The following is a 1,153,433-nucleotide window of genomic DNA, read 5'->3' as shown; positions in this document are numbered from 1 at the left end:
TCCATTGTAGCTCTGGCTCTATGTTTAAGGTCAATGTCCTGCTGGATATCTCAAGTCTTTTGCAGACTTTCTTCGAAGATTGTCCTGTATTTGGCTTCATCCATCTTCCCATCAACTCTGACCAGCTTCCCTGTCCCTGCTAAAGAAAAGCACCCCCACAACATGATACTGCCACCATCAAGTTTCATGGTGGGGATGGTGTGTTCAGGGTAATGTGCAGTAATCGTTTTTCATGCCACATATAGCGTTTTGCTTTTAGGCCAAAAAGTTCAATTTTGGTCTCATCTGACCAATAAAGGCTAGATTTGTGGACATCATGACTAATAGTTGTCATGTGGACAGATTCTCCAACCTGAGCTGTGGATCTCTGCAGCTCCTCCAGAGTTGCCATGGCCCTTTTGGCTGCTTTTCTGATTAATGCTCTCCATGCCTGACCTGTCAGTTTAGGTGGATGGTCATGTCTTGGTAGGTTTGCACCGGGGGTGAGTAGCAGGCGCGCGTGAGCGCCCCTAGTGGCCACAAGGCGAAGCAACGTTGCATAATGTTTCGCCCAGTCATGCCATTCTGCCACAGTAAAACTGCCAAGGCTGGTCGGCAAGTGGTTAATCGCTACTGAGTTTTTAATTTTTTGGTAAATAAGACCAAAATTAAAAAAAAACAAGTTTTTCAGTTTCTCTCATAAAATGTTGCAAAAAAATAATTTCTTCATAAATTTAGGTCAAAATGTATTCTGCTACATTTCTTTGGTGAAAATAACCCAAATCTGCATTTATTATTTAGTCTGTAGAAAAGTTACAGAGTCCACAAACTACAGTATATTTATATGAAAATTGATCAATCCCGATGTACTGATACCCTATCTCACACTTGAGGCCCGAAAATGCTAGGACAGTACAAATACCGCAAAATAACCAATTTTTGGAAAGTAAACAGTTCAAGGTATTAGTAAGAGGCATGGTGAGTTTTTTGAAGTTGTAATTTTTAGTCACAATTATTTGGAAAATGAAGAAATAAAAAAAAAACAAGAAATCCACATTATCATGTATCATGATGTGGTGGTGAATGGGCACACTGACTGGTAACAGTAAGGTAAAAAAAAACAAAAAAACATTTTTTTTTCAATTTAAAAACAAAAAAAGTGTTTTTTTTTTTTTTTTTTTACAATTTTTTATTTATAACACATTGTGACCAGAGCAATACAGTGTTACCATAGTAACACTGTACTACTCTGGGGATGTGATCAGGATTTTTTTTACATTATGATTGCTTATACCAATTAAATTCATTGGTAAAAGCAATCATTTTTACCGAATGAAACTGTTTCATTCAGTGTCTTTTTTGTGATTAGCTGTGATTGGTCCAAGCTAATCACATGGTACAGATGGACTGTGATTGTAATCACTGTGGCCAATCACAGCTAGCAACACAATTGTATACAATGGATGGCATGAAAAGAAGCCATCCATTGTTTACAATTGTGAATGTGATCTGCTGTGATTGGTCACAGTAATCACATGGTGTTGGTAGTGGGCCGATACAGTGATAATTCATTGGTTGTATCCAGTGGACACAGCCGGTGACAGATCAAGCTGCTGCATGGCCCATTCTGGGAGAACACCATACGCCTTCCTCCCAGAACAACAGTGCTCCTGTGGGTGTTACAGTTTCCATTCCTATAACAGTATAAAATCCTGGTGGGGGCAACCCCATATCACACAAAACTAGTGCTTCTGCTCTAAAGCTTGGTTATGGACTTGCACAATCAGGTTTGCATACATTTAATTCTAGATGTTTACACAGACCGGGTTAAGCTTATAACCTTCCTATAGAGAATTTGTATCAGTTGGGCAGGTCTATGTTTAAAGTATATTTGCAGTCAAATTTGAGAAAAACCCACCATATGGTTGTTATGTGTTCCCATTCACACAGCTTCCTAGAAAAGGAAAAGCCCTCATAAGTGACTTCAAGATTTTTTGAACAATGTGAAAGTGAGGATTTCCTAGGGACAAGCTTATTCTCCTCTGATTGACATACAATGTCAAGAGCATAGCTTCCAAACCTTTAACCCTTTGTTAGAAGAGGCAGTATTAAAATTTAGTTTTTCAATTGATAGTTAAGATCTGTCTGCACAGTTTAGACAGCGTTAATAATGACAAAACACAGCTGTCCAGCCCCTCATATAAAAAGAGAACTAGTAGGTTTTTACAATGATGGAATTTCCAGAACAGGACATCTGATAAAGGTAAACTGTATTTTTTTGCAATATGCTATGTGAATGAGAACATGTAACTCATATAAAATAGATGTTTGGGATTTGGTTGCAAAAGTGGAAAGACACTTTATGGTTTTGGGTACCCAACACAAAAAGTGAAATTGATGACTTACTATAGGGAAAATTAATTGACTATATATTTCTTTTGTTCCCACCCTGTGGTACCAGATCCTGACATGCTAAATAACCAATTAGAGAAGAGATTACAAGTATATGCAGTGCATGTCTGAATGCAATTCAGCTACAGGGCAGAAATAATGTTATAAAAAGTGGAATTAAGCAATTGGAACCTCCAATTAAACATTAAAGCTAGAGTCCTTACCTATATGCATATGAAAAGTGGATATATTAAAAAGGTTCCTATATGATGGCCCCAAGCAGAAAATATGAGAAAATAATATTAACATTATCATATTTATTACTATATGTGATAAATAAAGTTTAGGTAAAAGCGATAACAATAAATTTAGCAGGGCCCGCTGTATATACATGAATCATTATAAACATAACATATATTAAATTTTGTAGGTGATATTAATGGCAAAGCTACTAAATACACTGCTAATTAAACAACAAATTGTAGTCATTCGGTGCAAATATATTGCAAATCAACAGCAAAGTATAGAAAGCTCTCCACAATGGCCTTTCAAAAAGACATCAGTATGATAGGAAAGGCATTATTAGAATACTAGTGCAAGATCTCGTAGAACACCAATTAAAGTAATTGTAGCAATACTTGTTTGATGGACACCACTAGAAACCGCATCAGCCATATTATTGCACATAAAAGTTCAAGAGAGATGTTCCATAAAGCAGCATAAATTTAATCCAGCAAGAATGGAGATATAATTCAACTATCTTGCTCCATGGTACAGGGGCCATCATTCATTATTAACTGTGTATTGATGAGCTGCAATGGTTTTTAAAGTGTTGCCTATGAACAATTTTTGGTACCCTAGTTTTTTTCCATTTTGAGGGCAAGTGAAATTTTGCAGTTTGGCATAATTAGTTTTTGTTTTTCAATGCAATCACATCTTTTATTTTTTTTTTTAAGTATTATATATTGTATTTCTTTGCACTACAAATAATTTGAGTGCATTTTTTATACTCAAAATATAGATTTGATAAACAGTAGAACAATTATCATGTGGCATGAAAAGTTGTAACTGCCCCCATTGTAGCAATGGAAATAGTTCTCCGCCACTTTTTACCAGCCATTTTACAACTGTGTTCTACACTGTCTGTAATCTCTGCAGCTATTTTGAATACTCCTCTAGTCAAGAGTCAAACACCTACAGTTTCAAATCAAATGGCTCTGTATAAAGTTTCAACAAAAGCCATACAGAAAGTAAGCTGCCGCTGCCGGACCTCTTTAATAAAAAACCCTGTAAAAAATATTATGGCTGTAATGATTTATCTTTTTATATGTCTGCTTGTAAAATAAAGAGTTTATGCAAAAAAATGAGAAAAACATATAAAAGCATTTGATAAACTTTCAACAAATCATGAAAAAAAAAATCACTAAAACAATTAATTTTACCTTTTAATTGATCGTCAATAAATATTATAATTTTGTAAATAAAAAAATAAATTAGTGAGTTAAATAATTAATTGGCTTTATCTTTATTATTATTAATATTATTTTTGTTGATATACTGTATTGCTTAATCTCCCCATTATATTGTGTAATTATGTTACTGCTTTTTAAATAAAGAACTTCTGAATAATGTTGTAAAACTAAAAGTAAATAGAATAAAAATGCTGCATGAATCAGCCACAATTCATATCACATGGAATGCAATCTAAGATGTGCTATTAACCACTTGTCGCTTCACGACGATATACGTCGGCAGAATGGCACGGGCAGGCAGAGTAACGTATGGGTACGTTACTCCCCTCCCGCGGGCAGGGGGCACGATCGCTGCTGATGCCGACCCCCCGGTGCCCGAGGCGGCCGGCATCGTTCCAGGAGTGATCCGTCTTGAGAGGAAGGCCACTGATACATGGCCTCTCCCTCAAGATCGCTTCTGGCGAATGAGAAGCTTCCTCTGCTTCTGAACTGTGAACAGAAGCAGAGGAAGTGATGTCATCTCTCCTCATGAAGGATTTTTGTTCCTGCTTCCGAGGAGAGAAGACAGTCTACATCTACAGTGAGTCTGCACCAGCACTACACTAACACTAGCACACATGGGCACATAAACCCCCCCCGATCACCCCCCTGTCACAGTGACACCAATAGCAGTTTTTTTTTTCTTACCGATTACTGCATTGGTGTCATTTGTGACTGTTATAAGTGTTAAGGCAGTTAGTGATAGGCCCTTTTAGGTCTAGGGTACCCCCCTAACCCCCCCTAATAAAGGTTTAACTCCTTGATCACCCCCAGTTAACCCTTTCATCCCCTGTTGCCAGTGTAACTAAGTGATCTTTTTTCTGATCGCCGTATTAGTGTCACAGGTGACGCTAGTTAGCCAGGTAGGTATTTAGGTTCACCACCCGCTTTTTATAGTGTCAGGTACCCCCATATACTACCTAATAAAGGTTTTTACCCCCTGATTGCCCCCTAGTTAACCCTTTCACCAGTGATCACTGTATAAGTGTTACGGGTGACGCTGGTTAGTTAGTTTGTTTTTTATACCTGCCGTTTATTACCCAATAAAGGTTTAACCCCCTGATCACCCGGCGGGTGATATCAGTTAGGTTTTAGGTTCAGTTAGGGTCTGTGTCGCCCCAGGCAGTGTCAGATTAGTGCCAATAGCGCCAACATCCACGCACGCAGCATACACCTCCCTTAGTGGTATAGTATCTGAACGGATCACTATCTGATCAGATCTATACTAGCATCCCCAGCCCAGCATCGATCAATCACTGTCCATTACAAAACACTAAACACATAACTGCAGTGTTCGCAGAGTCAGGCCTGATCCCTGCAAACGCTAACAGTTTTTCTTGGTAGCGTTTGAATCAATCGCTGACAGTCAGGTGCTTTTTACCTGTGAGTCTCACTACTGTACCAGTAAATTTAGAACCCAAAATGGCAAATCGAAGGTACAGTAGTGAAGAAGCCTACACGTTTCTGAGCATGACAGATAGTGAAGAGGAAGTCACTCATTTGTTAGATTTAGGCTCAGAATACGATCCTCTAGACGACAGCGACACCATGACAGATAGCTCTGACAACGGAGTTGTGGTCCCTGCCAAGGTCAGGCATACCAGACCTTGATCTTCTTCTGCTGTTGAGGTGCAAGAACCGCAACGCTATAGTATTGAGCAGAGAAGTACTAGTGCTGCTCATCCTTCTGGGTGAACTGGCAAGCACCAGCGGCCTAGTACACCCTGGTCCTAGTCAAACCAGTACTGCAGTAACACATGGTGACGTGGCGAGTACCACAAGTTCAGTTCAAGCTGGCAAGGGGGCAAGCACAAGTAGTGTCCCGCTGCCACCAAGAAGACAAAGACAGGCCCGTCGAGCCCATAGTGCCCTTCCTGCTGCAGTCACCAATCCTAATTGGGAACCCACCACTTCTGCAGCACCCATGCTTCCCCCATTCACTGGCCAAGCCGGCATTCAGGTGGAAACAGTTGACTATAAATCACTTGATTTTTATTCGCTGTTTTTCACCAAAGATCTATATAGATCTATTGTGGACCAAAGTAATTTGTATGGTCAATACATCTCCGCTAATCTCCAGTCCTCCCTTGCTAGAGATTGGAAGCCAATTACGGTTTCCTAATTTAAGACCTTTCTGGGCCCATCCCTCGACATGGGCATAGTTAAAATGAGTACGTTGTGGTCATATTGGTCCACTGATCCAATTTACCATATGCCCGTGTTCTCTGCCTCCATGACCAGGGCACGATACGAGCAGATCTTGCGGTTCATGCATTTCAACAACGATGAACTCTGTCGTCCTCGTGGAGACCCTGGATATGATCGGCTCTACAAAATTCGCTCCCTCGTAAACCACTTCAACCAACATTTTGCAGACTTGTTTACTCCCCATCAAGTTGTATGCGTTGATGAGTCCCTGATTAAGTTTTCTGGCCGCTTGTCTTTCAAACAGTATCTTCCCAGCAAGCGTGGCAGATACGGGGTCAAGATGTATAAGCTCTGTGACAGGGCCACAGGCTATACATTTAGTTCTATGGTTTACAAGGGAAAAGATAGCCATGAACTGCCCAGTTGATCCCTGATATGAGCATGACAACTCACAAAACCATCAGGGCTTTTATGCACATATCCTTTGATTCTGGTTATTAGACATTGTGCATTCCCTGTTGTACGCTACAGTGGTTCAACATTTTTCAACACAGAAACCAGCTGAGGTCTGATATGTGACAGTCCATAACCTAGGACCCCCTGCACAGGAGACACCACCAGCTCTGTCTGTTCTATGCTGTAACCTCAGTATAGTGAGGTAAGGGGCCATTATCTACCACTAGAGGATTGTTGCATGGAGAAGATCCTGTTATACACTTCACATCCACCACTCTTCTGAACAAATGTTATCTAAGCCCAGCTGCCATCTGCACGATTTAATTGTCTGTCATCACTAAAGAAGAATTTAAGCTGTTTTGTTGTTGCACTAAGTCACCTTGATTGAACTGGATTATTACTTTTTCAAGTTTGAGCACCCCCTGTTGGCGCTGGACACTATACTGCATGTCGCACAGTTTTGAAGATCACTTTGGACATTCAATGTAACATTGTATTATTTGGCATTTTTTGCTTTTATGTTATTTAGTTTTTAGTTATTCATTTATTTATATAAATCACGGTTGATTGAACTATAATAATTCCAGGATATTAATTCACAGCACTTTGTACTAACACTTAATGTCTCAGTGGTAATCACCATCCTATTGAAAAAAATTGTTTTTATTTTATATTGTAGACTTCACTATGGTTTTATTTCTTCACTTATGTACATATGTATAGCCTTTTTAGGTGGGCTCCACGTTTTATCTATTATTTTTTTATGCACATATGTCTTGCAGGTCCACATAGTGCAATACCCCTCATTGTGGTTTAGATCATCACCTTATGCCTCAGTGAAGACAAGAGTGTAGCCCCCTACCCTAGTACACCTATATATTGTAGTCTATTGCAGGATTAGCGCAGCACCATCCCCATCTCACAGTTATGATTGGATGATAGAAATCAGCAGAGCTTCTGCTCATTTACCAAGCTCTGGAGCAACTGCTCTTGAAGAGGGCAGCTGCACTTTGCAAAGTGCACAGTCTTTTTTCCCTTTAGTAAATCAACCCCAGTGTGTTTTAGTGCATTAAAATTTAAAGTGTGTTTTTTCCAAAAAAAATGGGTTTGAAAAATCACTGCGCAAATACTGCGTGAAGAAAAAAATAAAACACCTACCATTTAATCTGTAGGGCCTTTACTTTAAAAAAAATATGTAATGTTTGGGGGTTTAAAGTAATTTTCTTGCAAAAAAAATATTTTTTCATGTAAACAAAAAGTGTCAGAAAGGGCTTTGTCTTCAAGTGGTTAGAAGAGTGGGTGATGTGTGACATAAGCTTCTAAATGTTGTGCATAAAATGCCAGGACCGTTTAAACCCCCCTCAAATTACCCAATTTTGGAAAGTAGACACCCCAAGCTATTTGCTGAGAGGCATGTCGAGTCCATGAAATATTTTATATTTTAATACAAGTTGTGGGAAAAAGACAATTTTTTTTTGCACAAAGTTGTCACTAAATGATATATTGGTCAAACATGCCATGAGCATATGTGAAATTGCATCCCAAAATACATTCTGTTGCTTCTCCTGAGTACGGGGATATAACATGTGTGAGACACTCTTTGGGGGCCTAGCCGCATACAAGAGCCCGAAAACCAAGCAGGATTTCTAAGGGTATAAATTTTTGATTTCAATCCTCACTGCCTATCACAGTTTTGGAGGCCATGGAATGCCCAGATGGCACAACCCCCCCCCAAATGACCCCATTTTGGAAAGTAGACACCCCAAGCTATTCGCTGAAGGGTATGGTGAGTATTTTGCAGACCTTGCTTTTTGCCACAAAGTTTTGAAAATCCGGGCAAGGGTTGTGGGGATGAGGCCCTTGTCCCCATCAACATGGGGACACGGTGCTTTGGGGAGCTACCCCAAAGCACCTATGCCATGAACATATGTGAAATTACATCCCAAAATACATTCTGTTGCTTCTCCTGAGTACGGGGATACCACATGTGTGAGACACTCTTTGGGGGCCTAGCCGCATACAGGAGCCCGAAAACCAAGCAGGATTTCTAAGGGTATAAATTTTTGATTTCAATCCTCACTGCCTATCACAGTTTTGGAGGCCATGGAATGCCCAGATGGCACAACCCCCCCCCAAATGACCCCATTTTGGAAAGTAGACACCCCAAGCTATTCGCTGAAGGGTATGGTGAGTATTTTGCAGACCTTGCTTTTTGTCACAAAGTTTTGAAAATCCGGGCAAGGGTTGTGGGGATGAGGCCCTTGTCCCCATCAACATGGGGACACGGTGCTTTGGGGAGCTACCCCAAAGCACCCTCCCCATGTTGAGGGCATGTGGCCTGGTACGGTTCAGGAGGGGGGGCGCTCTCTCATCCTCCCCTCTTTTCCTGCGGCCTGCCAGGTTGCGTGCTCAGATAAGGGTTTGGTATGGATTTTTGGGGGACCCCATGCCATTTTTTTTATTTTGGTGCGGGGTTCCCCTTAAAATCCATACCAGACCTGAAGGACCTGGTATGGAATTTGGGGGGACCCCCACGTAATTTTTTAAAAAATTTTGGTTCAGGGCCCCCCTTAATATTCATACCAGACCCAAAGGGCATGGTAATGGACTGTGGGGGAATCCCATGCCATTTTTTCAATGACTTTTATGTGTATTGCCGGGACCGACAAATCATTATAGCCGTGAGTACTTTTTAATGACTTTTTTCCTTTAGAAATGTCATTTTGCTCTCGAACTGTTCTAAACAAGGGAAACATGTGCCACTTTACAGGCATACTATAGACACCCCCTAGGTAAGAAATTTAAAGGAATATTTCACTTTTATTGTTTCACTTTAAGCATTATTAAAATCACTGCTCCCGAAAAAAACGGACGTTTTTAAAACTTTTTTTGCATTGATACATGTCCCCTGGGGCAGGACCTAGGTCCCCAAACACTTTTTATGACAATAACTTGGATATTAACCTTTAAAATTAGCACTTTTGATTTCTCCCATAGACTTTTAAAGGGTGTTCCACGGCTTTATAATTTGCCGTGAACACTCCATATTGTTCACTATTCAGCAAACAGGCGAACAGTCAGTATTCGAGTTAAACTCATGTTCGACCCGAACATAAAGCTCATCCCTACTCAGGAGAAATTGAATGTATTTTAGGGTGTAATTCCACATATGCACATGACATGTTTGAGCAATATATCATTAAGTGACAACTTTGTGCAAAAAAAAAAAAGTTGTTGCAACTTGTGGCAAAATATAAAATATTCCATGGACTCAAGATGCCTCTCAGCAAATAGCTTGGGGTGTCTACTTTCCAAAATGGGGTCATTTGGGGGGGGGTGCCATCTTGGCATTTTATGGCCTTCAAAACTGTGATAGGTAGTGAGGAGTAAAATCAAAAATTTACGCCCTTAGAAATCCTGAAGGCGGTGCTTGGATTTCAGGGCCCCGTACGCGGCTAGGCTCACAAAAAGTCTCACACATGTGGTATCCCCGTACTCAGGAGAAGCAGCAGAATGTATTTTGGAGTGTAATTCCACATATCCCCATGGCATGTGTGAGCAATATATCATTTAGTGACAACTTTTTGTAAATTTTTTTTTTTTTTGTCATTATTCATTCACTTGGGACAAAAAAAATTAAATATTCAATGGGCTCAGCATGCCTCTCAGCAATTTTCTTGGGGTGTCTACTTTCCAAAATGGGGTCATTTGGGGGGGTTGTACTGCCCTGCCATTTTAGCACCTCAAGAAATTAGATATTCAGTCATAAACTAAAAGCTATGTAAATTCCAGAAAATATACGCTAGTTTGTAGACGCTATAACTTTTGCGCAAACCAATACATATACGCTTATTGACATTTCTTTAAGACTATGTGGCTGAATACATTTTGACCTAAATGTATGACTAAAATTGAGTTTATTGGATTTTTCGTATAACAAAAAGTAGAAAATATCATTTTTTTTTCAAAATTTTCGGTATTTTTCCGTTTAAATCGCAAAAAAATAAAAATTGCAGAGGCAATCAAATACCATCAAAAGAAAGCTCTGTTTGTGTGAACAAAAGGACGCAAATTTCGTTTGGGTACAGCATTGCATGACCGCGCAATTAGCAGCACCGTATCAAATTGTAAAAAGTCCTCTGGTCTTTAGGCAGCCAAATGGTCCGGGGCTTAAGTGGTTAAAAATTGTATTATGCTGTGTATTTGAATGAAACATTTCATTTTGTTTATTTTCTAGCTGGGGAAAACCTGTCATAGAAAAAGCATTTTCATACGCAAATACTGAAGGAACGGGGCTCACATCAGCATTCTTGTAAACATTTGGGACAGTTTGTTTTCTGTATCTCTAGAACACTCAGTCAGCTTTTAGCACATCAGCAATTCAGATGGTGTGTTTCATTTGCTTCCTTAGAATTTTCTTTGTGAAATTCTTATTTAAAAAAAAAAAAACACATATTTTAGTACAGCTTCTGTGTTCATACATAATACATAAGCTCAAGTTAGCAAATGTTGATATGATAATTTGTAAACGCTGTTTATAAATGTGTTCTGAATGACAGATTTGAGCATGCACACTACTAAACATCATGGTTGTCAGTATTGTCATTGGCCTTAGCACCCTCTGCCTATTAAAGTTATAAACAATTGAATTTAAAAATCAAAATTAGCAGCAATTAAAGACAAAATAGTTAAGCAATATCACTGTAATGTGAAATAAAAAAAAAAAAGTTGTAATTATACTGAATTTAAATTTGAACTAATATATTGACTTCTCTTTCTACTTTCAATCTTTTTTATTGAGAAAATACAATTTACAAACATATTCAGGATGGTACACATTCCATTTATCCTCGTTTATGCAATGTTTGCATCATAACAATCTCCAGTCGTATGGGCTGTTAACCCTTATAGTATAAGGGATATAAATCCTTACTCTAATGCCTAGAGTTATCAGCATGTTTGGTCTTACGCGATCTCTAATTTTGGTCGCATTGACCGGTCCTGCTCTATGATCATATGTCCCTTCTGTTTTTGTTTTCAGGTCAATTCTAAATAGGGGTTCAATGGTCGTGTAAGTGATTTAAGGTAACTTTTAATAACATAACAACATATTAAAGTAAAGTAAAGTAAAGTAAGGCAGGAATAGAAATCAGTCAAAGTACTCTAAATTGTAAATACTCCCAGAGTGATTGGGTTATGATAAATTTGTTTATTTTGAATACCAGCCGTACCATGGAGTCCATTGTTTGGACGCTTTTTCATACTTCCCTATTGCTGAGGAGTGTAGAACCTCATATGTGCCGTGAGTGTGAGTGGTGGCTATTACCTCCGAAATTGTTGGGACCTCTGTATCTTTCCAGTGTCTGAGAATTGATAATCGGGTGGCTAACATAATATGAGTTATTACAGTTCTGTGGGAGGGTGGTATGGAATCTAGTTCCAGTGAAAGTATTGCCATTTTCGGTTTTAATGGTTGGTTTAGTTGTCTAATGTTGTGCATGATGCTTTCAGTCTGGGACCATAGCATTTTAAGTTTAGGGCAGCTCCATAGAACATGGATGAAAATACCAGATCCACCGCACATCCTCCAACAACCTGGGGAGGCATTGCGGTATATCTTTGAGATGCGACTTGGAGTCAAGTACCTGAGGTATTTCTAAGGAAAATTTTTTGTTGCATTTCCCATAAGTTTGTGCTCTTGGTAGAGGCATAGATAAGTCTTAATGTTTTTTTTCCCACTGTTCAGGTGGGTAATCAAATCCCAATTCCTTTTCCCATGCTATCATAGACTTGGATTTTATAAAAGTGTTCTTCTCTTGAAGACCCGAGTACAAAATCGATATGTCTTTAGGTAAGCTTGGAGTTTTACGGGTAGTGTGGTGAGTAAATGAGGGGTTTTTTTTTGTTTTTAAGAAGAGTTGTGTTATTTGTATGTGTTTGTTTTGTTCTATTGCTGGGAGTTGGCATTCAGATTGTAGGATATGAAAAGGCTTTAAGAGGGGCCTTCGAGTATGTCTTCTAGACAGTGGATTCTTTTTTCCTTCCCTGTATTTAAGTTGATATCAGGAATCAATTGACTGATTGCTGTGATAGGATTTTGCCGCAATTTTTTACCGTGACTTGAAGAAATGCCTGTGTATTCTTGAGGTCTATAGACCTCAAGTCGCATCAAAGTGGGACCACAGTAGTGCGGGGACTACTTTGAAATCGCAGCGACTTGAAGTTGCACACATATGAACAGTACTCATTGGAAATCATGGGGTACGACTTGTCATGCGACTTTTTAGTCCCAAATCGCATGAAAAGTTGCACTAGTGGAAACCTAGCCTTAAGGGTATTAATGTGCTGGACCATTTCTGATAGTTTCTAAGATGGACCCATACCCTTATTGATGCTAGTATGGGTGGTGCTAGTTTTTCCTTGTCAAAAGAAGTTTATTGAGTATACAATGTTATAAAGATACATAAAGTAAGTTTACAAGGATCTATAAAGTAAGCTCATTGTTTTACAGTAGGGTTTATATAGGTAAATATCATTAAATTTCAAATATTAAACATTGGGTTCACGTAAACCTAAATTAAAGATACTTTAATTTAGGATTTGTAGGATTACTTTTGTAGGTATTTAAATGATTTATACCTACTATACATATTGTTTACAAGTAGAGTGTATATAGGTCAAATACATTCTGATAATGAGCTTTAATCGTAAGGTGGAGAAAAGGAAAGAGAAAGAAGAAAAAGGGTTGAAAGGTAGAGGTATGGTCCACAAGGTTGTCCCGCTCGTCAGTTTATTATTCTTTTTAGTTCTCTTTGAAGCCTTAGAATGGGTGTCTCTGTAAGTCATTTAATCTGTTACCATGGCAACAGGACAGAGTCATTGAAGTTTGACAGGAACTGTTGTTTTATCCAAGGATGCCAAAGTTTTTCAAATTTTGGAATTTGATTTTGATCGATGGCTACCATCTTAGCATGGGACATTGTATTATTCATTCTGTGAATTGTTTCTGCTAGTACCAATGTAGGAGATTTCCATGCCTTGGCCACTGTTTGTTTTGCAGCCGTTATTAGTTCGATCATAAGTTTGAATTGAGAGAGTGTTAACCATTCCGGTTTTAGATTAAGTAAAGTTAAATATGGATCTGGTTGTATTATTTTTTTAAATATTTTAGATGCAATCACGAAGACTTCCTTCCAGAAGGTTTGGATTACTGGGCATGTCCACCATATGTGTAAATATGTGCCTATTTCTGGGGAGCTGAGGTATTAGGTGAATATTTTGCCACTCTAGCGGGTACAAGGTACCAGTGAGTTAGGACATTATAATTTGTCTCCAGTGCTAAGATGTTGGGTGAAGATGACTTAGATGTGAGCCATATGTTAGACCAGTCCGTGTCTTCTAAAGTTCGTCCCAGGTCCTCCTCCCACCTCTGAACGTAAGAGGGTCTATTAAGATTTGCTACTCCATATAATTGATTATAAAGTGATGAAATTGTACCTTTAGCAAATGGATCTTTTGTACAGATTGATTCAAAAATGGATAATTGGGATAATGGTGTATCCCCCTTTAGGAATGGTGTATAGAAATTTTTGATTTGGAGATATCTAAATATCTCAGAGTTTGGTAGATCATATTTTTCTCTAAGCGATGGGAATGAAAGGAATGATTTAGATGCTATGAAGTCATTTAGTGTCTGAATGCCTGATGTTGTCCAAGCTTTAAAAGAATTTGGGTAGATCCATGCCGGATAAAAGGCCGGATTTCTGATAAAAGAAAGGAGAGGATTGTGTGGAGATTGTAACTGATATTTGGTTTTTAGTTTATCCCAGAGAGATAAGAAGTGTTTAGTTATGGGATTATGAATTTTAAAGCGGTCTTTAGGATCAAGCCATAATAAGTTTGATATTAATAGAGGGTCATTTTCTGAAGCCTCTATAAATACCCATAATGGGATTTCCTGTTTTGCATGGTATTTGGACAGACTGGCCAAATGTGCTGCTCTGTAGTAGTTAGTAAAATTAGGGTATCCCAGGCCTCCTTTATTTTTGGGAAGATGTAGTGTGTGTATAGGTATACGTGGTTTAGAAGAGCCCCATATAAACGAAGTTGCTCTTTTTTGTACTATTCTCAAAAAATAGGAAGGAATTGGAATAGGGAGGACTCTGAATAGATAAAGCAATTTGGGTAGAATAGTCATTTTGATTGCATTAATCTTCCCTATCCAGGATAAAGGAAGTTGCGACCATTGTTTTATTAGATTTGTGATCTGTCTTAATACAGGAGGATAATTGGTTGAGAATAAGTCAGAATGAGATGCTGTTAAATGAATTCCAAGATATGGGATTGATTTTTCTGCCCATGTGAATGGGAGTGCAGCCCTAGCCGGGATCAATTCCATGTTTGTGAGTGAAATATTAAGCACTAGGCATTTCTTAGGATTAATCATAAGGCCGGATAGGGCTGCAAATCCATCAAGAGCTGGTATTAAGTTAGGACCAGAGACCTGTGGTGATGATAGAAAAAGTAATATATCGTCTGCAAATATACATAATTTGTGTGTAATACCTTCTACTTCAATGCCAGTTATAGTTTGGTTTGTTCTGATGTATTGGGCCATGGGTTCGAGTATAAGGGCAAATAATAAGGGAGATAATGGGCAACCCTGTCGGGTACCTCTTTCGATATTAAAGGCTTCAGATTTGTATCCAGCATATTTTATATAGGCTTTGGGTTTATTATATAATGCTTTGATCCATGTTAAAAAGTGGGGTCCAAAACCCCATTTTTGTAATGAATATTGCATATATTGCCAGGATACTGTGTCAAATGCCCTCTTAATATCGAGAGATAGAAAACATAAAGGGATTTTCCGTTTTTTAGCAATATGTGCCAATAACACTGCCCTGCGTATATTATCGCCTGCCTGTCTATTTGGCATGAAGCCTACTTGATCTCTATGTATTAATTTTCCTATAATGCTATTGAGGCGTTTTGCTATTATTTTTGCTAATAATTTAATATCGAGGTTTAACAGAGAGATAGGCCGATAATTCACACAGGAAGTATCATCAGAAAGGGGTTTTGGGATCATACAAACAATTGCCATTAGTGTTTCTTGCCGAAAAGAATGTCCATCTAGAAGTTTGTTAAAAGTTTCAGTGAGAATGGGAGAGAGTATTTCTGAGAATGTTTTATAGTATAAAGCCGAGTAGCCGTCTGGGCCTGGTCTTTTGTTAAGTTTTAGGTCTTTTATGGCGTTAGCAACTTCATCTATAGTTATAGGCTCATCCAAACTGCTTTTTTGATTCTGAGATAACTCAGGTAAGGTTATTTTTGAGAAGAAGGATTCAGCCTCTGTAGGATTAAATTCATTGTTTGTCTTGTATAAAGTTGCTAGATGTGAGTGAAATTTATGGACTATTTTAACTGGATTACAAGTGTAAACATTTTTTGATAATTTCAAACGTATTGGTTTGAAAGATTTGTTAGTTGAATTTAATGCCCGAGCCAAATATGTACCTGGTTTGTTTGTATTCATGTAGAAATTGTGTTTGGAGCGTTTGAGGGATTTATCAACTGACTCAGTGAGAAATAGATCGTATTCCAATCTAGATTTTTCCAGATGAGATTTTGTACTCTGAGATGGATTATCTTGAAATGATATGTAGGCTGCATTAAAATTGAGTTCTAATTTTTTTGCTAGATTTTTGCGTTCCCGTTTAAATAGTGCCATTTGTCTTTGTATTGTACCACGCAAGACAGGCTTATGAGCTTCCCAAAGTGTTATTGGGGAGATGTCTGTTGTATTATTAATTGATATGTATTCCTTTAAAGCTTGTTCAATGGCCATCTGATGTAGTGGGTGTTTGAGCATTATGTCCGGTAAGTACCACGTTGGGTCATGCGCTTTTGGTATGGCTGAGGCTATAGTAGTGTATACTGCATTATGGTCAGACCACGGAATCGGAATTATATCTGATGCAATAATTTCTGGTATCATTCCTATTGTTAGAAAAATATGATCTATTCTGGTGAAGGTTTGATGAGGGTGCGAGAAATAAGTGAATTTCTTTTTCATTGGGTTACTTTCTCTCCACGAATCTACCAGATTGTATTTGGAAAGAAGTTGAGAAAAAGGTAATCTAGAGGTTATTTTGGATGGTGTAAAAGGTGATTTATCTAGAAATGGGAGGAGGACCTGGTTCGAATCCCCACACATTATCACTGTTCCTATTTTGTGTGTATTAATCACTTGTAATATATGTGAGAGGAATGGTGTAGGTTGTTTGTTAGGAGCGTAGTAGGAAATCACCGTGATTGCTGTATCCATTATATAACCCATGAGTATCAGGTATCTACCTTCTGGGTCTTTAATTTCTGATGATAAGGTGAATGGTGTGGATCGGTGAAATGCAATTAGAGTTCCCCTTTGCTTGGTACAGGCAGAAGCCGTGTAAATTTGTTGATAAAAAGGAGAAATATATTTTGGAGTAGAATCTTTGGTGAAGTGTGTTTCTTGGAGGCATACTATGTGAGCCTTCTTGTTATGGAAAGTACGGAAGGCTTTGGTCCTTTTTTGAGGGACATTTATTCCCTGAACATTCAGGGAAAGTATATTCAGTGGTGCCATGGCAATAGATCAAATAGTTTTGACTTACTTTTTGTTATGCAGAGCTGACTGCGCAGATCAACCTGTGTGGACTGAAGAGATGAATAGATAGAAAAGAAACCAGTGAATTCTGGAGTAAAGAGTAAACAAAAAACATATGAGATTAGATGATACATTGTATAAATTATTTTTTGCAAGTAATCACAATTTACCCGTGAAAGAGAATAAATATCTCTCTCAGGGGAATAAGTGCCTTCGTCACACTCCCACATAATATGGTTGGGTGAATGAGGAGGGCTAATGGGGGTACACGGATCTTCCGCTTACAGGAGAGAAGTGCTATGTCAAAAGACATCAAAATGATGTTTCATTAATGGAGTGCAGAATATAGTTTTTGTTGAAATTATTTATTCCAGGGTGGTTGTATATGGTTAGTCTTGCCCTAGGCTAAATAATTCAGTTAGAAAGGTACTGTTAATAACTTTAGTATTGATGAAGATAGTTTGAATTATTTTGGGATTTTAACCCTTTTAGAGTAAACAATTACATATTTTATTCATATGTAACTGTTTAGATATGTTAACTCATAAAATTGAGGTTGTATTGCTTCAGATTAGAATAAACAAAAACATAATTCTAGGAACTAGTTAGGTAATAATATATTTGTTTTAAGAAAAGAAAGAAAAAGCTTCCATTACTTCTGGATTATTGAACATATTTGTCCTAAAAAGTAATAAATCTATTGTTATTACCTGATAATATATAACTGAACAAGAATTTCCTTATTTCACTTATATATTCTAAGGCTATATGAATCAGAAGCAATAAGAAATATAACTGGAATGTAACATGATCCCACACAGTGTGTGACTATCAGAATGCAGTTACATTCAGTTATAAATATAGGTTTTTTATAGAGAACCATCTCTTAGTATAATAAATGAAGAGATATCAGGAATTAGGATGTCAGTCCATTGAATCTTCTTGGTCCATGGATGATGTGGCATAACGGCCTCTTTTGTGAGAATGATGATTCCCATTTTGTTCTGAAATTTTCTGGGTGCTGCCTGAAGGTGAAGATGATGCCATTCTTCTGCGTGTGGGAGTGTTGCTGCTTGTGGGTTCTGTCAGATTTAATTTTAAAAGGGTTTGTTGTAGTTCATCTGCTGATCTGCTTCTGTAAATTGTACCTTGGTAGTTAAATCTGACTGAAAAGGGGAAGCCCCATTGATACATAATGTTGTGGCGTTGCAGTTCCATTAGTTGGGGTTTCATGGATCATCTTTTAGTAATAGTAAGTTGGGATAGGTCAGCAAAAATTTGATAATTGTGTCCTTGAAAATTAAGTTCCTTTCTTTCTCTTGCAGCAATTAGTATTTGTTCTTTCGTTCTGTAATAATGAAATTTTGTGATTATATCACGTGGGGGTCCATCTTTCTTTTTGGCTGTGAGGGCTCTGTGTACTCTGTCCAGTTCTAAACGTTCAATAGGGATATCTGGCTTTAGTTCTTGTAATAGAGCAGTAATAGTAGATTGCAGGTCTGTCACAGTTTCAGGTATTCCCCTTATGCGCAAGTTTGAACGTCTGGCTCTATTTTCGTAATCTTCGAGCTTAGTTTGAAGTATTAAATTCTCTTTTTTTAATTGTTCCAATTCTGTTATATTTTCTTGGGTTGTAATTTCAATTTCATCCATTTTTATTTCTAAGGCTGCGGTGCGGTTTCCCAGCTCTCTTATTTCTTTGGTTAGGCTTTTTGTTATTTGGTCTGAGGTTTGTTTTAAAGCCTTATGAAGCATCTTTTCAAATTGTAATAATATTACTGGGGATACTGAGGAGGCTTGTGGAGAAGTTTGTGAGAGGATTTGTTCTGTATGTGACTCAAATGGAGAGTCTTGCTGTGACATTTTCTGTCTGTGAGAGCGCCCTGATGCTGTATCTTGTGAGGTGACTGGAGCTGCTTCAGCTGCAGTGAGTGCCTGTGAGCTCTTTGTGAGGTGATTTTTATTTCTGCCACGGTTTCCTCCCAGTATCATATTTCCTGCCCAAACTTTCACAGTTTGTTCTTTGGGGCAAAAAGGTTCAAATGGATACCTTTTGAGCCTGCAGGCTCCGCTTTGTCCTTCTCTTCTCTCCTCAGCGGTGTGGAGCTCTAACAATGCATGTCTGCTCCTCTAGGCTCCGCCTCCTGCCCCCCCGGGTGGTGCTAGTTTTTTACCTAGAGAGGAATTAAGATGGGCTGTCATTAGAAAGTCTCTGAAACCCCTTCATTATTTGTGTTTTGTTCTATTTCTTTTAATAGTGTGTTGGAGTCTTGTAAGTAGTAGTCTTGTAAATGTATGTGGCCCACCCCTCCTGCTCTTCTGTGTTTGATTAGTCTACTGAAAGCACACCTGGCCTTCTTCCCTTGCCATATGTACCTGTTCAGTATTGGTTGCAGGGAGTTAAAGTATGAATTCGGCAATGGGATTGGAAGGGTTCTAAAGGGATATAATATTTGTGGCAATACTTGCATCTTAAAAGCTGCAAGTCTACCCAAACAACGATAATTCATTCCGGGCAAGTATCTTTAATTTAATATCTTGGGATTTCAGAAAGGGGATATAATTGGCCGATATTAGGTCCTCTGTTTTAGGGGTCAGTGTAATACCTAGGTATTTGATCCCTTCTTTTTTCCATATATAGGGGAATTTTTGTTCTAGGTTTTGTTTAATCTGTTCCAGGACTCCTAGATTTAGGAGATATGACTTGGACTCATTCACCTTGTAATTTAACACTCCATTAAATGTTTGTAATGCTTTGTGGACCGTGTTCAAAGAGATGTCCGCCTTCATGAGGATCAGTATTATAGCGTCCACAAATAGACTTATTGTGTGTTGTCCCATATTGTGTGTATTGTGTGTTGTCCCTATTTGTATGCCAGAAATGTGCTCATGTGTTCTCAAATGAGGGGCTAGTGGTCCCATTAGTAGATTGAAAATTAAAGGGGATAGGGGGCACCCCTGTCTTGTCCCATTAGTAATAGTGAATGGGGTAGAAAGTGCACCTGAGATGTATACTTGAGCGGACGGATGAGTATATAGGGCCATAATGGCCGAGTAGATAGGGCCTCTAAAGCGAAATCTACTCAGCACTTGGGAGAGAAACTGCCAATTTATCCTATCAAATGCCTTCTCTGCATCCAACGCAAGGAGCAGAGAAGGCGTTTTGTGTGTTAACTATGTGTATTACATTGACCAGGCGTCTGGTGGCATCCGATGTCTGTCTCCCTTTAGTAAATCCTGACTGGTCAACATCTATAATTGTAGGTAGGATGTCCATCATTCTAGTAGCCAACAGTTTTGCATAAATTTTAACATCATCATTAAGTAAGGCTATAGGATAGTCTGGTTCCTTACCTGGCTTAGGTAGCACAATTATAATGGCCTTAAAGTGGTTGTAAAGCTACATTTTTTTAGCTATATTTGATCTATATGCTGCATAGATCAGTAATATAGCTGTTATTCCTGCCGAAATTTTCGATTTACCTGTTATATACATAGCCTTTTTCTGCACTTCCTCCTTTCTTCTAGGTATGTTTTTTAGAGTGTGATCCCTGCAGCAACGTCACGTCTTCAAAGGAACTACAATTCCCTTGAAGCTTAGCAGCATTGCGCATGCACGGTGCAGCTTTTTCGCTGTGTGAGAGAACGGGAACGAGCCTTGTTCTCATTTCTATTACAGCCTTTGGTGCACAGACACCGCCCAGCAGCAAAGCCCATTCCCGCCTCCCCAGCACGCCCATAGACTGAAACAACACTTACTAGTTACTATGCAAGGGGGCGGAGTAAAAGAGGGGCTGTGCTCCTGAGATGGTCACTCAGATTACAATAACATGGCATGGGAGGCGGAGCTACAGCATCTTAGACATGCCCGCAGCTCCCTTGCCTTTTGTGCCTGTGAACGCTGACAGCATCTCTCCGCACGGATGTAATCCCAAGGGAGGGGGCGAGCATGCTGACTAACCACCAGCCAGAACGGCTCAGATGATGGGGCAAGCTTTTAGAGGAGGAACAGGAAGTTGAAAATTCACACACAGAATAAAAGCATTTACAAAGGAAAAGGTAAGTGAAGCAACAGTACACTACCTTAAAGGAACATATTTAGAAAATAAAAAATGAACCTTTACAACCCCTTTAGACATCTCTGGAGGGAATGACGAAGATGCAACAGCAAAGCCCAATATTTCCACCAAACGTGGGGTCAGAACTTCTTGAAGGATTTATAGTATTCCCCTGTGAAGCCGTCCGAGCCTGGGGATTTGAGTGGTAATGAGTGTATAATTTGACTTCTGTTTCTGTAATAGGGGAGTTTATTATGTGGAGATGTTCTGTAGTCAGATTAGGTATATTATAATGAGCTGTAGTAATGGCTGAAGGTATCAGCTATGGCTTCAGGGTGTTGGTGTTTTATCTGTGTATTCAGGTGTATAATGTGTTGAATTTGTGTCTTATATCTGTGACCTCTTATCTGGTTAGCTAGCAGCTTCCCTGCTCTGTTGCCGCTTGTGTAGTATGTCAGTTTGAGTCTTCTGGAGGCTTTTTCAAAGTCCTCCAGGAATAGTAGTCTGAACTCTGTTTAGAGTTGTGTGAGTTGGTCTATCAATGATTGGGATGTCTTGGACATGTTTGTTTTTCCAACATTGCAATTTGGGTTATGATTTTTGTAGTATGCTGTTGCCTTAGCCTCTTAACCCTCGCCCCTTGTTGTCAGAATACCTATTACAAACGCCTTATGGGCATTCCATACAGTGAATGGGTCTGAGACCGATTCTTGGTTGACTAGAAAAAACTCTTTAAGCTGCCGTTCAATGTAGAGCTTGGTCGGCTCATGCGGGGATTAGATCTCCAAATATAGGTATTCTTATGGGTAGACGAGCCCCCCACTGATAACTCCACTGAGGCATGATCCGACCAAGTAATGTTGTGGATTTTTGCGGACTTATAGGGCGTACACACGGTCGGAATTTGTTCGGACATTCCGACAACAAAATCCTAGGATTTTTTCCGACGGATGTTGGCTCAAACTTGTTTTGTCTACACACGGCCGCCCAAAGTTGTCGGAATTTCCGATCGCCAACCACGCGGTCACGTACACCATGTACGACGAGACTAGAAAAGGCCGGTTCAGAACCAAGCGCGGCACCCTTTGGGCTCCTTTTGCTAATCTCGTGTTAGTAAAAGTTTGGTGAGAGACGATTCGCGCTTTTTCAGACTCATGGTTATCAGATTGTTTTCTGCCGTTCAGTTTGTGCTTGTAGGTTTGTATCTGCTCTTCAGTGCGTGCAAGCAAGTTCCGCGTGACTTTAGTCATTGTATTCTTGTTCGTTCGTTACTGTTTTTCAGGTCGCTCTTCACAGGCCTTGCTGTTCTTCAGTGCGTTCTGTTACTTCGTTCTGAGCAGCCGACCGTTTTCTAGCCATGTTGCGTATGCGTACTCCTCGTAGAGTTCGTGCTGTGCGGGGGCTTGGTGTTGGGGTCCTGACCTTGACACAAGTCCAGTCCATGAACAGGGTGGGGAGGAGTTCATAGACCAAGAATTGGTTGCTTCAGCGTGACCAGTTCTCTCATATGCCTTTGCTCCGTGAGATCCGTGAGAATAATCCTGATGATTTCAGGAACTTTCTCAGGATGACGGACCCCGTGTTTCACCGTCTGTTGGCTTCGCTGACCCCCTATATCAGCAGGCAGGATATCTGCATGAGGCAAGCCATCACTCCGGAGCAGAGGTTGGTCGCTACCCTGCGGTATTTGACGACAGGGAGAAGTCTGCAGGACTTAAAGTTCTCGACAGGCATCTCCCCCCAGGCCCTGGGGATCATTATCCCAGAGACCTGTTCTGCCATCATTCAGGTCCTGCAGAAGGAGTATATGAAGGTAAGATTTTTATCCTTTAATATCACATTTTATTGTATTGAATGTTTGCTAATATATTGTATTTCTTTCCTCATTCCCTAATTACCATGATTGTAATATGCTGTGAATGTCCCCTTTGTTCTCATGCATGCTGGATTTTTATGTAATATTATTTTAGGTCCTTCATACATATTTGCCCTTCAATAACCTCCCCAGCATGGTGTCTCCTGGCCCTATATTCACCTCATGTAGTCACTTAACAATGTATTTTTTCTGCTCCATAGTAGTGCTTTACCCCAAACACCCCCTAAAATGTTTTAAAATGTTATTTTTGCTTTAACTTCAGGCAGAGTGGCAGAGGCTTTTTTTTGGTGGTGTCCCCAAATAATTTTTAGTTACTCTCCCTCCCCCAACTGCTAAGTCAGCTGATCCCAATTCATTATCCTCAATCATCTATCTGCTGACTTTGCCAAACCCATACACACTATACCCATCTCTTTTGTGCTCAGATTTATGGATGAATTCCCCAAAGCATGTAGTGCAAGGTGCCTGTATACTTTCAAATGGTACTGTTTAAAGTTTTTTTATTCTATTATTATCTTGATAGGTAATAGCAGAATGTCCAAATGTCCTCAAATGTGTACAGTGTGTATTTATATCTTTGTATTATGACACTTCTTACCTGTCCAGTGGGCTGCCAATAGTGTAACTAAGGAGGAGCTGTTCCAAGTAATACCCTGTATTTAGGCATTCATCTCTCAATGAAGTGAAGAGGGTTACCTGTCCAAGATTTCCACACACCCCTATAATGTTAGAAATGGCCCATGAGAGGGGGGGAGGGGGAATATGATAGGTTTACCTTATACTTTGGCGTTGTTAAATTCCCCTTAATAAATTCTATCTGGAGGTTGCCCCATAATGTTTGTGCCTAATCTGCTTGCCATGTTTCTGATCAAAAATAGTAATGTTTATTGTTTTTTCCTCAACAGTTTCCTTCCACGCCACAGGAATGACAGACTGTGGCCTCCCACTTTGCCCAGCGGTGGGACTTTCCTAACTGCGGAGGGGCAATTGATGGGAAACACGTCCACATCATCCCACCACCCAACTCGGGGTCATACTATTTCAACTATAAGGGGTTCAATAGTATAGTGATGTCAGCTAATAACGACTTCCTGTATGTGGACGTGGGGAAGAATGGCCGGATGTCCGATGGTGGAGTCATCGCCCAGACGGAGTTTTACAGGCATCTCCAGAATGGCAGCTTGGACTTGCCAGCTCCAGAGGACAATGTTGAAGGACTCCCATTTGTGTTCGTTGCTGATGAAGCGTTTGCGCTGGGGGACCACCTGATGGGGCCATTCATGAGGACCCTCACCCCGGAACAGAGGGTTTTTAATTACCGGCTGGCCAGAGCCCGAAGAGTGGTGGAGAACACATTTGGAATCCTGGCCAGCTGGTTCCGCCTATTTCTGACACCCATCCATATGGCGGAGTATAAACTGAACCATATTATACTTGCGTGCTGTGTTCTCCATAACTTTCTAAGGAAACATTCGGCCAACTATGCTGGCTCTGTTGGGCCTGAGGCCAGAATGATACATCAAACCACACTGACGGCGCTTGAAAGCGGCCATCCTGGCTTGCCCTCCCTGAGTGCCTGTGATGTCCGGTTACGCTACCTGGAGTTCTTTGCGGGTAGTGGGGCTATCAATATGCCAGAAAATCTGTGAAGCCTTTTTATAATAAAACAAAAAAAGAAATTCTTTGTGGACATTTACTGCTTGTGTTTGTTTTAGCTGACCCTGACAGCAATGTGTGGAGTCGTGAAAATGGCGTGATTGTGTAACCTTATACAAAGCACTGTTGGCTGTTATTTACTAAATGCAAAAACACATTTCACTACAAGTGCACTTGCAACTGCACTGAACCTGCACTTGTAGTGCAAAGAGGATTTGCCCTTAGGAAATAACCCCCATTTTTGCTGAAAACAGCAATTACATCACCCCAAAAGTGTTGTAGTGTTGAGACAATAAACCACACATTCTTGATTAACCAACTTTTTTATACCTGCACAATCACATGTGCATTTACCAAAGGTTTTTAAAACAAACCAACATATTTGTTGTATAACAATTTTTGGGGTGGCATTATAAAAAATAGAAATGTCCATTTACGATAAAACAGGCCTGTGTAAAACCAACAAGAAAGACAAAAAACTAGAACTTACAAAGTTCACATTTGGTAAAACCTGAAGGCAATATCAGACATGAGTATTTAGGAACTGTGTTTGATATTGCGTTCAGATGGGGGAAAATCACCCCTGGAAAAGCCAAATTTGGAAGATGCACAACAATTTACGAATGGCAACATGTGCTATCTGCCATCAAGGGGGATCAAAGGACGTGTTTTGGGGGAGCAAGACCTTCCTCACCACTACTTTATAATTGAGGAAGGGGTTGCACCCCCAAAACGTGTCCATTGATCTCCCGTGATGGCAGATAGCACATGTTGGCACACTGTGTGCATCCTCCAAATTTGGCTTTTCAAAACATTGCAAAAATATTTAAAAGATTGGACCACAATAAAAAAAGTGATTTTGTGGGGTTTTAAATTCACCCCAAAACATCAATGATGTTATTACTTTTTTGAATCACATCATTTATTTTTTTCTGGATGTTTTGCAATTCGACATTACACCCCATGATCTCCCCGATCAGGATCTGGGCACTTTCTGATGTGAAAGGATCTGGATCACGATCACCTAAAAAGAGAGAAATCAAACAAAAACAGGTATCAAAAATCTGCCGGCATCCATCTCTTACCTGAGTCTGTGGTCGCAGACACTCACCTGTTGTGGTGCCAATTTCCACCACATCTTCTTCTTCCTCCTGCTCAGCTTGTGTAGGTGGTATTTCACCTTCTTCCACAGGTGGGGGGTCTGTGGTCTCCTCGGATGGGGGGTGTCCTCCGAGTCTTTTCTCCCCTATGTAAAACAAAAATGGTATAATTAGCACACAGATATTTGATGGCAGAACTATAAATAGGAAACATTGCTTGGAAGTGGTGTACAATTGTCAATTTTAGCCGAGTTCCAAGATGTAGTTTTTTTATTGGCCTTTGTCAAGCTGCAATACTTTACCTGTTTAGTACAAGCTTCACAGATGGAGACCCCCCTATAGTATACACTGTGGCCCCCTAATAAAAATGGTGTTCTTGTGTCCCACACTAGTGCTCCAGTGTCCAGATGTGAAAACAGCTGCTCAGTGTCCTCTCCTTACACAGAATCTAGTTTGCATTTCATTCTAATAACAAACCCATCTACACAAACAAATATTTGGCATCCAAGTAGGCCCTTAAAAATGTGGGAAAATGCATATGGCCTAAACAATGGTGTTTTAGAGGCCGAAAGAAAAATGTTTGATACGAACGAATAATGGGCCCATGAACATTAAAGTTGCCCTTTTTAACTGTACAATTAAGAAAAGCACATGGAGCAGCACGAACGTAATAAAGTCAAAAAGAATAGTAACACAGCACAACTACTTACTTTTTTGCAGCACTCTCCGGATCTTTCTGTACTGCTCGGGCTCTCTTAATTTCAGGTCCGACCACCGCTTCCTGAGCTGATCTTTCGATCTTCGTACCCCGAAATTCTTGTGAAGACTTTTGACCACTTTCGCCATGATCTTTGCCTTTCTGATATTGGGGTTGAGGTAAGGCCCTTACTTTCCGTCATAGTCGGCCTTCTTCATGATGTTTTTGTCGACCGTCTCCAACATCTCCCCAAAGGACATATTTGTGGCCTTAAAACGTCTCCTTCTGGATCGGGATGTGTCCGGATCCAGGCTTTCATCCTCCTCCTCCTCGTTCCTGTAATTATCACGCACCTGCTGTGACTCCGCCATGTGCTCTTCCCCCACTGCGCCGAACGAAAAGGGGCGGGGAATAGACTAGAAAGAACGTCAGGGGCAGGCGGAGTTACACGCATGCGCAGTGTGTATAAAGCGTAACACGCGTGCGTAGTACGTACGATCTGTGAGCGGAGGAAGGAGCATTGGACGCGCCGATCGTAACAACGAAGGTAAGAGACAAACTTGTGCCTATACTGCTTCTAGATTGAGGCCTATATTGTAACAAGATTAGGAGAGTTTTGTCTGACATTAGGCTTTGTCTTGTGTTGTGTCTTGCAGTGAACATGGATATGCTAATGAAAGATAATGACTTCATGTCAGTATTCCTAGATATGTTAAGGGAGCTGCCATGTCTGTGGGAGATTAAACACCCCCATTTCAAGAACCAAGCAAAGAGGAAGGCAGCACTGGAGCAATTGTGTGAAATTGTGAAGCAGGTGATCCCCACGGCAGACATCACCTATTTAAAGATCTTAATTGGTGGCCTGAGGAGCACATATCTAAGGGAGCGCAAGAAGGTCCAGGATTCGCAGAGATCTGGAGCAGCAGATGACATCTATGTCCCCAGGATGTTGTACTATGACAGGCTGCATTTTCTGGCAGTCCAGACTGAACCCAGGTCATCCCTCTCCAGTCTTCCTTCCACGCTTCCTTCCCCCCTGGCTGAGGCTTCTGACGCCCAACCTGGGCCTTCCAAGCCACATGTGGAGGAGCCCAGATTGAGCCAGGTATAGCATTCCTCTAAATATTTCTGCTTGTCCAATCAATGATGTTACCTAGATGTTAGTTGGGAGTACTAATTTAGGATTGTGATTGATGAAGCAAAAACTAAAACCATGTCCCTTTTTCATACACAGGGAAGTCTCAGCCAGGAGGTGGCTGGGCCGAGCCGGCTGGCTGATCTGCAGGTCCCTCCACCCCCCCCTGAAAAGAGAAAGTGGCAGGAGGAGGAGTGCCCTAGAGGAGGCTGCCAGAGGACTCTTTTGGAGGGCTACAGAGGTCCTGGGAGCATCACACACAGTGGAGGAGGACATTCCTGCCGTCATTGCATATAAAATGCAGAGGATGGACGAGGGACAACAAGTCACGTGTGAGTCGCTCATATTGGAGGCTCTTAATAAAGGTATGAGGGGCCAAATTACAGCTCAGACACACCTTTGCGATGGTCCTCCTCCCCCTCTTGCAGGTCCTCCACCTCCTCCTCCTTCTCCTCCAGGTCCTCACAGTCCTCCTCCAGGTCCTACTCCTCCTCCTGCCACATCTCCAACAGCACAGCCACAGCCGGGAAGGAAGCGTGGAAGGAAGACCAGAAAGTGAGGACCCTGGATCCAGTCTGGTCGGCCAAAAAATGCAGCCTCTTGTGGTACCACAGCCTGAGGACACAGATGCCATCTGCTGCTTTCCAGATCTCTGGGACGTCTGGACCAGACTGCCCTCCCTTACATATGGACTCCTCAGGCCACCAATTTTGATGTTCAAGAATTGATGTCTGCCATGGGGGTCCCAGGCTTCGCTAATTTCTCATGTTGATCCAGTGTTGCCTTCCTCTTTGTTTGGTTCAGAGTCCTTAATAAAGGATTTTTGTTTTGAATTATACTCTCCTATGTGTTTTACTTCAAAAATGACATTTTTTTTGCGAGGATTCAGGTACATTTCAAATATACAATGTGAAATGAACAAGGGACACCAACAACAAACAATCTCCTTGAGATTAAATAATAAAAGATATCAATGGTGTTGGGGTAACTTGACACACAAAACACACACAAAAATATTCTGGAGTAAAAATAAAAATAACATTGAACAAAGATCAGCCTTGTAAAAAATACAAACATTAAATAAAAAAAAAAAGGCTTAAAATCCCCCAAAAAATTAAATAAAAAAAAAAAAATTCTGTCAGATGTGACAACTAATAACAATATATTCAGGGAATCCCAATAAAAAAAAAAAAATAAAACTTTGTGAGAAGTGTGTGTGAATATGAGCAGCAAAACTACTTAATTCTTGTCACATTATAAAGAAGAAGAGAGTGCACTGTATTAAACCATTTTTTACAGTGCAGCGTGACGAAAGTGCAGTATCCATTGCGAACGCTAAGTTTACCAGAATGAGCTGTTCCGTGCCGGAATTTCTTCTGAGCATGCGTGGCACTTTCTGCGTCGGAACAGGCCACACACGGTCAGAATTGACGCGATCGGATTTTGTTGTCGGAAAATTTTATCTCCTGCTCTCCAACTTTGTGTGTCGGAAAATCCGAGGGAAAATGTCCGATGGAGCCCACACACGGTCGGAATTTCCGACAACACGCTCCGATCGGACATTTTCCATCGGAAAATCCGACCATGTGTACGGGGCATTACACTTGAACAACAGCTGTTTATTCACCAAGAAGAGGTCTATTCTGCTATAGGATGTATGGCTGTGAGAAAAAAAGAGTAGTCTCTCTCGTTAGCATTGAGGCATCTCCAGGCATCAAACAATTCGTACCTATGGAGTAACGGTGTTAAGGATGGTGGAGAGTGTTTTGGATTGGAGGTAGAGTCCAGGGTTGGGTCAGGTGTGATATTAAAGTCCCCACATATCACCAATGTACCTTGTTGGATCAAGTGTATCTTCTTCATAATTTTATGGAGGAATTTGGTCTGTTCAGCATTGGGGGCATATATGTTTGAGACAGTGAAAGTGGTAGAGTTGATGTCACACACCAATATTATGAAGCGACCTTGGGGATCTATGATGTTCTTATGTAGTTGGAAGGCTATTGTGTCTCTGACCACTATCATCACTCCTTTTGACTTTGTTTCCGCATTGGCATAGTAAATGAAGAGGAATTTTGGGTGAGTGCACTTTGGGGGTGCTTTGTTGTGAAAATTAGTCTCTTGGGTGCATGTCATCCTCCCTGCCCTCATTAGCGCCTACCAGATCATTAATCATGGTGGCATACTCTCCCATCTTGTGTTCTATGTGGGACACGTTGCCTGACACAGACTGGAGCTCAGTGTTAAACTTGTGGATACATGAAATCATATCCGAGTGAAGAGAGCCCCTCAGAGACACTAACATCTCTTTCAGCATTGTGTCTAGTACTGGCTGGCCATTAGTAGGGAATGAGTCTATGGATTCTGATAACTCCCTGGTGTCATCCCCTGAATCTGGGAGTGAGCTCACATCATTGCCTTCTCCGGGCTCCCCAAGGATGGTGTAGCTGGTGGGGATTGTGAGCCCTTAGGTGGGCTGCTCCTTTTCTGCGTTCTCCCCTGCTGTGTGCTACGAGGCTGGGCCGTAGATGCCGGCGTGGATGAGGAGCCGGTGCAATTTTGCCTGGGCCCAAGGGAGAAGAACTCTGTCAGACACTTGGGCCGGTTCCCTTCCTTCATCCATCTCGGCATTTCTACACTCCGTTCCCTGAGTATTAGGGAGCTGGAACGCTGCTGTTTGGTCTGGTTTGGTGGCCCAGATGGGCCGCGTTGATCCCGCTGGCACCGGAGCTCCACTATTGCTCGTCCATCTTGGTCTCTGGCTAGCTCCGCCCCCTCTTGACTTCTCTTTCTAAATGCCTTTAAGTACTTATATGCTAAGATGTCACAGGCAATTGCATATGGGTGAAGATGAGCAGAAAAGGAAAGGTTACTCAGTATGATAATTTTAGAGAAAGCTAAGCCATCTACAAGTTAGTCCATTGTAAATTCGTATAAAAGTTTGGGTTTTGTGCAATACTTTCTGTACGAGGTGTGTTTAACCACTTGCCGACCACTGCCCGCTAAAATACTTTGGCACAATGGCAGCAGTGGGCAAATGGGCGTACCTGTACGTCCCCTTTATTTAGCGGGGATAGCGGGTGCGCATGTGCCAGGCGCGTACAGCGTGACCATGCCCACTAAATCAATGTTCACTGGTCTCCCAGCGATTGTATCACGGAGCCACAGAACGGGAAAGTGCCTATGTAAACAAGGCATTTCCCATTCTGCCTTGTGACATGACAGAGATCACTGCTCCCTGTCATGTGAGTTGAAGCCCATCCCCCCACAGTTAAAATCACTCCCTGGGACACACTTAACCCCTTAATCGCCCCCTAGTGGTTAACCCCTTCCCTGCCAATGTCATTTACATAGTAATCAGTTCATTTTTATAGCACTGATCGCTCTATACATGACAATGGTCCCAAAATAGTGTCAAAAGTGTCCAATGTGTCTGCCATAACGTCGCAATCACAATAAAAATTGCAGATCGCCACCATTAATAGTAAAAAAAAAAAAATAATAATAAAAATGCCATAAAACTATCCCCTATTTTGTAGTCAGTTAAAGCGACAGTGCCGAATCGCAAAAAGTGCTCTGGTCAGGAAGGGGGTAAAATCTTCTGGGGCTGAAGCGGTTAAAATGTTTGGTGAATGGTATCAGAAAATAAAGAAAACAGAAAATACAAACAAATTACCTTTTTTGGCCTTCAAAATAATTGCCATCCCTCACAACTCACTTTTGGAAACTGTCAAGCCTCTTTAGGAATTGATCGCAGAACCACTGTCACATTCTTGGATTGTCACCACGTCCACAAATCGTGCACCTTGCATGATGCTCTTCAAGCAGGGAAACAGAAAGAATAGCGGAAGACAGTGAAAAACATTCCATTGATTGCCGCTTGAATTCCGGATCGAACTGGTAGCACCAGGTCTTATCCCCCTGTGATGATGGTTAGCAGAAAGGATGGATCCTGGTCACACATGGTAATGAAATCTCCAGAGGTTTCCATCCGTTTTGCTTTCTGTCCATCAGCTTGTGCCGCAAAAACCAGAAACAAATCTTCCTCTTGCCCAAATCTTTGCGGACCATAGTGCTCAACATGTTCTTGCTCATGCCCAATTCCCCCGCCATCAATCGTAAAGTCAGTCACCGATCTTATGCCAGCATATGTCTCACTTGCACGATCATGTCTGGGCTACTGCTTGTCGATGGCCGACCCGAACGTGGCTCATCCTCAGTCATTTCTGTCTCATCGCAAAATCGTTTGAACCGGTCATAAACACATTTTCTGCTCACGGCTTCCGTGTGTCTACATTGGCTTTTTCCCTAAATGTAGCAGCACTTGATGTTCACTCATTGCTCTTTGCACTGTGAACCTACCTCTAACACTGACTACATTTGACAGCCTGCAGCACGTTTACCCTGACAGTCATGTGTACTCCATGCTAGGTGTCGCTTCTCGACATGTCTTTTTAAAGCCATGTGCATGTGCGTGCATCTGGCCCATCTTGCCGTTGAGATATCGGACCATTCACTAAACTTTAGACACATCTTGTATATGAAAACTCTAAATCAAGAATAAAACCTCATCCAAAAAATTATCTTTTATTATGATATAATCAATTATTTTGAAATCAACTAAATGTAATATACATATTTCAGCACTATGAATAATGTATCAAATAGTCTTCAAATGTATCCATTCTCTTTAATCTTTTGTATTGTATAAATACGTGTAGGAGCATATTAACATGATATCATATTTATAATATGTATAATAGTAATAGTAATATAATAGTGCATTCATCTAGCAATTTTGAAATATATTCCAATTACTTCTAAGACTGTGTATCAAATGCTAAAAAGTAGAGATGAGGTTCAGGTTTGATAATCAGGTTCACAGTGAATCTTGCATGTTCATCAATCCACTTAGTTGCATTCATAACCATTATGCACTGTCTGGTCTTTTATGACTATTTTTTTGTGTGTATCAGCAACAACATGTGCAGATGCTACACCAGCCTGGCCAATGAGTTTCTGTGCATTTGCAGTAAGCAGTAAAGCATATGGGGAGCTGCAGTTCTTTTTACAACATCAATGACTCATCATTTAAGATGCATGCAGCATTCTGGCACCTTTTGAAGAGGCAACCAGAATGGTGAGCCATAACGAGTCAGGAATAAGTGATTAAATCTCTCATATGTTCCTCCTGGAACACACATTTTTTGCCTGATATATCAGTCACTGGAAGCAGAGCAGCAAGAAGGAGAGGAGAACTTCAGGGCCAGCAGGATGCCATGCTTACTGCCTCCAATCTTAATAAACAGAGCCAGAAGGCAAATAAAGAATACAAGAAGGATGGTTAGGGCACTGGTGGTGAACAGGAGGCTTGCAGGGATAAATTTCACCCCTCCCAAACCTTGGAAGCTGCACAAGGGTGGGGTGATATTGTTAAGTACAGTATTGTCCTAAGCAACACTGAGGACCCGAGATTCCTCTGTTGTAGGTATTTATGGAGAATGGGGTATTTTATGCTCAATTCCCTGCACAAGAACTAGAAAATGTGGGTCATTTATGAGAGGGACTACTATTTGGTGCCCACGCTATTGGATCCCCATTGTAAGGGTAAAATGGCAAATTTATTGCCACCATCCTAAAGGTAGCCTAAAATGGGGCACTTTGAGGAGCTGCTGCATAAGAACCTCTGAATTTCCTGATGGTGGCAGGATGTCCTTTCATGCATTTTGATGACCAAATATTTAAACAAATCAGGCAACCATCTAGTTTTATTTAGAGTATACCAATGTGCCAACTTACCCTACCGAGCCAGGCTTGCAGCTAATAGGGACAGTTGGGGTAGCTAATACTTCCATTAAAATCAATGTATAGGACCAATCATTACATCCAACAGCCAATCAACCTTCTCTTGCCATTCAGAATACTAGGGGGCTTTTTCAACGCCTTGTACCAAAATTTCTAGGTGCATAATTGTAACAGTCACATGTAGCTACTCTTTTACAATAGTATAGTACCTTTTGTGGCGTCCATTGATATGCATTCAATTCATCAAATCATCAAAAGAGGTTATATCTCTATTGAAGCAGTTAATAGGCCTCTAATTATTAGCAATTAATAGGCCATTTAATGTTAACTATATACAAATACACACAGTTCAGGATGATCACCATGATAGTTTAGGATATAGGTGATCCTCAGTCCAACTAAGAAACACATACATTTCATCTTATATCATAATAAATAATAGTTATCAGTACAGTGAGGTGTATCGCGATCCAAAACATTCATTTATATTATTCATTCTATAAAGAGGTTTTATTTTAGGGTTAATGGTGTTTACATAATCATGTATTTTTTTTTATGTTTTTTTAATTACTTTGTGTGAGTGATTTGATGATCTTATGGATTACCCCATAAGTCCTAAAAGGTTTGTATGGACAAATGTTTTTATGTATTATACTGCTAACATAGATTCATTTTTTTTTCTTGTATTATATTAAACCCTTTCATGACTAAGCCTATTTTTGAAAGTTAAAATCCGTATTTTTTGCTAGAAAATTACTTAGAGCCCTTGCACACTGGGGCGGTTTGCAGGCGCTATTGCGCTAATAATAGCGCCTGCAAACCGCCCCTAAAGTGCCGCTGCTTTCATTCCAGTGTGCAAGCCCCGAGGGCTTGCACACTGGAGCGATGCGCTGGCAGGACGGTAAAAAAAGTCCTGCCAGCAGCATCTTCGGAGCGGTGAAGGAGCGGTGTGTATACCGCTCCCTTACCGCTCCTGCCCATTGAAATCAATGGGACGGCGCGGTTATACCGCCGGCAAAGCGCCTCTGCAGAGGCGCTTTGCGGTGGTATTTAACCCTTTCTCGGCCGCTAGCGGGGGGTAAAACCGCCCCGCTAGCGGCCGCATACCGACGGTAAAACGCCACTAATAATAGCGGCGTTTTACCGCCGACGCTGCCCCCCACCCCAGTGTGCAAGGGCTCTTAGAGTTCCCAAACATTATATATATTTTTTTAGCAGAGAATCTAGTGAATAAAATGGAGATTGTTGCAATAGTTTATATCACACGGTATTTGTGCAGCGGTGTTTTAAATGCAAATTTTTGGAAAAGGGACACTTTCATGAATTTTAAAAAATCCAAACAGTAAAGTTACCCCAATTTTTTTGTATAGTGTGAAAGATGATGTTACGCCGAGTAAATAGATACCAAACATGTCACCCTTTATAATTGCACGCACTCATGGAATGGCGACAAACTATGGTACCTAGAATTATTGCTCTTGCTCTGACGATCGCGGCGATACCTCACATGTGTGATTTGAACACCGTTTACATATGCGGGCATGACTTCCGTATGCGCTTTCTTCGCTGTGTGAGCTTGCGGGGATTTTATTTATTTTTTTACTTTATAAATTGTGTTTACATTTTTTTTTTTTTTTTTTACTTTTATTGCTGTCACAAGGAATGTAAACATCCCTTGTGACAGTAATAGGTGGTGACAGGTACTCTTTATGGAGGGATCGGGGGTCTATGCTCGCTGACTGAGCATAATACGAGAGCTGCTCACATTGCCATGGCTGCCCGATCTGCTCCCTCCCACTGCATCCTCATTGGCAAGGAGGAGAACGACTGGACCAGCGGGGGGCGGACAAGCCTCCCATTATCTCAGTAACTGTGAAAAAACAGACAGGAGAATCAGTCTGTAAATTCTGAGACTGGTGGCTGCAGCTCTGTAAGAGTGTCTCTGACACAGCCCAGCGAACAAATCACCTCCCCCCTCACTGGGAGGAATACAGCTCTCCTCCCACCTCTGCTCCTCCAGTGACTTCCCGCCCACACTATCCCCGGCGTGCAGATGTATCTGAAAAGAGGGGATGTGTGGGCGCAGGGCCGATCCTGGACGGGGTGCACGGGGTGCAGTGCACCCGGGCACCACAGAGGTGGGGGCGCTGCAGCGCCACAGTGCTGCCCTCCCTCCTCCTCTCCTTGTCCGTAGGCGGCTCTCTCTGCTGGTCACTGAAGCCGCCGCCGCTTTGTTTTTTGCCGAAGCGAAGCCCATCCCCCCTACCTCCTCCTGTCAGAGGAGGAGAACGGAGATAGCTGGAGATCGGAGCAGCTGTGTCTCTGTGTGCAGAGAGACCAGCCACACAGTGACATCATGGGGGGGGTCCATGCCCGTGTTGCAGACAGTTCTCCTCCTTCTGTGTCTCACTCCTGCCTGCTGCCCAAGCCTGACGCGCTCTGTTCTCCACCCGGGTGGCGCGGCTGCACACTGTCCTCTCCTCTCCAGCTGCCGCCCGGGTGTTTTTTAATTAGCTCAATGGAGGGGGTGGTTTGTCGGGGTCTATACTAATGGAGGAGGGGGGGTTGTTCTGGGGGGTCTATACTAATGGAGGGGGGTTGTCGTGGGGGGTCTATACTAATGGAGGGGGGGTGGTTTGTTCTGGGGGGGTCTGTACTAATGTTGGGTGGGTGGTTTGTCCAGGGGGTCTATACTAATGGAGGGGGGTGGTTTGTCCTGGGGGGTCTGTGCTAATGGAGGGGGGTGGTTTGTCCTGGGGGGTCTGTACTAATGGAGGGGGGGTGGTTTGTTCTGGGGGGTCTGTACTAATGGAGGGGGGTGGTTAGCCCTTGGGGGGGTCAGTACTAATGAAGGGGTGGGTGGTTTGTCCAGGGGGGTCTGTACTAATGGAGGGGGGGTGGTTTGTCCTGGGGGATCTGTACTAATGGAGGGGGGTGGTTTGTCCTGGGGGGTCTGTACTAATGGAGGGGGTGGTTTGTCCTGGGGGGTCTGTACTAATTAGGGAATGGTTTGTTCTGGGGGTCTGTACTAATGGAGGGGGGTGGTTTGTTTTGGGTGGGTCTGTACTAATGGAGGGGGGTGGTTTGTCCTGGGGGGTCTGTACTAATGGAGGAGGGTGGTTTGTCCAGGGGGTCTGTACTAATGGAGGGGGGGTGGTTTGTTCTGGGGGGTCTGTACTAATGTAGGGGGGTGGTTTGTCCGGGGGGTCTGTACTAATAGGGGGTAGTTTGTTCTGGGGGGTCTGTACTAATGGAGGGGGGTGGTTTGTTCTGGGGGGTCTGTACTAATGGAGGGGGGTGGTTAGTCCTGGGGGGTTTGTGCTAATGGAGAGGGGGTGGTTTGTCCTGGGGTCTGTACTAATGGGGGGTGGTTTGTTCTGGGGGGTCTGTATTAATGGAGAGGGGGTGGTTTGTTTTGGGTGGGTCTGTACTAATGGAGGGGGGGTGGTTTGTCCTGGGGGATCTGTACTAATGGAGGGGGTGGTTTGTCCTGGGGGGTCTGTACTAATGGAGGGGGTGGTTTGTTCTGGGGGGTCTGTACTAATGGAGGGGGGTGGTTTGTTTTGGGTGGGTCTGTACTAATGGAGGGGGGGTGGTTTCTACTGGGGGGTCTGTACTAATGGAGGAGGGTGGTTTGTCCAGGGGGTCTGTACTAATGGAGGGGGGGTGATTTGTTCTGGGGGGTCTGTACTAATGGAGGGGGTGGTTTCTACTGGGGGGTCTGTATTAATGTAGGGGGGTGGTTTGTCCGGGGGTCTGTACTAATAAGGCGTGGTTTGTTCTGGGGGGTCTGTACTAATGGAGGGGGTGGTTTGTTCTGGGGGGTCTGTACTAATGGAGGGGGGTGGTTTGTCCTGGGGGTCTGTACTAATGTGGGGTGGTTTGTTCTGGGGGTCTGTACTAATGGAGGGGGGGCGGTTTGTTTTGGGTGGGTCTGTACTAATGGAGGGGGGGTGGTTTGTCCTGGGGGGTCTGTACTAATGGAGGAGGGTGGTTTGTCCAGGGGGTCTGTACTAATGGAGGGGGGTGGTTTGTTCTGGGGGGTCTGTACTAATGGAGGGGGTGGTTTGTCCTGGGGGGTCTGTACTAATGGGGGGGTGGTTTGTCCCAGGGGGATATGTACTAATGGAGAGGGGGTGGTTTATCCCGGGGGTCTGTACTAATGGGGGATGGTTTGTTCTGGGGGTCTGTACTAATGGAGAGGGGGTGGTTTGTCCTTGGGGTCTGTACTAATGGGGGGTGGTTTGTTCTGGGGGGTCTGTACTAATGGAGGGGGTGGTTTGTCCTGGGGGGTCTGTACTAATGGGGGATGGTTTGTTCTGGGGGGTCTGTACTAATGGAGGGGGGTGGTTTGTTTTGGGTGGGTCTGTACTAATGGAGGGGGGTGGTTTGTCCTGGGGGGTCTGTACTAATGGAGGAGGGTGGTTTGTCCAGGGGGTCTGTACTAATGGAGGGGGGATGATTTGTTCTGGGGGGTCTGTACTAATGTAGGGGGGGTGGTTTGTCCGGGGGGTCTGTACTAATAGGGGGTAGTTTGTTCTGGGGGTCTGTACTAATGGAGGGGGGTGGTTTGTTCTGGGGGGTCTGTACTAATGGAGGGGGGTGGTTAGTCCTGGGGGTCTGTACTAATGGAGGGGGGGTGGTTTGTTCTGGGGGGTCTGTACTAATGTAGGGGGGTGGTTTGTCCGGGGGGGTCTGTACTAATAGGGGGTAGTTTGTTCTGGGGGGTCTGTACTAATGGAGGGGGGTGGTTTGTTCTGGGGGGTCTGTACTAATGGAGGGGGGTGGTTAGTCCTGGGGGGTTTGTGCTAATGGAGAGGGGGTGGTTTGTCCTGGGGTCTGTACTAATGGGGGGTGGTTTGTTCTGGGGGGTCTGTATTAATGGAGAGGGGGTGGTTTGTTTTAGGTGAGTCTGTACTAATGGAGGGGGGGTGGTTTGTCCTGGGGGATCTGTACTAATGGAGGGGGTGGTTTGTCCTGGGGGGTCTGTACTAATGGAGGGGGTGGTTTGTTCTGGGGGGTCTGTACTAATGGAGGGGGGTGGTTTGTTTTGGGTGGGTCTGTACTAATGGAGGGGGGGTGGTTTCTACTGGGGGGTCTGTACTAATGGAGGAGGGTGGTTTGTCCAGGGGGTCTGTACTAATGGAGGGGGGGTGATTTGTTCTGGGGGGTCTGTACTAATGGAGGGGGTGGTTTCTACTGGGGGGTCTGTATTAATGTAGGGGGGTGGTTTGTCCGGGGGTCTGTACTAATAAGGCGTGGTTTGTTCTGGGGGGTCTGTACTAATGGAGGGGGTGGTTTGTTCTGGGGGGTCTGTACTAATGGAGGGGGGTGGTTTGTCCTGGGGGTCTGTACTAATGTGGGGTGGTTTGTTCTGGGGGTCTGTACTAATGGAGGGGGGGCGGTTTGTTTTGGGTGGGTCTGTACTAATGGAGGGGGGGTGGTTTGTCCTGGGGGGTCTGTACTAATGGAGGAGGGTGGTTTGTCCAGGGGGTCTGTACTAATGGAGGGGGGTGGTTTGTTCTGGGGGGTCTGTACTAATGGAGGGGGTGGTTTGTCCTGGGGGGTCTGTACTAATGGGGGGGTGGTTTGTCCCAGGGGGATATGTACTAATGGAGAGGGGGTGGTTTATCCCGGGGGTCTGTACTAATGGGGGATGGTTTGTTCTGGGGGTCTGTACTAATGGAGAGGGGGTGGTTTGTCCTTGGGGTCTGTACTAATGGGGGGTGGTTTGTTCTGGGGGGTCTGTACTAATGGAGGGGGTGGTTTGTCCTGGGGGGTCTGTACTAATGGGGGATGGTTTGTTCTGGGGGGTCTGTACTAATGGAGGGGGGTGGTTTGTTTTGGGTGGGTCTGTACTAATGGAGGGGGGTGGTTTGTCCTGGGGGGTCTGTACTAATGGAGGAGGGTGGTTTGTCCAGGGGGTCTGTACTAATGGAGGGGGGATGATTTGTTCTGGGGGGTCTGTACTAATGTAGGGGGGGTGGTTTGTCCGGGGGGTCTGTACTAATAGGGGGTAGTTTGTTCTGGGGGTCTGTACTAATGGAGGGGGGTGGTTTGTTCTGGGGGGTCTGTACTAATGGAGGGGGGTGGTTAGTCCTGGGGGTCTGTACTAATGGGGAGGGGGTGGTTTGTCCTGGGGGTCTGTACTAATGGGGGGTGGTTTGTTCTGGGGGTCTGTACTAATGGAGGGGGTGGTTTGTCCTGGGGGATCTGTACTAATGGAGGGGTGTGGTTTGTCCTGGGGTCTGTACTAATGGAGGGGGTGGTTTGTCCTGGGGGTCTGTACTAATGGAGGGGGGGTGGTTTGTTCTGGGGGGTCTGTACTAATGTAGGGGGGTGGTTTGTCCGGGGGGTCTGTACTAATAGGGGGTAGTTTGTTCTGGGGGGTCTGTACTAATGGAGGGGGGTGGTTTGTTCTGGGGGGTCTGTACTAATGGAGGGGGGTGGTTAGTCCTGGGGGGTTTGTGCTAATGGAGAGGGGGTGGTTTGTCCTGGGGTCTGTACTAATGGGGGGTGGTTTGTTCTGGGGGGTCTGTATTAATGGAGAGGGGGTGGTTTGTTTTGGGTGGGTCTGTACTAATGGAGGGGGGGTGGTTTGTCCTGGGGGATCTGTACTAATGGAGGGGGGTGGTTTGTCCTGGGGGGTCTGTACTAATGGAGGGGGTGGTTTGTTCTGGGGGGTCTGTACTAATGGAGGGGGGTGGTTTGTTTTGGGTGGGTCTGTACTAATGGAGGGGGGGTGGTTTCTACTGGGGGGTCTGTACTAATGGAGGAGGGTGGTTTGTCCAGGGGGTCTGTACTAATGGAGGGGGGGTGATTTGTTCTGGGGGGTCTGTACTAATGGAGGGGGTGGTTTCTACTGGGGGGTCTGTATTAATGTAGGGGGGTGGTTTGTCCGGGGGTCTGTACTAATAAGGCTTGGTTTGTTCTGGGGGGTCTGTACTAATGGAGGGGGTGGTTTGTTCTGGGGGGTCTGTACTAATGGAGGGGGGTGGTTAGTCCTGGGGGGTCTGTACTAATGGAGAGGGGGTGGTTTGTCCTGGGGGTCTGTACTAATGTGGGGTGGTTTGTTCTGGGGGTTTGTACTAATGGAGGGGGGGCGGTTTGTTTTGGGTGGGTCTGTACTAATGGAGGGGGGGTGGTTTGTCCTGGGGGGTCTGTACTAATGGAGGAGGGTGGTTTGTCCAGGGGGTCTGTACTAATGGAGGGGGGTGGTTTGTTCTGGGGGGTCTGTACTAATGGAGGGGGTGGTTTGTCCTGGGGGGTCTGTACTAATGGGGGGGTGGTTTGTCCCAGGGGGATCTGTACTAATGGAGAGGGGGTGGTTTATCCCGGGGGTCTGTACTAATGGGGGGTGGTTTGTTCTGGGGGTCTGTACTAATGGAGAGGGGGTGGTTTGTCCTTGGGGTCTGTACTAATGGGGGGTGGTTTGTTCTGGGGGGTCTGTACTAATGGAGGGGGTGGTTTGTCCTGGGGGGTCTGTACTAATGGGGGATGGTTTGTTCTGGGGGGTCTGTACTAATGGAGGGGGGTGGTTTGTTTTGGGTGGGTCTGTACTAATGGAGGGGGGTGGTTTGTCCTGGGGGGTCTGTACTAATGGAGGAGGGTGGTTTGTCCAGGTGGTCTGTACTAATGGAGGGGGGATGATTTGTTCTGGGGGGTCTGTACTAATGTAGGGGGGGTGGTTTGTCCGGGGGGTCTGTAAAATAGGGGGTAGTTTGTTCTGGGGGTCTGTACTAATGGAGGGGGGTGGTTTGTTCTGGGGGGTCTGTACTAATGGAGGGGGGTGGTTAGTCCTGGGGGTCTGTACTAATGGGGAGGGGGTGGTTGGCCCTGGGGGTCTGTACTAATGGGGGGTGGTTTGTTCTGGGGGGTCTGTACTAATGGAGGGGGTGGTTTGTCCTGGGGGATCTGTACTAATGGAGGGGTGTGGTTTGTCCTGGGGTCTGTACTAATGGAGGGGGTGGTTTGTCCTGGGGGTCTGTACTAATGGAGGGGGTGGTTTGTCCTGGGGGGTCTGAACTAATGAGTGATGGTTTGTTCTGGGGGGTCTGTACTAATGGAGGGGGGTAGTTTGTTTTGGGTGGGTCTGTACTAATGGAGGGGGGGTGGTTTGTCCTGGGGGGTCTGTACTAATGGAGGAGGGTGGTTTGTCCAGGGGGTCTGTACTAATGGAGGGGGGTGGTTTGTTCTGGGGGGTCTGTACTAATGTAGGGGGGTGGTTTGTCCGTGGGGTCTGTACTAATAGGGGGTGGTTTGTTCTGGGGGGTCTGTACTAATGGAGGGGCGTGGTTTGTTCTGGGGGGTCTGTACTAATGGAGGGGGGTGGTTAGTCCTGGGGGGTCTGTACTAATGGAGAGGGGGTGGTTTGTCCTGGGGGTCTGTACTAATGGGGGGTGGTTTGTTCTGGGGGGTCTGTACTAATGGAGGGGGGTGGTTTGTTTTGGGTGGGTCTGTACTAATGGGGGGGGTGGTTTGTCCTGGGGGTCTGTACTAATGGAGGAGGGTGGTTTGTCCAGGGGGTCTGTACTAATGGAGGGGGGGTGATTTGTTCTGGGGGGTCTGTACTAATGTAGGGGGGTGGTTTGTCCGGGGGTCTGTACTAATAAGGGGTGGTTTGTTCTGGGGGGTCTGTACTAATGGAGGGGGTGGTTTGTTCTGGGGGGTCTGTACTAATAGAGGGGGGTGGTTAGTCCTGGGGGGTCTGTACTAATGGAGAGGGGGTGGTTTGTCCTGGGGTCTGTACTAATGGGGGGTGGTTTGTTCTGGGGGGTCTGTACTAATGTAGGGGGGTGGTTTGTTTTGGGTGGGTCTGTACTAATGGAGGGGGGGTGGTTTGTCCTGGGGGGTCTGTACTAATGGAGGAGGGTGGTTTGTCCAGGGGGTCTGTACTAATGGAGGGGGGTGGTTTGTTCTGGGGGGTCCGTACTAATGGAGGGGATGGTTTGTCCTGGGGGTCTGTACTAATGGAGGGGTGGTTTGTCCTGGGGGGATCTGTACTAATGGAGAGAGGGTGGTTTATCCCGGGGGTCTGTACTAATGGGGGTGGTTTGTTCTGGGGGTCTGTACTAATGGAGAGGGGGTGGTTTGTCCTTGTGGTCTGTACTAATGGGGGGAGGTTTGTTCTGGGGGGTCTGTACTAATGGAGGGGGTGGTTTGTCCTGGGGGGTCTGTACTAATGGGGGATGGTTTGTTCTGGGGGGTCTGTACTAATGGAGGGGGGTGGTTTGTTTTGGGTGGGTCTGTACTAATGGAGGAGGGTGGTTTGTCCTGGGGGGTCTGTACTAATGGAGGAGGGTGGTTTGTCCAGGGGGTCTGTACTAATGGAGGGGGGGTGATTTGTTCTGGGGGGTCTGTACTAATGTAGGGGGGTGGTTTGTCCAGGGGGTCTGTACTAATAGGGGGTAGTTTGTTCTGGGGGGTCTGTACTAATGGAGGGGGGTGGTTTGTTCTGGGGGGTCTGTACTAATGGAAGGGTGTGGTTAGTCCTGGGGGGTCTGTACTAATGGAGAGGGGGTGGTTTGTCCTGGGGGTCTGTACTAATGGGGGGTGGTTTGTTCTGGGGGGTCTGTACTAATGGAGGGGGGGTGGTTTGTCCTGGGGGATCTGTACTAATGGAGGGGGGTGGTTTGTCCTGGGGGTCTGTACTAATGGAGGGGGTGGTTTGTCCTGTCGGTCTGTACTAATGGAGGGGGTGGTTTGTCCTGGAAGGTCTGAACTAATGAGGGATGGTTTGTTCTGGGGGGTCTGTACTAATGGAGGGGGGTGGTTTGTTTTGGGTGGGTCTGTACTAATGGAGGGGGTTGGTTTGTCCTGGGGGGTCTGTACTAATGGAGGAGGGTGGTTTGTCCAGGGGGTCTGTACTAATGGAGGGGGGTGGTTTGTTCTGGGGGGTCTGTACTAATGTAGGGGGGTGGTTTGTCCGTGGGGTCTGTACTAATGGATGGGGGTGGTTTGTTCTGGGGGGTCTGTACTAATGGAGGGGGGTGGTTAGTCCTGGGGGGTCTGTACTAATGGAGAGGGGGTGGTTTGTCCTGGGGGTCTGTACTAATGGGGGGTGGTTTGTTCTGGGGGTCTGTACTAATGGAGGGGGGTGGTTTGTTTTGGGTGGGTCTGTACTAATGGAGGAGGGTGGTTTGTCCAGGGGTCTGTACTAATGGAGGGGGGTGGTTTGTTCTGCAGGTCTGTACTAATGGAGGGGGTGGTTTGTCCTGGGGGGTCTGTACTAATGGGGGGGGTGGTTTGTCCCAGGGGGATCTGTACTAATGGAGAGGGGGTGGTTTATCCCGGGGGTCTGTACTAATGGGGGTTGGTTTGTTCTGGGGGTCTGTACTAATGGAGAGGGGGTGGTTTGTCCTTGGGGTCTGTACTAATGGGGGGTGGTTTGTTCTGGGGGGTCTGTACTAATGGAGGGGGTGGTTTGTCCTGGGGGGTCTGTACTAATGAAGGGGGTGGTTTGTTCTGAGGGGGTCTGTACTAATGGTGGGTGGTTTGTTCTGGGGGGTCTGTACTAATGAGGGGGGGTGGTTTGTCCAGGGGGGGTCTGTACTAATGGAGAGTGAGTGGTTTGTCCCGGGGGTCTGTACTAATGGGGGGGTGGTTTATTCTGGGAGGTCTGTACTAATGGAGGGGGGTGGTTTGTCCTGGGGGGTCTGTACTAATAGGGGAGGGTCGTTTGTCCAGGGGGGCTGTACTAATGGAGGGGGGTGGTTTGTTCTGGGGGGTCTGTACTAATGTAGGGGGGTGGTTTGTCCGGGGGGTCTGTACTAATAGGGGGGTGGTTTGTTCTGGGGGGTCTGTACTAATGGAGGGGGGGTGGTTTGTTCTGGGGGGTCTGTACTAATGGAGGGGGTGGTTAGTCCTGGGGGGTCTGTACTAATGTAGAGGGGGTTGTTTGTCCTGGGGGTCTGTAGTTTGTTTTGGGGGGGTTTGTACTAATGGAGGGGGTGGTTCTGTACTAATGGAAGGGGGTGGTTTTTCTTGAGGGGGTCTGTACTAATGGAGGGGTGGTGGTTTGTCCTGAGGGGGGTCTGTACTAATGGAGGGGGGTGGTTTATTCGGGGGGGTCTGTACTAATGTAGGAGGGGTGGTTCTGTACTAATGGAGGGGGGTGGTTTTTCCTGAGGGGGGTCTGTACTAATGGAGGGGTGGTTGGTTTGTCCTGAGGGGGGTCTATACTGATAGAGGGAGGTGTTTTGTCCTGGGGGTCTGTACTGAGGGAGGGGTTTATACTTAGCGGGGGGTCTGCACTGATGGAGGGGGGTCTATACTTAGTGGAGGGGGGGTCTGTACTGAGGGGGCGACTATAGTTGGTGGAGGGGGGATGATACTATGTTTTACCGCACCGGGTGACACCCCTCTCCCTCCTCTTCACACGCGCTGCTGTACTAGTGAGAGGCGCACTATGGTTCTTCCCCCACCTTCATATCGGCCAGGGAAGAAAAAAAATGGAGCAAAGAAGAGGATTGTGGGATATATAGTCCCGAGGACTGGCAGCCCCACTGTAACATGGAAACTGCAGCCCACACAGCATGCTCAGCTGAATGGGAGAGAGAGAGAGAGAGCCAGGAGCCTGGGAAAGCTTTCAGGGAAGTACACCCAGGACTCCAGAGGGAGAGGATATTGCTGAGGGAACACCATCAGAGAGAGAACCCCGCTGCCCTGCGCCACCAGAGGGAAAGCCACACAGCCTAGCACCATCCCAGGCGGAGAAAGGAATGGAGTCATTGCCAAAATATAGATCTGGGTGCTACCCAGCGGAGTCGCCACAGGCAATTCAGAGTGAGCTGACTCCTGATCAGAGGAACCGTTGTTGCTCTATCGCTGGGTCAGGTGAGAGGGCCGATCGGCCATTATTTACTAATGTACATAGGAACTGCAGTCTCTGACCATCTCTTGTAACATGTCTGCAATCTCTGACCATCTCTTGTAACATGTCTGCAGTCTCTGACCATCTCTTGTAACATGTCTGCAGTCTCTGACAATCTCTTGTATCATGTCTGCAGTCTCTGACCATCTCTTGTATCATGTCTGCAGTCTCTGACCATCTCTTGTAACATGTCTGCAGTCTCTGACCATCTCTTGTATCATTTCTGCAGTCTCTGACCATCTCTTGTATCATGTCTGCAGTCTCTGACCATCTCTTGTATTATGTCTGCAGTCTCTGACCATCTCTTGTATTATGTCTGCAGTCTCTGACCATCTCCTGTACTATGTCTGGGGGCTCTTTCTAACAGACTCTCTAACAGAAGCCATCTCTGTGTGCATAAGAGAGACTCCCCTCCAGGTCTCATTAGTGTACGCTCTTCCTGTATTTTCTTTATTGTTAAAAGATCATGGGAGGATCCTAGGGTAACAAAGACTTCTTAGGGGAGCATCTCTGTGTTTGAGTCGTTGCCATAGTAACATTTGTAAAGGGGAGGAGTTGGTAAAGATGACCTCGCCCACGCGGGGGCACCAGAAATATTTTGCACCCAGGCGTCTGTGACCCTAGGATCGGCCCTGTGTGGGCGGTAAATATGAAAACAGCAGCTGCAGATTCCTCTGTGTGCCAAAGATGCCTGATCTTCCAGCCTGGACCTGTGGGTGAGTGAGCAACTGTGCACACTGCAGTACACTGTAATCACTGAATTGTCCTTATCTCCATCCCCCATCTGTCTCCCCCCTCATGTTCTTTCAAGACATTCACTTTCACTTTCAGTTAGGCAGGTAATAGATGGTACAAATTTCTTTCCAGCAACCACAGATTGCAGGAAAGAAATTTGAATGATTCCCCTGTCAGCACAGTCACTGAGCAATTGTATTCTCCCGACAAACAGTGATTATCACTAGCAGATATAGCAACCGCTAGTGATAATCATAAGAAAATCCGGCAGGCTGATTGTACCCAATTTGATCGATAAACTTGGTACATTCAGCTTGCCCATTAATGGTTCAAATCTCAGCCAGTTCCTGCTGAACCAGCTGAGATTTATACTATCTATGGCTGGTCTTAGCTCTTAAGCAGCCCATACATTGATCACTTTTTTCAGTCAACTATTAGATTGAATGAAAAAAAAGAATGTTCCAATTCCCCCGTCTACACATTCCAGGTGGAAGGGGGAATCCTCCCACTGTGGACCAGTGGTGGAATCCATTGTGGTATTGTATAGCGCCAAAAAGATTAGAATTGTGTCGATGTCCCAATATTTATGGACCTGACTGTACATATAATTAAAATGTGTGAGTAAACTCTGTTTCTATTGCATTAAACCTAATTGAATTTGTATTGTTTTAAGTATATTCTTGTTTTGAAACGACATTGATTCTTTCTTAAAAATGGGGTGGGGGGCCTGGCCCGGATCGGCATGGTGTAGGACGCACTGAATGGGAGCTTCGCTTGCCTGATATCCGAATCCTAATATCCTGGGGCTAATCACTTGAACTACCTATCCTTCATCGGATACCTGGACTCCCCTGCCCTCGGAGGTCATGTCACCACTGAAAAAAAACGCTGATTCGGCCGAAAAGCTGACCAAATACAAGCATGTGGATAAAGAAGCTGGGGTGGAAAATGGCGCCGTCACCTCTCCCCCTTCAGACGCAGCTGCAGAGGATACAGCGCCAGTCCTAGAGGCTATATCTGACTGCAAAAGCACCCTGACCAGCAAGATAGAGGAGGTGAAAATAGATGTCTCCTTGATCCGCCAAGACCTGCAGGAACTCAGGGACCGGGTCACAGAAACAGAGGCCCGCATCAGCAATGTGGAGGATGAGATACCGCCATTGCAGGTTCATACGGAAAACTTACAACACCAACTAAATATGGTGCTGGCTAAGCAAGACGACATGGAAAATCGTCTGAGATGATGTAACCTGCGATTTGTGGGTCTACCTGAGGGCTCGCAGGGCCCAGATCCCCCTTCATTTCTGGAGAATTTATTAATCAGCACATTTGGAAGAAACAAATTTTCTGCATCCTTTGTGATTGAGCAACACACAGGCTGGCAGCTAAACACCCGCCTCCAGGTGCACCGCCACGCACGTTCATCGCTAAACTGCTGAACTTCCGAGACAGAGACACTGTTTGCGCCTCACTGTTTGCACCTCACCAGGCTGAAGGGTAATATTCCCTTTAAGAATAGCGAGATTAAAGTGTTCCTGGACTTCTCGGCGGAGGTGCAGAAAAAGAGGGCCCAGTTCACGGAAGCTAAGCGCCAGCTGAGGAGTCGCCATTACTCATATGCTATGCTTTTTCCGGCCAGACTACGTGTTGTTGGAGAGGATAGAGCGCATTTCCTTGACACACCAGAGGCTGTCCTAACCTGGTTGGAAAATAAAGCAGCACCTGGTGGAGGGCATGCCTGATGCCCATGCTTACCTGGCTAACTTTGGGGGACATATGGTACTGTAACTATGCAATTTGAAGGAAATCTATATTCTCTACATCTGAATATGCTGCAATTTTCCCCTATCCTCTTCCCCTTTATTGTGCTCCTCTCCCGGTGCCTCATACCCTCGGCGCAAAATTTGTTTGCTGATTATACGGCCCCCTTTCCTTATTACCCCCCCGGCATGCATATGATCTCTATGAGCAGATGTGAGTTCCTGCCCCACACTTCAAATATTTTGTGGCAAGCTAATGCCCAACATGACACCTGGTTCATGGACTCAGACATTTATATCCTATATCTCCCCCAGCCTATACTATCCTGGAGATCCCAGACCAGGAGTCTCACTCCTACTGCTGCTGACCGCTCTGCAGCGAATAATCGCCCCTCTAGGGGCGGGAATCCCCACGGATCCCGTCTTTTCACCTTTTGAATGTAACGTTTGCCATGTGGCACAAGTATGGTTTCCCTGGCCTGGTCGGCTTCAGCAATCTGCACTTGTTTTATATTTGGTGCATTGCCTACCCGAACAGGCTAGCATTTTAGATTTTTTTTTCTTTTTTCTTTATTACGGTTCAATTTTTGGTTTATTGTTCAGTTTACATTTTATATGCATGAGAATGATAGCCACTGGTGTTTCAATGAGTATATAATGCTATACATTGCAAAGGAATCATAACTACTATTGGACAGTCAGAATCATTCTGGCCTGTACAGCACTGTCCTTCTGGGCTCACCCTGTGTCCTGGTGTCGCTGGTATGATCCCCTCTGATTTTGGGATGATCCAGGGTACAGGGATCAGAGCCCTAGCTGTTGGACAAATTATGATTCAGTATCTGTCACTATGGTTGATTTGAAATGTATTACATGGACTGTGCGAGGTCTTAGAGCAAAGTCTAAACGCAATGCAGTCTTAACGTACCTTAAAACACAACGGCAGACCTCATGGTGCTAGTGGAGACTCACCTTATGGGCCATCTCCAAATGGCACTTAAAAAAACAAGGTTGGGTTGGATATACCAGGCCCCCTATTCTGCGCACTCCAGAGGTATTGCACTATTGGTGGCTAAAACAGTGCGATTCGTGCTATTAACTCTTAGATCTGACTCCCAAGGTAGATTTCTATTTTTACACGCCAAACTAAATGGCCTAGAAATATTAATCCTGGCGATATATATACCACCCCCTTTCCAATTTCATGTTATCACTGAAGGTATAACCTTCATGTCCCAATTCCCCTCTGTCCCTGCAGTTTGGCTAGGGGACTTCAACAATGTCGTTAATGGCAATTTGGACAGACTCTCAACAACATCTCCTGACCATTCCCCCCACTCATATACTAGATTTGGAAGACTTCTTGCTGACCTGAACTTAGTAGACACCTGGAGACATTGACACCCCCAAGACAGGGCATTTTCATGTTTTTCAACTACACATAATTTAATGTCACGCATAGATCTTATCCTAATATCCCATACCCTTCTTCCTTTACTGGGGGAGGTGGGATTTAATCCACGTGTTCTCTCTGATCATTGAGTAATGGGTCGGGTAAACCTCATTAAAATGGTTCTCCTTCCCAAGTTTTTGTATGTCTTCTGGCATGCCCCGGCCTACTTGCCCCTTAAGATTTTCAAATCCATTGAAGCTCTCTTTAATTCTTTTGTATGGGGAACGAGTTGACATAAACTGTCCTGGCAAACACTAAAAAACCCTACTGACCGGGGGGGGCTGCATTACCAGACTTTAACCTTTATTACCTGGCGGCAAAGTTGTCCCTTTGTTTCATATTGATAAACATGATAACAAAAAGATACTTGTCCCTGATATGCTCTCCCCAGAACCACGAGGTGACTCATCCATTTCAAATTCTCCTTAAAGGCATTGCAAAGGGTTACTATATCATCACTGTAAAATCTGGGAGATAGCGGGATGAAAATTACAGATACCACTTACTCACTTCCATACACCCCTATGGGATAACCCTGTTCTGAATGAACTGACGACCATACCAGAACATACCCTTTGGCTTAAACAAGGGATCAGATATCTATCAGATGTCTATTGTGACACTCCCTTGAAGTCGTTTCAACAACTTAAGGAAGAGTTTGACCTTCCCAACCACATGCACTTCCGATACCTCCAGTTCCGCCATGCTCTTCAGGCCCAGTTTGGTAACATTATCCCCAATATAGAACGTCTAGACATCTCTTATATCATGCTGGGTCTGGACTCCCGTAAACTTATCTCAGGATTCTACAACTCATTACTTCTCCCCGTAGCGACTACTCTCACTTATAAATTAAAGACCGCTGGGCTGGGGAGGATGACGAATGGGAGGATGCATTGGACACCTGCAAAAAGGTCTCCACGAAACTATCAGACCGTCTTACACAACTCTACATTATCCATAGAGTACAACCCCTGGCAAAAATTATGGAATCACCAGTCCCTGAGGATGTTCCTTCAGTTGTTTATTGTTGTAGAAAAAAAGCAAATCACAGACATGGTCAAAAGCTAAAGGCATTTCAAATGGCAACTTTCTGGCATTAAGAAACACTAAGCCCGGGTTCACACTACAACGGGCTGCGGATCGCACAGGAGCGCTGTGCGTCCCTGTTCCCCGTTTCAGGGATGAATCAGGGCCGATTCTATGCCTGAATTCGTCCCTGAAACGGAGCCAAAGACGCACAGCGTTTTTGTGCAGTGCGCTCCGCAGCCGCCCCGGAGATATGTGAACCGGCTCCATAGGGAGCCAGTCACATTCTCCTGCTATGCGAATTAGATGTGCGGAAATGCACATCTAATTCGCATAGGTGTGAATCCGGGCTAAAAGAAATCAAGAAAAATAATTGTGGTGGTCAGTAACAGTTAGATTTATAGAACAAGCACAGGGAATAAATTATGGAATCACTCAATTCTGAGGAAAAAATTATGGAATCACCCTGTAAATTTTCATTACAAACACTAACACCTGCATTAGATTAAATCTGCTTGTTAGTATGTAGGTAAAGAGGATAAATCATCACGCAGTGTTGCACAAGATGTTGGTTGTTCACAGTCAGCTGTGTCTAAAACATGGACCAAATACAAACAACATGGGAAGGTGGTTAAAGGCAAGCATACTGGTAGACAAAGGAAGACATCAAAGCGTCAAGACAGAAAACTTAAAGCAATATGCCTTGAATACAGAAAATGTACAACAAAACAAATGAGGAACAAATGGGAGGAAACTGGAGTCAACATCTGTGACCGAACTGTAAGAAACCGCCTAAAGGAAATGGGATTTACATACAGAAAAGCTAAAAGAAAGCCATCTCTAACACCTAAACACAAAAAAACAAGGTTACAATGGGCTAAGGAAAGGCAATCGTGGACTGTGGATGATTGGATGAAAGTCATATTCAGTGATGAATCTCGAGTCTGCATTGGGCAAGGTGATGATGCTGGAACTTTTGTTTGGTGTCGTTCCAATGAGATTTATGCAGACGACTGTCTGAAGAAAACATGCAAATTTCCACAGTCAATTATGATATGGGGCTGCATGTCAGGTAAAGGCACGGGGGAGATGGCTGTCATTAAATCTTCGATAAATACACAGGTTTACATTGAAATTTTGGACACTTTTCTTATCCCATCTATTGAAAGGATGTTTGAGGATGATGAAATCATTTATCAAGATGATAATTCATCTTGCCATAGAGCAAAAACTGTGAAAAAATTCCTTAAAAACAGACACATAAGGTCAATGTCATGGCCTGCAAACAGTCCGGATCTCAATCCAATTGAAAATCTGTGGTGGAAGTTAAAGAAAATGGTCCATGACAAGGCTCCAACCTGCAAAGATGATTTGGCAACAGCAATCAGAGAAGGCTGGAGCCAGATTGATGAAGAGTACTGTTTATCACTCATTACGTCAATGCCTCAGAGACTGCAAGCAGTTATAAAAGCCAGAGGTGGTGCAACAAAGTACTAGTGATGTGTTGGAGTGATATTTTGTTTGTTTGTTTTTCATGATTCCATAATTTTTTCCTCAGAGTTGAGTGATTCCATAATTTATTCCCTGTGCTTGTTCTATAAATCTAACTGTTACTGGCCACCACAATTATTTTTCTTGATTTCTTTTAGTGTTTCTTAACCACCTGACATCCGGCCGTAGCCGAATGACGGCTTCAGCGCGGATGTCAATTCCCGGGAGGCCGTCATATGACGGCCTCCCCTTTCCTCGCTCCCCGTGCGCACTCACGAGCGCGCAACGGGGAAATTCTGTGTTGGCCGTGTCCCTTGGACACAGCCAATCACAGATCGCTGTAAACAACCAATCACAGCGGCCATTTACAGCGCGATCGCTGCCTCCAATGAGAGATGATCTAAAATGTAAACAATTGAGATCATCTCTCATTGCCGGCTCTCTCTCCTCACACAGAGACAGCGTGTGAGGAGAGAGAGATCTGTCAGCCTTCTGTGAGTTTGTGATTAACATTTACTGTGCCTACAGTGCCCATCAATACAGTGCCCCATCGATACAGTGTCCCATCAATACAGTGCCCCATCAATACAGTGCAGCATCAGTACAGTGCAAATCGGTGCCCACCTGTGCCAAATCGGTGCCCACCTGTGCCAATCGGTGCCCACCTGTGCCAATCGGTGCCCACCTGTGCCAATCGGTGTCCACCTGTCTGCCCAGCGGTGATTAGTGTCCAGCTGCACATCTGCACAATCAGTGACCACCTGTGTCACCTCATCAGTGCCCACCTGTGCCACCTCATCAGTGCCCACCTGTGCCACCTCATCAGTGCCCACTTGTGCCAATCAGTGCACATCTGTGCTGCCTCAGTGCACATCTGTGCCGCCTCATCAGTGCCCATCTGTGCCGCTCCATCTGTGCCGCCCCATCTGTGCCGCTCCATCTGTGCCACCCCATCTGTGCCGCCCCATCTGTGCCGTCCCATCAGTGCCCAGCTGTGCCACCTCATAAGTGCACATCTGTGCAATCTCAGTGCACATCTGTTCCACCTCATCAGTGCCCACCTGTGCCGCCTCATCAGTGCCCACCTGTGCCGCCTCATCAGTGCCCACCTGTGCCGCCTCATTAGTGCACATCTGCACATCTGTTCCACCTCATTAGTGCACATCTGTTCCACCTCATCAGTGCACATCTGTTCCACCTCATCAGTGCCCCTCTGTGCCACCTCAGTGCCCATCTGTGCTCATCAGTGCCGCCTCATCAGTGCAGGCTTAGCAACCATGGCCAAAAGAAGCTTTTCCGCCGAGGAGGCGTACCAAATACTGTCCCAGGCCGACGAGAGCAACGGGGAGCTCTCTTTTTCAGATTCCCTTTCCGATTCCGAGTCGGACATAAACTATGAGCCAGTCCTCAGTAGTGAAACACTGAGTGACTCAGAGGAGGAAGAGATTCGGCCCGCCAAACGAAGGCGTTCTGGTGGGGAGGCAGTCCCGTCCACCAGCACGGCAGTCCCGTCCACCAGCACGGCAGTCCCGTCCACCAGCACGGCAGTCCCGTCCATCAGCACCGCAGTGCCTCGGCAAGAAAGGCCAAGGACCCAAGCCAGCCTTCCCTATGCCCTGCAGAACCCCTTGTGGCTTCCTCCTAATTCAGGAGAAGCCAACATTCCCCCTTTCACTGCCCAGCCAGGAGTCCAGGTGAACACGGAGAATTTTTCCCCAATAGATTTTTTTAATTTATTTTTTACCGAGGACATGCTGTCAAGTATTGTGGCCCAGTGCAACCTTTATGCACATCAATTCATTGTGAATAATCCAACGTCCTACTATGCCCGTCCCTACGAATGGAGAGACCTAACGGTGGTGGAGTTGAAGGTTTTTTTAGGGCTCACATTTAACATGGGACTCACGAAAAAAAACACTTTGCTGTCCTATTGGTCAACCCACCCCCTCCAACACCTGCCAATATACTCCAAGGTGATGCCCAGAAACAGATACCTCATGATATTGAGGTTTCTTCATTTCAACGACAATACCCAGTGCCCTCCCCGAAATGACCCAAACTATGATAGACTTTTCAAAATTCGGCCACTTTTAAATTATTTTTCTGCACTATTCCCCCTGCTGTTTACCCCAGACAAAAACATATGTGTGGATGAGTCCCTTCTTAAGTTTAGTGGCAGGCTTAAGATGAAGCAATATATTCCCAGTAAAAGGGCACGCTATGGGGTGAAGGTATACAAATTATGTGACCGAGTCACAGGTTACTTGTATGCCTTCAAAGTGTACAAATGGAAGGACACCCAGCTGCAACCCCCTAATTGCCCAGACTACTTGGGATCAAGCGGGAAAATTGTTTGGGATCTCACATACCCCCTACTGGAGAAAGGCTACCACCTGTACGTAGATAACTTCTACACATCTCTGCCCCTGTTCCACAACCTGCATCGGATGAAGACGCCTGCATGTGGTACCATCAAAAAGAACCGGAAGGGCTTTCCTCAAAGTCTGGTCAATAAAAAATTGAGAAAAGGAGAAACGGCGAGTCTACGAAACAACGAGATTTTGGCAGTGAAGTGGAGAGACAAAAGAGATGTATACATGTTGTCTTCAATCCACGATGATACCTTCATGGAAATCCCCAGAAGAAATGGCCCCATACAGAAACCTAAATGCATCTTTGACTATAATTTGTTTATGGGGGGAGTCGACTTGAATGACCAGATGCTAGAACCGTACCTTGCCACAAGACGGACATACCATTGGTATAAGAAAGTCGCAATTTATTTTTTTCATTTGGCCATCTACAATTTTTATGTCATTTATCGTAACTCCACCCAAAACCCCAAACGCTTCCTTGGCTACCAGAAGGACGTTTTCACTGCCCTTACATTCCCGAACGGCCCCCCAGAAAATATCCGATCTGATGTTCTAAGTCGACTCTCCGAACGCCACTTTCCAGATAAGATCCCTCCCAAACCAACAGGCCAACGACGACAAAAAAAAATGTAAGGTGTGTACCAGAGCTGGATTCAGAAGAGACACATCTTATTATTGTGCACAATGTCCTTCTGAACCAGGCCTCTGCGTAGGTGAATGTTTTCGTCGTTACCATACTTCAGTAAATTATTAGTGAAGTATGGTAAACGTAAGCCTCCGTTCCTGCAATTTACCCTCACACCCCTTATGCCACTGCCTCCTCTGTAACTGACCCTGGCTTGTTATTTGACCACGCTTCTGCCTAACGATTCTGCACATACCTCTGCCTGATCTGGAACTGACCCTGGACTGTTATTCGACCATGCTTCTGCCCAACGATTCTGTACATACCTCTGCCTGATCTGGAACTGACCTTGGACTGTTTGACCATGATATTTGCCTGCCTCTTGGACTGATCTTGTACCCTGCAACTGGACTAGTGGGATTCAACACAGGGGTCTCACATATGTGAGGGGCTCCAGAATTGTTTTTCATGATGAAGAAAACAATTTATTTTGTTTTCTCAATCCTAGATTAGGGTCTGGAGACTCGGAGGCTTCAAAGAGATTTGGGTGGGAGAAGCCTCTACCCCTGTCCCCATTCTGTCCTAAATGAGGCCCTACCACATGGACCTGCCTACTACCAGGACCAATATTTTTGGCACTGCGGACAATATCTCTGCCTGCACTGACCCTGGACTTTATATGGACAGTAACCCTGCCTGCTGCCTGGACAATTGTGTTCGCCGCTGCTGACCAAGTCCCTGCCTGCTGCCTGGACCAGTGCTATCCTCCTGTGTACAACTGCGCTACTACAACCACAGGTAATCTTTTTTGTTTACGCTTTGCTCAGCATAATGTATTTTGGGGTGTAATTCTTGGTATGTGCATGCTATGTGTCCCTGGAACACCTGACGGTGTTCCTTGCATGTTTGGCCTCTGTATGTGGCCAGGCAGTGAAAAAGTCCCACACATGTGGTATTGTAATACTCAGGAAGAGTAGCAGAATGTATTTTGGGGTGTCATTTTTGCTATCTAAATGCCATGTGTTGGAAATATCTTATAAACGGACAACTTTGTGTAAAAAAAAATGCGGTTTCATTTTTTTTCCACATTTTCCAAAAACTTCTGGAAAAAAATAAAAAATTCAAAAGACTCATTATGCCTCATAGATTATACGTTGGGGTGTTAGCTTTCCAAAATGGGGTCATTTTGTGGGTGTTTCCATTGTCCTGGTGCTCCAGGGCCTTCAAAAGTGTAATAGGTGGTTGAGAAATGTGATGTGTAATTTATGCTCCTAGAACACCTGATGGTGCTCAATGCATGTTGGGCCTCTGTATGTGGCCAGGCAGTGAAAAAGTCCCACACATGTGGTATCGTAATACTCAGGAGGAGTAGCAGAATGTATTTTGGGGTGTCATTTTTGCTATCTAAATGCTATGTGTTGGAAATATCTTATAAACGGACAACTTTGTGTAAAAAAAAATGCGTTTTCATTTTTTTCCACATTTTCCAAAAACTTCTGGAAAAAAATAAACCATTCAAAAGACTCATTATGCCTCATAGATTATACATTGGGGTGTTAGCTTTCCAAAATGGGGTCATTTTGTGGGTGTTTCCATTGTCCTGGTGCTCCAGGGCCTTCAAAGGTGTAACAGGTGGTTGAGAAATGTGATGTGTAATTTATGCTCCTAGAACACCTGATGGTGCTCCATGCATGTTGGGCCTCTGTATGTGGCCAGGCAGTGAAAAAGTCCCACACATGTGGTATCGTAATACTCAGGCGGAGTAGCAGAATGTATTTTGGGGTGTCATTTGTGGTATACACATGCCATGTGAGAGAAATAAGCTATTACAATGACAATTTTGTGGGGAAAAAAAAAAAAAAAAATCTCAATTTTGCAAAGAATTGTGGGAAAAAAATACAACTTCAAATAACTCACCATGCCTCTAACTAAATACATTGAAATGTCTACTTTCCAAAAAGGGGTTATTTGGGGGGCATTTGTACTTTCCTGGCTTGTTAGGGTCTCAGGAAATGAGATAGGTCTCAGTACATCAGATGTGATAATTTTTTTATGATTTGCACCATAGCTTGTAGACTCTAAAACTTTCACACAGACCAAATAATTTCCACAAATTTTTGGTTATTTTTACCAAAGATATGTAGCAGTATAAATTGTGGCCAAAATTTATGAAGAAAAATTACGAATTTGCAAAATTTTATCACAGAAATTAGAAAAAAAAATGTGTTTTTTTTCAAAATTTTCGGTCTTTTTTCATTTATAGCGCAAAAAATAAAAAACCCAGACGTGATCAAATACCACCAAAATAAAGCTCTATTTGTATGAAAAAAAGGACAAAAAAATCATTTGGGTACAGTGTTGCATGACTGAGTAATTGTCATTCAAAGTGTGAGAGCACTGAAAGCTGAAAATTGGTCTGGATAGGAGGGGGGTTTAAGTGCCTAGTAAGCAAGTGGTTAAAGCCAGAAAGTTGCCATTTGAAATGCCTTTAGTTTTTGGCCATGTCTGTGATCTGCTTTTTTTCTACAACAATAAACAACTGAAGGAACATCCTCAGGGACTGGTGATTCCATAATTTTTGCCAGGGGTTGTATATTTAACCCCTATTCGACTGGCTGAATACAAACCTGACCAAAATCCACTGTGCCCCCGATGCGCAAGTCCATCCAGTAACTTTTTTCATCTTCTCTGGTCCTGTCCGGCAATACACGATTATTGGTCCCACATAGTGAAATTTATCCATGATGAGATGGGATCCCCTCTGAAATTGTGCCCTAAGCAGTGTCTACTGGGAATATTCCCCGATCCAGATTCGGACAAATCCAACAAAACAGGAGACACTATTTATTGCTAGACTACTCATAGCGAGAAAGTGGCTTCAGGCCACACCACCAACACTACAGGAGTGGATCTCAGCTGTGAACGGTGTCCTCCCATACAAGAAAGAGATCTATAGTCATATAGGTTGCCCTGCCAAATATGGCAAAATATGGGACACATGGCTAGGAAATGCTGCCATCTGTAATACATTGTCTGACTGACCTTTACACGTCATTATTGTCCTCTCCTCTATGTAACCCTGATGTTTGAACCCTTGACATTCCATGGATAGCAACTATTTGAGTGAGGCCTTTGTTATAATAGATATGCAGGAATTGTGATACTTGTTAAATACCTCCAGATCATTGTAGTTATTGGATATGACCTATTTATTCTGTCAATGTATACAATTTTTTTTTCTCTTTTTTGTATGTCCTTACTCTTGAATAAAACACCTCAACATTTGTAAAAAAAAAATGGGGTGGGGGCACAGTTTGCCATCTTCGCCCTGGGCATCAAATGGCCTTGTCCCAGCACTGCCAGACAATGCGGTGCCCACCTTCCCAATGCAAATGCAGTAAGCCGGCTGCATGAGAGGCATTTTCAGTATGTCCTCCCTGGTACCCTTACCCAACGACCCCCCCCAAAGAAAATGTTGTGTCTGTAGAAAGCTCCTGTTTGTCTGTCCTGCTCTGCTGTTTGGATTCCCCTGTTGATGACCTCAGATAGGAACTTGAACTTATCTCAGATTCCCCCCCCGTTGACTAAGGATTTGACCACGATTATTCTGAACCTTGCCTGCCTTGTACCTGGACTGTCATTGACCACTCTGCCTGTCTGCCAACTGCAATTACCTGTTTGCTGTGCTCAGCTCGCACCTGGCCTGGGATGGTAGCCAGGCACTATAGCATTGTGAATTTTGTTGCAACCGAGTGCGGGTAGGCCTGCTTGCCTTATAGCAAAAGGGGCTGCTATAGCAGAAGAACACAGAAGCTATCTATAGCACCTGACCACTTATGCTAGAGGCTATGCATGATATTATTACAATCCTTTAACAAGAACATTTTTCTGTGAAGATGGACTCTACACAGGCTCTTTATTTTTGGAGGAGCTTTGCAAACTGACACACTAAGTCCAGGAATTGTCTGTGCACATGAATGCACCTCCATCAGTAATGCAGGAACCATAGTCCAAGGTTAACACACCTGACTTTAAAAATATTTGTCTGCTATACTTTAAGTTTAGGCCTTGCTCTTCTGGTTCTGAAGCACAGTGGATAAACCTGATTATTACATGGTTTCACCCCCAGTCTTGGGCTTTTAGTCTCCCCACAGATGATCCAGCCCAATGGTCAGTCAAAGCATTTTTCAAGGCCCTGGGTTTACACTGTGATGATCCTGACCATGCCAACTCAACAGAAACTAACCTTGTGGGTGAGGTTTGCTTCTCTAGACTATATGGTGTCCGGTTCCTTCCGAGACAACTATTTGTTCCTGTTCAACCTAGTTCTGCCACATTTTCGCATCACCTCTCCACGTTCATAGATTATGGTGTTGCAAGCAATTTCATTGATAGTGACCTAGCACACAAATATTTACAGATTCCCTTGACTAATGTGCACAAACCCTTTTCAGTCTTAGCTGTTAATAACTCTCCTTTGTCCATGGGCCCGATGACCTCCTGCACTGTAACAATTACTCTGGTCACTAGGGAATTTCATAGGGAGACAATCAGCTTCTACTTGATAACCTGTCTATCCCCTTATTTTAAGTTATGCTTGGCTTAAACTTCATAACCCACACATAAATTGGGCTAAATGGAAGATTAGGTCCTGGTCCCAGACTTGCTTCCAAAATTGCATTAAATCCACCTAATCACAGCCCGCTTCACAGTCCCAAATCTCATTGCCTGTTGTGCTAAATTTGCTAACATGTTCTCTGAAAAGGCCCCTTCTGTTTTCCCTCCTTATCGGCCATATGATTATCAGATAGACTTCCTGCTTAACTCTTCCCCTCCTAGAGGCTAAACTTACCCTCTGTCACTACCTGAGACCTAGGTCATAAAAACCTATGTTCAGAGAAATTTGGGTCCAGGTTCTAAGAATGCCAAGGCAAATGCCTTGTTGTGCGGCTTTGAGCCCAGTTTGGAAACTTCCTTCAAGTTTCACAATATCTTACCTCCAGCACAAGTGATGAGGGCCTTTTCCCCTGACCTTTTGACTCCATTTTAAAGGCCCAGTCTATTGCTTTGCTCAGTCTACCCCCTGGACAGTTGTTCCCCTCCACCTTAGGCCTAAAGTGCTTTCAGAAGCACATGACACTAAGACAGCCAGGCACTCAGGAATTACTAAAACTTTTTCTTTGGTTTCTCATGGGCTTTGGTAGCCCTCTCTCCATAAGGACTTTTGATCTTTTATGAAAGCTTGCAAAACCCGTGCTCGCTCTAAGTCCTCAAAAGTCAAGCCCTATAGATTACCCCCACCTTTGCCTGTCCCTAAATGCCCTTGGACGCATATCCAGGCTATTTTGTCCTCAAGTCCTGCTGCCTTCACCTGCCGACGTGTTCCAGTTTGCCTCTACTCCAGTTACGCTTTTTCATATTTAGGACTTTCAGAAACCTGGCCTCAACCTACTGCAACTTCTGCTCAAACCTGTTTAAGAACTTCCATCCATAGTTTGATTAGACTGCCTCATTTGGCAAGGTAGGGCCCTTGACCTCTTCTTTAACTACTTCCAGATCGCCCACCACACATACTGTGACAGGGCGGCCCTTGACCTCTTCTTTAACTACTTCCAGATCGCCCACCACACATACTGTGACAGGTGAGTGCAACAACGTACCTCTATGTTATTGGCGACTTCCGGGTATAGGGTGCATGCGTGCCAACGGTGACCCGCTCCCGCTGTGATAGACTATCGTTCTGTCAGACAGGGAGAGATAGATCTTGTGTTCCTGCTAATCAGGAACACATATGTCTCTCTTCCTGCAGTCAGTCCATCCCCACACAGTAAGAAAGCACACCCAGATGTTAACACCCTGATGTTAACCCCTTCCCTGCCAGTGTCATTTATACAGTGACAGAGCATTTTTTTTTAGCACCGATCACTGTATTGGTGTCACTGGTCCCCAAAAACTGTTGCTTAGTGTCAGATTTGTCTGCCGCAATGTCGCAGTCCCGCTAAAATAGTAATTAATAGTAAAAATAAAAATGCCATAAAAGTATCCCATATTTTTTAGACATGATAACTTTTGGGCAAACTAATCAATATACCCTTATTGGGATTTTTACCACAAATATGTAGCAAAATACATATTAACCTAAATTGATGAAGACATTTTGTTTTTTACATATTTTTTAAGGCTGGATTCACACCTATGCATTTTTAGTGCTTTTTGCATTTTGCAGATTTGCACTACAGTCCATTTAACATGGTTTCCTATGGAACACGTTTTGTAGTGCAAATCTGCAAAATGCAAAAAGCACTAAAAATGCATAGGTGTGAATCCAGCCTAACTCTTGAACATTTAGAACTTATCCTCAAGGAGACAAGGAACCAGGCAAACTTTGCTTTCAGAGCACCAAGCTCCTGATCTTCCCAGACTACTCTGAATATGCAGTGGCTTAGGAGATCCTTCAGTTGGGTTAATGCTAAACTCCATTCTAAGTGCATTAACCACTTAAGGACTGGAAGATTTTCCCCCTTAATGACCAGTCCATTTTTTGTGATATGGCACTGCGTCCCTTTAACTGACATTTGCGCAGTCCTGCAACGTTGTACCCAAACAAAATTGACGTCCTTTTTTTCCCACAAATCGAGCTTTCTGTTGGTGGTATTTGATCACCTCTGCGGTTTTTATTTTTTTGTGCTTTAAACATAAAAAGAATATAATAACAAATGTATTCATCAGTTCAGGCCTATATATTCTTCTACATATTTTGGTTAAAAAAAATTGCATTAGGCATATATTGATTGGTTTGCGAAAAAGTTATCATGTCTACAAACTATGGGATAGAGTTAGGGACTTTTTTTTTTTATTGTTTGTTTTTACTGGTAATGGCAGTGATCTACAATTCTTTAGCAGGACTGCGACATTGCGGCGGACAAAATTGACCCCAAATAAAACTTTTTGAGTAACAGTGACATTATTACATTGATCAGTGCTAAAAAAATGCACTGATCAATGTACAAATGACACTGGCAGGGAAGGGGTTAACACTAGAGGGCAATCAAGGGGCTGTGTTCCCCCAGCGTGTTCTAACTGTAGGGCAGGATGGACTACCAGGGACATAACAGAGATTGCTGTTCCCAATCACTAGGAACAGAAGATCTCTGACATGTCTTCGGTCAGAATGGGGATCTGCCTTGTTTACACAGGCAGATCCCCATTTTGCCTCTGTGTACAGCTATCGCGGGTCGCCAGTAGACATTGAGTCCGCTGGACCCACAGATGAGCTACCGCGGCAAGCAGCAGACGTGCCCGCTAGATCACATGCACGGACCAATATACAATGATGGCAATTCGCACTATTCTGCCACCTTGCCGCAGTGCAACTGCGGCGGTGGTCGGGAAGTAGTTAAGCATGGTATATTGTTCCTGGCTCAGTCCATACACCAAGAGGGAAAAGTACTAAACTACCCTGACGAAAGGGCTGAGATTTGTGGGTAAGTTAAAAAACATAACTTTCACATAACCCTACTCCAAGAAACACACTTTAAATCCTCAAAGATTCCAAAACTGTAAAAAACCTACTATCAAGAAGCTTACCGTGCATCCTTCCCTTCCAAGAACAAGGGTGTAAGGGATTGTAGATGTATGCTCACACTTGCAAATACACACAGCCCATGGTAACAAGGTAAAAGGCTACCTGGGCTGTGAATCTGTGCACGGGGGCTTGACAGGGAATTTACCAAAGGATTGTAGAGGTGAAGCCGTAGGCAGGGTTTCCAGAAGTCAGAGTTAATGATGAACAGAGCCAGGGTAAGAAGCCAGGCTCAGTCTTGGAACACTGCAACTTGAAAATAAGAACACAGGAACATAAGAACACAGGAAACCAGGAACCTTTGGCAATACAAGAGACAATGAACTGACACAGCCCTCAGAGTGAGGCAATGTTTTATACCCAATTAATTAGATAAACTGCCTCAGCTGAATCAGGAGTGACAGGTGCTAATTGCAAAGCAAGTAGAATCCATGCAGTTGGGCTTCACATGTCTCTCTGCGGATGAGAGGGCCTTTAGGAGGAGGGAGAGATTGTGCCTTCATTGTGGCCAGGCAGGTCACTTCTTGAAGTCTTGTCCTACCCATCTGAGAAATGCTTGCACCTGAGGTCCTGTAGGGGACAGACCTTAGCTGGAATTGTTACATCCCCCGTTACCTTGAAAGCTAAGCCTCTAGTTTTGGTTACCCTTTTGTGGTCTGCATCGTCCATCGATACACAGGCTCTAATTGACTCAGGGGCTGCAGGCCTGTTCATAGACAGTGCCTTTGTGTCTAAGTACTAGATTTCACTACAGCTTCGTGCCACTCCACTTGCCATTGAGGCTATTCATGGGAGACCTCTACAGCCTGCCCATGTGACTCATGAGACTGCTCCATTGACCATGGCCATAGGGGCTCTTCACCATGAGATAATCCAATTTCAAGTAATTTCCTCTCTGTATTATCTGGTGGTTATCGTTATCCTTGTTTACAGAGGCACAACCCTTCTTTTGATTGGCTTCATGCTGAGGTTCTTTCCTGGTCGCCACAATGCAGTAAGATATGTTTTCGGAAAGTGGCTAAGGTCTTTTGCACCTCTTCCCTCTCCTCCTTGCCAGAGGAGTACCGCAAGTTTAGTGATGTCTTTGACAAGGGTCAAGCCAGTAGTTTTCCTCCTCACCAGTCGTATGATTGCACAATTGACCTTCAACCTGGTGCTATGCCTCCCCATGGCCTAGTTTATCCTTTGTCTGTCTCTGAGAGCGCTATGCATCCTTGTGACTACTTTTCTAAGAAATTGTCTCCTGCAGAATGCAATTAAAGGATTGGGGACAGAGAATTGTTAGCTATCATTTTAGCTCTTAAAGAATGAAGGCATCTCCTCGAAGGTACCACTGTGCCGGTCCTCATTTTGACTGACCAGAAGAATCTCACATTCTTGTCTGAAGCCAAACGCTTATCTCCCAGAAGAGCATGGTGGGCTCTTTTTCTGTCAAGCTTCAATTACATAGACTCATTCTTACTAAGAATGTAAGGGCTGACGCATTGTCACAACAGTTTTCCTCCGCTTCCAAGACTGAGTCGGTGCCTGTTCCTGTAATACCTCCTGATCGCATTCTGGCTACTGTATGCACCAGTCTCACCTCACCTTTGGGTGACAGAATTTGTGCCTCTCAGATCCAGTCTCCTCCTGAGAAACCTGGTGACTGCTGCTTTGTCCCTGAGAATCTCCACACTGCTTTGCTCTAGACTTACTATTCTCCCAAGGCTGCTGGCCACCCGGGGAAGAATCAACTTATTTGGGCTATTTCTCAACAATTCTAGTGGCCTAGTCTCCACACTGATGTAACCACCTTTGTAGCTGCTCATTTCGTGTGTGCACATAGTAAGACACCACAATACCTTCCAGTGGGCCTCCTACAACCCATACCCAATGGAGAGAGGCCTTGGACCTACCTGTCTATGGATTTTATGGTAGAGTTACCCAACTCCCAGGGCAACACCATTATTCATATGGTGGTTGACAAATCTCTCCTCTGTGTATCACCCGCAGTCCAATGGGGCTGCAGGATGAGCCAACCAAGCCTTGGAGCAGTTTCTACACTGCTATATTTCTGACAACCATAACAACTGGTCAGACCTCCTACCTTGGGCGGAGTTTGCTCAAAATAGTACCGTCAATACCACTTCCCAATTGTCTCAGTTTATGTTGAATTATGGTTTCCAACCATCCATGTTGCATGACTAATTTGTTCCTCAAAGAATTTCTGCATTAGAGGAGCATCTCCACGATCTTCATTCCACTTGGGTGCAGGTCCAGGAGTACTTGCGATGTGCCAGTGAGAGGTACAGACTCCATGCTGACTGTAGACACCTACCTGCGCTTTCCTACCAGGTTGGGGAGAGGGTCTGGCTGTCATCTTGTAACCTGAGACTCCATGTTCCCTCACTGAAACTGGCACCACGATTTATTGGGTCTTTACGTATTCTACATAGGATCAACCCAGTGGCTTATGCATTAGACCTTCCTTCTAACATATTTCAAATGTTTTTCATGTCTCCTTATTAAAACCTTTGGTGTGCAACCGCTTCACCACCTTGATAACATGTCCTTGCTTGGTGCAGGTCGAGAACCATGAGGAGTATGAGATACAATCTATCATTGACTCCCATAGGTTCCATGGGCGCATACAGTACCTGGTTCATTGGAAAGGGTATGGTCCAGAGGAACATTCTTGCATCTCATCCTCGGATGTAAATGCTTCTGTCCTTCTCCATGCTTTCCATAGATGTTTTCGCTTCAAGCCTGGTGGTCCTCCAAGGGGGTCGTTGAAGAGGGGGAACTGCCAGGGCTGGGCTTTCAGCTCTTTTTTCTCTGTGCTCAGGTTGCTTAGCTGTCGGCTAATTGCCATTACTCATCGTTCCATAGTGGCTCACCTGTTGATCACCTCCTGCTTGTCAGTCAAGCCCACAGTGAGCCCCTTCTGGCTATTTAAACTGCTTGGTTCATTTCATCAATTGCCTTTGACTTCTTCAACATATCTAGAGACTATCTGCTGTGTTCCTGTTGAAGACTTGCCTATATATATATATATATATATATATATATATATATATATATATACTGATACTGCAGCTAGCAAAATCAGCTGCCTGCCTGTAGTATGAGAACACCACCAATCTTCTACAGATAGCTTTACACTGTGCAGAGGACGCACTACACTAACGTTAAAATAATGTAGCTGCCTGCGGTAGTGATAGGATCAGGAAAACACCACCAACCTTCTACAGGTAGCTTTAGCTGAACACTGTGCAGAGGACGCACTACACTAACGTGTAAATAATGTAGCTGCCTGCGGTAGTGATAGGATCAGGAAAACACCACCAACCTTCTACAGATAGCTTTAGCTGAACACTGTGCAGAGGATGCACTACACTAACGTTAAAATAATGTAGCTGCCTGCGGTAGTGATAGGATCAGGAAAACACTACCAACCTTCTACAGGTAGCTTTAGCTGAACACTGTGCAGAGGTCACACTACACTAATGTGTAAATAATGTAGCTGCCTGCTGTAGTGATAAGATCAGGAAAACACCACCAACCTTCTACAGGTAGCTTTAGCTGAACACTGTGCAGAGGTCGCACTACACTAACGTGTAAATAATGTAGCTGCCTGCGGTAGTGATAGGATCAGGAAAACACCACCAACCTTCTACAGGTAGCTTTAGCTAAACACTGTGCAGAGGTCCCACTACACTAATGTGTAAATAATGTAGCTGCCTGCGGTAGTGATAGGATCAGGAAAACACCACCAACTTTCTACAGGTAGCTTTAACTGAACACTGTGAAGAGGACGCACTACACTAACGTTAAAATAATTTAGCTTCCTGCGGTAGTGATAGGATCTGGAAAACACCCCCAACCTTCTACAGGTAACTTTAGCTGAACACTGTGAAGAGGACGCACTACACTAACATGTAAATAATGTAGCTGCCTGCAGTAGTGATAGGATCAGGAAAACACTACCAACCTTCTACAGGTAGCTTTAGCTGAACACTGTGCAGAGTTTGCACTACACTAACTTGTAGCTTTAGCTGAACACTGTGCAGAGGTTGCACTACACTAACTTGTAGCTTTAGCTGAACACTGTGCAGAGGTCACACTAAACTAACTTGTAGCTTTAGCTGAACACCGTGAGGAGGACACACTACACTAACTTGTAGCTTTAGCTGAACACTGTGCACTATACTAACTTGTAGCTTTAGCTGAACACTGTTCAGAGGACGCACTACAATAACTTGTAGCTTTAGCTGAACACTGTTCAGAGGTCACACTACACTAACTTGTAGCTTTAGCTGAACACTGAGAGGAGGACGCACTACACTAACTTGTAGCTTTAGCTGAACACTGTGAGGAGGACGCACTACACTAACTTGTAGCTTTAGCTGAACACTGTGCACTACACTAACTTGTAGCTTTAGCTGAACACTGTTCAGAGGATGCACTACACTAACTTGTAGCTTTAGCTGAACACTGTGCAGAGGTCACACTAAACTAACTTGTAGCTTTAGCTGAACACTGTTCAGAGGACGCACTACACTAACTTGTAGCTTTAGCTGAACACTGTTCAGAGGATGCACTACACTAACTTGTAGCTTTAGCTGAACACTGTTCAGAGGACGCACTACACTAACTGTAAATAGTCTAGCTGACTGACTGTGGTTCTAATAGGATCAGAAGAACACCAGCAATTTTCTTCAGGTAGCTGTAAATACTGTAACAACACAAGCCTGCCTGTCAGTAGGGATGAGCTTCGTGTTCGAGTCGAACCCATGTTCGACTCGAACATCGGCTGTTCGATCGTTCGCCGAATTGCGAACGATATGGGCCGTTCGCGCCAAATTCGTGTGGCGCGTCACGGCCCATAATTCACTGCGGCATTGCAGTGCATTGCTTGCTGATGACTGGCCAAGCATGCATTATGACCCGAATGCTTGGCCAATCACAGCGCCGCCTTAACAGAGAGCCATAATTGGCCAAAGCCAAGGAGGCTTTGGCCAATTATGGCTCAGGGGATTTAGTACACGCCCCACACTATATAAGGCCGCCTGCACGGCGGCCCTGTGCAGTGTGTTCCGGTGTGCTTAGAGAGAGAGAGAGACAGTGTCATTTCATTTGAGTTAGCTAGATTAGGCAGGACAGTCAGTCAGTTAGCTGCACTTAAAGTGTATTGTGTATATATATGCATCCCAGGTGTTGCATATATATATATATATATATATATATATATATATATATATATACACTGTATTCAGTTTAGCTAGATTCGTTCCTGTTATCTTCTAGACTATTTACATTTAGTGCAGTGCGTCCTGCTCACAGTGTTCAGCTAGATCCGTTCCTGTTATATTCCTACTGACAGGCAGGCTTGTCTTGTTACAGTATTTTGAAGAAAATTACTGGTGTTCTTTTGATCCTATTAGTACCACAGTCAGGCAGCTAGACTATTTACATTTAGTGCAGTGCGTCCTGCTCACAGTGTTCAGCTAGATCCGTTCCTGTTATCTTCTTACTGACAGGCAGGCTTGTCTTGTTACAGTATTTTAAAGAAAATTACTGGTGTTCTTTTGATCCTATTAGTACCACAGTCAGGCAGCTAGACTATTTACAGTTAGTGCAGTGCGTCCTGCCCACAGTGTTCTGCTAAACCTACAAGTAAGTGGGGTGCGTCCTGCTCACAGTGTTCAGCTAAACCTACAAGTTAGTGGGGTGCGTCCACCTCACAGTGTTCAGCTAAACCTACAAGCTAGTGGGGTGCGTCCTGCTCACAGTGTTCAGCTAGATCCGTTTCTGTTATCTTCTTACTAACAGGCAGGCTTGTCTTGTTACAGTAAATACAGCTACCTGAAGAAAATTGCTGGTGTTCTTTTGATCCTATTAGTACCACAGTCAGGCAGCTAGACTATTTACAGTTAGTGCAGTGCGTCCTGCTCACAGTGTTCTGCTAAACCTACAAGTTAGTGGGGTGCGTCCACCTCACAGTGTTCAGCTAAACCTACAAGCTAGTGGGGTGCGTCCTGCTCACAGTGTTCAGCTAGATCCGTTTCTGTTATCTTCTTACTGACAGGCAGGCTTGTCTTGTTACAGTAAATACAGCTACCTGAAGAAAATTGCTGGTGTTCTTTTGATCCTATTAGTACCACAGTCAGGCAGCTAGACTATTTACAGTTAGTGCAGTGCGTCCTGCTCACAGTGTTCTGCTAAACCTACAAGTTAGTGGGGTGCGTCCTGCTCACAGTGTTCAGCTAAACCTACAAGTTAGTGGGGTGCGTCCACCTCACAGTGTTCAGCTAAACCTACAAGCTAGTGGGGTGCGTCCTGCTCACAGTGTTCAGCTAGATCCGTTTCTGTTATCTTCTTACTGACAGGCAGGCTTGTCTTGTTACAGTAAATACAGCTACCTGAAGAAAATTGCTGGTGTTCTTTTGATCCTATTAGTACCACAGTCAGGCAGCTAGACTATTTACAGTTAGTGCAGAGTGTTCTGCTAAACCTACAAGTTAGTGGGGTGCGTCCTGCTCACAGTGTTCAGCTAAACCTACAAGTTAGTGGGGTGCGTCCACCTCACAGTGTTCAGCTAAACCTACAAGCTAGTGGGGTGCGTCCTGCTCACAGTGTTCAGCTAGATCCGTTCCTGTTATCTTCTTACTGACAGGCAGGCTTGTCTTGTTACAGTAAATACAGCTACCTGAAGAAAATTGCTGGTGTTCTTTTGATCCTATTAGTACCACAGTCAGGCAGCTAGACTATTTACAGTTAGTGCAGTGCGTCCTGCTCACAGTGTTCTGCTAAACCTACAAGTTAGTGGGGTGCATCCTACTCACAGTGTTCAGCTAAACCTACAAGTTAGTGGGGTGCGTCCACCTCACAGTGTTCAGCTAAACCTACAAGCTAGTGGGGTGCGTCCTGCTCACAGTGTTCAGCTAGATCCATTCCTGTTATCTTCGTACTGACAGGCAGGCTTGTCTTGTTACAGTAAATACAGCTACCTGAAGAAAATTGCTGGTGTTCTTTTGATCCTATTAGTACCACAGTCAGGCAGCTAGACTATTTACAGTTAGTGCAGTGCGTCCTGCTCACAGTGTTCTGCTAAACCTACAAGTTAGTGGGGTGCGTCCTGCTCACAGTGTTCAGCTAAACCTACAAGTTAGTGGGGTGCGTCCACCTCACAGTATTCAGCTAAACCTACAAGCTAGTGGGGTGCGTCCTGCTCACAGTGTTCAGCTAGATCCGTTCCTGTTATCTTCTTACTGACAGGCAGGCTTGTCTTGTTACAGTATTTTAAAGAAAATTGCTGGTGTTCTTTTGATCCTATTAGTACCACAGTCAGGCAGCTAGACTATTTACAGTTAGTGCAGTGCGTCCTGCTCACAGTGTTCTGCTAAACCTACAAGTTAGTGGGGTGCGCCCTGCTCACAGTGTTCAGCTAAACCTACAAGTTAGTGGGGTGCGTCCACCTCACAGTGTTCAGCTAAAGCTACCTGTAGAAGGTTGGTGGTGTTCTCATACTACAGGCAGGCAGTTGATTTTGCTAGCTGCAGTATCAGTACATATATATATATATATATATATATATATATATCCCAGCTTAGTGCAGCTACAGGCCATTAGTATGTCTGGAAGGCCAAGAAGGAGAGGCAGACAGTCACAAGCCAATAAGAGAGGGCAAGCAGGCTCTATGTATAGTGCTGGTCGTGGAGACGGTGCATCCTCATCAGCACGTGGCCATGGGACACGCTTGGCCTTTTTTTCGGCAGCTGGCCATGTTGAGCCGCAACATGCGGAAGACTTGGTCGAGTGGATGACCAAGCCGTCCTCATCCTCCTCATCCTCTCTCACCCATCCCCAGGGTACTTTGCCTGGCAAAGCAGCGGCCTCTTCCCTTGGCTCAATGTCATCAGTGACTCCTTCCCTAGCCCCACCATGTCCTCCTGAGGAGTCCCTCGAACTGTTTGACCACAGTGTTGGGTACATGCTCCAGGAGGATGCCCAGCGTTTGGAAGGCTCTGATGATGATACTGAGCTCGATGAAGGCAGTAACACGAGCACGGACAGAGGGGGTGCCCAAGAAGGACAGCAATCTGGCAGTCATGCTCCCCCTGCTGCAGCATACTGCCAGGTTTGCTCCAGTGATGAGGAGGGAGGGGATGATGAGGTCACTGACTCAACGTGGGTGCCTGATAGGAGAGAGGAGGAGGAGGAGGAGGAGGAGGTTGCGGCACATCACCAACGAGGCAGGATGCCCTCCAGGGGCCAGCCTAAGGGCAGCACATTGACTGCATCACACCCCAAAGCTCCACATGTGCAGGGCGCTGCAGTCTCTGCGCGTTATTCAAAAAGTTCTTTGGTGTGGGCCTTTTTGAGACGAGTGCATCAGATCGCACCGCTGCTATTTGCAACATATGTCTCAAGCGTATCTCGCGTGGCCAAAACATCTCCCACTTGGGTACCACATGCTTGACCAGACATATGTTGACCTGCCATGCAGTTCGTTGGCAAGCGTATCTAAAAGACCCACACCAAAGAACAAAGAGGACCTCTGCTTGCTCCTCATCAGCTGAGATTTCCAACCCCACTAGACCTTCAGTCCTCTCTGAGACCTGCACTGAGAGGAATGAAGGTGTAGAATTAGGTGTGTCACAGCCACGTACTTGTGGGCAATCTGATTTTGGTACACCGACGTCAGATTGTACCAGGCAAATTTCCCTGCCCCAGCTGCTGCACCGCCGAAAGAAGTTTGCTCCCAGCCATCCACATGCCCGACGGTTGAATGCTAGCTTGGCAAAATTGCTAGCACTTCAACTGCTGCCTTTTCAGTTGGTAGACTCTGCCCCCTTCCGTGAGTTTGTGGAATGTGCGGTTCCTCAGTGGCAGGTACCCAAACGCCACTTTTTCTCACGGAAGGCAATTCCGGCTCTCTACCAGCATGTGGAAGGCAATGTCCATGCCTCGCTGGACAGGGCGGTCAGCGGTAAGGTGCATATTACCGCTGACTCATGGTCCAGCAGGCATGGACAGGGACGTTACCTAAGTTTCACGGCGCATTGGGTGACTCTGCTGGCAGCTGGGAAGGATGCAGGACAAGGTGCAGTAGTGTTGGAGGTTGTTCCGCCACCACGCCTCCAAAATGCTAATGATTGTGACACACCTCTCTCCTCCACCCCCTCCTCTTCTTCTTCCTCCATGGCCTCTTCCTCGGAACCAGCGGTGCTCCGTAGTCGTTCAAGGGGCTACGCAAGTACGCAGGCCAAAAGATGCCATGCGGTGCTTGAGCTGGTGTGCTTGGGGGACAGGAGCCACACTGGGGCAGAGGTTCTGTCAGCTCTGCAGGGGCAGGTTCAGAGGTGGTTGACGCCACGCCAACTTAAGGCAGGAATGGTGGTTTGCGACAATGGCACCAACCTCCTCTCTGCCCTCCGACAGGGACAAATGACCCATGTGCCCTGTTTGGCTCACGTCCTTAACTTGGTGGTGCAGCGGTTCTTGGGCAGGTACCCGGGCTTACATCATGTCCTGAGGCAGGCCAGGAAAGTCTGTGTGCATTTCCGCCGGTCATATAATGCCAGTGCTCGGCTGACGGACCTCCAAAAGGAGTTTAACCTGCCCAAGAACCGCCTAATCTGTGACATGCCCACCAGGTGGAACTCAACGTTGGCCATGCTGCAGCGGCTGCACACGCAGCAGAGGGCCATCAATGAGTACCTGTGCGACTATGGCACCAGGACAGGGTCAGGGGAGCTTGGTTTTTTTTCCCCACGCCAGTGGGCCATGATCAGGGATGCATGCACTGTCCTGTCACCATTTGAGGAGGCCACGAGGATGGTGAGCAGTGACAGTGCATGCATCAGTGACACTGTCCCCCTTGTCCACCTGTTGGAGCACACGCTGCGTGGAATAATGGACAGGGCACTTGAGGCAGAACAGAGGCAGGAAGAGGAGGACTTCCTTAGCTCTCAAGGCCCCCTTTATCCAGACAGTGTTCCTGCGTGCCCGCCGATCACACAGGAAGAGGACGAGGAGGAAGAGGAGGAGGAGGAGGAGGAAGATTGTGTCAGTATGGAGGTGGAGCCTGGCACTCAGCATCAGCAGCAGTCTTTAAGGGATCAGTCCCAAGAAACACATGGACTTGTACGTGGCTGGGAGGAGGTGGCTGCGGACCATGTCGTCCTTAGTGACCCAGAGGACTCCGGACCGAATGCCTCAGCAAACCTACGCTGCATGACCTCCCTGATCCTGCAAAGCCTGCGTAAGGATCCTTGTATTCGTGGTATCAAGGAGAAGGACCAATACTGGCTGGCAACCCTCCTTGATCCATGTTACAAGGGTAAGGTTGCGGACCTTATCTTGCCATTGCAGAGGGAGCAGAGGATGAAACATCTTCGGGAGGCCTTGCAGAAAGGTCTGTGCAACGCGTTCCCAGAGACTGGGAGGTTACAAACTCCTGTTTCTGGACAACGTGTTGCTGAGGCTTCGGTCAGTCAAAGAAGGAGCGGTGGAGAAGGTGGCCGTCTGACCGATGCGTTCAGACAATTTTTTGGTCCGCAGCCCCAAGGTATGATCGGTTCCAGCAACCATCGCCAGCGTCTGTTTTACATGGTGCAGGAATACCTAGGGGCAAGATCAGACTTGGACACCTTTCCCACCGAAAATCCTCTGGGTTACTGGGTCTTGAGGATGGATCACTGGCCAGAGCTTGCATAGTATGCAATTGAGCTACTGGCCTGTCCTGCATCCAGCGTTCTTTTGGAACGCACATTCAGTGCTGCTGGAGGCGTGGTAACCGATCACAGGGTGCGTCTGTCCACTGACTCGGTCGATCGACTGACCTTCATAAAAATGAATGAGTCTTGGATCACCACCAGCTACCAAGCACCTGATGCTGATGTAACTGAATAATTTTTTTTGAAATCTCAGATCCCTTCAAAGACTGCCTATGCTGATGCTGAGTGACTATCCCTGAGTAATTATCCTCTTCCTCCTCAATCATCACGCTGATAGCTTGTAAGAACATTTTTGGTTCTGGGTGCCACCACCAGTGCCTAAGGCACAATTTTTCAGCCCCTGTTTAACAGGGGCGTGTAATTACGATTTTTGATGTAATACTTTGCAGCAGGGCTCGTTCCTGCATTCCAACTAGAGTGTCTGTGAGGGGTTGCAGTGTTGTGGCACCAGCACCAGTGCCTAAGGCCCAATTTTTCAGCCCTTGTTTAACAGGGGCGTGTAATTACAATTTTTGATGCAATACTTTGCAGCAGGGCTCGTTCCTGCATTCCAACTAGAGTGTCTGTGAGGGGTTGCAGTGTTGTGGCACCAGCACCAGTGCCTAAGGCCTAATTTTTCAGCTCCTGTTCAACAGGGGCATGTAATTACAATTCTTGATCTAATATTTCACAGCAGAGCCCTGTGAGGGCTTACAGTGTTGTGGCCACAGCAACACCTAAGGCCCAAATTTCTGCTGAGTATATAGGGCAGGACCCTACTTTCAAACAACTAACTTACAAACGACTCCTACTTGCAAACGGAAGGAGACAACAGGAAGTGAAATCTACCCCTAGGAAGGGAAATTCTCTCCTGTAAGAGTTAATATGGGAAAAACATTTCTCCTTTCCACTGATGCTTTCCAATCCATTGGAACAAAAAGTGAGGTGAAATCTTCTGAAGAGGAGGAAAGACAGCAAAACAAATGTCACAGGGGTGATAACCCTTCCCTATGTTTTCCAAAAAGCTTAAAAAAGATTTTTTGGCTGGAGCTAAACACGTTAAAAATGTACCCGTTCAAAATTACAAAGAGATTCTACTTAACAACAAACCTACAGCCTGTATACTGCTGTTCAGAGTATATAGGGCCTGGTGGCCCCACACCTTTCCTTATTTTAATTTGGGTGCGGGGTTCCCCTTAATATCCATACAAGACCCAAAGGGCCTGGTAATGAACTGGGGGGTACCCATGCCGTTTGTCTCACTGATTTTCATCCATATTGCCAGGACCCGACATTACATTAAACCCGCAAGCAGTTTTAAATGAGATTTTTTCCTTTAAAAATGACATTTGGTGCAGGGACTGTTCTAAACATGGGAAACACGCGTCACTTTACAGGCATACTATAGACACCCCTCAGGTACGATATTTAAAGGAATATTTCACTTTTTTTTTTTTTACTTTAAGCATCATTAAAATCACTGCTCCCGAAAAAACGGATGTTTTTAAAAGTTTTTTTTGCATTGATACATGTCCCCTGGGGTAGGACCCGGGTCCCCAAACCCTTTTTAGGACAATACCATGCAAATTAGCCTTTAAAATGAGCACTTTTGATTTCGAACGTTCGAGTCCCATAGACGTCAATGGGGTTCTAACGTTCGTGCGAACTTTCGGTCCGTTCGCAGGTTCTGGTGCGAACCGAACCGGGGGGTGTTCGGCTCATCCCTACCTGTCAGTAGTAAGATAATAACAGGAATGGATCTAGCTAAACTGAGTACAGTGTATATATATATATATATATATATATATATATATATATACAACACCTGGGATGCATATATATACTGACTGACTGACTGTCCTGCCTAATCTATCTAACTTAAATCAAATGACACTGTCTCTCTGTCTCTCAACGCTGGAACACACTACACAGGGCCGCCGTGCAGGCGGCCTTATATAGTGTGGGGTGTGTACTAAACCCCCTGAGCCATAATTGGCCAAAGCCACACTGGCTTTGGCCAATTACAGCTCTCTCTACAGACGGCGCTGTGATTGGCCAAGCATGCGGGTCATAGTGCATGCTTGGCCAATCATCAGCCAGCAATGCACTGAGATGCCGCAGTGAATTATGAGCCATGACGTGCCACATGAATTTGGCGCAAACGTCCCATATCGTTCGCAATTCGGTGAACGGGCGAACAGACGATGTTCGAGTCGAACATGGGTTCGACTCGAACACGAAGCTCATCCTTAGTAAAGACCTTCCGCTACATAAAACACTGGATCCTGATGGCCTTCCTGTTGCCTACTATAATAGATTTCTCCACATCTTAGCATTCTCCCTGTTATCTCTTTATCACTCCTTGCCTAAACGGGAAACCCCACACTTGTAATTTCTTCACTCATATATTACAGTAATTTTGAAACCTAGAAATATTCTGCATCCCTAGCTACTATAGGCCATAGCTTTGCTTAATTCAGACAAAAAATCTTTACAAAAATCCCTCATCTTATAAACAGAGACTAGGTGGGCTTAGTTCTTAACCAACAAGCAGGAGATAATACAGTAAAAGGCGAACAAAGCTTTTAAAGATAATATATATACTGTATGTGGCAATTACTCAATATAAACAATATAAAGTGCAACAGCTTCCAAAGTGACAATGCAATTATATTGAATAATAAATGTGCAGAGTATATAAATGCTGGTAGATCCAAAAAATATGATTGATCCCAAAATAAAGTGCTAATAAAAAACGCGATCAGTCCAAAAATAAGAATTTCCTTGGAGCATCCAGCCAGATCACATCGAATATAAAGAGATCTCCATAGTGCAGTATTTCAATAAAATAATTTATTATAGCAGCAGCAAACTTACATTTAAAAACGGTCTCATTTTTAGATGCAAGTTTTCTGTTGTTATAATACATTTAGATTTTGTTGTCTCCAAGGAAAAGAGCCTGGATATTCAAGATATTCAACAACAGAAGTGCTACTAGACCTGTAGGGGTCTTTATGGCAGCTGGGAGGCTGGGGCTCATCATTGGTGCACGAATGGTGGAAGCTGATCACTATATGAACTGAATTTTTGCACTGATGTCACATTTGAATATATATATATATATATATATATATATATATATATATATATATATATATATATATATATATGCACAAGCACTTTCATATTCATTCTTGTTATTTTTGGATTGATCACATTTTTTATTAGCACTTTATTTTGGGATCAATCATATTTTTTTGATCTACCAGCATTTATATACTCTGCACATTTATTATTCAATATAATTGCATTGTCACTTTGGAAGCTATTGCACTTTATATTGTTTATATTGAGTAAGCGTCACATATAATATATATATAGATATATATATATAGATATATATATCTATAGATATATATCTATAGATATATATATCTATAGATATATATCTATATATAATCTTTATTTGTTATTGTGTGGGAACACCATTTCATTTCAGCGGCCACTCAGTAACCTATACAATTTCAATAGATTAAACTGGCCATATATGTTCTCAACACTACAGAATTTTGGATTCAATTCACTTTCTCCTAATGTCCTCTACACACGGTCGGATTTTCCGGCGGAAAATGTGTGATAGGACCTTGTTGTCGGAAATTCTGACCATGTGTGGGCTTCATGACACATTTTCCATCGGAATTTCCGACACACAAAGTTTGAGAGCTTGCTATAAAATTTTCCAACAACAAAATCCGTTGTTGGAAATTCCGATCGTGTGTACACAAATCCGATGGTACAAAGTGCCACACATGCTCAGAATAAATTAAGAGACTAAAGCTATTGGCTACTGCCCTGTTTATAGTCCTGACGTACGTGTTTTACGTCACAGCGTTCAGAACAATCAGATTTTCCGACAACTTTGTGTGACCGTGTGTATGCAAGACAAGTTTGAGCTAACATCTGTCAGAAAAAATCCATGGATTTTGTGGTCGGAATGTCTGATTAATGTCCGACTGTGTGTACGGGCATAACAGTGCTATACTGTAACAAAGGCACCACAGGAATGTCCCCTCTCTCTTCTATTATTTATACTATGTCTAGAATCCTTAACTGCAGCAATTCATTCCCATGAGGCTATACACAGTATCCCAATACAACATACAGAATGTGAATGATCCCTGTTTGCTGATAATATTCTCCTCACTCTTACTGGACCACATATTTTTTTTTTCCACAAAAAAAATTTATTTTGAAAAGATTCATAGGAAATACAGAAAGTACGTTTCAGAAAAAAAGTTAGTGCATTTAACATTAACAAGGCTTTTATAAATCAAACAGTTACAAACCAATTAACTAACATTCAGTGCCCTTATTGTGCTTTCCTTTTTCGGTCTGGTAGGGAACTAGCCCTATGACTTCTAGTGATTATGGCAGGGTTTTTAATATATCCCTTTCCCATGTAGAGTGGTGGCGCCTCAAAGTTCTGTGGCTTATTGGTGGTAGTACTATGCGGCGAGAGCCAGTAAGGGAGCATAGGGCAGCGTTTGGTCATACCATTACTCTTTAGTTGGGGATGGACAGCGTCCGATTCAAGATCGTCTCGCCATCCCAGCTCTCTCTGAGAAGAGGATTAATGTAGAAAGGGTGGTAGGGGAAGAAAGAACAGAAGGAAGGACAGAGCAGAAGAGTGGGTAAGGAAGGGGGGGAATCGAGGGGAGGTGCAGACTGCATGGGGGTTATGTGGAGAGGGAGTGGGAACAACCACCAGCTACCCTCTCCAGGTGTCCCCGTGCATAGCATATAATGTACAGGGTTTAATGCCCTCTGGGTTCACATCACCCCAGGGGCCTGAGCCCCGGGGGGGGTCAAAAAAAGTCAAGTGTTTTCCTGTGCCAGTATTTGGTACCTTTGTGAGTTTCGATACTCAAGCCAAGGAGCCCAAGCAGCAGAAAATTCTATCTTGTGAGGCATCGATCAGCTCCTCTATCGCTGCAATCTGATTGATTCGGCGTATCCACTCCTTCATGGAAGGGGGCGATGTAGACTTCCAATGGACCGTCAGGCATAGCCTAGCGGCGTTGGTCATATGCATGGCCACTGATTTATAATATCTTTTATGAGGGATTTTGGAGAGGTGTAAGAGGTATTGTGCTGGTGTGAACTCCAGGGGGAGTGAGGTTATCTCAGTTATGACAGTGTGGACCTTTCTCCAGTACGGCTGGATCATCGGGCATGTCCACCATATATGGAGAAGAGTCCCTGGGCCACGTTCACATCTCCAGCATCGGTCAGAGACTGTAGGGATAAACTTGAGAAGTATTTCTGGCATTCTATACCATTTCATCTTAATATTATACCCGTTTTCTTGTGTGTGTACATTGAGGGAGCCCTTGTGAATATATAGATGTATTCGGTCCCAGCTGGTTTCCTCTATCTCCCTATCCAGTACGGTTTCCCAATAGGTGTGTTCTGAGTTCAGAGAAACGTAGGGTTCCCCGAACATTGCAGCATAGAGCACTGAGATCAAGTGACTCTGTGGGGCGGGGCCAGTACACAGTGATTCTAAGACTGTTGGGTTCTTCCCAAAGTTGTTTCTGTTCACGGGGTTGTCAAGAAAATGTTTTATTTGGAGATAGGCCCAGAAGGGAAACGACTTAGTGTTTGAGATTGCTGCTAGCTCTTGCTGTTCTAGCAATACCCAGCCCTTGTGTCGCCTGTGGAGCCTCCAGTCAACTACTCGGGTCAGATGTATTGACCAGTAGTATCTCTGCAGGTCCGGGAGGCCAATCCCGCCTCTTGTTTTTGGGAGAATTAATTTTGCCCATCCAATATGTGCCATCTTGGTTCCCCAGAGAAAAGCCCTACACATTCTCTTGTATGTAGCAAAAAAAGAGGGTGGTAAGTGGATCAGGACTGTTTGGAGTTTACACAATAAGCAAGGGAGTACTGTCATCTTTAGAATCGCAGCCCGACCAAACCACGATATGGTGGGGGGCCTCCCACTTTTTGAGATCTTGCTGTATAGATTTTAATTCTGCTAGGAAGTTTTTTTTCGTATAGATCTTTAAGGTTACTAGGGAGTTGTATGCCTAGATAGGTGAGGGCATCTGCTTTCCATCAAAACAGGAAGTTAGTCTGACAAAGTTGAACTACAGTAGGGGGTAGTGATATGTTTAGCGCAAAGGACTTGGAGTAATTCATCTTTAGGTTTGAGATAGTCTTGAATTTGTCTAGAATTGGCATTAGATTGGGAAGGGCCATTAACGGGGACGAGAGGAAGAGCAGGATATCATCTGCAAAGGCGGCAATCTTGTATTCCCGCTGGTGAACTTCTATTCCTTTGATGTTTGGGTTTGCTCGAATGCAGCGGAGGAGAGGTTCTAAGGTGAGGATATACAGTATAGGGGAGAGAGGGCACCCCTGTCTGGTCCCATTCTCGATGGGGAAGGCGTCCGACAAGTGGCTATTAACCCAGACTCTAGCCCTGGGGTTCATGTATAGTGCCCTGATAAAGGCCCGCATGTAGAGATCCAGCCCCAGGTTTTCCAGGACTGCGTCCATGTAGTCCCATGTCGAACGCCTTCTCCGCATCCATGGCCAGAAAGCAGTCCTCCCGTTGAGTAGTGGTGAGCCAGTGGTGCAAATTGAGGGCTTTAATGGTCTTGTCCCTGGCTTCTCTTCCAGGGATAAAACCAACCTGGTCCAGACCCACTCATGCAGGTATATGATAGGTCAGTCGGGTGGCCATAATCTTGGCAAACAATTTGACATCTGCATTTAAAAGGGAAATGGTTCGGTAATTGGCTACATCAGTGGGATCTTTGTTTTCTTTCGGGATTACGGAAATATAAGCCTCCAGGAAGCTTCCCGATTTGCAGGGTGAGCGGGAAAGGGCATTGAAGACCTTAAGAAATCCCGGTGCTAGGAGATCTGTGAAGCCCTTATAGTATTGTGCGGAGAAGCCGTCCGATCCCAGACTTTTGCCAGGCTCCATGGCCTTCAATGCCTCCCCCACTCTTCCGCCGAGAGAGGGGCCTCCAGTGCTTCTCTGTCTTCAATTGAAAGTGCCTGTGGGCTATAAGTGGTTAAAAACTCCTGCCTAATATTAACGCGAACGTTCTCATCTACCAATCTGCGTTCGTGTGTTTGGAGATCGTAAAGTTTGCTGTAAAATAATTTAAATTGATTAGCGATCTCTTCATTTTTGGAAAGACTAGCCCCATCTCTACCTTTGATATGGTGTACTGTAGTTGTAAGGGTTCGTTTTTATGTGACTCTCGCTAGAAGCCTCCCTGGTTTATTGCCCTGTTCATAGAATAACTTCAGTGACAGGAATTGCCGTTTACGTGCTCTTTTAAAGAGCTCCTCACAAAGGAGCGCTCTAGTGTCAGCTAAGTCTTTCGCCACCCTCCTTGCCAGTGAGCATTTATGTTGCGCTTCTAGTAGGGTTATTTTGTCAGACAAGTTTTTAATAGTAGCTTGGTGTTCTCTTTTCTTCCTGGCCGCGATGGAAAGCAGGTGCCCCCGCACCATGCATTTGTACACCTCCCATTGGGTCATGGGAGACACATCTGGTGTATTATGTTGAAAGTAGTCCTCAATAGTCTGTGTTATGTCAGCGAGGTCTCCAGGTTCAGACAATAGGGTGGCATCTAACCTCCATATATTGGTAGAGTTTTCCCTCTGTGGGAATTGCAAGCTCAGTGTGATCGGGTGATGGTCAGAGAGTAACATCTTCTCTATAGTCGCTTCATGGAGGTATGTCAAGTCAGCTTGGTGGATGAAGAGATAATCCAGCCTCGAGTATCGATTGTGTGGGGGCGAGAAAAATGTGTAGTCTTTCTCCCGTGAGTTTATGGTACGCCATCGCATGGAGTGTAAGAGAGGCTAAGTGCAGCTTTACTTGGCGTAAGGCCGAGAACGGGAGTGAGGATGCGCCGTTCGAGGTATCAAAAAGTGGATCCAGGGGTATGTTGAAGTCCCCCCCAGTATAAGAAGGCCCGTCTGAAAAAGTGTTAATTGTAAGAGGACCTCTTTCAGGAATGTCACTTGGCCAAAGTTGAGGCAGTATATGTTAGCCAGGGTTATTGTTCTATTTTTCCAGGTCCTATTCAGAAAAAGAAATCTACCCTCTGGGTCAAGGACTTGGTCCGTGAAGTGGAATACAAACGAGCAATATTGAGACCCCCTTTGTTTTGGAGTCCACACAAGTTGCATGGAATACCTCAGGAAATCTATTATTGGATAGGCGGGGTATGGATCCCGATTTAAAGTGTGTTTCTTGCAGAAATACCACTTGAGCTCTGTGGCGGTGTATCTCTGCAAGAACGCTACTGCGTTTTTCGGGTACATTGAGACCCTTTGTGTTTGGAGAGTAGACCTTGAGTGATAAAGGAGCTGATGTCTGCACTGTAGGAGGCATGTTTAAAGAAGGGGGGTTGTTTGCTAATAACACCTCCTAGGTTTGGATGGGGTAGATTTAGGGGGGTGGGGTGGAGGGTAGGAGGTAGGGGGTAAGAAGGAGAAAGTAGGAAAACAGAAGAGATAAGGAAAGGGAACGATCCTGATTCAGAGGGCAGCTCAGATAGCTATCGTAGCCTAAGGGGGGCTCACAGCAGATGTGGTACACCTAGCACCTTAATAGGGGGTGGGTCAAATTTACCAGAGGTAATGACAGTCCTGCTGAGTTACCTAAGAGGAGAGGATATAGGGTGGGGGTAGGAAAAGAGTATTCCGGATTAATTCAAGTGGTGAGCCTGCCCCCTTGTGGTGGGTTGAAAACTTAGTACCAAAAACAGAGGTATGCACCTCGTCATCCAGAGACTCCAAAGGGCAAACATAGACTTTGATGGGTGGACACCCGTCCCAGCAGATGGGAGGAGTGTTGGGCAGGACCAGGTAAGCCCGGAGGAGTAGTCCCTTCCAGCTTCCCGGGCTCCAGCTAGTAAGGGATTCCCCTCGAGCCAGGGCCACCCATAACAACCTATTCGTACATCCTATGAACATGTATAGCAGTCTGTAACAAAATTATAAAGTGCTAAGTAAATCGCGCTAAGAAATTTGAATTAACTGGACTAACCCAGTTGCTACGTGAGCTACCATGGTGGTGGTGTATTGAGGCCCCCAGCCCCGGGAGCACCCAAATCCGGGACACTTCTGAAGCGGGGGATCCCACCCACCAGCAGATTTCCAAGATGAGATCTTTAGAAGAACTCGCCCATAATTGAACAAGTGCCCTTGCATATTTCTGTCCAACTTAACCAATAAAACCGGGGATCTGGCAATGTCAGTGTTTTTCCCAGTTTATCCACTGTAGTGATGAAATACACAATGTCATCTTTTCCGGGTCTGCAAATGACCACTTCATCAGCATGAATGTGCCGACCATAGTTCCAGTGCATAAAACATCCACTGTAGCGTTCATCCATAGCAACAGAACATCCAGTTTTCCGGAAGGGCTTAGGCACAGACAAATAGTCCCAAACAGCTTCACTGTGCCAAAGCTCCCGGTTAGCTTCAATCACTTGCATTATGTCCTGAGGGACATAAGGGAACACCAAACCATATTCCGTGGCCACACACTTGTTCAACATTCTCTGCAAACGTGCAAGTTTTGGTAAGGATTAGGGATGAGCCGAACACCCCCCTGTTCGGTTCGCACCAGAACATGCGAACAGGAAAAAAGTTCGTTCGAACACGCGAACACCGTTAAAGTCTATGGGACACGAACATGAATAATCAAAAGTGCTAATTTTAAAGGCTAATATGCAAGTTATTGTCATAAAAAGTGTTTGGGGACCTGGGTCCTGCCCCAGGGGACATGGATCAATGCAAAAAAAAGTTTTAAAAACGGCCGTTTTTTCAGGAGCAGTGATTTTAATAATGCTTAAAGTCAAACAATAAAAGTGTAATATCCCTTTAAATTTCGTACCTGGGGGGTGTCTATAGTATGCCTGTAAAGGGGCGCATGTTTCCTGTGTTTAGAACAGTCTGACAGCAAAATGACATTTTGAAGGAAAAAACTCATTTAAAACTACCCGCGGCTATTGCATTGCAGACAATACACATAGAAGTTCATTGATAAAAACGGCATGGGAATTCCCCAAAGGGGAACCCCGAACCAAAATTAAAAAAAAAAAATGACGTGGGAGTCCCTCTAAATTCCATACCAGGCCCTTCAGGTCTCTCTCGTCCCCCCTCTTTACCTGCGGCCTAACAGGTTGAGTGCTCGGATAAGGGTCTGGTAACAGACTGTGGGGGAATCCCATGCCATTTTTTTCAATGACGTTTATATGTATTGCCAGGACCGACAATTCATTATAGGCGCAAGTACTTTTAAATGACTTTTTTTTCCTTTAGAAATGTAATTTTGCTCTCGGACTGTTCTAAACACTGGAAACATGCGCCACTTTACAGGCATACTATAGACACCCCAGGTATTAAATTTAAAGTAATATTTCACTTTTATTGTTTCACTTTAAGCATTATTAAAATCACTGCTCCTGAAAAAATGACCATTTTAGAACATGTATCAATGCCCCAAGGGGCATTGATACATGTCCCCTGGGGCAGGACCCAGGTCCCCAAACACTTTTTATGACAATAACTTGCATATAAGCCTTTAAAATTATCACTTTTGATTTTTCATGTTCATGTCCCATAGACTTTAACGGTGTTCGTGTGTTTGAACAAATTTTTTGCCTGTTCGCATGTTCTGCTGCAAACCGAACCGGGGGGTGTTCGGCTCATCCCTATCCGTAAGGTCCATGTGTGCTATGGATATAGTCAGCAGTAAAATGAGCTGCAAAAAATCTTTTATATCCTGGTCGTTGGTAAGGTTATGGGCCGAATATAAGGTGGTAAGTCTATGCTGAAACTCATCCAATATCTTGACTGGGTTGCTAGTAAGTATGTTGTGGCGGGTGCGTAAAGTAATAGCTCTGGGCCAGCATCGCAGTCAGTTTATTGGCCTTGACATACCAATGCTGGTGAGACCAGCGCAGGACGCATTCCGTCTGATCAGTGAGACACAAGTCCAAAAGTTTACGATTAGCGGGTGTGGGGGAGTTTGTTTAAAAGTAGTTGGGATGGATTCCAACCGAGGTTCAAGTGTTTTTTGTATCTGTTGGCGTTCCCATTTACGTTTCATGGCCAGCTGAATAATATGTCCCCTGAGTACAACTTTATATGCTCCCCACAGTCTTACGGGAGAGGAGACAGAAGCAGAATTAAGGCTAAAATATTCTGTAGAAGCTTTCAACAAATCTTCCTGAATGTCTTTAAGGGATAAAAGCGAGTCATTCATGACCCACGAAGAAAGTTGGGGTTTGCACATTAAGCATTGACAGATCACCAGAAGGGGATCATGATCGGTCCATGAGGCCACGAGAATAGACATAGAGTTTATTAAAGGGAGATTTTTTTGTAGCATTATTATATGATCAATTCTAGAGTGGGAGTGGTGAGGATGAGAATAGTATGTGTAATCCTTACTCCATGGGTGCAATTGTCTCCAGAGGTCTACCAGATCATGACAACGTAAGGAGTGGGAAAACGTTTTTGCTGCGGAATGACACAGCCACTCGTTCAGAGGGGTATTTATCCAGAACAGGATCCAGGGCTCCTGCCAGGAGCAGGGTGCCTTTTTGGTGAGATGTCAAAAGAGAGCAGACCTGGGTTAGAGTTGGGGGCATAGTAGGTCATTATGGTAACCTCTGAATCTTGAATGATGCCCTGAAGCAGGAGGTATCTGCCATCATGGTATGCTATCTGCCTAGTACAACTGAAGGGCACCGATTTGTGAAAAGCTATCAGAACCCCCTCTGCTTAGTCAGGCCATTAGCCATAAACACTTGAGGGTATTGGGAAGCAAAATACTTGGGACTGGAGGCCGAGGAAAAATTAGTCTCCTGTAAACACGCTATGTCTATATGTTGGTTCTTAAGGTACTTAAAAACGTTCACTCTTTTTTGTAGCAAGTTCATACCTTGAACGTTTAGTGACAGCCAATTTAGTGTCATGGTGGAAAAGCAGTTAAAGGATTACCAGTGTCTCCGTACGCAAACCCCACAGACTCCAGGAGGGATGAGAAAAGGCAAGATCTGAAAGAGTCAAGGGGAAAGCAGTGAAAAATAGGGAGAAAGAAAAGCACAATAAGGCTGAGAAAACCTTGGGGGGAGAAAATGCTGATGTACATGGGTCCAAAGACCCACCTAAAGGTCGGTAGTTGGTCAGGACCATGGTCCTGAGCAAGTGCCAACTTTGTGGGGGCGCAGTAATCCACCGGACCCATTCAGCTTACTTAATCATTTTAAACAGTAAGAATACAAAAAGTGAGCACTTAATTAAAAAAAAAACTAGTATATTAGACGCAAATGGTTAATGGTACAGAACTTTCCAGTGCAGACGAGAAATAGGTTTGAGCCAGCCCCTGGCCACCTGGGACAAGCCAGGGAAGACCAGGGAGGGGAAACCAGCATTTAGATGAACAATTCTGATGCCATTAGGTAACTGGTTATGGGATAAACCAAGCAATCCAATCCAAAATGTACATTATCGTGTGAGGATGATAACATCCCTGACCACAAGGGGCAAGGGTAGAGTCCATGGCCCAGTGTAGGCATGGGGCAGCCTCACTCCCTAATAAATGACAGTTGACAGGGAACAAAATGTGGATGTCAGCTAGTTTTTTTAATTGCGGGTAACCCTCCCCAAGGACCGCCATCCATCAAATTGGGCATCCCAGGGTGACCCACCTGCAACTAAATTTGCCATCCATATTGAAAAGAAAAACAACATTCACGTATTCAACTAAATTGTAACAATAATGAAAAATATATATAATACCAACAGTGTGGCTCTAGAGAGCCTTTCGTTTGCTGTGGGGAGACAGAACCAGCCTCAGCAAGCATAGCCCAAACAGGCTACCATGGGTAGAAAGCCTGAGATAAAACTTAGGTCCAGGTTGAAATGAAAGCCCAGGGTAGAGGGCAGATAATTTCCTCAGCCATTAGGGACATCCTGGAAACGCTGGGCTTGAAGAGAACAGAGAGAGCCTGGGAGCCTTGTTGAGATGCCTGGGAGGCTGAGACAACTTTAGGTGGGAGAACAAGGAGGATGGTCCCGCTTGAGATGACAGAAGATCTAAGTGTAATTCCTGGAAGTAAAAATCAAACAATAAATTCAAAATTAATCACTGCACTAACAATAATAAAGCAGCTGACATAACTTGTATGGTGACAATAAAAAGCATAAAGCAAAAATATATGCAGCGCTGAAAGCATCAAATGATAAAATAAGAGTCCATTGTGTTAAAACAGTCTTTGTTCAAGGGAAATACTGGAACCACCCACGGTGCAGACAGAGATACAATAAGGTGAACATGAGATTATCCTCCACAGAACATCAACACACCGGGCCTCTTACCAAAGAAAATGGACCACTGAATTACAGGTGGTCAAAAAAGCATGATATATCCACAGCACCACTGAACCACTTCAGTTGGATCATAGAAGGTTGGATCTTGTAGTCCCACTCGATGGTGATTCATAGGTACATGCATAGTATACAAGAAAGCAACTCCTCATGGTGTAGTATTTAAAACCAAGGTAAATTTATTTCTTATAAAAAGTTAGGGTACTCATATTTTTAGGAATAAAAACAGGCATATCAAAAATTGCAATTCGTCATAGATAGCAGATGTTTCCAACCACAAAGATGGCCACAGTCAGCACGTTACAGTGTCGTAATGTCAAAGCTCCACCCTCCATGCAGCGTTTCGTCCAATAGGAATGTCATCAGGGGTGTGGTTAGAGCTCTTCATATCCTCTTTATATAGGAGGGAGGGCGGGATCAGAATACCAATTCCCCCTGCACTCTAAGCCTCTCTCTCCTCCCCAGGAAGCAGAACCTCGTCATAATCGGATGTTTACACCACAGTTTAGACTTACATAGCTAAAACACAACCACAGCGGCCATGTTTTGGGAGACCAGATAAGAAATATAAAAAATTTACTAATCCAGTTTCTGAAGGGAGGGTAAGAGATAAAGAACTGGGCCAAGTGTCATAAACCAGATGTGGCCAGAACTGTGTGACTGCGACAGAGTGAACCAGACATAAATAGGTGAAAGCAAGTTTATTAAGGAAAATGTGTATGTGAACACACCACCAATACAGAGTGAACAACCAAACAATCAGTGATATAAAACCAACCAGCATATGTAGCAAGAGGGAGTACCAGAATCGTAGTCAAGCCAGGCTGGGGTCATAAACAGGGAATCAGTAGCTGGGAAGGGAGATAAGCAGGACAAGAGAGGATGGATGGATCACAGGAGGGACGGGTCAGGTACAAGGCTCAGAGTCCAGGGTCCAGGGTTCAGGTAACGGACAGGAAACAGGATAAACAGGTTCCAGGAATCAGGCTTCAGGTTCAGGCTACAGGTTCAGGAATCAGAGTAACAGGATACAGGTCAGGGCTCAAGGAACAATATCAGAGCAACATAAGTGTGCAATTGCCAGGTATTTATACTACAGTTCTGCTAATTAAAGTCAGGTGACACCTATCTGCAGAGGGGAATACCTGCTCCATACTGCCAGGATTCCTCCGCTGGTGGACACCAGTACTGCAGCCCAAAGGTGATAGAATACTTGCAGGAAAGAGCTCTTCTGACAGCTCCGAACTGCCAGGAGACACCTGCTGGTGGACCTCAGTACTGAATGCCAAATGTTTGATATCACCAGCGGAGGAGACCTTTCCTGACAGTACCCCCCCTCGAAGGAGCGACCTCCGGACGCTCCAACTAGCTGTTGCTGGGGAAAGTCCATGGTGTCCAGCCGGGCAGCGGGCACCTCAAGCTGGGCAGCAAGCAGTGGCACATCAGGCTGGGCAACAGACAGGGACACTCCAGGCTGGGCAGCGGACAGGCACACTCCAGGCTGGGCAGCGGGAAGGCACACTCCAGGCTGGGCAGCGGACAGGAACACTCCAGGCTGGGCAGCGGACAGGAACACTCCAGGCTGGGCAGCGGACAGGAACACTCCAGGCTGGGCAGCGGACAGGAACATTTCCAGCTGGGCAGCGGACAGGAACACTTCCAGCTGGGCAGCAGGCACAGGCACTTCAAGCTGGGCAGCAGACAGGAACACTTCTGGCTGGGCAGCAGGCACAGGCACTTCTGGCTGGGCAGCAGGCAGGAACACTTCAGGCTGGGCAGCAGGCAGGAACACTTCCGGCTGGGCAACAGGCAGGAACACTTCCAGCTGGGCAACAGGCAGGAACACTTCCGGCTGGGCAGCAGGCAGGAACACTTCCGGCTGGGCAGCAGGCATGGGCACTTCCGGCTGGGCAGCAGGCACGGGCACTTCTGGCTGGGCAGCAGGCACAAACACTTCCGGCTGGGCAGCAGGCACGGGCACTTCCGGCTGGGCGGCAGGCACGAACACTTCCGGCTGGGCAGCAGGCACGGGCACTTCTGGCTGGGCATAAGGCAGGAACACTTCTGGCTGGGCAGCAGGCAGGAACACTTCAAGCTGGGCAGCAGGCAGGAACACTTCCGGCTGGGCAGCAGGCACTTCCGGCTGGGCAGCAGGAACATGCACATCAAGCTGGGCAGCAGGCACATCAAGCTGGGCAACAAGCACAGGCACATTAAACAGAGCAGCAGGTACTTAAAGCTGGGCAGCAGGCACATCAGACTGGGCAGCAGGCACGGGCACTTCAGGCTGGAAAGCGGGCTCATCAGGCTGGAGAGCGGGCACTTCAAGCTGGGTAGCGGGCACTTCAAGCTGGGCAGCGGGCACTGGCACCTCCAGCTGGAACACTGGCACCTCCGGCTGGAACACTGGCACCGAGACTTTGGGCTGGAAGGCAGGCATCAAGACATCAGACTGGAAAGTGGGCACATTAGACTGGAAAGTGGAGACATCAAGCTGGAAGGCAGGCACCGATACATCAGGCTGGAAGGCAGGCACCAATACATCAGGCTGGAAGGCAGGCACCGATACATCAGGCTGGAAGGCAGGCACCTTTACATCAGGCTGGAAGGCAGGCACATCTGACTGGAAGGTAGGCACGTCAGGCTGGAAGGCAGGTACATCAGGCTGGAAGGCAGGCATCAAGACATCAGACTAGAAAGTGGAGACATCAAGCTGGAAGGCAGGCACCGAGACATCCGGCTGGAAGGCAGGCACCGAGACATCAGGCAGGAAGGCAGGCACTGAGACATCAGGCTGGAAGGCAGGCACGAGACATCAGGCTGGAAGGTAGGCACGTCAGGCTGGAAGGCAGGCACTGAGACATCAGACTGGAAAGTGGAGACATCAAGCTGGAAGGCAGGCACCGAGACATCCGGCTGGAAGGCAGGCACCGATACATCAGGCTAGAAGGCAGGCATGATACATCAGGCTGGAAGGCAGGCACCGATACATCAGGCTGGAAGGCAGGCACCGAGACTTCATGCTGGAAGGCAGGCACCGAGACTTCAGGCTGGAAGGCAGGCATCGAGATGTCAGACTGGGTTGGATTAGCTGGTGCGGAGGAAGGTTGGGTTACTGGCAGGATTGTCTTGGTTGGAAAAAACTTTCGTTTTTTCTTTGGCTTAGCCACTGAAGCTCTGTAGGTGAGGGGTGCAGCAGACTGGAAAGGAGGATTGGGATATGGTAAAGAAGAGGTAACAGTAGCTGGGGGAAGTTTCTGTGGGTTTGTAGGCAGCTGAGAAGAGGCAGGTGGGTTGAATGCAGGATAGGTACAGGGAGTAAAGACTGGATATGAGTATTTGGTTGGCAGCAGCGTATACTGAGCTGCAACTGCGGTTGACATGGGTGATGGGGAAACATACATTTGGGTAGGCTGGGGTTTGGTGGCAGAGGTGGTTTGTTTGGCTGGAGCTGATTGCACCATGTCAGACCATGCTGAAAGTATAGGTTGTACAAACTGTGCTTTTAAATCTCCCTGTCTAACAAAAGACTGAGCAGACACAATACACTCAGCAATCACCTGTGGGGAACAGGCTGAATAGTGCTCACAAAAATCGGCTGGATCATCTTCAAAAAGCAATACTAGGGATACAACCTGATTCATATCAAAAGGAGGATTGAAATCATCATGGCCCTCTGGAATACAGGGCAGGGCCAGCTCAGTACATAGCTTGATCAAAGGCTGCACCTCCCCAAACAATATATAACCCTGATCGACCAGGGAGTGAGCCAAATGTATAGTGGCAAACAACTGGTCACTAGACCATCCTTTCAAAGCCTGGCGGCAATAATCACTACTTTCAGATGCCAGCAGAGAAAAATAAATAACCTCATTGGCATTCATGTTTGCAACCAAACTGAATCAAAATGGTGCCCCTGTGCAGCCACTTCTGGTCAGGGATGGCCCTGGTATTTTGTCATAAACCAGATGTGACCAGAACTGTGTGACTGTGACAGAGTGAACCAAACATAAATAGGTGAAAGTAAGTTTATTAAGGAAAATGCATATGTGAACACACCACCAATACAGAGTGAACAACCAAACAATCAGTGATCTAAAACCAACCAGCATATGTAGCAAAAGGGAGTACCAGAATCGTAGTCAAGCCAGGCCAGGGTCATAAACAGGGAATCAGTAGCTGGGAAGGGAGATAAACAGGACAAGAGAGGATGGATGGATCACAGGATCCATCTATCTTCCTTCATCTTCTTCTGGTTCTTCTGGTTCTTCCTCCGGCGTTCTCGTCCAGCATCTCCTCCGCGGCGTCTTCTATCTTCTTCTCCTCGGGCCGCTCCGCACCCATGGCATGGGGGGAGGCTCCTGCTCTTCTGTTCATCTTCTTCTTCATCTTCTTCTCTTCTTCCTTCTTCTCTTCTTCTCTTCTTCATTTTCTTCTCCAGTCGCTCCGCATCCATGCTGGCATGGAGGGAGGCTCCCGCTGTGTGACGGCATCTCCTGGTCTGACAGTTCTTAAATAACAGGGGGCGGGGCCACCCGGTGACCCCACCCCCCTCTGACGCACGGGACATGACAGGACTTCCCTGTGGCATTCCCCGTGACGTCTCAGGGAAGTCCCGTCAAGTCACCGTGCGTCAGAGGGGGGCGGGGTCACGGGGGGCGGGGGCCTGCCCTCCGTTATTTAAGAACCGTCAGATGAGGAGACGCCAGCACACAGCGGGAGCCTCCCTCCATGCCAGCATGGGTGCGGAGCGGCCCGAAGAAGAAAATAAAGAAGAGAAGAAGAGAAGAAGATGAAGAAGATGAAGAGAAGAGCGGGAGCCTCCCCTCATGCCATGGGTGCGGAGCGGCCCGAGGAGAAGAAGATAGAAGACGCCGCGGAGGAGATGCTGGACGAGAACGCCGGAGGAAGAACCAGAAGAGCCAGAAGAACCAGAAGAAGAAGATGAAGGAAGATAGAAGAAAGAAGAAGCATTTAAATAAAGGAATTGTCAAAAACTGTCTCTTGTCATTTTTAACATTTTTGACAGTTTTTTTAGTGAAATGGTAGGGGTAAGTACCCCCTTATCATTTCACACAGGGGGGGCCGGGATCTGGGGGTCCCCTTGTTAAAGGGGGCTTCCAGATTCCGATAAGCCACCCGCCCGCAGACCCCCACAACCACCGGCCAGGGTTGTGGGGATGAGGCCCTTGTCCTCATCAACATGGGGACAAGGTGTTTTGGGGGGCTACCCCAAAGCACCCTCCCAATGTTGAGGGCATGTGGCCTGGTACGGTTCAGGAGGGGGGGCCGCACTCTCGTCCCCCCCTCTTTTCCTGCGGCCTGCCAGGTTGCGTGCTCGGATAAGGGTCTGGTATGGATCTTTGGGGGGACGCCACACCGTTTTTTTTTTTTTTTGGCGCGGGTTCCCCTTAAAATTTAGGGGGAACCCCACGTCATTTTTTTTTTTAAATTTTGGCCGGGGTTCCCCTTAATATCCATACCAGACCTGAAGGGCCTGGTATGGAATTTAGGGGGACCCCCACGTCATTTTTTTTTTTAATTTTGGTTCGGGGTTCCCCTGTGGGGAATTCCCATGCCGTTTTTATCAATGAACTTCTATGTGTATTGTCGGCAATGCAATAGCCGCGAGTAGGTTTAAATGGGTTTTTTCCTTCGAAATGTAATTTTGCTGTCAGACTGTTCTAAACACAGGAAACATGCGCCCCTTTACAGGCATACTATAGACACCCCCCAGCTACGAAATTTAAAGGGATATTACACTTTTAATGTTTGACTTTAAGCATTATTAAAATCACTGCTCCTGAAAAAACGGCCGTTTTTAAAACTTTTTTTTGCATTGATCCATGTCCCCTGGGGCAGGACCCAGGTCCCCAAACACTTTTTATGACAATAACTTGCATATAAGCCTTTAAAATTAGCACTTTTGATTATTCATGTTCGTGTCCCATAGACTTTAACGGTGTTTGCGTGTTCGAACGAACTTTTTTCCTGTTCGCATGTTCTGGTGCGAACCGAACAGGGGGGTGTTGGGCTCATCCCTAAACAGGATACAGGTCAGGGCTCAAGGAACAATACCAGGGCAACATAAGTGTGCAATTGCCAGGTATTTATACTACAGTTCTGCTAATTAAAGTCAGGTGACACCTGTCTGCAGAGGGGAATACCTGCTCCATTCTGCCAGGATTCCTCCGCTGGTGGACGCCAGTACTGCGGCCCAAAGGTGATAGAATACTTGCAGGTAAGAGCTCTTCTGACAGCTCCGAACTGCCAGGAGACACCTGCTGGAGGACCTCAGTACTGCATGCCAAATGATTGATATCACCAGCGGAGGAGACCTTTCCTGACACCAAGTTAAAAACAAAAGTAATAAATAGAAATGGAAGTACAAGTATCAAAACATCCACAAATTGAAAATTAGTTGCTAAAATTAGCAAACAGCTTATCAAAGGCTGGCTATGAGATAAAAGCAATGCTGCCATCTAGTGGTTGGAAACAGATAGTACAGAAAAATGCATGTATAAAAATTACATGAAGAAAACCTAACCAAAAAAAATCATTAACAATATTAAAAAAAGGAAGAATAATCTAGGGATTCAGCTATTGTTGATAAAGGCATTAACATCCCATTCTATGTTTAAGCCAAATGGTCTACAAGATTTTAAACAAAAAATCCACCAGGTCTCCATCTTTGAAATCTCTCGCCTAATATGGCTGCCCCTCCAATGAGGGTCAAATTTGTCTATAGCCATAAAGGATATACCCTTAAAGCTCTTATCATGGCCCAAAGAGTAATGTTTGGATAAACTATGGTTCAAAAAACCTTCGCGCATATTCGCCAAATGCTCCTTGAGGCCGCACGGGCACGTAATCAAATAAACCATGTTCTTAGTTGAACACGTAATAAAAGAGCCCACATCATATGTTCAACCAGTGACATTAGAACTAAAAGAGAGATACTTTCTCTTTCTAAGACAGTTATGTTGGCAAACCTCACAGTTTCTGCACGGATAATAGCCCTTAAAATCCCCAAAGAAACTTGGTCTTAATGGAGGTCAAAATACATTTGGGTCTCGGGGGGTGCACCTCTATAGGTGACCCTAGATTTTTCTGGGAGCAAAGGACCTAGTATTCCGTCATTTTTTAGGACACCCCAGTGTTTTCTAAAAATCTTTTTAATTGAAAAATGTTGGTTCGAATAAGTGGTATAAAATGAAAAACGAGAAGAGAGTTGTCCACCATGATCTCTTATTTTAGGTTTTAATAAATCATCTCTATCCCTTAAGGTGACATCAGTTATGATCTGGTCCAGTTCATTGACTGCATATCCCTTCTGTAGGAAGCGAGTTTTCAAGAACTCCGCTTCCCTGAGATAGTCTTCCTGCAAGGAACAGTTCCTCCTCAATCTGAGGAATTGGCTCATAGGGACAGACCTGAGCCAGGACTCATGATGGCAACTGTCTGTTCCTATGTAGCCATTCCTATCCGTGTCTTTAAAGTATGTAGATATAATGAGCCTATCGTCTTGTACTCTAATTTCCAGGTCCAAAAAATGTATAACAGAGGTGCTGGCCTCATGTTGGAGAACAATGCCTCAATCATTGGTGTTAAGCTCACCAATGAAAAGATCCAAAGAGGCACGATCTCCCTCCCATAGGAGGAGGAAGTCATCAATGTATCGCCCCCAGAAGATCAACTCAGTCCTCTGTCGACCATAGATGACGTCCTCCTCTCACTTGGCCATAAAAAGATTGGCCATACTAGGTGCAAACTTGGCAACCATCGCCAATCCTCGACCTTGCAGATAGTAGGTACCATTGAACCAAAAGAATGACAATACCACCCCCCTTGTCAGCCGGGTGGACGGTAATGTAATTCCTCTGTTTAAGAGAGTACAAACCTCTTTTAAAGACTGCATTCATCCTCTTTTTCTTTATTGTCAGTTTGTCAAGATCTTTAAATACTAGGTCCCTAAAAACTCCAACTGAAGGAGCTGAATGGCTCGGAGGGTTAAACAATGAAACATTAGATAAGGTGGTATGTTAAAACTCAGATGGAACCGTAGTCCTATTACGAATAGGGTTAGAGATAATATATCTCTGTACATTAAGTTTGCAAATGTACTTATGGATATCCATGTGAGTTTCAAACGTATTTAGGGGGCGGGGAGGAACAAATTTGAGAACGTGATTTAATACCACCTTTTCTTCTTGATAAAGGGTAGCTGTGCTCAGACTGAATGGTCCAGTATCTGTTAAACCTGCCTTCTTTTTTTGAAAATTCTTTTTATTGTAGTATACTATTTAAGTTACAAAATAGAGGCTATTGTGCATACCCAGGTGAAAACAACACCTATAGAACTGGAACACAACCACTAAAAACATGGTACGCTCAGACCACCTATGCAGTTTGAATCATATCTGCTTCACCAGTTAAACTTCAGAACCTAGCTTACTATGAGGATAGATTCTCTCTCAGACCTTAGTTACCCATAAGATTTCTGGCTAGTGTAAGAATTCAAAGTTCTGTTAACTAGGAATGGCTGAATTATTGTACGGATATTTTCTAGTCATCCACAGAGTCTACATTTGTAGATAGGGCTTCCACCCATATGTCCCACATTTTGTGAAATTTCTTAACACATCCTCTGGATAAGTAAGTTGCCTTATACAACGGAAGGGCAGAGTTAATCAGCCGTTTCCAGAGATTGACGGATGGTGCAGTAGAAGATTTCCACCGGAGTACAATGGCCTTGCGTGCATAATAAACTAATAATCCCAGGAGGGTTCTGACTGCTTGACTTTGAGCCAGAGGATCGACAAGACCCATCAGGCACACCTCCACCATTAGTGAGATTTGGATGGTTGTGACAGTGGAGATAACTGTAGCTACCTCCCTCCAAAAATGTTTAATTTGAGGACAGGTCCAAAATACATGAATAAAATCCGCTCTCGGAGCAACACATCGCCAACACGAAGCTGGAACATACGGGTATATTTTATGTAGACTTGAGGGTGTGTAATAAGCTCTATGCATGATCTTAAACTGTACTAGTCTGTCTCTTGCTGAGACCAACTGCATGAAGGAACATTCCCATTGCTCTTCCCAGTCCTCCGTGTCCTTATCAGGGAAGTCCTCCACCCATTTGGCCATAAGAGTTTCAAGTCCTGTGTGTATATTAAGTGACAATGTTTTGTATATGTTGGACAGAGGCTTGGTTATAGATCCGTCTCTGAGTAGGTCTTCAAGAGACGAAGTATAGAAAGCCACTTGAGAATTCTCAAATTGAGCACTAAAAGCATTCCTAGCTGAAAGAACCTAAACAAGTATCAGTTAGGTAGTTCGTATTTTTGTTTCAAACCATCAAAGGTCAGTAGTCGACCCCCGGTGCAAATCTGATCCGCATGTTTAATGCTCTTACTTGCCCAGATATTGGGATCCGGAATAAACCATGACAGTGATGGGTTAAACCAAAGGGGAGTATGTGGGGAGATATGTCCAGAAGAGATTGGGCACAAAGAAAGAGCCATCGCCCACGCCCTCAGGACAGTTCACAAAGCCACTGTCAGGTGAAAAGGTGCAGAGGGTCCACAGTAGATCAAGTTCTGCAATGCCTCGTAGGAGCCCAGACATGCTGCCTCCAGAACCACTGCTGCGTTGGACTCATCAGAGACTAACCAATTGTGTGTGTGTGACAACTGAGCTGCCAAAAAGTATTTATGTAGGTCAGGACAAGCCAAACCCCCCTCCTTCCAAGGTCTCTGCAACACCACCAACTTAAATCTCGGCTGGCCTGTGTCCCAGAGAAAAGCAAGGAGGGTAGCATTCATTGGACGGAACACCTTCTTGGGTATCCACACTGGGGAATGTCTAAGAACATAGAGAAAAGCAGGTAAGAGCTTCATCTTGAAAACATTAATTCACCCAATCAGGGAGAGGGGGAGCTGAGCCCCTTTCAGTTCAGCCTTCATATTTTGTATCAACGGAGCTACGTTTAATGTGTTATAGTCAACACAGTAGATGAGGAAATGTATATACCTAGATACTTAATTTTGTTGGTCCATATTAAGGGGAGATTAGGGTCTTGTAAAGATTGTGCCACAGTGTCAATCGGCAATATTTGGGATTTGTCCCAGTTAACTTTGAGTCCTGAGCAGTCAGTGAAGCCGGAGAGGATGATTAGAGCCGCTTGAAGGGAAGGACCCGGGTCATTTAGGAATAAAATGAGATCGTCCACATACATGGCTAATTTTTCATGTATGGAGCCGACCTGTATGCCCTTGACCATGTTTGCTAGTCTAAGGGCCAAGGCGAGTGGCTCCATCACCAGGGCAAAGAGTGCCGGTGATAAGGGGCAACCCTGCCTCGTACCTCTGCCTATTGTGAAGGGGGGTGAGAGTGCACCACCTAGCTTAACCCATGCTGTAGGGCACCTATATAGAATTTCAATCCATCTTCAGAATTCTACCCCAAATTCCATGACCTCCAGAACTGAGGACATATATGACCAAGTCACCGAGTCAAATGCCTTCTCTATATCCAATGTTACTAGTACCCTAGTGGAATTCTCAGACGGCGTTAATTGCAAGTGGGTGAAGACTCTGCGCAAGTTGATGTCTATTGATTTTCCTGGTATAAACCTGGTTTAAACTATGTTGACCAGAGATGAGAGAATCATCTGTAATTGAGTTGCCAACATTTCGGTTAATATCTTTAAAACATAATTCAGTAAAGAGATTAGCCTGTATGAGGCACACTGGGACTTGTCCTTACCTGGTTTAGAAATGAAAAAATATGAGCTTGGTACATAGAAGGGGGCAGGGACATCTGCTTTTTACACTCAGTGAATACCTGTAACAGTTTAGGTGCGATTAATGCTGCATATGTTTTGTACCAATCGCCAGGAAGGCCATCTGGGCCCGGGGTTCTGTTGCTTGGGAACGAGCGAATCGCTGCTTCTACTTCCTCGGCAGTGAACTCCCTATCCAGAGATGCACAGTCATCCTGCAACAGAGTGGGTAAATGTAAGGACTGTAGATAGTCCGTAAGCTGCTCGGGAGGCCAATTAGGGGGTGCTGTATATAGATTTTCATAAAAATCTTTAAATTCATTCAGGGTTTGATCAGAATCAGAGACGACTCTGTCATCTGGACAACAAATCTCGGACACCACTGTTTGCATTTTAGATTCTGCTACCAGATTTGCCAGAAGCTTACTATTCTTGTCTCTGGACTCAAAGATCCTTCCAGCCAAAGAACCTAGATCTAGGTACATGGCCGAAGTCAGATGAAGAGACAAGGCTCTTCTCGTCTCGGCCAATTGGCTGAAGTGTTCCAGAGTTGGGGAGTCTGAAAAAGCCCTGGCAACCTCAGTTTCTCTGGACTCCAGCTGTTGCAATTGAGAGGACATTTCAGATCTAACTGACTTGATAGCTGAGACGTACTCTCCCCTAGTGTTGGCCTTAAAAGCCTCCCAGATCACATGAGTTGAGGTGGAGCCCTCATTAAGGTCCCAGTATTGTCGTCGTTTAGGGGATACCATCTCCTCAACCTTAGGGTCCTGCAAAACCACTTAGCAGCCAGACTCCAGCATCTCTCTCTCCTGTTTTCCGATAACACCAGCTTAATTTCCAGAGGGGCATGGTCAGAGAGGCCCACAGGTAGGTATGAGACCGCCCCCACCGCTGCCAAAGCACAGGTGTTACCAAAGACTGGGTCAATCCTGGAACCCGATTTGTGAGAAGTGGAGTGAAAGGAGTAGGCCCTGTCATTTTGGTGTTTCCATCTCCAAATGTCAGTGTAGTTAAAGGCCTGTGCCCAGTGGAGTAAATCAGGTGTATAACCTCTATTAGGATTAGACGAGTCTAAAGATGGGTTTAAAGTGGAATTAAAGTCTCCTGCTATATAGAGCCTGGAAAATTGCAGTGTGGAAATTTTTCGTATACTTTGTACAAGGCTCGCTGGTTGAAAGGTGGAGGAACATATACATTGACCAGAGCATATACCATTGCCTTAATTTCCAGTAGGAGAATGATATACCTACTCTCCTGGTCAGTGATCGACTAAATGACCTTATATGCAAGGGACTTGGCCAGTAATATAGCCACTCCCCTCACATAGCTAGAGTATGTTGCATGAAGGACTGCTGCACCCAGAGCCTACGAAGGGCAATAATTTTGTTGCCCAGGAGATGCGTCTCCTGTAGAAACAATACAAAATATTTTACAGCGCACACATACAAGAATGAAATTTCCTGCAGGGCTAGTTAAAAACACCTGAACATATTCAAAAAATACGGGGGTTTGGTCACACTATATGGTCATATAGTGCTAAGCCCACTTACTGCGACAAAGTTCCCCGAATTAGTGTAGAAACAAAACATGTGGTCATGATTTAGGTATTTGAACATCAAAGCTCTTTTAATCTTATTTTTTAAACCCCGGACATCCCAAGATATCAGTTTTAGTTCCGTAGCCACCTTGGACATATTTCAAAATTACCGGATAACATGTATGTGAGGGGCTTCATCCCCTTTGAGGTCTGAGAGAGAAAGCAAAGCAGGGCAGATCTGAAGCAAATGAGTACCATTCTAGCATAGGGAAAGAACCAATTATGTAGTGGATGCAGAGCGTACAAAACTAAAAACAAAAAAGACTAATCTCCCCACTGACCATGGAGTACCCCAACTAAAAAAACTAGGTCAGTTTTACCCTTAAACTTATTCAGAACCCCCTACTGGCCGGAACCCCAACAAAAATATCCAGTCAGTTTTATACCCTGAATTCAACTTAAAATATGGCTATTATAAAGTCCCTCCAGGCGAGTGGAGAATAACTCCACGCCGGTCAATAACTCCTCAAAATTCCTGGGATGACCCCAGCTCATATTCAACTTATAACAGTAGGCAAGGGTGGGGGGGACATGAATCTCAGTCAGAAGGACTGGTGTTCTGCCCATATTGTTCATAATAATATGTGCTATGTGCTGTTACAGTTTATACTGTAATGTTAGTTTATGTTGAAGCCATCTAGTGGTCAGAGATGGTTATTACTTGCCAGAACTTGACAGGAAGTAGGATTCTCCTCATAGGAAAAGGCAGTAACCTTTAACCTGGAACTGTATTTCCTTCATTTCATTACTGCTCCTGACAGACTCCTAATAGACTGCATGTAGAAGAGCTCTTAAACCATTCCTGGACTAATGATGGAATTGTCTGTGAGTACTCTCACTGACAGAGTGAGGCTGCTGTATAATATTTAATGTACTGACACATATGTTTTGTTTATGCTTATGTTGTAGTTTTACAAAGTTATTCGGGATAAAGAATACATACAGATCTGATGTCTCACGTTTCTTGACTTCTGAAGTATTGTTAAGCTGTCTGACTAGTGTTATACAACAGTTCAATAACGCGAAGCAGAACAGTAAAAAGACAACCACTTGACAGTCTGGAATAAACTGACACGCCATTACTGCAGCATGAGTCTCAGATCAGGAACAAAGTACCAGGCTGATGACATGCTACCGCCGACACAGCAAGGCAGGGAGAACAGTCCCAGTGCCCAGCAAGACGATGCACAATCGCAGGTTTCCAGATCTTCACGGGCTAGCAAGATGTCCTCAGCAGTTAAAGCTCGTGCCAAGGCAGAAGCTGCCCAAATCCAGCTACAGTACGCAGAAAAAGAATCCATGATGATGCAGAAGTTAGCAGCAAAGAAAGCTGCCATCGCACGAGAAGAAGCGGAATTAGAATCAAAATTGCTCATCCTGCAGCGACAGATTGCTGCTGCAGCAGCTGAAGCAGAGGCCGCTGCCTACATGGGAACAAGTCGTTCTGGAAGTGAAAAATCATATAAAGACTCAGAGGTTCCAGCAAAACCTCTATTCTCTGCAGATCGTACAAGTGAGTACATCCAGAACCTTACTACTGCGCATGCAAAGGAACAGTCTCTTAAACCTGAAGCAAAGGAATTCAGGCCGAAATCAACAAGCACCCTGAGCAGGCCCAATCAACCACATGAGGTCAGCGGCTGCCAGCAAATCAAGAATGAAGCACCAGAAACCCCTAAGAACAAAAAACAAGTGTTCCCATCACCTCAACCTATAGATTACATGTGCAAACAACAATGTGCAGTGGATGTCACCAAATATCTCATCCGCAAAGAAATGGTAAGATCAGGCTTTCTCCAATTTGATGACTGTCCTGAAAACTATTGGGCATGGAAATCTTCCTTTCTGAATGCCACTGAAGGTCTGAACTTTTCACCAGCAGAAATTCTTAATTTAATGATAAAATGGCTTGGTACAGAGTCAGCAGAGCATGCTAAGAGGATGAGAAGAGCAAACCTGTTCAACCCTGCAGCAGGACTCAACATGACCTGGAAAAGACTAGAAGAAACGTATGGATCCCCAGAGGTAATAGAAGGAGTACTGTTGAAAAAGCTTGAAGTCTTTCCCAAGGTGGGCTACAGAGACAACGTGCGGTTACAAGAACTAAGTGATCTTCTACTAGAGATAGAATACGCCAAAGAGGATGGCTACTTGCCTGGACTTTCATACCTAGATACAGCTAGAGGCACTAATCCCATAGTAGAGAAACTACCCTCAAATCTGCAAGACAAGTGGATGTCTGTGGGAGGTAAATTCAAAGAAGATTATGGAGTCGCTTTTCCCCCTTTCTCTGTGTTTTCTAGGTTTGTCAGACAGCAAGCGAAAATCCAAAGTGATCCCAGTTTCGCCTTCACCACCAGTGGCAATAAATCACACAGACCTGAGAAACCTCACAGACCTCACGGTAAGACCTCTGTATCCACACACAAAATAGCTGTACCTTCAGAAGTCACAGACTATCAAAGCACCCACAAGGTACACACCATAGAAAACCCTGATAGACATTGCCCAATACACAAAAAAACACATCCAGTAAAGAAATGCAAAGGCTTTAGAAGCAAACCTATTGCAGAGCGGATGTCCTTCCTTAAACAGAATGGCATCTGTTTCAAGTGTTGCGGATCTACTTATCACGTTGCTAAAGACTGCAAAATACCAGTAGAATGTACAGAATGTGGCAGTGAGAGACATATTGCAGCTTTGCACCCAGGCCCTGCTCCTGCCCCACTAAAGACTTTAGAACCCAAGAAAGTTCAGGGCAGGGAGCAACAAGAGATCCCACTCTCCTCAGTAATGTCTAATTGCACTGAAGTATGTGGACAAGGCAAGAGTGCACGTCCATGCTCTAAAATCTGTTTAGTGACTGTGTATCCCACTGGCAAAAGAGAAAGGACAGTGAAAATGTATGCAGTGCTAGATGAACAGAGCAACAGATCCCTTGCAAAGTCAAACTTCTTTGATATCTTTAATCTTAAGGCAAGTGCAGTTCCATACACTCTAAGGACATGTGCAGGGACAATTGAAACCACAGGGAGAAGAGCTTCTGACTTTACCATTGAATCCTTCAATAAGAAAGTGCAGTTTCCACTTCCTACCCTAATAGAGTGTGGCATGATACCTGACGACAAAACTGAGATTCCCTCTCCAGAAGTAGCCCATCACCACCCTCACCTCCGCTCAATTACTCACCTTATCCCAGCTGTTGAGCCAGATGTTTCTATCCTTCTACTTTTTGGGAGAGACATCCTTCAGGTACACAAGGTGCACCAGCAAATCAATGGACCTTATAATGCCCCCTATGCACAGAGACTGGACCTGGGGTGGGTCATTGTAGGAGAAGTTTGCCTGGGGACAGTGCACCAGCCTGACAATATTACCACTTTGAAGACATCTGTGTTAACAAATGGATGCACATCCCTTCTCAGTCCCTGTCACAACAGCTTCATTATCAAGGAAAGCTTTGGCAGGTCGACACAACACTGTGACTCCTCTACTCTATATGGTAAAGAAGAAGTCAATTCCAACATTGAGACAGACAATCTAGGGATTACAGTGTTCCAGAAAACTAAAGATGATGATAAACAAGCCCTCTCTATAGAGGATCAGACCTTCTTGCAGATTATGGATAGAGAGGCTTACCAAGATGACAATCACAGTTGGGTGGCCCCTCTTCCCTTTCGCACACCCAGACGTGTTTTGCCTAGTAACAGGGAACAAGCCATGAAGCGTTTGCATTCACTCAGCAAAACTCTGCAGAGGAAGCCAGAAGTGAAAAGAGATTTCACTGAATTCATTAAAGGGATGCTAGACAATGATCACACTGAAGTTGCCGGACCACTTGAAACAGACAGGGAACACTGGTATCTACCAATGTTCGGAGTTTACCATCAACACAAACTTGACCAAATCAGAATAGTGTTTGATTCCAGTGCAGAGTATAAAGGAGTCTCTTTAAATGATGTACTGTTGAGTGGCCCTGACCTAAACAATACCTTGCTAGGTGTCCTCATGCGCTTCAGAAAAGAGCCCGTTGCTTTCACAGCAGATGTGCGCCAAATATTTTATTGCTTTCTCATCAGAGAAGACCACAGAGACTTTTTACGTTTTCTCTGGTACAAAGACAATGACATAGACAAAGAAATTGTCGAGTACAGAATGAAAGTGCACGTATTTGGTAATAGCCCCTCTCCTGCTGTCGCTATATACTGCATGCAAAAGGCTGCCCAGAAAAATGCAGAGTGCTATGGACAAGAAGCCAAACACTTCGTATTAAGGCATTTTTATGTAGATGATAGACTCGCTTCTGCTAGCACACCTGAAGAGGCAATTTCCATCCTCAGTAAAGCAAAGCAAATGCTGTCAGAATCCAACCTGCGTCTTCATAAAATTGCTTCCAACAGCCAAAAAGTAATGGAAGCCTTCCCTGTAGCAGACAGAGCTAAGAACCTTAAAGATCTTTGCCTAGGTACAGACACTCTTCCCCTGCAGAAAAGCCTAGGCCTAAGTTGGGATCTAGAAACAGATAGTTTTGTCTTCAGAGTTTCCTCAAGGGAAAAGCCTTTTACACGTAGAGGCATTCTATCTACCGTAAGTAGCCTCTATGACCCCCTAGGGTTTGTATCACCTGTGACAATAAAAGGCAAGGTCTTAGTTCGAGAACTGTCATCTGGGAAAAGTGAATGGGATGCATTGCTTCCACAGGAGAGACTAAGCGAGTGGGTTCAATGGACAGAATCCTTGCAAGCCTTAGAGCACCTAAAGATAGACAGATGCTATGTGCCCGTATCTCTATCATCAGTTTGCAGGAAAGAGCTGTGCATCTTCTCAGACGCATCCACCACAGCTATAGGTGCGGTAGCTTATTTGAAAGTAATTGATGAAGAAAATGTGTGTCTTTTGATTTGTCATGGGAAAGTCCAAATTAAGCCCTAAACCAGCCCACACGATTCCTCGTTTAGAGTTGTGTGCTGCTGTACTTGCAGTCGAAATGTATCAGCTAATCAGAGATGAACTAGACACTGACTTTGATGCTGTGAAATTCTTCACTGACAGCAAGACTGTCCTAGGGTACATTTGCAGCACCACTAGGAGGTTCCATCTGTATGTCTCCAACAGAGTGAATAGAATCAGCCTATCTTCACACCCAGATCAGTGGTTCTATGTATCTACAGAGCAAAACCCTGCAGATTATGCCACTAGACCTACTCAAGCAGCATGCACTAGAAACTGACTTTGATGCTGTGAAATTCTTCACTGACAGCAAGACTGTCCTAGGGTACATTTGCAGCACCACTAGGAGGTTCCATCTGTATGTCTCCAACAGAGTGAATAGAATTAGCCTATCTTCACACCCAGATCAGTGGTTCTATGTATCTACAGAGCAAAACCCTGCAGATTATGCCACTAGACCTACTCAAGCAGCATGCCTTCAGAACTTTATATGGTTCTCAGGCCCATTCTTTCTGTACCAACCACACTGTGAGCAGATAGACACTGCTAATGTTTATCCACTTTATCCCGAAGCTGACCCTGAAATCAGATCAGAAATTACGAGTTTCAGTACCAAAGCTTCTGAAGCCACACTTCACTCACATTGCTTTGATAGATTTTCTTGCTGGAAGATATTAGTTAAGACCCTAGCCAGACTCATCCATGTTGCTAAAACCTTCCGGAGAGAAACCAATAGTGATCAGGTCAGGAGGTGGGAAAGTTTCCATGAACAGGTCAATCTAGTAGAACTTGCTCAGGCAAAGTCTGTTATAATTTCTTCTGTTCAAAACAAACTTTTCCAGAAGGAAATTGACTGCATCAAAAAACAAAAGACATTCCCAAAACAAAGCCGTCTTAGGAGGCTTAGCCCCTTTTTAGACAAGAATGGGTTGTTGAGAATAGGAGGACATTTGTCTCTTGCTGAACTTTCAGAAGAAGAGAAACAGTCTGTCATTATACCTTATGATCACCACGTTGAGACACTGCTTGTTAGGTACTATCATAAACAATAGTTCACCAAGGGCGACACATCACAGAAGGTGCAATTAGATCTGCAGGTCTCTGGATTCTTGGTGGCAAACGCTTGGTATCAGCTCTTATACACAAATGTGTTATCTGTCGAAAACTGCGAGGAAAATTACAAAGTCAAAAGATGGCAGAGCTACCAAAGGACAGAGTAATTGCTCAACCACCTTTCACCAATGTGGGCCTAGATGTATTTGGTCCATGGTCTGTTTTAACCCGTCGCACTAGAGGAGGCAGCGTGGACAGTAAATGATGGGCAGTCCTTTTCACTTGTTTGTCCACCTGAGCTGTACACATAGAGCTACTTGAAGCCATGTCAACATCAAACTTTATTAATGCCTTGAGGAGATTCTTCTCAATTCGTGGCCCAGCAAAACTGCTCCGTTCTGACAGAGGGACAAACTTTGTGGGAGCCTGCAAAGAACTTAACATTTGTGACAGCGAATCACAATTGCATGACTTTCTCCAAGATAGAGGATGTACATGGGTCTTTAATCCTCCACACTCCTCACATATGGGTGGTGTCTGGGAGAGACTTATAGGTATTGCCAGGTGAATCTTGGACGCTATGTTGCTACAAACCAAACCTGCTCACTTGACCCATGAGAATTTAAGCACCTTTATGGCAGAGGTTATGGCTATTATGAATGCCAGGCCTATAGTTCCTGTGTCCTCAGACCCAGATACACCTATGGTCCTTACCCCAGCAATGTTATTGACTCAAAAGGTGAACTCTTTGTCTGCTCCATCTGGGACCATAAGAACAACACAAGTTCATGCGAAACAATGGAAGCAAGTACAATGCTTGGCAGACACCTTTTGGAAAAGATGGAAGAGAGAGTATCTGTCAAATCTGCAACGCCGTAGGAAATGGACTGAGGATCGCCCAAACGTAAAAGTGGGTGATGTTGTTCTGTTGAAGAACAGCCAAGAGGGCAGGAACGAGTGGCCCGTAGGACTTATTGTCAATACTCTACCAAGCAGGGATGGCAAGGTTAGAAAGGTGGAGGTCAAAACTGTAAAAAATGAGACCGCCAGAATTTATCTCAGACCTATAACTGACATTATAGTTTTGATCTTGGACTAGCTAGGATTCCATTTTCCTGTTTATATGTTTTTTCTGCATAGGTTAGGTAATGACATAATAAATTATGCCAGACAGGGAGTGTTCTGCCCATATTGTTCATAATAATATGTGCTATGTGCTGTTACAGTTTATACTGTAATGTTAGTTTATGTTGTTGCCATCTAGTGGTCAGAGATGGTTATTACTTGCCAGAACTTGACAGGAAGTAGAATTCTCCTCATAGTAAAAGGCAGTAACCTTTAACCTGGAACTGTATTTCCTTCATTTCATTACTGCTCCTGACAGACTCCTAACAGACTGCATGTAGAAGAGCTCTTAAACCATTCCTGGACTAATGGTGGAATTGTCTGTGAGTACTCTCACTGATAGAGTGAGGCTGCTGTATAATATTTAATGTACTGACACATATGTTTTGTTTATGCTTATGTTGTAGTTTTACAAAGTTATTCGGGATAAAGAATACATACAGATCTGATGTCTCACGTTTCTTGACTTCTGAATTATTGTTAAGCTGTCTGACTAGTGTTATACAACAGTTCAATAACGCGAAGCAGAACAACTGGGCTGTCTGGAACAGTGGTGCAGTTTCTCCAAATATTGGAGCACCTTACCGAAATATGGAGAGCACCAGGTCAGCCTCTTCTCAGAAACAAAAAACCGTGAGGGTCAAGTGTGAGTCACATGTAGAAGCACATTTGGTGTGGCTCTGATATTTGCCAAAAGTTAAGCAGGATGGAGCGAACAAGGATATGTATGATCCGTGCATCAGATTAATAAGAAGAATCTTTTATTGTAGGGTGATCAGCCAGTCGTCTGCATCCGCAGGGTTGTCAAAGAAACGGATAGCCCCGTCATGTTGTAGCCGCAGGCGGCTGAGGTAAAGCATGCTGTATTTAATGTTCTTATCTCTGAGTCGTCTGCGAACATCATTGAAGGTTTTCCTCTTTCTCTGCAAAGTCAGCGAAAAGAAGAACCGAGGTGTTGCCATTAGGGATGAGCTTCGAGTTTGAGTCAAAATTATGTTCGACTCGAACATCGGCTGTTTGCCGAACAGCGAACAATTTGGGGTGTTCACCCTTTAAAAGTCTATGGGAGAAATCAAAAGTGCTAATTTTAAAGGCTTATATGCATGGTGTTGTCATAAAAAGTGTTTGGGGACCTGGGTCCTGCCCCAGGGGACATGGATCAATGCAAAAAAAGTTTTAAAAATGGCCATTTTTACGGGAGCAGTGATTTTAATAATTGGTGCGGGGTTCCCCTTAAAATCCATACCAGACCTGAAGGGCCTGGTATGGAATTTAGGGGGACCCCCACGCCATTTATTAAAAAATTTTGGTTCTGGGTTTCCCTGTGGGGAATTCCCATGCCATTTTTATCAATGAACTTTTATGTGTATTGTCAGACTGGCAATTCATTAATAGCAGCGAGTAGTTTTAAATGACTTTTTTTCCTTTGAAATGTCATTTTGCTGTCAGACTGTTCTAAACACGGGATACATGCGCCCTTTACAGGCATACTATAGACACCCCCCAGGTACGAAATTTAAAGGAATATTACACTTTTATTGTTTCACTTTAAACATTATTAAAATCACTGCTCCCAAAAAAACGGCAGTTTTTAAAACTTTTTTTTGCATTGATTCATGTCCCCTGGGGCAGGACCCAGGTCCCCAAACACTTTTAACGGTGTTCTCGTGTTCGAACAAGTTTTTTGCCTGTTCGCATGTTCTGGTGAGAACCAAACAGGGGGGTGTTCGGCTCATCCCTAGTTGCCATATCTGAGATTGGGATGTTTTTGGGCTTCAGAGAGAATCCTGTCTCTGTCCCTGTAGTTGAGGAAGCGAACCAGAAAAGGGCGGGGAAGGTTCCCTGGGATGGCACAGCCCGTGGGCACTCGATGAGCCCTTTCAACCACATAAGTTGGGGGGACATCAGTAAGGCCCAGGAGAGTTTTAAAGAACTCCTCCGCAAACTCAGCAGGGCGATCCCCCTCTTCTCTCTCAGGTAGACCCTGGGACTCTGATATTATTGCGCCCCAGTCTGTGTTCAGCGTCATCAGATTTTGCAATAAGGGACTGTACAATGCGCTGCAACTCAGCGATGGAGGTGGCATAGGCTGTAAGATCTTTGGTGGCTGACACTCTGGTTTCAGTTTTGGTCATTCTCCCTCTTATTTTGTCAAGGTCGGTCCGTATTAAGTTGCACTCCTTAGCAAGATGGTCAATGCGCACCAGCAGCGAGGTCCTACTCTGCTCGATCGCCGCAAGGATCATGGCCATGCTGTCTTTACAGTGGGGTTGACTTTTGCACCATCAGAGTTTCTCTAGGTTCCATTTCCAGATTGGCCAGCAGGGCTGGAAGCTGACCGATCAGAACGGGATCTGTTTGTGGGGATGCGGGCGGTGGCGGCCGGACTGGAGTGTTGGTATTAGTGGTTTTAGAGTACCTCTTCCCCTTTTTGGAGGGGTATTTCACCAAGGGAGACCGCTATGAGGGACAATCGTCCGTGCCCAGATGGATATCTAGGAGGTGGCTAGATGCGACCCAAGCTAACCATAGACCAACAGTCCCTGGCTTTCACATGGTGGACAGGCAGTCAGTGCTAACCAGCAGCCTCCTCCCTCACAGCAGACACACAGGCAGGGGCAAGGTAGTGAGGATGTGGGGTTGGGAGTGCCAGGGTGTGGAAGGGACAGAGGCAGCAACAGACAGGACACACTAGGCCACAGGATACCCCAGCTCAGACAGGCAGTCTTTGGCAGCACACCAGGCCCTGGCACGGACTTGAAGGACTGACAGGGCGGATGAAGAGAGGAAGCCCGCACCACAGAGTTCAGGCCGGACCAGCCATGGTGCACCTTTGCGAGATATCAGCCGCAGGAAACGGCGGGGATCCTCAGGCCTAACTAGGCTGCACTAGGCCGGACCAGTCCACGGCTGTTACGGACATCCTGGCTAGGCCTCTGGACCTTGCCAGGTCAGTGGATGGGTGGTATGTGGGGACAGATGAGGGTCTCTTACCTCCAGATCTGCCAGTATCAAGTTTCCCCAGGAGGCCTCAGATTGGCAAGATGGCAGCGATCGCGGGAGTCTGGAGGCAATGTCTCGCGGATAATCACAGGCAGAGCCACTTAAATAATAAATAATGGTACAGGACACTGCGGGAGACCAAGATGAGCAGGCTGGCAGGGTTTTTGGCTCTTCACAGGTAAGCAGAAGCGGATTAAAATCAGGATTCCCAGAGCTCCTGGCAAAAATGTTCACCGCCGCTAACATCAAGACACACCCCCTGACTTCTTTTTCGACCTCGCCCTCCCCCTTCTGGTCCCTCGTTTGGCTCTATGTTTCTTTTTAGACTTGTTTCCTCCATGAGAAAAAAAATATCATTACTTAGTCGATGATTGGTGGATTGGGTAGGCATATGGTTGTAATCACCCCAATAATCACCCCCACCATTGTCCCTCTCATATGCATATGGGCCTCCTGGTTAAAAATTTCCACGGTGGCTCCAAGAATTATTATTCCTGCCACAAGGGGGTCCTTGTTGAGGATGTTGTACAATGTACCTGTCATTACCGCCATAGCGTTTGTCCTCTCTAAAATCAGGCGCAAACCTATTATGGGTGTCGACAGGTCCATGGTGCACAGGATGGCCATTTCCTCTGTTACCTCTCCTGGGGCCTCCTCTGCCCCAAAAGTTATTTTTAGGTGGCTGAGAATGGGATGTTAATGCCTTTATCAACAATAGCTGAATCCCTAGATTATTCTTTCTTTTTTTATATTTTTAACCACTTAAGCCCCGGACCATTTGGCTGCCTAAAGACCAGAGGACTTTTTACAATTTGGCACTGCGCTGCTTTAACTGGTAATTGCATATGCAATGCTGTACCCAAACGAAATTTGTGTCCTTTTGTTCACACAAATAGAACGTTCTTTTAATGGTATTTGATTGCCTCTGCAATTTTTATTTTTTGCGATATAAATGGAAAAAGACCGAAAATTTTGAAAAAAAATGATATTTTCTACTTTTTGTTATAAGAAAAATCCAATAAACTCAATTTTAGTCATACATTTAGGCAAAAATGTATTCAGCCAAATGTCTTTGGTAAAAAAATGTCAATAAGTGTATATTTATTGGTTTGCGCAAAAGTTATAGCGTCTACAAACTAGGGTACATTTTCTGGAATCTACATTGCTTTTAGTTTACGACTCCCTATCTCATTTCTTGAGGTGCTAAAATGGCAGGGCAGTACAAACCCCCGCAAATGACCCTATTTTGGAAAGTAGACACCCCAAGGAAATTGCTGAGAGGCATGTTGAGCCCATTAAATATTTAATTTTTTTGTCCCAAGTGACTGAATGACAAAAAAAAACCTAAATGATATATTGCTCACACATGCCATGGTTATATGTGGAACTGCACCCCAAAATACCTTCTGCTGCTTCTCCTGAGTATGGAGATACCACATGTGTGGGACTTTTTGGGAGCTTAGCCACGTATGGGGCCTCGAAAACCAATCTCCGCCTTCAGGATTTCTAAGGGCGTAAATTTTTGATTTCACTCCTCACTACCTATCACAGTTTTGAAGGCCATAAAATTCCAAGATAGCACAACCCCCCCCCTCAAATTACCCCAGTTTGGAAAGTAGACACCCCAAGATATTTGCTGAGAGGCATGGTGAGTATTTTGCAGCTCTCGTTTGTTTTTGAAAATGAAGAAAGAAAAGAAAAATATATATTTTTTTTCTTTTTTCAATTTTCAAAACTTTGTGACAAAAAGCAAGGTCTTCAAATGACTCATAATACCTCTCATCAAATAGCTTGGGGTGTCTACTTTCCAAAATGTGGTCATTTGGCGGGGGGTTGTGCCATCTGGGCATTCCTTGGCCTCTGAAACTGTGATAGGCAGTGAGGAGTGAAATCAAAAATTTACACCCTTATGCCGTGTACACACAAGTGGACTTTTCGACCGGACTGGTCCGACGGACCGAGTCCGACGGACCGAGTCCGGCGGACAATTCGACCGTGTGTGGGCTTCATCAGACCTGCAGCGGACTTTTTCGGTTGAAAATCTGACGGTCTTTAGATTTGGAACATGTTTCAAATCTTTCCGATGGACTTGAGTCCAGTCAAAAAGTCCGCTTGTCTCTATGCTAGTCCGATGGACGAAAGACGATGCTAGGGCAGCTATTGGCTACTGGCTATCAACTTCCTTATTTTAGTCTGGTCGTACGTCATCACGTACGAATCCATCGGACTTGTGATCATGTGTAGGAAAGTCTGTTTGTTCAGAAAGTCCGTCAGAAGTCCGCCGAAAAGTCCATTGGATAGACCGTCGGACCAGTCCGGTCGAAAAGTCCGCTTGTGTGTACGTGGCATTAGAAAGCCTGAAGGCGGTGTTTGGTTTTCAGGGTCTCGTACATGGCTAGGCTCCCAAAAAGTCTGACACATATGGTATCCCCGTACTCAGGAGAAGAAAAATAATGTATTTTGGGGTGTAATTTCCCATATGCCCATTGCATGTTTGAGCAATATATCATTTTGTGACAACTTTGTGCAAAAAAAAAAGAAAAAATTGTCTTTTTCCCGCAACTTGTGTCAAAATATAAAATATTCCATGGACTCAACATGCCTCTCGGCAAATAGCTTAGGTTGTCTACTTTCCAAAATGGGGTCATTTGGAGAGTTTTGTGCCATCTGGGCATTCCATGGCCTCCGAAACTGTGATAGGCAGTGAGGAGTGAAATAAAAAATTTACAGCTTTAGAAAGCCTGAAGGCGGTGCTTGGTTTTCGGGGTTCTGTACACGGCTAGGTTCCAAAAAGTCCCACACATGTGGTATCCCCGTACTCAGGAGAAGCAACAGAATGTATTTTGGGGTGTAATTTCACATATGCCCATGGCATGTTTGAGCAATATATCATTTAGTGACAACTTTGTGCAATAAAAAAAAAATTGTCTTTTTCCCGCAACTTGTGTCAAAATATAAAATATTCCATGGACTCGACATGCCTCTCAGCAAATAGCTTGGATTGTCTACTTTCCAAAATGGGGTCATTTGGGGGGGTTTGAACTATCTTGGTATTTAATGCACAACATTTAATAGCTTATGTCACACATCACCCACTCTTCTAACCACTTGAAGACAAAGCCCTTTTCGACACTTTTTGTTTACATGAAAAATTAATTATTTTTTGCAAGAAAATTACTTTGAACCCCCAAACATTATATATTTTTTAAAGCAAAGACCCTGTAGATTAAAATGGTGAAATTAGCGTTCGCAAGGGATACAGCACATTTGTCACGCTGCAATGTAAAAAATGGTTTAATACAGCGCACTCTCTTCTTCTTTATAATATGAGAAGAATGAAATAGTTTTGCTGCTTATATTCACACAGACCTCTCACAAACTTCTTTCTTTATTATTTATTGGGATTCCCTCAATATATTTTGATTTGTCACATCTGACCAATTTTTTTTTGTTTGTTTTTAATTGTAAAAATTTTTTTTTCAAGGCTGTTTTTTTGTAATTTTGTTTGCTTTTTAATCAAGAATATTTTTGGGTGTGTTTTGTGTGTCAAGTTACCACAACACCATTATTATCTTGTATTATTTAATCTCAATGAGATTGTTTGGTGTTGGTGTCTCTTGTTAATTTCACATTGCATTTTGAAATGTACCTGCCTCTTCACAAACAAACTGTTTTTTTTTTAAGGAAAACACACATAGGCGAGTATAATTGAACCAAAAATTCCTTTATTAAAGCGGGGTTCCACCCAAATTTTGAACAATATCTGTATGTATTCTCTTCCTTGCCTAGATGCTGACATGCCGTAAAAATGTAAATCGCCGTAATTACCTTTTATTTTTCTATTCTTCTTTGCACTTCCTGGTTCTCCTCCCGTGGGAGTAGGCGTGTTTCTAGCCTCTCCCAGACTCCTGGGAGCTAGTCTCAGGCTTCCCAGGATGCCACTGAGCATGTGCGGGAACGAGCAGTGAATGCTGGGAGCACAGCATTCACCACATCCAGGAAATAAATGCTTGTGGGCTTCAAATGCCCACAATGAAGATGGAAACCGCCTGCAGTGAATAATATAAGTTATTCTTTCCAACGAAATCTGACAGTTTGTGAATGAACTAAAATAAAAAAAAAAACGATAGATAGGTGGACCCCCGCTTTAAGGGCTCACAACCAAACAAAGAGGGAGGCAACAATGGAGAAACAGTTAAAATTGGCGAAGCCTTTGTCCCCCAGGGCAGATATCAATTATTTTACTGCAAAATTGGTGGCCTGAGGAGTCCATATCTAAGGGAGTGCAGTCTGGTCCAGAAGTCCCAGAGATCCTGAAAGCAGCAGATGACATCTGTGTCCCCAGGCTGTGGTCATACAAGAGGCTGCATCTTTTGTCAGACCAGACTGAACCCAGGTCATCACTCTCTGGTCTTCCTTCCACGCTTCCTTCCACGCTGTGGCTGTGGTGGTGGAGTTGTGGCAACAGGAGGAGGAGGAGGATGGTCCAACTCAATCACGTCGGTATTGGGTGTGATTTCGCCACTCACCCCCTTAGTTAGGACTTTATAAATAAGGTGGACCCCTCACGATCGCCGCTATTTGATATTTGAGCTCTGTTTCATTCTTCCGAAATGTGAGTCTGTTTTTTATTATTTTAATAAACTAGTGTTTTAAAACGTTATTACGCTATGTGAGTTTTGTTTGCTCCTTGCATGGCATATAAAACTACACGTTTGGCTTATGCTGGATTACCTATGGGAGAGGAAGCCGTGCGGACCCCCCTTTTGGAGATGGTCGACATACTGAAGAGAGCCGACTATGATGGAAAGTATGGACCTTACCCCAACCCCAATGTCCGAAAGGCCAAGATAATGGCGAAAGTTGTCAAAAGTCTGCACCGGAATTTCGGGGTACGTAGATCGAAAGATCAGCTCAGGAAGCGGTGGTTGGACCTGAAATTAAGAGAGCATGAGCAGTACTGAAAGATCTAGAGAGTGCTGCAAAAACGTAAGTAGTTGTGCTGTGTTCCTATTCTTTTTTTATTACGTTCGTGCTGCTTTTCTTAACTGTTGTACAGTTTAAAATGGCAACTTTCATGTTCATGGGCACATTATTCATTCGTATCAAACATTTTTCTTTCGGCCTATAAAACACCATTGTTTTGGCCATATGCATTTGACCACATTTTTTAGGGCCTACTTGTATGAAAATAATTTGGTTGTGTAGATGGGTTTGTTACTAGAATGAAATGCAAACTCGATTCTGTCTAAGGAGAGGACACTCAGCAGCAGTTTTCACATCTGGACACTGGAGCACTAGTGTGGGACACAAGAACACCCTTTTTTTAGGGGGCCCACACAGGTGCTCCAGTGTATACTATAGGGAGGTCTCCATCTGTGAAGCTTGTACAAAACAGGTAAAATATTGAAGCTTGACAAAGGACACTCAAAATTCTACATCTTGGAACTCTCCCAAAACAGACAATTGTACCCCACTTCCAAGCAATGTTTCATATTTATAGTTCTGCCATCAAATATCTGTGTGCTAAGTATACCATTTTTTTTTTTACATATGGGAGAAAAGTCTTGGAGGACACCACTCATCCGAGGAGACCAGAGACCCCCCACCTCTGGAAGAAGGGGAAATCCCTCAAAGACAAGAAGAGCAGGAGGAGGAAGACGTGGTGGAACTAGTCACCACAACAGGCGAGTGTCTGCGACCACAGGCTCAGGTAAGAGATGGATGCCGGCATATTTATAATACAAGGAAGAAATACTGAGAAAGGCAAGACAACGGGGACATATTGTGTTTAATGAAGCAGACATTAAACTTTTCTAAGATCTCTCGCAGATAACCCTGCAGAACAGACGCTCCCTGCACCCCCTACTGGATGTTCTACGCAACCGCAACATTCAATACAGGTGGAAATTTCCTTTCTGCTTATCCGCCACTCTCAGAGGACGCATGGCACTTCTCTGGACCCCCAAAGATCTATCCACTTTTTGCGAGCAATTAGACATCCCTATGGTGGACATACCGGAATGGTACTCATTCTATTTTCCCTCAGATCCGTGGAAACCTGTCTCCCACAGTTCTTCACCGAAAGCTCAACTTCCACGTTCCAGATGACGCAGATTCGATCACGCCTCACCTGGAAACCGCCAATCGAGAAGAGAAATGCTCCCTCACAGCGTGAAAGGCAACATCACCCCACGTAGAGGACATCAGGAAGCCTTAACTACCCCTGATTACTCCTAGTTTTTTCCTCAGTCTATTTCCATACCTACATTAGTAAGTTGGACTTCCTCCGCATCATCCTGGTCGTTACTTTTACCAGGACTGTTAAATTTGTTATACTTGTTTTTCCCTTTTTTTCTGTTTGTTTAATTTTGTTCAAAGCACTGCATCTACAGAGACCCCCAGCATCTTATGATTTACCTGGTCTCAAAACACCTGACCAAGATTTGGAATCCGCCCACTTTCCTACAAGGTACTGTTGCCGCTCCTGCACGCTCACCACAGAAGCAGACAATCTTCCGTGGGGGGGATCGTGTTGGGACTAGTCCTGATACTATCTCTCCTACCCATTATAGTGTATTGCAACTCGCACTTTTATTTTTCATATGTCTTGTAACTGTACAATGAAACGTGAAAACAGATCGCCTTTGGCAATATTCCCAGGCTCGGACTATGCTCCACTCAAACATATATAGCCTGAACATGAGTTCATGTAATCATTTCTGCCAAATCTTCTTTCCCACAGCCGAGAAGGGATTAATTCCCATACACCCTTGATCCCTAATTCTCTTTAGCTATGCATCCTAAGTAGCGAAACACACTATAGACCTGAAATCTCAAGCCAATGATGACCACATAGAACACGTACCCCGCTATACCCAGATTGGTGACCCTGGGTTATCTTAAGTCATTCATTGTGCAACCCAGCTAATACTGAAACTACTCATTAGATGTTTCCTGAGCCATGAAAGTATATAAATAATATCCCCCGAAACTACCAGATTCAACTACCTACCTACTAATCCAGCAAAACTCTGCTGTTGGGTGAGAGCTGGGAGTCTGAGGCTGGGAAGTTGTATGACGACCTAGCAAGCTCTGATCCTGCATAGCAATGTTAAATCATAAATCATTACTTAAATGTTCTCTTACAGTTTAATATCTCTTATTAAGAGTCTATTGTTGTTTCCCCTTTTAATTACTTGCTTTAATGCTTTTCATTTAATTCCACTATACCCACACCACTAACTGGTACCTGATACAAACTGGAAGACACCATTTAATACAAAACGATCCCTAAAACATTTCCCTACTCTTTACTCCTCGAATCCTCCTTCAAATTAAGTACCGTATTTATCGGCGTATAACACGCACTTTTTTCCCCATAAAATCAGGGGAAAGTCGTGGGTGCGTGTTATACGCCGATCCCCGCTATCGCCGCCGACATTCACATAGCGAGTAGTTTGAAATATGGCGCCGCGGAGTTCGGAAGGCCGAAATCACAGAGCCGAGATACACATAGTCGAGTGTATTCGGCTCTTTCCGGCGCCGCTCACAGTCACGCCCAGTCCCGCCATTGGACCTGTGTTATGTCCATCATAGGGCGGGACTGGGCGGGACTGTGAGCGGCGCCGGAAAGAGCCGAGAACCCTCGGCTATGTGTATCTCGACGGCGTTCGTTCACTTCCGCCGGCCCCAAGTCCCTCCGAACTCCGCGGCGCCATATTTAAAAGTACTAGTATGTGTATGGCGGCGGCGGCGGGGACAAGGCTGCAGGGACACTGGGGACAAGGCTGCTCTGTGGACAAGGCTGCTCTGTGGACAAGGCTGCACTGGGGACAAGGCTGCTCTGTGGACAAGGCTGCTCTGTGGACAAGGCTGCTCTGGGGACAAGGCTGCTCTGTGGACAAGGCTGCTCTGTGGACAAGGCTGCTCTGTGGACAAGGCTGCTCTGTGGACAAGGCTGCTCTGGGGACAAGGCTGCTCTGGGGACAAGGCTGCTCTGGGGACAAGGCTGCACTGGGGACAAGGCTGCACTGGGGACAAGGCTGCACTGGGGACAAGGCTGCACTGACAAGGCTGCACTGGGGACAAGGCTGCACTGACAAGGCTGCACTGACAAGGCTGCACTGACACTGAAAAGGCTGCAGTGACACTAACAAGGCTGCAGATGAACACTGATGAGGCTGCATTGATGGGCATTTTAATGTAAGTTTCTTTTCCTTAAACTTCCCTCCTAAAAGTTTTTTTCCTTAAAATTCTCTCCTAAACATGGGGTGCGTGTTATACGCCGGCGCGTGTTATACGCCGATAAATACGGTACTTACACAACATTCATAATTCCCTCTTTTATATCTGCCTATCCTCCTCGTCCTCTCTAGTGTCATAGAGCTTGATCCCCTCCTAGTTTACTGTCCCCACACAGCTGTCCACACGGACCAGAGCTGAGATTCCGGACTTCCTTCACCAGGTGGTTCAGCAAGCCTATAACCACCTCTGATACTCGGAACCCCCTTATTCCATTTCTTTCTCATAAACCCTTCTTTTCTAACCCTATCCTTTCTGACCTCTCTTCACTTTCCCTTTTTACCCCTTTCCTTTTCTGAGGCCGCTCCTCCCCCCCCCCCCCTATAGAAACGCAAAATCAATTTGCTTCCTTCACACAAAGATCACTAAGTTGTATCAGTGAAATTCTTTGGTCTTTACTTACCCCCCTACTTAAACATACATCATGCAACAAAGACAACCAACCAAACAACACTTGTCTTTGAAATGCCTCTCACTTAACGTGAAAGGCCTCAATATCCCGGAGAAGAGATCACAAGTCCTCTCTGCCTTAACAAAACACAAGGCACACTTCATAATGTTGCAGGAAACTCACTCCCGCACAGACACTGTACCCAAACTAGCAAATCATGTTTACACATGAGCTCTACATTCTACAAACCCAATCTCCAAAACTAAAGGAGCAACCATTCTCATTTCAAAACATGCTGATTTCAAAATAACTGACTCACTGATTGACCGTGACGGCAGAAACATTTTTGTCAAGGGCACGTTCTCTTCCAAACCAATCACACTTGCAAATATCTATTGCCCGAATACCCACCAAGTAACGTTCTTTAGGGAAATTTGTGACCTTCTTTCCACCTTTCAAGAAGGCATAGTGATCCTAGGCGGAGACTTCAATGTCCCACTAAACCCGACACTAGATTCAGCCACAGGAACATCCACACTCCCGTATCGGGCATTACGACAGATCAAACTTCAATTACAAACCCTAACCCTCCACCACACATGGCGTACCATGTTACCAACCGTTAAGGACTATACCTTTTTTTCCTCCCCACACCAGAAGTACTCTAGAATAGATGACCTATTCCTCTCCCAGACAGATCTATCGGTCCTGACACAGGCCACAATAGAACCAATGTTCCTGTCCGACCACCACCCTATCACGATGACTCTTACTTTCCCGGAAATTAAAAACACTTCCAAAACTTGGAGGTTGAATCCATCCCTCCTAAAAGACCCGGACATACAAAGACAAATCACTACACGACTCAAACTATATTTTCAAGAAAACTCTACCCCAGACATCTCACCCATCACAATTTGGGAAGCACACAAATGTGTTATAAGGGGGAAACTTATAACACTGGCTACCTCTGCAAAGAAAGCGCACCAAGAACAGATCATATCACTTATTAAAACGATCAACAAACTCGAAGCGTCACACAAACTTTCTACCTCACAGAACACACTACAAGACCTTTTACACGCCCGCTCTTCTCTGATGAATGAACTAGGAAAACGTACCAGGCGACAATACATTCTTAGACAGAGAGTGTTTTATGAACACGGTAATAAAAGCGGAAGACTTCTAGCCCGCACGATTCAAGCTGCTAAAACTACCTCGGATCATTCATCAGATCAGAGACAAACATGGAACACTTCTTTCTAGGAATGAAGACATAACCAAATGCTTTGAAAACTTTTACTCCAAACTTTACAACCTCCCTCGACCCCCTACCAAATCAACTGTCAGGACTGACCGAACGTCCCAAATAAAAGAGTTCCTAAAGGAACACTGCCCCAAACCTATCACCGCACAACAAGTGGAAAATCTTGAACTCCCACTCACCACTGAGGAGCTTCATCTAGCAATCAAACAAACGAAAATTGGTAAAAGCTCAGGCCCAGATGGTCTGCCCCTGACATACTACAAAAGCTTCTCGGATGCCCTCGCACACAGAATGGTAACAGCATTTAATTCCCTATCGAATCCACTCACTTCCCCAGGCAACATGCTAGAAGCCCATGTGGCTGTCATACCCAAGGAAGGAAAAGACCCATTAGAGGTATCTAATTACAGGCCCATATCGTTGCTCAATGTAGATATCAAACTCTATGTGAAAATGTTGGCAAACAGGCTTTTACCCCTTCTCCCTGACCTCATCTCAAATGACCAAGTAGGCTTTGTCCCCAGTAGAGAGGCCAAAGACAACACCATTCGCAATTTAAATATCCAACATTGGCTCACTACATCAAAAACTAAGGGATTTCTTCTATCACTAGATGCTGAGAAGGCGTTCGACAGGGTGGCCTGGGATTACATGCAAGAGGTACTAAAAGGTATTGGCCTGCCACTACGCATGTTTACACATATCAATGCTCTATACACTAATCCCTCAGCAAGGGTAAAAGCAAATGGCCTCCTGTCGAACGCCTTCCCTATCAGCAATGGCACTCGTCAGGGATGCCCATTATCCCCCCTGATATTTCTCCTGACATTAGAACCCCTCCTTAATAAAATTCGATCAAATCCAGACATTCAAGGCATATCTATTAATAACAAAGAATTTAAAGTAGCCGTGTTTGTGGATGACATTTTACTGTCCCTACAGGCGCCTCGGATGTCCTTACCCAACCTGCTAAAGATATCACACACTTCGGTACCCTATCAAACCTCAAAATCAATTATACCAAATGCCAAGCCTTAAATATATCTTTACCCCCACAAGAAGCATTACACTGCCAAGACTCCTTCCCTTTCCAATGGAAATAAGAAGCCATCACCTACCTCGGCATCCAAATCACTAGACAACCAACAAACCTATATGACTACAATTTTCTATGCATTCTTTCAAAAATACAGGCGGACATGAAAAACTGGGCCAACCTAAATATTTCATGGTTTGGCTGCTCAGCCTTGATAAAAATGATTGTCCTCCCCCATCTTCTTTATCTTATACAGACAATCCCTATTCACCTGCCTCCCTCCTTTTTCTCAATTTACAAAAAAGCATGTACAGCCTTCATATGGCAAAACAATGCCACACGCATCAAATACTCACGTCTGACAAGCACTAAAACCAAATGAGGAATAGCCTTACCAGACCTCCACAAATACTAAATAGCCTGTCACTTGACTAGAACAATTGACTGGAAGAATCAAAAATCGGGAAAGGTTTGGGTTCTGTTAGAGAACTCATTCCTCCACAACCCCATACACATTCTCCCATGGATCTCACCAAAACATTGGCCACATACCATCAAAACACACCCACTCATTTATCCCTCACTGCTGGCTTTTCGCAAGGCAATCTCCTCTCATCGCATATCCTCCCAACCAGGACCATTAACCTCCCTAAGGGGAAATCCTGACTTTCCCCCGGGTATGTCAGCTACATTCTTATCACAAGAATGGCCACATGATGAAATCCTGACTCATCACTTCTTCCACAAAAGCCAACTCCGTTCCTATGACGGTCTGATATCGATGTCTCGCACAAAAACATTCCCCTTCTGGTCATTCAGACAGCTAAGACATTTCTTTACTCCCAAAGACTCCTCTGATACATGGACGAGAAAGTTCACACCATTTGAAACTCTTTACTCCCTTACCACCCCACAAAGACAACTAGTATCCCTTATATACTCCTTTCTCCAAGATGACTCCCACCAACTACAGAAGGAACCTGCCCGATTATCTTGGGGCAGAGACGTGCAAAAAACTTTTACTGACGAAGAATGGGAAGCCATTAACACATATGCACATAAGGGATCATTAAATGTGGTGATTTAAGAAAATGGCTATAAAATAGTCATAAAATGGTATAGGACCCCTTCCTGCTTGCATAAATTCACACCTACAATTTCAAACATATGTTGGCGATGCAAGCGAGAAGTGGGATCCATAATCCACATTTGGTGGGAGTGCGCCAAACTCCAACCCTTCTGGGAAAAGATCCATTCCACAATAGCTCAAGTAACCACTTACACACTAGACTATACCCCGGCTCAATATCTCCTCCATCACACAACCCTGCCTAAAAGATCTTACTATAAGTCTCTGGCTATGCACATGGTCAACGTAGCCAGGCTTTGCATCCCAGTACATTGGCGATCAACTGAGATACCTACCATTAAAGAATGGCTCACCAGGATTGCAAAGATTGAGGAGATGGAAGAACTAATATACATATCACAAGACCGCATTCAAAAATTTAACGCCACATGGGCATGCTGGTCACACTTCAAAACTACTGAACAATTTCGATCCTACTTCCCTTCATGATACTTCATTTTCTATCCACACCCAATTCGACCCCCCTAAAGCCTGATAAAGACAATAGAACTTAGAGAGGGGGAGCGGCCTCTCCCATCTCTCCCACCCCCCTTCTCCATTTCATCCCTCCATACTATACCTCTTCACTCTTCCCTACTACTCCTCCTTTCCACCCTTCCTTCCCCTTCCTAAACTCCTTTCTTCCTCTCACTGTTTCCTCTTAAATCTCCTTACCCTCATCTTACCCAAACCAGTTTTGTACTATCATAACGAAATGACCAACAGAATAGATATAACTCGTCGGCTACTTGACGATCTTTCCTAAACACTAAAGAAAAGTTTCCCCTAAACATTTTGGGGAGATTGTCAATCACAGATACCTGTAGACAACAATCGATAACAACCATATATCCTGCACACACATAATATCTCTTACAATGTCTTTATGTTGGTCTCCCATATAATGCTTTTATTATGTTATGATCCGTTTATATAGTCTTATTCTAAAGATCTTTCTCTCCATGGCTTCAATTTTGGTAACTGTCTTTATTCTACCTTTCTGTAACAAAGTTATGGATGCTTTTTATTACAATACTGTTCAAAATACTGTATGTACACTTCTGTTATCCCTTTCAATAAACGTTTTTGTGGAACAAAAAAAAAAATAAAGTAGCTGAGAGGAAGGGGTTGCTCCCCCAAAACACGTCCCTTGATCCCCCGTGATGGCAGCTAGCACATGTTGACATTCGTAAATTGGTGTGCATCTTCAAAATTTGGCTTTTCCTGGGGTGACTTCACCCCATCTGAACGTAATATCAAACACAGTTCCTAAATACTCATGTCTGATATTGCCTTCAAGTTCTACCAAATGTGAACTTTGTAAGTTCAAGATTTGTGTGTTTCTTGTTGGTTTGAAACATGCCTGTTTTATCTTAAATGGACATTTCTACTTTTTCTAATGCCACCCCAAAAATTGTTATACAACAAACATGTTGATTTGTTTTAAAAACCTTGTCAAAATGCACATGTGATTGTGCAGGTATTAAAAAGATTGTTAATCAAGAATGTGTGGATAATTGTCTCAACGCTCCAACACTTTTGTGGTGCTCTAATGCTTTCTGTGACAATGGGAGGGTTATTTCCTAAGGGCAAATCCACTTTGCACTACAAGTGAAGTTTTAAGTTTACTTGTAGTGCAAAGTGTCTTTGCCTTTAGTAAATAAAACCCAACAGTGCTTTGTAAGGTTACACAATCACGCCATTTTCAGGACTCCACACATTTCTGTCAGGGTCAGCTAAAACAAACACAAGCAGTAAATGTCAACAAAGATTTGCTTAATGTTTTTTTATTTGATAAAGGTTTCACACATTGTCTGGCATATTGATAGCCCCCTACCCGCAAAGTATTCAAGGTATCTTAGCCGGACAACACGGGCACTCAGGGAGGGCAAGCCAGGACGGCCACTTTCAAGCGCCGTCAGGGTTGGTTCATTTTGAATTCCGGCTTCAGGCCCAACTGAGCCAGCATAGTTGGCAGAATGTTGCCGTAAAAAGTTGTGTAGAACACAGCACGCCAGGATAATGTGATTCAGTTTGTACTCCGCCATATGTATGGGTGTAAGAAACAGGCGGAATCGGCTGGCCATGATTCCAAACATGTTTTCCACCACTCTTCTGGCTCTGGCCAGCTGGTAATTAAAAACCCTCTGGTCCGGGGTGCTCATCGGGAATGGCCGCATACGATGGTCCCCCAGAGCAAAAGCTTCATCCGCAATGAAGACAAATGGGAGTCCTTCCACATTGTCTTCTGGAGGTGGCAAGTCCAAGCTGCCATTCTGGAGACGCCTGTAGAACTCCGTCTGGGTGATGACTCCACCATCGGACATCCAGCCATTCTTCCCCACATCCACATACAGAAACTCATAAGTAGCCGACACCACCGCCAACATCACAATACTATTGAACCCCTTATAATTATAATAGTACAACATCAATTGCCCCTCCACAGGGGGAGGCCACAGTCTGCCATTCCTGTGGCGTGGAAGGAAACTGTTGAGGAAAACAAAAAAAAATTAGGCTTTTTGCACATAAACATGGAAAGCAGATTAAACACAAACATTCTTGGCCAACATCAAGATAACATTGATTTATGGGAATTTTTAAAGACCAAAGTATAAGGTACACCTATCATATTCACCCCCCTCTCATGGGCCATTTCTAACATTATAGGGGGGGCTCTTGGACAGGTAACCCTCTCCACTTCATTGAGAGATGAATGCCTAAATAATGTGTATTACTTGGAACAGCCCCTCCTTAGTTACACTATTGGCAGCCCACTGGACGTGTAAGAAGTGTCATAATACAAAGATATAAATACACACTGTACATATTTGAGCACATTTGGACATTCTGCTATTACCTATCAAGATAATAATAGGATAAAAAAACTTGAAACAGTACCATTTGAAAGTATACAGGCAGGCCCTTGCACTACATGCTTTGGGGAATTCATCCATACATCTGAGCACAAAAGAGATGGGTATAGTGTGTATGGGTTTGGCAAAGTCAGCAGATAGATGATTGAGGATAGATAGAGAATTGGTATCAGCTGACTTATCAGTTGGGGGGAGGGAGGGTTCCAAATGATTTGGGGACCCCCAAAAAAAGCATCTGGCACTCTGCCTGAATTTAAAGCACTAGTCACATTTAAAAACATTTTAGGGGGTGTTTGGGGTAAAGCACTACTATGGAGCTGATAAAATACATTGTTAAGTGACTACATGAGGTGAATATAGGGCCATGAGAGCATGCTGGGGAAGTAAGTAAAGGCAAATAAGTATGAAGGACCAAAAAAAATGACATAAAAATCCAGCATGCATGAGAACAAAGGGGACATTCACAGCATATTCCAATCATGGTAATTAGGGAATGAGGAAAGAAATACAATATATCAGCAAACATTAAATACAATAAAATGTGATGTTAAAGGATACAAATCTTACCTTAATATACTCCTTCTGCAGGGCCTGGATGATGGCAGAACAGGTCTCTGGGATAATGATCCCCAGAGCCTGGGGGGAGATGCCTGTCGAGAACTTCAAGTCCTGCAGGCTTCTCCCCGTCGCCTAGTACCGCAGGGTGGCGACAAGCCTCTGCTCCGGAGTGATGGCTTGCCTCATGCAGGTATCCTGCCTGCTTATATAGGGGGTCAGCAAAGCCAACAAACAGTGAAATACGGGGTCCGTCATCTGGAGAAAGTTCCTGAAATCATCAGGATTATTCTCACGGATCTCACGGAGCAAAGGCATATGACAGAACTGGTCACGCTGGAGCAACCAATTCTTGGTCCATGAACTCCTCCCCACCCTGTTCATGGACTGGACTTGTGTCAAGGTCAGGACCCCAACACCAAGCCCCCGCACAGCACGAACTCTACGAGGAGTACGTATACGCAACATGGCTAGAAAACGGTCGGCTGCTCAGAACGAAGTAACAGAACGCACTGAAGAACAGCAAGGCCTGTGAAAAGCGACCTGAAAAACAGTAACGAACGAACAAGAACACAATGACAAAGTCACGCGGAGCTTGCTTGCACGTACTGAAGAGCAGATACAAACCCACAAGTACAAACTGAACAGCAGAAAACGATCTGAAAACCAGAGAGTCTGAAAAAGCACGAATCGTCTCTCACCAAACTTTTACTAACACGAGATTAGCAAAAGGAGCCCAAGGGGTGTCGGGCTTGGTTCTAAACTGGCCTTTTCTAGACTCGTTGTACGTGGTTTACGTCACCGCTTTCTTGGCGATCGGAAATTTTGACAACTTTGTGCGACCGTGTGTACACAAAACAAGTTTGAGCCAACATCCGTCGTAAAAAATCCTAGGATTTTGTTGTCGGAATGTCCGATCAATGTCTGATCGTGTGTACGGGGCATAACAGTTGTAACTGTAACGGTTCCAGGTTCGGGTCTCTCAAAATGCGATGGCATCTTGGGAGACCCTGTGAAAGTGTGTCCTAGTCTGTGCAGTGCTGTACCCTACACTAAAACTCCACTAGTGTATGGTAGCATTCAAAACATTCACCAATGCAAAGACCAGGATTGTCAGGACAGGAGGGACAATAATAGCGGGTGTCACGCCTATATCCGTGCTTGCTGCAGACACAACATCTTCTTTGGGGGGCTCGTTGGGTAGGGGTACTCGGGAGGACAAACGGAAAATGGCTCTCATGCAGCCGGCTTACTGCATTTGGATTGGGAAGGTGAGGTGAAGCACCGTCTGGAAACAGAAGGGCTCTGACGATCTCTTCCTGGAATTTAAGGAAGGATCCAGTCCGTCCTGAAGCTCTGTATAGCACATGAATGTTCAGCAAAGCCAATTGAAATAAAAAAACAGACACTTTTTTGTGCCAGCGTCTGGCCTTACGGGCAACTAGGTACGGCGCCAACAACTGGTCGTTGAGGTCCACCCTTCCCATATTTTGGTTATATTCGTGGACACAGAGGGGTTTCTCCACAACACCAGTCGCCGTAGGAATTTGTACCATCATGTCTGCATGAAGGGAGGAAAGAACAAAAGCATTCTTATTATTCCTCCACTTCACAGTGAGCAAGTTATTACACTTCAGGCAGGCTCTCTCCCCCAGCCTAAGACGGGAATCTACAAGCCGCTGGGAAAAAAACCCTGGCGATTAGATCGCACGGTGCCACATGCGCCAACCTGATGATCAAACAAGTGACTAGAAAGTGTCACACATGTAATAATTGTCCACATACAAATGGTACCCCTTTCCGAATAAGGGTGACACCAAGTCCCACACAATCTTGCCAGCACTCCCTATGTAATCTGGGCAGTTCGGTGGCTCTACGTGACTCTCTTGCCTCGTATACCATAAAACTACATGTATAGCCTATGGCCCTTTCACAGAGCTTATACATCTTGACCCTGTATCTGGCACACTTGCTGGGAGGATACTGTTTGAAAGACAAGCAGCCAGAAAACTTAATCAGGGACTCATCAATGCAGACAACTTGATGGGGAGTAAACCAGTCTGCAAAATGTTGGTTAAAGTGGTTTTCAAGGGGCCAAATTTCGTAGAGCCGATTGTATCCAGGGTCTCCACGAGGACGACAGAGTTCATTGCTGTTGGAATGCATGAACCGCAAGATCTGCTCGTATCGTGCCCTGGTCATGGAGGCAGAGAACACGGGCATATGGTAAATTGGGTCAGTGGACCATATGACTGCAACATACTCATTTTAACTATGCCCATGTCGAGGGATAGGCCCAGAAAGGTCTTAAATTCAGAAACCGTAATTGGTTTCCAATCTCTGGCAAGGGAGGACTGGGGATTAGTAGCGTGGAATTGACCAGCATACAAATTACGTTGGTCCACAATAGATCTATAGAGATCTTAGGTAAAAAACAGCGAATAAAAATCAAGTGATGTAAAATCAACTGCTTCCAACTAAATGCCAGGTTGGCCAGTGAATGTGGGAAGTATGGGTCCTGCAGAAGTGGTGGGCTCCCAATTAGGATTGGCAAATTCTGCAGGAAAGACACTATGGGCACAACAGGCCTATCTTTGTCTTCTTGGTGGCAGCGGGACACTACTTGTGCTTGCCACCTCGCCAGCTTGAACTGACTTTATGGGACACGTCACCACGTGTTACTGCAGTGCTGGTTTGACTACGACCAGGGTGTACTAGGCCACTGGTGCTTGCCAGTTCACCAGAAGGATGAGCGGCACTAGTACTTCTCTGCTCCATACGAGAGCCCTGCTGTTCTTGCACCTCAACAACAGCAGAAGATCATGGTCTGGTACGCCTGACCTTGGCAGGGAACACAGCTCCATCGTCAGAGCTATCTGTCATGGAGCCACTGTCATCTACAGGATCGTATTCTGAGCCTGAATCTGACAGATGAGTGATTTCCTCTTCACTAACTGTCATGCTCAGAAACGTGTAGGCCTCTTCACTAGTGCACCTTCAATTTGCCATTTTGGGCTCTAAATTTACTGGTACACTATTGAGACTCACAGGTAAAAAAGCTCCTAGGCTGTCAGCAACTGTATCAAATGCTACCAAAAAAACTGTTAGCGTTCGCAGGGATCAGGCCTGACTCTGTGAACGCTACAGTTATGTGTTTAGTGTTTTGTAAGTGACAGTGATCAATCGATACTGCACTTTGGTGGGCTGGGCTGGGCGGAGGGGAAAAACACAGGTGCTAGCAGGTATCTGGGCTGATCCCGCTAACACTGCGTTTTTGGGAACCCTAACCTGCTGGGGACACTAGTATAGATCTGATCAGATCAGATATCATTCAGACACTATACCACTAAGGGAGGTGTATGCTGCATGCATGGGTGTTAGCGGTACTGGCACTAATCTGACACTGCCTGGGGTGATGCAGACCCTATCTGACCCTAAAACCTAACTGATATCACCCGTCGGGCGATCAGGGGGTTAAACCTTTATTGGGTAATAAACGGTGGGTATAAAAAACAAACTAACTAACCAGCGTCACCCGTAACACTTATACGGTGATCACTGGTGAAAGGTTAAACTAGGGGGCAATCAGGGGATTAAAACCTTTATTAGGTAGTATATGGGGGTACCTGACACTATAAAAAGCTGATTTTGAACATAAATAACTAACAGGCTAACTAGCGTCAACTGTGACACTTATACGGCGATCAGAAAAATGATCGCTTAGTGACACTGGTGACAGGGGGTAAAAGGGTTAACTGGGGGTGATCAAGGGGTTAAGCCTTTATTAGGGGGGGTTAGGGGGGTACCCTAGACCTAAAGGGGCATACCATTAATAGCCCTTAACACTTATAACAGTCACAACATGACACCAATGCAGTGATCAGTAAAAAATAAAAACAACTATTGGTATCACTGTGACAGCGGGTGACAGGGGTTGATCGGGGGGTGTTTTATATGGCTATGTGTACTAGTGTTAGTATAGTGTTGGTGCAACTCACATTGATGTCTTCTCTCCTCGGGCGCCGGAACGAAAAGGCTGCACGAGGAGAGATGACATCACTTCCTCTGCTTCTGTTTACATTTCAGAAGCAGAGGAAGCTTCTCATTCATCAGGAGTGATCGTGGGGGAGAGGCCATGAATCAGTGGCCTCCCTCTCAGGAGGGATCGCTCCTGAAACTATGACGACCACCTCGGGCACCGGGGGGAGTAACGTACAGGTACGTTACTCTGCCTGCCCGTACCATTCTGCTGACATATATCGTTGTGAGGCGGTCGGCAAGTGGTTAATAATATTTTTTTGGCTAGGTTTTCTTCATGTCATTACATTACTAGATGGTAGCACTGATTTATTTCATAGCCAGCCTTTGATAGGCTGTTTGCTAATTTTAGCAACTAATTTTCAATTTGTGGATGTTTTGATTACTTCCATTTTTATCTATTACTTTTATGTCCAACTTGGCCCAGTTCCTTTTCTCTTACCCTCCCTTCAGAAACCGGATTAGTATATTTTATATATTTCTTATCTGGTCTCCCAAAACATGGCCACCATGGGTGTGTTTTAGCAATGTAAGCTTAAACTGTGGTGTAAACATCCGGTTATGATGAGGTTCCACTTCATGTGGATGAGAGAGAGGCTTGGAGTGCAGGGGGAAGGGATGTTCTTATCCCGCCCTCCTATATAAAGAGGCTATGAAGAGCTCTAACCACGCCCCTGACGATGTTCCTATTGGACGAAACGCCATATGGAGGGTGGAGTTCTGATGTCACGACACTGTAACGCGCCGACTGCGGTCATCTTTGTGGTTGGAAACATCTGCTATCCATGACGAATTGCAACTTTTGATATGCCTGTTTTTATTTCTCAAAATTTGAGTACCCTGGCATTTTATCAGAAATAAATTTACCTTAGTTTTAAATACTACACCATGAAGAGTTTCTTTCTTGTATCCTATGCATGTACATATGAATTACCATTGAGTGGGACTACAAGATCCAGCCTTCTATGATCCAATTGAAGTGGTTCTGTGGATATATCATGCTTGTTTGACCACCTGTAATTCAGTGGTCCATTTTTTTTGGTAAGAGTCCCGGTGTGTTGATGTTCGGTGGAGGATAATCTCATGTTCACCTTATTGTATCTCTGTCTTCACCATGGGTGGTTCCAGTATTTCCCCTAAACAAAGACTCTGTTTTAACACTATGGACTCTTATTTTTTAATTTGATGCTTCTAGCGCTGCATATATTTAACCTTTATAATTCCTGGAAGTGACCTCTCAGATCAGGCAAGGAAGATGCTTGAAATTGGCAACCTTGGTGGGAAAAAGAAAGCTTACAGAATCCCCATCTGTATTTGATGCCATGGGTTTGGAGGATTTGTAGATAGAGCTTCAGGTTTCTCCGTTTTGCAATCGTAACTGGGGACAGATCTGCAAACAATTGAAGAGAATGGTTTTGAAAGGAAAGGTCAGGACATTCCCTCGCCACTTGTAAAAGTCTCTCTTTAGTGTGGTAAAAGTGAAATTTGATTATGACATCCCTGGGAGGGCCATCTGTAGGTTTGAGTGCAAGGGATCTGTGAATGCTGTCAAATTCCATACATTCTAATGGAATTTCAGGTGCCAATTCCTGAAAGAAAGCAGTGGTAGTGCCTTGCAAGTCAGTTCTGACCTCTGCGATCCCACGGATCCTAAGATTATCCCTGCGGGCTCTGCTTTCAGAGTCTTCCAGTTTTTCACGCAAAATCTGAAGCTCAGCATTCAGTTTATCAACCTCATCCTCATGGCCCTCCAGCACTATGGTAGTTAAGTCCATCCGCTGCTCTAGCTGGTTTGTGCGGTGGCCTAGCTCTTTAAGGCCTCACATTAGATCAGAGGAGAGTTTGCGAGAGGCTGTGGAGATTTCATCCCTCACTATGGAGCAGAATTTAGATAACATTGCATCCGAATCAGACAAATCCAGGCTTACCAGGTCTGTGGGGAATTGCTGCAGGCTGCCTGTACAAGACACCGGACAGGGGGCTCAGGCACCATCTTCCCCTTTCCCACAGCAGGGGAAGCTTTATATTGTTTGGATTTTTTAAGCTTGTTCTTCTGCGAGCGGTACATACCCGCGGGTGCCCGGTAGTTTCTGCTATCCTGGGGGCCTGGAATGACATGTCTGTGAGGGGATAGTGCTCTGTTACCCGGGGTTTTAGTGTCCGGTGGCATGGAGCGCAGGTACTAGGCAGCCATAGCCCACGATCGCGCGAATGCGTCCTTTTTCTCTTCTAATTTTAGTGAATGGCAGTGTGTCTTTTTATATTCCCTTTTGCGGAAAAGTTTTTTTCCCTATTGTGGGGTCACCAGTACAGTATTTGTACATTGAAATCATATCCCCTCTCAAGCGTCTCTTCTCCAGAGAGAATAAGTTCATTGCTTGTAGTCCTTCCCCACAGCTGAGATCCTCCAGACCCTTTATTAGCTTTGTTGCCCTTCTCTGGACCCTCTCCAGTTCCAGCACATCCCTCCTAAGGACTGGTGGCCAGAATTGGTCGGCATACTTCAGTTGCGGCCGCATCAGAGTCTTGTAGAGTGGGAGAATTATTGTTTTATCTCTGGAGTTAATCCCCTTCTTAATGCATGCCAATATTCTGTTGTCTTAATCTGAACACATGGAGAGGAGCCAACCACAGAGATACATCAGATAACATCTATGGGAAGGCGCAATATCCCAGACTTTTGGACGATACTGGTGGAGCAACCGTGGTGGGCCTAATGATAAGCGCATTACCCCCGTGGGGGTGAGGGGATCTGGTGAGTGGGGATGCTTGAGGGGGAGCACAAAGTCACAAGTGGAATTTCTGAACAGTCACCGTTTTTATGTCAATTACTATGAATGAAGATTTAATTTACCTGATGGACTATTAGTTATACACAGGTGCACCAAGACCTGTTGGAACACTCACTTCACTAATTGGATTGCTAACCCCGTGTGGGGTCTCTACATATATTTTTGGACTATCACTAAGCATTTGTGCACTTATATATATATTCTTGTATTGTATTTTTTATATGGTTTCCAATTGAGGTTTATGTGCTTTAATAAGGATTGGTCATTTGGAGCTATAGTAACTTAGTATGCACCTAGAGATTTACACATTAGGGTATATTTACTAGTGGAAAACGCCTACTGAGTGAAGATGAGCCATGTTTTTGGCAGGATCGTCTCGCTTAAGTGAATAATAGCCTACTTACTAGTCACGCACTGACAGCTCACTGAGTATTATTTTTATATATATAAAAAAAATTTTTTTATCACCATTAAGGTTAGTTATATAATCTCTGGTACCCTTACCCAAACTAGGAAGCGCCATCACCCCCCCCTTTTTGGTATAATTCTGTTGGCTTTGCTTGCAGCAGCTTGGGATTGCATGTCATTGCTGAGCTTGTCATCTACTAGGACCCCAGGTCCTTTTCCATCCTAGATTCCCCCAGAGGTTCTCCTCTTAGCGAGTAAATTGCATTCATATTTTTGGCACCCAAATGCATTATTTTACATTTTTCAACATTAAACTTCATTTGCCATGTAGTTGCCCCCCCCCCCCCTCCCATTAATTTGTTTAGATCTTCTTGCAAGGTTTCCACATCATGCGTAGAAGTTATTACCCTGCTTAGTTTTGTATCGTCTGCAAATACTGAGATTGAGCTGTTTATCCCATCCTCCACATCGTTTATGAATAAATTAAATAGGGTTGGTCCCAGGACAGAACCCTGGGGGACCCCACTTTCCACCCCAGACCATTCTGAGTACTCACCATTTATCACCACCCTCTGGACTCGCCCCCATAGCCACTTTTCAATACATGTAGTTAGTTTAGTTTAGTTAGTTTGTACAGTAAACATTTATAGGGAACTGTATTGAATGCCTTTACAAAATTCAGATACACCACATCAACAGGTCTTCCTTTATCTAGTTGGCAGCTCACTTCCTCATAGAAGGTTAATAGATTTGTCTGGCAACTGCTAATTACTGCTAATGGTACAGTTTTAATTACTAAAATCTTGTATATAGTCCCTTATCATCCCCTCAATGAGTTTGCAGACTATTGATGTTAGGAAAACTGGCCTGTAGTGCCCAGGGATGTATCTTGGCCCTTTTTTTTAAATATTGGTGCTACATTGACTTTTCTCCAATCAGCTGGTACCATTCCAGTAAGTAGACTGTCCATAAAAATTAAGAACAATGGTCTGGCTATCACTTGACTGAGTTCCTTAACCACTTGCCGACCAGCTGCCATCATTATACGGCAGCGGGTCGGCTCTGCTGTGCAAATCGCCGTAGCTGTATGGCAGCTCATGCAGGTGCGATAGCAGGCGGGCGTGCCCCACCGGGGGACCGCACTCATGCCCGTGGCATGCTGCAGGAGCATGCCCGTGGGTCAAGCAGACTCGATGTCGACCAGTGACCCAGGATCACCTAGTACAGATTTAGAATGGGGATCTGCCTTTCTAAACAAGGCAGATCCCCATTCTGACAGGAGATATGACAGAGATCTACTGTTCCCAGTGATCGGGAACAGTGATCTCTGTCATGTACCTACCATCCCCCCTACAGTTAGAACACGCTGAGTGAACACAGTTAACCCCTTGATCGCTCCCTAGTGTTAACCCCCTCCCTGCCTGTGTCATTTTTACATTGATCAGTGCACTTTTTGTAGCACCGATCAATGTAATAATGTCACTGGTCCCCAAAAAGTGTCATTTGGGATCAGATTTGTCCGCTGCAGTGTTGCAGTCCCGCTAAAAATTGCAGATTGCTGCCATTACTAGTAAAAACAATAAAAATTTTAAAAAGTCCCTAAATCTATCCCATAGTTTGCAGACGCGATAAGTTTTGCACAAACCAATCAATATACGCCTATTGCTATTTTTTTTTACCAAAATTATGTATAAGTATATATTGGCCTAAACTGATGAATACATTTGTTTTTTTATTTTATTTTTTTTGGATATGTAATAAACCAAAAAGTAATGCATTTTTTTTTTCAAAATTGTCGCTCTTTATTTATAAAGCAAAAAATAAAAACGGCAGAGGTGATCAAATACCACGAAAAGAAAGCTCTATTTGTGGGAAAAAAGGACATCAATTTTGTTTGGGTACAGCATCACACGACCACGCAGTTGTCAGTTTAAGCGACGCAGTGCCGTATCGCAAAAAATGGCCTGGTCATTAAGGGGGAAATCTTTCCTGGGGCTGAAGTGGTTAAGGACCCACGGGTGCAAGCCATCTGGTCCCGGTGACTTATTAACCACTTGACGACTGCCGCGCGACGATGCACGGGCAGGCAAAAGGACTTACAGGTACGTCCTTGCCTGCCCGCGGGTGGGGGGTCCGACCGGACCCCCCCGGTGCCTGCGGCGGTCGTCAAATCCTCCCCGGCGATCGGTGGTGAGGGGGAGGCCATCCATTTGTGGCCCCCCCTCGCGATCGCTCCCAGCCAATGGGATCATTTCCCTGCCTCTGTATTGTACACAGAGGCAGAGGAAATGATGTCATCTCTCCTCGGCTCGGCATTTTCCGTTCCGGCGCCGAGGAGAGAAGACTGGAATGTGAGTGCACAACACACATACATACAGTAGAACATGCCAGGCATACAATACACCCCCGATCCCCCCCGATCACCCCCCAATCACCCCTCCCCCCCCCCGTCACACTGACACCAAGCAGTTTTTTTTTTTTTTCTGATTACTGCATGGTGTCAGTTTGTGACAGTTACTCTGGTGGGACAGTTACTGTTAGCCCCCTTTAGGTCTAGGGTACCCCCCTAACCCCCCCAATAAAGTTTTAACCCCTTGATCACCCCGTCACCAGTGTCGCTAAGCGGTAATTTTTCTGATCGCTGTATTAGTGTCACTGGTGACGCTAGTTAGGGATGTAAATATTTAGGTTCGCCGTCAGCGTTTTATAGCGACAGGGACCCCCATATACTATCTAATAAATGTTTTAACCCCTTGATTGCCCCCTAGTTAACCCTTTTACCACTGATCACCGTATAACTGTTACGGGTGACGCTGGTTAGTTTGTTTATTTTTTATAGTGTCAGGGCACCCGCCATTTATTACCGAATAAAGGTTTAGCCCCCTGATCACCCGGCGGTGATATGCGTCGCCCCAGGCAGCGTCAGATTAGCTCCAGTACCGCTAACACCCACGCACGCAGCACACACCTCCCTTAGTGGTATAGTATCTGAACGGATCAATATCTGATCTGATCAGATCTGTACTAGCGTCCCCAGCAGTTTAGGGTTCCCAAAAACGCAGTGTTAGCGGGATCAGCCCAGATACCTGTTAGCACCTGTGTTTTGCCCCTCCGCCCGGCCCAGCCCAGCCCACCCAAGTGCAGTATCGATCGATGACTGTCACTTACAAAACACTAAACGCATAACTGCAGCGTTCGCAGAGTCAGGCCTGATCCCTGCGATCGCTAACAGTTTTTTTGGTAGCGTTTTGGTGAACTGGCAAGCACCAGCGGCCTAGTACACCCTGGTCGTAGTCAAACCAGCACTGCAGTAACACTTGGTGACGTGGCAAGTCCCATAAGTGCAGTTCAAGCTGGTGAGGTGGCAAGCACATGTAGTGTCCCGCTGCCACCAAGAAGAAGACAAACACAGGCCCGTCGTGCCCATAATGCCCTTCCTGCTGCATTTGCCAATCCTAATTGGGAACCCACCACTTCTGCAGCGCCCGTACTTCCCCCATTCACATCCCCAACCAAATGCAATCAGCTGCATGAGAGGCATTTTCTTTATGTCCTCCCGAGTACCCCTACCCAGCGAACCCCCCCAAAAAAGATGTCGTGTCTGCAGCAAGCGTGGATATAGGCGTGACACCCGCTATTATTGTCCCTCCTGTCCTGACAATCCTGGTCTTTGCATTGGTGAATGTTTTGAACGCTACCATGCACTAGTTGAGTATTAGCGTAGGGTACAGCATTGCACAGACTAGGCACACAGGGTCTCCCAAGATGCCATCGCATTTTGAGAGACCCGAACCTGGAACCGGTTACAGTTATAAAAGTTAGTTACAAAAAAAGTGTAAAAAAAAAATATATATAAAATAAAAAAAAAAAAATAGTTGTCGTTTTATTGTTCTCTCTCTCTCCCTATTCTCTCTCTATTGTTCTGCTCTTTTTTACTGTATTCTATTCTGCAATGTTTTATTGTTATTATGTTTTATCATGTTTGCTTTTCAGGTATGCAATTTTTTATACTTTACCGTTTACTGTGTTTTATTGTTAACCATTTTTATGTCTTCAGGTACGCCATTCACGACTTTGAGTGGTTATACCAGAATGATGCCTGCAGGTTTAGGTATCATCTTGGTATCATTCTTTTCAGCCAGTGGTCGGCTTTCATGTAAAACCAATCCTAGCGGCTAATTAGCCTCTAGACTGCTTTTACAAGCAGTGGGAGGGAATGCCCCCCACCGTCTTCCGTGTTTTTCTCTGGCTCTCCTATCTCAACAGGGAACCTGAGAATGCAGCCGGTGATTCAGCCAGGTGACCATAGAGCTGATAAGAAACCAGAGTGGCTCCAAACATTTCTATGGCCTAAGAAACCGGAAGCTATGAGCATTTCATGACTTAGATTTAGCCGGATGTAAACAGCGCCATTGGGAAATTGGGAAAGCATTTTATCACACCGATCTTGGTGTGGTCAGATGCTTTGAGGGCAGAGGAGAGATCTAGGGTCTAATAGACCCCAATTTTTTCAAAAAAGAGTACCTGTCACTACCTATTGCTATCATAAGGGATATTTACATTCCCTGAGATAACAATAAATGATTAAAAAAAAAAATGAAAGGAACAGTTTAAAAATAAGATAAAAAAAGCAAAAAAATAATAAAGAAAAAAAAAAAAAAAAAAAAGCACCCCTGTCGCCCCCTGCTCTCGCGCTAAGGCGAACGCAAGCGGCGGTCTGTCGTCAAATGTAAAAAGCAATTGCACCATGCATGTGAGGTATCACCGCGAAGGTCAGATCGAGGGCAGTAATTTTAGCAGTAGATCTCCTCTGTAAATCTAAAGTAGTAACCTGTAAAGGCTTTTAAAGGCTTTTAAAAATGTATTAATTTTGTTGTCACTGCACGTTTGTGCGCAATTGTAAAGCATGTCATGTTTGGTATCCATGTACTCGGCCTGAGATCATCTTTTTTATTCCATCAAACATTTGGGCAATATAGTGTGTTTTAGTGCATTAAAATTTAAAAAAGTGTGTTTTTTCCCCAAAAAATGCGTTTGAAAAATCGCTGCGCAAATACTGTGTGAAAAAAAAAATGAAACACCCACCATTTTAATCTGTAGGGCATTTGCTTTAAAAAAAATATATAATGTTTGGGGGTTCAAAGTAATTTTCTTGCAAAAAAAATTATTTTTTCATGTGAACAAAAAGTGTCAGAAAGGGCTTTGTCTTCAAGTGGTTAGAAGAGTGGGTGATGTGTGACATAAGCTTCTAAATGTTGTGCATAAAATGCCAGGACAGTTCAAAACCCCCCCAAATGACCCCATTTTGGAAAGTAGACACCCCAAGCTATTTGCTGAGAGTCATGTCAAGTCCATGGAATATTTTATATTGTGACACAAGTTGCGGGAAAGAGACAAATTTTTTTTTTTTTGTTTTGCACAAAGTTGTCACTAAATTATATATTGCTCAAACATGCCATGGGAATATGTGAAATTATACCCCAAAATACATTCTGCTGCTTCTCCTGAGTACGGGGATACCACATGTGTGAGACTTTTTGGGAGCCTAGCCGCGTACGGGACCCCGAAAACCAAGCACTGCCTTCAGGATTTCTAAGGGCGTACATTTTTGATTTCACTCTTCACTGCCTATCACAGTTTCGGAGGCCATGGAATGCCCAGATGGCACAAACCCCCTCCAAATGACTCCATTTTGGAAAGTAGACACCCCAAGCTATTTGCTGAGAGGTATAGTGAGTATTTTGCAGACCTCGCTTTTTGTCACAAAGTTTTGAAAATTGAAAAAAGAAAAAAAAATGTTTTTTCTTGTCTTTCTTCATTTTCAAAAACAAATGAGAGCTGCAAAATACTCACCATGCCTCTCAGCAAATAGCTTGGGGTGTCTACTTTCCAAAATGGGGTCATTTTGGGGGGTTTTGTGCCACCTGGGCATTCCATGGCCTCCGAAACTGTGATAGGCAGTGAAGAGTGAAATCAAAAATTTACACCCTTAGAAATCCTGAAGGCAGTGATTGGTTTTCGGGGCCCCGTACGCGGCTAGGCTCCCAAAAAGTCTCACACATGTGGTATCCCCATATTTAGGAGAAGCAGCTAAATGTATTTTGGGGTGCAATTCCACATATGCCCATGGCCTGTGTGAGCAATATATCATTTAGTGACAACTTTGGGCAAAAAAAAAAAAGTGTCACTTTCCCGCAACTTGTGTCAAAATATAAAATATTCCATGGACTCAACATGCCTCTCAGCAAATAGCTTGGGGTGTCTACTTTCCAAAATGGGGTAATTTAGGGGGGTTTTGTGCCATCTGTCAGCAGATAGATGATTAAGGATAGATAGAGAATTGGTATCAGCTGACTTAGCAGTTGGGGGGAGGAAGGGTTCCAAATGATTTGGGGATCCCCAAAAAAAGCCTCTGGCACTCTGCCAGAATTTAAAGCACAAATCACATTTTAAAGCACTACTATGGAGCTGACAAAATACATTGTTAAGTGACTACATGAGGTGAATATAGGGGCAGGAGACCATGCTGGGGAGGTAAGTGAAGGCAAATATGTATGAAGGAAAAAAAAATAATTACATAAAAATCCAGCATGCATGAGAACAAAGGGGACATTCGCAGCATATTACAATCATGGTAGTTAGGGAATGAGTAAAGAAATACAATATATTATCAAACATTCAATACAATAAAGTGTGATATTAAAAGATAAAACTTACCTTAATATACTCCTTCTGCAGGACCTGTAGAACAGGTCTCAGGGATAATGATCCCCAGAGCCTGGGGGGAGATGCCTGTGGAGAACTTCAAGTCCTGCAGACTTCTCCCCTTCGCCAAGTACCGCAGGGTGGCGACGAGCCTCTGCTCCGGAGTGATGGCTTGCCTCATTCAGGTATCCTGCCTGCTAATATATGGGGTGAGCGAAGCCAACAAACGGTGAAAAATGGGGTCCGTCATCCGGAGAAAGTTCCTGAAATCATCAGGATTATTCTCACGGATCTCACGGAGCAAAGGCATATGACAGAACTTGTCACGCTGGAGCAACCAATTCTTGGTCCATGAACTCCTCCCCACCCTGTTCATGGACTGGACTTGTGTCAAAGTCAGGACCCCAACACCAAGCCCTCGCACAGCACGAACTCTACGAGGAGTACGTATACGCAACATGGCTAGAAAACGGTCGGCTGCTCCGAACGCAGTAACAGAACGCACTGAAGAACAGCAAGGCCTGTGAAGAGCGACCTGAAAAACAGTAACGAACGAACAAGAACACAATGACTAATCAAAGTCACGCATTGCTTGCTGCACGCACTGAAGAGCAGATACAAACCCACAAGCACAAACTGAACAGCAGAAAACGATCTAAAAACCACGAGTCTGAAAAAGCGCGAATCGTCTCTCACCAAACTTTTACTAACACGAGATTAGCAAAAGGAGCCCAAAGGGTGCCGCGCTTGGTTCTGAACTGGCCTTTTCTAGTCTCGTCGTACGTGGTTGACGTCACCGCGTTCTTGGCAATAGTAAATTTCGACAACTTTGTTCGACCGTGTGTACGCAAAACAAGTTTGAGCCAACATCCGTCGGAAAAAATCCTAGGATTTTGTTGTCGGAATGTCCGATCAATGTCCGACCGTGTGTACGGGGCATTACTCTTGGTGGGCGCAGGAACAGGCTCTGCTGTGAAATATTAGATCAGGAATTGTAATTACATGCCCCTGTTGAACAGGGTCTGAAAAACTGGGCCTTTGGTGGTGGTGGTGCTGGTGCCACAACACTGTAAGTCCTCACAGTTACTCTTAGTGGACGCAGAAACGGGCCCTGCTGTGAAATATTAGATCAAGAATTACATAGGGTTACGTAACGGGTGACCCCGCCCCCCTCTGACATCACGGGAAATGCCACAGGGAAGTCCCCGTCAAGTCCCCGTGCGTCAGAGGGGGCGGGGTCACTGGGTGGCCCTGCCCCCGTTATTTAAGAACCGTCAGAAGAGGAGAAGCGTCACACAGCAGGAGCCTCCCATCATGCCATCATGTATGCAGAGCGGGCCGAGGAGAGGAAGGGAAGAAGACGCCGGCGCCGCGGAGGAAGATGCCAGATGAGAACACCGGAGGAAGAACCAGAAGAAGAAGAAGATGGAGGAAGAAAACGAAGGAAGATAGAAAATAGGAGATAGAAGAAAGAAGATAGAAGAAAGTAGAAGCATTTAAATAAAGAAATTGTCAAAAACTGTCTCTTGTCATTTTTAACATTTTTGACACTTTTTTTGTGAAATGGTAGGGGTACTTTTGTACCCTCTTACCATTTCACACAGGAGGAGGGCCGGGATCTGGGGGTCCCCTTGTTAAAGGGGGCTTCCAGATTCCGATAAGCCCCCGCCCGCAGACCCCCACAACCACCGGGCAAGGGTTGTGGGGATGAGGCCCTTGTACCCATCAACATGGGGACAAGGTGTTTTGTGGGGCTACCCCAAAGCACCCTCCCAATGTTGAGGGCATGTGGCCTGATACGGTTCAGGAGGGGAGGGCGCTCTCTCGTCCCCCCTCTTTTCCTGCGGCCTGCCAGGTTGTGTGCTCGGATAAGGGTCTGGTATGGATTTTTTGGGGTGACCCCATGCCATTTTTTTTTTTTATTTTGGCGCGGGGTTCCCCTTAAAATCCATACCAGACCTGAAGGGTCTGGTATAGATTTTGAGGGGACCCCACACCATTTTTTTTTTTAATTTTGGCTGGGGTTCCCCTTAATATCCATACCAGACCTGAAGGGCCTGGTATGGAATTTAGGGGGACCCCCCCACGTCATTTTTTAAAAAATTTTGGTTCAGGGTTCCCCTGTGGGGAATTTCCATGCCGTTTTTATCAATGAACTTTTTTGTGTATTGTCGGACCGGCAATTCATTAATAGCCGCAAGTAGTTTAAAATGACTTTTTTTCCTTTGAAATGTCATTTTGCTGTCAGACTGTTCTAAACACGGGAAACATGCGCCCCTTTACAGGCATACTATAGACACCCCCAGGTATGAAATTTAAAGGAATATTACACTTTTATTGTTTCACTTTAAGCATTATTAAAATCACTGCTCCCGAAAAAACTGAAGTTTTTAAAACTTTTTTTGCATTGATTCATGTCCCCTGACAATACATTACATATAAACCTTTAAAATTAGCACTTTTGATTTCTCCCATAGACTTTTAAAGGGTGTTCTGCGGCTTTTGAATTTACCGCAAACACCCCAAATTGTTCGCTGTTCGGCGAACTGGCGAACAGCCGATGTTTGAGTCGAACATGAGTTCGACTCAAACTCGAAGCTCATCCCTAAACAGCAATTGTGTTCAGAAAGCTTTAGGTTTACACTGTGCAGAGGACACAGTACACTAACTGTAAATACTGTAGCTGCCTGCCTGTGGTATTAATAGGAGCAGAACAACATAAATTTTCTTCAGGTAGCTTTAGGTGCACACTGTGCAGAGGACGCAGTACACTAACTGTAAATACTGTAGCTGCCTGTCTGTGGTATTAATAGGATCAGAAGAACACCACCAATTTTATTCAGGTCGCTTTAGGTGCACACTGTGCAGAGGACACAGTACACTAACTGTAAATACTGTAGCTGCCTGCCTGTGATATTAATATAGGATCAGAAGAACACCACCAATTTTATTCAGGTAGCTTTAGGTGCACACTGTGCAAAGGATACAGTACACTAACTGTAAATACTGTAGCTGCCTGCCTGTGGTACTAATAGGAGCAGAACAACAGCAATTGTCTCCAGGTAGCTTTAGGTGCACACTGTGCAGAGGACACACTACACTAACTGTAAATACTGTAGCTGCCTGCCTGTGGTATTAATAGGATCAGAAGAATACCACTAATTTTCTTCAGGTAGCTTTAGGTGCACACTGTGCAGAGGACACAGTGCACTAACTGTAAATACTGTAGCTGCCTGCCTGTGGTATTAATAGGAGCAGAACAACAGCAATTGTCTCCAGGTAGCTTTCGATGCACACTGTGCAGAGGACGCACTACACTAACTGTAAATGCTGTAGCTGCCTGCCTGTGGTATTAATAGGATCAGAAGAACACCACTACTTTTCTTCAGGTAGCTTTAGGTGCACACTGTGCAGAGGACACAGTACACTAACTGTAAATACTGTAGCTGCCTGCCTGTGGTATTAATAGGAGCAGAAAAACAGCAATTGTCTCCAGGTAGATTTAGGTGCACACTGTGCAGAGGATGCACTACACTAACTGTAAATACTGTAGCTGCCTGCCTGTGGTATTAATTGGATCAGAAGAACACCACTAATTTTCTTCAGGTAGCTTTAGGTGCCCACTGTGCAGGGCATGCACTACACTAAATTGTAAATACTAAAGCTGCCTGCAGTACTGTACTAATAGGATCAGAAGAACACCACTAATTTTCTTCAGGTAGGTTTAGGTGCACACTGTGCAGAGGACGCACTACACTAATTTGTAAATACTGCAGCTGCCTGCGGTACTGTACTAATAGGATCAGAAGAACACCACTAATTTTCTTCAGGTAGCTTTAGGTGCACACTGTGCAGAGGACGCACTACACTAACTTGTAAATACTGCAGCTGCCTGCGGTACTATACTGATAGGATCAGAAGAACACCACTAATTTTGTTTAGGTAGCTTTAGGTGCACACTGTGCAGAGGATGCACTAAACTAACTTGTAAATACTGCAGCTGCCTGCGATACTGTACTAATAGAATCAGTAGAACATCACTAATTTTCTTCAGGTAGCTTTAGGTGCACACTGTGCAGAGGAGACACTACGCTAACTTGTAAATACTGCAGCTGCCTGCGGTACTGTACTAATAGGATCAGAAGAACACCACTAATTTTCTTCAGGTAGCTTTAGGTGCACACCTGCAGAGGATGCACTACACTAACTTGTAAATACTGCAGCTGCCTGCAGTACTGTACTAATAGGATCAGAAGAACACCACTAATTTTCTTCAGGTAGCTTTAGGTGCATACTGTGCAGAGGATGCACTATACTAACTTGTAAATACTGCAGCTGCCTGCGATACTGTACTAACAGGATCAGAAGAACACTAATTTTCTTCAGGTAGCTTTAGGTGCACACTGTGCAGAGGATGCACTATACTCACTTGTAAATACTACAGCTGCCTGCGGTACTGTACTAATAGGATCAGAAGAACACCACTAATTTTCTTCAGGTAGCTTTAGGTGCACACCTGCAGAGGATGCACTACACTAACTTGTAAATACTGCAGCTGCCTGCAGTACTGTACTAATAGGATCAGAAGAACACCACTAATTTTCTTCAGGTAGCTTTAGGTGCACACTGTGCAGAGGATGCACTATACTAACTTGTAAATACTACAGCTGCCTGTGGTACTGTACTAATAGGATCAGAAGAACACCACTAATTTTCTTCAGGTAGCTTTAGGTGCACACTGTGCAGAGGTTGCACTACACTAACTTGTAAATACTACAGCTGCCTGTGATACTGTACTAATAGGATCAGAAGAACACCACTAATTTTCTTCAGGTAGCTTTAGGTGCACACTGTGCAGAGGATGCACTACACTAACTTGTAAATACTGCAGCTGCCTGCGGTACTGTACTAATAGGATCAGAAGAACACCACTAATTTTGTTTAGGTAGCTTTAGGTGCACACTGTGCAGAGGATGCACTAAACTAACTTGTAAATACTGCAGCTGCCTGCGATACTGTACTAACAGGATCAGAAGAACACTAATTTTCTTCAGGTAGCTTTAGGTGCACACTGTGCAGAGGATGCACTATACTCACTTGTAAATACTACAGCTGCCTGCGGTACTGTACTAATAGGATCAGAAGAACACCACTAATTTTCTTCAGGTAGCTTTAGGTGCACACTGTGCAGAAGATGCACTACACTAACTTGTAAATACTGCAGCTGCCTGCGGTACTGTACTAATAGGATCAGAAGAACACCACTAATTTTGTTTAGGTAGCTTTAGGTGCACACTGTGCAGAGGATGCACTAAACTAACTTGTAAATACTGCAGCTGCCTGCGATACTGTACTAACAGGATCAGAAGAACACTAATTTTCTTCAGGTAGCTTTAGGTGCACACTGTGCAGAGGATGCACTATCCTAACTTGTAAATACTACAGCTGCCTGTGGTACTGTACTAAATGGATCAGAAGAACACCACTAATTTTCTTCAGGTAGCTTTAGGTGCACACTGTGCAGAGGATGCACTACACTAACTTGTAAATACTGCAGCTGCCTGCGGTACTGTACTAATAGGATCAGAAAAATACCACTAATTTTGTTTAGGTAGCTTTAGGTGCACACTGTGCAGAGGATGCACTAAACTAACTTGTAAATACTGCAGCTGCCTGCGATACTGTACTAATAGGATTAGAAGAACACCACTAATTTTCTTCAGGTAGCTTTAGGTGCACACTGTGCAGAGGACGCACTACACTAACTGTAAATACTGTAGCTAATAGGACTAATAGGATCAGAAGAACACCACTAATTTTCTTCACTTAGCTGTAAATACTGTAAAAACACCTGCCTGCCAGTCAGTAGTAGGAAGAGAATAACAGGAACAGATCTAGCTAAACTGCTAAACTGAATACAGTGTATATATATATATATATATATATATATATATATATATATATATATATATATATATATACAACACCTAGGATGTATGTATATATATATATATATATATATATATATATATACACAATACACTGTAAGTGCAGCTAACTGACTCGCCTGCCTACCTTATCTAACTTAAATCAAATGACACTATCTCTCTGTCTATCTATCTCTCTCTCAACGCCCGAACACACTACACAGGGCCGCCATGCAGGCGGCCTTATATAGTGTGGGGCGTGTACTAAACCCCCTGAGCCATAATTGGCCAAAGCCACCCTGGCTTTGGCCAATTAGGGCTCTCTGTACAGATGGCACTATGATTGGCCAAGCATGCAGGTCATAGTGCATGCTTGGCCAATCATCAGCCAGCAATGCACTGTGATGCCGCAGTGAATTATGGGCTGTGACGCACCACTCGAATTTGGCGTGAATGGCCCATATCGTTCGCAATTTGGCGAACGACCAAACAGGCAATGTTCGAGTCGAACATGCGTTCGATTTGAACACGAAGCTCATCCCTAATCAGTAATGAAAGAACGCCCTCAGAACCGCCTGCCAGAGGTGACTATCAGGAAAGACTTCAAGATTGATGGTCAGATAGGAGAGAGAGGACAGAAGGATAAGCTCTCTTACCAAAAACTCTTGCAGCAAATTGAACTGGGCTTACAGAGGGGATACTTGGAATCTGAGATTATAGAGGCTGTGATCAACGCCATTAGTCCAGGCCTAAGCATTAAGGACATGCTGGAGATGAAAAATAGGTTGACTTTAAATCAACTCAGGAGAATTCCGAAGAGTTATTATAAAGAGGAAGATGCTGCTGAACTGTTTCATCAACTGATAAATATGACACAGAGTGGACAGGAGACTCCTCAGAACTTTTTATTCAGACCCACTGAGCTGAAGGACTGTCTGTTGTCTGTCTCGATGGGAGAAGGCTCTGAGGAACACTTTGGAGTTGAACTGGTCCAGAAGAAGTTCCTGAGGTCTGTGACTACAGGGCTCAGGAGCGACTATATCAAGCTTCAGTTGAGGCAGCACCTAGAAGATCTATCTACACCAATGAGGTTCTCATTGGGGAGATAAATGAGGCAGCCAAAATGGAGGTAGAAAAAGACAAGAAACAAGGAAAGGCTCAACCTCCCAGTATAGCCGTGACAAAAGGACAGCAGTTAAATGTGTTACGAGGCATTAAGGAACCCAGTGTCCTGATGGTGAGCGCAGATCACACATCTTGGCCTTCATCCACTCAACATCTGTCGACATGTGAGTCTGGTCTGGAGAAACTGCTCCAAATGCAGAAAGAAACGTTGGAGATGATGACCCTACTGGCTGCTAAACTGGTTATGCCACGTGAGAATGAAGTTTTGACCTTTAAGACTCCGACTACTAACATTAATCAGACTGTGAAACCAATGAAGAAGAAGATCTGCTTTAAATGTGGAGGAGTGGGGCATTACCGTCAAGTATGTCCAAGTTCAGCCGAACCACAAAAGCTGGCGGAAAACTTCCAAGGGCCCCAGTGAAGGAGTCAACTGGGCGCCCTGTTACAAATGTCAACTTCAAACCCAATTGTACTCATCAGAGTAATTCGGCCACAGCTAAGTCGAAACAGAGAAAAGAAACTTCAAGTAAGCAAGGCATGAAGGTACAAATCACTCAACGGGGGAAACATACTAAACTAAATGGATTTCCTCCCAAGTTAGTGGGACCTTCCCCGATTGTCCAGATTCAGATAGAAGGAATATACACAAAAGCCCTACTGGATACTGGAGCTCAAGTAACTCTGCTATACAAAGACTTTTATGAGAAATATCTCAAACATATCCCTTTGAAAAAGCTGGAAGAGCTGGAGATATGGGGTTTAGGGACACAGAACTTCCCCTATGATGGATACATACCCATCAAGCTTACCTTTGATCCAATTGTGGTAGGGCAGGGTGAAACCTTTGACACCTTGGCAGTGGTGTGCCCTCGCCCTCCAGGGGCTGATAGAAGTTCTCTTATTATTGGGACCAACACTGACTTGGTAAGAAGACTTCTGCCTCCACTTGCACAGGAGGAGAACACTTCAAGCAAGGGAGTGCACCCCATGTTAACACAGGTGTACCAGGATCTTGTGCAGGAACAGAAGGCCCCACCAGAAGGAGTGGGAAAAGTCTGGCATCTAGACAAGAGTGAAAAGCTGGTACAACCGGGTGAAGTAGTCTGCTTAAAGGCCCCTATCAAGCTGAGTTGGAGACAGCCTGGTCCCTTCATCATTCTTGAGATGGACAGGCAGAAAGAAGACAAGGGCCTGGAAGTTATCCCTGAAGTGTTGTCAACTAAAGCGCTGAAGAGAAGTAAAGGACGTATCTCGGTCAGTATTCGCAACACAACAGCCTTGCCTGTGATGGTAGCTGCCAGAGTACTGCTGGGGCAGGTCAGTCCAGCAACCCCAGTCTCACCGTGTGGCATCATGGGAGAACAGGATGGAGAGATTCCCCTGGAAGAGTTGTACCCAAAGAACACACCTCTTACCCCTGCTTGGATGGAGAGAGAAAAGAATCAGCTCATGAGATGGAAGACTGCTTTTTCAAGAAGTGAGTTCGATGTGGGACTTGCAAAGAGTGCCGAACACAAAATCAGGTTAGAAGAAGATAAGGGAGAGGGTGAGGCTCATCCTGTTGGGGGATCTAGAAGACCTACGAGAGCAGCTGGCTGAGCTAAAAAAGACAGGGATTATCCAAGAGTCCCAGAGTCCATATGCCTCTCCGATAGTAGTTGTAAGGAAAAAGAATGGCTCTTTACGACTATGCATTGACTACCGGACAGTAAATCGGAGGACCATCCCAGATCAGTACACCACACTTCAGATAGAGGATGCCCTACAGAGTTTAACAGGAGCAAAGTGGTTCAGTGTGCTAGATCTTAAGAGTGGGTACTATCAGATCCCCATGTGCCCTGAAGATGGAGAGAAGACCGCTTTTATTACCCCCGTAGGATACTTCGAGTTTAATCGAGTGCCTCAAGGTCTGTCTGGAGCCCCAGCAACATTCCAGCGATTAATGGAGAAGACAGTGGGTGACATGAACCTGATCGAGTTGTTGGTCCATTTAGACGATGTAATAGTGTTTGGCAGAACACTGGAGGAACATGAAGAGCGCCTGGAGAAGGTCTTGAAGAGATTACATGACGAAGGCCTGAAGCTCTCCCTGGAGAAGTGTCACTTTAACCAACCCTCAGTGAATTACTTGGGCCACATCGTGTCCGCTGACGGAATGGCAACAGACCCGCAGAAATTGGAGGCCATTACCTCTTGGCCTAGACCGACTAATGTGACTAAACTTAGATCCTTTCTAGGGTTCTGTTCTTATTACAGGCGGTTTGTGGAAGGGTTTGCTAAGATAGCCCACCCACTCACCGAGCTGTTGAAGAATCAAGAAGGAGCTGGCTCAGACTCAGAAGACTTGGGGAAGTCAAAGGAAGGTCCCAGGAAGAAGAAAGAGTCCATCCAAGAAGAATGGACTCCACAGTGCGAAGAGGCTTTCAGACAGCTGAAGTGGAGTCTTACCACTGCTCCAATTCTAGCCTATGCAGACCCTACTAAGTCCTATGAGCTGCTTTCACATTCAGCTTGAAATATTGACCAGGAATTGGAAATAGAGATGCAGATGCATTATCAAGGCGACCTCACTGCTCCCAGGGTCAAGAAGAAGAATGGACCCAGCTCACCCCAGAAGGAGTGAGAGCCCTTTATGATGGAGCACAACAGCAAAATAAAGGTGGGGCTAGAGCAAAAGAAGTTGGAGTGTCTGCTCCCGGAGTGCCTAAGTGTTACTGTAATGTTACTCAAATTGTAGAGGAATGTCTACCAAAGCTGTGCAGTAGGGATCTTCGGTCAAGACCCACTTTGTAGCCTGGCACTGGAGGCTTTGGAGAGCAAGCATCCTGACTTATTTCTCAAAAGCACTGAAAAGGAAGCTCACATCTTACACAAAGAGTGGGATCGGCTACAGCTCAAACAAGGGGTGGTCTACCGAAGGAGCCCCTCTGATAATGGTGAAGAAAAGTGGCAACTGTTCTTACTGGAAAAGCACCGAGAGAAGGTACCCTGTTTCCCCGAAAATAAGACCTAGCGTGATTGTCGGTGATTGCTGCAATATAAGCCCTACCCCCCAAATAAGCCCTACCCTGTTTCCCTGAAAATAAGCCCTACCCTGAAAATAAGACCTACAAGGACTTTAACTAGGGCTTATTTGGGGGGTAGGGCTTATATTGCAGCCATCACCGACAATCATGCTAGGTCTTATTTTCGGGGAAACAGGGTACTGATCACTCTACATGATCATCACGGCCATCTGGGAGCAGAAAGGACTTTCCAACTGGTGAGGGACAGGTTTTACTGGCCCTATATGAGGACCGAATTAGAGGGCTATTGTCACTCATGTCTCTGATGTATACAGAGGAAGACCTTGCCTCAGAGAGCTGCCCTAATGGGCCATTTGGAGAGCCAAGGACCGGTGGAGCTGGTCAGTATAGATTTCCTGTGTGTGGAATCCGACTCAAGTGGAAAGGGGAACATTCTAATAGTTACTGATCACTTTACTTGTTATGCTCAAGCATTCCCTACTAAAGACCAACAGGCCTCTACAGTGGCGAAAGTTCTGGTAGAGAAGTTCTTTGTCCATTATGGTCTACCACAACAAATTCATTCCAATCAAGGGAGAGACTTTGAAAGTACCCTGATTCAAAAGCTGTTGGATCTCTTAGGTATTCGGGAATCTAGAACCACCCCATACCATCCACAAGATGACCCTCAGCTGGAGAGATTTAACCGGACTCTTTTAATTATGATGGGAACTCTGACATCTGAGAAAAAAACACATTGGAGCAGGCACATTACTGCATTAGTACATGCATATAATAGTACAAAGTGTGATGCAACAGGATATTCTCCCTACCGGCTAATGTTTGGAAGAGAAGCCAGATTACCGGTGGACTTGGCTTTTGGAACCAGCCTGGATCATACCTCAGCAACTTCTCACAGAGGATATGTGGATAGGTTGAGGAAGAGTCTGAAAACTGCTTACAATAAGGCTTAAGTCACATCAGACTGCAGAGGGTACAGAAACAAAAAGAACTTTGATCTCAAAGTACGGGTTCAAGATTTACAACCCGGTGACCGAGTCCTGTTGAGGAATTTGGGAATCCCAGGCAAGCACAAACTGGCTGATCGCTGGAAGTCACAACCATTTATTGTGTGCAAGAAACTTCTAGGACTTCCATTATATGAAATCTGGCCAGAAGGAAGCACTGGGCCAATAAAGACTTGGCACCGTAATCACCTCCTGCCTCTCACGGAAGCAGTCAGGATTACCGCGCAAGAGGAGCTGCCATCCACGTCCACTGTTGTACACAGACCAGTGACCAGACATAGGCCTGAACCTTCTGCTACTGAAGAAGAAGAAGAGCAGATGGAGATAAGCTGGCTGTGGCCATCTGAGGTATCAGAATCTGAAGTGGATCTTTCATTCCAAGCAGGGGGAGAGGATGGTGGAATTCTAAGGCCGGAGGCTCCTGATTTCATACCCAAAAGTAGATCAAGAGAAGATCCAGAAGAGTCTCAAGTTTTTCTACCAGAAATAAATTTGGGAGATCTAAGTGCTGATTCTAAGCCACAAGAAAAAGATGGAGTTGAGGAATATACCAGCTTACCTGAGACACCAAAAGCACAGAGGACCAAAAGAGCTATTCGTCCCCCAAAGAGACTAACTTATGAGACATTGGGTGAGTGTTCAGAAGGAACTAAATTTACTGCCAGGAGAAATCCTGAAAGGCTTGATACTCTTGCTTTTGACTCAGAAAATCAAAACCCTGTCTCACCCACTGACACACCTGTACATGACATTAAATTGTCAGCTGTGAATGTACAGGACAGCTCTCCATCATGTAAAAATTGGTGGGAAGCTCCCCTGTCGGTTTTGTGTAACCGTATAGAATCAAAAATGTGTAACAGAAACAAAATCTTACATCTCTTTGGGGACCAAAGAGTTCAAACAGGGGGATTGTGTAGCGGTCACATTTTTGGTATATAACTTAATGTATGTTATATCTTAGCATCTGGCGCCATCTAGAGGTTAAAGTATAAAAGGACTGGATCTTTGTTTTTCATCGTTCAAGAAGTTGACATGGAAGTGTTTGTTTACATTGAACATTACCTTGACCTACCCATAATGCCCATTAACTCCCATGAACATCAGGAAAACTTCATTGTGGGAAGATTATAATAGGGCTCGGCGTGGCCATCTTAGGTCTCTTGGACACGCATGGCCAGCCTGGGAGGATCTGTGTGAGGTCTCCAGTGCAGCGCGGCCTACCTCCACGGAAGAGCGATCCGAGCAGCAATACTGCGACACATCAGTGAGCTGGGCTGAAGGCGGGGCAAGACTGGGAAGGAGCCAGAGGAGGCTGTCGGAGCCATCTGAGGGCATCGGAGTGTCTCGTTGTGTTGAGTGGAGCAGTACAGAGGTGCCGGGGTACCAGAGACAGGACCCAGTATACCAGAGCAGAACTTCCTGACAACACTGACCTGGTTGGGTGAGAGGGCTGATGCCCAAAAGTTTCCTTGGTGCACTTTTACACGTCCACCTGTACAATACAGAGTTGCTGGGATCCATAGTCCCACAAGCAAAGTCAAAGGATTAGACTGAGCTCAAAATAGGCCTCGGGCCTGTAATTTAGTGAGGATCTGGTACTGTGTCATTGGCATCAGAGATAATTGCAGTGCTGCTGTACCATAACTTTGATTTAATATTCAGCTCGTTTGATCAAGAGCCATTAACCCTTGGATTACAAATTCACTTTATTCATAGCTGGCCGAAGAAAGAAGGACTGTCTAATAAAACACAAGGATTTGTGTTTCATTGTCATATGTAAATTACTGTGATACCAAGTAATGGGAGCTCCCTAAATATTGTATTATACTTTTATCAAATCAGCATTTGATTTCTTTATAGTTATAAAGCGTGAAAAGAATAGGACAGTGCTCATAGTGAAATCAAGTCACTCTGCCATTTGTCTTATTTTCTTTAGCTCATTACTAGCAAGTTACTTCAAACACTTTACATCTGTATAATATCTTTGTAAGCTGAAGTCAGTTGACTGTCAGACTACGTTGGTCTGACAGTACAACCATTGTGGTGTTCTACTTTAAAGCGAATACAGTAAACAAAGTTCTTGTTTAAGTAGAATTGTGTGAGTGTTGTTTTCCTTTGCATTATCGACCAAGTGGAGACCAAAGGTAAAGATAAAAAGGTATATTACATTGTATATTGTGAAATTGTCTTTAGAGTCTTTACTGCACACTATTACACCACAGCTGTGTCAGGGGAACTGGGAGAAATCAAAGGGGTGACAAAGCAGAGTACAGGCCCAATTAAAATATAGCAGCTCCTGCAGGGGTTTTTTCTACACATTTTTTTGTGAAACGGTAGGGGTACAACACACCCTTTACTCTTTCACAGGGGGGGTGTCTCTGGGGGTCTCCTTATTTTTAAAGTGCATTTCCAGATTCTCATAAAAAGCCCCCACCTGCAGACCCCCAAAAACCACTGGGACATTGTTGGGTTTTTTCTTTTTTTTGTATGTGGATTCCTCTTTAAAACAGAATTTGGGTGGGACTCCATGATTTTTTTTAAAACAAACCATCCACAGGCACCACCGTTTTGTTTATATTTTATATGTCAGCTAGAATTGGACAGGTAAGTGGCCCACTGGCCAGTGGGGATGATGAATTGTTAGGATGCCATCAGTGACAGGCTCTCTAACAACCAGCCTGAGCAGGAAGCTGTCACATTTAGAAGCTGTAGCAATACTGCTGACAAATGTTTCACTTCCTGCTGCCTGCAGCCAGAGGTTTGGTTCAGATGAATACTCAATTTAGTTCAGCCTTTTGCTGAACATAAAACACGTAAAATTTGGACTGAACATAGGTTCAGTCCAAACCAGAAACTCAGTCCTAGTTAGAATTACTTGATCAGTTCTGTTTTTAAAGTGTGATTCATGGCATGTACAGTATATATATTGCAAGCCAATCACAAGCAGTTCTGTACAACTAATATCAGAGAGCTTCTAATATTATAACTGTTAAGTCTGTGTTTTTCAGAGAAATGAGGTGAAAGTAATGGATTAGTTCTTTCTAGTCTTTCGTACTGCCCTTGAACATGAAAATGGCACACAGCACTTAATTAATACCATAATGGAAGTTCAGTAGCTATTTCAAGATAACTATTATATCATTAAAAAAAAACATAGTGAAGCTCTAGGAGGAGGCTGTGAGAAGCACTATTGAAATACAAGAGTGTGTGCATATATAACTAGGTACTCTAGCACTTAAAAATAATATAACAGTTAAAATGCAACACTCCCTGGTATCAAACCATACTTATTTTTCTTCCTCTTACAACACTTTAGATTACTTGAAAATTGTGAATGGGGTTGATAATTCTGTTAAGCCAGTATTTTAGCGTGGCTGATTTGGACTGGAAAATAACTTTCTGCCTATATCTATGCCGTGCATCTGCTTTTGGACTTAAAGAGACACTGGGGTTGATTTACTAAAGGCAAATCCACTTTGCAGTACAAGTGCATTGTAAATGCACTTGAAAGTGCACTGTAAGTGAACTTTGAGGTGCAGTCGCTGTAGATCTGAGGGGAAGATCTAAAATGAGGGGAAGCTCTGCTGATTTTATCATCCAATCATGTGCAAGCTAAAATGCTGTTTTTTTATTTTTCTTGCATGTCCTCCTCAGGTCTACAGCGACTGCACTTCCAAGCAATTATAAGTGCACTTTCAGTTCACTTGTAGTGCCAAGTGAATTTGCCTCTAGTAAATAACCCCCACTGTATTCAGATAATATTTACATGCATAATGTTTTAGAAAGCCACATTTATTCATGCTACCCTTGCTATAGCAATTCATTATGCCTTTTCGCTAACAGAATTTTGGCTTTCTTCACTTGACTTTTGTGAGTGGTAGCAGAAAAAAACAGTAGGCCATGTACTGACCCTGACTAGTTGTTGCATGTGATGCTTCCAACACCTGAAGTGGTCTGTGAAAGAGTGTGCCTGAAACTCTGTGTGGCAGTTTGCACACTATCATTGACAGTAATGAGTTCAGATGCTCGGCACAGGCCAAGAAAACTCTCCTTTTTCTTCATCATCACATAATGTCAGAGGCTTCACAGGCAGTAGTTGGACCTCCTGGTGGGCTAGAAGTGGAGAGAGAGAGAGAGAGAGAGAGAGAGACAGACGTGAGGCTTGTCCAGAAGCGTCAAAGGTTAAAGAAGACAACATCATTGTTAAGCCCCATACACAAGGGTCGAATGCCAGGTGAAACGACTAGTTCCATAAAAACTGCTCGACATTCGGCCCGTGTGTATGACAGCCAGTCCAACAGAAGCTGGCCATTTGGCTTGTTTCTGTCGGACAAGCATGCTGGAAAACCAACAGACGGCCGGCTCCCGATCAGCGCTCTCAGCCAATGGCTGAGAGTGATGAACAGAGTGTTCTATGGGGCCATCCCCCCTGTCAGAACACAACATCTCAGTGGGGGAGATTGCTGTACTAACATCGGATCATTAGTACAGACCAGAGCTGACAGATTTTTTTTGTGAAAAAAACCTTATAGTGTGCACCAGGCTTTACTGAAAAAAATCATAATATATTGCTATGCAAAGGCAACATTATAAAGTGCTAAATGTAAATGTACGAGATCATCCTGAAAAGTGTCTTTTTAGGAACCTATTTTCGCACTAACCCAGTGAACGTATGTTTGTTTACTACATTCCCTAAATCTAATCACTGAGAAGACACTATCACATTTTTATTCACCTAATATGAGATATAGTTTAGCAGTAGAGATGATTGAACTTGCCTGGGTTGGATTTGCAAATAGTTTAGGGAACCTTGCTCAAAATTTAAAGTATACAAACATTGTGGCAAGCCCAACTGAAGTCTAATTTTGGCCATTTGCAGTGCTAATAAGCAATCTGTTGTCAAACAAAAGGCTTGAAAGCCTGGCACTGCCATTAGGAATATGTACCAATGCTAAAATAAAAGCAAATAAGGTAGTACAGTGGGGAGAGGACCTTTTTATGGAGCTTTGGTGGTGACATTGGTACATTTTTAGACTGTTTTAAATGCAAGGTTGTGGACCATTGTATTCCCAGTTCTATTAATAGTGGATAGCTCTGGAGAGAACACACATGGATAGTCATTGTATCCATTACAGGCTTTGAACTGAGTCACCCAATAATGGTTTGGATTGCAGACTCACTGTACAGAGCTGATCCAAGCAGCTGTTGTACCATGATCACTGTGATGACAAATCAACACTGAACACACTACTGTTTACATGATTGATCAATCCCTTTGTTCTTACAACAAAGAAATAAGAGGAAGTAATAACTAATTAAGCAAATTAGCAAAATAACCACTTCATCTACATCCCTCATTGTATATGACCTGTACATTAACCCCTTCACTTCCTCCTCCCCTTTATATGTCTTATACACTAATTTATTTATGCCCAATTAACAAGTGCCATGTTTTAACCATTTTCCTTGTCAAAAGAAGTTTATTAAGTATACAATATTATAAAGATACATAAAGTAAGTTTACAAGGATCTATAAAGTAAGCTCATTGTTTTACAGTAGGGATTATATAGGTAAATATCATGAAATTTCAAATATTAAACATTGGGTTCACGTAAACCTAAATTAAAGATATATATCATTTCCTTAGTTACTTTTGTAGGTATTTAAATGATTTATACCTACTATATATATTGTTTACAGGTAGAGTGTATATAGGTCAAATAAATTCTGATAATGAGCTTTAATCGTAAGGTGGAGAAAAGGAAAGAGAAAGAAGAAAAAGGGTAGAAAGGCAGAGGTATGGTCCACAAGGTTGTCCCGCTCGTCAGTTTATTATTCTTTTTAGTTCTCTTTGAAGCCTTAGAATGGGTGTCTCTGTAAGTCATTTAATCTGTTACCATGGCAACAGGACAGAATCATTGAAATTTGACAGGAACTGTTGTTTTATCCAAGGATGCCAAAGTTTTTCAAATTTTGGAATTTGATTTTGATCGATGGCTACCATCTTAGCATGGGACATTGTATTATTCATTCTGTGAATTGTTTCTGCTAGTACCAACGTAGGAGATTTCCATGCTTTGGCCACTGTTTGTTTTGCAGCCGTTATTAGTTGGATCATAAGTTTGAATTGAGAGAGTGTTAACCATTCCGGTTTTAGATTAAGTAAAGTTATATATGGATCTGGTTGTATTATTTTTTTAAATATTTTAGATGCAATCACAAAGACTTCCTTCCAGAAGGTTTGGATTACTGGGCACGTCCACCATATGTGTAAATGTGTGCCTATTTCTGGGCATCCTCGAAAACAAAGAGCTGAGGTATTAGGTGAATATTTTGCCACTCTAGCGGGTACAAGGTACCAGCGAGTTAGGACTTTATAATTTGTCTCCAGTGCTAAGATGTTGGGTGAGGATGACTTAGATGTGAGCCATATGTTAGACCAGTCCGTGTCTTCTAAAGTTCGTCCCAGGTCCTCCTCCCACCTCTGAACGTAAGAGGGTCTAGTAAGATTTACTACTCCATATAATTGATTATAAAGTGATGAAATTGTACCTTTAGCAAATGGATCTTTTGTACAGATTGATTCAAAAATGGATAATTGGGATAATGGTGTATCCCCCTTTAGGAATGGTGTATAGAAATTTTTGATTTGGAGATATCTAAATATCTCAGAGTTTGGTAGATCATATTTTTCTCTAAGCGATGGGAATGAAAGGAATGATTTAGATCCTATGAAGTCATTTAGTGTCTGAATGCCTGATGTTGTCCAAGCTTTAAAAGAATTTGGGTAGATCCATGCCGGATAAAAGGCCGGATTTCTGATAAAAGAAAGGAGAGGATTGTGTGGAGATTGTAACTGATATTTGGTTTTTAGTTTATCCCAGAGAGATAAGAAGTGTTTAGTTATGGGATTATGAATTTTAAAGCGGTCTTTAGGATCAAGCCATAACAAGTTTGGTATTAATAGAGGGTCATTTTCTGAAGCCTCTATAAATATCCATAATGGGATTTCCTGTTTGCATGGTATTTGGACAGACTGGCCAAATGTGCTGCTCTGTAGTAGTTAGTAAAATTAGGGTATCCCAGGCCTCCTTTATTTTTGGGAAGATGTAGCGTGTGTATAGGTATACGTGGTTTAGAAGAGCCCCATATAAATGAAGTTGCTCTTTTTTGTACTATTCTCAAAAAATAGGAAGGAATTGGAATAGGGAGGACTCTGAATAAATAAAGCAATTTGGGTAGAATAGTCATTTTGATTGCATTAATCTTCCCTATCCAGGACAAAGGAAGTTGCGACCATTGTTTTATTAGATTTGTGATCTGTCTTAATACAGGAGGATAATTGGTTGAGAATAAGTCAGAATGAGATGCTGTTAAATGAATTCCAAGATATGGGATTGATTTTTCTGCCCATGTGAATGGGAGCGCAGCCCTAGCCGGGATCAATTCCATGTTTGTGAGCGAAATATTAAGCACTAGGCATTTCTTAGGATTAATCATAAGGCCGGATAGGGCTGCAAATCCATCAAGAGCTGGTATTAAGTTAGGACCAGAGACCTGTGGTGATGATAGAAAAAGTAATATATCGTCTGCAAATATACATAATTTGTGTGTAATACCTCCTACTTCAATGCCAGTTATAGTTTGGTTTGTTCTGATGTATTGGGCCATGGGTTCGAGTATAAGGGCAAATAATAAGGGAGATAATGGGCAACCCTGTTGGGTACCTCTTTCGATATTAAAGGCATCAGATTTGTATCCAGCGTATTTTATATAGGCTTTGGGTTTATTATATAATGCTTTGATCCATGTTAAAAAGTGGGGTCCAAAACCCCATTTTTGTAATGAATATTGCATATATTGCCAGGATACTGTGTCAAATGCCCTCTTAATATCGAGAGATAGAAAACATAAAGGGATTTTCCGTTTTTTAGCAATATGTGCCAATAACACTGCCCTGCGTATATTATCGCCTGCCTGTCTATTTGGCATGAAGCCTACTTGATCTCTATATATTAATTTTCCTATAATGCTATTGAGGCGTTTTGCTATTATTTTTGCTAATAATTTAATATCAAGGTTTAACAGAGAGATAGGCCGATAATTCACACAGGAAGTATCATCAGAAAGGGGTTTTGGGATCATACAAACAATTGCCATTAGTCAAACAAACAGGTGGGGTTCTTGCGAGCCACAAGTGGACCAATGCCTCTAAGGAGTAAAACAACTATATTTAAAGCAGCAAACACTTCACCACGTTTCATTCCGTGTATTTGAATATAAATAAAATCAATTGTGCTCGCGCTAAAAATGTGAATTGAAAAAAAAAAATATGAATATATATAAACTGAGTATAAAATATAAACTAATTGTGCAAAAATGTTAAACCATAATTAGTATGCTAATAAAAACATACATGTAAAAAAAAAAAATATATATATATATATAATGTGCAATCCTTATATATAAAATTCACAAAGTGCATCCACATAAAAGTGCAATCCTTATATAAAATGCTGAAAGTGCATCATGCATGAATATAGACCTAATTAATAAGTGCAAATCCTGTGACAATCAAGTGTCCAAACAAAATACGATCAGTAGATTCAAACTGAAACAAAAAAGTGCAAGAAAACAGTGTCCATGAATGAAGTGTTCATCAAGCTTCTCCTGAAAAGTGTCCAAATCACAACAAGCTGGATGTGCTCTCCTGTGATCCCCCCCTTGTGCTTGCGCTCACCTCTATTCGTGTGACACGGTAGTTAAACAGTGTCAAAACACGCATTGGGGCCACTCCTGGGCTCACTCAGGATGCAATGATGTATGTCCAATCCTCAAAGGTAAAACATGATTCATAAAAGAGAAAAAGAAAGCTCCATGGTGTAATATAGTAAGGGATTTATTTAAAGTAAAAGAAGTTCCTCCAGGAGGGTACTCACAGTATGCAGGTGCTACAGTGCAGCAAACTATACAGGTGTATTTCGTTTAGCAGCGGCTCGTATGGCGTGCGGTGTGGTGTTGGACGGACTCTCAATGTGAATTTTATAGGCTCTCCATTGCAATATTATACACAGCTGAAGCCTATTACAACATAGATGGTTGGTCCTAGGCAAAATGGCCACTGGCCGCTCATTTCACCTGCAGTTCCACACTAGTGCTGTCTGTGGTCCTCGGCAAAATGGCCGCCAGCAGCATATAAAATTCACATTGAGAGTCCGTCCAATGATATCCCCCAGAGGAAGGCACGTGATCCCTGTGCCGAATACGTGTCGGGGAGGGGTAGGACGGAGCTGTCAGCAGGGAAGGAGAGGAATATACACCACACCGCACGCCATACGAGCCGCTGCTAAACGAAATACACCTGTATAGTTTGGTGCACTGTAGCACCTGCATACTGTGAGTACCCTCCTGGAGGAACTTCTTTTACTTTAAATAAATCCCTTTCTATATTACACCATGGAGCTTTCTTTTTCTCTTTTATGAATCATGTTTTACCTGTGAGGATTGGACATACATCATTGCATCCTGAGTGAGCCCAGGAGTGGCCCCAATGCGTGTTTTGACACTGTTTAACTACCGTGTCACACGAATAGAGGTGAGCGCAAGCACAAGGGGGGGATCACAGGAGAGCACATCCAGCTTGTTGTGATTTGGACACTTTTCAGGAGAAGCTTGATGAACACTTCATTCATGGACACTGTTTTCTTGCACTTTTTTGTTTCAGTTTGAATCTACTGATCGTATTTTGTTTGGACACTTGATTGTCACAGGATTTGCACTTATTAATTAGGTCTATATTCATGCATGATGCACTTTCAGCATTTTATATAAGGATTGCACTTTTATGTGGATGCACTTTGTGAATTTTATATATAAGGAGTGCACATTATATATATATATATTTTTACATGTATGTTTTTATTAGCATACTAATTATGGTTTAACATTTTTGCACAATTAGTTTATATTTTATACTCAGTTTATATATATTCATATTTTTTTTTTCAATTCACATTTTTAGCGTGAGCACAATTGATTTTATTTAATTGCCATTAGTGTTTCTTGCCGAAAAGAATGTCCTTCTAGAAGTTTAGAAGTTTGTTAAAAGTTTCAGTGAGAATGGGAGAGAGTATTTCTGAGAATGTTTTATAGTATAAAGCCGAGTAGCCATCTGGGCCTGGTCTTTTGTTAAGTTTTAGGTCTTTTATGGCGTTAGCAACTTCATCTATAGTTATAGGCTCATCCAAACTGCTTTTTTGATTCTGAGACAACTCAGGTAAGGTTATTTTTGAGAAGAAGGATTCAGCCTCTGTAGGATTAAATTCATTGTTTGTCTTGTATAAAGTTGCGAGATGTGAGTGAAATTTATGGACTATTTTAACTGGATTACAAGTATAAACATTGTTTGATAATTTCAAACGTATTGGTTTGAAAGATTTGTTAGTTGAATTTAATGCCGGAGCCAAATATGTACCTGGTTTGTTTGTATTCATGTAGAAATTGTGTTTGGAGCGTTTGAGGGATTTATCAACTGACTCAGTGAGAAATAGATCGTATTCCAATCTAGATTTTTCCAGATGAGATTTTGTACTCTGAGATGGATTATCTTGGAATGATATGTAGGCTGCATTAAAACTGAGTTCTAGTTTTTTTGCTAGATTTTTGCGTTCCCGTTTAAATAGTGCCATTTGTCTTTGTATTGTACCACGCAAGACAGGCTTATGAGCTTCCCACAGTGTTATTGGGGAAATGTCTGTTGTATTATTCATTGATATGTATTCCTTTAAAGCTTGTTCAATGGCCATCTGATGTAGTGGGTGTTTGAGCATTATGTCCGGTAAGTACCACGTTGGGTCATGCGCTTTTGGTATGGCTGAGGCTATAGTAGTGTATACTGCATTATGGTCAGACCACGGAATCGGAATTATATCTGATGCAATAATTTCTGGTATCATTCCTATTGTTAGAAAAATATGATCTATTCTGGTGAAGGTTTGATGAGGGTGCGAGAAATAAGTGAATTTCTTTTTCATTGGGTTACTTTCTCTCCACGAATCTACCAGATTGTATTTGGAAAGAAGTTGAGAAAAAGGTAATCTAGAGGTTATTTTGGATGGTGTAAAAGGTGATTTATCTAGAAATGGGAGGAGGACCTGGTTCGAATCCCCGCACATTATCACTGTTCCTATTTTGTGTGTATTAATCACTTGTAATATATGTGAGAGGAATGGTGTAGGTTGTTTGTTAGGAGCGTAGTAGGAAATCACTGTGATTGCTGTATCCATTATATAACCCATGAGTATCAGGTATCTACCTTCTGGGTCTTTAATTTCTGATGATAAGGTGAATGGTGTGGATCGGTGAAATGCAATTAGAGTACCCCTTTGTTTGGTACAGGCAGAAGCCGTGTAAATTTGTTGATAAAAAGGAGAAATATATTTTGGAGTAGAATCTTTGGTGAAGTGTGTTTCTTGGAGGCATACTATGTGAGCCTTCTTGTTATGGAAAGTACGGAAGGCTTTGGTCCTTTTTTGAGGGACATTTATTCCCTGAACATTCAGGGAAAGTATATTCAGTGGTGCCATGGCAACAGATCAAATAGTTTTGACTTACTTTTTGTTATGCAGAGCTGATTGCGCAGATCAACCTGTGTGGACTGAAGAGATGAAAAGATAGAAAAGAAACCAGTGAATTCTGGAGTAAAGAGTAAACAAAAAACATATGAGATTAGATGATACATTGTATAAATTATTTTTTGCAAGTAATCACAATTTACCCGTGAAAGAGAATAAATATCTCTCTCAGGGGAATAAGTGCCTTCGTCACACTCCCACATAATATGGTTGGGAGAATGAGGAGGGCTAATGGGGGTACACGGATCTTCCGCTTACAGGAGAGAAGTGCTATGTCAAAAGACATCAAAATGATGATTCATTAATTGGAGTGCAGAATATAGTTTTTGTTGAAATTATTTATTCCAGGGTGGTTGTATATGGTTAGTCTTGCCCTAGGCTAAATAATTCAGTTAGAAAGGTACTGTTAATAACTTTGGTATTGATGAAGATAGTTTGAATTATTTTGGGATTTTAACCCTTTTAGAGTAAACAATTACATATTTTATTTATATGTAACTGTTTAGATATGTTAACTCATAAAATTGAGGTTGTATTGCTTCAGATTAGAATAAACAAAAACATAGTTCTAGGAACTAGTTAGGTACTAATATATTTGTTTTAAGAAAAGAAAGAAAAAAAAGAAAAAGCTTCCATTACTTCTGGATTATTGAACATATTTGTCCTAAAAAGTAATAAATCTATTGTTATTACCTGAAAATATATAACTGAACAAGAATTTCCTTATTTCACTTATATATTCTAAGGCTATATGAATCAGAAGTAATAAGAAATATAACTGGAATGTAACTTGATCCCATACAGTGTGTGACTATCAGAATGCAGTTACATTCAGTTATAAATACAGGTTTTTTATAGAGAACCATCTCTTAGTATAATAAATGAAGAGATATCAGGAATTAGGATGTCAGTCCATTGAATCTTCTTGGTCCATGGATGATGTGGCATAACGGCCTCTTTTGTGAGAATGATGATTCCCATTTTGTTCTGAAATTTTCTGGGTGCTGCCTGAAGGTGAAGATGATGCCATTCTTCTGCGTGTGGGGGTGTTGCTGCTTGTGGGTTCTGTCAGATTTAATTTTAAAAGGGTTTGTTGTAGTTCATCTGCTGATCTGCTTCTGTAAATTGTACCTTGGTAGTTAAATCTGACTGAAAAGGGGAAGCCCCATTGATACATAATGTTGTGGCGTTGCAGTTCCATTAGTTGGGGTTTCATGGATCGTCTTTTAGTAATAGTAAGTTGGGATAGGTCAGCAAAAATTTGATAATTGTGTCCTTGAAAATTAAGTTCCTTTTTTTTTCTCTTGCAGCAATTAGTATTTGTTCTTTCGTTCTGTAATAATGAAATTTTGTGATTATATCACGTGGGGGTCCATCTTTCTTTTTGGCTGTGAGGGCTCTGTGTACTCTGTCCAGTTCTAAACGTTCAATAGGGATATCTGGCTTTAGTTCTTGTAATAGAGCAGTAATAGTAGATTGCAGGTCTGTCACAGTTTCAGGTATTCCCCTTATGCGCAAGTTTGAACGTCTGGCTCTATTTTCGTAATCTTCGAGCTTAGTTTGAAGTATTAAATTCTCTTCTTTTAATTGTTCCAATTCTGTTATATTTTCTTGGGTTGTAATTTCAATTTCATCAATTTTTATTTCTAAGGCTGCGTTGCGGTTTCCCAGCTCTCTTATTTCTTTGGTTAGGCTGTTTGTTATTTGGTCTGAGGTTTGTTTTAAAGCCTTATGAAGCATCTTTTCAAATTGTAATAATATTACTGGGGATGCTGAGGAGGCTTGTGGAGAAGTTTGTGAGAGGATTTGTTCTGTATCTGACTCAAATGGAGAGTCTTGCTGTGACATTTTCTGTCTGTGAGAGCGCCCTGATGCTGTATATTGTGAGGTGACTGGAGCTGCTTTAGTTGCAGTGAGTGCCTGTGAGCTCTTTGTGAGGTGATTTTTATTTCTGCCACGGCTTCCTCCCAGTACCATATTTCCTGCCCAAACTTTCACAGTTTGTTCCCTGGGGCAAAAAGGTTCAAATGGATACCTTTTGAGCCTGCAGGCTCTGCTTTGTCCTTCTCTTCTCTCCTCAGCGGTGTGGAGCTCTAACAATGCATGTCTGCTCCTCTAGGCTCCGCCTCCTGTCCCCCCGTTTTAACCATTTTCATACGGCATTTTTTGTTCACTTGCAAAATATTGTGACAAAAAATTAGATTGTCTTGGGGTGTCTACTTATAAAAAGGGGTCCTCTGGGGGGTTTTTGTACTGTCCTACCTATTTTATTAGATACTTTTTAACAGCATGTAAAGGAAACTGTTTTTATTTTTGAGTGTTTGGTCTTTATTTATTTTTAGTAAAAAAATGAAAACCCAGTGGTTATTTAAGTGACACTAAGCTTTGGTTTTTAAAAAATCCATTCAAATATGTAGTCTCTTTTTTTTAATCAAATAAAACTTTATTGAGCAGTTACAGAGTTTCATAGCAGTCAGACCCCCATTGAATTCTATGGAACCCAGACTTTAGGAATTAAAAGTCCCCATTTTGAAGGCTTATATGCACGTTATTGGCCATAAAAGGGCATGGGGGCCCGGCTACTGACATGGGGGACATGTACCAATGCAAAAAAAAATGTTCTTGTTCAAATATTTTATTATTCAAGAAGAAAAATTCTACAAACAGTGGTCCATACACAAACTAAGAGTAGATACTGTATGTAGCACAACAGCAACAAAGAGCAATCCCTATGTGGGAATCTATATAGACAAATAATATACAGGCTTTGAGAAACCATACCAGGAATTTAGTAAGCTTGCTCAAGTGAAGAGTGCATAGGCTACACTGAAACACTTTATTGAGTAAGTAAAGTTTGCTATGTGTGACAATGAAGGGGCGCTTACGTATTATCACATTTAAACATGGTAGTGACTTCCGGGTAGTTGGCTACCAAAAAAAAAGAGACCATATGGAAAGGAGAGTAAAAGGAGATAAAAGAAGGGGAGATCTAGGGTGAACTGAATAGAACACATTGATAAGTAATTAGTAAGATGTTACCATTCATGAGAGTAATAGAGACTCGTCAAAGTTGGGTGGGAGGTAATGTGTCACCCATGGGGTCCAGAGGGCATTGTAATTTAGCTACTCTGTCAGTAATAATTGCTTCTATTTTAGCATGTATCATGGCTTGTGTGACCTTGTTTTTAATTGCAGGGACATATAGGGTAGGGGTCTTCTATGACTTTGCAATAATTTGTTTGGCCATTGTTGTGATCTGCAGGAGAAGTTTAAATTGACGCTGCGTTAATTCTGACTTTAAATTTGAAAGTGCAATAGCTGGATCTGTAGAAAGGGGCATATTAAAGAGAGTGGAGAGCATGCTAAACATTTTGGGTACAAAGCTTGGGCAATGAAAGGCCAAAATAGGCACCTCATCCCAATTGAATACAAATATAGGGACACAAAAGGAGAGACTTCAAAGGTGCCAGAATACATTTTTCACATATGATAAGAAGTATTCATATTTTATTTTGTAACAAATGTAAAAGATAATAAAAATTATAACATTAACATGTGATTCATACAACAATGCAGCCACTCTACATGTGTCGCCCAGAAGAGCTTCCTCAGGAGCCTTAAGAGTGCTGCATGAAGTTGATGCTATAGGTGAAGAAGACAAACATTTATGAGCATTTACAAATAATTGTGTTATATGAATTTCATTACAATTATCTTTGTATCATTATATATAACTTTGCATATAGGGATGAGCTTCGTATTCAAGTCGAACCCATGTTCGACTCGAACATCGTCTGTTCGCCCGTTCGCCGAATTGCGAACGATATGAGCCGCTCGCGCCAAATTCGTGTGGTGTGTCACGGCCCATAATGCACTGCGGCATCGCAGTGCATTGCTGGCTGATGATTGGCCAAGCATGCACTATGACCCGCATGCTTGGCCAATCACAGCGCCGCCTGAACAGAGAGCCGTAATTGGCCAAAGCCAAGGAGGCTTTGGCCAATTATGGCTCAGGGGATTTGGTACACGCCCCACACTATATAAGGCCACCTGCACGGCGGCCCTGTGTAGTGTGTGTTCCGGCGTTCATTGAGAGAGAGAGAGAGACAGACAGTGACATTTGATTTGAGTTAGATTAGGCAGAACAGTCAGTCAGTTAGCTGCACTTATAGTGTATTGTGTATATATATGCATCACAGGTGTTGCATATATATATATATATATATACACTGTATTCAGTTTAGCTAGATCCATTCTTGTTATCTTCCTACTGACAGGCAGGCTTGTCTTGTTACAGTATTTACAGCTACCTGAAGAAAATTACTGGTGTTCTTTTGATCCTATTAGTACCACAGTCAGGCAGCTAGACTATTTACAGTTAGTGCAGTGCGTCCTGCTCACAGTGTTCAACTAGATCCGTTGCTGTTATCTTCTTACTGACAGGCAGGCTTGTCTTGTTACAGTATTTACAGCTACCTGAAGAAAATTGCTGGTGTTCTTTTGATCCTATTAGTACCACAGTCAGGCAGCTAGACTATTTACAGTTAGTGCAGTGTGTCCTGCTCACAGTGTTCAGCTAAAACTACAAGTTAGTGGGGTGCGTCCTGCTCACAGTGTTCAGCTAAACCTACAAGTTAGTGGGGTGCGTCCTGCTCACAGTGTTCAGCTAAACCTAAAAGGTAGTGCGGTGCGTCCTGCTCACAGTGTTCAGCTAAACCTACAAGTTAGTGTGGTGCATCCACCTCACAGTGTTCAGCTAAACCTACAAGTTAGTGGGGTGCGTCCTGCTCAGAGTGTTCAGCTAAACCTACAAGTTAGTGCAGTGCGTCCTGCTCACAGTGTTCAGCTAGATCCGTTCCTGTTATCTTCTTACTGACAGGCAGGCTTGTCTTGTTACAGTATATACAGCTACCTGAAGAAAATTGCTGGTGTTCTTTTGATCCTATTAGTACCACAGTCAGGCAGCTAGACTATTTACAGTAAGTGCAGTGCGTCCTGCTCCCAGTGTTCAGCTAAACCTACAAGTTAGTGGGGTGCGTCCTGCTCACAGTGTTCAGCTAAACCTACAAGTTAGTGGGGTGCGTCCTGCTCACAGTGTTCAGCTAGATCCGTTCCTGTTATCTTCTTACTGACAGGCAGGCTTGTCTTGTTACAGTATATACAGCTACCTGAAGAAAATTACTGGTGTTTTTTTGATCCTATTAGTACCACAGTCAGGCAGCTAGACTATTTACAGTTAGTGCAGTGCGTCCTGCTCACAGTGTTCAGCTAAACCTACAAGTTAGTGGGATGCGTCCACCTCAGAGTGTTCAGCTAAACCTACAAGTTAGTGGGGTGCGTCCTGCTCACAGTGTTCAGCTAGATCCATTCCTGTTATCTTCTTACTGACAGGCAGGCTTGTCTTGTTACAGTATATACAGCTACCTGAAGAAAATTACTGGTGTTTTTTTGATCCTATTAGTACCACAGTCAGGCAGCTAAACTATTTACAGTTAGTGCAGTGCGTCCTGCTCACAGTGTTCAGCTAAACCTACAAGTTAGTGGGGTGCGTCCACCTCACAGTGTTCAGCTAAACCTACCAGTTAGTGCAGTGCGTCCTGCTCACGGTGTTCAGCTAGATCCATTCCTGTTATCTTCTTACTGACAGTCAGGCTTGTCTTGTTACAGTACATACAGCTACCTGATGAAAATTACTGGTGTTTTTTTGATCCTATTAGTACCACAGTCAGGCAGCTAGACTATTTACAGTTAGTGCAGTGCGTCCTGCTCACAGTGTTCAGCTAAACCTACAAGTTAGTGGGGTGCGTCCACCTCACAGTGTTCAGCTAAACCTACAAGTTAGTGGGGTGCGTCCTGCTCACAGTGTTCAGCTAAACCTACAAGTTAGTGGGGTGCGTCCTGCTCACAGTGTTCAGCTAGATCCGTTCCTGTTATCTTCTTACTGACAGGCAGGCTTGTCTTGTTACAGTATATACAGCTACCTGAAGAAAATTACTGTTTTTTTTTATCCTATTAGTACCACAGTCAGGCAGCTAGACTATTTACAGTTAGTGCAGTGCGTCCTGCTCACAGTGTTCAGCTAAACCTACAAGTTAGTGGGGTGCGTCCACCTCACAGTGTTCAGCTAAACCTACAAGTTAGTGCAGTGCGTCCTGCTCACAGTGTTCAGCTAGATCCGTTCCAGTTATCTTCTTACTGACAGGCAGGCTTGTCTTGTTACAGTATATACAGCTACCTGAAGAAAATTACTGGTGTTTTTTTGATCCTATTAGTACCACAGTCAGGCAGCTAGACTATTTACAGTAAGTGCAGTGCGTCCTGCTCACAAGGTTCAGCTAAACCTACAAGTTAGTGGGGTGCGTCCTGCTCACAGTGTTCAGCTAAACTTACAAGTTAGTGTGGTGCTTCCACCTCACAGTGTTCAGCTAAACCTACAAGTTAGTGGGGTGCATCCTGCTCACAGTGTTCAGCTAAACCTACAAGTTAGTGGGGTGCGTCCTGTTCACAGTGTTCAGCTAAATCTACAAGTTAGTGGGGTGCGTCCTGTTCACAGTGTTCAGTTAAACCTACAAGTTAGTGGGGTGCGTCCACCTCACAGTGTTCAGCTAAAGCTACCTGTAGAAGGTTGGTGGTGTTCTCATACTACAGGCAGGCAGTTGATTTTGCTAGCTGCAGTATCAGTACATATATATATATATATATATATATATATATATATATATATATATATATATCCCAGCTTAGTGCAGCTACAGGCCATTAGTATGTCTGGAAGGCCAAGAAGGAGAGGCAGACAGTCACAAGCCAATAACAGAGGGCAAGCAGGCTCTGTGTCTAGTGCTGGTCGTGGAGACGGTGCATCCTCATCAGCACGTGGCCGTGGGACACGCTTGGCCTTTTTTTCGGCAGCTGGCCGTGTTGAGCCGCAACATGTGGAAGACTTGGTCGAGTGGATGACCAAGCCGTCCTCATCCTCCTCATCCTCTCTCACCCATGCCCAGGGTACTTTGTCTGGCAAAGCAGCGGCCTCTTCCCTCGGCTCAATGTCATCAGTGACTCCTTCCCTAGCCCCACCATGTCCTCCTGAGGAGTCCCTCGGACTGTTTGACCACAGTGTTGGGTACATGCTCCAGGAGGATGCCCAGCGTTTGGAAGGCTCTGATGATGATACTGAGCTCAATGAAGGCAGTAACATGAGCACGGACAGAGGGGGTGCCCAAGAAGTACAGCAATCTGGCAGTCATGCTCCCTCTGCTGCAGCATACTGCCAGGTTTGCTCCAGTGATGAGGAGGGAGGGGATGATGAGGTTACTGACTCAACGTGGGTGCCTGATAGGAGAGAGGAGGAGGAGGAGGAAGTGGCACATCATAAGGGCAGCACATTGACTGCATCACACCTCAAAGCTCCACATGTGCAGTCTCTGCGCGTTATTCAAAAAGTTCTTTGGTGTGGGCCTTTTTTGAGACGAGTGCATCAGATCGCACCGCTGCTATTTGCAACATATGTCTCAAGCGTATCTCGCGTGGCCAAAACATCTCCCGCTTGGGTACCACATGCTTGACCAGACATATGTTGACCTGCCATGCAGTTCGTTGGCAAGCGTATCTAAAAGACCCACACCAAAGAACAAAGAGGACCTCTCCTTGCTCCTCATCAGCTGAGATTTCCAACCCCACTATACTTTCAGTCCTCTCTGAGACCTGCACTGAGAGGAATGAAGGTGTAGAATTAGGTGTGTCACAGCCAAGTACTTGTGGGCAATCTGCTTTTGGTACACCGACGTCAGATTGTACCAGGCAAATTTCCCTGCCCCAGCTGCTGCACTGCCGAAAGAAGTTTGCTCCCAGCCATCCACATGCCCAGCGGTTGAATGCTAGCTTGGCAAAATTGCTAGCACTTCAACTGCTGCCTTTTCAGTTGGTAGACTCTGCCCCCTTCCGTGAGTTTGTGGAATGTGCGGTTCCTCAGTGGCAGGTACCCAAACGCCACTTTTTCTCACGGAAGGCGATTCCGGCTCTCTACCGGCATGTGGAAGGCAATGTCCATGCCTCGCTGGACAGGGCGGTCAGCGGTAAGGTGTATATTACCGCTGACTCATGGTCCAGCAGGCATCAACAGGGACGTTACCTAAGTTTCACGGCGCATTGGGTGACTCTGCTGGCAGCTGGGAAGGATGCAGGACAAGGTGCAGTAGTGTTGGAGGTTGTTTGCCACCACGCCTCCAAAATGCTAATGATTGTGACACACCTCTCTCCTCCACCCCCTCCTCTTCTTCTTCCTCCATGGCCTCTTCCTGTGCTTTGTCCTCGGAACCAGCGGTGCTCCATAGCCATTCAAGGGGCTACGCAAGTATGCAGGCCAAAAGATGCCATGCGGTGCTTGAGCTGGTGTGTTTGGGGGACAGGAGCCACACTGGGGCAAAGGTTCTGTCAGCTCTGCAGGGGCAGGTTCAGAGGTGGTTGACGCCACGCCAACTTAAGGCAGGAATGGTGGTTTGCGACAATGGCACCAACCTCCTCTCTGCCCTCCAACAGGGACAAATGACCCATGTGCCCTGTTTGGCTCACGTCCTTAACTTGGTGGTGCAGTGGTTCTTGGGCAGGTACCTGGGCTTACAGGATGTCCTGAGGCAGGCCAGGAAAGTCTGTGTGCATTTCCGCCGGTCATATAATGCCAGTGCTCGGCTGACGGACCTCCAAAAGGAATTTAACCTGCCCAAGAACCGCCTAATCTGTGACGTGCCCACCAGGTGGAACTCAACGTTGGCCATGCTGCAGCAGCTGCACACGCAGCAGAGGGCCATCAATGAGTACCTGTGTGACTATGGCACCAGGACAGGGTCAGGGGAGCTTGTTTTTTTTCCCCACGCCAGTGGGCCATGATCAGGGATGCATGCACTGTCCTGTCACCATTTGAGGAGGCCACGAGGATGGTGAGCAGTGACAGTGCATGCATCAGTGACACTGTCCCCCTTGTCCACCTGTTGGAGCACACGCTGCGTGGAATAATGGACAGGGCACTTGAGGCAGAACAGAGGCAGGAAGAGGAGGACTTCCTTAGCTCCCAAGGCCCCCTTTATCCAGACAGTGTTCCTGCGTGCCCGCCGATCACACAGGAAGAGGACGAGGAGGAGGAGGAGGAGGAGGAAGATTGTGTCAGTATGGAGGTGGAGCCTGGCACTCAGCATCAGCAGCAGTCTTTAAGGGATCAGTCCCAAGAAACACATGGACTTGTACGTGGCTGGGAGGAGGTGGCTGCGGACCATGTCGTCCTTAGTGACCCAGAGGACCCTGGACCGAATGCCTCAGCAAACCTACGCTGCATGGCCTCCCTGATCCTGCAAAGCCTGCGTAAGGATCCTCTTTTCGTGGTATCAAGGAGAAGGACCAATACTGGCTGGCAACCCTCCTTGATCCACGTTACAAGGGTAAGGTTGCGGACCTTATCCTGCCATCGCAGAGGGAGCAGAGGATGAAACATCTTCGGGAGGCCTTGCAGAAAGGTCTGTGCAACACTTTACCAGAGACTGGGAGGTTACAAACTCCTGTTTCTGGACAACGTGTTGCTGAGGCTTCGGTCAGTCAAAGAAGGAGCGGTGGAGAAGGTGGCCGTCTGACCGATGCGTTCAGACAATTTTTGGTCCGCAGCCCCAAGGTATGATCGGTTCCAGCAACCATCGCCAGCGTCTGTTTTACATGGTGCAGGAATACCTAGAGGCAAGATCAGACTTGGACACCTTTCCCACCAAAAATCCTCTGGGTTACTGGGTCTTGAGGATGGATCACTGGCCAGAGCTTGCACAGTATGCAATTGAGCTACTGGCCTGTCCTGCATCCAGCGTTCTTTCAGAACGCACATTCAGTGCTGCTGGAGGCGTGGTAACCGATCACAGGGTGCGTCTGTCCACCGACTCGGTCGATCGACTGACCTTCATAAAAATGAATCAGTCTTGGATCACCACCAGCTACCAAGCACCTGATGCTGATGTAACCGAATAATTTTTTTTGAAATCTCAGATCCCTTCAAAGACTGCCTATGCTGATGCTGAGTGACTATCCCTGAGTAATTATCCTCTTCCTCCTCAATCATCACGCTGATAGCTTGTAAGAACTTTTTTGGTTCTGGGCGCCACCACCAGTGCCTAAGGCACAATTTTTCAGCCCCTGTTTAACAGGGGCGTGTAATTACAATTTTTGATGCAATACTTTGCAGCAGGGCTCGTTCCTGCGTTCCAACTAGAGTGTCTGTGAGGGGTTGCAGTGTTGTGGCACCAGCACCAGTGCCTAAGGCCCAATTTTTCTGCCCCTGTTTAACAGGGGCGTGTAATTACAATTTTTGATGCAATACTTTGCAGCAGGGCTCGTTCCTGCGTTCCAACTAGAGTGTCTGTGAGGGGTTGCAGTGTTGTGGCACCAGCACCAGTGCCTAAGGCCCAATTTTTCTGCCCCTGTTTAACAGGGGCATGTAATTACAATTTTTGATGCAATATTTTGCAGCAGGGCTCGTTCCTGCATTCCACCTAGAGTGTCTGTGAGGGGTTGCAGTGTTGTGGCACCAGCACCAGTGCCTAAGGCCCAATTTTTCTGCCCCTGTTTAACAGGGGCGTGTAATTACAATTTTTGATGCAATACTTTGCAGCAGGGCTCATTCCTGCGTTCCAACTAGAGTGTCTGTGAGGGGTTGCAGTGTTGTGGCACCAGCACCACCACCACCACCACCACCAAAGGCCCAATTTTTCTGCCCCTGTTCAACAGGGGCATGTAATTACAATTCTTGATCTAATATTTCACAGCAGGGCCCATTTCTGCACCCACCAAGAGCGAGTGAGGACTTACAGTGTTGTGGCACCAGCTCCACCACCACCACCACCAAAGGCCCAGTTTTTCTGCCCCTGTTCAACAGGGGCATGTAATTACAATTCTTGATCTAATATTTCACAGCAGGGCCCTGTGAGGGCTTACGTTGTTGTGGCCACAACAACACCTAAGGTCCAAATTTCTGCTGAGTATATAGGGCAGACCCCTACTTTCAAACATCCAACTTACAAAGGACTCCTACTTGCAAACGGAAGGAGACAACAGGAAGTGAGATGAAATCTACCCCTAGGAAGGGAAATTCTCTCCTGTAAGAGTTAATATGGGAAAAACATTTCTCCTTTCCACTGATGCTTTCCAATCCTTGTTCCACAAAAAACCCCAAATTCTCAAAAAACATTTGTCATTGGGACAAAAAGTGAGGTGAAATCTTCTAAAGATTAGGAAAGACAGCAAAACAAATGTCACAGGGGTGATAACCCTTCCCTATGTTTTCCAAAAAGCTTAAAAAAGATATTTTGGCTGGAGCTAAACACGTTAAAAATGTACCCGTTCAAAATGACAAACAGATTCTACTTAACAACAAACCTACAGTCCCTGTCTTGTTTGCACCGCCTGTATACTGCTGTTCAGAGTATATAGGGCCTGGTGGCCCCTCACCTTTCCTTATTTTAATTTGGGTGCGGGGTTCCCCTTAATATCCATACAAGACCCAAAGGGCCTGTTAATGGACTGGGGGGTACCGTTTGTCTCACTGATTTTCATCCATATTGCCAGGACCCGACATTACATTAAACCCGCAAGCAGTTTTAAATGAGATTTTTTTTCTTTAAAAATGACATTTGGTGCAGGGACTGTTCTAAACATGGGAAACACGCGCCACTTTACAGGCATACTAAAGACACCCCCCAGGTACGATATTTAAAGGAATATTTCACTTTTTTTTTTTTTTACTTTAAGCATCATTAAAATCACTGCTCCCGAAAAAACGGCCATTTTTAAAAAATTTTTTTGCATTGATACATGTCCCCTGGGGTAGGGCCCGGGACCCCAAACCCTTTTTAGGACAATACCATGCAAATTAGCCTTTAAAATGAGCACTTTTGATTTCGAACATTCGAGTCCCATAGACGTCAATGGGGTTCTAACGTTCGTGCGAACTTTCGGTCCGTTCGCAGGTTCTGGTGCGACCCGAACCGGGGGGTGTTTGGCTCATCCCTATTTGCATACGTATCCATATATTCAATATATTGAATCAAGAGAAAAGGCCTACCAGATGCCTAAAAATCACAACTTGAATCAATTGAGTACATGAGTTCCAATAAACGCCAGACTTGTGGAACGTAATGCAACCATAGTGAAAAGACAAGGGAAAAAAATCACCTAAAATATATAAAATAGGTGTTTAAATAACTTAAATCAACCGGACAGGGACCAATCTGTCTGTGTATAAGACATTTACCTTAATCGTGTTGGATTCGATTATAACCAATTGATTCCCCCTTTCCCACTGAAAAGGGTATTCAGCTACTGAGAATGGAGAAGGAAGGCGAGCATAGATGGTAATTGCTGAATAGACACCCCAAGATGAAAAAACAGCGAAGATTACTTCTACTGTGGGGGCTTAATTAGGTCAATGGCCTGTCTTAGATGGATAACACCCCACAAATGGCAACTAGCAGGTTCCAAATCTCTTCCCTCCACCATGGTCATAAAAAAGCATAAAATTGTTAGAAAAGGTTCTCACCTATCTTGGATAGAGTCCAAAATTAGTATAGAGAGGTAGAGGAGAGACACAAGCCCTCCCTCTCACAGCCTCTGGCAATGAACGGTTGCTGAACGCCACAACTTGTCTTTCCCCCCTCCTGATGGCATCTGACATCACCAGCGTGGCGCAGACATCCATTTGACACTAATGCGCATGCGCTGGTCCAATAGGGCCATTGCGAGAATGCGCGCAATGGCCACATTGCAAAATTGGAAACTCCCTGTCCATAGTACACACTGAGTGTACGAATCTTGTTGTACGAATCGCTTGTTAATGTGATAATTTTTATTTATTCTTAAATTAATTACAAAATAAAATATGAATCATTATTATCATATGTGAAAAATTTATTCTGGCACCTTTAAAGCCCCGCCTTTTGTGTCCCTGTATTAGCATGCTAAACATGCTGGACAAAAAGGCTTGTACTAGTGAGCATGTCCACCAGATGTGTAGGAAGGTTCCTTGAGCTGTAAAGCCTCTAAAGCAATTAGGGGTAATGGGGGGACATATTTGGTGATCCTGGCAGAGACCAAGTACCAGCACATTAAAACTTTGTAATTAGTTTCAAGCGCTACAATATTTTGAGAGAAGGATTTTTTAGCTTGCCAAATGCGGTTTCAGTCTACTGTATCTTGGGTCAGTTCTAGGTCTCTTTACCATTTAGAGGCATAGGAAGGTGTGGAGGGGGAGCCAGTGTTAAGAAGGTGGGAGTAAAGGGCTGAGATTAGGCCACGCCTGTGCGCAACACTTTTACATGTCTGTTCGAAGATAGACATAGAGGGAGCCAAGGAGTCTTTAGGAGTCAGGGATGTAAGCAAATGCTTAATCTGAAGGTAACGAGGGGATATCATGTGACTTGATAAGGATGGGAAATGGCTTATATCCAGATGGGGTCATGAGTTTATAAGCATGGATAAGTTTTGTTGAAGATCATATATAGAAAGAGGATGGTGAGGTCCAGGCTGGGTAGAAAGCAGGATTGTGGAAGAAGGAAAGCATGGGATTATGGGGTGACTGGAGAGTATGTCTGGACTTATGGCGATCCCAGAGAGAGCAGGAGTGAGGGGTCATCGGGTTTAGTGTGGTGTGGTGGATCAGAGGCCAGAGGAGGTTGGAAACCAAGAGGGGGTCACATTCAACGGATTCCAAAGCTCCCAAAAGGGGTATTTCAGTTGTAGCATGGTATCTGGGCAGTTGAGCTAATTGGGTAGCGTAGAAGTATCTCATAAAGTTGGGAGAGCCTGGACCACCTCCCAACTTAGGTAAGTAGAGAGTACGACATGGTATGTGGGGTTTGATAGAATTCCAGATGTAAGAAGATGTGCGTTGCTGCAAAAGGCGGAGGAAATAACTGGGATTGGCAGCACTCAGAAAGGTATAATATCTTAGAAAGAATGGTCCTCTTGACCACTGTTATCCTGCCCATCCAGTCTAACGGCAGGTTGGACCACTTAGTCATAAGATTGGTGAGATGAGTAATCATAGGAGGGTAGTTAGCTGAGTAGAGGTTGGATAGGTTAGCTGTCAATTTAATTTCAAGGTATAAATGGAGTGGGAGGACCAAGGGAAGGTTAAAGGTATTCTGAAATTGGTCCAGCTGGGCAGCGGCAATGGAGATGTTCAGGGCTGTATATTTAGGTGGGTTGACTTTTAGGCCCGAAATATGGCCAAAATCATCTTAAAGCTTAAGGAGATTGGGAGTAGAGGTTAATGGTGACCTCATGAAAAGAAGGACATCATCATCATCAAGCGAGCATAGTTTGTGATGATGGCTGCCAATTTCCAATCCCCAGATATATTGTTGCGGATCAGATATAGGGGCTCAATAGCCAAGGCAAACAGGAGCAGTGAGAGCGTAAAGCCCTGTCACGTTCCTCTTTTAATCAGGAAAGGCTCTGACTTATAGCCCATATATCACACACAGGCAGTAGTCTACGCGTATAGAGCCAAGATCCATGAAAGAAAATGTGTGCTGAACCCTCAGCATCTAATTATAAATTGGATATAAGGCCAAGAGACAGTGCCAAAGGCCTTTCTGATGTCCAAGGACAAAAGACATAGGGGGATTTTTTGGGTGTGGGCTATAAGGGCTATAAGGGCTAAGAGGACTGAGCTCCCGGATATTGTCTCCTGCTTGATGGGTAGGAATGAAGCCCACTTGGTCTTTATATATGAGGGAGCCTATACTGGGTTAAGTTGGGTTGCTAAGATTTTGGCTAGCAGTTTGATTTTGAGGTTGAAAAGCGATATGGGCTGACAATTTGACCAGGAAGAGTCGTCAGTTTGGGGTTTTGGAAGCATAGAGATGGTGACTGTCAGAATTTCAGATCAAAATGCATGGCCTGTGAGAATAGCTTTATAGGCTTTAACTAGCACAAGGCCAATAGGTCTGCAAACTTTTAAAAATATGTAGCTGAAAACCTGTCAGGCCCGGGATGTTTATGTGACTTTAAAGATTTAATGGCTAGCAATGCCTCCTCTACTTCAATTGATTTCTCAAGACTATCACTTTGCTGAGAGGAGAGAGAGGGTAGAGCAGTGTGCAAAAAAAGAGTGTCAGTGCGGGCTTGGTCTAGGGCAGGCATATGCAATTAGCAGACCTCCAGCTGTTGCAAAACTACAAGTCCCATCATGCCTCCTCCTCTGGGTGTCATGCTTGTGGCTGTCAGAGTCTTGCTATGCCTCATGGGACTTGTAGTTCTGCAAAAGCTGGAAGTCCGCTAATTGCATATCCCTGGTCTAGGGCATCAGCTTTTGAGTAGAGAGTGGCTAGGTATTTACGAAAAACTTGGAGAATCCTGGTTTGATTGCTAGTGTAAGTATCTTGGGATATCTTCAGTTGAATCAGTTTAGTTTTTTTTAGCCAAAGCACCCTTTAAAATTTTGCACAATCTTGAGGCACTCCATTCTAAAATGTAAAAAAAACTAAGCTAATAGTTTTACATAACGAAGTAACATCCACACACATAGGTCACCCAACACTGGAGATGATTTATTCTTCCAAAGCAAATGCACCTTTGCACACTGGCACTGTATGCAAAATATTCCAGTGTTTTTCTTCCCTCAGATTCTCTCCCACACTTAACTACTGTGACCACAGTGCTAACGGGGAGCAGTAGGGGAGGGGCAAATAAGGATGCTGTGCAGGCGCCTGATGTCCTCCTTGTCAACAATGATGTCATTAGTTGTTAGGATGCCAGTAGCTAGAAGGATGCAATAGTGCACAATGAAAACCTGTGGCTTTGTGTAACTAAGAGGCAGGCTTCTATCCGCTGACTTGTATACAATTTTTGGGCAACTTTTAGACATTTTGTCTAGGCACCCCTGAAGAATTCTGAAGGTACCCAGGGTGCCTGGAACTGTGGTTGAAAAAGGCTGATCTAGACATCTAAAGGAGAGATTCAGAAAAGTGTCCGGTTTGTTTGCCTCAGTATAATATTTATGATGCAGGCGCCATATAGTTTTTTCAGCCATCTCTGTTAGGAAGAAGTCAAGCTCTAGTCTGGCTTTTTCTAAGGCTTGTTGGTTCAGTACAGAAGGATTAGCCTGAAACGCCTAATGGGTAGTGTTGAATGTAGTCTCTAGGCATTGAGGAGTGAGGCATTTCTCTTTGTTAAGAAAAGATGCTTGACCAATACAGGCTCCTCTTATTACCGGTTGTGGGCTTCCCATAGAGTGAGAGGGGAGATGTCTGGGGTGGAGTTAATGGTTAGGTATTCCTTGAGCGCCATCTTGAGGCAGTGGGACAGGTGGGCTAGGAGGCTATAATTGATGGTCCAGGTGGGGTCTTTAGTGGTCAGAACAAAGGAAGTCAGAGTGGTAATGACAGCATTGTGGTCAGACCAAGAAATTGGAAGAACAGTTGAAGAGAGGAGCTGGGATATTGAACCCACTTTAAGCAAAAGGTGATCAATGAGCAAGAACGTGTTGTGGGGATATGAGTGAAACGTGTATTCACACTACAAATCGATTAGCGAGTGACATTGTAGAAGTTGTTGGAAGTTGAATTTTGTGCCGCTGGGAAAGGACGATTGTGGGGATTTGTCCAAGAAGGGGTATAGAGTTGAATCTCTGCAGAAGAGAAGTGTACCACAATTGTGAGTCGACTACTGCCAATAAATGGGAGCGGTGTGGAGTTGGGTGTATAATAGGATACTACGGTCTCTTCAGTGTCCAGCAGGAAAATAGAAAAGATTAGGTAATGACCTTCTGGATCCTTGATCTCCGCCAGGAGCTTGAAGGGGTTGGTGTAAAAGAACGCTATGAGAACTCCCCTACTTTTAGTGTTGGCTGATGCTGTGTATACTTGTAGGTATGCTGAATTGAAAAATTGAAGGGTGGAGCAAGGAGTGAAGTGGGTCTCTTGCAAACACACAACATGGGCCTTAGTAGTGGCAATGGCTTTAAAGGCCTTTGTCCTTTCGTTTGGGGAGTTGAGCCCCTGGTAATTGAGGGTTAATATATTTTGCAGTCTTGTTGAAGGGTTAGAAATGTTGTAGCAGGAAGGCAACTTTCATGAATAGGGTCTTCTAGAGGGCACCTGGGGGGGTGTAGAGAGAAAGGAAGAAAATACGCAGAAGGATGGGGAATAAGATGCCATATGGCACAAAAAAAATAGCAACATGTAGACAAAAGCATGTGGTAGAAAGTGTTTCCCTGAGATTTGTGAAGTATCATGAGTCTGGGGGACACAAAGAATGCCATGGAGTAACTTCAGTAAGCAATCAATGGAGTAGGTCGAGAGGTACAATGACCAACGCTGGGGTTAAAAAAGCCCAATTGAAGTTTACCTAATGGCAATCAAAAAAAAGAAATCGTAAAGTATAAAAATTGCTTCAACTAATGTAACATTGATGTCAGGGGCCCAATATTATAAAAATGGAAGTGAAGGGAGATAAGATAAAGGGTAGGGGGAAAGAGTCAAAGTAGGTGTGCTGCATTTTGTGGTGTTAACCATTACAACAAAATTAAAATAATATTAGAAGGAAAGAGTTTATAAGGCAATAGAAGTAACCTCAAATGATAAATATGCCAGGACCCAAGTATGAGGGTTATTTAAGGAAGATGGCTGTTAATCAGACAGAGGCATGGCTACTCTGTGTAGTTGGATTAGTAGGCCATATTTATGTTAACATACATAGTAGCAAAGGTGAGAAAAGACACAATAATCAGAGTCCTCAGAGCCAATGTGGAGGACTGAATGTAGGAGAGAAAGAAAATTTGAGGTATGTCAGAAAGTGTAGGAGTGTGGGATATTTAGAATTACCTAGGCTCCAAGGGATTTTAAAGTCCTCACAACCAAAAATAATGACTCGGGGGGTAAGGGGGGTGGGGAAGGGTGGGTAGGGGAAGGGCATTAGGGAGGGGAGATTGGAGTTGGAGGATAATATCCTATGAATTATTCAGAGTCCCAATACATAGACAATATGCTTTGAAATGTTGGAGAACCATAGATCCAGGGGATCAGTCCATAGGTAGAGGGTTGTAGGCAACTGGTGAGCAGAAGGTGGAGTACTGCTCAGTCTATTGCAGGGTGGTCGAGGCAAAAGGGTTGGACTTCCAACCAGAACATCACAAAGGCTGAAACAGGCAGAGAAAGAGGGACTTGTGGCCATTGAAAGTAGGATTCAGTACATCGATTCCAGGTGTTGCAGAGCAGGGACATGAAGCATCCACGTTTATGTGAGTTAGCTTCACCACAAGCTTTTGTATAGGTCTGTGACCCCTGAGGTGAGCAGGAGGCGGATCAGCGACAGGAGACCTCATGTGGTGTGCTGGGGGGTAGGAGCTTGTCATGAATCTGCAGTAATGTTTCATGCCATTACTGTCTGCTTACCTCTCTGATCTGTGTATCAGCTTTAGGGACCATCCTCTCACACCTGTGTGTTTAAGTAATCTTCTCCCACCATGGACCCGGCTGATGTGCCTCTACCAGCCAATGAACAGCTGCAGGGCATAGTCTGCAGACTTGAGTCCCAGGAATCTAATCAGACCCAGGTGATGTGATTCCTTCAGGATTTGGCCTCCCGCTTTGAACAGCTTCAGGCCTCCTTAGGACCCCTGGTTAAACAATCTCAATCGCAGTCTGATGGTCTGATGCATACCTATTCCAGTCACAGCCGCAGCCACAAATTTTTTGCATTTGCCAGCTCCGTCCTGTTACTCTGGGGACTCCAAGGCCTGCAGGGGGTTGCTTAGCCAGTGCACCATTCATTTTGAACTTCAGCCCCAAAACTTTCCATCTGATTGGGCAAAGGTAGCCTATAATATTTCCCTCCTGTCCGGCGAGGCTTTAGCCTGGGCTGCCCCTCTGTGGGAGAAGAATGATCCAGTGGTTTCTAGCCTAACTTCTTGAAACTCTTTCAGAATATCTTCGAGGAAATGGGTTGTGTCTCTTCAGCGGCCAGCGCCCTTTATGTCTCAGTCAAGAGTCTGCTTCAGTGGGACAGTATGCTCTTCATATTTGTATACTAACTGCTGAGCTGAGCTGGAATAATGAGGCCTTAGTTGCAACTTTTTTACAAGGCCTCTCTGACAGAGTGAAGGATGAATTAGCGGGAAGAACCATCCCCACTGATCTGGATGATGTCATCTCCTTATGTAACCAGATTGATATTCGTTTTCAGGAGAGGAACCTAGAAAAAAGACACCGGCACTCCTTGGTCCTTAGCCAGCCTGAGCTCTCCTTTCTTCCAACTGTGGAGCATCCCCTGCCAGCTGAGGAACGTATGCAGCTGGGCCGGACCAGGCTATCCAGACGTGGCTGCACTGAGAAACCATCCTGGTACGGTGGGCGCGCAAAACATGGACTTTAATGAAATTGTCCATTATTCTCTGCTGGTGGCAGAGGATAATGAATATTGCCGCCAGACTCTTAAAGATTGGACCAGTGACCAACTGCTGGAAATGATCTGATCAGACCATTTTCTAGTAGATTAGGGTCATATGTTATTTGAGGATGTTCAGCCTTTGATCCAATTATGTGCTAAGCCAGCCTTGTCATGCTTTCCCGAAGGAAGTGACGATTTCTCCCCTCCTTTCAGTTGTGACCAGATTGAATCCCTGGTATGGTTGTTAGAGGATAATCCGGCTTTTTTTGATGAACATTATTCCTCTTGTTCCCAGCAGGTGTTATCTGATTGCATTTGTTCAGTACAATCTCTGATTAGACAGGCTGTATGTGAACCAACTTTTGTTCAACCTGTGTTACAAGCATGGTCAGATCTCCTGCATTTAGCTAAGCCACAGCAACCCAGCCCCGCCATTAGTCACCTACCTTCCCAAGAATCTTTCTCCCAGTCACCCATGGCAACCTCAGCTATAGTCCAGTATACACAGCTTCCCACTAAGTACTATTACCCAGTCTCTACTCACTGCACCTATCCTGCTTTCAATCCACCTGCCTCTTCTCTTCCACCTATAACAATCCCACAAACCCCTCCTCCAGCCACTGTTCCCTGGTCTTCCTTTTGCTCAGTTACATCCCTTTCTTACAGCCCTGCAATTAGCTACAAGGCTGCGCTGGCTTATCCAAAAAACAAACAAAAGTTCTTTCCTACCCACACGATCCTGCCAGTAACCCAACTTGCTTCCACACCAACCAACCTGCTCCAGTCTGCTTGCATGCCAGCTAAACCTGATAACCCACCTGATTCTGCCAAACCTCTGCCTGCTATCCAGCCAGTGTCTCCGCCTGATGTTCCCGCTTTCCAGTCTGATGTGTCCATCTTCCAGCCGGATGTCTCGATGCTTGCTTTCCAGCCAGATGTCTCGGTTTTTGCCTTTCAGTCGGATGTCTCAGCACCTGCCTCCCAGCTTGATGTCTCTGCTTCCCAGTCTGATGTGCCCACTGTCCAGTCTGATGTGCCTGATTTCCAGTCTGTCCTGATGCCTACCTTCCAGCCCGAAGTCTCAGTGCCCGCTTTCTAGTCTAAAGTGCCTGCTATCCAGTCTGATGTGCTTGCCTCCCAGTATGATGTCCTGATGACTACCTTCCAGCTGGATGTCTCGGTGCCCGCCTTCCAGACGGATGTCTCGATGCTTGCCTTCCAGCCAGATGTCTCGATGCTTACCTTCCAGCCGGATGTCTCGATGCTTGCCTTCCAGCCGGATGTCTCGATGCTTGCGACTCCAGCTGGATGTCTCGGTGCTTGCCTTCCAGTCGGATGTCTCAGTGCCTGCCTTCTAGCTTGAAGTCTCTGCTTTCCAGTCTGATGTACCCGCTTTCCAGTCTGATGTCTTGATGCCCGCTTTCCAGTCTGATGCGCCCGCTTTCCAGTCTGATGTGCCCGCTTTCCAGCCTTTTGTCTCAGTACCTGCTTTCCAGCCTGTTGTCTCAGTGCCTGCCTTCCAGCCTGATGTCTCGAAGCTTGCCTTTCAGCCTGATGTCTCGGTGTCTGCCTTTCAGCCTGATGTCTCGGTGTCTGCCTTTCAGCCTGATGTCTCGATGCCTGCCTTCCAGCCTGATGTCTTGGTGCCTGCCTTCCAGTCTGATGTATCCGCTTTCCAGTCTGATGTGCCCACTTTCCAGTCTGATGTCTTGATGCCTGTCTTCCAGCCCGAAGTCTCGGTGCCTGCCTTCCAGCCTGATGTGCCCGCTTTGCAGCCTGATGTGCCCACTTTCCAGCCTGATGTGCCCGCTTTCCAGCCTGTTGTCTCAGTGCCCGCTTTCCAGCCTGTTGTCTCAGTGCCTGCCTTCCAGCCTGATGTCTCGAAGCTTGCCTTTCAGCCTGATGTCTCGGTGTCTGCCTTTCAACCTGATGTCTTGTGTCTGCCTTTCAGCCTGATGTCTCGATGCCTGCCTTCCAGCCTGATGTCTTGGTGCCTGCCTTCCAGTCTGATGTCTCCGCTTTCCAGCCTGATGTGCCAGCGTTCCAGCCTGATTTGCTAGTTTTCCAGCCTGTTGTCTTGGTGCCTGCCTTCCAACCTGTTGTATCCGCTTTCCAGTCTGATGTGCCCGCTTTCCAGTCTGATGTCTTGATGCCTGCCTTCCAGCCCGAAGTCTCGGTGCCTGCCTTCCAGCCTGATGTGCCCGCTTTGCAGCCTGATGTGCCCACTTTCCAGCCTGATGTGCCCGCTTTCCAGCCTGTTGTCTCAGTGCCCGCTTTCCAGCCTGTTGTCTCAGTGCCTGCCTTCCAGCCTGATGTCTCGAAGCTTGCCTTTCAGCCCGATGTCTCGGTGTCTGCCTTTCAGCCTGATGTCTTGTGTCTGCCTTTCAGCCTGATGTCTCGATGCCTGCCTTCCAGCCTGATGTTTTGGTGCCTGCCTTCCAGTCTGATGTCTCCGCTTTCCAGTCTGATGTATCCGCTTTCCAGTCTGATGTGCCCGCTTTCCAGTCTGATGTCTTGATGCCTGCCTTCCAGCCCGAAGTCTCGGTGCCTGCCTTCCAGCCTGATGTGCCCACTTTCCAGCCTGATGTGCCCGCTTTCCAGCCTGTTTTCTCAGTGCCCGCTTTCCAGCCTGTTGTCTCAGTGCCTGCCTTCCAGCCTGATGTCTCGAAGCTTGCCTTTCAGCCTGATGTCTCAGTGTCTGCCTTTCAGCCTGATGTCTTGTGTCTGCCTTTCAGCCTGATGTCTCGATGCCTGCCTTCCAGCCTGATGTCTTGGTGCCTGCCTTCCAGTCTGATGTCTCCGCTTTCCAGCCTGATGTGCCAGCGTTCCAGCCTGATGTGCCAGCGTTCCAGCCTGATTTGCCAGCTTTCCAGCCTGTTGTCTTGGTGCCTGCCTTCCAACCTGTTGTCTCGGTGCCTGCCTTCCATCCTGATGTCTCGATGTCTGCCTTCCAGCCTGATGTCTCAATGCCTGCCTTTCAGCCTGATGTCTCGATGCCTGCCTTCCAGCTTGATGTGCCCGCTTTCCAGCCTGATGTGCCCACTTTCCAGCCTGATGTGTCCGCTTCCCAGTCTGATTTGCCAGCTTTCCAGCCTCTTGTCTTGATATTGGTGCCCCAGTCTGTTAAATCAATGCCCGTTACTCTGCTTGCCGAGTCAGTGCCTGTTACACAGCTTGCCAGTAGGAAGCCTGCTGCCCAGCTCAATGACCCGGATGTGCCAGCTGTCTGCCTGGATGTGCCTGATGACCAGCCTGAAATACTCTCTTCCCCCGTTCTGCCCGATGCCATAGACTATGGACAATTAAGACTAGTTGGAGCGTCCAGAGGCCGCTCCTTTGGGGGGTACTGTCAGGAAAGGGTCCATCCGCTGGTAAGATATATCATTTGGCATGCAGTACTGGGGTCCACCAGCAGGTGTCTCCTGGCAGTTTGGAACTGTCAGGGGAATCTTTCCCTGCTGGTGTTATTTCATCTTTTAGATGCAGTACTGACATCCACCAGCGGATGGATCGTGGCAGTATGGAGCAGACAACACTCCCTGCGCTCAGATGTTACATGAAGACAATTATTGTCAGTCCCATAAATACCCGGCAAGCCCTCACATGCTTGCCTTGGTATCTCTCTCCTTGAGCCCTGACCTTGTTCGCCTGTTACCTAATCCTGAGCCTGCATCTGACCTTTTTCCGTGCTTATCCTGACCCGGTCCCTCCTGTGTTCCTGTACCCTATCCTTTACCCTTCAGCCCAATCCATCCCCTCCCTGTTCTGTTGGTTCCCAGTCCCTCATCTACTTATCTCCTATGTATGACCTTGGCCTGGCTAATGTTTATGTTTCTGAAACATCCCTTGTCTTTCTGCTGATCTGCTGTGTATGACCCTGGCCTGGCTGACATCTGTGATTCTGGTACTGCCCCTTGCTGTATATACTGTTGTTGTTGGTGGGTTTGTTGGGTTGGTTGTGCACTGTTTGTATTTTCTTATTTATCACCTATCTTAATAAATATCATTACTATTCGCTTTCCATGCGTTTTTGGTTATATCTGTGCAGTCCACACAGTCTGGTCTACTAACTCTTCTGACAGCCAGCCTCAAGGCGACACAACACTTTCTTGGGTTCATGAATTACTACAGGCAGTTTATTAGGAATGACTCTTCCATTGCTGCCCCTATTATCTCCTTGACCAAGAAGGGTGCGAACGCCATGGAGTGGCCTTCACAAGCTGTCTCTGCATTTCATGAGATAAAACAGGCCTTTTTTTTGGACCTCTCTTGAACAGACCTAATCCTGGAGATCCATTTTTTCTTGAAGTGGATGCTTCTTCGACTGGGGTAGCATCTCGTACCTTAAGAATGAGCCTGACGTGCAGAGAGAGACCTCTCGTACAACCCTGGTTCAGAGACCACTGGAGTTGAGACAGTGGTTGTAGGAGTATGGTGGGGTAAGAGTTCCTGCAGGGTTCTCTAGCTTGAAGTGGTGGTGTCAGATGAGAAGCCGGATCAGCTGGTGCAAGAGTGCTGCAGATGCATAGCAGCGGATACAGGACAGCGGGTATGCTGCGGATGCAGGGCAGCGGATGCAGGATAGCAGGTGCAGGTATGCTGCAGATGCAGGGCAGCGGATGCAGGACAGCAGGCTGGAGCAGGGTCAAGCAAGCCAGGTCATACACAGAAGAGTAATCAGCATAAACCGTAGGGAGAAAGTATAGAAAGGTGTTGCCACAAAGATTTAACAAGGGGTATCAAAATTTTGAGTACCATCATCCTATAGTGATATGCTAGAAGGGATGGGAGGAATATGTCAAGGGCTACTCCACCTACCTGGTGTTGATGACACATCAGCAGTATCAAACTATGTGCCTTAAGGTGCTACACAATGCTACCTGGTACTCTCCTATTAATTCTATTCTCATCCAAACGTTTATTGCCGAGTTTCAGAAATTAATTGTTGGGGCATTTTGGGAAGGCCTCATTGATGAGGATACCCTAAAACTTATTAACACCCAAATGCCACGAACGCCAACTTTTTATGCCCTGCCGAAGATTCACAAAAACCTAGAATCACCACCTAGCCGACCCATAGTCTCTGGCAAAGGATCCTTAACGGAAAATGCCAGCAAACTAGTTGATATGTTTCTTATGCCACATGTATCATGTTTGCCCTCTTTTATTAAGGATACTACAGATCTTCTGCGACACATCGAGGGTGCCCAGATCCCTCCAGATGCCCCCCTCGTGGCTATTGATGTTAAGGCTTTGTACTCGAGCATCCCCCATGAGCAGGGCATCCGGATGGCTGGCTCCTTCCTTATGGAACAAGACCGTAATACTTGGCCGCTAAACAACTTCATTTTGAGACTTCTTGAGTTAATTCTCACTAGGAACTACTTTGTTTTCATGGATCAACTATATTTACAAACCCAAGGAGTAGCCATGGGCATGTCCTGTGCCCCTTCCTACGCCAATTTATATCTAGGAGGGTGGGAAAGGACCATTTTTGGAGACAAATTGTTAGAACCATTCTTAAACCATGTGCTCTGTTGGCACAGGTTTATAGATGACCTGTTGGTCATTTGGACGGGCACTGAACAACTCCTTATTGATTTTGTTGAACGGTTAAATAGTAACCACTTTACCTCCACTTCACCTTCACCTATGACATTCATAGTATCTCATTCCTGGATTTGAAAATCATTAAGAATCCCTCCGGTAAATTGATTACAGATCTATATCGTAAGCCTACAGAAGGCAATACACTTCTTCATGCTTCTAGCTCCTATCCCCGTCCTCTGGTACGCAGCATTCCTTATACTCAGTACTTGAGACTGAGACGGAACTGCACAGAGGACAGGGATTTCCATCTACAAGCTGATGCCTTACGTACACGGCTGTTGGCCCGGAGATACAGTTGTACAAATTTAAGAAAGGCCTTCAATAGAACCTTTGCTCGTACTCGACAATCGCTTCTTTACCGCCCCCCATGTACTAAGCAATCTTCAACTGTTAAAATTATTACAACATTTCGGTCCATCATAACCTTTTGCATAACCTGTTGTCACAACACTGGCATTTACTTACTGAACATCATATTCTAAAAAAGTATTTAAGATCCACTCCGGAATTGGTCTTTAGAAGAGCAACTTCCCTTAGGGATAAATTTACCCGTAGCCATTACAGGACCCATTCACCTTTATCAGAGGGTCTGAGAGGCACCTTTAAATGTGGAGAATGTCCACACTGCCCGTGGATCCAGGAAGGACAAAAATGTATCCTCCCAAATGGAGAGACATTTGTACCTCGACACTATGCCAACTGTGGCACCAGAGGGGTTGTGTACCTGATCGTCTGTGCGTGCAAGGCCTTTTATGTAGGCAAGACCATCAGGGAACTACGGCAAAGGCTGGGTGATCATTTATATGCCTCTACTAATGGGAAGCTCACTACTGTGGGCCATCACATAGGGATCCATCATAGATTCAACTCTGACTGTGTAAAATTTCTTGTGTTGGATGTGATTCCATAAGACCCCAGAGGAGGTGACTGGGACCGTAAAATCCTAAGACGATAGTCTATTTGGATTGAACGGCTCAATGCCCTTACACCTCCAGGCCTCAATGAGGCACATACTTACAAACATTTTTTGTAACCTCTTTATAACCCTTTGATGATATCCTCTAATATCTCTCTTTCTCTTCTCTGGTTTCCGCTTCTTTCCATGTTTGTGGTCCTCTTTATGCTCTATGTTCAAATTAATTTCTATATCCTTGCATTCTCCTCCTGGTTTACTGTTATTATCATGCACCCCATAAATGTACTAGTGGTATTCAATGCCCCATTAATGTGTAATTGTTCTGTGTACATCACTTTTCATATGCATTCTTCTGCTGTTAGATTTAAGTTGGTGATAGTTATTTTACAAGAACAATGTTTTGTAAAAACAAAAACAAAAATTTTGTAACTGCTTTTTGTATCAATCGGATTCGGCATAGGTGTTCATGCTGGGGGATTGACTCCCTATTTTACTCTCCCCCAGCCTGAAACACTGTTCGCTGATGCTGTAATTTAGATTTATGTCCTTCTCCACCAGCATCACTCCTCAACAGCTGCCAACTGCTTGAGGAGTTTATTCTCCCCCTGGTGGTGGGCACGCGCCTTTCCAGCAGTGGCTGAGCTTCCCTAATGGGTGGCGTCTCCCCCTGCTTCCCTGTGGAGACGCACAACTAGCGTCTCCAAAGATAGGGCTGTGCACGTGCGCATTTTCTTTGCGCATGCGCAACAGTGGAGAGTCGGACCAGGTGACGTCGGCGCCTGATGTTGTGCGGCGCCGTACGTATGTCCGGGTTGGGGGGTATGTAAGGCGGCCTCACTGGCCGCTCTTACACAGACAGCAGACACCTGGGACCTTGTTCAAACCAGCCATGCAAAGTGAGTCTTGATAATTATTAAGAAATTGGAACATAAGCCATTCTTGCCTTATCCTCTTCTCTCCCCGGGCCAATGGTGTCTGGTTTACGAGCTGAGCTCCACTACCTGGTGAGCTCCGCTCTGGCCATGCACTTCGGGGAAGCTAAGGAGAGATTACAGGCATTATCTTTTGTGGCATATACTTTCTTTTATGATTTTTTTCCTCTCCACCCTCTTTTTTTTGGACCTTTTTACGTTGTTGCTGGGCAGTGCTGGTTACTCCTGGGTGCCATAATAGCGCTCTTCCTTTTTTCATCTGGTTGGGTGGGTTTTGTATTGTATTAACTGTCTGTTTGTGCACTGCTCCCTGGGTGTCCTGCAGGAGTTGCTGGTCTTTCTTTCCTTGCTCTCCTTCCCCAATCCATCCTTCCATTCTTTCTTTCCCCTCCCCCCCTTTTTCCTCCCTTTTCCTTCCCTACCCCTGCCCCCCTTCCCTTCTTCTCCTTTTCCCACCTCCCTTACCCACCTCCGCCTTCCTCCATCCCGAGCCCTCCTTTTTCCTCCCCTTCCCCCCCTTCCCTTTCCTTCCCACTTCTCCCCCCCCTCCCCCCTTCTTCCCCTCCTCTTCCTCTTCCCTTCCCTTCTTTCCTTCCCTTCTTTCCTATCCCTTCCTCCTAATTTATCCTTCCCCCTTACCCAACATTCCTCACTATCCTAGTTCCCCCCCCATTCTTTCTCTTCTCTTTCCTTTTCCTTCTTTCTTCCCCTGCCCTCCCTATTACCATACACTATGTTGTTGTATGTCTCAGCAACATATTTCAATTTCTGTGGTACCCAAACCAACATATGTTTTTTATATATTTTTTTTACCATTAGTCCATCTCATTAGCCCCCCCGTGTTTGCCCCCAGGGGGAACGCCCAATCTGGGTGTCTCAAAATTGCCGTTCCTTGCCTGTTGGGGCAGTTGTTGGTGAGTGTGCTTATACATTGTATAAATACTCCAATATTATCATGCATTATAATGTATTAATATTCTTCTGCACTTTATGAATGTAATCTTGATTATCTACCTTCCTAGATGCTATGATTGGACGCCTCCTGAGGAAGCGGCATTGGCCACGAAACTGTTGAGGTCAAACGTCCTTTATCACATCAGTGTGCCTCCACCTACACATGGGGGCTATATTCATTGCTACTTTAATGTATGTTTAATTGTTTACTGTGCAACAAACCTTAAGTTGTTCTCGTTGTAAATGGTATATTTTACTATTTGTAATTAAAATAATTGGAATTATATGTATGTTCTAAATTTCAATTGGGTACCGCAAGGGTCCAACAACCCTCTTATGGAGAGGTAGGGCTCGTTTGGAGTAGGGAGAGAGTAGTCAGAGTCGAGGCTGGGTTTGGCATTAGGTAATCAGGCTAGCAGACAGGAAGAAGCAGGATCAAACAAGCCAAAGGTCAGGACTGGAGACAGTAGCGTGGTCAGGAAGCCGGGTCAATACTGGAACAGGATACAGGCACAGGATCAGGGTTTTATGGGACAGCTGCAGATCAAACAGCAAGGACCTAGTGTCGCTGCAGCATCTTTATAGGCCACTAGGTGCCAAAGCCTGTCTAACATGCACTCATGCATACATCCATGTGCGATGTCCATGATTTGCACATGCGCATTGGCACGCGTCTCCTAATGCGGGCAGCATGTCCCTGACAGGTAGGAGCTGTGACATATATATCTTAGAGCATACACTGACATCAATGAGGGTTACCAACCCTTCAAATAGTTATTGACAAAACAGTATTGAATAAGTGAAGCTCATAGGTGTGCAAAAAAAGCCACAAATATAGGAACTGAAGTGCTCTATAAGTGTCCATTTCCCTCAGTGAAATTAATAAGGAAGAAGATGTTCCACAACATAAAAAAGGCTGAAAACCATAGTTCATATAAAAATTCATCAACCGACTGTTCCACGGTGACTTGTGATAAAAAACACCCAAGAAGTTGTGACAGTGTATGATAGACAGGGTCCTCCACCTTTAAAAACACTGCCGCTTACCAGATAGATAGATCTCTTATTTAAAGAGATCAAATTCGCCTATGGCTTGTACTCCAGCCCCAGGTTTCTGTGCTTATCAGCCAGGTGTCCCAGATCATCCACTCCTCTGTATTGTCACCAGTCAGTAATTCCCCATGTAAAGATAAAAAGGGCCGGCAAATCAGCAGCACCTCAGGTGGATACAGGGCGGTGGATGGTGCCCTGCATCAGGTGCTGCTGATTTGCCGGCCCTTTTTATCCTTACATGGGGAATTACTGACTGGTGACAATACCGAGGAGTGGATGATCTGGGACACCTGGCTGATAAGCACAGAGACCCGGGGCTGCGGTCTCTGTGCTCCTTCAAAAAGAGATCTATCTATCTGGTAAGCAGCAGTGTTTTTTTTAGGTGGAGGACCCTGTCTATCATACACGTCACATCTTCTTGGGTGTTTTTTATCACCGTGGAACAGTCGGTTGATGAATTTTTAAATGGACTATGGTTTTCAGCCTTTTTTATGTTGTGGAACATCTTCTTCCTTATTAATTTCACTTATAGGACACTTATAGAGCACTCCAGTTTCTATACTTGTGGCTCATTTGCACACCTATGAGCTTCACTTATTCAATACTGTTTTATCAATAGCTATTTGAAGGGTTGGTAGCCCTCAATGATGTTGGTGTATGCTCTAAGATATATATGTCGCTGTACAATATGTTTTCATCATATATATAGCGCAACTTAATTTTATTCCGATTGTTTATAGTGTGTATCTCACTTAAAGTTGCAGCTGTTCACTATTTATTTAACAATTTTTTATCACTTGGATAATAGTTTCAGATTGTTTACAGGCAGCGCAGTAATCCACTTTTGACAGGTAGGAGCTGTGCTTCTTCAATCCTTTTTGAGAAAAAACGTCAACCATGTGCATTTTTCTCCAAGAAATTTTCTCAGGCAGAGAAAAATAATGCTATTGGCGATTGGGAACTTCTTGCAAATAAATTGGCATTAGAGGAGTGGCGTCATCTCTTGGAAGGTTCCTCTCACTCCATAACAATTTTCACTGGTCATAAAAATCTACATTACTTACAGAAAGCCAAACAACTGAATCCCAGACAGGCCAGGTGGAGTCTTTTCTTTTCCTGTTTAAGGCTGGGTTCACACTGGTCCGACAAACGCTCCGACATTGGGAGCTCATGTCGCATGACGTGTGAAATTTAATGTTTCCCTATGGGAGCCGTCCTAACTGGTCCGACACAAGTCGTTCCGACTTTAGAAATGCTCCCTGTACTACTTTGGTCCGACTTTGATCCTACTTCAGCCTATTGACTAACATTGAAGTCGGATCAAAGTCGGATTGCCGTCTTGCATGATCCGACTTCGGCACGCGACTTGTGCTCAGATGTTCTTGAGGGGGAACTCCGCGCCAAATTTTAAATAAAAAACCGGCATGGGTTCCCCCTCCAAGAGCATACCAGGCCCTTGGGTCTGGTATGGATCTTGAGGGGAACCCCCTACGCCGAAAAAACGGCGTGGGGGGTCGCCCCCAATCCATACCAGACCCTTATCCGAGCACGCAGCCCGGCCGGACAGGAATGGGGGTGGGGACGAGCGAGCGCCCCCCCCCTCCTGAACCGTACCAGGCCGCATGCCCTCAACATGGGGGGTGGTGCCTTGGGGGAGGGGGCGCGCTGCGGCCCCCCCACCCCAAAGCACCTTGTCCCCATGTTGATGAGGACAAGGGCCTCTTCCCGACAACCCTGGCCGTTGGTTGTCGGGGTCTGCGGGCGGGGGCTTATCGGAATCCGGGAGCCCCCTTTAATAAGGGGGCCCCCAGATCCCGGTCCCCCACCCTATGTGAATGAGTATGGGGTACATCGTACCCCTACCCATTCACCTAGGGAAAAAGTGTCAATTAAAAAAAAACACTACACAGATTTTTAAAGTAATTTATTAGACAGCTCCGGGGGTCTTCTTCCGACTCTGCTCTCTTCTCCTGATGTTGACACGACGCTCTCTGGGGCTGGAATGCACTCTGAGCGCTCCGCTGTGACTTATATAGGTGGTGACCACGCCCCCTTATGCCGTCACAGTCCCTGGGCATGCTGGGACTATGACGGCATAAGGGGGCGTGGTCATCGGGTGATGACCACGCCCCCTAAAACGTCACAGTCCCAGCATGCCCAGGGACTGTGACGGCATAAGGGGGCGTGGTCACCACCTATATAAGTCAGAGCGGAGCGCTCAGAGTGCATTCCAGCCCCAGAGAGCATCGTGTCAACATCAGGAGAAGAGAGCAGAAGGCAGAAGGCAGAAGATTGAAGACCGGGCTCCTTCGCTATAGCAAAAGAGCGGCAAAAGAGCAGAAGAGAGCGGAGGAGCCCGGCAGAAGGTCCGGAGAGCGCGGAGAAGAACCGGAGAGACCCCCGAAGAGAAGAAGGCAGCAGACCGGGCTCCTCCGCTATAGCAAAAGAGCAGAAAATAGCGGAGGAGCCCGGCAGAAGACCCGGAGAGCGCGGAGAAGAACCGGAGAGACCCCCGAAGTCGGAAGAAGACCCCCGGAGCTGTCTAATAAATTACTTTAAAAATCTGTGTAGTGTTTTTTTTTTAATTGACACTTTTTCCCTAGGTGAATGGGTAGGGGTACGATGTACCCCATACTCATTCACATAGGGTGGGGGGCCGGGATCTGGGGGCCCCCTTATTAAAGGGGGCTCCCGGATTCCGATAAGCCCCCGCCCGCAGACCCCGACAACCAACGGCCAGGGTTGTCGGGAAGAGGCCCTTGTCCTCATCAACATGGGGACAAGGTGCTTTGGGGTGGGGGGGCCGCATCACGCCCCCTCCCCCAAGGCACCACCCCCCATGTTGAGGGCATGCGGACTGGTACGGTTCAGGAGGGGGGGGGCGCTCGCTCGTCCCCACCCCCATTCCTGTCCGGCCGGGCTGCGTGCTCGGATAAGGGTCTGGTATGGATTGGGGGCGACCCCCCATGCCTTTTTTTCGGCGTAGGGGGTTCCCCTCAAGGTCCACACCAGACCCAAGGGCCTGGTATGCCCTTGGAGGGGGAACCCATGCCGGTTTTTTATTTAAAATTTGGCGCGGAGTTCCCCCTAATACCAAACAATGCCGGGCATTGGCGGGGATCCAAGTCGGATCCCCGTTCATTGAAAGTCGGACACATGCCGGCTTTATGTCGCAGGGCAAAGTCGGATCCAAAGTAGGACGGCTGTCGTGTCGCACCAGTGTGAACCCAGCCTTAATTGCATTATTACGTACAACGCTGGTTCCTGCAACAGTTGGGATGATGCACTCTCTAGGTCATTTGACACTCTGGATGAGAAGACCACCTCTGAACCTGAGCTCATGCATTCTAGCCTATTCTACTACCCTGGAGTAAAAATTTCCTCCTGGCAAGACCTTCGCCCCCACTGAGCTAAGATCCTTCGTTGGGGACATGATTGGAAGGTGGCAGGTCATGCTGAGCTCCTTCGATCCTTCCTTCTCATCAGTAACTAGACATGTGCACACTGAAATATTTCGTTTCGGAATTTTGTTTTCGTCCGAAAAATAAATTTATTTAATTACTCCCGAAATTCGTTTTTATTTATTTCATTTTTCGTTAAAAATTGCATTAGTCCGAAAATCCAAATTAAGGTCAAATCTGTCATTGAAGGCTTATGGTGTCTGTCGAATGTTCAAAGAAGATTCGACGGAGCAGCTAAACTGTACGACGCCATATCGTTTACCTGCTCCGTCGAATCTTCTTAGAACTTTCAACAGACACCATAAGCCAAAGTACGTGTGTACTTAGTTCTAGCTATTTTACTGCTCCTCCTCTTTGGTTACAATCAGCCAATAACATTCATCATCATCATTATTTTTATTCATCTTTTCTCCCCTACGTCGAATCTTTTCTCCCCTACGTCGAATCTTTTCTCCCCTATGTTAAATCTTTCTCCCCTACGTCGAATCTTTTCTCTCTATGTCGAATCTTTTCTCTCTATGTAGCATAATCTTGGACTAATAGAGTTAAGGTTAGGCACATTCGACCACAGGTTTGATGGACACAGATTGTTATTGTCATCATCATGTCGAATCTCCTATCTATATCGAACTGTTGTAGCAACGAAAATGAAAATAAAGCATTTGTTTATGTCGGATCTTTCCTTTTTCGGATTCTACACTTTCGTTATCATTTGTTAAAACGATAACGAAAATACCTGAAATTCGGACGAAAATGCATTCGGACGAAAATGAATGCACATGTCTAGAATGTATTGTTTTTACATGGGGGACACTAATAGAGTTAAGGTTAGGCACATTCGACCACAGGTTTGATGGACACAGATTGTTATTGTCATCATCATGTCGAATCTCCTATCTATATCGAACTGTTGTAGCAACGAAAACGAAAATAAAGCATTTGTTTATGTCGGATCTTTCATTTTTCGGATTCTGCACTTTCGTTATCATTTGCTAAAACGATAACGAAAATACCTGAAATTCGGACGAAAATGCATTCAGACGAAAACGAATGCACATGTCTATCAGTAACCGCTACTGGTGGCTTACTCTCCTTTAAGACGTTAAAGACTACGTTAAGGCTTGTCGTGTCCCTGCCCAGTCTAAATACTCCAAGCAAGCTCCTGCTGGTCTTCTTGTGCCCTTGCCCTTACCTAAGGAGCCCTGGTCTCACATTGCCATGGACTTTATCACTGATCTTCCACCATCGGAGAATAATACAGTCATTTGGGTGGTAATCGATCAGTTCTCCAAGATGGCTCATTTTGTTCCTCTTCTGCCTCCATGGGGTTCCTTCCCATATTGTTTCTTTTTTTTTTTTTTTTTTAAGTATCTTCTCTTAGCGTGGCTCCACTCCAGCCTCTAACAGGCATCACTATTTAACCCCACGCACCACAAGCCAGCCTTGCCAAGCAACGATTGTGTGAAGGCTTTCCTGGGTTCTTGCTGTGTGCTTTACATTTGATTCCAGTGTACCGACTTTGGCTCATTCTCCTGACCATCCCTGTCTGCTTTGCCCTAACCTTCAGCTCATTCTCCTGACCATCCCTGTCTGTTTGTTGCCCCAACCTTTGGCTTGTCCTCCTGACTATTCCTTGTTGCCCTGGACTGCTGCTTCCTCTCCATTGACCTGAACCAGCTGTGAGCTGGGAGACCCTGGGGGTCACAACCTGGAGTCAGCTACAGACAACTCCTTCATCACCGTCAAATGCCCTGGTTCAAACCTGCTGGCTCTTAGACTCCACGCCCTGGGGAATATTATGCTCTAGCTCCCTGTCCAGGACCATGTCTGCAATCCTGTGTAGCTGCTTCTCAGCACCATCGACCCTCAGCAGTCAGCTGTTGGGCCCACAACCTCCAAGGTCGCTCCCAGTCACTTGATCCCACAGGTGACCTGACACTGCTGAAGTTGGTGAAGGGTTACTTGAAGCTCATCGGATGATCTACAGGTGTAATCACAGCTCTGGTAGGAAAAGCAAACAGAGAATGGGAAGCCCCACATATAAGTGTGGTGTTGCTGTAAGATTTGAAGATGGGGTTTCAGGGCCCTCCTTTTAGCAACTGTAAGTGGGGACACATCTTGGAAAAACTGGTAGGAGTGTCCCTGAAAAAACAGGAAATCTTTGTTGCGAGCAGCGGACAGGAGCTATTTTTGGTGGGAAAATAATCAAGTTTTGCTATGACATCTCGCAGTGGGCCATCTGCCTTATGAGGGGTCTAGAGTTACATAATAAAAAGTTCAGCACAACAATTAGGAGCTACAGAAGCCTGTTTATTACCGAGTCCAGGGAGCTAAAGCCTGAGGTGTCTACTCAGTTGGCCCACACATTCTCAAATTTGGCAGTCATACAGCAGGTAAATTTGTCATGTGTTGTCATACAGTAGGTAAAATAAGTATTGAACGCATCACAATTTTTCTAGGTAAATATATTAGTAAAAGGTTCTACTGACATGACATTTTCACCACATGTCTGTAACAACCTATACAATCAATACATACAAAGAAGCTAAAACAAATAAGTTCAGAAATTAAGTTATGTGTAATAAAATGGATTGACACAGGAAAAAAGTATTGAACACGCTAACTGAAATATATTTATTAGTTAGTTCGTATAAAATAATCTGTTGGTAATGACAGCTTCAAGACACCTCCTGCATGGAGAAACTAGTCGCATGATTGTTTTTAAAAAAAAAACAGTCTTCAAATCTTGAAGGTTCTGTGGGCCTCTTGTAACTCCGCAAGATTTATACTGCTACATATCTTTCGTAAATTAACCCAAATTAGTGTATATTATTTGGTCTTTGTGAAAGTTATAGAGTCTACAAACTATGGTGCCAATCTACTGAAAATTGATCACACCTGATCACACCTGATGTACTGAAATCCTATCTCATTTCTAAAGACGCTAATAAGTCAGGAAAGTACAAATCCCCCCCCCCAATGACCCCTTTTTAGAAAGTAGACATTCCAAGGTATTAAGTAAGTAGCATGGTGAGTTTTTTTAAGTTGTAATTTTTTCCCACAATTCTTTGCAAAATGAAGATTTTTTATTTACTTATTTATTTTTTTACAAAATTGTCATATTAACAGGTTATTTCTCTCATTGAGAATATGCATACAACAAATTACACCCCAAAATACATTTTGTTACTCTTCCTGAGTATGGCGTTACCACATGTGTGAGACTTTTACACAGCCTGGCCACATACAAAGGCCCAACATTGAAGTAGCACCTTCAGGTGTTCTACAAGCATAAATAACACATCTCATTTCTCAACCATCTATTACACTTTTGAAGGCCCTGGAGCACCAAGGCAATGGAATTGCCCATAAAATGATCCCATTTTGGAAAGCAAACACTCCAATGTATAATCTATGAGGCATAATGAGTCTTTTGAACGGTTCATTTTTTTCCAGAAGTTTTTGGAAAATGTGAAAAAAAAATGAAAACATATTTTTTTTTTACACAAAGTTGTCAATTTATAAGATATTTCCAACACATATCAAATACATAGCAAAAATTACACCCCAAAATACATTCTGCTACTCCTCCTGAGTATGGTGATACCACATTTGTGAGACTTTTACACAGTTTGGCCACATACAGAGGCCCAAAATCCCAAGTAGCACCATCAGGAGTTCTGGGAGCATAAATTACATATATAATTTCCAGGCAACCTATCATTTTTGAAGGCCCTTCATATTTTTAACACATAGCATGTACATACCAAGAATTACAATCCAAAATAAATTCTATTGCAGAAAGAGTGAAAAAAAGTATTATCTGTGCTTTTTGTAGTGTCCACAGAGGAGAGCACTGGTCCAGGCAACAGGCAGGGATGTGCTTAGCAGCAGCAATAGTAATTATCCAGGCAGCAAGCAGGAATATTGTCTATAGTCAGCACAAGGATATTGTCAGCACAGCCAAAGCATTTGTCCATAGAAATTGTCCAGGCAGAGACAGCCAGCACAGCCATAATATTGGTCCTGGTACACTGTTACCTGCAGACACTCATTATTGTACTGCTCCCCAGCCCTTCATAAACATACTGCCTCATGCTACAGCTAATTATTTGCATAGTCCAAGTAGCAGGCAGAGGTGTGGTTCGTTAATGCGGCAGTAAGCAGCAGGTTGAGGGCCACAATCAGGTAAGACCTGTGCACAGGGGCACAGGGGTAGAGGCTTCGCCCACCCAAATCGCTATGAAGCCTCCGGACTCCAGACCCTAATCCAGAAATGATGAAATCTGGAGAAAACAAAAAAAATAGTTTTCTCCATCTGGAAAAACAATTCTGGGGCCCCTCATATATGTGAGACCCCTGTGTACTACAGTAGCAGGGCAACAGATCAGTCCAAGCGGTAGGCAAAAGCATAGTCCATAAAAAGGCCAGGGTCAGTTCACATGCAAGCAGTCCAAACGGTAGGCAGAGGCATAGTCAAAAAACAGGCCAGGTTCAGTTCATGTGGAAGACAGTGGCATGGTTATTTGGGGAAGCATGGAAAATGGTCAGCACAGATGATGAAAATGGGGAAATGGTTAAAATATGGGCTAATATTTTAGGGATGTATTATAAAGTTGGAAGCATTCACCAATGCAAAGGCCAGGTTGGGAGGGACACTGGGGAGAATGATAGCTGGTATCTCTTCGAAATCCTCTTTTGCTCCACATGCAACATTTTTTTTACCATCTTCGGCCTGCTTCAGATGGTGGAATGTTGTATGGCAAGTGGCGCTCATGAAGTCGGCTAACAGCATCAGAGGGAAGGTCTTCTGGGGGGGTCTTTGTTGATAGATGAGGGACGTGACAACTTCTTCTATGAATTTTAGGAAGGGGGCGGGGCTTTCCGTGGATTTGGTGTAGACTACGTAGAAATTATAAATGGCCAAATGGATGAGATAAATTGCTACCTTCTTTACCAGAACCGGGACCTCCTTATTGACAAATAGGGCTGAAGCATTTGCTCATTGAAATCCACCCTCCATGTAGAGATTATAATCTTGGACACATTTTGGTTTTTCAATGGGACCTCGCCTTCTTTGAACCTCAATTGTAGTGTCGTCATGGATAGTGGACATCATGTGCACGTTTCTGTTATCCTTCCACCTCAAGGCCAGCAATTCATTGCATCTCAATGTTGCTCTTTCCCCCCTTCGCAGCTTTTTGTTCACTAGAGATTGTGGGAAGCCCTTCCTATTCTTTCTGGAGGTTCCGCAGGTCAGGGTTTTTGCGATGTATAATGCCCTGTACACACGGTCGGATTTTCCGATGGACAATGTCCGATCGGAGCGTGTTGTCGGAAATTCCGACCGTGTGTGGGCGCCATCGGACATTTTCCATCGGATTTTCCGACACACAAAGTTGGACAGCAGGAGATAAAATTTTCCGACAACAAAATCCGATCGCGTCAATTCCGACCGTGTGTGGCCTGTTCCGACGCACAAAGTACCACGCATGCTCAGAACAAATTCCGACACGGGACAGCTCGTTCTGGTAAACTTAGCATTCGCAATGGATACAGCACTTTCGTCACGCTGCAATGTAAAAAATGGTTTAATACAGCGCACTCTCTTCTTCTTTATAATGTGACAAGAATTAAGTAGTTTTGCTGCTCATATTCACACACACTTCTCACAAAGTTTGATTTGTGTTTTTTTTGTGGGATTCCCTAAATATATTGTTATTAGTTGTCACATCTGACAGTTTTATATTTTTTATGTTTTTTTTTTTTTTTTTGATTTTAAGCCTTTTTTTTTCTTTAATGTTTGGATTTTTTCCAAGGCTGATCTTTGTTCAATGTTATTTTTATTTTTACTCCAGAATATTTTTGTGTGTGTTTTGTGTGTCAAGTTACCCCAACACCATTGATATCTTTTATTATTTAATCTCAAGGAGATTGTTTGTTTGTTGTTGGTGACCCTTGTTCATTTCACATTGTATATTTGAAATGTACCTGAATCCTCACAAACCAACTGTCCTTTTTGAAGTAAAACACATAGGAGAGTATAATTCAAAACAAAAATCCTTTATTAAGGGATCAGAACCAAACAAAGAGGAAGGCAACACTGGATCAACAGCAGAAATTAGTGAAGCCTGGGACCCCCACGGCAGACATCAATTCTTCAACATCAAAATTGGTGGCCTGAGGAGTCCATATGTAAGGGAGGGCAGTCTGGTCCAGGATTCACAGAGACTCGGATAGCAGCAGATGACATCTGTGTCCGCAGGCTGTGGTACCACAAGAGGCTGCATCTTTTGGCCGACCAGACTGGATCCAGGGCAATCACTCTCTGGTCTTCCTTTCACACTTCCTTCCGGGCTGTGGCTGTGCAGTTGGAGATGTGGCAGGAGGAGGAGTAGGACCTGGAGGAGGAGGAGGACCTGCAGGAGGAGGACCATCCCAAAGCTGTGTGTGAGGTGTAATTTGGCCCCTCACACCTTTCGCCAGAGCCTCAGATATGAGGGCCTCACACATGGCTTTTTGGCCCTCCTCCATCCTCTGCATTTTATATGCTATGAATGCAGCAATGTTCTCCTGCCTGGTGTGTGGTGCTCCCAGGACCTCTGTAGCCCTACAAAAAAATCTGATAGCCGCCTCCTCTAGGGCACTCCTCCTACTGCCACTTTCTCTTTCCAGGGGGGGTGGAGGGACCTGCAGATCAGCCAGCCGGCTCGGCCCGGCCACCTCCTGGCTGAGACTTCCCTGTGTATGAAAAAGGGACATAGTTGTAATGTTTTGCATCATCAATCACAATCCTTAATTAGTACTCCCAACTAACATATAGTTCACATCATTGATTGGACAAGCAGAAATATTTAGAGGAATGCTATACCTGGCTCAATCTGGGCTCCTCTACATGTGGCCTGGAAGGCCCAGGTTGGGCGTCAGAAGCCTCAGCCGGGGGGGAAGGAAGCGTGGAAGGAAGACTGGAGAGGGATGGCCTGGGTTCAGTCTGGCCTGCCAGAAAGTGCAGCCTGTCGTAGTACAACATCCTGGGGACATAGATGTCACCTGCTGCTCCGGATCTCTGTGAATCTAGGACTTTATTGCGCTCCCTCAGATATGTGCTCCTCAGGCCACCAATGAAAATCTTTAAAAAAGTGATGTCTGCCGTGGGGATCACCTGCTTCACAATTTCACACAATTGCTCCAGTGCTGCCTTCCTCTTTGTTTGGTTCTTGTAATGGGGGTGTTTAATCTCCCACAGACAGGGCAGCTCCCTTAGCATCTCTATGAAGACTGAAATGAAGTCCTTATCTTTCAGGACCATATCCATGTTCACTGCAAGACACAACACAAGACAAAGCCTAATGTCACACCAAACTCTCCTAATCTTGTTACAATATAGGCCTCAATCTATAGAAGCAGTATAGGCCCAAGTTTGTCTCTTACCTTCGTTCTTACGATCGCCGCGTCCAATGCTCCTTCCTCCGCTCACAGATCAAACGTAATACGCACGCGTGTTACGCTTTATATACACTGCACATGCATGTAACTCCGCCCGCCCCTGACGTTCTTTCTAGTGTATTCCCCGCCCCTTTTCGTTCGGCGCAGTGGGGGAAGAGCATGATGGCGGACATACAGCAGGTGCGGGCTAATTGTAGCAACGAGGAGGAGGAAAGGGCGGATCCAGGCACGTCCCGATCCAGAAGGAGACGTTTTAAGGCCACAAATATGTTGTTTGGGGAGATGTTGGAGATGGTCGACATCATGAGGAAGTCCGACTATGACAGAAAATATGGGCCTTACCCCAACCCGAACATCCGAAAGGCCAAGATCATGGCGAAAGTGGTCAGGAGTCTTGAGCGGAATTTCGGGGTACGAAGGTCTAAAGATCAGCTCAGGAAGCGGTGGTCGGACCTGAAGTTGAGAGAGCCAGAGCAGTACCGAAAGATCCGGAGAGTGCTGCAAAAAAGTAAGTAGTTGTGCTGTGTTCCTATTCTTTCTGTCTTTATTACGTTCGTTCTGCTCCATATGCTTTTATTAGTTGTAACGTTTCAAAAGGTCAACTTTAATGTTCATGGGCACATTATTCGTTCGTATCAAACATTTTTCTTTCGGCCTCTAGAACATATTATAAATATTTGTTTGTGTAGATGGGTTTGTTACTAGAATGAAATGCAAACTAGATTGTGTGTAAGGAGAGGACACTGAGCAGCTGTTTTCACATCTGGACACTGGAGCACTAGTGTGGGACACAAGAACACCATTTTTATTAGGGGGGGGCCACACAGGTGCTCCAGTGTATACTATAGGGGGGTATCCATCTGTGAAGCTTGTACCAAACAGGTAAAGTATTGCAGCTTGACAAAGGGCAATAAAAAATATATATCTTGGAACTCTGCAAAAATAGACAATTGTACCCCACTTCCAAGCAATGTTTCCTATTTCTATAGTTCTGCCATCAAATATCTGTGTGCTAAGTATACCATTTTTGTTTTACATAGGGGATAAAAGACTCGGAGGACACCCCTCATCCCAGGAGACCAGAGACCCCCCCCCTCTGGAAGAAGGGGAAATACCCCCAACCCAAGAAGCTGAGCAGGAGGAAGAAGAAGACGTGGTGGAGATTGGCACCACAACAGGTGAGTGTCTGCGACCACAGACTCAGGTAAAAGAGATGGATGGTGGCAGATTTTTGAGACCTTTTTTTTTGTTCTTTATCTCTTTTTAGGTGATCGTGATCCAGAACGCTTTACATCTGAAAGTGCCCAGATACTGATCGGGGAGATCATGGGGTGTAATCTCCAATTGCAAAACATCCAGCAACAAATCAGTGATGTTATTAAAAAAAATAATAACATCATTGATGTTTTGGGGCAAATTTAAACCCCACAAAATCACCTGTTTTATTGTACCAAACTTTTTTAAATGTTTAGAAAAGCCAAATTTGGAGGATGCACACAGTGTGCCAACATGTGCTATCTGCCATCACGGGAGATCAATGGACGCGTTTTGGGGGTGCAACCCCTTCCTCAATTATAAAGTAGCATTGAGGAAGGGCTTGCTCCCTCCAAACACGTCCCTTGATCCCCCCTGATGGCAGATAGCACATGTTGACATTCGTAAATTGGTGTGCATCTTCCAAATTTGGCTTTTCCAGGGGTGATTTCCCCCCATCTGAACGCTATATCAAACCCAGTTCCTAAATACTGATGTCTGATATAGCCTTCAGGTTTTACCTAATGTGAACTTTGTAAGTTTTTTGGCTTTCTTGTTGGTTTTACACAGGCCTGTTTTATCTGAAATGGATATTTTGATTTTTCAGAATGCTACTGCAAACATTGTTATACAACAAACATGTTGGTTTGTTTTAAAAACCTTTGGGAAATGCACATGTGATTGTGCAGGTATAAAAAAGTGCCTTACTCAAGAATGTGTGGATTATTGTCTCAACACTACAACACTTTTGGGGTGATGTAATTGTTGTTTTATGCAAAAATGGGGGTTATTTCCTAAGGGCAAATCCTCTTTGCACTACAAGTGCAGGTTCAGTGCAGTTGCAAGTGCACTTGTAGTGAAATGTGTTTTTGCATTTAGGAAGTACCAGCCAACACTGTTTTCTATAAGGTTACCCAATCATGACATTTTCTGCACTCAACACATTTCTGTCAGGGTCAGCTAAAACAAACACAAGCAGTAAATGTCCACCAAGAATTTCTTTTGGTTGTTTTTTATTTGAAAAAGGTGTCACAGATTGTCTGGCATATTGATAGCCCCCCTACCCGCAAAGAACTCCAGGTAGCGTAACCGGACATCACGGGCATTCAGGGAGGGCAAGCCAGGACGGCCACTTTCAAGCGCCATCAGTGTTGATGGATTAGGGATTCCGGCCTCAGGCCCAACTGAGCCAGCATAGTTGGCTGAATGTTTTCTTAAAAAATTATGGAGAACACAGCAGGCAAGTATTATATGGTTCAGTTTATACTCCGCCATATGAATGGGTGTCATAAATAATCGGAACCGGCTGGCCAGGATTCCAAATGTGTTCTCCACCACTCTTCGGGCTCTGGCCAGCCGGTAATTAAAAACCCTCTGTTCCGGGGTGAGGGTCCTCATCGGGAATGGCCGCATCAGGTGGTCCCCCAGCGCAAATGCTTCATCAGCAACGAACACAAATGGGAGACCTTCAACATTGTCCTCTGGAGGTGGCAAGTCCAAGCTGCCATTCTGGAGACGCCTGTAGAACTCCGTCTGGGCGATCACTCCACCATCGGACATCCGGCCATTCTTCCCCACGTCCACATACAAGAACTCGTAATTAGCCGACACCACCGCCAACATCACTATACTATTAAACCCCTTGTAATTATAATAGTACGACCCCGAGTTGGGTGGTGGGACGATGTGGACGTGTTTCCCATCAATTGCCCCTCCGCAGTTAGGAAAGTCCCACCACTGGGCAAAGTGGGAGGCCACAGTCTGCCATTCCTGTGGCGTTGAAGGAAACTGTTGAGGAAAAAAAAAATAAACCTTACTATTTTTTCACAGAAACATGGCAAGCAGATTAGACACAAACATTATGGGGCAACCTCCAGATAGCATTTACTAAGGGGAATTTAACAAGGCCAAAGTATAAGGTACACCTATCATATTCCCCCTCCCCCCTTTCATGGGCCATTTCTAACATTATAGGGGGGGAACTCTTGGACAGGTATCCCTCTTCACTTCATTGAGAGATGAATGCCTAAATACAGGGTATTACTTGGAACAGCCCCTCCTTAGTTACACTATTGGCAGACCACTGGACAGGTAAGAAGTGTCATAATACAAAGATATAAATACACATTGTACACATTTGAGGACATTTGAACATTCTGCTATTACCTATCAAGATAATAATAGGATACAAAAACTTTAAACAGTACCATTGGAAAGTATACAGGCAGGCCCTTGCACTACATGCTTTGGGGAATTCATCCATAAATCTGACCAGTAATGAGATGGGTATAGTGTGTATGGGTTTGGCAAAGTCAGCAGATAGATGATTGAGGATAGATAGAGAATTGGGATCAGCTGACTTAGCAGTTGGGGGGGGGGGGGTTAAAAAAAATTGGGGGACACCACAAAAAAAAGCCTCTGGTACTTTGCCTGAATTTAAATCAAAAATAACATTTCCAAACATTTTAGGGGGTGTTTGGGGTAAAGCACTACTATGGAGCTGATAAAATACATTGTTAAGTGACTACATGAGGTGAATATAGGGCAGGAGACACCATGCTGGGGAGGTTATTGAAGGGCAAATATGTATGAAGGACATAAAATAATAATTACATAAAAATCCAGCATGCATGAGGACAAAGGGGACATTCACAGCATATTACAATCATGGTAATTAGGGAATGAGGGAAGAAATACAATATATTATCAAACATTAAATACAATAAAATGGGATATAAAAGGATAAAAATCTTACCTTCATATACTCCTTCTGCAGGACCTGGATGATGGCAGAACAGGTCTCTGGGATAATGATACCCAGAGCCTGGGGGGAGATGCCTGTCAAGAACTTCAAGTCCTGCAGACTTCTCCCTGTCGCCAAATACCGCAAGGTAGCGACCAACCTCTGCTCCGGAGTGATGGCTTGCCTCATGCAGGTATCCTGCCTGCTAATATAGGGGGTCAGCGAAGCCAACAAACGGTGAAATACGGGGTCCGTCATCCTGAGAAAGTTCCTGAAATCATCAGGATTATTCTCACGGATCTCACGGAGCAAAGGCATATGACAGAACTGGTGACGCTGAAGCAACCAATTCTTGGTCCATGAACTCCTCCCCACCCTGTTCATGGACTGGACTTGTGTCAAGGTCAGGACCCCAACACCAAGCCCCCGCACAGCACGAACTCTACGAGGAGTACGCATACGAAACATGGCTAGAAAACGGTCGGCTGCTCAGAACGAAGTAAAAGAACGCACTGAAGAACAGCAAGGCCTGTGAAGAGCGACCTGAAAAACAGCAACGAGCAGGCAAGATCACACAGAAAACTCTGATACGAACTGACTGCACGCACTGAAGAGCAGATACAAACCCACAAGCACAAACTGAACGTCAGAAAACGATCTGAAAGCCACGAGTCTGAAAAAGCGCGAATCGTCTCTCACCAAACTTTTACTAACACGAGATTAGCAAATGGAGCCCAAAGGGTGCCGCGCTTGGTTCTGAACCGGCTTTTTCTAGTCTCGTCGTACATGGTGTACGTCACCGCGTTGTTGGCGATCGGAAATTCCGACAACTTTGTGCGACCGTGTGTAGGCAAAACAAGTTTGAGCCAACATCCGTCGGAAAAAATCCTAGGATTTTGTTGTCGGAATGCCCGAACAAAGTCCGACCGTGTGTACGGGGCATAAGTGTTTGAAAAGTGGCAGGCTGGTGTAGAAGTTGTCAAGGTATATGTGATATCCTTTGTTCAGAAGTGGGTATGCCAGGTCCCATACAATCTTTCCAGTTGTGCCCATGTAGGCCGGGCATTCAGGGGGCTTGAGCTGGGAATCTCTTCCTTCATATATGCGGAATGCATACAGATATCCCGTGACTCTATCACAGAGCTTGTAAAATTTGACTCAGTATCTGGCCCTTTTGCTACGAATGTATTGCTTTATTCCTAGCCAGCCTGAAAAGGGTACCAGGGTCTCATCTACACATATATTCTGATCAGGGACATAGAGTTCTGCAAATCGTTGGGAAAATAAATTTATCAGTGGGCAAAATTTATATAACTTATCATATCATAATGAAGAAATCGCATAGTCATCTTGTATCGGGACATGGACATTACAGCAGAATAAATGGACATGTGGTGGATGGGGTTGGTGGGCCAATAGGCATGTCCTTCTTTTTTTTGTAAGTCCCATGTTTATGGCGAGGCCCATAAACAATTTGAACTCCTCCAAATTCAGATCTCTCCACTCAAATGGATGGGCATATGATGATTGGGGGTTGTTGGCAATATACTGCTGGACAATTAAATTGGTCTGGTCCACAATGAATTGCAACAAAGTGTCAGGCAAAAACAGATAAAAGCAATCGATCTCTGTGAAATTTTGGGTGTTGACCTGCACACCTGGCTGTGTTGTGAAAGGGGGAATAATTGGTGATCCCGAGTCGGAAGGCAGCCATGTTGGGTTGGCAAGACCATCTGGAATGTATGTAGAGACCCTGGCTCTTGGGGAACATGACACTCCAGTAGTTGGGGGATTTAAATTCCTGTGCTGGTACTCAGGCATGATGTGGCAGCACTGGTACTGGGCCTGGGCATTTGTTCCCAGGGCCTATCGCCGGCAGCAGCACTGGTACTGCGCATTTGTTCCCGGAGCCTATCGCTGGCGGCAGCGCTAGTACTGGGCCTAGGAATTTGTTCTTGGGGCCTATTGCTGGCGACAGCGCTGGTACTGGGCCTGGGAATATAATCCTGGTTGCTGGTGGCTGCCTGGTTTCCAGAGCGCTGTGCCCTTTTAGGAGGTACCCATTCTTCATCTGAATCATTTGCCGATCCACTATTCTCAATCGGTTCAAATGCCGAATTTGATTCTGTATCAGAATTGGAATCCGATTAGAACTCCCCACTGCTCTCATCAGTCATGGAGAGGATCTGGAATGCCTCCTCATTGGTACATAATCTTTTGGACATGACGCTAATGGCTGTGTGATGGGTGGCAGGTGACGGTCACTGATGGGCTGTGCGATGGGTGGCAGGTGACATTCACTGATAGGTGACAGGCTATGGACGGTGAAGGGTGATGGTCACTGACGGGTAATGGGTGATGGTCACAGAAGGGTGACAGGCCACGTTCACTGATGGGTGACGGGTGATGGATGACAGGCCATGGTCACTGATGGGTGACGGGTGCACCGCTGACGGTCACTGATGGGTGACAGGTGATGAGTGACAGGGCACGGTCACTGATGATTGACGGGTGCACTGCTGATGGTCACTGATGGGTGACAGGCCACAGTCACTGATGGCAGTCTCTTATGTGACAGGTGCACGTTATGGGGTGACTGTGGTGACTGTTGGGTGACAGATGACAACAGGGGGGCGATGGGACAAGTGTGATGTTGGTGCATACACTACCGACCACAGATCGGTAACACACTGTTCCTGGCTCTTCTCTCCTCACACTGGAAACGGTGTGTGAGGAGAGAAGAGCTGGTAACAGATAGTAACCGATCTGTGTTTACATTTTGCGATCGGCTGTGAATGGATCACAGCCAATCATGTGGTAAACAGCTGCCGGCCAATGGCTGTTTACCAGCATCGGTGATGAGCAGTGTTCCCAGGAACACGCTGCCACCGACATGCATGCGCAGTGCACTCGCGATCGCATGCACACGCCGTGTAAAGTGGGGAGGTACCATCTGTGATCGACCGTGACTTCATCACAGCCAGTAACGTGGTAAACAGCCATGCCCAATGGCTGTTCACCCCCATCGATGACGAGACACGCCTCCACGGACAGTACAGGGCTGTGTGCACACGATCGCGCACATGCCCTATTTAAATGGATGGGCGTCATATGACGCCCACCCAGAACGAGAGCCGCACTGCCCAGCCATCATATGACGGTGGGTAGACATGTGCATTCGTTTTCATCCGAATGCATTTTCATCCAAATTTCAGGTATTTTCATTATCATTTTAACAAATGATAACGAAAGTGCAGAATACGAAAACCGGAAGATTCGACATAAACAAATGCTTTATTTTAGTTTTCGTTGCGACAACAGTTCGATATAGATAGGAGATTTGACATGATGCTGACAATAACAATCGGTGTCCATCGAACCTGTGGTCGAATGTGCCTAACCTTAGCTCTATTAGTCCAAGATTATTCTACATAGAGAGAAAAGATTCGACATAGAGAGAAAAGATTTGACATAGAGAGAAAAGATTCGACATAGAGAGAAAAGATCGCTGCTGGAATTGAGTGGGGGAAGTAAAATAAAAATAATGATGATGATGAATGTTATTGGCTGATTGTAACCAAAGAGGAGGAGCAGTAAAATAGCTAGAACTAAGTACACACGTACAGCCAACTTACTTTCACTTACAATTTGCTAGCAGAGAGAGACACACGCTGAATCATTTCAGAAGACAGGCATTCTTAAGGTTCGTTTGTCAGAGAACCTGAATTATTTAGCAATTAAGCATAAGCACAGCAGCAGAACAATAGTGAAGCAAGCTACAGTTCAACTTAAGTTTTTCATAATAATCTGCTGCTATTGTGTTAGTGTTGTGAACTTGATAGTGATACTAGTGTTGCTAGTGTTGTGATAGCCTCAGAGGCTTCCCGTGTTGTAGGGGGTGGGGGTGGGGTTATTATTATAGATTCTATATTATAGATTGAGATTCTATATAGATTCTATATACCCTATCTTGTTACCTGTCTGATCAGTGATCACTATCACCAGTCCATTTCTTGTTTGAACTATATACATTCAACATGAACGATGAAGATTCGACAAAGCAGCAAAAAGCATACAAACGTCGAACCTTTGGCTTATGGTGTCTGTCGAAAGTTCTAAGAAGATTTGATGGAGCAGCTAAACTATACGGCATCCTACAGTTTCGCTGCTCCGTCGAATCTTCTTTGAACATTCAACAGACACCATAAGCCTTCAATGACAGATTCGACCTTAAAGTGGAGTTCCACCCACTTTTACAACTCTTCAGCATCCCTCACTAAACTGTGCACTGTAAACGAATTGGATATTTTTTTATTTCTTTTCTCAGCACCTACTGTATATCTGCTGTATTCATTTTTCATTTCCTCCTCCCTGGCCGTGGCCCTTTGCATCATTTCCTGTTTGCAATGCCTTCTGGGAAGGGGTGGCCACTTTCTCTGACACTACCGTTGCTATTGAAACCTAATCTGAAACCAATTACACTGCTTGTGCTGCACTGAGCATGTGCGAGATCTGCAAGGATGAGATCCAGGAAGAAATACAGTTTGGCTTCAGATGCTCACACTTAAGATGGCCACGGCCTGCTGTAAGTTAATAAAATAACAATCTACTGCTATAAACTAACAAAACAGACCTTAGTTTACAGACTAACTTTACTAGAATACATTAAGCGTGTGTATTATAGGGGTATTTTTATTTAAAAAGTATGATTTCGGCTGGAACACCTCTTTAATTAATTTGAATTTTTGGACAAATGCAATTTTTAACGAAAAACAAAATAAATAAAAACAAATTTCGGGAGTAACTAAATAAATGTATTTTTCGGACAAAAACGAAATTGCGAAAACGGTGGGCAGTCGGCAAGCGGTTAAGAAATACAGAAATACGATTTTTAAAATTTTTTATTGGGTATGTTTTATAGCAGAATTGTCGGTCTTTTTTTGTTTATAGCACAAAAAATCAAAAAAATCAACCAAATACTACTAAAAGAAAGCTCTATTTGTGGGAAAAAAAAGACAACAATTTTATTTGGGTACAGTATCGCATAGCTTCCAACTGTCCCTGATTTTGAGGGACTGTCCCTGATTTGCAGCAATGTCCCTCTGTCCCTCTTTCCTCCTCATTTGTCCCTAATTTTGGTCTTATCTATGTAGTTGTATATAAAATGCACTATTTACCTTTTAAAAAGTGTTTCCCAGAGCTAAACCTTTGATCCAAATGCAACATTTCTGCATTTGTAAATTTGATAAGCCAATATAAAGGAATAGTAGTGGTAAAAAAAGCACTTGTGGGTAAACTAATCATTTTTTGGGAGTTAATTCTCCTTTAGGGGGTCGTGGTGGGGGGCATGTCCTATGCCTACATACTTTTGCTAGTAGGTGTCCCTCATTCCCATCTCAAAAAGTTGGAAGGTATGGTATCGCACGACCAAGCAATTGTCAGTCAATGTAACACAGTTCCATATCGCAAAAAATGGCCAAGTCGTGAAGTGGGTAATTCTTTTGGAGGTCAAGTGGTTAACTACTTCAGCCCCGGAAGATTTGGCTGCTCAATGACCAGAGCACTTTTTACAATTTGGCATTGCGCTGCTTTAACTGGTAATTGCGTGGTCATGCAATGCTGTACCCAAATGGAATTTGCGTCCTTTTTTTCCCACTAATAGAGCTTTCTTTTGATGGTATTTCATTGCCTCTGCAATTTTTATTATTTGCTATATAAATGGAAAAACCCGAAAATTGGGAAAAAAAATGATATTTTCTGATTTTTGTTATAAAAAAAATCCAATAAACTCAATTTTAGCCATACATTTAGGCCAAAATGTATTCTGCCACACGACTTTAGTAAAAAAAATTCCAATAAGCCTATATTTATTGGTTTGTGCAAAAGTTATAGCGTCTACAAACTAGGGTACATTTTCTGGAATTTACGCAGCTTTAAGTTTAAGACTGCCTATCTCATTTCTTGGGGTGATAAAATGGCAGGGCAGTACAAACCTCCCCCAAATGACCCCTTTTTGGACAGTAGACACCCCAAGGAAATTGCTGAAAGGCATGTTGAGCCCATTGAATGTTTCATTTTTTTTGTCACAAGTGATTGAAAAATGACAAAAAAATAAATAAAAATTACACAAAGTTGTCACTAAATGATATATTACTCACACATGCCATGGTTATATGTGGAATTACACCCCAAAATACATTTTGTTACTTCTCCTGAGTATGCAGATACCACATGTGTAAGACTCTGCTGCAGATTTTCTACAGTGTACAACCACGTGGTTGTTTCTGCATGGCACTGTGATGGCACTGTGTGCATGGAGTGGCACTGTGATAGCACTGTGTGCATGGTGTGGCACTGTGATGGCACTGTGTGCATGGTGTGGCACTGTGATGGCACTGTGTGCATGGTGTGTCACAGGCCCATCTGAGGGAGCTACTTGTGAGTAATGAGTTTAAGGCTCTGTCTCCACTAGTGTGACTTGTCATGCGACTTTGGTCACATAAAGTCGCATGACAAGTCACAGCCCATTGATTTCAAAAGCAAATGTCCCCATCTATGCACCTTTGAAAGTCAGTAACTTTGAAAAGGTGCCTGCACTACTTTGATGCAACTTTTGATGCAACTTTGATCCAGAGTGTAAAGTTGGATCAAAACTGCACTCAAAGTCGCACTCTAAATCGCACAGCTTTGGAGTTGCACTAGTGGAAACGTAGCCTAAGGCTAGAGTGTGACTTTGGAGTGTGACTGTGATGCAACTTTGAGTGATCAGCTCCTCCCATCCTGTATACGCCCACTGGTTACACCTGGGACAGTGCCCCTCCCTGGAAGTGATGTCACTAGCTTTCAGGGACCACACCCACTGGCTGATTTTAGTCTCAGAAGGAAGTAGAATTGAAGTGACATGACAGCACTGGATACTGCAAAAAAAGGGTATAAAAACTGGGATTTTTTTAATTTTGAGAAATAAGGCTGAACTTGGCTCACATTAACCACTTGCCATCCGCCATATAGCAGAATGACGGCGGCAAAATGGTTTCAATATCCTGACTGGGCGTAATATGATGTCCTCAGGATATTAAGCCGCTGCGTGCACCTGGGGGCGCGCATCGTGGTGATCGTTGTTGCGGTGTGTCAGTCTGACACACCGCAACTCTGAACTAGGTAAAGAGTCTCTGACGGAGACTCTTTACCATGTGATCAGCCGTGTCCAATCATGGCTGATCACGATGTAAATAGGAAGAGCCAGTGGTCGGCTTTTTCTCACTCGCATCTGACAGACTCGGGTAGATCGGCTGCTCTTCTGGCAGGGGGGTCTGTGCTGATTGTTTATCAGCACAGCCCCCCCTCGGATCCCACCCAGGACCACCATCATGCCACCCAGGAGCACCAGGATGGCCATGCACACTAGACCACCAGGTATGCCCCCCCTAGACCCCCAGGGAAATACCAATCTGTGCCCAGGCAGCTGCCAATCAATGCCCAGGCAGCTGCCAATCAGTGCCCACTCACAAAGCCTACCAATGCCAGTGCCACCAGGGATGACTATCAGTGCCGCGTATCAGTGCCTATCAGTGCCACGTATCAATGCCCATCAGTGCTGCCTATCAGTGCCCATCAGTGCTCAGCAGTGCCGCCTATCAGTGTCCAGCAGTGCCGCCTATCAGTGCCCAGCAGTGCCCATCAGTGCCACCCATAAGAACCCATCTTTGCAGCCTTTCAGTGCCCATCAGTGTCACCTATCATTGCCCATCAGTGCCCACCAGTGCCACCCATGAGTGCCCATGAGTGCTGCCTATCAATGCCCATCATTGCCGCATATCAGTGCCCATCGTCAGTGCCCGCTCATTGGTGCCACCTCATCGGTGCCGCCTTATCAGTGCCTGTCAGTGTCTCCTTATCAGTGCCCATCAGTGAAAGAGAAAATGTACTTATTTACAAAATTTTATAACAGAAACAAAAGCAAAACTTTTATTTTTTTCAAAATTTTCAGTCTTTTTTATTTGTTTCGCAAAAAATAAAAACCGCAGAGGTGATCAAATACCACCAAAAGAAAGCTCTATTTGTGGGAACAAAATGTTAAAAATTTAGTTTGGGTACAGTGATGGATGACCACGTAATTGTCATTAAAACTGCGACAGCGCTGAAAGCTGAAAATTGGTCTGGGCAGGAAGGTGTATAAGTGCCCTGTATTGAAGTGGTTAATGATTACAGGGGAGAATTTAAGTGTTAGCGTGGACTTCCACTTTAATGGTCTAGTCAGTCAACCTTGAATAGATGGTCGGAAATTGAGACGTGTTCCCTTTAACCGGCACACCCTTGCTCTCTGATTTTGTCTCCCTCACTCTGAGGATCTAGCATTTGTGCTTTGTTAAGTTCTCTCTCTCTTCACCATGCCCTCCAATGTCCAATGTGCTTTCTAATCATCTCATCCCAGACAGTTTATCTTATACCCATGTGGTACCCTGGGCCCAGACATCCCTCTTTCAGCTACATCACTGTGCTAACCCGAATGTAATTTGATGATTTTCAGACTAATTATCACATCCCTAAGCATATGTTTTTCTCTTATCACCAAATTAAACATTATTTCTCCTCCCTATCCCCATCCTTTACCCTACCTAAACCCACTGCATTTGAATATGTATGTGTCCAGGGACCTTATAAACGTAATATCCTGCAACTAAAAATTACTACACAAATCTACTCCTCTTACTAAGGACTCTAATGCCGTGTACACACGATCGGACATGCAGACAAGGAAATCCTGGTATTTATTTCCGACGGATGTTGGCTCAAGTATGTCTTGCATACACACGGTTGCACAAATGTTGTCGGAAATTCAAATCGTCAAGAACATGCTGAAGTACAACACATACGACGGCACTATAAAGAGGAAGTTCAGTAGCCAGTGCACCACCCTTTGGGCTCCTTCTGCTAATCTCGTGTTAGTAGAAGTTTGGTGAGAGATGATTTGCGCTTTCCAGTCTCGTGCTTTTCAGATCGTTACTGCTCTTCAGTTTGTGCTTGTGGGTTCGTATCTGGTTTTCAGTGCGTGTAGTCAGTTTGTATCTGGTTTTCAGTGCATATTTTTATATTACGTATTTGATTTTCAGTGCGTTCTTGTCCACTCATTTCTGATTTTCAGCTAACTCTTCTCAGGCCTTTCTGATTTTCAGTGCATTCCATTCGTTCTGACCAGCCAACCGTTTTGAAGCCGTGTTGAGGTTACATATTCATTGTAGAGTTCATGTTGTGCAGGGGCTTGGTGTTGGGGTTCTTACTTTGACCCATGCCCAGTCCATGAACAGGGCAAGGAGGAGTTCATGGACGAAGAATTGGTTGCTCCAGCGTGACCAATTCTCGCACATGCCTTTGTTGCGGGAGATGTATGAGAATAATCCTGATGATTTCAGGAATTATCTCTGTTTTACACCATCTGTTGGCTTTGTTGTCCCGTTATATTACGAAGCAGGACACCTGCATGCGGCAAGCCATCACTCCGGAACAGAGGCTCATCGCCACTTTGCGGTACTTGGCAACAGGGAGAAGTCTGCAGAACATCAAGTTCTCGACAGGCATCTCCCCCCAGGCTCTGGGGATCATTATTCCAGAGACCTGTTCTGCCATCATTCAGGTCCTGCAGAAGGACTATATTAAGGTAAGATTTCTCCTTTAACATCACATTCTATGTATTTAATGTTTGCTAATGTATTGTATTTATTTCATCCTTCCCTAATTACCATGATTGTAATATGCTGTGAATGTCCTCTTTGTCCTCATGCATGCTGGAAGTTTTTAAAGTTCCTTTTTTGTCCTTCATGTATATTTGCCTTCACTAACCTCCCCAGCATGCTATCCTGGGCTCATACACACCTAGCCTAGTCACTTAACATCACTTAACAATGTATTTTGTCAGCTCCATAGTAGTGCTTTACCCTAAACACCCCCTAAAATGTGAACAAATGTTATTTGTGTGCTTAAATTCAGGCAGAGTGCAAGAGGCTTTTTTGGGGGGTCCCCAAATCATTTGGAACCCTCCCTCCCCCCCCCAACCGCTAAGTCAGCTGATACCAATCCTCTATCTATACACACTATACCTACCTCTTTTGTGGTCATATTTCTGGGTGAAGTCACCAAAGCATGTAGTGAAAGGGCCTGCCTGAATACTTTCAAATGGTACTGTTTAAAGTTTTGTTCTCCTATTATCTTGATAGGTAATTGCAGAATGTAAAAATGTGCTTCAATTTGGACAGTGTGTATTCATATTTTTGTATTATGACACTTCTTACCTGTCCAGTGGGCAGCCAATAATGTAAGTAAGGAGGGCCTGGCCAAAGTAACACACATTATTTAGGTATTCAGCTCTCAATGAAGTAGAGAAGGTTACCTGTCCAAAACATACCCCCTCTAAAATTTTGACAATGGGCCATCAGAGGGGGGTGTATAATCTGCTTGCAAAGTTATGTCCAAAAGTCCTAATTTTCTTTTTTCTTGTTTGACTTCACAGTTTCCTTCAACACCACAGGAATGGCAGACTGTGGCATCCCAGTGTGGCATCCCAGTTTGCCCAGCGGTGGGACTTTCCCAACTGTGGAGGGGTAATAGATGGGAAACACGTCCACATAGTCCCACCCCAACACAGGGTCATACTATTACAACTATAAGGGGTTTAATAGTATTGTGATGTTGGCAGTGGTGTCGGCGACATATGATTTTCTCTATGTGGACGTGGGGAAGAATGACCGGATGTCGGTGGGACTTTCCCAACTGTGGAGGGGCAATTGATGGGAAACACATCCACATAGTCCCACCCCCCAACTCAGGGTCATACTATTACAACTATAAGGGGTTTAATAGTATTGTGATGTTGGTGGTGGTGTCGGCGACATATGATTTTCTCTATGTGGACGTGGTGAAGAATTGCCACATGTCAGATGGTGGAGTCATCGCCCAGTCCGAGTTCTACGGACGGCTCCAGAGTGGTGGCTTGGGCTGCAGAAAACAATGTGTCTGGTCTTCCGTTCATCATTGTTGCTGATGAAGCGTTTGATGGTTCTTTCTTTTTAAGGATGTTCCAAACAGTTGATTTGGTCACATCTAATGTTTTTGCTATCTCTCTGATGGGTTTGTTTTGTTTTTTTAGCCTAATGATGGCTTGCTTACTGATAGTGACAGCTCTTTGGATCTCATCTTGAGAGTTGACAGCAACAGATTCCAAATGCAACTAGCACACTTGAAATTAACTCTCAACCTTTTATCTGCTCCTTGAAAATGGGATAATGAGGGAATAACACACACCTGGCCATGGAACAGCTGAGCAGCCAATTGTCCCATTACTTTTAGTCCCTTAAAAATTGGGAGGCACATATACAAACTGTTGTAATTCCTACACAGTTCACCTGATTTGGGTGTAAATACCCTCAAATTAAAGCTGAAAGTCTGCAGTTAAAGCACATCTTGTTTGTTTAGTTTCAAATCCATTGTGGTGGTGTATAGAGCCAAAAAGATTAGAATTATGTTAATGTCCCAATATTTATGGACCTGACTGTACTTAGCACACAGATATTTGAGGGAAGAAATAGGAATATGAAACATTACTTGGAAATGACGTCCAATTGTCTGTTTTGGCAGAGTTCCAAGATGAAGACATGATTTTTTTCCCCTTTCTTAAAGCTGGAATACTTACCTTTTTTGGTCAAGTTTCACAGATGGAGACACCCCTAGTATCCATTGGAGCACCTGTGTGGGACACCCTAAAAAGTTTGTTCAGGTGTCCCACACTAGTAATCCTACGTGTGTAGATGTGTAAACAGCTGCTGAGTGTCCTCTCCTTACTCTGAATCAAGTTTGCATTTCATTCTAGTTACAAACCCATCTAGAAAACAATGTACTAAACTTCTTTTAATACAAATAGGCCTGAACAAATGTAGTTAACCTGTATCTTCCAAAAACATTGTATTAGTGGGCTAATGAATGATGTTTGCTATGAACGATTACTGTGCCCATGAACCTGAAAGTTGCCATTTTAAACTATACAACAGTAAAGAAAAGCACATGGAGCAGCACAAACATAATAATAATAATAGGAACACATAACAACTACTTACTTTTTAGAAGCAGTTTCCTGATCCTTCTGTACTGATCCTGCTCCCTCAATTTGAGGTCTGACCAGCATTTCCTCAATTGCTCCTTGGATCGCCGTACCCAAAAATTCCTGTGCAGACTTCTCACAACTTTAGTCACAATCTTGGCCTTTCTCACATTAGGGTATCTGTACGGTCCATGCTTCCCATCATAGTCAGCCCTCTTCAAGATGTCCACCATCTCCACCATCTCTACAAAAGCACATATTTGAGGCCTTAAATCTCTTTTGGGATCGGGACGTTCGTGGCTCCAGGCTTTCGTCCTTGCTGCTGCTGTCTTCATGCACTTGTTCTTTCTCTCCCACTGTGCCGAAAGAGAAGGGGAAGGGGAATATACTAGATAGAAGGTCAGGGGTGGGTGTAGTTTCATGCATACGCAGTGTATACAAAGCGTAACACGCGTGCGTCATACGTATGATCTGTGAGCGGAGGAAGGAGTGCAGAAGTGCCGATCGTGATAACGAAGGTACAATTTTACCTTGGGCCTATACTGCTTATAGATTGAGGCCTATATTTGGAAAAGATTAGGAGAGTTTAGCCTGATATTAGGGTTTGTCTTGTGTTGTGTCTTGCAGAGAAAATGGATATATTGAATGAGCAGGACTTTATCCCCATATTCATTGATATGTACAGAGAGCTGCCCTGTCTGTGGCAGGTAAACCACCCTTTTTATACTACTAAAATAAAGAGGAAGGCAGAGCTGGATCAATTGTTGGAATTAGTTAAGCCACAGATCGCCATGGCAACCATAAACTAATTGAAGGGCACAATTGGTGGCATGAGGAGCACTTATAATAGGGAGCACAAGAAGGTCCAGGATTCCCAGAGATCAGGAGCTGCAGCAGATGACATTTATGTACGCAGGCTGTGGTATTATGACAGACTGCATTTTCTGGCAGACCAGAGGGAACCCAGGCCAGCACTCTCCAGTCTTCCTTCAATGCTTCCTTCCATCCCAGCTGAGGCTTCCAACATCCAACCTGGGTCTTCCAGCCAGGAAGATGTGGAGGAGCCCAGCTTGAGCCAGGTATAGTATTGTTCAACATATTTCTTGTCAAAAAATTCATTATGTTAACTTGATGTTATTATTGATCACTAATTTCTGATTTATCAAAGTGTTTTACATATCAATAGACAGTAGTGACCACAAATGATTGGGACAAGAATGAAAAATGCTGGAGTCAGAATGTCTTTTCTATTTATTAACATTCAATTTGCAACAGTCATGAGCTGAAAATTGTGTGTGATTAATGACCAAAAAACTAAAACTATGTCCCTTTTTCATACACAGGAAAGCCTCAGCCAGGAGGAGGCTCTGGAAAGTGGCAGCCAGGAGGTGGCGGGGGTAAGTGGCAGCCAGGAGGTGGCCGGGCCCAGTAGCCTGACCAAATCCCAGGTCCCTCCCCTCCACCTTCAAAATAAAAGGCCCAGGAAGGGGAAGAACCTGGAGGAGGCAGCACTTGGGCTATTTCGGCAGGCTACTGCGGCCCTCAGAACCCCCCAATCTGCAAGAGGACTATGCCTGCATGGCAGCCTGCAAAATGCAGGAAATGGAGGAGGGCCAATGCCTCTTCTGTGAGGAAGTTATCTTACAAGCCCTAAATAAGGGGTTGAGGGGCAAACTCACAAGCCAAAGCCAAGCTTGTGAGTTCGACCATCGTAATCCTCCTCCTCCACCTCCTGCCACAATTCCAACACCAGAGCCACAGCCTGAAAGTAAGCCTGGAAGGAAGTGTGAAAGGAAGACAAGAGAGTGATGGCCTGGGTTCAGTCTGGTCTGACAAAAGATGCAGGCTGTGGTAAGACCACAGCCTGGGGACATATATGTCATCTGCTGATGTTCCTGATCTCTTGGAGTCCTGGACCGGATTGTGCTCACTATTATATGAACTCCTCATGCTACCAATTTCGGCTGTAAATTGATGTGTGCCCTGGGGTACAAAGGGTTCGCCAATTTCACCAGTTTATCCAGCGCTGCCTTCCTCTTTATTTGGTTATAACCCATAATAAATGGCTATTTTTTTCACAAATACTTGCCTATGTGTTTTCTTCAAAAACGAAAGTTTGTTTGTGAGAAGGCAGGTATATTTCAAAAATACAATGTCAAATTAACAAGGGACACCAACACCAAACAACCTCCTTTAGGTTAAAAAATACAAGTTAATAATGGTGTTGTGGTAACTTGACACACAAAACGACAAAAAATATTATGGAGATCAGTAGAAAAAAAATATAGAAAAAAAAATGGAGATCTTCATAAAAAAATCATTAAAAAATGATCACTATAAAAATAAATTCAAAACATTATTATGGAGATCTGACGGAAAAAATAACAAATATTATTCATGAGATCACAAGAAATAATAAAGAAATCAGTTTGTGAGAACTCTGTGTGAATATCAGCAGCAAAACAACTTCATAATTCTAGCATTATAAAGAAGAAGAGAATGCACTGCATTAAAAGATTAAAAGCGTGACATGATGTGCTGTCTCCATTACGAACGCTAATTTTACCAGACCGAGCGCTTCCGTCTCATGCTTAATTCAGAGCATGCGTGGAATTTTGTGCGTCAGAATTGTGTACACACAATTGGAATTTACGACAACGGATTTTGTTGTCGGAAAATTTGAGAACCAGCTCTCAAATTTTTGTTGTCGGAAATTCCGACAAAAAATTTCCGATGGAGCCTACACACGGTCGGAATTTCTGACAACAAGCTCACATCGAACATTTCCCGTCAGAAATTCCGACCATGTGTACGTGGCATAACACTTATATGCATAAATGGTTTCATATTCTCCATGGCCCATTACCCTCTGTTGGGATACGATTTGGTCCTCCCCTATACCAATGTTTTGGTATAGGACGCCAGAAGTATTACATCACCATGATCCTTCACTTTCTCACTTTTGTTGGTTCTCCTTACTATATTTTTTGGCAATGTACAATAATTGCAACCCTTTGGCACTCTGTAATGTCTCTTCTTCAACAGTTATTTGATGTGTCCTTCCCACTAGACCCGATACATTTACTTTTAGGTCTTCCCTTCCCGGATTTTAAAAAACCTGTGAAAAAGTTAATCTCTTACATATTGTTAGCAGCAAAGGATTATCCTAACTTGAATTTGAGTTTGAATTGGTTGCCCCCTGTTCCCCCCTCTATTACGCAGCTCCTGAATATTGTAACTGATATTTGTAGAATGGAATACCTAACTGCTTTAGTAAATGATGCTCTGTCAACATTTAACAAAGTGTGGGATGCCTGGGATCAGTCTGAATATGGCTCACCCCTTGCACAATGATTGTGACCTTCCCTAGTAGTCTATTCCCACAATGGCACCTTTGTCCTTAAATCCTTATAGTAGTCTTGATGGCCCTCTGATGTATTTTTTAGAAATTGTGGTAATTCATTTATTCTACTAGTTCCTTACGTTTCTTTCAACTTACTTCTGTTTTATATGTACACACCAGTCTCTCTGAGGCTTGAATTTTTGCTTTACCAACGTATGCAATATTTTATTGTATTTGTTTGTGACAGTTGAGCCTCCTTTGTACTCTGGCCCTTTAATCATTTACCATTTATTAACTTAAGAAATTATTAAAGAAACATACATACTAATATTCCTGCTGCAGCATCAGCCTGATGCTGCAGCTGTCCCTCACCAACTCTAAAGGCCCGTACACACGATCTGCCTTTTTGACAACAAACATGCAAATTAGTTGTTTTGGAGCAACATCCGACCGTGTGTACGCTCCATCAGACAAACTTTTTCTGTTTCCATCGGACTTTTGTTGGCTGTGCGAACAGACAAACTTTCCGGCAACAAAAGTCCGATGGAGCAAAGTCCGATCTTGTGTACACAAAAGCATCAGACTCTTGTACAAAATACAGTACGCGGCCGCAAGAATGTTTCCAGCGCGAACCCATCGCACTGGTTCTCGGCGACAGGGTACTCTACATCTCGCCCTGGCTGTAATAGGAAAAACACATTTTCCTATTGCGGCGACCGCGAGAGGGAATTCCCCTCTGGGGCATACCAGGCCCTTACATCTGGTATGCATTTTAAGGAGAACCCCCTATGCCGAAAAAATGGTGTGGGGGTCCCCCCAAGATCCATACTAGACCCTTATCCAAGCACGCAGCCTGGCCGGTCAGGAAAGGGGGTGGGGACGAGCGAGCGCCACCCCCCTCCTGAGCCGTACCAGGCCGCATGCCCTCAACATGGGGGTTGGGTGCTTTGGGGGAGGGGGCGCCCTGTGGTCCCCCCACCCCAAAGCACCTTGTCCCCATGTTGATGAGGACAAGGGCCTCTTCCCGACAACCCTGGCCGTTGGTTGTTGGGGTCTGTGGGCAGGGGGCTTATCGGAATCCGGGAGCCCCCTTTAGTAAGGGGGCCCCCAGATTCTGGCCCCCCACCCTTTGTGAATGAGTATGGGGTACATCGTACCCCTACCCATTCACCAAGGGAAAAAAGTGTCAGTATAAAAACACAGTACACAGGTTTTTAAAGTAATTTATTAGGCAGCTCTGGGGGTCTTCTTCCGACTTCGGGGGTCTTCTGCCGACTTCAGGGGTCTCTCAGGTCTCTTCTCCCTCTCTCCGGTGTCGTCTCCGCGTTCTCTGGTTCTTCTCCGGTGCCTTCTGCTGGGCTCCTCCGCTATCTTCTGCTCTTTTGCCGCTCTTTTTCTAGCGGAGGAGCCAGTCTTCAGAGATGTCTTCTTCCCTCTTCTCTTCCAGAGATGTTGACACAACACTCTCTCCAGCTGGAATGCTCTCTGAGCGCGCTGCTGTGACTTATATAGGCGGTGACCCCACCCCCCTATGTCATCACAGTCCTGGGGCATGCTGGGACTGTGAGGTTATAAGGGGGCATAGTCATGTCATCCAATGACCACGCCCCATTATGAGATCACAGTCCCAGCATGCCCCAGGACTGTGGCCTCATAAGGGGGTGGGGTCACCACCTATAAAAGTCCATTGCGGAGGGCTCAGAGAGCATTTCAGCTGGAGAGAGCGTCGTGTCAACGTCTCTGGAAGAGAAGAGGGAAGAAGACGATCCAGAAGTCCGGGCCACCGCTAGCAAAAGAGCGGCAGAAGATAGCGGAGGAGCCGGCAGAAGATCTGGACACCGGGAGAAGACCCCCCGGAGTCAGAAGAAGACCCCCGGAGCTGCCTAATAAATTACTTTAAAAACCTGTGTACTATGTTTTTTTTTACACTTTTTTCCCTAGGTGAATGGGTAGGGGTACGATGTACCCCTTACTCATTCACAAAGGGTGGGGGGCTGGGATCTGGGGGCCCCCTTATTAAAGAAGAAGATGAAGAGAAGAAGATGAAGAGAAGAGCGGGAGCCTGCCCATCATGGATGTGGAGCGGCCCGAAGAGAAGAAGGGAAGAAGACGCCAACGCCGAGAAGGAGATGCCGGATGAGAACACCGGAGGAAGAACCAGAAGAACCAGAAAAAGAAGAAGATGGAGGAAGAAACCGAAGGAAGATAGAAGATAGAAGAAAGAAGAAGCATTTAAATAAAGGAATTGTCAAAAACTGTCTCTTGTCATTTTTAACATTTTTGACAGTTTTTTTGTGAAATGGTAGGGGTACTTTTGTACCCCCTTACCATTTCACACAGGGGGGAGGGCCGGGATCTGGGGGTCCCCTTGTTAAAGGGGGCTTCCAGATTCCGATAAGACCCCCACAACCACCGGCCAAGGTTGTGGGGATGGGGCCCTTGTCCTCATCAACATGGGGACAAGGTGTTTTGGGGGCTACCCCAAAGCACCCTCCCAATGTTAAGGGCATGTGGCCTGGTACGGTTCAGGAGGGGGGGCACTCTCTCTTCCCCCCCTCTTTTCCTGTGGCCTGCCAGGTTGCGTGCTCGGATAAGGGTCTGGCATGGATTTTTGGGGGGACCCCACGCCGTTTTTTTTTTATTTTGGCACAGGGTTCCCCTTAAAATCCATACCAGACCTGAAGGGTCTGGTATAGATTTTGAGGGGGACCCCACGTCATTTTTTTTATTTTGGCCGGGGTTCCCCTTAATATCCATACCAGACCTGAAGGGCCTGGTATGGAATTTAGGGGGACCCCCACGTCATTTTTTTTTTAAATTTTGGTTCGGGGTTCCCCTGTGGGGAATTCCCATGCCATTTTTTATCAATGAACTTCTATGTGTATTGTCGGACCGGCAATGCATTAATAGCCGCGAGTAGTTTTAAATGACTTTCTTTCCTTTGAAATGTCATTTTGCTGTCAGACTGTTCTAAACACGGGAAACATGCGCCCCTTTACAGGCATACTATAGACACCCCCCAGGTATGAAATTTAAAGGGACATTACACTTTTATTGTTTCACTTTAAGCATTATTAAAATCACTGCTCCCGAAAAAACGGCTGTTTTTAAAACTTTTTTTGCATTGATCCATGTCTCCTGGGGCAGGGCCCAGGTCCCCAAACACTTTTTATGACAATACCATGCACAGGGGCGTAACTAGAAATAGCAGGGCCCCATAGCAAAATGTTGTATGGGGTCCCCCTGAAAACAGCCCCCCCACAGCTGCCCTAGTGTCAATGCAGCATGACCTGTGCCACATATAGCGTGACCTGTGCCCAATGCAGCGTGACCTGTGCCCCATGCAGCGTGACCTGTGCCCCATGCAGCGTGAGCTGTGCCCAATGCAGCGTGACCTGTGCCCAATGCAGCGTGACCTGTGACCAATGCAGCGTGACCTGTGCCCAATACAGCATTGTCTGTGCCCAATACAGCCTGGTCTGCCTGTGCCCCATACAGCCTCACCTGTGCAGAGGAAGAGGCAAGCCACCCGGATCAGCAGAGAGCGGGATTGCCCGCTGTAATAGCTTTCATTTGAATTTCCCGTCTTCCCGGGGCTTATCGTCACATAGCCCCACCTCTTGGCCTGACGCCTTTGATGATGTCACACGTCCCGCATTGGATTGGTGTTGTGTCTATCAAAGGCGCCGGGCCAAGAGGTGGAGCTATGTGATGTGAGCCCCGGGAACACTGGAAGTTCTAATGAAAGCTATTACATCGGGCAATTCAGCTCTCTGCTGATCCGGGTGGCTTGCCTCTTCCTCTGCACAGGTGAGGCTGTATGGGGCACAGGCAGACCAGGCTATATTGGGCAAAGGCAATGCTGTATTGGGCACAGGTCACGCTGCATTGGGCACAGGTCACAGCTTGCCTCTTCCTCTCCTCTCTCTTCCCCTGGCTGGGAGACTGTGCCGGCGGTGCTCTCATCCTCACTGGGCCCCACTTGGCTGCGGGCCCCATAGCGCCCGCATGGGTCACTATGGTGGTAGTTACACCCCTGACCATGCATATAAGCCTTTAAAATTAGCACTTTTGATTTCTCCCATAGACTTTTAAAGGGTGTTCCGCGGCATTCGAATTTGCCGCGAACACCCTAAATTGTTCGCTGTTTGGCGAACTTGTGAACAGCCGATGTTTGAGTTGAACATGAGTTCGACTCAAACTCAAAGCTCATCCCTAATGACATATGTCCCCAGGCTGTGGCACTACACCAGCCTGTGTCTTCTGTCAGACCAGACTGAACCCAGGTCATCACTTTCTTCTCTTCGCTGCACCCTTCCATCCACGCTGCCCTGCAGCCTTCCCTGCACCCTTCCCTGCAGCCTTCCCTGGAGGCTGTGGCTCTGGTGGTGGACTTGTGGCAGGAGGAGGAGGAGGAGGAAGATGGGCTTGCTCATACATGTGGCTGCTCTCAGTTAGCTGGCCCCTCAGCTCCTTCTGAAGGGCCTCAGCAACAATTCCCTCACAGAGGAGTCATTGGCCCTTCTCCAATTCTAGCAACCTGGTGGCTATATAGCAGCCATAGGCCTCTTCAGCGTTGGGGGGGCTTGTGAGGACATTCGTAGCTTCCCTAATAGGGATGAGCTTATGTTCGACTCGAACACCGGCCATTTGACCGTTCGTCGAATTACGAACATTATGGGCCGTTCGCGCCAAATTCGAGTGGCGCGTCACGGCCCATAATTAACTGCGGCATTGCAGTGCATTGCTGGTTGATGATTGGCCAAGCATGCACTATGACCCACATGCTTTGGCCAATCACAGTGCGGTAAGAACGGAGAGCCATAATTGGCCAAAGGCAGGGTGGCTTTGGCCAATTATGCCTCAGGGGATTTAGTACAAGCCCCACACTATATAAGTAGCACACTTCGGCACACGTCGGCCCTGTGTAGTGTGTTCTGGCATTGAGAGAGAGATAGAGAGAGAGAGAGACAGTGTCATTTCATTTGAGTTAGATAGAGCAGGCAAGTGAGTCAGTTAGCTGCAGTCAGTGTATTGTGTATATATATATGCATCCCAGGTGTTGTATATGTATATATATTTATACACTGTATTCAGTTTAGCTAGATCCGTTCCTGTTATTCTCTTCCTAATATACTTACAGGCAGGCAGATGCAGTATTTTCAGTCAGTGTACTGTATCCTGTGCAGTGTGCAACTAAAGCTAACTGCAGACAATTGCTGGTGTTCTCTTTCTATTAATACCTCAGGCAGGCAGCTGCAGTATTTTCAGTCAGTGCACAGTATCCTGTGCAGTGTGCAACTAAAGCTAACTGCAGACAATTGCTGGTGTTCTCTTTCTAATAATACCCCAGACAGGCAGCTGCAGTATTTTCAGTCAGTGTACTGTATCCTGTGCACAGTGTGCAACTAAAGCTAACTGCAGACAATTGCTGGTGCTCTCTTTCTAATAATACCGAAGGCAGGCAGCTGCAGTATTTTCAGTCAGTGTACTGTATCCTGTGCACAGTGTGCAACTAAAGCTAACTGCAGACAATTGCTGGTGTTCTCTTTCTAATAATACCTCAGGCAGGCAGCTGCAGTATTTTCAGTCAGTGTACTGTATCCTGTGCAGTGTGCAACTAAAGCTAACTGCAGACAATTGCTGGTGTTCTCTTTCTAATAATACCTCAGGCAGGCAGCTGCAGTATTTTCAGTCAGTGTACTGTATCCTATGCAGTGTGCAACTAAAGCTAACTGCAGACAATTGCTGGTGTTCTCTTTCTAATAATACCTCAGGCAGGCAGCTGCAGTACTTTCAGTCAGTGTACTGTATCCTGTGTGCAGTGTGCAACTAAATCTAACTGCAGACAATTTCTGCTGTTCTCTTTCTAATAATACATCAGGCAGGAAGCTGCAGTACTTTCAGTCAGTGTACTGTATCCTGTGTGCAGTGTGCAACTAAATCTAAATGCAGACAATTGCTGCTGTTCTCTTTCTAATAATACATCAGGCAGGAAGCTGCAGTATTTTCAGTCAGTGTACTGTATCCTGTGCACAGTGTGCAACTAAAGCTAACTGCAGACATTTGCTGGTGTTCTCTTTCTAATAATACTACAGGCAGGCAGGCGATTCAGCTAGCTGCAGTAGAATTAGTAAATATATACATCCCAGCTTTGTGCAGCTACATCTCACCGCAGGCCATTCCTTGTGTACCTATTCCAATACATCAAAGACAGTAAGTCTGGAAGGCCAACAAGGAGAGGCAGACAGTCACAGGCCAATAAAAGAGGGCAAGTAGGCTCTGTGTCTAGAGGCAACAGTGTTGGTTGTGGACATGGTGCATCCTCATCAGTACATGGCCGTGGGGCATGCTTGTCCTTTTTCTCGGCAGCTGGCCGTGTTGAGCCACAACATGCCGAAGAGTTGGTAGAGTGGATGACCAAACCGTCCTCATCCTCCTCATTAGGGATGAGCTTCGAGTTCGAGTCGAACAGCGAACAATTTGGGGTGTTCGCGGCAAATTTGAATGCCACGGAACACCCTTTAAAAGTCTATGGGAGAAATCAAAAGTGCTCATTTTAAAGGCTTATATTCATGGTATTGTCATAAAAAGTGTTTGGGGACCTGGGTCCTGCCCCAGGGGACATGGATCAATGCAAAAAAAAGTTTTAAAAACGGCTGTTTTTTCGGGAGCAGTGATTTTAATAATGCTTAAAGTGAAACAATAAAAGTGTAATATCCCTTTAAATTTCGTACCTGGGGGGTGTCTATAGTATGTCTGTAAAGGGGCACATGTTTCCTGTGTTTAGAAAAGTCTGACAGCAAAATGACATTTCAAAGGAAAAAAGTCATTTAAAACTGCTTGCGGCTATTAATGCATTGCCGGTCCGACAATACACATAGAAGTTCATTGATAAAAACAGCATGGGAATTCCCCACAGGGGAACCCCGAACCAAAATTAAAAAAAAAAATGACGTGGGGGTCCCCCTAAATTCCATACCAGGCCCTTCAGGTCTGGTATGGATATTAAGGGGAACCCCGGCTAAAATAATAAAAAAAAAATGGCGCGGGGTCCCGCTCAAAATCTATACCAGACTCTTCAGGTCCGGTATGGATTTTAAGGGGAACCCGTGCCAAAATTAAAAAAAAAAAAACGGCGTGGGGTCCCCCCAAAAATCCATACCAGACCCTTATCCGAGCACGCAACCTGGCAGGCCACAGGAAAAGAGGGGGGGCGAGAGAGTGCCCCCCTCCTGAACCGTACCAGGCCACATGCCCTCAACATTGGGAGGGTGCTTTGGGGTAGCCCCCCAAAACACCTTGTCCCCATGTTGATGAGGACAAGGGCCTCATCCCCACAACCCTGGCCGTGGTTGTGGGGGTCTGCGGGCGGGGGGCTTATCGGAATCTGGAAGCCCCCTTTAACAAGGGGACACCCAGATCCCGGCCCTCCCCCCTGTGTGAAATGGTAAGGGGGTACAAAAGTACCCCCACCATTTCACTAAAAAACTGTCAAAAATGTTAAAAATGACAAGAGACAGTTTTTGACAATTCCTTTATTTAAATGCTTCTTCTTTCTTCTTTCTTCTTTCTTCTATCTTCTATCTTCCTTTGGTTTCTTCCTCCATCTTCTTTTTCTTCTGGTTCTTTTGGTTCTTCCTCCGGTGTTCTCGTCCGGCATCTCCTCCGCGGCGTCGGTGTCTTCTTCCCTTCTTCTCCTTGGGCCGCTCTGCATCCATGATGGCATGGAGGGAGGCTCCCGCTCTTCTCTTCATCTTGTTCTCTTCATCTTCTTGTCTTCATTTTCTTGTCTTCATCTTCTTTTCGGGCCGCTCTACATGCATGATGGCATGGAGGGAAGCTCCCGCTGTGTGATGCCACAGGGAAGTCCCGTCAAGTCACCATGTGACGTTATTTAAGAACCGTCAGAAGAGGAGAAGCGTCACACAGCGGGAGCCTCCCTCCATGCCATCATGGATGCAGAGCGGCCCGAAAAGAAGATGAAGAGATGAGGTTCCCTTGTTAAAGGGGGCTTCCAGATTGCGATAAGCCCCCCGCCCGCAGACCCCCACAACCACCGGCCAGGGTTGTGGGGATGAGGCCCTTGTCCTCATCAACATGGGGACAAGGTGTTTTGGGGGGCTACCCCAAAGCACCCTTCCAATGTTGAGGGCATGTGGCCTGGTACGGTTCAGGAGGGGGGTGCTCTCTCGTCCCCCCTTCTTTTCCTGCGGCCTGCCAGGTTGCGTGCTCGGATAAGGGTCTGGTATGGATTTTTTTTTTTAATGTTGGCGTGGGGTTCCCCTTAAAATCCATACCAGACCTGAAGGGTCTGGTATAGATTTTGAGGGGGACCCCATGCAATTTTTTTTTTTAAATTTTGGCCGGGGTTCCCCTTAATATCCATACCAGACCTGAAGGGCCTGGTATGGAATTTAGGGGGACCCCCCATGTCATTTTTTTTTTTTTAATTTTGGCCTGGGTTCCCCTTAATATCCATGCCAGACCTGAAGGACCTGGTATGGAATTTAGGGGGACCCCCACGTCATTTTTTTTAAATTTTGGTTCGGGGTTCCCCTGTGGGGAATTCTCATGCTGTTTTTATCAATGAACATCTATGTGTATTGTCGGACCGGCAATGCATTAATAGCTGCGAGTAGTTTTAAATGATTTTTTTTCCTTTGAAATGTCATTTTGCTGTCAGATTGTTCTAAACACGGGAAACATGCGCCCTTTACAGGCATACTATAGACACCCCCAGATACAACATTTAAAGGGATATTACACTTTGATTGTTTCACTTTAAGCATTATTAAAATCACTGCTCACGAAAAAACAGACGTTTTTAAAACTTTTTTTTGCATTGATCCATGTCCCCTGGGGCAGGACCCAGGTCCCAAACGCTTTTTATGACAATAACTTGCATATAAGCCTTTAAAATTAGCACTTTTGATTATTCATGTTCGTGTCCCATAGACTTTTGCGTGTTCGAACAAATTTTTTGCCTGTTCGCATGTTCTGGTGCGAACTAAACAGGGGGGTGTTCAGCTCATCCCTACTCCTCATCCTCTGTCACCCAGGCTACCTTGGCTGCCAATGCAGGTGCCAAAGTTGCCTATTCCTTGGACCCAAGGTCATCATCAGTTACTCCTTCCCTAGCCCCACCGCAAGAGTCCCTCGAACTGTGTCGGGTACATGCTGCAGGAGGATGAGCAGCGTTTTGAAGGCTCCAATGATGGTACCCAGCTTGAGGAAGGCAGTAACGTGAGCCCAGAGAGAGGGGCTGCCCAAGAAGGACAACAAACTGGCAGTCATGTTCCCCCAGCTGCAACATACTGCCAGGTTTGCTCCAGTTACGAGGAGGGAGGGGATGAAGAGCTCACTGACTCTACGTGGGTGCCTGATAGGAGAGAGGAGGAGGAGGAGAGAGGAGGAGGAGGAGGCACATCTCCAATGAGGGCAGCCAACCAACTGCATCACACCGCAGAGCTCTGCAAGTGCAGGGCGCTGGTGACTCCGCGTGTTATTCCAAAAGTTCTTCGGTGTGGGCCTTTTTTGAGATGTGTGCAGCAGATCACACCGTTGCTATTTGCAACATATGTCTGAAGCGTATCAAGCGTGGACTAGACAACAAGCGCTTAGGCACCACATGCTTAATCAGACATATGTCGAGCTCCCATGCAGCCCGTTGGCAGCACTACCTAAAAGACCCACACCAAAGAACAAGGTGGACCTCTCCTTGCTCCTCCTCATCAGCTAGGATCTCCAACCCCACTATACCTTCAGTCCTCTCAGAAACCTGCACTGAGAGGAATGAAGGTGTAGAATTAGGTGTGCCACTGCCAATACTTGCAGGCAATCTGCTATCGGTACACCAACGTCCGATTCTAGCAGGCAGATTTCCCTACCCCAGTTGCTCCACTGGCGAAAGAAGTTCGCTCCCAGCCATCCACATACCCAGCGGTTGAATGCTAGCTTGGCTAAATTGCTAGCACTTCAACTGCTGCCTTTTCAGTTGGTAGACTCTGCCCCCTTCCGTGAGTTTGTGGAATGTGCAGTACCTCAATGGCAGGTTCCCAAACGCCACTTTTTTTCATGGAAGGCGATTCCGGCTCTCTACCAGCATGTGGAAGGCAATGTCCATGCCTCGCTGGACAGGGCAGTCAGTGGTAAGGTGCATATTACCGCTGACTCATGGTCCAGCAGGCATGGACAGGGACATTACCTATCTTTCTCTGTGCACTGGGTGACTCTGCTGGCAGCTGGGAAGGATGCAGGACAGGGTGCAGTAGTGTTGGAGGTTGTTTCACCACCACGCCTCCAAAATTCTACTAGTGGTGATTCTGCCACACCTCTCTCCTCCACCCCCTCCTCTTCTTCTTCCACCATGGCCTCTTCCTGTGCTGATTTGTCCTCGGAACCAGCGGTGCTCCATAGGCGTTCAAAGGGCTACGCAAGCACGCAGGCATAAAGATGCCATGTGGTGCTTGAGCTGGTGTGCTCAAGGAGCCACACTGGGGCAGAGATTCTGTCAGCTCTGCAGGGGCAGGCTCAGAGGTGGTTGACACCATGCCAGCTTAAGGCAGGGATGGTGGTTTGCGACAATGGAACCAACCCCCTCTCCACCCTCCGACAGGTTCAACTGACCCATGTGCCCATTTGGCTCACATCCTTAACTTGGTGGTGCAGCGGTTCTTGGGCAGGTACCCGGGCTTACAGGATGTCCTGAGGCAGTCCAGGAAAGTTATGCATTTCCGCCGGTCATATAATGCTAGTGCTTGGCTGGCTGACCTCCAAAAGGGATTTAACCTGCCCAAGAACCGCCTCATCTGTGACATGCCCATGAGGTGGAACTCAACGTTGGCGATGTTGCAGCAGCTGCACATGTAGCAGAGGGCCATCAATGAGTACCTGTGTGACTATGGCACTAGGACAGGGTCAAGGGAGCTTGTTTTTTTTCCCCACGCCAGTGGGCCATGATCAGGGATGCATGCACTGTCCTGTCACCATTTGAGGAGGCCACGAGGATGGTGAGCAGTGACAGTGCATGCATCAGTGACACTGTCCCTCTTGTCCACCTGTTGGAGCACACGCTGCATGGAATAATGGACAGGGTACTTGAGGCAGAACAGAGGCAGGAAGAGGAGGACTTCCTTACCTCTCAAGGCCCCCTTTATCCAGACAGTGTTCCTGCATGCCCACCGATCACACAGGAAGAGGAGGAGGAGGAGGAGGAGGAGGATTGTGTCAGCATGGAGGTGGGGCCTAGCACTCAGCATCAGCAGCAGTCTTCAAGGGATGATTTATAGTCTGAAGAAACCCATGAACTTGTACGTGGCTGGGAGGAGGTGGCTGTGGATCATGTCATCCTTAGTGACCCAGAGGACTCTAAACCAAATGCCTTAGGAAACCTACAGTGCATGGCCTCCCTGATCCTGCAAAGCCTGTGGAAGGATCCCCGTATTTGTGGTATCAAGGAGAGGGATCATTACTGGCTAGCAACCCTCCTTGATCCATGTTACAAGGGTAAAGTTGCAGACCTTATCTTGCCATCGCAGAGGGAGCAGAGGATGAAACATCCTCGGGAGGCCTGGCAGAAAGGTTTGTGCAACACGTTTCCAGAGCCTGGGAGGTTACAATTTCCTGGTCCTCCTGGACAATGTTTTGCTGAGGTCAGTCACAGATAGAGCGGTGGAGAAGGTGGCCATCTGACCGATGCATTCAGACAATTTTTTAGTCCGCAGCCCCAAGGTCTGATCGGTTCCAGCAACCATCGCCAGCATCTGATTCACATGGTGCAGGAATACCTAGTGGCAAGATTAGACTTGGACACCTTTCCCACCGAAAATCCTCTTGGTTACTGGGTCTTGAGGATGGATCACTGGCCAGAGCTTGCACAGTATGCAATTGAGCTACTGGCCTGTCCTGCATCCAGCATTCTTTCGGAACGCACATTCAGTGCTGCTGGAAGCTTTGTAACTGATCACAGGGTGCGCCTGTCCACTGAATCAGTCGATCGGCTCACCTTCATAAAAATGAATCAGTCTTGGATCACCACCAGCTACCAAGCACCTGATGCTGATGTAACCGAATAATTTTTTTTTAAATGTGAGATCCCTTCAAGACTGCCTATGCTGATGCTGAGTGACTATCCTGTTATGCTGAGTGACAATCCTCTTCCTCCCAATATTCTGCCCCTGTTTAACAGGGGCGTGTAATTACAATTTTTGATGCAATACTTTGCAACAAGGCTCATTCCTGCACTCCAACTAGAGTATCTGTGAGGGGTTGCAGTGTTGTGGCACCAGCACCAGTGCCTAAGGCCCAATTTTCCAATATTCCTGCGCTATCAGATATGGAATTAGCTAAAAGTGGAACAGCTGCACGCACCTATTAGGTATCACTAGGCCTATATAAATGTTGTATAGATGGATGGTGCCGCGCTAATCCTATTTATGTGAGCTTCTAATTAGTAGATTAAGTAAAGAAACCGGCCTGGAGGGCCACTGATATGAAAACCAGTGCTATATCTCACTGTGCAAACTAAATAAAAATGCAAATAAGAATAAATATGTGGATGTGGGCAATAAATAAACAACCTAACTACTTAATAAATATCTACCGTGACTAACCATAAATATAACTGTTCTGATCAAAAAACAGTGAAATAAATAATAGAATTACATAATTGTCAATCACAAATCAGCAAAGTGCATGGTGCCAACACTGTGCAACCTAGATATCTGAATCATAAAGTGACCATATATTGTGAAACAACAAATTTTCCATAAAGTGCAGACGTGCAAACAAATGTAAAAGTAATGTGCAAATGATGACTCCAAAAATGAACGGTAATAAATTGAATGTCCTAATAAGTTAAAAGTAAAAATAAAAAACGAGGGAGAATCACACAGGAAAAACGTCCATAATCTTAGATACAATCTTGTGACATATGGTGCTGGCATGCGCATGTAGCAGTTAAAGTGCCTGGTGATTCAAAATTTCATGCAGCTTCTTGTGTGAATACTCCAGTGAGCAGTGGCCCCTTACCTCACAGGAATGGGGCAACAGCATATGGCCAAACTGGTTCTTTAATTTTTTCACCTAGCGGCTCCTACGTGTTCCTCACCGTCCTGGGATGGAATTCCATTTACAATGAATGGTAAGGTGTTTTTATCCGACGAGCGGCGAGCTCGTAGCTTTCTTTCAGTATATCCAGCCTATCCTGTCCCTACGCGTGACGTCACACCACACGTGACTTCTTCTGAAGAATGTAATTACAATTCTTGATCTAATATTTCACAGCTGGGCCTGTTACTGCACCCACTAAGAGTAGCTGTGAGGCCTTACAGTGTTGTGGCAACACCACCACACCGTCAACCATCAAAGGCCCAATTTTTCTGACCCTGTTCAACAGGGGCATGTAATTACTATTCTTGATCTAACATTTAACAGAAGGGCCCGTTCCTGCACCCACCAAGAGTAACTGTGAGGGCTTACAGTGTTGTGGCAACACCAACACCTAAGGCCCAAATTTCTGCAGAGTATATAGGGCAGGCCCATACTTTCAAACATCCACCTTACAAACAACTCCTACTTGCAAACGGAAGGAGACAACAGGAAGTGAGAGGAAATCTACCCCTAGGAAGGGATATTCTCTACTGTAAGAGTTCCTTGTTTCATTAAAAAAAACAAATTTTCAAAATCCAATTGTCATTGGGACAGAAAGTGAGGTGAAATCTTCTGAACAGGTACACAGACAGCAAAACAAATGTTACAGGGGTGATAATCCTTCCCTATGTTTTCCAAAAAGCTTAAAAATAGATTTTTTTGGCTTGAGCTACACGTCCCTGTCTTGTTTGCACCGCCTGTATACTGCTGTTCAGAGTATATAGGGCCTGGGGGCCCAACGCCTTTCCTTTTTTTTATTTGGGTGCGGGTTCCCCTTAATATCCATACAAGACCCAAAGGGGCTGGTAATGGGCTGGGGTGGGGAGGGGGGGTTTCTCAATGATTTTCATCCATATTGCTGGGATCAGACATGACATTAAAGCCGCAAGCAGTTTTAAATGACTTTTTTTCATTTAGAAATGTCATTTTGAGCAGGGACTGTTCTAAACACGGGAAACACGTGCCACTTTACAGGCATACTATAGACACCCCCCAGGCACGATATTTAAAGGAATATTTCACTTTTATTTTTTTCACTTTAAGCATCATTAAAATCACTGCTCCCAAAAAAACGGTAATTTTTAAAACATTTTTTAATTGATACATGCCCCCTGGGGCAGGACCCGGGTCCCCAAACCCTTTTTAGGACAATAACTTGCATATTGGCCTTTAAAATTTGTACTTTTAATTTCTCATGTTCAAGTCCCATAGACTTTAACGGGGTTCGAAAGTTCGCGCAAACTTCCAGTCCGTTTGAATTTTCTAATGCGAACCGAACCAGGGGGGTGTTTGGCTCATCCCTATTCCCTAATGAGGCGCAGTGATGCCTCCTCTGTCACCGTCCCCTTCCTGGGCCTTTTTGTGTGAAGGCAGAGGGGAGGCACCTGCGATTGGGTGAGGCTCCTGCTGGGCCCGGCCACCTCCTGGATGACACTAGGCCTGACCACCTCCTTGCTGTCACTGGGCCTGGCCTCCTCCTGCCTGCCACTTTCCAGAACTTCCTCCTGGCTGAGCTCATCCTGTGTATAAAAAGGGACATAGTTTTAGTTTTTGGTTCATCAATCACACACAATTTTCAGTTCATGACTTGCAAATTCAATGTTAATACATATAAAAGAGTATCATTCTGACCCCAGCATTTTTTCAAGCTGTTGACAAACATTTTTGGCCACTACTGTCAATTGATATGTATACATCATTTTTTGGATAAAATCTTTATTAGGTAATCAATTATAACATCTAGTTAACATCATTAATATTAGGACACTAAATATATATAAAAATAATATACCTGGCTAGCCACATCTGCTTCTTCCAGGATGGAAGGCCCAGGTTGTTCCTCATCAGCCTCTGCTGGGGTGGAGGGAAGGGTGGAGGGAAGGCTGCAGAGAAGGGTGGAGGGAAGGGTGGTGGGAAGGGTCGAAAGAGATTCCCTGGTTTCAGTCTGGTTGTCAAGAAAATGCAGTTTTTTGAAGTACCACAGCCTGGGTACATACACATCATCTGCTGATGCTCCTGATCTTCCTATGCTATCCCTCCTATATGCGATCCCTCCTATACATGTTCCTCAAGATTCCAATTTTACTTTCCAAAATCTCCATGGTTGCTTCTGGGATCAAAGTCTGCACAAATTCCAGAAGTGTCTCCAGCGTTGCCTTCCTTGCTTGTTTATTGTAATATATACTGTGTTTGACCTCCCACAGATTCCTCAGCTCCCTGTACTTGTCAATAAATTTGCACATAAATCCAGGCTCCTTAAACTTATTATTCATTTTTTCTGTAAGACAATACACAAGACAAAAACACTAATGTTAGCCTAAACTCTCATAATCTTATCCCAATATAGGCCTCAATCTTTAAGCAGTATAGGCCACTGATGTTCCAACATAGTAAAAAAAAATGACCTTCGTTTCGGACGCTCACAACTTCCATTCCTCTTTCCTCCGTCCACATACGGCACATGCGTGTTAGCTTTATATACACTGCTCATGTGTGAAACTCTGCCTGCGTCACCTGCCCCTGACGTTCTTTTTCACAAATATTCCCCGTCCCTTCTCTCTACGCACAGAACGTACGTACGTATGTATGGCACATGCGTGTTAGCTTTATATACACTGCGCCGTGCGTGAAACTCCGCCTGCGTCGCCCGCCCCTGACGTTCTTTTTCACAAATATTCCCCGCCCCTTCTCTCTATGGTGTGCAGTAGGAGCAACATGGCAGAGACACAGCAGGTGTTTGGAAATCATTCCAGTAATGAGGAAAGCCCGAAGCCCGAAACGTCCCGAAGAAGAGATTTAAGGCCTCCAATATGGCCTTTGAAGAGATGGTGGAGATGGTGGACATCTTGCGGAGGAATGATTATGATGGGAAAATGTCAAAAGTTGTGAAGACTCTGCAGCAGAATTTTGGGGTACGCCGCTCCAAAGACCAATTAAGGAAACGCTGGTCCAACATTAAACTGAGGGAGCCGGATCAGTACAGAAGAATAAAGAAAGTGCTTCAAAAAAGTAAGTACTTGTCATGTGTTCCTATTCTAAATATTAACTTGCATGCTGCTCCATGTGCTTTTCTTTACTGTTGTACAGTTTTAAATGGCTTCTTTCATGTTCGTGGAACAGTAATCGTTCATAGGAAACATCGTTCGTAGAAAACTGTTTGAAAATATATACGGTGTATTTAGTTGATACAGGATTTCAACAACATTTTGGTCTTGCTAATTTGTCTTATTAAAAGAAGTTTAGAACATTGTTGTCTAGATGTGTTTGAAACTAGAATGAATAGCAAACTTCATTCAGTGGAATGTAAGGAGAGGACACTCGGCAGCTGTTTACACATCTGGACTCAGGAGAACTAGTGTGGGACACCAGAATACATTTTTTAGGGTAACCCACACAGGTGCTCCAGTGAATACTTGGGGTGTCTCTATCTGTAAAAACTTGGCCAAAAAAGAGATGTGCACCCCACCAGGTGAGTGTCTGACACGCCAGCTTCAGGTAATCTATGTATGCCTGCATATTTCTAAATACATGTATTTTCATCAATTTTAGGTGATGTGCTGGTTGTGGAAGGGGAAGCGGCCGAACCATTTAAAAGCGACAGCACCCAAAGACTCATTGGCCAGATCATGGCCTGGAATGGGGAGATCGAAAGAATGCGCAATCGCCTGCACATCATGCAACAGGAAATTAAGAACGTGATCAATGTTTTGGGGATAATTTAATCCCTTTTTCCCTGAAACGAAATCAATCATGTTCTTCATTTCCTTTTTAGATGATCATAATCTGTGCTTTTAATTTTTTACAATTCTAAAAGCCAAATTTTGAAGATGCACGTGGTGTGTCAACATATGCTATCTGCCATCAGGGGATCTCAATGTACGCATTTTGTGGTGCAACCCCTTCCTCATAACTAGGGATGAGCTTCGAGTTTGAGTCGAACTCATGTTCGACTCGAACATCGGCTGTTCGCAAGTTTGCCGAACAGCGAACAATTTGGGGTGTTCGCGGCAAATTCGAATGCAGCGGAACACCCTTTAAAAGTCTATGGGAGAAATCAAAAGTGCTAATTTTAAAGGCTTATATGCATGGTATTGTCATAAAAAGTGTTTGGGGACCTGGGTCCTGCCCAGGGGGACATGTATCAATGCAAAAAAAAGTTTTAAAAACGGCCGTTTTTTCGGGAGCAGTGATTTTAATAATGCTTAAAGTGAAACAATAAAAGTGTAATATCTCTTTAAATTTCGTACCTGGGGGGTGTCTATAGTATGCCTGTAAAGGGGTGCATTTTTCTCGTGTTTAGAACAGTCTGACAGCAAAATGACATTTCAAAGGAAAAAAAGTCATTTAAAACTACTCGCGGCTATTAATGCATTGCCGGTCCGACAATACACATAGAAGTTCATTGATAAAAACGGCATGGAAATTCCCCACAGGGGAACCCCGAACCAAAATTAAAAAAAAAAAAATGACGTGGGGGTCCCCCTAAACTCCATACCAGGCCCTTCAGGTCTGGTGTGGATATTAAGGGGAACCCCGGCCAAAATTAAAAAAAAAATGATGTGGGGGTCCCCCTAAATTCCATACCAGGCCCTTCAGGTCTGGTATAGATATTGAGGGGAACCCCAGCCAAAATTTAAAAAAAAATGACGTGGGGGTCCCCCTAAATTCCATACCAGGCCCTTCAGGTCTGGTATGGATATTAAGGGGAACCCTGCGCCAAAATTTTTTAAAAAATGACGTGTGGGGTCCCCCCAAAAATCCATACCAGACCCTTATCCGAGCACGCAACCTGGCAGGCCGCAGGAAAAGAGGGGGGCCAAGAGAGCGGCCCCCCCTCCTGAACCGTACCAGGCCACATGCCCTCAACATTGGGAGGGTGCTTTGGGGTAGCCCCCAAAACACCTTGTCCCCATGTTGATGAGGACAAGGGCCTCATCCCCACAACCACCAGGGTTGTGGGGGTCTGCGGGCAGGGGGCTTATCGGAATCTGGAAGCCCCCTTTAACAAGGGCACCCCCAGATCCCGGCCCTCCCCCTGTGTGAAATGGTAAGTACCCCTACCATTTCACTAAAAAACTGTCAAAAATGTTAAAAATGACAAGAGACAGTTTTTGACAATTCCTTTATTTAAATGCTTCTTCTTTCTTCTTTCTTCTTTCTTCCTTCATCTTCTTCTTCTTCTGGTTCTTCTGGTTCTTCTGGTTCTTCCTCCGGTGTTCTCGTCCAGCATCTCCTCCGCGGCGTCTTCTTCCCTTCTTCTCCTGGGGCCGCTCCGCATCCATGGCATGGAGGGAGGCTCCTGCTCTTCTCTTCATCTTCTTCTCTTCTTCATCTTCTTCTCTTCTTCATCTTCTTCTCCGGGCCGCTCCGCATCCATGGTGGCATGGAGGGAGGTTCCCACTGTGTGACGCTTCTCCTCTTCTGACGGTTCTTAAATAACGGGGGGTGGGGCCACCCGTGACCCCGCCCCCCTCTGACGCACGGGGACATGATGGAACTTCCCTGTGGCATTCCCCGTGATGCCACAGGGAAGTCCCGTCATGTCACCGTGCATCAGAGGGGGGCGGGGTCACAGGCCCCCCATTATTTAAGAACCGTCAGAAGAGAAGCGTCACACAGCAGGAGCCTCCCTCCATGCCACCATGAATGCGGAGCGGTCCGGAGAAGAAGATGAAGAAGATGAAGAAAAGAAGAAGAGGAAGAAGAGAGGAAGATGAAGAGAAGAGCGGGAGCCTCCCTCCATGCCATGGATGCGGAGCGGCCCGAGGAGAAGGGAAGAAGACGCCGCAGAGGAGATGCTGAACGAGAACACCGGAGGAAGTACCAGAAGAGCCAGAAGAACCAGAAGAAGAAGAAGATGGAGGAAGAAACCGAAGGAAGATAGAAGCTAGAAGAAAGAAGAAGCATTTAAATAAAGGAATTGTCAAAAACTGTCTCTTGTCATTTTTAACATTTTTGACAGTTTTTTAGTGAAATGGTAGGGGTACTTTTATACCCCCTTACCATTTCACCATTTCACATGGGGGGAGGGCTGGGATCTGGGGGTCCCCTTATTAAAGGGGGCTTCCAGATTCTGATAAGCCCCCCACCCGCAGACCCCCACAACCACCGGCCAGGGTTGTGGGGATGAGGCCCTTGTCCTCATCAACATGGGGACAAGGTGTTTTGGGGGGCTACCCCAAAGCACTCTCCCAATGTTGAGGGCATGTGGCCTGGTACGGTTCAGGAGGGGGGCGTCCCCCCTCTTTTCCTGCGGCCTGCCAGGTTGCCTGCTCGGATAAGGGTCTGGTATGGATTTTTGGGGGGACCCCACACCGTTTTTTTTTATTTTGGCACGGGGTTCCCCTTAAAATCCATACCTTCAGGGTCTGGTATGGAATTTAGGGGGACCCCCACGTCATTTTTTTTTATTTTGGCCGGGGTTCCCCTTAATATCCATACCAGACCTGAAAGGCATGGTATGGAATTTAGGGGGACCCCCACGTCATTTTTTTTTTAAATTTTGGTTCGGGGTTCCCCTGTGGGGAATTCCCATGCCGTTTTTATCAATGAACTTCTATGTGTATTGTCGGACCGGCAATGCAATAATAGCCGCGAGTAGTTTTAAATGACTTTTTTCCTTTGAAATGTCATTTTGCTGTCAGACTTTTCTAAACACGGGAAACATGCGCCCCTTTACAGGCATACTATAGACACGAAAGGTACGAAATTTAAAGGGATATTACACTTTTATTGTTTCACTTTAAGCATTATTAAAATCACTGCTCCCGAATAGGGATGAGCTTCGAGTTCGAGACGAACTCATGTTCGACTCGAACATTGGCTGTTCGCAAGTTCGCCAAACAGCGAACAATTTGGGGTGTTCGCGGCATTCGATGCCGCGGAACACCCTTTAAAAGTCTATGGGAGAAATCAAAAGTGCTAATTTTAAAGGCTTATATGCAAGTTATTGTCATAAAAGGTGTTTGGGGACCCGGGTCCTGCCCCAGGGGACATGGATCAATGCAAAAAAAAGTTTTAAAAACTGACGTTTTTTCAGGAGCAGTGATTTTAATAATGCTTAAAGTCAAACAATAAAAGTGTAATATCCCTTTAAATTTTGTAGGTCTAGTATGGATTTTAAGGGGAACCCCGAGCCAAAAAAAAAAAAAAACGGCGTGGGGTCCCCCCAGAAATCCATACCAGACCCTTATCCGAGCATGCAACCTGGCAGGCCGCAGGAAAAGAGGGGGGATGAGAGTGAACCGTACCAGGCCACATGCCCTCAACATTGGGAGGGTGCTTTGGGGTAGCCCCCCAAAACACCTTGTCCCCGTGTTGATGAGGACAAGGGCCTCATCCCCACAACCCTGGCCGGTGGTTGTGGGGGTCTGCGGGTGGGGGGCTTATCAGAATCTGGAAGCCCCCTTTAACAAGAGGACCCCCAGATCCCGGCCCCCCCCTGTGTGAAATGGTAAGGGGGTACTTACCCCTACCATTTCACTAAAAAACTGTCAAAAATGTTAAAAACGACAAGAGACAGTTTTTGACAATTCCTTTATTTAAATGCTTCTTCTTTCTTCTATCTTCCTTCATCTTCTGGTTCTTCTGGTTCTTCCTCCGGCGTTCTCGTCCAGCATCTCCTCCGCGGCGTCTTCTATCTTCTTCTCCTCGGGCCGCTCCGCACCCATGGCATGGGGGGAGGCTCCCGCTCTTCTCTTCATCTTCTTCTTCATCTTCTTCTTATCTTCCTTCTTCTCTTTTTCTCTTCTTCTCTTCTTCATTTTCTTCTCCGGGCCGCTCCGCACCCATGCTGGCATGGAGGGAGGCTCCCGCTGTGTGACAGCGTCTCCTCGTCTGACGGTTCTTAAATAACGGGGGTCAGGGCCACCCAGTGACCCCGCCTCCCTCTGACGCATGCGACATGACGGGACTTCCCTGTGGCATTCCCTGTGACGTCACAGGGAAGTCCCGTCAAGTCACCGTGCATCAGAGGGGGCGGGGTCACCGGGTGGCCCCACCCCCCATTATTTAGGAACCATCAGACGAGGAGACGCCGTCACACAGCGGGAGCCTCCCTCCATGCCAGCATGGGTGCGGAGCGGCCCGGAGAAGAAAATGAATAAGAGAAGAAGAGAAGAAAAGAAGAAGAGAAGAGCGGGAGCCTCCCCCCATGCCATGGGTGCAGAGCGGCCCGAGGAGAAGAAGATAGAAGACGCCGCGGAGGAGATGCTGGACAAGAACGCCGGAGGAAGAACCAGAGGAGCCAGAAGAACCAGAAGAAGAAGATGAAGGAAGATAGAAGAAAGAAGAAGCATTTAAATAAGGGAATTGTCAAAAACTGTCTCTTGTCATTTTTAACATTTTTGACAGTTTTTTAGTGAAATGGTAGGGGTAAGTACCCCCTTACCATTTCACACAGGGGGGGCGTGATCTGGGGGTCCCCTTGTTAAAGGGGGCTTCCAGATTCCAATAAGCCCCCCGCCCGCAGACCCCCACAACCACCGGCCAGGGTTGCGGGGATGAGGCCCTGTCCTCATCAACATGGGGACAAGGTGTTTTGGGGGGCTACCCCAAAGCACCCTCTCAATATTGAGGGCATGTGGCCTGGTACGGTTCAGGAGGGGGGGGCGCACTCTCGTCCCCCCCCTCTTTTCCTGCGGCCTGCCAGGTTGCGTGCTCGGATAAGGGTCTGGTATGAATCTTTGGGGGGACCCCACGCCGTTTTTTTTTTTTTTTTGGCGCGGGGTTCCCTTTAAAATCCATACCAGACCTAAAGGGTCTGGTATGGAATTTTAGGGGAACCCCACGTCATTTTTTTTTTTAATTTTGGCCGGGGTTCCCCTTAATATCCATACCAGACCTGAAGGGCCTGGTATGGAATTTAGGGGGACTCCCACGTCATTTTTTTTTTAAATTTTGGTTCGGGGTTCCCCTGTGGGGAATTCCCATGCCGTTTTTATCAATGAACTTCTATGTGTATCGTCGGCAATGCAATAGCCGCGGGTAGTTTTAAATGGGTTTTTTCCTTCGAAATGTCATTTTGCTGTCAGACTGTTCTAAACACGGGAAACATGCGCCCCTTTACAGGCATACTATAGACACCCCCCAGGTACGAAATTTAAAGGGATATTACACTTTTATTGTTTGACTTTAAGCATTATTAAAATCACTGCTCCTGAAAAAACGGCAAAAAATTTTTTTGCATTGATCCATGTCCCCTGGGGCAGGACCCAGGTCCCCAAACACTTTTTATGACAATAACTTGCCTATAAGCCTTTAAAATTAGCACTTTTGATTATTCATGTTCGTGTCCCATAGACTTTAACGGTGTTCACGTGTTCGAACAAACTTTTTTCCTGTACGCATGTTCTGGTGCGAACCGAACAGGGGGCTGTTTGGCTCATCCCTACTCCCGAAAAAACGGCCGTTTTTAAAACTTTTTGTTTGCATTGATCCATGTACCCTGGGGCAGGACCCAGGTCCCCAAACACTTGACAATAACTTGCATATAAGCCTTTAAAATTAGCACTTTTGATTATTCATGTTCGTGTCCCATAGACTTTAATGGTGTTCGCGTGTTCAAACAAATTTTTTTCCTGTTCGCATGTTCTTGTGCAAACCGAACAGGGGGGTGTTCGGCTCATTCCTACTCATAACGCTAGTAGCCCACTAAACACGTCCATTGATCCCCCATGATGGGAGATAGCACATGTTGACATTACCCATTTGGAATTCCAATTTGTGTGCATCTTCAAAATTTGGCGTTTACAGGGGTGACATCACCCCATCTGCTTTTTGGCAATATCAATATTTTTGACACTATAATGTCTGATATTGCCTTCATTTTCTAGATGTTGAACTTTGAAAGTTCCAGAGTTGAGTGTATGTTATGTTTTAAAACATGCCTGTTTGTAAAAAAAAAAAAAAGTTAAAAAAAAAATACATTGTTAAAAAAAGAAATATATATTTTTAAAAAATTATAAACGCACATATGAATATGCACAGATTAAAAAGTTTCCTAATCAACAATGTGTGGCTTCTTCTTTCAATGCTCAATACCAGTTTTGTAAGTAATTTGGTGTTTACAGTGAAAATGGGGCTTATTTACTAAAGGAAAATACACTTGGCACTACAAGTGCACTAGGAGAACCTAGGAGACAGCCAAAAAGAAAAGCAAGCAATAAATACATTTCGAGATTTTATCTTATCATTTTTTTTATTAACAAAAATTAGACATTATCTGGCATTGCAATGGCCCCCCTACCCGTAAAAAAAATCAACATATTTATCCCTAACTTCACGGGCGCTTTGGAGGGCCAAGCCAGTACGGCCAGTATCCAAGCCTGTCAGAGGATTCTCTGGAATAAGTCCGGCCTCAGGCCCAACTGAGGTAATATAATTTGTAGAATTTTTTCTTAAAAAATTGTGCAGGATGCAGCATGCTAGGACGATATGATTAAGTTTGTAGTCTGCCATATGGATTTTTGTTAGAAACAGGCGGAACCGGCTGGCCATTATCCTGAAGGCATTCTCCACAACTTTTCTCGCTCTGTCCAGCCGGTAGTTAAAAACCCTCCTCTTCAGGGTGAGGGTCCTTTGGGGGAATGGCCTCATCAGGTGCTCGCCCAGACTGAAGGCTTCATCTGCAATGAAGACAAAGGGGAGTCCTTCCACGTTATCCGCATCAGGTGGCAATCCCAGGCCACCACTCTGGAGACGCTGGTAGAACTCTGTCTTGGCGAAGACTCCTCCATCCGACATCTGGCCATTCTTCCCCACGTCCACATACAGAAATTCAAATTGTGCCGACAACCACCGCCATTAACACAATACTATGAAACCTCTTATAATTAAAATAGTATTATCCCGAATGCGGTGGTGGCACGATGTGGACGTGCTTCCCATCTATAGCCCCTCCGCAGTTGAGAAAGTCCCAAAGGGTGGCAAAATGGAATGCCACAGTCTGCCATTCCTGTGACGTTGAAGGAAACTGGGGAGTCAAACAAGAAAAAAAATATAAGTACTTTTGCACATACAGTGGGGCAAGAAAGTATTTAGTCAGCCACCAATTGTGCAAGTTCTCCCACTTAAAAAGATGAGAGAGGCCTGTAATTGTCATCATAGGTATACCTCAACTATGAGAGACAAAATGGGGAAACAAATCCAGACAATCACATTGTCTGATTTTTGAATGAATTTATTAGCAAATTATGGTGGAAAATAAGTATTTGGTCATCTACAAACAAGCAAGATTTCTGTCTCTCACAGACCTGTATCTTCTTATTTAAGAGGCTCCTCTGTTCTCCACTCATTGCCTGTATTAATGGCACCTGTTTGAACTTGTTATCAGTATAAAAGACACCTGTCCACAACCTCAAACAGTCACACCCCAAACTCCACTATGGTGAAGACCAAAGAGCTGTCGAAGGACACCAGAAACAAAATTGTATACCTGCACCAGGCTGGGAAGACTGAATCTGCAAAAGGCAAGCAGCTTGGTGTGAGCAAGTCAACTGTGGGAGCAATAATTAGAAAATGGAAGACATACAAGACCACTGATAATCTCCCTCGATCTGGGGCTCCACGCAAGATCTCACCCCATGGGGTCAAAATTATCACAAGAACGGTGAGCAAAAATCCCAGCACCACACTGGGGGACCTAGCGAATGACCTACAGAGAGCTGGGACCAACATAACAAAGGCTACCATCAGTAAGACACTACGCCGCTAGGGACTCAGATCCTGCAGTGCTAGACGTGTCCCCCTGCTTAAGCCAGTACATGTCCGGGCCCGTCTGAGGTCTACTAGAGAGCATTTGGATGATCCAAAAGAGGATTGGGAGAATTTCATATGGTCAGATGAAACCAAAGTAGAACTGTTTGGCAGAAACACAACTCGTCGTGTTTGGAGGAGAGAGAATGCTGAGTTCCAACCAAAGAACACCATACCTACTGTGAAGCATGGGGGTGGCAACATCATGCTTTGGGGCTGTTTCTCTGCAAAGGGAACAGAATGACTGATCCGTGTACATGAAAGAATGAATGGGGCCATGTATCGTGAGATTTTGAGTGCAAACCTCCTCCCATCAGCAAGGGCATTGAAGATGAAACTTGGCTGGGTCTTTCAGCATGACAATGATCCCAAACACACCGCCCGGGCAACGAAGAAGTGGCTTCGTAAGAAGCATTTCAAGGTCCTGGAGTGGCCTAGCCAGTCTCCAGATCTCAACCCCATAGAAAACCTTTGGAGGGAGTTGAAAGTCTGTGTTTCCCAGCGACAGCCCCAAAACATCACTGCTCTAGAGGAGATCTGCATGGAGGAATGGGCCAACATGCCAGCAACAGTGTGTGACAACCATGTGAAGACTTACAGAAAACGTTTGACCTCTGTCATTGCCAACAAAGGATATATAAATTAATTTAAGGACACACAGACCATTTGGAAACATTTTAAGGGGGGCTTATAAATTAATTTAATGACACAAAGACCATTTGGAAACATTTTAAGGGGGGGTTACAAATTAGTTTAAGGACACACAGACCATTTGGAAACATTTTAAGGGAGGGTTATAAATTAATTTAAGGACACACAGACCATTTGGAAACATTTTAAAGGGGTGTTTAGGGTAAAGCACTACAATGGAGCTGACAAAATACATATTTAAGTGACTAGACTAGGCGGATATGGGCCCAGCATGGCATACTGGGGAGGTTAGTGAAGTCAAATATGCATTAAGGACAAAAAAGGAGCATTAAAAGATTACAGCATGCATGAGGACAAAGGGGACATTCACAGCATATTGCAATCATGGTAATTATGGATTGAGGAAATAAATACAATACATTAGCAAATATTAAATACAATAAAATGTGATGTTAAAGGATAAATCTTACCTTAAAATAGTCCTTCTGCAGGACCTGAATTATAGCAAAACAGGTCTCTGGGATAATGATCCCCAGAGCCTGGGGGGAGATGCCTGTCGATAACTTGAGGTCCTGCAGGCTTCTCCCAGTCACCAAGTACTGCAACGTGGTGACTAGCCTCAGCTCCGGAGTGATGGCTTGCCTCATGCAGGTATCCTGCCTGCTGATATAAGGGGTCAGCAAAGCCAACAGACGGTGAAAAACGGGGTCCGTCATCCTGAGAAAGTTCCTGAAATCATCAGAATTATTCTCCTGAATCTCACGAAACAAAGGCATGTGAGAGAATTGGTCACGCTGGAGTAACCAATTCTTGGTCCATGAACTCCTCCCCACCCTGTTCATGGACTGGGCCTGGGTCGAAGAATTAACTACAACACCAAGCCCAAGCAAAGCACGAACTCTACGATGAGTATGTACGCGCAACATGGCTTCAAAACGGTTGGCTGGTCAGAACAAACTTAACAGAACACACTGAAGAACAACAAGGCCTCTGAAGAGCGAGCTGAATATCAGCAACGAGCAGACAAGAACGCACTGAATTAACAAATGTGAACTCACTACACGCACTGAAAAGCAGATACAAACCCCACAAGCTCAAACTGAACAACAGTTAAACGATCTGAAAAAACACGAGTCTGAAAAGCGCAAATCATCTCTCACCAAACTTCTACTTACATGAAATAAGCACTAAATTAGCAGAAGGGGCCCAAAGGGAGGCACACTAGCTAATTGAACTTCTGTTTTATAGTCCCGTCGGACCTGGTGTATGTCACCGCATTCTAGACGGTCAGACTTTGGTGTGATCGTGTGTAGGCAAGTCAGTTTCGGCGGAACTCCGAAGAAAAGTCCTTCAGAGTTCAGTCCAACAGAAAGACTGGTCATGTGTAGGCAGCATCAGTCATCATGCTGCTCCTCTAGAGCTCACTGAAGTGCCAGACTGGAGAGGGTGCGGTAGTGGCTAACTCAGACTAAGCCAGCATCTGGGTGCATCTCAGCATTGTTGTTGAGATCCTTCCAGAGTCTGGAGAAGCTCTGTGATGTCAGCTGATAGCAAGCTTTAGCCCCCTATCTGCTGATTCTGAGTCACAGGAGATCACCTGTGACTCAGAAGCACTCCTGTGACCCACAAGAGAAATATGGCCAAAAAGCTTTGGCATACTGCTCTTTTAACTGAGACTGACCATAAATACTGCCATAAATACTGCTATTAAATGCTATGAAAGGCCTTAGTGGCATTCAGGGTCAGCAAGACCCTTTCCCTCATATTGCCTGCTGGAGTTGCACGTTCACAAACAATCTTGGGAGGTTAATAGCTGTGGAAGTTTGAGGCATAAACCCTGTCTGATCTGAAAGCACTTTGTAAAAGCGATATGGGCCTATGCGAGCTAGGGTTTATGGGTTCCTTACCTGGTTTTACTAAAAGAGTTATATTATCTTTTGTCATTGATGGTGGTAAACATTGTTTTTTTTAAATGAGGCAGGGGCATTACAATAAGAAATTTAACTGGTCACCAGCTGCAACTCCTCCAGTGGAACTGGTGACTCTAGCAGATTCCTATGAGGCATGGATAATGGGAGCTCTATATTTTGTTATTTTTTTCTATAATGGTTTAGAAATTCTATTGAGTGTGTCATTTTAGAAAAGTATAAATGAGAATGAAAGTTTACTAGTTCACCCAACACTAAGCCTATCCTTGAGGATTGTACAATTTTAGTGAGCAGGTGACCAGTCTTCTATTCCTCTTCATAATATGCCAATTTTTTAAATGAATAGGTGGTCGGCACATCTTAAGCAGATATCCGCACCTCTGGTGCCTAGTTACAAGGGTTACTAATATATTCTTGCTCAAGTTGCTCTACTTGTTGTTCCAAGTGATGCTCATGACTCCCTTTTTTAACAGCAGAAATGTTGGATATAAGTACAACTTGAAAAACACCTAAAATTCCTCTCAGCTCTGGAGAGGGTCATTATAATATTCATGTGCTTGGAAAAAAAAATATTTGCCATTCAGTCATATCATGGGAGGGAAAAATGTGCAGCCATGAGGCATTTCATTTTCAAGGAGGCTTAGCAGGAGCCTTCGTCGGGTGCAGAGCTTTTTTTTCTTCTGGTCGGCGGTAGCGGCAGGCATCATGATTGATGTTGGATCGACTTCGGGGGGCATTTATTTTTTTGGGATTCTTTTTGGGGGACTTGTCAAAACTATTGTGTTTTTATTTATTTTTTACTCTTTTTTGGTGAATGAGCTAGCAGGTGTTCACCAGGGCCCCTAGTGGTGGGGGTGGACTTTGCTGCAACTGGCTCCAAGTCATGGCTCCCAGGATCTCCCAGCTCACACTCATGGTAGGCTACTGGAGGATAGAGAGGAGCAGCAGTCCAGGACAACAAGGGATAGTCAGGAGATAAGCCAAAGTTCAGGGCAACTAGCAGACAAGGATTAGACAAAGAACACACCAAAGGTCAGGGTAACAAGTAGGCAGGGATAGTCAAAGAACAAGCCAAGATCAGTGAGCAGAAACAGACACAGAGCACACGGCAAGAAACACACAATATTGATCAACAAGGCTGGCTTGCAGTGCACAGGTTAATATAGTGTTCTTAGTTAGAGGCTGGGGTAGAGCCATGCTTGAGGGAAGATTACTTAAGCAGACAGGTGTGAGAGTGCAGGCCCTAAGGCTGATACACAACCAGAGGTAAGTAGACAGACAGGGCATGAAAGTGTTATGCCCTGTACACACGATCGGACATTGATCGGACATTCCGACCACAAAATCCATCAGATTTTTTCCGACGGATGTTGGCTCAAACTTGTCTTGCATACACACGGTCGCACAAAGTTGTCGGAATTTCCAAAAGTCAAGAATGCGGTGACGTACAACACGTAAGACGGGACTATAAAAGGGCAGTTCAATACCAAGCACGCCACCCTTTGGGCTCCTTTTGCTAATCTCATGTTAGTAAAAGTTTGGTGAGAGACGATGCTCGCTTTTCAGACTCGTGGTTTTCAGATCGTTTTTCTGCTGTTCAGTTCGTATTTGATTATTCAGTGCATTCTTTTCTGCTCATTGCTGATTTTCAGGTCGCTCTTCACAGGCCTTGCTGTTCTTCAGTGCATTCTGTTACTTCGTTCTGACCAGCTGACCGTTTTGAAGCCATGTTGCGTGTACATACTCATCATAGAGTTCGTGCTGTGCGGGGGCTTGGTGTTGGGGATCTTACTTTGACACAAGCCCATTCCACGAACAGGGCGAGGAGGAGTTCATGGACTAAGAATTGGTTGCTCCAGTGTGACCAATTCTGTCACATAAATAATGATATTTGAAGCGCTTCACAATGTGCATGAAAATGAATATATAAGAATAAATATAAATAGTCAAATAAATCCAGCGGTGAGTAAAAATTCCTATAAAATCCAGCAATCAAAATAGTGTAAAATTATTAAAAATTAGTGACACCAAATGTGTAAAAAATTCACATAAAAAATCCACATAAAAATAAATATATAGGGATGTATTCAGAAGGTTCAATTATACAGGTGTAGAATCCTGATTGGTATAGAGCTTTTGATCAATAGCAAAGCTGTTTAAAAACACTTGCTTAATTAAGGTGCTCATTGATAGTACCAATGTGTTTTTTGCTTCTATTCACAACCAATGTGGGAATCATAAACAGGCAGATAAGAGAAAAAAAACAATCATTGTGCAATAGTTAGGATACCAAGGTACACAGGCAAACTTCAATCCACTCACGTGTGCCTTATAATGATAAGGCATATGCAGGTTTTACTATAGCAGTCAGCCGCCTTAGACAGGAGCAGATTCAGTGCAGTACACTGTGTGAAACTGCTGATCTGCACAGAGCTTCCTTGGCTCCTCCCACGCGTTACATCACAGTCACGTGACTTTTTCACGTGACTTGAAAAAGTCACGTGACTGTGATGTAACGCGTGGGAGGAGCCAAGGACACTCTGTGCAGATCAGCAGTATCACACAGTGTACTGCACTGAATCTGCTCCTGTCTAAGGCGGCTGACTGCTATAGTAAAACCTGCATATGCCTTATCATCATAAGGCACACGTGAGTGGATTGAAGTTTGCCTGTGTACCTTGGTATCCTAACTATTGCACAATGATTGGTTTTTTTCTCTTATCTGCCTGTTTATGATTCCCACATTGGTTGTGAATAGAAGCAAAAAACACATTGGTACTATCAATGAGCACCTTAATTAAGCAAGTGTTTTTAAACAGCTTTGCTATTGATCAAAAGCTCTATACCAATCAGGATTCTACACCTGTATAATTGAACCTTCTGAATACATCCCTATATATTTATTTTTATGTGGATTTTTTATGTGAATTTTTTACACATTTGGTGTCACTAATTTTTAATAATTTTACACTATTTTGATTGCTGGATTTTAAAGGAATTTTTACTCACCGCTGGATTTATTTGACTATTTATATTTATTCTTATATATTCATTTTCATGCACATTGTGAAGCGCTTCAAATATCATTATTTATTCTTTTTAAGTGACTCTGAAAACACTCTCTTTTGATAGCAGCCTCACTTGGTTTCATGTGTAATTATCAGCTATTTAGCATCACAACGCTTTGTGTTTTATATATATTTTTTCCAATTCTGTCACATGCCTTTGATCCGTGAGATCTGTGAGAATAATCCTGATGATTTCAGGAACTTTCTCAGGATGACGGACCCCGTTTTTCACCATTTGTTGGCTTTGCTGACCCCTTATATCAGCAGGCAGGATACCTGCTTGCGGCAAGCCATCACTCCGGAGCAGAGGCTAGTCGCCACGTTTTGGTACTTGACGACAGGAAGAATGGTGCAGGACCTTAGGTTCTCGACAGGCATCTCCCCCCAGGCTCTGGGGATCATTATCCCAGAGACCTGTTCTGCCATCATTCAGGTCCTGCAGAAGGACTATATTAAGGTAAGTTTTCTCCTTGAAAATCTCATTATATGAATTTAATGTTAGCTAATGTATTGTATTTCTTTCATCATTCCCTAATTACAATGATTGTAAAAAGCTGTGAATGTCCCCTTTGTCCCCATGCATGCTGGAATTTTTTAAAGTTTGTTTTTTTGTCCTTCATGCATATTTGCCTTCACTTACCTCCCCAGCATGCTATGATGGGCCTATATCCACCTAGTCTAGTCACTTAACAATGTATTTTGTCAGCTCCATTGTAGTGCTTTACCCTAAACACCCCCTAAAATGTGTACAAATGTTATTTGTGTCCTTAACTTCATGCAGTGTGCCAGAGGTTTTTTTTGGGGTCCCAAAAACATTTGGAACCCCCCTCCCCCCAACCGCTAAGTCAACTGATACCAATCCTCTATCTCCTGACTTTGCCAAACCCATACACACTATACCTACCTCTTTTGTGGTCAGATTTCTGTATGAATTCACCAAAGCATGTAATGAAAGGGCCTGCCTGAATACTTTCAAATGGTACTATTTAAAGTTTTTTTCTCCTATTATTATCTTGATAGGTAATTGCAGAATGTAAAAATGTGCATCCATTTGTACAGTGTATTCATATTTTTGGATTATGACACTTCTTACCTGTCCAGTGGGCTGCCAATAGTGTAAGTAAGGAGGGGCTGGCCAAAGTAACACACATTATGTATGCATTCATCTCTTAATGAAGTGGAGAGGGTTACCTGTCCAAAACATCTCCCCCCCTAAAATTTTTACAATGGGCCATCAGAGGGGGTGAGGAATCTGATAGGTGGACAAGAATATTTGTGTCTAATCTGCTTTCAATGTTTATGTGCAAAATTATGAATTTTTTTTCTTGTTTCACTCAACAGTTTCCTTCCATGCCACAGGAATGGCAGACTGTGGCCTCCCACTTTGCCCAGCGGTGGGACTTTCCCAACTGCGGAGGGGCAATTGATGGGAAACACGTCCACATCGTCCCACCCCCCAACTCGGGGTGATACTATTACAACTACAAGGGGTTCAATAGTATTGTGATGTTGGCAGTGGTGTCAGCTACTTATGAGTAGGGATGAGCCGAACACCCCTCCTGTTTCGGTTTGCACCAGAACCTGTGAACGGACCAAAAGTTCATGCGAACTTTAGAACCCCATTAAAGTCTATGTAACTTGAATGTTCAAAATCAAAAGTGCTAATTTTAAAGGCAAATATGCAAGTTATTGTCCTAAAAAGGGTTTGGGGACCCGGGTCCTGCCCCAGGGGACATGTATCAATGCAAAAAAAAGTTTTAAAAATGGCCGTTTTTTCGGGAGCAGTGATTTTAATGATGCTTAAAGTGAAATATTCCTTTAAATATCGTACCTGGGGAGTGTCTATAGTATGCCTGTAAAGTGGCGTGTGTTTCCCGTGCTTAGAACAGTCCCTGCACAAAATGAAATTTTTAAAGGAATAAAAGTCATTTAAAACTGCTTGCGGCTTTAATGTAATGTCGGGTCCAGGCAATATGGATGAAAATCAGTGAGACAAACGGCATGGACACCCTCCCCAGTCCATTACCAGGCCCTTTGGGTCTTGTATGGATATTAAGAGGAACCCCACACCCAAATTAAAAAAAGGAAAGGTGTGGGGCCCCCAGGCCCTATATACTCTGAACAGCAGTATACAGGTGGTGCAAACAAGACAGGGACTGTAGGTTTGTTGTTAAGTAGAATCTGTTTGTAATTTTAAACTGGTACATTTTGGCTCCAGCCAAAAAATCTATTTTTAAGCTTTTTGGAAAACATAGGGAAGGGTTGTCACCCCTGTAACATTTGTTTTGCTGTCTGTGCACCTCTTCAGAAGATTTCACCTCACTTTCTGTCACAATGACAAATATTTTTTGAAAATTTGGGGTTTTTAGTGAAACAAGGATTGGTGATAAAGCATCAGTGAAGACGAGAAACGTTTTTCCCATATTAACACTTACAGGAGAGAATTTCCCTTCCTAGGGGTAGATTTCATCTCACTTCCTGTTGTCTCCTTTCGTTTGCAAGTAGGAGTCATTTGTAAGTTGGATGTTTGAAATTAGGGGCCTGCCCTATATACTCTGCAGAAATTGGGGCCTTAGGTGTTGGTGTTGCTACAACACTGTAAGCCCTCACAGTTTGACTCTTGGTGGGCGCAGGAACGGGCCCTGCTGTGAAATATTAGGTCAAGAATTGTAATTACATGCCATTGTTGAACAGTGGTAGAAAAATTGGGCCTTTGGTGGTGGTGGTGGTGGTGCTGGTGCCACAACACTGTAAGTCCTCACAGTTACTCTTGGTGGGCGCTGGAATGGGCCCTGCTGTGAAATGTTATATCAAGAATTGTAATTACATGCACCTGTTGAACAGGGGCAGAAAAATTGGGCCTTTGGTGGTGGTGGTGTTGCCACAGCACTGTAATCCCCCACAGTTAATCTTGGTGGGAGCAGGAATGGGCCCTGCTGTGAAATATTAGATCAAAAATTGTAATTACATGTCCCTGTTGAACAGGGGCAGAAAAATTGGGCCTTAGGCACTGGTGCCACAACACTGCAACCCCTCACAGATGCTATAGTTGGAGTGCAGGAATGAGCCCTGCTGCAAAGTATTGCATCAAAAATTGTAATAATACGCCCCTGTTAAACAGGGGCTGAAAATTTGGGCCTTGGGCACAGGTGCTGGTGCCACAACACTGCAACCCCTCACAGATACTCTAGTTGGAGTGCAGGAATGAGCCCTGTTGAAAAGTATTGCAGCAAAAATTGTAATTATATGCCCCTGTTAAACAGGGGCTGAAAAATTGGGCCTTGGGCACTGGTGCTGGTGCCACAACACTGCAACCCCTCACAGATACTAAAGTTGGAGCGCAGGAATGAGCCCTGCTGCAAAGTATTGCATCAAAAATTTAATTACACGCCCCTGTTAAACAGGGGCAGAAAAATTGGGCCTTAGCCACTGATGGCGGTGCCCAGAACCAAAAATGTTCTTGCAAGCTATCAGCATGAACATTGAGGAGGAAGAGGACTGTCACTCAGCATAACAGGATAGTCACTCAGCATAGGCATTCTTGAAGGGATCTCACATTTAAAAAAAATATTCGGTTACATCAGCATCAGGTGCTTGGTAGCTGGTGGTGATCCAAGACTGATTCATTTTTATGAAGGTCAACCAATTCGGTGGACAGGCGCACCCTGTGATCGGTTCCAAAGCCTCCAGCAGCACTGAATGTGCATTCCGAAAGAATGCTGGATGCAGGACAGGCCAGTAGCTCAATTGCATACTGTGCAAGCTCTGGCCAGTGATTCCTTATCCTCAAGACCCAGTAACCCAGAGGATTTTTGGTGGGAAAGGTGTCCAAGTCTGATCTTGCCCTTAGGTATTCCTGCACCATGTGAATCAGACGCTGGCGATGGTTGCTGGAACCGATCAGACCTTGGAGCTACGGACTAAAAAATTGTCTGAACGCATCGGTCAGATGGCCACCTTCTCCACTGCTCTATCTGTGACTGACCGAAGCCTCAGCAACACGTTGTCCAGGAGGACCAGGAAATTGTAACCTCCCAGGCTCTGGAAATGCATTGCACAAACCTTTCTGCAAGGCCTCCCAAAGATTTTTCATCCTCTGCTCCCTCTGCGACGGCAAGATAAGGTCTGCAATCTTACCCTTGTAACGTGGATCAAGGAGGGTTGCCAGACAGTGATCATCCCTTCCCTTGATACCACGTATACGAGGATTCTTCCACAGGCTTTGGAGGATCAGGGAGGCCATGCAGCGTAGGTTTGCTGAGGCATTCGGTCCAGAGTCCTCTGGGTCACTAAGGACGAGATGATCTGCAGCCACCTCCTCCCAGCCACGTACAAGTTCATGGGTTTCTTCGGACTGTAAATGATTCCTTGAAGACTGCCGCTGATGCTGAGTGCCAGGCCTGCACCTCCATGCTGGCACAATTTTCCTCCTCCTCCTCTTCCTGTGTGATCGGTGGACACGCAGGAACACTGTCTGGATAAAGGGGGCCTTGAGAGGTAAGGAAGTCCTCCTCTTCCTGCCTCTGTTCTGCCTCAAGTGCCCTGTTCATTATTCCACACAGTGTGTGCTCCAACAGGTGGACAAGAGGGACAGTGTCACTGATACATGCACTGTCACTGCTCACAATCCTCGTGGTCTCCTCAAATGGTGACAGGACAGTGCATGCATCCTTGATCATAGTCCACTGGCGTGGGTAAAAAAAAAACAAGCTCCCCTGACCCTGTCCTGGTGCTATAGTCACATGGATACTCATTGATGGCCCTCTGCTGCATGTGCAGCCGCTGCAGCATGGCCAACGTTGAGTTCCACCTGGTGGGCATGTCACAGATTAGGCGGTTCTTGGGCAGATTAAATTCCTTTTGGAGGTCAGCCAGCTGAGCACTGGCATTGTATGACCTGCGGAAATGCACACAGACCACAGACTTTCCCGGCCTGCCTCAGAACATCCTGTAAGCCTGGGAACCTGCCCAAGAACCGCTGCACCACCAAGTTAAGGACATGAGCCAAACAGGGTACATGGGTCAGTTGTCCCTGTCAGAGGGTGGAGAGGAGGTTGGTGCCATTGTCGCAAACCACCATACCTGGCTTAAGCTGGCGTGGCATCAACCACCTCTAAACCTGCCCCCTCAGAGCTGACAGAATCTCTGCCCCAGTGTGGCTCCTGTCCCCCAAGCACACCAGCTCAAGCACCGTATGGTATCTTTTTGCCTGGGTGCTTGCGTAGCCCCTTGAACGCCTATGGAGCACTGCTGGTTCCGCAGACAAATCAGCTCAGGAAGAGGCCATGGTGGAAGAAGAAAAGGAGGGGGTGGAGGAGAGAGGTGTGGCAGAATCACCACTAGTAGAATTTTGGAGGCGGGGTGGCGAAACAACCTCCAACACTACTGCACCCTGTCCTGCATCCTTCCCAGCTGCCAGAAGAGTCACCCAGTGCACGGTGAAAGAATAGTAATGTCCCTGTCCATGCCTGCTGGACCATTAGTCAGTGGTAATATGCACCTTACCGCTGACCACCCTGTCCAGCGAGGCCAAGACATTGCCTTCCACATGCCGGTAGAGAACCGGAATCGCCTTCCATGAGAAAAAGTGGCGTTTGGGAACCTGCCACTGAGGAACCGCACATTCCACAAACTCATGGAAGGGGGCAGTCTACCGACTGAAAAGGCAGCAGTTGAAGTGCTAATAATTTAGCCAAGCTAGCATTCAACCGCTGGGCATGTGGATGGCGAACTTCTTTCGGCGGTGCAGCAGCTGGGGCAGGGAAATTTGCTTGGTACAATCTGATGTCGGTGTACCGATAGCAGATTGCCCGCAAGTACTTGGCTGTGACATACCTAATTCTACACCTTCTATTATACCTAATTCTATTCCTCTCAGTGCAGGTTTCAGAGAGGACTGAAGGTGTAGTGGGGTTGGAGATCCCAGCTAATGAGGAGCAAGGAGAGGTCCGCTTTGTTCTTTGGTGTGGGTCTTTTAAGTACGCTTGCCAACGAACTGCGTGGCAGGTCGACATATGTCTGGTCAAGCATATGGTGCCCAAGCGGGTGATGTTTTGGACATGCAAGATACGCTTGAGACATATGTTGCAAATAGCAGTGGTGGGATCTGATGCACTCGTCTCAAAAAAGGCCCATACCAAAGAACTTTTGGAATAACGCACAGAGACAGTGTGATACAGTCAGTGTGCTGCCCTTAAGCTGGCCCCTGGAGAGCATCCTGCCTTGTTGGAGATGTGCCTCCTCCTCCTCTCTCCTATCAGGCACTCACGTGGAGTCAGTGACTTCCTCATCATCCCCCCCCTCCTCATCACTGGAGCAAAGCTGGCAGTATGCTGCAGCTGGGGGGAACATGACTGCCAGATTGCTGTCCTTCTTGGGTACCCCCTCTCTCTGGGCTCATGTTGCTGTCTTCCTCTAGCTGGGTACCATCATCGGAGCCTTCAAAATGTTGGGCATCCTCCTGGAGCAAGTACCCAACACTGTGGTCAAACAGTTCGGGGGACTCCTCAGGAGGACATGGTGGGGCTAGGGAAGGAGTGACTGATGCCATTGAGCTGAGGGAAGAGGCTGCGTTGGCAGCTGCTTTGCCAGACAAAGTACCCTGAGCCTGGGTGAGAGAGGATGAGGACGGCTTGGTCATCAACTCGACCAAGTCTTCCGCATGTTGCGGCTCAACACGGCCAGCTGCCGAAAAAAAGGACAAGCGTGTCCCACAGCCACGTGCTGATGAGGATGCACTGTCTCCATGACCAGCACTGTTGCCTCTAGACACAGAGCCTGCTTGCCCTCTTTTATTGGCTTGTGACTGTCTGCCTCTCCTTGTTGGCCTTCCAGACATACTAATTGCCTGCAGTGAGATGTAGGTGCACAAAGCTGGGATGTATATATATATATATATATATATATATATATATATATATATATATATATACTGATACTGAAACTAGCAGGATCAACTACCTGCCTGTAGTACTATTAGTATGAGAACACCAGCAAATGTCTTCAAGTAGCTTTAGGTCCACACCCTTGCAGAGGACACAGTACACTAACTGTAAATACTGCAGCTGTCTGCCTGTGGTATTAATAGGATCAGAACAACAGCAATTGTCTTCAGGTAGCTTTAGGTGCACACTGTGCAGAGGACACAGTACACTAACTGTAAATACTGCAGCTGCCTGCCTGTGATACTAATAGGATCAGAAGAACACCACCAATTTTCTTCAGGTAGCTTTAGGTGCACAATGTGCAGAGTACACAATACACTAACTGTAAATACTGTAGCTGCCTACCTGTGGTACTAATAGGATCAGAAGAACACCAGCAATTTTCTTCAGGTAGCTTTAGGTGCACACTGTGCAGAGGACACAGTACACTAACTATAAATACTGTAGCTGCCTGCCTGTGGTACAAATAGGATCAGAAGAACACCAGCAATTTTCTTCAGGTAGCTTTAGGTGCACACTGTGCAGAGTACACAATATACTAACTGTAAATACTGTAGCTGCCTACCTGTGGTACTAATAGGATCAGAAGAACACCAGCAATTTTCTTCAGGTAGCTTTAGGTGCACACTGTGCAGAGGACACAGTACACTAACTATATATACTGTAGCTGCCTGCCTGTGGTACAAATAGGATCAGAAGAACACCACCAATTTTCTTCAGGTAGTTTTAGGTGCACACTGTGCAGAGGACACAGTTCACTAACTGAAAACACTGCAGCTGCCTCCCTGTGGTACTAATAGGATCAGAAGAACACCACCAATTTTCTTCAGGTAGCTTTAGGTGCACACTGTGCAGAGGACACAGTACACTAACTGTAAATACTGCAGCTGCCTGTCTGTGGTACTAATAGGATCAGAAGAACATCACCAATTTTCTTTAGATATTTTTAGGTGCACACTGTGCAGAGGACACAGTACACTAACTGTAAATACTGCAGCTGTGGGGGGCGTGGCCGGACCTGGCATGGTGATGGAAGCCTAATTCCTGAGCTCCCGCCACCACAGGGATACCCCGATTAACTTTGGAGGAATACCGACCCTGTCCTTTTTACAAATTATGGGAACCGCTTCCCGAAACTCCTCTGCATCTAGATCCCGCTCGTCCCGGGAACTAAACGGAGGGGTAAACCGCAATATCCCAGAGATGTTCCGCTCCCAGAGAGGGAACATGGCGTCTTCCCGCCACGGAGCGCTCCTCTCACAGCCTCTGCCTTCAGCTCCTACGGAGCCGACGCTGTCCCCACAGTCTCAATCCCGAGCACTCGGAACAGGCATTGAGCTCTCCCCACACCCGCCTCTCAGTATGCAGGATCTCCGGGCAATTGCAGATGACATAAAGGACACTCTATCTGCCGCCATCTCAGAACTCAGACTGGACTTATGCTCACTGAATGACAGAGTCCACATCACTGAAAAAACTGTCGATCGCCACGAGACAACAATATGCAAAGCTGCCACCCGGATTGACTCTCATACCCTACAGATGAGGGACATGTAGCGTCACTTAGAAGACCTCGACAACAGAGGCAGAAGACACAACCTCCGGATACGAGGTCTGCCGGAATCTTTGAGGGAAACGACATGCCTGCTGCAGTGACCAGCCTCTTTAACAACCTTCTAGGCAGACCACCACAAACAGCGGTCGCTATGGAGAGAATCCACAGGGCCTTGAGACCCAAGGGGAGAGACACAGACCCCCCGCGAGACATCATATGCTGCATCGTCAACTATACAACCAAAGAAGAGATTCTCCGCCAAGCGAGGGGCAGAACACAGATTCTACATGAAGGGCACACCATACAGATATTTCAAGATCTGTCAGGGATCACCTTGCAACACCGTCGGGACCTGAAACCTCTCCTGGATACCCTCCGCTCAAAAGGTATCCCATATAAATGGAAGTACCCTTTCTGCTTATCAGCCTCAACGATGGGTCGCACGGCCCTCCTGAAAGTGCCTGAAGATTTGCCGCACTTCTGCGGTGCCATGGGTATACCACTCATTGAGGTACCGAACTGGTACGCTGAATTCCGCCACACAGTAGCTAGAAAAGCTGCCCCTGTAGAGGAACCAATGGAGGCACAGGGAACGAGATACCGCAGGAGGAGATCCCCATCTGCCAACAGGCATCCTATCGGCCCGCGTTCGGGGCACCATGCTGACAGTCCCTCTGACTTGCCGCGATCCAGGAGGGCTCGCAGGGACCGTTAATTAACTACTGGGCCCTTCAGAATTAGTGCTACTGGTTCCTATTGGCATTTTCTGACATAATTTAGTCTTTTTGCCTGACAGTTACTGGATTTTGTTTTACAATTCGTTTTTACTTTGTTCTAATTACTTGGGCCAGTTAGCCTGTGTTACTTTGGGCACGGATCATACTTACTGGTTATAGCAGTCGGCCTCCCCGCCCACTTCCCCCTCTGCCCAACAACACCTCTCTGCAGTAGAGACTACAACTCCCACAACACACCATGATAAGAGGACCACCCCCTTCGGGACACATTACATGCTCCTCCTTGCCGCGCCCCACACAACGGACACACCCCAGCACAACCTGTACATCGCGGACATCCGGGGGTCTCAACTTGCCAGTGACACAGACTTCCGCCCACAGATCGCCTCTTCCGCCCCCATCACCTGAGGATCTGGGACTGCCATGAGCCGAACAAATGGCTCAACATGGACAGGCCCCCCGACTGAAGCACATTTCTGCCAGTCTGATCTGCTCCAAGGCTCCGGATCCACGCAAGACCATAACCCACCTGTCACTGAGCACTGTGCAGATTTAACCTCCTATCAGCAATTTGATCCGAAGGTCTCCTCTCATTCTATCCTCCGACCGCAGACCAGCAGAGAAGAGTCCTGGACCCTTCACTCTTACATCCCTAGTCTCAGCAACCCGCAAGTATATCTGTACTGCAACTGTAACCCTAGCGGAATGCACCAAATGGCACAACTACGGGTTACCCCCCCATCCCCCCCTTTTTTTTTTTTTCTTTTCACGGTTCCTTATCAAGTGGACCTGGAACTCCCACTCCACTCAGCTGATCGGCCGCCATCTGACGCACTCCCTACATTGTTGGGATCGGTTAGGCTGCCCATCACCCCATTGACCAGGCTATGAGACGGAGTGGAGGTCCCAGCTCCATACCTGAATGTGTCCGTAGGAGGCCGTTGTTGCACCTATGTTTTACGTGCCCATAATATCTAGGTACGAATTGATTGTTTCTCCTATATGCTTGTTGCATAGTCTTAATTACCAACCTTTTATTACAGAGTTCTTGCAGTTAGAAATGTTTTGCTAAGACAAATGTTTACACACCTCCTAGGCATGATAGCACACCTCACTATGTGTTTCGAGTGCTGCAGGTTTTTACCCCCTGCGTACGCCACTATCCTCACCCCCCCCGGGGATGATATTCGCCTCAAAAGCAGCTGCACTCCCTCAAACTGCTTTCCATTAACATGCGGGGACTTAACGTGCCTGAAAAGCGATCCAAACTCCTTCATTCTCTACAACGATCCAAAACACATATTGCTCTTATACAAGAGACCCACTTCCGGACAGACTCTATTCCCAAACTAAAAAAACATTTCTTCCCCACAGCCTTACACTCCTCAAATTCGGAGGCTAAATCAAAAGGTGTCTCCATACTTATCTCTAAACAGTGTCCAATCCAAATTTCTAACGTACAAACTGACCCATTTGATCGATTTCTCTTCATCAAAGGCACCTTGCACCAATTACATATCACCATCGCCAACATCTATGCTCCTAATACAGGCCAAGTCGCCTTCTTTCGTAACATCTTCCAACAACTTTCTAGCTTCCAATCAGGGACCCTCATTGTGGGCGGCGATTTCAACGTACCCTTAACCCCCTCCCTGGACACGTCCAATGGCGCCTCCTCCCTATCCTACCGGGCATTAAGGTCGATCAAGCAACAGTTACACAACCTACTTCTTCATGATACTTGGCGTACATTACATCCCAAAGAAAAAGATTTTACTTTCTTCTCTACTCCACACAATAAGTACTCTAGACTTGACCACTTCTTTCTTTCACAGACAGACCTTTCCCACCTCTCTACAGCAACCATAGAACCGGCCATACTCTCAGATCACAACCCCATCTCCATGACCTTACGTTGGAATTCACCCAACATAAATACACGCATCTGGCGACTAGACAGCTCTTTACTGACTGATGAGACGAACATTCAAAAACTGACCACGTGCCTCTCGAACTTTTTTCAAGAAAACTCTGCTCCAGATATAGCACCTACAGTCACGTGGGCGGCGCACAAATGTGTCATCCGCGGAGAACTAATGGCCATAGCTGCACACCGAAACAAACTCGCAAACACCCACATTGAGGAGTTAACGGCTCGCATCCGCGCTCTGGAACAGACACATAAGGCCTCCCTAGCTACCGCGACACTGGAAGACCTCTCTCAGGCTAGAGAGGAACTCCTAGAAGCACTGACTGCAACGGTTAAACGCAAGTTTGCATTGTCACAAAAACTCTACTACGAATTTGGCAACAAAGCCGGTAAACTTCTGGCGAGGGCTCTTCAAATCAAAAAAGCCTCTCACACCATCCACAAGCTCATCACTCCCAATGGAGAGGCAGTGGTCACTAATGAAGGCATCTCAGCACAGTTCGTCCAATATTTCACAAAATTTTATAACCTTACACCTACCCAAATGACAGACACAGCGGGTGGGCGTGAGAAAACGCTTACCGACTTCTTAGCACAATTTGTCCCTACTCCACTCTCACCGGAAGTCTCACATACACTTGATCTTCCAATATCGTCAAACGAAATCCTCGAAGCCTTAAAACAAATGAAGGCTGGCAAAAGCCCAGGCCCAGATGGCCTCACGACAGCCTACTACAAAGCATTCCCGAATCTCCTTGTACCACACTTAACCAAAGCACTCAATGACCTTACAACAACCTCGGCCGCTCACAAAGATCTAATGGAAGCCCATATTACACTTATTCCAAAACAGGGCAAGGACCCCACATTAGTTCCCAACTATCGCCCCATATCTCTTCTTAACGTGGATTTAAAACTATACGCTAAAGTTCTAGCCAATCGTATTCTCCCCTTTATTCCATCCCTAATCTCTTTTGATCAAGTAGGTTTTGTCCCTGGCCGAGAGGCCAGGGACAACACCACAAAAGCACTTAACATCCACCACTGGCTTACCAGAACAGCTACAAAAGGATTCTTTCTCTCCCTGGACGCAGAGAAGGCGTTCGACCGGGTCGCCTGGGACTACATGGAAGCCACCCTACGGGCAGCCGGCTTTCCACCACGTATGTTACAAATGATCCTAGCACTATACACCTCTCCGACTGCTAGACTACGGATTAACGGTGGCTTGTCGGACGCCTTCTCTGTGTCCAATGGGACACGCCAGGGATGCCCCCTGTCACCCCTAATTTTCATCATGACAATGGAACCCTTACTCCACAAACTGAGACATAATCCTGCTATCAGAGGGATTGACATCCGACAAAAGCAATATAAACTAGCGGCTTACGCCGACGATATCTTACTCTTCCTCACGGACCCTATAACGACCATCCCTAACCTCCTTGCAGACTTCGCTCTTTTCAAAAATGTATCCAATCTTCAAATAAATTTTGAAAAATCCAAAGCCCTCAATATCACCTTACCGACTGAGACGGTAGACCTTTGCCGGAGTAACTTTCCGTTCGTCTGGGAAAAATCTGCAATCACATACCTGGGGATCAACATTACCACCCGCCTATCAGACCTGTACACCAAAAATTTCCCTCTACTGATTAGATCCATCCAAGATGACCTAAAGAAGTGGAATCTAGGCTCATTTTCTTGGATGGGCAGAATCGCAATATTAAAGATGAATATTCTCCCCAGACTTTTATATCTCCTCCAAGCCATCCCGATCACACTACCACCTTCTTTCTTTGCCTCCTACAGACTTCTCTGCAGGACCTTTGTGTAAGCCTCCAAACGTCCACGCATTAGCTGGGACAGGCTAACTCTTCCCAAACTTAGGGGGGGATTTGGGCTTCCAGATCTCCAAAAATATTATTGGGCCTGCCACCTGACCAGACTGGTGGACTGGCATGTACACCGTCCCTCAAAGGACTGGATCGCCTTGGAAGCTTCATTCGCATACCTCCCCATCGCTAATACTCCTTGGATGAACCACACCAACATTCCCAGAGAACTCACCTCACACCCTCGCATTGGTACCACACTCTCTCTTTTCAAAAGATCTTGCAAATTGCTCGCCCTTTCACCCTCGCCTGGCCCCATGACCCCACTGGACAAGAACCCAGACTTCCCCCCTGGACTCGCCTTAAAAGACCCAACCTTAGATACTCTCATCTCACAAGCTAGGGCACAGAACTTCTATCATAATGGGACTCTCCTCCCTTTCCACACTCTTTCGGCCACAATGCCCAACCATGACATACCCTTTTACAAATATTTACAGGTGAGACATTTCCTTCAATCATCCAGACAACCCTCCCTCTGGCACAGGGACCTCACCCAGTTCGAATCTCTCTGCACTTCTACAGAACCTCAGGGTCACCTAATTTCTGTAAACTACTCCCTTCTATTTTCAGGCCATAAGGTCAAAGAGGACAAAATTATACAACAGTGGGAAAAAGAACTGACATTAGACCTCACTCCCACTGACTGGGATCACATATTCACCCTCATGCATAAAGGCTCCATCAACGTCACGACACAGGAAAATAGATACAAGATATTCTCAAAATGGTATCGGACCCCCGACAGGATACACCACTTCCACCCCTCAGTCCCCCCAACATGCTGGAGGTGTAATGATTCTCGTGGTACCCTCCTCCACATATGGTGGGAATGCTCCCTCATACAATCATTCTGGGCAGAAATCCATCGGTTAATCTCCCAAATCACTACATACACCCCAGACTTCTTTCCTGCCCGCTACTTGTTACACCACACCCCAGGGTCCCCCGGCTCCTACAAAAAATCCCTAACTATACATCTGATCAACGCAGCCAACCTGTGTATCCCTGCGCACTGGAGAAACACCGCCCCTCCCACGGTAGAGGAATGGATTCGCAGGGTAGACAGGATAGCGAATATGGAACAACTGATTGCCCAAGCCAACGACACACCCACCAAATTCCAGACAACTTGGGCATGCTGGCTTCACTACAGACGCCCCCAAACAGGCTCGACCTTGCCTCCTTCATCTCCTCCTTACCCCTGAGAACTCTCTGCGGCCTGTCCCCAATTGTTCCCCCCCCAAACCCCCCCCCTCTATCCCCTACTACCCCGTTCTCCCCACTCACTACCCTTCCTTTTTCATCACTAACAGTTCTCCCCCACATGACTGACTCCCCTTAGGCTCTGTTTATTCCCCGGATGTACTTAACCTCCATCAGCAAATCCCTCCGTTACTCACCAGACCGTTATAGTTAAACATATCCCACGCCTCTTCATGTTCCTCCCTTTTCGTTCACAGCGAAGATCCCTTTTAGGGGTGAACGAAACCAGAATGGTTCACAAAACGGTCTGAATCATCTTCGCACAATACATCCGACCTCATCAAACCAACACCTATAGTTCATATATAGTGATATTTACTTTATTAACTGACAGGGCTATATGCACGTACTCACTTTCTAATGACTGCTCTTGTATTCCCTGTTTTTAACTATCGATGCCTATTGTAAAAGTGTGTTTTGCTTCACTGAGCTGTATGTCAAACTCTACTTGTTATTCTGTGAAATTTCAATAAAATCTTTTGAAAAAAAAAAATACTGCAGCTGCCTGCCTGTGGTTCTAATAGGATCAGAAGAACACCACCAATTTTCTTCAGATAGCTTTAGGTGCACACTGTGCAGAGGACGCAGTACACTAACTGTAAATACTGTAGCTGCCTGCCTGTGGTACTAATAGGATCAGAAGAACACCACCAATCTTCTTCAGGTGATTTTAGGTGCACACTGTACAGAGGACACAGTACACTAACTGTAAATACTGTAGCTGCCTGCCTGTGGTATTAATAGGATCAGAACAACAGTGATTGTCTTCAGGTAGCTTTAGGTGCCCACTGTGCACAGGACACAGTACACTAACTGTAAATACTGTAGCTGCCTGCCACTGGTACTAATAGGATCAGAAGAACACCCCCAATTTTTTTCAGGTAGCTTTAGTTGCCCACTGTGCAGAGGACACAGTACACTAACTGTAAATACTGTAGCTGCCTGCCACTGGTACTAATAGGATCAGAAGAACACCACCAATTTTTTTTAGGTAGCTTTAGTTGCCCACTGTGCAGAGGACACAGTACACTAACTGTAAATACTGCAGCTGCCTGCCTGTGGTACTGTCATGAAAAGGTTCACCGTTGATGGCGCTGTCGGTCTCTTGGGTCGCAGTACCAGTGCACCAGCGGGTGTCTTCCATCACCTAGGGCCTGTAATAAGAGGATTCACCTGCTGGTGGTACTGTTGCATCCTTGGGCTGTAGTAGCAGTGTCCACCAGCGGATGTATTCCGGCAGTAAGGAGCACCTTCTGCGCTCAGGTGTAACGTGAGGGCAATTACTGCAGGCTGATAAATACCCGGCAAGCCCTCTCATGCTTTCCTTGGTGTCTCTCTCCCTGCATGCTGACCATGCTGCCTGTTATTTTGACCTTGAGCCTGCATCTGTCCTGTCCTGACCTGTCCTGACCTGATCTGATCCAATCCCTATCCCGAGCCTTTCCTGGTCCTGTCCCTTCTGTTTGCTGGTTACCTTGGATCCCTGCCCTGCATCCCATCCATCCATCCATCCTCTCCCTGTCCTGTTGGTTTCCTGTCCTTACTATCTGCTGATCTCCCGGTGTATGACCTTGGCCTGGCTTCTGTTTATGGTTCCGGTATCTCCCATTTTATTGTATATACTGTTTGTTGTTTGTGGGTCTTGTGGTTGGTTGTGCACTGTTATATTCACTTATCTGTCACTTATGTAAATAAACACCATTTTTATTCTCTTATATACGTGTAGCGGGCACCTACTTTCATGTAAGTGACCTTTTCTGTGTTTAAATTACAAAGTACAGTTTCAGGTAAAATTTAGGCAGGCTTGTACTATTATAACAGGCTTGGTTGTTTATTTTGGGAACTGGGAGTGTCAGTGTAGTGCAGGGTGTGGCCACCTGTGCTTGGACCCAGAGATGCCTCCTCTTGCTTTCAGTGACATGGTTCTGGAAGAGAGGTTGGACTTGGGATCTGAGTAACAGGCAGCTTGTGTGTGAGTTCTGACCAATCATTAATTTGTTTGGCAGGAGGCGGGACTCTTATAAAAGCTGGGATCACATGGTCAGTAGAAGGTTCGTGGTCCAGTCTGGTGCCCAGAAAGGGGAGAGGTTCCCCTGCAGGGAGCCAACCGGAGTCCCCCCACGAGGAGGGAGGGGGGACCGGGACCTGCAGAAAAGCTATTGACACCGGACAGCATGTAGTCGCTGGTGTTGCTGGACGCCACCGTGGGGAAGGGAGCGTGCCAGACCGGAGAGAAGGGATGTAGAAGCCATTTCAGAAGAAGTAGCAACTAAGTGGAAGACAACTGGGCGATCGATCGTTTATGAGTGGCACATGGACTGTTGATCAAGTGAGTGAAAGCCCAGGGGAAGGGTACTACCAAAGGCTGAGGGGTGTTGGTAAGCAAATCAGTGAGACAGGTGGTGATGGCCTGTGACTTTGGGTTCAACAATACCCCGGGATTCCAATCAGTCAGGCGGAAGGAATTATTCAGAGTAATCTCTTCCTTAGCTCAACTTGGAAGTACAGATGGGAAGTAGTGGTAAAAAGGCAGCAGTAAAGCACCCAGCACAAGTAGAGATACAGACTGTTCTTAAAAAGTTCTGCAGGTGAAGAAGTTATTCAGAGTGACTCTTTACCATATATTCTCTAGTATATCTACTTCCGTTTTCCCCACTGAAGAAATCATTCAAAGTGATTTTTTTTATAGTCTGCATTGTTTTAAGTCTTTGCATAAGAAGGCAAAGAAAAGATTACGAAGCAACAAAGAGCATTTCAGAAAACCCTTCTCCTATCCCAGTTTGTGTTGTATTAATAAAGCAAGAGTAAAAGTACAAAATGGACTGTTTCTATTCGTATGGGCTGCGATGGGCTAGGTGGAAAATGTGATTTACGGATATAATATCTAATAAGCAGCTCCTTCGGGGGTGACACCAAGGCCATCCCTACCTGATGTGGCTGCACTGAGGAATCACCCTATATTGTTGGACGTATTAAGATGGTTTTAAATGAAATTACCTATTATTCTCTGCTAGCAGAAGAGGATGGCGAATATTGCCGCCAGATTTTAAAAGATTGGACCAGTGACCAGCTGATGGAAATGATCCGATCAGCTCATTCCCTAGTGGATCAGGGTTACATGTCATTTGAAGATGTTCAGCCCCTGATACGGTTATGTGCAAAACCAGCCCTGTCATGTTTTCCCGAAGGAAGCAATGATTTTTCTCCCCCCTTCAATTATGGCCAAGTTAAATCCCTGGTATGGTTATTAGAGGATGATCCAGCCTTTTTCATGGAACGTTATGCCTCTTGTTCACAGCAGGTGTTGTCTGATTGCATCCATTCAGTGCAATCTCTGGTTAGTCAGGCTGTGTGTGAATCAATGTTTGTTCAACCTGTGCTACAGGCATGGTCATATCTCCTGTATTTAGCCAAGCCACAACAACCCAGCCCTGCCATTAATCACCTACCTTCCCAAGAATCTATTCCCCCGTCGCTCATGGCAACCTCAACTACAGCCCAGTATACACAGCTTTCCACCAAGTATTATTACCCAGTCTCTACTCACTGCATCTTTCCTGCCTCTTCTCCTCCACCTGTAACAATCCCACAAAACCCTCCTCCAGCCACTGTTCCTGGGTCTTCTTTTTGCCCAACTACTTTCTTTTCTTACAGCCCTGCACCTACATACAAAGCTGCAGTGGCTAAAACAAAAAAGAAACAAAAGTTCTTTCCGACCCACACAATCCTGCCAGTAAACCAACCTGCCTCCACACCAACCAACCTATTCCAGCCTGCGTTCATGCCAGTTGAACCTGATGACCCACCTAAGTCTGCCAACCCATTACCTGCTACCCAGTCTGACGTTCCAGTGCCTGCTGCCCAGTCTGACGTTCCAGTGCCTGCTGCCCAGTCTGATGTCCCAGTGCCTGCTACCCAGTCTGACGTCCCCGTGCCTGCTGCCCAGTTTGACGTCCCAGTGCCTGCTGCCCAGTCTGACGTCCCAGTGCCTGCTACCCAGTCTGACATCCCAGTGTCCATGTTCCAGTCTGACGCTCCAGTGACTACTGTTCAGTCCGATGTACCTGTTGTTCAGCCTGTTGTGCCAGTACCTGCTGTTTTGCCTGTTGTGCCAGCACCTGCTGTTCTGCCTGATGTGCCAGCGCCTGTGTCTGCTGCCCAGTCTGAAGTTCCAGTATCTGCTGCCCGGTCTGATGTCTCAGTACCCGCTTCCCAGTCTGATGTGTTCCTTTCCGCTGCCCAGCCTGATGTGTTCCTGTTTGCTGCCCAGCCTGATGTGCCAGTGTCTGCTACTCAGCCTGTTGTGCCAATGCCTGTGCCCACTGTCCAGTTTGAGGTCCCAGTACCTGCTGCTCAGCTTGACATCCCAGCGTCCATGTTCCAGTCTGACGCTCCAGTGACTACTGTCCAGTCCGATGTACCTGCTGTTTTGCCTGTTGTGCCAGCACCTGCTGTTCTGCCTGATGTGCCAGTGCCTGTGTCTGCTGCCCGGTCTGATGTCTCGGTGCCCGCTGCCCAGTCTGATATGCCCGCTGCCCAGTCTGATATGCCCGCTGCCCAGTCTTATGTGCCCACTGCCTAGTCTGATGTGCCCGCTTTCCAGCCTGATGTGCCCGCTTCCCGGTCTAATGTGCCCGCCTTCCAGCCTGATGTCTCGGTGCTCCCTTTCCAGACTGATGTGCCTGCTTTCCAGCCTGATGTGCCCGCTTTCCAGTCTGATGTGCCCGCCTTCCAGCCTGATGACTCGTGCTTGCCGTCCAGCCTGATGTCTCGGTGCCTGCCTTCCAGCTTGATTTCTCCACTTCCCAGTCTGATGTGCCCGCTTCTCAGTCTGATGTGTCCGCTTTCCAGTCTGATATCCTGGTACCTGCCTTCCAGCCTGATGTCTCGTTGCCTGCCTTCCAGCCTGGTGTCTTGTTACCTGCCTTCCAGCCTGATGTCTTGAAATTGGAATCTCAGCCTGAAGTTTAGGTGCCCATGTCTCAGCCTGCTGAACTGGTGCCCGTTACCCAGTCTATTGAACCGGTGCTCGTTACCCAGTCTGTTGAACCGGTGCCCGTTGCCCAGTCTGCTGAACCGGTGCCCGTTACCCAGTCTGCTAAACCGGAGTCCATCACTCGGCCTGTTAAGCCAGTACCCGTTATTCGGCTTGCCGGACCAGTGCCCGGTGTCCAGCTCGCTGAGCCGGGGCCTGTTACCCAGCTCACTGAGCCGGGGCCCATTACCTAGCTTGCTGAGCCAGTGCCTGTGATCCAGCCTGCCCTTACGGTGCTCGCTGTTCGGCCTAATGTTCCAGAGCCTGCTGCCCAGCTTGATGACCCGGAGCCTGCTGCCCAGCTCAATGACCCGGAGCCCGCTGTCGGCTCTGATGTGCCCACTGTCTGCTCTGATGTGCCTGCTGTCTGCTCTGATGTGCCCACTGTCCGGTTTGATGTATCCGCTACCCAGTGTAAAGTACCCAATGCCCGGATGTGCCCTCATCCATTGTTTGGTGTGAGGCCATTAACTTGGGACAATTTCATTTAGTTGGAGTGTCCGGAGGCAGCTCCTTTGAGGGGGGTACTGTCATGAAAAGGTTCACTCGTTGATGGCGCTGTTGGTCTCTTGGATCGCAGTACCAGTGTCCACCAGCGGGTGTCTTCCATCACCTAGGACCTGTAATAAGAGGATTCACCTGCTGGTGGCACTGTTGCATCCTTGGGCTGTAGTAGCAGTGTCCACCAACGGGTGTATTCCGGCAGTATGGAGCAGACAGCACCTTCTGCACTCAGGTGTAACGTGAGGGCAATTACTGCAGGCTGATAAATACCCGGCAAGCCCTCACATGCTTGCCTTGGTGTCTCTCTCCCTGCATTCTGACCTTGCTGCCTGTTATTTTGACCTTGTCACTTATGTAAATAAACACGGTTTTTATTCACTTATATACGTTTCTGGTTTCTTCTGTGCAGTCCACACAGTTTAGTTTAATAATTCACTGACAGGTACTAATAGGATCAGAAGAACACCACCAATTTTCTTCAGGTAGCTTTAGGTGCACACTGTGCAGAGGACACAGTACACTAACTGTAAATACTGCAGCTGCCTGCCTGTGGTATTAATAGGATCAGAACAACAGCAATTGTCTTCAGGTAGCTTTCGGTGCACACTGTACAGAGGACACAGTACACTAACTGTAAATACTGCAGCTGCCTGCCTGTGGTACTAATAGACATCTAGACAACAAACTTTTTTTAATACAAGTAGGCCAGAAAAAATTAATTGAACTGCATCTGGCCAAAACATCGTATTTTAGTGGCCGAAAGAACAATGTTTCTTACGAACGATTAATGTGCCCATGAACATGAAAGTTGCCATTTTAAACTGTACAACAGTAAAGAAAAGCACATGGAGCAGCACGAACGTAATAAAAAGAAAGAATAGGAACACAGGACAACTACTTACTTTTTTGCAGCACTCTCCTGATCCTTCTATACTGATCGTGCTCCCTTAATTTGAGGTCCGACCACCGTTTCCTCATTGATACTTGGATCGTCGTACCCCAAAATTCCGGCGCAGACTCTTCACAACTTTAGTCATGATTTTGGCCTTTCTCACATTTGGTTTCTGTACGGAGCATATTTCCCATCATAGTCGGTCCTTTTCAAGATGTCCACCATCTCACCATCTCTACAAAGGCCATATTTGAGGCCTTAAATCTCCTGCGGGATCGTGACGTTTCTGGCTCCGGGCTTTCCTCCTCCTCGTTGCTGGAATTATCATGCACCTGCTGTGTCTCCACCATGTGCTCTCCCCCACTGCGCCGAAAGAGAAGGGGCGGGGAATAGACTAGAAAGAACATCAATGGTGGGCGGAGTTTCACACTTGTGCAGTGTATATAAAGCGTAACACACGTGCGTCATACGTACGATATGTGAGCGGAGGAAGGAGTATTGGAAGCAGCGATCGTGATAACGAAGGTACAATTTTACCTTGGGCCTATACTGCTTATAGATTGAGGCCTATATTGGGACAAGATTAGGAGAGTTTTGCCTGACATTAGTGTTTGTCTTGTGTTGTGTCTTGCAGAGAAAATGGATCTAGGAATGATTATGACTTTATCCCCATATTCCTTGATATGTACAGGGAGCTGCCCTGTCTGTGGCAGGTAAACCACCTGATTATAAGAATCAAACAAAGAGGAAGGCAGCGCTGGATAAATTGGTGGAATTTGTGAAGCCGGTGATCCCCACGGCAGACATCCCCTATTTGAAGGCCCTAATTGGTGGCATGAGGAGCACTTATCTTAGGGAGCGCAAGAAGGTCCAGGATTCCCTGAGATCAGGAGCTGCAGATGACATTTATGTCCCCAGGCTGTGGTACTATGACAGATTGCACCCAGGCCAGCACTCTCCACTCTTCCTTCAAAGCTTCCTTCCCCCCCAGCTGAAGCTTCCGACGCCCAACCTGGGCCTTCCAGGCAGCAACATGTGGAGGAGCCCAGCTTGAGCCAGGTATAGCATTGTTCTAAATATTTCTGTTTGTCAAATTAATGATGTTAAATATATGTTAGTTTTGATAAATAATTTCTGATTTCACAAAGTGTTTTACATATCAATAGACAGTAGTGGCCACAAATGATTGGGACAAGAATGAAAAATTCTGGGGTCAGAATGATAGTCTTTTCTATTTATTAACATTCAATTTGCAACAGTCATGAGCTGAAAATTGTGTGTGATTGATGAACCAAAAACTAAAACTATGTCCTTTTTTCATACACAGGAAAGCCTCAGCCAGGAGGAGGCTGTGGAAAATGGCAGCCAGGAGGTGGCCGGGCCCAGTAGCCTGCCGGATACCCAGGTCCCTCCCCTCGGACTTCCACAAAAAAGTGGCAGGAAGAGGAGTAATCTGAAGGAGGCAGCAATTGGCCTATTTTGGAAGGCTACTGTGGCCCTCAGAAACCCCCCCAGTGTTCAAGAGGACTTTGCCTACATTACAGATGCAAAATGCTGGAAATGGAGGAGGGCCAATGCCTAATATATGAGTACCTCATCTTACAAGCCCTAAATAAGGGGTTGAGGGGCCAACTCACAAGCCAAAGCCACGTTTGTGAGTTCAACCATGGTCCTCCTCCACCTCATGCCACACCTCCAACACCACAGCCACAGCCTGGAAGGAAGCATCTAAGGAAGACCAGAGAGTGATGGCCTGGGTTCAGCCTGGTCTGGCAAAAGATGCAGGCTGTTGTAGTACCATAGCCTGGGGACATAGATGTCATCTGCTGCTGTTTCTGATCTCTTGTACTCCTGGCTCACTATTATAAGGACTCCTCAGACCAACAATTTTGATTGTAAAATTATTGATGTCTGCCCTGGGGTACAAAAGCTTCCCAAATTTCACCAGTTTATCCAGCGTTGCCTTCCACTTTATGTGGTTATGACCCAGAATAAATGGCTATTTATTTTTCACAAATACTTGCCTATGTGTTTTACTTCAAAAAGGACAGTTTGTTTGTGAGTAGGCAGGTGCATTTCAAAAATACAATGTCAAATTAACTAGGGACACTAACACCAAGCAACCTCCTTGAGATTAAAAAATACAAGATAATAATGGTGTTGTGGTAACTTGACACACAAAACACACTCAAAACAATTATGGAGATCACCAAAAAACAAAAAAAACAATAAAACCAGGAGATCTGGATTAAAAAAACAAACCACAAATAATACAAAATATAAAAACCTAAAACCAAAAATTTTTTTCAGTAGATCTGACAAATAAAAATATTATATTCATGAAATCATGAGAAATAATCAAAAAATACGCTTGTGAGAAGTCTGTGTGAATATGAGCAGCAAAACAACTTTATTCTTCTAGCATTAAAAAGAAGAAGAGAGTGCACTGCATTAACTATTTAAAACATTGCAACGTGACGAAAGTGCTATATCCATTATGAACGCTAATTTTACCAGACCGAGCAGTTCCGTCTCGTAATTTATTCTGAGCATGCATGGCACTTTGTGCGTCGGAATTGTCTACACACGATCGGAATTTACACAAATGGATTTTGTTGTTGGAAAATTTTATAGCCAGCTCTCAAACTTTGTGTGTCGGAAATTCCGATGGAAAAAGTCCGATGGAGCCCACACACGGTCAGAATTTCCGACAACAAGCTCCGATCGCACATTTCCATTGGAAAGTCTGACCGTGTGTACAGGGCATTATTCCAGATTCATGACAGTAACATTCTTTAGAGATTATACATGCAGTGTTTTTTTTTAAACAGTTTGGAAAATTCAGTTGTGATATTCACCACTGATTTATCAAGAGTCAAGAGGGTTAAAAGTGACTGAACACACATAAAAGTCATAAAGTGGGGGGGCACACTATGCCACAAAGGATCCCGCTGCAGCTAGGTAGGCTGGACGACTTTTTCTCCAGGCCCTCCGCTGATCTTTGCCAAAGTAGCACCGGCGATGGCCCCAAGAGAGGAGAAGGCATGCTCCCGAAGCATGCTGCAGGCATGCAGCCCATACAGGGAGGGTCCCAAGTCCCTCCACAAACCATCTTCCCGCTATCACAAGCCTCTACCCCTTTCACCAGGAGCCCTGCTGAATCCAGACCATGCAGGGACCCCCTGGATGAAGCACTAGATTCACTAGATATGGAGACAGGCTCACAGCAGCTTGCAGCTCCTGCATCCCAGCCTCCTGAGGTTCCCCTTATTGCATTCTCCACCTCTGACCTCCCAATATCTGGAAATATGCTTAAAAGTATGTTTAGAAACCTAAGATCATCTTTACAACTCAACATGAAATTTTGCCCCTCCATTTGCTGGTGGATGTCCATGATCTAGGTGACAGAATGGACCATATCGAGAATAAAATGTGCGAATATGTGGATTCCTTTAATACTCTTATTGACGCACATGCCGCATATGAGGATAAATTAACATGGTTAAAATCCAGGGTGACCTAGAGTACAGGTCCCATTGCAACAACTTAAAAATCCATGGAGTTCCTGAGTCTGTCCAACAAGTCCAAATGTCACAATTTGCAAGGGATCTCTTTCAATTCATCTTGTAATCTTTAACATCAGCAGATTAACCATCGACAGAATCCACCGGATTCCCAAACCAGAGTATGTCCCTTCACATATTCCTAGGGAGATATATATATATCTAGCAAAAATATAAATATATTTATTGAAAAAGATTCACATGTACACCAATCAAAAAAAAAAACCCGTCACCATTAAAACTAGACAACGTTGTCTAGAGACAAAACACAGATGGCCACCACTAAACACACACATACACACTGATGGTCAAAAGGGGGGAAGCAAGTCTTCTTAATAGGTACAATTGATTGCTGTATATAGCAGGGTGGTAGGTGTGTGCAGCCGTAAATAATGGAGATCCACCAGCAAGGTAATAGCACCAAGATTGATGAGTGACCTGCTATCAAGGCTACAGTGATGAATAACTGCAGTTGGCAGAATTGAGTGCGGTGAGCTAAGTAGCCAGGGACGTAGGAATAATGTCCTAAACAAAGAGCTGTAAGTAAGTGGAGAAGGGAGTGTGCCTGAATGGATGGTTTTAATCAGTCACAGCATCGGTGCTAGATCAGGGAGAGAAACACACTTTCATGTAGACATAACCATCCCATGTGGGGAGTAAATAGATTCAATCTCACCACTCCGTAGACACTGGTATGCAACAGGCATGCAGGACAATTGGATCCTCCTCAGACCATCTCCATACAGCTAGGCAGGTTCTATATTATTCATCTGTTGGCGGAATATATGCAGTGGCGATCGGTGATAGTGGTAATAGATTGAGAAGTACCGCATACGAGCGGTGTAGATTGTCATCCACTTCCCGGATCTGTTAGGGGAGCTCAGCCAGCAGGCGGGCGGAATCCCCAGGGCTGGTGGGTGGGTCTGTGTGCACGCTAAGCAGGGCGTGATGGCGTCATGCTGATGCGTTTTATCCGTCACAGGGATTTCTTCAGAGCATGCGCCGTGGCCTGGGCAGTCACCTTATATAGCCCTCGCGTTAAATTATGTCAATACACTGGCTTCTAGTTGTCCAGGCAACAGCGTAACCAGAGGACTGCCATTCATACAAAGAGACAACACAATTAATAAAGCTGGCCGGTCCGTAGGTGCAGTAACTCTCCAAAATAGTTAGGAAGTGAGAAGTAAAAATAAAGCAATTAGGAACAATACAGAGGTAGATTGATAGTTAAATAATCAGTGGGATTAGATTTAAATTCAAATTCCAGTATGACAGCAAGGGGAAGGCAAAGACAAAGAATCTCAGTGATGTAATTTAGGGTGTAAGAAACACAGATAAATTACATTCATTATTTAACCCATGGGGGGACATACTATCAAGGGTATATATCCACATTTTTTCCTTCTGACAGAGGATTCTGTCAAAGTCACCCCTTCTCAAGGGGAGATTCAGCCTGTAGATGCCCTTGAATGTAAGTCCAGTTGGATCCCCACCATGAAATTTAAGAAAGTGCTCACCGATTCACCGATTCTAATTTTAAGTTGCCTTTTAGTCTTACCCACATAGTTTTTACCACATGGGCAAGTAAGCATGTAAATTACTCGCGTGGTATTGCAGTTGATGAAGTTGTAAATTTTAAACTGTCTTTTACCATCAGAATCGGCGAACATGTCCATGCATTCAACAAACTTGCATACAGCGCATCTGCCACACCGAAACATACCCTTTAGAGGTGGAAGTTGGGTAAGCCAATTATGAGTGGGAGATCTTTGGTACTCTGAGTGAATTAGATGGTCTCTGAGATTCTGGGAACAACTGGACGCCATGGTCCTGCCGGGGGGATCTCTCATTGTAGGTATAGACCTTGAGTCTTTATATACATCGATTCCCCATGCATGGGAGCTTAAGGCTGTTCAATTTTTCCTTGATAAGAAATTTCCACTTCTAGGACAGCAAAATGAATTTATAGGTGAGGTCTTAACCTTTCTACTAGAACATAATTGTTTCAAGCTTTTGGGTACCTACTATCAGCAAACCAGGGGGACCTCAATGGGGGCACCCTGGGCTCCCTCATATGCATGCCTTCATTTGGGCATGTGGGAGGAGGAATCCGTTTATTCATCGCCAATGTGCCTCCGCCACAGTCGTCTGTGGCTGAGGTACATTAATGACGTGCTGATGGTCTGGGTGGGCACTGAGCAAGAATTGTTGCTATTTATTGACGAGCTTAACACCAATGATCGTAACATCAAACTCACGTACACTGCCCACCACCATTCTCTTCCCTTCCTTGATTTGACTCTTATGGCTGAAAATGGGAAGATATGCACTAAAACTCACAGGAAGCCCACAACAGTGAATACACTTCTTCAGGCCACTAGTGACCACCCAAGACCCTTGATTAAGGGAATACCAGTTGGTCAGTTCCTTAGAATCCGTAGGAACTGCTTCAGACAACTAGATTTTGATGCGGAAGCTAGGGACCTATACGGCAGGTTCAGGGACAGGGGTTACTCCCATTCATCCATTAGGCTAGCTAAGAAAAAAGCTCTCCAGACAGACCGCCAACAACGTCTTACTAGGAAAGACTCTAAAGTTTCAAAAGACAGACATGAACCCCCTAGGATCATTACCAAATATGGTGCCCAATGGGAACAAATTAGGACCATTCTCAACAACCATTTGCATATCCTTCTTGATTCCCTTGTTCTTGGTGAAATTGTGGGTGAACGTCCTCTTCTCACTGCTCGCCGTTCCCGGAATCTCAGAGACCATCTAATTCACTCAGAGTACCAAAGATCTCCCACTCATAATTGGCTTACCCAACTTCCACCTCTAAAGGGTATGTTTCGGTGTGGCAGATGCGCTGTATGCAAGTTTGTTGAACGCACGGACGTGTTCGCCGATTCTGATGGTAAAAGATAGTTTAAAATTTACAACTTCATCAACTGCAATACCACGCGAGTAATTTACATGCTTACTTGCCCATGTGGAAAAAAACTATATGAGTAAGACTAAAAGGCAACTTAAAATTAGAATCGGTGAACATGTCCAAAGCATTATAAGTAAGGACGATGAGCGTCCCATTTCCCTGCACTTTCTTAAATTTCATGGTGGGGATCCAACTGGACTTACATTCAAGGGCATCTACAGGCTGAATCTCCGCTTGAGAAGGGGTGACTTTGACAGAATCCTCTGTCAGAAGGAAAAAATGTGGATATATACCCTTGATAGTATGTCCCCCAATGGGTTAAATAATGAATGTAATTTATCTGTGTTTCTTACACCCTAAATTACATCACTGAGATTCTTTGTCTTTGCCTTCCCCTTGCTGTCATACTGGAATTTGAATTTAAATCTAATCCCACTGATTATTTAACTTAACTATCACTCTACCTCTGTATTGTTCTTAATTGCTTTATTTTTACTTCTCACTTCCTAACTATTTTGGAGAGTTACTGCACCTACTGACCGGCCAGCTTTATTAATTGTGTTGTCTCTTTGTATGAATGGCAGTCCTCTGGTTACGCTGTTGCCTGGACAACTAGAAGCCGGTGTATTGACATAATTTAACGCAAGGGCTATATAAGGTGACTGCCCAGGCCACGGCGCATGCTCTGAAGAAATCCCTGTGACGGATGAAACGCATCAGCATGACACCATCATGCCCTGCTTAGCTTGCACACAGACCCACCCACCAGCCCTGGGGATTCCGCCTGCCTGCTGGCCGAGCTCCCCTAACAGATCCGGGAAGTGGATGACGATCTACACCGCTCGTATGCGGTACTTCTCAATCTATTACCACTATCCCCGATCGCCACTGCATATATTCCGCCAACAGATGAATAATATAGAACCTGCCTAGCTGTATGGAGATGGTCTGAGGAGGATCCAATTGTCCTGCATGCCTGTTGCATACCAGTGTCTACGGAGGGGTGAGATTGAATCTATTTACTCCCCACATGGGACGGTTATGTCTACATGAAAGTGTGTTTCTCTCCCTGATCTAGCACCGATGCTGTGACTGATTAAAACCATCCATTCAGGCACACTCCCTTGTCCACTTACTTACAGCTCTTTGTTTAGGACATTATTCCTACGTCCCTGGCTACTTAGCTCACCGCACTCAATTCTGCCAACTGCAGTTATTCATCACTGTAGCCTTGATAGCAGGTCACTCATCAATCTTGGTGCTATTACCTTGCTGGTGGATCCCCATTATTTACGGCTGCACACACCTACCACTAGGGTTGCCACCTTTTCTTCAAGCCAAACCCGAACAATTTCACGTTGCACGGCAATTTTTTTGTAGTACACTCTATAGAATTGTAAAATACCTGGGACACCTCTTGGGTTACCCAATGAGAGTAGTAATGAGGTGTACTACGGTGAACAGTGGCTGTGGCCAAATTGCATTAAGAGTGGAGGGGGGGGACTTAAAGGGGCATGGTTAAATAAAACAAAAGCATTTGTGTACTCATAAAATGTGATTTGATTAATAAAAGAATTGTAAGTTAAAATATGAAACCAGCCTACCTATGGTGTCAGTAGGGCAGTGGACGGTGTCAGTAGGGCAGTGGACGGTGTCAGTAGGGCAGTGGAGGGTGTCAGTAGAGCAGTGGACGGTGTCAGTAGGGAAGTGGATGGTGTCAGTAGGGCAGTGGACGATGTCAGTAGAGCAGTGGATGGTGTCAGTAGAGCAGTGGATGGTGTCAGTAGGGCAGAGGACGGTGTCAGTAGAGCAGTGGATGGTGTCAGTAGGGCAGTGGATGGTGTCAGTAGGGCAGTGGACTGTGTCAGTAGGGCAGTGGACGGTGTCAGTAGAGCAGAGGACGGTGTCAGTAGGGCAGAGGACGGTGTCAGTAGGGCAGAGGACGGTGTCAGTAGGGCAGTGGATGGTGTCAGTAGAGCAGTGGATGGTGTCAGTAGAGCAGTGGATGGTGTCAGTAGAGCAGAGGACGGTGTCAGTAGGGCAGTGGATGGTGTCAGTAGAGCAGTGGATGGTGTCAGTAGGGCAGTGGATGGTGTCAGTAGAGCAGTGGACGGTGTCAGTAGGGCAGTGGACGGTGTCAGTAGGGCAGTGGATGGTGTCAGTAGAGCAGTGGATGCTGTCAGTAGAGCAGAGGACAGTGTCAGTAGGGCAGTGGAAAGTAGCAGATTAAATATCAGACAGTGTCTGTGCCCCCCCAATAGAGAACTCCATTACAGCGAGACAAAAAAAAACCCTTACCTTCCAGGAGCCGTTGCAAAGATATGTGTGTGTGAACCTGTTAGGGGCGGAGTCTGTAATACCATGCTTCTCCTGCAAAAGTGTCCCTGTTTGCTAGGATACCAGTCCAGTGGCCCTCCATTCAATGTCTCTGGCGGCATCGGCGCCGGCAGCTGGGTGGGAGAGAGAGCGCACAGACAGTGCAGTGTGACCCGGCTGCAGGACATTAGCCCCGCTGAAGCTGGGGGAAGTGTGTGCTGTTTGGGGGTAGCTGACAGAGGAGGGGGTGGCTGACAGAGAGGAGGGGGGCAGACAGAGAGGAGGGGGGCAGACAGAGAGGAGGGGGGCTGACAGAGAGGAGCGGGGCAGACAGAGAGGAGGGGGGCAGACAGAGAGGAGGGGGGCAGACAGAGGAGGGGGGCTGACAGAGGAGGGGGCTGACAGAGGAGGGGGGCTGACAGCTGACAGAGAGGAGGGGGGCTGACAGCTGACAGAGAGGAGGGGGGCTGACAGCTAACAGAAAGGAGGGGGGCTGACAGAGGAGGGGGGCTGACAGCTGACAGAGAGGAGGGGGCTGACAGAGGAGGGGGTGGCTGACAGAGGAGGGGGGCAGACAGAGAGGAGGAGGGGGCTGTCAGAGAGGAGGAGGGGGCAGACAGAGAGGAGGGGGGCAGACAGAGAGGAGGGGGGCAGACAGAGAGGAGGGGGGCTGACAGAGGAGGGGGGCAGACAGAGAGGAGGGGTGCTGGCAGAGGAGGGGGGCTGACAGAGGAGGGGACTGACAGAGGAGGGGGCTGACAGAGGAGGGGGGCTGACAGCTGACAGAGAGGAGGGGGGCTGACAGAGGAGGGGGGCTGACAGCTGACAGAGAGGAGGGGGCTGACAGAGGAGGGGGGGTGGCTGACAGAGGAGGGGGGCAGACAGAGAGGAGGAGGGGGCTGACATAGGAGGAGGGGGGGGCTGACAGAGGAGGAGGGGGGCAGACAGAGAGGAGGGGGCTGACAGAGGAAGGGGGCTGACAGTGGAGGGGGGGTGGCTGACAGAGGAGGGGGCAGACAGAGAGGAGGAGGGGGCTGACAGAGGAGGAGGGGGGGCTGACAGGAGAGGAGGGGGGCTGACAGGAGAGGAGGGGGGGCTGACAGCTGACAGAGGAGGGGGGGTGGCTGACAGAGGAGGGGGGCAGACAGAGAGGGGGAGGGGGAGGGGGCTGACAGAGAGGAGGAGGGGGCTGACAGAGAGGAGGAGGGGGCTGACAGAGGAGGAGGGGGGCTGACAGAGAGGAGGGGGGAGGAGGGGGGCTGACAGAGGAGAGGGGGGCTGACAGAGGATGGGGCTGACAGAGAGGAGGGGGGGCTGACAGAGGAGAGGGGGCTGACAGAGGAGGGGGGGCTGACAGAGGAGGGGGGCTGACAGAGAGGAGGGGGGCTGACAGAGAGGAGGGGGTGGCTGACAGAGGAGAGGGGGGCTGACAGAGGATGAGGGCTGACAGAGGAAGGGGGGCTGACAGAGAGGAGGGGGGGCGACAGAGAGGAGGGGGGCTGACAGAGGAGAGGGGGGCTGACAGAGGATGGGGCTGACAGAGAGGAGGGGGCTGACAGAGGAGGGGGCTGACAGAGAGGAGGGGGGGCTGACAGAGAGGAGGGGGTGGCTGACAGAGGAGAGGGGGGCTGACAGAAGAGAGGGGGGCTGACAGAGAGGAGGGGGGCTGACAGAGGAGGGGGGGTGGCTTAGTGTTGGGGAAGAGAGCACACAATGAGCTGCAGCATTCAGGATTCATTAGCCTAGCACTGCATTGACAGGGGTGAGGGGGACCGGACTGGGACCAACTCACCACTCTCACCATTCACCAGTGAAACTGCCAAAAATCATTAGCCCTGCTGGAGCAGGGGAAGGAGGGGGGCCCGGGGGGAGCGTTGCTGCTGGCGGGAGAGAGCGCATTCAGGGCAGGCTGCATTTGCTGATCGGCATTGGCACACTGATGGGGGAGAGGTGGAGGTAGGGGAACTGTCACCACTGAAGCCACACAGGACAGGAGCCGTCCGAGGAGCAAGTGCTATTTGAGAGTGTGCATCCAGCGACAGGAGGGGGTCGCGCTGCTGACGGGACACAGCAGGACGGAGCACAGTCTCAGCTACAGGAGCGCGGGGGGGGTGCTAAACTGCTGGTGGGCTGGAGCTATGAACACTCACTTCCCACACTGGCTGGAGCCTATGCTGCTGTGTCCGGGTTTCAGGAGGAGAGAAACCCGGGCACAGCTGTCAAAACCCGAACTGTCCGGGTCATTCCCGTACAGGTGGCAACCCTATTGAGAAGACTTGCTTCCCCCCTTTTGACTATCAGTGTGTATGTGTGTGTTTAGTGGTGGCCATCTGTGTTTTGTCTCTAGACAACGTTGTCTACTTTTAATGGTGACAGGGTTTTTTTTGGTTTACTATTAATCACATTGTTTGATTTTTTGATTGGTGTACATGTGAATCTTTTTCAATAAATTTATTTATATTTTTGCTATATTGCTTGTTCCTCGTTGATGAATTCTTTTTGGGTGGGATTGGTTCCCAATTCCGTTCTTTTCCCTTTGTTTTTATTTATATACATGGTTAATTCAGAGGAACACACCCATCTGAACGCCTTAGAGCCCTGGGTGTTTGCAACTAGCCCAACACATACAGGTGCTGCTAGTACTTTATCCCCACCTGTTGTTATTAATATTGAATTAAAATTCATAACAAATTTATTTGGTTCATTTAGCTCTGTGTTGTTTATATATGCATTTCTACCAAGTTACAGGGCAGCTCCTCAAGGCATTCTGCAGACCAGAACAACACCGGAGCAATTTTCCAAGCTACAACTCCTGCCTGATCTCTCAAAGCATACCCTTCAGTTGAGCAGTAAGCTCCTCACTATAACCAAGGCTCTCCACAACCATAAGATCTTGCATTGCTGAAAATACCCTTCCAAGTTGACCATCACACACAACTGAGAAATCAAGACCATCTCCACCCTGGAGGAGGGATTGTAACTACTCCAAAGATGGGGTATTTTTCCTGAACCTCCACCTCCCCAGTGCTCCCCTACCCAGCCTCGTCCGGAGGAATCATGGTTGGCAGCGATATCAGCAGCGTAGATCCTCCAATCTCTCTAATTTTTACTCGTGCCACTTAAGCCTCATACACATAATTTGATTTTCTGACGGGAATTGTGCGTTGACAGACTGTTGGCCTAAAATCTGTACGCTCTATCGGACAATTGTTGTCGGATTTTCCACAGACAAATGTTGGATGTCAGGATTATAAATTTTCCCCGGACAACGGTCTGCTGTCGGATTTTCCTATTGTGTGTACACAAGGCCATCATACAAAAGTCCAAAGTACAAACACGCATGCTCCGAAACAAGGACGAGCCAGAAGCGGTCGGTCTTGTAAACTAGCATTCATAATGGAGAATTAACATTCGTGTCATGGCTAATTATGAAATCTCAAAATGCAGCGCACATTCTCTTCTTCTTTAATGGGATAATAATGAAGCTGCTTTGCTGGTGATACTGATGGAGTTCTGCCAAACATATTTTAAAAGGCTTTCTTTTTCTAGTGATATCAAAAATAATATTATTATGCTTATTTTTTGTTTTTTTTGGGCAAGTTACCACAACACCATTATTCCGTAGTTTTTAAGATCAAAGATACAACTATGTTGGTGTCCCTTGTTAATTTTACATTGTATTTTTTTTAAAAATATAACTGCCTACTCCCAAACTGTCATTTGAAGTAAAACACATAGCCAAGTATTATTCTACACAATTTTTTTTATTGTGCATTAAAAAAAGAAAACAAATAAAACTAGACATGCTATCTGCCAATACAACTTACCAAAAAGTGCATTCCATGCATCCAAAAATATAGAAAATGTACCAAATCAAATTATTATTCAACCAAAAAATACAATAAAAACCTCATGCATGTGTCCTGCTTCTTAATATAGGGGGTCAACAATGCCAAGAGTTGGTGAAAGCAGGGGTCCGTCATCCAGAGATAATTCAGAAAATCATCTGGAGCTGCCGTAGCAAAGGCATATGACATAATTGGTCACAATTAATAAAGCGACCAATTTTTGGTACAAGAAATCCTCCTCCTCCTTTTCCTGGACTGGACTTGGGTCAAAGCAATAACTCCAAGGCCAATAATAAATAATACGTTATCTCCTCCGATTCCACAACATGGCTGGTTGACAAACAGTCGCTCAGAAACTAAAAGTGCAAACTGAAAAGCACGAAATGAAAAGCGTGAATCAACACTCACCAAACTTCTACTAACACAAAATTAGCAGGAGAAGCCCAAAGGGTGGCACCTGACAATTTAACTTCCTCTTTATTGGATCATAGTACGTCTAGTACGTCACTACGTTTGTATTTGTTGGCCGACAATTGTGTACCATTTGTATGCAAGACAAGTTCACGGCACACGCCCTTCAGACAAAAGTCTGACGCATTGTCTGCGGAAAATCCAATCCTGTGTATGAGGCTTTAGACTCGTACTCCAATTAAAATGATTTCACTACTTCATGCCTTCCCTCCCAGGAGAAGGGTGACTTGATATATCTTTGTATATTTTGCTAAAATATGGTACTAAAAATGATGTCTATTAATGCTAGTGGGCTAAACCACCCGGCCAAGCACTTTTCTTTGTGTCAGGAGGCACATAACATCTGAGCTGATATAGTGTGCACCTTGGAAACACATTTCCACCTGCATGCTACCCCTAGATGCATGCACAGAGATTTCACACACATTTTTCTAGCCAGAGCCTCTGTCAAAAAAAGGGGGTGCAAAAAAAGGGGGTGCTTCTTGCCATCAAAGGTTCCTTGGCATTTAGTCTGAAGGAAGTCATTGCTGATCCTAAGGGTCAATACCGGATCTTATTATGTGACATTAATAATTGCCCTTACACACTGGTGGGGATATATGCTCCCAACATACACCAAATCAGATTCTTGCGTAAAATTATGTTCAAAATAGACAAGATGAGATATGGTAATCTTGTGTTGTGTAGAGATTTTAATATAACAGCTGACCCTCAGGTTGACTCTACATCTCCTGTGAAGCATCGCCTGCCTTCTCGTCAGGCCCTGCTTCACCAGGAGGGCTTATACAATGCCTGGTGCTGTCTTCACAACAATGAACAGGACTATATGTATTTTTCTGCCAAACATAACACTCCAGAATTGAACTATTCATGGTCAATCAATGGTTACTACAACCTATCTCTCTGGCCATAATATCAGATATAACATGTTAGAGGGGTTTTTAAACTAGGCAATGGGGGGGGGGGGTCCAGAGACAGTGATAGCCAGCGCGAAAGATATTCCAGAGGGTAGTATTGGGGGCATTAGTGGTAGGTTAACCAAAGCACAAAAACACAAGGTGAGTATAGTAGCAAGTCCTAGTTGTAATCTTGAAACACCCAATATGAGGACAATATGCGACCGGTATAAACTATGTGGCATGTTCACCGATGCCAGGAGCATGGCGGACAAGATGGGTGAACTAGAGATACTGTTGTACAAGGAGGATTTGGATTTTGTGGGAATTTCAGAGACCTGGTTCAACAGCTCTCATGATTGGCTGGCAAACATTCAAGGGTATACCCTATACTGCAAGGATAGAGAGGGTAAAAAAGGGGGAGGGGTATGCCTATATATCAAGAATAATGTACAAGTGAATGTGAGAGATGACATCACTGAGGGGGCTAGGGAGGAGGTGGAATCTTTATGGGTAGAGCTCCAAAGGGATGAACCTAAGGGGAAAATAATACTGGGAGTATGCTATAGGCCCCCTAACCTGAGGGAGGAAGTGGAGACGGATCTCCTATCACAAATTGGATTAGCAGCAAGGATGGGAAGTGTTATCATAATGGGGGATTTTAATTATCCAGACATAGACTGGGCGGAGGGAACCGCGCATTCATTTAAGGCTCGCCAGTTCCTTAGTGTCTTGCAGGACAATTTTATGGGTCAGATGGTAGACGCACCAACTAGAAATAAAACATTACTAGATCTACTGATTACCAACAATACAGACCTGATAACAGATGTGGAAATATGGGACAATTTAGGTAACAGCGATCACAGGTCAATTAGTTTCAGTATAAATCACACAAATAGGAAACGTGAAGGGAACACAAAGACACTGAATTTCAAAAGAGCCAACTTCCCTAAACTACAAACCTTGCTAAAAGGCATAAATTGGGATAAAATATTAGGAACAAAGAATACGGAGGAGAGATGGGTTTGCTTTAAGAGCATATTAAATAAGGGCATTAGCCAATGTATCCCATTGGGTAATAAATTTAAAAGAGCGAACAAACATCCTGGATGGCTTAACTCCAATGTAAAAATGCATATAAAAGCAAAGGAGAAGGCCTTCAAAAAATACAAGGTTGAGGGATCATCCTCAGCATTCAGAATTTAGAAAGAATGCAATAAGAAATGTAAGGGTGCAATTAGGATGGCTAAGATAGAACATGAAAGACACATAGCGGAGGAGAGCAAAAAAAATCCCAAGAAATTCTTTAAGTATGTAAACAGTAAAAAAGGGAGGACAGACCATATTGGCCCCATAAAGAATGAGGAAGGACATCTGGTTACAAAGGATGGGGAGATGGCAAAGGTATTGAATTTATTCTTCTCCTCAGTCTTCACGAGTGAATCGGGGGGCTTCAGTAACCAAAACTGCAGTGTTTATCCTCATGACACAACACAGGAAGCACCTACATGGTTAACAGAGGACGGAATTAAAATTAGACTTGAGAAACTTAACATTAATAAATCACTGGGACCAGATGGCTTGCATCCGAGGGTACTTAGGGAACTCAGTCAGGTGATTGCCAGACCGTTGTTCCTAATTTTTACAGACAGTCTATTGACTGGAATGGTACCAGCTGATTGGAGAAAAGCCAATGTAGCACCAATATTTAAAAAGGACCCAAAAAACATCCCTGGGAATTACAGACCAGTTAGCCTAACATCAATAATATGTAAACTCTTGGAGGGGATGATAAGGGACTATATACAAGATTTTAGTAATAAGAATGATATCATTAGCAGTAATCAGCATGGATTCATGAAGAATCGTTCTTGCCAAACCAATCTATTAACCTTCTATGAGGAGGTGAGTTGCCATCTAGATAAAGGAAGGCCCGTAGACGTGGTGTATCTGGATTTTGCAAAAGCATTTGACACAGTTCCCCATAAACGTTTACTGTACAAAATAAGGTGCGCTGGCATGGACCATAGGGTGAGTACATGGATTGAAAACTGGCTACAAGGGCGTGTTCAGAGGGTGGTGATAAATGGGGAGTACTCAGAATGGTCAGGGGTGGGTAGTGGGGTTCCCCAGGGTTCTGTGCTGGGACCAATTCTATTTAATTTGTTCATAAACGACCTGGAGGATGGGATAAACAGTTCAATCTCTGTATTTGCAGACGATACTAAGCTAAGCAGGGCAATAACTTCTCCGCAGGATGTGGAAATCTTGCAAAAAGACCTGAACAAATTAATGGGGTGGGCGACTACATGGCAAATGAGGTTCAATGTAGAAAAATGTAAAATAATGCATTTGGGTGGCAAAAATATGAATGCAATCTATACACTGGGGGGAGAACCTCTGGGGGAATCTAGGATGGAAAAGGACCTGGGGGTCCTAGTAGATGATAGGCTCAGCAATGGCATGCAATGCCAAGCTGCTGCTAATAAAGCAAACAGAATATTGGCATGCATTAAAAGGGGGATCAAATGCAGAGATAAAACGATAATTCTCCTGCTCTACAAGACTCTGGTCCGGCCGCACCTGGAGTATGCTGTCCAGTTCTGGGCACCAGTCCTCAGGAGGGACGTACTGGAAATGGAGCGAGTACAAAAAAGGGCAACAAAGCTAATAAAGGGTCTGGAGGATCTTAGTTATGAGGAAAGGTTGCGAGCACTGAACTTATTCTCTCTGGAGAAGAGACGCTTGAGAGGGGATATGATTTCAATTTACAAATACTGTACTGGTGACCCCACAATAGGGATAAAACTTTTTCGCAGAAGAGAGTTTAATAAGACTCGTGCCCACTCATTACAATTAGAAGAAAAGAGGTTTAACCTTAAACTACGTAGAGGGTTCTTTACTGTAAGAGCGGCAAGGATGTGGAATTCCCTTCCACAGGCGGTGGTCTCAGCGGGGAGCATTGATAGTTTCAAGAAACTATTAGATAATCACCTGAATGACCGCAATATACAGGGATATGTAATGTAATACTGACACATAATCACACACATAGGTTGGACTTGATGGACTTGTGTCTTTTTTCAACCTCACCTACTATGTAACTATGTAACTATGTAACTATGTAACATGGTCTGACCATGCAACCATAATTATTGAGATAGTGGAGAAGGATCCAGGTGATTCGCCTAAGATATGGCGTTGTAATAATAAATTATTGCAAGACCCACCTAATAACAGCATGCACTCTCAGCATCTTCAGGAATTTTTTCGAATCAATGCTATTACTGATGGCTTCTCTCTCTGGAGCGCGCAAAAAGCATATATGAGAGGCATTCTGATTCAAATGGGTGCACAACTGAAGAGAACATACAATTGTCACCTTATTAAATTGTTGCGGGAAATTCATATCCTTGAATCTGTTAACAAAAGTGCCCACACTTTAGTTAATCAGCAAAATGTGGGCAAACTGCGCAAAGATCTTAAGGATGTGCTGTTTGAACAACAAATCTATGAAGCGTTTAAAAGCTCGCTTTTATGCCTCAGACAACAAATCTGGCAAGCTCCTGGTGCGCAGATTAAAACATAGAGCATCCAAGACCAGGATTCTGTATCTTTTCCACCCTACATCCAATCTGAAAATCACCAACCCCCAAAAAACTGCAGACATGTTTGCAGATTACTATAGTTGGTTCTATAACATCAAAGATGATCCGTCTACTCCTCAACCGTCCATAGCTGACATCTCCACATTTCTTTCAAATTTAAATCTCCCTACATTGATGAAATTGCAGCCAACCACTTTAAATGCCCCATTTGGGGAACAAGAAATAATGAAAACCATTGCCTCTCTTCCACTGAACAAATTTCCTGGACCTTATGTTTTTTCAAACTAATATTATAAGGCATTTCACACGCTAGATTCTTCTCATATCACCACCTTATTTGAGACAGCAATATCCAACACTTTTTTTCCACCTGAAGTGCTGAAGGTGTACGTAGTGACTCTTCCAAAACCCAGTAAGGACCCGACCATACCCTCCAATTTTCAACCTATATCACTGTTGAATTTCCAACTGACTCATGTGTATCATACCCCAGTTGGTTCAACCCTATCAAATGGGCTTCATGTGAGGCAGTCAATCCTTAGACACGACTAGGCGAATCATTAACCTTATCCACTATGCTGAATTACATTGCACGCCTTCTCTGCTCCTCTATATTGATGCAGAGAAAGCGTTCGATAGAGTACACTGGCGTTATATGAATCAGGTACTTTTGAAGTTTGGTTTCCATGGCAACATTCTTTCTGCTATCCTAGCACTTTATTCATATCACTCTGCTCAGGTGTATACATCGAGCATGCTGTCTAAACCTTTTCAGATATCTAATGGCATGTGTCAGGGGTGCCCACTTTTACCCACAATCTTCAATTTTATGATTGAGCCATTAGCTGAAACAATCAGGGTACATCCATCTATTTCCAGTTTCAAATTCCATACTAGGCCGCACAAGATTAACCTATTTGCAGATGATGTGATCCTGACTCTCACTTACTCGCACATATCCTTACCCTATGTTCATGAAGTTCTCACTTGATTTATTGTTTGTATCATACTATAAGGTACATTTTTTAAAATCCTTAATACTCAAACCTAGGTGTACCTCTGACCACTAAAAATGCCCTGCAGAGTAAATTTCCTTATACTTGGTCCACTGGCAGCATTCCTTATTTATGTATTACCCTAACCCCAAAGGTGTCATCCTTAGCCCATGCCAATTATAAACCCCTTCTCGACAAATTGTCCACGTAATGTCATAGATTCTCTGAGGTCACCCTTTCTTGGTCTGGCCAAATAGCTTCCTATAAAATGACGGTGTTACCCCAAATATTATACCTATTCTGATCACTCCCCATTCCGATCCCCAAGAAGTTTTTACATTCCCTAACTTTGATGCTTAAAAGCTATATAGACTTCCGGTTCCGACGCCGCATGGAGTAGCTGCATCTCTCCTCAGCTCCCGCAGCACAACCCTCAAATCAATATAAAAATACTAGCCTGACCCTCCACTGCAGCCCGCAGCCCCCTCAGGTGACCCCCCTCACACCCATGGATCAATTCATCAAAAAAACTGGCCTGCAAAAAACAGACGCCCCAGACGGCCCAGCTGGCCCCACCGGCCCATTCGCAAATCGAGGCCCCGGTCTCCACCTTGCTGGATCACCTGGCGGATGCGACATGGAGGTAAGCAGTTGCACAGCTTCTCCCTCCTCACACCATGACTTTCCCTCCTCATACCAGGAAGACAAAAGCACAGAGCATATCACTCAGGCAGTAGCAGCACTTCTGACCCCCATGATAGCTGCCTTATTGGAGAAGGCAGTGAATGCAGTGAATGCAGGGATGAAGCAGATTAAGCAACAACTGGGGGAACAGCCACCAGGCTTAATGAGGTAGAACACTGCCTCTACAATGTGAAGGAACTATACCAGGCACAAGCCACGGAGCAGGCCCAGGACAGAACAAACAAGTATGTACTCCAAAAACTGGACGATTTAGAAAATAGATTCAGAAGGAGCTATTTTCGATTTGTGGGCATCCCAGAATCCCTACAAACATCAGCCCTCACTGAATTCTGTACCAGATGCATCCCAGAAGCTCTAGGCCTTCCAGACCCCTGCACAGTAGAATGTGCCCACCGCATGGGAGCTTTAGCCTCCGACCGCAAGTCTCCCCGCCCGATCATCGCTAAATACCTAAACTACTCGGACAAGGCCATCATCCTGCAATAGTTCAGGCAGTCCAGATCCCTTCAAATAGATGGCATCAAAGTTCTGATTTTTGCAGGCTATTCCATTGAAGTCTCCAAAAAAAGAAAAGCCTTTCGACCCATATGCACTGAACTCCACCAGCGTCAGGTGAAATTCACTTTAGCTTTCCCTGCAATTCTCTGCCTTAAGGCCCCCAATGGTGACCAGCTCACCTTTCAGGATCCCTCTGAAGTGGAAGCCTTCCTGTGTACACTTCACGCTAAGGTCCCTTGTCTAGGGTCACCCCAAATAATCTCCCTCTGGACCAAAGAAGCCAGAGGACAGACTCTCCAAAACGCTTTAGACCCTCTGTACCTGACTATCGCTCTACCCCTCGCTGATCCGGTAGACACAAAACCCATTCTGATCATCAATGGGTGCATGTAATGCTCCCTAATAGGCTATCCCAGGTTGGGCTACATCTACACTAATGTTCTCTTCTGTTATGGCATCCAACTAACTGGCAGGCCTTGATATTATGTATTGTTTTATTGTCGTTAATCTTCCTCCATCTTCTTTGCTCTGAAATACCCCCTATGGCCTTACTGCTTACTCCCTTCTTCATACACAACCCGACCTTGCTGCAAAGGATATCACAGAGTTATGGGCATACCTCTGCTGCAACACTCGGGTCAGTACAGGGAGCAGGCCTATACAGTGACTCCATGTGGAAAAAAGTGAAGTTCTCTTAATATTTAGTAATATTTTTTTTCATGCTTCCACCCCTCCAATTTCCTCCCCACCTCAATCACCTCTACCCCAAACCACCAGTCAAACACCAGACACTCAGCACCACCTATTTACCATATAAATACCACCTCGCTCCACACTAAAGTCACAGCTCCTATCTTCAGGTCTGAACCTGATACAATCAAAATACCAGCCAAAATCAACCAAATTACTTTACCCCTATGAAAATCACCTCTTGGAACGTGAAAGGGCTTAGTTGCCCCATTGAGAGACTTAAAATCCTTCGCCATCTTAAGAGACTGAAAACCGACATTGCCCTACTCCAGGAGAACCACCTATCATCCCCAGATTTTCATTGCATGAAAAAACTCTTGGTAGGCACTGTCCTGGGATCCAATGCAATCGGTCGCAAAGCAGTGGTTCTCATTTTGATTTAGAAAAACCTCCCCTGTGAAGTCATGTTTGTAGACACCGATAGCCAGAGTCGCTTCCTCTCAGCACATATTCATTTAGGAAACAGAGATCTAGTGATCTCCAATATACATGCCCACAATAGCCCTGGTAAACAATTCTTTGGCGAGATCTCCACTTGGCTACTATGCAACCCACACATCCCACATATAATTGGGGGGGGCTTCAACACTACCCTTCACCCAACAGATGACAGATCCACACCCAATCGTCCTCGAGAACCACCCAAAACTTCAGATTATACGCACTTCGCATTCACCATTGACTCTCACCACCTCCACGACATTTGGCAACTCTTACACCCAGCAGACAGGGAATTCACCTTTTACTCTAATCCGCACAACATCTTAACCAGAATCAATTACCTTTCCTGTAATGACAACCTTGTCCTAATGTTCTCTGGAGCAGATATCCATGATATAGCCATATCAGACCACGCCCCAATTTCAGCAACTCTAGATAACCCCGACCTACATCCCAACCCCAAAATATGGCACTTTCCATCCTACCTCCACAAGAACTCTGATTTCCAACAATACATGGAGAAGGCAATTAAAGAATTTTCAACAGCCAACTCATTACACACTGACACCCCAAACCTTTTTTGGGAAGCTGGCAAGGCCTTCCTTAGATGCCGGGTCATTTCCTATGCTGCTTCTTACAGAAAAAACACACTAGCAAATTTTAAGAAGGCTAGCACCAAAATCCGACTGGCACAACGCTCTGTATATACCCTGGACTCCCCCGAAAACAGAACTGAATGACAGGCAGCAAAAATTGCTTTTGACACTTGGGCTGACACACTCGAACTGACAAAAAGGGCCCATATGGACGCCACTCTCCACAAATTTGGCAACAAAGCAGGCAAATTGCTAGGAAGTCCCTGCAAAGGCCCTTTCCGCCCTACACACATCACCTCTTTAGGAGACACCTCAGACACCATTAAATCCTCGCAATAGGAAATCAATAAAGTCATGTTACAATATTATTCATCTTTATATGCCACTGATCCCATAGACAAAACAATTGCACAATCTTTCCTCGATAAAATATCTCTACCCACGGTCACTCCCTCCCAACTTGAGGCCCTAAACGCACCCATTTCCCTATCCAAAATATCTACAACCATTCGCAATCTAGATCCCTCTAAAGCTATGGCCCTGATGGGTTTACAGGGGAATTCTATAAAACCCTACCAAAAATTGCAGAACCCACCCTACTCAAGGTTTACAGAGGTACATGGTCAGGTGGTCTCTATTTACTTATGGGGAATCAGGCCATCATCAAATTACTTTTGAAGAAGGTAAAAGATTCCTTAGAACTGCATTCCTATCCACCCATATCACTCCTAAACCTGGACGTTAAAATCCTCTCTAAAATTGTAGCTACCAGTCTAGCCACCATCATTCCCTTTCTTATACACCCTGCCTGGTCAGGTTTTGTGAAAGGAAGAACAGCCACGTTAAATATCTGAAAAGTAATGATGGTCCTAGAACATGCTAAATGCGACCGGGGGGGCTATGCCATCATCACTCTGGATGCCGAGAAAGCCTTCAACAACTTTAGCTTTAAATGGCTTTCAATGGCTGTCACGGAACGTCCCACACTCCGCTTGAGTGCTTCCGTCATATACCACTTCCTACCAGTCTGGATACAGATATCAGATATTCCAACCGCTCATAAGCACAAAACAAGGCGACACTTGCTTCACTGCTAAAATGGACTGACTTTTTATTTGAGAGCTCACACAAATATATACAGCAGGATGACTAAAACCTAACCTAATTAACATGAGCTAATTATCTAATCCTTTATCCAGCCCAGGTGACTAAGAAACATGACCTTTTAGAACAGACTTGTGGTCACCGAGCTTCACACAGTAGTATTCTCACAATAGCAGGAGCTAATTACAATTAACAATACAAACAGTGATCTCCCCCCCTCCTCAGCCTAGTCATCAACAAACTATAGTAGGAGTAGACTGTCCCATTTTAAGCAATGCGAGACATACCCTCCAAGTCACCATTTCCCATATGGTATACAGAGGTTAAGTGCAGCACTGCGCTGGAAGTAAACAATAACAGCAGCCAACACACCCGTAGACTCAGGATCAAAATAACAATAGAAAATTCAAAAGTGTGGCGCTATAAGCTCCGTAAATAAGTGATGAATAAATAAATCAGAATGGTGAAAAAATATTAAATATTAAGTGACTTCAAAGCAAACATTTCAGTGTGAACCAAAAAGTGCCACGTGAATGAATGTAACTAGTGAACAAAATAATAACACTTATGAACATTCACTGAAACAAATGGTAGGTGAAAAAAAACATCACAAAATGGTATTAAATATAAAGTCCATATCACAATAAGTGAAAAAAAACAAAGGCAAAAAATCTGTGGTAACGGTGCATAGGCGATGGTAAACAGGTGTCTCCTGAGCATGCAGAGGGATTGTTTAGACCCGGCAACCTGGTAGATAAATGGACCATAGAGAGACCAGAAGTGCACAGAAGAATGAAATCAGTGCCAGGACCATCACCAGGAATCATGGAGGCTTACCAGAAATAGTGGCCTGAAATAGCATATGCCATACAGGTCAAAAAAGCTTGATGACCAACAGGTCTGGGTATTATATCTGGTCAGATGTCATCACCACACAGAAAGGGGGGAGAAATCAGCACGGCTTCCTCATCAATGGTTACACCATAAGCCAAGCGAATAGTTTGTGTTGCATGTGAGGGATAAAAACACTCACATAGCGTGATAATGTTTAAACTTGGATTTATTTAAAATAAAGAATAAAAACAAACTCACATTGTCAGAAGATCGGAATAGCATGTAAATCGTGTAGCGGTAGTCATGAGGGATCCACCCGACATGTTTCAACTAAACAGTCATCATCTGAGAGTCACCCCATCATGAAACATGATTTTTTTTTCACCATTTCCCATATGGCATACACAGGGTCCCCAGAAACTGTGTGTCCAGGGGGACAAGGACCCAAATCCAAAGTAATGCCACCTCAAGGGTCCCTAGGCATACAGCTCACAAAGAGCACCATTCCCCCAAATGCCAGGGCCCATAATCGGTCAGCAAGAAGCTTGCATTCAGTCCCCTCCAAAAGCCTCTGTCCTGGCTAGGTCTGTCACAATGGCCATGTCAAAAATGAGGTTTACTGGCCCCTTCAAACATCTCGTGCATGCTATGTACACTTCCTCCGTGGCCAGAGTGGTGGCAGCTGGCCTCCTCTCAGATGAATTCCACCACCACAAGGGCATGAGACAAGGCTGCCCCCTATCCCTGCTCCTTTTTAATATTGCATTAGAACCCCTTTATAGGCACTTAACTCAAAAGGCCCCATTACATGGTATCAACATTGGCAAACATGAATTACGCACATCCCTCTTCGCCGACGATGTTCTCATATTCTCAGCTAATCCCTCCTCTGACATGTCCACTAATAAAGCAATACTCAAAAAATGTGGACTTTGTTCGGGTCTCCGCATTAATTATAACAAAAGCAAAATCCTCCCCATAGGCACCCTCTCCAACCCTCCTTGGGCCCCCATTCACCTTTCACAGTAGCCAAATCACACATAACCTACTTAGGCATCAAAATAGGGAAGCTACCTTCTTTTATTTACCACCTCAACTACCCCCTCTGGTAAAAAAATAAGAATTGGGAAACTGGATGGATCTGCCCCTCTCGCTTCCGGGAAGATGCCACTTAGTAAAAATTATCAGTTTTGCGCGCTTATTGTACCCACTTCAAACAATCCCATTACTTCTGCAACACAAGGATATACAAATTTTAAACAAGGCTATCTCTAAATGTATCTGGCAAAACAAACGACCATGTATTGCTTTTACAAAATTATACCTTCCCAGACGTGAGGGGGGTATTAGTCTTCCTAATGTCAGAGCATATAACCTAGCATGTCTACTCCGGATAGGCCTAGATTGGATATCACAATCCACCCGCTACTCGAACTACCCCATGGAATCTCTAATGGCCCACCCCTACTTCTTGGTGGCCCTCCTTCACTGCAAGTGGAAATCTATTCCTTCATCCTTACAACATAACCTCCTCTTACAGGACATAGCCATAGCCTGGAAAGAGGTAAGAAAAAGTCTGAAACTCTCCCCCTTCATGTCCAGGCACCTTCCGATCCAGGGTAACCCAAGCCTTCCACCGGGAATGGAGTACAAACCTTTTTTCATCTGGCAACAAAAAGGACTCACCAAATTCTCGGCACTATGTGATGTGGAAACGGGGCGACACCACAACTTCACAGTCATCACTGAAACATTCTCCCTCCCCCAATTTCATGCTTTCATTTTGGGCAATGTGTCAGCTTCATACGGAACTCATGCAGAGAGGAACGCAACAGATTTAAAGTGACCATTACAAATTATCTGCTCCAAGAAGACCCCTATACAATCTTCGACATCTACAAACCTCTCCTGCAAAAGACCACTCCTACGATAGCATCCTTATCAGCAGTAAACTGGGGCAGAGACTTTCCTGACACAGACATACTGGATAAACGTCTGCTAGGATACAACAAAATCCTACAACTGATCCCCAACGAATCCTGGAGAGAAACCCAACTAAAAATTCTCCCCATGCTTATATACCTTTCCTCTCGGACAAGAACAACCAGGGCACCGCCACCTGCCTCTTATGCCACCAGCCAAGACCTCCCCTAACTCACCGTTTCGTGGTTAGTACCTTCATCTCCACCTTCTGGGATCAAGTCATCTCCTTCATATTTGGTATTACCCTGCTGAAATTATCTAAAGACCCCTGCTCCTCATCTTTGTCTACTGGGACAATCAACTACTACCATGGTCCCCCAACACCCACCCACCACGCAAAGATTGGATCATGATCTGTCTCCTAGTCACCAGAAGATCCATTCTAAAATATTGGACTTCCCCCGCTGTCCAAAGATCTTGCAAGTCAAATGGGAACTTCTACACTTACTACACAAAGAAAAACTCAACACCGACCTCAAACACAAAGCCTCCAGGGCACGTCTCCACTCCAGATGGCAGGCCTTTATGCAATTGACACTATCTCAAGAAGAACTCAAAAACTTTGACGATTCATTTTCATACTATGGGGCTCTCCCTGCACCCCTAAGGAAAGAGATCACCTCCGACAACTAACCCACAACCAGTCCTAGAAATCATCCAGCATGACCACCCTCCTTCCTCATCAATACCCCAACCATCAATATCCCAAACCAAGAGCACTCAGCTCATGACTTCAGCCACAGTCCTAGTGTCTTTCTACAGAAAATTGGTGTACACCCCCATCCCTCCCTACTCTCTCCCTCTTTTGCTCCACCTTGTGGTTTAGGGATCCTCCACAGAGGATCCATCCAGTTATCTCTGCATGAAAGTTACTCTGATATCTTGTTTATTTCCTACTCTTGTTTTTATAATCCACCCGTGTAGCCTAGGCTACATGGTTTATGCCAAATGTTTTATGAAAATGTATTACTATTATTGAGATATCCTGTAACACAATTTCCTTCAATAAAATCTATTGAAAAAAAAAAGCTATATATGGCAGGGGAAATGCTTGAGATGCCCAAATACTTGGCTCCTTAAACATAGGAATGTTGGTGGGATGGGGTTGGTGGATTTTCACGACTATTACCTAGCAGCACAACTAGACCAACTTAACCATTGGTTTCGGCCCTCTTCTGACATTTTATGGTTAGACATTGAATTGGCTCTAGTACAACCCATCAACCTGTCCACCCTATTGCTAGTAGATATCTGGAGGCTCGGCCCTTTAAAAGGCTTCCCTCCTAGCGTGGAGGGCCCTCTCATCATTATCCATCAACACCACTACTACTCTAGAACTAAAACTATCCATTATTGCTTTAGAACTACTTATAGCCAATATCTCAGCCCCTCCACTAATTTTGAAGAGTATTGCTACAGTGCATGATTTACTGCAAGACAATACTCCCAAGACACATTAGTGAACTGATGCAGGAATTTCAACTTCCTAGCACTTAATATTTTACGATGCTTCGCATTACTCAATTTCTCCATAAATACCCCATTCCATCACTGTCCCTATACCCTCAGGCATGGAAATTTTTTACTGCTCCTGATTCCCCCCAGAAGAGGATATCGCTTTTTTATGCCTTTCTATGCCTTATTTCAAGATAATCACATTTTTGGTAAGTCGGATGCCATTGTAAAATAGAAGTTAGACCTCGACCAACAGTTTTGAGGATGATCAATGGATTGCTCCACTCTGATCTGTTTATTCTGCATCCATTAATGCCAATCACTGGGAGTTGCATCCAAAAATTGTATCTAGATGTTACTACACACTTCTACACATATCCAAATTTTCCTCCACCAGCTCATCCGTGTGCTGGCGGGGTTGCAGGCAAGTAGGCTCTCTATATCACATACTCTGGGCCTGCAAGTGCTTAACCAGCTTCTGGCGTAAGATATCCAGTATTATTTCCAAAATTACCAGCATATTGTGGCGCATTACTCCTGCCATAGCATTAGCGTGCACAACTACTAAACATTTGTGAAGGTCTAGCAACCGTGGATAGAATGAAGTTTGTTACAGAAAAGTGAGACTTGAGTCAGTGACATTTTGGTAATACCGTTATATTAGTCTGTGTTGTGATCTGTAATTTGAAATGGCTGTGTTACACAATTTTGATTTGATTTTGTTCTTTTCTTTGTATTTACCATGCATTATTTGGTACATATACTTTTAAGCATCTGCGTATGCTTATTCAATGTACTTACCTAACTACTTAAGGATGGAAAGATTTGCCCCCTTAATGACCAGGCCATTTTTTGCGATACGGCACTGCGTCATTTTAACTGACAATTGCGTGGTCATGCGACATTGTACCCAAACAAAATTGATGTCCTTTTTGTCCCACAAATAGAGCTTTCTTTTGGTGGTATTTGATCCGCTCTGCGGTTTTAATTTTTTGCGCTATAAACAAAAAAAGAGCGACAATTTAGAAAAAAAACAATATTTTTTACTTTTTGCTATAAAAAAAAGTTTAGGCCAATATGTATTCTTCTACATATTTCTGGTACCAAAAAAATCACAAAAAGCACATATTTATTGGTTTGTGCAAAAATTATAGCGTATGCATATAGGGGATAGATTTATGGCATTTTTATTATTTTTATTTTTTTCACTCGTTTTTTTACTAGTAATGGCAAAGATCTGCAATTTTAAGCAGGACTTCGATATTGCGGTGGACATATCAGACACTTTTGACACATTTTTGGGACCATTGACATTTATACAGCGATCAGTGCTATAAAAATGCACTAATTACTGATTAACACTAGGGGGCGATCAAGGGGTTAAATGTGTTCCCTGGGAGGTGTTTCTAACTGTGGGGGGGTGGGACTGACTGGAGGAAGAGAGAGATCGCTGTTCCTAATTACTAGGAACAGCAGATCTGTCTCTCCTCCCCTGTCAGAATGGGGATCGGATTCCCATTCTGGCTCTCTGTGGAGCGATTGCCGGTGGCTGGTGGACATTGCGGCAGTCGGCCACACACATTGGCTTTGGCATTGCGCAGCGGGCACATGCGTGCGCTCTCCCTATCCCTCTTAAGGCAGCCGACGTACACCTACGGCGATGCGTTTAGGAGAGCCTACCTGCCGCAGTATAATGACGGCGGCTGGTCTTAAAGCGGTTAAACTTTCAATAAAAATGTAATGTTAAAAAAAAGTCATGAAGTAACATTTCTGTACCTATGACAAAACTATGGAGTTGATGTATTAAAGAGATTGTTTATTTTCCAAAGTGAATCTTTATAGAGCTTAGTAATAAAGTCAAACCATATTTTTGTAAAGCTCCAAGTACATGGGCACATATAACGGTGCACCAAAAATATGTATTTTGGTGCCCTGGCTGTCACGGAACTGCAAACAGCTGCTCAAAGACATAAATGGGTGAAGGCAGCTGTATGCAGCTATGCGTCTCTATTATGCCCCGTACACATGGTTGGATTTTCCGACGGAAAATGTGTGATAGGACCTTGTTGTCGGAAATTCCGACCGTGTGTAGGCTCCATCACACATTTTCCATCGGATTTTCCGACACACAAAGTTTGAGAGCAGGATATAAAATATAAAATTTTCCGACAACAAAATCCGTTGTCGGAAATTCCGATCATGTGTACACAAATCCGACAGACAAAGTGCCACGCATGCTCACAATAAATAAAGAGATGAAAGCTATTGGCCACTGCCCCGTTTATAGTCCCGACGTACGTGTTTTACATCACTGCGTTTAGAACGATCGGATTTTCCGACAACTTTGTGTGACCGTGTGTATGCAAGACAAGTTTGAGCCAACATCCGTCAGAAAAAATCCTAGGATTTTGTTGTCAGAATGTCCGAACAAAGTACGACCATGTGTATGGGGCATAAGTGTAAAGTAGCATGCATGTACAGATATAATGTTTAGAATGCACGTTACATGACCTTACATTTTTGATTACGCAGTACTTTAAGCTAAAATAGGCACATACAGTATTATGGGCAGCTATACACAGCTCTAGGACATCTGGGGCACCAGAAACATTCAGTCCGTGTTCACTGTACTAATATTTACTTTGCAAAGTGAACATACACATTGCAAAGTAAACATTTATTTTGATAAATGAACAGCCTCAATCAACCCCTTTAAATCATTTTGTGTAATTTTGTTTTTTAAATGTTTACTAGTATTGTATGACTTAATTTTCAAAATGACCACATTCTTTTGCTTATATCTTTATAAAATTGCAACTATTCTTTTAAATAATGAATCAGTGTTCTGCATATACTGTACATATTTATAAATGTTTTTAATTACTGAAAGTTAAAGAATATTCTGCTTAAACCACTATATTTTTGCAATGTTACTTATGGTGCCTGTAGCTTCTTTTTGACCAAAGGATAGGCACAAGAGACAAACCTTGCATGAATTTTTAATTCTAATGTGCTCCACTGCAGAATTACACACAAAGATACCTCAGGGCTTTTTCAGAAAACTGTAAACATTTACGAATTCACCAGAAAATATTTAATTCATTTTATTGTGAGGGTATATTTTTAACCACTTCAGCGCCGAAAGAATTTACCCCGCGTCCTGACCAGAGCAATTTTTGTGATTCGGCACTGCGTCGCTTTAACTGACAATTGCGCAGTTGTGCAACGTTGTACCCAAACAAAATTGACGTCCTTTTTCCCACAAATAGAGCTTTCTTTTGGTGGAATTTGATCGCCTCTGCGTTTTTTATTTTTTGTGCTATAAACAAAAAAAAAATGACAATTTTGAAAAAAACGCATTATTTTTTACTTTTTGCTATAATAAATATCCCCAAAAATATATAAAAAAGTTTTTTTTTTCCTCAGTTTAGGCCGATATGTATTCTTCTACATATCTTTGGTAAAAAAAATTGCAATAAGCGTATATTGATTGGTTTGCACAAAAGTTATATCATCTACAAAATGGGGGATAGATTTATAGCATTTTTATTATTATTATTAGTTTTTTTACTAGTAATGGCAGCAATTTTTATCGTGCCTGTGACATTATGGCGGACTTATCGGACAATTTTGACACATTTTTGGAACCATTGGCATTAATACAGTGATCAGTGCAATTAAAAATGCATTGATTACTGTTAAAATGTCACTGGCAGTGAAGGGGTTAACACTAGGGGGCAGTGAAGGGGTTAACTGTGTTCCCTGGGAGGTGATTCTAACTGTAGGGGGAGGGACTAACTACAGGAAATGACAGATCATGGTTCCTAGCTAATAGGAACACACAATCTGTCACTCCTGTCAGAACAGAACAGGAAAGTATGTGTTTACACACACTCATCCCTGTTCTGTGTCTCCAGCTCACGATCTCTTGTGGCTGGCAGTCATTGCGACTGTCGGCCACGAGCATCAGCACCCCCGCTGTGCAGCGGGCACATGCACGTGCCTGCTATCTGGACTCCACGAGCCCACATATAGTAACATGGTTTTGCGCAGGGGAGCCAACCTGCCGCAGTAAAACTTCGGCGGCTGGTCCGGAAGTGGTTAAAAACAAATCATACATGGTTGGGTTTTCTATTGCGTTATAAGTTAATTGTAACAGTTAAAGTGGTTGTAAACCCACAAAATAATAAAATAAAAAACAAAAACCTGCAAGACAAAGGCATAATGAGCATAGCATACTAGCTCATTATGAAATATACACCTTAGATCGAAGCCCCTGCAGCGGTCCCAGTACACAGCTCTGGCCGGCGACATCGCTCCTGGAGCTACTTCCAGATATTGCAGGCTCTGGTGCTGTGATTGGCCGGAGCCACAAAGAAAGTCAATCCCACGCGTGCGTGGGAGAGCCACGGGTAACGGCACACTAGCTGAAGCTACAAGTAAGCCTTATTATAGATTTACCTGTAGTAAAAAGTGGATTGTAAGGGTTTACAACCACTTTAAGTTTAAACAGATATTTTGATAAAATATTACATATTTTTTTTGCATATATTTAGTAAGTACTCAGTATACAGTATACACTTTACACTGTTGTGCTTACTGATTTTCTGCACTAAGGATAAGCTTCTGAATGTAAATAATGTATACTTGAATTCCCCCTTTCACTAACTAATTCATTGTATAGACATTAGCAAACACTTATAGACTGTATAGATAACATTTATTGTCCCAGGGAAACATACTCTGAAATAAAGAAGATTTTTAGAGACTTTTATTTAAAAAGGTTTGCTGAAATAATATACATAGAAAGAATCAAGGGTTTGTTTTTGTTCTTCTCAAGAGAAAATGAAGTGTTACCTATAGCATAGATATGAAGTGTATGTAAGACCCAGGATGGCATTTCATAATGAACCCTGTAACCTGTTATCATTGGCAATTCCACTCCATCAAATTTTCTCCAGTTATAAAAGTATGTAACTTAGGTCATCTCTAGGACAATGATTCTCTACCAGTGTGTCTTGGATCAGCATCATGATTTACCATGGTGTGGGCAGGCCGGCCACCAGAACTATAACAACCAATGAGGCTCTAGGTCTAAGGCACATGGGGGGGTCATTTACTATAGAGCTAATATGCACAAATAAATACTCTCAAAATAGCGAAATTGCGCCAATTAGTGCTCAAATGGAATTCACAATAGTGTTGGGGGGAAAATACTCCCAAAATCGAATTTACTATTGCTCCCAGACAACAGATAGCTCCCAATTAGGGATGAACTTGATGTTTGGGTCAAACATAAGTTTGACTCAAACATCGAGTGTTCGCCCATTCGCCGAAGAGCGAACAATATGTGGCGTTCGTGGCAAATTCGAGCGCTGCGGAACACCCAATAATGCACTGCGAGATTGCACTGCATTGCTGTATGATGATTGGCCAAAGCATGCATCTGACCTGCATGCTTTGGCCAATCACAGCGCCCTCAGCTAAGAGAGCCATAATTGGCCAAAGGCAGGGTGCCTTTGGCTAATCATGACTCAGGGGGACTAAGTCTACGCCCCACACTATATAAGGCTGCTTACATGGTGGCCGTGTGTAGTGTTGTTGGTGTGGACAGAGCGATAGCTTGATTTAGATTAAGCAGGCAGGTTATTCAGTTAGTGCCAGTGTATTTGAGATATATATATATATATATATATATATATATATATATATATATATATATATATATATATATATATATATACTCTGCATTTAGCATAGACTATATATTCAGTGTTCAATCTATATTCATATATATATATATATATATATATATACTCGAGTATAAGCCGAGTTTTTCAGCGCATTTTTTAGGCTGAAAAACCCTCCCTCGGCTAATACTTGAGGGCGCCCATCTGCAGCTGTACCTGTGATTAGTAAAACAGCGGGTGTCTCCCGCTGTGTCATGCCCATCTGCAGCTGTACAGCTGCAAATTGGCACAGTGAGGATGCAAATGGGCACAATGAGGTGGCAAAAGGGCACAGTGAGGCTGCAAATGGGCACAGTGAGGCTGCAGATGGGCACTGATGATACAGGTGGGCACAGTAAGGCTGCAGTATTAGATATATATATATATATATATATATATATATATATATATAAAACCGCTGCGCTTAGGACTAGATGTAAGGTATGCAGCCCCCCTGAAGAAGCTTCCCTAAGGAGACTCCACAAAATGTTTGACTTGTATACTGGGGTATGGCGCTCCCTTGAGGATAATGGGGTGACGTGGTAGAGGGGTTTTTTATTATATAGTGCCTTGTACCTAAAACCACTTGTAACTTCAATAGTACCCCTGTTGGTAGTATCAACCCTATAAAGTGCAGAAAATTAGTGTGCAATAGTGCAGTCTTCAGTGAATCAATTTATACCTAATACATGTGATCATATTTACATAGTATAACAAACTAATATTTGGGGGTTATGTGTTGAACCCCTAATTAAATATTAGGTTTTCACCAACAGGTCAGCATAAATACTGCCCTATCCGCAAAACCCATACACACACCTTAAACCAAGTAAAATTAAATTAATTATAAATGTGCTAGACCATTGGTTTCCTGCAAACCTCTATATCACAGGTGTAAGCAGGACAATAGTAATACATAATAAGTGATAATTAAAATTATAGTCCATATAGTGATCAATCAAAATGTTCAGATCCAATGTTCAAAATTAAATGTTCAAAGTTAACTCCAAGCTGTGACTGGGGTGCTCTCAGATGATAGTGTGACTTGTTGTGCTCCCCCTCACGGGTCCCCACTCACCGACTCCCGAAACCCCGAAAGGGGCAAACAGCATAGAGTATCACGGTCACAGGCTCCTCTCCACCACAATCAACTGGGGTATCCGGATTGGTCTCCGCTCACCGAGTTCTATTTGGGGTATATTCTCAATGGCTCCAAACAATAGTAGAAGATCACAAGGGTATAAAAATATTCTTCAAATCACAGCATGTGGTGAAGGAGCAGCAGAGCCCACCAGAGGTTCCGAAAGAGCCCACAAAAATCACTGCTGGCTGACGCGTTTCGAGGGGAACATCCCCTCTTCCTCAGAGCACTACAGTAAGGCTGCAGATGGGCACAGTGAGGCTGCCGATGGGCACTGATGATACAGGTGGGCAAAGTGAGGCTGCAGATGGGCACAGTGAGGGTGCAGATGGGCATTGTTTACCCAGTAGCTGCTGCATTTCCCATCCTAGGTTTAAAATCGAGTCAATATGTTTTCCCAGTTTTTTGTGGTAAAATTAGGTGCCTCGGCCTATATTCAGGTCGGCCTATACTCGAGTATAAACGGTATATATACTCTGCATCCAGCGTAGGCTATATCTACAATCCATTCCGTGGTGTATTGTTTCTACTACACTTCTGGTGGTGTACACATTATAAAAATACAGTGCAGCCATTGTACAGTTTCAAATACAGTGCAGGCGGTGTACACAGTATCTAATACAGTGTGTACAGTTTCTACTACACTTCTGGTGGTGTACACAATACAGTGCAGCCGAAGTACAGTTGCTAATACAGTACAGGCAGTGTACACAGTATCTAATACAGTGTGTACAGTTTCTACTACACTTCTGGTGGTGTAGAGAGTACACAATACAGTGCAGCCATAGAACAGTTGCTAATACAGTGCAGGCGTGTATGCAGTATCAAAAACAGCAAGTACAGTTTCTACCACACTTCTGGTGGTGTACACAGTACACAAAACAGTGCAGTCGTAGTACAGTTGCTAATACAGTGCAGTTGCTAATACAGTATCTAATACAGTATCTTATACAGTGTGTACAGTTTCTACTACACTTCTGGTGTTGTATACAGTATCTAATACAGTGTAGCGTGTCCGGAAGGCCACCAAGGAGAGGCAGATGCTCACAGGCCACTTAAAGAGGGAAAGCAGCCTCTGTGTTTACAGTCCACAGTGCTGGTTGTGGACATGGTGCATCCTCTGCAGGTGGCCGTGGGGCATGCTTGTCCTTTTTTTCTGCTGCTGGCCGTGTTATTGAGTCAGAACATGCAGAAGTGTTGGTGGAGTGGATAACAAAGCCATCCCCATCCTCCTCATCCTCTGTCACCCAGGTTCAGAGTAGTTTGCCTTCCAATGCAGGTACCAAAGCGGCCTATTCCACCAGCTTCTTGTCCACAGTCACTCCTTCCGTAGCCCCACCATCATGCACAGAGGAGTCCTCAGAATTATTTGACCACATTGTCATGTACATGCTGCTGGAGGATATGCAGCGATTTGAAGGCTCCAATATTGGTTCCCAGGTTGAGGAAGAGAGTAACATGAGCTTAGAGAGAGGGGATGCCCATGAAGGACAAGAAACTGGCAGTCATGTTCCCCCAGCTGCAGCATACTGCCATGTTTGCTCCAGTGACGAGGAGGGAGAGGATGATGAGGTCACTGACTGTACTTGGGTGCCTGAGAAAAGAAAGGTGAGAGGAGCTTTTAAAAGTTCCTTGGTGTTTTTCGACACATGTGCAGCAGATCACACCGTTGCTGTTTGCAACCTATGTCCGAAGTGGATCAAGCGTGGCCAGAACAGTAGCCGCTGAGGCACCACATGTTTGACCAGACATATGACAACCTGCCATGCAGTCCATTGGCAACAGCACTTGAAAGATACACATCAAAGAAAAAGGCGGACTTCTCCTTGCTCCTCATCTGGGATCTCCAACCCTACTATAGCTCCAGTCCTCTCGAAAACCTGCACTGAGAGGAATGAAGGTATAGCAATAGGTGTCCCAAGTACTTGCAGCCAATCTGCTAGCAGTACACCACCATCTGATTTTAGCAGGAAAATGTCCCTACCCCAGTTGCTGAACCGTAAAAATAAATTTGATCCCAGCCATCCACTTGCTCAGCATCTAAATGCTAGCTTGGCCAAATTGCTAGTACTGCAACTGCTGCCTTTTCAGCTGGTAAACTCTGCCCCCTTTCCTGAATTTGTGGAATGTGCTGTACCTCAGTGGCAGGTTCCAAAACGCCATTTCTTTTCACGGAAGGCCATTCCGGCTCTCTACCGGCATGTGGAAGGCAATGTTTTGGCCACATTGGACAGGGCGTTCAGCAGTAAGGTGCATATTACTGCTGACTCATGGTCCAGCAGGCATTGTCAGGGACATTACCTTTCCTTCATGGTGCACTGGGCAACTCTGCTGGCAGCTGGGAAGGATGCAGGACAGGGTTCAGTGTTTTTGGAGCTTGTTCCACCACCACTCCTCCAGAATGCTAGTGGTGATTCTACCACAGCTCTCTCCTCCACCCCCTCCTCTTCTTCTTCCTCTATGGCCACTTCTGCAGATTTGTCCTCTGAACCAGTGGTGCTCCGTAAGCGTTCAAGGGGCTACACAAGCAGTCAGGCTAAAAGATGCCATGCGGTGCTTGAGTTGGTCTGCCTAGGGGACAGGAGCCACAGTGGGGCAGAGGTTCCGTAGGGGCAGGCTCAGAGGTGGTTGATGCCATGCCAGCTCCAGCCAGGAATGGTTGTATGGCTGTAATGGCACCAACCTTCTCCCTGCCCTCCGACAGGGACACTTGACCCATGTTCCATGTTTGGCACATGTCCTGAATTTGGTGGTTTAGCGGTTCTGTCAGAGAACTCACACAACAAGCACCTGTCTCTGTGCAGCAGCTGCTAATCTTCGTTCCGCTAATGCCAATGTGCATGCACGGAACCGTAGCCAGAGACAAATGAAATCCAGGGTGGGTATGCACAATGGCACCTCATGTGAACGTGCATGCGCGCTATGTGCACCCATGAGGGCCAAAGCACTAATGTGCTAACGCGCATGCGCCAATGTGCTAAGGTGCTAGTGTGCTAATGCGTATGCCTTCACGCATGTACACTAGCACGAATCCTGACACACAGCACCCTATATAAACAGAGAGTCTTCCTAGCATCAGTGCTGGATTGTCTTCAGCTTGTTCCTGTGTTCCTGTTGTTACTCTGCCTGATTGACCTTGTTCCTTAAAACCCGGCTATCTTCTGATCATTCTCTTGGATCTCCCCTGCCTGCTGAACCTGCCTCTACCTGCAATACTGACCTTGGCTTGGACTTATGATTATGGCTCTGCCTTCTGATTCTGTACCCCACTGCCCGTCTGTTGCCAACTTCTGCCTTTTTCTGACTACGGTTTTGCCTTCTGATTCGGTACCCCACTGCCAGCCTGTTGCCGACTCCTGTCTGTTCCTGATTCTGCAGTTCATCCTGATCTGGCTCCCGCTGAACAAGTCTGGTGATCAGTTTCCACATCTCCTCAGCAGAGGTTCCTATATCTCCAAGTTCCAGCCTCCTGCCTACAGGGACCTGCACCCTTTTGCCTTTTGTTGCCCTCGCACTCCCTGTACCCATCACCAGGGGTGCTTGGACCGGGAACCATGCAATAAAGTATGGATACATAAGTAGATAGGTATATAATGTACATATAAGCCAAATATATACCAATCAATTAAAAATAAATTACATTAAATCATAAAAATATCTATGAAATGCATATTAAATGTGGATGAAATGTATATAAAGCTAGTAAATAAAATCAGTGGATGTAAATTTACATCCACTGATTTTATTTACTAGCTTTAGCTTGGCGGAATTTGCTCTAATAGGCATGTCTATCGTATGAAGAGCAGAAAGGAAAGGAACTAAGCCATAACCAACAGATGGGAACGTCTGTACATCACTGAGATGCAATATACAGCCCCAACAAAAGACACCTAATGATGCCTGATTTAATCTGTAATAAGGTGAGAGTTCTGAGAGCCTAATGCTATCTGAATATTTTTCATGAGGACCTGCATGAACTTTGTTTGACCTATCCATAAATTAATTCAACTTCAGTCATTTTATGAAGCTTCACAGCCAAGATTCAGTTATTTACCTGGTCACTTTATGAACTTTATCCTAGATACACAGACACTAAGCACTTTTCACTTTGGCTTTGCATTTTTATATATATTGATTATTGTGATATTGTATGTTTATTTTATCCACAGGATTTTCACTATTTGTTTCATTCTATTAGTCATTTTATATTATGTGTGATTAGATTTTATGCGCGAGATCCTTTTACTTTAACTATTCCATTGAAGTGTAATGTGAACACTTTTGATTTTGCTACTGTCTTCGTAAGACATCATCACACACCAATATTTGTAGCTACTACACATTTTCACTTTTTATGTCATGTTGTACCAATTTTCACTATTACTCATTATTAGCGTGAAGGACACTTCCACTTTCATCCTTGATCAGTATCCACTGGCGTGGTGAAAAGTAGCCATGTTTATTTTATTCACAGGATTTTCACTATTTGTTTCATTCTATTAGTCATTTTATATTATGTGTGATTACATTTTATGCGCAAGATCCTTTTACTTTAACTACTGATCAAGGATGCATGCACTGTTCTGTCACTACTTGAGGAGGCCACAAGGATGGTGAGCAGCAACAATGCATGCATCAGTGACACTGTCTCTCTTGTCTTCCTATTGGAGAACACGCTTTGTGAAATCATGGACAGGGCACTTGAGGCAGAACAGCGGGAGGAAGAAGAGGACTTCCTTACCTCTCAAGATAGGACTTCCTTACCTCTCAAGATAGCATTCCTGCCGGCCCACCAAACAAACAGGAAGAAGAGGAGGATTAGGATTGTGTCAGCATGGATATAGACGATAACACTCAGCACCAGTCTTCAAGGGATGGTTTTCAGTCCCAGAAACCCAAGGAGTTGTACGTGGCTGGGAGGAAGTAGTTATGGATCATGTGATCCTTAGTGACTCAGAGGACTCAGACTCACATGCCTCTGCAAACTTATGCTGCATGGCCTCCCTGATTCTGCAAAGCCTGCAAAAGAACCAGAGGATATGTGGTATCAAGGAGAGGGATCATTACTGTCTGGCAACCCTTCTTGATCCACGTTACAAGGGTAAGGTTGCAGAACTCATCCTGCCTTCGCAGAGGGAGCAGAGGATGAAACATCTTCAGGAGGCCTTGAAGAAAGGTTTGTGCAATGCATTTCCAGACACTGGGAGGTTACAATTACTGGTGCTGGACAACGTGTTGCTGAGGCTTCGTTCAGTCAGAGAAAGAGCAGTGGAGAAGGTGGCCGGCAGACCAATGCCTTTAAACAATTTTTCAGTCTTCAGCGCCAAGGTCTGTTTGGTTGAAGCAACCACCGTGTCATGTACCTTGTGGACGAGTCCGACTTGCAGGGGATGGCCTCTCTTGCGGCTCTGACTCGAAGGCCCTGGTAGGATGTACAGGAAGCACAAGAGTCAGGAGTGGCATGAGTGCCTGGCAGGATCAACAGCAGGAGGTGGGTCTAGAACTCAGGGAGCACTGTGCAGTAGAACTTCAGACTGAGCCGGAAGGTAGACTGGAACCTGGAAGGAGCTGGATCAGCAGACTGGTGCAGCAGACTAAAACCAAACAGCCGACTGGAACTGGACAGCAGACTGGAACTGGACAGCAGACTGGAACCGGATAGCAGACTGGAGCTGGATAGCAGACTGGAACTGGACAGCAGACTGGAACTGGGCAGCAGACTGGAGCCGGATAGCAGACTGGAACTGGACAGCAAACTGGAACTGGACAGCAGACTGGAGCCGGATAGCAGACTGGAACTGGACAGCAGACTGGAGCCGGATAGCAGACTGGAACTGAAGTCAGGATACTAAGGCTGGAGAGTCAGACAAGCCGAATCGGTAGCCAGGCGGACAGTGGATATGCCAGAGGGTCAGGCAGAAGAGTAGTCAGACAAGTCAGGGTCGGATGCAGGCAGAAGACAGGGATGGTCGGAGACAAGCCGGGATCAGATGCAGGCAGATAACAAGGATAATCAGGAACAAGCCGGGTCTTTAGTACAGGAACAGGTTCTCAAGGATCACACACACGTAGTGCTGCAGAGCAGACAGCAAGATCCCAGTGTGACAGCTAGGTTTAAATAGCCCGCCTGGTGCTAATGGGCACGCGCAATCACGCAACTGCACGCACAGGATACCTGTTACTGGTAGGATCTTCCTGACATTGCCCCCCCAAGGGGCAGCCTCTGGATGCCCAACCGGGCCTATTTCTCAGGATGGGTTCACTTAAAGGATTGAACTAAGCTTTTAGCATGGATGTTCTCCTCAGGCTCCCAAGAGTTCTCTTCCGGGCCATATCCTTTCCACTTAATCAGGAATTGGGCTTGATTATTCCTCTTCCTGCAATCAAGGATGGCTTCAATTTCAAATTCTGCCTCTCTGTCCACTATTACAGGATCCGGGGATTCAGATTCCGTTCAGGGAAAGGGTTGGAGACAAAAGGTTTCAACAGAGAAACGTGAAAAACAGGATGAATCCTGAGTGAGTCCGGGAGTTCCAGCTCATAGGCTACCTCATTAATTTTCCTTTTTACAGGAAAAGGACCCAGGAATTTAGGACCCAATTTCCTGGAAGGACAAGTCAATTTTAGGTTTACAATGGATAACCATACAAGGTTACCTGGTTCAAGTGCCAATTCCCCTCGTCTTTTCCTGTCGAAAGTTTCTTTGTTGCATTCTTGAGACTTCGTCATGGTTTCCTGTAATACTTGGTTGTTGGAAGAGAAAAAATGTATTGTTTCCTGGACTGCTGGTACGGAACTTTCAGGAATGGAGTTGGGCAAAAAGGATGGATGAAACCCATAATTAGCAAAAAACAGACTTTGTTTTGTGGCAGAATGGACAGCATTATTATAGGCAAATTCAGCCAAAGGAAGCAGAGAGAGCCAATCAGCCTGAGAAAAGGAAGAAAAACAACGAAGATATTGCCCGAGAGTCTGATTGGTCCTCTCAGTTTGGCCATTCATCTGGGGATGATAGGCGGTGGAAAATGATATGCAATTCCTAGAGCTTTACACAGGGCTCTCCAGAATCGGGAAGTAAATTGTACTCCTCGGTCAGAAATGATATTAGCCGTAACTCCATGGAGTTTAATTACTTCTCTGATGAACGTTTGTGCAGTTTCAGGAGCAGTGGGAGTACCCTTCATCGGAATGAAATGAGCCATTTTGGATAATCGATCTACCACCACAAAGATGGCAGTGTGCCCCTCTGCCGGAGGCAACTCGACAATAAAGTCAATGGACAACATCTTCCATGGTCTGTCTGGGACAGGTAGAGGTTTCAGTAATCTCCAGGCCCTGGTTCTACTGATTTTATTCCTTGCACAGGTGGCACAGGATTCCACATATTCCTTGCAGTCTTTAAGTACTTGGGGCCACCAGAAGGTGCGCAGGACAAGATCAGCTGTCTTGGTAACACCAAAATGTCCTGCCAGTGCGTGATCATGACAAAGTTCTAAAATTGTGACCCGTAGGCCTTCAGGTACAAAGATCTTACTCCCAAACCAAAACAGACCATCCTTCGATTGTAGTTCTGTCCCTATAGCAGGTACCGACCCTACTGAGGCTTGCTTAATCCAAGAGAGCAGGTCTTTTTGTAACAGAAAAAAATTTCCCGGGGAAAGGATCGTATCTGGAGGTGAGGTTTCTTGAGGCTTGTGGAACATCCTAGACAGAGCGTCAGGTTTTATGTTCTTAAAACCTGGCCGATAGGTAATGTGGAAGGAGAACCTGGAAAAGAACAGGGCCAACCTGGCTTGTCGTGGTCTCAACCTCTTTGCGGACTTCAAATCTGTGTAGATCAGAATAGGATGAGCAGCTCCCTCCAAAAGGTAACGCCATTATTCAAGAGCGGATTTTATGGCCAGTAGTTCCCGATCTCCTACATCATAATTCCTTTCTGCAGTTGATAATTTGCGAGAAAAGAAGGCTACTGGGTATAACAAAGCTTTGGTCCCTTGTCGCTGGGAAAGAACCGCTCCAATAGCACTCTCGAAAGCGTCCACTTCCAGGACAAATGGTAAGGAGGAATCGGGATGCTTCAAAACAGCAGCGCAAGTAAACAGTCTTTTGAGGGACTCAAAGGCAGACTGAGCTTCTGGCGACCAATGAAAACGAACTCCTTGTTTGGTCAACTGAGTGATGGGGCCAATGATGGCTGAAAACCCCTTAATACATTTTCTATAGAAATTGGCAGAGCCAACGCAACATTGGACTCCTTTTTTATCAGTGGGAGCTGGCCAGTCAAGAATTGCAGCAATCTTATAGGGATCCATCTTAATCCCTTTCACGGAAATGATTACTCCCAAAAATTGAATGCTCTCTCACTCGAACTCGCACTTTTCAGCCTTAGCGTAAATGCCATGTAGCCAGAGCCGAGCTAAGACACATTTAACATGTCTGCGGTGGGAGTCCAGGGAGGAAGAAAAGATGAGAATGTTATCTAAGTAGACTATGACGAACAGATCCAAGTAGTCCCGGAAGACATCATTTATGAAATACTGAAAGGTTGCAGGGGCGTTGCATAGTCCAAAGGGCATTACCATGTACTCAAAGTGCCCGAAGCGAGTGAGAAAAGCTGTTTTCCACTCATCCCCTTTCCTGATATAGACCAGGTTGTAAGCCTCTCGGAGGTCTAATTTGGTAAAAATAGTAGCAGTCCCCAGTCTCTGGAATAACTCTGGTACCAAGGGGAGAGGGTAACGATTCTTAACAGTTATTTTATTGAGTAGTCTATACAAGGGCGAAGAAAGTGATCCTTCTTTTCTACAAAAAAGATAGCTGCACCTGCTGGGGATATGGAAGGCCGAATGAAACCCTTTTTTAGGTTTTCATCAATGTACACTTTCAGTGTCCCTTGCTCCAGCTCAGTCAATGGAAAAATCCTGCCAAAGGGGACTTCGGGTCCTGGAAGGAGCTCGATGGGGCAGATGTAGGCCCGATGAGGAGGAAGGGTTTCAGCCCCTTTTTTACTGAATACATCTAAAAAGTCATGGTAAACCTCGAGGACCGACTGGCATAGCTCAGAATCGGTGTTTAGACATAACAGAGCAGGGGATTCACAAGAGTCCTTCAGAATGCAGAACTGTTGGCAGTACTGAGAGGGAAACGTAACCTCTCCGGTTACCCAGTTTATAGTGGGGTTATGGGCTTGTAGCCATGGCATACCAAGAATAATAGGGAACAAAGGAGAAGTAATGATGTCCAGGCGAAGTAGTTCTTGGTGCAAATTGAAGATGGTGACTGGAAGGGGAGCAGATTCTTGTATAACTGGCCCAGATTTTATTGAAGACCCATCAGCCAGATGAACAGATAGTCCATGGGCCTTGTATTGCAGAGGGATCTGGTGTTTAGCTGCAAAAGATGAGTCCAAGAAGCAGCTACAAGCCCCTGAGTCAATGATAGCAGGAACCTGTAAAGTCTTTCCTGGGAGCTGCAAAGATATAGAAAGAGTCAGGTGAGAGGAAGTCTTGGCCAAGCAGTCACATCATCAGGGGAGACAGACAGGCACTTACAGAGTTTATTAGGACAGGTCCTGACATAGTGTCCAGGTTCCCCGCAGTACAGACATAGGTTATTTGCCCAGCAACGTTGGCGTTCCTCCATCGTGAGAGAAGGGCGGAGGACTCCAAGTTGCATGGGCTCAGAGGTATCAGCTATAGCGGCTGGACTAGAGGTGGGTGCAGGATGAGTGTAGCTGGGGACCCTAGCTAACATCCAGGTAGGGCGAGTGAGCCCAGCACCTCTTTCTGCTCTTCGCTCTCTCAACCGTCGGTCAATCTGTATAGCAAGGTTGATCAAGGCATCCAGAGTCTGAGGAATTCCCACTCGAGCCAGTTCATCTTTTAAGGGGTTGGAGAGCTCCATACGGAACTGGTAGCGGAGGGCAGCATCATTCCAGTCCGTATCTGCACTCCATCAGCGGAACTCCGTGACATAGTCCTCTACTGCCCTACGCCCTTGTTGAAGGGTGTGCAGGGCAGCTTCTGCAGGTGCAGAAAGCTGTGGGTCCTCGTATAGTTGGGCCATTGTATCAAAAAAGGTAGTTAAATTAATCAGTACCTCGGCTTTCAGTTCCAGAAGGCGGTGAGCCCATGTTTGAGTAACAAAATCACAAAACCCACTTTAGTGGCTTCAAGCGAAAAGGTGCGAGGCTGAAGGGCGAAGTACATTTCGCATGAATTCCGGAATGCCCTGAATTTACTTTGTTCCCCGGAAAACTTTTCAGGAGTGGGAACTCTTGGTTCAGGAGGCAGCATAACTACTGTAGGAGATGTAGTACTGCTAGCAGAAGTAGACGGGAGAGAAGGCCCCTGAGTTACAGTGGGACCAGAAAGTACTTGGACCCGTTCTTCCAAACGTGTATAGCCTTCCTGGAGACTCTTAATGGCCTTAGTAAGGCTGGCCAGGTGCAAACAAAGGTCTTCCATCGGAAGCTCAGGCTCGGTCATGGCTGTCTGCTACTGTCACATACCTTGTGGACGAGCCCGACTTGCAGGGGATGGTCTCTCTTGTGGCTCCGACTCGAGGGCCCTGGTAGGATGTACAGGTAGCACAAGAGTCAGGGGTGGCACGAGTGCCTGGCAGGATCAACAGCAGGAGGTGGGTCTGGAACTCAGGAAGCACTGTGCAGTAGAACTTCAGACTGAGCCGGAAGGTAGACTGGAACCTGGAAGGAGCTGGATCAGCAGACTTGTGCAGCAGACTGGAACTGGACAGCAGACTGGAACTGGACAGCAGACTGGAACCGGATAGCAGACTGGAACCGGATAGCAGACTGGAGCCGGATAGCAGACTGGAACTGGACAGCAGACTGGAACTGGACAGCAGACTGGAGCTGGATAGCAGACTGGAACTGGACAGCAGACTGGAGCCGGATAGCAGACTGGAACCGAAGTCAGGATACTAAGGCTGGAGAGTCACACAAGCCGGATCGGTAGCCAGGCGGACAGTGGATATGCCAGAGGGTCAGGCAGAAGAGTAGTCAGACAATTCGGGGTCGGATGCAGGCAGAAGACAGGGATGGTCAGAGACAAGCCAGGATCAGATGCAGGCAGATAACAAGGATAATCAGGAACAAGCCGGGTCTTTAGTACAGGAACAGGTTCTCAAGGATCACACACACGTAACGTTGTAGAGCAGACAGCAAGATCCCAGTGTGACAGCTTGGTTTAAATAGCCTGGTGCTATGTGCATATGCGCATAGGTGCGCGCGATCGCGCAACTGCACACACAGGATGCCTGTTACTGGCAGGATCTTCCTGACACATCGCCAGTGTTTGCATTACATGGTGCAGGAATATCTAGGGGCAAGAGCATACTTGGAGACCTTTCCAACTGGGTCTTGAGGATGGACCACTGGCCAGAACTTGCTCAATATGCAATTGAGCTTCTGAATGCACATTCAGTGCTGCTGGAAGGTTTATACTGGATCAAGGAGTGTGCTAGGCTCACATTCATAAAAATGAATCAGTCTTGGATCAGCAGCTATCAAGCACCTGATGCTGATGTAACTGATTAAATTTGCTATGGATGTGGGATCCCTTGAAGACTGCCTATGCTTCCTCCTCAATCTTGATGATGCTAGCTTCCAACAATATTTTTGGTTTAGGTCACCACCACCACCCAAGGCCCAATTTTTCTGCCCCTGTTTAACAGGGGCATGTAATTAAAATTTTTGATCTAATATTTCACAGCAGGGCCTGTTCCTGCGCCCAACAAGAGTATCTGTGGAGGGTTACAGTGTTGTGGCACCACCACCGAAGGCCCAATTTTTCTGCCCCTGTTTAACACGGGCATGTAATTACAATTCTTGATATAATATTTCACAGCAGGGCAGCAGAGTAACTGTGAGGGCTTACAGTGTTCTGGTACCACCAACACCTAAGGCCCAATTTTCTGTAAAGTATATAGGACAGGCCGTATACTATATATACTGTTGTTCAGAGTATATAGTGCCTGGGGGCCCCCATGCAATTTTTTTTTCAATTTGTGTGCGGGGTTCCTCTTAATATCCATACCAGACCTAAAGGGCCATTTTTTCAATGATTTTCATCTATATTGCCGGGACCCAACAATACATTACAGCCGCGAGTAGTTTTAAATGACATTTTTTCCTTTAGAAATTTCATTTTGCTGTGGTATTGTTCTAAACATGGGAAAATGCGCTACTTTACAGGCATACTAAGGATCCCCCCAGGCATGATATTTAAAGGAATATTTAATTTTTATTGTTTCACTTTAAGCATTAGCAAAATCAATGCTTCTGACAAAACGGCAGTTTTTTAAAACTTTTTTTGCAATGATATGTGTCCACTGGGGCACGACCCAGGTCCCCAAACACTTTTTATGGCAATAACTTGCATATAAGCCTTTACAATTAGCACTTTTGATTTTTCACATTCATGTCCTATAGACTTTAACGGTATTCGCGTGTTCGAACAAATTTTTTGCCTGTTCACATGTTTTGCTGCGAACCAAACCAGTGGGTGTTCTGCTCATCCCTACTCCCAAACCCTTACTCTGCTAGAACCCGGAGTATTGCACATGGAAATAATGTTTAGATCATGATATGATCGCTTAAATGGTACTTAAATATGTGGTATGTTGTTTAACAATAATCTGCTTTTAAACTGCTTTAAAAAGTGATATATACACTGAAATATTTTTAAAAATCTGGGAAGAAATCAATTCCCCCTCTCTTTGCTCAGACATGCAAACTACTCTCATTTTAACTTCCATGCCTTTTTTACCAAGAGTTATGCCCTGTACACATGATCGGACATTCAGACAACAAAATCCAGCGGATTTTTTCCGACGGATTTTGGGCCAAACTTGTCTTGCATACACACGGTCGCACAAAGTTGTCGGAAAATCCGATTGTTCTGAGTGCGGTGACGTAAAACACGTACGTCGGGACTATAAACTGGGCAGTATCCAATAGCTTTCATCTCTAAATTTATTCTGAGCATGCGTGGCACTTTGTGCATCGGATTTGTGTACACACGATCAGAATTTAAACGATTAGATTTTGTTGTTGGAAAATTTTATATCCTGCTCTCAAACTTTGTGTGTCAGAAATTCCGACGGAAAAAGTCCAATGGAGCCCACACACGATCAGAATTTCCGACAACACAATCCAATCGCACTTTTTCCATCGGAAAATCCGACTGTGTGTACAGGGCATTATAGCAAATACCAAAAATTAGCGCTGGGCTAAAAAGCATTTTTGAAAGTGAAAATTAGAGTTATGTAGCCCAATGCAAGTTTCAGCCATTGATTATAATGGTACAATTGTAACTTCCCCAAATAAATACTTTAAATGTTGAGATGAACTGTATCTGTCTCTCAAATAAATTGTCCTTGCAAAAATGTTGCTTCTTCTTCATCTATTTTGTTTTTTAGGAATGCTAGAATGTGGAATGTTTTCATGTTTTGGTAAAACACATTTTTCTTTGTCTCTCTTGCAGTCCATCTCACAAAAATCTTTACCCAAACTCACACAGCTGTCTTTCCAAACCACAAACAATACCATTGCTGATGTAAATTTAAAATGAGTCACAATTTTGTGTGTTGTTTAGTATTTCCAAATGATCATAATTTGAGCCCCAAAAAATGTGATACGTGTATCAACATCAGAAATAATAATGTAATTCCCAAAATTCAGAGGGTAACATAACAATTCTACACTCACACACCAAAAACCACCAAATATCACAGAATAAATCAAGAATAACTCCTGACTAATGTAATTCCACCACCTATACGTCCAAAGAAATGCAGTATTTATGTGTATTTCTGAATTTCTGTATTTCTGTAATAAGAGGGTTGCATATGTGGCAGCACAGTGACTAACAGGTTAGCACTTCTGCCTAGCAGTACTGAGGTTCTTGGTTTGAATCCCAAACATGCAACTTCATGTAGATAAGCTTTCTGTTCTTACTATGTTGTTAAACATAGCTCCTGACTCAGGTCCTTACATAAATTATGTCTAAATGTTTTCCATGGGCAAGGACTGTAATCAGCCTTAACATTTCCCCACCAGAACTTATTTCAGCCTCTTACCAAGCTTAAACCCACAAAAAGACAGCTGCTTATCTACATAGTTACATAGTTACATAGTAGGTGAGGTTGAAAAAAGACACAAGTCCATCAAGTCCAACCTATGTGTGTGATTATGTGTCAGTATTACATTACATATCCCTGTATGTTGCGGTCATTCAGGTGATTATCTAATAGTTTCTTGAAGCTACCAATGCTCCCCGCTGAGACCACCACCTGTGGAAGGGAATTCCACATCCTTGCCGCTCTTACAGTAAAGAACCCTCTACGTAGTTTAAGGTTAAACCTCTTTTCTTCTAATTGTAATGAGTGGCCACGGGTCTTATTAAACTCTCTTCTGCGAAAAAGTTTTATCCCTATTGTGGGGTCACCAGTACAGTATTTGTAAATTGAAATCATATCCCCTCTCAAGCGTCTCTTCTCCAGAGAGAATAAGTTCAGTGCTCGCAACCTTTCCTCATAACTAAGATCCTCCAGACCCTTTATTAGCTTTGTTGCCCTTCTTTGTACTCGCTCCATTTCCAGTACGTCCCTCCTGAGGACTGGTGCCCAGAACTGGACAGCATACTCCAGGTGCGGCCGGACCAGAGTCTTGTAGAGCGGGAGAATTATTGTTTTATCTCTGGAGTTGATCCCCCTTTTAATGCATGCCAATATTCTGTTTGCTTTATTAGCAGCAGCTTGGCATTGCATGCCATTGCTGAGCCTATCATCTACTAGGACCCCCAGGTCCTTTTCCATCCTAGATTCCCCCAGAGGTTCTCCCCCCAGTGTATAGATTGCATTCATATTTTTGCCACCCAAATGCATTATTTTACATTTTTCTACATTGAACCTCATTTGCCATGTAGTCGCCCACCCCATTAATTTGTTCAGGTCTTTTTGCAAGATTTCCACATCCTGCGGAGAAGTTATTGCCCTGCTTAGCTTAGTATTGTCTGCAAATACAGAGATTAAACTGTTTATCCCATCCTCCAGGTCGTTTATGAACAAATTAAATAGGATTGGTCCCAGCACAGAACCCTGGGGAACCCCACTACCCACCCCTGACCATTCTGAGTACTCCCCATTTATCACCACCCTCTGAACACGCCCTTGTAGCCAGTTTTCAATGCATGTACTCACCCTATGGTCCATGCCAACGCACCTTATTTTGTACAGTAAACGTTTATGGGGAACTGTGTCAAATGCTTTTGCAAAATCCAGATACACCACGTCTACGGGCCTTCCTTTATCTAGATGGCAACTCACCTCCTCATAGAAGGTTAATAGATTGGTTTGGCAAGAACGATTCTTCATGAATCCATGCTGATTACTGCTAATGATATCATTCTTATTACTAAAATCTTGTATATAGTCCCTTATCATCCCCTCCAAGAGTTTACATACTATTGATGTTAGGCTAACTGGTCTGTAATTCTCAGGGATGTTTTTTGGGCCCTTTTTAAATATTGGTGCTACATTGGCTTTTCTCCAATCAGCTGGTACTATTCCAGTCAATAGACTGTCTGTAAAAATTAGGAACAACGGTCTGGCAATCACCTGACTGAGTTCCCTAAATACCCTCGGATGCAAGCTATCTGGTCCCGGTGATTTATTAATGTTAAGTTTCTCAAGTCTAATTTTAATTCCGTACTCTGTTAACCATGTAGGTGCTTCCTGTGTTGTGTCATGAGGATAAACACTGCAGTTTTGATTACTGAAGCCCCCCGATTCACTCGTGAAGACTGAGGAGAAGAATAAATTCAATACCTTTGCCATCTCCCCATCCTTTGTAACCAGATGTCCTTCCTCATTCTTTATGGGGCCAATATGGTCTGTCCTCCCTTTTTTACTGTTTACATACTTAATGAATTTCTTGGGATTTTTTTTGCTCTCCTCCGCTATGTGTCTTTCATGTTCTATCTTAGCCGTCCTAATTGCACCTTTACATTTCTTATCGCATTCTTTATAAATTCTGAATGCTGAGGATGATCCCTCAACCATGTATTTTTTGAAGGCCTTCTCCTTTGCTTTTATATGCATTTTTACATTGGAGTTAAGCCATCCAGGATGTTTGTTCGCTCTTTTAAATTTATTACCCAATGGGATACATTGGCTAATGCCCTTATTTAATATGCTCTTAAAGCAAACCCATCTCTCCTCCGTATTCTTTGTTCCTAATATTTTATCCCAATTTATGCCTTTTAGCAAGGTTTGTAGTTTAGGGAAGTTGGCTCTTTTGAAATTCAGTGTCTTTGTGTTCCCTTCATGTTTCCTATTTGTGTGATTTATACTGAAACTAATTGACCTGTGATCGCTGTTACCTAAATTGCCCCGTATTTCCACATCTGTGATCAGGTCTGTATTGTTGGTAATCAGTAGATCTAGTAATGTTTTATTTCTAGTTGGTGTGTCTACCATCTGACCCATAAAATTGTCCTGCAAGGAACTGGCGAGCCTTAAATGAATGCGCGGTTCCCTCCGCCCAGTCTATGTCTGGATAATTAAAATCCCCCATTATGATAACACTTCCCATCCTTGCTGCTAATCCAATTTGTGATAGGAGATCTGTCTCCACTTCCTCCCTCAGGTTAGGGGGCCTATAGCATACTCCCAGTATTATTTTCCCCTTAGCTTCATCCCTTTAGAGCTCTACCCATAAAGATTCCACCTCCTCCCTAGCCCCCTCAGTGATGTCATCTCTCACATTCACTTGTACCTTATTCTTGATATATAGGCATACCCCTCCCCCTTTTTTACCCTCTCTATCCTTGCGGTATAGGGTATACCCTTGAATGTTTGCCAGCCAATCATGAGAGCTGTTGAACCAGGTCTCTGAAATTCCCACAAAATCCAAATCCTCCTTGTACAACAGTATCTCTAGTTCACCCATCTTGTCCGCCATGCTCCTGGCATTAGTGAACATGCCACATAGTTTAGACTGGTCGCATATTGTCCTCGTATTGGGTGTTTCAAGATTGCAACTAGGACTTGCTACTATACTCACCTTGTGTTTTTGTGCTTTGGTTAACCTACCACTAATGCCCCCAATACTACCCTCTGGAATATCTTCCATGCTGGCTATCACTGTCTCTGGACCCTCCCCCCCATCGCCTAGTTTAAAAACCCCTCTAACTTTTTGGCCATCTTCATTCCCAGCAGATCTGCACCCTCCTCATTTAGGTGCAGTCCGTCCCTTCTATAGTACCGGTTACCGACTGAGAAGTTGGTCCAGTCCTCCAGGAACCCAAAACCCTCCTTACTACACCAGCTCTTCAGCCACTTGTTTACTTCCCTAATCTCCCTCTGCCTTTCTGGTGTGGCTCGATGTACCGGTAGTATTCCTTAGAACACTACCTTGGAGGTCCTTTTCCTCAATTTAGCTCCTAAGTCCCTAAAATCGTTCTTTAGGACACTCCATCTGCCTCTGACACTGTCATTGGTGCCAACGTGCACCATGACAGCCGGGTCTTCCCCAGCCCCTCCCAGTAATCTGTCCACAAGATCCGTGATGTGCCGAACCTGAGCGCCCGGTAGACAACATACTGTTCGGCACTTCAGGTCTTGGTTACAGATTGCCCTCTCTGTCCTTCTAAGAATTGAGTCCCCTACCACCAGAATCTGTCTTTCCTTTCCCTTTGCTGCCCCCCCACTCTCACTGGAGGAGTTCTTCCCCTGGCAGCTAGGAGAGTCCCTCATCTCCAGCAGTGCTGGTCCCTGACTGGTTTCACCAATGTCACTCAATGGAGCGTACTTATTGGGATGCTCCAGTCCTGGATCGGCCTCTCTGGCACTTCCCCCTCTACCCCTTCTGACTGTCACCCATCTACTCTTTGCTAGTGCCTGCACCTCTTTGTCTCCACCCGCCTCTGTGCTGGCCCCTGCCGGCACCTGCCGTGTACGTTCCTGGCTCACCTTTAGTATGGAGGGACTTCTCAGTGCTGACAGTTGCTTCCCCACATTCAGAACCTGGGCTTCCAGGGAAACAATGTGCTTACATTTTGCACAGCAGTATTCGCCCTTGATCGGATGATCAAGGAACGCATACATGCGGCAAGATGTACAAAGAGTCGCCTCTCCACACCCGCCGGGCATCGTACCTATTAAATTTACTGAGGATTTGGGGATTTTACCCTGTCCAAATTACCTAACAGCTAGCTTCTCAAGACAATACACAGGTACACGACAATACAATACACAGGTACTCACAGACCTACGTGCACTCGCAATACACAAGTACTAATGATCCACACACACTACTCAGACAACACTCAGATACTCACACTACACAGGTACTATGACCCCTGTTATAACCTCCTGTTTTAAACTCTGGTTTTTAACTCCCACTTACACCAAGCTCCACAGCTTCAGACTGAGCACGCTCAGACTGAGTCCTACAATCAGTTAAATAGGCACCTGTGAGCAATTAACCACACCCCTTAATTGATAGACTGATGAAACCAGAGGAAAAAAAAAAAGCTATTTAAAAAGTGACAGCAAAAGGCAAATTAAAAACTAAAAGGAAAAGCCCCAAAAATGCAACCCAGCAAACAAACAGCAAACAAACAGCAAACTGCAAACAAACAGCAAGACTTGTACACTCTAACTCACAGAGATGCAGCAGCCATTCATGTGGCAGCACTGTGGCTAACTGGTTAGCACTTCTGTTTAGCAGCACTGAGGTTCTTGGTTTGAATCCCATCCAGCTACCTCTCTAGAGGTTTGTATCTACTACCTCTTTTGTGGTGTTAAAGTTTTTATTTTTACCAGTGATTACATTTTTTATGGGTTTCACATAATGGAACCCCAAGAAATAACATTATAAATCAAGCAAGTGTGGGTTTGCACCAAATCTATTGTGTGTGTTTTAGGCCAGATATGGATGTATAAGTCTGGTGTGATCCTGCACACATATTTTAATGTTGTATGCTAATGATGAATGACAAATGCGCTTTGTCACCAATTTGTGTGAAGCAGCCCTCACAAAGTTGTCATTTCCTGTTTTGTACCCTCCATATACACAATAATGTACAAGTTTAATTTGGAGATTTTTGGGATCACTGATCATGGCTAGAGCCTTGGACATTTGTTTACCCTGCACAGATATCCACGCTGATGCATTCTTTCATTTGTAAAGAGTGTGTATTCCTGATTAGGGATGAGCTTCGAGTTTGAGTCAAACTCATGTTTGACTTGAACATCGGCTGTTCGCCAGTTCGCCGAACAGTGAACAATTTGGGGTGTTCGCGGTAAATTCAAAAGCCGCAGAACACCCTTTAAAAGTCTATGGGAGAAATCAAAAGTGCTAATTTTAAAGGCTTATATGCCCGATATTGCCATAAAAAGTGTTTGGGGACTTGGGTCCTGCCCCAGGGGACATGTATCAATGCAAAAAAAAGTTTTAAAAATGGCCGTTTTTTCGGGAGCAGTGATTTTAATAATGCTTAAAGTCAAACAATAAAAGTTTGAAGACAAGAAGATGAAGAGAAGAAGATGAGCCTTCCATCCAATCATGGATGCGGAGCAGCCCAAAAAGAAGATGAAGAGAAGAAGATGAAGAGAAGAAGATGCCGTGGAGGGAGATGCCGGACGAGAACACTGGAGAAAGAAGCAGAGGATCGGAGGAAGAAGAAGATGGAGGAAGAAACCGAAGAAAGATAGAAGAAAGAAGATAGAAGATGGAAAAAAGAAGACTTTAAATAAAGGAATTGTCAAAAACTGTCTCTTGTCATTTTTAACATTTTTGACAGTTTTTTTGTGAAATGGTAGGGGTACTTTTGTACCCCCTTACCATTTCACACAGGGGGGTCGGGATCGGGGGGTTAAAGGGGGCTTGTTAAAGGGGGCTTCCAGATTCCGATAAGCCCCCCGCCCGCAGACCTCCACAACCACCGGCCAAGGATTGTGGGGATGAGGCCCTTGTCCTCATCAACATGGGGACAAGGTGCTTTGGTGGGCTACCCCAAAGCACCCTCTCAATGTTGAGGGCATGTGACCTAGTATGGTTCAGGAAGGGGGGGCACTCTCTCGCCCCCCCCCCTCTTTTCCTGCGGCCTGCCAGGTTGCCTGCTTGGATAAGGGTCTGGTATGGATTTTTAGGGGGACCCCACACCAATTTTTTTTTTAATTTTGGTGCGGGGTTCCCCTTAAAATCCATACCAGACCTAAAGGGTCTGGTATGACTTTTGAGGGGGACCCCTTTGTCATTTTTTTTTTAATTTTGGCGCGGGGTTCCCCTTAATATCCATACCAGACCTGAAGGGCCTGGTATAGAATTTAGGGGGACCCCCACGCCAGTTTTTTTTAAATTTTGGTTCGGGGTTCCCCTGTGGGGAATTCCAATGCCATTTTTATCAATGAACTTTTATGTGTATTGTCGGACCGGCAATTCATTAATAGCTGCGAGTAGTTTTAAATGACTTTTTTTCCTTTGAAATGTCATTTTGCTGTCAGACTGTTCTAAACACGGGAAACATGCACCCCTTTACAGGCATACTATAGACACCCCCCAGGTACGAAATTTAAAGGAATATTACACTTTTATTGTTTGACTTAAAAGTGCTCCCGAAAAAATGGTCGTTTTTAAAACTTTTTTTTGCATTGATACATGTGCCCTGGGACAGGACCCGAGTCCCCAAACCCTTTTTAGGACAATACCATGCAAATTAGCCTTTAAAATGAGCACTTTTGATTTCGAACATTCGAGTCCCATAGACTTCAATGGGGTTCTAACATTCGTGCGAAGTTTTGGTCTGTTCGCAAGTTCTGGTGCGAACCGAACCGGGGAGTGTTCGGCTCACCCCTATTCCTGATGAACAGGTGTGAGCACTTGAGGTATGCATCAAGAGACAGAATAAATTACACTGGTGGGTGTGTCCTTTACTGGGTGTGTCTAGGTGGGTGTGCTAGCAAACATAGCTAGGTTATTTAAAGGCCTGCATTTGTGGCAGGTGTTTGCCCTAAGAACAGGCCTGAATCTTTCTTTGCAGTGTGTATATTGGGTTACAAATAGATGTGTTTTTTGTGGGGTTTTTTTGAGGGGGTTGTGCATAATTCCTGACCCACACCCCACTAAGGCTGTTGTTTGATGATTGCTTCTAAATCTCACATGTTAGACTTACAACTGCTATGTAATGGTTTAGATGAAAAGGAAAGTTCCTGCTAATTCATTTCTGCTATGTGTTTGTGCGCTGCATTTTTGGCTTTTGTATTAATTGTGTCTGTTTTTGCTTATGATAATCCTGCTATCTAACTTTTTAGGGGTTTGGGGGCGAGGACTTCTGAACATGGTTTGTCATGGTTGTTATTAGCTTGATTTGTATCCCTGCCATGTAACTTTTTTGGGGTTTGGGGTGAGGACTTTTGATCACCAAAAATATTAGTCATGCTTATTTTTAGCTTGATTTGAATCCCTGCTTTTCTAATGTGATTTTGTAATGTGTCTATTTTTTAGTGTCCTACCCTTGTAGATTGTAAGTGCTTTTGAGCAGGGTCCAGCTAATTATATTGTCAAATGCTGCAGCATCATTTCCATGCCTTTTATGTTTTTTTGGCCCAAGTACATTAATGTACCAAATGTTTATACTAATGTTGAAATAAAAAGTTGATTTTTATTATAACTATTCATACCCCTTCAAATCTGTATTAAATATTGTTGCATACAAAAGTATTTGGTTGTGTACACATGCAAGTCCTTGAGTAGAAAGTTGAATGGGGGGAGGAGGAAGAAAAAACAAAAAAAATCCCTGATCCAATGCTGAATTTCACATCTCTATTAATTATTTTGTATATTTAAAGAAGAGAAGTATCCCCCGGTACTATGGGACTTTAAGGGCAAACTTTTGAAAACACAATATTTTGAAAACATAGAAAAATGTATTATTTAATAAAACAGTGTAGCGTTGCGGAACAACACCATACATAAAATAGTACATAATATACATATAGTATGAGAAAAACACTTCTCCTATAGCCCGATGCATTTCCGGAATTTCAAGGTGAATCCTTTCTTCAGGGGTACGGAGGAGATAATGGTTGGAGATACTCTGGAATAGAGAAAACAGATTCTAGAGTTCAGGAATAAAACAGAGCAAGTGTTGTGTCAAAATGTGGAACATCACAACCAAAAAGCATGTACATACCAGTACTATATTCATGAAATTGAATATTTATAAAAAATTGTTAAGATGGAGTTGAACGGGTAGAAAGACACATATCCAAAAATGGAAAGAGTAACCGAATGAATAGAAAAAATCCTCTGGGCTCAGGAAGTCCCTCACAAGGATCTCCAAAGTATGTCTCCACAGCCAACTCACGAAATCCAATAGGGACTGGAATTGTAGAGAAATCATTCCTACAAAAAAAGGGTAGGTAGGTTTTGCATAAAAAATGATGAGAAAAAATCCCATAAGAATGAATTTTATCTAGATTAGAATATCTAAATTAGAAACTTTAATCTAAATTGGAAAGCAGGGCTACATACATGTCAACATCACCTATGTTGATATGATGACTTGGTATGGTAGTTGTTTGCTCTAAACAGTCAATAAAGGGCAGGGTAGAAAAACCCAAAACCAGTCCCTCAGGTAGGTATTGTAAACAAGAAAAAGGGCAGTGTGTTGATGCTTGTAACTGCATATATATAATATAAGCTAAAGTGTTTCTTTACCTTGATAAGAGGCGTTGACGCTAATCTCCCAGGAGAACCCCAGAACAGCAGCGTCCGCATGGAGCAGACGCGCCATTCAGGGTTATAAGGAGATGCCGGCGCATGCGCAGGGCAGAGAGTGGTAACGTCACAAGTCACTGCAGGAACGTCTTGACATAACGCGTCAACATCGTCATCGTGTAGTAAGAAGCGGTGCTGTTGTCACGGTAGCAAAGCTAACGTGCTGACAACAGTAGCGTATAGATGCCACATGTATAGTGACCGCATCGTAAAAAAAAAGATGTGACAAGGGCATGTGTGTAACATGTAGGAAAAGAATCCTCTGTCAGCACTGATGCAAGTATGCAAATATAATAAAACATAGTGTATCAATAAATGCAGACAAGTGTGAAAAAGGGGAGAGAGGGCTGCCAAGAACAAAGAAGGGGGGATCCCCAGAGCTGGACCTGCATGGCATGCCCCCACACACCGAAAAAGAAGGAGGATGGGAGAGAGCCATGCAGATCCCACCCACTGGCACAAAATGCGATGCGGAGGGGACAGGGTGGCCCCCACATAACTGGGACCAAGGCCAACACCCCCAGCAGTGTCACACACAACATGGGCCCACCCCCTGTGGGGGAATGGGCCCCTGTGCACTGGGGAGCCAAGGAATACAAGGCAGCAGGAGAAAAAACCTGCAGCTCAAAATGAATAAATGTGTCAGGTAACAGATCCATCAACTATAATAAGATAGAAACATGGGGGGGCGTGTCCGGACGTCGACGTGACTAGACGTGTTACAGAGGAGCTCCCCTGAGCCCTCTGTAATCTATCGCCATCCAGCACACAAAAAACCCGGAGGTTTCTCCAAACTCTCCCCTACAACTGCTGGATACTGACTGCATCGATCTGGGGGAGAATTGAAGAGTCTGGCCGGCAGATCGCCCTTTTCATAGGCCGCGGCCGACTCCACATTACAGACGCCGGCCGCCATCTTGCGGCCTACGAGAACTCAGACATCCCCGGGCTTGAGTGCCGTGATCGGCAATACAGACGGCGATCGACCTGCCTGAAGTTGGGAGTGCTATCCCCAGAGTAGACTGGACTGTGAGGGGACCCAGAAATGGACAGAAAACCCGTGGAAGTAGGCCCTGAGCATCGGCGGCCTGCAGCCGTTCTGAGGCCTGTGAAGCCTCCAGCGTCCCCGGGCTCCAGTGCAGTGATTGGCGGTAGAGGTGATAAGTCTACCCTCATCTACAGCAGACTCCCCCTAGACACTGCGGGCAGGTGCACATCCCACACAATCCCCTCATAGACAGAAGAGGACCAGGGAGAGGCTGTTTCTGGGACACTCAGCGCATCCATCTTACAGCCTAGCTTCTAGGACGGAACCACACACTAAGGTACTGTACCCTAGCCAAACTGTGCTTTCTCCCCTGAACCCCAACCCATACAGTAATCACGCCCTGTCTCCTGCACTAATAGGGTGGCACCACTGCACTCTCAGGCCTGTTTCTCCAGGGCTCATAGCCTGTCTGCTACCCCTCTTCAGGCATACAGCCCTACCCCAATACGGGACACATTACGAATAAACCCACCCCGGACCTGCTCCTTCCCTAAATCAACGGTTTATCTGCTACATTTGCAACCTCTCAATGTGACAGGCATGTAAGCCTAATACCATGTTCCCCTCCGTATATCCGGGACTCCTGTTAACCATTCTGCAGCACCACTAGCCACAGGAGTCACATCCTCAGCCTCCTAAAGTAACCGTGCACCCCATGGGAAAAATTGGAGACCAAAGGAAGAATTACACCTCAGTGTTCATCTCCCAGTCTTCTACCACCATGGACCACTTCCTACACAGACCCGCCTCTACGGCTTCAAATGGCGGAGACACCACACAAGATCCACGAGAACAAATTGAACCTGAGACAGGTACTTTATTTGGCATTGCACCCAATCCACCACAGGGATCATTTGCCCCGCTGACGGCAGACATTCTGGACTCTAAACTGCAATCCCTGCTCCAAGCCATCACTCATAATATTGCCCAGGAAGTAGGGAAACTTGCTAAAGAACTGAGAGGCGTGATAGATCAGTTAGGCGGCCGCACAGATACGCTTGAGACAAAGTTTGACGAACTCATACAATATGTTCAAGTCTTAGAAGAAGACAACGCTGCTGTCAAACACTCAGTCACCCAACTCCAGGCCCAACAAGAGGACCTTGAAAATAGAGAGCGTAGGCAGAACTTACGGATCAGAGGCATTCCTGAAAAGGTAGAAGATAGAGACCTTCGCCCTTATCTTTTGAGTTTGTTTAATGTAGTGGCCCCCAATATACCTGATATATATTGACTGGCGCTTGGACAGGGCCCATAGATCCCTAGCCCCCAAACCTCCGGCTGGAGCTAACCCGAGAGATGTAATTATCAGGTTTCATTACTATGACAGCAAAGAAACCTTAACCATCGCCGCCCGTAATCAATCCAGACTTGATTTCAGGGGAACTAGGATCCAGATTTTCATCGATCTTTCAAATATCACACTGGCAAGATGAAGGAATCTCCGTCCATTGACTCTACATCTCCAAACCCACAATGGCTTGTATCGCTGGGGCTTTCCCTTCCGCCTCTCTGCCTCTCGTGATGGCGTACAATTCTCCCTATGTGATCTCCAGGAAAGTGATACCTTTTTACGCAACCTAGGCCTGCCGCCTCTTCCAGATGAAGATCCTGTTCTGCTTCCCGTCACTCCCAAACCTCCTGCAATCCCAGGCCGCATCAGGACCCCAGTGAGGCAGAAACCACACAAAACCTCTCACTCCTCAGAGGCGTCCATCTTCCAGATTCCCAACCTGAGGAACTTTACACATGGCTACGGCCCTATATGGAATTTTTTGTTCCAGCCTCCTGATATTCCTAGGAGATTGCCTACCCCTCTGGTAGGCTTACATACCCATCATTCTACCCATGGGGTGTACTAACTTAACTGTTGCTGTTCTCTATGACACCTAGGTTAACCGGTTTGTATTTTTTTTTAAGTTTTAATTACCTTTAATACCTAGGTCTTTTGCTCCAGATATCGGAGGGGGACGCCCTGACCTCTCTTTTTTTTTTTTTTTGATGGCCTTTGTTTTCCCCTTCCCGGCCCAAGGCTCAGACCTGGGCTTCCTGGAAGGCCCCACCCTTCCAGGTTTCTTTTTGGATGACTTTTTGACTCTCTTTTTTTTTTCTTTTTCTTTTTTTTTTCTTTTTGCTGCTTTTCTTTTTTATAGATATTTCTGGTCTCATTTACTTTTTCATTTTTATAATGTCTTCTCCACTGCTTATCCTCTGGCCTTTTTTCTTGAGGTGGTTACATCTCCTAAATTGGAATTGTCAAGGTTACAGTTTTGATGATGTTTTATGTTTTGACAGGTTACTTTACACCCTCCCTATAACCCTTGTACCATGGAATCCCTTATCCGACACATGCTATGTCAACTATCGAACGCATGCTCACCAGGTTAAACCGTTATGGCACTAAAATTTTTTACTTGTAATGTCAAAGGTTTAAACTCTGTTCAGAAGAGTTGGCTAGCTCTGAAAGAGTTTAAGGCTTCTAAAGCTTATGTAATCCTAGTCCAGGAGACCCATTTCCATCCTGGGGGTTCTCTCAAATTTGCTAGTAAACATTTTCTGTTATCTTTTATGGCATCTGACCCGTCTGGTAAAACAGGCATGGCGATCCTTGTTAATCGCTTATGTCCATTACAAATTAAATCCTCCTATTTGGACCCCCATGGCAGATTTATTATCCTGGACTGCATGTTCTTCTCCCAATCCCTTACGATAGTCAATGTATATGCTCCCAATTCCGGACAGGTTAATTTCCTCTCTACTATGTTTGACGTCCTCGGTAAATATTCTCAACCCTTCACAGTAATCGGTGGAGACTTTAATTTGACCATGTCCCCCTGTAAAGACAGACTTATACTGTTCCCGTCTAGGACTCCGTCTAGCTCTGATCGCCTTTCCAAATTATTTCGGAGGCTCATCAGAGCTAGGGGCCTCTTGGACATCTGGAGGATCAAACACCCAACACACAAACAATACACATTTTACTGATACCCTCACAAACTTTAATCTAGATTAGACCATTTCTTTATCTCCTCACCCCTTCTGACATCCACAGTCTCGTCCAAAATTACTCCTGTTTCCAGGTCAGATCACTCCTCAGTCCATCTGGATATTGCCCTATCATTCGCATCCCCCAGAACTTGCCATTGGCGACTCAATGAAACCCTTCTCCGAATCCCTGAAACCAGGGAACACCTATCCAATAGCTTAGTTGAATATTTCCAGCTTAATGTTAATACGGTCTCAGAGCCTTCCACCCTATGGGAAGCTCACAAAGCCGTCTTTAGAGGGCACTGTATTGCCATAGACTCTCGTCTGAAAAGAGACGCAGCCCTTCAATGCTCCTCTGCTATCTCCAAGCTCCACAAAGCTGAAAAACTTTTACTATCCTTCCCCACGGTGGCTAGGCTCCGAGCTGTTATTTCCTTACGCAATCAACTCAGATCATTAGACATGAAAAAAATTGACAAATCTCTCCTTTGGTCTAAACAGAAATGTTATGAGTACTCGAACAAACCCCACAGGATGTTGGTGAATAAATTGAAACCTCATCCTTTTCACTCATCCCCAGATTTTCTTAAACAACCTGATGGCACTCCCACATACTGCCCGTCTACAATGTCTAAAGTATTTGGAGACATCTATCGCAAATTGTACAACTGTCTGCAATCAGACCCCCACTACAACTTTACACAAGAAAAATTTGACTCTTTCTTTGACTCCCTACACTTACCCAAACTCTCTCCTGATCACCTTTTATCTCTAAACTCGACGGTTACCCCTGAGGAATTAGCGGATGTAGTTAAAAATCTCCCTACCCAAAAATTCCCTGGTCCTGACGGCTTGCCATACTCCTATTATAAAACATTTCTACCAATCCTTACCCCACATCTAATCTCCCTATTTTCCTCCATATTTAAAGGCACCTTACCCCACCCCCAATTCCTTCATGCTCATATCTCCGTAATCCCAAAACCCGGTAAAGATCCCTCCCTCCCGGATAATTACAGACCCATTGCATTACCTAACTCAGATTATAAAATATTTACAAAAATTCTAGCTAATCAACTATCCCACCTGATCCCCAGGCTCATACATAAAGATCAAGTAGGTTTTGTAACAGCCAGGCACGCAGGAGACAATACAATACGCACTATAGACCTTATTGATCTATTGAATAAAACAAAACGCCCAGCTCTAATTTTAAGCCTTGACACTCAGAAAGCCTTTGATAGGCTCAGTTGGCCCTGTATGTTTGCTACGCTTTCCAATTATGGTTTCGAAGGTCCCTTCATTGCCGCACTACATGCTCTATACTCCCAAGTCCAATTATCGTCCTTCATATCACCATCCTTTTCTCTCAGTAATGGTACTAGGCAGGGGTGTCCACTGTCCCCCTTGCTTTTCATCCTCTGCCTGGAAACTCTAGCCGCAGCCATCCGCATTCATCCTGACATTCGTGGAGTCTCATTACATCAAAATGAATACAAATTATCCCTATTTGCGGATGACATTCTGCTAACCCTGACTAGACCTCACATTTCTCTCCCAAACCTACATGCTCTGCTTAAAGAATTCAGTTCCCTCTCAGGCTATAAGATTAATACAAGCAAGACAGAAGCCTTACCCATACTCATCTCACCCTCAGATCTTATCACGCTGCAACAAAACTATTCATACAATTAGTGCACAAAATCCCTTAAATACTTGGGAATCTAATCTAACTCCCTCATATTCCAGCCTTTACCAAGCCAACTTCCCCCCTCTCTTCCGAGACATTGACCGACTTTTGCGACAATGGGACACATATCCCATCTCACTCTTGGGCCGCATCAATGTTCTGAAGATGTCTATCCTACCGAGACTCCTCTATCTATTTGAGACCCTACCGATCCCCGTCCCAATGTCACAACTCAAAGCAACTCAGCGGTTATTCCTTAACTTTATATGGCACTTTAAAGCTCACCATATTGCCAGCTCGGTTGTACTCGCCCCCAGATCCAGAGGTGGGTTGGGAGCCCCGGATCTCCTTAAATATTACTTTGCTATACATCTGAAAGCGGTCATAGTCTGGTCTCATAGAATGGCATCCAGTATCTGGTCGGACATTGAAATGAACATCACTTGCCCTGTTCACCCCTGTTCCATGATTTGGACAAACCTAGAGTCCTCTATAACCCAACTTAGAAATTTATGCTTACACCCCATGATTTTCACTCTCTCTATATGGAAAAAATGCTCCCGTCAATTCTCCCTTTCTTACCCATGTCCACCCCTATTAAATGTGCTATTTAACCCTGACATCCCGGATAGTTTATCATATACCTGTATGCTTCCATGGACCCAAGCTGGTATTTTCCAACTTCGAAGTCTTGTGCACCCACTCACTCACACACTTTTTTAAATTCAACGAAAGCATCAAATCCCTAAACACTTATTTTATTCTTATCTTCAAATTAAACATTACTTCAGCACCAAATCTTCTGCCCTCACCCTGGACAAACCCACCCGATTTGAACTTTTATGCGCCCAAGGCCCATACCAAACCGGTCTTATTTCAGAAATTTATAAATATCTACATGAGGTCCTCCCGCTCTCCCACACACATCATATATATATATATGAGGAAATGGTCCCAAATTATCAAACAACCCATCCTCGTTCCCCAATGGCAGAAAATATGGGAAGCTACGTTCAAATCTTCACGATGTGTGGAACAAAGGGAAACATCCTATAAAATATTACTTTTTTGGTATAGAACCCCGGAGGTCTTGCATAAATATGATCCAGGGGTTCCTCGGGTGTGTTGGAGATGTCATGGCGATACTGGCTCCCATTTCCATATTTTTTGGGAATGCCCCAGTATCCGAACTTTCTGGTCCTCTATTCATACATACTTATAAAACCTTTTCGAAGTCAATCTTCCCTTAGATCCAACTAATTTCCTCCTAGGTTTGCCATTCCCAGAACTCCCCAAGTATGCTCAAAAATTAGCTGGCTTTATCCTTCTAGCAGCTAAACGAGCCATACCCTCGAGATGGTTATCCTCATTTCCACCCACCCTCCCACAAGTCCTACAAATATTGGAACAAATACGCAAAATGGAACACCTCACTGCCATTATTCATGATACAATCTCTCAATAGACAAAGATTTGGGACCTATGGGACCACACAGTACTCAACCCTGGGACTATTCCTCCACCATCTAATAGCATTATACTTTCTTGAACAACGTAGGGTAAATGCCTGTTCTTCCTGACCCATTTACCAATTCCCTTGGAGATTCCATGGTGTATCCCTATTCCCCCCCCCTTTTTTTCCTTTGTGGGAACCTCATGGAGCGCCTCTGTCTGGTATAGGTGCTCCTGGCAACCTGCTAATCCCAGATCCAAGTAGGGACAATTCTTATGATGTGATCTACTAATATATCCAGAATGACCCCTCCCCTGGGTACCCTCCCACCTTGATTCCTATTTACACTTTTCTCCTATGATTTATATACTTGTCATTTTGTTAACCTGTGACACTGGTATTACTGTAATCCTGCTCTGGAAAAATATCAGTTTTATACTTTTTGAATGATTGTACTCATTTTGTACTGTCAATTGTTTGACGTTAACTCTTTGTTGTATTTCCTTTGAAATCCTTAAATAAAAAAAATAAAATAAAAAAAGAAACAGACATGAGTCAGTATGTAATGATAATCCGAATATCGTGGATGTACATGGAAATAAGGTTGAGATGTATCCACAAGACACTTACATATGGTAGCCAAAATGACAGACAACAATATAGCAAGGCTTAACAGCATCCCATAATTGTTGCTAAAAAGATATCAAAAGTACAAACATACAGGTGAACATTTGGGTAAGGATAACCATTATAGAGCATATACATTATGATTATGTTGGAACATGCAATAGCCAATACTATAGTCATTATAAAACATATACATTGTAACATATATATAATGAAACATACAGTGGCAAATGCAGATAAAGAACAGAGTAATCGAATACAGACTCAGAAGGTGAATCTATTCTTTTTCAGAGCTCCCTGAAGCAAAACCTTCTAGAAAGGAGCGATAGCTCAATTGAGTATTTAAGCCTGGAGGAGGAGTAGCATTTAACTCAGCAATCCAACGTACTTCATGTTGTAGTAGGAGTTTGTTCCAATCCCCACCTCTATTATCGGGGTGTTCCCGATCTACAATGGTAAAGTGTACACGGGGAGATCTGCCCTGGTGGCAGTCTCTCATGTGTCGTCCAAGAGGGAGGTTGGGATTGGCGCAAGTCATACTGGTCACATGCCTGGCAGCCCTTCTCCAAAATTCAAGCTTTGTTTTCCCTACATAGAAACATTGACACTGGCATGTTAATAAATAAACGACCCCTGCAGTTTTGCAGTTTGCGTAGTGTTTGGGTTTATAGGGTTTTCCATTGGATAAAATTGTATTAGGTTGTGTGTTCATGTATCTACAAAATGAGCACCCGCCACAAGTAAAGGTGCCCAGTCTTTTGCATGGGTCAGATCTGAAAGTTCCTACATATTTGCTTCTGACTACTTGATCTTTCAGAGAGCGAGTTCTTTTATATGTAATGGCCGGAGTGTTAGATATATGTAAAATTCAAAATAGGATCGATTTGTAATAAATGCCAGTGCTGTTCTAGTATCTTTTTAAAAGCTTTATGTTGTTTATTATAGGTGATAATTAAACAAATGATTTGTGTATTGGTATTGCCTTTTTTGTGGGAAAAAAGAAAATCCTGTCGTAACTGTCCACGTGCTCGTCGAAAAGGCCTTTTTGAGACATGTCGGGGAGTAACCTCGCAAAATTCTTCCTCAGTAGAACAGTTCCTCCTTAACCTCAAGTATTGACGGTAGGGAATTGATACTATCAATGATTGAGGATGTGAGCTAGATGCATGCAGGATGGTATGTCCAGCAGTCGGCTTATGGTATAGGCGACTGGAAAGAGACCCATTCTGCAATTTGGAGATGGTTACATCTAGAAAGGTGATTGATGTATCACTAAAATTCATGGTAAAATGTAGGTTGAAAACATTGTCATTCATTGACATATCTAAACCATGACACAACATGGATAGTGAAATATGCCAGATCATCGCTAAGTAAAAGCAAGCCTTCCCACTCCCCCAGGTACAGGTTGGCGTAAGATGGGGCACAATAAGTCCCCATCACCACCCCCTGTACCTGGAGGTAGTGGGACCCATCAAAAGAAAAAACATTGTGTGTTAAAATATATTCAAGCGCTTCTATTATAAAAGTATTGAATTTGCAATCGTCCTTATGTCAGGAAGATCCTGCCATTAATTGGTGTCCCAGGCTCACTGGTGCGTGTTTGCGGGCGCCATTGCATGCGCGCACACATGCGCATGTGCGCACGGGCGCACGCACGTGCATCCCTGTTGGCGCCAGGCGAGCTATTTAAACCTGCCTGTCACACTCAGTCTCCCCTGTCTGCTCTACAGCGTTCTGTGTGTGTTACCTGATCTGATCTGAGACTACCTGTTAATTGACACGGCTATCTGCCTGCATCTGACCTCTGGCTTGCCCTGACTATTCTCTTGTGTTATCCTTGGTACCTTTGCTGTCAGTCTGATACCGATCACTGGCCTGTTTGACGATCCTTCTGCCTGATTCCTGATATCTGCCTACTTGCCTGCTGTGTTCCTGGTTCCAGTCCACCATCCAGCCTTCAGTCTGCTTACCTGCTGTTTGTTCCTGGTTCCAGTCCAGCATCCAGTCTCCGGTCTGCTCACCTGTTGTTGTTCCTGGTTCCAGTCCAGCATCCAGTCTCCGGTCTGCTCACCTGCTGCTGTTCCTGGTTCCAGTCCAGTATCCAGTCTCCAGTCTACTTGCCTGCTGTGTTCCTGGTTCCAGTCCAGCATCCATTCTCCAGTCTACTTGCCTGCTGTGTTCCTGGTTCCAGTCCTGCATCCAGTCTCCAGTCTACTTGCCTACTGTGTTCCTGGTTCCAGTCCTGCATCCAGTCTCCTGTCTACTTGCCTGCTGTGTTCCTGGTTCCAGTCCAGCATCCAGTCTCCCTGACTGCATCTGTTCCTGGCTCCAGTCCAGCACTCCAGTCTTCTGCCTACTCACCTGCTGTTGATCCTGCCAGGCACCCATATCGCTCCTCACTCCTGTGCTCTCTGTCCCCATTCCAGAGGGCTGTGAGTGGGAGCCATAGAGGAGGTCTCTCTCTGCAGTTCGGGCTCAAAACCCACCAGGTACATGACAGTAGCAGACAGCCATGTCTGAGCCCGAGCAGAGAACCTCTCCCATGGAGGAGCTGTGTGTACACCTGGCAGGATTGACTGAAGCAGTCAAGAATCTTCAGCAAGGGTACACCCGGCTGGAAGAACAGGTACTAGCCCTGTCTAACCCTACTGGGGTCCAGGGGGCCCCTTCTGCTTCCGCTTCTTCAGCTGGGCCTTCTCCAACCATGGTGATGCTTCCCCCAGAGCCTAGAGTTCTGACGCCTGAAAGATTCTACGGAGATCGAAGTAAATTCAGGGCCTTTCGCAATTCCTGTAAACTGTTCTTTGCCCTCCAACCACGCACTTTTCCCTGGAGGTTACCTAGGTGGGCTTTGTGGTTTCCTTGCTTGCAGGTGATCCCCAAACTTGGGCCCATCGTCTTCTGGAACAAAAGGATGTGTCCTTGACCAACCTCACCACCTTCTTTGATGCTTTGCCCCAGTTCTACGAAGACCCCCAGCTCTCAGTAACCGCAGAAAATGCACTACGTACCCTTCAGCAGGGAAGCAGGGCAGCAGAGGACTATGTGGCTGAGTTCAGACGGTGGAGCACAGACACAAATTGGAATGATGCCGCTCTCCGCTACCAGTTCCACATGGGACTTTCTGATCCCCTGAAAGATGAGTTAGCTAGAGTTGGCGTACCACAGTCTCTGAATGCATTGATCGATTTAGCCATCCAGATCGATCGACGCCTAAGGGAACGTAGGGCGGAGAGGGCTACAGGACTTTCTCGCCCAAACTGGATGCTTCCAAGGATTCCTAGTCATACCCCACTGGCACCACCTACCTCCACGTTCAACACACCTGAACCCATGCAGTTGGGGGTCCTTCGGCCTTCCCTCAGCCAGGAAGAACGGCAATGCCGTCGGATGAATAATTTGTGCCTGTACTGTGGGTAACCCGGACACTATGTCAGGAACTGCCCTCTTAAGCTCCGTAAGTGTCTCTCCTTGTCCATTGACAATGTTGCTCCTTTGGCCAAGATCACTTCTCACCTTGTCCTCTCGGTCTCATTACAGCTACCAGGAAAGACTCTGTAAATACCCGCCATTACTAATTCCAGACCTTGCAGCTGTTTCATGGATTCCTCTTTTGCTGCAAAACATCAGATCCCCCTACTTCCAAAGGCCCATGGACTTTCCATCCACCTGGCCGATGGGTCCACCATCAAATCCAGACCTGTCACTCAAGAGACCATTCCAATACCCATTACCATCTCCGACTCTCACCAAGAGTTGCTGTGCATGGACATTATTGCTTCACCCTTGTTCTCTATAATCCTTGGCATACCTTGGTTACAAGCGCACAACCCTGACGTTAACTGGGCCACGGGAGAGGTTACCTTTTCTTCTCCCTCTTGTCAACAGTTTTGCGGGTCCCAAGACTCTCATGGGGCTACTACCTTACTATGTCTGGACACAGAAACCAGTATACGTCAGTCTATTCCAGAAGCTTACCATGACTTTCTAGACGTATTTAGTAAACAGGGGGCAGAGACTTTACCACCCCACCGGGCCTATGACTGCCCTATCGAGCTACTCCCCGGAGCGGAGATCCCGTTCGGAAGGATTTTTCCCCTGACAGAGGTAGAACAAGGGGCGTTAAAGGACTACATTGATGAGAACTTAAAGAAAGGTTTCATTCACCCGTCCATGTCCCCAGCAGGCGCGGGCATCTTTTTTTGTACAGAAGAAGGACCATACCCTTCGACCATGCATGGACTACCGCGAATTAAATAAAATTACAGTAAAAACCACTATCCTCTCCCCCTGGTATCAGAACTGTTTCAGAGACTTGGAACTGCCACTGTGTTCACTAAACTTGACCTCAGCGGAGCCTACAATTTGGTCCGTATCAGGGACGGAGATGAATGGAAAACTGCTTTTCGTACCCGCTATGGGCATTTTGAATACCTGGTGATGCCCTTTGGGTTGTGTAATGCTCCCGCCACATTCCAGTATTTCATCAATGATGTTTTATGGGACCTTTTAGATCTGTTAGTCATCATCTACCTGGACCATATACTAATATTCTCTTTTTCCCTTGAATCTCACCGCAGGCACGTCAAGAGTGTGTTGGCTCGGCTTCGACAGTATGGCTTATATGCAAAGGCAGAAAAGTGCAAGTTTGAGCAGGAAAGTATACCATTTTTGGGGTTAATCATCTCTAGTAAAGGCATTAAAATGGACCCTCAAAAAATTGCTGCAATATTGGATTGGCCGGTCCAAACAGACAAGAAGAGAATCCAACGATTCGTTGGATTCGCCAATTTCTATGGGAAATTTATTAAAGGGTTCTCAGCCATTATCACTCCAATTACCCAGTTAACCAAACAGGGAACACGTTTTCACTGGTCTTCTGAAGCCCAAGAGGCCTTTGAGACCCTCAAGGGGTCTCTTCACTTCTGCATCCATATTAAAACATCCAGATTCCTCTCTGCCATTTGTACTTGAAGTAGATGCATCTGAAATTATTGTGGGAGTAGTGCTATCCCAAAGACAGGGAACAAGGGCCCTACTGCACCCGGTGGCCTTCTTCTCCCGCAAGCTATCAGCAGCAGAGAGAAATTATGATGTAGGAGACAGAGAGTTGTTAGCAATAAAAACTGCACTAGAAGACTAGAAGAATGGCGCTACCTTCTGGAAGGAGCCGAACATTCAGTCCTAATATTTACGGATCATAAGAACCTAGAGTACCTAAAATCTGCAAAAAGACTGAAGCCACAACAAGCCAGGTGGGCCCTCTTCTTCTCCAGGTTCTCCTTCCAAGTCACGTATCACCCTGGTTCCAAAAACACGAAACCTGATGCCCTATCCCGGATGTTCCACAAACCCCAAGAAAATTCACCTCCAGACACTATCCTGTCTCCGGGGAATTTTCTTCTGCTTCGGGGAAATCTGCTCTCACAAATTAAGCAAGCCTCCGCAGTCTAGGATCTTTCATTGGGTCAGAACTACAGATTAGAGATGGGTTGCTTTGGCACAAAGACAAAATTTACATACCCGAAAGTCTACGAGTGCCCATATTGGAGCTCTGTCATGATCACGCACTGGCTGGGCATTACGGTATAACCAAGACCACTGACCTGGTACAGCGTACTTTTTGGTGACCTCAGTTACGTGAGGACTGCAAGAAATTAGTTGAATCCTGTACAACCTGCATTAGGAGCAAGGGTTACAAAACCAAGGCTTGGGGGCTACTAAGACCTCTACCTGTGCCAGAAAGGTCATGGAAGATGTTATCCATGGATTTTATTGTCGAGCTGCCTCTGGCGGGGGGCCACACCACCATCTTTGTGATCATGGATTGACTGTCAAAGATGGCCCATTTTGTTCCAATGATGGGTACTCCCTCAGCTTCAGAAACAACACAAGTATTCATTAAAGAAATCATCAGACTCCACGGGGTGCCAGCCAATATCGTCTCAGATCGGGGGGTACAGCTTACCTCCTGATTCTGGAGGTCTTTGTGCAAAGCCTTCAATATTGAACCGTCGTTCTCTTCTGCTTATCATCCCCAGACCAATGGGCAAACAGAGAGAACAAATCAAACTCTCAAACAATACCTACGTTGTTTCTTCTCTTTTGCCCAAGATGACTGGATTTCTTTGCTTCCATTGGCTGAATTTGCCTACAACAACTTCATCCATTTCGCTATCAAACAAACTCAATTTTTCGCCAATTATGGCTTCCATCCTTCATTTTTACCCAATTCCCTTCCTGAATGTACAGTACCTGCAGTTTAGGAAAAATTGAATTTCTTTGCCTCCAACAACCAAATTTTACAGGAAACCATGACCAGGACCTAGGAACACAACAAAATAACTTTTGACAAGAAAAGGCGAGGCGAACTGTTACTTGCACCCGGTGACTGGGTATGGTTATCCACAGTGAACCTTAGGTTGGCCTGCCCTTCAAAGAAATTGGGTTCCACGTTTTGGGGGCCATTCCCTGTCAGAAGGAAGATTAATGAGGTGGCATATGAACTAGAACTTCCTGACTCACTTAAGATCCACCCGGTATTTCATGTGTCAATACTAAAACCTTCCATTTCCAATCCATTTCCAGGTCGAAGTACGAATCCCCCTGATCCTGTTTTGGTAGATGGCGAGGAGGAATTCGAGGTAGAGTCCATCTTGGACTACAGAAGGAGAAATAATCATGATCAATTCCTGATTAAATGGAAGGGGTTTGGACCCGAAGAAAATTCTTGGGAGCCCGAGGATAATATCCATGCTGAGAATCTGTTGCAATCCTTCAAGAGATCCCATCCCAAAAGGTTTGCCCGAAGAGGCATCCGGAGGCTGCCCCTTGGGGGGGGACAATGTCAGGAAAATCCTGTCATTAATCGGCATCCCAGTCACCGGTCTGCTCACCTGCTGCTGTTCCTGGTTCCAGTCCAGTATCCAGTCTCCAGTCTACTTGCCTGCTGTGTTCCTGGTTCCAGTCCAGCATCCAGTCTCCAGTCTACTTGACTGTTGTGTTCCTGGTTCCAGTCCTGCATCCAGTCTCCAGTCTACCTGCCTGCAGTTGTTCCTGGTTCAAGTCCAGCACTCCAGTCTTCTGCCTACTCACCTGCTGTTGATCCTGCCAGGCACCCATACCGCTCCTCACTCCTGTGCTCTCTGTCCCCATTCCAGAGGGCCATGAGTGGGAGCCATAGGGGAGGTCTCTCTCTGCAGTTTGGGCTCAAAACCCACCAGGTACGTGACACCTTATGGGATTGAGATATGACGTGTTTTACAGCAGAAAGACCAAGGTCATGGGGGATGGAACTATAAAGAGCTTCCACATCAATGGCCTGTAAAAGAGAGCCAGGTGGGAGGTGTAGCCCATCCAAATTTTGTAAAAGATGAATTGTGTCTTTGATTTATGATGGAAGATTGGTAACAAATGGTCTTAAGTGGTCATCGATGAATTTGCTTAGGTTTTCAGTAATAGACCCATTTCCCAAAATAATCTGGTGGCCTGGTGGATTTTTTAAATCCTTATGTACCTTGGGGAGGCAATAAAACGTAGGGATTTGAGGGTGTCGTGTTCTAGTGTATTCCCATATATTTTTATCAATCGCCCCATGGGAAAACGCCCCATCTATGAGGTCATAAAAGCTATCATTAAATTTCTTGATGACAATTTCTGAAATAGATTTATACCAGGATTTATTAGAAATGATTTTTCTGCACATCGTTCTATATTGTTAGTTAGTCATAATGACAATTTTTTAAGGACTGTAGAGCGGCAAGTTAACTGTTAGTGAGATTACTCTTAGGGGAGTGTGCTTTTAGTCTCCAGATCTCTGCCGAAGTGGATGATACAAAGGCTGCCAGATTGGGATTGCCTGAGAAGGAAGGAAACTTTTCTGATTTCTCTTTAAATGTAGATGTTTGGGATAGTGATGGAGTGACTTTATCGATATGTTCCTCCAAAAGGGTTTCAATATCGATTGTGTCTATGAGATCACTAGGGTCTTGTTCTTCCAACAGAGTTAGAAGAGCATCAAAAGCTTCATCTGATTTTTTGGTATCTTTTCTAATAGAGTCCGCTTCCTTGGAATACAGACTCTTATAGTAATGTTTTCTCGCAAAGAGGTTTAGATCTTTAATTGTTTTGAAGGTGTCTAAGCTAGCATCTGGACAAAAATTGAGACCCTTTACTAGGAGATTTTCTTCTGCTTGGGTAAGAATGTAACTGGAAAGATTAATAGACATGTGTACACTAAAAATATTTTGTTTCAGAATTTCGTTTTCGTCTGAAAAATAAATTTATTTAGTTACACCTGAAATTCGTTTTTATTTATTTAGTTTTGTTAAAAAAATGCATTAGTCTGAAAATTCGAAATAATTAAGGTCGAATCTGTCATTGAAGGCTTATGGTGTCTGTCGAATGTTCTAAGAAGATTCGACGGAGCAGCTAAACTGTACGACGCCGCAATCCTACATTTCCGGTCGAATGTTCGGCCTACAAGCTATAGTAGAATTCTAATGTTGTATGACACTAGTAATAATTATATTTATTAATTATTATTACTAGTCAACCAACATTAAAATTCTTCTATAGCCTATGGGCGGAGCATTTGACCATAAATGTTCGCTCGTGGTGACTGCTTCATCGAATCTTCATGTCAAATCTTTTCTCTCTATGTTGAATAATCTTGGACTAATAGAGTTAGGTTAAGCACATTCGACCTTTTTTGCTATTCTCTCTATAATGTTGAATCTTTTCTCTCTATGTCAAATCTTGTCTCTCTATGTAGAATAATCTTGGACTAATAGAGCTAAGGTTAGGCACATTCAACCACAGATTGGATAGACACAGATCGCTATTGTCAGCATGATGTCGAATCTCCTATCTATATCGAACTGTTGTCGCAACGAAAATGAAAATAAAGCATTTGTTTATGTCGGATCTTTTGGTTTTCGGATTCTGCACGTTCGTTATCGTTTGTTAAAACAATAACGAAAATATCAGAAATTCAGACGAAAATGCATTCGGATGAAAATGAATGCACATGTCTAAAGATTAATGATGTCAAGTGTGTTAGACAAGGAGTGGTCGGGTATTAGCAAAGGTAGTGCTTCTAAGTGTTGTGAGGACTGTCATCCATCTGGTGTAATAAAAAATGTTTATCTATTGTTGAAGATGTTTTCAATGTAGTGATATCACCTGAAAGTGTAGAGATAGCAGAACTAGCGCCCAAAGAACCAGATGGACGGATATGATTACCACCACGTGAGTTACCTTTACCCATAGCTCCAAGAGAAGAAAGAATGGGAGGTTGTTGTGTCTGAGTAGAGTCAATTGATGATTTCTTATGTGATGAAGAATCACATCGTTTAGTTTTCTGAGGTTTCCGGTTCTGTTCTGAGAGGAAGAGGAAACAGAAGAATTTAATGATGAGTTCGACACTGAGACTCTTGACATTTGTCCCAAATCGCTAATATGATAGCGTTGTGGTTGATTGGTTTGATGCCACTTATAGGCTTTGCCTGCCTGAAATGCCCTCTTATCTCACCAGAACTTTTTTTCTTTGCTAATTTTTTTTTTGAGTTAATTTGTCTAGATGGTTCTTGATTCTCTTCTCTGCAGGGGGCATTTATTTATTAACATGCCAGTGCCAATGTTTCTATCTAGGGAAAACAAAGATTGAATTTTGGAGAAGGGCTGCCAGGCATGTGACCAGTATGACTTACGCCAATCCCGACCTCCCTCTTGGAGACAAGTGAGAGACTGCCACCAGGGCAGATCTCCCCATGTACACTTTACCATCTTAGATCGGGTACACCCTGATAATAGAGGTGGGGATTGGAACAAACTCCTATAATGTGAAGTACGTTGGATTGCTGAGTTAAATGCTACTCTTCCTCCAGGCTTAAATACTCAATTGAGCTATCGCTCCTCTCTAGAAGGTTTTGCTTTGTAATGGCTAATGTATTGGCTATTGCATGTTCCAACATAATCATAATGTATATGCTCTATAATGGTTATCCTTACCCAAATGTTCACCTGTATGTTTGTACTTTTGATACCTTTTTAGCAACAATTACGGGATGCTGTTAAGCCTCGCTATATTGTTGTCTGTCATTTTGGCTACCATATGTAAGTGTCGTGTGGATACATCTCAGCCTCATTTGCATGTATATTCACAATATTTGGATTATCATTACATACTGACTCATGTCTATTTCTATCTTATAATAGTTGATGGATCTGTTACCTGACACATTTATCCATTTTGAGCTGCAGGTTTTTTCTCCTGCTGCCTCATACTCCTTGGCTCCCTTTGTCCCCACCTGGCGCGCGGAGGAATGGGCCCATGTTATGTGTGACACTGCGGGGGGTGTTGGCTCGGTCCAAGTTTTGCGGGGGCCGCCCTGTCCCCCCCCCGCATCTGTCGCCCTTTTTGCGCCAGTGGGTGGGATCTGCATGGGGCCCTCCCACCCCCCTTCTTTTTTCGGTGTGTGGGGCATGCCATGCAGGTCCGGCTCTGGGGATCCCCCTTCTTCATTCTCGGCAGCCCTCTCTCTCACCTTTTTCACACTTGTCTGCATTTATTGATAAACTATGTTTTATTATATTTACATAGCATCAGCGCTGACAGAGGATTCTTTTCCTCCATGTTACACGTATGCCCTTGTCACGCCTTTTTCTACGATGCGGTCACTATACATGTGGCGTCTATACGCTAATGTTGTCAGCATATTAGCTTTACTGTCATGACAAAAACACTGCTTCTTACTATGCAATGACGATGTTGACGTACCTGCAGTGACGCGTGATGTTACCACGCTCTGCCCTGCGCATGCGCCGGCGTCTCCTTATAACCCTGAACGGCCCGTCTGCTCCATGCGGATGCTGCTGTTCTGGGGTTCTCCTGGGAGATTAACGCTGACACCTCTTATCAAGGTAAAGATACACTTTGGCTTATATTCTATATATGCAGTTACAAGTATCAACACACCCCCTTTTTCTTGTTTATGGGGACAAGGGCCTCTTCTTGACAACCCTGGTTGGTGGTTGTCGGGGTCTGTGGGCAGGGGGCTTATTGGAATCTGGAAGCCCCCTTTAACAAGAGGGCCCCCAGATCCCACTCCCCCCGTGTGAATGGGTATCGGGTACATTGTACCCCTACCCATTTACCAAAAAAGTGTAAAAAAATACAAACTACAAGAGACAGTTTTTGACAAATCCTTTATTAAAAAATAAAAATAAAAAAAAGTCCCACAATGTACATCCATCGTCAATCATCAGACTCTATGCCAATTTTAAAAAAATATTTGGCCTTAAAATGTATACCAGACCCGAAGGGCCTGGTATGGACTGGGGGGGACCCCACTCCGTTTTTACCATTTCTTTTTCCTAATAGCTAAGGCCACATCAGCATGAGCATGGTTGTTTCCATAATATTAAGGACTCATTTGCTAAACATTATTGTATAGAATTAAAAACATCAAACACTAGTAAATGTATTTTCTATGTATGATTGTGCTCAGCCCAATAGGCTAGTGGTCAGCTCTTCAAACCTTGAAGGATTCAAGCCTTGAAGGACTCATGGGTTTACCAATTAGCCAATGCACTTTAGTTTGATTGATTCTATTATATTAACTCTTCAAATGCATGCAATGGTATGTAAGTATTCAATAATATTATGGTGTGGAATTCCAAACATCAGATACTGTTTAACGGGCAGTTTACATTTTTTTGTTTGTTTATTTTAATTTGCTTGTGCACTGGAAAAATAAACACAGCTGGTGGGTGATAGGTTGGTTGGGATTTGAACTCATAACTTGATTGCTTCAGAGACATCTGAGTAGGCCACCAAGCCATTGTGCTAAGTACACTGGGACCATCATAATAGTGTAGTATGATTAAAGAATGAACATAAATAATTACTGCTTTATAATCACCTAAATAAAAAAATTAACATGAAAAAATAACATACAACAGATATGTAAGTGTAAATGTTCAATACATGTAACTTTGCAAAATAGCAGACATTACTCTACAATAGGGATGAGCCCGATGTTTGAGTTGAACTTAAGTTCGACTCGAACATCGGGTGTTTGCCTGTTCGCTGAACGGCGAACAATTTGGGGTGTTCGGAGCAAATTCGAAAGCCGCAGAACACCCTTTAAAAGTCTATGAGAGAAATCAAAAGTGCTAATTTTAAAGGCTGATATGCTTGGTATTGTCAAAAAAAGTGTTTGGGGACCTGGGTCTTGCCCCAGGGGGCATGTATCAATGCAAAAAAGAGTTTTAAAAATGGTCATTTTTTTGGGAGCAGTGATTTTAATAATGCTCAAAGTGAAACAATAAAAGTGAAATATTCCTTTAATTTTAATTTCGTACCTGGGGGTGTAGATAGTATGCCTGTAAAGTGGCACATTTTTCCCATGTTTAGAACAGTCCCTGCACAAAATTACATTTCTAAAGGAAAAAAAGTCATTTAAAACTACTCGCGGCTATAATGAATTGTCGGGTCTCGGCAATACAGATAAAATTCATTGAAAAAATGGTATGAGGGTCCCCACAAAAATCCATACCAGGCCCTTTGGGTCTCGTATGAATATTAAGGGGAACCCTGAACCAAAATTTTTTAAAAAATTGCGTTGGGGTCCCCCCAAATTCCATACCAGGCCCTTCAGGTCTGGTATGGATATTAAGGGGAACCCTGCACCAATTTAAAAAAAAAATGGCTTAAGGGTCACCCTCAAAATCCATACCAGATCCTTCAGGTCTGGTATGGATTTTAAGAGGGAACCCCCGCGCCAAAATAAAAAAAAATGGCATGGGGGTCCCCCAAAAATCCATACCAGACCCTTATCCGAGCACGCAACCTGGCAGGCTGCAGGAAAAGAGGAAGGGACAAGAGAGTGGCCCCCTCCTGAACCATACCAGGCCACATGCCCTCAACATGGGGAGGGAGCTTTGGGGTTGCCCCACAAAGCACCTTGTCCCCATGTTGATGGGGACAAGGGCCTCATCCCCACAACCCTTGCCCGGTGGTTGTGGGGGTCTGCGGGGGGCTTATCGGAATCTGGAAGCCCCCTTTAACAAGGTGACCCCCAGATCTCGGCCCCCCTGTTTGAAATTGTAACACGTACATTGTACCCCTACCATTTCACAAAAAAGTGTCAAAATGTTAAAAAACCACAAGACACATCTTGGCACAAGTCCTTTATTAAAAAATAAAAAAAATGACTCATGAAGTCCATTCATCATCTTCTCTCGCTCTGCCGATGGACCGGAAAAAAAAAATCCGCCTCCATGGGAGGCACCCGCCTTATGATGCTTCAGCGCAATGACAGTTTTTTTATAACTGAGGGTGGGGCAAAACAGTGATGTACCTGGGTGACCCCGCCCCATCTGATGCACTGGGACTTCCCAATGGCTTCCCCGAGGTGTCAAAGGGGGGTGGGGCCTTCTGTTTACGTACCAGGGTGGCCCTGCCCCCTCTGATGCCACGGGTACCCATTGGGAAGTCCCCGTGCGTCAGAGGGGGCGGGGTCACCCGGGTACGTAAATGTGTGGCCCCGCCCCCTCTGACGCCATGGGGAAGCCATTGGGAAGTCCCCGTGCGTCAGATGGGGCGGGGTCACCCAGATACATCACCGTTTGGCCCCGCCCTCAGTTATAAAAGAACTGTCATCACGCTGAAGCGTCATAAGGTGGGTGCCTCCCATGAAGGTGGATCTTTTTAATTTTTTTACAATGTACCCGTTACCATTTCATATGGGGGGCTGGGATCTGGGGGACCCCTTGTTAAAGGGGGCTTCCAGATTCCGATAAGCCCCCCACCCACAGATCCCCACAACCACCGGGCAAGGGTTGTGGGGATGAGGCCCTTGTCCCCATCAACATGGGGACAAGGTGCTTTGGGGGCTACCCCAAAGCACCCTCCCCATGTTGAGGGCATGTGGCCTGGTACGGTTCATGAGGGGTGCACTCTCTCGTCCCCCCTCTTTTCCTGTGGCCTGCTAAGTTGCGCGCTCATATAAGGGTCTGGTATGGATTTTTGGGGGGACCCCATGCCATTTTTTTTATTTTGGCGCGGGGTTCCCCTTGTCTTGTATGGATTTTGAGGGGGACCCCATGCCTTTTTAAAAAAAAATTGGTGCAGGGTTCCCCTTAATATCCATACCAGACCTAAAGGGCCTGGTATGGAATTTGGGGGGACCTCCACGCAATTTATTTTTTTAATTTTGGTTCAGGGGTTCCCCTTAATATTCATACCAGACCCAAAGGGCTTGGTATGGATTTTTAGGGGGACCCCATGCCATTTTTTTCAATGACTTTTATCTGTATTGCCAAGACCCAACAATTCATTATAGCCACGTAGTTTTAAATGACTTTTTTTTTCCTTTAGAAATGTCATTTTGTGCAGGGACTGTTCTAAACATGGGGAAAATGTGCCACTTTACAGGCATACTATAGACACCCTCCAGAAACCAAATTTAAAGGAATATTTCACTTTTATTGTTTCACTTTAAGCATTATTAAAATCACTGCTCCCGAAAAAACGGCCGTTTTTAAAACTTTTTTTTGCATTGATACATGTCCCAGGTCCCCAAACACTTTTTATGGAAATAACTTGCATATTAACCCTTAAAATTGGCATTTTTGATTTTTCACTTCGTGTCCCATAGACTTTAACGGTGTTTGCGTGTTCGAACAAATTTTTTGCCTGTTCGCATGTTCTACTCTGCAATACTCATTCATAACTGCATTTGTTAGCAAAAGAAGAAAAAAACTAGGAATACTAATTGCAATATACACCAATAGATGCACACGTGGTAGAACACATCTCACATAAAAAATGTTTTCTTCACATACATGGATCTTGGTTGCAGTGCAGTGCTATATAACAACTTGGTAGCAATTGGCACTTGCAGATCCGCATAATCGCGGTTTCTAAATTCACTAAGGCATGTTTGCCACTAATATCTCGATTTTTCATTTGCACGTTTGCCTAGTTGAGCTCTTAAATGCCTGAAATCGGCACTATTACATGTAGTGAGCCCAGTACTTCCCAGGATTCTTACTAAATGACCACCAATGGAGTTATTCCTTGCAATGATGATGAATGGTCTGCCCCCCACCATGGTAGAGCGTGACTGTGATTTATGGCAGGCAGCATGCAAGGCCTCTTCAAGCATTCAGAAGATGACAGTAGTCTTCCTTCTCCAGACTTCCTTCACCTTCCCAGTCTGTCACTCTGCCGGAGCCACAAAATAGGGCTCTGATGTGAAGCGAGGATTGTATGATTGTAAGGGGGCTCTTTGATGGGGGACTCTGTGGTGATGGGAGGACTTCTATGTGATCGGAAGGCTCTGCTGTGTTGAAGGGACTGAGATGTGATGGGGGACTAATGTATTGATGTATAGGGGCGACTATGATGTAATAGGGGGCCTCTGAATTATAGGGGGGCTTTTATGTGATGAGGCCTCTAAAATCATAGGGCAATTCTGATGTGCTGGGGGCCTCTGACTTGAAGGAGGGACTCTGATGTAAAGAGGGTCTCGATATGATGGGGGACCTAAGATGTGATAAGAGAACCTCTGATGTGATAAGGAGCTTCTGATGTGAAGTTAATTTTATCAAGGCAGTTGTGTGAGTTCTATTGATAAGTAACATTTATGGTTTTGTTTTTTACATTTTAGACTAGGATGCTCAAGATTTTGCATTCATTTAAAGGATGCTGCAACTAAAAAAAGGTTGCGAAACAATGCTCTAAGATTCTTCCACTGATATTAAAATTATGTAAAACATGTTTAACCACTTCAGTACCTGGCCATTGTCAAATGACGTCCACAGATGGGATCTCCCATCCTGGGTGGACGTCATATGACGGCCTGGGCTTCCCGGCCGCCTAGGGGGCGCGCGCCCGGTGGCCGCGATGTCCGCCGGGCACCTGCGATTGCCCGTTAACCGGGCCGGACCGTGGATCTGTGTGTGTAAACACACAGATCCACGTCCTGTCAGTTGAGAGGAAACCGATCTGTGTTCCCAGTACAGAGGAACACTGATCGGTCTCCTCCCCTTGTACGTTCCCGCCCCCTACAGTTAGAATCATTCCCTAGGAAACATATTTACCCCTTGTGTCCCCCTAGTGGTTAACCCCTTCACTGCCTGTCACATTTACACAGTAATCAATGCAATTTTATAGCATTGATCGCTGTATAAATGTGAATGGTCCCAAAAATGTGTCAAAAGTGTCCGATGTGTCCGCAATAATGTCGCAGTCATGAAAAAAATCGCGATTGCCGCTATTACTAGTAAAAAAAAAAAAAAAAAATATTTTTTTTTTTAAAATGCCATAAATCTATCCCGTATTTTGTAGACACTATAACTTTTGCGCAAACCAATCAATATATGCTTATTGTGATTTTTTTTACCAAAAATATGTAGAAGAATACGTATCGGCCGAAACTGAGGAAAAAATGTGTTTTCTTTTAAAAAAATTGGGATATTTATTAAAGCAAAAAGTAAAAAATGTTGTGTTTTTTTAAAAATTGTGGCTCTTCTTTTGTTTATAGCGCAAAAAATTAAAACCGCAGAGGTGATCAAATACCACCAAAAGAAAGCTCTATTTGTGGGGAAAAAAGGACGTCAATTTTTTTTTGGTACAACATCGCATGACCGCGCAATCACAATCGCGCAATTGTCGTTTAAAGTGCGACAGCGCTGAAAACTAAAAATTGCCCTGGGAAGTAAGGGGGTGAAAATGCCCTGTATTGAACCGGTTAAAAACGTGTTTCTGGTTCCTTTCTTCAACTTTATTCATTGAATTATCTACCCAAATAATTACAGTGGGTAAGGGTGAGTAACCTCTGCCAGACGTTTATTACTGTGTGTGTCCCCAGCAACATGCTTGAGGTGATTATAGCCATATTAGTGCACTTGCAACATAGTTTTCTAAATCACTATCCAACAATTTATTGACTACTCTCCCCTTTGGACGCCCCCCCCCCCGCCCATTCTAAAGCCCACTCCTTTCCTTATCTCACCTACTATCCCAGTCTATTTACCATAGCTCTAATAGTGTCTTCACTTCCTGTCCTGGTCACACAGCAGAAGGTTAAGGAAAATCTCCCCAATGGGAACGTAGATAGGGAAATCCTGACGGAGGCTTAACACTTTCATGTTCTATCCAAATTTTTTTTTTTAATAGAGTTCTATTTTAACCTAGAAGTAATTACTTTGTACAAAGAAAAAGATAGCTAGGATTAGAACTACAGCTTAGTACTGTGAGGTGTACTAGATCATATGGCATGCAATGTTTGGTGAGTGTTAGCTCTGTTAAACTTTTCTTTTTACAATTCAGTTTAGACATGTTTAGTCTTTTGGATGTTTTGTTCATACGCATGGTTAATGAAAAATGTATGTGTACAATTAAATTTATATTATGCTTTACAGTGACACTCTTAATTATAATACATTTTGCTACATTGGCAACAGCCATCTTTCAGTTTTATAATGTTGGGAATATTGTGCTTTTTAAATGTACCACAAAAAGATTCAAATGTGACCTAGTTATATTAGCAATATAAAGCCCTAAGGAACAGAACACTTTCTGCATTGTACAAAAAGAATATACCTATTTCATAAAAGCTTAATTCCCTTATTATGAGAGGTAAAAACAGCAACCAAAGAAAACATCAAGTGCATGTTAGTCATTCAACTCTTTTGTTGCTTGCTGTGATATTAATAGATGATGACTCATGTACCATGTACATTTATAGCTATTTTCAGACAGTAAGTGATGCAGCTTACAGTATAAACACCAACACATATAAATACGTCACTCAATTACCATTGTCGTGTGTTCTGATATAAGCATCACAAGACTTTCCATTTATCCATCCAGCGGTATCTATATTTAGCAAATAGATTACATTACGATTGCACTTAGTTGCTTTTCAAATAGCTTTATAGAGAAAGAACAGTAGTATTGACTTACATCATTTTGACAAGAATTTTACTATCCAAAAGAAAAGATACATTTTCTCATACTTTATTTTTTATAAAAATATTAACACAACTTGTTTTTATTGTCTAAACTTTAACAAATGTAAATGTTCCAATTTTTAAACAATTACATATTATTCCTAAAGAGAACTCACCGTAAGGGCTTATGGAGGTGGGTTGATTGGGGTGATCAGGTATAAGTAATAGCAGTACAGGCCTATGTTTAGCTCTTACCTTTAGTTTGCCTTTTTAAAATAAATCATTCAATGTCACCTACACTTTTTGCCTATGACTTTTCAGAGTCAATATTACTACCAGGTTATACGGGAAGGCAGAGATAGTATTTAAACTAGGATTAGGGGTGAGGGAGAATTAGAATATAATGAGACAATTTCAGTACATTTGTACCACAAAAAAGATATGGAAAATACAAGTGCAAAATGTAACAATGCCAGATGCTGCCAAACAAAATGGGAGAGTTGGAAGCTTTAGTGCATGAAGAGAACTATGATTTAATTGGTATTGTTGAATCGTGTCTTCCATCTTCAAATGATTGGGCTAATAATATTCTTGACTATACTCATTTTTGGAGAGACAGGAAAAAAAACAAAAAGCTGGTGTTTTCAGTCTTGTGTGTGGAGTGATCTAAAAGTGAGTGTCAATGAGGACTTTGTTGATAGAGAGTGTGACAGTTACATAGTTAGTCAGGTTGAAAAAAGACATCAAGTCCATCAAGTTCAAACAATACAAAAATAGAATAAATCAATGAACAGAATTTTATAGCCACAATTTATCCAGGGGAAAAAATGCTATAAAGCATGGTCCAATATGCTATAGTGGGGAGAAAATTAATTCCTTCCTGATTCCCCAAAAAACAATTGGTTATTCCCTGGATCAACAGTCTCTCATGTTATTACCGTATATACTCAAGTATAATTCAAATTTTTCAGCCCCTTTTTTGGGGCTGAAAGTGCCCCCCTCGACTTATACTCGAGTCACCGCCATCTGCCTACATGATCAGTGTGTCATGCAGGCAGACGGCGGCCAGCGTGTGCTACATTACACTCAGCAGCGGCACTCACTGTTCAAAAGCCGCGCCTCCTCATCTGTGATAGGGAGTCAGTGTACAGCCTATCACGGACATTCTCTCATCCTCATCCGTGGTATGAGGATGAGAGAACATCTGTGATAGGCTGACCGCTGACTGCTGGGAAATGGAGTTTTCTGCCTATCATGGACGAGGAGGAGGCGCGGCTTTTGAACAGTGAATGGCTGCCGCACACGCTGATCAGTGCAGAGCGGCACACGGAGGATGCACAGGACACAGGTAGGATGCACACAGACACATGCACACAGGTACATGCACACAGGTACATATACACATGACACATACACATATACACATGCACATATACACAGGTACATGACACATGCACATATACACAGGACACAGGTACATGACACAGGTACATATACACATGACACATGCACATATACACAGGACACAGGTACATGACACATGCACATATACACAGGACACATGACACATGCACATATACACAGGACACATGACACATGCACATATACACAGGACACATGACACATGCACATATTCACAGGACACATGACACATGCACATATGCACAGGACACATGACACATGACACAATCACAGGACACATGCACAGGACACAGGGAGGTATACAGCTGCAGATGAGCATTGTTGACCCTCTTTTTCCACTTACAGTAGCTGCTGCATTTCTCACCCTTGTCTTATACTCAGGTCAATACGTTTTTCCCATTTTTTTGTGGTAAATTAGGGCCTCGACTTGTACTCGGATCGACTTATATTCGAGAATATACAGTACCTATAAATGTTGTTGCCCAGCTATATTTTTTGCATTACAAATGCATCCAGTTTTTCTTTTTTTTTTTAAACAATTTACTAAGCTGGCCAGAACTGGTTCTTGGGGGAGTCTATTTCACATTTTCACAGCTTAGTGTGACAAAGACTTTCTGTATGTGAAAGTTAAATCTTTTTTCCCCTAGACCTAAAGACTGCCCCCTTGTTCTTTGTAATAACCTTAAACTCCTGCAGCTTGGCATTGCATGGTGTTATTAGGTTTGATATCTGCCAGAACTCCCAGATCCTTCTTGATCGTTGAATCTCCCAGTTGTACTACTCCTAGAATGTATGATGGTGCTGAGGCACTATGGGTGGAAATAAATAACGATAATTGAAGTTTGTGACAGTCACCCCAGTGTTAATGAGGAGGTGAAGACTCAGGGCCCTGCACAGATAGAAAAGGCTACAAGGGCATGGACAGTGGGAGATTTTAATTACCATGAAATTGACTGGAGTAGGGAGTCTAGCGGTGCGGACATACACAGCTAGAGCTCCACACCGTATGGGAGAAGAGCCGGTGACACACACAAACCCGCAGGTATTTGAGACACTCACCGGCTCCAGCTAGTTCCTGGGAACTCGGGGCTCCGTTTTGAGGCACAAATATGGTTCTGGGAGGCGGCCATTCAAAGCTAAAAAACCCCTCACAAAAGGACTCACAGGGGAAAGCTGCTGCTAAAATGGCGTCAGCCCCCTCCTCATACACTGCCTCAGTGTGCTCTCACAGGCACAAGCTTTCACAGCCTGACTCCCCAGCTGATTCAGATGAGAACTAATTCCCTCACAAGATTATACACAGAATTCCTCTGCAGCTCCAGCCATATTAAAACAATTTGAGCATAAACTACATAAAGCATTAAAACAAACTTCTGAACAAATAACTAATAACCTCACTAAAGAAATAAGAGGACTGGGCAACTGTACAGTGGCATTAGAGCTTAAAATGGATGAAATAGAGAATACCACATAAGAACATATCACTGCTATGGAAAATCTCAAGGAGGAAAACCTAATGCTCCAATCTAAATTGGAAGATTATGAGAACCAGGCCAGATGCGCCAATCTACGTATCAGGGAAATTCCTGAATCGCTCACTGACTTACAATACACCATGACGGCTTTGTTTCAAGAACGTCAATCAGCTATTCCAATTGAACGATTGGAATTTGACAGAATACACCAAGCCCTTACAGCCAAAAAAGCAGACGGTCCGCCATGTGATATAATAGTAAAATTTCGTTATTATTGGACAAAAGAACAACTTTTGACATCTGCCAGAGACAAAAAGCTCTAAATTTCCAAGGCTTTAATTACCAGCTATTCGCTGACCTATCCCAACTCGCCATATATAAAAGGTGAGCAATGAAATCCCTGATCATGGAGATATAACGCCAAAACATCATTTATCAATGGGGTTTGCCATTCCCCATATGTTTTGCTCATAATGACGCCAAATACACTTGTAGATCTACTGAAGAACTTCAACAAACTCTTCCAAATCTACACCTAATAGATCCTATACCACTTACTACTTCAACACGTAGAAGATCAACATCCTTTTCATCTACTGGTAACTCCTTTCAAACCACTCTGAAAAATGGAAACCATCAATCCCATAAGAGAGGCCATTTTGCCTCCCCTCCTCAGGAACTGGAAGACTCTATGGACTGATAGAAAACTCCATTGCAGAACTTTTTGCTCTATACCTACCCTGATAACAGTCTTTGCCAAGGACTGATTGGCTACTCCTTAATTGAAAACAGTCTATTGCTAGTATAAAATACTATACTCCATTTTCTTTCTTTATATTATACCCTGATTTATTACTAATAATATCCCTATATTCCATGTGATCCTTTACGCCTCTCAACCAAATTATACGATCCATTTTCAAAACCTGACTATAATTTACTGCTTATACAGTGCATATGATCCAAACATAAAATACATAGGTCATACACTTATTCTGGCTATTCCAAATTATCGGTGACCTAATCCTAATTTTAATTCCTCTAAATCTCACTGATGCCCTTAGCTCTAAACTACCATTAAATATTCCAAAATAATCTAGGCCTCCTCAATGGTCATAGGTTAAATGTCTACAGTCAAATGTAATATTAATACTGGCTAAAGGGTTCACCTAGAACATTCCTCAGCATTTAGTTTGTTTATAAATCAATTTAATAAAGTCTTACTGTTCTGTTATAACTTAATTAGTTTATTCGCTTTAATATTCTCAGGTTGAAGTAAAGCTCAAACTTTAATTATATGTTTAGGGTCTCCCACTTCCCTCCTACCCTCCTCCTCCCTCATTCACTCTCATAGCCCGACTCAATGCCTAATCCTGATACCCTAAACCCTGCTGCTCCCACTCTCATATTTCTCCTTCCTTATGATTTCCCTTCTTTAGAATTATTGGAACTACTAATACAAGTATTACTTTAGGCCATGCGGCCTACACACATGCACATCATTGTGATGTCTTTATTATAGGGCTCTTCTCCCACATGCGGAAGATCCGTGTGCCTTAATTTGCCTCCCTCGTTCGTCCACTTATAATATGTGGGGGGACCGATGGAAGCACCTCTTCCCCTGAAAGGGATTCTTGTCCCTTATTACGGAAAATCTTCGAACATATCTCTATGTTGAATCAAAATATATATTATCTAACCATCTTTGTTTTAAAACTTTTCTTCACTTCATACTTTACCAATTTCCTCCTCTTCTTCACCTTCTCCAAGTCCACATGGGTTGACTCATCCAGCCAGAACAGCATGTTACTTGGTAACTCTCATCTCCTTAATCAGATATCATGGCACCATTAAACATTCTTTCCCTGAATGTTCAGGGAATTAATATACCATTGTATAGTGGTAGCCTCAGCTACCACTAAACAACAGGGCACCCTCATAGCCTTTCATTGCTCCACTCCATTTACCCCCCAATCTCAAATTAAAGACCCGGAAGGGCGTTACAAAATCCTCACAGGGCATATAATGGATTCAGCGATTACTGTTATCTCATATTATGCGCCCAATAAACAACCAACTCCATTTTTATCACATCTACTACAAGTTGTGAACAACCATAAAATAGGAACAGTTATCATGTGTGATGATTACAATCAGGTCCTCCTCCCATTCTTGGACAAATCTCCATATACCCCAATCCCGGAACATGTTTAAATTGTCCTTTTCCCAGCTCTTGTCCAAACATAATTTAGTTGATTCTTGGAGGGAATACAATCTGACAAAACGAAGATACACATATTATTCACACCCTCACCAAACATTTACTCGGATTGATCATATATTTCTAACTATTGGTATGATACCAGAAATACTCACAGCTGACATAGTCCCTATCCTATGGTCTGATCATAAGGCAGTACTCACTTCTATTACATCCACAATACCTAAAGCACATACCTACTTGGTATCTCCCAGATATTATGCTCAATCACCCAACCCACCGTCTAGTTATCGAACAAGCTCTAAAATAATATCTATCACTTAATACCAGCCCAGATATGCCCTCATTAACACTTTGGGAAGCACATAAGGCAGTGTTATGTGGTATATTTCAAAAAAAATTTGCCTTATTCAAACATGTATGAAAAATTCTTGCTCGAAAGCTAGAATCTGAATTCAATACCGCCTTTATATCCTTTCAAGATAACCCCTCATTAGTAACGAAATTTCATTTAAAGCATGTCTGGCATATGACTTATTCCTAACAGAATCTGTTGATAAATCCTATAAACGCTCTAGACATAATTATTTTATAAAATCAAATAAATCAGGTACATACCTAGCACGCACACTTAATTCATTAAATAATTTAAGCCAATCAGCTTGAAACTATCAAAAGATGTATATACAAGTAACCCTGTTAAAATTGCTCAGAAATTTCACTCCCACTTAGCCTCTTTATATGCGTCAACTAATGACTTTGACTCAAACGCAGCAGACGCTTTCTTTTCTAATATAAGCCTACCAGAGCTATCTCTAAACTAAAAAAATCTACTCGAAGAACCTATCATAGCAGAAGATGTAGCTAATGTCATTAAAAAACTAAAGATAAATAAAAGATCAGGCCCAGATGGTTATTCTGCCTTATATTACCAAACTTTTACAGAAACCCTCTCACCCATTTTAGCCAAAGCTTTTAATGTAATACTAGATGGACAATCCTTTAGACAAGAATCACTAACGGTCATTGTCTGTATGATCCCCAAACCCTTTACTGATGACACTTCTTGTACAAACTATTGTTCAATCTCCTTTCTAAACTTAGATATTAAAATCCTAGCAAAAATTTTAGCAAAAATTTTAGCAGAAAGACTTAACAGAATCATAGGCAATCTAATTCACAGAGACCAAGTAGGCTTCATGCTGACTCGCCAAGCTGGCGACAATGTATGTCGGGCAGTTTTTCTAGTGCATATAGCTAAATCTCGCCATATCCCTTCTTGTTTTCTCTCTCTTGATATCAAAAAGGCCTTTGATTCTGTATCTTGCCCATATTTACATTACACTTTACAGAAATGGGGTTTTGGCCCCCACTTCATGAAATGGATTGCAGCACTATACAATAATCCTAGAGCATACATAAAATATGCAGGTTATAAATATAACTCCTTCAATATAGAGAGGGGTACACGTCAGAGATGGCCACTTTCCCCCCCTGTTATTCACCCTTTTAGTGGAACCCCTAGCCCAACAAATCAGAATTGATCCAACCATCACCGGTGTAGAGACTGGAGGATATCAGCATAAGCTGTGTATGTTTGCAGATGATATCTTGTTATTCCTGTCATCTCCACAAGTTTCAGGTCCTAACCTCCTGACCATTCTTAACAGATTTCCAATGTTTTCTGGTCTCTCAATTAATCCTAAAAAATGCATAGCCCTCGATGTATTCCTTTCCAGATTGAAACTGGACTTAGCAAAAAATGTGTTTTAATTTACTTGGGCTGAGAAGTTAATTCCTTATCTTGGAATTCATTTAACAGCCTCTTTAGCCTCTTTTTCAGATCTTGTCTCAGCAAATTACCCCCCAATCTTGAAACAGATTACAAACCTCCTAAAACAATGGTCTCAACTTCCATTATCATGGGTTGGCAAGATTAACACAATAAGAATGACAATCCTGCCAAAACTATTATACTTATTTAGAGTCTTGCCAATCCCAATCCCTTCCTACTATTTAAGACTAGTACAGGAAAGATCAACAACATTTATTTGAGGTTCCTCCAAACCACTCATACCTTTACACACACTACATCTCCCTAAATTAAATGGAGGCCTCGGCTTTCCAAATTTTGCAAACTATTATAGAGCTGCACAAATTGCCAGTCTTTCCAAATACCATGCAACACAGGAAATCCCCTTATAGGTGATCATAGAAGCATCAGAATGTGATCATTTCTAAATATCCCTCACGTGAGCGCGCAGCAGGGCTGAGTGAAGTTTGCAGGGCTTGAGACGTTTAGGAAAAACAAGGTGGACTCGCGCTCCAGACCCTGGATCGTGCCGCTTGCTGCTGTGGAGTGGTCCAGGAAGTCCTGATCGGAGCACAATCTGGAATTGCACATTTACAGTACCCACTCTAAGCTGACTACCCCTGCAGGGGTTACCACCTTCGGTGAGTGGGGACCCATTGGGGGAGCACTACAGTCACCATACCTACTGTGCACCAAAGTCACTAGAATTCTGGATATTTGGGATCACAAGTTTTCTGTTCCTGACTTCAATTTTATTTTTTTATATATATATACTTTTTATTTATATGTTCACGTTGGCCAGGGACTTGGACTATTCACCAAACACTTATAACAATATATATTATATACTAGCTGTGGACTTCAGGTGTAAGGTTTCCTAGGGGCGCTAATTTATTTAGCGCTGACACTGATTAGTGTGGATAATTTTGCACCGTTCTATATATCTATTTATCACCTGATGGACAACGGATTGGTTTTATAGTTATTTCTGGAATGGATGGGTGAGGGTGTGTACGCACCTCAAATTTTTGAGTTGCGTCCTAACCTTATTCAGACACATTCCAAACACATATTCACGTAATAGGCATTTTTTACACATGTATTGGTTTATTGATTAATTTCATATCAATGTTTATATAAGGTTTGACACATTTTTCATATGTTCACTTTTCTATCACATTGCCGTGGGAGTACGCACATTGCATTTTTTATATACATACCATTGTAGTCAGGTATAAGGAGTATAATTTATATTTCTTACAATACCCCCCTACCACCACCTAGTGCCACTTAGGGTAGCGTCATCACCCCATTTCTTTTTATCTACTCTTTTAAGTTCCCTTGGGAACCTAATAGGGGAGGCTGCAACCTATTATCCTAAGCGCGGAATTTATTATATATTTATCAATTTCAAACCTATTATGGCTTCACCCCAAAGATCGCAAGGGGCTTGGGTAGCCACATCACTAAACATTATCTAAACATTATATATTCTTATGGGACAAGCTCAAATTTAAACATCACCTACAGTCTCCACACAACCCCCTTCTATCCTTCCTCAAAAACCCTGCTTTCTATCCGGCAAGGGTTTCTACCAAATCATTCAAAGCCTGGACCTCCTTGGACATTCTTAGGCTAAATAAACTGATCTCCCCCACATCCTTTCTCTCCTTCCCAACTCTCTGCGATACTTATAACCTACCACATTCTAAATTGTTCAGATTTCTCCAAATTAAAAACTTCTACTCACCCCTTGTTAACACAAATACCTCAATGTCTCAAATTACTCATTTTGAATCTACATGTCTAAAAGATCCTCACTCAAGAGGTATGATATCATCTATCTACACCCAAATTTCAATTAATCCTGGCCTAGACAAACCACCTTACGCCCGAAAATGGGAGGAGGACTTAGAACAATCCTTGGATATTGCTGATTGGTCTAAGATCTGGTCTGCAACTAAATCTTCTTCACCCAATATCCTGGCGGTAGAAGCTAATTATAAAGTCTTGACTCGCTGGTAATGTGAAGGGTTAGAACTCAATTTGTATATGTTGGTTGGCATTGTAGGAGTTCAAATCCTCTAACGCAGATGTGGTCATGGTTCAGGAGACACATTTCTGTGCAGAGGGATCATTCAAGTTTGCATCTAAGCTTTTTCCCACTGCCTTTGTGGCATCTGACCCATCCGGCAAAGCTGGTGTAGCAATTCTCTTCAGATGCTCCTGTTCTATATGAGCCAAATCATCTTATCTAGACCCTCATGGCCGTTATGTTCTCCTGAGCTGTGACCACATGAATACATCTTTTATCCTAGCTAATGTTTATGCACAAATTTGGGGCAGATTGGGTTCCTTGAGGAGGTTTCTGAGAAAATGTAATCTTTCTCACAACCTTTCATGATCATGGGTGGAGATTTTAATCTGTGCATGTCTCCGACCAAAGATAGATTTGCCCTATTTCAAACTGTTAAGTTGAACCTTGAAATAAAGGACATCAACGCCAATAGAGCTGCATTCGTCTCATGTATGTTTACTTCAGAATATGCACTGTACAGTGGATCACATCTAAGTCGATCATGATACAGATTACAAGTGGTTTCAGACTTTTATAGAAACTTTTAGCATTACATTCTATGGCAGGCAAAAGCCCAAAGTTACACGTCACAAGTACGCATTTCACCAAGTATGTCAACACAGCTTTTGGCCAGCTTTCTGGGTTATCATGACCTGAATATTTTTAATTAAGGAATTATTTTGACAGAAAGGGAAGAATAATTATTTGGGAAAGGTTAATTTGACTTTTACACGGGGACTTTCTATGTCAACATCTTCCCATATCACATCCTTTCAGAGAATTGTGTCAGGTCATTGGCAGAACATTTAATTGTCTACTGGTCAGCCTCTTGTGTTGCAATACCAAAAGAATTCAGAAACATCTTAGAGAAAAACAAGAATAATAAGAAATATCAAAAATACAAATTCATGTTGAAGAGGAACTCTGGATACATAGAAAGATATGGTTCATATATTTCATATCTTCACAGCCCCTCCTGTGTTTAGAATTCTTTCGGTACCCCTTTTAAGCTTCTTCTGTATCTTTAGGTTGATCTCCAGGTATACGGACCACCATCTCATGAGCAGTTCTGACTCAAGACCTTAAGGGCTCAGAAGAACCAATATTAGTACCAGCACGTGTGATTATCTTCAAACAACATTTGCATAAAATAGGTGCACATTTAACTATTAGGATTATGAGGACTATAATTCCTACAACATATAGAATACCATGTAAATTTCCAGAAAACCATTGTGCAATACCAGAAAACCATTTGAGAGGATTGAGCCAGGAAAGCCAGCTTTCCCAGCTACCCTCAACCCAAGCAGTTTTGGTATGTTCTTTGCGAAATTTAACCTTCATTTGTTGTACCTTTTCTACATGAGAAATGATGGCATCTTCAGTATTAGTATCATTTCCAATGTAGTTACAAGTAGTTCCCACTATGGTGCATATTCCTCCTTGACTGGCCGTGAGATAATCCAGCACCAGCCGGTGCTGCAAAACCTCTTTTTTGATCATCTTCAATTCTATAGCAAGGGCTATAAAGTTTCTATCTTACAAGGCATTAATGTTATCCATCAGGTCTGCCAAATCAATGATGAAACTGAAAGCCTTTTTAATACAACATCTATTTACTCAAGGAATAGAAAACAATGGTTTAATCTCTCTGTCATGTGATTCAATATTTGTGAAGTTATCATCTGACTTAGGATAAAATGTAGGCCTATCAGGAGAATCGTCATTTTTCACATTAATTTCAGAGTCTTCCTCTTCTTCTTCTTGTCCTCCTGGGGTTTCATCTTCTCCTGAAGCTGACTGATCAGTGAGATCCCTTTTAACAAGGTGCACAGAGTCTTTTTTAAGAAAGTGTACAGGTATTTTGTGGAGCTGTGTTTCTTGAAAGTCATTATCCTCCATATACCAAGTAGCAGGTATGACTCTACCAAAGTAACAAACCCCATTAGAATTCAAAGGAACCCAAGTATATGCTTTCTTTCCACATATGAAATAATAACCTGGTGGGGCAGCACAGGCTTTATTGAAATTATATCCTTGCAGGCACATCAATAACTTCATATTGTTCTGCCGGGAATGTTGACGATGTGTGTAGTCATGTAATTCCTGATATTTATCAGTTTTCCACACAGTATCCTTACCATCAAACCAGTACTTGATATCAGCATTATCCATGCAGTTGGAGTTCCCAATCGATCGGGTAGTACTATGGTAACCCTGGGAAAGCAACTCAGGTGTATAGGTTTGAGTAAAGTTAATGCAGACTGCTGGTTTTCTCAATGGAGCATTTGTGAACAGTAGAAGTGAAATAACTCTGTCAATCATTGTTCTACTGACATCACCAAAGTGTGTACTGTCCTCTATTTCCGCTAAAGTGCTAAGTATTCATAACAAAGGTATAGTCTTATGAGAAATAGGTGCATGTGTGCATATCCAGCAATTAGTGATATTCAGTTTCTTGGCAGCTTGCAGGTGCATAGATACAAAAAAGTTATGGAAAGGCTCTGCTAGTTTGGCATGATATTCATGTGCGGCTTCCCTCCGTGCTCTTAGATCAGCATCTGAAACCGGTTCAAGTTGTGACATTTCTTCCATTACAGTAGCATTAAAAAGAAAAGTGTCTTGTATCTTACCCTTTTCTTTCTTGTATGTCCATTCATATGCCATGACTGTAATCTATACCACCACTCCACCGCAGAGGATAACACTCCAGAGCTTCACATTCATCTTAGGCCCTAGGAGATTCATTCTGCAGTTTTCTTGCTCGAGCACGAGTCAATGGAGGAAACCTGGAAGGTAAAGGTACAGAACAATTCTTGCCAGTAGCAGACCGGCTTATATTCTCTTTTGGAACCACAGACTTCTTACAGTGTGAACCATGCACCCAATACTTATAGTCTTTCAGCTTCACTGCAGTTGGAGACACAAGAATGACCTGAAATGGTCCTTTCCACTTAGGAGACAAAGTAGTCCGGGGTGTGAGATTCTTGATATACACCCAATCTCCTGACTTTAGTCCATGAGTTCCTTCACTCGTGTCCACAGGTTGTCCTGCTTTGGCTCTGGAAAAAGTATCAGAAAACACATTTGCCACTTTGCGAACATATTCTATCATGGAATCTTGACCATTTATTAAAGTCACTGTCTCTGGTTGCACAAGAGATGAATGTAGTCTTTTAGGCTGTCGCCCAAACATTATGTCAAAAGGTGACAATCCATGTTTCTCTTTAGGGGTAGTCCTAATGGTCACCAAGGCTATAGGTAACGCTTCTACCCATGTGCTTTGTACATTAGCAGTTATTTTGGCTAAATACCTCTTCAGGGTTTGATTGCTGCGTCCCACCATCCCACCAGCCTGAGGTCTGTAAGGAGTATGCAATTGCTGTTTCATACCCAAAATATTCACTACTTCTGCCATAAGTTTATTCTCAAAATGTGTCCCTCTATCTGAGGAAATTATTGACCCTATACCAAACCTTGGGATCAATTCCCTCGTCAGACATTTTACCATAGTTATGGCATCATTTTTGGACGTGGGCCAAGCCTCTGGCCAGTTCAAAAATTGATCAATGCAAACCAAAAGATACTTAAATCGACCACAAGGGGGCATATCTAAGAAGTCAATTTGCACAATTTGAAATGGCTCCTCAGTATGTGGAATATGCTTCATGGGAGTGGGCACTGACTTTCCAATGTTATGCATTTGACATATAGAACATTCAGTAACCTGTTTAGCAGCATATGCAGAAAAACCTGGAGCCCACCCATCTCTGGCTACCACCCAACACATCCCTCCTGTTGAGACATGGCAAGGCCCATGGCTCAAAGCAAACAAAGAAGGAAACAATGTCGGAGAAGCAACCAGTCTGTTTTTTAATCTCGATAGACCATCTGTCCCAATAACAGCTCCCTTTGTGGTCCAAGACGATGTATGAGGCGAGCTTGCCTGCAGGGCTGATAGGATGTTCAGATCCACTTGAAGATCTGTGAGCAGGAATGTTGGAAGCGCTGTAGTTGGCTCATAAGAATGTATAGCATCTTTAGCATACCTATCAGCCAAAGCATTCCCAAGCGATATACTATCATCTGCTCTGGTATGTGCTTTACATTTAATTACTGCAACTTTAAGAGGCAGCTGGACCGCTGCCAATAATCTAACAATTAACTCTTTATGCTGTATAGGAGTTCCTGCCGCTGTCAGATAACCCCTCTCTTGCCAGAACTGTTAAGTTGAACCTTGAAATAAAGGACATCAACGCCAATAGAGCTGCATTCGCCTCATGTATATTTACTTCAGAATATGCACTGTACAGTGGATCACATCTAAGTCGATCGTGATACAGATTACAAGTGGTTTCAGACTTTTATAGAAACTTTTAGCATTACATTCTATGGCGGGCAAAAGCCCAAAGTTACACATCACAAGTATGCATTTCACCAAGTATGTCAACACAGCTTTTGGCCAGCTTTCTGGATTATTGTGACCTGAATATTTTTAATTAAGGAATTATTTTGACATAAAGGGAAGAATAGTTATTTGGGAAAGGTTAATTTGACTTTTATACAGGGACTTTCTATGTCAACATCTTTCCATATCACATCCTTTCCGAGAATTGTGTCAGGTCATTGGCAGAACATTTAATTGTCAACTGGTCAGCCACTTGTGTTGCAATACCAAAAGAATTCAGAAACATCTTAGAGAAAAACAAGAATAATAAGAAATATCAAAAATACAAATTCATGTTGAAGAGGAACTCTGGATACATAGAAAGATATGGTTTATATATTTCATATCTTCACAAAACTACTCCATCTCTCCAAGTACAAAAAATGTCTTCCTCATTCCAAAAACTTATCCGAGCTCACAATATGTTTGACACATGGAGGTGAATCACCCAAATGACAAACAATTTATGTTTTACTCCCCCTTCATAAACAATATATCAGACTTGACAACTTCTTTGTCTCTGCACCCTTACTGACACACGTAGTTAATTACATAATTTGACATAAATCTGATTACTTGGTCGGACCACGCACCTATAGTACTTGACCTTCTCCTATCTGCTCCATCCCCCAGGAAATGTCACTGGCACCTTAATGAATCCCTTCTTAATATCCCTGACGTCAAGACATCAATCTTCATTGGCAACAAAAAGTGACTGAATTTTTCATACTCAATGAGGGCACAGTATCTGAGAACTCCACTTTGTGGGAAGCCCACAAGGCTTTTTTCAGAGGTGAATGTATTTCCTCTGGATCTCGCCTACAGTGTGAAACTACCCTCCAACGCTCTTCTCTTTTGACCCAGCTGTTGGCAGCGGAGGATTGCTTACTCAACTATCCCATGGTGGATCATCTCCGTTCTGTAGTCTCTCTTCATAATCGTATTAAATCACTAGACTTAAGCAAAAACTCTAAATCTTTGCTGTGGGCCAGAAGAAGATGTTATGAATATGCTAACAAACCTCATAGAATGCTGGTCCATAAATTGAAGCCACGCCCCTTTGTCTCTATTCCTGACTTTCTGCTACAATCTGATGGAAATCCAACATACTGCCCTCGGACCATGTCTAAAGTCTTTGGTGAATTCTACCAGAAACTTTATAATTGCCTACATACAGACCCGAATTTTCAGTTCACGCAAGTGAAATTTAATACCTTTATTGCTTTCCTACAGCTCCCCACAATAACCCCTGATAATTGCTCTATGCTAAACGCACCTATAACTGTTGAGGAAATTACTGAGGTTATTAGACATTTACCATCACACAAGTCTCCAGGCCCTAGTGGACTTTCCTACTCCTATTATAAGACGTTCCTTCAAACTCTAGCTCCCCACATGGTAAATTTGTTTGCCTCTCTGATGACAGGGAACACTACCCACACCCAGTTTTTGCATGCTTTTATCATTGTCATCCCGAAACCGGATAAAGACCCGATGATTCCTAATAATTACCATCCCATCGCTTTACTAAACTAAGACTATAACATTTTCACGAAAATCCTGGCAAATAGACTATCCTTACTGCTCCCTTTGCTAATACATAAAGACCAGGTTGGTGTTGTTCTACTAGACAGGCGGGGGACAACACCAGACGTACTATTGACTTTATCGACCTCTTAACCAAAACTAAGCAACCAGCTATAGTGCTACGCTTGGATGCTTAGAAAGCATTTGACCACTTAAATTGGTCATTCATGTTCGCAATACTTTCCAGATATTGATTCTCAGGTCCATTTTTGCAGGCCCTTAAGGCGTTATACTCTAATCCTACTTCCAGCTTCCAGTACAGCTTGCCTCCCATTTGTCTCTGTCATTTCCCCTGAGTAATGGCAATAGACAGGGATGCCCCTTATCACCCTTACTTTTTATACGCAGTCTAGAACCCCTGGCTGCAGCCATCTGATCCCATCCTGATATAAGAGGGGTTATGCCGAGACGCAGGGAGTACAAGATGTTCTTATTTGCCGATGACATCCTACTGACAATAACACATCCCCACATCTCTCTTCCATCACTCCATGACACCCTACATTCATTCATCAGTCTTTCAGGATTTAAAGTTAATTTGAAAGACCTTCTCATCTCCTTACAGGGAAATTTTAAATATCATTGGCGTTCCTACTCACTTAAATACCTTGGTGTTCACCTGACTCTCTCTTACTCCACGCTCTTTCTGGCCAATTCCCCCCCCCTTATTAATGGAAATAAATAGATTATTGAAAACATGGTCTAATCTTCCACTGGGAGGATCAATGTGCTCAAATTGTCAATACTTCCTAAACTGCTATATTTCTTTGAGACACTACCAGTATTGATCCCTAGAGAGATTTTCTACATTTTATATGGAATAATGCTTTTCATAGGATGGCAATCTCAGTGGCACAGGCTTTACGAACCAGGGGAGGTTTGGGAGCCCCTGACCTATTGAAATATTATCATGCTACACACCTGAGAGCCATTGCCTCTTGGACGACCAGATACGCCCCCAACAGATGGTCTGAGATTGAAATGGGGATCACCTCTCCTGCATATCCTTGCTGCATGTTATGGCCATCCTCTCAATTGCAAAGTGTATGTCTGAACCCAATGTTATTCACACTTCTGATTTGGAAACATTGCTCAGATAGATACTCTCTCTCTTCTCCATGCTTGCCACTTGTGAACGTTATATTCCACCCAGACAGTTTATCCTATAACCTATGTCACCATGGACCCAAACTGGTATATTTCAGTTACGCTACCTGGTACATCCAGTGACATGTAAACTCCTCTTCTTCTCTGACTTACAATCCTAACATAAGATTCCAAAATCTCACTTTCACAAGTTTTTACAAATTAAAAAATTTTTTACCACCAAAATTCCTCATATGACTTTAGACATGCCCACCGAATTTGAACTGTTATGCTCAAGAGGCTATTATGAACCCCACCTGATCTTGTCTATACACAAAATCCTACACACAGCTCCCCCCTTGACCGAAAATATTCATGCATACATGAGGAAATGGTCCCATATTCTGCAACGGCCTATACCCCTAGGTGACTGGGGGGGAATTTGGGACTCTACTCTTCTAAAGCTTCACAGTGTGTGGCACGGAGTGAGACTGCATACAAAATACTTTTTCCTTGCTTGAAAACTGACATCATCTGGGCAATGTTGGAGATGTGGTTTATCCTTAGGTACTCACTATCATATATTTTGTGAATGTTCTCCACTTGTGCCCTTCAGGACACAAGTTCATAACCTACTGGAAAAGGTCCTACATATACCTATCCCCTTTAACCCCATACATTTTCTTTTAGGCCTCCCACTCCCAGACACACCCAAAGCTACTAAAAGATTGATGACTTTTATTTTATTGGCGGCCAAATGAGCCATACCTCATACCTAAAGCTGGTAGTCTACTTCCCACCCTACTTTTTCAATTCCTCTTATCCATAGCCGAGATACGTAGATTGGAGTGTTTGACAGCTGTGATAGCTGATTCTCTGCCAAGATTTGACAAAGTTTGGGGGAAATGGGATGTTTCTGAATATAATACTGAAGTGCTACCCTCAGCTCCATAACACTATAACTCATGTGCACGTCAAATTGGTCTGTATTGAATAGTTCCTGTTAAATTTCCATTTGATTTCACATTCACAGTCATATTACTTATACCATGATGTTTTATCTTTATGTTTCCTTATATTACCTTTCACCTATAGCAATTATGCACATAGTTGTACCTTCCTTTTTGGCTATTAGCTCTAAAAAGGTACATTAGTTTTTGTATGCTTTAAAAATGTTAATAAACAAACAAGTAAAACAAAAGATATTTAAGAATTTGATAAAAAAAAAAAAACAACACAGAAGAGATTTTTGCTAGAAAAATATATTATAAGCAAAGGTTGGCAGAGTCATGAAAGACTAATGCCCCGTACACACGGTCGGATTTTCCGATGGAAAATGTCTGATCGGAGCGTGTTGTCGGAAATTGTGACCGTGTGTGGGCTCCATCGGACTTTCCGACACACAAAGTTGGAGAGCAGGAGATAAAATTTTCCGACAACAAAATCCGATCGTGTCAATTCCGACTGCGTGTGGCCTGTTCTGTCGCACAAAGTGCCACGCATGCTCAGAAGAAATTCCGACACGGAACAGCTCGTTCTGGTAAACTTAGCGTTCGCAATGGATACAGCACTTTCGCCACGCTGCAATGTAAAAAATGGTTTAATACAGCGCACTCTCTTCTTCTTTATAATGTGAGAAGAATTAAGTAGTTTTGCTGCTCATATTCACACACACTTCTCACAAACTTATTTTGTTACTATTTATGGTGATTCACTCAATATATTTTGATTTCTCACATCTGACAACATTATTTTTGTGTAATTTTTTTTTTTTTGGCTTTAATGTAGATTATTTTTTTGTGTTTGTATTTTTTGGAAGGGTGTTTTTTTTTTTGGATTTTTATTTGTACTCCCGAAATTTTTTTTTGTGTTTTTTTTGTGTCAAGTTACCACAACACCATTGATAAGTTGTTCTATTTAATCTGTAAGAGATTATTTGGTGTTGTTATCCCTTAATTTCACATTTTATGTTAGAAATGTACCTGAATCGTCACCAACAAACTGTCCTTTTTGGATGAAAACACACACAGGAGAGTAGATTTTCCCCCAAAAAAACATTTATTAAGGGCTCACAACTAAACAAAGAGGGAGGCAACGCTGGAGAAACTGCAGAAATGGGTGAAGCCTTGGACCCCCAGGGCACACATCAACTATTTTCAAGCAAAATTGGTGGGCTGAGGAGTCCTTATCTAAGGGAGGGCAGTCTGGTCCAGAAGTCCCAGAGATCCGGAAAGTAGCAGATGACATCTGTGTCCCCAGGCTGTGGTCATACGAGAGACTGCAGCTTCTGTCAGACCAGACTGAACCCAGGGTCATCACTCTCAGGTCTTCTTTCCACGCTTCCTTCCACGCTGTGGCTGTGGTGGTGGAGTTGTGGCAGCAGGAGGAGGAGGAGGATGGGTGTTAGTTCCCCACTCACCCCCTTTCTTAGGACTTTATAAAGCAGGTCCTCACATAGCTTGCGTTGACCCTCCTGCATGCCCTGCAGTTTGGTGGCAGCCATGCAGGCAAAGGCCTCTTCAGGAGTGGGTAAGGCTCGGAGGGAAGCAGAAGCCTCCTGAATGAGCCTGAACGCAGAATCCTGCATGGGAGTCGCCTTCCTCGCTCTTTTATTATATGGAAGGCGGAGGGGAGGAACCTGCGATTCGGTCAGGCTGCGACTTGTCCCAGGCTTCTCTTGGCTGACACTTAGCCCCGCCTCCTCCTGGCTGCCACTAATCCCAGCCTCAATCACACACAATTTTCACCTCCTGACTGTTGCAAATTGAATGTTAACAAATATAACAGACTATCATTCTGAGCCCAGCATTTTTGTTTCTTTTAACAATTTTGGGTGCCCACTACTGTCTATTGATATGTAAAATAATTGTTTTAAATCACCAATTAGTGATCAATAATAACATGTATAGTAAACATCATTTCTTTATTGACCAGAAATCTGTGGAAGAATGCTATACCTGACTCCAGCTGGGCTCCTCCACTTCTTCCTGGCTGGAAGGCCCAGGTTGGACATCGGAAGCCTCAGCTGGGGTGGAAGGAAGAGTGGAAGGAAGAGTGGAGAGGGATTCCCTGACTTCAGTGTGGTCTGACAGTAATCGCAGTCTCTCATAGTACCACAGCCTGGGGACATAAACGTCATCTGCTGCAGCTCCGGACCTCTGGGAATCCGTAACCTTCTTGCGCTCCCTTAGATAAGTGCTCCTCAGGCCACCAATTTTGGTTTTTAAATAAGGGATGGTTGCCGCGGGGACCACCGGCTTCACCAACTCCAGCAGTTTCTCCAGCGCTGCCTGCCTCTTTTGTTTATTGTTGTAATGCGGGTGTCTCATCTGCCACAGACAGGGCAGCTCCCTGTATTTGTCTATGAACAGGGGGAGGAAATTGTGGTCGTTGAACCCATCCATTTTCTCTGCAAGACACAACACAAGACAAACCCTAAGGTCAAGCCAAACTCCCCTAATCTTGTGAAAATATAGGCTTCCATTTAGAAGCAGTATAGGCGCAAGTTTAGATCTTACCTTCGTTATCACTATCGGCGCCTCCGATGCTCCTTCCTCTGCTCACAGATCGTACGTAAGACGCACGCGTGTTACGCTTTATACACACTGCGCATGCGTGTAACTCCACCCGCCCCTAACGTTCTTTCTAGTCTATTCCCCGCCCCTTTTCGATCTGCGCAGTGGGGGAAGAGCACATGGCGGATACACAGCAGGATCGTGCTAATTGTAGCAACGAGGAGGAGGAGGAGGAAAGGCCGGATCCGGAAACGTCCCAATCCAGAAGGAGATTTAAGGCCTCAAATATGTCCTTTGGGGAGATGTTGGAGATGGTCAACATCCTGAAGAAGGCCGACTATGATGGAAAGTATGGACCTTACCCCAACCCCAATGTCAGAAAGGCCAAGACCATTGCGAAAGTGGTCAAGAGTCTGCACCGGAAATTTGGGGTAAGACGATCGAAAGATAAGCTCAGGAAGCGGTGGTCGGACCTGAAATTACGAGAACATGAGCAGTACAGAAAGATCCGGAGAGTGCTGCAAAAAAGTAAGTAGTTGTCCTGTGTTCCTATTCTTTTGATGTTTATTACGTTCGTGCTGCTCCATGTGCTTTTAGGAACTGTTGTACAGTTTAAAATGGCAACTTTCATGTTCATGGGCACATTATTGGTTCGTATCAAACATTTTTATTTTGGCCTATAAAACACCATTGTTTAGGCCATATGCACTTGGCCACCATTTTTACGCCCTATACTTGTCTGCAACTAATTTGGTTGTGTAGATGGCTTTGTTACTAGAATGAAATCCAAACTAGATTCTGTGTAAGGAGAGGACACTCAGCAGCTGTTTTCACATCTGGACTCTGGAGCACTAGTGTGGGACCCCAGAACACCATTTTTATTAGGGGGCCACACAGGTGCTCCAGTGTATACTATAGGGGGTCTACATCTGTGAAGCTTGTACCAAACAGGTAAAGTTATTGAAGCTTGACAAAGGACACTGAAAATGCTACATTTTGGAACTCTGCTAAAATTGACAATTGTACCCCACTTCCAAGCAATGTTGACTATTTCTAGTTCTGCCATCAAATATCTGTGTGCTAAGTATACCATTTTGTTTTACATAGGGGATAAAAGACTCGGAGGACACCACTCATCCGAGGAGACCAGAGCCCACCCCCCTCTGGAAGAAGGGGAAATCCCCCCAACACAAGCTGAGCAGGAGGAAGAAGATGTGGTGGAACTAGCCACCACAACAGGTGAGTGTCTGCGACCACAGGCTCAGGTAAGAGATGGATGACTGCATATTTTTGACACCTAATTTTTTTGGGGGTTCCTCTCTTTTTAGGTGATCGTGATGTTGTGGATCCAGATCCTTTCACATCCGAAAGTGCCCAGATCCTGATCGGGGAGATCATGGGGTGTAATTTACAATTGGAAAACCTCAAGAAAAACATCAATGATGTTATTCCCAAAAATATAAACATCATTGATGTCTTGGGGCGAGTTTAAAGCCCCTCCAAATCCCTTTGTTTTTTGGTGTGCTACAATGTGAAAAATGTTTTTGTGATTTTTCCCAAAGCCAAATTTGGAGGATGCACACAGTGTGCCAACATGTGCTATCTGCCATCACGGGAGATCAATGGATGCATTTTGGGGGTGCAACCCCTTCCTCAATAATAAAGTAGCTGAGAGGAAGGGGTTTCTCACCCCAAACACGTCCCTTGATCCCTTGATCCCCCATGATGGCAGCTAACAGATGTTGACATTCCGAAATTTGTGTGCATCTTCCAAATTTGGCTTTTCCTGGAGTGACTTCACCCCATCTGAACGCAATATCAAACACAGTTCCTAAATACTCATGTCTGATATTGCCTTCAAATTCTAGCAAATGTGAACTTTGTAAGTTATGGAGAATACAGCACGCCATGATGATATGATTAAGTTTATACTCTGCCATATGGATAGGTGTCAGAAATAGGTGGAACCGGTTGGCCAGGATTCCAAATGTGTTCTCCACCACTCTTCGGGCTCTGGCCAGCCGGTAATTAAAAACCCTCTGGTCCGGGGTGAGGGTCCTCATAGGGAATGGCCGCATAAGATGGTCCCCCAGCGCAAAACGCTTCATCAGCAACGAACACAAATGGGAGTCCTTCCACATTGTCCTCTGGAGCTGGCAAGTCCAAGCTGTCATTCTGGAGACGCCTGTAGAACTCCATCTGGGCGATGACTCCACCATCGGACATCCGGCCATTCTTCCCCACGTCCACATACAAGAAGTCGTAATTAGCCGACACCACCGCCAACATCACAATACTATTGAACCCCTTATAGTTGAAATAGTACAACCCCGAGTTGGGTGGTGGGATGATGTGGACATGTTTCCCATCAATTGCCCCTCCGCAGTTTGGAAAGTCCCACCGCTGGGCAAAGTGGGAGGCCACAGTCTGCCATTCCTGTGGCGTGGAAGGAAACTGTTGAGGAAAAAAAAACAATTAATATTTTTGCTCAGAAACATGGCAAGCAGATTAGGCAGAAACATTCTGGGGCAACCTCAAGATAGCATTTATTAAGGGGAATTTAACACCAAAGTATAAGGTACACCTATCATATCCCCCCCCCCCTCTCATGGGCCATTTCTAACATTATGGGGGGTGTGGAAATCTTGGACAGGTAACCCTCTTCACTTCATTGAGAGATGAATGCCTAAATACAGGGTATTACTTGGAACAGCCCCTCCTTAGTTACACTATTGGCAGCCCACTGGACAGGTAAGAAGTGTCATAATACAAAGATATAAATACACATTGTACACATTTGAGCACATTTGAACATTCTGCTATTACCTGACTCAAGATAATAATAGAATCTTAAAAATTCAAACACTACCATTGGAAAGTATACAGGCAGGCCCTTGCACTACATGCTTTGGGGAATTCATCCATAAATCAGAGCACAAAAGAGATGGGTATAGTGTGTATGGGTTTGGCAAAGTCAGCAGATAGATGATTGAGGATAGAGAGAGAATTGGGATCAGCTGACTTAGCAGTTGGGGGGAGGGAGGGGTACTAAAAATGATTTGGGGACACCACAAAAAATAAGCCTCTGCCACTCTGCCTGAATTTAAAGCTAAAATAACATTTCAAAACATTTTAGGGGGTGTTTGGGGTAAAGCACTACTATGGAGCTGATAAAATACATTGTTAAGTGACTACATGAGGTGAATATAGGGCCAGGAGAGAACATGCTGGGGAGGTTAGTGAAGGACAATCTGTATGAAGGACCTAAAAAATTAATTACCTAAAAATCCAGCATGCATGAGGACAAAGGGGACATTCACAGCATATTACAATCATGGTAATTAGGGAATGAGGAAAAAAATACAATATATTAGCACACATTAAATACAATGAAATGTGATATTAAAGGATAAAAACCTTACCTTCATATACTCCTTCTGCAGGACCTGGATGATGGCAGAACAGGTCTCTGGGATAATGATCCCCAGAGCCTGGGGGGAGATGCCTGTCGAGAACTTCAAGTCCTGCAGGCTTCTCCCTGTCACCAAATACCACAGGGTAGCGACGAGCCTCTGCTCCGGAGTGATGGCTTGCCTCATGCAGGTATCCTGCCTGCTAATATAAGGGGTCAGCGAAGCCAACAAACGGTGAAACACGGGGTCCGTCATCCTGAGAAAGTTCCTGAAATCATCAGGATTATTCTCACGGATCTCACGGAGCAAAGGCATATGAGAGAACTGGTCACGCTGAAGCAACCAATTCTTGGTCCATGAACTCCTCCCCACCCTGTTCATGGACTGGACTTGTGTCAAAGTCAGGACCCCAACACCATGCCCCCACACAGCACGAACTCTACGAGGAGTATGCTTATGCAACATGGCTAGAAAACGGTCGGCTGCTCAGAACGGAGTAAAAGAACGCACTGAAGAACAGCAAGGCCTGTGAAGAGCGACCTGAAAAACAGTAACGAACGAACAAGAATACAATGACTAAGTCACGCGGAACTTGCTTGCACGCACTGAAGAGCAGATACAAACCCACAAGCACAAACTGAACGGCAGAAAACGATCTGAAAACCACGAGTCTGAAAAAGCGCGAATCGTCTCTCACCAAACTTTTACTAACACGAGATTAGCAAAAGGAGCCCAAAGGGTGCCGCGCTTGGTTCTGAACTGGCCTTTTCTAGTCTCGTCGTACGTGCTTGACGTCACCGCGTTCTTGGCGATCGGAAATTCCGACAACTTTGTGCGACCGTGTGTACGCAAAACAAGTTTGAGCCAACATCCGTCGGAAAAAATCCTAGGATTTTGTTGTAGAAATGTCCGACCATGTGTACGGGGCATTAAGATGTTACGCAGAGTAGGGAAGTAACAAAAAACTTACACAAAGGAGCAACTGGGGTTATAGTATACTTGGACTTTGTAAAAGTATTTGACACAGTTCCCCAAACATGGCTAATGTGTAAATTAAAGTCTATAGGCTTAGAAAATGTAGTTTGTAAATGGACAGAAAACTGTTTAAAATAATGTATTCAGAGAATAATAATGATTCATACTGTGAATAGTCTAACATTATTATTACCCCAAGGTTCAATGTTGGACCCTTTTTGTTTACAAACTATTTCTTTAAATAGCAGTGTACAAGTACAGGTAACTGATATCATAAACTCCAAAAGAATACTGTTCTTGTGAAAAAAACATATACATGTGAAATTAAAAGTGGCACCACTAATGTGAGACATTTTTACAATAAATGACAAATGACAATAAAAATGTTGCACTAATAAACGTGTGTAGATATATATTAAAAAAAAATCAAACAAAACAAAAAATGTACAAAATGGGGGTGGGACTTTAAAGGCACTACCATAACAAAAAATATATAAAAAAGTATAAAGTTTATTGTACATGAAGAAAACACATAATAAATAAAGAATAAACACATATGGAAGGATGCATCGTATAGTACAAACGTTGAGCAGAAAGACATGTTACACAATCCTAAACCCAACAACGTTTCAGAGATGGACTGTGGTCTCCTTCATCAGGAATTTTCATAGGAAGTACAATGTATCATAGTGGCTAAGAAAGTACATTAACGCATCCAAACAATCTTTAGTGAGGAGTAATTAAGGTGAGGGGTCTCCCGCAAATCCCATCCACCGGATAATAGTCAGTGTAAATAAAGGAAGTAGTGTAGAGGAAGAGAGGAGAAAAGAAACGTCCCCTTCCTCACACCCAACAGCCCCACTGGGTTCTGAGGTTCAGACCAGCAGCAGGCTGACACATGCACTGGGGCCCAAAGGACATGGAGGATCTAGGTTCTAAAGGTGGCAAGGTTCACAGGCCGGTGGGAAGTGGGGGAAGGCTACTAGGAGGTCTGGGAAGCCACAAGCTGCAAATAGCCGCAAAACAGCAGGACTTTAAATCACAGAATCCTCAGGAGAGCATCCTACCCCTGGCCCTGGGGTTGCCTGCTACTCCATAGGCTTGATCGAGTGCCCAGGAGAATCTCTGCCATATCATCATACTAAGATGCATTATACCATAAGGCTGAAAGTGACATGGATTACGCACAATGTATAGCGAAATTTCCACGTTAGTGATGGCAGTCCGGGATATTAAGGAGCGAACAGAACCTCCTATGCATCGGATCAGGAGGAGGGGAGATCCCAGAGATCCCAGTCCAGGACATCAAACCATTTGAAATACTTTGTTGTCCCGAGACAAGGGTTTCATTTTCACTGTCTGATGTGTTAGGTAGGTTCTGCTTTGCAAAAGAACAATTTTTAATCTTTTGGTATAATGGCGGGATTTTTATTGCATGTTTGTCAGTATTGTTTGGGATACTTACCTCCACTATAGGACCCATTTAATACAACCTAAAATGTTTATGTAAGTAACTGTATGTTGTGTATAACTGAACAGACTGATAAGAAACTGTTGTGTATATTGTTTAACTGATGCAAGACACATCTCCCCATAAATGTAATAATATTTTTCACCTACAAATGATTTAGTGAACTTTGATGGTTGTTTAAAAAAGGTTTTGTTTGAAGTTGCTTTTGAAAATGGCTGTAACATATTCAAGTGGTCATGTGGCTGAGGGGGGAAGGGCGGCCATGCATTGTTGGGACATGTTGTACAGGATTCTAGGCAATCGCATGGGGGGGGAGTTCTTTTGTTTTGAGATGAAAAGATCAAACATGCAAGCAGCATTGTCTTGGTCCTGTGTATCTGTTGACCTTCCAACTTTCAGACCTAAGTATTGTTTTGTATTTGGGAACAAGAGTGTATGTTTGAGTAATATTATTTTGTATTTTATGTAACTTTGGCATTTTCGGATGTGTTGTTTGGTTGGAGAGCCTGTGTTTTAGGCCTCCTATGGGCCCTAGTTGATGTAGAATAAAGTGTTTGTTTATGGTTAAGTGTTCATTCAGTGTCACATTTGTATCAGTTTTTGTGGGCAAAAATGTTGATTTTCTAGTGAAGAAATCTCGGTTTGTGCTGGTTTTGGCAGGATCAGCGACTGCATTTCATGTGTTAATGCCACCATTTTGTCGTGGTCAGACTTTCATCAGTCATTTTGCTGTAGCCCAGATTTCATCTGCCATGTGGTCCGGCTTTCATCAGCCATTTTGCTGTAGTTTGTCATGGCCTGATTTTCGTTTGTTGCAACTGCCATTTTGTGTCTGCTGTGTTTTGATTTTGGGTATAATTACTCTGCTTTTGGTCCAGGTTTCAGCATTTAGTGAGAGTGAGCCATCTTTTTGCAGGAGTTTCAGTTTTTGGCTTTAGTTGCATTGTTGTTGTGTGGTATTTCGGTCTCAAAACTTGTGGTCTAACTGCCCAGGGGATATGGGAGTTGAGGGGGATCCCCTACCATTTCCTGGGGTTTATTCCACCCTTTCCTGGACAAAAGTTTTTTTAGAAATGTTGATAAAGTCCAGAGGGGGTAGCCATAGCTATTTTATTGTGTAATATGAAGTTCATGGAAGCCAGGCTTCTCCGCCCCCTTCCCCTTCCTGTCCATTGATATGTAAATAAACCAGTTTGATGGGTTTTTAGAGCTAAGCAGACAACAGGAAGTTCTTTGCAGAATGTGATGTATGCAACAGTAAGTTCTTTGCAGGATGTGATGTATGCAACAGGAAGTTCTTTGCCGTATGTGATGTATCAACAGGAAGTTGGTGGGAGAGGCTTGGGGTCTTTTGAAACAAACATGGGGACACAAAGGGACTTGTGTTTGGAAGGACGATGGAAATCAGTTTGGTTTTTAAATTTAATTCTGGTTGTTTTGCAAAGTTTTATACTGTAATACAGTTTTGGGTAGAGAGTAAACTTAAGGCATCCACGTTAGTGTCGTAACATCTAGGTACAGACAGAAACCATAATATTGTGTTGAATAGTGGTGGTTTGTAGATTGTCTGGCAAACACATTTATAGGGCTGTCAATAATCGGTTGGAGAGCATGTAAATGTGAGGAGTAGATTCTAGCATACCGGGAGGCCGTGTCTCACAATCGGAAAACGCAGCATGCCAGTACTGTAAAATTGGGCATTAGGCAGTATTGCTCCGAAAGCTAGTGAGAGGGTTCCCTGTACGCAGGGACACATCATAAGCGATTTGAATTGTCATGGGTAATGAGGTCTGTATTTGGGGCTCCGGACATGAGACCCCTTAAAGATTGGGATATATGGTCAGAGGGTACAGTAAGGTGTATTCCTTTGGAAGGTACTTTTGATGTCTGGAGGTATGAGACCCCATAATATAAAAAAACCTTGGAAGTAGATTGGCTGTGGCTTCAGAAATCTCTAATGAATGGGTTGATAGATGTGTAGTACACACTTGTGTGATTAAAATTCTCATGCCTGTTTTTGAACTTTGTGTGGCTGGCCCATGCAAGGTTTGGAGCTGCTCTCATGTTTTTCCCATTGTATTTTTTTTCTATTGCTAAAAGAGTGAAGGCAGTATTCCGTCTGATTGTATTTTTATTTTTGTTTTGGAAACTATGAAATATCTCCCTCATGTTTGTATCTAAATGTTTGTCTTAGTCATCTCATTGTTTGTATGAAGTAACATATGTTAGAACCTACCGTGGCAGCCCTCATACGCATCACGGCTGTTGTATTTTTGTAGGAACGTGAAACGAATGCCCCGTACACATGGTCGGACATTGATCGGACATTCCGACAACAAAATCCTAGGATTTTTTTTACGACGGATGTTGGCTCAAACTTGTCTTGCATACACACGGTCACACAAAGTTGTCGGAAAATCCGATCATTCCGAACGCGGTGACGTAAAACACGTACGTTGGGACTATAAATGGGGCAGTAGCCAATAGCTTTCATCTCTTTATTTATTCTGAGCATGCGTGGCACTTTGTGCGTCAGATTTGTGTACACACGATCAGAAATTCCGACAACGGATTTTATTGTCGGAAAATTTTATAGCCTGCTCTCAAACTTTGTGTGTCGGAAAATCCGATGGAAAATGTGTGATGGAGCCTACACACGGTCGGAATTTCCGACAACAAGGTCCTATCACACATTTTCCATCGGAAAATCCGACCGTGTGTACGGGACATTAGAGTTACAGAGGGTTTCATTGTTGTCAGTTTTGGAGAATGTCAGTGACAATTTACCAATGTACAGGAATATTGTATTGGTTGTCTTTCTTTGCAGGTTAAGGTGTATGTAGATAGCTGAACACATGCATAAATACACACGCCCAAAAGAGGGTAAAAGTATAATGGGCTGTTTCATTGTTTTTTTTTTCTGTACCATTCTAAACCCTGCATCTCTTCCTCCGATTTGTAATGAGGAAGAAATTGGGGGGGGATAAAGGTGAGAATGACAGTTTTCAAACTAATAATACTAACCGCTCTAATTCTTACCAAGTTTGTGACCTAGTAGGATGACATGTTCTACGACTGTCTTTCTTTGATGGAATTTGAATGAGCAACCAGCCGTCTGGTGAAGGAGGCTCCCATCCCAGATGAAGAACCTTTTTGTCAATGGTTCCAGGTATTACACCCCAGGTGGTAAGATGCAGTGATCACGGGGGCGTGGCTTGGCGCACGATAGAGATGGCAGCCTAAATGAGGAGCTCTGTCAGACCAACGGCCCAAACTAGTCTTTCTGCTGCACAGCAACCGACGATGAGCAGGCAGAATCGTTTCTCACAGCACACTCGATCTCGCCGCTCTACCGCTGCATCAGCCGAGAGGAACATTTCGGGGATTTTTAAGAACCAAGCCGTGATACAGAAAGTGACTGCAGGATGGAAGATGGCGCCGGTGCAGCATGAGGAGGATCTCAGCGAAGACTCCCTGTCTGCTACAGAGGACAATCGTAGGAGAGGTGCACGTCCTGACCATCCACTTACCTATGCAGATATGTCAGGCTTTGTTGCTCACATCAAAGCCTCATTCTCTGCAGCTATCACGGACCTCAAAACCAACTTGTTAGTTCTCACAGAGAAGATGGCCACCGCTGAAACAGCAGGAAAGCACAGAGACAAAGCCATAAATAGGCTGGATAGGGTGGTTTCTTCTCATGCACTCCATTTTATCTAGATGAACAGACACCTGGAAGATCTCGATAACAGGGGGAGAAGGAACAATATTAGAGTTCGAGGTATACCAGAATCAGTTGATGCAGACCAAATAACTCCTGTATTGCAGAGGGTTTTTAATAGCCTCTTGGAGAGACCAGAGGATATGGACATTGAATTTGTCAGAGCGCATAGAGCTCTAAGAGCCAGAGGCCCAGATACACTTCCCCCTCGTGACATAATTTGCTGCTTGAAAAGCTTTTCCCTTAAAGAGGAGATCATGTACAAGGCACGCAGAAACGAGCAGATTGTGTTCAACGGCGCTCACATAACTTTATTTCAAGATCTTTCTCAAATTACGCTGAAAAATCGCAGGGCCCTGCGACCCTTGTTAGAGGTGCTGCGGGCAAAAGATCTCCGGTAAACGTGACGCTTCCCCTTTGCCCTCTCAGTGTCGCACAATGGCAAACAACACTTTCTCCGCACTCCAAGTGACCTTCAGGAGTTTTGCAGTGCCCTGCACCTAGGAGAGATTGACCTACCAGAGTGGTATCAGGAGTTTTTACTCCCGTCCGGAGACAGAAGCCCACCACACTCCCCTATGGTGACCCCAGAGAAGCATCACGCAAAGAAACAGAAGCAGAGTCGGCAGGAAGGTTCAACCGCTGGCACTCCAAGGGGCAAAGCACACTCCTCCAGGATGTTATTGGATGTAGAGCGCGAGAATCCTATCACCTACCAATGTTCGGTTTCGCTCAGGTTTCAACTCACAACTTAGCATGTGTGCTAATTGAGCAGGTACTCTGTTACTTCTACAGTTAAGTTTTCACACAATGACTCCCCATTCCGGATCATTCGACACTTGGAGGAAAAGACCTACTATTACTAATGTCGTCCTTGTTTGCGTTTTTTTTTTTTTCATGGGAGGGATAACGTGGGCTGTTTAGCAGAGACCTGGGAACCACCTAACCACCTACCAGGGGGTCTCACAAGATCCCATTGGTGAATCACACTAACCTTTGCTTCACTCACTGTGACCTTGTCAGCCTAACGGGAACTTGGAAGACAAAGTTTCAGCCCAGGGCATTGCTACGTATCTCAATCAGAAGACATGACACATCTTGCTGGTTGGTTTGTCTCTACAAGAAGCCCAGATGGACCATGGTGTATGTTCAGCTTACTTAGAGACTTAGCAAGATTCTTTTACCTCCTATCTACTTTAAATGTCACTACAAGCCGGATGGGGACTCTTAGTTAAATGTAGAGTTTCTGCTTATACTTCCCTCTGTGTGTTTTTGTTTATGTTTTTTTTTTTTTTGGTTCCTGCACTAAGTGACTCCCGTATGGGAGGGGGGGGAAGGGTAGGGAGGCGACTATGCCTTTCATATCCTGATCCCACCACCCCATATATTTCTACAAGTTATTATAGTTGTTGCTTGTTCCACTCCGTTTTCTTGGTTGGAGCTCCGCTCCAACAGTCCAAGCGGCAGAAAAGACCATTAGGCACTATCCACTTGCTAAAATGGGCCGAGGTCTGGCTGTCCTAAGTCCCTGACAGTTCATTTCATTTTTTCCACTTTTTGTTAAGTTGGGACTGATATCTGACCGTGTGCCTTCCGCGTCCCCACAGAGTGTGTCAGAGGGGTTATAGACCCACTCTCTCACACTAAATATTGATCCACTCAGACGTTGTAATTGTCTGGGAGGGTTGTATATCTCACTCTCCGTACTCTTATTTCTAATTTCTTACTATACTCATATCTTTCTGTCTATTTATTCCCATTTTTCTTAGTCATTGACTGAGGTGGTACAACTACGTTTAAGTATTTAAATTCTAACCAGTACTTTTTATAGTTGGCTTACTCTGCGTTAGGTCGAGCCCCTACGGTGGTATCTCACAACGTCAAGGGCCTAAACATTCCGGAGAAACGCATTACTCTCTTGCGGGAATTAAAAAAAGGTAAGCCTAAAATTGTTTTCCTGCAAGAGACCCATTTTAAGACAAACCAGGTTCCCAGGCTCACCGACTCCTACTTCATAAAGGCACACCACGCCACAAACGACAGCTCCAAATCTAAAGGAGTGACAATACTGCTCAGTAGGGAGGCCTCATTCGAGATCACAGACAAATTGGTTGATCCAGGGCGGAGATATATTTTTGTCAAAGGGAAATGTTCTGGGGTGCCCACCACATTAGTGAATGTTTATTTCCCTAATACCTCCCACTTGTCCTTTTGCAAAAAGCTAATGAGGGAGTTGGAGGGTTTCAGCACAGACCGCTTAATCTTAGGGGGAGATTTTAACATTCCCCTAAACCCGCTAGTAGATACGTCAACAGGAAAAACCTTCATTACCTATAAAATATTTTAAAAAATTAAAATTCTCCTCCACTCTTTAGATTTAGTTGACACTTGGCACTTCCTACACCCTGAGGACAAAGATTTCTCTTTCTATTCAATCCCACATGATCGCCACTCCAGGATCGATTACCTCTTTATCACACAGAGGGATCTCCATACAGTCAGAGAGGCATACATAGGGATACAGACAATTTCTGATCATGCCCCAGTTTCCATTGGCCTAAACCTGACCGATACCCCGGCCAGATCAGGAACTTGGAGACTAAATTCCTCTCTCATAACAGATCCAGTTCTGACCGCAGCTTTAAAAGAGTTCTTCAGGCATAATGTGACCCCGGGCATGGACCCACTGGTGATCTGGGAAGCCCACAAGTGCTCCATCAGGGGAGAGCTAATTAGGATGGGTGCACAAAAAAAGAAAGATCAAGAAAAGGAAATTCTCCAACTAACGCAAAAAATCCGTCATCTACAAACCTTACAAAAGCAATCCTTGACATCCAGATCGGCGACTACTCTTCCCGAGACGAGATTGACTCTTAAACAGCTTCTAGAATCCAAAACGAAACGCTTCCTTTTTTTTGGAAAAAAATATACTATGAACAAGGTGACAAACCTGGCTATCTGCTTGCCAGGGCATTGAGGGGACCCACTCCTAAATATAACATCTCAGGCATTCAAAATAAGGGTGGTAGGGTGGATAGAACAATGGACAAAATAGCACAACACTTCCAGGAATTCTATACCAATTTATATAATCTCCCAACCCAACATAGACCACATGATTTGCAGGGAGAAAGGCTCCAGGTGATGCAGGATTTCTTGAGGGGTTCCGGCCTCCCTTCGCTTACAGCGGAGGACGCCGCATCGCTCGACAGCCCCGTGGACTTAAGATTTAAAACACGGTAAGAGCCCGGGTCCTGATAGGTTCACGGCCATATACTACAAGACATTCATCGACACATTATCTACACACCTCCAAGACGCATTAAATTCCCTATCAAAGCCAAGAACGGTCCCCCCAGAGTTTTTATCAGCTTTTATTACCGTGTCACCCAAGCCAGATAAGGATCCGCTTCACTGTTCTAGCTATAGGCCTATATCGCTACTGAATTTAGATGTGAAGATACTGGCCAAAATCATCTCCAATAGACTGAAACAGGCGGGCTTTATGCCTGGAAGAGAGGCAAGGGACAACGTCACCAAAGCCCTAAACCTGATTCATGCTGCCCATGGACGAAAGATCGAGGGTCTTCTCTTGTCTACGGATGCAGAGAAGGCCTTCAATCGAGTAGCCTGGGACTACATGTTTGAAACTTGCAAACACATAGGCTTGGGACCAGGAATGATGGCCTGGATAACCTCCCTCTACCAAAACCCTTCAGCCAGATTCAAAATAAACGGTTCACTATCCAACAAAGTAAGCATAAACAATGGGACAAGACAGGGTTGTCCATTGTCGCCCCTGCTATTCATAATATCACTAGAACCATTTGTTAGCTGAATCCTAGCAAATAAAGCTGTAAAGGGATTTAAGGTCACAGGGCGTGAATTCAAAGTAGCGGCATACGCCGATGACCTACTCTTCTTCTTGACTGATCCACATATATCCATCCCCTCCCTTATGAAAGAGTTCGCAATATATGGTTATATTTCTAACCTTAAGATAAATTATTCGAAATCGGAGGCGATGAATATTTCACTCCCAGAACAAACACTAAAGACAATCCAGGACAATAGTCCATTCAAGTGGGAAGCACAGGCCATCAAATACCTGGGAGTTTGGCTTACACCTAAGCTGTCCTCTATCTTCTCCTTAAACTTCCTTCCCCTTCTCAAAACTATAGAAAAAGATTTACAAACCTAGCACACGGGGTTCTTTTTTCGTGGTTTGGCAGGGTGGCTATTTGCAAAATGACCATACTGCCTAAAATCCTATATTTATTAAGCACACCTCCCATTAAAATCCCACTAAGCTTTTTTAGATCGCTCCAGGCCCTTCAAATGCGATTCATTTGGGCACACAAATCACCACGTATTACATTTTCCCTACTAACAAGAGCCAAAGCAGTGGGTGGGATGGGGATACCGGATTTTAAAATGTACTACCATGCCACGCACATTGCTAGGATCATAGACTGGCACTGTCATGGTGGCATAAAGGATTGGGTGTCGTTGGAAAATGATTTGAGCCCGATTCCCCTGATGTTCTCCCCCTGGATACCAAAACTCAAATACCCCCCGATTCTGAGAGCCCACCCTTTGATAGGGACCACTTTGGAAATCTTTCATCATCTAGCTAAACAACCCAAACTTTCTTCTCCTCTCAGCCCTCTCACCCCATTGCAAAACAACCCAGACTTCCCACCTGGAATGGGGAACCGCCTCTTGCGCTCCTCTGATCAAAAACAACCAGTTCTAACATCCCACTGCTTCGACAACAAGATAATGAAGGACTTGACTAATCTAAAGGCTGACAACAATATACCTTCCCTTCCCTTGTGGTCATACTTTCAAGTCAGAAGTTACGTCAACAATGCCACCCGTAAGAGACACTTCACTAGAGAACCTACTGAGTTGGAGTCGGTGTGCCTAAAGGGGGAGCAGGTTGTAAAGACCACATCAGCCGCTTATCAGTGGTTACAAAATTCGAAAAAGCCCGCAGATAATAGGCTCAGAGAGAGATGGTCAGCCTGCCTTGACATGACGATTTCAGATACCCAATGGGAGAGATTAAAAAAGTTAAGTACAGTGCTGCGCTGAAAGTAAACTAAGGCAGCAGCCAACACACCCGTAGACTCAGGATCAAAATAACAACAGAAAATTCAAAGTGTGGCGCTATTTGCTCTGTGAATATATAGTAAATAAATACAAAAATCCTAAACATTAAGTGACATCAAAACAAACATTTCAGTGTGAACAAGAAAGATGCCACGTGAGCATGTGTAACAGTGGCTGGTGAACAAGGTAATAATACATGTGTGTAGGGATGAGCTTCGTGTTCGAGTCGAACCCATGTTCGGCTCGAACATCGTCTGTTCGCCCGTTCGCCGAATTGCGAACGATATGGGCCGTTCGTGCCAAATTCGTGTGGTGCGTCACGGCCCATAATTCACTGCGGCATCGCAGTGCATTGCTGGCTGATGATTGGCCAAGCATGCACTATGACCCGCATGCTTGGCCAATCACAGCGCCGTCTGAACAGAGAGCCGTAATTGGCCAAAGCCAAGGAGGCTTTGGCCAATTATGGCTCAGGGGATTTAGTACACGCCCCACACTATATAAGGCCGCCTGCACAGCGGCCCTGTGTAGTGTGTGTTTCGGGGGTTGAAAGAGATAGACAGAGAGATAGTGTAATTTGATTTGAGTTAGATAGATTAGGCAGAACAGTCAGTCAGTTTAGCTGCACTTACAGTGTATTGTGTATATATATGCATCCCAGGTGTTGCATATATATATATATATATATATATATATATATATATATATATATATACACTGTATTCAGTTTAGCTAGATCCGTTCCTGTTATCTTCCTACTGACAGGCAGGCTTGTCTTGTTACAGTATTTACAGCTGCCTGAAAAAAATTGCTGGTGTTCTTTTGATCCTATTAGTACCACAGTCAGGCAGCTAACCTATTTACAGTTAGTGCAGTGCGTCCTGCTCACAGTGTTCAGCTAGATCCATTCCTGTTATCTTCTTACTGACAGGCAGGCTTGTCTTGTTACAGTATATACAGCTATCTGAAGAAAATTACTGGTGTTCTTTTGATCCTATTAGTACCACAGTCAGGCAGCTAGACTATTTACATTTAGTGCAGTGCATCCTGCTGACAGTGTTCAGCTAAACCTGCAAGTTAGTGGGGTGCATCCTGCTCACAGTGTTCAGCTAAACCTACAAGTTAGTGTGGTGCGTCCACCTCACAGTGTTCAGCTAAACCTACAAGTTAGTGCGGTGCGTCCTGCTCACAGTGTTCAGCTAAAACTACACGTTAGTGGGGTGCGTCCTGCTCACAGTGTTCAGCTAAACCTACAAGTTAGTGGGGTGCGTCCTGCTCACAGTGTTCAGCTAAACCTACAAGTTAGTGGGGTGCGTCCTGCTCACAGTGTTCAGCTAAACCTACAAGTTGGTGTAGTGAGACCTCTGCACAGTGTTCATCTAAAGCTACAAGTTAGTGCAGTGCGTCCTGCTCACAGTGTTCAGCTAGATCCGTTCCTGTTATCTTCTTACTGACAGGCAGGCTTGTCTTGTTACAGTATTTACAGCTACCTGAATAAAATTGCTGGTGTTCTTTTGATCCTATTAGTACCACAGTCAGGCAACTAGACTATTTACAGTTAGTGCAGTGCGTCCTGCTCACAGTGTTCAGCTAAACCTATAAGTTGGTGTAGTGAGACCTCTGCACAGTGTTCATCTAAAGCTACAAGTTAGTGCAGTGCGTCCTGCTCACAGTGTTCAGCTAAAACTACAAGTTAGTGCTGTGCGTCCTGCTCACAGTGTTCAGCTAAACCTACAAGTTGGTGTAGTGAGACCTCTGCACAGTGTTCATCTCAAGCTACAAGTTAGTGCAGTGCATCCTGCTCACAGTGTTCAGCTAAAACTACAAGTTAGTGCTGTGCATCCTGCTCACAGTGTTCAGCTAAAACTACAAGTTAGTGCTGTGCGTCCTGCTCACAGTGTTCAGCTAAACCTACAAGTTGGTGTAGTGAGACCTCTGCACAGTGTTCATCTAAAGCTACAAGTTAGTGCAGTGCGTCCTGCTCACAGTGTTCAGCTAAAACTACAAGTTAGTGCTGTGCGTCCTGCTCACAGTGTTCAGCTAAACCTACAAGTTGGTGTAGTGAGACCTCTGCACAGTGTTCATCTCAAGCTACAAGTTAGTGCAGTGCGTCCTGCTCACAGTGTTTAGCTAAAACTATAAGTTAGTGCTGTGCGTCCTGCTCACAGTGTTCAGCTAAAACTACAAGTTAGTGCTGTGCGTCCTGCTCACAGTGTTCAGCTAAACCTACAAGTTGGTGTAGTGAGACCTCTGCACAGTGTTCATCTAAAGCTACAAGTTAGTGCAGTGCGTCCTGCTCACAGTGTTCAGCTAGATCCGTTCCTGTTATCTTCTTACTGACAGGCAGGCTTGTCTTGTTACAGTATTTACAGCTACCTGAATAAAATTTTTTCTGATCTGATTGTTATAGTGTGTGTATCCCACTTTTAGCGGTCGCTCTAATTTCATTTATTGTTTTTGTCACTCCATTTTCTTTCATATGCTTTTTCAATATTTTTGTTAGGGTTTATTAATTTTATATTATTAATTTGTAGTCACATGTAGCGCGGTAGTCTTTTCTTTTTCCATTATACACCTGAATAAAATTGCTGGTGTTATTTTGATCCTATTAGTACCACAGTCAGGCAGCTAGACTATTTACAGTTAGTGCAGTGCGTCCTGCTCACAGTGTTCATCTAAACCTACAAGTTAGTGGGGTGCGTCCTGCTCACAGTGTTCAGCTAAAACTACAAGTTAGTGCCGTGCGTCCTGCTCACACTGTTCAGCTAAAACTACAAGTTAGTGTGGTGCATCCACCTCACAGTGTTCAGCTAGACCTACAAGTTATTTTTTTGCGAGCTCTGCACAGTGTTCACCTAAAGCTACCTGTAGAAGGTTGGTGGTGTTTTCCTGATTCTATCACTACCGCAGGCAGCTAAAAAAGCTACAAGTTAGTTTTTTGCGAGCTCTGCACAGTGTTCAGCTAAAGCTACCTGTAGAAGGTTGGTGGTGTTCTCATACTACAGGCAGGCAGTTGATTTTGCTAGCTGCAGTATCAGTACATATATATATATATATATATATATATATATATATATATATATATATATATCCCAGCTTAGTGCAGCTACAGGCCATTAGTATGTCTGGAAGGGCAAGAAGGAGAGGCAGACAGTCACAAGCCAATAAGAGAGGGCAAGCAGGCTCTGTGTCTAGTGCTGGTCGTGGAGACGGTGCATCCTCATCAGCACGTGGCTGTGGGACACGCTTGGCCTTTTTTTCGGCAGCTGGCCGTGTTGAGCCGCAACATGCGGAAGACTTGGTCGAGTGGATGATCAGGCCGTCCTCATCCTCCTCATCCTCTCTCACCCATGCCCAGGGTACTTTGTCTGGCAAAGCAGCGGCCTCTTCCCTCGGCTCAATGTCATCAGTGACTCCTTCCCTAGCCCCACCATGTCCTCCTGAGGAGTCCCTCGAACTGTTTGACCACAGTGTTGGGTACATGCTCCAGGAGGATGCCCAGCGTTTGGAAGGCTCTGATGATGATACTGAGCTCGATGAAGGCAGTAACATGAGCACGGACAGAGGGGGTGCCCAAGAAGGACAGCAATCTGGCAGTCATGCTCCCCCTGCTGCAGCATACTGCCAGGTTTGCTCCAGTGATGAGGAGGGAGGGGATGATGAGGTCACTGACTCAACGTGGGTGCCTGATAGGAGAGGGGAAGAGGAGGAGGATGCACATCACCAACGAGGCAGGATGCCCTCCAGGGGCCAGCCTAAGGGCAGCACATTGACTGCATCACACCCCAAAGCTCCACATGTGCAGGGCGCTGCAGTCTCTGCGCGTTATTCAAAAAGTTCTTTGGTGTGGGCCTTTTTTGAGACGAGTGCATCAGATCGCACCGCTGCTATTTGCAACATATGTCTCAAGCGTATTTCTCGCGTGGCCAAAACATCTCCCGCTTGGGTACCACATGCTTGACCAGACATATGTTGACCTGCCATGCAGTTCATTGGCAAGCATATCTAAAAGACCCACACCAAAGAACAAAGAGGACCTCTCCTTGCTACTCATCAGCTGAGATCTCCAACCCCACTATACCTTCAGTCCTCTCTGAGACCTGCACTGAGAGGAATGAAGGTGTAGAATTAGGTGTGTCACAGCCAAGTACTTGTGGGCAATCTGCTTTTGGTACACCGACGTCAGATTGTACCAGGCAAATTTCCCTGCCCCAGCTGCTGCACCGCCGAAAGAAGTTTGCTCCCAGCCATCCACATGCGCAGCGGTTGAATTCTAGCTTGACAAAATTGCTAGCACTTCAACTGCTGCCTTTTCAGTTGGTAGACTCTGCCCCCTTCCGTGAGTTTGTGGAATGTGCGGTTCCTCAGTGGCAGGTACTCAAACGCCACTTTTTGTCACGGAAGGCGATTCCGGCTCTCTACCGCCATGTGGAAGGCAATGTCCATGCCTCGCTGGACAGGGCGGTCAGCAGTAAAGTGCATATTACCACTGACTCATGGTCCAGCAGGCATAGACAGGGACGTTACCTAAGTTTCACGGCGCATTGGGTGACTCTGCTGGCAGCTGGGAAGGATGCAGGACAAGGTGCAGTAGTGTTGGAGGTTGTTCCGCCACCACGCCTCCAAAATGCTAATGATTGTGACACACCTCTCTCCTCCACCCCCTCCTCTTCTTCTTCCTCCATGGCCTCTTCCTGTGCTTTGTCCTCAGAACCAGCGGTGCTCCGTAGCCATTCAAGGGGCTACGCAAGTACGCAGGCCAAAAGATGCCATGCGGTGCTTGAGCTGGTGTGCTTGGGGGACAGGAGTCACACTGGGGCAGAGGTTCTGTCAGCTCTGCAGGGGCAGGTTCAGAGGTGGTTGACGCCACGCCAACTTAAGTCAGGAATGGTGGTTTGCGACAATGGCACCAACCTCCTCTCTGCCCTCCGACAGGGACAAATGACCCATGTGCCCTGTTTGGCTCACGTCCTTAACTTGGTGGTGCAGCGGTTCTTGGGCAGGTACCCGGGCTTACAGGATGTCCTGAGGCAGGCCAGGAAAGTCTGTGTGCATTTCCACCGGTCATATAATGCCAGTGCGCGGCTGACGGACCTCCAAAAGGAGTTTAACTTGCCCAAGAACCGCCTAATCTGTGACATGCCCACCAGGTGGAACTCAACGTTGGCCATGCTGCAGTGGCTGCACACGCAGCAGAGGGCCATCAATGAGTACCTGTGCGACTATGGCACCAGGACAGGGTCAGGGGAGCTTGTTTTTTTTCCCCACGCCAGTGGGTCATAATCAGGGATGCATGCACTGTCCTGTCACCATTTGAGGAGGCCACGAGGATGGTGAGCAGTGACAGTGCATGCATCAGTGACACTGTCCCCCTTGTCCACCTGTTGGAGCACACGCTGCGTGGAATAATGGACAGGGCACTTGAGGCAGAACAGAGGCAGGAAGAGGAGGACTTCCTTAGCTCTCAAGGCCCCCTTTATCCAGACAGTGTTCTTGCGTGCCCGCCGATCACACAGGAAGAGGAGGAGGAGGAGGAGGAAGATTGTGTCAGTATGGAGGTGGAGCCTGGCACTCAGCATCAGCAGCAGTCTTTAAGGGATCAATCCCAAGAAACACATGGACTTGTACGTGGCTGGGAGGAGGTGGCTGCGGACCATGTCGTCCTTAGTGACCCAGAGGACTCCGGACCGAATGCCTCAGCAAACCTACGCTGCATGGCCTCCCTGATCCTGCAAAGCCTGCGTAAGGATCCTCGTATTCGTGGTATCAAGGAGAAGGACCAATACTGGCTGGCAACCCTCCTTGATCCACGTTACAAGGGTAAGGTTGCAGACCTTATCTTGCCATCGCAGAGGGAGCAGAGGATGAAACATCTTCGGGAGGCCTTGCAGAAAGGTTTGTGCAACGCGTTCCCAGAGACTGGGAGGTCACAAACTCCTGTTTCTGGACAACGTGTTGCTGAGGCTTCGGGCAGTCAAAGAAGGAGCGGTGGAGAAGGTGGCCATCTGACCGATGCGTTCAGACAATTTTTTGGTCCGCAGCCCCAAGGTATGATCAGTTCCAGCAACCATCGCCAGCGTCTGTTTTACATGGTGCAGGAATACCTAGGGGCAAGATCTGACTTGGACACCTTTCCCACCGAAAATCCTCTGGGTTACTGGGTCTTGAGGATGGATCACTGGCCAGAGCTTGCACAATATGCAATTGAGCTACTGGCCTGTCCTGCATCCAGCGTTCTTTCGGAACGCACATTCAGTGCTGCTGGAGGCTTTGTAACCGATCACAGGGTGCGTCTGTCCACCGACTCGGTCGATCGACTGACCTTCATAAAAATGAATCAGTCTTGGATCACCACCAGCTACCAAGCACCTGATGCTGATGTAACCGAATAATTTTTTTTGAATTCTCAGATCCCTTCAAAGACTGCCTATACTGATGCTGAGTGACTATCCTTGAGAAATTATCCTCTTCCTTCTCAATCATCACGCTGATAGCTTGTAAGAACATTTTTGGTTCTGGGCGCCACCACCAGTGCCTAAGGCACAATTTTTCAGCCCCTGTTTAACAGGGGCGTGTAATTACAATTTTTGATGCAATACCTTGCAGCAGGGCTCGTTTCTGCGTTACAACTAGAGTATCTGTGAGGGGTTGCAGTGTTGTTGCACCAGTGCCAAAGGCCCAATTTTTCAGCCCTTGTTTAACAGGGGCGTGTAATTACAATTTTTGATGCAATACTTTGCAGCAGGGCTCGTTTCTGCGTTACAACTAGAGTATCTGTGAGGGGTTGCAGTGTTGTTGAACCAGCACCAGTGCCTAAGGCCCTATTTTTTAGCCCTTGTTTAACAGGGGCGTGTAATTACAATTTTTGATGCAATACTTTGCAGCAGGGCTCATTTCAGCATTCCAACTAGAGTATCTGTGAGGGGTTGCAGTGTTATGGCACCAGCACCAGTGCCTAAGGCCCAATTTTTCTGCCCGTTTAACAGGGGCGTGTAATTACAATTTTTGATGCAATACTTTGCAGCAGGGCTCATTTCAGCATTCCAACTAGAGAATCTGTGAGGGGTTGCAGTGTTGTGGCACCAGCACCAGTGCCTAAGGCCCAAGTTTTCTGCCCCTGTTTAACAGGGGCATGTAATTACAATTTTTGATGCAATACTTTGCAGCAGGGCTCGTTCCTGCGTTCCAACTAAAGTGTCTGTGAGGGGTTGCAGTGTTGTGGCACCAGCACCAGTGCCTAAGGCCTAATTTTTCAGCCCCTGTTCAACAGGGGCATGTAATTACAATTCTTGATCTAATATTTCACAGCAGGGCCCATTTCTGCACCCACCAAGAGCGAGTGAGGACTTACAGTGTTGTGGTACCAGCAGCACCACCACCAAAGGCCCAATTTTTCTGCCCCTGTTCAACAGGGGCATGTAATTACAATTCTTGATCTAATATTTCAAGGGCTTACAGTGTTGTGGCCACAACAACACCTAAGGCCCAAATTTCTGCTGATTAAATAGGGCAGGCCCCTACTTTCAAACATCTAACTTACAAATGACTCCTACTTGCAAACAGAATGAGACAACAGGAAGTGAGATGAAATCTACCCCTAGGAAGGGAAATTCTCTCCTGTAAGAGTTAATATGGGAAAAACATTTCTCATTTCCACTGATGCTTTCCAATCCTTGTTCCACAAAAAAACCCAAATTTTCAAAAAACATTTGTCATTGGGACAAAAAGTGAGGTGAAATCTTCTGAAGAGGAGGAAAGACAGCAAAACAAATGTCACAGGGGTGATAACCCTTCCCTATGTTTTCCAAAAGGCTTAAAAAAGATTTTTTGGCTGGAGCTAAACACGTTAAAAATGTACCCGTTCAAAATTACAAACAGATTCTACTTAACAACAAACCTACAGTCCCTGTCTTGTTTGCACCGCCTGTTTACTGCTGTTCAGAGTATATAGGGGCTGGTGGCCCCACACCTTTCCTTATTTTAATTTGGGTGCGGGGTTTAAGACCCAAAGGGCCTGGTAATGGACTGGGGGGTACCCATGCCGTTTGTCTCACTGATTTTCATCCATATTGCCAGGACCGGACATTACATTAAACCCGCAAGCAGTTTTAAATGAGATTTTTTCCTTTAAAAATGACATTTGGTGCAGGGACTGTTCTAAACACGGGAAACACGCGCCACTTTACAGGCATACTATAGACACCCCCCAGGTACGATATTTAAAGGAATATTTCACTTTTTTTTTTTTTTACTTTAAGCATCATTAAAATCACTGCTCCCGAAAAACGGCCGTTTTTAAAAGTTTTTTTTGCATTGATACATGTCCCCTGGGGAAGGACCCAGGTCCCCAAACCCTTTTTAGGACAATACCATGCAAATTAGCCTTTAAAATGAGCACTTTTGATTTCGAACGTTCGCGTCCCATAGACGTCAATGGGGTTCTAACGTTCGTGCAAATTTTCAGTCCGTTCGAAGGTTCTGGTGCGAACCGAACCGGGGGGTGTTCGGCTCATCCCTACATGTGTGTATTCAATTCAAATAAACATCAGAGACGATATTGTATATAAAGTCCATATCACAATGGATGAAATATGAAAAACAAAAAAAAGTCTGTGATAACAGTGCATAGGCGATGATAAACAGGTGTTTTCTTGAACATGCAGAAGGATTATTTAGACCCAGCAACCTGGCAGATAAATGGACCATGGGAGACCAGAGGTGCACGGAAGGTTGAAAACAGTGCCAGGACCATCACCAGAAACTATGGAGGCTTACCAGAAGTAGTGCCCTGAAATAGCATATGCCATACTGGTCAAAAAAGCTTGATGACCAACAGGTCTAGATGTTTTATCTGGTCAGATGTCATCACCACACAAAACGGGGGGGGGGGGGATTAGTCAGCACGGCTTCCTTGGTAATGGATGTACCACCATAAGCCAAGCGAAAGATTTGTGTTGCATGTGAGGGATGAAAACACTCACATAGCGTGATAACGTTTAAACTTGGATTTATTAAAAATTAACAATAAAAAACAAACTCACATTTTTAGAAGATAAGAATAGCATGTAAATCGTGTAGCGTCAGTCGTGAGGGGTCCACCCGACATGTTTCAACTAAAAAAGTTGTCTTCTGGGAGAGAGCCTGTATCATGGCGCATAAATGCTCCTTAAGCAAAATGGTTCCCCCAGTCGCCGGACACATGCTGGAGGTGCAACAAAGAGAAAGGAACACATTTGGTGGCAATGTGAACGAATAACACCGTTCTGGAACAGGGTTAAAGAGGTAATATACCGAATCACGGAGACCAAGCTCAAACTTAACGCAGCATGCTGCCTGCTTCACATTACAAATTTTACCTTTAGAAGATACAAAAATTCTCTCACCAGACACCTACTAAATGCGTATAACAAAAAGCACAGCGCTGGATATAGATGCAAAAATACAACAAAAATTGATATTACTATTAAAGCACCAACAACTTTCATATGTGATAAAAGAAAAAAATAGAAATGAACAATAACATGAATGCTTCACTATAGTGATATATATGCATGAACAATAACATGAATGCTATAGTGATATATATGCATGAACAATAACATGAATGCTAAACTATAGTGATATATATGCGTGACTATTCCCAGTTTTTTATCCACACATTTAGAAAAAGTCCAAAGATGCAAAAAATATGTCAAAACAAATGTCCAAAAAAGCAATTAAATGTGACTTTGAATAATAAATCCGTGACTGTCACCGTGTTGAAATCCCGTCACCTGGTATAGATTGAAGGCTTACCAAATAGCCTCTGATCAGAGGCATAGAGCTAACAGCTTGGGGTTTGCCCTCCACAGCGGCTGGAACTTTAGCTGGGATGATGGATGTAGATCCACAAACGATCGCCACAGGCTTCCAGACAGCGGTACAATCAGGGAAGAGAGCTCTCACCGATATGGAAGCGTTTAAAAGAAAAGAGAAAACTCCAATGGTGTAGAACGTTTTATCTCTTGTTTATTAAAAAGTCGCCTCACTGGCATCCATAAAAACACTTTTCCTTGCAAGAAACCAATACAGCTTTAAAACAAAAACTCCGCGCATGCGCCGTCAGTACGAGCGTGTCTATCCTACGGCCGTTTCGTCAGAAATGACATCATCACGTGCCCCTGATGATGTCATTTCTGACGAAACGGCCGTAGGATAGACACGCTCGTACTGACGGCGCATGCGCGGAGTTTTTGTTTTAAAGCTGTATTGGTTTCTTGCAAGGAAAAGTGTTTTTATGGATGCCAGTGAGGCGACTTTTTAATAAACAAGAGATAAAACGTTCTACACCATTGGAGTTTTCTCTTTTCTTTTAAACGCTTCCATATCGGTGAGAGCTCTCTTCCCTGATTGTACCGCTGTCTGGAAGCCTGTGGCGATCGTTTGTGGATCTACATCCATCATCCCAGCTAAAGTTCCAGCCGCTGTGGAGGGCAAACCCCAAGCTGTTAGCTCTATGCCTCTGATCAGAGGCTATTTGGTAAGCCTTCAATCTATACCAGGTGACGGGATTTCAACACGGTGACAGTCACGGATTTATTATTCAAAGTCACATTTAATTGCTTTTTTGGACATTTGTTTTGACATATTTTTTGCATCTTTGGACTTTTTCTAAATGTGTGGATAAAAAACTGGGAATAGTCACGCATATATATCACTATAGTTTAGCATTCATGTTATTGTTCATGCATATATATCACTATAGCATTCATGTTATTGTTCATGCATATATATCACTATAGTGAAGCATTCATGTTATTGTTCATTTCTATTTTTTTCTTTTATCACATATGAAAGTTGTTGGTGCTTTAATAGTAATATCAATTTTTGTTGTATTTTTGCATCTATATCCAGCGCTGTGCTTTTTGTTATATTTATTTAGTAGTGCCCTTATCAAGGTATAGTGCATAGCTGCAGGATTTTCCTTCACGGGGGATATTCACTAAGTTACTGTTTGTACACCTAGCGCAAATTTTTTCTTTAGAAATACCTACTAAATGCGGCCAAGTCTCTCATTCCATTGTTCTGGAAATCAACAATAGTCCCTTCTCTGAAAGACTGGCTGCACAAAATTTCATATATTTGTGAAATGGAAGACACACGGGCACAGTCAGAAGAAAAAGTTGAGCGTTATCACGAAACTTGGTCTCCTTGGTTCATATATAGATACTCCCAAGATTATGAAAACTTGATTAAATGACTGGTCAATACTTAGCATTACTTGATCGAATACATAACCATGTAATAACCTGAACTGTCTTGTTATATTGAATTCAAGAAAGTACATTAGACGTTAGAGCCCAATAAGCTCTAAATAACTCCCTCACATCACTGTGACTTATAGGTCATGACACTTATCCTTTTCACTAGATTTCTTACCTTTTCTTTTCTTATCTCCACTCTGTTCTTTACCCTACTCATCAAACAAATGCAGATTTCAAAAAGATATCTAGAGGTGGGCATAGCTTCCTCAACATACAGAAGTTCTAATCTAAAGACAGCATGTTTAATTGTCAGAATGCATAGCTATGACTCACGGACATGTTAGATACGACTTTGATTTTAAGTTTGATACCAGTTGATTGATGTATATCAGATCCTATCTGCACCCATGTATGTTTATATATGCTTCATTTTCTTCAATAAACTACTTTATGAGAAAAAAAAAAAAAAAGATGCAGTGACCACAGTCATTGAGTTCCCACATGTCCCACACAGGGTTATCGCCATATGGAGGTTTGTTTGGAGGTCAACCAAAAACAGGGTTGTACTTTCCTTAGCAGCTGTCGCCTACATTCTCAGCTGATGGGGTTGGTGCAGTCACTGTAACATGAACTTCAAAAGGTCCACCACAGGGTTCATGAGTCCCTCCTGGACCCTGACACACTAACCGGTTTACATTCTTTCCAACCAGTTGACTGGGTCATTGTAAAGAAGCTTGAGGGGCAAAAAAACTGGATCCATGCCACGCACTGCAAGAAGCTGCTCAACTACACCAAAGTATGAGGAGTATCATTGTTTATATATATTTTTTATATATAAATCTCAACTGAGCTTTAGTACCCCAGCGATGACAGCGGTACATGCTATATATGATGTTCATATTGGTATGAGGAGTTTTGACAAACTAGTAAAAAAACTCCAAACAGACACTTGTCAATAGAACTTAACGATACATTTCTAGAGGGAAAAATTAGTTATAGTTTTAACAATAGCTCTGGTTCTTGCCAGTTTGGGTATCAGGACAACTAGGTAGCCCACAAGTGTGCTTCAACTTAAGTTTTAGAATTCATGCGGGTCTACAGCTTATAAGGTAAATCCCCCTAATGCAAGAGGTTCATGCGTCCTGGTGAAACTCGTCCCAGCATCTTATGTCATGGCTGATCGTGAGGATCTGATGGTGCGAGAGAGGGTAAGAATTGCAGAGACAGCTAGAAGGTAATTGTTCACCAACCCTGACCAGGTCTGGGGTCTGGGCATGGCTTCCTGCTTGTACACAGTGGGAGCTTGAGCTTATGAAACGATTGAACAATTTCTCATCCATTGTGGATGGGATGTTCAATGAAACTGTCGAAGCCATAAGGAAGGTCCATGATTATCTGTTGGCATCCAGGGGGTTTCTGTGAATTCATAGGTAAAGATTGTCACACCTGGATCGGGAATACTAGTGACAAAGTTCAGGCCCATATGGATAAGGTTAGATCCCTGCAAGGCAAAGCCAGAGCTATAGCTAGTGAAGGTTGGAATCCTTTTAAGGGTCTGGGAATCTTTGGGGATTTTTTTATTTTTCGGCGGATCATGGTTGAAGGAAGTAGGGGTATATATACTCTAGGGCTGTTACTGATTAAAATTTTCATGTTCGATCGATCGATTTCTTTAAAATTGATTAATCGACAATTTTGATTAATTATAACGCGCATACAGATCCAACTACTTTTAGCTTTTGTTATGGCAACGGCCGAAGCCGGACATAGCGGGGCATGGCTAGGATGTCACACATCAATCAAAAGCAATCGCCACCATCATGGCAAGAGCAGAAGCCGATCCACACGGCAAAAATATCACAGCTTATCAGCCTCTAAGGGCAACAATGTTAAAAATGGAGGTTATCAAATTTGCCTACACTTAGCTCACTGAATGAATCACTGAATCACTGTCCAGGCTGTCCGGTGACGTCACAGACATCGACGTCACTGGACTCCTCCCCTTCCCTTCGTTAGCAGATGCAGGCACTTGGGGAAGGGGGGAGGAGTCCGGTGACGTTGATGTCCGCAACGTCATTGGATCTCCAACGGAACTCCCTGAAGACCCGGAAGCCAGCGGAGAAGTGAGTACCGATCAAAAGAATTTTGATTGATCAAAAAAATTAACAATTAATCAAGGAATTAATCTTTAATTTCCACAGCCCTAATATACTCATGTTGTTTTTGTTTCTATTCCTTCTATATGCCATGATGAGGTGCTACTGTTGCCTGATTGGACAAGTGAACAGAGCCTGCGCAGATGACCACATCTTCCTCACTAAGATGAGACGCCCCAAAGCCCAACCCACATACAAGACACAGAGGATCCCAGACCGACCAGCCTTTATGTCCTCCTCTAAGTCATCCCTCTTGAAGAACAGAGTCTACAAGTCAAGCCATGTTTTCCTTTTTATGGACTCATATGGACTGTAAGGACTGGTTCATTTCCAGGTGTAAGAAGAAGAACAAGATTCATTGAGGGACACATGGGAGCATATGACAAAAGAGGAGGGACTGTTGTGGAAATTTTACTATATGGACTCATGTGGACATTTTATTCTAGGATGTGTGTTTTATAGATAGTCATCTATCTCCCTGTGTCTGATTTAACCGAGGAGCACTCTAGCAGAGTGCACTTGGGTTGAATCGGGACCAGCGGTTAAACCGTCAGTATGAAAACCTTCTCATGGGCTTGGAGACGTGTTCTGTGTGTGTGTGGGCGTTGCCCGGTTTGTAAGTATCAAGCGCAATGCGCTGGGCTTCTTGCCTTCAAATGTCTATGCACATTAGAGAAGCAAAGTCCGCATAATGAGAGAAACATATTATACCTCTGTAGTGGCCACGCTATCCCTTTTGGACACATATCTGCTTTTATAAGAGGACATTGATATCTGCCTTGTTGGTATACTCGTACCGTATATTGACAACAGCAGTAGCAATGTCTCTGAAGATCTTCTCAAGCCTGTAAGAACAAATAGAATGATGTTACTAGATGCTGGTTACTCTGAACAGTATTGAATAGGCTCCATGCTGACCAAGATGGTGGATGTGCATGCATCTGGCTGGGTGGGCGGCAGTGTACATGCCTCAAGTGGGTGGGACATGTGCACTCCCCTCCCACTCCTGTGGATGCCCTCCCCTTTACTGTTGTAATTTCCTGTGGTGTCATTTCCTATGTTGCCATTTCCTGTGATGTCATTTTGCATGGAGGAAGCAATTGGCTGTTGGGGCCATGACTTCCTGTTTGTCATTCCTTTTGTTGCCGATAATTAAAAATGAAGTGCCTATACTAGGGGGGTAGACAGTCGAGCTGTAGAGCTAAGGATGTAAAAATGGTGGTCATGTCTGTGTTACTTGGGAAGATACGGGAAACAGGGTCATACTAAGATGCATTATACCAAAGGGCTGAAAGTGACATGGATTATGCGCAACGTATAGCGAAATTTTCACGTCTAAAGACCTAAATAAATTCATCAGAAACCTCACACTAAAAAGGTTATTCCAGAGCAAAAACACCAAATGAACTAAGATCGATAATACTTCCCAAGATGCCATATTGTCCAATCCAAAATTGGACCTTTTAGAATTCGATTTTGAAGCTGATATCATTATGACGCTTGAAGAGCTGTATCATGATGATTCCCACATTAATCTAGATTAGGGATGAGCCAAACACCCCCCGGTTCAGTTCGCACCAGAAGTTGCGAACAGACAAAAAATTTGTGCGAACATGCAAACACCGTTAAAATCTATGGGACACGAACATGAAAAATCAAAAGTGCTAATTTTTAAGGCTTATATGCAAGTTATTGCCATAAAAAGTGTTTGCAGACGTTTGCGGAAGTTAATAAAGTATATCTCTCTGGAAGAATTGGGTTGCTGCAGAAGAGTACTTACATCATCATTATAATAACTACAAATCAATTAGCTATACACGATACTATATCACTACATTGGTGCCGTGACCCGGATGTTGTAATTATGTTGTAATTGGTGCCATTGCTGGCCGCCACTCACGGCCGGCGTAGGCGATAACGTCACAAAGTGATCACATGGCGCATATAGCGTCATACTGGGGTGTGGTCAGTCGTTTGGCTTACAGGCAGACACATACAGCCTGCAGCACCTCCGATGATGTGGTGCTGCACAATGTACACACCCCTCAACGTAACAACAGAGGCAGCCCATAAAGTGTCACACCAGGGTGTGGCTGCTATCCCCACACAAGAGCATGCAGCCCTGACCGAGGGACACACCCCCACCAGATGGCTGTCCCACACCCATATCTTTCCACATAATAGGACATCACAGGGAAGAATAGAAGGCCATCACCACCTACAGGACAGAGACAGCCATTACATGTGAAACATATAAATCCATCCAATTAATGCAACACGCAAAAACCCAAGTTGGAAAGGAAGAAAATATCATCCTAAAAGAGGTCCAATTCTCTCAACTCAGATCTAGATGGAAAATGGGGCCCAATGTCCAAAATAGGTCTCAGTGCAGGCAGGGACACACTCAATGCAGGCAGGAACACACTAACCAGCACAGGCAAATATAATTGCAAGACAGTACACTATCATATTATATTACTTCACCTCACTATATATATGAGGTTATCATTATTAGTAGATCCTACATTAGTAGATGCTACATTATTACTCATCCTCTATAGATGGAACCTACGCAGAGCAAGAAAGGGAAGAAAATAGAAACAAAAAACAGAAAACAAAAACAAAAATGGGAAAATAGACAAGGAAAAATCAGGAAAAAGGATAAATATAGTAAAAAAATACTAAAGAATACAAAATACAAAATACAGCTGCAGATACAGACTTCATAGGAAAGATATAAGTAACTTAATACATTGTTTAAGCCAGGTGATTCTGTAGCTTTCAGATCAAAAATCCATTTTGCCCCTCTACTCTACATAGAATCCTTTGATCAAAGTTCTCCCTTGGGGGTCCTCGTGGATTCTATCCAGTACTTCAAATTCAATGACATGGGGACAACAATTGTGCTTGAATGCTATATGATGTCCTATGGGGGTGTTCAAAATCTCAGCTGTGGCATAATACATGTGGTCGTTCATATGCTTCCTGACATGGAAATTTGGCTGTAAGCTATGCACACAGCCATATCTCCTGTGCTAATAAGCACCTATTTCCATCTTATGATATAATACCAATTTTGTCTAATGAAATAAATGCATCTTACCTAAAAACCCACGCATTCCAAGTAAACAGACATCTGCTCCTTCTTACATTCTCAGCCCAGCATCGGTCTCTCTCTCTGGCCCTCAGCCGTGAGTGAGTCCCTTTATTAACATATCAACAGAAAGTCCCAAAACTCAAGGGTTGAGCTTCCAACAGCCAAACACCTCTTATGACAATACATTAATCATAACATTTTCCACAACATTCCAAAACAGCCTTATAGTCTAGAACAGTGGTCATCAACCCTGTCCTCAGGGCCCACTAACAGGCCAGGTTTTATCTATTACCTTGGGGAGATGCAGACTAGAATGCTGCAATCACTGAGTAGCAAATGATATCACCTGTGATGTATTTCAGTTATCTTGCAAACCTGGCCTGTTAGTGGGCCCTGGGGACAGGGTTGATGACCACTGGTCTAGAAGGCACCACATTGACATAGGATGATATAGATAATTCCTTTAATGAGACAGGTAACATAATGTTTCAATGAATGAATATGTTTGTTTCAATGAATGAATACAGAAGCCGGAAGGAAGAGCCTTCCAACAGCAACTCACAATAGTCACACGAGCCACATCTAAAAGTCTCCACTTTGTCTTCTTGTTGATCCTTGTGTCTAGTATAATGGCTTTTAACAAGACGATCCCTAATGGACCCTGACCATTTAAAGGTGATCTCTGGGTATTCCTTGATATATTTTCACAGGGTCGGATCACTAGTAAGTAAGTACCAGTGTCTGTTCATAATATCCCTCATCTGTCCATGTTGATCAGAATATGTGGTGATAAACCTAACCATAGCCACATTTTTTATCGTTGATCGGTCGTACAGAATTGCATTCCTTGATCTCAATTTGGCCTTTCTAAGGGCCTTTTTAAGGCAGGTCTGGCTATAGCCCCTCTAGTAGCCCCTATGGCTATAGCCCCTCTATAGTACTCTCCTGCGGACGAGATCCGCTTCTTGTTGAAACACCTGATCATCCAAGCAGTTTTTCTTCAGCCGCAGATACTGGCTGTATGGAATACTTTGAACCAATGGGCAGGGATGTGCACTTGATGCATGAAATATTGTGTTTCCCACTGTGGGCTCAAGAAATAGAGACGTGTCAACAGAGCCATCATGATTAATGTTAATATTCATGTCAAGGAATGCAATGCTGGTAACACTATGTTCCATAGGGAATTTGAGATTATGCTTGTTATCATGAATCACACACATAAATTGATCAAGTTCATCAGATGTTCCCGCCCACAACATGAAAACATTGTCGATATATCTATACCAACATAACACGTTGGATAGTAAATCGTTGTGTTCTTCGGTGGCAAACAAATTATGCTCCCATCCCCCCAGGTATAGGTTGGCATATGATGGCTCACAACAAGTGCCCATAGCAGCCTCCAGCAACTGGAGGAAGTGGGACCCCTCGAAAGAAAAAACATTGCGTGTCAAGATATGTATTAAGAGCTGGACATTTTTTTCCTGATTTTTCCTTGTCTATTTTCCCATTGTTGTTTTTGTTTTCTGTATTGTTGCTGTTTTCTTCCCTTCCTTGCTCTGCGTAGGTTCCATCTATAGAGGATGAGTAATAATGTAGGATCGAACTATGTATATGAGTCCCTACTGAGAATTATAACCTCATATGTATAGTGAGGTGAAGTAATATAATATGATAGTGCACTGTCTTGCATTCGTGTTTGCCTGTGCTGGTTAGTGTGTCCCTGCCTGCATTAAGACCTATTTTGGGCATTGAGTCCCATTTTCCATCTAGATCTGGGTTAAGAGAATTGGACCTCTTTTAGGATGATATTTTCTTCCTTTCCAGCTTGGGTTTTTGTGTGTTGCATTAATTGGATGGATTTATATGTTTCACATGTAATGGCTGTCTCTGTCCTGTAGGTGGTGCTGGCCTTCTATTCTTCCCTGTGATGTCCTTTTATGTGGAAAGCCATGGGTGTGGGACAGCCATCTGGTGGGGGTGTGTCCCTCGGTCGTGGCTGTGTGCTCTTGTGCGGAGGGTAGTACCTACACCCTGGTGCAATGCTTTATGGGCTGCCTCTGTTGTTACGGAGGGGGTGGATGTATGTGTCTGCCTGTAAGCCAGACAGCTGACCATGCCCCATTATGATGCTATATGCCCCTATATGCCCCCACACGGGCGCCGATCTGGCGCTGATCACATGCTGTTCTACGGCATTGGCGGCCCCTGGCACTACAGCGCCGCTGTTGCCTGGTTACCGCCGCCACATTGCGCATGCGCGATTGGTGATTGCCGTTCTAATTGAATGTATGCTTCCCTGCACTAGCACCAATTGAAATCTTAATCATGCTATCATCAGTTATGTTCCCTAGCAACTGGCTCAACCCATTAATGGCTCAGGATCCACTATTTCATATGACAAATACAGGTAATGTCAGTAGCTTTTTAACCCCTAATTTACATATGTTTGGTGATCTGTTTTAATTATGCTATCCTATGCTAATTATGCTAATTTTGAGTCTTTTTTTGGCGGGATTTGTGACGTCATACCTCTCTGGGGGGGTTTGTTTTTCTTGTTTTTTCTTGATTTGTTGATTGGTTGATGGTTATTTAAATTCTCTCCACTGTTATTTCACATTTATCACATGCCTGACGAAGTGACTCCGAAACGTTGCACCTCTTTGTGTTGTGATCATGCAATAAACTAAACCGTTTGGACGCAACCTTGTGCTGATCCTTGGTGTACTGGCAAGTATCTACAATATGCGTCATGTGCGTTGTGATGTTATTGCCTATGCTGGCCGTGAGTGGTGGTTATACGCCTGTGCGTGTTATACGCCGATAAATACGGTATATATATATATATATATATATATATATATATATATATATACACACATGTTATACAGTTGTGCTCCTAAGTTTACATACCCTGGCAGAATTTATGATTTCTTGGCCATTTTTCAGAGAATATGAATGATAGCACAAAAACTTTTCTTTCACTCATGGTTACTGTTTGTCTGAAGCCATTTATTATCAATCAACTGTGTTTACAATTTTTAAATCATAATGGAAACAAAAACTACCCAAATGACTCTGATCAAAAGTTTACATACCCCAGTTCCTAACCACTTCAGCCCTGGAAGGATTTACCCCCTTCCTGATCAGAGCACTTTTTATAATTTTGCACTGCGTCGCTTTAACTGCTAATTGCGTGGTCATGCAATTCTGTACCCAAACTAAATATGCGTCCTTTTTTCCCACAAATAGAGCTTTCTTTTGATGGTATTTGATCACCTCTGCTGTTTTTATCTTTTGTGCTATAAACAGGAAAATTTTGAAAAAAAATGATATTTTCTACTTTTTGTTATAAAAAAATCCAATAAACTCAATTTTAGTCATACATTTAGGCCAAAATGTATTCGGCCACATGTCTTTGGTAAAAAAAAATGTCAATAAGCATATATTTATTGGTTTGCACAAAAGTTATAGCGTCTACAAACTAGGGTACATTTTCTGGAATTTACACAGCTTTTAGTTTATGACTGCCTATGTCATTTCTTGAGATGCTAAAATGGCAGGGCAGTACAACCCCCCCCCCCCCAAATGACCCCATTTTGGAAAGTAGACACCCCAAGGAAATTGCTGAGAGGCATGTTGAGCCCATTAAATATTACATTTTTTTGTCCCAAGTGATTGAATAATGATAAAAAAAAAATTTACAAAAAGTTGTCACTACATAATATATTGCTCATACATGCCATGGTTATATGTGAAATTGTGCCCCAAAATGCATTTAGCTTCTTCTCCTGAGTATGAGGATACCACATGTGTGGGACTTTTTGGGAGCCTAGCCGCGTATGGGGCCCCGAAAACCAAGCACCGCCTTCAGGATTTCTAAGGGCGTAAATTGTTTATTTCACTCCTCACTACCTATCACAGTTTTGAAGGCCATAAAATGCCAAGATGGCACAAAACCTCCCCAAATGACCCAATTTTGGAAAGTAGACACCCCAAACTATTTGCTGAGAGGCATGCTGAGTCCATGAAATAAAGTTGCAGGAAAATGACAAACTTTTTTTTTTTTGCACAAAGTTGTCACTAAATGATATATTGCTCAAACATGCCATGGGATATGTGGAATTACACCCCAAAATATATTCTGCTGCTTCTCCTGAGTATGGGGATACCACTTTTTTTGTCCCAAGTGATTGAATAATGATAAATAAAACATTTACAAAAAGTTGTCACTAAATAATATATTGCTCACACATGCCATTGTTATATGTGAATTTGTGCCCTACAATACATTTAGCTTCTTCTCCTGAGTATGAGGATACCACATGTGTGGGACTTCTCGGGAGCCTAGCTGCATACAGGGCCCCGAAATCCAATCACCGCCTTCAGGATTTCTAAGGGTGTAAATTTTTGATTTCACTCCTCACTACCTATCACAGTTTTGAAGGCTATAAAATGCCAAGATAGCACAACCCCCCCCAAATTACTCCATTTGGGAAAGTAGACACCCCAAGCTATTTGCTGAGAGGCATGGTGAGTATTTTGCAGTTCTCATTTGTTTTTGAAAATGAAGAAAGACAAGAAAACATTTTTTTTTTCTTTTTTCAATTTTCAAACTTTGTGACAAAAAGTGAGGTCTGCAAAATTTGGGGGGTGTTTTGTGCCACCTGGGCATTCAATGGCCTCTGAAACTGTGATAGGCAGTGAAGAGTGAAATCAAAAATTTACACCCTTAGAGAGCCTGAAGGCTGTGCTTGGTTTTCGGGGTCCCGTACGCGGCTAGGCTCCCAAAAAGTCTCACATATGTGGTATCCCTGTACTCAAGAGAAGCAACAGAATGTATTTTGGGGTGTAATTTCACATATTCCCATGGCATGTTTGAGCAATATATCATTTAGCGACAACTTTGTGCAAAAAAAGAGATTTGTCTTTTTCCCGCAACTTGTGTCACAATATAAAATATTCCATGGACTCGACATGCCTCTTAACAAATAGCTTGGGGTGTCTACTTTCCAAAATGGGGTCATTTGAACTGTCCCAGCATTTTATGCACAACATTTAGAAGCTTATCTCACAAATCACCCACTCTTCTAATCACTTGAAGACAAAGCCCTTTCTGACAGTTTTTGTTTACATGAAATATTTTTTTTTTGCAAGAAAATTACTTTGAACCCCCAAACATTATATATTTTTTAAAGCAAATGCCCTACATATTAAAATGGTGGGAGTTTCGTTTTTTTTCACACAGTATTTGCGCAGTGATTTTTCAAACGCATTTTTTTGGGAAAAAAATGTATTATTTTTCATTTTAATGCACTAAAACACACTATATTGCTCAAATGTTTAATGAAATAAAAAAGATGATCTTAGGCCAAGTACATGTCTACCAAACACGACGTGCTTTAAAATTGCGCACAAACGTGCAGTGGCGACAAACTAGATACATTTTTAAAAGCCTTTAAAAGCCTTTACAGGTTACCACTTTAGATTTACAGAGGAGGTCTACTGCTAAAATTACTGCCCTCGATCTGACCTTAACGGTGATACCTCACATGCATGGTGCAATTGTTGTTTACATTTGACGCCAGACCGACGCTTGCATTCGCCTTTGCGCGAGAGCAGGGGGGGACAGGGGTGCTTTTTTTTTTCTTTATTTTTTTTTGCTTTTTTATCTTATTTTTAAACTGTTCCTTTCAATTTTTTTTAATCATTTTTATTGTTATCTCAGGGAATGTAAATATCCCCTATGATAGCAATAGGTAGTGACAGGTACGCTTTTTTTTTTAAATTGGGGTCTATTAGACCCTAGATCTCTCCTCTGCCCTCAAAGCATCTGACCACACCAAGATCGGTGTGATAAAATGCTTTCCCAATTTCCCAATGGCGCTGTTTACATCCGGCGAAATCTAAGTCATAAAATGCTCATAGCTTCTGGTTTCTTAGGCCATAGAGATGTTTGGAGCCATTCTGGACTCTTATCAGCTCTATGGTCAGCTGGCTGAATCACCGGCTGCATTCTCAGGTTCTCTGTTGGGACAGGAGAGTCAGAGAAAAACATGGAAGACGGTGGGGGGCATTCCCTCCCACTGCTTGTAAAAGCAGTCTAGAGGCTAATTAGCCGCTAGGATTTTTACATGAAAGCCGACCGCTGGCTGAAAAGAATGATACCAAGATGATACCTAAACCTGCAGGCATCATTCTGGTATAACCACTCAAAGTCCAGCAACATACCAGTACGTTGCTGGTCCTTGTTGGGCATATATTGTAAACTTTTTTTCATGCAGCCAGTGGGCTGCATGAAAAAGAGAGATTGATCGGTGGGTATGCCCACCATTAGAATACCCCCCTTCATCCACCCACTTCTAATGATGGGCATACATGCACCGTTTATATATGCCGAAGCATGGGGGCATCCGCCCCAAAAACTAGGAGCAAATCACTCCTCCACCCCTGCTGCCCCCATGCTTCACAACATATGCTCTTTTTTTTTTTGTTTCAATAATTTTTATTGAAGATTTAAGTATAAGATTGAACAGTCATTGTCATAAATCACATTGGAATTGAAATACAATCGTGAAAATTACATAGCAGTAATCAGTCGTCAATCGTGGTTAAAACAATAGTACTATGACAGGTGTTGAAGGTAAGATAAAGTATGTGATCTATTACCCCCATGTACCCCATATGGGCTCATGCTGTAACATGAGTGATTATGGGACCCTTCATTCCCCTTGGTGTAAAGATGTTTCAAAAAGTAAATTATTTAACAACTTAGAATAACATTAACAGTACTTACCAAAGGATGATAATAATACAAAAGTGCAGATTGCAAAACTTTCAAGTGTGAAGTTGTGAATGGATTGGTACATGTCTAGAGTACTTGTAGAACTTGAGTGTACTTATGAGAGCATTTGTACTCGTAATGAACTGTATGTAACATTTAATAGAGAGATTAGTAAATAAGGTAGTTAAAACTAAAATAAAAGGGGGGGTGGAGGGGGGGTAGGAGGAAGAAAGGGTAGGGGAGGGAGGTAGAGAGCAGTGCGATATACTCAGTAAGTAGAGCAATGCGGATCGAGTATGTGTTAGTAATATCAGAAAATTATCAAGTAAGTTTTTGTGAGTACCAATTTGACCAGGGGTACCATAGATGGTGGATTTTTGAATATTAGGGTTTTCCCTTTGATATAATTGATTCATACGTGTAATGGGAGTGAACCAGTGTTATGACTTCTGTCATGGGGATAAGGTCGTTTTCCATCGTCTAGTTTTGAGTAATCTGGTAGCTAGGAGTATGTGTGTGATTACTAGTCTGAAAGGTGGTGGCAGTAATTCAGTGTTCAAATTCAGTATGTCCAATTGTGGGGTGAGTTTGATGGGAAGGTGACAGATATCTTGTATAATGCATTCCACTTCTTTCCAGAGGGTTATTAAGGCCAGACATGACCATAAAATGTGAGATAAGGTACCTATGTGGTTACACTCTCTCCAACACTTGGATGAGGATTGTGGATGGAATTTGGCCATTCTCTGTGGTGTTAGGTACCATCTAAGGTGTATTTTATGCATTAATTGTCATAGAGAGGTGCAGCTAGTGGATTTATAAATGGATTTTAGGGCCTTTTGCCATTGTTGTTCAGAGAACTGTAACTATAATGCCCCGTACACACGATCGGACATTGATCGGACATTCTGACAACAAAATCCTAGGAATTTTTCCGACGGATGTTGGCTCAAACTTGTTTTGCGTACACACGGTCGCACAAAGTTGTTGGAATTTCCGATCGCCAAGAACGCAGTGACGTACACCACGTACGATGAGACTAGAAAAGGCCAGTTCAGAACCAAGTGCAGCACCCTTTGGGCTCCTTTTGCTAATCTTGTGTTAGTAAAAGTTTGGTGAGAGACGATTCGTGCTTTCTCAGACTCGTGGTTTTCAGATCGTTTTCTGCTGTTCAGCTTGTGCTTGTGGGTTTGTATCTGCTCTTCAGTGCGTGCAAGCAAGCTCCGTGTGACTTATTAGTCATTGTGTTCTTGTTCGTTCGTTACTGTTTTTCAGGTCGCTCTTCACAGGCCTTGCTGTTCTTCAGTGCGTTCTGTTACTTCGTTCTGAGCAGCCAACCGTTTTCTAGCCATGTTGCGTATACGTACTCATTATAGAGTTTGTGCTGTGCGGGGGCTTGGTGTTGGGGTCCTGACCTTGACACAAGTCCAGTCCATGAACAGGGTGGGGAGGAGTTCATGGACCAAGAATTGGTTGCTTCAGCGTGACCAGTTCTGTCATATGCCTTTGCTCCATGAGATCCGTGAGAATAATCCTGATGATTTCAGGAACTTTCTCCGGATGACGGACCCCGTAATTTACCGTTTGTTGGCTTTGCTGACCCCTTATATTAGCAGGCAGGATACCTGCATGAGGTGAGCCATCACTCCAGAGCAGAGGCTAGTCGCCACCCTGCGGTACTTGGTGATGGGGAGAAGCCTGCAGGACCTCAAGTTCCCGACAGGCATCTCCCCCCAGGCTCTGGGGATCATTATCCCAGAGACCTGTTCTGCCATCATTCAGGTCCTGCAGAAGGAGTATATGAAGGTAAGATTTTTATCCTTTAATAACACATTTTATTGTATTTAATGTTTGATAATATATTGTATTTCTTTCCTCATTCCCTAACTACCATGATTGTAATATGATGTGAATGTCCCTTTTGTCCTCATTCATGCTGGATTTTTATGTAATTATTTTTTTCTCCTTCATACATATTTGCCTTCACTTACCTCCCCAGCATGCTCTCCTGCCCCTATATTCACCTCATGTAGTCACTTAACAATGTATTTTATCAGCTCCATAGTAGTGCTTTACCCCAAACATCCCCTAAAATGTTTTTAAATGTGATTTGTAATTTAAATTCAGGCAGAGTGCCAGAGGCTTTTTTTGGGGTCCCCAAATCATTTGGAACCCTCCCTCCCCCCAACTGCTAAGTCAGCTGATAACTATTCTCTATCTATCTTCAATCATCTATCTGCTGACTTTGCCAAACCCATACACACTATAAAAAAATGAATAAAAACCAAGCGCTGATGTGGATAGATATGTGTGATATAAATAAACTGTGCTTAAATATATATATATACCAATATAGTTAGTGCTATGACAAAATCAGTAAATTAAAGCTGCTATCAATATAGGGTGATCAGATAACCAAACAAATAGTACTAAGTATAAAATTGATGCGCTTTAAATAAATAGTGCACAATATGCTGCTGCGACTAAGCTTAAATCCAGGAATAAAAAATGCATACATGTGAATAAAATAGATAAATAATTATGGTGCTAATACATGTGTTAAAATTGCCAAAATAAATCTTCAAATTAGTGATGTGACGGTGAATATAAATAAAATAATAATGACACTCTGAGTACAATGTCCAGGCAGAGATAAATAGTGGGGGAAAGTAAAAATAATTAAACAGTTCCTTCCCTTAATCCAGATTGATTGACTTACTGGGTTAGATCGTTTGTATCAGGATATTTAGTTTTTCTTGCATCCCACTTTAGCCATAATACTGCTGGTGATTCGGCTCTCAGGATAAAGGTTTTATGCAAAGCAAGCAAAGAAAAAATAGATCATTGTGCAGTGAACTTACTAGATAGTGCACAAGCAAAACAGGGACAAGAGATACACTCACAAACGCCCGGTCTATTAGAAGCATTCAGATATGCAGATTGCAGTCAGCCGCTGTGGACGAGGCAATTTTAACACATGTATTAGCACCATAATTATTTATCTATTTTATTCACATGTATGGATTTTTTATTCCTGGATTTAAGCTTAGTCGCAGCAGCATATTGTGCACTATTTATTTAAAGCGCATCAATTTTATACTTAGTACATACTAGGGATGAGCTTCGAGTTCGAGTCGAACTCATGTTCGACTCGAACATTGGCTGTTCGCAAGTTCACCGAACAGCGAACAATTTGGGGTGTTCGCGGCAAATTCGAATGCCGCGGAACACCCTTTAAAAGTCTATGGGAGAAATCAAAAGTGCTAATTTTAAAGGCTAATATGCAAGTTATTGTCATAAAAAGTGTTTGGGGACCTGGGTCCTGCCCCAAGGGACATGGATCAATGCAAAAAAAAGTTTTAAAAATGGCCGTTTTTTCAGGAGCAGTGATTTTAATAATGCTTAAAGTCAATCAATAAAAGTGTAATATCCCTTTAAATTTCGTACCTGGGGGGTGTCTATAGTGTGCCTGTAAAGGGGCGCATGTTTCCTGTGTTGAGAACAGTCTGACAGCAAAATGACATTTTGAAGGAAAAAACTCATTTAAAACTACCCGCGGCTATTGCATTGCCGACAATACACATAGAAGTTCATTGATAAAAACGGCATGGGAATTCCCCAAAGGGGAACCCCGAACCAAAATTAAAAAAAAAAAATGACGTGGGAGTCCTCCTAAATTCCATACCAGGCCCTTCAGGTCTGGTATGGATATTAAGGGGAACCCCGGCCAAAATTAAAAAAAAAAAATGACGTGGGGTTCCCCCTAATTTCCATACCAGACCCTTCAGGTCTGGTATGGCTTTTAAGGGGAACCCCGCGCCAAAAAAAACCAAAAAACAGCGTGGGGTCCCCCCAAAAATCCATACCAGACCCTTATCCGAGCACGCAACCTGGCAGGCCGCAGGAAAAGAGGGGGGGGGATGAGAGTGCGGCCCCCCCTCCCTCCTGAACCGTACCAGGCCACATGCCCTCAACATTGGGAGGGTGCTTTGGGGTAGCCCCCCAAAACACCTTGACCCCATGTTGATGAGGACAAGGGCCTCATCCCCACAACCCTGGCCGGTGGTTGTGGGGGTCTGCGGGCGGGGGGCTTATCGTAATCTGGAAGCCCCCTTTAACAAGGTGACCCCCAGATCCCGGCCCCCCTCCTGTGTGAAATGGTAAGGGGGTACATAAATACCCCTACCATTTCACGAAAAAAGTGTCAAAAATGTTAAAAATGACAAGAGACAGTTTTTGACAATTCCTTTATTTAAATGCTTCTTCTTTCTTCTATCTTCCTTCATCTTCTGGTTCTTCTGGTTCTTCTGGCTCTTCTGGTTCTTCCTCCGGCGTTCTCGTCCAGCATCTCCTCCGCGGCGTCTTCTATCTTCTTCTCCTCGGGCCGCTCCGCACCCATGGCATGGGGGGGAGGCTCCCGCTCTTCTCTTCTTCTTTTCTTCTCTTCTTCTCTTCTTCATTTTCTTCTCCGGGCCGCTCCGCAATCCATGCTGGCATGGAGGGAGGCTCCCGCTGTGTGACGGCGCTCCTCGTCTGACAGTTCTTAAATAACGGGGGGCGGGGCCACCCGGTGACCCCGCCCCCCTCTGACGCACGGTGACTTGACGGGACTTCCCTGTGACGTCAAGCATTATTAAAATCACTGCTCCTGAAAAAACGGCCGTTTTTAAAACTTTTTTTTGCATTGATCCATGTCCCCTGGGGCAGGACCCAGGTCCCCAAACACTTTTTATGACAATAACTTGCATATAAGCCTTTAAAATTAGCACTTTTGATTATTCATGTTCGTGTCCCATAGACTTTAACGGTGTTCGCATGTTCGAACGAACTTTTTTCCTGTTCGCATGTTCTGGTGCGAACCGAACAGGGGGGTGTTCGGCTCATCCCTAGTACATACTATACCCATCTCTTTTGTGGTCAGATGTATGGATAAATTCCCCAAAGCATGTAGCGCAAGGGCCTGCCTGAATACTTTAAAATGGTAATGTTTAAAATTTTTATATACTATTATCTTGATAGGTAATAGCAGAATGTCCAAATGTGCTCAAATGTGTACAGTGTGTATTTATATCTTTGTATTATGACACTTCTTACCTGTCCAGTGGGCTGCCAATAGTGTAACTAAGGAGGGGCTGTTCAAAGTAATACACATTATTTAGGCATTCATCTCTCAATGAAGTGGAGAGGGTTACCTGTCCAAGAGCACCCCCCCCATAATGTTAGAAATGGCCCAGGAGAGAGGAGGGGGAATATGATAGGTGTACCTTATACTTTGGTGTCTAACCACTTCCCTACCCGCCTATAGTCAAATGACGTCCACGGATGGGATCTCCCATCCTGGGTGGACGTCATATGACGGCCTCGGGTTCCCGGCCGCCTAGGGGGGCGTGCGCGATGTCCGCCGGGCACCCGCAATTGCCCGTTAACCGGGCCGGACCGTGGATCTGTGTGTGTAAACACACAGATCCACGTCCTGTCAGCTCAGAGGAGAGCGATCTGTGTTCTCAGAACAGCGGAGCACTGATCGGTCTCCTCCCCTTGTACGTCCCCGCCCCCTACAGTTAGAAGCATTCCCTAGGAAACACATTTAACCCCTTGTGTCCCCCTAGTGGTTAACCCCTTCACTGCCTGTCACATTTACACAGTAATTAATGCAATTTTATAGCATTGATCGCTGTATAAATGTGAATGGTCCCAAAAATGTGTCAAAAATGTCCGATGTGTCTGCCATAATGTCGCAGTCACAAAAAAAAAAATTGCGATCGCCGCTATTATTAGTAAAAAAAACAAATAAATATATATTTTTTAAAAAATGCCATAAATCTATCCCGTATTTTATAGACGCTATAACTTTTGTGCAAACCAATCAATATACGCTTATTGTGATTTTTTTTACCAAAAATATGTAGAAGAATACATATCAGCCAAAACTGAGGAAAAAATTTGTTTTTTTTTTTAAATTGGGATATTTATTATAGCAAAAAGTAAAAAATATTGTGTTTTTTTTCAAAATTGTCGCTCTTCTTTTGTTTAAGGCGCAAAAAATAAAAACTGCAGAGGTGATCAAATACCACCAAAAGAAAGCTCTATTTGTGGGGAAAAAAGAACGTCAATTTTGTTTGGGTACAACGTCGCACAACCGCGCAATTGTCGTTTAAAGTGCGACAGCGCTGAAAACTAAAAATTGGTCTGGGAAGGAAGGGGGTATTGAACCGGTTAAAAATTCCCATTAATAAATGTTATCTTGATGTTGGCCAAGAATGTTTGTGTCTAATCTGCTTTCCATGTTTTAATGTGCAAAAAGACTAATTTTTTTTTGTTTTCCTCAACAGTTTCCTTCCATGCCACAGGAATAGCAGACTGTGGCCTCCCGCTTTGCCCAGCGGTGGGACTTTCCTAACTGCGGAGGGGCAATCGATGGGAAACATGTCCACATCATCCCACCACCCAACTCAGGGTCGTACTATTATAATTATAAGGGGTTCAATAGTATTGTGATGTTGGCGGTGGTGTTGGCTACTTATGAGTTCCTGTATGTGGACGTGGGGAAGAATGGCCGGATGTCCGATGGTGGAGTCATCGCCCAGACGGAGTTCTACAGGCGTCTCCAGAATGACAGCTTGGACTTGCCACCTCCAGAAGACAATGTGGAAGGACTCCCATTCATCTTCGTTGCGGATGAAGCATTTTGCACTGGGGACCATCTTATGTGGCCATTCCCGATGAGGACCCTCACCCCAGACCAGAGGGTTTACCGGCTGGCCAGAGCCAGGAGAGTGGTGGAGAACACGTTTGGAATCATGGCCAGCCGTTTCCGCCTATTTCTAACACCCATACATATGGCGGAGTACAAACTGAATCACATTATCCTGGCGTGCTGTGTTCTACACAACTTTTTACGGCAACATTCTGCCAACTATGCTGGCTCAGTTGGGCCTGAAGCCAGAATTCAAAATGAACCAACCCTGACAGCGCTTGATAGGGTCCCCTTCTTAATCTGATTCAGAAAGTTCAAACACGGAATTGATAGCCAGAGTCACATCAATAAACAATCAAGCTGCATTCTGTGAGGGTAATATTCCTTTCACCAAAGCGATTCACCACGTGCTGGGGTCCCCAATGAAAACACACTCACCAGAAATCAGATCAGTAAAAGCCTTGATTAATAGTAGTAAATCTGTATCAATATCCAAAGCGACCACCAGATGTCAGTAGTATTCTCGGTAGTTCCAATCTAAGCGCAGGGATATTTTGTTTTCATTCCAGATGTTGCCACCATAGCAGCACCCTTAGCCAACAGGAAATGTCAGCTAGATGTGGAATGCTCAATATTCCAATTATTGGGTTCTCAACATGTTTGTACACACCTCAGTGTAAAAGATAAAAAAGCCAATATCTCCTCACATCCAGATGAAACAGCTCCACTTCTTATACTCTCATTGAATGGATTAATGGATCTCTCCCTTTCCTCACTCCACATGGAAACAGGAAGCAGCAGGCTGTTGTCTCATCGAGAACAAATTGCTCCAATCCTTATCTCAGGTTGTATGTAGTGAAAAATCTCATGCTCACAACTCCGTGTAAAACATAAAAAAGCCAATATCTCCTCACATCCAGATCAAACAGCTCCACATATAAATGTGTAATATAGATGTAATATAGATGTGTAAACAGCTGCTGAGTGTCCTCTCCTTACAAAGAATCTAATTTGCATTTCATTTTAGTAACAAACCCATCTACACAACCAAATTATTTTCAGACAAGTAGGCCCTAAAAAATGTGGTCAAATGCATATGGCCAAAACAATGGTGTTTTATAGGCCAAAATAAAAATGTTTGATACGAACGAATAATGTGCCCATGAACATGAAAGTTGCCATTTTAAACTGTACAACAGTTTAGAAAAGCACATGGATCAGCACGAACATAATAAACACAAAAAGAATAGGAACACAGGACAACTACTTACTTTTTTGCAGCACTCTCTGTATCTGATCTTTCTGTACTGCTCGTGCTCTCTTAATTTCAGGTCCGACCACCGCTTCCTGAGCTGATCTTTCGATCGCCATACCCTGAAATTCCGGTGCAGACTTTTGACCACTTTCGCCATGATCTTGGCCTTTCTGACATTGGGGTTGGGGTAAGGTCCATACTTTCCATCATAGTCGGCCCTCTTCAGGATGTGGACCATCTCCAACATCTCCCCAAAGGACATATTTGATGCCTTAAATCGTCTCCTTCTGGATCCAGACGTTTCCGGCTCCGGGCTTTCCTCCCCCTCCTCCTCGTTGCTATAATTAGCACGCACCTGCTGTGTCTCCGCCATATGCTCTTCCCCCACTACGCTGAATGAAAAGGGGTGGGGAATAGACTAGAAAGAACGTCAGGGGCGGGCGGAGTTACACGCATGCGCAGTGTGTATAAAGCGTAACACTTGTGCGTAGTACGTACGATCTGTGAACGGAGGAAGGAGTATAGGAGGCGCCGATCGTGATAACGAAGGTAAGATGTAAACTTGGGCCTATACCGCTTCTAGATTGAGGCCTATATTGTAACAAGATTAGGAGACTTTAGCCTGACATTAGGGTTTGTCTTGTGTCGTGTAATGCAGATAAAATGGATGGCTTCAATGACCACAACTTCCTCCCCCTGTTCATAGACAAGTGCAGGGAGCTGCCCTGTCTGTGGCTGGTGAAACACCCGCATTATAATCATAAACAAAAGAGACAGGCAGCGCTGGAGAAACTGCTGGAGTTGGTGACGTTGGTGGTCCCCACGGCAACCATCCCCTATTTAAAAGCCAAAATTGGTGGCCTGAGGAGCACTTATCTAAGGGAGCGCAAGAAGGTCACGGATTCCCAGAGATCCGGAGCTGCAGCAGATGACGTTTATGTTCCCAGGCTCTGGTACTATGAGAGACTGCAATTTCTGTCAGACCACACTGAAGTTAGGGAATCCCTCTCAACCCTTCCTTCCACTCTTCCTTCCACCCCAGCTGAGGCTTCCGATGTCCAACCTGGGACTTCCAGCCAGAAGAAGTGGAGGAGCCCAGATGGAGTCAGGTATAGCATTCTTCTACAGATTTCTAGTCAAGAAATAAATGATCTTTACTAGATGTTATTATTGATCACTAATTGCTGATTTAGTAAAGTGTTTTACATATCAATAGACAGTAGTGTGCAAAAATATTTGGGACAAGAATGAAAACTGCAGGGCTCAGAATGATCATCAGCTATATTTGTTAACATTCAATTTGCAACAGTCATGAGGTGACAATTGTGTGTGATTGATGAATAAAAAACTATAACTATGTCCCTTTTTCTTAAACAAGAAGACCTCAGCCAGGACGAGGCTGTGGAATGTGGCACACAGGAGGAGGCTGTGGAATGTGGCAGCCAGGAGGAGGCGGGGCTAAGTTGCAGCCAAGAGGAGGCGGGGCTAAGTTGCAGCCAGGAGAAGCCTGGGACCATTTGCAGCCTGACCGAATCGCAAGTTCCTCCCCTCCGCCTTCCATACAAAAGAGCGAGGAAGGTGACTCACATGCAGGATTCAGCACTCAGGCTCATTCAGGAGGCTTCTGTGTCCCTCAGAGCCTTACCCACTCCTGAAGAGGCCTTTGCCTGCATGGCTACCACCAAACTGAAGTGCATGCAGGAGGGTCAATGCCTCATTTGTGAGAAACGTATTTATAAAGTCCTAACTAAGGGGGTGAGTGGCGAAATCACACCCAAGACCAAAGTGATTGAGTTGGACCATCCTCCTCCTCCTCCTCCTCCTGCTGCCACAACTCCACCACCAGAGCCACAGCGTGGAAGGAAGCGTGGAAGGAACACCAGAGAGTGATGACCTGGGTTCAGTCTGGTCTGGCCAAAGATGCAGCCTCTTGTATGACCACAGCCTGGGGACACAGATGTCATCTGCTGCTTTCATGATCTCTGTGACTTCTGGACCAGACTGCATTCCCTTAGATAAGGACTCCTCAGGCCACAAATGTTGCATTAAAATAATTGATGTGTGCCCTGGGGGTCAAAGGCTTCAACAATTTCTGCTGTTTCTCCAGCGTTACCTCCCTCTTTGTTTGGTTGTGAGCCCTTAATAAAGGCATTTTTGGTTCAATTAGACTCACCTATGTGTGTTTTCCTTCAAAAAGAACAGTTTGTCTGTGAGGAGGCAGGTACATTTCAAATATACAATGTGAAATTAACAAGAGACACCAACACCAAACAACCTCCTTGAGATTAAATAATACAATATATCAATGGTGTTGTGGTAACTGGACACACAAAACACACACAAAAACATTCTTTATTAAAAAGCATACAAAATTTAAAAAAAAAAACAGCCTTGAAAAAAAAATTGTTACAATTAAAAACAAACCAAAAAAAAAAAAATTGGTCAGATGTGACAAATCAAAATATATTGAGGGAATCACAATAAATAATAAAGAAAGAAGTTTGTGAGAAGTCTATGTGAATATAAGCAGCAAAACTACTTCATTCTTCTCACATTATAAAGAAGAAGAGAGTGCGCTGTATTAAACCATTTTTTACATTGCAGCGTGACGAAAGTGCTGTATCCATTCCGAACGCTAATTTTACCAGACCGAGCTGTTCCGTCTCAGAATTTCTTCTGAGCATGCGTGGCATTTTGTGCGTCGGAACTGGCCACACACGGTCTGAATTGACGCGATCGTATTTTGTTGTCGGAAAATGTTATAGCCTGCTCTCAAACTTTGTGTGTCGGAAAATCTGATGGAAAATGTCTGATGGAGCCCACACACGGTCGGAAAATCCGACAACCTGCTCCGATCAAGCATTTTCCATCGGAAAATCCGACCGTGTGTACGGGGCATTAGTCTTTTTCCCAGTCTGTATATGGTTTAGATTTGTGGAATACTGTTTTTTCTTGTAGTGTAAAGTATATTAGTGACGTGCCTTTGGTAGATGTGTTGTTGGAGAAGTAGTAGTTCCATATTTTGAGTGGTATTTCTCCTTCTAATTGTGGGTGGGCTGTGAGACATTGTTGAATCTTGTAGCAATTAAAGAAATCTATGGAGGGCGCTTGGAATTTTGATTGGAGTTGAGTAAAGGGTTTATGTAGTATCATAGATCTGAGTTCTGTGGTGTAGGTATTTTGGTCTGCTATCCATTTGGGAATATTCAAATCAGGTGATAGTAATTGTAGGGTTTGGATAGGTATTTGAATGCTTTTGGTAGGTAATTGGAACCATTTTGCGGAGTGTAACATTGTCCAGGCTTTAACTGAAGCTTGTATGGTCGGTGAGTATAAACGAAGATTTGGGTGTTTGGTTGTAGTGCTGAATAACCAGTATTTAAGGTTGGGTCCTGGAGTCATGGTGTTTTCAATGTTTCCCCATAGTGTGGTTGGGTGCGTGTTTACCCATTCCTTCATTGAGACAAAATGGTGGCTAGATAGTAATCTTTAATGTCTATGTATCCCAGGCCACCCGCCAGTTTGTGTTTGGTAGTTTTGAGATGACTACATCTGGGTTTCTTGCCTTGCCAAATGTATTGGTTTATAATTGATTGGAGAGATTTGATGTATGAGTTAGTAAGTGGAATAGGTAGTGTGCGGAATGTGTAGTCCGCACACTAGACTACTCTAGAGAGTATGAGCATTTTAAAGGCAGCTAGTCTGCCAGCCCAAGAAAATTCAAATTTTGAAAGTTTGGAGGTTTCCCTAATAAGCATCTGTTTCGCTTCAATGTAGTTGCTACTAAAAAGATTTCTGGTGTATTTGGTGAATGTAATTCCTAGATACGATATACCAGCATCTGCCCATGATTACGTATAGAAGTTACGTAGAAGATTGCTAGTTATGGCATCTAAACCTAGGTCCAGAATATATGACTTATTTTCGTTGACCTTGTAATAAGAAATGGTACTAAATCTTTGTAACACAGATTGTATCGAAGCCAGGGAGGATATAGGATTGGTTACCATCATGATGACGTCGTCAGCAAATAAATTGATCTTGTGTTCCAACGTTCCAATTTTGAATCCCATAATGGACTTGTTTAACCTAATATGTTCAGCCAGGGGTTCCATTATTAAGTTGAAGATGATGGGCGATAAGGGGCAGCCCTGACGAGTGCCATTAGAAATTGGAAATGGTTTAGATAGCATCTCAGAGGTATATACCTGGGCTGAAGGTTTCGAGTATAAAGCCAATATTGCAGAAAGAATGTGGCCTTGGAGACCGAATTTAAGGAGTGTAGCATGTAGATAGGTCCATTTGACTCTATTGAACGCCTTCTCTGCATCCAGAGATAGAAGCAGAGAAGGCGTTCGTTCAGACTCCGCATTGTGAATTATATTAAGGATTCTACAGGTTGCATTAAACGTTTGCCTACCTTTTGTGAACGCGGATTGATCAGGGTGAATTAGTGATGGCATAATGTTTACTAACCTGGTTGCTATGAGTTTGGCATAAATTTTTGTGTCAATATTGAGAAGCAATATGGGTCTAAAGTTTTGCGGTGAGGTGGGATCCTTGCCTGGCTTCGGTAATGTAATTATTAAGGCATTTAACATTTCCTGTGGGAGAGAAGAGGAGGAGGCAGCGTCATTACACATTTGAGCCAAGAATGGGGCTAGAATGGTACTGAATTGTTTATAGTACTCCCCAGTGAGACCGTCTGGTCCAGGGGATTTATTAGATGGTAGGGATGTGATTGTATCTAAAACTTCCATTGGAGAGAATGGAGCATTCATCATTGTTAGTTGATCGGGGGATACTTTGGGAAGATTAATTTCTTTTAAAAAGTTTTCTATATCTTCTAAGCATTATTGACTAGTAGTGGAGTCATTTTTCAGATTATAAAGTGTTTTGTAATAGTGACTAAACGCTTCTGCTATGCCTTGAGGATCTATCAGTTTTTGTCTTGTGGAGGGATGATAGAGGTGAGATATCTTGCTTTTAATATGATGGCCCTTGATTCTGAGTGCCATGGCTTTCCCTGCTTTGGTGGAGTAGTGATTAGCCTTAAATCGTTTTTGGGCTCTATCATATGATTCTAGGAGTAAATTTCTTAATTCTTGTCTGAGAAGTACTAGTTTTTCTCTAAGGGTAGGATCGGGAGTATTTTGGTTTTGGGCTTCTGCGGTTTTAATTTGGGAGGTGATGGTGTCAGGACGCTGTGATCTCCTCCTTTTCTCTCTAGCTCCTATTTGGATAAGAATCCCTCTGATGACCGCTTTATGAGCGTTCCACAAAACAGTATTACTCGATGTCAATCCCTGCTTTAAATAAAAAAATTCTTCTAAATGTTTACGGATAGTGGCTGAATGTTCGGGCAACTGAATAATTGAGGCATTGGCTCTCCATAGCTTCATACGTGGGGAAGTTGGCAAAGACTCGATGTTTATAGACACTGGTGCATGGTCAGACCACGTTATCGTATCTAAAGATGATTCAGAAATTTTGGGTAGAGTCCACTTGTCTACTAGGAAGTAATCGATTCTGGTGTACAAATTGTGTCGATGGGAAAAGAAGGAGTAGTCCCTCTCAGTGGGATGGTGGCATCTCTATACATCATATAAGTCATTGTTTCTTAGGAACTGTCCCATAGGTGAAGTAAGCCTAGTTTTGCGAGAGGAGGCATCTAGGGAGTTATCTGGTACAATGTTGAAATCTCCGCAGATAATGAGGTTTCCTTGGCGGAATTTGGCGATTTTGGGCATCAGTTTAGAAAGGAATTTAATTTGTTTAGTGTTGGGCACATACACCGTAACAATAGTGTATCTAGCATTGTCCAAGGTACAATCTAGGGCCAGATACCTGCCATCCTCATCAATCAAACTGTTGTGGAGCGTAAAGTTGATTGTGTTTTTGATTGCAATCAGAACATTTTTCTCAGTGAGGCCTGGAGCATGGTAGATGTGTGGAAAAGATTTGTTATTGCAGTGCGGCATTGCAGATTTTTTAAAGTGCGTTTCTTGCACACAGATGATGTCACATGTAGATTTCTGGGCTGTGCGCCATAATTAAGCTCTTTTTGCCGGATGGTTTAGCCCTTTGGCGTTTAGTGAGAGGAATTTGGGCATCTTGGTGGGGGGTGTAAGATAGTATATGTGTTAAGTTCTTACTCACAGTTAGCAGATAAGTTCTTCTATGTAGAAAGATCTGGTGGTTGAGGTACTTGCGTCCTTTTTTTCTGCATGCTCTCAGGTAAGAAGAGATGTGGGGTAAATAAACTATAGGGTGAGGATAAAATAAAATTTAGCAAGGAAAAAAGGGTAGACAAAAATACAAGAACTGACAGCAGTTAAGTAAAACTGGTACTGCTGTGTTGTTGTGGGGTGTAAGTTTGTGGAGCAATTTGCAATGAGCAAGGCATCCGACCGGAGTTATGTTAAAGTGGGTCATGTGTGAGCCCACTATTTAGGTATAGGTTAGTACTTACCGGAATGGCGGTTATTAGTGGAGGGTGGAGAGTTTTCTCTGCGGTTTAATTGTGCTGATTTAGGTGGGTCGGGAATGATTCCCCATAGGTGGAGTAATTTGAGGCCTTCCTCCACTGTGGAGATGTTATGCTTGGTCCCATTCTTGGTGATTATGATTTTGTTAGGAAAGCCCCATTGGTAGGGGATCTTGTGGTTATTGAGTGGTTTGGTAATAGTGTTCAGTTGTCTCCTTAATTGACGAGTATTCTGTGAGAGGTCAGCGTACAATTGGAGATTAGTGTACGGGGCAGGGAGCTGGCCCAGATGCCTCGATTTTGACAGAAGTTGGTCTTTAGTATGAAAAAAATGAATTCTCATCAGGACATCACGTGGGACTTCGGCCGGGAGATGCGGTAGTTTAGGGAGGCGGTGGATTCGATCGATTATCGTTTCCACGGGGGTGAGATCAGGCAGGAGTGTGGAAATCAATTTCCTGGCATATGCGTTTAGATCATGCGGTAGGACAGATTCAGGGACCCCTCTGATCTTGACATTATTACGGCGGGACCTGTCCTCGAGGTCCGCCATTTTGGCCCTCATCCATTGTTGTTCTTCTTGTGTATGATCATGGGCATCTACAGGATCATTGACCGTTTTGGTCATTTCCCCCATCTGTCTCTCAACAAGGTGCATTTTTTGCCCCATATGGTTCATTTGTGAGGAGAATCTGAGGAACATATTGGAGATGTCATTGTGAACGGAGCTCTGAAGGGAGATGAGCATCTCCTTCATTGTAGTATCTAATACAGGCTGGTTTGTGGTAGGGGAGGCTGCTATGGGGGATGGATGAGCTGGGGCTGCATCAGGCACAGGGCTCACCTCAGATACTGCCGAACCTGTATCCAGACGCATCTGTGTTTTTGCAGGGCTTTTGCCGGCTGATGAAGCAGGGGATGATGGTGAGGCATCTGGGGAATGAAGTTGTGGGGTTATTTGCAGATCATCTGCATCATGGAGATCTGTATAGGCCGCCGAAGTTCCGCATTCAGGGCCGCGGGCGCCAACTTGGATTTTCGGCTGTGTGAAGAAATCTGTCAGCTTCTTAGGCTGACGTTATTCTTTCCATTTGCGGTTCATACCGGACAGTGTGGGAAAGTAATCCAGTGTTCTGGTGTGCTGAGCAGTCGCTGGGGGTTACCAGAATAGCGGGGATGTCGAGATATATTCTGGTCGGTGCGGGAGCTGTGTAACTACACGTCCATCTTGCTCGGCAGTTGGCCACGCCCCGATATATGCTCTTTTTTTTAACTGTGGTGGTGAAATCACCTCCTACAGCGCTGGAGTCATGGCCTTATGTATCGTGAGAGCAAAAGCTGTTGCTGTCAAGATAAATAAATCTGTGCTGCAACTGAATGGTGTACCTGCTAAGCAAATGATGGTTAACAATAAAACAAAGTAACATTACAGTATAACAGTAAGACTTACCATACCTGCAAAGCAAATACAAAAAAAATTTTTTAACGCAACCTGTTCCTAAAATATATATATGCCGAAGCAAAGGTAGGAGCAAATCGCTCCTCCGCCCCTGCTGCCCCCATGCTTCGGCATATATGCTTTTTTTTTTAACTGTGGTGGTGAAATCACCTCCGACAGCGCTCTATGTATCGTGGGAGCAAACGCTGTTGCTGTCAAGATAAATAAATCCGCTCTGCAGCTGAATGGAGTACCTGAAAACAAAAAAAAGGTTAACAATAAAACACAGTAAACATAAAGTATAAAAAAATTGCATACCTATAAAGCAAACATGATAAAACATTAAAACAAAAAAACATTGCAGAATAGAATACAATAAAAAAGAGCAGAACAATAGAGAAAGAATAGAGATAGAACAATAAAATGACAACTATTTTTTTTTTTTTTATTTTATATATTTTTTTGTTTTTTTTACTTTTTTTTTACACTTTTTTTGTAACTGTAACTATTGTAACTGTAACTGGTTCCAGGTTCGGGTCTCTCAAAATGCGATGGCATCTTTGGAGACTCTGTGAAAGTGTGCCTAGTCTGTGCAGTGCTGTGCCCTATGCTAATACTCAACTAGTATATGGTAGAGTTCAAAACATTCACCAATGCAAAGACCAGGATTGTCAGGACAGGAGGGACAATAATAGCGGGTGTCACACCTATATCCGTGCTTGCTGCAGACACGACATCTTTTTTGGGGGGCTCGTTGGGTAGGGGTACTCGGGAGGACATAAAGAAAATGCCTATCATGCAGCCGGCTTACTGCATTTGGTGGTGGAAGGTGAGGTGGAGCACCGTCTGGAAACATAAGGGCTCTGACGATCTCTTCCTGGAATTTAAGGAAGGATCCAGTCCGTCCTGAAGCTCTGTATAGCACATGAGCGTTCAGCAAAGCCAATTGAAATAAGTATACAGACACTTTTATATCAGCGTCTGGCCTTACGGGCAACTAGGTACGGTGCCAACAACTGGTAGTTGAGGTCCACCCCTCCCATATTTTGGTTATATTCGTGGACACAGAGGGGTTTCTCCACAACACCAGTCGCCGTAGTAATTTGGACTGTCGTGTCTGCATGAAGGGACGTAAGAATGAAAACATTCTTATTATCCCTCCACTTCATAGCGAGCAAGTTATTACACTTAAAGCAGGCTCTCTCCCCCAGCCTAAGACGGGAATCTACAAGCCGCTGGGGAAAGCCCCGGTGATTAGGTCGCATGGTGCCACATGCTCCAATCTGCTGATCAAACAAGTGACTAAAAAGGTGGCACACTCGTGTAATTATTGTCCACATATAAGTGGTACCCCTCTCTGAATAAGGGTGATACCAAGTCCCACACAATCTTGCCAGCGCTTCCTATGTAGTCAGGGCAGTTTGTCGGCTATACGTGGCTATCTTTTCCCTCGTAAACCATAAAACTACATGTATAGCCTGTGGCCCTGTCACAGAGCATATACATCTTGACCCCGTATCTGGCACGCTTGCTGGGAAGGTACCGTTTGAATGACAAGCGGCCAGAAAACTTAATCAGGGACTAATCAACACAGACAACTTGATGGGGAGTAAACAAGTCTGCAAAACGTTGGTTGAAGTGGTTTACGAGGGGACGAATTTTGTAGAGCCGATCGTATCCAGGGTCTCTACGAGGACGACAGAGTTCATTTTCATTGATAGTTGATTTTCATTGAAGTGCATGAACCGCAAGATCTGCTCGTATCGTGCCCTGGTCATGGAGACAGAGAACAAGGACATATGGTGAATTGGGTCAGTGGACCAATATGACCACAACTCACTATTTTTAGTTATGCCCATGAGGAGAGAAAGGCCCAGAAAGAGCTTAAATTCGTAAACCGTAATTGGTCTCCAATCTCTGGCAAGGGAGGACTGGGGAATAGTGGCGATGTGTTGACCAGCGTACAAATTACTTTGGTCCACAATAGATCTATAGAGATCTTCGGTGAAAAGCAGCGAATAAAAATCAAGTGACGTAAAATCAACTGTTTGGTGTTGCAGAAGTGGTGGGTTCCCAATTAGGATTGGCGAATGCAGCAGGAAGGGCACTATGGACACGATGGGCCTGTGTTCGTCTTCTTGGTGGCAGCGGGACACTACTTGTGCTTGCCACCTCACCACTTTGAACTGCACTTATGGGACTCGCCACGTCACCACGTGATACTGCAGTGCTGGATTGATTATGACCAGGGTGTACTAGGCCGCTGGTGCTTGCCAGTTCACCAGAACTAATAGCGGCGCTAGTACTGCTCTGCTCCATACGAGGGACCTGCGGTTCTTGCACATCAACGACAGAAGAAGAAGATCGGGGTCTGGTACGCCTGACCTTGGGAAGGGATTACAACTCCGTCGCCAGAGCTATCTGTCCTGGAGCTGCTGTCCTCTACAGGATTGTATTCTGAGCCTGAATCTGACAGATGAGTGACTTCCTCTTCACTATCTGTCATGCTCAGAAACATGTAGGCCTCTTCACTAGTGTACCTTCGATTTGCCATTTTGGGCTCTAAATTTAGTGGTACACTAGTGAGACTCACAGGTAAAAAAACTCCTGACTGTTAGCGACTGTATTAAAATGCTACCAAAAAAACTGTTAGTGATTGCAGGGATCAGGCCTGACTCTGTGAACGCTGCAGTTATGTGTGTTTAGTGTTTTGTAAGTGACAGTGATCGCACTTGGGTGGGCTGGGCTGGGCTGGGAGGAGGGGCTAAACGCAGGTGCTAGCAGGTATCTGGGCTGATCCCGCTAACACTGCGTTTTTGGGACCCCTAAACTGCTGGGGACACTAGTATAGATCTGATCGGATCAGATATTGATCCGTTTAGATACTATACCACTAAGGGAGGTGTATGCTGCGTGCGTGGGTGTTAGCGGTACTGGTACTAGCCTGACACTGCCTGGGGTGACACAGACCCTATCTGACCCTAAAACTTAACTTATATCACCGCCGGGCGATCAGGGGATTAAACCTTTCTTAGGTAATAAACGACGGGTGCCCTGAAACTATAAAAACTAACTAACCAGCGTCACCCGTAACAGTTATATGGTAATCACTGGTGAAAGGGTTAATTAGGGGGCAATCAGGGGGTGAAAACCTTTACTAGGTAGCATATGGGGGCCCCTGACGTTATAAAATGCTGACGGCGAACCTAAATACTTACCTCCCTAACTAGCATCACCTGTGACACCAATACAGTGATCAGAAAAACGATCGCTTAGTGACACTGGCGAACAGGGGTGATCAAGGGGTTAAAACTTTATTAGGGGGGGTTAGGGGGGTACCCTAGACCCAAAGGGGCCTAACACTTACTGCCCTATCACTTATAACTGTCACAAAATGACACCAATGCAATAATCAGAAAAAAAAACTGCTGATCAGGGGTTGATGGGGGGGGGGGGGGTGACTGGGGGGTGAAATGTGTGCCTAGAGTGTTCTACTGTTAGTGTAGTGTTGGTGCACTTACTTGGATGTCCTCTCTCCTCAGCGCCGGAATGAAAAGACCGACATGAGGAGAGATGACATCACTTTGTCATTCGTTGGGAACGATCGCGAGGGGGTGGCCACGAATGAGTGGCCTCCCCCTCAGCACGGATCGCTCCCCTAACGATGCTGATTGCCTCGGGCACCGGGGGGGCGCGATGCACCCCCCCACCCCCGGGAGGCAAATCATGTACCAGGTATGTGATTTTGCCTGCCCGTGCCACTCTGCCGCAGTATAGCGGCAAGCAGTTAATACTGTGTATTGCCCTTTTAACATCAATGACAGCTTGAAGTCTTTTGTGGTATTTGTGAAAGAGCCTCTTTATCTTCCCAGATGGTAAAGCTGCCCATTCCTCTTGGCAAAAAGCCTCCAGTTCCTGTAAATTCTTGGGCTGTCTTGCATGAACTGCACGTTTGAGATTTGCCCAGAGTGGCTCAATCATATTGAGGTCAGGAGACTGAGATGGGCACTCCAGAACCTTCACTTTATTCTGCTGTAGCCAATGACAGGTCGAATTGGCGTTGTGTTTTGGATCATTGTCATGTTAGAAGTATGTCCCATGCGCAGCTTCCTGGCTGATGAATGCAAATGTTCCTCCAGTATTTTTTGATAACATACTGCATTCATCTTGCCATCAATTTTGACCAAATTTCCTGTGTATTTGTAGCTCACACATCCCCAAAACATCAGCGATCCACCTTTCATCGTAGGCCTTGTTGACTCCTCTCCAAATATAGTGTTTATGGTTGTGGCCAAAAAGCTAAATTTTGGTCTCATCACTCCAAATGACTTTGTGCCAGAAGGTTTGAGGCTTGTCTCTGTGCTGTTTGGCATACTGTAAGCGGGATACTTTGTGGCATTTGCATAGTAATGGCTTTCTTCTGGCGACTCAACCATGCAGCCAATCTTTATTCAAGTGCCTCCTTATTGTGCATCTTGAAACAGCCACACCACATGTTTTCAGAGAGTCCTGTATTTCACCTGAAGTTAGTTGTGGGTTTTTTTTTTGCATCCCAAACAATTTGGTTTCAATAGAACCCCTCATTTTCATTTTCTACTTCTTGGTTAGAGTTTAAACACTGCTGATTGGCATTCTCAATTCCTTGGATATCTTTTTATACCCCTTTCCTGTTTTATACAGTTAAACTACCTTTTCATGCAGATCCTTTGACAATTATTTTGCTTTCCCCATGACTCAGAATCCAGAAACGTCAGTGCAGCACTGGATAAAAGATGCAAGGGTCTGTCAGGAGTCCAAAAACTCATCGATCTTTTATACACACACACTAATTACTGTACAAGCAAACAGATCACAGGTGAGGATGGTTACCTTTAATAGCCATTCAAACCCCTTTGTGTCAACTTGTGTGCATGTAATCAGGCCAAAAAGTATATGTAAACTTTTGATCAGGGTGAATTGGGAAGTTTCTGTTGCCGTTATGATTTAAATAGAGTAAACGCAGTTGGTTGATAATAAATGGCTTCAGCCAAACGATAACAATGAGTGAAAGAAATGTTTTTGTGTTATCATTCATATTTTCTGAAAAATGGCCAAGAAATCATAAATTCTGCCAGGGCATGTAAACTTATAAGCACAACTGTATATACATATATACAGTATCTCACAAAAATGAGTACACCCCTCACATTTTTGTAAATATTTTATTTTATCTTTTCATCTGACAACACTGAGGAAATTACACTTTGCTACAATGTAAAGTAGTGAGTGTACAGCTTGTATAACAGTGTAAATTTTCTGTTCCCTCAAAATAACTCAACACACAGCCATTAATGTCTAAACCGCTGGCAACAAAAGTGAGTACACGCCTCAAAATGTCAAAATTGGGTTCAAAGTGTCAATATTTTGTGTGGCCACCATTATTTTCCAGCACTGCCTTAACCCTCTTAGGCATGAAGTTCACCAGAGCTTCACAGGTTGCCACTGGAATCCTCTTCCACTCCTCCATGGCGACATCACAGAGCTGGTGGATGTTAGAGACCTTCCGCTCCTCCACCTTCCATTTGAATAAGCCCCACAGATGCTCAATATAGTTTAAGTCTGGAGACATGCTTAGCTAGTCCATCAAATTTACCCAAAGCTTCTTTAGCAAGGCAGTGGTCATCTTGGAAGTGTGTTTGGGGTTGTTATCATGTTGGAATACTGCCCTGCGGCCCAGTCTCCAAAGGGAGGGGATCATGCTCTGCTTCAGTATGTCACAGTACATGTTGGCATTCATGGTTCCCTCAATGAAACGGTAGCTCCCCAGTGCCAACAGTACTCATGCATCCCCAGACCAAGACACTCCCACCACCATGCTTGACTGTAGGCAGGAAACACTTGTATTTGTACTCCTCACCTGGTTGCTGCCACACACGCTTGACACCATCTGAATCAAATAAGTTTATCTTAGTCTCATCAGACCACAGGACATGCTTTCAGTAATCCATGTCCTTAGTCTGCTTGTCTTCAGCAAACTGTTTGCGGGCTTTCTTGTGCATCATCTTTAGAAGATGCTTCCTTCTGGGATGACAGCCATGCAGACAAATTTGATTCAGCGTGCGGTGTATGGTCTGAGCACTGACAGGCTGACCCCTTCAACCTTTGCAGCACTACTGGCAGCACTCATACATCTATTTCCCAAAGAGAACCTCTGGATATGACGATGAGCATGTGCACTCAACTTCTTTGGTCGACCATGGCGAGGCCTGTTCTGAGTGAAACCTGTTCTGTTAAACCGCAGTATGGTCTTGGCCACCATGCTGCAGCTCAGTTTCAGGGTCTTGCCAATCTTCTTATAGCCTAGGCCATCTTTATGTAGAGCAACAATTCTTTTTTTTTAGATCTTCAGAGAGTTCTTTGCCATTAAGTGCCATGTTGAGCTTCCAGTGACCAGTATGAAAGAGTGAGAGCGATAACACCAAATTTAACACACCTGCTCCCCATTTACACCTGAGACCTTTTAACACTAATGAGTCACATGACAACGAGAAGGAAAAATGGCTAATTGGACCCAATTTGGACATTTTCAGGGGTGTACTCAATTTTGCTGCCAGCCGTTTAGACATTAATTTTTGTGTGTTGAGTTATTTTGAGGGGACAGCACATTTACATTGTTATACAAGCTGTACACTCGCTACTTTACATTGTAGCAAAGTGTCATTTCCTCAGTTTTGTCACATGAAAAAAGATAATAATATTTACAAAAATGTGAGGGGTGTACTCACTTTTGTGAGATACTGTATATATACACACACACACACACACACACACATAAATACACATAAATATGACAGGGGGCATGGTTACTGTCTTGGGGGGCCTGATCAAGATAGAAGGAAGTTAATAATCTTCATTCTTCCCCCTTAGTTCCCCCTAGATTCTGTCTTCACTCCCTGATTCTCCACCTCTGAGCTGGTGAATTGGGGAGGGTGAATTCTGACACAGATCGCCAGTGAAGCACTGAGATTGCAGCTTCATAAACTGGCCGTTTCTGTGTCAGACAATGAGGAATCTCAGTGTGCGGAGATCATTGGCGGGAGAACATGTTCAAACATGTTCTCCCCATCATCTCTGTTTCATAAACTGTTTGTGGATGTGGATGTGATCATTGATGTCAGTGCAGGCAATACGTGATTAATCCCTGATGACAAGTGTACTATATCAGTTCTCATTTGCCCCTGGGGCTGAAGTAAATACTACAGCCCCCTTTTCTTCTTATATTCTTATTGAGATGTGTGATACACATCAAGATGGCAGCTGATGCATGCATTCACTAGGTGTGATTGCCATGGTACACTTCCTCATTTTTGTCCTCTCTTCTCTCCCCTTTGTTCTATAGCTATTTTTGTTATATATTTCAAATTTGGACCTTGGTTCTGGTTATCTTAGTTCTGTGGCACTCATCCAGGGTAGGTCCTGTGCAGGCGGTGGCATATGTCCTAATCAGAACTATAATATATATTTCTTGTATATTTTCTTGTAGTATGATATATGTAATTTTTTTTCATATATATATATATATATATATATATATATATATATATATATATATATATATATATATATATATAAATAAATGTGTTGTGAAATGATGTATTCTTCTATTTCATGTAGTGAGATTTGTTCCTATACCCCCCCAATTAGGGATGAGCCGAACACCCCCCTGTTCGGTTCGCACCAGAACATGCGAACAGGAAAAAAGTTTGTTCGAACATGCAAACACTGTTAAAGTCTATGGGACACGAACATGAATAATCAAAAGTGCTAATTTTAAAGGCTTATATGCAAGTTATTGTCATAAAAAGTGTTTGGGGACCTGGGTCCTGCCCCAGGGGACATGGATCAATGCAAAAAAAGTTTTAAAAACGGCCGTTTTTTCAGGAGCAGGGATTTTAATAATGCTTAAAGTCAAACAATAAAAGTGTAATAACCCTTTAAATTTCATAGCTGTGGGGTGTCTATAGTATGCCTGTAAAGGGGCGCATGTTTCCCGTGTTTAGAACAGTTTGACAGCAAAATGACATTTCGAAGGAAAAAACCCATTTAAAACTACTCGCGGATATTGCATTGCCGACAATACACATAGAAGTTCATTGATAAAAACGGCATGGGAATTCCCCACAGGGGAACCCCGAACCAAAATTAAAAAAAAAAAAAATGACGTGGGGTTCCCCCTAAATTCCATACCAGACCCTTCAGGTCTGGTATGGATTTTAAGGGGAACCCTGCGCCAAAAAAAAAAAAAAAAAAATGGCGTGGGGTCCCCCCAAAAATCCATACCAGACCCTTATCCGAGCACGCAACCTGGCAGGCCGCAGGAAAAGAGGGGGGGACGAGAGTGCGGCCCCCCCTCCTAAACCATACCAGGCCGCATGCCCCCAACATTGGGAGGGTGCTTTGGGGTAGCCCCTTGTCCCCATGTTGATGAGGACAAGGGCCTCATCCCCACAACCCTGGCCGGTGGTTGTGGGGGTCTGCGGGCGGGGGACTTATCGGAATCTGGAAGCCCCCTTTAACAAGGGGACCCCCAGATCCCGCCCCCCCGTGTGAAATGGTAAGGGGGTACTTACCCCTACCATTTCACTAAAAAACTGTCAAAAATGTTAAAAATGACAAGAGACAGAATGCCACAGGGAAGTCCCGTCATGTCCCGTGCGTCAGAGGGCCCGCCCTCCATTATTTAAGAACCGTCAGACGAGGAGACGCCGTCACACAGCGGGAGCCTCCCTCCATGCCAGCATGGATGCGGAGCAGCCCGGAGAAGAAAATGAAGAAGAGAAGAAGGAAGAAGAGAAGAAGATGAAGAGAAGAGCGGGAGCCTCCCCCCCCATGGCATGGGTACGGAGCGGCCCGAGGAGAAGAAGATAGAAGACGCCGTAGAGGAGATGCTGGACGAGAACGCCGGAGGAAGAACCAGAAGAACCAGAAGAAGAAGAAGATGAAGGAAGATAGAAGAATGAAGAAGCATTTAAATAAAGGAATTGTCAAAAACTGTCTCTTGTCATTTTTAACATTTTTGACAGTTTTTTAGTGAAATGGTAGGGGTAATCACCCCCTTACCATTTCACACGGGGGGGGCCGGGATCTGGGGGTCCCCTTGTCAAAAGGGGGCTTCCAGATTCCGATAAGACCCCCGCCCGCAGACCCCCACAACCACCGGCCAGGGTTGTGGGGATGAGGCCCTTGTCCTCATCAACATGGGGACAAGGTGTTTTGGGGGGCTACCCCAAAGCACCCTCCCAATGTTGAGGGCATGTGGCCTGGTATGGTTCAGGAGGGGGGGCGCACTCTCTTCCCCCCCTCTTTTCCTACAGCCTGCCAGGTTGCGTGCTCGGATAAGGGTCTGGTATGGATTTTTGGGGGGACCCCACGCCTTTTTTTTTTTTTTTTTGGCGCGAGGTTCCCCTTAAAATCCATACCAGACCTGTAGGGTCTGGTATGGAATTCAGGGGGAACCCCACGTCATTTTTTTTTTTAAATTTTGGCCGGGGTTCCCCTTAATACCCATACCAGACCTGAAGGGCCTGGTATGGAATTTAGGGGGACTCCCACGTCATTTTTTTTTTTTAAATTTTGGTTCAGGGTTCCCCTGTGGGGAATTCCCATGCCGTTTTTATCAATGAACTTCTATGTGTATTGTCAGCAATGATATAGCTGCGAGTAGTTTTAAATGGGTTTTTTCCTTCGAAATGTCATTTTGCTGTCAGACTGTTCTAAACACGGGAAACATGTGCCCCTTTACAGGCATACTATAGACACCCCCAGCTACGAAATTTAAAGGGATATTACACTTTTATTGTTTGACTTTAAGCATTATTAAAATCACTGCTCCTGAAAAAACGGCAGTTTTTAAAACTTTTTTTTGCATTGATCCATGTCCCCTGGGGCAGGACCCAGGTCCCCAAACACTTTTTATGACAATAACTTGCATATAAGCCTTTAAAATTAGCACTTTTGATTTCTCCCATAGACTTTGAAAGGGTGTTCCGCGGCATTCGAATTTGCCGCGAACACCCCAAATTGTTCGCTGTTCGGCGAACTTGCGAACAGCCAATGTTCGAGTCGAACATGAGTTCGACTCGAACTCGAAGCTCAACCCTACCCCCAATGTGTGTCCTGAAAAAGCGATCCAGCGAAATGCGTTGATGCATAGGAGTTCACGCATCTTCTGATGTCATACTGTTGAAACGTCATTCTTTCTCTCATTGGGTATGTAATGTCATCCTTTTCTGACCATTACGTGGCCACTAGTGGACAATACCCTTTTACAACTATTTTATATTGTATATGTTCATATGTTAAATAAAATGTAACATTTTATAAAAAGCATGCTATTGTTCCAAACTGCCTCCAAAGTCCAACCTAGAGGGTTTCTTTTTCCAATGGTGGAACATGAGTATTTTTTTCTATATACAAGGCAATGGCATACAGAAAAGAAGGATTTATATATATATATATATATATATATATATATATATATATATATATATATACACATATATATACACATGCACACATCTGAAATAGCAATGTATCCCATGGAAGTAAATCATGCAAAAAGCCAAATGCTTATTGAGCAATTTATAGGGTTATATGATAAAAATGAATCACAGTTGAGGTCAAGCTATGTGTTGAAAATATGATGACATTGATAGTCTCGATGCGTTTCGTGGCCAGGTGCCAGTCATCGGGAGGAAAAATTAAAAAGGTACCAAATAGAATCTAATACCGGATAGTAAAAAAAGATGGTAAGGGCAAGGGGAAACAATATGCATATCTCCCTGAAATACTTACATATAAATTGTTCTAAATAAGCAGTGTTGCAAGTCAGGATCTGTGAGGCAAGTCTGTTCCGGGAGCTGAGTGAATGAACCCAAGGAAGAAGCAAGTGCACCAACACACCCCAGGAGCACCCTTCAAATGCAATAGGCAAAGGTGAAAGAAATCCAAATATGTCTGTAGAGTAAATGATATTGGACCAATGTGTGAATGGTACCAGTATATACATACAGTAGTCATGAACTAAAGACCAACACCCATCATTGACTGAAAGAGTGAAAAGTGTAGTAGGGATGGAGATGCATGGTATCATGCACCTCATTTCAAGTCCCAAAACATTCTTTTGCTTTCCGTATCAACAGGGATGGAGGCACAATTGACTGTTTGGTTTGGACTATTTTGTTACTTTTTGATCAATTTATATTGGTGTAGGATTTGGATGATACTATACATTTTGTCTGCATATGCTGTCTGTTTTTTACTGTTTCCACTGAGCCCAGTTTTTGGAATACTCACATTTATTCCATATTTAGTGATAGTTTCTAATTTATGTGGTTTTTTGCTTGTCAGGCTGCGTATCTGTCTGTATACCCAGGAGCTGCAATGCACGTCGGGTGCCCTTCCCCCCGTTGTGTTTCACACGGAGGGGCTGGTGGGTTTCCTGATGTGCATCGGTGCCACGCCCCACGCCTATGTTGTGCATCCTGGCAAAAGTCATGAGGCTGATGTCTCAATTATCTAGCTGGTACACGAGGGGAGCGGTTGGGCGCCATCGGCGGACAGTGTTGCCGCTGTGGTGGGGCCATCTCTCTTCGATAGGGATGAGCTTCGAGTTCGAGTCAAACTCATGTTCGACTCGAGCATCGGCTGTTCGCCAGTTCGGCGAACAATTTGGGGTGTTCGCTGCAAATTTGAAAGCCACGGAACACCCTTTAAAGTCTATGGGAGAAATCAAAAGTGCTAATTTTAAAGGCTTATATGCAAGTTATTGTCATAAAAACTGTTTGGGGACCTGGGTCCTGCCCCAGGGGACATGGATCAATGCAAAAAAAAGTTTTTAAATCGGTCATTTTTTCAGGAGCAGGGATTTTAATAATGCTTAAAGTGAAACAATAAAAGTGTAATATTCCTTTAAATTTCATACCTGGGGGGTGTCTATAGTATGCCTGTAAAGGGGCGCATGTTTCCCATGTTTAGAACAGTCTGACAGCAAAATGAAATTTTTTTTTAAATTTTGGCCAGGGTTATGACAATAACTTGCATATAAGCCTTTAAAATTAGCACTTTTGATTATTCATGTTAGCGTCCCATAGACTTAAACGGTGTTCGCATGTTCAACCAAATGTTTTGCCTATTCGCATGTTCTGGTGCGAACCGAACAGGGGGGTGTTTGGCTCATCCCTACTCTTCGATCTTCCATGCTTAGCGTGATGCTGGTAGGGGCCCAGGGAGTGTTGGGCATTACTTTCACCTCCTTGGGAGTCTTGTTCGCACTCTGGTTTTCTCCTCACACATTCACAGCATGTGTCAAAGCACAGCTCTGCGCAATGTCACCGGGTAACTATCCCTGCTATTTCCTCTTTACTGCCATTATCGCGCACCTTCTGTTTTTCCTTACTTTTCCCCCTTTCTGGAAAAATGATCTTTATGCGATTTTTCACCTTTCCATTCTCTTTTCTATTTTGTGGTATATGTTTTCTTTCACTTTGTATCCACTATATTTTTCACTTTTCCAGGCACCAATGGGTGTTGGTTTGTTATCCATGATTATATATGGGAGGAGCCCAGGAAGTGTTGGGTGGTACTTATACCTCCACTGGGAGTCTTGTTCACACTTTGGCTTCTCTCCTCACACATGCACATCATGTCTCAGAGCATGTCTCTATGCCATGTCACCAGTTAACTATCACTGTGATTTCCTCTATCATCAAGACTGCACACCTTTGTTTTTCTTCACTCTTTCCCCTTTGGAGTATTGCATGATTTTCATGAGATTTTTCACTTTTTACTTTCTTTTCTCTTTGTAATATATTATTCCCTTCACTTTGCACCTACTACGCTTTTCACTCTTTCAGGTAATAATGGGTGTTGGTCTTTAGTTCATGACTACTGTATGTATATACTGGTACCATTCACACATTGGTCCAATATAATTTACTCTACAGACATATTGTATTTGGAATTTTTTCACCCTTGCCTATTGCATTTAGAGGGTGCTCCTGGGGTGTGTTGATGCACTCGCTTCCTCCTTGGGTTCATTCCCTCAGCTTCCAGGACAGATTTGCCTTGCAGATCCTGACTTGCAACACTGCTTATTTGGAACAATTTAAATGTAAGTATTACAGGGAAATATACATCTTGTTTCCCCTTGCCCCTACCGTCTATTTTACTATCTGGTCAAAATATTAGATCCTATTTGGTACCTTTTTCATTATTCAGATATGCTATGCGTTTGCTCCTAAAGAGTGGCACCTGGCCACGAAATGCATTGAGCCTATCAATGTCATCATGTTTCCAACACATAGCGTGACCTCAACTGTGATTTGTTTGTATCTTATAACCCATTTGTATCCATTACTCAATAAGCATTTGGCTTTTTACATTAATTACTTCCATGGGATACTATGCGATTTCAGATGCATGTGTGTGTATACTGTATAAATATATATGAATATATATAGTATGCCATTGCCTTATATATAAACAAAAATAATCACGTTCAACCATGTATCATATGTTTATGATGTATGCTTTGTTCATATGTCAATTAAACAATTTTATAATTTTTCCTACCATGTGTCTTGTGCCTCACTCAAATTCCCAAAAACCTCTTTCTTATTTCATATTTTTAATTTATTCATAAACGTTATGCAATAGTGGTCCATAAATGTTTCAACAGTTTTTCTGCTTAGTTTTTAATACAATGTTTATATCAATTAGGTTTTTAATATACATATGTAAGGGGAAAAATGCGCTTTAAACAATTAAATAGATGAATAAAAAAAGGTCAATAGGCATTTTTCTTTAATGATGGTCACATGCGGTGTTAACAGCACATGGGATCTGGAATGTTTGGAGTGCATCTATGAACTCTGATTGGAAATTCAGTAGTGTTACGCCCCTACTTTTTTCACTACCTTGGTCCTGCACCTGTCTTTCCCCCACCATATAAGACTGTGTAACATTGGATGTCCATGCTACTTTTAACCTTCCCTCTTTTGAATAAGGACTCACAACATTGCACTTACCAATATATATGTTGACATGTTCATGAATAGTATGTTGTTTTAAATGTAATGCGTGACTCTGTTTTTAGATTTTTTAAATATATATGCCATTTGATATGTCTCTATATTCAATGCTTATATCATTTTAGATGTAAGAGATTTTATTCATTATTTTTCATATGTTGGAGAGAGATTAGTATCCTCTTGACAAGATGGCAGTATACACACCAGTGACGTCATTGCGCCCAACGCTGCGTTCCAGCCCTCATCATCGAGCTTCAGCTACTCTCCAAGTCTCATTCTCAATTCCTTTAATTTGCCAAGCATCCTGCAGGTTGGGATAGCCATCTTCTTGGACTAGGAGAGCCGCATGAACATTCAATTAGCCGGGATTGATGACTACATCCCACTGGATGGATATGTGCCTAATTTCCCACATCCTAATGTGAGTTGATATTGCACCCTTGTATAATTAAAGTTACAGTCTTAACTCAGAGGTTCTTGTTTTTCTCTCTCTTTTTGCATATCTGGATTCTGCTTCCACTTCCCTCACAAGGCTGGTCCTGACAAATGGACTACCCCCTTCCCATATGGAGCTTTTTACCAGAAGGACTAATGTGATGGACTAGTGTATTTAATTACAGACTACCCAATCATTTTTGTTTACTAGGTAATGTGGTTGTTTTAGAAAGAAATATTTTCAGACTGAAGGGGGAAGTGCATTTCTGTAAGACCGGGAGGAGGTTAGAGAGGAATATTAAGGATTGGAATAAAAATAACAAAGTAATTTAAAGTTTTAAATGACATGGGCGTGGCTTGGACTCCACCGAGATGGCGGTGTGACTCCTGAGCTCCGGCATATAGCGGGACAAAACAGCGGCTCACGGTGACCTGAGGCACAATAAACACCTCTAATACCAGTGGATTACTCCCCCAACCTCCTGGCAACATGCCCAGAAAACAGCAAGCAGAACATCGCCCGAAAAAACTAATGGACTATTACACACTGCCACCGCGGCCTCATGGGCAAGATAGCGCTAGCTCCTCTCCCTCACAACGTACGGCTCACAAACAAACAGGACTGCGCCTCACATGCCTACAGACAGGCTTTCGATATGGAGGAATCATCACAATCCTCTTCACCACTAAACAGAAGCCCAGCCAAGGCACGCTTCAGAATGGATGATTCTGGGACACAGCACTGTGAGGTAAGATCCAATGCAGACTCACAGGAAGACACCAGAGAACTCCCTGACTCCATAGTCTCCTTCCACACGCTGAACCAGACAGTGTTAGACACTACACTTAAAGACATGCTCATATCTTTAAGAAGCACACTGCACGCTGACATGATGGCATGTATGAGAAAGTTTAACACAGAATTAACTGCAGTGGGAGAAAGAGTAGACCACATTGAGAACAGAATGGGGGAATACGCCACTACCATTAGCGATCTGGTAGATGTGCATGATACTGCAGAAGAAGAACAAACATGGATCAAAGCAAAATTAGCGGATTTAGAAGACAGATCCAGATGAAATAACGTTAAAATCCATGGGATCCCTGAAAATGTACAACCTTCAGATCTGCGCTCCTATGCAAACGCAATGCTAACCACTCTCATGCCTGAAATTCCTGCCATCGAGCTATCCATTGATAGGATACATAGGTTACCTAAACCTTCATTTATTCCAGAAAATGTACCTAGAGATGTGTTATTTCGAATGCACTTTTATCAATCAAAAGAACGCCTGATGTCAATCACGCGTAAAAGGGGAACACCGTGACACCGAATACGCTGCATTACAATTCTATGCAGATTTATCACAATATACTTTGCAACTACGTAAAAATCTGAACAACATCCCCAAAGCATTAAGGAACCACAACATTACTTATAGATGGGGATATCCAACTAAACTGCTGGTCATTAAAGATGGCGTGAATCATGTGATCACATCTCCATCCAAGGGATACCAACTGCTTCAAAAATGGAAAATCATCTCAGAAGGACACTCCACCCCCTCTCATGACAGGAGCTTCAACAAAATTCCTCCAGATTGGCAACTTACCTCAACCTCCAAAAGACAGCCATCACCTTAAGCCTTTACTGTTATGCCTCATATTGCTAGCCCTAAAATAGGGCCTCGCCTATTGGAGCTTATTCCACACCACAAGCTCCAGAATCCTGAGCAGACATGATCTGCACCTGGGTTATCATTACCCTCCTTTTAAGTTAAGTCCTTATGGAAGGAAGCAGATTCATCTAAGTGCAATGTGCTTTGCGTCCAAGAGACACATTTTCCCAAAAAAACACCACCTAAATGTACGCATAAATCTTTCCAACATTTTTTCTTTTCCAACATGCCAGCAAAAAAAAGAGGGGTGATGAATGCGGTTAAAGACACAATCGCTTTCAACCCAATCTCAACTACGACGGACATTGCAGGACGTTATCTCATTATCATCTGTGACATTAATAACACCCACTACACTCTACTAAATGTATATGTCCCTAACAAACGGCAAATAACATTTTTAAATGGGCTCATGCAGAAAGTAAAGAAATTGCAACAAGGATCTCTCATAATGTGCAGGGACTTTAACATTGTTCCAGACCCACTAATGGACTCTACTACAGTACCCTCTAAAAGAACCTCCTCTTTAACCAATTTTTTACGTTCACATGACCTATATGATGCTTGATGTTGTCTACATGCTAGTGAGAAAGATTTCTCTTTTTTTTCACACAGGCATTGTACCTACACAAGAATTGATCTGATCCTGACAGACAAGTGGCTATTACAAAAAGTGTCCCAAGCTAAAATAGGAACAATAGCATGGTCAGACCACGCTCCCATTCTCCTTACACTAAAGGATTCTTATCCTAATACCACCACGTATATGTGGCATGCCAATTCTTATATCATCCAAAATCCTAAAACTAAAAAAATACTAGCAGACCACTTGTCCAGTTATTTTCAGACCAACTCACCATCCACAAATAATGCTTTTCTACTATGGAATGCCCATAAGGCCTACATAAGAGGAGTATTTATTCAGTTAGGAGCTAGACTTAGGAAGCAGTGGCAGCAAAAAAATTACTAATCTGCTAAAAGACATTGACACATTGGAAGCTCTTAATAAAACCAATCCTACCCCCTCCATTAGTGCTAAACTTACTGAATTAGGACATAATCTTAGAATAATATTGATCCAAAACACATGAACAAACAGAAAAACAATCAAAAATGTCCTTTTATTCTATTGGCAATAAAGCTGGGAAAGCAATGGCAAGGAGAATACAAGGACAATGCTTTAAGACTAAAGTAACTTACCTTATACATCCTGTCAAACAACAAAAAATATATGACCCACAAGGCATCGCAGATGCATTTAGTGACTATTACAGCTTACTCTACAACCTGAACCAAGACGGCGCAACGCCACAACCCACGTCAACGACAATAAACGACCTCTTATCCAACATCGCCCTTCCCACACTCATACCAACTCAACCACAAAATACTTAATTCACCATTTTCCCTGACAGAATTATTAAACACTATAAAAACACTCCCGAGCAATAAATCACCAGGACCAGATGGGCTAATAGGAGATTACTACAAGAGCTTCCAACTAATTTTGGGTCCGTACCTCCTCAAAGTGTTTGATGGAGCTGCTGCCTCTGCTTCCTTTCCTCCTGAGATGCTTGAAGCACTCATTGTGACATTGCCTAAACCTGGGAAGACACCGGATCAACCCCAAAACTTTAGACCTATTTCATTACTAAATAATGATTTAAAAATCTACGCTAAAATGATAGCACTAAGAATGATAGATATACTTCCTACCTTGATTGACCCAGACCAATCTAGTTTTACAAAAGGCAGGCAAGCATCAGATGCGACCAGACGCCTAATCAATATAATTCACATAGCTAGGAGGACTCGAGCGCCTTCTCTGCTTCTAGCTTTGGATGCAGAGAAGGCGTTCGACAGGGTACATTGGCTCTATCACAAACTTTAGAGAAATTTGGATTCACAGGACATATATTATCTGCTATTCTGGCCTTGTACACCTCTCCATCAGCAAAAGTATACACATCAGGAATGCTATCTAAATTCTTCGGGATTTCAAATGGCACAAGACAGGGGTGTCCACTGTCCCCCCTCATTTTTAATCTACTAATGGAACCATTAGCTGCAAAAATTAGACAAGCATCTCAAATACAAGGCTTCATGATTAATAAAAGAAAACATGTCATCAGCCTTTTTGCTGATAATGTGATCTTGATGCTTACTGATCCGGTGTCTTCCTTGGAGAAAGTATCTTCGCTACTCCAAGATTATGGCAAAGTGTCATACTATAAAGTGAATGACACCAAATCATACATACTAGATTTAGGAGTATCCCACCACAACAAAATAGAATTACAAGCTAAATACCCATATATTTGGAATAGCCGTATGATTAGGTATTTGGGGATTAACCTCACTTCTCATCCTGACCAGCTGTTTAAATCAAATTATTTACCACTTGAAAGGAAAGTAAAAGAAGGAACGCAGAAGCTAAACAAACATATACTATCATGGTCAGGTAGACTTGCAGCATTTAAGATGCAAATATTGCCTCAAATATTGTATGTTTTCAGAACAAATTCCTATACCAGCACCAAAAGCCTTTTTTAAAAATCTACAACATACATTATCCACCTTTCTATGGGAGGGGAAAAAAGCACAAAGCGCCTTTTCTAGACTTAGCAAAACAAAAAAAGCAGGTGGCGTAGGAGTTCCAATCCTTATTGATTACCACATAGCGGCAGTACTAGCACAAGTCAGGGGATGGTTCCCTAACCAAGCAACACCACTATGGGGAATCCTAGAAAAATCTCAAGTACCAGGTAGAAACCTACACAATTTCATTCTGGCCTCACCTTTCCATATTCAAAAAATAAATATCTCTCCCCCACAATCCTAGTGACCCTAGCTTATTAGAAAACTCTAATAACAATTAATCCTATACCATCACCCAATATTCATCTTGATATACCAATTGAGGTAATAGCACTATCTGTTCCAAACTTATGCTTATCCAAAATGGTTATCTGGAGGAATACAATGGCTTTCCAATCTATCCATAGATTATAAATTAAAATCCTTCACACAATTACAGTCAGAATATGGTCTTCCGTCTTCTGAACAATTTAACTACGTTCGGGTAACTTCATTTCTCGAGAGCTGTAAATCCCTTCAATACAATCTATTTTGGAAACTACATATTTACCTTACTTCCAAAGAAAGTCGCAAGGGAGGAATTTCACTTTTCTATAATTTTTTAGATGGCAAATCTGTTCTGGAGAAATCAAAACCTATGATAGCATGGGAAAGGGATCTAGAAACATCATATACTGAAGGTCAGTGGCACAAGGCATTACAGCACATATACTCAGCCACCAAAAGTACAAATCTATGGGAGCTATCCCATAAAATCTCACAAAGATGGTATCTAACACCATATAGAATGGCAAAATTTGACCCCTCTACACCTCCGCTATGTTGGAGGAATTGCACACAAACAGGAACCCTGTTTCACATTTGTGGACATGTGGAAAACTGGCCACATTTTGGCCCAAAGTATTTAAAATCTTCCAACAAGTCACTGGAACAGCCATTCAGTATTCACCAGCATTGGCTATTCTAAACCTAGGCATCGATAACATTCCATACCTATTTAGGTCATTTACCACACACCTGTTCCTGGCAGCCAAATTGGTCATACTTAGACTTTGGAAGTCTTCAACGCTACCTGACATTACGGATGTTATTCGCACACTCACAACTCACTATACATATGAAAGTATGCTAGCCTACAGAGAAGGGAAATATGCAAAATTCCTCAGACAATGGGAACCATGGATAGAGTGGTATAAAACCTACAATAAACACACAAAACAATAAATCCCAAGTAGGCACAAAGTGAAACAATAAAGTCATAACATAATTCGACTTACATACATAAATAAAAATCACAACGAATGAAGGACACCATCCACAGGAAGTTAGTTCCTTATTTCACCTTCTCCTCCCTACTTCCCTTTTTATTTTTTTACTCCCTCTTCACAATACCCCACATCCAAGTTAATTTTCCCTCTAGTTTATTCTCCAACTTAAAGAAAGATGGAAGAACATACCTCCTGAAATTTACACTTGCTTTAAATAAGAGATATTAAAAGTAATAAACACCAAAATAAGAAATATAATGGGAAGCCCATACCCCTGATCGCAGTTAGATCCCGTTGGGGCGATCAGGACAATGGGTTGGACCCAATGGTTATTGGGAAGGATATGCGTTGATTTAAGTAAACTTTTATGGAACAGTTATATGCATTTGATAGGAAAATTGTATCAAATTATGTACTTGTATTGTACCGACATTACACGGTTTTTCATCTTCTGTAATTTTGTGAAAACGAATAAAAATTAATGTTAAAAAAAAAAAAAGTTTTAAATGACATGGTCTTTTGGAGTAGCCTAAGATAGCAGGGTGCATAATGATGGCCTTGGTTAGGGGCTCCATTGCAAGGGCAAAGAGGAGGGGAGAAAGAGGACAACCTTGCCTAGTGCCTGGGGCCAGCGGTAAGAACCTTGTGTTACAACCAGGGATTCTAATTCAAATCCAGCTCCGGAGGGTGCGACCCACATATAGTAGGCCCCAAGGGCAGGATACACAGTTTAAGACAAACTCTGAAGAGCAGTTGTAAAAGTCATCAAGGTAGTATGTTTTACCCCCATGCATCTCCTCTATCCAGCCTGGGACTCCAGAAACCATTGGTGCTGCAGGGAGTGATGACACCACGATCCACAGCTGAAATCACAAATCTCTACATCCAGCTTGGGTGTTAGCCTTTGATATGCATATACTTTCCACCTTCCCGTGAGTGTATTACTTTTCAAAAAAATTGATTGTACCACTGCTAAACTTAGATTAGTGCTACTCCTCTCTTCTTCTCTTTCTGCATAAACAGATTCTCTTCCACTCTCCAGTGGGATGCCTAACCAAGTGTGTGACGAGGGACTTGTTCCTCCCTGTGTGTACTAACCAGGACTAATGGACCATTATATCCCATAAGGACTTGCCCCTGTCCCCCAACATCTGGTTCATTGTTCTGCATACACTTTGTTACATGCATCAGAACCCCAGCCATTGGTGCTCTTGCTCTGGTCACAGAGTTCCTAGGGCTTCAATCATCCTTTTCCTGTTTCATAACTCTTGACATCTTTCTTGTGCCCAGGCCACCAAAAGGAATGTGATAAGAGTTCTTCTGTCCTAGAAACTCCAAAATGACCAGCGAGTTTAGAGTCGTGAACCAACCTGAGGGCTTCTACCAGAATTGATTCAGGTATATAGAAGGGATGCGCTTGAGTCTAAAAGCCATTTTTGTACTAGAGCTTAATGTCCTTAGGAGGACGATTGAGAAGTGAGTCATTACCATAACACTCCTTGAGAAGATTCAAAAATGTCTTAGAACTCATGGCCCATAGAAAGTTGAGGCAGGATTGTAAATTCAGAGTTTCTTTCCTGGAGAAGCCCAGATAACATTCATGACTAGGTATCAGCCTTACCAATCCTTGACCCAGGGCGCTATGAAATAACAAGTGAACCTGGATAAGAATAGGGTCCAATGTGCTTGTCTAGAAGACAAACTTTTGGAACAATAAATAAATTATACATTTTTATGATCCATGAGAATGTTTACAGGGTGCTTAGCCCCTTCCAGCAGATGCCTCCACTCAGAAAATGCTTTCTTAATTGCCAGCAACTCCTTGTTTCCATTGTTGTATTTTTTCTTGGATGAAAACATTAGTCGAGAGAAATAAGCACAAGGATGAAGCTGCACCTTTAGTTCAGTTCACTGAGAAAGGACAGCTACAACAGCAGAATCTAAACCATCAACTTCTACATTGAATGGTAGTTTGGGATCTGGATGTAATAGTATTGGTGCAGAAGTGAAGAGAGTTTTTAGTTTATTAAAGGCAGCCTGTGCCTCAGGTGACCACAAAAAGGGCATCCCTTTCTGTGTTATCTACATAATTGGAGCAATTACCTTCGAGAAATTCCTTATGAATCTTCTGTAAAATTTAGCAAACCCAACAAACGTATTTCCTAAAATTCCAAGAGATGGACCAATCCTCCACTGCTTTGATCTTATCGGAATCCATGCTCACTCCTTCAGGAGAAATTATGTATCCCAAGAACTTGATCTGAGTTTGATCTAGTTGATTCTTCCCTAGTCTCTCGAAGACAGTACAGACATGCTTGTGGTGTTCCTCCAACTTCACAGAAAAAAATGTGAATATCATCCAAATATGCTATTACAAAGTGGTCCAGCAAATCTTGAAATCAATGAAATGTTGAAAAGTTGCGGGAGCGTGACCGGATGGAGCAGCGTGTGAGTGAGGAGTAAGGTGTGTGTATCGCCTCCCGTCCACCCGATGCCTGTCGACAGTTGCCACTGCTGGCCGTGGAGGTCCTGATTGATAAGCACTGAATCTTGGCCAAGGAGGCCGTCTAACACGCAACGTGCTTTTTCTCCCTCTGGTTTGACTGACCGGCTGATCAGCTGTGCAGTGGAGTGGAGTGAGAGCCGCTCCTGCTGACGCTTGCTGGGCTGTTTTGTGAACGGAGAGGCGGGGATGACAACAGCAGATAGCAGGGATTGAGAGGAAAGCTTTGAACCACAAGCCGCCTGCACTACCCAAAAGCAGCTGACAGAGGGAGAAGGATGGAAAGGCAGTGATCTTAATGCTGAGCCCCGTGCCTTGAGAGAGCTGCAAGCCTGGAACCCCCCCTGTGGATACGTAAGTAAAGGCTATTCTTGAGCCCGGTACCCTCTAAATTGTTTGAAGGACGCATGAGAAAAGGGGTGAACAGCAGGATGTACTATATGCTGGGTTAGAACCTAGAGGCTAGAGGCTGTGTATACTGGGAAGATCAAGACTAGATCCATACAGGCTGGGCTGGAAAGGTGGCAGTAGCCTGAATGTGTACATGTAATAAAGCTAGCTTGAGGATTTCATACATGCCCATTATAGATGCCCTGAAATACCCCCCCCCCCTATGCTGATCTAATACCCCCCCTCTATGCTGACCTAATTCTACACATTTGATTTTGGACTAAAATAAAAAGGGTTAATTTTCCATAGCCCCTTAGTAGGGATGAGCCAAACACCCCCCTGTTCGGTTCGCACCAGAACATGCGAACAGGAAAAAAGTTCTTTCGAACACGCGAACACCGTTAAAGTCTATGGGACACGAACATGAATAATCAAAAGTGCTAATTTTAAAGGCTTATATGCAAGTTATTGTCATAAAAAGTGTTTGGGGACCCGGGTCCTGCCCCAGGGGACATGGATCAATGCAAAAAAAAAAGTTTTAAAAACGGACGTTTTTAAGGGAGCAGTGATTTTAATAATGCTTAAAGTCCATACCAGGCCCTTCAGGTTTGGTATGGATATTAAGGGGATCCCCGGCCAAAATTTTAAAAAAAAATGACGTGGGGGTCCCCCTAAATTCCATACCGAAGGGTCTGGTATGGATTTTAAGGGGAACCCCGCGCCAAAATTAAAAAAAAAAAACGGTGTGGGGTCCCCCCAAAAATCCATACCAGACCCTTATCCAAGCACACAACCTGGAAGGTTGCAGGAAAAGAGGGGGGGACGAGAGAGCGCCCCCCCTGAACCGTACCAGGCCACATGCCCTCAACACTGGGAGGGTGCTTTGGGGTAGCCCCCCAAAACACCTTGTCCCCATGTTGATGAGGACAAGGACATCATCCCCACAACCCTGGCCAGTGGTTGTGGGGGTCTGCAGGCGGGGGGCTTAACAAGGGGACCCCCAGATCCTGGCCCTCCCCCCTGTGTGAAATGGTAAGGGGGTACTTCCTACCATTTCACTAAAAAAACTGTCAAAAATGTTAAAAATGACAAGATACAGTTTTTGCCAATTCCTTTATTTAAATGCTTCTTCTTTCTTCCTTCATCTTCTTCTTCTTCTGGTTCTTCCTCCGGTGTTCTCATCCAGCATCTCCTCCGCGGCGTCTTCTTCCCTTTTTCTCCTCGGGCCGCTCCGCATCCATTATGGCATGGAGGGAGGCTCCCGCTCTTCTCTTCATCTTCTTCTCTTCTTCATCTTCTTCATCTTCTTCTCTTCTTCTCTTCTTCTCCTTCTTCATCTTCTTCTCTTCTTCATCTTCATCTCTTCTTCATTTTCTTCTCTGGGCCGCTCCGCATCCATGATGGCATGGAGGGAGGCTCCCACTGTGTGACACGTCTCCTCTTCTGACGGTTCTTAAATAACGAGGGCGTGGCCACCCGGTGACCCCGCCCCCCTCTGACGCATGGTGACTTGACGGGACTTCCCTGTGATGTCAAGGGGAATGCCACAGGGAAGTCCCGTCATGTCCCATGCGTCAGAGGGGGGCGTGGTCACCGGGTGGCCCCACCCCCGTTATTTAAGAACCGTCAGAAGAGGAGAAGTGTCACACAGTGGGAGCCTCCCACCATGCCAGCATGGATGCGGAGCGGCCCGGAGAAGAAGATGAAGAAGAGAAGAAGATGAAGAAGAGAAGAAGAAAAGAAGATTAAGAAGAGAAGAAGATGAAGAAGATGAAGAACCAGAAGAAGAAGAAGGAAGATAGAAGAAAGAAGAAAGAAGAAGCATTTAAATAAAGGAATTGCCAAAAACTGTCTCTTGTCATTTTTAACATTTTTGACATTTTTTTATTGAAATGGTAGGGGTACTTTTGTACCCCCTTACCATTTCACACAGGGGAGAGGGCCGGAATCTGTGGGTCCCCTTGTTAAAGGGGGCTTCCAGATTCCGATAAGCAGACCCCCACAACCACCGGCCAGGGTTGTGGGGATGAGACCCTTGTCCTCATCAACATGGGGTCAAGGTGTTTTGGGGGGCTACCCCAAAGCACCCTCCCAATGTTGAGGGCATGTGGCCTGGTACGGTTCAGGAGGGGGGGCGCTCTCTCATCCCCCCTCTTTTCCTGCGGCCTGCCAGGTTGCGTGCTCGGATAAGGGTCTGGTATGGATTTTTGGGGGGACCCCAAGCCGTTTTTTTAAATTTTGGAGTGGGGTTCCCCTTAATATCCATATCAGACCTGAAGGGCCTGGTATGGAATTTATGGGGAACCCCCACGTCATTTTTTTTTAAATTTTGGTTCGGGGTTCCCCTGTGGGGAATTTCCATGCCGTTTTTATCAATGAACTTCTATGTGTATTGTCGGACCGGCAATGCAATAGCCACGAGTAGTTTTAAATTACTTTTTTTCGTTTGAAATGTCATTTTGCTGTCAGACTGTTCTAAACATTGGACACATGCACCCCTTTACAGGCATACTATAGACATCCCCCAGCTACGAAATTTAAAGGGATATTACACTTTTATTATTTGACTTATTATTAAAATCACTGCTCCTGAAAAAACTGCTGTTTTTAAAACTTTTTTTTGCATTGATCCATGTCCCCTGGGGCAGGACCCAGGTCCCCAAACACTTTTTATGACAATAACTTGCATATAAGCCTTTAAAATTAGCACTTTTGATTTCTCCCATAGACTTTTAAAGGGCGTTCCCGCGGCATTCGAATTTGCCATGAATACCCCAAATTGTTCGCTGTTGGGAGAACTTGCGAACAGCCGACGTTCGAGTCGAACATGAGTTCAACTCAAACTCGAAGCTCATTCCTACCCCTTAGCAATCTACTGTGACTTTGGTGTGTCTGGAAGTCGCAGACATCAATTTCCTGCGGCTCTCTCCCCATCTGTGGCTGACCTGCTGGAGGATAATAGCTAAAGGTAGATACACTAATTAGGGGCCCATTGATCCCTGTGATACCAGGCAATTCCTGATACTCCTTCTCCTTTTTTTTTGTTCTTTTGAGATATAATATACTCGGAAAGCATCTCATTAACTGCAGAATACAGGATGCAACCTCTATGCTCCTCAAAGGAGAACATTTCCCAACAGATGGCAGCGGCAGCAAAACTGGAGCAATATGCTCATGCCCCTGCTCAGAAACCACCAAAGAAGGGGCCCAGATTAAAGCACAACAAGGGGCTATGACAGATAGAAAAAGCCAGGGCCAGTCAAAGCACCACTGGCCACGACAACAAAAATACTGAGTAATAAGAGCTCACAACCAAATGAGCAAAAGGAAGAAGTAACAACCGATCCATCCTTACCCCTAGAGAAAGAGCTAACATTGAAGGACATATTTTTGGCAGTGAGTGCTTGTAAGGGATCACTAAAAGAACTCTGTGACCAAATGAAAGGGGTAAAGGAAGATTTGATACTGGTCAGACAGGACCTACAAAAAACAGCGGAAAGAACAACAGCCCTGAAAGGGAGGACAAGTCAATTAGATGATATATCCCCCCTAATAAAAGAGGTGAAAAGTATGAAAGAACAGATGGCTAGATACACGTAAAAAATGGACGAGTTGGAAAGCAGGCACCGAAGGGATAATGTGAGGATGGTGGGGTTGCCGGAAAAGAGCGAGGGTCCTAACCCCATAGAGTTCCTGGAAAAATGGCTTGTTGAACTTTTTGAAGAGAGACATTCTCAATAATGTTTTCTATTAAAAGAGCACATAGAGTCCTGTTTAGGGTCCCGCCAGCAGGTGGGTATCTCGGGCCACTTTTGATGAAGTTTCTCAACTATAAGGATGAAGTGGCATTGCTGCGGAAAGCAAGGGAGGCGGGAAATACTTTTTTAATGGCACCAAGATATCATTATATTCTGACTTCTCGACAGAACTTCAGAGGCGCAGAGCAGAGTTTATACAGAACAAGTGTACTTTACAGAAATTTAAGCTGTCTTATGTCCTTCTTTACCTAGCTAGGTTACGTGTAACGGCTTTGGTGGCAAACCAGATTTTTGACTCCCCAGACGGCGTGGAGAAGTGGCTGGAAGAGAACAAGGAGAAACTGTAGATAAACTAAAGGAAGGAGGGAATTGGAGAAGGGGTTTGGTTGTATTGTTAGAAATGATCACTTTCCTTTTTTCTTTTTTTCTTTGAAGAAATGGGTGGAGGGGGGGTTAGATACACATGGATGAGGTATGTAGAGTGATGGATGGTAGTGTATATGAGGAACAGGTGGTGTGGGAAATGGTCACTATAAGGCCCCTTACGGTGCACCTAGATAGGTGGTGGGGGGAAGGGGGGGGGGGGGGTGGGGGGGTTGGGGGGAAGGAGGGAGGGAGGGAGGGAGGGTTGGTGGGGGGGAAGGAGGAAGGAGGGGAGGGTTGGTGGGGGGAGAGGGAGGCAAGACAGGTAATGATCGACTATTAGCATGGGGGAAGTGTGGATTAAATGAGAGTCATAACGCCAAGGGCATATCACAAAAATTTTTTATAGGAAAATATGGTTGTTCTTGCAAGATAATACACAAAGTAATAATTCTTGGCACAGAAAAACGCTGTTTGAAACTCACATGCACTATTTTGGAAGGTGAATTTACTTATATTAGAAGCACTGTTTAAAATTATAAAAGGTAATGCAAAAGAGTTGTGCGCATGGGGATATCATCACAAAATACTTGATATTAGCGTAGAGATTAGTTATGAACTCAACATAAACTTATTTTGGAACAGAAACCCACGACAGCTTTTTATATAATCCCTACCTTTATATGCAAGCTAAAACTCTTAACATAGGATCCTGGAAGGTTAGGGGTTTGGGGACACTGGCCAAAAAAGCAGCAGTGTTCTCCACATTGGAGAAATATGGAGTTGAGTTGGTCTGCCTGCAGGAAACACACCTAGCTAAACATACGGCCCAGCAACTATGGAATAGGAAATACCAACTTCAGTTTCATTCTGTATATTCCTCTTACTGTAGGGGGGTAAGTGTTATGGTGAAATCTGGGGTGGCTTTCCTGCAGTCAGACCAGCATAGATGAGAATGGCAGATATATTTTTTTTATACTGCTCAATTGGAAACAGAATGTATGTAGTGGCAAACATCTATATTCCTCTGACATTTAAAATTGATGTTATGTTCAGATTAAACAAATTTTTGTTAGATAAAGAAGAAGTACCAGTTAAAGTAGTAGGGGACTTCAATGAGATCCTAGACATAAAGTTGGATAGGTTCCCCATACGTATACACTCTGAGCCCGCGGGGAGGGGCCGATTGAGTCAATTTTTGGATGAAGTGGGGCTGATGGATATTTGGAGGGTGCGGAACACGGGAGTCCAACAATATTCCTGCTATTCAACCTCATATTCCATGCTTTCTAGGATAGATATGGCATTGAGTAACGATAGAGCACTCCAGATTACAGAGAAGATTGTATATATGCCAAGAGGAATATCAGATCGCTCCCCAATAGTCCTTACATTAAAATTAGGGGGGAAAAGTGCCCAGAGGGATCGGAAAATAAACCCATATTGGTTTGAATTAATTAAAAAAACAGATGGAGTCCTGCCTCAATTGAGAGAATTTATAGTATGTAATGAAGGTACAGCAGGGATATTGTGGGATACCCTGAAGGCATACCTCAGAGGGGTCCTGATCCAGCAGGTAGCCAAATTTAATAAGGAGGCTAGGGTATGGGAAGAAAATATCCGAAGAGAGGTACTAGAGGCCGAGAATAACTATGTAACGGATCCGTCATCCGAAAGGGAAAAAATATGGATGGGTAAACAACAAGACTATAAGATTGCGATTATGCGGAAGGTTGAGACCAGTCGACTCTTCTTGCGGCAATCTTCCTTTGCAGAGGGTGAAAGCGTGGGAAAGATGTTAGCGCAGCTGGTGAAGTCCAACTCTTCACTTTCCACTATCTCTATCAGGTCCCCAGGAGGAGAGATTTTATCTGACACCATAAAAATATTGCAGACATTTAGGGCTTATTATAAAAATATTTATACAGCCCAAAAGGTGGGGGTGGAGGGCGTAATGGAAGACTTCCTAGGCAACCTGGAAATCCCAACCATTGCGCAAGAGGAAAAAGAAGAGTTGGAATCCCCAATAACTTTAGTAGAACAGGCAGTAACGAGTATGGCAAACCAAAAGTCCCCTGGTCCAGATGGTCTTCTGACTGAGGCATATAAATATTATAGAGAAATATTACTACCGGAGCTTTCAAAAGCATTGGGGGGAGCACCCAGGGAGGAAAGACTGCCCGCTTCAAAGCTAGAAGCAACCATTATACTTATACAAAAAGATGGGAAGGACCCTCTAGACGTAGCCGCATATAGGCCAATTTCTCTTTTATGCTCAGATGCTAAAATTCTAGCCAAGGTTCTGGCAACTAGGCTGAACAGATTTATTTCAAAACTGATCCACCCAGATCAGGCGGGATTTATAGCTAATAGATTCACAAGTATGAATATCAGAAGGACATTCCTAAATATACAGACTCCAACAGAGAATGTAGGATCAAGAGCCGTGCTGTCACTTGATGTGACTAAAGCTTTTGACAGCATGGAGTGGGGATACATCTGGAGGGTTTGGGGGAAATTTAGATTTGGCCCCTCCTTTATTGGGTGGATAAAGATGCTTTACCACAGGCCCAGTGCTAGGCTTAGAATTAATAACAAACTCTCGGATAAGATTGAGCTTGAGAGGGGGACGAGACAGGGATGCCCTTTGTCACCCCTGCTCTTCGCCCTAGCAATGGAACTTCTTGCCATTTCTATAAGATCAAGCTCTGAAATAATTGGGTTTCAGAGAAAGACGGGAGATGAAAGAATCGCGCTATATGCAGACGATATCCTTCTCTACCTGGGAGACACGGGGCAATCACTGACAAAAGCAATAAGCTTAGTCGAGAAATTTGGTAGCTTCTCAGGGTTAGAGATAAATTGGGAGAAATCTGAACTCCTACCACTGGATCCCATTACTGAGTTAATAATACCAGGAATGCCTCAGTTGGTAGTAGTGGATACATTGAAATATTTGGGGATAGCCCTGACAAAAAACCCTAATCAATTTATATGTAAAAACCTTATACCACTGCTGGGCAAATTTAAACAAAAAAATAGGCATTTGAAACATTTCCCATTGTCGGTGGCAGGCAGATGCAGCCTTATAAAGATAATCTGGATGCCCCAATTATTGTACCTGCTGCATAACTCTCCAGTCTGGGTATGTAAGAAATGGTTCAACAAAATTGAGTCCCTTTTCAGGGAACTAATATGGAAAGGGGGACAAGCCAGGATCCGACTTCGAACGTTACAGCTACCGGCAGGGGAAGGAGGTCTGGCATTACCTCACCCTGAGCGTTACTATGCGTCGTCACAGCTGCAGCACCTAATGGGATGCGACGTTCTGGGTGGAGGTACCCCCAATGGGAGAATAATATTAACTGGCGCTCTACATAATACAATTATTGAAGCACTAGAGGCAGATTCCTTTGGCTATAGGTCTCCAACAATAAAAATGATAACTAAAATATAACTGAATACACTCCCCTTTGGAATAACTACAATTTGTGGGAAACCCTCCTGATAGGAAAAGCAAGAGAATGGGAAATACATGGCATCAAAAGGCTGAGTCAACTGTATGTGGGTAATATTTTTTAAAAATTCTCAGATTTGAGACAAGAGTTCAACATATTGCAACGCTCATTTTATACCTACTTACCTACTTACAGTTGGGGCATGCCCTTGAAGCCCAATTTAGGAAACAGCCCATAGTGTGGAATAAAATGACCCTTTTTCATAGTATACTCCAGGTAGGCTGCTCTAAGGGACTTATATCTGAATTATATGGACAGATAAGCAAAGAAGCCAATGCTGAGGGGAAACTCTGCAACGAAAAAAAAAGATGAGAAGAGGATATAGGGGTAATAACACAGGAGCAGTGGAGAAGAATCTTAGAAATGGATCCAATGGTATCGGTCTCACCCCCCGCAGAAGATATCCCACCTGATGTTGATAAATAGAGCTTATTATACCCCTAAGAGGTCGTTTAAGTTTGGCAGAAGATTATACGACAAATGCCCCAGATGTCAGGGAACCGGTGATCTCATACACATGGTGTGGAGGTGCCCCAAACTGTATCGGTATTGGGAGGAAGTGCTTAAAACCATAAGTGAAATATTTGAAATAACATTGAAGATGGATGTTGTGGTATGCATATTGGGGTACAGGAAGGAACGGGGGGAGAGGAAGAGTACCACAATTGCAATATTAAGGTGTTTGTTCCAAGCCGGAAAAATTATTGCAACTAGATGGCAATCCAGAACAACCCCTACAGTAAGAGACTGGATTAGGGAAATACATGAGACTATATGTAAAGAAAGGGCAGTGTATACAAAAAGAGGCAAACGTAAGGAATTTGACGCAATATGGAGGCGTTGGTTGGAAAAAATGGGTTCCTCCCTATAGACTGAAAAATGAATAATAAATTAGAGAATAACAAAAAACTAGACTTATTGACAGGAAAAGGATTTACTAGATAAATTAGATGCAATAAGATCTTTTTGTAAAATACGTGAAATTATGGAAATGGAGCAATTCGATTCATGAATCTATTTATGAGATAACTTGAGGGGTAATGGGAGGAGTAGGAAAGAGGGGAGAGATTAAGGTGCAATTTTAGGTTTATAACACTGGAAATAGGTGAAGCGAGTGGGATGGAAGAGCTCTTTGATCCTTTTGGTCTCTATCACTCATCTTACTGTCTTTTAGCACAATGTGTCTTTACATCTTGATGATTTATTAATTTTATTGTGAAAGAGAACGTTTGTGTATTTATTCTTTAACTGAATTGTTAACTCTTGGAGAAAGAGAAGGGGAAGGGAAAGAAAATCTGAATAAAGATTAAATGGGGAAAACAAGATAGAAAAGACAAAAGCTACTATGATGTGACAATGAGACGGGACAAAAATGAACTAATAGTGAATTAAGTCTCTTAAGAACTCGCTGAAGTGGCTTAAAAAAAAAAAAAGAAAAGTTGCGGGAGCATTGCAAAGTCCAAGGGGCATGACCAAAGAAAGCTGCATTTTTAATTTGACAGATTTGGCTCCTATTTATTTCAGTAGGGTTCAGCACTTCTTTGAAGCTCACTTAACCTTGATCGAGCTGGACCCAAGGCAGAAAGTGCAGAGAAAGGCAACCAAACTGAAAAGAGGTTTGGAAGACCTCAGCTATATAGAAAGATTAGCTGAACTGAATTTATTCTCTCTCTTAAAAAGAGGAGATCAAGGGGATATGATCAGCATGTACTGTATAACCACATAAGTGGTCCATATAGTCAACTTGGTGCAGACTTGATCACTTTTTGTTTTTAATCACCTCATTTTTTAATAGGTTTTTTCTGATGTACAACAAAAACACATCTTAACATAAAACATTTCCCGCAAATATCCAGTTTTTAACAAAATAAAAAAATATATATATTTACGCTCACCAGATATTTGAATCATCAGTCAAAGCCCTCCATTAATCCCCCTTCAAATTGACAGAATTAGCAGTATTATAGGCCTGACCTAAATATTCCATGTGAATTATTATGTTTTAACGGTGTTTATATGCATATACAGCTATTCTCACCAAATCTCATTATTAGTTTTCCTCATTATCATTAATATGCTCAATTGACTGCTCAGACAGATCGAAAACTAACCACCAATACCAGATTTTCACAAATTTTTGGGGGGCATCTCCTATGTTTATGTGTCAATTCCTCTTGTCATAAATTAAGATTAATTGCTTTAATCCATTGATCTATTGATGGCGGGTTTGATATCCATTTTTGTAATATAAGTTTACGAGACATATACATTGTTCTTAGCCACATCACATGCATTTCAGCTGGGAGTGTCTTCCGGTATAATCCCTAACAATGCTATCTTTGGATCAAAATGAACCTGTGTGGAGCACAAAGAGTATCAAATACATTTTCCTAGTAATGATACAATTTGGGGCAGCTCCACAACATATGTATGAGTGTACCTACATCAGTAGTACATCTTGGACAGTTTAATGTAGTTGCTTTGCTCCAAGAGTGCAGCTTCAAAGGAGTATAATGAGCTCTATGAATAATAAACAGCTGTGTTAAACACTGTGAGGAGGATAGGGATACCCCAAATAAGTTCTTCAGAGCTTGCTCCCACTCCTCATTGCTGAGTGTCTCCAAATCTCTACGCCACCGTCTAGTTTTGAGTAGATTTGTTCTAGTTTTCTCTTGTAGAGAAGCATATATGTTCCCTATGAGTCCCTGTTTAGATCATCTTACAGTTACTGCCATAGCTAGAATTGATGAAGGGTTATATTTTAATAAAAATTATTTGCTTGACTCTGCATGGCATGTCGCATCTGTAAATATCGAAAAAATGTCTTATTAGGCAAATGATATTACTCTGCCAATTTGTCAAATGGTTGCAAAATCTCATTATCGAAAAGTTGACAAAGAAGCAGAGTACCAGCTCTTTTCCACAAATCAAAGTTTTCAAGTTTTGCTACCTCAGACAATCACGGATTATTCCATATTGGCATATATTTAGTATATCCCTCATAATGAGTATCTCGTTGAATAGTAGTCCAGATTTTATGAATTAAATAAATTGTGGGATAGTTACATTTATTATAAAAGTGGTGGGCTACTAATAACTGTACTAGTGGATTTATCAGTAATTGAGAAAATATAATTTGTTGTATGGGGTCCTCACAATCTATAATATCCCAACAGCACAAGTGCTGAAGTTGAAATGCCAGATAATACAATCTTGCATTGGGAACTGCATGGCCTCTCTCATCCTTAGACACCTGCAGAATTTCCAATCTAATCCGAGGATGTTTATTCTTCGAAATAAGATCTCTAAACAAGGTATCTATTTATCTAAAGAATTTCGGAGGAAGCCACGCAGGACAATTATGTGACAAATTTAACAATTGTGGCATCCAAATCATCTTTATCAAATTAGCCCTAACTATTATCATTAAAGGCAACTTACTCCGAATTTTCTCCTTTTGTTTAAACCGCTTAAGCAATGGGTCTAAATTCCTCTCCACATATGCACTTACTTGTGATGTAACTTGTATATTTAAATATAGAAACTAGACTCACTTTAAGGCCATTGAAGATTTATCCCCACATGTGGAAAGGTTTCTTCACATGAAGAACTGTGAAAATGTGAAATAGGCTCCCTCATGAACTAGTTCTGGTCAGCTCAGTGGATTAGATTTAAAAAAGAGCTGGATGCATTCCTAAATGCACAAAATATAACCAGATATTAACATTAATAGGTAAGAACACCAGAAATTGTTGATTCTGGGAATATGTAATTGCCTTGGATTGAGGGATCAGGAGGATTTTTTTTCCCCACTGGAGTAAATTAGACCATACTTTATAAGGGTTTTTTTGTACAACAAAACTGCAAAATCACAATTATTTCCCGCAGGCTAACTCCTGTTCCCTGAGCTTGTCTTGGGGAAGCTGCTGTGTTAGCGCATTCTAACATACGTTAGCACATGAGAATGTGAACGGTTATGCGCGCGCGCGCATTAGCACGTGCGGCATACCCTGTGACAGATGAGGGCGCCAAATAAGCTATTTAAACCAGATCAGTACACAGATCCAGTACTGTCTTGTCTACAGCATTCCTGTGAGTGTCCTGTTTCCTTTTTTATCTGCATCTGATTCCAGTTACCTACCCAGCTCGCTTTGACTATTCCTGCTCTCCATCTGCATCTGGCTTGAACTTTTTTTTTTTTTTAAAGGGTAAATTTTTATTGAGATTCACACATTTACGGTTTCATATCATACTGTACTGTTTACATACAATATAATAAATCACATTACAGACTGTTCTCATTCATTTAAACTGTAGCTCTATTAATGTTCAGAGACATCTTTTTTAACTTAGATAACAACCAATAAAATTTGATTACACAAGTCTTCTACTGCCTTGTTACTTTATTCATCTACCTTAGTGTGCATCTTAACCATGTTTCATCAGCTTCATTTATCCTTTTGCATCACGTGTACTCCACACTTTTATCATCCTATTCTTATCAGTAGTGGGAATTTATTTACATTACAACTTCTCCAGAGATATTTTTAATCCACTTTCCCCATACTTTATCAAACTTTTTAGTACTACCTCTGGCTTGGTATGTAAGTTTATACATCGGTATGGCATTATCCACCAATTTTAACCAGTCCTGTAGAGAAGGGGGATCTGAGTGTTTCCATTTTAAAACCAATGCTTTCTTAGCATAACAGAATGCTATTCTCAAGAGGGTCTTTTGTGAAGTGGGCAAATCCTCCTCCTCCAGGTCTCCAAGAAGACACCTAGCTGGGGAGTATATGTTCGGAAGTTCGAGCTTTTCCTCCATATATGCGAGGATCGTCTTCCAATATATTACTATCCGAGGGCATTGCCATACCATATATAAGAAGTTTCCCACCGCTACATTCCCTCCTACCCATTTTGTGTAGTCTTTCTGGTATATAGTAAATTCTATGTAGAAAATTGAACTGACGCATTTTATCTCTAGCTGAGATCACCGAGGAAAGCATAGTGTCCAACACCTCAGTCCAAGTCTCCTCCTCCAGGGACGGTATATCCATCTTCCACTGTGCCGCCACCCTCTCCACCCTAGGGCTAGAGGATGGCAACAGAGCCGAATAGTACCTAGAAATAATTTTTTCATGGTCCTCTTCTGCAATCAATTTTTCCCCTACTGAAGGGACTAAATTTACCTTGCCCCTACCATACTGTGCCACCACAGCATGACGCAGTTGAAGATATCTGAAAAAGAAGGCATTGGGAATAGCGTACTCACTTTTCAGGTCTGTAAATGATCTTAAGACTCCCTCTCTGAATATTTGGTGTACATACTTAATCCCATATGTTGCCCAACACACCCCATCTGGTATTTTAGCTATTTCTATGAGTTGGGGATTATGCCACAGTGGGGCATTGGGAGAGTCCGTTAGGCTGGAACCGTTCATCTTAATATTGCATAAATGGAATATTTTGTATGACAGTTTCAGAATGTCAGCCCCTTGCTCCGGGTAAGGACCATTTCTATAAAGTATGTTAATCAATGCCTCATACGAGTGTATCTGAGCAGCTTGTGTTGCTACTGAGGCGAGATTCATCTTCGGAAAACCCCACCAATGTACATGCGTTAGTTGAGCAGCTAGGTAATAGCAACGCAAATTTGGCAGAGCTAACCCTCCTTCTCTCATAGGCAGGTGAAGTGTTTCCAGTGATATTCTAGCAGGTTTAGGTCCCCATATAAAGGAGGAGATTGTCTTATTTACTTCCGTGAACCATTTTTTGGGGATATACACTGGGCCATTCCAGAGCAAGTACAGGAACCTGGGCAGATAAATCATTTTAAATATGTTGATTTTCCCCAGTAGGCCAAGCGGTAACTTGGCCCAGGTCTGTGTACTTTCTTTTAATCTTTTCCAAACCAGGGACAGGTTATTGATCACATATAGACTTAGTGGCAATTGGATCTCAACCCCTAGGTATCTGAATTTATTAACTATTTTTAATGGAATATCCTGTGGTACCTCCAGAACATACGTAGGATCCAGGGGAAGCACCACTGATTTACTCCAGTTCACCCTGAAGCCCGAGTATCTCCCAAAGTCAGAAATTCTATTTAGAGCCTTACGCAATGATCTCCCCGCCTCCTCTAGATATAGCAGCATATCATCTGCGTATAGAGATGTTTTCTCCTCCCTGTCATTCACCATACAGCCCTTGATTGATCCGTCCGCTCTAAGCAGAGCTGCCAATGGTTCTATTGCCAGTGCAAACAGCAGGGGTGATAGTGGACACCCCTGCCGTGTGCCCCTAGCAATTTTGAATTGTCCCGTAATAGTCTTATTGATCCTTATTCTAGCCTGGGGGTCTGCATACAAGAGTTCAACCCATTTTATAAATTTGGGACCAAATCCCAGCCGACCAAGGACCGCAATCAGATATGGCCATTCTATAGAATCAAACGCTTTATGCGTGTCTAGTGATACTACCACACGGGTATCTTGGGCAGGGCCTTTAGACTGAATTATGGTGAAAAGACGTCTCAGGTTTATAGCCATCGACCTTTCAGGAATAAAACCTGTTTGATCAGGATGAATAATAGATGCAATAGCTTTGTTCAGTCTCCTTGCCAAAAGTTTAGCTAAAATTTTTGCGTTCACATTAATCAGCGATATCGGTCGGTATGACTCACATAGATCATGGTCCTTATGCGGCTTTGGGATCAGCACTATCAGTGCTTCTCTCATAGATTCAGGCAATATACCCCTGTTGTATGCATCTTCATATATAGTTAGGAGCTTAGGGGCCAGGGTTTCAGCATACGTCCCATACCACTCCACCGGGAATCCATCCAAGCCAGGAGTCTTATTAGGTTTTAATGCTCCAATAGCTGAGATAACCTCCTCAACCGAGAAGGGATCATCCAGCTCTGTCGCCTTTTCCTCCGTGAGCTCCAACAGGGGTATTTGCCCTAAGTATTCTCGGACTTCCTCCATTGCATAATCAACTTTTGAAGCGTATAGATCCTTATAGAAATCCAAGAATGCGTTTGCTATATCTACTTGTGATGTACATAGTGTCATGTTCATATCCCGTATACGTGGTATAGAAGTTGGGGCCTGCTGGGAGTGAGCTAAATATGCCAATAATATACTGTTCTTATCCCCAAATTCAAAGATCCTCTGCGCTTGATAAAGTAACTTCTTTTGTGTTTTTTCTATTAATACTAAGTCTAACTGTCTTATATTTTCCCTCCATAGTCTGTATGTATCGGAGGTAGGATTTTTAATATATTCCACCTCAGATTCAGTGGCTAACTGTTCAGCCTCCCTCACCTTCCATCCCCTATCTGACTGGAGCTGTTTGATAAGTCCCGCTGTGGAACTCCGGAGTGTCGCCTTAAAAGCATCCCAAGTGATCCCAATTGGAACTTCATTTCCATTTTCTAACCAGAAAGTATTAATGGATGAAGCAGTTGACCTCTCAAAGCATTCCTCCTTAAGCCACATAGGGGTTAATCTCCACACCACGTATCCCCCCGGCCTCCCCATATCAATGGTGAGAAGCAAGGGGGAGTGGTCCGAGATGGCCCGCGGTAAATACTGAGCATCCATCACCCTCGGCAATAATTCTTTTGACACAAAACATAAGTCAATCCTGGAAAGAGTATTGAAGGTGGAAGAAAAACAGGAATATTCCTTGATGTCCGGGTGCTTCCACCTCCAAGCCTCCACCAGATTATATGGTTGTACACATGTCTCCAATGGAGACCCTCCCACCGTAGCCATCCCATGTCTATCTGTATCTGGAGATAATACTGCGTTTAGGTCACCAGCTAGAATAAGAGGACCCTCCGCCATCCTCAATACCTCTGTCATCATTGCTTCCCATACTTTGACTGTAAACGGTGGTGGCATATAGACAGCTACAAAAGTGTATACCTGATTATCAATAATCAATACCAGAGCTACATATCTGACCATAGGGTCAAGTTTCACTGTCTTAACGGTGTACAAAAGTGATTTAGCGATCAGCACAGACACTCTCCTGGCATAGTTGGAGTAAGTTGAGTGGAACGCCCTACTAAAACCAGCTCTGTGAAGGGCTAAGGTTTTGGAGCCAACTAAATGTGTCTCCTGGAAAAATATAATATGTGGTTTGCGCTTTAAAATATATTTAAATACCAGCGCTCGTTTGATCTTAGAATTGAGTCCTCTCACATTCCAGGAGAGGAGATTAAGAGACTGCATCAGGACACGTAAGTAATATATTTCCTAGGATGTTTAGTTTGGTGGGGAGATGGTAGTACCTTCCAAAAATAGACTGGCGGCATAGGTGCATTATCACTCAACCTCTCCATACAATATATATCAACAATATTTGTAACCATATCCATATGAAACAGTATTTGCAGGTAGATGGGAAGCCCATTCACAATGGACATCCCTTTCCAATACTTGTGGTAAATTGAATTTTTAGAATACCCAACATTAACCAAGAAAAATAAAACAACAAAAAAAACATAACTTTTCCTGAAATCAGCTTCACTGAGTTGAATTCCCCCTCCCCCCACCCTGCCTGCAGCCCCAAACAACCTGCAGACTTTTACCCCAAACATCTTAGCAAATAGCTCCCTAAAGGGGGGGGGGTAATCTTCCTGCACCAGCCGGGCAGGAGGCTTTAGGGTAAAGTATGTGGTAGTTTCCTGAGCACTCACTGTACCGCGTTGAGGTTTCTTAGAAATGTTCCTGTGTGGCTTAGAGTTCAGCAGGATCTTGTACCCCGATATTCCTTCCTCGTTCTGTGTATTCTTACGGATGTTCAATGTACCTGTGATAGAGGGTAAAATAAAAGTAGGAGAGAGAAAAAAAAAAAAAAAAAGGGGGAATGGAAAGTAGAAAATAGAAAAATCTGACAGCATCCTTAATCTAGGAAGCATCCTGGGTTTTGCTGGATGGTGTTACATTCTGCTGTGAGCATCACATGCGTTAGGCCTGTCCCAGAGATTCCAGCCATCTATTTGCTTCCTTGGGTAATAGAAAGAATTGTGTTTGTCCCTTGTGCACCACGCGCAGTTTAACTGGATAAAGCATACTGTATGGTAAACTGCGTTCTCTCAGCCGTTGCTTTATGCTTTGAAATGCCGCTCTTTGTTTCTGTGTGGCCGCAGAAAAATCAGGGAAAATGGAGATCTTGTTATTGTTGTATAACAATTCAGGTAAGTTACGGGCTTTCCTCAGTATGGTTTCTTTATCTCTAAAATATAAAAAGCGCGCCAGCATGGGTCTGGGATATCTCCCTGGAATGGGGGGTCTCAGTGGGACTTTGTGTGCACGCTCAATGGCGAACAGATGGGAAAAACTTTCAGGCCCAAATGTTTGTTTAAGCCAGGACAGCAGGAATTCCTCCGGATTCTTCCCTTCCGTACCCTCCGGGAAACCTATGAATCTGAGGTTGTTCCTCCTCAGCCTGTCCTCGATATCCCCCAATTTGGCCTCCTGGGATTTGTTGTCCGCCGACATATCTCTCACCTGCAGTAACAGGAGGTGAAGATCATCCTCCACTGTGCTTATTCTTTGCTCCGTCTGTGTTACACGCTGCTTCACTTTGCGGACGTCATCTTTAAGTAATGCAAAATCTACTCGGATGGTTTCTATCTGTGTAGATAAAGCCGCATGGTAGCTCTTAATAGTGTCCATGATCTGCAGCAGCGTCGGCTCACCTCCCTGTGTCCCGGAGCTGCTCTCCTCGGGGTCTGAGTGGAGAGAGGGCAAGGGATGAGCCAGCGGGTCAGTCGGATCCAGCCAGTCTCCATCCCCCTCATCCCATTCGCGGTCTGGTGGATCAGTGTTAGCTGGCCGTCTCTCCCTCTGCCGGGCGCCATCTTAGGAATCTCCATGTGCATATTTGGCCAGCTTCTCCGCGGGCATGGGGTCCATACTTGGGCCGTACTTCACCATATTCAGGTGCCCGGATTGTTCCTCTATCCGATCTGGTAGTTTTGGGTGGAAAATGGGTAGTTTACAGGTCTACAGGATCATTCGGGATTTTGGCGCGGCCAGAGCTCTGAAGAGAAGCTTCCTCACATACCGGAAGTCGGACACGCCCCCTTCCTGGCTTGAACTTTGACCACTCTCCACATCTGTACCTTATCTGACTGCACTGTGTATGACCCAGCTTGTCCGACCCTGCTCCAGTCTTTTGCTTCCAGCCTGTGTAGCTCCGGTACTGCTGACCTGCATCCACAGCATACCTGCATCCGCTGTCCTGTAGCTACAGCTTGCCTGCATTTGCTGTCCTGCATCCACAGCATACCTGCATCCACTGTCCTGCATCCACAGCATACCTGCATCTGCTGTCATCTGACACACCACTCATCCAGAAGCCCAGCAGCTAGCACGACTACTGGCCCTCGTACGACTCTACACTCCTGCACCACCTGTCTGCTCTACCAGGGGCCCCGAGTCAGAGGAGTAAGAGGAGCCTTCCTCTGCAAACCAGGCTCTTTCTACCAGGTATGTGACAGTACAAGACAGCCATGTCTGAGCCTGAGCGAGTAACTTCTCCCTTGAGAATGAAAATTCACTGTTGCCACACAGATCCTCCTCCCGGCCAACCGAGAAGCAGGTATGAAACCTGTTTCTCGATTGGCCAAAACATCTGGTGATCCTATTGGACGCTTAGTGTGGGGAGGAGGAGAGAGGAGACATCACGGAAGCTGCTCCAGGAGAGGACACTGAAGCAGCTTTCCCCGAGCCCGCCACGCTCACACTACCCGCATCCAAGGTAATTGACAATGGGTGGTGGTGGGGGAGTGTGTTAGTGTCACAGGAGGGGTTGGGCTCCACGGCCGGCCTGGGGGGGATTGTTTGCCGCCCCCCCAAAAAAAAACCCACCAGCCGCCACTGCTTATGACATATTATTTTATGTATCTGGACTAAAAACGGTCATGTCTGAGGTATATGGAATGGTCTGTGGGTTTTTCTGTAAATGTATATTTTCAAATTTGTTTTTTTTAACACATTTTGTACGTCTAGGAAGTTTATTTCTGTTTGTGGGTGTTTTCATTTAAGCCTTGTTGTAGTTCCTGTGAAATTGGGAAAGATTCTCCTCCTTTGCAGTCCTGATAATAATAATAAAAAAAATCATTAATGAAGCAAAAGTAGGCAAAGGATTTCATGGGGCATTTAAAATGATATTTCTCCTCCATTTTAACCCTAGTTAAATTTGTATATTGTGGATCAAACCATGATCCCTTTACCAGCTAAGTAATTGAGCTGAGTAATTGGTTCAGAGAGGTAGTCCAGATTCGGAAGATATCATTAAAGAGGAGCTTCAGCCAGGTTTCCAAAAATTAATAGTCAGCAGCTACAAAAACTGTAGCTGCTGACTTTTAATAAACAGACACTCACCTGTCCAGGGATCCAGTGCCGTCCTCACCCGGGTCAGTTTTTTATCAGTCTTCGGGTCCCCAGCAATGGCTAGTTAACTGTGGGAAGCAAGCTGTGACTCCTAGTGACAGGGACGGACAGCATTGCTGTGCGATCTGTGGTCAGTTTAGGTGTGAACCGAGCCTCAGTCTTGATACACCTTCTGAAACTCTGCGTTGCATTCTACTGGAAATGGTCAACTCCTCTGATAATTACCTTTATAGTTAAATAAAGTAAATTTTAACAAAACCATGGAAGATGTTGTGGAGATATAGTACCTCAAAGAAGAAATTACATGAAACATGGTTTTACTAGCTTGACTTCACATTTATTGTGGCTTTATAGCAAATTCACTAGTGCCCCTTATGATGGTGAAGTTTTTGTGACTTACTGTCAGGATCACTTAGTGCTCCTGTTCCTCTTCCACACCCAGGTGTTGGCTGTTGCTTTTCCCCTGTCTGTGTTCATCTGCAAGGTGATTGATCTGATCAGTCACCTGATATAAGCAAACCAAACACTCTAAACCTTGCTTGTGAGAGAGACAGTTACCTGTATTGTTCCTGATCAAGCCTCCCATTTGTCTGCCTTGCTTTGCTGTTGGATTTCCCTGTGTATGACCTGGATCGGATATTGGACTATTCCCTGAACTCAGCCTGCCTTTCACCTAGACCGTCGTTGGATCGCCTATTGGATTATTCCCTGAACTCAGCCTGCCTTATTACCTGGCCCCTGTTAGACCCACGCTATCTGTCTGCTAAACTTCAAGTAGTCTGTTGTTTGCTCTGTTCGTGTCTGCCCTGGTGTGGTGGCCAGGCACTATAGCATTGTGTATAAGTCCTGGGGGCAACCAAGTACTGGTAGGCCTGCTTTTCTTAAGAGAAAGGGGGCTGCTATAGCTGAAGCACACAGTAGCTAGCTATAGTGTCTGACCACCTGCATTGAGGTAGACGTGACATTTGTGACACTTACTATATTTTTACACCAAGTACATCAGTGTGCAAGCTTTTCCCATTACTTTAGGCATGAAAAGGTCCACTATCCACTCTCCACTCACACATCTTTTTTCCCTATACCCTCCCTCTCTACCTTGTCCTTGTTTCTCCTTATTTTCCCTTCTTTATCTTCTGCTCTGTCTTTTCTTTCTTTCTTTTTTGATTTGTGGCTTCTTTTCTCTTTTTATCATTGCCAAACTATGTCCAGTTTCTTTGTCCCTGCATACCATCCACTTCCTTGTCTAGGTCTACAGGAGTGAAGCCTATTCACCAGACCTAAACCACTACTCCTTTTGAAGTTAATGCCATTTGCTATGTTTAATAGTTATAATCAGGGTCTTGGGAAAACAACATACCTGGGCATTCTTTCAAACTGGTCCATGTCACACTCTTGCCTAAATGTTGGCGAGGCATTTTCTCTCTGTGAAATGGCATGACATTATATACACAAAATAAGTCAAACAGAAAACATAAAAGTATTATTGTTGACACTGTTTCTACTGCTCTTTTTTATGTTACTTGGATCAGTAATAGTCAGGGTGTCTCTTTCAAATTTTTCTACCACTGTTTATATTTCTTCATGATTCTTGCAAGAACTAAAATAAAGAATGTATAATATAAAATGAACTTAAAATGAACTTGGTTTAAACTTTTGTTAAAGAAAGGGTTTAGAATACTCCTCAAGCACCCAGGGCAATGATTGCTGCAGTAAGAATAAAATACTAATGCAATAAGGTAATGTAATATTGATAAGAATTTAATTTTTAAGATGGCAGATCAAATGTTGAACATACAGTATATTTTAGGCTAACTTGAGGAAGTCACATAATTTAAACTCTGATAAAACCTACTGGGGGTCATTTACTATAGCGTTGTGGCGCTAATTACCGCAAATTACTGTGAATTGGCGCAAATCGGGCTAATTAGCGCTAAAACGGTATTCACTATAGTGCTGGTAAAAAAAAAAATTCCCAAAATCAAATTTACTTATAGTTCCCTGAAAACAAATAGCGCCCAAACCCTTACCCTGCTAAAACCTGGAGTAGTGCACATGGAAATAATGTTTGAAGCATGATATAATTGCCTAAATGGTACTGAAATATTAAAGATAATCTGCTTTTAAACTGTGTGAAAAAGTGATTTCTACACTGAAATATCTTTAAAAATCTGAGAAGAGATAAATTCCCTGTTTTTGTACAACTAGGTGCCAACACAACTGAGCATGCTCAGACCTGCAAATAGCTCTCATTTTAGCTCCAATTACTTTTTTACAGAGCGCTATAGTAAATACCAGAATGAGCACTGTGTTAAAGAACATTTTTTTGGGAGTGAAAATCGGCGCTATTATAGTCCAATGCAAGTTTTAGCCATTGATCTAATGGTACAATTCTAACTTCCCCAGATAAATCCTTTTAATGTTGAGATGAAATGTATCTTTGTCTGAAATAAATTTTCCTTTGCAACATTGTTGCTTCTACTTCTACAACTATTTTGTTTTTAAGAATGCTAGAATGTGGAATGTTTTGATGTTTTGGTAAAATATATTTTTCTCTGTCACTTTCACTTGTTACTCTCCATCTCACAACAATCTTTACCATAACTCACACAGGTGTCTTTACAAAACACAAACAATACCATTGCTGATGCAAATTTAAAATTAGTCACAATTTTTTGTGCTTTTTATTATCTCCAAATAATCGTAATTTGAGCCCAACAAATGTAATATGTGTACTGTTATCCATTTATTATATTTAATATCTCAAAGATATAATGTGGGTTAAATAAGAGTTCTTTGACCAAGAGTGAAAGCTTTAACACAATAACAGCATTTATTGGTGAGTAGTTGAAAGTCTATCTAATACACAACCATCTATCTATATTCTACACCAAGGAAGAAAATATTAGGTTAAAATGAAAGAATACCGAGTATATTCATTAAAATACAAACAGCAAACAAACATATGACAAGCAGGTATACCTTAGGTGCTGGGAGCTGACCTGATATTTATCGGTAGTGATGCGTTTAGGCCCACATCAGACTCATGACTCCTCTCCTCTGTGTGTACTTCCCCACTAATATAGACCCATCTCTCATTGACTTGAACAGGGCCCCCCTGATTGGTAATTCTGTTACCCCTCTCCTCCCTCCGGGCGTATCTCCTCCAAGATTGGACAATTTCCCCTTCCCCTTAATTTAGCATAGCTCAGCCCCTCACTAACACCTCCTCTCTTGGGGAGATAATTAGTTTGAAGAGAAATTAATTAAAGAGAAGGTCATCAACTTCTCTTGAATGGGGCACTTAACTATGCATAGTCATAGCCGGGGCAAATTGTTCATTCCTGAACAGATCAAAGAATCATTGTCAGCATATCAAACACCCTTTGAAGTGAATAAAGGGTTGGTTAACACAGGGGACTACAAAGCTTTTATCTAGCTAACGAATATGGCCCCGTAAAGTCTCCACTACAGTATTCAACTCAGATGGTATCTCTTCCTTGCATTTGAACTTATGACAGGTAAATAGCAGAGCATCTCCCATAACACACACGCTTAACATTCCTGCAAGTCAAAAGGAACTGTTAAATGAAATACTCAAGCCCAAAGCCTGTCATATATCTACATCTAGATAGGTTAACCCCTTACCACCAGCAATATTTCATACACACTAATCTTATTTCTTATTCTAAACTATCTATACAGTGGGGACGGAAAGTATTCAGACCCCCTTAAATTTTTCACTCTTTGTTATACTGCAGCCATTTGCTAAAATCATTTAAGTTCATTTTTTTTTCCTCATTAATGTACACACAGCACCCCATATTGACAGAAAAACACAGAATTGTTGACATTTTTTCAGATTTATTAAAAAAGAAAAACTGAAATATCACATGGTCCTAAGTATTCAGACCCTTTGCTCAGTATTTAGTAGAAGCACCCTTTTGATAATACAGCCATGAGTCTTTTTGAGAATGATGCAACAAGTTTTTCACATCTGGATTTGGGGATCCTCTGCCATTCCTCCTTGCAGATCCTCTCCAGTTCTGTCAGGTTGGATGGTAAATGTTGGTGGACAGCCATTTTTAGGTCTCTCCAGGAGATGCTCAATTGGGTTAAGTCAGGGCTCTGGCTGGGCCATTCAAGAACAGTCATGGAGTTGTTGTGAAGCCACTCCTTTGTTATTTTAGCTGTGTGCTTAGGGTCATTATCTTGTTGGAAGGTAAACCTTTGGCCCAGTCTGAGGTCCTGAGCACTCTGGAGAAGGTTTTCATCCAGGATATCCCTGTACTTGGCCGCATTCATCTTTCCCTCGATTGCAACCAGACGTCCTGTCCCTGCAGCTGAAAAACACCCCCACAGCATGATCCTGCCACCACCATGCTTCACTGTTGGGACTGTATTGGGCAGGTGATGAGCAGTGCCTGGTTTTCTCCACACATAACGCTTAGAATTAAGGCCAGAAAGTTTTATCTTGGTCTCATCAGACCAGAGAATCTTATTTCTCACCATCTTTGAGTCCTTCAGGTGTTTTCTTTAGCAAACTCCATGCAGGCTTTTGTGTGTCTTGCTCTGAGGAGAGGCTTCCGTCGGGCCACTCTGCCATAAAGCCCCGACTGGTGGAGGGCTGCAGTGATGGTTCACTTTCTACAACTTTCTACCATCTCCCGACTGCATCTCTGGAGCTCAGCCACAGTGATTTTTGGGTTCTTCTTTACCTCTCTCACCAAGGCTCTTCTCCACCGATAGCTCAGTTTGGCCGGACGGCCAGCTCTAGGAAGGGTTCTGGTCGTCCCAAATGTCTTCCATTTAAGGATTATGGAGGCCACTGTGCTCTTAGGAACCTTAAGTGCAGCAGAATTTTGTTGTAACCTTGGCCAAATCTGTGCCTTACCACAATTCTGTCTCTGAGCTCCTCAGGCAGTTTCTTTGACCTCATGATTCTCATTTTCTCTGACATGCACTGTGAGCTGTAAGGTATTATATAGACAGGTGTGTGGCTTTCCTAATCAAGTCCAGTATAATCAAACACAGCTGGACTCAAATGAAGGTGTAGAACCATCTCAAGGATGATCAGAAGAAATGGACAACAACTGAGTTAAATATATGAGTTTCACAGCAAAGGGTCTAAATACTTAGGACCATGTGATATTTCAGTTTTTCTTTTTTAATAAATCTGCAAAAATGTCAACAATTCTGTTTTTTTCTGTCAATATGAGGTGCTGTGTGTATATTATGAGGAAAAAAATGAACATAAATGATTTCAGCAAATGGCTGCAATATAACAAAGAGTGAAAAATTTAAGGGGGTCTGAATACTTTTATATATATACTTATAAACATATACATACAAATATTCCCAGTTGCTAATGGAGATTACTCATAAACTCCTCATAAGGCAACAGTACCAACATCAGAAATCAAAATGTAATTCCCAAAAATTTGAGGGTAACACACGCTATTCTACACTGACCCACAAAGAACCACCAAATATCATAGAATAAATCAAGAAGAATAACTCTTGACTAATGTAATTCCATCACCTGTATGTCCAAAGAAATGCAGTATTTATGTGTATTTAAGTGTAGGAGGTTTTCACATGTGGCAGCTCTGTGGCTTAGAGGTTAGAACTTCTGCTGAGCATCTGGGTTAAAATCCCAAACATGCCCCTTCATGTAGAGAAGTTGTCTCATCTCCCCGGTCCCAAAAATATGTCTAAATGCATTATTTATGTGTCTAGATACACTGTCTAGCCAAAATTATTTGGACGCCTGCCTCTACACACACATAAACTTTGATGGCAGCCCAGTCTTAGTAGGGTTAAAAATTGATTTGGCCCACCCTTTGCAGCTAGAACAGATTCTGTGAAGGCTAGGAAGGCTGTCCACAAGGTTTAGTGTGTCTATGGGAATTTTTGACCATTCTTCCAAAAGTGCATTTGTGAGGCCAGGCACTGATGTTGGATGAGAAGGCCTGGCTTGCATTCTCTGCTCTAATTCAGCCAAAAGGTGTTCTATTGGGTTGGGGTCAGGACTCTGTGCAGGCCAGTCAAGTTCCTCCACCACAAACTCGCTCATCCATGTCTTTATGGACCTTGCTTTGTGCACTGGTGTGCAGTCATGTTGGAACAGGAAGGGGCCATCCCCAAACTGTTCCCACAAAGTTGGGAGCATGAAATTGTCCAAAATGTCTTGGTATGCTGATGCCTTGAGAGATCCCTTCACTGGAGCTAAGAGGCCAAGCCCATCCATTGAAAAACAACCCCACATCATAATCCCCCTCCACCAAATGATTTGGACCAGTGCACAAAGCAAGGTCCATAAAGACATGGATGAGTGAGTTTAGAGTGGAGGAACTTCACTGGCCTGCACAGAGTCCTAACCTCAACACAACAGAACACCTTGGGGATAAATTTAAATTTGCATAGTTCTTATTGACTTACATCGGCAGAACAAATGCAGGAAGTGATGTGTGCACATGGGCCAGAAGCAAATGTGTGGTGATGCCAAAAAAATCAATGAACCCCACCTACACCAAAACATCCACCCCCACATTGAGTAATAACAAGTACATATCTTACACTTACCCGGTAAATGAGCTGCACCTCCTCTTTGACTCATTTCAGGGTCAGAAGTTGAAACCACGCTCTTTTGATTGCAGCTGTGAATATTTGATCGCAACCATGATTATAATTTTTTTCTTTTTGTTTATTTGCAGATTTGCAAATCTGTATTCCTACATATGATATTTGAAGGTAAACTTAAGGGAGTTAAATAAAAAATGGTGTCCCTGGGATAGCAGCAGGTGAATTACAAAGACAAAGGCCCAGTTTGAGCCCTGGTTCACACTGACAGCGGGAGGAAATCGTGCGAGTTCAGCTGAACTCACACGATTCCATTCCCGCATGTCAGTCCCGACTGCAGGGGGGAATTTCAGAGACTTCTATGCAAGTTTCTGCACTGATGTCAATAAAAATCGCACCCAAAAAGGTGCCAAAAAGTAGTACAGAAACTACTTTTGGAAATTAGAACGGTGCAATTGCCGCCAATTTGCCATGTCAAATCGCTCCAATATGAACCAGGGCTGACACATACAACACTGCCTATCCACCAGCTGAATTCATTACCTGCAATTCTCCACAGACCCTGAAGGACGTTTCTTGTTCGTAAAGGGCAAGGTAGGTGATGTTTGTATCACACTGGCAACGTTGTATGCCCCCAATGACCACCAAGAGACTTTCTTGGGTAAGGCACTTAAGCAACTGATTGAATTTACAGAGGGCCAGCTGATCATTGGGGGAGATTTAAATGTTTCATTGAACCCAGTTGAAGATACCTCCTCCAGAGTATAGTCTATTCCTTATAATGCTCGTAATCGCATAGCCCAAATTTTACACAAAAGCCAACTGATTGATATATGGCGTTTATTTCACCCCACGGAAAAAGATTATACCTTTTTTTCATCGCTCCCATAAGTCTTATTCTCGCATAGATTATTTTTTCGTTCCACATGCCCAACTTCACTCAGTACGTGAGGTCAATATTGGCTTGATTACTTGGTCAGACCACGCACCTATCTTTATGACATATGATTTACAGGAGACTCGGAATAGGAGATCAACTCAGTGGAGATTGAATGAAAGTCTTTTACAGGACCAAGAAGTCTTAGAAGATGTAATCAAAGAACTAGATTTCTATTTTTCTACTAATGACACCCCAGATTGCGATCCAGGAATTGTATGGGAGGCGCACAAAGCAGTCATTAGAGGGGTATTAATCAACCATGGGGCTAGGATTAAACGAAAGCGGGGGGAACAATTAAAATTATTACTAGAAGAATTAGCTAAGCTAGAGACCTGTCATAAATGGACTTTGTCCCCGTTGTTGGGGAGGGAGCTCCATGTTAAGGGGAACACAAATCTCAGACCTTCTGTATTACAGGGCCAAAGCGGCATTACAGGTTTGCAGGAAATTTTCGTATGAGTCTGGTGACAAATGTGGAAGTTTCCTAGTTAAAACACTACGAGAACAGAAACGGATGAATTATATACCACATCTTCTCTCAGCTAATACGGATAGGATCACAAAGCCATATGATATAGTGGGGGAATTTCAGGAATACTATAAGACATTATATAACCTACAGAATAGGCCACCTTCCCAAGCTCAAATAGACATGTATCTGTCTCGGTCATTAATGCCCCGATTGGCAGAGACAGATAGAGATAATCTGGAAAAATCTATTACAATAGAAGAACTTCAGAGAGCAATAAAGATAACTAAATTGAATAAGGCTCCGGGCCCCGATGGTCTGACGGCCCAATATTACAAGACCCTGTTCCCCTCAATAGCCCTATATATGGTCAAATTATTTAACGCTCTTGGATCATCAGCAACATTTATAAAGGATACAATGCTAGCACACATTTTGGTAATACCGAAAGAGGGAAAAGATCCGACTTCCAGTGGAAGCTACTGCCCAATCTCTTTACTTAATGTAGATTTTAAGCTTTTCACAAAAATTTTGGCAAATAGAATTCAACAATACATTCCAAATTTGATACATCTGGACCAAGTGGGATTCGTTCCAACACGCGAAGCAAAAGATAACACAACAAAAGTCCTTAATCTCCTGCATGTAGTGAAAAATTCTCAGATCCAATGTGTGTTTTTGAACACAGATGCAGAGAAAGCCTTCGACAGGGTAAATTGGAATTTAATGTTATCAGTTTTACGATACAGAGGTTTCGGGAATAAAATGCTGCAATGGATTGCTTCTATCTATTCTTGTCCGACAGCTCGTGTTCGGGCAAATGGAGTGCTATCAGAAGCCTTCCAGATTGCAAATGGGACACGTCAGGGATGTCCCCTTTCACCACTCCTTTTTGCCCTGTCGTTGGAACCATTTCTCTGCACTATACGTTTAAATCAAGATATTACAGGAGTAAAGGTAGGAGAAGCGCAATACAAGATCTCAGCCTATGCAGATGATATGATGTTTTCCTTGACGAACCCCCTAGTTACGATTCCTAACTTAATGAAGGAGTTTGAGAAATACAGCTTATTATCCAACCTTCGTATTAATTTTACTAAATCAGAGGCAATGGGGGTTAATTTTCCTCAAACGTCAATTGAACAACTTAAAAAAAAATGTTAAATTTAAGTGGATGGATAAAGCACTTTGCACGTTGTTGGTACCCAATATTGATAAGATTTTTGGGTTAAATTTCCCCTCACTGCTGCAAAGAGTGAAGATACTACTAGATAAAAGGAAATGGGGTTTACACTCATGGATAGGACGCTGTAACATTGTTAAGATGAGTGTTCTCCCCAAATTTCTTTATCTTTTACAAGCATTACCAATACGGATCCCAGCTACTTATTTTAAACAATGTCAGAAGTTGATTTTCGATTTCATATGGGTGGATAAAAAAACCACGATTACGTCGTAACCAATTAACTCTTCCGAAGAAACAGGGGGGACTGGCGGTGCCAGACATACGTAGATATCATTGGGCTATACATCTTAGCAGAGTAGTTGACTGGAACAGACATAGAGATCTTAAACTTTGGGTACTGATGGAATATGCCCAGTCACCTGTCTTATTAGGAAGAATCCCCTGGTGTTCGGCATATGCCCCCAAAGAGCTCATTAAACATCCCCTGATAGGAAATACTCTTAAAATATATCCCCTGTTTCCCCTGGGAATGAAGATAAAGCGTTTAAACATTTACCAAGGTCTATAAGCACTTCAGTGAACATTCACCCCTCACTACAGGTATAACCACTTTAGCTGTCCAGCAGAATACAGCTGAATACAAGGTGTAGAAATGCACAGAACACTGTGGATTGCAGGAGGCACACAGGAGCTGGTGGTACAGAGATCACACTAGAAGGCACCCAGGCACACTTGAGCAATCACTGGGAAAGCAGGGGGGGTTAGGTTGAAAGTATGTACATTCTTTGCTCGATGGGCGAGCAACAACTCACATGCTAGCCCTTTAGCATGGTGCCCCCCTGTTATTGACTGCAATGCTGGCAGAGGCAGGAAGCAGGTGGCGAGACACACAGAGAAAGACCTGGTACTGAAGTGTGGAACAGGTGAGTGTGATAGCTTACCTGCATAGTCAAATCACTTCATCCCACTAACATTCTAGGAGAAGCAAATGGTCATAGAGGGTATCGTGCTGCCATCAATCAGTAGCCACTGTTAGCAAATATGTAAACATGCACATATCATTAACCTATGAAAAAAAAAAAATTGCAAGAGACATACCATTTCATAATGTTTCAGCATGTGTATGGAAGCACTATCTGTCTGCACATGTAAATTCCTGAACCCCATAGAGAAACATAAAAAAACCCTGCCCGCTACTCCTGCAGTCATTACTATCCACCATAATTGGGAGAGCTGTTGTGATATATAACAAAAAGTGAAACCAATGTCACAAGGAATTCCCAGCCTCCTTTACTATCTGTCCCCATCAAAAAAATGCCAGCTGCTTGAACTGGCTGTACATATATGAGAGTTGGGCACATTGGACATATGATGGCTGTGATAAAATGATGTATACATTCACACACCAATGAAGCAGAAAGCCTTAGGAGCTGGCTATCAGAAGTAACAATGCATGTCCAAATACTCTTATATGAAGTTATGTTGCATTCAATTTGTGTTTACTATCCCGCTTTTACCAGTATGTAGAATAAAATACATTTTTAAGTTTATTCAGTATTTGGTAGTTTTCTTTTGGCACCTTAAAAGTCCAATTTATCTACATAATTGTGTGTCTCTGAAGTTTGAAGGAATATTGTATCGATGATTATCCACCAATACCACCCTACAGGGGCTACAGGAAGTGACGTCATCACGCAAACTGAACCTAGAATTGACGCATGTACAATTGGAAGTTGCGGGAGTGAAGACCAAGCTCACACCATGGATGGTGGAGCAGGTCCTCAGCAGAAAATAAGTGCTTTTACTTGGGTGCATGCTCTAATGCACCTCCTAATGTGAGTGTTTTATTGGCTTTGTTTTTATGATGTCATTTTAATAAAGGGTTTTACACTATGATTATTTTTTTCTCCTGTGGTCTGTGATGCTTATAACTGAGATAATAGTATTTAGTGGAGCTGCAGCATATATCCTGGATGTGGTTTCCCTTGGGGACAAGGCACTTATTGATTCACTAAATATAGAGGGTCATGGATGTCTGGTGAGTTTTCCAGAGTGTTGGGGGTGGCACAATGGTCAAGTGGCACACTTGAAGAGATTTGGTAGTGAAGATTTGCACAAGATTTTATGACGTATAATTGAGCACTTTATTGCTCTTAGTCACTTTACAGAACAAGAACGTTTATTTGGAAACTCCTTATATTTATTAAGGGCATTTCACGAATGCACTGTATTTCTTTTTATTTTGGTACATTGTTTGTTTTGGTTAGTTGTTTTTAGGATCTGAAATTGGAAGTAGTATTGCAAAACTGGCATACTGATATGAGTGATGTAGGATGGCTAGAGGTGTGGTTACAGAAAGGTTAGAAAACAGATTACATTTGTTTCACAGGGTGAATCAAATTCAGACACTCTAATAAACCAACATATTTTATGTAAGAAATAAGTAATCTGCTAAATAATTGTAATGTTATATAGTGTATTGTGTCTGGAATAAAAGAGCTTTCAGATAAGAAACATTTCATTGCTTTTCCTTCATGTAGTTCCAGTGAGGATTGCAAACAGCTAATGTCATTCTGTTGATACATTACATTATTCTTGTTTCACACAGCTCAGTGGAATGTTTATTTAATCTCAGAACTGACATTTAGGCTCTGTGACAGTATTTCTCCAAACATGTTCACTTAGAATTGACACTGATTAATATTAATTTGTCTAAAAGCAAAGTGGCTACTAGCTTTTTTGTATCGTGTTTAATATCTGCAATTATATTTAAGGTTAAACAAATCAGAAGGTCAGATTGTATGTGCCTTCTTTATGAAACACTAGACCCATTTGATACATTTAGTCACCATGGCAACATGGCTTAGTATTCGAAAAGATTTAATATAGGTAAATTGACAATTTAAATGACTATTTCTTTCAAAATGAGACGGTTTGCTCAACTTTTATTCCTAGGGCATAATCTAATTTAGAAAACTATTACATGAACAAGAAAACATGTCCTATTGCAAAATATTTAAGCACTGTCTTAAAGTGTGGACATAAGTTGCAATATTGTTGTGAGAATCTGATTTAATGTATTAGTTCTCTGCTTTAGGAATGGATGTTGACTGCTCATTAATTCCAGAAATGACTTCATATCCACAGAAATACATTCTCTGTCAGCTTACATAAATCATATAAATTTGGCGCAATTGTAAGAGTACATAATGTTAGCACCACATATTTTTATTGAGGTTATTTTATTCCTAGTTTCTAACCTTTTTTTCAAATTAATCTGTAAAACATACCTTATATAAATAGACACCACAAAGCTTTCAGTGTTTTTAAATAATTTGCGCTCAGAGACAAAAAGATGTTAAATGTTGAAATGTGTGTATGATTGAGAAACTTTTCTGCTGAGATCAGACCTCACAGCCTTAATGTAAAGGACAAAAATCTCTAAAATTAATTAAAGAGCTTATATAGTGAATGATCTCTAAGGAATCTCTTCCAAGTCCTTGAATGTCATTAGTTTAGTGAAAATTATATACACATTCAAAGAAAAATATTCTAAAAAAACTTACAATACACTGTATATAGCTTATGCTATCTCTGCTTAGCTGAAAAGTAAATGCTTACTAGATGTGATGTTACACCTAAACCTTTACATACAAAAATTGTTAAACAATATTAAGTTTTGTTAATGTGTAATTATTAATTTTATTATGGCTTTCCTAACATTTAACATTTTATTAAATTCCTTAATCTTATAGAAATCATTAACAATTATAATACAAAGTAAAACAAAATAAGCACATACTGTACATAATCTGATGTTAATTAGAAAGCGATATAGATAACATTGTTTACACTAACTGGTGCAAAAAATAAAGGGTGATTAGGGATGAGCCGAACACCCCCCGGTTCGGTTCGCATCAGAACCTGCGAACGGACCGAAAATTCGCACAAACATTAGAACCCCATTGACGTCTATGGGACTCGAACGTTCGAAATTAAAAGTGCTAATTTTAAAGGCTAATTTGCATGGTATTGTCCTAAAAAGGGTTTGGGGACCCGGGTCCTGCCCCAGGGGACATGTATCAATGATGATGCTTAAAGTAAAAAAAAGAAAAGTGAAATATTCCTTTAAATATCGTACCTGGGGGGTGTCTATAGTATGCCTGTAAAGTGGCGCATGTTTCCCGTGCTTAGAACAGTCCCTGCACAAAATGACATTTTTAAAGGAAAAAAAGTAATTTAAAACTGCTTGCGGCTTTAATGTAATGTTGGGTCCTGGCAATATGGATGAAAATCAGTGAGACAAATGGCATGGCTACCCTCCAGTCCATTACCAGGACCTTTGGGTCCTGTATGGATATTAAGGGGAACCCCGCACCCAAATTAAAAAAAGGAAAGGCGTGGGGCCCCCAGGCCCTATATACTCTGAACAGCAGTATACAGGCTGTGCAAACAAGACAGGGATTGTAGGTTTGTTAAGTAGAATCTGTTTGTAATTTTGAACTGGTACATTTTTAAAGTGTAGCTCCAGCTAAAAAATTTGTTTTTAAGCTTTTTGGAAAACATAGGGAAGGGTTATCACCCCTGTGACATTTGTTTTGCTGTCTGTGCTCCTCTTCAGAAGATTTCACCTCACTTTTTGTCCCAATGACAAATGTTTTTTGAAATTTTTTTTTTTTTAGTGAAACAAGGATTGGTGATAAAGCATCAGTGGAAAGGAGAAACGGTTTTCCCATATTAACTGTTATATCTTAACACTTACAGGAGAGAATTTCCCTTCCTATGGGGTAGATTTCATCTCACTTCCTGTTGTCTCCTTCTGTTTGCAAGTAGGAATCATTTGTAAGTTGCATGTTTGAAAGTAGGGGCCTTCCCTATATACTCAGCAGAAATTTGGGCCTTAGGTGTTGTTGTGGCCTCAACACTGTAAGCCCTCACAGGGCCCTGCTGTGAAATATTAGATCAAGAATTGTAATTACATGCCCCTGTTGAACAGGGCCAGAAAAATTGGGCCTTTGGTGATGGTGCTGGTGCCACAACACTGTTGAACAGGGGCTGAAAAATTGGGCCTTTGGTGGTGGTGTTGGTGCCACAACACTGAAACCCCTCACAGATACTCTAGTTGGAGCCCAGGAACTAGCCCTGCTGCAAAGAATTGCATCAAAAATTGTAATTACATGCCCTTGTTAAACAGGGGCTTAAAAATTGGGCCTTAGGTACTGGTGGCGGCGCCCAGAACCAAAAATGTTCTTACAAGCTATCAGCATGATCATTGAGGAGGAAGAGGATAATTACTCAGTATAACAGGATAGTCACTCAGCATCAGCATAAGCAGTCTTTGAAGGGATCTGACATTTCAAAAAAAAATATTCGGTTACATCAGCATCAGGTGCTTGGTAGCTGGTGGTGATCCAAGACTAATTCATTTTTATGAAGGTCAGTCGATCGACCGAGTTGGTGGACAGACTCACCCGGTGATCGGTTACAAAGCCTCCAGCAGCACTGAATGTGTGTTCCGAAAGAACGCTGGATACAGGACAGGCCAGTAGCTCAATTGCATACTGTGCAAGCTCTGGCCAGTGATCCATCCTCAAGACCCAGTAACCCAGAGGATTTTCGGTGGGAAAGGTGTCCAAGTCAGATCTTGCCCCTAGGTATTCCTGCACCATGTAAAACAGACGCTGGCGATGGTTGCTGGAACCGATCATACCTTGGGGCTGCGGACTAAAAAATTGTCTGAACGCATCGGTCAGACAGCCACCTTCTCCACCGCTCCTTCTTTGACTGACCGAAGCCTCAGCAACACGTTGTCCAGAAACAGGAGTTTGTAAGCTCCCAGTCTCTGGGAACGCGTTGCACAGACCTTTCTGCAAGGCCTCCCGAAGATGTTTCATCCTCTGCTCCCTCTGTGACAAGATAAGGTCCGCAACATTACCCTTGTAACGTGGATCAAGGAGGGTTGCCAGCCAGTATTGGTCCTTCTCCTTGATACCACAAATAAGAGGATCCTTACGCAGGCTTTGCAGGATCAGGGAGGCCATGCAGCGTAGGTTTTCTTAGGCATTTAGTCCGGAGTCCTCTGGGTCACTTACAACAACATGGTCCGCAGCCACCTCCTCCCAGCCACGTACAAGTCCATGTGTTTCTTTGGACTGATCCCTTAAAGACTGCTGCTGATGCTGAGTGCCAGGCTCCACCTCCATACTGACACAATCCTCCTCCTCTTCCTGTGTGATCGGTGGGCACGCAGGAACACTGTCTGGATAAAGGGGGCCTTGAGAGCTAAGGAAGTCCTCCTCTTCCTGCCTCAAGTGCCCTGTCCATTATTCCACACAGCATGTGCTCCAACAGGAGGACAAGGGGGACAGTGTCACTGATGCATGCACTGTCACTGCTCACCATCCTCGTGGCCTCCTCAAATGGTGACAGGACAGTGAATGCATCCCTGATCATGGCCCACTGGCGTGGGGAAAAAAAAAAAAACAAGCTCCCCTGACTCTGTCCTGGTGCCATAGTCGCACAGATACTCATTGATGGCTCTCTGCTGCATGTGCAGCTGCTGCAGCATGGCCAATGTTGAGTTCCACCTGGTGGGCATGTCACAGATTAGGCAGTTCTTGGGCAGGGTAAACTCTTTTTGGAGGTCTGCCAGCCGAGCACTGGCATTATATGACTGGCGGAAATACACACAGACTTTCCTGGCCTGCCTCAGGACATCCTGTAAGCCCAGTACCTCCCCAAGAACCGCTGCACCACCAAGTTAAGGATGTAAGCCAAACAGGGCACATGGGTCAGTTGTCCCTGTCGGAGGGCGGAGAGGAGGTTGGTGCCATTGTCGCAAACCACCATTCCTGCCTTATGTTGGCGTGGCGTCAACCACCTCTGAACCTGCCCCTGCAGAGCTGACAGAACCTCTGCCCCAGTGTGGCTCCTGTCCCCCAAGCACACCAGCTCAAGCACCGCATGGCATCTTTTGGCCTGCGTACTTGCGTAGCCCCTTGAACGCTTATGGAGCACCGCTGGTTCCGAGGACAAAGCATAGGAAGAGGCCATGGAGGAAGAAGAAGAGGAGGGGTGGAGGAGAGAGGTGTGTCAGAATTATTAGTAGTGGCATTTTGGAGGCGTGGTGGTTGAACAACCTCCAACACTACTGCACCTTGTCCTGCATCCTTCCCAGCTGCCAGCAGAGTGACCCAATGCGCCGTGAATCTTAGGTAATGTCTCTGTCCATGCCTGCTGGACCATGAGTCAGCGGTAATATGCACCTTACCGCTGACCGCCCTGTCCAGCGAGGCCAAGACATTGCCTTCCACATGCCGGTAGAGAGCCGGAATCGCTTCCGTGAGAAAAAGTGGCATTTGGGTACCTGCCACTGAGGAACCGCACATTTCACAAACTCATGGAAGGGGGCAGAGTCTACCAACTGAAAAGGTAGCAGTTGAAGTGCTAGCAATTTTGCCAAGCTAGCATTCAACCGCTGGGCATGTGGATGGCTGGGAGCGAACTTCTTTCGGCGGTGCAGCAGCTGGGGCAGGGAAATTTGCCTGGTACAATCTGACGTCGGTGTACTGAAAGCAGATTGCTGTCACTTGGCTGTGACACACCTAATTCTACACCTTCATTCCTCTCAGTGCAGGTCTCAGAGAGGACTGAAGGTATAGTGGGGTTGGAGATCTCAGCTGATGAGGAGCAAGGAGAGGTCCTCTTTGTTCTTTGGAGTGGGTCTTTTAGATATGCTTGCCAACGAACTGCATGGCAGGTCAACATATGTCTGGTCAAGCATGTGGTGCCCAAGCGGAAGATGTTTTGGCCACGGGAGATACGCTTGAGACATATGTTGCAAATAGCAGCGGTGCAATCTGATGCACTCGTCTCAAAAAAGGCCCACACCAAAGAACTTTTGGAATAACGTGCAGAGACAGCAGCACCCTGCACATGCGGAGCTTTGCGGTGTGATGCAGTCAGTATGTTGCCCTTAGGCTGGCCCCTGGAGGGCATCCTGCCTCGTTGGTGATGTGCCTCCTCCTCCTCTCTCTTGTCAGGCACCCACGTTGAGTCAGTGACCTAATTGTCCCCTCCCTGCTCATCGCTGGAGCAAACCTGGCAGTATGCTGCAGCAGGGGGAGCATTATTGCCAGATTGCTGTCCTTCTTGGGCACCCCCTCTGTCCATGCTCACGTTACTGCCTTCATCTAGCTCAGTATCATCATCAGAGCCTTCTAAACACTGGGCATCCTCCTGGAGCATGTACCCAACACTGTGGTCAAACAGGTCGAGGGACTCCTCAAGAGGACATGGTGGGGCTAGGGAAGGAGTCACTGATGCCATTAAGCCAAGGGAAGAGGCCGCGTTGGCAGCTGCTTTGCCAGACAAAGTACCCTGAGCATGGGTGAGAGAGGATGAGGAGGATGAGGATGGCTTGGTCATCCACTCGACCAAGTCTTCCGCATGTTGCGGCTCAACACGGCCAGCTGCCGAAAAAAAGGCCAAGCGTGTCTCACGGCCACGTGCTGATGAGGATGCACCATCTCCACGACCAGCACCGTTGCCTCTAGACACAGAGCCTGCTTGCCCTCTTTTATTGGCTTGTGACTGTCTGCCTCTCCTTGTTGGCCTTCCAGACATACTAATGGCCTGTAGCTGCACTAAGCTGGGGAGAGATAGAGAGAGATATACATACTGATACTGCAGCTAGCAAAATCAACTGCCTGCCTACAGTATGAGAACACCACCAACCTTCTACAGGTAGCTTTAGCTGAACACTGTGCAGAGGTCGCACTACACTAACGTGTAAATAATTTAGCTGCCTGCGATAGTGATAGGATCAGGAAAACACCACCAACCTTCTACAGGTAGCTTTAGCTGAACAGTGCAGAGGTCGCACTACACTAAACGTGTAAATAATTTAGCTGCCTGCGATAGTGATAGGATCAGGAAAACACCACCAACCTTCTACAGGTAGCTTTAGCTGAACAGTGCAGAGGTCGCACTACACTAACGTGTAAATACTTTAGCTGCCTGCGGTAGTGATAGGATCAGGAAAACACCACCAACCTTCTACAGGTAGCTTTAGCTGAACAGTGCAGAGGTCGCACTACACTAACATGTAAATTACAACTAAAGGGAGACATATATAAAAGAGACCAAAAAAGCTGCACACCCCGAAATTGATTTGTCTAAAGGATTTTTGGATTCCCCAGTGGGGCTTTAAAACAGCAAAGTACAACATTGCGAAAATCATTGATATTGGTGTTGTGAAGACAGTTTATTGACAGAGTGTCCAATAAAGTCATATGTTTATACAAAGTCTAATCCAATGATGAGTTCATATTACATAAAATGGTAAAAATACAACTATAGTCCATAAAGCGGTAAAAATGCATAAACACATCATTACATTGCATAGTATAGTAAAATACCGAAGCCCCAACGCGTTTCGACCTATATGCAGTCTCTTCAGGGGGCACATTTGAATCTAAATGTCACCATGGAATCGGTCCAACACACCCTACATGATCTCTTGGAAGGAGATGCCTTTCTTAAGTGACTAGGCCTGCCTCCGCTTCCTGCAGAGAATGACCAACCCTCTCCGACCACCCCAGGGCATCTCGCTGCCCCAGCCAGGATTTGTACCCCAGTATAAGGAAGAGGTTCGAGGGCCTACTCCACTCCTCAATGCTCCCAACGTTCCAGACCACCCACTTGATCTACTGCAGAGTCCCCATTGGCTCTTCTTTTTTCTTTCCCTCTCCCATGGGGTTACGATCCTCCGGTCGACCCCATATGGGAGTCAGTTTTGCCTTATTACTGGGCGTTCTACAATGATTTTCCTCAGTGCCTTTTCTTTTTTTTGTTGCACGTGTTAACACTATTTACATCCAGAACTGTTGCCTGAAGGGAGTCCCTCCATGGTTTTGCATGTTCTATGGCCTAAATGCTTTAACCTATCATGGCTTTAAAATTAATGTCATATAATGTAAAGGGCCTGAATTCTATTAAGAAAAGATGGTTGGCATTGCGGGAGTTTAGGACCTCCGGCGAGGATGTGATCCTGGTTCAGGAGACGCACTTCCGGGCTGGAGCCTCCCTGAAATTCGCCTCTAGATATTTTCCGCTGTCTTTTTTGGCGTCTGACCCATCCTCGAAGGGCGGGTGTGGCGGTTTTGATAAGGCGCTCTTGCCCTCTCCAGATCAAGTCAATCCATTTAGATCCTCAGGGTCATTATGTAGTATTACAAGGTACCTATTTGTCTAACCCTATAACGATTATGAATATATAAGCTCCTAACTCTGGTCAGGTTAAATTCCTTACAGATGCTTTTGACCGCCTACAAAAATTTTCTCAACCCTTTACAATAATAGGTGGCGACTTTAATGCTGTCTTCTCTCCCACCCGAGATAGAAAATCTTTGTTTCTTGCCCCTTCATCTTCCGCTACGCATTCCTTGGCCACTTCCTTTAGACTGATTCGCACTCATCACCTGTACGATACATGGCAGAACAAACATTCCACAGGTAGACAATACTCGTTTTACTCCCCCCTCATAAGATGTTCTCTAGACTAGACTACTTCCTTGTTTCTGCTCCCCTGCTTCCACACACAGTGTCATCTGAACTGGGACCCATTTCCTGGTCAGATCACGCTCCCTTATCCCTAGATCTAAGCCTTTCTGCAGCATATCCCAGGAAATGTCATTGGAGACTCAATGAATCCCTGTTATCACATTCCGTAACAAAGACACATTATCCAAAACCTTAACTGAATATTTTCTTTTTATTTCAATAGTTTTTTATTAATTTTCATCAAAAAGGATAATACAAACAATATACCAAGAAAAAAGAAAACGGTACTATACAATAATGGATATTACAAATATTTCAGAAGTAGCAACTGAATACTCATGTTGTTTAGTAGCATATAAGCATTTGTACCGTAACACATGCAAGATATGTTTGGATGTCCTATGGCACCTTCAAATCCTATATTTATTGTTAATATACAGAAATAGGGTGAGTCCCCTCCTTCCGACACCCCTATTGGGTACATGCTGTGCCCTGGGAGGAGGAGGCTCAACAACCTTGCTAAGGAAGGATTGATGGACGGTACAAGTTTTACAAGGAATACTGCTTTTGGAACAGATTATGCTATGCATTCAGTATTAATGAAAAGGGAAAATAAAATTAATTAAACCAAATAATAAATGGAGTCAAGCGAGCATATAGATATAGAGCCAATCGGGTGATTGTACATAGATCTGTAACAGTACTTATGTTTTTCCTTGTTTTATACCAGTCAGTCCACGATTTCCATTGATTATGTGATACATGAAATTTGCCTTGGGATGAGGCGAACATTTTTTCATAAATAATGTGTGTATTAGTGGTTAGAATTATTTGTTATTTTGGGGGATTCCTGATCTTTTCAATGTCTGGTAATCGCTAATCTGGTGCTCAATAAAACGTGAGAAACTATAATCCTGGAAGCTTTAGGAAGCAAGTCTATATCCAAAGAAAGAATAGCTAAGCCCGAAGTTGCATGGATCTGTTGTTTTATTATTTGTGCAAGTATGTCAAATACCTTTTCCCAAAGTGTACGTATTTTTGGACAATCCCATAATATATGATATAGGGTACCTATATTATTACAATTCCTCCAACACATTGGGGAGGCATTATAGTCAAACTTATAGATCCTATATGGTGTTAGATACCATCGCATTAGTATCTTTTGTGTTAATTCCCATAGGTTGATACACCTAGAGGCAGCATATATAGTCTGAAGTGCCTTTTGCCATTGTTCTGGGGTGAAGTATTCTTTTAGTTCTCGTTTCCAAGCCTCAATATGGGAATGTTTAACAAATGTCAGTTTATCGTTTAATGCATTATAAAAGAAGGAGATGCATTTGATATTGGTGGTATGTTCGGTGAGATATAGTTTTATTTTCCACGGGAGTTGTATGGAGAGAGGAGGGTTAGGAAATTACTGTAGGTATCGATAATGTTCCAGGTCATATTCATTTTGTAGTGCTCTAAATGTTTTCATTGTGGGACCTATCGTAAGATCCTCTAAATTCACTATTCCTTGTTCTACCCAGTGATTTATGCGAAGGTCCAGAATAATTCCAGATAAACTGGTGATAGGAATCTGTAGTGAGGAAACGTGGGAGTTAAATGTTTGTTTTTCTATTAGTATTTTCCATGCTCGGAGTGATGCTTTCATCGGAGGAGCTAGAGAATGGGTGTATGTAGAGTTGAGTGGACTTATCATTAAATATTCGTAAAGATTTTTGTTGGGAATTTGGGTCTCCTCTAATTCCTGCCATCTAGGATTAGGTGTTTCGGGGAACCATGATCTCAGTTGCGCTAGAATTGATGCGAGATAGTTTCCCACTCCCCCCCACCTTTCTGGACGTCACTGAGTTTTTAAAGGCCCATCTTGCTTTTTTCCCTTTCCATAAAAACCCGTTAAGCAGGGATTGAAGTTTGGAAAAGTAGGAATTAGGGACCAGGATGGGAAGAGATCTGAACATGTATTAATTGAGGTAGAATTACCATTTTAAAAGCAGCTAGGCTCCCTGACCATAAAATTTCCGATTTAGCTAAATTTTGAAGTCTCAATGGTAAGGAGCTGAGAAAGGGAACATAGTTGGCCCTAAAAAGGTCTTCCGGAGATGCGGTTAGAGTGATTCCTAGATATTTTACCCCCCTCTTTGCACCATGTATATGGAAACAGTGAACTGAGATTGTTTTTTAATTGTGATTCTATGCCAATACCTAGTATGCAAGATTTGCTCTCGTTTACCCTATAATAGGAAATTTTAGTGAACAATTGTAATGTGTCATGAACCGAAGCCAGGGAAATTGCTGCATTTGTGAGCATCAAGATGATGTCGTCTGCGAACAAACTAATGACATATTCTGATTTATGAGTTGGGAACCCTGTGATGTATTGGTGTGATCTAATATATGTTGCTAAGGGTTCTAGGATTGAATTAAAAATTAATGGGGAGAGAGGACAACCCTGGCGGGTACCGTTGGTTATATTAAATGGCTTGGAGAGTACTCACGAGGTATACACATGGGCTGAGGGCTTCGAGTACAATGCCATTATTGCCATTAAGATGGAACCAGAGAATCCAAACTTCTCCAGAACCCTCTCTAAATATCTCCAATGGACTCTATCAAAGGCCTTCTCTGCATCCAATGCCAGAAGCAGAGAAGGCCTTCGCTGGGATTTAGCAATGTGAATAATATTTGTCAGCCTCCTGGTAGCATCGGAGGTCTGCCGTCCCCTAGTAAATCCAGTCTGATCCGAATGAATTAAATGGGGCAGAATATCCATTAGGCGGTTAGCTATGAGTTTTGCATAGATTTTTAGGTCGGTATTTAATAATGATATGGGTCGAAAGTTTGCTGGACTATCTGGGTTTTTCCCTGGCTTGGGCAAAGTCACTATCAAAGCACTCAGCATTTCTGGAGGGAAGGAGGAAGAGGCAGCAGCAGCAGCAGCATTGAAGATTTTGCTCAAATGGGGAGATAGGATAGGTTTAAATGCTTGATAATATTCTCCTATATAACCATCAGGTCCCGGAGATTTGTTAACTTGAAGTGAATCAATAATTTTATGGATTTCTTCTGTAGTAAATGGAGCATTTAAATACTCCTTTTCCTGCTGGGACAATGTTGGTAATGAAATTTGTTTTAGAAAATCAGTTATCATCTCGGTAGTTGGTTGGGAAGTGGTTGCATCATCCTTGAGATTGTAGAGGGCACCATAGTAATTGCTGAAGGCGTCCGCTATATCTTGTGGATGTTGCATTTTGGTTTTGTTCGTGGGGTGTAGGCTATATGGAATTTTGGTTTTACTTTTGTGCCCCTTAAGCTGTTGCGCTAACAACTTTCCTGCCCTATTACCATGTACATAATAGGTCATTTTAAGTCTTTTGGTGTTTTTCTCAAAGGCCTCTAGTAAAAGGAGTCTAAGATCATATCTGTTCGTTTAGTCTTTTGGATAGTGAGGGGGAAGTTTGTTGTTTATTTTTGGATTCTAAACTGAAAATTTCATCTGTGATATTCTGTAGCTTTTTTTGCCGCTGCCTCCTCGCCCTGGCCCCCAGTTTTATGAATATCCCCCCTAATAAATGCCTTATGGGCATTCCACAAAGTAAAATGGTTTTGAACAGAGGGTTCATTAATAGTAAAAAACTCTAACAAATGATCTTCAATAATTTGTTTAGACTCTGGTTGTTGTAAGAGAAAAGAGTTAGCTCTCCATATCGGTGTAGCATTGACTATAGAAGCGTCTTTTATGGATAAGGTAATAGAGGCGTAATCCGACCATGTAATATTGTTAATGGTCGTAGAGATCGATTTGGTTAAGGTATGTTGGTCTACCAAAAAAAGGTCGATTCTGGTGTATGTACGATGTGGAGCGGAGAAGAACGTAAAATCCCTTTCTCCAGCATGTAGACACCGCCACACATCGTATAAGTTCTCTTTGTGTAAAGAATCTTGGAGAGATGCCGTTGTACGTTTCGTCTTCTTTGTTGTATCTATGGATGGGTCAGGGATTATGTTGAAGTCTCCACAGAGCACCAAAAGCCCTTTTCTGAGGGTGTTAATTTTCTGCATGAGTTTGTGAAAAAAAATGAATTTGGTGCTTGTTTGGGGCATATACGTTTACGATAGTATAGGTTACCTGATTGATATCACATACCAAAACCAAGTAACGCTCTTGTGGATCACAAAGTTTCATATGTAATACAAACGCTACAGTATCTCTTATGGCAGTCATTACTCCTCTGTTTTTCCAAATGAGTTAGCAAAAAAAGTGTGTGGAAAGTGTTTGTTTTGACAGATTGGGGTGACCGTACTACAGAAATGTGTTTCTTGGGCGCATAAAATGTCAGATTTATTCGTCAATGCTTCTTTCCAAAGGGATTTTCTTTTTGCTGGGTGGTTAAGCCCTTTAGAGTTAATGGATAAAAATTGAATAGCCATGAGGTTGGTTATGTGGGCATGTTAATTGTGATCTGTGCTCATACATTAAGAAGACAAGAGCTCCCTCTTGCGGATATTCCAATAGGTGTGTTGTCCCCCTTATGAGAAGGGTACTCACTGTGAACCTGGAAAGAGCTGTGACATTCCGATCTCTGTGCTGAAGAATTTTAGTGGAATGAAGAGACTTTGGCTTGATGAGGTGGATGCTTAATAACTGGCTGAGAGACTCCATAGCAAAAAAGAAAAAACAAAAAAAGAAAAGTCGAACATATAAAGTATAACAAGTAAGGCAACAGCGCAACTTTCCATAAACTTCTAAGTGTTCCATAAGGGTAACTTCCTTCTTATGGAACTTAGTGAGTTTCACCCGTGTGCAGCTAAATGCTGCTCAAGTAACTTGGGGGGATGAGTTCAAGCCTAGCAGCTATTCCGGCATCCTCTGTATGGACATAAATTCACTCCTGAATCGCAAGGGATGTTATTTATGCGACTTGGTGTCCCTTTGTGTAACTGTTTTCCAGTCAGGGATAGATGATCGTCGATTGGTTGCGTGACTACCGTCATCTTCGGAATCAGGGAGAATTTCCCATTCTTTCAGTAAGGAGATACCCTTATCCAGGGAGTCCACAACAAACGTTTTATCCTGTCTTGTGATTGTGATTTTAGTAGGGTAACCCCATCTGTAGGGTATGTTTTGGTTCCTGAGTACTTTCGTAATAGTGTTCAGATTCCGTCTTTTTTGCAATGTATGCTGAGACAGGTCAGCATAGAATTGCAGTTGTTGGAAGCGGGATGGGATGTTTTCCTGTTTGCGCATTGCTTGCATTAGTTGTTCTTTTACATGAAAGAAGTGCAGGCGCAGAATCACATCCCTAGGAAAATTATCCGGGAGATATGATGGTTTTGGCAGATGGTGTATTCTGTCAATAGTAAGGTCTATTGCAGAGAGGTCAGGTAGAAGAGCAGTAAATAAATCTATCGTATATGATCGCAGTTCTGATGTTTGCACTGATTCAGGGATCCCCCTAATCTTAAGGTTGTTCCGTCTGGACCTGTCCTCAATATCTGCGATTTTGTTTTTAATCCAGGCAGATTCCTCTTCTCGTTCTTCATTAGCGTCCACCAGCTCATTTATGGTGGAGGCATATTCCCCCATCTTGCTTTCAATATGCTCTACTCTGGTCTCTACTGCATTTAACTCCCCACTGAATCTATGTATACAGTTCATCATGTCTGCTTGTATAGTGCTTCTTAGAGACACCAGCATATCTTTAAGAACAGTGTCCATCACAGGCTGGTTCATGGTGGGGAAGGAAGTAATGGAGTCAGGGAGTTCTCTGGTGTCATCTCCTGAGTCCGTTACAGGGCTCATTGCAGGGCTGCATCCAGCGCCATCCAGCTTTAACTTAGCCTTGGCTGGGTTTCCTGATGGTGAGGAGGAAGGAAGGGAGTGCTGACTGCTATATGATTCATTATTATTAGGGGATGAGGTGGCTGTGTGCGGAACGGGCTTGTGCTTATGAGTCAGTGTAGGTGAATGACCGGCGCCATTTTGCCTACCTCCATGCTACGGCTGTGTAAAATAGTCCGTCAGCCGTTGTGGCCTGGATGAGCCTTTACGCTTGCCCATCATGTCCTCCAGGTGTGCCCGGATCGGATCGCCAGCCGGGGAAGAGAAATCTGGAGTGATTTGTGCCGATTTCAGCCGCTATGTCCGCCGGGGTGCCAGAGCTCTGGAATCAAGCGGCCATTCAGCTCCATTGCAGGCCACGCCCCCCCTAACTGAATATTTTCAATTGAACACAGGTTCCGTGACCAGCCCATCCACCCTTTGGGAGGCCCATAAGGCTTTCTTCCGAGGACAGTGTATAGCTGTTGGCTCGCAAAGGAAGAAAGACAAAACCCTCTTGAAATCATCTTTGCTGTCTCAACTTTCAACTGCTGAAAGATCTCTGCTCCGGGCTCCCACGGTGGGCCGGCTGCATGCGGTAACCTTTTTACGCTACCAAATAAAATCCTTAGACATTTCAACAGTAGACAAATCACTTTTATGGGCTAAACAAAAGTTCTATGAGTTTTCAAATAAACCACACAGGATGTTGGTTTCTAGACTCAACCCAAGACCCTTTCTTCCCTTCCCAGACCACATCAAGCACCCTGATGGGACTCCCTCTTACTGCCCGCAGACTATGACTGAGGTGTTTGGCGAGTTCTACGACAGACTCTACAACTGCCTCACACCCAACCAACACCCCCTATTTGAAATTACAGCTTTTGAAGAGTTTATGTCCGACATGCGACTTCCCAAGTTATCAGACTCTGACGTACAAATATTAAACGCCTCTGTCACAGAAGAGGAACTGTCTAACACTGTCAAGTCCTTACGGAATTATAAAGCCCCAGGCCCAGATGGTCTCCCATATTCATACTATAAGTCATTCCTTCCTATCCTGTCTCCACACCTGGTATCCCTTTATAACTTTCTCCTCCAGGGAAAACTCCCCCACCAACAATTTCTCCACTCGTACATCACAGTCATACCGAAACCTGATAGACCATTCCCTCCCAGACAACTATAGGCCAATAGCCCTTCTGAATTCAGATTATAAGCTATTCATGAAAATTCTAGCCAATCGCCTTTCGCAATTTTTGACAAAACTCATTGACAGAGACCAGGTGGGATTTGTCCCCACCAGACATGCAGGAGGCAATACCCGACGAACCATTGACCTTATTGATATGTTCAACAGAGTCCACCCTCCTGCCATGATCTTAAGCCTTGATGCCCAAAAGGCATTCGACAGACTGAGCTGGCCCTATAGGTTTGCGACTCTCACTAGATTTGGCATCCAAGGTCCCTTTATGCAAGCCCTAAAATCCCTATACTCCAACCCCACTTCGCAGGTCCAGCTGGCTTCTTTCACGTCACGTTCAATCCCCATGTCCAACGGAACTAGACAAGGCTGTCCCTTATCCCCCTTAACCCCCCTTCTCTTCATCTTGTGTCTGGAGCCTTTGGCGGAGGCTATTAGATCCCATCCTGATATAAGAGGGGTTCCCATGCATCAAAGGGAGTACAAACTATCTTTATTTGCCGATGATGTACTCCTTACCCTAACTAACCCTCACATCTCTCTACCATCACTCCAGGCCTGATTTTTGCAATTTAGTTCCCTTTCTGGCTACAAGGTTAATACATCTAAAAACTGAAGCCATGCCTCTCCACATACCTCCTGATGACCTTCTTTTGCTTAAAGGTTCATACTCATATCCTTGGCTTGGTGCACAACGTCTCTCAAATATCTAGGGGTTCAACTCACGCCTGAATATTCCTCTTTTTATTCGACCAACTATCTCCCTCTTTTCAGGAATATAAATGCTGTGCTAACTCGTTGGAACCTCCTTCCGATATCATGGATAGGTAGAATTAACATTCTGAAGATGTCCATTATGCCTAAATTGCTATATTTCTTCAAAACACTTCCGGTTTCCATCCCAATGACATAGTTGACAAGTACTTAAAAGGTGGTTTCTTAACTTTATCTGGAAAGGGGGAGCCCACAGAGTGGCCAGCTCGGTGATTTTTTTCCCCTAGAGATCAGGGAGGTATGGGGGCCCCAGACATTTATAAGTATTACTTAGCCTCTCATCTCCAGGCAGTAGTGGCCTGGTCGAGTCTGAGACCCCGAGCCGCTGGGCGGATATTGAGATGGGATCTCTGTTTCCGACCCATCCATGCTCTCTGATCTGGTCCCCTGAGTTAATCTCAGACCTCAAGCTATGGAATCTCTGTCTAAACCCCGTGCTATTTTCACTCAAGATTTGGCGTTCTTGCCTCCCCAAATTCTCGCTCTCTTCCATATCCCCCCTTCTCTAATGTACTGTTCAACCCCTTAATCCCCGACAGCCTTTCACATTCCCGAATGTTCCCCTGGGCTAGGGAGGGTATGTTTCAACTCCGGCACTTTGTTAATCCGGTCACCCGAACTTTCAAAGATCTTCAATCTAATAGCCAAATTCCTAACCACTTGCTATACTCATACCTCCAAATTACTCACTTTCTTTCTAAATTTCCCCCCTCGCTTGCCCTCACCAGGCCAACATCCTTTGAACTTTTGTGCTCCCAAGGTCCATACCAAAAACGACTCATTTCCAGTATATACCAAATTCTCCAGGAGAATGCCCCACTCTCAAAAGGTCCCCCACTCCTACATGAACAAATGGGTGCAATACACCCAACAACATATTTCTGACATACAGTGGGCTAAAATCTGGTCCTCGACCTCTAAGGTTTCTCGATGTGTGGCACAGAAGGAGACAGCATATAAAGTCTTATACTTTTGGTATAGAACCCCGGAGGTTACACACCATTATGACCCCTCTCTCTCCCCTCTCTGTTGGAGATGTGGGAGAGGTAGGGGGAATCAATATCATATCTTTTGGCAATGTGAACTGATTGCTCCTTTTTGGTCCATGGTACTTTCAATGCTTCAGCAGATACTTGATCTCCAACTCCCTTTGGACCCAGTACACTTCCTTCTGGGCCTCCCATTTCCTGCCCTGGGGAAGGTCCCGAGCAAGCTCACCTCCTTTATCTTGCTGCTAGCCAAAAGGGCCATACCTGCTTGCTGGCTGTCTACAGTTCCCCCAACTCAAGAGCAGCTATTGCAGGGTATCAAGGATATACGTAGAATGGAACATCTGACGGCTATGGCGGAGGATACGACAGATAGGTTTGATAGGATTTGGGCCCTCTGGGATATTTTGTCCTTCAGCTCACCTCTTTAGTCTTTACGAGGCCTTTAACAGGACAAAAGTCGATCAACACTTTGCTCCCCATATAGACCTGCTCTCATTTGATATCCCGCTCCCACCCCATTAAGTCTACGCTCTAAATTATATGCTATGATTACCCATATGTTTTATGTGATACTGCCTTGTTTCCTGTTTAATTTTTGTTTCCTTTTATTTTTATTTTGATCATTATCTGTTAAAATTATAGATACCTCTGTTTGTTACTTGCCTCTACATCTGCTTGTACAATCTTTATGCCATAGCGTATTCATACCATTGGATATGTACCTGTTTTCTCTGAATAATCTTTCAATAAAAATACAATTTAAAAAAAAAACCATTAGCACCAATAGACTGTGCTCATTTAAATTGCTGTAATACATTAGATAAAGATGTAATCAACATTGACAGTTCAGAAACATTAGAATAAGAACAGGTCTCACAACCAATATTAGATGCTGGATGCCCACTGCTGGCTGCCACAGGGGCAGGCTGAGTAACGCTGCTCTGTGCCACATGTGGGGTGCACTCTTCCTTACGGAACTTCCGGCCCCCTCCCCTCCTCTCAGCTGAAGAGAAGCATTAGTCTTTAGGCATTTCTTTTTCCTGATAGGCTGCTGATGCGTCCCACTGGTGACCGCGGCAGTCTACACATCTTCATTAGGGGGTGTAATGGCAGCCCTCACAGGTGGAGCTGAGCCTCGTCCCTCCTCCAGACACCGCAGCAGCCATTATTCACCCCCCCTCACCTTCGGCTTTCTCCAAAAGGCGGCGTAGGAGGCTTTCCCTTCTGCCTGGAGAACGGCACTTCGTAGCTGCAGAGGACTGGAGTTACGGTCCAGTCCGATGGCTAGTGACTGACTGCCCTCGGCTCCTATTCTCTGCTCCATCCGTGCCGGCTTTACACCCGCCCATTCTGTCCAATCCACTGCTTGATACTGCTGACCAATCCCATGGCTGTTGCTGCCCAGGGATACCGCTGCAACCAATGACAACCTATGAATACAGAAAGCAGGGAGAAGGGATCTGCAGACCCCCTTTGAAATATCCCACGGTGGCCCTGCATATTGCTGTGACCTTTCATTATCACATGTGTGGAAGGATGTTCGAATGCACTTGCAAGTGTTAGTGCTGCTCTGAATTGTCAGAAAGTTAACATGGCAGGATCACTTTTTTTTTCTTCATGAGGAGATGTTGCTGATTTGCAAGGTAGGTGTGGGAGATTTCTTAGTTTTCCCAGGGTTTGGGGGGGGATGTAGTGTTTGGTGTTTGGAATTTTATGTTTAGTGATCCTGAGAACACACATCACTTCCTGATTCTATGTACAGTAGACTTCCAGCATTTGAACATGTTCATGTAAATACAATGTTTAATGTGTATGTGTATGCATTTAAGCAAGTGCTCCACAAACTGTTGGCTAAAATCAAATCCTGTATCGTCATAATGAACTCTAAGCACATGTAACTTAGCTAGCAATTTTCACTACCCCACACATACTAGTCTAGTTTTTGGTTGCCTTATCCTGGTGTTGTTCACGTCACCCCATCAAAAGTTCACCATTCATAAAAAATTCCACAGACGAGTCATCTGTGGTCACGTTCTTAACAGTTTTCCCTGACAGCTGAGTGTGTCCGCATATGCCACACTTAAAGGCTAATGCCCCGTACACACGATCCGATTATCGGACGAATGATCTCCATTTTTTTTGCTTGCTAATCTCACGTCGAATCTGATGAGTTTACTAAAGTCACGAAAATTCCTGTACGACAGAATGAAAATTTGGAAGTGATGTCATGTTTTGTAATGCACTTGTATTGCATTTTCGAACGACAGCTGTACTGCTTAAACGAAAATCGTACAATCTGACATCGTATGAAAAAAAAATCTGTGCATGTCCAATAGAATAATATCGGATGAACTGTCTTGATCGATTCTCGAAAGCTCTGTACTAACGATCCGATTATTGTTCGATCAATTTGAATGCAGCATTTTTCGTACTCTTTTCAGATCGTGTGTACGAGGCTTAAGTTCACCTTTTTTTGCTAAACTCCAGCCTCTATGTGTACCAACATACCGCTAATGCACCTCTGTTGCAAAAAAAATACACAATTTCTTTAATTGAGAGAAGAAGGCCTTACCTGTGCTTTTCATATATTTGCTTAGAACGCTTAATCCTGTCAGGAAAGGCTTCAGCATAGTACAGCTGCTGTTTCCAGGTGCACACATAAGCCCATGCGCCAGAAAAGACCGAGCAGAAAAGATGTGAGCAAACACGCAACCCCGCATGCGCAAACGCGCATCTGTCACCAAGACTGGTGCCAAATAGCCTATTTAAATGGAGCTTCAGCACTGGCTAATTGCAGTTTCATCTACATCGTTCTGTGTATGTTCCTGCTTCCTGTGTTTGACCTCTGATCTTGACCCGGCTTGCTCCCAACCATTCCCGTCTGCTACATTTTCTGACCCTTGGCTTCACCCTGGATTCTGTCTATGCCTGCTGCTTCTGCTTGATTCTGCATCCATTGCCAACTCTGCCTGTGACCTGACTACACTGCTGTTTGCCGTTTATGCCTGATCTGCCGCCCGTTACCGACCCGGCTCGTCTGACGCTGCTTCCAGCTCTTTGCAAAACCCACCATTTTATTTGCTAAGGCCTCTGCTATAAAAATATATAATGTTTAGGGGTTTTACGTAATTTTCTAGCAAAAATACAGATTTTTACTTATAAACAAAAAGCATCAGAAGAAAGCCTGGTCTTAAAGTGGACAATGCCCGAAGTACTCTTTAGATGTTGCGCTTCTCTATGTGGCCAGGCTGTGAAAAAGTCTCACACATGTGGTATAGCCATACTCAGGACGAGTAGCAGAATGTGTTTTGGGGTATAGTTGCAAGTATGCCTATGCCGTGTGTAAGAAATAAGTTAATAGGACATTTTTGTGAAAAAAAATAAAAATAAAAAAAAATTCTTAATTTTCCAATGAATTATGGGAAAAATGACAACTTCAAAAAACTTGCCATGCCTCTTACTAACTACCTTGGACTGTTTACTTTCCAAAAAGGGGTAATTTGGGGAATTTTTGTACTGTGTTGACATGTCAGGGCCTCAAGAAATTAGATAGGCTGTCAGTACATCACATGTGATCATTTTTCAATGATTGGTACCATAGCTTTTAGACTCATACCAAATAATATACACTGATTTGGGTTATTTTTACCAAAGAAATGTAGCAGTATAAATTTTGGTCAAAATTTATGAATAAAAATAACTTATTTTGCAAAATTATATAACAGAAACTAAGAAAGATACATTTTTTCCAAATTTATCTTTTTGGTCTTTTTTCATTTGTAGCACTAAACATAAAAACCCCAGTGGTGAATAAATACCACCAAAAGAAAGCTCTATTTGTGTGAAAAAAAAATGATAAAAATTTTATTTGGGTACAGAGTTACATGAATGAGTAATTCTCATTCAAAGTGTGAGAGCGCTGTAAGCTGAAAATTGGCCTGGGTAGGAAGGGGCTGAGAGTGACCAGTATTGAGGGAGTTAAGTACGCGATGGCCAAAAACCTATTGACTGTGTGCTCAGCAGGCGATGTTTGGGTCAAACTTATGCTTGCACTGAACCGCTCGTCCATCCCTAAATATAATACGCCAGATGTTTTTTCTTGGATAAAATCGAGTCATCTCTCTCTCTCTTACATTGCCACATTGGACCCAAATCAAACTTCTTGCCTGCTCCCCAGCTACCATGTGAATATTTTTGCTTTTGTCTCCCTGAAACATGACATTGTTATTGTTTTTCTTGTTTAGCAAAACAACTGCCACATCTCTGGAATGTAAGTTTGTGGATCGTGGCTTATGGTTGGTACACAATACAGTGTGCTACTGAATAGAAGAATATAACAAGATATGCCCTGTTTTGCCCATTGGGCAATGTATGCAACGTCAACAGATTTAGCTTTTTTGTTTTAAAGTGTATAAAGTGTATATAACTACCTACTGCAAAATTCCTTTGAGGTGGAAATTAATCATATCACATTGCTGATATTGTATGTAAGCCAAGTTCAATAACATTCGTCAAAAATTTGCAGAACCAAACCCAGGTATGTTCATCTCATTGGTATCTGCCAGCACACTACAGATAGGGTTTTATTTTATGCAAAACATAGCTCCCCGGCCATCCCATAAACAAAAAGAACTAAAATAATTTTACAGTCTTGGAATTTGCAAAAAAAACTGTAGGCTGCAATATTTGTAAAGTTATGCTATATGAATGGGGACATGTAACAAATATAAAGACATTACAAAAATAGCACGTTGCGTAGATCTTGGAGTTGTTTAAAAAGGTTTGGCTAGTTTGCTTCATATATAGCAAAATGACAGTTCGACTCGAACATCGTCTGTTCGCCCGTTCGCCGAATTGCAAATGATATGGGCTGTTCACGCCAAATTCGTGTGGCGCGTCATGGCCCATAATTCACTGCGGCATTGCAGTGCATTGCTGGCTGATGATTGGCCAAGCATGCACTATGACCCGCATGCTTGGCCAATCACAGCGCTGTCTGTTAAGAGAGCTGTAATTGGCCAAAGCCAGGGTGGTTTTGGCCAATTATGGCTCAGGGGGTTTAGTACACGCCCCACACTATATAAGACCGCCTGCACGGAGGCCCTGTGTAGTGTGTTCCTGCTTTGAGAGACAGTGTCATTTGATTTAAGTTAGATAGATTAGGCAGGACAGTCAGTCAGTTAGCTGCACTTAAAGTGTATTGTGTATATATGCATCCCAGGTGTTGTAATATATATATATATATATATATATATATATATATATATATATATATATATATATATATATATATACATATATACACATACATACACACACACACACACATACATACATACATATATATACACACTGTATTCATTTTAGCTAGATCCGTTCCTGTTATTATCTTCCTACTGACAGGCAGGCTTGTGTTGTTACAGTATTTACAGCTACCTGAAGAAAATTGCTGGTGTTTTTCTGATCCTAATAGTATCACAGTCAGGCAGCTAGACTACTTACAGTTAGTGTAGTGCGTCCTCCTCACAGTGTTCAGCTAAAGCTACAAGTTAGTTTAGTGCGACCTCTGCACAGTGTTCAGCTAAAGCTAAAAGTTAGTGTAGTGCACAGTGTTGAGCTAAAGCTACTAGTTAGGGATGAGCCGAACACCCCCCTGTTCGGTTCACACCAGAACATGCGAACAGGAAAAAAGTTCGTTCGAACATGCGAACACCGTTAAAGTCTATGGGACACGAACATGAATAATCAAAAGTGCTAATTTTAAAGGCTTATATGCAAGTTATTGTCATAAAAAGTGTTTGGGGACCCAGGTCCTGCCCCAGGGGACATGGATCAATGCAAAAAAAAGTTTTAAAAACGGCCGTTTTTTCAGGAGCAGTGATTTTAATAATGCTTAAAGTCAAACAATAAAAGTGTAATATCCCTTTAAATTTCGTACCTGGGGGGTGTCTATAGTATGCCTGTAAAGGGGCGCATGTTTCCTGTGTTTAGAACAGTCTGACAGCAAAATGACATTTTGAAGGAAAAAACTCATTTAAAACTACCCGCGGCTATTGCATTGCCGACAATACACATAGAAGTTCATTGATAAAAACGGCATGGGAATTCCCCAAAGGGGAACCCCGAACCAAAATTAAAAAAAAAAAAAATGACGTGGGGTTCCCTCTAAATTCCATACCAGACCCTTCAGGTCTGGTATGGATTTTAAGGGGAACCCCGCGCCAAAAAAAAAAAAAAAAAAAAACGGCGTGGGGTCCCCCCAAAAATCCATACCAGACCCTTATCCGAGCACGCAACCTGGCAGGCCGCAGGAAAAGAGGGGGGGACGAGAGTGCGGCCCCCCTCCCTCCTGAACCATACCAGGCCACATGCCCTCAACATTGGGAGGGTGCTTTGGGGTAACCCCCCAAAACACCTTGTCCCCATGTTGATGAGGACAAGGGCCTCATCCCCACAACCCTGGCCGGTGGTTGTGGGGGTCTGCGGGCGGGGGGCTTATCGGAATCTGGAAGCCCCCTTTAACAAGGTGACCCCCAGATCCCGGCCCCCCCCCTGTGTGAAATGGTAAGGGGGTACATAAGTACCCCTACCATTTCACGAAAAAAGTGTCAAAAATGTTAAAAATGACAAGAGACAGTTTTTGACAATTCCTTTATTTAAATGCTTCTTCTTTCTTCTATCTTCCTTCATCTTCTGGTTCTTCTGGCTCTTCTGGTTCTTCCTCCGGCGTTCTCGTCCAGCATCTCCTCCGCGGCGTCTTCTGTCTTCTTCTCCTCGGGCCGCTCCGCACCCATGGCATGGGGGGGAGGCTCCCGCTCTTCTCTTCTTCTTTTCTTCTCTTCTTCTCTTCTTCATTTTCTTCTCCGGGCCGCTCCGCAATCCATGCTGGCATGGAGGGAGGCTCCCGCTGTGTGACGGCGCTCCTCGTCTGACAGTTCTTAAATAACGGGGGGGCGGGGACTTCCCTGTGGCATTCCCCGTGACGTCACAGGGAAGTCCCGTCAAGTCACCGTGCGTCAGAGGGGGGCGGGGTCACCGGGTGGCCCCGCCCCCCCGTTATTTAAGAACTGTCAGACGAGGAGCGCCGTCACACAGCGGGAGCCTCCCTCCATGCCAGCATGGATTGCGGAGCGGCCCGGAGAAGAAAATGAAGAAGAGAAGAAGAGAAGAAAAGAAGAAGAGAAGAGCGGGAGCCTCCCCCCCATGCCATGGGTGCGGAGCGGCCCGAGGAGAAGAAGATAGAAGACGCCGCGGAGGAGATGCTGGACGAGAACGCCGGAGGAAGAACCAGAAGAGCCAGAAGAACCAGAAGAACCAGAAGATGAAGGAAGATAGAAGAAAGAAGAAGCATTTAAATAAAGGAATTGTCAAAAACTGTCTCTTGTCATTTTTAACATTTTTGACACTTTTTTCGTGAAATGGTAGGGGTACTTATGTACCCCCTTACCATTTCACACAGGGGGGGGGCCGGGATCTGGGGGTCACCTTGTTAAAGGGGGCTTCCAGATTCCGATAAGCCCCCCGCCCGCAGACCCCCACAACCACCGGCCAGGGTTGTGGGGATGAGGCCCTTGTCCTCATCAACATGGGGACAAGGTGTTTTGGGGGGCTACCCCAAAGCACCCTCCCAGTGTTGAGGGCATGTGGCCTGGTACGGTTCAGGAAGGAGGGGGGCCGCACTCTCGTCCCCCCCTCTTTTCCTGCGGCCTGCCAGGTTGCGTGCTCGGATAAGGGTCTGGTATGGATTTTTGGGGGGACCCCACGCCGTTTTTTTTTTTTTTTTGGCGCGGGGTTCCCCTTAAAATCCATACCAGACCTGAAGGGTCTGGTATGGAATTTAGGGGGAACCCCACGTCATTTTTTTTTTTTATTTTGGTTCGGGGTTCCCCTTTGGGGAATTCCCATGCCGTTTTTATCAATGAACTTCTATGTGTATTGTCGGCAATGCAATAGCCGCGGGTAGTTTTAAATGAGTTTTTTCCTTCAAAATGTAATTTTGCTGTCAGACTGTTCTAAACACAGGAAACATGCGCCCCTTTACAGGCACACTATAGACACCCCCCAGGTACGAAATTTAAAGGGATATTACACTTTTATTGATTGACTTTAAGCATTATTAAAATCACTGCTCCTGAAAAAACGTCCGTTTTTAAAACTTTTTTTTGCATTGATCCATGTCCCCTGGGGCAGGACCCAGATCCCCAAACACTTTTTATGACAATAACTTGCATATTAGCCTTTAAAATTAGCACTTTTGATTTCTCCCATAGACTTTTAAAGGGTGTTCCGCGGCATTCGAATTTGCCGCGAACACCCCAAATTGTTCGCTGTTCGGTGAACTTGCGAACAGCCAATGTTCGAGTCGAACATGAGTTCGACTCGAACTCGAAGCTCATCCCTACTACTAGTGTAGTGCGTCCTTTGAACAGTGTTCACCTAAAGCTACCTGTAGAAGATTGGTGGTGTTCTCATACTACAGGCAGTTGATTTTGCTAGCTGCAGTATCAGTATATTTTATATATATATATATATATATATATATATATATATATATATATATATATATATATATATATATATATATATATATATATATATATATATATATATAAATCCCAGCCAGCACAGTGCAGCTACATCTCACTGCAGGCCATTAGTATGTCTGGAAGGCCAACAAGGAGAGGCAGACAGTCACAAGCCAATAAAAGAGGGCAAGCAGGCTCTGTGTCTAGATGCAACAGTGCTGGTCGTGGAGATGGTGCATCCTCATCAGCACGTGGCCGTGGGACATGCTTGGCCTTTTTTTCGGCAACTGGCCATGTTGAGCTGCAACTCTCAGAGAAGGGTCTTCTCCAGCCACATTCACCCTGTCCCTGGGCAGGTGCGCGCTGGATTGGCACTTCGGCGCATGCGCGGGCTGATGGAGCGGCGTGTGGGCGATAACTCATGCACGCCCACCGTGACACTCTGGCAGGGCTATTTAAATCAGCTCCAGCACCCAGACGGGTTACTGGTTTGTCTTCAGCTCCTGTTGCTTCCCGTTTCCTCTTTATGCTTACCTCATCTCCTGTTGTGACCTGGACTGCTCTCACCATGCTGCTTCTCTCCTGCATTGACCCCCAGCCTGCTTAACGGACTTCCTCTGCTTGCTACCAGTGTTTGACCCCCAGCCTGCTTAACGGACTTCCTCTGCTTGCTACCAGTGTTTGACCCCCGGCCTGCTTAACGGACTTCCTCTGCTTGCTACCAATGTTTGACTCTTGGCCTGTCTATACGGACTTGTCTTGCCTATTGCTTGTGTTTGACCCTCTGCTTGCTTACAGTTTATCTGCTCCACCCAGCAACGGGACTTCAACCAGTTCCAGGACTCCTGCATCCCTAAACCTGGCTCTGCAGTTTCCCACAAGGAATCCATACCTGCTGGTGGCCTGTGCTCCTTAGTGCCCCCCATTCCCTGTATCATCTCCAGGGGACGGGGTGCACGTAGTTGCAAGGGCGGACCGCTCTCGGAATCTTTGCCTTGGTAAGTACGCACCTGACAGTACAAACCAGCCAGATGTCTGAGGCCAACAGAGCGCGTTCCCCTTTAGAGATCCTGTGCCAGCAGGTCTCAGCTCTCACCGATGCAGTCCAGAAACTACAAGAAGACTATATCCAAATTGACAGCCGCCTTCAGCAACTATCCAGTCCATCTCCACCTGCAGCTCCCGCACCTACTAGTGGGGCCTTCGCCCTTCAGCCCACTGCAAGCTCAACAGTAGTTATGGCGCTCCCTGAACCCAGGTTCCCTACACCTGAGCACTTCTCAGGGGATCATAAAAAATACAGAGCCCTCAGGAATGCGTGCTCTCTCTATCTGTCCCTCCAGCCCAGGACTTTTTCTTCTGACGCAGTAAAAGTGGGGTTTTTTATCTCCCTTCTAGCTGAGGAGCCACAAGCTTGGGCTCACAGTCTGATGGAACAAAGGAGCCCTGTCTTGAATTCTATAGATACTTTCTTTAAGAGCATGGCTCAACTTTATGATGATCCGCAATGCACTGCCACAGCTGAAGCAACCCTGCATAACCTTTCCTAAGGAAAAAGGCCCATAGAGGATTACACAGTAGAATTCCGCAAGTGGGCAGCCGACATGGCTTGCTATGGGCCTGCTTTGAGGTACCAATACCGTCAAGGTCTCTCTGAGGTCCTTAAGGATGAATTGGCTAGGATAGAAACCCCAGCCTCTCTAGAGGAGCTAATCTAGTCAGCCACCAAGCTGGATAGGCGTCTACGTGAGCGGCACGCAGAACGTTTTCAAGGGTTGCGACCTAGTTGGACACCCTTCAGGCCAATGCCTATCCATTCTCCACCTCCTACTGCTGCTACCTCCTTGGCTCCTGAAGCCTAGTCCATGCAACTCGGACTGGTCCGTGCTCCTCTGACTCCTGAAGAAAGGCAACGCAGACGCCAATCCAATCTGTGCCTGTACTGTGGAGGTTCCGGTAATTTCCTTCGCAGCTTCCCAGTGAGGCCTAGTAAGTCATACCTGCAAGACACTGTAAATTACCGAGCCATTGGTATACCCAAGACTTATGTTTCTCTCCTTATCTCTCTACAGCTACCGGAAGAGGAAACCCGTCTGCTAGTAATAATTGATTCCGGAGCTTGTAGCTGCTTCATAGACATCTCGCTGGCCCAAAATCTACATATTCCTCTTCAGGCTAAGGCCCAAAGCCTCCTGGTACATTTGGCTGATGGGTCCCTTCCCCGTTCTGGACCCATCACCCGAGAAACCAAGCCCATCCTTACCTCCACCGACTCAGGCCATCAAGAGTTTCTATGTTTTGATCTTATCCATTCACCTATCTTTCCTGTAATCTGTTGGAAACACAGCACGTTAAGACTGTTATGGACTGTTCCACAGGAGCTGGTTCTGAGGCCTATGTTGAGAGGCGCAACACACAGTAAGACCCTTATGGACTGTTCCATAGATGTTCCTGTTGAAAACCGCAATACGTTACCACAGTTAAGGACTGTTCCATAGGTACTGGTTCGGAAGCACATGTTGGGGAGCAACATACGTTAAGACAGTTATGGCTGTTCAATAGGAGCCGTGTCTGAAGAAGGCTGGTATGCGCCCTTCAGGCGCAAAGCAGCATATGTTGGAATTCAATATGAATATCATATTTTACATATATTTACTTACTATGCCTAAGAGAAGCCAGACTCCCATGGTTTTTGAAAAGACTGAAAGTTTCACACTTTCGGGAGGATAGGATGTGGCCTCCCAGGTTGGAATGTAGCCTGGTTAGCTCCCATTGCGCATGACAATGCGGGCTCCGATCTGTCTATGGGAATTTCCTGATTAACTGCTTTCTGCACAGGCTTCAAAGGCAGCTAAACTGACAGGGATGATGGATGAGGTGAGATACAGGAAATCAAGGGCCCAGGTGTTTGTAGAATTTGACATCGGTCGGATGATGGCAATTCATGGACCAACACTGCCCCCCAGAGGACCACTATGGCAAGACGGTCCATATGATAGCCTGTTGTTAAAAGGAAATGTTTGCTAGAGAAACAGTCTCCTTAAGACCTGAGGACCAGCCGAGGAGGATGTGCTAAGTATCAATCTTGCATTGTGTTATGATTGTAGGCCTTGTAATATTGCAATTTCTTGTAGTATATTTATGTTAGTTTTCCTAGTTATGCTGTTTTAATACATTCCTATTTTTATTGGGAAATAAATGTAACTTGTCTTACTAGAAGCACTGTGTGTTTGGTTTCATAGCCAACCTGGTATTATTGTGATATTAACAATAGCATGTGCTCAGAGTTTAATAGACTAACTAATTATAGGGACTAGACAAATTAATACACACATATAATATTAATAATTATATTGATTACTTCAATTAGCACCCAGAGAGCGTGTGAATTTTATTTTTACACAGAATCCACAAAAACCTAATGTATTTTTTGTCTTGAGACCCTGTAAGCATAAATCCTCAAATACACCCAGAACTAAAAATCGTCTCTAGTGTGGACAAGATTGGCTCTGGCTCGCGAATTCTGAAACCACGCTTGGATGATCATGAAGATTCTGTGAAATATTTCATCAGGGAGACGGACGCGTAGAACCTGGTGAGATCTTCGGCTGATATATGTATATATGTTAAACGTTTGTATCGTTAATGTGTTTTAGGCCTGTAACCAGTAAACGGTACTGGTGAGTGAAGGGATTGATCATCCCTGGTACTGATATAGCCTGCAGATTGACAGGATATACCACACGTCTTTGAGGAAAAAGTGGGAGAAATATAGATTTTTATTTTGTTTTAATTTTTTTTATTGATTTTCGTTTTTTCATTTTTATTTTTTTTTTTTTAATAATTCTATTACTAGTGTATTTTTTATTTGGTCCCCACGTGAGTGTGAAATAGCGCTCTGTTCCAACAGAAGTTCAATGTGGCCTGCGATCTAAGGGGTTTAGAAATCAGTGGGATTATAGTAAGGCATTGACTAAGAGTGTGCCTTGTGTCTTCTAGACTGTAGAGCCGAGAGGAACAAAGTTGTTTTTAAACAGCTTTTGGATTTGTTTTTTTTTGTATTTTTTTGGGTTTTTTTGCTCTTGATTGTGGAACTACAAGTCAGAGTTTGCTTTCAAACAGTTTTATCTGTGTGTGTTTTGTTGTCTAGCTGTGGGCATTGTGTAAGCAACTTCAGTGCAGCTAGGTGCGAATTAGCATAGCAGTGGAAGCCATTGAAGGTTTTGTTAACAAGTATGGTTGTGTTAGATTTGAGTCTATAAAAGAGAATGCATTGGGGAGTGCGCATGCGCGAGAGCTCCGTAATGGCCGCTTAAGCCCGGAGCTCCGCACCACCCCGGACCGACGAGCGGCATTCCTCCAGCCACAATCGGCGGAGGACCCTTCCGAGCACTCCCCCCGCTTTGTGAACAGCGGGGGATCAAGGTGAGATGTCCGGGGCACAGGCCCGGCGCGATCTAGGCCCGCAATTTGCAGCGGTGGCGGCAGAGGGGTGTACCAAGATGGCCGCCGGCAATGATCCCACTAGGCCGCACTCAGCCACACAGCACAAGGGGCCGGAGCAAAGACCCATACTCACCCCCCCGACTCTGACCTATGCTCAGGCAGCCCAGGGAAGCCCCAGCACGCTCCAGACTGGTCATCAGGGCCTGCAGCAGCATCAAGCCCCACAGGGGACCCTAAGAGAGAGACACACAGCAGTGGTAAGGGGGAAGATGGAGCCATCTCCTCAGAGATACCCCCTCATCCCCCCTCGTCAGCAAGCACATCACCTGGATACTCGTTTAAAGACATTACAGCAATCCAAGAAGAGCTCTTTTCCAAATTTTCAGCACTTTTAGAAAAGGGTCTAGCTAATACAGCCACCCAGATCACTAATGCTATAAAAACAGACCTTTCTAACCTGGGCTCTAGAATGGAGGCTATGGAAGACAAAATCGACCATACGGTCGCTAGAACAAACCAGAACGCTGCACATATCCAGACAGTCCAAGAACAACTGGACACAGCCCTATTAAGAATCAACGAACTTGAGAATAGGTCCAGGAGGTATAATTTTAGAATAAGAGGCCTTCCGGAGTCCTTCACGGATATCCCCCTCACGGTTCAGGACTTTATCTCAGAGCTCATCCCTAATATTCCGCCACATAGGCTAGAGTTGGGCAGGGCTCACAGGGCTCTGGGACCCCCGAGGAAAGATGGCTCTCCAAGGGACGTAATAGTAAAACCGCATTTTTATGCGGTCAAAGAGGAGGTTATGAGACAATCACGTCTGAAGCCTAAGCTCCAACATCAGGGTCACCAAATCCAGGTTTTTGCAGATCTGGCTCAATCCACCATACAAAGAAGACGTACCCTCAAACCCCTCCTTTCAGTCTTGATGGAACGAGACATCAAATACCGCTGGACATTCCCCTTTGCCGTGATGTTCTCATTACAAGGCAAGACCTATGCTTTCTCCAATCTCCCGGACGGTGAGAGACTTTTCCTTTCCCTCAAACTAATCTCCCAGGAAGCCCCCATGGAACTTTCATCTTCTTCATCGGGCTCGTCCAAACGTCCTCCTCCAGGCAGCCCAGTCTCCCCTCTCTGGATCAAGGGCCCTTCTAAAAGGAGTAAGGATGGAAGACCCCCATAACAGTCCTGCAAGATTCCTTTTTATTCTCTCAGATCTTCCAAGGTCATTTCTGTTTGGGACTGCTCCCCTCCGTTGATTGAGCTTAAGCTCACCCTTTCAAATGCACGGCCCAATCGGGGCCATGGTCACAGGACACTCTCTTCCCACTAAAGCTTTGACACTGCCTACAGATGGGGATCACCGAAACGAATCATCTATGGAGAACTATCCCCATGCTCCCTTTACCTCTCAGAAGCGAGAGGAAGGTTTAGTATTATTCCTCTCGGGGGGATTCAAACCCTGGAACTTTTAATCTCCATAGGAACCAGCAAGCATCCTCTACCCAGATCCATGATCATGGTTGTAGTTAGCCCAGTGCTAGTGGTTATTAAATTTTCTGTGTTCTGATAGTTCCTATTAACTACCTTTTTTATTTTTCTTGATTGTAATTATTGGTCTAAGGTTACAGTTTACTCTTGAATTGAACAGGTCAAAGATCTTAGACTACATTATGCACATTTTATGTTACAGTTACTCAGAAGTAAGGGTCCGGGGTGGTACCCTTGCGCCTCCTCTCACTCCTAGGGAACCTTATGTGCTCCCGCAGAGTGAGACTTCCCGCGCCCATTATGGACGAGGGAAGATTTAAAATGGAGACTAAGCGGTCAGGAGGACCGCTGCCCTCCACGGGTCCAGTTAGAGGACCTTTGATATTGCTTTTGTTTTTATGTTTGTTTGTCTCTCTATCTTCTCTCTATTCTTCCTCATCACTTCTTTCTCTTCTAGCTGGCCATCTGGAGTTGCCCTGGAACCTCCCGTATACAGACATAGGTCGGTTCCCTCATCCCATCACCCTACCTATGAACACACCCCTACACGAGGTAAGTGGCTGCTGGGCCGGTGATCACTTCTCCCTCTGTTCCCATGGCTGATTCGTCTTCTAAGGGACTAGATCTCAAGGTGGCTTCTCATAACGTTCAAGGGCTCAATTCTCCTAGGAAAAGGAGAGTAGCTTTTGACCATTACAAATCGCTCAAACTTGACGTAGTGCTCCTGCAGGAGACGCATTTCCGATTCTGTACAGTCCCAAGTTCCTACACTCCTACTTCCCAACATTTTTCCTAGCCAACGCTCCTAACAAAACCAAAGGTGTTGCAATACTTTTTTCTAAGAACATTAAATTTACCCATATTTCTGACCTTAAAGACCCAGAGGGATGGTTCATCCTTGTAAAGGGCACTCAGGAGGGGGTACTATACTCCATAATCTCTTACTATGTCCCTAACAAGGGTCAAGCAACTTTCTTCCAGAACCTTTTCACAACTCTCAACCCCCTCCTTGAGGGCAAAGTCATTTGGGGAGGGGATTCAAATGTAGCGTTTGACCAGGGCCTAGACAAAAATAAACCACTCAAGGAAAGACTAACCCGCCCCACAAAACTAAGCACTAGAATAGCTAAATTGATTCACTCCCAAGGCTTGGTAGATATCTGGCGGGAATTAAATCTCACAGGCAGGGATTTTATACACTTCTCCTCTCCCCACCAGACATACGCAAGGATTGACCACATACTCATTCCTACTAACCTTATCCCCCTATCCTCCAAAGCTAAAATCATAGACATAGTCTGGTCAGACCACTCGCTGGTCCTCCTGACTATGAAAAATGTACTATCGAGAAGCGGGGGCTCTTATTGGAGACTGAACGAGTCTCTCCTAGGAGATCCAGTTCATGCCAAGATGATAGCAGATGCTATCAAGGAATATTTTAGAATAAACAATGGGGGAAACATCTCCCCGGAAACCCTTTGGGCAGCCCACAAGGTCACAGTCCGTGGTAAGATCATCAGATTAGCTACTCAAGTTAAAAAGGAGAGACTGATAGACATTCATAGACTAGAGCAAAAATTTATTACTTTGAAAATAGATCACAAAAAACACCCATCTAGGGAGCTTAATGAAAAAATAGAGGCGATCAGAGTGGAACTTAATCTAGCTTTAACGGCAAAAGCCGAAAAACATATGAGATGGAGTGGAGCTAAATTTTACTGCCACAGGGACAGAGTAGGGACGATGCTAGCTACGAAGCTGTCCCCCAAGTTCCACTCTCACTCTTTCCCCAAATTGCGCATAGCGGGCCAGCCACCAACGGCCAACCCATCTAAAATCATGAAAGCCTTTCACGAATTTTACTCTGAATTATATAAAACCACACAACAACCTAGAGACATCTCGATCGCTTCCTTTCTCTCAAATCTTCAACTGCCCTCTCTATCCAAGGATCATAGAGACCTTATGGAGGAACCCTTTACCTCGGACGAGATAAGGGAGGTTATTAAAAACCTTAAGGCAGGCTCGGCCCCGGGCCCAGACGGCTTCTCTGTACCTTACTACAAGAAGTTCGGGGATATACTGGCCCCCCACATGGCAAAATTTTTTAACGCTAAGAAATCAGGCACTCCCATGGACCCACATCTGAACACGGCTTTCATAGCAGTCATTCCCAAACCCAATAAGAATCACGAAGAAGTAGAGAACTATAGGCCCATATCTCTAATCAACAACGATCTCAAGATTCTCACTAAAATTTTAGCCAACCGTCTTGCCTCCTTTATCAAGCAGTATGTACATAAAGATCAGGTAGGATTTATTCCGGGGAGGCAGGGCCCAGATCAAATCAGGAGAGCGGTGGACATTGTCTCCATTCTCCAAGCTAATTGGGAAGGGGGCCCCAAACAGGCAGGAATGCTATTGTCTTTAGATTTGCATAAGGCCTTCGACTCGATCGAATGGCCTTACCTCTTTTCCCTCCTGGAGAGCTGGGGCTTCGGGGCCGGATTTTTAGGGACTCTGCGATCTCTCTACTCCAATCCGGCAGCTATCCTCCAACTGCAGGGCCAATATTCCAAGCCCCTCCAGATAGCGAGGGGGACTAGACAGGGTTGCCCTCTCTCCCCTCTGATTTTCGCCATGGCCATAGAAACACTCGCGATAGCCATTAGATCAAACCCAAATATTCACGGAGTTTTATGTGGGGAACAAGTCCACAAATGTGGACTCTTCGCCGACGATATGCTCCTTTTCATAACGTCTCCTACCACATCTCTTCCAAATTTGTGAAAACTGCTGAAAGAGTTCTCAAGTATCTCAGGCCTTAAAGTCAACTATTCGAAATCATCGGCTTTAAATATCTCCCTTCAAATAGAAACAGTATCCTCTCTTCGAAGCTCTTTTGACTTTAAATGGAATGACCAATGGATAGATTATTTGGGAATCAAACTTTCAGCAAAAACGGAATATTTATATCCCTTGAACTTCCCTCCAATGTACTGCAAGTTAGCGTCTGACCTGGGAACATGGTCCAAGGGAGAGATCTCCTGGTTGGGCAGAATTCATGCAGTGAAAATGACGCTCTTGCCTAGACTCCTATACCTATTCAGGGCCATTCCGATAAACATTAATAAGGAACACTTGACCAAATTCCAAAAAAAGATCACCAAATTTATCTGGGGGGAGAGAGGACATAGATTTCAACAAAAAACCCTTTTCCTTCCTAGAACCCAGGGGGGCATGGGGGTTCCTCAGCTTTTCTGGTACCATCAGGCCGCCAGGCTAGCCCAACTCTCCACGGTCTACTCTAAGGCAGAGAAACCAGATTGGATCCAGATAGAGAGACAGGCAGCCCCCTCATACACTCTGGACTTCCTTCTCTGGACTCCCCCCAAACATAGACCCCCAATACTCTCCCCATCTCTTTCTCAAGCATTTCAATTATGGGATAATCTGAGAAACAACCCCGCCCTAATCTCGAGATGTCTACCACTAGCACACATTTTCAACAATCCTGATTTCGCCCCTGGGTTAGATATTAAGGCTTTCCGTTGGTGGCTGGACAAGGGACTGTATCGAATCGGACATTTCTTTACAAATGAGGGGCCCATCTCTCTGGAACTCGGTGAAAGGCTACTTGAAATTCCGAACTCTGAGCGTTTTAGATTCCACCAAATAAGACATTTCCTCCGCCAACTTTGGAGAGGGGGGACTTCCTCTCATAACGCCTTCACGCCATATGAATTATGGTGCGGACGCTCTTTGGAACAGAGGGGGGGATCTCTGTCATCTACCAGTCATTAGCCCTCCACACCCAAAAGACTCCTTATATGATTGCCTGGGAAAGTGATCTTGCCATTGATTGGGAAGCTGCTAAATGGAGATGCTCCTTCGATAGAGCCTTTAAAGGCATTAAAAATATTTCCCTAATTGAATCAAGTATTAAAGTTATAACAAGATGGTACTTTACCCCCAGCAAGCTTTCCAAAATGTTCCCAACAGCTGACCCCAGGTGTTTCCGAAGTTGTCAGCTCTTGGGTTCAATGGCTCACGTCTGGTGGGAATGCCCTAGACTGAGGACCTTCTGGGGTAAGATATTCTCCCTGATCCGGAAAATAACACAGATTCAAATTCCGAAAACCCCGGCCATAGCTCTTCTTAACGATAGCTTGCCCAAGGCTCCAAAGCACTCACGTAAACTAATTCACTTCATCCTCCTAGGCACAAAACTCACCATTCCTAAGGCTTAGAAACAACCCAAAGTCTCAGTGAAGGCTGTAATTCATAAAGTTTCCTGGATTATGGCCCAAGTGAAACTGGCAAGCATTCTAGACGACAAAAAAATGCAATTTGAAGCTGTTTGGGAGCCTTGGGCACAGTTTGTTGGTATCTCTCTTATACCCGGAGTCCAACCCCAAAACTAAAATGGACAAATTGAGGGGCGGGGGCCCCCCCGATGGCTGGCTAACCCTCTTTTCTTACTTTTCTCCCTTTCCTGACTCTATCCTATTCTTCCAGATTTGGTTTCTTTTGAGTGTGTACACCCGCTGAGGGAGACTAATTCAGGCTCTTCTGCAAAAGGTGTAATATGTCCCTTACAAAGAGACTCCTAATAGTATGTCAAATACCTGATGTCTGTTTTTTGTTTCACACTAAAGGCTTTACCCTTACAGTAGTTATTTAAAATGACACATCGTACCCTATGATTTCAGGATTCTCATAGGAGAGGGGAGGAGTGGGGGCTCCTACTGTGCACAGCATGATCCCTTTTGGGGTGCCGGCGGGATCCCCTAGGGCCTCTCTAGGAAACGGTGATTGATCTTAGTGGTTTTCTTTCTAGATGTTCTAGTAATAACCAAATAAACAATGGTCCTCTTTGCAATATATAGACAGTTTTCTATAGCCTTTTATATGTTAGCGCTCTATCCCCCTCAGGGGTATGTCGATTAACAATTGATGTAACATGAACCTTTGATACAGAGTTTGTATTTTATTTTTTGTTATTCTGATAAACCAATAAAAGATTTTGAAAGGAAAAAAAAAAAGAGAATGCATTAACACACCAATACAATGATCTATTAAAACAATGCAATACCCATAATGATGACATAAAGCATAAAAAAATCTTCCAAAAAAGCAAGAAACAGAGATTAGCCAATGCTGTATGTGTGTTGTTAAAGATGAAAGAGATTGCGGAACAAAAAGAATTGGAGTGGTACAAAGATAGAACAGAATTAATAGCTAAGATAGAAGATGTGAGTAAAGGTGTTTCTGCTATAGTGGCGAATACAGATTCAAACGTTTGTGAATGTGATGAACTGAGGGATGAGATCGAACAACTGGTGATTGAGAATGGTTCATTAGAGCAGAAATTGGATGAATTGGAGGAAACGTGTATGTTAAGGGAACAATTTTATAGCATCTTTAGGACAAAGAGAGGCCGGTAATGAAGCTGCTATAGAAATGTTTAAAAGAGAATTACAAGAGTGTAAAAATCAGCTAGCCCAAAAAGATAATACAATTTTTTTTAATGTTTAATATTTCTTTATTGGATTTTCAGAAAAAGGTACATACATGTCATGACCAAACCAATAGTATTAGCAGGAACAGATGTTCCATCTAGAAACAAGCTATTTTTACAGATAACACTGTGTAAAATAAAAGTAAACAGCAACATTTCAAATGGATTGGCTGAAGCAGGTAGTAGGTAGTCGAGTAAGGAGAGAATCTAGATGGAGAGGGGGTGGGATGGGGAGGGTGAGAAAGGAATTGGGTTATACGGAGGAGGGGGGGGAGCAGGGCACCAGCGGACCAGAGATAAAGACAAGAATGTTCATATCAATTCAGTTACACTTGAACAGTACATTTTGGGTGTTGTAACCAGAGTGACCACAAAGCCATATGTTTTCGGACAGTTAAATTTTTCCTAGCCACTATCCTTTCCATTTCGCACTGGAAGTTGAAATCAGTGACAGTACTAGAAATGGAGGGGACTGTGGTGGTTTTCCATAGTCTGGTGATGTTTAATTTGGCGGCATATAGTAGGTGGAGAATTACACTTCTAGATTGAGGTGGAAATTTTTCTATGCCAATGTGTAAGAGAGCCAGGGCAGGAGTCGGGGAACATGAAATCCCAGTGATGGAGGAGATCAGAGCAAATACTTGGTTCCAAAAAGAGCTCAAAGATTTGCAAAACCACAGCGTATGTGCAATGGAGCCTATACTGCTGCAATTTCTCCAGCAGGATGGTGATTGGCCTGGATACATTTTAGACAGTCGGTAGGGGGTGAGATACCATCTGTGGATGGTCTTTTGGTAGGATTCCCAGTGATTTGAGCAGCGAGACGCTTTATGAGTTTCTGTGAATGCTCGTTGCCACTGGGTTTGGGTGAGGGGGACTTTCAACTCCTCCGCCCATTTGTTTAGGGAGTGCACTTGGGAGCACGGTCGAGTGTCGCTGAGACACGAGTACATCAGGGAGATACCTCTACTGGGGCATGGAGTAGTGGAGTAGTAGTGGTAGATTGGTACTGGGATATTCACTGTGGAGGGTAGTTTAACAAGGTTTAGGAAGTGTGAGATTCGCATGTATGTGAAAGCTTCTGAGCTTGGGAGTTTGAATTTGACTTGGAGAGATTCAAATGTAAGCAGCGAACCATGACCTCTCAAGTCGCCAATGGTCAGGATACCAGCGGATTGCCACCTGGAGAGGTTCAGATCAGGGATGCAGAGGGATATGGCTTTTAATGGTATCGGTAGAGTTCAACTAGGTGAGTTTTGTGGATAAATATTTAAAAGTTTTCTCCAAGCCAACATGGAGGCAGATATCATTGGGTTAATTTTCCGAGGGGCCGGAGAGTATCCAGCTGTCATTAGTAGGAGGTAGTCTGTCAAAGGTAGCTGGTTGTGCGTAAGAAGCTTCTATGCTGGACCATATTTTTTCGGGTGTAGGATGCCACCAATAGTAAATTTGGTCTAAGATTGAGGCATAATAGTAGTTGTCGATATTGGGTAAGCCCATTCCACCTTGGTCCTGGCGTCTAGTGAGTATGTAGCCAGCACATCTAGGTGGTTTAGAATTCCAAACATATTTAGTCAGTTGACTTTGGATTGAGGACAGGAGAGAGCGGGGAAGAGGCAGAATGAGTGTTCGGAATAAGTAAAGCAGCTTGGGCAGTATGATCATTTTGAAGGAAGCTATGCGACCTAAAGTAGAGAGGCCTGTGCTGCGCAGAGATTTTAGTAGGGCAGGTAAGTTTCGAGAGAAGGTAAGGTAGTTCAAGTCAGTCGTTTTGGGTTAGGGGAAATCTGAATTCCCAAATATGAGATAGAAGTGCTCGCCCACATGTAGGGCAAGGTAGATTTCAACCCGACAGTCATTTGTGGTGGCAGGAGTATGGGGAGGAGCATAGATTTTGTGGTATTTAGTTTATAGTAGGATACGGAGCTAAATTGGTGGAGGGTGTCTTGAATTTTTTGTATGGACTGAATGGGATTAGTGATCATCAGGATCACGTCATCAGCAAATAAGCTAATTTTGTGATCTGTGCTATCATGGGGAATACCTGTTATTAGTGGATCGGATCTAATTTTGGATGCCAAGGGTTCCATCAGCAGGGTAAAGATAAGTGGGGAGAGGGGGCACCCCTGTCGTGTGCCATTGGTAATCTCGAAAGGGGTGGATAGAGTCCCTCCCGTGAGTACTTTAGCTGATGGGTTGGAGTATAGGGACAAAATTACAGCTTGAAACCACCCTGTAATACCAAATTTAGTCAACACTGCTTGAAGAAAAGACCAGTGGACTCTATCAAACGCCTTTTCTGCATCAAGGGATAATAGCAGAGAAGGCGTTTGAGTGTGTGCGGCATGTTGAATGAGGTTGAGGACTCTTCTAGTTGCGTCAGGGGCTTGTCTATCCGGGACGAACCCAACCCAGTCTGTTGGCAATAACTTTAGCAAGTAGCTTGATATCGGTGTTCAAGAGCGATATTGGTCTATAGTTAGAGGCAACAGAGGTATCCTTCCCAGGCTTTGGGATGGAGGATATGATTGACCTGAACATATCAGTAGGTAGAGAGCCCGAGGATCCAGCAGCATTAAAGAGGTCTGTCAGTCTAGGGACTAGGGTGTCGGCAAATTTTTTGTAAAAGGCATTGGTGAAGCCATCCTCTCCTGGAGCTTTATGCAGAGGGAGAGCCTTGATTGCTCTAAGGACTTCCTCTGGAGTGAATGGTTTAGAGATATAGTCGAATTGGGACTTAGAGATTTTGGGGAGATTTATCGGTGTAAGAAAGTTTTGTATTTGTTCTGCAGTTGGTTGTGGGGTAAGAGGGTCATGTTTTAGATTATATAGGGATGCATAATATTCACTGAATGCGTTAGCAATTTCCTGAGGGTTGGTTAAGAGTCGTTTTGAAGTAGGGTGATGGAGAGAGAGAATTTTGGCTTTCGTACGTTGGGCCTTAACTTGTCTTGCTAGGACTGACCCAGCTCTGTTGCCTAGGGCATAGTAATTGGCCTTCGAGAATTTAAAGTTGTGCTCAAATTTGTGGAGTAGGAGAGTGCGTAATTTCTGTCGGAGCTCCAGGAGCTGGATGGCTTGTGTGAGAGGGAGAGGATTTGTTTGTTTTTTCTATGTTAGATATTTGGGACATGACCTCGTCAATCTGCTGGGTCCTCAGGCGTCTCGCTCTTTTACTCATTTTTATAAAAATTCCTCGAAGGTACGCTTTGTATGTTGACCAGAGTATAAATTTGTCAGTGTCGGGCAGTTCATTATGTTCGAAAAAGGAGTGGTGCTCGGCTTCAATTTCCTGTCGGACTTTAGGGTCTTCTAACAAGGAGGGGTCTAGTCTCCAGAGTCTCGGAGGCCCAGGTCTTTGATTGCCCAGGGATATGGAAATAGGGGAATGGTCTGACCATGATATTAGGCCAATGTCAGATTGCGTGACGTTTTGTAGGGTCCATTTATCTACTATGAAGGCGTCAAGTCTTGAGTAAGATAGCTGTGAATGAGAAAAGTACGTGTAGTCGCGTTCTGAGCCATGTTGTGCTCTCCACACATCAAAGAGATCTAGGTCATGGAGTAGGGGGTTCAAAGCCGGCCGGATTTGGCCTTTGGTAGTAGAGGCATCTATGGAGGGATCGCCAACTATATTGAGGTCGCCTCCCATTATTATGATTCCTTTGCGCAGGTTGTTGACCTTCTTGTAGAGGCGTCGGAAGAAGCAGAGTTGTCTAGAATTAGGTCCATATATATTGACCAAGGTGTAGGTGGTTTGAGCAACGGTACAGATGAGTATCAGGTATCGGCCCTGCGGATCAGCATAGGTGTGATGGTGCTGGAACTGAAGGGTGTCTCGGACAACTGTCATCACTCCATTTTTCTTCTTTGGGCCTGAGGCGAAGTAGACAGTGTCATATCCCTTGAGTCTGAAACTTAGGGGTTTTGGATTCCGCAAAATGCGTCTCCTGTAGGAATGCAATGTCTGCATGTTGTTTTGTCAATTCCTTTTGTAGATTGGCTCGTTTGTGCAGGCTGTTTAGGCCCTTGAAATTCAGGGATGTCAGTTTTATCGGCATTTTAAGGCCGTCAGCGGTAATTCTTTATGGCAGGATTACAATAGTAGGTATGGGGTTTCTCTGAGAGAATCAGGTAATGGCTGAGGGGTGTGGCCCAGGGGGAACAGGATATTTCGGTTCGCCTATATGCGGGCTGTGGTAGTAAGCAAAAATCAGTGGGATGCTGGTGTGGAGCAGGGCAGGGAATAAAAAAGATGAGCCCGTTAGGAATACGGGTTCAATGTGCAGATTAACTGCTAACAACTTGAAACGGGGGGGGGGGGGGGGGGGGGATTTCCTCCAGTGGCGTCTCGGAACACAGAGCCAGTGGAGTGAAAGAGAGGCTTGGGGGAGACAGTAATCCGCTGCAACCCAGTTTATGTATAAAGTAGGGTCAAATGTGCGGACGGGATAATTCAGGCATCTTGAAGTGACCAGTCAGCTTCCATTTGCGAAGGAGGTGAAGGAGGAGGACGTGGAGTTTCCTCAGGGATTATGCGCCAGAGCCGTAGAAGTTGTAGGCCAGCTTGCAGCGTGCACACAGCATGGGTTTTGCCCTGGTATGTGATCAGCAATTTAGTGGGGAACCCCCATTTGTACTGTATATGGTGGTTTTGGAGTGCTTTAGTGATCGTGGCGAGTTGTCGACAATTCTCCATGGTTGCCTTAGATAGATCTGTGTACAGCGCAATTGCAGTGAACGGATCAGGAAGGTTTGGGGACCTCTTGGCGGCAAACATCACTTTTTCCTTAGTGCTGTAGAAATGTATGCGCGCTAATACATCTCGAGACTTCTCTGGTGGGAGGTGAGATGGCTTTGGGAGCCTATGGGCTCTATCAATTTCCAGATCTCTGTCGGATAACTCTACTAGCGCTCGCATTAGAGATTGCAGGAATCGCACCAGATCAGGTTGCGGTACCGATTCGGGTATGTTGCGGAACTTAATATTGTTCCTGCGCGAACGATCTTCGAGATCCGCCAATTTAAGGTTGATCGCCTGCAAGTCTGCCTCATGTTCTGTGCATACTTCCACGGTATCATTATGGGCAGTGAGGGGATCAGACATTTTGTCTTCTATGTAATGCAGACGCTGGTCCTGTTGCTGTACTACAGTAGCCAGCGAGGACACTGCAGTCGAGAGATCAGTATACAGGGTCTGCTTAAGGGAGATGAGCATGTTCTTCATTGTTTGCTCAGAGATGGGCTGGTCTGAGGCAGGGAAGTTATCAATGGCTGCAGGATGCTGTACATTAGGAGGAGGCAGGATGAAAGGTAAGCAGGTTCTGACCAGGTTCTGACCTGGGGCATCCTCCTCTCTCCTGGGCTTAGATTTGACTGGAGAGGCAGAGGCTGGAGAGCGGGGGGGAGAGTACTCACAGTTTGTGATCGTGGGATAGCCTGGACGTTGTGATCCGCCGCCGCCAGCGTGAGGTGATATCTGAGCTGGGAATCTGTGTGAAGTGCCGGCGCCATCTTGTCCCCCTCCCACTCCGGCCAGACAGAAGAAGTCCGTCAGCTTCTGAGGCATGGGGATCTGTTTTCTTCTTTTCAGCATGATGCCTGGCTGATGTGGAGGTGCTTGTGGGTTCGGTCGGGTGATTTTCATCGCGTTTTTAGCGCTGTGGAGCCGATAATAGCCGGGTGCTGTGTGGAGCAGAGATTCTAAGCAGCCATTCACGGTGCTGGCAAGCCACACCCCCCAAGATCATACAATTTTATCCTTGAAAGCACAGGCAATGGAGAAAGTGCACAGCCATTGTTGTGCTAATAGGGATACACATCCCTTTTTTTGACACAGGAGTTGGGAGACAGGAGGCTGATCGAACAACAGCCAATATATTCGGCTGACAGTCCTGAAGAATCCCCAAATCAAAGTTCTTCTCTCTTCACTCCTGGGCCAGAAAGGACTGGGCAAGGATTAGGAATTATAAGAAGGGAGGGTAACACCCAATCCACAACTCTCTTCATACAAGATTGCACAAATCTGTGCCAGATTTTGGGGAAATTTGACACTAGCGCTTCGCCCATTAGTTTCTCAAACAGGCTGGAGGCTGTGGTGGCACAGTACATTTTAAACAATAGGGATGCATGCACACTCCTCTGCGCATGGCTTCCATTGCAACTGTGTGAAAAACTGCAGCCACCAATCGGGAGTCATAGAGGTCTATCTCCCGAGTTAAACTCAAATTGGGGAAACTCGGCAGATAGAATGAGGGAGATGCAGCGCATAATGGGAGGAAGAGATACTAGGGGTTTAGACGCCCTAGAGAATACAAAATTTAGGAGGGGAATGGATCCAATACTCTTTTGCAGTGAATACCTTTCCATTTATAAGGCCACATACAATTGTCCTGATATGTCTCCTGATGACGGTAGTTTTCTGTGTTCTATGGCTAATAAGTGTACATGTATTGATTACCATACCAGAATTGCACCTCATACCAGACCTTTTTAAACACATAAAGGGACTGGGTTCGGGAGACAGAGCAGGACAATAGGCCCCACAAAAGAATTTCGGAGATAACTAAAAGCGAAGGGAGAGTGAGATTTACAGGCAGGTGCTACAGGTGTGGCAATACGGGCCATCTAATGAAGGACTGTAAATTACCTAGGAGGAGCACGGGTGAGAAGAAACCTTGGCATAAGAAGGAACAGCAAAAGCCTGGACCAGATAAGGTGGCAAAGGAACCAAGTGAAGCACCTGATGCTACAGTATATGGTCCTCTTTTGAGAGAGTTACAGAGGGTAGGGAAAGGAGTTAAAGAAAGCCAGGAGGAATATAGAATCCCACCCTCAACCAATCCTTATTTTAAACAATAGGGACATCAGGCCCCTGTATTGTCCCTAGTATGTCATCTGGAGAGGGACAAAGGCAGCAGACCACGTATCCAAGGGGCAGTAGGGGGCCATCGCACCAATATACTTTTGAATATGGGGGCAGCTGTCAGCGTAACGAATATCGAACTTGAAAAGGATCCTACGGGGAGACAAATTCTCCTGAGAGGATTCGGAGGACAACTAGTACCTTCGGAGCAGTCAATACCTGTACCCATAGAACTAGAGAGGTTATGTGTAGAACATAGTTTGTTTCTGCAAAGGCAAGGTGTACATGGTCATGGACTGCTGTGAGGTTACATCAGTTAAAACAAATGAAATCCTTGACCCACAGGCACTACTGAAAACAGAGGACCAAACATTGGCTAAAATCTTGTGGCAACATAACAAAGTGTGGGCAACGTCTAAAACGCAATGTGGTAAAGTTTCAAACATGATTGTAAAAATTGAGGGCCCTGATCCTCCACCTCAGCGTCAGTACAAAATTCCGCCCGAATCTATTCCATACATAGAGAGCACAGTGAGGAATTTGTTGGCACAAAATGTAATTAAAGAGTGCCAATCTAAAACAAATGCAGCCCTCTGGCCAGTAAAGAAGGAGTGGGGGGGTGGAGGCCCACCCTGGATTTCCGTGCGTTAAACAGATGCACCCCATCTATTACAAATGTTGTTGCTAAGATGCCAGACATGATGACAGCACTGAAACCTTCAGCAAATGTGTACTCATCAATTGACATATCAAATGGCTATTTTTCAATTCCTGTGCATGAGGATATCCAATACAAGCTGGCCTTTTTACGTTTCAGGGGAAACAGTATGCATTCTGTCGATTAGCCCAGGGGTTCAAATCCAGCTCCACATACTTCCACATCTGTATGGTGGACATTCAGAAGACATTTTCTGAGCCAGAATGCATCATTCAGTATGTGGACGACATCTTGCTCCAAACTGAGACAAAAGAGCAACATTATACTCTGCTGGAGGAACTCCTGACACTAATTGAGAATGCAGGTCTGAAATTAAACCCCAAAAAGGCACAATTGATGAAGGATTCAGTATGTTTCTTGGGTGTGATAGTTTCACGGGGGGGGGGGACTCCAGACCCAAACAAATGTGAAACTATCAGGAAATTGCCAAGACCAAGCACTAAGACTGCGCTGAGACAATTCCTGGGGATGGTCGGTTTCTGCAGGGACTTCATTGAAGGCTTTGCGGAAAAGGCAAAACCCCTATATGATTTTCTCAAAGGAGACAAGAAGGAAACAGACCCTTTAGACTGGTTGGGAGAGCATGAGCGAGCTTTCACCAAGCTAAAGGTGAGTCTAATGCAGGCCCCGGCCTTGAGCAATCCGAATTCCGATTTGCCCTTTGCACTACAAGTGTATGCCTCTGCAGTAGCAATAACGGCAGTGTTGCTGCAGGAGAGGCAGGGCAAATGGGTACCTGTTGGATACTGGTCCAGGGTACTAAGCCCGGTAGAGAGGGGAATCGATGAATGTGTCAGAAACCTTTTGGCGGTGCACTGGGTGGTTCTTGCCACAGAGCATGTCGTGGGATTTGGCAAAATCATTCTGCAGACTCCCCATTCTCCGATTAAAATGCTTTTGGAACGTAGCCTCAGTGGAGTATCCTCCCAAAGGGTAGCCAGGTGGCTAGTGGATTTAATACCCAGAAACCTTACCGTGACCCACAATGCCACCTACACTCTCCCACAATTGATGCAATATGAGGGGGAGCAGCATGACTGTGGGGAGGTACATCGGACCAGAACACAGGAGGTGTTCAGGTTAGCAGCAGGTAATGAAGACCTTAAAATCTGGGTGGATGGATCAAGGTATTGGGAGAGAGGAACGTTTCACACAGGGTATGCCCTGTAGTGGCCCCAGACCAATGAAAAAATAATGACCAAATGCCCTCGAAGCTTTTCTGCCCAAAGAGCTGAACTGGAGGCAGTAAGAGAGGCCATCACACATTTCAGTTCAGGTCCAATAAGCGTATTCTCTGACAGCGCCTATGTAACAAGGTTTTGACTGAATATATGCCTTTGTGGCAGTCAAGGGGCTTCAGTGATGCCTCTGGGAAAGACTTGGTGCATAGTGCAGTGCTAAGAGATATATGGGAAAGAGCAAGTGTGGAGCCTCAGAGAGTGGCTATCATTAAGGTGAAAGCTCACCAAAGAGGTGGAGAGGAGGTTACTGTGGGCAACAACAAGGCAGATGAACTGGCAAAGGAAGCAGCCCTGATAGGGGTCAAGTGAACACCCTATGATGCTGAAGGGAGACAGGCCTGGGAGGAACATAATTTTGAGGAGCAGGAGGTGAAAGCAGGTTCACATGAACTCCTGCCGGTGCTAAGGATGCCTACCCCATGTTTAGCAGATGAACAAAATAAGGATGAGGCCTTGAGCTCAATCAAAAAGCAGCTTAAAACGAAAGCAGAAGATGCTCCCCAAAATTAATGTACTAGAAGGCGATCTACTGTTAAGGGAAAAGTCAGAAGGACAAAGGTTTGTAGTGCCCTCACAGCATCAAAAGGATTTAGCCCTTGAAAATCACAGGTTAACGGGCCACATGGGTGTTCAGGGTACCTTAAAATTTATGCAAACTAGATACTGGTGGGAGACAATGGGAAACACAATCTCACAGGTAGTGCAAGAATGTTTGATATGTGCACAGATGAACCCTAGGCCAAAGGGACAGAAACCAGTATTAGCAAGGGTGCCGGTAGCCAATGGGCCCTGGGAAAACCTACAGATTGACTTTGTTGGTCCGTTACAAAGTGCCCCTGGAGGATACAGATATTTACTGGTAGTGGTGGAGGCTCTACCCCTAAGAAAGGACTCTGCTACTGCCACGGCTAGAGCTTTGTGGACCGAAGTCTTTTCAAGATGGGGGTTCCCCAAAGTCCTGGAATCCGATAGAGGGACTCACTTTACCGGCAATGTCATGAAAAATATTTGTGAGCTGCTGGGAGTAGAACAGAGATTCCATGTACCGTACCATCCACAGTCCGCGGGGATAGTTGAGAGAATGAATCGAACATTGAAGGAAAGGATTAAAAAGATAGTACTGCAATCAGGAAAGAACTGGCTGATTCATCTGCCTTCAATCCTGATGGCCGTACGAGGGTCCACAGCGAATGGTGCATCATTAACTCCATATCAGTTAATGACGGGTAGAATGATGAACCTCAGCCATCCAGCAGACCCAATACTTAGTACCCACTTGAGAGAGAATGCTGAAAGGGACACATTTCTGGTTCAGCTACAGGAACAGGTACAGGGATATTTGCAATTCGCTGCAAGTAACATGGCACCTAAAGAGAAGGAGCAGCCTGAGAGGCCTCCCATTAGCTTGAAGATTGGAGACAGGGTTATGGTAAAGAACTTTGTTTCCAAGTCTTCATGGGATGCAAACTGGACGGGACCTTTCACAGTCACCATGACCCTTAGTGATCAGGTAGTCAAGGTAGTCAGGTAGTCAAGGTGAAGCGGCTCATTGACAATAAGGGCGCAAAAGGCATGAAAAAGAGGGAGTTAGAGAAGTGGGTTCATGCCGATCAGTGTAAAAGGTACTGCTGATAAGTATTGATTGCACTCTTGTTCTTGTTTTTCCAGAGTTCCGGTGGAGCAAAGATTGGCAAGGTCTCTGGAGAATGGATGGAAGGATCATAATTGTCGTGTTGGCTATCCATCTGAGCCATGTAACATCTCAAATTGATTCAGACGAATATTCAGGGGATGATGTGGAAAGGGGAAATCCTGAGAAAAAACATGCATCAACTTCAATTGCATCATCAATGTTGGATTTGTTAGGCCAGAAGGGGATGCAGGGGGAGGTTAAAGAAGGAGGAAGGTCAGGATTATATCAGAGAGTCCTAAATTAACAGAGACTTACCAATGGGGTCACCATGGCAAGTTGCAATACAGAGTTTCTTTTGCTTTTGGACGATTTAATCCTAACTCAACATCTCAAGGACGTGCGAATAAACAAGACTTGAAAAATATCATACCGGAAGCCCTCCAGCCCTTTGTGGATGCAACTATATATATATGAATGAAACGGGCTGTTGGTTAGGGAAAAATTCCAATCTATCCAAACCTTGGGAAGCAAGGGACGTAGGATATGGGGTTTTTGGTGAAGAATTGAAAGAAGGGAAATATGTTTTTGTGTGTGGCATATATTGGCATGACCAAAGTAATAGGGTGCAGAGGCCCAGGAGGCATAGTAAGGTGGCTGTCGGCCAAACTAGGGAGCTCCAGATGACACATCAATGGGGTGAAAATTTCCTTGTGGGGGTGGTATCTCGGTCTTATCAGTCCCACAGAGAAGCTCTTGGTTACTGGAGATGTGGGACTCCAGAATTGGACATGGGGGAGATACGCCTGGTTGATGTCTCACCTGAGAGGTTAAAACCCTGCACAGGTAATGCCAATAACTACACACAGGGGCATGCTCCGTTAGAGAAAGTGGAACCACCACAAATAGATCTGAGCTCGTCCCAAACGCTGGCTACCAGGGTACAGTATGCCTTCACCACATGGCACTTCAACGTCTCGCAATGGTTGGTAAAATCCTATTACCCTATATGTGCTGAATATACACTGAATCAAGTGTGGTCAGTATATCAGTGGCTTGCTCCCAGAGATGGGCGGACGCAGAATGAGGTCCATGCCGGACGCTTATTTCTGAGGAGCAACCGAAAGAGGAGGGATATATTCAGCACTATATTGGGGGAATAGGAGCTGGGATGGGTGTCGTTAATGGAGTGGACATCGATCTCCTGAGGAACAAACTCTCAGCTATAGCTTCAGACAGTAAGCAGGGCTTTGTTGCTCAGAGAGAGATTAATGACATTCTTGATAATATTCAACAACGTCACATAAATACCCAGGTAAAAGTAGCTTAAGATTTTATCCGCCATTTTAAGAGGTTGGTAGATAGTGTGGTGACACAGGGCAAAAATATGTCGTGGGCTCTGGCGTGCACGCAGGGACAGGCGGAGTTTTCAACCAATATCAAGCTGATTGTACAATCTCTGTATGGGGGGCAGTGGCCTTATGAGTTGGCATCACAGCTCAGTAAGATTTTACCAAAGCACATCTCTTACACTAATCCAAGTTGGTGGTCGAATGCCTGAATAGGTTGTACTAATTTGGATTATGAGAGATGTTACGCTTCCTCATTGATCCCATATACAGAAGTGAAGACTCAATCTGTGTATTCGGTGATATCGATGGGCTTGCTGACTGGGGATTCTACTTTGTTGCATCTGAGGCTAACTTACCCACATGTGATCAGAGAGGATGGGAGCTGGAGGCAGGTTGATATTTCCCTCTGTCGGAGGCATGACCATGATATCCCTTTGTATGCCAGGTCAATACACGGTGGTGGATGAGAAATGTTGGGAAGATTCCTCACTCTGTGTTCTGGATGGGGAGAACATTGCCTCAAAAGGGAACACCGGTGTATTATTTGGGACATAGGAGAGTTTGTTTCTTTGTCCTAAAGGATACTAATGTATCGTTAGTCATGGAACTAGGATGTTCTGTGAACCTGACAATAGCTAGAGGAGCATGGTGTACCCTTGGCGGTGTCTCTGAAATCCAGACACAGGAATGGAATTATGTGGTACCACATATTGCCAATCTGTCTGTGGATGTCAACCAGAACTGCCCTGTTAATCTGAGAGCCCTGAACCTTGGTATGGAAAGAAAGATACAGGAATGGTTAACAGATTGGGATAGAGATGAGAGCCTTATGAGGATGCTGCAGCAAGAGAGAGCTAATGCTACTATAGCCATCTACCATGACCAGAATGTAATAAAGGAGGTAGTACATCAACTAGAAAATGATGTGGGAGGGTCTTGGTGGGAGGTAATATTTGGACATTCCAGTAAGGCCAACAGTATTTTGAATTATTTGATACATCCCGTGGTAATATTACTCATTATTGCTGCAGTTTCATCATTGGTTCAAGTTGGTATGTGCTGTGGACTCGACATTTGTATAGGAAAGTCTCGCATTTATCTATACAAGTGGAGGGATGAATTGATGGTAAGGTCTCTTCATACATGGTAGAGGCTTTGCTGCCAGTTCAGAACCCTGAAATACCACTGACGTGCCAGAATTGTGGTAGGAAAGGCCATTGTGAGCGAACCTGCCTAATCCCGGCCTGTATCTACAGTGAGGAGGTATAGGAGGTTGGGAATGGGATGTGTAGTCTGATGGATCATAGGTATATATGTATATTATGGTAATGGGTTGATTTCATGTTATGGTATAGTGTGATAAAGGTGTATTTTAGGCTAATAACATGGGCAAAAGGCCCTCCTCGAGACTCTATATCGGAAAGCTGGTTGATAGGTTGCTCTGAATGTGTGTTGGTGAATGGTGAGTGAATGGACCCCCCTTGCCTGTACTGCACCCCGTCCTGAAGATATCGGAGAGAAGAAGACAGAGTGGTGACATGGAAGCTGTCACGGAAGAATGATGTTGGTGTGTCACCCAGTAGCAAAGTGGCATGTGTTGGGAAACACAGCACGTTAAGACTGTTATGGACTGTTCCACAGGAGCTGGTTCTGAGGCCTATGTTGAGAGGCGCAACACACAGTAAGACCCTTATGGACTGTTCCATAGATGTTCCTGTTGAAAACCGCAATACGTTACCACGGTTAAGGACTGTTCCATAGGTACTGGTTCGGAAGCACATGTTGGGGAGCAACATACGTTAAGACAGTTATGGCTGTTCAATAGCAGCCGTGTCTGAAGAAGGCTGGTATGCGCCCTTCAGGCGCAAAGCGGAATATGTTGGAATTCAACATGAATATCGTATTTTACATATATTTCCTTACTATGCCTAAGAGAAGCCAGACTCCCATGGTTTTTGAAAAGACTGAAAGTTTCACACTTCCGGGAGGACAGGATATGGCCTCCCAGGTTGGAATGTAGCCTGGTTAGCTCCCATTGCGCATGACAATGCGGGCTCCGATCGGTCTATGGGAATTTCCTGATTAACTGCTTTCTGCACAGGCTTCAAAGGCAGCTAAACTGACAGGGATGATGGATGAGGTGAGATACAGGAAATCAAGGGCCCAGGTGTTTGTAGAATTTGACATCGGTTGGATGATGGCAATTCATGGACCAACACTGCCCCCCAGAGGACTGCTATGGCAAGACGGTCCATATGATAGCCTGTTGAGGGAACGCCCCAGAGACACTGTGATTCGTCCAAAGGCAAAGTTGGGCAGGCAAAAGGGGGGGGGGGGGTCTGGATGAGGTATGTTTGTTTCTCTAGCAAACATTTCCTTTTAACAGTCTCTTTAAGACCTGAGGACCAGCCGAGGAGGATGTGCTAAGTATCAATCTTGTATTGTCTTATGATTATAGGCCTTGTAATATTGCAATTTCTTGTAGTATCTTTATGTTAGTTTTCCTAGTTATGCTGTTTTAATACATTCCTATTTTTATTGGGAAATAAATGTAACTTGTTTTACTAGCAGCACCGTGTGTTTGGTTTCATAGCTAACCTGGTATTATTGTGATATTAACAATAGCATGTGCTCAGAGTTTAATAGACCAACTAATTATGGGGACTAGACAAATTAATACACAGATATAATATTAATAATTATATCGATTACTTCACCTGGCTCCAGGCGAATGAACCTCAAATTAACTGGAAGACCAAGGAAGTATCTTTCTCCTCTCAATACTGCTTCCAGCACTGCTTCACCCCAGCTCCTGGTATTTGCTCAGCCATTTCACCCGCGCCCGACAATCTCCAACACATCCCTTCAGAATATCTTGAATTCCGGGATGTATTTGACAAACGGATTGCTTACCGCCTCACCGGCCTTACGATTGCCCCATTGATCTCCTTCCTGGCTCAGAAGTCCCATTTGGCTGCATCTTTCCACTGTCAGAAACTGAGCTGAAAGTCCTGAAGGATTATATTGATGAAAACTTAGAAAAACGCTTCATCCGTCCTTCCTCTTCACCAGCCAGAGTTGGTATCTTTTTTGTAGAGAAGAAAGATGGGTCCTTAAGGCCATGTGTGGATTACAGGCAATTAAATAACATAATGGTAAATAACCGTTATCCACTACCACTCATTCCCGAATTGTTCCAACGATTTCGATCGGCCCAGATCTTCTCTAAACTGGATCTTCAGGGTGCTTATAATCTCATCAGGATTCGGGCCGAGGAATGAATGGAAGACCGCCTTTAGATCCAGGTTTGAGCATTATGAGTACCTGGTGATGCCTTTTGGGTTATGCAACGCCCCGGCCACTTTCCAACATCTAGTCAATGACATCTTCGGAGAATACCTTGACGATTTCTTAGTCATCTACCTATACGATATCCTCATTTTCTCTGCTACCATTGAGCTTCACTGGGACCACGTTAAAAAAGTCCTTACCATACTCAGGAATCATAAATTATACCTCAAGCCCGAGAAATACGAATTAGAGAAGACTGTGGTGCAGTTTCTGGGATTTATCATCTCCACCAATAGGGTCGCAATGGACCCACAAACGGTCAAGGCAATTCAAGAATGGCCGGCTCCATCAGACAAAAAAGGGGTACAATGGTTCATCGGGTTTGCTAACTTCTATAGAAGGTTCATTATTGGCTTTTCATCCATTGTGGCACCTATCACTCAACTCACACGTTGACACGACCGTTTCCAATGGTCACAGCAAGCACAGGAAGCCTTTACCAAGCTCCAAACCTTGTTTGTTTCTGTACCAATCTTACGGCATCCTGATCCGGCCTTACCATTTGTGTTAGAAATGCATGCTTCAGAAACTGCTACAGGAGCCATTCTCTCCCAGAGACATGGGCCCAAGGCCATTCTTCACCCTGTAGCCTTTGCTGAGTCCATCAGAACTAAACTACGAGTCCATCAGAACTAAACTATGATGTAGGTGACAGGGAGCTGCTGGCCATCAAGTTCGCCTTAGAAGAGTGGAGGTATCTGTTGGAAGGGGCATCTCATCCTGTTATGATCTTCACCGATAATAAGAATCTAGAGTATCTCAGGACAGCAAAACGGTTGAGGCCCAGACAAGCCTGCTGGGCTCTCTTCTTCTCTAGATTTAACTTCCATATATCCTACAGACTGGGCTCTAAGAATGGAAAAGCAGATGCGCGCTCTCGGATGTTCTCTGAGACCCCTCAGATCATTGTACCTAGTACCAACCTCTCTCCGCAAAACTTCCTTGGAGTCACCCAATCTGATCTAATGACTTCCATCAAATCCTCGTCTAGCCGCCTTTCCGGTCATGCTTTTAAAAAACACGATGAGCTGCTCTGGGCCAAAGAGAAAATTTTTGTTCCACAGGATGTAAGGCCTCTAGCCCTCAAAACCTTCCATGATCACAGATTCGCAGGCCATTTTGGAACAAGGAAGACTACTGAACTGATCTCCCATTCTTTCTGGTGGCCAGGGTGGAGACCGGATTGTAAAGACACTGGGGGTCATTTACTAAGATGAATGCACTGCGCTGGTTCAGACCTTAATTGGTGCACTGGATAGATCCTTAATCCAGCGTGTGAATCAGCACACACACACACACACACACACACACACACACACACACACACACACACACAGGAGTACCTGCACTCGAGAATGTTTCCAGCGCGATAGGATCGCGCTGGTTCTTGGCGAGGTACATCTCGCGCTCGACGTTTTTACCGCAATTTTTCTGCGATTTGCATTTTTTTTTTTTACACTGTATATAGTCAGTTGCTAAGGAGGGGGCCAGGAAGCCATCCGCCGCATCCTTAACAACCGATGAGTCATCAGCTGACTTCCCGCTCAATGTAAAAAAAAAAAAAAAAAAAAAAAATGGCGTGGGGGTCCCCCCAAAATCCATGCCAACCCCTTATCCGAGCACGCAGCCCAGCAGGTCAGGAAAGGGAGGGGGATGAGCGAGCACCCCCCTCCTGAACCACACCAGGCCGCATGCCCTCAACATGGGGGGGATGGGTGCTGTGGGGCAGGGGGGGCTCTGCGCCCCCCACCCCAAAGCACCTTGCCCCCATGTTGATGGGGACAAGGGCCTCTTCCCCACAACCCTTGCCCGGTGGTTGTTGGGGTCTGCGGGCGGGGGCTTATCGGAATCTGGAAGCCCCCTTTAACAAGGGGGCCCCCAGATCCCACCCCCCATGTGAATGGATATGGGGTACATTGTACCCCTACCCATTCACCTGTAAAAAAAGTAGTGTAGTGTTAAGAAATACAGTAGACAGTTTTCGACAAGTCTTTTATTACAAATCTTCTTCTCCACTTCTTCCTCCGGACTTCCTTCATCTTCTCGTGCATATTCATCCTCCGCTTTTCTCCTCCTCCCCCTGCTTCTTCTTCCGCTCATCTGTCTTCTTTGTCCGGTGTTCTTCTTTCTCTGCTCCCACCGACGACCTTCCTCCGATGCTGCGTCCCACTGATCTGTCGGCGCCGATGTCCTGCATTTCTTAAATAACGATGGGATCGTGGCAATCGGATTACATCATCAGAATGCCACGCCCCCTTGTGACGTCACAAACCCATTATGCCCCGGGCTGTAATGTAATAAGGGGGCGGGGTCACCAGATGACATCACCCAGTGACCCCGCCCCATGCCTGTATAAGTCATTGGGCATGGCGCACATGGCATTACAGCAGGAGACAACAACCAGTCAACGTCGGAAGAAGAGAAGAGGGGAGAAGGCGAAGACGACCGGGCAAGAGCTAGCAAAAGAGTGGGTAAAAGAGCAGAAGAACCTGGCAGAAGGCACAGGACAACGGGAGAAGAACCAGAGAGCGCGGAGAAGAGAGTGGAGAAGTCAGAAGAGACCCAAGGACCTGCATAATAAAAGACTTGTCAAAAACTGTCTACTGTATTTTTTAATACTACACTACTTTTTTTACAGGTGAATGGGTAGGGGTACAATGTACCCCATACTCATTCACATAGGGGGGTGGGATCTGGGGGCCCCCTTGTTAAAGGGGGCTTCCAGATTCCAATAAGCCCCCGCCCGCAGACCCCGACAACCACCAGGCAAGGGTTGTCGGGAAGAGGCCCTTGTCCCCATCAACATGGGGCAAGGTGCTTTGAGGTGGGGGGCAGAGCCCCCCCTGCCCCAAAAGCACCCATGCCCCCAAGTTGAGGGCATGCGGCCTGGTATGGTTTAGGAGTGGGGGCGCTCGCTCGTTCCTGACCTGCCGGGCTGCGTGCTCGGATAAGGGTCTGGTATGGATTTTGGGGGGACCCCATGCCATTTTATTGTTAAAATTTTGGCATGGGGTCCCCTCCGAATCCATACTAGACCCAAGGGCCTGGTATGGACCTGAGGGGACCCCACGCTGTTTTTTTTCCACGATTTTTTTTAGCCGGCATTTTTTTTCTTTTACATTGAGTGGGAAGTCAGCTGACAGCTGATGACTCATAGGTTGTTAAGGATGCAGCGGCCGGCTTCCCGGCCCCCTTCTTAGCAACCAGCTATATACAGTGTAAAAAAAAAAAAAGAGATAAAAAAATGCAAATCGCGGAAAAAAACGTGGTACTTGCGTTTTCAGGTCCATTGAAATCTATTACAAGCAAAACGCTGCATTTTGGGGGAAAAAAGTCCCCGACCCTTTCCAAAAACGCAGAGGCACAAAATGCATTGCTGTGAACATGTTCCATAGGAGCCCATGTTAAAAAACTCCCATGCATTTCTGCAAAATGCATCAAAAAACGCATTAGTGTGAATAGAGCCTAAGGCTCCTTTCACACTGGGGCGGTGGAGGCGTCTGCGGAAAAGTGGCGCTATTTTTAGCGCTGCTTTACTGTCGTTTTAGCGGCGTTATTCGGCTGCTAGCGGGACGGTTTTAAACCCTCTGCTAGCAGCCGAAAAGGGGTTAAATCTGCCCGCAAAACGCTGCTGGATCGGCATTTTGCCGGCGGCATCACAGTGGTGACATGTCCGCTGACATCCGACCCACTCCAATCCTAACCTATTTTTCCATCCATTTGCGGATCGGATGACGACGGACTGTACGGTCCGTCATCATCCGATCCCCCATAGAGGAGAGCGGCACTCTGACAGGTCTAAAAATAGTAATAAATTTCCTTCGCGCTAACAGTGATGTGTACCAAATGTATAGGGTAAGTGCTGATTACTGATTAAACCTAACTACACTAGTGGAGCCCCCTGTTTTTCTCCCTTCTTTCCTCTATACCACTGCGGTGGTAACACCGGAGCCTATAGGTACTACGGCAGAGGATACTTAAAGGGAAATCCACCGCCAGCCACATTAACTGCATTCAACAATAGCAGCATCGATTTACTTGAACCTGCAGATGCAATTATCAATCATTTTAAAAAGTGAGTGTTTTGGGAGACCGCACCTAGCAAATTGCATGGAGTTGTATATGGACAACATCATTGCATTTTACTATAGAGGAGTCACCTATTGAATTATCTTTGTATACCCATTACTGTTAACCACATTTAACGCACCAAGTGGTCCTAGCTTCTTCATTCATTCATTCACTTTTGGACTATTAACCCTTGATGGCACTTTTTTTTTTTATTTTTTTATTATTTGTGCAATATTGATCACTATCAACATATTTTTTGTATATTTAGACACTTTTTGTTATATATAATTTCATCACTTGTTTACTTTATTTGTCACTATTTTTAATAATTGCAGTATAACATCTGATAGATAGATAGATTTTATATATATTTATTTATTTATTTATTTTTTTTTGAGTATCTCATCATGTTGTTTTTATGCACTACTGCACTTTAGTATTTCACCTTGAATGTATTTACCACTAGATGTCTAGAGGAGGTCCCTCAGGTAATTAGGACACTGCGCGAACTCTGACATGTCTGTCCCTGCACAGTGTGCAGAGACAGACTTGTCATCTGCCTGCCCAGCGGGGATCGACAGGTACAAAGTCCCATCGTGTGTATGAGACTTAAACACCAGAAATTCAAGTTTTCATATCTTTAAAAGGTCACCATACACTGGCCAATCAGTTAGATCTTCCATAAATTTGATTCAGTGCAAGAGCCTGTTTGATTTTCTACAATTAGAAGTAATTCTTACAGTGCATCTTCCTATTACCGATTTAGCCTAATGCTCTCTTTCCACTATTTCAACCCCAAAGTTGCGTGATTTACAATGTGCTTTTTCGGCTTGTTTTCCACTATTGCAACTTGTCATGTCACTAGGACTGAAAAGTTGCATCACAAATTCTACCCCATGATTTACAATGAGTACCATTCATATGTGTGCAACTTTAAGTTGCAGCAACTTCAAAGTAGTCCCTGCACTACTTTGGTCCCACTTTGATGCGACTTGAGGTCCATAGACCTCAAAAATACACAGGCATTGCTTCAAGTTTTGGCAAAAAGTTGCGGGAAACTCGCGGCAAAAAACACGCAACTTTGGGCTTGCAATAGTGGAAACCGAGCCTTAATGCCGTGTCATGTGACTTATTCAAAACATCTGAGAAAAAGTCGCACTGAAGTTGGAACAAAGTAGTGCAAGAACTTTTTTTGGAGTTGCACCAATTAGAACTGGGGAACATTGAAATACATGTGTTTTGACTTGTCCTGCGACTTCACATGTGTCAAAAACAAAATATTTGGGGGGCACACCTTCTCATTAAAGCTGGTACAGCCATAAGACCATACAATAGAAGAAAAATATTACAGCGCACACATGCAAAAAAAGATATTCACCTCCAGCAAGGCTGGTTTAAAAACACCTAAACATTCTCAAAAAAACATTTTCAAAAATATGGAGATTTGATCACACCATATTGCTATATGGTGCTAAGCCCACTTACTGCGACAAAGTACCCCATGATTAGTGGGTCCTACACTATCCATAGATTTGGGAGATCCTGCTTCTCTGAACCATGAGAGCTACACTCTTCTAAATGGGAGAATATTGAGGTCTCCACCCATGACACAAGTGGACACTAATGAGAGGTACATAATGAGGGAGCAGGGTGCTCCTATCCCAAGAGGATTTGGTCAGAATCCATACAATACGCAAACAAAATATTTTGGAGGCACACCTTCTCATTAAAGCTGGTGCAGCCATAAGACCATACAATAGAAGAAAAATATTACAGCGCACACATGCAAAAAGACATTCACCTCCAGCAAATCCCCATAATGTGACCAAATCCCCATATTTTCGAAAATGATTTTTTGAGAATGTTTAGGTGTTTTTAAACAAGCCTTGCTGGAGGTGAATGTCTTTTTGCATGTGTGCGCTGTAATATTTTTCTTCTATTGTATGGTCTTATGGCTGCACCAGCTTTAATGAGAAGGTGTGCCCCCCAAATATTTTGTTTGCGTATTGTATGGATTCTGACCAAATCCTCTTGGGATAGGAGCACCCTGCTCCCTCATTATGTACCTCTCATTAGTGTCCACTTGTGTCATGGGTGGAGACCTCAATATTCTCCCATTTAGAAGAGTGTAGCTCTCATGGTTCAGAGAAGCAGGATCTCACAAATCTATGGATAGTGTAGGACCCACTAATCATGGGGTACTTTGTCGCAGTAAGTGGGCTTAGCACCATATAGCAATATGATGTGACCAAATCCTCATATTTTTGAAAAAATTTTTTGAGAATGTTTAGGTGTTTTTAAACAAGCCTTGCTGGAGGTGAATGTCTTTTTGCATGTGTGCGCTGTAATATTTTTCTTCACATGTGTCAAGTTGCACAACAACTTGCAATAGTGGAAAGAGAGTCTAAGGCCACTTGGGACTGAAAAGTTGCATCACAAGTTGAACCCCATGATTTACAATGAGTACCATTCATATGTGTGCGACTTGCTTACGCACATGCCGTATACACAGCGGGCACACATCTTTATTACAGGAATCCATATTTGGCATGGAAATTAACCACTTGCTTACTGGGCACTTAAACCCCCCCTGCTGTCCTGACCAATTTTCAGCGCTGATCCATTTAGAATGACAATTGCGTGGACATACTCAGCCAAATGTTTTTTGTTTTTTAAGTTCCCACAAAAAGAGCATTCTTTCGGTGGTATTTGATGACCTGTGTGTTTTTTTTTTTCTTTTGTTCAAACAAAAGAAAAGACAGATTTTTAAAAATAATGTTGTATATTTTTGGATATTTTGATATTAAATTTTGCAAACAGGTAATTTTTCTCCTTCATTGATGTACGCTGATGAGGCGGGACTGATTGGTTACACTGATAGGCAGCACTGCTTGGGATCACTGGTGGGCATTGATAGGTGGCACTGGAAGGTGGTACTGGTGGGCACAGATGAGGCAGAATTGCCACTTCGGGACCAATGTCCCTTGCACCTAAGCTGGTGATTAGCTTTTATTTTTATCCTCATGCTGTCAGCGTGAGGAGAAACAATAAACAATTACAGAGCTTTAGTTTACATTAGTTTACATCATGTGATCAGCTGTCATTGGCTAACAGCTAATCGCGTGGTAAGGGGCCGGGATTGGCCCTTACTTCGATCTGTGATCACCCGAGTCTCCGTGACCTGCAGGGAGCACACGGGGAGCCTGTCCTATGACAGCCTCCCAGAAATTCAGGTCCATGCTGTGCCCATCGTATGGCTATAGCACAGACCCCAAGTGGTTAATAGAAAAACAGATGCAGATTTCTAGGACTGGACAAAAATAATGTTTAGAGTCAAAGGCAACTGATGACTTTCTATTAAAGGTCTAAATGGACCATTAACATGCATCGCAATTGAACTTAGGAATGTGTCTTTGCAAAGTTAAACTCATTAAAATCCTTTCTTATTTTTGCTTGGGGATAGACTGCAGAGGGATTATAAGTTTTGGGGGATGTCTACACCCCTGATAGGGTGAAGACCCCTCCCAAATTTTGCCAATTTTGCATTCAAAATTATTCACTTCCTGTCACATAGCCAAACAGGAAGTGAGGGTAAAATCCTACTAATGTATGTCCTTGGGGACACACAGGTCAATCCAAATAGTTTCCCCATTCGGGAAATTGCACTCTAGCATTTTGCCATGTACATCCCAAATTATTATGTATCTTGGGGTTTATTTACTAAAAGGTAAATCCACTTTGTACTACAAGTGCACTTAGAAGTGCAGTTGCTGGAGATCCGAGGGGGACATGCAAGGAAAAGAAAAAAAACAGCATCTTTGCCTCTACATGATTGGATGATAAAATCACCAATGCTACCCCTCCGATTTTCATCAACTACACTTGTATTGGAGAAAGGATTTGCCTTTAATAAACCCCAAAATACCTAATAATTTGGGGTGTACACAACAAAGTGCAAGAGTGCAATTTGCATAATGGGGGCACTAGTTAGATTGACCTGTGTGTCCCCAAGGAAAAATATTAGGGTTTTACTCTAACTTCCTGTTTGGCTATGTGACAGGAAGTGAAGCCAATTTTAAGAAAAGGGATACAAAGCCCAACCTCTTTAAAAAGAAAAAAAAAAAATCTTGATTTCCCTCAAATGTCCACAATTAGAATAGGATTGTCTTCAGCTTGATTTTAGTTCAGCGCTCTAAATCAGTGCTTCTCAACCCTGTCCTCAAGTACCCCCCAACAGGCCATGTTTGCAGGTTTTCCTTCATCTTGCACAGGTGCTTTAAATCAAAGTCAATGGCTTTGTATTTTGGACAGCTATTTTAGATAAGATAAAATTTCCTAAACATGTCCTGTCAGGGGGGTACTTGGGGACTGAGGCTGAAAACCACTGCTCAAAAAGAAAATTGAATACTTCCACTCTGAAATGTTACTTTCCTGGTCACTATCCATGGCAGCATACGCACAATCCATGTATGTGCCACCATGAAGGCACCAGGAAAGTAACTTAGGGCCCTAAGGGCCACATCACACCATAGAAATGCAGTCCGGATGCGTTCCAGGTGCTTTTCTGCATGCACGTTTTTTATGCGTTCCAGTGCATTTTTGGTGCATTTTGATGCAGTCCAGTGCTTCCCCCCCCTCTTCTTTCTTAACCTTAAATAAGCACAAGTGTGTTGCAGTGCGTTTTTGGTGCATTTAGGTGCATTCCAGTGCGTTTTTGATGCATTTTACAGCGTTCCAGTACAGTCCAGTGCATAAAAAATGCAGCATGTTCTACTTTTTTTGGGGTCAACTGGAAACGCACTGAAACTGCAAGCACTGGTGTGAACTATGCCATTGAAAACCATATAACCTACTTTTCGTGCATTTTTGATGCAGAAAAAAATGCACTGGACTGCATGTGGTGTGAACTGGCCCTTAAGGAATAAAAGCTATTTAAAACTACTCGCGGCTATAATGAAATGTCGGCCCGGCAATTAGGGATGAGCCGAACACCCCCCTGTTCGGTTCGCACCAGAACTTGCGAACAGGCAAAAAATTTGTTCCAACACGCGAACAACATTAAAGTCTATAGGACATGAACATTAATAATCAAAAGTGCTAATTTTAAAGGCTTATATTATTATTATTATTATACAGGATTTATATAGCGCCGACAGTTTACGCAGCGCTTTACAACATTAGGGCAGACAGTACAAGTACAATACAATTCAATACAGGAGGAATCAGAGGGCCCTGCTCGTTAGAGCTTACAATCTAGGAGGGAGGGTCAAGTGATACAAAAGGGTAATAGCTGTGGGGGATGAGCTAATGGAGAAAATAGTGCAGTTGTTAGATGGAGGCAGGATAGGCTTCTCTGAAGAGGAAAGTTTTCAGGGATCGCCTAAAAGTGGATAAAGTTGGAGACAGTCTGACAGATTGGGGTAGGGAATTCCAGAGGATGGGCGAGGCTCGGGAGAAGTCCTGGAGGCGGATATGGGAGGAGGTGATGAGGGAGCTAGAGAGCAGGAGGTCTTGGGAGGAATGGAGATGGCGATTATGTTGGTATTTTGAGACTAGGTTAGTGATGTAGCTGGGGGCAGAGTTGTGGATGGCTTTGTAACTTATTGTTAGTATTTTGAATTTAATTCGTTGGGTGAGTGGTAGCCAATGGAGGGATTGGCAGAGAGGGGTAGCAGACACTGAGCGGTTTGTAAGGTGGATGAGTCTGGCAGCAGCATTCATGATTGACTGAAGGGGGGATAGTCTGTTTAAAGGTAAGCCAATGAGGAGTGAGTTGCAGTAGTCAAGGCGAGAGATAACCAGGGAGTGAATCAGGAGCTTTGTGGTTTCATTGGTTAGAAAGGGACGAAGTTTAGAGATGTTGTGGAGGTTGAGGCGGCAAGCTTTAGAAAGTGATTGGATGTGGGGCTGAAAGGAGAGTTCAGAATCCAGGATAACACCTAGTACCCTGACATGTGGGGACGGGTGGATTGTTTTGCCATTGCTCTTGACAGAGAAGTCGGGGGAAGAGGAACGTGGGGGAGGAAATATTATAAGCTCGGTTTTGGACAAGTTGAGTTTGAGGAAGTGGTGTGACATCCATACAGATATGTTGGTTAGTAAGTTAGTGATGCGTGAGGAGACTGATGGAGTGAGTTGAGGGGTGGAGAGATAGATTTGTGTGTCATCAGCATAGAAATGATATTGAAAGCCGTGAGAAGCTATCAGATGACCCAGGGAAGAGGTGTAGATTGAAAATAAAAGAGGTCCAAGAACAGAACCTTGGGGGACCCCGACAGAGAAGGGAAGAGGAGTGGAGGAAGTAGAATTGTAAGTGACACTGAAGGTGCGTTGGGATAGGTAGGATGAGAGCCACTGAAGAGCACAGTCACAGAGACCGAGGGAGTAAAGTTTTTTGAGGAGGAGGGGGTGGTCAACCGTGTCAAAGGCAGCTGAAAGATCCAGAAGTAGGAGTACAGAATAGTGTCCATTGGTTTTTGCAGTTAGTAGGTCATTTGTGAGTTTTAAAAGAGCAGTTTCTGTGGAGTGTTGAGGACGAAATCCAGATTGAAGGGGATCAAGAAGGTTGTTTTTAATGAGGTGGTCACTCAGTTGGTTGTAAACCAGGCGTTCAAGGGGTTTAGAGGAAAAGGGGAGCAAGGAGATTGGGCGTAGGTTGTTAAGATTGGTAGGGTCCAAGGACGGCTTTTTGAGTATGGGGGTGACCAGTGCATGTTTTAGAGCATCGGGGAAGATGCCAGAGGTGAGGGAGAGATTGAAGATGTGGGTTAGAGAGTGTAGGATGGGGTCAGAGGGTGACCGTAGCATTTGAGAGGGAATAGGGTCCAGGGGACAGGTGGTTAGGTGGGCGATAGAAAGGAGTTTAGCAACTTCATCTGTAGTAGTAGATTTGAATAGGGGGAGTGTCAGTTGTATCTGTTGACATGGGGTCTTAGCTGGGGGAGATACCTGTAGAATAGAGATTTCACCACGGATTGTATCAATCTTGTTTTTGAAGTGATTAGCGATTTCCTGGGCAGTGAGTAAGTCAGTGGGTGGAGGCGGTGGAGGACAAAGTAGAGAGTTGAAGGTAGAGAAGAGTTTACGGGGATTGGATGAGAAAGTGTTAATAAGAGTTGTAAAATAGGTTTGCTTGGCAGTGTGGAGGAAAGAATAGTATATTTGGAGGGCAGATTTGTATTGGTTGAAGTCTTTGAGAGACTTAGTCTTGTGCCACAGACGCTCAAGAGTGCGACTACGTTTTTTGAGAATTTTAGTGTCATCTGTTTGCCAGGGTTGTAGGGGTCGAGGCCTGATTCTGCGTGTAGTGAGGGGAGCGAGCTTATCCAGGGTGGAGGACAGAGATTTATTGTAGATGGACATGGCTTGGTTGGGGCAGGACATGGGAGAGATTTTGTCATAGAGGTGGTCAGTAGCAGAATAGAGGAGACAGGAGTTGAAGTTGCGAAAGTTTCTACGGGTGATGGTTAGGCGATTGGAGGGAAAGTAATAAGTAAACAATACTTTCGCGCCCGTGATAGTAGTAAATATAAAAAAATTATGAAAAATTAATAGTTGTAATAATAAGTGTAAAAAACAAAACAAAGAACAAAAAACAAAAACACAAAAAATCACAAATGCAAGCTGCTCCCCTAATTTTGAATGAAACAATCAAATAAGTAGTGGTGTACAGTAGGGGGCGCTAGAGACCTGAAAACATATGTATCTGTCACTAGATACACACACAATCCACATCAACCGCAGTGAATTGAATAATACTGTTTGTGCTGTAATGAAAATATACCAAATACATAATATGTAATAAAAATATACAAATATATAAAATAAAAGTGAAGAGTGATATTAAGATCAAAAAAGTTCTTAGTGCAAGTGTGATAGATGAATTCGTGATGTTTGATTGTCCCAATCCATTGAAAAGATCAGAGCAAACAGTTAGTTGAAACCAACATTAAAGCTGACACATAGATCTTCAAAAATGCAACAAATCTTGCGATGATATATAGATTCCGTCACCCAAGAGGAAAAAACACCTGAAGATAATAGATATCTGCTTACCAGATACCAATGACTCCTTTAACTAAAAAGAGAGTCATTAGCGCTTGTACAGGATTGTGCCTGTTCACATGAAGGCTGGAAGGCTGGATGGTACTTTAGGTATAGATCCCTCCCGTCCCATTCATTCAGGATAGGAAATATGAGAAACACAAAAGGGAATCTCCATAGCGTAAAACCATTTAATGTATAAAAATAAAGAACAATAAAATAGCCAAATGGCCTCTTACATTGATCGGTGCCTACCCGGCACTGGGACTGCTTGCATGTCAGGGTGAATGGTGTCAGAAACCCTTCGCATCACATCGCACATGCGGCGTGCGTTCCACCCCGTGCGTCTAGCTAGCCAGATGCACGGGGTGGAACGCACGCCGCATGTGCGATGTGATGCGAAGGGTTTCTGACACCATTCACCCTGACATGCAAGCAGTCCCAGTGCCGGGTAGGCACCGATCAATGTAAGAGGCCATTTGGCTATTTTATTGTTCTTTATTTTTATACATTAAATGGTTTTACGCTATGGAGATTCCCTTTTGTGTTTCTCATATTTCCTATCCTGAATGAATGGGACGGGAGGGATCTATACCTAAAGTACCATCCAGCCTTCCAGCCTTCATGTGAACAGGCACAATCCTGTACAAGCGCTAATGACTCTCTTTTTAGTTAAAGGAGTCATTGGTATCTGGTAAGCAGATATCTATTATCTTCAGGTGTTTTTTCCTCTTGGGTGACGGAATCTATATATCATCGCAAGATTTGTTGCATTTTTGAAGATCTATGTGTCAGCTTTTATGTTGGTTTCAACTAACTGTTTGCTCTGATCTTTTCAATGGATTGGGACAATCAAACATCACGAATTCATCTATCACACTTGCACTAAGAACTTTTTTGATCTTAATATCACTCTTCACTTTTATTTTATATATTTGTATATTTTTATTACATATTATGTATTTGGTATATTTTCATTACAGCACAAACAGTATTATTCAATTCACTGCAGTTGATGTGGATTGTGTGTGTATCTAGTGACAGATACATATGTTTTCAGGTCTCTAGCACCCCCTACTGTACACCACTACTTATTTGATTGGAGGGAAAGGTGGTGGAAGACAGGGGGAGAGAGAAACGAATAAGGTGGTGGTCCGAGAGAGGAAAGGGATTGTTTGAGAAGTTGCATGGAGTGCATAGGTAGGAGAATACAAGGTCAAGGGTGTTGCCATCAGAGTGAGTAGAAGCCTGTACCCATTGCTTCAGGTCAAATGAAGAGGTTAGACTAAGAAGTTTAGAAGTAGCGGGAGTGTTTGTATTAGCAGGGATGTTGAAATCACCGAGAAGGATTGTGGGAATATCCGAAGAGAGAAAGTAGGGTAGCCAGGCAGAAAACTCATCAAGGAAAGTCGATAATGGTCCAGGGGGCCGGTAGATCACAGCAATTCTTAGGGAAGTAGGAGAGAATAGACGTATACAGTGGGCTTCGAATGATGAGAGGGAAAAAGAGGGAGGAGGGTGAATAACCTGGAAGGTGCTCTGGGGGGATAGGAGGAATCCCACTCCACCTCCCTTGCGTCCATTAGGCCTAGGGGAGTGAGTCCAGTGAAGGCCACCCTGGGAGAGGGAAGCAGGAGAAGGGGTGTCATATTCGTGGAGCCAGGTTTCGGTGAGAGCAAGTAGATTAAAGGAATTAGTGACAAAGAGGTCATGAACAGCAGTGAGTTTGTTGCAGACAGAGCGGGCGTTCCAGAGGGCACAGGAGAGAGGGAGGCTGGCTTTGGGAAGAAGAGGAATGGAGACTAAATTGTGTAGAGTGCGACTACTGCCAGAGGGTGTAGGGTGATGGTGATGGTGATGGGTGTGTTGGGCACAGTTAAATAAGGGAGGCCCAGGGTTTGGGGAAATATCTCCAGCGATTAGGAGAAGCAGAAGAGTGAGGGAGGTAATATGAGAATATGATTTGTATGAGGGGACATGCTTTAGTATCCTGGGGGGTATGTTAGCAAGTGGGCTTAGAGTTAGAAAGAGGTGATGAGTGCAGTAGTAGGGGGAGGGGAGAAGTGAGGGTGATATGTACAGATTGTGTGGTGGAGCAGAGGGATGTAGAAAAGAGAGCTTGAGGATAGAGGCTGCAATTGTGATGAGGAACAGAGGTAAAGAGAGCATGTTTCAGAGAAGGTGAGATAATATGAAAATGAGATCACCTGCAATCTGCTATGGTTAGCTTTGTGCAAATCGCTGAAGTGCAAGAGCAGAAGTGTCACTTATTTTCAGAACCCCACTTCTTTGGAAGAACCCCCTGTATGTGCTCCCCCGTAAAGAAGGCCTTGTTATATACTGTGTTGGGTGTGGATGGAATCTGGCAATTAATCAATTAGGAGGGGATATTAGGAACACAGCAAGCAGGTCATAACTTTCACACCACAATCAAACTGCAAGGGGACTAAAAGGCCAAAATTGTAAAGATAAGGAAATCCATAATTTAGGTAAGACTTAATGGCTAAATAAACATTGAAATAATGTGAGCATGGCTACAGATGGAGTTGAGACAGCGGTGACAAACAGATTTACCAAAAATGTATATAAGCGGTCAGTCAATTTTCAATTTGCAGGACATGGGAATATAAACGCAGATTACCAAAAATGTATATAAGCGGCCAGTCAATTTTCAGTTTGCAGGACATGGGAATATAAACGCAGATTACCAAAAATGTATATAAGCGGCCAGTCAATTTTCAGTTTGCAGGACATGGGAATATAAACGCAGATTACCAAAAATGTATATAAGCGGTCAGTCAATTTTCAGTTTGCAGGACATGGGAATATAAACGCAGATTACCTGTGAAGAGAGAAGAAAATGTTCAGATGAATGCTGCAAGAGCAGAAGTGTCACTTATTTTCAGAACCCCACTTCTTTGGAAGAACCCCCTGTATGTGCAGCCCCCCCTTATATGCATGTTATTGTCATAAAAAGTGTTTGGGGACCTGGGTCCTGCCCCAGGGGACATGGATCAATGCAAAAAAAGTTTTAAAAACGGCCGTTTTTTCAGGAGCAGTGATTTTAATAATGCTTAAAGTGAAACAATAAAAGTGTAATATCCCTTTAAATTTCATACCTGGGGGGTGTCTATAGTATGCCTGTAAAGGGGAGCATGTTTCCCGTGTTTAGAGCAGTCTGACAGCAAAATGACATTTCAAAGGAAAAAAGTCATTTAAAACTACTCACAGCTATTAATGAATTGCTGGTCCGACAATACACATAAAAGTTCATTGATAAAAATGGAATGGGATTACCCACAGGGGAACCCCGAACCAAAATTAAAAAAAAAATGACGGGGGTTCCCCCAAAATTCCATACCAGGCCCTTCAGGTCTGGTATGGATATTAAAGGGGAACCTCGGCCAAATTTTTTTTAAAAAAATGGCGTGGGGTCCCCCTCAAAATCTATACCAGACCCTCCAGGTCTGGTATGGATTTTAAGGGGAACCCCGCGCCAAAATTAAAAAAAGAATGGCGTGGGGTCCCCTCAAAAATCCATACCAGACCCTTATCCGAGCACACAACCTGGCAGGCCACAGGAAAAGAGGGGGGGACGAGAGAGCACCCCCCTCCTGAACCGTTCCAGGCCACATGCCCTCAACATTGGGAGGGTGCTTTGGGGTAGCCCCCCAAAACACCTTGTCCCCATGTTGATCAAGAAGATGGTCAACCCCGTGGCATTTGAGCTGGCATTGGCAACATCTTATAGGATACACCCAGTTTTCCATGCATCCCTGCTTAAGCCTTTGGTGGCCAGCCCTTTCCCTGGGAGAAAGGAACTTCCTCCTCCACCAGTTGAAGTGGATGGGGAGAACAAATTCGAAGTGGAGTCTGTCTTGAGTTGCAGGAAGAGGGGCAAACAGCTCCAATATCTAATTCAGTAGAAGGGGTACCCTCCCGAGCACAATTCCTAGGAGCCTGCTAGGAATCTCCATGCCCCATGTTTAATCCAAGCTTTTCATCGGGAACATCCTGAATTGATGTCCAGTCTGGGCGTTCAGAGTCCACCCCTCGGGGGGGGCACTGTCAGAGAAGGGTCTTCTCCAGCCACATTCACCCTGTCCCTGGGCGCGCTGGATTGGTGCTTCGGCGCATGCGCGCGCACGGTCCGATGAAGCGGCGCACGTGTGTGCGCGCTAGCACACGGGTGCGCGCGGTAACTCATAAGCGCCCACCGTGACACTCTGGCAGGGCTATTTAAATCAGCTCCAGCACCCAGACGGGTTGCTGGTTTGTCTTCAGCTCCTGTTGCTTCCTGTTTCCTGTTTGTGCTTACCTGATCTCCTGTTGTGACCCGGACTGCTCTCACCATGCTGCTTCTCTCCTGGATTGACCCCCGGCCTGCTTAACGGACTTCCTCTGCTTGCTACCAGTGTTTGACCCCCGGCCTGCTTAACGGATTTCCTCTGGTTGCTACCAGTGTTTGACCCCCGGCCTGCTTAATGGACTTCCTCTGCTTGCTACCAGTGTTTGACCCTTGGCCTTTTTAAACGGACTTCCTCTGCTTGCCACCAGTGTTTGACCCCCGGCCTACTTGTACGGACTTGTCTTGCCTATTGCTTGTGTTTGACCCTCTGCTTGCTTACAGTTTGTCTGCTCCACCCAGCAACGGCACTTCCACCAGTTCCAGGACTCCTGCATCCCCAAACCCGGCTCTGCAGTTTCCCACAGGGAATCCATACCTGCTGGTGGCCTGTGCTCCTTAGTGCCACCCATTCCCTGTATCATCCCCAGGGGACGGGGCGCGTAGTTGCAAGGGCGGACCCCTCTCAGCATCTCGGCCTCGGTAAGTACTCACCTGACAGCAACATGCAGAAGACTTGGTCGAGTGGATGACCAAGCCGTCCTCATCCTCCTCATCCTCTCTCACCCATGCTCAGGGTACTTTTTCTGGTAAAGCAGCTGCCAACGCAGCCTCTTCCCTCAGCTCAATGGCATCAGTGACTCCTTCCCTAGCCCACCATGTCCTCCTGAAGAGTCCCTCGAACTGTTTGACCACAGTGTTGGGTACATGCTCCAGGAGGATGCCCAGCATTTAGAAGGATCTGATGATGATACTGAGTTAGATGAAGGCAGTAACGTGAGCATGGACAGAGGGGGTGCCCAAGAAGGACAGCAATCTGGCAGTCAAGCTCCCCCTGCTGCAGCATACTGCCAGGTTTGCTCCAGTGATGAGGAGAGAGGGGACGATGAGATCACTGACTCAACGTGAGTGCCTGATAGGAGAGAGGAGGAGGCGGAGGCAAATCACCAACAAGGCAGGATGCCCTACAGGGGTCAGCGTAAGGGCAGCACACTGACTGCATCACACCGCAAAGCTCCGCATGTGCAGGGCGCTGCTGTCTCTGCGCGTTATTCCAAAAGTTCTTTGGTGTGGGCCTTTTTTGAGACGAGTGCATCAGATTGCACCGCTGCTATTTGCAACATGTGTCTCAAGCGTATCTCGCGTGGCCAAAACATCTCCCGCTTGGGCACCACATGCTTGACCAGACATATGTTGACCTGCCATGCAGTTCATTGGCAAATGTATCTAAAAGACCCACACCAAAGAACAAAGAGGACCTCTCCTTGCTCCTCACCAGCTGAGATCTCCAACCCCACTATACCTTCAGTCCTCTCTGAGACCTGCACTGAGAGGAATGAAGGTGTAGAATTAGGTGTGTCACCGCTGAAAGAAGTTCACTCCCAGCCATCCACATGCCCAGCGGTTGAATGCTAGCTGCGGTACCTCAATGGCAGGTACCCAAACGCCCCTTTTTCTCACGGAAGGTGATTCCCGCTCTCTACCGTCATATGGAAGGCAATATCTTGGCCTCGCTGGACAAGGCGGTTAGCAGTAAGGTGCATATTACTGCTGACTCATGGTCCAGCAGGCATGGACAGGGACGTTACCTAAGTTTCACGGCGCATTGGGTGACTCTGCTGGCAGCTGGGAAGGATGCAGGACAAGGTACAGTAGTGTTGGAGGTTGTTCCGCCACCACGCCTCCAAAATGCCACTACTAATGATTCTGACACACCTCTCTCCTCCACCCCCTACTCTTCTTATTCCTCCATGGCCTCTTCCTGTGCTTTGTCCTCGGAACCAGCGGTGCTCCGTAGGCGTTCAAGGGGCTACTCAAGTATGCAGGCCAAAAGATGCCATGCTGTGCTTGGGCTGGTGTGCTTGGGGGACAGGAGCCACACTGGGGCAGAGGTTCTGTCAGCTCTGCAGGGGCAGGTTCAGAGGTGGTTGACGCCATGCCAACTTAAGGCAGGAATGGTGGTTTGCGACAATGGCACCAACCTCCTCTCCACCCTCTGACAGGGACAAATGACCCATGTGCCCTGTTAGGCTCACGTCCTTAACTTGGTGGTGCAGCGGTCCTTGGGCAGGTACCCTTACAGAATGTCCTGATGCAGGCCAGGAAAGTCTGTGTGCATTTCCGCCAGTCATATAATGCCAGTGCTCGGCTGGCAGACCTCCAAAAAGAATTTAAACTGCCCAAGAACCACCTAATCTGTGACATGCCCACCAGGTGGAACTCAACGTTGACCATGCTGCAGTGGCTGCACACGCAGCAGAGGGCCATCAATGAGTACCTGTGCGACTATGGCACCAGGACAGGGTCAGGGGAGCTTGTTTTTTTTCCCCACGCCAGTGGGTCATGATCAGGGATGCATGCACTGTCCTGTCACCATTTGAGGAGGCCACGAGGATGGTGAGCAGTGACAGTGCATGCATCAGTGACACTGTCCCCCTTGTCCACCTGTTGGAGCACACGCTGCGTGGAATAATGGACAGGGCGCTTGAGGCAGAACAGAGGCAGGAAGAGGAGCTCTCAAGCCCCCTTTATCCAGACAGTGTTCCTGCGTGACTGCTGATCACACAGGAAGAGGACGAGGAAGAGGAGGAGGAGGATTGTGTCAATATGGAGGTGGAGCCTGGCACTCAGCATCAGCAGCAGTCTTTAAGGGATCATTTACAGTCCCAAGAAACATATGGACTTGTACGTGGCTGGGAGGAGGTGGCTGCGGATCATGTCGTCCTTAGTGATCCAGAGGACTCCGGACCAAATGCCTCAGCAAACCTAAGCTGCATGGCCTCCCTGATCCTGCAAAGCCTGCGGAAGGATCCTTGTATTCGTGGTATCAAGGAGGGGGATTATTACTGGCTGGCAACCCTCCTTGATCCACGTTACAAGGGTAAGGTTGTGGACCTTATCTTGCCATCGCAGAGGGAGCAGAGGATGAAACACCTTCGGGAGGCCTTGCAGAAAGATCTGTGCAATGCATTTCCAGAGACTGGGAGGTTACAAACTCCTGTTTCTGGACAACGTGTTGCTGAGGCTTCGGTCAGTCAAAGAAGGAGCAGTGGAGAAGGTGGCAGTCTGACCGATGCGTTCAGACAATTTTTTAGTCCGAAGCCCCAAGGTATGATCGGTTCCAGCAACCATCGCCAGTGTCTGTTTTACATGGTGCAGGAATAACTAGGGGCAAGATCTGACTTGGACACCTTTCCCACTGAAAATCATCTGGGTTACTGGGTCTTGAGGATGGATTGCTGGCCAGAGCTTGCACAGTATGCAATTTGAGCTACTGGCCTGTCTTGCATCCAGCGTTCTTTCGGAACGCACATTCAGTGCTGCTGGAGGCTTTGTAACTGATCACGGGGTGCGTCTGTCCACCGACTCGGTCGATCGACCTTCATAAAAATGAATCAGTCTTGGATCACCACCAGCTACCAAGCACCTGATGCTGATGTAACCGAATACATTTTTTTGAAATGTCAGATCCCTTCAAAGACTGCCTATGCTGATGCTGAGTGACTATCCTGTTATGCTGAGTAATTATCCTCTTCCTCCTCAATGATCATGATGATAGCTTGTAAGAACATTTTTGGTTCTGGGTGCCGCCAGTCCCGCCACCAGTGCCTAAGGCCCAATTTTTCAGCCCCTGTTTAACAGGGGCGTGTCATTACAATTTTTGATGCAATTATTTGCAGCAGGGCTAGTTCCTGCACTCCAAGTAGAGTATCTGTGAGGGTTCCAGTGTTGTGGCACCAGCGCCAGTGCCTAAGGCCCAATTTTTCAGCCCCTGTTCAACAGGGACATGTAATTAGAATTCTTGAAATATTTAACAGCAGGGCCCATTTCTGCACCCACCAAGAGTATCTGTGAGGACTTACAGTGTTGTGGCCCCAGCACCACCACCACCACCAGAGGCCCAATTGTTCTGCCCCTGTTCAACAGGGGCATGTAATTACAATTCTTGATCTAATATTTCACAGCAGGGCCCTGTGAGGGCTTACAGTGTTTTGGCCACAACAACACCTAAGGCCCAAATTTCTGCTGAGTATATAGGGCATGCCCCTACTTTCAAACATCCTTACAACTTACAAATGACTCCTACTTGCAAACGGAAGGAGACAACAGGAAGTGAGATGAAATTTACCCCTAGGAAGGGAAATTCTCTCCTGTAAGAGTTAACATGGGAAAAGCTTTTTCTCTTTTCCACTGATGCTTTATCACCAATCCTTGTTTAACAAAAAAACCCACATTTTCAAAAAACATTTGTCATTGGGACAAAAAGTGAGGTGAAATCTTCTGAAGAGGAGCACAGACAGCAAAACAAATGTCACAGGAGTGATAACCCTTCCCTAGGTTTTCCAAAAAGCTTAAAATAGATTTTTTAGGCTTGAGCTAAACACGTTAAAAATGTACCAGTTCAAAATTACAAACAGATTCTACTTAACAACAAACCTACAGTCCCTGTCTTGTTTGCACCGCCTGTATACTGCTGTTCAGAGTATATAGGGCCTGGGGGCCCCACACCTTTCCTTTTTTAATTTGGGTGCGGGGTTCCCCTTAATATCCATACAAGACCCAAAGGGCCTGGTAATGGACTTGGGGGTACCTATGCCGTTTGTCTCACTGATTTTCATCCATATTGCTAGGACCCGACATTACATTAAAGCCGCAAGCAGTTTTAAATGAATTTTTTTCCTTTAAAATTGACATTTTGTGCAGGGACTGTTCTAAGCATGGGAAACACGCGCCACTTTAAAGGCATACTATAGACACCCCCCATTTATGATATTTAAAGGAATATTTCACTTTTTTTTTTTTTTTTTACTTTAAGCATCATTGAAATCACTGCTCCCGAAAAAAACGGCCGTTTTTAAAAGTTTTTTTTGCATTGATACATGTCCCCTGGGGCAGGACCCGGGTCCCCAAACCCTTTTTAGGACAATACCATGCAAATAAGCCTTTAAAATGAGCAATTTTGATTTCAAACGTTCGAGTCCCATAGACGTCAATGGGGTTCTAACGTTTGTGTGAATTTTCGGTCCGTTCCCAGGTTCTGGTGCGAACCGGTGGGTGTTCGGCTCATCCCTACTCACTAGGAGAGCTTGGCCCCACACATCGCACATTGAAGGAGAAAATAGACTGGGGTACCTGCTTTCTATCCCCCTCAAGTGTCCACATGGGGTATCTACCTGGAGACATGCCTAAGAGGGAACCCTTAAGAAATGCACTGCAAAAACTGACAGATATCTTCACTCTGGCCAGAGCTCGGGTGCACCAAGATGATGCAGTCTCGGCTATGTGCATCCCAGAAGCCGAGGATTCCTCTTCAGGAAATACTAGCTGATATGGAAGACAGGTCCCGCAGGAATAATATTAAGTTCTGGGGAGTACCTGAATCTATCCAATCACTGGGTTTAAAAGATTTCCTGCAACAACTTCTGTGCACACTGATCCCAGAAGCCGCAGATATAGACCTGATAACCGATAGAGCACATAGACTGCCCAAACCAACATTCCTCCCCGATACCGTGCCAAGAGATGTCCTAGCTAGGATTCACTATTTTCACATCAAAGATTAGGCCATGCATGCCATAAGAAAAAACCCACAGCTTACGGGAAAGTGTGCAGGCATCACGCTATTCACAGACCTGTCCCAACCCACTATACAACATAGAAAAAAATCACCAAAGCCCTTCAGAATCATATGTATGTAGTGTACCATTGGGGAATGCCATCTAAATTGATCATGACATGAAATTGAAGGTGCAGATGTGCACATCTACTCACTGGAAGCTGGCCTCAGATATCTGAAGGAGTGGTGTATCCTGCCCGCATAGTTAACCACTCAGGAAAAAAGTAACCCCTCTAAGCTGAGACACACTTGACCCTGAGGCCTTTTAATGTATCCCTTCTACACAGAAACCCCACATTTTTTCATTATTGGGAGTGACTATAACTATAGTTATAGTCACTCCCAAATGTGATACCTACCCTAGGATAACTCCTAGTGTCGGCCCCAAGAAGATGCACAGCTTTGTCTGCTTCCGGGACCTGGGGCTGGCCAAGGATCTTTTCTTAGTTCATGGTTATGTTATGTTGCTTTTTCTTGTCCTTACCTATCAAGTGCTTTTGTACCATCTCACCATCCACCATACTGTCCCTGGTAATACCTTCTATGGGCACAAATCACTACCACCAATTTTCCCAATATATTGCTGGAAAAACAAGTATCTTACCTATACTCAAACTCTTCTTCATTGCCTTAAAAGACAGAAGTTGACACATTTGGGCCACTTGGAACTTGTGACTTTAAACTTATCACTTCAAGCATTCATCTTTCCCCATGACAATCAAAATATTATCTCTCAATGGTAAGGGTCTGAATAGGGCAAAAAGAAAAGTGGAAGCATTTCCAGCATTAAAAATTCATGTTTATTGAAAAATGATTAAAATCCTGGACAAGACATGCACAAACACAGTTCTAGGAGCAAGACATGCACAAACACAGTGTCAGGTACTCACCAAGGCCGAGTTGCTGAGAGAGGCTCCCCTTGCAGCTGGGCACATGATACCCTCTGGGAGTGGCACAGCGGGTATTGGGCATGAAGGCGCACGGGTCGCCAGCAGGTAGTAGAGTAGCTGGGCGGTTCTTCAGGTAGAGAAGAGATCCGTGCAGGGTGGCTGACACTTCACCGAAGCCGACTGAGCAGGAATCTGAAGATGAAGGCTGAAGCCGGATGCAGAGGGTCAAACACAAGGCAGAAGTCCAGGAATGGGCCAGGGGTCAAACAAGGGTAGTCAAACAGATAGGCAATCCAGCACTGGGGTTAAGCAGAGACAAAGTCCAAGAGCAGGCCGGGGGTCAAACACAGGTAGTCAAGCAGGCAGATGATACACACTAGGATGAGGCAGAGGCAAGTCCAGGAGCAGGCCGAGGGTCAAACACAGGTAGTCAAACAGGCAGATGATACACACTAGGATGAGGCAGAGGCAAGTCCAGGAGCAGGCCGAGGGTCAAACACAGGTAGTCAAACAGGCAGATGATACACACTAGGATGAGGCAGAGGCAAGTCCAGGAGCAGGCCGAGGGTCGAGCACAGGTAGATCAGGCAGGTGGAGAAGTCCAGAAGGCAGCCGAGGGTCAAGTACAAGAGAGGTTCAAGCAAGGTCAAAGTCGATCCGGGTCACAATGGGCAGGCACAGGTACACAGGTTCAGGAACAGATCACAGGAGCTGAAAAGACAAACCAGCAACAAACACAGGACATAGCTGTTTTTATATAGGCCCACCAGGGGAACGTCCCAATGTGCGTGCACGCGTTTGTACTGATGCGCTGCGTTGTGCACCCACGTGAGCTGATCCGTTCGGGACACGCGCTCGTACCCGCTGATTGTGGAACGGTACGCGCCGATGTGCAATCCTACCACACAGGCGCATAGGGAAATGCCTATATTGACAGGCTCTGATTCTGACATTCCCCCTGACACACAGCTCTAGGAGCAAATGTGTTTCATGTGCTTAATCATTGCTAATTGCTATAAGGATCAGCACTCACCTAAAAACACAGGGCTGCAGGTGGAACAAATTTAAAATCTATCCCACTCCAACAGCCCTGTTCTCCAGGAAACCCTGTTCTCCATAAAACTACAAAAAAACGAAAATACAATAATATAGACCTAATTTATTCATAAGAATGAAACATATATATACATTTTATAAAGAGCAAGGGGAGAGTCCATGCATGCAAATAACAAAGGACAGAAACAGTAAATACGCGGAGAAATCCTCAGCTGTGATAAAGTGTATATACATGGTATATGTTTGAGTCATATTACATGTATATACTGTATATACTGTACATAAAAACATAAAAAAGGTAAAAAAAATCAATGTAATTATCTGTTACAAAACCCAGTAAACCATGTGGACACAAACCCTAAGGGTCCAAAATTTGGAACAAACATCCATGGGATCCAGAAAAAGGGCTGTGCAGGAAGGAGGTGCAGCATCACTCATAATAGTGGGACACATCCCATTCAAAGTCCAAACCACCTGGAATCTGTAAATGAAAGATCCAAAACACCTCCCTCTTGCACAGCAACCAGAAAAGGCCCCCTCCTCTAGGAGGGAGCCTTACCTTTTCCACAATCTGTAGAGATGCGAGATCTGAGTTTCCCCCGTGACATCTATTATAATGTCTAGCCACATTAGTTGATTTGTTTAATCTGATATCACTGAGATGCTCCCAGAACCTCTTAGATGCCTAGTTGTGCGTCCCACATATTGGACCTGGCACAATTTGCATGTGATCACATAGATTACAAAATTGGTGTTACAATTATAAAAATGTTTCAAGCTAAATTCCTTATGGTTAACACTTGATGTAATCACTTCTCCACCTAAAACATGGGGACAACAAGGACACTTTCTACCCCCACATCTATATTTCCTTTTAAAATGTAACCAAGTGGTATTAAGGCTCTGTTTTGAATGGAAAAATCTAGGAGATAGAGAACTGGCCAAAGAGTGTGCCTTTCTCAGTATATTCATTCCATTCTATAGAATATCACATAAAGTTTCATCATCATATAATAGTGGAAGATACTTCCTCACAACCTCTCCCACCTCTCAAAACTCTGAACTATATGGTGTAACCAAAGTGGGCTTATTTGTCCTTGCACAGGGCATCTGAGATTTAGAAAATAAAGTCTGCCTATCTTTGGCTTTAGCAATACGATATGCCCGCTCCAAGGTCCAGGCAGGGTAACCCCATTATCTGAATCTATTATATAGTAGAATGGCCTCTCTTTCAAAGTCAGAATACTCACTACAGATCCTCCTAATGCGAACAAACTGGCCCACTGGTATTCCCCTGATAGTATGTTTGGGATGGTTGGATTGGGCTAGTAAGTGACTATTGCCGCCATAGATTTCCTGTATAACCATGTGATTACTCGATTGGTGGATGCTGTTAATAATACATATAAAAATTTAATTTCCTTACATTCTGCATGAATGTAATGCTGTGAAAGATAAACACGTGGAATTATGATCCAGAAAGGACAAAAACGAATCAAAATCTACCATTCCGGTATCACAAACGCACAACAGGTCATATATGTACTGACAGAAGAAGTGTATAGGATTTCCAAAGGGGTTGGAATCTCCAAAGATGTGGGAGCATTCCCACCACCCCATGAAGAGGTTAGCGAGCGATAGTAAGAATTTGGCTCCCATCACCGCCCCACATCTTTGGAGATAAAAAATACCATAAAAAATAAAGAAGTTATGTGTGAGAATATAATCCAAAACCTCCAAAACAAAAAGTCACTGTTCCAACGATAACTCAGTGTGATAATCCATATAAAAAGACACTGCCAGGTGATGTGGTATATTGGAATATAAGCTGGTGAAATTGCAGGTCACCCAAAGATATTCTGGCTTCCAAACAAAATCTCCCATGAGATGGAGGAGATGGTTGGTGTCCTTGAGATGACTAGGAAGTGCTCCCACTAGGGGTTGCAATTGTGCATCCAACCATTGTCCAAGGCGTTCATTCAAAGAACCAATGCCCGTGACAATGGGTCTCCCCTGCAGGGGACTATGGCCTTTGTGTGTTTTGTGAAGATGATGGAAAGTTGGAATGACTGGACATTCAGGGATTAAAGCCGCTGCCTCCCTGACATTAAAGTCCCCCAAATAAACTCCCTTATTAATCATATAAAATAAAGTGCTTTTGTATGACTTTGTGGGATCTCCCCTGAGTTTATTATAGATGTTCTGATCCAATATCTGTCTGAGGGCTTCCTCTCTATTTACATTGGTATCCATAATGACCACTCGACCCCCTTTATCCACATTCTGTATAACAATAGAGGAATCCTCCTGTAGACTATGTAAAGCCGATTTCTCCCATGCATTGAGATTGGCTACCCCAGGGTGGAAAGGGCAGGATCCATCGCCAGGCGACCCAAATCAGGCTCCACACACTTCTGGAACTGATCCATCTCAGCTGTGCAGGATTGCAGCGGGTAGATATTTAATCGATTGTTGAATTTGATCTTTTGAAGTTCTGTACACACAGTATCACCAAGGTGGGAAACATGAGTCCCCTCCTCTGCTAAATCTGTGAGATCCCTGGATTTACAATGTTTCTGAAACAAAAAGGTGTAGGGACATATGGTATAGGTAAATTGTTTACTACATCACCCTTATCACTTGTAGAATTATAGTAATGTTTCTTAATGGTGACATTATGAATGAACCTATTGATGTCCAACAATGTCTCAAATAAATCAAAATGCTGTGTTAAGTCTGATAAAACAGATGTCTCCACAGGGATAAGAACCCACTGGGATAAGTTCAATACATTTGTTAATTTTTTTTCTTATCTGGACACTCCTCCTTCTTTTTTGCCTCCTCTCCTTGTCTTTTTCCACCCCTCTTGTGCCTCATTTCACTCTCCCTCGCTGTGCCACGTTTTTTGGGGAGTGAAGTAGAATAGTAAAGTATCGAACCAGGCAGAACTTCAGCAATGCAGGTTTATTAACAGCTGATAACATACAGGTTTATGTTCAAAGTATTACAAAATACAGATCTAATTTATACAGTTTCTTACAATGCAAGCATATTAGATATAAATATTCTTATCCTCTAACCAAATTTAAACAATTGTGAATTGTTCTCACCTTGAACCAGAATGGGTCTTTTCTGCCAATTCTTGGGAACCTCTCACCTGATAGGGACCAGCCGATCTGCCGGTGGTCTGGTCCCCTCACAGAGTTCTGGGTTCCAGCTCGACCAAGTTCTTGAGGGAAATTCACCTGAGACCACATTCTGGAACAAGTTAAGAAGTCTTCTCTGACTCGTACGAGGAGACAAGTTATGGACAGATACTTGCCCATTGGTTCTGACCTCTATGACCCGTGCAATAGGGCAGCATACATAGAGTTCAGCCTTATGAGCTCCTATCTGACTTGTCCGAGGGGACAAGTTAGGACAAATACTTGCCCATTGGTTCTGACCTCTATGACCCGTGCAATAGGGCAGCATACATAGAGTTCAGCCTTATGAGCTCCTATCTGACTTGTCTGTCTAACAATTGCAGAGCTTGCATTTATATACTCTTTTACAAGTCTTATCTCAACTATCTGTCTTACATATGATTGGTCACTAAGATCTACGTCAAAGTAACCAACCATAAATCTGACACCTGTTCTACAACCAGATAAACTTAATTATTCCCAAAATTCCTATATGTTTATTAAAGTGATTTATAACTGGTTTTGTCCAATTGAAAACACCTGTATAGAGACAGTCTGGCACCTAGCTGTGTTATCAAACTCTTCTTATCTTGATGCTAGCTTCAAGGAGTTGCAGATTTACGACTATGAGACAATGAACTTTCAATAACCCCACCAGATGTGTGTTATGTCTCACTATATGTATGTATTTTAACAGTTTTAATGAGGGCACATGCAGACCTTTGTTTGACCTTGTCAAACTTAATTTAATGTACTGTACATAACTTTAATTATTTTTAAACCACCTGTTTTCATATCTTTATCTGTCTGATTTATATGCATTTCAGACTTGAGACAATTCTATATTACTTGAATCTATCCTAATGAACTTTCACCCAGTAAACTATCTTAATACATTTTCGAGAACACCTGTGTACAAGTACTTGTCATAAAGCAGAGGTCATTTAAAGTTCAACACTTATAAATGAAGACTTTCTAAATCTATGGAAAACACAGTATACATTATTAAAGATTAATAATTGTTGCTTTACTTATTGAATAATAATATTGATAAAACCACTACTATATAATAATATGAATAATAATAATAATAATAATAATAATAATCAATAAAATATATGCAAATCGATATGACTAATATGAAATACATTGGCTAATATGAGATTCTACAACAGGAGGGGCGGGTGTACTTGTACTGGAGCCTGCTGCTAAATTAGCAGTGTGTTCTATTGAAATTTCAGAGTCAGAGGCAGAGATAGCCAGTGTTCCATCTGCAACTTCAATTTCAGTATCTGAGAAACTGACTCTTTTTTTAGCAGAATGTGGCCATGTGTAGACATTATATGACTCATAGTCTAATTTGTCCCATAACATCTTCTCCTTCTTTCCCATGATGATATCTTTCTCCTTCTGTGTCATTTTCTCATCCAATTTTTTATCCAACTCTTTGAAATGTATCAGCTCTTTAAGGCCTCTTCCACACGAGGCGGATCCGCTCAGCGGAGTCCGCAAGCTCACCAGGAGGTCGCTCCATTGACAGGTCTGTCTCTGCTCACTGAGTGGGGAGGGACCTGTCAGAGCACCGCTGATTCCTAAGGAGAGATCGGATGAAAATGGACAGCATGTCCATTTTCATCCGATCTGCCAAGACGGATGGCGAAAATATCACCATATGTCTGATTTTAGTGGATCGAATGGCAGACGGGTGTCAGCGGACACATCTCCGCTGACATCTGTCTCCCCATAGGAGTCAATGGATGGCCCACTCAGATCAGCATGAAAAAGAGACAGGCAGATCCAAGCGGGCTTGCCGTGTGAAAGGGGCCTAAGAGGTAGAATATCCTGTTGTAACATTTGAATGTCACTTTGAAGTCTATCAATTTCCATAGTCTTGAATTCAATAATAATCTGCATAATATTAAAGAAACATTCAGACAGGACATCTGTCCATTTTTTCTTCAAAGTGTCATCCGCCAGGTCAAAAGTAGGAAACTTCCTTATCCTCGAACCTATAGATATCCTCTCAAGGTTGATATATTCTGTCAGCGTTTTATCCCAATATGCTTTAATTCAATGTTTTGTTCAAGTTTCCTAAATAAAAGTCTAAGTGAGTCCACATCATCCTCATTATTTGTTCGCAAAACATCCTGTATGTTCGTCCTAAGGGGATTGTCATTGAGTGTGCGGAAAGTATGGCTTATATGCTTTGGGAGCTCTGTGTAGTAATGTCGTCCATAAATCAATCAGGATTAAATGTAAATCAAACAGCAGTAATATCACGGAAAGTGAATAGGAACACTCAGCTATAAACGGTGTATATAAGAAAACACTTCAGCGTATATGTGTCAGCCAGAGCACAATATACATGTCAGCCAGAGCTCAATACTGTGCATCTGAGTAGTGATTTTAAACAGTCTTCATAGATAGAGGAACACACTGCAGGGGGTCCCCGGGTTACAAACAAGATAGGGACTTTAGGTTTGTTCTTAAGTTGAATCTGTTTGTAAGTCAGAACAGGTAAATTATTTAAGTGTAGATCCAGCCAAAAAATCTATTTTTAAGTTTTGTAGATAGCATAGGGAAGGGTTATCACCCCTGTAACATTTGTTTTGCTGTCTGTGCCCCTGTTCAGAAGATTTCACCTCACTTTCTGTCCCAATGACATTTTGGATTTTGAAAATTTGGGGTTATTAGGGAAATAAGGATAGGTGATAAAGCATCAGTGGAGACACCTTTTTCCCATATTAACACTTACAGGAGTGAATTTCCCTTCCTAGGGGTAGATTTCCTCTCACTTCCTGTTGTCTCCCTCCGTTTGTAAGTAGGAGTCGTTTGTAAGTCAGATGTTTGTAAGTAGGGGACCCCCTGTATTTACTGAACAATAATCAAACTATCCGACGCTGGAAATCTGGTGAACTGAGCCAGTGCTAGAGGAGATCCAGACAGAAGAGAAGGTGCAGTTGCACTGCTCCGGAAGATCACCAAATAAAGTCCCGTACTGCTGTCAATTGCCTGGTGCCTGCCTGGTCCACAACCCAAAGTTCCATAAGGCAAAAAGAAAAGTGCCGGCACAGGAGGTATCTTTCACGATTATATGAGGATGAAACTTTATGTGGTCCACAACCCAAAGTTCCATAAGGCAAAAAGAAAAGTGCTGGCACAGGAGGTATCTTTCACTATTATATGAGGATGAAACTTTATGTGATATTCTAAAGAATGGGATTAATATCATACTGAGAAAGGCACTCTGTTTGGCCAGTTCTCTATCTCCTTTTTTTTTACTGTTCTAAACAGAGCCTTAATACCACTTGGTTATAGATGGGTGCAGGGCTGGTGCAAGTATTTTTGACACCCTAGGCAAAATCTCATTTTGCTGCCTCCCCCTTGGCTCCACCCCTGACTCCACCCCCTTTGCCCTGCCCATGTATACCCCGCCCTTTTAATGAAGCGCCCATCAAATACAGCCTCACCAGCGCCCATCAAATGCAGCCTCACTAGCACCCATCAATGCAGCCTACCAGTGCCCATCAATGAATGTTTGCTTGCTTTCATACATTTGGGAGTCAGGACACAGACACAATCCTCTGCCGTCCGATGCACCTCTGACACTATGTGCAAATGGAGCAGCGGCTGCCTGCTGATGATGAGACTTAATTGCTTGCTGCAGAGAGAAGAGAGCAGGAACACCAGTGGCCGGGTGCCCTAGGCAGCAGTGCACCCTAGGCAGCTGTCTAGTTTGCCTAGTGGTAGTACCGGCCCTGGATGTGGGGGTAGAGAGCGTCCTTGTTGTCCCCATGTTTTAGGTGGAGAAGTGATTACATCAAGTGTTAACCAGAAGGAATTTTGCTTGAAAATTTTTTATAATTGTAACAACAATTATGTAATCTATGTGATCACATGCAAATCGTGCCAGGTCCGATATGTGGGATGCACAACTAGGCATCTAAGAGATGGGTTTCCAGGAGCATCTCAGTGATATCAGATTAAACAAATCAACTAATGTGGCTAGACATTAAAATAGTCACAGGGGTAACTCGGATCTCGCATCTGTACAGATTGTGGAAAAGGTAAGGCTTCCTCCTAGAGGAGGGGACCTTTATGGATTGCTGTGCAGGAGGGAGGCGTTTTGGATCTATCATTTATAGACCCGGATTCTGGGTGGTTTGAACTTTGAATGGGATGTGTCTCACTATTATGAGTGATGCTACAGCCCTGTGTTTTTAGGTGAGTGCTGATCCCTATAGCAATTAGCAATTATTAAGCACAGTGGTGAGAAACGCGTTTGCTGTTGCTGCTAGAGCTGTGTTTGTGCATGTCTTGTCCAGGATTTTAATCATTTTTCAATAAACATGGATTTTTTTAATGCTGGAAGTGCCGCCACTTTTCTTTTTGCCTTATGGAACTTTGGGTCGCAGACCAGGCAGGCACCCTGCAATTGACAGCAGTACGGGACTTTATTTGGTTATCTTAAGGAGCGGTGCAACTTCACCTTCTCTTCTTTAAAGGGTATTAATAGCCCTTTCAAATGCAAAACTATGTGGTCTGAAGCTCAGAGACTAAAGAGTGATATTTTGTTTATACAGGAAACACATTTTCATGCTGCAAAAGTCCCTAAATGCTCACATAGATTGTATCTGCATGTTTTTTTTGCCAATGCAGAGGCCAAATGCAATGGTGTTCTCATTGCAATCAAGAACACAATTGCCTTTACCCTATATGAGATATTAACTGATTTGAATGGTTGTTATATTATTTTGGTTTGCACACTGAACAATGTGATGTACACTATTGTGTCGGTATATGCTCCCAATCAAGGTCAATTATCCTTAAGAAAACTTTTCAGTAAAGTCAAATCGGGAAGCAAAGGTACCCTCCTCCTACTAGGAAATTTTACTTGGTAGTAGATCCAAAAATGGACAGTACCTCCCCTTCCACCAGGCATAGGACTACACTTAATTCTACCCTATACAGTGACTCTCTGTACAATGTTTGGAGATGTCTACACTCAGACGAAAAAGATTTTACATTATTTTCGGCCCCACATAAATCATACTCAATAATCAACCTAATACTTGGAGACCTGCTCTCCTTGTGTAAGGTAGCCAAAATACATAGGCAATATCACCTGGTCTGATCATGCCCCACTTTTAGCTGGAATCAATGAACAATATAATAAAGCCCCCATGCTAATATGGCAGAACAAGACATGCCTCTTTAACTGTACATCACACAGAGATTTTTTTTTTAAAACTTAGAGCCATTTTTTCACTTTAATACAACCCCCAGACTCCCAGGCATCACTGATTTGGAGTACCCATATGGCCACATTCTGCAGATGGCCTGAAGGAAAAAAAACAGAGGATGTTAGCAACTAAAACCCTTCTTGACATAATTCAACGTCTTGAGTCTCAAAATAAGCAGCTAGTTACCCTTCTCTTACTGACAGCAGAGCTGCAGAAATGCAGAATGGAACTTAAACAATAGTATATAAACATGCATAAAAGTCTAAAACATCTGAAAATGTCTCACTACTTAAAAAGTAACAAAACTGGAAAACTATTAGCCCATCAAATACAAGTACGACAAGCGAAATCCAAAATAGCCTACTTGATTAACCCAAAAACATAGCCTCCTTCATGGATTTGGTTAAGCTCCCTGCTTTAAATCACTCAAAAATGGAGCGAATAAGCACCCCCTTTACCTCTGAGGAGATATGCAAAGTTATAAGTTTGTTAGCTCTGAATAAATTGCCAGGTGTTGATGGTTTATCAGCAGAGTACTACAGAACCTTTCAAGATATACTAGTACCTCTACTAAAGGAGTTCTTTAATGTTGCTGCATCCTCTGGTTCATTTCCAATGAAAATGCTCAAGGCCAAAATTATGACATTGACCAAACCAGGTAAAGCACCTAATGCACTGCAAAACTTTAGACCAATTTCTCTGTTAAATACATACCTTAAAATCTATGCAAAAATTATTGCTAACCGAATTGCTGACATAACACCAGACTTGATAGTCTCCGACCAAGTGGGATTTATAAAAGGAAGGCAAGCTCCAGATGGTACCCGTAGAATCCTGAATCTACTTCGCTTGGCAGAGCATCGAAAACTCCCTGCGGTTTTTCTTGCACTAGATGCAGAAAAAGCCATTGATAGGGTCCACTGGGGCTTGCTTCATGTTACACTTCTCAAGTTCGGATTTGGAGGCTTTATACTGTCAGCCATCTTGGCACTTTATACCAAACCTTCTGCACAAGTTTATACATCCATGATTCTGCTGGATACATTTGAAATCACAAATGGCACCAGACAGGGTTATCCTCTTTCCCCTCTCATCTTTTCTTTGGTCATGGAACCCTTTGTCATCAGGACTACCACATCCATGTCAGGCATTCAACTTGCAGGCAATTCTCATAAAAATCAACCTTTTTGCCCGTGATGTGATATTAACATTGAAGGGGGATAAGGTTTCCTTGTCTGGAGCGAATAAAATAATCAAAAGGTTCAGAGCAATTTCCTATTATAAAATTAACATAGCAAAATGTCACTCACTTATTATAATAGAGTTTCCAAACTGAAAAACGTATTTCCATGCAATTGAGAATCAGATCAAAGTCAGTACCTAGGAATTAAACTAACTGCCAATGCCAATATGCTTTATGAGACCAATCACAACTGTTTATTACGCTCAATTCAAACAGAACTTTCCCTACTTTTTTAAATTTTAGATATCCTGGCTAGGTTGGATAGCGACCTTTAATATGGTCATATGGCCTAAAATTCTTTATTTGTTTAGAATGGTACAAATTCCTTTACCAGCCTCTTTCTTCAAGAAACTTGACGCTTCTCTTAAAACTTTTATTCAGAAAGGTACCAGAGCAAGGATTTCTCTCTAAATACTTTCAAAACATAAAACTAAAGGAGGGGCAGGAGTACAAATAATTAAACACTACTACAATGCAGCATTATTAGATCAATTAAAAGCCTGGATTACTCAAACTTCGGCCAAACAATAGGTGTCTTTGCAACAAACCATGACCAAAGGTAGGGACCATCGGGCTTTACTATTAGCAACAGTGACCAAGCAACCACTATTTCTAGGTGACCACCCATCCATTTCCGCTTCTCTAGTAAACAAATATAACAAAGTATAGTGCTAAAAGATGATGTGCCCAGTGCAATCCATACATAAATCAAAATAACATTGAAATAACAGCATGAATATACTAAATAAAATGATATGCACAGTCAATACTGTTTAGAATGAAAAGAAGTCCATAAGTAATAGTAGATATAAATCTATTCCCAGTCTGAGTGTGAGGAAGTCTTGTAAACAGTGAATATATATATACACTTGTGAAGAGAACCACCACCAGATATAGGGGAGGCTTACCAGATCGTTTGAACACGCTAGAGCATACGCTCTGCGTGTCAAACAGGCTTGAGTATAATTAGGTGAACCCTGGATCAATGTCATCAGACAGGTGTATGCAGATGGCAGCCAGATGGAATCACAGGAAATGTAGTACCACAGGCAGACCGAAGCTCAAAAATCCATGGGCATATAGAGAGTATTAAAGAGGAAAACGAAAAAGGGCCATAACGTAATTCCGTAAAACAAGAATAAATTTAACAAAATGAAAACAACTCACATGAATGTGCATAAAAACAGCGCTGGTATAAAATCAAGTAGGCAGCAGTGGGGACTGTTCCGACGCGTTTCGTCTCCACGGACATCGTCTGGGGTGTCCCTCCACTGCTGCTCATCCCATATTTATACAGAATATGACCCCCATCATGAGAGCCAAGCCCACAAACCATTGTGGCACGTATGGAGAATACTTCCGGTATAGTAAAGATGGCGATCTAGCGTGCGTTCCACAGCGCTCACTAGATAGTATGGAGATGCATTCCACGAGCTTCCCAGTATGCTCCTGTTCAATGGGAAGGACACTGGGAAGGAGGCGGCACAGCCTGAACTAAAGACACCTCTACATAATGGTGGATGGATGTGAGGCGACGTCACGCATCCTAATAGACGTCCAGACATGCCCATGGCCGACATAGGGTGCCGCGCCCAATAGAAAGCAAGCGTGCATGTCATGCTCACACTTGGCGTGCGTTCCACGTCATGACTCTACTATTACTTATGGACTTTTTTTTCATTCTAAACCGTATTGACTGTGCATATCATTTTATTTAGTATATTCATGCAGTTATTTCTTTTTTTTTTTTTTTTTCCTTGTCAAAAGAAGTTTATTGAGTATACAATATTATAAAGATACATAAAGTAAGTTTACAAGGATCTATAAAGTAAGCTCATTGTTTTACAGTAGGGTTTATATAGGTAAATATCATGAAATTTCAAATATTAAACATTGGGTTCACGTAAACCTAAATTAAAGATATATATCATTTCCTTAGTTACTTTTGTAGGTATTTAAATGATTTATACCTACTATACATATTGTTTACAGGTAGAGTGTATATAGGTCAAATAAATTCTGATAATGAGCCTTAATCGTAAGGTGGAGAAAAGGAAAGAGAAAGAGGAAAAAGGGTAGAAAGGCAGAGGTATGGTCCACAAGGTTGTCCCGCTCGTCAGTTTATTATTCTTTTTAGTTCTCTTTGAAGCCTTAGAATGGGTGTCTCTGTAAGTCATTTAATCTGCTACCATGGCAACAGGACAGAGTCATTGAAGTTTGACAGGAACTGTTGTTTTATCCAAGGATGCCAAAGTTTTTCAAATTTTGGAATTTGATTTTGATCGATGGCTACCATCTTAGCATGGGACATTGTATTATTCATTCTGTGAATTGTTTCTGCTAGTACCAATGTAGGAGATTTCCATGCCTTGGCCACTGTTTGTTTTGCAGCCGTTATTAGTTGGATCATAAGTTTGAATTGAGAGAGTGTTAACCATTCCGGTTTTAGATTAAGTAAAGTTATATAAGGATCTGGTTGTATTATTTTTTAAAATATTTTAGATGCAATCACGAAGACTTCCTTCCAGAAGGTTTGGATTACTGGGCACGTCCACCATATGTGTAAATGTGTGCCTATTTCTGGGCATCCTCGAAAACAAAGAGTTGAGGTATTAGGTGAATATTTTGCCACTCTAGCGGGTACAAGGTACCAGCGAGTTAGGACTTTATAATTTGTCTCCAGTGCTAAGATGTTGGGTGAAGATGACTTAGATGTGAGCCATATGTTAGACCAGTCCGTGTCTTCTAAAGTTCGTCCCAGGTCCTCCTCCCACCTCTGAACGTAAGAGGGTCTATTAAGATTTGGTACTCCATATAATTGATTATAAAGTGATGAAATTGTACCTTTAGCAAATGGATCTTTTGTACAGATTGATTCAAAAATGGATAATTGGGATAATGGTGTATCCCCCTTTAGGAATGGTGTATAGAAATTTTTGATTTGGAGATATCTAAATATCTCAGAGTTTGGTAGATCATATTTTTCTCTAAGCGATGGGAATGAAAGGAATGATTTAGATGCTATGAAGTCATTTAGTGTCTGAATGCCTGATGTTGTCCAAGCTTTAAAAGAATTTGGGTAGATCCATGCCGGATAAAAGGCCGGATTTCTGATAAAAGAAAGGAGAGGATTGTGTGGAGATTGTAACTGATATTTGGTTTTTAGTTTATCCCAGAGAGATAAGAAGTGTTTAGTTATGGGATTATGAATTTTAAAGCGGTCTTTAGGATCAAGCCATAATAAGTTTGATATTAATAGAGGGTCATTTTCTGAAGCCTCTATAAATACCCATAATGGGATTTCCTGTTTTGCATGGTATTTGGACAGACTGGCCAAATGTGCTGCTCTGTAGTAGTTAGTAAAATTAGGGTATCCCAGGCCTCCTTTATTTTTGGGAAGATGTAGTGTGTGTATAGGTATACGTGGTTTAGAAGAGCCCCATATAAACGAAGTTGCTCTTTTTTGTACTATTCTCAAAAAATAGGAAGGAATTGGAATAGGGAGGACTCTGAATAGATAAAGCAATTTGGGTAGAATAGTCATTTTGATTGCATTAATCTTCCCTATCCAGGATAAAGGAAGTTGAGACCATTGTTTTATTAGATTTGTGATCTGTCTTAATACAGGAGGATAATTGGTTGAGAATAAGTCAGAATGAGATGCTGTTAAATGAATTCCAAGATATGGGATTGATTTTTCTGCCCATGTGAATGGGAGTGCAGCCCTAGCCGGGATCAACTCCATGTTTGTGAGTGAAATATTAAGCACTAGGCATTTCTTGGGATTAATCATAAGGCCGGATAGGGCTGCAAATCCATCAAGAGCTGGTATTAAGTTAGGACCAGAGACCTGTGGTGTTGATAGAAAAAGTAATATATCGTCTGCAAATATACATAATTTGTGTGTGATACCTCCTACTTCAATGCCAATTATAATTTGGTTTGTTCTGATGTATTGGGCCATGGGTTCGAGTATAAGGGCAAATAATAAGGGAAATAATGGGCAACCCTGTCGGGTACCTCTTTCGATATTAAAGGCATCAGATTTGTATCCAGCATATTTTATATAGGCTTTGGGTTTATTATATAATGCTTTGATCCATGTTAAAAAGTGGGGTCCAAAACCCCATTTTTGTAATGAATATTGCATATATTGCCAGGATACTGTGTCAAATGCCCTCTTAATATCGAGAGATAGAAAACATAAAGGGATTTTCCGTTTTTTAGCAATATGTGCCAATAACACTGCCCTGCGTATATTATCGCCTGCCTGTCTATTTGGCATGAAGCCTACTTGATCTCTATGTATTAATTTTCCTATAATGCTATTGAGGCGTTTTGCTATTATTTGTGCTAATAATTTAATATCAAGGTTTAACAGAGAGATAGGCCGATAATTCACACAGGAAGTATCATCAGAAAGGGGTTTTGGGATCATACAAACAATTGCCATTAGTGTTTCTTGCCGAAAAGAATGTCCATCTAGAAGTTTGTTAAAAGTTTCAGTGAGAATGGGAGAGAGTATTTCTGAGAATGTTTCATAGTATAAAGCCGAGTAGCCATCTGGGCCTGGTCTTTTGTTAAGTTTTAGGTCTTTTATGGCGTTAGCAACTTCATCTATAGTTAATATTAATTGGGAAAAAATGGGTAGAGGGAATTAGTGGGACTTTATATGAGGTATAGGGGTGCCGTTCAGGTCCCCCCCTCCATCCCGGTTGAATGAAGAATAATAAGAAAATAAAAAAGGTAGCGGGACTTTATATATAGACACTCGGGAGCGGGAATAAAATTAATAATTTTTAATGGAATCAAATGATTATAGAGTTTCTGTATTCGAATAATTCAATGCATGATGCTATATATAAAATCATTCGTACAACTATTACAATTCATTGAAACCAGAAAAGATATACATACATACATGTTCCAACCAGGAATCAATACATAATACATAATGTAAAAACATTTAGAGCATGATTACATGATTAATTGGAAAAATTGGAGACCAAAAAGAAAAGGGAGGGTTACAGATCATAGGGGGCAAAAAACAAATTATTATGGAACGGCCTGGTAGAATGCATCAATATGTACACTAGGTTGATATTGGCTCTACGCGTTTCAAGGTATTTGACCTATCATCAGGAGCAAGGAACCATAGTGATAATCTAAAAATTAAAAGGAAAAATGTTTAATTGAAAGTATAAAGGGGGAAAAGAAAAAAAAAAAAAAAAAAGGAAAAAACTCAGAACAGGCAGGAAGGGTCCTCCCTGATGGACCCGAACCGCCTGTGCACTTACATGTGTGGTCCACACAGTGGCGGTGCGGCCACGAAACGCACAGGCCAAGCCAATCATGCCATGCACGGGAGCTGAGGGGACATGTAGCAACGGGCAAGACACAGGAATGGACGACGTCCCGCAGGAGTGTCATTGTAGATGATGGTGAAACAAAGGGACCAAATCTGTAGGGGAAAGAAAATGAAGTGGCTGTGAAGTGGATGTGGGGCAAGGTGAAGGAAATGGGTGGAGAGGGAGGAGATGTGGAACAAAGGGAGGAAAGAAGGGGGTTAAAAAAGGGTTAGTGTGATTAGAAAAAAGGTTGAGAACATGAGAGAGGTAGATGGAATAGGAATAGGAAAATGAAAATGAAAAAGGGGAAAAAAAGAGAGGGTAGGATAGGCGGGGTGATACAAGAGGGGCAAGATAAGGAACAGAATAGAGAAGGAAGGGCAAGAAAAAAAGGAAAGGGCAGGAGTGAGAAGGAGGAAAGGGAAAATTGCAAGGATGTGAAAGTGATGAAGGGAAAGTGGAACTCGGTTTGAAAGTCAAGAATAATGAAGGAGAAAATGTGTACCTGATAAACAAAGTGTCCAGACAAAATTGCATTGATACATGGGTGATAGATAGGAAGGTGGAAACAAATGTGTACCAAACGAGATGCGGAATCCAAGCGGGAATGGGGTCCATAGCCGTCAAGCCCCCGCAGTCATGCCCCCAACGTCATATAAAGTCCCACTAATTCCCTCTACCCATTTTTTCCCAATTAATATTAACCAATTAGGGATGATAGGCACACGGCGGCGTTAACCAAAAATTTACATTAAAATATTATTTTGACTCCCACCTCTACCTGCCAGAGGTTTAATTGCTTCTATAATCATTAATATCACTTTTCAACCCAATACTAATTTTTATTTGCTTTGATAATCTTAGTTACTGTCCTTTCTCATTTCCCTTTTTTGATCTCCTATTCTAGCTTTGTTTCCAATTTTTTGTATTTATTTTTTATCTCGTTTCTTCTTACATGCACGCAGTGGTGCGTGCGTCTGCTGATCTGCCGGGCCTGCCTCTCGGTCTTGTTCGGGAGCTGCGACGCGCACTGCGGACCCCCCCTCCGCCCTGTTGTGACGGAGGGTGGGCGGGGTTGTGCTCACTGCGCGTCGACGTCACACATCCCGGCCGGACACGCTGGCGCCTTATTAGCGCGGCGTGCCGTCCGAGTGATCATCATCTCCTGGCCCATTGGGGGGTGGTTTGGCTGCCGCCGCCGCCGGTGGAGCCATCACTGGCTTGGTTCCTGGGCTGTCGGCGTCCTCCCCTTCTCTCCCCATCTGTGGGCCAGCGTCTGACGTTGGGGGCATGACTGCGGGGGCTTGACGGCTATGGACCCCATTCCCGCTTGGATTTCGCAACTCGTTTGGTACACATTTGTTTCCACCTTCCTATCTATCACCCATGTATCAATGCAATTTTGTCTGGACACTTTGTTTATCAGGTACACATTTTCTCCTTCATTATTCTTGACTTTCAAACCGAGTTCCACTTTCCCTTCATCACTTTCACATCCTTGCAATTTTCCCTTTCCTCCTTCTCACTCCTGCCCTTTCCTTTTTTTCTTGCCCTTCCTTCTCTATTCTGTTCCTTATCTTGCCCCTCTTGTATCACCCCGCCTATCCTACCCTCTCTTTTTTTCCCCTTTTTCATTTTCATTTTCCTATTCCTATTCCATCTACCTCTCTCATGTTCTCAACCTTTTTTCTAATCACACTAACCCTTTTTTAACCCCCTTCATTCCTCCCTTTGTTCCACATCTCCTCCCTCTCCACCCATTTCCTTCACCTTGCCCCACATCCACTTCACAGCCACTTCATTTTCTTTCCCCTACAGATTTGGTCCCTTTGTTTCACCATCATCTACAATGACACTCCTGCGGGACGTCGTCCATTCCTGTGTCTTGCCCGTTGCTACATGTCCCCTCAGCTCCCGTGCATGGCATGATTGGCTTGGCCTGTGCGTTTCGTGGCCGCACCGCCACTGTGTGGACCACACATGTAAGTGCACAGGCGGTTCGGGTCCATCAGGGAGGACCCTTCCTGCCTGTTCTGAGTTTTTTCCTTTTTTTTTTTTTTTTTTTTTCTTTTCCCCCTTTATACTTTCAATTAAACATTTTTCCTTTTAATTTTTAGATTATCACTATGGTTCCTTGCTCCTGATGATAGGTCAAATACCTTGAAACGCGTAGAGCCAATATCAACCTAGTGTACATATTGATGCATTCTACCAGGCCGTTCCATAATAATTTGTTTTTTGCCCCCTATGATCTGTAACCCTCCCTTTTCTTTTTGGTCTCCAATTTTTCCAATTAATCATGTAATCATGCTCTAAATGTTTTTACATTATGTATTATGTATTGATTCCTTGTTGGAACATGTATGTATGTATATCTTTTCTGGTTTCAATGAATTGTAATAGTTGTACGAATGATTTTATATATAGCATCATGCATTGAATTATTCGAATACAGAAACTCTATAATCATTTGATTCCATTAAAAATTATTAATTTTATTCCCGCTCCCGAGTGTCTATATATAAAGTCCCGCTACCTTTTTTATTTTCTTATTATTCTTCATCTATAGTTATAGGCTCATCCAAACTGCTTTTTTGATTCTGAGATAACTCAGGTAAGGTTATTTTTGAGAAGAAGGATTCAGCCTCTGTAGGATTAAATTCATTGTTCGTCTTGTATAAAGTTGCGAGATGTGAGTGAAATTTATGAACTATTTTAACTGGATTACAAGTGTAAACATTTTTTGATAATTTCAAACGTATTGGTTTGAAAGATTTGTTAGTTGAATTTAATGCCCGAGCCAAATATGTACCTGGTTTGTTTGTATTCATGTAGAAATTGTGTTTGGAGCGTTTGAGGGATTTATCAACTGACTCAGTGAGAAATAGATCGCATTCCAATCTAGATTTTTCCAGATGAGATTTTGTACTCTGAGATGGATTATCTTGGAATGATATGTAGGCTGCATTAAAATTGAGTTCTAGTTTTTGCTAGATTTTTGCGTTCCCGTTTAAATAGTACCATTTGTCTTTGTATTGTACCACGCAAGACAGGCTTATGAGCTTCCAACAGTGTTATTGGGGAGATGTCTGTTGTATTATTAATTGATATGTATTCCTTTAAAGCTTGTTCAATGGCCATCTGATGTAGTGGGTGTTTGAGCATTATGTCCGGTAAGTACCACGTTGGGTCATGCGCTTTTGGTATGGCTGAGGCTATAGTAGTGTATACTGCATTATGGTCAGACCACGGAATCGGAATTATATCTGATGCAATAATTTCTGGTATCATTCCTATTGTTAGAAAAATATGATCTATTCTGGTGAAGGTTTGATGAGGGTGCGAGAAATAAGTGAATTTCTTTTTCATCGGGTTACTTTCTCTCCATGAATCTACCAGATTGTATTTGGAAAGAAGTTGAGAAAAAGGTAATCTAGAGGTTATTTTGGATGGTGTAAAAGGTGATTTATCTAGAAATGGGAGGAGGACCTGGTTCGAATCCCCACACATTATCACTGTTCCTATTTTGTGTGTATTAATCACTTGTAATATATGTGAGAGGAATGGTGTAGGTTGTTTGTTAGGAGCGTAGTAGGAAATCACCGTGATTGCTGTATCCATTATATAACCCATGAGTATCAGGTATCTACCTTCTGGGTCTTTAATTTCTGATGATAAGGTGAATGGTGTGGAACGGTGAAATGCAATTAGAGTTCCCCTTTGCTTGGTACAGGCAGAAGCCGTGTAAATTTGTTGATAAAAAGGAGAAATATATTTTGGAGTAGAATCTTTGGTGAAGTGTGTTTCTTGGAGGCATACTATGTGAGCCTTCTTGTTATGGAAAGTACGGAAGGCTTTGGTCCTTTTTTGAGGGACATTTATTCCCTGAACATTCAGGGAGAGTATATTCAGTGGTGCCATGGCAACAGATCAAATAGTTTTGACTTACTTTTTGTTATGCAGAGCTGACTGCGCAGATCAACCTGTGTGGACTGAAGAGATGAAAAGATAGAAAAGAAACCAGTGAATTCTGGAGTAAAGAGTAAACAAAAAACATATGAGATTAGATGATACATTGTATAAATTATTTTTTGCAAGTAATCACAATTTACCCGTGAAAGAGAATAAATATCTCTCTCAGGGGAATAAGTGCCTTCGTCACACTCCCACATAATATGGTTGGGAGAATGAGGAGGGCTAATGGGGGTACACGGATCTTCCGCTTACAGGAGAGAAGTGCTATGTCAAAAGACATCAAAATGATGTTTCATTAATTGGAGTGCAGAATATAGTTTTTGTTGAAATTATTTATTCCAGGGTGGTTGTATATGGTTAGTTTTGCCCTAGGCTAAATAATTCAGTTAGAAAGGTACTGTTAATAATGATGAAGATAGTTTGAATTATTTTGGGATTTTAACCCTTTTAGAGTAAACAATTACATATTTTATTCATATGCAACTGTTTAGAAATGTTAACTCATAAAATTGAGGTTGTATTGCTTCAGATTAGAATAAATAAAAACATAATTCTAGGAACTAGTTAGGTAATAATATATTTGTTTTAAGAAAAAAAATAAAAAGCTTCCATTACTTCTGGATTATTGAACATATTTGTCCTAAAAAGTAATAAATATATTGTTATTACCTGATAATATATAACTGAACAAGAATTTCATTATTTCACTTATATATTCTAAGGCTATATGAATCAGAAGTAATAAGAAATATAACTGGAATGTAACATGATCCCACACAGAGTGTGACTATCAGAATGCAGTTACATTCAGTTATAAATATAGGTTTTTTATAGAGAACCATCTCTTAGTATAATAAATGAAGAGATATCAGGAATTAGGATGTCAGTCCATTGAATCTTCTTGGTCCATGGATGATGTGGCATAACGGCCTCTTTTGTGAGAATGATGATTCCCATTTTGTTCTGAAATTTTCTGGGTGCTGCCTGAAGGTGAAGATGATGCCATTCTTCTGCGTGTGGGAGTGTTGCTGCTTGTGGGTTCTGTCAGATTTAATTTTAAAAGGGTTTGTTGTAGTTCATCTGCTGATCTGCTTCTGTAAATTGTACCTTGGTAGTTAAATCTGACTGAAAAGGGGAAGCCCCATTGATACATAATGTTGTGGCGTTGCAGTTCCATTAGTTGGGGTTTCATGGATCGTCTTTTAGTAATAGTAAGTTGGGATAGGTCAGCAAAAATTTGATAATTGTGTCCTTGAAAATTAAGTTCCTTTTTTTCTCTTGCAGCAATTAGTATTTGTTCTTTCGTTCTGTAATAATGAAAGTTTGTGATTATATCACGTGGGGGTCCATCTTTCTTTTTGGCTGTGAGGGCTCTGTGTACTCTGTCCAGTTCTAAACGTTCAATAGGGATATCTGGCTTTAGTTCTTGTAATAGAGCAGTAATAGTAGATTGCAGGTCTGTCACAGTTTCAGGTATTCCCCTTATGCGCAAGTTTGAACGTCTGGCTCTATTTTCGTAATCTTCGAGCTTAGTTTGAAGTATTAAATTCTCTTTTTTTAATTGTTCCAATTCTGTTATATTTTCTTGGGTTGTAATTTCAATTTCATCCATTTTTATTTCTAGGGCTGCGGTGCGGTTTCCCAGCTCTCTTATTTCTTTGGTTAGGCTTTTTGTTATTTGGTCTGAGGTTTGTTTTAAAGCCTTATGAAGCATCTTTTCAAATTGTAATAATATTACTGGGGATGCTGAGGAGGCTTGTGGAGAAGTTTGTGAGAGGATTTGTTCTGTATCTGACTCAAATGGAGAGTCTTGCTGTGACATTTTCTGTCTGTGAGAGCGCCCTGATGCTGTATCTTGTGAGGTGACTGGAGCTGCTTCAGCTGCAGTGAGTGCCTGTGAGCTCTTTGTGAGGTGATTTTTATTTCTGCCACGGTTTCCTCCCAGTACCATATTTCCTGCCCAAACTTTTACAGTTTGTTCCCTGGGGCAAAAAGGTTCAAATGGATACCTTTTGAGCCTGCAGGCTCCGCTTTGTCCTCTTCTCTCCTCAGCGGTGTGGAGCTCTAACAATGCATGTCTGCTCCGCTAGGCTCCGCCTCCTGCCCCTTCTCATGCTGTTATTTCAATGTTATTTTGATTTATGTATGGATTGCACTGGGCACATCATCTTTTAGTGCTACATTTTGTTATATTTGTTTTTGTATACCATTTTTTTAATGTGGTGTGTTAGCTGCTAATCTTGAGAGCAGTGCAGAATTATCTGGTTTAATTTTCGCTTACTTCTTTGAACATATTTTGCTGCAGCTCACATTTCTCACTCTTTATTACTATGGATGTTTTTGACTATAGAGCATCCCGTACTGTTAACACAAAGGGTGTCTTTATTTCTACGGGTAACAATACAGAGATAGGTGGTCTCTTTTTAAGACTTAAAAATGTTATGACCTCCGAGTTACATCTTCAGTGGGACATAGCATTTTTAGAACAGTATATTGTTGACTGTATGGTCCCAAGAAGCCTAAGGTGGGATATACAACCCCAACAAGGGCAGTTGGATATTGACTCCTGGTTTAAATACTTTAATGAAGCTGGCATTGCCTTTCTTAGTGTGCTTATCACTAAGAAAACAAATAGATTAACATAATTGGATAGGGAGATCAAAGAACTTAGAGATAAGCTCCTGACTTTTAAATCCTCCTCTGAATACAACTCCTCTCCTCTAATCTCCAAAGCTTTTTGGAAAAAGAGGATAGAGACCAAAAACTTAAGAAGCAGAAAAAATACTCTAGGGATGTTGGTAACTATAAAAATGGAATGGTTTTTGGTTGGCAAAAGCTATTCACCTCTGATCCAACTGCAAATGCCAATTTGGGTGCCCCTTAATCCCCATACTTCAGCGCCACATGTATCTGGCGCAGCCCATGGGAGGGTCCTGCTCCCTGGTCATTCTGTGCACATGGGTGGCAGAGATGCACGGGGTGACAACAGATTTCCACAACCTATTGTACGCCATTATAGCCCCCTTACACCGACTGCCCCTACCAGAGGCATAGGTTACAATAGGGGTAAAAGAGATGGTAGAGGTCAAGGGAGTTTGAGTCATTATGATTCTTATTATTATAACCCGGATTATCCCCGTGACCAATACAATCACTACAGAGGGGCTTCCCCTGCCTATCACAGAGAATACACCAATGCTCCAATGCGAAGGGATTTTCACGAGCAATCATCCTATGGACATAACCAAACCCATTCCAATACACAGGATCAGGATTTTCGCATGGATCTATTCATGCGCAGAAATGGTCCAAACCCAAGAGAGGTTCAAGAGGGGGGAGGAGAGTACAGAAGAGGAAAAAGAAAACAAAATTAATGGGACAAGGTGTATTCAACTTGAGTTCCAAAACCTTTACTAAAAATGAATTATCTGTTTTGGACAAGGGCCTCAAGTTTGCCCCACCTAAACAATTGGATAAATTCAGTACTTTCATAGATGTACACAAGTACATACTCAAACTAAACGTACAACGTTATCTTATTTCCAATCCTTGTAGGAGTGCTGATATTGCCGCAACTTCAGCTACGGTACATTCAGGATTGGCAAATCCCTCTGTGTTCAATCCACCCATTCCTGTAGCTCCGGCCATTCATATCTTTAAGGACCTTGTACTCAAGGACCTGGCAGATTTACCAGTCAGACGTACCCGCCACCAACCAATATCTAGTATCGGCCTAAAATCTTTATTATCAACAGAAAGATTTAGTAATACGCCCGGCTGACAAAGGGGGTGGCATTGTCCTTCTAGACAAATCAGATTATGAACTAGAAATGTACAGGATTCTAAATGAACCCAATACATATAAAGCACTTTCTAATAATCCTACATATGTTTACAAAAAAGATCTATTGAAGATTGTTACCAGAGGTTTTGACAATAAGATTTTGAACAAGAAAGAGAGAGATTTAGTTCCTTTAGCCCCCAGAATACCAACGATTTATTATTTACCTAAAATCCACAAGGATTCCTCTCACCCCCCTGGTCGACCTATTGTGAGTGGCATCAACTCAGTTACTTCTCGCATAGGTCGCTACATTGATTATTATTTACAGCCCTTAGTCAGACAGATGCCGTCCTATCTTAAGGATACCGGATCCACAATCCGACTTTTGGAGGGCCTAGATGTACAGGGGGTTTACATTATGGCCACGGCCGATGTGGCCTCCCTCTACACCTGTATACCACATGAGAGGGGCATTGAAGCTGTTAGGTATTTCCTTGATAAGGATCCATCTCTGGCTTCCTTACAATGTGAATTCATCATGGAGTTACTACAATTTGCAACTACACACAGTTATTTCTGGTTTAACCAACAATTTTATCTTCAACTTCGGGGAGTGGCCATGGGGGCTAAATTTGCCCCAAGCCTTGCTAATTTATTCATGGCCAAGTGGGAGGAGGATGTCGTCTATGCTCTTGGGAACCTGTCTTTGGTCCTATGGGCATGCTATATAGACGACATCCTCCTCCTCTGGAATGGCACTGCAGACTCTTTACAGGCCTTTTTTGATTTACTTAATGAGAACGATAGGAGCATTTCTTTGACCTATACTTCCAGTACCGATAAGATCACTTTCTTAGATTTGGAGATTCAGATTGTCAATGAACGTTTCCAGTTTCAAACTTTTTTCAAGTCAACTGACAGAAATGGCTACATTCCTACAGACAGCTGCCATCATCCTTCTTGGATCTGGTCTGTCCCACGAAGCCAACTTTTACGGCTACGTAGGAACTGCAGTGATGTAGAAACTTTCAAGGTGCAGGCTGATACATTAAAAATGCGATTACTGGATAAAGGATATAGCCATTCTGAAATTGACTTGGAAATTTCCCGTACTTTAGAAGTAGACAGAGCATCTTTACTGGCTATTAAACCTAAGCCAGATACAGACAACAGTTTCAGATGGGCCATGTTGACCTCATTTTCCACCCAATATCGTCAGATCAAAGCTATTTTCGCAAAGCATTGGAACATTCTTAAGAGCGATCACATCCTTGGCTCTTCATTGCCAGATCAGGCTAGAATCATTTACAGAGGGGTCCCTACACTTCAAAGTAGAATAGCCCCGAACATTATCAACTCTCCTACACGTATGTCATTTTTCCAGGAATTAACTGGTTTCTTTCCATGCAGGAAATGCATAAGTGTGCCAGCACAATGCAGGGGTGGGTCGTAAAGTGGTCAGTTTTAGATCCTCTGTTACCAATAAACAATAACCCATCAAACACTTTTGTACTTGTGTGACTCGCTACATTGTTTATTTAATCTCCTGCCTTTGCAGGAAGCAATATGTGGGTCACACTATATGCACATTTTCCATCAGAGTGGCGGAACATATTGCCCTAATCAAGAGTGGGGATATGAAACATCCTGTGCCCAGACATTATAAGCTGCACCATGATCACAGCTTAAAAGGAACCTCATTCTTAATTATTGACAGGTACATGGCTCCCTGGAGAGGAAGGGCCAAATCCAGAGGTGTCTCACAACTTGAGACCTTCTGGATCTACGAATTACGTTCCTACTCGCCTTTTGGCATGAATATAGAGTGGGATATGAATGCCTTCATTAGTCAAGCTTGATTTGATTTGATTTGCATTTATACTTACAATATTCATCCATTTGTTATTCTCTCTCTTTCTTGTTTACTACGATTGTTGATACGTGATTTTATTTGTGTACATATGACCCCACATGAGAGTCCATTCCATGAGCGGTGTAATAATTCACTTACACTTTCCTAACCTTTGTAAGTGAATTTAACTATCATAGTATTTTTTCTAACTATTTTGTTTTCTACATAATTTTCTTTTTTAGTGAACTTAACATAATAGTTTTGCCTACCCAGGCTGTCCCTTTTCTCATTATTATTAGTTCTCACTATAGAAAAACCTTATAGTGCCTAACTTTAGGCCTACACTTTTTTATATATTCTTTATTTTTTTATGTCAATAGAGGGCTACACTTTGTAGCCAGTCGTTTATAACCCATTTTCACATCTTAAATTTTTTTTTTCATATTTTTTTTTCATTTTTTGTTTTAGTTAGATGTTTTTTTAACATCCTTCCACTTCTGCTTTATAACTATTTTATGTGTGTAGTCACATATGTGACCTGTCACATGCCTTTGTTTGTGATTCCATCACGTTCATTACGGAGCGGCACTTGTCTGTTCCATCTGTGTACCAGACTGGTCACGTGCAGCTACACGCCAGTCATGACGTGGAATGCACGCTAGGTATGAGTATGACACACACGCTTGCCTTCTATTGGGCGCGGCACCCTATGTTGGCCATACACATGTCTGGATGTCTATTAGGACGCGTGACGTTGCCTCACATCCATCCATCATTATGTAGAGGTGTGTTTAGTTCAGGCTGTGCCGCCTCTTTCCCAGTGTCCTTCCTATTGAAGGGGAGCATACTGGGAAGCTCGTGGAATGCATCTCCATACTATCTAGTGAGCACTGTGGAACGCACGCTAGATCGCCATCTTTACTATACCGGAAGTATTCTCCATACGTGCCACAATGGTTTGTGGGCTTGGCTCTCATGATGGGGGTCATATTCTGTATAAATATGTGATGAGCAGCAGTGGAGGGACACCCCAGACGATGTCCGTGGAGACAAAATGCGTCTGAACAGTCCCCACTGCTGCCTAATTGATTTTATACCAGCGCTGTTTTTATGCACATTCATGTGAGTTGTTTTCATTTTATTAAATTTATTCTTGTTTTACGGAATTACGCTATGGCCCTTTTTCATTTTCCTCTTTGATACTCTCTATATGCACATGGATTTTTGAGCTTCGGTCTGCCTGTGGTACTACATTTCTCGTGATTCCATCTGGCTGCCATCTGCATACACCTGTCTGACAACAATGATCCAGGGTTCACCCAATTATACTCAAGCCTGTTTGACATGCAGAGCGTACGCTCTAGCGTGTTCAAACGATCTGGTAAGCCTCCCCTATATCTGGTGGTGGGTCTCTTCACAAGTGTATATATATTCACTGTTTACAAGATTTCCTCACACTCAGACTGGGAATAGATTTGTATCTATTATTACTTATGGACTTTTTTTCATTCTAAACAGTATTAACTGTGCAAATCATTTTATTTAGTATATTCATGCTGTTATTTCAATGTTTTTTTGATTTATGTATGGATTGCACTGGGCACATCATCTTTTAGCGCTACACTTTGTTATATTTGTTTTTGTATACCATTTTTTCAATGTGGTGTGTTAGCTTCTAATCTTGTGAGCAGCGCAGAATTATCTGGTTTTCTTTCCGCTTCTCTAGTGGCATGGAGGAACCTCCTGGCAGTACAAAATGAACAGGTGTCAATCTCGATTTATAACATCCCTCTTCAAACCTTTGAATATTTAATATCAAAGTTTTCTGTAGAAATTGACTTGGTAAAGGGTATTCGTCTCTATCTAACATAGATCAATATTAAAGATGCCTATAAGATTTATCAAACTACTTATTTTATCCACTCTTTACTGTCTAAGGCGATCTCTGCGGATAAATCAGCATTGGGCTTGTATCATAAGGAGTTATAACAGAAAGGGGGGATATCCTGGTTCTATCCTCTTCTACGCTTAAATTAGAAGATGTAAAAATTGCGTGGGGGTCCCCCCAAAATCAATACCAGGCCCTTCAGGTCTGGTATGGATATTAAGGGGAACCCTGCACCAAATTTTTAAAAAATGGTGTAGGGGTCCCCCTTAAATCTCTGGTATGGGTTTTAAGGGGAACCCTGAGCCAAAATAAAAACAATAGCGTAGGGGTCCCCCCAAAATCCATACCAGACCCTTATCTGAGCACACAACTTGGGAAGCCGCAGGAAAAGAGGGGGGACGAGAGAGCGCCCCCCTGCTGAACCGTACCAGGCCATATGCCCTCAACATGGGGAGAATGCTTTGGGGTTTCCCACAACCCTTACCCGATGGTTGTGGGGGTCTACGGGCGGGGGGCTTAACGGAATCTGGAAGCCCCCTTTAACAAGGGGAGCCTGAGATCCTGCCCCCCATGTGAGTTGCTATTTTTTCAATGAGTTTTATCTATCTTGCCGGGACCCGATAATTCATTACAGCCGCAATCAGGTTTAAATTACTTTTTTTCTTTAGAAATTTCATTTTGCTGTGGTACTGTTCTAAACACGAGAAAACTGCACCACTTTACAGGCATACTATAGACACCCCCGAGGCACGATATTTAAAGGAATATTTCATTTTTATTGTTTCACTTTAACCACTTCCTGCCCGCCCTATAGCGGATTGACGTCCGGGAAGTGGTTCTGTTATCCTGACTGGATGTCATATGACGTCCAGCAGGATAACATGCCGCAGCGCGCCCCCGGGGGCGCGCATCGCGGCGATCGGTGGAGCGGTGTGTCAGTCTGACACACCGCTACACTGATCTTGGTAAAAAGCCTCCAGCGGAGGCTCTTTACCACGTGATCAGCCGTGTCCAATCACGGCTGATCACGCTGTCAATAGGAAGAGCCGTTGATCGGTTCTTCCTCAATCGTGTCTGACAGACGCGAGTAGAGGAGAGCCGATCGGCGGCTCTCCTGGCAGGGGGGGTCTGTGCTGATTGTTTATCTGCCCCCCCGCAGATCACCACACTGGACCACCAGGGATCGCCACTAGGACCACCAGGGAAGGGGCAACATGTGGATGGCCAGGTATGTACCCCATGGCCATCCACATGTTCCCAGTGTGCCAAATCTGTGCCAATCAGTGCCCACAAATGGGCACTGATTGGCACCATTATGTTGCAGTGATGCCCAGCAATGCCACCCTTAGGGGCATCACTGCAAACAAGCAGTGCCATCAGTGCCACCCATCAGTGTCCATTCATGCCACCTGTCAGTGCCCATCCGTGCCCATCAGTGCCCATCCATGCCCATCTGTGCCAACTATCAGTGCCACCCATAAGTAACCATCAATGCCACCTATGTGTGCCCATCTGTGCCACCTATGAGTGCCCATCAGTGCCGCATACCAGTGCCACCTATCAGTGCCCATCAGTGCCGCCTATCAGTGCCCATCAGTGCCGCCTATCAGTGCACATCATCAGTGCCCGTCAGTGCCAGCTCATCAGTGCCACCTCATTGGTGCCACCTCATCGGTGCCCATCAGTGCCGCCGTATCAGTGCCCGTCAGTGCCCGTCAGTGCAGCCATATCAGTGCCCGTCATTGAAGAAGAAAACATACTTATTTACAAAAAGGTTTTAACAGAAACAAAGAAAAACTTGTTTTTTTTCAAAATTTTCGGTCTTTTTTTATTTGTTGCGCAAAAAATAAAAACCGCAGAGGTGATCAAATACCACCAAAAGAAAGCTCTATTTGTGGGAACAAAATGATAAAAAATTTGTTTGGGTACAGTGTAGCATGACCGCGCAATTGTCATTCAAATTGCGACAGCGCTGAAAGCTGAAAATTGGTCTGGGCGGGAAGGTGTCTAAGTGCCTGGTATTGAAGTGGTTAAGCATTATTAAAATCACTGCTCCCAAAAAAAGTCAGTTTTTAAACTTTTTTTGCATTGATACATGTCCCCTGGGGCAGGACCCAGGTCCCCAAACACTTTTTATGACAATAACTTGCATATAAGCCTTTAAAATGAGCACTTTTGTTTTTTCATGTTTGAGTCCCATAGACTTTAGTGGTGTTTGTGTGTTCGTCCAAATTTTTTGCCTGTTCACATGTTCTGGTGCAAACCGAACTGGGGGGTGTTCGGCTCATCCTTACTCACAATTGAAAAGTTACTGAAACTATTTAGGACTGTGATCCTACATATACTGATTGCAGCTCAACTAACAATAATGACTCCCACCTCTACCTGCCAGAGGTTTAATTGCTTCTATAATCATTAATATCACTTTTCAACCCAATACTAATTTTTATTTGCTTTGATAATCTTAGTTACTGTCCTTTCTCATTTCCCTTTTTTGATCTCCTATTCTAGCTTTGTTTCCAATTTTTTGTATTTATTTTTTATCTCGTTTCTTCTTACATGCACGCAGTGGTGCGTGCGTCTGCTGATCTGCCGGGCCTGCCTCTCGGTCTTGTTCGGGAGCTGCGACGCGCACTGCGGACCCCCCCTCCGCCCTGTTGTGACGGAGGGTGGGCGGGGTTGTGCTCACTGCGCGTCGACGTCACACATCCCGGCCGGACACGCTGGCGCCTTATTAGCGCGGCGTGCCGTCCGAGTGATCATCATCTCCTGGCCCATTGGGGGGTGGTTTGGCTGCCGCCGCCGCCGGTGGAGCCATCACTGGCTTGGTTCCTGGGCTGTCGGCGTCCTCCCCTTCTCTCCCCATCTGTGGGCCAGCGTCTGACGTTGGGGGCATGACTGCGGGGGCTTGACGGCTATGGACCCCATTCCCGCTTGGATTTCGCAACTCGTTTGGTACACATTTGTTTCCACCTTCCTATCTATCACCCATGTATCAATGCAATTTTGTCTGGACACTTTGTTTATCAGGTACACATTTTCTCCTTCATTATTCTTGACTTTCAAACCGAGTTCCACTTTCCCTTCATCACTTTCACATCCTTGCAATTTTCCCTTTCCTCCTTCTCACTCCTGCCCTTTCCTTTTTTTCTTGCCCTTCCTTCTCTATTCTGTTCCTTATCTTGCCCCTCTTGTATCACCCCGCCTATCCTACCCTCTCTTTTTTTCCCCTTTTTCATTTTCATTTTCCTATTCCTATTCCATCTACCTCTCTCATGTTCTCAACCTTTTTTCTAATCACACTAACCCTTTTTTAACCCCCTTCATTCCTCCCTTTGTTCCACATCTCCTCCCTCTCCACCCATTTCCTTCACCTTGCCCCACATCCACTTCACAGCCACTTCATTTTCTTTCCCCTACAGATTTGGTCCCTTTGTTTCACCATCATCTACAATGACACTCCTGCGGGACGTCGTCCATTCCTGTGTCTTGCCCGTTGCTACATGTCCCCTCAGCTCCCGTGCATGGCATGATTGGCTTGGCCTGTGCGTTTCGTGGCCGCACCGCCACTGTGTGGACCACACATGTAAGTGCACAGGCGGTTCGGGTCCATCAGGGAGGACCCTTCCTGCCTGTTCTGAGTTTTTTCCTTTTTTTTTTTTTTTCTTTTCCCCCTTTATACTTTCAATTAAACATTTTTCCTTTTAATTTTTAGATTATCACTATGGTTCCTTGCTCCTGATGATAGGTCAAATACCTTGAAACGCGTAGAGCCAATATCAACCTAGTGTACATATTGATGCATTCTACCAGGCCGTTCCATAATAATTTGTTTTTTGCCCCCTATGATCTGTAACCCTCCCTTTTCTTTTTGGTCTCCAATTTTTCCAATTAATCATGTAATCATGCTCTAAATGTTTTTACATTATGTATTATGTATTGATTCCTTGTTGGAACATGTATGTATGTATATCTTTTCTGGTTTCAATGAATTGTAATAGTTGTACGAATGATTTTATATATAGCATCATGCATTGAATTATTCGAATACAGAAACTCTATAATCATTTGATTCCATTAAAAATTATTAATTTTATTCCCGCTCCCGAGTGTCTATATATAAAGTCCCGCTACCTTTTTTATTTTCTTATTATTCTTCATCTATAGTTATAGGCTCATCCAAACTGCTTTTTTGATTCTGAGATAACTCAGGTAAGGTTATTTTTGAGAAGAAGGATTCAGCCTCTGTAGGATTAAATTCATTGTTCGTCTTGTATAAAGTTGCGAGATGTGAGTGAAATTTATGAACTATTTTAACTGGATTACAAGTGTAAACATTTTTTGATAATTTCAAACGTATTGGTTTGAAAGATTTGTTAGTTGAATTTAATGCCCGAGCCAAATATGTACCTGGTTTGTTTGTATTCATGTAGAAATTGTGTTTGGAGCGTTTGAGGGATTTATCAACTGACTCAGTGAGAAATAGATCGCATTCCAATCTAGATTTTTCCAGATGAGATTTTGTACTCTGAGATGGATTATCTTGGAATGATATGTAGGCTGCATTAAAATTGAGTTCTAGTTTTTGCTAGATTTTTGCGTTCCCGTTTAAATAGTACCATTTGTCTTTGTATTGTACCACGCAAGACAGGCTTATGAGCTTCCAACAGTGTTATTGGGGAGATGTCTGTTGTATTATTAATTGATATGTATTCCTTTAAAGCTTGTTCAATGGCCATCTGATGTAGTGGGTGTTTGAGCATTATGTCCGGTAAGTACCACGTTGGGTCATGCGCTTTTGGTATGGCTGAGGCTATAGTAGTGTATACTGCATTATGGTCAGACCACGGAATCGGAATTATATCTGATGCAATAATTTCTGGTATCATTCCTATTGTTAGAAAAATATGATCTATTCTGGTGAAGGTTTGATGAGGGTGCGAGAAATAAGTGAATTTCTTTTTCATCGGGTTACTTTCTCTCCATGAATCTACCAGATTGTATTTGGAAAGAAGTTGAGAAAAAGGTAATCTAGAGGTTATTTTGGATGGTGTAAAAGGTGATTTATCTAGAAATGGGAGGAGGACCTGGTTCGAATCCCCACACATTATCACTGTTCCTATTTTGTGTGTATTAATCACTTGTAATATATGTGAGAGGAATGGTGTAGGTTGTTTGTTAGGAGCGTAGTAGGAAATCACCGTGATTGCTGTATCCATTATATAACCCATGAGTATCAGGTATCTACCTTCTGGGTCTTTAATTTCTGATGATAAGGTGAATGGTGTGGAACGGTGAAATGCAATTAGAGTTCCCCTTTGCTTGGTACAGGCAGAAGCCGTGTAAATTTGTTGATAAAAAGGAGAAATATATTTTGGAGTAGAATCTTTGGTGAAGTGTGTTTCTTGGAGGCATACTATGTGAGCCTTCTTGTTATGGAAAGTACGGAAGGCTTTGGTCCTTTTTTGAGGGACATTTATTCCCTGAACATTCAGGGAGAGTATATTCAGTGGTGCCATGGCAACAGATCAAATAGTTTTGACTTACTTTTTGTTATGCAGAGCTGACTGCGCAGATCAACCTGTGTGGACTGAAGAGATGAAAAGATAGAAAAGAAACCAGTGAATTCTGGAGTAAAGAGTAAACAAAAAACATATGAGATTAGATGATACATTGTATAAATTATTTTTTGCAAGTAATCACAATTTACCCGTGAAAGAGAATAAATATCTCTCTCAGGGGAATAAGTGCCTTCGTCACACTCCCACATAATATGGTTGGGAGAATGAGGAGGGCTAATGGGGGTACACGGATCTTCCGCTTACAGGAGAGAAGTGCTATGTCAAAAGACATCAAAATGATGTTTCATTAATTGGAGTGCAGAATATAGTTTTTGTTGAAATTATTTATTCCAGGGTGGTTGTATATGGTTAGTTTTGCCCTAGGCTAAATAATTCAGTTAGAAAGGTACTGTTAATAATGATGAAGATAGTTTGAATTATTTTGGGATTTTAACCCTTTTAGAGTAAACAATTACATATTTTATTCATATGCAACTGTTTAGAAATGTTAACTCATAAAATTGAGGTTGTATTGCTTCAGATTAGAATAAATAAAAACATAATTCTAGGAACTAGTTAGGTAATAATATATTTGTTTTAAGAAAAAAAATAAAAAGCTTCCATTACTTCTGGATTATTGAACATATTTGTCCTAAAAAGTAATAAATATATTGTTATTACCTGATAATATATAACTGAACAAGAATTTCATTATTTCACTTATATATTCTAAGGCTATATGAATCAGAAGTAATAAGAAATATAACTGGAATGTAACATGATCCCACACAGAGTGTGACTATCAGAATGCAGTTACATTCAGTTATAAATATAGGTTTTTTATAGAGAACCATCTCTTAGTATAATAAATGAAGAGATATCAGGAATTAGGATGTCAGTCCATTGAATCTTCTTGGTCCATGGATGATGTGGCATAACGGCCTCTTTTGTGAGAATGATGATTCCCATTTTGTTCTGAAATTTTCTGGGTGCTGCCTGAAGGTGAAGATGATGCCATTCTTCTGCGTGTGGGAGTGTTGCTGCTTGTGGGTTCTGTCAGATTTAATTTTAAAAGGGTTTGTTGTAGTTCATCTGCTGATCTGCTTCTGTAAATTGTACCTTGGTAGTTAAATCTGACTGAAAAGGGGAAGCCCCATTGATACATAATGTTGTGGCGTTGCAGTTCCATTAGTTGGGGTTTCATGGATCGTCTTTTAGTAATAGTAAGTTGGGATAGGTCAGCAAAAATTTGATAATTGTGTCCTTGAAAATTAAGTTCCTTTTTTTCTCTTGCAGCAATTAGTATTTGTTCTTTCGTTCTGTAATAATGAAAGTTTGTGATTATATCACGTGGGGGTCCATCTTTCTTTTTGGCTGTGAGGGCTCTGTGTACTCTGTCCAGTTCTAAACGTTCAATAGGGATATCTGGCTTTAGTTCTTGTAATAGAGCAGTAATAGTAGATTGCAGGTCTGTCACAGTTTCAGGTATTCCCCTTATGCGCAAGTTTGAACGTCTGGCTCTATTTTCGTAATCTTCGAGCTTAGTTTGAAGTATTAAATTCTCTTTTTTTAATTGTTCCAATTCTGTTATATTTTCTTGGGTTGTAATTTCAATTTCATCCATTTTTATTTCTAGGGCTGCGGTGCGGTTTCCCAGCTCTCTTATTTCTTTGGTTAGGCTTTTTGTTATTTGGTCTGAGGTTTGTTTTAAAGCCTTATGAAGCATCTTTTCAAATTGTAATAATATTACTGGGGATGCTGAGGAGGCTTGTGGAGAAGTTTGTGAGAGGATTTGTTCTGTATCTGACTCAAATGGAGAGTCTTGCTGTGACATTTTCTGTCTGTGAGAGCGCCCTGATGCTGTATCTTGTGAGGTGACTGGAGCTGCTTCAGCTGCAGTGAGTGCCTGTGAGCTCTTTGTGAGGTGATTTTTATTTCTGCCACGGTTTCCTCCCAGTACCATATTTCCTGCCCAAACTTTTACAGTTTGTTCCCTGGGGCAAAAAGGTTCAAATGGATACCTTTTGAGCCTGCAGGCTCCGCTTTGTCCTCTTCTCTCCTCAGCGGTGTGGAGCTCTAACAATGCATGTCTGCTCCGCTAGGCTCCGCCTCCTGCCCCTTCTCATGCTGTTATTTCAATGTTATTTTGATTCATGTATGGATTGCACTGGGCACATCATCTTTTAGTGCTACATTTTGTTATATTTGTTTTTGTATACCATTTTTTTAATGTGGTGTGTTAGCTGCTAATCTTGAGAGCAGTGCAGAATTATCTGGTTTAATTTTCGCTTACTTCTTTGAACATATTTTGCTGCAGCTCACATTTCTCACTCTTTATTACTATGGATGTTTTTGACTATAGAGCATCCCGTACTGTTAACACAAAGGGTGTCTTTATTTCTACGGGTAACAATACAGAGATAGGTGGTCTCTTTTTAAGACTTAAAAATGTTATGACCTCCGAGTTACATCTTCAGTGGGACATAGCATTTTTAGAACAGTATATTGTTGACTGTATGGTCCCAAGAAGCCTAAGGTGGGATATACAACCCCAACAAGGGCAGTTGGATATTGACTCCTGGTTTAAATACTTTAATGAAGCTGGCATTGCCTTTCTTAGTGTGCTTATCACTAAGAAAACAAATAGATTAACATAATTGGATAGGGAGATCAAAGAACTTAGAGATAAGCTCCTGACTTTTAAATCCTCCTCTGAATACAACTCCTCTCCTCTAATCTCCAAAGCTTTTTGGAAAAAGAGGATAGAGACCAAAAACTTAAGAAGCAGAAAAAATACTCTAGGGATGTTGGTAACTATAAAAATGGAATGGTTTTTGGTTGGCAAAAGCTATTCACCTCTGATCCAACTGCAAATGCCAATTTGGGTGCCCCTTAATCCCCATACTTCAGCGCCACATGTATCTGGCGCAGCCCATGGGAGGGTCCTGCTCCCTGGTCATTCTGTGCACATGGGTGGCAGAGATGCACGGGGTGACAACAGATTTCCACAACCTATTGTACGCCATTATAGCCCCCTTACACTGACTGCCCCTACCAGAGGCATAGGTTACAATAGGGGTAAAAGAGATGGTAGAGGTCAAGGGAGTTTGAGTCATTATGATTCTTATTATTATAACCCGGATTATCCCCGTGACCAATACAATCACTACAGAGGGGCTTCCCCTGCCTATCACAGAGAATACACCAATGCTCCAATGCGAAGGGATTTTCACGAGCAATCATCCTATGGACATAACCAAACCCATTCCAATACACAGGATCAGGATTTTCGCATGGATCTATTCATGCGCAGAAATGGTCCAAACCCAAGAGAGGTTCAAGAGGGGGGAGGAGAGTACAGAAGAGGAAAAAGAAAACAAAATTAATGGGACAAGGTGTATTCAACTTGAGTTCCAAAACCTTTACTAAAAATGAATTATCTGTTTTGGACAAGGGCCTCAAGTTTGCCCCACCTAAACAATTGGATAAATTCAGTACTTTCATAGATGTACACAAGTACATACTCAAACTAAACGTACAACGTTATCTTATTTCCAATCCTTGTAGGAGTGCTGATATTGCCGCAACTTCAGCTACGGTACATTCAGGATTGGCAAATCCCTCTGTGTTCAATCCACCCATTCCTGTAGCTCCGGCCATTCATATCTTTAAGGACCTTGTACTCAAGGACCTGGCAGATTTACCAGTCAGACGTACCCGCCACCAACCAATATCTAGTATCGGCCTAAAATCTTTATTATCAACAGAAAGATTTAGTAATACGCCCGGCTGACAAAGGGGGTGGCATTGTCCTTCTAGACAAATCAGATTATGAACTAGAAATGTACAGGATTCTAAATGAACCCAATACATATAAAGCACTTTCTAATAATCCTACATATGTTTACAAAAAAGATCTATTGAAGATTGTTACCAGAGGTTTTGACAATAAGATTTTGAACAAGAAAGAGAGAGATTTAGTTCCTTTAGCCCCCAGAATACCAACGATTTATTATTTACCTAAAATCCACAAGGATTCCTCTCACCCCCCTGGTCGACCTATTGTGAGTGGCATCAACTCAGTTACTTCTCGCATAGGTCGCTACATTGATTATTATTTACAGCCCTTAGTCAGACAGATGCCGTCCTATCTTAAGGATACCGGATCCACAATCCGACTTTTGGAGGGCCTAGATGTACAGGGGGTTTACATTATGGCCACGGCCGATGTGGCCTCCCTCTACACCTGTATACCACATGAGAGGGGCATTGAAGCTGTTAGGTATTTCCTTGATAAGGATCCATCTCTGGCTTCCTTACAATGTGAATTCATCATGGAGTTACTACAATTTGCAACTACACACAGTTATTTCTGGTTTAACCAACAATTTTATCTTCAACTTCGGGGAGTGGCCATGGGGGCTAAATTTGCCCCAAGCCTTGCTAATTTATTCATGGCCAAGTGGGAGGAGGATGTCGTCTATGCTCTTGGGAACCTGTCTTTGGTCCTATGGGCATGCTATATAGACGACATCCTCCTCCTCTGGAATGGCACTGCAGACTCTTTACAGGCCTTTTTTGATTTACTTAATGAGAACGATAGGAGCATTTCTTTGACCTATACTTCCAGTACCGATAAGATCACTTTCTTAGATTTGGAGATTCAGATTGTCAATGAACGTTTCCAGTTTCAAACTTTTTTCAAGTCAACTGACAGAAATGGCTACATTCCTACAGACAGCTGCCATCATCCTTCTTGGATCTGGTCTGTCCCACGAAGCCAACTTTTACGGCTACGTAGGAACTGCAGTGATGTAGAAACTTTCAAGGTGCAGGCTGATACATTAAAAATGCGATTACTGGATAAAGGATATAGCCATTCTGAAATTGACTTGGAAATTTCCCGTACTTTAGAAGTAGACAGAGCATCTTTACTGGCTATTAAACCTAAGCCAGATACAGACAACAGTTTCAGATGGGCCATGTTGACCTCATTTTCCACCCAATATCGTCAGATCAAAGCTATTTTCGCAAAGCATTGGAACATTCTTAAGAGCGATCACATCCTTGGCTCTTCATTGCCAGATCAGGCTAGAATCATTTACAGAGGGGTCCCTACACTTCAAAGTAGAATAGCCCCGAACATTATCAACTCTCCTACACGTATGTCATTTTTCCAGGAATTAACTGGTTTCTTTCCATGCAGGAAATGCATAAGTGTGCCAGCACAATGCAGGGGTGGGTCGTAAAGTGGTCAGTTTTAGATCCTCTGTTACCAATAAACAATAACCCATCAAACACTTTTGTACTTGTGTGACTCGCTACATTGTTTATTTAATCTCCTGCCTTTGCAGGAAGCAATATGTGGGTCACACTATATGCACATTTTCCATCAGAGTGGCGGAACATATTGCCCTAATCAAGAGTGGGGATATGAAACATCCTGTGCCCAGACATTATAAGCTGCACCATGATCACAGCTTAAAAGGAACCTCATTCTTAATTATTGACAGGTACATGGCTCCCTGGAGAGGAAGGGCCAAATCCAGAGGTGTCTCACAACTTGAGACCTTCTGGATCTACGAATTACGTTCCTACTCGCCTTTTGGCATGAATATAGAGTGGGATATGAATGCCTTCATTAGTCAAGCTTGATTTGATTTGATTTGCATTTATACTTACAATATTCATCCATTTGTTATTCTCTCTCTTTCTTGTTTACTACGATTGTTGATACGTGATTTTATTTGTGTACATATGACCCCACATGAGAGTCCATTCCATGAGCGGTGTAATAATTCACTTACACTTTCCTAACCTTTGTAAGTGAATTTAACTATCATAGTATTTTTTCTAACTATTTTGTTTTCTACATAATTTTCTTTTTTAGTGAACTTAACATAATAGTTTTGCCTACCCAGGCTGTCCCTTTTCTCATTATTATTAGTTCTCACTATAGAAAAACCTTATAGTGCCTAACTTTAGGCCTACACTTTTTTATATATTCTTTATTTTTTTATGTCAATAGAGGGCTACACTTTGTAGCCAGTCGTTTATAACCCATTTTCACATCTTAAATTTTTTTTTTCATATTTTTTTTTCATTTTTTGTTTTAGTTAGATGTTTTTTTAACATCCTTCCACTTCTGCTTTATAACTATTTTACGTGTGTAGTCACATATGTGACCTGTCACATGCCTTTGTTTGTGATTCCATCACGTTCATTACGGAGCGGCACTTGTCTGTTCCATCTGTGTACCAGACTGGTCACGTGCAGCTACACGCCAGTCATGACGTGGAATGCACGCTAGGTATGAGTATGACACACACGCTTGCCTTCTATTGGGCGCGGCACCCTATGTTGGCCATACACATGTCTGGATGTCTATTAGGACGCGTGACGTTGCCTCACATCCATCCATCATTATGTAGAGGTGTGTTTAGTTCAGGCTGTGCCGCCTCCTTCCCAGTGTCCTTCCTATTGAAGGGGAGCATACTGGGAAGCTCGTGGAATGCATCTCCATACTATCTAGTGAGCACTGTGGAACGCACGCTAGATCGCCATCTTTACTATACCGGAAGTATTCTCCATACGTGCCACAATGGTTTGTGGGCTTGGCTCTCATGATGGGGGTCATATTCTGTATAAATATGTGATGAGCAGCAGTGGAGGGACACCCCAGACGATGTCCGTGGAGACAAAATGCGTCTGAACAGTCCCCACTGCTGCCTAATTGATTTTATACCAGCGCTGTTTTTATGCACATTCATGTGAGTTGTTTTCATTTTATTAAATTTATTCTTGTTTTACGGAATTACGCTATGGCCCTTTTTCATTTTCCTCTTTGATACTCTCTATATGCACATGGATTTTTGAGCTTCGGTCTGCCTGTGGTACTACATTTCTCGTGATTCCATCTGGCTGCCATCTGCATACACCTGTCTGACAACAATGATCCAGGGTTCACCCAATTATACTCAAGCCTGTTTGACATGCAGAGCGTACGCTCTAGCGTGTTCAAACGATCTGGTAAGCCTCCCCTATATCTGGTGGTGGGTCTCTTCACAAGTGTATATATATTCACTGTTTACAAGATTTCCTCACACTCAGACTGGGAATAGATTTGTATCTATTATTACTTATGGACTTTTTTTCATTCTAAACAGTATTAACTGTGCAAATCATTTTATTTAGTATATTCATGCTGTTATTTCAATGTTTTTTTGATTTATGTATGGATTGCACTGGGCACATCATCTTTTAGCGCTACACTTTGTTATATTTGTTTTTGTATACCATTTTTTCAATGTGGTGTGTTAGCTTCTAATCTTGTGAGCAGCGCAGAATTATCTGGTTTTCTTTCCGCTTCTCTAGTGGCATGGAGGAACCTCCTGGCAGTACAAAATGAACAGGTGTCAATCTCGATTTATAACATCCCTCTTCAAACCTTTGAATATTTAATATCAAAGTTTTCTGTAGAAATTGACTTGGTAAAGGGTATTCGTCTCTATCTAACATAGATCAATATTAAAGATGCCTATAAGATTTATCAAACTACTTATTTTATCCACTCTTTACTGTCTAAGGCGATCTCTGCGGATAAATCAGCATTGGGCTTGTATCATAAGGAGTTATAACAGAAAGGGGGGATATCCTGGTTCTATCCTCTTCTACGCTTAAATTAGAAGATGTAAAAATTGCGTGGGGGTCCCCCCAAAATCAATACCAGGCCCTTCAGGTCTGGTATGGATATTAAGGGGAACCCTGCACCAAATTTTTAAAAAATGGTGTAGGGGTCCCCCTTAAATCTCTGGTATGGGTTTTAAGGGGAACCCTGAGCCAAAATAAAAACAATAGCGTAGGGGTCCCCCCAAAATCCATACCAGACCCTTATCTGAGCACACAACTTGGGAAGCCGCAGGAAAAGAGGGGGGACGAGAGAGCGCCCCCCTGCTGAACCGTACCAGGCCATATGCCCTCAACATGGGGAGAATGCTTTGGGGTTTCCCACAACCCTTACCCGATGGTTGTGGGGGTCTACGGGCGGGGGGCTTAACGGAATCTGGAAGCCCCCTTTAACAAGGGGAGCCTGAGATCCTGCCCCCCATGTGAGTTGCTATTTTTTCAATGAGTTTTATCTATCTTGCCGGGACCCGATAATTCATTACAGCCGCAATCAGGTTTAAATTACTTTTTTTCTTTAGAAATTTCATTTTGCTGTGGTACTGTTCTAAACACGAGAAAACTGCACCACTTTACAGGCATACTATAGACACCCCCGAGGCACGATATTTAAAGGAATATTTCATTTTTATTGTTTCACTTTAACCACTTCCTGCCCGCCCTATAGCGGATTGACGTCCGGGAAGTGGTTCTGTTATCCTGACTGGATGTCATATGACGTCCAGCAGGATAACATGCCGCAGCGCGCCCCCGGGGGCGCGCATCGCGGCGATCGGTGGAGCGGTGTGTCAGTCTGACACACCGCTACACTGATCTTGGTAAAAAGCCTCCAGCGGAGGCTCTTTACCACGTGATCAGCCGTGTCCAATCACGGCTGATCACGCTGTCAATAGGAAGAGCCGTTGATCGGTTCTTCCTCAATCGTGTCTGACAGACGCGAGTAGAGGAGAGCCGATCGGCGGCTCTCCTGGCAGGGGGGGTCTGTGCTGATTGTTTATCTGCCCCCCCGCAGATCACCACACTGGACCACCAGGGATCGCCACTAGGACCACCAGGGAAGGGGCAACATGTGGATGGCCAGGTATGTACCCCATGGCCATCCACATGTTCCCAGTGTGCCAAATCTGTGCCAATCAGTGCCCACAAATGGGCACTGATTGGCACCATTATGTTGCAGTGATGCCCAGCAATGCCACCCTTAGGGGCATCACTGCAAACAAGCAGTGCCATCAGTGCCACCCATCAGTGTCCATTCATGCCACCTGTCAGTGCCCATCCGTGCCCATCAGTGCCCATCCATGCCCATCTGTGCCAACTATCAGTGCCACCCATAAGTAACCATCAATGCCACCTATGTGTGCCCATCTGTGCCACCTATGAGTGCCCATCAGTGCCGCATACCAGTGCCACCTATCAGTGCCCATCAGTGCCGCCTATCAGTGCCCATCAGTGCCGCCTATCAGTGCACATCATCAGTGCCCGTCAGTGCCAGCTCATCAGTGCCACCTCATTGGTGCCACCTCATCGGTGCCCATCAGTGCCGCCGTATCAGTGCCCGTCAGTGCCCGTCAGTGCAGCCATATCAGTGCCCGTCATTGAAGAAGAAAACATACTTATTTACAAAAAGGTTTTAACAGAAACAAAGAAAAACTTGTTTTTTTTCAAAATTTTCGGTCTTTTTTTATTTGTTGCGCAAAAAATAAAAACCGCAGAGGTGATCAAATACCACCAAAAGAAAGCTCTATTTGTGGGAACAAAATGATAAAAAATTTGTTTGGGTACAGTGTAGCATGACCGCGCAATTGTCATTCAAATTGCGACAGCGCTGAAAGCTGAAAATTGGTCTGGGCGGGAAGGTGTCTAAGTGCCTGGTATTGAAGTGGTTAAGCATTATTAAAATCACTGCTCCCAAAAAAAGTCAGTTTTTAAACTTTTTTTGCATTGATACATGTCCCCTGGGGCAGGACCCAGGTCCCCAAACACTTTTTATGACAATAACTTGCATATAAGCCTTTAAAATGAGCACTTTTGTTTTTTCATGTTTGAGTCCCATAGACTTTAGTGGTGTTTGTGTGTTCGTCCAAATTTTTTGCCTGTTCACATGTTCTGGTGCAAACCGAACTGGGGGGTGTTCGGCTCATCCTTACTCACAATTGAAAAGTTACTGAAACTATTTAGGACTGTGATCCTACATATACTGATTGCAGCTCAACTAACAATAATGAACAAATGGAAAAGGGACACGGTGCCTACAATTGGAGAAGTCACATCCTGGGTTCATATACAATGCTCTTATGAATGCTCATTTGCTTTAATGCAAGACAGAAGAAATGCCTTTGACTATCTAATTTCCTTGCACAGCATAAGTGAGCACTCAAGGTTGTTTACTGTTTGTTTTTTTGTTGATTTTTTTTTTGTTTCGGTTCAATACCTCTACAAATATCTCTGAGGTTTAATTTCTATAATTTGAACTGGGACTGTAAATGTTTAAATATGACATAAAAGGCATAATGTTATATCCAGTAATGTAAAAATTGATGACATCTCCAACTTTTGAAACATAGAGTAATAACCTGTATTGAATTACTGGTTAATTTCCTACAACACTTCATCAGTCCTATGTTATAGTAAGGTAAGGGAGCTTGGTTGGGGCCCATGAGAAGGTGATGGCATCCCAAACTCTCATCAGAGTATGAAGATCAAATGAACAATGTAGAGTCTTTGATTTGATAGAGTTAGCTTGCAGACAAGATATTGACCCAAATTCAAAGAGTAGTAGCATCAGGTTGGGAGAGGCACAACTGGGTTTGATCAACAAAGCAAAAAGCAACTTTTTAAATCCTTTTCTAATGTCTAAAGTTTGTTGATTTGCTAGTGCATATTCCAGTTGATCTTAATATTTTTTGAAAGTGGGAACTGCTTTAGTATAATGAATACAAATATTTTAAAACATGTTTTCAACTGTTTGGAATTGCTGTAGATTAAGCTTGTAACAAAGCTAAGAGAATGAGATTTTTTTCATAAAGGTAATAAAGGGCGAGTCGTTCTTCTGACCATCCCTGTCTGCTTGTTGCCCCACCTTTGGCTTGTCCTCCTGACTATTCCTTGTTGCCCAGGACTTCTGCTTCCTCTCCATCCACCAGAGCCATCCGTGAGCATGAGCTGGGAGACCCTGGGGGCCATGACCTGCAATCAGCTGTAGCCAAATCCATCCTCACCATCAGAGGCCCTGGGGAAAAGCTGCTGGTTTTTAGACTCTGTGCCCTGGGGAATCCTATGCTCTAGCTCCCTGTCCAGGACCATGGCTGCAACCCTGTGTAGATGCTTCTGAGAATCATCAACCCTCAGCAGTCAGCCGTTGGGTCCACAACCTCCTAGTCACTTGGTCCCGCAGGTGACCAAGTTTTCGAATTTCCAAAATAAAAAAAAATAGAAAATAAAGAAATAGAATAGAAAAAAAATTGAATAGAAAAGAATATAACAGAAAATAAAATAATAGAATAGAAAGGAATAGAATAGAATAAAACATATAATTAAATAGAATTGTAAAGAATAGAATAAAAAAAAACAATATAATAGAATAGAAATAATATAACCATTATCACACATGGCAACCCCTCCTCTACCTGCCAACCAAGTTCCTCAATGGCAGTTGCTGGTGCCAAGGCATTTCTGACTGACAACCACAGATGCTACAACTGTGGGAAAGCAGGACATCTCAGGACGCAGTGCCCTGAGCAAAAGAAGACAAAATCACCTGGCTATCTGGCCAGCAACCCTTCTGCTGTGCTGTTCATCAGTGGGAAACCTCAAGGAACCAATGCCAACTTGCAGCCAGTCATCATAGGCCACCGGACTGTATCATGCTTTCGTGACAACCTGGAGGTGAAGTCACATCAGTCAGACCAAAGGTGATAGAAGAAACAGCCATCATCCCAGAGAAGTTTCTTACCCTCACTGGATTCGGGGGGACCCATTTTTGTGTACCCTGTGCCTCTGTGTTCATTGATTGGGGTGCTGGAAGTGGGATGAGAGAGAAGGGAGTCTCGAAGGAGATCCCCACTGCTGTGTTGCTGGGTGCTAATTTAGGTACCCTTGTTTTGTACTATGTCCCTGCGAAGAGCACCCAGGATGCTCCCACGGAACTCTCTGGACCAACCAAAGTACTGTTTACAGATACCAACAAAGCCTGGGGAATGCCCAGGAAAAAATCCAAGCCTACTTACCACCAGCTCGCAGACAACCAATTAACCTGTCTAAGAGTATGCGTCAAAAACAAGGGTTTAGTCCGCACGCATTTGCAAACGCATGCGTAAGCCACAGAGCCTCGTCACGGCACCCTGATATCTGTGATCCTAACACTAAAATATGAGTGTCCCCACAGTGGAGGTACATATATTCTGATGGATAAATGAGGGCAGGTGGACTGAAGGGGAGCCCACCCCTTCCTAAAGGTACAGGAGCACACCAAACACCCAGCAAGTAGCACAATGGCTGCAAAGGTTTTGGTGCGTTGCTGGACCAATACACACACCAACATGATCTCAAAAAACTTGCCACACCCTCACTTATAGCTGGCTATCGCAGTAAGTGGCATTGGAAGGCTACAAACAGATACCAACAAAGCCTGGGGAATGCCCAGGAAAAAATCCAAGCCTACTTACCACCAGCTCGCAGACAACCAATTAACCTGTCTTATGCCCCGTACACACGATTGGACATTGATCGGACATTCCGACAACAAAATTCATGGATTTTTTCCGAAGGATGTTGGCTCAAACTTGTTTTGTATACACACGGTTGCACAAAGTTGTTGGAATTTCCGATCGCCAAGAATGCGGTCACGTACACCACGTACGATGAGACTATAAAAGGGCAGTTCAGAACCAAGCTCAGCACCCTTTGGGCTCCTTTTACTAATCTCGTGTTAGTAAAAGTTTGGTGAGAGACGATTCGCGCATTTTCAGACTTGTGGTTTTCAGATCGTTTTCTGCTGTTCAGTTTGTGCTTGTGGGTTTGTAACTGGTCTTCAGTGCGTGCAGGGAGTTACCCTTGACTTGTCATTGTGTTCTTGTTCGTTCGTTACTGATTTTCAGGTCGCTCTTCACAGGCCTTGCTGTTCTTCAGTGCATTCTGTTACTTCGTTCTGAGCAGCCGACCGTTTTCTAGCCATGTTGTGTATACCTACTCCTCGTAGAGTTCGTGCTGTGCGGGGGCTTGGTGTTGGAGTCCTTACTTTGACACAAGCCCAGTCCATGAACAGGGTGGGGAGGAGTTCATGGACCAAGAATTGGTTGCTCCAGCGTGACGAGTTCTGTCACATGCCTTTGCTCCGTGAGATGCGTGAGAATAATCCTGATGATTTCAGGAACTTTCTCCGGATGACAGACCCCGTATTTCACTGTTTGTTGGCTTTGTTGACCCCTTATATTAGCAGGCAGGATACCTGCATGAGGCAAGCCATCACTCCGGAGCAGAGGCTAGTCGCCACCCTGCGGTACTTGGTGACGGGGAGAAGCATGCAGGACCTCAATTTCTCGACAGGCATCTCCCCCCAGGCTCTGGGGATCATTATCCCAGAGACCTGTTCTGCCATCATCCAGGTCCTGCAGAAGGAGTATATTAAGGTAAGATTTTTATACTTTAACATCAAATTTTATTGTATTTAATGTTTGATAATATATTGTATTTCTTTCCTCATTCCCTAATTACCATGATTGTAATATGCTGTGAATGTCCCCTTTGTCCTCATGCATACTGGATTTTTAGGTAATTTTTTTTTGTCCTTCATACATATTTGCCTTCACTTACCTCCCCAGCATGCTCTCCTGGCCCTATATTCACCTCATGTAGTCACTTAACAATGTATTTTGTCAGCTCCATAGTAGTGCTTTACCCTAAATACCTCCTAAAATGTGGTAAATTGTGATTTGTGCTTTAAATTCAGGCAGAGTGCCAGAGGCTTTTTTTTTTGTGTCCCAAAATCATTTGGAACCCTCCCTCCCCCCCAACTGCTAACTCAGCTGATACCAATCATCTATCTGCTGACTTTGCCAAACCCATACACACTATACCCACCTCTTTTGTGGTCATGTTTATGGACGAATTCCCCAAAGCATGTAGTGCAAGGGCCTGCCTGAATACTTTCAAATGGTACTGTTTAAAGTTTTGGTATCCTATTATTATCTTGATAGGTAATAGCAGAATGTCAAAATGTGCTTAAATGTGTACAGTGTGTATTTATCTCTTTGTATTCTGACACTTCTTACCTGTCCAGTGGGCTGCCAATAGTGCAAGTAAGGAGGGGCTGGCCAAACTAATACACAATATTTAGGCATTCATCTCTCAATGATGTGGAGAGGGTTACCTGTCCAAAACATATCCCCCCATAAAATTTTAGAAATGGCCCATGAGAGGGGGGGAGGAGGAATCTGATAGGTGGTCCTTATACCTTTGTCTTTAAATACTCCCTAAAATAAATGTTATACTGATGTTGGCCAAGAATGTTTGTGTCTAATCTGCTTTCCATGTTTATGGGCAAAATGATTAATCTATTTTTCTTGTTTGACTCCACAGTTTCCTTCCAAACTGATTGGCATGATTGTGTAACATTCAAAAGCACTGTTGGGTGTTATTTACTAAAGGCAAAGACACTTTGCACTACAAGTGCTCTTGAGACTGCACTGAAACTGCACTTGTAGTGCAAAGAGGATTTGCCCTTAGGAAATAACCCCCATTGTCACAGAAAACCACAATTTAACCACAAAACAAGTTTTCGAGCATTGAAACAATAATCCACACATTCTTGATTATCAATCTTTTTAATACCAGCACAATCACATGTGCATTTATAAAAGGTTTTTTAAAACAAACCAACATGTTTGTTGTATAACAATTTTTGGTCACATTAATAAAAGTTGAAATGTCCATTTAAGGTAAAACAGGCATGTTTAAAACCAACAAGAAATACACAAATCTTGAACTTACAAAGTTCAACTTTGTTATAAATTAAAGGCAATATCAGACATGAGTATTTATAAACTGTGTTTGATATTGCGTTCAGATGGGGTGAAGTCACCCCTGGGAAAGCCAAATTTTGAAGATGCACACAAATTGCCGAATGTCAACATGTGCTAGCTGCTATCACGGGGGATCAAGGAACATGTTTTTTGGGTGCAACCCCTTCCTCTCAGCTACTTTATTATTGAGGAAGGGGTTGCACCCCCAAAATGCATACATTGATCTCCCGTGATGGCAGATAGCACATGTTGACACACTGTGTGCATCTTCAAAATTTGGCTTTTCGAGAATATGTAAAAAAAGTGAGAAATTTTTGTATTCCAAAAAGCACAAAAAAAAGAAAGGAATTTGGATTTGTTTTAAACTCTCCCTAAACATCAATGATGTTCTTCATTTTGTTTTGAACATCACTGATGTTTTTCAGGATGTTTTCCAAGTCCCTATTACACCCCATGATCTCCCCGATCAGGATCTGTGCACTTTCACTGGTGAAATGACCTGGATCTACAACATCACGATCACCTAAAAATATAAAAACAAAAACACACCATGTATTAGAAATATACCGGCATCCATCTCTTACCTGAGCTTGTGGTCGCAGACACTCACCTGTTGCAGTGACTATTTCGATTACGTCTCCCTCCTCCTCCTCCTGTTGGCTTTGGGGGATTTCACCTTCTTCCTGAGGTGGGGAGTCTGTGGTCTCCTTGAATGAGTGGTGTCCGCCGAGTCTTTTCTCCCCTATGTAAATAAAAAACTGGTATACTTAGCACACAGATATTTCATGGCAGAAATAGGAATATGAAACATTGCTTGGAAGTGGGGTACAATTGTCTATTTTGGCAGAGTTCCAAGATGAAGAAATATTTTTGTCTTTTGTCAAGCTTGAATATTTACCTGTTTTGTACAAGCTTCACAGATGGAGACACCCCTATAGTATACACTGGAGCACCTGTGTGGGCCCCCTAATAAAAAGGGTGTTCTTGTGTCCAGCACTAGTGCTCCAGTGTCCAGATGTGTAAACAGCTGCTGAGTGTCCTCTCCTTACACAGAATCTAGTTTGCATTTCATTCTAGTTACAAACCCATCTACACAACAAAATTATTTTAAGAGAGGTAGGCTAGCAAAAATGTATTCAAATGCATATGCCCAAAACAATGGTGTTTTCTAGGCCGAACGAACAATGTTTCATACGAATGAACAATGTGCCCATGAACATGAAAGTTGCCATTTTAAACTGTACAACAGTTAAGAAAAGCACATGGAGCAGCACGAACGTAATAAAAATAAAGAATAGGAACACAGCACAACTACTTACTTTTTTGCAGCACTCTCCTGATCCTTCTGTACTGCTCATGCTCCCTTAATTTGAGGTCCGACCACCGCTTTCTGAGCTAATCCTTGGATCGCCATACCCCAAAATTCCGGTGCAGACTTTTGACCACTTTTGCCATTATCTTGGCCTTTCTGACATTGGGGTTGGGGTAAGGTCCATACTTCCCGTCATAGTCGGCCCTCTTCAGGATGTCCACCATCTCCAATATCTCCCCAAAGGACATATTTGAGGCCTTAAATCGTTTCTTCCGGGAACGGGACGTTTCTGGCTCCGGGCTCTCTTCCTCCTCGCTGGTGTAATTAGCACACACCTCCTGTGGCGCTCCTGTGTCTCCGCCATGTGCTCTTCCCCCACTGCACCAAACGAGAAGGGGCGGGGAATAGACTAGAAAGAATGTCAGGGGCGGGCGGAGTTTCCATCAGACTATAAAACAGGCTATAAAATTTTCCGACAACAAAATCCGATTGCGTCAATTCCGACCGTGTGTGGCCAATTCCAACTCACAAAGTGCCACGCATGCTCAGAATAAATTCCGAGACGGAACAGCTCGGTCTGGTAAAATTAGCGTTTGGAATGGATATAGCACTTTCGTCAGGCTGCAATGTTTTAAATAGTTTAATGCAGCGCACTCTCTTCTTCTTTATAATGCTAGAAGAATGAAGTCGTTTTGCTGCTGATATTCACACAGACTTCTTACAAACTTCTTTCTTTATTATTTATCGTGATTTCATCAATATAATATTTGTATTTGTCACATCTGATTCTAAATCTTTATTTTTTTTTAATTTTTTGGGTTAGTATTTTTTTCAAGCCTGATCTTTTTTTTTAAACTCCAGAATATTTTTGGGTGTGTTTTGTGTGTCAAGTTACCACAACACCATTATTATCTTGTATTATTTAATCTCAAGGAGATTGTTTGGTGTTGGTGTCTCTTGTTAATTTCACATTGTATTTTTGAAATGTACCTGCCTCCTCACAAACAAACTGTCCTTTTTGAAGGAAAACACACATAGGCATGTATAATTGAAATAAAAAAACCTTTATCAAGGGCTCATAACCAAACAAAGAGGGAGGCAACATTGGAGAAACAGCAGAAATTGGCGAAGCCTTTGGCCCCCAGGGCAGACATCAATTATCTCCAGGCAAAATTGGTGGCCTGAGGAGTCCATATATAAGGGAGTGCAGTCTGGTCCAGAATTCCAAGAGATCCTGAACAGCTGCAGATGACATGTATGTTCCCAGGCTGTGGTCATACAAGAGCCTGCACTTGGGGATCACTAAGACCCGGGGGCGGTTGATACATAACTTTTATTGGCCTACCATGCTCGCTGACATAGCTGACTACTGTCGGTCCTTTGTTACCTGCCAGTGAGTTGGCAAGGTAGGGGATGTACACAGGGCTCCGCTAAAACCTTTGCCTGTGATTAACAAACCTTTTAAGAGTGTGGCAATGGATATCTTTTTGCCACTAGCCATCCCAACAGTTCAGGCAAACATTATATCCTGACAGTTGTCAACTATGCCATGCGTTATCCAGAGGCAGTGGCTCTCTCCTCCCAACCAAGCTCATTAGCGATCAAGGCGATCAGGGCCCCAGTTTGTGTCTGACTTGATGCAAGCTCTTTGTCTGAAAATACAGATGATGAATATCATGGCCAGTCCTTAGCATCTATAAACAAATGGCTTGTGCATTTCAATGGCACCTTGAAACAAATGTTGCGCACCTTTGTGCAATCCCAGAGCAAGGACTGGGAACGATATCTGCCTCATCTGCTAAATGGACAGCGAGGGACACTCACATGAGTGTAGACGAATGGGCTGCGCACCCCATAAAGTGCATAAAGAAACTACGACAACCCCCTATCGGGGCTTTAAAGCAGCCAATAAAATTCAGTAAGGGTAGTCAAAAATGGTTGATTTTATTAGTACAAAAGTTTGTATAAAAATAGATAAATAACTAAATAACTTCTGACAATTCAAGTCAGGACATGAACTAAATACAGCATAAAAATTGCAACAAACAATATTCGTGGTTTAGAAGCAATACAAAGTACAATGTATTATGAGACAGCCAAGGTTTCTTCAAATGTGAAATCCTTCTGACATTGCAAAAAACAGGGCCTGTGAATAGGAGCAATGTACAATACAGTATATGGGACAACAAGAATACTATATATTAATTCTGATGCGTTTCGACCCTCACTGGGTCTTCTTCAGAGGATGGGTTTCCACTGTGGAAATGTAAACATATATCGAACACAGCATAAGACTCAATAATAGCAAACCCATGTGCATGCAGTGTAACATATTTACGTAAATTCCATAATTACCTATCACAGGTTTCCTGGCAGTACAGAGTATTTAAAGAAAAATAGTTCCTCCTATGTCCTTTGTCTCCACCGTATCGGGCAGACTCCCCAGGGGGCGGGTGGAAAACCAAATGCGCCTTACGAGGGATCACGTCTACATAACCCCACATATGCAGGGGAGGGAAGGGACTGCGAATGGCCAAAAGCTGCACCCAGATAAATTCACGTAGGTACTAGAAACAACGTAAAAGTTGAGGAGTCAGTTGACTCCTCCAAATGATTGAAAATTTCCCTATCACGAAGCAATATGATGGGTCCATGGGTCTACAGGGAAACACATGCAGAAAAAAAAAAAAAGGGGAAAGAATGAATGTTGGTGCTGGGGAAGTGAGCAGCTAAGTGTGAAGAAATTGTGAAGGTGTGTGGCAAGATTGGACAGACAAGCAGCAAAGGCCCTGGCGACCATCAAGGACCATATGACCGTAAAGATATTGAGTAGAAGGCAATGGGGCAACAGCTCAAACAAACCACCAATGTTAGTGAATAATAGGGAAAAAAAGACCAACCAGGGTTGGATGGAAAGGGGGGGAGGGGGGGGAATTAGGGCAAGCGATGGAAAGAGGGGGGAGGGAAGGGGGAATGGGAGGAGGGGGGAAAAAAGAAAGGGAGAAAAAAAAAAAAGAAAGGGAGAAAAAAGGGGGGGAAGATTGGAATAAAGGGGGGAGAGGGGAAAGGGCAGGAGATAGAAAAAGGGGAGGGGGGAAAAGGGAAAGGGAGGGAGAGATAAGGGAAATGGGGGGGAGGGAAAAGAGGGGGGGGGAGAAAAAGGGGGGGAGGAAAAGGGAAGAAAGGGGGGAATAGGAAAAGAAGGGGGGGAGAAAAAGGGGGAAGGGGGGAACAGAAGGGAATGGGGGGGAAGGGGGAGAAAGGGGAGGTGGGGAAAAAAAGGGACGATGAGTGAGGTGCAGACAGGATGGGAAGGGGGTGCACAGGTGAATATGAGGGAAGGGAATGGGAGGTGTATTACTAGAGAGTGAAAACACAAGATGAGCACAACCTACCACCACCCAAAAACATACTTAATAAATTGTGATAAAAGTGCATAAAGTGGTGGCGGAACTGTTTACCCAATTGAACAGACCAGTGTGATTAGATGATCCAGATTCTAAAAAATTTGGAGTACAGATAAGGAGTCATTAATAAAATAGGATTACAGAGGAGGTATGCTGGAAAGCGTATCGAGTGTACTTACCAATCTCTCAGTGAGTGCTTGGCCAGGTATCGCATGGTTTACAAGGATTCAATAGCCCTCCTCTGAGACTTAGTGAATTTATAGGGAGTGTCAATAAATTGACTCCCTTCAGGTGCAGACTGACACGTTCGTTCCTCCTCCTCCCCCACTGGGGGAAAGAGCAGCACAGCTGTGCACTCGAACGTGACCCCCCCGGCGTTCCGGAAGAGTGTGTGCTCTCGGGCACTCCCGTCACCTCCGCCGCAACTGCGCAGGCGCCGTAACGTCACGTGCACAAGGTCGCGCGTGTGTGAGCATGACATCCGGAGGGGATCCGGGACGCCGCTGGCAGGAGAGAGGTGCCCAAAACCAGGTGTTGCCACCTGGTGGGCGTATACAGGAGACGCAGGGCCCAAGCGTCTCCCCTCTTCTCCTGCCAGGAAGGCATAAATGGTGTGCTCCCGCCTCCTGGAGGATAAAACCGGCACAAAGGGGGACACAAATAGGACACAGAGACAGACAACAATTGGACACGCACATATTGACATTGGAACATGACTCCACCAATTTTTGTCATTTACTTACTGGGTAGTATGCATAAGATCTCTGTGGCTGGGAATAACCCATAGCCAACTGTAATCAGTGCATTGTACTATACCTGCCATTATCACCTAGAAAATTAAAAAAAAAAAAATGTATTTAAAAAAAAAATATATATATATATATATATATATATATATATATAGTTGGCCCTGCTTTAGTGCAGTATGACAATCAGATAATACATTTGAACAGAGCAACGAAAAGGAAAACAAATTCCATGGCGCAAAGTATAGACCTGTGTGGATATATAAAGAACTATGAACTGTTTTCAGGCTGAATTCATCAAAGGGTAGGATATTTAGAGGTATAAAACATATTTGTTATGTTCCATTTCCCACACATAAAATTATACATCATATACAGAAGTTTATTGGAAGTGGTTGTGATTAGCGATGTTAGTCGCATAAGGGGAAATCCAGGCAGGAATGGATGTTGGGGAGTGGAACTGCTAATTAGAGTATATATTAGAAAAGACAATGGTGGGATGGAAAAAGGAAGAAGGAAAAAAGTAGATGGTGATATACTTTTTAGTGCGTCTCCACAGAGCACTGTGGGACGTCGAAAAATGAAAATGGAAATAAAGTTAATATAAATTCAATTGAATCAAATCAAAGAAATTAATTTAAATTGAATTAAACCAAACTAAATCAAATTGGAATAAATTAAACCAAATTAAATTAAATTTGGTTTAAAAAAAAAAAAAAAGAGAATTTCCTTCCCATGCATTCATTATGTTTTTCCGTGTGAAAACCCTTGCAGAAAAGGGGCGAACTAAACTGATTCGTTAAGGCCCGGTGGAGAGGTAGCCTGCAGCTGGAATATCCATCTCTGCTCTTTTTGCAGCAGAGACTTGTTCCAGTCGCCACCTCTCATTGGAATCCATATTTTGTAAAGGGCCACAAAGGTCACCCTTGGGACCCTATAGTTGTGTTTAAAAATGATGTGCCTCCCAATTGGAAGATACGGGTTCCCCACCTCCATACTGTAGACATGTTGGGAAATGCGTTTCCAAAATTCCTGCCTGGTCTTTCCCACATAATACGCGCCATACTCACATTCCATCAGGTATACTATTCTACGGGTGTGGCAGTTCACAAATTGTGTGGGTGTAAATGTCTTACCATTTGGAAGGGCAAAGATTTTATCTTTCTTAATAAGTGAACAATATGAACAATGTCCACAGGGGAAAGAACCCACTATGGAGCAATGCCTCAATCTCCTATTCTCATTGATGTATTCGCTCTGGACGAGCTTGTCCCGTAGTGACATAGCTCTTTTGTATGTTATAGTCGGTTTTTCCAGAACAAAATCACGCAATTTGGGGTCATCCGTGAGGATGCTCCAATGGCGCTCTATAATCTTTTTGATAGCCTGATGTTGTCGAGAAAAATGCATGATGATCCGGGTAAGGTTGGATTCAGGGCTTTTGGAGGGTTTGGATCTAAAAAGCAGCTGGGGTCTGGGATGTTCTATGGCTTGATTGTATGCTTTTTTAAGGCACGATCGGCTGTAGCCCCTTGCTAACAGTCGATTCTGAAGTCCCTCAGCTTCTTTTTTAAACAAGGCATCATTCGAACAATTGCGCCGAAGGCGCAAATATTGTCCATAAGGGATAGAGTTCTTTAATGGAGTGGGATGGAAACTGTCCGAGTGGAGGACTGTATTCCCGGCAATTGTCTTTCGAAACAGAGTACTGGAAAGATTTCTTTCCGCAGTAACTGAAATGGAGACAACCAAGAAGGTGACGCTGTGGGGGTCATGGGTCATCGTAAAACTCAAGTTGCGGTCATTCACATTAATCCGATTAAAAATTCGACTAGTTTGGTCTCAGGTCCCTCCCAGACGATGAAGACGTCGTTAATATACCTCAGCCATTTAGTTATATGGCTGGTGTATATGACAAGGTCCTCGTCGCTGAAGAGGGACTTCTCCCACTCCCCCAGGTACAGGTTGGCATAGGAGGGGGCACAACAGGTCCCCATAGCCACACCCTGTACCTGGAGGTAGTGGGAGTTGTCAAAGCAAAAGTAATTGTGGTGCAGTATGTAGTGCAGACCATTCAAAATGAACCTGACCAGTGCGGGATCATACAGAGGATGCTGTTGCAAGGCCCTTTGCACAGCAGCCAAACCCTGAAGATGGGGGATGCTGCTGTACAGCGCCTCAACATCGATGGTCACCAGGATAGCATTGTCTGGTATCTTAAGATAATTGATGAGTTGTAGAAATTGTATTGTGTCCTTAACGAAGGAGGGCAAAGACAGAACAAGAGGTTGCAAGTGTGCATCTATGACTCGGCTTAGGTTTTCTGATATAGCTCCGTTGCCGGAGACAATGGGGCGACCAGTAAGTTTGGCAGAGTTTTTATGAATCTTGGGTAGACTATAGAATGTAGCCACCTTAGGATGTGGGGTCCTAACAAATTCATAAATGTTCTTGGTAATTTCACCTCTAAAGAATGCACGATCAACCATGCTGTAAAAACTGGAATTATATTGATTGATATTAAGAGCTGAGATTACTTTGTACCATTTTTTGTTCTTCAGAATATCTAGACACATTGAGACGTAGTCGTCATTGTTCATGACGACCACATTGCCCCCTTTGTTCGAAGGTTTTATTACAATTTTAGAGTTTTTTGTGAGGCGCTGGAGGGCCAGATCTTCATCGTATGAAAGGTTAGCCGGTTTTGATTTGGTTTGTGGTAGTTGGCATATATCAAGAATGGTCTGTCTTAAAAACACTGCTACATTGGGATTAATGCTTGAAGAAGGGAATGTAGTGGAGGCCTTTTTGAACATTACTAGGGGATTTGGAGTCGATTTGTCCACCTCCTGCAGTAAGGCGTCCAAATCAATTTGGTCTATTAAATCCACCGTATTGTTTTCTTGGTAAAGGAGAGTTATGTCTCGTAAGGCCCTACATTCCTTTAAACTATAAGGGGACCCATCCACAGCGTCAACCTCAGGATCCTCCTTAGCATGCAGGTATTTTAGTAATAACCTGTGTGCAAAGAGTTGTAGGTCAGTAATTGTTTCAAAGACGTCGAAATTTTGTTCAGGACAAAAGGTAAGTCCACGGGATAACAGTTGTATCTCACTTGATGATAAGTTAATGGAGGATAGATTAACCACACTTAGGTGGTTTGTTGAATCCACACCACAAAGGGGTCCAAACCTTTGCCTATTTTGTTGGCTTGAGGGGACCCAGGTCCCCGAACTGAGTTTAAAGCTTTTTGTGAAGCTGCTTTGTTAGAGCCTGCAGGTGGAATAAGTTGTTGGGGTTCCTGTGCCAATGAGGTGTTACTATTGCGTTCGAGGGGCACTTTCCTACCCACCTCAGCAATCTGTTCTTTAGTTGCTGTATGGCCAGATAGAACATCTTGGGAATCTAATTGTGTGGGGGCAGTGTCCACCGCTCGTTTTTTAGAATCGTGTTCAGGAGAATTCCTGAAACTACGGTCTCTTTTTTGTTGTGCTTTAACCTAAGCCGAGTCATAGATGCACACTTGCAACCTCTTGTTCTGTCTTTGCCCTCCTTCGTTAAGGACACAATACAATTTCTACAACTCATCAATGATCTTAAGATACCAGACAATGCTATCCTGGTGACCATCGATGTTGAGGCGCTGTACAGCAGCATCCCCCATCTTCAGGGTTTGGCTGCTGTGCAAAGGGCCTTGCAACAGCATCCTCTGTATGATCCCGCACTGGTCAGGTTTATTTTGAATGGTCTGCACTACATACTGCACCACAATTACTTTTGCTTTGACAACTTCCACTACCTCCAGGTACAGGGTGTGGCTATGGGGACCTGTTGTGCCCCCTCCTATGCCAACCTGTACCTGGGGGAGTGGGAGAAGTCCCTCTTCAGCGACGAGGACCTTGTCATATACACCAGCCATATAACTAAATGGCTGAGGTATATTGAAGACATCTTCATCGTCTGGGAGGGACCTGAGACCAAACTAGTCGAATTTTTTAATTGGATTAATGTGAATGACCGCAACTTGAGTTTTACGATGACCCATGACCCCCACAGCGTCACCTTCTTGGATGTCTCCATTTCAGTTACTGCGGAAAGAAATCTTTCCAGTACTCTGTTTCGAAAGACAACTGCCGGGAATACAGTCCTCCACTCGGACAGTTTCCATCCCACTCCATTAAAGAACTCTATCCCTTATGGACAATATTTGCGCCTTCGTCGCAATTGTTCGAATCATGCCTTGTTTAAAAAAGAAGCTGAGGGACTTCAGAATCGACTGTTAGCAAGGGGCTACAGCCGATCGTGCCTTAAAAAAGCATACAATCGAGCCATAGAACATCCCAGACCCCAGCTGCTTTTTAGATCCAAACCCTCCAAAAGCCCTGAATCCAACCTTACCCGGATCATCATGTGTTTTTCTCGACAACATCAGGCTATCAAAAAGATTATAGAGCGCCATTGGAGCATCCTCACGGATGACCCCAAATTGCGTGATTTTGTTCTGGAAAAACCGACTATAACATACAAAAGAGCTATGTCACTACGGGACAAGCTCGTCCAGAGCGAATACATCAATGAGAATAGGAGATTGAGGCATTGCTCCATAGTGGGTTCTTTCCCCTGTGGACATTGTTCATATTGTTAACTTATTAAGAAAGATAAAATCTTTGTCCTTCCAAATGGTAAGACATTTACACCCACACAATTTGTGAACTGCCACACCCATGGAATAGTATACCTGATGGAATGTGAGTGTGGCGCGTATTATGTGGGAAAGACCAGGCAGGAATTTTGGAAACGCATTTCCCAACATGTCTACAGTATGGAGGTGGGGAACCCGTATCTTCCAATTGGGAGGCACATCATTTTTAAACACAACTATAGGGTCCCAAGGGTGACCTTTGTGGCCCTTTACAAAATACGGATTCCAATGAGAGGTGGCGACTGGAACAAGTCTCTGCTGCAAAAAGAGCAGAGATGGATATTCCAGCTGCAGGCCACCTCTCCACCGGGCCTTAACGAATCAGTTTAGTTCGCCCCTCTTCTGCAAGGGTTTTCATCCGGAAAGACACAATGAATGCATGGGAAGGAAATTCTCTTTTTTTTTCTTTTTTTTTTTTTTTTTTTTTTTTTAAACCAAATTTAATTTAATTTGGTTTAATTTATTCCAATTTGATTTAGTTTGGTTTAATTCAATTGAAATTAATTTATTTGATTTGATTCAATTGTATTTATATTAACTTTATTTCCATTTTCATTTTTCGACGTCCCACAGTGCTCTGTGGAGACGCACTAAAAAGTATATCACCATTTACTTTTTTCCTTCTTCCTTTTTCCATCCCACCATTGTCTTTTCTAATATATACTCTAATTAGCAGTTCCACTCCCCAACATCCATTCCTGCCTGGATTTCCCCTTATGCGACTAACATCGCTAATCACGACCACTTCCAATAAACTTCTGTATATGATGTATAATTTTATGTGTGGGAAATGGAACATAACAAATATGTTTTATACCTCTAAATATCCTACCCTTTGATGAATTCAGCCTGAAAACAGTTCAAAATTCTTTATATATCCACACAGGTCTATACTTTGCACCATGGAATTTGTTTTTCTTTTCGTTGCTCTGTTCAAATGTATTATCTGATTGTCATACTGCACTTTTTTTTTTTTTGAATTTTCTAGGTGATAATGGCAGGTATAGTACAATGCACTGATTACGGTTGGCTATGGGTTATTCCCAGCCACAGAGATCTTATGCATACTACCCAGTAAGTAAGTGACAAAAATTGGTGGAGTCATGTTCCAATGTCAATATGTGCGTGTCCAATTGTTGTCTGTCTCTGTGTTCTATTTGTGTCCCCCTTTATGCCAGTTTTATCCTCCAGGGGGCGGGAGCACACCATTTATGCCTTCCTGGCAGGAGAAGAGGGGAGACGCTTGGGCCCTGCGTCTCCTGTATATGCCCACCAGGTGGCAACACCTGGTTTTGGTCACCTCTCTCCTGCCAGCGGCGTCCCGGATCCCATCCGGACGCCGTGCTCACGCGCGCGCGACCTTGTGCGCGTGACGTTACGGCGCCTGCGCAGTTGCGGCGGAGGTGTCCGAGAGCACACACTCTTCCGGAACGCCGGGGGTCATGTTAGAGCGCACAGCTGTGCTGCTCTTTTTCCCAGTGGGGGAGGAGGAGGAACAAATGTGTCAGTCTGCACCTGAAGGGAGTCAATTTATTGACACTCCCTATAAATTCACTAAGTCTCAGAGGAGGGCTATTGAATCCTTGTAAACCATGCGATACCTGGCCAAGCACTCACTGAGAGATTGGTAAGTACACTCGATACGCTTTCCAGCATACCTCCTCTGTAATCCTATTTTATTAATGACCCCTTATCTGTACTCTAAATTTTTTAGAATCTGGATCATCTAATCACACTGGTCTGTTCAATTGGGTAAACAGTTCCGCCACCACTTTATGCACTTTTATCACGGTTTATTAATTATGTTTTTGGGTGGTGGTAGGTTGTGCTCATCTTGTGTTTTTACTCTCTAGTAATACACCTCCCATTCCCTTCCCTCATATTCACCTATGCACCCCCTTCCCATCCTGTCTACACCTCACTCCTCGTCCCTTTTTTTCCCTACCTCCCCTTTCTCCCCCTCCCCCCTCATTCCCTTCTTTTCCCCCCTTCCCCCTTTTTCTCCCCCCCTTCTTTTCCTATTTCCCCTCTTCCTTCCCTTTTCCTTTCCCCCCCTTCCCCCCCCTCCCCCCCGTTTCCCTTATCTCTCCCTCCCTTTCCCTTTTTCCCCCTCCCTTTTTCTATCTCTTGCCCTTTCCCCTCTCCCCCCCTTTATTCCAATCTTTCCCCCCTTTTTTCTCCCTTTCTTTCCCCCCCCACCTCCCGTTCCCCCTTCCCTCCCCCCTCTTTCCATCGCTTGCCCTAATTTCCCCCCCCCTCCCCCCCCTTTCCATCCAACCCTGGTTGGTCTTTTTTTCCCTATTATTCACTAACATTGGTGGTTTGTTTGAGCTGTTGCCCCATTGCCTTCTACTCAATATCTTTACGGTCCTATGGTCCTTGATAGTCGCCAGGGCTTTTGCTGCTTGTCTGTCCAATCTTGCCACACACCTTCACAATTTCTTCACACTTAGCTGCTCACTTCCCCAGCACCAACATTCATTCTTTCCCCTTTTTTTTTTTTTTTTTTCTGCATGTGTTTCCCTGTAGACCCATGGACCCATCATATTGCTTCGTGATAGGGAAATTTTCAACCATTTGGAGGAGTCAACTGACTCCTCACCTTTTACTTTGTTTCTAGTACCTACGTGAATTTATCTGGGTGCAGCTTTTGGCCATTCGCAGTCCCTTCCCTCCCCTGCATATGTGGGGGTATGTAGACGTGATCCCTCGTAAGGCGCATTTGGTTTTCCACCCGCCGCCTGGGGAGTCGGCCCAATACGGTGGAGACAAAGCACATAGGAGGAACTATTTTTCTTTAAATACTCTGTACTGCCAGGAAACCTGTGATAGGTAATTATGGAATTTACGTAAATATGTTACACTGCATGCACATGGGTTTGCTATCATTGAGTCTTATGCTGTGTTCGATATATGTTTACATTTCCACAGTGGACAACCCATCCTCTGAAGAAGACCCAGTGAGGGTTGAAACGCGTCAGGATTTATATATAGTATTCTTGTTGTCCCATATACTGTATTGTACATTGCTCCTATTCACAGGCCCTGTTTTTTGCAATGTCAGAAGGATTTCACATTTGAAGAAACCTTGGCTGTCTCATAATAAATTGTACTTTGAATTGCTTCTAAACCACGAATATTGTTTGTTGCAATTTTTATGCTGTATTTAGTTCATGTCCTGACTTGAATTGTCAGAAGTTATTTAGTTATTTATCTATTTTTATACAAACTTTTGTACTAATAAAATCAACCTTTTTTGACTACCCTTACTGAATTTTATTGGCTGATTTAAAGCCCCGATAGGGGGTTGTCGTAGTTTCTATCTGCCTCATCTGCTGTTTGCTTAAGAGAGGTGCCCCAGGAGTTCACAGGCTTTTTGTCATTTGAACTTCTGTAGGGACGGAGGGTAAGAGGGCCCCTGGACCTAATCCGTGAGACCTGGAATGGCAGGATTGCTGACCCAGAGGTCACTTTTGTGGATTACGTTCTAAAATTCTGAGATAAAATGGAGACGCTGGTGGAAATTGTGCGGGAAAACATGACACAGGTCCAGACCAGGCAGAAACATTGGTCTGACCGTAATGCTAGGGAGCGGACATATAATGTTTGTCAACAGGTGTATGTTCTGCTTCCCCTGTGGCAGAACAAACTCCAAGCAGCATGGGAAGGCCCATACACCATCACCCAGCGTCTGCATGTTGTCACCTACTTGGTCAGGTTAGGAGAATGGAGTAGACTGCAGAAGGCTTTTCATGTGAACATGATCAAAGCCCATCATGAGCGGACGGCCTATTTCATGCTGGTCTGCAGCAGGCCAGAGCCTGTGGAGGCTGATCCACTTCTAGACCTGCTAGCTGACACCAGGGAGGTAGACTCAGAACTTCAAATAAACTCCAATCTTACACTCACCCAGGTACCTGGGCTGAAGAGAGTTTTGGCAGTACATAATAGCAGTTTTATGGAAAAACCTGGGAGGACACACCTCGCTGTCCACCAGGTGGACATCGGGGCACATCCTCCCATTAAACAGTCAGCCTATCGCATCTCCCTGGATGTGCTGGCCAACTTGAAAAGGGAGGATCAGACGACCAGGTTCTGTGTGGACTACCAGAAGCTGAGTCACCACTGCAGATGCCTACCCCATGCCCCGGGTTGATGAGTTGCTAGATAGACTGGCGACTGCCCACTACATCACAATCATTTATATGAGCAGAGGGCACTGGAAAATTCCTCTGGCCCCTGGGGCTCGGGAAAAGTCAGCCTTCATGACCCCATTCAGCTTGTTCGAATTTACCGTCATGCTGTTTGGGATAAAGAATGCCCCAGCTACCATCCAGAGAGTCATGAATGACTTAATGGAGGGGCTGGAAACCTTTGCACTAGCCTACCTGGATGACATCACTATCTCCATCCCTACCTAGAAAGAACACCTGGTGCACCTGTCACAGGTCCTGGACCAACTGACAGCTGCCAATCTGACTGTCAAACCCAGTAAGTCTCAGATAGGCATGACTGAGGTCCAGTACTTGGCACATCAGGTAGGAGGAGTCACCCTGAAACCTGAGACAGGGAAGGTTGAGGCTAGGGATGAGCTTCATGTTCGAGACGAACCAATGTTCGACTCGAACATGGTGTGTTCGGCGGTTTGCCGAATTACGAACAATATGGGCCGTTCATGCAAAATCTGAGTGGCGCTTCATGGCCCAACATTGGTTCGTCTTGAACATCGTGTGTTCGGCGGTTCGCCGAATTACGAACGATATGGGCTGTTCATGCAAAATCTGAGTGGCGCGTCATGGCCCATAATTCACTGCGGCATCGCAGTGCATTGCTGGCTGATGATTGTCCAAGCATGCACTATGACCCGCATGCTTGGCCAATCACAGTGCCATCTGTACAGAGAGCCATAATTGGCCAAAGCCAGGGTGGCTGTGGCCAATTATGGCTCACGGGGTTTAGTACCAGGCGAGTCAGTTAGCTGCACTTACAGTGTATTGTATATGTGTGTATATATATATACAGAGAGAGAGAGAGAGAGAGAGAGAGAGAGAGATAAATATATATATATATATATATATATATATATATATATATATATATATATATATATATATATATATGCATCCTAGGTGTTGTGTGTTTATATATATATATATATATATATATATATATATACACACTCTCTATTCAGTTAAGCTAGATCCCTTCCTGTTATTCTCTTCCTTCCACTGACAGGCAGACAGGTTTTTTTTTCCTAGTATTTACAGCTACCTAAAGAAAATTGCTGGTGTTCTTCTGATCCTATTAGTGCTATTAGCTACAGTATTTACAGTTAGTGTATTGCGTCCTATGCTCTGCGTCCAGTGTTCTTCTGATCTTATTAGTACAGTACTGCAGGCAGCTGCAGTATTTACAAGTTAGTATAGTGCGTCCTCTGCACAGTGTGCACCTAAAGCTACCTGAAGAAAATTAGTGGTGTTCTTCTGCTCCTATTAGTACAGTACCGCAGGCAGCTGCAGTATTTACAAGTTAGTGTAGTGCGTTCTCTGCACAGTGTGCAACTAAAGCTACCTGAAGAAGATTAGTGGTGTTCTTCTGATCCTATTAGTACAGTACCGCAGGCAGCTGCAGTATTTACAAGTTAGTGTAGTGCATCCTCGGCACAGTGTGCACCTAAAGCTAGCTGAAGAAAATGGGTGCTGTTCTTCTGATCCTATTAGTATCACAGGCAGCTGTAGTATTTACAAGTTAGTGTAGTGCGTCCTCTGCACAGTGTGCACCTAAAGCTACCTGAAGAAAATTAGTGGTGTTCTTCTGATCCTATTAGTACAGTACCGCAGCCAGCTGCAGTATTTACAAGTTAGTGTAGTGCAGTGATGTCGAACCTTGGCACCCCAGATGTTTTGGAACTACATTTCCCATGATGCTCTACTACACTGCAGAGTGCATGAGCATCATGGGAAATGTAGTTCCAAAACATCTTGGGTGCCAAGGTTCACCATCACTGGTGTAGTGCATCCTCTGCACAGTGTGCACCTAAAGCTACCTGAAGAAAATTAGTGGTGTTCTTCTGATCCTATTAATACCACAGGCAGGCAGCTACAGTATTTACAGTTAGTGTAGTGCGTCCTCTGCACAGTGTGCACCTAAATCTACCTGGAGACAATTGCTGTTGTTCTGCTCCTATTAATACCACAGGCAGGCAGCTACAGTATTTACAGTTAGTGTACTGTGTCCTCTGCACAGTGTGCACCTAAAGCTACCTGAATAAAATTGGTGGTGTTCTTCTGATCCTATATTAATACCACAGGCAGGCAGCTACAGTATTTACAGTTAGTGTACTGCATCCTCTGCACAGTGTGCACCTAAAGCTACCTGAAGACAATTGCTGATGTTCTCATACTAATAATACTACAGGCAGGCAGTTGATTCTGCTAGCTGCAGTATCAGTATATATATACATCCCAGCTTTGTGCAGCTACATCTCACTGCAGGCCATTAGTATGTCTGGAAGGCCAACAAGTAGAGGCAGACAGCCACAAGCCAATAAAAGAGGGCAAGCAGGCTCTGTGTCTAGAGGCAACAGTGCTGGTGGTGGAGACAGTGCATCCTCATCAGCGCGTGGTCATGGGACATGCTTGTCCTTTTTTTCGGTAGCTGGCCGTGTTGAGCCACAACATGCAGAAGACTTGGTAGAGTGGATGACCAAGCCATCCTTATCCTCCTCATCCTCTCTCACCCAGGCTCAGGGTACTTTGTCTGGCAAAGCAGCTGCCAAAGCGGCCTCTTCCCTTGGCTCAATGGCATCAGTCACTCCTTCCCTAGCCCCACTATGTCCTCCTGAGGAGTCCCCCAAACTGTTTTACCACAGTGTTGGGTACATGCTCCAGGAGGATGCCCAGTGTTTTGAAGGCTCTGATGATGGTACCCAGCTAGAGGAAGTCAGTAACGTTATCCCAGAGAGAGGGGGTGCCCAAGAAGGACAGCAATCTGGCAGTCATGCTCCCCCAGCTGCAGCATACTGCCAGCTTTGCTCCAGTGATGAGGAGGGAGGGGATGATGAGGTCACTGACTCCATGTGAGTGCCTGATAGGAGAGAGGAGGTGGAGGAGGAGGAGGCACATCACCAACGATGCAGGACGCCCTCCAGGGGCCAGCTTAAGGACAGCACACCGACTGCATCACACCGTAGAGCTCCGCATGTGCAGGGCGCTGCTGTCTCTGTGCGTTATTCCAAAAGTTCTTTGGTGTGGGCCTTTTTTGAGACAAGTGCATCAGATCCCACTGCTGCTATTTGCAACATATGTCTCAAGCGTATCTCGCATGGCCAAAACATCTCCCACTTGGGCACCAGATGCTTGACCAGACATATGTTGACCTGCCATGCAGTTCGTTGGCAAGCGTACCTAAAAGACCCACACCAAAGAACAAAGAGGACCTCTCCTTGCTCCTCATCAGCTGAGATTTCCAACCTCACTATACCTTCAGTCCTCTCTGAGACCTGCACTGAGAGGAATGAAGGTGTAGAATTAGGTGTGTCACAGCCAAGTACTTGGGGGCAATCTGCTATCGGTACACCGACGTCAGATTGTACCAGGCAAATTTCCCTGCCCCAGCTGCTGCACCGCCGAAAGAAGTTTGCTCCCAGCCATCCACATGCCCAGTGGTTGAATGCTAGCTTGGCTAAATTGCTAGCACTTCAACTGCTGCCTTTTCAGTTGGTAGACTCTGCCCCCTTCCGTGAGTTTGTGGAATGTGCGGTTCCTCAGTGGCAGGTTCCCAAACTCCACTTTTTCTCACAGAAGGCAATTCTGGCTCTCTACCGGCATGTGAAAGGCAATGTCTTGGCCTCGCTGGACAGGGCGGTCAGCGGTAAGGTGCATATTACTGCTGACTCATGGTCCAGCAGGCATGGACAGGGACTATCTTTCACCGCACACTGGGTGACTCTTCTGGCAGCTGGGAAGGATGCAGGACAGGGTGCAGTAATGTTGGAGGTTGTTCTGCCACCACGCCTCCAAAATACTACTAGTGGTGATTCTGCCACACCTCTCTCCTCCACCCCCTCCTCTTCTTCTTCCTCCATGGCCTCTTCCTGTGCTGATTTGTCTTCGGAAGCAGCGGTGCTCTGTAGGCATTCAAGGGCCTATGCAAGCATGCAGGCCAAAAGATGCCATGCGGTGCTTGAGCTGGTGTGCTTGGGGGACAGGAGCCACGCGGGGCAGATATTCTGTCAGCTCTGCAGGGGAAGGTTCAGAGGTGGTTGACGCCACGCCAGCTTAATGCAGGTATGGTGGTTTGCGACAATGGCACCAACCTCCTCTCCGCCCTCTGACAGGGACAACTGACCCATGTGCCCTGTTTGGCTCACGTCCTTAACTTGGTGGTGCAGTGGTTCTTGGGCAGGTACCCAGGCTTACAGGATGTCCTGAGGCAGGCCAGGAAATTCTGTGTGCATTTCCACAGGTCATATAATGCCAGTGCTAGGCTTACTGACCTCCAAAAGGAATTTAACCTGCCCAAGAACCGCCTAATCTGTGACATGCCCACCAGGTGGAACTCAACGTTAGCCATGCTGCAGCAACTGCACATGCAGCAGAGGGCCATCAATGAGTACCTGTGAGACTATGGCACCAGGACAGGGTCAGGGGTGCTTGTTTTTTTCCCCACACCAGTGGGCCATGATCAGGGATGCATGCACTGTCCTGTCACCATTTGAGGAGGCCACGAGGATGGTGAGCAGTGACCTGATGCCGAATAATTTTTTTTTAAATCAGATCCCTTCAAGACTGCCTATGCTGATGCTGAGTGACTATCCTGTTATGCTGAGTGATTATCCTCTTCCTCCTCAATGATCATGCTGATAGCTTGTAACAATATTTTTGGTTCTGGGCACCGCCACCAGTGGCTAAGGCCCAATTTTTCAGCCCCTGTTTAACAGGGGCGTGTAATTACAATTTTTGATGCAATATTTTGCAAGGAGGGTTCGTTGCTGCGCTCCAACTAGAGTATCTGTGAGGGGTTGCAGTGTTGTGGCATCAGCACCAGTGCCTAAGGCCCAATTTCACATCCCCTGTTTAACAGGGGCGTGTATTTACATTTTTTGATGCCAGCACCAGTGCCTAAGGCCCAATTTTTCAGCCCCTGTTTAACAGGGGAGTGTAATTACAATTTTTGATGCAATATTTTGCAGGAGGGCTCATTCCTGCGCTCCAACTAGAGTATCTGAGAGGGGTTGCAGTGTTGTGGCACCAGTGCCTAAGGCCCAATTTTTCTGTCCCTGTTCAACAGGTGCATATAATTACAATTCTTGATCTAATATTTCTCAGCAGGGCCCGTTTCTTTGCCCACCAAGAGTAACTGTGAGAACTTACAATGTTGTGGCACCAGCACCACCACCATCACCAAAGGCCCAATTTTTCTGACCCTGTTCAACAGGGGCATGTAATTACAATTCTTGATCTAATATTTCACAGCAGAGCCCGTTCCTGCACCCACCAAGAGTAACTGTGAGGGCTTACAGTGTTGTGGCAACACCAACACCTAAGGCCGCAATTTCTGCAGAGTATATAGGGCAGGCCCCTACTTTCAAACATCCAACTTACAAACGACTCCTAATTGCAAACGGAAGGCGACAACAGGAAGTGAGATTAAATCTACCCCTAGGAAGGGAAATTCTCTCCTGTAAGAGTTAATATGGGAAAAACATTTCTCCTTTACACCGATGCTTTATCACCAATCCTTGTTTCACTAAAACCCCCAAATTTTCAAAAAACATTTGTCATTTGGACAAAAAGTGAGGTGAAATCTTCTGAAGAGGAGCACAGACGGCAAAACAAATGTCACAGGGGTGATAACTCTTCCCTATGTTTTCCAAAAAGCTTAAAATAGATTTTTTAGCTGGAGCTAAACACGTTAAAAATTTACCAGTTCAAAATTACAAACAGATTCTACTTAACAACAAACCTACAGTCCCTGTCTTGTTTGCACCGCCTGTATACTGCTGTTCAGAGGGCCTAGGGCCCCACGCCTTTCCTTTTTATAATTTGGGTGCGGGGTTCCCCTTAATATCCATACAAGACCCAAAGGGCCTGGTAATGGACTGGGGGGGGTACCCATGCCGTTTGTCTCACTGATTTTCATCCATATTACCAGGACCGGACATTACATTAAAGCGGTAAGCAGTTTTAAATGACTTTTATTACTTTTAAAATGTCATTTTGTGCAGGGACTGTTCTAAGCACGGGATACACGCGCCACAGGCATACTATAGACACCCCCCAGGTACGATATTTAAAGGAATATTTCACTTTTTTTTCACTTTTTAGCATCATTAAAATCACTGCTCCCGAAAAAACGGCCGTTTTTAAAACTTTTTTTTGCATTGATACATGTCCCCTGGGGCAGGACCCAGGTCCCCAAACCCTTTTTAGGACAATACCATGCAAATTAGCCTTTGTATTTAGCACTTTAGCACAATTCCGAACGTTCGAGTCCCATAGACGTCAATGGGGTTCTAAAGTTTGAGCAAATTTTCGGTCCGTTCGCAGGTTCTGGTGCGAAACGAACCAGGGGGTGTTCGGCTTATCCCTAGTTGAGGCAATCCTGGCCTGGCCTACCCCCCAAACCAAAAAAGCAGGTTATATCATTCTTGGGGACAGCTGGCTACTATAGGAAGTTTGTATGTAACTATAGTAGCCTGGTGAAACCTCTGACTGACCTAACCAAAAAGAAACTGTCCAAGGTGGTGCCTTGGACACCAGAATTTGAGCAGGCATTTCAGGCCTTGAAGGAGGCACTGGCCAGCGCCCCTGTGCTACAGGCTCCAGACTTCACCTGTCGTTTCCTAGTGCAGACTGATGCCTCTGCCTATGGATTGGGTGCAGTCCTGAGCCAGGTGGATGATGCCGGAGCGGAACATCCTATCCTCTACCTGAACTTGAAGCTGCTTCCCAGGGAAGTAACATACGCCCCGATCGAAAAGGAGTGTCTTGCGATTATGTTGGCTCTCCAGAAGTTGCACATACCTTTATGGACGGCACTTCACTGTGATCACTGATCGCAATCCCTTGAGCTGGCTAAATCGTGTTGCTGGGGTGCCAGTGTGTTGGATTAGGAGTAGTTAGCAACTAGTTCATTTTAGGTTGCTAAAGGTGGCCATACACTATACAATCTGATTGTACAAGCTCTGTACAATCGCATTTAGATTTACCAAAACTATATAATGTGAGGACACACCAGCTATCCAATCACTCTGTATCCAATCAGGCAGGCTCTTGCACTATGTAATTGATGGCAGACCTAAAGGAGATTGTACAATCAGATTGTATAGTGTATGCTGAGCTCTACAGAACCCAGGACACACTTCTCCTATTTTCAATACTACAGCTCTATCCATATAGGCTGGTATCTGATCTCTCATTTCCTGCACTCTCCAAATGAACAGATCTATGCAAGATGAATTTAAGACAAGCAAAATGTCTGTATTTAGTGAGACCAGTGATCACTGATTAATTGTAATAGAAAACCGTGCACCTAGCTGGGGGTGTTTGGGATCTGCTGGAAGGAGGGAATGCAGCCACAGGTGTGTGCTAATGAGTGTAATGATATCACGTACTGGACACACGAAAAGCTGTAGCTAGTGGCCATGTTGTTTTGGGAATCTTACGTCAGCCATGACAGTCTTGGCTAACAATTACACATTGCAGTATAAACCTGAACCCCTCCCTCCTTCCTTAGTTCCAGGAATTCACAGGCTTAACTCAGAACCCTTCAAAAGAGTTGTTATCTCAACATAGAGAAAGCAGAACCCAGGCTTAGACCTATGGAAACAGGTCATGTAGGCCTGGCAGGATGTCCAGGCCTATCGTAAAACTATAACCAAATCCCTTCAGAATACATAGCCTGCCATCAAAGGAGGCTCATACTTAATTAGGGTCATAAAGGGTACGCAGAGCAGAAGTGACCTATCAGGGACCCCTGTTCATTTTAAAACTTAAGAATTCACACATGACTCATAAACTCAGACAGGAACATGACAGAGTAATAAAAAGTATATATTTGAATGTGGAATTTCATACTGAACAAATTAAGTCTAGGCTTGACCCTGCTAAGACATTCAAGAGGGAAGATAGCTGTCAGATGCCCCCTGGGTGACACGGTCATCTGAACTATGCTGAGTTTGGTATCCGAGTACACGAAATTCAATGATGAACAATAATCTATCAGTTTCAAGAATGCAACCAGTGCATATTGGAAGATATAAATAATGGTATAAAACTGTGTGTAAGGGAGAGTCATTAAACTGTCATCAACCCAGAACAGCCCATGGAACCTCCTTATCCATTTTATTGGTCAGGGGCATATGTCCTAACTCCTTTGGTCCCAGAGAAAAGAGGAGAAACCAAGATAGTGGTCAGTTCTCCTTTACCATCAAACCAGGAACATCTGCTAAGTATGAGAGCCAATTACCCAGCCTATCGATCGAACTATGATCAACCCTTGCACATTAATTGAAAGTATTCTTCCTCCTTAATTCTACCTTATTTCTTTGTGGCTGTATATTGTCTTTATTTTGTTGAAACATCTTTTTCTGTAAATAATATATTTGCACCAATTGTGACCTTTTTTGTTATTAAAACCTTATTTTGAAAAGTGTTAACCTTGTCCCTAAAGCTCTTAATGCAAGCTAGAAAGAACCTGTCTTTTGAACAGTGCTACTGTATAGGATAAAGCTTTCTGAACATACCTGTCTGTGGTAACTAGGCATGAGCCAAACACCCCCCGGTTCGGTTCACGGCAGAACATGCGAACAGGCAAAAAATTTGTGCGAACACACGAACACCGTTAAAGTCTATGGGACTCAAACGTGAAAAATCTAAAGTGCAAATTTTAAAGGCTAATATGCAAGTTATTGTCATAAAAAGTGTTTGGGGACCCGGGTCCTGCCCCAGGGGACATGTATCAATGCAAAAAAAAGTTTTAAAAACGGTCGTTTTTTCGAGAGCAATGATTTTTTTTTTTTTTTTTAATTTTGTATCCATTCATTGTATAACAGCATGTAATTGCTTAATATTGTTTAAAATCCATTTGTTTTGATCTTTGGCACTCTCGCACACTCCATTCTTTCCTTCTATATATTCTACCATTCAGCCAACTGACACACATTACTAGTGTTTAAATTATGTAATGGTTTGAAACATAATTGAAAGTAGTCTGCTGGACATTCACATAACTACTAGTAGATACAAATTCAACAGAAGAACTCTAATGGATGCACGGATCTTATGCAGGCACTCACGTGAAGAGTTGCTAAGACTCATACTCTCTTTTAGTGGAATGATTTCCAGAGGTGTCTGACCACAGACCATGGCGATGACTTTGGGGACCCTGCTTTTCATTTTGCTGATTCTTTGCAGCATCTAGAAAAGGAGGACATGAAGCTCTTCGGGGATTCTGGGTGTTCATGATGTAGCTGCTTAATGTACTCAGTGCTGTTGATATTTCAGAAGGTTTCTGTAATGACTGTTGCTCCACAGCTAGGACCTTTTTTGTCAGAAGAGTGTGATCCTGATGCATTTGTTTAACCATCTGGTCCATCTTGTAACACAATGATCGGCATGATCTGATGGACTTGTCTACTGACCCCCAGTCCATATGACAGCTCTTTTGTTCATCTTCATTCTCTGAGCCACTGTATACAATTCTGCGCTTTATTGTAGAATCTTTTCTTTCTGCATAGCTTTTCAGCCTCTTCTGTGGTCACGATTTTCTGTGATTTGCCACTGAATTTTGTTCTGGATTTGTAAATGACTGCTCGAGGTTCGAGGCAGTATCTTCATTAATCACCAGCTCACTTTCATAAGAGGATAAATCTGAGGGATCATCAGATTCATCTGTGTTGTAATTTTCATACCCTCGGTTTAAAGAAGTTTTCAGATGGTTGTTGGGCTCCTCTGTAGAGCTATCATGATCTTCTCTGATTACTCTTTTGATGCCTTTGCTAGGCTTCTGTTCAGTGTACCATGGCGATCTGTTCTCAAAAGCCTGAATGGTGGTTTGTGATGTTTTGGAAGCAGATAACTGATTGTAGTTACCAGTACTGTCAATCATGAGAGGCTGGTTTGATTGAAAAGAGGATATTAGTTCATAAGAGTGAGATGTTCCAACAGGTTCAAACTGCGGCTGAGCTGGCCGTAACTGTATGACCTCTTTCCACAAGGCCTCATTTTCCCTCTTTAGGGATTCCACAGTTGAATCAAGTACATCTTGTCTTGCTTGAAGCTGATGCAGAAACGTCAGTATTTTCTGCATGTCATCTGGTCCAGATTTACCTTCTTCAATATGAGGAACAGATACCTTAGCCTTCTGGAATACACGCCTCTCCAGTACTTGACGTTACCTTCCGTTTTATCTTTGTTTGTAACTCTTCTTGGCCACACTTGAAAAAAGGATGCTGGTTTCTGCCTGAGCAGTATTTATCATGTCTAGCTGCACCAGACTCATCCTGCATAACTTTATGAAAGCCATACCAACTGAGTTGCCTTACAAAACTTGCCATGTTGTTATGTTTGAAATGTTTGAGTAATATCTCTTTTGCAAAGCTTTCTTCGTCCAACACAATAAAACTGTTTGTTGGGAGCAATGATTTTAATAATGCCTGTGAAACAATAAAAGTGAAATATTAATTTAAATATTGTGCCTGGGGGGTGACTAGTCCCTGCACAAAATGACATTTCTAAAGGAATAAAATTAATTTAAAACTACTTGCGGCTGTAATGTAATGTTGCCCCCCCCAGCCCCTTACCAGGCCCTTTGGGTGTGATATGGATATTAAGGGGAACCCCGCACCCAAATAAAAAAAAAAAAGTGTGGGGCCCCCAGGCTCTGTATACTCTGAACAGCAGCAGTATACAGGTGGTCCCCGGGTTACAAACAAGATAGGACTGTAGGTTTGTTCTTAAGTTGAATCTGTTTGTAATTTGGAACAGGTACATTTTGTAAGTGTAGCTCCAGCTAAAAAAATCTATTTTTAAGCTTTTTGGATACATAGGGAAGGGTTATCATCACCTCTGTAACATTTGTTTTGCTGTCTGTGCCCCTGTTCAGAAGATTTCACCTCACTTTCTGTCCCAATGACAATTGGATTTAGTAAATTTGGGGTTATTAGGAAATAAGTAAAAAACACTGCGCTCTATATAAAAAAAAGGTCAATAAGCAGCAGCATACGTTGTGACAAACAACTATAGATAAAATTAAAAAATGCAGCGCTAAACAATGTTATAGCTAAAAAAAATACTGAAACATACATGAGTCCATATATGCGTATAAATGAAAAATGTGATGACAAAACATAAGTCCAAGTAATAAAAATAGTGGGTGAGTGGAGTATTAACTCATGTCCATACATTAAAGGCAGGACGGAAATGGATGGTTAAAGACCCAAACAACTGATGGATAAAGTGTAGATCCGTGGGGTTAGGTTGGCATCGATGGTGTTAAACATCAAATAAATGAATAAAGATGGATACTCTTACCAAAAAAGGTGGACTCTCCTGTCAGCGACATGCAGTCAATCAGGCAATGAGCCCCATCATGCTGGAAAGGGAATCCAGAATGTTGAAACACACAGGGTAAACTTCCAGCAACAGGAACCCCAAGGAACATGCGATAGGTGCCGAGGATGGAAATTTCCAGGTGTAGAGTGGTAAACCAGCACTGGTCATCCAAAGGGAAGATATTCTCATTCAGTTTCGAGCTTTGCCTTTTGGTATGATAGTTGTGGTCCCAACAGACAAGTAATAGTAGATTCGGAATTCAAATCTACTATTACTTGTCTGTTGGGACCACAACTATCATACCAAAAGGCAAAGCTCAAAACTGAATGAGAATATCTTCCCTTTGGATGACCAGTGCTGGTTTACCACTCTACACCTGGAAATTTCCATCCTTGGCACCTATCGCATGTTCCTTGGAGTTCCTGTTGCTGGAAGTTTACCCTGTGTGTTTCAACATTCTGGATTCCCTTTTCAGCCCGATGGGGCTCACTGCCTGATTGACTCCATGTCGCTGACAGGGGAGTCCACCTTTTTTGGTAAGAGTATCCATCTTTATTCATTTATTTGATGTTTAACAACATCGATGCCAACCTAACCCCACGGATTTCCGTCCTGCCTTTAATGTATGGACATGAGTTAATACTCCACTCACCCACTATTTTTATTACTTGGACTTATGTGGGGTCATTGGGGAAACAAGGATTGGTGATAAAGCATCAGTGGAGACAACTTTTTCCCATATTAAAGGGGTTGTAAAGGTTTGTGTTTTTTCACCTTAATGCATCCTTTGCATTAAGGTGAAAAAACACCAGGCAATGACGGCCCCCCCAGCCCCCCCATTTACTTACCTGAGCCCGTTCACCTGCTGTGCACATCCCCCAGCGTCCTCTTCTCCACGGAGTCTGGCCGTTGATTGGATAGATAGTAGAGATTGATAGCAGCACAGCCATTGGCTCGCGCTGCTGTCAATCACATCCAATGACGTGGCCTGCCGGGGGGCGGGACCGAGTCATACACGATGTGTCTATGGATGCAGCGTGTATGACAGGGAGCACGCCCGCAAGCTAACCCCCTCTGGATTGAGCTTCCCAGAGGGAGGTTAGCTATTGCAGGGAGGAGCTGAGACAGCCGCCAAGGGACCCCAAAACAGGAGGATCGGGGCCACTCTGTGCAAAACGAGCTGCACAGTGGAGATAAGTTATTTAAAAAAAAAAAAACAAACCCGTACAACCCCTTTAACTCTTACAGGAGATAATTTCCCTTCCTAGTGGTAGATTTCCTCTCACTTCCTGTTGTTTCCCTCTGTTTCTAAGCAGGAGTCGTTTGTAAGTTAGATGTCTGAAAATAGGGGATCACCTATTTGGAAAATTGGAATTGCGCGCCCCTGATAAACAGGGGCAATAAAATTGGGCCTTAGGTGGTGATGGTGGTGGTGTCACAACATTGGAAAGCCTCAAAGATACTTTCGTTGAGCGCAGGAACAGGCCCTGCTGTGAAATATTAGATCAAAAATTGTAATTACATGCCCCTGTTAAACAGGGGCAGAAAAATTGGGCTTTAGGCAGTGGTGGTGGTGCACTGAACCGAAAAAATTCCTAGAAGCTATCATCATGAAGATTGAGGAGGAATAGGATAGTCACTCAGCATAATAGGATAATCACTCAGCATATGCAGTCTTCACGGGATCCCACATCCATAGAAAAATCAATCGGTTACATCAGTATCAGGTACTTGGTAGCTGGTGATCCAAGACTGATTCATTTTTATGAATGTGAACCGATCAACAGAGTCTGTGGAAAGGCGCACTCTGTGATCGGTTACAAAGCCTCCAGCAGCACGCAAGAACGCTGGATACAGGACAGGCCAGTAGCTCAATGGCATATTGAGCAAGCTCTGGCCAGTGGTCCATCCCCAAAACCCAGTAACCCAGTGGATGTTCTGGTGGAAAGCATCCTGCACCATGTAATTCAGATGCTGGTGATGGTTGCTGGAACAGATCAGACCTGGGCCCTGAGGACTGAAGAATTGTCTGAAGACATCGGTCAGCCAGCCACCTTCTCCACCGCTCTTTCTGTGACTAAATGAAGCCTCAGCAACACGTTGTCCAGCACCAGGAAATTGTGACCTCCCAGGCTTTGGAAACGCATTGCACAAACCTTTCTGCAAGGCCTCCCAAAGATGTTTCATCCTCTGCTCCCTCTGCGAAGGATGGATAAGTTCTGCAACCTTACCCTTGTAACGTGGATCAAGAAGGGTTGCCAGCCAGTAACGATCCCTCTCCTTGATACCACGAATCCTAGGATCCTTTCGCAGGCTTTGCAGGATCAGGGAGGCCATGCAGCGTAAGTTTGCAGAAGCATTCGATCCTGAGTCCTCTGGGTCACTAAGGATCACATGATCCTCAACCACCTCCTCCCAGTCATGTACAATTCCATGGGTTTCTGGGGACTGCAAATGATCCCTTGAAGACTGCTGCTGATGCTGAGTGTTATCCTCCACCTCCATGCTGACACAATCCTCCTCCTCCTCCTCCACTTCTTCTTCCTGTGTGATTGGCGGGCCTGCAGGGATACTAGTATCTGGATAAAGGGGGCCTTGAGAAGTAAGGAAGTCCTCCTCTTCCTCCCGCTGTTCTGCCTCAAGTGCCCTGTCCATTATTCCATGAAGTGTGTGCTCCAACAAGAAGACAAGAGGGACAGTATCACTGATGCATGCACTGTCATTGCTCACCATCCTCGTGGCCTCCTCAAATTGTGACAGGACAGTGCATGCATCCTTGATCAGTAGCCACTGGCATGGAGAAAAAAAGCCAAGCTCCCCTGACCCTGTCCTGGTGCCATACTCACACAGATACTCATTGATGGCCCTCTGCTGCATGTGCAGCCGCTGCAGCATTGCCAACCTGGAGTTCCACCTGGTGGGCATGTCACAAATGAGGCGGTTCTTGGGCAGGTTGCATTCTCTTTGAATGTCAGCCAGCCTAGGACTGGCATTATATTACCAGCGGAAATGACCACAGACTTTCCTGGCCTGCCTCAGGAGATTCTGTAAGCTCAAGAACCGCTGCACCACCAAATTCAGGACGTGAGCCAAACAGGGAACATGGGTCAAGTGTCCCTGTTGGAGGGCAGAGAGGTGGTTGGTGCCATTGTCGCATACAACCATTCCTGGCTGAAGCTGGTGTGGCGTCAACCACCTCTGAGCCTGCCCCTGCAGAGCTGACAGAATCTCTGCCCCAGTGTTGCTCCTGTCCCCTAAGCAGACCAACTCAAGCACTGCATGGCATCTTTTTGCCTGAGTGCTTGTGTAGCCCCTTGAACTCCTAAGGAGCACCGCTGGTTCAGAGGAGAAATCTGCAGAGGAAGAGGCCATAGAGGAAGAAGAAGAGGAGGGGGTGGAGGAGAGAGCTGTGGCAGAATTACCACTAGCATTTTGGAGGCGTGGTGGTGGAACAAGCTTCAACAATACTGAACTGTGTTCTGCATCCTTCCAAGCTGCCAGCAGAGTTACCCAGTGCGTCGTGAAAGAAAGATAACGTCCCTGTCCATGCCTGCTGGACCATAAGTCAGCAGTAATATGCACCTTACTGCTGACCGCCCTGTCCAAGGAGGCCAAGACATTTCCTTCCACATGCTGGTAGAGAGACGAAATGGCCTTCCATGAAAAGAAATGGTGTTTGTGAACCTTACACTGAGGTACCGCACATTCCACAAATTCATGAAAGGGGCAGAGTCTACCAGCTGAAAAGGCAGCAGTTGCAGTGCTAACAATTTGGCCAAGCTAGCATTCAGACGCTGAGCATGTGGATGGCTGGGACCAAATTTCTTTCAACGGTTTAGCAACTGGGGTAGGGGAATTTGCCTGCTAAAATCTGATGTTGGTGTACCGCTAGCAGATTGGCCGAAAGTACTTGGGACACTTATTTCTATACCTTCATTCCTCTCAGCACAGGTTTCTGATAGGACTGGAGGTATAGTGGGGTTGGAGATCCCAGCTGATGAGGAGCAAGGAGAGGTCTGCCTTGTTCTTTGATGTGGGTCTTTTAAGTTCTGTTGCCAATGGACTGCATGGGACGTCGTCATATGTCTGGTCAAGCATGTGGTGCCCAAGCAGCTGCTGTTTTGGCCACGCTTGACACGCTTCAGACATATGTAGCAAACAGCAACGGTGCAATTTGCTGCACACTTGTCAAAAAAAGGCCCACACCAAAGAACTTTTAAAAATATGTGGGGAGTCAGCAGCGCCCTGCACCTGCTTAGTTCTGTGGTGTGATGCAATAGGGTGGCTTCCATTAAGCTGCCCCCTGGAGGGCATCTTGCCTCATTGGAGATGTGCCTTCTCCTCCTTCTCCTCCTCCTCCTCTCTTCTATCAGGCACCCAAGTAGAGTCAGTGACCTCATCATCCCCTCCCTCCTCATCACTGGAGCAAACTTGGCAGTATGCTGCAGCTTGGGGAACATGACTGCCAGCTTCTTGACCTTCTTGGGCACCCCCTCTCTCTGGGCTCACGTTACTCCCTTCCTCAACCTGGGTACCATCATTGGAGCCTTCAAATCGCTGCGCATCCTCCTGCAGCATGTAACTGACACTGTGGTCGAATAGTTCAAGGGACTCCTCCGTGCATGATGGTGGGGCTAGGGAAGGAGTGACTGTTGACATGGAGCTGATGGAATAGGCCACTTTGGCAGCTGCATTGGCAGGCAAACTACTCTGAGCCTGGGTTAGGAGGATGAGGATGGCTTTGTTATCCATTCCACGAACTCTTCTGCATGTTGTGGCTCAATAACATGGCCAACTGCAGAAAAAAAGGACAAGCGTGCCCCATGGCCACATCCTGAGGATGCACCGTATCCACGACCAGCATTGTCGACTGTAGACACAGAGCCTGCTTGCCCTCTTTTAGTGGCCTGTGAGAATATGCCTCTTCTTGGTGGCCTTCCGGACATACTGTAAATTTTGTTTAGCAAAACCACACTACACTGTATTGTGTACTGTGTACACCACCAGAAAAGTAGTAGCAAGTGCACTAGAGGAGCACGGTACTGTGTACACCAACAGAAGTATAATAACAACAAGTATAGGTGTACTGTATGTATTGTGTACTGTGTACACCACCAGAAAAGTAGTAGCAACTGCACTATGGGTGCACGGTACTGTGTACACCAACAGAAGTGTAATAACAACTATGGGTGCACTGTATGTATTGTGTACACCACCAGGAAATTAGTACCAACTGCACTAGGGGTGCACGGTACTGTGTACATCAACAGAAGTGTAATAACAACTATGGGTGCACTGTATGTATTGTGTACTGTATACACCACCAGAAAAGTAGTAGCACTCGCAACTGCACTATGGGTGCACGGTAGTGTGTACGCCAACAGAAGTGTAATAACTATGGGAGTACTGTATGTATTGTGTACTGTGTACACCACCAGAAAAGTAGTAGCAACTGCACTAGGGTGCACTATATTGTGTACACCAACAGAAGTGTAATAACAACTATGGGTGCACTGTATGTATTGTGTACACCACCAGGAAAGTAGTAGCAACTGCACTAGGGGTGCACGGTACTGTGTAAACCAAAAGAAGTGTAATAACAACTATGCATGTACTGTATGTATTGTGTACTGTGTACGCCACCAGAAAAGTAGTAGCAACGGCCCATAATGTTCGGTTGTCGGCAAACGGGCGAACAGCCAATGTTCGAGTCGAACTCATGTTTGACCCGAACAGAAAGCTCATCCCTTGTGGTAACAGTGGGGGTTATTTACTATAGCACCGAAAAATGATTCTGCAGTCCCAGAAAATAGCGCCAAAATAAGGCCAAGTAAGACTTCAACTCTCTGAGGGCATGTGGCCTGGTACGGTTCAGAAGGAGGGCACTCTCTCGTCCCCCCTCTTTGCCTGCGGCCTGCCAGGTTGAGTGCTTGGATAAGGGTCTGGTATGGATTCTGGGGGGACCCCTACACCAATTGTTTTTTTTAATTTTGGCGCAGGGTTACCCTTAATATCCATACCAGACCTGAAGTGTCTGGTATGGATCTTGGTGGGGACCCTTACGCCATTTTTTTTAAATTGGCGTGGAGTTCCCCTTAATATCCATACCAGACTCAAGGGCCTAGTATGGACTGGTGGGGGGAACCCCACACCGTTTTTTTCATTGATTTTTGAATAGCTGTTTTTTTTAATTCTACACCACAATATTATTGAATAATTACATACCACTGAATGCATTTGAAGAGTTAAAATGATGGAGTAATCCAAACTGATGTGCATTCGCTAATTATGCTGCTGAGTACATTGTAGGTTTTCAGGAGATGGGATTCAAACCCATGGGTTGAACCTTTGAAGGTAGCAGGGCTTACCACTACTCTATGGAGCTGAGCACAATCATACATATAAAATACTAATGTTTGATTCTTTTCATTGTATACAATAATGTTGTGCATTTGAGATATTAATATTATGGTACCAACCATGCTCATGTGCCATTGGGTAGGGATGAGCCGGACGCCCCTAGTTCAATGCAAAAAAAAGTTGGAAAACGGCAGTTTTTTTCAGGAGCAGGGAAACAATAAAAATGAAATATTCCATTTAATATCGTGCCTGGGGGTTGTCCTTAGTATGCCTGTAAAGTAGCGCATCTTTCCCATGTTTAGAACAGTACCACAGCAAAATGACATTTCTAAAGGAAAAAAATGTCATTTAAAACTGCTTGCGGCTGTAATGTATTGTCGGATCCTGGCAATATAGATAAAAATCATTGAACAAAACGGTACAAGTTCTCCCCCCAGTCCATTACCAGGCCCTTTGGGTCTGGTATGAATATTAAGGGAATCTCGCATAAAAATGAAAATAAATTGCGTGGGGGTACCCCCAAAATTAATACCAGACCCTTCAGGTCTGGTATAGATATTAAGGAGAACCCTGCATCAAAATAAAAAAAATTGCGTGGGGTCCCCCCAAAATCCATACCAGGCGCTTCAGGTCTGCTATAGATATTAAGGGGAACCCTGCACCAAAGTTTCTTAAAAAATGGCGTGGGGCCCCCCAAAATCCATACCAGAACCTAATCCGAGCATGTAACTTGGCAGGCCACAGGACTAGAGGGGGGGCAAGAGAGCGCCCCCCTCCTGAACTGTAACAGGCCACATGCCCTCAACATGGGGAGGGTGCTTTGAGGTCCCCCCACAAGGGCCTTATCCCCACAACCCTTGCCCGGTTGTGGGGGTCTGCGGGTGGGGGGCTTATCGGAATCTGGAAGCCCCCTTTAACAAGAGGGCCCCAAGATCCCAGCCCCCCATGTGAATGGGTATTGGGTATATTGTACCCCTACACATTCACCAAAAAAAAGCACTGAAATGTGACAAAAAACAATAGCCGGTTTTTGACAATTCCTTTTTTGTAAAATAGCTCTGAGTGGTCCTCTCCTGGTGCTGTCTCTCTTGCCATCATCTTCTGTCACCATCTTCTGTCGCCTTCTATCTCTGCCATATTCTACCTCTCCGCCGTATTCTTCCTCCTGAACCGTACAAGGCCACATGCCCTCAACATGGGGAGGGTGCTTTGGTGTCCCCCCAAAACACCCTGTCCCCATGTTGATGGGGACAAGGGCCTCATCCCCACAACCCTTGCCCAGTGGTTGTGGGGGTCTGTGGGCGGGGGGCTTATCGGAATCTGGAAGCCCCCTTTAACAAGGGGGCCCCCAGATCCCGGCCCCCCCATGTGAATGGGTATTGGGTACAGTGTACCCCTTCACATTCACCAAAAAAAAGCACTGAAACGTGACAAAAAACAATAGCCAGTTTTTGACAATTCCTTTATTGTAAAATAGCTCTGAGTGGTCTTCTCTCCGAACCCGCCGTCTTCTTCTGGTGTTGTCTCTCTTGCCGCCATCTTCTGTCGCTGTCTCTCCCGCCACCGCCTTCTTCTCCCTCTATTGTGTTCTTCCTCTCCACTGTGTTCTTCCTCCCCGCCGTGTTCTTACTTCCCCGCTGTCTTCCTTCGTTGTGTTCTCCCCGTTGTCTGGCGTCTCTTACACAGCCATGGGGCGTGACTATCCGTTGACATCACACGGAAAGCCCTTCCCTATTTTCCAGAAAATAAAGGGGCAGGCTCTGCATGTGATGTCAACAGATGGTCACGCCCCATGGCTGTGTAAGAGTCACCAGACAGTGGGGACAACACAACGAAGGAAGACGGCGGGGAAGTAAGAACACGGCGGGGAGGAAGAACACAGTGGAGAGGAAGAACACAATAGAGGGAGAAGAAGGCGGTGGCGGGAGAGACAGCGACAGAAGATGGCGGCAAGAGAGACAACACCAGAAGAAGATGGCGGGTTCGGAGAGAAGACCACTCAGAGCTATTTTACAATAAAGGAATTGTCAAAAACTGGCTATTGTTTTTTGTCACGTTTCAGTGCTTTTTTTTGGTGAATGTGAAGGGGTACACTGTACCCAATACCCATTCACATGGGGGGGCCGGGATCTGGGGGCCCCCTTGTTAAAGGGGGCTTCCAGATTCCGATAAGCCCCCCCGCCCACAGACCCCCACAACCACTGGGCAAGGGTTGTGGGGATGAGGCCCTTGTCCCCATCAACATGGGGACAGGGTGTTTTGGGGGGACACCAAAGCACCCTCCCCATGTTGAGGGCATGTGGCCTTGTACGGTTCAGGAGGAGGGGGCCTCTCTCTTGTCCCCCCTCTATTCCTGTGGCTTGACCTGAAGGGCCTGGTATGGATTTTGAGGGGGGACCCCCATGCCATTTTTTTAACTTTGGCACAGGGTTCCCCTTAATATCCACAGCAGACCTGAAGGGCCTGGTATAGATTTATGGATTTTGGGGGGACCCCCACGCAATTTTTTTGATGTGGGGTTCCCCTTGATATCCATAGCAGACCTAAAGGGCCTGGTGTGGATTTTGGGGGGACCCCCACGCATTTCTTTTTTAAGTTTTGGCACAGGGTTCCCCTTAATATCCATACCAGACCTGAAGGGCCTGGTATGGATTTTGGGGGGACCCCCGTGCAATTTTTTTTGATGCGGGGTTCCCTTTAATATCCATACCAGACCTGAAGGGCCTGGTATGGATTTTGGGGGGACCCCTCCATTTTTTTATTTTATTTTAGTGCAGGGTTCCCTCTTAATATCCATAGCAGACTTGAAGGACCTGGTATGGATTTTGGGGGGACTTTCATTAAATTTTTTATATTTTGATGCAGGGTTTCCCTTAATATTCATACCAGACCCAAAGGGCCTGGTAATGGGGGGAAACCCCTCTCCATTTTTGTTACATTTTGGCATGGGGGTCCCATCTGAATCCATACTAGACCCAAAGGGCCTGGTATAGACCTGGGGGGGACCCCATGCAGTTTTTTTGCAAATTTTTTTTGGCTGGCATTTTTTTGTATTTTCAGTGGGGAAGCCACTGACAGCTGAAGATTCATTGGTTGTTAACCACTTCAATACCAGGCACTTATGCACCTTCACGCCCAGACCAATTTTCAGCTTTCAGCGCTCTCACACTTTGAATGACAATTATCCAGTCATGCTACACTGTATCCAAACAAAATGTTTATCATTTTCTTCTCACAAATAGAGCTTTCTTTTGGTGGTATTTAATAACCACTGGGTTTTTCATTTTTTGCGATATAAGCAAAAAAAAGCGAAAATTTGGAAAAAAAACATACTTTTTTTTATTTTCTATTGTAAAATTTTGCAAACAGGTAATTTTTCTTCATAAATTTGTGCCAAAATTTATACTGCTACATATCTTTGGTAAAAGTAACCCAAATTAATGTATATTATTTGGTCTTTGTGAAAGTTATAGAGTCTACAAACTATGGTGCCAATCACTGAAAATTGATCACACCTGATGTAATATCTCACCTGAAGGCCTATCTCATTTCTTGAGTCACTAACAAGCCAGGAAAGTACAAATACCCCCCAAATGACCCCTTTTTGGAAAGTAGACAGTCCAATGTATTTACTAAGAGGCATGGTGAGTTTTTTGAAGCTGTAATTTTTTCCCACAATTCTTGGGAAATTAAGATTTTTTTTTTTTTTTTTTTTTTTACACAAACTGGTCATATTAACAGGTTATTTCTCTCACACAGCATATTCATAATTACAACTACACCCCAAAATACATTCTGCTACTCCTCCTGAGTATAGCGATACCACATGTGTGAGACTTTTATACAGCCTGGCCACTTACAAAGGGCCAACGCTGAAGTAGCACTTTCAGGCGTTCTACAAGCATAAATTGCACATATCCTTTCTCAACCACCTATTACAGTTTTGAAGGCGCTGGAGCACCAGGACAATTGAATTGTCCACAAAATGACCCCATTTTGGAAAGCACACACCCCAACGTATAATCTATGAGGCATAATGAGTCCTTTAAATGGTTCATTTTTTTCCAGAAGTTTTTGGAAAATGTGGAAAAAAAATGAAAATGCATTTTTTTTACACAAAGTTGTCCATTTATAAGATATTTCTAACACATAGCATGTACATAGCAAAAATGACACCCCAAAATGCATTTCTCTACTCCTCCTGTGTATGGCGATACCACATGTGTGAGACTTTTACACAGCCTGGCCACATACAAAGGCCCAACACTGAAGTAGCACTTTCATGCGTTTTACAAGCATAAATTGTACATATCCTTTCTCAATCACCTACTGTATTACAATTTGAAGGCCCTGGAGCACCAGGATAATGGAATTATTCACAAAATGACCCCATTTTGGAAAGCACACACCCCAACGTATAATCTATGAGGCATAATGAGTCTTTTGAACGGTTAATTTTTTCCAGAAGGTTTTGGAAATTTTGGAAAAAAAAAGAAAATGCATTTTTTTTACAAAAAGTTGTCCATTTATAAGATATTTCTAACAGATAGCATGTACATACCAAAAATGACACCCCAAAATGCATTCCAATACTCCTCCTCATTATGGCGATACCACATGTGTGAGACTTTTACACTGCCTGGCCACATACAAAGGCCCAACGTTGAATAAGTACTTTCAGGCGTTCTACAAGCATAAATTGCACATCTCATTTCTCAACCACCTATTACATTTTTGAAGCCCCTGGAGCACCAGGACAATGGAATTGTCCACAAAATGACCCCATTTTGGAAAGAAAACACCCCAACATATAATCTATGAGGCATAATGAGTCTTTTGAATGGTTCATTTTTTTCCAGAAGTTTTTGGAAAATGTGGAAAAAAATGAAAATGCATTTTTTTTTACACAAAGTTGTCCCTTTATAAGATATTTATAACGCATATCATGTATATAGCAAAAATGACACCCCAAAATACATTCTGCTACTCCTCCTGAGTATGGCGATACCACATGTTTGAGACTTTTACACAGCCTGGCCACATACAGAGGCATTCTAGCAGCATTAATTACACATACCATTTTCTGACTACCGATCACATTTTTGAAGGCCCTTCATATTTCTAACACATAGCAGGTACATACCAAATAACAAAAGATTACCTGTGGTTTTAGAAGTGCAGTGGCCCACAGAGGAGAGCATCGGTCCAGGCAGCAGGCAGGAATGAGGTCAGCGACAGCAAAAGCAATCATCCAGGCAGCAGGCAGGAATACTGTCCATAGTTCGTACAGGCAGAGATACTGTCAGCACAGCCAGAGCACAGCCAAAGCACAGGTCCAGGTAGCAGGCAGAGGTGTCCCGGCAGAAATACTGTCCAAAGTCAGTAGAGGCAGCAGGCAGATGGTCATCACAACCAAAGTATTGGTCCAAAAAGCAGGAAGAAACATGGTCCATAATGTCATGGGTCTTTACAGGCAGCAATATGGTCAGCACAGCCAAAGTATTGGTCCAGGCAGCAGGAAGGACCATCAAGCTTAGGGCCAGGGGGACAGGGGTAGAGGCTTCTCCCACCCAAATCACTTTGAAGCCTCTGGGCAACCAGACCCTGTTCTGGGAGCACAGAAAACGAAAAACTGGTTTTCTCTACTCAGAACGCTATTCTGAAGCCCCTCACATATGTGAGACCCCTGTGTACTAAAGTAGATGGCCAAAAGATCAGTCCAAGTGGCAGGCAAAAACATGGTCGATTAACAGGCCAAGGTCAGTACACGTGGAAGTCAGAATTGTTGTTTAAATCGGCAGGCAGAGGCATCGTCGGTAAACAGGCTGAGGTTGGTGCACGTGGTTGGTAAACGTGGTTTAAATCAGCAAGCAAAGACATAGTCCGTAAACAGGCCAGGGTCAGTTAATTAACATGGTAGCAGGCAAATGGGGAAATGGCAGTCTGGTAATAATACAGGGAACTAATATTGGATGGATGAATGATAATTTTTGAAGCAATCTCCAATGCACAGGCCAGGTTGGGAGGGACATTGGGGACAATAATAGCTGGAATCTCTTCTTACTCCTCCTCTGCTGCATACACGGCATTTCAATTGGTGTCTTCTTCCAGATTCTGTGGGGGGGGAAATGCTATAGGGAAAGTGTTGCTCGTGAAGTCGAATCACATTATCCGAGCGAATGCTTCCTGGGGCGGGACCTTGTTGGTAAATGAGGGCAGTGACGATATATTCAATATACTTGAGGTAGGTGACTTGTTGGTTTTGAGTTGCTTTTTGGTAGCAGACAAACAAATTAAAAAGGGCCATGTGAAACAGGTGAAAGGCAACTTTCTTGTACCAGTAACGGGACTTTCTGTTTGATAAATAGGGCTGTAGCATCTGATCGTTTAAATCCACCCCCCCATATACATATTGTAGTCGTGGACACATTCGGGCTTTACAATGGGGCCGTGTCTTCTTTGGATCTCCACCACGGTGTCATTGTGGATGGTAGAGAGGATGTGGACATCTTTCTTGTCCCTCCACTTCATGGCCAACACCTCCTCGTTCCTCATGAATGCCGATTCTCCCTTTTGTAATTTTTTTGCCAACAGATTTTGTGGGAATCCCTTACGTATTTTTTTGAAGGTACCACAGGCCGGGGTTTTTTTTTACTATAAAAGGTGATGAAAAAGGGGCAGGCTGGTATAATAGTTGTTGATATATAAATGGTATCCTTTGTCGAATAGGGGGTATGCCAGCTCCCAGACAATTTTCCCACTGGTTCCAATATATGTGGGGCAATCATGGGGCTGGAGCTGGGAGTCTTTGCCTTCGTAGATCCGGAATGGGAAATCATATCCAGTTGCTCGATCGCATAATTTATTTAACTTCAGCCCATACCTGGCTCTCTTGCTTGGTATATACTGCTTGAAGTGCAGTCATCCAGTGAAATGTATGAGGGACTCGTCCACACAAATTCTTTGGTCTGGGATGAAAACTTCTCTAAATCGCTGGGAAAAGGAATTGATTAAGGGGCGTATCTTGTACAATTTGTCATGGTTGGAATGATCTCGGGGAGGACACTGTGAATTGTCATTGAAGTGGAAAAAACGCATAATCATGTCGTATCTTGTCCTGGACATGACAGCGGAATATATGGGCATGTGTTGGATGGGGTGGGTGGACCAATATGCATGGACTTCGTTCTTTTTTGTAAGCCCCATATTGAATGTTAGGCCCAAAAACAATTTAAATTCATCCAGTGTGACACATCGCCACTGGAACATGCGGGCGTAGGAAGAATTGGGCTTGGCAGCAATAAATTGTGATGCATACAAATTAGTTTAATCCACCATATTCTGCAGAAAATCTTGTGGGAAAAATAAAGAAAAATAATCGATTTCAGAAAAATTTGTAGTGTCGGGCTGCACACCTGGCTGTGCGGTGAAAGGGGGGATGATAGCGGATCCTGAGTTGGCAGGCAACCATAAGGGGTTTGCCAGGGCATCGGGAAGGTAGGACTGGGGCTGGGTTCTTCGGGTTGGGTGGGTAATTCCAGTGCTTGTACTGGGCTCCTCTTCCTGGGGTCTGGTGCTGCTGGTGGTGGGCAGATCTCGTGATCTTGGTCCTGATCTCATTCTTTTGGGAGGGACGGTTTCCTCCGCGGACTCGGACTCTGATCCACTATCCTCCACTGGCTCGTATTCCAGATGATGTGAGCTCCCCGCTCTCACCATCCGACATGGCAAGAATCTCATATGCCTCCTCAGGTGTGTAAACCCTTTGGGACATTATGGCAAAGCTTATTGGCGGGCCTGTGTAATGGTACTGCTGGTGGTAGTGCTACCGATTGAGGTATTAGTGGCGGTACAGATGGCGGTATCGATGGCAGTACCAATGGTGGTACCGATGGCGGTACCGGTGGTGATTGCGGTACCAGTGACGATACTGGTAGCAGCCTGTGTTGCAGTATAGATGGTGGGCCTGATGGAGGTACTGGTAGCCTGTGTGGCAGTACCGATGGCGGTGGGCCTGTGACAGATGGGCTGATTGACAGGTCCTCTGTATTGGGGGGGCCGTGTTGTGCACAGTACAATACAATACAATAATGTCAGACAGACACTGATTTCACTCACTGATCCCTGCTCTCTCCTCTCATGATCGGTGTGTGAGAAGAGCGCAGGGATCAGATAGTAACAGCTACTCATTGGACACAGCCGGTCACATGGTAAACAGCCAATTTCATTGGCTGTTTACCCTGATCAAGGAAGCGCTGTGTCCAAGGGACACTCGCCTTCCTCAATCCCTGCTCTGGATGCCTTTGTGGCGCGCACGGAGCGCGCCGCCGAGTTTGTTGTGACAGGTGATCAGCTGTGACTTTGACACAGCCGATCACGGGGTAAATAGCCAATAAAATTGGCTGTTTACCTAGATCGGGGAAGCGCTGTGTCCGAGGGACACACGCTGCCCCCGCGGGCGTGTTATCCTGCTGGACGTCATATGACGCCCAGTCAGGATAACGCAACCACTTCCCGGATGTCAATATGCTATTGACCGGGCAGGAAGTGGTTAAGGACACAGTAGCTGGCTTCCTGGCCCACCGGTTAGCAACCAGCATTAATATACAGTATGAAAAAAAAAACCCGCAAAACACATCAAAAATCACATCACAAACACAACAGTTGCATTTCTGGTGCATTTCTATTGAAATCTATTACCCACAAATGAAAATGAAAAAAGTCCACAACCATTTCCAAAAACAAACTGTCTGCAAAATGCATGGATGTGAACTAGTACCATAGGAAACCATGTTAAATGGACTGTAGAGTGTTCCTGAAAACTGCAAAATGCACAGGTGTGAACCTAGGGTAAGGGCCACACTGGAGTGAGAGGAGAGGCTCTTTACAGGCACTATTTTTAGCACCTGTAAAGTCCCTCCAGTGTGAAAGCAGCCTAAGATATAAAAGATCTTGCACTTCCCCAACACCACCACCCCCAAAACTAATTAAAAAGAAGAAAGAAAAGAGAAAAAAAAAAAAACACACACAACAAGCTCAATAATTTACTTTTATTTTGCCAGCAGAAACAAAATTATGTACATTCATTTACTAGCTTCCAAAAAAATTCTACAGGATATATGGTGCTACTTTTAGCAAAACAGTTAGCAATTGGGTTTAAGGGCCCTGCTCATAGGAGCTTACAATCTAAAATTTGTCTAAACCCTAGAGTGGACACAGCTTTACTTTCAGTGTATAACGGGCAACACATCACATTTTTATCTGCAAGATTATAGAAACATACTTAACAGTCATTATTCGTACAAAGCATTCCAACATAATATTAAAAAAGCCACATATGCAAAATATAACACCCGCCACCACCCCATAAATCCACACACACACATTGGTGAGTATGTTCTGCTGGAAGCTGCATTTCTGTGTACAGGATTAAGCAATGAGATCAAAGATTAGAAGGTCAGCACATGCTCCCAAACCATGTTTGCATTATCAGACAGGAACAATACACACACAACATTGAAAGCATGGCCACATAAACCCACTTTTGATTGAAAAAAATGCACAATAATTTCAGCAAACAAACAGCCCCTAGTTGGACATTTGTCAGTAGGCACAATATCATTCCTTCACCCCCACAAATCACAACAAAAAACCTGGCCTTCTCAGGACAAACAACCCCCCCTGCAGCCCTTTATATAAGGTTGTATTGTTAGCACACGGACACATGCCCAATAGAAGTACACACCCACTACTATGTTTCAATCTGTCTCTTTGTGTATGTCTAAAGTGATTGCACCTGATGGGCAGGAACTAGAGTTGCCACCTCATCCCTTTAAACCCGAACACATATTAATTACACAGGTTCTGAGGCTAATTTGATGCGGATAAGTGAGTTTAATTACCACCTTAATCTGCCTCAGAACCTGTGTAATTAACATGTGTTCGGTTTTAAAGGGATGAGGTGGCAACTCTAGCAGGAACACATAATACTATTTGCAACTGTGTTAGCCTATATGTGCATCAAATCTCCAACTACAGGCCAAAGATTGAAGTCCATTTACATGCACATAAACAAATTAACAATTTTGTAAGCATTTGTACCTGTGCAGTGTAAACTCTACAATTTTAAATGTCCAAATCCCTGGGCATGATTAGTGCTAACAAACATTAACATCAGTCCATGGCTGCAATGAGCTTCCAATATAAATTCCAAAACTAACTTTCTTACATTAGAGACTATTTTGACAGGAGACAAATAAAATGCCAGCATGTTTTTGGATTGTAATGAGAAACCCACACAGGAAGAACATATAAACTTTGACACAAGCATTAGCAAGTTGAAAAACTGAACTAGCAACCCCAATGCTGCTAGACAGAATTGCTACCCACTTCACCAGTAGGTAGTCTCACGCATGTTCTCTGCATCTCTGTGGTGTGAACCAGCCCTAAGTCCATAGCCATGCTTAGTGTCACAAGCAATATACAATATATTGGCCTAAGTATTGGGGCGCCTGCCTTTAAACTCACATGAACTGTAATGGCATCCCAGTCTTAGTACATAGGTTTCAAAATTCATTTGGCCCACCCTTTGCAGATATAACAGCTTCAACTCTCTGGGAAGGCTGTCCGCAAGGTTTAGGAGTTTGTTTATGGGAATGTTTGACCAGTCTTTCAAGTGCATTTGTGAGGTCAGGCACTGATGTTGGATGAGAAGGCCTGGCTCACAGTCTCTGCTCTAATTCATCCCCAAGGTGTTCTGTTGTGTTGAGGTCAGGACTCTGTCCAGGCCAGTCAAGTTCCCCCACCTCAAACTCACTCATCCATGTCTTTATGGACCTTGCTTTGTGCACTGATCCAAATCATTTGGTGGAGGGGGGATTATTATGTGGGTTGTTTTTCAGGGGTTGGGCTTGGCCTCTTAGTTCCAGTGGAGGGAACTCTTAAGGCATCCGCACACCAAGACTTTTTGGGCAATTTCATGCTCCCAACTTTGTGGCAACAGTTTGGGGATAGCCCCTTCCTGTTCCTACATGACTGCACAAAGCAAGGTCCATAAAGACATAGATGAGCAAGTTTGGAGTGGAGGAACTTGACTGGCTGCACAGAGTCCTGACCTCTGAACACCTTTTGGCTGAATTAGAGCAGAGACTGCGAGCCAGGTCTTCTCATCTAACATCAGTGCCTGGCCTCACAAATGCACTTCTGAAGTAATGGTCAAACATTTCCATAGACACACTAAACCTTATGGATAACTTTCCTAGCCTTCCCAGAATCTGTTCTAGCTGCAAAGGTGGGCCAAATCAATTTTTAACCCTACGGACCAAGACTGGGTTGGCCATTAAAGTTCATGTGTGTGTAAAGGCAGGCGTCTCAATACTTTTGTTTGGATAGTGTATCTGGCAAGAATTACAATGGTGGTGGAACCCTCCTACATATAAATACTAGATTTAGTTTTAGGACCTGGGAGATGAGACAACTTCTCTACATGAAGCAGCATGTTTAGGACTCAAACCCATATGCTCAGGGATACTAAGCAGAAGCTCTAAGGCCCCATGTACACGGGACGCTGTTAAACGTACGTTCAGAGGCAGTTGGACACTTTTTTCAACTGTCCCTGAAGTCATTCAATGTTATCTTATGTGACCATGTACACAGTCTCGTTTATTGCCGTTTTTATGCAGTTGCGTTTAACAGCGTTCCTTTGGAAGCAAAAAATGGGTTCAGACGCCAAAGATTTCCACGTTTCAGATGCCAAACACTACTAAATGCGGTACTGGCGTTTAGACGTGTTTTCGTTTATAATCGCTTTTAAAGGTACCCTATATTTTAGACCTGAAAAGACAAAAATATGATGGAAAACAATGAAAAAACATAAAAAAATATAGTTAAAAATGTTTTAATTACTTGCGATGATTCATAGACCATATATAGTAGGTACGCAGCTGTACGTACATTTTTACAAAATATCCTGCTGACATTCGCTGCGCAATCAAAGCATGGGTCCAATAGCGACGAACTCTGACTCTGGATCTCTCATGAAATTTTCTATGTCATTCTAGCCTCATCAAGAGCAATGTCAGGAGCATTTCCTCACATATGCTCATTATGGGTTCCATTGCAAAAAAAAAGCACAGAAATAGAGGCAAATACAAGTAGACAACTGCTCTCTCTGCTGCTGCTACTCACTCTGGTCAAAATGGCTGAAATAGTTAACTTACAATGTTTTTTGAGCTTGGGGAGGGTCTTAAATGAGGTAATCTTAATAAACGCTTCTAGACGCAAACGCAGTTAAACGCGGCTAGACGTGGCATGCAAACACAGTTAAATGGGCGTTTTAAATGCCAGTTTCAAGGTGTCAAAAAAAATTGTTCAGAGGACTTTGCCTCAGTGTCCCATGTACATGGCGCCTAACCTCTAAGCCACAGAGCCGACACATGTGAAAACCTCCTACACATAAATACAGCATTTATTTGGACAAACAGGTGATATAATTACATTACACAAGAGTTATTCTTCTTGATTTATTTTGTGATATTTGGTGTTTTTTTGTGGGTCAGTGTAGAATAGTGATATTACCCTCACATTTTTGGGAATTACATTTTGATTTCTGATGTTGGTACATATATCACATTTTTTGGGCTCAAATTATGATTATTTGGAAATAATAAAAAGCACAACAAATTGTGACTCATTTTAAATTTGCACCAGCAATGGTATTGTTTGTGGTTTGTAAAAAAACCTGTGTGAGTTTGGGTAAAGATTATTGTGAGATGGAGAGTAACAAGTGAAAGTGACAGAGAAAAATATATTTTACCAAAACATCAAAATATTTCACATTCTAGCATTCTTAAAAACAAAATATATTAAGTAGAAGCAACAATGTTGCAAAGGAAAATTTATTTCAGAGAAAGATACATTTCATCTCAACATTAACCACTTCACACCCGCGCTATAGCTGAAAGACGGCTACAGCGCAGACGCCAATTGCTGGGAGGGCGTCCCTGCACATCCTCCTGTTTACTTCCCCTCTGCGCGCCATCGTGGGTGCGCATTGGGGAAGTTCCATGTTGGCCAATCACAGATCGTGCTAAATGGCCAATCACAGCGGCCATTTAGCACTCGATCAGCGTGTCCAATGAGTGGTGATCTCATATGTAAACATATGAGATCATCTCTCATGGCCGGCTCTCCCTCCTCAAACAGAGACAGCGTGTGAGGAGGGAGAGCGAACAGCTGCAGTGGTGAGTGCACACACAAAAAAAAATGAGAATTTAGTTCCCACAGTTCCTGTCAGTGCCATCTGTCATGCCATCTGTCCCCAGTGCCACCTATCAGTGCCAACTGTCCCCAGTGCCACCTATCAGTGCCATCTGTCCCCAGTGCCACCTATCAGTGCCATCTGTCCCCAGTGACATGTGCCATCTGTTATCAGTGTCAAGTGTCATAAATGCCAAGTATCAGTGCCATATTAGTGTCACATGTCATCAGTGCCACGTATTAGTGCCATCTGTCATCAGTGCCACGTATTAGTGCCATCTGATATTAGTGCCATCTGTCATCAGTGCCACATTATTATTATACAAGATTATAAGATTATTATACAGATCAGTGTCATCAGTGCCACATATTAGTGCCATCTGTCATCAGTGCCACGTATCAGTGTCATCTGTCATCAGTGCCACATGCCATCAGTGCCACGTGCTATCAGTGCCATGTATCAGTGCCACATCAGTGTCACGTGTCATTGTCCTGGTGCTCCAGGGCCTTCAAAAGTGTAACAGGTAGTCAACAAGTTAGATGTGCAATTTATGCTCCTAGAACAAGTGACGGTGCTCCCTGCATGTTGGGCCTCTCTATGTGGCTAGGCTGTGAAAAAGTCCCACACATGTGGTATCTTAAGGCCCCTTTCACACTGGGGCGGTGGGGGCGTCGGCGGTACAACAGCGCTATTTTTAGCGCTGCTGTAACGTCGTTCTTGCAGCGGTATTCGGCCGCTAGCGGTGCGGTTTTAACCCCCGCTGGCGGCCGAAAAAGGGTTAAAATCCCTCGTACAGCGTGGCTATAGCCGCGCTGTCCCATTGACTTCAATGGGCAGGAACGGTGAAGGAGCGGTGAATACACCGCTCCTTCACCGCTCCAAAAAAGCGGTTTGCAGGACTTTTTTCACCGTCCTGCCTGCGCACCGCTTCAGTGTGAAAGCCCTCGGGCTTTCACACTGAACAAACAGCGGAGGCTGTTTAGGGGCGGTTTGCAGGCGGTATTTTTAGTGCAATACCGCCTGCAAACCACCCCAGTGTGAAAGGGGTCTAATACTCAGAAGAAGTAGCAGAATGTATTTTGGGATGTTATTTGTGGTATACACATGCCATGTGAGAGAAATAACCTATTACAATGACAATTTTGTGAAAAAAAAAATCTTCATTTTGCAAAGAATTGTGGGAAAAAATGACAACATCAAAAACCTCACCATGCATCTTACTAAATACCTTGGAATGTCTACCTTCAAAAAAGTGGTCTTTTGGGGGGTATTTGTACTTTCCTGGCTTGTTCGGGTCGCAAAAAATGGCTGTCAGTACATCAGATGTGATGAATTTTTTATGATTTGCACCACAGCTTGTAGACGCTCTAACTTTCACAAAGACCAAATAATATCCACTAATTTGGGTTATTTTTACCAAAGATATGTAGCAGTATAAATTGTGGCCGAAATTTATGAAGAAAAATTAATAATTTGCTAAATTTTATCATAGAAACTAAGAAAAATGTGTTTTTTTTTTCAAAATTTTTTTCATTTATAGCGCAAAAAATAAAAAACCCAGAGGTGATGAAATACCACCAAAAGAAAGCTCTATTTATATGAATAAAAGGACAAAAAATTTATTTTGGTACAGTGTTGCATGACTGAGTAATTGTCATTCAAAGTGTGAGAGCACCAAAAGCTGAAAATTGGTCTGGGCAGGTACCCAGTAGGCAAGTAGTTAAAAGGATTTATTTGTGAAAGTTACAATTGTACCATTAGAATCAATGGCTAAAACTTGCATTGGACTATAATAGCGCAGATTTCACTTCCAAAAAATGCTCTTTTACTCAGCGCTCATTTTGGTATTTACTATAGCGCCCTGTAAAACAGAAACTGCAGCTAAAATGAGAGCTATTTGCAGGTCTGAGCATGCTCATTTGTGTTGGCACCTAGTTGTACAAAAACGGGGGAATTTATCTGTTCAGACTTTTAAAGATATTTCAATGTAGAAATCACTTTTTCACACAGTTTAAAAGCAGATTACCTTTAAAGAATATACCGCATATTTCAATACTATTTAGGTAATTTTATCATGCTCATTATATTTCCATGTGCAAATCTCCAGGTTTTAGCAGCGTAAGGGTTTGGGCGCTATTTGGTTTCAGGGAACTATAGTAAATTAGATTTTGGGAGTATTTGCTCACCAGCGCTATAGTTAATACCGTTTTATCGATAATTAGCGGCGATATAGTAAATGACCCCCAGGGGGTCATTTACTATAGCACCAAAAAATTATCCTGCAGTACCAAAAAATAGCTCTCAAAAAAGAGCAGAAAGACCTGAACTCTCAAAAAGTCAGCGCTAATGCAAATGGAAAGCAGCGCTATTGCCGGCAATAATGCCTGTCAGATTACATATGCTGGAATAGTGGAAGTCTATGGGGCTAGAACCTGCAAAATCCAAAGTTCTCACTGAAGGCTTATATGCAAGTTCTTTGCCATAAAAAGTGTTTGGAGACCCGGGTCCTGCCCCAGGGGACATCGGGGGCGCGGGTGACCATGCCCCCTCTGATGCAACGGGGTTACCAGTGACATGTATGGGTGACCTCACCCCCTCTCTGACACCACGGAAACCCCCATAGCATCAGAGGGGGGCGGGGGTCACTTGTACATGTCACTGGGTAACCCAGCGGCATTTCCCCATTGCGTCAGAGGGGGCATGGTCTCCCGCGCACGTCACGGGTGGCCCCGCCCTCAGATTTTTAAGAACTGTCACGGCTGTTCCAGCGTCATTCAGCGGCTCCTCCCATGGAGGCGGCTCATGTTGTGGTGGCGTCTTTTTCTGTATCCCAGGATGAGGAAGGATTACATCACTGGATTTTTTTTTCTTGTTTAATAAAGGACTTGTCCAATGCTGTGTCTGTGTGTATTTTACAAATTTTGACACTTTTTTGTAAAATGGTAGGAGTACAATGTACCCATTACCATTTCACACAGGGGGGGGCGGGATCTGGGGGTCCCCCGCCCGCAGAACCCCACAACCACCGGGCAAGGGTTGTGGGGATGAGGCACTTGTCCCCATCAACATGGGGACATCCTCCCCATGTTGAGGACATGTGGCCTGGTATGGTTCAGGAGGGGGGGCACTCTCTCGTCCCCCTCTTTTTCTATGGCCTGCCAGATTTCGTGCTCGGATAAGGGTCTGGTATGGATTTTTAGGGGGACCCCCACGCCTTTTTTTTTTTAAATTTTGGCGCGGGGTTCCCCTTAAAATCCATACCAGACCTGAAGGGTCTGGTATGGAATTTGGGAGGACCCCCACGCCATTTTTTTTTAAATTTTGGTTCGGGGTTCCCCTTAATATTCATACCAGACCCAAAGGGCCTGGTAATGCACTGTGGGGGATCCCAGGCCATTTTTATCAATGAACTTTTATGTGTATTGTCAGGACCGACAATTTATTAATAGCCGGCACTAGTGCTAGTACTTTTAAATGACTGTCATTTTGCTGTCAGACTGTTCTAAACACAGGAAACATGCGACCCTTTAGAGGCATACTATAGACACCCCCAGGTACAAAATTTAAAGGAATATTAACTTTTATTGTTTCACTTTAAGCATTATTAAAATCACTGCGCCCAAAAAAACAGCCATTTTTAAAACTTTTTTGCATTGATACATGTTTCCTGGGGCAGGAACCGGGTCCCCAAACACTTTTTATGACAATAACTTGCATATTAACCTTTAAAATTAGCACTTTTGATTATTCATGTTCGTGTCCCATAGACTTTAACAGTGTTCGCACAAATTTGTTGTCTGTTCGCATGTTCTGCTGCGAACCGAACAGGGGGGATGTTCGGCCCATTCCTATTTATCATTGAGAATCATGGGGTACAACTTGTCAAGCAACTCGGAGGGTCCAAAGTCACCCAACTGTGAAACAAGTCATATATTTTAATAGAAAGGAGCTCTCATTTATACTTGCATTTACATCAGCAGAACAAATGCAGGAAGTGATGTGTGCACATGGGCCAGAAGCAAATGTGTGGATTCCAAACAAATCAATGAACCACACCAAATCTAACTACCACATCCACCCCCACATTGATTAAGCACAAGTACATATCATACCCTTATCCGGAAAATGAGCAGCACCTCCTCTTTGCTAAAGAGGGACCTCGCCATGTCCACCTAGATGGAGATCTTGACCAGCACAGGAACTTACAGGTGATTACAATGACTTATTTCTGGGTCAGAAGGTGAAACCACACTCTTTTGATCGCTGCTGCGGATATTTGATTGCAACCACAATTAGAATTTTATTATTTTTGTTCATTTGCAGATATGCAAATTTGTATTTCTACTTATGATATTTAAAAGGCGTTCAATAAGCAATGGTGTACTTGGGTTAGCAGCAGGTGAATGACAAAAACAAAAGGCCCAGTTTGAGCCCTGGTTCACACTGACAGAAGGAGCAAATCGTTCAGCCGAAATCACACAATTTCATTCCAGCATGTCAGTCCCGACTGCAGGGGGAATTTCAGAGACATCTGTGCAGGTTTCTGCACTGATATCAATACAAACTGAACCCCAAAGTCACACCAATTAAAAACAGTGTAATTGCCACCGCTTTGACATGTCAAATCACACCAATGTGAATTAAAGCTGACACATACAACACTGCCTATCCACCACCTGAATTCATTACCTGCAATTCTCCACAGCTGTTATAAAGATTCTACCTTTATCATTTACTTGCAGGTGTGCAGAAGCCTAGGTTTACATTGGAGCGATTTGAGAGATCAAATCGCATGACTCTTAGCAGCAATGGCACTGTTCCAATCAATGCAACACCGATTTTGTGGCGCCGCACCAATTTGCTAAAGTAGTTCCTGCACTACTTTTGCCAATCTCAGGTGAGACTTCAATAGACATTTGTGTGTAAAGCCGGATGTCTATCAAGTAGCACCTGAAATCGCGCTGACCTTGCTACTTTGAAATCGTGCTACTTCAAGTGAAGTAGCACGATTTCAAAGTAGCATCAATGTGAACCAGGGCAAAGAGATTAGTGTTTTGGTGCACAAACACATATTGAAATAAAATATAAGAGATATTGCACTTTCCCAAAACCACTACCCACAAAAACTAAAGAGAAAGAAAAGTAGAAGGAAAAAAAAACCACCACAACAAAGCTCAATAATGTACTTTTATTTTACCAGCAGAAAAATAGTCATTTACCAGCTTCAAAAAAAATTTGGACAGGATATATAGTGCTACATTTAGCAATGGGATTTTAAGGGCCCTGCTCATAGGAACTTACCATCTAAAATTTGACAAAACCTTAGAGTGGACACAGCTTTATTTTTAGTGTATAATGGGCAACACATCACATTTTTATTTCCAAGATTATAGAAACATACTTAACAGTCATTCTTACAAAGCATTCCAACATAATATTACAAAAGACTTATTCAAAACACCCACCACCAGCCCACAATCCACGCATACATACATTGGTGACCATATTCTGCTGGAAGCTGCATTTCGGTGTACACAATTAAACGAGATCAAAAAGGGTAGAAGGTCAGCAGATGCTTCCAAACGATGTTTGCATGATCAGACAGGAACAATACACACACAACATTGACAGCATGGCCACATAAATCCACTTTTGATTGAAAAAATGAACAAGAATGTCATCAAATATCCCTAGTTGGGCATTTGTCAATATGCACAATATCATTCCTTCTCCCCCACAAATCACAGCAAAAAACCTGACCTTCTCAGGCCAAACAAACCCCCCTACTGCAGGCCTTTATATAAGAGAGGTTGTATTGTTAGCACACTGACACACCCAATAGAAGTACACGCCCACCAGTATCTTTCAATCTATCTCTTCATGTATGTCTAAAGTGATTGCACCTGATGAGCAGGAACACATAATACTATTCGCAACTGTGTTAGCCCTTGGCTATGTGCATCAAATCTCCAACTACAGGACAAAGATCAAAGTCCATTTGCATCCACATAAACAAAGCAACAGATTTCTAAGAATATGTGCAGTGTAAACCCTAAAACTTGAAATGTCCAAGTCCCTGGGCATGAGTAGTGCTAAAAAAACATTAACATCAGTCCCTGGCTGCAATGAGCTTCCAATATAAAGTCCAAAATGAACTTTCTTACAATAGAACCTATTTTGACAGGAGACAAATAAAATACCAGCATGTCTTTGAATTGTGGTGAGAAACCCACACAGGGAGAACATATAAACTTCAACACAAGGATTAGCATGTTGGGGAATTGAACCAACATCCCAGGTGCTGCTAGAGAGAACAGCTACCCACTTAGCCACCGGGCAGCCCCACACATGTTCCCTGCATCTCTGTGGTGTGAACCAGCCCTAAGTCCATAGCCATGCTCAGTGTAACAAGCAATATACAATATATTGGCCTAAGTATTGGGACACCTGCCTTTAAATGCACATGAACTGTAATGGCATCCCAGTATTAGTATTGGGTTCAAAACTCATTTGGCCCACCCTTTGCAGCTATAAAAGCTTCAACTCTTCTGGGAAGGCTGTCCACAAGGTTTAGGAGTGTGTCTATGGGAATGTTTGACCATTCTTCCAAGTGCATTTGTGAGGTCAGGCACTGATGTTGGACAAGAAGGCCTGACCTACAGTCTCCTCTCTAATTCATCCCCAAGGTGTTCTGTTGTGTTGAGGTCAGGACTCTGTCGAGGCCAGTCAAGTTCCTCCACCCCAAAATCACTTATCCATGTCTTTATGGACCTTGCTTTGTGCACTGGGCCAAATGATTTAGTGGAGGGGGGATTATGATGTGGGGTTGTTTTTCAGGGGTTGGGCTTGGCCTCTTAGTTCCAGTTAAGGGAACTCTCAAGGCGTCAGCATACCAAGACATTTTGGACAATTTCATGCTCCCAACTTTGTGGAAACAGTTTGGGGAAAGCCCCTTCCTGTTCCAACATGACTGCACACCAGTGCACAAAGCAAGGTCCATAAAGACATGGATGAGCAAGTTTGGGGTGGATAAACTTGACTGGCCTGCACAGAGTCCTGGCCTCAACCTGATAGAACACCCTTTGGCTGAATTAGAGTAGAGACTGCGAGCCAGGCCTTCTCATCCAACATTAGTGCCTGGCCTCACAAATGCACTTCTGGAAGAATGATCAAACATTCCGTAGACACACTAAACCTTGTGGACAGCCTTCCCAGAAGCTGTGCTAGCTGCAAAGGGTGGGCCAAATCAAATTTTTACCCTACGGACTGCCATTAAAGTTCATGTGTGTGTAAAGGCAGATGTCCCAATACTTTTGGCTAAATAGTGTATCTGGAAAAGACTTACAATGGTGGAACTCTCCTACACATAGGGCCTGGGAGATGAGACAACTTCTCTCCATAAAGCAACAGGGTTGGTATTTGAACCCAGACCCTCAGGGATGCTAAGCAGAAGTTCTAACCTGTAAGCCACAGAGCTTAGCTGCCATTTCTTTGGACATACAGGTGATGTAATTACATTACTCAAGAGTTATTCTTCTTGATTTATTCTGTGATATTTGGTGTTTTTTGTGGGTGAGAGTAGAATGTTACCCTCAAATTTTTGGGAATTACATTTTGCTTTCTGATGTTGGTACACATCACATTTTTGGGCTGAAATTATGAGTAGAATATTACCCTCAAATTTTTGGGAGTAACATTTTGCTTTCTGATGTTGGTACACACATCACATTTTTGGGCTAAAATTTGGAATATTTGGAAATAATAAAAAGCACAAAAAATTTGGATTCATTTTGCATCAGCATTTTCAATTTGCATCAGCAATGGTACTGTTTGTGGATTATAAAGACACCTGTGTGAGTTTGGGTAAAGATTGTTGTGAGATGGAGAGTAACAAGTGAAAGTGACAGAGAAAAATATATTTTACCAAAAAATCAAAACATTCCACATTCTAGTATTCTTAAAAACAAAATATTTTAAGTAGAAGCAACAATGTTGCAAAAGAAAATTTATTTCAGAGAAAGATACATTTCATCTCAACACTAAAAGTTTTTTTGTGAAAGTTAGAATTGTTCCATTAGAATCAATGGCTGAAACTTGATTTGGACTAGAATAGAGCAGATTTTCACTTCCAAAAAATGCTCTCTAATTAGCTCTCATTTTGGTATTTACTATAGCGCCAGGAAAAAAAGACACTTGAATTTAAATGAGAGCTATTTTCAGGTCTGAGCATGCTCAGTTGTGTTGGCACCTAGTTGTCTAAAATGGGGAATTTTTCACTTCTCAGACTTTTAAAGATATTTCAGAGTAGAAATCACTTTTTCACACAGTTTAAAAGCAGATTATCTTTAAATAATATACCGCATATTTCAGTACCAATTATATCATGCTCTAAACATTATTTTCATGTGCACTACTCCAGGTTTTAGCAGTGTAAGGGTTTGGGCACTATTTGGTTTCAGGGAACTATAGTAAATTCGATTTTGGGAGTATTTTCTCACCAGCGCTATAGTGAATACCATTTTAGTGCTAATTAGCGGTAATTACCGCTAATTAGTGGCAATTAGCACTAATTAGCGCCACAGCTCTATAGTAAATGACCCCCCCAGTGTGTGTTACAGATGATTATTCTAAAATCATAATTGGTATTGCTAAATTGGTGGAAGATCTGACACTTCACAAATGTCAGTGGTGGCAGTGAAAGGATTAATTGCATAATTAGCCCAGTGACAATTGCTTTCAGGCTGTTGGCACCTAGATTGTGGTCCTGCAAGCTGGAAAATCTTTGTGACGGTTGCAGCTGAGAGTGGCATTGTTACGTAAGTGACAGCGTGCTGTGAGATTGACCCATCCTCCATTACAAGTTAGTGAGCAGGGCAAGGATCTGATACCCACGTTCATCACAATGAGGTCAGCTGATGAATGCCTTTCTGTGTCTTACTGGCTTCTGTCTAATATTTACATACCAGCAAGAGATGAAGCATTTTAAGGAAATATAGCAAAAGTCAGCATTCCGAGGAATGGGGAGGAAAATCAGCATTGGAGCTGTTAAAAGCTTGCTCTTTTAGTTTTAGATTGACACTTTTTTACTCTATTTAATGATTTGCATGTGTGTAGAATAAATATATTTTGCAGCAAAATAGATTATATGGAGATTGGTAGGTGTGTCAACAATACAGTCCACTTATAAAATATTTAATTAACCCTCAAAAAAAAAAAAAAAAAAAAAACGAATCAAAACCAATTCTACATTTTATTTGGACAATAGGAACACTATTTTGTACATTCCCCAAAAATTTACTGGCATTTAATGTTGCAACATTTTTCACAGCACTTTACAATATGGTTAGAAGAGCCCTGCTCTAAGGAGCTTACAATCTAAAAGAAACACTTAAATTGGACACACCTTAAATTTCATAGTGTACTGCAGGGACAAAAATAAGGTGAGCACTTACCATGTCAAACATTTTAGTGTATAACAACTCTCGCCACCCCCACCCTCAACAAAAGTTTAAGTGCAGGATTAAACAAAACAGACAAGATATAAAATTTGACAAAATAAAAGGCAGCGCAATAACTACACCCCTCTAAATTCACACACACATATATTTCTGGTTAGAGTTAGCAGGAAGCTTAATTTAAATAAAAAACAATTTAGGAAACTAGATCAACATTAGGAGTTGTCTAACATGTGAGATTTCTAAGTAACAATCAAAAGAGAAGGGTCAGCTGATGCTCACAAACAAGAAACGCATGGTCACACTGGACAAAGACACAAAAAATCAACTTTTGAGGGCCAAAATGCAAAACAATTACAGCAAACAGACAAACCATTCATCAAACCACAGCTGGTGAGGGTCATTATGCAGGCCTTTATATAACATAGGTAGGATTGATAGCACACCTACACCCACTCAGTAAAGGAAACACCCACCAGAGTAATTTATTCTGTCTCTTCATGTATGCCTCAAGTACTCACACCTGTTGATCACACACTCTTTACAAATGAAAGAATGCATCAGCTATATAAGCATATGTATCTGTGCAGTGTATAATGGAAAAGATCAAATGTCCAAGTCTCTGGCCATGATCAGTAATACCAAAAACAAAACAATTCAAGTTGTAAGTTGTTGGGCATGTGAAGGGTAAAAACAGGAAATGTCAACTTTGTGAGGGCTGCTTCACACAAATTGTTGACAAGCACATTTGTCATCAGCATCCAACATTTAAATATGGGTGCAGGATCACACAATACTTTTAAATCCATATCTTTTTTTTTTTAATACTTTATTTAATATTTTATCCATACAAAACCAAAAAAAAAATACAAAAACAAGAACTTACAAAGTTCATTGACCAAATCAAACATATTACTATTCTTCTACCCCCCCCCCCCCAATCGCCCCACCCACCCACCCTATTCTTGCAGAAGGCTATAGAGGGGACATCTTATACCTCTGATCCCCACAATATTATCTAATTCGCCCATCCTTTGTACTACGTTTATGCAGTGGTGTATTTAGGTTTTGTGCTGCCCTAGGCCTGACTAAACGCATGCACCCCCCTAATTTAAATACGACCCACCCCATCCTGCCGAGGCCACACCCCTTCCTGTTTAAGACCCACCCTATCATCTGTAAACAACACCCCTTCCTCTTTAGGCTCATTTGGCACCTTTCAGGGGGGAACGGGTACCTGTTTCTGACAGGTACCCTTCCCCACTTCCGGGAGACTGCGCTGTCCCCTCTGAAGTTTGCCCCCCTCCTCCTTCCTCCACTGGGCCATTCAGAAAGTGCAACGCGCTTCGCACATGTGCAGTAGGGAACCGGTCGATTTCCCTTACCATGAATGATAGTGGCAAAACCCGAGAGCCAATCCGAAAATCAGCTGAGGTGTCGACATCGCTGGATCCCTGGACAGGTAAGTGTCCTAATATTAAAAGTCAGCAGCTACAGTATTTTTAGCTGCTGAGTTTTAATGCTATCACGGGGGGGGTCTCACTGTGCCCCATCAAACGCAGTCACTGTGCCCATCAAACGCAGTCACTGTGCCCATCAAATGCAGCCACTGTGCCCATCAAATGCAGCCACGGTGCCCTTAAACGCAGCCACTGTGCCCTCAAATGCAGCCACTGTGCCCATCAAATGCTGCCACTGTGCTATCAAATGCAGCCACTGTGCCCCATCAAACGCAGTCACTGTGCCCATTAAATGCAGCCACTGTGCCCATCAAATGCAGCCACTGTGCCCTCAAACGCAGTCACTGTGCCCATCAAATGCTGCCACTGTGCTATCAAATGTAGTCACTGTGCCCCATCAAACGCAGTCACTGTGCCCATTAAATGCAGCCACTGTGCTATCAAATGCAGCCACTGTGCCCATCAAATGCAGCCACTGTGCCCATCAAATGCAGCCACTGTGCCCATCAAACGCAGCCACTGTGCCCATCAAAAGCAGCCACTGTGCCCATCAAAAGCAGCCACTGTGCCCATCAAACGCAGCCACTGTGCCCATCAAGCGCAGCCACTGTGCCCATCAAGCGCAGCCACTGTGCCCATCAATTGCAGCCTCTGTGCACATCAATTGCAGCCACTGTGCCCATCAATTGCAGCCACTGTGCCCATCGAATGCAGCCACTGTGCCCATCGAATGCAGCCACTGTGCCCTCAAACGCAGTCACTGTGCCCATCAAATGCTGCCACTGTGCTATCAAATGCAGCCACTGTGCCCCATCAAACGCAGTCACTGTGCCCAATAAATGCAGTCACTGTGCCCATCAAATGCTGCCACTGTGCTATCAAATGTAGTCACTGTGCCCCATCAAACGCAGTCACTGTGCCCATTAAATGCAGCCACTGTGTCCATCAAACGCAGCCACTGTGCCCATCAAACGCAGCCACTGTGCCCATCAAGCGCAGCCACTGTGCCCATCAATTGCAGCCTCTGTGCACATCAATTGCAGCCACTGTGCCCATCAATTGCAGCCACTGTGCCCATCAAATGCAGCCACTGTGCCCATCAAATGCAGCCACTGTGCCCTCAAACGCAGTCACTGTGCCCATCAAATGCTGCCACTGTGCTATCAAATGCAGCCACTGTGCCCCATCAAACGCAGTCACTGTGCCCATTAAATGCAGCCACTGTGCCCATCAAATGCAGCCACTGTGCCCATCAAATGCAGCCACTGTGCCCTCAAACGCAGTCACTGCGCCCATCAAATGCTGCCACTGTGCTATCAAATGTAGTCACTGTGCCCTATCAAACGCAGTCACTGTGCCCATTAAATGCAGCCACTGTGCCCATCAAATGCTGCCACTGTGCTATCAAATGCAGTCACTGTGCCCATCAAATGCAGCCACTGTGCCCATCAAATGCAGCCTCTGTGCACATCAATTGCAGCCACTGTGCCCATCAAATGCAGCCACTGTGCCCATCAAATGCAGCCACTGTGCCCTCAAACGCAGTCACTGTGCCTATCAAGCGCAGCCACTGTGCCCATCAAATGCAGCCACTGTGCCCATCAAATGCAGCCACTGTGCCCATCAAATGCAGCCACTGTGCCCATCAAATGAAGCCACTGTGCCCTCAAACGCAGTCACTGTGCCCATCAAATGCTGCCACTGTGCTATCAAATGTAGTCACTGTGCCCCATCAAACGCAGTCACTGTGCCCATTAAATGCAGCCACTGTGCTATCAAATGCAGCCACTGTGCCCATCAAATGCTGCCACTGTGCTATCAAATGCAGCCACTGTGACCATCAAATGCGCCCACTGTGCCCATCAAATGCAGCCACTGTGCCCATCAAACGCAGTCACTGTGCCCATCAAATGCAGCCACTGTGCCCCATCTAACGCAGCCACTGTGCCCCATCAAACGCAGCCACTGTGCCCCATCAAACGCAGCCACTGTGCCCCATCAAACGCAGCCACTGTGCCCCATAAAACTCGGCCACTGTGCCCTATCAAACTCGGCCACTGTGCCCCATCAAACGCAGCCACTGTGCCCCATCAAATGTAGCCATTGTGCCATCAAACATAGCCATTGTGCCCATCAAACGCAGCCACTGTGCCATCAAACGCAGCCACTGTGCCATCAAACGCAGCCACTGTGCCATCAAACGGAGCCACTGTGCCATCAAACGCAGCCACTGTGCCCATCAAACGCTGCCACTGTGCCCATCAAACGCAGCCACTGTGCCCAAACGCAGCCACTGTGCCTATCAAACGCTGCCACTGTGCCATCAAACGCAGCCACTGTGCCCTCAAATGCAGCCACTGTGCCCTCAAACGCAGCCACTGTGCCCTCAAACGCAGCCACTGTGAGCCATCAAACGCAGCCACTGTGCCCATCAAACGCTGCCACTGTGCCCATCAAACGCTGCCACTGTGCCCATCAAACGCTGCCACTGTGCCCATCAAATTCTGCCAGTGCCCATCAAATGCTGCCAGTGCCCATAATACTGATATACTTTATTAAATCATTGTACCTGCTGTCCTGGGGGTTTCCCTCGTGCTCCTTTCTCTCCTCCTGACGTCACAGCCCCAGGGCCGAGGAGACGATTCACTGCAGGAAAGCAGTGCAGGGGAGGGTAGGCGGAGCTTAAGGCTCCACCTGTCACCTGTTGCTTATGGGGGGCGCGAGTGACACACGCCACCCCCCCGCATGAGAGAAAGCCCCCCCATCCGTCTGGCTGATTCCCGGCTCCCGCCTCCCGCACACTTGCAGCCCACGGCGGCCGGCTTTCTGTAGCGGCGCCGCGGTGTATGGGCGTGCTTGTCAGAGAGTAGGGGGCGTGAGATACACTGTGCCCATCAAGCGCAGCCACTGTGCCCATCAAGCGCAGCCACTGTGCCCATCAAGCGCAGCCACTGTGCCCATCAAGCGCAGCCACTGTGCCCATCAAGCGCAGCCACTGTGCCCATCAATTGCAGCCTCTGTGCCCATCAATTGCAGCCACTGTGCCCATCAATTGCAGCCACTGTGCCCATCAATTGCAGCCACTGTGCCCATCAAATGCAGCCACTGTGCCCTCAAACGCAGTCACTGTGCCCATCAAATGCTGCCACTGTGCTATCAAATGCAGCCACTGTGCCCCATCAAACGCAGTCACTGTGCCCATTAAATGCAGCCACTGTGCCCATCAAATGCAGCCACTGTGCCCTCAAACGCAGTCACTGTGCCCATCAAATGCTGCCACTGTGCTATCAAATGTAGTCACTGTGCCCCATCAAACGCAGTCACTGTGCCCATCAAACGCAGCCACTGTGCCCATCAAACGCAGCCACTGTGCCCATCAAGCACAGCCACTGTGCCCATCAAGCGCAGCCACTGTGCCCATCAATTGCAGCCACTGTGCCCATCAATTGCAGCCACTGTGCCCATCAAATGCAGCCACTGTGCCCATCAAATGCAGCCACTGTGCCCTCAAACGCAGTCACTGTGCCCATCAAATGCTGCCACTGTGCTATCAAATGCAGCCACTGTGCCCCATCAAACGCAGTCACTGTGCCCATTAAATGCAGCCACTGTGCCCATCAAATGCAGCCACTGTGCCCTCAAATGCAGTCACTGTGCCCATCAAATGCTGCCACTGTGCTATCAAATGTAGTCACTGTGCTCCATCAAACGCAGTCACTGTGCCCATTAAATGCAGCCACTGTGCCATCAAATGCAGTCACTGTGCCCATCAAATGCAGCCACTGTGCCCATCAAATGTAGCCTCTGTGCACATCAATTGCAGCCACTGTGCCCATCAAATGCAGCCACTGTGCCCATCAAATGCAGCCACTGTGCCCTCAAACGCAGTCACTGTGCCCATCAAGCGCAGCCACTGTGCCCATCAATTGCAGCCTCTGTGCCCATCAATTGCAGCCACTGTGCCCATCAAATGCAGCCACTGTGCCCATCAAATGCAGCCACTGTGCCCATCAAATGCAGCCACTGTGCCCTCAAACGCAGTCACTGTGCCCATCAAATGCTGCCACTGTGCTATCAAATGTAGTCACTGTGCCCCATCAAACGCAGTCACTGTGCCCATTAAATGCAGCCACTGTGCTATCAAATGCAGCCACTGTGCCCATCAAATGCTGCCACTGTGCTATCAAATGCAGTCACTGTGCCCATCAAATGCGGCCACTGTGCCCATCAAATGCGGCCACTGTGCCCATCAAATGCAGCCACTGTGCCCTCAAACGCAGCCACTGTGCCCATCAAACGCAGTCATTGTGCCCATCAAATGCAGCCACTGTGCCCCATCTAACGCAGCCACTGTGCCCCATCAAACGCAGCCACTGTGCCCCATCAAATGCAGCCACTGTGCCCCATCAAATGCAGCCACTGTGCCCCATAAAACTCGGCCACTGTGTCCTATCAAACTCGGCCACTGTGCCCCATCAAACGCAGCCACTGTGCCCCATCAAACGTAGCCATTGTGCCATCAAACATAGCCATTGTGCCCATCAAACGCAGCCACTGTGCCATCAAACGCAGCCACTGTGCCATCAAACGCAGCCACTGTGCCCTCAAACGCAGCCACTGTGCCCTCAAACGCAGCCACTGTGCCCATCAAACGCAGCCACTGTGCCCATCAAACGCAGCCACTGTGCCCATCAAACGCAGCCACTGTGCCCATCAAACGCAGCCACTGTGCCCATCAAACGCAGCCACTGTGCCCTCAAACGCAGCCACTGTGCCCTCAAACGCAGCCACTGTGAGCCATCAAACGCAGCCACTGTGCCCATCAAACGCTGCCACTGTGCCCATCAAACGCTGCCACTGTGCCCATCAAACGCTGCCACTGTGCCCATCAAATTCTGCCAGTGCCCATAATACTGATATACTTTATTAAATCATTGTACCTGCTGTCCTGGGGGTTTCCCTCGTGCTCCTCTCTCTCCTCCTGACGTCACAGCAGGAAAGCAGTGCAGGGGAGGGTAGGCGGAGCTTAAGGCTCCACCTGTCACTTATGGGGGGCACGAGTGACACACGCCACCCCCCCCGCATGAGAGAAAGCCCCCCCATCCGTCTGGCCGATTCCCAGCTCCCGCCTCCCGCACACTTTCAGCCCACGGCGGCCGGCTTTCTGTAGCGGCGCCGCGGTGTATGGGCGTGCTTGTCAGAGAGTAGGGGGCGTGAGATACACGCCCCCACCCTCTGCCAAGCATGCCCATACACAGCGGCGCCGCTACAGAAAGCTGGCCGCCGTGGGCTGCAAGTGTGCGGGAGGCGGCAGCGGGAGCCGGGAATCAGTCAGACGGGTGGGGGGGCTTTCTCTCATGCGGGGGGGCGGCCTATTTTGCCGACCCCCGCAAAGTGCCGCCCTAGGCCTTGTCGGCCTAGGCCAAAACACAGCCCTGCGTTTATGACATCCTCCAGATAGCTCCAGGTCTTTTTATACTTTTGCCATCCTGCCCATTTGCCAGCCCGAGCCTCACCCTCCTCAGGTGCCCCTCCCCTACTGTCCAAACTTTCCACATTGTACACCTCGTTAATACAGAAGAGCCAATCGCGGATGTTTGGGCTAGCCGGGTCCAGCCATTTTATTGCTATCTGCTTCTTGGCTGCATCCAGCAATATAGGAACAATTGAAGATCGGTAACCCTTCAATTACTTTACCGTGCCGTGGAATAAGCACACCCACGGATCTTCTGCGATGGCTTCCCCTGTTATTTCCTTAATCAATATTATGATTTTTTCCCAAAAGATTTTTATATGGGGACACTCCCACCATATGTGGGCCATTGTTCCCAGACTAGTACACCCCCTCCAGCATAAATCAGATTTAGTACTATCGATTTTGTTTAACTTGTCTGGAGTGGCACACCATCTTGCAAGACATTTGTAATGAGTTTAAATTCTCCTAGTATCAAGTGCTGCACAGTGTACAAGCTTCAATATCTTATCCAACGTGGATTTACTGCATTGTGACCCCAATTCCCGCTCCCATTTTTTGATGTAAGGAGGCACCTCCAACTCCGACCCCTCGCAAAGGATCCTATATATTTGTGCTATAGCGCCACCCGCATGCTCCCTCACACAGAGCCACTCGAATGGTCTATAGTACTCCTCGCTTCTGAGTGGTTTCGATAATTTTTCAATGAAATGCGAAAGCTGGAGATACCTCCACACGTCAATCACCCACAGCCCTGGTTCTGACCTTAACTCTGCAAACGTGCGTAGTCTCCCCTTATTTAAGAAATTTTTAAATTGGATTCCTTCCTCTTTTTAACCAATTCCCTCCCACCTCCCTCATCCCTGGCTCAAAAAATAAATTATCTTTCATATAAATCAGAGGTGAGTTATGTGTCCACTTATTCTGAATGTGTAGCAAATCCCAATGTTTAAGCATGTTCCGTGTCAATTCCGCTGTGTTTGTGCCCAGTGCTCTATACTTTGGAGGGTTCCAAATACTCCGTCCTAAATCTGTGTTACTTAAATAGTGTTCTATGTTGACCCATCTCTTTTCCGAATCCTTTTTTGACCACTCAATAACACGTGATAAAATAACTGCTAAATAATACTTATTAAAGTCGGGTATGGCTAATCCCCCTTTTTTTTTCCCCCTGCTCAGAACTGCATATGAGATGCGTGGTTTTTTGCCACTCCAGACAAATCTTGATATCAGACTCCTTAATGCTCTAAGATAATATTGAGGAAGAGGTATAGGCAACAACTGAAATTTAAACAATATTTTGGGGGCCAGTATCATTTTAGCCGCGTTCACACGCCCAAGCCATGAAAGAGGCCTCGCTGATAATCTTCTAGCTTCCTGCCTAATCTCGTCCAGCAGTGGGATGTAATTCTTTAGGTACAGTTTTTTAAAAGTATTGGATAGTTTTATCCCTAAATACTTAATTTCCTTTTTCCAAGGGAAAGGGAACACCTGAGCAAGGTGGGCTTCCTCTTGTTTACCCACACTAATAGTCAGGATCTCCGACTTCTTTAAATTTATTTTGAAATTAGAAGTTTCCCCATATCTTCTTAGGGTCCGAAGCACATTCGGGAGGGTGATTCTGGGATTTGTGATAAAAAAAATGTCATCATCGGCAAACGCCGCCAGTTTGTGTTCCTCTGCTCCTATCTTCACCCCACTACAGTCTGGATTGTTACGAATAGTGGCAAGGAGAGGCTCCAGTGAAAGGACAAACAACAGGGGGGACAGAGCACACCCCTGCCTAGTGCCATTTGCCATGCTAAAGGGTTTTGAAAGGGCCCCATTCACCCTAACTGAAGCCGTGGGATTGTTGTATAGGGCCTTAACCCATGGAATATACCTCGGGCCCACCCCCATTACTTCTAACTTTTTCATCATGAACCCCCAGTCTACCCTGTCAAACGCTTTTTCCGCGTCCACTGACAGGAATAGAACTGGGGGTCCATCCCATTTGCTAGATTCCAACAGGAGCGCTGCTCGTACCCCGTTATCCCTGCTCTGTCGCCCGAGCACGAAACCAGCCTGATCGGCATGCACGAGAGTGGACATTTTGTCCTTCAGTCTGCTCGCCAACACTTTCGCATAAAGTTTTACGTCTGCATTCAGCAGCGAAATGGGTCTATAACTAGAACAGAGCTGGGCATTTTTTCCTTCTTTTAATATCAGGGTAATCGAGGCTGATAAAGCTTCTCTCCCCATTACACAGTTGGCATCCAACTCGTTCCAGAAATGGCAGAGTCTAGGAACAAGAATATGTTTCAACTTTTCCAGGTACAGAGTAGTAAAGCCATCAGGCCCTGGACTCTTGCCCTTTGGGGAAGTTTTCAGCACTGCCAAGATTTCTTCTTCACCTATCGGTCTATCAAGGGTGGTTCTCTCTTCCTCGGTGAGCTCCGCAACTCCCGCCCCCTTCAAAAATTCCTCTACCCTGCCCATCTGTGTTGGGTTACCTACTCTATCTTGTCCAATAGAATATAGTGTCTCGAAAAACTTTTTGAACTCATTTGCTATGCCTTTACTAGTCGCTATTAATTCCCCTTTTTTATTTTGTACTTTTGTTACTTTTTTCAATGAAATTTCTGTCTCTTTTCTTTCTCACTAAATTGGCCAGATGCTTACTTGTCTTATTTGCCCATAGATAGTTATCCTTTGTTATCCTATTGAGAGCTCGCTTGGATTCCTGTTCCATAGCTTCCCTCAACTCTTCCCTTTTAGCAGCTAGTTGTCGGAAGACTTCCTGATTCGGCCCCTTAGACTTCTTATGGGTCTGTTCCAATAAATAGATTTCCTCAATCATCCTTTCCCTTTCTTCCTTTCTCTTTTTTTTAATCCCAGCTCCTATGGAAATGAAGACCCCTCTAATATACGCCTTATGCGCTTCCCATACAAACGAGGAGGAAACCTCTCCTGTGTCATTAGATTTGAAGAAAAACTCCACCTCTTCCTGTACCTTTTCCAATATTTCAGGTTCCCTTAACAGAGACTCATTCAGCTTCCACGAGAAGGGCCGCTCCTCCCTATCCAGGAGCCTCATCCTCATCGTGACCGGCGAATGATCCGAAAGGGACAGAATTTCTATTCTGGTTTCCTCCACCCATTCCAGTAGGCTATGGTCCACAAAGATGTAGTCCAGTCTCGAATACATCCCGTGCACCGGGGAAAAGAAGGTGTAATCTCTATCCTTGGCATGTTGCAGCCTCCATGCGTCCATCAGTCGGAAGCCAAACAGCCGTTGTCCGATTGCGCTCATTGAGGCCTTCCTTATCCCCTGGGCCCGGGACGTACTATCGAGACTGGGGTCAAGGCAAAAGTTGAGGTCCCCCGCCAGCACCACCTCCCCCTCCCTAAACTTCATCAGCCTCGTCAACACCTGTCCCAGAAATACAGTTGGGTTTTTATTAGGACAATATATGTTCACTAATTCAACGTTTTATTCACAATTTTGCCCTTCAAAAAAATATACCGGCCATCCGGGTCCGTCATTCTATCTACCAGGGTAAAGTTAGATGCCCTCGAGAGCCCTATTGCGACTCCCTTCGATCTCCTAATAGGGGAATCACTATAAAACCATTGCGGCAGGCCTGGAGAAAAAAGTCTAATCCTAGAGTCGAAAGCTAAGTGAGTCTCCTGAAGGAAAACTATATCGGCTCCATACTGTTGGAGTTCCTTCAATATTTTGTGTCTTTTTATAGGCGAATTTAAACCTTTTACATTATAGGATAAAAACTTAAGATCATACATTCCCCTAACTCTATCCCTTTACACCTTCCGAATGCTCCCCTAAAACCAATTCTGCAGGATCTCTTGAATTATCAATCCCTTCTTGAGTCTTCAGGTATCGGAATACCCAGGCTATCGCAGAAGTCCTGCATCTCTTCCAGGAATCTCATTTTGAAAGATCTCCCTTCCTTAACAACTATCAGGGATGTTGGGAACCCTCAGCTGTACTTCAGATTGGCCCTCCGAAGTTGCTTCAAGAGTGGTCTCATCTGTCTTCTCCGCGCCAAGGTTCCAGCTGATCCGCAAATATCTGTAGATTATTGCTCTCAAAACAAATTGGGGGGGCCGCCCCGAGATTCTTCCAAATTTTTTCTTTTTCCTCGCATGCATGGAACTTCACGATTACGTCTCTGGGAATATCTTGCTTAATGTTAGGGGGTTTCCTCACCCTATGAACCCGATCGATCCTTAGCACCTCCTCCTCCTTTCTGCCCAGGATAGGGTTGAATATTTTTCTCACCTTCTCCCCCAAGTCCTCATTAAGTTGTTCCGGGATTGATCTGATACGCAGGTTTTGTCGCCTGCTCTGATTCTCCTGCTCTTCCATTTTATATACCATCATGCGATTTTCATACTGCATTTTCCTGACCTGCTCTTTAAGAACCAGGATCTCTTTTGCTTGGTTGCCTGTTGCCTCCTTGGCCTCTTCCAATCTATGCAGTAGCTGACCCATGTCTGTGCGCACATTCATGATTTTGGTTTTTATAACGCTTTCAAGTTTAGCAAACATTTCCAGCATTTCTGTTTTATTCAGACCAGGCACCATGATTCTTTGGTCTCCCAGGATGCAACTAGCTACTGCTCCTTCTAGTTCAAGCTCCTCCTTGGTACTGTCCCCCTGTCCCCCCTTCTGTTTCTGCTGGTCTTTTTTCTTGTCTTTTGTTCCTGACTGTTTCATGTCCACTCCGGGGCTCTTTTGGCTTGCTTCTTTGAGATATTTTTGTATAGAGCTAGAGTTAAGGCTCTCCCTTGGATTTTTAGGCTCTGTTGTTCTTAGGGACCGTCCTCTCATGCTTCAGCTTACTGCCCGCTCTCTTGCGCGGCCAGATTGTTTTTTCTATTTACGTTTGCGATTCCCAGGCACCTACTACCAACTCCGACCCCGATACCTCAGAGTCTTACTCGCACCCTCCCACCGGTGCGTCTCTACTGCATGGCAGGAAAGTCCGAGGAGAGTCCGCTCCTTGCTTTCCCTTCCACCCTCCTCCTTTCTTTTTATTTTCCTTTATTTCATTCCCCCTATAAATGTGGGGACTTTCATAAGTTGCATCAGACCTACCCAATTTCTGGGGTCTCGCTTATTTAGTTCATATACCCCACCATTTGAGCGGGGCAGGGAGAAGAGGCAGATGAGGACACAAGACTCCAAGAATTAATCGGAAAAACAAAAATTAATCGACAGTTAACCAGTAATCAAAAAGATCCCCTAACAGTCCAGAACATAAAAGGTCATATATTGCTGCTCTCCAGAGCTTGATAAGGAGACTAAGCACTGGGCCTTATAGTTCATCAGCATTATCTATAGTAAAGGAGACTTTCATACCTTGTCTTCCGATTCATGTCACTCACCAGCAGCGCTGCTCCACTTCTGTTATTCTGCAACTCCTGCAACATACATGAACCTGGGTTCTTGGTGCTGGTGGAGGGGGGATGAAGGGGGAAGATGGCACAAGGCAGGTCAACAGGATGTCCAGCAATTACGTGGTGACTGACCACTCTAAGTCATTACATCACCTCCGACACCTGAGCTGTTCAGCCCGCCGAGTCCTCTCCCTTTCTGGCTCCTTGATTCCTGTACATCTGGTTCTATTGATGATCCACCATTACCAGGAAAGGATGCAAGCAGATGAGTCTGCCTCTGTGTTGAGCTGCTGTTTGTGGCTGTGGGAGGTGATGCAACCCCACGGGAGGTCATGTATCCCAGTCAGAATGCTTCCTGGGCACGCTGCGGGCTCTCACCCCGCTCTGCGTATCTCTCCCGTTTGGAGTGACTCGTCTCCCGCCCTCACATCGGCGCCACCGTCAGGCACCCCCCCTGTACGGGCGTCACACGTCACATCCGCATATTTCTGCAGCTTACCCCTTTCAACCTTCTAAATGACACTTTAAATCCATATCTGACCAAAAAAACTGTTATAGCTTTGGTGTAAAACCCACACTCGCTTTATTTATAATATAATTTCTTTTGTTTCCATTATGTGAAATCCATCAGAAATATAATACATTGTGAAAAAGAAGCTCTAACACCACAACAGAGGAAGAACATACAAACCTTTAACAAGATAGTGGCATGTTTGGGATTCGAACCAACGACCCCGGTGCTGCAAGGAAGATGTACTCTGGAAGTCTGGAGTGCCATTGACCAACCTGTTTCTGTGATATGCCATCTGGTTCCAAGGCTGGGTATAGCTGATTACTGTCAGCATGCAGCTATAGGACCATCTCTAATTTTACTTTCAAAATGTTTTATTGGTTTTCAAAAAGGAAACAAACAATATGCAATAATGAGAATAGAAACAAATCAATGAAAAACGTTCCCCTGATGGGGATGCAAGTCATATCTGAAAACATTAAAAAGGGATCTAGCACAAATAAATCAACCTAACAGGTTCCTAAGAAGCAAAAATACCTCTTACACATATGAAAATTCCCTCTGATCTTCGACCAGATGAAGGGAGGGGCAAGGAGAGGTTCCGCCGGCACCCCAAAAGGGATCACACTGTGTCCGGCCAAATCTCAACGAGCCCCCTAATTCGCCTCTCAGTAGATAAGGCTTGGGGACTAGGGTATAAGCTGAGGCAGCTAAGACCTGTGTTACTTGCCCCCAGGGGAGAGACTCCCCTCTGGGGACCTAAATGCATTTAAATCTGGAGAACGTTCTAAGTACTGTGGAGGAATACAGAGACAAGGGAAGGAGAGAGGGAAGGGAAAAGGAGGAAAGAGGGGGAGAAGGAGGAGGTAAAGAAAAGAAAGCCTAACATAGGGAGAGGGGCCCACAGCCATTTGTGGACCTGCGAATATTACGGTTGCACTCCTGGAATCAGGGATATGCCCATATGCTTTGCCCAAGGTTCCCAGATAGCTTCAAATTGCGCTTTGGTGTTGTGAAGAATACTGGCAAGTTTCTCTTGGGACATAATCCACGATATTTTATGGGTAGCCACCTTGACGGAAACCTTGGGTTGTTTCCAGGCTTTGGCAATGGTTAGCTTAGCACCTAGGAGAATGAAATGTATTCGTTTACGCGTAAGTTTTAGGTAGGTTTGCATTGAGGAGGAGAGCTATGGCAGGGATTTTCGGAATTTGGACTTTAGTGACTTTTCTGATCAGGTAGAAAATCCTGCTCCAGAAGGGCCTCAGTCTCGGACATTCCCATCATATGTGGGCTAATGAGCCCCTAAGTTGACAACCACGATAGCACCTGGGGTCTGCTGAGGAGAACATTTTGGCCAATCTATCCGGGGTTAGATACCACCTAGTGATGACCTTGAGGCTGGATTCTATCAGGGATATGTTCTTTATGCCCTTAGAGGCCCTATTAAAGGAGACCCTCCATTTATCTAGGTCCCACTGTAGGGACAGGTCGCTCTCCCACGCGAGCATGTATGGGGTCTTTACAGATTGATTGGAAAGTGAAATGGTAGATGATGGAGATTCCACCCCTCTGTTCTGTGGACTGTCCACACCATGATTCGTATGGCGTGAATGTGTGAGGAGAGGATTTCTCCCCCTCAATGTGATGGAGGAAGTGTCTTATTTGGTGAAATCTGTAACGTTCAGAGTTAGGAATCTCTAGATGGTTCACACAAAAATCAAGGGAGATAGGGCCGACGGTAGTGAAGTAGTGTCCGATCCGATACAGCCCCTTGTCCAACCACCATCGGAATGCTTTGATGTCTAGTCCCAGGGAAAGTCGGGATTGTTGAAAATGTGTGCTAGAGGGTGGCAATTCGAAATTAAAGCAGGGTTGTTTCTTAAGTTATCCCAGATTTTGAAGGATTGAGAGAGAGACGGGGAGAGGATTGGGGGGTGTTTTCTGGGGGGGACCCACAGTAGGAAGTCAATGGTGTAGGATGGTACAGCCTGTCGCTCTATTTGGATCCAATCTGGTTTCTCAGCCTTCGAGTAAACTGTAGAGATCTGGGCTAGCCTGGCTGCTTGATAGTACCAGAATAGCTGGGGGAGACCTAAGCCCCCTTGTGGTCTGGACAGGAATAGGGTGCTTTGCTCGATTCTGTGTCCTTTACCCCCCCAAATAAATTTGACTACTTTCCTTTGAAATGAGGTTAGATGATCTTTAACAATGTTTATCGGAAGGGCTCTGAAGAGGTAGAGGAGTCTGGGTAGTAATGTCATCTTAATGGCGTGGATTCTCCCTAACCAGGATAACCCACCCTTTGACCAGATTCCTAAGTCAGCTTCGAGCTTACGGTATATATGGGGGAAGTTGGCAGAATATAGTTGCTCCGTTTTAGCTGTGAGTTTAATACCCAGATAATCAATAGAGGAGTCGCTCCATTTAAAGTCAAAGGAACTTTGGAGAGAGGACACAGTGTCTGTTTTGAGGGAGATGTTTAGAGCTGATGACTTAGAGTAGTTAACCTTTAACCCTGAAATCTTGGAAAACTCCTTCAGGAGTTTGCAGAGGTTTGGGAGGGAGGAGATCGGGGACGTGATGAAAAGGAGCATATCATCCGCAAATAATCCGCATTTGTGGACTTAGCTCCCACAGGACACCCCTTGAATGTTAGGATTAGATCTTATTGCTATTGCAAGTGTTTCGATCGCGATAGCGAAAATTAAAGGGGAGAGCAGGCAGCCCTGTCTTGTGCCTCTTGCTATGGGAAGGGGTTTAGAGTACTGGCCTTGTAGATGGATAACCGCTCGCGGTGTGGAGTATAATGATCGAAGGGTCCCTAGAAAACTGGTCCCAAATCCCCACTTCTCCAGTAGGGAGAAAAGATAGGGCCATTCAATCGAGTCGAAGGCCTTATGAAGGTCTAGCGACAGGATCATCCCTTCTTGCTTGGGGCCCCCTTCCCAGTTTGATTGGAGAATGGATATGATATCTATCGCTCTCCTGATTTGGTCTGGCCCTTGTCTACCTGGAATGAAGCCTACCTGGTCCTTATGGACATAAAGTTTAATAAAGGAAGCTAGACGATTGGCTAGGATTTTGGTCAAGATTTTAAGGTCATTGTTAATTAGGGAGATGGGTCTGTAATTTTCAACTTCCTCGTTTTATTGGGCTTGGGGATGACTGAGATAAACGCAGTGTTCAGGAGCGGGTCTAGTGGGGAGCATAATCTTTTGTAATTGAAAAATTTAGCCATGTGGGGTGCCAGGATTTTGCTGAATTCCTTGTAGTAGGGGACTGAAAGACTGTCTGGACCTGGAGCTGAGCCAGACTTAAGCCTTTGATAACATCCCTAATCTCCTCTGCTGTAAAGGCTCCATCCATTATATCTTTGTGTTCTTTGGAGATGGAGGGCAACTCCAAGGCCTGAAGAAATAAGTTGGTCAAGGGGCCCTTCTCTGTGTGGGAGGAGTTATACAGTTTGGAGTAAAATTCGTGGAAGGCAGTCATGATTTTGGTCGGATTGGCTGTTTGAGGCTGGCCTGCTATGCGCAGTTTGGGGAAGGTGTGAGAACGGAATTTAGGGGTTAGTTTTGTGGCTAACATCGAGCCGAATCTATCTTTTTGGCAGTAATATTTGGCTCCACTCCATCGAATGTTTTTTTCTGCTTTAGCCATTAACGCTAAATTGAGCTTGAGTCTTATTGCGTCTAGCCTTTCTGATAGCACCCTTGATGGGTGTTTTTTGTGGTCCGCTTTTAGGTTACTAAAGGATTTTTCTAAACGTTGGATATCTATCAGGTGCTCCTTCTTAGACTGGGTCGCTATCCTGATGAGTACACCTCGTATGGTTGCCTTATGGGCAGCCCAGAGGATCTCGGGGGATATGTTGTCTACGTCATTTAGGAGGAAGTATTCTTTAATGGCGTTTGCTATTACCTTGGTGTGGCTTGGGTTGCTAAGAATCGACTCATTCAGGCGCCAAAAGGAGCCTCCTTTCCCCGAGAGGATATTTCTCAAGGAAGGGAGGACCAATGAATGGTCCGACCATGCTGTGTCTATGATAGAAGCCTTATTAGCCAGGGGTATGAGATTTGTAGGAGTGAGTATGTGATCAATTCTGGCATACAATTGGTGGGGAGAGGAGATGTGTGTGTAATCTCTACTTTTGGGGTTCAGTTCCCTCCAGATATCAACTAATCCGTGGGAATGCAGAATTTTGGCTATTCTGGTGCTCACTTTCGTGGGGCGCGTAAGCTGGTCTTTGGGGGGCCTAGTTTTGTCTAAACCCTGATCAAACGCCACGTTGGAGTCTCCCCCTAATATGACCTTGTCTTCCAGGAGGGGGTCTAGAGTTGCAAAGAGATCCTGGAAAAAAGTAGCTTGACCCTTATTCGGGGTGTAATAAGAAATGATAGAGTATAGAACTCCTTCCAGAGTGCCCTTCACAAGAATATACCTTCCCTCCTGGTCTCTAAAATCAGAGATGTGTGAAAATTTGCTGTTTTTGGAGAAAAGAATTGCCACCCCTTTCGTCTTATTTGGTGCATTAGCAAGGTAAAAGGATGGATAGTATGAGTGGAGAAACTTGGGGCTGTACCGGATCGGAAAGTGCGTCTCCTGTAGAAGCACTACATCCAGTTTGAGGGATTTGTAGTGGTCAAAAGCAAGTCTCCTTTTCCTGGGAGAATTCAGGCCCTGAACGTTATGAGAAGCCACCCTGAGATCAGATCCCTTTAGGTTTGTGTCAGTCATGAGAACAGAGGGATGAGAGGCCACTGATCCAGCAGTCACTTACCTTTAGATGTCTTCTACTTTTAGCATTGGGGATGATGTTGTGGAGGCCACCGAAGTCTGTTTGGGTGCTGTGTGGGGTAATCTCCCGCGGACAGGCTAGGAAAGAGAGGAAGAGTGAGTGGGGGGGTGGGGATGGAAAAACATTCAAACAATAACCAAGTGTCACGTACCTGGTAAGTAGAGCCCGGAATGCAGGGAACGGCCTCTCGTATACCTCCGACTCGGGAACCCCTGGTAGTGATGATAGGGGCTCGAGAGTGCGAAGGGGCACAAGTGCCTGACTGGAAGGCTGGACCAGGTAGTTAGCTGGAAGGTGTCCTATAGTCCGGCAGCAGGATGTAGGCAGCAGGGAGGTGACCTGTAGTCCAGCAGCAGGATGAAGACAGCAGGGAGGTGTCTTGTAGTACAGCAGCAGGATGTAGACAGCAGGGAGGTGTCTTGTAGTCCAGCAGCAGGATGTAGACAGCCGGGAGGTGTTTTGTAGTCCAGCAGCAAGATGTAGACAGCAGGGTACAGGCAAGCAGGGTCAGACACTGGCGGGCAGAGCAGGTACAGAAGGTAAATCCAGGAGAGTAGTCAAGTCCAAAAGCTGAGATCAGGGCGGACAGAAAACAGAGTAGTCAAAGTCCAAAGCCGGGATCAGGGCAGGCAGCAAACGGAGTAGTCAGGAACAGTCCAACAGGTATCAGGTAGCAAATACAAAGTAACAGGGCAGTAGGGGTCTTCAGGAACGCTGTAGACTGGACGGCAAGGCAGCAGTGGAACAGTTCCCTTTAAATAGCCTCCTTTGGTGCCAAGTGCTGTTACAGGGGGCGCGTGCGTGCACCCGCGCGTGCCCATGCGCCGCTATTGGCGCTATTGCGCGCGAGCGCCGGTTGGCGCTTTTATGTACAGGCATTCCTTTAAACTTTAGTTTGCTGGGGTATTTGCAAGAGGGCTTTCCCCGACACAAAGACATAGACATGGGTCCCCTAATAGGACTCATGGGGAGTGAGGGAGTAGTGTCCGCCTTAACCCCACTATTCACCTTCAGTCTACCCGGAGGGTCGACCGAATCCCCAAATCCAAAGGACACGCTCGGTTCTCTGGAAGTGAGTGGAGGTGCAAGGAGACCACCCCGGACCCTAGCTATATCATGTGTTTGTAACTAAACTTTTGCACAATTGAAATAATTGCAACTAAGTCTTACTCAGCCCAAAACTCCGAGCACTAAATGTAAGAAAAAAATATGAAGTCACGTAAAAACTGAAAAACAGGCCATCATCACCCCCCTCCCCTCCAACCTCCCCCGACCCCCCCGGCCTGGCAGGGGGGGAGGTCGGAGAAGCCTAGAGCACAGAGGGGGGAAAAGAAAAAGTAACTGATAACCGGGCCATAACCAAATATGGTGAGGGCCAGGGATCATCGAATAAAAATGTTGACCCCAAAACATTCGGGGATAGGCCCTATATCCATTGACCCGCGTATTCCAGTCACGTAATATCTCTGCCTTATGGGAGAGAAGCCCCATCGACCAGGAGGAGCAAGTCTCATGTGAGTCGATTCTTCGCCTGGAGGGTATAGGGTTCCACCAACCGGATCCAGGAAGGTGTGGATTGCAGCAAAGCTGGTCAAAGACAAAGTCTCTCCTCATTGCACGTAGGATATTTGCAGTGGAGGGGTCTTTAAAGAAAAGGTAAGTCCTGGAACAGGGGGCCAACATAGTCTGGCATTTAGGGGGGGTTGGAGCTCCAGCTCCGTCAACTGAAGGGACTACTGCCCCAAAGAAGGAGTCCAGAAAAGGACAATGGAGTATGAAGATCAAGGCTGACTCTTACGGTGGCCTACCGTCTTTGCTCTTCTTAGAGGGACCTTTGTTCCAGAGGGGGGAAATGGGGCTGGCAGGAGGAGGACGCTTGGCCGAACCCGAAGAAAATGTGGAGAAGTCCATAGGTGCCTCCTGGGAGATTAACTTTAGGGAGAGGAACAGTCTTTCGCCATCCAAGAGGTTGGAAAATGAATGGGTCTTGCCCTGAATTGTGAACTTTACGGCAAATGGGAAGGACCAGCGGTACTTGATGTCTCGTTGTGATAGGACCGTAAGGAGAGGTTTGAGGGTTTGTCTTCTTTGGATGGTGGCAGGAGCCAAATCCGCAAATACCTGAATCTGGTGCCCCCGGTGTTGAAGCTTAGGTTTCAGACGAGATTCTCGCATGACCTCCTCCTTGCGGTTTCACAATAATATCTCTGGGGGTTCTGTCTTGTCTGGGGGGGTCCTAGAGCCCTGTGTGCCCTATCCAGCTCAAGACGTTGTAGCGGGATATTTGGGATGAGTTCAGAGATAATGTCCTGTACCGTGGGAGGTATATCTGTGTAGGATTCTGGGAGGCCTCTGATTCTAAAATTATACCTCCTGGACCTATTTTCAAGTTCGTCGATCCTGGAGAGGGCCGTATCCAGTTGTTCTTGAATGGTCTGGAGGTGCGCTGCATTTTGGTTGTTCTAGAGATTGTGCTTTCGATTTTATCCTCCATGGCTTCTATTCTGGAGCCTAGACTTGATAGGTCCGCTTTAATAGTATTGGTTATCTGGGTAGCTGTGCTGGCAAGACCTTTCTCTAATAAAGTTGAGAATTTTGCAAAGAGGTCTTCCTGAAGTGCTGTAAAGTCACTGACTGAGTAGCCTGGAGACTGGTGTGCAGATGGGAGTTGTTGAGCATGCATGGACTGGGCCAGGGCATGATCCTCCTGATGCACGTGGCTCAAGGGTTCCGTGGAGGCCTTAGTAGGGGCCTGGTGTTTAAGGGGGCCTTGATGGGCTGCATGGGGCATGCTGGAAGGTCCTTGTGCCGCTTGGGCATAAGTTAGAGTCGGTAGGGTTAATACTGGCCTGTGATCCGGAGCCTTCATTTGTGGAGGTGCATGAGGCAGGAACAAGTCCGTGCTGGCGGCCATCTTGTTGCACCCGTCCACCCCCGCTGAGTCAAATTGCCGGCCGAGATCCCGTCGTACCGGGGGACCGGACATCTCCGTGTGTTTCCCCGTTGGTCCCAGGCATGGATGGGGCGGCAGGATGCTTCTCTGTGGGCTGAGGCGGCTCAAGTGCGGCTCGTAGGTCCAGGGTGGTGCCGAGCTCCTGGCTCAGGCAGCCATGTCGGAGTTCTCGCGCATGCGCACTCCGGACCATCTCTAATTTTGGTGCTTTTTGCTTGGTAAGAGGCTACAATTGATGCTGGTGTGGAATTCACAAGGCTGCTTCTTGTCCTTCCCCATGGAACACATATGGCAATATTTGCCTATAGGTGGTGGAACTACATCAGGCAGGAGTTCTGTTTCTTGATTTATTCTGTGATATTTGGTGTTTATTGGTGTGTGAGTGTAGAATAAAGGTGTTATATTCACACAGCATCCCAGGCCTCTATACAGGAAGTCCCCTGGTCGGATCACTCCTTAGTGACACTTAAACTCTCTTGCTCCCTCTCGCCCTCTGGGCCTCCCCAGTGGCGCCTAAGTAAACTACTGTCCAATCCGGTCAACTGTATAATTTTAGAAAAGGAAATTAGGGAATTTTTCCTTCTCAATGACACCGGAGATACGACTCCAAGTTTCCTCTGGGGGGCTCATAAAGCCGTTCTGAGAGGGAAAATGATCCAAATGGCATCTAAACTCAAAAAAGAAAGGAAAGCGGATGTTTTGCAACTAGAAAGAGAATTAAATTCCCTTAGTAGGTCCCACAAAGCTGACCCATCTCCTGCGACCCTGACCAAGTTGGAAGCCTCTCGAGTGGCACTTAACTTGGCCCTCACATCCAACGCAGATAAACATCTGACTTGGCTAAGCGGCAGGTTCTATATTCAGGCAGACAAAATTGGCACCCACTTGGTCGCTAAACTATCACCCAAAATAAAAGCCTTCTCTCTTCCTAAGATCAGATCCCTGTCAGGAACTCTTACCCAAAACCCCCAAAAGATCTTGGAAACCTTCCAGGCTTTTTATTCCAAGCTCTACTCAGCCCCTAACCCTAACAACTCGGATTCCACTGATTCCTTCCTGAATAACTTTGATATTCCTAAACTTTTGGACTCTCATCGGTCCATTATGAAACCTCCTTTCAGGGTGGAGGAAATTCGCGAAGTCATAAAGAACCTCAAAACAGAATCTGCCCCGGGCCCAGATGGTTTTTCCGCACACTATTATAAAGCTTTCTCAGAGGCCCTCTCTCCTTATCTGGCTCGTCTCTTTAATTCCCTTCGCGCGGGATCCCCCCTGGAACCGACAGCCAATCTGGCATACATATCAGTAATCCCCAAACAGGGCAAAGACCCCTGTGATGTTTGTAACTACAGGCCGATATCGCTGATTAATAATGACTTAAAGATTATGATGAAAATTCTAGCAAACAGATTAGCCTCCTTCATTGCTAACTATATCCATAAGGATCAGGTGGGGTTTATCCCAGGAAAACAGGGGCCGGATCAGATTAGGAGAGCGGTAGATTTAATTTCCCTCATGCAATCTTCATGGGATGGGGGGCCTTCCCAACCAGGATATGTCCTTTCTATAGACCTCCAAAAGGCCTTTGACACGGTCACTTGGCCATACCTTTTTACTACTCTATGTAAATGGGGCTTTGGCCCGGACTTCATTACAACCATATCATCCCTTTATTCCTCCCCTAAAGCACGCATTAAAATGCAAGACCATCTTTCTGAAGAAATTTCTATTCTGCAGGGAACTAGACAGGGCTGCCCTCTTTCGCCGATCCTCTTTGCCATAGCGATAGAAACATTGGCTCTGGCCATAAAACAGAACCCTGACATTGATGGATTGAAATGTGGCCAAAAGACTCATAAATGTGTTCCTTTTGCTGATGACGTCCTCCTGTTTGTCACCTCCCCCCTCATTTCCACCCCCAACATTCTACAACTACTTAACTCGTTTGGCTGCATTTCGGGACTTCAGGTCAACATGACCAAATCAATGGCTCTGAATATTTCTACTCCCCAAGACCTTGTAGAGAGGCTCAAGACCCACTTTCCCTTCTCCTGGTGCAATTCTTCCCTACCCTATTTAGGTGTCTTCTTATCCGCAAAAATAGAACGTCTATACCACCACAATTATCCCTCAATGCTCAAGAAACTCTCAGATAATCTCTCGCATTGGGCCCGGTATAAAATGTCCTGGTTAGGCAGAATAAACTCGGTCAAAATGACACTACTCCCTAGGATCTTATATCTCTTTCATTCCCTCCCTATTCCCATCAAAAAACACACACTGGACAAATTGCAGGCTTCAATCACAAGATTCATCTGGGGGGGGGGGGACATCGTTTCTCAAAAAAGTTGCTATATCGGCCAAAAAAAAAGGGGGCTTAGGACTACCTAATTTATGGTGGTATTATCAAGCCGCACAACTCTGCCAATTTTCAGCTATTTACTCTAAAGGCCCTAAGCCAGATTGGGTGGATATAGAATGACAGGCCACTCCCAACCACACTCTGGACTTCCTGGTGTGGAGACCTCAAAAGGACAGACCTCCGATTCTCTCCCCCTCTCTGTCTCACTCAATGGCCTTATGTGATACACTATATAAAAGACATTAACTGACCTCCCCTTGGCTTCCCCTGGCACACATCTTCCACAATCCACAATTCCCGCCGGGTATGAACATCGAGGCATTTAGGTGGGGGCTCGACAAGGGCCTTTACAGAATAGGGCAATTCTTCATTAGCTCTGGTGCTATTTCACTTAAGTACTGCATTTCTAAACTAGAGATGCCAGCATCGGAGACTTTCCGCTACTACCAATTATCACACTTTTTGCGCAGGGTCTGGAAAAGCTCGGAAACTCCGCTCTCTGTTACTTCCTACGAATTCTGGTGCTCCTTAGCCATGGGTGTAAGGGGAGGGATTTCCCTAATCTACTCAGCACTAACGGAGCCCCGGCAGAAAGCGAATGATATGTTGCAATCGGAGCGGGATCTGCTACTGGATTGGGACATGGATACTTGGCACTCTTGCTTTTCACGATCCTTCAAGGGCATTCTTAGTTCCTCTCTGGTGGAGGCAGACCTCAAAGTCATGACCCGGTGGTATCTGGTACCCACTCGTATTACTAAATTCTATCCACAATCATCGCCCCTCTGTTTCAGAGGTTGTGGCCATATAGGCTCCCTACTTCACACTTTCTGGGAATGTCCCAAAATTACAGGGTACTGGAATGGAATTTTTAATCTCATCCGCAAATCCACAGGCTTCACAGTCAAAGCCCCACCATAGCTCTCCTAAATGACAACATCCCGAAAGTACCCAAATTTTCTCGGTCTCTGATTCACTTCATCCTTCTTGGGGCCAAGATAACGCTAGCTCTTGCCTGGAAAAAAACATTGGTTTCCCTCCGCCAAGCCAAACAGAAAATCTCCTGGATTATGGCGCAGGAGAAGATCTTGAGCAGAATTTTAGATACCTCTGATAGATTTAGACTCATATGGGATCCCTGGGCTCGGTTCTTGGGTATACAACTGCTTCCCTGAATCTAAATAATCTCTAGGTATCCCCTCGGTTCTAGGAAGCCTATTGCCCCCCCCTCTCCGCGAGGATTCTTGTTCCTAATATTCCCCTACCTCTTCCTCTCTTTCCCCGCTTCTGTGCTTCTGTGCTTTTTCCCTCTATCCCTTTGACTTTCTTCTTTCCAAGCTCCACTAGGAGTTATTAGCACAGGTTGAGAGAAACAGACCATGCAGAACATTCCTTCCCTTCTTTCTCTTCCTTTAGTTGCTTGTTGATGCTGTAGTTTCTTTGAATGAAAACCTCAATAATCTAGTTGACCAGCATGTACCACCTCAAATTTTGTTATTATTGTTGGGCTCATAATGATAGTAATCACTACAACAGAGTTTTTGTTTTATTCCACGATAGGCTGTTCGTGGGTTCAGGATAGGTCCAGGCAGGGTCTCTCCGATCCCCCAGTACTACACTCGGTTGGTCCACGCACAGCAGGATCCCATTCAGGGTGCGTGGTCTACTCCGGGGGAGTCCTGGTACCTGTGAGCTCCAGCTCCTCTATCCTGGCTTCCAGCAGCCTTTTTCTATGAGATAGAGTCTGTGGTGCTATCCTAAAGTTTATCAGTTGTTTTACTATTGTATTGAACCCACTCCTGCTTTAGGTACATAGAATATCTCATTACTAATGTTATTTACATTGTTCTGACATCTTTATCGGCGATTGCCGATTTATTACCTTTGTACTGTCATTTCTTTTTCAATAAACAGTATTTAAAACTTAAAAAAAAAAAAAGAATAATGGTGTTACCCTCTGAATTTTTAATGACACTTTGATTTATGATGCTGGTACCGCAATATAAGCCATACCCCAAAAATAAGCCCTAGTTTAAAGTGGTTGTAAATGCTAGAATCTACTCTCCTACAGTAGTATATAATGTAAAAGTTGTGTGTTTGTGTAATATACTGTATTTGTATCAAATACCTTTGGTACATCACCGCTCGATGCTCAGCTGATCTCTTCTCGTACTCTCCAAGCTGTCATTGGGGGATCTTAGCCAGCTCTGGGTGGGCCATGAAAGTGCCGAGCGGCACTCAGCTGATCTCCGCTGCTCTCCTCTTCTCCCAATTGTCATGGGGGATCTCAGCCCCCTTCCTCTGCAGGCACTCAGATGATCTCTGCTGCTCTCCTCTTTTCCGGGGTGTCAGCAGAGGATCTCGGCCCCCCTCCCTCTGCAGGCGCTCAGCTGATTTCTGTTGCTCTCCTCTTTGACAGCTCAGGGCGGGCCATGGAGGTGCTATAAGAAGGTATTTGCACAATTATATTACAGCAACAGACACCTTTTACATTATATAATCCTGTAATAGTGAGGATTAGTGAGGATTACTATTATTAGTGAGGGGGAGAGAGGACAGCACATCGCATGGCAAGCCCTACCTTGAAAATAAGCCCTAGTGTGTTTTTGGTTGCCAAAATTAATATATAACCCAGGCTTGTTCTCAGGGAAACATGGTATTACATTTTTGTGGTGAAAATTATGATCATTTGGAAATACTAAACTTTGTTACTCATTTTAAATTTGCATCAGCAATTTTGTATGTGGTTTGTGAAGACAGCTGTGAGAGTTTTAGTTTAGATTTATGTGAGATGGAGAGCAACACGTGCATTATCTACCATTTACTTATCAGATGTCAAACAGCTAAGTCTCTGCGCATGCTTAGTGTATCCAGAGATATGGCTCAAATGGTAAAGTGGCTGAGCATGCTCAGTGTAACAAAAGATATTTCACAAATGGCAAAGTCCCTGGGCATACACAATGTGTATATATATATATATATATATATATATATATATATATATATATATATATGTATATACAGTAACATATACAGTACCGGTGTAACCGGATGTTGATATGTGAACATCCGGTTACACCGGTACTGTATATGTTACCAAAAATCCACAAAGACCCCAAAAATCCCCACGGGACGTACCATTGTATCAGGGATGGAATCTGTGACAACACATCTAGCACAATATCTGGATAAATGTCTGACACCATTGCTACTAAACACTAAATCATTCATAAGAGATACTACTGACTTTTTGTCAAAAATTCAAGATATAAACTTGTCATTAGATTTCATCCTAATATCATGGGATGTCTCTAGTTTATTTACTATTATTCCACATGATTTAGGAATAGAGGCATGTCAGCGATTGTTAATCCAATCAGGCATCTACAAAACTGAACAAATTTCATTTCTGCTTGACCTTTTGAAAATTACTCTTGAGGAGAACTATTTTTTTTTCAGGGATACCCATTTCTTGCAACTGAGCGGAGCAGCGATGGGTTCAAATGTTGCACCCCCATATGCGAACGCATTTATGAACATGATCGAGACGTCCTTTATTTATGTTAATGATTTATTTTTAAAACATTGGCAATGTTGGTACAGATTTGTGGACGATATTTTCGCTATATGGGATGGTAACATGGAAAGCCTATACTTATTTGATAAATACATTAACCATTTAGTACCTGGATTAAAGTTCAACATTGAAATTGGTAAAAATGAGATCTCCTTTCTTGATACTTTACTTAAATTGAACAATGGGCAGATTACTACCGACTTATAAGTGAAACCCACGGACCGTAACCAATTGCTACATTTTAATAGCTTTCATCCCCCAAACGTTTTTTCATCCATCCCAAAGAGTCAGATGATGAGGGTGCAGCGGATCGTGAGTGACCCGCTGTGCCGTGATCAGAGACTCAATGAAATAAAAAACAAACTTACTAGTAGAGGATACCCACAAGCTCTAGTTAATATTGATTACTCTAATACAGATTATAGTAGATCACCCCGAAGAGAAAACAAGAGAATCCCCTTTATTATGCAATATCATCCCTTCTCTAACAAAATCAATCAAATTGTCAAAAGACATTGGAACCTTTTAAGATCCAGTTACCCCATGGTACAAGAATTCTGGAACCCACCCATGTCCTCCTATAGAAAAGGTAGAACGATACAAGATCGATTGATTAAATCTGATCAACCTGTGGCTGCAGCAGCCAAACCAACCTTTCTGGGACCAAAAAACCTGGGATCATATCCCTGCTTGTCATGCATACAATGTAACTCTATGATTAAAGGTAAATACTTTACACATCCACATAGGGGTTTTAATATCCCCATACGGGGTTGCTATACATGCCAATCTTCATATGTAATTTATGCCATAAAGTGCCCGTGCGGTTTAGTTTGTGTAGGGGAAACTACACAAAAAATTAAAGACAGGATAGCGAGACACAAATACTCAATACGTGATAAACCAACCCAATTACCGTTGGCGAGACGCTTTTTGGAATTTGGTCACAACGTATCACAATTAAAATATATGGTCCTAGAAGGTATTGAGAAAAATAGGAGAGGGGGCAACCGTGAATTGATTCTAAGGAAAAGAGAAGTATACTGGATACATTTTTTAAATACTATTGTTCCATATGGCTTAAATGTTGATTTGGATCTTTATTTATTTGTTTAATTGTTGGAATAAGCATTTAGAAGTAGCCAGATAAAGTAACTTTATGATGGGGATATCTTTTTGTTTTTGTTTTTGTTTTTACTCATGAATGTATCATTTCCCTGTATCTTTATAGGTATTTTGAATATATTAAAATGGGAGTGAGGAGATTGAGAGATTTGACACCTGCTGCTTATCCTTGCTTTAATGGCATGTTATAGATAAACATATGCATATATAGATGTTAAATGGTATGTGATTTGAATTAATTAGCCATATTGATTCCATGTGTGAAGTACTTCACTAAACCTGTATTTAAATGAATGATTGAAATGAAACCTTCAGATGTGCTTCAACGGATCTCAGGAAGGGCGTAAGCATACTAGCCCAAAATGTAATCCATTCATATCAGAAACTGTGCAGGCAATTGTTGCCTTTGATATTGCTTGAAATGATTATGCTTGCTTTGTAAATCTCTCCTGAAGATATTGTGAAATAAAGCAAAGAAGTTTTTAAGTGCAGCAACCTCTTGGACTTTTCTTCTATATATAAGGTCGGTGGGAAGACCTGATTGCTGGCACTAAACTGTAAGCAGAGTGCGGTTCTCTTCTACAAGTGAATATATATATATATATATATATATATATATATACACAGTATATGTAGAGAGATAGAGAATGATATATGTTCCAAAAACATGAAAACATTACACATTACTAGCATTGTAAAAATAAAGAAATAAAAAGCAACATAAAAGCCCAGCAAGGACAATTTATTTTAGGAATTAAAGAGTTCATCTCAAAATTAATTGCTTAAGGACCGAGCCTCTTTTTGAGATCTGTTGTTTACAAGTTAAAATCTTTTTTTTTTGCTAGAAAATTACTTAGAACCCCCAAACATTATTATATATTTTTCAGACACCCTAGAGAATAAAATGGCGGTTATTGCAATACAAGAAAAAAGGGAAAAAAAGACCTCTCCTGCGCTCAGGTGTCCATGAACTGGATATGTGGTGCAGCCACCTATGGAAGTAATGCCTAGCGTCTTGCAGCCCTCATTTGAACAATGGGTATTCAAGCTAAAAAAACTGAAAAGAAAGAGGGCGCACCAACCTAGTGCATTACACCACTGATAAACTTTAATGCAGCATAAAAACAGTAAAAATTATACTCACAAACGAGCTAATAAAGATAGCTTTCAAAAGGGCGCAAAAGCGCTGTTTCTGTAGATCGACACCCCAGGACCTGTTGCCGAGAGGATCAGACCAGCACCATCAGCCATTTGCGCTGGTCTGATCCTCTCGGAAACAGGTCCTGGGGTGTCGATCCACAGAAACAGCGCTTTTGCGCCCTTTTGAAAGCTATCTTTATTAGCTCGTTTGTGAGTATAATTTTTACTGTTTTTATGCTGCATTAAAGTTTATCAGTGGTAATGCACTAGGTTGGTGCGCCCTCTTTCTTTTCTGGTCATTGCAATACTTCATGTCACACTGTCTTACAAACGCAATTTTTTGGAAAAAAAATACACTTTTTTGAAATAAAAAATAAGAAAACAGTAAAGTTAGCCCATCTTTTTTATGTTGTGAAAGATAATGTTACGCTAATGTTAAGCATGACAGGACCTCTTTAATGTGAGATCTGGAGTCAAAAAGACCTCAGATCTCACATTTACACTTAAATGCAGTAAAAAAAATATTTCTTTAAAAAAAAAAAAAAATTCCCCTTTAAGGCCATTGGGCAGAAGTGGCGTTTGACGTTGCTTCCGTCATCCAATGGTATGGAGCCAAATGGGGGCCATCTTTCCCTCACTCTGCATCCAGCCTCAGAGCGGAGAGGACCCCATTGTCTTCACCGCTACCAACGGCTTTGGTAAGTGGCGGAGACCACTGGGGAGCGACGGGAGGGGGGAGCACCTCTCCCACCGCCGATAAAAGTGATCTTGTGGCAAATCCAATGCAGAGACCACTTTTATCTGAAAGCAGACCACCCGCTGTTTAAAATGATACTGGGATTATGGCAGCTATCTGCTGCCATAACAACGGTATTCCACATTAAACAGCTGCCGTATAATGACGGCGGGCAGGCTGCAAGTAGTTAAAATGTATGTTTTTGTGGAAGTAACAGTTATACAATGAGATTCAATGGTTGACACTTGCATTTATATATAATTTGGTAGCGCTCAAGAATTACCGTACGGGAAAGCTTGTTTGGCATTCCCACATTTCAGACCTTACTATAGCATGGGGCTAAAATTAAATGAAAGTAGGATTGTGACCAGGGGCGTTGCTAGGTCTACAAAAGATCTGGGGCTAGAGCCCATAGCAGCGTAGTAAAGAAAGTCATAGGCTTGGGCGGGCATACACATGTATATACAGTAATATATGTGTGTGTGTGTAATATATATCCCCAGAAAGCCCCCCCCCTTACATCAAGAACCCCAGAGAGCCCCCCTTACATCAGGGTCCCCAGAGAGCTCCCCACTTGCATCAGAGTTCCCAGAGAGCCCCCCTTACATTAGGGTCCCCAGAGAGCCTCCCCCTTAAATCAGGGTCTCCAGAGAGCCTCCCCCTTAAAATCAGGGTCCCCAGAGAGCCCCCCACTTACATCAGCCTCCCCTCCCCTTGGGGACCCCTGCAGAGACTCGGGGCTATGGGTCCCAGATTTGGGGCTATAGCCCCAAAAGCCACCCCCTAGCAACGCCCCTGATTGTGACTAATTTTCAGTCTGGGCATGCTTAGTTGTGTCAGTACAGAGTTCTAAAAACAGGGGGAATTTATCTCTTCTCAGACTTTCAAGCATATTTCTGCTTTCACAACAATATTTCAAGAAAGAAATTTAAAAGCAGATCATCTCCAAACAATATATCACATGTTTAGGAACCATTTAATCTATCAGATTAAGCTCTAAACATTATTTTCATGTGTAATTCCCATGCTTCTACCATGACTACTGATTTAGTCGGTCACTGATTTATGCGACCTATAGTGAATTTGATTTTGCGACTATTTATTCCCTGCCTGCTATAGTGAATAAAAGCAAAACAAAATCGACCAGCGCAAACCTACAACCTAACTAAAAGCAGCTAATGTACTGAGGGAAAAAATATATCAAATCCCAAAAAAACGTATATGAAAAAAGCACTACAGCGCATATATAATCCTAAATAAAACAGTCAATGAATATCCATCTAAAATAGAGCCAGTTCAGATCCAGCAATTCCTTCAGTGATATTCGTGCCATGCAATAGTTGATTATGTGACTGTAGTCCGCTGAGGAAGTCCCGCCCCCCTTTAGGGACGTAACGCGTACGGCACCGCCCACGTTGTCTGGTTCGTGACGTCACCCGCGCTCCGCTCGTCCATCCGATGTGGATCATCTTTCACTGATGCTGCTTTCCTTTGCACTGGGGTACAGTGCGATGCTTGTGAGTGTTTAATCTGTTTATAAATAAACCACTTTTTAGCCATCAACAGAGAGCACTAGATTTCCTTTATATTTTACATGTCATGACTGCAAGATTATCTTATTGCTGAGGCTTGACCGGGATCTGCTTTTATCGCCCCCTGCTCTTATCCCTGTGAGGGAACTGCTGATTTGACCTGACTGATTTCACTCAGGGGTCCATCTGTAGAGGTGAGCGGCTTGTGCTACCGAAGGTGGAGGTCCATGTCACTACAGTCACATAATCAACTATTGCATGTCACGAATATCACTGAAGGAATTGCTGGATCTGAACTGGCTCTATTTTAAATGGACATTCATTGACTGTTTTATTTAGGATTATATATGCGCTGTACTGCTTTTTTCATATATGCTATAGTGAATACCCTTTTTTTTTACTAGATTTAGACGTTTTCTATAGATTTTAGTCAATTGTGACCATTTGTTAACCCATTTGACAAATGGGGCTATAGTAAATAAACCCCTATATGGATTCTCTCTCCTTTATGCCCAGGTCACAAGTATATAGGAAGATATAGAAGAAGTGTCATTTCCCTGCTCACCAGCCTAAGCCTGGTAGACCACATGCAGTACAGCTGAGTCCATACCATCTGGTGAGTTAAATCACAAAGGGGGTGTGTGGAGCACTGATCACCGTGTGATATCTTTGGAGCACTACAGCACTTTAGAATACCTTTTGCACAGGAGCACTTTTTGAAAATGAACTGTGTTTGGGACTGGTTTCAAATTTTTAACACAAACTTTCACTGACTACTGTGCCAGTTCACTTTTGATTTTTCTATAATTTTTAATTGTATTATTTATATGTCTTTGAGATTCAAAGTTTATGGTGGATGCACAATGATGGAACTTGTAGTTCCGCAACAGCTGGAGGGCCGCCAGTTTGACACCCCTGCTTTAATGGGACCTTAACTACTTATCCACTGGGCACTGAAAATCCTTCCTAAAGGGGGCAGGAGGCGGAGCCTAGCAGAGCAGACATGCATTGTTAGAGCTCCACACCGCTGAGGAGAAAAGAGAAGGACAAAGCGGAGCCTGCAGGCTCAAAAGGTATCCATTTGAACCTTTTTGCCCCAGGGAACAAACTGTGAAAGTTTGGGCAGGAAATATGGTACTGGGAGGAAACCGTGGCAGAAATAAAAATCACCTCACAAAGAGCTCACAGGCACTCACTGCAGCTGAAGCAGCTCCAGTCACCTCACAAGATACAGCATCAGGGCGCTCTCACAGACAGAAAATGTCACAGCAAGACTCTCCATTTGAGTCAGATACAGAACAAATCCTCTCACAAACTTCTCCACAAGCCTCCTCAGTATCCCCAGTAATATTATTACAATTTGAAAAGATGCTTCATAAGGCTTTAAAACAAACCTCAGACCAAATAACAAAAAGCCTAACCAAAGAAATAAGAGAGCTGGGAAACCGCACCGCAGCCTTAGAAATAAAAATGGATGAAATTGAAATTACAACCCAAGAAAATATAACAGAATTGGAACAATTAAAAAAAGAGAATTTAATACTTCAAACTAAGCTCGAAGATTACGAAAATAGAGCCAGACGTTCAAACTTGCGCATAAGGGGAATACCTGAAACTGTGACAGACCTGCAATCTACTATTACTGCTCTATTACAAGAACTAAAGCCAGATATCCCTATTGAACGTTTAGAACTGGACAGAGTACACAGAGCCCTCACAGCCAAAAAGAAAGATGGACCCCCACGTGATATAATCACAAAATTTCATTATTACAGAACGAAAGAACAAATACTAATTGCTGCAAGAGAAAAAAAGGAACTTAATTTTCAAGGACACAATTATCACATTTTTGCTGACCTATCCCAACTTACTATTACTAAAAGACGATCCATGAAACCCCAACTAATGGAACTGCAACGCCACAACATTATGTATCAATGGGGCTTCCCCTTTTCAGTCAGATTTAACTACCAAGGTACAATTTACAGAAGCAGATCAGCAGATGAACTACAACAAACCCTTTTAAAATTAAATCTGACAGAACCCACAAGCAGCAACACTCCCACACTCAGAAGAATGGCGTCATCTTCACCTTCAGGCAGCACCCAGAAAATTTCAGAACAAAATGGGAATCATCATTCTCACAAAAGAGGCCGTTATGCCACATCATCCATGGACCAAGAAGATTCAATGGACTGACATCCTAATTCCTGATATCTCTTCATTTATTATACTAAGAGATGGTTCTCTATAAAAAACCTATATTTATAACTGAATGTAACTGCATTCTGATAGTCACACACTGTGTGGGATCATGTTACATTCCAGTTATATTTCTTATTACTTCTGATTCATATAGCCTTAGAATATATAAGTGAAATAAGGAAATTCTTGTTCAGTTATATATTATCAGGTAATAACAATAGATTTATTACTTTTTAGGACAAATATGTTCAATAATCCAGAAGTAATGGAAGCTTTTTCTTTCTTTTCTTAAAACAAATATATTATTACCTAACTAGTTCCTAGAATTATGTTTTTGTTTATTCTAATCTGAAGCAATACAACCTCAATTTTATGAGTTAACATATCTAAACAGTTGCATATGAATAAAATATGTAATTGTTTACTCTAAAAGGGTTAAAATCCCAAAATAATTCAAACTATCTTCATCAATACCAAAGTTATTAACAGTACCTTTCTAACTGAATTATTTAGCCTAGGGCAAGACTAACCATATACAACCACCCTGGAATAAATAATTTCAACAAAAACTATATTCTGCACTCCAATTAATGAAACATCATTTTGATGTCTTTTGACATAGCACTTCTCTCCTGTAAGCGGAAGATCCGTGTACCCCCATTAGCCCTCCTCATTCTCCCAACCATATTATGTGGGAGTGTGACGAAGGCACTTATTCCCCTGAGAGAGATATTTATTCTCTTTCACGGGTAAATTGTGATTACTTGCAAAAAATAATTTATACAATGTATCATCTAATCTCATATGTTTTTTGTTTACTCTTTACTCCAGAATTCACTGGTTTCTTTTCTATCTATTCATCTCTTCAGTCCACACAGGTTGATCTGCGCAGTCAGCTCTGCATAACAAAAAGTAAGTCAAAACTATTTGATCTATTGCCATGGCACCACTGAATATACTTTCCCTGAATGTTCAGGGAATAAATGTCCCTCAAAAAAGGACCAAAGCCTTCCGTACTTTCCATAACAAGAAGGCTCACATAGTATGCCTCCAAGAAACACACTTCACCAAAAATTCTACTCCAAAATATATTTCTCCTTTTTATCAACAAATTTACACGGCTTCTGCCTGTACCAAGCAAAGGGGAACTCTAATTGCATTTCACCGATCCACACCATTCACCTTATTATCAGAAATTAAAGACCCAGAAGGTAGATACCTGATACTCATGGGTTATATAATGGATACAGCAATCACGGTGATTTCCTACTACGCTCCTAACAAACAACCTACACCATTCCTCTCACATATATTACAAGTGATTAATACACACAAAATAGGAACAGTGATAATGTGTGGGGATTCGAACCAGGTCCTCCTCCCATTTCTAGATAAATCACCTTTTACACCATCCAAAATAACCTCTAGATTACCTTTTTCTCAACTTCTTTCCAAATACAATCTGGTAGATTCATGGAGAGAAAGTAACCCAATGAAAAAGAAATTCACTTATTTCTCGCACCCTCATCAAACCTTCACCAGAATAGATCATATTTTTCTAACAATAGGAATGATACCAGAAATTATTGCATCAGATATAATTCCGATTCCGTGGTCTGACCATAATGCAGTATACACTACTATAGCCTCAGCCATACCAAAAGCGCATGACCCAACGTGGTACTTACCGGACATAATGCTCAAACACCCACTACATCAGATGGCCATTGAACAAGCTTTAAAGGAATACATATCAATTAATAATACAACAGACATCTCCCCAATAACACTGTGGGAAGCTCATAAGCCTGTCTTGCGTGGTACAATACAAAGACAAATGGCACTATTTAAACGGGAACGCAAAAATCTAGCAAAAAAACTAGAACTCAATTTTAATGCAGCCTACATATCATTTCAAGATAATCCATTTCAGAGTACAAAATCTCATCTGGAAAAATCTAGATTGGAATACGATCTATTTCTCACTGAGTCAGTTGATAAATCCCTCAAACGCTCCAAACACAATTTCTACATGAATACAAACAAACCAGGTACATATTTGGCTCGGGCATTAAATTCAACTAACAAATCTTTCAAACCAATACGTTTGAAATTATCAAAAAATGTTTACACTTGTAATCCAGTTAAAATAGTCCATAAATTTCACTCACATCTCGCAACTTTATACAAGACAAACAATGAATTTAATCCTACAGAAGCTGAATCCTTCTTCTCAAAAATAACCTTACCTGAGTTATCTCAGAATCAAAAAAGCAGTTTGGATGAGCCTATAACTATAGATGAAGTTGCAAACCCCATAAAAGACCTAAAACTTAACAAAAGACCAGGCCCAGACGGCTACTCGGCTTTATACTATAAAACATTCTCAGAAATACTCTCTCCCATTCTCACTGAAACTTTTAACAAACTTCTAGATGGACATTCTTTTCGGCAAGAAACACTAATGGCAATTGTTTGTATGATCCCAAAACCCCTTTCTGATGATACTTCCTGTGTGAATTATCGGCCTATCTCTCTGTTAAACCTCGATATTAAATTATTAGCAAAAATAATAGCAAAACGCCTCAATAGCATTATAGGAAAATTAATACATAGAGATCAAGTAGGCTTCATGCCAAATAGACAGGCAGGCGATAATATACGCAGGGCAGTGTTATTGGCACATATTGCTAAAAAACGGAAAATCCCTTTATGTTTTCTATCTCTCGATATTAAGAGGGCATTTGACACAGTATCCTGGCAATATATGCAATATTCATTACAAAAATGGGGTTTTGGACCCCACTTTTTAACATGGATCAAAGCATTATATAATAAACCCAAAGCCTATATAAAATATGCTGGATACAAATCTGAAGCCTTTAATATCGAAAGAGGTACCCGACAGGGTTTCCCATTATCTCCCTTATTATTTGCCCTTATACTCGAACCCATGGCCCAATACATCAGAACAAACCAAACTATAACTGGCATTGAAGTAGGAGGTATTACACACAAATTATGTATATTTGCAGACGATATATTACTTTTTCTATCATCACCACAGGTCTCTGGTCCTAACTTAATACCAGCTCTTGATGGATTTGCAGCCCTATCCGGCCTTATGATTAATCCTAAGAAATGCCTAGTGCTTAATATTTCACTCACAAACATGGAATTGATCCCGGCTAGGGCTGCACTCCCATTCACATGGGCAGAAAAATCAATCCCATATCTTGGAATTTATTTAACAGCATCTCATTCTGACTTATTCTCAACCAATTATCCTCCTGTATTAAGACAGATCACAAATCTAATAAAACAATGGTCGCAACTTCCTTTATCCTGGATAGGGAAGATTAATGCAATCAAAATGACTATTCTACCCAAATTGCTTTATCTATTCAGAGTCCTCCCTATTCCAATTCCTTCCTATTTTTTGAGAATAGTACAAAAAAGAGCAACTTCGTTTATATGGGGCTCTTCTAAACCACGTATACCTATACACACACTACATCTTCCCAAAAATAAAGGAGGCCTGGGATACCCTAATTTTACTAACTACTACAGAGCAGCACATTTGGCCAGTCTGTCCAAATACCATGCAAAACAGGAAATCCCATTATGGGTATTTATAGAGGCTTCAGAAAATGACCCTCTATTAATATCAAATTTATTATGGCTTGATCCTAAAGACCGCTTTAAAATTCATAATCCCATAACTAAACACTTCTTATCTCTCTGGGATAAACTAAAAACCAAATATCAGTTACAATCTCCACACAATCCTCTCCTTTCTTTTATCAGAAATCCGGCCTTTTATCCGGCATGGATCTACCCAAATTCTTTTAAAGCTTGGACAACATCAGGCATTCAGACACTAAATGACTTCATAGCATCTAAATCATTCCTTTCATTCCCATCGCTTAGAGAAAAATATGATCTACCAAACTCTGAGATATTTAGATATCTCCAAATCAAAAATTTCTATACACCATTCCTAAAGGGGGATACACCATTATCCCAATTATCCATTTTTGAATCAATCTGTACAAAAGATCTATTTGCTAAAGGTACAATTTCATCACTTTATAATCAATTATATGGAGTAGCAAATCTTAATAGACCCTCTTACGTTCAGAGGTGGGAGGAGGACCTGGGACGAACTTTAGAAGACACGGACTGGTCTAACATATGGCTCACATCTAAGTCATCTTCACCCAACATCTTAGCACTGGAGACAAATTATAAAGTCCTAACTCGCTGGTACCTTGTACCCGCTAGAGTGGCAAAATATTCACCTAATACCTCAACTCTTTGTTTTCGAGGATGCCCAGAAATAGGCACATATTTACACATATGGTGGACGTGCCCAGTAATCCAAACCTTCTGGAAGGAAGTCTTTGTGATTGCATCTAAAATATTTAAAAAAATAATACAACCAGATCCATATTTAACTTTACTTAATCTAAAACCGGAATGGTTAACACTCTCTCAATTCAAACTTATGATCCAACTAATAACAGCTGCAAAACAAACAGTGGCCAAGGCATGGAAATCTCCTACATTGGTACTAGCAGAAACAATTCACAGAATGAATAATACAATGTCCCATGCTAAGATGGTAGCCATCGATCAAAATCAAATTCCAAAATTTGAAAAACTTTGGCATCCTTGGATAAAACAACAGTTCCTGTCAAACTTCAATGACTCTGTCCTGTTGCCATGGTAACAGATTAAATGACTTACAGAGACACCCATTCTAAGGCTTCAAAGAGAACTAAAAAGAATAATAAACTGATGAGCGGGACAACCTTGTGGACCATACCTCTACCTTTCAACCCTTTTTCTTCTTTCTCTTTCCTTTTCTCCACCTTACGATTAAAGCTCATTATCAGAATTTATTTGACCTATATACACTCTACTTGTAAACAATATGTATAGTAGGTATAAATCATTTAAATACCTACAAAAGTAACTAAGGAAATGATATATATCTTTAATTTAGGTTTACGTGAACCCAATGTTTAATATTTGAAATTTCATGATATTTACCTATATAAACCCTACTGTAAAACAATGAGCTTACTTTATAGATCCTTGTAAACTTACTTTATGTATCTTTATAACATTGTATACTCAATAAACTTCTTTTGACAAGGAAAATCCTTCCTAACTAGGCCAATTTTCAGCTTTAGTGCTCTCACACTTTAAGCCCCCGTTCACACCTATGTGAATTAGATGCGGCTTACACTGCATCTAATTCGCAGGACATTTTAAAATACATTCATATGAATGCATCTGGTTCACATATGTGCATTGCATTCGCACTGCGCATTGCACAAAAAACGTGTGTGTTTTCTGGGCATTGCGGTGCGAATTACGAGTCCCTTATCTTCTATGGGAACGCATCTGCTTCACAGATGCATTGTATTCTGAACATGGATTTTCTCCTTCTCCTCACTACACCTCCCCCTCTCACCCCTCTCCCTCCCCCTCTCCCTCCCTCCCCTCTCCCTGCTTACTGATCCTGAGCTAAAACGCAGATGAGCCTTTGAACAGGAGATTTTTATCTCCCCAGTGAAACCTGAGCTTCAATTCGCACCGCACATGTGTGAACCCAGGCTGAATGACAATTACTTTTTATCCTCTTTTCACACAGAGCTTACTTTTGGTGGTATTTGATCATCACTGGGTTTTATATTTTTTGTGCTATAAATGAAAAAAGACTGTAAAAAAATGCATTTTCTCTGTTTGTTTTCTTTGTTTCGGCTATAAAAAGTTGCAAATTAGTAATTTTTCTTCATAAATTTTGACCAACATTTATATTGCTACATATCTTTGGTAAAAATAACCAAAACCAGTGTATATTATTTGGTCTTTGTGAAAGTAATGCCGCGTACACACGGTCGGACTTTCCGGCATACTTGGTCCGGCGGACCAGAGTGTGCCGGACAATCCGCCCGTGTGTGGGCGGCGGCGGACTTTTCCGGCGGACTTCTTCCCAAAAGCCCGCCGGACCTAGATTTGAAGAAAGTTTCAAATCTTTCCGTCGGACTCAGTTTCGGGCGGAAAGTCCGCTCGTGTGTGTGCTGGTCCAACGGAAAGCCCGCTCGTGTGTAGGCTGGTCTGACAGACCAAATACGACACGAGGGGATGGTATTGCATCTCGCGCTCGCTGCAATAGGAAAAACAAATCTTCCTATTGCGGCGAGCGCGGGGCATACCAGGCCCTTAGGTCTGGTATGGATTATAAAGGGGAACCCCGCTACGCCGAAAAAACGGCGTGGGGTCCCCCTAAAATCCATACCAGACCCCGATCCGAGCACGCAGCCTGGCCGGTCAGGAAAGGGGGTGGGGACGAGCGAGCGCCCCCCCCCCTCCTGAACCGTACCAGGCCGCATGCCCTCAACATGGGGGGTGGGTGCTTTGGGGGAGGGGGGCGCCCTGCGCCCCCCCCAAAGCACCTTGTCCCCATGTTGATGAGGACAAGGGCCTCTTCCTGACAACCCTGGCCGTTGGTTGTCGGGGTCTGCGGGCGGGGGCTTATCGGAATCTGGGAGCCCCCTTTAATAAGGGGGCCCCCAGATCCCGGCCCCCCACCCTATGTAAATGAGTATGGGGTACATGGTACCCCTACCCATTTACCTAGGAAAAAAGTGTAAGTAATAAAACACACTACACAGGTTTTTAAAATATTTTATTAAACAGCTCCGGGGGGGGGGATCTTCCTCCGGCTTCGGGGGTCTTCTTCCGGCTTCGGGGGTCCCTCCGCTTCATCTTCTCCCGGCGTCCGGTTGGTTCTTCTCCGCTCTCCGGCCTCTTCTCCCGGTGTCGCAGGTCTTCGGCCGGCCCCTCCGCTGTCTTCATGTAGCTCTATTGCGAGCGGAGGTCCGGACTTCTGGGCTTCTTGGCTTCTTGGCTTCTTGGCTTCTCTTCTCTTCTCTTCTCCCAGATGTTGACACGACGCTCTCTCCGGCTGGACTGGTCTCTGAGGGCTGCGTTGTGACTTATATAGGCGGAGACCCCGCCCCCATATGATGTCACAGTCCCTGGGCATGCTGGGACTGTGACGTTTTAGGGGGCGTGGTCGACCACGCCCCCTAAAACGTCACAGTCCCAGCATGCCCAGGGACTGTGACATCATATGGGGGCGGGGTCTCCGCCTATATAAGTCACAACGCAGCCCTCAGAGACCAGTCCAGCCGGAGAGAGCGTCATGTCAACATCTGGGAGAAGAGAAGAGAAGAGAAGCCAAGAAGCCAAGAAGCCCAGAAGTCCGGACCTCCGCTCGCAATAGAGCTACATGAAGACAGCGGAGGGGCCGGCCGAAGACCTGCGACACCGGGAGAAGAGGCCGGAGAGCGGAGAAGAACCAACCGGACGCCGGGAGAAGATGAAGCGGAGGGACCCCCGAAGCCGGAAGAAGACCCCCGAAGCCGGAGGAAGATCCCCCCCCCCGGAGCTGTTTAATAAAATATTTTAAAAACCTGTGTAGTGTGTTTTATTACTTACACTTTTTTCCTAGGTAAATGGGTAGGGGTACCATGTACCCCATACTCATTTACATAGGGTGGGGGGCCGGGATCTGGGGGCCCCCTTATTAAAGGGGGCTCCCAGATTCCGATAAGCCCCCGCCCGCAGACCCCGACAACCAACGGCCAGGGTTGTCGGGAAGAGGCCCTTGTCCTCATCAACATGGGGACAAGGTGCTTTGGGGGGGGGGCGCAGGGCGCCCCCCTCCCCCAAAGCACCCACCCCCCATGTTGAGGGCATGCGGCCTGGTACGGTTCAGGAGGGGGGGGGCGCTCGCTCGTCCCCACCCCCTTTCCTGACCGGCCAGGCTGCGTGCTCGGATCGGGGTCTGGTATGGATTTTAGGGGGACCCCACGCCGTTTTTTCGGCGTAGCGGGGTTCCCCTTTATAATCCATACCAGACCTAAGGGCCTGGTATGCCCCGCGACGGGGCTAGTAAGGTGTCAATCTCGCCGATAAAAGCGGCAAGATTGACATCCTTTTCTAGTCCCGTCGCACCTGAGTCACGTTCAAAATGAACGGACTTGTCCGTGTGTGGGCAAGTCCGTTCATTCTGAAAGTCCGCCGGAACTCCGGCGAAAGTCCGTCGGAAAGACGGGCGGACTTAGCCCGCCGGAAAGTCCCGGCGTGTGTGGGCAAGTCCGTCCGTTTTAAAGTCCGGCGCACCTGGCGGACAAAGTCCGTCGGAAAGTGTGCCGGACCAAGTAGGATAGAAAGTCCGACCGTGTGTACGCGGCATTATAGAGTCTACAAACTATGGTGCCGATCTCTGAAAACTGATCACACCTGATGTACTGACGGCCTATCTCACTTCTTGGGACCCTAACAAGCCAGGACAGTACAAAAACCCCCCAAATGACACCTTTTTGGAAAGTAGACATTCCAAGGTCTTTAGTAAGAAGCATGGTGAGTTTTTCTGAAGTTGTTATTTTTTCCACAATTCTTTGCAAAATGAAGATTTTTTAAATTTTTTTTCCCCCACAAAATTGTCATAACAAGTTATTTCTCACACACAGCATATGCATACCACAAATTACACCCTAAATCACATTCTGCTACTCCTCCTGAGTATGGCAATACCACATGTGTGAGACTTTGACAGCCTGGCCACATACAGATGCCCAGCATGCAGGGAGCACCATCAGGCCTTCTAGGGACATAAATGATACATACTGTATAATTTCCTGACTACCTCTTACACTTTTGAAGGCCCTGGAGCACCAGAAAAAATAGAAACACCCAAAAAATCACCCTATTTTGTAAAGCAAACACCCCAACACATAATCTATGAGACATAATGAGTCTTTTCAACATCTTATTTTTTTTTACAAGTTTTTGGAAAATGTGGAAAGAAAATGAAAAAGCATTTTTTTTTTTACACAAAGTTGTCCATGTATAAGATATTTCTAAAACATAGCATGTACGTAGCGAAAATTACACATCAAAATATATTCTGCTACTCGTCCCGAGTATGGCGATACCACGTGTGAGACTTTTACCTGGCCGCATACAAAGGCCCAAAATGTAGGGAGCACCTCCAGGCGTTCTAGGAGCATAAATCTAATTTGACAACCTATTACACTTTTGAGACACTGATGGGCACTGTAGTGGCACTGATGGGTACTGTAGTGGCATGGGTGAGTACAGATGTGGCATGAATGTGGCACGGGTGAGCACTAATGTGGCACGGGTGAGCACTAATGTGGCATGGATGAGCACTGATGTGGCATGGATGTGGCACAGATGAGCATGAATGAGGCATAAATGAGACATGGTTGAGCCATGGATGGGCACGGATGAGCATGGATAGGCATGGATAAGCCATGGATGGGCACGGATGAGCCATAGATGGACATGGTTGGGCATGAATGAGCATAGATGAGCATGGCTGGCCATGGATGAGCACAGATGAGCACAGCTGGGCTTGGATGAGCACGGAGGAGCACAGATGAGCATGGCTGGGTATGGATGCACACAGATGAGCATGGCTGAGCATGGTTGGGGATGGCTGGGCATGGTTGGGCACTGATGAGCACGGCTGGGCATAGATGAGCATGAATGAGCACAGCTGGGCATGGCTGACCATGGCTGAGCATGGCTTGGCATTTGTGAGTATGGACACAGATGAGCATGGCTGGGCACAGCTGAGTATGGCTGGACATGGATGAGCACAGATGAGCCTGGCTGGGCATGGATGAGCACAGATGGGCATGGCTGAGCATGGTTGGGCACAGATGAGCATGGCTGGGCACAGATGAGCATGGCAGGGCATGACTGAGCATGGATGAGCACGGCTAGGCACGGCTTAGCATGGATGAGCATGACTGGAGCATGGATGAGCCAGGAATGGGCACAGATCAGCACTGTGGGTACTACAGATCCAGCCCACAGTGCTGCTGCACCCTCTCCCTCCTCTCCCTGTACACTTTACAGATCAGTGCGAGAAGAGGGGAGGAGCTGAACCAGAAATGCTGTTCTATGACCCGTCGGTCATGGACATTCCCGGATAGTGAGATTTTTGGAGGACGTCACAGTATACATAGAAATTTGTTTGCACTTTACACTTGTAAGGTACGTCCAGTTGCAGTCTGCTGTGCAGGTTGTTAATTCACTGTAAATGTTTATGACTGGTAACATCTAACGCATTTCAAATCTTAACTACACTGTATTCTTCATCAGGGAAGACACTACCATACTACAGAGAAAAAATATCATAATGAGATGCATTATGTAATATTGTATATAATATTTATTAAAATTATGTTATTGTCATAAAAACAGGTTATTTCTCACACACAGCATATGCATACCGCAAATTACACACTAAAATACATTCTACTACTCCTCCTGAGTATGGCGATACAACATGTCTGAGACTTTTTCACAGCCTGGCCACATACAGAGGCCCAACATGCAGGGAGCACCGTCAGGCGTTCTAGGGACATAAATGACAAATACAGTATAATTTCCTGACTACCTCTTACACTTTTAAGGCCCTGAAGCACCAGGACAATGGAAACGCCCAAAAAATTAACCTATTTTGTAAAGCAAACACCCCAACACATAATCTATGAGACATAATGAGTCTTTTGAACATGTCATTTTCTTTCAAACATTTTTGGAAAATGTGGAAAGAAAATGAAAACGCATTTTTTTTACACAAAGTTGTCCATAGGTTCATAGTTGTCCATAGTTGTATAAGATATTTCTAACACATAGCATGTACATAGCAAAAATTACATGCCAAAATATATTCTGCTACTCATCCCGAGTATGGCAATATCACATGTGTGAGACTTTTACATAGCCTGGCCACATACAGAGGCCCACCATGTAGGGAGCACCTCTAGGCTTTCTAGGAGCATAAATTACACATCTAATTTGACTACCTATTACACTTTTGTGAGATACTAATGAGCACTGTAGTGGCATGGATGTGGCATGAATGAGTATGGATGTGGCATGAATGTGGCACGGATGACCTCGCAACCCATAATGCCACCCTTCCACAGTCCCCTATTATCACAGGGGTGGGGGGGGATAGAGAGGGGGTGAATCCTATAAGTGATCGGGCATTTTAGAGCTTAATCCTATTGGGAAAGCTAATTATCATCCAAACAAGCATAATCCCCTATAATTGTAGCAAAGTGACTTACTTCTCTCACATATGGGGCTAAATTCAGAGTATCCTCTCTCCTCCTGGGCCAACCATGTCTAGATTCCCTCCTCAGGGTCATAATATAAAGGCCCCTATCTATTGAGTCACCAGGTGACTCCAATTAGGGCTGACATCGGATTGGCTTCAGCCATGTGGCTCCCGTGACTCCTATGCATGTCCACGCATGCATGCCCCTGTGTGGACGTGTTTCTGGTGTCGGCCTGATGCACTTCTGGGACTGAATGTGCCACTTCTTAGAGACCAAAAAGCACCATACTAAGAGACCACTGCTGACATGGGAACCATACATCAGCTTTCCCTAATGGCAAGACCAGAGGGAGAATGAACCCAAACCATCTGCATGGCCTGAGCACATTGCTATATATACAGTATAAAGTGGCCCATAATCCCATGTAAAAAGCTTGCAACACAAGCTTTTCCAAATGACAAATTACACCAAAAACAATTATTAACAATAATGATTCTCAGCAATTATACACTAGTCAGATGTTACCTTATTTGTCTTTTTTTTTTTTTTTTTTATAAAAAAGGGAAATTTCCTAAGATTCAACTTCAATCAGATTATATCAAAAGAAAACCATCTGACTGCCTACCCTATTTATAACATGTGTTGTGGCGATTTTTACCTACCTCACTTATACGCTTAATGATACATAACATAAGTGATTAAAACCTTTTATCTATATTTGAATCAACCAATGCGGTTGCAGCTATAATCCATGAAATCAATAAGGAATGATAATGGTGCTAAAATACAAATATCTAATTTATTTATACAGAAAAGAAACGCTAGAATAATTAGTTTACCAAATATAACATAGTGATGTTACAAATACAGTGTTGCCAGTCTACAAAGGTAATTAATGTAAAAAGGAGATATGGTTACAATTGACATACACATGCTATCAAGGTATTAAGACAGATCCTAGGATAGAAAAAGTTAGAGAAAAGAAAAGAGAAATAAGATAATATGGATACATTACATAGACAGCCCTTATGTAACTGATAGGGTTAGGGATTTGATTCAGAGTTCTTACTTAAATCTAATGCCTACATGTAAAATCTGTTATGAAATATAGTCTGTTATGAAATGCCTGCCTTGCAGCCTCTTATGAAATTAACCTTTGTCTGTCTGCTGACACATTATTCTCGATGAAACTGTTTTTATTGTAACCTTTGACTGCTGATAAGGAATTATCTGTCGAAACTGCTTTTATTAAGCTGATACCTAAATTGTACTTTGATATTTATGATTGTATAACCAAATATATAAAAGACCCAATAAAACAAGACAGTTAACTCACTGCGGGGCACTCATAAACCGTAGAATGAGACACAGACACACTCCTGGCTCCGTGTCTACTTCTTTAAGGGCTAAGATTTGACAAAGCAATATAAACTCAAAGTAACTTATTTAAAAGTCACATCTAACATTTTGGCGCCCGAAATAGCAGGGACCCACGGATGATACTACAAGAGGTGGCTGAGCTACGCTGACGGAACGAAAGGACAGGCATTCCGGGAACCACAGATCAAAAACCTGGCCAGGTAAGAAAAAGCTTTATTTTTCTTATATTCTGTGCTCCCCTGATTTGTGCCTATCCGTTCTGTCAGTTATGGTTCTCCTGGTTTTAAAACACCAGCCTCTGTAGTGGTGAGTCTAGAATTACTGCATATTATGGTTTATATTGCTGGAATTATTTGTTGTTTTGTTGTCTGTCTGTCTTGTTGAGAAAGTGAATGAGCCTTGTCAAGGATGGTATGAGTTAGAAGGGGATTGCCGAACTAAGCAACGGAATGCGCCTTACCTCACATGATTGGGAACTTGAGGGCTTGTGAGCTTGGGGGTCTGACGCTTATGCTTAACCTCACATCTAACTCATAAACCATAGACGGGTTGAACGTATAAGCCCTGTCTGCTCCATAAAACAGGGATAAGAGTGTATGAGAGGGACCCTAGATACGGGGGGGGGAATGAGGTCTCCATAAAGCCCGGGGATCTAGTCGGATACCTGGTCACTTCAAGGAATGCTTGTATATGTTGTAGCCGTCAGTCTGATCATAAAAATTTTGTCAGTTGGCTAGCATATAAAGTAATTTGGTTTCAAGAATCTCATTTAGGAGAGGTTTTTAGTATTCTGGCATCCTAGGAGGAAAAGGCAACGAGGAACTAGTGTAACTTGGTTAAGTGTTTTATATTGTACACTAAGTGTCCCACACGCTACCTAGGCTGGACTGTCAGAATGGGCCAGAGGAACACAAAACCCCGTCAGGGAATTGTGGCACATTACACAGTGCCACAGATAATTAAAAACATCTGTGGGGAAGATGAAGCGCGGGACTTAAAGGATGTCCTTCATAAATTTAAGGTGAAAGGGGCAGCGGGTTTAGACCCGGATGTATGGAGTGAAATAAAAAGGGACAGACAAGGAGAGGTGTTAGAGAAGCAATGGATGCGTCAGGTTCAATGCTTAATTAAGGTTTCAAATAGAGCAAAAGAAGAGGGGTGGAAGTATAATCCAGATTGTGATGGTTGGGATATGAAAGATAGAAGAACAAAAAATGTTGAAAGCTTAAATAATATTACTTCAACCATCCCACCCCCATACACTGATATAGAGAAAAATTCACATAAGTCAGGGTTATATCCTGTACTTGAGGGTAGAGGATGGGTTTGCCAGATTTGTGGATCACAAAATCCCGAGTGGGCACAAGAATGTGTACATTGTGGAGCACAAAAACCTCACCCAGAACCTCTAGCCCCAGTACACGTCACCATACGAATGGTAACATTACCAAATCCTCAACACGGGGACCCACAGCATCCCAACGCGCCAACCGTGGTTAACCGCAATGTGGCCATCTATACCTGGAAACCATGGTTGGCAGACACACTCATGGCTCTAATTCAGAATGCCCCAGACCCAGTAGCTAAGCCGGCTGCTTTCAGTAGATTTGTGACCCAGTTAATGAATACACATAGAGCGGCTTGGCAGGACGGAGAAGATTTGTGTAGACATAAAATGACTTTGACTATGTTCAATCAGTTTATGACAGAGATAGGTCCGCATAGACCTGTGGAAGTAGCAGAGGCAGACGGCAATCTGGCAGACGGACATGTCAGGCATATCGGCTTGAGGGAGCCTTTTCTTGCTTTGTTAAATGCTTTTTGTCAGGCAAAACAGGAAGAGAGGGGATCCACTTCACCCATGAAACAACTGCCAGAGCAGACGGTATCAGACTTTTACTTATCAATGGAAAGTATGATGGCAGACGAGGGAATGGATTTAGCACTGCCAATTACAATCCGAACCTTTAACAGACAGTTTATGGAAGGATTAATTCCACAGATAAGTGAAAAACTGAAAGCCTGCACACCTGAGTGGAGGGCAATTAGGGATAGAGGGGCGTTGTTACAAAAGGCACAAGGTATAGAAGCAGATTTAGCAGAAAACAAAAGTCGAAAACATCCGGCAATCAATACGGTTGTAGATTCCCAAGAACCAACCAGAGGTTCCTATCGCAAACCCCTTACTTGTTATTACTGTAACAAGACTGGCCACATCAGACGCCACTGCAAAAAGAGAATAAGAGATGAGGGAAAGGAGGGTGTTGATTACCCAGTTAATCAGAGGAGGAACTGGCCCAGGGACAACAATAATGGTGATGTTAAGCGGCAGGGAGATGGTCCACGAGCATGACTCGCCCCAGTTTTAGAAATATCCAAAACTAAGATGCTTAAAACTACTATAACGGTTGGTAATAAGAAAATCTCTTGTCTAGTTGATACAGGCGCTTCACGTTCGTTACTTTCTGATTCTGAACTACTCCCTGAGCAAGAATCACCTGACACTTTATTAATAACTGGATATGATGGCATTTTAGCAGACGCCCCGCTCACAAAACCCTTAAAAGTTAAAGTAGGGAACCATATGTTCCTTTCACGTTTTCTGGTATCTAGAGGAGCCCCCACTAATTTGCTAGGAGCTGACATTTTGCAGAAAATAGGGGCTAATATTACCTATCACCCCGATGGCACTGTCACCTTAGCTATAAGCGATGATCAAGAACACATGGAGATGTGTAACCTGATACAATACCTAGAGGAGGAATCGGAACTGTCTGGTCCACCACCTCCAGATTTGGATCAGGTCTTGTCAACCCTTCCGGGAGAACTATGGGAAAAGCATCCAGCTGATGTTGGACTTTTGCCCATACCTCCGGTTACCCTACAGCTGATTCCAGGAGCGGTGCTACCCCAACAAAAACAGTATCCACTCAGTGCACCCCAAGAGGCGGCCATTGAAATGCAGGTCCAATCCTTCTTAAAAAGTGGAGTTTTAAAAGAAGTAAAATCACCGGCAAATACTCCTTTGTACCCGGTTAAAAAGAAAACGATAGCCGGTAGTCCGGTTAAGTATAGGATGGTCCAAGATCTCAGAGCAATCAACAAAATACTAGCCCCAATGACACCTTTAGTACCCAATCCACATACGTTACTGTCACAAATACCCTCAACTAGTATTTACTTTACGGTTATAGATTTAGCGAATGCTTTCTTTTCTGTCGCACTTGCTGAAGAATGCCAACCATGGTTCGCATTTACAATAAAAAATCGGCAACTAACCTGGAGACGCCTACCTCAGGGTATGGCGCATTCACCTACCTTGTATTCGCAAGCATTGCAAACGGTGTTGGGAGAATGGGTACCACCAGATTCTTGTGTATTGCTACAATATGTGGATGATTTATTGTTATGCTGCCCGGACAAGGAAACTTGTTTGGATACCACCCTTAATTTGTTGCGATTTCTAGCAGAAAAGGGTTGCAAGGTTAATAGGAACAAATTACAAATGTGTCAGGAAAAAGTTATCTTTCTGGGACATTGTATATCACAGGGTACAAGACATCTCACCGAGGAGAGGGTTCAAGTGATAAAGGGAATGTTACCCCCACGGAATTTCAAACAATTGCGTATGTTTTTAGGTATTGTGTCATATTGTAGACAATGGATACCACATGCTAGCGCTTTGATGCAGCCATTATATGATTGTTTGAAAATTGTACCGTATGTGCTTACAGAAGTAGCTTATGAGTCGTTTATCACTTTGAAAAAGCTATTGATTTCTGCCCCGGCCATTGGTATTCCGGATTATACTAAGAAATTCAATCTATACGTTGCTGAGATCACTGGACACGCCACAGGTGTTCTGACACAGGCACATGTAAAACAAAGACCAATCGCTTACTTTTCAGCAGCATTAGATCCAGTATCTAGAGGTTCACCGTCCTGTGTACGGGCCGTAGCTGCAGTGTCAATTATCATAGATAAGTCATCAGAGATTGTTCTAGACAATCCGGTTGTAGTGCATACCACACATGACATACATGCAATCTTGTCTCAGGTACAACCCAAACACATTTCCATGGCTAGGCAATTAAGGTTACAGTGTACTTTACTTTTACCTCCAAATGTCACTTTTCAGCGCTGTACAACCTTAAATTTGGCCACCCTTTTGCCTCTTCAGTCACCAGATTTGGCAAGGGGGAATAATGCTAATAAGGAAGGAGATGAGGACACTGACACTCTTCTGTTTCAAGAGGTAGATGAGCACGATTGTTTTCAGCTCATGGAACAGGAGACAATGGGATTCCCACATGTTACAGATACACCGATTTTAAACGCTGAGCACACTTTGTACATAGATGGCAGCAGGTTCGCTGATGACAATGGTAAATATCACACAGGTTATGCCGTAGTGACTGATACACAGGTAACTGACGCACAGCCCTTACCAGCCCACATGTCAGCACAAGAAGCAGAATTAAAAGCTTTAGAACAAGCCCTAGAATACTTAAAAGGACGAGAAGGGAATATTTACACTGACTCCGCCTACCTTTATGGCGTAGCGCACGATTATGGCCATATATGGAAGGCTAGAGGTTATCTGACAGCAGCAGGTACTCCTGTAAAACATGGAGAAGGGATTAAGAGAGTCCTGAACAATCTTCAAAAGGTTAAACGAGTGGCCATCATGAAGATAGCGGCACACACGAGCGCAAAAACAATTGAGGAAAAAATGTAAAAGTTGCGCCAGCTCTTGGATGGAAGTGAAGCAGCCAACACAGCAATATGACCGTTGCAAAGTGAAAGTTGGAGTGAAGGAGAGGTGAGTCGGGGGAAGTAGGAAGGAGACGTTGCTGGAAGAAGCAGCAGACGAGGAAACGGTGATCTGCTGATCGGAACCATACCCTGGGGATCCCGGACTCCAAATCGGTGCTTCGTATGAGGACTGCTGACAAGATGGTTTACAAGTTCTCCCACACACCTTTACCCCACACCGTTTAACGGTACAGGCTCGTTTGACTCACCGCTACGGCCCGTGAGTCCACCGGATCTGGAAACGGTGATCTGCTGATCGGAACCATACCCTGGGGATCCCGGACTCCAAATCGGTGCTTCGTATGAGGACTGCTGACAAGATGGTTTACAAGTTCTCCCACACACCTTTACCCCACACCGTTTAACGGTACAGGCTCGTTTGACTCACCGCTACGGGCCGTGAGTCCACCGGATCTGGTAAGGGCATTCTTTTGCTTTTTGCTTCTGCCTGTCTCCTGGTGGGAATTATCCATTTGAGCCAAGATCCAACACATTGGTCGGGTCCTTTCCCAATAACCCTCAGGTTACCTCTTGAGAAGACAGTTCACATCTAATTACCTGTGGGATTGAATGAGACTATCCCATCTTGCCATTTAAAAGACTTTTGAGTTCCTCTGTATATATATTTTTTGTATTTTTTCCCCTTAGGGATACCGGTGCTCTTTTTCTGATCTACCACCTCCATTGAACTCCAATTCTGTGGATTAACACACTCAGCTCACCTTACATTGATATGTATTTGCTGTACCATATATTTTTGATTGTTTCTTAACTAGTTTCTTTTAAATTTTCTTTTTTACTGAGTTTTTTATATTCTTTAACACATACTGGGTTTTCACTTGTACTGTGTTTATTACCCAATATATATTTTTATGTATACCTTACAAACACTTTTACACTAAAGGAGTTTTCACTCTCTCCTAACCACTTTTTCTACCTGTTTTAGCGACAGGAGTCCCACTACCCATTAGCGCCACACTTCTTCACTCCAGCAAAAACAATTGAGGCAAAAGGAAATGCATTTGCAGATTTGACTGCAAAACAGGCAGCTCTAGGGGGAGGAAGCCCTGAGACCTTAGCAGCGGTAGAGGTGAGTATCCCAGAACCAACATGGCAGCAGCTGAGTAAGTTACAGGAGCAAGCAGGGGAGAGCGAGAAAGATAAGTGGGTCAGAATGGGAGCAGCACCAGACCTTGACAATGTATGGAGGGAAGGAGGCAAAATATGCCTGCCTGCCTCTCTGTACCCAGCAATGGCAGCGGCAGTTCACCTACCCACACATGTCAGTTCCAATTCCATGTATAGGATTGTGAACCAAGGATGGCTCGCCCCTGGATTCAGTAGTACTGCGAGAAACTACTGTGCAGCCTGCCAAATCTGTCTCCTGAATAACCCAGGACAGAGAGTAAAAACCCCACGGAAACACCAGGTCCGGGCCCAATACCCCTTCCAGAGACTGCAGATTGACTACATACAAATGCCCAAGAGCGGCCCCTTTGAATTTGTTCTCGTGTGTATCGATTTATTCTCAGGTTGGCCTGAAAGTTATCCAGTAAAAACAGCTACAGCAAAAGCCACAGCCAAGAAACTGATCACTGAGTTAATACCTAGGTTTGGTCTTCCTGAAACCATAGAATCAGATAGGGGAACACACTTTACAGGAGAAATCATGCAGAATGTAATGACCATGTTAGGGGTTCAACAAAGTTTTCACACCCCTTACCACCCACAGAGTTTGGGATCAGTGGAGAGAGTAAATGGTACAATAAAGTTAAAAATACAAAAAGCCATGCAAGAGTTAAACAAACCATGGCCTGAATGTCTGCCTTTGGCTTTATTCTCTATAAGGTACACTCCAACAGGAAAAACAGGATTGTCCCCATATGAGATACTTTTTGGTAGTGCACCTAGATTAGGTCTATACTTTCCACAGAGTATGCAATTGCAATGTGATAGTTTGACTGCATATGTAATACAATTACAACAACGTCTAACTAAGATCCACAAAAGTGTGTATTCTTCTCTTCCAGACCCTAATTCAATAGCAGGTACACATACTCTGCTACCAGGGGATTATGTATATGTAAAGAAACACACCAGAAAGACATTGGAGCCAAGGTTTGAAGGTCCTTATCAAGTGCTCTTGACCACAGCCACTTCAGTAAAGCTGGAAGGAAAACCTACCTGGATACACGCATCACACTGCAAGAAACAACCCGAGAAAACAACATGATGAAATATCTACTTACATATTGTTTGTTGAAAATTGTTGTTTTACAAATACATGCATGGACTCCTGGTATTAATGTAATTGAGGTAGCGGAAACTGCAAATTTTAAATGGGTTATAGATGATCCTAAAGTAGCAAATGATTCAGGATATGAGATGAATAAGTATTATGATGTAGGTAATTACACTGTTAAAGGACACAGGCGACCATTTCATATAGATGTAGGTATTGCATGGATACAGGCAGACCCACTCTCAGAAGTAACTATAACTTTCCAGTGGAATGACAATATGCGCTTTCCTTTCAATAACAGTAAAAATCATAGGTGCCATAAAATATCCCTTTCACAGACGTGGAAACAAGCACGAGAACGGGTGGTAGGACAAATGTACCAAATATTAGTCCATAAAGCAGGGGGAGAAAATATATCAGAAGGGATGTTTAATCTGACAGATATTACCGTTAATCAATCAAGTACTTTCCTCTGTGCCTCTTGGTGGAGGGTAGAGAGAAATGATGGGTGGTATTGGAATGCAGAGGCCTATGGATTTCACATACAAATGGAGGAAGAAGTAACGCCAATAATTGAATCTTCCATATTAACACCCGTACCAAACACTTGCATAAATGTATCAATATCACAACAGAAAACAAAAATAAAATTCAATATCACCTTTCCCCCTATACCAGAGTGTAGGTATAAGCGAGAATGGTATGATACTCTATTGGGATTAACAGGTACAGGAATGGGAGTTTTAAACTCGGTCGAGATAGAAGAAATGAACAACAGATGGAAGCATGCAGGGGGACACATAGCTGACAGTTTGACTATTACAAGCAAATGGTTACCCACCACTTTTGAAACCCAACTGCAAGAAATACCCCTATTACAATTTTTGGGAGGGTTAATAAATCACACTATAGGAGCAGAGCTCCAGCTGTGGAATCAAAGTCAACAGTTTGTAAATGTCACACAGTGCTCTTTTAACCTCTTATCCTATCATATACAAATAAAAAGGGCCAGGACTGAACTACAGTTGGGAAATTATCATACCTGGATGAAATATTTTAAAGGTCTAACTGACGATGGTGTATGGTTCCAAGTAAAAGGGGATAAGATAGAATGTGAGGAGAAATGGTGTGTAGGAAGGTTTGAAGCATACCGGGTAGCAGATGTAATGGAGATGTGTAAAATAGTGGTTATGCCACTAGTAATTAAAGACGAGTTTTGGTATCCAGAAATATATGGGAAATATGTAGATAAAGGAAACAGAACCCATGATTTAAATCTATGTGAAGGAACTAATAAGGGAATGGTATGTGTCAGAAGCTCCCCAGTATATGAACCTTGCTTGTTAAAATACCAAACTAGCATATGCAAAATGCAAAGAACACCAATAAATGTGAACAATAGATTCATAGAAATAGGACCCCAGCATATTTGTATCATTACTAATGACAACCGCACCATGTTAGCGTTAAATAAATCGGCGCCGTTTGCGGGATGTATAAAAAAGATTAAAATACTACAATGGGGTAACGACACCTATCTTTTTGAACCAGACGCCGATAAGGTATTCTCTTCAGTTTATGAGGTACATAATCTCACTGACACTACACCCTTTATAATTTCTTTAGACCCACTAAAACAGGTTTTGGAACAATCAGAGTTGTTAAGACGACACATAGAAACACTAGAACATACCCTACAAAATAACCTTGTATCTGCAGGAAGACTAGTGCATCTTTCATCACAGATACAACAGGATACTGCACCACATTGGTGGGATATATTTAGTGGAATGTCTTCTACAGCAACCAATACCTTTCACTGGTTGTTAAGTCCAATGGTTATTATTATTTTAATATTAATTTCACTTACAATCACAAATATATGTGTATACAGGAAAATAAATAGGAAAATTAGGAGAATAGACAGGGCATACTGATGAATGTGTATTGACATCACCCTACTACTACAAAACTCCTCTTCTTGAATTTAAGATGTTAGTAATACCTAGGGGGATGGGTTTTACCCCTCTGACAACCCGCGGTCAGGGAAAGCACTCTGGGGAAAACTGACTAGAACTTATTCATGAGGACCCAGGGGGAAGGAGAGGATGATGTCAAAGGGGGAAATTGATAGGGTTAGGGATTTGATTCAGAGTTCTTACTTAAATCTAATGCCTACGTGTAAAATCTGTTATGAAATATAGTCTGTTATGAAATGCCTGCCTTGCAGCCTCTTATGAAATTAACCTTTGTCTGTCTGCTGACACATTATTCTCGATGAAACTGTTTTTATTGTAACCTTTGACTGCTGATAAGGAATTATCTGTCGAAACTGCTTTTATTAAGCTGATACCTAAATTGTACTTTGATATTTATGATTGTATAACCAAATATATAAAAGACCCAATAAAACAAGACAGTTAACTCACTGCGGGGCACTCATAGACCGTAGAATGAGACACAGACACACTCCTGGCTCCGTGTCTACTTCTTTAAGGGCTAAGATTTGACAAAGCAATATAAACTCAAAGTAACTTATTTAAAAGTCACATCTAACATAACCATGCTTGCAGGGGGGCATACTGAGAGGAAGAGGCCATGTGTAGCTCTCTGTACTGCTTTAGTACCCCACCTCTGCCCCTACTGCCACCCATCCAGGTTCTACCCTGCCCTGGAACCTTGTCATTGGTCCAGAGTTGCATCAAATTCTGATTGGCGGTAATTTCAAGTCTAGTTGGTCATCATGCTTCTCACATAAGCATTAGACTCTCTTCGGTGCCTCTCTGTCTGAAACATGATTACATTCATTAAGTCTATCTCTTGATTTAAAACAGTCAGCCCACTTTGATCTTAGCCTAAATTAGCATTTCAAGGACTTATGATCAGGTAGAGAAACAATGTCTGCTCCTCACTCCAAAGACAATAGTGTAACTTGTTCACTATGCAGACAACAGGCAAAAGACGTTGGTCTTTTGAGATACAGAAAACAGTAACTAGGCCCACCTCTCATGATTAAACCCAAAAATATATTAAGTACACACGTTCCTATAACAACATCAACCAACATCAACTAACACCGGGAATGTGTCCTGGATGACAGGTACATTCCCCCAATATTTGAGTTGTGGTCTCTTTAAGGGTGACAGTTGCAGAGTCTTCAAACCCTGATCACTAGGACTTTGGTACTGAAGGGGTTAAGTACCAGAAGAGGGAGGCTTGAAAGGCAGCAGAGGGAAATATGTGCCTGTGTCAAGGAAGTGAGAGAGAGAGTCTCACAAGCTGTGCAGCCAGTGTGAGCTATTTGACCTACGGAGACACAGGCTGCTGACCCACCTCTGACTGACCTGCCTGGTACCCTTGCACTGGAGAAGCCTAACCCCTGTATGGGACCAAAAAAAAAAAATAAATAGCGGTGAGCCTGCTTAATTTACCAATACCGAGATTTTGGACTTTTATTTACTATGGCTGAAGTAAGCTGTCGTTTTTTGTAATTGAAATAAATAAACTGTTTGCTTTCAATAAACTGGCTGGCGGTTATTACGGAGCTACCCCAGGTTACAATATATATATATATATACACAGACATTTTATATATATATATATATATATATATATATATATATATATATATATGTATATATATATATATATATATATATATATATATATATATATATATATATATATATATATGTATGTATGTATATACACACACACATACAGTATCTCACAAAAGTGACAACACTGAAGAAATTACACTGTGCTACAATTTAAAGTAGTGAGTGTACAGCTTCTTTGACAGCGTAAATTTGCTGTCCCCTCAAAATAACTCAACACACAGCCATAAATGTTTAAACCGCTGGCAACAAAAGTGATTACACCCCAAAGTAAAAATGTCCAAATTGGGCCCAAAGTGTCAATATTTTATGAGGCCTGTTCTGAGTGGAACCTGTGCTGTTAAATCGCTGTATGGTCTTGCCCACCATGCTGCAGCTCAGTTTCAGGGTCTTGCCAATCTTCTTATAGCCTAGGCCATCTTTATGTAGAGCAACAATTCTTTTTTTTTCAGATTCTCAGTGAGCTCTTTGCCATGAGGTGCTATGTTGAACTTCCAGTGACCAGTATGAGAGAGTGAGAGCAATAACACCAAATTTAACACACCTGCTCCCCATTCAGACCTGAGACCTTGTAACACTAACAAGTCACATGACACCAGGGAGGGAAAATGGCTAATTGGGCCCAATTTGAAAATTTTCACTTAAGGGTGTACTCACTTTTGTTGCCAGCAGTTTAGACATTAATGGCTGTACGTTGAGTTATTTTGAGGGGACAGCAAATTTACACTGTTATACAAGCTGTACACTCACTACTTTACATTGTAGCATTTCAAATGTTTTCATTTCTTCGGTGTTGTCACATGAAAAGATATAGTAAAATATTTACAAAAATGTGAGGGGTGTACTCACTTTTGTGAGATACTGTACATACATAAAACAGGGCATGGAAATTTAATTAGAAAGTCCTCGCAACAGTTCCCTTGAAGCTCCTTGATATAAATATTAATTTCAATATTTCTACATCAGTTCCCCCTGAAGTTGATTCAGTTCCCCCTGAAGTTCATTCTTGAACTTATGCCCTCCCCCAATGATCTTTTACCCACCCACAACAGTCCAGAACCCAGACTCTTCCCCACCACCACTGAGGCCCCCTCTTCCTTTCTTGAACATGCCAGAACCCATCGAGTTAGACTTGAGACAGCAAAGCAATCCTGGTGCCTTTGAGACTCCACATTTGGACCATGAGTGCCTGTGCTGCGATGTTTCCACACTCCTCTGCCTTGGAAGAGTGGCACTCCAACATCGATGGCAGGATCCTGGCATATCTAGTCCTGTAACTTGGGAATACGGGGTAATGGTTGCACTGTTTGGATTGGACTGCAAGACAGCACTTTTCAGCCTGGTGAAGGAAAGTTCAGGAGAGTCTTATTCGTTGTACATTTGTCTCAATAGATTATTTGGTTGTCATTGCTTCTTGAGGTGGAGGTCAAGCGGGCTTCTGGACAGTCGTGCATGAATACAAAAAAAGAAGTAGAATGCCAGTGTACAGTTATTGGAGGAATGCCGGACAGGAGCAGTGGGTTGGTCATTAAGACTAAATACTTATAAGGGGTGTAATGTGGATGAGTAAAGTGAGATCCCCACAGGGTACAGAGTCAGAGCAACAGCCAGTACCCTCCATGGCCCTTGATGGTAGGGATAGTCAACACTGCCTGCTATTGCCAGGTCCCCGGGATCACCACACCTGCTCACGGGGCTCAGGTTAAAGCAGTAAGCAGACTAGGGGAGGTAGAATTACATTTAGGGAGGTAGAATTACATTAAGACTTAAGACCTGTATGTCCAGGGATACTTTGATTTCACTGGGTGTAAAATAGAGTACTGGCGGGCAGTAATGCTCACGCCTCCTAATTTGTAAAAACAAAAATTATATGACTGATGTCTTATTTACATTATCTTGAGGAGATAGATGATAGAAACCAAAAGAAAAACTTTGAGAGCATAATATTAAAGAAGGAAAAGGAATGGAAGAGAGGTGAGTAATGAAAACGAACAAGAAGAATAGTAAAAAAAAAATGAAAAAAACAAAAACTACAGATTTAATGCTGCTCCAACCAAGATTTTTCTTTTACATTCTATTTTAGACTTAAAAAGCATTGCATCTGTATTCAAAAAAACTAATACATTAGTTGCCCTGAAAAACTTTTTCTGACTGCTAAAAAAATAAAAAATAAAATAAAAATATAGTTCTTTTAACAAAAAAACTCCTCTCCCATACTAGTAATTAGCAGTGTATTTGCAGGTCAGGTACACAAATATTAACAAAGAGAGAGAGAGAGAGAGAAAAAAAATGTTTAAAACTTTTTGAATTTAGGTAAACCTGACTGCACTTTATTATTAAAAATTGAAGAGGCTTATCCCTAAAACAAAAAAAACAAGAAAAATATAGTTCTAGGGTCCTCTCTTAAATGCGCACAATCCCCTACGTTGGTCTCTTAATAGTTACCCACATCAGGACAGCAACAGGCTGGAGTTTACTAAAGCTATGGCCCTAAGATGGTACCTGAATAAACTTTTCCCATTAAGAAACCTTAGTTTGAGATATTTGGATTAACCTCTTTCGATTTTGAGATATCACCCAAATCATCCACTCCGTTCCTCGTAAGACATCCTGCTTTCCAGCTCCCTTGTTACCTCCTCCTATGCACAACATCAGGGTCCCTCCAGAACCTCTGGAACTCCCCACCCCAATATGTCCAGCCAGCACCTACCCTGTCCACCACTAGGTGATCCCTAAAAACTCTATTATTCCGGGAAGCCTACCCCGCCTCCACCCAAAATGTTCAGCCAGCTCCATATCAGATAATTCCCAGCAGCTATTATTTTTGTAGCACCCTCCTCTCCTTAGAACATAAACCCCTTGAGCAGGGCCCTTCTATTCACGCCCTGCACAAACTGTTGGCACTATCTAAATCCCCGAATCCCAACAGAAGTTTCAGTAGGTCTTTCTTCAGGGGTGATAGGGGTACAATCCGGTGTTCCTGCTATATCCATGCCAAGGGCAAGAGGAGATGTATAATAGACTCCCGAGGTAGTGTACCCTGCTGAGTACAACTTAACTTAATGCTGAAAACAGTGCATCATTAGACATGTGATACCAGCACCTGTACCCTGGTCTCAGGTCTCAAGTATTTTTAACTTTGTTTAGGACAAGTTGGGACACTACTCTGGCATCCATTAGACACGACCTCCTCCTGTGCCAGCATTGTTGCCTTTTCCCAAAGCACAACACATTCCTTTCTCCAGCACTCATCAGTACCAGTCATCTGAGGCTGTCCAGACTCAAACCATCAGAACAAGATAGACTCCAGGGTGTAACACAGTAGAGTCTGATAGGATAGTACCCAGATTGACTGTGCCTGAAACTGAGTCATCCACCAATCTATTACGACTCATAGGCAACCTAGATACTACCCTCACCTGTCCTTGCAAAGTGAAAATTGTCCCACTGAGAAAGAGTCTCATCAGTACCAGTCATCTGAGGCTGTCCAGACTCAAACCATCAGAACAAGATAGACTCCAGGGTGTAACACAGTAGAGTCTGATAGGATAGTACCCAGATTGACTGTGCCTGAAACTGAGTCATCCACCAATCTATTACGACTCATAGGCAACCTAGATACTACCCTCACCTGTCCTTGCAAAGTGAAAATTGTCCCACTGAGAAAGAGTCAGTCACTTCTCCAAGGTCCTGGATAGCACAAGACCTCCCAATGTGATCCTGAGTATCTCCAGCTCCATAGTGTTTTAAGGTACCCAGTGCCCCACCTCCAGCTCCAAAGGCAGTCTCCATTAAGCCTCTCTTCATCCTAAGTATGGGAAATAGTCTCAATACCTGAATTGAAAACCACCTGCCAACAGGTACACTCGATTTTTTATAGAAGCTGCACCCCTTTTCGCTCCTTTATCAATTCGGTAATCAGAACTTCCTACACTCTTCAGACAGGACTCACATGAATGACAAAGGCATAGTGCAACACTGGGGCGTTGGTCTTCCTGGCATGCAGGACACAGACAACTAATTAAGGTACACAAGGAGTCTAGGACAGGAAGGACACCTATGGGTATTAACTGAGGAGAATGCAGCATGCCCACACATAAAACGAAAGTGAGGGCCCTTGGAACAGCCAAGAGCTGGTAACACTCCACACAATCTTCCTGCACAACTCTTCTCCAGAATCACCCAAAACCATACAATACAAGGCCAGAACTATACACTCTCAACTTGTATACAATCAGGCAGGGCCTCTTACTACACATCTGAAGGTAAATCTAAAGGAAATTGAACAACAAACATTGCATAATGTTTATCCAGCTCTAGGAACTGCTGCTACCAGACACAACTGACCAAGAGGCAAAGAGAAATCCCTTGCAGCACTGAGGCACCGGGATTACTGAACAGTAGGGGGTACAATTTGAGCCGACTGGTGTGCAATGAAACACACAGATATTAGTGACAGGTACGCCAAAGACACATTAGACAATTGGTAACAAATAGCCACGTAAAAACAGACAAACAGGAAACTCTAGGAGCAAATAGAGTTGCATGGTGACACTGGGCAGAAAACAGGTTTGAAATACACTTGGGGACACACAGATAGACTGCTAGGGACATTAGCATACCTTATCCTGAGGCAATGAGTGGAGCTTGAACAGCCAGGCATGGCTGGGTGTTTAACTAATTACAATAACAGCAGGGGGGTTAGTCAGTCTTAACCACCAGTCTACACAAAAGTGACATCAGACCTTTACCCTTTAAAGCCTTGGAACTGCAAGTATCAGCATAGCCACTGATCTTTGGGAATAGGATCAGAACATACAACACACACTAGATAGTCCAAAACACAGCCGAATGGACTGACAAATAGAAGCACCAACTAGATAATTGTTGATGAAAACCTAAAACAGTCACATGTGAAACCCAACAAACCAGGAAAAAGAAAAACAATCTTGTATAAAGTTGTCTATGGAGGCTGGGATTTCCTTTTGTTCTGGAAGCCATGAAACCCAATTATCGAATCTGAGGGATAAAACACCAATTAAATTTTAGTAATAAACATTCAATTTTTCCTCCTAGAAACAAAATAAACCAGTGGTTATATATCTGTAACAAGACATTAGCATACGAAACACAAACATACATTACATTACATTCCATAAAGAAAGTCTTTTTTATTTGTTTTGGAACAGTGCACTTTTTAAAATACCAAAAATTGTTGAGCTCAACTTTAATTACTCGTCCACATGGATTTTTGTTTTATGGTATACCATTAATTTCCCCCAAAAAATGTATTCACCATGGTGAAAAAAAAAAATTAGCAACTCGCAATAAACCTTTTAGCAGTACCATTTAACTAAAACTCATAATACCTCACCACAAAGAACCTCTCGCAGAACTGTCTCTCTGGAAAACAAACACATTTTAGTAAATACACATTTCAATTCACTATTACAGATATTTATCTTGGCTCAGGTAATTTGCATGTCAATACAGTTCGCTTTACACTCATAGAAAAGGGGGATTTTTGGGACTTTAGATGAGGCACATATGTGGTGTGCCTCCATCCCTAGTACATGTATGTAACAAAAGAAAAGGAAGAGTGGGACTTTAAATGAGGTTGCTCACAATGTGGAGGTAGATTAAAACAGATGCAAATTTAATTGATCAAGAACATTATATGAAACATGGCAATTTTAAAAACCACATGAACAATGGTATAATTATTCATAGTTGGTCCACCCACACATAACATACAAGTGTGGCATGGATAGAAAATTACATAGGTATGATAATTCTTAAAACAATAAATTTTTTCATTGCATAGGATGAATTCATATATATACATGTATCATATGAGCAGCACTGGCAGCAAGAATACGAGTGGATACGACAATAGGACCATGATTAATACCTCAGAATCAAAAATTGATAGTCTATTGCAGACAGGGATCAACATCATGACTGTCCATTACATACATATGCCCGACATGTTTAGTGTAAAAACACTCTTCAGGGGCTTATGCTCAATTGTATAAAGGGTCCAATGCGGTAGAGTGCTGCGACCATGCAACCAGGGTCCCTGAAATAGTATTTCCCGGGAGCTGAGGTATTTAGAGCCGTGTTCAGCAGGGCGCATACAACCAATCCCCCCAATGACTCAAGACACAAGTTGCTGGTACATGTGAGAAGCCATGGCGACCCCATGAAGGCTGCCTGGGGTGATATGTGGAGACAAAATCAGAAAAAGGTTGAGTGCTGGAGTGCGATGTGGCACCTTGTGTGTTTGTGTATTAATGTAAAAACATTAATTTCCTCTGTTCTGTTGGCTGAGTCCAGCATCCATATAGCCCAAGTATCTTTTTCATACGGCCGTGTCATCTTTTTGTGGTGAGCACAGTACAGATCTTCCCATACTTTAAGTTTAAATGTACCTTTCTTAGAAAACCTCTTCCCATCCAACAATTCCAATCACAAATATAGTTTACCACCCAGGGCCCATATTTATCTATCATCTCTTCCCTTGGGGTCAGTTGGTAGGGTTCACACCACACTCAGACCCCCTCTTTGAAGCGATTCTGTTACCCATCCTTACGAACGCTTGGACCCTGACCTGATTTCCCAACCTTTTATAGGTTTCTCCTCCAGAGGTAGCTACTCTCTGGACTGTGATTGGGTTGACAGGTACTGCCCCTGTCACCGTTGCTGCTTTTCACTTCTTGTCAGAACAATATTTTCCCTGTTCATGATGATAGTCCTTCAAGTCAGCCTGGAGATTTTCCAGAACTCTTTAGTTCAATCTCCCCCATGGACTTTTCCAAAGTATTCTAAAAAATGGCTTAAAGTAGGGCTATTACTTTTGTTATCTCAAGAATGATTAGAGCAGACTTGGATATTCAAGAAAATATATGCCTGCTTGGAGTACAGAAGGTAGTCAACTGAGGCACAGTGATTTATATGATTTGTATCAGTTACAGTGGGGGTCATTTACTATAACTCCAGGAAGTACTGGGCACTATGGCAAATAATAGCTCCCATTTTAGCCAAATGGAAACAAAACTGGCGAATTTGCACATGAAAATTAGCGAGATAAGCGGGGAACAACCGTTTGTAAATTCTAAATTGCCGCTAATTAGCGCTTCCGCGTATATACAAATGCCAATTCTTATCAAGTTGTTATATAGCACTGTACTGTAGCCATGATCCATGTATGTTAAAGAAACATTTTTTATCAGAGATGTGCTCTAGTTCCCGTGCATCTATTGATTTATATTGCAATTAGTATTCCTAGTTTTTTTTCCTTCTTTTGCTAAGAAATGCAGTTCTGAATGATTATTACATAGTAATGTCTGCTATTCTGTAAAGTTACATGTATTAATCATTTAGGTTACCTATTTGTTGTATGTTGTTTTTTTCATGTTTTTGATTTATTATTTATTCATTTAGTTGACTATAAAGCAGTAATTATTTATGTTCATTCTTTAATAATAGTGCACTATTATGCAGGTCTTGTACTTAGCACAATGGCTTAGTAGTCTGCTTGGATATCTCCACACCACTCATGGTATGAGTTCAAACAACAGCCAACCTACCATCCACCAGCTGTCTTTATTTTTTCAGTGCACAAGTGAATTAAAATAAACAAACAAAGAAATGTAAACTGCCCTTTAGCTAGTGTGTGGTGTTTGGAATGTCACATCATAATATAATTGAATACTTACATACCATTGCATGCATTTAAAGAGTTAATACAATAAAATCATTCACATTAAAGTGCTTTGGCTATTTGGCAATCACCTATTTCAGTATATATATATGTATTGCTTTGGCTAATTGGCTAACTGGCACTCTCCTTTTCCCACCAATGCAATCTTTTAGGATTTTTCTGTGGGATTTGAACCCATGAGTCTTTCAATACCTGAATGTTTGAAGGTAGAGGTGCTAACTGCTAGCATATTGGGCTGAGTACAATTATACATACAAAATACTTTTACTAGTGTTTGATGTGTTATATACTATACAATAAAGTTTATCAAATGTAAACTGCTTGTTAGCTAGTGTGTGGTGTTTGGAGATTCACACCATAATATTAGTGAATACTTACATACCATTGCAAGCATTTGAAGAGTTAATACAATAATATCAACCACAATAAAGTGTATTGGTTACTTGGCATTCGATGTATGCTGCTTTGGCTAATTGGCTAACTGGCATTCTCCTTTTCTCCACCAATAATAATCTTTTAGGATTCTTCTGTGGGGTTTGAACCCATGAGTCTTTCAATACCTGAATTTTTGAAGGAAGAGGTGCTAACTGCTAGCTTATTTGGCTGAGCACAATTATATATACAAAATACTTTTACTAGTGTTTGATGGTTTATATACCATACAATAAAGTTTATCAAATGTAAACTGCTTGTTAGCTAGTGTGTGGTGTTTTGGAGATTCACACCATAATATTAGTGAAGACTTATTAATTTTTATTTAAGGTACTTGTATAGTGCCGTCAATTTACGCAGTGCTTTACATATACATTATACACTCACATGGGCCCCTACCCTCAAGGAGCTTACAATCTAAGGTCCCTATAACTCACATTCATATACTAGGGCCAATTTGGACAGAAGCCAATTAACCTACCAGCATGTCTTTGGAGTGTGGGAGGAAACCGGAGTACCCGGAGGAAACCCACGCAGGCACAGGGAGAACATGTAAACTCCAGGCAGGTAGTCTTGTGGTGTGGTTGGGAATACGAACCAGTGACCCTTTTTACTGCTAGGTAGGGATGAGCAGACTCCCCCCCTGTTTGGTTCGCACCAGAACATGTGAACAGGAAAAAAGTTTGTTCGAGCACGTGAACACCGTTAAAGTCTATGGGGGTCATTTACTATAGCGCCAGGAAGTACTGGGCACTATGGCAAATAATAGCTCCCATTTTAGCCAAATAAAATTTCAACAGGCGAATGTGCGAATGAAAAATTAGCACTATTAGTGAGAAACACATGTTAGTAAATTCTAAGCTGGCGCTAATTAGCGCTTCCGCGTATATGCAAATGCCAATTCCTACCAAGTTGTTATATAGTACTGCACTGTAACCATGATCCATGTATGTGAAAGAAACATTTTTATGTGAGATGTGCTCTACCTCGTGTGCATCTATTGATGTATGTTGCAATTAGTGTTCCTAGTTTTTTCCTTCTTTTGCTAATGCAGTTATGAATGATTATTACATAGTAATGTCTGCTATTCTGTAAAGTTACATGTATTAAACATTTAGGTTACCTATTTGTTGTATGTTGTTTTTTATTTTTTAATTTAGGTGACTATAAAGCGGTAATTATTTATATTCATTCTTTAATCATACCACACTATTATGCAGGTCTCATACTTAGCACAATGGCTTAGTAGTCTGCTCAGATGTATCCACAGCACTCACGGTACAAGTTCAAATACCAGCCAACCTACCATCCCCCAGCTGTGTTTATTTTTTCAGTGCACAAGCGAATTAAAATAAACAAACAAAAAAATGTAATCTGCCCATTAGTTAGTTAGTGTGTGGTGTTTGGAATTTCACACCATAATAGTATTGAATGCGTACATATCATTGCATGCATTCAAAGAGTTAATATAACAGAATCAGCCAAATTTAAAGTGCATTGGCTAATTGGCATTCACCTATTTTCAGCATATGCTGCTTTGGCTAATTGGCATTTGCTTTTTTTTCACCAATTCAATCTTTTAGTATTTCTCTGTGGGATTTGAACCCATGAGTTCTTCAAGGTAGAAGTGCTGACCGCTAGCCTATTGGGTGTAGCACAGTCATACATAGAAAATACATAGAAAATTTATTCACTAGTGTTTGATGTTTCTTCTCCTCGAGCTGTCTCTCCTGCTGCCACCATCTTCTCCCGCTGATGTGTTCTTCAGCACAGCCGGTTACCCACTAATAAAAAAAAAGCCGCTCTTCTTGTGGCAGTCTTCTGTGGCCATCCGATAATATGTCACCCGGAGAGTCCGCTCCATCGCTATGTAAGAGATGCCACACAGCGGGTGACAACACAGCGGAGGAAGACCACCATGGAAGAAGAGCAGCTTTTTTTTTTATTAGTGGGTAACCGGCGGTGCGGAAGAACACAGCAGATGGAGAAGATGGCGGCGGCAGGAGAGACGGCTCTGGGAGAATACAGCTCGGGGAGAAGATGGAGGAGGGAGAGACAGCGTCTGGAGAAGATGGCTCAGGGAAGAAGACAGCTCAGAGCTATTTTACAATAAAGGACTTGTCAAAAACCGGCTATAGATTTTTTTACATTTTACTGCTTTTTTTGGTGAATGGGTAGGGGTAAAATGTACCCCATACCTATTCACATAGGGGACAGGATCTGGGAGCCCCCTTGTTAAAGGGGGCTTCCAGATTCTGATAAACCCCCTGCCTGCAGACCGACAACCACCGACCAGGGTTGTTGGGAAGAGGCCCTTGTCCCCGTCAACATGGGGAAAAGGTGCTTTGGGGCATGTGGCCTGGTAACGTTCAGAAGGGGAGGGTGCTCACTCGTCCCCCCTATCCTGACCTACAGGCTGCATGCTCAGATAAGGGTCTGGTATGGATTTTGGGGGGCCCCACATCAAATTTATTTTACATTTTGGTGTGGGGTTCCCCTTAAAGTCCATACCGAAGGGCCTGGTATGTACTGGGGGGACCCTACAACATTTTTTTCCTTGAATTTTGGAATTCCATACCATAATATTATTGAATAAGTACATACCATTGCATGCATTTGAAGAGTTAAAATATGGAATAAAGCAAGCTGATGTGCTTTGGCTAATTATGCTTCTGAGTACAATGCACACTTCCAGGAGGTGATGCTGTCAGTGGGATTTGAATTCATGGCTTGAACTTTTGGGGGCAGCAGGGTATACCGCTATGCTACAGAGCTGAGCACTTACCTACAGAGAAAATACATTTACTAATGTTTGATTCTATACAATAATGTTTTGCATTTCAGGCATTAATATTATAGTAACAACCATGCTCATGCCGATGTGGCATTGGCTAATAGGCATTCGCCTCTTTCCAGCATATGCTGCTGAGTACAATGCAAGCTTTCAGTAGGTGATACCATCTGTGTGATTTTCAGCCATTTGAGCACAATTATATTGAGAGCATACGTTTACTAGTGTTTGATGGTGGAACTACTTTATATTCTAGGTATAAAATAGTACTCAGCACAGTGACTTAGGCACCTTTCACACTTGTGCGACCTGAAAGTTGCGAGATTTTAATGCGATTTTTAAGCAGTGCCTGTGTAATCTTGAGGTCTATGGATGCAGGAGTCGCAGGGAAAGACACGCAACTTTCTCACGATTTTGCATCAGCAATTTTACCGCAATTCCAGGGAATGCCTGTGCAAACTTGAGGTCTATGGACCTCAACTCGCATCAAAGTCAGACCAAAGTAGTACAGGGACTACGTTGAAGTCAGTGTTACTTGAAGTCACACAGATATGAATGGTACACATTGAAAATCATGGGGTATGACTTGTCATGCGACTCTGATGTCCAAAGTTGCACAAGTGTGACTCAGCCCGACTTTGTCAGCGATTTCAGAGACATCAGTGCACTTTCCTGCACAGATGTCTAGTGAAATCACATAGGTCCCAACTGTTCTCCTTTAAGAAGGTGTCCTATGCCTACCTACTTTTGCTAATAGGTGTCCCTTATACCCATCTCAAAAAGTTGGGAGGTAAGAAATCGCCCCCTGAAGTCGCCCAAAGTAGTGCAGGAACTACTTTTGGGAATCTTTGTGGCTTCGCACCAATTCGGACAGTTCCATTGCCATCAATAGGCACCGATTTGGCCTACAATTTGACATGTCAATTCAGACCTATGTGAACATGGGTGAAGTTGCATAGATATTAGAGCTGCATGGTTCTGGCCAAAATGAGAATCACAATTTTTTTGCTTAGAATAAAAAGATCACAATTCTCGTGGCGTAAAATCTTTCACATTATCCCACAAAAAATTGGGCTAACGTTTCTTTTTTTTTTTTTTTTTTAATTCATTAAAGTAATTTTTTCCCAAAAAAAAAATTCATTTGAAAGGTGCAAATACAGTGTGATATAAAATATTGTAACAACCACCATTTTATTCTCTAGGGTCTCTACAAAAATATATATATATATATAATGTTGGGGGGTTTTAAGTAATTTTCTAGCAAAAAAGATTTTAACCTGAAACCAACAAATGTCAGAAAAATGTTTAGTGTTTAAGTGGTTAAACTTTCCTCACTTACACAGAAGTCTATTTCATTGACAAATTGTTACAAGGTTTCTAGTTAAGTTCAATAAAGAACTTCTAATTCTTGGCAGACTTCCTGGTTTTTCGGCTGTGGCTTCAGAAGAGCAGAAATAGTTCTTTGCATAGCAAGAATCGTGAAGCGCTTTTTTCAAGATCGTAAAGGGGAAAAAATCACAATGACGATTAATCGTGCAGCTCTAATAAATATGCATGGAAATCAAGGGGGACAACTTTTCATGTGACTCTGAGGTCCAAAGCTCCATGAAAAGTCACTCAAGTGTAATAGTAACCTAATGCGATTAATTGATAACAACTTTGAATAAGGCCCCATTTTCACTTGTGCGACCTCAAAATTGCACAGCTTTGTCATGACTTGAAGCAATGTCTGTGTAATCTTGTGGTGTATGGACCTCAAATTGCATCAAAGTCAAACCCAGATAGTGCAGGAACGAATTTGCTACACTTTCAGGATGCACAAGTGACAATAGGGCCAAATTCAAAGGTGTTATCCTTGAATCTCATTCACACTGCTGCCACCTGAAAGTCACACTATTTTGCTGCCACTTTGCCGCAGCAACTTGGCCCCAATTTCTGGGAATGCCTGTGTAATATTGTACCCGATATACCTCAAGTCACATGAAAGTCACACCAAAGTAGTACAGGAACTACTTTGAAGTTGGTGCGTCTTAAAGTAGCACAGATATGAATGGTTATCATTGGGAATCATGGGGTACAACTTGTCATGCAACTCAGAGGTCCAAATTTGCTGGAAAATTCACCCAGCTGTGAAACAAGTCATATATATTTTAATAAAAGGAGCTCTCATTTATATTTGCATAGTCCTTACTGATTTACATCTGCAGAACAAATGCAGGAAGTGATGTTTGCACATGGGACGGAAGCAAATGTGTGGTGATGCCAAACAAATCAATGAACCCCACCCACACCAAATCTAACTATGACATCCACCCCCGCATTGATTAAGTACAAGTACAGATCCTACACTTACCCGGCCAATGAGCAGCACCTCCTCTTTGCTAAAGAGACCTCGCCATGTCCACCTAGATGGAGATCCTGACCAGCACAGGAACTTCCGGGTGCATACAATGACTAATTTCCAGGTCAGAAGGTGAAACCACGCTTTTGATTGCAGCTGCAAATATTTGATCTCAACCATGATTAGTATTTTTTATTTTCAGATATGCAAATCTGTATTTCTACATATATTTGAAGGTAAACTTAAGGGAGTTTGATAAGAAATGGTGTCCCTGGATTAGCAGCAGGTGAATTACAAAGACAAAAGGCCCAGTTTGAGCCCTGGTTCACTCTGACAGCGGGAAAAAAAACGTTCAGCTGAACGCCCACAATTTAATTCTTGCATGTCAGTCCCGACTGTGGGGGGGCAACATCAGAGACATCAGCGCAGGTTTCTGCACCAATACAAATCGCACCAATTAGAACAGTGCAATTGCCACAGATTTGACATGTCAAATCACACCAATGTGAACCAGAGCTGACACATTCAAACACTGCCTATCCACCAGCTGAATTCATTACCTGCAATTCTCCACAGCTGTTTATGTATAAAGATTCCACCTTTATCATTAACTTGCAGTTGTGCAGAAGCTTAGGTTTACATTGGAGCGATTGGTCATGCGATTTGAGAGATCAAATTGCATGACTATTGGCAATGGCACTGTGCCAATCGATGCAACCTTTTTTTTGTGGCGCCGCACCAATTTGCTAAAGTAGTTCCTGCACTACTTTTGCCGATTTCAGGTGCGACTTCAATAGACATTTGTGTATGAAGCCACCTGAAATCACGCTGACCTTGCTACTTTGAAATCGTGCTACTTCAAGTGAAGTAGCGCAATTTCAAAGTAGCATCAATGTGAACCAGGGCAAAGAGATTCGTTTTTTGGTGCACAAATACATATTGAAATAAAATAAGAGATATTGCACTTTCCCAAAACCACCACCCACAAAAAAGAGAAAGAAAAGTAGAAGAAAAAAAAAACACACACACACACACACACAAAAGCTCAATAATGTATTTTTATTTTACCAGCAGAAAAAAAAAAAAATTACATTTACTAGCTTCAAAAAAAATTTGGACAGGATATATGGTGCTACATTTAGCAATGGAATTTTAAGGGCCCTGCTCATAGGAGCTTACAATCTAAAATTAGACAAAACCTTAGAGTGGACACAGCTTTAATTTCAGTGTATAGCGGGCAACAGATCACATTATCTGCAAGATTATAGAAACATACTTAACAGTCATTCTTACAAAGCACTCCCACATAATATTACAAAAGACTTATTCAAAACACCCACCAGCCCACAATCCACACATACATACATTGGTGACCATGTTCTGCTGGAAGCTGCATTTCAGTGTACACGATTAAACAACGAGATCCAAAAGAGTAGGTCAGCAGATGCTTCCAAATGATGTTTGCATGATCAGACAGGAACAATACACACACAACATTGACAGCATGGCCACATAAACCCACTTTTGATTGAAAAAATGCACAAGAATTTTATCAAATCTCCCAATATCATTCCTTCTCCCACCACAAATCACAGCAAAAAACCTGACCTTCTCAGGCCAAACGAACCCCCCTACTGCAGGCCTTTATATAAGAGAGGTTGTATTGTTAGAACACTCACACGCCCAATAGAAGTACACGCCCACCAGTATCTTTCAATCTGTCTCTTCATGTACGTCTAAAGTGATTGCACCTGATGAGCAGGAACACATAATACTATTTGCAACTGTGTTAGCCTTGGCTATGTGCATCAAATCTCCAAATACAGGACAAAGATCAAAGTGCATTTGCATCCACATAAACAAAGCAACAGTTTTCTAAGCATATGTACCCAGGGCCGGACTGGCCTACCGGGATACCGGGAAATCCCCCGGTGGGCCGGCTGTCTGGCTGCCCCTGGTGCCGCTGTGAGGGCAGCGGCGCCTGAAAGAAACATGGCCGCGGGGCTGCCAGGCTGACATGCAACTGCGCATGCACTAGCGCTATTCTCGGAAGTGTGTACGGGCTTTCCCGAGCTAGCCGTGCTCGGGAAAGTCCGTACACACTCGGCAATTCTCGGAAATGCGGGCGCATGCGCAGTGACGATGGCGCCAAGCGGTGCCATTTTTAAAAGTACCGCAGCGAGTACTTGTCTGGTGGCCTCTTCCTCCTACTCACCCTGCAGCCTCTGACCTCCTGCCCCCACTGCAGCCTCTAACCTCCTGCCCCCACTGCAGCCTCTGACCTCCTGCCCCCCCTGCAGCCTCTGACCTCCTGCCCCCCCTGCAGCCTCTGACCTCCTGCCCCCCTTGCAGCCTCTGACCTGTCCCCCCCCTGCAGCCTCTGACCTCCAGCCTCCCCCTGCAGCCTCTGACCTCCTGCCCCCCCCCTGCAGCCTCTGACCTCCTGCCCCCACTGCAGCCTCTGACCTCCTGCCCCCACTGCAGCCTCTGACCTCCTGCCCCCCCTGCAGCCTCTGACCTCCTGTCCCCCCCTGCAGCCTCTGACCTCCTGCCCCCCCCTGCAGCCTCTGACCTCCTGCCCCCCTGCAGCCTCTGACCTCCTGCCCCCCCTGCAGCCTCTGACCTCCTGTCCCCCCCTGCAGCCTCTGACCTCCTGTCCCCCCCCTGCAGCCTCTGACCTCCTGTCCCCCCCCACAGCCTCTGACCTCCTGTCACCCCCCTGCAGCCTCTGACCTCCTGCCCCCCCCTGCAGCCTCTGACCTCCTGTCCCCCCCCTGCAGCCTCTGACCTCCTGTCCCCCCCCACAGCCTCTGACCTCCTGTCACCCCCCTGCAGCCTCTGACCTCCTGTCATCCCCCCTCCACAGCCTCTGACCTCCCCTGTACCATCCGCAGCCTCTGACCTTCCCTGTACCATCCGCAGCCTCTGACCTCTCCTCTACCATCGGCAGCCTCTGACCTCTCCTCTACCATCGGCAGCCTCTGACCTCCCCTGTACCATCGGCAGCCTCTGACCTCCCCTGTACCATCGGCAGCCTCTGACCTCCCCTGTACCATCGGCAGCCTCTGACCTCCCCTGTACCATCGGCAGCCTCTGACCTCCCCTGTACCATCGGCAGCCTCTGACCTCCCCTGTACCATCGGCAGCCTCTGACCTCCCCTGTACCATCGGCAGCCTCTGACCTCCCCTGTACCATCGGCAGCCTCTGACCTCCCCTGTACCATCGGCAGCCTCTGACCTCTCCTGTACCATCGGCAGCCTCTGACCTCTCCTGTACCATCGGCAGCCTCTGACCTCCCCTGTACCATCGGCAGCCTCTGACCTCCCCTGTACCATCGGCAGCCTCTGACCTCCCCTGTACCATCGGCAGCCTCTGACCTCCCCTGTACCATCGGCAGCCTCTGACCTCCCCTGTACCATCCGCAGCCTCTGACCATCTCTTGTCTTATATCACGTCTGCAGTCTGGAGTGGAGTCAACAGTGGGATTGCCGCAGGGATGAGGGTCATGGGAGAAGTCAGACATGTATGGACTGTGGAGAGGAAACTATGGGATAAAACCAGAGCCACCGAGCTGGAGCCGACTGACTGAGCCCTGTAAGGTGCACCTGAGAGGAGGTCAGTGACAGCGCCGCCAGGCCTACCTGAGGGGGGGAGGGGTCAATACAATATTGTAAGGGGGCACTGATATATAGGTTTCCCCCTTATATCAGTAAACCCCCTTACTTTAGTGTTTTCTTTCTGCGGAAGGTACTCTCTGGTCACCAGAGTCCTCCCCACATTCCCAGAGTTCCCCTTTACATCATAGTCTGCAGGATTCCACCTTACAGTGCAAGGGGGAACTCTGATGTAAAGGGGAATGCAGTGGACTCTAATATAAGTGGGGTCTCTGGTCACCAGTGCCCCCCTTTTATATCAGAGTTCCTGCTTAGATCATGATCTGCAATGTTCCCCTTTATGTCAGAGTTCCCTTGCACTGTAAAGGGGAATCCTCCTGATATATGGGGGAACTCTGTGTTGGGTTATATTAATCTAACTTTCATGTAAATGGAGAAATATGGTTTTTGACTTTTGTTTAACTTAACACATTGCTAATAGCAGTTTATAGCTTAAATATTGATATTTGCACTGAAAACTGCCATTTACGGCACCTTTTTTTTGCAGTGTCAATAAAAAATGTGCCAGTAAATGGCATAAGTTTTTGCCTTGAAAAAAATTGCTGCTGTTTGTAAAAGCCATGTCTCTCTTATCTATATATAATACACTCTTCAAATGTGCTTTAAAATGCATGGTTTTCCCTTTTGTGAACAAGAAAATAAAGACGTTATGCGGTTGGGCTGGTATAAAAATACTATGGGGCTGGTATGAATTTATTTCCAGGGCTGGTTTTTATTCCCAGTCCGGCCCTGTATGTACCTGTGCAGTGTAAACCCTAAAATTTGAAATGTCCAAGTCCCTGAGCATGATTAGTGCTAATAAACATTAACATCAGTCCCTGGCTGCAATGAGCTTCCAATATAAAGTCCAAAATTAACTTTCTTACATTAGAACCTATTTCGACAGGAGACAAATAATATGCCAGCATGTCTTTGGATTGTGGTGAGAAACCCACACAGGGAGAACATATAAACTTCAGCACAAGCATTAGCATGTTGGGGAATTGAACCAATATCCCTGGTGCTGCTAGACAGAACTGCTACCCACTTAGCCACCATGCAGCCCCACACATGTTCTCTGCATCTCTGTGGTGTGAACCAGCCCTAAGTCCATAGCCATGCTCAGTGCCACAAGCAATATACAATATATTGGCCTAAGTATTGGGATGCCTGCCTTTAAATTCACATGAACTGTAATGGCATCCCAGTATTAATATTGGGTTCAAAACTCATTTGGCCCACCCTTTGCAGCTATAACAGCTTCAACTCTTCTTGTCCACAAGGTTTAGGAGTGTGTCTATGGGAATGTTTGACCATTCTTCCAAGTGCATTTGTGAGGTCAGGCACTGATGTTGGACGAGAAGGCCTGACCTACAGTCTTCACTCTAATTCATCCCCAAGGTGTTCTGTTGTGTTGAGGTCAGGACTCTGTGCAGGCCAGTCAAGTTCCTCCACCCCAAAATCACTCATCCATGTCTTTATGGACCTTGCTTTGTACACTGGTCCAAATCATTTGGTGGAGGGTGAATTATGGTGTGGGGTTGTTTTTCAGGGGTTGGGCTTGGCCTCTTAGTTCCAGTTAAGGGAACTCTTAAGGCATCAGCATACCAAGACATTTTGGACAATTTCATGCTCCCAACTTTGTGGGAACAGTTTGGGGATGGTCCCTTCCTGTTCCAACATGACTGCACACCAGTGTACAAAGCAAGGTCCATAAAGACATGGATGAGCAAGTTTGGGGTTGAGAAACTTGACTGGCCTGCACAGAGTCCTGGTGGCCTCAACCCGATAGAACACCCTTTGGCTGAATTAGAGTAGAGACTGCGAGCCAGGCCTTCTCATCCAACATCATTGCCTGGCCTCACAAATGCACTTCTGGAAGAATGATCAAACATTCCTATAGACACACTAAACCTTGTGGACAGCCTTCCCAGAAGCTGTTCTAGCTGCAAAGGGTGGGACAAATCAAATTTTAACCCTACGGACTAAAACTGGGCTGCCATTAAAGTTAATGTGTGTGTAAAGACAGGTGTCCCAATACTTTTGGCTAAATTGTGCATCTGGAAAAGACTAACAATGGTGGTGGAACCCTCCTACTCATAACTACTACATTTAGACATAGTTATAGGACCTGGGAGATGAGACAACTTCTCTACATGAAGTAACATGATTGCGATTTGAACCCAGACCCTCAGAGATACTAAGCAGAAGCTCTAACCTCTAAGCCACAGAGCTGCCACATGTGAGACCCTCCTACACATAAATACACATAAAAACACATAAATACTGCATTTCTATGGACATACAGGTGATGGAATTACATTACTCAAGAGTTATTCTTCTTGATTTATTCTGTGATATTTGGTGTTTTTTTGTGGGTGAGAGTAGAATATTACCCTCAAATTTTTGGGAATTACATTTTGCTTTCTGATGTTGGTACGCATATCACATTTTTTGGGCTCAAATCATGAATATTTGGAAATAATAAAAAGCACAAAAAATTGTGATTCATTTTAAATTTGCATCAGCAATGGTATCGTTTGTGGATTGTAAAGACACCTGTGTGAGGTTGGGGTAAAGATTGTTGTGAGATGAAGAGTAACAAGTGAAAATGACAGAGAAAAATATATTTGACCAAAACATCAAAACATTCCACATTGTAGCATTCTTAAAATCAAAATATTTTAAGTAGAAGCAACAATGTTGCAAAGGAAAATGTATTTCACAGAAAGATACATTTATTCTCAACATTAAAAGGTTTTTTTTGTGAAAGTTAGAATTGTTCCGTTAGAATCAGCTCAGCGAAGCTGGCCCCCCTACAATCAGCACAAATAAAAACTCAAGTGTGTTTCTTTAGTGCTACGTTTGTGCTGTTTTGTGCCGTAAAAATTTACATTTGTGCTGCTTTTATTTTTAAGATATTAGCAATTGTTTTTTCCAGACTATGACATCACCTAGCCCCCCTACAACGCCCAAATGACACAAAACTGGTCTCGTTGGTTAGTGCTACGTTTGTGCTATTTTGTGCTGCTAAAAATTCCGTTCTATCTTTTATCGTTTTTGCGTTATTAATGATTTATTAAAGGTCACCAAAGGTCAGTCAGCCCCCCTACAACGCCCAAATAACGCAAAACTGGTCTCGTTGGTTAGTGCTACGTTTGTGCTGTTTTGTGCTGCTAAAAATTCCGTTCTATCTTTTATCGTTTTTGCGTTATTAATGATTTATTAAAGGTCACCAAAGGTCAGTCAGCCAGAGGTGGGGGACTCGAGTCACATGACTTGACTCGAGTCGGACTCGAGTCACCTGTTTGAGGACTTGCGACTTGCTTGACAAAATTAAATAAATGACTCGACTTGACTTTGACTTGCCACTAATGACTTGCGACTTGACTTTGACTTGGGCTATTTGACTTGCAATGACTTGCAATGACTTGGCACCACCAGTGCTGTGTCAAGAAAAAAGCACTAAGCAGTTTTGTTAATGTTGAAAATGAAACAAAACCTTTCCTGAAAACTGACTTTTAACTAATTTTAAGGATGGAAATGGGGTAGATCAGTATTTTGACTTAATTTGTGACTTGACCAAAATAAATGACTTGACTTGACTTGCTTGACTTCTAGCAGGGACTCGACTTGACTTGCTTGCTTTTCGCCACAGTAACTTGAGACTTGCTTATGACTTGAAGGTTAAGACTTGAGACTTGCTTGTGACTTGCACATGTGTGACTTACCCCCATGTCTGCAGTCAGCCCCGCTACAATGCCCAAATGACGCAAAACTGGTCTCGTTGGTTAGTGCTACGTTTGTGCTGTTTTGTGCTGCTAACATTTCCGTTCTATCTTTTATCGTTTTTGCGTTATTAATGATTTATTAAAGGTCACCAAAGGTCAGTCAGCCCCCCTACAACGCCCAAATGACACGAAACTGGTCTCGTTGGTTAGTGCTACGTTTGTGCTGGTTTGTGCTGCTAAAATTTTTATTTGTGCTGTTATGGTTTTTAAGTTATAACAGTTTTTTTTTTTTTTCAAACCCCACTCACTTTGCCCACCCTACAATCAGCACAAATAAAAACTCAAGTGTGTTTCTTTAGTGCTACATTTGTGCTGTTTTGTGCTGCTAAAATTTCCGTTCTACCTGTTATCGTTTTTGCGTTATTAATGATTTATTAAAGGTCACCAAAAGTCAGTCAGCCCCCCTACAACACCCAAATGACACAAAACTGGTCTCGTTGGTTAGTGCTACGTTTGTGCTGTTTTGTGCTGCTAAAAATTCTGTTCTATCTTTTATCGTTTTTGCGTTATTAATGATTTATTAAAGGTCACCAAAGGTCAGTCAGCCCCCCTACAACGCCCAAATGACACAAAACTGGTCTCGTTGGTTAGTGCTACGTTTGTGCTGTTTTGTGCTGCTAACATTTCCGTTCTATCTATTATCGTTTTTGCGTTATTAATGATTTATTAAAGGTCACCAAAGGTCACTCAGCCCCCCTATAATGCCCAAATGACACAAAACTGGTCTCGTTGGTTAGTGCTACGTTTGTGCTGCTAAAATTTCCGTTCTATCTTTTATCGTTTTCTCGTTATTAATGATTTATTAAAGGTCACCAAAGGTCAGTCAGCCCCCCAACAATGCCCAAATGACACGAAACTGGTCTCGTTGGTTAGTGCTACGTTTGTGCTGGTTTGTGCTGCTAAAATTTTTATGTGTGCTGTTATGGTTTTTAAGTTATAACAGTTTTTTTTTTCAAACCCAACTCACTTTGCCCACCCTCAAGTGTGTTTCTTTAGTGCTATATTTGTGCTGTTTTGCGCTGCTAAAATTTCTGTCCTACCTTTTATCGTTTTTGCGTTATTAATGATTTATTAAAGGTCACCAAAGGTCACTCAGCCCCCCTACTACACCCAAATGACACAAAACTGGTCTCGTTGGTTAGTGCCTCATTTGTGCTGGTTTGTGCTGCTAAAATTTTTATTTGTGCTGTTATGGTTTTTTAGTTATAACAGCTTGTTTTTATATTTGTGCTTTTTTGTGTCATAATAAAAATTTGTGCTGCTTTTTTTTTAAGATAATAGCAATTTGTTTTTTTACAGATGATGACATCACCCTGCTCTCCTGTCACGTACCTGGTTAGTGAGCTCCTGGTTAGAAAGCAGCCATGGGAGCACAGTGAGGTATGAGTGCCTGTGATCAGTCCAGTAGACTGCGTGGTGGCAGCAGTCAGCAGGTGGATGTGGCGGCAGAACCAGCTGGTGGCAGATGAGCTGGCACTGAGCTTGGCTGGTGGCAGACTGTGGGTAAGCAGCTGGAAGCAGGAGACAGATGAGACCTTGCTGGGCTGAAGAGCTGTAGCAGGCTGGATGAGCAGGATGCAGGGTCAGATGAGCCGGGTCCATAATGGCCAGGCAGATCAGGCATAGACGGCACACAACAGGATAGTCGGGTCACAAACCAAGTCAGCAACAGGAGGTAGATCAGGCAAGAAGAGAAGGCAGAAGCAGAATCCAGAGACAAGCCAAGGTCAGGGCCAGGGCTGGCCTGGGACAAAAATGTGGCCCTGGACTTCATCCAGACCGGCCCAGGGCACAACACATCAGGGCACGGTACATCAGGCCACATCAGGGTACAGAGCCCAGCACATCAGGGCACAAGGCACATCAGGGCACAACACATCAGGGCACAAGGCACATCAGGGCACAGCACATCAGGCCACATCAGGGTACAGAGCCCACCACATCAGGGCACAAGGCACATCAGGGCACAGCACATCAGGGCACAGCACATCAGGGTACAGCACATCAGGGTACAGCACATCAGGGTACAGGGCACAGCACATCAGGGTACAGAGCCCAGTACATCAGCGTACAGGGCACAACATATCAGGGTACAGTGCCCAGTACATCAGCGTAGAGGGCACAACATATCAGGGTACAGTGCCCAGTACATCAGCGTACAGGGCACAACATATCAGGGTACAGTGCCCAGTACATCAGCGTACAGGGCACAACATATCAGGGTACAGTGCCCAGCACATCAGCGTACAGGGCACAACATATCAGGGTACAGTGCCCAGTACATCAGCGTACAGGGCACAACATATCAGGGTACAGTGCCCAGTACATCAGCGTACAGGGCACAACATATCAGGGTACAGTGCACAGCACATCAGGGTACAGAGCCCAGCACATCAGCTAATAGGGCACAACACATCAGGGCACAGTACAGTAGGGTATAGCACATCAGGGCACAGAACATCAGAGCACACGACATTGAGGCACAGCACACCGGGGCACAGGACATCAGGGCACAGGACATCAGGGCAAAGCACATCGGGGCACAAGGCACATCAGGGCATAGGACATCGGGGCACAGCACATCCGGGCACATAGCACATCAGGGCGCATCAGGGCACATAGCACATCAGGGCATGGGGCACATCGAGGCACATAGCACATTAGGGCAAGGGGCACATCAGGGCACATCAGGGCACATTGCACATCAGGGCACGGGGCACATCAGGGCACGGGGCACATCAGGTCACATGGCATATCAGGGCACGGGGAACATCAGGGCACATTATGGCACATCAGGGCACATCAGGCCACATGGCACATCAGGGCACGGGGCACATGGCACATCAGGGCACAGGGCACATCAGGGCATGGGGCACATCAGGGCACATTATGGCACATCAGGGCACATGATGGGGCACATGGCACATTATGGTGCACATCGTACATCAGGGCATGGGGCACATCAGGCCACATGGTACATCAGGGCACATAGCACATCAGGGCACGGGGCACATGCCACATCAGGGCACATGATGGGGCACATGGCACATCAGGCCACATGGCACATTAGGGCACGGGGCACATGGCACATCAGGGCACATTATGGCACATCAGGGCACATGATGGGGCACATCAGGGCACATTATGGGGCACATTAGGGCACATCAGGCTACATGGCACATTAGGGCACGTGGCACATGGCACATCAGGGCACGGGGCACATCAGGGCACATAGCACATTAGGGCACATCAGGCTACATGGCACATTAGGGCACGTGGCACATCGGGCCACATCAGGGCATGGGGCACATCAGGGCTCTGGACACATGATGGGGCACATAGCACATCGGGGCACATGATGGGGAACATAGCACATCGGGGCACATGATGGGGAACATAGCACATCGGGGCACATGATGGGGAACATAGCACATCGGGGCACATGATGGGGAACATAGCACATCGGGGCACATGATGGGGAACATAGCACATCGGGGCACATAGCACATCGGGGCACATGATGGGGAACATAGCACATCGGGGCACATGATGGGGAACATAGCACATCGGGGCACATGATGGGGCACATGATGGGGAACATAGCACATCGGGGCACATGATGGGGCACATGATGGGGAACATAGCACATCGGGGCACATGATGGGGCACATGATGGGGCACATAGCACATCGGGGCACATGATGGGGCACATAGCGGGGCACATGATGGGGCACATGATGGGGCACATAGCACATCGGGGCACATGATGGGGAACATGGCACATCGGGGCACATGATGGGGCACATAGCGGGGCACATGATGGGGCACATGATGGGGCACATGATGGGGCACATAGCAGGGCACATAATGGGGCACATAGCGGGGCACATGATGGGGCACATAGCGGGGCGCATGATGGGGCACATAGCACATCATCAGGGCACATTGTGGGGTCTTACTAGCCAGCATGCAGAGTAGCGCAGGGAGCTTCTGTAGTAATAAGTTCTCTCTCGTGTCATCACGCTGTTCTCCGGCGGCCCCGCCCCCTCCTCTCTTCTTGTCTATACCAGATGATCCTACAAGCCAATTAGTATAGACGAGAAGAGAGGAGGGGGCGGGGCCGCCGGAGAACAGCGTGATGACACGAGAGAGAACTTATTACTACAGAAGCTCCCTGTGCTACTCTGCATGCTGGCTAATCTCGATCTACCTGTCAGGCGCCAGCTGTTGGCGGTTGATGGGTAGATCGCCGGGCACCGCAGATGTGGCTGAAAGTGAGACTGGCCCAGACTGAGCCATCGGCCCACCGGGAATCTCCCGGTAGTCCCGATGGCCAGTCCATCCCTGGTCAGGGCTGGTAGCAGTCAAACGGAGGTCAGGAGTAGGGATGAGCCGAACACCCCCCTGTTCGGTTCGCACCAGAACATGCGAACAGGAAAAAAGTTCGCTCGAACACGCGAACACCGTTAAAGTCTATGGGACACGAACATGAATAATCAAAAGTGCTAATTTTAAAGGCTTATATGCAAGTTATTGTCATAAAAAGTGTTTGGGGACCCGGGTCCTGCCCCAGGGGACATGGATCAATGCAAAAAAAAGTTTTAAAAACGGACGTTTTTTCAGGAGCAGTGATTTTAATAATCCTTAAAGTCAAACAATAATAGGGCGTACACACGGTCGGACTTTGTTCGGACATTCCGACAACAAAATCCTGGGATTTTTTCCGACGGATGTTGGCTCAAACTTGTCTTGCATACACACGGTCACACAAAGTTGTCGGAAAATCCGATCGTTTTAAATGCGGTGACGTAAAACACATGCGTCGAGACTATAAATGGGGCAGTGGCCAATAGCTTTCATCTTTTTATTTATTCTGAGCATGCGTGGCACTTTGTCCGTCGGATTTGTGTACACACGATCGGAATTTCCGACAACGGATTTTGTTGTCGGAAAATTTTATCTCCTGCTCTCCAACTTTGTGTGTCGGAAAATCCGATGGAAAATGTCCGATGGAGCCCACACACGGTCGGAATTTCCGACAACACGCTCCGATCGGACATTTTCCATCGGAAAATCCGACCGTGTGTACGGGGCATTAAAGTGTAATATCCCTTTAAGTTTCGTACCTGGGGGGTGTCTATAGTATGCCTGTAAAGGGGCGCATGTTTCCTGTGTTTAGAACAGTCTGACAGCAAAATGACGTTTCGAAGGAAAAAAAGCCATTTAAAAGTACCCGCGGCTATTGCATTGCCGACAATACACATAGAAGTTCATTGATAAAAACGGCATGGGAATTCCCCACAGGGAAATCCCGAACCAAAATAAAAAAAAAATGACGTGGGAGTCCCCCTAAATTCCATACCAGGCCCTTTAGGTCTGGTATGGATATTAAGGGGAACCCCGGCCAAAATGTAAAAAAAAAAATGACGTGGGGTTCCCCCTAAATTCCATACCAGGCCCTTTAGGTCTGGTATGGATATTAAGGGGAACCCCGGCCAAAATTAAAAAAAAAAAATGACGTGGGGTTCCCCCTAAATTCCATACCAGACCATTCAGGTCTGGTATGGATTTTAAGGGGAACCCCGCGCCAAAAAAAAACAAAAACAAAAACAAAGGCCGCAGAAAAAGAGGGGGGGACGAGAGTGCGCCCCCCCCCTCCTGAACCGTACCAGGCCACATGCCCTCAACATTGGCAGGGTGCTTTGGGGTAGCCCCCCAAAACACCTTGTCCCCATGTTGATGAGGACAAGGGCCTCATCCCCACAACCCTGGCCGGTGGTTGTGGGGGTCTGCAGGCGGGGGGCTTATCGGAATCTGGAAGGCCCCTTTAACAAGGGGACCCCCAGATCCCGGCCCCCCCCTGTGTGAAATGGTAAGGGGGTACTTACCCCTGCCATTTCACTAAAAAACTGTCAAAAATGTTAAAAATGACAAGAGACAGTTTTTGACAATTCCTTTATTTAAATGCTTCTTCTTTCTTCCTTCATCTTCTTCTGGTTCTTCTGGCTCTTCTGGTTCTTCCTCCAGCGTTCTCGTCCAGCATCTCCTCCGCGGCGTCTTCTATCTTCTTCTCCTCGGGCCGCTCCGCACCCATGGCATGAGGGGAGGCTCCCGCTCTTCTCTTCATCTTCTTCTTCATCCTCTTCTCTTCTTCCTTCTTCTCTTCTTCTCTTCTTCATTTTCTTCTCCGGGCCGCTCCGCACCCATGCTGTCATGAAGGGAGGCTCCCGCTGTGTGACGGCGTCTCTTCGTCTGACGGCTCTTAAATAATGGGGGGCGGGGCCACCCGGTGACCCCGCCCCCCTCTGACGCACGGTGACTTGACGGGACTTTCCTGTGACGTCACGGGGAATGCCACAGGGAAGTCCCGTCATGTCCCGTGCGTCCCAGGGGGGGCGGGGCCACCCAGTTATTTAAGAGCCGTCAGACGAAGAGACGCCATCATAGAATGGAAAGTAAATAGGCACAAATCAACACAAATGTGGCACTAACCAACCAGCCCGTTTTCATTTTGTTTGGCTGCTGTAGGGGGTGTCAGGGAAGGCTTTCGCATAGCACAAATGATGTCTCCCTGTACATACATATGCGCATGCGCAGACTGGCAACTGGCTGGGCAGATGAGCGTGAGCCTGTCACCAATGCTGGCACCAGACAGACTATTTAAACAGGCTGCAATTTGGTGTGCCGCTTCTGTGTGTTCATTCCTGATTCCTGTGTTTGACCTCTGATCCTAACCCAGCTTGCTCCTGACCTCCGTTTGACTGCTACCTGCCCTGCCCTTGGCTTGTCTCAGAATTCTGCTTCTGCCTTCTCTTCTTACCTGATCTACCTCCTGTTGCTGACTTGGTTTGTGACCCGATTATCCTGTTGTGTGCCGTCTATGCCTGATCTGCCTGACCATTATGGATCCGGCTCATCTGACCCTGCATCCTGCTCATCCAGCCTGCTACAGCTCTTCAGCCCAGCAAGGTCTCATCTGTCTCCTGCTTCCAGCTGCTTACCCACAGTCTGCCACCAGCCAAGCTCAGTGCCAGCTCATCTGCCACCAGCTGGTTCTGCCGCCACATCCACCTGCTGACTGCTGCCACCACGCAGTCTACTGGACTGATCACAGGCACTCATACCTCACTGTGCTCCCATGGCTGCTTTCTTACCAGGAGCTCACTAACCAGGTATGTGACAGGAGAGCGGGGTGATGTCATCATCTGGAAAAAACAAATTGCTATTATCTTAAAAATAAAAGCAGCACGAATTTTTATTATTATGACACAAAAAAGCACAAATATAAAAACAAGCTGTTGTAACTTAAAAACCATAACAGCACAAATAAAAATTTTAGCAGCACAAACCAGCACAAACGTAGCACTAACCAACGAGACCAGTTTCGTGTCATTTGGGCGTTGTAGGGGGGCTGACTGACCTTTGGTGACCGTTAATAAATCATTAATAACACGAAAATGATAAAAGATAGAACGGAAATTTTAGCAGCACAAAACAGCACAAACGTAGCACTAACCAACGAGACCAGTTTTGTGTCATTTGGGTGTTGTAGGGGGGGCTGAGTGACCTTCGGTGACCTTTAATAAATCATTAATAACGCAAAAACGATAAAAGGTAGGACAGAAATTTTAGCAGCACAAAACAGCACAAATGTAGCACTAAAGAAACACACTTGAGTTTTTATTTGTGCTGATTGTAGGGTGGGCAAAGTGAGTGGGGTTTGAAAAAAAAAAAAACTGTTGTAACTTAAAAACCATAACAGCACAAATAAAAATTTTAGCAGCACAAACCAGCACAAACGTAGCACTAACCAACGAGACCAGTTTCGTGTCATTTGGGCGTTGTAGGGGGGCTGACTGACCTTTGGTGACCGTTAATAAATCATTAATAACACGAAAATGATAAAAGATAGAACGGAAATTTTAGCAGCACAAAACAGCACAAACGTAGCACTAACCAACAAGACCAGTTTTGTGTCATTTGGGTGTTGTAGGGGGACTGACTGACCTTTGGTGACCTTTAATAAATCATTAATAACGAGAAAACGATAAAAGATAGAACGGAAATTTTAGCAGCACAAAACAGCACAAACGTAGCACTAACCAACGAGACCAGTTTTGTGTCATTTGGGCATTATAGGGGGGCTGAGTGACCTTTGGTGACCTTTAATAAATCATTAATAACGCAAAAACGATAATAGATAGAACAGAATTTTTAGCAGCACAAAACAGCACAAACGTAGCACTAACCAACGAGACCAGTTTTGTGTCATTTGGGTGTTGTAGGGGGGCTGACTGACTTTTGGTGACCTTTAATAAATCATTAATAACGCAAAAATGATAACAGGTAGAACGGAAATTTTAGCAGCACAAAACAGCACAAATGTAGCACTAAAGAAACACACTTGAGTTTTTATTTGTGCTGATTGTAGGGTGGGCAAAGTGAGTGGGGTTTGAAAAAAAAAAAAACTGTTATAACTTAAAAACCATAACAGCACAAATAAAAATTTTAGCAGCACAAACCAGCACAAACGTAGCACTAACCAACGAGACTAGTTTCGTGTCATTTGGGCATTGTAGGGGGGCTGACTGACCTTTGGTGACCTTTAATAAATCATTAATAACGCAAAAACGATAAAAGATAGAACGGAATTTTTAGCAGCACAAAACAGCACAAATGTAGCACTAACCAACGAGACCAGTTTTGTGTCGTTTGGGTGTTGTAGGGGGGCTAGGTGATGTCACAGTCTGGAAAAAACAATTGCTAATATCTTAAAAATAAAAGCAGCACAAATGTAAATTTTTACGGCACAAAACAGCACAAATGTAGCACTAAAGAAACACACTTGAGTTTTTATTTGTGCTGATTGTAGGGGGGCCAGCTTCGCTGAGCTATTAGAATCAATGACTGAAACTTCATTTGGACTAAAATAGAGCAGATTTTAACTCCCAAAAAGTGTTCTCTAATTAGCTCTCATTTTGGTATTTACTATAGCTCCGGGTAAAAAAGACACTGGAGTTAAAATGAGAGTTATTTTCAGGTCTGAGCATGCTCAGTTGTGTTGACACCTAGTTGTCCAAAACGGGGAATTTTTCACTTTTCAGACTTTTAAAGATATTTCAGCGTAGAAATCACCTTTTCACACAGTTTAAAAGCAGATTATCTTTAAATAATATACCGCATATTTCAGTACCATTTAGGCAATTATATCATGCTGTAAACATTATTTCTATGTGCAATTCTCTAGGTTTTAGCAGAGTAAGGGTGTGGGCACTATTTAGTTTCAGGGAGCTATAGTAAATTCGATTTTGGGAGAATTTTCTCACCAGCGCTAATTCGCAGCAATTTGCGAGAATTAGCGCCGTGGTGCTATAGTAAATGACCCCCAGCATAGCCAGTGTTCCCAGGTCTAATTACAAAGCTTCCAATCCCCAGTTAGTAATTGCAAAGAAGAAAGATTCATATTCAAGACCATTTTAGTGTGATTTAGGGGGTCATTTACTATAGCGCTGTGGCGCTAATTTGCGCAAACTGCCGCAAATCAGCGCTAGTTTACGGCAATTTAGCGCAAATTAGCGCTAATAGCACTAATTCGCGCTAATTCACACTAAAACGGTATTCACTATAGCGCTGGTGAGAAAATACTCCCAAAATCGAATTTACTATAGTTCCCTGAAACCACATAGCGCCCAAACTCTTACTCTGCTAAAACCTGGAGAATTGCACATGGAAATAATGTTTAGAGCATGATATAATTGCTTAAATGGTACTGAAATATGCGGTATATTATTTAAAGATAATCTGCTTTTACACTTTGTGAAAAAGTGATTTCTACACTGAAATATCTTTAAAAGTTTGAAAAGTGAAAAATTCCCCGTTTTGGACAACTAGGTGCCAACACAACTGAGCATGCTCAGACCTGAAAATAACTCTCTTTTTAACTCAATTGTCTTTTTTACCTGGAGTTATAGTAAATACCAAAATGAGAGCTAATTAGAGAGCATTTTTTGGAAGTTAAAATCTGCTCTATTTTAGTCCAAATGAAGATTCAGTCATTGATTCTAATGCAACAATTCTAACTTTCACAAAAAAACCTTTTAATGTTGAGATGAAATGTATCTTTCTGTGAAATAAACTTTCCTTTGCAACATTGTTGCTTCTACTTAAAATATTTTGATTTTAAGAATACTACAATGTGGAATGTTTTGGTAAAATATATTTCCTGACAGGCTCCATGGCAGCATACGTGTGGGTTGACCCCACCTCCATAACTACCCAATAGGACCCCTCCCTTATAAATTTCAGCTGTGGGCTCTCAGCCGTGTTCCTTTTTTGTCCTCCTCCGTAGGACCTTATGTTTGGTTCTCCTACCTGAAGACGATGTCCTTCGATCGTATCGGCCGACCGATGTGATGTCTCATCCCTCCAATAAGCCTTGACTGTTAGCAGGGTATGGAGTGTATTGCAGAGTAAAGCGCTGAAGAGCTGGAGTCATTTGGAATGAAAAGCGCGCACAGGCTGATCGCCTAGCAGTATGCAGGTGGCCATTATCTGCCAAAAAGCCCGGTGTGTGTATGGATGTTCCGGCCGAGTCGATCGTAGGTGGTGGTGAGCATGTATCGCCTTCATGGCAGCAGTGTATATATTTGTTGTTGTTGTTTTTCTCTCTGTGTGCTCTTTGTTAAATTGCCTATGCAGTGGCTGGTTCCCTGTGCGTTCCAGCCGCCGCTCCCTCTACTTCCGGGTTCTGTCTGCGTTCTGCGCAGGTGCAGTCCTGAAACGAAAGCGAGGCCTGGTTTTGCGCATGCGCACAAGGACCGCGGGCCTGGCGTGGCCGTGACGTCACGCGGCGCCAATTTTAAAAGCCTGGGGAGGCTTTCAGAGCTCGGGAATGATCGTGGGCATAGCGGCGACTTCCCTGAGCACCTGCAGAGCTTTCCCCAGGTAAGTGCAGTACAGATGGGTCTGTGCTTGCTGTTTTTGCTTTCTGGTATATCTGATTTGATCTGTGTTCACCTGCAGTGATTCCCAGCATCAGCCATGGACTCTTCACTGCCTCCTGGTGGCCAGTCCTCTCGCAGCAGGTAGGATTTGAAAGTATTTTCTTTACTTGCCTGCTGGGGGGAAGAGAGCGGAGTGTAGGGCATAATTCTGACTTTGTGCCTTTCTCTTTCTCTATTCCTGTCTTCCTTCTTTCCTTAGCCCTTCTAGGTCTGATCAAAGACAAAGTAGTTCCCGCAGAAGGAGCGGGTCATCTAAATCACACCACTGGCATTCCTCCTCTGGCTCTAGACACCATGGTTCATCCTCTAAGTCTAAAGACCACAGTAGAGGTTCTCCTCACCCCCCCTCATCTCATAGTAGGGGACCGGAGAAAACATGTTGGGGATGCAGGGCCCCAGTTCCTGCCAGCAAGTCTCTCTGTGACCGCTGTTTCTCTAAAGCAGCTAATGAGAGGGAAGGTGCAGACCAACACCTGGAAACATTAATCAAGCGAGTCGTGAAAGAATCGCTGCAGGAGAGAGACGCTGCAAAGCCTCATGATTCTCCTCAAGATCCACTGATTCCCCTGTCAGAAGAGGGTCCAGTCCATGAGACGTGGGAGTCTTCTCAACCTAGTCACCAGTCAGCTCCCCCTTCAGATAGTGGGTTAGAAGCGGATGATCCTGGGATGGGCTTTGAATATGCCCTGGTTCCTTCTCTGGTGAAAGCTGTTAAAAACGCTTTGGTTTGGGAAGACCCAGTTATTTCTCCTGCTAAACAGAGAAAGTTTTTCAAACAACTCAGCAAAGAGCGTCATTATTTTCCTTTCCTCACGGAAGTAGGAGCTATAATTTTTGAAGAATGGGGCAAGATGGATAAAAAAAAAGCTCTATGCAATCTAAAGTCGCAAAACTATACCCTTTCAAGGAAGAAGAGGTTAAACACCTTGAGTCAGCTCCCTTGGTAGATGCTGCATTAATGAGGCTTGTGAGATATGTGACTCTGCCTCTTGAAGATACAGTCTCATTTAAAGATCCGCTGGAGAGACGGATTGATGCCGACCTAAAAGGATTTATCTGACAGCAGGCACAGTGTGCAAACCAGTTCTGGCCTTAGCAGCAGTCTCTAAAGCTTTAGAGGCATGGTCAAACAATGTGAATGATTCTCTTAGAGGTATCTCTGAAGAAGCGGCTAAGAGCTCCCCTATTCAGGAAATCAGGCTGCCTTTCTGGGGGAGGTCTCTATTGACATTGTTCGCCTAGTGGCTCGGGTGATGTTGTCATCGGTCACCTCCCGTCGGGCCTTGTGGCTGCGACCTTGGTTGGCGGATCCAGCCTCTAAGCAGGCTTGGTGCCGTATTCCATTTGAGGGTTCATCCCTCTTCGGCAACAAGCTTGATAGAGCCATTACCCGGGCTACGGGTGGTAAATCGGGGTTCCTCCCTCAAGACAGGCGTTTACAGAACCAAAAACGCACCTTTTCAAGATCGCAGAACACCGACCGTGCAAGGGAAGCATGTAGCTATAGGCCTGGTCGGGAATTTTCTAGATCCTGGAAATCCAGGCAGTCCTCTTTTAAAAAGCCCATGAAAGGGGCTTCTACTAGTAACCAGGACTCCACTAAGTCCTTTTGAAATTGGGCCCGCTCAAACATGTCAGGTTGGGCGGCCTCAATTCGGGATTTCTGGACTGTCAAGACAGTGTCCTCAGGCCACACCTGGGTTTTCAACAGCACTCCCAGACTAAGATTTATACCAACAAATCTTCCAAGTTCAAGGGAGAAGAAACAAGTTTTTAGCTTACATAAGCTCTTTATTAGCTCAAAACGCAGCCATTCCTGTTCCAGATGGCGAACGAACGAGGAGAAGGCATGTATTCCCCTCTGTTTCTGGTACATAAGAAGAATGGCACATGGAGGCCTGTTATAGACCTGACTCATCTCAACCGGTTTATCCGAAAGGAAAAATTCAAGATGGAGTCACTATTAACGATTCAACAATCAGTTCATCTAGGAGACTGGCTGGTGTCAATAGACTTGAAAGACGCCTACTTTCATGTCCCAGTGGCAGCAGACTTCCAAAAGTTTCTTCGCTTTGCTGTAGGCGATCAACACTTACAGTTTACCTGCCTTCCATTTGGTCTCACGACATCACCTCGGGTGTTTTCCAAGGTTCTGCTGGCTGTTGTTGCTCTGCTCCGAGTCAAAGGAGTTTGCCTTCACCACTATCTCGACGACCTCCTCCTTCTAGCCCAGGACAAGGGTCAGCTTCTAAAGCACAGGAGTCTAGTAATTGCCACTCTCCAAGAGTTTGGGTGGCTCCTGAATTTGGAGAAAAGTCACCTGATTCCATCTCAGTCTCTCATATTTCTAGGTGCCCATTTCAACACACTAGAAGGCACCATCTCGCTACCCGAGGAGAAGATTGTGGTGATCCGGGACAGGATCCGTTCAACCCTTGCTTCATCTCACCTATCCGCTCTTCAATGTCTGAAGGTGATTGGCACAATGGCAGCCACCATTCCCATGGTGAAGTGGGCTCAATGGCACACTCGCCCATTCCAGAAAGGGTTTCTCCAACAGTGGGATTCTCCCAGCAAGAATCAGCGCATCCTCCTCACTCCATCCATGAGAGAGTCTCTCCTTTGGTGGCTCCAAGGGAAAAATCTCCGCAATTGCCATTCAATTCTCCCCATCACATGGGTCACAGTGACCTCAGATGCCAGCAATCGGGGCTGGGGAGCTCATTGCCTGTCAGAAGTGGCTCAGGGCAGATGGAACTCGCCATCTCAGAAGACTGTATCCAACATTCTGGAACTTCGAGCGGCCTTTCAGGCGCTCAGATCCTTCTACCATCTGATAAAGAACTCCTCAGTGATGCTCCGGTTGGACAATACAACCGCTGTGGCCTATATAAGGAAACAAGGTGGGACTCGCAGCTGGTCCCTCCTACGGGAAGTGGAGCCAATCATGAACTGGGCTCAGAAGAATCTGTCCAACATTTCGGCAGTCTACATTCCGGGGGTCCAGAATGTTCAGGCGGACTTTCTGTCCCGTGTTCAAATGGACAACAACGAGTGGTCCCTGCACAAAGAGGTGTTCAAGTGGCTCCTGACACTGGGAGTGTTCCCAGAAGTGGACCTGTTTGCATCCCCATGCAATTACAAACTGACCAAGTATTACTCGAGGTTCCGGGATCCCCAAGCATATGGGATAGATGCCCTCACGGATCGGTGGAGGTTCAACAAGGCGTATGCCTTCCCTCCGGTACCTGTGATACTCCAGTTTCTCCGCAGGCTCAGAACAGAGGAAGTGGAAGTCATGGCAGTGATACCGTTTTGGCCCAGCAGGCCATGGTTTCCCCTCTTAACTCTCCTCAGTTATCGGGAGTCAATCCCTCTGCCTCTCAGGGCAGATCTTCTGTCCCAAGGTTCTATCCTGCATCCATGCCCTGCTCATCTACATCTCAGGGTTTGGTTTTTGAGAGGGGAAGGCTTGAAGCCTTAGGTTGTCCAGAAGAAGCCATCCCGACGCTTCTGAATGCCAGACGGAAGAGCACTAATAGAGTGTATGAACGTATCTGGTCCAAGTTCACAGAGCACATGGCCTCTAGACCTAATCCTTGTGGTTCTCCAAAAGTCCAGGATATCCTCAGCTTTCTGCAAACAGGGTTGGATTTGCCTCTAGCAGTAAGTTCCCTTCGTGTGCAAATATCAGCCATCTCGGCATTTACAGGAATTTCATGGGCTAACCACGCCCTGGTTCGCCAATTCTTCAAGGGTGCTATCAGGCTAAGACCTCAAAGGAAACCGAGATTCCCTAAACGGGATCTACCCCTTGTTCTAGATTTTCTTTCCACGCTTGGAACAGATCCTGAAAATCCTCTATCAGTTAAAGACCTCACACTCAAGACCGTCTTCCTGGTGGCAGTAACTTCAGCCAAAAGAGTGTCTGAAATCAGGAACTTAGGTTCCAAAGAGCCTTTCCTAACCTTTTTTCCAGATAGAGCAGTATTAATTCCCATGTTGGGCTCAAACCCTAAAGTGACATCTATTTTTCACGAAAATCAGGAAATTGTGTTGCCTACCTTTAGCACAACAGAAGGTCAAGATGTCCATCCCCTTGATGTGGGACATACTTTGAGTCAATACTTAGAAGCTACAAAATCGTTTAGACAGACGGATTTTCTTTTCATTCTTCTACAGGGAAAAAATAGAGGAAAACGGGCTTCAATCAGATCCATCTCTGCTTGGATAGTACAGACCATTCAAAGGGCTTATAAAATGAAGGGCTTGGCTCCTCCAGAGGCAGTGACTGCACACTCAACTCGGAGTATTTCAACCTCGTGGGCGGCATCTCTTCATGTCGTACCCGAAGTCATATGTAGAGCGGCTTCTTGGTCATCTATCAATACGTTTGTTTCCCACTATTGCGTTGAACCAGCCGCTTTGTCATCCATTAATTTTGGTTTGAAAGTGCTGTCAGTGGACAGTGTTAAATTAATTTATTTTCTTGCTGAGCATTGTGCCCACCCGGGTGTGTTTGGCGAGTTATTTCCCACACGTATGCTGCCATGGAGCCTGTCAGGAAAACTGAAAATTTATATCAAATACTTACCGTAATTTTCCTTTCCTGATAGGCTCCATGGCAGCAGGAGTCCCTCCCAATGTTTGGAGTAGGCTAGTTACGAAACACGGCTGAGAGCCCACAGCTGAAATTTATAAGGGAGGGGTCCTATTGGGTAGTTATGGAGGCGGGGTCAACCCACACGTATGCTGCCATGGAGCCTATCAGGAAAGGAAAATTACGGTAAGTATTTGATATAAATTTTCTGTTTTTTCTCTGTCACTTTCACTTGTTACTCTTCATCTCACAATCATCTTCACCCAAACTCACACAGGTGTCTTTATAATCTACAAACCATACCATTGCTGATGCAAATTTAAAATGAATGACAATTTTTTGTGCTTTTTATTATTTCCAAATATTCATAATTTGAGCCCAAAAAATGTGATATGTGTGCCAACATCAGAAAGCAAAATGTAATTCCCAAAAATTTGAGGGTAATATTCTACTCTCACCCGCAAAAAAACACCAAATATCACAGAATAAATCAAGAAGAATTACTCAAGAGTTATGTAATTCCATCACTTGTAAGTCCCAAGAAATTCAGTATTTATGTGTTTTTATGTGTAGTTATGTGTAGGAGGGTCTCACATGTGGCAGCTCTGTGGCTTAGAGGTTAGAACTTTGAACTTTTGCTTAGTATACCTGAGTGTCTGGGATCAAATCCCAACCATGTTACTTCATGTAGAGAAGTTGTCTCATCTCCCAGGTCCTGTAGCTATGTCTAAATGTAGTATTTATGTGTAGGAGGGTTCCACCACTATTGTAAGTCTTTTCCAGATACACTATTTAGCCAAAAGTATTGGGACACCTGCCTTTACACACACATGAACTTTAATGGCAGCCCAGTCTTAGTCCGTAGGGTTAAAATTTGATTTGGCCCACCCTTTGCAGCTAGAACAGCTTCTGGGAAGGCTGTCCACAAGGTTTAGTGTGCATATGGGAATGTTTGATCATTCTTACAGAAGTGCATTTGTGAGGCCAGGCACTGATGTTGGATGAGAAGGCCTGGCTTGCAGTTTCTACTCTAATTCAGCCAATGGGTGTTCTAAAGGGTTGAGGCCAGGACTCTGTGCAGGCCAGTCAAGTTTCTCCACCCCAAACTTGCTCATCCATGTCTTTATGGACCTTGCTTTGTGCACTGGTGTGCAGTCATGTTGGAACAAGAAGGGTCCATCCCCAAACTGTTCCCACAAAGTTGGGCGCATGAAATTGTCCAAAATGTCTTGTTATGCTGACGCCTTAAGAGTTCCCTTAACTGGAACTAAGAGGCCAAGCCCAACCCCTGAAAAACAACCCTACATCATAATCCCCCTGCCCCCTCCACCAAATCATTTGGACCAGTGCACAAAGCAAGGTCCATAAAGACATGGATGAGTGATTTTGGGGTGGAGGAACTTGATTGGCCTGCACAGAGTCCTGACCTCAGCACAACAGAAATCTTGGGGATGAATTAGAGAGGATAATGTAGGTCAGGCCTTCTCATCCAACATCAGTGCCTGACCTCACAAATGCACTTGGAAGATTGGTCAAACATTCCCATAGACACACTCCAAAACCTTGTGGACAAGAAGAGTTGAAGCTGTTATAGCTGCAAAGGGTGGGCCAAATGAGTTTTGAACCCAATACTAATACTGGGATGCCATTAAAGTTCATGTGCGTTTAAAGGCAGGCGTCCCAATACTTAGGCCAATATATTGTATATTGCTTGTGACACTGAGCATGGCTATGGACTTAGGGCTGGTTCACACCACAGAGATGCAGAGAACATGTGTGGGGCTGCCTAGTGGCTAAGTGGGTAGCAGTTCTGTCTAGCAGCACCTGGGATGTTGGTTCAATTCCCCAACATGCTAATCCTTGTGTTGAAGTTTATATGTTCTCCCTGTGTGGGTTTCATACTGGCATTATATTTGTCCCCTGTAAAAATAGGTTCTAATGTAAGAAAGTTACTTTTGGACTTTATATTGGAAGCTCATTGCAGCCAGGGACTGATGTTAATGTTTATTAGCACTAATCATGCCCAGGGACTTGGACATTTCAAATTTTAGGGTTTACACTGCACAGGTATATATACTTAGAAAACTGTTGCTTTGTTTATGTGGATGCAAATGGACTTTGACCTTTGTCCTGTAGTTGGAGATTTGATGCACATAGCCAAGGGCAAACACAGTTGCGAATATTATTATGTGTTTCTGCTCATCAGGTGCAATCACTTTAGACATACATGAAGAGACAGATTGAAAGATACTGGTGGGCATGTACTTCTATTGGGTGTGTCAGTGTGCTAACAATACAACCTCTCTTATATAAAGGCCTGCAGTAGGGAGGTTTGTTTGGCCTGAGAAGGAATGATATTGGGAGATTTGATGAAATTCTTGTGCATTTTTTCAATCAAAAGTGGGTTTATGTGGCCATGCTGTCAATGTTGTGCGTGTATTTTTCCTGTCTGATCATGCAAACATCGTTTGGAAGCATCTGCTGACCTACTCTTTTTTTTTTTTTTTTTTTTTTTTAATCTCGTTTAATCGTGTACGCTGAAATGCAGCTTCCAGCAGAACATAGTCACCAATGTAATTATGTGTGGATTGTGGGCTGGTGGTGGGTGTTTTGAATAAGTCTTTTGTAATATTATGTGGGAATGCTTTGTAAGAATGACGGTTAAGTATGTTTCTATAATCTTGCAGATAACAATGTGATGTGTTGCCCATTATACACTGAAATTAAAGCTGTGTCCACTCTAAGGTTTTGTCAAATTTTAGATTGTAAGCTCCTATGAGCAGGGCCCTTAAAATCCCATTGCTAAATGTAGCACCATATATCCTGTCCAAATTTTTTTGAAGTTAGTAAATGAATGTACTTTTTTTTTTTTTTTTTTCTGCTGGAAAAATAAACGTACGTTACTGAGCTTTGTTGTGGTGGGTTTTTTTTTTTTTTCTTTCTCTTTAGTTTTTGTGGGTGGTGGCTTTGGGAAAGTGCAATATCTCTTATATTTTATTTCAATACGTATTTGTGCACCAAAAAAAACTAATCTCTTTGCCCTGGTTCACATTGATGCTACTTTGAAATTGCGCTACTTCACTTGAAGTAGCATGATTTCAAAGTAGCAAGGTCAGAGAGATTTCAGGTGCGACTTGATAGACATCTGTGTGGCTTCATACACAAATCTCTATTGAAGTCGCACCTGAAATAGGCAAAAGTATAGTGCAGGAACTACTTTAACAAATTGGTGCGGTGCCACAAAATTGGTGTCGCATCTATTGGAACAGTGCCATTCCCGCTAATGGGCTGTGTCTTGTCATGCAATTTGATCTCTCAAATCGCTCCAATGTTTACCTAGGCTTCAGCACACCTACAAGTAAGTGATAAAGGTGGAATCTTTATATATTACAGCTGTGGAGAATTGCAGGTAATGAATTCAACTGGTGGATAGGCAGTGTTTGAATGTGTCAGCTCTGGTTCATATTGGTGTGATTTGACATGTCAAATCGGTGGCAATTGCATTGTTCTAATTGGTGCAATTTGTATTGATATTGGTGCAGAAACCTGCACTGATGTCTCTGATGTTGCCCCTACAGTCGGGACTGACATGCAGGAATGAAATAGTGAGTTCAGCTAAATGCTTTCCTCTCGCTGTCGGTGTGAACCAGGGCTCAAACTGGGCCTTTTGTCTTTGTAATTCACCTGCTGCTAATCCAGGGACACCATTTCTTATCAAACTCCTTTAAGTTTACCTTCAAATATATGTAGAAATACAGATTTGTATATCAGAAAATAAAAAATACTAATCATGGTTGAGATCAAATATTTGCAGCTGCAATCAAAAGCTTGGTTTCACCTTCTGACCCGGAAATTAGTCCTTGTATGCACCCGGAAGTTCCTGTGCTGGTCAGAATCTCCATCTAGGTGGACATGGCGAGGTCTCTTTAGCAAAGAGGAGGTGCTGCTCATTGGCCGGGTAAGTGTAGGATATGTACTTGTCCTTAATCAATGTGGGGTGGATGTGGTAGTTGGATTTGGTGTGGGTGGGGTTCATTGATTTGTTTGGCATCACCACACATTTGCTTTCGTCCCATGTGCACACATCACTTCCTGCTTTTGTTCTGCTGATGTAAATCAGTAAGGACTATGCAATTATAAGTGAGAGCTCCTTTCTATTAAAATATATATGACTTGTTTCACAGTTGGGCGAATTTTCCAGCAAATTTGGACCTCTGAGTTGCATGACAAGTTGTACCCCATGATTCTCAATGATAACCATTCATATCTGTGCTACTTTAAGTTGCACCGACTTCAAAGTAGTCCCTGTACTACTTTTGGTGTGACTTTCATGTGACTTGAGGTATATCGGGTACAATATTACACAGGCATTCCCAGAAGTTGGGGCCAAGTTGCAGTGGCAAAGTGGCAGCAAAATAGTGTGACTTTCAGGTGGCAGCAGTGTGAATGAGATTCAAGGATAACACCTTTGAATTTGGCCCTATTGTCACTTGTGCATACTGAAAGTGCAGCAAATTCGTCCCTGCACTACCTTGGTTTGACTTTGATGCAATTTGAGGTCCATACACCACAAGATTACACAGACATTGCTTCAAGTCATGGCAAAGCTGTGCAATTTTAAGGTCGCACAAGCACAAATGGGGCCTTATTGAAAGGTGTTATCAATTAATCTCATTAGGTTACTTTCACACTTGGGTGACTTTTCATGCAGCTTTGGACCTCAGAGTCACATGAAAAGTTGTCCCCCATGATTTCCATTCATGTTTATTAGAGCTGCACGATTAATCGTCATCGTGATTTTTTTACCCCTTTGTGATCTTGAAAAAAGCGTTTTACGATTCTTGCTATGTAAAGAATTCTCTCTGCTCTTCTGAAGCCACAGCCATCAAAAGAAAGGAATAGAAAAACCGGGAAGTCTGCCAAGAATTAGAACATTCTTTATCAGTGAACTTAACTAGAAACCTTGTAACAATTTGTCAATGAAATAGACTTCTGTGTAAGTGAGGAAAGTTTAACCACTTAAACACTAAACCTTTTTCTGACATTTGTTGGTTTCAGGTTAAAATCATTTTTTTTGCTAGAAAATTACTTAGAACCCCCCCAACATTATATATTTTTTTTTAGTAGAGACCCTAGAGAATAAAATGGTGGTTGTTACAATATTTTATGTCACACTGTATTTGCGCAGCGGTCTTTCAAATGCAATTTTTTTTGGAAAAAATTACTTTAATGAATTAAAAATAAAAAAAACAAATGTTAGCCCAATTTTTTGGGGGGTAATGTGAAAGATTTTATGTTGCGAGAATCGTGATCTTTTTATTCTAAGCAGAAAATGTGTGATTCTCATTTTGGCCAGAACCGTGCAGCTCTAATATTTATGCAACTTCACCCATGTTCACATAGCTCTGAATTGACATGTCAAATTGCAGGCCAAATCGGCGCCTATTGATGGCAATGGAACTGTCCGAATTGGTGCGATGCCACAACGATTCCCAAAAGTAGTTCCTGCACTACTTTGGGCGACTTCAGGGGGCGATTTCTTACCTCCCAACTTTTTGAGATGGGTATAAGGGACACCTATTAGCAAAAGTAGGTAGGCATAGGACACCTTCTTAAAGGAGAACAGTTGGGACCTATGTGATTTCACTAGACATCTGTGCAGGAAAGTGCACTGATGTCTCTGAAATCGCTCACAAAGTCGGGCTGAGTCACACTTGTGTGACTTTGGACATCAGAGTCGCATGACAAGTCATACCCCATGATTTTCAATGTGTACCATTCATATCTGTGTGACTAAAAGTAACACTGACTTCAACGTAGTCCCTGTACTACTTTGGTCTGACTTTGATGCGAGTTGAGGTCCATAGACCTTAAGTTTACACAGGCATTCCCTGGAATTGCAGCAAAATTGCTGATGCAAAATCACGGGAAAGTTGCGTGCCTCTCCCTGCGACTCCTGCATCCATAGACCTCAAGATTACACAGGCATTGCTTAAAGTCGCATCAAAATCTCGCAACTTTCAGGTCGCACAAGTGTGAAAGGGGCTTAAGTCACTGTGTTGAGTACTATTATACCTAGAATATAAAGTAGTCCCACCATCAAACACTAGTAAATGTATGTTCTCAATATAATTGTGCTCAAATGGCTGAAAATCACACAGATGGTATCACCTACTGAAAGCTTGCATTAGAGCATTAGACTCGGCAGCATATGCTGAAAAGAGGCGAATGCCTATTAGCCAATGCCACACTGGCATGAGCATGGTTGTTACTATAATATTAATAACTGCAAAACATTATTGTATAGAATCAAACATTAGTAAATGTATTTTCTCTGTAGGTATGTGCTCAGTTTTGTAGCATAGCGGTATGCTCTGCTGCCCTCAAAGGTTCAAGCCATGAGTTCAAATCCCACTGACAGCATCACCTCTTGGAAGTGTGCATTGTACTCAGAAGCATAGTTAGCCAATGTCCATCAGCTTGGTTTATTCCATATTTTAACTCTTCAAATGCATGCAATGGTATGTACTTATTCAATAATATTATGGTATGGAATTCCAAAATTCAAGGAAAAAAATGTTGTAGGGTCCCCCCAGTACATACCAGGCCCTTCGGTATGGATTTTAAGGGGAACCCCACACCAAAATGTAAAATAAATTTGATGTGGGGCCCCCCAAAATCCATACCAGACCCTTATCCGAGCATGCAGCCTGGAGGTCAGGATAGGGGGGACGAGTGAGCACCCTACCCTTCTGAACCTTACCAGGCCACATGTCCCAAAGCACCTTTTACCCATGTTGATGGGGACAAGGGCCTCTTCCCAACAACCCTGGTCGGTGGTTGTCGGTCTGCGAGCAGGGGGTTTATCAGAATCTGGAAGCCCCCTTTAACAAGGGGGCTCCCAGATCCTGCCCCCCTATGTGAATAGGTATGGGGTACATTTTACCCCTACCTATTTACCAAAAAAAGTGAAATGTAAAAAAATCAATAGCCGGTTTTTGACAAGTCCTTTATTGTAAAATAGCTCCGAGCTGTCTTCTTCCCTGAGCCATCTTCTCCAGACGCTGTCTCTCCCTCCTCCATCTTCTCCCTGAGCTGTATTCTCCCAGAGCCATCTCTCCTGCCGCTGCCATCTTCTCCATCTGCTGTGTTCTTCCGCATCCGCTGTGTTGTCACCCGCTCTGTGGCGTCTCTTACATAGCCATGGAGCGGACTCTCCGGGTGACATTATCGGATGTCCACAGAAGACCGCCACAAGAAGAGCAGCTTTTTTTTATTAGTTGGTGACCAGCTGCGCGGAAGAACACATCAGCGAGAGAAGATGGTGACAGCAGGAGAGATAGCTTGCGGAGAAGAAACATCAAACACTAATGAATGTATTTTCTGTGTATAACTGTGCTATGCCCAGTAGGCTAGTGGTAAGCACGTCTACCTAGAAGGACTCATGGGTTCAAATCCCACAGAGAAATACTAAAAGATTGAATTGGTGAAAAAGGCAAATGACTATTAGCCAATTAGCCAAAGCAGCATATGCTGAAAATAGGTGAATGCCAATTAGCCAATGCACTTTAAATTTGGCTGATTCTATTATATTAACTCTTTAAATGCATGCAATGATATGTAAGTATTCAATACTACTATGGTGTGAAATTCCAAACACCACACACTAACTATCGGGCAGATTACATTTTTTGGTTTGTTTATTTTAATTTGCTTGTGCACTGAAAAAATAAACACAGCTGGTGGATGGTATTTGAACTTGTACCATGAGTGCTGTGGAGACATCTGAGAAGACCACTAAGCCATTGTGCTAAGTACGAGACCTGCATAATAGCGTAGTATGATTAAAGAATGAATATAAATACTTACCGCTTTATAGTCACCAAAATAAAAAACAACATACAACAAATAGGTAACCTAAATGTTTAATACATGTAACTTTACAGAATAGCAGACATTACTATGTAATAATCATTCATAACTGCATTCGTTAGCAAAAGAAGGAAAAAAACTAGGAATACTAATTGCAACATACATCAATAGATGCATACGAAGTAGAGAACATCTCACATAAAAATGTTTCTTTCACATAAATGGATCATGGTTACAGCGCAGTACTATATAAAAACTTGATAGGAATTGGCGTTTGCATATACGTGGAAGCACTAATTAGCACCGACTTAAATTTACTAATGTGTGTTTCTCATTAATAGCGCAAATTTTCATTCGCACATTCGCCTGTTGAAATTTTATTTGGCTAAAATGGGAGCTATTATTTGCCATAGTGCCCAGTACTTCCTGGCGCTATAGTAAATGACCCCCTAAGTCTCCGTTTCCACTAGTGCAATTTGCATTGAGACTTTGGACACTAAGTTGCATTACAAGTCACAGCCCATTGATTTCAAGAGCATCCATTCCAATCTATGCGACTCAAAGCTGCAATGACTCTGAAAAGGTACCTGCACCACTCTGATGCGACTCCGACCCAGAGTGTAAATTTGGATCAAAGTCGCATTCAAAGCTACACCACAGTCGCACTAAAGTCACACCTCAGTCACACTCTCAATCGTGCGACCTTGAAGTTGTACCAGTGGAAACGTAGCTCTATGCCTACAGGTGCGTTTCAATCACAACAATTGGTCTAATCTCATTCAAAGGGTCAATTGAAATTGCTTTTTGGCAGAGAGGCACATATCCTTTTCCACTGCCTCCAAGATTCCAAATGGAGCCCTCATCATTCACACTTACAATTTCATGTTATATATACACATTATTCAAAATCAGACAAAAGGTAAAAAGGAAAGTTCTGAGAAGTTTGTTAGTCTAGGTTTTCAGAAGGGAGATAGGTGAACACAAAAGACATAAGAAAAAAATGCTTAGCGTTTCTGGAGTTAGGACTGTATAAATTAGCTCTGTCTTCCATACAAGAAATCACATTCACCCAAGTGTTAAACTTCCTCACACGGGGCACCATCTGTTGTGGCAATTTTTACCTACCTCACTTATACAGTTAATGATACATAACATAAGTGATTAAAACCTTTTATCCATATATGAATCATCCAATGAGGTTACAGCTATAACCCATGAAATCAATAAGGAATGATAATGTTGCTAAAATACAAAGATCTAATTTATTTATACAGAAAAGAAATGTTAGACTAATCAGTTTACCAAATATAACATAGTGATTTTACAAATACAGCGTTGCCAGTCTACAAAGATAATTAATGAAAAAAGGAGATATGGTTACAATTGACATACACATGCTATCAAGGTATTAAGACAAATGCTAGGATAGAAAAAGTTAGAGAAAAGAAAAGAGAAATAAGATAATATGGATACATTACATAGACAGCCCTTACATGACCATGCTTGCAGGGGGGCATACCGAGAGGAAGAGACCGTGTGTAGCTCTCTGTGCTGCTTTTACTACTCCCCTCTGCCCCTACTCCCATCCATCCAGGCTCTACCCCCCCCCAGAACTTTGTCATTGGTCCAGAGTTGCATCAAACTCTGATTGGCGGTAATTTCAAGTCTAGTTGGTCATCATGCTTCCCACATAAGCATTAGACTCTCTTCGGTGCCTCTGACTCTCTTCGGTGCCTAAATTAGCATTTCAAGGACTTATGATCAGGTGGGGACACAATGTCTGCTCCTCACTCCAAAGACAATAGTGTAACTTATTCGCTATGCAGACAACAGACAAAAGATGTTGGTCTTTTGAGATACAGAAAACAGTAACTAGGCCCACCTCTCATGATTATACCCAAAAATATATTAAGTACACACGTTCCTATAAATATATATATATATATAGAGAGAGAGAGAGAGAGAGAGAGAGAGAGAGAGAGAGAGAGAGATATATGAGAGAGAGAGAGATACACATATATATACACACACACACACATACATACATACAGGGGGCATGGTAATTTAATTAGAAAGTCCTCACAACGGTTCCCTTGAAGCTCCTTGATATAAATATTCATTTCAATATTTCCACATATGTCCTTCAAGACTACTTATCATGACCACCCTAATATTTTTTATTTGAGCGAAAGCCTCCCAAAAAAGGTCTAAAATTTTTGGATTCATTCATTTCTGGGGGTATCGTAGCTCCCAGGGTGTAAATCCAACATAGTTCTCTCTGAAGGAGTGTTTTATTTCAGTCCCCCCCTTTAGGGGTTTTTTTTGTGTTGCAAGCTTTTTATGGCATATCATGGTCACATTACTTTTTCACCATGATGTAACACATAGGGAATGAGTGGAGGCAGATGTAGAACCGGAAGTGATGGAGGCTAAAGCATTTTTTCGGTATCCACTGCTTTATCACAAGTTTTTAAAGTGTATATGCATTTCTAACATTAATAAAATATTTGGCGAATTTTACTAAACGATGGGAGGCAATTTTGTATCTTTGCATGCTATGGCCTAGGCTGATTTTGCAGCATGAGTACTAAAGGGTCTTAAAGGTACCTTACCCTCATTTACACCGGAGTACTGGGAGAGTAATATAGTGAGTCCCTAGTGGACAGAAAGAGCTGGAGGACTAGCAATCAGAGAAGCCCGACAGACATATGCTTACTCATAAGCTATCAAGGTGAGAGCACAGTTCTGACACGGAGGATATTGGGTGAAGTACAGAAGCATACAATTTATCAGTGTGGGGTGTACATTATGGAGGAATATCACTTATATGAAAGACTTAATAAGTTATGAATATCATGGACAGCACAGCTTTTTGTTAACGTAAAATATGTAAATTATGCATCGACTGTAAGATTAGACCATAGCATACAGAGGTTTATACATGTGTATGCAATCAGTGGCTCTACTCTATTCTATTCTATTCTACTTTATTTTTTTGTCATCATTTTATTCTATATGCTTATCTTACTAAGAAAGTATACCAAAAGTAGTGTCTGTACTTCTACTATTTTTATTATTATTATTATTATATTTTTTTTTATTACTTTTTTACAACGATTCTGTTATCTCTTTCTCTGGTGTATATTTATTAGCCTCTGTATGTACACGTAGGGGCATTTTAACTACAGCTACACCTGAAATAATGTGCAAAATTATTGTATTTATTATTATATATATGTGGTTCTAATAACCTTTTATGATGCATTGGTTGTGTACATAGTGGCCGGTCCTGATAGTATACGAGAGTACACATACCTCTGCACATATATCGGACATTTTTATTACTGAATTTTTATCATTCATTCTATTTATACATGCACATACGTACAGTATATATATATATATATATATATATATATATATATATATATATATATATATATATATATTTTACAGTAATTTTGTTTATTATTAATTCTAGTGCACCTCTTGTTCATCTTTTAATACATGTGTCCATGAGTTTCTATAGCTACCGGTTAATTCCTATTGCTAGTTACAGTTATGAATTCATTTCTCTAAAAATACCCCATTTCAACTTAACATAAGTCAACTAATTTGCTGTGTATCTTAATCTATTAAAAATTGTGTGCACATTTTGTGTACGTGTATACCGTGTGTCCTAATAATACAGGTTTCAATTTCAGTACTATGGTTAAACTATGCCATGTTTACACAACATTTGCATATAGGTCCGTCCATGCATCTTCCTTTTCCTTTCCCCTCCCCTCCTTTCTTTCTATAATAGTCCTTTTATATTTTATACTTCATCATTTATTTTGTATAATATCTGTATAATACTATGTACATTTAGCATCTGGCAATTAACTGTATCCCTCCTTCTTTTTTCCCCCCTTTAGAGGCTCTATTGTGAGCTAGGTGCTTCTCCTAATCCATTGCCTAGATGCTGTCGTCCGGCTTTGGCCTCTATTTTTTGCTTAGACAAAATGGAGGTTATTGTTTATTATTGAATGTCAATCCTGTGCGCCATTGGGCGCACGCGAAATGACGTCATGACCGCACTTCCGCCCCGTGGACCGCAACCAGGAAGCGATGGTGCGGCATGCATTCCACTTGGCATTACGGAGCGCAGGGATATGGAACCGGCCAGAAACTGCCAGCTATGGACGCCGGAGCAGCTACAGTTCCTACAGGGGCACTTTGTGAGAGTTTGAGAGGTGTCACTTGCCCTTTGCACTACAAGGTACGTTGTTTGTTTGATCTCTGCCCCTTAATGCCTGCTCTCTAGGGGGGTTTCTAATCAATGTTAAATATGCCCAGGCTAACCTGCTATGTGACATCTGCAGGGTAATCTCGGCCAGCTTGTTGCTGGATGCTTACATTCCTAAATGCACGCACGGTTGTAGAATAGAAATTAAAATTGAATTTAATTTAAATCTAAATAAAATTAAAATAAAATTAAAATTATAAATATAACAAACTATTTTCTCACAATAACGTAGTCAAGGTCCATCCACTTTGTAGGACCGCCCACCAATTAAGGGAGGGGTTTCGGCACCAATCTGAAGATTGCTTCTCAGATGGACACATGTATAAAGACTAGCAAGAGACTAGCACCAATAAGGCTCTGATGAAGAAGGGACACCTTCAAAATGCGTTAGCCAGCAGCAGTTCGTATGTCCTCTTTCTAGGACCTGGAAAACTGCTACCAGCGGACCAATCGCTTCTGTGACTGTATATAGTGCAATTTTTTCTCCTACCTTTTGTGAGTAGATTTTAATCTTGGTTTTAATTAATAAATTTACCTAGGATAATGCACTAGGCTGGTGCGCTCTCTTTTTTTCTTATCAAGGCTGATTTTGCAGCATGAGTACTAAAGGGTCTTAAAGGTACCTTACCCTCATTTACACCGGAGTACTGGGAGAGTAATATAGTGAGTCCCTAGTGGACAGAAAGAGCTGGAGGACTAGCAATCAGAGAAGCCCGACAGACATATGCTTACTCATAAGCTATCAAGGTGAGAGCACAGTCGTGACACGGAGGATATTGGGTGAAGTACAGAAGCATACAATTTATCAGTGTGGGGTGTACATTATGGAGGAATATTATTTATATGAAAGACTTAATAAGTTATGAATATCATGGACAGCACAGCTTTTTGTTAACGTATTTAATATCAAGAATTTGGATATTTTGTTCATGTACAGTATATATAACGATACAGGATATATGCTTTTGTGTTGGGTTAATGACAAGCATTATTATTTTGTTCAGAATAATTTGTTGAAGATTTACTAGCAGCGCAGCACCATTTAGATTTTTTCTGTGGTATCAGATATGCTGTGGCATATTATTTTTCTTATGAGGCATGCTGGTTCTGTGTTACCATACTCTCCTACTGCTTTACTGCTTGTTCCTTCTCTTGTCAGTTTGACTGGTACAGCCATGCTGGATTTTCTTTATCTATTTGTCTCGATCTGGTAAGCTTTATGCCCACAATCTCCTGATGGCTATTACATTCATTTCTCATAATCTTCAAGGTTTTAATGCACCCCAGAAACGTAGAAAAGCCTTTGAGTTACAAGAAGCTGGGGGCTAAGATTATCCTTTTGCAAGAAAACAACTTTGCTGTTTCCAGTCATCCAAAATGTTTCCACCATTCCTATATTACATTCCTCTAAATGCAGAGGGGAAGCTATATTTATTCACAATTCTCTACCCTTGGAGGTCCAGCATGTCTTTAAAACCTGGAATGCATATTTCTAATATTTAAAGCGGAGTTCCACTCAAAAGTGGAACTGCCGCTTATCTGTCTCCTCCCCCCCTCTGGTGCCACATTTTAGGGGGGGATAGGTACCTGTTTTTTACAGGTCCCCCTTCCCGACTTACAGAGAGCGCCATGCCACAGCACCATTCCTTCAGCCCCCCCTGCTCCTTCCTCCACCGCCGGGCCAATTAGAAAGCACAGCGCGCTTTGTGCATGTGCAGCAGGGAACCGGCTGTGAAGCTGAAAGGATCCACTGCCGATTTTCCTTAACAGGAATGGCGATGGCAGCACCTGTCAGCCAATCTGAAAATCGGCTGGGGTGCTGACATCGCGGGAACCCTGGATAGGTAAGTGTCCTAATATTAAAAGTCAGCAGCTACAGTATTTGTAGCTACTGACTTTACATTTTTTGTGGAGGGGCCGGAACACCTCTTGAAGGGTATTCTAGCAGGCGATGAACTTACCATTGCTAATGTTTACACCCCTAATACATCTCATGCCACTTTTTTTTCTTCGTTCTTTGCTGCACTGGACAGCTATCTTTACTGCATTGCACATGCACATAGGTGATTACTATAATTTAGTGGTGCAGCCAAAACTGGATAGGAGTAGGCTTTACTCCTTCTCCAATGCAATTCCCAAATCCCCTACTAAAGCCTTTCATGTGGCTCAATTGATTGATACCTGGAGAGCCCATAATACTGGTGCTAGAGATTGCACTTTCTATTCTCACCTGTATACAGTAACTCATTTCGATTTGGACTGGATATTTTCTGTACCCAAGTTATATTGTTCAACTCCACCAAAGTCCATATGCACTTCTCTCCATAGTCAGATCATGTTGTTTTTTTTTCACTTCTTCTCTTATCTGTCTTGTGGAGACACCTTACTCCTGGCAACTAAATGACTCCCTCCTTGTTGACCCTATTACACTATTGATGGTTCAAATGGCTATTCAAGAATATTTTTTACTTTGGCTGTATGTAATTAAACATGTGCAGAATGGAAAAAATAGTTTAGTTTAGTTTCGGATTGTTTCATTTTCGTTAAATTTAATTTCATTTTGCTTAAAATTTGTTTCATTTATTGATTTTCTAATGAATTCCAACTTTTCAGAATGATCTGAATTTGGATGGGTGTGCCCTACACATGTTTATAAGCTCTGTAATTCTGCAGGTAATATAATCTACCAAAGAAGTAGTGCAGTTAGTTCATAAATATTTTTTATTCTTACTAGCACCCCAATCTTCCCCACCTTCAGAAAATGCCCTCTGTTGATTGACCACGATACCTCTTCCTGACCTGACCTCTACACAACGTGACTTCCTCAAAGCTCCTTGTTCAGAAGAGGAAGCTACTTGAGTAATCAAATCCTTAAAATGCTCCATGACTCCTGGCCGGATGGTTACTCAGCTAGCTATTATATTATTATTATTATTATTATTATTATTATTATTATTATTATTATACGAGATTTATATAGCGCCAACAGTTTACTCAGCGCTTTACAATGTATAAGGGGGACAACACAATTACAGTACAGTTCAATACAAAAGGTACAGGAGGGCCCTGCTCGTAGAGCTTACATTCTATTATAAACTCTATACCTCAATTTTGTCCACTAAACTGACAACATTATTAAACCATATTCTCCAGTGGAATAATTTTCCTGCTGATTTGCTTTTGGCCAATATGTCCTTATTACCAAAAACACTTAAGGATCATCTCTTCCCACATAACTATAGGCCTATTTCTGTTATCAATAATGATCTTAAAATATTTAGTAAGATCTTGGCTGACTATCTGGCTCTGGTTATCCCATCTCTGGTTTCTTTATCCCAAACCACCTTATTACAAACAATATTAGACTGGTAATTTGGTATGTAACATTATTCAAGACGCTAACTTACACTCTAAGCAGGTGTTACTATTAAGTAGTGATGGGCTGAACAGACCCCTGTTCGGGTCGCACCAGAACTCCTGAACACCGCGAAAGTTCGGACCCGAATAATGAACCCCATTAAAGTCAATGGGACCCGAATGTCAAAAATCAAAAGTGCCCATTTTGAAGGCTTATATGCAAGTAATAGGGCATACAATGGTTATAGGGGTCCGGGTCCTGCCCTGGGGGACATGTATCAATAAAAAAAAGTTTGTAAAAAAACGTCATTTTCAAATGAGCAGTGATTTTTTGATTTTTAAAGTGAAAGCATAAAAATAAAAAATTCCGGGGGGCGTGGCTAGCTGGCGCAGTGAATGGACGCTCACTGAAAGAGCTCCTCTCTGCCATGGGCCATCAGGCACAATTATAGCGGCTAGAAGCCTCGTTTGGAAGTACAATCAGTGCGGTTCAGCTTGGGGATCCCTCAGGTCTTCCAGGAAAAGGAAAGAAGAAGTTTACCAGAATAAACTGCCGGATTATTTCATGTGGCAGTGCCGGTCTCCGGAGCAAGATGGCGGTGGCAAGCAGGGGAAAGGCACACGAGGCTCTCACACACAGAGCAGCACTGCACAAGGGAGATGCTCAGGCCGCTCCTACAATACACCAGTGACTGAAAACTACTCTTTACCTCCTTCGGCCTCATCTAGCCCAGCTAAAAGCAAACCAAAATTAGATCACACGGAGGAAGAAGATGAAGAGGTAAGCCTGAACTCATCACAAGATGACACTAGAGAATTGCAGGACTCTATCACTGACTTCCCCACTGCTACTACACCGATACTGGACACCACTCTCAAAGACATTCTGATATCCCTAAGATCCACATTACATGCAGACATCCAGGCACTAACCAGACAATTTAAATCTGAAATATCAACGGTGAATAAAAGAATATCGCATGTAGAAACGAAAATGGGAGAATTTGCATGTACCTTTAATGAATTAGTGGACGCCCACAATGACAGGGATGACGACATGTTGCAAATGAAACTAAAATTGGCAAATCTAGAAGACAGGTCCAGAAGGAACAACGTTAAAATAAGGGGGATCCCTGAGACAGTTAAACCTCCAAATCTAAAACCCCATTTCATGCAAATGCTGAAAACAGTTCTTCCAGAAGTACCACAAGAAGAACTTATTGTGAACCGTATCCACAGGTTGCCAAAGCCCAAAAACATTGCTGCACACCTACCCAGGGACACCATTGTCAGGATCCATTTTTATCATGTCAAGGATCAGTTTATAGCGGCAACTAGAAATCAAGATTCCTTACCAGCGGATTTGCAGGATCTCTCCTTTTACGCTGACCTGTTGGCCTGACCCGTCTCATGCGGGAATGGCAGATTATCTCTCCTGATACCACTGACAGTGACAACAATGGCTAATACACAGCAGGAACAGGCTAACAATACTCTTATGAGTATCATACTTATACTGCATCCCTGATGGCCCAGGGGATTGCCACTTTTTCTGTTTACCCATTAAACACCCCTTCAGTTGAGCGGTTGTTAATACCGCACAGATTCTTTTACGAATCGCAAGTTACTATTGTTACTATATCTGTTCTTTAATAACTGTTTCTTTTAAGTTTTCTAAAGACTTATCCATCTTTGTGTGCTACCAAGGACATCAACACACAATGCCCGAATAAAGGCTCTACCCACCAGGACCCTCTTTAGCCCCCACCCGGAACAACAGTCCCCTGAGGATCTTCATATTTCTGCGAACTACTACACCGGCTGGAGCACAACCAACAGCTGAACACCAACCTACTAGACTCATCTTCACTCTATATTGGAATCAAGGTAATCTGGTACTATATTACTATTTGGCATCTGTAATTACACTGTCGCTCACATAATCCCAACATGCCTATCAAAATCGCATCTCTCAACGTTAAAGGGCTAAATAGCCCATACAAAAGGCAAATGGCATGGAAAGAAGCCAAAAACCTCCACAGTGATGTAATGTGTTTCCAAGAAACCCACTTTATCTCACATAAACCACCTACCTTTCAACACCGTCAATTCCCTCATATTTTTCAAGCAAATTATACCTCAAAAAAAAGAGGAGTAGCAATAGCAATTAAAGACACAATACAATTGCAAAGTTTGAATGTTCATCTGGACAACTCAGGAAGATACATAGTCCTCGTATGTGAACTGAACAGCGAAAAATATACATTGGTGAATGTATATCTTCCCAACACCAAGTAAATTTCATTTATAAAAAAGGTCTGGAAAAAAGTCTCTGCAATGAGGCAAGGTCGTGTCATCATGTGCGGAGATTTCGATATAGTCCCCAACAAAGAAATGGACGTATCCAGCCAAACAAAACATTAAAAAAGAAGAGCAACTCCTCGGGTTTGTATGATGTATGGAGATGCCAACACTCATCCGAAAAAGACTTTACATTCTATTCTAATGTACATCACACATATTCTCGTATAGATATGTTTTTGGTAGATAAGTTTATTTTGCAACAAATTTCGAAATCAGCTTTGCATCGTATCACATGGTCGGACCATGCTCCGATTTCTGTGGTTGTGGGGGACCGTCGTGCCGAGACCAGGGCTAACAGATGGCGAAACAATATTTACACATTATCTCAACCCCAAAATTTAGCATTAATTGAGAAAGCAATTAAAGAATTCTTTATCATCAATGCCCCCTCGGTGGACGATCCCCTACGCTATGGAATGCCCATAAAGTCTATATTAGAGGCTTGCTTATACAAATGAGTGCAAGGGCAAGGAGACTAAGATCAGAAAGGTTAAATGAACTACTAGCTAAAATCCAACACTTAGAAAATACAAATAAACAGCAATCCACACAAGACACCAGAGAAGCATTGTTTAAGATCTGACAAGACCTAAGAACCCACCTGATAGCACACCACAACCACCAATTAAGATCTCTAAAAGCCCATACATACAGATATGGGAATAAAGCAGGGAAGTTATTAGCTACACAACTAAAAGAAAAAATTATCAAAGAAAAAATCCCTTACATCATTAACCCTGAATCTAAACAGAAAGTTAATAATCCGAAGAAAATAGCAGACGCATTTAGCGATTACTACGAAAAATTGTACAACCTTAATACTGACCAAGACACACACCAGCCCAATGACGCGATAATTTCTGACTTTTTAGAGACAGTGCACCTACCTAAACTATCCCAAGAAGACTTATCTCTTCTGAACCAACCCTTTACAATGATAATGGGGCTCTTGACTCTAGAGCAGAGGGAAGTTACGTTGGACCTCATCCATCCCATAATCAACGGGATTTTCAGTGGGTCAACAGGGGAGGCCAAAAAAGAAATGGGGACGGAAGAGAGGGAGCAGAGGGGGGAGGAAACTTTACTCCAAAAAGAAGAAGGACTTAGATACTAGTGGTATCATCAATCTTAGCAATAAGGAACTATCTAAGGAAGAACTCTCAACTTTGAGTAAGGGACTAAAATATGCCCCCATACGGAACCTTAACAAGTTCCAAACTTTTACAGACATACATAAATATGCGCGGAAGTTAAACATCAAAAGGTATGTCATGAGTAATCCAGTTAGACAAGAAATGAGGGAAACCTCTACGATTGTTCATTCCAATCTGGCGAACGCTTCGCTTTTTAACCCCCCAGGCAATTTGGCCCCGAGTGTTAACATCTTCCGAGATTTGCTTATTAAAGATCTAACTAACTTGAATACAAGAACCATCCGGCCTAAGCAAGACATTGCTGCGGGTATGGAGTCTCTTTGCAATAGAAAGGATATAGTGGTTCGCCCCGCTGATAAGGGGGGGGCCATTGTTGTTTTGGATAAGGAGGCCTATTCTAATGAGCTGGCAAGAATCCTTGGGGATTCTGAAACATACTCCCCCTTACCGGCTGATCCCACATCTAAATTTAAACAGAAGTTAAAAACACTTGTACAGAAGGGCTATGATATGGGCATTCTGAATAGGAAAGAAAAAGAATTTTTGGTACCTTTGGCACCACGAATGCCAGTTATGTACATATTACCAAAGATACACAAAACTTTGGCTAATCCTCCAGGGAGACCCATCATCAGTGGAATTGACTCTGTTACGTCACGAGTCGGGAAGTACATTGACAAGTACTTACAACCACTGGTGATGGGAACCCCCTCTTTTTTAAAAGACACTAAGCATGTCATTAACTTGCTTGGTGAAATAGAGTGGAAATCAACTTACTTACTGGTAACCGCGGATGTAGCTTCGCTTTATACGGACATTTCTCACCAGCTAGGCCATGAAGCGGTGCAATTCTTCTTACATCGTGACTCCAGTATTTCGATCACGCAGAAGAAATACGTGGTCGAACTACTGGATTTTTCGATGAAACATAATTATTTTTGGCACGATGGAGCATACTATCTACAGATGAAAGGAGTGGCCATGGGAGCAAAGTTTGCTCCCAGTATGGCCAACCTGTTCATGGCCAAGTGGGAAGAGGATGTGGTACTGTATAATAGACGTAATGAACTTATTTTTTGGAAAAGGTTCATTGACGATGTCCTTTTTATATGGGACGGGGACATTGAATCTGTCATGACTTTTCTGTCCTTTTTAAACAACAATGATAGAGGTATTGTGTTATCTCATGAGGTTAATACCACTCAAATTCATTTTCTGGATCTAAAAATCAGAATAGAAAATGGAAGGATCAGCACATCAACATATTTTAAAAGGACAGACAGGAACGGGTATAGTCCTCTTGACTCTTGCCATCACCGCTCCTGGCTGTCAGCAGTTCCAAAGGGGCAATTCTTGCGACTCAGGAGGAATTGTTCCGATTTGGAGGATTACAAAAAAGAAGCTCAGGTTCTTAAATCCAGATTTCTAAATAAGGGCTATGATGGTCAGTTGCTGGACTCATTAATAACAGAAGTAGGCATGAGGGATCGTCAGACTCTCTTAGCTGATAAACCATCACAAGTGGAGAAAAGGGATGACTTCGGTCTGGCTTTTCTAACCACCTACTCTAGCCAACATTGGGCCATAAAACGTATAATTAGAAGACACTGGCCTGTCATTAAGAATGACAGAATTCTGGGGCCGCTATTGGGAGATAATCCGTGTGTACTTTTTAGGGGCGCCTCAAATCTTAGGCACTTTATAGCACCTAACGTTCCAGACCCACCAACAAGACCTTCTTTCTTTGGGGACCTAAAGGGATTTTACCCATGTAGGAAGTGTCAGGTTTGTGGCATCAACTCCTTCAGGGGGAGGAGATTAACTGAGTTCATATCAACAAGAACTGGTGCCACATACTCAATAAAATCTTTTATCACATGCACCACGAAGTGCGTAGTGTACTTGTTAAGGTGTCCCTGTGGTTTGGAATACGTTGGGCGCACTACCAGAAAGTTGCAGGTCAGACTGGGGAAGCATCTTACCAATATCCGGAAGGGTTTTGACAAACATAATGTGTCAAAGCATTACGATCTTGTACATAATAGGGATCCCACTGGTACTACGTTTATCGCCCTAGAGAAATATATACCACACTGGTGAGGTAGCAATGGCAAACGTAGCATATCTAGAAGCGAGACCAACTGGATATATAAGCTAGACTGTCATGTCCCTGGAGGTTTGAATGTTGAGTGGGACATCAATTGCTTCATTAACAATGGTTGATGAACATTTTCTCTCTTTTGATGTCCCCTCACACATTCTTGGTAAATAAGGGTGCCCATCTTGGTCTCGTTTTTCAATAGGAAGTCAGTTTGGAACTTTTGAAAAAATCCTCCAAATGAAATGTCTTGTGAGGTTTAAAAGGGTGATTAATTATAATTTCATCTATTTTTCATTATTTTACCATAGAAGGCTGATTACCCCCCCCCCCCCTTTACACATTTTTTTGGATTTCTTCTGTTTGATCTGTCATTTAAAAATGTTTGAAAATATTTAAAATTATTTTGTGCTATACTATATGATTTTAGCATCTTGTGGGATACAATTCTCTTGATTGGGGGACTACTGCATTATAAGTGTTCCTACTTTGAAGGGTGTTACGAACTGTCCTTCAGCCATTAGCACATTTTTATTTACAAATTTTAAAAGTTTTTTTGTGTTCAAACTGATAATTGTCCTCTTGTGGTAATATGCTAATTGTCCACAAGATGGCAGTAGTAAAGTTTAGGTAACCACAGGTGTTTTAACCAGGCTAATTACTATCTGAATCAATCAGTGTTTCGTCTTTGCTGTTTATTTCAGCTGTTTTTGTGAGCTCCGGTGACCAATGGCTGAACCTTTTCGTTCCGCCATTCGGGTATTTAATGCGCATGCGCGGACGTGTGGGCGTGCCCCTGATGATGTCATTTCTGACGAAACGGCCGTAGGGTAAACATGCACGCACGGACTGCGCATGCGCGGACTTTCTGTTTGTATCGGAGCTGGTTTTTATACTCCTTGCAAGGAACTTTTATGGATGCCTATATGGCAATTTAAATAAAAAGAAGCTGAAACTTTTTTACACTATTGGAGTGTTTTCTCTTCCTTCTTTTTGGATATTTATCATCGTCAAGAGGGGATTTCCCCTCCCCCCTCCTTTCACCATTGAGAACCAGTCTGCAAACCATCTTTCCAGCGCTCTCAATTAGGAGCTATCCACAGGGAGGATAACATCCAAAGTGGAGGATATTTCATGCTGTTTTTCAATGGCTGTCTGGTAAGCCTTTAATCTTTCTGTGGTGATGGTCTTTATCAGCGGTGGAAGTCACGGATTTACTCAGCAGAATCTTCACTTATATACATGTGGACACTCAAGCACGTCATTTAAGATAATTTGATTTGGCGTTTGTTATTTCACTCATTCACTAATCCTTATAATCATGTGCACTAATTGTTATGTTTTTTATTATAGTTTATTGTCTACTGTAAAGTAGTCATCCAGCGCTGCACTTTTTTGTATATATCTTTACAATACAGGAAATACACAAATCTATTAAACATCTTCCACACAACAAAGCCCCAGGCCCAGACGGATATTCTTCCGAATATTACCAACTATTTACCTCCATCCTGGCCCCTCATTTACTCCCAGTTTTTGAGGCAGCCACACTCACAGCAAACTTTCCCCCAGAAATGCTCACAGCTACAATAATCACTCTCCCTAAGCCAAGTAAAGAACCAAACCTCCCACAAAACTTTAGGCCAATCGCTTTATTAAATGTAGATGTTAAGCTACACGCCAAATTAATAGCGAATAGACTATCAACATTATTACCTAAATTGATGAATTATGACCAAGTGGGATTTGTGATGGGCCGTCAAACCATGGACGCTACCAGGAGAATGCTAAATTTGCTGCATATGGCTGGGGAAAACAAAGAGCCTTCTCTGCTTCTGACCCTAGACGCAGAGAAGGCCTTTGATAGAGTGCACTGGGGGTACCTGGCTAAAGTTTTGGAAAAATTTGGTCTTACCGGCCCATTACAAAAGGCCATACTGGCATTATACTCCTCACCCTCAGTATTTGTGTACACAGAAGGAATGTTTTCTAAACCATTCCCTATTACGAATGGGACTAGACAGGGGTGCCCCCTGTCCCCCATAATATTCACCATGCTTATAGAACCACTAGCGGAAAAAATAAGATCCCACCCGAACATACAAGGTATTAAATCACAGGACCGTCAACATAAAATTTCATTATTTGCTGACGACCTCATCCTGTCATTATCAAAACCAGCTACCTCACTACCCGCAGCGCATGATGTTTCTAAACTACTTCAGCAAGGTTTCCTATTATAAAGTAAACGCGTCCAAATCCAACATACTGGGAATTCACATAAATAACAAACTCGAAAAATTCCTCAAAAACGCTCTACCATACCCATGGACAGCAGACTCTATAACATACTTAGGTATCAAACTTACACACCCCATAGCAAACTTGTATAGCATCAATTATGCCCCATTACTGACCTCCTTTCAACAAGAGCTTTCTAGACTCGGGAAAATTCGCCTGACCTGGTCCGGCCGCTTGGCAGTGTACAAAATGCTCATACTCCCTAAACTAATGTATTTCTTTAGGGCATTACCAATACCAGTTCCAGCGTCTTTCTTTAGGTCAATGCAAAAACAACTCTCAAACTTTGTGTGTGCGGGGAAAAGGCCCAGATGCTCCCCTGAAATACAGACCAAAAATAAATCCGTAGAAGGCATGGGGTTACCTATATTAAAAGATTACCACACAGCTGCAGTCATGGACCAACTTAAAAATTGGTTTATTAATCCCATCGTAAAACCCTGGTGCCAATTAGAATTACTATGGCTAAATAAACTTTCACCACTGTCTTTTCTGATAGCTGCCAAGATAAACAAACACAGCAAAAAAACAATCCCTCCATCAATACAAGCAACAGCACAATCTTGGGAAGAAATTACTGTGAAAAGGAATGCTTTTTACCCATCAACAAACATACCTATCCCTTTAGAAACTCTACAGTGGATAATTCCCAATATCAGACTTCACAACTGGACTGACAATAACATACTAGACTTAATGGATATCACCTGTGGCGATAAGTTGCTACCATTTACAACATTACAACAGTAATTCAAAATCCCACACTCAGAATTCTTGACCTATACCCAAATTTCTTCCTATTTTCAAACAACAAAAACCACGCACATATCAATAATAGAGAAAGTATGGTCAGTCACCCTACATTTCTAATATCCTAGTTGACTTAACTGACACATTTCATTGTCTACTGGTTTTTGTACATGAAAACAACACCGGGGGGGGGCTCCTCTTTGGACACAGATCCCAATGGGGTGTCCGGGAGCCTCTCCTCTACATCTCTCTCATGTCTATAATATGCTTTATGGTTACAGCTGGGGAGCCAGTGTGAATGATGAAGCCACAATGTAGCACACTGGGAACAAGATTAAAGATTTTTTGGATACATTCTGGTGTCACTTTGACTTTGGATAGAAGTAACGGGTGTGTAAAAATTGTTCTTTGGGTGCTGGTGGCACCTTCCCACCGTAACCCTATAGTGGAAGTCTTGATGAAAGCAAGAATTGGCCTTGCTATAAAAAAATTGCAATGATATGCACCTGTCAGACAAGTGCAGAAAAATTGGTCTTTGGGTGTTGGTGGTGCCTTCCCACCATAACCCTATAGAGGTACTCTTGATGAAAGCAAGAATTGGCCTTGCTTTAAAAAATTGCAATGATATGCACCTGTCAAACAGGTGCAGATAAACTGGTCTTTGGGCGTTAATTGTGCCCATGAAACCTATACTAAAAACATTCTTCCAGATGAAATGATTAAACACCCTAAAAGCTAGGCAGACTCAAAGTCCTGCAAGGATTCCACATCCCAAAAAGACTTAATCAGTGACATCGTCATCAGGGGCTTCATAGCTGGTAATCCAGGACTGATTCATTTTTATAAAAGTCAAACGGTCCACGGAGTCTGTGGACAGACGCATTCTATGATCAGTAGCTAAACCTCCTGCAGCACTGAATGCTCATCTGTTTTGGCCCTGAGGTAATCATCCACCATGTGATGGAGATGCTGCTGATGGGATGTGGAAGCTGACAGCCCTGGGAGGTGAGGAATAAAAAAATTCCGAAATGCCACTTAGGTGGACGCTTTCTCCACCAATCCTCTCTTGACCAACAGAAGCCTAAAAACTATGATTTCCACAACACTGTAACCTACCAGAGTCAGGAAAAGCATTAGATAACTCATCTTTAAGGTGTCCCCAAGAAATTTCATCTTCTGCACTCTCTGTGGGGACAGGATGAGTTCTGCGACCTTCCCCTTATAACGGTGGTCAAGGAGGGTTGCCAACCAGTAATCATCTTTCTCCTTTATGCCACGTATTCTTGGGTCCTTTTGCAGGCTTTGAAGCATGAGGTTACCCATGCACCTCAAATTTGCCAAGGCTTGAGAAGCAGAGTCATTGGGGTCACTCAGGATGACAGCATCTGGAACTTCCTCCTCCCAGCCATGTACTACTCCCAAGGGTCCTGGGGTTGGAAAGCCATCGCTTATAGATTGATGCATGTCTTCCTCTTCTTCAAAGTCTATTAAAGTGCCAGAATCCTCCTCCTCATCCTCCTCCCCTCTCTCCTCCTGCGTGTTCTGTGACATAGGAATGATGGTGTCTATATAAAGTGGGCCTTGAGAGGAAAGGAAGTCCTCCTCTTCCTCCTGCTGCTCTGCCTCCAGTGCCCTGTCCATAATGCCATCCAGAGTCTGCTCCAGCAGGAACACAACAGGGATTGTGTCACCGATGCATGCACTGTCACTGCTCATCATCCTTGTGGCCTCCTCAAATGGTGACAATACAGTGCATGCAACCTTATTGATCAGCCATTGGCGTTGGGAAAAAAAGCTGAGGCGGCCTGAGCCTGTCATCATGCTGTACTCACACAGGTACTTGCTGACTGCCCTCTGCTGCATGTATAGACGCTGCAGCATTGCCAAAGTCGAGATCCACCTGGTGGGCATGTCACAAATCAGGCGGTTTACGGGCAGGTGGAATTCCCGCTGAATTTCAGCCAACAGAGCGCTGGCTGTGTATGACCACCTGAAATGGCTACAGATGCTTCTGGCCAGCTTTAGCAGATCTTGCATCCCTGGGTACGTATTTAGGAAATGCTGCACCACCAAACTGAGGACATGTGCTAGGCATGGCACATGTGTCAACTTTCCCTGTCTAAGGGCCGACAGGAGGTTTGAGCCATTATCACACACCACAATTCCTGGCTCCAGCTGGCATGGTGTGAACCACCTCTGGGCCTGTCCCTGAAGAGCTGCAAGAATCTCTGCTCCGGTGTGGTTCCTGTCCCCTAAACACACCAGCTGAAACACGGCATGGCACCTTTTAGGCTGACTCATGGAATAGCCCTTTGAAAGCTTAGGGGTATCTGATGTTCATAGGACAATTATGCAGAGGAGGGCATGTAGGTGGCGGAGGAGGAGGAGGGGGTAGAGCTCACAGGTCTGGCATTATCACCTCCAGCTGTATGGAGACATGGAGGCACAACAAGATGCAGCACCAAGCTTTGTCCTGCATCCTTTTGAGTTGCAAGCAGTGTTACTCAGTGTGCTGTGTACTAAATATATCATCCCTGCCCATGCTTGCTGGACCATGTGTCAGCAGTAAGGTGAATTTTATGGCTGACTGCCTTGCCCAACGATGCAAGAACATTCCCTTCCACGTGATGGTAGAGATGGCACTGCCTTACATGAAAAGTGGTAGCGACTGGGAACCTGCCATTGTGGTACAGCACATTGTGTGAATTCATGGAAGGGTACAGAATCCACCAGGCTGAAAGGAAGACATTGGAGAGCCAACAGCTTTGACAAGCTTGCATTTATACGCTGGGCATGTGGGTGGCAGGGACTGTATTTTTTTTTCTGCTGCAGCAGATGGGGCAGATAAATTTGCCGGCTACAGTCTACAGCTGGTGGTGTGCTGCTGGCAGATGTGCTGCTAGGACCTGGGACACTCTGTGCTATACAATCATCCCTATCAGTGGAGGCTACTGAGAGGTAATGACTTGGTATAGCAGGGGCAGACTGAAGTGGGTAAGGAGGAGGAGGAGGGACAGATTTGTACCCCTTTTGTGTGGCTTTTAGGTGCCCTTGCCAACAGACTGAGTGGTTGGACTTTAAATGCCTTGCTAAGCATGTGGTACCCAAATGGCTGGTGTTTTTTCCACGTTTGATGTGCCTGAGACACAGTTTGCAGATAGCAAGAGTGCGATCAGCTGCTGATGTGCTGAAAAAGGCCCAAACAGCTGAGCTTTGGGGAGTGGGCCGGGAGATAACAGCTGCAGAATGTGATGAAATAGGGTGGCTGTTCTCTACTCTTTCTTGATGTCAGCCTCCTTGGGGTTGTGCCACCTTGCCTTCAGTTTCCTCCTCTGCTGTGTCTGGCACCCAAGTCACATCAGTGACCTCATCATCATCTCCATCTCCTCCATCTTCATCATCATCATTACTAGGGATGAGCCGAACACCCCCCTGTTCGGTTCGCACCAGAACATGCGAACAGGAAAAAAGTTCGTTCGAACACGCGAACACCGTTAAAGTCTATGGGACACGAACATGAATAATCAAAAGTGCTAATTTTAAAGGCTAATATGCAAGTTATTGTCATAAAAAGTGTTTGGGGACCCGGGTCCTGCCCCAGGGGACATGGATCAATGCAAAAAAAAGTTTTAAAAACGGCCGTTTTTTCAGGAGCAGTGATTTTAATAATGCTTAAAATCAAACAATAAAAGTGTAATATCCCTTTAAATTTCGTACCTGGGGGGTGTCTATAGTATGCCTGTAAATGGGGCGCATGTTTCCTGTGTTTAGAACAGTCTGACAGCAAAATGACATTTTGAAGGAAAAAACTCATTTAAAACTACCCGCGGCTATTGCATTGCCGACAATACACATAGAAGTTCATTGATAAAAACGGCATGGGAATGCCACAGGGAAGTCCCGTCAAGTCACCGTGCGTCAGAGGGGGGCGGGGTCACCGGGTGGCCCCGCCCCCCCGTTATTTAAGAACTGTCAGACGAGGAGCGCCGTCACACAGCGGGAGCCTCCCTCCATGCCAGCATGGATTGCGGAGCGGCCCGGAGAAGAAAATGAAGAAGAAGAGAAGAAGAGAAGAAAAGAAGAAAAGAAGAAAAGAAGAAGAGAAGAAGAGAAGAGCGGGAGCCTCCCCCCCATGCCATGGGTGCGGAGCGGCCCGAGGAGAAGAAGACAGAAGACGCCGCGGAGGAGATGCTGGACGAGAACGCCGGAGGAAGAACCAGAAGAACCAGAAGAGCCAGAAGAACCAGAAGATGAAGGAAGATAGAAGAAAGAAGAAGCATTTAAATAAAGGAATTGTCAAAAACTGTCTCTTGTCATTTTTAACATTTTTGACACTTTTTTCGTGAAATGGTAGGGGTACTTATGTACCCCCTTACCATTTCACACAGGGGGGGGGCCGGGATCTGGGGGTCACCTTGTTAAAGGGGGCTTCCAGATTCCGATAAGCCCCCCGCCCGCAGACCCCCACAACCACCGGCCAGGGTTGTGGGGATGAGGCCCTTGTCCTCATCAACATGGGGACAAGGTGTTTTGGGGGGCTACCCCAAAGCACCCTCCCAATGTTGAGGGCATGTGGCCTGGTACGGTTCAGGAGGGAGGGGGGGCCGCACTCTTGTCCCCCCCTCTTTTCCTGCGGCCTGCCAGGTTGCGTGCTCGGATAAGGGTCTGGTATGGATTTTTGGGGGGACCCCACGCCGTTTTTTTTTTTTTTTTGGCGCGGGGTTCCCCTTAAAATCCATACCAGACCTGAAGGGTCTGGTATGGAATTTAGGGGGAACCCCACGTCATTTTTTTTTTTACATTTTGGCCGGGGTTCCCCTTAATATCCATACCAGACCTGAAGGGCCTGGTATGGAATTTAGGGGGACCCCCACGTCATTTTTTTTTTTTTAATTTTGGTTCGGGGTTCCCCTTTGGGGAATTCCCATGCCGTTTTTATCAATGAACTTCTATGTGTATTGTCGGCAATGCAATAGCCGCGGGTAGTTTTAAATGAGTTTTTTCCTTCAAAATGTCATTTTGCTGTCAGACTGTTCTAAACACAGGAAACATGCGCCCCTTTACAGGCACACTATAGACACCCCCCAGGTACGAAATTTAAAGGGATATTACACTTTTATTGATTGACTTTAAGTATTATTAAAATCACTGCTCCTGAAAAAACGGCCGTTTTTAAAACTTTTTTTTGCATTGATCCATGTCCCCTGGGGCAGGACCCAGGTCCCCAAACACTTTTTATGACAATAACTTGCATATTAGCCTTTAAAATTAGCACTTTTGATTTCTCCCATAGACTTTTAAAGGGTGTTCCGTGGCATTCGAATTTGCCGCGAACACCCCAAATTGTTCGCTGTTCGGTGAACTTGCGAACAGCCAATGTTCGAGTCGAACATGAGTTCGACTCGAACTCGAAGCTCATCCCTAATGGACAGCAAACACAGCACTAGAACCTTTAAGCTGACCTGGCAGTACTAAGTGGTAGGTTAACTTTAGGATACGTTCTCCAACTGAGTCACCAGGCCCCTCTCCAGACCAGCACTCTGCATGATCCTTCCATGACGGGTCCTCCCCTGGGATCTTCTCAGTTATACAGCTTCTTCCCGCAGGACAGACAGCACAGGACCATTCCCTTGCCGCTGTGGTAGGCCCCAGACAGGCTTCTGGGCCCACCCACACGCTGCAGCAACGTGGTCCTCCCGGTCCCGGAAAAAACCCCTAAAACATGGCGTCTGTCCCATAAATACCCTCTCCCAGAATGCAACTCGGAGGACCACCTCCACCGAGTTATCTCCGGGACAGAAGAGCACTCATACGCTTCAGCGCATTGCCTTTCCAACAACGACCCATGGCGACAATGACACCCACAGGCACAATGTGAAACTACATGCAACACAGCCAAACTGGAACAGAGGCTAAATCTGACTGTATAAAATAGATAACTCACTAAATTTACCTATAAGCGGTGGATGAAAATCTACCAGCGCTACATATATATATATATATATATATACTGTATAGTTATATTAATACACTGCCTGCACTGACTGAATATAGAGTAAACACTGAATATATAGTCTGTTAAAGGCAGAGAGTGTATATATATATATATATATATATATATATATATATATATATATATAGAGATATATATATATATATATATATATATATATATATATATATATATCTCTATATATATATATATATATAAAATCAAATACACCGCCACTAACTGAATAACCTGCCTGCTTAATCTAAATCAAGCTATCTCTCTGTCCAACAACACTACACACGGCCACCGTGTAAGCAGCCTTATATAGTTTGGGGTGTGGACTTAGTCCCCCCCGAGCCATGGGTGCCTTTAGCCAATTATGTCTCTTTTAGCAGAGGGCACTGTGATTGGCCAAAGCATGCAGGTCAGGTGCATGCTTTGGCCAATCATCATACAGCAATGCACTGTGATCTCACAGTGCATTATGGGGCGTTCCTCAGCGCTCAAATTTGCAGCAAATGCCCCATAATGTTTGCTGTTCTGCGAATGGGTGAACACCCGATGTTTGAGTTGAACTTATGTTCGACCCGAACATCAAGCTCATCCCTAGTGAACAAAAGAGTTCATGTTATCCCAGTGGTGTGTCTAGTGAATGGTAACATTGTTTCTGGCTGCACTGGTCTGGTGACACAGTGACTAGTGTGATGGTGATTGGGGACACTGTGACTGACTGGTCACACTTGTTTGTATTTGGGACTTTTCAACCTCACGGATGTCAGATTGGGAGTAGCGACTGTCCTTGCAACTGCTGCATCCAAATAAACATTGATGAGACTGCCTGCATGGGGATGCACAAAACACCTGAGCATCTCCATTTAGGTACACTCAACCCTTTCACAGAGTATGCATTGATATGCCTCATGTGAACAAGGCCTTATGGCGACATTAGTATTGGTGTAGAGGTGATTGAGGACACTGTGACTGGCTGAACTGTTAGTTTTCAGGAACTCAGGTTGTATCAGTTTGCACCTCATGTGAGGGCTGTGTTTACCCACATGGGAATGCAGAGGTGTTCTGTACATCCCCATGCAGGCAGTCCCATTTATTTCTATTGGTATGTGACTGTTGCATGGACACAGCTGCTGCTACCAATCTGACATCCATGTGGCTGCATGCCCCTGAACTGCATTCGGTCCATACACACACACACACACACACAGATGTCAGATTGGGAGCAGTGGCTGCATCTATGCAGCTGCTACATCCCAATAGACATTGATGGGACAGCCTGCATGGGGATGCATGGAACACCTGTGCATCCCCATGTAGAAAAAACATTATCCTCGCACAGAGTACCCACTGGTACTCTGGTGTGGTGGTGATCAGGGACACTGTGACTGACTGTACTATTAGGCCTCCCTCAAACAGGGTGTATTGATGCATACCCCAAGCAAGGGCCGTGTTCGCCCACATGGGATGCATAGGTCTTCCATGCATAACTGTGCAGACAGTCCTATTGATGATCACTGTATATTGGGATGCAGTGGCTGCACAGAGACAGATGCTGCTCCCAATTTGACATCCATGCAGGTGCGTGTCCCAGAACGCACACTGTCTACGTTCAGGCCTTGCACCCCCATGGATGTCGGATTAGAAGCAGCGTCTGTGCAGCCGTTGTGTCCCAATATCCCAATAGATAGGAATTGGACTATAATAAATGTATTGTAATGAATCTTCACTGTGATAACATGCGTAGCTTCTGGTAAACAAAGTTTGATATACCCAAACCTAAAAACTTACAATATCCTGAATGATGCAGTGCCAATGAATATAACAAAAACATAAAAAAAAAAAAAAATATGTTCAATCTGACAAATGTAAAGTCTCTCCTAAATCAAAGTCCATATTTTGGCAGGGCGAGCCTGTGCCACTGTTTAATATGGTGGTCTAGGCCAGATTTAGTAGGAAACAGGCACACTAATGATGCAGGTGTGTGCTGCATTCATCTTGGAGCCAGCGTTAGAGCTCAGAGACCCACCTTCCTGAGGGGTCAATGTGTGAAGAGAGCAGTGAGAGGTGCTTTTCTGCACAAAACTGTCCAGGTCAGGACAGACCAAGAATTGATCTTGAAAGAGTTAGATAGTTTACATATATCCCAACCATTTCGGACCTTCCCTAAATTTCAACCAAGTCCTGGAGTCCCTGAGGTCTGGGCTATGTCCCAGCACCCTATGCCGGAACTAGTTCTGACACTTGAGTCCACTAAATTAATTTGCAGGCAACTGCAAGGGACAGGTGCCAGCTGCTGCAGTGTCAGTTGGCAGGGGATCATACCATTGGAGAATCAGGGCTCCCAGAAGAGATGTGGGAGAAGTGCAGAGCCAGGACAAAGGAGGAGCACCATACAAGCACTGTATATCCTGCTAAGTGCCATGGGATCAGACTGCCTGCTGTCTTTCATCCAAGTTTGCTGACAGTTTGCCACTGCAGGGGTCCACCCAGCAGCCAGCTTGACCTTTGTAAGTAACCCAAGCCATTTGTTATTCCCTAACCTTGCCTAGCACCCCCAGAAGCCATGTGGATGTTACATAAACAGAACGGACCTGCCCTGAGGCTCTGGCGAGCAAAGAGGAAAGCAGGGCAAAGAGGGGATCAGAGGGGGTTTGGCTGCAGAGGTTAGCACAGAGAAAGAGGTGCAAAGGTGAGCCAAGAGAGGATTTGGAGTGTGGAGGTGAGCAGAAAAAGGGGTCTGAGGTGCAGAGGAGGAATTGGGATACAGAGTAGAGAGAAGAGTGGCGCAGAGGTTAGCTGAGAGAGGGAGTGGATGTGCAAAGATAAGAAGAGAGGAGAGTTTGGATGTACAGCAAGTAGCTGTTGTGTTGTAAAGGTGAGCTGGGATAGGATGCAGACATGAGGGTTGGGGTGCAAAGGTGAGTGTAGAGGTAAGCAGAGAAGGGGGTTTGGGGTACAGAGATAATCAGAGAGGAGGGTTTGGGGAACAGAGGTTAGCAAGGTGAGGGGTTTGGGGTGCAGAGTTTAACAGAGAAGGGGGTTTGGGTGTAAAGGCAAGCAGACAGAGGTGCACAGGTAAACAGAGAGGGCATCTGGGGTGCAGAGGTCATTGGGGGTCCAGACTCTGTACACAAACACTGGCACGTGTTTGATGGTCAGGAGGACTGAGGAATGAGGCCTAATTCACAGGGCTGATAAAGAGCCGAGAGGCTGAATCCTATGTTTTGTTGCATTGATGGTGAAAACCCTGCGTGGCAAGATATTTATTTGTGACCTTTTGCTTAGTTTTAAATAAAGTTTGGAAGACAAAGCCCTAAAAATGTACTTCTGGAGTGGTGTGAACTCACTATTTGGAACTACCAATTAGCTACAAAACCCCCAACTTGTCACAATAGATATTCAGATAAAAAAGATCTTCCACCATCCAGCTCCAACTTGTAGTGTAACAAAAACATTGAATACCACTACCTTAATCAAATACACACTCACCAGACCATAAACTGTAACAGGTACAGCAAACACAGCATGTTTCTCAGCCACAGATCTTTACGAAGTATATGAACATCCACTCTGGACTTACTCCTCTTAGGCAGCAGCAAAACACAATAGAGCTCACCAAGGAGCCAACAGAAAGCCAGTGATGGTGTAGTAGTTTAAATAAAGGTTTATTGTATAACATAACCAGTCATCCGATTAGAACAATGTGACAGCAAAAACAACAGTAAAAACTCAATGAGAGATCCAATGTCGACCCAGGATCGTGCAACGGGCATTAGCAGTGGGCTTCCGCCTCGCCCCGACCTCAAATTAAATAGAAACTGTGACAATGGACAACACTGTCTAGTTCCTTTAGTAGGAGTAACATGGAAGAGATAAAGCCTGGGGTATATACTCTAGCAACTTACATAGTTAATAGGAAGTTCATAAACTGTCCTTGAAATGCCATATTTTGCGGAACGTATTTATTTATTTATTGATTGATTCTTTATTTGGATTGTTTTTCTCATATTCAAGAGTTGCCAACATTTTATGTATTTTTGAGACAGTTTACCATATCTGGCCTAAGCCTGTGATATTAAAGTAGATGAAATTAAAGTGAGTCATTCTGCAATCAATTTTTTTTTTTACATCCACACTAACTAAAGAATTCAGACGAAACAACCACGGTTGTATTAAATCCTTTCCTTTCTTAGGCAAAACCTTTATATATAAGCCTCTTTTCCTGTATTCAATTAATCCCCTCCTGTCCACATATCAGAATATAGTATAAGTAATACTGGAGTGAATTGCATTTCTAATATTTTATATAAACATCTGCTTGCACGCATATGACTACCCAGCAGCGGGACGTTGAGATTGACCATTACTTTACAGCTCACACGCACTTCAGCTCAGGTGTAAATGCAGCCTTAAAATGAGAATCCATTTGCACAAAAAATATTTCCCACAACTGGATTGTGCAACTGGATTTGCACTTTAAGGCAGCATTTACATCTGAGGTGCATGTAAGCTGGGGAGTGACAGTGGATGTCTTTGCACCGCTGCTGGGTGGTCATAAGCTTGCAAGCATGTTTTGACTCTTTATACACTGAGAGTCGCATACATTCTAACACATGTGATGTTGGGAGTGAGCACTGGGTGTTTCACCTTTTGAAGCCAATTTAAATCCAAGGACATTTCTGCCTGATTATAAGGATCTATCTTCACTGGTGTTGGACTGTTCATTACTGCTGTTGCATGGCCAAATTTTAGGTTAGCTTCTGAAGATGTATAACTGATTTGCACATCAGATGTTTTTTTTATTTGTGTTAATTTGCTGGTATGGTATATTTATTTGTTAAGAGCTACATGATTTTGACATAAGGTGTGCCCTATCCTACACATATGCTTGCTGCAGCTTAAAGGGGTTGTAAAGTCAGAAGTTTTTTTATCTTAAAAGATAAAAAGACTTCTGTGTGCAGCAGTCCCCCTCAGCCCCCCTCAGCCCCCCTAATACTTACCTGAGCCCCATCCCTGTCCAGCGATGTCCACGAGTGTCTTAGCCATCTGTGACTCTCCCTCCTGATTGGCTGAGACACAGAAGCGGTGCCATTGGCTCCGGCTACTGTCATTCAAAGTCAGCTAGCCAATTAGGGGAGAGACAGGGGGGCAGCTGCGGTGGGGCTGAGCCGCAACTTCATGTCTGAATGGACACAGGGAGCTGTGACTCGGCTCGGGTGCCCTCATAGCAAGCTGCTTACTGTTGGGGCACTCAAGAGGAGGGAGGGGCTAGGAGCTTCAGCCAGAGAAGAGGAGGATCAGGGCTGCTCTGTGCAAATCCACTGAACAGAGCAGGTAAGTATAACACGTCTGTTATTTTTATAGAAAAAAAACAGAGGCTTTACAATCACTTTAATTGTAAGATTTTGCGGTACATCCAGTTGCAAAGTATTTTCTGTTTGTTATGTGATTTTTTTTTATTTTTTTGCTATATAAACAAACACCCCAAAATTTTGAAAAAGAGCCCACATTGTTCTTGGTTTCTGTCATAAAACTTTGCAAATAAAAAACTTTCATCAGAAATTTGGACCAAAATGTATTCAGTTACATTTCTGTGGTAAAAGAAACTCAAATTGGTATATATTTTTTTTTAGTCTGGGTGAACTTTTTAGAAACTACAAACCATGGTATATATCAGTCTTTCTCAACCTTTTCAACACACAGGAACTTTCCAATCTCAGGGAACCCCTGTTAAAAATTACTACATCTACAACTCATGATACATTAGTGTGATGGTCAGTAAGAAGAATTACATGTGTGGTCACTGGGAAGAACTATTACCTTACAGATAACTAAAAAGATCAATAGTGTCAGTGGGAACTTACCTGGGAGGCAGAAAATGCTCATTGCTCAAGGAACCCCTAGCAAACTCTGTATGAACCCTAGGGTACCATGGAACCCTGATTGAGAAACCCTGGTATGTATATATACTGTATTTGAAAATTAATAATTTCATGATGCCCTAAAAAAAATGTTTTTTCATACTGTCACTAGAGCAGCACAGTGTCATCGTATGACTGGTGTGGTGGGGATCAGGGATGCTGACTGGGGACAGTATGTAAAAAAAATATTACTATGAATTACAATTTTTTTACATACTGTGACCATAGCTGTAGTGTTACCATAGTGACACTGTACTACTCTGGGCAGGTGATCAAGATTTTGTTTTACACTATGATTGCTTACAGCAGTGATGTTCACCATTATAAGCAATCATTTTTATGAATGACATCCATTCATTGTCAATGTGTACTATTGTGATAACTGTGAATGGCCACAGCTATCACATGGAACAGATGCACAGAATCATCCCAATAGTACAGAATGAACGGCTATAAATGAAAGCCATTCATTGAGTACAACTGACATGTGATCACTGTGATTGGTCTGTCATCCGCTATGTTGGGTGGACGCAGAGGGTAACAGATCAAGCCACAGAGTGGCCAGTAGAGTGCGCAGGAGGCATGCGACTGGGAAGACGCCATATGATTTCCACCCAGGATGGGAAAGGTCCTACTCTGGCATCATTTTGCTATAGGTCAAGCAGGAAGCAGTTAATAGCTGCTCAATGTAAACTACCAATTGTAAAAAAAATATTTTAGTGGCTTTATAAAAATTGGAACATCTTCCTGCATGCAGAAAAGTTTAACACTGCCAGATTTTCAGAAAGAGTACATAAATTATACCCTCATTTATTTGCCTGTAAATCCCTGAATTTGGTTTATCTGCCTCTGTATGTGAAAGGCCCTATAAGGCTTTATATGAGTAGTTCAACAAAGAAAAATGTATCTTCCCAGATTAACTGAATCATCACAAAAAAAGACAACTTACAAAAATGCATTAACTAAATACTATTGAATTTTCTAATGAACTAATGAATTGTCTGATTAGAAATAATTTAATTGTATGCATATATTTGTATTTTGTATAAAGTAAATTAAACCTGACCAGCACTGTATTTGTCAAACTATATTTGTAAGGCAACATACATGTTATATCTTGGATCACTATTCATAGTAATAAAAAGAAAAGTCAGTGTTGTTTTTTTTTTTTAATATCTATAAACACGACAACACAAATATTTCATAGCTTTGAGGAGGAATAGAATTTTAGTTTAAAGCTCTGGCATTGCCAAAGGCCTTTACACAGCAGGGAAAAAGAAAGTAAAACAAAAAAGATAGATAAAGGTCACTTGCTATTTTATGATAATGAATTATGATATCTTGTATTAAACTAAAACCAGAAGTATATGTAGACTAATACATATCTCCTCTTAAATATAACTTTGAAAAAAATATAAAAAAATGGAATGTTGGGTATTTATTACAAGAGTAATGCACAAAAATAAACACATAAAGATACAGAGTTGTGAAAAAATTGCCCAAGTGGTAAAAATAGCATCAGGGTCAGGAAAATAGCCCTCTGGAGAGTTTCTTTGACAATAAAACTTTAAGACTGTGATCTGTTTTACAGAAAATGCTCTTCAAATTCAGTAAAGGAGGCGTCTATTGAAAGATGAAATAGCAAGGCTGCAAAAATAGAATGTCAGTAGAATTCATTTCTGTGTTCCAAGCTCACTGGAGAACTTAACAATTTACAAAGATTGGTATGAGGAGTTTAAAAGTAGTCATTGGTGACAGCTATGTGATGTAAAAGGAAAAATGATATTGGTGAGAAAAATTGCTTTGCATGTAAACTATTACCTTTTTATTGACAAGTACAGTGCTAGAAATACACTGACTACATTTTTTTCTAATCTAATATTGTTGCATTTTTTTATGCATTTTTATTTACTGTGATAAGCACCAAATTTTAATTTATTTTTTTAAATGGTATTTTCATGAGAAAATATGTTTTCAATCTTATGCCCTGTACTAACGGTTGGATTTTCTGCCAGAAAAAGTGCGATCGGATTGTGTTGTCGGAAATTCCGATCATGTGTGGGCTCCATCAGACTTTTTCCATCGGAATTTCCGACACACAAAGTTTGACAGCAGGATATAAAATTTTCCGACAACAAAATACGATCGTTTAAATTCCGATCACACAAATCCGACGCACAAAGTGCCACGCATGCTCAGAATAAATTAAGAGACAAAAGCTATTGGCTACTGCCCCATTTATAGTCCTGACATACGTGTTTTACATCACCATGTTCAGAACAATTGGATTTTCCGACAACTTTGTGCGACCGTGTGTATGCAAGACAAGTTTGAGCCAGAATCCGTCGGAAAAAATCCATGGATTTTGTTGTCGGAATGTCCGATCAATGTCCGATCGTGTGTACAGGGCATTACACTTTTTTGAATGCTCATATTCTTTGCAAGCACACATTGACTATGGCCATTCAGCATTCTAATTGACTATACTTCTTCATACTATATATTTTGAAAGCCTGTCTGTGGATAAAGTTCAGTCAAAATTAATATGCCACCTCTAGATCTTGTACTCATATTCATAGATAGTAATGGTGTTAAGCAGTGTACATGGAAATGTAGTGGTTGCATAGACTGGAGTTGATTTACTGAAGAAGTAGGACATTTTCAATTTACACCCACTTTAGGTTGTAGGTGTGCTTAACAAAGAGCAAAATGGAGAATAGAGAACAATCTATACTTTTGGTAGAAACCTGCCTCCTAAAGCTATAATGTTTGCTGTTGCATATATCATCTTTTTTACAACACATGCAGGTGGGAAAAAAATGCAGGTGGGAGGCAGTTTTTTCCTTGAAAAACATGTGTGCCAGGAGCTCTAAATATCATTAGCAATGCTTTATCTTCTTTTACGTTAAACTTAAAAAGTTTGCTCTATGAGTGATTTGCAGGTATGTGCTCTTTTTAAAATAGAAACTGTTAGTTTAATATTGACTTTAAAGAGTAACAAATCGGAGGGCATGGACGGTAGCTGGGAAGATTGTCACAGTTTAATTCAGCTACCGGAAAGTCTTATAAACCCAGGCTAACTACAATGACTAGGGGAAGAATAAACTGCCACACAATCCACAGTGAGGTAGAGAAATTGATCAGCAGATGCAGGGGTGTAACTAGAAATAGCAGGGCCCCATAGCAAAATGTTGTATGGGGCCCCCCTGCAAACAGCCCCCCCAGAGCTGCCCTAGTGTCAATGCAGCGTGACCTGTGCCACATACAGCGTGACCTGTGCCACACACAGTGTGACCTGTGCCCCATAAAGCGTGACCTGTGCCCAATACAGCCTGGTCTGCCTGTGCCCCATACAGCCCCACCTATGCAGAGGAATAGGCAAGCCACCCGGATCAGCAGAGAGCATTATTTCCCGCTGTAATAGCTTTCATTTGAATTACCTGTCTTCCCGGGGCTCATCGTCACATAGCCCCACCTCTTGGCCCGATGCCTTTGATGACGTCACATGTCCCGCATTGGATCGGCGTTCTGTCTATCAAAGGCACCGGGCCAAATGGTGGAGCTATATGACGTGAGCCCCAGGAACACTTGAAGTTCTAATGAAAGCTCTTACATCGGGCAATTCAGCTCTCTGCTGATATGGACAGCTTGCCTCTTCCTTTCCTCTCTCTTCCCCTGCCTGGGAGACTGTGCCGGCGGTACTCTTATCCTCACTGGGCCCCACTCGGCTGTGGGCCCCATAGCGCCCGCATGGGTCGCTATGGTGGTAGTTACGCCCCTGAGCAGATGCGGGAGGGGCCTCGCAAGCTCACTGACTTCTTCATCGCAGCCAGAGCTTCTCTTAGATAAGATAGTGCCAAGACAGGAAGATTGCCTGCTTGCTCTCACAGCGGCTCTCCCGGCAGAGATCAGAGTGGCGCTACATCAAAGGGAAACAGATTTGCACATAACAACCAGGCAAGTACCTTAGCTGCTCCTTTCACTAGCCCAGAAAAATCCAAACTAAGGCAGAACAGTGCACCAGATAATAATGGAGATCAGAGCATTGATAACAGTGTACTGGATAATAGAGAACACATTGATCCTATAGAAAATTACTCTACGTCTGGCCAACCCATAGTATTTTGCCATTATAGTATTTTGGCCCATAAGCTACTGATCTTCCATACAAGTGGGGATTTCCCACCAAATTATTAATCACCAAGAAAGGGACTCTTCACACGTCACATCCATTGACAAAGATATGCGTCTGTCTAGACAATAGGATCTCCTTACTTCTACAGAAGAATTACACTACTCTAAAAGATCTCCAAACATTTTTGGATGCCCAATCTTTTTTATTATGCAGCTCACTTTGTATATACTATCATAATTACTGAAAGACGGTTTTGAATTTGATTCACAACTGGGGATGAGGAAACTGTCCCGGAGCAGATTTCTCCCCTGTTTATATAAAGTACCTATCACTACTCAGTGGTAACTTACAAATGCTTCTTGACTGTTTATTAAAAGTTGTTTTGTTGACTCTTCTTTTTTTTTATCTCATAAAAACACAAATCCCCTGTTGGTGGGACTTTTTAGGCATCGGGATCACAAAATATATATTGAAAATTGATTTGTAAAAAGAGATTTTTATTTATACATTACTGGGTAAAAAAACGCCAAACAGTGTATACATGATATGTACAACTATTATTACTCAAACTGTGTGAGACAATGCTGATGATACAATGAGGTTTCCTCCACCCGACGCATTTCAGAGAATGAATCAAAGAGTTATCAAAGCACCAACATAGGATGGAACTGTGGGAGCTTGAGGTAGCGCAGTGCCACATCCTAAACATTAATTGGTCAAATAAAGAAAGTGAAAAAAATTGACTTTCCAGGCACCAATCATAAGAAATAAACAATAGATTTTTATTAGCAGTTAATACATAGAGATAGAAAACACATTAAAATACTGCAGTATTACTACAGTGGCAGCTAGGCCTCTCCAATATTGGTCATAGATGTCAGAAACATGTTATAGTTGATATGTATGACTAAACTATATTGTAGCAAAAAAATAAGCTCTACATGTTTTAGATAGGATCCTGTGCACCCTAACGCATAACAATATCCGGATATGAGCGTGGTTGCCTAATTATTTTACATAGTTTATTTTCCCTCTTTTTCTGTGGCTACTCAGTCTAGATGTTGCACTCTTTTCCCTTTGGTGCATTTATATAGATACATGTCTACACACTTTCCATCTGGCATGCCCCCACGTATCGCCCGTGTCCATTCGTTTGCTCCTAGGTGCAGTCTTGGTGCTCTTGGTCCATTTACATTGGTTACAACATAGGCTTGCAACATAGGCTTGGGGCATCCCTGGGAACTGTTGATTGTCCTCCCACCTTCCCACTTTGGAATGTATCTCTTTGCTCAACATACCATCTTTACATGTAAGTGGATATTTTTATTTGTCAATTGTAAATAAATCATTTTACTTAGCGGCGCTCTTCTCCTTTTGTTTTTATCTTTGATGGATCTGAGCTGACTTCACTCCAGAGAAGAGCTGCCCTTTGTGAATACTCTGATACTGTGTCCCAGAAGAAAACTTTTATATTCAGTGTCCTCCAACATATTGATTATTCCTTATGGATTTTTCCCTGAACTATGGACTGCTTTCCAGCACTTGTCAATTTTAATCAACATCACTCATGCTACACCTGGATTAATTCAGCATATGACTTTTTGATTTGTTTATACTAATTTGCTTCACTACCTCTGAGGGCCAGTTTATTTTTACTTTTATGTTGGTGCTCTTCACATATCCTGAGACTATTTACCTATCTATTATATATAGTTCTATTGTGTTATAATTATTGATTGTTTCTTTCTCTTCTTAGAATTTATATAAATCTCCTGAAGAAGCTATTTTCACAAAACATGTAGAGCTTATTTTATTGCTACACTATAGTTTAGTCATATATGTCTACTATGACATCTATGACCAATATTGGAGAGGTCTAGCTGCCACTGTAGTAATACTGCAGTATTTTCTAGTGTTTTTTATCTCTATGTATTAATTGCTAATAAAAATCTTTTGTTTATTTCTTATTATTGGTGCCTGGATAGTCAATTTTTCATTTTGTTTATTTGAGCATTTCAGAGAATGTATATCTCTTTCATCAGGGGTATAAGAAGTATCATTTATCTAAAATATAAACATAAAAATGCTAATCATGAATGTACAATTTAGACATTATTGCATCTCAGACTTACAATCAATCGAGTAGTGTAATAGATAAGCATTCCATGTTTCATTAAAACCAAAGTCTAAAAGATTCTGCTCATCTGCCCCATCTTTGGAGCAACATCATTGTGCTAGAGGACTAGTGTTGAGGGGGGCTCACTCACAGGAGGGAAAACATGTAACACTGAGCCCTAGAAGACCTAATCCTATAAAGAGAAGGTACTTTCATGACAGCTAGATCAAGAGAGACAGGGAATATATAGATCATAAACTTTCAAGTGAAAATTAGATGGCCTACCTGCACCCAGAGGACAATCCTGGGCAGTAAGGGACAAAGTATAAGAGTACATAGAGGGAGCCTCAAATCTGTAGTAGCATATCTGTGGTCTGGAAGGCAAAACATATACAGTAAATATATATATGTGTATACATATACAGTATATGATGTAGATTGACCTATATGTGACAGTTCAATTCAAGGAGATGTTACTGACCAATGTGATGCGCAAAGAGTGTGCAGGCAAAGAAAGTAATTGTTCCTCAAGCAAAAACTCTGAACAGAAGCATACATGCAAAAAACTATACACATATGCATATACTCTATATAGCCAATTTATCTACTCCAAGGGATATATCCTGGGGGAACATAGGAAAGACAATGCTAGCCATAAATACACAGAGTGCATGTTTATGCAAAATGTTAGCGTCCCCAAGTGCCTAGATTCAGGAAACAAAGGAAAATAGATTGGAATTGAATTAGTGTATATGGGCAATTAAAAGTAGCTGGTTGTCCAATCCTAGTGGCACCAAAGGAGCCACAGGTACACTAAATCATTGGTTGCACATAGATGTAATAAAAAAATGAGAGGTATAGGCCCAAGCAGATAGCCCCGGGAACAGTGTCTCCATAAGAATATTTCCCAGCCTATAGGATGAGATAGTAGTGTTGTGCCTTCCAGTGGAATTGCTCAGCCAGAATGGTGAAGCACTTCCTCCAGTGCTGCTTTAAATAGTTCTCAATATGGCCGCCCACCAGGGGGAACCTTCCTAATATTGCAAAAGACAGAATAGGGAGAAGACAAGAGGAAAGATGCCACTATGGTAAATCCCAAAAATATATAAAGATATACATAGAGCAAGGAGGTAAACAGTTTGTAATTCAGTCATAAAAATTAGTTATCTCTCATTCAAAATTTAGACCATAAGGTATAGGTGTCTTAACCTGAAAAATACAAAAGACTTCCCTTTTACAGAGAAGTCAGAACACCCCCCCCCCCCTCTTAGGTGTGGTGCTTTTCTCTAGGACCTGTACTCCCACCGCTGAAAGATCCCCAGCATGATAGCGATTAAAGTGGCGTGCAACATTAGTGGATTGATTTTTCTCAATACTAAAAAAAGTATTCATAAAAGCTATCCCTCAGGTGCCTCACTGTGTGTCCTATGTATTGCACGTGACATATTTTGCAGGTAATAATATATACCAAATATTTAGTATTGCAGTTAAAAAAAAAATTGTATTTTGTGTTTTCTTTCAGTCGAATAGGAACGTTGCCCTTAATGACATGTCTACAACAAGGACAACCAGTGCCACCACAGCAATAGCTGCCCTTGAAATGAAGCCATGTAAGGGACTGTGTTTTGCTGGAATCAACGAAACTGGGAGACAACAAATTACCCAGTGTGGGAGCTGTCCTGGGAACAATGTTGATACCATCCTTGAGGAGATTGGCACAGATGTGATTTATTTTCAATAGTAAATACTTCTTGCAGAGGTGCGGGCGGGGATGGGGGTGAAATTTTTACCCTCACTTGCTAACCTCTACATGGGTTGGTGAGAGCGGTCCCGCATCTATGGAACAGGTAATCCTTTCAGACAACATATTAGGCTGCTCCATTGCTACATAGATGATTTGATATTTATTGTGGACGAAAGTATGGGCACTAGGGAAATAACTCCTGTGAACAGGATAAAAAGAAGTTTAATAATAAGCGACTCACATTGAGCACACCTTTCAGTTTGGAGGACCAGATCTGTGCTGATCTCCTCAAGGATGATATCAACATTGTTCCCAGGAGAGCTTCCACACTGTGGAACTCATTGGGGGTTATTTACTAAAGAAAAATTTACTAAAGAAAAATCCACTTTGCACTGCAAGTGCACTTGAAAATCGCTCTAAATCTAAGGGGTAGGTCTGAAATGAGCGGAAGGTCTACTGATTTTATCATCAATCATGTGCAAGCTAAAATGCTGTTTTTTTATTTTCTTGGCATGTCCCCCTCGACATCTACAGCGACTTTACTTCCAAGTGCACTTGCAGTGCAAAGTGGATTTTCCTTTAGTAAATAACCCCCATTGTCTCCCAGTTTCTTTAATTCCAGCAAAACACAGTCCCTTACATGGCTTTACTTCAAAGGCAACTATTGCTGTGGTGGCACTGGTTGTTCTTGTTGTAGACATGTCATTAGGGCAACGCTGTTCGTTCCTATTTGACTGAAAGAGAACACAAAATACAATTGTTTTTTAACTGCAACACTAAATATGTGGTATACATTATTACCTATATAAAATATGTCATGTACAATACATAGGACGCACAACGAGGCATAGATTTTATAACACATTTTTAATACTGAGAAAAATCAATCCACTAATGTTGCACACCACTTTAACTGGCATAATTCTGGGGATCTTTCAGCAGTGGGAGTACAGGTCTGCACTGCCAGTAAATTACCTTAGCAATTATGAGTGTATTTCCTGTTGGGTGTACACTTAAAAAGTAGAGGTCTGAGCCATATCTGTGTTATGAGTAAGCACGAATTATCCGTGTGAAACGCATTAACAATGTTCCTGTCTTTTGCCTGTCATGGTGACAATAAAGAGCTTCAAAGATTTTGACTTTGTTGTGATGTTTGGCCATTCTCCTTTCTTCATATACAAGCTGAGGCTGTGGGAGTGACTTTTTCATGATTTCCTCCTTTACTATTTAAACATGTGGCTTGACCACCACATCTCTTGGTGATCCATCCGGTCTAGGGGGCCCCAGAGCTCTGTGCACCTGACCTAGTTCTAACCGGTGCAATGGAATGTCAGGAATAAGTTCTTTAATGAACTCTTGAACTGTGGCTGGGAGGTCTCTATTTCTAAAGTTATAACTTTGTAAACTGTTCTCAAAGTCATCGATTCTGAAGTTTGCTGTGTCAAGCTGGTTTTGAAGGTCCTTAATACAGTCCGTATTCTGATTATCTCTTTAGACTGTAGCATCCTGTTTCTGTTCAATTGCTTCCATTCATGAGCCAAGGTACTGAAAGTCTGCTCTAATGTCCCCTGTTAGTCTTTCAAAGTGTGCCAAATGAGCGATTCAGTGGAAGCAGGAGGGGGAGCTATATTCTGGTGGCTACTCACATGCATGCTTGGAGACAGAAGCGGTGAAGTGGATGCCAGAGAGGGTCCCTACTGTTCCTCCATTTGTGCACATGGCTGAGCTGCGACCACCATCTTGGATGCAGCCAGGACAGCGCTGGAGGAGAACTGTGGCCGTAAGTCCCTTCAGGCTGACCCCCTGGACATGTGCCAATGCAGGGAGTCTTCCCCTATCAGGAGCTGCTGGTATTTCTCATCCTGTGGTTTACGATTAGCCATTGTTTTGTTTGTGAAGATAAACCAATGCATTCTTAACATTTTATGGAAAATGCATTTAAAGGTAGCCCCTTTTAATAACAGGTTAATTATTAGAGTGCAAGAACCTTAAGGTAATTGGTTGGGCATAGGAATAGGAGTAACACCATGTAACTTTAGAAAACAGATATGTATAGAACGCTCTGGCAAGAAGACCCTCTAATGGTCTGGAAACTCCAAAGGACAGTTTGGAAGTGGACAGGGAATCAGTGGGCAAAGGATGTGTAATGCACTTCAGCAGCACTCCATAAGAAACAAGCAGGCTCTGACAAAAAGTAAAACAAAGAAGGCGCTTCTAAGTGCAGTATGACAAACATTTAATATACATTAATGGTTAAAAACACTTATAGGAAACATCATCATCAATCCCAATAACAGACGTCCTTATAGTCTTCTGTCACAGTCCTGTGGTATGTCTCACAGTTCCGCGTGGAGCGCTGATTCCAGAAAACAATGGGACCGCAACTCCTTTGAGCCAGCATGCAATGCAAGCAACCAGAAGTGATGTCAAGGGAGTGGTGACCCGTTTCAAAGAATGCACAATAGCTCCTTTTGGTTTTTAGAGTTGCTCTGTTCCATCTGCATGTTACATAACGGTACCGTTTTACACTGTATTTGGTCTTAAATCTGAAAATAATTGAAAATGAAAACTCAAATGAATGATCTACTAAAAAACAGATCTCTCCTATGAAGGGCCCTCAATACATTTTCCATTGTCATGACTGGGCAACTGCCCTTACTGACTGCAGTTCAGCAGTGGTACCACTTCCAGTACACTGGAATATACAGTGGGGATGGAAAGTATTCAGACCCCCTTACATTTTTCACTCTTTGTTATATTGCAGCCATTTGCTAAAATCATTTAGATTATTTTTTTTTCCTCATTAATGTACACACAGCACCCCATATTGACAGAAAAACACAGAATCGTTGACATTTTTGCAGATTTATTAAAAAAGAAAAACTGAAATATCACATGGTCCTAAGTATTCAGACCCTTTGCTCAGTATTTAGTAGAAGCACCCTTTTGATCTAATACAGCCATGAGTCTTTTTGGGAAATATGCAACAAGTTTTTCACACCTGGATTTGGGGATTCTCTGCCATTCCTCCTGGCAGATCCTCTCCAGTTCTGTCAGGTTGGATGGTAAACGTTGGTGGACAGCCATTTTAGGTCTCTCCAGAGATGCTCAATTGGGTTTAAGTCAGGGCTCTGGCTGGGCCATTCAAGAACAGTCATGGAGTTGTTGTGAAGCCATTCCTTCATTATTTTAGCTGTGTGCTTAGGGTCATTGCCTTGTTAGAAGGTAAACCTTCGGCCCAGTCTGAGGTCCTGAGCACTCTGGAGAAGGTTTTCATCCAGGATATCCCTGTACTTGGCCACATTCATCTTTCCCTCGATTGCAACCAGTCGTCCTGTCCCTGCAGCTGAAAAACACCCCCCACAGCATGATGCTGCCACCACCATGCTTCACTGTTGGTACTGTATTGGACAGGTGATGAGCAGTGCCTGGTTTTCTCCACACATACCACTTAGAATTAAGGCCAAAAAGTTCTATATTGGTCTCATCAGACCAAAGAATCTTATTTCTCACCATCTTGAAGTCCTTCAGGTGTTTTTTTAGCAAACTCCATGCGGGCTTTCATGTGTCTTGTACTGAGGAGAGGCTTCCATCGGGCCACTCTGCCATAAAGCCCCGACTGGTGGAGGGCTGCAGTGATGGTTGACTTTCTACAACTTTCTCCCATCTCCCAACTGCATCTCTGGAGCTCAGCCACAGTGATCTTTGGGTTCTTCTTTACCTCTCTCACCAAGGCTCTTCTCCCCCGATAGCTCAGTTTGGCCGGACGGCCAGCTCTAGGAAGGGTTCTGGTCATCCCAAACATCTTCCATTTAAGGATTATGGAGGCCACTATGTTCTTAGGAACCTTAAGTGCAGCAGAAATTTTTTTGTAACCTTGGCCAGATCTGTGCCTTGCCACAATTCTGTCTCTGAGCTCTTCAGGCAGTTCCTTTGACCTCATGAGTCTCATTTGCTCCGACATGCACTGTGAGCTGTAAGGTCTTATATAGACAGGTGTGTGGCTTTCCTAATCAAGTCCAATCAGTATAATCAAACACAGCTGGACTCAAATGAAGGTGTAGAACCATCTCAAGGATGATCAGAAGAAATAGACAGCACCTGAGTTAAATATATAAGTGTCACAGCAAAGTGTCTGAATACTTGGACCATGTGATATTTCAGTATTTCTTTTTTAATAAATCTGCAAAAATCTCAACTCAGTGAAGCTCAGGTTTCACTGGGGAGATAAAAATCTCCTGTTCAAAGGAATCACTGCATTTTAGCTCAGGATCAGTGAGCAGGGAGAGGGGGAGGGAGAGGGGGGGGGGAGGGGGAAGTGTAGTGAGGAGAAGTAGAAAATCCATGTTCAGAATGCAATGTATCTGCGAAGCAGATGCGTTCCCATAGAAGATAAGGGGCTCGTAATTTGCACCACAATGCCCAGAAAATGCACACGTTTTTGTGCAATGCGCAGTGCGAATGCAACGCACATATGTGAACCAGATGCATTCATATGAATGTATTTTAAAATGTCCTGCGAATTAGATGTGGTGTAAGCCGCATCTAATTCGCATAGGTGTGAACCCGGGGTTAATGTTACTGAAGTGGATTTGTATTTTGAATATGTTGTTGCAAGCAAATAAGGATTAGGATTAGTTAGCAACTAGTTCATTTTAGGTGGCTAAAGGTGGCCATACACTATACAATCTGATCTAGTACAATCTGTACAATCACATTTAGATTTAGCAAAACTATATAATGGGAGGACACACCAACTATCCAATCACTCTGTATCCAATCAGGCAGGCCCTTGCACTACGTAATCAATGGCAGATCTAAAGGAGATTGTACAATCAGATTATATAGTGTATGCTGAGCTTTACAGAACCCAGGACACATTTCTCCTGTTTTCAATACTACAGCTCTATCCACATAGGCTGGTATCTAATCTCTCATTTCCTGCACTTTCCAATTGTACATATCTATGCAAGATGAATTTAAGAAAAAAAATTACTGTGTATTTGGCGAGACCAGTAATCACTGATTAATTGTATTAGAAAACCATGCACCTGGGGGTTGTTGTGATCTGCTAGAAAGAGGGAAGGCAGCCACAGGTGTGTGCTAATGAGGTCAGCTGATGTATTCCTTCCTGTGTCTTACTGGCTTCTATGTCTAATATCTATATAACAGCAGGGAATGTGTCATATACCTGGTTGGTGAGCCTGACGTGCAGAGGAAGGCCTATCGTACAGCTCCAGGTTGAGAGCTCCTGATGGTGAGACAGTAGCTGCTGGAGCATGGTGGGGTTAGAGCTCCTCAGATCAGTCCAGTAGTCTGTGCAGGTAGAAGCCAGGAAACCCCGGGAAGGAAGCCAGGAATGGCTGACAGCAGGTAGATGAGACAGCAGGCAGACTGCATACTTACCAACTGTCCTGGATTTCCCAAACATTCCAGGGATTTGGACTCTTTTCCCGAGTTTATTGTTTCCCGGGAAATCTCCTGAGAAATCTGTTTTTTACGAATTTTTGCCGCCGCCGCTAGAGGTCAGCGGCCGGTGCAGACATTGTCTCCACCGGCCGCCATTTTTAAGGAGACCAAGAACAGCTGGGTGGCTAGATGAAGCTCCTGCGTCGCCGCCCACCCTGCGCCCCGCTCCGCCTCGCCCTGCCTACCCCCCTGCCCTGCTGCCTGTCTGTTATGGAAAGGTAAGGGGGGGCTCCGCTGGGACACGTGATGCAAGGATGGGCTCTGCTGGGGCACATGATGCAAGGACAGACTCTGCTGGGGGCACCTGATGCAAGGTGGCAGGCGACGTGGCTGGTGACACGCTCAGGGATCCCATTGATTCGGCATTATGGTGAGTTGAATGATTTCATTTTATATTACAATGTAATAATAGAAATAATGCACTTCAATCATCCTGACACCATAACAACCATGGTGCCGGGATGATAGAAGCGCTAACACCAGATGTTTGGAGTATCTTTATCTGCTGGTTGTTAAACTTTCTAGAATACATGTATTTCCATTGTTGTGTAGGATCTGGGTCTGCTGTCCCTCCATCCCTCTTTCCCTCTCCATCCCTCATTCATCTCAGACGTTAACCACACCCCCTTTGAGTCACGCCCACTTAAGACACACCCACTATTTCGCATAAACCACACCACATTTTTACTTCCCCCCTGTGCCATGCCTACAAATGCATGCCCCACCCCCTAATTAAATAAGACTCCGCCTATAGCCAAAAAAGGTTCCTTAAAAAAAAAAATTTTTCAATGTTGGCAACTATAAGACTGGTAGGGCTTAGCTGATGACAGACTGTGGATGCACAACAGGAAGCAGGTGCCTGAAGATGCTGAACTGGACTGGAGGAGCTGTAACAGGCTCTTTCTGTCACATGCTATTTGTGCAGCAGTTTTTCTAATGCAATTTTACACACTAACGCATAAATACATTTTAATGAATTTCAGTGCACACAGAGACAATATAATACCCACATTTTTGGTAAAATATAAAATATGGTGTTGCGCCAGGTAAATAGATACCAAACATATCATGCTTTAAAATTGCGCACGCTTGTGAAATGGCACCAAACTTCAGTATTTAAAAATCTCCATAGGTGACGCTTTTATAAGCTTTTATTGGTTACCAGTTAAGAGTTACACAGTTGGTCTGGTGTTAGAAATATTGCTCTTTCTCTGACATTCGCGCGTGGTGCAATCGCTGTTTTGAGTATGCTTATGAGACCAACATGTGCATTCATCTTTGTACGCGAGCATGGGGGGGCACTTTAAATGTTTGTTTTATTGGTGGGACATTGGTACACTGACAGATGTTTTTGTACACTATGGCCACTCGTACAGATGTTCATGGGACACAGTGACAGATATTTTGTGCACTGGTACAGATGTGATGGGACACCGACAGATGTTTTGTGCACTGGTACAGATGTGATGGGACACTGACAGATTTTTTTTCATGGTTCAATGTTTTTATTGGGTTTTATCAGAAAGAAAAAAAGAAACAGAGGAAACCAGTATCTGTCATATGTCAATACATAGTAAAATGTACATTAGTCATTTGGTTACAGTTGACAGAATAAAAAATAACAAGCATACTTGAACATCTGAAGCACTTCTAATAGCTTAATAGAATGTGAAGGCCATTGTTTCCCACCCCAGACACCCTATCTGGGAACACGCTGTGTCTTGTGGGGGAGACAACACAGCCAACCCTTATGTTTCAGTACAATAAATTTTTATTGGGTTTTGAACAAATTATACACTGACAAAACATGAATGTAGTAGGTATTGCTATCATTAGCATCAAAAAGGTGTCAGCTACCATATAGAGTAATAACATAACAGCATAATAAGAACTGAAATATAATAAAGTGAAACAAGCAAATAATGATACATTTCTTGAACAAGTCCTTTTTTTTAGATCACCTGTAGATCATTTGTTAACATAACATACTGATCCAAAATTGTGCGTGTGTTACCTGAGTAATTTCTCCCACTTTTAATTCTATGTGTGTGTGTTGTACTTAGTTATTTTTAAGTGTGGGTTTTATACCATTTGATCCATGGGCCCCATAGTTGTTGTTCCCAAATGTATTGGGTTTTATTTGATGTGATCAAGAGTTCGTATGTGTGGTGTGTTTGGGTCAATGTAATGACTTCAGTCAGAGATGGCGGGACATTCGCTTTCCACAGTCTGGTTAGTGATAGTCTGGCTGCCAGGAGTATGTGTATAACAATCTTGCGATGTGCCAGGGGGATAAGGTTTGTGTTTAAATTAAGAATGGCTAAATCTGGTGAAGCTGGAATAAGGGTGCCTGTGACATTAGGGAGAATACATATTTCCAATATGTGTGTAGGTGGAAGCAGTCCCAGAGGATGTGCATTAAGGTTCCCAATTGGTCACAATCTCTCCAGCATTTGGGTGAAGTATTTCCCTTATATTTTGCTAGAATTGTCGGGGTTAGGTACCACTTTTTGGGCTATTTTTTGTGTCAGCTCCCATAGGGTAACACAGGAGGTGGCTTTGTATATTGATTTAAATGTTAACGATCATTGAGTTGGTGTAAAGCTACTTCTTGTTCCCATTTAGTTAGTGAGGGTAGTTTGGCAGGTGCGTTTTTTTTTCTCTTAGTACAGGGTAAATGATCAATATTCCTTTAGTTGTGTTGGTGGAATAATTTAGGTAGGTCCAAATTTTTATGAGGATGGAAGCCCGAAGTTGAGGATTATGATGGAGACAGTGTGCTATCTGGATATAGGGGTAGTAATCAGGAGGTTGGAGGGTTAGTTCCTTTTTGAGTTGGGCGAATGTTTTGAGAGATCCATTCTTGTACATGGCTCCAATCCTAATGTTAGGATCTTTAATCCAAGAGTTTATGCGTATGTCAGAGGTTAGCGTTTTGATGATAGATAAGGGGGGGGTTCAACTTCGTGGTAGGCGTTTCTTTCCAATTGTATGTTATCAGCTTCCACCAGGCCATGGCAGGAGCTTTGATTGTAGGTGAGAGGTGTGTAGGGATAATCATTTTGTCTTGTCTGCTGAGAAGCCAGAACTGCATGTTTACATATGGTAATGCTGCCTGTTCTAGTTCTCCCCATAGTGAGTTTGGGGATGGTAAGAACCATTCCTTCAGTTGGGTCAGGATGGTGGCGTAGTAGTAGTCTGTGAATTCTGGTATGGAGGAGCCTCCTACAGATCTGTGTTTGATCCACGTGTTGTTTGAATATCGAGGTTTCTTACTTTGCCATAGATATCTACTCAGGGCGGTCTGTAATGTTTTAAAATAGTATTTGGGGATGCATATTGGGAGGGATCTAAATAAATATAGTAGTTTGGGGAGTATCATCATTTTGAAAGCCACCATGCGGCCTGCCCATGAGAATTCAAATTTTGCTAATGCTTCTAGGTCTGACTCAAATTGTTGTTTGAAGGGGGAGAAGTTTTGTGAAATAGTTGTTTAGTTGTTTTAGTAAGGGTCACACCTAAGTTGGAAGTTGACTGAGTGGTGTATCGCCATAAGGACTCCTCTTTTTTTTCTTTGGTCCTGATGCAGTGAAGATATGTGGAAAGTCTTTGTGTGTGCAGGTAGGTGCTGTATCAGTTTAAAAGTGTATTTCTTGTACACATAAAATTTGACAGGAGTGAGTTTTGGCTGTTTGTCATAATGAGGCCCTCTTAGCTGGGTGATTGAGCCCATTAGCATTTAACGTTAGGATTTTAGTGTTCATTTAATGATGTTAGTGTTGTAGCTGAAATGGTGCTCACTGTTCTTTTTTTTTTTTTTTTGTTTTCAAACGATGATAGCAGTTAAAAGTACTCAGGTCGTTTTGGTGTTGTCTATCGCATTCTCTTGTTGATCCATGTAACAGGTGTCGATGGTGTGGATGGGTGGACTTGAAGAGAAGAAGGTGATCCATAAGGTATATCTGGAGCCGTAAAAAGGCAAAAAAGAAGAGAAAAAAACAAAACAAAGAACACAAATTGCAGAGATATAGCTATCATTCCGCACTGCAACTGTGGTGTGGGGGTAAAAGTTTTAAGGCCAACAGGTGTAGCAGTGAAGCTCTACTGGGTAGTTGCTGATCATAGCAGCTTTTTAAGCACTTTTTGGCAGAACTTTGGGGATCATGGTGGTCCTAGGTGTTGATTCAGTGCCATTGTGGTATAATTTTTCCGGCTACCATGGGTGGTGTCAGTTCAGGTATGATGCCCCATGTATGTAGTAGGGCCATTCCCTTTTCCACGGACGTTATTATGATAGGTGTGCCATGTCTTTCCACTAGCAGTTTGGAGGGTTGTTTCCATTTGTACTCTATTTTGTGGTTACGAAGTGCCTTTGTAATTGTGGACAGCTGCCTCCTAACATCCAGGGTATGTTTGGACAGGTCTGCATATATTTGAATCTGGCTGTACGGGTTTGGTAATTAGCCCATAGATCTGGATTTGTATAGGATTTGATCTTTAATGTGATAAAAGTGGACTCTTAATAAGATGTCACGTTGGACCTATTGTGGTAAAAAGGTCGGTTTTGGTATACGGTGTATGCGGTCGATTGTGAGCTCTATGGCTGGTGCTTCAGGCAGCAGAATGGGAAATAGATCGGTGACATATTTTTTAAGGTCTGGTGGTTGGATCACTTCAGGAATATCTCTGAGTTTGAGGTTATTCCTCCTCGTGCGGTCTTCTAAGTCGGCTATTTTTGCTTTGAGTCATGCATGTTCTTCTATGTTTTTGTCGTTGGCTTCCACTAGGTCATTAATGGTAGTAGTCATTTCTCCCATAGATTCCTCTATGGTGGGGACTCTGTCTCCCAGTGAGTAAACTTCCCTGGTGAATTGCTTCATCAATGTGTGAATGTCAGCATGGCATGAGTTATGAAGGGTTAACAGCATCTCTTTAAGTTGGATGTCCATTACTGGCTGATTTGTAGTGGGGAATGAGGCTATTGGTGACACTTCAGTCATACTGGGGCCTGGGGGATCAGCATCGTGGCTTACCACCTGTTCCTGCTTATGAAGATCCAACTTCAGGCATGCTTTTGCTGGGATGCAGCAAGTAGGGCTGAGGCAGTTTGCTCTGGAAAGGGATTGATGGCCGTCTGCATCCTCTGCAGCCACAGGAGTCTCATCTGGCATGTCTGTGTAGTGAGCGCTGGTGGTATGAGAGGTAGCGGGCTGCGCGGCCGGCGCCATCTTGTCTGCTACCTCGCGCTGGCAAGGGGAAGAAGGCTGTCAGTTTTTGAGGTCCCCGTTCCTCCTTGCGTTTCCTGGACATGGCAAGGGTAGCTGGTGTATGTCTCCTGTTTAATCTTGCTTGGAATCGCCGCCGTTCGTGGTTATCCATCGCTGGGATCCCCATTAGTGCTCCGGAGCTCTCTCCTTAGGCATCCATTCAGATCGCACGCTGGCCATGCCCCCTGACACTGACAGAATTTTTTTTGTGCACTGCTGCAGATGTCATGGGGACACTGACAGATGTTTTGTGCACTGTACCAATGTTTATGGGGACATTGACAGGGACAGTTGGGGCTTGGTGTACTGTATGTGGGGATCTGTTACAGCTCTGTGTGTAAAATGATCCTTACACAGAGAGCTGTCAAAGAGGCTACAGATTCCCCTGCCCCCCCCCCCCCCGCATTGAGCTATCACTGTGAGCTATCACTGAGCTCAGCAGGGAAAACTGTCACAGGGACACGTGTCTCTGTTTACACTGTGAAGGCTGTGATTGGACACAGCCGTCATGTGACTGGGAGGGCCAATTACAGCGCCCATATCCCAATCCCGTCTTGGCTGTGTCCTGTGATCACAGGATCGTGCCACTGTGTGGCCTCGCAGTCGAAAGTGGGCGCCCATCCTGAGGTACGTCTACTCAGAACGTCACAGCTTCCACCCCACTGTTTATGTACATTGGCCAGGTGGGAAGTAATTAAAGCGGGGTTCCAGGCAAAGATTGAACGTTTGAAACCAACATACACCACACTCCCCCCTCCTTTTTGGATATATTTTTTTTCATACCTTGTTGGTATGTTTTTTTCGTGACTTCTGTACCATGGAGCTATGGTGAGGTACGTGACTTCTGTGTTTTTTGTGTGCCCTCCTCCTTCCCCCCGTCGCCTTCTGTGACTTGTGTGTGTCCCAGAAGATGACGGGACCAACCAGAAAGCATTGTGCAACTCATGCATGCGCAGAAAAAAACAGGCTGTAAAGCCTCAAGGCTTCACTTCCTGTTTCCCTTAGTAAGGATGCCGGGACCTGCACCCGGAGCCAATGGATGGATGAGTGATCAGCCATCAGTGGGCTTCCCCGCTGACAACTGAATGATAAAAAAGCATTGCCAAATTAGCTGGCAATAGAAAATTAAGAAAAAAAACAGGTGGGGGTACCCCCAATCCATACCAGTCCTTTTTTGTCTGCTATGGGTTTTAAGAAGAAACCATGCCAAAAATGTTTAAAAAGACGTGGGTTTGCCTCAAAATCTATAAGGGGCCCTTATCTGAGCCTGCAGCCTGGCAGGCCAGGAAAGGCAGGGGCATAATGGTCGCCCCCCCCTCCTGAACCATGCCAGGCCACATGCCCTCAACATAGAGAGGTGCTTTGGGTCAGGAGGAGCTCTACCCCCCACCCCAAAGCACCTTTTCCCCATGTTGGGGACAAGAGCCTCTTCCCCACAACCCTGGGTGGTCGTTAAGGAGGTATGCGGGCAGGGGCTTATCAGAATCTGGAAGGCCCCTTTAACAAGGTGGCCCCCAAATCCTAGCCCCCTATGTGAATGAGTATGGGGAAGTTAGTACCCTACCTATTCACCTAAAAAAACCAGGAGCCAGTTTTTAATAAGTCCTAAAAAAAAATACTATTTCCCCGATGTAGATCCATCATCAATCATGACGCCCGCTGCACTGCCGGACCTGAAAAAAAGATTAAAAAATGCTCCACCCACAATGAAGGCTAACCGCTGACTGCCTTCTCCTCGCCCTGACAGTTCTTAAATAGGTAAGGGATGGGGCTATCTGGTGACATCACCTAGTAGCACCGCCCCCCTTGTGACGTAACCGACTGGTGTATACTGGGTCGGTGATTTCACAAGTGGGCAGTGCCACTAGGTGATGTTACCATGCGGCTCCGCCCCTTACCTTTTAAGAACTGTCAGATGGCAGTCACCTTCTTCATGGGCAGAGCGTTTTTTTTTTTTCTCTTTTATTGGGTCCAGTGGTGCGCTGGGTGTCGTGATTGACTGTGGATCTACATCGGGGACATTGTTTTTTTATTTTTTAATAAAGGACTTGTCAAAAACTGGCTCCTTTATTTACACTACACTGGGTTTTTTGGGGTGAATGGGTGGGAGTACTATGTACCCCATACTCATTCACATAGGGGGGCCAGGATCTGGGGACCCCCACGGTACTTATTATGGCTTTCTTCTTGCCACTCTTCCATAAAGGCCAGATTTGTGGAGTGCATGACTAATAGATGTCCTGTGGAAAGATTTTCCCACCTGAGCTGTGGATCTCTGCAGCTTCTCCAGAGTTACCATGGGCCTCTTGGTTGCTTCTCTGATGCTCTCCTTGCCTGGCCTGTCAGCTTAGTTGGACGGCCATGTTTTGGTAGGTTTGCAGTTGTGCTATACTATTTCTATTTTTGGATGATGGATTGAACAGTGCTTTGTGAGAATTTTCAAGGCTTGGAATATTTTTTTATAACCTAACCCTATAGCAGAATGACGGCCGGGTGGTCATATAACGTCCAGCAGGATAACATGCCAGCGTGCGCCCACGAGGGTGCACAACACAGAGATCAGAGGTGCTGTGTGTCAGTCTGACACACTGCATCTCCGATCATGGTATGGAGCCTCTGACGGAGGCTCCTTACCACATAATCAGCTATGACCAATCACAGCTGATCATCACGTGAAACAGAAAGTGACAGTAAATGTGGTTCCTCGGTTCGCCCTGACAGGGAGAGCCGATCAGCGGCTCTCCCTGTTAGAAAGGGGGTCTGTGCTGATAATCAGCACATTGATTATCAGCACAGCCTCATCAGATGTGCCACCACAGCTGCCAATAAGTGCCCATCAACTGCCCCATCAGAAACGGAAGTCAGTCCCCATATCAGTGCCAATCCGTGCCCATCACAGTACAAATCAGTGCCCAGCAGTAACACCTGTTAGTACCTCATCATCAGTGCCACCTGTCAGTGCCCATCACAGCTGCCTATCAGTGCCGCCTATCAGTGCTGCATATCAGTGCCGCCTATCAGAGCCCTTCAATTCTACATATCATTGCCTGCTCATCTGTTCCCATCAGTGCCACCTTATCAGTGCCCGTCAGTTCTGCCTCATCAGTTAAGGAGAAAACAAAATTTTATAACCGAAACAAAGACGCGTGTTTTTTTTTTTATAATTCAGAAATGTCAATCTTTTTTAGTTTGTTTAGCAAAAAATAAAAACCCCAGTGGTGATCAAATACCTCCAAAATAAAGCTCTATTTGTGGAAAGAAAATGATAAAAATGTAGTTTGGGTATAGTGTTACATGTCCGCACAATTGTCATTCAAAGTGAGACAGCACTGAAAGCTGAAAATTGTCCTGGGCAGGAAGGGGCGAAAGTGCCTGGTATTGAAGTGGTTAAACTTCTCCACAACTTTATTCCTGACCTGTCTATTGTGTTCCTTGGCCTCCATGATGCTGTTTGTTTACTAAGGTTCTCTAACAAACCTCTGAGGGCTTCACAGAACAACTATACTTATACTGCGATCAAATTACACACAGGTTTACTATCTACTAATTAGGTGACTTCTGAAGGCAATTGGTTCCACTAGATTTTAGTTAGGGGTATCAGAGTAAAGGGGGCTGAATACAAAGGCATGCCACACTTTTCAGATATTTATTTGTAAAACATTTTGAAAACCATTTATCATTTTACTTCCACTTCACAATTATATGCCACTTTGTGTTGGTCTATAACATAAAATCCCAATAAAATATATTTACGTTCATTACCCTGCTTTTTCTATAAAGCTTGGGGGATACATAATCCTTAAAATCCCATACCTATTGTATCTATGGCTATTACACACCTATGGTATGCAATCTATCCTTATAAATAGATCTTGCTGCTACTCTATGGAAGCAAGATAAATGTATATATTGACATGCCCTTAATCAACCCCCCCCCCCCCCATATTCAGCTTCCTCCACGTTGGATCACTCACATGAAACTTGTTGAGCGGACGCCTCTACACTTAAGCTAAGAAATGTTATTCCAGCTCAGCTGAACGCCTATGTATACACTGAAATTATATGAGTGTGGGGCTTTCTCTTTTTTTTTCTACATACTTGTTTATGTTTAATAGCTCAAAGGAGAGGAACAGCCCATGTGTGACAACTTGAGAGGATTAGCAAATGGCGTGTAGTTAGGGCTGCCTAGACCTAAGGTAAACAGCCAGGGGACCTGCTGAGCTAAGACTCCACAATACCCCACCCTATAATCCATACTCTTGAGGCAGACCGGTCAAGTTCTCACACATGATAAGGTCACTATACAAATGCATGTGTTTCTCTTTAGACAATCACATGATTCAGAATAATAATTTCTTATGAAAGACTGTTATCTTTAGGTACCAGATTAATCGCATACCTAGCTCACTCCTTATGTTTTGCTAAGATTATGTTTCAGGATGTTACCCTGACAGTTTGACTTTAAATGAAAGGTTCAAATGCAATTGGCTCAGTTTGCTGTAGGCTTACTTCCGCTTATAACAATGATTATACAATATGTATCTGAATTTGAGGAATCCCCCTTAATACAAATGGAACCAACTGGGGTTTAGTATTAAGACTGGAAGGCTCTTTTTTCCCTCTCAAATTTCCATGGACCTCCTGTGCACTGAGATACTGGTGTAAATATCACCGACACCCTCCACTCCTCCATTCCTCCACACAACAGGAATGCTACTGTTTCTGCTTCCCCACTACAGATTTAGTTCCAACCCTTAGGGTAAGGTAGCAGGTCTATCTCTACCTTCAGACTACATCATCTCTCTCTACACCCCCTCTTCCCTTTCATAACTACCTCTTCCTCTTCTCATCCCCACCACCCCTTCTCCTTATCCTCTCCACCACTCCCTCTGACCTACCCCTCCTCCCCCCCCCTTTTTTTTTTTTTTCTTTTTCTTCTCCCTTTTTTCAGAGTTCCTTCCTTCCTTCCTTCCTTCCTTCCTTCCTTCCTTCCTTCCTTCCTTCCTTCCTTCCTTCCTTCCTTCCTTCCTTCCTTCCTTCCTTCCTTCCTTCCTTCCTTCCTTCCTTCCTTCCTTCCTTCCTTCCTTCCTTCCTTCCTTCCTTCCTTCCTTCCTTCCTTCCTTCCTTCCTTCCTTCCTTCCTTCCTTCCTTCCTTCCTTCCTTCCTTCCTTCCTTCCCTCCTCCCACACCTCCTTGATCTCCGCCACCCTTAGACAACCATATAACAGTTGCCTAGCCTTCCTCAACACTAATATCTTCCTGGACTCCATCTACTTTCACACTTTCGTACACATTGAACACCCACTTTATTAACTTTATTTAACTCTCTAGATTTCCTTACACATAGAAGACAATATGACTTCCTCAAACTCCACCGCCAAACATACAATGCTGAAAGTAGTTTCACTAAATGTAAAAGGGCCTAATATCCCTGAAAAATGCAGCCAGGTGTTATCTATGATGCATAGCCTCAGAGCTGATAATGTGTTCCTTCAGGAAACACACTTTTTTGTACAAACGCTATTCCAAAACTAGCAAACTGCTTCTATCCAACATTATATCATGCTATCAATACACTGGCCAAAACAAAAGGGGTATCGATCTTAATTCAAAAAATTCTCAAGTGGCAGGTCATAGATTCACTTATAGACATGGATAGCCGTTACCTGGTTCTGAATCGACCCGTGACCTTTGCCAACATTTATAGCCCTAACACAGCACAAGTAGGTATTTTTAGAACATTCTCACAGCTTCTAGTAGGTTTCCAATCAGGATTGACCATTCTCAGAGGGGATTTTAATCTAGCACTACACCCTTTGGTAGACACATCCTCTGGTTCTCATACAGAGCTCTACGCCAAATCAAATTACAAATACAAGATCTAATCTTGCATGATGCATGACACACCCTACATCCCAATGACAAAGGTTACACTTTCTTCTCAGCCCCACACAATAAATATTCCAGAATCGATTACTTATTTTTATCCTAGAAAAACCTACCATTTCTAACATGCATCCATTGAATCGATGTTCCTCTCTGACCACCACCCAATTACCCTTACCCTGACCATACCAGATAAAATCCACTTCACAAAAATATGGCACCTAGATTCATCTCTTCTAACATCAGAAGGGGATACAAACCACATTCGTACCAGTATACGTGAATTTTTTGTGAACAATGATACCACTGATATACAGTAGCTCCACTCACCCAATGGGAGGCACACAAGTACCTTATTAGAGGTAAATGCCTGGCGTTAAAAGCAGCTCAGAAGGAGCTTACTAGGCCACAATTTCAGATCTGCTCAGCAGAATTCAAACTTTAGAACTAACCCACAAACAATCCCAAGCCTAACAGACATACCAAGATCTCATTAAGGTTAGAAAATTACTACTCAAGGAACTCGACCGTAAAGTTTGATGCAACTTTACTCTCTCCCAAAAATTATTATTTGAACACAGCAACAAAATCTAGGGCTATCCAAATGAAAAAGCAAACACAAATATTAATCTCATTAAAGACTCCCTTCCATAGCCACTACTGAAATTGCATCTCACTTTGAACGCTTTTACTCTAAACTATACAATTTACCCCAACAATCTGACTCTCACCTGACAGAAACCATGCCCAGACAACACTCATCAAAAACTTCCTTGAAAAATATAGCCCTAAACCCAGCTCCATTTCTGAAGACAAACTAAAACAAGCAGTTACACAACAAAACAGGTAAAAGCCCAGGCCCGGATGGTTTTACGGCAGCCTATTTTAAAACCTTCCTGGAATCGCTCACTACCCCATTTTTACGGGCCTTTAACACTCTATCTTCATCCTCACTCCCGTTTCATAGATTGCTAGAGGTCATCCCAAAAGAAGATAAAGGCCTCACATCAGTAGCTAATTACAGGCCAATTTCCCTACTAAATCTAGACATCAAGCTGTTTACAAAAATGTTGGCTAAGCGTTTACTGCCGTTTCTGCCCTCTCTGATTGCTAAGGACCAAGTAGGCTTTTTCCCAGGCAGAGGCCAGAGACAACACTACCAAAGCCCTAAAGTTACATCACTGGTTATCATCCTCAATACACATCAGCTTCTTCCTGTCCCCGGATGCGGAGAAGGTATTTGCCGAATTGGCATGGGATTACATGGGGGCAGTTCTCCGTCACATCATACTCCAGAACCGTATTTTTAACTTTATCATGTCTCCTAACACCACGCCAATGGCCAGAGTCCGAACCCTGTCGAACACCTTCCCTATCCATGATGGTACAAGACAGGGATGCCGACTTTTACCGATCCGCTTTGTACTTACCTTAGAACCTCTCCTATGTCGGCTACGAGCCACTCCGGACATAAAAGGTATACCCGTCGCGGAGCTTAGCTACAAGTTAACAGCGTTTGCCGATGACATACTACTGTTCCTTAAAGAGGCACTTGAAACCATCCCAAATCTCCTAAAAGACTTTGAACTGTTTCAATGCTTATCTAACTTGAAAATCAACTTCGCAAAATCACATGAACTCAATATATCCCTCCCAGAGGAAGTGGTCACACAATGCCAGAACAATTTTCCTTTTCACTGGCAACCTGATACAATCAAATACTTTGGCATCCAACTGACAGCACATCTATTACATTTATATACAAAATGTTATGTACCCATTCTCCGCTCCATCTCTGATTTATGCAGGGGGGACAGATCTTCTTTCTCCTGGATTGGATTCACAGCAATCCTAAATATGAACATCCTTCCTTATGTCTTATATATTCTACAAATGATTCCTATTAAGCTCCCCATAATCTTCTTCCAAACCTACAACGAATATGTGTAAAATTCCTCTGGAAACAGAAACGCCCGAGGTTAAGCTATGACCAATTAATATGACCTAAGACAAAGTGTGGAATTGGTCCACCTGACCTCATAAATTACTACTGGGCAAGTCGCCTGTCCAGAATAGTAGACTGGATGGTCTATAACCAAATAAAGGATTGGGTATGCCTTGAATACTCTTTTTCCTTAATACCGTTGGTGTTGATTCCGTGGCTTTTGCCCCACCACATCCCACTCACTCTACAGGAACACCCTCTGATTGGCCCAACACTATGTAGCTTTAGAGAGGTTTGTGCAAAATTACATCTATCATCAAGCCCAGGACCCCAACACCCATTGAGTTCAATTCAACCTTGTCTCCTGGAATGTCCACACAATTTTTGGCAAACATTTGGCCACACCCCAAGGTATTGGATCACCAGTTCTTTCAAGATGGGGTACTCTTAAATCTTTCCACTCTGACCACAGGTATGGTTCGAAACTCTTTTCCTTACTGGACTTATTTTCAAGTACTGCTATTTTTTTAATACTTCATATGAGACATTGACCGCTCTTCCTCAGTTTCACGACCATTCACCCCATATGAATCACTGTGTTCCCAAACCACACCTCAACGGCATCTGATCTCTAATATAGGTAAAAATGTATAAAAAACACAAAGCGCTGTGATGATTAATAACTGATAAATATACACATCAAACAAGTGAGGCTGCTATCAAAAAATAACTGTTTCAGGATCACTAAAAAAATATGAATAAAATTGTGTTTGAAGCGCTTCACAATGTGATTAAATAGATGAAGAATTGGCTCTAAAAAAACACTAATAGCCATATACTAAAATTAATCCAGCAGTGAAAAAAATGCAATATATAAAAAATAATATAAATTAGTGACACCAAGTGTGTAAATATAATACACATAAATAAATTCTAATGTGTTGAAAATTAAGTTATTTCTAGTGATATTCCAAAAAAAGTGAATAAATGCATCAGACAACCAAAATCACATAGAAATTCGCTTTAGTCCCACTAGCAAAGTTCTTAAATAGCACACACTTGCTTAATTGGGGTGCTCATTGGCAGTTTTAAACGACAATGTTTCTTTGCTTTTGTTCACATCAGCTGTGACGATCACCATCAGACCTCACATATAAAGCAGATAAAAGACAGATATCATTGCGCAATGCTCTTCATACCAGGTACACAAGCAAACATGTATTAGATCCACTCACGTGCGCCCAATAGTAAAAAGGCATATGCAGGTATATATAGCAGTCAGCCGCCTCAGACAAGAGCAGAATCGCTGCAGTACACAGCTCGATACTGACAGTCTGCACAGTGCGTCCTTGGCTCCTCCCACGCGTTGCATCATGGTCACGTGACTTTTTCAAGGATAACTCAAGCTATCATGGTCTCAGATTTGTAGCACAACGGCATAGCGGTTGCCATGGCTACAACGTGATTCATTCATCATCCTGCTTCCTGCATATCCTTAATTCCTATTTAAAACTCCTTTTTATTAAACATATAATTAATATAGAGGTAATCAAATTCTTAAAAAAACACTGCATATGCATAAAAAATTGCAACTAAGCATCCATAATATGATTCCATTATTAGACTCCCTCCAGTGGTACAAAATAGGTATAACATCCCTAAAAAAACATACATAACAATCTCCCAAAAGGTTTACCCTATGACAAATACATAATTGTGATCAGTATGTCAGGTCAAGTCTCTTGGAAATAATATATCCAAATGGTATGATGGTGTGGATAAATATAGGGGGGAAAAATAGTGGATAATAGATACTTACAAAAATATAATAAAATAAAAATAAAAAACTATAAAAATGAAAAATATATATTAAAATATTGTTAGTTAAAAAAATTATTTAAACAATGAATTGTTGGTAAGAAATATTGCGGTATTACCTAAAATTAAGAACTGAACCAACTCATACTCATATAGAAAAATCAAATATGAGAAAAATGCCTATAAGAATATTAGACTAAAATATATAAAATACACTAAAAATCAGAAATAAAACAATTAAGGTCAAATTCGATGTTCAAACCATTAGGTTCTAGTGTACGCATCTGGAATATCCATTTGTATTAATTCTTGCTGAGTTCCCTAATTTTATTGGAACCCCTCCAGTGAGGCTTGTATTTTTGAATAGCCCAGAACTTTAGACCCCTGGGGTCTCTATTATGACAAATGTCAAAATGTTTTGAGACACTGTGCTTTGGATAGCCTTTTTTAATATTCTGAATATGTTCTTATTCGCTTCCACATTGGCGGTTTCATTCTGCTAATGTATTGGAGAGAACAGGAGCACTGTAGAACATATACCACCCCTTCCGTTCTACATGATACAAAGTCCCTTATTTCAAATTCTTTTCCAGTGCTTGTTGAAGAAAATTTCTGACGTTTGTACCCATTTTGGTTGGTATTTTTGCAGGCATAACACCTCTTACAGGGATAGAACCCTTTACCCTGGAAGAAGGATAAATCAGTTGTTCTTTTGGGTGGGTTTGGGACATTTTTAGCTATAATGTCCCTTAAAGTGAGGGCTCGTCTATATATAAATCTCGGTTTCTCTGGGAGGATATTTGCCAAAGTAGTATCAGTTTTTAGAATAGACCAATGTTTTTTAATAATTCTCTCCATCCTCTTATGTTGTAACTTCTGTTATTTTTTCTTCTATAAAATATTTGCTATATCCTTTTTCTTCATCTTCTATATCCTTTTTCTTTTTTTTTTTTAGGGAAGAGGTTTGAAGAAAAAGGATATAGCAAATATTTTATAGAAGAAAAAATAACAGAAGTTAACCAAACCTCAAGAGATGTGCTGATCCAAGACAAAATCAAGGCAAATGATGCAACAGATGAAATACCTTTGATAATGGACTTTAGTGTACAACATAAGAGGATGGAGAGAATTATTAAAAAAACATTGGTCCATTCTAAAAACTGATACTACTTTGGCAAATATCCTCCCAGAGAAACCGAGATTTATATATAGACGAGCCCCAACTTTAAGGGACATTATAGCTAAAAATGTCCCAAACCCACCCAAAAGAACAACTGATTTATCCTTCTTCCAGGGTAAAGGGTTCTATCCCTGTAAGAGGTGTTATGCCTGCAAAAATACCAACCAAAATGGGTACAAATGTCAGAAATTTTCTTCAACAAGCACTGGAAAAGAATTTGAAATAAGGGACTTTGTATCATGTAGAACGGAAGGGGTGGTATATGTTCTACAGTGCTCCTGTTCTCTCCAATACATTGGCAGAATGAAACCGCCAATGTGGAAGCGAATAAGAGAACATATTCAGAATATTAAAAAAGGCTATCCAAAGCACAGTGTCTCAAAACATTTTGACATTTGTCATAATAGAGACCCCAGGGGTCTAAAGTTCTGGGCTATTCAAAAATACAAGCCTCACTGGAGGGGTTCCAATAAAATTAGGGAACTCAGCAAGAATGAATCCAAATGGATATTCCAGATGCGTACACTAGAACCTAATGGTTTGAACATCGAATTTGACCTTAATTGTTTTATTTCTGATTTTTAGTGTATTTTATATATTTTAGTCTAATATTCTTATAGGCATTTTTCTCATATTTGATTTTTCTATATGAGTATGAGTTGGTTCAGTTCTTAATTTTAGGTAATACCGCAATACTTCTTACCAACAATTCATTGTTTAAATAATTTTTTTAACTAACAATATTTTAATATATATTTTTCATTTTTATAGTTTTTTATTTTTATTTTATTATATTTTTGTAAGTATCTATTATCCACTATTTTCCCCCTATATTTATCCACACCATCATAACATTTGGATATATTATTTCCAAGAGACTTGACCTGACATACTGATCACAATTATGTATTTGTCATAGGGTAAATGTCAATACCTTTTGGGAGATTGTTATGTATGTTTTTTAGGGATGTTATACCTATTTTATACCACTGGAGGGAGTCTAATAATGGAATCATATTATGGATGCTTAGTTGCAATTTTTTATGTATATGCAGCGTTTTTTTAAGAATTTGATTACCTCTATATTAATTATATGTTTAATAGAAAGGAATTTTAAATAGGAATTAAGGTTATGCAGGAAGCAGGATGATGAATGAATCACGTTGTAGCCATGGCAACCGCTATGCCGTTGTGCTATAAATCTGAGACCGTGATAGCTTGAGTTATCCTTGAAAAAGTCACGTGACCGTGATGCAACGCGTGGGAGGAGCCAAGGACGCACTGTGCAGACTGTCAGTATCGAGCTGTGTACTGCAGCGATTCTGCTCCTGTCTGAGGCGGCTGACTGCTATATATACCTGCATATGCTTTTTTACTATTGGGCGCACGTGAGTGGATCTAATACATGTTTGCTTGTGTACCTGGTATGAAGAGCATTGCGCAATGATATCTTTCTTTTATCTGCTTTATATGTGGGGTCTGACGGTGATCGGCACAGCTGATGTGAACAAAGCAAAGAAACATTGTCGTTTAAAACTGCCAATGAGCACCCCAATTAAGCAAGTGTGTGCTATTTAAGAACTTTGCTAGTGGGACTAAAGCGAATTTCTATGTGATTTTGGTTGTCTGATGCATTTATTCACGTTTTTTTGGAATATCACTAGAAATAACTAATTTTCAACACATTAGAATTTATTTATTTGTGTATTATATTTACACACTTGGGGTCACTAATTTATATTATTTTTTATATATTGCATTTTTTTCACTGCTGGATTAATTTTAGTATATGGCTATTAGTGTTTTTTAGAGCCAATTTTTCATCTATTTAATCACATTGTGAAGCGCTTCAAACACAATTTTATTCATTTTTATTGATCTCTAATATATATAACATGCTCTTTGCATCCACATCCTTTAACTCAGGGAAAACATGCCAGGTGTGTTAAAGGGACTTACACTTGGAACTTTCCAACGACCACTGGAAACGTATGTTTACTATTGCACACAAAGGGTCACCCAAAAGTGGAACTTCCACTTATTTGTCTCCTTCCCCCCTCTGGTGCCACTGTGACAGGTATCCTGTCCCCACTTCTGGCAGTCTGGGCATGCGACGCGTTATGTCACAGCTCGGCTCCCTCCTCCTCCCCGCTCGTGGGCCAGCAGGAGAATGCAGCGCTGTCTCGCGCATGCACAGTAGGGACCCGATGTGAAACCGTAATGCTACACGGCCGGGTTACCTTACCCGCAATGGCAGCACCCGACAGCTGATGGAAACATCAGCTGCAGTGCTGACATCGCTGGACTCCAGAACAGGTAAGTGTCCTATTATTAAAAGTCAGTACTGCAGTATGTGTAGCTGCTCGCTTTCAATTTTTGCAGGGGTGGGCGGACTTCTTCTTTAACTCGCTGGTACTGAACACCAGTTCTACTCAACAAATTCAACCTTGAAATGTCCGACAGATGCTGGAGATGCTTTAAGGAGTCCAAAACACTTCTACATATTTGAACATGTACCTTAATACAAGCATTTTGGGCTCAAGTCCATGAAATAATGACACAAGTCTTCACTCATTCATTAGAGCATACACCAGCTCAACTCCTACTCCATCACTTAACTACACCTGCACATTCCTATGGCAAATCTTTAGCTATTCACATGATCAATGCTGCCAAACTCTGTATTCCAACACACTTGGGCTCACCTCATACCCTGAATATACACAAATGGCTTAAACGTATAAGCAAAAATGCAGAGCTGGAAGAATTAATTTGTATAGTTATAGATACCCCTGCTAAATTCTCATGCACATGGACTGACTTTAATGGGACTGGATCCTGCCAGCCCCACAAATTAAACGTGGACTTTCAGACATTAGATCCCGACTCATGCATTATCTCCAACCAAGGACATTGGGCCTCCCTCCCCTACCCAAGTGATGAGTCTGGGAGGTCCCCCGTTTAGGAGGACAACTATTCAAAATAAATATCATGACTCTCAAACATATATTCTTTACTATGCAACTATGTTTATACCTAGTAGACATGGTTCTGTTTATCACGAAGACTGAGGAGGTGATTTCCCCTTCTTCCCTGTCCACCCCTCTTTTCGTCCCTGCCTCCCTTCTCCCGTACCTTACCATACACTCCATATACCCATTAGGTTACTCTATACTATTCCCTTTCTCTCTATATGAACATCTCATAGCATCAGGTCGTACCAAATGAAACTCTCGCTAGGCAAATGGAAGACCCATCCATGACTCGACCCTTCTCCAACCACTCAGTTAGTCATACTCATTCTTCCCCCAGGTTCTTCATTATTACAGAAATGAGGCTCCAGCATTACACTCATTACCATTCATATTGATTTATGTTATTGTTGAATCCATTCTAAAGCTTTTATTATTGGTTCCATCTGGAAATTCAGACCGATGACTGTTAAGGTTGTTATTATATGCTTACCCAGTATGTGATGCACTTAAAATGTGCTTTTCGCTGTTGACGATGTACTTACTGTATATTAATACTGTGTATTGTTCTTTACCTTCAATAAAATATTGTTGGAAACAAAAAAGAAACTAGCAATTACACACAATGAGGCATGATGAAGCAGCTATAGAAGAGAAACCCCAAACATAAAGGAATAGGATGATTTTTGTAAAAAAAAGTAAAAAGAGTATAATTGTGAGGGGGGGGGAGTGGATGGAAGAATCAAACTAGTAGGGAGAAATAGACCAGTGGGTTATACTCACCACCCTATAAGTGTTAGCCCCACCTACCTATATCCATGCAGAAGTTTGCCTAAAACGTAGCTGCTCATTCAGTTCTTTGGTAGCAAGGGTGTGTAAAATGTCTGTCTTATGAAGGCCCTGATCATAGCTCAGAGCTCCTATTAGTAGATAGGTGTCCACCACTCAAGAAAAAGTACACCATGCTTGAAAATACAGATTTATTGTCCATAGGGCTGAGAAAGTTGAGGAGGCTAAGTGAGTATGGCAGACTAAGGCTGGCCATACACTATTCAATTTTCCTGTTCAACTTTCCTTTAGATTTACCAAAACCATATAATAGGAGGTCAAACCTAAACACTTTCAATTTGGATGCAATCAGGTAGGCCCTTGTACTACATAGTTGAAGGTAAATCTAAAGAAAATTGAACAGGAAAATTGTATGGTGTATGGCCAGCTTTAGACAGCTGGGACTGAGGGAATCTGGAAGTCTCGGAGGACTGAGAGAGCACAGGCTGAGAAGAACCCCTATCAAGAGGCCAGGGAGTGAACCCATGCAGCTGGGTGATGCAACTGAAATGGCTGAGAGAGCTAGGAGAGCTGAATGAGAGACCCAGAAGCATGGAGGTACAGTGTGAGATGGTCTGACGATAGGGTTGCCACCTCATCCCTTTATAACCGAACGCATATTAATTACACAGGTTCTGAGGCTAATTTAATGCAGATAATACACTAAATAAGTTTAATTACCATCTTAACCACTTGACCTCTGGAATATTTACCCCCCTTCATGATCAGGCCATTTTTTGCTTTATGGCACTGTGTTAGCTTAACTGACAATTGCCTCGTCATGCAATGCTGTACCCAAATAAAATGTATGTAATTTTTTTTCCCCCACAAATAGAGCTTTCTTTCGTTTGTATTTGATCACCCCTGAGATTTTTATTTTTTTGTGTTTATAAACAAAAAACAACAGTTTTGAAAAAAAAAACTGTTTTACTTTCTGCTCTAAAACATATCCAGTAAAAAAAAAAAAAAAAAAAATCAAATGTCTTCATAAATGAAGGCCTATATGTATTCTGCTACATGTTTTTGATAAAAAAAACTTCCAATAAGCGTATATTGATTGGTTTACCCGAACATTATATCATCTTATACTTGTAATGGAGGCATTCAGATGACTTATAGTGGGGACTGCAATATTATGGCGGACAATCTGACACTAACTGACATTTTTTACACTTTGTGGGAACCAGTGACTCTAATACAGTGATCAGTGCTAAAAATATGCACTGTCACTGTACTAATGACACTGGCTGGGAAGGGGTGATAAATACATTTATACAGCTAGGGTGATCAAAGGGTTAACCATGTGCCTAGCCAGTGTTTTTGTGTACTGTTAGGTGCTTTTACTAGAGGAAGTGATGGGTTTTGTTCCCTCCTTTGCATTCCCTGCTTTGTGTTCCTGCAAAGCAGGGAACTTGTCAGAATGAAGATCTGCCTTGTTTACATAGGCAGATCTCCATTCTGTCTGTTTTACCAATGATCGGCGGGTGCCAGTGGACATCCAGTGCCCGGAACTCGAGATTGGCTTCTGCTGTGATTAATCATATTAGAAGTAGCCCACCGGTGGGGCTCGTTTGTGCCCCCTAGGCAGAAATACAGAAGCATTTCTAATTATTCCCTGAACAACTTCCAAGAGAGCCATGTTTGTTGACATTGTCCATAATGTATGCTTCCAATTCATATGCCAAAAGAGACTTCATCCCCTCAATATAGTCCATTTCTACAACCCACTCAATTAAAGGAGAACATGTGCCGTTCACCACTGGCGCAGTATAAATGACCTTGCTGCTCTCAGTCAATGTCTAAGGAGACCTTTTTAATGCATGTAAAAGAACCGGGTAGAATAGATAACAAAGTGATTTGTGGAGTGTTGGCAATGGTTGCCCCAGTAACAGTATTGTATAGCGGTAGTATTTAATCCCAAAAATAATGAATAGGTGGGCATTCCCACCAAATATACAAAAGGGAGCCCTTGGCAGAATGACAGCACCAATATGTATCGGAAGCATCTGGGTTTATCCGGTGAAGCAGCATCGGATACTGATACCAACGGGAGTAAAGTTTAAAATTAATTTCATGTGCCTTAGTCACCAATGACAAACAGTGGGTAAGGCTAATGGATTTAACCCACTCCTCTGTTGTGATTTGTACCTTCAAATCTAATGCCCATTTAACTGTATATTTCGGCAATCCAGGATGAAGTTTCATAAGAAGTACCTTATATACCACTGAAAGGACATGATTCAGTGCAGAGTCTTGAAAAAGCAAAGACTCAAAGATATCTTGTTCCTTATCACTAAGTCTATTGAGGAAAAGGAGGAAAGAAATTACAGTAATTGGCGATATTCTAACCAATGCTTAATTGAATGCTGATGTAAAGGAATCCGATTTGACAGAGGTGTCAGAGTTCCCTGACAAAAGATTTGAGATAGTCAGCAGTGCGACTCCTTATTCCATGAGAAAAAAACGTGTCCAGGCCACCGCAGGGGGGGAACTGTGAGTTGCCGAACAAAGGGATCATCAGGCCCACTTTAGAAGAAAGTCCAAGTCGTGATTACAGTTTATCCCAAATGTTCAATAGTTGGGATCTAAGAAGAGATAATGATGAGGAAGGATATTGGAAAGATGGTTCTATTTAAGGGAGCACCTGAAGATCATAAGGAGCAATCACCTGCTCTATAAAAACCCATTTCTTAGTATGGGAGTGATGGAACCAAATTGACTAACCTGCTTAAAACTGCTGCAGCATGATAATAAAGATCTGGTGCACCTACTCCTCCTTTTGCTTTAGGGCAGTGGTTCTCAACTCCTGTCCTCAGGACCCACTAACAGGCCAGATTTTAAAGGGGTTGTAAAGATGTTTTTTTTTTTTTTTTAAAATAACAAACATGTTATACTTACCTTCACTGTGCAGCTCGTTCTGCACAGAGTGGCCCCGAACCTGGTCTTCTGGGGTCCCTCGGCGGCTGTTTCAGCTCCTCCCCGCAAGCATTTACCACCTTCATGCGAGCTCCCTCGCACGGTGGTGAGTGCTTGCGGGCGCGCTCCCGTGATACAGCCGGCGGCTATAGCCGCTCGCTGTATCACTCGGCCCCGCCCCCCGGCGCGCCGCGTCATCGGATGTGATTGACAGCAGCGCGAGCCAATGGCTGCGCTGCTTTCAATCCATCCACTGCAGCCAATCAGCGACCAGGCTGAGCTGCAATGAAGCTGACGAGGACGAGGAGCGAAGATTCGAGGCGTCAGGTAAGTAAAACGGGGGGGCTGGGGGCGGCGGTACTGTCAAAAGTTTTTTCACCTTAATGCATAGAATGCATTAAGGTGAAAAAATTTTTACCTTTACAACCCCTTTAAGTATTACCTTGGGGGAGATGCAGACTAGAATACTGCAATCACTGAGTAGCAAATGATATCACATGTGATGTATTTTTTTTTTTTTTGTAAATCAAAAAGGTTTTTATTGAACATTTTAAGTTAACACATCTTCCAGTGCACAATGTCTTACATTTCAGTGTCATACTTATACAATGTATACGTCACAAGTTCTTATAATAGTGCTACATAGCCCTTTCTTCCTTATTATATCATTTAAAAGAAATGACTCCCATCCACCCTTCCATTCCACATCTAGTACATTTCCTTACCATGTATACTAATTTATTTATCTAAGGACACTGTAAAAGTCTTGTCAATACTAGTTCTCTCGGACTAAGTCCTGGTGTGTCTAACCATTTAGACCAAATGCGTTCAAACCTGCTTGGGCAACCTCTATGTTGATATATGTATTTTTCCATAATGAGAGTTTTACCCATATGTGTTATCCATGTTTTAACAGAAGGCGGTACTGCAGACTTCCATGCCATTAGTATAAGTTTTCTAGCTTGAAACAGAGCCCTGGAGAAGGCCACTCTAGTTTGTTCCTCTGGGATTACATCATCCAATACTCCTAACAGACAGCACATAGGGTCTACAGGTACCGTTGTTTGGAACACTCCATTTAGTGTATTGGTCACCTCATGCCAATACCATGAAGCTTCGGGCAACGCCACAAGAGGTGTATAAGACCCTCACTGTGCAGCCGACATCGGCAGCACAGGAGGTCTGCCACTCTGCCCATCCTGTATAGTTTTGTTGGGGTATAGTGCACCCTAAGTATTATATATAATTGGGATACTTTTTGCGCCACATTGAGGGAGCATGTAGGTATGGCTTGTAAAGCTTCCTCCCATTGGTCCTCAGATAACTGGCCCAGGTCCTTCGCCATGCATCAATTGCCTTGCATGGGTAAGCACAGAGTTGTTTGTTAAGTAGCATTTGATAACACATGGAAATAATCCCTTTTGTTGCACTGGAGGATTGCAGAACATGGAACACCGGCGTGGGATACACTTCCCACTCTCCGGCATCTCCCTGCCCAGCCACTGCATGCTGAAGCTGTAAATAGGAATAATACATATTATCAGGAAGATTAAATGTGGCCTGTAACTCTGGAAAGGACATCAGTCTACCATGTCTAAATATGTGAAACAGCATGGTCACCCCGTGAGACCTCCATCTGGGCTCACGCTGTAACTGAGCCAGCTCCACATATGTATGGTTTCCCCATATTGGGCTGTATTCTGTAAACCCCTGTACCGCCTGGAGTTGTCTACTTTTGTTCCATACTTTCTGCACCAGGGATAATGTCGGAGTTTTTTTATTAGACATCGCGAACAGCTGTGCCTCCAGACCCATAAGAATGGTCTCAGCACCCGTTGCAAAAAGCATCAATCGCGCCGCTGAGCCCCTTGGTTCTTGTGTCATAGATCCTACAAGGTGTTGCAACTGTGCCACAATATAGTACAGCCAAGGGTTGGGGACCGCCAACCCTCCGCTGTCCTTGGGGTACTGTAACTGCTCTAACCGAACTCTGGGTGCTTTGTTGTGCCAGAGCAGTCGCCTGAAGAGAGTATTGACTACTCTAAAAACTTTTAAATGTATCACTACTGGTGAGTTGTGGAGGAAATATAATAATTGGGGCATTAAAATCATTTTAATTAGATTTGCCTTACCCGCTAGTGACATCATAAGGTTATTCCATGTATTTATTTTGTCGCAGAAACGGGATAATAACGGGAATATATTTAAGGAACAGTAGTCCCCAATGTTTGGTGATATCTGGACGCCCAAATATTTAAAACTAGTGGTGATTGGAATAGGGCAGGAGTCGGGCAAACTCACATCCCGGCTCTCATCCAACATCATCAGGGCCGACTTAGACCAATTTATAGTCAGGCCTGAGAAGTGTCCAAATTGCTCTGATAGCCATCACTCCCAGTAACGAATGATTAGTGTCTCCCAGGAAGAGCAGCATGTCATCCGCATATAAAATGAGCTTTTCATGCAAGCCACCATATTTGAATCCCTCTATCTGTGGACTATCCCTTATCCGAGCCTCCAGAGGTTCCATAGCGATCACAAAGAGCAGGGGGGACAGCGGGCATCCCTGCCTCGTCCCCCTACCCAGAGCTAAAGCTTCCGACATCCTGTTTGCTACTCTAATATTGGCCTGGGGAGCCGCATACAGCAGTTTTGTCAATGCTATAAACCGCTGTCCAATGTCGCCCATAAGTATCTCCAAGTGACGCTGTCAAACACCTTGTTGGCATCCAGGGATAGGAGAGCTCTGTGACCCTCATTGTCAGCCTGTATTTGCATATTCATATATAACCTTCTAAGATTTGTGGCTGTGGATTTTTGTGGCATGAAACCAGCCTGGTCTGGGTGTATGATTGAGGATATTATCCCATTGACCCAAATCGCCAAGAGCTTAGCAAGGATCTTTACATCACTTTGGAGCAAGGATATGGGCCTATATGAGCCCGGGTCAATAGGATCCTTCCCTGGCTTAAGCAATAGGATCACGTTTGCTCTGGTCATGGAATCTGGTAGTCTACCTTCAGTCAAGCTGGTATTGAAAACCTTTAATAGTTCTGGCAACAGTTTTTCTCCATATTGAGAGTATACCTCCATTGGGAAACCATCCTCCCCTGGCGCCTTACAGGTAGGGAAAGAACTCATCGCCACCTGGAGCTCTTCAATAGTTATTGGAGCATCCAGTTGTTGTCTCGCCTCAGCAGATAATGGGGGTAAATTAATGTTAGTCATAAAAGCATTAAGATCTTCATCAGAGTAGGTCTCTCTGGACTTGAATAAGTCCCAATAAAAATTGGCCAGCTCGGAGATGATATCATCGGGAGCATTAACTATCTTGCCATTGGCAACTCGAATGGCTCCTATGGCCGGTGATTGTTGTTGTGATTTCGCAATTTTTGCTAATAGGCAGCCCGTCTTTTCCCCCTCCTCATAAAACGCCAGTTTTGAAAAAAATCTTTTACGTTCTGCAGCGGAGGATCTCACGCAGTCTAAGGAATCCTGAGCCGCGATCTATGCCTCCCTTGTAGAATCAGTAGGATCAGTCACAAATGCTAGTTCTAATTGACTCACCAAGTCCTCCGCCTGTTCTAGCAGAGCCGAGGTATTCTGTTTAACCACACTTATTTCCTGAATGAATACACCTCTACCGTAAGCTTTAAGCGTTTCCCATTTGTTCAGGATATCTGTGTGCTGTTTATGCATTCTGAGGAAATTATGGATCTGGGCCTCTATCCGTTCATGTGAAGGAAATAATTTAAGCCAGAAAGCATTTAGTTTCCATGGGGCCTTAGATAATAGGCTAGAGGGTTGCGCATGTAACCATATTACTAGTGGGGAGTGATCAGATACTCCTCGTGGGTAATATTCCACTCTCGAGGTGTATCCCACCATATCCGGGGTACCAACACAAAGGTCTATACGGGATAGTGAACCATGTGTCTTGGAGAAGCATGAAAATTATGGTTTGGGTTACGTATATGCCATAAATCAGTCCATCCTATTTCTGTCAGGAGACGACTAAGGGAAGTTCCCCGACCTCCCTTGGGTGGCACCATAGGGGGGGTGTCTGTCTAGTCTGGGGTCTAGGCAGCAGTTGAAGTCCCCCATAATTAGTAGCGGAATGTCTGGTTTATTGGTCATATATGATACCAGTAATTGCAGTACTTCCCGCAAAAATGGGGGTGGTATATATACAAATGCCAGAATCCTGGTAATGGTATATATTTTACAGTGGAGGAAAATAAATCTACCAGATATATCTATCAGAGTCTAACTCTCGATATGCCATGGCCTTGTGTATCAGTACGCTCACTCCACGAGAGAAGGCGGAGTAAGTGGAATGATATGCCTTCCCCACCCATGCATATTGCAAGAAGCTAACCGTATTGTCCTGCAGGTGGGTCTCCTGCAGGCCAATTATGGCGGGGTGGATCCTTCGCATGACCGTAGATATCATTGTTCTCTTCAATGGATCATTTACCCCCCGCACATTCCAAGACATTATAGGTGTACTAGACATGGTATACTGTTATAAATCAATCTATGCATGTAAAACACTGTTGCACCTTCAAATACATTTCCTTTATCCTCTCTGATGGGGACTACATTGAGTTCAGAGGAAGTCATCATGTGGCGTAGCAACCTTTGGGCTATATCAAAGTAGCACTGGAGATGCAGTAGAAGACTGGTAAACAAACATTTGCTCCACTGCACATACCTGTGAATATACTGTTGAACCAATAGGTGGGGTACAATCAGCGATTCTGTATTTGCCAACGTGGCAGAATAAATGATTTCCAGCAGCCACAGGGTTTGACCATTAACATTCAACTTTTTGCCAACTGGGCAAAGATACCTGTGCCATAGCAACCCGAACAGTAGGTTGAAAGCGCACATTGCACTTACGTTCACGCCGCAAGGGCGGTTAAACTTGTGAGTGATCAAACACAGATTGCAATTGGACTTCCATTCGCTGATGGTAGAATTTTAGCATAAGTCCTCTTTAAAACCTGTAAAAGCTGCACAAGTAATGGGGCGCCCTTCCTGCCCAAGTGATGTTGATACGCCTTTGTCATCCGTCTCCATTTTCTCATCCTGGTCGTCGGAGGCCCTGCTCATTATGGTCCAGCCAGTCTGCTGCATCTTGAACATTTTCAAAAAAGTGGTTTTGGTCTCCTGCCGTAATGCGTAGCTTGGCCGGGAAGAGCATGGCATACTTTAACTGCAGACGTTGTAACCTTTTCTTGATATTCATAAATTTAGACCTTCTGCGCTGTACTTCTGAGGAAAAGTCTGGGTAAAAGGATATTTTGGCGCCATTGAAGTGTACTGCACCCTTTTCTCTGGCCAAACGGAGCACCACCTCGCGATCCCTGTAGTTCAGGAGCCTGGCAAGCACTGACCTCGGGGCTACCAGGCGGGAGAGGATGCAGCGGCACCCGATGCGCCCTTTCCACTGCGTATAGGGGTGAGAACGCCTCCTTTCCAAATATTTCTTGCAGCCAGCCGTCAATAAATGTAGTGGGGTCCCTCCCCTCCACCTTCTCAGGGAGCCCAACAATGCGAACATTGTTGCATCTCAGACGGTTCTCGATGTCGTCTGTTTTATCGAATGCCTGGTGGGCCTGCTGAGCTGCTACTCTCACTTCCCTGTTCAGATGAGGCATATGGTCCTCCATGTCACTCACTCTCCCTTCTACCGCGGTGGTTCTCTCTCTGATTTTTTTTTTTTGCAGATCATGGCGTAGTAAAGAGACTGTCTCCCTCAGCCCCCCAAATTTCTCTTTAAGATCATCCACCGATGCAGTGCATTCATGTACAGCCTGTAAAATATCACTCAGTGATGGTTGGGGACTGTCCTCTGTCTGCATATCAAACAAAGCAGGCATAGGGTCAGGAACAGACTCCATGGAATCAGTGTCTTCCTGCCTGACTGTGTTATCTCTGTCTTCCTGTACCGCAGACACTGCTGTGTGATATGATTCAGCCTGTGTAACTTCCATAGTTCCTGCCATTTTTTGGGCATAATAAATCATGTCTCTGGGCTGGTCTTTTGTCTTAGGGGGTTTTAGTAGCTTACCCCCTTGCTCCAGTTTCTTGTCCTGGCTTCGTGGCGTCCTCTGAGGCTGAGGGTGCTCGGCGCCATCTTGGAATTCCTGGGAGGCTGGAGCCGCGATGTCTCCTTGGTTCCCCCGGGTCATCATCCCCGATATAGCTGCCATTTTGAGGTCCGTGGATGTCTGGAGACTGTTAGGGGTCGTTTCCGGGTGTTTGCGGGCGCTGTGTGTGGCGAGGAGAGGATTCTCTGCAGGATCAAAAGCGGGAGCTCCGTCGAACACGACTGTTCACATGCCTCGTCAGGCCACGCCCCCCACCTGTGATGTATTTCAGTTATCTTGCAAACCTGGCCTGTTAGTGGGCCCTGAGGACAGGAGTTGAGAACTCCTGCTTGTCTATTTATGCCAGTAATGGAAAGGTTTTTTCCATTACTAAGGGCTATTGCTAAATGTTACATTATTACAACAAACAGGAGGGAGGGGATAATGGATACCCCTGACGGGTACCTATTGAATGGAAAGACTCTGAGTCTGGGATCCATTAATCCATATTTTTAGCATTAGGTTTAGAGTATAGTGCTAAGATTTTACGCAACCCAAGCCCTATTTGCACTAATGTTTCCTCGAGGAAAGGCAAGCCAATGTGGTCAAAAGCCTTCCTTGCATCAACAGAGAGAAGGCAAGCTGGAATTTTTTCTGATTGGGCATGACCCATGAGCAATAGGGTTTTAAGCGTATTATCACACACTTCTCTCCCCTGAACAAATCCGACCTGGTCTATATGCATCATGATTGGAAGAAGGGGTTGAAGACATGTTGCAGTCAGCTTCCCATACAGGTTTACATCTACCCCAATTAGGGATATAGGGCGATTGCTGGAGCATAGCGTTGGGCCCTTGTCTCCTTTTGGACGTAAGGTGATATGAGCCTCCAGTGTTTGCGTAGGGAATACATTGGTAGTAGAAATGCAATTAAACACTCAAAGCATAAATGGAATTAAATGCTCCTTATATGTTGTAGAATTTTGAATTAAATCCATCCGGACCTGGACTTTTACCAGATGGTGTATTGGTAAGTGCATCCAGTAATTTCTTATGTGAAAATGGGGTATCCAGGCAGTCCCTAGTGTCCCCATCTAGTGTTGGAATAGCAGTTTCCTGTACATAATCCTGTATGCGATGGGTAAAAGACCCCAGATCCTTAGAGGATATCGATGGATCAAGATTATATAAGGCTGAGAAATAATCATAAAAGGCCTGTTGGAGGGAAAGTGGGTGTGAAGTAATTTCCCCCGATAGCGACTTAATGCTAGATATAAAAGTCTGAGAAGAATGGGGATGTAATGAGTGAGCTAATAGTCTCATACATTTGTTTCCATGTCAGTACCTACCTAAGGCTTGTCTATGTTGATAGGTGCTATGAGAGACTTCCAAAAGCTGCAATAAAGATAATCTTGTAGTCTATATAGCAGCTAACAACTCTGTATATTGAATTATGTATAATTGCGGTTTTTAGGGTATAAAGTCTGCCAAAGATCAAGTAATCAATAGTTATACAGCTGCTTTCTAAGCACCCTGAGACTACTGTAGGAAATGTTAGATTGCTGTGAAGAAGCATCCAACTGAGGCTCTAAATCTAATTTGAAATTCCCACCCACCAAAATAGTGCCTTCCGCAAAGTCTGTTAGTAGATGGTACAGGGACACTGCTGTAATTTGATCATGATTTGGAATATAAAAATTAGCAATCGTAAAAAGTTTATTCCAAAGCCGAAATTAAAGAAAAAGATACCGGCCATTGGGATAAGCCACTGGGATTGGCCACACGTTTCAACAAGTACATTTTTGCTGCAGCGTGTGTTATACATGCTACAGATGCACCACTTTGCAGACAGACTAAGGGGACCCCCCCCCCGGCACTATATTTTAAAAAATAAATAAATAAATAATAATTTTTGTTGCATCACTTAATCGCTTCAGCCCCGGAAGATTTTACCCCCTTCCTGACCAGAGCACTTTTAGCGATTCGGCACTGCGTCGCTTTAACTGAAAATTGCCCAGCCGTGCAATGTTACACCGAAACAAAATTGATGTTCTTTTTTCTCACAAATAGAGCTTTTTTTTGGTGGTATTTGATCACCTCTGCGGTTTTTATTTTTTTGCGCTATAAACAAAAAAAGAGCGATAATTTTGAAAAAAAGCAATATTTTTTGCTATAATAAATATCCCCCAAAAATATATATAAAAAAAAATGTTTTCCTCAGATTAGGCTGATATGTATTCTTCTACATATATGGTGGTGATCTGCAATTTTTATCATGACTGCGACATTATGGTGGACACATCGGACACTTTTGACACTATTTTGGGACCATTGTCATTTTTTACAGCGATTTATACAGCGATCAGTGCTATAAAAATGCACTGATTACAGTGTAAATGACACTGGCAGGGAAGGGGTTAAACACTATGGGGCAATCAAGGGGTTAAGTGTGTCCTAGGGAGTGATTCTAACTGGGAGGGGGATGGGCTACCACTGATATGACAATCACTGCTCCCGATGACAGGGAGCAGTGATCTCTGTCATGTCACTAGGCAGAACAGGGAAATGCCTTGTTTACATCTCCCCGTTCTGCGGCTCCATGACATGATCACCGGGGCACCGGCGGACATCAAGTCTGTGGGTCCTGTGGGCACGGTCATGCTGTGCGCAGCGGGCGCCAGCTAGCCCCGCCAGTTAAAGGGGACGTACAGGTATGCCCATTTGCCCAACGTTGCCATTGTGCCAACGTATATCGGCGTGCATCAGTCGGCAAGTGGTTAAAGTGGGGTTCCCTCCCCTTTCCTGACCTGCTGGGCTGCATGCCTGGGTAAGGGTCTGGTATGGATTTTGGAGGGGGACCTCAAGCCATTTTATTTTTTAATTTTGGTGGGTTCCCCTGACAATCGATAACAGACCCAAAAGGCCTGGTATGGACGGGGGGGGGGCCGCAATGTTTTTTTTCTTAATTTTTTTTCAATAGCCAGGTGTCGGCAATTGTAACCGCGAGTCATTTTAAATGGAATTTGACTCCTTTTTTCTTTTTTTTTTTTTTTTTTTTTTTTCTTTAGAAATGTAATTTTTGCTGTAGCATGTTTTATGCATGCTACAGATGCACCACTTTACAGGCATACATTTTAATTTTTATAGTTGCACTTTAAGCATAATTAGAATCACTGCTCCTGAAAAAAACAATTGTTTTTTAATCTTCTTTTTTTTTTTTTTGATACATGTTCCCAGACCTCCATATACCCCTTTTATGGCCAATTACTTGCATATAAGCCTTCAAAATGGGCACTTTTGATTTTTCCTGTTTGGCACCCATAGACTTCAATGGGGTTCGGGTTAGAACGTTTCCCCTGTTCTGGAGTCTTGCTGCAAACTAAACAGGGGGGTGTTCGACCCATCCCTAACCGACGCTATAGAGCCAAAGGTCACATCCATGTGTCCCTGATGCATCCAGGGGCAGATGGGTGAGAGAAAAAAAAAGTGTGTATATATATATATATATATATATATATATATATATATATATATATATATATATATATATATATATATATATATATATATATTATAAATATTATCTCTTATGCATAGATGTAGATATCACATAATGCATGTCACGTGACAAGTGACACAACACATTGGGCGGAGCCAGTAACATCACGTCTGGTGTCTCCAAGACCCAGAAGTCATGGTGAGAAGGCGATCTACCATTTTTTAATATATCTGCATGCTATTATCATGTGGCATTTTCTATTATCTATTATTAAAGGACATCTGTTAGAAAGCATATTACGCTTTGAGTCTATTATTTTATATACCCTGTGTACTTATTTGAAGTGGAGCTTGTCTAGTTATATCCAGTTAAAGGTATATCACAAGTGAAGTTTAGCAGATCGGAGGCATAGCAGACCAACAGTATAACATCCTAAAGGCATTGCATGACTTGTAATGGCTCATGTAGGAAGGTGAGTGGGCACTTCACTCTGAGGTTTCTGGTGGTGGCATTTTGATATGCAGCTGTTTATTCATGGATTGAAACTACATCTTAATTTCCTATTACTTGTTTTGTTCTTGAAGCAGACTTTAAGGTTTGTTTTGGAAGTTTATCATAACACTGCTCTATGTGTATGTGGCATCACTAAGCATATACCTCAGGGACTACTACATGTGATTCAAGGTGCGTACACTTGATATTTGTTGTAGATATATGGCACTAGTTAGTGTAATCTATTATACAACAGTAAAGGATTTTTTTTTATTTTATATTTTTTTGAATAGCACACAATTTTTCTTTACCCATAACGCATGTCCTCCAACCAACTAACTGCATATCATTAAACTCTAGCTCCGTCCCAACTTGGATATAGGGCCAGGGGAATGAATTGCTTTAAAGTAATACAGCTGGCATACATGCTGCCAGCTCCCGTTAACTCGAGAGCATGACACCAACTGCTAATACAGAATGAAATGCAATATATTTTAAGGAGGGCACATACACGTAACCTATACAGTTTTGTCTAAGAAAAAAAAAGATGGAGGGGATGGATGTCTGGGCATGGCACATTCATACAAAATAGGTCCAAACTGCACCAATTTGATTAGGCTGAAATGGTCATAGCCCAAATTTAATAAAATGGGCCATCAAGCCCTAAACCACAGTTCAGACACGATGGACTCCCTAAAAAGACTTATCACTGAGCTTGTTACCCCAATACCACAATATACTGTTTAAGTCTCTAGCAATGGCACACAATAGGGAATTATTTACCGGTAACAATCATCATCTAAGAAATTTTGTAAATATCTTTGATTCTTTATTGAGCTGTCAAATGACCACTATTCAGCTGTTGTGGTTTACAGGGCCAAGGAGGTGTGTGAAACTAAGCATGTACTGACGATGCCCCTGTCAGCTTACATCACTGAAATTTAGAGCAAGGCTCATGGATAATCACACTGCTGAGCTCATAGGCGTGTGCACAGCGTGTGCCGGGGTGTGCCTGAGCTCACCCTAATCCTCCCCTGTGCCAGGCAGGGCTTTTTTCTGGTGAAACAGCTGGGTTTGCTAATGGATACTTACTGGCAGTGACAGTGCTGCCAGTGAGACAATTTTGATTGGTATGTATACTCCTAGACTCATCCTATGAGAACTGCAGCCGCGGAGTAAGCTGACAGCTGGTTGCATTTCCCGATGATCCCTCTATAGTACCGGCAAGTGATCTCTTACTGTAGGCGGCAGAGTGATACAGCTGCACTCCGCCTGCCCACCAGCGCCTCTCCTGCTGTCATAGGATAGGAGGTAAGCAACATCTAGTGGGGAGCATGGACAACTCTAGAGGGTAGATTTCACTTCATTTACAATGCTCTTGCCAGCAGAAATCCCCCCCCTCCATACCGTATGAATAGGAGAGGAGAGAGGGCTCGATCCTCTCTGGCTTCTCCAGCCCCCATCTCCTGTGTCTGCCCTGCCCACACTGCAATCCTTGCATGCATTCTTGGCCTGAGAAAGGAGATATGTGGGTGGGAGAGTTTAGGTACAGCAGCTGGCAGGTCCGTGGGGGCTGCTACACTGATTCTCCTGTGTGATCCTGCAGATAGCCAGGTGAGTGAGCAGTCCCTCATCTCCCTCCCTTCTCTCCCCCATCTGGCCCCTCCTCCAGGAGCTGCCAAGTTGATTTCTTGTCCAGCTAGGACTTGGATATAACTTAGCTCTGTCGGGGGGCACTGTGCCATGCTCTGATGTAAGGGACACTGTGTCATGCTCTGATGCTGGGGCACTACTGTGCCATGCTCTGATGTCAGGGCACTACTGTGCCATGCTCTGATGTCAGGGGGCACTGTGCCATGCTCTGATGTCAGGGGGGCACTGTGCCATGCTCTGATGTCAGGGGACACTGTGCCATGCTCTGATGTCAGGGCACTACTGTGCCATGCTCTGATGTCAGGGCACTACTGTGCCATGCTCTGATGTCAGGGCACTACTGTGCCATGCTCTGTTGTCAGGGCACTACTGTGCCATGCTCTGTTGTCAGGGCACTACTGTGCCATGCTCTGTTGTCAGGGCACTACTGTGCCATGCTCTGTTGCCAGGGCACTACTGTGCCATGCTCTGATGTAAGGGGCACTGTGCCATGCTCTGATGTAAGGAGGCACTACTGTGCCATGCTTTGATGTCAGGGGGCACTGTACCATGCTCTGGTGAAATGTAAGGGGCACTGTGCCATGCTCTGTTGTCAGGGCACTACTGTGCCATGCTCTGTTGTCAGGGCACTACTGTGCCATGCTCTGTCAGGGCACTACTGTGCCATGCTCTGTTGCCAGGGCACTACTGGGCCATGCTCTGATGTAAGGAGGCACTACTGGGCCATGCTCTGATGTAAGGAGGCACTACTGTGCCATGCTTTGATGTCAGGGGGCACTGTACCATGCTCTGGTGAGATGTAAGAGGCACTGTGCCATGCTCTGGTGTGATGTCAGGGGGCACTGTGCCATGCTCTGGTGTGATGTCAGGGGGCACTGTACCATGCTCTGGTGTCAGGGCCATACTGTGCCATGCTCTCATGTCAGGGGGCACTGTACCATGCTATGATGTAAGGGGGCACTGTGACCCTCTGCGGGAAATCTGGTGCTACCTGACACTGGCTGCAGGGTCATGAACTGACACTGATGTCACTAGTGATACTAATACAGTGATCAGTAATAATACTATACACTGTACTAATGACACTGGCTGGGAAAGGGTTAACATGCAGGGGTTAACTGTGTGTCTAACGATGTGAAAAAGTGTACTGCTTTTACTTACTAATCTGGATGTTTTTTCTCCCTGCTTTTCAGGGACAAACGACCAGATCACTATTCCTATGTACACAGAGTTCTGTGTGTTTGTGTGAAATATATATGTATGTATGTATATGTGTGTGTATATGTATGTATGTATGTGTTTGAGCTTCTGTTTGGGGTGCACATCCTAATGCAATAGGCTGTGCACACCTATGGCTGAGATTATCTTTTGATTGACAGATCCTATTACACCATCTTGCCTCCAGCTGTAGGACTAAGTCTCAATCACATACAGCAGAGGAGGAAACTGCATATGATTTCTAAGTATATATGAAGAGAAATCCTACAGCTGTGTGTTAGTTACTTTTTTTTTATCAATATCCACTAGACTACTGTGTAACTAGATGACTGTAAGACTCTTGCAGGTTCTGGGGACGATGGACTCCCTAAAAAGACTTATCACTGAGCTTGTTACCCCAATACCACAATATACTGTTTAAGTCTCTAGCAATGGCACACAATAGGGAATTATTTACCGGTAACAATCATCATCTAAGAAATTTTGTAAATATCTTTGATTCTTTATTGAGCTGTCAAATGACCACTATTCAGCTGTTGTGGTTTACAGGGCCAAGGAGGTGTGTGAAACTAAGCATGTACTGACGATGCCCCTGTCAGCTTACATCACTGAAATTTAGAGCAAGGCTCATGGATAATCACACTGCTGAGCTCATAGGCGTGTGCACAGCGTGTGCCGGGGTGTGCCTGAGCTCACCCTAATCCTCCCCTGTGCCAGGCAGGGCTTTTTTCTGGTGAAACAGCTGGGTTTGCTAATGGATACTTACTGGCAGTGACAGTGCTGCCAGTGAGACAATTTTGATTGGTATGTATACTCCTAGACTCATCCTATGAGAACTGCAGCCGCGGAGTAAGCTGACAGCTGGTTGCATTTCCCGATGATCCCTCTATAGTACCGGCAAGTGATCTCTTACTGTAGGCGGCAGAGTGATACAGCTGCACTCCGCCTGCCCACCAGCGCCTCTCCTGCTGTCATAGGATAGGAGGTAAGCAACATCTAGTGGGGAGCATGGACAACTCTAGAGGGTAGATTTCACTTCATTTACAATGCTCTTGCCAGCAGAAATCCCCCCCCTCCATACCGTATGAATAGGAGAGGAGAGAGGGCTCGATCCTCTCTGGCTTCTCCAGCCCCCATCTCCTGTGTCTGCCCTGCCCACACTGCAATCCTTGCATGCATTCTTGGCCTGAGAAAGGAGATATGTGGGTGGGAGAGTTTAGGTACAGCAGCTGGCAGGTCCGTGGGGGCTGCTACACTGATTCTCCTGTGTGATCCTGCAGATAGCCAGGTGAGTGAGCAGTCCCTCATCTCCCTCCCTTCTCTCCCCCATCTGGCCCCTCCTCCAGGAGCTGCCAAGTTGATTTCTTGTCCAGCTAGGACTTGGATATAACTTAGCTCTGTCGGGGGGCACTGTGCCATGCTCTGATGTAAGGGACACTGTGTCATGCTCTGATGCTGGGGCACTACTGTGCCATGCTCTGATGTCAGGGCACTACTGTGCCATGCTCTGATGTCAGGGGGCACTGTGCCATGCTCTGATGTCAGGGGGGCACTGTGCCATGCTCTGATGTCAGGGGACACTGTGCCATGCTCTGATGTCAGGGCACTACTGTGCCATGCTCTGATGTCAGGGCACTACTGTGCCATGCTCTGATGTCAGGGCACTACTGTGCCATGCTCTGTTGTCAGGGCACTACTGTGCCATGCTCTGTTGTCAGGGCACTACTGTGCCATGCTCTGTTGTCAGGGCACTACTGTGCCATGCTCTGTTGCCAGGGCACTACTGTGCCATGCTCTGATGTAAGGGGCACTGTGCCATGCTCTGATGTAAGGAGGCACTACTGTGCCATGCTTTGATGTCAGGGGGCACTGTACCATGCTCTGGTGAAATGTAAGGGGCACTGTGCCATGCTCTGTTGTCAGGGCACTACTGTGCCATGCTCTGTTGTCAGGGCACTACTGTGCCATGCTCTGTCAGGGCACTACTGTGCCATGCTCTGTTGCCAGGGCACTACTGGGCCATGCTCTGATGTAAGGAGGCACTACTGGGCCATGCTCTGATGTAAGGAGGCACTACTGTGCCATGCTTTGATGTCAGGGGGCACTGTACCATGCTCTGGTGAGATGTAAGAGGCACTGTGCCATGCTCTGGTGTGATGTCAGGGGGCACTGTGCCATGCTCTGGTGTGATGTCAGGGGGCACTGTACCATGCTCTGGTGTCAGGGCCATACTGTGCCATGCTCTCATGTCAGGGGGCACTGTACCATGCTATGATGTAAGGGGGCACTGTGACCCTCTGCGGGAAATCTGGTGCTACCTGACACTGGCTGCAGGGTCATGAACTGACACTGATGTCACTAGTGATACTAATACAGTGATCAGTAATAATACTATACACTGTACTAATGACACTGGCTGGGAAAGGGTTAACATGCAGGGGTTAACTGTGTGTCTAACGATGTGAAAAAGTGTACTGCTTTTACTTACTAATCTGGATGTTTTTTCTCCCTGCTTTTCAGGGACAAACGACCAGATCACTATTCCTATGTACACAGAGTTCTGTGTGTTTGTGTGAAATATATATGTATGTATGTATATGTGTGTGTATATGTATGTATGTATGTGTTTGAGCTTCTGTTTGGGGTGCACATCCTAATGCAATAGGCTGTGCACACCTATGGCTGAGATTATCTTTTGATTGACAGATCCTATTACACCATCTTGCCTCCAGCTGTAGGACTAAGTCTCAATCACATACAGCAGAGGAGGAAACTGCATATGATTTCTAAGTATATATGAAGAGAAATCCTACAGCTGTGTGTTAGTTACTTTTTTTTTATCAATATCCACTAGACTACTGTGTAACTAGATGACTGTAAGACTCTTGCAGGTTCTGGGGACAATCAATAGATTATGGTACAGCTGCCTCTGTCATGGGTAGTTTAGTGCACAAAAGAGAGAACACAACACTTCATGTGTGGGCACAGCGTTCATTAAACTGGGTACAGGTGTAAGTAGACAGGAACAAAAATGAGCACAAGACCTGCTTGTTAATAGTGTGGTCAGCCTAAACCAGTAAGACAGTGAAACTGGCAGGATCACCAGGTATTGTATTAACTAACCATAACAAGCAGATGTAAAAAAAAATTGGTTAGCTTATGAATACGTTTTATATACAGGTAAGTGACCCTTTAAAATATGATATGGATTTACACACAATTTGTATGTATTTACAGATGCATTGTTTATATATTGGAATTGCATTGGTAGCTATTACACAAAAGTACACACAAGGATAATATGTGTTTAATATTCACAGATTTTCAAGGAACTTGACATTTTGTTGATTCTTTTTATGTCATTTATTTGGTTTTATTGCACAAAAGCCAAACATAGCTGAGCTTCGTTGCTGATCTTTAAACCATAGTATGCTGGATTTGTTCATGTTAATGGTGTCTTACAAATAATACATCATGATCTTAATTATTTGAACAATATAATAGTCTGTTTTCGTCTCTGAATCTCTAAATAGGGGAAAAGCAGACAAATGATTGATTATTTCTTGATTAGAATGGCATTTCTGTGTTTTAAAAATACAGCCCTTAGCCAAAGAAATGTAGATTCAGACGATGACAAGTTAGATGCCAAGTGTAATAGGCATCATAATCTCAATCTGTATGCATAACTTTGCCATAAATCATTTTGAAGTCCATGGATATTAGCTATTAATTCAAAATGCATTTGGAAACACAATAAACTAGTTCTATATATACACAAATGTTATTTTAAAAGTAGACTCTTTCCAATTCAAAATCCTTTGAACCAAGCAATCGATTTTCTGACAACATTTAAAGGATTTCTAGGGAAGGGATGACTTAAATCATGTAAACTGTAAACAGGAGAGTTAAATGTCTCACAGCTAATGTAAGATTTGAAAATTATGGCCTATTTCTGTCAATCAGACATCTGTGAAACTAAAAATACAAGTGCTCACATTTTGAGAAAACACATACTGAAATCAGTATAATTATTTTTTCCACATGTTAAATAAAATGTGATGTAAATGCTTATTTTGTGTATTTGGGTTCTAATAATGAATATAGCAAATTTATGACTTCTCAGATCTTTTGTTGTGTTATGATAATGAAAAAAGCAAATATTCCTTAGATCAATGATATCACAAGGCCAAAGAAGAGCTTCACCCTTATTTATGAGTAGAGATGGGCTGAACACCCCCCTGTTTGGTTCGCACCGGAACTCCTGAACAGGGAAAAAATTTGGCCCTGAGCCATGAACCCAAACATGAAAAATCAAAAGCCCCCATTTTGAAAGCTTATATGCAAGTTATTGGTCATAAACAAGGTATGGGGGCCTGGGTACTGCCCTAAAGGGACATGTATCAATTCAAATTATTTTTTTAAATGATTATTTTTCAAAGGAACAGTGACTTTAATGATGTTTAAAGTGAAACAATAGAAAATAAAAAAAATATTTTAAATATAGTGTCTGGGGCTCCCAAGGCTAACTGCATACTGCAGGCTCTGTTATTTGACAGTTCAATAGGTAAGAGGCAAGAACACCTGGTGACATTACCTTTTTTTTAATAAACTGTCAACTGTACCCTTACTCAATCACATGGGGGGCAGGATCTGGGCACCCCCTTGTTAAAGGGGGCTTCCAGATTCTGATAAGCCCCCTGCCCGCAGACCCCCACAACCACCAGCCAGGGTTGTGGGGAAGAGGCCCTTGTCCCCATCAACAAAGCAACCCCCCCAAGTTGAGGGCATGTGACCTGGTGTGGCTCAGGAGGGAGATGCTCGCCCGTGCCCCCTTTTCCTGGCCTGTCAGGCAGCATGCTCTGATAGGGGGTCTGGTATTGATTTTGGGGGGCCTCGTGCTGTTTATTTTTTCATTCAGCTGTCAGCGGGGAAGCCCATTGACAGCTGATGATTCAAAAACCAGCTATTCACTGTGTCCTGATTGGGCAAAGCTTTGCCCAATTAGGGCATAGAATGTACTGTACAGTGCTTTGTGGGACCCTCAGTGGGCAGACATCCTACTGAGCGCCCTACAAATTCGGGTGTTCACCAAACGGGCAAACAGGCGATGTTCGGGCAAAACTTTTGCTCGGCCCGAACTGTTCACTCTATTTATGAGATATGTATATTATATTCTGTATAAAAATAATCAGTAGGGTTTGTAGTTAATATTAATTAGTAGAGATTAGTAGAGTAGAGTTCGGAGCAAAACAACAAACCCAATTAAAGTCTATGGGACCCAAACTGGAAAAATCAAAAGTGCCATTTTGAAGGCTTATATGCAAATTATTGGGCATACAAAGGGTATGGGGATCAGTTAAATGAGCAGTGATTTCATGATTAAAGAGAAACCATAGAAAAAAAAAATCCTTTAAATATAGTGCCTGGGAGTCCCCTCAGTCTGCCTGTAAAGTGGTGCATCTGTACAGTGTATAGAATCTGCTGCAGCAAAAGTGACATTTTATAAAGAAAAAAATGACATTTTCCCTCCAAGCTTTCTTTATTTTATAAACAATGGCTTGGGGAGCCAGTCTGTATGATGAGGAAACAATTTAGTGTACTAGGAAGATTATTAGAGATTTTTGTGATAAATTCTGGTGTCTGTTTTACAGACGTTAGACGTCATAAGAAAGAAAGCTGTGCTGTGTAATGATGGTGATCAAAAAAATCTAAAAATTGATTTAAAAAAATGTATCCCATCTGACTGAATAGAGACGAAACAATTCATACCATAAACTATCACATAAACATTTAAATGCAATCATCAGTGATATGTGCAAAAAGTCATAAAAAATAAAACTATAAAACAAAATAAAATAATAACAGAGTCAAGTCCACTCCGATAGGCTATTGGATAAAAGCCCACTAGCAGAACAATCTTCCTAGTGATGACTTTGCAATCCTCAAGATGGTGATAACGTGCAACTGCAACACCATGGGTGATGTGATGGGGTGCCACAGAGAGGTACCTCCACCCACAAAATTACTGCCGCTTACCAGCTCATTAGATCTCTTATTTAAGGAGATCATGCGTGCCTGTGGCTCTTAACCCCAGCCTCGGGTCTTTCAAACTTGTATGGCTCCTCAGGCTTTCCCCATGGGTATCTTCTATATGGCAGACATGCACTCATTCCCCATAGAAGGACATAAAAATTTCCATAGCGTGATATGTTTAAAACATTTATTTATAAAAAAACAGTAATGCACACAGTTAGACTGAAGGTAAAAAAGCGTTGGAATAAAAACACAAGTCGGCCGGCTCTCGTATGCTGCCCGTAGCTTCCGTCACCACATACCGCGCTAGTCCTGGAAGCTACGGGCAGCATACGAGAGCCGGCCGGCTTATGTTTTTATTCCAACGCTTTTTTACCTGTGGCACCCCATCACATCCCCCGTGGTGTTGCAGTTGCATGTTATCACTATCTTGAGGATTGCAAAGTCATCACTTGGAAGATTGTTCTGTTAGTGGGCCTTTATCCAATAGCCTATCGGAGTGGACTTGACTCCTGTTATTATTTTATTTTGTTTTATGTTTTATTTTTTATGACTTTTTGCACATATCACTGGTGATTGCATTTAAATGCTTATGTGATAGTTTATGGTATGAATTGTTTCATCTCTATTCATTCAGATGGGATACATTTTTTAAAATCAATTTTTATATTTTTTTTGATCACCATCATTACATAGCGCAGCTTTCTTTCTTATGATTTATGTAGTGTGTGTGTGTCTCACATTTTAGTTGCAGCTTTTTTCACTTTATACATTGTATATTCCCTTATACATGTTTTATTGGGATAGCGCAGTAAAATAATTTTTTAGTTTGCACAATTAGATAGAAGTCACAGGTGCAGAAAAATTGGGCTTTGGATTTTGGTGGTGCCTTCCCATTCTAACCCTATAGAGGTACTGATGATACCGATGTCGCCGATTAGGTGGGCTGGGAGATAACAGGATGTACAATGCCCAAGCAAGCTATCTGCTGAATATAAAAATTCGATAAAACATATGCAATATTGGAAAAGTATCAGCTTCAAGGCAAATCCACTTTGCACTTCAAGTGCACTTGGAAGTGCAGTTGCTGTAGATCCGAGAGGGCATGCAAGGAAAAGAAAAAACAGCATTTTAGCTTGCACATTGATTGGATAATAAAATCAGCAGAGCCTCCCCTCATTTCGGATCTACCCCTCAGATTTACAGTGACTGCACTTGCAAGTGCACTTGTAGTGCAAAGTGGATTTGCCTTTCGTAAATAACCCCCAATAACTTTTACTTTTTGCTATAATAAATATCCCACATTTTTTTTTTTAAAAAACACACTTTTTCCTGAGTTTAGGCAAATATGTATTCTTCTACATATTTTTGGTAAAAAAAAATTGCAGTAATCATATATTGATTGGTTTGCACAAACGTTATAGCGTCTACAAAATAGGGTATAGATTTATGGCATTATTATTATTATTATTATTATTATTATTACTACTAGTAATGGCGGCGATCTGCAATTTTTATCGGGACTGCGATATTGCGTTGGACAAATTGGACACTTTTGACACATTTTTGGGACCATTGACAATTATACAGTGATCAGTGCTATAAAAATGCACTGATTACTGTATAAATGTCACTGGCAGGGAAGGGGTTAACATTAGGGGGCTATCAAGGGGTTAACTGTGTTCCCTAGGTGTGTTCTAACTGTTGGGGGGATGATACTGACTAGGGGATAGGGATGAGCTTCGAGTTCGAGTCGAACTCATGTTCGACTCGAACATCGGCTGTTTGAACAATTTGGGGTGTTCGCGGCAAATTCGAAAGCCGCGGAACACCCTTTAAAAGTCTATGGGAGAAATCAAAAGTGCTAATTTTAAAGGCTTATATGCATGGTATTTTTTTTTTTTTTTTATATATTTTTTACATAGGCTCTTATCGTGAATAAGATTTTTGTTTGGTGATACATAGATATCAATTACCGTTTTTTGGTTTTTGTTTGATGATGCATAGTTATTATTTCCACTATCGCCCCCTATATACATTCTGGGGCATAGATTACCGTTAATATAAGTTTCCTACACATCGTTTTTTTTGATACATTTGATACATTTTTATTTACTTTTTTGATGATTTTTTTAAACTCAATTTTTTATTTATATTTTTTATTTTATTATTTTTTTATTTCATTTTCTTAATTATATATTTTTTTTCCCCATTTTCGTACAACTTTTTGGCATATGGTTCTATTAGGATATGATATAATAATTGCATTTGTCGTTACATTCTTTGGTTTGGGGTTATTCCTCGTTGATTACCCCTTTAGGATTTATCATACATGCTATCTATGTTATGCTGTGGTTTTTGGTAAATGGAGGCGCCCAAAAATGCTATGAGGGATAAACTCCACATGATGGCGCTTGACCACTAGCAGGGACACCATGAGTTCTTCATTCTGGCCTCCCATCAAAGGTCACGAGGGCGGGTTCCGAGGATTCGATTGGCTCTAGCGGCACCTCTATTCCCCTATTTAGACGTGTGGAGTACCAAGATGGCTGTGCCTCAGATGACGTCTTGATGACGAAACGCGTAAGGCGTGGCCTCGTGATACGCACACGTCAGCACCTCTCTGTTCCAGCCTGTGTTACTTCCGGTTCTCGCTGTCGGGCGGTGGAACGCACACTACACCACGCTGCCCCGCAGCTGTGAACCGGCTGTTTGGATTACTATTGGAGCATTGTCAGCTCCAACGTCTTTATAGATTGTTTTTAAAAAGTTTTTTACTATGGATTCTTATCAATAAACTTTAATATCTACGGATTCACGCTATGAAGTGTTCTCTTTCCTCACTTCATATGGATGCCTTGTACTGGGGACTACATTACGCCAGAACAGGATAAAGCACCCCTGGACGGAGGATCACTTCCTGGTTCCGATATCACAGGATTGTCTACATATGCCCTTTACCCCTGCAGGAGTTAGGGAGTCCGGTGAGTGCAAACACAAGTGGGGGTGCAGGGAAGGACGGGATAAACGCTGCCACCACGTTGTTTCTTTAACAGGAGGACTTTTTTTAGGACTTTTTTGCGGACATTTATCTTTTGATCTTTTTGATTTATATGCACATAAGCTGAAAAATAACTTGTTTCACATTTTCTCCTTAAGGAATTGTTTTGAGTGTCGTAATTGTATTTTTTAAGCACACATGCTGGGTTTTTTATATATATATATTTTTTATATATATATTTTTTATATATATATTTTTTAGTTTGTTTCATCATTTTTTTTCAACATTTTTTTTCATGTTTTTTTCTCCACACAATTGTTCGCTTTGAATATTTTTATTGGGTTCACATCTTGTTTTTTACCATTTTATAAGATACAGGTACTTCATCTACACATATATAATCATTGAATATAAAATATATTTTTTTCACGCTCTTTTTAGGAGCACGCTGCACTTTATCGTATTGTACCACATAGGTGGATTATGTATGCTTGATACACTTTAGTTTTTGCACATATTTTGGTATATGCACAATAATTTTTTAAAAAATTTTCTGACACGAATACTTGGGCAAACACTTTCTCACTTATAATTTTCATCTATAATTATCATCAAAATTGGACAGCGCCAATCCCCTACTTATAATAATCTTTCACGTTTTGGATTTCACCCTGGGGATTTCCATTATAGGGGGGCAGCAGTCTTTTTCCTAGATTTTATACTCCTGAGCGCGGAACTACTGTCATTTATTTATATGCATGGTATTGTCATAAAAAGTTTTTGGGGACCGGGGTCCTGCCCCAGGGGACATGGATCAATGCAAAAAGTTTTTAAAATGGCCGTTTTTTTCAAGAGCAGTGATTTTAATAATGCTTAAAGTGAAACAATAAAAGTGTAATATTCCTTTAAATTTCGTACCTGGGGGGTGTCTATAGTATGCCTGTAAAGGGGCGCATGTTTCCCGTGTTTAGAACAGTCTGACAGCAAAATGACAATTCAAAGGAAAAAAAGTCATTTAAAAGTACTCGCGGCTATATGAATTGTCGGTCCGACAATACACCTATAAGTTCATTGATAAAAAACGGCATGGGATTTATTTATTTAAATGTAAATGTATGTAAATGTTATGTAACGGGTGATCCCGCCCCCTCTGTCACGGGGAAAGCCTCAGGGAAGTCCCCGTGCGTCAGAGGGGGGTGGGGTCACTGGATGGCCCCGCCTTCCATTATTTAAAAACAGTCAGAAGACGAGAAGCATCACACAGCGGGAGCCTCCCATCATTAATGCGGAGCGTCTGAAAACGAAGAAGGGAAGAAGAAGCTGCGGAGGAAGATGTCAGACGAGAACACCGGAGCAAGAAGCAGAGGATTGAAGGAAGAACCAGAAGAAGAAGGTGGAGGAAGAAACCAAAGGAAGATAGAAGAAAGAAGATAGAAGAAAGAAGAAGCATTTAAATAAAGGAATTGTCAAAAACTGTCTCTTGTCATTTTTAACATTTTTGACACTTTTTTTGTGAAATGGTAGGGGTACTTTTGTACCCCCTTACCATTTCACACAGGGGGGGTGGGATCTGGGGGTCCCCTTGTTAAAGGGGGCTTCCAGATTCCGATAAGCCCCTCCCGCCTGCAGACCCCCACAACCACCGGGCAAGGGTTGTGGGGATGAGGCCCTTGTGCTAATCAACATGGGGACAAGGTGCTTTGGAGGGGACCCCAAAGCACCCTCCCAATGTTGAGGGCATGTGGCCTGGTACGGTTTAGGGGGGGCGCTCTCTCATCCCCCCTCTTTTCCTGCGGACTGCCAGGTTGAGTGCTCGGATAAGGGTCTGGTATGAATTTTTGGGGGGACCCCACTCCATTTTTAAAAAAATTTGGTGCGGGGTTCCCCTTAATATCCATACCAGACCCAACGGGCCTGGTATGGAATTTAGGGGGACCCCCACGCCTTTTTTTTTTTTTTTTTTTTTTTTTTTTTTTTTTTTAATTTTGTTTCGGGGTTGTTTCCTGTGGGGAAATCCCATGCCATTTTTTTTTTCAATTAACTTTTATGTGTATTGTCGGACCGACAATTCATTAATAGCCGCGAGTAGTTTTAACCACTTGACCACTGGGCACTTAAACCCCCTTAATAACCAGACCAATTTTCAGCTTTTGGTGCTCTCACAGTTTGGCAAGTACTCAGTCATGCAACACTGTATCTATATGAAATTTTTGTCCTTTTTTTTCACACAAATAGAGCTTTCTTTTGGTGGTATTTAATCACCGCTGGGTTCTTTATTTTTTTGCGCTATAAAAGAAAAAAAGACCGAAAAATCTTTAAAAAAAAATGCATTTTTCTTTGTTTCTGTTATAAAATTTTGCAAATTAGTAATTTTTCTTCATATATTTTGGCCAAAATTTATACCGCTACATATCTTTGGTAAAAATAACCCAAATCGGTGGATATTATTTGGTCTTTGTGAAAGTTAGAGTCCAAAAGCTATGGTGGCAATATCTGAAAATTGATCACACCTGAATTACTGACGGCCTATCTAATTTCCTTTTTTTTTTTTTTTTTTTTTATTGTTTATTTATTAAGTATTTTCAAGTATATAGGAATAGAGTATACATTCACATAGAGAAGAAGTCATCAAAAGAAGTATAATGCTAATGAAAGAAAATTTTGTAACATATTATGCATCGAGGAAAGTAACATAAAATGTCAAATGGTTATCAGACATTACATACACATCATGGTGAAGAATAAGGAGATTAATTATTGAAACAAGTGCAATGTTGAGGCCATTGGCATTATTTTACTCGTACATTGAGAGTCTGTCATTTAACCACCTTAACTCAGGGCTACCTGGGGATTCTCTATGTTATATTCAGAGGAATCCCAATTCCCCCATATAGCATCAAATCTGGAGAGGGAATCATCAATTATAGCTGTAATATGTTCCATCCTGCGGATATCTGCGATGGCCGCCAATAATTGTGCAAAAGTAGTGGGGGGTATTGGCTAACCAACATTGGGGTATAACCCTTTTAGCTGCTAATAAGATGAAAGCCATCAGTTTCCTGAGGGTTTTTGGCATTGTTCGGAGGGGCAAGCCTAGTAAGAGATGTATAGGTTGATGGAGTACAGGGATATCTAGGACCTTCTCCAGAAGGGCATGAATCTGTGACCAGAATGGCATGATCAAAGGACATTCCCAAAATATGTGGTAATGGGTGCCTAAAGATGAACCACATCTCCAGCACTGCCCAGAGGTTGTCAGTTTCTGTCTTATTAGAAATTCCGGGGTCCTGTACCAGAACTTCAGTATTTTATAGGTTCTTTCCTTCTGAGTCACACATCTAGATATCTTAGATGTACTTTCCCAGATATTCTTCCATTCACTTAATAAGATAGGTCTGTTTTAAGATGTGGGACCATTTCTGCATATATGTGTGAGTCTGCTCCGTGATGGGGGAGGCAGCATGTAGGATTTTATAAATAGTAGATATCAGGTGAGATTCGTAAGGACCTCTGGAGCACACCATTTCAAATTCAGTAGGTATGGATAGGGTTAGTTGTGGGGTTTTGGTGGAAAAAAAAATGTTTGATTTGTAGGAAAGAGTAAAAAAGTTTTTTCGGGATTTTGTATTTAGATTGTAAGTCAGGGAAAGTGAGGAGTTTACGTGTCACTGGGTTAACCAGGTGACGTAGTTGGAAAATACCGGCTTTTGTCCATGGCAACATGGCATTGTAAGAAAGGCTATCAGGGATTTCTGGGTTAAAAATAATATTTATTAAAGGAGAGCATGGAGACGAAAGCGTATATTTACTAGAGCAACTTTTCCATATTGAAAGTGTAAATAACATCGGATTCAAACTGACTCTACGCAATTGAGAGGTAAATTTGTTCGAGCGTGGACATAGCATGCAACATGGATGTGCGGGTACTGTAATGCCCATTTCTATTTCAGACCATCTATTAGGGGCGTATCTAGACGTCCAAGAGGCTATGGCTCTTAGATGTGTAGCATAATAATACTTATATATATCAGGTGCCCCCAAACCTCCACCAGCTTGAGTTGCAAAAAGTACAGAGCTAGCTATCCTATGGGACTTATGATTCCATATAAAGTTTAGGAAATTTTGTTGGATTAGCTTTAATTGAGACATTGGGATCTTTACTGGAAGGGTCTCAAAGAGATAAAGGAGCTTAGGGAGCACTGACATTTTGAGGACATTTATCCAAATATTTCCAAATTGATTTAGGGTTGCATGTAGAGAGGGGAGTGATATATGGGGATGAGTTAATGTTAATAGGATATCATCAGTGAATAAGGACAGCTTGTATTCCTGATGTCTCAGCGCCACTCCCCCTATGTCTGGATGGGAGCGAATGGCTTCGGCTAAAGGTTCCAGACTGAGAATGAAAAGCAAAGGGGACAAGGGGCACCCCTGTCGGGTACCGTTACTTAAGGAGAATGGCGGAGAGACATGGGAAGCCAATTGTACCTGGAAGCTGGGCGTGGAGTAAAGTTCTTTCAGAGCGTGTATAAAGGGGCCTGAAAATCCATATCTAGCCAAAATAGCGAACATAAATGACCAGTTTAGGCGGTCGAATGCCTTCTGGGCATCTAAACTAAGGACTATCGCAGGTCTCTTGGTTTTAGTCAATAGGTCAATAAGATCGATAGTTCTTTTAGTATTGTCTCCTGTGTGTCTAGTGGGAAACCTACCTGGTCCTTATGTATGAGCAAGGGGAAGAGTGGGGATAGTCTGTTAGCTAAGATTTTGGTGAAAATTTTATAATCGGAGTTTAAGAGAGCAATGGGGCGATAGTTGTCTGGTAATAAGTCTTTGTCCGGTTTTGGGATAACTGTAATAAAAGCGTGGAGGAATTGGGGAGTGTGGGATAACCCCTGACATCAGGGAGGTAAACAGGTTTACCATATGGGGCATTAGAACCGATGGGAAGCTTTTAAAGTATGAATAAGGGAGTCCGTTGGGCCCAGGAGATTTGTGGGTCGGAAGTTGGTTTATAACCGCAGTAACTTCCGCAGCAGATATGGGTGCATTGAGTCCCGATCGATCCTCAGGGGAAAGTGTAGGGAGATTTAGAGATGCAATGAAGGTATCAAATTTTTCTTGAGTGAATTAGGAATCTTGGTCTGTAGCCAAGCAGTTATAGAGATTTTTGGTAAAAATCACCAAAGACCTTGGACATGTTTTGGGGGCAGTAAGTGGGTTTACCATCGGGTTGTAATATAAAATCAGGGATTGAGGCGGTGGGTCTTGGCTTTAATTTATTGACCAACATTCTGTGGGGCTTATTAGCAAATTGATAAAATTTTTGCTTGGACCATAGCAAGGACTTAGCAAATGTATTCAGGTCTAGAGATTTAATGTGGTTACGCAATGATACCACAGACCTAAGGCGCGCCACTGTGGGAAGGCTGAGTAGGGACTCTTCTGCTTTAGATAAAGCATGTAAAAGTGATGATCTTTGGAGAGCTTGGTCTTGTTTAAGACGAGAGCTTGAGGAGATGCATTTTCCCCCTGAAGAAGGCCTTATGAGCTTCCCACAGAGTGGACGCCCCAGGAACCGAACCCTCGTTGAGTTCAAAGAATTTGGTCAGTTTTTTCTGTAGATGGATGTGAATGTCAGGTATCTTCAGAAGAGTCTCATTAAGATGCCAATGACACGCCCTAGATGTAGGTTTGGTTATGAGAAGGTCTAGTACTATGGGGCCGTGGTCCGACCAGGTAATTGTATTAATTTCTGAGTTAACAACATATGACAGTAAGGGCGCAGAGACAAAGAAATGGTCCAGTCTCTTTATATAGCTTGTGGGGGGGCGAGTAAAATGTAAATTGTTTAGCTGTAGGATGCTTCACCCTCCAAGTGTCAAAAAGGTTATGAGCTCTGATAAGTTTTCTAAAAGATGCAGCCAATTTTTGGACCTGGGGAGGTGGGGTATGTGCAGAAAGAGCAAATCTGTCTTTAGTCGGTGACATGTATAAATTGAAATCGCCCCCAATGACCATGTAGGGTTGAGAGAAGGATTGAAGTTTTTAAAAAAATATCTCAAGAAATCCAATCTGTCCTGTATTGGGTGCATACACGTTGGCAAGGGTAAATGAGATGTTTTCGTGATCACAGCTCAGGAGAACAAAGTGGCCCTGGGGGTCTAGATATGTCAATTTGACATGTATGGTAGAATTACGTTTCAGTAATATGGCCACTCCAGCCCTCCCAGAGGGATCGGCTGCTATATAAGCGGTGGGGAAGTGTTTGGAGGCAAATTTAAAAGAACCCTCCGCCTTGAAATGTGTCTCCTGAACCATGATCACTTCTGCTTTAGATGCCTTAAACTCTTTCAACGCCAACCAACGTTTGCGTATGGAACCCAAACCTTTAACATTGCATGAAAATATACATTACATTCAGAAAGTGGTAAAGATATGTGTACCATGATGTATAAAACGTATCAACTAGAACATCATTAATAACTATGTGACAATAGACAATATTGTGGTATTTTAGAAATATAACCATATTTTTGGATATGGATCAAAAAAAGATCTTACGTGTAAGAAAAAGCCAACAAAGACAATGAAAAGGGAAACAAAAATAAAACCAAAAAAAACAAAAAACGGGGATCCAGGATAAGACCAAAAAGGATCCATAGCAAAGATAAAAAAAGAAAAAAAAAAGAAGAAACTGTGCTGTATTCAAAAAGAAGCCTGGGAGGCCAAGCGCCTCCAGGAAACCCAGGTCTAAGCCTGGGACTTGGAAGGGGGGCATGGGGGCCGCCAAAAATGGAGGGGACGGTCCCCCTTCGCCTTCTGATGCATCAAGGCCTGGACCACAACTAAAAAACTGTAGGAACAAAAATTCTCGGTCCAGGGTGTCATAAAAACAACAGGCAACACACCACATAGGCAAGGGGAGAGCCAGCCCACTTGAAAAGAGATAGGCTAGACAGGAACATCAAAGAGCCATATAAATTTGGTACTCAAGGCTGCAGCCATGTGTTTTTCATCTTCAGGTCGGTAATCTGGAAGAAGGGCGTCTCTGAGGTGTGGAATTGGATTTAGATGGCTTCTGTCGCACCGGGGTCCAGATGCGACCTGGAGCTGTCGGTTTAGGAGTAGCAGGAAGTGGTACAGGTCTGCCGCCTCTCCCTGATGAAGATCCTAAGTTATGTAGGAAGTTGTCACTTTCATAGAGGTCACGTAGAGAGTACTGTATGCCTTTACGAAACGCAGAGAGGCGAAACGGGAACCCCAACGATACATGACCTTGTGGGTCTGAAGATGAAGTGTCAGCGGGTGTAGATTTCTTCGCCTGGCTAAGGTGATAGGCTAGAGATCATTAAAGATCTGGATCTTAGATCCTTTAAAATCCAGCCTAGATTGATTGCGGGTGGCGATAGTGAGTGCCTCTTTACTGTCGTAGTAGTGAAATCTGACAATCACATCTCTTGGGTTGGCTCCATTCGGGTATTTAGGGGCAAGGGATCTGTGAGCTCTGTCCAGGCGCCAGTCAATGTCAGGAATGTTGGGGGCCACCACATTAAACAAGCTTAAAAGATAGGAACGGAGGTCTCTGTCTTCCACTGCTTCGGGAATACATCTGATTCATAAGTTCTGTCTGCATTCCCTGTTTTCGAGGTCCTCCTGTTGTGCTTGGAGCTGTGTGATTGAGTGTTTCATGGTGGCATTGTCCTCCTCAAGGACTTGAACATACTGTACAAGCTCATCAAATTTAGATTCTAGGGTGTCCGTGCGTTCTCCCAATTGGCCTATTTCTCCCCTTAGTTCTTTGGCAAGTTTGCCCACCTCTTGGGCAATGTTATGTGTAATGGCCTGGAGTAACGATTGTAATTTGACGTCAAGTATGTCAGCCGTCAATGGGGGGGTGACCCCTGTACTTGTGTAGGGACAGTATCAAAGAGAGTACCTGTGATAGGCTCAGAGCATTCTGGAGGGTCCGGTGCTACATTGTGGCTGTTTGAGGTTATGGGTGAGGACCTATGTACGTAGCAGTCCATGGTGGAGGGGGCCCAATGCTGAAGTGCTGCAGCGTAGGTCTGTCTTTGGTCTCCAATCTTGCCCATGGGGCGCACACCCGTTTCAAGAGACTGAGAGGGTAACTCCCAGGGCTAACAGAGCTTCCAATCAATCAGCGGGAGTTCGGGGAAGGCGGCAGGGGATGGAGCAATGGATTTACTTGTCTGTCATTTCCAAAAGCCGCACATGTGCCTATCTAATTTCTTGAGACCCTAACATGCCAGAAAAGTATAAATACCCCCCAAATTACCCCTTTTTGGAAAGAAGACATTCCAAGGTATTTAGAAAGATGCATGGTGAGTTTTTTGAAGTTGTCATTTTTTTCCCACAATTCTTTGCAAAATCAAGTTTTTTTTTTTTTGTTTTTTTTTTCTTTCTTTTTTCACAAAATTGTCATATTAGCAGGTTATTTCTCACACACAGCATATGCATACCACAAATTACACCCCATAACACGCTCTGCTATTACTCCTGAGTATGGCGATACCACGTGTGTGAGACTTTTACACAACGTGGCCACATACAGAGACCCAACATGCAGGGAGCACCTTCAGGCGTACTGGAGCACCCAGGCCAATTCTGACATTTCTCTCCTACATGTAAAAATCATCATTTATTTGCTAGAAAATTATATAGAACACCAAAACATTACATATTTTTTTTAGCAAAGACCCTAGAGAATACAATGGCGGTCATTGCAACTTTTTATCTCGCACGGTATTTGCGCAACAATTTTTCAAACTTTTTTTTTGGAAAAAAACCCCAAAACAGTTAAGTTAGCCCAATGTTCTTGCATAATGTGAAAGATGAAGTTATGCCGAGTAAATAGATACCCAAAATGTCACCTTTCAAATTGCACACGCTTGTGGAATGGCGCCAAACTTCGCTACTTAAAAATCCCCATAAGCGACGCTTTAACATTTTTTACTGGTTACATGTTTTGAGTTAGAGGAGGTCTAGGGCCAAAATTATTGCTCTCGCTCTACCGATCGCAGCGATACCTCACATGTGTGGTTTGAACACCGTTTTCATATGTGGGCTGGACTTATGTATGCGTTCGCTTCTGCATGTGAGCACACGGGGACAGGGGCGCTTTAAATTATTTTAAATTTATTTTATTGTTCATTTTACTTTTTTTTATTTTAGTGTGATGCTTTTTTTTCCCCCAATTTTTTTTTTATCACTTTTATTCCTATTACAAGGAATATAAACATCCCTTGTAATAGGAATATGGCATGACAGGTCCTCTTTACAGTGAGATATAGGGTCAATAAGACCCCACATCACACCTCTAGGCTGGGAAACCTTAAAAAAAAAAAAAAAAAAAAAGTTCCTGGCTTCGATCGTAGCGGTGAGTCGGTAGAAGCACCGGAGGGCTGCGGGAAGGGGGGATGTCCCCTCTCGCCTCCTGTAAGAACGATCAAGCAGTGGAACAGCCACTATGATAATTCTTATGGTGTAGGGAATCGCTGGCTGAAAAATCTGATATCTGAATGATGCCTGTAGCTGCAGGCATCATTCAGATATCCCTGCACAAAGTCAAGGACGTCGTATGATGACGAGAGGGAAGTGGTTAAAACGCTTTTTTTTTTTTTTAACACAAAGTTGTCCATTTATACAATATTTCTAACACATAGCATGTACATACCAAAAATGACACCCCAAAATAGATTCTCCTACTCCTCTTGAGTACGGCGATACCACATGTGTGAGACTTCCACAGACTGGCCACATACAGAGGCTGAGTATGGCTGGGTATCACCGAGTATGACGGGGTATTGTGGGGTATTGCACAGTATTGCACAGTATTCTGGAGTATTGCACAGTATTGTGGGGTATTGCAGAGTATTGCACAGTATTGTGGGGTATTGCACAGCATTGCAGAGTATTGCAGAGCATTGAGGGATGGCTGAGCATGGATGGGTGGATGGCAGTTGTCATTGAGCAGCGCTGTGGGCACTACACATCCAGCCCACAGCACTGCTGCCATCCGATCCCTCCCCCTCTCCGCTCACAGTGTACCGATCGGTACACCGAGGGGAGGAGAGGAACCGGCGTCATGAGATGACGCCGGTTTGTTTACATGTTATTGCTCCGTCATGGTAAATGGCCGTAGAGGACCCGGCGGTCACGGATGTTCTCGGGTGCGTGCCCCAGGGGCGCACGAGAGCAGAATTCTGGAAGGATGTCACTGTACGCCCTCCCAGAGTTAAGCAACCGCCCTGTAGCCTTCATTTGGCTATGGGCCGGCTGTTAAGTGGTTAAATTACTTTTTTCCTTTGAAATGTCATTTTGCTGTCAGACTGTTCTAAACACGGGAAACATGCGCCCCTTTACAGTTTAGTAGGAATGGGTGGAAGGCGCGTGATCAGACGCTTACATCAGGAAATGTATGGTTTATTTATGTAAAAGAACACAGACATATAGTCATATAGATATAAAATCATACAAATACTACATAATATTATATAAAAAAAAAAAAGGAAAAACAGGTAACAAAATAAGTACTAGGAAGTTAAAATTGGGGTGTGCCCATATTGAGGCAGGTATTTAAGAAAGGCTGACGCGTTTCGAGGAAAACCTCTTCATCATAGCCAGGAGAACTGGAGCACAGTCTGTATGGGCCGGTAGGCCGACATGTGTACATGGGGAGAGGTGGTGTTGCTAGTAGGAGGATGTGTCCTGTGATGGACAATTGATTATTCCAAGTTCCATACCCAGGTGTTCTAGATGGGGTATAAATAAGAACAATATATACCGTACACTACAGACTGGAGACGTAAGATAAGTTTACATTAAAAAATGCATTCATAAAATGATAAAAAGTATATAATATAAATATATTAGAAATAAAAATTACCATATCAGTACAAAAAATTAATGATAGGTAGTGGGATTTTGAAGCACAGAACATGAGATTGTAGTCTAAATACATACAAATGAAAAAATCTACGCATACATAAGTGTACACACACATACTCATGTACACTTACATGCATATACATACACGTGCATAATACAAACGCATGTAAATGCATAAAAAAAAACAAAACAAAAAAAAAAACCTATATGCATATGAGAGGGGGGGGGGCGATGGTAAATGAAGTAAAAAGTGCACTGAGACACATTGAGAGATATTGTCTCTCCGCATGGTAAAACCGGTTGTGCTTTTGTCCAAAGGACATGCGCATGCGTGTAAAAACTCTGCCAGCACGTAAAACGCTGTGCTGGAACAGATATGTGGAGGTATGCCCCTGTTCACTGAAAGCACAAATGGGGGCACAAAGATGGCCATGTGGTTTGTGCAAAAACAGAAATGTGTTCATTCAAATGGAAATCCACAAAAATATATACAAAAATGCATATATCAAATGTACATAAAAATCTAAAACGCATATGCATATATATACATAGATAAAGAAACAATATGCACAAAATAAATATATGTATATATTCACATAAATCTGTACACACACATATATATATATATATATATATATATATATATATATATATATATATATATATATACACATACACACGTATGCACACATATGTATGTATATATATACATGCACACATATACATGTCCACATGCATACACACACATGTGGAGACCACCCCTACACAGCATGTATTGTGCCTATGTAGAACCAGTGTCATGGCGGTAGGGTGGGAATGTGTAGTTTGTGCAACGCAATAGCGGAGAGTGGCGGGAGTGGATACGTTAGGGGGATAATCTGGTGTTGGTAACCAAATATTGGAGGTGGCAGACAGGTGGGCTGATGACAGAATGCACCTACCTATGGATGTAAATAGATTGTATTTTCTTTTTGCGGTGCTGTTAGGCTGTCAGATGTGCCTGTAGTGAAACATAAGTTGAGCAGGGAAAGTAAGCTTACTTTCCCTGCTCAGCTTATGTTTCACTACAGGCACATCTGACAGCCTAACAGCACCACAAAAAGAAAATACAATCTATTTACATCCATAGGTAGGTGCATTCTGTCATCAGCCCACCTGTCTGCCACCTCCAATATTTGGTTACCAACACCAGATTATCCCCCTAACGTATCCACTCCCGCCACTCTCCGCTATTGCGTTGCACAAACTACACATTCCCACCCTACCGCCATGACACTGGTTCTACATAGGCACAATACATGCTGTGTAGGGGTGGTCTCCACATGTGTGTGTATGCATGTGGACATGTATATGTGTGCATGTATATATATACATATGTGTGTATGTGTATATATATATATATATGTGTACAGATTTATGTGAATATATACATATATTTATTTTGTGCATATTGTTTCTTTATCTATGTATATATATGCATATGCGTTTTAGATTTTTATGTACATTTGATATATGCATTTTTGTATATATTTTTGTGGATTTCCATTTGAATGAACACATTTCTGTTTTTGCACAAACCACATGGCCATCTTTGTGCCCCCATTTGTGCTTTCAGTGAACAGGGGCATACCTCCACATATCTGTTCCAGCACAGCGTTTTACGTGCTGGCAGAGTTTTTACACGCATGCGCATGTCCTTTGGACAAAAGCACAACTGGTTTTACCATGCGGAGAGACAATATCTCTCAATGTGTCTCAGTGCACTTTTTACTTCATTTACCATCGCCCCCCTCCCCCCCCCCTCTCATATGCATATAGGTTTTTTTTTTTTATGCATTTACATGCGTTTGTATTATGCACGTGTATGTATATGCATGTAAGTGTACACGAGTATGTGTGTGTACACTTATGTATGCGTAGATTTTTTCATTTGTATGTATTTAGACTACAATCTCATGTTCTGTGCTTCAAAATCCCACTACCTATCATTAATTTTTTGTACTGATATGGTAATTTTTATTTCTAATATATTTATATTATATACTTTTTATCATTTTATGAATGCATTTTTTAATGTAAACTTATCTTACGTCTCCAGTCTGTAGTGTACGGTATATATTGTTCTTATTTATACCCCATCTAGAACACCTGGGTATGGAACTTGGAATAATCAATTGTCCATCACAGGACACATCCTCCTACTAGCAACACCACCTCTCCCCATGTACACATGTCGGCCTACCGGCTCATACAGACTGTGCTCCAGTTCTCCTGGCTCTGATGAAGAGGTTTTCCTCGAAACGCGTCAGCCTTTCTTAAATACCTGCCTCAATATGGGCACACCCCAATTTTAACTTCCTAGTACTTATTTTGTTACCTGTTTTTCCTTTTTTTTTTTATATAATATTATGTAGTATTTGTATGATTTTATATCTATATGACTATATGTCTGTATTCTTTTACATAAATAAACCATACATTTCCTGATGTAAGCGTCTGATCACGCGCCTTCCACCCATTCCTACTAAACAGTCCTTTCCAGACAACCCCTGGTCAGCTAAGGCAGCGGGACACGCTCCATCATCTCCCCCAGTCCTATCTCTGACTACAATACTACCTTTGTTTTACAGCAAACGATCTCACAAGCGCAGGAGTATTTTTTACCATATCTTGTTCACACTTTTGCATTAGCCCCTTTACAGGCATACTATAGATACCCCCTAGCTACAAAATTTAAAGGAATATTACACTTTTTATTGTTTCACTTTAAGCATTATTAAAATCACTGCTCCTGAAAAAACGGCCATTTTTAAAACTTTTTTTTGCATTGATCCATGTCCCCTGGGGCAGGACCCAGGTCCCCAAACACTTTTTATGACAATAACTTGCATATAAGCCTTTAAAATTAGCACTTTTGATTATTCATGTTCGAGACCCATAGACTTTTTGCCTGTTCGCATGTTCTGGTGCGAACCGAACAGGGGGGTGTTCTGCTCATCCCTGCTAGGGGAAGAGAAAGATCAGTGTTCATACTTAGTATGAACATACGATCTGTCTCCTCTCCCCTGAAAGAACTGGAATTTGTGTGTTTACACCAGTGTTAATTTTGGCGGCAAATTTTTATTTAGTTTTAGCCTTATTCCCCATACACACGGTCGGATTTTCCGACAGAAAATGTGCGATCGGAGCTTGTTGTCAGAAATTCCGACCGTGTGTGGGCTCCATCGGACATTTTCCATCGGATTTTCCGACACACAAAGTGTGAGAGCAGGCTATAAAATTTTCCGACAACAAAATCCAATTGCGTCAGTTCCGACTGTGTGTGGCCAATTCCAACGCACAAAGTGCCACGCATGCTCAGAAGAAATTCCGAGACAGAACAGCTCGGTCTGGCAAAATTAGCGTTCGGAATGGATACAGCACTTTCGTCACACTGCAATGTTTTAAATTGTTTAATACAGCGCACTCTCTTCTTCTTTATAATGTGAGAAGAATGAAGTAGTTTTGCTGCTTATATTCACACAGACTTCTCACAAACTTCTTTATTATTTATCCTGATTCCCTCAATATATTTTGATTTGTCACATCTGAACAAATTTCTTTTTTGTTGTTTCATTTTTGTTTTGCATTTTTTTCAAGGCTGATTTTTTTTTTTTTTTTTTGGGTTTTACTCCATAATATTTTTGTGTGTGTTTTATGTGTCAAGTTACCACAACACCATTATTATCTTGTATTATTTAATCTCAAGGAGATTGTTTGGTGTTGGTGTCCCTTGTTAATTTCACATTGTATTTTTGAAATGTACCTGCCTCCTCACAAACTGTCCTTTTTTGAAGGAAAACACACATAGGCGAGTATAATTGAATCAAAAATTCCTTTATTAAGGGCTCACAACCAAACAAAGAGGGAGGCAACGCTGGAGAAACAGCAGAAATTGGCGAAGCCTTTTGCCCCCAGGGCACACATCAATTATTTTACTGCAAAATTGGTGACCTGAGGAGTCCATATCTAAGGGAGTGCAGTCTGGTCCAGAAGTCCAAGAGATCATGAAAGCAGCAGATAACATGTATGTCCCCAGGCTGTGGTCATACCTGAGACTGCATCTTTTGTCAGACCAGACTCTCTGGTCTTCATTCCACACTTCCTTCCACGCTGTGGCTGTGGTGGTGTAGTTGTGGCAGGAGGATGGTCCAACTCACTCAGGTGGGTATTGGGTGTGATTTCGCCACTCACCCCTTTAGTTAGGACTTTATAAAGAAGGTCCTCACACAGCTGGCGTTGACCCTCCTGCATGCCCTTCAGTTTGGTGGCAGCCATGCAGGCAAAGGCCTCTTCAGGAGTGGGTAAGGCTCTGAGGGACGCAGAAGCCTCCTGAATCAGCCTGAGCGCTGAATCCTGCACATGACTCCCCTTCCTGGGTCTTTTGTTTGGAAAGTGGAGGGGAGGGACCTGCGATTCTGTCAGGCTCCTACTGGGCCCAGGCTTCTCCTGGCTGCCACTAACCCCCGCCTCCTCCTGGCTGCCACTAACCCCCCCGCCTCCTCCTGAGTGCCACATTCCACAGCCTCCTCCTGTGTGCCACATTCCAGAGCCTCGTCCTGGCTGAGGTCTTCCTGTGTATGAAAAGGACATAGTTTTAGTTTTTTATTCATCAGTCACACACAATTTTCACCTCATGACTGTTGCAAATTGAATGTTAACAAATATAACAGACTATCCTTCTGAGCCCAGCATTTTTCATTCTTGTCCCAATTATTTTTGCCCACTACTGTCTATTGATATGTAAAAAAATGTATTAAATCAGCAATTAGTGATCAATAATAACATCTAGTAAAGATCATTTATTTATTGACCAGAAATCTGTAGAAGAATGCTATACCTGACTCCATCTGGGCTCCTCCACTTCTTCCTGGCTGGAAGTCCCAGGTTGGACATCAGAAGCCTCAGCTGGGGTGGAAGGAATAGTGGAAGGAAGGGTTGAGAGGGATTCCCTGACTCCAGTCTGGTCTGACAGAAAACAAAGTCTCTCATAGTACCACAGTCTGGGGACATAAACGTCATCTGCTGCAGCTCCTGATCTCAGGGAATCCGTGACTTTCTTGCGCTCCCTAAGATAAGTGCTCCTCAGGCCACCAATTTTGGCTTTTAAATAGGGGATGTTTGCGGTGGGGATCGCCGGCTTCACCAACTCCAGCAGTTTCTCCAGCGCTGTCTGCCTCATTTGTTTATGATTATAATGTGGATGTTTCACCTGTCAGACAGGGCAGCTCCCTGTACTTGTCTATGAACAGGGGGAGGAAGTTGTGGTCATTGAAGCCATCCATTTTATCTGCAAGACACAACACAAGACAAACCCTAATGTCAGGCAAAACTCTCCTAATCTTGTTACAATATAGTCCTCAATCTAGAAGCAGTATAGGCCCAAGTTTTGCTCTTACCTTTGTTATCATGATCAGCGCCTCCGATACTCCTTCCTCTGCTCACAGATTGTACGTACTACGCACAAGTTACGCTTTATAGACCCTGCGCATGCGTGTAACTCCGCCCGCCCCTGACTTTCTTTCTAGTCTATTCCCCGCCCCTTCTTGTTCAACGCAGTGGGGGAAGAGCACATGGTGGAGACACAACAGGTGCGTGCTAATTACAGCAACGAGGAGGAGGGGGAGGAAAGCCCGGAGCCAGAAACGTCACGATCCAGAAGGAGAAGCTTTAAGGCATTGAATATGTCCTTTGGGGAGATGTTGGAGATGGTGGACATATTGAAGAGGACCGACTATGACGGGTAGTATGGACCTTACCCCAACCCCAATGTCAGAAAGGCCAAGATCATGGCAAAAGTGGTCAAAAGTCTGCACCGGAATTTCGGGGTACGACGATCGAAAGATCAGCTCAGGAAGCAGTGGTCAGACCTCAAATTAAGAGAGCACGAGCAGTACAGAAAGATCCTATTCTTTATATTTATTACGTTCATGCTGCTCCATGTGTTTTTCTTAACTGTTATTTCAAAAGGCAACTTTCATGTTCATGGGCACATTATTCGTTCGTATAAAACATTGTTCGTTCGGCCTATAAAACACCATTGTTTTGGCCATATGCATTTGCCCACATTTTTTAGGGCCTACTTGTCTGAAACTAATTTGGTTGTGTAGATGGGTTTGTTACTAGATTGAAATGCAAACTAGATTCTGTGTAAGGAGAGGACACTCAGCAGCAGTTTTCACATCTGGACGCTGGAGCACTAGTGTGGGACACATGAACACCCTTTTTATTAGGGAGTCCCACACAGGTGCTCCAGTGTATACTATAGGGGTGTCTCCATCTGTACAGCTTGTACAAAACAGGTAAGTATTGAAGCTTGACAAAGGACAAGAAAAATGCAACATCTTGGAACTCTGCCAAAACAGACAATTGTACCCCACTTCCAAGCAATGTTTCATATTCCTATTTCTGCCATGAAATATCTGTGTGCTAAGTATACCTATTTTTTTTTTTTTACATAGGGGATAAAAGACTCGGAGGAAACCCCTCATCCGAGGAGACCACAGACCCCCCCACCTCTGGAAGAAGGGGGAAATCCACCCAAGCCAAGCAGAGCAGGAGGAGGAAGATGTGGTGGAAATTGGCACCACAACAGTTGAGTGTCTGCAACCACAGGCTCAGGTAAGAGATGGATGCCGGCATATTTATAATACATGGTGTGTTTTTGTTTCTGTCTTTTTAGGTGATCGTGATATTGTGGATCCAGATCCTTTCACCTCGGAAAGTGCACAGATCCTGATTGGGGAGATCATGGGGTGTAATAGGGACTTGGAAAACATCCTTAAAAACATCAATGATGTTCAACAAAAAATGAAGAACCTCATTGATGTTGTTTTAGGGAGAGTTTGAAACCCCTCAAAATTCTTTTTTTTTTTTTTTTTGCGCTTTTTGTGAGCTAAAAATTTTAAACATTTTTTAACATATTTGCGAAAAGCCAAATTTTGAAGAGGCACACAGTGTGTCAACATGTGCTATCTGCCATCATGGGAGATCAATGGATGCGTTTTGGGGGTGCAACCCCTTCCTCAAAGTAGCTGTGAGGAAGGGGTTGCACCTCAAAAACACGTCCCTTGATCCCCCATGATGGCAGATAACACATGTTGACATTCGGCAATTGGTGTGCATCTTCAAAATTTGGCTTTTCTAGGGGTGACTTCACCCCATCTGAACGCAATATCAAACACAGTTTGTAAATACTCATGTCTGATATTGCCTTCAAGTTCTACCAAATGTGAACTTTGTAAGTTCAAGATTTGTGTCTTTCTTGTTGGTTTTAAACATGCCTGTTTTATCCTAAATGGACATTTCTACTTTTTTCTAATGTGACCCCAAAAATTGTTATACAACAAACATGTTGGTTTGTTTTAAAAACCTTTTCTAAATGCACATGTGATTGTGCTGGTATTAAAAAGATTGTTAATCAGAATGTGTGGATTATTGTTTCAATGCTCCAACACTTTTGTGGTGCTCTAATTGGTGTTTTCTGTGACAATGGGTGTTATTTCCTAAGGGCAAATCCACTTTGCACTACAAGTGCAGTTTCAAGTGCACTTGTAGTGCAAAGCATCTTTGCCTTTAGTAAATAACACCCAACCCGTGCTTTGTAAGGTTACACAATCACACCATTTTCAGGACTCATCATATTTCTGTCAGGATCAGCTAAAAGAAACACAAGCAGTAAATGTTTTTTTTATTTGAAAAAGGTTTCAGACATTGTCTGGCATAATGATGGCCCCCCCTACCTGCAAAGAATTCAAGGTATCTTAGCCGGACATCACGGGCACTCGGGGGGGGGGGGGGAGCCAGGACAGCCACTTTCAAGCACCGTCAGGGTTGTTTCATTTTGAATTCCAGCCTTGGCCCAACTGAGCCAGCATAGTTGGCAGAATGTTGCCGTAAAAAGTTGTGTAGAACACAGCACGCCAGGATAATATGATTCAGTTTATACTCCGCCATATGTATGGGTGTAAGAAATAGGCGGAGCCGGCTGGCCATGATTCCAAACGTGTTCTCCACCACTCTTCTGGCTCTGGCCAGCTGGCAATTAAAAACCCTGTGGTCCGGGGTGAGGGTCCTCTTTGGGAATGGCTGCATAAGATGGTCCCCCAGTGCAAACTCTTCATCCGCAACGAAGACAAATGGGAGTCCTTCCACGTTGTCTTCTGGAGGTGGCAAGTCCAAGCTGCCATTCTAGAGACACCTGTAGAACTCCATCTGGGCGATGACTCCACCATCGGACATCTTCCCCACGTCCACATACAGGAACTCATAAGTAGCCGACACCACCGCCAACATCACAATACTATTGAACCCCTTATAATTATAATAGTATGACCTCGAGTTAGGTGGTGGGACGATGTGGAGGTGTTTCCCATCAATTGCCCCTCCGCAGTTAGTGGGAGGCCACAGTCTGCCATTCCTGTGGCGTGGAAGGAAACTGTGGAGTCAAACAAAAAAAAATTTAGTCATTTTGCACATAAACAGGGAAAGCAGATTAGACACAAACATTCTTGGCCAACATCAAGATAACATTTATTTGAGGGAGTTTTTAAAGACCAAAGTATAAGGTACACCTATCAGATTCCTCCTCCCCCACCCCTTCTCATGGGCCATTTCTAACATTATAGGGGGGGACTCTTGGACAGGTAACCCTCTCCACTTCATTGAGAGATGAATGCCTAAATAATGGGTATTACTTTGAACAGCCCCTCCTTAGTTACACTATTGGCAGCCCACTGGACAGGTAAGAAGTGTCATAATACAAAGATATAAATACAAATTGTACACATTTTAGCACATTTGGACATTCTGCTATTACCTATCAAGATAATAATAGTATACAGAAACTTGAAACAGTACCATTTGAAAGTATGCAGGCAGGCCCTTGCACTACATGCTTTGGTGAATTCATCCATACATCTGACCACAAAAGAGGTGGGTATAGTGTGTATAGGTTTGACAAAGTCAGCAGATAGATGATTGAGGATAGATAGAGAATTGGTATCAGCTGACTTAGAAGTTGGGGGGAGGGAGGGTTAAAAATGATTTGGGGACCCTCAAAAAAGCCTCTGGCACGCTGCCTGAATTTAAAGCACAAATCACATTTAAAAACATTTTAGGGGGTGTTTGGGGTAAAACACTACTGTAGAGCTGATAAAATACATTGTTAAGTGACTACATGAGGTGAATATAGGGCCAGGAGAGCATGCTGGGGAGGTAAGTGAAGGCAAATATGTATGAAGGACAACAAAAATAATTACCTAAAAATCCAGCATGCATGAGGACAAAGGGGACATTCACAGCACATTACAATCATGGTAATTAGGGAATGAGGAAAGAAATAAAATAATATTAGCAAACATTAAATACAATAAGCAAACAGAAAACCAAAAAGGGGAATTTGCAGGCACAGTAACAAGTATAGGATATCAATTAAAAACCACAGATCATATGTATACATCAAAATATAGTGAAGCGATTGCTATACAAAACCATCTAAATATGCAATGAATCAGACATGAGGATAACCATCCAGAGTAGCAACAGGTCCGAGAAGATGGCTGGATAGCAGATCAGCGAACGATTAATTCATATCATGTAGATGCTCAATGATCAACATGTTTTGCCTGTCTTCACGCTTCTTCAGGAGCAGAAAATGTGTTGTGGCTATCAAAATACATAACGTATAATTAGTATGTAAAACCATAAAATCCGACATATAAGACAATGCAGAGTACTACAATTCAGACAAATATTAAAATACAATATTAAATACAATAAAATGTGATATTAAAGGATAAAAATCTTACCTTCATATACGCCTTCTGCAGGACCTGGATGATGGCAGAACAGGTCTCTGGGATAATGATCCCCAGAGCCTGGGGGGAGATGTCTGTTGAGAACTTTAAGTCCTGCAGGCTTCTCCCCGTCACCAAGTACCGCAAGGTGGCAACTAGCCTCTGCTCCGGAGTGATGGCTTGCCTCATACAGGTATCCCACCTGCTGATATAGGGGGTCAGCAAAGCCAACAAACGGTGAAATACGGGGTCCGTCATCCGGAGAAAGTTCCTGAAATCATCAGGATTATTCTAACGGATCTCACGGAGCAAAGGTATATGACAGAACTGGTCACGCTGAAGCAACCAATTCTTGGTCAATTAATTCCTCCCCACCCTGTTCATGGACTGGACTTGTGTCAAGGTCAGGACCCCAACACCAAGCCCCCGCACAGCACGAACTCTATGAGGAGTACGTATACGCAACATGGCTAGAAAATGGTCGGCTGCTCAGAACGAAGTAACAGAACGCACTGAAGAACAGCAAGGCCTGTGAAGAGCGACCTGAAAAACAGTAACGAGCGCACAAGATCGCACTGAATAGTACAATACGAACTGACAGCACGCACTGAAGAGCAGATACAAACCCACAAGCACAAACTGAACAGCAGAAAACGATCTGAAAACCATGAGTCTGAAAAAGCGCGAATCGTCTCTCACCAAAATTTTACTAACACGAGATTAGCAAAAGGAGCCCAAAGGGTGCCGCGCTTGGTTCTGAACTGGCCTTTTCTAGTCTCGTCGTACGTGGTGTATGTCACCGCGTTCTTGGCGGTCGGAAGTTCCAACAACTTTGTGCGAACGTGTGTACGCAAAACAACTTTGAGCCAACATCCGTCGGAAAAAATCCATGGGTTTTGTTGTCGGAATGTCCGATCGTGTGTACGGGGCATAAGTCTTAGGACAAAAATGGCATTTTAGTTTTAGTTCCATTTTAGTCTTGTGCAATTGTTTTAGTTTTAGTCATATTTAGTCGACTAAATTTCCAGTACATTTTAGTCGACTAAAATGTCCTATGTTCATATATTTTTAATAATTGTGTAATAAAAGTTTATTTATTTTTCATAAAAATAAATGTTTGGCTTGGTTGCCGACAAAATCACATAGAGGGTTTCAAAAAACAAAGCCAACCAATGATAATCCTTCTTCTTGATGCCACAAATTATCCAGTCCTTTTTCAGGCCTTGAAGAATAAGAAAGGCCACGCGCTGCAAGTTTGCCAAGGAATGAGAAGCAGAGTCCTTATGGTCACTGAGGATTACAATATCTGGAACTGCCTCCTCCCAGCCACGTACTACTCCCAAGGGTTCTGGGAATGGAAAACCATCTCTTAAGGTTTGACATATGTCTTCCTCTGCGTCAATGCCTCCAAAACTGCCAGTATCCTCCTCCTCCCTCTCCTCTTGTGTGTTCTGTGGTGTCGCAAGAATGGTGTCTGCATAAAGCGGGCCTTGAGCGGAAACAAAGTCCCCCTCTTCCTCCCACTGTTCTGCCTTGAGTTCCCTGTCCATAATGCCATGCAGAGTCTGCTCCAGCAGGAACACAACAGGGATTGTATCACTTATGCATGCATTGTCACAGCTCACTATCCTTGTGGCCTCCTCAAATGGTGACAGTACAGTGCATGCATCCTATATCAACAGCCATTGGCACGGGGAAAAAAAAAGCCGAGCCACCCTGAGCCTGTCATTGTGCCATACTCACACAGGTACTCGTTGATGGCCCTCTTCTGGATGTGCAGCCACTGCAGCATAGTCAAAATTGAGTGTTACCTGATGGGCATGTCATAAATGAGGCGGTTTATGGGCAGGCGGAATTCCTGAATTTCAACCAACCAAACACTATCTGTGTAGGATGGCCTGAAATGGCTACAGACTCTTCTGGCCTGCTTTAGCAGATCCTTTCACCCTGGCTATCTGCTTAAGAAACATTGCACCACCAAATTGAGGGCATGTGCCAAGAAAAAAAATAAATACATTTTTCCTGAAAGCTTTCTTTATTTTATAAACAATGGCTTGGGGAGCCAGTCTGTATGATGAGGCCACAATTTAGTGTAGTCGGAACAATATTAGAGATTAGGGTTGTCCCGATACTGATACTAGTATCGGTATTAGGACCGATACCGAGTATTTATGCTCCCGATGTCTAATCCAACACCTGCAACTGGAAGTCGGCGGGCAGAGGGCAGAGCAGAGATTGGTCTGGCAGCAGTAGAACTACGGGTAAGCCTGCCAGGCCAGGGATGCAGGGCGCTGCCGCATATTCGGTCCAAAATGGTGACCAGAGCCATCACATTCGATAAAGGAAGTGACGGTCCATGTCTCCGTCAGAGGGTAAACATCACGACGCCCATCTTGGTACACCCTGCACTCAGCTGCAGTGGGTCAGCAGCGGACATCTTGTTACACCCAGCCCATATAGTTCGGGCTGGGTGTAACAAGATATCTGCTGGCTTACTGCAGCCAAGTGCAAGGTGTACCAAGATGGGCATTGCAGTATAATTACTAGATGATAAATGATGATAAATGTTAAATGACATGAATGATGAGAGGCAAGGAAGGATTTTTTAATGCTATATAGCTTTGCAAAATCCTTACTTTCCTCTCATCATTTATGTCATTTATTATGCAATTGCCAATCAGTGCTGTATTTCAGTGCCCATCAGTGCCTGCCCATAAGTGCTGCCTATCAATGCCATCTATCAGTGCCCATAAGTGCCCCCTATCAGGTGGCACAGTGGTGTAGTGGGTAGCACTCTCGACTAGCCGTAAAAAACTACCTGCCTAGAATTTGCATGTTCTCCCTGTGCCTGCGTGGGTTTCCTCCAGGTACTCTGGTTTCCTCCCACACTCCAAAGACATGCTGGTAGGTTAACTGGCTTCTGTCCAAAATTGGCCCTAGTATGTGAATGTGAGTTGGGGACCTTGGATTGTGGGCTCCTTGAGGGTAGGGACTGATGTGAGTGTGCGATGTATGTGTGGAGCGTTGTGTAAATTGACGGCGCTATATGGGTACCTTAAATAAATAATGATATAATAGATGAGCATCCTAATGAGACACAATGTACAGGGATAGGGACAATTGTAGACACTCACTCAGGTTGGACTGGATGGACTGGTGTCTTTATTCAACCTTATTAACTATGTAACTATCAGTGCCATCTATCAGTGCCAGCCATCACTGCCTGCCACCTGTCAGTGCCATCTATCAGTGCCCATCTATCAGTGCCAGCCACCTGTCAGTGCCACCTATCAGTGCCCATCAGTCAGTGCCACCCATCAGTGCCCATCAGTCAAACTGTCACATGACATTAAAAAAAAAGTATCGGTAATCGGTATCGGCGAATACTGGAAAAAAAGTATTGGTACTTGTACTTGGTTTTAAAAAAGTGGTATCCGGACACTCCTATTAGAGATTCTTGGGATAAATTCTGGTGTCTGTTTTGGGTGTTGGTGGTGCCTTCAAACCGTAACCCTATAGAGGTACTGTTGATGAAAGCAAAAACTGGCCTTGCTGTCAAAAATTTAAAGTTATATGCCTGGTCAAACAGTGGTGGAAAAATTGGGCTGTGGGTGTTGGTGGTGACTTCACACTGTAACCCTATAGAGGTACTCTTGATGAAAGCAAGAATTGGCCTTGCTGTAAAAAATTGAAATTTACATGGTGCAGAAACAGGTGCAGAAAAATTAGTGCAGAAAAATTGGTCTTTGGGTATAACTTGTGCTCATGAAACCTATACCAAAAAAGTTCTTCCAGATAAAATCAACACCCACAAAGCTAGGCAGCCTAGACAGTCTTTCAGAGATTACACATCCTAAAAACACTCACTCAAAATGAATCAGTCCTGGGTTAGCAGAAGCTATCAAGCCCCTAATGCCGATGTCACAGATTAAGTGGGCTGGGAGATAACCGCTCCACTATCTAATGGAATAGAGTGGATGCTCTCTACTCTTCCATGATGGCTGCCTCTGGAGGACATCCTGCCTCATTGGGGTTGCTCCTTGCTCTCACTTTCCTCCTCTGCTTTACTTCTCCATGCATGATGCTGGGGCTATGGCAGGAGTAGCTGTGGATAAGGAGGCAGAATAAGCCGCTCTGGCAGCTGCGGTGGACTGCACACTAGTGTCTGCTTGGGATATAAAGGATGAGGAGGATGAGGATGGTTTAGTAGGCCAGTCTACCACTTCCTCTGCATGCTGTGGCTGGATAGCATGGGCACTATCACTAAACAGAGAAAATGGAGCCCTGCCTGAGGACAGACTATGTCCAGCTTTGCCTGTGGACACAGATGCTGCTGGCCCCCTCATAGTGGCATGGGAATGTTGGCCTCCCAGACATGATAGGGGTTTTGTTTACCAAAATGTAATAGAGATTGGCAAATGTGTAATTGGATGCACTTTAATCAATAGAAAGTGGTGTTTGGTGCATGTTAACTTGAGGACTGCCACTGACAGAAATGTTAAAACTTTAAAAAAGGGAAATAACAGCACTCCAGTCAGAAAAATGTGGCTCACAATTTTAAAAAGGGGACAGGCACAGGACAAAAAAAACATGCAGCAACCAAAATAAAGGGGTATACAACACTTAATGTTATGTAATGCAGTGTAAAACACTGCACTATACAGACACACTCCACTGACACACTACAATATACTGCACTAAAACTGCACTGACGCTTTATTATACTGCAGTAAAACTGCACTGATGCACTTCAATATACTGCAGTAAAACTGAACTTACGCACTACAATATACTGCAGTAAAACTGCACGGATGCACTACACTGATGCTGCACTATCACTATATTCACACTACACTGACACTCTACACTCACTATAGAATTGCAATAGCACACTATAGAACATGGCCCTGTTCTATCTATCTCCACTTTAATACCACACTGCAAATGGCTCTTCTGCTAAAGAACCTTTTATAGTGTGGGGAGGGGCTATGAGCAATGAGCCATGATTAGTCTAATGCCGCGTACACGCGGTCAGACTTTTCGGCTACAAAAGTCCGACGGGCGCCGACGGACCAAGTCCGGCGGACAATCCGATCGTGTGTGGGCTTCCCCGGACTTTCAGCTGACTTTTCCAGCCGCAAATCTGACGGACTTTAGATTTGGAACATGCTTCAAATCTTTACGTCGTAACTCCGCCGGACCCAGAAATCCACTCGTCTGTATGCTAGTCCGATGGACAAAAACCCACGCTAGGGCAGCTATTGGCTACTGGCTATCAACTTCCTCATTTTAGTCCGGTGTATGTCATCACGTACAAATCCGTCGGACTTTTGTGTGATCGTGTGTAGGCAAGTCCGGTCGTTAGAAAGTCTGTTGAAAGTCCGCCAAAAGTCCGTCGAAAGTCTGTCGGACTGACTGTCGGACTTTTGTAGCTGAAAAGTCCGACCGTGTGTACGCGGCATTAGTCATTATAACTCTGCTCTGAAACTGCTCTGTGCCCTGATTAGGCAAAGCCTTCATTGCTTCAGCCAACCAGGACTTACTGTGCGGTATGCAGTGCCTTGTTGGGTGTTTGGCGGGCCAAACAAATGGTTGAACGCCCTGCAAATTCAGGTGTTCACTCAATTGGAAGCTGGGTAACCCCACCCCTATGTTTATCTGTCATTTGGCTGTCATGTTTGGTAAGCGTTGTTTTTTTTTTTTCTTGTTCGGGTCAGCGTTTTTATGTTTTTTTAAATAAAGTATTTGTTAAAAACTGGTGTTGTGTTTTTATTAACTTTGACTTTTTTTTGGTAACCCATATTCATTCACATGGGGGGCCATCCCAGTTTCCATAAGTCACCCCTGGCACCCCCCACAACCACCGGGCCAGGGTTTTGGGGAAGAGTCCCTGCCCCAAAGCACACCTCCATGCTGAGGGCATGCAGCCTAGTATGGTTCAGGACAGTGGGGGCTGCTCGCTCATCCCCCCTTTCCTGGTCTGCCAAGCTGCATGCTCAGATAAGAGTCTGTGGGACCTCACACCATTTTTTTTTTATTTTGGCATGGGGCCCACCTGAATATCCATACAAGACCTGAAGGGCCTGGTATGCATGGGGGCCCCCCACGCTATATTTTTTTCTGAATTTTTCATTGACGAATATTCTTTTCTTTACACTGAGCTGTCAGCAGGGAAACCCATCGACAGCTGATGAGTCATCGGTTGTTAATAGAAATAAGTGCCTGGGATCACCTCAGAAGTGCCCCTGGAAAAAGGGAGAAAAGTTTGGACTATCTCGGTACCTCAAGGACGTAGACAGGGATATGTATAGTTTCACATAAAATAAATTTAATAGTAAATAGAATATAAAAACATTATGGGACAAAACCACATTGAAAAATAGTTAGATGCAGTTGATAATTACAACCTTTTATGCTGCTTCAAACAATTATACAAAAAATTAAATGAAGGTGACACCCAGTGTTGAAGTGGGGTGTTGAATATGATGCGTCTTGGCTAGGGATGAGCCGAACACCCCCCTGTTCGGTTCGCACCAGAACATGCGAACAGGCAAAAAATTTGTTCGAACGCGCGAACACCGTTAAAGTCTATGGGACACGAACATGAATAATCAAAAGTGCTAATTTTAAAGGCTTATATGCAAGTTATTGTCATAAAAAGTGTTTGGGGACCTGGGTCCTGCCCCAGGGGACATGGATCAATGCAAAAAAAGTTTTAAAAATGGCCGTTTTTTCAGGAGAAGTGTTTTTAATAATGCTTTAAGTGAAACAATAAAAGTGTAATATTCCTTTAAATTTCGTACCTAGGGGGTATCTATAGTATGCCTGTAAAGTTGCGCATGTTTCCCGTGTTTAGAACAGTCTGACAGCAAAATGACATTTCAAAGGAAAAAAAGTCATTTAAAACTACTCGCGGCTATTAATGAATTGCCAGTCCGACAATACACATAAAAGTTCATTGATAAAACGGCATGGGAATTCCCCACAGGGGAACCCCGAACCCAAATTTTTAAAAAATTGACGTGGGGGTCCCCCTAAATTCCATACCAGACCCTTCAGGTCTGGTATGGATATTAAGGGGAACCCAGGCCAAAATTTAAAAAAATGGCATGGGGTCCCCCTCAAAATCTATACCAGACCCTTCAGGTCTGGTATGGATTTTAAGGGGAACCCCGCACCAAAATTTAAAAAAAAAAAATGGCGTGGGGTCTCCCCAAAAATCCATACCAGACCCTTATCCGAGCACGCAAGCTGGAAGGCCGCAGGAAAAGAGGGGGGGACGAGAGAGCGCCCCCCTCCTGAACCGTACCAGGCCACATGCTCTCAACATTGGGAGGGTGCTTTGGGGTAGCCCCCCAAAACACCTTGTCCCCATGTTGATGGGGACAAGGGCCTCATCCCCACAACTCTTGCCCGGTGGTTGTGGGGGTCTGTGGGCGGGGGGCTTATCGGAATCTGGAAGCTCCCTTTAACAAGGGGACCCCCAGATCCCAGCCCTCCCCCTGTGTGAAATGGTAAGGGGGTATACCATTTCACAAAAAAAATACTAGTGTCAAAAATGTTAAAAATGACAAGACACAGCTCCGCTGTGTGACGCTTCTCCTCTTCTGACGGCTCTTAAATAAAGGAAGGCAGGGCCACCCAGTGACTCCGCCCCCCTCTGACGCACAGTGACTTCCCTGTCTGCCCCGCTCTGACGTCATGGGGAATGCCACAGGGAAGTCCCCGTGCATCAGAGGGGACGGGGTCACCGGGTGGCCCCCACCCTTCATTATATAAGACCCATCAGAAGAGGAGAAGTGTCACACAGCGGGAGCCTCCCATCCCTTCATGCTGGATGCAGAGTGGCCCAGAAGACGAAGGGAAGAAGACGCCGGCGCCGTGAAGGAAGATGCCAGACGAGAACACTGGAGGAAGAACCAGAAGAAGAAGATTGAGGAAGGAAGATAGAAGATAGAAGAAGCATTTAAATAAAGGGATTGTCAAAAACTGTCTCTTGTCATTTTTGACACTTTTTTTGTGAAATGGTAGGGGTACAAGTACCCCCTTACCATTTCACACAGGGGGAAGGGCCGGGATCTGGGGGTCCCCTTGTTAAAGGGGGTTTCCAGATTCCGATAAGCCCCCCCCCCGCAGACCCCCACAACCACCGGGCAAGGGTTGTGGGGATGAGGCCCTTGTCCCCATCAACATGGGGACAAGGTGTTTTGGGGGGCTACCCCAAAGCACCCTCCTAATGTTGAGGGCATGTGGCCTGGTACGGTTTAGGGGGGTGCTATCTTGTCCCCCCCTTTTCCTGCGGCCTGCCAGGTTGAGTGCTCGGATAAGGGTCTGGTATGGATTTTTGGGGGGACTCCACGCCATTTTTTTTAAAACTTTGGCGCGGGGTTCCCCTTAATATCCATGCCAGACCTGAAGGGCCTGGTATGGAATTTAGGGGGACCCTACGCCATTTTTTAAAAAAATTTTGGTTCAGGGTTCCCCTGTGGGGAAATCCCATGCCATTTTTTTCAATGAACTTTTATGTGTATTGTCGGACCGACAATTCATTAATAGCCGCGAGTAGTTTTAACCACTTGACCACTGGGCACTTAAACCCCCTTAATAACCAGACCAATTTTCAGCTTTTGGTGCTCTCACATTTTGAATGACAATTTACTCAGTCATGTAACACTGTATCTATATGAAATTTTTGTCCTTTTTTCACACAAATAGAGCTTTCTTTTGGTGGTATTTAATCACCGCTGGGTTCTTTATTTTTTGCGCTATAAAAGAAAAAAAGACTGAAAAATCTGTTAAAAAAATGCATTTTTCTGTTATAAAATTTTGCAAATTAGATATTTTTCTTCATATATTTTGGCCAAAATTTATACCGCTACATATCTTTGGTAAAAATAACCCAAATCAGTGGATATTATTTGGTCTTTGTGAAAGTTATAGAGTCCAAAAGCTATGGTGCCAATATCTGAAAATTGATCACACCTGAATCTAATTTCTTGAGACCCTAACATGCCAGAAAAGTACAAATACCCCCCCAAATTACCCCTTTTGGAAAGAAGATATTCCAAGGTATTTAGAAAGATGCATGGTGAGTTTTTTGAAGTTGTCATTTTTTCCCACAATTCTTTGCAAAACCAAGTTGTTGTTTTTTTTTTTCCACAAAATTGTCATATTAGCAGGTTATTTCTCACACACAGCGTATGCATACCACAAATTACACCCCAAAACACATTCTGCTATTACTCCCGAGTATGGCGATACCACATGTGTGAGACTTTTACACAGCGTGGCCACATACAGAGACCCAACATGCAGGGAGCACATTCAGGCATTCTGGAGCACCCAGGTCAATTCTGATATTTCTCTCCTACATGTAAAAATCATATTTTATTTGCTAGAAAATTACATAGAACCCCAAAACATTATATATGTTTTTTTTAGCAAAGACCCTAGAGAATACAATGGCAGTCATTGCAACTTTTTATCTCGCATGGTATTTGCACAGCAATTTTTTGAATGCTTTTTTTTGGAAAAAAAACAGTTTTGTGCTTTAAAAAAAACCCAAAACAGTAAAATTAGCCCAATGTTCTTGCATAATGTGAAAGATGAAGTTACGCCGATTAAATAGATACCCAACATAACATAACAAGATAGAAGAAAGAAGAAGCATTTAAATAAAGGAATTGTCAAAAACTGTCTCTTGTCATTTTTAACATTTTTGACACTTTTTTAGTGAAATGGTAGGGGTACTTTTGTACCCCCTTACCATTTCACACAGGGGGGAGGGCCGGGATCTGGGGGTCCCCTTGTTAAAGGGGGCTTCCAGATTCTGATAAGCCCCCCACCTGCAGACTCCCACAACCACTGGGCAAGGGTTGTAGGGATGAGGCCCTTGTCCTCAACAACATGGGGACAAGGTGCTTTGGAGGAGACCCCAAAGCACCCTCCCAATGTTGAGGGCATGTGGCCTGGTACAGTTTAGGGGGGGTGCTCTCTCGTCCCCCCCTCTTTTCCGGTGTCCTGCCAGGTTGCGGATAAGGGTCTGGTATGGATTTTTGGGGAGACCGCACACCATTTTTTTTTTTTTAATTTTGGCGCGGGGTTCCCCTTAAAATCCATATCAGATCTTAAGGGTCTTGTATAGATTTTGAGGGGGACCCCCACGCCATTTTTTTTTTCAATTTTGGCCTGGGTTCCCCTTAATATTAATACCAGACCTGAAGGGCCTGGTGTTGAATTTAGGGGGACCCCCACATCATTTTTTTTTTTTACATTTTGGTTTGGGGTTCCCCTGTGGGGAATTCCCATGCCGTTTTTATCAATTAACTTTTATGTTTATCGGATGGGCAATTCATTAATAGCCGCGAGTAGTTTTAAATGACTTATCTTCCTTTGAAATGTCATTTTGCTGTCAGATTGTTCTAAACACGGGAAACATGCGCCCCTTTACAGGCATACTATAGACACCCCCCAGGTGTGAAATTTAAAGGGATATTACACTTTTATTGTTTCACTTTAAGCATTATTAAAATCACTGCTCCTGAAAAAACGGCCATTTTTAAAACTTTTTTTTGCATTGATCCATGTTCCCTGGGGCAGGACCCAGGTCCCCAAACACCTTTTATGACAATAACTTGCATATAAGCCTTTAAAATTAGCTCTTTTGATTTCTCCCATAGACTTTTAAAGGGTGTTTCGTGGCTTTCGAATTTGCCGCGAACACCCCAAATTGTTCGCTGTACAGCGAACTGGCGAACAGCCGATGTTCGAGTCGAACATGAGTTTGACTCGAACTCGAAGCTCATCCCTAGTCTTGGCGATAGTCCTTAACTAGTTTCTTCAGAAGGAGCCAGTCATAAGCGTCTAGAGAGGGGGGAGACTGCGGTAGTGTGGCAGCATCAACAGAGGCACCTGAAGGCAATTTTTCCCTACGGCAGACATGGGAAGCACCTAGGACTAGACATGTGTACACTGAAATATTTCGTTTCGGAATTTCGTTTTCGTCCGAAAAATACATTTATTTAGTTATTCCGAAATTCGTTTTTATTTTGTTTCGTTAAAAAAATGCATTCGTCTGAAAATCCGATCTAATTAAGGTCGAATCTGTCATTGAAGGCTTATAGTGTCTGTCGAATGTTCTAAGTAGATTCGACGGAGCAGCTAAACTGTACGACGCTGCAGTCGTACATTTCAGGTCGAATGTTCCGCCTACAAGCTATAGTAGAATTCTAATGTTGTATGACACTAGTAACAATTATATTTATTAATTATTATTACTAGTCAACCAACATTAGAATTCTTCTATAGCCTATGGCCGGAGCATTTGACCATAAATGTCCGCTCGCGGCGACTGCTTCGTCTTTTCTCTCTATGTCGAATCTTTTTTCTCTATGTAGAATAAACTTGGACTAATAGAGCTAAGGTTAGGCACATTTGACCACAGGTTCGATGGATACAGATCGCTATTGTCAGCGTCATGTTGAATCTCCTATCTATATCGAACTGTTGTCGCAACGAAAACAAAGCATTTGTTTATGTTGGATCTTTCGGTTTTTGGATTCTGCACGTTCATTAACATTTGTTAAAACAAAAACGAAAATACCCGAAATTGCATTCGGACGAAAACGAATGCACATGTCTACCTAGGACCACTATTGTGTCAAAATATCCAGTATCACTCGGTATAAGGAAATGCAGGAGTAATGATGGTTAAGCTGGTTGTTATTTAGCAGTCTATTGCCAGGCAGTTGTTGACTGTTTTTTATTTAAATGGAGATCTATTCAAGCGATGTGTCGCAGCAAGAAAAACTTCCCCGTATGTTTCCTGCTTTCAGCTATTCTTCACACCGATTTTGGTTTGGTTGATCATTTTTCATTTTTTGATCAACCCAAATTTGAATTGTTCTGAAAATTTTGGATTAATTAGAAAATGAATGAATTAAAGAAAACAAAACAAAACTAAATTAAACTAAACTTAATTCTGAAACAAATCAACGAAATAAAATTAGTAACATAGCATTTCTATCGGAAGCAAAATGAAACTATTTTCGTTCGATGAACACCCAAATTATCGGGGCGTTTTGACCATTTATTCAGCCCGCTAAATGATCACAATGCACTGCACCACCGCACTGTGCATTGAAATCTCTGATTGGCTGTAGCAACGAAAGCTTTGCCCAATCAGGGCACAGAGCACTGTCAGAGCTATGATTGGACACTGTCATGATGACTCTATCCAATCATGGCTCATTTCTGTTATGGGCCGTACACACAATCGGATTTTCCGACTGAAAATGTTTGATGTGAGCGTGTGAGCGCGTGTATGCTCTATTGGACAATTGCTGTCGGAATTTCCAACAACAACTGTTTGAGAGCAGGTTCCAAAATTCCAAGCGTGTGTTCACAAGTCTGAGGCACAAAATTCCACGCATGCTCAGAATCAAGTACAAGACGGAAGTGCTCGGTCTGGTAAAACTAGCATTCGTAATGGAAATAGCACATTCGTCATGCTACAAATTTTTAAATATTTAAATGCAGCACATTCTCCTCTTCTTTATAATGCTAGAATAATGAAGTTGTTTTGCTGCTGATATTCGCACACAGTTCTGATAAACTGATTTCTTTATTATTTCTCGTGATCACCTGAATAATCTTCTTTTTTTTTTTGCCAGATCTCCAGAATAATGTTTTTAGAGTGATCTACTTTTTTTTTTTTTTTTTATCAAGATCTCCCGATTTTTTTTTTTTTTTTTTTTTCTAGTGATCTCCATAATATTTTTTGTTGTTTTGTGTGTCAAGTTACCACAACACCATTATTATCTTGTATTTTTTAACCTCAAAGAGGTTGGTTGGTGTTGATGTCCCTTGTTAATTTGACATTTTATTTTGGAAATGTACCTGCCTACTCACAAACAAATTGTATTTTTTTAAAGTAAAACACATAGCCAAGGATTTGTAAAAAAATATATATATATATTAGGGGTCATAACAAAATAAAGAGGAAGGCAACGCTGGATAAACTGTTGAAATTGGCAAAGCCTTTGTACCCCAGGGCAGACATCAATTATTTGACAGGCCAAATTGGTAACCTGAGGAGTCCATTTAATAGGGAGCACAATACGGTCCAGGACTCCGAGAGATCGGGAGCAGCAGCAGATGACATACATGTCCCCAGGCTGTGGTCTTACCACAGCCTGCGTCTTTTGCCAGACCAGACTGAACCCAGGCCATCAATCTCTTGACTTCCTTCCACACTTCCTTCAAGGCTGTGGCTGTGGTGTTGAAGTTGTGGCAGGAGGTGGAGAAGGAGTATGGTCCAACTCACATACGTGACTTTTCTTGGTGAGTTCACCCCTCACCCCCTTATTTAGGACCTGAAATATGAGCTCCTCACCTCACTGATGAGGCGTTGGCTCACCTCCATTTCCTGCTTCTTACTGGCCGTCATACATGCAAAGGCCTTCTGGACATTAGGGGTGTTTGTGAGAACCACAGTAGCCTGTCGAATCAAACCAAGCGCTGACTCCTTCACGTTCCTCCCCTTCCTGGGCTTTTTTGTTGGAAGGTGGAGGGGAGGAACCTGCCATTCGGTCAGGCTACTGGGCACAGTCACCTCCTGGTTGCCACTTTCCCTGACCACCTCCTGGCTGAGACTTTCCTTTGTATGAAATTGGGACATAGTTTTAGTTTTTTGGTCATCAATCACACACAATTTAGAGCTCATGACTGTTGCAAATTGAATGTTAACAAATAGAAAAGACTATGCTTCTGACCCCAGCATTTTTCATTCTTGTCCCAATCATTTTTGGCTACTAGTGTCTATTAATATGTAAACCACTTTGTTAAATCTGAAACTAGTGCTCAATAATAGCATCTAGTTAACATCATTCATTTTTTGACAAGAAATCTGTAGAACAATGCTATACCTGGCTCAAGCTGGGCTCCTCCACATCTTCCTGGGTGGAAGGTCCAGGTTGGACCTCGGAAGTCTTGGCTGAGGTGGAAGGATGAGTGGAAGGAAGGGTTGAGAGTGATTGTCTGTCTGATTTCAGTCCGGTCTGACAAAAACCACAGTCTTAGTACCACAGCCTGGGTACATAAACGTCATCTGCTGCTGCTCCTGATCTCATGGAATCCTGGACCTTTTTGCACTCCCTATTTTATGTGCGCCTCAGGCCACCAATTTTGCACTTCAAATAGTTGTCTGCTGTGGGCATCACTGGCTTCACCAATACAGTTGATCCAGCGCTGCCTTCCTCTTTAGTTTGTTATTATAAAATGGGTGTTTCACTTGCCACAGACAGGGCAGCTCTCTGTACTTATCAATGAAGTTGGGGAGGAAGTCATGGTCATTGAATGTATCCATATTCTCTGCAAGACACAACACAAGACAAACCCTAATGTCAGGCTAAACTCTCTAATCTTGTCCCAATATAGGCTTCAATCTATAAGAAGTATAGGCCACTGATGCCCCAAGTTAAAATGGTAAATTTGTTTGCACGATCGGCGCTTACGCTACTCCTGTTCTCTGCTTACAGATCGTACTTACGACGCACGTGTGTTATGCTTTATATACACTGTGCATGTGTGAAACTCCGCCCCTGACCTTCTTTCTAGTATATTACCTGCCCCTTCTCTTTCGGTGCAGTGGGAGAGCACATGGCAGAGAGACAACAGGTGTCTGCAGAGGAGAACAGCAACGACGAAAGCCCGGAGCCAGAAACATCCCGATTCAGGAGGAGATTTGAGGCCTCAAATATGGCCTTTGTTGAGATGGTGGAGATGGTGGACATCTTAAAGAGGGCCTACTATGATGGGAAATATGGACCGTACAGCAATCCAAATGTGAGAAAGGCCAAAATCATGACTAAAGTTGTGAAAAGTCTGCAAAGAATTTTGGGGTATGACGATCCAAGGAGCAATTGAGGAAACGCTGGTCAGACCTCAAATTGAGGGAGCAGGATCAGTACAGAAGGATCAAGAGTGCTGCAAAAAAGAAAGTATTTGTCATATGTTCTTATTAATATTATTACTTGCATGCTGCTCCATGTGCTTTTCTTTGCTGTTGTACAGTTTAAAATGGCATTTAAAATGGCAAATTTCAGGTTCATGGGCACAGTAATCGTTCGTAGTAAACATCGTTCATTCACCCACTAATACGATGTTTTTGACAGATGCAGGTTAACTACATTTGTTCAGGCCTATTTGTATTAAAAGATGTTTATTACATTGTTGTCTAGATGGGTTTGTAACTAGAATGAAATGCAAACTTTATTCAGTGTAAGGAGAGGACACTCAGCAGCTGTTTACACATCTGGACGCAGGAGCACTAGTGTGGGACACCAGAACACCCTTTTTAGAGTGTCTCACACAGGTGCTCCAGTGGATACTAGGGGTGTCTCCATGTGTGAAACTTTACCAAAAAAGGTAAGTATTGCAGCTTTAAGAAAGGGAAAAAATCATGTCTTCAGCTTGGAACTCTGCCAAAACAGAGAATTGTATGACACTTCCAAGCAATGTTTCATATTCTGATTTCTTGCCTCAAATATCTGTGTGCTAAGTATACCTTCTTTTTTTATATTCACATAGGGGAGAAAAGACTCGGGACATCTGAGGACACCAAGAACACCACACCTCCTAAAGAAGGGGAAATCCCCACACCACTACCTGAGGATGTGGATTCCGAGGTACATGAATTGGGCGAAATAGTGAGCAAAACAGGTGAGTGTCTGACCACAGCTTCAGGTAATAGATGTATGCCTGCATATTTATAATACATGGTGTGTTTTTTTATCTTAGGTGATGTGGATGTTGTGGAAGAAGAAACTAATTTCACCAGTGCAAGTGCACACGTCCTCATCAGGGAGATCATGGTGTGCAATCGGGATTTAGAGAAGATAAAGGAAAACATCAATGATGTTCAACAAAAAATTAAGAACATCATTGATGTTTTAGGCAGAATCTAAAACACACAAAAAGTGTATTGTTTTGTCATGGAATTTGTTCTTTTAAATCAAGTTTTAAAGTAATTTGAAAGCCAAATTTTGAATATGCACACAGTGTGTCAACATGTGCTATCTGCCATGACGTGATATCAATGTACGCGTTTTGTGGGTGCAATCCCTTCCTTGCAACTCAAGTAGGTGAGAGGAAGGTGCTGCACCTCCGAAACATGTCCATTGATCCCCCATGATGGGAGCTAGCACATGTTGACATTAGACATGGGATCAGGAGTGAAATCCATATTTGACTCCCAATTTGTATGCATCTTCAAAATGTGGCTTTTACAGGGGTGACATCACCCTCTCTGATGAAGGCAAGATCAACACAGTTAGGACATATTAATGTCTGATATTGCCTTCACTTTTTCAAAGTTGAACTTTGTAAGTTCCTGAGTTGTGTGTTATTATGGTTTGAAACATGCCTGTTTAACCAAAAAAAAGGATATTTCTACTGTCAAACCTAAAAATGTTATATACCAAAGATGTTGGTTTGTTCAAAAACCCTTTTCTAATGCACATGTGAATGTGCACAGAGTAAAATGTTTTATACTCAACAATGTGTGGCTTCTTCTTTCAATGCTCAATGCCAGTTTTTGGAGTAAGTTGGTGTTTACAGTGACAATGGGGGTTATTTACTAAAGTGCACTTTCAGTGCAAAGTGGATTTGCCTTCAGTAAATAACCCCCACAGTGCTCTAAAATTTGCTCCAATCAGGCCATTTTAGGGACTCAAAACAATTAATTCATGGTGCTGAAAAGGATGATTATTTTTATCATTAATGCATTACATACATTAACAACAAAAACAATGTGTGTGTGTGTGTGTGTGTGTGTGTGGCAGACCCACAATATAATAGTTAGCTGAAGAAGAGATTGTCACCCCATGTATCAAATAAATTATGTTTGCACTATTATAGAAAATGGCCAAAAAGAAAAGCCCATTGGAGAACCTAGGAGACAGCTAAAAGAAACGCAAGCAGTAAATCAAATGAAATATTAGTTCAGTTTAAAATAAAAATGTATTTTAAAAATGTTTCATACATTTGCTGGCATCAATTACCCCCCCCACCCGCAAAGTACTTACTAGTTGGTAATCCGGCCTCAGCCCCAACTGAAGCCACATAGTTTGTAGCATTTTTGCAGAGATAATTGTGTATAGTGCATCAGGCAAGCACAATATGGTTGAGTTTATATTCCGCCATGTGGATTGGTGTCAGAAATAGGCAGAACCGGCTGGCCATTATTCCAAAAGCATTCTCCACCACTCTTCTGGCTCTGTCCAGCCAGTAGTTAAAAACCCTCTGGTCTGGGGTGAGGGTCCTCATCGGAAATGTCCTCATGAGCTGGTCACCTAGCCCAAACGCTTCATCAGTGATGAATACAAACGGAAGACCAGCCACGTTGTCTTCCACAGGTGGCAAGCCCAAGACACCTGTTCTGGAGCCATCTGTAAAACTCCATCTGGGCGATGACTCCACCATCCGACATCCGGCCATTCTTCCCCACGTCCACATACATAAACTCGTATGTCGCCGACACCACCACCAACAACACAATACTATTAAACCCCTTATAATTATAATAGTATGACCCCGAGTTGGGGGGTGGGACGATGCAGACGTGTTTCCCATCGATTGCCCCTCTTTGGGAAGTCCCACTGCTGGGCAAACTGGTATGCCACAGTCTGCCATTCCTGTGGGTTTGAAGGAAACTGTGGTGTCAAGCAAAAAAAATTAGTACTTTTGCAAATAAACATTGCAAGCAGGTTAGAGACAAACATTCTTGGCCAACATAAGTATAACATTTATTGAAATTAGTATTTTAAGACAAAAGTATAAGGTCCACTTATCAGATTCATCCCCCCTCTGATGGCCCATTGTAAAAACTTTATGGTGGTGGGGGAGATGTTTTGGACAAGTAACCCTCTCCACTTCTTCATTGAGAGCTGAATGCAAAAATAATGTGTTTTACTTTGGCCAGCCCCTCCTTACTTACACTTTTGGCAGCCCACTGGACAGATAAGAAGTGTCATAATACAAAAATATGAATACACACTGTACAAATTGAAGCACATTTTTACTTTCTGCAATTACCTATCAAGATAATAGGAGAACAAAACTTTCAACAGTACCATTTGAAAGTATTCAGGCAGGCCCTTGCACTACATGGTTTGGTGAATTCATCCATAAATATGACCACAAAAGAGGTAGGTATAGCATGTATGGGTTTGGCAAAGTCAGCAGATAGGATTGGTATCAGATGACTTAGCGGTTGGGGGAGGGAGGGTTCCAAATGAGTTTTGCCCCCCCCCCAAAAAAATCCTCTTGCACTCTGCCTGAATTTAAGGACAAAAATAACACTTGGACACATTTTAGGGGGTGTTTAGGGTAAGCACTACAATAGAGCTGACAAAATACATTGTTAAGTGACTAGGCTAGGTGTGTGTGGGCCCAGGATAGCATGCTGGGGAGGTTAGTGAAGGCAAATATGCATGAAGGACAAAAAAGGAGCACTAAAAGCTTCCAGCATGCATGGGGACAAAGAGGATATTCACAGCATATTATAATCATGGTAATTATGGAATGATGAAATAAATACAATACATTAGCAAACATTAAATACATAGAATGTGATGTTAAAGGATAAAACTTACCCTAATATAGTCCTTCTGTAGGACCTGAATGATGGCAGAACAGGTCTCTGGAATAATGATTCCCAGAGCCCAGGGGAGATGCCTGTCGAGAACGTGATGTCCTGCAGACTTCTCCCCGTCGCCAAGTACCACAAGGTGGGAACGAGCCTCTGCTTGGGAATGATGGCTTGGCGCATGCAGGTGTCCTGCTTGGTAATATAAGGGGACAGAAAAGCCAACAGACGGTGAAAAACGAGGTCCGTCATCCAGAGATAATTCCTGAAGTCATTAGGATTATTCTCATGGATCTCCCGCAACAAAGGCATGTGCAAGAATTGATCACACTGGAACAACCAATTCTTCGTCCATGAACTCCTCCTCGCCCTGTTCATGGACTGGGCTTGGGTCAAAGTAAGAACCCCAACACCAAGCCCCTGCACAGCACGAACTCTACAAGCACGTACCCGCAACATGGTTAGAAAACAGTCGGCTCGTCAGAACAAACTAACAGAATGCACTGAAAATCAGAAAGAACCTGAGAAGAACGATCTGAAAATCAGAAATGAGCAGACAAGAATGCACTGAAAAACAGATACAAACCCACAAGCACAAACTGAAGAGCAGTAATGAACTGAAAAGCACGAGGCTGAAAAGCGCAAATCGTCTCTCACCAAACTTCTACTAACACAAGATAAACACGAAATTAGCAGAAGGAGCCCAAAGGGTGGTGCACTTGGTATTGAACTTCCTTTTTCTAGTGCCGTTGTACTTGTTGTACATCAGCACTTTCTTGCCGATCGGAATTTCCGACAACATTTCTGTGACCGTGTGTATGCAAGACAAGTTTGAGCCAACATCCGTCGGAAAAAAATCCACGGTTTATTTGTCGGAATGTCTGATCGTGTGTACATAGGTTTAGTCCCTCCCCACACTATGAAAGTATTCTTTCAATAGTGGCAATTTTTAGTGTGATATTGGTGTGGAGAGAGATAGAACTGAGCTCTGTTCAGTGCTACTAGACGGGTAGTGTGCTATAGTGTGCTATTCTGATTATATTGTCAGTGTAAAAAATCAGTTTAGTGTGATCTAGTGATTGTTCAGTCAGTGTGAGTGTATTGACCACCATTCATCTTTACATTACTGTGAATCTAGTGAATGTTCAGTCAGTGGAATGCCGCGTACACACGAGCAAACTTTTCAACTAACTAGGTCCGACGGTCTTTCCAACGGACTTTGTAGCGTAGGTCCGCCGGACTTACAAACAGATGGACTTGGACACACGATCACTTCAAAAGTCAGATGGTTTTGAACGCGGTGACATACAGCACATATGACGGGACTAGAAAAAGGAAGTTCAAGCCCCAGTACACCACCCTTTAGGCTCCTTCTGCTAATCTCGTGTTTACCGCGTGTTAGTAGAAGTTTAGTTAGAGATGATTCGCGCTTTTCAGACTTCAGCTTATTTTGATCATTTTCTGCGGTTCAGTTTGTGCTTGTGAGGTTTGTATCTGGTTTTCAGTGCATGTTGGTCAGTTTGTAACCTGTATAGCAGGCCGTTCGGGTCCGCTCGTTCCTGATCTTCAGGTCACTCTTTATAGGCCTTGCAGTTCTTCAGTGCGTTCGTTTAAGTTTGTTTGACCAGCCGACCATTTTGAAGCCATGGTGCGTGGATGTACTCGTTCCAGAGTTCGCGCTGTGTGGAGGCTTGGTGTTGGGGTTCATACTTTGACCTGAGCCCAGTCCATGAACAGGGCGAGGAGGAGTTCATGGACGAAGAATTGGCTGCGCCAGCGTGACCAATTCTCGCACATGCCTTTGCTCCATGAGATTCGTGAGAATAATCCTGAGGATTTCAGGAATTCTCAGGATGCCGGACCCTGTTTTCAACGTCTGCTGGCTATGCTGACCCCTTATATCAGCAGGCAGGATACATGAGGCAAGTCATCACTGCGGAGCAGAGGCTAGTTGCCACGTTACTTGGTAACTGGGAGAAGCCTTCAGGACCTTAAGTTCTCCACAGGCATCTCCCCCCAGGCTCTGGGGATCATTATCACAGAGACCTGTTCTGCCATTATTCAGGTCCTGCAGAAGGACTATATTAAGGTAAGTTTTATCCTTTAACATTACACGATATGGCTTTAATGTTTGCTAATGTATTGTATTAATTTCATCATGACCTAATTACCATGCTTGGAATATGCTGTGATGTCCCCTTTATCTTCATGCATGCATTTTTTTTTGTAAATCATTTTTTGGCCTACATGCATATTTGCCTTCACTAACCTCCCCACCGTGCAGTCCTGGGCCCATATACACCTATAGCCTAGTCCCTTTAACAATGTATATTGTCAGCTCCATTGTACTGATTTACCCTCCCCCACCCCCTCAAATGTCTCCAAATGTCATGTGTGGTCTTCTACTAAATTAGAACCCTCCCCACGCCCTCAAATGTCTCCAAATGTCATGTGTGGTCTTCTACTAAATTAGAACCCTCCCCCACCCCATCAAATGTCTCCAAATGTCATGTGTGGTCTTCTACTAAATTAGAACCCTCCCCCACCCCATCAAATGTCTCCAAATGTCATGTGTGGTCTTCTACTCCATTAGAACCCTCCCCCACCCCCTCAAATGTCTCCAAATGTCATGTGTGGTGTTCCACTAAATTAGAACCTTCCCCCACCCCCCCACATACAAATTGATCAATGGGCCATCAGAGGGGGTGAGGAATCTTATAAGTCAGCCTTATATTTTAGATTTTTGTAAATAATACTTTTTAAAAATGTTATACTGATGTTGTGCAAGAATGTTTTTGTGTATTCTGCTTGCAGTTATGTTTAAAAGTACTTATATATTTTTTTTTCTTGTTTGACTCCACAGTTTCCTTCCACGCCACAGGAATGGCAGACTGTGGCCTCCCAGTTCACTGACCATGTAGGGGCAATCGATGGGAAGCATGTTCGCATTGTGCCACCACCCCATTCGTGGTCTTACTACTAATTATAAGGGGTTTAATAGTGTAGTATTGATGGCGGTGGTATCGGCACAATATGATTTTATGTTCATGGACGTGGGGAAGAACAGCCGGATGTCAGATGGAAGAGTCTTCGCACAGACCGAGTTGTGCCAGCGTCTCCAGACTGGTGGCCTGGGATTGCCACCTGATGCCGAGAACGTTGAGGGATTCCCCTCTGTATTAATCGCAGATGAAGCCTTTGGTCTTGGCGAGCACCTGATGAGGCTGTTCCCCCAAAGGTCCCTCACCCCGGAGAGGAGGGTATTTAACTACTGGCTGGCCAGAACGAGAAGAGTTGTGGAGAATGCCTTCGGGATTATGGCCAGCCGGTTCCATTTGCTCCTCTCGGCCATCAATATGGCGGACTATAAAATCAATTATCTCATCATGTCTTGTTGCATTCTACATAATTTTTTAAGAAGACATTCACAAACATATCTAACTTCTGTTGGGCCTGAGGCCAGACTTAGTGCCGAATCTGCACTCACAGGCCTGGATACTGGCTTGGCCCCCCAAACCACCCCCCAAGTGCGGGACAGATATGTCAATTATTTTAATGGTAGGGGGGCCATTGCAATGCCAGAACATATTTAAACTTTAAACTAATAAAAAAAAAATATTTGGATCAAATCGTTTTTATTCTTGTTTGATTTTATTTTTGGCTGTCTCCTAGTGCACTTGTAGTGCCAAGTACATTTCCCTTTAGTCAATAAGGCCCTTTGTCACTGTAAACACAAAAAGAATGACAAAACTGGTATTGAGTATTGAAAGCAGAAGCCACACACATTGTAGTAAAAACATTTACTGTGCGCACATTCAAAGGTGCATTTTTTAAAATTTCATTTCATTTCATTTTTTATTATTTTCATCTTTTTTTTTAGCTTTTTTTATCAACCTAAAATATTTTTTTTTTTTGGTTATTTTATGCATATTTTTAAACAAATATTTGTTTATACAACTTTTTTTTTACAACAGGGTTTTTTCACACATAATAAAAAAACTCTGGAACTTACACAGTTCAACATGTCAAAAAATGTGCTGGTGATGTCACCCATGTAAAAGCCAAATTTAGCAGATGCACACAAATTGTGAGTCCAAATGGGTAATGTCAACATGTGCTATCTCCCATCATGGGGGGATCAATGGACGTATTTTGTGGGTTCAATCCCCTCCTCTCACAAACTAGCATTATGAGGAAGGGGTTGCAAACACAAAACGTGTACATTGAGATCCCCTGATGGCAGATAGCACATGTTGACACACCGTGTGCATCTGCTAAATTTGGCTTTTACTATTTAACAACTTGAAAAACATAAAAAAGATAAAATGTTAAATTGAAATGAAGAACATGATTGATGTTTTAGGCAAAAAGTGATTATATTCTCCCCAAAACATCAATTATGTTCTTCATTTCCTGTTGCATGCTGTCCAGCCGATTTCTCATGCTGTCAATTTGTTTGCGCATTGCATCAATTTGGCCATTCCAGACCATTATCTGCTCAATGAGTCTTTGTGCACTGTCTGTGCTAAATGGGTCCGCCGCTTGGCCTTCCACAACCAGAACATCACCTAAAATTTCAGGCGAAAAATGTATTTATAAATATGCACGCCTAAATAGATTACCTTAAGCTGGGGTGTCAGACACTCACTTGGTCTTTTCTCCCCTATGAGAATGAAACAAAAGGTATACTTAACACAGTGATATTTGAATCCAGAAATAGGAATATGAAACCTTGCTTTGAAGTGGTGGACAATTGTCTGTTTGTGAAATTCCCTTTTAACCAAACTGCAATACTTACCATTTTTGTCCAAGTTTCACAGATGGAGACACCTCAAGTATCCCCTGGAGCCTCTTTGTGGCTTACCCTCAAAAATGTTCTCTGGTGTCACACAGTACACTAGTGCTCCTGAGTCCAGATGTGGAAACAGTTGTTGTGTCCTGTCCTTACATTACACTGAATCATTTTTTCTAAAGCATTCTAGTTTCAAACACATCTACACAACAATATCCTAAACTTCTTATAATACGACAAATTATCAAGACCTAAATTTATGTAGAACCCTGTACCATCATAGTTCTTGCCAAACGAATGACATTTAATTATAATCCTATGTAGTTTCAAAAGAATGATATTTACAAACAACGCTGTATAAACGAAAAACATATGGATCAGCATGCAAGTTAAGTATCTCAATAGAAACACACGACAAGTACTTACTTTTTTAAGCACCTTCTTGATTCTGCAATATTGTTCTGTCTCCCTAGTTTTTAAGTCAGACCAGCGCTTTCTCAATTGGTCTTTAGCCCATTTAATACCAAATTTTTGCTCAATAGTGGTGACAACTGAGGACATTATTTTGTCCTTCCACATATTGGGTCTGGTGTACGGTCCTTTTTTGCAATCATAGTCCTCCCTCCTCAATATGGCCGTCATCTCCACCATCTCTTCAAAGGCCATGTTGATGGCCTTATATCACCTCCTTGATCTGGATTTGGATTTGTTTGTGGCTCCGGGCTTTCCTCCACACTAGTTCCTGATAATCTCTCCGCCATCTTTATCTATATACTCCCACTGCGCAATGAAGAGTGAAGGGGCGGGGGAAAAATCATCCAAAAGAACATTAGGAGCGGGTGACGCAGGCGGAGCATGACACATGCGCAGTGTATATAAAAATAGTACGCTGACCTACGTATGTCCGAACGGAAGTAGTGAGCGTCATAAACGAAGGTAAGATTTAAATGTGGGTGTGTGTTTTGTGCATGTGTTTGGTTTGCGTGTGTGTGTGTGTGTGTGTGTGTGTGTGTGTGTGTGTGCACCCTATATTGTGATAAAGATAATACTGGGAGTTTGGACTAACATTACAGTTTTTGTCTTGTGTCTTGTCTTTCAGAAAAAACGAATCTCTTTAAGGAGGAGGATTTTTTGAGTCATTTTATTGACCTCTATCAAGAGAACCAAAACATGTGGGAGGTCAAGCACCCCTTGGATTTCAATAAGTAAGCAAGGCAGGCAACACTGGGGAGACTTCTGGAGTTTGTAAAGACTTGAGTCCCCCAGGCAGACATTAAATTAGTGGAAAATAAAATTGGGATCTTGTGAAATATGTACAGGCGGGAACACAAGAAGATACAGGATTCCCTCAAATCAAGAGCATCAGCAGACAAGGTTTATATCCCCAAGCTGTGGTACTACCCCAAACTGATATTTCTGGATGACTAGACAGAAGCAAGGCTTCTGTCTGGTCATCCAGGGGCATGGCGCAGACATCATGGCTCTTTCCTGAGTGGCTCTGTCACGAGTGATGCGCAGTTTCACCGACGCAGTTATCAATTCTGATCATGTCTTCTCTGCTCTTTTATAGGTAATTGTCTCCTATCTCCTATTCAACTGTACATCCCTACTGAACTGACTTTGCTGAGTCTGCTATTAATATTTTTGGTAATTGTCTCCTGCTGCCATATCTTTAAACTTCCATATTTACTGCTAGCTCTATAACAAACACACTGCAATAGCAATATTACTGGTGATTGATTCTCAACTCCATGCGGCTTGAGTGATCAAGAGAGGTAATTAGCTTTACGACCCTAGCCTGTGTCTGGCCTGGCCCTGGCCATCTTCTCCCCATATTCTGGTGTCTCACATCAGACCCAATAATGACCAACTGAGAAATGCATCCCAGCTTAGGCTGTCTATAAATTTATGGCAGCTTATGGGGTGGCGCAGACAGGGGCATGGCGCAGACATCATGGCTCTTTCCTGAGTGGCTCTGTCACGAGTGATGCGCAGTTTCACCAACGCAGTTTAACGAAAGCAGGATAACTAAAGCTGCATGAACAACAGGAACTCTGCTCCACTCTGCAAGACGACAAGCAAACCAACTTTGAAATTTATTTTATATTAGGTTAGTTTCCCACTCTCTATCCACTAACATGCTCCTTATTCTCTTCCTTCTCACATTGGTGTCTTCTATCCTCAAATTATCTTTACTCTACCCCTCCTCTCTTCCCTGCAGCATGCACATATCACCCTCACTCCTACCCTCTCCCTACTATGGCACCCATCATCTCCTGCAGTTGCTGCACCCACATGCTGACATAAACACCAGGGCCACTAGACACGTGCGCTCATGCACATCCCACTCCCACCTTGCCTTCCTCACCCTCCTCCTTCTCCTAGTCTCAGGTGACATTTCTCCTAATCCTGGTCCGCCATTTTCCAAATGCAAGCCACATATCCAATACCCCTCCCCCTCTGGCAACCACCGCAATCCACTCAGTTTAATTTCTATCCCCCTGCTTCCTCAAAGCACCCCACCAATCTCATGTGCCCTTTGGAACGCCCGCTCCATCTGTAACAAGCTAACATCTGTACATGACCTCTTCATCTCTCATGGCTTGAACATACTCGCCATAACAGAAACCTGGCTGCAAAATTTTGACTCAGCTTCTCCTGCTGCCCTCTCCCATGGTGGTCTCCATTGGACTCACTCCTCCAGACCCAACAGACAGAAAGGAGGTGGAGTTGGCTACCTTCTGTCCCCACAAAGCACCTTCCAAGTCCTTACTGTCCCTCCCTCTCTATCCCTCTCTTCTTTCGAGATGCACTGTATTCGTCTGTTTTCTCCCATTTCTCTGAGGATTGCAGCAATTTATAGGCCTCCAGGACCGGTATCGCGCTTCATTGATGACTTTGCTGCCTGGCTACCCTACTTTCTCTCCTCTGAAATACCCACCATTATTCTTGGTGACTTTAACATTCCTGTCAATGTCAACAGCCCAACTACAGCTAAACTTCTCAACTTAACCTCATCTTTTGACCTAACCCAATGGACACATACTTCCACTCACTCCAATGGTAATACCCTTGACCTTGTATTCTCCCATCTCTGCAACCCTGGCAACCTCACCAACACCCCCTTTCCTCTATCTGATCACAACCTCATTACTTTCACTGTATCCTTGCCTCCAACCACCCATCCCTCCAAGCAGCAAACAATTACTTGTAGAAACCTTCGCCACTTTAACCCTTCTCTTCTCTATTCTGCTACTGACAACCTATATGACATAATCTCTCCCCTGTCCTGTCCTGACCTGGCCACTTCTGTCTACAACAGTTCACTCTCATCATCACTAGATGCACTTGCTCCTCTAACCACACGCAGAATTAGGCCCCGACCGTTACAACCCTGGCAAACTGACAACACTAGAAATCTCAAGAGACATTGCTGTGCTCTTGAACGACTGTGGCGTAAAACCAAATGCCTGCAAGACTTCACCCTATATAAATCTGCCCTTCTAAAATACAATTCATGCCTCCATGCTGCCAAACAAGCCTACTTTGTCTCTCTTATTAATTCCTTGTCATCCAGTCCCCGTCGGCTCTTCTCAACCTTTAACTCTCTGCTTCGTCCACCACCCCCTCTACCCACTAACTCACTCACTGCCCAAGAGATTGCCAATCACTTCAAAGACAAGATCGATGCAATTCGTGAACATCTCCACTGTGCGTACGTCTTCCCCACCCATCATACCTTGCCCAGGAGCACATTCAACCCTCTCCTCTTTTGAATTGACTACTACGGAAGAGGTTACAAAAATTTTCTGGGATGCCCACCTAACCAATTGTCCCTTGGATCCTGTTCCCTCACAACTACTACGGTCACCCTCTTCTTCTATCCTATGCTCCCTCACCCACATCTTCAATCTCTCCCTTTCTAGTGGCATTTTCCCCTCCCCTCTAAAACATGCACAGATCACTCCCATTCTTAAAAAGCCCTCACTGGACCCTACCGACCTGAACAACTTAAGACCCATCTCACTACTCCCATTCACCTCTAAACTTCTAGAACGCTTAGTCTACAACCGTCTTAGCTCCTACCTCAATGAAAATAACCTTCTTGACCCCTTACAGTCTGGCTTTCGCTCGCAGCACTCCACAGAAACTACCTTACTAAAACTCACTAACGATTTACTAACTGCTAAAACCAACAGCCAGTACTCCATACTCCTACTACTTGACCTCTCTGCGGCCTTTGATACTGTTGACCACCCGCTCCTTCTCAATAAACTACATTCCCTTGGCCTCCGAGATTCTGCTCTATCCTGGTTCTCTGGCTATTTATCACAGCGCTCCTTCAGTGTCACCTACAACTCTGTCTCCTCCTCTCCATTGCCCCTTTCTGTGGGGGTCCCCCAAGGCTCGGTTCTTGGACCCCTTCTCTTCTCTATCTACACCTCCTCCCTTGGTCACCTAATAACTGCCCATGGCTTCCAATACCACTTATACGCTGATGACACCCAAATCTATCTGTCTACTCCTCACCTCACTCCTTCAGTCTCCTCTCGCATTACTAACTTACTAACTGACATATCAGCATGGATGTCGCACCACTTCCTTAAACTAAATCTCTCTAAAACTGAGCTATTAATATTCCCCCCCGCCCGTGCCCCCCTCCATGACTTTTCCATCAAAATCAACAATGCAACCATCAGTCCCTCCCCTCACGCCAGGGTACTAGGTGTAATCCTAGATTCTGACTTGTCATTTCAGCCTCAAATCCAATCGCTGTCAAAAGTCTGTAGAATTCACCTCCGTAACATCTCTAAAATTTGCCCTTTTTTAACAAATGAAACCACCAAGCTCCTCATTCACTCCCTTGTTATCTCTCGCCTTGACTATTGCAACTCCCTTCTCATTGGCCTACCACTCCATAGGCTATCCCCTCTTCAGTCTATCATGAATGCTGCTGCCAGACTTATCCACCTTACCAACCGCTCAGTGTCTGCCAACCCTCTACTTCAATCCCTACACTGGCTCCCAATCACCCAGCGAATTAAATTCAAAATTCTAACCACAACATACAAAGCCATTCACAACTCTGCCCCAAGCTACATCACTAATCTTGTCTCCAAATATCACCCAAATCGACCTCTCCGCTCTTCTCAAGACCTCCTGCTTTCAAGCTCTCTCATCTCCTCCTCCCATGCTCGTCTCCAGGATTTCTCCAGAGCCTCTCCCATCCTCTGGAACTCGCTACCTCCATCTATCCGGCTATCCCCTACTCTTGCTACCTTCAGGCAATCCCTGAAACCTCATCTCTTCAGGAAAGCCTATCACGTCTCCAACTAATCTCCTACCACTTCCACCAGCTCATTCCCCACAGTTACAACCTTTTGTACCACCTGCCCCACCCTATTAGATTGTAAGCTCTTCTGAGCAGGGCCCTCTTAATCCTATTGTATTGTATTGTATTGTATTATAACTGTATTGTCTCCCTTTTATATTGTAAAGCGCTGCGTAAACTGTTGGCGCTATATAAATCCTGAATAATAATAATAATAATAATAATATTTCTGGATGACCAGACAGAAGCAAGGCTTTCGCTTTCGACCCTTCCCTCCACCCTTTCCTCCACCCCAGCTGAGACGTCCAAGGAAGAACCGGGCCCTTTCATCCTTGATGAAGTGGATGCGCCCAGCTGCAGCCAGGTATACTTTTTTTGGTAATTTTGGATTGTCTAAATATTAATAATGTAAACTAAAATATTTGAATTGCTTACAAACCAATGATTTAATCACAATTATTATTATGTATACATATCACTAGACAGTAGTGGCCAAAAATGTTGTTCAAAGATTGGTGAACAGCTAGAATAATGATGGGGTCAAAATGATAGCCTTTTCTATTTGTTTAAAATTATATTTGCAAGTCATGAGCTGAAAATTGTGTGTGATTGAGGAAGCAAAAAATACAACTATGTCCCTTTTTTTTATACACAGGATGAGCTCAGCCAGGAGGAGGCAGTGCCCAGTGGTAGAGAGGAGGAGGCCTTGCCCAGTGGTAGAGAGGAGGGGGCCATGCCCAGTGGCAGGCAGGAGGTGGCTGGGCCCAGTAGAAGCCTCACCGAATGCCAGGTGCCTCCCCTCCGCCTTACCACCAATAGGCCCATGAAGATGACCCTCACAGAGGAGGAATCACTTGCCCTCATTCGGGAAGCCAACCAAATGCTGAGTAACCCCCCCCAATGCTGAAGAGGCCTATGGTACTTATTTGGCCACCAGGTTGATGGAACTTGAGAAGGAGCAACGCCTCCTCTGTGAGGGTTTTTTTTTATGAGGCCCTTCAGAAGGGGTCGAGGGGCCAGCTTATTCAAACCAGCCATATTTCTGATGAAGTCCCTCCTCCTCTTCCTCCTCATCCCACAAGTACACCACCAGAGGCACAGCCTCCAAGGAAGGCTGCAGAGAAGCATGGAGGGAAGGCTGCAGGGAATGCTCCACGGAAGAGTCGAAAGTGATTGCCTGGCTTCAGTCTGGTCTGACAGAAGACGCAGATTGTGCTCCCTATTCTATGGACTCTGCAAGATCCCAATTTTGATTTCCACTGACTTGATGTGTGCCCTGGGGGACAAAAGGCTTCACAAATTCCAAAAGTGTCTCCAATGTTGCCTTCCTCATTTATGTTTTTCCCAGAATAAGTGGCTATTTTATTTACCTAAAATTATTTACTATGTGTTTTTATTTAAAAAGGACATTTTGTTTGTGAGTAGGCAGGTACATTTCAAAAAGACTATGGGGGTTATTTACAAAAGTCAAAATCATTTCGCAATTCAAGCGCAAACTACAAGTGCAAAGTGCACTTTAAATTGCACTGCAAGTGCATTTGTTGGAAGTGTAGTCGCTGTAAATCTGAGGGGAAGATCTGAAATGAGGGGAAGCTCTGCTGATTTTATCATCCAATCATGTGCAAGCTAAAATAATTTTTCCTTGCATGTGCCCCTCAGATCCACAGCGACTGCACTTCCAAGTGCTCTTGCAGTGCAATTTCAAGTGCACTTTGCACTTGTAGTGTTAAATGAATTTGCCTTTTGAAAATAACCCCCCTATGTCAAATTAACAAGGGACACCAACCTCATTAAGGTTCCTAAACAATACAAGATAATAATGTTATTGTGGTAACTTGAAACTCCTAAAAAAAATTACAAATTTAAATCAATAGATTTTTTGAAATTTTTCACAAATTGTAAAATATATATTGTTGAAATGTAAAAGTAAAAAAGATGAATCAAATAAATAATTTTCTACATTATTTATGGAGATCTGGCTTTTAAAAACTATAATATTAGTCATGACATGAGGATAAATAATGAAGAAAGTAGTTTGTGAGAACTCTGTGAATATAAGCAGCAAAACAACTTCATTCTTCTCGCATTATAAAGAAGAAAAGAATGCGCTGTATTAAAAGATCACAGAATTAGCAGCATGAGGAATGTGCTAGCTTCAATACGAAGGCTAGTTTTACCAGACCGAGCGCTTCCATCTTGTACTTGCTTCAGAGCATGCGTCAGTTTTGGTCCGTCGGACTAGCACACAGATGAACAGTTTGCACGCTAGAAAGCCGGCGGACAGATTTGAAACATGTTCTAGGTCCGTTGGACTTTTGGGAAAAAAAGTCCGCTGGAGCCCACACACGATTGAATTGTCCAACGGAGTCCGGTCCGCCGGACCAAGTCCACCAGAAAGTCCGCTCCTGTGTACGTGGCATAAGTGTAGTGACTGCCATTCATCTTTACATTAGTGTGAATCTAGTAATAGTTCAGTCAGAGTGAGTGTAGTGACAGTTTAAAGCCATATATTTCAGCGCGTTATGTGCCATTTAACGCAGTATATTTCAGTGTATTACTGCAAGTTTAACACCATGTATTTCAGTCTGTTATGTGCCATTTAATGCAGTACATTTCTGTGTGTTAGTGCACGTATAATGCAGTATATTTCAGTACCTTACTGCAAGTTTAACTGCATGTATATTTCAGTGAGTTACATGCCATTTAACGCAGTATATTTCTGTGAATTAGCGCACGTTTAAGGCAGTATATTTCAGTGCATTACTGCAAGTTTAATGCCGTATGTTGCAGTGTGTTATGTGCCATTTAAAGTGATAAAGTTCTGTGTGTTAGTGCACATTTAGCGCAGTATATTTCAGTGCATTACTGCAAGTTTAACACTGTATATTTCAGTGCGTTATGTGCCGTTTAACACAGTTTATTTCAGTGCGTTACTGTAAGTTTAATGCCATATATTTCAGTGTATTAGTGCACATTTAACGCTGTATATTTTAGTGCGTTACTGCAAGTTTAACGCCATATATTTCAGTGCATTACCTTCCCTTTAACGCAGTTTAATTCAGTGTGTTACTGCAAGTTTAATGCTGTATATTTCAGTGCGTTACATGCCATTTAATGCAGTACATTTCTGTGTGTTAGTGCACGCTTAACACAGTATATTTCAGTGCATTATTGCAAGTTTATTGACGTATATTTCAGTGCATTACGTGATATTTTCATGTGGTTTATGCATAAGACTAAGGATAAAACACACTCACATGGTAGATGGTAAAAGCAATAGATGTGACACTGGTATGGGGCTCTAGTCTCTCATCTCCTTTCCAAGCCTTTCCACCATCCAGCAGCCAAAAGGGGAAACAGAAATGCTGGGAAGATGGCTGCTGCATGTCTGGATCCAGTGTGGAGCGCACGCACTGAAAGTGATATCACAGGGGGTAGTAATGCATTTTGGAGCATGCACAGAGCTCCTTTATCAAACCTAATGCCCCCCTAATCCCCCCTAATGGGGGGTGCTCCTCCCAGATCTTCAGAAATACCATGCAGCGGTACTGAGGAGAATCTTGGACTGGGTTCATAATATTCCACATAAAAAATGGCTATCACTGGAAGATGATGAGTAATGTCACCTAGGTCAGATTATCTGGATTCCAAGGGAATATAGAGGTCTCCCTAGAGAAATGGCCCCAATTACAACAGAAACATTAAGAGCATGGGATACGGTATTCAAGGGTACAACATGGCAATACAATAGCCCCTTGATGCCCTTGACAGGAAATAATTATTTACCCCCCAGGGAAAGATAATAAACTGTATTTAAAATGGACCCACTTGGACCAATTGAGATTAAGAGACGCCCTAAAAGCAAACGCCTTTTGTTCATTAGTGGAGTTACAAGAAAAATATGGTACAACACCATGGGATGGCTGGAGATACAGACAGCTCCAACACTTCATAGAATCCCTTCCAAAACCCCTTTGCTCAGGTAGTAGGTTAAATCCATGGGAAAGATTAGTTGACCAAGGCAGGATAAGCAGACAGGGGATCTCTAGAATATATAGGATGCTGATAACTTCTATGGACGATGGGTTAATGTGTCCCTTGGGGAGGTGAGAAATAGAAATGAACCAATCAGTATCGGAGATGCTGAAAGGAAAAGTTATAGACTATGTCCACTCCACCTCAATGGACACAAGGATAAAAGAAATGAATTATAAACTATTGACTAAGTGGTACTACGTTCCATCTAAATGCATAAAATGAATCATGATCTATCACCTTTATGTTGGAGGGAATGTTGTAAGGAAGGAACCCATGCTCATATATGGTGGCAGTGTAGTTTGATCCAGCCATACTGGGTAGAAGCATTGGATTTAATTAAAAAGATTGACGGGACAGAAATAGAATTAGACCCCTGTAAATGCTTGTTCCATGCGATTGGGGGTTCTAGGAAGAAGTATAGAGCAGCACTTACTCCATTTCTGCTGCATGCAGCGAAAGCACTAATCCCGAAACATTGGAAAACAAAGGAAATACCAATGATAAAGGATTGGTTTAGAGAAATAGATAGAACAAGGATAATGGAAGAATTAATATGTTTCCAAAGGGACGCAGAAACAAGATTTCAGGTTACTTGATAGAAATGACTAGAATTTAAACAGTCCCCAATTTAGCTGGGAATCATGGGGAACGGAGGGAGTGCTTAGGGGCTTGTCCCCTGATGCCCTCCCTCCATGCCCCCCGTCCTCATGAAGGAGAGGGGAATATGATTCCCCCCTTCTTTTTTTTTTTTTTCTTTTCTTTGCACAATTCGAAGGAGGATAGTAATGTGGATAGAGAGAGGAGAATCTCTCCTCTCTTACCTTCAAAAGTAAGATAAATAGACACAGGTATGAGGGGTATATATTTGTTTATATTGAGGTAATGCAGTTCATGTATGTTTGTGTGTGTGTGTGTGTATGTGTATGTGTATATATATATATATATATATATATATATATATATATATATATATATACACTCCCATGCTTCTTTTTCTCTTTTTTCTTGTTTGTCATGTAGGAGAATGCATATTAGATCCATTTGTGTACCTATATGCAGCCCTCAAATTTTCCACTCGCCTACTCACATTTTACGAGTGGAAAATGAGAGCTGGCAAGGACCTGGGCTGCCTGGGAGTCGGGGGGGCGAGTACCGCCAGCGGGCAGGGTTGACCGGGAGCTGTTCTCCCCATGGAAGAGTGCATGCAGTTAGAGGAGAGCCACAGGATCACCGAGCAGTAAAACACGCTGTAACAGCTTACATTGAAACTGTCTCCTCTCTGCTCACACTCACACAGCCCCGCCTCCTCCTAACCCCGCGTCTGTAATAGACAGAACGTGGGTCCAATGCTGGGATGCATTCTGTCTATTACAGGCGCGGGGTTAGGAGGAGGCAGGGCTGTGTGAGAGTGAGCAGAGTGGAGACAGTTTCAATGTAAGCTGTTACAGCGTGTTTTACCGCTCGGTGATCCCGTGGCTCTCCTCTAACTCCAGTCACGATCCGGCCACCCCTCTCACTTCCTCCACCCTGGCAAGGCTTCAATGGGGGCAATGTAAGGCTGCAATGGGGGGCAATGTAAGGCTGCAATGGGGGCATGGTGAGGCTGCAGTGTGGGGCACGGTGAGGATGCAGTGTGGGGCATGGTGAGGCTGCAATGTGGGGCATGGTGAGGCTGCAATGTGGGGCACGGTGAGGCTGCAATGATGGGCACAGGTCACACTCCATTGATGGGCACAGGTTAGCCTGCATTGATGGGCACTGCTGAGGCTGTGCTGAGGGGAACTGATAAAGTTGTTGTTAAAATGTATTTTTGTAACTTAATTCTGCATAAAACATTTAAGTATCATTTCATAAGATAATTTATGATGGCGTGATTAGGGGAGGGGCAGAGTAAGGGTTGGGTGGGGCAACTGGTGGTGAGTAACCCTTGAGACCTGTTAGTAGCTCAGGACTTGAAATTCTGAGCCCTGCCTATATGTATTTTTTATGTATTTATGTGTACTTTGAGAATGTTTAGCATTTTTATGAATGACTTGCAAATTGTTTTGCAAAGTATGTAAGATTTTTTTATCTGTAAAAAATTAATAAAAAACAATTTAAAAAAATAAAACCTAATGCCCAGAAGTAAGTGAGTGAGTAAGTAAGTAGGTTGAATATATAATGGATGGGGGTGGGTTGTAGAGCCCAAGGATAAAAACAAATGTAGCAGTTGTATTACAATGAACAAAAAAAAATAGAGAGCACTGTAGCAGCTAAACAGGGTATGATGGGTACTTATATAGAGTATCTACAACAATGGCTCAAAAATAAAGGATCATAAATATAGCATGGGTCAGAACTCTAAGAGCCAGCTAGCCCTCAGGGTAAAAACCATAAAAAAACATATATAAACTGATACACACAAAAAGGAACTTGAACAATGGGGATAAGATTGTGAACATAAAACATGTAGTGACCCAAAATAAAATATAATAGTAAACTGAGGTGCAAGTAGCATAGGACTACAAGTCCCAGCATGCTCACAAAACCAGTTATTCACATGGATAAAATATGAAAGAGCTACTTCAGCGTCGCTAGAGTAAATATTGAGAGAAAAATAGAAACAATATTAAAACAATAGCATTAGTATAAACCACTTGTTGACCAGCTCACGTACGCAGGTTGGCAGGGTTGCGCAAATCGCCATCCATGTTCAGCGGCTTGCACGGGCGCAGTTGCGGGCAGGCGCTGAGGAGTAGCATAGCTTCATCTGGATGGGGGAAGCTACGCTACTCCTCTAGCGAAACGCATTGACATCATCACAGTCATGTGATGCCACTCACAGTATGCCCCGCTCCAACAGGGATTAGGAACGGAAGGTGATTCATGCTACCTGACTTAAATGGCATTTTCCGTGGACTACCTCGTGGATCATTCTGCCTTATCAAGGAACCGGTTGACCAAAAGTGCGACTGACATACAGCACTGGTTCAGTACTGATGCAGTGACAGTTATTACAGTGGAGGATTAAGGTGGTCATGGGCCCCTGGGCTACTTTTTGTGTGGCCCCCTCCTAAGCATGCTTTACCAGAAAATAAATTATTTAGTGCCATGTATAAAAGGGTAGACCTATATTACACGCCTCAAGTGCAACTCTCAGGTCTACAGCCCAAACACATTCAGACATGAGCCTTCTATAAACAGCGATGCCACAGAAAAAAAGCATTCAAAATACACCTGCAAGCTGGTAACAGATTTTACCTTTCTCCACCAACAGTTAGGCCAAAAATGTCTGTAGCAGCTCCTGTTTAACTGAGGCAAAATCACAACATCCTGACAGAGACCAATCGAAATGCTGTGTAAATTTCCAATAAAATAAAAGCCATACAAATACCATAAACAGCAGTAGCAGCACATAAAAGCAAGCAATAATCATCAGCAGAACAATCATACGTTCCAATGGCAGGAAGTGCCAGCATCCATCAGTGCAGCCTGTCCATCGGACACCACTGCAATCCAGGAAACGGACCAGACTCACTCCCAGGATATCCGGCAGCTTTTGCTAACATGCTTGTTTACTATGTACCTTTGTGAGTACCTTTTTTACAGTTTTATTAAACTCCATGTTTTTTACTGCACTTAGAGTGGCGCCTTTGTTTCATTTTCAGAGTGCATATAACACGCACCCTAAGGGCCGGTTCACACAGGGGTGACTTGTCAGGCGACCTAGTCGCCTGACAAGTCGCCTCCCGTTCTGTGCTACGGAACCATTCTAATAGGAGCGATGCAAGTCGCTCCGACTTAGAAAAAGGTTCCTGTACTACTTTGGGGGCGACTTGCAAAGACTTCTATACAGAAGTCGTCTTGCAAGTCGCCCCGGCAGTCGTGTGCAGGTTGCCTCGGTGAGGCGACCTGCAAGTCGTGCCGCGTCTAGTGTGAACTGGCACTAACATTAAGAGGGAGGGTTAATTTTTAGAAAAGTTGATACACTGCCAAACATGAAGTATACAGATAAGTCGATACCCCCTTCACCACATCCCGACAATAATTTTTGAAAAGATAAACAAAAGAGACCTTGGTATTATATGGGTGAGGGGGGAGGTAGAAGTAAATATCTAAGAAGTGACAAGGGAAGAGGGGGAGTTTTTTTGGGAGGGATAGTATGATTGGTAATACAGGTACCCAGGAGTAATAAAAAATATATACTTTATTAGAAATATACAAAAGAATATTTAAAACAGTGAACAGTTCATACAAAATATCTAGACCATATACATGTGTGTTCTAATTAAGAAAAACATGCATATACGTGGTACTTGAGAACCCAACATGTTTCGGATAAAATATGCAATTCCTTCTTCAGGGGTTTCCTGTAAGGATATTGTATGATCTGGGGGGGTACATAGGTAGAATATACCAATCATTAGTACACATATACAGTATACATTATACATATAGGTATGAATGGTAGATCATAGGAGCTTATAAGGGCAAACAATCATGATACGAACTTGGGAAAACGAGAAATATATGTATACATCATAAAAAAGGAGAAAGGACTTACTCGTTCACAGAAATGTATGCAAATCCCAGGCCGGACTGTAACTTAGTAGCTTAACAGATGGTGCCCCGAATCCCGGTCACCACAGCATCAGTTACGTGTCTTGTTTAAATATATATAGCCACATATAGGCTTACATAGTGAAGACCAAAGGTCGAAAGTTAGATGGAATTGCTGTAGTGATATTACTAGGGGATCTTAGAGCCTCATGGATGAGTCAGACATGGGAATTCACCAGCGTCCACAAGGAACAGCAAAGAAAGGAAGGGAGGAATGTACAACCCTAAATGTAAATATAATATGGTATAAGTATCAAAAGGTAATTTGGTGAACAGAGTACATCAACACATACAATAGTTAATGTGCGAAAGAGTATATATGCGTCTACATACGTCTATGAGTATATAAGCATCTATCTGGGCCCTCCTATCGTGCCAGAGTTAAATTGTGAAGAGAAGATATAACCAGCAGATATATGTAAAATGGTATAATAAGTGACGTATGGGGAGGTAGCAATGGGTTAACCTATATGGGGTTCACTCTAATGTATGTCCAATCCATTTAAACAAATGTAATCGCCCAATGGATCAATGGCTTTTACCCCAGTATGTATATATATATGTATGACTTTCTATTCACATGACAGATAGTGGGGATGTCAATAATATCTGAGGAAATCGCCATATAAATATGGTAAAATCTAGTACTTAGAGTTGTCAAGCTGTTAGAAAAGACATCAATCTCCTCCTAGATGTGCAGTCTAGGTGTGCAGCTCAAAAGTGTGTCTGCAACAGGAGGTTTAAAAAAGCTGAGTAGAGAAAGCCCCGCCTATACTGGGCGGGGGTGTGTACTGCTGATATGTTGTATAGTGCATTAGGGGGATTGGGGGGGCGGACACAATACAGCATCATCAGCTACCTCAGCTGAACAGTGTCAGTGGAGGAGATGACGATACAGTGGGAGGTGGCCGGAATTCGGCGTCACTAATCCTCTAGCTGATCAGTGTCAGCAGAGGAGATAATGTGCGCTGGAGGCTGTTCCCTCAGCGCGGCGGCTTCCAAAGCCAACGCGTCACAAAAATGAAGAAAAAAAATATAATAACATAATAATATATAATAGTCCCGGTGATAAGTGTTGTAAAAAAAACCAACACTTAGCAACTCACAAGTGAATCAAAAACATAAGAAGGAACTCGGCATACAAGAGACAAAAAATGTAATGGCGAAAAAAATGTGAACAAAACAGTCCCGCCACTGAATGTCACACTTCTGAGTGAAAAGTGTAAGTAAAAGGAGGGGAGTGATCTTCAGTGGTAACACCTCTGTGTCCAAAGGCCCCTTACCTTACAGTTGTAAGGTATACAGCATATATGTTTGAAGCCCAGCAGATAGTGGAATCCAAAGATGCAGCAGATGACGTAGCTCACAGATGCGGTATATGATATGCAGAAAAAGACAAGATAAACAGCATATGGTGTGATACCGCTTGATGTATAAGAACACAGGAGGAAAGGCAGGATGAGGGGGAGAGAGGGGGGGTTGCACTCACTTGTGACCAATGAGCGCAAGCCTCAACCCACGAGCGCCAAGCTCGTATATTCCCAGCTGCTGGCCAAGGACCCTCCAACGTCTCTCACCTCCTGTTGCTCACTATCCGTCATATAGCGTATAAACAGTGCAGTATCGGAACAAAAAAAAACGCACATAGCGTGATCCCGTATGATGTACACTTTAATAAACAAACTAAAATGTCATAAACTTACAAAAGATGACAGCTGGAGGGTAAAATCTCCACAAGCGCCGTGCTCGTCACATCAGCTGTTGTGTGGCAGCGTCCCGTGCTCCTAATGCGTGTCGTCACGTCACGTGACTTCTTCAGAGGATAGCACGGGATAGAAAGCCAATGCTTTTAAATGGTCCCCGTATAATAGACACACGGCGGCCATTTTCCCGAAGGACGCTATAGTAAGTAGTATAGTCAGCACCTGGCGGCCATTTTCCCAGGGCTTCCTATACATAAGGGCAATTTTCACTCAGAAGTGTCACATTCGGTGACGGGACTGTTTTGTTCACATTTTTTTCGCCATTACATTTTTTGTCTCTTGTATGCCGAGTTCCTTCTTATGTTTTTGATTCACTTGTGAGTTGCTAAGTGTTGGTTTTTTTTTACAACACTTATCACCAGGACTATTATATATTATTATGTTATTATATTTTTTTTCTTCATTTTATGCATTTGTTCTTTCATGCACTCAGTGTGTTGTTATTTTTCACTTACACATTTCACATCATTGTAACTATCACCTTTGTTATTTTGTATTGGCTTGGTTGCCTTTCATATTCATGTGCACCGTTCGTTGGTATGCTATGTAATTTATTTTCTTTGTTGCTTTATGTTAGCATTTTTTCTATACCCCATTTAGTAGTATTCTCATTGTGTTTACTATTTGCACATGCCAGTTTTTTCTCCCTCATTCTCGATTCATTGATCCTTTATTGATGTTTTTTGGTCACCTGGCATGGTTGTCACATGCACTTTAGTATAGTCCCCACCCCCTTCCCTTCATCCCCTTCCTATCACAATGCAACTACCATACCCCTATTATCTACCATTGTTTTGTCTGTTTGGAGCAGTCTTTTAGGTGTTGCAGCAGTGCCCCCTTGTTAGTATAGGAGTCCGCTAGCAGCGCAGGAGTTCTTTCTATTGTTTCACATATATTTTTTATTACTTCTGGGTACCTGTATTACCAATCATACTATCCCTCCCAAAAAAACTCCCCCTCTTCCCTTGTCACTTCTTAGATATTTACTTATACCTCCCCCCTCACCCATACAATACCAAGGTCTCTTTTGTTTATCTTTTCTAACATTAAGGGGGAAGTTTCAGGAAAAAAAACTTCCCACAGCCCCCCTGCACAGTACACAGCCCCCCTGCACAGTACACAGCCCCCCTGCACAGTACATAAACCCCTTTCCCTGCACAGTGCACAGCCCCCCTGCACAGTACACAGCCCCCCTGCACAGTACACAGCCCCCCTGCACAGTACACAGATCCCTTTTCCTGCACAGTACATAGCCCCCCTGCACATAACACAGACCCCTTTCCCTGCACAGTACACAGACATCTGCATAGTACACAGACCCCCTTGCCTGCATATCACACAGGTCTCTTTCATTATAAAGCCCCCCTGCACTCCCAGGAGACCCCCAGTTTCCTGGGAAAGAGTACTCTGAGGTTGAGAAAACATCACTGCCAGCCCTTTCTCATACACTGCTCCTCCTGTGTCACTCATTGTAAATCAAAGCTTCTAAACACCTCAATTAACGCCGTTCTTCATGACCCGGTCATGTGACTGCTCTCCTCTGCTGTTTCATTGACGGTCACATGACCGCTCTCCTCCTGCAATCAAAGGCTACACTTGGGAAGGAGGTGGAGCGGGAGGAGGAGAGCGGACAGACAGAGCGGCTTTAATTGAGGTATTAAGAGACTTCCATTTACATTGAGAGTGACACACGAGGAGCCGTGCATGAAAAAGGGCTGGCAGTAATGTTTTCTCAACTTTAAAGTATGCTGGCAGCGCTGTCCCAGGGCCAGGAAAGGTGGTACAGCTGGCCTGACACCCCTCTCAATGGGTGGCACCCGGGGCGGACCGCCCGATCCCCACTCCCTGTTGGTAAAAAAACATTTATTGGCGTATTCGTATAACACGCAGGCATGGTTTTTATTCTACATATACACAAATATATATAAATTAATAAAAATATCATGGTCAATCAGGGGCCCTTGCACACGTGGGGCCCTAGGCTGCAGCCTAGACCAGCCTGTGCATTAATCCGCCCCTGGTTATAGACCATCCAAATTCATCAGGATGTGATAAGGTATGGACGTACACCTTCACATGTTACTTGCTGGAACAGCTGATTTGACTGCTTCCTCTAAGAGGCTAATCAGAAGTGTGGAATATGAACTGCCAGATTCTTAACCTACACCTTACAGCAGTCTTCCCCTGTACACCCACCCACTTAGCAGCCAGCCTTGGTCATTATATGATTGGCTACGGAAGGTTATGCTTACTTTGCCAGTGAAGGTTTAAATGCACTGAACACTCTGCACCTAGGTTGCCATCATACCGCTTCAGGATACACAGTCTACATATTGAGGAGCATCCTGCTAGTAGATTGGATATCAATTGTGTGGGAACTACACTGAACTTTTTGTACATGACCACTTATGCCATTTAACTCTTGGCCAATCACTATCTTAGGATGGTCAGTCCTCTTTCTGATCCATACATCTGCATTGATTTCATCTTGGACTGAGTGCTCTACAGAGCCTCTAAGATAAAGGACATTATCCTTATTCATAGACTTTACACCCACTGGACTAGAATCTGCATCTAGTGTTCCAATAAGTTTTCATACCAGGTCAACACTATTACCAGATGATCTCAAATTATTAACCTTCCACCGGAAATGAACCCAGTAACAGTCAGTTTGCACCTTAATAGCATTAGCCAGATCAACGAGTGACTCTAATTTCCTGGGGTCATTCACATACCAATTGTCAGGAAATATTGATAAGTTTCTTTACGCACCTAAGCAATAATTATTGCATGGCAACCTTTATGTGAATGGTATTTGTCATCCAGACTTTTTGTTTTTGTGCAATAGTATTGTGTGGTTTTTCTGTCTTCTGTCAACTTCCACCTTTCACATTGCAGTGTTTTAACTTTTGATCCAATATATGTAAAGTTGCAATGATACTGCTTTGCATACTGCATATTTTTTTAGCTGGTATTTTTTTAACTCAATAAATTTTGTACTTTCATGATTAGCCCTGATTATGACACTCTTTTGCCTCAGTAGCTGCTTTCTTACCCGGGTAGTCTGTACCTGGGTTTTTCAATGTATGCTTAGTATTAAGCCATGCCTAATACTCTTCTGCTCCGGGTGATCACATGGCCCTGGAGGTCTCTTTTTTTAGGAATGAACTCTCCTCCACCCTTACTAATAAAAAGAAAGTATGTAGAAGAGTGTGTGGGGGAAGAGGAGGCAGACCCAAGTCCAGAATTCAGGAATTTATGTCTACAATAAAGATTTTAAATGTGTCCACACATTCTCTGTCCCCTCAAGAGAAGACCCTTTTTAGCAGAGGCTTGAATTTTGCACCAAATACCTAGACAAATGCATTCTTAATATTTAAAGCCCTGAATAGATCCATTTGGAACCTTACGCTCAATAGGATTTATAGCATACAATCTGATAAACAGGCTCTCTCCAACACTATGGAGGACACCATTATTGACACTAATGAAGTTCTGACCCTTAAAGACCAGTTCAGTATAGCTTTACTGGAAAAATTATGCCATGAGGGTATAGGTCCATCCGATTACAGTGATAACTCAGTGTAATGGTCTTTTGTTTACTCAACATCTTACTACCTCTCTCCTCCCATTCAGTCTACATTCCTGAAGCCCAAATATACCAAACACAAGTTAAAGGCCCCTGCATTGAGACATTTTATTGGATTGTGTACTCCAATTTCTTAAAAATGTGTAAAGAGGCACAGACTGTCAAGACCAGGGTCAACAATGTCACCCATACTGAAAGGAAGGCTTTATGGGAACTTACTGGGAATAAAGATCTTGCAATTAAACCTGTGGATAAAGGGGTGGGATCGTCATACAGAATAGGACTGACTATATGGGGGAAGCATTAAGGTTACTGTCAGATTCCAAAACATACTGTACATTCAGTTAAACCATGACCCCTTGTCTAACTTTGTAATAGAAGCCAAAGATCTAGTTACCTGGCCAAAACAGAGGGGGTCATTAATAAATCAGAGGCTGCTTTTTTTCTGAAGGAATACTATAACATGCCATACTTTTACCACCTCCCTAAAATACACAAAAATCCTGTGAACCCCCCTGGTCATCCTATCGTGGCAGCCATAAATAGTATTACCAGCGGTTTCTCACTCTATGTAGACCAATTTCTGCAGCCACTGGTACAACGCTTACAATCATATATCGGAGAAGGCATACATCAATTGAAATTGCTGAAAACCTATAAGTGGGGGTCATCATATCTCTGGGTCTCACTTGATGCACAGTCCCTGTACACGTCAATATAATACAATTCTGTCAGAGGACCCTTTGCTCAATCCCAAACATGCCAACTTCATCCTGGATGCAACTGTTTTACCTTATTTGAAATGCATAGGGTATCCCTAGGGTTCCCACAAGGGGAGACATAGGAGTATAAGGGATTTTTTAAAGTGCCACAGCCTATAGTAATTTATTAATCCATAGAAAATTTGTAATAAAACATTCTAAAAACATGTATACAGTGCTGCTAAATTTGCCATACAATCAACTGAACCCAGGGTGATGGTGAGATTGAGACATTTCGTCCAAATTGGGCTTCTTCAGGATCCACTTGAGGTTCACACAATATATTAACAGGTAAATAAACAATACATAATTATTGCATAATATACCTACAGAAAATTCATCAGAAGTAATAAACAACATTAAAGAAAGCAAAAATACACATTAACATCAAAAGATCAACAAATGCAAGCAGGAATGACACAAAAAGGGGTGCATGAGTGACTAAAATATAAGGAGCACAAGAACTTCCTGGACACTTGCCCCAGAAATGTGGACTTAGCAAAAGATGGACACAAAGGCTGGTTTATCATAATCAGAAATAACATCTGTTCAAATTTTTCAAAAAAATTGAAAACAAAAGATGCATGCAAAGAGTTTATTGGATGTGTGTCAATCTAAAAAAATAAATAAATGGGGGAAAGGGAAGTTCAGAAGTGCATCATTAACATGGAGGAACGTCTGGCGCAGAATTATCTGCGGGCATCCCATGGATGATACACATGCCACACATGGGGGACAATAGGTAGAGTGGAGCCGCCTCCCTGCACACATAAACAGCCCCCACCCTGGCTTTGTTTGTTAGGCATCGCCATTGCTGCTATTCGAGCTGTCCCTACAGATTTCTGGGGTTCTTGCTCTGGCCATACATATAGGTGAGTTTTTATATCTTGCTGACCATATATATCCTATTGGGTAGGTCATCTTTGGTATTTGGTTGTTTCAGGCTCTCTTTATTATTTTTTGTTTGATATTGGCCTTTTCTGCCTTTTTTCATTTATATATAGCTGATACAGTTATTGACCTACATTTGCTGATCAATGGTATTCCATCTAAGGTCCTGACTATGCTCTCCTTTTATCACTCTGCTGTGTTCTACTGGTTTTTGATGCAAGCTTCTTTTACAGCCTGTTATATTTACCATCAAAATAACTCTCCCTTTTAGTAAGTCGGCCGTTTGCATATCATTTGTTATTTTTGCTCCCCCTCTCCTTCTTTCTTTTTGGACCGACACACATCCAATAAACTCTTTACATGCATCTTTTGTTTTCTCATTTTTCGAACAGATATTATTTCTGATTATGATAAACCAGTCTTTGTATCCATGTTTGGCTAAGTTCACATTTCTGGGGTAAGTGTCAAACAAGTTCTTGTGCTCTTTATGCTTTAGTCTTTTTCCCCCACTTTGTCTATTATTCCTGCCACACCCAGAGTCACTTCATGCACCCTTCTATTTTTTGTGCCATTCCTGCTTGTGCTGATCTTTTGATGTTACCATACCAGGCCACATGCCCTCAACATGGGGGGGTGGGTGCTTTGGGGTGCCTCCACCCCAAAGCACCCCGTCTCCATGTTGATGGGGATAAGGGCCTCATCCTCACAACTGTAGCCAGTGGTTTTGGGGGTCTGCAGGCAGTACACACTACAGTCTTTTATCATGCAACCCGCTGTCTGCTCCAGTCAGAGGTGCTGTACTAAGGATACAAATTTAGTGCAGCGAACTCCACCAATAAGCTGTTGTGTTCTGACAGGGGGACGGCCCCAACCAGAACACTCCAGTCAGCGCTATCTGCCATTGGCTGAGAGTGCTGATCGGGAGTTGGTCAGATGCTGGATTTCCAGCATGCACATCAAACAGAAGTCGGTTGAACAGACCAACCTGCACATGGGCCTGAATGTCGGACAGTTTTTCTTTGGAACTGGCGGTGTCTCCCGACATTTGCCCCATGTGTACCCAGCTTTAGAGTTATGCCCTCTGCTTTATTTCTGATCCTTTATTTCTGAGCCATTTTTGTATATCCTCTATGTACAGTAAGTAGCCTTTATAACTTATTTAGCTGCTACAAGGCTCTCTAAGGTTTCATTTTGCTCATTTTTGCACAACTGCTACATTTGTTTTTATCCTTGAGCTCTACAGCCCACCTCCATTCATATTCAACTCTCTTCCTTCTGGGCATTAGGTTTGGTAAAGGATCTCTGAGCATGCTTCAGTCCTAAACATGTTACCGCCTCCTCGTGACGCCACTTCCGGTGCGTGTGCTCCACACTGGTTCGGGAAGTGCAGCAGCCATCTTGCCAGCATTTCTGTTTCCTCTTTTGACTGCTGGACGGTGGAAAGGCTTGTAGAGGAGCGAGGAGAGGAGTCTATGGATTATGAACTCTTTACCATCTCCCATGTGAATGTGTTTTATCCTTGTTCTTATTATTAACTTCTTGCCGACTGGCTCACACTGATATACGTTGGCAGAAGGGCACGTACAGGCATATTAATGTACCTGTACATTGCCCTTTAAGAAGCGGTTTGCAGGCGCATGCTGCAAGCTCCGTGAGTGTGATCGCGGGTCCCGCAGACTCGATGTCCACGGGGGTATCCGCGATCGTCTCACGGAGAGGAAGAATGGGGGAATGCTGATGTAAACAAGCATTTCCCCGTTCTGCCTAGTGACAAGACACTGATCACCGCTCCCTGTAATCGGGAGCGGTGATCAGTGTCATGTCACAAATAGCCTCTCTCACCCACAGTTAGAATCACTCCCTAGGACACACTTAACCCCTACAGTGCCACCTAGTGGTTAATCCCTTCCCGCCAGTCACATTTACACAGTAATCAATGCATTTTTAATCGCACTGATCGCTGTATAAATGTGAATGGTCCCAAAATAGCACCAAAAGTGTCCGATCTGTCCGCCATAATGACACATTCATGATAAAAATTGCTGATCACCGCCATTACTAGTAAAAAAAAAAAAATATTAATAAAAATGCCATAAAACTATCCCCTATTTTGTAGACGCTATAACTTTTGCGCAAACCAATCAATAAATGCTTATTGTGATTTTTTTTTTAACCAAAAATATGCAGAAGTATTGGCCTAAACTGAGGAAAAAAAATGTTTTTTTATATATTTTTTGGTGATATTTATTATAGCAAAAAGTAAAAAATAATCCTTTTTTTTCAAAATTGTCGCTATTTTTTGTTTATAGCGCAAAAAATAAAAACAGCAGGGGTGATCAAATACCACCAAAAGAAAGCTCTATTTGTGGGGAAAAAAGGATGTCAATTTTGTTTGAGAGCCACGTCGCACGATCGCGCAATTGTCAGTTAAAACGACGCAGTGCCGAATCGCAAAAAATGCTCTGGTCTTTTGCCAGCCAAATGGTCCAGGGCTTAAGTGGTTAAACTAGTCCTACTGCCCTTAGTGACACCTGTGTCTGGTGTCTAGAGTCTGCTTCTGTTTCTACTAAGCTCAGCCCGGGTGCTTGAATGGAACTTAAATAGTGTCCCCATTTCACTTAGGGGTGTACTCACTTTTGTTGCCAGTGGTTTTGACATTAATGGCTGTGTGTTGAGTTATTTTGAGGGGACAGCAAATTGACACTGTTATACAAGCTGTACACTCACTACTTCACATTGTAGCACAGTGTAATTTCTTCAGTGTTGTCACATGAAAACATATAATAAAATATTTACAAAAATGTGAGGGGTGTACTCACTTTTGTGAGATACTGTACATAGAAACATAGAAAAGTGACGACAGAAAAAGACTGAGTAGCCCATCGAGTGTGCCCATTTTATTTTATTTTTTCTGTTTGCTTTTTTTTTTTTGTGTTTTTGTTTTATTAACCTTGTTGTCTGACTATAAATCTATGTTTATCACAAGCATGTTTGAAGCCATTTACTGTTGACTGTCTCACTACCTCTGTTGGTTTATTTCTTTGCAACCTTTGCACTCTATGCACTCCAAAGTACGGTATTCATTGTTTCAACACTTGCTGGTTTTAAACTTCTTTAGGGTAAGTTCAGAACATAATTTTTGCAAGTAGAAAAGCATAAAGGGAAAGTTTATTTTCTATAAAATGATCATTTGTCCTGAGATTTATGTACTGTATGTCTGTGAGACTGTCACTGGTGATACAGTAATTAGAAGTAATGTGGCATATGTGTGCATGCATACAGTGAATAGGCACAGGTTCTGTTTATTTATTCGCCGCTAAGCACTCCATTAAGCCTACCATTTGCCAAACTTGTTTTTCCACCATATCCCAGGGTGCCCAGGACTTTCATGATCCTAGTCATGCTTACATTTTATCATACTGTTTTGACTTTTTGTAAATCTAGAAAGATTACCCTCTTGGATATTGTTAATATTTACATAATGTTTCTACTGCTGAAATATTGATTAAAATGAGAATGAACAAAGGAAAGAGAGTGAGGGAGTCATTTATTTTACACACAGGCCCACTGAATTCAGAAAACACCCCTGAGGGTTCCCAGATTTCTGGACTGTCCCCGAAGAGCAATGAGTACAAGGCACATAAGTACCTCGTATTACTCTATTTCAGAAAAAAGTCACAGAAATTTTTACACAGTTCTCTGTTTTAATTAAAACACATATCCCCAAAAAAAAGTTATTGATGACTTCATCGACCTACACCTGACATATTCCTATTGTTAAATGACAAACTCCTTGTTTTGCAGAAATATAAACACAGTGTGGGGCATACTGGGTCATTAACTCATTGACCATATGCTGCTGTATGATCTTACACATGTCAACAAAGTTCAATGTCAGCTAATTAGAATACAGATGAGCGACCAGTCACATGATCTGACAAACTCATTTGACATACTCAACCAATCATGAAGTGTGCTTTATTTTGCCAATGAGAGAAAAGTTGAGAAGTGTATGTCAAAATCAATCACTTTAAAAACATATAGCAAGATATGAAAGAAATACATCCAAATTTCCAGGCCATTCCACAGGAAACACAAACGATCCATACACATCTAGCATAGTAAGATGCTTAAAAATGTTTGGGTGCTATTGCAGCAAATGCACAACCATGTAAGATTCCACATGTACATTAGAAATTTACAAAAGGTTTATGTGTACTTTTGCTGCAGAGAAGAGAGTTCATAGACTTCCACATTTATGATGAGCTTATCTCTTGCTATTTGCAATTCTCCATGCATTCTGATTTTCACCCACTGGTGAATTATTGTTCCAAGTTACCTGCTATTTCTATAGTAAATCAGCCCCTATAGCGTGTATGCAGTTGGAAACGTTTCAGATGCTGTTTTAGGTAGTGTTATGTATGTAGATGTATTTATTGCATTTTGGTTGCTCCGTCAACCATAATTTGACCATTTTGAATGCCAGTTCTTTGATTCTTATGTAGGGTATATTTTTGGATTTATTTATTAGAACTACATAGATAATTACAATGTAAATTCCCCTAATGAAGGAAGGCCAGGATCCAACTGGATATTCCTCCACCGGGGAAGGGACTTTAAATGTGCCAAGCAAGTGAAAAACCAAATTATATATAATTTATATATATATATATATATATATATATATATATATATATATACAAAAAACCCCCACATCATAAAAAAAGGGTACACTCTAAAGATGGCAGCCAAGTGAAGTGTCTTATACAATTAACCAGTTTCGGACAAGCAGCCACAGTTATACTGTGGCAGGTTGGCCCGGCTGCGCAAAATCACGTAGCTGTACATTCCACGCATGGCCGGCTGGGGGGCACGCGCACGCCCCCCACTGGCCGCGATGATTGGATTCGATCAGGAAATGATCAATCCCCAGGCCCAGGCCAATGATTTCTGGCCTGGACCTGGTGATTGCCCCTGACGATTGATATCCTTCCCCTGTCTGTGTAACTATAAACACTGACAGGGGAAGTGATATCATCTCTCCTCGTGTTGATCTTTTCCGTTCCAGACCGAGAGGAGAGAGCATCTAAAAGTGAGTTGCACAACACTACACTGACACCAGGTCACGTAGGCACAAAATTCACCCCCGATCACCCCCCCAGTTAACCCCTTCACCACCTGTCACTGTGTCACCCAGTACAGCAATCAGATTTTTTTTTTGATCGCTGTACTAATGTCATTAGTGACAAAAATCAGTGTTAGGGTAATTAGACTTAGGCCCAGATCGGTCTAGGGACCCTCCCTAACCCCCCCAATAAAGGTTTAACCCCTTGATTACCCCGTCACCTGTGATCACAGTACAAGTGTCATGGGTGATGCAGTTTAACTAATTTATTTTTTAAAGCGTCAGGACACCCACCGTATTTTACCCAATAAAAGTTTAACCCCCTGATCACCCGGTGGGTGATCAATGTTAGGTTTTAGCATCAGGTAGGGTCTGCATCACCCCAGGCAGCGTCAGATCAGTGCCAGTACAGCTAACACCCACGCACGCACCATACGCCTCTCTTAGTAGTATAGCGTCTGAACGGATAGATATCTGATCTGATCAGATCTATATTACCGTCCCCAGCAGTTTAGGGTTCCCAAAAATGCAGTGCTAGTGGGATCAGCCCAGATACCTGATAGCACCTGCCTTTAACCCCTCCGCCCAGCCCAGCCCAGCCCACCCAAGTGCAGTATCAATCGATCACTGTCACTTACAAAACACTAAACACATAACTACAGCATTCGCTGTCAGTCAGGCCTGATCCCTGTGAACGCTAACAGTTTTTTGGTAGTATTTGAATCAGTCACTAACAGTCAGGAGCTTTTTTACCTGTGAGTCTCACTACTGTACCAGTAAATTTAGAGACCAAAATGTCAAATCGAAGTTACAGTACAGTAGTGAAGAGGCCTACATGTTTCTGAGCATGACAGAGAGTGAAGAGGAAGTCACTCATCTGCCAGATTCAGGCTCAGAATACAATCCTGTAGAAGACAGCGGCACCCTGACAGATAGTTCTGATGACGGAGTTGTGGTCCCTGCCAAGGTCAGGCGTACCAGACCCAGATCTTCTTCTGCTGTCGTTGAGGTGCATGAACTGCAGGGCTCTCGTATGGAGTAGAGAGCCAGTACTAGCGCCTCTATTCCTTCTGGTGAACTGGCAAGCACCAGCGGCCTAGTACATCCTGGTCGTACATCCAGCACTGCAGTAACACTTGGTGACTTGGCAAGTCCCATAAGTGCAGTTCAAGCTGGTGAGGTGGCAAGCACGAGTCCCGCTGCCACCAAGAAGAAGACAAACACAGGCCCGTCGAGCCCATAGTGCCCTTCCTGCTGCATTCACCAATCCTAATTGGGAACCCACCACTTCTGCAGCACCCGTACTTCCCCCATTCACTGGCCAACCCGGAATTCAGGGGGAAACAGTTGATTTTACGTCACTTGATTTTTATTTGCTGTTTTTCACCTAAGATCTCTATAGATCTATTGTGGACCAAAGCAATTTTTATGCTGGTCAATTAATCGCCGCTAATCCCCAGCTGACCCTTGCCAGAGATTGGAGACCAATTACAGTCTCCACATTTAAGACCTTCCTGGGCCTATCCCTCCTCATGGGCGTAACTAATTAGAGTGAGTTGTGGTCATATTGGTCCACTGACCCAATTCACCATACGCCCATGTTCTTTGCTTTCATGACCAGGACACGATACGAGCAGATCTTGGGGTCCATGCATTTCAACAATAATGAACTCTGTTGTCCTCGGGGTGACCCTGAATTTGATCGGCTCTACAAAATTCGGCCCCTCGTAAACCACTTCAACCAACGTTTTTCAGCCTTGTTTACTCTCGATCAAGTTGTCTGCATTGATGAGTCCCTGATTAAGTTTTCTGGCCGCTTGTCTATCAAACAGTATCTTCCAGCAAGCATCTCAGATACAGGGTCAAGATGTATAAGCTCTGTGACAGGGCCACAGGCTATACATGTAGTTTTATAGTTTATGAGGGAAAAGATAGTCATGTAGAGCCGGAGAACTGCCCAGACTACATAGGGAGTGCTGATAAGATAGTGTGGGACTTGGAGTCACCCCTATTCGGAAAGGGGTATCACTTGTACATGGACAATTATTACAGGAGCATGCCACTTTTTAGTCACCTTTTTGATTGTAGAATTGGCGAATGTGGCACCGTGAAATCTAATCACCGGGGCTTCCCCAACAGCTTGTAGATTCCCGACTTAGACGGGTGAGAGAGCCTCCTTGAAGTGTAATAATTTGTTAGCAGTGAAGTGGAGGGATTCACAGAATGTTTTCATTCTGTCCTCACTTCACGCAGACACGACAGTCCAAATTCCTACGGTGACTGGTGTTGTGGAGAAACCCTTCTGTGTCCAGGAATACAACCTTAACATGGGAGGGGTGGACCTCAACGACCAGTTGTTGGCGCCATACCTAATTGCCCATAAGGCCAGATGCTGGTACAAAAAAGTGTCTATTTATTTCAGTTGGCTTTGCTGAACACTTTTGTGCTGTACAAAGCTTCAGGACGGAGTGGATCCTTCCTTAAATTCCAGGAAGATCGTCAGAGCCCTTCTGTTTCCAGACGGTGCTCTTGCCCAACTTCCCAATGCAAATGCAGTGAGCCGGTTGCATGAGAGGCATTTTCCTTTTGTCCTCCCTGGTACCCCTACCCAAAGAACACCCCAAAGAAGATGTCGAGTCTGCAGCAAACGCGGATTTAGGCATAACACCTGCTTTTATTGTCCCTCCTGTTCTGACCAACCTGGTCTCTGCATTGGTGAATGTTTCAAAAGCTACCACACACTAGTTTGTATTAGCATAGGGTACAGCACCACACAGTCATAGGCACACTAACACAGGGTCTTGGGGTCTCGATGTGATGGCCATCACATTTTAAGAGACCCTAATCTGCAACGTTCAGTTTGAAGTTTTTTTTTACAGTTTTTGTAAAAGTGAAAAAAAAACACACACACAAAAACATAAAAAAAAATTAAAAATAAAAAAGCCAAAAATAGTCGTGGTTGTAATTTCCTTCTCTCTCTCTCTCTCGCTCTCTCTCTATTGTTCTCTCTCTTATGTTCACTCTCTACTGTCCACGCTACTGTTCGCGCACTGTTGTTCTATATCTATCGTTCTCTCTCTGTTTTATTTTTACTATGTTTTATTATATTTGCTTTGCAGGAATGGTATGTTATACTGTAATGTTTGTTTTATTGTTAACCATCATTTGCTTAGCAGGTACGCCATTCAGCTGCAGCATGGGTTTATTTATCTTGACAACACCCGAGTATGAAAGGGGTTAAAGTCGTTTAGGACATTTCATACCCAAACACAAAGGCAGCCACTGAACACTCCAATCAGCCGAACAAGGAACCCATACAAATAATCCACCCCAAAAACGAGGCACGGCTCCGTCTTCAGGTTTCAAACAGGAATGAATCTTTATTCAAAAAAACACATGTTATACAGGTCCCACTTCAAAACATTCCCCTCCCACCCTTGGAAAACAGGGCGGGTTAAACTGTCCAATAACAATGGACACACAGGTCAGGTGTGCTTAACTTCTCATCAGTAAACAGTCTTAACAGGGGGGCTGCTGGAGGAATCCCCCCACCCTCTTTCCTCACAGCAATACACATCCTGTGATCCAAGGCAGACAAACACAATAGAACATTGGAACACAGCCCCACCCCAAACCAGCACAGCAAACAGCACACACCACATACACACACACATACACAGCATTGAGTCTCTGACCAGCACAGATCACAGTGGGGTTCCCATTCACCCCGTGCCTCTATTAGTGACTCCCGTCACATGGCTCCCTCCTTGTGAAACACTCCAGCAGACCCGGTTTGATCCTTCTCGGGTCAACTTGGGGATGTCCGGAACTAGGAGGCCGGAGTGACGTCGATTTGCCGGGACAACCCATCAGCATTGCCATTTTGCTTACCGGGTCGGTAGCTGATGGTGAAATTGTAAGGTTGCAGGGCTAAGCTCCACCGCAGCAACCTGCCATTGTCTCCTGAGACCCGGTTAAGCCAGACTAATGGGTTGTGATCAGTGACTAATGAAAATTCCTGTCCATACAAATAAGGGTTCAACTTTTTAAGGGCCCAAACCAGGGCCAAGCACTCTTTCTCCACTGCTGCATAGCTCACTTCCCGGGGTAATAGTTTTCTGCTCAGGTATGTGACAGGGTGTTCTCTTCCATCCTCCCTGATTTGGCTCAGCACAGCCCCCAGTCCAAACATGGAAGCATCTGTGTGGACAAGGAAACGTTTGTTAGGTACTGGGGCAGCCAAGACAGGGGCATTTACAAGTGCTTGCTTGAGGGATAGAAACACGGCTTCACAAGCTGGAGACCACAGGACCTGCCTAGGTAAATTCTTTTTCGTCAGGTCAGTCAGGGGCTTGGCAATGGCACTGTAATCAGGGACAAAACACCGGTAGTACCCGGCAGTCCCCAAGAAGGCTAATACCTGGGTCTTAGTACGGGGTGTGGGCCAGTTAGCTACTGTCTCTACCTTGGCTGGCTCTGGTCTCTGGTTCCCACACCCTACTCGGTGTCCCAGGTACTGCACCTCCGCCATACCTAGATGGCACTTGTCTGGTTTCAACGTCAGGCCTGCGGCCCGAATCTTGTCTAGAACCACCCCTACATGAACCAGGTGCTCCTCCCAAGACCCACTGTAGATCACAATGTCATCCAGGTGTGCACATGCAAAATCCTGAAAGCCATCAAGGAGCCGATCCACCATACGTTGGAAGGTAGCCGGGGCATTTTTCATCCCGAATGGCATGACCTTAGACTGGTACAGGCCAAACGGGGTAACAAATGCCAACTTGGGGATAGCATCCTCGGCCAGGGGAATCTGCCAATAGCCCCTACACAGGTCTATTGTAGTTAAATAACGTCCCCTGGTTATACGATCTAGCAGTTCGTCTACCCTGGGCATTGGGTAGGCATCAGTGGTGGTCTTCTCATTGAGTCACCTGTAGTCCATGCAGAACCGGGTAGTTCCGTCTTTCTTAGGCACCAGGACTACAGGCGAGGCCCAAGGGCTGTCAGAGGGCTCAATGACTCCTAACTGAATCATCTCCTGTATCTCCTTCTACATTCCTTCTCGGACTGCTTCAGAGATACGGTAGGGGGGCTGACGAAGGGGTGCTTGTCCAGGGGTCTCTATTTTATGCACAGCCAGGGTCGTGTAGCCCGGTTTTTGGGAGAAAGTCGCCTGTTTCTCCCACAGAAGCCGCTTAGCCTGTTCCTTCTTTGTGGGGCTTAACTGGTCCCCTAGCTGTACGAGGCTAATGAGGTCAGTCTGGGGGTCTCTCTCTAGTAAGTCAGGGAGGGGTAAACTTTCAGAGTCGTCCACAGCAGGGGCACATACTGCAGCCACATCCTCCTGCCGTTCCTGATACTCCTTCAGCATGTTCACATGAAAGGTTCGCTGGATTCTTTCATCTGCACAGCTGGCAATAACATAGGTAGTATCACATATCTGGGCTACTACTTTATATGGGCCCTGCCAAGATGCCTGCATCTTGTCGGTCTTCACAGGCTTGAGCACTAAGACCTTCTGCCCAACCTGGAAAATACGCTGTCGGGCCCCCCGATCGTACCATCTCTTCTGTCTCCCCTGGGCCGCCTGGAGATTCTCCCTTACCATCAGAGACAGTTGCGCCATGTGGTCCCTGAGTTCCAGAACATAGGGCACTATGGGGGTCCCCTCCCACTCTGTCTCTCCCTCCCAGTGTCCTCTAATGAGATCGAGGGGTCCGCGGACCCTTCTCCCATAGAGTAACTCGAAGGGAGAGAACCCAGTAGATTCCTGGGGTACCTCTCTGTACGCAAATAACAGGTGAGGCAGGGATTTCTCCCAGTCTCTGCAAGCGTCTGAAAAGGTCCTCAGCATTTGCTTGAGGGTCCCATTAAAGCGCTCGCAGAGACCATTAGTCTGGGGGTGGTAAGGTGAGCTCAGCAAGGGCTTAATATTGCATACCTTCCATAACTGCTGGGTGAGCACAGCGGTAAAATGGGTTCCCTGGTCAGAGAGAATCTCCTTAGGGAAACCCACTCTAGTAAATATTTTAACCAGGGCATCAGCTACTGTCTCTGCTTCAATGTTGGACTGCTGCCTCTGGGTAACGGGTGGCGTAGTCCACCACGGTGAGAATATACTTCTTCCCGGATGGACTAGGCCTGGCCAAGGGACCCACAATGTCAACGGCTATGCGGTAAAAGGGCTCCCCAATAATAGGCATGGACATAAGTCTGGCCTTAGGGTGGTCCCCCCGCTTACCTACCCGTTGACCTGTGTCACACATTTTGCAGTACTGTCGCACATCCTGGTTAAAATTGGGCCAGAAGAAATTCTGTGTAATTCTATGGGCTGTGCGGCGGGACCCTAGATGTCCTGCTAGTGGTACATCATGCCCAATTCGCAGAATCTCCAGCTGGTATTTCTTAGGTACCACCAGTTGTCGTTTCTGCGAAGGGACTTTATTTCCCGGGGATGGCTTAGGGATCATATACAGTCTATCCCCCACCCATTCATAAAGCTCCCCATCTATTGCCTTTTCCTGAGTATCTGCCTTAGCCCTATACTAGTGTAAAGTCGAGTCCTCCCGGGTTTCCCTCCCGAATGCTTCTGGGGTATCCAAACCTAGGGGAGCCTGATCTAAGGTACATGTCGGGGAAGATTGTCTTACCTGGGTCTCAGCAGCAAGCGGTCCGGTTCCAACAGTACGGGTCTGGGCACGGGTAGTCACTGGGTTGGCTTCAGCGGGGCCCATCCGGGCATAAGCAGAAATGAGGGTGGCCAAATCATTCCCCAGTAGTACATCCGCTGGCAAATCCTTCATCACCCCCACATTCACATGTCCCGAACCAACCCCCCAGTCCAGGTGAACATGGGCAACGGGTAGCTGGAAAATAGTGCCTCCTGCTACCCTTACGGCTACAGTGTCCCCGGTGTGTTGGCTCTCTGGGATGAGGTTCTTCTGTAGTAGGGTCATGGTGGCGCCAGTATCACGTAGGCCATTAGCTACCTTTCCATTAACCCGGACGGTCTGCCTGTGTTGCTGCCTGTTGTCCTGGTTAGCTGCTTGTACTGGATCAGCCTCGTACAGGACGCCCCAATGTTCTTCCTCCTCAACGCAGTGAGCCGCAGGCATGGATGTGCGGGGATTCCCCCCTGCTGGCTTTCTCCACGACTGGGACTGCCTGGCTGGATTCAATGGACAGTCTGGCTTTTTGTGCCCTAGCTGTTTACACCCGAAACACCTGAGGGGTTGTGAGTAGTCCTTGGAGTTGAACCTGGGCTGCTGAGAATAAGTGGCCGCTGGAGGTGGTGCTGTAGGGTGGTACGACTGTGGCTGGTAGGCGCCAGCTGGAGGGGGTGCCGTTGATCGATAATCCACCCAAGCTGTTGTCTTGACCACAGGGTTATCCAGTTTGCGGGCGTCTGTGTATTCGTCCGCCAGGCGAGCTGCTTCAGACAAGGTGAAAGGTTTTCTGTCCCGGACCCACTCTCTGACTTCTGGGGACAGCTTGTCAAAAAAGTGCTCCAGCAGGAACAGCTGCAGCACCTCTTCCCCGGATACTGCTTGGCATCCAGCGACCCAGTGGGATGCCGTGCGGTGTAGGCGGCATGCCCACTCGGCATATGAGTCTCCAGTCTGCTTGCTCGTCTCTCGGAACCGCCTCCGGTATGCTTCTGGTGTGACGGCATACCTGGCCAAAAGTGCTTCTTTTACAAGCCCATAGTTCATAATATCCTCATCTGGGATAGCCCTGAACACTTCACTGGCCCGGCCGGACAATTTCCCAGACAAAATGGTAACCCATTCCTCTGTGGGCACCCGGCGTAGGGCACATTGCCGTTCAAAATCTGCAAGGTACCCATCAATCTCCCCTTCTGCTTCATTGAAATTTTTAAAAGCAGCAAAATGTATCTTTCTCCTTTCAGTTGGTGCTGTTGTGACTCCCGCTGCTGCAGCACCTCTTTGCTGTAGCCTATTTGCCTCCACAGCCACTATAACTCGGTCTATGATCTCCGCTGTAGGGTTAGGGCCATAATGTGCCAGTCTTATGTTAACAGCCCGATCAAAACTTGCCTCTTCGGGTGTCCTGTCTGTTATGCTGGGTCTTTCGGCTATGTTGGTTCTTTCGGCTCTATCCATTTCGACTAGTTCTGTGATAATGTCCCTCTTCTTACGGTTGTTGAGGGTAGAGCGCTTTAGCCGTTCATACTGTGCTTCCATTGTCCTGTGTCCTCTTGTAGCTGTCCTTCTGGGCTGTGAGAATGATCCCGCTGCTAGCCACCAGTGTAACGACACCCCGAGTATGAAAGGGGTTAAAGTCGTTTAGGACATTTCATACCCAAACACAAAGGCAGCTACCGAACACTCCAATCAGCCGAACAAGGAACCCATACAAATAATCCACGCCAAAAACGAGGCACAGCTCCGCCTTCAGGTTTCAAACAGGAATGAATCTTTATTCAAAAAAACACATGTTATACAGGTCCCACTTCAAAACATCCCCCCCCCACCCTTGGAAAACAGGGCGGGTTAAACTGTCCAATAACAATGGACACACAGGTCAGGTGTGCTTAACTTCTCATCAGTAAACAGTCTTAACAGGGGAGCTGCTGGAGGAATCCCCCCTCCCTCTTTCCTCACAGCATTACACATCCTGTGATCCAAGGCAGACAAACACAATAGAACATTGGAACACAGCCCCACCCCAAACCAGCACAGCAAACAGCACACACCACACACACACACATACACAGCATTGAGTCTCTGACCAGCACAGATCACAGTGGGGTTCCCATTCACCCCGTGCCTCTATTAGTGACTCCCGTCACATATTTCAATTGGCTTTGCTGAACACTTTTGTGCTATACAAAGCTTCAGGACGGAGTGGATCCTTCCTTAAATTCCAGGAAGATCGTCAGAGCCCTTCTGTTTCCAGACGGTGCTCTTGCCCAACTTCCCAATGCAAATGCAGTGAGCTGGCTGCATGAGAGGCATTTTCCTTTTGTCCTCCCTGGTACCCCTACCCAAAGAACACCCCAAAGAAGATGTCGAGTCTGCAGCAAACGCGGATTTAGGCATGACACCCGTTTTTATTGTCCCTCCTGTTCTGACCAACCTGGTGTCTGCATTGGTGAATGTTTCAAACGCTACCACGATACTAGTTTGTATTAGCATAGGGTACAGCTCCACACAGTCATAGGCACACTAACACAGGGTCTTGGGGTCTCGATGTGATGGCACATGGCCATGACATTTTAAGAGACCCTAATCTGCAACGTTCAGTTTGAAGTTTTTTTTTTACAGTTTTTGTAAAAGTGAAAAAAGTGAAAAAAAAACACACACACAAAAACATAAAAAAAATTAAAAATAAAAAAGCCAAAAATAGTTGTGGTTGTATTTTTCTTCTCTCTCTCTCTTGTTCTCTCTCTTATGACCCTGAAGGGTCTGGTATGGAATTTAGGGGGAACCCCACGTCATTTTTTTTTTTTAATTTTGGCCGGGGTTCCCCTTAATATCCATACCAGACCTGAAGGGTTCCCCTGTGGGGATTTCCCATGCCGTTTTTATCAATGAACTTCTATGTGTATTGTCGGCAATGCAATAGCCGCGAGTAGTTTTAAATGGGTTTTTTCCTTCCAAATGTCATTTTGCTGTCAGACTGTTCTAAACAAGGGAAACATGCGCCCCTTTACAGGTATACTATAGACACTCCCCAGCTACAAAATTTAAAGGGATATTACACTTTTATTGTTTGACTTTAAGCATTATTAAAATCACTGCTCCTGAAAAAATGGCCGTTTTTAAAACTTTTTTTTTGCATTGATCCATGTCCCTTGGGGCAGGACCCGGGTCCCCAAACACTTTTTATGACAATAACTTGCATATAAGCCTTTAAATTAGCACTTTTGATTTCTCCCATAGACTTTTAAAGGGTGTTCTGCGGCATTCGAATTTGCCGCGAACACCCTAAATTGTTCGCTGTTCGGCGAACTTGCGAACAGCCAATGTTCGAGTCGAACATGAGTTCGACTCGAACTCGAAGCTCATCCCTACTACCGAGGTATCCCCCTCCCTCCTCTTCCATCTTCTCCCCCTACTTCACCTCCCTCTTCCCCTTCCCTCCCTCCCCTCTCCCCCTCCCCCTCCCTCTCATATAAGAGGGTGACATACTAAGCCTGGGAGGACCTCCCCACCCTTCAGGTGCTCCTTTTCGGGGCACCAGGATGGGTAATATGCTTCTCTCATTATATGAGGCCTCTAGCCTATTCTTCTCTGCTGAGCAAATAGTCATTCCAGTTTTTCTTTTCTTCCTCACCGGGGTTATAAATATGGTTATTGATGTACCGGTTATCAGTTGATAAGAGCAGGTTCTTTGTTCTATTTTTTTTGTGCTTCATACTCAATTGCAAACACAGGCAGGCCTGGGAGAGGATCGCACCCATCCTGGGTCTATCCTATCCTCCCCCAGGGGATCTTCGAATGACTCCCTACTCCATCCTCTCTGGCGGTAGCCCCTCTACCTCCTCTGTATGGGGGGGCCCTTCGGAGATCCCCAACCCACCACCTGTTTTAGGTGGCTTATACTGTGAATGGTTAATACCTGATTTTGTACTAAATTTTATGGTTTTTTTTATACCTCTTTCTTCCATTCTCTTCTACTGGAACTTTTTCTCCTCTCTATTTTCCTTTCTTCAATTTCGTGGATGCCCCCTGCCATTGGAGCCCTGACTTCACCCATAAAATCGTGAATCTCTGATCTGAAAGACCTCCGGGTACTCGACCAATCAACCTCCTAAACGTCAAGATTCCACCAAACCGGCTGGGTAAGCTACTATCTCCCCTCCCACCCATCCACCATGATTGACATACTATCACTAAATGTGAAGGGCCTCAACTCCAACATTAAGCGGAGCCTAGCACTATGTGAATTTAAGCAGTCCAAAGCTGACCTAATTTTTGCCCAAGAGACACATCTCACTAAAACTGGCACCATGGCATTCGCATCCAAACACTTCCCCCAAATATACATGGCCTCCAACCCGCGTAAACGAGCAGGGGTAGCAATCCTCTTCAAACAGGGTTCTCCCTTCCAGTTACAATCCCTATACTCCGACCCACTAGAACACTATCTCATTCTTAGAGGTTCATGGAAAGGTACCGATCTCACCTTATGCAACATCTATGCCCCGAATACCAACCAAACCTCCTTTTTATCCAAAACGTATAAACGATTATTTGCAGCCCCCACCAATATTTGGTCATCGGAGGGGACTTTAACCTGACCTACTCCCCAAGCCTTGACAAACACTCCTTGGGGCGTGGCAAAACTCCCAATGCCCCCTATAGAAAATCAACTCTCTTTCGTCAATTAACTAGGAAATATGCCCTGTTTGATTCCTGGCACACTACCTACCCATGGGCTAAACAATTCACCTTCTACTCTCACCCTCACAAATCCCACTCATGTTTGGACTACTTTTTTGTCAATGCTCTGACCCTGAGAGCCTGCACAGGCTCACACATTCAGGCTAACTCATGGTCGGACCGTGCCCTGATCAAACCTTCTCTTGCAGTTTCCCCGGGAACCTTTCGTACATGTCATTGGCGCTTAAATTACTTTCTTCTCAAACATGACCCTTCCAGAATAGAACTGGAACAAACCCTGAAGCTGTACTTTGCAGAAAACAGCTCTCCTGAGGTCTCTACCTCTTCCCTGTGGGAGGGTCATAAGGCAGTCTTCAGAGGCCAGTGTATCTCGCTCTCCACTGCTCTTAAAAGAAATGCTAATGCAACTCGCCGAGCCCTGTTAGATAAGCTCAAGCTCTTGGAAGCACATTTACTCTCCTCCCCCTCCCTAACCACCCTTAGGGAACTTATAAGCGTTAGGGCTGGACTAAAGGATATAGACCTGGGTAAGATAGAGAAAGCGCTACTTGGGTTGAGACAGACCTACTACGACAAGGCCAATAAACTACATACGCTTTTAGCAAGACAACTTCGTGAGCGAGCAGCGATCGCCTCAACATACCACCTTAAAGATGAGAGAGGTGCCCTTCAATCCCATCCCACCAAAATTGCCCAGCTCTTCCATGACTACTGTTCGACTTTGTATAATGATCCGACTGTACCACACAACCCCCTCCGCCTGACCTATCTCAAGCGATCCACTCCTACCTAGCAGACTGTGATTTATCTAAGCTCTCCCCTTCTGCCCTAACGACCCTCAATTCCTCCATTATGTAGGAGGAAGTCACTGCTACGATTAAATCCCTGCCAAATAACAAAGCCCCAGGACCCGACGGACTACCATACCTCTACTACAAAACCTTTTTACCACATTTACTTCCCCACATGACAACCCTGTTTAATTCCTTTCTTTCTGACACACCTGATCCGAGGGATGTGCAAAATTCGTTCCTCACGTTAATTCCCAAACCGGGAAAAGACCACACTAAACCATCCAATCATAGACCTATAGCACTCCTCAATACAGACTTGAAATTTTTTACGAAATTATTAGCAAATAGATTAAACAACTTCATGCCGTCACTGGTCCATAAGGACCAAGTGGGATTTATTCCCCTCCGCCAAGCTGGGGACAACACCCGGAGGGTCATTGACCTCGTGGAGGTTGCCAATAGGACCAAATTAGAGGCAATACTGCTCAGTTTTGATGCTGAAAAAGCCTTTGATAGGCTGAGCTGGCCCTTTCTGTTTGCAACTCTCCACCGGGCTGGTATTGAGGGCTCTTTCCTCTGAGCCATCTCCCACTTATACTCGTCCCCCTCGGCTCTACCCAATTCGCCTCTTCCTCCACCTTTCCGATATCCAACGGGACTCGACAGGGCTGTCCACTGTCCCCTCTCCTTTATGCCCTATGTATTGAACTCCTAGCAGCCCATATTAGAAAGAACCCAAATATTCACGGTATTCCAGTTCGTATCAGAGATTTTAAGATCTCCCTATACGCAGACGATGTCCTCCTCACCCTCACACAACCTCATGTCTCTCTCCCAAACCTACATGTAGAGCTAGACCGATATAGTGCTCTTTCAGGGTATAAAATTAACAACTCAAAAATGGAAGCCCTCCCCCTTAATATACCCAGCCAGACACTAACGGCCCTCTCACAAATGTTTAACTATTCTTGGAAGACCTCCTCCTTAAAATACCTCGGGGTCCACCTTACTCCTACATACGATACTCTTTATAAAGCCAACTTTCCACAACTATACACCTCCCTCAGAGCCTCTTTGACCAAGTGGAAGTCCCTAAAATTGTCTCTTTTTGGCCGCCTTGCGACCTTAAAGATGACAATTCTACCTCAACTTTCATATCTCTTTGAGACGCTACCCATCCCCGTCCCATCCTCGCACCTCAAGAGGCTCCAGGGCGACCTGATAAACTTTTTTTGGAATTATAAGAGGCACCGGATCGCTAGATCGGTCCTATACCCTCCTCGCAACCAAGGCGGCTTGGCATTTCCTAACATAGCCAAATATTACTTGGCTGCCCAGTTACGCCCTGTAGCTTCTTGATGCACTCTCCACGCCTTCAATCGATGGACGCAAATTGAGAAATTATGGATGGCCCCTGCCCACCCGAACCCCATGCTATGGAACTCTGATGTAGCCCCTGATAGCTTACAACTACTAGGGCCAATAACCCTTCTGTGTTTGCTGTGGCGACAAGCCAAATCGACATACCCACTTACCACCACCTCTTCTCCAGTCACTTCCTTCCTATTTACACCCAACATCCAAGACAGCTTGACCTCGCAGATGTCACACTTCTGGATGGATAGAGCCTTATTCCTATATGGCCAGCTGATAGACCCTAAAACCAGATCGCTAAGATCTTTTCAAGATCTGCAAAACACCTTTGATATCCCTAGACAGGCTTTCTTTAGCTACTTGCAAATACGACATTATGCACAATCTCTAGTAATGAATCTTCAAGTCTCCCCTTTAAATGAAATAGAAAAATTATGCTTAGAGGGCTCGTCCCCTAAGGGTATGATCTCACGCACCTATCAGCTTTTGACCATGGATTTATTACCAGCTGGACCGCAACATGCCTATATGGGTAGGTGGGAGTGGGCCCTGGGTGTAGATATACCTCTGAACACATGGCAGCTCATATGTTCCTAAGCCTCTAAGAGCTCCATTTGTACGCTCTATAAAGAGAATCAATACAAGATTCTATTTCATTGGTATCAGACCCCAGACCTGCTCCGCTCCATATATCCCTTGGCCGATACCCGATGCTGTAAGGATAGGGGGACGCTATTTCATATTTACTGGATTTGCCCTCTAATCATCCCCTTTTGGCAAATGGCGCACTCCTTGCTCCAGTCCATCTTTGATACTGAAATGCCCTTTGATCCGAGGACCTTCCTTTTAGGTCTCCCACCGATCTCTCTCTCTAAAGTGTCAAAAAACTCATGTCACACATCTTAACTGCAGCACGATGTTTGGTGGCCCTAAATTGGAAACAGAGGGAACCCCCCTTAATATCTGAGCTGCACTCCAGGATCAGAGATGTCAAAAGAATGGAGTATCTGACAGCCTCTCTAAATGATGCTCTTGAGAAACATAATCGAATTTGGGAACTTTGGGTCCTCTTTGAGAATCCCATACCCTAGCGATTTGTTCCCCTCGACTACCTCTAACTGGTCTTTGTCAAGGGACTCCGGGCTCTGGGGGTGGATGGTTGTCCTTTCTTCTTCTGTACTCTCTATTACTCTTCTACTCTTCTCAATCTTTCTATTCTACCCTTCCTCTCTTCCATTTAATTTTGTTTTTTTATACGGGGTTAAAAAATGCTGTACTATCTGAGTGACACTATGATTTTGCATACATCCAACGCTTGTAAGTCAAGCTAGTTATGCATCGATCTATACCATTAATCTTCTGTCTTTTGATTGTATACCAGAAGTATTTTTCCACTACAAATTGTATTTCCCTGTATCTTATGTTGTCAATTCCTTTTCTCTTGAAAAATCAATAAAAATTGTCAGTTAAAAAAAAAAAAAAGAAGAGCATATATGCTGAAGCATGGGGGCATCAAGGGTGGAGGAGCGAATTGCTGCTAACTTTTGGGGTGGATGCCCCCATGCTTCAGCATATGTTTTTTTAGGCACGGATTGCAATGTTTTATTTTTACTATGTTTTATTGTATTTGCTTTGCAGGTATGGTAAGTCTTATGCCCCGTACACACGGTCGGACTTTGTTCGGACATTCCGACAACAAAATCCTAGGATTATTTCAGACGGATGTTGGCTCAAACTTGTCTTGCATACACACGGTCACACAAAGTTGTCGGAAAATCCGATTGTTTTAAACGCGGTGACGTAAAACATGTACGTCGGGACTATAAACGGGGCAGTGGCCAATAGCTTTCATCTCTTTATTTATTCTGAGCATGCGTGGCACTTTGTCCGTCGGATTTGTGTACACACGATCCGAATTTCCGACAACGGATTTTGTTGTCGGAAAATTTTATCTCCTGCTCTCCAACTTTGTGTGTCGGAAAATCCGATGGAAAATGTCCGATGGAGCCCACACACGGTCTGAATTTCCGATAACACGCTCCGATCGGACATTTTCCATTGGAAAATCCGACCGTGTGTACGGGGCATGACTGTTATACTGTAACATTACTTTGTTTTATTGTTAACTATCATTTGCTTAGCAGGTACGCCATTCAGCTGCAGCACAGGATTATTTATCTTGACAGTAACAATGTTTTCAACCATGATACATCAAGCCATGACTCCAGCGCTGTCGGAGGTGATTTCACCACCACAGTTAAAAAAAAGAGCATATATGCCGGAGCATGGGGGCAGCAGGGGTGGAGAAGTGATTTGCTCCTAACTTTTGGGGCAGTGCCCCCATGCTTCATCATATATTTTTTAGGCCATTCAGCTGCAGCACTGATTTCTTTATCTTGACAGCAACAGCGTTTGCTCCCCTGATACGTAAATCAGCGACTCCAGCGCTGTAGGAGGTGATTTCACCACCACAGTTAAAAAAAAAATGGTGCATGTATGCCCATCATTAGAATTGGGTGGATGAAGGGCGGTATTCTAATGGTGGGCATACCCATCAATCTCTTTTTTTCATTTAGCCCACAGTGTGCATGAAAAAAAGAACATTACAATGTATGCCCAACAAGGACCAGCAACATACTGGTATGTTGCTGGACTTTGAGTGGTTATACCAGAATGATCATCTTGGTCTTTTCAGCCAGCGGTCAGCTTTTTATATAAAAGCGATCCTAGCAGCTAATTAGCCTCTAGACTGCTTTATATAAGCAGTGGGAGGGAACTCCCCCCTCCCACCGTCTTCCATGGTTTTCTCGGGGTCTCCTGTCCCAACAGGGAACCCGAGAATGCATCCGGTGGTTCAGCCAGCTGATCATAGAGCTGATCATAGACCAGAATGGCTTCAATCATCTCTATGGCCTAAGAAACCGGAAGCTACGAGCATTTCATGACTTAGGTTTTGCCGGATATACAAAGCGCCATTGGGAAATTGGCAAAGCATTTTATCACACCGATCTTGGTGTGGTCAGATGCTTTGAGGGCAGAGGAGAGATCTAGGGTGTAATAGGCCCCATTTTTTTCAAAAAAAGAGTACCTGTCACTACCTATTGCTATCATAGGGGATATTTGCAATCAATGTAACGTGAACAATAAAAATGATTTAAAAAAATGAAAGGAACAGTTTAAAAATATAAGAAAAAAACAAAATAAATAATTAAAAAAAAGCACCCTTGTCCCCCCGTGCTCACGCGCAAAGGCAAATGCAAGCGTCAGTCTGGTGTCATATGTAAACAGCAATTGCACCATGCATGTGAGGTATCACTGCGAAGGTCAGATCTAGGGCAGTAATTTTAGCAGTAGACCTCCTCTGTAGATCTAAAATGGTAACCTGTAAAGGCTTTTAAAGCCTTTTAAAAATGTATGTAGTTTTTCGCCGCTGCACGTTTGTGCGCAATTTTAAAGCATAAAAAATAGGGGATTGTTGCCTGGATCAACCAATAGGTTAGTTAAATAGATGGTCGTTTTAACGGATAAGTATCAAAAAATCATGCAGGCAGAAGTCTGCATGCAGTTCCAAGATGCCCTATGAATCATATAACAAAAACATAAGAGAAAGAGTTCTCTAAAAGAGGGTCAGCAGGGAACACTGATGTTGATACAGATCAGCTTTATTTATTACCAAATAGTAAACCAAATTAAATACAAAAGAAAGTGAAAAAACCAGCAATAATGACTGACGGTTACCACAAACCAGTTAAAATGGGACAACGTTGTCACAAGGGGTAATTAAAAACATATGGGAGCCGCGGCTTCACATCCACTCATACACGTCATACACATCTCTAGGTTGTAAATAAGGTATAGTAAGCTAAATGATATAATGAAGATTAAATATTGCTGCCCTATTAAAGTACCAGTCATATATAGCAGTTGGCAAAAAAGTGTTTTAGAAAGTCCTGTATAATGGGGGCAGGTCATATATCAGTAACAGAGACGTGGGTGGATGGACAATCTGACAATTAATGAGGTATATTGTGGTTCAATTTAGATGAATCGATCTGCTGAGAGGTAAGCAATGTCCAGTTATTGCACACATTGTATGTATAACAGCTGTTTAGATGGCAAATCAGGTCATGTCCCGGTTCCAGCAGATAGATATAAATTGTGCAGTTCAAGTAGCGAAATATATGTCCATGGAGACAAGTATAGGAGGTGCAAACAATACTGACATACTTTTATAAAGACGCTGAATGAAATGGAAGGATCTCACCAGCCTCAGTAGCTCTGTCGTCAGGTTTGCGGTAAGTCCTCAGTCCACAGTTCCTAAGTCTCTACATGGATAGATGCCGCTGTAATAAGCGGATAAATGCCAAAATGAAGGAACCGTTTGTTGATGAAGCCGCCGTAAGGCAGGTGTCTCAGTATGGAGAGATGTTGATGGAGGAGACAAGCATCAGCTGTTGAGTTGTGCAGGAATAGACCGGATCAAATAGTACAGGTCGAATTGCCAGGTCAAATTGCCAGATCGAATAGCGCGCGGCTCCCAGTGACGTGCTGACGTCACACCGCTGACGCGTTTCACCAGCCAATGGACGCTGGTTTCCTCAGAGCGAGGAGGGGTCAGTGGTGAAGGGTTTAAATAGCCATTTAAGGGATGCAATTCCCATTTTTATCCACTAGATGTCACCAACTGGACCACTCACATGAAAGACATTCAGCAAAGGGAAAGGGGAAAAAAGACGTGCATATCAAGCACAAAAATAAAGCAAGTGAAAGCATCGATTGAAAGAGGCTAGGATAAAGTGACTTAAAAAGATTGGCAATAGAAAGAGTGAAGAAGTTGATTATTTATGGTAATAGCTATATTGAAAATTAGTTCTAGGATTTTACGGACAGGGTATCATTGTTCTAGGAAAGGTTGAAAGCTACATTCTGTGTTTAACCCCTTAGGGGCCAAGGAGTCTAAGTAGTACGTCCACATTTTCTCCTTCTGAAGGAGAATAGTGTCAAAGTCCCCTCTTCTGGGGGGTAAATTCAGCACATAGATCCCCTTAACTTTGAGGCCCTTTGGATTACTGTCATGAAATTTGGCAAAATGTACTGGGATAGGTCGATCGTCTTCTTTATTCTTTTTTTTATTCCTAATGCCACTGATGTGCTCACCAATCCGGGTTCGGAGTTGGCGTTTAGTCTTTCCTATGTAGTTTTTATTACAAGGGCACGTGAGCATGTATATGACGCGTGTCGTTGAACAATTAATAAATTGTTTGATTTGATAATGCCTACCTCCTCTCGGATTGGCGAACTCATCAGTGTGATCCACATATTTGCATATGTTGCAATGTCCACATGCATGCATGCCAGAGGGGGGTCTTCTTTCAGTGAGCCAGTTTTTATTGATGGTTCTGGTGTATTCTGAGTGGACCAAAAAATCACCCAAATTCTGTGCCCTTTTAGCTGTAAGTAGTGGTTTGGGGCTAATTAAATCTGTAATTAGAGGTGCTGATTTAAGGATGTGCCAATGTTTGTTGAGAATCTCTTGGACTTTTGTCCATTGTGCACCGAACCTAGTGATGATTCTCGGAAAATCATTTTCTAATTTTTCATGTCCTTGAGTGTTTTTCTGTGTAATTAGGAGATCCTCACGTTTTCTTTCTAATGCATTATTTTTAGCTTTTTTAAGGCAATTGTGTGAGTATCCTCTTTTTCTGAACCTGTTGTACATCTCATGTGCTTCAGATAGAAATTGTTCATCCTCTGAACAGTTTCTCCTGATCCTTAAAAATTGTCCCGTTGGTATCCCTTTTATTAGGGACTTCGGATGATGGCTCTGTGCCAGGAGGAGGGTGTTGGCTGCTGTTTCCTTGCGGAACGTACTAGTCGCTATCCTATCTCCGCATCTGGTGATTTTTAAGTCAAGGAAGGAGAGGGCATCAGCAGAATAGGAATAAGTTAAATGAATATTCCTTTCATTATTATTGAGTTGGGACATAAATTCCTCGAGTTGTTCCGCTGTGCCCTCCCAAACCATGAGTATATCATCGATGTACCTTGACCACAAAGTACAGTGGTCAAGGTACATTGAGGATTTGTAAACTTCCTCCTCCTCCCAAAGGCCGAGGTGGAGACACGCATATGAAGGGGCCCATGGGGCACCCATACTGGTGCCTCTCACCTGCTGGTAAAATCTTCCAAGAAATTGAAAAAAATTTGTTGTTTAGCATGAATTCTAATGTATCAATAATGAACTCATTATGGGCTCCCAATAGGGGGAAATGGATGTCCAGAAAGGTTTTGGATGCTTGGATACCCCAATGGTGGGGAATCGATGTATATAAGCTTTCAACATCTATTCCCACCAAAAGGGCATTTGATGACAAGGAAAAATGGGATAGTATAGAAAGTATGTCTCTGCTATCACGGACAAAAGACCGTAGTTTTGTTACCATATCCTTGATCATCGAGTCCACAAACTTGCCTGTTCTCTCAAGTGGACCATTGATAGCTGAAACAATTGGCCTTCCAGGAGGGTTTGTGAGTGATTTATGTAGCTTTGGAATTATGTAGAAGGTTGGGATAGTAATGTTATCAGCTCGGAGATAAAGGTATTCCTTTTTAGTGAGTAGATTGGCTTCCATAGCTAGTTTTAACTTGGTGTTAAGAGTGTCTATCAGGGCTGGGAATGGGGTACAAGCTAGTTTTTTATAAGTAGATGTATCATTTAGTAGTCTGAAAGCTTCATCCTCATAGAGTTTTTCACTAAGTAGGACCACATTTCCACCCTTATCACTTCTCTTTATCACCAAGTTTGGGGCCTCCTGTAGTTCTTTTAATGCTTTTCTCTCAGAGCTGGTTAAATTACTTAATCCCAACCATTCCCAGTTGATCTTACCAAGATCAAGTTTAACCTGATCTAGGAATAGTTGAAGCCATTTGTGCTTTGATAAGGCTGGCATTTTTGTAGACTTGATCCTCAGATTGGATTTCCTCCTGATTGGGTGGCTATTTTCAGTTTCAGAGTCGCTATCAGCGTTTTCCTCTAATAAAGAAATTAAGTTATTAATAGCCTCATTTTCATCCTTGTCAAAATTGGAATTGGGGATAGGTTTATTATTGGAATCATTTTGGTGCCACAGTCTAAAGAGAACCTTTCTAAGGAATAAGTTTATGTCCTTAAACACTTCGAATTCATTCATGGGCGCAGTGGGGGAAAAGGATAGTCCTTTTTGAAGGAGTTTTACATGATTGGAATCCATTTGGAAATCAGATAGATTAATAATGCTCATATCCGTAGAGGCTGAGCTAGAGACTCCGTTTAGCGTCTTTTCTGGCTCCTTAATCGCCCACTGCGTCGATGCTGAGTTATGTTTCGATCCTTTCCTCTTCCCTCTACGTTTACGTTTCCAATTTCCCTGAGATGACTCTTGTCTGTTAGTTGTTTTGGGCAATCTGCTACTAGGTTGCCCTGAGGTTCCTCTAAAAAAGTGACAGATTTAGTAGGAATATCCTTATCAAGGTCACTATCTGAGGAGGAACCAATTCTATTCCTGCTGGTACGTTGTGAGTATCTAGAATTTCTTGAGGAGGATCTACTTCTGTTTGGCAAGGTAGGGTTAAAAATATCCCCCCCCTCAAAATCACTAAGATTTTGTCTGAATTTTTCCTGCTTCGTGTATTTAAGATTTTTTTGTATTCTTTCTATTTCTTTTTTAATGAAGTCGTTATTTTTTTCAAAATCAGGTTCGCCTTTATGAGGTTCCAGGGCTTTTGCACTTATTTCTAATTCTCCTTTGATTTCCTCAAGTTGTCTTTCTTCTTCCAGAACTATAATCTTCATTAAGGCTAGGCCTCTATTTAAACATTCCTCTTTCCACACCTCCAAAAAACTGGGGGTATGGAGGTGTTCTGCAGGGACAATTCTCTCTCTTAGACCTCTAGGAATAATATTGTGAGAAATATGTGATTTTAAGGAGGAAATGTCCCATTTACGGTTTAAAAATTTAATCATAAGCTTTTTATGATTTTTAAAAAGCTTACGTGTTAATTCCCCATTTTCTTCACTCTTTCCATCTGTGGAGAAGGCCGTATTAATTTCGTCATCCAATTCTCGATCAATCATATATGCCATGTATGTGCTTGTATGCACGGTTTGTGCTATTAGACCGTCAGTCAGTCTGCTGAAACACTAATGTTAATACAATAGTGGTGGGATCCTCAAGGCAAAGAAAGGACAGAAAACGTCCCAAATACTGAACAAAAAATAGGGGATTGTTGCCTGGATCAACCAATAGGTTAGTTAAATAGATGGTCGTTTTAACGGATAAGTATCAAAAAATCATGCAGGCAGAAGTCTGCATGCAGTTCCAAGATGCCCTATGAATCATATAACAAAAACATAAGAGAAAGAGTTCTCTAAAAGAGGGTCAGCAGGGAACACTGATGTTGATACAGATCAGCTTTATTTATTACCAAATAGTAAACCAAATTAAATACAAAAGAAAGTGAAAAAACCAGCAATAATGACTGACGGTTACCACAAACCAGTTAAAATGGGACAACGTTGTCACAAGGGGTAATTAAAAACATATGGGAGCCGCGGCTTCACATCCACTCATACACGTCATACACATCTCTAGGTTGTAAATAAGGTATAGTGAGCTAAATGTCCCATTTTAACTGGTTTGTGGTAACCGTCAGTCATTATTGCTGGTTTTTTCACTTTCTTTTGTATTTAATTTGGTTTACTATTTGGTAATAAATAAAGCTGATCTGTATCAACATCAGTGTTCCCTGCTGACCCTCTTTTAGAGAACTCTTTCTCTTATGTTTTTGCAATTTTAAAGCATGTCGTGTTTGGTATCCATGTACTTGGCATAAGATTATCTTTTTTATTTCATCAAACATTTGGGCAATATAGTGTGTTTTAGTGCATTAAAATGAAAAAAGTGTGTTTTTTCCAAAAAACACGTGTTTGAAAAATCGCTGTGCAAATACTGTGTAAAAAAAAAAAAAATTGAAACACCCATCATTTAAATCTGTAGGGCCTTTGCTTTAAAAAAATATATAATGTTTGGAAGTTCAGAGTAATTTTCTTGCAAAAAAAAAAAAAAACATTTCATGTAAACAAAAAGTGTCAGAAAGAGCTGTCTTCAAGTGGTTAGAAGAGTGGGTGATGTGTGACAGAAGCTTCTAAATGTTGTGCATAAAATGCCAGGACAGTTCAAAACCCCCCCAAATGACCCCATTTTGGAAAGTAGACACCCCAAGCTATTTGCTGATAGGCATGTTGAGTCCATGGAATATTTTATATTTTGTCACAAGTTTCGGGAAAATTACACTTTTTTTTTGTTTTTTGCACAAAGTTGTCACTAAATGATATATTGTTCAAACATGGCATGGTTATATGTGGAACTACACCCCAAAATGCATTCTGCTGCTTCTCCTGAGTACGGTGATACCTCATGTGTGAGACTTTTTGGGAGCCTAGCCGCATACAGGACCCCGAAATCCAATCACCGCCTTCAGGATTTTGAAAGGTGTACATTTTTTATTTTACTCCTCACTACCTATCACAGTTTTGAAGGCCATAAAATGCCAAGATAGCAAACCCCCCCCCCTATGACCCCATTTTGGAAAGTAGACACCCCTAGCTATTTGATAAGAGGCATGTTGAGTCCATGGAATATTTTATATTTTGCCACAAGTTGCGGCAAAATGAAATGTTTTTATTTTGCACAAAGTTGTCACTAAATGATCTATTGCTCAAACATGCCATGGGCATATGTGAAATTACACCCCAAAATACATTCTGCTGCTTCTCCTGAGTATGGAGATACCACATGTGTGAGACTTTTTTGGAGCCTACAGTAGCCGTGTACAGGACCCCGAAAACCAATCACCACCTTCAGGCTTTCTAAGGGCGTAAAATTGTGATTTCACTTCCTCATTACCTATCACAGTTTCGGAGGCCCTGAAATGTCAAGATAGCACAAAACCCACCCAAATGACCCTATTTTGGAAAGGAGACACTTCAAGCTTTTTACTGAGAGGCATGTTGTGTCTATGGAATATTTGATATTTTGCCACAAGTTTCGGGAGAATTACAATTTTTTTTTTTACACAAAGTTGTAAAAACAACTTGTATGTACATTTGTCTGATCGTTTTGTGCTGTTGATTTTAATCTAGATGGCATCTTTAAACAAGATACAATAAAACTGATGTTTTTGTATATATTATTTGGTTTCTCACTTACTTGGCACATTTAAAGTCCCTTCCCCTGTGGAGGAATAGCCTTGTATCTGCTTGGATCCCATCCTTCCTTCATTAGGGGAATATACAGTGGGGACGGAAAGTATTCAGACACGCCTTAAAATTTTTCACTCTTTGTTATATTGCAGCCATTTCCTAAAATCATTTAAAACCATTCTTTTTCCTCATTAATGTACACACAGCACCGCATATTGACAGAAAAACACAGAATTGTTGACATTTTTGCAGATTTATTAAAAAAGAAAAACTGAAATATCATATGGTCCTAAGTATTCAGACCCTTTGCTCAGTATTTAGTAGAAGCACTCTTTTGATCTAATACAGCCATGAGTCTTTTTGGGAAAGATACAACAAGTTTTTCACACCTGGATTTGGGGATCCTCTGCCATTCCTCCTTGCAGATCCTCTCCAGTTCTGTCGGGTTGGATGGTAAACGTTGGTGGACAGCCATTTTTAGGTCTCTCCAGAGATGCTCAATTGGGTTTAAGTCAATGCTCTGGCTGGGTAATTCAAGAACAGTCACAGAGTTGTTGTGAAGCCACTCCTTCTTTATTTTAGCTGTGTGCTTAGGGTCATTGTCTTGTTGGAAGGTAAACCTTTGGCCCAGTCTGAGGTCCTGAGCACTCCGGAGAAGGTTTTCATCCAGGATATCCCTGTACTTGGCCGCATTCATCTTTCCCTTGATTGCAACCAGTCGTCCTGTCCCTGCAGCTGAAAAACACCCCCACAGCATGATGCTGCCACCACCATGCTTCACTGTTGGAACTGTATTGGACAGGTGATGAGCAGTGCCTGGTTTTCTCCACACATACCACTTAGAATTAAGGCCAAAAAGTTCAATCTTGGTCTTATCAGACCAAAGAATCTTATTTCTCACCATCTTGGAGTCCTTCAGGTGTTTTTTTAGCAAACTCCATGCGGGCTTTCATGTGTCTTGCACTGAGGAGAGGCTTCCGTCGGGATACTCTGCCATAAAGCCCCAACTGGTGGAGGGCTGCAGTGATGGCTGACTTTCTATAACTTTCTCCCATGTCCCAACTGCATCTCTGGAGCTCAGCCACAGTGATCTTTGGGTTCTTCTTTACCTTTCTCACCAAGGCTCTTCTCCCCCAATAGCTCAGTTTGGCCAGACGGCCAGGTCTAGGAAGGGTTCTGGTCATCCCAAATGTCTTCCATTTAAGGATCATGGAGGCCACTGTGCTCTTAGGAACCTTAAGTGCAGCAGAAATGTTTTTGTAACCTTGGCCAGATCTGTGCCTTGCCACAATTCTGTCTCTGAGCTCTTCGGGCAGTTCCTTTGACCTCATGATTCTCATTTGCTCTGACAAGTACTGTGAGCTGTAAGGTCTTATATAGATAGGTGTGTGGCTTTCCTAATCAAGTCCAATCAGTATAATCAAACACAGCTGGACTCAAATGAAGGTGTAGAACCATCTCAAGGATGATCAGAAGAAATGGACAACACCTGAGTTAAATATATGAGTGTCACAGTAAAGGATCTGAATACTTAGGACCATGTGATATTTCAGTTTATCTTTTTTAATAAATTTGCAAAAATGTCAACAAGTCTGTGTTTTTCTGTCAATATGGGGTGCTGTGTGTACATTAATAAGGGAAAAAATGAACTTAAATGATTTTAGCAAATGGCTGCAATATAACAAAGAGTTAAAAATTTAAGGGGGTCTGAATACTTTCCGTCCCCACTGTACATTGTATAGAATTTGAAACTAATGGGATGATGCCACAGTGAGACTCTTTTTCTTTGTTATAGTTTGCCGGGTCCACCTTTTCCTTTATTCATAAGTAGATAATTAGACAACCCCTACCCTCTGAGTGTGTAAACATTTTATTGAATTTATTGTGAAGACAATCTGGTTCTACTATTTAGGCTCCATGCACACTGGCTTAAAAATCGCTGCTTCTACATGAGGTTTGTGTTTTGTCTGTAGAAGCAGCTCAATGTTATCATATGTGTCCATGCACATTAGGATGATTACAGGTACATTTTGAGCTCAACGTTTAGCGTCAGGAAAAAAAAAAACCCTTCTTGTTTTCATTTCTGATTGTGCTTACTGGCAGAAAAAATGCAAAACTCTCCTAAACTCGTCTAAACTTTGTACAAATAACGCTCTATATGATTGTTTTTTTCTGCCAAGGGAACTGGCATTTTTTTTGTTTCAATCATTTTTATTGAATAATTAAAGGATAGTGTAACAAAGAAAATCACATTTACCTGTTCTGTTGTGACAATAGAGCAAAATAATTCACAAAACAATTTCCATTCACATATCAATTTCCATCCTCTCTGCTGTTCATATGGTTAGGTAATACTTGCCCCTATAGAGGTATTCGACTCTGCTCCTCAAGATTACAGGTTTTGCATCTAAAGAGATCGCCAGGTGAAGGAACCCACCCCCAGGCAACCCTATGGGAACACACTGTGCCTGGAGAGGGGATGAGCCCCCCACCACTAAAGCAAAAGATGTAGCATCAGGGGTTAAGAACACTTAGTGTAAAACAACAAATACAAGGAAAAAACAAAGATGTAGTTTGTAGCTACCTAAATGGTTAACAAGTAAGAGAGAAGAATCTCCAAGTGGACCAATTGGTTTCAAATTTAGATGTGTTACCATCTCTAATCGCCAGTATTCTTTTGTATTCAGCTATCATGTTTAATTTTTTTTTTTTTTTTTCTTAAATATTTTTTATTGAACATTGTACAAGATATGTTACATACAATTGTGTATTGTTAACTTTCTTTCCATAATACTGTAGCATTTTACACATTTTTTTTTTTTTTTTTTTTTTCAATAGCTGTATCTTACATTGTGATGAGTATATGTAATATTCCTGTTGTGGTAGATATCCATGACTTCTCTATCTTTGGATTGAGCGATCTCTCATTATGGTCGCATCCTCCGACATGAAGCCATGTATACTATAGTTTTGCTCTAAATGCTTTTAGTTACTACAGATACTTTACTGTTGTATTGGTAAGTTAATACTTTCTTGTACCTTTGTAGATAAATTGCTTCTGGTCTTAGTATTTATTTAAGATAACTTGTAGAAAAATAAGGAAGAAAATAAAATAACAATTATGCAAATAAAACTTGACCCGACAGTCGTATCGCTTCCCCTAGGTAGATGGTTCAAATCAGCTTATCTCTCTCTCAGTAAATCAATCCCTTTGAATACCATGAGTTCCATGGTGCCCATAATTTAGTTATCTTCTCATAATTCCCCATAGCTGATGCATGTAAAACTTCATATGTACCGTAGTTATGGACTGTAGTTATTACTTCTGATATGGATGGGGGTTCTATATCCTTCCAGTGTCTAAGAATTGTAAGCCTGGTTACCAGCAATATGTGTGATACTATTGTTCTAGATTGGTTTGGAATAGAATCTAGGTTCATTGATAGTATTGCCATTGATAGGCTTAAAGGAGGGGTTTGTTGCGAAAAATTTCTTATTAAACTTTCTATTTGCCTCCATAGTGGTTTTATCTTGGGGCAATTCCATAGTATGTGAGATAACGTGCCGCACTCCCCACATCGTCTCCAACATTCAGGAGAGGAGTTGTGGTAAATTTTAGAAACACGACTGGGTGTGAGGTACCACTTATGGAATATTTTTTGCTGCATTTCCCTAAGATTGGTGCTTTTGGTGGAGTTGTAAATACTATTGAAAGTTGTCTCCCATTTTTTTGCCGGGAAACATTGTCCCATTTCTATTTCCCAGGCTATTATGTTTGGGGATTTTGTACAAACCTTTTTTTCTTGAAGACCCAGATAAAAAGTTGATATCCCTTTTAATTTTGTAGTAGTTTGTGATAGAAATTGGAGAATCTTTGTTGGTAGGTTGGTAAATATGTTGGGGTGTTTTTTCAGGAGTTGAGTAATCTGTGCGTATTTGTAATATTCTGTGTGTGGTATACTAAATTCCTCCTGTAACGTGTTGAATGTTTTGATGGAATTACCCTCCATTAGATCTTCAATATGTTGTATACCCTTCATCCTCCATATTTTTAAATTAATATCTGGAATGATATTGCTGAGTGCTGAGATCTGGAGCTTAAATGGAGCCACTGTTCCCGTCCAATCTGGGTAATTTCTAAGGTAACCCCATGCTCTTATTGTTGCTAGTATGGTTGGGGATAGTTTTGCATCTAGGGAGAAGTTCATATGGGCTGTCATGAGAAAGTCTTTCATAGATTTATTTTTTATTTGGGTTTTTTCTATCTCTGCCCACAATGTAGGCATATTCGTCTCCGATATCATCCAATTTCTTGATTGTGCTAATATGGTTGCAAAGTAATAGTCTTGCATGTGTACATGTCCCACCCCTCCTGCTGTTCTATGTTTTATTAGTTTAGTGAATGCACATCTTGCCTTCTTCCCTTGCCATATGTATCTATTTATCATGGGTTGAAGGGAATTAAAGAAAGAATTTGGTAACGGTATTGGGAGGGTCCTAAATAAGTACAGTATCTGTGGTAGAATTTGCATCTTAAAAGCTGCGAGTCTACCCAGCCACGAGAGTTCAGTTTTAGCCAGAATTTTTAGTTTATCAGGAAGCTGTTTCAGAAATGGGGTGTAGTTGGCTGATAATAGATCTTCTGATTTAGGGGTTAGTATAATGCCTAAGTATTTTATGCCCTTTTTTTTCCATATGTATGGGAAGTTTTGTTCTAGTTTGTGACTAACCTGAGGTGTTATTCCTAGGTTTAAGATATAGGACTTAGATTCGTTTATTTTATAGTACGATACTCTGTTGAACATTTGTAGGGCCTTATGGACTAAAGGTAGGGAGGTTTCTGCTTTTGTGAGCATTAATATGATGTCATCTGCGAATAAGCTGATGATATGGTTTCTTTGGCCTATCTGTATCCCGGAGACATTTTTGTGCGTTCGTAGATGGGTTGCTAGTGGTTCCATTAATAAGTTAAAGATCAGGGGGGAAAGGGGGCACCCCTGTCTCGTCCCATTAGTAATTTGGAACGGGGCAGAAAGCGCTCCTGCTACGAGAACTTGTGCTGATGGTTGTGTGTATAGGGCCATAATGGCAGAGTATACTGTACCCTCAAACCCAAATTTCCCCAATACCTGAGAGAGAAACTGCCAATGGATTCTATCAAACGCCTTCTCTGCGTCCAAGGCGAGGAGCAGAGAAGGCGTTTTGCATCTGTTCGCAATGTGGATTACGTTGATCAGTCTTCTTGTGGCATCTGAAGTTTGCCTTCCCTTTGTAAATCCAGACTGATCTATGTGAATAATTTCAGGAAGAATGTGCATTAACCTATTCGCTATTAGTTTTGCATAAGTCTTAATATCCATATTTAATAGGGATATAGGTCTGAAATTTTGTGGGGAATCCGGAGCCTTCCCTGGTTTAGGTAATGTTATTATGGTTGCTTTCAACATCTCCTGAGGGAATGACGAGGAGGCAACAGCAGCACCGAACATCTCTGTCATGTGTGGGGTTAGTATACTGTGAAAGGCCTTATAATATTCCCCTGAGAAGCCATCTGGTCCGGGGGATTTGTTTGTAGGTAGTGATTGAATGGTGAGATTGACTTCCGGTTCTGTTATAGGGGAGTTCAATGTCTGAAGGTGTTCTGCAGTGAGTTTGGGTAAGTGAATATTTTGTAGGAAAGTTTCAATGTCTGCTGTATTAGGTTGTGGTATTGTGGTGTCGTTTTTAAGATTATATAAGGAGCCGTAATAGTGGCTAAAGGCATCCGCTATTTCTTGTGGATGTTGGTGTTTGATTTGTGTTTTTGGATGAATGATATATGGTATGTGTGTTTTATGTCTGTGCCCTTTTAATTGATTGGCAAGTAGTTTCCCTGCTCTGTTACCACTAGTGTAGTATGTCAATTTTAGCTTCCTGGAGGCCTTTTCAAAATCCTCCAGTAGATTTAGCCTAAGCTCTGTGCGAAGCATATTTAGTTGATCTGTCAAATCTTGAGAAATAAGTGTCATATTTTGCTTCTCTAAAATTCCAATTTGGTTTATGATTTTCGTTGTCCGCTGTTGCCTCATCCTCCTGAGCCTCGCTTCCTGTTGCATCAACACCCCCCTTACAAATGCCTTGTGGGTATTCCACAGGGTGAATGGATCTGAGACCGACCCCTTATTAAGTGAGAAAAATTCCTTCATCTGCTGTTCTATGTACGTCTTGGTCGGGCCATGCTGGAACAGTTTGGGATTAGCTCTCCATATGTAAGTGCTTTTAATTGTAGAGGGTTTCCCCACTTGTAGCTCCACTGGGGCATGGTCCGACCAAGCTATACCATGTATTTTGGCAGTTCTACATTTAAACAACAGTCGTTTATCTACCAGAAATAAGTCAATTCTACTGTAAGATTTGTGGCAGTGAGAAAAAAAAGAGTAGTCTCTTTCATTGGCATTAAGGCATCTCCATGCATCGTACAATGAATACTTGCGAAGTATTGGTTGTAGGGTTGGTGGAGATCTTTTAGGGTTGGATGTTGAGTCCAGAACAGAGTCAGGCACCATGTTAAAGTCTCCACATATCACTGTTGCTCCTTGGCGTATCTGTTCAATTTTCTTGAGGACTGAGTGCAGGAATTTGGATTGCCCTGCATTTGGGGCATAAATGTTTGCCAAAGTGAAAGTTTCGGAGTTGAGGTCGCACACCATAATTATGTAGCGGCCATGTGGATCCAGTAAGATCTTATGTAGGATGAATGTGATAGTGTCCTTAATTGCTATCATTACCCCTTTCGTTTTGGTCTTTGCATATGCGCAGAAAATATGGGGGAATCTCGGATGGGAGCATTTAGGTGGTGCGTCAACGTGAAAGTGGGTTTCTTGTGTGCATAGGATGTCGCTGTTTTTTTGGATTGCTTCCTTCCATAAGGACTTTCGCTTGGCCGGGTGGTTTAGTCCTTTTGCATTAATGGTCAGGAAATTCACTGCCATGTATTCGGTTTATGTGATGGTGTGATTGGTGTATGATATAGGTTGCACTTACTTCGCTTGTATGCCTGATCCGGATATTTATTTTTTGCTGTGCTTGGAGATCTCCTGTTCTTGATTGATGCAACATCCTCCCAGGTGTGAAGCAATGGTCTTGACTGTCGGGGTGAGAAGAAAAGAGAGAAAAAAGGAAAAAAGAGAAGAAAACAAAACAAAAAAAACTTGTAGGAACCGAGGTTCAACATTCGTGGCTGTGTGCCAACTAGTATGTTCGTTAAAGTGTGACACTCAGTCACTCAGGTATTAACTTGTGGGTAGTAAGTTTAAACAAACTTAACGGAGTGTAAATATGTACTCCAACGCGGGTCGTTGGTAATGTAACTTGCCCATGCTGGTATCAGTGGTGAGTGCGGGCATTCCTGCGATCGACCGTGCGCCATTCTGGACTCGGGCTAGTGTTGGGGCTTCCTGACCCAGGGGGTGACTGTTTGTCCGGGATTATCCCCCAGGAGCTAAGTAGTGCCATGCCCTTGGCCAAGGAGTCCATCACATACTCCTTGCCTTCTTTTGTTACGATCAGTTTGGTTGGGAATCCCCATTTGTATCCAATTTTGTGGTTTCTGAGTGCTTTAGTTAGGGTTGTCATATTTCTCCTTTTTTGTAGCGTGTATTGTGATAAGTCTGCGTAGAATTGCAGGTTTGAGTATGGCGAAGGAATCGCTTCCTTCTGTCTTGCAGCCGCCATTATTCTTTCCTTAGTTTGGTAGAAGTGTAGGCGCAGGATCACGTCCCGCGGTATATCTTCTCCTAGGTAGGCGGGTTTAGGTAACCTATGGATCCTATCCACCGTGAGGTCTAATGCTGTTAGATCTGGTAATATGGCTGTGAATAGCTGGGTGGCATAGTCCCTCAGATCTTGTTGTTTAACCGTTTCTGGGACCCCTCTGATCTTCACATTATTCCTTCTGGATCTGTCCTCAATGTCCGCCATTTTGACCTTGATCCCTTCTATGTCTGCCTCTTTAGCTTCATTTGCATCTACCAGGTTATTTATGGTTGTGGCGTATTCCCCCATTTTATGTTCTATATGGGTCACTTTGTTAGTTACTGATTTGATCTCATTGCTGAATTTATGCATACAGGAGATCATGTCTGAATGCAGTGATCCTCTCAGTGATACTAACATTTCTTTTAACATAGTGTCCATGACAGGCTGGCCGTTTGTAGGGAATGTATCAATGGAGTCAGGCAGCTCCCTAGTATCATCGCCTGAGTCAGGGGGAGAGCTCACCTCAGTGCTGTCATCCATGGCATCCGCCTTGAATCGTGACTTCTCTGGACTCCCTGTTGATGGGGTAGCTGGTGGAGAAGTTGAATCTTTAGGAGGGCTGCTTCTTTTCTGGGTTTTCATCTGTTTGCTGTTGTTTTTAGCCGCGGATTGCGGCGTGGATGCCGGGCCGGCGCCATCTTGCCTGGCCTCATAGGAGTAAAACTCCGTCAGTCTCATCGGCCGGTTCCCTTCCTTTTTTCTTCTGGTCATGGTCTCGGTGCGTTCCCTGGGTTCTTGCGGACCGGAACGCCTTGGTTTGGGCTTAGTATCTGCCTCTGGCAAGGTGCTGTGAGCCGCGTTGTTCCCGCTGGTGTTGGAGCTCTGCTCTCACACGTCCATCTTGGACTCCGGCTAGCTCCGCCCCCCATCATGTTTAATTTAGCTGTTATATCCCTTAGTCTGTGGACATCTGTAGATTTCCATCTGTACATAATTGCAGAGCATGCTGCCAATAAGATATTAGTTGTTATAGGTCTAACAGCAGTAGGAAGATTTGACACTTTTATACGAGGATGGCCTGTTCACCTTTGAAATTAGTGTGAAAATTTCTGCCCAAAAAGTACCTAGATTGGTACAGGACCATACCATGTGTGTTAAGGTACCCATCTGCCCACATCCTCTTCAACATAGGTTCGAGTTATCTTTTGAGAATTTAGCGACTATATAGGGAGTAAAGTACCACCTCTGTGTAAGTTTTTGTGCTAGTTCCTCATAATTTGAACATCTCGAGAATTGGTGGTTGCATTTGATTGCTTTCTTCCATCTTACTCTTTTTCCCATTTTAGTAATAGTGTATACTTAGTGAATATATCCTTAGAGTCCAGTGTGTTGTAAAGTAATGTGATACCTTTCAATGTGGGGTTGCATGACTGAATAAAGTTCCATACCTTTTCCATTATTGGTACATGGGTGGTTTTGGTACTCTGATAAAAAGAGGATATCTGCATGTACGCGAGGAATTCCGTGTCCAGAATGCTTTATATTTATGCTGTATAGTTGTAAAGGGCAGTAATTTATTTTCCCTAACTATATCTGTTAAGTTCAGAATGCCATTCCCTATCCATGTATTCAACCTTAGGTTGGGAATCATCCACCAAACAGACTCGAGAGGGATGGGAATCTTAATGGTTGGGTATACTTCAGTTCCTTTTGGGCTTAGAGCAGTCAAAGCCTGGACTGCAGCTTTTATGGTAGGGTAATCCACTAAATCACCTGTTTTTGGTAACTTGGTGGCCATTAGAAGGGAGAGTGGGGATTTGTTGTTCAACCACATATGTTCTATTTGACACCAGGGTTTTATGATGGGTTTCTGGAACCAAGTTTTGATTTGTTCTATAACCACTGCTATATAGTAGTCTTTCAGTACCGGTAATCCCATACCCACAACAGATTTGTACCTGTTTTGTATGAGAGGAGAACATCTAGCTTTGCTCCCTGCCCCCCCCCCCCCCCCCCACACACAAATTTTGATAGTTGATTCTGCATTGTTGTGAACCAAGATGCAGGTATAGGAATAGGCAATGAAGTAGTAAATCAATTTTGGTAGTAGCAACATTTTATACACTGCCAGCCACCCTGATCAGGTTAAGTAATATTTTTGGAGTCTAGAGAGTTCCTGTTGAAAGGTGTTAATGAGTGGTAAGTAATTAGCATGATATAGTTTGGAGAGGGGAGATGTTAATTTTATTCCTAAGTAAGTGATGAAATCATTAGTCTATGGGTATGGAAGATTCTTTTTCAGTGATATTTCTGTGTTTGTGTCCATGGCGATTCCTAATATGTTGGATTTGGTGCCATTAACTTTGTAGAAGGACGCTCTACCGAACATTTGCAATATGTTGTGGACTGTGGGTAATGACTTGGTCGGGTTAGAGAGAGCTATAATAAAGTCATCCGCAAACAAGGATATTTTATGCTGATATTTGTGGGTTATAATGCCCTGAATGTTTGGATCTGATCTTATTTTTTTCCACAAGGGGTTCCATAATGAGTGCAAAAAATTAGAGGGGACAGGGGGCACCCTTGCCTGGTCCAATTGGTTATTTGGAATGTTTTAGCGAACATTCCTTCTGTAATGCCAGTATCATGTTTTGTATTGAGCCGGACAATCCAAATTTCTCCAAAACTTTGCTGTGATACCCCCAGTGAACGAAAAGCCTTCTCTGCATCTAACGTAAGAAGCAGAGAAGGCTCTCCTTTCCTCTCCATCAGAGAAGATTTACCATCCTTCTGGTGGTATCTGTGGTTTGACGGCCCATTACAAATCCCACTTGGTCATAATTGATCAGTTTAGGCAGCAGAGTCATTAATCTATATGCTATCAATATAGCATACAATTTCACATCCACATTTAATAGTGAAATTGGTCTAAAATTTTGCACTAGGTTGGGTTCTTTGCCTGGTTTAGGAAGAGTAATTATAGTGACCGTTAGCATTTCTTGGGGGAAACTTGCAGTATACTTTGCTGCTTCAATATTCGGTGTAAGTGCGGTAATAAGATTAGGCTAAACAGGGGGGCATGTCTGGACGTACACAGGAGAGGACGTGTCTCGGCTGAGCTCCTCCAAGGCTTGGACATTCTAACTCCATCCAGGCCCCAATCCGCCCTGAGAGCCTAATTATACATCTAAATAGCATTCTAGGCCACTCTGCTACACAATTAGAGAACTATTTCTTGGATCGTTTTGTTCTCCATACCCCGGGCCTACAGATTGATCCACGCCAGAGAAGACGGCCCCATCTTGGGGCCTACGGCCCGATCGCTGCCTCTGGCAATCGTTCCCTGTAAACCGGGCACTGTGGGATCGATCATCCCGGTCGGGCAACCCTCCGCCCTTCGGGATAATTGGGGGAGAAAGCGCCAGTGATCCCGGTCCCTCTGTCCGGCTCCACGGAGGCCTAGCTCCATCCCGCGGCCTGCTGCTTATCAGAAGCCTCCAGAAGCCTTCCATCTGCAATATCTACGTTCCGGGAGCCGGCATACAGTGGATCTGTCCCTCTTAGGACCGCAGTGAGTAGCAGTTCCCCCCCTCACTCACTCCACACCCTTTAATAATAGCGGCGCTCACCCGGCCGGCTACAGCCGTCAGGAAAGTCCCCGGCTTCGGCCTACTTCTGGAGGACGGCGGCCATCTTGGTACTCCAGGTACTCCTTCAGCCTCCCTGCTCTATTGACTCATTAAATCTCTCCCATTACACTCATCCTTAAGCAAGATCCTCTATACATACAGCTGGGCTATATATCTTCTGTTGTTATTCTAAATCTGGACATTTACAATATCTTAAGAGGCCCGTGTGGGGACGGGATTATATACACATCTCACCCGTCTTGCTCTGCCTGCAATATACACCTGCACTATTTGACCGGTGATCTGAGCCCATCATACACCACAGTGCCTCAAGCACCCCAACCTACAGTGTCTCAAGCAGATGTAAATAACGAACGAATGGTGGCGGTTCCGCTGAGAATGAACTATGTGCACTAAATGAGCTTGGAGACCCGCTTGCTCACTGAGACCTCTGCTACGCCATATTAAGCACCTATAGATTCAGAGGTAAGCCAGATTCCCTGCCACAACTCCTGTTTATTACATGGGCAAAGTTGGCCAACAACAGCGAACATATAAAACCCTATTCGGGTCACGTGAAGGTTCAAATATGGAACGCTATGTCACCAGACCACAACTTATGACCTCAAACACTCCCACAGACCCCGCTGTGGTGATGGACACATCCATGGGAGCAGAAAACACTGTAAACTCATCTACTATTGCTCAAGGTCCAAATCTCGACTCTTCCACCCCACGTGAGATTCTTACCCCAGACATACTAGACGCCAAGCTTGATGCCAAGTTACAGCTCTTGTTACAACAAATTACAAATAATGTCTCGTTAGAGGTAAATAAGTTAGCTACGGAACTAAGAGGAGAGATCGATCAAATCGGCGAACGCACTGATACTCTTGAAAATAAATTTGATGAGATGATAAATTATGTGCAAGCAATTGAAGAGGAAAACCACAATTTGCGTCTATCAGTTTCTCAATTGCAGTTACAGCAGGAGGATTTGGAAAATAGAGAAAGGAGACAAAACCTACGCTTTCGAGGTATCCCGGAAACGGTGGGAGACTCAGATCTACGTACTTATCTTCTGGGTCTCTTTAATACTCTGGCCCCTACAGTGGTGGATATTGATTGGCGCCTTGATAGGGCACATCGGTCTCTGGCCCCCAGGCCTCCGGCGGGAGCCAGACCCAGAGATGTCATAGTGAAATTTCATTATTTCGAAAGCAAAGAAGCACTCATTATTGCCACCCGCAACAAACCCCAACTTACATACAAGGCGGCAAAACTTCAAATTTTCAGCGACCTGTCTCCCATTACCCTTGCCAAACATAGGAGCCTACGCCCAATCACACTCCACCTACAACATCATAAGATCCCATATTACTGGGGCTTTCCATTTCGCCTCTCCGTATCCAAAGATGGTGCTCAGCATACTCAACGTGAATTACTGGAAGGTGAGGCATTTTTGAAAAGTCTGGGTCTACCACCACTACCGGAAGAGGATTTAATCCCCCCAAATAATCAGGCTCGTCCCCCTCCCAATACACCTAGCCGCATCTGGACCCCAGTGAGAGACAGATCCAGGAAACACTTCTCCACACCTCAGCGTCTCCGTAACTCCAAGCAACCTCCTTGAAGGCTCAACACCTGTTTCCATGGATCCATACATATTGTACTACTCGGAACATTTTATATGTTTTTAGAGTGGTAGAAATTAATACTCTGATCTATTATAACTTTTCTTTTTTTAGGCGCCCACTCTGCTCCTTTTGGTTTTGGTTTTCCTTAAACCTGCGTAATCTTATAACTAATGCACATTCTTCTTCCCGGTCATGAGTGACTCAGCTGACATATTGTTTAATATACCTCGCTGATTTGCTAATCACTTTAGTAATGGCAGAATCTACTTTTATGCTAACAAGCTCATAAGGTGAGCGGCGGGTACTTCCCAGCTCTCCACCTGGAGTCTCCTGATGGAAGTCCGTATACGCCCCTACCTGGCCTTGACATTTGTTCAGGGCCTCCTGAGACGCAATTGCCTCTCAGGCCTTAAAGAATGTTTGTTTTTGTTTTTATTGTTTTTTCAGTTGGTTCTTGTTTTTTTTCTTTTTTTTCCTATGTTCAAGGATATCACTCTGGTGCTAAGGATACAAATGTTTTATTCCTACCTTTCTAATCAAATGCAGTTTTATTATAGGTTATGTCTGCTGATATGTGGGTGTGTTTCTTCATCCCTTAGTGTCTGCAACCTTACAAAAGCGAATCTATTGGGTCTATACATATGGCTTTGAAAATTATGTCGTATAATGTCAAAGGTCTGGGTTCTGTCCGTAAGCGTTGGATGGCCCTGAAGGATTTCAGGGCCTCTGACGCAGATGTGGTAATGGTTCAAGAGACCCATTTTAAGTCTACTGGTACGCTTAAATTTGCCTCAAGGTATTTCCCCACTTCCTTCCTTGCCTCGGATCGCTCGGGCAGGGCGGGGGTGGCGATTTTGATTAGGAAGTCATGTCCTATTAAGGTAAAAAGATCTTATGCTGACCCTCTAGGTAGATATCTCATTCTGGATTGTGATTATGTGACTACATCGTTTTCTCTCATTAATGTTTATGCTCCTAATACAGGCCAGATTGAGTTCCTTAACACATTATTTGATTCTCCTAACTATCCATCGCAACCTTTCATGATTATAGGAGGGGATTTCAATCTGGTTATGTCCCCCAATAGAGACAGACAAACCCTTTTTAATACCGTGCCTTCTAAAAAGATTTCATCCCAAGCTAACTCTTTTCGCAAATGTATAAGATCTCATAGGTTATTCGACTCATGGAGGATCAAACATCCCTCCTCTAAACAGTTCACCTTCTATTCCTCGGCCCACAAAATGTATTCACGCCTTGACCACTTCTTTATATCGGCCCCACTCATATCTTGTGTGGCTGAGGTTGATATATCACCTATTACATGGTCAGACCATGCTCCCATTATGTTACATCTTGTGCTTTCCCAGGCCTACCCTAAGTCATGTCATTGTCGCCTAAACGACCATCTACTACAATCCGAGATTTAGATGGATAGAAATAGTCTTTTGCAATCTCTTACCGCTGCTTTGGTTGCTGCGGAGCGGAGATTGTTGAGAGGCCCTACAGTTTCAAAACTACGAAGAGTAACCTCTCTTAGGGAGCAAATTAAATCGCTCCATCTGGGTAGGGCAGTCAGATCTTTGCTATGGACAAAACAGAAGTTTTACGAGTACTCAAATAAACCGCATAGAATGCTAGTAAATAAACTCCGTCCACGTCCTTTCAACTCATTCCCTGATTTCCTTCAGCAGACAGATGGATCTAGAGTTTACTGCCCCCGTGGAATGTCTAGCGCCTTCGGCAAATTTTACCATAAATTATATAATTGCCTCACTCCTGAGCATGGTTTTAACTTTGCTCAGGAAAAATTTAAAACATTTTTTTCTAATATAAAACTCCCGAAGCTGACTTCTGTAGACTTGGACAGTTTGAATATAGATATAACGACTGAAGAACTTTTGTCCATAGTTAAGAGACTCCCATTACACAAATCGCCCGGCCCTGATGGTTTACCCTATTTTTATTACAAATCTTTTTTTGATATCCTATCTCCACATATGCTAACCCTCTATGATTCCCTGCTTAAAGGTATATCTCCTATCTCACAATTCTCTCATTCATTTATCTCTGTCATTCCGAAGCCGGGTAAGGATCCCTCTATCCCAGATAATTATAGGCCAATAGCTCTTCTAAATTCAGATTATAAGATTTTTACAAAAATTCTTGCATCCAGGTTATCTAGGATTATCCCCAAATTGATTCATAGGGACCAAGTAGGTTTTGTGCCTGGTAGACACGCGGAGGACAACACCCGTCGTACAATAAACCTGATAGATCTTTTAGATAGAACCTCTAGACAGGCGTTGATCCTGAGTTTAGATACACAAAAGGCCTATGATATAACCTATATGTTCAATGTTTTAGAGATGTATGGCTTTAGGGGTCCTTATCTGAAGGCTTTGAAGGCTATATATTCAACAATCACAGCTCAAGTACAGATGTCATCCTTCCTGTCGCCAAGCTTCCCCATGACTAATGGTACTCGGCAGGGCTGTCCTTTGTCGCTATTGCTTTTTATTCTCTGCCTGGAACCCCTGGCCGAGTCCATCCGCACCCATCCGGATATTCAGGGGGTGGTGATGCGACAAGGGGAATATAAACTATCACTCTTTGCGGATGACATCTTGCTCACGATCACTAATCCAATGATTTCTCTCCCCTCCCTACACAAATTGTTGTCTTCTTTTGGGGCCATTTCGGGCTATAAGGTTAACACGTCTAAAACTGAAGCTCTGCCCATACATATCCCATTACCCATACTATCACAACTCAAAGAGTCCTATCCTTATAAATGGTGTAAAACCTCTCTCAAATATTTAGGTATTCTTCTCACCCCATCCTACTCTTCTCTATACTCTGCAAATTTTCCACCCTTAGTTTTGGAAATTAATAAATCCTTGAGGTCTTGGACTAAGTATCCGTTATCCTTATTGGGCAGGATAAACGTTTTAAAAATGTCTATTTTACCTAGACTGTTATACTATTTTGAAACGTTACCAATTGCTTTACCCTCATCCCAATTAAAGACACTCCAACGTAACTTTCTAAAGTTCATATGGGGCGATAGGGCCCACCGTATAGCCAGTTCAGTGGTGTTTGCTCCGAGGTCCAGGGGTGGAATGGGTGCTCCGGAAATTTCCAAATATTATTATGCCTCACATTTAAGGCCTATTATTTCTTGGGCATCCCTCTTTGCTCCAAATCAATGGTCCGCTATTGAGAAGGGTGTGATATACCCGGTTCACCCATGTACCTTGGTTTGGGACGATTCCTTTCCTATAGATCCCACATTTAGACACCAGTGCACTGGCCCAATGAATTTTACTATAACTATTTGGCGTAAATGTTTCAAAAAATACCAACTCGTCTCGCCCTGCTCCCCGCTCATCAATGTACTGTTTAACCCACTCATACCAGACAGTTTGTCCTTGAGCAGGATCTCCCCATGGCTTAACGCCTCCCTTTTTCAACTTCGAAATCTGGTAAACCCGGTTACGCGAAAGCTACATCCCTTTGACACCTTACGTGAGAAATTTAATATCCCTCACCAACTTTTTTACTTCTACCTGCAGGTCAGACACTTTTTCCACTCTAAATCTTCATCATTATCCCTCGAAAGTCCAACTAATTTCGAACACATATGTGCTCAGGGACCCCACCAGTTACACTTAATATCTACCATCCATCGTATCCTTCATGAGTCGACACCTCTGACTGAGACCACGCATCATTATATGGGAAGGTGGTCCCATTTGTTAGGCAGAACTATCTCAATTCAGTTATGGGACAAGATTTGGTCTTCTGTCTCCAAGTCCTCTAAGTGTGTGACCCAACGGGAGACTTCTATGAAAATCCTTATGTTTTGGTATAGAACCCCTGACGTTATCCATAAATACGACCCCTCAGTCCCGCCGCGCTGTTGGCGTTGTGGGATTGACACGGGTTCTTTATTCCATATATTTTGGCAGTGTTCAAGAATACAACCTTTCTGGGGGGGGGGGGGGCTCCTGATACAGAAAGTGCTGGATAAAACTCTCCCATTAGACCCATTACACTATTTGTTGGGCCTTCCTTTCCCTGGCTTAACCAAAAGAGCTAACCGGCTTCTTTCTTATATACTATTGGCTGCCAAACGACTTATTCCCCTGTGTTGGCTGTCCGATGCCCCTCCCCCTTGGCCCAAATTTCTACAATTAGTAACTGATATCCGAAGGATGGAATATCTAACGGCCTCAGTACGTGATACTATCCCCCAATTTGAAAAATTGTGGAAACCCTGGGATGAGTCGGAATTTGGGACTCCTATGCCAAACACCGTTCTTTAAGTTTTTTTGTTCTATACTGGCATGGGCGTCCCATATGATCATGGGGTCCCACCCCCCCCCCATTTGCCCCATTTTCATATGTGTTATTCAGAACTTATTATTACATACCACATATCCTTCATAGAATCTATGCTCCTCTCTCTTATGTAACTAACTTACACCTTTGATCCTGCACTTCTATTTTAGAAATACTCTTTTTCTGTATCCTGGACAAAAAGTACAGAGCGGTTTGTGCTCTGTAATTGTGAACTCTGTTCCTATGTACTTTACCTTGTTTCATTATAAAGATGTCCTCAAATTTTTATATTTTATATTTTATATTGTACAACATTACTGCTGTACTTGTTCATTCTACAATGTTAAAAACCTAATAAAAATACAATTATATAAAAAAAAAGATTAGGCTAAACAGTTGATAATATTCAGAAGAATATCCATTGGGCCCCGGAGATTTGTTGTAGGGAAGGTTTTTAATTGCTGTTTCTATTTCCTGTACTGTGAAAGGTTGGTTCAGAAAGTGTAGGCCAATTTGAGATAATATAGGTAGGTTCACAGAGGTTAGGAATTTTGTAATATTATCCTCATTAGGTTGATAGGTATTAGGATCATTGTTAAGATTATGAAGCTCTCATAATAATCACTAAATGCATCTGCGATTTCTTTGGGATTTGTGACTTTTAACTTGGTTTTGGGATTCACAATGTAAGGAATTTTTTGTTTAGCAATTTTTTCTTTTACTTGACTTGCTAGTAGCTTCCCTGCTTTGTTTCTACATCTATATGTTTGGGCCTTCAAAGAACGCATCTGATAGTCATGTTGGGCTGTCAGATGTGTTCCTGTCTAGTAATGAACAGTGATTCCCTGTTTTTTTGTGTTGTATTTTGTTTATTAAGGTTTTCTAAGTGGCGGATTTTAGCTAGTAATTCATGTAATGAGCAGTCCCCTTATATAGACTTTATGACTATTCCATAGCATGAAGGGATCGTCGACTGAGGGGGCATTAATAATGAAAAATTCTGTTAATGCTTTGCCTATTTGGTCCGAGTGGGTTAGTTGCCATAAAGTGTAAATGTCGTTGCGCCATCTATTTGCCCTGGTCGTGGCACGATGATCCCCCACACTGATGGAAATTGGTGCGTGGTCTGACCACGTAATACAATGTATTTCCGACATAACAGCCTGTCGCAAAAGAAATTTGTCTGTTGGGAACAAGTCTATTCAAGAGTATGTATGGTGAACATTAGAGAAGAATGTGAAGTCCCTCTCGGATGAATGCTGACATCTCCATACATCATATAAGCCTGAGGAAGAGATAAAGCTGTCCAGAGTCACTCTGCGCTGTTGGAGCCTAGTATGGCTGGACAGATCCAAGTCTTTGTCAGGAACTGCGTTGAAGTCACCACATAAAATTACATTTCCTTGCCTCATGTTAGACACTTTATTCCAGATTTTTTTCAAAAAAGTCAATTGTTTTGTATTGGGAAGGTATACATTAACCAATGTGTATTTGGAGTTATTGAGCTTGCATAAAAGGTTAATGTATCTGCCTGTATCATCCAGGAAAATCTCTAATTTTTTAAATTGGACCGAGTCCTTGATGGCAATTGCCACTCCCCTTTTTTGGATGTGCCATTAGTCTGAAAGATATGTGGGTATTTGCAATGATGGAAAGAAGGAGGCCTGTGAGAAACAAAGTGGATCTCTTGGAAACATATGACATCACTATGGAGTCTATTCACCTCTTTCCATGCCATCTGCCGTTTGTAAGGGCTGTTCAGACCCTTGACGTTAAGTGATGAGATTTTGAGCGGCATGTTGTAATATTGGTGATGTCAGTCTAACATATGAGAGGCGGGTTGCCGATGTTATGTGAATTTACCTGCTCTTGAGTGGTTGTGGGTGCGGGCCCAGTATGTTGATGTCTGTTGGAGGGTGAAAGGGAACCTTCTGTGATGAGGCAAAGATGATTGGATTCATTGGAGAAACCTTTTAGGGAAACAGTTAGTAAAAGTCAAAGGAAGTAAAACAATAAAATCAATAGAAAACAACTTGCGATTCTACAGAGAATCTGTGCGGTAGAACAACCGCTCAACTTGAGGGGTTAACTGTGAGTAATGCAGCAATCTCCTGGGCCAACAGGGAGTGAACAAGTGTGCATGGCACATGTAAGATGATCAGCCTGTTTCAGTATCAGAATTTTCACGGGTGGACACAGGTGAACTGTGTTATTACCAGCCATAGATTCAGGGGCAATAATTTGCCATTCTTGCAGAAGGCAGATGCCTTCTTTTACATTCGTGATCACATGGTTGTTGCCCTCCCTCATTACTAGTAGCTTTGCTGGATATAGCCAGCGGCAGGCTATATTGTGGTTGTTCATGGGCTTCGTTATGGTGGCCAATTGCCTGCGTTGTTGCATAGTGAAGGCTGACAGGTCCGCGAAGAAGGACAGGTCTTGCAGGTCAGACGGTAGTGAGTCACGGTGCCTGATGGTCACCATAAAATTATCTTTTGTGTGGTAGAAGTGGATCCTGACAATAGTATCTCAGGGCAGATGGGATGCAATGTGTTTAGGTTTGAGCAACCTGTGGATCCTGTCTATCAGAAGGTCTTCCAGGGGTGCATCGGGGAGGACTGCTTTCATGACATCAGTAAAGTATTTTTTCAGGTCAGGGGGTTTCACCGTCTCAGGGATTCCTCTGATTTTAACATTATTCCTCCTAGACCCATCCTCTAAATCTGCTAACTTAATTTTCATTTGCATCATTTCATCATCCCTGTTGTTGTGAGCATCTACTAGTTCATTGAAGGTGGAAGCAAATTCCCTAATTTTCACCTCCACATGCGAAACCCTTTCATTAACAGTGGATATTTCATTTTTAAATTGTCTGGTCAGGGCAAGAATATCAGCATGCAATGTGGACTTCAGTGACACCAGCATGTCCTTAAGCATTGTGTCCATTACTAGCATGTTAGTAGTGGAGAAGTCAGTGATTGAGTCCTGTAATTCCCTGGTATCATCCAGAGATGACTCTAGGCTTACCTCAAGGGTTTCAGCTGCCGGGCTGTCCATCTTTTGCCTGCTTTTTTTTTGGCTGGATGATGCTGACGGAGGTGTAGAAGTTTGTCCCCTCCCCAGGCTGCCGTTGTGGTGTCCTGCATGTGATTGTGAGGCCACACTGCTCTAAATGTGAGAGCCACGTGTGTGCTCTCGCTGCTTACTGCCGCCATCTTGGTCCACATAACAACGCTGTAATATAAAGTAATTGTGTAATTTACCTGGTTGTGAGCCCTCTTTTCTTTTGTGGAAAGGCATCCTGGTGTGTCCCCGCTCCAAGATATCTCGGTGGCACTGTGAAATGAGGCTTCTAGCTGCTGTATTTCCCCCTATTGGTCCGTGGCGGAGAGGAGCTGTGTTAGTAAGCATCCATACTCTCCGCTGGTTAGCCACGCCCCCGGAAGTGGCATTTTTTAAGCCCAGTGTGCATGGAGCCTTAAGAACTTTTTTCCAGAAGAAATATTTTTCTTCTGCTATTACTAAATATAAATATGCTAGTTATCTGGCTGCCATGCTGATTTAATTTTTTTGAGGTTGAGTTACTGGTTAGCAACAGGTAGCAGCAAGTAAACTCAAAACTAATCTGCATAACAATTTAGGACAGTGACTTGAGAATTGAGGTCACAGGATGATTTAGGGAGAATTTGCAGAAGAAGGGTAAACCAGGCAACTAGCACACTATATACAATATATGAAGGGTCAATATTTGGAAAGGATAAACTGCAACTGTTAGTTAACTTGATTTGTTCATTAACCAATATCTGACAAACAAAAAGAGACGATCATTGCATAGCAAAATGCCTCTTTCTTGATTAAAACCTACATTGAGAGAAATAAGGAGGCTTTCACTGCTGACATCCTTCTCAAAATGGTTATCTTTAGAGTCCATAGTGTACAAAAAAAGTAAGTGACAATAGTGGCATCCTCAACGCTTCCTTGCTACAGATGTCCTTTAACACAATGACCAATCATTTTAAATAGAGTTTTGACTATATGTTCTTACTAGTTTCCAGAATTCTCCATTTTACTGTGTAGTTGAAAATTGTCATTTTAAGTCTTGTGTTGTACTCTGATATAAGCTTATTCTTTTCATTTTATCACCAATGTTGGGGCTTTATATTGTTGGTTTCGGGGGGTTTAGGGGTATCTCAGGATTTTCCTGCTGATAACATTTTCCTAGTCACTATTAATTAATTAATTTTACAGTCTTAATACATGAATTGTTTGAATAGAAAATAAATTGAGGAAAATTTTGCAGAGGGAAAGTAAACTAGACTAGGGATCTCCAAACTATGGCCCTCCAGCTGTAGCAGAACTACACATCCCGCAAGTCACTGTAAAACTCTGACATTCACAGACATGATTAGGCATGATGGGAATTGTAGTTTCTGAACAACTGGAGGGCCATAGTTTGGAGATCCCTGAACGAGACTATAGAGCTGGCCGTACATTATACAATTTTCTTGTTCAATTTCCTTTAGATTTACCTTAAACTATGTAGTGTAAGGGCCTACCTGATTGCATACAAATTGAAAGTGTTTAGGTTTGACCTCATATTATATAGTTTTGGTAAATCTAAAAGAAAATTGTATGAAAAAATTGTATAATGTATGGCCAGCCTTAGGCTACATTCATACTGGTGATTGACTCTGGTGCAAATGACAGTAGGAATCTGTTAGTGTGGATCTATAATTGAATTTTATCTGAATTTATTGTAATTATTATGTATATTTACATACAACAAACATACATATTTTCATGTACAATTTTTGTTCTTGCAATTGGCAAATATATCAAAACATTCTTGCATGTTTACAGCTATTATTTACAACTATTGTTTATAATTTAAAATAAATAAATGAAACATTTAGTAAGATGATAATAATACCAATTAAAACATTAACTACACAGTGGACATATTTAACAAAATAATATACCTATTTGTGGCCACACTGCTGATCGATTGTACATACATTATGTGAAGATGCTATTGGTTAAATTAAAACAGCACTGTTCAAAATGCAATGAAATATAAAAAATTGAATGTGTCAACCAGCCTGAATTAAGTTCCAACCGATTGGCTTAATCATACTCGGCAAAGTAAACTTGACGTGTAGGTCAGAAGTTCACAATGAAAAAATCCCTAGATATTTACCAAACCAAAATTAAATTACATTCTTAATTGTTTTGCAAATGCACTGGCCTACCTAATTAAACAGAAATGACTTTCAGATTTGATAGTGTAAAGAATTATGAAGCCTTTAGACCTCATTCCAAATTAGAAAGGAAGTGGACTATTTTTCCCTTGATAGGGTAGGTAAAATCATTTAAGTGTTTGCTTGTGATTATAAGTCAAGCAGTTTTAGAACTATTTATTGCAACATATATATATATATATATATATGCCAAAAAAAGATGTGAACTGCATAAATTGATGTTACAGGAAATTATAAATTAAATACAAATTCCAAATGACAAAACTTTACACTAATCTACATATTTTATTGTTCCATTTCAAAATACTTTTTAATTACATTTTGATTCCAATAAATCTGGCAAATTTCATTTATAAATTAAGTTCAGTGAATACACTGATCACAAACATTTTATAATTAATTCTAATAATGAATTTTCAGGTCTGTGTAGGTTAAATATATGAGTACTGGCTCTTATGATGTTTACTTTTCCTACAGCTAGCTTGCATAAATAGATTTCTGTTACAATACACAGTAAACGCATCTATAAAAAAGTTAATTATTGATTAGTATCACTAATGTTCATGCCATTTTTCAACTACAAGAGTATTTGTTTATGTACAATCTTTAGGATCACCTGTGACCCATGAAGTTTTTTACCTTTAGCAACAGCCGGGGTAATATGGGCACATCTCCTTATTAATCTCTTTCTGCCTGTATAACTTACTTATACGGCGGCAAGGTGGCACTGCTGCACCGGATCACGCACCTAGTATTATACTAGTACTAGTGATTATTAATAGTAAAAGCACCTCCCACACAGTACACAAGCACTGGCTAGGAACACATTTAACCCTTTGATTGCCCCTTATGTTAACCCCTTCCCAGCCAGTGTCATTAGTACAGTGACAGTGCATTTTTTTTTAGCACTGATCACTGTAATGATGTCACTAGTCCCCAAAAAGTTTTCAAATTGTCTGCCGCATTATCGCAGTCATGCTATATGTCACTGATCATCGCCGTTACTAGTAAAAAATAAATAAATAACATATTCCATAGTTTGTAGATGCTATAACTTTTGTGCAAACCAATCAATATACGCTTATTGGGATTTTTTTACCAAAAATGTGTAGCAGAATACATATTAGCCCAAATTGATGAAGAAATTAGAAATTGAGAGCAAAAAAAGGGTGGGACTTTGAGTGAAGCACGGGGCTGAATAGAATACAATGGTGGATATTAAGAGATTTGATGATTAATAAAAACATGATTAAATACATTTAGTCCATATATATAGAAACACATACTATTCAAAGTGTTGATTTCTACAACAGTGGTAACTGATAATAACATGGTGATAAATGAATACCATTAGAAATATACAGAGTCCACCAATGGTCATAATGGGGTACACATATAATGCAAGGTAACCACTGCATGACCTTCCTGATCCTGTCACAAGGTATGTTGGTGTAAGTGAATGGCATATAGGGTTGAAACTGAAATGCTGGGATACACAGCATCTGGTAGCTCGACGTGTTTCGTGGCTTGGTGCCAGGAGCAAGCACGTGGTTTATGGTTTATCTGAAAGTAGGGAATAATGTCTAATTAAAAAACTTGTATCAAAAGAGGGGAGGGAGATTTAGGGAAACCCACCTATAAATCACTTACAAGTGAGTATGCAGTCATAGGCGTGGTGTCAAAGATCACTGGCCACCCAAAACACACCAGGGTCAGGAGCTGAGGAGGCACATCCAGTGGAGACACACCTCATGGGGAGCAACCCGGGAGGACTCAGGCATACAGAGCACTCCTAAAGTGAATATGTGACAGAAAATTTAGTGATTGACCAAATAAGTGTGTGAGTATATAAAAAAACTAAGTGAAAGGGGATGTAATGACAGCGAGGACAGTGCTGAATGGTGAAACTGGTGCAATTGAATGGAGGGGGGTAGGGAGAGCTTATAGGTGGGTTTCCCTAAATCTCCCTCCCCCTCTATTGATACAAGTTTTTTTATTAGATATTATTCCTTACTTTCAGATAAACCACGTGCTTGCTCCTGATGTGCCACACCAAGCTGCGAAACGCATCGAGCTACCAGATGCCGTATAGCCCAGCATTTGAGTTTCAACACTATATGCCATTCACTTACACCATTATACCTTGTGATAGGATCAGGTATGGTCATAGGCCATGCAGTCGTTACCCTGTATTATATGTGTACCCCGTTATGGCCATTGGTGAACTCTGTATTTTTATTATGGTATTCATTTATAACCATGTTATTATCAGTTACCACTGTTGTAGGAATCGACACTTTGAATAGAATGTGTTTCCTTGTCAAAAGAAGTTTATTGAGTATACAATGTTATAAAGATACATAAAGTAAGTTTACAAGGATCTATAAAGTAAGCTCATTGTTTTACAGTAGGGTTTATATAGGTAAATATCATGAAATTTCAAATATTAAACATTGGGTTCACGTAAACCTAAATTAAAGATATATATCATTTCCTTAGTTACTTTTGTAGGTATTTAAATGATTTATACCTACTATACATATTGTTTACAAGTAGAGTGTATATAGGTCAAATAAATTCTGATAATGAGCTTTAATCGTAAGGTGGAGAAATAGAAAGAAAAAGAAGAAAAAGGGTTGAAAGGTAGAGGTATGGTCCACAAGGTTGTCCCGCTTGTCAGTTTATTATTCTTTTTAGTTCTCTTTGAAGCCTTAGAATGGGTGTCTCTGTAAGTCATTTAATCTGTTACCATGGCAACAGGACAGAGTCATTGAAGTTTGACAGGAACTGTTGTTTTATCCAAGGATGCCAAAGTTTTTCAAATTTTGGAATTTGATTTTGATCGATGGCTACCATCTTAGCATGGGACATTGTATTATTCATTCTGTGAATTGTTTCTGCTAGTACCAATGTAGGAGATTTCCATGCCTTGGCCACTGTTTGTTTTGCAGCCGTTATTAGTTGGATCATAAGTTTGAATTGAGAGAGTGTTAACCATTCCGGTTTTAGATTAAGTAAAGTTAAATATGGATCTGGTTGTATTATTTTTTTAAATATTTTAGATGCAATCACGAAGACTTCCTTCCAGAAGGTTTGGATTACTGGGCACGTCCACCATATGTGTAAATATCTGCCTATTTCTGGGCATCCTCGAAAACAAAGAGCTGAGGTATTAGGTGAATATTTTGCCACTCTAGCGGGTACAAGGTACCAGCGAGTTAGGACTTTATAATTTGTCTCCAGTGCTAAGATGTTGGGTGAAGATGACTTAGATGTGAGCCATATGTTAGACCAGTCCGTGTCTTCTAAAGTTCGCCCCAGGTCTTCCTCCCACCTCTGAACGTAAGAGGGTCTATTAAGATTTGCTACTCCATATAATTGATTATAAAGTGATGAAATTGTACCTTTAGCAAATGGATCTTTTGTACAGATTGATTCAAAAATGGATAATTGGGATAATGGTGTATCCCCCTTTAGGAATGGTGTATAGAAATTTTTGATTTGGAGATATCTAAATATCTCAGAGTTTGGTAGATCATATTTTTCTCTAAGCGATGGGAATGAAAGGAATGATTTAGATGTTATGAAGTCATTTAGTGTCTGAATGCCTGATGTTGTCCAAGCTTTAAAAGAATTTGGGTAGATCCATGCTGGATAAAAGGCCGGATTTCTGATAAAAGAAAGGAGAGGATTGTGTGGAGATTGTAACTGATATTTGGTTTTTAGTTTATCCCAGAGAGATAAGAAGTGTTTAGTTATGGGATTATGAATTTTAAAGCGGTCTTTAGGATCAAGCCATAATAAATTTGATATTAATAGAGGGTCATTTTCTGAAGCCTCTATAAATACCCATAATGGGATTTCCTGTTTTGCATGGTATTTGGACAGACTGGCCAAATGTGCTGCTCTGTAGTAGTTAGTAAAATTAGGGTATCCCAGGCCTCCTTTATTTTTGGGAAGATGTAGTGTGTGTATAGGTATACGTGGTTTAGAAGAGCCCCATATAAACGAAGTTGCTCTTTTTTGTACTATTCTCAAAAAATAGGAAGGAATTGGAATAGGGAGGACTCTGAATAGATAAAGCAATTTGGGTAGAATAGTCATTTTGATTGCATTAATCTTCCCTATCCAGGATAAAGGAAGTTGCGACCATTGTTTTATTAGATTTGTGATCTGTCTTAATACAGGAGGATAATTGGTTGAGAATAAGTCAGAATGAGATGCTGTTAAATGAATTCCAAGATATGGGATTGATTTTTCTGCCCATGTGAATGGGAGTGCAGCCCTAGCCGGGATCAATTCCATGTTTGTGAGTGAAATATTAAGCACTAGGCATTTCTTAGGATTAATCATAAGGCCGGATAGGGCTGCAAATCCATCAAGAGCTGGTATTAAGTTAGGACCAGAGACCTGTGGTGATGATAGAAAAAGTAATATATCGTCTGCAAATATACATAATTTGTGTGTAATACCTCCTAATTCAATGCCAGTTATAGTTTGGTTTGTTCTGATGTATTGGGCCATGGGTTCGAGTATAAGGGCAAATAATAAGGGAGATAATGGGCAACCCTGTCGGGTACCTCTTTCGATATTAAAGGCTTCAGATTTGTATCCAGCATATTTTATATAGGCTTTGGGTTTATTATATAATGCTTTGATCCATGTTAAAAAGTGGGGTCCAAAACCCCATTTTTGTAATGAATATTGCATATATTGCCAGGATACTGTGTCAAATGCCCTCTTAATATCGAGAGATAGAAAACATAAAGGGATTTTCCGTTTTTTAGCAATATGTGCCAATAACACTGCTCTGCGTATATTATCGCCTGCCTGTCTATTTGGCATGAAGCCTACTTGATCTCTATGTATTAATTTTCCTATAATGCTATTAAGGCGTTTTGCTATTATTTTTGCTAATAATTTAATATCGAGGTTTAACAGAGAGATAGGCCGATAATTCACACAGGAAGTATCATCAGAAAGGGGTTTTGGGATCATACAAACAATTGCCATTAGTGTTTCTTGCCGAAAAGAATGTCCATCTAGAAGTTTGTTAAAAGTTTCAGTGAGAATGGGAGAGAGTATTTCTGAGAATGTTTTATAGTATAAAGCCGAGTAGCCGTCTGGGCCTGGTCTTTTGTTAAGTTTTAGGTCTTTTATGGCGTTAGCAACTTGATCTATAGTTATAGGCTCATCCAAACTGCTTTTTTGATTCTGAGATAACTCAGGTAAGGTTATTTTTGAGAAGAAGGATTCAGCCTCTGTAGGATTAAATTCATTGTTTGTCTTGTATAAAGTTGCGAGATGTGAGTGAAATTTATGGACTATTTTAACTGGATTACAAGTGTAAACATTTTTTGATAATTTCAAACGTATTGGTTTGAAAGATTTGTTAGTTGAATTTAATGCCCGAGCCAAATATGTACCTGGTTTGTTTGTATTCATGTAGAAATTGTGTTTGGAGCGTTTGAGGGATTTATCAACTGACTCAGTGAGAAATAGATCGTATTCCAATCTAGATTTTTCCAGATGAGATTTTGTACTCTGAGATGGATTATCTTGAAATGATATGTAGGCTGCATTAAAATTGAGTTCTAGTTTTTTTGCTAGATTTTTGCGTTCCCGTTTAAATAGTGCCATTTGTCTTTGTATTGTACCACGCAAGACAGGCTTATGAGCTTCCCACAGTGTTATTGGGGAGATGTCTGTTGTATTATTAATTGATATGTATTCCTTTAAAGCTTGTTCAATGGCCATCTGATGTAGTGGGTGTTTGAGCATTATGTCCGGTAAGTACCACGTTGGGTCATGTGCTTTTGGTATGGCTGAGGCTATAGTAGTGTATACTGCATTATGGTCAGACCACGGAATCGGAATTATATCTGATGCAATAATTTCTGGTATCATTCCTATTGTTAGAAAAATATGATCTATTCTGGTGAAGGTTTGATGAGGGTGCGAGAAATAAGTGAATTTCTTTTTCATTGGGTTACTTTCTCTCCACGAATCTACCAGATTGTATTTGGAAAGAAGTTGAAAAAAAGGTAATCTAGAGGTTATTTTGGATGGTGTAAAAGGTGATTTATCTAGAAATGGGAGGAGGACCTGGTTCGAATCCCCACACATTATCACTGTTCCTATTTTGTGTGTATTAATCACTTGTAATATATGTGAGAGGAATGGTGTAGGTTGTTTGTTAGGAGTGTAGTAGGAAATCACTGTGATTGCTGTATCCATTATATAACCCATGAGTATCAGGTATCTACCTTCTGGGTCTTTAATTTCTGATGATAAGGTGAATGGTGTGGATCGGTGAAATGCAATTAGAGTTCCCCTTTGCTTGGTACAGGCAGAAGCCGTGTAAATTTGTTGATAAAAAGGAGAAATATATTTTGGAGTAGAATCTTTGGTGAAGTGTGTTTCTTGGAGGCATACAATGTGAGCCTTCTTGTTATGGAAAGTCTTTGGTCCTTTTTTGAGGGACATTTATTTCCTGAACATTCAGGGAAAGTATATTCAGTGGTGCCATGGCAATAGATCAAATAGTTTTGACTTACTTTTTGTTATGCAGAGCTGACTGCGCAGATCAACCTGTGTGGACTGAAGAGATGAATAGATAGAAAAGAAACCAGTGAATTCTGGAGTAAAGAGTAAACAAAAAACATATGAGATTAGATGATACATTGTATAAATTATTTTTTGCAAGTAATCACAATTTACCCGTGAAAGAGAATAAATATCTCTCTCAGGGGAATAAGTGCCTTCGTCACACTCCCACATAATATGGTTGGGAGAATGAGGAGGGCTAATGGGGGTACACGGATCTTCCGCTTACAGGAGAGAAGTGCTATGTCAAAAGACATCAAAATGATGTTTCATTAATTGGAGTGCAGAATATAGTTTTTGTTGAAATTATTTATTCCAGGGTGGTTGTATATGGTTAGTCTTGCCCTAGGCTAAATAATTCAGTTAGAAAGGTACTGTTAATAACTTTGGTATTGATGAAGATAGTTTGAATTATTTTGGGATTTTAACCCTTTTAGAGTAAACAATTACATATTTTATTCATATGTAACTGTTTAGATATGTTAACTCATAAAATTGAGGTTGTATTGCTTCAGATTAGAATAAACAAAAACATAATTCTAGGAACTAGTTAGGTAATAATATATTTGTTTTAAGAAAAGAAAGAAAAAGCTTCCATTACTTCTGGATTATTGAACATATTTGTTCTAAAAAGTAATAAATCTATTGTTATTCCCTGATAATATATAACTGAACAAGAATTTCCTTATTTCACTTATAAATTCTAAGGCTATATGAATCAGAAGTAATAAGAAATATAACTGGAATGTAACATGATCCCACACAGTGTGTGACTATCAGAATGCAGTTACATTCAGTTATAAATGTAGGTTTTTTTATAGAGAACCATCTCTTAGTATAATAAATGAAGAGATATCAGGAATTAGGATGTCAGTGCATTGAATCTTCTTGGTCCATGGATGATGTGGCATAACGGCCTCTTTTGTGAGAATGATGATTCCCATTTTGTTCTGAAATTTTCTGGGTGCTGCCTGAAGGTGAAGATGATGCCATTCTTCTGCGTGTGGGAGTGTTGCTGCTTGTGGGTTCTGTCAGATTTAATTTTAAAAGGGTTTGTTGTAGTTCATCTGCTAATCTGCTTCTGTAAATTGTACCTTGGTAGTTAAATCTGACTGAAAAGGGGAAGCCCCATTGATACATAATGTTGTGGCGTTGCAGTTCCATTAGTTGGGGTTTCATGGATCGTCTTTTAGTAATAGTAAGTTGGGATAGGTCAGCAAAAATTTGATAATTGTGTCCTTGAAAATTAAGTTCCTTTTTTTCTCTTGCAGCAATTAGTATTTGTTCTTTCGTTCTGTAATAATGAAATTTTGTGATTATATCACGTGGGGGTCCATCTTTCTTTTTGGCTGTGAGGGCTCTGTGTACTCTGTCCAGTTCTAAACGTTCAATAGGGATATCTGGCTTTAGTTCTTGTAATAGAGCAGTAATAGTAGATTGCAGGTCTGTCACAGTTTCAGGTATTCCCCTTATGCGCAAGTTTGAACGTCTGGCTCTATTTTCGTAATCTTCGAGCTTAGTTTGAAGTATTAAATTCTCTTTTTTTAATTGTTCCAATTCTGTTATATTTTCTTGGGTTGTAATTTCAATTTCATCCATTTTTATTTCTAGGGCTGCGGTGCGGTTTCCCAGCTCTCTTATTTCTTTGGTTAGGCTTTTTGTTATTTGGTCTGAGGTTTGTTTTAAAGCCTTATGAAGCATCTTTTCAAATTGTAATAATATTACTGGGGATACTGAGGAGGCTTGTGGAGAAGTTTGTGAGAGGATTTGTTCTGTATCTGACTCAAATGGAGAGTCTTGCTGTGACATTTTCTGTCTGTGAGAGCGCCCTGATGCTGTATCTTGTGAGGTGACTGGAGCTGCTTCAGCTGCAGTGAGTGCCTGTGAGCTCTTTGTGAGGTGATCGTTATTTCTGCCACGGTTTCCTCTCAGTACCATATTTCCTGCCCAAACTTTCACAGTTTGTTCCCTGGGGCAAAAAGGTTCAAATGGATACCTTTTGAGCCTGCAGGCTCCGCTTTGTCCTTCTCTTCTCTCCTCATCGGTGTGGAGCTCTAACAATGCATGTCTGCTCCGCTAGGCTCTGCCTCCTGCCCCCCCAGAATGTGTTTCTATATATGGAATAAATGTATGTAATCATGTTTTAACAGATCATCAAATCTCTTAATATCCACCATTGTATTCTATTCAACCCCGTGTTTCACTCAAAGTCCCACCCTTTTTGCTCTCAATTTCTCATATTGACAGGGATGGAGGTCATGGCCCCATTTAAAGTCCCAACATTCCACATTCCCCTTTTCCCAACTATTACTTCAATAGGGATGGAAGCGCGGGGTTGCATGAAACATCCTTATATTTATTAGATAACCTCCATTGTTACGATTGTGTAGCTTGTGGCGTGTGTGGTGGTCTGCGTTGCCGCGCATGTTTCATCATGGTTGGGAGCTGCAATGTGCATTGTGGGGCGTCCTTCCCTCCCTCCGCCCTTTGTGGCGTCCGGGGGGTGGACACTCAGTCGCTACGCATTGCATGCTGGATGTGTGGCATCCCTTTTGGGTGTCCCTTTTTTGATCTCCACAAGGCCTGAAGTACGCTTGTGTTTGCGGCGGGGACGGACGGTTATTCGCCCAGGTACTGGCGCCTCTCTCCCCTCATGGCACTCGTGCATGTGACGTTGGGGTGGTCTGACAGCAGAGCATGGTTACTTATGGGCAGCTGCATCGGTGGGACCGGGACACTCTGGGCTCTCATACTCTTCAGATCCCTTGCTAATTTTGGACCATGATCCATTTCTTCTTCTCAGGACCAGGTATTTCCTCACATGCAGCAGTCACTCTGTCCATTGGTTTCTTTCCATATTACTTTCCCCCTCAGGGGTCTTGGTGGCAACCTTTCACCATGGCTGTCCACCCTCACTCTTGTCTATTTACCCGCACTAGCTCTCCCTCTTCTCCCCCCTTCCCTTCACTTGCACCAGTTTCAGCAATCACTAAATTTGGCCAGTGATCTTTGACACCATACCTAAGACTGCATACTCACTTGTAAGTGATTTATAGGTGGGTTTCCCTAAATCTTCCTCCCCCCTGTATTGATACAAGTTTTTTAATTAGATGTTATTCCCTACTTTCAGATAAACCACGTGCTTGCTCCTGATGAGCGGCACCAAGCCACAAATCACGTTGAGATACCAGATGGCGTGTACCCCAGAATTTCGGTTTCAACACTATATACCATTCACTTACATCATTATACCTTGTGACAGGATCAGGAAGGCCATAGACCATGCAGTAGTTACCTTGTATTATATGTGTACCCCATTATGACCATTTGTGGACTCTGTATTTTTATTATGGTATTAATTTATAACCATGTTATTATCAGTTACCACTGTTGTAGGAATCAACACTTTGAATAGAATGTGTTTCTATATATGGAATAAATGTATGTAATCATGTTTTAACAGATCATCAAATCTCTTAATATCCACCATTGTATTCTATTCAACCCCGTGCTTCACTCAAAGTCCCACCCTTTTTTTGCTCTCAATTTCTCATATTGACAGGGATGGAGGCGCATGACCTCACCAGGTCATGGCCTCATTTAAAGTCCCAACATTCCTTATTCCCCTTTTCCCAATTAATTATTACTGATGAAGAAATTTGATTTTTTTTAAAATGTTTTTATTGGAAATGTTTTATAGCAGAAAAAAAAATATATTTTTTTTTCAAAATTGTTCTTTTTTGTTTATAGTGCAAAGAAAAAACCACAGAGGTGATCAATGCCACCAAAAGAAAGCTCTATTTGTGGGAAAAAAAAAGGACATACATATTTTTTTTGGGGTACAGTGTCGCATGACCGCACAATTGTCAGTTAAAGTAACGCAGTGCCGTATCGCAAAAAATGGCCTGATCATGAAGGGGTAAATCTCCCGGAAGTTAAGTGGTTACCCCTTTTACTGTCAACACCTTTTTTTATTTTCATTTTTTGCATACATGATAAAAAGCACATTTTTAGGTCTGATGGTTATTTATAAGGTAACTCCACTTTCGTGGGAAACAAAATCACAAATAAAAAAAAAAAATTATAATAGTGTAAAATTTGCGACACAAGTCATATTGTAATTGAATGTTATTAAAAATGACATTTCCCTTTTAATCTGCAGTGCTATAATTTTCTGTAAAATGCAATGCAATGGCTAACTGGAGGCATTCTATACACTCTGCAATGTCATTTCCTACTTCTGTGATTGGCTTATTGATTTTCACTGTATTTTACACAATGTTTTTCACTTTACTTTATTGCTGCTGAATGTATCTTAATGTGTCTTAATTTATTTTTGTATTTACTTTATTACTATTACACTAAGTGATAGCATTTTTGGAGTCATAGATTATATCATTAGATTATATTTAATGAGATCAGGGGTCTATTTGATCACTAATCTTCTCCTGCACTTGACTGCAGCCAATCCAGCAATCTGGCCATAGCAGCCTGGGAGTCACTTCTCTTAACATGCAGTAAAAGAAAACACATCACTTCTGGGTTCATTATCCAATGGGAAGATTTCCAAAAGGATGTTCACCTATCTTATGCAAAGGGACAGCATGTTTTTCACTAGTTGTAGGAGGGATCAGGCAGCTGTAATGCTACTCTAAACACTTCAATCATAAAGTTGACAGCTGATATGATAAGTGTACATAAACTCATGGCTGCTGTAGATGTGTATGTTGTAAATACCACTGCTGCTGGAGTTAGCCGTACATGGGTGGCAGCAAAAGAGGTAAAATCCCAACCCTCATATGCAGACTGTCATTTTAAGTGTTGTGTAGAAAATAAAAAGGGTAGTGAGGTTTTTGCTAGATAGTGTGGCTCTTGTTATGTACTTACTGTATGTTAGCTTAACGTATTGTAAGTGAATAGTGTGTTTCCTATTTGAGAGAAAATGTTTTAGGGTTTTTTAATAAATACTTCAACTGATTTATTATATACTTTGTGGAAGATTGCACTGTATTAATGTGTACAAGATGGGTAATATGTTTCATAATAGGGAATGTGTTTAATGTATTTGTTTAGTTTATTTGTATCTATAGTGTGACATATAAAATACATACTGTATATATCAGACATTAAATGTTTATTTAAAGCGGTAGTAAACCCCATAAAAAAATATATAAATAAATTGGTCCCTGGGAAGTTTATGTTATAATGTGCTACTATGCATTGAATAGTAGCACATTATGACAAGACTTACTTGAAAACAAAGCCTTCCAGCGGCACGCTGTCACCGCTGAAGGTGCTTCCATCTTCCCAGTCTTCTTTCCTGGGTTCACAGGCTTTGACGATATGAATGGGTGAGCTGGCGTTGACGTCACTGTTTATGGCATGGCTCTAAAGAAATGGCACGGGTATGCCGTTCCTTCAGAGCACATGCGCCGGTGATGTCACTGACTGCATCTAAAGTAAATATATCCTAAATGGTGCATGTTTAGGAGATGCTTACTGTGTTTATAGGTAAGCTTTATTATAGGCTTACCTATAGGTAAGAATCATATACAGTATGGGTGTTTACTCTCACTTTAACTCAGGTTTGGGGAAAATTTGCTTGCAACAATTAATTTGGATCTTACCTATTTCTTGTGCCTGTTGCAGTGAAACCTTTAGGGAAAAAAAAAGTTTTTTCTAAATAAATGCATATTTTGCACAAATCTATGCAGACATACTGAACAGGAAAGCATTGTCACAGTGGTATGACTGAAGGCCTGGGTAGGTTTTTCATGGGATCCCAGTGACATCATTGCCCATTTATGGTGATGTTCATATATGGTCAATGATGCCACCCAGGAGATCCCAACTGTCTACCACTGGATCTGTCATTTGGTGTTTTTTTCTATTGGCCGGGCCAGCGTCATGATTGATATGGATCTACATCACTGGACAATGAGATTGATATACTATGTACCCCTTACTCAATCATATTGGGGTGGTATTGAGGCTGTCATTTTGCCAGCAATTTTTTTTTCTTTTTTTTTTTTTTTTTACCACATCAGTGAACACCGCTAGAGAACAGAATCCGCTTAACGTTCATTAAATGTTGCCTTCTCGAATTCACATCATTGTGTTAAATGCTTTCCCTTCTTTTCTTTATTTCTTTTTTTCTTTTTTTATCAGTTAAAAAAAACACTTATGAAACTTTATTAAGTAACTTACTAAAAAAAACCCTAATTACTTATTCTCAACTACCCAGTCTTCTCGATCTGGGAGCACTGAGGTACACAGACCTTAATTCTTACTAACTGGAGTGTCTGGGTACATAATACAGTAGGGATATAGCATGCCACCCTATGCAAAGAAGGGAAACAAGAGAAGACAAAGAGAACCGCAAAGAAGGAGCTGGACTAGTGGGCTCCCCGCGCCCACCACCCAATGATAAAGCCAATGTTGTACCTACCAGTATATGGGCATATTTACCCCCTTGACCCCATCTCCAGAATCCTCTTCCATTGTTCCTGGGTCAGTACTCCTATATCCTCTTCCCATTTAGCTCTTACACTCTGGAGTAATCCCCCACTGTTCTCTGAGTTGCTTAGTTGGCCGTAGATCTTAGAAAATAACCCCCTAGTGGAGACTACCTGAAGTATATTTTGAAATATGGGCATTTCTTCCCATCTCAGAGGCTGATCCTTAAATTGAGCTTTGAGGGCGTGTTCTATCTGGCCATATAGAAAGAGAGAACTCTGTGGTATCTTGAATTCCCTAACCAGCTCAGGGAATTTTTTTAGAGTGTTACCTGAATAAAGTTGTCTTAACCTTTTAATACCAAGAATCTCCCACCCTCTGGCTTTTCCAATTTTAAGAATTTCCTGTAGTTTGCGATTATTCCAGATAGGGGTATAGTCTGTAAACCCCTCATATCTCATTAATTTCTTAACAGTTTTCCAAAGCTTAGTTAACAATTTAATTGTTGGAGATTCATGGTGAAACATGTCTGCCTCCAAGGCCTCAATTAGCGTATTATGCAGGGCACTTGTCAATATTAGCCTCACATTCGGAGTATCACCCTCCGGAATCCCGCACCCCATTAATTGCTGCAGTTGAGTTGCAAGGAAATAACGCTCTGGGTGAGGGAGGGCAAAGCCCCCCTCCTGAGTGGGGAGCTGAAGTATGTGTAGCCGTATCCTGGCCTGTCTCCCTTTCCATATTAGTTCCCTGAAGAGAGCCTCAATTCTTTTAAACCAGCTCTTGCAAATCCACACTGGGGAGTTATGCAAGACGTACAGCAGTTGAGGCATCCAAATCATTTTTATTAAACTACATCTTCCTGCGACTGACAAGGGGAAGCATCTCCATATACTTATCTTTTGTTTAAATTTTGACAAAAGAGGTACGAGGTTTTTACTAATTTATTGGTTAGGGTCCTTCGTCAAGACAATTCCCAAGTACTTCAATGCTTCCACATTTGCCACCTGGGGCAGTCCGTGTGCTGTTGGCACACCTATAGGGTCCAGCGGTAGAAACTTGGATTTCTCCCAGTTTATTTCCAGCCCAGAAAAGCTGCCAAATTCCTCCACTATTCTCATTGCTTCCGGCACTGAGTTTCTAGTATCCCCCAAAAATAGCAAGATGTCATCCACGTAGAGCGCAATCCTTTCTTCACTCAACCTTCTCTGGAAACCAGTTATCTCGTGGCTCACTCTTATGGAGATAGCCAGGGGTTCCATCGCCAGTGCGAAAAGCAATGGAGAGAGTGGACACCCCTGTCTTGTCCCCCGCTCCAGCTCAAACCAATCCAAGAACTCATTATTTATTTTTACTCTTGCCTTAGGGCTGTTATAGAGCATTTTAATCCAACCAATAAAGGAAGGACCAAATCCAAATTTCCCCAGCACACGCCACATATAACCCCATTCCACACTATCAAAGGCCCTAGAAATGTCTAGGGTCATTAAGGCTCTTGAACCCACATTCTCCATAGGGGACTGTATGTTCAAGAAAGCCCTTCTGATGTTCAAACTTGTGGATCTGTTGGCCAGGAAACCCGCCTGGTCCTCGTGGATTAATTTATGAATGATTCTATTCAATCTGGCAGCCAGGACCTTGGCCAGGATTTTAGCATCTGTACATAATAGGGAAATTGGCCTATAAGCAGCCACATCTAGGGGGTCTTTCCCCTCTTTCTGTAGCACTAGAATTGTTGCCTCTAGCATTGATGCAGGCAGCCGGCCCCCCTGAGATGCACCTCCCAATGCTTTTAGCAGTTCGGGGATTAATACCTCACCATAGTGTTTATAGGCATCGACTGGTAGTCCGTCGGGACCAGGCGACTTAAGGCACGCCATACTCCCAATTGCTTGTTGTAACTCTTCAATTGTTATTGGGGTTTCTAGTAAGTCCCTTTCCTCTTGTGATATGGCCGGGATCGACAACTTCCCCAGGAAGTCCTCCATCACGGTTTCCTTTCCTTTTTTCTGAGAGGTATACAGCTTTTTATAGTAATCCCTAAAAGTTTGTACTATTTTTGGGGAACTTGAAAGTATATCTCCACTCTGTGCTCTAATAGCGAGGACCGTGGATGGAGCCGTATTGGATTTCACCAACTTCGCCAACACTCTTCCCACCCTCTCGCCCTCCACCAGGGATACCTGTCGCTGGAGAAACTGCCTAGTCTCTGCCTTCTGCATGATAACTAGCTTATACACTTGTTGTTTCTCTGGCCATGCCATTTCCTTCTCCGGAGTTGGATTTCTAATAAAGTTATTTTCAGCCTCTAGTGCTTCCCTTAGAGAATTCTCTTCCTCACTCCTAGCCTCTTTATTGAATTTGGCCATCTGCTGTATTAAAACCCCCCTAAGAAAAGCCTTAAGAGCATCCCAAAGCACAGTGGGTGACACAGTTCCCTGATTGAATCCTACAAACTCCCTCAGAGTAGGGAGCACCCCATCCGCCTTTCTGATTAATTCAAACCAGTGTGGGCTTATTCTCCACTCCTTCCGGGAACTGTTTCCTCCTACATTCAGTGTAACTACCACGGGGGAGTGGTCTGAGAAACCTCTTGGCCCATAGAGAATCTTGCCTGATAACTGGAGTGCTCTATCTTTTCCCAGGACCAGATCTATCCTCGCACCGGAAAACGATCCAACTTTCTATCTAAGATCTCATTAAAGTCCCCTACTGCTATAATCGGAAACTTCTTTTTGTCTAACAGGAATTCATTCAATTTAAGCATAACATCTAAATTAAAAGGCGGCGGGATATATATATTTGCCAGTACATACGTAACACTGTCAATAGAACAGAGTAAAAAAATGTATCGGCCCATTTCGTCTATCCTAGATTGCAGGAAAATTTCACCCCAGTTTTCACCAAGATACTTACCCCTCTACTATAAGAAAAATGGACCGCATGAAATTGGCATTGGAATTTTTGCGTCTGTAGATGCCGGGCTGTATTTTTGGTAAGGTGAGTTTCCTGCAGGCAGACCAGGTCTGCCCCATAACTCTCCATCACAGAGAGCACTGCCAGCTTTTTGAGCGGTGTCCCTAGACCCCTAACATTCCAAGATCCTATTTTCACTGTTCTGACCTGCATCTAGTTATTAAGAAATATAGAAAACCCATGCGGGTACCACTGCATAGAACTGAGTTCATTACAACGCAATGTATTTTACGCCTTGCAACAAAGTGTGGTCTTATCCAGTGGAAACCGTACCTCCTCTATCCATTCAAACATTGGTGATTCTAAAAAAGTGTAAACGAAACCACATTGACACTACCTTGATACGTAAGTGGAAAACAAACATAAGTGCTTTTCAAGTGCAAATTTAAGAGCCAGTTTCCTGTCATCATATCTAGATGTGTAAACCTGGGTCCAACCAGGGTGTTTTCTAATGGTGTATATACTTCCTGTGAATATTTTACCAAACATGCTACCCCTCCCACCCCCCTCCCACCCCCCTTCCAACCCCCCTCCTAACCCCCCACCACCTACCTAGGTGAACCCCCTGGGGGTTAAACGTGACCATTACCCAACCAACCAAAACTAATACCATACATTGACTCCTGATTTCCTTTCCCATTCACCACCCCTCAAACAGACGCCTGTGTGCACCTGCCCCACCCCCGACCCCGACCCCAATGAACTGGTATATCCCAAGCCTATCATACCTCCCTTATCACTCTACAAGGAACTTAAAAATGTCTCTCTATTCTCCTCAAGCCACTTCTCCACACCAGCAGGGGAGTCAAAGAACAGGGTTCCCCCCAAGGCTGTTACCCGTAGCCTCGCCGGGTAGAGGAGGGCATACGGAAGATTACATTTTTGTAAGGTGCGTTTTGACTGAATAAACTCTGCCCTACGCTTCTGCAAGTCTGGTGAAAAGTCAGCATAAAAAGATACTTTAGCACCCTTGAAGGAGACATTTCCTGCCTCCCTTATTTTACAAAGCAGCGCCACTTTGTCCCTGTAATTAAGAAACCTTATAAGTAGAGGTCTAGGGTAACCCCCTGCCGGAGGAGCCCTGAACGGGACCCTATGGGCTCTTACGATTGCAAAAGAGGTTGAAAATGATTCTCTCCCAAACAAGTCCACCAACCACTTTTCTATGAATTCCAGTGGGTTAGCGCCCTCACTTTTTTCGGGTAGCCCCACCAGCCTCACATTATCCCTTCGGCTCCTATTCTCCATTTCATCCATTTTGGAAGCTTGTTTGGATATCTGCTCCTTCAACCATTTCATTTCTTTAATCAGTGGGGACATGTCATCTTCCAGCAGGCCTACTCTTTCTTCCAGAACTGTTGTTCTCTCGGCAGTTTTCTGTAGGTCTTGCCTGACCAGTAACAGGTCCGCTTTTACTCCCTTCATCTGCTCACAGAGTTCTTTTAGCGAGGAATTACACACCCCTACTGCCATAAATACGTCCGTAAGGGTTGGTTCTTTCTCTAAGGGCATGTCATTTTGCCAGCAATTTAAACATACTCTTTTGTGTAAATGTTTGTGTTGCTAAAGTATAAAACTATTCAGCATGAGTGTCAAGGCTCTGGTCTGCAATGACCCACACTTTCGTGGATGTATCAATTGCTGGTGGGTTGATTGTTAGGTATTCTGTCACTTGCTTCACTGTTACATATTTTTCACCTTTGCTTGTATACTGTTTGCTGGTGTCACATGAGTTTTTGTTTATTATTAAAAAATCTTACTTCAATCATGCTCAGTCTGGTCCCAGCTTCCTTAAATGCAACATACCAATCTGGTTAACCCTGCTATTGCTACCTATGTTGGTATCCTAACTGCACAGACTACACTTCCCTTTATAGATTGGTGGTAAACAGATCTCCGAAGTAGAATGAAACCAGGGGAACTTTCAAAAAAACTTACACAGTCCACAAGCCCACCATTAGTAACATGTACTTAGAGTTAGGATTCACAATCGTCCCTAGATGGTACTGTACAAGTGAGTCAAATAACTAAAAAATGTACTGATTGGATAGTCCTGGACTCACCTTCCTACTTTCTTTTACATCACAATAAAATCCCCCTAAAGACTTATAAAAAATCAGTAATATGACATTTTATCAATGTCACCTGTTCCTGTATCCCAGCAAACCCCCTTCCACCCCTGCAGCAATAGTCCCACATCAACAATTTCAGAGTCTCACTGATTGATTGTAACATGATATCACATTTAATTTGGGCTACACTGTCATTTGTACTAGGCATTCTATCTTCACAATGCTCTCTTCCGTTCTGCACTTGTCCAGTGCTTGCTAATGTTATTGACCCAATGTGGTCATCATAACTATATTTGGTCGATTACATCATCCAACATATCCAGCCCTTTTGTTAACATTCATGTGTTGGCCAAAAGCCATTTGTGGGAGAGTGGATCAATGGAATAGGTCATCATGTTTGTAGCAGGTCACCAGGATGTCGTTTAGCATGATTGACAATGAATTCACATCACTGGACAATGTGATTGATATTAGATCTACATCCTGGAACATTATTTGAGGATTTTTTAAATAATGGACTTTTTACAAATGTGTTTGCATTTTTATTACAATTTAATTTTCTGTGAATGAGTAACCAGGGTGTTTTCCAGATTTTGATAGGTCCCCCCTCCATATTTATGATAGGGTCCCTCCCCCCACAAACCTGTTAGAAAGGTAGCCAGCTTAAAATCCCTGAAAAGCTTTCTTATTAGGTCCTAATTGCCCTGATAATGCTCTCTTTTGTATGTGTCATGCTATTTTCCTGGCTATATGGAAAAAAAGAAATGAAATTAAGGTGTTGCTCTGTCTAATGGAAAAATGTTAAGACTGTGTCAACATCTTCAATAAGTGCAAAATCTAAAGAGTTGAATTTTAAAGTGGATGCACGCGGGTATCTAACCCGATCACATATGGCATCAATATCCACAGTTTGTTTACCAACAAAGTGCTAGAGATGATCTGATATAGATTTTTTTTTTATAGAAATTAACTTTTCACATACAGTATGTGGGTGGTGGGTGGTGATTCTGTCCAGTTCTTAAATGCATTGATCAAAAGTCAAGAAGGTTATAGTGAAGATCTCTGGCAGGGTTTTATCCTTAGATCATTGGGTTTGTATATTTCATGGTTCTAATATCCATGTAAAGAATATCACAGTAGCTTAATCCCTCATTTACTAAATTGCACAAAGGAAAATGTGTCTTTTCATTGGAAGTCATTTTGAATTCTGCCTATTATAGCTTGGTTCAGCCAGATATTACAATACAATGCTCATGGAGGAATTAATACAACACTGCCAAAAATCTCTGAATTTTAATATCCTACATGGTTAGAGAGAAGGTAAGATATACACAGACTGCCTACCCTTGGATTAAGTTTTTAAACTTATCATATATTTGTATAATAAGGAGATATTATACACATTTATGGATGATCTTATTTTGGTACTCAAAGCCTACTATATGGAACAAAAAAGAGGGGGTGGGTTTTCAGTGCCATCTCCAGCTTTCATATTTAGGTGGGCACATGGGGGACAGGGACAAAAGTAAGGGGGCAACTATATATATATATCTATATAAAGATATAGATATATATATATAGATATATATATATATATATAATCTCCTGGGGCCCTTTACTACGATCCCACAATGGGCCCTTGTGGGATACTGTATTGGGCCCCCCAGGGTGGCAGACAACAAGAGATATATGTCACCAGCATACCAAGAAAATATAAGGGTCCAAAGCAGTGGGAGAACTATCAGGGTTGTCTTGCCACCGGGCCCTGGTGTTCTGCCACTGTGGGGTTCCCCAGCCTCCGCTTGCTGTCCTGCCCCTGCTATTGACAGCACTGGTCTGGCACCTCTTGGAATTTACAGGCTGGTTCTCCTGTCCTAAGGACGGGAAAAATCAGTCTGTTTTTTTAGTAACTGAGAGTCCTGGTGGAGTCCTTACTGCAACTCGCTCTTCTCCCTGCCAATGAGGATGCACTCACATTATGCAGTGTCAGTGAGCAGAGGGAGGGGGGAGGAATCACCAGCAGGAGCTGACTGGTAAGTAAGTAAGATGCGGCGCATCAGCTACGAATGCAAACAAAAAGACATTGCCTTTTTGTAAAAAAAATATTATTTTTTAAATTGGGGGGGCACATGGTGGGGCACAGCATAATGTTGGGGGGGTCAGGACCCCCTCTGCCCCCCCCCCCCCCGGGACGCTATTGTGGGTTTTTTTTCTCTTGCATAAAGCCTACTATATCTCACAAAAATCTCCCTTTTTATGGCATTCATATGCACTAAAGACAAAATGGGGACGTGCACAACCTCACACAAAGTCTAAGGGGAGGAGGAATAGCCTAATGTTTAATAGGACTTAAATGAGTGGTGGGGACTGTTGTGTGTGTTATTACTACTATGGCTATTACTACTAGGAGGGGGACCCCAAAAAATCTCCAAACTGGTTAATATATAATTGATGATTGCTAATATATCAATTACCCCCAATACAAATGTGGCACTGTTATGCCCCGTACATACGGTCGGACTTTCCGATGGAAAATGTGCAATCGGAGCTTGTTGTTGGAAATTCCGACCGTGTGTGGGCTCCATCAGACTTTTTCCATCGGAATTTCCGACACACAAAGTTTGAGAGCTGGCTAGAAAATTTTCCAACAACAAAATCCGTTCGCGTAAATTCCGACCGTGTGTAGACAATTCCGACGCACAAAGTGCCACGCATGCTCAGAATAAATTCCGAGACGGAACTGCTCGGTCTGATAAAATTAGCGTTCGTATTGGATATAGCACTTTCGTCTTGTGCAATGTTTTAAATTTTTTAATGCAGCGCACTCTCTTCTTCTTTATAATCCTAGAAGAATGAAGTTGTTTTGCTGCTCATATTCACACAGACTTCTCACAAACTTCTTTCTTTATAATTTCTCATGATTTCATGAATATAATATATGTATTCATCAGATCTACAGAATTTTTTTTGGTTATATGTTTTTATATTTTTTATAATTTGTTGTTTTTGTGTGTCAAGTTACCACAACACCATTATTATCTTGTATTTTTGAATCTCAAGGAGGTTGTTGTCCCTTGTTAATTTTACATTGTCTTTTTGAAATGTACCTGCCTACTCACAAACAAACTGTCCTATTTGAAGTAAAACACATAGGCAAGTATTTGTGAAAAATAAATAGCCATTTATTCTGGGTCATAACAAAAGAAAGAGGAAGGCAACGCTGGATAAACTGGTGAAATTTGACTTTGTACCCCAGGGCACACATCAATAATTTTACAGTCAAAATTGGTGGCCTGAGGAGTCCTTATAATAGGGAGCACAATCTGGTCCAGGACTACAAGAGATCAGGAACAGCAGCAAATGACAACTAGATCCCCAGGCTGTGGTACTACCACAGCCTGCATCTTTTGCCAGACCAGACTGAACCCAGGCCGTCACTCTCTTGTCTTCCTTAGACGCTTCCTTACAGGCTGTGGCTCTGGCATTGGAGGTGTGGCAGGAGGTGGAGGAGGAGGGGGAGAACCTGGAGGAGGAGGAGGAGGACCATGGTTGAACTCACAAACATGGCTTTGGCTTGTGAGTTGGCCCCTCAACCCCTTATTTAGGGCTTGTAAGATGAGATACTCCCATATTAGGCGTTGGACCTCCTCCATTTCCAGCTTTTTACAGGCTGTAATATAGGCAAAGTCCTCTTGAACACTGGGGGGGTTTCTGAGGCCCACAGTAGCCTTCCAAAATAGGCCAATTGCTGCCTCCTCCAGGTTACTCCTCTTCCTGCCTTTTTTGTGGAAGGCGGAGGGGAGGGACCTGGGTATCTGGCAGGCTACTGGGCCCAGCCATCTCCTGGCTGCCACTTACCCCTGCCACTTACCCCTGCCACCTCCTGGTTGAGACTTTCCTGTGTATGAAAAAGGGACATCGTTTTAGTTTTTGGTTCATCAATCACATACAATTTTCATCTCATGACTGTTGCAAATTGAATGTTAATAAATAGCAAAAACTATCATTCTAACACCAGCATTTTTCATTCTTGTCCCAATCATTTGTGGCCACTACTGTCTATTGATTTGTAAAACACTTTGGGGCTGATTTACGAAACATTTGCGCCATGAGTTGCAGCACACGCCGAGGCGCAAAGGACTTCTTCGTATTTACAAAACATTTGCGCTGGTAACACAGTGCAATTCCCCATTTACTATTCTCTTCCCAGCACACAAGAGGAGGCGATCGGTGCGCCACTATAGACATGGCGCATGGCATCTTTAACTCAAATTTTAAACAAGCTGGAAGTGCCAATATTATGGGGGTGATGTGGGTAAAGTATAGTAATAACTACCCAAGTAACAAATATGCCCAAAATAGAATGAGAAAGTAACTTTATCTGAACAATCCTGCTGCGCCGGCAAGTACATTTAGAACTGCGGGAGGTCAATTTATGCACTACGCATGCGCAAATGGCATTTGCACTTGTTCAAATGCTTTGGTTCACTGCGCCAGCAAAATCTTAGTAAATGTCAAGCAACGTAAATGCATTTGCATAGGTTGAACGGGCGCACCTCTAAACGTGTTTTTTTTTTCTTAACGCTGGTTCACTTCGCAGCTATAATGAAATGTCGGTCGGGCAATACACATAAAAGTTCATTGATAAAAACAGCATAAAGAAAAAAAACAAAATTAAGAAAAAAAATGCGTGGGGGTCCCTTGAAATTCCATACCAGGCCCTTCAGGTCTGGTATAGATATTAAGGGGAACCCCACGGCAAAAAAAAAAAAATGGCAGGGGGGGTCCCCCTCAAAATCCATAACTGGCCCTTCAGGTCTGGTATGGATTTTAAGGGGAACCCTGCTCCAACATGTAAAAAAAAAGGTGTGGGGGTCCCCCAAAAAATCCATACCAGACCCTTATCCGAGCACTCAACCTGGCAGGCTGTAGGAAAAGAGGAGGGGCGAAAGAGCATCCCCCCTCCTATACTGTACCAGGCCACATGCCCTCAACATTGGGAGGGTGCTTTGGGGTCCCCCCAAAGCATCTTGTCCCCATGTTAATGGGGAGAAGGGCCTCATCCCCACAACCCTTGCCCGTTGTAAAAAATGTTAAAAATGACAAAAGACAGTTTTTGACAATTCCTTTATTTATAGTCTTCTTCTTTCCATCTTCTTCGTGTCTTCTTCCTTCTTCCTTCCTTCATCCTTCGGTTTCTTCCTCCATCTTCTTCTTCTTCCTCTGCTTCTTCCTCCAATCCTCTGCTTCTTTCTCCGGTGTTCTCGTCCGGCATCTTCTTCTGTGGCGTCTTTTTTCCCCACTTCGTTCTTGGGCCGCTGCGCATCAATGGGAGGCTCCTGCTGTGTGACGCTTCTCTTCTTCTGACACTTATATAATGGAATCATACTTCAGATTGGTGGGGGTCACCGGGTGGAATGCCCTCCATTATATAAGAAGTGTAAGAAGAAGAGAAGCATCACACAGTGGGAGCCTCCCATGGATGTGGAGCAGCCCAAGAATGAAGCAGAGGAAGAAGAAGATGGAGGAAGAAACCAAAGGAAGAAGACCCAAAGAAGATGGAAAGAAGAAGACTTTAAAAAAGGAATTGTCAAAAACGGTCTCTTGTCATTTTTAACATTTTTGACACTTTTTTTGTGAAATGGTAGGGGTACTTTTGTACCCCATTACCATTTCACACAGGGGGGGCCGGGATCTGGGGATCACCTTGTTAAATCGGGCTTCCAGATTCTGATAAGCCCCCTGCCCGCAGACCCCCACAACCACCGGGCAAGGGTTGTGGGGATGAGGTCCTTGTCCCCATCAACATGGGGACAAGGTGCTTTGGGGGGACCCCAAAGCACCCCCCCAATGTTGAGGGCATGTGACCTGGTGCAGTTCAGGAGGGGGGTGCTCTCTCGTCCCCACTCTTTTCCTACGGCCTGCCAGGTTGCGTGCTCGGATAAGGGTCTGGTATGGATTTTTGGGGGGACCCCCACGCCATTTTTTTTATTTTGGCATGGGGTTCCCCTTAAAACCCATACCAGATCTGAAGGGCCTGGTATGGATTTTGAGGGGGACCCCCACACCATTTTTTTTTATTTTGGCACGGGGTTCCCCTTAATATCCATTCCAGACCTGAAGGGCCTGGTATGGAATTTCGGGGGAACCCCACGCATTTTTTTTCTTAATTTTGTTTTTTTTCTTAATGCTGTTTTTATCAATGAACTTTTATGTGTATTGCCAGACCGACATTTCATTATAGCCGCGAGTAGTTTTAAATAACTTTTATCCCTTAAGGGCCAGTTCACACCACATGCAGTCCAGTACGTTTTTTTTCTGCATCAAAAACGCATGGAAAGTAGGTTATATGGTTTTTAATGGCATAGTTCACACAAGTGCTTGCAGTTCCAGTCCCTTTCCAGTTCCTGAAAAAAAAGTAGAACATGCTGCATTTTGTATGCACTGGACTGTACTGGAACGCTGTAAAATGCATCAAAAATGCACTGGAACGCACCTAAATGCACTGCAACACACTTGTCCTTATTTAAGGTTAAGAAAAAAGAGGGGGAGGAAGCACTGGACTGCATCAAAAATTGGGGTTGTCCAATTGGTGACATTGATATATGTCCCTTAGGGTGGGACCTGGGCCCCATACCCATTTTAAGGCCAATAACTAGAATATAAGCCAGCCAAGTGGGGACTAGCAAAATTACCAAGTCAGTTCCCTTAGACTGCAATGGTATTTGTTGTATAACTTTTGCACATGTTAGGCTCTTTTGGTGCATGCTGGATGATGTGCTTAATTTTGGACAGGGGGATGGCTTATTTTGTGCTAGCTGCATTTGGGTTGTTCTGGGCATGCTCAGGGACTTTGTTTTTTTCCTGTGCCTTTTGGTGTGTGAAATGCATTTGGGTTGGTCTGGGCATGCTCAGGGACTTTGTTTTTTTTGTGGTGCTTTCTGTGTGTGAACAGCACTTGGATGTTTCTGGGCATGCTCAGAGTGTGTTTTTTGGGTTAGTAATTTAAGGACATCCTTAACAGATGTACCCACTTTGAAGTTCTCTCTACATTGGGTGAACTTGCATTTTGTGTGTTTCATGGACTGTGATTGTGTTTGCAATTGCCTCATTGGCACACAAACCTATGTTATATAAAGCTTGCAGAAAATATTCTTTATCTTGCCCTGAAAAGAGCCAAGATTGTGTGTGAGGCAGCAAGAGAGTACATTTGGGTGTCCTTATCGAGTTTCTAACACATGTATTTTCTCTTTGTATTTTGTTTGTTATGTTGTTGCAAAACAGATGTGTTTTTATGCAATTTATGTTACTTTGGTTTGTTGTATTTTTTTGGGTGGTGGTTATTTTACCATAAAATCTCTTTTATGTTGGCAATGTTTGTTGTTTTTACATTGTTCACTTTGATTTAACTGTCTGTGCTGCATTATTTTTATAATTCTTTCTCAAGATGTTGTGCCTAATGTTGTTTTAATCCTTAATAGATGTCCATTTGTGGGTGCACTCCTTTTAACTCCTGTTAATTTACACTGCAAAAGGGTCAAACCTCAATATTCTGTTAGTGTCTAAAATTAACATACATGTGTGCATTTTGCTTTCCAAGTCCTGTTTTTTTTTTGTTTGGACCAATAAAATTGTTTCAAATTTTTTATGTTTTATGTGTGTTCTTTTCATGCAACGGATTTCCCAGCTGCAGCTTAACTAGGCTGATTGGCATGTCTTAGACAAATCCCTTTTTTATTTAATTTTTTTTAGTTTTAAGTTACTTTCCTGGTGCCTTCATAGTAGCACATGCTGGGATTATGCGTATGCTGCCATGGACAGTGACCAGGAAAGTAACATTTCAGAGTGGTAACTATTCAATTTTCTTTTTGAGCAGTGGTTTTCAGCCTCAGTCCTCAAGTACCCCCCCAACAGGACACGTTTAGGAAATGTATCTTCTCTAAAATAGCTGTCCAAAATACAAAGCCATTGACTTTGATTTAAAGCACCTGTGCAAGATGAAGGAAAACCTGCAAACATGGCCTGTTGGGGGGTACTTGAGGACAGGGTTGAGAAGCACTGATTTAGAGCACTGAACTAAAATCAAGCTCAAGACAATCCTATTCTAATTGTGGGCATTTGAGGGAAATCAAGAATATTATTTTTTTTTTCTTAGGTTGGGCTTTGTGTCCCTTTTCTTAAAATTGGCTATGTGACAGGAAGCAAAGCCAAACAGGAAGTGAGAGTAAAACCCTAACAATATTTTTCCTTGGGGACACACAGGTCAATCTAACTAGTGTCCCCATTATGCAAATTGCACTCTAGCACTTTGTTGTGTACACCCCAAATTATTAGGTATTTTGGGGTTTATTAAAGGCAAATCCTTTCTGCAATACAAGTGTAGTTGATGAAAATCAGAGGGGAAGCACTGGTGATTTTATCATCCAATCATGTAGAGGCAAAGATGCTGTTTTTTTTTTCTTTTCCTTGCATGTCCCCCTCAAATCTCCAGCAACTGCACTTCTAAGTGCACTTCTAGTGCAAAGTGGATTTACCTTTTAGTAAATAAACCCCAAGATACATAATAATTTGGGATGTACATGGCAAAATGCTACAGTGCAATTTCGAATGGGGAAACTGTTTAGATTGACCTGTGTGTCCCCAAGGACATACATTGGTAGGGTTTTACCCTCACTTCCTGTTTGGCTTTGTGACAGGAAGTGAATACTTTTGAATGAGAAATTGGCAAAATTTGGGAGTTGTCTTCACCCTATCAGGGGTGTAGACATCTGACAAAACTTCTAATCCCTCTGCAGTCTATCCCCAAGCAAAAATAGGAAAGGATTTTAATTAGTTTAACTTTGCAAAGACACATTCCTAAGTTCAATTGTGATGCATGTTAATGGCCCGTTTAGACCTTTAATAAAAAGTCATCAGTTGCCTTTGACTCTGAACATTATTTTTGGCCAGTCCTAGAAATCTACATCTGTTTTTCTATTAACCACTTGGTGTCTGTGCTATAGCCAAACGACGGCCACAGCGTGGGCCTGAATTTCTGGGAGGCTGTCATAGGACAGACTCCCCGTGTGCTCCCTGCAAGGCACGCAGCGCGCACTGAGTCACTGAGACTCGGGTGATCACAGATCGAAGTAAAGGCCGAACCCGGCCCCCTACCATGCGATTAGCTGTCAGCCAATGACAGCTGATCACATGATGTAAACTAAAGCTCAGTAATTGTTTATTTTTTTTCTCCTCACGCTGATAGCATGAGGATAGGAATAAAAGCTGATCACCAGCTTAGGTGCAAGGGACATTGGTCCCGAAGAGGAAATTCTGCCTCATCTGTGCCCACCAGTGGTCCCAAGCAGTGCTGTCTATCAGTGTAACCAATCAGTGCCCATCAGTGCCATCTCATCAGCGTACATTAATGAAGGAGAAAAATTACCTGTTTGCAAAATTTAATATCAAAATATACAAAAATATCCAAAATTATTTATAAAAAATGTGTCCTTTCTTTTTTTTGAACAAAAGAAAAAAACCACAGAGGTGATCAAATACCACCAAAAGAATGCTCTATTTGTGGGAAAAACAAAAAACAAAAAAACATTTGGCTAAGTGTGACCATGCAATTGTCATTCAAAGTGCATCAGCACTGAAAATTGGTCTTGACAGCAGGGGGGGTTTAAGTGCCCAGTAAGCAAGTGGTTAATTTCCATGCAAAATATGGATTTCTGTAATAAAGATGTGTGCCTGCTGTGTATACGGCATGTGCGCATGGGCGTAAGCAAGTCGCACACATATGAACGGTACTCATTGTAAATCATGGGGTACAACTTGTGATGCAACATTTCAGTCCCAAGTGGCCTTAGGCTCTCTTTCCACTACTGCGAGTTGTTGTGCAACTAGACACATGTAAAGTCGCAGGACAAGTCAAAACACATGTATTTCAATGTTCCCCCATTCTAATTGGTGCAACTCCAAAAAAAGTTTTTGCACTACTTTGTTCCAACTTTAGTGTGACTTTTTCTCAGATGTTTTGAACAAGTCGCATGACATGGCATTAAGGCTCGGTTTCCACTATTGCAAGCCCAAAGTCGTGTGTTTTTTGCCGCGAGTTTCCCACAACTTTTTGCCGAAACTTGAAGCAATGCCTGTGTATTTTTGAGGTCTATGAACCTCAAGTCACATCAAAGTGGGACCAAAGTAGTGTAGGGACTACTTTGAAGTTGCTGCGACTTGAAATCACACACATATGAATGGTACTCATTGTGAATCATGGGGTAGAACTTGTGATGCAACTTTTCAGTCCCAAGTGGCATGACAAATCGCAATAGTGGAAAACAAGCCGAAAAAGCACATTGTAAATCACGCAACTTTGGGGTTGAAGTAGTGGAAACAGAGCATTAGGCTAAAGTGGTAATAGGAAGATGCACTGTAAAGCCTCATACACACGATAGGACTTTGTACAAAAATCCATGGGAAAGTTTGTACAAAGGGCGTTGGCCATAAGTTTGTATTGCATACACACGGCAGAACTTTTTCAGCCAACTTTCACCAAATTACATGGTTTTTCAGCTCTTTACCACTCACCCTTTGGTCAACTTCTGTATTGTCTTATATTCTGTCAATCTCGCTGCTTTTATCGGCGAGATTGACACTTTGTGAGCCGGGTTCACAATAGTGCGGGGACCTGACTTGGATCCCTGCCAATGCCAGGCGCTGTGTTTGGTATGAATCATGAGGGGGAACGCCACGCCAAATTTTATATAAAAAAACGGCATGGGTTCCCCTCCAGGGGCATACCAGGCCCTTAGGTCTGGTATGGATTTTAAGGAGAACTCCCTATGCCGAAAAAACGGTGTGGGGGTTACCCCAGAATCCATACCAGACCCTTATCCGAGCACGCAGCCTGGCCAATCAGGAAAGGGGGTGGGGATGAGCGAGCGCCCCCCCTCCTGAGCCATACCAGGCCGCATGCCCTCAACATGGGGGGTGGGTGCTTTTGGGAAGGGGGCACCCTGCGGCCCCCCACCCCAAAGCACCTTGTCCCCATGTTGATGAGGACAAGGGCCTCTTCCCTACAACCCTGGCCGTTGGTTGTCAAGGTCTGCGGGCCTCCTTTAATAAGGGGGCCCCCAGATCCCGGCCCCCCACCCTATGTGAATTAGTGTGGGGTACATCATACCCCTACCCATTCACCTAGGGAAAAAGTGTCAATAAAAAACCACACTACACAGGATTTTAAAGTAATTTATTAGGCAGCTCCGGGGGTCTTCTTCCGACTTTGGGGGTCTTCTTCCGACTTCGGGGGTCTCTCCAGCCTCTTCTCCCGATGTCCGGTTCTTCTCCCGGTGTCCGGTTCTTCTGCCGGGCTGCTCCACTATCTTCTGCTCTTTTGCCGCTCTCTTGCTAGCGGTGGCCCTGTCTTCTTCATCATCTTCTCCGCTCTTCTCTTCTTCCAATGTTGACACGGCGCTCTCTCCCGCTGTAATGCTGTTTGAACACCTCGCAATTTAGGCATGCGGCGTGGTCACCGGGTGATGTCATCCGATAACCCCACCCCCTTATGACGTCACAGTCCTGGGGCATGCTGAACACCAGGAGAAGAACCGGACACCGGAAGAAGAGGCCGGAGAGAGCAGAGAAGAACCGGACATCGGGAGAAGAGGCCGGAGAGAGTGGAGAAGAACCAGACATCGGGAGAAGAGGCCAAAGAGACCCCTAAAGTCGGAAGAAGACCCCCAGAGCTGCCTAATAAATTACTTTAAAACCTGTGTAGTGTGTTTTTTTTATTGACACTTTTTTCCCTAGGTGAATGGGTAGGGGTACGATGTACCCCATACTCATTCACATAGGGTGGGGGACCGGGATCTGGGGGCCCCCCTTATTAAAGGGGGCTCCAGGATTCCGATAAGCCACCTGCCTGCAGACCCTGACAACCAATGGCCAGGGTTGTTGGGAAGAGGCCCTCATCAACATGGGGACAAGGTGCTTTGGGGTGGGGGGCTGCAGGGCGCCCCCTCCCCCCAAAGCACCCACCCCCCATGTTGAGGGCATGCAGCCTGGTACGGCTCGGGGGGGCGCACGCTCGTCCCCACCTCCTTTCCTGACCGTCCGGGCTGCGTGCTCAGGTAAAGGTCTGGTATGGATTTTGGGGGGACCCCCACGCCGTTTTTTCGGCGTAGGGGGTTTCCCTTAATATCCATACCAGACCTAAGGGCCTGGTATGCTCCCAGAGGGGAATTCCCTCTCGCACTCGCTGCAATAGAAAAATGTGTTTTTCCTATTGCAGCCAGCGTGAGACAGTACCCTGTCGCTGAGAACCAGCGCAATGTGATCACGCTGGAAACATTCTCGCAGCTGCATATTGTAGTTTGTACAAAAGTCCGATGGTTTTGTGTACACACGATCGGACTTTGCTCCATTGGACTTTTGTTGCGTTTGCACAGCCAACAAAAGTCCGAAGAAAACAGAAAAAGTTTGTCCGATGGAGCGTACACACGGTCGGATGTTGCTCCAAAACAGCTAATTTGCATGTTTGTTGTCAAAAAGTCCGATCGTGTGTACGGGCCTTAAGAATTACTTCCAATTGTAGAAAATCAAACAGGCTTTTGCACTGAATCTAATTTATGGAAGATCTAACTGATTACCCAGTGTATGGTGACCTTTAAAGATATGAAAACTTGAATTTCTGGTGTTTAAGCCTCATACACATAATGGGACTTTGTATAAACTTTCCCGTGGATCTTTGTACAAAGGGCGTTGGCCTTAGGGTTCTTTCACATGGATGTGTCTGTGTATGGAGCCCACTCTGCTCAGCGGGGGATCGCTTTGTCGATCCCTGCTGAGCAAGCAGATGACAGGTCTGTCTCTGCACATTGTGCAGGGACAGACCTGTCAGAGTGCCGCTCTCCTCTGTGGGGGATTGGATGATGATGGACCGTAGAGTCCGTTGTCACCCGATCCGATCCGCAGACAGATGGAAAAATAGGTTTTTCCTCCGTTACACTTTTTCGGATTGGAGCGGGTCGGATGTCAGCGGACATGTCACCACTGACATCCGGCCCTCCATAGAGGTCTATGGAGTGTCCGTTCAGGTCTGACTGTCGGACCCGAAAGGTCCGTCATGTGAAAGGGGCCTTAGGCGGTGGGGCGGTGCAGGTGGCGGCAGTAAAACGACGTTATTTTTAGCGCTGCTTTACCATTGTTTTAGCAGCGCTATTCAGCCGCTAGCAGTTTTAACCCCCGCTAGCAGCCGAAAAGGGGTTAAATTCGCCACAGCAGCATTTTGCTGGCGGTATACCCATGCTGTCCCATTGATTTCAGGAGCAGTTTATACACTGCTCCTTCACCGCTCCAAAGATGCTGCTAGCAGGACTTTTTTTAGGCCCCTTTCACACTGGGGCGTTTTTCAGGAGCTACAGCGCTAAAAATAGCGTCTGAAAAATGCCCTAAAGAAGCGGCTCCATTCACTCCAGTGAGGGCTTTCACACTGGAGCAGTGCGCTGGTAGGGCATCACAAAAAGTCCTGCCAGCAGCTTCTTTGGAGCGGTGAAGGAGCGGTGAACTCACCGCTCCTCCACCGCTGCTCCCCATTGAAATTAATGGGGCAGCGCTGTGATACCGACGGCGTTTTGCAGGCGGATTCAACCCCTTTTCAGCCGATAGCGGAGGTTAAAACCGCCCCACGGGGGGTTAAAATAACGTCGCTAAAACGACGGTAAAGTGGCGCTAAAAATAGCGCCGCTTTACTGCAGATGCCCCCATCGCCCCAGTGTGAAAGGGGCCTTACCGTCCTGCTAGCGCACCGCTCCAGTGTGAAAGCCCTCGGGCTTTTACACTGGAGTGAATGGAGTCACTTCTTTAGGGTGTTTTTAAGGCGCTATTTTTAGCGCTATAGCGCCTGAAAAATGCCCCAGTGTGAAAGGGGCCTTAGGCCCCTTTCACACGGATGGATAGAATTGTGCGGTTTGGTGCGGATAGAAAAAATAGAATTGACTGCGTCCAGGAGCGATTTAGCCCAGCTATCCGCACATAACCGCAGGTAATCACAGTGCATTGTGTCAGCTGCGGATAGCTGGCTCGCTCATCAGGAAAGCAAAAAATGACACAGTCCCAGGGCAAGCTGGGACTGTGACGCCATAAGGGGCGGGGTCACTCGGTGACCACGCCCCATGCCTATATAAGTCGGTGCACACCTTGCAGACGGCATTACAGCGGGAGAGAGCGTCGTGTCAACATCGGAAGAAGAGAAGAGGGAAGAAAATGGCGGAGAAGACCGGGCCACCGCTAGTAAAAGAGCTGGAAGAAGATAGCGGAGGAGTCCGGCAGAAGATACCGGAGAGCGAGAGAAGAAGCCAGAGTCGGAAGAGACCCCCAAAGTCGGAAGAAAACCCCCGGAGCTGCCTAATAAATTACTTTAAAAACCTGTCTAGTGTGTTTTTTTCTTGACACTTTTTCCCCTAGGTGAATGGGTAGGGGTACCAGGGTGGGAGGCCGGGATCTGGGGGCCCCCTTATTAAAGGGGGCTCCCGGATTCTAATAAGCCCCCCACTCGCAGACCCGACAACCAATGGCCAGGGTTGTTGGGAAGAGGCCCTTGTCCTCATCAACATGGGGACAAGGTGGTTTGGGGTGGGGGAGCCGCAGCGCATCCCCCTTCCCCAAAGCACCCATCCCCCATGTTGAAGGCATGCGGCCTGGTACGGTTCGGGGGGGGAGTGCTCGCTCGTCCCCACCCCCTTTCATTTCCAGCTGCATGCTCGGATAAGGGTCTGGTATGGATTTTGGGGGGACCCCCAAGCCGTTTTTTCGGCGTAGGGGGTTCCCCTTAAAATCCATACCAGACCTAAGGGCCTGGTATGCCCATGGAGGGGGAAGCCATGCTGGTTTTTCTCGCACTGCTTTAATAGGAAGATGTGTTTTTCCTATTGCAGCGAGCGCGAGATGTACCTCGCCGAGAACCAGCGCGATGGGATTGCGCTGGAAACATTCTCACAGGTAGATATTGCTGTGAGTTCACTGGCTCACAGTTAAGGATTTATCCTGCGCACCAATTAAGGTATGAAACGGCGCAGCGCATTCATCTTAGTAAATGACCCCCTTTGTTAAATCAGAAATTAGTTATCAAAACTAACAAATATTTAACATCCTTAATTTGACAAACAGAAATATTTAGAACAATGCTATACCTGGCTCAGCCTGGGCTCCTCCACATGTTGCTGCCTGGAAGGCCCAGGTTGGACATCAGAAGCCTCAGCTGAGGTGGAAGGAAGACTGGAAAGTGCTGGCCTGGGTTCTCTCTGGCCAGAAAATGAAGTATGTCATATTACCACATGCCTGGGTAGATTAATGTCATCTGCTGCAGCTGCTGATCTCAGGGAATCCTGGACCTTCTTGTGCTCCCTAAGATAAGTACTCCTCATGCCACCAATTAGGGCCTTCAAATAGGGGATGTCTGCTGTGGGGATCACCGGCTTCACAAATTGCACCAATTGATCCAGCGCTGCCTTCCTCTTTGTTTTTATTCTTATAAATCGGGGTGGTTTACTTGCCACAGACAGGGCAGATCCCTGAACATATCAATGAATATTGGCATAAAGTCATGATCATTAACTAGATCCATTTTCCCTGCAAGACACAACACAAGACAAACCCTAATGTCAGGCTAAACTCTCCTAATCTTGTCCCAATATAGGCCTCAATCTATAAGCAGTATAGGCCCAAGTTAAAATCGCACCTTCGTTATCACGATTGGCACTTCCGATACTCCTTCCTCCGCTCACAGATCGTACGTACGACGCACGCATGTTACGCTTTATGTACACTGCGCAAGCGTGAAACTCCGCCCGCCCCTAACGTTCTTTCTAGTCTATTTCCCGCCCCTTCTCTTTCGGCGCAGTGGGGGAGAGCACATGGCGGAGACACAGCAGGTGCGTGATAATTCCAGCAACGAGGAGGAGGAAAGCCCGGAGCCTGAAACGTCACAATCCCGCAGGAAATTTAACGCCTCAAATATGTCCTTTGTAGAGATGGTGGAGATTGTGGACATATTGAAAAGGGCCAACTATGATGGGAAGTATGGACCTTACCCCAACCCAAATGTCAGAAAGGCGAAGATCATGGCTAAAGTTGTGAAGAGTCTGCGCCAGAATTTTGGGGTACAACGATCCAAGGATCAACTGAGGAAACGGTGGTCGGACCTCAAATTAAGGGAGCAGGATCATTATAGAAGGATCAGGAGAGTGCTGCAAAAAAGTATGTAGTTGTCCTGTGTTCCTATTCCTTCTTTTTATTACGTTCATGCTGCTCCATGTGCTTTTCTTTACTGTTTACAGTTTAAAATGGCAACTTTCATGTTCATGGCACGTTAATCGTTCGTAGGAAGCATTGTTCGTTCGCCCACTAAAATACAATGTTTTGGCCAGATGCAGTTCAATACATTTTTTCTGGCCTACTTTTATTAAAAAAAATTGTTGTCTAGATGGGTTTGTAACTAGAATGAAATGCAAGCTAGATTCTGTGTAAGGAGAGGACACTCAGCAGCTGTTTACACATCTGGACGCAGGAGCACTAGTGTGGGACAAAAGAACAAACTTTTTATTAGGGTTCCCACACAGGTGCTCCAGTGAATAATATAGGGGTGTCTCCATCTGTGAAGTTAGCAAAAAACAGGTAAGTATTCCAGCTTTACAAAGGTAAAAGAATACATTCTTCAGCTTGGAACTCTGCCAAAACAGACAATTCTACAACACTTCCGAGCAATGTTTCATATTCCTATTTCTGCCCTCAAATATTTGTGTGCTAAGTATACCTATTTTTTTTTCACATAGGGAGAAAAGACTTGGAGGACACCAGTCATCAGAGGAGACCAGGGACTCCCCACCCCAGGAAGAAGGGGAAATCCCCCAAACCCAACCAGAGGAGGAAGAGGGGGACGTTGTTGAAATTGGCGAAATTGTCACCACAACAGGTGAGTGTCTGCGACCACAGCTTCAGGTAATAGATGTATGCCTGCATATTTATAATACATGGTGTGTTTTTTTTTAGGTGATGGGGATGTTGTGGAAGAAGGTCATTTCACCAGTGAAAGTGCCCAGATCCTCATCAGGGAGATAATGGGGTGCAATAGGGATTTAGAAAACCTAAAGTAAAATATCAATGATGTTCAAAACAAAATGGAGCACATCATTGATGTTTTAGGAGAAATCCCTAACTTTTTGCTTGTTTATATTTGTTTTTATTACTAATATTTTACATATTTTAAAAGCCAAATTTTGAAGATGCACACAGTGTGTCAACATGTGCTATCTGCCATCACGGAAGATCAATGTACGTGTTTTGGGGGTGCAACCCCTTCCTTGATAATAAAGTAGGTGAGAGGAAGGGGTTGCACCCCCAAAACACGTCCATTGATCCCCTGCGATGGGACCTAGCACATGTTGACATTAGGCATGGGATCAGGAGGGAAATCTCCATTTTGAATCCCAATTTGTGTGCATCTTCAAAATTTGGCTTTTACGGGGTGACTTCACCTCATCTGATGAAAGCAATATCAAACACAGTTTGTACATACTCATGTCTGATATTGCCTTGACTTTATCAAAGTTGAACCTTCTAAGTTCCTGAGTTGTGTATTGTTTTAGGGTTTTAAACATGCCTGTTTTACCTATAAAAGGCGATTTCTGCTTAATGTGACCTAAAAAAAGTTATACAACAAACACGTTGGTTTGTTCAAAAACCCTTTTATAAATGCACATGTGATTGTGCTTTAAGTAAAAATTTAGCTAATCAACAATGTGTGGCTTCTTCTTTCAATGCTCAAAAGCAGTTTTTGGAGTAAAGTTGTTTTTTTTCCGTGGCAATGGGTGTTATTTACTAAAGGCAAATCCACTTTGCACTACAAGTGCAGTTTCAGTGCAGTCTCAAGTGCACTTGTAGTGCAAAGTGGATTTGCCATTAGTAAATAACACCCAACAGTGCTTTATAATTTTACACAATCACGCCATTTTCAGGACTCCCAAAATTTCGGTCATGGTGCTGAAAATGATGAATATTTTTGTCAGTAATGCATTACATACATTAACAACAAAAACAAGGTGTGTGTGTAGCAGACCCACAACATAATAAAAATATTTAGCCGAAGAAGAGATTATCACCTCATGTCTCCAAGAAATTTGGTTTGCACTGTTGAAGAAAAAGCCAAAAAATATATACCATTAAAAGATAACCGAGGAGACAGCTAAAAGAAAGCCAAGCAGTAAATCAAAGCAAATATTAGTTCAGTTTCAAATATATTTTTATTTAAAAAATGTCTCAGACATTGTCTGGCATTTCAATGCCCCCCCTACCCGCAAAGTATTTCAGGTATCTTATGCGGACCTCGCAGCCACTCTGGGGGGGCAAGCCAGGACGGCCAGTTTTCAGCTCCATCAGGGTTGGTTCATTCAGAATTCCGGCCTCAGGCCCAACTGAGGCAGCATAGTTAACAGAATTTCTCCTTAAAAAATTGTGGAGAACACAGCAATAAAGGATGATGTGATTGAGTTTATATTCCGCCACGTGTATGGGTGTAAGAAATAGGCAGAACCGGCTGGCCATTATTCCAAATGTGTTCTCCACCAATCTTCTGGCTCTGGCCAGCTGGTAATTAAAAACTCTCTGGTCCGGGGTGAGGATCCTCATAGGGAATGGCCGCATAAGATGGTCTCCCAGCACAAACGCTTCATCCGCAACAAAGACAAATGGGAGTTCTTCCGCATTGTCTTCTAGAGGTGGCAAGCCCAAGCTGCCATTCTGGAGACACCTGTAGAACTCGGTCTGGGCGATGACTCCACCATCCGACATCCGACCATTCTTCCCCATGTCCACAAAGAGGAACTCGTAAGTAGCCGACACCACCACCAACATCACAATACTATTGAACCCCTTGTAGTTGTAATAGTATGACCCCGAGTTGGGAGGTGGGATGATGTGGATGTGTTTCCCATCTATTGCCCCTCCGCAGTTGGGAAAGTCAAAATGGGTGGTAAAGTGGTAGGCCACAGTCTGCCATTCCTGTGGCATGGAAGGAAACTGTTGAGTCAAACAAGAAAAAAAAAAAATTGTAATTTAGCACATAAACATTGAAAGCATATTAGACACAAACGTGATTGGCCAAAATCACTATAACATTTATTTTAGGGAGTATTTAAAGGCAAAAGTATAGGGTCCACCTATCAGATAACTCACCCCCTCTGATGGCCCATTGTAAAAATTTTAGGGGGAGGGAGATGTTTTGGACAGGTAACCCTCTCCACTTCATTGAGAGATGAATCGGAGAGAGGATTGGTATCGGTTGACTTAGCGGTTGGGGGGAGGGGGGTTCCAAATGTTTTTGGGACCCCCAAAAAAAGCCTCTGGCACTCTGCCTGAATTTAAGGACACAAATAACATTTGTACACATTTTTGGGGGTGTTTAGGGTAAAGCACTACTATGGAGCTGACAAAATACATTGTTTAGTGACTAGACTAGGTGGATATAGGCCCAGGAGAGCATGCTAGGGAGGTAAGTGAAGGCAAATATGCATGAAGGACAAAAAACAAAGTTTAAAAAATTCCAGGATGCATGAGGATAAAGAGGACATTCACAGCATATTACAGTCATGGTAATTAGGGAATGATTGAAGAAATACAATACATTAGCAAACATTAAATACATATAATGAGATTAGTCCTTCTGCAGGACCTGGATGATGGCAGAACAGGTCTCTGGGATAATGATCCCCAGAGCCTGGGGGGAGATGCCTGTCGAGAACTTGAGGTCCTGCAGGCTTCTCCCCATCGCTAAGTACCGCAACGTGGTGACTAGCCTCTGCTCCAAAGTGATGGCTTGCCGCATGCAGGTATCCTGCCTGCTGATATAAGGGGTCAGCAAAGCCAAAAAATGGTGAAAAACGGGGTCCTTCATCCAGAGAAAGTTCCTGAAATCGTCAGGGTTATTCTCACGGATCTCACAGAGCAAAGGCATGTGACAGAATTGGTCACACTGGGGCAACCAATTCTTGGTCCATGAACTCCTCCTCACCCTGTTCATGGACTGGGCTTGTGTCAAAGTAAGAACCCCAACACCAAGCCCCCGCACAGCACAAACTCTATGATGAGTACATACACGCAACATGGCTTCAAAACGGTCGGCTGGTCAGAACGAAGTAACAGAATGCACTTAAGAACAGCAAGGCCTATGAAGAGCGACCTGAAAATCAGCAACGAGTGGACAAGAATGCACTGAATAATCAAATACAAACTCACTGCATGCACTGAAGACCAGATACAAACCCACAAGCACAAACTGAACAGCAGAAAAACAATCTAACCACAAGTCTGAAAAGCACAAATCGTCTCTCACCAAACTTTTACTAACACGAGATTAGCAAAAGGAGCCCAAAGGGTGGCGCGCTTGGTATTGAACTGCCCCTTTATAGTTCCGTCGTACGTGTTGTACGTCACCGCGTTCTTGACGTTCGGAAATTCCGACAACTTTGTACGACTGTGTGTATGCAAGACAAATTTGAGCCAACATCTATCAGAAAAAAATCCAATGGATTTTGTTGTCGGAATGTCCAATCAATGTCCGATGGTGTGTACAGGGCATAAGAGGAAACGCAATATGATTCTGAAAAATATTACCAATAAATGGTGTGATTATACTAGGGTAGTTTAAATTTCTCTTCCCAGTGCCATAAATAAGACACCACAAAAATACCTCTTGGCTAAGCTATATAATTGTAATATCAATATTGCATTTGCTCTATTCAAACTGGGCTGTATAATATATGTGGTGGTGATTATATCCCTACCAGGTTAATCAGCCCACTTAAGCAAATTCAAATACTGCAAAGGAGATGCAAACATAAAGTCATAAAGTCAAAGTTGGGTTTAATTCTTTTGCTTCCAGGCCCTGTGCTCCATTTTGTACACTCAGGTGGCCAGACCATTTTTGCAATTTTTCCTTTGCTCTATTATTTTTCACTTATAGCTTTCAGAGATTGTAAAAGACCCCCCAAACCATATATTTTCTGAAAGCACATGACGAGTAGAATAAAAATAAGGTGCTACTGATTTCTAAGGTCCCACGATATTTGCGCAAATGTTTATCAAAATCATATTTTTGCTAAAAATCCATTAAAATCATGATTAGCAGATAAATACACAGCAACTTTTACAAAATTCCTGCTAAATATAAAAGCTTAACCCGCTTTGAGTTAATAAATAACAAATATTTGTAACTTTTAAATTGCGTCTTTTTGTGAAATGGTGAAAACTGAACAGGCGCAAAAGTGTAAATATCCAAATTTCTCTAAAAATCTGAAATTTTTCCCTTACAGCTTTCTGAATTTGTGAAAGACCCTCAAAACCATACATTTTCTGAAAGCATATGACCTCTAGAGTAAAAAGAAGGTACTAGTGACTTTTTAGACCCTGCAGTATTCGCGCAAATATTTATCAAACCAATATAAGCTCAACATACACTAAAACCATTATTAGCAGATAAAAACACAGCTAATTTTACAAAATTCAGGCTAAATCCCTACCAAATATAACCTGTATGGAATTAATAAATAATAAAAAAAAATGTTTCTACATTGCGCCTTTTTGAAAAATGGTGAAAATGGAACGTACGCAAAAATGTAATTATCCACATTTCTAAAATTCTGGAGGTTTTAATTTTTCCCTTACAGCTTTCAGAACTTGTGAAAGACCCACAAAACCATATATTTTCTGAAAGCATATGACCTCTAGAATAAAAAGAAGGTGCTACTGATTTTTTAGACCATGCGGTATTTGCGCAAATGTATATTAAACGAATATGTTTTAAAAAAAATACACTAAAACCATTATTAGCAGATAAAAACACACAATTTTACAAAATTCCTGCTAAATTCCTGCTAAATATAAAAGCTTATCCTGGGTTAAGTTAATAAATAACAAGTATTTGTAAATTTGAAATTGGACCTTTTTGCGAAATGACGAAAATAAAGAGTATGCAAAAATGTCTTTTTTGGGATGTTTTAATTTATCATTTATAGCTTTCAGATTTTGAAAAATACCCCAAACCATACATTTTCTGAACGCACGTGACCTTTAGAATAAAAAGAAGGTGCTACTGATTTTTTTTAACCCCAAAATACTTGCGCAAATGTTTATTAGATCGCTATTTTCACTGAAAAAACGCTAAAAAGATCCTTAATTGCACATAAAACCACAAAATAACTTCAAAAATTTCTGCAAAATTCCTGCTAAGGCCTCACTTAATGGGGTGTGCTACATCGTACGCCCATGGAGGGCTGTTTACCCTCATGCACATGGAACACCTGTGTATTCCTGTGCAGCCGCTGTGTCCCAATTGACATCAATAGAATTGCCTGCATGGGATGCATGGAACTTATCATGGCCTTGCTGTAGTATACCCCACATGAACAAGGCCTTTGGTCTTGTTTAGACTGGCTGTTGGGGGTGGCAAAAATGCGCGGTTAAGCTGCATTTTTGCTGCCTGCCAAATGCCCCCCCGCCCCTAAAGGGGAGCTCCAGTCTCCCCCCAAAAAATTAAAAGTCAGCAGTTATACAAATGCTGTAGCTGTTGATGTTTAATTAACCACTTAAGGACCGAGCCTCTTTCTGAGATTTGGTGCTTACAAGTTAAAAACAGATTTTTTGCTAGAAAATTACTTAGAACATTATATATTTTTTCTAACACCCTAGAGAATAAAATGGCGGTCAATGCAATACTTTCTGTCACAACGTATTTGTGCAGCGGTCTTGGAAGCACGCTTTTTTTGGAAAAAATACACTCTTTTTTTTTTTAAAAAAGACAACAGTAAAGTTAGCCCAATTTTTTTTAATATCGTGAAATATAATTTTATGGGGAGTAAATTGATTCATGTCACTCTTCAAAATTGCGCTCGCTTGTGGAATTGCGACAAACTTTTACCCTTAAAAATCTTCATAGGCGATGTATAAAAAATTCTACAGGTTGCAAGTTTTGAGTTAAAGAGGAGTTCTAGAGCTAGAACTATTGCTCTCCATCTACTGATCATGGCGATACCTCACATGTGTGGTTTGAACACTGTTTTCTTATGCAGGCACTGCTCATGTATGCATTTGCTTCTGCATGCGAGCTCGGCGGAACGTGGCACGTTTAAAAAAAAATTTTCTTATTTATTTTACCTTTTTTTATTTTTCTACTCTGTTCTTTTTTTTTTAAAAAGTGTAACTTTTATTCCTATTACAAGTAATGTAAACATCCCTTGTAATAGAAAAAGCATGACAGGACCTCTTAAATATGAGATCTGGGGTAAAAAGACCTCATATCTCATATTTACACAAAAATGCAATAGAAAAAAAAAATGTAATGTCATTTGAAATTTTTTTTTTAAAAAGTCCCTTTAAGGGCTAGCTGCTGCCATAACAACGGTATTCCCCTTCAAAGTAGCAACGTAAAATGATGGTGGGTGGTCCGAAAGTGGTTAAGGACACTTACCAGGGATCCAGTGATGTCAGCACCCGAGCTGATTCTTCAATCGGTTTTGGATGGAAATGCCATCACCTTGACTAAGGGAAACTGGGCAGTGAAGCCTTTCAACTTCACAGCCGGTTTCCTTCTGCATATGAGCGAGTCACTTTGTGAATGGTCCTGCATTCTTCTGTGTGTGTCTCAGAAGGCTGTAGGGGGAAAGAGGAGGGGCCAAACAGCTTTGTAGATCTCCGTGATCTTACCCGGAAGTGGGAATTGGTGTACCCACTCCCCCCCCAAAAGGTGCTAAATGTGACAGTGGATTAGGGGGGTGCAAACAAGGTGGAGCTCCACTTTAAGCTGTAATAGGCAGTGGACATGGTGCTGATGCCGCGATGCTTTGTGCTCATGGCAAACTTGACCCAACATGTAGCGATGTCTTCCGCCGAACACTACACATTCATGTCAAGGGGATGCGCTGCAAATGCATGGGGCTAAGGTTGGCGGTGAGGAGGCATTACATTGCATCCTCACCACCTGTCAGTAGCCTCTGAAGCTCGATCCAAATGTGGATTGGGCTTCAGAGACAAGGGAGATTTAGACACGTCTAAATCTACCCTTAGGCAACTTTCACACTGAGGCGTTTTACAGGTGTTTTCGCACTAAAAATACACCTAAAAAGTGCCTGTAAACCGCCTCTTCTGCAGCCCCAGTGTGAAAGCCCGAGTACTTTCACACTGAGGCGGTGCACTTGCAGGACAGGAAAAAAAGTACTCCAAGCTGCTTTTTTTGGGGGTGCGGGAGCGATGTATACACCACTCCTAAATCGCACCTGCCATTGAAATCAATGCGCTTTGACAGTGGTGCTTTTTGGGCACCTTTAACCCTTTCCCTGGCCGCTAGTGGGGGTTAAAAGTGCCCTGCTAGCTGCCGAAAAGCTCCACTATAACAGCAGTAAAGCGTCGCTAAAACTAGTGGCACTTTACCACTAACACCCCCCTGCCCCAGTGTTACTATTTTTATTTTTATTTTTTTTACAATTTAATTTTGAATACTTTTTTTTTGGGAAGGGTGGTGCTTTGGAGAGACATCCAGTGTCTAAACAGACCTCTATTGTCTCTTTTTTGAAACAGAGACAGGGACACAGGGACTTTCTCTGCAACCTGAGCTGCGCTGCATATGACCCAATATGTAACAAAAAACATGTTTAAAAAAACAAAAGTCTTTAAAACATTAGTAGCGCTTAAGAAGTTCATATGTAAATAAAGATAAAAAGTTCCACTTGTGTTTTACAAAGCAGGGTGTGGGGTAGTGGCTGATCTGTTCGTAGAAAATGTTGAACACCAAATCTCTGCAGATCAAAATCCCAGATAAATCCTTCACCACATTGCTTCTATGGGAATCCCCTGTAGGCAATTCACTCACCGGAAGGTAATGGGTTAACAGCGTGTCTTTCACTGGTTTGGTATCAGCAGACTCTCTTTAATTCACTCAAATAGGGCTGGATCCGTGGGTGGATGTTTGAATGGCTGTCAGCGCACTCTGCATGCTTCCATCTCAAATACCTTATTAACGCTGAGAGCGGTATTCCCGGGTAAGGTATCACAGCAAATCAACGGCGTGGGTAGCCGTGTGGTTATGCCCTGGATGCGCGTTTCCTCAATGCTTTCGTCAGAGGGCGTAACCACACAGCACAGCTCCCAGTTTTTAAATACCATCTCAAATACCTTATTAACGCTGAGAGCGGTATTCCCGGGTAAGGTATCACAGCAAATCAAAGGCGTGGGTAGCCGTGTGGTTATGCCCTGGATGCGCGTTTCCTCAATGCTTTCGTCAGAGGGCGTAACCACACAGCACAGCTCCCAGTTTTTACATGCACTGTACGAGGTCATTAACCCGTTCATGCTTGTATCCTACACACGGCCATTCACCGTCTTTATGCCGATAACAAAGCAATAATTATGTATTGTCATAAATATTTAAAAATGAAACAACTTTAAAATAACTTTAAAATACACCTCCAGTGCTGATTTATATCTGCAACGGATGGATTGGTGTTAAATCATGGCTACCCGGTGAGTGATAAAACAACCTAGACTGATCGTAAACGTGATTGATCATCCAATGTGTGGAGCCAGAAGCTCTCAGTATGCAAATAAGTGCAATAATCAGAACTATATTATAATTGAATACCCCCACCAGCATTCACCTAATATCAGGATAATATCAATCCAATAAATTGTATACCACAATAAATATCCTTAAGTCGATTAAAAATAAATTATTATACAAATAGATGCATTAATTATTTCACACTGACTCTATACATTAGGCAATCATGTATTAGAATTCAGTAAATGCAATCAACTATTAAAATATAAAATTTCATAAAAATACATGTTTAGATATTTCAATATTGCACTAGCCCATATGATACCATTACTTAAATTCCATCCTCATTAATTAATGGACCAATCATGTTTGATTAAACAATAATAAAATATCATAACTAATACCACTTAAAAAGCATAAAACCCAATTATTTGAGATCCAATATCCTTAAAAATGTTTTTGATATTCCATTCTTATAATAAATTCATAAAATCAATAGTCACTAATAAAACAATTTAAGTCCAGCTCGACGGTCATTCCATTTAGTTTCGCATTTGGATAATTCCCTTACCCTGTTACTTCCTCGGCAATCAGGATGCATTTTTTCTACCCCCAGAATATCAATCCTGAGGAGTCACTTTTATGTTTCATTTTAAAATGCATGGAAACACTATGTTCCTTGTAACCAGTCCTGATGTTATTAATACGTTCTGATACTCGTTTACTTAAAGTGCGTTTAGTGCGTCCTATGTACTTGAGTTTACAAGGGCACTGGAGTGCATATACTACATAGGTAGACTTACATGATATAAAATCCTTTACTTTAAATGTTCTAAGATTAGCTGTTGATTGAAACTCAGTTAATCCTCTTACTCTCTTGTGTACTTGTCGGCAAGATACATCTCTGACAAGCAGGAAAACCTCAGCTATCCCAGAACATAGTTGGTCTTAATGGTGGATTTAATATTTTTTTAACTACTCTATCTCCAAAGGATGGTCCTTTTCTATAAATAAAGACCGGGTTATCTGGGAGAACTTTAGTTAATATTTTATCTGTGCTTAACAACGCCCAATATTTTTTAAAAATTGCTTCTACCTCTTTATATTGTGCTTGGTAGGCACTAATGAAACCCCACTTATGTTTACTATCCCTCTGTTTGAATTTTTTCCACCAGGCATCCGCTTTGGGGTATTTTTTGTATCTCCTTCATAGTTCTGTCTAACGTGATATTGTATCCCTTTTCAGTGAAACGTGTTTTGAGAACCTGAGCTTGTATTACATAATCATCATCTTGCGTGCAGTTTCTCCTAACTCTTGTAAATTGGCCCTTCAGTATATTTTTTAACCATGTTGGATGGTGTCCACTGTGGATCAATAGATAACTATTTTGATCTGTTTGTTTGAAAAAACATTTAGTCTCCAATTGGTGATTCTTAAGCATCACTGTCACATCCAGATAGTTGATGGTTTCCCGACTCCATTGACATTCCAATTTAATATCGTTGTTATTGTTGTTAAGATCATTCACAAAAGAGAAAATGGAGGATTCTGAACCAATCCATATAAAGAAGAGATCATCTATGAATCGTCTGTAAAATAAAAGCTCTTTTCTACGTTGTCCATATATGAATTTATCTTCCCATGCACTCATGAAAAGGTTCGCTAGTGATGGAGCGAATTTTGTGCCCATAGAAACGCCCTTTATCTGTGTATAGTATTTTCCCGAATACCAAAAATAATCACGGCTTAAACAATAGTGATCTTGGTCATCCGGTATCTTGAGGTCATTTAAAAGCTGTAGAAACTGTCTTGTATCTTTCAAATATGCTTTTGTCTTGGTCACACTATCTTGTAAAAAAGAATCCAAGTATTGACCTACTCTGGACGACACACAATTAATACTATTTACTATAGACCTTGCAGGAGGATTTTGTGCATCTTTATGTATTTTAGGTAATGTATACACAGTTGGAACCCGACTAAAGCTAGGCACCAAATATCTTTTCTCTTTTTTATTTAATACTCTCATATTATAACACAGCTCTATCAGATTAGTTAAGTCCTTCCTGTAATTATCAGTGGGATCATTCTTTAAATGTTTATAGGTGTTTGTGTCTGACAACATATTGTTCAATTCTGAATGGTAAAAAGTACTGTCCAAAATTACCACACCCCCTCCCTTATCAGCTGGCCTAATGATGACATCTTTCTTTGTTTCTAAAGATTTTAAGCCATCCTCAATATTTTTCGGGTTCACATTTTTTTGGGTGTTAGTTTCTCTACAACTCTTAACACCAATCTGCTTGAACACTTCCACATGTTTGTTAGGGGGTTGGGGAGGATTGAATAGTGATTTGTTTTTTAATCCACTATCCACAGCTATGGTAGTATAATCCATTTTCGTGGTTGGTGCTGAATTAATGCCCAGAAAGTATCTCTTCATATGTATCTTTCTTCGATATTTTTGGACATCGATGTAGACACTGAACTTATTAATTGGTTTATTTGTGGCACATTTGAGTCCTGCATTCAGAATATTCACCTCTTTTTTGTTGAGTGGAATTTGTGCTAGATTAAAAATTACTTCTAGTCGGCTTCCTGTCTTCTTTTTTTGGACTCTCCATCCCCCTCTACAGCCTCTATGTTTTGTGTTCTATTGACTGTTAGTAGGTTTGTTTGTTGTTTGCGTTGCGGAGGGTTCCACCATCCCTGTTCTTTGGATTGTTGATCACGTTGCGGAGGGTTCCCCCATCCCTGTTCTTTGGGTTGTTGGATATTCCCTGGGGGTCTGTTTTTTCCATTGGTTCCCTCTCCAACCTCTTTGAACCCCCCCCCCGGCCTAAAAAAGGCCTATTTGGTTTAGGACTACTATTGCTATTATCATTTAACCTCTCGTAATAATTGGAGGTTTGTATCAGATATGGGCTCCATTGTTCTCTATCATCATAATTCTGATGATTAGGCCATCCATTATTTCGTTGTTGTTCTCTATTAGGGTATGGACTATAATGGTCCATATTTTTATTAGCATAATTAAAAAAGCGAGGCCTTTGTGAGGGATCAGAAGAATAAGGTGGATACTGATAATATGAATTCAAATTTTGATCATTACTCTTATTTGTCTTATTTTTTCTCCCTCTTTTTCCTCCTTGTTCTCCTCTTCCTCTCTGTATAGTCTTTTTGGCACCTGTGTCCATATAGGTGTTTGTGGGTCAGTACTTATTTTAACATTCAAGTTCATTCTCACTGTTGCTGGCACTGGTTTGGCCTTCTCATCCATATCTTTTACCTCATTAATTGTGGATTGCCATAAATAAATGGTGTTGTTTCTAAAATCACCCATATCTCCATGGAACTTTTTCATTTTCTTTTTTTGTGTTTCTCTATCTATTTTCTCTAATTTAGTTTTCATGTCAGCATTAAAGTCTAAAACTTGCTGTGTGTCCTTAACTGGATCTAATTTCTTTTGCAAATCCGCTATTTTAGTTTCTAATAGCTTCATTTTATGTTCTTTCTTTTTCAACACTAATTGCTGTAACTTGAAACCAACTCCGTTGAAAAAGTCTAACCACTCACTCATAGACCCCTCATCATTCAAGCCATCCTGTGGGAATACTTCCCATCTAAGGCTTCTCATAATGATCTTTGCCTTTAAATACTGCTCAAATTTGCAAATATCCCACCAGGTACGGATCTGTTTCTCCAATGTATGTCCTAATGTAATCAATAACTGACTATGATCCGCTTCTTCAACTGGTGTGACATCTAATGTAAATATGGAGTGTAAATTGATGATGCGGCTAGTAATAAACTTAACTGCTTCCATGGCTGCTATCGGTAACAAATTTCACTTAAACAAACAATGAGAAATAAACAAAGTATTTCTCCCTCAGCGCTCATGCAAAAAATGATAACGTATTAAAGCTGCTACTATAAAAAATATAAACTGTATCAAAAAATATGTTTAAAAAAACAAAAGTCTTTCAAACATTAGTAGCGCTTAAGAAGTTCATATGTAAATAAAGATAAAAAGTTCCACTTGTGTTTTACAAAGCAGGGTGTGGGGTAGTGGCTGATCTGTTCGTAGAAAATGTTGAACACCAAATCTCTGCAGATCAAAATCCCAGATAAATCCTTCACCACATTGCTTCTATGGGAATCCCCTGTAGGTAATTCACTTAGAGAAGAGTAATCACCGCTCCAGGAGGAATAGACAGGCAAAAAGTAAATTCTTCTTGGTTAGGAGGTTGTTGGTGCTGGCTATTGCTAGTAGCAATAAGACGAAAATAAATGCTGGACAGCCGCACTCGTAGATTTGCTTCGTTTATTCAGAAAATTCACATCAAAAACAAAATAGCAGCAGACAGGAGAAGAGCTGACGTTTCCCACTAGCGTTAGTGCTTACTCATAACTGAAGGAAGGTAATGGGTTAACAGTGTGTCTTTCACTGGTTTGGTATCAGCAGACTCTAGGGCTGAATCTGTGGATGGATGTTTGAATGGCTGTCAGCGCACTCTGCATGCTTCCATCTAAATTTAGCTCATGACGAGTGAAGAAACAGAAGTACCCATAGCGTAATCCAGCAAATTAAAATAATTTTATTTAAAAAACAAAGTGATCCCATATAGATGTACACTTACAATGTATCAAAAAATAGTATGGGCATGTATCATATCTCCGTACTAAGTCGTTGAGTCCCGATATACCTTATTGCCACTGAGAGCGGTATTCCTCAATGCTTTCATCAGAGGGCGTGACCACACAGCATAGCTCCCAGCTTTTATACATGGATGAGGTCATTAACCCGTTCCTGCTCGTATCCTTACTCACCACTTACTAATTATTTAGCTTACAATAGAGGATCATTTTAATAACCCTCTATGTCATATTGATTCTTTATAACCTAATACTCATTATTAATTCACTACCCTAATCTACTACTATTACATTCATTCACCTTACAAAAAAAAAAAAAAATAATAAAAGAAATAGTAATAATTCCTTTCTCTCTCCTACCCCTTCTTCTCTCTCCCTCCCACTGCCCAACCCCAAATCATATTCTTTCTATTTATAGATATTCTCTCAGTTTTGTTGAGGACTGAAATTCATTCCATGTTTGCCATATTACTGGCAATTGGCTTTTTGTATACCCTTCTTCTCTTTCTGTTTTTCCATATACTGAATTTCGTTCATTTCACATATCCATTCCATCAGTGTTGGACTGTTTGTTTCTTTCCATCTACGTGCTATTAATGTTCTAGCTGCAGTTATCATGTGGTGAAGAATTCCCATTTTAATTGTTTATTGAATCCGATGTGAGGGAAAACAATGAGCTGATAACACTCGGGTTCATTTCTATTCCCGATACTATTTGATGGATCTCATATATCCTATTCCAAAAACTCCTTAGCACATGACAACCATACCATATATGGTCCATAGTACCTCTTTCTACCTTGCATCTCCAACAATTTTCAGTATTATTTTTATTAATTACATTCAGGGCTACTGGACTCCAATACCATCTCATTAAATCTTATAATTTAGTTCTTGATATTTAATCGCTGTAGATGTTTTATATATTATTTCAAATATTTTTTTCCCATTCTTCATCTAGTATAGGGTTTCCTATTTCCTCTTTCCACTTCTTCATTCCTGTTAATTCTCCAAGAGAATTGGAAGGGAGTAATAGATCATATATTTTTAATAACTTTTTAGACGGTTTCTGTTCTTCCATCAATATTTTCTCAAATTTAGTTCTTGGTCTGCTTATCTGGTAGCCATGATTTAACACCAATTCATCCATTGCAGATATAAATCAGCATTGGAGGTGTATTTTAAAGTTATTTTAAAGTTGTGTTATTTTTAAATATTCATGACAATAGATAATTATTGCTTTGTTATCAGCATAAAGACGGTGAATGGCCGTGTGTTGTCATGAGTAAGGATACAAGCATGAATGGGTTAATGACCTCATACATGTATAAAAGATGGGAGCTGTGCTGTGTGGTCACACCCTCTGATGAAAGCATTGAGGAAACGTGCATCAGGGCATAACCGCACAGCTACCCACGCCATTGATTTTCTGTGATACCTTACCCGGGAATACCGCTCTCAGCGGTAATAAGGTATATCAGCACACAACGACTTAGTACGGAGATATGATACATGCCTATAATATTTTTTTATACATTGTAAGTGTACATCTATATGGGATCACTTTGTTTTTTTAAATAAAAATTATTTTAATTTACTGGATTACGCTATGGGCACTTCTGTTTCTTCGCTCGTCATGAGCTAGATTTAGATGGAAGCATGCAGAGTGCGCTGACAGCCATTCAAACATCCACCCACAGATCCAGCCCTATTTGAGTGAATTAAAGAGAGTCTGCTGATACCAAACCAGTGAAAGACACACTGTTAGCCCATTACCTTCCGGTGAGTGAATTACCTACAGGGGATTCCCATAGAAGCAATGTGGTGAAGGATTTATCTGGGATTTTGATCTGCAGAGATTTGGTGTTCAACATTTTGTACAAACAGATCAGCCACTACCCCACACCCTGCTTTGTAAAACACAAGTGGAACTTTTTATCTTTATTCACATATGAACTTCTTAAGCGGTACTAATGTTTGAAACACTTTTGTTTTTTTTAAACATATTTTTTGACACAGTTTATATTTTTTTATAGTAGCAGCTTTAATACTTTATAATTTTTTGCATGAGCGCTGAGACGGAGCAGGGCAGGGGGGGCAGTTTTTATAAAAAGCGATCCCTCTGTGTCTCTCCTGCAGCTTGGAAAGCCGGTGGGAGAGGGAGATGGGAGAACCAGCTAGCAGCTGCAAGGCAGGCGGCACCTAACAATTAGATAAGTAGGGGGGGCACTGGAGGGGGGTCAGAGCAGCACTGTGGGGGTGTATTTTTTGCAGCTGAATGACTCTGTGGCTGCCCTGCAACCAGGGCCATCTTTAATATTGATTGGAACCTGGGCAAACATTTTCTTGGGTCCCCACCATTCAATTTCACTGTCCACCTGCTCTGAGACATACAATAAATAGCAGCTAGACTTAAAATCAGTTTACTGTATCAGATCAGGCAGCAATTGCGATTGGTTGCCAGTGGTTACAGCATATCATTACTGCTTACTGACTGGTTGCTAGAGGTTACAGCACACATTACGGATCCTTGATTAGTTACTATAGGTTACAGCAAATGATTTCTGCTTGTTAATTGGTTGCTAGAGATTACTGTACAGTATTACTGCTCACTGATTGGTTGCTAGAGGTTAGAGCACATCATCCCCTGACTGCAGGGGGGCATGATATACATATGAATGCCGTCCTTATTTACATATTAATGCCACCGGCTGCAGCTATTTGCTTATGAATGCAGCTGCTATTTATATATGAATGCTGGTTATTTACATGTAAACACAGGGTCTGCAGGTGAGTCATCTGTACACAACAATAAGGCAGAGCTGGGCAGCATTAGTACCAGCACTTCACACTGAGATATTGGGACACAGCACAGGACTAAAGCTTCAAAGGACAAGGGAATTTAAACTGGGATAGTTGGCAAGTATGAGGCAGCTGCTTTGAGCCCCACAACAATGACAGGGCCCAGGGCAGCGCCCCTTTTGCCCTGCCTTAAATACGGCCCTGCCTGCAACACAAACAGCTGGCAGGAGGGCAGAGGAGCGAATCTGACAGCTGCAGGAAAGCCACAGAGGGATCAGAGTTTGCAAGGGGGAGATCGGTGCTGAGGAGGGAGGGGATTAGAGCAGGAAGGGTAAGGCAGTGTATAGGAGAGTTAGAGTGAGGGTGGGGGCACATTAGATGTCAGCATAGGTAGGTAGAGGTACGGGAGGCAATATAGAAAGAATATAGCATGATTGCAAAACTAGTCATATTTTAATTGAATGTTATTAAAAATGACCTTTCCTTTTCAATCTGCAACTCTGTACTTTGCTGTAAAGTGCAATGCAATATGGCTACCTGGAGGTGATCGTGTACAGCACACCACCCAAAAACATCATGTCCTGCTTGTGTGATTAACTCACTGATTTTCCCAGAAGAAGGGGTAAAGACCCTGCAATTTTCCTCATTAGAAGCCCTGATTCTGCAGCAGCTGGTTGATAATTATGAAACCACTCCCATTAGACTCACTTGGCACAGGGGCACAGAGGAACAAACAGTGATTTCTTCAGAACAAAAGGTAGAAATCTGCAACCAATTTGTTAAAATCCCTGCAATGTACATATATCACCCAGAGGAACATTCTCATCAAGAATGGAGTTACACTTTTTTTTTTTTCCAATAAAAGTTTTTATTTAGCAAAATATTATTGCAACATAACATGAGCTGTGTGTGATATAATTTCACATAACATTTACATGGCATCTTATTACAGTGTTGTTAAGATCATATCTTGGGTCTAGCTATTGATTCCATTGGCGAACTTTAGGTATTGTTTGTGAGCATCTGGAATCATCTTAAAATTATAATAATACTGTACAATAAACAATAACATAAATAAAGAGAGGTAAGAAAGAAGAGAAGGTAAGAAGGAAGGAAAAGAAAAGGGTGTGTGGATAGTGGGTAGTCTAGCTCCGTGCTTGTGGAGATGACTTAGAATGAGAGGACCATAATCCTCCTAAATCTGCTGTAATGCCATCTCTGCCTTGTGTTTAGAAAGTGTAAGTAACAAGGAAATCAGCCCATTAGCCATTCTGCATCTTAGTGAAATCATCTGAGTATTTGAAAATGAACCAAGCTCTCCATAAGTTATGACATTTGTCTGTCCTTTCTGTTGTCATAGCTACTGTTTCTTCCATTCTGTATATTGAGTCCACCTCTAAGAGTGTGTTGTTTTCCAATGTCTTGGGATAATGGTTTTTGCAGCATTCAACATATGACGCACTACTGACTTTTTGTATCTACTTGGCGAATAGTTTGAGATGTGTAACAGGCAACATTCTGGGGAAAAAACTATGTCAGTTTCCGTTATTGCCTGTATCCTTGAGCAAACCCCGTCCCAGAAGGCACGTATTAGTGGGCACTTCCACCATATGTGCAACATGTCCCCTTTTTCAGAGCCACATCTCCAACAATTCTCAGAAGTCTCTGGGTACCATGAGTGCAGTCTGGCCGGGGTGAAGTACCAATTTGTCAGGATTTTGTATGAGGTTTCCCGATTACTTGTGCTAATTGAGCATTTGTGAGCTAGGATACAAGCATTATTCCATTGTGTTTCAGTGAACGATTTTTGAAGCGTGGTTTCCCACTGTTTTTTATGTTTACCCTGTTGTTTGTCCTGGCTGGACCGTAACCAACTATAGATTAGAGAGGTAGCTTTGCGTACCTGCTCTCCTGCTATGCAAACCTGTTCAAAATTTGTCTGTTCCCTCAGAAATTGTTCTCTATTCGTGGTGCAGAGGATATAGTCATGTAGCTGTCTGTACTGCCAGTGGGTGAAGTGTTTGGCCTGTAGTTCAGTCTGTAGTTTGGCGAAAGTTTTTAGTCTGCCATTCTCTAGGCAATGTGCTACTGTCATTGGTGTTTTGTCGTCCTTATGAGGGAAGGACACTGTTGTGTGGCCTAAAGCAAACTCTTTATTCTTAATCAATGGGGTTAGAGGGCCCGGGGAGGATGTGAGGTTGTAAAGCTGTGATACTGTCTGAAAAACCCTTAATGTTGGCCCAATTGTGGGATGTCTATCTAGGTCAGGCGAGTGAGCCTCTTTATTCACCCATGGTAAGAATCTCAGTGGTATTTCTGTGTGTAGGCTTTCTAGGTTGACCCACGCTTTTGACAGTTCCAGTCAAGAATGCGGGTCAAATGTGTCGCATAATAATAGTGTTTAAAATGTGGTAAGTTAATACCTCCCTCTGCCTTCGTCCCCATCAATGTTTGCATACTGATACGCGATTTCTTCCCCGCCCAGATGAAATCTCTGAGGGTCGCCTGTAATGAGGAAAAGAACTGTTTAGGTAATGAAATAGGCAATGTGTGGAACAGGTATAGAGCCCTGGGGAGAACCGTCATTTTTATTGCCGCCCAAACCAAGACAGCGGCTTAAGATTCCACTGTAGGAGGTCCCACTGCAGATTGTTTATGAATGGGAGGAAATGGGAGGAAATTTTGTATATAAATGTTATTTAGGTCAGGGGTGAGCCATATCCCCAGGTACTTAAGTTTGGAGGTAACCCATTTGAAGGGGCAATTTGACTTAGTTTCTAAAAACTGTTGTGGGGTTAAGGAAATGTTAAGTGCTTCAGATTTTTCATAGTTGATTTTAAAGTTGGATATGTATCCAAATAGATGGAATTCTTTTATCAGATTGGGAAGCGATGGGTGTGGTTGTGTGACCACAAACAACAGGTCGTCTGCATATGCCGTAATTTTATGGCAAGTCTGGTCTAAGTACAGACCTTTTATAGATGCATTCCCGTTTATTGTGCGTATATAGGGTTAAGATAAATAAGATTGGGGACAGGGGGCACCCCTGCCTCGTGCCATTATAGATTTGTACTGGCTCCGAGAGGGATCCATTCATTTTTAATCTCGCCGTCGGGTTTTGATAGAGCGCTGAAATCCATTGTAGCATATTTGTCTGAAGGCCAATATGTTTGCACACTGCGAACATATAATCCCACGCCACTCTATCGAAGGCCTTCTCCGCATCCGTAGATAGGAGAAGGCCTTCTGTCTTAGTCCCTCTAAGCGAATGAATAAGATTTAGTGCAGTTATCACATTATCACGCATCTCCTTCCCCGGCATGAATCCCGCTTGATCAGGGCCAACTATATTTGCCAATATTCTACTAATTCTTGTTGCAATAATTTTAGATAGTAGTTTCATATCTAGGTTGAGTAGAGAAATTGGTCTGTAGCTTGAGCAGAGATTGGGGTCCCTGCCGGGTTTGGGGATGACTGTTATGTGTGCTGTATTGAAATAGGGTGGTAGGTTTTGAGTGGCCGTGGGAGAATTTAAAGCTTGTAGTAAGGGTTTTGTCAGGAGGTGAGCAAAAGTCTTATAGTATATGGCTGTGTAGCCGTCTGGGCCCGGGCTTTTCCCTGTTTTTAGAGATCTGATCACTTGCATGAGTTCCATTTGGTCTATTGGTCTATCCATTTCCATTGCTTCATTCTCTGCAATGTTTGGCAGACCACTTTGTGTTAGGTATTGTGCTATAATCTGTTTTCTCGAGCCCTCCATTGCCTCCGGTTTATGTGAGGGTGGAAGGTTGTATAATTTTGAGTAGAACTCGTGAAACTCTGCTGCGATCCAATCTGTGTCATGTATCAGTTTGTCCTCCCTATTCTTTATGCTCGTAATGGTATTGGTTGAGCGTATATCTCTCAGGGCCCTCGCCAAAAACTTGCCACTTTTGTTACCGTGCTCATAGAAAAAACCCTTGCGAAAAAATAATATTCGTTTTGCTTGTAATTCTAATTTTTCTTGAACCTCTTTACGAGCTATTAAAAGCTCCTCGGCCGTATTCACAGCCAACGATCTTTTATGCTGAGTTTCCAATTTTTGCACTTTGTCTAGGGCTGCTTTTAATTCTTTCTCTTTGTTCCTTTTTTTTAATGAGGCTAGACTTATAAGTTTGCCTCTTAATACACACTTGTGTGCCTCCCAGATCATGATATGTGGTACATCTTCTGTGGAATTTTCTCTGAAATATGTTTTGATGGCCTCCGTCACTGGTTCTAGGGTTACAGGATCTGTTAGCAGGGTCGAGTTTAGTCTCCAACAACCCTGACTTTTAGGGATAGTTTGGAGTTGCAGTGTTATGGAGGTCGGGGCATGGACTGATAATGTCCGTGTTCCTATGTGTGCTTCCTTCAGTATATTCAAGTCTCTTTGTGTTATAAACATAAAGTCTATACGGGAATACTTATTATGCATCGTGGAAAAATAGGTGAAGTCCCTACCTTGAGGATGTGCTATGCGCCATGTATCTTTAAGGCTTAATTTATTGAGTAAAACTCTAATCTTTTTGAGTACACGATACGTTATAGAGGATTTGCCATTTGATGTATCCTGAAGAGGTTCCAGTGGAACATTGAAATCCCCTCCCAGGATTATACATCCGGAGGCAAATTCTGTAAGCACATGGATCAATTTTTGACAAAAAGTCACATGAGCTGTGTTCAGAAAGTATACATTTGCAAGCGTGACTGGACGCTTCCCAATTGACCCTTTAAGGAGAAGAAACCGGCCCCCTGGGTCCGCTAATTGTTGGGATAACTCAAAACCTGAGTCTTTTCCAATTAAGATGGAGACACCTTTTGTTTTGGATTCTATGTTAGCAGCGTGGAATGCTTTAGTAAAGTACCTGTCAGTTAGTTTAGGTATGGCATTAGCTTTGAAATGGGTCTCCTGGAAAAGCACAAAGGCCGGTCTCTTCTTCCCCAGGTGTCGCAATAATTGTGTGCGTTTTTGTGGTGTGTTGAGTCCTCTGACATTATGTGATATTACTGTTGGGTTTTTGCCCAATGCTGAGTAGACCATGATGTCAGAGATTGACTCAGGTAACACAACGGGCTAGAACTGAAAATTCAAATAAGGAGAAAAATAAATAGTAATAAACTCAATCAGAATGATATGGTTTGTAAGGTTCAAGAAAGTAAGAAAAGAGAGAAGGCTGGGAAAAAGGGAAAGGGTGAAAGAGAGATTTGATTTCACTCCCGACAGTAGAAGAGTGAGATCTGTTTCAGTTGTAATTAACCTCTAAGTATATCTGTAGAGGGGTGTATTCAAATTGGGGCCTTGAGCAGGCACACCGGTGAGATCCCACCTAGATAGGGCGTCACCAGTATGTCCGCTGTTTGGCACTCACTGTGGGGGAGGTGGAGGGTACGACCAGAGTAATATCCGTTGATACTGTCGTAGACTCACTTAAAACTCAATGAGAGTATTCCACTAAATTTAGATAACTCCTCCCACCCTCGGACTCCTATGTAATTTCAAAAGAAAAATCGTAACTTTTATAAACGACAACCAACATCTCTAGGAGATGTAAACCTTTAACTGAGAGAGTATTAAGTCTATTGGGTTGGCTTCAGACTTAAATGCAAAAATGCCCATTTTTCCAGCATCCAGCATATTGTGAGAATCCTCCTATGTCACCTATGTCACAGTCCTGGTGGCAGGTTTAGTGTCCTTGATGAGGCAGTAGTTAGAAGGGTACAATCAGTGAACAGAGGTCTTCAGGATATGGTCCACTACCGACAAAGTGTTATTGTTGGTTTATCCTTTGTTTACGGCATAGCCATAGAGATAGTTCTTATCTAGCTCTGCTTGTTAAAGTAAGTTCAGTTCTTTACCCGCCTTCAGGACTGTTTGTGACCAAATAGGTTGTTGCTGCTGGACATCTCGCCAACAAAAGTAAGGGAAAAATGGTGGGGGGAAAGGGGATAATGTAAAAACATAAAAAACAGCAAAACATCCCCCTGTTAACAAAAAAAGAAAAATCTGTGATAATAGTTCATTCAATAGATTGTAAGACGAGCAGGATCCATGAATTCTCTTGCATTCTCTTCTTCACTCTGGGTCAGAGTCAGGCAGCAAAGCCCTAGCCACAATAGGGCGTTTCTTAGTAGAGCTGGGGCCTGGTGCGTTTTGCTTCTGGAATTTCCCTTTTTTGTGGGGTGGTTTTGCAGGAGTGGAACGGGGTGATGGCTGTGTTTCCCGTATTGCTGGGGGCAAGCAGAACTCCCCATACCAGTCCGGCAATTCCATGAGTGGCATCTGTAAGTCCCGACAGAAATCTGGTAGCTCCATGGGTGTGCATAGAAACAATTGTTTGCCTTGGTAGGTTGCATTTAGTGCAAAAGGAAATTTCCATCTGTATGGAATGCCTTGTCTGCGCAATGCCTCCAGCAGGGGGCAAAGAGCTCTCCTGTTATTTAAAGTTATAGGAGATAGGTCCTGATAAATGGAAATTTCAGTGTCATTGAAAGTAATATGGTCATTGCGTCTAGCTTTGGCCATAATGTCTTCCTTCAATTTAAAGTTGGGCAAACAACATATTATGTCTCGTGGAGGCGCGGTATCAGCTGGTCTAGCTCTTAACGCCCTGTGTGCTCTGTCAAAATCAATCGGTGTGTCTGTTTGGCGCTCTAGTAGTTAGTTGAACACATATTGTAAAGCAGAGGTGATGTTGTCTGGCTCAACCGATTTGGGTACCCCTCTCACCCGAATGTTGTATCTTCTCCCCCTGTTGTCAAGATCTTCCAGCTGACGATTCATCTCAATGAGTCGTGCTGAATGGGTGTTAGTGATTGTGTCTAGGCGCGTAATCGCTTTGTCTCTCCTCTGGCCCGCCATCTCAACCCCCTCCATTTTCCCTGATAAGGACAGTACATCAGCTTTGAGCTCTGTTATAGCGGAGAATAGAGTGCCCTTAATATCCGCTGCGATTTTCCGCATGGCAGTGAGTGTAAGCGGTAGCTCCGGAGTTGGGGTGTCTCTTACCTCGTCCTCCTCCGCATACTGCGAGTCCTCGCTGAACTCCTCTTCTCCATGAGGCTGCGCCATCTTGGACTGGGCCTTGAGTCTCCGGGGTTGTGTTTTGAAGATGTCCGGGATGTTTCTCGAGCCAGATAGTGGGGCTGAGCTGCGGGGGTGATTGCCGGAGTTATGGCGTGTTAGTCTGCTCATCTTCGTTGCTGGCGTCGGTGTCGTTAATGCTGCAGGAGCCGAGGGTTTAGCGGAGCTTCTCTAGTCTGCTGCCTTCCTCATCCCGCATCAAGCCACGCCCCCCGGAGTTACACTTTAAGTGTGCTGACTTGGTGTGGAAGTTGGTATATAATCACTACAGCCCAGTTTGTATAGAGCAAATGCAATATTGATATTACAACTATATGGCCAAGAGTTATTTTTGCGGTGCCTAATTTTTGGCACTGGGGGAGAATTTTAATCTACCCTAGTATAATGACACCATTTTTTGGTAAAATTTCTCAGAATCATATTGAGTTTACCTTTTATAGTGCCACATTTTTAGTAGGGGTAATTGATGTATTATGTCCCAGTCTGTTTGGTGAGGTCCCCATTAACAATTTATTAAAAGAATGACAGTTGGCAACTTGCATATAGATAAATATAAAATGCTGATCATTAAGGTCAGAAAGGAATCTCATCCAGGCAGAGCATCAATGGGTTGTCTGAGTGGAACACTGGTCATAGCGAGGGAGACACCTTTAGGTCCGGTTCACACTAGTGCAATGCCAGACATTGCATGTGATTCGCACCGCATTGCTGTTTACATCACATGCGATCTCTGTGCAATGCAATTTCAGCCATACAAACTGTATGGCTGAAATTGCATCGCATTCACACCAAAATGGTGCAGGACCCATTTTTTGGTCTGCACTGGAATCGGATCGCATGGGTGTTCACACTTATGCATCTGATTCCTGCACCATTTTACAGTTTGCACTGCGATCTGAGAACTGATCTGGGAGTGTCGTTAACTTTACATTGACATCCACAGCAGTTTACAGATCTCAGCGTGAACAACTGTACCATTCAGGTGCGATGCAGGAACCCACACTGGATTTGCAGGGTTCTCGCATCGCACTAATGTGAACCGGCACTTTGTGACTGAGAAGACAGCAAGAGGGTACCAAACTAAGTGCATAAATCCAAATTGTGGGTGGTATAAAAGGTGCCACACACTATTATTAGTTACAATCACAAAAAACACTTAAGCATTTGGGCTTTTAAGGCACCAGGTATCAAACGAATGACAACCACATATCAACATTTATATTTTTATTTTAGCTTAATAAAAAGTACAGTAGAGATGTACATACATACCATAGTATTTTTCTGGATACTATTTATATTTATACCACCATATAGGGGATGCTGAAAATGTTGGAGGATGGTGAGGTGATGGACCCGTCTGTCCCAGTATGCTCCAGTGGTCTCGCTTTGGGCATTGTGCATAGTTCCGGGGGTGAATCTCCCCCTCTGGGGGATCTTGAGCTGATGGTTACGCCTGGATAACTACATGCATCTTGGGTAGGAAAATACTGTATGAAAAAATGTGATGTATATTTGTATTTATATTGTTATACATTGTTATTATATAAATGTACTGTTTTTTGTTTTATAGATTGAAATATAGATTTGGAAGTATTCCTGCTGATGAAAAAGCTCTGTACATGAAACGTGTAGAGCTCATCGATGATCTTCTTCTCTTTTCTCTTTGCGAAAAATGAATTTATTTATAACATTATTCATGGTTCATTTTGGAACTGAGCAGTTGGTACTTGAGTTACAACTGCAAAAAGTGTGTAGAGAGCTGGATATTTGTTTTGGGTACACCTATAATAATGACTGAGAAAATTGTTCCTCCTTTTTTTAAAATGTGCTTTGTGTATACATTTTTTTTCATATTATGCAAAAATAAAAATATGTATGTTGATATGTGGTTGTCATTTGTTTGATACCTTGTGCTTTAAAAGCCCAAATGTTTAAGTGTTTTGTGTTTGGCCAAACTAAGTGCACTAAGAAACAAAAGCAAATTAGCACAAGATAATAGCAACTCACTCAGGTACTAGTAAGGATCGCATGTAAATGTCCTATATTGGTTTGCTGCTGCAGTCATTTCAGATCCAGGAGCCTCCACTACCACTGCTCAGTTGTTGCTTGGTATCCTAAAATAAACACATACAGTATGTGGTGGCTTTTATGTTAAGTAAAATCTTATCAAATGAGGCATCATTCCTAGTAGCATAAACCAAAACAGAAAAAAAACCTAATGGGACTTTGCATATGCCTTCTATAGTAAATACAAATCAGATAAAAAGGTATATAGTCTATTTTTATTATTTCAAAAACAAGCTAGACAGTAGGGATGAGCTTCGTGTTCGAGTTGAACCCATGTTTGACTCGAACATTGTGTGTTCGGTCGTTCGCCGAATTACGAACTATATGGGCCGTTCGTGCCATTCGCCAATTTGAGTGGTGCGTCATGGCCCATAATTAACTACGGGATCGCAGTGCATTGCTGGCTGATGATTAGCCAAGCATGCGAGTCATAGTGCATGCTTGGCTAATCACAGCGCCGTCTGAACAGAGAGCCGTAATTGGCCAAAGCCAAGGAGGCTTTGGCTCAGGGGGTTTAGTACACGCCCCACACTATATAAGGCCGCCTGCACGGCGGCCTTGTGTAGTGTGTTCCGGCGTTCAGATATAGAGACAGACAGTGTCATTTGATTTAAGTTAGATAGAGTAGGCAGGTCGAGTCAATTAGCTACAGTGTATTGTGTATATATATATATTTATGCATCCCAGGTGTTGTATGTATACATATATATATATATATATATATATATATACTGTATTCAGTTTATACTGACAGGCAGGCAGGTGTTTTTACAGTATTTCCAGCTACTGTACTGTGTACCCTGCACAATCTCACCTAGAGTATAGCAACCTGCAGCCAGGTGCTTGTGTAGGCTCATTGAAGTATTTCCAGCTACTTTACTGTGTACCCTGCACAGTCTGACCTACAGTATAGCAACCTGCAGCCAGGTGCTTGTGTAGGCTCATTGAGGTATTTTCAGCTACTTTACTGTGTACCCTGCACAGTCTAGCTTACAGTATAGCAACCTGCAGCCAAGTGCTTGTGTAGGCTCATTGAAGTATTTCCAGCTATTGTATTGTGTACCCTGCACAGTCTGACCTACAGTATAGAAACCTGCAGCCAGGTGCTTGTGTAGGCTCATTGAAGTATTTCCAGCTACTTTACCGTGTACCCTGCACAGTCTGACCTAAAGTATAGCAACCTGCAGCCAGGTGCTTGTGTAGGCTCATTGAAGTATTTCCAGCTACTTTACTGTGTACCCTGCACAGTCTGACCTACAGTATAGCAACCTGCAGCCAGGTGCTTGTGTAGGCTCATTGAAGTATTTTCAGCTACTTTACTGTGTACCTTGCACAGTCTTGCCTACAGTATAGCTACCTGCAGCCAGGTGCTTGTGTAGGCTAATTGAAGTATTTCCAGCTACTTTACTGTGTACCCTGCACAGTCTCGCCTACAGTATAGCAACCTGCAGCCAGGTGCTTGTGTAGGCTCATTGAAGTATTTCCAGCTACTTTACTGTGTACCCTGCACAGTCTGACCTACAGTAAAGCAACCTGCAGGCAGGTGCTTGTGTAGGCTCATTGAAGTATTTCCAGCTACTTTACTGTGTACCCTGCACAGTCTCACCTACAGTATAGCAACCTGCAGCCAGGTGCTTGTGTAGGCTCTATGAAGTATTTCCAGCTACTGTACTGTGTACCCTGCACAGTCTGACCTACAGTATAGCAACCTGAAGCCAGGTGCTTGTGTAGGCTCATTGAAGTATTTCCAGCTACTGTACTGTGTACCCTGCACAGTCTGACCTACAGTATAGCAACCTGCAGCCAGGTGCTTGTGTAGGCTCATTGAATATTTCCAGCTACTTTACTGGGAACCCTGCACAGTCTCACCTACAGTATAGCAACCTGCAGCCAGGTACTTGTGTAGGCTCATTGAAGTATTTCCAGCTACTGTACTGTGTACCCTGTACAGTCTGACCTACAGTATAGCAACCTGCAGCCAGGTGCTTGTGTAGGCTCATTTAAGTATTTCCAGCTACTTTACTGTGTACCCTGCACAGTCTGATCTACAGTATAGCAACCTGCAGCCAGGTGCTTATGTAGGCGGCTCATTGAAGTATTTCCAGCTACTTTACTGTGTACCCTGCACAATCTCACCTAGAGTATAGCAACCTGCAGCCAGGTGCTTGTGTAGGCTCATTGAAGTATTTCCAGTTACTGTACTGTGTAGACCACACAGTCTCACCTACAGTATAGCTACCTGCAGCCAGGTGGTTGCGTAGGATCTTGACATATTTCCAGTTACTGTACTGTGTACCCTGCACAGTTGCACCTACAGTATAGCTACCTGAAGACAAGTGCAGTGGTTATCATACTAATAATACTACAGGCAGGCAGTTGATTCTGCTAGCTGCAGTATAATCGGTGTGTGTGTATATATATATATATATATATATATATATATATATATCCCAGTTTTGTGCAGCTCACTGCAGGCCAATGGTATGTCTGGAAGGCCAACAAGGAGAGGCAGACAGTCACAAGCCAATAAAAGAGGGCAAGCAGGCTCTGTGTCTAGAGGCAACAGTGCTGGTCGTGGAGATGGTGCATCCTCATCAGCACGTGGCCGTGGGACATGTTTGGCCTTTTTTTCGGCAGCTGGCCGTGTTGAGCCACAACATGTGGAAGACTTGGTCGAGTGGATGACCAAGCCTCATCCTCCTCATCCTCTCTCACCCATGCTCAGGGTACTTTGTCTGGCAAAGCAGCTGCCAACGCGGCCTCTTCCCTTGGCTCAATGGCATCAGTGACTCCTTCCCTAGCCCCACCATGTCCTCCTGAGGAGTCCCTCGAACTGTTTGACCACAGTGTTGAGTACATGCTCCAGGAGGATGTCCAGCGTTTAGAAGGCTCTGATGATGATACTGAGCTAGATGAAGGCAGTAACATGAGCACAGACAGAGGGGGTGCCCAAGAAGGACATCAATCTGGCAGTCATGTTCCCCCTGCTGCAGCATACTGCCAGGTTTGCTCCAGCGATGAGGAGGGAGGGGATGATGAGGTCACTGACTCAATGTGGGTGCTGATAGGAGAGAGAAGGAGGAGGAGAAGGAGGCACATCACCAACGAGGCAGGATGCCCTCCAGGGGCCAGCCTAAGGGCAGCACACTGACTGCATCACACCTCAGAGCTCCTCATGTGCAGGGCACTGCTGTCTCTGCACGTTATTCCAAAAGTTCTTTGGTATGAGCCTTTTTTGAGACGAGTGCATCAGATCGCACCGCTGCTATTTGCAACATATGTCTCAAGAGTACCTCGCATGGCCAAAACATGTCCTGCTTGGGCACCACGTGCTTAAACAGACATATGTTGACCTGCCATGCAATTCGTTGGCAAGCGTACCTAAAAGACCCACACCAAAGAACAGGTGTGTGGACAGGGCGGTCAGCGGTAAGGTGCATATTACCTCTGACTCATGGTCAAGCAGGCATGGACAGGGCCATTACCTAAGTTTCACGGTGCATTGAATGACTCTGCTGGCAGCTGGGAAGGATGCAGGACAAGGTGCAGTAGTGTTGGAGGTTGTTCTGCCACCACGCCTCCAAAATGCCACTACTGGTGATTCTGACACACCTCTCTCCTCCACCCCCTCCTCTTCCTCCATGGCCTCTTCCTGTGCTTTGTCCTCAGAAACAGCGGTGCTCCATAGGCGTTCAAGGGGCTAAGCAAGCACTCAGGCAAAAAGATGCCATGCGGTGCTTGAGCTGGTGTGCTTGGGGGACAGGAGTCACACTGGGGCAGAGGTTCTGTCAGCTCTGCAGGGGCAGGTTCAGAGGTAGTTGACGCCACAACAACTTAAGGCAGGAATGGTGGTTTGCAACAATGGCACTAACCTCCTCTCCGCCCTCCGACAGTGACAAATGACCCATGTGCCCTGTTTGGCTCATGTCCTCAACTTGGTGGTGCAGCGGTTCTTGGGCAGGTACCCGGGTTTACAGGATGTCCTGAGGCAGGCCAAGAAAGTCTATGTGCATTTCCGTCGGTCATATGCTCGGCTGGCAGACCTCAAAAGGAATTTAACCTGCCCAAGAACCTCCTAATCTTTGACATGCCCACCAGGTGGAACTCAACGTTGGCCATGCTGCAGCGGCTGCACATGCAGCAGAGGGCCATCAATGAGTACCTGTGCGACTAAGGCACCAGGACAGGGTCAGGGGAGCTTGGTTTTTTTCCCCACACCAGTGGGCCATGATCAGGGATGCATGCACTGTCCTGTCACCATTTGAGGAGGCCACGAGGATGGTGAGCAGTGACAGTGCATGCATCAGTGACACTGTCCCCCTCGTCCACCTGTTGGAGCACACGCTGCGTGGAATAATGGCCAAGGCACTTGAGGCAGAACAGAGGAGGACTTCCTTAGCTCTCAAGGCCCCCTTTATCCAGACAGTTTTCCTGCGTGCCCCGCCGATCACACTGGAAGAGGACAAGGAGGAGGATTGTGTCAGCATGGAGGTGGAGCCTGGCACTCAGCATCAGCACCAGTCTTTAAGGGATCATTTACAGTCCCAAGAAACCCATGGACTTGGACTTGGACTTGTGGGAGGAGGTGGCTGCGGATCATGTCGTGCTTAGTGACCCAGAGGACTCCAGACCGAATGCCTCAGCAAACCTACGCTGCATGGCCTCCCTGATCCTGCAAAGCCTGCGGAAGGATCCTCGTATTTGTGGTATCAAGGAGAGGGATCAATACTGGCTGGCAACCCTCCTTGATCCACGTTATAAGGGTAAGGCTGTGGACCTTATCTTGCCGTCGCAGAGGGAGCAGAGGATGAAACATCTTCAGGAGGCCTTGCAGAAAGGTCTGTGCAATGCGTTCCCAGAGACTGGGAGGTTACAAACTCCTGTTCCTGGATAACATGTTGCTGAGGCTTCGATCAGTCAAAGAAGGAGTGGTGGAGAAGGTGGCCGTCTGACCGATGTGTTCAGACAATTTTTTAGTCCACAGCCCCAAGGTATGATCGGTTCCAGCAACCATCGCCAGCGTCTGTTTTACATGGTGCAGGAATACCTAGGGGCAAGATTTGACTTGGACACCTTTCCCACCGAAAATCCTCTGGGTTACTGGGTCTTGAGGATGGATCACTGGCCAGAGCTTGCACAGTATGCAATTGAGCTACTTCTTTCTGAACGCACATTCAGTGCTGCTGGAGGCTTTGTAACCGATCACAGGGTGCGTCTGTCCACCGTCTCTGTCGATCGACTGACCTTCATAAAAATTAATCAGTCTTGGATCACCACCAGCTACCAAGCACCTGATGCTGATGTAACCGAATAATTTTTTTTGAAATGTCAAATCTCTGCAAAGACTGCCTATGCTGAGTGACTATCCTGTTATGCTGAGTAATTATCCTCTTCCTCTTCAATGATCATGCTGATAGCTTGTAAGAATATTTTTGGTTCTGGGCGCCGCCACCAGTGCCTAAGGCCCACTTTTTCAGCCCCTGTTTAACAGGGGCGTGTAATTACAATTGTTGATGCAATTCTTTGCAGCAGGGCTAGTTCCTCCTCTCCAACTAGAGTATCTGTGAGGGGTTGCAGTGTTGTGGCACCAGCACCAGTGCCTAAGGCCCAATTTTTCTGCCCCTGTTCAACAGGGATATGTAATTAGAATTCCAATTGTTGATGCAATTCTTTGCAGCAGGGCTAGTTCCTCCTCCCCAACTAGAGTATCTGTGAGGGGTTGCAGTGTTGTGGCACCAGCACCAGTGCCTAAGGCCCAATTTTTCTGCCCCTGTTCAACGGGGACATGTAATTAGAATTCTTGATCTAATATTTCACAGCAGGGCTATTTCTACACCCACCAAGAGTAACTGTGAGGACTTATGCCCCATACACACGGTCGGATTTTCCGATGGAAAATGTCCGATCGGAGTGTGTTGTCGGAAATTCCGACTGTGTGTGGGCTCCATCGGACATTTTCCATCGGATTTTCCGACACACAAAGTTGGAGAGCAGGAGATAAAATTTTCCGACAACAAAATCCGTTGTCGGAAATTCCGATCGTGTGTACACAAATCCGACGGACAAAGTGCCACGCATGCTCAGAATAAATAAAGAGATGAAAGCTATTGGCCACTGCCCCGTGTATAGTCCCGACGTACATGTTTTACGTCACCGCGTTTAGAACGATCGGACTTTCCGACAACTTTGTGTGACCGTGTGTATGCAAGACAAGTTTGAGCCAACATCCGCCGGAAAAAATCCTAGGATTTTCTTGTCGGAATGTCCGATCAAAGTCCGACCGTGTGTACGCCCTATTACAGTGTTGTGGCACCACCACCAAAGGCCCAATTTTTCTGGCCCTGTTCAACAGGGGCATGTAATTACAATTCTTGATATAATATTTCACAGCAGGGCCCGTTCCAGCACCCACCAAGAGTAACTGTGAGGACTTACAGTGTTGTGGCACCAGCACCACCACCACCATCACCAAAGGCCCAATTTTTCTGCCCCTGTTCAACAGGGGCATGTAATTACAATTCTTGATCTAATATTTCATAGCAGGGCCCTGTGAGGGCTTACAGTGTTGTGGCAACACCAACACCTAAGGCCCAAATTTCTGCTGAGTATATAGGGCAGGCCCCTACTTTCAAACATCCAACTTACAAATGACTCCTACTTGCAAATGAAAGGAGACAACAGGAAGTGAGATGAAATCTAACCCTAGGAAGGGAAATTCTCTCCTGTAAGAGTTAATATGGGAAAAACGTTTCTCCTTTCCACTGATGCTTTATCACCAATCCTTGTTTCACAAAGAACCCCAAATTTTCAAAAAACATTTGTCATTGGGATAAAAAGTTAGGTGAAATCTTCTGAAGAGGAGCTCAGACAGCAAAACAAATGTCACATGGTGATAACCTTTCCCTATGTTTTCCAAAAAGCTTAAAATTTTTTTGGCTGGAGCTAAACACGTTAAAAATGTACCAGTTCAAAATTACAAATAAATTCTACTTAACAACAAACCTACAGTCCCTGTCTTGTTTGCACCGCCTGTATACTGCTGTTCAGAGTATATAGGGCCTGGTGGCCCCACACCTTTCCTTTTTTTAATTTGTGTGCAGGGTTCCCCTTAATATCCATACAAGACCCAAAGGGCCTGGTAATGGACTGGGGGGTACCCATGCCGTTTGTCTCACTGATTTTCATCCATATTGCCAAGACCCAACATTACATTAAAGCCGCAAGCAGTTTTAAATGACTTTTATTCCTTTAACAATGTCATTTTGTGCAGGGACTGTTCTAAGTACGGGAAACACGTGCCACTTTATAGGCATACTATAGACACCCCCAGGTACGATATTTAAAGGAATATTTGACTTTTTTTTTTTTTTTACTTTAAGCATCATTAAAATCACTGTTTCTGAAAAAATGACAATTTTTAAAACTTTTTTTTGCATTGATATATGTCCCCTGGGGCAGGACCCGGGTCCCCAAACCCTTTTTAGGACAATACCATGCAAATTAGGCTTTAAAATGAGCACTTTTGATTTTGAACGTTCAAGTCCCATAGACGTCAATGGGGTTCTAACGTTCGTGCAAATTTTCAGTCCGTTCGCAGGTTCTGGTGCAAACCGAACCGGGGGGGGTGTTTGGCTCATCCCTACTAGACACATACAATTGAGCTTAAAAACCCTTCTGTAGCATATTTACACAATCAACCTATCCCTGGAATACCCCTGTTGGAATGTCAGTATGGTCAATGTCATAGGGTCAACATGTTTTACAAAACCCCCATTTCTTCACGCCCTTATAGACCTCGCTTATATCCACACATGATTACAGTGCCACATTTATTAACAGATAATAAACAAAATATCAAATGACTATCACTGCCTAAAGAAAATGTGTTACAAAAAAATCTATCCTCTCAGGAAACAAAAAAACTGAAAACAAAAAACACTATAAAAAGGATATTTTATAGGGGAAAAAAAAAAAAAAAAAAAATATATATATATATATATATATATATATAATGATAATTATTTAGATTGCATTAATGCAAAAAATGCTAAACAAACAATATCAACCAAAAGGGGGGGGGGGGTGAGAGAAAGATAATAATGGAATTCTGGTGGTGAGTTTTGATATATAACCCTCAATGATAAATGTAGAAGCAATTACCTCCAAACCGCATTCTAAAGTTGCCTGAGTATCAGGTAACAGGTAGCAGACCCTGATATGATGAGGAAGGTCTCTCTTACACCTCTGTCTCGGGGCCGCTGATATAGGGTTGCCACCTTTTCTTTGAGTCAAATCTGAACATTTTGCCAGCGCACAGCAATTTTTTTTAGTATACATTATAGTATTGTAAAAGACCTTGGACACCTTTGGGTACCCCAAGGCCAGTAGTAATGTGGTGCGTGTAGCGGCGAACATTAGGTGTGGCCAAATTGACAGTAGAAGGCTTAACGGGACATGGTTAAGTAAAACAAAAGCATTCATTTAACCATAAAATATGCTTTGATTGCTGTGCCACAAGTAAGAGTCTTACAGACTCAGCACAATAATTTTTGCATTACTTCATGCACAATAGCTAGTCATCCTGGCTGGCACACATGATCAGGCTGGCTGCTGTAAGCTGAGCTGTGCATGTGCAGCTCAGCTTACATTCCATGGATTGCTGTGAGCAAGCAGGTAGGTGTATTTTATTGTAGAAGAGAAAATGCGTGTCTCTTCTGCAATAAAAAAAGCCCGCCTGCTCGCAGCATGTAATGACAGAACTTTTGTTCCACTTTAAGCCCTGGTTCATACTGGAGTGTTTTGACATTGCAAATCGCATGTCAAATTGGTGGCAATTGCCGGCAATGGCACCGCCCTAATTGGTGCAACGCTGCATCTGCTGCATTTCAAAAAGTAGTTTCTGTACTGCCTTTTGCGATTTTGGGCTGCGATTTACATTGACATCTCTGCAGAAACCTGCACAGATGTCTCTGATATCGTGGCCGAAATGTGGACTGACATGCAGGAGTGAAATCGTGCGAGTTCAGCTGAACACGCACGGCTTCATTCTCGCAGCTCAGTGTGAATCTGGACTAAGACACACAAACTTTGGGACAAACTATAATTTAAAAAAAACACAATGCAACACATACTTTTCTGCACCCCAAAAGCTAATTTGCATTTGTAAGAGAAGGGGGGGGGGGAGGCAGCATAACATGACACTTAGGCTGCATTCACACCTGAGCGTTTTCCGCTCATAAAACGGCCAAAAAAACACCTGTAAAACACACAACAAGCAAAATCCAATTCATTTCAATGGCACCTGTTCACATCTGAGCATTTTGTCACCTGAAGCAAAACACCTGAGAAACGCTCTAAGCTCAAAAAAAGAACATGGGCTTCTTTGCAGCAGATTACAGGCATTTTTCTGCCTTTTACATTGGTTGCCTGAACAAAATTGCAGAAAAATCTCAGTAAAAACGCACAACTTTGAAATGCTCAGGTGTGAATGCAGCCTTAAAGGAGTTTTTCACCTTAATGCATCCTATGGGGATTCACTTAGGGGTTCTCTCATGTGGGGAGGAGCCGCGAGAGTCACCGGGGGACCCTGGAAGAGGAGGCCACGCTGTGCAAAATGAGCTGCACAGTGGAGGTAAGTATCACATGTTTGTTATTTTATATAAAAAGAAACAAGGGTTTACAATCACTTTAAGTTGAAAGTCTGCTTTAATATTCAACAAGCTTTATTGCAAGTAGTGCAAACTCACAAAGCCAGAATGTAGGAACAGACCCTCTACTACTCCTTCAATGTGCTTCTCCCTGACAGGGGCTTAAGTTGGCACACTACACAATCTGATTGCACAATCTTTAAATAAAATATGCAGGCCCTTACACTATATAATTCTTGGCAAATCAAAAGTTGATTGTACAGGAAGATTGTGTAGTGTATGGTCACCTTAATTCCTGACCTGTGAGCTTGAAACACTTGCATTACAGTTTGTTGGCCATTGCAATCAGTTTGCACCTACAGTAAGCCCAGTGGCTGTTGTCAGAGTGAAAAATGTCCTACCTTTGCCATCGATAACTAAAAAAAAAACATAATTGCTGTAACTAAAGTAAATCCCATGATTGGTGTGATGCAGCGCACACACGGTCGGACTTTTTGACCGGACTTGTCCGACGGACGCCAACGGACCAAATCCGGCGGACAATCCGATCATGTGTGGGTTTCACCGGACCTTCAGTGGACTTTTCCAGTCGCAAATCTGACGGACTTTAGATTTGGAACATGCTTCAAATCTTTATGTCGTAACTCTGCCGGACCCAGAAATCCGCTCGTCTGTATGCTAGTCCGACGGACAAAAAACGACGCTAGGGCAGCCATTGGCTACTGGCTATCAACTTCCTTATTTTAGTCTGGTGTACGTCATCACGTATGAATCTGTCGGACTTTGGTGTGATTGTGTGTATTCCGTTCCTTAAAAAGTCAGTCAAAAGTCCGTCAAAAGTCCACTGGAAAGTCTGTCGGACCAGTCCGGTCGAAAAGTCCGCCCATGTGTACGCGGCCTGAGACCATTCTCTCGCTGCAGTCTTCCATTCCCAAGCTGACCACATTGATGGGGGCTAAGAGGCAGTATCACTATGGAGTCTGTATGCAGAAGGGGGAATGTATCACTGCAATAATGCCACAAAGTTCTACACCTATACATACACCATAGCAATACAGATCCCCAGCCATTTCCATGCTGCCACCGCTCCTCTCCCACTTCACATTAGGCATTTGCATACTAACACATTGAAACAGACCTGTTGAACTTCCATGTAGACTCTGGTCATTCTCTGCTACATGCGGGGGAGGGGGTGTGGCTGAGCTGAGACTGAGGGGGCGGTGTCCTTCTTTCTTCAGTGAGTGCAGCCACCAGAAACAAGGAGGAGTGCTCAGGGGACCCCTAGTGGCAGTGAGTGGAAATACAGAGCAGCTCCATGGACTCCAGCAATCTATTGCTATTTACGGGCTGCTGATGGGACAGGAGAGAGGAAGCATGTCCCTGACGCCGCCTCTGGTCCATGTATAATAAAGTGTCCAGGTTTCTGATAGGTTTAAACCCGGACAGATGATTCAAAAACCGGACTGTCCGGGTAAAAAACGGACAGGTGGCAACCCTACGCTGATAGTGAAGACAGGAGGCACATAAGGGGAAAGTGGCACAAGTGCCTGTAATGCCGTGTACACACGACCGGACTTTTCATCAGCAAAGGTCCAACGGAACTAATCTGCTGGGACAATTCGATTGTGTGTGGGCTTCATCAGACCTTTGCTGTCGAAAAATTTAGACGGACTTTAGAAATAGAACATGTTTCAAATCTTTCCGATGGACTCGAGACCGGTCGAAAAATCAGTTTGTCTGTATGCTAGTCCGATGGACGAACAACGATGCAAGGGCAGCTATTGGCTACTGGCTATGAACTTCCTTATTCTAGTCCAGTCATATGTCATCACGTTCGAATCAGTCGGACTTTGGTGTGATCGTGTGTAGGCAAGTCCATTGCGTCGGAACTCCGTCGAAAGTCTGTCAAAATGTCCTTCGGAGTATCAGTCCATCAACAGTCCGCTTGTGTGTACACGGCATTAGTCTTGCTAGTAGCAGGGCAGGAGAAGTTATCAGATGACACCAACAAGCTGGCGAGCAGGCAGGCAGCTGGTGGATGGCAAACTGAAGAAGATTGGTACTGGTGACAGTGGGGAGGTGAGGCATGCACTGGTAGGAGACTGAAGAACAGCAGGCACAGCAGGATGTGTCAAGAAACAGAGTCAGGCAAGCCTGGTCATAAACTGGCAGGATAGATCAGGTACAGAGGAGCAGGCAATAGCGAAGTCTGGGTACAAGCTGGGTCAGGAGCCAATTGGTACAATAGAAGCGAATGTAGCAGACAGAAGCAGAGGTCAAGGACAAGCCGGGTCAGTGCAGATGGAGTTCAGAGAGTGGTCAGACAAGCCTGGTTAGTAACTGGACTGAGGATACAGGATAACAGGAACACAGGATACATAGGAGAGTGGAGACTGAAAGACAGAGCAGCAGTGAACCTGAGCACTGGCTGAGTTTAAATAGCCTGTTTGGCACCAACATCTATCACAGGTGCACGAGTTCACGCATACGCATATGCATTAGCCAATGCCCAATTCTTGTGAGCACAGAAAGGAACCTGTTTTAGCCTGTGCACAGAAGTCCTTTCCTTACACTGAGGCAGGAATATTTAAATAATATTTTAGGTAGCCATTAACATCTAGGAAAAAGGTAGGAAAAAAGCTTTCAGCAGTAAAACCATAATAAAAGCAAGGGGAATAAAGACATGTGTGTCTCTATCCAAGGCTTACCCCAAACTGAACTCTCACATCTATGTGCGTAGATGAACAAAAACAGTAGAAAGAGGGCGCCTAAGTCAGTGTGATAGTAAAAGCTAGTAACAATTTATTCAGATACACTTACATAAAAGTATCTTGCAAGCTGCACACAGGGTGGATGTGGATCACCAATCAAGCAGTCAGACGTCACAAGAGATGAGAAGACCACTGTGGGGATAAGCTCAGACCTGCCGTATGGAGGTATATACCGTAACCAGCAGCGTCTCCAGCTCTCACACCTGCTCTCACAGAGCTATCAAGAGGTCAAATCAGGACGGGGGCATGACGCAGCATGTTTCCGAGGCGCCGCCTCCTCCTTCAGGCACACCCGCCCGCCTCTAGAGGGAATAATTTATACTGTCAGGACAGAATAAAACAAAAAACACAGAATCAGTACAGAAACTGGGCTGGCCAGTCATCCAATCAACAGGGCTATACTGGACAACTTTTTTAGCTGTAATCCAATCTCCAACATTTATAGCTGTCATAGCATTGCACAAGTGTACCTATAGCACAGCGGGCTACGAGCTAAAAAGTAAATTAAATAGAATAAAGGAAAATGGGCATGGTTATAAAAAATCTTTAAACATGATAAAAAATGCCATCTGATCCGAGTGAATGGCTGCATAGTAACATATCTGTGATAGTACTTTATAATAAATGGTATAAAAAAAAATCAAATAATAACCAGGGGCGGATCCAGAGTCTAGTCTCAGGAGGGGTACTGCCAGAAAATACATTTTATGGCAGGCAATTTATCTGGTAAATGGCTGTTGTTGGTGCTTTAATCATCCCGGCACCATGGTTGTCATGGTGTCAGGATGATTGAAGCGCATTATTTCAATAATACATTGTAATATAAAATGAAATCATTCAACTCACTCGCCACTGTCACCTGCCACACGTTGCGGATTGTCACTGGCCACGTCACCTGCCACATGTTGTGGATTGTCACTTTCCACGTCACCTGCCACACATTGTGGATTGTCACCTGCCACATGTTGCAGATTGTCATTTGCCACGTCAGCTGCCACTAGATGCGGATTGTCACTTGCCACGTAACCTGCCACACCTTGCGGATTGTCACTTGCCGAGTAACCTGCCACACCTTGCGGATTGTCACTTGCCACGTCACCTGCCACTAGATGCGGATTGTCACGTGCCAGGTAAGGTGGTGTTTTGCTTGTCTCTTGCTCCTTTGTCCCAGAGTCAGGCAGCAGAGAGATAATGTAATCTCCCTGCTGCCCACGCTGCCTGCACAGTGAGGGTGGAAGTTACTGCAGTGATGCGGGGGCGGTGAGAGATGATGTAATCTCTCTGCTCCCCTGCCCGTCGGCTCGCTGATTGGCCAGCCGCCCACACACACACCTAGCCTGCTCAGTCTCACGGCTCACCCGCCCATCCACAAACGGAGCCACCCGGCAGCCCAGCCAATCCGTTCTCTCACCCGCCTGCCCACCCTCCCACGGAGCCACCCGATCTCTTATCCACCTGCGGAGCTGCCCATGGAGCCACCTGCGGAGCTCACCCACCCGGCCCGCAACAGATTTCTCGGGGGTGGCAATTGCCCCGTTGCCCCCCCCTGGATCCGCCCCTGATAATAACTATATAAAAGGTGACTTCAAATAAAATAACCTATTATGATCACTACATGATTAATTACACTAAAAAATACAAATTCTACATTTATTGAGATACACACCAGGTAATAATTCCTATCAGCATATCTAAAGGGCAATGGATATATACATAGGCTATGAGGAGGGGGCTGTTGGTGAAACAAAAACAAAAAAAAGGAGGGGGGCAGTAAAGGATAGAAGAGGGGACGGAAAAAAAAAGAAAGGAAGCAGGAAGAGGAGATATACTGTTAGTTGCGAGTTGATCAGTCTAGGTATCATAGAATTGTGTTGACTGCTATCTCCTCATTCAAACCCCAAAGGCACCAGATAATTCAAGGTAAAAATCCAGTAGGTTTCCCTACGGCATAACCACTGGAACCCTTCAGCCTAGGAATCACAAGGAGGGATAGATTCCAACACCCAGACTTTTAAACCCTTCAGTGGAATTATTATGGACATGAAGGAAGTGCCTAGGGATGCTATGTTCATCTGATCCCTTTTCCCCAAGTCTCCGATGTTGCCCGAATCGGGCCCTTGCTGTCTGAATATTGCGGCCTACATATAGGAGGCCACAGGAGCAAGTCAAACAATATATAACAAATTCTGTTGAGCAACTGTAGAATTGCTTGATATGATAGCTTTTACCTGAATTATCTTTAAAACTCTTCTGGTGGTGCTGGACGAACCGCCACATTTTACATCTGATTTTTTTACACTGAAACATACCCGTCAGATTGCAAAAGGCGGTTAATGCTCTGGCTGAAGTAGTACAATGAGGAATCCTACTTGGGGCTACCATATTTTTCACACTTCTAGCTTTGCGATAGATGACCCTTGGTCTCTCAGGCAAAACCGGAGCTATCTTCGAGTCCTGTAAAAGAATACCCCATTGGTGTCTAATGATGTGTTCCATCTTTTTGTGTTGATTATGATACTGGGTAATGAACTTGACCTCTGACTTAGTAACAGAAGTTGTCGGCTTGTCCTGGTTGGTGATAGGGTCTTGGCACTTCAAAAGACTTTATAAACTACATCAGAGTCATATCCCTTGTCTAATAAATGTATTTATTAAGAGTTGCCCTTGTGCCTTGTAGTCACAGTCTAGTGTGCAGTTCTTTCTCAGTCTACAAAATTGGCCCTTTGGGATATTCTGCTTTCGTTTAGGGTGGTGGCAGCTCCCAAAATGGAGATACGAATTTTCTGCTGAGGACTTGAAATGTGTCTTAGACACAATATGGCCCTCTGCATGGGATAATTCAAGGTCCAAAAACACAAGAGATTGAGTATCATCTACATGAGTAAATGAGATGCCCATGTTATTGTTGTTACAGTACTGGACAAAAGGGGAAATGGAAGAGGGAGGACCATCCATTTTGTCCAGTACTGTAACAACAACAACACGGGCATCTTGTTTACTCATGTACATGATACTCAATTTCTTGTATACTGATGTAGTTCATAAAGCCTTTTTGGAGTGCTGAGCCCCTATCACCAATCAGAAAAAGTCAATAGACATGTGCATTAGTTTTCGTCCGAATGCATTTTCGGGTATTTTGATTATCGTTTTAACAAATGATAACGAACGTGCAGAATCCGAAAACCGAAAGATCCGACATAAACAAATGCTTTATTTTAATTTTCGTTGCGACAATAGTTCGATATTGATACGAGATTCGACACAACGCTGACAATAGCTAGCTGTGTCCATCGAACCTATGGTCGAATGTGCCTAACCTTAGCTCTATTAGTCCAAGATTATTCTAGATAGAGAGAAAAGATTCGACATAGAGAAAAAAAGATTCAACATTATAGAGACAATAGCAAAAAAGGTTGAATGTGCCTAACCTAAATGGCTATCTGTGTCCATTGAACCTGTGGTCGAATGTGCCTAACCTTAGCTCTATTAGTCCAAGATTATTTGACATAGAGAGAAAAGATTCGACATGAAGATTCGACGAAGCAGTCGCCGCAAGTGGACATTTATGGTCAAATGCTCCGCCCATAGACTATAGAAGAATTCTAATGTTGGTTGACTAGTAATAATAATTAATAAATATAATTATTACTAGTGTCATATAACATTAGAATTCTACTATAGCTTGTGGCGGAGCATTCGACCGGAAATGTACAATTGCGGCGTCATACAGTTTAGCTGCTCCGTCAAATCTTCTTATGCCCCATACACACGGTCGGACATTGATCGGACATTCTGACAACAAAATCCTAGGATTTTTTCAGACGGATGTTGGCTCAAACTTGTTTTGCGTACACACAGTCGCACAAAGTTGTCGGAATTTTCGATCGCCAAGAACACGGTGATGTCAAGCACGTACGACGAGACTAGAAAACGCCAGTTCAGAACCAAGCGCGGCACCCTTTGGGTTCCTTTTGCTAATCTCGTGTTAGTAAAAGTTTGGTGAGAGACGATTCACGCTTTTTCAGACTCGTGGTTTTCAGATCGTTTTCTGCCATTCAGTTTGTGCTTGTGGGTTTGTATCTGCTCTTCAGTGCGTGCAAGCAAGTTTCGCGTGACTTAGTCATTGTATTCTTGTTCGTTCGTTACTGTTTTTCAGGTCACTCTTCACAGGCCTTGCTGTTCTTCAGTGCGTTCTGTTACTTCGTTCTGAGCAGCCGACCGTTTTCTAGCCATGTTGCGTATGTGTACTCCTCGTAGAGTTCGTGCTGTGCGGGGGCTTGGTGTTGGGGTCCTGACCTTGACACAAGTCCAGTCCATGAACAAGGTGGGGAGGAGTTCATGGACCAAGAATTGGTTGCTTCAGCGTGACCAGTTCTCTCATATGCCTTTGCTCCGTGAGATCCGTGAGAATAATCCTGATGATTTCAGGAACTTTCTCAGGATGACGGACCCCGTGTTTCACCGTCTGTTGGCTTCGCTGACCCCTTATATTAGCAGGCAGGATACCTGCATGAGGCAAGCCATCACTCCGGAGCAGAGGCTGGTCACTACCCTGTGGTATTTGGCGAAAGGGAGAAGTCTGCAGGACTTGAAGTTCTCGACAGGCATCTCCCCCCCAGGCTTTGGGGATCATTATCCCAGAGACCTGTTCTGCCATCATACAGGTCCTGCAGAAGGAATATATGAAGGTAAGATTTTTATCCTTTAATATCAAATTTCATTGTATTTAATGTGTGCTAATATATTGTATTTCTTTCCTCATTCCCTAATTACCATGATTGTAATATGCTGTGAATGTCCCCTTTGTCCTCATGCATGCTGGATTTTTATGTAATTCATTTTTTAGGTCCTTCATACAGATTGTCCTTCACTAACCTCCCCAGCATGGTCTCTCCTGGCCCTATATTCACCTCATGTAGTCACTTAACAATGTATTTTATCAGCTCCATAGTAGTGCTTTACCCCAAACACCCCCTAAAATGTTTCAAAATGTTATTTTAGCTTTAAATTCTGGCAGAGTGGCAGAGGCTTATTTTTTGTGGTGTCCCCAAATCATTTTTAGTAACCCTCCCTCCCTCAACTGCTAAGTCAGCTGATCCCAATTCTCTATCTATCCTCAATCATCTATCTGCTGACTTTGCCAAACCCATACACACTATACCCATCTCTTTTGTGCTCTGATTTATGGATGAATTCCCCAAAGCATGTAGTGCAAGGGCCTGCCTGTATACTTTCCAATGGTACTGTTTGAATTTTTAAGATACTATTATTATCTTGAGTCAGGTAATAGCAGAATGTTCAAATGTGCTCAAATGTGTACAATGTGTATTTATATCTTTGTATTCGGACACTTCTTACCTGTTCAGTGGGCTGCCAATAGTGTAACTGAGGGGCTGTTCCAAGTAATACCCTGTATTTAGGCATTCATCTCTCAATGAAGTGAAGAGGGTTACCTGACCAAGATTTCCACACCCCCATAATGTTCGAAATGGCCCATGGGGGGGGGGATATGATAGGTGTACCTTATACTTTGGTGTTGTTAAATTCCCCTTAATAAATGCTATCTGGAGGTTGCCCCAGAATGTTTGTGCCTAATCTGCTTGCCATGTTTCTGAGCAAAAATAGTAATTGTTTTTTTTTTCCTCAACAGTTTCCTTCCACGCCACAGGAATGGCAGACTGTGGCCTCCCACTTTGCCCAGCGGTGGGACTTTCCTAACTGCGGAGGGGCAATTGATGGGAAACATGTCCACATCATCCCACCACCCAACTCGGGGTCGTACTATTTCAACTATAAGGAGTTCAATACTATTGTGATGTTTGCGGTGGTGTCGGCTAATTACGACTTCTTGTATGTGGACGTGGGGAAGAATGGCTGGATGTCCGATGGTGGAGTAATCACCCAGAGTTCTACAGGCGTCTCCAGAATGGCAGCTTGGACTTGTCAGCTCCAGAGGACAATGTGGAAGGACTCCCATTCGTGTTCGTTGCTGATGAAGCGTTTGCGCTGGGTGACCACCTGATGCGGCCATTCCCGATGAGGACCCTCATCCCGGAACAGAGGGTTTTTAATTACTGGCTGGCCAGAGCCCGGAGAGTGGTGGAGAACACATTTGGAATCCTGGCCAGCCAGTTCCGCCTATTTCTGACACCTATCCATATGGCGGAGTATAAAACTGAACCATATTATACTGGCGTGCTGTATTCTCCATAACTTTTTAAGGAAACATTCGGCCAACTATGCTGGCTCAGTTGGGCCTGAGGCTGGAGTGATACCTGAAACACTGACGGAACTTGAAAGCGTCCGTCCTGGCTTGCCCTCCCTGAGTGCCCATGATGTCCGGTTACGATACCTGGAGTTCTTTGCGGGTAGGGGGGCCATCAATATGCCTTCAAATTTGTGAAGCCTTTTTCCAATAAAACAAAAAAAAACTAAATTCTTTGTGGACATTTACTGCTTGTGTTTGTTTTAGCTGACCCTGACAGCAATGTGTGGAGTCGTGAAAATGGCGTGATTGTGTAACCTTATACAAAGCACTGTTTTCTGTTATTTACTAAAGGCGTATACACTTTTTATACTACAAGTGCTCTTGAAACTGCAATGAAAATGCTCTTGTAGTGCAATGAGGATTTGCCCTTAGGAAATAACCCCCATTTTCTCTGAAAACAGCAATGACATCACCCCAAAAGTGTTGTAGCGTTGAGACAATAATCCACACATTCTTGATTAACAAACTTTTTTATACCTGCACAATCACATGTGCATTTACCAAAGGTTTTTCAAACAAACCAACATGTTTGTTGTCTACCCATTTTTGGGGTGGCATTATCAAAAATAGAAATGTCCATTTACGATAAAACAGGCCTGTGTAAAACCAACAAGAAAGAGAAAAAATTTGAACTTAGAAAGTTCACATATGGTAAAACTTGAAGGCAATATCAGACATGACTATTTAGGAACTGTGTTTGATATTGCATTCAGATGGGGTCAAATCACCCCTTGAAAAGCCAAATTTGGAAGATGCACACCAATTTACGAATGTCAACATGTGCTAGCTGCCATCACGGGGGATCAAGGGACGTGTTTTGTGGGAGCAACCCCTTCCTCACCGCTACTTTATTATTGAGGAAGGTGTGGCACCCCCAAAACGCGTCCATTGATCTCCCGTGATGGCAGATAGCACATGTTGGCACACTGTGTGCATCCTCCAAATTAGGCTTTTCAAAACATTGCTAAAAGATTATAAACATTGTACAACACAAAAAAAAAGTGATTTTGTGGGGTTTTAAATTTGCCCCAAAACATCAATGATGTTATTATTTTTGGTTATCACATCATTTATTTTTTTCTGGATGTTTTCCAATTCTAAATTACACCCCATGATCTCCCTGATCAGGATCTGGGCACTTTCAGATGTGAAAGGATCTCGATTCCTAACATCACGATCACCTAAAAAGAGAGAAACCAAACAAAAACAGGTATCAAAAATCTGCGGACATTCATCTCTTACCTGAGCCTGTGATCGCAGACACTCACCTGTTGTGGTGCCAATTTCCACCACATCTTCTTCCTCCTCCTGCTCCGCTTGTGTTTGGGGTATTTCACCTTCTTCCATAGGTGGGGGGTCTCTGGTCTCCTCGGATGAGGGGTGTCCTCTGAGTCTTTTCTCCCCTATGTAAAACAAAAATGGTATAATTAGCACACAGATATTTGATGGTAGAACTATAAATAGGAAACATTGCTTGGAAGTGGGGTACAATTGTCAATTTTAGCAGAGTTCCAAGATGTCGTTTTTTTATTGGCCTTTGTCAAGCTGCAATACTTTACCTGTTTTGTACAAGCTTCACAGATGTAGCCCCCCTATAGTATACACTGGAGCACCTGTGTGCCCCCCCTAATAAAAATGGTGTTCTGGTGTCCCACACTAGTGCTCCAGTGTCCAGATGTGAAAACAGCTGCTCAGTGTCCTCTCCTTACACAGAATCTAGTTTGCATTTCATTCTAGTAACAAACCCATCTACACAACCAAATATTTTGCATCCAAGTAGGCCTTAAAAAATGTAGGAAAATGCATATAGCCTAAACAATGGTGTTTTAGAGGGGAAACAAAATGTTGGATACGAACGAATAATGGGCCCATGAACATTAAAATTGACATTTGAAACTGTAAAATTAAGAAAAGCATATGGAGCAGCACGAACGTAATAAAGACAAAAAGAATATGAACACAGCACAACTACTTACTTTTTTGCAGCACTCTCTGGATCTTTCTGTACTGCTCTGGCTCTCATAATTTGAGGTCCGACCACCACTTCCTGAGCTGATCTTTCGATCATCGTTCCCCCGAAATTTCTGTGCAGACTTTTGACCACTTTCGCCATGATCTTGGCCTTTCTGATATTGGGGTTGGGGTAAGGCCCATATTTACCGTCATAGTCGGCCTTCTTCAGGATGTCCACCATCTCCAACATCTCCCCAAAGGACATATTTGTGGCCTTAAATCGTCTCCTTCCGGATCCGGGCTTTCCTCCTCCTCGTTGCTATAATTAGCACGCACCTGCTCTGACTCCACCATGTGCTCTTCACCCACTGCGCCGAATGAAAAGGGGCCGGGAATAGACTAGAAAGAACGTCAGGGGCGGCCGGAGTTACACGCATGCACAGTGTATATAAAACATAACACACGTGCGTATTACGTACGATCTGTGAGCAGAGGAAGGAGCATTGGACGCGCCGATCATAAGAACAAAGGTAAGAGACAAATTTGTGCCTCTACTGCTTCTAGATTGAGGCCTATATTGTAACAAGATTAGGAGAGTTTTGTCTAACATTAGGCTTTGTCTTGTGTTGTGTCTTGCAGTGAACATGGATATCTTAGTTAAAGATAATGACTTCATGTCAATATTCATTGATATGTTAAGGGAGCTGCCATGTTTGTGGGAGATTAACCACCCACATTACAAGAACCAAGCAAAGAGGAAGGCAGCACTGGAGCAATTGTGTGAAATTGTGAAGCAGGTGATCCCCACGGCAGACATCACCTATTTGAAGATCTTAATTGGTGGCCTGAGGAGTACATATGTAAGGGAGCGCCAGAAAGTCCAGGATTCACAGAGATCCGGAGCAGCAGATGACATCTATGTCCCTAGGATGTGGTACTATGACAGACTGCATTTTCTGGCAGGCCAGACTGAACCCAGGCCATCACTCTCCAGTCTTCCTTCCACACTTCCTTCCCCCCCAGCTGAGGCTTCTGACGCCCAACCTGGGCCTTCCAGGCAACAACATGTGGAGGAGCCCAGCTTGAGCCAGGTATAGCATTCCTCTCAATATTTCTGCTTGTCCAACCAATGATGTTAACTAGATGTTAGTTGGGAGTACTAATTTAGGATTGTGATTGATGAAGCAAAAACTAAAACCATGTCCCTTTTTCATACACAGGGAAGTCTCAGCCAGGAGGTGGCCGGGCCGAGCAAGCTGCCTGATCTGCAGGTCCCTCCACTCCCCCTGGAAAGAGAAAGTGGCAGGAGGAGGAGTGCCCTAGAGGAGGCAACCAGAGGACTATTTTGGAGGGCTACCAAGGCCCTGGGAGCACCACACACCGTAGAGGAGGACATTGCTGCCATCATTGCCTCTAAAATGCACAGGATGGAGGAGGGACAACAACTCATGTGTGAGGCGCTCATATTGGAGGCTCTTAATAAAGGTATGAGGGGCCAAATTACATCTCAGACACACCTTTGCAAACTCACAGATGGTCCTCCTCCTCCTCCTGCAGGTCCTCCTCCTCCTCCTCCCTCTCCTCCAGGTCCTCCCAGTCCTCCTCCTCCTCCAGGTCCTACTCCTCCTCCTGCCACATCTCCAACAGCACAGCCACAGCCCGGAATGAAGCGTGGAAGGAAGACCAGAAAGTGAGGACCCTGGATCCAGTCTGGTCAGCCAAAAGATGCAGCCTCTTGTGGTACCACAGCCTGGGGACACAGATGTCATCTGCTGCTTTCCGGATCTCTGCGAATTCTGGACCAGACTGCCCTCCCTTACATATGGACTCCTCAGGCCACCAATTTTGATGTTCAAGAATTGATGTCTGCCCTGGGAGTCCCAGGCTTCGCTAATTTCTCATGTTGATCCAGTGTTGCCTCCCTCTTTGTTTGGTTCTGAGCCCTTAATAAAGGAATTTTTGTTTGAATTATACTTGCCTATGTGTGTTTTACTTCAAAAAGGACAGTTTGTTTGTGAGGATTCAGGTACATTACAAAAATACAATGTGAAATTAACAAGGGACACCAACAACAAACAATCTCCTTGAGATGAAATAATAATAGATATCAATGGTGTTGGGGTAACTTGACACACAAAACACACACAAAAATATTCTGGAGTCAAACTAAAAACAACATTAAACAAAGATCAGCCTTGGAAAAAATGCAAACATAAAATCGAAACCAAAAATGGCTTAAAATCCAAACAAAAAAAAATAAAAAATAAAAAACATTCTGTCAGATGTGACAAATAACAATATATTCAGAGAATCCCAATAAAAAAACAAAAAAAAAAGTTTGTGAGAAGTGTGTGTGAATATGAGCAGCAAAACTACTTAATTCTTCTCACATTATAAAGAAGAAGAGAGTGTGCTGTATTAAACCATTTTTAACATTGCAGCGTGACGAAAGTGCTGTATCCATTGCGAACGCTAAGTTTACCAGACCGAGCTGTTCCGTGTCGGAATTTCTTCTGAGCATGCGTGGCACTTTGTGCGTCGGAACAGGCCACACACGGTCGGAATTAACACGATCGGATTTTGTTGTCGGAAAATTTTATCTCCTGCTCTCCAACTTTGTGTGTCGGAAAATCCGATGGAAAATGTCCGATGGAGCCCACACACGGTCGGAATTTCCGACAACATGCTCCGATCGGACATTTTCCATTGGAAAATCCGACCGTGTGTACGGGGCATTAGAATATTCGACAGACACCATAAGCCTTCAATGACAGATTCAACCTTAATTATTTTGGATTTTCGGACGAATGCATTTTTCAACGAAACAAAATAAATAAAAACGAATTTCAGGAGTAACTAAATAAATGTATTTTTCGGATGAAAACGAAATTCCGAAACTAAATATTTCAGTGTGCACATGTCTACAAGCCAACAACTTCTGCTACCAAGTCAGAGGTCAAGTTCATTACCCAGTATCATAATCAACACAAAAAGATGGAACACATCATTAGACGCCACTAGGGTATTCTTTTACAGGACACAACGTTAGCTCTGGTTTTGCCTGAGAGACCAAGGGTCATCTATCACAAAAGTAGAAATATGAAAAATATGGTAGATAAAAGGGGATTTTGCGAGCCACAATGGTATATTGCCTCAAATGTGGAAATCACCTAGCTGCCCGCGCAGAACACGTTTCATATGCCATGCAATACAATGTATACAAAAGATACGCTGCGCTAAGGTGAAAATATCAATCTGGAGATTATTAATGCATATGAGGTATACTGAACATACCACATAAGTGGCTTATCCAGCCACACCAAGGCACAAAGGATATATAAAAAAACAAGTGATTTTAAGGTGCAATGTGTAAATAATATACTAGATATATACCATTAGAATGAGAGTAGCGGGGGGGCGTGGCCGGCCGGGAACAGAGATGGCAGTGTGAGAGCTGAGCTCCTCTTCCCACGAACCATCAGAGGCTCTAATCTGCTTTCCATAGGGGGATTTCTCCCCACAAACAGAGCGATCTACACCCTACAGCACCGGGGACCACAACCAGGAAGAGAAAGGAGAAGAGGAGACCCCAAAAATTGACAGACTTTGTATCCTGGCAAGCTCATGGAGGTAGGCAAGATGGCGCCGCCAGCACATCCACCCCAGCCCAGAACCCACACTCCAGCCAAGCTAAAAAGGCCTCAACTAGCATTAATAGTGGGTCTCCCCGCAGCCCGCAATCATGCCCTAACACCCCACAATCTGCAAGCCCAGCTAAAGCCAGATTTAGCATGGATGGCTCTGGATGCATCCCAGCAGCTAGTCCCAGCAGTGACTCAGGGGAAGATACTAGAGAACTTCCAGATAGCATTGAAGTGTTCCCAATGAACAACATGCCTGTTATGGACACTGTTTTAAAAGACTTGTGACTATCACTAAGAAGTTCAATTCAAACTGACATGATGCCCTGCGTGCAAAAATTCAATACAGACATCCAAGCAGTAGAATCGAGGGTGGAACACATTGAGTGCAAAATGGTTTGCATCCACCATAAATGATTTGGTGGATGTACATGATGAGAAAGAGGAGGTAATAGAAGGGCTTAAATCCAAAATGGCCGACATGGAAGACAGAAGCGGAAGAAATAATTTAAAAAATAGAGGGATCCCAGAAGCAGTTCAGCAGAATGACCTGCGTGATTACACTATCACCCTGTTTAAAGATATCCTCCCTGAACTCACAGATCTTGATGTGACCATAGACAGGATCCATCGCTTGCCCAAACCCACATACCTCCCTGATCAAGTACCAAGGGATGCAATATTACGGCTACACTTTTTCCATCAGAATGAGAGTAGCGATTACTAAACTACTAACTGTATATATAATGAATGAAAAAATCATTTATATAATCTGAAATTTACCATGTAAAAAATATATATAAATATATCGCAGTGATAAGTGCAAAAATTTATTAACTCGTTCCCCATATACACAGCTATAAATCCTAGTTTTGCAGATGCTTGTTGCTTTCTGCGGCGTTGTTCAATACACTGAGCAATAAAACATGGAGCCTGGTACTAGAGTGTCTGCATATAGTCATCAAAATGTCCTTGATGACTATATTTAGGCTGCAGAGCGTCCGGCCAATCACATTCCCCTGATGAAGACACGTGACCTTGTGTCGAACACGCGTAGGGGAGGGGCCAAGACAGAGCATGGAGCCTTTCACTCCACTGAGATGCGATGCACAGCTTATCCCTCCTGACAGGCAAACTTTGAGGCAAACTTTGGAGATTGTTATCAGATTGGTGCACTCACTCACCTTGAAAATGTGAGTACCCTAATGTGGGGAGCTTTTATTCTAATAAACATTTATAAACAATATCACACTATCCAGTTTTTCTTTTCCTTTATTTCTAACTGTGGAGTTGCTGCTGAAAACTGTGTATCTGGATTCCATCACTGAGCCGTGGGATGGCTCATAAGTGTGTTTAGACTCAGTCTCACAGCTGAGTCATGTGCTCTGAGGTGAGCGGCTGTCCCCGGGGGGTCACTGGATGGCACTTGAGCATGGAATTCTGAGCACTAAGCATTAAGATTAATGCACGCACATTGGATTTTTTATGAAGTGTTTTTATGGACTTTATGTGCATTTCTTTCATAAATTGGACTTTAAAAATCACGTATCACATCTTGGATTTGATATTCACACTCATTGTGTGGCACTTGGCACTTTGTTGTATTTTTGCACTTATCACTGTAATATATTTATATATATATTTTTACACGGTAAATTTCAGATTATATAAATGATTTTTTCATTCATTATATATACAGTTAGTAGTTTAGTAATCGCTACTCTCATTCTAATAGTATACATCTAGTATATTATTTACACATTGCACCTTAAAATCACTTGTTTATGTATATATCTATATCCTTTGTACCTTGCTGTGGCTCGATAAGCCGCTTATGCGGTATGTTCACTATACCTCATATGCATTAATAATCTCCAGATTGATATTTTCACCTTAGCGCAGCGTATCTTTTGTATACATGAAAAATATGGTAGCCCCAAGTAGGATTCCTCACTGTACTACTTCTGCCAGAACATTAACCACCTTTTGCAATCTGATGGGTATGTTTCAGTGTAAAAAAATCAGATGTAAAATGTGGCGGTTCGTCCAGCACCACCAGAAGAGTTTTAAAGATAATTCAGGTAAAAGCTATCATATCAAGCAATTCTACAGTCGCTCCTTCATGCCCATATGAAATCCACTGAAGGGTTAAAAGTCTGGGTGTTGGAATCTATCCCTCCTTGTGACTCCCAGGTTGAAAGGTTCCAGAGCTTATGCCGTAGGGAAACCTACTGGATTTTTAACTTGAATTCTCTGGCGCCTGGGGGTTTGAACAAGGAGATAAAAGTCAACACAATTCTATAATACCTAGACTGTTCAACTCGGAACTAACAGTATATCTCCTCTTCCCGTTTCCTTTTTTTACTGCCCCCTTCTATTCTTTACCACCCCCCTCATTTTTTTTTGTTTTTTTGTTTTACCAACCACCACCTCCTCATAGTCCGTGTATATATCCATCGCCCTTTATATATGCTGATAGGAATTATTACCTGGTGTGTATCTTGACAAATTTATCATTTGTATTTTTTAGTGTAAGTTTATTTTTTTTATTTTTTTAGAGGTTATAGTGCAGTTAGATCATCCAGGGGCAATCCACATGATCTCCTCTTGTTTCAAGGTGAATTTTGAGTACACACTGGCATCTTTTATTGGATGATCCAAATCTTTGGCCCCATGTTGAGGATAAACCGCATATTATTTATAAGAGAAATCTATGTCTTAAGGGCATGCTAGTTTCTAACTATTTTAGCAGAAAAAGAGGTGTTAATCCATGTGGGTCTTTTCCGCATGGTACTTTTAGGTGCGTTACTTACACTTATTGTCGCTACATAAAACTAGGAAGGCTAACTAACCTACCGAATGGCCGAACTTGGAGACTGACACACTTTGTAAACTGTGATATGATTGGTGTTGTTGCTGAAATTTTTAGTGTGAATCTTGGAAAAAACAATAGTGAGACATTTCGCTAAATATCAAAAATGTAGGATGGATACACTGCAATTCCAAGCTCTAACAAGAATGCATCTCCCCTCAAGGAGGAGACTTTGATAACAAATTATTGCAGGAGGAGACTAGGTGGATTTTTAACTTGAGGGCTACTACACGACCTGGACTAAATGAACTATGCTCCTTTAATTAAAGATGATTGAAATATAGTTAGCTATCATCCACCTTTAGCCCGGGTTCACACCTATGCGAATTAGAGGTGCATTTCCGCACCTCTAATTCGCATAGCAGGAGAATGTGACTGGCTCCCTATGGAGCCGGTTCACATATCTCCGGGGCGGCTGCGGTAGGCACTGCACAAAAACGCTGTGCGTCTTTGGCTGCGTTTCAGGGCCGAATTCAGGCATAGAATCGGCCCTGATTCGTCCCTGAAACGGTGAACAGGGACGCACAGCGCTCCTGTGCGGTCCGCAGCGCATTATAGTGTGAACCTGGGCTTAAAGTTTTTTTTTTGGAAATGATTGATTCATTTAATTTGATGTTTATGTTTTGATGATATTTTGGAATGTTTTAAGTATTATCTCTGGAGGTGTAAGCCTCACAGGAATAAAAAGAAAAAGGAAACAAGTCAAATACATTTTAATATTACTTTCTTATATACTTTTTCTTTTTTCTCCATTTTTATCTTATTTGTATTGTTGTTAATATTTTTTTTCTGATTTTTACAACACTATTTTTTTTTTTTATATTTTTTCTAATTTTTTCCTCTTAAATTTTTATCCTTATTTTGTTTCTTCATTATTGTTTATTTTTTGTATTAACAGATTTTTTGTTTGGAGGTCCCATGTAGGCTTCTGTGGCCGGTGTCCTCACTCCCGTCCATCTATTCCTGATTAGGGATGAGCCGAACACCCCCTTGTTCAATTCGCACCAGAACATGCGAACAGGCAAAAAATTTGTGCAAACACCGTTAAAGTCTATGGGACACGAACATGAATAATCAAAAGTGCTAATTTTAAAGGCTTATATGCAAGTTATTGTCATAAAAAGTGTTTGGGGACCTGGGTCCTGCCCTAGGGGACATGGATCAATGCAAAAAAAAAGTTTTAAAAACGGCCTTTTTTTGGGAGCAGTGATTTTAATAATGCTTAAAGGGAAACAATAAAATTGTAATATTCCTTTAAATTTTGTACCTGGGGGGTGTCTATAGTATGCCTGTAAAGTGTTTAGAACAGTCTGACAGCAAAATGACATTTCAAAGGAAAAAAAGTCATCTCAAACTACTCGTGGCTATTAATGAATTGCCAGTCCTACAATACACATAAAAGTTAATTGAGAAAAACGGCATGGGAATTCCCAACAGGGGAACCCCGAACCAAAATTTAAAAAACAAATGGTGTGGGGTTCCCCATAAATTTCATACCAAGCCCTTCAGGTCTGGTATGGATTTTAAGGGGAACCCCGTGCCAAATTTTTTTAAAAAAATGGCGTGGGGTCCCCCCAAAAATCCATACCAGACCCTTTTCCAAGCACGCAACCTGGCAGGCCACAGGAAAAGAGGGGGGATGAGAGAGCGCCCCCCCTCCTGAACCATACCAGGTCACATGCCCTCAACATTGGGAGGGTGCTTTGGGGTAGCCCCCCAAAGCACCTTGTCCCCATGTTGATGGGGACAAGGGCCTCATCCCCACAACCCTTGGCCCCACCCCCTCTGATGTCATGGGGAATGCCACAGGGAAGTCCCTGTCAAGTCCCCGTGCATCAGAGGGGGAGGGGTCACCGGGTGGCCCTGCCCTCCATTATTTAAGAACTGTCAGAAGACGAGAAGCATCAAACAGTGGGAGCCTCCCATCATGGATGCGGAGCAGCCCAAGAAGAAGGGAAGAAGATGCCGCAGAGGAAGATTCCAGACAAGAACACTGGAGGAAGAACCAGAAGAACCAGAAGAACCAGAAGAAGGAGGAAGAAACCGAAGGAAGATAGAAGATAGAAGATAGAAGATAGAAGAAAGAAGATAGAAGATAGAAGAAAGAAGAAGCATTTAAATAAAGGAATTGTCAAAAACTGTCTCTTGTCATTTTTAACATTCTTGACAGTTTTTTATGAAATGGTAGGAGTACTTTTGTACCCCCTTACCATTTCACACGGGGGGAGGGCCGGGATTTAGGGGTCCCCTTGTTAAAGGGGGCTTCCAAATTTCGATAAGCCCCCTGCCCGCAGACCCCCACAACCACCGGGCAAGGGTTGTGGGGATGAGGCCCTTGTCCCCATCAACATGGGGACAAGGTGTTTTGGGGGGCTACCCCAAAGCATCCTCCCAATGTTGAGGGCATGTGGCCTGGTACGGTTCAGGAGGGGGGCCGCTCTCTCGTCCCCCCCCTCTTTTCCTGTGGCCTGCCAGGTTTCGTGCTCAGATAAGGGTCTGGTATGGATTTTTGGGGGGAAACCATGCCATTTTTTTTTTATTTTGGCGCGGGGTTCCCCTTAAAATCCATACCAGATCTGAAGGGTCTGGTATAGATTTTGAGGGGACAACACGCAATTTTTTTTTTATTTTGGCCGGGGTTCCCTTTAATATCCATACCAGACCTGAAGGAACTGGTATGAAATTTAGGGGGACCCCATGCCATTTTTTTTAAATTTTGGTTTGGGGTTCCCCTGTGGGGAATTCCCATGCCGTTTTTATCAATGAACTTTTATGTGTATTGTTGAACTGGCAATTCATTAATAGCCGCGAGTAGTTTTAAATGACTTTTTTTCCTTTGAAATGTCATTTTGCTGTCAGACTGTTCTAAACACAGGAAACATGCAAGGAACATGCGCCCCTTTACAGGCATGCTATAGACACCCCCCCAGGTACGAAATTTAAAGGAATATTACACTTTTATTGTTTAAGCATTATTAAAATCTGCTCCTGAAAAAATGCCCGTTTTTAAACCTTTTTTTTGCATTGATCCATGTCCCCTGGGGCAGGACCCAGGTCCCCAAACCCTTTATATGACAATACCATGCATATAAGCCTTTAAAATTAGCACTTTTGATTTCTCCCATAGACTTTTAAAGGGTGTTCCACGGCTTTCGAATTTGCTGCGAACACCCCAAATTGTTGGCTGTTCGGCATACTAGTGAACAGCCGATGTTCGAGTCGAACACGAGTTCGACTCGAACTCGAAGCTCATCCCTATTCCTGATGATGATCTCTCCATTTTTTATCTTAATTGTATTGTTGTTAATATTTTTTTCTGATTTTTACAACACTATTTTTTATTTTTTTTTTTATATTTTTTCAGATTTTTTCCTCTTAAATGTTTATCCTTATTTTGTTTCTTCATTATTTTTTATTTATTGTATTAACAGATTTTTTGTGTGGAAGTCCCATGTAGGCTCCTGTGGCCCGTGTCCTCGCTCCCGTTCATCTATTCCCCATGATGATCTCTCCAGTGCTGGCATTTTATTTGTCCAATGGTTGATTTGGTCATGTCTGGGTCTGTCTTCCTGTTTGCACTCCACTGTGGAACACAGACTGGTTGTCTTCCAGGCAACACAGAACTCCCTTCTGATTTGAGCCTCATGATCGATGGATGGGATTTATGTGTGGGCCGAATGTGACATAACAGGCTTTCTGATCCTGCTGCCAGACCTCTGGCCGGGACTGGGAGATATGCAAGCTCATGTCTACTGCTTTGTTTACCACGGCAGCTCCCCCTTGTGGAAGCTAACAGAGGTAGGGAGTGGGGAGGAGCCTTAATTGAATGGCCATACTGTCTGATCACCCATGGAGTAGGGGTGGTCTCTGGAGTGGAACCTATCAGGTGTAAACTATTTAAGAGCAATCAGTACATAGCATGGAGTCTCATCTATGCACATGGATATAAGATGTCATGCGGCTTGTTTGTTTAATTTGGGGTAAGCCTTGGATAGATACACAAATTTCTTTTTTTCCCCTTGCTTTAATTATGGTTTACTGCTAAAAGCTTTTTTGTTTTCTACCTTTTTTTTAGATGTTAATGGCTTTCCACATATTATTTAAACATCTCTGCCTCTAGAATACAATTTGAAGGTAATTGCTTATAGATTTATTATTGTGGGCTGTATATCAAAACTCCCACCCGACTTCCATTAACATCTTTCTTTCTTATTTCCTCCCTTTTGTTTGATATTGTTTATATAATATTTTGCATAGTGGTATTTTTTTGCTATGAACAGCTTGGATGCCCTCTACATACACCTTTTTTGGTCTCTTTCTCCCCTATGGGCCATCAAGGGCTTTATTTGGGCTCCAACACCTGTTTTTTTTCCAATGTTGATGACATTATTCATGATGTTTTTGAGGTGATATTGTGAGGAGAACATCAGCCATAAAGCAGGTGAAGGTGAATGGACTGAGAGTGCTCATTTTGCTGGGCAAAGCCATGAGCATATATACGCATGCACATATGTGTACCCACCTCTGACACTGGCACCAAATGGACTTAAGTGCAGCAGTTGTTCTAGACAGTGCTGTCTGTTCATGTGCCCGTTCCTCTACTTAATTCCTGTGAATAAGCCAGCACATCCTGACCAAGCTTGAATGCTACCTGCCCTGACATCGGTCTGTCTTTGGATTCTGCTTGCTTCTTGCTCATCTGCCTGCTTCAGTGTTGTCTGACTAAGCATCCTGTTTATCTGTCTGCTTGGCTCCATATGTTACTTACCTGGTCCTTACTGGTCATCCACCTGCCATGTGTTATCAGTCTACCCTGCACCTGTTACCAGCCACTTGCCAGCCAAACAAATGACAGCCTGATGTCTGCCAAGTCATTGATCTGCTGCTTCTGCTGCCATCCACTGTGTTGGCCATCCAATCCGTTCATGATGGAGCACGAAGGTCCTGCTCTTCATCCGTGCGGTCTGTTGGACACTCTACTCATACCTCAACGCTCTTTAAATGCTCTCTATTTTATGTCCATGCATAATATAATATTGCAGAATTTTAATTTTAGGACTTGGGCATTGGCGTCAGCAGGGGGGGACTCATCGTGGCTGAAGCCCCGAGTGGGTCCCGAAAAGCCCCGAGTCTCGAGTGGGCATCGTTCTATTTATAGCTCCAAGTGCCGCCGAGTGGGGACCGATCTTATCCCGAGCGCTGCCAAGTTCCGCTGGGTGCGGCCGAGTTACATAGCAGGTCCTGCCTTCTGGACCTGCTATGTGGTGGGAGGCGTGGGACATGTGACGTCCATCATAGGCGCTGCAGGCTCCAGAAGGCGGGAATTACAATGCAGCCACAGCATGAGATTGTCGCTCGGCTCCCCTCCTCTCCTCTGGCTGCCTGCTGTGAAGATGGGTCTGCACCGCACACCACGGCTGAGCTGCTGCTGCAGGACACATGAAGTCTCCTGGTCAGGTAGGTCAGTGTGTGTCACTACCGTCAGTATATGTAGGTCAGTGTATGTCAGGTAGGTAGGTCAATGTATGTCAAGTACGTAGGTCAGTTTATCTTAGGTAGATCAGTGTATATTAGGTAGGTCAGTGTATGTCAGGTAGGTAGGTCAGTGTGTGTGTATGTCAGGTAGGTCAGTGTATGTATGTCAGGTAGGTAGGTCAGTGTATGTATGTTAGGTAGGTCAGTGTATGTATGTCAGATAGGTAGGTCAGTGAATGTCAGGTAGGTGGGTCAGTGTATGTATGTCAGGTAGGTCAGTGTATGTTAGGTAGGTCAGTGTATGTATATCAGGTAGGTAGGTATGTCAGGTAGGTAGGTCAGTGTATGTATGTTAGGTAGGTCAGTGTATGTATGTCAGGTAGGTAGGTCAGTGTATGTATGTCAGGTAGGTCAGCGTGTCTCAGGTAGGTAGGTCAGTGTGTGTCAGGTAGATAGGTCAGTGTGGCAGGCAGGTGAGTTTAGTGGTCAGCATTTATGGGCACCAATAAGCCAGGCAGCAACCAGCAAGTGAGCCAAAAAACCCAGCACCGCTGCAGCCCCCCCGCCTTGGACTTCGGGTGGAAGCCCTTGGTCTTTTTGCCACCTAGAAATGCCCCTGGACATGGATAAACTGTAGGATGGAACCAAAGAATAGTTTTTTTTAGTTTGGCATCAAATTGTTTTATGTTTTATTATCCAGATCATTTTGTTGATCTGGAAACATGCTCTTTTTCTAATAACTATTAAATGAATATAAAAAAACAAACAGTAGAAATCACTTTTGGCATCAGACTCCTGGCTACCAACACCACCCATTTCTGCTACTACATCTACCGAAAAAAATATAATTACATTAATAAATAAATATATAAATAAATACAAATAATATATAATCATGTCCTCACATAACCACATCAGCCCCGGAAAGTTTGGCACCTCAATGACCAGGCCATTTTTTGCGATAAGCCGCAGTGTTGCTTTAACTGACAATTGCGCGGTTGTTAGATGCTGTACCCAAACAAAATTGACGCCCTTTTTTCCCACAAATAGAGCTTTCTTTTGGTGGCATTTTTTCATTTTTTATTGTTTGCGCTATAAACAAAAAAAGTGACAATTTTGAAAAAAACACAATATTTTGTACTTTTTGCTATAATAAATATCCCCAATTTTTTTTTGTAAAAAAAAGCTAATTTCTTCCTCAGTTTAGGCTGATATGTATTCTTCTACATATATTTGGTAATAAAAATCGCAATAAACCTATATTGATTGGCTTGCGCAAAAGTTATAGCTTCTACAAAATGGGGGAAAGATTTTTTTTTTCACTAGTAATGGCAGTGATCTGCGATATTTATCAGGACTGTGACATTATAGCAGACAGATCGGACACTTTTGACACATTTTAGTGACCTTTGACAATTATACAACGATCAGTGCTATAAAAATGCACTGATTACTGTGTAAAAGTCACTGGCAGGGAAGGGGTTAACTGTGTTCCCTAATGAGTGTTCTAACTGTAGGGGAATGGGACGGACTAGAGGAGATGAAAGATCATTGTTCCTAGCTAGTAGGAACTCACGATCTGCCTCTCCTCTCCTCACAGAACAGGGATTTGTGTGTTTACACACACACGTCCCTGTTCTGGCTCTCGTGCCCATGATCACACGTGGCTGTTGGTCATCGTGACCGCCGGCCACACGCATCAGCACTCCCGCAGTGCTAGCTGCTTAAAGGAGCCGACGTACAGGTATGATGGTTCGCGGGATCATGCTAACCTGCCACAGTATAATGCCGGCGGCTGGCCCGCAAGTGGTTAAAGTAAAACTTTTGAAGTGAAGCATTTTCTTTCATTTTGGATACAGTAAGGGTATGTCATAACCCCTGTCAGTTTTTTTTTTTGCCATCTGTGTCCCATTGGGGAGATTTCCATTCACTTCCTGTCCCAAAGCCACCACAGGAAGTGAGAAAAAATCCTTGCAAATTAAGGGAATCCCTTGGGGACAACCCAAAATTTGGGATTTTCTTTTACTTTCACTTATAATGATAATGGTAAACAAGACAAATAGAGAGGGTGCATCTCCCAATACAGCAATAAAAACCTGACACGTGTACTAATCCATCTCCACTCTGTACAAAATAAAAATAAAAAGTTTTGCCTTTAGTTGTACTTTAAAGATTACATTCCATCTTCCATTAGGCAGTTTTAAAAAAATGACACTATTAACTGAAAGTTATATGTGCATTGATAAAAAGGCTTTCAAGGGTTTTCAAGTAGAGACTTCTCCATTTGATCTGATCAAAGAACAGTGAACAATCATAACAAGAATTAAAACTCTCAAAGTAATTATCATGCTAAACACTAATACAATGAGAGACTTTATCAGGAGGCTTAAGGCAGGCCATAGACGGTGGTGCAAATTTTTTTCCTTGGTTCCAGGAAAGAAATGTGCATAATTCCCCCATCAATACAAACAGTGCTGACAGGGGAATCCCTCCTGCCGAGTCATTGAAGTCTCCCCCCACCAGGAGAAGACAGTGATTATTGCTAGTAGCTATAGCAGCCACTAGCGATAATCTCAAGTGAATACGGCAGGCTAGTTGTACCCAAGTGGTTTAATCGATCAACTTGGTACATTCAGCCTGCTCATACATGGTTGGAATCTTGGCCTGTTCCTGCTGAACCTGCCGAGATTTAATCTATGGCTGGCCTAAGACTACCTCAGAATAAAGTGTAAAATAGATTATCATTGGGGTGACATATATGGCCACCACTGTCCACCAATGTCAAAGGGGCTGTTATCACTGATGCAAAGTAGACTGTTTGCCACCAATGCAACGTCCTAGGTACTGAGGAGAGCAGTAACCTAAGACCTTTAGTTTTTCCCCTGTAATTATTACAGGTGGAGTATTTGTACCGTGTTTTGGTGCTGTCTCTTTTTATGACTCATTATTCTAACTATCCTGTGAGGATGTTAGTTCTTTGTTCACTGAAGTTTTGGCTTGTTGCTCTACCTTGATGTAAACTACTTTGAAAACGCTACTGGAAAGTTTTTATATCTTTTTTGGGCCTATTCATGAACTTTTCTTAAATGCTTATTGTACTGTAGCTTGACAGCATGGTGGTCACGGCTTATCTCAACTGGTTTGTTTATTTCCCTCTCTCTAGGGCCAACACACTTAGCATGGGGCTGTTACCTCCCATCACTTGATTAGATACACAGCCTCCCTTGTTCTAATTAGTGTGTCAAGTGATCTAGTTTAGGAGTCCTCTGGCTCCCATCCCTCCCGGGAGCTGCGATGCATGCCGCGGACCCTCCTCCTCCCCTTCTACAGTAGGTGACCGCGATATTGTGTCAATCTCACCGCTTTTTTCGGTGAGATTGACACCTACGAGCCCCGCTGAGATGGCTCACTCATCGGGAAAGGAAAACTTTTTTTCCTTTCACGATGAGCGACAGGCAGTGCTGACAGCTGTCTGGTAGGAATCCTGAGGGGGAACGCCGCGCCAAATTTTAAATGAAAAAAACGGCATGGGTTTCCCCCAGGGGCATACCAGGCCCTTAGGTCTGGTATGGATTGTAAGGGAACCCCTACGCCGAAAAATCGGCATGGGGGTCCCCCCAAAATCCATACCAGACCCTTAGCTGAGCACGCAGCCCGGCCGGCCAGGAAAGGGGGTGGGGACGAGTGAGCGCCCCCCCACCCCAAAGCACCTTGCCCCCATGTTGATGAGGACAAGGGCCTCTTCCCGACAGCCCTGGCCGTTAGTTGTCGGGGTCTGTGGGTGGGGGCTTATCAGAATCCAGTAACCCCCTTTAATAAGGGGGCCCCCAGATCCCGGCCCCCACCCTATGTGAATGAGTATGGGGTACATGGTACCCCTACCCATTCACCTAGGAAAAAAAAGTGTTAATTAAAAAAACCACACTACACAGGTTTTAAAAGTAATTTGTTAGGCAGATCCGGGGCAGTGGCGGAATTTTCAGGGTCGCAGCAGTCGCACTTGCGACTGGGCCCTCTAGTTCTGCCACTGTGGGGGGGCCCAAAAGCCCGGGATACGGCTCCAGGGTTCTCTCTCACACTGCAGTGCACAGACCCCGTACTTGCTGACAGCCCTCCCTCCTCGCAGGGACAGGAGAGGAAAGAGAGTGAGCAGGCTCTTCTCCTCCTCCCGTGTGTGTGTGTGTGTGTGTGCACCCGTGGCTCCGCCCACATTCCAATCCCCGGCAACTCTGTGCCTTTCAAATGGAAAGTTCAACAGTCGGCAAGCTGCTAGATCGTGGAGGGAAGGACAGCTTTTACCATGGATGCTGCAAACCTCCACAGGGGATCCACAGCTCTCCAGGACAGCCTTCCTTCCTAATCAAACATTTCAGTGGTTGAAAGCAAAGCAGCACACAGGTGGGTCAGTCAATAGAGAGAGTGTTGTCACCTCCAGAACCCCTCTACCAACACAGCAGCCCACTGGTTTTCCCTGGTGTGGTGCACTACAAGCCCCAGCATGCTCTGCCAGCCTGTGTGTATGTATAGCACAGGCTAGTAGGCCTTGCTTGCTGACCACAGTACTGGCAGAACTCCAGGGCCCAAGCCTCCATTTATGTTGAGTGAAGTGTCCCTCCCTTCCTCTCTGCTCTCGCCACCCTCTGAGCACACCAATGTAAGTGAGAGCTCTGTGGACTGTAATGTAAAGGGGGACTCTGATGTAAGTGGGGCTTTGATGAGCAGAGATCCCCCTACATCAGGGTTCCTAGAGCACCCCTTACATCAGAGTTCCCCTTTACATTACAATCCACACAGCTCCCCCTTAGGGCCCTTTTACAAATGCGGACCTGCCTGCTCAGCAGGGGATCTCTCCGCTGATCCCCACTGAGCAGGCGGATGACAGGTCCGTGTATGCTCCACTTGTACAGAGCAGACAGGGACGCAGCTCACTATTCTCTATGGGCCAGTCTGACTGTCATCCAATCCACTAGACAGATGGTGAATGGATCTCCATCCATCTGTTCTCATTGGATCAGATCCAGGCAGGTGTAAATGTAAACATATCCATTTACATCCACCTCCCCATACAGAACAATGGGTGGAAAATGGAAATTCTACAGACTCTTAAGTAACAGGGGCTCTGGGAACCCTGACTAAAAGGGGAATGCTGGGGACATTGATGTAAGTGGGGGCTCCAGTTACCAAGGACCCCCTTATATCAGAGTTCTCACTGTTCTTCCTTAAATCAAAGTCCCCAGAGTTCTCCCTTATATCAGAGTCTGTACAGTAAGGGGGGACCCTTACAGTGTAGGGGAACTCTGCAAGTTCAGATGTAAATGGGAAACTCTGCATATTCAGATGTAAAGGGGAACTCTGTGGATTTAAATATATGCAATTAGAATTGTTATTTAATCACAAAATACATGTATAGTGTATACTACAAAAAGGAATTTGCTGTGCGTTGCTAAAGTCTTTGGGTTTGGCTTGAAAAAAAGGTGGCAACCCTACCAAGATGTCAGGAAGGGGTCCTGCTGCAGGACCATAATCAAGGGCCCCGCTGTGCTAGAAAGGGACCCCAGAATCATTGGTAAGGGCCCCGGGACCAAAGGTCAGGGGGGCCCTTCATGGTTCCTTGCATCAGGGCCCTGAAGGTTCTAGTTACGCCCCTGATCTGGGGGGGTCTCTTCCGACTTCGGGGGTCTTCTTCCAAATTCTTCTCCTGGTGTTCCGCCTCTTCTCCCGGGCCCGGTCTGCTGCCACTGTCCGGTTCTTCTCCCGTATCTTGTGCCGGACTCCCCCGCTATCTTCTTCCAGCTCTATTGCTAGCGGGGGACCCGGTCTGCTGCACTATCTTGTCCCCTCTTCTCTTCTTCTGATGTTGACACAATGCTCTCTCCTGCTGGAATGGTGTGTCCCAGCTTGCGCAGGGACTCTGGGGTCACGCTCCCCTGAATTCTTTATACCTACGTGCTTCATTCAAAGTCCCAATCCTCTTTCCCCTCCTTTGAAAACTGCAATGAAAAGAACAAAAATGCAAATGTAAGCATTTAAAATATGTGAAACACTGTAAAGATTCTTTTTTAACTGCTGTTAAAAAATCTATGTGAATTATTTTTTGTGTTTGTGTTGCTTGTCTAACTCACAATGCTGATTTCAAGTAACAGCAAAACAACTCTATTAAAATAACATACAGTGCCCTGAAATAATAATAACCCTCGGAAGATAATAACAGTTGAGGTAAAAAATATTACTTGAAAATGGTTATCATTTGTAAAAGGATTAAATCAATATCAAAAGGCAAGCCATGTTTTAGAATTCCTTTTGAGCATGTTAGTTTTACTTTTCTCATGATTCATTACATTTTATTTTTTCCTTGCTAATTTAGTAATCACATTTTTTACTATTTTACATTTTATTATGTTTTATTCCGTTCTATTAATTGATTATGAAAAAAGGGTGTATTATTTTTTTTTAAGTTAACACTGCTTACTAATAAATGTTTTTACTATGACTTTAAGAGCTTGTTCACATCAGAACATGGTGTTGGAAATCCATGTTCTGTACACGGGTGTGCCATCTGCTGTGGGTGTCAATGTAATCCTAATGAGACCCCAAAATAAAATCACGAATGCAGTGTGTTTGCCTGCACCCGATAATATGGTACCATAGTACCATGCAATCTGGTCACAGGGTTTTCGCAAAGGGGCGGACTGACCATTCGGGCACTCGGCACTGACCGAGGGCCTGAAGGCCACTAGGGGGCCCCATCAGGGCTGCTAGCCTCAGCAAAAGCAGGGACAGTTTGTAAAAATCTGTATATTTTTACATCTGTCCCTGAAATGGCCACTACCGACATCATTTTGCAATACAAATCTCAAGATTGTAGCTGCCCCGCCTATCCACTGCCTCCTCAGCCAATGGGAGCACAGTGCATACGCCCCCTTCTCCAGCGCGGCTTTTTTGACACAGGAGCAGGAGATGCCGACAGGTGGAGGAGAAGAGAGGGAGGAGGGGACAGCCTGCAGTGTGGGGACAGACTGCTGCCTGATAGAAGGTAAGCTAGCTGAGCTGAACTAAATATATTCTTAATAATGCTTACCCTGGTGTGGAGGGGGAGGGGGAAGGTTGTGTTACCTCTAGCAGGGCTGCTGTTAGATCGATGTTCTGTGCGAAATGCCATGCTTCTGGGGGAAGGATGTGCTGAACTTATATAATCTCTGCTACAGCTTCCTACTCATCACCTGCCCACCAGTACACAGGCACAGTCTCCTCTCGTGTACAGTATTACTACATCCAATGTCTGTGAAGTTCTGGGGCACTACAAGTCCCAGCATGCCAGGAAAAGGGGGCAGCAGCAGTGTGTTCTATCAGGATGATTTTTGGGTGAAAAGTGCTGGTGTGTGTATATATGTATACTATGTATGTATACTGTGCATTTGTGTGTATACCAGGGGCAGCCCATTCATTAAGGGTGTTGCCCCCTCTATCACTCCACCCCCTATATGTAGAATGTATAGATTCATTCATAGCATAAATCTATCCATGGCCACTGCGGCCATCCCCTATTCAGGCATCTGGCTCCTTTCAGGACACCAGGCGCATGAATTACAGTGGCGGGGGTGTTTTTTTTTTTTAGCACCTGATTAGAGCCATTGGCTCTAATAGGCTTCAAAATAAGGTGGCCTCAGAGCACAGAGTGCTCGGAGCCCATCCAGGGGTGTTAGAAAAGCAAATTAATATTGCAAAAAAACACTAAACCGCCTCTCTGCCAATCAGTAAGCACGGGTCTTATACCCACCACGCAATTGGCTGAAAGGACAGACGCTCCTATTGAACGCCTAGCAGGAGGAAAAAAGAGACACAGCATGGAATACACAGCTCACTGCCGCCCGACCCATAGCTTGCCACTGACCGTCCCACATCACACCACTGCCTGACCCGCCACCAAGATGGGGTAAGTGCTGGTCAGACACCGGGAGTGGGTGCTGGTTAAATGCCGCCAGGGGGGTCACAGCGTCTGCATTTGATGGGCACAGTGGCTGCGTTTGATGGGGCACAGTGGCTGCGTTTGATGGGGCACAGTGGCTGCCTTTGACCAGGCACAGTGGCTGCATTTGACGGGGCACAGTGGCTGCATTTGATGGGGCACAGTGGGGCTGCAATTGATGTTTTATTCCAGTATTTTTCAGCATTTTTCCCATTTTGTTTGTGCCTCCCCCCAAAAAATTTGAGCACCAGCTGCCACTGGTGTATACTGTATGATCAGTGTGTGTCCGCTGCTGCTCAATAGAAGTCGCTCTAACAATCCCATGCCCGTGAAAAATCCACTTGTTGCCATTCAGGGCCATCTGAATAGTGCTCTGCTGAGCCCGGCCTTGTATCAGGCAGCAGAGCAGGTCTGGGTACATGCTTGTGCGGCGATATCATGGAACACATCAAGCATGGCTTTTATTCACATGCCCCACTGCCAGATCTGAGGCCAACCACAGCAGTTTACTATTTCGCTGGCTCTACGACTCACTTGTGCAGTTCAGAGGCTGCAACAAGTGGATTTTATTTAAAAGCCTTTTTCCGGCAGCTGCCTACCACACAAAGCACCAAAGACAGCTCTTTGGTCTTCACCATAGTGGAGTTTGGAGTGTAACAGTTTGAGGTTGTGGACAGGTGTCTTTTATACTGATAACAAGTTCAAACAGGTGCAATTAATACAGGTAATGAGTGGAGGACAGAGGAGTATCTTAAAGAAGAAGATACAGGTCTGTGAGAGCCAGAAATCTTGCTTGTTTGTAGGTGACCAAATACTTATTTTCCACCATAATTTGCAAATAAATTCTTTCAAAAATCAGACAATGTGATTGTCTGAATTTGTTTCCACATTTTGTCTCCCATAGTTGAGGTATACCTATGATGACAATTACAGGCCTCTCTCATCTTTTTAAGTGGGAGAACTTGCACAACTGATGGCTGACTAAATACTTTTTTGCCCAACTGTATATGTATGTATGTGTGTGTGTATGTATGTATATATATATATATATATATATATATATATATCCCTTACAATTAAAGTAATTGAATTAAAAAGTACCCTGGACTGTGATCGCAAGAGGGAAACAAATCAAACATAGAAATCTCTTTAATTTAGTCATTTTTGTAGTGTCTGGTGTGGATCCAGGTGACTTTTCCTTCAAGTTTTGCAAAACTGTACATAAAATAGATGCTGTATTGAGTCTCCAAACATTTCCTTATATATAAATGTCTCTTAATAATCCGCAAGTCACCTGGCTTTAGTTTTAGATCCTTCCAAACTTTTAGGATCTGGAATTGGGGAGAAAACACATAAATGAGTTTGTCAAAAATCTTAAAAGATCAGCAACATTCTCTGTAAGATCTGCAGCTGCTGAGACAAAATAAAAGCAAGTGAGTAACACACTCCCAAACCAAATCCCATAGGGAGAGAGTCCAACATTCCCTTAGGGGCTTGATAAAATATAAGAAAACATTCAGGCAAAAGTTTTTTTTAGTTTCTTACTCTACTTTGTCCGCTACATTGTAGACAGTAGGGAGTGTAAAAATAAAACCTCAAAACTTCTAGTAAGGACTCTCCTTTAAAATTATTTCCTCTGTTACTCTCTCTACTTTCTGGCACTCTGTACTTACAAACTACCTCTGATAACACTTTTTACTGTGGTCTTTGCAGCAGCATTTGCCACTGGACATCCAGAAAACATGTCCATACAGACAAAATGCATACTCCTAAGTAGGGATGAGCTTCGTGTTCGAGTCGAACCCATGTTCGACTTGAACATCGGCTGTTCGATCGTTCGCTGAATTGCGAACGTTATGGGCCCTTCACGCCAAATTCGTGTGGCGTGTCACGGCCCATAATTCACTGCAGCATCTCAGTGCATTGCTGGCTGATGATTGGCCAAGCATGCACTATGACCCGCATGCTTGGCCAATCACAGCGCCGTCAGTAGAGAGAGCTGTAATTGGCCAAAGCCAGGGTGGCTTTGGCCAATTATGGCTCAGGGGGTTTAGAACACGCCCCACACTATATAAGGCCGCCTGCACGGCGGCCCTGTGTAGTGTGTTCCAGCGTGCTTAGATAGACAGAGAGACAGTGTCATTTCATTTGAGTTAGTTAGATTAGGCTTTGGCTTGTGAGTTCACCCCTCAACCCCTTATTTAGGGCTTGTAAGATAACTTCCACACAGAAGAGGCATTGGCCCTCCTTCATTTCCTGCATTTTGCAGGCTGCCATGCAGGCATAGTCCTATTGAAGATTGGGGGGTTCTGAGGGCCACAGTAGCCTGCCGAAATATCCCAAGTGCTGCCTCCTCCCGGTTCCTCCCCTTCCTGGGACTTTTTTTTTTTTAAGGCGGAGGCGCTCCCTATTATAAGTGCTCCTCATGCCACCAATTGTGGCCTTCAAATAGTTGATGGTTGCTGTGGGGATCTTCAGCTTCCCTAATTCCAACAATTGATCCAGCGCTGCCTTCCTCTTTCTTTGATTGGTTTAAAAGGAGTGCTTTACCTGCCACAGACAGGGCAGCTCCCTGTACATATCAATGAATATGGGGATAGTCCTGATCATTCAATAGATCCATTTTCTCTGCAAGACATAACACAAGACAAAAACCCTAATGACAGGCTAAATTCTCCTAATCTTGTCCCAATATAGGCCTCAATCTATAAGCAATATAGGCCCAAGTTAAAATTGTAACTTCGTTATCACGATCGGCGCTTCCGCTACTCCTTCCTCCGCTCACAGATCATAAGTGGTGGACATCTTGAAGGGGGCTGACTATGATGGGAAGCGTGGACCTTACCCAAACCCAAATGTGAGCAAGGCCAAGATCATGGCTAAAGTTGTGAAAAGTCTGCACAGGACTTTTGGGGTACGATGATCCAAGGATCAATTGAGGAAACGCTGGTCAGACCTGAAATTGAGGGAGCCCGATCAGTACAGAAGGTTCTACAAAAAAGCAAGTAGTTGTCGTTTGTTCCTATTATTATTATTACTTTAGTGCTTTTCTTTACTGTTGTATAGGGATGAGCTTCGTGTTTGAGTCGAACCCATGCTCGACTCGAACATCGTCTGTTTGCCGAATTGCAAACGATATGGGCCGTTCGTGCCAAATTCGTGTGGCGCGTCATGGCCCATAATTCACTGCGGCATCGCAGTGCATTGCTGGCTGATGATTGGCCAAGCATGCACTATGACCCGCATGCTTGGCCAATCACAGCGCTGTCTGTTGAGAAAGCTGTAATTGGCCAAAGCTAGGGTGGCTTTGGCCAATTATGGCTCAGGGGATTTAGTACACGCCCCACACTATATAAGGCCGCCTACACGGCGGCCCTGTGTAGTGTGTTCCGGCGTTGAGAGACAGAGAGACAGTGTCCTTTGATTTAAGTTAGATAGATAAGGCAGGACAGTCAGTCAGTTAGCTGCACTTACAGTGAATTGTGTACATATATATGCATCCCAGGTGTTGTGTGTGTGTGTGTGTATATATATATATATATATATATACTGTATTCAGTTTAGCTAGATCCGTTCCTGTTATCTTCCTACTGACAGGCTGGCTTGTCTTGTTACAGTATTTATAGCTACCTGAAGAAAATTGATCTTTTGATTCTATTAGTACCACAGTCAGGCAGCTAGACTATTTAGAGTTAGTGTAGTGCGTCCTCCTCACAGTGTTAAGTTAAAGCAACAAGTTAGTTTAGTGTGACCTCTGCACAGTGTTCAGATAAAGCTACAAGTTAGGGTAGTGCGTCCTCCTCACAGTGTTCAGCTAAAGCTACAAGTTAGTGTAGTGCGACCTCTGCACAGTGTTCAGCTAAAGCTACAAGTTAGTGTAGTGCGTCCTCCTCACAGTGTTAAGCTAAAATTACAAGTTAGTGTAGTGCGACCTCTGCACAGTGTTCAGCTAAAGCTACAAGTTAGTGTAGTGCGTCCTCCTCACAGTGTTCAGCTAAAACTACAAGTTAGTGTAGTGCGACCTCTGCACAGTGTTCAGCTAAAGCTACAAGTTAGTGTAGTGCGTCCTCTGAACAGTGTTCAGCTAAAGCTACAAGTTAGTATAGTGCGTGTCATGGGCATGGCCAGAGCGGAGGCTGTTGGAGAGGACTGTGTGCAAGCCTGTTGCCCACCGATTATGGGCCCTAGCATTTGAGGTGAATGAGAAATCCAGTCTGAACTGTATTAATCGGACTCAGTCATGTATATATTGTATGGGGACTCCTTACTGTATATTTGTGTCACTGAAGAGGGAGGGGGGATTCCTCCAGCAGCCCCCTGCTGATAAGACTGATTCATTCTGCTGGGACACATCCTGTGAGGAGATGCTGGTGTTATCAACATGTGTTTATGTTAATTGAGAGAGCTGATCACATTAGCCACCAGCCCTGGCTAATAGACGAATGGTCTAGGCTGAGGAGGGGGGAGATTGTTGTTTGTATTGTTAATTGTATTAATGTGTGAAGCTCGGTGCCCACAAGACTGTCATCTGGTCTGGGTACATTTTGTAGTAAATTAGGTCATGTTAATTAGGTTAGCTTTGAGTCATCCCTGCTGTATAAAGGTCTGTGAGATCTCAAAATAAAGAGTAGTTCTGATGTACTCCAAGACTGGTGTTGTCTAGTTCTTGGGGTTCCTATAGCCAGATCCATTGGACTCGTGTTCCAGAACTTAGGAAGCGGTATATGACGGAAGCACTCAAGCGGAGTGTGGGGCGTTCCGTGACAGTGCGTCCTCCTCACAGTGTTCAGCTAAAACTACCAGTTAGTGTAGTGCGAGCTCTGCACAGTGTTCACCTAAAGCTACCTGTAGAAGGTTGGTGGTGTTTTCCTGATCCTATCACTACCGCAGGCAGCTAAATAAGCTACAAGTTAGTTTTTTGCGAGCTCTGCACAGTGTTCACCTAAAGCTACCTGTAGAAGTTTGGTGGTGTTTTCCTGATCCTATCACTACCGCAGGCAGCTAAATAAGCTACAAGTTAGTTTTTTGCGAGATCTGCACAGTGTTCACCTAAAGATACCTGTAGAAGGTTGGTGGTGTTTTCCTGATCCTATCACTACCACAGGCAGCTAAATAAGCTACAAGTTAGTTTTTTGCGAGCTCTGCACAGTGTTCACCTAAAGCTACCTGTAGAAGGTTGGTGGTGTTTTCCTGATCCTATCACTACCGCAGGCAGCTAAATAAGCTACAAGTTAGTTTTTTGCGAGCTCTGCACAGTGTTCACCTAAAGCTACCTGTAGAAGGTTGGTGGTGTTTTCCTGATCCTATCACTACCGCAGGCAACTAAATAAGCTACAAGTTAGTTTTTTGCGAGCTCTGCACAATGTTCAGCTAAAGCTACCTGTAGAAGGTTGGTGGTGTTCTCATACTACAGGCAGGCAGTTGATTTTGCTAGCTGCAGTATCAGTATATATATATATATATATATATATATATATATATATATATATATATATATATATATATATATATATATATATATATATATATATATATATATCCCAGCTTAGTGCAGCTACAGGCCATTAGTATGTCTGGAAGGCCAACAAGGAGAGGCAGACAGTCACAAGCCAATAAAAGAGGGCAAGCAGGCTCTGTGTCTAGAGGCAACAGTGCTGGTCATGGAGACGGTGCATCCTCATCAGCACATGACCATGGGACACGCTTGGCCTTTTTTTCGGCAGCTGGCCATGTTGAGCTGCAACATGCGGAAGACTTGGTCGAGTGGGTGACCAAGCTGTCCTCATCCTCCTCATCCTCTCTCACCCATGCTCAGGGTACTTTGTCTGGCAAAGCAGCTGCCAACGCGGCCTCTTCCCTCAGCTCAATGCCATCAGTGACTCCTTCCCTAGCCCCACCATGTTCTCCTGAGGAGTCCCTTGAACTGTTTGACCACAGTGTTGGGTACATGCTCCAGGAGGATGCCCAGCGTTTAGAAAGCTCTGATGATGATGATACTGAGCTACATGAAGGCAGTAACGTGAGCACGGACAGAGGGGGTGCCCAAGAAGGACAGCAATCTGGCAGTCATGCTCCCCCTGCAGCAGCATACAGCCAGGTTTGCTATGTTTGCTCCAGTGATGAGGAGGGAGGGGATGATGAGGTCACTGACTCAACGTGGGTGCCTGATAGGAGAGAGGAGGAGGAGGAGGCACATCACCAACGAGGCAGGATGCCCTTCAGGGGCCAGCCTAAGGGCAGCAGACTGACTGCATCACACCCCAAAGCTCCGCATGTGCAGGGCGCTGCTGTCTCTGTGCATTATTCCAAAAGTTCTTTGGTGTGGGCCTTTTTTGGGATGAGTGCATCAAATCGCACCGCTGCTATTTGCAACATATGTCTCAAGCATATCTCGTGTGGCCAAAACATCTCCCACTTGGGCACCACATTCTTGACCAGACATATGTTGACCTGCCATGCAGTTCATTGGCAAACGTATCTAAAAGACCCACACCAAAGAACAAAGAGGACCTCTCCTTGCTCCTCATCAGCTGAGATCTCCAACCCCACTATACCTTCAGTCCTCTCTGAGATCTGCACTGAGAGGAATGAAGGTGTAGAATTAGGTGTGTCACAGCCAAGTACTTGTGGGCAATCTGCTTTCGGTACACCGACGTCAGATTGTACCAGGCATATTTTCCCTGCCCCAGCTGCTGCACCGCCGAAAGAAGTTCGCTCCCAGCCATCCACATGCCCAGCGGTTGAATGCTAGCTTGGCAAAATTGCTAGCACTTCAACTGCTGCCTTTTCAGTTGGTAGACTCTGCCCCCTTTCGTGAGTTTGTGGAATGTGCGGTTCCTCAGTGGTAGGTACCCAAACACCACTTTTTCTCACGGAAGGCGATTTCGGCTCTCTAACGGCATGTGGAAGGCAATGTCTTGGCCTCGCTGGACAGGGCGGTCAGCGGTAAGGTGCGTATTACCGCTGACTCAGGGTCCAGCAGGCATGGACAGGGACGTTACCTAAGTTTCACCACGCATTGGGTGACTCTGCTGGCAGCTGGGAAGGATGCAGGACAAGGTGCAGTAGTGTTGGAGGTTGTTCTGCCACCACGCCTCCAAAATGCCACTACTAATGATTGTGACACACCTCTCTCCTCCACCCCCTCCTCTTCTTCTTCCTCCATGGCCTCTTCCTGTGCTTTGTCCTCGGAACCATCAGTGATCCGTAGCCGTTCAAGGGGCTATGCAAGTATGCAGGCCAAAAGATGCCATGCGGTGCTTGAGCTGGTGTCCTTGGGGGACAGGAGCCAAACTGGGGCAGAGGTTCTGTCAGCTCTGCAGGGGCAGGTTCAGAGGTGGTTGACGCCACGCCAACTTAAGGCAGGAATGGTGGTTTGCGACAATGGCACCAACCTCCTCTCTGCCCTCTGACAGGGACAAATGACCCATGTGTCCTGTTTGGCTCACATCCTTAACTTGGTGGTGTAGCGGTTCTTGGGCAGGTACCCGGGCTTACAGGATGTCCTGAGGCAGGCCAGGAAAGTCTGTGTGCATTTCTGCCGATCATATAATGCCAGTGCTCACCTGGCAGACCTTCAAAAGTAGTTTAACCTGCCCAAGAACCGCCTAATTTGTGACATGCCCACCAGGTGGAACTCAACGTTGGCCATGCTTCAGCGGCTGCACACGCAGCAGAGGGCCATCAATGAGTACCTGTGCAACTATGGCACCAGGACAGGGTCAGGGGAGCTTGTTTTTTTTTCCCCACGCCAGTGGACCATGATCAGGGATGCATGCACTGTCCTGCCACCATTTGAGGAGGCCACAAGGATGGCGAGCAGTGACAGTGCATGCATCAGTGACACTGTCCCCCTTGTCCACCTGTTGGAGCACACGCTGTGTGGAATAATGGACAGGGCACTTGAGGCAGAACAGAGGCAGGAAGAGGAGGACTTCCTTAGCTCTCAAGGCCCCCTTTATCCAGACAGTGTTCCTGCATGCCCGCCGATCACACAGGAAGAGGACGAGGATGAGGAGGAGGAGGAGGATTGTGTCAGCATGGAGGAGGAGCCTGGCACTCAGCATCAGCAGCAGTCTTTAGGGATCAGTCCCAAGAAACACATGGACTTGTACGTGGCTGGGAGGAGGTGGCTGCGGACCATGTCGTGCTTAGTGACCCAGAGGACTCCGGACCTAATGCCTCAGCAAGCCTATGCTGCATGGCCTCCCTGATCCTGCAAAGCCTGCATAAGGATCCTCGTATTTGTGGTATCAAGGAGAAGGACCAATACTGGCTGGCAACCCTCCTTGATCCACGTTACAAGGGTAAGGTTGCGGACCTTATCTTGCCATCGCAGAGGGAGCAGAGGATGAAACATCTTCGGGAGGCCTTGCAGAAAGGTCTGTGCAACGCGTTCCCAGAGACTGGGAGGTTACAAACTCCTGTTTCTGGACAACGTGTTGCTGAGGCTTCGGTCAGTCAAAGAAGGAGCGGTGGAGAAGATGGCCGTCTGACCAATGCGTTCAGACAATTTTTTGGTCCGCAGCCCCAAGGTATGATCGGTTCCAGCAACCATCGCCAGCGTCTGTTTTACATGGTGCAGGAATACCTAGGAGCAAGATCTGACTTGGACACCTTTCCCACCGAAAATCCTCTGGGTTACTGGGTCTTGAGGATGGATCACTGTCCAGAGCTTGTACAGTATGCAATTGAGCTACTGTCCTGTCCTGTATCCAGCGTTCTTTCGGAACGCACATTCAGTGCTGCTGGAGGCTTTGTAACCGATCACAGGGTGTGTCTGTCCACCGACTCGGTCGATCGACTGACCTTCATAAAAATGAATCAGTCTTGGATCACCACCAGCTACCAAGCACCTGATGCTGATGTAACCGAATAATTTTTTTTTGAAATCTCAGATCCCTTCAAAGACTGCCTATGCTGATGCTGAGTGACTATCCTGAGTAATTATCCTCTTCCTCCTCAATGATCACGCTGATAGCTTGTAAGAACATTTTTGGTTCTGGGCGCCACCACCAGTGCCTAAGGCCCAATTTTTCAACCCCTGTTTAACAGGGGCGTGTAATTACAATTTTTGATGCAATACTTTGCAGCAGGGCTCATTTCTGTGTTCCAACTAGAGTATCTGTGAGGGGTTGCAGTGTTGTGGCACCAGCACCAGTGCCTAAGGCCCAATTTTTCAGCCCCTGTTCAACAGGGGCATGTAATTACAATTCTCGATCTAATATTTCACAGCAGGGCCCGTTTCTGCGCCCACCAAGAGTGAGTGAGGACTAGGGATGAGCCGAACACCCCCCTGTTCGGTTCGCACCAGAACATGCGAACAGGAAAAATGTTCGTTCGAACACGCGAACACCGTTAAAGTCTATGGGACACGAACATGAATAATCAAAAGTGCTAATTTTAAAGGCTTATATGCAAGTTATTGTCATAAAAAGTGTTTGGGGACCTGGGTCCTGCCCCAGGGGACATGGATCAATGCAAAAAAAAGTTTTAAAAACGGCCGTTTTTTCAGGAGCAGTGATTTTAATAATGCTTAAAGTCAAACAATAAAAGTGTAATATCCCTTTAAATTTCGTACCTGGGGGGTGTCTATAGTATGCCTGTAAAGGGGCGCATGTTTCCTGTGTTTAGAACAGTCTGACAGCAAAATGACATTTTGAAGGAAAAAACTCATTTAAAACTACTCGCGGCTATTGCATTGCCGACAATACACATAGTAGTTCATTGATAAAAACGGCATGGGAATTCCCCAAAGGGGAACCCCGAACCAAAATTTAAAAAAAAAAATGACATGGGAGTCCTCCTAAATTCCATACCAGGCCCTTCAGGTCTGGTATGGATATTAAGGGGAACCCCGGCCAAAATTTAAAAAAAAAATGACGTGGGGTTCCCCCTAAATTCCATACCAGACCCTTCAGGTCTGGTATGGATTTTAAGGGGAACCCCGCGCCAAAAAAAAAAAAAAAAACGGCGTGGGGTCCCCCCAAAAATCCATACCAGACCCTTATCCGAGCACGCAACCTGGCAGGCCGCAGGAAAAGAGGGGGGACGAGAGTGCGGCCCCCCCTCCCTCCTGAACCGTACCAGGCCACATGCCCTCAACATTGGGAGGGTGCTTTGGGGTAGCCCCCCAAAACACCTTGTCCCCATGTTGATGAGGACAAGGGCCTCATCTCCACAACCCTGGCCGGTGGTTGTGGGGGTCTGCGGGCGGGGGGCTTATCGGAATCTGGAAGCCCCCTTTAACAAGGTGACCCCCAGATCCCGGCCCCCCCCTGTGTGAAATGGTAAGGGGGTACATAAGTACCCCTACCATTTCACGAAGAAAGTGTCAAAAATGTTAAAAATGACAAGAGACAGTTTTTGACAATTCCTTTATTTAAATGCTTCTTCTTTCTTCTATCTTCCTTCATCTTCTGGTTCTTCTGGCTCTTCTGGTTCTTCCTCCGGCGTTCTCGTCCAGCATCTCCTCCGCGGCGTCTTCTGTCTTCTTCTCCTCGGGCCGCTCCGCACCCATGGCATGGGGGGGAGGCTCCCGCTCTTCTCTTCTTCTTTTCTTCTCTTCTTCATTTTCTTCTCCGGGCCGCTCCGCAATCCATGCTGGCATGGAGGGAGGCTCCCGCTGTGTGACGGCGCTCCTCGTCTGACAGTTCTTAAATAACGGGGGGGGCGGGGCCACCCGGTGACCCCGCCCCCCTCTGACGCACGGTGACTTGACGGGACTTCCCTGTGGCATTCCCCGTGACGTCACGAAGAAAGAAGAAGCATTTAAATAAAGGAATTGTCAAAAACTGTCTCTTGTCATTTTTAACATTTTTGACACTTTTTTCGTGAAATGGTAGGGGTACAAGTACCCCCTTACCATTTCACACAGGGGGGGGCCGGGATCTGGGGGTCACCTTGTTAAAGGGGGCTTCCAGATTCCGATAAGCCCCCCGCCCGCAGACCCCCACAACCACCGGCCAGGGTTGTGGGGATGAGGCCCTTGTCCTCATCAACATGGGGACAAGGTGTTTTGGGGGGCTACCCCAAAGCACCCTCCCAATGTTGAGGGCATGTGGCCTGGTACGGTTCAGGAGGGAGGGGGGGCCGCACTCTCGTCCCCCCCCTCTTTTCCTGTGGCCTGCCAGGTTGCGTGCTCTGATAAGGGTCTGGTATGGATTTTTGGGGGGACCCCACGCCGTTTTTTTTTTTTTTTTTGGCGCGGGGTTCCCCTTAATATCCATACCAGACCTGAAGGGCCTGGTATGGAATTTAGGGGGACTCCCACGTCATTTTTTTTTTTTTAATTTTGGTTCGGGGTTCCCCTTTGGGGAATTCCCATGCCGTTTTTATCAATGAACTTCTATGTGTATTGTCGGCAATGCAATAGCCGCGGGTAGTTTTAAATGAGTTTTTTCCTTCAAAATGTCATTTTGCTGTCAGACTGTTCTAAACACAGGAAACATGCGCCCCTTTACAGGCACACTATAGACACCCCCAGGTACGAAATTTAAAGGGATATTACACTTTTATTGATTGACTTTAAGCATTATTAAAATCACTGCTCCTGAAAAAACGGCCGTTTTTAAAACTTTTTTTTGCATTGATCCATGTCCCCTGGGGCAGGACCCAGGTCCCCAAACACTTTTTATGACAATAACTTGCATATTAGCCTTTAAAATTAGCACTTTTGATTTCTCCCATAGACTTTTAAAGGGTGTTCCGCGGCATTCGAATTTGCCGCGAACACCCCAAATTGTTCGCTGTTCGGTGAACTTGCGAACAGCCAATGTTCGAGTCGAACATGAGTTCGACTCGAACTCGAAGCTCATCCCTAGTGAGGACTTACAGTGTTGTGGCACTAGCACCACCACCACCAAAGGCCCACTTTTTCTACCCCTGTTCAACAGGGGCATGTAATTACAATTCTTGATCTAATATTTCACAGCAGGGCCCTGTGAGGGCTTAGTGTTGTGGCCACAACAACACCTAAGGCCCAAATTTCTGCTGAGTATATAGGGCAGGCCCCTACTTTCAAACATCCAACTTACAAATGACTCCTACTTGCAAACGGAAGGAGACAACAGGAAGTGAGATGAAATCTACCCCATAGGAAGGAAAATTCTCTCCTGTAAGAGTTAATACGGGAAAAACTTTTCTCCTTTCCACTGATGCTTTATCACCAATCCTTGTTTCACAAAAAACTCAAAATTTTCAAAAAACATTTGTCACTGGGACAAAAAGTGAGGTGAAATCTTCTGAAGAGGAGCACAGACAGCAAAACAAATGTCACAGGGGTGATCACCCTTCCCTATGTTTTCCAAAAAGCTTAAAATAGATTTTTTGGTTGGAGCTAAGCACGTTAAAAATGTACCAGTTCAAAATTACAAACAGATTCTACTTAACAACAAACCTACAGTCCCTGTCTTGTTTGCACCTCCTGTATACTGCTGTTCAGAGTATATAGGGCCTGGTGGCCCCACGCCTTTCCTTTTTTTAATTTAGGTGCGGGATTCCCCTTAATATCCATACAAGACCCAAAGGGCCTGGTAATGGACTGGGGGGTACCCATACTGTTTGTCTCACTGATTTTCATCCATATTGCCAGGACCCAACATTAAATTAAAGCTGCAAGCAGTTTTAAATGACTTTTTTTCCTTTAAAAATGACATTTTGTGCAGGGACTGTTCTAAGCACGGGAAACACGCGCCACTTTACAGGCATACTATAGACACCCCCCAGGTACGATATTTAAAGGAATATTTCACTTTTTTTAACTTTAAGCATCATTAAAATCACTGCTCCTGAAAAAACGGCCGTTTTTAAAAGTTTTTTTTGCATTTATACATGTCCCCTGGGGCAGGACCCGGGTCCCCAAACCCTTTTTAGGACAATACCATGCAAATTATCCTTTAAAATGAGCACTTTTGATTTCGAACATTCGAATCCCATAGACGTCAATGGGGTTCTAACGTTCATGCGAATTTTCAGTCCGTTCGCAGGTTCTGGTGCGAACCGAAATGGGGGGGGGGGGGGTTTCGGCTCATCCCTACTCGTAAGATCCTGACTTTCTGTAACTGGAGGGAAAAGTTGCTGGCAGACATAAATGATCACCTTTTCAGTCCTGTTTCATAAGAAATTGCCCCCTGTGGACCACTTGTTCTTCCCGTTCTGGGGTCCTTAAAGTTGAATTATTAATCTCAGCTATTACCTGGCCAAAACTAGGGTGGAATCTGTGAGTTGCACAGACCCATCAAGTGTCCGGGGCTGTAAATGCAGCATCCTTAGTCGCCTGGTCTGCTTCCATGTGTGAGTTTTAATGTTAGTATGGCTACCTCAGCAAGAACCTGGAAGGCTGAAGACAGCAAATCAAATTAACTTGGTATGCTTGATTGGTTTACCTGCCGAAGTAAAAACAAACTTCTGGCCCTTCAAATGGAACCAAAAGCTCTCTATTAATCGACTATCTATATAAATATATACTCTTTTTATGGCTCACAGGCTTTGCTAAAACATGGAGCTCTGCTTCTTGAGCTGGGGAAAAAGGATCCAATAACTTTAAATACAGAGTATCCTTCTGGGTAATAAACTGCATCCTCGGTATAAAACCAGGAATAACTTTACAAAAAATTAAATATCTGGGTCTTCAGGGAGTGTGTCCTGCACTGGGCTTACAGCAGCTGATTCCTTCATCATCAATTTAACACATGTGGTTTTCCTTTGTCTCCAGCCTCCTCCAATAGAGGCAATAAGGTGGCTGTATTTAAATGTACGCATTTTTCATTGTTAGATTTGTACATAAACAAACTCATATTTTAAACCTTTCATTAGACAAACATTTAGTTAGCTGTATATTTGCTGCGCAGAATGTGGGACCATTAAAAATTAAATATTTGACCAAAATAATGTCTGTAACTTTGTCTAATAGCACCTTTGCATAAAGCTATAGCTCTGATATATCGGGATGAACCCTTCATTACTGGGTCCAGCTTGCATAAATATATTACAATGGCTTTTTTTCTATCATGCTGTTTGTGTAAGAACTCCAGTTTCATGCTTCAAAAAGACAACTTTTTCCTGGTAATATTATAATAAATTATAACAATACCCTGCAGTCATGCAGAGATGTCCATAAATCCAAAATATTCTTCTGCTTATACCACTGCACTTACAAGGAAAAGGGGCACATCATTTCACAATCCACACATTCTGCGTTGGATTTCAAAAAAATAAAAATAAATACAAAACAAAAGGACCAACAATCTGTATGATGGACCAGAAAGCATCAAAAACTATAAAACAACTGGCTGCAGGTGGGATCTATGCTAACAGGGTGTGTGGACTTGATGTGATGGGTTGTTATATTTAAATTTTATTTATTATTACTCTCACGTCATGGATTGCACATCAAATTATTATTAAAATCCTTAAAATTTCATTTTTGTAGAAAAACGTATGTATCCCATCCATCTTGGCTTTGGTAAATATTATGGCAGCTTTATTCCAAATAACAACCTCATCTTAATCTTTTTTTCTCTCAATAAGGACTTATTGTATAAATGTAAAATTACAAAATTGTTATCTTAATCTAAACTAATCCCATTCATTACAAATTTCCCCATTAACCTGGATTTAATTTCCAACCAAAGGTTGTCTAAACCAGTATCAATATATCTATATTATTAATAAAATTGTTAAACTCATATTAGAAATTAATACTTATTATTACTTAATTTTACCTAATTTCCTTTTTTTTTTTTTTTTGCACTGTTTCCACTATCAAAGGATATTCAATTTGTGTAATACACAGTTATATATAACCTTCATTTTACCATGTTTGGAAAACAGATTAAAAAATAATTGTGATCACATTGTTTATCATTAGATTCATTAACCCGGCACATTTTGTTATAAATGTTTTGTCTAAAAAAAATGAAATTGGCATGGTGTCCTTCCAGCTTATCACTGACCTCTCATCCCAGCCACATTCCTTCATGAGAGCACAAAGGAGGGGGTCACATCTGCGTACATGACACATACACAAGGGATACATACTAAAGGTCCCAGCATTCACACACATACACGAATATCTCTCTAAAATCGCTTACATTTTTCCCATTTGTACACAACACATGCATATCATTCTCTCACTTTCTTTTAACTCTTTTTAATATTTCCTTGCTTAACTTCTGCTTTCCTTATTTTGTTCTGATATCCTTTGCATCCAATGTATTGTAATACCTTACTTCACATACTGTACCTTCTATGATTCTATAATCAGGCGCTCATAGATTATCAGATTCAGTGCTCATCCCATCTTCCCTCTCTGACAACATATAAAGTATTCTGTTTTAATTCTCATTTCTCTGTTTCTGACTTTACTAGTTGTAGTGCCTGACCCCAAATTCATCCCACAACTTAACATGAAAATGTCCCTTTCTGTCTAGTGTTAATTGTCACCCTTGATCCATCCTGCTCACATAGATAGCTGTTTCTCTAGCTCTTTACTCTGCATGATTTTTAGTCCCTGTGGACTTTGGTGGTAACCCAGTTACCTATTGTGGATCCCTGTCCACTTTAACCATTAATCTAGGAGCTCAGCATAGGCGGAACCTTACCTCTGGTTCATATATAGCGCTCCTCTTGCGCTGGGCATTTTTTAGGGTCTCTTACCCTTCAATCCCTTACTTAATTTAATGCCCATAATGACTGGCCAGTCTTCTCTACATGTGCCTATACCCTCTTGCCTCTAAACTACTTTATCTAGCAGATGTGCACTACATATACCTGTGGACAGCACTATTCTTCCCTTTCTTATCTATAATACTCCAATGGACAGTAGACAGTGACAACATAACATATAACCACCAATCAATACAGTTTGATTAAAAATAGGTACCCTTTGTCCCAAAAATGCCTTACCGATCAAGGAAGTCTGACAACTCAAATGTAAGCAAAAAGCTTACCTCAGCCGGCTGAATATCAGAAATTCCTGGATTGTCTCAAGCTCCTCATTTTGGATTCTCAGGGTCACCTGTAAACCCCTCCTAGGCAAAGCTTGCCACGTGACCAGGACATTTTGATGATAGGCAAATCCTATCCTCATATTGATTAGTGGTTCCAAATTAATAATAACTACTGCAGTAGGGAACAGACACAAAAGATATGCTAAGCATCTTTCCAAATAACTGTTCTGCTTTATTATGACGCAATTGACGGTTTTTATACACATGACTACGTAGGTATCACATTAATATTACATTTGTATGTTTATGGTAACAAGGGGTGTTACATAGGCAGGCTAATTCTAATCAGGACTTGAAAGAATGTAAACATGTACTGAAAACATTATGAGTGCCGTGTGCACAGTGAGGGCAGTGTGCAATACATACAAAATAGAATACAATTATATACAGAACTTACACATTTCCATTACAGGTGGGACACTGCTGGCTCTCCCATAGTGTGGCACTCTGTGGACCGTGATATATAGGGAGAATGTTGGAACTTTGATGTAAGGGAGGACTCTGATGTGAGCATGGCGCTTATCCTGACTGCTGTACTCTATATGTTGTTTTGTTTGTTACTTACTCATGACCCACGTACTCTGTACATTATACTGTACTGTACATAGACCTGACCAAGGTGTTCATTGTCTCAACAGTTGCTGGTTTTAATTAAGTTCTTCTGTAATGTTGCCTCAGTAAGCCAAAAATATCCTTTTTTTGTGCATAAAAAAACATACAGTTGGGACGGAAAGTATTCAGACCCCCTTAAATTTTTCACTCTTTGTTATATTGCAGTCATTTGCTAAAATCATTTAAGTTCATTTTTTTCCTCATTAATGTACACACAGCACCCCATATTGACAGAAAAACACAGAATTGTTGACATTTTTGCAGATTTATTAAAAAATAAAAACTGAAATATCACATGGTCCTAAGTATTCAGACCCTTTGCTCAGTATTTAGTAGAAGCACCCTTTTGATCTAATACAGCTATGAGTCTTTTTGGGAAAGATGCAACAAGTTTTTCACACCTGGATTTGGGGATCCTCTGCCATTCCTCCTTGCAGATCCTCTCCAGTTCTGTCAGGTTGGATGGAAAACGTTGGTGGACAGCCATTTTTAGGTCTCTCCAGAGATGCTCAATTGGGTTTAAGTCAGGGCTCTGGCTGGGCCATTCAAGAACAGTCACAGAGTTGTTGTGAAGCCACGTTATTTTAGCTGTGTGCTTAGGGTTATTGTCTTGTTGGAAGGTAAATCTTCAGCCCAGTATGAGGTCCTGAGCACTGTGGAAAAGGTTTTCATCCAGGATATCCCTGTACTTGGCCGCATTCATCTTTCCCTTGATTGCAACCAGTCATCCTGTCCCTGCAGCTGAAAAACACCCCCACGGCATGATGCTGCCACCACCATGCTTCACTGTCGGGACTGTATTGGATAGGTGATGAGCAGTGCCTGGTTTTCTCCACACATATCGCTTAGAATTAAGGCTACAAAGTTCTATCTTGGTCTCATCAGACCAGAGAATCTTATTTCTCACCATCTTGGAGTCCTTCAGGTGTTTTTTAGCAAACTCCATGCGGGCTTTCATGTGTCTTGCACTGAGGAGAGACTTCTGTCGGGCCACTCTGCCATAAAGCCCCAACTGGTGGAGGGCTGCAGTGATGGTTGACTTTCTAAAATGTTCTCCCATCTCCTGACTGCATCTCTGGAGCTCAGCCACAGTGATCTTTGGGTTCTTCTTTACCTCTCTTACCAAGGCTCTTCTCCCCCGATAGCTCAGTTTGGCCGGACGGCCAGCTCTAGGAAGGGCTCTGGTCATCCCAAATGTCTTCCATTTAAGGATTATGGAGGCCACTGTGCTCTTAGGAACCTTAAGTGCAGCAGAATTTTTTTGTAACCTTGGCCAGATCTGTGCCTTGCCAAAATTCTGTCTCTGAGCTCTTCAGGCAGTTCGTTTGACCTCATGATTCTCATTTGCTCTGACATGCACTGTGAGCTGTAAGGTCTTATATAGACAGGTGTGTGGCTTTCCTAATCAAGTCCAATCAGTATAATCAAACACAGCAGGACTCAAATGAAGGTGTAGAACCATCTCAAAGTTGATCAGAAGAAATGGACAACACCTGAGTTAAATATATGCGTGTCACAGCAAAGGGTCTGAATACTTAGGACCATGTGATATTTCAGTTTTTCTTTTTTAATAAATCTGCAAAAATGTCAACAATTCTGTGTTTTTCTGTCAATATGGGGTGCTGTGTGTACATTAATGAGGAAAAAAAATGAACTTAAATGATTTTAGCAAATGACTGCAATATAACAAAGAGTGAAAAATTTAAGGGGGTCTGAATACTTTTCGTCCCCACTGTATATAATGGAAAGTGTTTGTGAAAGGACCTCTGCACTTTTAAAGTGAACTAAAACTATAAATAAATGTGGAAATTCTGCAAAATCCAACAGTGATCACAAATCACCTAAAAATCGCAATAAGCGTTTATTGATTGGTTTACGCAAAAGTTATAGCGTCTACAAAATAGGGGATAGTTTTATGGCATTTTTATTGATAATTTTTTTATTAGTAATGGCGGCGATCAGCGATTTTTTTAATCCTGACATTATGGCAGACACATCGGACAATTTTGACACATTTTTGGGACCACTGGCATTAATACAGCAATCAATGCTAAAAAATTGCATTGATTACTGTAAAAATGTCACTGGCAGTGAATGGGGTTAACCACTAGGTGGCGCTGTAGGGGTTAAGTGTATCCTAGGGAGTGATTCTAACTGTGGGGGGAGGGGCTATGTGTGACACATCACTGATCACCGTTCCCGATTACAGGGAGCTGTGATCAGTGAGAGTGTCCTTAGGCAGAATGGGGAGATGCTTGTTTACATTAGCATTTCCCCGTTCTTCCTCATTGTGATACGATCGTGGGTATCCCTGTGGACATTGAGTCCGCGGGACCCGCCCGGCGGGTGCACATTCATGTTGCGTCAAAAAAAGATGGCTGCCACATGGCGGCCATCTCTAAGCCTGTGGGCCCCATAATCTGCTATTGCCCGGGGGCCCCTTGAGTTTTCAGTCCGCCCCTGCATGCACTACTTTTGGTGAGATACAGTGTGATTTCATCCCATTCAATTGAAAGGGCTGAAAATCGCATCACACTGAATCATGCAAAAATCACAAAGGAACGCGCTCTACAATTACTATGCGATTCCGGTATAAACCAGCACTCGAGTAGTTGGACATAAAACTGAAAGGCAAACTTCCAGAGTTGTAAAGTGTTTTTGCATCTGTGCACTGGTGCATGGACCGTTCACTTGCAAAGTTTTGTTTACCATTGGACATAATTTTCTGAACTGTATTGACTTCACGATTTTATATATTTGAATCGTTTGGTATTAACGCTTCACAAAGTTTAATGCTAAGAATTGTTAAGAATTTATTTAGAAACCAGGGTTTGCCAGGGTTCTTTGTTCCACATATTTCAAATTGTGTTTAGTTAAGCTTCAACAGCCATAAGTGAAACTATACTCAATATGCAAAAAACAGAATATGACAACTTCAGATTTCATAACCAGGAAACAGGTTGGAAAGAAATCAGAAAATCTGATGAATATTTAAAAAAATTAACATAGATAATAATTTCTCAGAATGTTCAGATATAATCAAACTCAAGTATACATATATTAAGAAGACAAATATATGCACAGAATATAAAGTACTCCCAGGTAACAAAGAAATAATTTTTAGATGTTTCTTATGAGACATGCAGGGACCAACAATTCATTGTATTAGTGTTTATTCATTAACCACTTCAACCCCTTAGAACTTACCTGTACATCCTCAGTTGAAGTGATTGTAACGTGATGATGTCTGCTCTTGCAGGCATCATCCCAGCATGAAATTTTCAGCCAGCAAAAGGCTTTTCTGTAGAAGTGATCCAAGTAGTTATACAGACGTTCGATCACAATGTTGTTCATCCCTTAGCTTCCTCTAAATTTCCTACATACAGCATGAGAAGCGGCATACACAGGGGTCACTTAATGCGGCTGCATAAGCCTCCTCATCCCTTGCGATAGCACTAACGTTGATAAAAAAAGGGACAATGTAAAAATAGTACAATTTAAAACTTTTTAAAATTGACCCCATTTCCTCCGTGCTCATGTGCAAAAGCAAAAGTATATGTAAGTCCCACATGCATATGTAAACAGTGATTGCCCCACATATGTGAGGTATTGCCGTGAATGTCAGAGTGAGAGCAATAATTATAGCAGAAGACCTCCTGTGTAACTCTAAACTAGTAACCTGTAAAGGATTTTAAAGCGTCGCCAATGGATATTTTTAGGTACTGTAGTTTGTCACTGTTCCACGAGCGTACAAAATGTTAAAGCATGGAATGTTATGTATCTATTTACTATCTATTTACTATCTATTTTACCTATTGTGAGGCTCTATGCGTCCCAGTGAGCGAGGAAGCCAGTAAGCTCCATTATGCCTTATTTAAGGAAGCTTATGCAGCCGCATTAAGTGACCCCTGTGTATGCCGCTTCTCATGCTGTATGTAGGAAATTTAGAGGAAGCTAAAGCCATGCTGTTTGGATGCCTGCATCTGATGTTCCAACATCAAGAGACAGAGTTATAATACCTGCCATGCCTGCTATATTGCTACCTGCTACATGCTGGATGTTACCTACATTTCTCTACAACTTGCATAACTTGTTACAACTTTCTATTTGATACTTGCCTGTCTCTCCTGGTCCTGGTTCCTGGCATGAATCTCTCCCTGCTCTGGACGAGCCCCCGACGCTGCAGGCCATATGTTTGCCTGATTTCATAAGGAGATAGGATGCCGGAGAGAAACCAGAATCCCTCGGGTAACAAGGGCACAAGTTCCAATCCCCAGCCGGTGGTAGAGGTCTGAGCGTGGATGGTCGGTCTGGGTACGGAAGCCACTGCAATGCCCAAGGGAGCTAGTGCATGTTGGTGAATGACTCAGCCCCCTCTACTCTGCTTGTGATCCTATCCTGCTTGTGAGAGAAGCCAGGGAGGTGAGTGAGTCTATTTCTGAGCCTGTTTTGCCAGCGGAGAGTGACGTGGGGCTAAAGCTGAAGTAGCAGTGGTGTGTGCCAGTACGGTGCCTACAGAAGCCCCTGAGGACTGAAAGCACCACTGCAGATGTTGGGGGGAGTCTAGGGAAGAAGATAATCTCATAGTGGGGGCCCGTTAGAGGTACCGATAAGAGAAGCCGTGTGAATCGGATAGGAGCAGCTAAAATAACTGGTTAAAAATAAAGTAACTTTAAAGTATATCTTATACTGCGGAGTTCAATGGTGTTAAAATGTTCTGAGAACACTGGAGGACTTTGTATGAAGATGCATGGAGTAGTAACAGAGGGATGACACTTTAGACTCTTTAGATTAAAGATAGCGCTTCATCTTGCATTGCCCTGCCTTGTCCTGCTTTGCTCTGTTTTGCCTTGCTCCATGTATATACTAAGACTGCCTGCAAAAAAATGCCTCATGGACTATTTTCCAAAAATTTCAGAATGATAGATTAAGAACTTATTCTGATAGAAATTGGAGCATTTACATGCATATACCTACATATTCCTACAATTCAGACCAACCTCTTTTTGTCCGACAGTTTTTCCGTTTTTCTTTTTGCTTACTGCTTATTTTTCTCCGCCTATGTCAAAGATCTCCCATATATCATTTACTTTATACGACTTGATAATAAAGCCTACTTCTTGGGATAGTGAATGAATAGAAGGAATAATAATCCTGGAAAGGAAAATATGGAGAGAAAGGGGGCAAAAACTAACCAAGTAGACAGTCAGAACTGTAATTCTATAAAAACATATATGGTGCAGGATAAAGCCAAACAAAAAGCAGAACAAATAGCTGAAAACACAACTGAAAATATAACTGAAAATCTTAAGATAATAATCTCTTTCTCAGAAGATCAATGAAGTAAAAACCCTGGGCCTGGGGAAGAAGTAAGCAGGCCAAAGGAGCAACAACAACAGAAGATGGCAGGAGACAAAGATGCAGATATCTCACAAGTTCTTCCCACAAAGCAAGATATGGCTGAAATGATGTCTCATTTAGAGCATATGATCAAAGGAGAATTGAATGCTACCAGAATGGACATAAAAAAAGTATTACAAAGGGTTGAAGAATCTGAAGCACATCTCAATGAACATAATAAAGCAATTTTGGACCTGCGGGCGAGAGCAGAATCGGATTTGTTGCAAATGAGGAATCTATGATACCAATTAGAGGATCAAGAGAACCGTAGTAGATGGAATAATCTGAGGATTTGGGGTCTTCCTGAGTCAGTGAAAAAACAGTGATCTTGAAAAAATGATCCGCAAGTGGTTTAATAAAATACTTGATAAAGACATATCATTCCCTATACATTTTGATAGTTCTTCGGATGCAAACATGCTATCAACTGAGGTAGTAAGAAATGTAATAGCAAGGTTTACCCACTATGAAATAAAACAACAAGTCTCATACGGCATGAGAAGTGCTGCACCAATTAAATTCAATGGAAGCGAGATACTAATCTTTATGGACTTGTCACAGGAGACTTTGCTTAGAAGGAGAGCCCTGAAACCGCTGTTAAGTCAGCTACAGACAAAAAATATCTCATATAGATGGGGTTTTCCAGCATGTCTGGTAGCTAAAAATCAAGGGATATCAGCTACATTGTGATTCCCAGAAGATCTGGCAGACTTTTGTATCAAATTGGATTTACCAAGCATCAACTTAGAGAACTGGGGAAAAAAAAAAACAGAATGGGGGAAGTTAACAGATCAGCGATGGAAGAAAGTTTAGAGTCCTTTAAATAGATTATACTAGGGATTGGCTAAACGAGCTGCTCGGGGGGGGGGGGCGGGGGGGGGTAAAGGTTGAAGGTACAGTGGTTTAATAAGGGGACATCCGCTCGGGGGTGCATGGGGATCCGGCGATGTCTGTCTGCCCCCCAGCGCCATCCCTGAATTTGGGATGAGATCTGGGGGCTCAGGCTGACATAATACAACCCCCAAGGGAGGCTCTACTTGGCTAGGCACCCATGATTTAGGCAACAGCCAGGCAGGCCATAATATTTGGAAGGGAGGAAGGGAGGGGGGAGAGAGTGTTCACAAGAGGAACCCTATTGGGGAGGTAATGGGGGTGTAGTTCAGTCTTGTTATGTCTTGTTTAAATGTGTGATAGTTTAATGGATCTTTTCTGGTAAATTAGAAGTATATATATTTCCACCCTACAGTAAAAAAGTATGGGATTTCATCTTCCACCTATGTAAGAAATGGCCCCATTGAAGATAGTGACATATAACATCAGGGGCCTAAACAGTAAACGGCATCAAATATTGCAGGAATTAAAAAGCTGGACATCTAATATTGTCTTTTTACATGAGACCCACTTTAAATGGTCATCCAGGGTTGGATTGCACTCTAAAAATTTCCCAGTCTGGTTTCATGGATATTCCCCTGATAAGAGATCTAAAGGAATAGCAATAGGTTTTGACAAAAATACATTGTTTAATTTAAAAGCTATGGAATCTGACTCCGAAGGAAGGTATCTGTTCATCAAGGGTTCTACGTTTATTATTGATTATATGTTGGTGAACATATACTGCCCTAATATTCACCTGTGCTCCTTCTTGAGGAAAGTAATGAATAAGCTAGATAAATTTAAAGAAGGGAAGGTAATAATGGCAGAAGATTTTAATTTTGTGCTTGATCCAACCCTGGATACCCAACCCTTGTCCTTACGATCAGAGGGTAAATATCTTAAGGCAGTAAAACATACGTTACACCAACAGCAACTTGTGGAGGCCTGGATAATTATGCATCCTAAAAGCAGGGACTATACTTATTATTCTCAGATACACTCCTCATATTCAAGAATCGACTATGTGTTTTTAGATCATCAACTATTAGAGGGGTTATTAAAGGCAGAGGTAAAATCAATTACCCTCTCAGATTATTCCCCGGTTATAGTTAACTTGGACTTCAAAAATATACCAGACAGGCAGAGAACCTGGAGGTTGGATGAATAACTCTTGTATGATCAGGGTATAGTGGATGAACTGGAAAGGGATATGATTTTGTTTTTTGAAGAGAATAATGTAGAGAATAAGATTAATCGCAGAAGGGGCTAAGAGGAAAAAAACTAAGACAGCCCATAAACAATCTCTTTTACAAGACATTCAGGATCTGGAGCCGTTACATAAAAATTTAAATGATAATAAAGTAAAGAGGGAACTGCTAGGAAAATGTGAGGCATTGAGGGAACTGTTGGAGCAAGAAACTAAAGGCGCATTCCTCAGAACAGCAAAAAGTCAATATGAATTTGGTAACAGACCAGGGAAAATACTGGCAGGGGTGATTAAACCTAGAAGGAACTTAAATTATATTGCAAAAATGAAAGATAAAAAGGGAGAGATGAAATACTCTACTAGGGATACAAGTAACATTTTTTTGGCGTACTATCAATCACTATATAAAGTAAATGCTACTCAAAACTCTAGTGACGGACAAAATAAAAGCAATAAAGTAGATCGGTATTTACGGAGGATTAAGTTGCCTGTACTATCGGAGGAGGATTCAAGTTTATTAGAAAAAGATATCTCCAGGGAAGAACTTGAGCTGGCCATTAGGAAAAGTAAGGCTGGTAAAAATCCGGGTCCAGACGGATATATAGCTTTATACTTTAAAAAGTTTACAGGTATTTTCAACCCCTTTTACCATTTATATATGAACTCCATTGGGGAAGGCCTGAAAATTTGTCAAGAAGCTTTGGGGGCCTATATATCACTTTTATGTAAGGAAGGAAAGGATCCAACATTGTGTTCAAGCTTTATGCAATATCTTCATTAATGAGGATGTTAAAATATACGCTCGGATTTTGGCTGAAAGATTGAAACCACTTATGCCTGACTGTATTGAGAATGATCAAGCGGGGTTTGTTCCTGGGAGGGAGGCGAGATATAATATATTAAGAACAACTTTATTGATGCATGTTGCAAAAAAAGGGAAGAAACCTGCTGTCTTTCTATCAATAGATGCCAAAAAGGCCTTTGATAGGTTAGATTGGGACTTTATGTTACCAACATTACATAGATTTGGTTTGAGCCCGCAAATGCTGAGGTGGATAGAGGCATTGTACTTGAATCCTACGGCAAAAATTCAGGTCAATGGAACTCTGAGACTTTCCGGTTGTTTAATAGTACATGACAGGGCTGCCCTCTATCGCCTTTACTATATGTATTTTCCCTGGAACCCCTCTGTTACGTACCTAAAGGGTGAGCCCGAATTGCAGAGGATGGCCTCTCTTATGCCTCCGACTCGAGGGCCCTGGTAGTGGTGACAGGGGTGCAGGAGTGCAGGGTGGTATGAGTGCCTGGCAGGATCAACAGCAGAAGGATCAGATGGCTGGCACAGCTGACAGGATGGATCAGTGGACAGGAACTGAAGACTGGACAACTTAGCAGACAGGACAGCAGGCCAGATGGATCAGCAGACAGGGGAGCAGCCTGGATGGCTCAGCTGACAGGCCCAGCAGACTGGATGGATCAGCAAACAGGTGAGCAGCCTGGATGGCTCAGCAGACAGGCCCAGCAGACCGAAGGGAAGTCCAGGAATGTCAGGCAGGCCGGGTCGGAAATCAGGCTGGAAGCAGAGGTACAAAAGGAGAAGGCAGAGGAATTGTCAAACAAGCCAAGGGTCAGGTACAGGAAGATAACAGGAACAGTCTCAAAGCAAGCCGGGTCAAAACGGGAGCAGATACCAGGTTTTCAGGGAACACATACACAGAGCTGCAGAGCAAACAGAATGATGCAAATGTCAGACAGGTTTAAATAACCTACCAGACACTAACGGGTGCGTGTGCTCGTACACGCCCGCAATTGTGCACCGATGGGTCTAATCTGCCTTTTACTGGCAGGATCTTCTTGACATTGCCCCCCAAGGGGCAGCTTCCGGATGCCCATCCGAGCCAATTTTTCAGGATGGGACCCTTTTAAGGATTGAACCAGACTCTTAGCGTGGATGTTTTCTTCAGGTTCCCATTAATTCTCCTCGGGCCCATAGCCCTTCCTTTAGATCAGGAATTGAGTTTGATTGTTTCTCCTTCTGAAATCCAGTATTGCTTCTACCTCAAACTCTTCTTCCCCATCTACTAGGATCAGGAGGGTCAGAGCCTCGTCCAGGAAAGGGATTAGCAACAAAGGGTTTTAATAGTGTTACATGGAAAACAGGATGAATTTTAAGTGACTCAAGAAATTCCAACTTGTAAGCCACTTCATTGATTTACCTTTTCACAGGAAACGCGCCTATGAATTTAAGACCCAACTTTTTCGAAGGGCATGCTATCTTCAGGTTCAGTGTAGACAACCATACTAGATTACCGGGTGCCAGTAACAGTTCTCCATGTTTCTTTTTATCAAAAACTTCTTTATTGTGTTCCTGTGTCCTGGCCATAGTTTCTTGCAAGAGCTGATTGTTGAAATAAAAAAAATTAATTATTTCATGAACTGCTGGTACAGGACATTCTGGGATGGAACTGGGCAGGAATGATGGATGGAAGCCAAAAATGGGATTTGTTTTGTAGCGGAGTGTGTAGAATTGTTGTAGGTGAATTCAGCCAGTGGAAGCAAAGAGATCCAGTCATCTTGAGTGAATGAAGAAAAGCAGTGGAGGTATTGTTCGAGGGTTTGGTTGGTCCTCTCTGTTTGCCCATTTGTCTGAGGGTGATAAGTGGAAGAGAATGATAGCTCGATCTTCAAAGCTTTGCATAAGGACCTCCAGAATTGGAAAGTAAGTTGTACCCCCCGATCTGAGACAATGTTGGCCGGTACTCCATGGAGTCTGATGATTTCTCTGATGAATTCCTGTGCAGTCTAGGAAGCAGAGGGAGTGACTTTCATAGGGATAAATTGTTCCATTTTTAACAAACGGTCTACCACCACAAAGATAGTGGTATGGTCCTCCGCTGGGGGTAACTCTACAATGAAGTCTATAGATAACATCTTCCAGGCTCTATCCGGTACAGGCAGTGGTCTCAATAATCCCCAGGCCTTGGCTCTACTGCTCTTGTTCCTAATGCAAGTGACACAGGATTCCACAAACTTCCTGTAGTCTCTGCCTACCAGAGGCCACCAGAAGGTACGTTGTACCAAATTGGTGGTTTTAGTTATGCCAAAATGTCCAGCTAGTGCGTGATCATGACAGAGTTCTAATATAGGCACTCATACGCTTTCAGGTGCAAAAATCCTTGTACCGGACCAACCCGTCTTTTGCTTGTAGTTCTGATTCTGATCTGAAGAAAATTCCCTGGGGAAAGAATGGTATCAGGGGAAGTCGTTTCTTTGGATTAGTGAAACATTCTGGATAGAGCATCAGGTTTTGTATTTTTAGAGCCTGGCCGGTAAGTAACATGAAAAGAGAACCTGGAGAAAAACAACGCACATCTGGCTTGCCGTGGCTTCAACCTCTTTGCCAACCTCAAGTACTCTAAGTTCTTATGATCAGTGAAGATCAAGATTGGGTGAGTTGCTCCTTCAAGTAAGTACCACCATTCTTCAAGTGCAGATTTGATTTCCAGCAGTTCTCGATCCCCCACATTGTAATTCCTTTCAGCAGCCAAAAGTTTACGGGAGAAGAAGGCTACCGGGTGGAGCAGTGCCTTGGTTCCTTGGCGTTGGGTGAGTACTGCTCCAACGGCGATCTCAGAAGCATCTACTTCAAGTACAAATGGCAGGGTGGAATCGGGGTGTTTTACAATGGAGGCAGATTGTCATATATGGGTACTCACTGAGGCCGAGATGCTGAGAGCGGTAACCTCTTACGACTAAGCGCACTCCACTCCTGGAGGTGAGTGAAGGGCACAAAGAGGCACGAGTCACCAGCAGGCAGGGCAGGTCTTGCATGAAGGTCACCGGGAAGGAGACAGCTGTGCAAGACTGAGAGATGCTGAAGCTCAGGGAGGTAGAGGAGCAGCTAGTCCAACAACAGGCCGGGGGTCAAACACTGATGACTGGCAAGAGTCTCTTAGATAGGCAGAACAGTCTTGTGCTGGAGACTGATAACAGGTCTGCAAACAGGCTGATGATTAAATGCTGAAGACTGATAGGAAGTCCGTAAAAGAGGCCGAGGGTCAAACACAGGTAACTGGAGGCAAAGTCTGAGAGCAAGCCAGGGGTCAAACACTGGAGACAAATAGAGTCTGAGAGCAGGCCAAGGGTCATCACTGGAGACAGGAAGCGATATCCGTAGACAGGCCAAGGGTCAAACACAGGAGGCAATTAGCGAGGTCCGAGAGGCAAGCTGAAGGTCAGATGCAGGAAGAGATCAGCGTTAGTCAAGGTCAATCCGGGTCACAACGGGTAATCAAGAATCGGGATACAAGCAGGAAACACAGAGGAAGCTGAAAGACAAACCAGCAACTTGGCCATGGCACAGAGTGGCTTTTATAGGTAGTGGGAGGCTCAGGTTGTGCATGTGCTATTGCGTATGCACATAAGTCGCTCCGCTGTATTGTGCCCAGGGATGCGCTGGGGTGCAGCTCTACTGCGCATGTGCGTAGGAAATCGGCGATATTGGCGAGGCTGGTATTTGCTTCTTTCCTGACACAGATGTAAACAATTCTTTGAGAGATTCGAGAGCTTCCAGGGTCGAATGAAAGCGAACTCCCTGTTTGTTTAATTGGGTAATAGGGGCAATGATGTCAGAAAACCCCATGATGAATTTCCGGTAGAAATTAGCAAATACAACGAAACGTTGGATTTCTTTTTTGTCAACAGGAACTGGCCAGTCAAGTATTGCAGCGATCTTCTGCGGATCTATCTTGATACCTTCTATGGAGGATTAATCCCAGGAATGGCATACTCTCTTGTTCTTATTCACATTTTTCTGATTTTGCGTAAAGGCCATGCTGTCAAAGTCATGTCAAAACACACCTGATGTGTCTGGGATGAGCATCTAGGGAGGAAGAAAAGATTAGAATATTGTCTAAGTAGACGATGACAAACAGATCTAAATAGTCCCGGAAAACATTGTTAATAAAATACTGAAACGTGGCAGGAGCGTTACACAACCCGAAGGGCATTACTAGGTACTCAAAGTTCCCAAAACGGGTGCAGAACGCCGTTTTCCACTCATCTCCTTCCCTGATGGGGACCAAGTTATAGGCTCCTCGAAGGTCAAGTTTAGTAAAGATGGTAGCTGTTCCCAGTCTCTAGAATAACTCGGGGACCAAGGGAAGGGGGTACCGGTTGTTGACGGTAATTTTATTTAGCTCACGGTAGTCTATGCAAGGCCTAAGTGTGTGATCCTTCTTCTCTACAAAAAAGATACCCGCACCTGCCGAGGAAGTGGATGGATAAATGAAACCCTTCTTTAAGTTTTCATCGATATAATCCTTAAAGGCCACCTGTTCTAATTCGGTTAATGGGAATATTCTGCCAAAGGGCATTCTGGCCCCCGGAAGAAGCTCGATAGAGCAATCATAAGCCCGATGAGGAGGTAGAGTTTCTGCTCCTTTCTTGCTGAACACGTCAATGAAGTCATGGTAGGCCTTCAGGACAGATTGGCATAGCTCAGCTTCAGTATCCAGACATAGCAAAGGAAAAGGCCCATGGGGGTCCTTTGAGCCACAGAATTGCTGGCAGTAAGGAGAGGGAAAAGTGACCTCCCCCGTGACCCAGTTGACACCAGGATTGTGGGCTTGTAGCCAGGGCATTCCAAAATTTACAGGAAACAGAGGTGAGGAGATAATGTCCATACGAAGCAGTTCGTGGTGGGCACCAGCAATGGTGACTGGCAAAGGAGAAGTCTCTTGGGTAACCAGCCCAGATTTAATAGTGGACCCATCAGCCAGGTGACTGGACAGTCTTTGGGTCCTAGGAAGCAGAGGAATCTGATGTCTTGCTGTGAAAGATGAGTCCATAAAGCAGCTGTAGGCTCCTGAATCAATAATGGCAGGCACTGACAGAGTCTTTCCTGGAAGCTGCAAAGAGATAGAGAGGGCAAGATGAGAAGAGGTCTGGATTCCAGTAAGCACATGTTCAGGAGTTTTCGGAAAACACTTATGAAGTTCAGTAGGGCAATTCCTGACATAGTGTCTGGGTTCCCCGCAGTAGAGACATAGATTATTTGCCTGGCGGCGTTGACACTCTTCCATAGTAAGAGAAGGACGAGGTACCCCCAACTGCATGGGTTCCGAAGTGTCCGTTGTAGAAGTGGACTGAGAGGTAGGGGCCAGATGCAGGTGACTGGGCACTCTAGGTAACATCCAGGTTGGTCGGGAAAATCCAGTTGCTTTTTCTGACCTACGTTCCCTCAGGCACCGGTCAATCTGTATGGCAAGATTGATTAATGTGTCTAGGGTCTGGGGTACACCAACTCAGGCTAGCTTGTCCTTCAAAAAGTCAGAGAGTCCCATGCAAAACTGGTAAAGGAGCGCAGCATCATTCCAGTCGGTGTCTGTGCTCCACCGCCGAATTTAGCCACATAATCTTCTGCCGCCCGGCGCCCCTGCTGAAGGGCGTGCAGTGTGGCTTCAGCAGTTGCAGAAAGCTGAGGGTCTTCATACAGTTGAGCCATAGCATTGAAGAAGGTGGTAAGGTTGGTCAACACTTCGGCTTTCTGTTCCAGGAGGCGATGGGCCCAGGTTTGGGGTTCACCCGAGAGTAAAGAGACCACAAAGCCTACCTTGGTAGCTTCCAAAGAGAAGGTACGTGGCTGGAGGGCAAAGTACAATTCACAGGAATTGCGAAATACCCTGAATTTGTTCCCAGGCAAACGTTTCGGGTGTGGGGACCCGTGGTTTGGGCGGAAGCATCACCACCGTAGGGGAGGATGCGGTGCCTGTAGAAGAGGTAGAGGCTTGAGGGGTTCCCTGAATTCCAGTGGGAGAAGACAGTACTTGGACCCCTTCCTCCAACTGGGTGTATCCTTCCTGAAGGCTTTTGACAGCCTGGGTCAGACCTGCCAAGTGCAAATAGGAGAGATTCCCTGCTCAGGCTCAGACATGGCTGTTTACTACTGTTAAGTACCTAAAGGGTGAGCCCGAATTGCAGAGGATGGCCTCTCTTACGCCCCCGGCTCCTGCACCCCTGTCACCACAGTAGTGGTGACAGGGGTGCAGGAGTGCAGAGTGGTACGAGTGCCTAGCAGGATCAACAGCAGAAGGATCAGATGGCTGGCACAGCTGACAGGATGGATCAGTGGACAGGAACTGTAGACTGGACAACTTAGCAGACAGGACAGCAAGCCGGATGGATCAGCAGACAGGTGAGCAGCCTGGATGGCTCAGCAGACAGGCCCAGCAGACTGGATGGATCAGCAAACAGGTGAGCAGCCTGGATGGCTCAGCAGACAGGCCCAGCAGACTGGATGGCTCAGCAGACAAGCACAGCAGACAGGAGGGAAGTCCAGGAACATCAGACAGGCCGGGTCAGAAGTCAGGCTGGCAGCAGAGGTACAATAGGATCAGGCAGAGGAATCGTCAAACAAGCCAAGGGTCAGGTACAGGCAGATAACAGGAACAGTCTCAAAGCAAGCCAGGTCAAAACAGGAGCAGATATCAGGTTTTCAGGGAACACATACACATAGCTGCAGAGCAAACAGCAATGATGCAAATGTCAGACAGGTTTAAATAACCCGCCAGACACTAATGGGTGCGTGTGCGCATAGACGCCCAAAATCGTGCACCAATGGGTCTAATCTGCCTGTTACTGGCAGGATCTTCATGACACCCTTTTAGCCTCTATAAGAGCTAACCATAAAATAACGGCCATAGAAGCCGCGGGACAGGAACATAAGATATCCGGATGATGTTATGTTATATATAACGTATCCCACAAAAACACTGCCAGATGTTTTGGAAGAACTAAATAATTATGGTGGTATTTCAAACCTTAAGATAAATATGGAGAAGACTGAGATATTAGATATCTTGGTCCACCCAAACGAAGGTAGGGTTCTTAGAACCCTATACCCCTTTAAGTAGCGGAAGAGAGGATTGAAATATCTGGGAGTGTTTTTGTCAATATTAATAATGGATTTATATCAGGATAATTACCTTCCCTTATTGAATAGAATCAAGCAAGATTTGAAAAGTTATTATGCCTATAGATTATCTTGGTTTGGTAGGATAAGTGTGATTAAAATGATGACCCTCCCGAAAGCTCTGTATATCTGTGTCTTCCGATAAAAATTCCTGCGGCTTACTTTAAAACTCTTAGATTAATATTACAAAAATTTATATGGAATAACAGAGGAATTCGTATTGCTTATAGAGTATTGAGTAGACCAGGGGGAAACTATCTCTGCCAGACTTTAAAAAATATAATGAGGCGGCAGTATTACTGAGAATTATGGACTGGGTCCATGGATCTCTGTATAAAAATGGGTAACACTTGAGTCAGAGCTGAGTAATTCAACTCTGAGTCAGATTTTTTGTGTAACAAGCCAGTATAGAGGTCTTCCTAGAGATATAGCTCCAATTACTGTAGAGACACTTAGAATATGGGATAAGCTCTCCAAAAGTAGATCTTGGCAATATAATAGCCCCCTGATTTCCCTTACAGGCAACAACTATTTCCCTCCAGGTAAGGATAATAAACTTTATTTAAAATGGACCTCCCCTGATCATTTGAGATTAAAGGATGTTCTGAAGGGAAATATCCTATGTTCCCTATCGGAATTACAGGCAAAATATGGTGGAACTCCTTGGGATGTATGGAGATATAGGCAACTTCAACATTTTGTTGACTCTCTCCCAAAACCTCATTGTTCAGTAAATGGGTTGGATCCATGGGAAAGATTAGTCGATCAAGGGGGGAAAAATAGACAAGGGATTTCCAGCATATATAGATTGTTGATGACTCCCCCAGATGTGGATTCCTTGTGTCTATTGGACATATGGGAATTAGAACTAATTCACTCACTGCCTGAAATAATGAGAAATAAAGTTTATGATTATATTCACTCGTCTTCAATGGACACAAAGATGAAAGACATGAACTATAAATTATTAATGAAGTGGTACTATGTCCCATTAAAATTGCATAAAATTAACCTTGACGTATATTCTCTTTGTTGGAGGGACTGTGGGGAGGAGGGAACTCATGCACATATATGGTGTCAATGTCCCCTAATTCAACTATATTGGAGGGAAATGGTAGAGTGGATAAAGAATATTAGTGGGAGTGAAACTGAACTTGATTCCTGGCAATGCCTGTTTCATGTAACTGCGATACCAAGGAAGAAATATCAAGAAGCAATTACACCATTCAATGCAACAAAGGCTTTAATCCCGAAATATTGGAAGTTAAAAAATACCCCAACAATAAAGGTATGGTTTAGGGAGATAGATAAAATTAGGTGTATGAAAGAAGTAATACATATGCAAAATAACTCAGAAATAAAATATGCCAAGACTTGGAAGAGTTGGCTAGATTTTAAGCAAACTCAGGTCTATGTAAACTATATGGGTGGTAATTAGGAGTTGTGTTGGTCTATATCTCCTCCCCCTCCAGCCCCTTATTTTCCTTTTCCACTTTTTCCATCCTCCTTTCTCTCTTTTTTTTTTTTTTTTTTTTTTTTTTTTTCATTAAGGGGTAATACAGTGTTGGAGAGAGTTGTGAATCTCTTCTCCTCAAACTAAACAATAGGTTTGGGAAAGAATACTAGGGATAAAGGATAAACATGATTGGGAACAAGTAATAAGGGAGGGGGGATTGCTAAAGTTAAGGTGGAAGGGTAAAGGGATACAAATGCACCATAAAGTATGGAAGTTGTTTTTTTTCTTTTGTCACTAAGGAGCAATACAATGTTGTTAGAGAGTTGCAACTCTCTCCTCTTTAAAATAAACAACAGGATGGGAACAATATTAGGGATACAGTATGGGATAAAGGATAAAAATAATTGGGAATAAGTAAACAGGGGGAGAGTCGCTAAAGTTTAGAGGAAAGGGTATAGGGACACAAATATTATACAGTAAGGAGGTTTTTTTTTCTCTCCCATAGGAGAGGGGAGAGGGGGGAGACTATAGAATATCCCCAACATCTTCTTTCTGTTGGGGGGATATTATAAGATTGATACTGTACATGAACTATGTTGATTGTGTGATTATGTGTTGTGTTTTTATATATATGTATGTTAAAGCATGTTTACTTATAAAGTTTTGTAATGAAATAATATGGAATGTTTTTATGTGAAAAATATCTTAATAAAAATAATTAAAACAACAATACATTGATAATAAACGTGAAAGTCCAAATAAAGTGACTGATGTACTCGAATCCAAAAGTGCAAAGTGCTCCAAAATTTTCCAGGCGTGCCACAACACCCCCTCCTCTGTCCCCACTCACCGGATGAAATGGACCCCCAACCTTTCAGTCTAGGGGTCACTTCAGGCTTAATAGTGATGGCCAGGAATGGTAGCTTTGGCATCAGATCATCAAACAAATCTTCCTTGTTAAAGATACTCGGCCAGAATAACAGGTACCCAGAATGAAAAGGAATGGACTAATAGTGAAGTATGGCTATGAAAAGGATTTATTGTGCATAGAAATGGATACTTACAAGAAGCAAGATAAAATCAGGCATAAAAACATGGTGCTGTGAATACAGGAAATGCCGTTCGTGGTGTGCGTTCCACGACACCGGAAGTGACGTCAATTGAACCGGAAATTACGTCTACGCGTTTCACCCTCCCACAGGGCATCATCAAGGACCTCCTGGACCTTCCGGTATTGTGGAGAGCACACCATGAATGGCGTTTCCTGTATTCACAGCACCATGTTTTTATGCCTGATTTTATCTTTCTGAAAAAATCCTAATAAAATTGTTGAAAAAGAATGATGGACTGTATACTGATCTTGCAGCTGGAGGGTGTACAAAGAAGAAAGGGAACTGACTATAGAACACTAATGCCCCATACACACCACCATCGGAATTTGACATGAGCTTGTTGTCGGAAAGGCTGACTGTGTGTATGCTCCATTGGACATTTGCTGTCGGAATTTCCACTCACAAATGTTTGAGAGCAGGTTCTCAAATTTTCTGACAACAAACTTTGTTGTCGGAAATTCCGATCTTGTGTACAAAGTCCGTCGCACAAAAGTTCACGCATGCTCAGAACCAAGCAGAAGGAGCCACACTGGCTATTGAACTTCCTTTTTCTCGAGACGTCGTACGTCTTGTACGTCAGAGCGTTCTCACGTTCAAAATTTTGGGCCAACATTTGTGTGACCGTGTGTATGCAAGACAAGTTTGAGCCAATATCCTTCAGAAATTCCGATCGTGTGTACGGGGCATAAGAGGAAGGCAGATCAGTTGCATATCATAGACTGTGAAGAAAGAAACTTAGAAAAATAGAAATTAAATAAGGACATGGAGTAAGAGGTAGAGGAGGCAGAATGACAATTGGTTTTCTGTAGCATGGAAAGGCAGATTACAAGCCAATCATAGCCTGTTAAGTGTAAGGGAAAGAGGAAAGACTGTTGATGATGAAACATTGAGGGGGAAGCAAAGAAAGCAGAAAAGGAGATGGGTTAAAGAGGCCGTGTTTTCATTGCTCAATACCTATGCATCCCTCTTCATTTTCACTAGAGCTGAAGACAATTCCCAGGCAGTAGGGGACTTGTAACCATTAGCAACTGTTGAAATTATTATGCCCCGTACACACGGTCGGACATTGATCGGACATTCCGACAACAAAATCCTAGGATTTTTTCCAACAAATGTTGACTCGAACTTGTCTTGCATACACACGGTCACACAAAGTTGTCGGAAAATCCAATCGTTCTGAACGTGGTGACGTAAAACACGTACTTCAGGACTATAAACGGGGCAGTAGCCAATAGCTTTCGTTTCTTAATTTATTCTGAGCATGCGTGGCACTTTGTGTGTCGGATTTGTGTACACACGATCGGAATTTCTGACAACGGATTTTGTTGTCGGAAAATTTTATAGCAAGCTCTCAAACTTTGTGTGTCGGAAATTCCTATGGAAAATGTGTGATAGAGCCTACACACAGTCGGAATTTCCGACAACAATCACTATTACACATTTTCCATCGAAAAATCCTATCGTGTGTACAGGGCATAAGTGTGACTTGAAAATGTAACATAACAATGGGGGGGGGGAGGATATGTGTCATAGGTGGGAATGAATTGTCTGACAAAATCATCAAAGTACAGAATAACAATTGGTTGTCTCTATAGCATGGAAAGGCAGATTACAAGTAAATCATATCCTGTAAGTGTAAGGGAAAGAGGAAAGACTGTTGACGATGAAACATTGGGGGGAAGCAAAGAAAGCTAAAAGAGAGATGGATTAAGGAGGCTGTTTTAATTTCTTAATATCCATGCCTCCCTCTTCATTGTCACTAGAGCTGAAGACAATTACCAGGCAGTAGAGGACATAATATAACAATGAGGGAGGAGGATATGTGTCATAGGTGGGAATAAATTGTCTGACATAGTCATTTGGCACTAAAGTACATGCTCTCGAGGGGGGGAGGTGACGGTGGTGGACTGTGGCCTATATTTCAGAGGACTAGGTACTGCATGCATTGTTTGATTAGACAGAAGCATTGGCACATATCAGCATCAGATTGGTATGCTATTGGTGTATTCTTCTGATTTGCTCTTTAGGCATTTTGGAAGGAATAACTGACCATTGATAAAATGGCCTTATGAACTGATCTCCCTCTGGGTCTACTAAATGAGGTGAGATTTGGAAAATACTCTTTATATATATATATATATATATATATATATATATATATATATATATATATATATATATATATATATATAATGTGTGTGTGTATTGCATGAGTAACATTGTTGGTTTGTTTTTGGTCCCGTGCAGCATATTCCAGAGAATATCATTGTTACTGGACACTATGCGTTAGCTGGCACTATATGTGGAGGCCATATGCCTTTGTTTATGACCTGGGCCCTCTATAGCTGTTGATCTACACCATTAAAAGTAAGTGGATATGGGAGGGAGTCTCTTTTATCCACTTCTGTTGTATGAAATTATATAATTAGAATTTTGTACCTTACAGGTCTTGCAGTCATGAAGACATGGTGGTTCCACTCTCAGGTAAACTTTAACAGGCATTTGAACTAAGGAGCTATATATGCACTCTAGGCTCCCTGGAATAACTTTTTTTGTGAGTATGTTATTGATACCAACTAATCGTATGCTTATGCTATATATTGTATTAGGCACACACAAGGGGGTATCTATAGTCTATTCTTGTTTATATCTTAGTTAGTCTCTCTGGTCCCTTTTGAAATTGGTTACCTCTGAAGTCTCCTGTGTCTGCTCCCCAGACTGATTTTTACTGGACCTTATTAATTGCCACTAAAGCTATCTGAGCATTGCAGTCTCTATTATTAAGTGTAAAAGGTTATGAGTATATTGTATAGTTCAAATTTTTGTTTATTTGTTTGATGTAATTTGTGCCACGCCCTCTAAATTATATGGTCCTGAAGAATCTACTGTACAAGCAAAATGTGTTGACCATGAGAAGTGACAAGAATACCAAGATTAATGTTATCCATATGTAGTTCATTCAAAGTATTTCATATTCCATGTCTCATAGAGGGTGATGAGATTTCATATTCTGCTTCAAAAGCAAGTTTTTTAATATCCTATTTTACAAACTATTGTAATAAAGTGCAGTGTTGGAGTAATGGGTGATAGGAATGCAATATGCTTAGTATACATAGCAATATAAACATGTATCATTAGCTCTATAGTCTGAAACAACAACAGTCCATGTACAGTAAAACAGATAAAAATGATAGGTGGCTAGGAGGCAGTTCCGATCAGACTATATCCACCATATATTACTAGTTGCAAAGACAGTCTCTTTAAATCGGTGTCTCCAGCTGTTTCGAAACTACAAGCCCCAATGGTCAGCCTTGCAATGCATCATGGGACTTGTAGTTTCATAACAGCTGTAGGGCTGTCAGTTTGAGACCCATGCTTTAAATCAATGGTAAGTGCCCTCTCCACACCCCAAGTGTAGTATGCGCTTACCAGACAACCATGGCTTACAGAGCAGCCTACACACTATAAGACAAAATTCCTCTCTGGTGATCAGCTCCTCTCCAATGTGTTCCTCTGGTGTTCCCCGCTATGGATCGTCTGTGAAATCACCTCTTAAACCCCAGTACATAAAGCAAGATAATCCCAAGGGCAGATCATAGTGCAGTATGTTTATTTAAAACAGTTAAAATACAAGATAAAAGGGTACTCATATTGTGTGGGTGTCTATGAGACACCGACACATACAGTTCTACTCGCTCCAGATGCAAAGACATGTATCCCCATGGCCAGTGGGTTGGCGTGCATTCCAATGGGAGGAAGCTGATAGAGTGTGTAACCAGATAAGGCGAGGTGGAACAGTTTCAATGCATATCGCGTTAATCATGTCTTACCAGCCACGTCTGTTTTGTAAGCGCATACTACACTTGGGGTGTGGAGAGAGCACTTACCTTTTAAAGAGACTGTCATGCAACTAGTCATTGCATTCATATCAACCACCCATCACATTGCACAACCTTTAATAAGTACCAAGTGCCTCCTTTTTTGTTGTTGTTGTGTATTGCAGTGGTGTTATTACACCTTAATGCCGCGTACACACGATCGGAATTTTCAACAACAAATGTTCGATGGGAGCTTGTTGTCGGAAATTCTGACCGTGTGTAGGCTTCATCGGACATTTTTTGTCAGAATTTCCAACAACAAAATTTTGAGAGCTGGTTCTCAAATTTTCCAACAACAAAATCCGTTGAAGGAAATTCTGAGCATGTGTAGACAATTTCAACGCACCAAATTCCATGCATGCTCTAAATCAAGTACGAGACGGAAGCGCTCCATCTGGTAAAACTAAACGTAATGGAGATAGCACATTCGTCACGCTGCAAATTTAATAATCATTTAATGCAGCACATTCTCTTCTTCTTTATAATGCTAGAATAATTAAGTTGTTTTGCTGCTCATATTCACACAGAGTTCTCACAAACTGATTTCTTTATTATTTCTTGTAATATCCTGAATAATATTTTTTATTTTTTTCGTCAGATCTCCATAATAATAATGTTTCGATCTTATTTTTATAGTGATTTTTTTTATTTTTTTTTTTTATCAAGATCTCCTGTTTTTTTTATCTTTTTTTTCTACTAATCTCCATAATATTTTTTGTCGTTTTGTGTATCAAGATTACTCAACACCATTATTAACTTTTTAACCTCAAGGAGGTTGTGTGGTGTTGGTGCTCCTTGTTAATTTGACATTTTATTTTTGAAATGTACCAGCCTACTCACAAACAAACTGTCCTTTTTGAAGTAAAACACATAGGCAAGTATTTGTGAAAAAAAATAGCCATTTATTATGGGTCATAATAAAATAAAGAGGAAGGCAACGCTGGATAAACTGATGAAATTGGTGAAGCCTTTGAACCCCAGGGCACACATCAACTATTTTACAGCCAAAATTGGTAGCATGAGGAGTCCATATAATAGTGAGAACAATCCGGTCCCGGACTCCAAGAGATCAGGAACAGCAGCAGATGACATATATGTCCCCAGGCTGTGGTCTTACAACAGCCTGTGTCTTTTGTCAGACTAGACTGATCCCAGGCCATCACTCTCATCTTTCTTCCATGCTTCCTTCCATGCTTGCTTCCAGGCTTGCTTCCAGACTGTGGCTCTGGTGTTGGAGTTGTGGCAGGAGGTGGAGGAGGAATGATGGTTGAACTCACAAACCTGGCTTTGGCTTGTGAGTTCACCCCTCAACCCCTTATTTAGGGCTTGTAAGATAACTTCCACACAGAAGAGGCATTGGCCCTCCTTCATTTCCTGCATTTTGCAGGCTGCCATGCAGGCATAGTCCTATTGAAGATTGGGGGGTTCTGAGGGCCACAGTAGCCTGCCGAAATATCCCAAGTGCTGCCTCCTCCCAGTTCCTCCCCTTCCTGGGACTTTTTTTTTTTAAGGCGGAGGCGCTCCCTATTATAAGTGCTCCTCATGCCACCAATTGTGGCCTTCAAATAGTTGATGGTTGCTGTGGGGATCTTCAGCTTCCCTAATTCCAACAATTGATCCAGTGCTGCCTTCCTCTTTCTTTGATTGGTTTAAAAGGAGTGCTTTACCTGCCACAGACAGGGCAGCTCCCTGTACATATCAATGAATATGGGGATAGCCCTGATCATTCAATAGATCCATTTTCTCTGCAAGACATAACACAAGACAAAAACCCTAATGTCAGGCTAAACTCTCCTAATCTTATCCCAATATAGGCCTCAATCTATAAGCAATATAGGCCCAAGTTAAAATTGTACCTTTGTTATCACGATCGGCGCTTCCGCTACTCCTTCCTCCGCTCACAGATCATAAGTGGTGGACATCTTGAAGGGGGCTGACTATGATGGGAAGCGTGGACCTTACCCAAACCCAAATGTTAGCAAGGCCAAGATCATGGCTAAAGTTGTGAAAAGTCTGCACAGGAATTTTGGGGTACGATGATCCAAGGATCAATTGAGGAAACGCTGGTCAGACCTGAAATTGAGGGAGCAGGATCAGTACAGAAGGTTCAAGAGAGTTCTTCAAAAAAGCAAGTAGTTGTCGTTTGTTCCTATTATTATTTTTACTTTAGTGCTTTTCTTTACTGTTGTATAGGGATGAGCTTCGTGTTTGAGTCGAACCCATGCTCGACTCGAACATCGTCTGTTCGCTGAATTGCAAACGATATGGGCCGTTCGTGCCAAATTCGTGTGGCGCGTCATGGCCCATAATTCACTGCGGCATCGCAGTGCATTGCTGGCTGATGATTGGCCAAGCATGCACTATGACCCGCATGCTTGGCCAATCACAGCGCCGTCTGTAGAGAGAGCTGTAATTGGCCAAAGCTAGGGTGGCTTTGGCCAATTATGGCTCAGGGGGTTTAGTACACGCCCCACACTATATAAGGCCGCCTACACGGCGGCCCTGTGTAGTGTGTTCCGGTGTTGAGAGACAGAGAGACAGTGTCCTTTGATTTAAGTTAGATAGATAAGGCAGGACAGTCAGTCAGTTAGCTGCACTTACAGTGAATTGTGTGTATATATATATATATATATATATATATATATCCCAGGTGTTGTGTGTGTGTGTGTATATATATATATATATATATATATATGCTGTATTCAGTTTAGCTAGATCCGTTCCTGTTATTATCTTCCTACTGACAGGCAGGCTTGTGTTGTTACAGTATTTACAGCTACCTGAAGAAAATTGCTGGTGTTCTTCTGATCCTATTAGTACCACAGTCAGGCAGCTATACTATTTACAGTTAGGGTAGTGCGTCCTCTGAACAGTGTTCAGCTAAAGCTACAAGTTAGTTTAGTGTGACCTTTGCACAGTGTTCAGCTAAAGCTACAAGTTAGTGTAGTGCATCCTCTGGAAAAAATGCAGCGCTAAGAAATATTGGGAAGTTAGGGTGTAGTGAAACAATTAAGTCAGAGATGCTGTACTGAACAGTTAAGCATATGTGCAAAAACCATAAGTGAAGTGAAATGAACAAACACAGTATAAAGTGTCCACATATGGTAAATGGATGATTCCAAACTCAAATTAATAAGAGGAACTGGTATGAACCAATAAAAATGATGTGAGACTGGAAATTAAAGTCAATAGTGCACGATGTGGATCTGTAACTATGAGTCAACAACAGGGTACAGAACTTCCGTAGCTGTAAACCAACATCTCGATAGGGGGATCAGAATGAAAACATCAGGAAGTAAGATAAGATGGGTACTCTTACCAGATGACGTGGACTCCACTGTCGTATGACATGGAGTCAACGGTGCATGGAGCCAAACCTAGGCTGGAAAACGATATCCAGAATGGTGGAACCTGTCTCACTTCTCGACTTCTCTGGTGGGGTGAAGAAACATCAGGAAGGGCCGCCAACTGGATATCAGCCAATAGACCTCAAGGATGTGTTCCAAGGAGAAGCTGGGGACAGATTTGATCCAGACCCCGTGATGGAAGTAGGGCTACTGGAAGGCAGTTTCTTGCATCGGGATAATATGCAAATAAAAAATAAAAAGCTTCTGCATAGTGCAGGTAAACCAGGGATTTTTATTTCTAAAAACACCATACAAAAAATGGATAAAAGTGATCACAATTGAAATAAAATCTAAGCAGCGTAAGGAAGGGGAGATCGACCGACGCGTTTCGACCAAGAGGGTCTTCAACAGGGGCATGAGCTTCCCCCTTCACGCTGCTCCTATATATAAATATCTAATCAAATAAGATAACCCCTATAGCCAATCACAGTGGAGCTACAAAGGTCAAGTAATCAGGAACTGGATCCTGTTGATCGCTAGACCAATCAGAATCATGAATAAAACAGCCAGTGAGTGTAGGACCCAATAGCGCAGTCTGATAGTGAGACTGACGCCTGGAGACCTCCCCACCGCATGGCAAACAATAGTGAACATCACTTCCTGGTCATGTGATGTGGTGTGAAGGGGCGGTGTCCCGCCTCCCTGACCCAATCAACAACCACCAAAAGGTGCACAGGATGGGAGAGGGTAGTCACGGAAACCGAATCTCCTCAGCTCAAGTCCCGATCACATGATCGGATCTGGTGCTGTCACATGGCTAAAGACATCAATGTGAAAATAAACAATAATAATGGCAAACACTAGATGGCAGCACTAAAGTGAAATAGTGCTAGCAAGTGGTGATAAACCAAAACAGAAAAAAAGCATTACTGAACAATACTAAGCAGCATTACTTAAATCGGACACTAGATGTCCCAAATAGATCTATACCAGTACATACAAAATATACATAGCAATGAAAGAAAAAATTATAAAAATATTAACATGGCTGTTAGGTAATCTATTACAAATAATCAATATATTGAATAAATGAATAAATAATAAATATAATTTCCTAATATGCCATCCATATACCAAATTAGAAGTGTAATCAGTGAAGTCCCTATTATATTTTTTTTGTTTTTTATTCCTTTGTTCTTTTTCTTCTCTTTCAAGAATACTTTTCAAATTAGTGGACAGAGAAATGTACTCCGCTGTACCCTTGTGTGGTGTCAACTTGTCTCGAAGATCTTTAATTTCTGAATCTATAAGGGACAACTTGACACTTTTTCTGTCTACTAAGAACTGTAAAAGCATCTCTGACTTAATTGTTTCACTACACCCTAACTTCCCAATATTTCTTAGCGCTGCATTTTTTCCCTAGTTACCAGCAGCAGCAGCAGCTGCTGGCTCACATATATTTTATTTTTGCTATTAGAGCGCAGTGTTTTCATATTCTCCTAGTCCGTCCTCTGAACAGTGTTTAGCTAAAGCTACAAGTTAGTGTAGTGCACAGTGTTCAGCTAAAGCTACAAGTTAGTGTAGTGCGTCCTCCTCACAGTGTTCAGCTAAAGATACAAGTTAGTGTAATGCGACCTCTGCACAGTGTTCTGCTAAAGCTACAAGTTAGTGTAGTGCGTCCTCCTCACAGTGTTCAGCTAAAGCTACAAGTTAGTGTAGTGCACAGTGTTCAGCTAAAGTTACAAGTTAGGGTAGTGCGTCCTCCTCACAGTGTTCAGCTAAAGATACAAGTTAGTGTAATGCGACCTCTGCACAGTGTTCAGCTAAAGCTACAAGTTAGTGTAGTGCGTCCTCCTCACAGTGTTCAGCTAAAGCTACAAGTTAGTGTAGTGCACAGTGTTCAGCTAAAGTTACAAGTTAGGGTAGTGCGTCCTCCTCACAGTGTTAACCTAAAGCTACAAGATAGTGTAGTGCAACCTCTGAACAGTGTTCAGCTAAAGCTACATGATAGTGTAGTGCAACCTCTGCACAGTGTTAAGCTAAAGCTACAAGTTAGTGTAGTGCGACCTCTGCACAGTGTTCAGCTAAAGCTACAAGTTAGTGTAGTGCACAGTGTTCAGCTAAAGCTACAAGTAAGTGTAGTGCATCCTCTGAACAGTGTTCAGCTAAAGCTACAAGTTAATGTAGTGCATCCTCCTCACAGTGTTCAGCTAAAGCTACAAGTTAATGTAGTGCATCCTCCTCAGTGTTCTGCAAAAGCTACAAGTTAGTTTAGTGTGTCCTCCTCACAGTGTTCAGCTAAAGCAACAAGTTAGTGCAGTGCGTCCTCCTCACAGTGTTCAGCTAAAGCTACAAGTTAGTGTAGTGCGACCTCTGCACAGTGTTCAGCTAAAGCTACAAGTTAGTGTAGAGCATCCTCTGAACAGTGTTCAGCTAAAGCTACAAGTTAGTGTAGTGCGCAGTGTTCAGCTAAAGCTACAAGTTAGTGTAGTGCGTCCTCCTCACAGTCTTCAGCTAAAGCTACAAGTTAGTGTAGTGCAACCTCTGAACAGTGTTCAGCTAAAGCTACAAGTTAGTGTAGTGCGTCCTCTGAACAGTGTTCAGCTAAAGCTACAAGTTAGTGTAGTGCACAGTGTTCAGCTAAAGCTACAAGTTAGTGTAGTGCGTCCTCCTCACAGTGTTCAGCTAAAGCTACAAGTTAGTGTAGTGCAACCTCTGCACAGTGTTCAGCTAAAGCTACAAGTTAGTGTAGTGCGAACTCTGCACAGTGTTCAGCTAAAGCTACAAGTTAGTGTAAAGCGTCCTCTGAACAGTGTTCAGCTAAAGCTACAAGTTAGTGTAGTGCACAGTGTTCAGCTAAAGCTATAAGTTAGTGTAGTGCATCCTCCTCACAGTGTTCAGCTAAAGCTACAAGTTAGTGTAGTGTGTCCTGCTCACAGTGTTCAGCTAAAGCTACACGTTAGTGTAGTGTGTTCTCCTCACAGTGTTCAGCTAAAGCTACAAGTTAGTGTAGTGCGACTTCTGCACAATGTTCAGCTAAAGCTACAAGTTAGTGTTGTGCACAGTGTTCAGCTAAAGCTACAAGTTAATGTAGTGCGTCCTCTGAACAGTGTTCATCTAAAGTTACAAGTTAGTGTAGTGCGTTCTCCTCACAGTGTTCAGCTAAAGCTACAAGTTAGTGTAGTGTGTCCTCTGAACAGTGTTCAGCTAAAGCTACAAGTTAGTGTAGTGCGACCTCTGCACAGTGTTCAGCTAAAGCTACAAGTTAGTGCAGTGCGTCCTCTGAACGGTGTTCAGCTAAAGCTACAAGTTAGTGTAGTACGACCTCTGCACAGTGTTCAGCTAAAGCTACAAGTTAGTGTAGTGCATCCTCTGAACAGTGTTCAGCTAAAGCTACAAGTTAGTGTAGTGCGACCTCAGCACAGTGTTCCGCTAAAGCTACCTGTAGAAGGTTGGTGGTGTTTTCCTGATCCTATCACTACCACAGGCAGCTACATTATTTACACGTTAGTGTAGTGCGTTCTCTGCACAGTGTTAAGCTAAAGCTACCTGTAGAAGGTTGGTGGTGTTTTCCTGATCCTATCACACTACTGCAGGCAGCTACATTATTTTAACGTTAGTGTAGTGGGTCCTCTTCACAGTGTTCAGCTAAAGCTACCTGTAGAAGGTTGGTGGTGTTCTCATGCTACAGGCAGGCAGTTGATTTTGCTAGCTGCATTATCAGTATATATATATATATATATATATATATATATATATATCCCAGCTTAGTGCAGCTACATCGCACTGCAGGCCATTAGTATGTCCGGAAGGCCAACAAGGAGAGGCAGACAGTCACAAGCAAATAAAAGAGGGCAAGCAGGCTCTGTGTCTAGAGGCAACAGTGCTGGTCATGGAGATGGTGCATCCTCATCAGCACGTGGCCGCGGGACACACTTGGCCTTTTTTTCAGCAGCTGGCCGTGTTGATCCGCAACATGCGGAAGACTTGGTCGAGTGGATGACCAAGCCATCCTCATCCTCCTCATCCTCTCTCACCCATGCTCAGGGTACTTTGGCAAAGCAGCTGCCAACGCGTCCTCTTCCCTCGGCTCAATGGCATCAATGACTCCTTCCCTAGCCCCACCATGTCCTCCTGAGGAGTCCCTCAAACTGTTTGACCACAGTGTTGGGTACATGCTCCAGGAGGATGCCCAGCATTTAGAAGGCTCTGATGATGATACTGAGCTAGATGAAGGCAGTAACGTGAGCACGGACAAAGGGGGTGCCCAAGAAGGACAGCAATCTGGCAGTCATGCTCCCCCTGCAGCAGCATACTGCCAGTTTTGCTCTAGTGATGAGGAGGGAGGGGATGATGAGGTCATGGGTGCCTGATAGGAGAGTGGAGGAGGAGGCACATCACCAACGAGGCAGGATGCCCCCCAGGGGCCAGCCTAAGGGCAGCACACTGACTGCTGTCTCTGCGCGTTTTTCCAAAAGCTCTTTGGTGTGGGCGAGTGCATCAGATCGCACCGCTGCTATTTACAACATATTACATAGTTACATAGTTACATAGTAGGTGAGGTTGAAAAAAGACACAAGTCCATCAAGTCCAACCTATGTGTGTGTGATTATGTGTCAGTATTACATTGTATATCCCTGTATGTTGCGGTCATTCAGGTGATTATCTAATAGTTTCTTGAAGCTATCAATGCTCCCCGCTGAGACCACCGCCTGTGGAAGGGAATTCCACATCTTTGCCGCTCTTACAGTAAAGAACCCTCTACGTAGTTTAAGGTTAAACCTCTTTTCTTCTAATTGTAATGAGTGGCCACGAGTCTTATTAAACTCTCTTCTGCGAAAAAGTTTTATCCCTATTGTGGGGTCACCAGTACAGTATTTGTAAATTGAAATCATATCCCCTCTCAAGCGTCTCTTCTCCAGAGAGAATAAGTTCAGTGCTTGCAACCTTTCCTCATAACTAAGATCCTCCAGACCCTTTATTAGCTTTTTTGCCCTTCTTTGTACCCGCTCCATTTCTAGTACATCCTTCCTGAGGACTGGTTCCCAGAACTGGACAGCATACTCCAGGTGCGGCCGAACCAGAGCCTTGTAGAGTGGGAGAATTATCTTTTTATCTCTGGAGTTGATCCTCCTTTTGATGCATGCCAATATTCTGTTTGCTTTATTAGCAGCAGCTTGGCATTGCATGTCATTGCTGAGCCTATCATCTACTAGGACCCCCAGGTCCTTTTCCATCCTAGATTCCCCCAGAGGTTCTCCCCCCAGTGTATAGATTGCATATTTTTGCCACCCAAATGCATTATTTTACATTTTTGCTACATTGAACCTCAAATATGTCTCAAGCGTATCTCGCATGGCCAATACTTCTCCCGCTACGGCACCACATGCTTGACCAGACATATGTTGACCTGCCATGCAGTTCGTTGGCAAACGTATCTAAAAGACCCACACCAAAGAACAAAGAGGACCTCTCCTTGCTTCTCATCAGCTGAGTCTCCAACCCCACTATACCTTCAGTCCTCTCTGAGACCTGCACTGAGAGGAATGAAGGTGTAGAATTAGGTGTGTCACAGCCAAGTACTTGTGGGCAATCTGCTTTCGGTACACCGATGTCAGATTGTACCAGGCAAATTTCCCTGCCCCAGCTGCTGCACCCCCGAAAGAAGTTCACTCCCAGCCATCCACATGCCCAGCGGTCGAATGCTAGCTTGGCAAAATTGCTAGCACTTCAACTGCTACCTTTTCAGTTGGTAGAGTCTGCCCCCTTCCGTGAGTTTGTGGAATGTGCGGTTCCTCAGTGGCAGGTACCCAAACGCCACTTTTTCTCATGGAAGCGATTCCGGCTCTCTACCAGCATGTGGAAGGCATTGTCCATGCCTCGCTGGACAGAGCGGTCAGCAGTAAGGTGCATATTACCGCTGACTCATGGTCCAGCAGGCATGGACAGGGACGTTACCTAAGTTTCACCACGCATTGGGTGACTCTGCTGGCAGCTGGGCAGGATGCAGGACCAGGTGCAGTAGTGTTGGAGGTTGTTCTGCCACCACGCCTCCAAAATTCCACTACTAATGATTGTGACACACCTCTCTCCTCCACCCCGTCCTCTTCTTCTTCCTCCATGGCCTCTTCCTGTGCTTTGTCCTCGGAACCAGTGGTGCTCCGTAGGCGTTCAAGGGGCTACTCAAGTATGCAGGCCAAAAGATGCCATGCGGTGCGTGAGCTGGTGTGCTTGGGGGACAGGAGCCAAACTGGGGCAGAGGTTATGTCAGCTCTGCAGGGGCAGGTTCAGAGGTGGTTGACACCACGCCAACTTAAGGCAGGAATGATGGTTTGCGACAATGGCACCAACCTCCTCTCCGCCCTCCGACAGGGACAAATGACCCATGTGCCCTGTTTGGCTCACGTCCTTAACTTGGTGGTGCAGCGGTTCTTGGGCAGGTACCCGGGCTTACAGGATGTCCCGAGGCAGGCCAGGAAAGTCTGTGTGCATTTCCGCCAGTCATATTACGGCCAGTGTTCAGCTGGCAGACCTCCAAAAGGAATTTAACCTGCCCAAGAACCGCCTAATCTGTGACATGCCCACCAGGTGGAACTCAACGTTGGCCATGCTGCAGCAGCTGCACATGCAGCAGAGGGCCATCAATGAGTACCTGTGCGACTATGGCACCAGGACAGGGTCAGGGGAGCTTGGTTTTTTCCCCACGCCAGTGGGCCATGATCAAGGATGCATGCACTGTCCTGTCACCATTTGAGGAGGCCACCAGAATGGTGAGCAGTGACAGTGCATGCATCAGTGACACTGTCCCCCTTGTCCACCTGTTGGAGAACACGCTGCGTGGAATAATGGACAGGGCACTTGAGGCAGAACAGAGGCTGGAAGAGGAGGACTTCCTTAGCTCTCAAGTCCTCTTTTATCCAGACAGTGTTCCTGCGTGCCTGCCGATCACACAGGAAGAGGACAAGGAGGAGGATTGTGTCAGTATGGAGGTGGAGCCTGAAACTCAGCATCAGCAGCAGTCTTTAAGGGATCATTTACAGTCCCAAGAAACACATGGACTTGTACGTGGCAGGGAGGAGGTGGCTGCACATCATGTTGTCCTTAGTGACCCAGAGGACTCCGGACTGAATGCCTCAGCAAACCTACGCTGCATGGCCTCCCTGATCCTGAAAAGCCTGCGGAAGGATCCTCGTATTCGTGGTATCAAGGAGGGGGATCGTTACTGGCTGGCAACCATCCTTGATCCACGTTACAAGGGTAAGGTTGCGAACCTTATCTTGCCGTCGCAGAGGGAGCAGAGGATGAAACATCTTTGGGATGCCTTGCAGAAAGGTCTGTGCAATGCGTTTCCAGAGACTGGGAGGTTACAAACTTCTGTTTCTGGACAACGTGTTGCTGAGGCTTTGGTCAGTCAAAGAAGGAGTGGTGGAGAAGGTGGCCGTCAATTTTTTAGTCCACAGCCCCAAGGTATGATCAGTTCCAGCAACCATCGCCAGCGTCTGTTTTACATGGTGCAGGAATACTTAGGGGCATGATCTGACTTGGACACCTTTCCCACCGAAAATCCTCTGGGTTACTGGGTCTTGAGGATGGATTACTGGCCAGAGCTTGCACAGTATGCATTTGAGCTACTGGCCTGTCCTGCATCCAGCGTTCTTTCGGAATGCACATTCAGTGCTGCTGGAGGCTTTGTAACCGATCACAGAGTGCGTCTGTCTACCGACTCGGTGGATCGACTGACCTTCATAAAAATGAATCAGTCTTGGATCACCACTAGCCACCAAGCACCTGATGCTGATGTAACCAAATAAATTTTTTGAAATGTCAGATCCCTTCAAAGACTGCCTATGCTGATGCTGAGTGACTATCCTGTTATACTGAGTGATTATCCTCTTCCTCCTCAATGATCATGATGATAGCTTGTAAGAACATTTTTGGTTCTGGGCGCTGCCAGTCCCGCCACCAGTGCCTAAGGCCCAATTTTTCAGCCCCTGTTTAACAGGGGCGTGTAATTACAATTTTTGATGCAATTCTTTGCAGCAGGGCTAGTTCCTGCACTCCAACTAGAGTATTTGTGAGGGGTTGCAGTGTTGTGGCACCAGCACCATTGCCTAAGGCCCAATTTTTCAGCCCCTGTTTAACAGGGGTGTGTCATTACAATTTTTGATGCAATTCTTTGCAGCAGGGCTAGTTCCTGCACTCCAACTAGAGTATCTGTGAGGGATTGCAGTGTTGTGGCAACAGCACCAGTGCCTAAGGCCCGATTTTTCAGCCCCTGTTCAAAAGGGACATGTAATTACAATTCTTGATCTAATATTTCACAGCAGGGCCCATTTCTGCGCCCACCAAGAGTATCTGTGAGGACTTACAATGTTGTGGCACCAGCACCACCACCACCAATGGCCCATTTTTTCTGCCCCTGTTCAACAGGGACATGTAATTACAATTCTTGATCTAATATTTCACAGCAGGGCCCTGTGAGGGCTTACAGTGTTGTGGCCCTGGGGGGTCGGAGGAGGAGTCTAGGAGGGAGACTGACAGAAAGCGCAGAAGACTTGCAGGAGTGAGCAAGGAGGATCCAGTTCCTTTGCCATCGGAGGGTGCGATATGATGTCTGTGGTTCCCAAAGCGATATCTTATTGACAACAGTCCAGGTTTCAACAGCAGCATCTTAGGTGACTGTATACGACCCCCTACACAGAGGGGCTGTCAGTTTGATACCATTGTTTGTTTTGGATTCATTCTGAGGAACATCTACACCCATTTTTAAACTTGAATATGTTATGTGTGTTTGTATAATTATCGCTATACGCTGAGATCCAATCCCATTGTTGGCGGCATCTGTTTTTCAAACAGATTCATCTTCTCATATTGTTTAGTCACTTGTTTACAATGGAATACTTTATTTTTATACTTTATATTAGTGACAACATCATTCTGTAATATATTTTGTATATCCTTAGTTACTAGCGCTGTTTTTTTGTTTTAAAAACAACAACACCTAAGGCCCAAATTTCTGCTGAGTATATAGGGCAGGCCCCTGCTTTCAAACATCCAACTTACAAACGAATCCTACTTGCAAACAGAAGGAGACAACAGGAAGTGAGATGAAATCTACCCCTGGGGGGGGAGGAGGCGGAGCCTAGCGGAGCAGACATGCATAATTAGAGCTCCACACCGCTGAGGAGAGAAGAGAAGGACAAAGCGGAGCCTGCAGGCTCAAAAGGTATCCATTTGAACCTTTTTGCCCCAGGGAACAAACTGTGAAAGTTTGGGCAGGAAATATGGTACTGGGAGGAAACCGTGGCAGAAATAATAATCACCTCACAAAGAGCTCACAGGCACTCACTGCAGCTGAAGCAGCTCCAGTCACCTCACAAGATACAGCATCAGGGCGCTCTCACAGACAGAAAATGTCACAGCAAGACTCTCCATTTGAGTCAGATACAGAACAAATCCTCTCACAAACTTCTCCACAAGCCTCCTCAGTATCCCCAGTAATATTATTACAATTTGAAAAGATGCTTCATAAGGCTTTAAAACAAACCTCAGACCAAATAACAAAAAGCCTAACCAAAGAAATAAGAGAGCTGGGAAACCGCACCGCAGCCCTAGAAATAAAAATGGATGAGATTGAAATTACAACCCAAGAAAATATAACAGAATTGGAACAATTAAAAAAAGAGAATTTAATACTTCAAACTAAGCTCGAAGATTACGAAAATAGAGCCAGACGTTCAAACCTGCGCATAAGGGGAATACCTGAAACTGTGACAGACCTGCAATCTACTATTACTGCTCTATTACAAGAACTAAAGCCAGATATCCCTATTGAACGTTTAGAACTGGACAGAGTACACAGAGCCCTCACAGCCAAAAAGAAAGATGGACCCCCACGTGATATAATCACAAACTTTCATTATTACAGAACGAAAGAACAAATACTAATTGCTGCAAGAGAAAAAAAGGAACTTAATTTTCAAGGACACAATTATCAAATTTTTGCTGACCTATCCCAACTTACTATTACTAAAAGACGATCCATGAAACCCCAACTAATGGAACTGCAACGCCACAACATTATGTATCAATGGGGCTTCCCCTTTTCAGTCAGATTTAACTACCAAGGTACAATTTACAGAAGCAGATCAGCAGATGAACTACAACAAACCCTTTTAAAATTAAATCTGACAGAACCCACAAGCAGCAACACTCCCACACGCAGAAGAATGGCATCATCTTCACCTTCAGGCAGCACCCAGAAAATTTCAGAACAAAATGGGAATCATCATTCTCACAAAAGAGGCCGTTATGCCACATCATCCATGGACCAAGAAGATTCAATGGACTGACATCCTAATTCCTGATATCGCTTCATTTATTATACTAAGAGATGGTTCTCTATAAAAAACCTATATTTATAACTGAATGTAACTGCATTCTGATAGTCACACACTGTGTGGGATCATGTTACATTCCAGTTATATTTCTTATTACTTCTGATTCATATAGCCTTAGAATATATAAGTGAAATAAGGAAATTCTTGTTCAGTTATATATTATCAGGTAATAACAATAGATTTATTACTTTTTTGGACAAATATGTTCAATAATCCAGAAGTAATGGAAGCTTTTTCTTTCTTTTCTTAAAACAAATATATTATTACCTAACTAGTTCCTAGAATTATGTTTTTGTTTATTCTAATCTGAAGCAATACAACCTCAATTTTATGAGTTAACATATCTAAACAGTTACATATGAATAAAATATGTAATTGTTTACTCTAAAAGGGTTAAAATCCCAAAATAATTCAAACTATCTTCATCAATACCAAAGTTATTAACAGTACCTTTCTAACTGAATTATTTAGCCTAGGGCAAAACTAACCATATACAACCACCCTGGAATAAATGATTTCAACAAAAACTATATTCTGCACTCCAATTAATAAAACATCATTTTGATGTCTTTTGACATAGCACTTCTCTCCTGTAAGCGGAAGATCCGTGTACCCCCATTAGCCCTCCTCATTCTCCCAACCATATTATGTGGGAGTGTGACGAAGGCACTTATTCCCCTGAGAGAGATATTTATTCTCTTTCACGGGTAAATTGTGATTACTTGCAAAAAATAATTTATACAATGTATCATCTAATCTCTTATGTTTTTTGTTTACTCTTTACTCCAGAATTCACTGGTTTCTTTTCTATCTATTCATCTCTTCAGTCCACACAGGTTGATCTGCGCAGTCAGCTCTGCATAACAAAAAGTAAGTCAAAACTATTTGATCTATTGCCATGGCACCACTGAATATACTTTCCCTGAATGTTCAGGGAATAAATGTCCCTCAAAAAAGGACCAAAGCCTTCCGTACTTTCCATAACAAGAAGGCTCACATAGTATGCCTCCAAGAAACACACTTCACCAAAGATTCTACTCCAAAATATATTTCTCCTTTTTATCAACAAATTTACACGGCTTCTGCCTGTACCAAGCAAAGGGGAACTCTAATTGCATTTCACCGATCCACACCATTCACCTTATCATCAGAAATTAAAGACCCAGAAGGTAGATACCTGATACTCATGGGTTACATAATGGATACAGCAATCACGGTGATTTCCTACTACGCTCCTAACAAACAACCTACACCATTCCTCTCACATATATTACAAGTGATTAATACACACAAAATAGGAACAGTGATAATGTGTGGGGATTCGAACCAGGTCCTCCTCCCATTTCTAGATAAATCACCTTTTACACCATCCAAAATAACCTCTAGATTACCTTTTTCTCAACTTCTTTCCAAATACAATCTGGTAGATTCATGGAGAGAAAGTAACCCAATGAAAAAGAAATTCACTTATTTCTCGCACCCTCATCAAACCTTCACCAGAATAGATCATATTTTTCTAACAATAGGAATGATACCAGAAATTATTGCATCAGATATAATTCCGATTCCGTGGTCTGACCATAATGCAGTATACACTACTATAGCCTCAGCCATACCAAAAGCGCATGACCCAACGTGGTACTTACCGGACATAATGCTCAAACACCCACTACATCAGATGGCCATTGAACAAGCTTTAAAGGAATACATATCAATTAATAATACAACAGACATCTCCCCAATAACACTGTGGGAAGCTCATAAGCCTGTCTTGCGTGGTACAATACAAAGACAAATGGCACTATTTAAACGGGAACGCAAAAATCTAGCAAAAAAACTAGAACTCCATTTTAATGCAGCCTACATATCATTTCAAGATAATCCATCTCAGAGTACAAAATCTCATCTGGAAAAATCTAGATTGGAATACGATCTATTTCTCACTGAGTCAGTTGATAAATCCCTCAAACGCTCCAAACACAATTTCTACATGAATACAAACAAACCAGGTACATATTTGGCTCGGGCATTAAATTCAACTAACAAATCTTTCAAACCAATACGTTTGAAATTATCAAAAAATGTTTACACTTGTAATCCAGTTAAAATAGTCCATAAATTTCACTCACATCTCGCAACTTTATACAAGACAAACAATGAATTTAATCCTACAGAGGCTGAATCCTTCTTCTCAAAAATAACCTTACCTGAGTTATCTCAGAATCAAAAAAGCAGTTTGGATGAGCCTATAACTATAGATCAAGTTGCTAACGCCATAAAAGACCTAAAACTTAACAAAAGACCAGGCCCAGACGGCTACTCGGTTTTATACTATAAAACATTCTCAGAAATACTCTCTCCCATTCTCACTGAAACTTTTAACAAACTTCTAGATGGACATTCTTTTCGGCAAGAAACACTAATGGCAATTGTTTGTATGATCCCAAAACCCCTTTCTGATGATACTTCCTGTGTGAATTATCGGCCTATCTCTCTGTTAAACCTCGATATTAAATTATTAGCAAAAATAATAGCAAAACTCCTCAATAGCATTATAGGAAAATTAATACATAGAGATCAAGTAGGCTTCATGCCAAATAGACAGGCAGGCGATAATATACGCAGGGCAGTGTTATTGGCACATATTGCTAAAAAACGGAAAATCCCTTTATGTTTTCTATCTCTCGATATTAAGAGGGCATTTGACACAGTATCCTGGCAATATATGCAATATTCATTACAAAAATGGGGTTTTGGACCCCATTTTTTAACATGGATCAAAGCATTATATAATAAACCCAAAGCCTATATAAAATATGCTGGATACAAATCTGAAGCCTTTAATATCGAAAGAGGTACCCGACAGGGTTGCCCATTATCTCCCTTATTATTTGCCCTTATACTCGAACCCATGGCCCAATACATCAGAACAAACCAAACTATAACTGGCATTGAAGTAGGAGGTATTACACCCAAATTATGTATATTTGCAGACGATATATTACTTTTTCTATCATCACCACAGGTCTCTGGTCCTAACTTAATACCAGCTCTTGATGGATTTGCAGCCCTATCCGGCCTTATGATTAATCCTAAGAAATGCCTAGTGCTTAATATTTCACTCACAAACATGGAATTGATCCCGGCTAGGGCTGCACTCCCATTCACATGGGCAGAAAAATCAATCCCATATCTTGGAATTCATTTAACAGCATCTCATTCTGACTTATTCTCAACCAATTATCCTCCTGTATTAAGACAGATCACAAATCTAATAAAACAATGGTCGCAACTTCCTTTATCCTGGATAGGGAAGATTAATGCAATCAAAATGACTATTCTACCCAAATTGCTTTATCTATTCAGAGTCCTCCCTATTCCAATTCCTTCCTATTTTTTGAGAATAGTACAAAAAAGAGCAACTTCGTTTATATGGGGCTCTTCTAAACCACGTATACCTATACACACACTACATCTTCCCAAAAATAAAGGAGGCCTGGGATACCCTAATTTTACTAACTACTACAGAGCAGCACATTTGGCCAGTCTGTCCAAATACCATGCAAAACAGGAAATTCCATTATGGGTATTTATAGAGGCTTCAGAAAATGATCCTCTATTAATATCAAATTTATTATGGCTTGATCCTAAAGACCGCTTTAAAATTCATAATCCCATAACTAAACACTTCTTATCTCTCCTGGGATAAACTAAAAACCAAATATCAGTTACAATCTCCACACAATCCTCTCCTTTCTTTTATCAGAAATCCGGCCTTTTATCCGGCATGGATCTACCCAAATTCTTTTAAAGCTTGGACAACATCAGGCATTCAGACACTAAATGACTTCATAGCATCTAAATCATTCCTTTCATTCCCATCGCTTAGAGAAAAATATGATCTACCAAACTCTGAGATATTTAGATATCTCCAAATCAAAAATTTCTATACACCATTCCTAAAGGGGGATACACCATTATCCCAATTATCCATTTTTGAATCAATCTGTACAAAAGATCCATTTGCTAAAGGTACAATTTCATCACTTTATAATCAATTATATGGAGTAGTAAATCTTAATAGACCCTCTTACGTTCAGAGGTGGGAGGAGGACCTGGGACGAACTTTAGAAGACACGGACTGGTCTAACATATGGCTCACATCTAAGTCATCTTCACCCAACATCTTAGCACTGGAGACAAATTATAAAGTCCTAACTCGCTGGTACCTTGTACCCGCTAGAGTGGCAAAATATTCACCTAATACCTCAGCTCTTTGTTTTCGAGGATGCCCAGAAATAGGCACATATTTACACATATGGTGGACGTGCCCAGTAATCCAAACCTTCTGGAAGGAAGTCTTCGTGATTGCATCTAAAATATTTAAAAAAATAATACAACCAGATCCATATTTAACTTTACTTAATCTAAAACCGGAATGGTTAACACTCTCTCAATTCAAACTTATGATCCAACTAATAATGGCTGCAAAACAAACAGTGGCCAAGGCATGGAAATCTCCTACATTGGTACTAGCAGAAACAATTCACAGAATGAATAATACAATGTCCCATGCTAAGATGGTAGCCATCGATCAAAATCAAATTCCAAAATTTGAAAAACTTTGGCATCCTTGGATAAAACAACAGTTCCTGTCAAACTTCAATGACTCTGTCCTGTTGCCATGGTAACAGATTAAATGATTTACAGAGACACCCATTCTAAGGCTTCAAAGAGAACTAAAAAGAATAATAAACTGATGAGCGGGACAACCTTGTGGACCATACCTCTACCTTTCAACCCTTTTTCTTCTTTCTCTTTCCTTTTCTCCACCTTACGATTAAAGCTCATTATCAGAATTTATTTGACCTATATACACTCTACTTGTAAACAATATGTATAGTAGGTATAAATCATTTAAATACGTACAAAAGTAACTAAGGAAATTATATATATCTTTAATTTAGGTTTACGTGAACCCAATGTTTAATATTTGAAATTTCATGATATTTACCTATATAAACCCTACTGTAAAACAATGAGCTTACTTTATAGATCCTTGTAAACTTACTTTATGTATCTTTATAACATTGTATACTCAATAAACTTCTTTTGACAAGGAAATCTACCCCTAGGAAGGGAAATTCTCTCCTGTAAGAGTTAATATGGGAAAAACTTTTCTCCTTTCCACTGATGCTTTATCACCAATCCTTGTTTCACAAAAAAAACACATTTTCAAAAAACATTTGTCATTGGGACAAAAAGTGAGGTGAAATCTTCTGAAGAGGAGCACAGACAGCAAAACAAATGTCACAGGGGTGATAACCCTTCCCTATGTTTTCCAAAAAGCTTAAAATAGATTTTTTGGCTGCAGCTAAACACGTTAAAAATGTACCAGTTCAAAATTACAAACAGATTCTACTTAACAACAAACCTACAGTCCCTGTCTTGTTTGCACCGCCTGTATACTGCTGTACAGAGTATATAGGGCCTGGGGGCCCCACACCTTTCCTTTTTTAATTTGGGTGCGGGGTTCCCCTTAATAGCCATACAAGACCCAAAGGGCCTGGTAATGGACTTGGGGGTACCCATTCCGTTTGTCTCACTGATTTTCATCTATATTGCCAGGACCAACATTACATTAAAGCCGCAAGCAGTTTTAAATGACTTTTTTTCCTTTAAAAATGACATTTTGTGCAGGGACTGTTCTAAGCACGGGAAACACACACCACTTTACAGGCATACTATAGACACCCCCCAGGTACGATATTTAAAGGAATATTTCACTTTTTTTTTACTTTAAGCATCATTAAAATCACTGCTCCTGAAAAAAACGGCCCTTTTTTAAAAGTTTTTTTTGCATTGATACATGTCCCCTGGGGCAGGACCCGGGTCCCCAAACCCTTTTTAGGACAATACCATGCAAATTAGCCTTTAAAATGGGCACTTTTGATTTAGAACATTCAAGTCCCATAGACATCAATGGGGTTCTAACGTTCGTGCAAATTGTCGGTTCGTTCGCAGGTTCTGGTGCGAACCGAACTGGGGGAGGGGTGTTCGGCTCATCCCTACTGTTGTACAGTTTAAAATGGCAACTTTCAGGTTCATGGGCACAGTAATCGTTCGTAGTAAACATCTTTCTTTCTCCCACTAATACAATGTTTTTGGGAGATACAGGTTAACTACATTTGTTCAGGACTATTTGTATTCAAAGAAGTTTATTACATTGTTGTCTAGATGGGTTTGTAACTAGAATGAAATGCAAACTTGATTCAGTGTGAAGAGAGGACATTCAGCAGCTGTTTACACATCTGGACGCAGGAGCACTAGTGTGGGACACCAGAACAAACTTTTTTTTAGGGTGTCCCGCACAGGTGCTCCAGTGGAAACTAGGGGTGTCTCCATGTGCGAAACTTTACCAAAAAAGGTAAGTATTCCAGCTTGAAGAAAGGGGTAAAATCATGTCTTCAGCTTGGAACTCTGCCAAAACAGACAATTGTACGACACTTCCAAGCAATGTTTCATACTACTATTTCTGCCCTCAAATCTCAGTTGGCTAAGTATACCTTTTTTTATTCACATAGGGGAGAAAAGACTCGGGACATCAGAGGACACCAGGGACCCCCCACCTCCTAAAGAAGGGGAAATCCCCACACCACAACCAGAGGATGTGGAGGAAGGAGAGGTTTTTGAAGCGGGTGAAAAAAGTGACCACAACAGGTGAGTGTCTGAGACCACAGCTTCAGGTAATAGATGTATGCCTGCATATTTATAATACATGGTGTGTTTTTTTATTTTAGGTGATGTGGATGTTGTGGAAGAAGAAACACATTTCACAAGTGCTCATTGGGGAGATCATGGTGTGCAATAGTGATTTACAGAAGATTAAAGAAGACCTCAATTATGTGGAAAAAAGATTCAAAAACATCATTGATGTTTTAGGTAGAATCTTAAACACACCAAATTTTTTAAAACTGTTTTTATATATCAAACTTTTCTAAAACTGATTTTATTTATCAAACGTTTCCAAAAAAAAAATTGGAAAGCCAAATTTTGAAGATGCACACAGTATGTCAACATGTGCTATCTGCCATCACGGGATATCAATGTACGCATTTTGTGGGTGCAACCCCTTCCTTGCAACTAGAGTAAATGAGAGGAAGGGGTTGTACCCCGAAACACATCCATTGATCCCCCATGATGGGAGCTAGCACATGTTGACCTTGGCATGGGATCAGGAGGAAAATCCTAATTTTGACTCTCAATTTGAGTGCATCTTCAAAATTTGGCTTTCACAGGGGTGACATCACCCCCTCTGATGAAGGCAATATCAACACAGTTTGGACATACTAATGTCTGATATTGCCTTCAATTTATCAAAGTTGAACTTTGTAAGTTCCTGAGTTGTGTATTGATTTATGGTTTTAAAAACATGCCTGTTTACCACAAAAAAGGATATTTCTACTGTCCAAAAAAAAATTTAATTCCAAAAATATGTTGGTTTGTTCAAAAACCCTTTTCCAAATGCCCATGTGAATGTGCACAGAGTAAAAATTTATCAACTCAACAGTGTGTTGCTTCTTCTTTCAATGCTCAATAGCAGTTATTTTGCTTAGGTTGGTGTTTACAGTGACAATGGGGGTTATTTACTAAAGGTAAATCCACTTTGAACTACAAGTGCACTTTCAGTGCAGTTTCAGTGTACTTTCAAGTGAACTTTTGCAGTGCACTTGTAGTGCAAAGTGGATTTTCCTTTAGTAAATAACATCCACAGTGCTTTATAATTTGCAACTGGGACACAGGAAACTGTGGAGTGAAACAAGAAAAAAAAATAGTACTTTTGCACATAACATTGCAAGCAGATTAGACACAAACATTCTTGGCCAATATCAGTATAACATTGATTTTAAGGAGTATTTAAAGAAAAAAAATCTAAGATCCACTTATCAGATTCCTCACCCCCTCTGATGGCCCATTGTAAAAATTTTAGGGGGGGTGATGTTTTGGACAGGTAACTGTCTCCACTTCATTGAGAGCTGAATGCATAAATAATGTGTGTTACTTTGGCCAGCCCCTCCTTACTTTCATCCATAAATATAACGACAAAAGAGGTAGGTATAGTGTGTATGGGTTTGGCAAAGTTAGCCGATAGAGGATTGGTATTGGTTGACTTAGCGGTTGGAGGGAGGATTTCAAATGATTTTGGGACCCCAAAAAAAAACCTCTGGTACTCTTCCTGAATTTAAGGACACAAATAACATTTGTACACATTTTAGGGGGTGTTTAGGGTAAAGCACTACTATGGAGCTGACAAAATACATTGTTAAGTGACTAGGCTGGGGGTGTATGGGCCCAGGATAGCATGCTGGGAAGGTTAGTGAAGGCAAATATGCATGAAGAACAAAAAAGGAAGTTGAAAAACTTCCAGCATGCATGAGGATAAAGAGGACATTCACAGCATGTTACAATCATGGTAATTAGGGAATGATGAAAGAAATACAATACATTAGCAAACATTAAATACATAGAATGTGATGTTAAAGGAGAAATCTTTCCTTAATATAGTTCTTCTGCAGGCCAAGTACAGCAACGTGTCAACTAGCCTCTGTTCAGGAGTGATGGCTTGCTGCATGCAGGTGTCCTGCTTCGTAATATAAGGGGACAGCAAAGCCAACAAAGGGTGAAATACGGGTCCAGCATCTGGAGATAATTCCTGAAATCATCAGGATTATTCTCCCGGATCTCCCGCAACAAAAGGCATATGAGAGAATTGGTCACGCTGGAGCAACCAATTCTTCGTCCATGAACTCCTTCCTCGCTCTGTTCATGAACTGGGCTTGAGTCAAAGTAGGAACCCCAATACCAAGCCCCTGCACAGCACGAACTCTACGATGAGTACGTACCCACAACATGGGTTCAAAATGGTTGGCTGGTCAGAAAGAACTAACAGAATGTACTGAAAATCAGAAAGGCCTGAGAAGAGCGAGCTGAAAATCAGAAACGAGCGGACAAGAACGCACTGAAAATCAAATACGTAATATAAAAATACGAACTGAAAACCAGATATGAACTGACTACATGCACTTAAAACCAGATACGAACCCACAAGCACAAACTGAAGAGCAGTAATGATCCGAAAAGCACAAGGCTGAAAAGCACGAATTGTCTCTCACCAAACTTCTACTAACACGAGGTTAGCAGAAGGAGCCCAAAGGGTGGGGCACTGGCTATTGAACTTCCCCTTTATAGTGCCATCATACATGTTATACGTCAGCACGTTCTTGACAATCTGAATTTCCAACAACATTTGTGCGACCCTGTGTATGCAAGACAAGTTTGAGCCAACATCCGTCGGAAATAAATCCAGGGATTTCGTTGTCAGAATGTCCAGTCGTGTGTACACGGCATAAGGGTGCAGCTGGTGGGCATCACTGCTGTTTATGTATTTATTAATTGTTTAGCATACCTTTTAATGTATATATTATTTGGGTCAGAGTCCCCCTTTGTGATTTTTATATATGTATTGTAATAAAGTTATTATACATTTTTAACAAATTATTTTGTCTCATTAAATTAAACACAACTGGACTTGCCCATTATTTTTTAGAAAGTTTATCTTTTCCAGATGGCTTCAACTGTTCACATAGTGGGAAAGAATTTACTGGATGTTAAACACTTATGGGCTTGCCATTTATTATGAATGAAGTGAAGAACTACAAATGAATGAGCATGAGGCAAGTGTGTACATCGTGGGACACTTTTTTTTTAATAAAGGAATTGTCAAAAACTGAATGTTGTGGTTTTTGCTTTTTTGACACTTTTTTTGTTGAATGGATAGGGGTACAATCAGGGCTGGTCCTACCATGGGTCCCGGTGGGTCCATGGGTCCCAGGTTGCACTTTAAGAGGGGCAGAAACAGTGGCGCACTGCCCGAGGACCTGAGGCTCCCACTCTCTAACGTGCAGTGTCATCTTTGTGCTGCATCGCTGCTGTCACTGTCTGCAGTGGCCAAGACCTGATTCAAGTTGTTCACCAGTGGCCCCTGGCTTCCTGCCCAAACTGGTTGCTAGCCGCGGCCCGCCTGGCATCTAGCAACCAGTGATGTCAGGAGGAGAAGGAGAGAGAGAGGCCCCAGCATTCATTGCAGAGGAGGATTTAACTTCCTCCTTCTCCACTAGCTTAACCCACCTCCTCCCTGTATGTTCCCCTCGTTGGCATGCAGATGAAATATTGTGAGGAACTGACTACAGTGCACAAAGGGAGAGAGCTGGAGCAAAACATTTATTGAATATATAATAAATGACAGATCAGGCTAAGATCATCAAACAGGTTTGCCCAGCAGCCAGCATTCTGTGCTGAACTGTCAGCACTTGACAGCAAAGCTCAGTGTGTGAGCCTGCCTGGAGCCACTAGCAAGCCTCAGTGCAGACTGCAGAAAGGACAGTCAACAGATGTAAATACTGACAAAAGCGGAGAGGACAGATGGGATTACATCCTCAGAGGGATGGGTGGAGGACACATACTTAGATATCAAATAATGGTAAAAAGAAGGAAACCCTGGGATGGTACGGGTGAATGGGAAGGGAGTAAGCAATGGGTAAATCAAGGTAAAGGAAAAAGAAACATACTAAATATTGTAATTGGTATGAGGAATGCCCAGAAATAGTAAAAGAAAAAAATACTTTATTAGAATATACAAAACATGGTTATAAAAGTAATGAACAATGCATACAAAATACCTAAACCACGCAAATGTGTATACTGGTAAGGGAAAGCATCCACATGCGTGGTATAAAGGAGCCCAACATGTTTCGGATAGGAATAAAAATTCGGTTCCTTCTTCAGGGGTTTCCTGTAAGGATTTTTTGTATGATCTGGGGGAAGTATATTGATAAAACATACCAGTCATTAGTATATGTACATATATGCATATACACATGCACATACATATCATGAGTATATCTCATAGGTATAGAGGGTGTAGAGGAGCAGAATTATTGGAGACAAAAAAACAAAAAACAAAAAAAACAAAAACATGTATATGAAATGAAAAGAGAATGATAAAGATGCAATACTAATAAAAACTCAAAATATGCCATAATTTTTCAAAATAGTATATAGCATCATAGGGACTTACTAGTTCAAACAATTAGCTGCATACAGAGCAACAGGCTATGGTCTGACAGTCTGCCAACAGGTACTTCAGGTCAACATCACCATGGTTCATTGCAGATTCAGATATGAGTAACACATGTGTGGATATATATAAAGTGGAGGTCTGAACTCAAAAATGGTATAGAGATTTGCTGATATATATCAGGAAGAGGTCATTGATGCCAATTAGGTACGGCGAGGTAGGTCAAACCACCAGCGTCCACGAGGAACAACCAATGCAAAGAGGGGAATGTACATCCCTACATAAAAAATAAAAAATAAAATAATATAATACTATTGGAGTATAGATGTCAAGGGTCCATAAAGTAACAATCCATACATAAATAAATATTAAATGTGCAATAGATGTAATGTAATAAGTTATAGCAAGGAAGGGAAGAAAAGGGGGGGGGAGAGGGGAAGAGGGAGGGGGGAAAATGGAAAGAGGGGAAAGGTTGGCCAAGGTTGGGGCATATACATATATATACATACACATATATATATATATATATATATATATATATATATATATATATATATATACACATATATACACATATATATATATATTAATATAATATGTAATGCATGAATGGATATATAGGAATAGTGGGTGTCTAGGGCCAATGCAAGCATATTTATTCCCGACAGTCATGTCCTATAGTATGCAGCATACAGTCAAAAAACTTTTAATGTAGATAAGATAGGTTAGGTGAGGATATGCCCAGTATACGTAGCTCTATGCAGTCACGATATAGGCAAAAAGAAATAATATTGGGAGTAAAGCTTACTTACAGATTGTGGGATGTATGGAATCACAACCTCCAGCCTGGCGTCCAAACCTGGATATGCAGCACAAATGTGTTTGCACTTGGAGGTTTTTTAAATGCAAAGAGCAAATAAGGAGGGAGTGGTAACACCTGTGTTGGGCGGAGAATGTATATTAATGACAACTGAAGGTACTAGGTAGTGAAACTGGGTGTGAGTAAGACCCGGCGTCAACCCCCTCCGCTGAACAGTGTCAGCAGAGGATGTAATGTGCGCCGGGAAGTTGTTCCCCGGCGCCGGGGCGTCCGGCGTACACCGCGTCAAAGGGCGCGGCGACGTCAGATGTCGCAGCGCCGCCGACACAGGAAAGGAGGACTCAGTAAGGCCGCCCCGGATGCCAGCCGCTATGCGCAGGCGCAAGCGGCGAACCAATGGGCGGCCGAGAGTCCTAAGTATGGCTCCACTATCGAAGGATGTGGAGCCTACCTGTGCCGGGGGACATGATGCTGGCGATAAGCGCACCACGGCCGATCCCACGGCAAAATACTAGAATAGGGCAGGCCATCCACATATAAAGATTAGTATAATATATGATAGCTGATCCTGTAAGACCGAAGGGAGGAGCAGCAGAGTGTCAGATTAAGCGCAATATACAATCATGTATAAGCAATATATACAAACATCTACATGCAATGTACAATGTATATTTGATCTGTACAATGAGCCCAACATACAGTCATGTATTAGATAACCAGAGGCATATTATATAAATACCGATGGAGTTACAAGTATCAATGTACCATTGTGTCTCATAAAGCAAACAAAACGCATACATATGTAAAACGCATACATCATGTAACCTCATTATAAATGAAAAAGACTTTTTGAAAAGAGATAAATAACATTTTTTACATAATCTAAACATACATATATAAAGTACTGTATGATTGAGTGCGATAGGCAGACTTTTGCTAAATGGTCGGCTGATAAGATCAAATTAGGTGGTTATAGATCCCTCTTATAACCTCCTGACATAAAGCCTTGTAAAAATGGTTTAAAGCTTAATATTTCATTAAGGCCTGGGGGTGAGGTGGCATTTAAATTTGCAATCCATCTCATCTCTCGTTGGAGGAGCAGTTTATTAAGGTCTCCACCTCTACACGTCTGATGGATACGGTCTAAGGCTGTAACTGAGATTCTGGGAAAGCATTTACAATGGACTAACTTAATGTGTCGGCCCCATGGGGAATCGGGGTCTTTTGATTTCATTGCCGCTATGTGTCGATATAGGCGCTTACAAAGTTTCTGAATAGTTTTGCCAACATAGAAACAACCACACTCGCACAGTATTAAATACACTACGAGTGTGGTCTGGCAATTAACATAATGTCTGGGGAAAAATGTCCACCCATTAGGGAGGCGCGGATTTATGTTGGTATTGATATACCTGCAGTAGCCACACGACCCACATGGAAAGGTGCCAAATGTATTGCATGGGTCGCCACGAGTCCGTCCCTTGAACTCGCTCTTAACCAAGCGATCCCCGACCGAGGTGTTGCGTCTAAAAGTGATTAAGGGGTTGGGGGAAACAAAGGGGCCCACCAAGGGGTCATTGGTTAGTATATGCCAATATTTAGCAAAAATCTGCCTGATCTCTGTATGTTCATTGGAAAATGTAGTAATTATCCTGGTATAAGGATTGTTATCACGATTGGCTCTGTTGCGTGGTTGTATTAATGCCTGTCTGTCCCGACTATTAGCTTTGTTAAAGGCTCGTTTTAAACTCTTGTGGCTATAGCCTCTGTCCAAGAGGCGATTTTTTAGAGCTCTGGCCTCACGTAAGAAATCATCATTGTTAGAACAATTTCTTTTTATTCTGAGGAATTGACTGAATGGGATGGAGTTAATTAATTGTCTTGGATGGAAGCTATCCGAATGTAGGATAGTGTTCCCAGATGTGGGTTTGCGGTGAAGTTTGCAAGCCAAAAGATTATTTGTATTCTTGAATATCTCAACGTCCAGAAAGGTGATTGAGGTATGGTCATGCGTCATAGTAAATTTTAAGTTGAATTCGTTGCGATTAAGTATGGTTAAGAAATCGTGAAGTAAGTTGACTGGTCCCTCCCATAAGACGAGGATATCATCGATGTACCTGCGCCACATGGTAATATGGCGCAGGTACATCGAGAGACCGTCATCGTTGAACAAGGTCTTTTCCCATTCCCCCAGGTACAGATTGGCGTAGCCAGGGGCACAGCAAGTGCCCATGGCTACGCCCTGCACCTGGAGGAAATACTGTCCATGAAAACTAAAAACATTGTGTTGAAGAATATAATCCAATGACTGTAATAAAAAGTCATTGAATGCTTTCTCAGAAGGGGTAGTTTGTGACAAAATGCGTTGAATGCACGCTAAGCCTGTGCTATGCGGTATCGAGCTGTACAATGTTTCAACGTCAATAGAGACCAAGATCGTATGGTCAGATACTTGGACTCCATTGATAGTTTGGAGTAGATGGATGGTGTCTCTTAAATAAGATGGTAGGGCCGATACTAATGGTCTGAAATATTCATCAACAACCTTAGATTAATATTCTATTAATATATATATATGTATATATATATATATATATATATATATATATATATATATATATATGTATATGCCCCAACCTTGGCCAACCTTTCCCCTCTTTCCATTTTCCCCCCTCCCTCTTCCCCTCTCCCCCCCCCCCCTTTTCTTCCCTTCCTTGCTATAACTTATTACATCTATTGCACATTTAATATTTATTTATGTATGGATTGTTACTTTATGGACCCTTGACATCTATACTCCAATAGTATTATATTATTTTATTTTTTATTTTTTATGTAGGGATGTACATTCCCCTCTTTGCATTGGTTGTTCCTCGTGGACGCTGGTGGTTTGACCTACCTCGCCGTACCTAATTGGCATCAATGACCTCTTCCTGATATATATCAGCAAATCTCTATACCATCTTTGAGTTCAGACCTCCACTTTATATATATCCACACATGTGTTACTCATATCTGAATCTGCAATGAACCATGGTGATGTTGACCTGAAGTACCTGTTGGCAGACTGTCAGACCATAGCCTGTTGCTCTGTGTGCAGCTAATTGTTTGAACTAGTAAGTCCCTATGATGCTATATACTATTTTGAAAAAATATGGCATATTTTGAGTTTTTATTAGTATTGCATCTTTATCATTCTCTTTTCATTTCATATACATGTTTTTGGGTTTTTTTTTTTGTCTCCAATAATTCTGCTCCTCTACACCCTCTATACCTATGAGATATACTCATGATATGTATGTGCATGTGTATATGCATATATGTACATATACTAATGACTGGTATGTTTTATCAATATACTTCCCCCAGATCATACAAAAAATCCTTACAGGAAATCCCTGAAGAAGGAACATAATTTTTCTTCCTATCCAAAACATGTTGGGCTCCTTTATACCACGCATGTGGATGCTTTCCCTTACCAGTATACACATTTGCGTGGTTTAGGTATTTTGTATGCATTGTTCATTACTTTTATAACCATGTTTTGTATATTCTAATAAAGTATTTTTTTCTTTTACTATTTCTGGGCATTCCTCATACCAATTACAATATTTAGTATGTTTCTTTTTCCTTTACCTTGATTTACCCATTGCTTACTCCCTTCCCATTCACCCGTACCATCCCAGGGTTTCCTTCTTTTTACCATTATTTGTTGCAATGTATTATAGGGATGTGGTGAACTGGGTATAAGTTCATTGTTACACTCATATATGGTAGTGCACCATTTTCTATTTAAACTAACTTGTTTTCGGGTAGAAGATACCCATTAAAATTAGCCTTGCCTTGGTGGACTACCAATGATCTACATACTCGGTATATAGCACTAACTCTACTATGGCAGAATTCATAGGTCAAGCTTGGCTTGCATTTGCAAACAACCTTCAGAAGGACTACGAGCAGAAGGAGTCAAAAGAATCGGAACTATCCTTCCTTTTCTTTAACCTCACTAAATGGCTAGAAAAGAAATCTTCTCTTTACTGGCACACTAGGACGTTTCAGGAATATATCAGGGAGGATCTGAACCCTTTGGGTCTCAGGGTCCAGATTTTTCCCTCTTTCGATAACATTGATTCTACTTTTAAAATGGCCTGGGAAAATGTCTTGAAATCATGTTCTAATCAAATGATGAATCTCCTTATTGAAGAATATAAAAAGCGACTCATCGATATCGATAGAAACATAGACAAATTATACTCCCAAATCAACACATTAAACACCCACCCCTCTTTTCCAGAGCTTAACGAGAAATTGAAGGCACATATTGAGGCTTTTAACAGGGATATTCTCGCCAAAAAGGAAAACAAATTCCTACGTGACAAACAGGCCTTCCAAGAAGGAAGGGCCTATAAGTGGCACCAACAATCTAATACTAGAAATCGCCAAAGTCGCTACAAACAAAACGACTACCAATCAGATGCTTCCGATACCTCATTCGTAGCATCAAATGTGTCATACTCATTCCCTAAAACCAATAGACATACAAAAAAACAAAAACGACAAAGGGATGGGGACAGCTCTGAGGGGAGGCCCAAACGAAATCAAAGAACCCGAACATATAAAACTCCCATTAAAAAATCTACCCTCCCTGATAATACTCCTGGTCCAAATCCCGCCGGTTTAATCACCAAAGAAATTCCATCTACCACTATCAAAATTCCGAGTTTGTTTCAGCCAAAAAACGTGAATACCCCCTCTACGATCCCAACATAGAACACACCAAACCCCAATTATATAACATAATTAATCTCTCTCCATACCCTCTCACAGTGGATGAATCCTCTGTATTATCCAAGGGCCTTACATTTTGCCCTAACCGAAAAACGGACAAATTTGAAATAATAAAAGATGTACACCTGTTTACTCGCAAGCTCCAACTTCAGAGCATGTTTAGCAAAAGTGATGCAAACTTAACCACTTTTCAAACAGCCAAAGAACGCCAAGCACTAGCAGATTTAAATTCACTCTTAGAGGAGAGCGACACCCGAGACCTCATCGATATTATCGATTTGGAGTCTTGCTTAAACACACCAACTAACCCGATTACCACGGCACAACAAGCTTCTAAATTAAAGAAAACGTCAGATCTCTACCCCGCCCCATCTTCCAATCATGGGATAGCGACTTTTCTAAAATTAATCACCCAAGAGATTAAAAGTATGAGTACCAACTCCCAAGTAGTTGATAATCTAACTACGAACGAACGAATAGCTCTGAATGACCTAGCCCAAAATTCTGACTTGGTTATCAAACCTTCAGATAAGGGCGGGAACATCGTTCTGATGAACAATGAGCAATACATATCCATGTGTATGAAAATATTTAATAATACAGACTGGTATAGACCCATTGAATTCCAAACAATTACTCGATTCAACGAGGAATTTTACATTCTTGTTGACCGAGCATTAAATAATAACATCATTTCCAACCAAATGTGGAAATACATCCGTACTGCATTCCCCATGATCCCCACATTCTATTCCCTCCCCAAAATTCATAAAAATTCCATAGACCCACCGGGCAGACCCATCGTGTCGGGCAATGGCTCCATCATTGAAAACTTATCTAAGGTTGTTGATGAATATTTCAGACCATTAGTATCGGCCCTACCATCTTATTTAACCACTTGACGACCGCCTCACGCCGATTTACGTCGGCAAGGTGGCACGGACAGGCAAAATCACGTATATATACGTGATTTGCCTTCCGCGGGTGGGGGGTCCGATCGGACCCCCCCGGTGCCCGAGGCGGTCGTCTTTGGTCCCACGGCGATCGGAGGTGAGGGGGAGGCCATCCGTTCGTGGCCTCCCCCTCGCGATCGCCGCCGGCCAATCAGATAACTTCCTTTGCTGCTGTATGCTAAACAGCAGCAAAGGAAATGATGTCATCTCTCCTCGGCTCGGTATTCCGTTGCAGCGCCGAGGAGAGAAGACATCACTGTGAGTGCACCAACAATACACAACACAGTAGAACATGCCAGGCACACAAAACACCCCGATCCCCCCCCGATCGCCCCCCGATCCCCCCCCAATCACCCCCCCCCTCCCTGTCACAAACTGACACCAGCAGTTTTTTTTTTTTTTCTGATTACTGTATTGGTGTCGGTTTGTGACAGTTACAGTGTTGGGACAGTGAATATTAGCCCCCTTTAGGTCTGGGATACCCCCCTAACCCCCCCTAATAAAGTTTTAACCCCTTGATCACCCCCGTCACCAGTGTCGCTAAGCGATCATTTTTCTGATCGCTGTATTAGTGTCGCTGGTGATGCTAGTTAGTGAGGTAAATATTTAGGTTCGCCGTCAGCGTTTTATAGCGACAGGGACCCCCATATACTACCTAATAAATGTTTTAACCCCTTGATGGCCCCCTAGTTAACCCTTTCACCACTGATCACCGTATAACTGTTACGGGTGACGCTGGTTAGTTTGTTTATTTTTTTTAGTGTCAGGGCACCCGCCGTTTATTACCGAATAAAGGTTTAGCCCCCTGATCGCCCGGCGGTGATATGCGTCGCCCCAGGCAGCGTCAGATTAGCGCCAGTACCGCTAACACCCACGCACGCAGCATACGCCTCCCTTAGTGGTATAGTATCTGATCGGATCAATATCTGATCCGATCAGATCTATACTAGCGTCCCCAGCAGTTTAGGGTTCACAAAAACACAGTGTTAGCGGGATCAGCCCAGATACCTGCTAGCACCTGCGTTTTGCCCCTCCGCCCGGCCCAGCTCAGCCCACCCAAGTGCAGTATCGATCGATCACTGTCACTTACAAAACACTAAACGCATAACTGCAGCGTTCGCAGAGTCAGGCCTGATCCCTGCGATCGCTAACATTTTTTTGGTAGCATTTTGGTGAACTGGCAAGCACCATCCCCAGGCAGCGTCAGGTTATCGCCAGTAGCGCTAATACCCACGCACGCACCGTACAGCTCCCTTAGTGGTATAGTATCTGATCGGATCAATATCTGATCCGATCAGATCTATACTAGCGTCCCCAGCAGTTTAGGGTTCCCAAAAACGCAGTGTTAGCGGGATCAGCCCAGATACCTGCTAGCACCTGCGTTTTGCCCCTCCGCCCGGCCCAGCCCAGCCCACCCAAGTGCAGTATCGATCGATCACTGACACTTACAAAACACTAAATGCATAACTGCAGCGTTCGCAGAGTCAGGCCTGATCCCTGCGATCGCTAACAGTTTTTTTGGTAGTATTTTGGTGAACTGGCAAGCACCAGCCCCAAGCAGCGTCAGATTAGCGCCAGTACCGCTAACACCCACGCACGCAGCATACGCCTCCCTTAGTGGTATAGTATCTGAACGGATCAATATCTGATCAGATCTATACTAGTGTCCCCAGCAGTTTAGGGTTCCCAAAAACACAGTGTTAGCGGGATCAGCCCAGATACCTGCTAGCACCTGCATTTTGCCCCTCCGCCCGGCCCAGCTCAGCCCACCCAAGTGCAGTATCGATCGATCACTGTCACTTACAAAACACTAAACGCATAACTGCAGCGTTCGCAGAGTCAGGCCTGATCCCTGCGATCGCTAACAGTTTTTTTGGTAGCTTTTTATTGAACTGGCAAGCGCCAGCGGCCTAGTACACCCCGGTCGTAGTCAAACCAGCACTGCAGTAACACTTGGTGACGTGGCGAGTCCCATAAGTGCAGTTCAAGCTGGTGAGGTGGCAAGCACAAGTAGTGTCCCGCTGCCACCAAAAAGACAAACACAGGCCCATCGTGCCCATAGTGCCCTTCCTGCTGCATTCTCCAATCCTAATTGGGAACCCACCACTTCTGCAGCGCCCGTACTTCCCCCATTCACATCCCCAACCAAATGCAGTTGGCTGCATGAGAGGCATTTTCTTTATGTCCTCCCGAGTACCCCTACCCAACGAACCCCCCCAAAAAAGATGTTGTGTCTGCAGCAAGTGCAGATATAGGCATGACACCCGCTATTATTGTCCCCCATGTCCTGACAATCCTGGTCTTTGCATTGGTGAATGTTTTGAACGCTACCATTCATTAGTTGAGTATTAGCGTAGGGTACAGCATTGCACAGACTAGGCACACTTTCACAGGGTCTCCCAAGATGCCATCGCATTTTGAGAGACCCGAACCTGGAACCGGTTACCGTTATAAAAGTTAGTTACAAAAAAAGTGTAAAAAAAAAAAAAAAATATATAAAATAAAAAAAAATAGTTGTCGTTTTATTGTTCTCTCTCTCTCTCTATTCTCTCTCTCTTGTTCTGCTCTTTTTTACTGTATTCTATTCTGTGATGTTTTATTGTTATTATGTTTTATCATGTTTGCTTTTCAGGTATGCAATTTTTTATACTTTACCGTTTACTGTGCTTTATTGTTAACCATTTTTTTGTCTTCAGGTACGCCATTCACGACTTTGAATGGTTATACCAGAATGATGCCTGCAGGTTTAGGTATCATCTTGGTATCATTCTTTTCAGCAAGCGGTCGGCTTTCATGTAAAAGCAATCCTAGCGGCTAATTAGCCTCTAGACTGCTTTTACAAGCCGTGGGAGGGAATGCCCCCCCCACCGTCTTCCGTGTTTTTCTCTGGCTCTCCTGTCTCAACAGGGAACCTGAGAATGAAGCCGGTGATTCAGCCAGCTGACCATAGAGCTGATCAGAGACCAGAGTGGCTCCAAACATCTCTATGGCCTAAGAAACCGGAAGCTACGAGCATTTTATGACTTAGATTTTGCCAGATGTAAATAGCGCCATTGGGAAATTGGGGAAGCATTTTATCACACCGATCTTGGTGTCATCAGATGCTTTGAGGGCAGAGGAGAGATCTAGGGTCTAATAGACCCCAATTTTTTCAAAAAAAGAGTACCTGTCACTACCTATTGCTATCATAGGGGATATTTACATTCCCCAAGATAACAATAAAAATGATTTAAAAAAAAAAAAAAATGAAAGGAACAGTTTAAAAATAAGATAAAAAAGCAAAAAAATAATAAAGAAAAAAAAAAAAAAGCACCCCTGTCGCCCCCTGCTCTCGCGCTAAGGCGAATGCAAGCGGCGGTCTGTCGTCAAACGTAAACAGCAATTGCACCATGCATGTGAGGTATCGCCGCGAAGGTCAGATCGAGGGCAGTAATTTTTGCAGTAGACCTCCTCTGTAAATCTAAAGTGGTAACCTGTAAAGGCTTTTAAAGGCTTTTAAAAATGTATTTATTTTGTTGCCACTGCACGTTTGTGCGCAATTTTAAAGCATGTCATGTTTGGTATCCATGTACTCGGCCTAAGATCATCTTTTTTATTTCATCAAACATTTGGGCAATATAGTGTGTTTTAGTGCATTAAAATTTAAAAAAGTGTGTTTTTTCCCCAAAAAATGCGTTTGAAAAATCGCTGCGCAAATACTGTGTGAAAAAAAAAAATGAAACACCCACCATTTAAATCTGTAGGGCATTTGCTTTAAAAAAATATATAATGTTTGGGGGTTCAAAGTAATTTTTTTGGAAAAAAAAATATCTTTTTCATGTAAACAAAAAGTGTCAGAAAGGGCTTTGTCTTCAAGTGGTTAGAAGAGTGAGTGATGTGTGACATAAGCTTCTAAATGTTGTGCATAAAATGCCAGGACAGTTCAAAACCCCCCCAAATGACCCCATTTTGGAAAGTAGACACCCCAAGCTATTTGCTGAGAGGCATGTCGAGTCCATGGAATATTTTATATTGCGACACAAGTTGCGGGAAAGAGACAAATTTTTTTTTTTTTTTTTTTTTGCACAAAGTTGTCACTAAATGATATATTGCTCAAACATGCCATGGGAATATGTGAAATTACACCCCAAAATACATTCTGCTGCTTCTCCTGAGTACGGGGATACCACATGTGTGAGACTTTTTGGGAGCCTAGCCGCGTACGGGACCCCGAAATCCAATCACCGCCTTCAGGCTTTCTAAGGGCGTGAATTTTTGATTTCACTCTTCACTGCCTATCATAGTTTCGGAGGCCATGGAAAGCCCAGGTGGCACAAAACCCCCCGAAATGACCCCATTTTGGAAAGTAGACACCCCAAGCTATTTGCTGAGAGGTATAGTGAGTATTTTGCAGACCTCACTTTTTGTCACAAAGTTTTGAAAATTGAAAAAAGAAAAAAAAAAAAGTTTTTTCTTGCCTTTCTTCATTTTCAAAAACAAATGAGAGCTGCAAAATACTCACCATGCCTCTCAGCAAATAGCTTGGGGTGTCTACTTTCCAAAATGGGGTCATTTGGGGGGGGTTTTGTGCCACCTGGGCATTCCATGGCCTCCGAAACTGTGATAGTCAGTGAAGAGTGAAATCAAAAATTTTCACCCTTAGAAATCCTGAAGGCGGTGCTTGGTTTTCGGGGCCCCGTACGCGGCTAGGCTCCCAAAAAGTCCCACACATGTGGTATCCCCATACTCAGGAGAAGCAGCTAAATGTATTTTGGGGTGCAATTCCACATATGCCCATGGCCTGTGTGAGCAATATATCATTTAGTGACAACTTTGTGCAAAAAAAAAAAAAAAGTGTCACTTTCCCGCAACTTGTGTCAAAATATAAAATATTCCATGGACTCAATATGCCTCTCAGCAAATAGCTTGGGGTGTCTACTTTCCAAAATGGGGTCATTTGGGGGGGTTTTGTGCCACCTGGGCATTCCATGGCCTCCGAAACTGTGATAGGCAGTGAAGAGTGAAATCAAAAATTTACACCCTTAGAAATCCTGAAGGCGGTGCTTGGTTTTCGGGGCCCCGTACGCGGCTAAGCTCCCAAAAAGTCCCACACATGTGGTATCCCCATACTCAGGAGAAGCAGCTAAATGTATTTTGGGGTGCAATTCCACATAGGCCCATGGCCTGTGTGAGCAATATATCATTTAGTGACAACTTTTTGTAAATATTTATTTATTTTTTTTTTTTTGTCATTATTCAATCACTTGGGACAAAAAAAATAAATATTCAATGGGTTCAACATGCCTCTCAGCAATTTCCTTGGGGTGTCTACTTTCCAAAATGGGGTCATTTGGGGGGGTTTTGTACTGCCCTGCCATTTTAGCACCTCAAGAAATGACATAGGCAGTCATAAACTAAAAGCTGTGTAAATTACAGAAAATGTACCCTAGTTTGTAGACGCTATAACTTTTGCGCAAACCAATAAATATATGCTTATTGACATTTTTTTTACCAAAGACATGTGGCCGAATACATTTTGGCCTAAATGTATGACTAAAATTTAGTTTATTGGATTTTTTTTATAACAAAAAGTAGAAAATATCATTTTTTTTCAAAATTTTCGGTCTTTTTCCGTTTATAGCGCAAAAAATAAAAACTGCAGAGGTGATCAAATACCATCAAAAGAAAGCTCTATTTGTGGGAAGAAAAGGACGCAAATTTCGTTTGGGTACAGCATTGCATGACCGCGCAATTAGCAGTTAAAGTGACGCAGTGCCAAATTGGAAAAAGACCTCTGGTCCTTAGGCAGCATAATGGTCCGGGGCTCAAGTGGTTAAGAGACACCATCCATCTACTCCAAACTATCAATGGAGTCCAAGTATCTGACCATACGATCTTGGTCTCTATTGACGTTGAAACATTGTACAGCTCGATACCGCATAGCACAGGCTTAGCGTGCATTCAACGCATTTTGTCACAAACTACCCCTTCTGAGAAAGCATTCAATGACTTTATATTACAGTCATTGGATTGTATTCTTCAACACAATGTTTTTAGTTTTCATGGACAGTATTTCCTCCAGGTGCAGGGCGTAGCCAGGGGCACTTGCTGTGCCCCTGGCTACGCCAATCTGTACCTGGGGGAATGGGAAAAGACCTTGTTCAACGATGACGGTCTCTCGATGTACCTGCGCCATATTACCATGTGGCGCAGGTACATCGATGATATCCTCGTCTTATGGGAGGGACCAGTCAACTTACTTCATGATTTCTTAACCATACTTAATCGCAACAAATTCAACTTAAAATTTACTATGACGCATGACCATACCTCAATCACCTTTCTGGACGTTGAGATATTCAAGAATACAAATAATCTTTTGGCTTGCAAACTTCACCGCAAACCCACATCTGGGAACACTATCCTACATTCGGATAGCTTCCATCCAAGACAATTAATTAACTCCATCCCATTCAGTCAATTCCTCAGAATAAAAAGAAATTGTTCTAACAATGATGATTTCTTACGTGAGGCCAGAGCTCTAAAAAATCGCCTCTTGGACAGAGGCTATAGCCACAAGAGTTTAAAACGAGCCTTTAACAAAGCTAATAGTCGGGACAGACAGGCATTAATACAACCACGCAACAGAGCTAATCGTGATAACAATCCTTATACCAGGATAATTACTACATTTTCCAATGAACATACAGAGATCAGGCAGATTTTTGCTAAATATTGGCATATACTAACCAATGACCCCTTGGTGGGCCCCTTTGTTTCCCCCAACCCCTTAATCACTTTTAGACGCAACACCTCGGTCGGGGATCGCTTGGTTAAGAGCGAGTTCAAGGGACGCACTCGTGGCGACCCATGCAATACATTTGGCACCTTTCCATGTGGGTCGTGTGGCTACTGCAGGTATATCAATACCAACATAAATCCGCGCCTCCCTAATGGGTGGACATTTTTTCCCCAGACATTATGTTAATTGCCAGACCACACTCGTAGTGTATTTAATACTATGCGAGTGTGGTTGTTTCTATGTTGGCAAAACTATTCAGAAACTTTGTAAGCGCCTATATCGACACATAGCGGCAATGAAATCAAAAGACCCCGATTCCCCATGGGGCCGACACATTAAGTTAGTCCATTGTAAACGCTTTCCCAGAATCTCAGTTACAGCCTTAGACCGTATCCATCAGACGTGTAGAGGTGGAGACCTTAATAAACTGCTCCTCCAACGAGAGATGAGATGGATTGCAAATTTAAATGCCACCTCACCCCCAGGCCTTAATGAAATATTAAGCTTTAAACCATTTTTACAAGGCTTTACGTCAGGAGGCTATGAGAGGGATCTATAACCACCTAATTTGATCTTATCAGCCGACCATTTAGCAAAAGTCTGCCTATCGCACTCAATCATACAGTACTTTATATATGTATGTTTAGATTATGTAAAAAAATTTATTTATCTCTTTTCAAAAAGTCTTTTTCATTTATAATGAGTTTACATGATGTATGCGTTTTACATATGTATGCGTTTTGTTTGCTTTATGAGACACAATGCTACATTGATACTTGTAACTCCATCGGTATTTATATAATATGCCTCTGGTTATCTAATACATGACTGTATGTTGGGCTCATTGTACAGATCAAATATACATTGTACATTGCATGTAGATGTTTGTATATATTGCTTATACATGATTGTATATTGCGCTTAATCTGACACTCTGCTGCTCCTCCCTTCGGTCTTACAGGATCACCTATCATATATTATACTAATCTTTATATGTGGATGGCCTGCCCTATTTTAGTATATTGCCTGGGATCGGCCGTGGTGCGCTTATCGCCAGCATCATGTCCTCCGGCACGGGTAGGCTCCACATCCTTCGATAGTGGAGCCATACTTAGGACTCTCGGCCTCCCATTGGTTCGCCGCTTGCGCCTGCGCATAGCGGCTGGCATCCGGGGCGGCCTTACTGAGTCCTCCTTTCCTGTGTCGGCGGCGCTGCGACATCTGACGTCGCCGCGCCCTTTGACGCGGTGTACGCCGGACGCCCCGGCGCCGGGGGAACAACTTCCCGGCGCACATTACATCCTCTGCTGACACTGTTCAGCGGAGGGGGTTGACGCCGGGTCTTACTCACACCCAGTTTCACTAGCTAGTACCTTCAGTTGTCATTAATATACATTCTCCGCCCAACACAGGTGTTACCACTCCCTCCTCATTTGCTCTTTGCATTTAAAAAACCTCCAAGTGCAAACACATTTGTGCTGCATATCCAGGTTTGGACGCCAGGCTGGAGGTTGTGATTCCATACATCCCACAATCTGTAAGTAAGCTTTACTCCCAATATTATTTCTTTTTGCCTATATCGTGACTGCATAGAGCTACGTATACTGGGCATATCCTCACCTAACCTATCTTATCTACATTAAAAGTTTTTTGACTGTATGCTGCATACTCTAGGACATGACTGTCGGGGATAAATATGCTTGCATTGGCCCTAGACACCCACTATTCCTATATATCCATTCATGCATTACATATTATATTAATATATATATATATATATATATATATATATATATATATATATATATATATATATATATATATATATATATATATATGCCCCAACCTTGGCCAACCTTTCCCCTCTTTCCATTTTCCCCCCTCCCTCTTCCCCTCCCCCCCCCCCTTTTCTTCCCTTCCTTGCTATAACTTATTACATTACATCTATTGCACATTTAATATTTATTTATGTATGGATTGTTACTTTATGGACCCTTGACATCTATACTCCAATAGTATTATATTATTTTATTTTTTATTTTTTATGTAGGGATGTACATTCCCCTCTTTGCATTGGTTGTTCTTCGTGGACGCTGGTGGTTTGACCTACCTCGCCGTACCTAATTGGCATCAATGACCTCTTCCTGATATATATCAGCAAATCTCTATACCATCTTTGAGTTCAGACCTCCACTTTGTATATATCCACACATGTGTTACTCATATCTGAATCTGCAATGAACCATGGTGATGTTGACCTGAAGTACCTGTTGGCAGACTGTCAGACCATAGCCTGTTGCTCTGTATGCAGCTAATTGTTTGAACTAGTAAGTCCCTATGATGCTATATACTATTTTGAAAAATTATGGCATATTTTGAGTTTTTATTAGTATTGCATCTTTATCATTCTCTTTTCATTTCATATACATGTTTTTGTTTGTTTTTTTTTTTTTGTCTCCAATAATTCTGCTCCTCTACACCCTCTATACCTATGAGATATACTCATGATATGTATGTGCATGTGTATATGCATATATGTACATATACTAATGACTGGTATGTTTTATCAATATACTTCCCCCAGATCATACAAAAAATCCTTACAGGAAACCCCTGAAGAAGGAACTGAATTTTTATTCCTATCCAAAACATGTTGGGCTCCTTTATACCACGCATGTGGATGCTTTCCCTTACCAGTATACACATTTGCGTGGTTTAGGTATTTTGTATGCATTGTTCATTACTTTTATAACCATGTTTTGTATATTCTAATAAAGTATTTTTTTCTTTTACTATTTCTGGGCATTCCTCATACCAATTACAATATTTAGTATGTTTCTTTTTCCTTTACCTTGATTTACCCATTGCTTACTCCCTTCCCATTCACCCGTACCATCCCAGGGTTTCCTTCTTTTTACCATTATTTGTTGCAATGTATTATAGGGATGTGGTGAACTGGGTATAAGTTCATTGTTACACTCATATATGGTAGTGCACCATTTTCTATTTAAACATACTTAGATATCAGGGCAGGATCCATTCTGGAACATGTAAATATATAAAAACAAGAGAGAGCGCATGCCAGCCCAAGTGTGTTATTGTTTAATAGATGAAGATAAGTGTATAAAAATGAGGGTTGCATTCACAAACATCCAGCGTTAAATGGCATAAACAGCTCCATAATAGCGTCCTCTCCTGGTCTGTAGAGATCAGTTAGCTCACAGCAACTAGCAGCATGGTAATGTATTTCAGTAAGCACAGACCACCTGCTTCCTTGTAACACACACCGCCCAAAGCACTCACACGGACCAGCCGAGACTGCCTGATGTCACTCGTGGCCAGGGAGGGGATGCACAGTGATGCAGCTGACTCCTCTCGTAAGCTTCATGCAATTGCTAGGACAACATGTTTGGGAGGCGTGGCCTCCTTCAGGTAACGCCCTCATCTTCTCTAGTGATAATATATGCTCAAACCCCCCACCCCTCCTATCTATGAACCAATGGCATCATAACAGAACAGGAGCACGGAGTAAACAGCAAGAGGTATCTACAAGACGGAGGGGGTTATATAGCAACAGCATCCTAAAATGGTGTTTAGTACAATAAACATAGAGAATTAGCACTATCTTTAATGTAAATCTAAATAAAAAGAATTCTTGTCATTAGGGATGAGCTTCGATTTTGAGTTGAACTCATGTTCGACTCGAACATCGGCTGTTCGCCAGTTCGTCGAACAGCGAACAATTTGGGGTGTTCGCGGCAAATTCGAAAGCCGCTGAACACCCTTTAAAAGTCTATGGGAGAAATCAAAAGTGCTAATTTTAAAGGCTTATATGCATGGTATTGTCATAAAAAGTGTTTGGGGACCTGGGTCCTGCCCCAGGGGACATGTATCAATGCAAAAAAAGTTTTAAAAACGGCCGTTTTTTCGGGAGCAGTGATTTTAATAATGCTTAAAGTGAAACAATAAAAGTGTAATATTCCTTTAAATTTCGTACCTGGGGGTGTCTATAGTATGCCTGTAAAGGGGCCCATGTTTCCTGTGTTTAGAACAGTCTGACAGCAAAATGACATTTCAAAGGAAAAAAAGTCATTTAAAACTACTCGCGACTATTAATGAATTGCCGGTCTGACAATACACATAAAAGTTCATTGATAAAAAAGGACATGGGAATTTGCCACAGGAGAACCCCAAACCAAAATTTAAAAAAAAAATGACGTGGGGTCCCCCTAAATTCCATAGGTCCTTCAGGTCTGGTATGGATATTAAGGGGAACCCCGGCCAAAATTTCTTTTAAAAATGGCGTGGGGTCCCCCTCAAAATCTATACCAGACCCTTCAGGTCTGGTATGGATTTTAAGGGGAACCCTGAGCCAAAATTAAAAAAAAATGGCGTGGGTCTCCCCAAAAATCCATACCAGACCCTTATCCGAGCACGCAACCTGGCAGGCCGCAGGAAAAGAGGGGGGGACGAGAGAGCGCCCCCCCTCCCGAACCATACCAGGCCACATGGGGAGGGTGCTTTGGGGTAGCCCCCCCAAAAAACTTTGTCCCCATGTTGATAGGGACAAGGGCCTCATCCCCACAACCTTTGTCCAGTGGTTGTGGGGGTCTGCGGGCGGGGAGCTTATCGGAATCTGGAAGCCCCCTTTAACAAGAGGACCCCCAGATCCTGGCCCTCCCCCTTGTGTGAAATGGTAAGGGAGTACAAAAGTACTCCTACCATTTCACAAAAAAACTGTCAAAAATGTTAAAAATGACAAGAGACAGTTTTTGACAATTCCTTTATTTAAATGCTTCTTCTTTCTTCTATCTTCTATCTTCCTTTGGTTTCTTCCTCTATCTTCTTCTTCTTCTGGTTCTTCTGGTTCTTCCTCTGGTGTTATCGTCCGGCATCTTCCTCCACAGCATCTTCTTCCCTTCTTCTTCTCAGGCCGCTCCGCATACATGATGGCATGATGGGAGGCTCCCGCTGTGTGACGCTTCTCCTCTTCTGATGGTTCTTAAATAACTGGGGGCGGGGCCACCCGGTGACCCCGCCCCCTCTGACACACGGGGACTTGACAGGGACCTCCCTGTGGCATTCCCCGTGATGTCAGAAGGGGACGGGGTTACGTAACGGGTGAGAAGAAGAGGAGAAGAAGAGAAGAAGACGCCGCAGAGGAAAATGCCAGACGAGAACACCGGAGGAAGAACCAGAAGAACCAGAAGAAGAAGCAGATGGAGGAAGACACTGAGGGAAGATAGAAGATAGAAGAAAGAAGAAGCATTTAAATAAAGGAATTGTCAAAAACTGTCTCTTGTCATTTTTAACATTTTACCATTTCACATGGGGGGAGGGCCGGGATTTGGGGGTCCCCTTGTTAAAGGGGGCTTCCAGATTTCGATAAGCCCCCTGCCCGCAGACCCCCACAACCACCGGGCAAGGGTTGTGGGGATGAGGCCCTTGTCCCCATCAACATGGGGACAAGGTGTTTTGGGGGGCTACCCCAAAGCACCCTCCCAATGTTTAGGGCATGTGGCCTTGTACGGATCAGGAGGGGGGCGCTCTCTCGTCCCCCCTCTTTTCCTGCTGCCTGCCAGGTTGCGTGCTCGGATAAGGGTCTGGGATGGCTTTTTGGGGGAACCCCACGCCATTTTTTAAAAAAATTTTGGTGCGGGGTTCCCCTTAAAATCCATACCAGACCTGAAGGGTCTGGTATAGATTTTGAGGGGGGCCCCACGCCACTTTTTTTTTAAATTTTGGTTCAGGGTTTCCCTGTGGGGAATTCCCATGCCGTTTTTATCAATGAACTTTTATGTGTATTGTCGGACTGGCAATTCATTAATAGTCGCGAGTAGTTTTAAATGACTTTTTTTCTTTGAAATGTCATTTTGTTGTCAGACTGTTCTAAACATGGGAAACGTGCACCCCTTTACAGGCATACTATAGACACCCCCCAGGTATGAAATTTTAAATTTAAAGGAATATTACACTTTTATTGTTTCACTTTTCACTTTAAGCATTATTAAAATCACTGCTCCCGAAAAAATGTCCGCTTTTAAAACTTTTTTTTGCATTGATCCATGTCCCCTGGGGCAGAACCCAGGTCCCCAAACACTTTTTATGACAATATCTTGCATATAAGCCTTTAAAATTATCACTTTTGATTATTCTTGTTCGTGTCCCTAAGACTTTAACGGTGTTCGCGTGTTTGAACTAATTTTTTGCCTGTTCGCAAGTTCTGGTGTGAACCGAACAGGGGGGTATTCGGCTCATCCCTACTTGCCATATATAATTAAAGCTTATTTAAAAAGTACTTATGTGAACAGTACTATAAAATATACACTATATATTAGTTGATATAATCAACAATAGAAAATCATGCTGCGAGGGCATAATCATACATATCAAAATACATAAATAGATGATATATAATATATAATACATAATACAACATCATATCGATAAACATGCAAGACATCATGGCATATCCAATGTGGAAATAAATTGTATTATATTATGTGGTTTTTAGGTGGTGAAAAAATTAAGTTATATTAAGCTATAAAGTATATGGTGGGGTCACATACTAAAATGGACCCCTATCTGGTAACATTATAATCTGATTCATACAAAGGAAGGATTTATAAATTGAACAAGTATTCAGGGTGGCACAGTGGTGCAGTGGGTAGCACTCTCACCCAGCAGCAAAGAGGGTTGCCGGTTTCAATCCCAACCACAAAGACCACCCACACCCCTTGTTTTTATACACTTATCTTCATCTATTAAAAGATAACACACTAGGGCTGGCGTGCGCGCTCTCTTGTTTTTATATATTTTCAGAATCATGTCTACCACCCAGTGGACTTTTGGGAGAGCTGCAACACCTTAAGCGAGGAATATACATACAGACTGTTCACTGTTGGAATAGGTATAGTGGGGACAGCGCTAAACTTGGTTTGTTGTGTGTGTTTGGACTATTCTGGAACTTGTAGTCCTTCACCTTTGTGGTATGTGACCCCCTAAAAGTGAAGGACTACAAGTCCCAGCATGAACCCTGCCCTGATATTTAAGGATGAGACCCACCCATCTAGTGAAATACAGGTCCCAGCATGAACCTATGAAATCTATGTGGTCACACCCTTAGACATCAGGGGTTCATGTTGGGACTTGCAGTCAATCACTTTTGGGTGGGGCCACATACCCAGCATGAACCCCTCAGAGCTAAAGATGTGACACCCCTTGGCCCCCGCATGGGAGGCGTAACATTGGCAGCCAGCGGCAAGAGGGGTGTTCACCTTCCCAGGGCTCCGGTGTGTCCGACTGGTGACAGGCTGCGGGTGGCAAGTGACACTGCATCTGGTGACAGGCTATGGGTGGCAAATGGCACACTGCATCTGGTGGTAGGCTATGAGTGACAAGTGGGACACTGCATCTAGTGGCAGGCTATGGGTGGCAAGTGGCACAGCTGCATCTGGTGGCAGGCTAGTGGAGTTCTGCTGTATAGGGGCTGTAAGTGTATTAATGAATACATAGCTGAATTTATGTGTATTTTTTTAGCTACCTGGAAGTTATCTTTTTTTATTACACATTGGCAATTGTATGGTTTTAAAGTGTTAGAAGCATGCCTTGGTGAATGTTTTTAAGCTTGGATACTAGAAATCTTTTTTTGCGAAAAACAAATATGTAAAGTACACTTTTATTTTGAATGTTATTTCTTTATGTATCAGCTGGGTTATCATATCACATTGAAAAGAGGTGTTTGAGTGAATGTGGAGCCATTGTATTAGTCACGCCAATAAAAAAAAATATTTAATGCACTAAACAAAAAATCTATATATTAATGTTTTTTTTTTTTTTGCAACTGCACTGAAAATTACTACATACTTTAAATGTTCTTAATACAAGAAAATTAACAAACTCAAATGATTTACACAAGGCTATACCTTGTGGTGCAACACTGCGCTACTAATAGTATCTTGTTTAAACAAACATTGGTAATAATTTATGTATCATACTTAGTTAGAAAGTTAGATAACAAAGTATTCTAGCAGGCTCAGTGTACTGGTTTGTAAGCAGCAGTCAATATCTGTACACTTGTTACTCTGTTTTTGTTCAGTGTAATGCAGCAGCACACTCAAGAGACTACAGCTTTTCAGGTGTTAAGGAGGATTTGTTACAAAGAAAGTGATTATATTGGATATAATGTAATTGAAAGTCAAGGTAAGGAAGCCTGGAGAAATTGTTGAGGCACAACTGTTTCATGACCTGTTTTAGACTGAAAAAAGTTACTTAGCAATGATGTTAAAAATAATAATGGTTGCTGTGTTGATATATATATGTATATACACATATGTATTTTATATTATATTTAAAGAATATTTGATACCTGTATGTATAATTATTGTTACAAATAGGCAAGGTCACCACTCAGTCTTTAATATAATGCAATTGATGCATAGCTTTGACTGCTGCTGCATGTAGCATGTGTGATAAAAAAAGAATGTGTTTACATATAAGCCAAAAGAATTAGTGCAAATTCCCTTTGCTACTTAGCACAAATTGTTTTTGGACATTTATAAAGAGGCTCCCACCAACCAGCCAAATAAAAGAACAAGCAGGTCACCCTGGCAGATGACGCAGGCTCTAAGTACTGACAGGTGTTCACCAGAGCTCCTGATAGTGGGGATAGAATTTACTGCATGTTAGTATCAGGATGCAGTGTATATCGTTTAGCTAGATCTCACTGCAGACCGATCCTGCTGTACTGTTTCTAGTATACTTCAGGCAGGCAGTTGATTCAGTTAGTTGCAGTGTATTAAATATATTTATATATATACAGTCAGACTGGTATATATATATCCACTGTATCCATTTTAGCTAGATCTCACTGCAGACTGTTCCTGCTGTACTGTTTCTAATATACCTCAGGCAGGCAGTTGATTCAGTTAGCTGCAGTGTAATATATATATATATATATATATATATATATATATATATATATACACACACATACACATCCCGGCTTTGTATATATATATATATATATATATATATATATATATATATATACACACACACACACACACATATATACACACTGTATCCAGTTTAGCTAGATCTCACTGCAGACTGTTCCTGGTGTACGTATTTAAATACACTTTCAGGCAGGTAGGCAAGTGATTCAGTGATCCACAGTGCATTAAATATATATACAGTCTCCAACATATATATATATATATATATATCTACTGCATTCCAGTCTAGCCAAACCTATATCTGACTACAGACCATTGCTGGTGTAAATTTTCAAATACACTTTCAGGCAGGCAGACAAGTGATTCAGTGATCTGCAGTTCATAAAATATATATACTGTCTCCTACATATTTATCCACTGCATTCTAGTTTAGTCAAGCCTATATCTGATTGCAGGCCATTGCTGGTGTATGTTTTCAAATACACTTTCAGGCAGGCAGGCAGGCAAGTGATTCAGTGATCCGCAGTGCATTAAATATATATACAGTCTCCAACATATATATATCCACTGCATTCCAGTCTAGCCAAGCCTATATCTGACTGCAGGCCATTGTTGGTGTACGTTTTCAAATACACTTTTAGGCAGGCAGGCAGGCAAGTGATTCAGTGATCTGCAGTGCATAAAATATATATACTGTCTCCTACATATATATCCACTGCATTCTAGTCTAGCCAAGCCTGTATCTGATTGCAGGCCATTTCTGGTGTACGTTTTCAAATACACTTTCAGGCAGGCAAGCGAGTCATTGATTCACAGTGCATAAAATATATATACTGTCTCCTACATATATATCCACTGCATTCTAGTCTAGCCAAGCCTATATCTGACTGCAGGCCATTGCTGGTGTACATTTTCAAATACACTTTCAGGCAGCAGGTGATTCAGTGATCTGCAGTGCATAATTTATATATACTCTCTCCTACATATATATCCACTGCATTCTAATCTAGCCAAGCCTATACCTGATTGCAGGCCATTCCTGATTAAATTTTTCTAGTAAACTTCGGGCAGTGTTTTGCTGATCCAATTTTACATCATGTCTGGAAGGCCACCAAGGAAAGGCAGATGCTCACAGGCCACTAAAAGAGGGCAAGCCGGCTCTGTGTCTACAGCCAACAGTGCTGGTCATGGACACAGTGCATCCTCAGCAACTTGCTGTGGGGCACGCTTGTCCTTTTTTTGACAGCTGGCCACAACATGCAGAAGAGTTGGTAGAGTGGATCACAAAGCCGTCCTCATCCTCCTCATCCTCTGTCACCCAGGCTAAGACAAGTTTGGCTGCCAATGCAGCTGCCAAAGTGGCCTATTCCATCGGCTCAATGGCATCAGTCACTCCTTCCCTAGCCCCTCCATCATGTCCTGAGGAGTCTCCCGAACTGTTCGACCACAGTGTCGGGTACATGCTGCAGGAGGATGTGCAGCATTTTGAAGGCTCCGATGATGGTACCCAGGTTGAGGATGAAGGCAGTAACATGAGCCCAGAGAGAGGTGGTGCCCAAGAAGGACAAGAAACTGGCAGTCATGTTCCCCCAGCTGCAGCATACTACCAGGTTTGCTCCAGTGGCGAGGAGGGAGGGGATGATGAGGTCACTGACTCTACATGGGTGCCTTATAGAAGAGAGGAGGAGGAGGAGGCACATCTCCAACGAGGCAGGATGCCCTCCAGGGGCCAGCATAAGGACAGCCAACTGACTGCATCACACCGCAGAGCTCCGCATGTGCAGGGCGCTGCTGACTCAGCGCACTTTTTCAAAAGTTCTTTGGTGTGGGCCTTTTTTGAGAAGTGTGCAGCAGATCCCACCGTTGCTGTTTGCAACATATGTCTGAAGCGTATCAAGCGTGGCCAAAACAGCAGCCACTTGGGCACCACATGCTTGACCATACATATGTCGAGCTCCCATGCCGTCCATTGGCAACAGTACTTAAAAGACCCACACCAAAGGCGGACCTCTCCTTGCTCCTCATCAGCTGGGATCTCCAACCCAACTACACTTGCCTGCCTGCCTGAAAGTGTATTTGAAAACTGCTACAGTCCTTCAGTCCTTCAGTCCTCTCAGAGACCTGCACTGAAAGGAATGAAGGTGTAGAATTAGGTGTCCCAAACACTTGCAGCAAATCTGCTATCAGTGCACCTAAATCTGATTGTAGCAGGCAAATTTCCCTACCCCAGTTGCTAAACTGTCGAAAGAAATTCGGTCCCAGCCATCCACATGCTCAGTGGCTGAATGCTAGTTAGGCTAACTTGCTAGCACTCCAACTGCTGCCTTTTCAGCTGGTAGACTGCCCCCTTTCGAGAATTTGTGGAATGTGCGGTACCTCAGTGGCAGGTTCCCAAATGCCATTTTTTTTCTTGGAGGGCCATTCCGGCTATCTACCGGCATGTGGAAGGCAATGTCTTGGCCTCATTGGACATGGCGGTCAGCGGTAAGGTGCATATTACCGCTGACTCATAGTCCAGCAGGAATGGACAGGGACGTTACCTTTCTTTCACGGCACGCTGGGTAACCCTGCTGGCAGCTGGGAAGGATGCAGAACAGGGTGCAGTAATGTTGGAGCTTGTTCCACCACCACACCTCCAAAATGATGGTAGTGGTGATTCTGCCACACCTCTCTCCTCCACCCCCTCCTCTTCTTCTTCCTATATGGCCTCTTCCTGTGCAGATTTGACCTCAGAACCAGCGGTGCTCTGTAGGCATTTTAGGGGCTACGCAATCACTCAGGCAAAAAGATGCCATGCAGTGCTTGAGTTGGTCTGCTTAGGACAGGAGCCACACTGGGGCAGAGATTCTGGCAGCTCTACAGGGGCAGGTTCAGAGGTGGTTGACGCCACGCCAGCTTCAGGCAGGAATGGTGGTTTGTGACAATGGCACTAACCTCCTCTCAGCCCTCCGACAGGGACACTTGACCCATGTTCCCTGTTTGGCTCCCATCCTTAATTTGGTGGTGCAGCGGTTCTTGTGCAGCACATCACCCTCAACCACCAGATGGCGCTAACATATTTCTGAGTAATCTCGTCTAGTCACAGACGAGAGCAAGTGTCTTGTCTAGCAAGAGTTCGGCTGTCCCTTTTGTGGTTGTCTGCACTACTGTGTGCTGGGTGAAGGTGGCTCTCTGCCACTAGAGAGTATTGCTTGGTCACCGGGACCTCAGAGCTTCACAGAAACAAAGTGTGCCTGTTTATTGCTGTGTGGTGACTGCCTCCTGGGAATACATCATCCAAGGTGTCTCCTGTTTTTGCGGATCGGCTACTCATCAAGGAAGTTAGTGTGATCCCAGCAGCGTTTCCTGTGGCTTCAATCACTCCACTAAGCCTGTTTTGACCCCCCTGAACAAGGGCGGTCGCAGGCTTTCCGGTAATATATGGTAAAAAGAGTATGTGGCGCTAATCTATCTAAATGTACCACTCACAATTGTGGAAAGGACCTCTCAAATTAGCATGAATCTAAATCCTTCCTTAATTCACAGTGCACATAATGCCTATGATTAGTGTAACAACCAATAAGCACCTACAGATAGTTACCATAGACCAGTGTACATGTTTTTCCGATATGAACACTACACTTAAGTACTGACTACTACCTTCTCCTGTTTAAAAACAGCCAAACTATATTAAAGTGCTAAGTGCTGGTTACCATTCCTAGTGGGAATATATAAATAAATCAAACAGTGTGCATAATGTTCCTAAAACCACACCATGTGAAAATATGACCAGAACATTATAATAGGTATTGATAGTGAATAAAAAATATAGTTCCTCAAAATATATAAATAAATCATACAATGTGCATAATATTCCTAAAAACCACAACGTGTAAAAATATAGCCAGAAAATGAAATAAATATTACTGGTG

Source organism: Aquarana catesbeiana, linkage group LG04 (genome assembly GCF_042186555.1).
Source record: "Aquarana catesbeiana isolate 2022-GZ linkage group LG04, ASM4218655v1, whole genome shotgun sequence".
NCBI classification, from domain to species: domain Eukaryota; kingdom Metazoa; phylum Chordata; class Amphibia; order Anura; family Ranidae; genus Aquarana; species Aquarana catesbeiana.
The sequence above is the reverse complement of the archived record's forward strand: the minus strand, read 5'-3'. Positions refer to the sequence as shown.